This window comes from Callospermophilus lateralis, chromosome 1 (genome assembly GCF_048772815.1).
Source record: "Callospermophilus lateralis isolate mCalLat2 chromosome 1, mCalLat2.hap1, whole genome shotgun sequence".
In the NCBI taxonomy this organism is placed as follows: Eukaryota; Metazoa; Chordata; class Mammalia; order Rodentia; family Sciuridae; genus Callospermophilus; species Callospermophilus lateralis.
In genome coordinates, this window is record NC_135305.1 from 170,822,858 (window position 1) to 171,798,032 (window position 975,175).

A 975,175-nucleotide genomic window follows, 5' to 3' on the forward strand; every position below is an offset into this window, starting at 1 on the left:
AATCCTGGACCGAGACAGAACCAATCCTTTCAGAATGCTCTCAGGGGCCTGGTTTTCTAAATGAAATCTTGCCAACTATTTTAAAATATCATTGTTCCCATCTTGGGTGAGACTGGGGGGGCAGGCGCCTTCACCAGACACAAAACTGCTTCCCCTAGAGAAGATTTCAGAGGGCGAAGGGGATTAACATCTCCAAGTCCTGCAGGCCTCAACCCATTTATCACTTAATTATGTTCCTCCCTCCTCTCTCTGGCCACTTGCTGATTAGCTGGACTTTCAAAAATCAGGAAGAATGTGAATGCGTGACAGGATGAAGCCACTCAAACAGATTTTTTTTTTTTTTTGTACTCGGGATTGAAGCCAGGGATGCTTAACCCCTGGGTGACATCCCCAGTCTTTTTTTTTTATTTTTCATTTTGAGACAGGGTCTCACTAAGTTGATTAGGGCCTCACTAAATTGCCAAGGCTGACTTTGAACCTGCGATCCTCCTGGCTTAGCCTCCCGAGCCACTGGAATTATTAGGGTGTCACCATGCCAGGCTCAAATAGCTTTTAGATTTTAGCTTTTAGATCTGGGCTGTCGATGGCTAGAACTCCAAGGGTTCACTCACAACCCTCTTCGACAAATGATCATGGGACAAGAAAACGATAGGAAGAAGTTTCTGAGTTTCTGAGTCTTTGAGTTCCTTAGGGGAAGAAGAAGAAAATTCTCCCCGGTCTTCCCCAGTCCAAATCACACTCAGAGTTCTATACTGCAATTAAGAGACAAGAAGAGGCATCTCCAAATGCTTTCCAAAGATAAGTACAGTGTGGCACTAGATGACTGCTGATTATCCCAATTACAATCAAATAAAAAAGCCACAGAAGGGAGTGGAACCCCCTTGGGCTCCTTACCTTCAGCCCCTGCCCGCCCCCTCTACCATGGTTACATTAAATAACACAAAGAGATTAGTTCTTAGAGAGCTTGAATATCAGGTCCCAAATTTCAAAAGATTGCTTTGGGGTATTCCCTGGGAAAAATAAAAGATAAATATTGAAATATTTTAAGAGTGGCTGGGGTTATAGCTCAGTGGTAGAGCGCTTGCCTATCATGTGTGAGGCACTGGGTTTGATCCTCAGCACCATGTTAAATAAACAAACAAATAAATAAAATTGATTGACTTTATGTTTCTTTTGCACACGCATGTGTTCTCTGAGGTCTATTTTCCCTGTGAGGGCTACTCCTCCTTCCACACTTAGCCCACCTCCACCTGCAGGCTGCACTGGCTGGGCATAGCAAATTGCCTCTAGCACTGTTGGTAAAATCACTGTCTCACGGTTCTGCAGACAGGAAGTCTGTGATCCAGGTGTGGGCAGGGTTGGTTCTTCCTGAAACCTGTCTCCCTGGCCTGTAGATGATCATCCTTTTACCTGTTTCCCTGCCCACACCCCCTCAGTCCAGGAGGCCTTGATATCTTTTCTTATAAGGGACATCAGACATAACTTGAGTAGATCCCTCATTTTAACTTCTTACTGACTTAAAGAACTTACTTCCAGTTACATTGTGAGGCACTGAGGGTTAGGAGGTCAGCATGTGAATTTTCAGGGACACCCAATTCAGCCCGTAACAGACCATAAGCATGATTTGTTTTTCCTTGTCTTGAAAATAACAGCAATGTAGGTGTTAATGAACAGATAAAGAAAATGTGTATATATATATATAATATATACATGCATCATACATGCATCCCTGTACACAGGGACTCATACGTACAATATTATTTAGCATTGAAAAAGAAGGAATTCCTGTCACTTGTGACAACATAAATGAGACAAGGCTATGCTAAGAAAAAGGAGCCAGGCATAGAGAGGAAAAACAAACAAACAAACAAAAAAACTGCATGATCTCAAATAATATGGAAACCGGAAGTCCTAATGAACAGTACAATGGGATTACCAGAGGCTGGGGGTGGTGTGGGGAGGGAGGGATGGGACAGTTGTTGATCAAAGAATCTAAGTTTCATAGAGACAGGAGGAACAAATTTGAGATCTATTGCACAATAGGGTCATAGTCAATATTAATGTGCTGGGTGTAGAGGCATGCCTGTAATCCCAGCAACTCAGGAGGCTGAAGCAGGAGAATCGCAAGTTTGAGGCCAGCCTCAGCAACTTAGCAAGTCTCTAAGTCACTTAGCAAGATACAAGACCCTGTCTCAAAATAAAATACACACACACACACACACACACACACACACACGTATATGTAGTTATATAAAAGGCTTGGGGATGTGGCTTAGTGGTTCAAGACCCAGCACTAATAATAATAATAATAATAATAATAATAATAATAATAATAATAATAAACAATGTATCATATGTTTCCAAAAAACCCCAGTAAATTTCAAATGTCTTACCATTAAAAAAGGGTTAAGGTTAGCAAAGTGATGGATATGTTAATTAGTGTGATTAAATTTTATGTTGAATACATATGTCAAAATACCACATTGTATCCCATAAATGAATGTAACTATTATTTTTCAATTAAAAGTATCTAAAAGTAATCTAAATATTTTGTGAAAAGAAAATAATGTCATTTTTAATGTAAGACGTCCTTCAAAACTGTGAGAAATGCTATGACTAAAGTCTCTTTTGACCCTCTGTCTGTGAGTGGTCTTCATTTCTCCCCCGTTAACTGTTTCATCAGATCTTTGCAATATGACTTGGAAAAATGTGGTATCAGTAAAACAGTTTCCCCACCAAAAAAATATCTCTTGATAAATAGCTTTGACCATATTTAAGGACCATTTCCATTTGAGCTCTCCAGAATCAGCTGGGGGCACTGGACACTGTGCCTCCTTTTGGAATTATGTTCCTTTCTTTGTGACCCTGGTTTTATACTCCATAGAACTTCTTGTCCTTTCTCCAATTTTTGCTTCTATCTTTGGGGTCTGAGCTCACTCTTCTAGTCCATCTATTCCCACTTATTTTTAAAAATTCTGCCCTTTGAGGCCGGGTGCAGTGGCGCACACCTGTCATCCCAGTGGCTTGGGAGGCTGAGGCAGGAGGATCGCTAGTTCAAAGCCAGCCTCAGCAACTTAGTGAGGCCCTAAGCAACTCAGCGAGACCCTGTCTCTAAATATAAAATAAAAAGGGCTGGGGTGTGGCTCAGTGGTTAGGTGCCCCTGGGTTCAATACCTAGTGCAAAATAAATCAATAGATAAAAATCTGCCCTTTTAACAAATCCAATTTTCACCTCTTACCCAGGTAAAGTCGTTTAAGAATCTTGATTTGCCTCAGAATGTGGGTGTCCTACATGCAAGTTGAATCTCTTCATTAATTTTCTGAGTTCTAAGTCAGCATATGCAAAATTACATTCCTTTTGCCCTCCAATGTTCCAATGTTTCCTGCGCTCCTTCTTTACCTTGGTGTAAGACACTTAGGCTCGGAGCCTGGAATGACCTCTGGTCACTCATGAATGTATTATACAGGTATTTATTGATGTCCTGCTAGGAAGCCACTGCTGAGCCAGGCAGATTCCAGCCAACCAAACACAGAGTCCTTAGCTTTGCAATTGCTCGTGGCCAGGAAAGCTCTTTCTTTGATGTCTTCCCACAGCCTGTCACTAAACTCTACAAATCCTCCTGTCCAAACAATGCTGAGGCTCATCTCTACCTTAAAGATCCCTCAATGTCAAAACCAGCATCTCGCACTTCACTGTATCAATTTTATCACAAAAGGATTAACGCAATAAACTCCAAGCCGACCCTACGTCTCTAATCTCCACTGTACTTCACCCTCATCACCCTGTCTCTCCAGAATATCACTTCAACATTAGCCTTGAACCACCATTATGATCACTGTCACTCCCTGCAGAAAATTGTCAGTGAGTATCCTGGCCCCTGGGAAAAAATAAAAATCAGATTTTCAGAGCTAGGGAGACTAAAAGAAAAGTTTGGATTTGAATGCCTGCTTTGCCACTTACATGCTTGACGTTCTCAGGAAAGTCACACACCCTCTCTGAACCTGTGGCCTCCGCTGAAATCTTGGTATTAAACATGGCTGGTGGAACTGCAAATTGGTGCAACCAATATGGAAAGCAGTGTGGAGATTCCTTAGAAAAACTTGCAATGGAACCACCATTTGACCAAGCTATCCCACTCCTCAGTCCATACCCAAAGGACTTAAAATCAGCATGGTACAGTAATGCAGCCACATTAATGTTTATAGCAGCTCAATTCACAATAACTAGACTATGGAGCCAACCCAGGTGCCCTTCAACAGATGAATGGATAAAGAAACTGTGGTCTACATACACAATGGAATATTACTCAGCATTAAAAGAGAATAAAATAATAGTATTTGCAGGTAAATGGATGGAGTTGGAGAATATCATGCTAAATAAGTAAGCCAATCCCCAAAACCCAAAGGCTGAATGTTCTCTCTGATAAGTGGATGCTGATCCATAATTGGGGTGGGGGGGCATGGGAAAAATAGAGATGCTTTTATTGGGCAAAGGGGAGGGAGGGTAGGGGGTATGGGGGCGGGAAAGAAGGTGAAATGAGATGGACATCATTACCCTAGGTACATGTATGATTGCACAGAGGGTGTGACTCTACATCGTGTACAGCCAGAGAAATGAAAAGTTTTGCTGCAATTGTGTTCAATGACTCAAAATGCATTCTGCTGTCCTATATACCTAATTAAAATAAATAAATCATAAATATTGGTATTAAAATTGGTAGCTGACTCATAGGGTTGTTGTAAAGGACAGTGGCACTCACAATTACCACCACCACGAGGTAATCCACCAGCTAGAATTCATAAAGCACAGTGCCCGGACACTGTCATTGTTACCTGCCAGCTGTAGCTCATTTAATCTTCACTCTGCATATTAGCTGTGTGACCTTAGAGCAGGGTTCTGGATCATTCTATGACTAGGTGTTTCTGATTTTCAAAACCGAGTGTTGTAGGGCGTGAATGTGATAATGCGTGCAAATTAAAGTAGCTAGGCAGGGAAGCGGACACAGAGTGTACTGAATGGTACTGGGTTCCTGTCCGCCATGCTCATGGTAGCACTTGGACAGATTGTGAAACTAAGTGCCATCTAAGTTATCTATCCCTCTCCTGCTTTAGAAACCAGATTGCTGAGCACCCACTCAAGAGAGAACTCATATTTGCTTTGTTCTACTCACAAAAGAAAACAGCTTATGGAAATCCTTGCTCAAAAGGTGGGAATGAGAGATCTGCCAGGTAATGTTGAGCTGTGTCGAGATGCACACCCCACCTTCCAAGGGGTAATACAGAAAGTTCCTGAGAGTGGTCTGTCTCCTTTGGCTTATATGAACCTTTTCCCTTAGAGGCTGGAAATGATTCAGTTCTAGTCCTACAATGACAGTGATAAAGATCAGCTAGGTTTTTCTAAGATCATAAATATCCCTGTTCTCTTTTTCACCCCCAAGAAAACCAGCATTTGTCATCCCAGCAGCTCGGGAGGCTGAGGCAGGAAGATCATGAGCTCAAGGCCAGCCTCAGCAACCCAGCGAGGCCCTAAGCCACTCAGGGAGACCCTGTCTCTAAACACAATATAAAAAGGACTGGGGATGAGGTTAAGTGCCCCTGGGTTCAACCACAGTACCAACAAAACAAAACAGACAAAAATCCCAGCATTTTAAAGAGAGAAGAATAAAAAAAATAAATAAAATAAAGAAGATAAGAAAAAAAGAAATATGTGTGGAAAAAACTTCCATTTTGTATCAAAGAAGTCTTGAAAAGATTTAGATTCTACTTGAATCCAATACATAATCAGAGATTACATATGGGTTAATAAGTACCCGAAGTAAAGCTAATTAAGATTCTGCCTCTTTTGCAGCAACGAAAATGGATGCAGCATAATTCAGTCTCCCAAATCTTTTATCGATATAATTACTAAATGCAAATATTTATGAATTGTACTCTCTTCAGTATCATTTCAATTAGCAAAGAGTTCTGGCTGAAAAAAAAAAGGGGGGGCTGGGGTGGGAATCAGGGAACAGAACATCAAAAGCTTCCCGTGGATCATCTGTTCACCTTGTTTATGTGAGAAATGATCGGAATAGGAGGTGTGTCCCCATTAATAGATCATCACACTGAAGTGGTAGCCAGGGTCAAAATGTGGGCAATGCTTTTTAGCTCAATAGTGAATGTAATGAAGGAATGTTGCTATCTAATTACACTCCCATGCACACACACATCTTCTGAACATATATATATATATATATATATATATATATATATATATCTCCTTTGAATCAACACAGGGCCTCTTTCCCCTGGATGAAAGCTTTGCTCAAATTGATCAAAATGGCATCTCATATGCTTTTCTTTTTCAGTGTCTTTTTTCAGGAAATAACCCTACTGATCCTTTTGATAGCACACTGTAACTTGGACCCTCTTGTTTAAACCCTTGAGCTTTATTTCCCCCATGTTATTTTTTTTGGAGGGGTGGGGATAGGTACTGGGGATTGAACTCAGGCACACTTAACCCCTGAGCCCCATCCCCAGCCCTATTTTGTGTTTTGTTTAGAGACGGGGTCTCACTGAGTGGCTTAGGGCCTCACTCTTGTTGAGGCTGGCTTTGAATTCACCATCCTCCCGTCTCAGCCTCCGGAGCTGCTGGGATTACAGGCGTTCGCCACCTTGCCTGGCCTCCCTGTGTTAAATTTTAATCACCCAAATTTAAAGCTAAATTTCTCACATGGACCTGCACCTAAATTCAGAATGAATCATAGCAAAGCCGCTCCAAGGATAGGTTCCCTTGGACGGGAGGATGGACTTCCCTTACCCTCACATATAGCCCTCAAGTCCCCACGGAACCCTCTCTGGTCTTAGAGGGTCTTACAGCTTGCATCTTTCTAGAAAATTCTGATTGTTGCACAAGACCTTCGAAGCCATGATATCATCTGGTGGAACCCTCAGCCCCTCTCCAGCATCCTGTGCTTCGGCTCCCAGCAGCAGAATGAGGAGCCACAGCCCTCTGCTGGTACGTGTTCACTTTGCAGTCAGCTAACCTCTAAATATTTTCTCTAATTCCTGATCATAGACTTTCCCCTTACTTAAATTCAGATAGATCTATTTGAAATGTTTTTCTGACCTTTTGTTTGTTTTGGAGACTAAGGATTTAAGCCCTGAGATGTACCCCCCGACCCTTTTTGTTTTTCTTTTGAGACAGGCTCAAATTGCTGAGGCTGGACTCAAATTTGTGAGTCCTCCTGCTTCAGCCTCCAGATTGGCTGAGATTACAGGTGTGTGTCACTGAGCCAGGCTAAGCCTAATTGTTGTTGTTTTTTTTTTTTTAAGAAGCTAGAAGTTCTAGTTTGCCTTCTTCCTTCTCTATCCATTGATTTGCTTACCTATTCTAAATGTTGGCTTTCAGTGTCGATTTGGACTGATAATGAGCTCCTAAACCTGTATAGACTGTATCATCACTTAGCTCCCCCTGCTTTTTAAAGCATCACCAATATTGAAGCAGATCGAGACACTCCCTTAACCCAGAGCCCAACAGTGATGCGAGCAACTCCTACAGCACAGAGAGATGGGCTCATTTAGATTTCCACTCCCTCCTCTTTGGGAAACTTCCATACCCTTAGCTGTGGTATGCAGTACATTTCTAGGCCAATGGTCACACCCTTGGTTGGAATAAATGGAGAATCAATAGGAGCTTCCCGAGAGAAGGCTTCTGCAGGTATCAACTCCAGCCTGTGGTGCGGAATCATGTGTTAGCATCTTCCTGTCTTTCCACATCAGGGGACTTGAGTCTTCAGGGAGCCTAGGGACAGTGGAAGCAACTGGGCACTGGTGATAGATTTCCTTTTTATACTTAAGGCTTCTCCTCATTAATGTGAAAAGTCTCCTAATTGATGAAGGCAATGAGTCCACATAGAAGGTTCTAGAAGAGTCTGAGCAGAATCGTTTTCTGTGAGAAATAATCAGCAGGGGTGACTGCAGGTATCAAGGGTCAACATGTGGGCATTGCTTTTCAGCTGAACAGAAAGCCTAGCAAAAGACTGTTTCTCTCTGTTAATCACACACACGTTTAACCGGCACCTACCGATCTGGACTTTCCCATAAGGGCAGGGCTCCTGCCCCGTGGGCACACCCATTTCACTGGCACCTACTAATCTGGACTTTGAGTAAAGCAAAGACCTTCCTATGCAGGGCTGTGTCCCTAATATCTGGACAGTGCCTGGCACCAAGTGGGGGGCCTGTGACAGTCACATAGCTAAGTAAATGGTCACATGAATATAGAGGCCTAAGCCCCCTTCCCCAGTGAATCCCTACAATAGCCCCCTGGCTCAGGTATTGCTCCCTATTTTACAGACGGGGAAATCAGGATCGGATCCTCATTCCTCTGGAGTTGAAGATTAAACACCCAAGAAACCGAGAGGCAAGCTCAGAAAGCAAGTTTTATTAAGAAAGAGACAGAAGGGAGACAGCCGGACTTCCTTGGAGAGAAGTCGCGGCCCAGAGCTGGGTGCCTGCAGGAGGGGGTGTGTCTTGCTGTTTTACAGATCTCAGATTTCCTCTCCCTGCTCCCCACCTCCCCTTTCTAAACTGCTGAAGTGCCCAAGGGCAGGAAAGAGCAGCCCAGGGGGTACTCATTAGCAATTCCTCCTGTTGGGTGGAAAGATTCCCTGAAGATGTTTGCAACTGCTTGTGGGGAAGAGGAGCACTCTAGGGGTGTTAGCCCTCCTTTCCTTGGATAATCAGTCCTTACAAGTTAGGAGGGCCTATGCAACTCAGTGAGATTTTGTACAGAAAATATTAAGAAAAAAAAAAAAAAAGGCTGGGGATGTGGCTCTGTGGTTAAGTGCCCTGGGTTTAATCCAATCCCTGGTACCCCCCCTTCCACAAAAAAAGGAAAAGAATCTGATAATAATTCCTATTTTTTTCAACTGCCCCATAAGGCTACCAATTCCTTATTTTGCAAAAGGATGCCATGTTATGTATACAGGAAAAGACAGCAGAACTTTCAAGAAATCAGCCCACGCCCCAAACCCCAGCCACAGTCCCTCTGTACCCAGTGGCCTGTTGGGAGCATCTCCTGGCATCTCCCACTAACCCTGAGAGGAGGTCAGAGGAACCTCACCCCGGCCGCTCTGGCCTGTTGAGGTTCCTTCCTTCTCCTGCTAAGGTCACCCCAAGCTTCCTTCAGGACGGAAGCAAGTCCTTCTTACACAGAGCCTTGCAGGGTGATCAAAACAGAACCCGCATTCCCCCTGACCCAGGGAGGGGCGTGCGACCAAATATAGACCATGGTGACCCTTGGGGACAGGAAAGTCTCCAAGAGATGGAATGGCAAAAAATATATCCAGACTCTCAGAAGGGGACACACTCTCTAGTTTGGAGAATCTGATCAGCAATCAGTCGCGGCTCTGAAACATATCCAGTCATTTATTCCACGATCGATTGATTGTTCCTCATGTGCCTGGAACCCTTCTGGGATTTCAGCAGTAGCCATGCGTCTTCTGCCTTCATGGAGTTTACATGGTGGGAGTAAATAAGCAATAACCACCACACAGACACACGCGTGCACACACACACACACACACAGACACACACACAGACACACACACACACACACAGAGCAGGTATGGTCTTGGAGAGCAAGGACCCTAATGCACCAGGAAAGGCAGGAGGCGGGGGGGGGGGGGGGGGGGGGAGTGTAGAACTCCACACAGTGAGTTTGGAGGTAGATGAAGACCACTGGCTTCATTTTTTTAATGAAACAGAAAGTAAGTAGAGGGTTCAAGGAAGATAGACATATTTTGATTTTTGAGAAAAAATTACTTCTAGCTGGGTACAGTGGCTCATGGCTGTAATCCCAGCAGTTCAGGAGGCTGAGGCAGGAGCATTGAGAGTTCAAAACCAGCCTCAGCAACTTAGCGAGGCCCTGAGCAACTCAGTGAGACCCTGTCTCTAAATAAAGTATAAAACAGGTCTGGGTGGGGCTCAGTGGTCGAGTGCCCCTGAGTTCAATCCCTGCTACAAATAGAGACAATGACGTTCAGAGAGGTTAAGACACTAGATTAAGACTGCAGAGAAAATAAGGGGCAGAACTGAGACATGAAGCCGGGTCTGTTGGTAGGTCACTCACCCTCCAGAATATGAAACAGCTCCGGCCTGCAGCACAAGAGGGTCTCAAAGGCCCGCAGCTACAGGGTGCTGTTCCAAGTGGCCCCACAGTGACGGGGGAAAGACAGGAGAGGGGCTGGAGGACTTCAGACAGAAAAGGGGATCTCTCTGGGGGAGCCAGGACCTGCCAACGGGAAATTTCAGGAGACACCATGCAGCAATAGGGGGCTTGCTCTTTTTTTTTTTTTTTTGGTGGTACATTCTGATTTGACCGGAAGCCCTCCTGTGCAAAGGATTCAACTCTTGGATGGGGTCTCCTGACAGTAGAGGGCTGGGGTCCACAAGGAGGAAGGAAGCTGGTATTCTGTGATCAGGCAGAAAAATTAAATTTACACCCCAATTCTCAGAGGCTAATAAATTCTCTATTTTGGAAAATCTGTTTGGATTATCTACATGACACAAAAAAAACATGGGCTTGTGGATTCCATTTCAGGTCAGCCTCCCTTGAGGTCATCACATAGCAGACAGCGCTTTCCTTAGGCACAGTCTCATTCCCCAGATGAGCACGTCTTATCCAGGTGAGCCCGCCATAAGGTGAGCAGCACTTCTCCACTGGATCCTTCCACCATGAGTGCCTGGGACTCAGCAGACGCTTGATACATGTTTCAAATAAATATAAAGAAAATATTTTAGTTTCTTCACCAAAAAAAAAAAGATTTTTGAAATTTAGTATTGTAAAAATTAATTGATGAATATGTATTTATAGAAATTTTAATTTGAAGAATACCAGTCGCTGGGCATGGTGGTCCACTCCTGTAATCCCAGCAGCTTGGGAGGCTGAGGCAGGAGGATTGTAACTTCAAAGGCAGCCTCAGCAATTTAGTAAGACCCTGAGCAATTTAGTGAGATTCTGTCTTGAAATTTAAAATTAAAAAGGGCTGGGAATGTGGCTCAGTGGTTAAGCACCCCTGAGTTCAATCCCCAGTACCAAAAAAAAAAAAAAAAAAAATCACAAGGAGAGGTGTATTTTAAAGGACTGTATGTTCAATGATTCTGATGTTAAACTGCCTGGATTATCATCCCGTCTCAGTCACAGACTAGCTATGCCAGTTTAGGAGAATTTCTTAATTAGAATTCAGTTTCTTTATCTATAAATTGAGGCTTCTAAGCCAACCTAACTTGGGGTCTGTTTTGAGGATTAAATGAGATAATTATGTGAAAAACCTAAAATGGTACATGGTTCACAGTATGTAATTATTATATTTTAGTTCTAATTAATCTCATGGTTCATTCCTGTTCTTGAAAAATGTTCTCATCCCTAGGTATTTTTTGAAAAAAATCATCATTATTAATACACATAATAATGGCTTCCTATAGATGTCCATTTTCTAGATGGGTGTGGTGGTGCACACCTGTAATTCCAGTGGCTCGGGAGGCTGAGGCAGGAGGATCACAAGTTCAAAGCCAGCCTCAGCAACAGCAAGGCCCTAAGCAACTCAGTGAGACCCTGTCTCTAAATAAAATATACAAAGGGCTGGGGATGTGGCTCAGAGGTTAAGTGCCCCTGAGTTCAATCCCCCGTACCCAAAACAAGAAAAAAAAAAAAAAAACAAAAAACAAACAGAGACTGGGGTAATGCAGGGAAGGGGCCATGAGCTAAGGACTGAGTGGCCTCTAGAAGCTTGAAAACAGAAGGTCATGGGCCTCCCCTTGAGCCTCCACAGGGAGCCAGGCCTGTAGTCATATTGATTTTAGGACTCAGCCTCTAGAACTGTAAAATAACACATCTGTGCTGTTTTCAGCTGTTGAGTGTGTGCTAAATGGTAACAGCAGCAATACACAATGCATATTCATGAACCATTTCTTGATTGTCTCCAAGGGGTGCCAGGATGAGTCACACCCAAGGCCTGGTTTCAAGGAGCTCATGGCTGAATGTGGTGCCCCCTCCTGGCGTGGAGGTGTCATAGCATGGGTTTTATGCAAATGATTCACTCAAAAACCTTCCGGTGGATTTATTTTGCAAGAAAAGATTTTCCTGGACCTTAAATAAAATTTTACCTCTTATTATAAGTTTGCAATTCAAAGCAACTCCTTCCATGGAGTATCAAGGTTGGGTCACAAGGTGTATGGAGATGTCAGGCTGCTAATACATCGATTCATATCTGAAGCTCCAGGGAAAGTGTTAATTAAATGTAAGCATAATCCCCTTAGATGCTAATTAAAATGCAGTTCCCACAGCACCAGGTGCAGGAACTGAATCTGAATGTCAAGGTGAAGAGCCAGGAATCTGCATTATGTCAGAATAAATTCGACTGTCGTGTATAACTAAAAAGAACCCATAAAATAAAATAAATCACCAACAACGCAGTAAAAGCAACAAGAAGCAAAAGCAAAATTTAGAAACTACAATAAAACCCCCAAATAAACAAACAACCAAAGCCAGCTCCCAGGTGATTTTTATATGCATGTAGTAGTTAAAGAACTTCAGTCTTGGATTCTAAGTCTCTCCTACCTGCAGCCTCCCACCCGGGATCCATGCTGTTCAAATGAGAGACCGGCAGGCAGAGTACGGGACACCTGTGTTGTGGCCGGTGGGTTAAGGGGATGATGGGTTCTGGAGCATGAAGGAGCTCAGTAGAGTCTTGTTATCCTAAAGGTCTGGTGTGGGAAGACCACGGCCCCAGCCAGAACGAGAACCAGGAACCCGGGCTAGCAGCTGCGATGGGAGAATGGAGCCTCTGAGACGGGCAGAACCCAGCCTGGTGTCAGGTCATCGAATGCCCCTCACAAGAGCAAGCAAGACAGAGAAAGAGGTCCCGCTCCACATTCCCTTGAGTTTGGTTGGAGGAAGTCTAAGGTGAGAGGATCCACACCAGGGGAGGGTGAGCCCACCAGGCTGGGCCACGGGACAGCGGAGACTCAGGTCCTGAACTCCCAATGCCCCAAAGCCAAATCCAGTCACACAGACCCGAGAAGCAGGGCAACTGAGGATCAAGCCTTTCAGCCAAGCCACAAAGACGGGAGCGACGATGGTGGCCATGTGGAGACTACAGCTTGTTTCTTAAGTAAAAACCACGATTCCAAGCACTTTATTTTTTTAACCTGTTAAGTTACTTCATTTTAACGTCACAACAACTTTATAGGAACGTAGACATGGTTAGTATGCTCTTTTTTTTTTTTTTTTTTGGTACCAGGATTGAACCCAGGGACACTCAACCACTGAGCCACATCCCCAGCCCTTTTTTGTATTTTATTTAGAGACAGGGTCTCCCTGAGTTGCTGAGGGCCTTGCTAAGTCACTGAGGCTGGCTTTGAACTCATGATCCTCCTGCCTCAGCCTCCTAAGCCACTGGGATGACAGGTGTGCGCCACATATATCCATTTTTATTAGAGAATCCAATGCTTAGGATAGGCAAGTATCTCACTAAAATTCACACAGGTGTGAGGAGGAGGTAAGATCAGAACTCAGATTCTTTCGTTCTAGGACCAGTCTGCTTAACCTCTATCGTATGACATATGACCTTGACATGGGTGACATCCACCAGTTCCATTGCTTCGCTTTATTTATTCATCATCAGAGTCATGATTCATTCACGATTCATATTATTTATTCATGATCTATTGGGAAGTTCTCCTTTTTTACCTCTAGATGGGCTTATGGGTTTGTGTCTGAATCTATTTCATATTCGATAAATAATAATCAAGGATCTAATCGGTGCCGTGAGTGTAGACACAGGGACATGAAAGGTGACAGGCCTTTGACTCTCCTGATCTCATGGGAAAGGAGCAATGATGACAGTGGCCATTGCTATAAGGTCCTTGTGAAGTAGCCCCCCCAAAGACCCTTACCATAATTAAGCGTCTCTCCTAGTCAACAAGATCCCTTATGAAGGATGTCAGCAGGATTATCATCTTGGAGAGCTCTCACTATGGTTTGTAGCTTCCGCTTCTTGTAAAAGCCAGGTCTACCATCGAGCTTCTTGCTGTGCTAAGGATACTGTCTCAGTTTTCTTGGTTAAAAATTTGTGAGACCTCTGTGTCGCCTAAAATATGGGACAAAGAGCAACCGTTATGTACCCACCCACCGTCATGTAACCCCCCGACACACACACACATACCCTGGGTATAAATTTTAAATTTCAAAGAATTTCCCAGACCTAGGGTCCGGAGAATTTTAGGCATGAGCCCCTCTGGATTGCTGCAGCTTAAATAAAACTGCTTCCTGAACATTCCTCAGGTGTTCAGCCTCACCTGTCCTATATCACTTGGGCGCACAGAGGCCTGGGAAGGGCACTGACCCAGTCTTGGGATTCAGAAAAAGTGGTCTGGCCAAGCGTCTTTGAGACGGTTGTTCGGTCTGTCCTTGCTCTTCTCTCATCCACAATAGAGATGATGATAGCTGGACCCTCGTAGGGTTTGGTGAGGATGAAATGAGAAACCTCTTGCCAAGTATGTAGGGGAGTGTCCCCCACGTAGTGAGGGTTTGATAAGCGCCATGCCATTCATTATTGGACCCCTTGGACAAAGTCCCAAAGAACAACTCAGAAGTGGTCCAAATGGACCAGGTAGTTCACACACTGTTGGTGGTTTGTGACCCCAGAGTTTGGTTCAATGAACTCGAACCCAGCTTTCACGATGCACTAGTTACTAGGGATACAGGGAACACCGCCATCCTTCCTGGGACCATGGAGCCCACACATGTCCACAAAATACGGAAGATGAAGACAAAACTGTAGTGTGCAAAGGACTACAGAGAGAAGGAGGGGAGGGGGAGGGGGAGGGAAGAGGGGAGGGGGAGGAAGACAGACAGCGTGACATCCTACTCCCTGAAGATATGGATCCACAGGACCCACCCTTGACCTCCTAGTTGGATTTTCTGGGAGAATCTGCCTACAATCTCATGAGGAGATTCTTTTACACTGTACTCAAGCTTCACTGGCATGCTTTTTATTTCTACCCCAGGACCTTTGGACTTGCTGCCCCTCAGCCTGGATCTCCTGCCAGGTTTTCATGGGGCCGGTTTTTTTCTTCCTTTCTTTCAGGTCAGCTTCAACATCTTCCTCTGCAGAGAGCAGGGTTCATACTCCTATCCCATAGTGCCCTGAAACACCCACCCCTCTCAGCCTCGTGGCAGCTATCACCATCTGAACCCCTTATCACACACTGGTTCGGCTGCTGGTTCCCTCTCTCCCCGACTTAGAACCTGAACTCCATGATAGCAGGCGTGGTCTTTGCGCTACTACTCAGTTCCCAACCCCTAAATCTTGGCCGCATAGAAGGTTCTAGGCCCACATTTTTGAGCACCTGGAATCCATGAACATCAGATACTCCTTGAACACTATTCTGCATCTGCTGAGATTAATGAAACTAAAGGTCACATTTACATTTGGGAATCTGCTATCTCTGATCATATTCCTCAGGGTTATTACCCACTATTCCCAAATTGGATCTCTGTGGCCTGCAAGAGTAAAAGGAGCCTGTGTTTCAACTTTAATTGTCCTCATAGAAGGGACAGCCAGACGACATTTCCTTAAAACAACAAAGAAGCAAGAATTCCTCACTTGTTGGAAATAACTGGAGGAAGACAGAACCAGCTCCAACCACCCCTCCCTCCCTCCCTCCCTCCAAGACTCCATCGGAAAGTCACTCCCGCCCTCTACTGGGCGTAGGCAGCATTGCAACTTGAACTCAAACTGTCAAATCCATTAGGCACGGAGTGTCAGGTGCCCTGTTACCCTGAAACCAGATGAAGTAAGCAGATGAAAAGAGCAAGACCCACAACAAATGAAGGAGCAGAGAGCGAAGTTCACCGAGATCCACTGAGAAGATCACGCCACATTCTGGCTTGGAGACAGAATGTGCATTTCTTCCTGTAAGACCAGCCAAGATCAAGGATACCTGCTCTAGGACAGTCAAAGAAATGAATAGGATTAAGCAGAGGGAAAAGCATGCTAGAACGGAGGAGGACAATGAAGAGGCACACAGGCAAGAGACAGGATGTGACCTAATGCAACCTGACTGGGGTCAAATTCCTCACTGGTAAAGCAAAGGACAGACTCAGAAGAGGTGGCTCTAAAGGGGAGGTACCTTGACCAGAGATGAAGAGGTCACCAGCTGATGGGCTCTGGCGCAGATCCAGGCCACACACACAGCTGTAGCAATGCAGGTTTTCTTTCTCCCTTCATCATGATATGTCCTGAACTTTCCATTTGCCACAAAACAGGCATAGCCGGGTGCAGTGGCGCACTCCTGTAATCCCAGCGGCTGGGGAGGCCGAGGCAGGAGGATCGAGAGTTCAAAGCCAGCCTCAGCAAAAGCCAGGCCCTAAGCAACTCAGGGAGACTCTGTCTCTAAATAAAATACGAAATAAATAAAATAAAATAAGCTGGGAGGGGGCTCAGTGGTCAAGTGTCCCTGGATTCACGCCCTAGTACCAAAACAAAAAACCCTCCACAAACAGACTCTTGGACTCCTGTCCCCAGCATAGTGTTTGTAATGTGTCCAGGGAGAGTGACAGAATGACATGCTGAGGTCTGGGGTCTCTAGAGTCCCTTTGAGTCATCTTTTTCTACCCGTGCTTCTTGTGTAAGGAAAAATCTCCCCCTTTCCTCAGAAGTTAACCGTGGCAGAGTGTTTGTGTGTGTGTGTGTGTGTGTGTGTGTGTGTGTGTGAAGAGGATTGACCTACATATTTTCCTTCCCTCTTAATATTTTTATATAATAAGTATAATTTTTAAAAAAGAACATATTCACCCTGTCACTAAGATTTCTTGCCTCAAATGCAATAAATAGGACACTAACATGTAAAACCATGATACACTCACTGTTCTCGTTCGTTTCAGTATAAAGCAACCACCAAAGACCTGTGTTCTGGAAATACAATGTCAGGATATGAGATGTGAGAACCGTCTATATCAAAGCTCTGGTTAGTTCATGTGTATTTGGACCACCTCCATGGATTATCGGAACTGTTGGCAGGCATCTGGCTTTTATGAGAAAGCTAAACGAAAGCAAAATGAAACCAAAACCTGAAAACCAACATTAAGTGAAAGCAGCCCTCTCTTACTCAGGATGGGCACCCAGAGAGCTCGGCCTTCCTCGACCCTAGTGGACAAAAGCCCCTATCACTCAGGACAAAGGGAAGCTCCTTCCATTCTCAAGCTGGAAGAAAAGGTGAGAGGTGGGTGTAGACTCAGCAGTAGTACACTCAGAAGGGACAGAGGTGGCCTGTCACTCAGGCCAAGAGCATCTCTAATGGTCCAGACAGCACCCATCGCCTACCAAATGCACAGAGGAAAGGCTAGAATTTAATCCACAGCGATGAGGCGGAAATGCTTTTCAACCAGGGTTACGTTTCATTATTGCCCAATCACACGGTTGAACAATCAACCCATGAGTCAGAATTTTTAAAAGTGTGATTATTAATTAAGAAGATAATTCTTTAAGGAGACAGATCATTGATGGCTATTTAAAATGCTTACGAACCTGGTGTGGTGGCGGATGCCTGTGATCCCAGCAGTTTGGGAGGCTGAGGCAGGAGGATCACATGTTCAGAGCCAGACTCAGCAATTTAGTGAGGCTCTAAATAACTCGGTGAGACCCTGTCTCTAAATAAAATATAAAAATGGGGCTGGGGGTGTGGCTCAGTGGTTAAGTGGGTTCAATCCCCCTCCCTGAAAAAAAAAAAATCCTTATTAATGATTACACATAGCTGGATTGGGTGTGCGCACTCGGGATCCCAGCTTCTCAGGAGGCAGAGGCAGAGGCAGAAGGAATCTCTGAAGCCCAGGAATTTGCGGCCAGCCTGGGCAACATAGTGAGTCTCCATCTCAATAAATACAAAACAAAACCAATGCAATCTAAATGAAAGTGAGCACGTATTATGCCCTGAACTACATGTTAATTATATTATGTCAAACTTTCTCAATTCTGGGAAGTTATCACTTCACAGAAACTGAAGTCTGATAGTGTTAGCATAATATATGGTTCTCCAAATAATGGTTTCCTCTACAGAATTCTTCCTGAAATCAAAGGGAATATCCTTATATCCATATCATTATAAAGCCTCTCAATTTTATAAGATAAATATATTAAGTGCCAATTGGGAAGACATAGCATTTCTTTTTTTCTTTTTAAACACACAAAGTTTCTGAAGTGATCTCAGTGGGTCCCATTTTGAATGCTTAGGTAAATTAAAAGAATTGCTAAGACAAAGAGCTGGGTGCAGACACACATATCTGTCATCCCAGCGACTCAGGAGGCTGAGGCAGGAGGATCACGAGTTCAAAGCCAGCCTCAGCAACTTAGGGAGAACTTGTCTCGAATGAAATACAGAAAAGGGCTGGGAATGTAATTCAGTGGTTAAGCACCCCTGGATTCAATCTCTAGTACCACAAAAAAAAAAAAAAAAAAAAAAAAAAAAAGAAAGAAAGAAAGAAAGAAAGGCAAAGAAATTTAGAATGCATTCTATCATACTTTGCACCCATATGACCTTTCAATTGCGAGGAATGATTAAAATGATAACTAATTTTTAGACAGCAAAACAATAAGTTGTGCCAGGTATTTGTAAACATGTATCTACAAAAAGTGAAATATGGTCATAATAAGATATGCATCTATGTTTATGATTTGGGTACCAGTAACCGGGTCACAGATGTAAAAACCCCATACATGCATTTTTAAAAGTGAAGGAATCTCAGAGAAACCTGATACTACAGGTGGGACACTTCCCCCGTTGTCCTTTCATGAATCTGTAGACTAAGTCCCCCCCCCATCATGCCACCCAGTAGCAGGGCTCCCGTCCTTGATCCTTTGTGGCATCATTGGTCATAATCTGGTCTTCAGACTTCCAACCTGGACTTTGCAGAGGAAGCTGGTCCTCAACTTACTGCATATTCAGAGCATGTTCAAAACCATCTCGTGACTGTGTACAAAGCACAGTAAAGACCGAGGCTGTCCCGGTGGGCCACGCCACTGGGCTCCCTGTTAAAGTCTGCTTTTTTTGTTTATGGGGAGGTTCTCTTTGTTCATTTGTTTGTTTAGAATAGAAACCTGCTCAAATTTTAAAAATTGGGAATATGGGTTCTTTAAACTTCAAATACTTTTAAATTCCAAATATCGGAATGAATAATGCTTATTTTACAGATATGTGCTTCCTTGGGAAAGATGGATGGATGTTCTTTTTAGAAAAAAAAAAAGGAAAAATGTAAATGTCTTCTGTTTCAGGTTGATTCCAACCAAATGCAGAAATCTCCAAAAATAAAAAAAAAAAGCAAAGGACTCTAACTGTGAGATGATTCAAGAGCGGCGCTAACAAAGAAACAATGAAAACCAAATTAACATGTAGACAGATTTTGAATAAAATAGTTTGGGGAGATTGCTATGGTAGACAAAGAGGCGACATTTCAAAATGAATATATTATTTTTGGGGGTGGAGGTACCAGGGATTGAACTCAGGGGCACTCAACCCCTGAGCCCCACCCCCAGCCCTATTTTGTATTTTATTCAGAGACAGGGTCTCCCTGAGTTGCTTGGGGCCTCGCCATTGTTGAGGCTGGCTTGGAACTCGTGATCCTCCTGCCTCAGCCTCCAAAGCTGCAGGGGGTTACAGGCGTGTGCCCCTGCACCAGGCTGCATGTCTTATTTTAGAGTATGAATTGGTCTCTCCAGATTCATTTTCCAGCTTTCTCTCCCTGCCTGCCATCCCCAGGGAGAGACAGGAGGCTGCCTGGGTGGACCACACACCCAGGGCCCCCTGGGGGTGAGGTTTGCCAACCAGCCCAGCTGGCAAGCAGAGGAAGGGGGAGATGAGGTCAGGGGAGGGGTCCCCAGGTACCCCAGGTGATCGCTCTACCCCATTCCCGCCACCTGAACTTGGCTCTTATGAATGCTCTCAATGCAAAGAAACCAGACTGTTCCGCCTGTGCATCTGTTTCCCTTTGGGATCATGGTACAAAGTCTAACTCAGTATCCTAAGCAGACCTTGAACGATTTCCTCTAGGATCCTAAAAGTTAATACATTTCCTTCGACAAACCTCTTTTTTGCTTTGCACTTTTTACATGGATTAAAAAACAAAAACAAACAAACAAAAAAACAAAAAAACAGCACTTTTGAAACTTGTATCCAGGGCTTTTTGACTTGTGAGCTCACAAAATTAGGAGAGGACAGAGGAAGTGGGGGTCCAATGGAAAGCAGTGTATTCCATTTCAAAAGGGCTGTCCATACTTTTTTCCTATTATTTATTATTATTATTGTTATTATTTTAAAACCCGGGCTTGTTATTGTGGGCACATTCTGTTGAACACAGAGGTTGGGTTATTCCCTTTTTATTTAAAGGTCAGAAGGGCACCTTTGAAACGGAGCTAGACGATATGCAAGAGCATTCTTCACGTGCACAGAGTCTTTGAAATGGATTGCAAATGGATGGCCCCTGAACAGCCCAGGAGCCAGGGCTCTGCTCTCCTAATGAGGAGCATCTGCAGACTCGCTGGGTTTGGCTGCATTTACATCACTATCAACTCCGCAATTACAGCTCAGCCATTTCCGGGATAGAGACAGAGAATACGAATTGCAACTGCAGCTTTCCTGGGTTGGAGATCTGCCAGGAACCTGAGTCACCGTCCCAGACATCTGTAGCACATTAAGCAGTTATCTCTGCACGCTCAACAATGGCCCAAACCTCCACAAAGCCCAAGGCTGAGGCCTTCCCCAGAGACCCTGTGAAGTTAGGTGGACCTGCACAAGATGCTTCTGGGGTAATTCATACTGCAGACGAAAAGCCAAAATAGAGCCGGTGGTGGTGGTGGTGGGGGGAGGTTGGTTGTCTGTACTTCATGGACTGAGACGGTCTAGAAAAGAAGTAACTCTGCTGGTAAATGATTGTTTTTTGTTTTTTGTTTTTTGTACCAGGGATTGAACCCAGGGATGCTTAATGGCTGAGCCCCATCCCCAGCCCTACTTTTTGGTACTTATTTAGAGACAGGGTCTCACTGAGGTGCTTAGGGCCTAAGTTGCTGAGGCTGGCTTTGAACTTTTGGTCCTCCTGCCTCAGCCTCCCAAATCACTGGGATTTTAGGCAGGGCCGGGCTGTGCTTTGTTCCTAACAGTACTTCAGTAGGGCGAACGGGACAGACGCAGTATTTCCTGTCCATGTCCTCACTGACTGTCCCCGCATCAGGACCACGGCCCCTGAGATCCAAGCCACAGCTTCTCTATCTGATTCTTGGTTTTCCCACTGTAAGTTCTACACAGAGCATGTTCAGTCAGCTTTTTTTTTATTTAATTAAATTTATTTATTTATTTATTGCCACTGTGACTAAAAGACCCACCCAGAACAATTGTAGGGGAGAAAAAGTTTATCTGGGGGCTCAGGGTTTCAGAGGTCCCAGTCCATAGACAGCTGGCTCCATTCCTCAGGGCTCAGGGGAGGCAGGACGTCATGGAGGAAGAGTGTGGTGGAGGGAAGCAGCTCACATGGTGATCAGGAAGCAGAGAGACTCCACTCTCCAGAGACAAATAGAGACCCCAAAGCCACGCCCCCAAGGCCCCCTCCTCCAGCCACACCCACCTCCTCCAGCCACCACCCAGTTAATCCCATCAGGGGTCCATTCACTGGTTGGGTTAAGGCTCTCACAGCCCAGTCATGTCTCCTCTGGACCTTCCTGCACCGTCTCACACGTGAGCTTTTGGGGACACCTGACATCCACACCACAAGAGAGCAGTTAAGTGACCTTCCATATTGTTCCAGGGCCTCCTAGGAAACTCAGGCATGCGGAGACCCTCTCTTTACACCACGATTCTTGAGATGGAGATAGAGAGATTTCAGTCATGTCACTCAGAGTAACAGAAATGAGTTTATTGAAGGGACAGGAAAGGGAAAAAGGGACACTCTTAAGGGAGATAGTGGGTCCTCTCACAGAGGAAAGGGCCCATGTGCCTCTCCTGCACTCCAGTTTTATTGGGGATCCCAGAGAAGTTTCCAGAAAGTCCTGCCCATGTCTTCTCGACTTTTGACTGACAGCAGGATGACATCAGTCTTTCAATCACCCAATGTCATGGCAACCCTAGGTCATGTTGACCCATGCTGACTGGTTCTAACTGGATTCTTAATTATAAATTCCTTATTCCATACTATCCTTATCTCCAGAGTTCCAGGATCTGGTCACAAAAGTCACTCTTCAGGGTAACTTTGGTTGGTCTTACCAACATTATCTTGGGCCAGGTGGGTGGCGAGTGCCTGTAATCCTAGCAGCCTGGGAGGCTGAGGCAGGAGGATCAACAGTTCACAGCCAGCCTCAGCAACTTAGCAAGGTGCTAAGCAACTCAGTGAGACGCTGTAGAGTACAAAAACAGGGCTGGGGATGTGGCTCAGTGGTTGAGTGCCCCTGAGTTCAATCCAGGCACCCCCCCCCCACCCACCAAAAGAGAATTATCTTGGGCCTGCATTTCTCTTGCGCACGTGAGCACACACACACACACATTTATATATCTCCAAGAATGTTTTTTTTTTTTTTTTTTTACTGCTTTAAGTCACATTGACACTACCACCCAAGCTCTCCCTGTGGCCCCAAGTCACTGCCCTCTGTGCCCTCTGATCTCCTGAATAGGATAGAAAGTACAGAGAGTTCCAGATTCTCTCCCACCCCAAACATAAAACAGTCTCCTCTTTTATTAAAATCTGGCCTTGGTGTCATGGTTTAGAGGTGAGGTGTCCCCCAAAAGATCAAATTCAAGATAATGCCAGAAAGTTTAGAGGTGGAGTGACTGGGCTACCATCCGTGCTCCATCCCCTGGCAGGAGTTAGCTGGGTGGTAACTGTAGGCAGGTGGGGTGTGGCTGGAGGAGGTGGGTCACGGGGGTGTGCCTTGGGGGTTTAGATTTTGTCTCTGCTCCTTGGTGCCCTGTCCTGAGCTGTTTCCCTCCACCACACCCTTCCATTTTGTTCTTTACCTCCAGCCTAGAGCAATAGAGTCAGCCATCTATGGACCAAGACCTGTAAACCCATGAGCCTCAAATAAACTTTTCTCTACTAAAATTGTTCTTGTTGGGTCTTTTGGTCATAGCAACAAAAAAATGCTGACTGAAATACTTCCTGTGGTATTCTTGTAGTGACGAATCAATACTAATACTGATACATTGACTGAAGCCGTGGTTGACATTCAGTTCACACTCTGTTTTATAAGACTATGGTTTATAATCTATGATCAATAGACGTCATATGTCCACCACTACAGCATCAGATTGAATAGGCTAACCACCCCCCAGACCCCCTGTGCTATTCAGCCCTTCTTCCCTCTCCACTAACCCCCCCGGCAACCATTGATATTTTATCATCTCTGTAGTTTTGCCTTTTCTAGAATATCCTGTATTTGAAATCACATGGTTTGCAGACTTTTTGAACTGGCTTCTTTCACTTAGCAGCATGCCTTCAAGGTTCCTTCATGACCTCTGTGCCTTGAGCCATGACCTCTGTGCATGGACTGCCCTTCATCTTTATTCATGAAGGGCATTTTGGTTTCTTCCAGCTTGATGCAATTATGGATAAAGCTGCCATGAACGTTGGTAGAAGTTCTTGTGTGAACAACTCACTTAATAGAAGAGCAATTGCTGCATCCTAGGGTTAATTTTGCTGGAAACAGCCAGACTCCCTTACAAAGTGGCTTTACCATTCTTCATTCCCATCAATGAATGGTGGGAGTGGTTTCTGTTGCTCCACATCCTCACAAGCATTTGACGTGGCTAGTATTTTGCCATTTTAGCCATTCTAATCAGTATGCAGTTCTTTTCCTTGCTTTAAAGTTCAATTCTCTAATGACATAAGCTGTTGGATGTATTTTGATATACTTATTTTTTCCAACTGCATATCTTTTTTGGCTAGGTGTCTTCAGAGTTTTTCTTTAAGATTTTCTTATTGTTGAGTTTTAATCACTCTTTACATATTGTGGAAACCAATATATAAATATATTGATTGAATATATGTTTTACAAATATTTTCTTTTTTTTCGTTCCCTTAACAATGCCTTTCACAGAAGTTTGCAATTTTAATATTATGCACACTCTTTTACAATTTTCACTTTAATGAATTTGTACTTTTGATGTTGTGTCTAAAAATCATTATCAAACCCATCATCACCTAGATTTTCTCTATGGTGACTTCTAGAAGTATTATAATTTTTTAATTTTAACTATAGATTTTGAGTTAAAGTTTGTGAAAAGCATAAGTCATTAACTTGATTCATGTTTTTATATGTGAATGTGTAGTTGTTCCAGTACCATCTGCAGAGAAGAATTTATTTTATCTATCAGATTGTCTTGAGGCTAGATTTTTTAAAAATATTTATTTTTTAATTTTAGCTGGACACAGTATCTTTATTTTTTTTAATGTAGTGCTGAGGATCGAACCCAGTGCCTCAAGCATGCTAGGCGAGCGCTCTACCACTGAGCCACAAGCCCAGCGCTTGAGGCTAGATTTTATGTGAAAGTTTTCTTATATTACACATTTTCATAATTACCAAGAGATGACTGTAGTTGACCTTTTTTTTTGGTACTGGGGATTGAACTCAGGGGCATTCAACACTGAGCCCTATCCTTGTTCCTTTTTTCTATTTTATTTAGAGACAGGGTCTCGCTGGGTTACTTAGGTTACTTAGGGCCTTGTTTTTGCTGAGGCAGGATTTGAACTCATGATCCTCCTGCCTCAGCCTCCCAAGCCACTAGGATTACAAGTGTACGCCACCTTACCCAGCTGCAGCTGACATTTGGTGAACATTTCTCAGTCTTTCATTCTGTTATCTGTGTGTTATGTATTTGGGATTCTCTTATGCATGATCTCCCCTTTTTCCTAGTACTAGCCCGATATCATTTCTGGATTCATTCTGAAGCAGATATTCATCATTGTGGCCTTTGGGAAATATCATGCACACTCTTTTACAATCTAATTTTTTACTCAACCAAATATTGTAAACGTTTTTCCTAGTGATTTTCCACATTATGTCACTGAATATTATTGCACAATGCATTTAACCAAATTCTAGTGGTCAGACATTTAGGTTTTTTTAATCTTCGTTGCTAAATGAGATACAATATAAAGGTATGGTAACCTAGACGGGCGTGGATAAGGGACGTGGTCTTAAAAAAAGATTAGGAGAGAAGGAAGAAAAAAACCCAGAGAGTATGGGCTGAGCACCGCAGCCCAGACAGAGATCCACGGTCAGGAGGCACAGGGAGTTTTGTGTGTCAGGAAAATACCTTGATGAAACCTACAGAGGCTGTCTCCCAAAGGCATGGCCATTCCCAGGACACTGGCTAAACTGGACTCAAGGAAAATGGAAACCTCCTGGGCTGCCACGTGTACCGGAGGAATCACATCCATTGCAAGTTAAGGACGGTCTGCTCAGCACCTCACCTGACTTACGGGACCATTGTCTCTCGCCTGGACTTTGTGCCCCAGAGTACAGATCTGGGTACCATGAATATTCCCAGTGCTAGAAAGTACAGCGTGCATGTGAGGGCTCATCCCCCATTCTGGAATCTTATGTACTCCTCTTGGCAGGTTTTGCAGGCATCTGTTGGTGGAACTCAGTTCTGTGGTGTTATGGTTCAGATGTGAGGTGTCCCCCAAAGCTCACGTGTGAGACAATGAAAGAAGGTTTGGAGGGGCAATGATGGGTTATAGCCTTAACCTATCAGTGAATGGACCCCTGATGGGATTAACTGGGTGGTGGCTGGAGGCAGGTGGGTGTGGCTGGAGGAGGGGGCCTTGGGGGCGTGGCTTTGGGGTCTCTATTTGTCTCTGGAGAGTGGAGTCTCTCTGCTTCCTGATCACCATGTGAACTGCTTCCCTCCACCACACTCTTCCTCCATGATGTCCTGCCTCCCCTCGAGCCCTGAGAGATGGAGCCTGCTGTCTATGGACTGAGACCTCTGAAACCGTGAGCCCCCAGATAAACTCTTCCTGCTCTACAGTTGTTCTGGTTGGGTCCTTTTAGTCACAGCAGTGAAAAAGTCGATCCAAACACATAGCCTCAAAATAAATAAAGAAAAGAACATGCTCATCAATCAGAGGCTGGGTCAAGAGTGACTGCAGGGAAGCATCAATTAATGTCAATCTGCCCAAGATTCTAAATATACATGATGGGTTTTCCAAAGTAGGGGAAGCATTTCCCTCTGAGGAGGCCAGCTTGCAATCTGAGGGTCTGTGACTACTGTGGTGGTCTCTAATCAAATCCATCTGCCTGCACACACACACACACACACACACACACACACACACACACATTTCATGGAGACAATTGCCTGGAAATTGCAGGCTGAACTTCAGTAGAGGAGCTGAGAAAAGGTAGCTGTGACGATGGCTATTATTCTGCATATCTGATGTCCCCTAATGCCATCCCTTGACACCCTAGGCAACTGACATTCTGCTTTCACCTCACTGGACTCTTCCTTGTAGCAACTGCAGCCAAGTCACACTCTCTCCAGGTGGACCACCTTCTAGAGTGACACGAGATTACCTTTATGATCTTAAATCTGGAACCAAAACCTGTTCTTGGCGGAGGTCTTACCTATGGATTTGCTTCTGCTCTGTGTTCCTGTGAACAAGACTTTTACATGTGAGGAAAAATAATGCACCATTGATAAAAATCCTACATCCCAACCGTTGGCTATTATGCACTCCTTCCCTGCTCACTAAAACAGCTGTGAGTTTAAAATACTTTTTGGTGCCAGGCACCATGCCTGCCATCTCAGCAACTCCAACCAGGGCGGCTGAGGCAGGAGGATCGTGAGTTCAAAGCCAGCCTCAGCAAAAGCAAGCACTAAGCAACTCAGTGAGACCCTGTCTCTAAATAGAATGCAAAATAGGGCTGGGGATTGGGCTCAGTGGTCCAGTGCCCCTGGGTTCAATGCTGGGTACCAACAAAACAAACCAAATTTAAAACAAACCAAAACAGCTTTATGGTAATTGACTAAACCAGCACAGATTATTCTAAAGTGATAATGATAATAATAATAATAATAATAATAATAATAATAACCACTTTGTTTTAAATCTAGGAAGTATTCCAAACTCCACCACCAGGTGGCACTAATTTCTCTACTACTGTAGATCATCTCTCCATTTTTCTACCTTTTAGTTTCTAATAAATTCCCCTTGCATTGAATGAGAACAGACATCGAAGTGGCCCGTATTTTAATACAAATGAATACAAAATGAACTTGATGGGAAAGACCATATTTAGTCGTAGATTTGATTCTGTAACTCTTCTTGGTCTGGTGACTACGGAGAATGAGAAATCAGAATGAAGACCCATGGCCAGGCACAGTGGGACCCACCTGGAATCCCAGCCGCTTGGGAGGCTGAGGCAGGAGGATCATGAGTTCACAGCCGGCCTCAGCAAAATCGAGGCCCTAAGCAACTCAGTGAGACCCTGTCTCTAAATAAAAAATACAAAGAGCTGGGGATGGGGCTCAGTGGTTGAGTGCCCCTGGGTCCAATCCTCCGTACCAAAATAAAAAAAAAAAAAAAAGAAAGAAAGAAAAAAAAATTCTTTCCTTGAAGCCTGAACCTTTACTTTTGTGCCCTCCTTGTGTTCAAATTGAAGTTCTTTCTGCTGCTTTTCAGAGGCAGAGTTTGAGCAACTGGGGTCTTGGGAGAGGACACCAGGATGGGGTAGAAGGAGCGGGTAGAGGGCAGTGGGTCGTGGGAATTTGATATTTTTCAAGACCCTAAACAATCTAACTGTAGACAAGAATTCACCTGATTTGGGAGTTTCCTTAATTTGAATTCAGCTAAAGAAAACCAAGATAAACTCAAGGATTAGGCAGAGGGCTGTTTTGTTTGTTTGTTGTTGTTTTGTTTTTGTACCAGGGATTGACTCAGGGCACTCGACCACTGAGCCCCGTCCCCAGCCCTATTTAATATTTTATTCAGAGACAGGGTCTCACTGAGTTGCTGAGGGTCTCACTAAGTTGCTGAGGCTGGCTTTGAACTCATCCATGAAATGATGAGGAGGGATCAGAGACTTCAGTTACCTGGACAAGTGTGACCTGGGTCTAGAGGGTGTCATCAGGGGGCCTCTGCCACTGTTAATTTTTTGTTTGAACAGGAAGTTTCATTCTGGAAGGGTCTCTTCCTGGTCAAATGAGGCTGCCTGCTGGATGACTGTAGAGGAGAGTGGCTTGACCCCCATCAGCTCATCCACTGCAAGCTCCCTGACCTTGAACAAGTGTCTTCATCGCTCTGGACCTCAGTTTCCTTATCTGTAAAATGCAGAGATAATGACAACCGCTATTCTTTTGTGGGGCTCTCAATTTTAATAAAAAAAATTAAAACACATAGAAGAATGTTTATGAATGGTCACCAACTCCTCTTTGCATCCCAGTTTTGTTAGAGCTTTTATTTGAGAACAGAAATGCACACCGGGGGTAGGGGAGAGAGCAGTGTCTGTCTGTCTGTCTGTCTCTCACTCTTTGGTACCAGGGATTGAACCCAGGGGTGCTTAACCAACTGAGCCACATCCCCAGCCCTACTTTGTATTTTATTTAGAGACAGGGTCTCCCTGAGTTGCTGAGAGCCTCACTAAGTTGCTGAGGCTGGCTTTGAACTCGCGATCCTCCTGCCTCAGCCTCCCGAGTCGCTGGGATTCCAGGCACGGGCCACTGCATCCAGCAAAGTGGTCTCCTTTTTTTTTCTGAGCACCACGAATCACTGGGGAAAAAAAGAATCACTGAAGCTGGGACCTGGCTCTCATCTCCGTAGCTGCCTGGAATTAGACTCGTCTGTGAATATTGGGAAGAACAGTGAAGAAGCAGAGACAAATGAAAAACCCTGGGGACATCATTGGAAGGGAATCTGAGCCTAGAGTTTAAGTCTCTTCGGATGTTCTTTCCTTTCCAAAGTCAATTTGAGCAAAGCTCTTGGTGTCCACAGTTGGAGGACTCCTACATAGAGAACTCTCCTGGAACCACTTGTTCCAGAAGAAAGACCTCAAGGTACTGACTAGTGCAGGCTGAGGGGGCTGGAAGAGTGCTCTTTCATCAGTTCCTTAGCTGGAGAAAAGGCTCTGGAGGGTGAAGAAGCGCTTCTGAGCCCAGAGAGGGTCACGGAGCTTCCAGAGAACGCCAGGCACACGGACCTACACCCAGCAGAGAACAGGAGGCTCCCAGCCCTGCTGGTGCAAGCTGATGTTAAGACACCTGCACCAGTGCCCCTACCCTGGGAATAAGGGGTTTTCGTCCTCCCCCATATGCCATCAGATTTCAGAATGCTGCGTCCTAACACTGACTTTCTTATTTTAATAAGAGGCAGGGAAGACAGGTACCTGCTTGGCCAAGCAAGGACCACCGGGTGGGTAAAACCCAGAGGAGCTGGTTGCTCATTTCTATCCAAGAATCAACCCAGTCTTGATGCTGGAAGCCCCATGTCAGGAAGACATCATGCTCATCTTTGGCTTAGCTTCGGCTGGAGGCATCCTAGGTGAGCTCTGGAGACATTCTAGATAAACTTGGCAAAGTCCAGGTGTTTCTAGCAACGGCAGATATGTTCCTGTATGGTTTATTCTCCGGGGATACTCTGCGGGAATGGAGGGGGAGACTGTCAAGTGTCCCAGGAGCCAGATATAAACCAGGGGAGTGTTCAGACATGTGGCTTACCTTACTGGTCATTAGGGAGCACAGTTCTCACCTCAAGAAATGTATTGTGTTACCTTTGGAGATGTATTCTGACGCAGGAGATTTTGCAGGAAGAGGGTACAGGGGGTAGAACTCAACCCCTGAGCCCCATCCCCAGCCCTATTTTGTATTTTATTTAGAGACAGGGTCTCCCTGAGTGGCTTAGGGCCTCGCTTTTGCTGAGGCTGGCTTTGAACTCACGATCCTCCTGCCTCAGCCTCCTGAGCTGCTGGGATTCCAGGGATATGCCACCATGCCCAGCTCTGATGCCAGAAATATTTCTGAGTTAGGAATAAAACTCCAATCACAATTTCTACATCAAGAGGATGCGGGCACAGGCTAGTGGGCAGTTTGATTAAAGGAACTGCTTTCATTCCTGGGTCCAAATGCCGGCTCAACTGCTAAACAGCTGCACCACTTTGTATAAGTCACCTCTAGGGACCTCAGTTTCCTCCGTATAAAACAGGGCTAAAGCTGTTGTGTTCGTTTAATTACCATGGAGGTGAAGTGACCAGCTCAGTGGCTCAGGCGTAATAAACTCTTAATTGTTACTCTCTATTCTTTTTAAGATTCATGTAACCCTGGATCCCGGGATGAGCGTTCTGTAGCCAGTGTTCTGAACCGTCAAAGTCTCATTAACTGAATTGAACCAGAAGTGTGTTTTTCCAGGTGTACTGACAAGAGTTATAGTGGCACCATCTATAGTGGCTCCAATTTTAAGAACCAGCGTAGCTTCAGGTTTGGATCTGATATATAGACTGTATTTAAATCATTCTAATAACAGATAGATTGTGTAGTTCCTATAGAGCTGCTTCTTGGCCCAGTGCTGAAGACACAACAGTAAATTTGTTTCTTGTTGTTGTTGTTGTTTTTATACCAAAGACTGAACCCAGGGGCGCTTAACCACTGGGCCACATCCCCAGGCTTTTTAACATTTTATTTAGAGACAGGGTCTCGCTGAGTTGCTTACCGCCTCGCTAAGTTGCTGAGGCTGGCTTTGAACTCACGATCCTCCTGCCTCAGCCTCCCGAGCTGTTGGGGATGACAGGCGTGCGCCACTGCGCCCTGCTCATAGCAGTCAACTTGAGAAAACGGTTTCTGGCCTGTCACAGATATAAAAATAAATCAAAGCTAGAAAAAATAAAGCCACCACCGCTGCTCAGCCACAAAAGACTCTGGTCTAAACAGAAGTCACTAACCAATGAGGCAAGTTCATTGAACCACTGTGGATTTGGGAATCAGCTCCCCGGGAATTGGGAGCTGTGGCTGTGTGGTTGCTCGGGGGGTCACAGCAGTCCTCGGAACCCGGGCTCCTTGTGCAGGAGCAGAGTACACAGCCCCTACAGCTTCACTGCCAGGCCCTGAAGGACCGCATTCTTCCCAGGACCGCTGGCTACTATTCTTAGTTACCAGCAATTTTGTTTTTAATGCTCATTCCCTTGTCCATTTTAAAAACACATGATTGTGAGTCAAAGCCAGAGAGAACAGGCATGTCAGGGGAATTGGAGCTTGGAGCACCCAACCTAGTGATTAAACTCCTAGGTCACCCTGGTGCATTATGAATTCCTCCTTTTAAATATAGAGCCGTTTCATTTGATATGAAATGGGCTGACTCAGGCCTATCATGCTAAGCAGGTCACTTCATTGTATTGAAATATGCAGCCTGAATGGAAGATTCTGGAAAGCCCCAAAGAGGGAGATGAAGCTCTGAGCTTCCAGAACTCTGGGATAAAGAAAAAAAAAAGGAAGAAACTTTGGCATTACAGATATCACTGTTTTCTGGGGGTGAGGTGGGGGGTGAGGTAGTTTAAAAAAATATCTAAGTGTCTTGAATGATATAACGGGTCCTGGGACAGATTTGAGATTTGTTTAATTTCTTCTTCTTTTTTTCTTTTTGGTACCAGGGATTGAACCCAGGGGCACTTAACCACGGAGCCACGTCCCCAGCCCTTTTTATTTTGTGTTTAGAGACAGGGTCTCACTGAGTTGCTTAGGGCCTCACTAAATTGCTGAGGCTGGCTTTGAGTTTGTGATCCTCCTGCCTCAGCCTCCCAAGCTGCTGGGATGACAGGTGTGTGACAGATGACACTGTGCCCGGCTAGATTTGTATTATTTCTTAAGAAGAACATTACAACCTAGTGATGGGGCTGCTGAAATCCAGTTTAGATTCAGCGTATTCCTCATTTGAACAACATTTTATAATTTATGCCCAACTAATTTGCCACGGATATTTAATTTGTCCTGTTTTCCCCATCTGCGCCTTTCCGGGTCCTTCTCGCACACAGCCTTCTTAAAGTGAAAGTTCTGGAATATTCCATGCACACAGACAGCCGGACCAATCTCCATGGAGAAAACACACTCATCTGCTAGACTCCTGGATCAATAAACAGACCATCATTGGAATACCAGAAACCTCTTCCCAACAAAAAAAACTAGCTCCCATCCCTGATTTCTAAGACCTCAGCTATTTTTAAAATTTTATTTTGAATGAATTGAATTTTCTACTATTTTCTCCTTTGTATCTGATTTATTTTGTTCAGTATTTCTGTTGGTCATCTCTGAAGTCGGAACTCCAACTTTGTTCCTTTTTATTACTGTAAGTAATATTGGTCATTATGCTAACTACACATGGACATGCATGGTTTTTTAAGTAGTCTATTATGAACATACTTATCAGTGTCTATTGTGAAACATATACTTGTGAATAGCAGTGCTTGGACATAATGTATTTATAATAGAGAGATGGGTGACATGATAGACAGGTAATGTGAACCAAAATTCTCCAGAGAGGCCACATCTACTAAAGATCCTGCAGCCTGCTGGACCTGGGCTGAGTAAGACCTCATGCTTAGGAAGAGACAGAATGTGGCAGATCATGAGCCCAAATTACCACGGGCCACCTCAGGCCCTTCCAGTAGCCATTTAGCATCCGTCTTTGTATGTGACCTAACATCCTTGTGACGACTTGGTAAAACTGTCAGCTTATCAGACCTGCAGCTTCCACCAACCCTAAAGCTAAGAATGCCATCAGATGGCATCTGAAACCTAAGGGAGCGACTTCTGCACTTTGTCATGGCCTTCATACCTGATGCTCCCATTAATTCATTGATAAATGTATTGACTTGTGACTTTTTTAAGTTCTGTGACTAAAAAGTGCATGTAACCTCTTTCATAGTGGAACTTGTCATTCAGGTTAACTTGAATTCATGTGTGCCTAGGCCAGGGTCACTCATATTTGGCTCAGAACAAACTAATTTCCTTTGAAACGAGTCACTATTTATAGTTGTATATATATCACATATTGTATGTGTCACATTTATATGATACCTTCATATACTATATGTAAACAGACACATTTACTCTTGTTAATAGGTGCTACTGAACAGTTTTAGTTTTTGTTTCTTTCTTTCTTTTTTTTTTTTTTGGTACAAGGAATTGAACCCAGGGGCACTTGATCCCTGAGCCACATCCCCAGCCCTTTTTCGTGTTTTATTTTGAGACAGGGCCTTGCTAAGTTACTTAGGGCCTCATTAAGTTGCTGAAGCTGGCCTTGAACTCGTGATCCTCCTGCCTCAGCCTCCCGAGTCACCGACATTACCGGCATGCGCCATTGCACCCAGCTTACTGAACAGTTTTCTAAAGTTACGTCAGTTCACTGCCCACCAACAGGGAAAGAAAATTCTCATTTTTCTATATCTTGCCATCACTTGGGGTTATCTTCTACCCACTCTTTTCTCCTTTTGGTGCTAGGGATCAAATCTAGGGCCTTCCTAGGCAAACACTCTACCAATGAGCTTGTACCCTGAACCCCTCTTTTTCTGTTTAGCTATCCTGGTAGAGAAAGACTTCCTTTTATAGTAGGTATATTCATCTTCATTCCCCACTACACATTCTTCCTCGTCAGGATCTTGCCTTCCCAATTTGCGTGAATGGTTGCCACTTTAACACAGCTAGCAATTAACATATATCTAGTCACTGCAAAAAGTAAAACAAAAAAATCTAAAAATAAAGGGTCAGTGATTCATTTCATTTCTATAAGGAATTTAGTCTTCTAATGGATTGAAAAAATATCGCCCTTGAAATTGGTAAAAGTTAAGAGTGGGGAAATAAAGCGGATAGACATGGAAATTCAAAATGTTTTCCTATTGCACCTCGTAAAACTAGCTTAATGTGAACTCAATTAAAACAAGCACATGTGGGGCAGGGGCTGGGGCTCAGTGGGAGAAGCGCTTGCCCCTCATGGGAGAGGCACTGGATTAGATCCTCAGCAGCACATGAAAATAAATACGTAAATAAGATAAGGATATTGTGTCTGTGTACAAATAAAAAAATAATAATTATTATTAAAAAGAACTCGAAAAGAGTACAAGCACAATTCTCCCATTACTTCCCTAAGTTCCAGAGTTCGATTTTTACCATGCACCTGCCTGCCTTCTGAAGACCTCAAAGTTGCTGACAACCTTGAATTCCTTTCCTGGTGCCCTTTAACATAGAGAGGAACCAAGAGATGGTGGAGAAGGACATCACTGTACCAAGGTAGAGGACCATGGATAAGAACCTGGGCCTCCCGCCTTCCAGACAAGACTGGCCCCGCCATGATCTGAGACGAAGCGCAGTCCAGCTGTAGCCCCCTGGAGTTGGTTCATAGGAAGGCGATGCCCACTGGCTTCTCAGTCTAGTCCCTTTGTTATAAAGGAGGCCTTCCCCGTGGACATGGTTTAAGCATTATCATTAGTAACTGGTGACGGAAGAGTAAAGTAGACCTCTTGTCAGGCACCCCGATTCTCACAGTCCCAGATGTGTGCTCACCTGCAGAGTCAGACAGAGGCGTCCACCCTCCTGCCCACACCACTGTGGCTCCAGTGAACCTGCAACATGTGCCTTCTCTTGCCTAAGTCTCACTTTGACAAAGTCATCACATCTACTACCAAGAGGTATGAGATCTGTTGAGGTGGTGTGTGTGTGTGTGTGGTCATACTGCATCCCCACTCAGGTAGAGGCACATGGGGCTGCCATTTTCCCTGGAGCTGGGATTCCACAGAAATGGACCCATGAGTATAAATGACACCATTTGGCCTGGCCTAGTGGCACACTCCTATAATCCCAGTGGCTTGGGAGGCTAAGGCAGAGGATCATGAGTTCAAAGCCAGCCTCAGCAATAGCAAGGCCCTAAGCAACTCAGTGAGACCCTGTCTCTAAATAAAATACAAAATAGGGCTGGGGATGGGGCTCAGTGGTCGAGTGCCCCTGAGTTCAATCCCTGGTACCAAAAATTTTTTTCAAAAAGACACCACTTTAGCTTCTTGTTCTGTCTTGAAGGTAGAAAAGTATGGAAACAAAATGAATCCCCCTTTACTGCCCCAAAGTCTTCCAGAGCCCTGGATGCTGTGGGAACAGGGCATCTTTAATTTCCCAAAGGTCTTGAGCAGAACGTGAAAGTTGGCCGGGAAGGAGAGATGATCAGAGCCTGCCCAGAATCCACTTGTGGGGGACAAAGAGCCCTATGTCAGCTGTCAGCTGTGTGGACAGTTTCCATTGGAAATGATTGAGAGGACAGACTTCACCTTCCCGGCCACCTGAGCCAGGAATCAGATGGAGACTGGCACTGTGTCCAGTCTCTGCTTGTAGGCACATCAAGTTTTGATGAATCGAATTTGCTCTGAGGCTAGCTGGGGGACCACAAGGTCCAGACAGAAATGGCCACCCCTTCCCTTCAGTCACCAGCTTGCGTCAAGCCATCTGGGTTTTTTATTTTCCCTTCTGCATCCCCACTCAGGTAGAGACACAGGGGGCCATCATTTGCCCTGGGGCTGGGGTTCCACAGAAATGGACCATTGAATAAAAAATGACATCATTTGGACGGGTGCAGTGGCACACTCCTATAATCCCAGCAGCTCAGGAGGTGGAGGCAGGAGGATCGTGAGTTCAAAGCCAGCCTGGTGGAAAGGAGGAATAAGTTGGACAAGGTGAATAGGACTGGGTTCCATATCTGCCGTGACTAACCCACGTTTCTGCATCAGACCTTCCCAGAGGTGTGTAGATGATGTTCTGACCACTAGAGAGACTGCAGTCCAAATTACTTTAGTGAGGAAACTAATTAAAATTATGTTTCTTGTACACCCCAAGTGAACGACGCTGAGAAGTCACACCTATTGCATGTAAAGAAAAAATGCCTAGCATGGGTAAATGGTCATTATAATTATCTGCAAGATCTAATTAATATCCTGTCTCTTGTCACCCAAGAATTAAGTTGTAATTACTGTGGCTGTTCTGCCATGCTATAAATAACTCCTACGAAGATTTTACTAGCAGAGATTTTTTTTTGTTCAGTTTCTAACTGAATATTTTCTGGATGTCAGGATTTACACGCAGACATCTTACCAGACAGCCTCATCAAAAACAAATCTGATCTTTTTGCTGGGTGCAGTAGCGCATGCCTGTAATTCCAGAGACTTGAGAGGCTGAGGAAGGAGGATTGTAAGTTCAAAGCCAGCCTCAGTAACTTAGTGAGGCCCTAAGCAACTCAGGGAGACCCTATCTCTAAGTCAAATGAAAAAAAAGGGCTTGGTATGCGGCCCAGTGACTAAGCATTCCTGGGTTCATTTCATAATGCCAAAAAAAAAAAAATCTGATTTTTATAAAGTGTTCTTCACCGTTGTCAAGCTAACATATCAGATAATATGAGAGGAGCATGCCTGAGAGAACCGTAGACTCCCAAGAGCAAGTTTTTTGATGTGTTGGTAGGAAGCCATGGGCCTCTCTCTCACTTGTACATTCATTGTGTTTTCTCCTGAGGTCCGTGGAGAACAGCCAGTCACTCACCACCATCTGGCCAGGCTAATTCGGGGTGGCTGCAGCTGCAGCCCAGTGTCTGGTAATCACAGCTCCAGGTTCTCTCCATACTAAATAGCTAGCTCGAGTTGCTGCCTGGCGAGCAAATTCCAACACAAGCAGCCTCACTTTCCAGCAAGAGATCAGATTTATAAGCGCTGAAGCTAACTCCTGCGATTGACAGCCCAGTGCTAGGTATTTCTTTTTTTTGCGGCGGGGGGGGGGATACCACTGAGACCCATCCCCAGCCCTATTTTGTATTTTATTTAGAGACAGGGTTTCACTGAGTTGCTTAGGGCCTCAACGAGTTGCTGAGGCTGGCTTTGAACACACGATCCTCCTGCCTCAGCCTCCTGAGCCGCTAGGATTATAGGCGTGTGCCACCATGCCTGGCCAGTGCTAAGTATTTCTGTCTTTCCCTTTGGAGTTCATTGCTGATTCCAGATGAATCCTCCAAAAGCGCAGATCAAGTCATACCACCTTGCTTTGTGTCACAAGCTCTTAATATTTATCCTGAGGCCTCAGGATAAATGCCAATTTCCTTGGTATGAAGAGTACAAGCTGGGGTCACTGGTACTGGTTCCTGGTTTGTGTGCACTATTTCTTTAACACCCTTTCATGGAGTTAGTTCCTTTCTCAGTTTATTCATCTTAAAATGAGATTAATAATAAAGACTGTTGCAGGGACTAAGTTAAATGAAGATAATTTGCCTAGTACTCTTGCACGGGAAATACCCACTGGGGTCAGGTGATGGCTATGATAATTACAATTACTTTTCAGCATTAGCTTTCACTGTTGGCCAGTATTCCATATCTAATTACCTATAGAGGAAGTATAAAAATTAAAAATCTAGAATTTTGCAACGAGACTGGGCATAAGTGCTGACTCTGTGACTTGCTGTGTGTCTTGGACAAGTTACTTGATCTCTCTGTTCTTAGTAACCATGTGAGGTGAGTACTTGACTCATAGGGATGTTGTGAATACTGAATGAGAGAACGCATGTGAAAGGCATAATTCTTAGAAGAACTCAGCAAAAGCAGTTGCAGGATTTCATCTTCATATCACTTCCAGAGTAGGATCTCAAATAATGCTCATGGAAATCACTTAGATTCACCCGGTTCCCATCTCATTTGCTAAAGGGCCCGGGAGTTTAGGAACTGAAGTTATGACGTGAAGAAAAGTGAAGTGGACCCTGGACAGACCCCGGAACGTCAGAATTGCTAGCACATTCTTGTCTAGAGCCTTACTGTGGTTCTTTCTGACTTCCTTGGGACCCAGTTTTGCCTCTGTACTTTAAGAGAAAGGACTGTTCATGACTCAATCGCTCTCAAAAGAGCAAGAAACAGATGTCAAAAGCTTTGCCCTGACAAATGGCAAAGCCGTCACTCAGCGGCTGGAGACTTGGCATTCTGACTTCTATTGAGGCACTTAAGGTCCTTCTGCTCTGAGCCTTTCCAGGACCTTGGAAAAGAGGCCTCTTCAGGGTTTAATATCTTCTCTTCTACTCTTTTCTTTGTAGAGCCTGCTGGAGGGGCTCTCACTAATAATCCCCCCAAGCTTCCACTATTCCACCATCAGATCAGATCATCTAGATGATAAAGTTCTTTTTTTTTTTTTTTTTTTTGGTATCAAGGATTGAACTCAGGAGCACTTGACCACGGAGCCCCATCCCCAGCCCCATTTTGTATTTTATTTAGAGACAGGGTCTCACTGAGTTGCTTAGGGCCTCGCTTTTGCTGAGGCTGGATTTGAACTTGCGATCCTCCTGCCTCAGCCTCCGGAGCTGCTGGGCTTACATCATGGGCCATGGCACCCGGCAAAGGGGTTCTTAAGTTAGAGAAATGCCCTATGACACAGATAACCCTGAAATCCTAACATCCTTGACTTTGTAATCCCTTCCGTTAAAAATTCTACTGATCCATTCATTTTCCTGCAAGGGACGTAATTTCATTCTTCTTGATGGCTGAGTAAAATGCCATTGTGTACATATACCACATTTTCTTTATCCATTCATCCATTGATGGACCCTTAGGCTGGTTCCATAGTTTGGCTATTGTGAATTGTGCTGCTATAAAACATGGCTGTGCATGTATCACTGTGGTATGATCATTTTAATTCTTTAGGATAAACACTGAGGCGGTGGAGCTAGGTCGTATCATTCGTATGATTAAGTAAGTCTTAGATGGGAACCTACACAATTCTTTGCCTCTCTTTGTTATTCATCTAGATTATAAGGTTCTCTAAGACTGAGGAGCCAGTGAGATTTAGTAGAAAGGGTCTTTGCGACTGCCTCCCACCCTCCCCCAAATCCAAACTTTGACACTTAACAATAAAGAGATCATGGAGTCTGGGGTGGTGGCTCAGGGGTAGAGCACTTGCCTAGGATGTGTGAGGCACTGGGTTCAATCCTCAGCATCCCATAAATAAAATAAATAAAATAAATGCCCATCAACAACTGTGTGGTAAGGGTAATAGCAAATTTTAAAAAAAAAGATCATGGGCAAAGGACTTTCCTGGTTCTGTTTTTTTTCCCCCTTGTAAAAGGGGGACGGGGCTGCCTAACTCACAGAATCATTGAGAACATTAAAGACCTAAAACCTCTGGGGAAAAGCTTCCATATGATCAACATACTTTCAATGAATTTTTATTTGTGCAAGCACCATAGAGACTAGTGGTCAAGTGCACAGATTTGGTGCACCAGCAGTTCTGCATTTAAGTCCTGTCTTATTCACTTAAAATTGTGTGAATTGGGAGATGTTTTCAGCTCTTGGATCCTCTGCCTCCTGCCCTGTAAAGTGGAAATAACACCACTTTTTTGAAATCCATGGTAAATCCATGAGTTCAAGAAGCCGCAGCGCGCCTAGCCAGCATCCCATCCCCAAGCGGTACTTGAAAATGTGTGTCCACCTCCTCTGATTATGTGTGCTCAAATCTCCAGCATCATTTATTTACCTATCTATCTATCTATCTATCTATCTATCTATCTATCTATCTATCTATCTATTTAACGGATAGTCTATTTCAGATAAATGTTTTCAGGTGAGACCCTAATTCCTCTAAGCCCCTGAATACGTTTGACATGTACAGACCATGGCTGGACACTTTCCAACCCAGAATCAGAGCGCATCGTACTCCTCCATTACGAAGCCTTTCCTAACGTTCTCTCCAAGCAGGGACATGGCAAGAGGTTGTCTCCCCTTGCGTGTGGTGACTGAGGCAGGAGGATCGCAAGTTCAAAACCAGCCTCAGCAAAAGTGAGGCCCTAAGCAACCCAGTGAGACCCTGTCTCTAAATAAAATACAAAACAGGGCTGGGCATGGGGCTCGGTGGTTGAGTGGCCCTGGGTTCAATCCCCCATACCACACACACACACACACACACACACACACACACACAGAGGTCGTCTCTCCTCACTGGCTGATTCAACAGACCTAACTGGGCTGGTGACAACAGCGGACCCCCATGGTGACAGGCCAGCCATAAACACTCATAAGTTTTTTTCCAAGATGGGGACTGCTAGTTCCCTGACAGCCAGCCTGACGTGCCACCTCTTGGGTGACCCTTTCAGGGACACTTCAGAGGGCCCGACTGGAGCTTGAGCCACTTGAATCTAATGTTTGAAATATGATATGTCAAGAGCTTTGTGGTGTTTTGAACAACCAATAAAAAAAAAAAGGGAAAAAAAAGAGAGAGAAAGAGAATGCAGGATGCAAAGAAGCCCTGGGTGATTTCATTCGAGGGGAATTCTCTTTGTGTTCAGATGGGTTCCCCATCCTCAGGGGTGTGGGTGAACACATGGAAACTTCTGCGCATCCCCATGGGCTATTAAATTCTTCTCCCTAAAAGACGATATTGAAGAAGGAGCACCTGATGTGCACTAGGCAATAAGCTGTGTGATTTGGACTATAAGAAAGGGAAAACCAGCCTAGTCCCTACTTTTAAGGAACCAGTGATCTTACAGGAGATAATTGATTCACTTACTGCTCCTTCAGGAGCTCAGGAAGAATTTCTTCTTTCTCTTTATCCACATATAATGACTTTCTTAACTTAGATGACAGTATCATAAAATTATTCCAATAATAGAAATGGATTCTTATAGAAATATTTGACCTGAACAACTCAACAGAACAAGGTTGAAAGAGAATAAAATATATTTTTCTCTTCAGATTCTTTCTAGTATCCATAGATTATACAAAAAAAAAAAAAAAAAAGTTTACTTTGTCGTCACAAAGAAAAAATGCTATTGTATTTAAAGGTCAGAAATAGACTAAACCCCTTTAAGTTATATTTAACAAAATCAAGGTGTTATAATATAATACTGATGCTTTAAAAAATAAGTTCTAAAATATGTAGGGTTTTTTTTTCTGGGTTTGAAAGAAATATCTTGCAGGAATAAACTTCAAAGTCGTCATCTAAATAACTAGACTATTCTGCATCAAGAAATACAATCCACATTTAATGTTTACCCAATTTTATTCTCCCCAATGTTTGTGGAATCCATAGTTTTGAGCATGGTCAATGCTTCTAGCTCTCAAAATTAATAGCCTTACTTAATAAAGGAAGTGGAAAGAGAATGAATTTTGGAATTCTTTCTTTGTCATGGCCAGGGGTGGTGGCACATGCCTGTAATCTCAGCAACTCAGGAGGCTGAGGCAGGAGGATCACAAGTTCAAAGCCAGCCTCAGCAACTTAGCGAGGTCCTAAGCAACTCAGTGAGACCCTGTCCGTAAATAAAATATAAAAATGGCTAGGGATGGGGCTCAGTGGTTAAGGGCCCCTGAGTTCAATCCCTGGTATAAAAAGCAAACAAACAAAACAACAAAAGTAACAAAAATATTTCACATCTTCAGAAAAATTGGGTACTATCGTCCCATTTTTCAGAGAAGCCAACAAGAACAAGGAGTTCACCTGGTAAATCATAAAACTAAGATTAAAATTTTAATCTGCCCCTCAAAATGGTGCATTTCTATGCAGAAGGACATGGAACAGAATAGAAATCTGTGCATGAACCGTTAGGGTGTAAAAATTTCCAGTATACCACGAGTCAATAATGGTTCATTGGTTCATTTGATTATTCATGAAATATTCCCTAACTTGTTACTATGAGCCTGGCAATTTTCTAAAATCTGTGCACATGAGAGTATGGAGATAAACCTGGGCCCGGACCAGGAAGATATTGCAGAAAGGTAGAGTCAGAAATAGACTAAACCCCTTCAAGTGATATTTATCAAAATGAAGGTGCCATAATATAGTACTGATGCTTTAAAAAATAAGTTTAAAATATGTAGGGTTTTTTTCTGTGTTTGAAAGAAATATCTTGCAGGAATAAACTTCAAAATTGTCATCTAAATAACTAGATTATTCTGCATCAAGAAATACAACCCACATTTAATGTTTACCCAATTTTATTCTCCCCAATGTTTGTAGAATCCATGGTTTTGAGCATGGGTAATGCTTCTAGCTCTCAAATTCTCCTTATAGAGTCATGTGCCATTGTCACAATGCTCCACCAGGAACCTGAACGTGGCTTCCCACAGTGTGGCCTCCAAATGTCTATTAGAAAGAATAGGAACATTTTCAAGACAGATGGTGGCTATGGTGATTCTTCACCTTCTATTTGACCTTGACAATATTTTTAAAGAATTAAAAAGTCAGTGATGCCAACTTATCATGGATCCAGTAACTCCATTTAAAGGATTCACCATTAGCAAATAATTAAAAATGTACCTAAAGAGGCATTCCTAAAGATATTCACTATAGCTTTATAAGATGACAAAAGCAAAAACAAAACACCAATTTCTCCATAATAAGAAACTGCTTAAATAAACTACAACAAGCACAACCATGTAGGACTTTCCAACAAGCACAAATAATTTTTTAGAAAAATTCTTAATGAGGTGGGGGAGGGGAAAAACAAAAATTCTTTGGATGAGACAAAGAGGAATAAAAGGAAGGGAGGGGGATGGGAATGGGAAAGACAGTGGAATGAATGGGACAGAACTTTCCTGTGTTCAAGTATGAACACACGACCAGGGAAACTCCACATCATGTCCAACCATAGGATGGAATACTAATTAGAATAAGTTATACTCATGTATGTATGATATGTCAAAATATACTCTACTGTTTCATATCCCAAAAAAAGAATAAAAAAATTAAAAAAAGAAAAATTCTTAATGCCACAGAATTTTTTTCCACAATAGAATATGAAAAAATAAAATTAAAAACAACAGAATTCTAGTTCAATACATTTTTTTTAAGAGAGAGAGAGAGAGAGAGAGAGAGAGAGAGAATTTTTTTAATATTCATTTTTTAGTTTTCGGCGGACACAACATCTTTGTTTGTATGTGGTGCTGAGGATGGAACCCGGGCCGCACACATGCCAGGCGAATGTGCTACCGCTTGAGCCACATCCCCAGCCCTCAATATAATTTTAATTATGTAAGTATTCAGATGTTCTAAAATCCAAATATGGGTAATATGTACGCTTTTTATTTTATTTTTCTATATTTTCTAAATTTTAACAACATACAACATTTTGGTGATCAGTAAAATATATTATTTAACTAAAGTATTATCCCAATTTGTTCTCTATAACAAAAGTTGTTTTAGCGAAAGTTTGATTTCTATTATAGCATGTGCAGATGACATAATAATTTAACTTTTTTTGAATTATTCAACTCATTATTAGATAAGACCCCATCAGTAACTTCAAGGTGCAAGAGCTGCCCTACTGTGTGCTGACTGGACCATTGAATAAGTGTAAATTACAAAGAAAGGCACTCCTTCCTTAGCCATTGATTAAATTATGTGCTGGGATATTTAATATTTTATAGGTAAATAAAGTGATTTTCAAATACATTTTTCTTACTGATTTCAACAGATTGGAAATAACAGTCTTAAACTGTAATGACATATGGGAGCCTCTGGCTGGAGTATCACAAGTTCAAAGCCAGCCTCACAAAGTTAGTGAAGTCCTAAGCAACTTTGCAAGATTCTGTCTCAGAATAAAAATATGTATATTAAAAAAATGGTCTGGGAATGTGGCTCAGTGGTCAAGCACCCTTGTGTTCTATTCCCTGTACCTACCCCCCCCAAAAAAGTGTCATGACATAAATAACATGGCCTTACACAATTAAACATTTTTTTCCAAGCCCCAAATCCATATGTAAATGAACTGCCATAAAGCTTATGTCTGGCAACATGACTTTCCAATGTTCTATTATATGAAATAAGGGCCGCTGCCTAAGGAAATCTGTCTACATTCACTTCTTAGCACCACAAGTAAGGAAAAGCAGTCATTTCACAAAGCCTAATGAAATGTCTACTCACATCTGACTTTCATGATTCAGTGGAGAGAGGAGGCAGTGCGACTCTTGTTCTAGAAGACCTGTATTGGAATCATGAAGTCCTGGAGTCAACACCACAAAGTGTGATCCAGCAATGTCTGCAAGGGGGGCCCAGATAAAATATCAGGTCAAATTCAACTAAAATGACCTCTCATGTTAGGAAGATATTTGTTCATTCATTCATTTAAAAAGCAGCAATAATTAGGGCTCTCTGAGGCCCTGACAATTTTAAAAACAGAGTTTCTATCTTTATGGATTTACTAAGTTTGAAAGGAAATCAGACAATAAACAAGAGAACAAACCAAGAGTCCAGTGGTCAGAGCTATGAACAGAACCCAAGTGTTGGTGATTAGAGCCCCTTGAGGTGAAGGGGTGAGTGCTGAGACTTTCCGAGAAGCCTCTGCAAAGGAAGGATGTATAAATGGAGATCGAGAAGGACAGAGAAGCCTGTCAGAGCAGAGCAGGGGAAAGAACATTCCAGAAACAGGAACAAGAACAAGAGTCCTGCTAGGTGAGGTAGCGCATGCCTGTAATCCCAGTGGTCTGGGAGGCTGAGGCAGGAGGATTGCAAGTTCAAAGCCAGCCTTAGCCACTTAGCAAGGCCCTAAGCAAGTCAGTGAGACCCTGTCTCTAAATAAAATACAAAATAGGGCTGGGGATGGGGGCTCAGTGGTCGAGTGCCCCTGAGTTCAGTCCCCAATCCCCCCACTCCACCAAAAACAGAACAAGAGTCCTAAGTCAGGAAAGAGGTTGGTCCACTCATACAACTGAGCAGAAGTCAGTGGCCCTGGAGTGGGGGGAGTCAGTACAAAAGCTGGGGCCATGCTTTGTTGGGAAGAGACAGGGACCCCAGGACACAGGTGGAGGAGTCCACTGGGAACAGAACCTGGAAGCATCTCTCCGTGTGTCATGAAGGAAGAAGAAAAGGAGTATGCGAACCCAGGCAAGTGATGTCATAGGCTTGGTCACAGGAAGTTGGAGGAAATGAATTTTCTTTTCCGTGGAGGCAGGAAATGAATGTTTCTGCTGATGGAGAAGAAGAAGATGAAGGCAGCGGGAGCTTAAGAAGATACAACAGAGTTTAAATCTGAGTACATGGATCCATTACAGCCAACGTTCCCCTCTCAAGAAAGAGAGAGGGAGAGAGGGAGAGAGAGCGAGAGAGAGAGAGCGCTGACTAAGGAAACAGAGAGATTGCTGGGTAGCATCTAGGTCCCAGCTGATAGGAGGTTTCAAATTGATAATTTTAATAATAGTAAATTAAGTTCTTGGCCAGCAGTTTACAGAAACTGCCAGTATGGGCAATCTTATGCATGTAAAATCACATACATAATGTTATTGGTGGATCCACCGAGAGATTGTCTAGAAAACATCCACCATGTTAAACAGTCCTCCTCACAGGTTGAGTGGCTTTTAGGTGTATTTTTAGGATTACTTATTATGGCTTATTTTATGTTATACCTACTTCATATTTGCACAACATTAGAATTTGCATTGTCAATGGCTGGCAGGGATTTAGAGAATCACAGAATTCTAGGTCTGAAAGGGACCATGATAGTGTAACTACCTTCTCTATTTGAAGATGAGGAAAGTAAGGCCCCAAAAGAAGAAATTTCTTTTTAAAAGTCTTATAAGGGCTAGGCGCAGTGGTGCACACCTGCATTCCCAGTGGCTCAGGAAGCTGAGGCAGGAGGATGGCGAGTTCAAAGCCAGCCTCAGCAACTTAGTGAGGCCCTAAGCAACTCAGTGAGACCCTGTCTCTAAATCAAATATAAAAAAGGGACTGGGGATGTGGCTCAGTGGTTAAGTGCCCCTGGGTTCAATCCTCAGTACCAAAAAAACAAAACAAAACAAAAACACCAAAAACCAAAAAACAAGTTTGAAAAATACCGTCTCTTGTCTTGTATTCACTTGCACTTATAAAGCAGAGCACATACCCCCACCAAAGAGACCCCTATTTTATTTGTAATGTATATGTTTCTCAGGACCCTTCCCCCATAATTAAGCTTCTCTTCTGGTCCGAAAGATTTTTACACAAGATGTCAGCAGCAGAGAGCTCAATGTGGCTTAAAACTTCCTCTTTCTTGTCAATGCCAAGCTTGCAGACGAAGCTCGTGAAACTTCTGTCTAGCCTAAGAAATGTGGGACACAGAGGAACTGCTAAGTGCCCATCCACTGACACGTAACCACACTGCTGAGTATAAATCTAAAAAAATTTCCAGGGTCGGGGTCCAGAGATTTTTAGGTGAAAGCCACCCTTGACTTCTGCAGCTACATAAACCTGCTTCCTGGAAATCCCTCAGGTGTCCTGCCTCTTCTGTCCTATGTCACTTGCACATATTCACCTTTGCACATCTGATTATTGGAAGGGTGCATGAAGAGCCTGCGCTACATGGTATCTGTGTGTGTTGTGGGTAGCAAGCAGGAGACTAAAAATCAGTTGCATTGGCACATCCCCAACATACTAGAATGAATGTCTTAACCCAGGCTCACAAAGCAAACCTTCTGGTAAGAGCCTCCGGTGAGATAGGTCTTTCTTTTTTTTCAGAGTGGGGGGTACCAGGATTCAATTCAGGGGCACTTGGCCACTGAGCCCCATTCCCAGGCCTATTTTGAATTTTATTTAGTCTCGCTGAGTTGCTAAATTGCTGAGGCTGTTTTTTGATCCTCCTGTCTCAGCCTCCCAAGCCGCTGGGATAACAGGCATGTACTACTGCACCTGGCCCATAGGTCTTCTTTCTTATTTCTTTCTGGGATAGCTTTCCTCTCAACCTCATGCCATGTGGTACAGGTAGGGATTCACTGCTGTTCCAGGACTGGAACATAGACTCAGGTCTAATCCAGCTAGTGCCCCAGAGTGGCCTTAGAATTGGCACTGTGTTGGCTATGTGAATCCATCAGAGCCAATGGAAAAGTAGGAGTCTTTGTTGAGATGGTGCAAATCTTTGAGCAAAGACCTGAAAGGATCAAGCTCTTTCCAAGTAACTACATTGATTCCTAGAACAAAGCTTAATAATATTTGCAGAATTTAAAAATCTGGCCAGGAACAGTGACACATGCCTCTAATCCCAGAAGCCTGGGAGGCTGAGGCAGGAGGATCGAAAATTCAAAGCCAGCCTCAGCAAAAGTGAGGTGCTAAGCAACTCAGTGAGACCCTGTCTCTAAATAAAATACAAAATAGGACTGGGGATGTGGCTCAATGGCCAAGGGCCCCTAATTCAATCCTTGTACCCTACCCCCCCCACACAAAATCCTGCATCAATCAAGGTAAAATTCACAAAATCTGGCATCCAATCAAAGATGACCAAGAAAATACAGCCCATGATGAGGAAAAAAATAAGTTGAAATGGAACCAGAAGCAACATAGATATTAGAATTAACAGACCAGGACATTAAGACAGCTATGACTCTATTATAGATTTTCAAGAAGTTGAGTGGAGACATTTGAAAAAACAAACAAAAATTCAACTTAAAATTGTGCTGTGAATGGATAATTATGAATGTAATGCATTCCACTATATTGTCATGTATGTAAGAAATAAATTTTAAAAATCACCATATAGATAATAAAAAAAGTATTATTTACCTTGTGAGACTAAAAATCTCTAACTTCTAAAGCAAATTTGCATAAATTGCTACAGTTTTATGCCTCAAATTATCCATGAAACTACAACTATCTATTGGAAATAAATCAAATATAAAATTCAAAATGTATATAATAAAAAAATGCCCAAAACAAAACCTCTCACGCTCTAGAATTTTATACCCAGTAAAAATGTCCTTGACAATGATGACATAAAAATGCTGAAACCATTTACCACCAATAGATGTACAGTATAAAAATGTTTAGGAAAATCTTGAATGGAAGGAAGAAGATATTAGACGAAATGAAGATCTATGCACAAAAATGAAAAGTACTAAAAGGTTTCTCATGATTTATTATATGTCAGGTCTATCTCAATGAGGTTGTTTAAAATCAAATATGTGTAGGTAAATAAAATTTGCTAAAAAGCACATTCTACTATATATTTGACATTTCTAGGGTAAAAATACCAAAGCTAATTATATAGATCTCTTGTCCTAGAATGTTTTACATCCCACCAACAATGAACAATTAAAAACCGAAGACAGTAGAGTTTCTGTTCTCTCTCAGCTGAAAGGCCCATCAAAATGAGGCATTTGGCTTTAGTATTCTTATATTTAATTAATTTCTAGACACTCTTTCTTCTGTTGCTTTAATGTTGCTTAATATTATTTAAGGTAATCTTCCTTTTTATTTTGTCCTTCAAAGTCCTTAACTTTGTTTTCTAAAAAAAAAAAAAAAATCATCATTATTCATTATTTTTTCCATAATGTCAAAGCAAGATTAAAGGTTATGAACTTTGTCCTTCTCAAGCCAGATTTCTGATCTCTATTAGTACCAACTGCAATTAGACCAGAGTCAGTGTGTTTTTCTCAGAAGTGAAATGCCTAAGTAGGCTTCCTCCTGAGAATCTGATCAACACAGGATTTCTCACTTCGTCTCCATGTGTGACTTCTTTGAACAAACTTAACATATTAAAATCAAAATTTACAGAACTCGTAAATGGAGGGCTGATTATCTGCAACAGAAAAGGCCTCTCACAAGACTTTCTCCAATTTTTGATAATTAAAAAAAAGTTACTTGACAGGAAGGCAGAGGTGATGGGATAGCAAAGGTAGGAAGAGACCATAATCCTGCCTGCAAGGGGCTCAGGAAGCTGCTAATTAAAGGGCAAAGAGGCTGGATGCTGAAATCCTGATGTAAGTTGATGCTAAAATATGCATGTATTGGTACACTACTGCTGGGGAAACTTATTAAAAATAAGGAAATTATTCCATTGTGTATATAGACCACATTTTCTTTATCCATTCATCCATGGAAGGGCACCTAGGTTGGTTCCATAGCTTTTGTGAACTGAGCTGCTATATAAACATTGATGTGGCTACGTCACTGTGTATGCTGTTTTTGAGTCCTTTGTGCACAGACCGAGGAGTGGTATATACTGGGTCAAATGGTGGTTCCCCTTCCAAGTTTTCTGAGGAACCTCCATATTGCTTTCCATAGTGGTTGCACCAATGTTCAGTCCCACCACCAATTACTCAGCCATAAAAAGAATGAAATTATGGCATTTTCTGGAAAATGGATGGAACTGGAGACTATCATGCTAAGTACAATAAGCCAATCCCCCAAAACTAAAGGCTGTATGATCCCTCTGATGTGTGGATGCTAATCCACAACAAGGGAGGAGAAGATTAAAAGTTCATTGGATGAGACAAAGGGGAATGAAGGGAAGGGAGGGGGATGGGAATGGGAAAGACAGTGGAATGAATGGGACAGAACTTTCCTGTGTTCATATATGAACATACGACCAGGGAAACTCCACATCATGTCCAACCACAAGAATGGGAAGTTAGACTCCTTGTATGTATAATATGTCAATATGCACTCTACTGTCATATATATCTAAAAAGAACAAATTTTAAAAAGAAATTAAACTTGGCGCTTTGTTTATATTTCAGTGACCACTTTAAAAGTGACTTTTCAAGAATAAAATAGGTTGTGCTAGACATTTCTTTTGGAAGCCTGGTAGGGAAGGAAGGCTGGTAGGGGATGTAAGGCAGGAGGTAAGAGCCTGGGAGTGGAAGTCAGACTGCATGTTCTGCATCCTGGCCCACGCCTGCAACCCAGCAGAATGACCCCAGAAGCATCTCTAGATGGCTCTCCTTTCCTCACCTGCAAAAATGCAGACAATAATAATTCTCCTCCTTTGGATGATTGTGAAAATTAAGCTAGACCGTGCAATATCCAAAATCAGATAAAGCCCAAGGTTAAGTTCAAACCTATGGAAAGTAAGTGTACGGACAACACTAGCTTAAGAGGGATGTTTTCATCAGCATGCATCCTACCACAGACTAAGTACTCAATATGAGAAAACTAGTATTATTGTTGTTCCAGAAATTCCTCTAGTTATTCTTCCTTCACTGTGGAGAGTATAAATTTTATAATTTAGGAGAGCAAGCATAATAAAACTCATAATAGTTGAAAAAACAAAAACTCTCCCTCTTTTCCCGGGGTCAATGGATTTGCCTTTCTTGAGTCTAAACCGAGTTAATGTCAAACCATTGATTTCAATCACCCGTGTCCCAAGTGGGAAGCCTCTCTTCTGCATGAAGTACGGCAGAAATCGGGCAAAGAAAATGTAATCCTTTACAAGGATGAGGGAGAGCTTTGACTGACTTCTTTGCAGTTTGAAGTCATGATTAAGCACATTGAGTTCCCTGCGATTTTGATCTTTATCATCATAATGAACTCTTTGGAAAATTTTAATGGATCATCTACAAACTAATTTCATATTGTTTTTTCAGCACTGGTAAACCTGACAGGCGGAGGGAGGGTATGTACCAGTGAAAGTTCCCAGGAACCCCTCCGTGGGGTCTTCTGGTGAAGATTTATCAGCTGTCAGAAAAGGAACCAACTGCTTTGGTACAGCCGTCCTAGTTATCAGGCGGCCTCTGGAATCTTTCAGAAGTGAGGAGCAGGAGACCGCTTTAAATTCAAATGGGCTGAAAAGAAGCATATTGAGAAATCTCACTAAAGAGAGATGCTTTCTTCTTCCCCCAAAGGCTAGCTCTTCAGCACTGCACCTGAACTTGAGTTGACACCTGAAATCAAGGAGCCTGACATTCCTGAGATGAATGAGACAGGCGTCCTGGCCTCCAGGGATTTGCAAAGGATAAAGGAGGTACAAGTGTTACTCTTACAAAACGCTGTAAAAGAAAAAGATGCTTTGACAAATCAAAGGCTCTGGGGATGATGGAGATGGATCTGAAAAATGTGAGCGGGTGGAGAAATGGCATCGGAATTGGCCCTGAATGATGCGTTAGGCATTGGCAGGTGGGAATGCAGAGACTGGGGTGGAAGGATTATTCTAGTTGCTCAGACTGTCATCGGAAGCGCCAACTGTTCTAGTTTGCCCAGGACCGAGGGACTCTCCAGGGCTCAGGATTTTCAGGGTAGGAATTGGGGAAAGCCCATGGTAAACCCAGATGAATCCTAGAATATACAACATGGACTGGAATAAGGTCTGAGAGCCACTAAGAGCTCAGTTTGACAAAGGGCAGAGTTCAAGAGTGAGTGTGTGGGTAGGTGACCCACATCTCAAACATTTGGGATGTTAACTAAAAATAAAGATACTTGGGCCCTACTCCTGACTTACTAAATCAGAATTTCTGGTGGTGGGGCCTATGGGTATGCATTTTAAGCAAATTCTCCAGGTTATGATTAATCAACATCTAGTTTAAAAATAAGGGTTGTAAAAAAATAAATAATTAAGGGTTGTGTAAGGAAAAAAGTCTAAAAATGTCTAAAACACACATATCACATAGCACTCAAATATTTAGTACTCTTCCAATTGTTCAGAGTAAAAAGGATAAACTGTTTTTTTTCCTATCATTTCTTTTGTGTGTGTGTGGGGGGGGGGGTACCAGGGATTGAACTCAGGGGCACTCAACCACTGAGCCCCATCCCCAGCCCTGTTTTGTATTTTATTTAGAGACAGGGTCTCACTGAGTTGCTTAGGGCCTCACTTTTGCTGAAGCTGGCTGTGAACTCCAGATCTTCCTGCCTCAGCCTCCTGAACTGCTGGGATTACAGGTGTGTGCACCACCGCACCTGGCATATCATGTTTTTGATTATCAGCTTACTGTGTGACAAATTAACTCCAAAATTAGCTGCTTGAAATAACAGACATCTGTTATCTTACATAAAATTTGAGGATCCGGAACCCAGGGGGAGTGTAGCTGGATGGTTCCAGCTCAAAGCATCTCATGAGACTGTCATCAAGCTATTAGTGAGGGCTAGTTATCCCTGGGCTCAACTGGAGCTGGAGGATAGACTTTCAAAGTCATAGTGTAGTGGTTGCAAGCCTCATTGCTTCCCTGGCTGTGACCTGGAAATTTCTGTTCCCTGCCTCATGGGCTAAACATTTGGGCAGACTGACTCAGTGGAATGCAGGGGATGGCCACATAAAATGTGAGCAATGTGAACAGCAAGTGGTCACTGGGGGGGTCACCTTAGATGCTAGCTAATGCAAGATGTCATTCCCAAATTGCACCCATTCTACAGACCTGGAAAACAAGGCTCACAGACAAAGTAGCTTTCTCCATTGATCTATGGGTAACATGGAAGGCCAAGTACAAAAATCAGGTCTGTCTGATTTTCAACTTATGCAAAATGTTTAACTACTGCCTGTTCTTCATAAAAAATCATTTAAGAAAAAATACTGTACAAAGTTCCATTTACTAGGATGCTGATTTACCTCATCAATAAACCATTAAATTATATATTGGATTAAATTTAACATGGATATTGAAATTAATAAAATTAAATGACATAAATTTAACTTCCAGAAAGGCCAACAATTCATCACAAATCCCTTCCTTTTCTTCCAGTGAGACCCATGATTTTTAAAATTTTTTGGTGCATAATTATATATAATAGTGAGATTCATTACACCATATTTGTTCATAACACAATTTGATCAATCTTATTCCCCATTTTTTGTCATAGGTTTTTTTTAAATGTCTGTGATACTTAAAACATGAGTAAGAAAATGTTGAGTATTTTGTATGAGTTATTCATGATTCTTACACCTGATATTTTTATATCATAGAATTATAATTGGGAGGCTTCTGGAGACAAATTCTTTCACAAGATATGAAAGGTAGTACTTTGTTCTGCAATTTAGAAGATCAATTCCCTTGCAGATTATGCAATTTTTCTGACCTGATCTTTATATTTTTTTGTAGCAATTCAGACATTATTAAAAAAGGAAAACTATAAGTAAATGACCAGTAATTTAAAATTTCTTTCACACACACACACACACACACACACACACACAATTTCTTTTTTCCTTATCTGACCCTCAATGTGATTAAAGGTCTCATTGTATGGGCAGCTGGACTAAAATCAGTGGCCTTTCCCGAAATCTCCCCTGAGTTCCTAGGTGCTTTTGCCTATAAGGGAAACTACTTATAGGAAATGATCTGCTAGCAGCTATTTATACCAAGTTTTGAAATTAACCAAGGGGGTCAGGCATGGTGGCACATGCCTGGAGTCCCAGTGACTCAACTCAGGAGGCTGAGATGGGAGGATCACAAGTTCAAGGTCAACCTCAGCAATTTAGTGAGACTTTGTCTAAAATAGAAGAATAAAATAGGCTCAGTGGTAAACTATCCCTGAGTTCAATTTCCAGTACCAAAAAACTAAAATTAATTAATTAAACCAGCATTTATTTTTTTCCAAGAAAATTTTCCATTTACATGTCGTCACTAACTGTAGACTAAATAGATTTAAAAAAAAAATAGTTCTAGACGAAGAACAGTTGTAAAGGAAAGGCAAAAGCTGGAGAATTCATGTGCTGTCTCTGTCTCTAAGGCAGATTTGGAGACTTTGCTTTTTTAATTTAAGTAATGGATCAATTCTATAGCCCGTGGGACCAAGATGGTTTTGTCTTCAACTGCTTGGAATTACCCATCGGGATAGTTTTGTTAACTACATTCTCCTGGCGAAACTGGCAGAGACCATTGTATTTTAGGGGAGAAGATCTCGCACACTTGTTAACGAAGTCTCATTTGGCAGAGTCCAAAAGGTCATGCGCATGAAGTGATATCTAATTTTAAAAAAGTTGAATAGAAGAAATTGAAATTCACATTTAGTGGTTTTCATTACTACTTCCAGGAGCTATCCACTGCTGCATGCTTCCTGAGAAACTTTCTTCTCTCAAGTATTTTACATGCATGTTTAACTATCCTGAGCATGGTAAATCTCTGAGGAAGTATTTGCATTGCAATTTTACAGATGAGATTATATAACTTGCCCACACCTGGAATTAGTGAGCTCACTTGGAAGTGATTCTCTCCAGTCTGCTAGAATAAAATGCCATCTGTGTGTACAATGCACTATTGATTCGCAGGCATGCTTCTGCACACGGCTCACGTGCTATTCAGTCTCCAAAAACCAGGTGATGGGCTGAGCAGGTATGAGTGTATCCATTTTAGAAAAGAGCACCCTACAGCTAAGACAGGGAGACACATGGTCTGCCCAGGGTCTCAAGAGGCAGAGGCAGACCCAGACTGGGGTCTTTTGGCAAACTCAATCAGGTCCCCTTCACCTACACCACCCCGTTTGAAAGGGGTATTTGCAAATATGGCACCATGACCACCGAAGGGATAGTGAGGAGTGTAAAGTTCATACGAGGCCATTTTATTCTCATTTTTTCCCCCTGAGTTCAGAATTACATGGTAGAATGTGTCCAAAGCCAGTATGTCTACACAAATGCTTTGTAATTTAAAAAAAAAAATGTTTGCAATGCCCTCAGGACATAATGAATGCTTTGTAAAATTTAAAAGGTAAATAACCTGTACCTCTTAAAACAGAAGTATTTAAAAGTCAATTATTGGGGCTAGAAGTTTAGCTCAGTGGTACAGTGCCAGTCTAGCATGTCCGAGGCCCTGAGTTCAATCCCGTATATTGAAAAAAAAAATGAATTATCATACTATTAATTTCTGTTATAACTGCTATCATTATATTTGTATCTAAAAAAAAAATTTCTAAAGGAACAAACATTTCAATAAAATATGATAAATTTTACACATTTATTCAATGCAGCCATTGAACTTATTGGTTGTTCTTTTCAATAATGAAAATAAATACATAAAGCATTTTAGTAAAAATTATTTTACTGAAGAATCGAATAGATCATATGCTTAGGTAACATGAAGACCACTGAAATAATTGATTAGGAGAAATAATGTTGAACTTGGAGTCAAACCCACTAAGATTGAAGTCATATTTATTTAAATTATTTGCCACGTGGCATTGGAATTAATGATGTTTCCAAAACTCAGTTTCCTAATCTATTTAAAAAAATAATAGCAACTGCAGTTTTAAATAGCAATCTATTTAAAAAAATAATAGCAACAGGGTGCCTAGAGGACATAGCACCCTTCATGTATTGCTTGGCATGAATGGAATGCTTTAAAAAATTTAGTTTTTAGATAAATTTATTATCTGTCTGAAGGATAATAGGCCTGGATTCCTACCGCACAACCTGGTTTATGTTAGGAAACACCCATCTAACTCCTGAGGGCCGAGGGAGAAACCATGACTCTCCCAAGCAGAACATTTCTTTTATGAAAATCCACATAAGTAGAGGAATAACCTGGAATTTTTAGAAGGTCCTAGAAGGAAGAATAACATTTCCACTGGGTAGAAAACAGGAAATGTTCGTGTATATGGCATTCAGAATGAGGAAACCAGGCCTTCATCTACTCATCTACTCATTCAGGAAGTATCTGGATAGCTGTGATGGAGCGGGTGCAGTTCTAGGTGATGGCATCGTGGAGGTGAAGTTTGGGGTCAAAGCCCTCATTCTTGTGCAACGTGTATCTCAGGAGGCTCCTGCTAACATTCAATAGCAAGAGTGAAATTAGTTCATTAGACCACAGGTGGGACCTTAACTCTTCCTGGGCTGACGCAGAAAGATAGAAACCTTATAAAATCCAGAAGAGTCAAGATATGACAAGAATTAGCATCCTAGGCATCCACCTGCTAGTCATCCCTAAACATCTACAGAGAATTTTCTAGAAGAGTTAAACTCATTTCATTAAATCCTACGTATTCAAGCTCAAACTTGCTCCAACAGACTCGGAAGAACTGTAGGAACTACAACATGACATGGAATCTCAGTGTAGCTTTAATTTGCATTTGTCTAATTGCTAGTGGTGCCGAACATTTTTTCCTGTTTGTTGACCATTCGTATTGCTTCTTCTGTGAGGTGCCTGTTTAGTTCCTTAGCCCATTTAGGGACTGGGTAACTTGTTCTTTTGGTGTTAAGTTTTTTGAGATCTTTACATAGCCTAGAGATTAAGATCCATATTATAGAATCAGGACAGAAAATCCTTTTACTCTGGTGAAGGAGTACTGAAGGAAATTTTAATGACTCAGACAATTTAGTACAAAACAGATTTCTTAAAATAGTGAATTGTAGCGTATGCATCAAACTCAGACTGCAAATAATGCTTTTCATCTACTTCTCCCACGGCAATTTATCAGGAAAACAAAACTCAAAAAAAAAAAAAAATCAATTCTTGTAATGGATACTTTTCTACATTGTCCTGTGGCTTCAGCTATCTCTTAAGTTAGCCAATAAGTTAAATTAGAGTATATAACTCTTAAGTTATAAATGTTTATCTACGTAAGTATACATAATTAAAAATAGCTGCTCAAAATTCACAACACTTACTGAGAGCCCTTCCGATATTAGAGGACCTAAAAGTCATCTAAAATATTATCTATCCAGAGTTATTGTTCCAGCTTATCCCGGTAATACTACTGAAAGTAAAAGCTATATCTACAAAACATCAAAGTATTGAAAGATGATGAAGGAAGGATTTGTCTCCTCGTTTGTCCAAAAACTGAGGCTTAGCAAGTAATTTACTTATTTCCATGACTTAAAGGTAAAAGGGAAATTTAGGTCTCTATTTTCTTGGCTAAAGTATATTTCATCACATTTAATACAACTATTTCCAACAGTCTATATCTTCCTTTGCCAATGTGCTTTGTAGATAAATAGGGTCTACTTATTTTTTAAATATGGTAACATTCCCATCTTTGTTCAGGTTCTCTAGAGGCAGAGTTTGCGACAGAAATTCTAATGCCCTTAATTACTGGGGAGTGCTCACGAGGTCATGACCAAGGGCAGGATACAGCTGGGGAAGCAATTGAGCAAGAATATGGCTTATATGGCTTCAGTCAGAGGCTTGCTTTTGCCTGACCCCCTGGATGCTCTGAAATGTGAGTTGTACCAGAGTCAGTCCCATCATAAGGCAAGGGAGTCGGCCTTTTGTACACCCGTGTTAGGCTGGTAATGGCTGTGGGCGTACCAGTTCAGCAGGGTGGAAGCCCGTGTCCGTTTCTCCAGAGGTAATTTTCTAAGGAAGAGACAGAGACTACTATGTACTAGTAACAGGATCTGGTCAGGACCCCATTGGTCAGGGTCTACCACAATTTCTTCATTTTAAATGCATATTTGAAAGTTGGGCAGGGCATGGTGGTGCACACCTGTAATCCCAGCAGCTCGGGAGGCTGAGGCAGGAGGATCGCAAGTTCAAAGCCAGCCTCAGCCACTTAGCGAGTCCCTAAGCAACTCAGTGAGACCCTGTCTCCAAATAAAATATGAAAAAAGGCTGGGGATGTGGCTCAGTGGTTAAGTGCTCCTGGGTTCAACAACCTGGTAACAACAACAACAACAAAAAAGTTGTCACCAGGCTGGTAAATATGACACCATGACACAATTTTTTTTAATTTTTTTTTTTTTTTTTTTAGCCAAAGCACTTGAGTTGATAGTTCCATGATGGCGTTACCTTAGAAGAAGATGATGGATGTATACATAGATGATAGACAAACAGAAAGATAGATGAGATGTGCCTTCTAGGATTCACACTTAGAACCACAAGCAGTATTTGAAAATGTTTTAAAATGTGAGTTGTCAAGGAATAATTTGCAAGGCACCCAGAGGCTGGGTTTAGAGGTGGGTCTTGTCCTCTCCTTCTCTCCCTCCCATCTTTCTACCCCCATCAGCTTTTCCGTGAAGAGCCCTTCTGACGCTGGCAAGGAAATGTGGAGCCATTATCAAAAACATATCCGAATCACCCCTGAGCATCCTAAATGAAAACTAGATCCCGAGGCTGCAATCAGGGACACTCATCATCGGCAGCTGATTTGAATGCCAAGCACCTCTAATGATTAATGAATTCAACAATGCTATGTTCAAAACATGGAACTGCCGCATCCTGCTGCTCGGGAGATGGCCTCCAAATTAGTGTCCCCAACATGGAAATGACTTTCGTCACCCACAGAGACACCTCCTTTGTGACAGTTTCTCAATTACAGTGATGATACTACCTTCACTCTCCTATGAATTTTTCTTTTTTTTTTTTTTTTCTGCGCGGGGGGGGCGGGGGGGCGGTACCAGGGTTTGAACTCAGGGGCACTCAACCACTGAGCCACATCCCCAGCCCTGTTTTCTATTTTATTTAGAGACAGGGTCTCACTGAGTTGCTTAGGGCCTCACCTTTGCTGAGGCTGGCTTTGAACTCTGATCCTCCTGCCTCAGCCTCTGGAGCCACTGGGATGACAGGTGTGCACCACCATGAATTTTTGTGTTGAATCCTGTGGAGTTTTGTGATGCATCCTTGATTACCAACCACCCGGGACCCTCCTTTCTTATAATTTTTGCATTTCCCCACACTTTAAAAGTATCTTTGTCAGTAAGGTAGAGATAGTGACCATTTCCTACTCATCAATGCCCCTCCATAAAGTTCTCCTACTCTCCATGCTGGGGGGAGGGCTCCGTGCACTACATCAGCCCCCTTCCTCCCCCACATCTGGCTGTGGGACCCAGCGGGAACAAGCCATAGGTGAGGCCGAGCAGCCACTTTCTCCTCTTTTGAGAATATGGGGCAAGAAAACTGAGGCTGTGCACTTGAACTCTGAGGTTAGGATCAGGCTTGGGGCAAATGCGGTCTTCCTTAGCTACAAGGAGAAGGAGCAGGGCGTTCAGAGGAAGAATCAGTGAGATGGACCAAAGACACAGAGACGCCGAGAGGACAGAACGAGGGCCCCTGGGTGAGGCCTCAGAACTCCTCCCTGATTTTCTAGCTCCAACTCAGAGAGACCCTGTCTCTAAATAAAATACAAAATAGGGCTTGGGATGTGGCTCAGTGGTTAAGTGCCCCTGAGTTCAATTCCCAGTCCCCTCCCTGAAAGAGTCAGTCTATTTTAAAAATTAATTTAGCTTGTGCTAAAAATTGGCGCAAAATTTGACAATTACCATCATCTTGCATATTGGAGGCAAATAGATAAGGTTATTAGTTTGTTTTATATTTTTATTTCAATATTTAAAATTGACCTATGGTCATGCGCTATATAATGGTGCTTCAGTTATTGACAGACTGCATATGCAATGGTGGTCCCGTGAGATTATAAAAGAGCTGAAACATTCCTATCACCTAGTGACAACCTGGTGAATCTCATTACTGATACATATTGGTGTGATGTTGATGTAAACAGACCTACTGCATCCCAGCCAGGTCAGGTATAGCACATAAAATTATGTTCAGTATCTAATGCTTGATGACAGTCATACTGGCTGTGCTCCTGGTTTATGTGTTTATGGTGCTATAAACATACTTCTTTAGTTATTTGAAAACTACTGTCTGTAAAACAGTGCACCATGTTACACCAACAGCAGCCTCACAGGGCACATGTTAACTGCGTCTCTTGATTGTATCATTTCCTTTGTGCTTGATTGATCTCACATTGTCCTTTTTATCATGGCCCCTGAGCATACAAAATCCACCGTTGATATTACCAGTAACATTCTACATTGGGTGACTGACCCGGAAACACAATTAAAGGAATGGAGGACTACAGAATCATCGATGGCCTCTGCTTGCCCATCAGGAATGTCCCATTCTACCATAGCATGACCTTGAAGGACAAGAAGGAAGAGGTGACCGCTCTTAAGGGATCTGCTTCCCGGAAGGCAAAGAGACGAAGAAAAGTTCCAGAAAAGCCACATGAACATGGAGAAACTCTGAATCATCTAAATTGAAGACACAGGGCACATCTCTTTTAGCACCATGATGATCGCAGCCCAAAGCAAAAAAAAGTTGGTTTTTTTTTTGTTGTTTTTTTGCTAGTTCTGGGTAGTTTAAGTGATTCAAAAATTGTTATTCATTCCATAATGTGAAAGCGAGCGGTGAGTCTATGCGTGCTGATGTGAAGGCAGCTGAAGGATTTTTGGAAACTCTAGATAAGCTGATTGTAGAAGAAAATTACTTGCAGAAGCAAATCTTCAATATGGATGAAACCTGTGAGCGCAACGATGAAATCACTGAGTGTGGCATTTCTCAGAACATACCCCTGCTGGTAAGCAAGACATGACTATATAAATGTATAAAATCCATAAACATATGGAAATATAGAAAGTACACTAAAGACGAACAACTAAAGTATGGAAAATCTAGGACCCAATTAATTTCTAGAAGTTGGCTTCAAAAACTCACTGCCATCAACAACGTGTGATGTGTGTTAAACTACAAATGTAAAAGCGAATGTTTGAAAGACAAGAATCCTTTTCAATGAACATCATCTCACCACAAAATCTAAGGTACTTGCTGAAATTTAGCACATTCCTCTTGCAAACCAGATGGATGGTTGCACTGATGGATTGAACACGTGCTCTGTCCAATATGGTAATCAGTAGCTATTAAAATTTAAATTAATTGAAAGTAGATAAAGATTCCTTTCCTCAGTCACACTGGCCCCATTTCAAGTAGGGTCACATGTGGCTAGTGATACTACGGTGCACAGGGAAGATACAGGACACTTCTATTGCTGTGGAATGTTCTAATGGATGGCCCTACTGTATAGAAAAATGTCCAGAGTCATCTCCCCTTTAAAATTCATTTATTTCTTGGGCTGGGGTTGTGGCTCAGAGGTAGAGAGCTCACCTAGCATGTATGAGGCACTGGGTTTGATCCTCAGCACACATAAAGTAAAATAAAGACATTGTGTTCACCTCTAACTAAAAATAAATAAATAAATATTTTTAAAAAATCCCTTTATTTGTTGATTCTTTAAGCCACAAACAACTAAACTGCATTTTTTTTTTTAGTACCAAGGATTGAATTCAGGGGCACTCAGCTACTGAGCCTCATCCCCAGCCCTATTTTGTATTTTTATTTAGAGACAGGGTCTCACTGAGTTGCTTAGCACCTCACCGTTGCTGAGGCTGACTTTGAACTCATGTTCCTCCTGACTTAGCCTCCAGAGCCAGTGGGATTACAGGCATATACTATCATGCCCGGCTGCATTTTGTTTACTTTTATTATTTATTTTTTGATACCAGGGATTGAAACCAGAGTACTTAACCACAGAGCCCTATCCCTAGCCCCTTTTTATCATTTATTTATTTAAATTTTGAGACAGGTCTTGCTAAATTGCTTAGGGCCTTGCTAAATTGCTGAGCTTGGCTTTGAACTTGTGATCCTCCTGACCCCAAGTCACTGGGTCTACAGGCATGCACTACCATGCTCAGCCTACACTGCACTTTTAAAGAACATAATTAATTCTTTGAGATTACGTGGAAAATTAATTCTTGGAGATTACATTGATTGGTTGAGAAATTCACTTCTTCCCTATATTAAGTGATATTCAGAGCACTATTACTTATTACTCTATCTTGCTAATATGAGCAACAGCCTCCAATCCCATTGAAGTTGGAGCTCAAGATAGAAACCCTCTGATTTTTTTTTTTTAGGCTTCCTAGATATTGAAAGAGAAAAAGTTGCAATTTATTTAAAGAAAAGCAAAGGAGACCTTTTGAACGGCTAACTCAATCATCTCAAAAACCAAGCTATGGTTAATTTCTGATTACCAAATTTCTGATTCCTCCATCAGACAAATGGCTCCTGAGAACCTGCTGGGGTTCTGGGCCAGGCCCTGAGGGATACAAAGAGGAGGCCTCAGGGGGGCCAGAATGCTGAGCTGCTACAGGAACAAGCTGGAGACTGCCAGCCATCTCCAGAATCCACTGAGCTTTGCAAAGAATGGGCCTCATGATATTTAAAACATGGAAAATATTTCTGACGTTAAAATCTTGTAAAGCCACGCACGCGCAGTGGCACATGCCTGTAATTCCAGCAGCTCAGGAGGCTGAGGCAGGAGGATGTGAAGTTCAAAGCCAGCTTCAGTGAGGCCCTAAGCAACTCAGTGAGACCCTGTCTCTAAATAAGATACAAAATAGGGCTGGGGATGGGGCTCAGTGGTTGAGTGTCCCTGAGTTCAATCCCCAGTACCCCCTTTCCCCCCTAAATAAAAAACCTTGTAGGGGCTGGGGATGTAACTCAGTGGCAGAGTGCTTGTCTAGCATACACAAGGCCCTAGTTTGACTCCTAACATACCCAATCAATACAAAACAACAATCCCGTCAACAACAACAACAATAACTAAAATCTGGTAATATTACTATCGAAAGTCTTATTTTTGCTCTCCCAAAAGAAGTGAAACTCTCTGGATGTGTTGGCCCCTTGTTACCATTGACCAGCAACTGGCTAGGGAGGAGGCAGCGACTCCTACAGGTGGAAACCCATGTTCGATGTGCCACCCTATTATCACCTGTGCAGCCCCATGTGACTGCCTGCTTCCTGTTTCCTCCAGCATCATCTTGCTGGACCCCTGCTGACCTCGTTAGTATTCCGGCCCCTCTGTGCACTGGTCAGATGGCTTAGCATCTTACCCAGGTTTTACAAAAGCACCCTCACCAACATGAGAGAAGAAACTGCCCCCAAAATCAATAAAACAAAAGATTTACAAGTTCATGAATCTTTGTATTTTCATGAGTAAACAGGGACAGAAGAGCAGCAGGAAAATTATTGACAGAAAAGTCAGGGAGCATGTAATCCTACTACTTTTTCTAAATTTTATCCATCATTTGCCTATGCAACCTGATTTTGCTTCATATAAATAAAATAAGACCAGTTCAAACAAAATTAAAGCCATCTTTTTATTTCTAGTTTTATCAAGTCTAGTCATAAAAAAACTTAAAAATAGGTACCTTGCCTTTGAACTGCAAAGAGAACTTTAAGAATTTTATTCTATTTGCCTGCAGCAGCATTCACCATCAAAGAAGAACACTAAGTGCTTCCAGTCCAACCACCACTGTGGTTGGTTTTGTTCTGACAGATACTGGTCCCTTATGTTGGAAACCCATCTCTGGAACAGGATCAGAAGTTTTCTTCCTCTATTACTGCCTGATTAAACACACAGTGTCTTTTTGAAGCTCTCCAGACCCAGGCGCAAAAATCTCAGGTCTACTATTATCAACTGTACACACCTTTGCTTATTTTACGAAGCCTCAGATTCCTTTCCTAAAAACAAAGAACATCCTGGTGCATCCATTTGTGAAAGTTGTCAGAATGAAAACGGAGTCACCCGTGTCAATCCTAACAAAAATAAATAAATAAAACCAGAAGGATACAAAGGAGAGGTTCTCACGCACAGTGCACTGGCCTATGTAACTGTCACAAGACTCTGCCAGAACCAGGCTTGCATAAAGACCAGCACAACACACACACACACACACACACACACACACACACCTTCTGTAAGGACAGGATCCCAGTTACTGTCCATTCAACCTCACACTGGTACCACTTTCATTTGCCTTTAAAAACTTTCCCTATCCTCAACCTCCTTGAAATGCTCATAATTGACTACAGTATAGACATCTCCCATTGTGATGTTCTTCTATTCCCAAATACATATCATTATCCTTTGGAGAATCTCTGATTGTCATTTAGGTTGACACATTTTAATAGACTTGTTAGAATGAAATAGTAGAGCATATAGAAAACAGTTAGCACAGGGCCTGGAGCACATTACATATACAAGAGATGTTAACAACTGTTATTTTTAATTCACAGAGAGGCCAAGGTGGCCCCAAAAGAGCCATAGGCAAGGCAAAGGCAGAGGGCATAGGTAATGTTATCTCAGCTACTAGCAAGTGTGGTCAGGAATGTGATCCAAGAAAGAGGCAGTGCCCCCTGGCATCTGGCAGAGGTGGAATTTATTTCACTATTTTTTTTTTTACTCTTTTATTGATAGGGTCTTCTTCAATCAAAAGCTAGATTCCCACAATTTCTCGGATGATACAGTAGCACTCATACATTCTGCTTTTCCCTCAAAAGAATTATAAAATTTCCAAGAGCCTCAGATTGATCCCCAAAGTAGGTACGGCATAAACTTGTGTTTATCTGTCTCAACCACATATATGCATGGACTGTGATTTCAGAAAGATATTGAATAGGGACTAAACATGAAGAGTATCATTGAAAGAAAAATAATATATTAGTACGATAAGTAAAATGAATACATAATTCAGACAAAATACAAATAGAGTGGTAAATTTATTTTTTTAAACTACATTATAAAATATTTGGACATTCAAAAAATATCTACCTCTACATAACGATTCAGAGAAGGAAAGACAGTATTCGTCTCTTCCTCTGAGTCAGAGGATAATAGCCTAAATAATTTCCCAATGGTAGAGTAGTACACTGACCTAGAAAGTTTAAGGCAGCTTATATAAAAATTCACATGAGCAGAAGCATGAGTTTGGCAGTCTTGGCTATAGTTGTATAAATTCATTCTTTTTATTAACATACTTCCAAATCAAAATCACAATATAAATCATTGTCATGTAAAATGTGCAATGCCACTGCAAAATTAAAGAAGCATAAGTTCATCCTAGACTTATTTCTATCAATCAAATGGCAATGTATTTAATTGATCCTTCCCACCTGGAAGGCAACTTGGTAATCCTTTCTAATACCTTGAAAATGTGCAACTTTTGGAGCAAGCAATTCCACATCCAGAAATTGTCTAAGTCGATAATTATAGAAGAACAGGAACCATGTATCTTTAAGGAGGACTTTCTTGGAGGTCTTAAAGATACTATAATATATATTTTTAAAACTACCTAAATTAGGGATCAATTATTCTCTAGAACGGGCATAGAGTGCAGTAATATACAGCCATTGGAATTATGGAGAAAGATACTTCTTTTTCTAGTGACATGGAAATACAGTTCGTAATATACGGAGGAGAGGAAAGCCGTTGGCAAAATAGCACCCATTCTAAGGAGCCATGTAGTATGGATGGCATGGTCCCCATCTGTCCTTGAGGATTCATGTTGAAATCGTAACTCCCAGTACCTCAGAATGGGACCTTATTTGGAAACAAGGTCACAGGGATGTAATTAAGATGAAGTCATGCTGGGACTGGACGGGTACCTAATTAATACAACTGGTGTCATATAAATAGGGAATTCTGGACACATCCACAGAGTGCCTTGTGAGGAAGGGAGGCAGGGATGGAGCAATACGCCATCCATATGCCAAGATCCAGAAGCCAGGGGGAGGCACAGACTCTGCCTGTGACCCTCAGAAGGAATTAACAGTGCCCTGTCACAGACTGCAGCCCCCAGAACTGTGAGAGAGTTGAAGCCACTGGGTTTAGGATACAGCAATGCATTGCTTAAGGATAGGGACACGTTTTCATAAATGTGCCGTCATCGTGCAAAATCTTAGGGGCTTACCTACACAAACTAAGGTGGTTACATTGTCACTTGCAGTATAGTCTTATGGGACCAACGTCATTACAGTCCATCCTTGCAGCCCATCCTAACTAAAGTGTCCTTATGTGGTGCGAGACCATACTTTTTTATGCGCTAGAGACCTAGCAGATTAATATATCTTTTTTTTTTTTTAAGGGAAAAAAGGTACAGGCACATAAAAATGTCTAAAAATAAACTTTTTCAAAATATTAAGCTTAGTTGTCTCTTGGTAGAGCAGTGGATAATTTTTATTTACAAAGTTTTGTTTATTTTGTGATTTTAATGAATAAACATACATGCATAAAATGGCTCTAAATAACTTTTCTGAAACAATGACAGCCACCTACTCTCAAATGTAATCGCAAATAAGCTTGGTATGTTTGGCTGCATGGCAGGCAAGGGAGACAGGGAGATCAGACACACCTGGCTTGAAATCCTGCCTTGGTCCCTTACCAGTTATGTCATTTTGGGCACATGTACCGTATAAGGTCATTGTAAGTCTGAATGAAAGCACAGAGTAGATATTATGGACATAGTGCGGCATGGTACACAGCAAGTGCTCATTCGTTTGTAGCCATGATCCTGTACTTCTATCGCTGATGAGCACTTAGTGCTTTTGTAAAATGAAGAAGCTGTCATTCCCTTAAAACAGTAACACAAATTCATGGTCACCTTGCCAAAGGCTACAGGAAGCCTGGGGCTCCAATGCTCTAGGAGTTGACACTCCAACCTAATCATTGTTTCCTTGCCAACCGTGGCTGCCAAATTTTACTGTCCCCACTTAAATTCATTCCAGTTACGTAGACTCGTTCTTCAGGATTATAGTACAAAGAATGCACGTGTACACCCATGTGTATGCACACACAGAAATGTGAGAAAGCATCTATAGGAGGAAAAGACCTGAGATGTTCCAATTTTTCTTTCCAAATTTTACAATAAAAAAATATGTAGGGGAAAGTTAGGCATGGTGGCCCACTCCTGTAATCCCATCGGCTCAGGAGGCTGGGGCAGGAGGATCCTGAGTTCAAAGCCAGCCTCAGCAGAGGCAAGGCACTAAGGAACTCAGTGAGACCCTGTCTCTAAATAAAATACAAAATAGGGCTGGGGATGTGACTCACTAATCGAGTCCCCTTGAGTTCAATCCCCAGTACCAAAAAAAAAAAAAAAAAAAAAAAAAAACAGTGGGAAAGAACAATCAGGATGTTTTAAATATTTCTTATGTGGAAGCACTCTTTGCAAATGTTATTTCATTTAATGAACACAGTAACTCTCCCTGGCAATTATCATTATTTCTACTCTTATAAATATGAAAGAACCAGAGAGATGAAAGGGGTTCAAGGTCACACATCTTGTCAGTAATGGAGCTGACAGTCAAATATGATATTCTTTCTAGAATCAAGTGGGAATGTAGTGAATAAAAGCACATTTTTTTTAAAAAAAGAAACCATGTATATTTATGTATCTGTATGGAGCAAAGAGAGAAAGAGAAAGAAAGAGAAAATAGTGTTTGTATTTTAAATTTATATACTGTTGCTAATAAATGTAGCCTTCCCCCTGCCACAGAAGAGCTAGGGGTTGATGGCACTACCAATTTCACAAACATTCTTTCTTCTAACCAATAGTGCACATTTAAAAAAACAAATTACAAATACATATACTGGGTGATTTCTGTGATCACATAAATAACCATGCTTTTCTTTCAAATGCTTCCTAAATAGAACTATGCATCTGACAACAAAAGTTTTTGCCTAAACTCTAGTCAATGAAACATGAAAATATACCTTTCTCATTTCCTCAAACAAGAGTAGTGCAGATGGACATTACAAAAGGGCACACTGGACATGCTTTTCTATAGGAAAGATGTCCCAGGTCTCCGATGTTTAGTTTTCAAGATTCAGGAACTGACAACATTGACCAAGTCCTCAGATGGGAAATTTTACACATGCTATTTTATTCCAAATTCTGTGTTATTGATGTTTATCCTCATGTCACAGTTCAAAAAATTGACAGAGACATAAAGGAATCTGTCCAAAGTTTCTCATTGTTAGTTTGTCTTTATCATGTAAGCACCTCTTTAGGGTAAAATCCCTAAAAAACATCGAGGTCCCATGAAGCCGATTTGCCCATGAACATATTCCAGGTCTGTGGTTGAGCCCAAACTTGTATGGCTCCAATCCAGCACATTCTAAATCGTAATAATAAGCGCTATTCAACCAGCCAACGCCTCTTCCAGCTACAATGTCTCTGGAGTTCTCCATGCTTCTCTTAGGCCACAGGTTAATGCCTTGTCGTTTTCTAGTATCATTCTTACCTTCTCAGTTCTTCTGAATACCTATTTCAGGAAAGATCTCAGCAGGAGTACCAACTATCTTTCAGGTGCAGACCAAAGCATCATTGCAACCAAACAGCCTCAAGGAAGACCAAATGGATGTGTGAGCACTTCCTGTTCAAGCCACAAGGGTATGTCTTATCTGGCTCACAAATACTCCCAAATAACACATCTAATGTAACGTGAGAGCGCACACACACACACACACACACACACGCACACACACTCATCATACAATATGCAGAAAAAATGCTTTTGCTTCCCCATCATACATGACGGAACTGTTTAAGAATTTTCTGAGAATCCAAAATGAATTTAAATGTTCATGATCTCACTAAATATCCAGAACCCTCCTGAATTCTGCAGATGTCTTTGTAGGTGTTATGGTTTAGATGTGATGTCCCCCAAAGTCTCACATGTGAGACAGTGCAAGAAGGTTCAGAGGAGACATGACTGGGTTGTGAGAGCCTTAACCCAACCAGTGAATGGACCCCTGATGGGATTAACTGGGTGGTGGCTGGAGGCAGGTGGGTGTGGCTGAAGGAGGGGGCAATGGGGCATGGCTTTGGGGTCTCTATTTGTCTCTGGAGAGTGGAGTCTCTCTCTGCTTCCTGATCACCCTGTGAGCAGCTTCCCTCCACCACACTCTTCCTCCATGCTGTCCTGCCTCCCCTCGAGCCCCGAGGAATGGAGCCTGCTGTCTATGGACTGCGACCTCGGAGACTCTGAGTCCTCAAATAAAACTTTGCTCCTCTTTGTTCTGGTTGGGTCCTTTTAGTCATGGCAGTGAAAAAGGCAACTAAAACAGTAGGCATGTGTCAACAGCACATTTCTGAATTTAAATTTCTTTATAGAATGGATCAGTGAATGGATATTTTTGTTAGAAAAGATGCACAAGATCAAAAACATTTTCTCAGGGAAGAGAAATATTTTTGAGAAGTAAAAAAGTTCCCTCAGAAGCTTTTGACCAATCTAGACATTAGGAGGGTACTTAAATTTTGCTTTGTTCTCTGGTTGCATGAGATAGTAGAAAGGGAACTGAATTGATAATGAGAAGAACTTTTAAAATCTTTAAATAAATTAATTAGAACAATTTAAAAATTGTTCCATACATATGGAAGACATTATTTTAAATACATGTATGTGTGTATATAATATATATATATATTATGTACATTATATCATATATATGTGTATATATCATATATATACACACATATATACTTATATATATTTAAAATATATGTGTATATTTTTTCCCTGCTGTTTACAGTGGTAAAGTCATTCAAAACCAAGTCTAGGAATAACTGGATAATCTGTATTAATGAGAAACAATGCAAAAAATGATTGAGCGCATGGGGTCTGGCATCCATTTGCCTCAGTTCTATCCCACACTATCTGTGTGAATTTAGGGAAATGGTTCAATCCTTCCACTTATAAAGGAAGTCGTTGATTAGTCCTTTATAAGGCATTTCAAATCAAATGAAATAATGTCTCTATGGCATTTAGCAAACTGCTGGTCTCTGTGAATTAGTATTAATACCATCTGGGTATGGTTTATAATCATCTCACAACATTCTCCTCTTAGGAAGATAATAGAAACAAAACCCCAACACAACAATACCATATTGAGCAACCTTTATGTTTGTAAAGTGCTAGAAACTTTAGGAATGTTAACTGTATTTTTAAATACCTCATCATCTTTGAAAACCTCTTCCTCAGTAACAAGGGGTGGTAGTAGGCACCAGCATTGCTGGACATTATGCTAATTTTATCTTACCTTGTTATGCTCTAAACTCAGTCAATATGGAGACAATAATCTTATAACGCTAAGATTTATAAGACACAGGATTTAAGCTGTAAGGTGTATGGGTAAGTACAGGCTAATAGGTTAACATAGCTCAAGGTTAAGTCAATATAGTCATAGATAATAGATTAGCCATAGTGTCTCCATATTATGACTCTTTTCTAAACTTGTTGTATAGGCTGTTCTTAATATTCTTAAAATTGTTTTTGTGTATACACCCATACAAATGCGGGTGTAGACCCCTATAGATGACGATAGGGTTGTTTTTGCCCTGCTGACTGCGTTCTCAGCCCTTGTATCCTGCTTTCCTGCAACTTGCAGATTTCATAACATGTGGTTTCTCCCTTTAAATACTCTGCCCCAGTCACAGACGGTTGCTGTTCTCCTCTAAGACCACTTGGACTCTGGGAAGAACAGTCTCTGGTCAGATAGTAAAAAGACTCTCTAATTGGATTTAAATCTGGACTTAGAGTGTTTTCTGAGCGGTCGTCCCATAACAACCTAACCATCCCAAGCATCCAAAAGTTGTGACTCTTATTATGTTCATTTGATGGCTGTGGACCCCTGAGGATCTGAATAATGATGCAATCTGCTCCACTTTCCATGGCTGGAAAAAAAATCCAGAATCCCAGCCTAAGATTCTAAGGCTCCTTCAAGCCCCATGGGGCCTGCTACATTTTTCACAGTGTTTTTTTTTTTTTTTTTTTGCCTCATCAACCAATTCTTCCTTTCTCCTGCCTCAAACAATTGTATCCCAGGAAGCAAGCTGATGCCTCTTCCCTGAGCAATCTGTTTTCTACCACATTAATAACACACACACACACACACACACACACACACACACACACACGAATGCAATAATTAATGTAGTCTTCTAACATTAATGGCCAGAGCTGAGTTAACCTAGCAACATAGCAATGAAGCTGCAGTACCTCGTCATTCACAAGTGTCCTGTCTCATCACTAGACAACATTCCTTCTAGAAGATGCTTCCACTGATGAAAAAGATGGTGCAGATGCTAACACACAATAAGAGTGTGCATGGGGGGGGTACTCTGGATCAGACAGAGAAAAATGAAGGGAAGGGAGGGGGATGGGAACAGGAAAGACAGTGGAATGAATGGGACAGAACTTTCCTGTGTTCATATATGAACACACACGACCAGGGAAACTCCACATCATGTCCAACCACAAGAATGGGAAGTTACACTCCATGTAGGTATAATATGTCAAAATACATTCTGTTGCCATGTATAACTAAAAAGAAGAACTTAAAAAAATATTTATAAGATGGAGCCCATTTCACCCCTTTGATAATATCAGCAGTGTGAATCCAGCACAGGATCCTTCGATCAGAAAGAATTCAGGAATGCTGGTCCCCAGACCTCAGAACTATATCAACCTCTTGATAAATCCCCAGTGTTGCTTTGCTGAAGGAAGCCCAGGTGAACCAGATCATGTCTTCTTACACCGTATATGTAGACCTCTCACTAGCCTGCTGCACCCTTGATGAAAAACCGCCCCTCCCACAGTTCCAGTTGAAAGAACAGTCCAGAAGGGAATGTTTTGACTCTCATGACCTTTTATTCAGGACACAAGCGACAGGACAGCAGAAGGCATGTGACCTAGGGGCGACCAATGCATAGAGTAGCTATTGACTTATGGTTTGACCTGGGGCTGAAAGTTGTATCTAAACTGGAAAAAAAAAAAAAAAAAGATAGCTGGGACAATCATGGTCCTTCTCTTAGGACATCAGACGAGAATCATGGAAAGAATGAATGGAAAGCAGAAAGGGAATCAATATGCTGAGAGGGCAGGCAGGCCAGTGGCCGAGACACATTATGGCAGCAACTAGCCATGACACTCTTGCTGCTTATTGCCATGAACCCCAAGACACAAGGACTGGGCCTCTATTTTAGTCAGCTTTTTTTTGCTGCTGTGACTAAAGGACCTGACCAAAACAATTATAGAAGAGGAAGAGTTGATTTGGGGACTCAGGGTGTCAGAGGTAGCAGTCCATAGACAGCAGGCTCCATTCCTAAGGGCTCGAGGGGAGGCAGGACAGCATGGAGGAAGAGTGTGGTGGAGGGAAGCAGCTCACATGGTGATCAGGAAGCAGAGAGACTCCACTCTCCAGAGACAAATAGAGACCCCAAGCCATGCCCCAATGCCCCCTCCTCCAGCCACACCCACCTGCCTCCAGCCACCACCCAGTTAATCCCATCAGGGGTTCACTCACTGGTTGGGTTAAGGCTCTCACAACCCAGTCATGTCTCCTCTAAACCTTCCTGCACTGTCTCACACGTGAGCTTTTGGGGGACACCTCACATCCAGCCATAACAGCCTGTTTAAGTTCTTGCACTTGTTTCAGGGAGAATTATCCTCCACAGTGGGTACCCCTACTGTGGGCACCCTCTTCCCTCCACAGAGCAGTCAGCCTATGTGAATTAACTCCTCCATACCCAAGACTAGCAGATAAATAATTATTTATATGGGAGTCTTTACTATTCCTCTTCTCAATGGATTTGATGAAGGGGGATTTAAACCCCATCCAAGATGTTCTCCACATCCCTTTACTCGGTCTTTGTTCTCTTTCTTCATCCCCTCACTTCCTTCAACCAGTACTTATTAAGCATCAGTGGTCTGGGTATTTTGGTAGGATTTGTAGCTCCTGGAGTTGGCCCTTCTAAGGTGACAGGTGCTGTGTTAGATACTTAGAATATTCAGATGATGGAGACAAGCCAGATCCCTGTCCTCATGGAGCATGTAGTCTGGTTACGAAGCTGGAACGTAAACATCTCACTAATGAGTGTGCCCTGGGATCCATCAGGAGGTGACCTCATCTAGCAAGTCCCCCCATTTGGTGACATTCATGCTGACACCGGAAGAGGGGAGAAGAATTCACCAGCTAAGTGTGATCGAGTGAGAAGCAAGAGAGAGCATGTTCTGTGGAGTGGAATCAGCATGTGCAAAAGTCCATCAGACCAGCGAGAAACCATCTTTGGGACCCCCCCCCCCCCCCGCCAAATGGAAGAAATGGGAAATGTGGACAGAGTAAGAAATTGGGAGGAGAGTTAAAAGGGTGAGGGTGGACCTCCTCCCATCCTACAAGTTAGGATGCCGGATTCATTTCAACTGGAAGCTCAGTTCATTCATGTAGGTTCCAGAGACAAAAGAGAGTGGGAGGGAGCTGGAGGGTGGAGAGGGGCTGGGAAGAGCTCAGCACTTCAGAGAGCAGAGACTGGCTTCTCGTGTTCACCATAGCTTCTCTCCAGCAACTATCTTATGCTGTCCAGAGGCACTTAGGTTGGGGGTGGGGGAAAGTGTTTGTCTGTAATCATCACCACTATGATCACAATTGGTTTTCACCTTTGGAGGACGTGTAATGGTCTGCCATGTGCCTTTACAGCCTTGATCTTTTTTTTAAAATTCCCCGTGCTATGGGGAAGTAGGCGAGGGGTATTCTTTCCAATTTACAGATGAGAAGGAGACAGGCTCTTGAAGGAAAGCTAAGCTAATAAAATGCTGTACAAATACAGCAAAAGTCGGACACGTGCCTGTAGAAGATTAAGACTCAACAGAAACTCATGGTTCTGAACACATTTTCCTGGGATTCTTTTATTCTTACTAAAGCATGAATATTTTTCTTCTGGCCTTATAGATGGGTCAGGGCTTGATGCAAATCCTCCCGGCCACAGAGAATGCCTCTACTTCAGCATGATTCTAGGGTTCCTCTCTGGTTCCTATTTGGGACAGTCCCAAGGTCATGGAGCATCTGGTTAGTAGGTACCCATTGCTGACACCATGAGGACCTTCAGCTCTACTCTGAAAAATTCAACTGGACACCCTTTAACCCTTTCCAGTGTAGGCAAATGTCTATGGACTATGATTTGAGGAAGATCAGGAACATTCTCTCTCCATACTTCACCCAACAATCCTCAAAGGTCCAGTGCCTGAAATTCTTCCATTGGATCTTCTCCTTTAGGATCAACACTAGCCCTTCTGGACTGTTCTCTAAAATATGAATATTCCAAGAAGCAGCTCCCTGGGATGTCACTTGTGCTGTGATAAAAACAAGTCTAGTAGCATCTACATGATAGAGACGGAGGGGCTCAAAAGAGAGATGAGCAAAGGTATATAGCTTTGTACTTTAGAAACTCTCCAACATCTAATTTGCAAGAAGGTAACCCTAATGCCCCAAATCACTCTCTGATGGATTTCTCTTTCCACATTTTTCATCATCATTAAAATTGGAAACATCATCATTATCACTTTTATAATAATGTATCGAGCACTTATTTATAGCCCAGAGATTTTGTGAGGTATTTTTCATGTGTTAAGTCATTTCACCACTACAGCAACCTTTTACCTCTATCTTCTAGATGAGAAAGGTAAAGTCCTGTAAGCTAAATAACTTGCCCAAGGTAGCCAAGTGAGTAAAGAGTGAAATCTGTATTCAAATCCATAGGAAATCTCCCTGACTCTTCTCTTCTCTTCTCTTCTCTTCTCTTCTCTTCTCTTCTCTTCTCTTCTCTTCTCTTCTCTTCTCTTCTCTTCTCTTCTCTCCCTCTCTCTCTCTCTCTCTCTCTCTCTCTCTCTCTCTCTCTCTCTTCTGTACTTTTGGGGCCAAACACCAAGGTCTTCATAAACTCAGGAAAGCACCAAGTGCAGAAATCATTCACTCACTGGGGATTTACTCTTTTTATTGTGTATCTATCAATTCATATTCCATCGGCACACAATTTTTGCCACTAATTGACAGGCTAGAAAGGTATAATTAATGCAGTTTTAAATTACATCACACCCTCAATGGAACATTGCTGCTTAGGATTTAAATTTTTATATTAGAATTCCCTGACTTGCTGGCATAGTGGCCTGTAATCCCAGCAGCTTGGGAGGCTGAGGTAGGAGGATTGCAGGTTCACAGCCAGCCTCAGCAACTTAGTGAGGCCCTAAGCAACTCAGTAAGACCCTATATCTAAATAAAAGAAAAAAGAAAAATAAGGGTAGGGGGCTGGGGATGTGGCTCAGTGGTTAAATATCCCTGGGTTTAATCCCTGGTACCAAAAAAAAAAAAAAAATCCCTGTCTTGTTTATACTTGTGTGTGGAGGGGGTGGGGAAGAGTTGTCTCATGTACACGTATTTTTAACAAAAATAAATGACTGTAAGTAAGATTAAATTATTGCTTTATAATCAAAATCTTCTGCATATTCTAAATGAAAATATACCATTTAAATTGAACTTTACTTTGGTCAATTAATAGCCAATAGAAAATAAAGCCCCAAATACACAAGATAATGTCTGTTGAACTTGTCTCTAAATACAAATGCTCCTTGGCATTTTCAGAAAAGATCTCAAATATATAACTTACTGAGTGAGATAAACCTGAAACATGGATAACATCTACCTTTTAACATTTCTTTGAGGATTAGGAATAAGATAGAGCAAATGTCTGCCCAGTGGGAGGGAACAGAAGATTATAGCATATAAGGGAGTATAGTTTAGAGTGGGACTGCTTATATCTTGGCTTTGACATTTCCTACAGTTTTGTTCCTGATGATTGGTTAACATCCTTGAACATCATGGTGAAAGGCTGGAGCCACACAGATCCACCGTGCTGATGTTCCATGGTTTAGGACTTCCTAGGAAGTTTGTGCAAGGAACGTAGCACTTGTCACCTCTCTCATGGGAGTTTTAAAAGAGTAACTATTATTATATTGCATTTATAATGACATGCTCCACTTTATTATCACTAACATGAGTCATAAATGTTATCTATTAAGATCAAGAAAGTAGTATGGTGTTGCTTGGGAAACAGCTCAGAATTTAAGTGCAGGGATAAATATGATATCGCTGCTACTGCTTCCATTTAAATGAAGTAGGACTATGCCTCATATACCTGGCACACTGCATCTCTGGAAGAGCTGGCCTCCTTGGGGGGAGTCACAGAGGCAGAAAAGACAGATAGAATTGAAATGTGAAGTGCACGAGTCATAGCAGAACTGATAAAGCAAAGTTAGGGTTGGAGCAGAGGTGGTGGCACTTGCCTGTAAATCCAGCAGCTGGGGAGGCTGAGGCAGGAGCATCGCAAGTTCAAAGCCAGTCTCAGCCACAGCAGGGCGCTAAGCAACTCGGTGAGACCCTGTCTCTAAACAAAATACAAAATAGGGCTGGGGATGGGGCTCAGTGGTCAAGTGCTCCTGGGCTCAATCTCGTTACCAAAAAATAAAAATAAAAAATAGGACTGGAGATGAAAGAATTGGAGGAACCAGGCAAGTTGACTCTATCAGCTGATTCCATAAGCACAGAACCTGGGGTCATAGCGCTGAACCAGGATATGATGAGGACATCATTTGGGGGAAGGTGAAGCCCTTCCGATGCTCTTGCCAGTGTACCAATGTGGTCCTGCACACTGCAGATGTGATAGGCCCTCCACTTTCCCTTTCACATGCACCCACGTGTGCAAATCCAGAGGAAAGAAAGAATATGTTAACATAGTTATTTAAAAGGAAAAGAAAAAGAAAAGACCAAAGGACCACACTGGTCAAGTATTGATGAGGTGAAATAAGAATGATGGGTACAAGACAAGACTATGCCTACCCAGATGTTCAGAGTCAGTATGAGAAGAGCATAAATCTGATTTCTTACACCAACTCCAAAATGGTGGTGTAAGAGATTTGCAGAGTCTATTTTATCTCTTGGGAACAAATGGAACAGACCACCAGAGTCAGTGCTCTGTCCCGAATTTCTGTTTTGACCCAAAGGCTAGTGAAAACTCTCCTGACCTAATTTAAGTGGAGATTAAGGATGTGGGCTCTTTGCCTGGGAGTCTTCAGAATTGGCTAAAGCTTTTCCCTCAAGGCTTGACATTTATAGGTTATTAAGACTTTAAATCTACTGTATCCATCAGGCTTCCTAAGGAAAGGACATATATAGAAAGTACATTTTCTCCCATAAGGCCATAAATCCAGACGCCTGGAGAGGTAATACCACTTTCTATGGACAATCTATAGGAAATGATTTAAAATGTGGGTTATCTTTAAGAACCACTCGTGTATATAACTGTTTGCCAGTGATAGACCTGTGAAAAACTGCTCATACAGTTTTTCTTCAGTCTCACCCATTCTCTGCCCACCGCACACAGAATTACACCCTGAAAAAATCACTTTTTCTTAGTTCAGTGGTATACATCTATGCTTTCCTCTATGCTTGTCAAATTTCACACGTACATACACTTATGCAGAAAACCATACTTTATTTTTACAAAAATCCTATTTCACACTGTATACTAATTGGACACCTGATGGAATAAATCACTCTCATGTTGATTCAAAGAAACAAACTTGCTCTTTCCCCATTTAACAATGTTATCAAATGCAAAATAAATAAATAAATACCCATTTTCTTTTATGTAACAATTTTATACACACAATTACATGTATTGACCTCTAGGTCAAGGGATATTCATTTCATTCATTCTTTTTAATGGAAGTACATGAGTTATACTTTAATTGCTTTTCTGTAATGGATTTACTAGTTGTTTCCAATTCTTTCCATTACAGAAGATGTTGCAGTAAATATCCTTGAACATATTGCAATGGTCTGAATGTTTGTGTCCTCTCCAAAATTTACATGTGGAAACCTAATCCCCAAAGAGATGTTATTAGGCAGTGGTGTCTTTGGCAGATGATTTGCTTATATGGATGGAGCCCTTGTGAATGGGATTAGTGCCCTCATAAAGGGTGAAGAGACCAGTGTCCTTCACTTCTGCCATGTGAAGATGGCAAGAAGGTGTTATCTATGAACCAGAAAGTGGACCCTCACCAGACACTGAATCTACCAGCACCTTGATCTCACATTTTCAGGCTTCAGAACTGTAAGAAATAAATTTCTGTAGTTTACCAACTACTGAGTTTATGGTGATTAATTATAGCATCCCAAGAGCCCTATGACAAATATCTTCACATGCACTTTTGTTTTTACAGCATAAACCCTCAAAAGAAAAGCATTGTAGCTTAAAAACTTTGGAAACTACCAGCTTTCAAGTTACTGTCCATTTCTCTGTAAAACTTCCACAAAAACTGAGAAAGAGAATATTTTTAAAGTTGTCCTGATCAATTTACAACATTTTTTGATCATTTACTGTTTTGTAGTCCCTGTGAAAGGAACTAGAGAGAAAAGCAGAGATGAATGGACCATATTTTGTGGCACTAAGAGATTACATTTCCTTTCATTTGTCAATAACTCCTGCAGAAAAAGATAGCTTAGAGAGACTTTTCATGGCACTGCATGCACACAGAAAATACTGTCTTCCTCTCTATCCAGTTCTTTAAACATTCTAAGCCTCTAGCATTTTCTCTCTTTCCCCTCTTATGTCTCTAACATGGATCTTTTTAAATGTAGATCAACCAACTAATTTATCTGGCTTTTTAAGTTTTCTTTGTCCATTATTCATGCTCTCTTGCACAAATAAGAGTCCAGTGACTGATTTATCAGGGAAAAAAAATAAGAAACCTTCATCATAGAGCATTGGAATCCTTGTAGAAGGGCTGAAAATATTTTAAACATAGTAACTTCACTTCTATTACCCCTCCCTACACACATGCACATGTGAGCATGCATACGTGCATGTGTGTGTGCGCACACACACACACACCCCAAGAAAAAAGACTATATTGCAGTACAACTTGGTGTGAAAAATTCTCTGAACAAATGAATGAATAAAATGCAATGGGAGCCTAAATAATGAACAAATCATTCATTTGGGGGTAGAGTTAAGGGGAAGAAGTAAATATGAGAGTGATCAACATTGAGAAGTTAAAATTTAAGCTAAGGTAAAAGACAACGTTTTCCTCCCTAGACTTGGGGTAGGAGGGTGTTCCAAACAGTTTGAAGAGAAATAGCAAGGACACTGAGCTAGAAAGAGCTTTTGAGTTTTGGAGGGACCTCCAGGTACAGCTCAGGCTAGTGTTTCTTTAATATGAATGTAATAAGAATCATTCAGATAGCCTGCTTAAAATGAAGATTGATGGGCAATATTTTGATTTGGGGTCTAGAAATCTGTGATTTAAACCAGCTCATCCAGATGGACCTCACTTTGAAATATACCAGAAGAGGCTGTGTGGTAAGTTATGGTAAAAAAAAAAAAAAAAAAAAAAAAAAAAAGAAAAGTATGTGAAAGCAGAATGTGAAATAACACAAGACTAATATTTCAGGTAAGTGACATGTGAGAAAATGATGTCAGGTCTTTGAACTTTGTTGTGAGAATAATGTTGATCCCTAAAGCCACTCTTTTACAGAAAATGGTGATTGAAAGGCCAAGTATTTGCTTGTTTTGTTTCATTTGGTTGCCAGTAAAATATCATCACAGTAAAATATCATCAGACTATCGAGCTCAGAATCTCTAGTTCAAGCATTCCAAAAGCTGTCTTGATGGATGTCAAATTGATATACTCAGGCAATTTTATTTAGACCTACAAACAAGGCACATGTGATTATCTTGTAGATCATGCATGTCAACAAGCTCCACAGTTGTGTAGCCAGAGCCAGATATACAGAGCTCAGGTCTGGGAGCACAGAGCAGGCTCTTACATAATTTCTCAGCTAGTCACTGTTAGGGCCTGTGATTAATGCTACATGACGGGCTTTGAACTTTCTGTTCAGATAGGTTTGCTGGCCTTTCAGAGCTCCCAGCAAGAAGAAATGTGTGACCTGCAGATTTCACTCCACATAACTGTCATCTCAGCCAACCACACAGACACTGTTCTATGGCCCCCCGTCAGAAATCATTTCTGTGCCTTTTTCCTCTGTCCATAGACAAATTGCCATAAGACGCTCAGGGTGATTTTTTTTAAAAAAAAAAAAAGGCGGGGGGCGGATAAAACAGAGGAGGAAATCTAACTTCCTACAACCCAGTCGCTGAGGAAAGCTACACAAAGAAGGCTGGTGGCCTCTTCTAGGAAGTACCCAAAGAGCCCTGCAGGAGTGGCCAGAGCACAGGAGTTGCAATGGGAGGGGAGGGATACCCCCTCTTGACTCCAGCATCTTTAGCAGCATAGCAACTGCGCCTCTCCAGCTGGAGCTCCCTGGGAGCTGTGAACCAGGGTCCTGACGAGGAGCTGTCCCAGTGCTGACCAACTTTTCCATCTTGGGCAAGTCCTCCCCGCTGTAATATTCAATCTGAGTCCCTCCTCTCCTCCCCACTCATCTGCAAAGGTCCAGTTGATATTCTGGCTTCTGCCAAAGCCCCGCGGCAGCTTTTCCCGCTCCCTCCCCATCTCCCCAAGAGGGAAGAGGATTCTTCTAACAGCCCCTGCGCGGTTTGCCAGCTGTGAGGTGAGATGACACTTCCTCAGGCTTCTGTAAAAAACGAACCCCCATTCCCGCTCCCAGCCATGGTCCCTCTTTCCTGCCCTGCCACCCCACAATGGCACCTTGGGAGTGGGCAGGAACCAAGTAAAGACCGGGTTTTGAGCAGAACCGAGCCGAGAGCACCCCACCTGACCTGTCCTCACCTGATACTTGGCTGCCTGGGTCCCCTCCCCGCGCACATTCCGCTACTCACCAATTCCAGGGCTCGCAGGAAGGCGAGGGGCTCCTTCAGCGCCCGGAAGGTGCCCGCTGAGGCCAGCTTTGGGTGGACAAGAAAAGAGAGAGAAAGCAAAGGCGTGAGGAAGGGGCTAAGGGCGCGTCTCCGGAAGCCGCGGTGTCCCCTGCCATTCCCGCCCAGCTCCCAGCGACAGTCGCCCTGCCCAGTCCCCTCTTACCTGACTCACGGGGTCCATAGCTCGCCCTTGCTGGGTCGTCTCACCCACCAGCTCCCTTTTTAGATGAAGTTCTTTCGACTGATATCAGGGTCACAAGGGTCTTGGGGACCCGCTGGAGGAGGAGCAAGGCCCGGGAGCAGCCAGGCGAGGGCAGGGGACCTGGGAGAGCGGTTGCCCAGCGCCAGCTCGCCGCGCGCGCTCGGCTGCCTTCGCTCTGCGCCCCGGAGCCCAGCGCCCCGGGAGGCCAGCTGAGCCAGCCGAGGGGCGGGGAGGGCAGAGCTGGGCTGGGGTACAGGCAACAGGGGAGGGGGCAGAGCCGAGCCGCCGGGGGACGGCTGTCATTGGCCAGCCGCGTGCTCCGGGGGGCGGGCCAGGAGGTGGGCGCGGCAGAACCCGCAGACATTGGTCCAGGCTCCGGGGCGCGCGCGCCGCTGCCCTCGGGCTCCGGGGAAACTTTGGAGCTGTCGTCTGGGGAGAGCTGAGGGCTGGCATCGTGGGCAGGACGGCTGTCCCCTGGAAGAAGGCGTTTCCAGGTGAGAGAAAAATCCCCACGCCTTCCGCCGGCATGTAGGGGAGTTCTGGTGATCCCCGAACAGCAGAGAATCTCTATTTGTTACTCCTTGGTGGGACATCTATCAAGTATCCAGATCCTGCCAGGTGTTGGGGTAGCTAACAAACAAACAAACAAGAACAGAATAGGCATCGCGGAGGGAGCAGAAGTTGGGCAGGAAATTGCAACATGGTCTGGACCAAGGTGCAGAGAGCAAGCACAGATGGTATGGGACTCCCAGCAGGTGCCTCTGCCCCCAGCCAGGTGTGAGAGCAGGACTGGGAAGAACCTGCTAGAGGAGAGAGAGGTGGAAACAAATTAAGTTTGGTGTGGGACCCTGTGCCAGACAGGTAATCCTCAGGGCCACGTGTGAGATAGGGAGCAAATTAGTATGTCCAGTTTATTTGATTTTATTTTTCAAAGACACTGAGAGATTTATTTAGGAAAGTAGATCCAAGTTCAAGGAGAATTCAGGTTGTCTAGAGAGAGAGGGAGAGAGGGAAGGGGAGTGGGGAGGGAGGGAGAGATGTGTGTCTTTGGGGATAAAGTAAGAAATACACATTCAAGGGAAAATGCTGGCCATCTGGAGGGTGAGAAGCTTTAGGGGCAAAGCAAGGAGCACACATTCAAAGAAGAATGCAGGCCATCTCCCTAGAGGGACAGACAAGACACCCAGTTATGCCCATCTTGAAGTACGAAACAGATGAATGAGTCTGAGTTAACTCAGGTAACACAGGTCGAGAAAGAATGAACAGGCCCAGAAAGGACCTTTCCAATCCATAAAGGTTCTACTGAGATCCTTTACCTAAGATCCAACCCCCCAGTGAGGTCCTCTAAAGTAATCACAAATAGGACTCTGAGGCTTTCCTGCAAAATTACTCAAACTCTTTTCTTGGAACTTAGTGAGTGGTGATGCACCTATTTTTTTTTTTTTTTTTTTTTTTTTTTTTTTGTCTGTTGGCGGTCTAACATGGAAAAATATAATAAATAACAATAACAGCAACAGAGTTCTTTCTATAAGCCAGGAACTGTGCTAAGGGCTGTATGAGCATTATTTCTTCAAATAGTCACAATGGGGGTAGTAGTATTCCCATTTTAGAGATGAAGAAATTGAGGCTTATCAAAAGGAAGTGGACTGCTCAGTGTTGTCGGTTAGCAGGTAACAAAGATGGAACTGAGCCAGAGGGAGTCGGAAAAAGAAAAGAGAGTGTAAGAAGAGAAGAGCTCTCATCCGCTACCCTGAGAAGCCATGTCCCTTTCCTTCTCCCCCTGTTTGGACTGGATTCCATGTATGCAGTGGTCTCCCAGCAACACATTTAGTCCATCTGTTTATTACAAAGGTTTGCCAAAAAGGTTTGGAGTGTGCGTGTCTCTGTGGGGGTGGGGTGTGCAGGAGTTTAATATTTAGGAGTAGGGGGTGATATGGAAAGGAGTATTTTGCAGTCTGGGAGGGGAGGCAGCAGGCCAAGACTGGGTAAGAAAGAGCCCTAGCGTAGAGGCCCCCTGCCCATGGATTTTGTTGGAGAAAGACTAGCAGTGGAGTGAGTGGGAACTCCAACAGGCCACGGCACCATCTGCAGTCATCTGCTCTTCCTACAGGCAGAGGGAGTCTCAAACAATTGGAAATCGTTGTTTCCAAAATAAGCCATTACGCAACTCCTGGGGGATGGGGGTGGAGGGGACTAACATCATTCAGTGTGTGCCCTGTCATTTATGTTTATCATATGGATCAAGTTATTTAACTCCTGCAGGACCTCAGTTTGTTTTAATCTGTAAAATGGAACCAGCAATATTGACCTTAGCAGGTTGTTATGAGTGCTCGGTGAGAGTCTGTAGATCGCCTATCTAGGGCGGAGTCTGGCGCTTCAGAATCTCTCAAAGTGTAATTTCTCAACCAGAAGAACGGTGAGGATGCGAAGGTGCACGTCAGAGGCCTGGCAGATTGTAACACTATCCTGTCATTCTCTCCGGTGTCCTTCCCTTATACATATCCCTGCCCTTGTGAACCTAGGAGTAGCCCTAGACTTGAGAGATAATGAGTGACTGCATTTCTGGGGAGAAGTTTTTTTTTTTCTTTTTTTTTGGTATTGGGGGGGGGCACTTAACCACTGAGCCACATCCCCGGCTCTTTTTATATTTTAGAGACAAGGTCTTACTAAGTTGCTTAGGGCCTCACTGTTTCTGTGGCTGGCTTTGAACTCATGATCCTCCTGTCTTAGCCTCCCAAGCCACTGGGATTACAGGCATGTGCTGTTGCTCCCAGCTCTGGAGAGAAGTTTTGAGAACCAGTCATCTTACTTATTTCCTTCTACTATGATGAATATAATTTCTACCTAGAGGCAACTTTGGCAGCCTGGGTCCGGATACAAACATACTGAAGAGTAGAACCGAAACTCAAACCTGATGGACATGCAGCTGAGATATTGAAGTCTTTTATTACAATTATGCCACATAACCTAAGATGATTGACAACAATATTTGTCACACACACAGCTGGGCGCAGTGGGTCATGCCTGTAATCCCAGCAACTCAGGAGGCTGAGGCAGGAAGATCACAAGTTCAAAGCCAGTCTCAGCAACTGAGCGAGGCCCTGTCTCAAAATAAAACATAAAAAGGTCTGGGGATTCAGCTCAGGGTTAATTCCCCTGGATTCAATCCCTAGTACCACAGGGGGTGGGGGGGGCACATTTGCCACACACAGGTAATAAAGTTGCTGAGCCAAAATTCTACCCTAGGACTCTATAACCTTATTGTTCTTGCATCCTAGGACATTGTCCTTGCTCGTTGTAGTACAGTCAGTTAGTGTACAGGGTATAACATCTCCTGCATAGGTTGAATCATGATGATAATTATTTTAACAGCTAATATCATTTGAGCTTCTGCTACATGCTAAGTATTTTATAAACTGCCTTATATACTTCATTTAAGCATCACCTAAGTCTCTCCTTTTATGGATAATAGAATATCCATGCCTTGAAAGGCTAAGGCACTTGCATGAGGTCACCTGTACATTTGTATCTCTTTAGACAGGGGAGGAGAGAGGTGTATATGAAGTTTTTCCTACTTACATATCACTGGAGTTGAGAACCTGGCACAGATGAAGTGTGATTACTGAGCCTATTCCCCCAGGTCTCTCTTCACACCCAACATTCCTCGTTGCTAATATGATAACATATTTTTCCAGTTCTCCAAACACCATGTGAAGGAAGCCAGAATGGTGACAAATGGCAATGTAATAACTTAGACAACAATTGCACATTGTCAGAGGTCGCTTTTCACATTCCAGAAATGTAGCAAACAGCTACATTTCTAACAGCTGAATAACCAAAATAACCCAGAGTTCCATAGCATGTTTGCAATGTGAAAAATTTGTAGACTTTGAGGTTAGAAGCTCTGGGTTCAGACCTGGAAACAACAAAGTTACAAAAACAATCATCTTTCATCTCAAAGAGGGTTCATCTTGAAGCAAAACTACAGAAAAATCAAACTACCATGCTACCAAAGGACTTGGATTATTTGAGCATATTAAATCTTGTTTTTTTCCCCCTGAAGAACTAAGTTGAGAAAGACAGTCAAGATGATATAAACATTGCCACAATATTATCATCATGGCTGAGGGTGACCCTTCTCGGTTGCCCTAAGATGAAGAAAGATAATTTCCCTTTTATTCTACTAAACCCATTGCAACGGTTCAATGATCATCTTAACTTTGGTGGGGCATAAGATCCACGTTAGTGGCCTATGGTAACTGTGGAACTTAAGAAATTTCCAAAGTGCTCTTTTGTTTTAGGTGAGTGGCTCAAATTTATGAAGACTTTCTTTTTCATGCCAAGGCCATCTTGCAGTGGATCTCATTCTCAGTAGATGGTGATTTGTGTCTTTCCCTCCTTCAGGAGATAGTTTTGGCAATGTTTTGATTGTCCCAGCTGCAGTAGTGGTGACGAGGAGTGCTGTTGGCATCCAGGTAGTAAAGACTAGAGATGCTACACAGCATCTTCCAATGCAGAGGACAACTGTTCAAGATAAAGAATTATCTGGAAAAACACGAATAGAGCCAAAGTTGGGAAATTCTGGTGCTCATTCAGTAAGTAAAGACCAAGTACCTCTTGGGTACTAGTGCTGATCTAGGTACTGTAAATAGCTTGCCCAATTCCCTGCCTTCACAAAGCTTATTTGGCAGTGGGAAATATATTAGATCTCAAGCGTAGTATTGGTTAAATAAGCAAATTTTTAAAATAAAGTCACAAAAGCAATCATTTTTTTTTTGTCTCAGAGAGGGTTGGTCTGGAAGTCAAAGTACAAACACCAAACTGTCATGATGCTGAAAGACTTAGTTTATTCAGGCAAATTAAATCTTATTCTCAATTTTGGATTTCTTCTTTCTGACTCTTGTGAGAAAGAGGAAAAAAGTAATTTAAAAATTTTATCTTTAGCAACTTGATATAGAAGGAAACATTACTCACATGTTATAAAATCTAAAATATTTGTTTAAGTAATGAATGAAAATCTTGTCAAAATGTCATATGTTTGATTGTGATGGTGCTGCTAACCTGAATGTTCCAAATCTTTCCTTAGGTCACTGAGTGAATGAGTATGAAAGCAAAGGCCACTAGCATGCTTGTATACTGATTTGTGTGTTTGGTTTACATAGGGCTATTGATAAATAGGACAGGCAATGGCGTGGAAATATTTCCCAGAACTCTAATTTCATAGTAAATAAAGCATTATTTCTCAAGTTAAAGGTCCATAAAACCATCTTTACTTTTTTGTTTTTGTCTTAGGTGGATGTAATATAATACATAAAGATATGATTCAAAGTGAATCACAGCCAGGCATGGTGGCACATGCTTGTAATCCCAGCATCTTGGGAGGCTGGGACAGGAGGATTGCTAGTCTCAGCAACCAAGCCAGCCTCAGCAACTGAGTGAGGCACTGAGCAACTCAGTGAGATGCTTTGTCTAGATGAAATATAGTCAAATGGTTAGGGATATGACTCAGTGGTTAAGTGTCCCTGAGTTCGATCCTTGACACACACACACGCACACACACACACACACACACACACACGTGCGCACACACACAAAACGCACAAAATAAAATCTTATAAACTTCCTATTGGAATTCCTAGCATTTGAATTGGGCCGTTTTTAGGTTCATCCTAACTGATATAAAAATTCATATTTGAGGGTTTAGCAGCACCAGTGCACACATACGACATTTTGTCAAGACTTACACTCATTGTTTATGCCAATATTTTAGATTTTATAACATGGGAGTAGTGTTTCCTTGTATATCCAGTTGCTAAAGACAACTCACATAAACTCACATCATAAAATTCTTTTAATATTTCTATGTTTTTAAAAAAAAAATGATCTGCATGAATTTGTAAATTTGGACAAGCCTGAATATATGTAGATGAGAAGATCAAAACTGTCATCGAATTAGCCACCATGGAAGAAAAGTAGTGCTTATAATCATAATTATGACCCTTTCAATACCTTACGTATTAGATAGAATTTGAAAAGAAAACAGTTAAATTCTTCATCATCCTTAAAACCGGGTACCATTGTTCTCACTATGTAGCAAAGAAACCACAGACTCCAAGAAATTAAAAATCTTAGCTAAGGTTTTATGGAAAGTAAACAGCAGAGTCAAGATTTTCCTCCTACTCTCACAACTTCCCGGGGAAAAGATGATATAGTTTCTATTGCAAATTCAAATATGTCACAAGCTTCAGGCAAAGATATTTTTTTCCTGCTGAAACGTAAGCAAAATTTTTCTGGGGAAAGGAAGGAAAGACGGGCCGCATATTCTCCTAGAACTACTATTACTGCATGAATGTTCTAGAACAATTAGAAAAACCCCTCCTCCTTCTCCAGGACTCAATCATTCTAATTATTTTTGTCATTCATCATTAACTGTTTTTTTCCTAAAATACTTCCCACATTTGATGTTCGACTTGGGATCACTTCTGTGGTTTTTGTTAACTGGAAGAGCACAATAGCTTTGATTTCATCTTATAACACCCACTGCAATTTATTTTAATTTTTAATTCTTATTTGTTTATCTGTTCTTTCTAGATATAGATGACAGTGGAGTGTATCAGTGACACAGCCACGTCAATGTTTATAGCAGCCCAATTCACAATAGCTAAGCTATGGAACCAACCTAGGTGCCCTGCAACAGATGAATGGATAAAGGAAATGTGGTAGATAGCCACTGAAGTTTTTGAAGGAGGCAAAGGAAGCCCAAGAGAATGGAGGTCTCTTACCTGATGTCTTCTTTGGAAAGAAGCTAGCATAAGGAGTACCAATATGTGGCTGGGGCTCAGCGGTAAGCGTACTTGCCTGGCATGTGTGAGGCACTGGGTTCGATTCTCAGCAACACATATAAATAAATAAAATAAATGTCTATCAACAACTAAAAAAAAAAAAATAGTACTAACACGAGTTCTGGAATCAGACTGAGCTCATCACACCCTAGGTCTACCATTTCCCAGTTGTATGACCCCAGGAAGGTCACACTTTGTCCTTTAGTTTGCTCATCCATAAACACAGAAGCAATAATTTGACCAGCCCCATCAACTTGTAAGAAGGAACAAATGAGTCCGTACAAATAAATCACCCAGAAGGATATTTGGCACCAGGAAAATCAGTGTAGCTGTCTACTACAACATCAAGAAATGGGGTCAATAGCAATGGAATGCTCTAGGAATAGCTTTTGCACATATAAATATTTTTCCCTTAAACAAGGAAAGACATGGTCTATGATATCACCCCATGAGTGGTTACCATATGATCTCTACTCACAATAAACAATTTAAGGAAAACACTTTCTTTCTCATATTTCCTTCTTTGCCAAATTCTCATTTCTTCTCCCCCACCCCACCCCCAATTTTCTTTTCTCTTTGACCCTCTAGCCTGTCAGTTGATCTTGGAATTTTCACTGAAGGTTAATATATTGGTTCATTCAAGACATTCTTTTCGGGGAGCTTCCGGATATACACATATTTCCTAAGATTATATAAATGCTATGGATTTTTCATGAAATACAATTATATAAGAAAAATGGTATAGAAATAAACAAAGTAACCCAATTTTAACAAATACAAATTTTTTCTTTTTTTAGTAGTGTGTTATTGTTATGCATGATCATTTTGACCTAATTATAGAAGCATGCAATACAATTTACTCCATCTGGTTCAGTTCCTGGGTTCCCCAGATCTCTGACTAGTTAGTTCCCTTTCCTCTACTCTACTGGTCTGTCTTCTATTTATTCATAGTTGTTTAAAATCAGTGCATTGGAAGATGTACATAAAAGTGAAATTTACTGTGGTCTGTTCATATATGTACATGGGATAATTTGACCAGTTTCATTCCATTGTTTCTCCCTTTTCCTGTGGTTCCTCCCCCTGCCACACCCCTACAATGCCCTTCCTCTCCTCCACTGATCTCTCTTCTATTTTCATGGGATTCTCCACCCCTCCCCCCCACTTTTTTTTCTCTCATTTTTATCTAGCCACATATAAGCGAAAACATTTGACCCTTGGCCGGGCTTATTTCACTTAGCAGGATATTCTCCATTTCCATCCATTTACTGATGATTATAAGTATTTTTTTTTTGCCAGAGATTTTATGATTTCCTTAAAAGTTAGTTAAATTTGCCAATATTTGCACTTTTTCAATATTTTGTTCTTGTTTTAGGGAAGAAATGTTTATATGTAAAGCAACAATTTATGAATGATGAAGATTGGAAAGATCTGAAAGGTTCTACAAAGGCCCCTGATTATAATTGGTATCACTCTAAAGAAATTTACAACAGAATACATAAATGGCAAGAATGACACTATACATTTGATCTTCTCCTAATTTATATACATGAAGATGTATAACCCAAATTGTGTTGGATATGTTCACCTTATTAAATTCACTCGTCTTCAGACCTTGTGCTTTGATATGACAAAATGAGATTTCACAGCTGCTCCAAACGAGGTAAGGAAAAAAACCTTAGCTTGCTCAGTTATTGTAAAAACCCGTGTACTTCTTCTTTCCTAGTCTAGCCTTTAAGTAAAAAGCAGGTTCAAATGCTCTCACTCCTCTGGCCCTCTGCAATCATATTTTTGCCTGCCCCAGGTCTTTGACACAGCTTGATGGCTGTGAGGGGACAATCCTGAATCCACTCACACAGACAGACGCACAAACCCAATACCTAAAATTAGGATTTGACTAAATTATACTACACGGCATTTTTACACCTGCTTGGCAAAGAAACACCCCGAAGGAAAATACAATTACAAAGATTTTTTTTTTTCCAGAAATAGAAGGCAGGTTTATAATAAACCTTGAAAAGAGAAAAAGAAGGATCAAAGAAAGGAAAGTGGGAAGGTAGTATAGAGAAAGAGAATGAAAACAACCTTCTCTCCAAATCATGGTTGGGAGATATCATCAACAACATCATTGGAAGTTTACTTCTACTCAGAATTTTCGATGTGTCAGGTACCTCAGTAAGCTGCTCATAACACTGTGGATTAGTTTTTGTCATTATTTTTATTATTATTATTACTATTGGTACCTCAGGGGCACTCGACCTCTGAGCCCCATCCCCAGCCCTGTTTTGTATTTTATTTAGAGACAGAGTTTCACTGAGTTGCTTAGGGCCTCACTTTTGCTGAGGCTGGCTTTGAACTCATGATCCTCCTGCCTCAGCCTCTTCAGCCCCTGCGATTATGGGCATGTGCCACAGCACCTGGCTTGGATTAGTTATTATTATCCACATTTTTCAAACAGTGCAACTATTATACAAGAAATTTATAAGATAAATTACTCAAGACCATACAACTCTAAACCAAGCCAAGTTTGAAGCCAGTAATTCTTGGGAATTTGAATTAATCTTATACCTTCCAGTAAAAAACACATTTCTTGTTTGCACAACTGAAACCTGGAGAAATTCATAAGATTTTTCCTTAGTAGCCAATCCCAACAGCCTAATCAGTATGGAGATGGGCGGCACACGTCCTCAATCCATACAGATTCTGAGCTTTCAGCTCATGGTATTTGCCACATCATGTAAGCTTTAAAAAAAGTACTGCGCCTCATTATGTTTGTAAAATATCTGAAGGATTTCTTCTTTCATCTTAGGTCTGTAGAATGTTAAATATCAATGAAGTGACCAAAAAATAAAAGTTAATTTAAAAAAGTTAATCACTACTTGGCTTGGCTATTTCCCTGTCGGGGACCCATTTTTCTCAATGGTAGAATAAGCCATGGTTCCTATTTATGAAATCTTTCATCTGGTGAAATGAATGCAGGTTTATTTCTTTAGCATGATCTATAAATTAACCAGGAGAAAAGAACAATTTTTTTCTGAATGACTCTTATATCTATATAAAGACCAATCAAAGGTAATGTTCTTAGTTTTAAGGTATGTTATGTGTGTTTGTGTTTATATAAAAAAAATATAATCACACTAAAACCTACAGTATCTTTTTTTTGGTAGCAGTGAATGAACCCAGGGGCGCTTAGCCACTGAGCCACATCCCCAGCCCATTTCATATTTTATTTATAGACAGGGTTTTACTAAGTTGCTTAGGGTCCCTCTAAACTGCTGAGGCTGGCTTTGAATTCACAGTTCTCCTGCCTCAACTTCGTGAGTTGCTGGGATTACCTCGGTCCCTCTTGTATCTTTCTTGCTCTATTTATTTTACTATTATTTAAAATTTCCAATGATATAGAACTATAAAAGGTAAAAGTAAAAATCCCTGTTCCTTTGCTTTCTACTTTTATTACCCTGGAATAAATAATTTCCTAATAGAATTATTTATGTGCATATGTGTATGTATTTGTATGTGTTTTTCTATATGTAAATATGTATACCTATGCATATTTGATTTATATAACTATCCCACATATTATACACTTATTAAACACATATATATTCCAAATGGCATATACCTGCATTTTATAGAAATGAGGAAATACCACATAAATTATTATGTAACCTGTTTTTCACTTTGCACTAATCATGATTACTTTTCCTTATCATTGCATGAAGATCTACTTCATGATTTCAATGGTTGCATTTTGTTTTATTATTTAGGTCTACTAAAATTTATTTAACCAATCCTGTGCTGTTGATCTTTGGTATTCATACCTATTTTTTCATGTTGTAAATACAGCATCATGCATGTAGAGATGTTCCCCTGTTTCTATGAGGTTTTATATGTCATTTCCTAGAAGCATAATTTCTTGTTCAGGTCAAAAAATAGGTTCTGATAGGTAGCCTCCTACTATCTTTATTCCTGGAAATTTCATATGTGACTACTGGATGCAGAAAAGGGGTTAGTATTCAATGCCGTATTTTTCATGGAGAACGATCCTTTTTTTTTCGTATATGCATTTTTTAAGGAATTTGTCATGAAAACATTACTGTCTGCTTGTACTCAAGAACTCCTCTATGGGTTACAGTTACAGTTAGGAGGAATAAGTTTTGATATTTTATCATAAATATATGAGGAACCTAAATATTCCTCATTAACATAATATTGTTAATATGTATTTTAAAATAGTCAAAAAAGGGCATTTTGAATGTTATAAGGAAGTGATAAATGTTTGAAGTGACGGATGTGCTAATTATCTTGATCTGAGGTTTCTACAGAACGTACACATATGACAACATCATATTGTACCCCCATGTGACTGTACTTATGTGTCAATTAAGAGTTTTTTAAAAATAGAACATCTGAGTTTTAGCCAGACACATGATTACATGGGTAAAGTCCATACTTCCCAACCTTCCTCAAAACACCTACCCATATCTATCTACTGGGACAAAGAACACCAGAACTTATCTATCCTAACTGTAACTTGTGCCCACAGAGGAGTTCTATTTTAAAAGAAGGAGGAGATTGAGGATAAGCAGACAGTAACATTTTCATGACAAATGCATTGAATAGGGGTTCTGGAACAGGTCAATCACACCAAGGGGGTGTGATAAGCAGGGTTGGGTGTCTTCTGGGTTATCGTTTTCAAAGAAAAGGGTCTGTGTTGCTGTGTCCTTTCTCTCCTCCTTCCAGCTGGGACCCACATGTGATGGGAGGAGCAGGAGCAGCATGGGGAGACCCCAAGATGACTGTCAGGTCTGGAGGATGATAAAGTCAGCTGACATCTGCGCTGGTAGAGGCCAGCACTTTTTATGTCATTATATTTTGGAATGTATTTGGTGGTTATCAAACAAATTTATTTTTTGATATGGGGCTTTGTTCTGTTGCCCGGGCTGGCCTTGAACTCACGATCCTCCTACCTTAGCCTCTGGGATAGCTAGAATTACAGGCACATGCCACTGTGCCCGGCTTTAGGACTTAATATAAAGTCCAATACTCCATTCAAATGGCATATACTTCCAGAATGATCCCATGTTCCACCTCCTTTAGTCGTTTGTCTATCAGAACTACTCATTTTTATCTTATTTTCTTCATACCTTGAAAATATTTCTTTTGCTGTTTATAATCCTCTGGCTTTATTATAATTGTCTGTTTCCAGTCCTAGAAGCCTTACCTTATGTTACAAATTCCCCAAACTGTTCCAGTAGCACCCTGTAATTCTATGCAATAATTATGTGTAAATTTACCTTTTCAATATTTGTGTTCCCATGACACTGTCTATGCTCCATATGGGAAGAATCTCAGTTGGATTTCAGGTAACTATACCTCCAACTCCCCAAAGAAATTTGATGCATAACAAATGTTTGTTGGAAGCTGGGTGTGGTGGTGCATGCCTAAAATCCCAGTGACTTGGGAGGCTGAGTAGGAAGATCTCAAGTTCAATAACAGCTTCATCAACCTAATGAGGCCCTAAGCAATTTAGTGAGACCCTGTCTTAAAATGAAAAATAAAAAGGACCGGGTGTGTGGCTCAGGAGTTAAGCACCCCTGGGTTCAATCCCCACTGTGGAAAAAAAATAGTTTGTTGTGTGAATACATGATTCCCTTGAAGTTAGAAAATATAGATTTGTAGCCATTGATTGCTAAGCTCAATGTCTGGCACTCCTGGGTAGCCAGTAATTGCAACAAACTCAGTTTGAATGGGATGGTGTTAAATGATATAAGAGGGAGAGAGGATGAAGTGTTTAGGATAATGGGTTCTGTGCAGGGTCATTGATGAGTATTTTTGGTACAGAATATCCCTACCTAAAAGCCTATCTGGAAGTATTTCTATGAGCAAGAATTTTTAAATTCCTTTATATGTGAGATAGGACTGTCAATAATAACAATAAGTGAGCAAGAAAGGAATGGCTGCTACATAAATTCTAAGATGAACCTTGACCTCTTAAAAGCAGTTGTGTGCTTCTTCATGTCAACTTGAACCCCTATACCTACACTTCTTTGGTCAAGTATTTGGGAGAAATATCCATCACTAGTTAATCTCCTTACTTACAAAGAAATTATATCCTTAGGTTAGTAGGACAATAAATATTTGAGGAACCTAAATATTCCTCATTAATTTGTTACTATTGTTGAAATCATTTTAAAAAGTCTTTTACCAAATGCTTCATGCAACTAAAATTGCCTGAAAATTGAAAGAAATCTTTGCCTGGGATTGACATAGTGAAAAAAATTCAAAAAATAATATGTTCAGGATACTGACTTGGAGTACTAAATAACCTAATTCAATTCCCTCGGAATAAAATAGGCTCAATATTAGGTTCTCTAAATTTTCAAAATATTCTATATTTTCTATGAATGTGTTTATGTAGAAACGATCTCAACCAAACACATCTTGTATGTATCAGGAATGGATTGATTGTCTCAGGTAGGGTGGCTTTTCCTTTTCTTTATACCCTGTACATTCGTCTACCATTGAGGAAATTCAGGGACTGAGATCTCATGGGACCAGTTCTCTGGCTTGGCCAAGGGCACTCAGATGGTCCTGTTCTTGACATACTGTTGTGGGTTTTCCTACAACATAACCTTTCACATAAGTAGGCTGCCCTGAACCATTGGTAAGAGAATTGTAAATGTGTATGCCAGCAAGATCAGCAAAACACCAGAGTATGCTCATGGTGTGAGCCCAGGCAGAAGTGAAGGGTTCACGTGGTGAAATTCTCATGAGATTGCCTAAAAGGAAAAACATAGCGGCAGGGCTTTTGGTGGTTCCACATGTTCTTTGGGTTGGTGTCAGGACCAAGCATGCTTTCCCTGTGGAGGAGCAGAGAACCGTTGTGAAAATGTCGAAGGCACAGCCCTGAGTCAAAAAGCTAAACTTAAAAAAAAAAAAAAAAAAAATGAAGCTTTTGCTCCTTACAGTAATAAAAATGGACAATAGACTGAATTTGATTATCAATCTACAGTGCAAAATGGTTTCAGCCTCACTATCACTCTGGGGACTTATTTTTCTCTCCGTATATCATGTGATCAATGACTCTACAAAGTTGTCACTGTATGAATAATTGTAAATTATGTGTAAATTTACCTTGGCATGCAGAATGAGAAGTTAATGGATGGAACTGGAGACTATCATGCTAAGTGAAATAAGCCAATCCCCCAAACCAAAGGCCAGATATTTTCTCTGATATGTGGATGCTAACTTCACAATAAGGGGGAGGGGGGTTAGGAAAGAATAGAGGTACTTTGGATTAGAAAAAGGGAAATGAAGGGAAGGGAGGGGGAATGAGAATAGGAAAGATAGTAGAATGAATTGGATGTTTACTGTCCTATGTGCATATATGATTAGATGACTAATGTAATTCTACATCATGAAAACCAGAAGAATGAGAAGTTAAACTCCATATATGTACGGTAGGTCTAAATACATTCTACTACCATGTATCACTAATTAGAACAAAAAAATGTAAACAAAAAATCTGTGCTCATTTTATTTGCTTGTTTATATTAAGAACAATTATTCCTTAGGGCAAAATAATGAATATTCAAGTGACAGGGAATCTAAATATTGGAAACCTTTGCTAAAGTTATTGACTATTTTAGAATATTTTTGCCAAAATTGATGACACTGGGCATATTGCCTTTGGGTGTGTGTGTGTGTGTGTGTGTACGTCTCATGTTTCCTTTAATATTATTTATTCAGTTAGGGTAAAATTTCCCCAGGTCTCTGAAAGAAACATCAGTCATGACTCTGATGTTTAATAAAAAAAAGTATATGGTCATTTAAAATAATCTTGATCCTGAAACTTGTAATTCTTGGTCCCATATGAAAATCAACATTGCAAACTGGATTAAAAAGTTAAATGTCCTGTCTCCCATGCAAGTGAGAAATGGGATAGACAGGAGGCTACCTGATATGGATCTCTGTAGTGCCTATGAATTTGGCCAAGTTTGCCGAATTCCATGTTTTGAGACTGTTTCTTCAGTGGTACAAAGGGTCTATTAGATATGGTGTTAGTATCTCCACTGCTCTGGAATGACTAAAGTAAGTGAGATAAAACATGATGTTAAATATTGACGAATCCAATTTAAATCCATTAAGTGGACAGAGGTGATACATCTAAATACTTCTCCAAACAAATGAAAAAAAAATCACCTCATTCATTAATAATTGTTTATTGACTATCTACTCAACCCAAATAGTGCATTAGGTATTGGGGTTACAATAGTCATGTCGCCAACCACATGGACTGTGAATGTGTAGGGGAATGAATACATTACTCTGTTCATCCCTCCTAGGATATTAAACATTGTGGAAGAATGTTCTAAGAACGTCACTGGGAGCCAAGCCACCACCATATACTATACTTAAAAACACATTTGAATAATGTCTGTGGTTTTCCGTGACTCCTGGGTCTTCCTTCTAGGGAAAACTATGTTGGGTCAACAAGTCTGTAATGTACCTTGCACTCTCTGAATATCACACATTTTCTATATTTTCTGTAAAGAGAACTGGGCTTCATGTTAAATATATAAGCAGCACTAATAGCCCGGTGGAGGGGGAAACTAGACCCTAATTGACATTTAGTTCTGGAAACCCAATAAAAGTATGCATGTACTGCTTCCAGGTGCTGATAGGGGTTGATTTAGCTTAAATATAATTTCCCTTTACCCAGAATCCTTTTCCTCTTAAAAGCGCCACTGTGCAATCCAGGGACATGGGTATCTCTATCTGAAATGAGTTTTTCAAAAAGCCTTGTAAGTCCAGTGTGACTTTCTGATATGATCTTACTTTGCTTAAATTTAAGCATCATTTTGATCACTTATTTGTTAATATTTCCATATAGAGTGCTTCACTTTTTCATCTATTCAATATCAATTTTTCTCAATTTATGAAGGCCTGTTTGTTTGTTTGTTTGTTTTGTTGTTGTTGTTGTTTTGCACTGATACCAAATTCATGCTATCAATAATGAGCTAGGTGAAGTTTTACACACCTTCATCCCAAGTAGAGACAGAATACCTTGGTCATATTAGTGTGGGCTTTGGAGGCAGAAAGATCTGTGCTCAAGTCCTAAATGAGGTGGACCTTGAGTCCATTAATCTCTGTAATTTCAGTTTCCTAGTGAGACTGGGATGTATTAATAGCAAGTCTACCTCCTATGTTTGTTTGAAGATGTAGCACTGTGAAAAGATGCCCCTGAAACTCTTTGACACTCACCCCACCGAGTGGGGCTGTGTCCCCTCCTAATTAACCCGGCTCTGAGACTCCTAACCATTAGAATACACTGTTAGTTTCTGACACCTTCTACTTGCTATCTCATGAGGTGTTTGTTCCAGGCACCTAGCCTTGCAGTTATGGCGAGAATCTGGGGAAGCTCATGAACAAACAAACATGGAAAAGGCTGCGGCTCCTGGCCCTTGGCCATGGCTGAGTGTCCAGATGGCACTAATTTGCCAGTCACGTAAGTGAGATGTCTTGGAAGAAAAACCCTGCCGCTCAGGTCAAGCTGCCCAACTGACACCACATGGAAAAGACATGAGCCTTCCCTGTTGATCACTGTCCAGAATCAATGAATTAAATAAAGCTATTTTAAGTCACTAAGGTTTAGAATGGCTTATTATGCAGCGATTTTAATTGAAACAAAGATTAAGGGAGATGATAGACATAAAGTATTCTAGGATAGAGGAAGCTCCTGACAATTTATTATCTTAGGGAAAATACTCAGAAGGGACATTAAACTTTGACCTCAAAATTCCAAAGACTTGTTAACATTGAAAGAATCTTAGAGATCATCTAGGTGAGAGGTGACTCATTGGTGTTACAAGGGACTGACAGGTATGCTTCCTTTGGCTTAGGCAGTATTTTTTTTTAATGAACATATATTTTTTTTAAATATAGAGACGTCTCATGAAAATTTGAACTTCCAGATTCTCTCCTTAAAAAAAAATATCATCTATCTGGCAATATGAGATCCACATTCCCACAGGTACCAATAAGCTGTGGCCGTGGGAGGCTGTCTTCCTGATACAAAACACATTGACTCAAGTTCAGTCCTTCTCCAGCCCAACAACACCTTCAAAGCTGGCCAATGCTCTCATTTATGTTTCTTACCTGGCTATTTGGCCAGGCAGTGGGCTTTTCAACATCTGGCTTACCCCAACTTCTTTATCATACAGATAAAAAGATAAAGGCCAAGAGCAATGAGAAAGTGCTTTGGGTTGGATCTTCTGACTTGGAACCCAACATGCATGCTGCCGCTGGTGGTCTCTGCAACTCCAGTAGGCAATCCACACTATTTGTGGTGAAGCCAGGGTCTGTGCTTTCCTAGATGTCTTTGGGCCACTTGAACCTATGCCTTGGCTGCTTGCCTATGGCTTCCAGGAGTTGGTGACTGCCTCTGTCTTTTATGAAACTCTGGATGGGCTTTGGCTTGGCCTCCATCACACTGGCCAGAGCGATGAAGGCACCCAGTCAACCTGGGTGGACCCACATTCCCACCACCAGATGGTGGCCCAGATAACACCTTACCTTATGGCATGTAAGACTGCTTTCCTATCAGCTTCCTGGAAGGGTCAAGTATCACAGCCTAGAAGGACAGGGGAGTGAATGTCCTGTGGAACAAATGTGTACAAGAGAAGAAGCCATTTAGATAACTTCCTCAATTTTCGTCTCCCTCCTGTTCTTCCCCAGCACACTGTTCCTAACCACAGAGATTCACTTGTCTCTTAAGTAAAGGTCTTGCAAGCTGAGCACAGTAATCCCAGCAACTTGGGAGGCTGAGGCAGGAGGATCACAAGTTCAAGGCCAGCCTCAGCAACTTAGCAAGACTCTGTCTCAAAAAAAAAAATTATTTTTAAATGGGCTGGGGATGCGGCTAAGTGGTTAAGCACTGCAAGGTTCAATAACTAATACGAAAAAAATAAAAAAAAATTAAAAAAAGGAAAGAGAAGAAAAGTTCTTGCAGGACCAAGCTACCAGCTATGTTTTCCAGCAAGCTCTGGCCATTGTGGTCAGGCATCACTTGTATCTGCTTTCTCACCTCTTCCTTCCTTACTCTCCCACCCCCACTAACTCTTTCCGTCCTTGAATTATATATCCCAGTATAGCATTAGCACATAAATTTTGTCTCAGATTTTGCTTTCTAGAAAACTCAAGGCACTTTCTCCGTAAAATGCTTATTGATATTTTTTTCTTAAGAAACAACTTTTAGCCTGGGGATGTGGCTCAAGTGGTAGCGCACTGGCCTGGCATGCGAGCGGCCCAGGTTCGATCCTCAGCACCACATACAAACGAAGATGTTGAAACAACTTTTAACATTGTAATGATAATCCCTGCACTAAAATAAAAACTCCTGAGTCCTTAATCTCACCTCTTCTACTAACAACAAATGCAACAAATAATCATTCAATTAAGTTGATCCACATTTTGCCCATCTAAACAGCAGAAGGGAACAGCATACATCAACACCACAGGGCCTTTTCACATCACAACATACACAAAAACTGTGTTCACACTTTGGCATAACTAGTTCAAGCCCGAAGGTGACAGGCCCAGGATGTCCTGGGTGAAGGATTTATCTTGGCATTCCCACCATCCTAGCATCATTTTCTAGAGTGCTATGGCAGGATGCAAAGGGGGAGATTTTTCAAGTGTCTTGACCGCAAAACACAATAAGAAACTCATCTGGGTACAATGACACACCTTATAATCCTAGTGGCTCTGGAGGCTGAGGCAGGAAAATTGCCAGTTCAAAGCCAGCCTCAACAATTTAGACCCTAAGCAACTTAGCGAGACCCTGTCTCAAAAGAAAATATAAAAATTGCTGGTGGTGTGACACAGTGGTTAGTGCCTCTGGGTTCAATCGCTGGTTAAAAAAAAAAAAAAGAAAAGAAAAGAAATTCACATTTACCTCGTTAGTACAACCAGGTACCTCAAAAGCAGAGTTTTCAACCATGGGTGATTCTGTTCCCAAGAAAACTTTTGTCAATGCCTGGAGAAATTTCTGTTTGTCACAACTGAGAAGAAGTTACTACTGTCATCTAGTGGGTAAAAATCAGCTAGTGCTGTTGTAACAATGTACCCCAAACTGGGCAACCTGAATCACAATAAACACAATAAAAGATTATCTGAAAGTCATTCATGTTGGTGCACACCTATAATCCCAGCGACTCTGAGGCTGAGGCAGGAGGATCACAAATTCAAAGCCAGCCTCAGCAACTTAGCAACCTAGTGAGCCCTGTCTCAAAATATAGATAAATAAATTTATTAATAAGGGCTGGGGATGTGACTCAGTGGTTAAATGCCTTTGGGTTCAATCCCTGGTACCAAAAAAAATGTATGGATATTTGGTTCTTATTAGGACAGTCAAAAGATTTTGCCATAAAGCAATCTCCAAAAAACTTACCAAATATTTTCAGTGGTTCAGAAATAACTCTAAGAGTAATTTGAAGGGAGCCAAATTGAACCCAGGGGCACCCAACTACGGAGCCACATCCCCAGCCCTTTTTTTGTATTTTATTTAGAGACAGGTCTTGCTGAGTTACTTAGGGCCTCGCTAAGCTGCTCAGGTTGGCTTTGGATCATGATTCTTCTGCCTCAGCCTCCCAAGCTGCTGGGATTACAGGTGTGCACCCATGCCTAGCTAAAGGAGCCATTCTCAGGTGCATATGAAAATTTTGTTGACTTCTTCAGTGTTCATTAGCTGCTTGCAAGACCATGTGCTAGGGAATATGAGCCTATGTGAACATGTGTGTCTGTCTAGGTCCTCAGATCTTATTCTGGCTATCAGCACATTTTCAGAAAAGTTTCCTGTAGCTCTGTTTCATGACTAGCTAATAGCTAATTCTATAAATGTCCACTTTTACAGAGATAGTGGCAAGTTTCCTTTAGCAGTACATTGCAACCTTCTTCGAAACTGAAAAAGAAAAGCAAATGAATTCCCACTGGCAGCTGGATGCTACACACCAAAGACATTTAAGACACATATTTTCATTCTTTATTTTGAAAAAAGCGCTGCATAAATGGAATTTAAAGGCAATGAGGTGGATCACAAAGCATGGCATAAAGACAAAGAGGATATTCTATTATGAATCATAAAAGTCAAACACGTTCTTGGATTATGTGAAATCTTTATAAAATAAAATAGCATAAAAATGAAAAGTGTAGGGCACCACAGGAGGCCATGGTTAATTGTACCATCAATATCCTGGGAACATTAAGAACATAACATTTTTATGCAAATATAATGACCACTATTCAAATTGTTCTTCACCTTGCCTTTTTTTAATTTAAAATTTACCTTGCAGATCTTTTTTATCAGAGCATATTTACTGGCCTCATTATTTTTAACAGGTACATATTACTCCATGATTCGTGAAGTGAGAGATTATCTCATTTCTCCACCATAGGCACGGAAGACATTCAATTGTCTTTATTCAAATTCATTTTATCTGAGGATTCAATTCTCCTGGGCAGGCCAAACTTCATCTCTGCCAAGTTGAGAATCCCCCCTGCCCAAGACATTTGTGTGGATTCCAAAAGGGCTCATGCAGAAGAGAGGGCCAGGGCAAAGTTATGGCAGCTTGCCAGTTGTCTTTCCATGCAGGTAGACCGTCCACCTTGACCTCAGTCATGATCCAGAGAGATTCTGCTGATCATCTCTGGCTTCTACTCCAGGCCCTATAGATCTTCTTTGTGTGTGTGTGTGTGTGTGTGTGTGTGTGTGTGTGCGCACATGCATATGCCAATAAATTTTATTTTCTTTTTTCTGATATGAAAGTAGATACAGGAATGCAAAATTTTTCCTGGGTCCTAAGAAATACATTATTGGTTTTTGAGATCCCCAGTCAATTTGATTTTAATCATTTGTAATATACACCATTGCTTCAAATATATATAGATGCTATTTTAATCCAATGAGCTTTCTATTTTAATTACTAAGTACAGACATTTCACAGTTTCCCTTTGGTAGCAAATGGAAACTTTTGTGGGGGAGGCATATCAGGGATTGAACTCAGGGGCAATCAACCACTGAGCCACATCCCAGCCCTGTTTTGTATTTTATTTAGAGACAGGGTCTCACTGAGTTGCTTAGCACTTTGCTGTTGCTGAGGCTGGTTTTGAACTCGTGATCCTCCTGCCTCAACCTCCCAAGCTGCTGGGATTACAGGTATGCGCCACCGCACCCGGCTTCAAATGGAAATTTTTACTGGTCCAACAACGTGGGCTACAATATATACTACCTGACAATAGAAGAATTGGATTAGTATTTTATGAAACATTAAGTGTTTAAAAGATTACTGAAAAAAGTCATCTTAGAAATAATGAGTTGTAGGGGCTGGGGATGTGGCTCAAGCGGTAGCGCGCTCGCCTGGCATGCGTGCGGCCCGGGTTTGATCCTCAGCACCACATACAAACAAAGATGTTGTGTCCGCCAAATACTTAAAAATAAATATTAAAATTCTCTCTCTCTCTCTCTCTCTCTCTTAAAAAAAAAAGAAATAATGAGTTGTGAATTTGTCAGTTTACCAATTTGGGGCTTGGTAATACCATTTCTTTTTATTTTCTAGTTTATTATTTCCCAGGGCATTGTGCATACCAGGCAGGTACCCTACTCCTGGGTCACACCCTTAGTCCTTTGGACCTTCTTAATACAGTTCCGTCACTCTCAGGTAGACTTTGGATACCAGGCTGGAATTGGGGGGAATCCTACAGTCTTACGCTCATCACTGTGCTGTATCACGCCATTAGTATTATTCTACTCTTTCATCACTGTGGCAGAACATAGGCAAATTTTGGGGTCTTGTCATCTTCCACACATCTAACTAATTGGCAAGTTTTCTTTTTTTCTTAGACTCAGCAAAATAATCACAGGTTTTGTTACCCAAGCACCTCCACACACCCTCCCTGGATCCAGCCTTCAATGGAAGGCTTCTTTGGGGAGACACATACATACATCCTTTCAGAGTCCTTCCCAACCTTCCATGCCGCGGATTTTTATCTATGGGAACAGGTACACAAGTTCCTCCCAGTCAAGGCACAAGTTTTCAGATATCTTGTTTACGTCTAGGCTTTTGAAATTCGAAAACCAGACATTCTCTATTTAGTTCTTATTTGCAGTCTGCTGTGCCATGTGTCCCCTGAAGCAAGTCATACCAAACACCAGATGAAAAAGAAGTTCAAGCCAAAATAAACAAATAAACAAAGCGGAGATGACAAAAGAGGATCTCATTACGTATGTTTGTATCCTATTTATGATATCTTAGAGGTCATCATTTTTGTTATTTTCATTTATGTTGCTGTTGTGGTTACAAACTACAATAAATCTCCTGGTCCACAGAGCTTGAGAATTTATGTTAGAATATTGGCAATAGAACTCCTTGCATTAGAATTCCTGGATAATGAGTGTCTGTCAAAGATTGATAGATATCATTTTTGTTTGTTTGTTTGTTACTGGGGATTGAACCCAGGGCACTCAACCACTGAGCCCCAGCCCTATTTTGCATTTTATTTAGAGACAGGGTCTCACTGAGTTGCTTAGGGCCTTACTTTGGCTGAGGCTGGCTTTGAACTTGCAATCCTCCTGCCTCAGCCTCCCAAGCCGCTGGGATTACAGGTGTGTGCCACTTGCCCACCCAGCTGGATATTACCACCTTTAGCTCTAACAATGTCACACTATCACTGTCATGTATATGAATACCAGTTTCTCCATTCTTCATCCACTTTTATTACATACTTTTCATTTTTTTTTCAGCCTGACAGCTCAAAATATTCTCTCTTGATTTTCTAATGTCCCCATGTCTTTAATTATAAGAGTGATTGAATATATTCTCACAGATGTTCTAGCCTTTTCCATCCTTTGTTCCCTGAACTGCTTATTGAAATGCAAAAGATTGTGTTAAGTAATCCTAACGTATATTTGTTCAATGGGATTTTTTTTTCCAACAGCTATATGTTTATTTCTTTCTTTGTGTGTGGAGATTCAGATTATAGAGAATTTAAGACAACGTCCTCTCCAGTCTCTCCTTCATGGGATGGCAATCGAATAACTCTTATGTAGGGACAGGACAAAGTCCAAAGTGAGGATGAAAAACAAAGTCACTCACACAGAATTAGTAATTATGCTTCGACATTGTCTTCATATCTCCAAAGTGCAAGCACAGAGCTAGTTTTCAGCAAAAAATGGCATTTGCTCCAGTGCTCACGTGATAGCATCTTGAGAGACAGCAAGTGTCCCCTGAGCATGTATAATTATGCAAAGATGCAGAGAGCTCATGAGCACAATGGATTTTGGTCTCAATTCAAATGTCACAGAGCACCAGCACCCATTTCCCATGTCCTATGTCATCACTGCCTCAAAAGAGCTTCCACTGGAGTAGATTTGCTCCCAGTAAGAATTCCACAAAGAGAAGCTAACAGAAGATAGATAAGAACTTCAGGAAAAATAGATGAGGCCTGAGTAACAGCCAACTGTATGTTTCACTTTTTAGCCCCCTAATTATGTTACTTCTAAAATAGTTGACTTCTCTACCAGGCACAGTGGTGCACACCTGTAATTCCAGCGACTCGGGAGGCTGAGGCAGGAGGATCGTGAGTTCAAAGCCAGCCTCAGCAACTTAGTGAGGCCCTAAGCAACTCAGCGAGACCCTGTCTCTAAATAAAATACAAAATAGGGCTGGGGATGGGGCTCAGTGGTCAAGTGTCCCTGAGTTCAATAATTAATACCAAAAATAAAATAAAAGAGCTGACTTCTCATTCTTTGAGCTTTTTCCCTGTCCATTTGTTATATTTTCTATTTCATACTTATTTATATTTTACCCCAATTAGCATATACCCTTCCAGCCGGAAAACATCTTGAAATTTCATTAACTCCCCAGCTACTTGTGACCACTATGCTTTACCTTTCTCTTGATCACAATTGGTACCATGTCCTCACTCCATATGATGTGCAGGCAGCCTGCAGCTTCAATATCATCAGTCCATTTTATAAAGAGAGACTAACACTCATAGACGTTAAAAAAAAAAAAAAAAAAAAAACCAAAAAACTTGTCCAAAGTCAGTACCTAGTAAATTGCAGAATCAGCATTAATAGGTTCTGGAAGACTGATAGATTTTGAGAAGAAAGAAAAAAATGAGAGATTTTTGCTGTGAACTGTGGCATTTCTTGAAACAGACTTTGTTGTAAATATCACTTAATAGGTCTCAATGCCAAGGTTGCCCGTACATTACTTTCCCTCTGGGCAGCGGGCTGTCCCTGCAGTGCGCTGACAGTTCTGTTGAAGACGGCTTAAAGATGATAAGGGTAGATGAGGCGGTCTGTGTTGCATAACCTGAAAATGGAGAAGGAGACAGACCATGTGAGGTGGGGACTGGATTCCTGATTTCCTGCTCCGTGGTCATACTCTCTCCATGATAGAAATGGCCCTCCATGGACCCCATTCCTGTTGCTGCCTTCTCCTTTTGGATAAGCTGTTCATCCACCGTCTTCTGACTTTCATCCCTTCAGGCTGACTCACCAGGAGCCTGTAAAGTGCCTTTCCCTCAAGAAGCAGTAAAGTGGGATTTGGAAAGAAAGGGTTGGAAAGAGATTTTAGCTCTATGGAAAGAACCATGGTAGTTCAAGTGTTGGTGCTAGACCTAGATGATGGAAATGTCTTTGGAAATAGCTCAAGACGGGAGTTCAGGGAACACAAAGCTCTTGAGGTACATGTCAGTTGGGCAACCTTTCAGGGTGGCACCTTGAGCAGATTGGCATACTCCACTGGCAAAGGCTTTCTCCACTGAACCTCCTGCTTCATAATCCAGTCCTTCCTTGAGGGTTCTGCTTGATTGATGGCTGAGTCCCTTATTATCTTTACCAGAAGTAAATAGAAAATTTCATCCAGTGATTTTAAAACAGGGAGAGAAGCTCTCATGCTACCTGGAGGCTTTATATTTAAAAACTCCACCACAATTTAATTCCTTCACTTTGCAAAAACTACCACTCATGGAGGCCAATGAGCTTGTTCAGGATCACATGAAGAATAAACATTTCTGTTCACATTCTAATTTTCAATGAGTACTTAGAAGACAGTTCCAGTCCAACACTCACAATCGATTTCATATCTGAAGGTTGAAGAAAATTCAGGTTTCCCCAAGAAGCAGGTTCTTTTTTTTAATAATAGCCAATAGTTATTAAGTTAGCACAATATTGGGGACCATGCTAAGCTCTTTGCCTGCAATATTCTTTACAATTGCAACACAAATAAAATTGTATAAATCCCCATTTTTTTAGGTGAAAAAATTAAGGCTCAAAGATTTTAAACCATTTGCCAATTTCTAATGCAGTCATGTGACACATGGTGATGGGGATGAGTTCTCAGAAATGCATTGTTAAGGGCTGCAGTTGTAGCTCAGTGGTAGAGCACTTGCCTAGCATGTGTGAGGCACTGGGTTCAATCCTCAGCACCACATAGAAATAAATAAATAAAACAAAGGTATTGTGTCCATATACAACTAAAAAAGTAAAAAAGAAAAAGAGAGCGAGAGCGAGAGAGAGAGAGAGAGAGAGAGAGAGAGAGAGAGAGAGAAATTTGTTGTTAGGAGATTTTGTTGGTGGACACACATCACAGAGTGCTTACACCAACATGAGATGTATCAGGCTGTTGCTGGCATAACACAGTAAAGAGTTTTACAGTACACTTAAAAAAATAGGTAGCCAATTCTAAAATACAATAAAAAGTAGGTGGAAGTGATGGCTAGTGCCTGTAATTCCAGCATTTGGGAGGCTGAGGCAGGGGAATCTTGGAGGCCAGCCTCAGTAACTTGGTGAGACCCTGTCTCAAAATAAAAAAATAAAAAGGGGTTGGGGTGTAGCTCAGTGGTAAAAACACCCCAGAGATTAATTACCAATACCAAAAAAAAAAAAAAAGTATACTATAGTAGATGCATAAGTCATTATCAAGTATGACGTACTGTGCATAATGGCTTGTGCTCTCCTGACATGAGTACCAGTGCAGTGTGTAAACACAGCGTCTTCACAAACATGTACGTAACACACCGTGTAATGATACTACAGGGGCCCTGCCTCGGATGCTGACCCTTTCACCTGCAATGGTCTTTCTCCAACTATCCACAAAATTTCAACTCTCCTTACTTCAGGTTTCTGCCCACATGTCCCTTGATCAACCAAGACTTTTCTGACCATTTGGTGTAAACAACCCACCCTCTATGTCCACTCTGCCTTATTTTCACATATTACTTATTATCACATATCATAGTATATATTTTATCTGTCTTGCTCACTAGAAATGTAGTCTCTCTGAGGCCATGAACTTGAATCTCTTCCCTGTGTCTCCAGTACCTAGAAGAGAGCGTGGCACACACTCAATATTTCTAGAATCAATCAATCAAACAAGTGCAATTCCATCTCTATCATTCACCTCAGGAAATGTCTATCACAGGAGTATCTGGGGGACTCCCGGAAGCCTGATTTAAAGGGTATCTGATCTTGTGAAAAAGTTTAATTTAATAATAGCATGCAAGAGGATACATTCTTTTTTTTCCTTCAAGAACTGACAGCTGGGAGAAGAACGTGCAATTCTGTTCTCCTCATTTGCCCTTGTGTTCCCTGCCCCCCTCCATAGCTCAGTATGTTTAAGGGTCACCGGGGACACTCACTTTGAGAAATGTAGAAGAAGCATCTCCTTCCCTTTTCTAAGCCAAACACGTATTCCCAGTGGGTAACATTTAGCAATGAAATGTTTTTGACTCCCTCACTTATCAGTGTTTTGGAAATGTGCAGTATAATTAAATTACTAAGAGGCTGTGCTTTAATCAGAGCAGATTTAATGAATATTCAGATGGTTCATTGTCAGGAAACGGAAAAGATTGTCAGAATATTCTCCTTACAGCCTCAAAGTCATCCAGAAGAGGGTGCTAATGTTCTTCATTGAAAAATACCACACACACACACACACACACACACACACACACACACACACCACTACTTGAAAGCTTTCTTATGTAATTGATCAATAGATACTTACTGTATGTTGTGAACATTAAGTAGAAAATAGACACATGAGCATTTCACGAAGTGAAAATCAATGCCTTTTTATAGTGATAAAGTTCTTTAATAAAAAAAAAACTACCTCAGTTTTAGAGAGATTAGCTAATAATTAAATAAACTGCAATGAAAAATCATCTACTTTTTTTCTTTCTTTCTTTTTTTTTTTTTGGAGCCGTGGATTGATCCCAGGAGTGCTTAACCACTGAGCCACATCCCCAGCGCTTTCTACATTTTATTTAGAGACAGGGTTTCAATGAGTTGCTGAGGGCCTTGCTAAATTGGTGAGGCTGGCTTTGAACTCACAATCCTCCTGCCTCAGCCTCCTGAGCCACTGGGATTTCAGGTGTGTAACACCATGCCCAGTGAAAAATCATATATTTTCTATCATCAGAATGCCCATCAGTGTTAATACTATGATATTTCATTAAATAATAAGCTTCTATTGAATCTAACACAAACAAAAGTTAAACATATTGGCAAATGCTTAATATTATATGCAGTGATAGATTTTAAATGAAAAATGAAAACTCCTTTCATTTGATTAATAGCACATTCTTCAAAGGCAAACAAAGATGATTACCAAGTATTGCTTAATGTTTATTCAGGAATAATCTTATTCTAGATTCTGTTCATATACTCAAAATTAAAACAAAATTTGAAGTTATATATATTTTTTTAAGTTCACATGGTCACTGCTATGGTTTGTATGTGAGGTGTCCCCCAAAAGCTCATGTGTGAGACAATGCAAGAAGGTCCAGAGGAGAAATGACTGGGTTATGAAAATCTTAACCCAATCAGTGAATTAATCAGTTAATCCCACCAGGGATTGCTGAAGGTCGTGGCACTGAAGGTGGGTAGAGGAGGTGGGCATTGGGGATGTGGCTGTGGGGTATATATTTGGTATCTGAGTGGAGTCTCTCTCTCTCTCTCTCTCTCTCTCTCTCTGCTTCCTGATCACCATGTGAGCTGCTTCCCTCCACCACACTCTTCAGCCATGATGTCCTGCCTCCCCTCCAGCCCTGAGGGATGGAGCCTGCTGTCTGTGGATGGAGACCTCCGAAACTGTGAGCCCCCAAATAAACTGTGAGCCCCCAAATAAAGATAACCATGGCAAAAACATCTTTAATTTATGTTTAAAATGTACCCTAGATTCCCTTCCTTCTCCTAAGTTTTCCGAGTTCTGTCGTCACAGTTTAAGAAATTGACATGTTGACTGTTTCTTTAAAGCAGAGCAATCATGTGAACTCTACATTTTCTGTGGGCAAAATGAATGCAAATAAGAAGAGCTTTCTGTGTCTGCCTAAGTGATTTCACTTGGAATACAAATAAGAAAAGCCATGCAGACAGCAAAAGCTATTTTTAAATCCCACTATTAGCTCCTAGGCATAGCAGATTTAAGAGGACATCTGTATTCTAGAAAGCTCAATAGAAGGATGGGCTTAAATAAAGTTCCATCTGGAGAGCATGCAGATCGGGGGCTCTCGCTGGGAAGAGACAATGTCTTCATGTGACAGGAAGAATCCGTGGAGTCACTCAACAAAGGTATTTCTTTCAAGTGGCACTGTCTCCCACCAAACTAAAATGCAAGCTCCCAGGCAATGGGAAGAGGTAGAGAGGTGTGCAAGCACAATACACGTCCTTACCCTGAAAACACCTATCCTTGTACTACGAGCCACTGCAGTGAAGCTCCTGCCTGTGTCAGCCTGGACGAGTTGTGCCCATCACTTCCCCATGCTCAGGTCCCTTTTCTGTCTTTCTCCATGTGCTTGTGCTTTGCAGGAGACTACATTTCCCAGACTCCCTTGCTTCCTGCTGTAGGTTGGTTCTAGCTAAAGGAAGTCTCTGAAGAAGACATGGGGGAGCAAACAAATGATAAAGCCAAGACATGGACCCCACTCCTACCCCTGCTCCATTTCAGCAGAAGCTGCCAAATCTGTGTGGCTCCAGTTCCTGCAAGATGGTGCCTTACCTCCAGAGTCCCCATTCCCACCAGCCTGGCCCACTAGGCGACCTCCACCCCTCAGCTCTGCTGTGGCCCCTCCTGCTTTTCTCACTCCAGCCCTAGGTGAGCGCTGACTTCCTTGCTTCTGCTAAATTGGGGGTTGCCTCCAAATTTAGGTGTCCCACTCTCAATTTGATTCTTTCTTTCTAGACTTTCTATCAGACACATATTAGACCCTGTCTTCTTACCCCATGTCTTCTCTTGTCCTAATTTCTCTGTTCCACATGTTTTATCTTGGCTCTAGGCTCCAACATATACATATTGTTCTTTATATATGCCTTTTCATTCAATTGGTTTATCATTTTTTTTGTTTCTGTGAATTAAATTTTTTCATACTTTTCTAGTTGTCGATGGACACAATATCTTCATTTTTATTTATTTATGTTTATGGAGTGCTGAGGATCGAACCCAGGGCCCCACGCGTGCAAGGCAAGCGCTCTGCCCCTGAGCCACAGCCCCAGCCCTGTTTCTGTGAATTAAACTTTTATTTTAAGATTCCCAATATATTCTTTTCCACCTCTCAGATTTGATCAGTTAATAGCTTTGGGCTTGCTTTATCTTTGCTTTTTACCTCTGAAAACATTTTAGACATAATTTTAAAGTCTCTTCGAAGCAATCCTAGTATTTCTTTTCTTAGTGTGCAAATTCTTCTTCTTGTCATATCATCTCATGCTCCATCCCATTAATTCATTTTCTTCCGTGGTTTGAGTATTTGACCAGGAAATTTTTTTCAGTTGAGACTGATTTTTGTGGGTGCCCTGGGTTCTATGAGCTATGGGAGTTGTCCCTGTTGGGATGTTTGGACTTCAATCCTTCTGAGGTTCTATTTCACTCATTTTGTGTCAGTTTTCATGTTGAGTTCTTAGCTTGGGGCTTTCTGCTCCATATTGATGGTATGAATTTGGACCTGCTCATGTACTAGGTGGTGGGTCACCTTTCCTAGGGTTACATCATTTTTTGACCTCTACTCTGGAAGCATTCTCCCAATCCCTGGGATTCCTGGCTGTTCCAGGTATCTCAGCTCCAGTTCCCTGTATGAACAGCACCTGGGTCCTGGATTCCTTTTTTTGCACAGGCACCAAAGCTCTCAAACCCACCCCTTAGAGACTGTCTGATTGGAGTTTCCTTCCCACTTCTCAAAATCAGTCTTTTGTTTTTGGATTTGAATTCCCATCTATTCACATCTCTTATGTGTTACAGTATTTTATGAATTCAGATTCTAATGATGGGAGTGCAGCGGGGTGGGGATCCTTTTCTCTGCTTTATTTCCTGTTTTAACCATGCTGGGGGAAAAAAGGTACTTGAAAATTATAGAAAGATTCTTCTACCATGTATAGTGTCTGCAATCTCAGAAACTTCTGGAAGGGGGAGGTAAGTATAGTCCATTCCCAGAAAGAAAATAGTAATACTATAAGCTGGTTATGAATCCACAAGGAGTTCGTGAAATACTGCAAAATAATATGTTAATTTTCCATCAGATTATTATTAACATATTATTAATAATATGTTAATTTTCCATCAGATTATTATTATTATTGTTGTTTTGTTTTCCATCAGATTATTGATTTGTTTTGTTTACTTTTGATGGGAAGTAACCACAAACCCCAACTAAACTAAGCTTAAAAATAAGATCTATTTTCTCGTCATACCCAAGGCTAAAAAATAGGGTTATTTTAGAGTCAGTTATCAGAGTAGCTCGTTATTGCTCCAGTTCAAATTCACCATGAACAGCTTGGTCTCTCCTCACAGTTATATGTACAGCAGTTCCAAGAGTGGCAGTTTTAATATCTATCAAGATGTAGGAAAGAATGGAAGAGAATTTCTTTTTTTCTTACATCTCTCTCTCTTTTTTTTTTTTTTTAACAGCAAGAAAAAAAACCTCTAGAATTCTTGATGGTCTTACGTGAGTATGTACCACATGGACTAGAAGTGTGTCATACGTCCATTCTCAGACTAACTACTGACCAGGGAAACAGCTAAACAAATGGCAAAGATCAAAGGAGACTCATTCATATTCTAATGATGGGAGTGCAGTGGGGGGATCCTTTTCTGGGTAGCAAACCCCCAGGCCTCCCTGAAGGATGGGGCTGACTAATGACTGAACGAAATCAGGAATCTGTCACCCTGTTGGCTAGGGAAGCAATAGTGTTTGCCATTGTCACTTTCAGGTTCCTCAGAGATGGCAGGAAGCATTCAGAACACAGAGGTCCATTCTCCATTGGCTCTCACTCTTTTCTCCTTCATCCTTTCTAACTCCTGCCCCTGCTAGTGCACTCCAAAGATCTTGGAGGCCACCATCATTTCTGTCTCTATTCTGTATGAGCACAGGTGGATCCTGATAGGGGGGATCTCTTTGCCCGTGCAAAGCTTAGTTATTTTACCATCTTCAGACTGGACCAGCTACAAAATAAATCTGGGTCATACTCTTCACTGTCCTGCTTTGGAAACTTAGTTTTTCAGAAGAAAAATGGTGTATTTGAGAGTGCAGGCACGGAGGTCACTGGGTGGGGAGAATACCAAGTCTCAGATCATGGTGGGATACTACCACAGTCAGGGAGTTACCTGGTGACGTGGTGACCATGAATGGTTCAGCCTTTCCTCCTGGAACAGGCTGTCAGGTACAGGCTACATGATTTGCAAGATGAGTAATGGAAAACTCTTACTTACATGAAGGGTTATGGGGACAAATGGCAATGATCCATGATCCAAGTCATCATGGATCATGGGCCTTTGAACAAGGTCTTTGAAAATGATCCTCCTTGCTCCCCTTGCTGTCTGTGCCATTTGTTATGTCATTTGGGATAAGGCCCCTGAGCTGAGGTCACTGTCATTTATAGATTGCCTCAGTTGTTTTTGCACCCCATGTACCTCTATGACTTCTTCATCCCTTCACATAAAGACCTGTCTGCTCTTTTATTTCCTTCTAGAGTTCTGAGGGCCATATAATAAGACCACATACAATAAGCCAAAGGAAAAGTTCTTTCCAAGTATGCCGTTAACAGTTTCCAGATGGTGAGGGATAACATTTGCTCTTTCTCCTGGAGTGTGGGCTGTGGGGTGAGTGTCAAGTTAAAATTGGATGAGTGTGTCTAATACAGAGGGGTAGGGAGGACACTATAACAGTTAAGTTTTACATTAAAGTAGATACACCATTTTTATTCTGTTAAATCAAGAAATTCTTCTATTGCTGGTGTTTATTACTTTGAATACTATATCTCTGATGTGTTTTGTATTTTTTAAAAGCCCAAATAGTTCATTCAGACATAAATCAAGTAAAAACTAAAAAAAATATATATATATATATATTATTAATGGAATGGACTTAACAGTCATCTATAGAATATTTAACCCAGAAACAACTGGATTTACTTTCTTCTCAGTTGCCCATAGAATCTTCTCTAAAATATTGTATATTTTAGGATACAAAGCACATTTTAGTAAATACAAAAAAATAGAGATAAATCCTTGTATTCTATCAGACAATAATGGAATGAAATTAGAAATCAATAATGACAAAAATCAAAAGCCATTTTAACCCACAGAGATTAAATAATACACTTATGGATGAGAGACAGGTCATCCAAGAAATCAGGGGAGAAATAAAAAAATCCTTAGAAACAAATGAGAACAGAAATACAACAATATCATTCTGAGACAGTCTGAAGGCAGTTCTAAGAGAAAAGTTTATAGCAATAAGTGCCTACATTAAAAACAAAACAAAACAAACCAGAAGGGTCCCAAACAAACAACTGGATATTGTATCTCAAGGCCCTAGAAAGCAAGAAGAAACACATTGTAAAATCGGTATAATTCAGGAAATAATTAAGACTGGACTGAAAATTAATGAAATTAACAATAAAAAAAACCCAACACACAGAAACGAGGTAACAGAGTTGGTTCTTTGAAAATATAAGAAAGATAATAAACATTTATATAAATTAATAAAAAGATATAGAAGAAGACCCAAATCAACAAAATTAGAGAAGTAAAAGGAGACATCATCACAGATACAAAAGAGGCTCATTAGGAACTATTTGGAAAATTTAGAATTCAATAAACTGGAACATCTAGAAGATACTGACAAATTTCTAGACACCTATGACTAGCTACCCAAATTGAACCAAGAAAATATAAGAAAACTTAAATAGACCAACCTAGACGAGATTAAAGCAGCAATTAAAAGACATCCAACAAAGAAATGCTTAGGATCATTTGGATTCTCAACTGATTTCTACCAGACCTTTAAGGAAGAACTAATACCAATCTTCTTCTAATTATTGCATGAAATAGAAAAGAGAGAACACTGCTAAATTCATTCCATGAAGTCGTTAATAGCCCTGATATCAAAACCAGACAAAGATATATCAAGGAAAGAAGAAAACCATAGACCAATATCTGATGATCATAGATAAAAAATTTCTTAATAGAATATTAATAAACCACATGAAAATACACGTCAAGAACATAGAACACCAGGTTCAAGTGGGTTTCATGACAGTGATGCAAGTTTGGTTAAACATACTCAAATCAATAAATGTAATTCACCACATTAATAGAATCAAAGGGAAAAAAATCACACAATCATCTCAATAGATGCCAAGAAGAAAAACATCAACAAACCCCGTTCATGTAAGAAATACTGAAGAAAGTAGAGATAGCAGGAACTTACCCCAACATTATAAAGGTTATGTATGACAAACCCAAGGCCAACATCATACTGACTGGAGAAAAACTGAAAGCATTTCTTCTAAAATTAGGAGCAAGACAAGGATGTCCAGGCTCACCACTCCCATTTTATATCATTCTTGAAAAGTAACTCATAGCAATCAAGCAAGAAAAGGAAAATCAAAGGATACAAATAAGAAGACAAGAAGGCAAATTATCACTATTTGCTGATGACATGGTTGTTTATCTAGAAGACTCAAATAATCCACCAGCAGACTTCGAGAGCTGATAAACAAATTCAGCAAAGTAGCAGGATACAATATCAACCTACATAAATAAATATCTTTTCTATATTCCAATAATGAATCTGTTGAGAAATCAAGAAAACTATTCTCTTTACAATAATGTAAAAACAAAGAAATAAAAACAAAGACAAACAAAGAAATAAAAACCTCAACAATAAATCTGACAAGGTGAAAGACCTCTACAATGAAAACTGTAGAACACTGAAGAAAGAAATTAAAAAGACCTTAGGAGAGGGGAAAAACCTCACATGTTCTTTGAAAAGAATTAATGTTGTCAAAATGGCCACATTACCAAAAAGAGTTATACAGATTCAATGCAATCCCCATTAAAATACCAGCAACATTCTTCACAAAAACTAGAAAAAAATTCCTAAAATTCATTTGGAAGAATAAAAGACCCAGAATAGCCAAAGCAATACTGACCAAGAAGAGGAACACTGGGCTTACAATACCTGATCTTAAATTATGCTACAGAGACCTAGAAACAAAAACAGCATGGTACTGGCATCAAAATAGGTATGAAGACCAATGGAATGGAATAGAAGACACAGAGACAAACCCACATGATTACAGCCATCTGATCCTTGACAAAAGTACCAAAGGTATGTGTTGGAGGAAAGGAACTCCTGGGAAAATTGGATATCCATATGTAGAACAACAAAACTTGATCCCTATCTCTCACCCTGCAGAAAAGTCAACTGGAAGTAGATCAGAGACCTAGGAATCAAATACCAGAAACTTTGCAATTGCTAGAAGAAAACATGGGGTCAATACTCTAACGTATTTGGCCTGGGAACCAACTTTCTTAACAAGATCCCTAAAGCTCAAGACAGAAAGCAAAGAATCAACAAGTGGGATGGCATCAAATTAAAAACTTCTGCACAGCAAAGGAAACAAGAGCATAAGCAGTGCATACAGAATGGGAGAAAATCTTTGCCAGCTACTCTTCTGAGAGGGGTTAATATCCAAAATATATAAAGAGCACAAAAACTTAACACCAAAAAATGATAACTGGGCATAAGAACAAAATAGATGTTTCTTTAAAGAAGAAATGCAAACAGCCCATGCCTATATGAAAAAATGACCAGCATCCCTAGCAGTCAGGGAAATGCAAATCAAAACTACATTGAGATTTCACCTCACTCTAGTTAGAATAGCAATCACCAAGAATACAAAGAATAATAAATGCTGGTGAGGTTATGGGAGAAAAGGCCCCATCATACATTGTTGGTGGGACTGCAAATTAGTACAACCACTTTGGAAAGTTGTATGGAGATTGCACAAAAGACTACCAATGGAACCACCATGTGACCCATCTAGACCAATCTTTGGTATTTATTCCAAAGAATTAAAATTAGCATTCTATAGTGATACAAGCACATCAATGTTTATAACATGACAGCTCAAAACAGCCAAGTTATGGAATTAGACCAGGACTATCAACAGATGGGTAGGTAAACAAAATGTAGTACATGTACATAATGGAGTTTTACTTGACAGTAAAGAAGAATGAAATTATAGCATTTCCTGGTAAATGTGTGGAATTGGGGAACATAATGCTGAGTGAAATAAGCCAGATTCAGAAAGTCAAAAGTCAAATGCAAAAGCTAGAACAAAATAATAGGAAAAAATGGGGAGTTCCCACAAAAATACAAGGGACATCAGTGGAGTGGAGAAAGGAGATCCAGGGGGAGTGAGAAGAGATGGAAAAGGGGAGGAACTCAGTATGAAATTGATCAAATTCTGCTATGTACATGTATGAATATATCTTCTTGTATATCTACAAAGCACCAACTAAAAACAATAAATAAATAGAATAGAGAAAAGGAGGGAAGGATGAAGTACTGGGGATTGAAATGGATACATACTGTGTGTATGGTTTTGTCAAAATGAACCCCCTATTATGCATGACAATAGTGCACTAACAAAAATATTTTTAGCATAAGAATTAAAATCAAGAATTAATAAATGGGATGGATTCAAATTAAAAAGCTTCTTCTTAGCAGAGGAAACAATTAATAATGTGAGGCGAGAGCCTAGAGACTGGGAGAAAATGTTTACCATATGGACCTCCAATAAAGCATTAATCTCTAGGAAATATAAAGAACTCAAAAAACTTAACAGACATAAATAAATAACCCAGTCAAAAAATGGGGTAAGGAACTGAACAGACACTTCACAGAAGAAGAAATGCAATTGATCAACAAATATATGAAGAAGTATTCAACATCTCTAGCAATTAGAGAAATGCAAATCAAAACTACTCTAAGATTTCATTTTATTCTTGTCAGAATGGCAATCATCAAGAATACAGGCAACAATAAATGTTGGTGAGGATGTGGTGAAAAGGCTCACTCATACATTGCTGGTGGGACTGCAGATTGGTGCAATCACTATGGGAAACAGTATGGATATTCATCAGAAAATTGGGAATAGAACCACCACTTGACCCAGCTATCCCACCCTTTGGTTTATACCCAAAGGACTTAAAATCAGCATACTATGGTGACACAGCCACATCAATGTTTATAGCAGCTCAATTTACAATAGCTAGACTATGGAACCAACCTAGGTGTCCCTCAACGAGTGGATAAAGAAAATGTGGTCTATATACTCAATGGGATATTACTCAGCTTTAAAGACAAGTGAAATTATGGCATTTACCAGTAAATGGTCGGAGTTGGAGAATATCATGCTAAGCGAAATAAGCCAATCCCACAAAACCAAAGGCTGAATGTTTTCTCTAATATGCAGATGCTAAATCACAATAAGGCCGTTTTCTCTAATATGCAGATGCTAATTCACAATAAGGCCGGGAGGCACGAGGGATGAATAACATTACTTTAAATTAGGTAGAGGGAAGTGATTGGAGGGGATTGGAGGGGATGTGGGGATAGGAAAGATAGTAGAATGAAACAGACATTATTACTGTATGTGTCTATGTGACTGCATGACCAATATGATTCTGCAACATGTACACTCAGAAAAATAAGAAATTATATCCCATCTGTGTATGATATATCAAAGTGCATAAATGCATTCTACTGTCATTATGACTAATGAAAACAAAAGGAAAAATAAAAAGAAACCCGAATAACAGAACTCATGATGTACGGAGTGACAAGGTATATAAGAATGAAAGGAAGACCAATCAGACACATCATTCCATCTCACGCATTACCCCAACCTAATTTACTAAATTTCTTAGCCCTTTGGGGACATGAATAAATTAGTAAGACTGTCAACGTCACATGTCCAACTGATAAGCTATTTCCACCTCTTAAGTCCTTTTATGTATTAACTAGTTCCTTGTCAGTGCAGTGGTAGGAAATGTGCGTGTGTGACAAGCTTGAGAAATTGTAGGTGCTAAACCTGGGAGGGGACTGCTTGCCCAAATGCCAAATGAAAGATTTAAGTGGGATTCTGCATCTCCTAATCAATCATCATCACCATCATCATTATGACTGACAATTATAATAACAATCATATTAATCAGAATAGAATATTCACAGTATAGGTGAAAATGATTCATCATACTAAGAACCAAGAACATCATAACTTGAGAGAAGACAGTCAAATGATGCCAGCATCCACCATAAGACAGAGTGGGTATATTATACCCTTTACAATGGCAGCGTATGTGTGTGACATTGATAGTGGTAAGATGGGCACATGTCATTTTTGACATGGTAGAATAGTGTCATGACATCTCTCACACATTAATGACCAAGGGGCACAGAACGTGGGTTTTGCAGGAACGGTGGCAGAGTGCTAGGTGGGAATCTCAGCAAAAGCATATATTGTGTCCCTGTCTGTAAAGGTCATAAAACAGCTTCCCAAGTCCAGACTTAGTGGACAAGTGTGTGCACACTTGGAGCCTAATTCATGGTCAGCCCCCCAAGAAGATGGAATTTGTGCCACTTCATTCTCCAAAATGATATTGCTCTCTCTTGGTTTCAGTCAAGCCTGACAATCTTACCAATTCCTTGGTCATTTTTTTTAAAGATTAAAAAAATTGAAACATTAAGATTAAAAGCATAACGAAGCAATGATAATTTTAGAATCCATGCTTTAAAGATTACACATCCTCTTCCAAGATACAATCATACAAAATCACCCCGGCTACCACACTACCACTATTAGGAAATGATATCTGCACTTACAAGTTCTCTGAACTTACACCTTGAGGGCTGTACTTTGTTTCCCTTTGATCCACATTAAGCATGGATAACCCCTAAGAATTGTTGAAACATGTAAGTTCCATCAGGCATTGAAATGAAGCGTATTAATCTCATCTATCTTCCTGTTTTCTATCACAGTTAATTTAATAGCACAAAGAAAACCATAGAAATGGAAGCTTCTGTATTTTACAGCTGCCTTTGTATGGACCTAACATGAAGCCCTGTTCTTTTTTAAATTTGTTTGTTTCTGCATTTTTCTGCTCTGAGTTTCTCCTAGTATAAAAACCAGACCAACCCGAGACCTCAGCAGCTGGATGGGTGGTGAGAATTGAAGGGAGCGAAGTGTGGAGGTTGAGGGAAGGGAACTGTTGAGAGGAAAGATGATCCAAACTAACAGGGACTTCTCCTCTATGGCAGGTGGAAATTGAATTTTTTTTTAAGTGAGTTTCTTTTGCATGAAATAGATTAACTCTGGATAAGTATAAAATATCAGAGACAAGTTTTTCCCTGTCCTTCAACATGAGGTGTGACTATGAGCCCTGAAAAACATCAGAAAACAACTAAAGGTCAATGCTGAGAGGTGGGGGTGGAGTGAGATGGCTCCAGGCCTCAGGACATGAGGACCCCCACAGCGGCAGAACGTCATGGCCCTTCACTCAACAGAGGAAGGTGGCCCAGATGCATTGCTTCCCAATCCTGCACCTTGTGAGAGAAGTCAGTCCAGCGTGGCTCATTCTTTTCCTAGATCAAAAAGGAGTCCCATTGGGAACACCAGGAAAGGTCCACAGGTAAGAACATCCAGGGACAGCACTCTCTTCCCTCTTGGCCTGGGAATCCTGAGGCCAGGCCTGGGGAAATGCCATGCAAGAAGTGGTGGGAGCTTAAGGGGCATGACAGAAACCAAGCAGACAAAAACCATGAAAAAATAAAAAATAAAAAAAATAAACCCTGAAAATTAAACTGTCATGGAAATCACAACCAAAGAAATTGTAGGCGCTAAACCTGGGAGACGACTGCTTGCCCAAATGCCAAATGAAAGATTTAAGTGGGACCCTACCTCTCCTAACCAATCATCATCAATCATCATCATCATTATGATTGTCAATTATAATAACAATCATATAAATCAGAATAGAATATTCACAGTATAGGTGAAAATGATTCATCATACTAAGAACCAAGAACATAACAACTTGAGAGAAGATAATCAAATGATGCCAACATCCACCAAGATAAGTCAGATGTTGAAATTACCTGACAAGAGTTTTAAAGAAGCCATTATAAAAATGCTACAACAATCAGTTATAAATTCTCTCAAAGCAAATTTAAAAAATAGAAAAATGGGCTGGGGATGTGGCTCAAGCGGTAGCGCGCTCGCCTGGCATGCGTGCGGCCTGGGTTCGATCCTCAGCACCACATACAAACAAAGATGTTGTGTCCGCCGAGAACTAAAAAAATAAATAAATATTAAAAAATTCTCTCTCTCTCTCTCTCTCTCTCTCTCTCTCTCTCCCTCTCTCTTAAAAAAAATAGAAAAATTCAGCAAAGAGACAAATTGGTTATTAAAAATGGAAATTATAGAACTCAGAAATATAATAAAGCTTAATACAATACTCATTGGTTAGCCTCAGCAGTAGAGTAGATATTTCTGTTTTAGTCACTTTTTTTGCATCAGGGTGATAAAAAAAAAAAAATACCTGAAAAAAACAACTTGGAGGGGGAAAGGTTGATTTGGGCTCAAGGTTTCAGAGGTCTCAGGCCAAGGTTGGCCATCTCCATTGGTCTAGGCCTGAGGCGGAGCAGAATGTCATGGTGGGAGGGTGTGGAGGAGGAAAACATCTCAGGACATGGCGACCAGGAGGCAGAGAGAGCTCTTCTCACCAGGCACAAAGTGAAACCACAACGTCATGCCCCCAGTGATCTAACTCCTCCAGTCACTCCCTACCTGCTTACATTTACCTCCCAGTCGATCCATATCATTGGATTAATCCACCGATTAGGTTACAACTCTTATAATCATCTCACCTCTGAAAATGCTTGCATTGGCTCCCACATGAGTTTTGGGGGGCACTTCATATCTAAACCATAACTATGACAAAGGACAAAATCAGTAAATTTGAAGACATGAAAATAGAATTCACCTAATCTGAACAAGAGAGAAAACAGACTGAGGGAAAAAAAAAAATGAAAAGACCATTAGGGGCCTTTTTGTGAGATAATAATGACATATATCACATAATCATATCAACCATGTTTAACCATGATCACATCAGTTGACACCGCAAAAGCATTTTACAAAATCCTACACCCATTCATGATAAATATTCTCACAAAGTTAGGAGTGGAGGGTAATTGGTAAACAGCATCTACAAAAAACAATAGTTATCATCGTATTTAGTAGTGACAAATGGGATGTTTTCATCTTAGTATGGAGAATGAGGCAAGAATGTCCACTCTCACCACACTTATTCTACAGAGTACCACAAATTCTAGTTGCTGCAATAAGCCAGAGAAATAGAAGGCATATGGATTGAAAAGAAATCAAGCTTTTTCTGTTGACCGATGACAGGGTTATTTACATGAAAACTCACAAACAACCTGCAAAAATACTCCTGAGGTTGATATGCAAGTATTTACAAGATGTAGAAGATCTGTATGTTACATAGTATAATATGTTAATGAAAGAAAGATAAGCAGACCTAACTAAACAGAGAGACATACCATATTCATGGATTGAAAGACTGAGCATAGCAGATATGTCAGTTCTCTCCAAACTGACCCACAGGCTTAGTGCCATTTCTACAAAAATCTCAGCAAGTTTTTTCTAGATGCAAACATTTTTAAAAGTTTATATAGAAAAGCACAGGCTCTAAAAAGGCTCAAACACTGTTGACTAAAATATGAAGTAGGAGGAATTACTCTCCCTAATGATTACTATTTGGCTATAGAAATTACAATGGTGTAGGATTAACAAAGAGATGGATATGTAGATAGATGGAACAGAATAGAGAATCCAGATTTAAATCCATACAACAACACCCAACTAAGTTTTATAAAGGTAAAAATAAATAGTTATGACAAGAACAGTTCAATGGGGAAAGATTAGCCTTTTGGCAAAGGGAGTCAGAAGAATTTAACATTCATAGGCAAAAAAAAAAAAAGAAAGAAAAAAGATCCTCAACTTCATATGTTCTATGCAAAAACTAAACGAATTATGGCCTTAAATGTAAAACATAAACTATAAAATTTGTGTGGGAAAAATCTTTGAGATCTAGAGCTAGGCCTAGCATTTCTTAGATTTAACATCAAAACCATAACCTTTAAGGAAAAAAGTGTTACATGGGACTTCATTAAAATTAAAAACTTTTGTAGAGGTCCTTCACCTCTTTTATTGATTCCCAAGTATTTTATTTATTTATTTATTTGTTTGTTTGTTTGTTTATTTTGAGGGTATTGTGAATGGGATAGTTTTCCTAGTTTGTCTTTCAGAGGATTCATCACTAATGCATAAAAATGCATTTGATTTATGGGTATTGATTTCATATCCTGCTACTTTGCTGAATTCACTTATTAGTTCTAGAAGTTTCCTGGTGGAGCTTTTTGTCATTAGCAAATAATGATAGTATGAGTTCTTCTTTTCCTATTTATTCCCTTCAGTTTTTTTGTCTGCCTAATTGCTCTGGCTAGAGTGTCAAGGACTATGTTGAGTAGAAGTGGTGAAAGAGGACATCCTGTCTTGTTCCAGTTTTTAAAGGAAATATTTCTAATTTTTCTCCATTTAGAATGATGTTGGCCTTGGGTTTAACATAGATAGCATTTCAATGTTAAGGTATGTTCCTACTATCCCTTGTTTTTCTAGTGTTTTGAACATGAAAGGGTGCTGTATTTTGTCAAATGCTTTCTCTGCATCAATTGATATAATCATATGATTCTTATCTTTAAGTCTGTTGATGTGATTAATTATATTTCTTGATTTCCATATGAAAACTACAGAACACTAAAGAAAGAAATTAGAGAAGACCTTAGAAGATGGAAAGATCTCACAAGCTCTTGGATAGGCAAAATTAATATTATCAAAATGACCATACCACCCAAAGCACACTATACAGATTTAATGTGATTCCAATTAAAATCCCAATGACATTCCTTATACAAGTAGAAAAAGCAATAATGAAATTTACGTGGAAAAATAAGAGACACAGAATAGCCAAAGCAATACTTAGCAAGAGGAGTGAAGCAGGAAGAATCACAATACCAGATGTTAAATATTCTACAAAGCTATAGCAACAAAAACAGCATGGTATTAGCACCAAAATAGACGTGTATGCCAATGGCACAGAAAATAAGACACAGTTATTTTATACTAGACAAAGGTGCCAAAAACATTCAATGGAGAACAGATAGCCTCTTCAACAAATGGTGCTGGGAGAACTGGAAATCTGTACACAGCGAAATGAAACTAAAACCCTATCTCTCATCTTGCATAAAACTCAACTCAAAGTGGGTCAAGGACCTGGGAATTAGACCAGAGACCCTGAGCTTAATAGAGGAAGAAGTAGGCCCAAATCTCCATTATGTTGGATTAAATGCAAGAGATAAAATTAAGAATGAATAAGTTGAATGGACTCAAACTAAAAACCTTTTTCTCAGCAAAAGACACAATCAGTGAGGTGAAGAGAGAGCCTACATTTTGGGAAAAAATTTTTGCCACATACAAAAATTAGATAGAACACTAATCTCCAGGAAATATAAAGAACTCAAAAACCTTAACATCAAAAAAAAAAAAAAAAAAAAAAAAACCCAGTCAATAAAAGGGCTAAGGAGCTGAACAGACACTTCTCAACTTCTCAATAAGGTATACATTTAATCAACAAATATATGAAAAAAAGTTCAACATCTAAAATAATTAGAGAAATACAAATCAAAACTACTCTAAGATTTCATCTCACACCAAGGTGAATGGCAGTTATCAAGAATACAAACAACAAGTGTTAGTGAGGATGCTGGGGGAAAAGGTACACTCATACATTGCTGGTGGGACTGCAAACTGGTGCAACCACTCTGGAAAGCAGTATGGAAATTCTTTGGAAAATTTGGAATGGAACCACCATTTGACCCAGGTATCCCACTCCTCAGTCTACACCCAAAGGACTTAAAATCAGCATACAACAGGGACACAGCCACATTGATGTTTAAAACAGCAGCTCAATTCACAATAGCTAAACTACGGAATCAACCTAGATGCCCTTCAATAAATAAATGGATAAAGAAACTGTGGTGTATATACACAGTGGAATATTACTCAGCATTAAAAGAGGATAAAATTATGGCATTTGCAGGTAAATGGATGGAGTTGGATAATATCATGCTAAGTGAAGTTAGCCAATCTCAAAAAACCAAAGCCCAAATGTTCTTTCTGATAAGTGGATGGTTATCCAAAATGGGGAGGGGCATGGGAAAAATGGAGGAACTTCCATTGGGCAAAGGGGAGGGAATAGTGCCGAGGGGGAATGGGAGCAGGAAATTGGTGAAATAAGATGGACATCATTACCCTATGTACATGTATGACTGCACATATGGTGTGCCTCTATATCATGTCCAACCAGAGAAATGAAAAGTTGTGCTGCAATTGTGTGCAATGAATCAAATCCATTCTGCCGCTATATATACCTAATTTATTTATTTATTTATTTATTTATTTATTTATTTATTGGTTGTGCAGAACATTACAAAGCTCATGACATATCATCTTTCATACATTTGATTCAAGTGGGTTATGAACTCCCATTTTTACCCCAATTACAAGTTATAAATAAATAAACACTTTTGCTCTGTGAAAAAACTCATGCAAAGAGACTAAAAAGATAAGTTTCAGCTGGCAAAAAAATTGCAAACATTTTATGTAACAATGGACTAGTGATTAGAATATAAGGACCTCCCAATCCAGCATTTTAGGAATAGAGGACAAATTAATGGTTGTCAGGGAAAGATGAAAGGTCCTTGCTGAGCTAGAAATAGTATCTTGACTGTGATGGTGCTAAAATTTGTTTTACCTTGATGAAGAGCATCTACATGGGCATTAAATTGTTGAGAACTTAGGATGCACATGCGTGCACACACACACACACACACACACACACACACACACACACAAATGATATGAATAAAACTGGGAAAATATAAAAAAGACCTGAGGATTGCATCAAGTTCAGAATCCTGGTTGTGATAAGTGAGTTGAGTTTTGCCACCTTCCTTCATTGGGGAAGAGTGAAGGTGAAGTGTACAAGGATCTCTCTATTTGGTTTCTTACAATTGTATGCAAATCCATAATTATCTGTAATTTTTTGTAAAAAATGGAAGAGCCTCTTATTTCAATGATAACTGAAGTTTGGGCTGAGATGTCGCTCTGTGATCGAGTGCTTGACTAGCATGCACGAGATCCTGGATTCGATCCTCAGCCCAGCAACAAAATGATGTGTTTTTTTTTTTTTAACTGCACTTAACTATGTTCTGTCCTATCAACATGTACAAAACTGCATCTTTCATGAGAAACAAGCATCAAATGGTCCACAGAGAACATACTGTATTCTGGTAACAAAAACTCTGGTTACAGGAAATTCTTCATTGAAATAGATATTGAAAGATATACTTGGGAGCTTACAAAGCCTATGTCTCTCAGCTATAAATTCCACAGAGGGGCAGCATCAGAACTTCTACACAGCTGGGGTTGATTAGAGACAATTCTTGTTCATTGTTTAAATTGCAGCTTGCATGTCTACTAAAAGGCTATTTTAGAATAAAATCCCTTTATCTCCATCTTGACCCATGAACTATGGAAGCCCACAGTTTTCAGTTAGTGTGCCTGCTCTGTGATTCTAAACCATTCCCCTGCTGGGTTTCCAAAAATCTAGGAGATGGGGAAGGATACAAGCAAATCTATTTTGCCATATACCTAAACTACCTTCTCCAACCTAGCTTTCATCGGAATAATGTTTACCTATGTATTTATTTATTTTGATACTGAGGATTGACCCAGGTATGCTATACCACTGAGTCACATCTTCAGTCCTTTTTATTTTCTTATTTTTGAAACATGGCCTCACTAAGTTGCTGAGACTGGTCTTGAACTTGTGATCCTCCTGCCTTAGCCTCCCAATCCACTGGGATTACACAGGTGTGCATCACTGTGCCCGGCAACACTTTAATCTTTGTATATCTTCCATCCAAGGTCAGTTTCTCCATTATTCCTAAGCTTAGGCAAAGAAGAATGGAATTAAATGGGTATTTCATATGTCTGGTATGGGGGAAGCAACTGGTAACGGTTTAAGAGTCTCTCTCTCTCTCTCTCTCTCTCTCTCTCTCTCTCTCTCTCTCTCTCTCTCTCTCCATGACAAACATGTCATTTTAACTTAGACTGCCCAGTTATTCAGAATGACTCCAAACTTGACTATAGAGATGCAATGGGCTAAGTATAGACTGGAAGACAACTCTTTCCTGGGCCATGTTTCTCAACTTTATGTAGCATCATTCTTTTCATTTTTGGGGGGGAGTAATTAAGTGGTATGATGTAACTAATCAAGTTCAAGTTCAAGTTCACTCTACCCATGCAGAGTGGAGTGGTATGATGTAACTGATTTAATTGTGATTTTCAAGTTCAAGGGGTATGATGTAACTAATCAAGTTCAAGTTCAAGTTCAAGTTCACTCTACCCATGCAGAATGAATAGCATGCTCAGAAACGCTGAATCACTTGCACAGATTCTTTTAGGGATTCAGAATAACCATATATGGAGTGTAGAGGTGGCAGGGTATCAATATGGGATGAGGCAAAGAAAATGATGAGAGTGTCTGGGTCTGGTGGCTGGATATGGAAGACATTATGTGCTATGCTCAGGAGCAGGATCCTTATGGTCAGGTTGATGGAGAACAAATGGGGTATTTACCAGTTGCCTCTTTTAAACCTTGGCATGAAGAAAAGAGGATTTCAATTTATATCTCTTCCTAGGATTTATAGATTCGCTTCCTACCTACACACTAGATTTATGATCATGCCTAAATTCACAAGACCTTCCCGGGAGCTGGATTACTGGTTTTGCCAATTCTCATGGACTGAAGGATCTGCTGGATTTTCTGTTAACCACGGAGATTCCTAGGCTTCCCTCTCAAAGAGCCTGGTTTAGCTGGTCTTGAGGGGGCTCTGGGAAGCTGCGTTTGAACCCCTGAATTGTGAGTCCCCAGTTCTGTGGGCCCTCCTTGGAGACGGACTGTGAATGATCAGAGTTGAAAATAAAACTCTCCCTACTCCTGTCCTGTGAGCAAAAACCTGCATGCCCTTTCAGATGGAATTTAAAAATAGGTCCTGGTCACCACTAGAGGGTAGCATATCAAAATTTTGACTTTTGAACAGTATTTTAATTGTGTGATTTAAAAAAACAAAGGAATTGGAAGGCTTAAAGCATCATTATGTGGCACGTTTACCACATGAAAATGTCAAAATGAAAAGTATACTTTGGAAAAATGACTTCCCCCACTTTTCTTAGTCTGATCAAGTTTTACTTCAAATTAAAATATTTCCTCAGTTGCCAACCCATGGTCATTCTGGGTGAGGACAGATAGCCCACCTTCTCCATTTAACACAGGAGAAACAGGAACTCAGCCGCTCAGGAGCTCAAGGTATCTATATTTAGTAGCATAGGAGAGACTAGGTCCCAGGTGGCCCAACCATGAATTCAATATTGTTTCCTATGTGTCATCTTATGGAGGAAGGTAATTTTGGCGGTGTCTGGGATGGAGAACAAAGCCACTATATGATCATATTTTAGTTCTTCCAGCTACAGTTCCAATAAAAACTCGAGTCTGAAATATTTATTCGAAGCAGCCCTTGAGAACTGTGTGAAGTAACTATTTAATGACTTTATAAATCCCTGTGCAGATGAAGAATTCCATATCTCTTTTTCTTTTTTTTTCCCATGGTATTAGACCATCTCTTAATTATAGCTCTTTGATTTCTACCTTTTCATCTTGTATATAATAGTTTGCTTTTAATGGTAGAAATACAGCCAATGGGTGTTAATCATCTTTTCATCACTGTGACAAAATGCCTGAGAAAATCAACTTTCAAGGAGGAAAAGTCTATGTTAGCTGAAACAGAAACAGAGGTTTCAGTCCATGGTTGCTTCGCCTGCCCTGTAGTGAGGAAGAACATCCGTGCAAAGAACAGAGGAAGCTTCTGACCTCATAGCAGCCAGGGAACAAAGCAGAAAGGAGGGTCCAGGGACACCAGTAGCTGTACCATCCAAAGAGCTGGGAGCCTCAGATTAGGAGGGACCAATGATGAATCCCAGTTGAAATATGAAGCCCACAGGAGAATCACCAGTATGGCCCACCTTCAAAAGCCAAACACTCTGGAGTCTGACATCCATGGGGGATAGCATCAGCAAAAATCCCTCTCACTCAGAAAGAGCTGAGGGAACACGTGCATCTGAGCACAGCCTTCAGTCTCTCAGCCGACTAAGTCATGCTTCCCACTCCAAAGAACCATCTTCTCCACTCAGTTCTCTGACCCACATGTCACTCATCTCTGGAAACACTCTCACAGGCCCACCCGGCAGTGTGCTCCACCAGTTTTCTACTTGTCTATCCATTCTGTCAAGTTGACAACCAGGATTAACCATCAACTCAAGTAAAGAAAAAAAAAAATTTACAGATCAGGAAAGAGAGCAACAGGGCAGTTCTAATTTTTCATCTTGTTAAAATAAGGTCCATCCATCAGTCAGTTTACATTTTAAGTGGTCTTGGCTTTGATAAAGAAATCTAGCGGGGCGCGGTGGTGCACACCTGTAATCCCAGCGGCCTGGGAGGCTGAGGCAGGAGGACCGCCAGTTCAAAGCCAGCCTCAGCAACTTAGCAAGGCCCTAAGCAACTCAGTGAGACCCTGTCTCTAAATAAAATATAAAAAAGGACTGGGAGGGGGGATGGGGCTCAGTGGTTAAGCTCCCCTGAATTCAATTTGTGGTACCAAAAAGAAATCTGACCAAGAGGGTAGAACTTTCTTCTTTCTTGATCCCTTCCCCCAACATGTAGCCTTTTTTTTTTTTCTTTTTTTTTTTTCTGAAAGGCTTTGCAGCAGGTGAAGCCTGTGCTTTAAGACAAGGTGCTGTCCCCCAAGAGCTGCTAAAAGGGATGGAGAGAAAGCCTTTTCTTACAGATCCAGGAGTTTGGCAGACCCCAAAAACGGTATTATCTGTACAAGCAGAAGCAATGACTGTACTTCTTTATCTTGATAGAGGTAATTTCCTGAGGGGATGACTTAAGAATTTAATTAGAGGATGGGAGGCAGTCACTAAGCAGTAATCTAGCACTTTCTCCTTTTTGATGGAAACTGTGAATCATTATTCCATGCCCTTTAAAATTTTATCTCTTGTGCCTCCTACTTACCTATAATATGGGTCAGTAAACTCCAAATTTCCAAGGTACAAACCAGTCTCACTCACTGTTATCATAATAAAATTTGCTAAGCTTCTAATAAGTGTCAGGCACTGGCATAGGAAATTTATCCATAAAATCTTATTTATTTCTCAGAAGAATCTTACGTGGTGGTTGCTATGATTAATCCCATTTTAAAGATGATGATACTGAGACTTGGATGAGATAAGATGTTAACGTCAAAAACTGGAAGTTGAAGAATCTTGACGCAAAGCCAAAGTTCAAGTACGATTCTGAACTGACATACAGAGATGTGTGCCCAGGGAATGCTTATGAGGATAACCCCATCCAGTTCTGAACTGTCATACGATGTCTATCTATATTCTGTTTAAGGTTAAGGTGATTCAAGAGAGAGGACAAGAATTACTTATTAGCCATATCTTAGCTAGAGAGACTCTGCCTGCAAAAGCTGAGGTAGGGTTAATGTCTAGGCTAACATTCAAGCCAGACCTGATTTTCATGCTCTATTTACTATAGCTCAGAATCCTTCCCTCAGAACCTCTGTAAACAGGAAGAATAAATAGCAAATATATTAAAAGGACCTGGAACATAGACAGGCTATGCATATGCACATTAGAAATGAGAGTGTTATTTCAGATATATATTAAATCGCTTCTCTGGATCATCGAGACACAGTGCCTCAATTCACAGTAGTTTCAAGCTCTATCTTTGCAAGATTACCCTGAGCATCTGCTGAAGCATGCAAGAAGGGGAACAGACCTCAGGAAAGAAAGAAGAAGGCTGAAATTCCTATTTGAGAGAGGCAGCAGAGGACAGGGCCGGATTGTACCACGTGGTCCTTCATGGACCTGCCATGATTCTAGGTGGCACCTGAATACATTTCATAAAGAAATTTTAATAGCTGTGTGTCCATTTAATGAGGATTAGAGGAAAAAAAACAAAAACCCTAGCATCTAAAACCAGTGATTTCATGGACATTATTTTTCAGGACACAATTAAGTGTTAAGAAATAAGCAAATTCAAATCTGATTTGAATAAAAGCATCAAGTGAACAATGCTAATCGTGATAAAAAGTCGTGGGCAAAATTCTGAAGATGTTTCATGTAAGTCATTGGAGTTTGTCCCAATGAACAAATCATGGGCTATTCATATATATTTCTTACTGATTCTGCGCAAGTGGTAGAATCAATATATGATAATAACTTCAGATTTGGGGGTCGAGTTTCTGGCTCTGAAATAGACTCTCCATTTGACCTTGGGTAAGTCATCTCACACTTCTAATCCAAGTAGCTTTGACTATATAATAAAAGGCTGTACCAAATCAAAGAGGGGATTTCAGGAACTCTGGATCCCTAATAAGGTGTTAAAGTTACCCCAAAGTTATCTCAGAATCCACCCAGGTGATAATCAATGAAGAGAACACTGAATTAATATACCTTACCAAGAAACAGATGACAAGTTCACAAAATCACAGAGATGCTGTCATGATTAATTAGTAACTTAATTAATTTGAATTCTTGTAAAAGCTCTACTTCGAGCAGAGGTACCTGTATTCAACATTAGTTACCCCCCCACACCCAAATAATAAAAGTACAATTGCAATTAATGTTTTTGATATTGGAAATCTATACAGATTTTATGTTTGATATCGTGCAGATATTTCCTGTTAACCCAGTTTCAACTTCTGCACTGTGAGAAAACTGCTACCGTGAGCATCACAGAAACGTGTCCTGAGGATCACGAATAGGAACTAATTAATTCCCCTGTTCCTTGAGGGTGCTGAGGGGGAAAATACCCTCATTTGAACTTTTTCCTGACCTAGAATATCTGCACACACACAAGACCCACTCATTCTAATGGTCTCACATACACAGGCTGATTTGAAAAAAAAAGTAGATGTGTAGACATCTCTTTTTGATGGAAAACATATGAATGATAATAATGACATGAATTGCTCCCTTTTATATACCACATATTGTGTGAGGGGGGATGTGTGGGCATCAGGTGTTGGGCTCAGTATTTTATATATCTCTCGCCTTTCAGTGTCTCTGAAAATAAAGTATGAGTAATTCTAATTTGTAGTTGATGAAACTGAAGGCCAAGAAGGTTAATTTTTTTCTTTTGTCCAAAGCCACAAATTCGTAAGTGGTAATTTCGGGGTTCATGTTCAGAACTTCTTGGTCCTGAAGTGCCATCTATTTCTGCATTCTAATTGGAAAACTTAAATAGATATTCAGGTGTAGGAGACAGGGTCATAAGAAGCAAGCTCTACTCACCTCAAGCATAAAGCCTCTAGGTTGACAGAAATGAGGATGCAATAAATATAAGACCCATAGACACCGTCTGGACTTTGTGTTGCTGTGACCAAAAGAACTAAAAAGAACAACTTAAAAGAATAACATTTCCCTTGGGCTCACAGTTTCAGAGGTTCAGTCCATGGTCGGCTGACTCCATTGATCTGGGCTTGAGGTATTATCATGGCAGGAGGGAGTGGTGAAGGAAAGGTGCTCAGCTCCTGGCAGCCAGGAAGCGGGTAGGGGTAAAGGAAGAGGCCAGGGACAAGATATAGCCTCTCAGGACATTACCCTCTGTGACCTACTTCCTCCAGCCACACCTACCTGCCTCCCGTTATCATCCAAATATTAATCCATTAAATGGATTGGTTTACACCTCAGAATTCATTCTGACTTCTGCTCATTGCTGCCTTGCCTAACATGCAAGCTTCACAGGGGACATCCCCAGATCCAAACCAAAGTCACTGTTTGGATGAGGACTGAGAGTGAGCATTAAAGGTCTAAAGTGTATCTTCTGGCAATTACTGAGATATTTTTCTCAAAAATTGAGCTATTAGTATAATCACAGGGTTTTGGTGTCCCCCTATTGTAAAACTATTCAGACTTAATTTTTTTCTACAGCAGTAATTGGTTCTCATCCAACAATTTGGCAGTTCGATGGATTAAACAGATCTAGAAAGCCCACAAATAATAGTTTAAGCCAAACATTATAATTATCATATTTCCATAGTTGCTTATCTATATCAAAGTACCTATAAAATAAGACCAGTGGAAAAGAAGTATGGGTGATGACACTGTTTACACAGTGGTCAACGACATGACTTTTCTTTTTTTTTTTTTTTCATCCAGCTACGGTGTATGGAAAAGAAAAAAAAAAACCTCACACATTCATTTATTTAAATATCATTTTTTGGAGGGGGTGGGTTACCAGGAATTGAACTCAGGAGCACTCGACCACTGAGCCCCATCCACAGCCCTATTTTGTATTTGATTTAGAGACAGGGTCTCACTGAGTTGCTTAGGGCCTTGCCATTGCTGAGGCTGGCTTTGAACTCTCCATCCTCCTGCCTCAGCCTCCTGAGCTGTTGGGATGACAGGTGAGTGCTATGGCACCTGGATGAAATATCATTTGATCAATTCCTATCATGTGGAAGTTACAAATGGTGAGAGCATGCCACTACCAATATAGAAATCAGGATTAGAGAAGCCTCAGACAATAATGTAGGTATTGTCCACCACTCATCCTAAAGACTGACTTTATGGAAGACAGTGATCAAGTCCCAATTTTTCTGTTTTAACAGCTTGTAGGGTCTTGAATAGTGAAGCTGTCTTGGACTGAGTATCCCTAACTGAAAATGGGGATAGGAATATGTTACATCAAAATAAAGGTCCAAAGCAATGACCCTTTGCCTTTGCCTTTCCTCCCCTGATCTACCTGAGAGGATCCCAGAGCTCCGAGAAGCTCATAACACAGCATCACTTTAAGATGATAGCCATCAAGTGATATTATCTAGTTTTCTCTCAGATCTCAGATGGCCAGGAAGTATTTTCCTATGCAGTTCCTAAAGTAGCCACTAGGTGGTGCTAGATGGCTAATTCTTTTTTTTTTTTTTTTTTTTTTAATTTATGTACAAGGAAAAATAAAAGCCAGAAATGAATATATTTTCTACATCAGATTGCCCGGAAATTCTCCTCTCTTTGTTATTTGTAAATATTTGAAACTTTGCCTTAAGTCTTAAAGAGCTGGTAGAGCCAGGTGTGGTGGCACAATCCCAGCAACTCGGGAAGCTGAGGCAGGAGGATCACAAGTTCAAAGCCAGCCTCAGCAACTTAGTGAGGCCCTAAGCAACTCAGTGAGACCCTGTCTCAAAATGAAAATTAAAAATGGCTAAGTCATTAAGCACTGCCTGGGTTCAATCCTGATACAAAAAAGAAAAGAAAAAGAAAGAAAGAAAAAGAAAAAGAATTGGAAGGAAGCCTAGAAATTTGAGAATGAGGTAAATTAAGGAGAAATAAAGGAGACATAAAACTAAAGAGAAAGGATTATGACAAGGAAAGTTTTCACAAATGTGAGAGGGTGTTATTATCAGATTCAGAAGTAAGTTCAATTAATTGTCTTTAATTATACATTAAGGAGTGGGCCTTGTGGCTTCCTTCAACTGATCCATAAAATAAAAATGACAGTTCTTTGACAACCCCAAAGTAAGACTGTCATGATCACTTGGGCCAGCCTCTTGTTCCCAGGCCGCCATGGATTCTGCAGGATGACTGAGACACTTCCGATATCAGTGTCTTGTCCACCCACAGGATAGGTGGTGCCTTAGGCAGGACGGGTGTGTCCAGGTGGGATGGCGGTCCCACATTCCATGTCAGGGAGTCTGTGCAGACTATCGGGCTCACCCGCCCTGCCCTCCCTTCTCTCTTGTCCTCCTACCTTGGCCTCCTTGATGGCCTCACTGCTTCCTGTCTGCCTCTGTAGAGCCCACTCTGCCTTCTGAGTAAATTAAATTATATCACTCTCCTCCTGAGAACCCTTCAATGCCATTCACTGCATTTAGAGTAAAGCCCAAACTCCCTTCTGTGCCTTGCAAAGCCCTCCACGTTCTGGCCTTGGCCGGCCCGCGGCAGATGCTGTTGGTCCATGCTCAACTATCATGTCGATTTTTCCTCCTTTCTTCTGAACAGAACCCCCATTGTGTGTGCGGCTGCATGAGCGCAGTTGCAAACTCAGCTCTCAGAGACCCTTCCTGAGTGAGGAGTAGCCTTTGACCCATTTCTAGCCAATGAAATTAAGTGGAAGACTACTGGTGGGGGTCTTCCTCCGGAAGGTCTTTTTTCCCCCTGCATGATTTTAGATAAGGACGGGCTCAGCTTGCCTGGGCCTTTGCCCTTCACCCCTTTTCCTTCCTGCCTTGAATTGGAATGGGAGAACCCCAGGTAGAGCAGTTATTTCGTGACAATGAAGACAAAGCCCTGCATGCTAAATATAGAGAAGCCCGAAGATAAAAGGAGGCTGAGACCCTGAGAGCATGAAATGTGATACTGTCTGGATTTTTTTTTTTTCCTAATGTGATAAAAATACATCTCTATTTGATTAAGTGACTGTAGTCTGGTTTTTATTTCAAGTTCCCCAAAGGGATCTTATGTAACGTACTATCTTTCTGATTTGCTCGTCTGCATTTCCCCTCGTCCGTCCCGTGTGCTGGGGACGGGCTGGGCTGTGCATCCCATATCCTCCTTTTCAAACTGAAAAGACTTTCTTGCGCCTTAGGAGTCTTTAACAGGAAGTCAGTTTTCAGTTTCTGTGAAGATGAATAACTGACGGCTCCTAGCTCTGCAGCTCCTCAGGGGATTGTCTCACGTGAAGAGACCCAGCTTCAAAGTCACACTTCCATTCAGGGCAACCCATGTGTGATCACTGTTTTAGTCAGTTTCTTTCTTTTCTTGTTTTTTTTTCCTGCTGTAACTAATAGATCTGACAAGAACAACTGTAGAGGAGGAAAAGTATATCTGGGGGCTCTCACAGTTTCAGAGGTCTCCGTCCACAGACAGCAGGCTCCATTCCTCAGGGCTCGAGCGGAGGCAGGACATCGTGGAGGAAGAGTGTGGTGGAGGGAAGCAGCTCACAGGGTGATCAGGAAGCAGAGAGACTCCACTCTCCAGAGACAAATAGAGACCCCAAAGCCACGCCCCCAATGCCCCCTCCTCCAGCCACACCCACCTCCTCCAGCCACCTCCCAGTTAATCCCATCAGGGGTCCATTCACTGGTTGGGTTAAGGCTCTCACAGCCCAGTCATGTCTCCTCTGGACCTTCCTGCACCGTCTCACACGTGAGCTTTGGGGGACACCTCCCATCCACACCATGACAATCACTAAGAGATGCTGGGATGTCTGTGCTCAGCCCTGTGTGTTTTCCAAAGTGAATACACATGAGTCCCCTGAGAGGCTGAAGGAGGCCCTTGTTAAGACTGTATCCTGCTCCAATGACTCTCTCTTCCCCAGCCTGCCTCTTCCCCTTTCATTTCATTCCCTTGCCTTTCAAAGACCCTAATCTCAAAAGCACTTCCTAATCAGCTTCCTGTTCGCCAGTTTCCATCTCGGAGTCGTCTTCTCAGTGATCCAGTATTCAAGAGTCCGTGCCAGGAGGGTCTGGATAATCCACGCCAAGATGAGATTCTGGAGCTGGATCACTCACCAGCCTCATGGCAATGAGAACCCCAACACTGTTGATGGGTGTCGTGGAGGGAGACTGCTGACCATATCACTTGGCAGTGCCACCTAGAAGTGACAACTTTTGCAGAGCTGTGGAGGGACCGGTAGGAGGCCTAGCAGAAAAGGCAGCTCAGAGACCATGCTTGTGGCGGGGGCTCCATCCTCCGGGTCTCAGCGCACACTCTACAGCAATGACACTTACCCATACTGTGTCGGTGACACACGGGACACATGGGCTCCCTGCTTCTCTCACACCCCACGACACACTGGGTTCAATTAGGCTTCACATTCCCACGACTGTGGGTTTTGCAGACTTGAAGATCTTGGTTTTTCAAATCTGGGACTTTCCACCAAGGGACACAGGGAGAGGATCCATGAGCAAAAGTTATGGCTGCGATCTGGGAACATCAAAATCCTCATGTGGAGGGACCCGGTGGCAAGAAAAGACATCACTCTCCTGGTGGGCCATCCAGTGTGCTCACAGGAAGAGACAGGGCTGTGACACGGGGAGACCAGGGGGACGCTGTTTGGCCTCCTCTTGGCGCTCCATTGCTCAGTGTGGTCTTCAGGAGGGGCTCAGCAGGCGAGGCCGGAGGAGAACATGGCCACCAGGAGTCGGGCTGCTGGGTCATGCGGCTCCATCACCCTTCCCTCCACAGATGCCTTAGTGCTCTCCATTGTTTAGATGATAAGGCCCAAACTTGTTGGCCTGGTCTTCAGAGAGCCCCACTGCGGACCACGTACTGCACCTCAATGCTCTTCAGCCTCTAGGCTATGGACACCCCGGACACCCTGAGTTTCTTAAACTTTCCACTAAATTCTGGGCCTCACATCAAAAATCCAACTCTTCCTTTATTCCATTTTTTTTTCTGCCTAAGAAATTAGTACTTGGTTCAATATACTGTATTGAACTCCCCCCACCCCAATGTCCCCCTCCTGATAAAAATCAGCCACATCTTCTCTCACACTTCTGCAATAGAGGATACTCATTTCTTTCAGTTTCAAACCATAGTTAATTTCCAGGTTTGGCTTCTCCAAAAGAGGGTACATTCTTTGAGGGCAAGGACTATGTCTTATTTATGGAACTAAAGACAATGAATTTACTCAACAGAAATATATGGACCACTTACCACGGCCCCAGCACCCTGCTGGGTATCAGAGAGTGTGCAAAGACAAGTTCAGACAAGAATTCTGCTCTCAAAACTCCATCTAGGGTCTAGCAGAGGAGGGACATGTATATGTAAATCGCCACAACAGAATGTAGAAAAAGTTAAATGACAAAGAGAGAAAATCCTCTGGGAATATGGACAAGGAATTTTTTTTATTTATCTTTTGCTACCTAGTCTCTGTCTGCATGGTACCTATAAGACAGCTGAAGGATATGTAAATGACAACCCCCCAAAACAGTGTGGCCTGGGACGAGGGACGGAGGACTAAGGCAACACATTGACAACATCGATCCTTTCCCAATACATCCTTTTGCTCTGGGAGACTAATCCCTGGAAAGGAAGCAAACATCACCCAGTGACAAGACAATCCCTGGGTAAAGAGCGAGCATTGATCCTTTCCCAGTATATCCTTTCAGGGACAGTACAATGGACCCTGGAGGAAGAGAGAAGCAAGGGACTCTGATCTCTGGACCCTCCATCCTGGCCCTAGAATAACACTGCCCAGTAAAAACGAATTTTTGATTTTTGCAACCTTTTTCCTGAATACCCACATCCTGTTAAAAATCTTCAATGGCTAAGTCACCTCCCAGTGTATAGCCTATATTAACCCAGACCCCTCCTGTAATTCGTGGCCATTTTCTATCCAGAAAGTGTGCCCATCGAATGCCTGACTCCACTGCTGAATAAAGGCATTGCTGAATCCGTGAGGTCTGCACCCGTCTCAGTCATCTGGTGCTTACCATGGCTATGTTAGGCTCTCCCAGCTCTACATGAGTTCAGTTTTGAAAAGGAACATTTTGAAAGGCTGTTGACTGAAAGTCAGTATTCCCAGGAAAAGTGAAAAACAAGGATCACAAGATAGGCAGAGAAAAATGGAGGTCAGAACCTCCTCCTACACCATGGTAGCTCTCTGTGGCCACCACATAGCATGAGATGTCACAGCCGGTGCCGCCCCACCTCCCACCAAGGCTCATCAGGTGGAAAAGTTGACAACATGAAAGAGAACCCAAGAGAAACCAAAATGGCGCCACCATCAGAGCCCAATCAAGGACACCTTTACTGCAAATGTGAGATAAACTGAACAAGAAGCATTTACAAACTGGAAACTGAGATCCAAAATCACCCCAGGCAAACATACCTCGGGTTCACTCATGGTTTTGAGCTCTTGACCTTTTGAGGCACAGTAGAGTGTTCTTCTCGATCAACAGGCAGTTTAGTTGGATGATTCTGGCCCATGAATGGAATGGAGGAGACCTGTTGGGTCTTCCAGACTGGAACCTCCCTGTATAATTCTTGAGCCTTTCTCTTTCCCTTCTGGGAGGAGGGTGGAGATGGTGGAGAACCAAGATCGCTGAGTCACTGTATGGAGTAGAGCAGCCTGGGAGTGCATCCAATCCCAGCTATTGTGAGTTGCTAAAAAAAATGCATGTATAGGTATCAAACCATTGAGGTCTAGCCCTAGCCCATCTTGCCCTGATCCAACACCCAAGATCAATAAGGACTTCCTAGCACTTATTTTGAAATGCTTTAGCTCATCCACATAAAAATAATATGCCTGAACTGTGACAATTACTACCATCAGCTTCTGTTTGCGGATTGCCAGTGATGGGTGCGGCCCCAGGCTAAACCCTTGGATGAGATTTAATTTGGCTATCCCAATATCCCTGTGTGCCACACATTCTTATACCTCTCTTGCAAGCAAAGTAAAAACCAGTGCTTGCCAAAGTGACACTGTTCTGAAATTATGCAGCCAGACAGTATTATTATCTCTTTACAGCTACTTGTATACTTCCCAATTATACCTTGAGTTAAAAATGAAGGCAGGAGGCATTTTTTAAAAAAAAATGAAAATCATTCTAAAAATTTTAAGTATATCATTTTATGCAAACTTAAGGCATAACACCAATTCTTACGTCCTTGGGATCCGTCATTCTAAATTCTTGGGGTATTATTCTATTCTTGGGTTCTGTCATTCATCACCTCACTGTCAGGCTTTGGCTGAGCCATGAATCATCTGGAAACTGTGCGGTACAGTTGACCTCGTTTATCCCAGGCCTTCCTCAGAGCAGCTCATTGCTATTCTCCACCAAGAAGAATGTGCCGCCTGAAGTCTTCTCCAGAAAGGCAGGGTCCCGACACATGACCTGCCAGGACACATGAAGTTTATAGTAAGGAATGACTCTCTTCTCAGGAAACATTCTAGCAGAGTCTTCTCCATGAGGTCAGGGGTCAGACAGGCGAGGACGGGGGGAACACGAGGGTAAGAGAATAACTCCATAAAATGGGCCCCAGGTGCTCACCCCCACGTGCCCTCTTTTCCAAGAAGCAATTCACCTGCAGCCCTGCCTGACCTCCTTGGAAGGATATGTCACATTCCTCAGCCAGCTACCTGTTCCCTGCAGGAGAAACACAGGCCCAAGGTAACTTTAATAGGAGGAACCCAAGTTATTCTGAAGGAGGAGACTTGTGACCAGATCCTGAAACTCTGGGAGATTAGGATAGCTCCTCCTAACCCTAATACCTGTAAGAATGCATGATGAAGAATCCAGTTAGAACCAGTCAGCATGGGCCCAGGTGACCTAGAGTTGCCAGGACAGTGGGGACTTGAAAATTTGACGTCACCCTGCTGTCAGTCAAAAGTCAAAAGGTGGACCTGGGCAGGACTCTCTGGAAACTTCTCTGGGATCCCCAATAAAACTAGAGGGCAGGAGAGGCACATGGTCCCTCTCCTCTCTGAATGGACTCACTCTCTCCTTCGAGAGTGCCCCTCTCCCTTTTCCTATCTCTTCAATGAACTCATCCCTGTTACTCTGAGCGACGTGTCTGAAATCTTTCTGACTTGGTCATAAGAATCCGGACTCGAAGGAGGGGGTCTTTGTGCTGCCTTGGTTTCTCCAAAGAGCCCAGCTTGATAACAACAGGAAAGTGTGTTACTCTTCTTCTGCTGTATTGATTGTGACAATTACTACCGTCAGCTTCTGTTTGCTGATGGCCAGTGATGTGTGTGGCCCTGTGCTAAACCCTTTGAAGAGATTTAATTTAGCTGTCTATCCCAATGGCCCATGTGCAACAAATTCTTCTACCTCTTTTACAAGCAAAGTAACTGATGCTTGCCAAAGTGGAACTTGTTCTGAAATTATACAGCTAGACAGTATTAATGCCAAGGTTCAAACCAGGTTTTGCTGACTAGGCAGCCTATGCATTTAACCTCAGAACTCTGCTCATTGCAATGAAGGAACTAGGACAGTCACAGATAGGGCTGAAATATTCTTCCCCTCAGCCAGGTCTGCCTCTCTCCAGACTGCTTACCACTGGGCTTAGGGTCATAAAAGGTCCTACAGAAGATAAATATGTTTCCTATTCTTGACTGGGGAATCTGTCCCTATCTCTTTTCTATTTTCTTTTTTTATAGTACCAGGGATTAAACCCAGAGGCATTTAACCCCTAATCCAGGTCCCCAGCCCTTTTTTATATTTTATTTAGAGTCAGGGTCTCTCTTAGTTGCTCAGGGTCTCGCTAAGTAGCTGAGGCTGGCTTTGAACTCATGATCCTCCTGCCTCAGCCTCCTGAGCTGCTGGGATTACAGGTGTGCGCCACCATGCCTGGCTGCCTTTCAATTTTCCATACTCAAAGACTAGAACAGAGTTGCCATAACAATTACTAATTCACAGTGAATATAAGCATAGCTAGTCACTACTCAAACCTTTCCCTAGATGAAATAAATCCCTTTTAATCCCCTTATAGTCTCTCCCTTCAAGGAATCATCCAGCCTTGTGAATCTCGATGGCATCTGAATTGTTGAATTCCCCAATTATATTCCAAGTTTAACCTCAGCTTATTTCCCCCAGGATCTGCTTGACATCCCTACCCGCGTTTATCACAGGCATCTGGAACTTGGTATTCAAATCCAAATTCTTCATTTCTTCCCCCACCGGGATTGATCTGCATCTCTCCCCGTCTTCCCCACATCCTAGCAGTCCAATCAGAAGGCTGAGGCCTGCCTCAGGGTCCCACTGGGATAGAGAAACCACAGGAGGTATTGGAACGTAGCTCACGCAACTAGGTTTCAAGTTGTGAACTAGGTCATTGAGAAAAATCAAAGACCAGTCAGTGATCGTAGAGGTAGCCGTTGCAGGAATTGCCAGCCGTCCTGGAGGACACAGGACAAGGTTGAGGTTTATTAAAATTCAAAGCTGAAAGGAGGAGACCCACAGGGGTGAAAGGCAGGGCGCTGGGGTCGGAGCACCAGCTGGTGCGGGGAGCTTGCGGAGGAGAATAACGGAGCTGTCGTGTGAGTGGTGGATAAACAGCAGATTGGCTGGAACCTCTGGCCTGGGAAGGAAGGGTCTGTGCGGACGGGGAGAGGGCTGGGGAGCAGGAAGCCCACCCAAAGCGAGCAGAAGGCCCAAGTTCTGCCTCTGTCTCCGGTGCTCCCTATTGGCAGAGCGAAAGAGAGCCACAGCAAGCAAAAGCATCTTTGCAAAGAGTCCCAGCCCTAGCCTTGCAGAGCCCAGGAGACAAGGCTGGACTTCCAACCCAGAGACGATGACCTAGTCATCAGCACCTTTGCTACAGACCACCTACTGCCTGCGTTGTCTCTGGCTCTTTATTCTGGTTTGATTCCTGCTTCAAACCCATCAGGAAGCCCCCACATCGCTCTCTCCCCAATATGTATTCATTTGTTTCTTTCTGTTTATTTATTTATCTTTGCTTTTCCCACTTCTTTCTTTCCCACAATAAATTTGAGTCCAAAGCGCTGTCACTTTTAACCTGCCCTACAGCAATATCCCACTCACTGGACTTCTTCGGTTCGCTCCTGTTCTCTTTGAAATGAAACATGCATTCAACGAACTTTAATTGAGCACCTGCTATATACTCCAGGCCCCGACCCAGGAACGTGGGCAAAATGAAGGGTTATGCTTGCAGATCGTCCATTTTCGCCACCTCCACTCCCATAAAGCAGCGAGGAGGCTTTTTAAAACATACATTTGAAATCATATAGCTGTTGGAAACTCTTCAGAGGCTCCCCACTCCAAATAGAACAGAAGCCACGCTCTCCCTGCCCAGCCCCGTGGGGCCTAATGCCCCCCTCTCCACATTCAGTGCGGGCTCTCTCCTCCTCTGCACTGAGCACGTCCTGGCCACCTGTCAGTTTCTTGGGCCAGAAGCCTTCCTTTGTGTATCTCTTCCGATTAGAAGGATCTTCACCTCCCTGTTGGCAAGGGTCCAGGCCACCATGAGGATGGAAAGACCCCAATTCTCGTGATGAAGTCAGAGAGATTTCAGATGTCACTCAGAGTGACAGGCGTGAGTTTGTTAGAAGGGAGGGGAGGAAAGGGAAGACGCTCAAGGAAGAGAGAGCAGGAGGACAGAGCCCTTCTCCTGTCCTCCAGTTTCCTGGGGATCCCAGAGAAGTTTCCAGAGAGTCCCACTCAAGTCCTCCTCTTGACTTTTGATGGACAGCAGAGTGACATCAGACTTACACGTCCCCACTGCCATGGCAACTCTAGGTCACTCAGGCCCAGGTTCTCTGGCTCTAGTCGGAACCTAGTTTTACAGATTCTGTGATGAGGGGGGATTATCTGGGATCTGGTCTGTGTAAGAGTCACACACAAAAATCCCCCCTTCAGGCTAATCCCTGTTCTTCTTGTTGGCATGTTGGGGCCTGAATTTCTCCTGTAGAAAACGGGCAGTTTGCTGAGGAATGTCACACCGTGCCCTGTTGACCAGGCAGGGCTGCAGGTCAATTGCTTTTCAAAGGGGAAGGCACATGGGGTGGGGGTCAGCCCGGTGGGTCCAAGTTTATAGAATTACTCCCTGAACCTCATATTCATGCCACTCATGTCTGTCTGTCCCCTAGGATCATATTTTATGTCCTGATGCTTGTCTGCACCCCAACTCCTGCATTTGGGGGCCATTAGGTTTATATAAACACAGGAGCTGCAGTACTGTGATAGTCAATCTGATCATGGTGGCTGCTGCCAAGTAACCAATGGGAAGAGGAATTTAAATATGCTGGACAAAGAAGGTCTCACATCCAGGCAGGATGGAGCAAGACAGTGCATGACTTCATCATTGGTACACAGTTTGAAGGTCATGAATGGTTTAACTCTGGAATTTTTCATTGAATATTTCCAATTGACCTTGGGAACCGATACCACAGGGAATGAAGTGGATGAAGAAGTTCTATTGTATATTCAAGAAGCTGCCTTCCTTATCTGGCTTTATGGCTTCTTCCTATTCAGTTGTTTCCTGGAACAGGTGAAACTGTATTATTTTCATGAATTGGATATTTGAATCAATGAAAAGCACCAAGAAGTCAGTTTCATGTTGTTTCAATCAGCAATACCCAAACTTATTTGATATGAACAACTTATATTCTATTAAAAATGCCAATCCTCCAAAAGAAGATCAATGAAGAAATATGAAGAAGAAAAAGAAGATATATGAATGGTCAGCAAAACCATGAAAAAATATTCAACTCCTCTAGCAATCAGAGAAATACAAATTAAAACTACACTGAGGTTTCACCTAACTCCAGTCAGAATGACAATTATCAAGGATACAAGTAACAATAAATGTCAGCAAGGATGCTGGGAAAAGAGTATACTCATTCGTTGCTGGTTGGGACTGCAAATTGGTGTTACCACTCTGGGAATCAGAATGGAAATTCCTCAGAAAACTAGGAATGGAAGCACCATTTGACCCAGTTAGCCCACTCCTTGGTATATACTCAAAGGACTTAAAATCAGCATATTACAGTGACACAGCCACATCAATGCTATAGCAGCTCAAGTTACAATAGCTAAACTTTGGAACCAAGCCAGATTCCCATCAACAGATGAATCTATGAAGAAATTGTGGTATACACACAATGGAATATTACTTGGCCATAAAGGAGAGTGATTTTATGACATTTGCTGGTAATTGGATAGATCTTGAGACTATCATGAAACCAAAGGTCAAATGTTCTCTCTGATGTGTGAATGCTAACCCACCACAAGATTGGGAAGGAAAAATAGAAGTTCAGTGGATTAGACAAAGGAGAATGAAGGAAAGGGAGGGGGGATGGGAATAGGAAAGACAGTGGAATGAATTTGGCATAACTTTCCTATGTACATACATGAATACACCACACTACAGTGAATGTCACCATCACATACATCCATAAGACTGGAATCCTAATTAGAATAAGATATAGTCAGAATAGATTATACTGTCATGAATAACTAAAACGAGCAAATATGAACTAAAATATGTTAGGGAACACAGACTTTCAGTTAAGATAGACCCTCTTTGACCTTTTTATTTTGCTCTAGGAAAAGCACCTTGCAAGCAGAAGGTATATAGAATCAAGTTGTATATTCTCAAAAGATAAATAGTGCAGAAGCTGAGCATGGTGGCGCACACCTGTAATACCAGCGGCTTGGGAGGCTGAGGCAGGAGGATCGAGAGTTCAAAGCCAGCCTCAGCAATGGAAAGGTCCTAAGCAACTCAGTGAGACCCTGTCTCTAAATAAAATACCAAATAGGGCTGGGGATGTGGCTCAGTGGTTGAGTGCCCCTGAGCTCAATTCCCGGTACCCTCCCCACCACAAAAAAAAAAAAGAGTGGAGAATTTACAGATAATTTTGATTAGACTCTGAGAGTCATTCCAGGTGAGAAGCAAAGGTAGAGATTGGATTCTAAGCCTGTCTCTCATGCAAAATGAAGATTATAATCTTGACATCTCAGGATTGTTGAGAGCATATAATGAATAAATCATACAGAGCACCTGGTGCCAAGCGCATAGTAGGACCTCAATAAAAGTTAGCTCCTCACGCTTTGCCCTGTTCCCAGTGTCTGTGGATTGGAGAAATAAATTAGCAACATTCTTCCAGAGAATAATAGAAGAAACAACCCTGCCTCATGGATTATATTGACTGCTGGTGGACAGGATTATCAATTAATGTATCCCTTATTATTATTTTTTTTATCTCAACAATTTGCTCAATCCTCCAATAAATATTAGACATGGCTTTTCCCTTGGGAATCTTAACACCTAATTGTAGAAAAAAAAACAAAGGAAATAAGTAGAGAAAAAAACATAATACTAATAGGCTGTAAGAGTTTTAATAAAGCAGGCATAAGGACTGGAGTATCTGAGGTGTCTCCTACAAGAGCAAGTACAAAAGACAGAAATAGGCATCCTCTCCGCCAGCCTGGAACACCGAAGCAGCTTAACCAGTGTTTTCGGGAGGAGTTTGGGAAATCCACCCCAAATTAAATGAAATTCTGATTTCACAATGTGCCCTTCTAAGATCACAGTGCATTTTAAGGAGTCTGTCCACATCAATCCCCAACTAAAAAAAGATCTAAGCTGCTTTCTAAAACCTGACTTCTCAGCAGAGCGCTCCATTACAGACCCTGGGAAACTCAAATGACAGGGCAATTTTTCTTCTTCCCCCAAATTGAAAACAGCTTGAGCTCTCTAAAATCCTTGTCATCTACCAAGGCAGATGGAAGCTAAAGACAAGAACAACCTCATAACAAAATAACAGCCGGATTAGCCCGTGGAGAGAGAAGGGGAATTGCCGGGATTCAATAGAAGGCTGTTTCTGCCAAAGTCTCCTTGCCCTGGGGGCTACCCTGGCCTTGTGCTAAGGAATGAGAAACCCTGGAAGGAAAAGGAGGGACTCTGACACCTTCCCCACCAGCCTAATTTTTGAAAACAAATCTAGTTAGGATCTGGGGAACAGGAAGGGCAGTGGCAGTTCAAGTTCATTTATCTCACATTGAGTGTGACCTACCAGTGAATCATGCCATGAAGATGTCGAAGATGAAGGGAGATGACCCAAGGTGACACTCAATTACAAGGACTACACAGTTAAATCAATAATGTTTTGGTTTGTTTGTGGTGGGCGGGGGGTTACTCAGGGGCACTCAACCACTGAGCCCCATCCCAGACCTATTTTGTATTTTATTTAGAGACAGGGTCTCCCTGAGTTGCTGAGCACCTTGCTTTTGCTGAGGCTGGCTTTGAACTTTCGATCCTCCTGCCTCAGTCTCCCAAGCCTCTGGGATAAGTCAATGCTTTTTAATACTGGGTTGTGCTGCACTTCATAATTTATCAATGGTACCAGGGGAGGCAGAGAATTAAATCATTTCTTTTGCACTACACAGTCAGCCCAAATAACCTGATGTATCATTTTAATATTTTAATTTTGTTTCTGAAGAATGGGTTCCAATGCTCAAAAAATTTGAAGTTCATAATACTATGTGATTTGTGAAGAGTGTTGCGATTTCAAGGAGGAATCTGAAATTGTGAGATACTCCAATGTAAAACAAACCGTGCCTAGGTTCCTACCTAAGATTGTCAACATCTGGAATAGTAGGTTCCCTTTACCCCGTGAGGTGGCATTTTTCTCTTTGTATTTAGCTCCTTGATGACCTATGGACTTCATAATAGCTTTTCACATTAGAAAGGCAGAAATTTCCATTCTAAAGAGCATTAATAGAGAGCGAGAATTTTACAAGTGACCAAATATAAATGAAATCTTTATTTGTTTGTTAAGAATCCATTTTTAACATTCAATTTTGGGTAAGAATAGATCTTGGGCACAGAGGCCCTTGAGAATCTACAAAACACCATTCGTACTGTTGATGAATGTGGTATCAGCTACCAGTATAGACAAGTAAAGATGGGTCTCTACTAAGAAGATTAAATGGCAAGACAGAAAGGAGGAACAGAGAGAAGAAAAGAAAGTTAGAAAAAGGAAAAAGAAAGACAGGAAGGAAAAAAGAAGAGAGAGAGACATAGAAAATCAATATCAGCAAGGCATGGTGGTGCTCACCTGTAATCCCAGCTACTCAGGAGGCTGAGGCAGGAGGATTGCAAGTTCAAGAACAGCCTCAGCAACTTAGCAAGGTCTTGTGCTACGGTGTGGATGTGAGGAGTCCCCCAAAAGCTCACAGGTGAGACATGAAAGAAGGTTCAGAGGAGAAATGATTGGGTTATAGCCTTAATCAGTGAATGGATCCCTGATGGGATTAACTGGGTGGTGGCTGGAGGCAGGTGGGTGTGGCTGGAGGAGGGGGCATTGGGGGCGTGGCTTTGGGGTCTATTTGTCTCTGGAGAGTGGAGTCTCTCTCTGCTTCCTGATCACCATGTGAGCTGCTTCCCTCCACCACACTCTTCCTCCATGATGTCCTGCCTCCCCGCCAGCCCTGAGGAGTGGAGCCTGCTGTCTGTGGACTGAGATCTCTGACACTGTGAGCCTCCAAATAAACCTTTCCTCTTCTACATTGTTCTGGTCGGGTCTTTGTAGTGGCAAAAAAAAAAAAAAAAAAAAAAATCTGACTAAAATACCTTGTCTCAAAATTAAAAATAAAAAGGGCTAGAGATGTAGCTTCGTGGTAAAGCCCCAGGTTCAATCCCCAGTACCAGTAAGAGAAAAAGAAAAAGGGAATCACTGCGGACAGCACGATTTCTCATACTAACAGCTGCAGGAGTTTTATCCTTCCTTTCCCCATCACTCTTCTTCAGCCTTTCTTGTTGCTCTATTTTCTGGACAGGGACATCCACAGGCAGGGGAGGTGACAGTGAGGATGACTAAGTATAGTAGAGAGAAAATGGAAAATAAGTCAGATTTGTGAGGAAACAGCAGAGAAATCGACTCTGCTCGCTGCGAATGCGATTTTGAGCCACTGCTGCTGATGCTGAGATTGGGAAAAGGCATCATGTAAAAATCACTTGGATCCACTATTTATTCCAGTTAGGCTGAAGGAAATTTCTTCCAGGCCCTGGTTAGTCCTGATTTCCATGAGGACTCTGTCAACTTTCTATCAAATGACTTCTTGAGGGGGGAAAAATACCATTAAACTGAGCCTTTTCAAGGTTCTCATCTGAATTAAATAAGTGCAGTGAGCAACTAATATTGGCCAGGTATATAAGAAAAGAATCATTCCCATTAATGAGTAAGAGGCACAGAGTGGACTAAATCTACTTTAATTACACAAAGCTAACAGTCTTAATTTAGTTAAATATTTGGATGGTTTCCACAGTTCTATCTGTTTGACTGATCTCTTTTAGTAAGAACAATGTCCTTTTAGGGGAAAAAATTGTTAGTGAATATGGGCTTTATGAGAATTCTTTATGAGAATTCTTGCACCCTATTTAATTGTAAAATAAAGTACAGAAGGACGTGGTGGTGTATGCCTGTAATCCCAGTGGCTCAGGAGGCTAAGGCAAGAGGATCTTAAGTTCAAAGCCAGCCTCAGCAAAAGCGAGGCCTAAGCAACTCAATGAGACCCTGTCTCTAAATAAAATATTAAAAGGATTGGGGATGGGGCCCAGTGGTTCAGTGCCCCTACATGGAAGTTAAGAAGAAATTAACTGTGTGAATAAGGAGAAGCAAGAAGAGTGTTCAGGAGGCTTGTCTGAAGTCCCTGCGGGGAAAAGAGCAGAAATCAAAGGAAGTTTGTATGTCCCACAGCAAGGGAGATGCAAGGGAGGAGGGTCTGAGAGGATGGCAGAGGTTATGGTACGGAGCTCCACGTTTTAAACTGGACAGTCAGATTATTCAGAAAAGCTCATTTAGTGCATGAAAATCATCAAAGTCCTGAATATGGGCCATGGCTGCCAGTGGGATAGAAGAACTTATCCTTTTAAGATTTACTTCCCCTCACTTCTTTCCTGACCTTTGAAACAGAAAATAATGCTTTCCATTTCCAGACCCGAGGTACACTTTCCAATGATAGCCAAATTCATAAGTGTTTTCATTTTTTTTTTTTTTTTACTGAAGTGATCACTTAAACCTCAAAGGAGAACCGAGGGTCAACAACCTAGCCATTGTGTCCTGCCATTGTAATCCAGTATTGCCTTAAAACACCAAAGAGGAGCCGGGCACTGTGGCACACCCCTGCGATCCCAGAGACTGGGGAGGCTGAGGCAGGAGGATCACAAGTTCAGGGCCAGTCTCAGCAACTTAGTGAGGCCCTGAGCAACTCTGTGAGATCCTGTCTCTAAATAAAATATTTAAAAGGGCTGGGGAGGTGGCTCAGTGGTGAAGCACCCTTGGGTTCAATCCCTGGCACCAAACAACAACAAAAACCCCAAAGAACAGGGGATGGGAGATGGAGCAAGGGTGCCTGCCCCATCAGCTCCTTCAACAGCCACATACAAAGTGGAAACAGGGCTTCTCAACAAGCTGGGTAACAGGGGGAGGCGGGGGGCGGAATCTCACTGAAATTTAATAATGAACTATAAAAATATGTATCTCCAGAGTCACAGAAGTCAGAAATGCAAACATAAGACATAATGCATTAGCAAAGAGATAGGGAAGGAGGGGCCCAGATGAAGCAGTGTGGCTGGCCCACAGAAAAATTTAAAAAGCAAGGAATTGACTTGGGGTAGAGAGGAAGTCTGGTTTTGATAGACATAGAGTCTGTAGGGGAAGCAAATCGGTGATAGCAAGTTCAAAAAAATAACTCCCACCCAAGGGGAAGCGGTTTGCGCATGGAGAAAGGATGCCAGGCGCCCAGGGGGGAAAGCGGAAGCGCGCCCTAGCAGAGAAGGGGGCTCCACGTTGGGCTCCACTTCTGGAGAAAGCAGCTACCCCAGGAGTTCCTGTGGCCCGGGAAAGTGCACACTCCCTTGTGCTACAGCTACCAGGGAAAGTGGCCACTCCCTTGGGTCCTGCTGCCAGGGGAGGCGCAGGCTGGAGAGGCTTGCGCTGCGTTCCCACCACCCAGCCTGCACCCGGCCCCCTCCTCCTGCCAGGAGCGAGGAGATCCATGCAGCTGACCAAAAAATTCCTAGAAGATGCCCGAACCACAGACTGAAATAGGAACAAAGAGAAAGTTTGGACCATTCAGACCCTGGATCCCAAGGGAGAAACTCCCACTGTTGCTGGTACTACATCAGCCGCACAGGAGCGTCTGTGTGCCAAGGCAGATGCCAGGTGGTTCATACTCTTAGCAGTGAGGGTAAATCCCATGGAGGTTTTGTCCCTGGGCATTAGAAGTGGAGGTTACCAGAAACCCTAGAGATCCAGATGTCCTGAAGAGATTGGCATTCCCCCTCAATCCTCAAACAGCCACCCGCAGAGGGCCAAAGTTTGATGTGGACTAAACCCCAGTTACTGGAATCTCTGAGTTAGAACTCTGCTGCACCCCCACCGCAGAAACACACAACTGGTCAACACCCACATTGTGTTACGCCACTGCACACGGGGAGACTGGAAGCTGGGGTCTTCTACAGCCAGCTTTGCCTCCTAGCCACAAAGATGTTGGGCTTAACAACCCCCAATTCTTGATCCCAAGGCTACAAAGCCAAAAACCAATACCAAGAATGAACATCCACCCCGGAAAGCAGTTTTGACCGCCTCAGCTGACCCAAGTACTTTTTATTTCTTAGCAAGATTATTTATTTTTTATTTTATTCTTTATTTTTTAAAAATATCATTACATCATCTTATGTTACTTTTTGCTTTTTTTTTATTATGTATGATTTTGTGTGCGTGTATGTGGGTATGTGTGGGGGTGTGTAGGTGCTCACTATGTGGCTAGGTTCCAAAAACACATGTATTTATACAAGTTTACTTTCATGTTAATTGCTTTCTTTTGCACTGGTTTATTATTTAGCCTTGACTTGTCTCAGGTGGGGTTCAATTATTTGAGGGTGCGAACAGTTTTGATCTTACAGTTTCTAGTTGATTTATACCTCAGTTTTCATCCCTCTTATCTCCCCTTCATCCCTCTCTTCCCCACCAACAGCCAAATGTTTCTAACCCTACATCCTCTCTTTATTGCTTTCTGTAAGTCTTTTATTCCTAATGAACTAAAAGAAAGATCAGAAGAATTAAGATATCAAACACAGGCAATGAAACTTCAATAAAGAAATAGATACAGTATAAAGAAACCAATCAGAACTCCTGGAAATGAAAGATACAATGAGTTGAATTCAACATGGACTTGAAAGCATCACCAACACAATGGGTAGAAAATAGAATGTCACCATTTGAAGACAGAATTCATGAATTAGAGTACTCAGAATTAAAAAGGGGGAGGGGCTTGGGCTATGGCTCAGCGGCAGAGTGCTTGCCTAGCACATGTGAGGCACCGGGTTAGATCCTCAGTACTACATAAAAATAAACAAATAAAGGCATCCTGTCCATTCACAACTACAAATTTTTTTTAAAAATGGGAAATAATAGAACATGATTGGAATATACAGGAATGCTGGGAAGGCATCAAGAGATCAAACATGGTGAATTATTGGGATAGAACAGGACATGGGAATACAGGCTAAAGGGATTAAGAACATTATCAATGACATAGTCACAGAACACGTTCCCAATATCAGAAAATAGATGGATAACAGGAGGCATAAGTTCTACAAGACGTATCGTAATCAAAATGCCTAATATAGAATTTAAGGAAAGAATATTAAAAGCTGCAAGAGAGAAATATCAGATGACATTTAGAGGCAAATCAATCAGGATCACTTCTGACTTCTTAGACACTGGGAGCAAGGAGGGCATGGAATGAAATACTTTAAACTCTGAAAGAAAACAGCTGCCACCCCAGATTTGTATACCCAGGAAAACTCTCTTTCATATTTGATTGGGAAATAGATTCTTTCCATGACAAGGGTAAACTAAAAGAATTCATGACAATCAAGCCAGCACTACAAAGAATTCTGGAAGGAAACTGTACACAGAGGAACTCAAATCTCAACTCCCAAGTAGATGAATATCAAGGAAAGGCTAATCATTTAAATCAGAATCAAGACAGAATTAAACACAAGAAAAAATTTAAATGGCATTAAACCACAAACTCATATCCATACTGATTCCGAATAGAAATAGTCTCAACTCCCCAATTAAAAGACATAGATTAACAAAAGGTGTCAAAAAAAAAAAAAAAAAAAAAAACAAGATCCACTATAGGCTGTCTGCAAGAGACTCCTCTCATAGGCAAAGACACTCACAGGGTGAAGGTAAAAGAATGGCAAAAAAAAAAAAAAAAAAAATCCATCCAAATGGAATCTGTAAACATAATGAAGAATGGATCAAAGAAGATGCGTGAGAAGAAATTCCTAGAAATAAATGAAAACAAGTTACAACATATCAAAATCACTACAACAGTATGAAAGCAGTGATCAGAGGAAAATTTATTTCATTAAGTGCCTACATCAAAAAAAAAAAAAAAAAACAAAAACTAGAGAGATACCAACTAAATAAGCTTATGCTCCACCTCAAGGCCTTAGAAAAACTAACACCCTAAATCAGAAAAGAAAGAAAATAATAAAATTCAAGCCAAAATTAATGAAATAGAGAATTAAAAAAAAAATCAATGCGCAGGATCAATGAGTTGTCTCAATGAGTTCAAAGAGTTGGCTCTTTAAAAAGATAAATATGATTTATGAGCCCCCCTAGCCAAACTAACCCAAAGAAAGAGAGAGAAGACCAAAATCAACAAAATTTGAGACAAAAAAGGAGATGTCGCCGTAGGCACTTCTGAAATCCATAGGGTCATTGGAAACTATTTTGAAAATTTATGTTTCAATAAACTGAAAACTCTAGAAGAAATCGACAAATTCCTAAACACATATGAACTGCCAAGACTGAAGCAGGAAGATATAGAAAACCTAAACAGACGAATATCAAGTAATGAAATCAAATCGGCAATTACCAACAAAGCCTACTGCATGGAATGAGGTGGACACTATTACCCTATATACATGTATGATCACACTACTGTGTGACTCTGCACCATGTGCAGCCAGAGTGATGACAAGTTGGGCTCCATTTGTGTACAACGTGTCAAAGTGCATTCTAGTGTCATGTACAACTAATTAGAACAAATTAAAAAAAAATCCTACCAAGAAAGAAAAGCTCAGGGCCAGATGGATTCTCAGCTGAGTTCTACCAGACCTTTAAAGAATAACTACCACCTGTCTTTCTCAAATTCTTCCATGAAATTGAAAGGGAAGGAAAACTCCCAAATACTTTCTATGAAGCCAGTATAACTCTGATACCAAAGCAGATCAAGACCCACCCAGGAGAGAAAAACTACAGACCAATATCCCTGATGAACATAGAAACATATTTAACAAGATATGAGCAAAATACACTCAAAAACACATCAAGAAGATAATACAGTATGACAAAGTGGGGATCATTCTAGGGAGGCAGGTTGGTTCAATTTAGGCAAGTCACATACCTTACATTACCCTAAATGTGATTCACCATGTAAAGAGAATTAACATTGAGAACCTTATGATCATCTCAATAGATGCAGAAATGGCCTTTGATAAAATCCAGCCCGACTTTATGTTAAAAATGCTGGAGAAACCAGGGATAATAGGAATTTAGCTCAACATTATAAAGGCTATATATAATAAACTCAAACCCATTATCAGATTGCTTGCATGAAATAAGTAACAACAAGGATGTCCATTCTCACCACTTCTATTCAATATAATTCTCAAAACTCTAGCCAGAGCAATAAAAAAAATAAAAAATAAATAAAAAATAAAATTAAAATAAAATTAAAAAAATCAGGCAATAAAAGGAAATTAAAGTGATACAAATAGGAAAATAAATCACACTGTCTCTCTTTGCTGATGACATGATAATTATGTCTAGGAGATTCCCCCCCCCAAAGAAAAATACCACCAGATTACTCCTAGAGCTAATAAATGAATTTAGCAAAGTAGCAGAGTGTAAGATCAACGCTCATAAATCAGTAGCTTTTCTCTACTCCAACAGTAGTTCAGCTCAGAAAGAAATCGGGAGACCAATCCCCTTCGCAATATCCTCAAAAAATTTGAAATATCTGAGAATTAATCTAACCAAGGAAATGAAACATCTCTACAATGAAAACTTTAGAATACTGAAGAGAGAAATTGATGAAGACCTCAGAAGATGGAAAGAATTCCCATGTTCTTGGACAGGCAGAATTAATATGGTCAAAATGGCCATCTACCAAAAGCACTATACAGATTCAATGCAATCTCCATCAAAATGCTAACGGCATTCTTCACAGAACTTAGTAAAAACAGCCCTTAGATTCATTTGGAAGAATAAGAGATCCAGAGTAGTCAAAACAATGCAGAATAAGAAAAGTGATGCCGCAGACATCACAATACCTGATCTCAGACCATAGCCTGAGAGCTGCAGGAGCAAACACAGCGTGGTATTGGCATCATAGTTGACGTGAAGATAGATGAAATACAACCGAAGACACAGAAACAAACCCACGTACTTACAGGCATCCAGTACTTGACAAAGATGCCCAAAGTATATGGTGGTGAAAACACAGTCTTTTGAGCAAATGGTGCTGGGAAAACTGGATATCTATATGTAGAAGAATGAAATTATATTCCTGTCTTTCACCCTGCACAAGAGTCAAATATCAAAACGGATCAAAGACTTAGGAATCAGATCAAACTGCTAGAAGAAAACACAGGGTCAACTCTCCATTGTATAGGCTCAGGTATTGGCTTCCTCAACCAGACGTCTAAAGCCGAAGAAATAAATCCAAACATCAATACGTGGTATGCCATCATACTAAAAAGCTTCTGCACCACAAAGGGAACCATTAAGAGAGTGCATAGAGAGCCTATGAAACAGGGAAAAAATATCTTTGCCCATTTTGCCTCTGACAGGGTTTTAATATCCAGAACATATAAATGACTAAAAAAAAAAAATCAATGCCAAAGGCCAAATAACCTGGTTAATAAATGGGCAAAAGAACTAAACAGTAGTTTCTAAAATTAAAAAAAAAAAAAAAAAAAAAAAAAAAAACAAGAAAAAACACAAATGGTCAAGAAATACATGAAAAAATGTTCTGTATCTCTAGCACTCAAGGGAAATGCAAATTCAAACCACACTAAGATTTCATCTCACTACAATCAGAATGGCAATTTTTAAGAACAGAAATCATAATAAGTCCTGGAGAGGATATAGAGAAAAAAAGATGTACTCATACATTGTTGGTGGGACTGCAAATTAGTATAAACACTTTGAAAAGCAGTGTGGAGATTCCTCAAAAAAAAAAGAAAAAAAAGAAAAAGAAAAAAAAATCTAGGCATGGAACCATCATGATCCAGCTCTCCCACTCCGCAGTATGTATTGGAAAGGACAGAAATCAGCATGGTGTAGTGACACAGCCACTATAATGTTCATAGTCGCATCAATCTCAATATCCAAATTATGGAATCAGCCCGGATGCTTATCAATAAATGGATGGACCAAGAAACTGTGGTGTACATATATACAACAGAGTTATGTTCAGCCACAGAGAAGAAAGAAACGATGTCGTTTGCTGCTAAATGCATGGAATTGGAGAGCATCGTACCGTGGGAAACAAGCCAGACTCAGGAAACCAAGGTTCAAATGTTTTCTCTCCTATGTAGAAGTCAAGGCAAAATAATGGGGGAAAAAAGTCAAGGAAGGAATTGGATATCATAAAGATATAGGGAAGATTAGTGGAGTAGAGGAAAGAGAATGAGAAGGAGGGAGGAAGAAAGGAGAAAGGAAAGAAATATGGAACGAATCTAACTGATCATGGCATACACAGATATAAATGTACCCAAGGGAATTTCTCCTTTATGTATATGTGGAAAGTACCGATCAAAAACAATAATAAGGGGCTGGGCTTGTGGCTCAGTGGTGGAACACTTGCCCAGCATCTGTGAGGCACTGGGTTTGAATCTCTACCCCACATAGAAATAAACAAAGGTCCATTGACAACTAAAAAATATTTTTTAAAAAAATAAAAAATAATGGATTGAAAGGAAAATTAGTAGAGGAGGGGGGAAAGGGGGAAAGGAAGGTGAAAAGGGATGGAGAATGGGAAACGAAATAAAATTTCTTGTATATATAATTTTGTCAAAAGGAATCCAAATAGAATGTATAATTATAATACTCTAATTTAAAAAAAAATGTTTTTAAAAACTCACAAAAGAGTACTATAGTCAGACCTCTGGGTAAAAGAGCAAATTCAGGTCAGGTGTGGTGTAGCACTCCTGTAATTCCAGAGGCTTTGGAGGCTGAGGCAGGAGGATCTCAAGTTCAAAGCCAGCCTCAGCAAAAGCCAGGCCCTAAGCAACTCAGTGAGACCCTGTCTCTAAATAAAATTTTTAAAAGGGATGTGGCTCAGTGCTTGAGTGTACCTTAGTTCAATTCCTGATTACCCCCCTCCAAAAAAAAAAAAAAAAAAAAAAAAAGGAAATTCAGTATAGCTAAATAGGTTTTCCTGTTGACAGAGTTCTCAGAGACTATTCTACAGAATCAGCACTTCTTATTTACCTCCTCTTGCCAGTTTTAGGCTGAAGGTTAGGATCTAGAATGACTGGAAAGTCATGGTCCCTGAGCTCATGGAACTCAGAGTCTATGGAACATGGGTTGTGCTCTTCCCAGAGGAAAACAGTTTGCAGACCTTCCCAAACTTATTTGAGAACAGAATCTATTTCTTTTTTTTCCAGCAGAGCCTCTCCCAGGACCATACTTGAGAAATGCTTGCTAGTCCTATCTGGAAGAGTCAATCATAGGCACCCCCCAAACACTCAGATTGTGTTATGTGAAAAGTACTTTTAAAAATGCCAGAGGAGGTCTTGTTTCCTAGAGGACGAACTGATGACATATGGTAGGACAGCCTTTTAAATTACTGGGAAAAGCAGCGACATTCAGAAACCATATGCACCCTGAGCAAGAAGTACCAGCTCACTCTCTGCCGGGCTTGACAGCCGCATCGGGGGATCTCAGAATGAGCATTAGAAAATCACATTTTTTCCCTCATCCCGACTCTGAAGCTGGACCAGTTCATCTTTCCCAAGTAATTGAACCCTCGGGCCAATTACAGAATTATTGGGTCTGGTGTTGGTGGCTTTCTTGATGCGATTTTAATTGAAAGAAAGGCATCACTCCAGGTGGGAGACTAGTTAGGACACCCATCTCCACATGCAGAAAACAAAGGTATAGTCTGGAAGTTGTTGACTCGGAATCTTTTGTGGGTGCACGCCTGTACTAATGACAACTTTCTTTTATCCTTTTCCAAGATCTTTACCCAGATCTTCTCTGAAGTTCTCACCCAGAAAAAGAAATATCAACTTGGCATTGCTCAAATAACTGAAGACAGTGGGCCCCTTGATGAGGGAAATGGCCTCTTGGGTTTCATATTATTTTAGATTCCTTTGGATTCATCATGCTTGATGCTGGGATTTGAATGGAAAGTCTTTCTTTCGTTTTTCTTTCCTAAAATGCTGTAGACTATAGTGAGGAGATTTGCAGATATCCAGAAAAGCAGAGAGCAGAAGACAACTTGTCTCTCATACTAGTTTGGTGAAGTTTCTCTCCTGATGCATCACTTTTGAGAACCCTGCTTCTGGATCCTCATGATTCACGCGATATTGAATTACGGGTATTGTGTTGTGATTTTATTTGGAAGGATACTTGTTTCAGCTAAAGGCATAAAAAGAAGCTTTCTGAGTACATCAAAGGGACTTAGGATGCTAATTAAATTGTTTAATTTTGTTAGTGACAAATGTTTCTTGTGAGTCATCTTTCTTTTGGTGACAGTGCCTTCCTGAGTTAGTCAAGTCAAATATTAAATCCACCTGCTCTGGGGCCCGATTTCAAAACCACTTTGAAGGGAAGGAGCATTATGGGATAACATAATGGGAGAAATCAGATCAGAACACATATATAGGAAAATAATATTGAGTCAAAACACTTAGATGTATGTCAGGCACATGGCATTGAGGGTAAATAATGAAATTTGTTGATCTCCAACTCTTGTACCTCATTGAGTACTCAGTAAATTCCACACCTTGATTTTTAAAAATAACCTTGGTTCTGTGAATACAAAAACAAAACCATTCTTTACCAAAAAGTGCTGCACATTCAAATTGGACCTGCAACATGGATCTGGACAATTTGGAGTTAGACTTCCTCCCTTCTTTCTGAGAGCTTAATGCTTCCGTTTACGTCTGAATATCAACTTCATCCTGCTATTTTCTGCAAATAAAGTTCCTCTATTTCTCCATGAAGTTAGAGCAAGATGAGGATCCTAACCTCCATTCCAGGCACAGCTCCTGGTCTTCCCAGCCTCTCATTCCTCATCCCAACCTAATTTGCATTTTCCAGAATTGAGACTCTGATTGGTCCATTCCCAGGCATCTGCTTCTAGTGCCCTCAGCACTAGATGGCCAAGATCAAAGAGAGATGCAGCGTGCAAAGTGATTGACATGTCCCTTACACTTTCCATGCCTTTTCACGTCTATGTTTAAGAACATCCCTGTGTCACATTTATCTCCAAGAATGCAAAATTTAAATAAATAAAATAAACCCTATAAGACTAAAAGTTTTGTGATTTCTCTATCAGGAAATATTTATAAATGTCCACTAGAGGAATCTTATCATAATGGCTTGCCTGAACTCAAAATTCTATGCAAGTGGGTTCTTAACTTTTAGAGCACCCCATGGATTAAATTCTGCACTTTTATTAACAATACAAATAAGAAACATTCTGCTCTATATCGGGAAGTTTTGTAACTCTGGGGAGAATATCAGGAATAAAGTTTTATTTTTTTATGATTTCCATGTGATTCAGTTGTAAGTGGGTAACAGTTTGAGAAACACAAGAATGTATTACTTAAATACAAGACCAAAAAAAAAAAAAAAACAACAAAAAAAGGAAAGGCTAAGAATTTGAGAGAAAGGTGTTCTATAGAAGGGAAAACTGAAGAAAACAAGCCATTTATTGTTTGAGGAGAATCCTTTCCTAGGTATAAACTTTCTCAGTAACTAGAACTGCTAAACCCTCATTTCTAGACCAAAGGTCCTCCATAGACTTTCATCATGGTATCCAACATGCTTCAAGGACCTGTGGCCAGAACCCTCCAGTTATCCCCACGAGAGAATGTGCAACCTCTCGATTCAGATGAGAGCATTTCTGAGGTAGTCAGCACATTAGGTACAACTGCCTGGCAGGCAGCGGACTGCGATGGCTCTTGTTTATATAGTTATGAATACAAAGGCAGCTTCCCAGACAGCGAGGGCTCAGCTGTCCTCAGGGACCAGCTGTATGTTACAGATTCTCTTTCTAAGCACCTGACCAAGGAGAACCACAACCATCTCACAAAGGGCTTTGTAAGCAAGCTTGCACCCAAACACAGGATGCTTTCATTCTGCTCCACGGGAGCCAGCTTTAATAGCACTGGGAATTCAACAGCTGGGAGTGTGTTATGGTTTGGATGTGAGGTGCCTCCCAAAAGCTCACATCTGAGACAATGCAAGAAGGTTTGGAGGACAAATGACTGGGTTGTGAGAGCCTTAACCCAACCAGTGAATGGACCCCTGATGGGATTAACTGGGTGGGGGCTGGAGGCAGGTGGGTGTGGCTGGAGGAGGGGGCCTTGGGGGCGTGGCTTTGGGGTCTTATTTGTCTCTGGAGAGTGGAGTCTCTCTCTGCTTCCTGGTCACCATGTGAGCTGCTTCCCTCCACCACACTCTCCCTCCATGATGTCCTGCCTCCCCTCGAGCCCTGAGGGATGGAGCCTGCTGTCTATGGACTGAGACCTTCTGAAATCATGAGCCTCCAAATAAATTTTTCTTCTCTATAATTGTGCTGGTTGAGTCCTTAGTCACAGCAGAAAAAAAGAAAAAACTGACTAAAACAGAGTTTAATTCCAAAATTTTATATGCACCCCTCGTGTGTGTGTGTGTGTGTGTGTGTGTGTGTGTGTGTGCGCGCGCGCGCACGCGTGTTGCTAGGGATGGAACCCGGGACCTCATACATGCTAGGGAAGTGCTCTACCACTGAGCTGCTTCGCCAGCCTTCACCCAGACTTCCTGGAGCCAAACCTAAAGTAGAAAAAGGTGGGAACACCTGTTAACATTCTGAAAAATTCACTTTTGAAAATCTAAGAGTGGAGAGGTGTTTTTCGTTGTTTTTTTTTTTTTTTTTTTTAAACAGAATTGAACCCAGGGGCATTCGACCACTGAACCCCATCCCCAGCCCTATTTTGTAGTTTATTTAGAGACAGGGTCTTCCTGAGTTGCTTAGGGCCTCACTAAATTGCTGAGTCTGGTCTTGAACTCACGAACCTCCTGCCTCAGCCTCCTGAGCCACTGGGATTATAGGTGTGCACCCCTGGGCCAGCCCAGCAACTCAAACTCAGCCTCAACAATGGTGAGGCCCTAAGCAATTCAGGGAGACCCTGTCTGTCAATAAAATACAAAACAGGGCTGGGGCTGGGGCTCAGGGGTTGAGTGCCCCTGAGTTCAATCCCTGGAACCAAAAATAAATAAATAAATATTTTTTCCCCCTTAGTAGTCAATTTGAGAATGCAAACTGCACATAAAACATTAAAGAGGAGTGTCACTCCCTGGAGTGACCTAGGCCTCCCTGACCCCACCCAGCTCTTAGCAGGCTTTTTTGCTCCCTCTGTGGAGACAGCGCATTGATATCATCCCACCTGGGTCAAATTAAAAGCCCCACATCCTTTCTCTGATTCAGGAAACAGCTCGACATGGGGAGATGCTGATACAGTAAGAGGAGAGACCCTAGCCTAGGCCCTGGTGCTACAACTTGTTCGCAGGTGAACTTGGCTGGGGCTGTTCGTCTTTCAGCCTGTTTCTCATCTGTGACGCAGGACCGACAGCTGGCCACGTGGCTGGGTACAGCAGCTGAGGCTGGCGCGCTACCTTCATCCTTGCCGGCACATCAAAGCGCTCAGCTTGTCCACTGGCCTCCCTCCCCAGCCTGGCTTTGAACTTCAGCATCTGATTCGTGGTAGCTTCTGAATTCAAATGCCAACTGCATGTCTACAGGAGAGCTGGCCATGTCAGTTTAACCTACAAGACGGTCATCCAGAACCTGTCTGACACCACTGCAGTAAAGCACTGGGAGGGAGACAGATGAGACCAAGATGACTCTGCAGAAGGTCATGGGGGAGCCCTGTCCAGGAGTAAGAGCTTCCGATAAAATCAAAACCATCAGTGTAGCCTATGGGCCCTGTCAGCTCTCCTGCCTCCCACAGATGCGCGAGCCCTGGGGATAGCGGACAAACCCGAGAGGCAATGAACTGTGGTGGTTTGGAGCATGAGTTTGGGGTCAAATATAATTATAAGTTCATTCCCAGGTGTTAAGGTTTGGATGTCAGGTGTCCCCCAAAAGCTCACGTGTGAGACAATGCAAGAAGGCTTGCAGGAGAAATGATCGGGTTCTAGCCTTAACCCAACCAGTGAATGGACCCCTGATGGGATTAACTGGGTGGTGGCTGGAGGAGGTGGGTGTGGCTGGAGGAGGGGGCATTGGGGGCGTGGCTTTGGGGTCTCTCTTTGTCTCTGGAGAGTGGAGTCTCTCTCTGCTTCCTGATCACCATGTGAGCTGCTTCCCTCCCCCACACTCTTCCTCCATGATGTCCTGCCTCCCCTCGAGCCCTGAGGGATGGAGCCTGCTGTCTGTGGACTGAGACCTCTGAAACTCTGAGCCCCCAGATAAACTTTTCCTCCCCTAAAATTGTTCCTGTCAGGTCTTATCGCCACAGCGGTGGAAAAAGCTGACTAAAACATCAGCTCTGCCATATGCCCGCTGAAGCCATCTTCTGCAGACTCTCTTACCTCTGTGAGCTTCAATTTTCTTATCTGTAAAAAAAAAAAAAGGGAATAATATAATAGCATCTAGTTTTTAGGGTTGTTCTTGTAAGTAATAAGTACTGTAATGAATACACAGTGCTTTGCAGGATATCAGCCAAGCTGACAAATGGTATCCATAAATGGTATCAATTACCATTGTTCTTTCTTTGGTTCCGCCCCCCCCCCCCCCCCAGGCACTGAAGGTCAAGTCTGATTCACTCCTAATCACGGAGCTCCTGCCTTCTGATGCTCTATAATGCAGAAGAGGAACCCAATGCTTGGGTGTGGAAACAAACAAAAGAAGAAAATCCTCATCTCCAGTGGACCCTCCCCCTCCATTAAGCAGTCAGGAAGTAAACCACTGGGTCTTGGAAGGATGGAAGAAATCTGAACATCTAACTCTCAGGAAATCCAAAGGAACTTGGAGTCCTTTCTCTGTGCCCTTCCCACATGAGGTAAGGATTCTGTAAAGCATGCTTGTTTTCGTTGGTCAGTTTCCTTCTAGAACAAGAGGAAGATACATAGCCATGTAGTGGGCAGTTGGCCGGCCTGACCACGGAAATAATAGCACTCTCCCATGTCATCCCTTTTAAGATGTCTAGAAAAGATTGGATGCCTGGATTTGTGTTAAATGGCAAGGATTGAAAGCAAAATCCGGCAGAGGTACTGATAATTCCTTGGGTAAAAGTTTAAGTGATTTTTTTTCAGAGGACACTCAGCTACATGAGAACACAGACAGGAAGCTGTAGATCATCAGGTGGCCAAAGATGGAACGTTTCAGCCTCATTTTTGGAGAGCACAGGCCTTCAGCAAACGAGATGAATGTGATTTGTTATGAAGTTGATATCGCTGTTGACCGGTGACGAGTTCTTGCTTCCCCAATGTTGAAGAATAACACCAGAAAGCACACGCCGAGGCAAGGTCAGAGTAGAAATTAGAAGTTTATTAAAGGACAGCAGAAAAGACTTCTCCCGGAGGAAGAAGGGGACCCAAGAGGTGGAATCCGTGGAAGTGCGGTTGTCTCCCCTTTTTATAGTTTTGGTGATGGAATGTAGGTGGGAAGAGGGGTGGGACACAGGTGGGCCAAAGAAGTAATCTGGTCAGGAAGGACTTCTGAGTCAGCACCTTCAAGTTTGCTGGGGGCTGTTTCCTGGGCTCCATTAACACTTCTTTGAGGTGGACTTTGGCCTAGGGCCTTTTCGGGACTTCATTAACATTCCATGAGTTGTCCTGCGTTTTCCCTGAGTCATTCCCAGCAGGGCCTCCATTTTAGATTTCACTCGATATTAGACCCGATTTACCTAACTACACTGACTACCTAACTTTAAATCTGGCTTCAAAGTCAAAGGGAGGCATCTATTGTATTACTGCCACACATGACTACCACTGAGCAAAAACCAGCAAATGAATGAGCTCAAAATTTAAATGGTCAGTCAGCCTTTGCTGATCCTGGACAAGATGTTCCACTGGTCAACAACAGCAAACATTTTAATCATTTCACCCTACTTTTTTTTTTAGTAGTCAGATATAGATACACATGTTCCTTAAATATTATGTGTATACTTTTATATATGTGTAATTTGACACGTTGGGGAGTTCGGCAAACCTATAATGGGAGTATTGTGAAATTATGCAATTGGCCAACATGAAATCAGAATGCTTCTGGGTTTTGCACAGGAATGTTTTACAACAACTTTGTAATTGTTGACGACTGTGACCAATTCAGTTAGCTGTGAGCTATCGATTAAAAGAAAATGTGGCATGTCCATACAGTGGATTATTACACAGCACTGAAAATGAATGCATGAGTAATTCACACAACCACGTTGATGAGTCTTAAAAGCACGAGATTGTATAAGTGGTACCATGAGTCAGGAGGCTGTGTACACTATGAATCCACTCACAGGATTTTCTGGAAGGGGCAAAATTACAGGGGCAAAACTCTGAGCAGTGTTTGCCAGGAGCCAGGGCCTAGCTATGAAAGGGGGATGAGAATTTGGGGAGGAGAAGTTATCAATCTTTTTCAAAATACATTTTATTTGTTCCTTTTAGATATACATGACAGTAGAGTGTATTTTGACATATTATACAGACATGGAGTACTTCTTATTAGGATCTTAGTATCATAACTATACATGATGTGGAGATTCACTGTGGTGTATTCATATAGGAACATAGGAAAGCTAAGTCACATTTATTCTACTGTCTTTCCTATTCCCATCTCTATCCCTTATCTTCCTTCCCCCTTGTCTAATCCAATGAACTTCTATTCTTCCCCTCCCACTTCCTTGTTGTGTGTTAGCATCTGCATATCAGAACATTCAACCATTGGTTTTTGGGGATTAGCTTATTTCACTTAACATGATAGTCTCCAGCTCCATCTATTTCCTGGCCAATGTCATAAAGTCATTCTTTATGGCTGAGTAATATTCCATTGTGTATATACAATGTGTAATATATAATTCATCTATTCCTCTATTGAAGGGCACCTGGGTTGGTTGCATAGCTTAACTATTGTGAGTTGAGCTGCTGTAAACATTGATGTGGCTGCATCACAGTAGTATGCTGATTTTAAATCCTTTGGATATATATAACAAAGAGTGGTATGCATCTTGACTGTGATGTTGGTGACCAAAGTTCATGGAACTGTACACTCAAAAGGAGGAATCTTACTTGTCTGTGAATCGCATCTCAGTGAAAATAAAAGAAGAAAATCTCTGAGTTCATTGAAATTGCACAAAAGAATGCAGCTCCTCAAACATCGCTTTAAAAAGCTGAGGCTGCTCCTAGAGGCAAGCTCATTGCCGAAACCTGGCCTTGATGAATGCAGCTGATCAGGCCCCTGTGATTGGTCTCAAGGCAAACCACTACATCAGTGAAAGCAGCAACTGCCCACTTGAGATATTGGCCACTTTCTCTCACCTGTGTTTTGAGACTGCCCACTCTGGGCCCTGCTGGGTATGTCTGGTCATGGATTCTGCCCAGCGTCATCCGGTAAGCAATGAGATTCAGATGCTCTGCAGATCCTGGCACAGGGGGCGCATACCTATAAACCCAGAGGCTGGGGAGACTGAGGCAGGAGGATCACCTCTGCCACTTAGCAAGGCCCTAATTTAAAAAGGACTGGGGGTGTGGCTCAGTGGTTAAGCACCCCTGGGTTCAATCCTCAGTACCAAGAAAAGAAAATGTGGCATGTCCATACAGTGGAAAAAAAAAAAAAACAACGAAAAAAGAAAAAAAAAATCCAAGGAAGATTAAGAACTTGGCATAGTGTCTGGATTATGGGGAACTTCTGAAAATGATTGTTATAATTAACACGGAACTGGAGATTTAAGTAATTAAATACTGCATGGGGCACTCAGGAAATGTCAACTTGTTAAATGACTTTAATATACAGAAATAAGTTTGGATAGAATAGAGCCAGGTTGTAGAGTTTTGTTACCGACCTCTAAAATTGATTTTAAAAGCATATTCCAAAGGTCTTGTGAGCGAGCTAGACTTCTACCTGGGGAGCGAGTGTTGGCTGTGTAGGATTACATGGGAATGCTGCCTGGCTACTTCTCTGAAGTTTGGGAGAACTGGAGCTGAAAAATTAGACACATTGGCTGAGACCTGGAATACCGTGTCCTGGGGATCATGACCCTGGTGGCCAGACTGTCCCTGGGCCAGGCCGGTGGTGCTCACCTGAAATCACAGCTACTCAGGAGGCTGAGGCAGGAGGATTTAAAGTTCAAGGCCAGCCAAGGCAACTTAGACCCGGTCTCAAAAGGAAAAATTTTTAAAAAGAGCTGGGGTGTAGCTCTGTGGGAGAGTGCTTCCAACTGAAAATCTCCATAGGATCTTTTTCAGATAGAAGAGGAAAGTCCCTCTCCCACCCCCGTTCTTAAATGACAGCAAAATACACACGGATGGATGTTGTGGGTAGGGTCAGTGGTCAGTGGCTGTGTTACAAATTCATGGTGGATTCACATGGATTATTTTGTACACTTGGCAAATGTTTTGGAATGACATATATCTTAAGTGTTATCGGTGTTCGATTATTATGTTACCTTTCCATAGGACTTAAGGACGGTGTTTCTATAATGATAATATATCGCCATCTGAGAAAAGGTGCTTTAATAATAATAATGTTATCACTGTGGAAAAGTGCTTTTATAATGACAATGAATTCCCATTTGGGGAAAAGTGATAAAGCAACAGGAAAATTTATATTTAAATTGTTGTTAATGCTTCAGGACCTTCCGGACATAGATAAAGGCCTGTTTCTTTTTGTTGTTTTATTTTTTTTATTTGAGGGCTCTGGGAGTCTGTATTCAGTTATTTGGTCTCTGGCCACATCCTGAAGTGGCCCACTCCTCAGGGCATTATCTTTTGAGAGCTGTTCTGGAATGAGAGGGGCTGGGCCGTCAGCCTCCTCTTCCCCTCCTCAGGGCACAGGATAAGTGCCCTAGAGCCTAGTTCTCCTTTCACTTAGCTGTTCACGTTGCTCAGGTGTCCACTGATGGGTTGCCTTCCCAGGATCTCTTTCCAGGAACAGCTCTCAGGAGGAAGTCCCTGTTTCTGCTGTGTCATACCGTCCCTCCCGCCATATTGGTTTAGAGCCAGAAAACTGACTCCAGACAAAACCCACCAATGGTGTCGCCCCCAAAACTTGTAACTGAAATGAATAGAACGTTGGTCGCAGAGAGTATGTGTAGCCTCAGACCAGGTGACTTAGAACTCAGAGGCACCACAGAAAACTTGGAGACAGAAGCAGCCAAGGGTCAGAGGAAGCTGAGAATGGTGGAAGCAATATGTTAATCCTGATGGCCGAGCTCTGTGAAATTCTTCCCTTGCCCATGGGACGGTGGTCTTTGGGTTATAGGAGAAACAACTCTACTTTATGATAATTCCCTGCCTTTTTTTTTTTTTTCTCAAGTCAACATCTAGTTGGTTTTAACTGCTTATCAAAGGGTCTTCAGGACTGTAGGTAAAATAGCTACCTACACTGATTCAACAAACAAGGGACTCTTGTCACTTGGGAGGACCTATCATTAATTGGAAAAATTAGTCCCAGCCTTCTCATTTATATGTAGAGGAAATCACGCATATTTTTTTCTTCCTTGACAATGTTGTGAATTTATAGAAGAGACCAGGTTTAATGAAATATTTGCTAGAGAACTTTGTCAAGCAGTATGATTGCTACTATGTTCTCACAACCCTGACACCCCAAGACTTCTTAGGCTCCTTGGCCTTCCAAAATTGGCCTTCCATTATCCCACCTTTATACATACATCTCTTACAAAAAAGTAATTACAGTGAGTTTCTGGCCTCAGATAAAAATAACCTATGCCATTACTCTCAGGAACCAGAAGGGGGCGCCCTAGGAATATTTAAGTAGTGGCAAATAACTAATCTGACCCACCTTTATATACTATGGTGAATGCTTTCAGGCATAGGAAAAAAAAAAAAAAACAGGGTTCATTTGATAACTGAAATTTTTCTGTGGAGCCACATGACTAGGGAATGATAATCAAGAGTGCCTAAGTCGAAAGGCAAAAATTAGGATAAAACTTACAATCTGCCAAACATAGGCTCTCCCTCTCAAATAATTTAATTTGATCATCACAATGGTTTAGGGGGAAATTATGGTAAATAAATATTGTTGGACATGATTATGGGTGGAGATTAGAGGAAGGAAATAACAAAATTAACTTTATTTGTTTAACTTTTTAAGCTTTTTTGTTATTGTTTTTAATTTGATGCCATCCCATTTATCAACTCTTGGCATTATTTTCTGAACTTCATGTTTTTGTTTTTATTTTTGTTTTTTGGTACCCGGGATTGAACCTATGGGTGCTTAACCACTGAGCCACATCTCCAGCCACCCTCCCTTTTTATTTTTTTTAATATTTTAAATTGCTGAGGCTGACTTTGAAGTCATGAGCCCCCTGCCTCAGACTCTCAAGTTGCTGGGCTTACAGGCATGCATCACCAGATAAAATCAACTTTAAAGGAGAAATTTCTACAGGTCATTATGTTCAATTATAAACATTATGTTTAGTTAACATTGTTTAGTATTCTACAACAATTCTAAGAAACAGGTACCCAAAACTCCCCCAAACCTCTAGTAACAAAGCTAGCCTCTGTCTCTCTTTTTTTTTTTTAAAGTAGCAATTCTTTCCATTGGCCCACAATGTCTTCTGAAAAATGACCAACCCGGAATAAACAGGCAGATGGTTCCAAAAGTCTTTATTAAATGAAGCAGATTAAAAGCAAAGAGATGAAGATCAATTGAAAGGGGTCTAGGAAGAAGGGTGCAGGGGATGGGGGAAAGAGAGAGGAGGAGACAGAGCCCAGCGACAAAGAGAACCAGCGAGGGCAGGAGGCAGACTGAAACCTTCCCCTGGACCTGCAGAAGGACCTTCGTAGGTCACAGGGGCCCAGCTCTCCTTGGCCTCCCTACACGCCCGCAGTGTAAATATCCACAGTTCAGAGGCCGCACAGAAGCACCAGATATTAACACGGCGACAGTGGCCTCACCTGGGAGCAAGCCCGGGGCGACTCTCTGATGGCGGAACCATCAAAAGAGAGAGATTGACTTGGCAAGCTCTGAAACCAGCCTTCCCGGAAAGGTTCTGCTGTCCCCAGCTGTTCATTAGTTAATGAATATGAAATATTGACTCAAGGGTGTCCCCAAAGGTGGTCAGGAAAACAATCTCATTTCCAACCTGTCAATAGCACAGGGATTGCAGGGCGGCAGGTGGGGAAGGAAACAGTCCCCAGAGCCGCAGGCCACCGTGGAGCTTTGGATTCTTCTAGATTCTTTCTCCTACGTGCAGAGGTCCTAAAATAAGGACAAAGGGGACCTCTCTGTTTTATCTTTTTCTATTCAGGTTAGGACAGGGATAAATGGAGTCTCAAGCTTGGGGTGACTGTGGTAGGTAAAACAGCTTTGAATTCACTCTTACGAATTTATTTTTTAGTATAGTTGGATAAACATAACATGCACACAGTACTCTGGATTTCCCAAGTATTGGAGCAAAAGCTAGAGGAGGCATTTGTTTTTAAAGTAATTATTTTAAAAGATAATAAGGCAAGTAGTGTGCAGACTATATCTGTTGAGACTAGCAAGAGTTAAATTCAGTGTTTCAGAAACACTAAATTAAGGCATGGCACTGTTCAGCCCAGAAATAGTTCTTTGTAAGAAAATAGATGGATAGTTAATTTTTGGTTGAATGGGTAGTAGATATACCATGATGCATTGGGAAAATGGGTGCATGTTTAAAAGACAAAATTACAATGCATCTCATTTTTTAGATTTTTTTTTTGGGGGGGTTATTGGGGAGTAGGTATCCCAGATTGAACTCGGGGGCACTCAACCACTGAGCCCCATCCCCAGCCCTATTTTGTATTTTATTTAGAGACAGAGTCTCACTGAGTTCCTTAGCGCCTTGCTTTTGCTGAGGCTGGCTTTGAACTCAGGATCCTCCTGCCTCAGCCTCCTGAGCCACTGGGATTGCAGGCGTGCACCACCACGCCGGGCTCATTTTTCAGATCTTAATTGACATTATTTATGATTCCAGAATCAGCAGTATGAACAAAAATGGCTCAGAATGCCTTGACCCACCACAGGAGCAGGTTTTATTTGTAGTCAGAAAAGAGGAAATGATATGCAGAACATAGAAGTGAGGTATGAAGACAGCCCATTGGTTACAGCTTGTGTCTGTCTTGAATGTCGTCCGAAAAGGTGGCAGCTTGTGTTTGGTGGAGACTCAGCTACTTGTTACAAGAATAGGTTTACACGCCAAGTTAGGGTGTGGTTTACTATGCACAAACAAGCCTTTGGCCTAACAGTTCAATTTAACAAGTGGATGGATGGATGGCTAGATAAATGGGTGGTGGGACAGTTGGGTGATTAAATGTGTGATAAATCAGAAACGGCTATGAAAGATGTACCCTTAGCTTAATTATTTGCTTATATTAAGTGGGTACCATTGGAGTGAAGAAAAATGGAAGTAGAAACGGTTAAGATGTACAGATGGGTGCCCATCTGTACATCTTAATAAATAGGTGTAAGGTTCTCCCTTCACATGGGAGCTGGCAGCCTAGGAATCAGTTTATTTTTCTTATGATCTCAAAATGTTTGTTTAGGGGCTGGGGATGTGGCTCAAGTGGTAACGCGCACACCTGGCAGGCACAGGACACTGGGTTCGACCCTCAGCACCACATAAAAATAAAATAAAGATGTTGTGTTCACCAAAAACTGAAAAATAAATATTAAAAAAAATTTTCTCTCTCTCTTCTCTCTCTCTCTCTTAAAAAAAAAAAAATGTTTGTTAGGACTGTGTGCTTTGGAGTCAAATTTTCTATGTTGAAATTCCAAGCCTTCCATTCACTTGCTGTTGATGCCGGGCATGTTGCCCTACCTCTCTGTGCCCCAGTCCCCTCACTTACAGAATGAGGCCAGAGGGCCTACCTTTAAGGGTTGCTGTGAGGTTTACAAATAGAGGTGACCACAACCATCAGCCAATGCAATCCAAATGATCATTATTGGCTAACGATTTTGTGTTGCTGCAATTAAAATTGATGTTGATTATAATAAGATAAATAGATATTTTTGTGTTTCAAGTTTTACTTGTCAGTTTGGATATTTCAGTTTCTGGTTAACATTATCATCAGTTAATGTCATTTTTCCATTTTAATGATGAATTTTTTTTAAGCTCTAACCATTATTTTCTTGAACCATTCACTTGAATAATGTACCCCCAAAATATGATTTTTAATTTTTATGAGTATTTTTTTAGTTCAAATTTACTTTTGACTGGTACATGAAAAAATTAAAATGATCTTTATTAATGACTTGCCTGATGTTTTGATACATGTATACCCTGCATAATGTTTAAACCAGTTGAAGCATATTTATCTCCCCAAATAATGTTCATTTCCTTATGGTGACACCTTTCACAATTTTTTTTCCTTTTTCCTTATGGTGAATCCTTTCACAATCCTTTCTTTTAGCTTTTTCAAATGAGCAACATTGTCGTTATCTATATTCACCCTACCGTGCAAGAGCAGAAGTTCTTGCTCGTATCTAACTATAACTTAGTAGCTATTGATCAGCCTTTCCCCATTTCTCCCTAACCCCCTGTCTCCCCAGCCTCTGGTACCCACCATTCTACTCTCAATTTCTACATGATCCATTTTTCAGATTCCATAGATGAGTGAGAGCATGCAGTCTTTGCACTTGGCTTACTTCACTTAACATCACGATATCAGTTTCATCTGTATTGTGACAAATGGCCGGTTTCCATTCTTTTTTTAATGTCCAAATCCTGTCCCATCATGTATATATGTACCATATATTCTTTCTGTAGTCATTGGTTCATGGACACTTAGATTGTCACCTTTTCTTGGTGGTTGTGCTGAGTGGTGCTGCAAAGGATGAGGGTGTACAGATGTTTCTTTGACATACTGATTTCATTTCCTTTGGATATAAATGCAGGAGTGGGATTGCTGGATCACATGGTGGTTCTATTTTTAATTTGGGGGGGGAACCTCCATACTGTCTTAATGGTGGCACCATAATGGTGGCACTAATTTACATTCCCACCAACAGTCTCCCCATACTTACTGGAACTTGTTATCTTTGGTCCTTGTTATGGTTTGGGTGTGAGGTGTCCTCCCAAATTTCCGGTGTTAATGAAGGACTGTTCAGAGGTAGAGTGATTGGATTGTGAGCGGTAACCAGACCATCCTAGTTTGAGTGATTGGTGGTAAATGCAGGCAGAAGGGACTTGATGGGAGGAGGTGGGTCGCAGGGGATGTGCCCTGGACAGGTTCATCTTTCCTATAGCTCCCTTCCTCTGCCCCCACCTCACCCTCTGCTTCTTGACCCTGCTGCAAGCTGAGCAGACTTCCCTCATCTTTCCCTTCCGCCACGATGTTCTGCCTTATCTGGGGCCCAGCGCAATGGAGTTGGCCATCTGTGGACTGAGACCTCTGAAACTCTGAGCCCCAAACAAACTTCCCCTCCTCTAAGTTGTTCTTGTTGGGGATTTTAGTCATAGCAATGAAAAGGTGACTAAAACAATCCTTTTAATAATAGTCCTTCTTAGAGGGGTGAAATGATACCTCATTGTGATTTTAATTTGCATTTGCCCAGTGATTAGTTATGTCGATCATTTATTTTCATGTTCCTGTTTGCTATTTGAAAGTCTTCTTTTGAGAAACATCTACAAAAGTCTATTTTTTCATTTTTAATAAGATTTTTTTGCTGTTGAGTTTTTGGAATTTCTTACATATTGTGGATATCAGTCAGAGGTGTGGATAACTATCGGAGGTAGACACTGCATATGCTGCCTTCCATAATGTAGGGTGTATCTTCACTCCTGATTGATTTGCAGAAGCTTTTTAGTTCAACGAAATCCCATCTCTATCTGCTATTTTGGCTTTGGTTTCCTATATTTTCGGGGTCTTCTCCAAAAAGCCTTTCCCTATCCCAAGGTCCTGAAGCATTTCCCCTATGTCCTCTTCAAATTGTTTCATAATTTGAGTTCTTACATTTTAGTCTTTTGTCCATCTTTAGCTAATTTTTATAAATGGAGAGACAGGGGGTCTACTTTTATTTTTCTACATGGGAAGACACAATTTTCCCACTATCATTTATTGAAAAGACTATCCTTTCTCCAGAGAGTGTTCTTACCACCTCTATTGAATGTCAGTAGATGTGTGGGTTTATTTCTAGATTCTCTATTCAATTCCATTGGTCTGTGCATCTGTTTTTATGCCAGTACCATGCTGTTTTGATTACTATAGCTTTGTAGTACTTTTGAAGTCAGGTGGTATAATGCCTGCTGATTTATTCTTTTTGCTCATGATGGCTTTGTGCATTCCAGTATTTTGTTGGTTTTCATATGTTTTAGATTTTTTTTCTAGTTTTGTTCAGAACATCATAGGTATTTTGTTAGGAACTACATCCTTTCTGTAAAATGCTTTGAGTTTTATATATATTGTAACAATACTGAGTCTTCCAATCATGAACATGGGATAGAATTTCATTTTTTTCTGTCCTCTTCGATTTCTTTCTTCAATATTTCATCATTTTTATTAGAGATTTTTTTCTTTCTGTGGTTAAATTTGTTCCTAGATAGTTTGTGGCTATTACATATGGGATTGCTTTTGTGATTTCTATTGCAGGTATTTGACTGTTGTCATTTATTAGTACTGCTGATTTTTTATGTTGATTTTGTGCCCTGCAACTTGACTGAATTTATTCATTAGTTCTGATAGTTTTGGTGGGGACCTTGGGGTTTTCTGTGTATAAGAGCAGGTCCATGTACAAATAGTGGTAATTCGACTTCTTTTGCAGTTTGGCTGCCCTTTATTTCTTTCTCTTTACTAGCTCTTCCTAGGACTTTGACAATCATGTTGAGTAAATTTGGTGGAATATTCATTCTTGTCTTGTTCTAGATCTTACAGAGAAAGCTTTCGGCTATTCCCATTCAGTACAAGGAGAGCTGACCTTTGTTATGAATGACCTTTGTTATGTTGAGGTACTTTGCTTCTATACATAATTGGTTCAGTATTTTTTTAAAAAACCATGAAGGGATATTGAATGTTATCAAATGCCTTTTTTGCACCTATTAAGGTGATTGAGTGGTTTTTGTGCTTTGTTCTATTAATGTGGTGTATCACATTTTATTATTTTATATCTATGGCAAATCATTCTTGCACCCCCGAGATGAATCTCACTTTGTCAAGATGAATGATCTTTTAAATGTGCTATTGGGTTCAGTTTACTAGTATTTTGTTGAGGATTTTTGCATCTGTATTCATTAAAAATATTGGCCTTTAGTTTTCTTTCTTTTATTGAAATTATTTTGTTTTCTTATCTGGTTTTGGTGCCAGGGTAATACAGGCCTAATAGAATGTATTTGGAAGAATTCCTTCCCATTCTATTTTTTTTTTTTTTTTAATAAATGAAGGAGAATTGGAATTAGTTCTTTAAATGTTTGGTAAAACTCAGTGTGAAGCTGTCTGGTCCTGGTCATTTATTTGATGGGAACCTTTTTATTACTGACTTAGTCTGGTTCCTTGTTATTTGTCTATTCGGGTTTTCTTCTTTGTTTTCAAACCTGGCAAGCTGCGTGTCCAGAGATGTCCTTCTCTCTAGGTTATCAAATCTGTTGGTGTCTAGTTGTTTACACTAACCTCTAATGATCCTTTGCTGCTTGTGGTACCTGTTGTAGTGCCTCCTTTTCCACTCTGCTTTTACTTACTGGAGTCGTCTTCTTCTCTCTCTCTTTCTTAGTCTAGTTAAGAGTTTATTTATTTTGTTTATTCTTTGCTGCAGTCTGGCTGGGACAAATCACGAGCCACTGAAGCAGGAACAAACTTTATTTCTGAACTCCACCAGCACACTCCACACACACTCCCCGGGAATTCTCCTGAATGCCACGCAGCTCCTCCAGGAACCACCAACCGGAAATCCCTCCTCCAGCACTTCCCCAACCAATGCGAACTCTTCAGGAATCCCCATGAGAGCTCAACCAGAACTCAACGGGAACTCCCCGAGTTCATTATCTAAATGGCTTGCTGGTGTCACCTCTCAACCACTACTTCTGGCAAAAATGCCATGTGTCATCCCGACTCAGCTGTGGCCCTCAACAATTCTTTGTTTTTATCTTGAAGTATTGGAAATTGAGCCCACAGGCACTGTACCACTGAACACTAGATCCACAGCCCTTTGGAAAAAAAAATTGTTTTTTTCTTGAGAAGAGGCTTCCTAACTTAAAAACACTGCCCTCCCACTTGTGATCCTCTTGCCTTAGCCATCTGGTATTACAGGTATGTGCCACCTTGGCTTACCTTTTTTTTTAATATTTATTTTTTAGTTATAGCGGACACAATACCTTTATTTTACTTATTTATTTTTATGTGGTGCTGAGGAAGGAACCCAGTGCCCACACATGGGAGGTGAGTGCTCTACCACTGAGCCACACCCCCGGCCCCTTGGTTTACCTTTTTGAAGAGCCATCCCTTCGCTTTATCTTTAGGAATTTTGTCGGGTTTTTGTTGTTGTTGCTGCTGTTGTTGTCTCTAATTCATTTTTTTTGTTGTTGGTACAATCTGATTATATTTTCTTTGTGCTGATTCGGGGTTTGGTTTGTGCCTGTTTCTCTCCTTCCTGTATGTGGGGCTCTGTATGTGTTGCCTATTTGAGATGGTTCTGCTTTCTTGCTTCCTGGATGGTTATAAACTCACCTCTTCCCTCTTCGTGCCGCTCTTATTGTACGCCATCTGTTCTGTCTCCTTTTCCATTTGTTCCAAGAAAGTTTTAAATTTTCTTTTTGACTTTTTATTGATCCGTTTATCTTTCTAAAACAAGTTGTTGAAGAACAAAGAGAAACCCATGTGTATTAATACTTTTTTTTTTTTTGGTTAAAAAAAGTGCTACACACCACAGGTAAGAGATGCATTTTCCTGTGATACTCTGGGTACCAAAGTACCAGCAATTATTCCACTTCACTTGAGCTTCTGAAAGGATACCATGTAGTTTATCATCTATAAACTGCTTTGGGGAAAAAATGGTTTAAAAAATAATCTCAGACCTTTTAATTTCAGGGATGTCACTGAGCCTTTAGACAAACAAACAAACAAACAAAAAAAGTAGAAGGGAGGGGGTCTAACCTTTTCATCTATTTTAATTTCTAAAGTAAACATTGCAAGAGGAAAAATGAATTCCAAGTTTTCATCATGGAGGTGGGAAAAGAGCAGGGAGGATCTGTTTTGCTTCTTACTTAACCCTTCTTCCCTCAGACGTGAGGCTGGCAGTGAGTGAGGACAATATGTTCCAAATTGCCAATCACATTAGTCTCTGCGTGGGCTGCTGAAAACATGCAAATGGCTCTGAGCAATGCCTCTCATCCTGCCAAGATAAATGGAGGCGCACCTCACCATCCATCGCAAGGGGAGTCACAGGGGGACGGAAAGCGTTGATGAATGAGCAAACTTGGCCTGTCCCCGCAGACAAACATTCTGTGCGGAAACAGGCGTGTTGATGGATGGCGGTCCTGATGGTTGGCTCACCTGTAGCCTGGCTGCTTCCCTCCTCCACCCGCCAGACACACCTTCCTGCTGGATGGCTTCAGAGTCTGTGCCCGGACACCTTCAGTGACTTCTCATTAAGTAACGAGACGGAAGCCCCAGCTTTTCATCTTGGAGTTCAAGGCTCAATGAGCGTTTCCATTCTTATTTGTCACGAGGGCCAAACATCTGTCTTATGTTCCAGCCCGAGTCGACGTCAGGGGATCTTCATTGCCTGTTCGTTATCAGAGTGTTCTCTGATAATGGTGCTGCTTCTCTGATAATGAATCTTCTCTGACAGCCCCAAGTGAAGATGTTTGCAGAAGGACATGGAGGCTGGGTTGAGAGGAAGAAGGTTCACCCGTGGAGAAAATGTTTAAAAGTCCAGGATTCTAACACCTCGGCTCTTTGAGTCGATCTTTTGGTCTTGTCATGGTTGGTAGAGGGTTCAGCTGTCTCAATACACGGCACACACTGAGATGCAACGTGAGTCAATCTCCAGTTTCATACGGTAAAAGATGCAGCGTTTGAGAGGCTGACGAAAATGGTATTCGAGAAATTAATGGGACTGTCAAAAATATTTTGGCAAATGACCTCCTCATGGTCAATGTATGAAGGCTGAACACAGTGGGGTCTCCAATCTCAAACTAGTGTTTCACACACACACATCCTTGATCCTTGCTTATTTGTCCTAAGACAGCATATGGCTGGGCCTGGTGATGCACACCTATAATCCTAGGGGCTTGGGAGGCTGAGGCAGGAGGATCGCTAGTTCAAAGCCAGCCTCAGCAACTTTGAGGGGCCCTAAGCAACTCATCCAGACCATCTCTCTAACTAGAGTATGTATATAAAAAAGGGCTGGGGTTGTGGCTCAGTGATCAAGTGGCTCCAGTTTCAATCCCCAGTACTAAAAAAAAAAAAAAAAAAGACTTAGCATATGGCTGCGATTATAATTGATGCATAATAAAATGTAATACAACATCATTTAGATTTATTTCTTGTATGTTTTAAAAACTTTCTGAGATGATTTTCCAATGAAATCTCCCTACGTTATTGACTAGGAAATTTCGATTCCCACTCTACGTGAATCCCCTTTAATGAGAGAGCAATTTCCTTTTGTCCTTGCCCTCATCTCAAAATATTCCACACTCTTCTATCCCCGCTGATTTGCACATCTTCCTGTTGTGACTCCTTCCAGGTGCAGCTCAAATGCTTCCTCTAAAAAACCCTTCTCTAGTAAAAAAAGAGAAATCTTTCTCCTCCAAACACCCAGCAGATTTTGTTTATAGCAACTATAAACAGATGCTGCCTTGAATTCTAGAAGCTTGGAGTACCTAGCTTAGGCTCAAGGGCAGGTTCTATAGAGTTTTTATTTGTTCATTCCGCTAATATTTGTTGAGCTGTTTTATGTAGGAATCAATGCTCTGGGATCAATGGCGGAAAGCGGAGGGCCCACGTTGCCTCTGTAAAACATGTCTGTTTTGTGAATTCTATTTATCCAACAAAGGGGGGGAAGTAAAAAGAGCCGAGCAGAAAGTGAAGATTTAAAATTTCCTTTCCATTGGGTTTCTAACAGTGAAAGTGACGATTACAAACTTTCGAATTCCTTCAATCCAGGTAGATCTACTACTTGGCCAATGTGTACCTCGATTCAAGAGGCCTAGTTTCTCCATGGGAGAGGGGATCCCTTTGGAAAGGACCTGGACCCTGGTTGACTATTTCTTTCCCTTTTTCTTCTTTCTTCATGGTTGTTTATGATCTACGGCTCTGGGTGGCTAAAAATGGAACGGGACAGCTGGTACTTATAGGATGGTGTCAGCTGGAATTACAGGTCCTGTCCGCGGTGAATCCCATAATTTGTTTGGGTTGGTGGCTGCAAAAATTAGGAAGCTGTTTCTCAGAGAGGCAGTGGCCAGTAATTCACAAGTTGATCTGGGCTTGTGTCTAAGCTTCTTCAAGGACAGGACAGAGGAAGTGGTTCAGGGCTGCAAATCTCTGCAACACTGATTGGTGTTTCTTGTCAATCTCGGTAGAGAAACCTGAATTAAAAATACCAAGGAACAGAGTTTGGTGCTCAGTGATCTGAAGCCTGAGATGCAAATGTGCCCAGTGGTCTCAGGATGGTAGGGAGGGCGTGAGGGATGGCATGAGGCTGCATACCCTTTAAAGGGACTCAGTCACGTCTTTTTGCAAACACTCTAGGTGCTTGCCTTAATTCAGTTTTGGCCTTAACCGGTCCTAGGGATACCAATTGGTCAATTATAATTTAGAGAAACCTAGAAATTCTAAAATTGTTTTTAGCGAGTTTGATGTATTCATTCATTTTGTTGCTGGGTCATCTTTCCAATATCTCTTTGCACTGATACCAAAGCCATGTCCCCTCATAATAAAGGGGTAAAGCAAAATCCTGGAGCCGGGCATAATAATGCATGCTTGTAATCCCAACCACTTGGGAGGCTGAGGCAGGAGGATTGTGAATTCAGAGCCAGCCTCGGCACTGTAGTGAGGCCCTAAGCAACTTAGTGAGACCCTGTCTCTAAATAAAATATAAAAAAAGGGCTGAGGATGTGGCTCAGTGGTTAAGCACCCCTGGGTTCAATCCCTGGTACCAAAAAAAAAAAAAAAAATCCTGTAGTGTTGAGCCCCAGCCTGTGTGAAGCCTTGGGACTGGGAGCTAACTGATCCTCATAAATCCACTGCAACAGGGAATTAGTGTACTGCTGATCAGTGTCGCTGTGACCTCACCAGCAGGCTGAAGCTTGAACCTTGGCTGCACCCTAGCATCTGTCTCTAGCTGCCTTTGTGGAGAGGACTATTAATCTAGGTCCTTACTCAATCCCCTGCCCACCATGAGGGAGCTCCTACAATAGGAGGGCCACAGGAAATCCACACTCTGATCTCCTCCAGAACCAAAGTTGGCCACAAAGTCTAGCAGCTCTTTCCTGTTTCAAAACTCTACTTAGAGGACAGGAGGATGGAGGGAAAAGAGAACTCTTAGGTTCCGTGACCTAATTACTCTCCTCCTTGTTCTGTGCCCTTGGAACTGTCTTTAATCAGGCTCTCAAACTTGGCTGCACATTGGTGTCACCCAGAGAGCTTAAAACAGCAGCAACAACAAATCCCCAATGCCTGGGTCCTGACGTGGTGCAGCCAGGGTTGAGGACAGCAAGGCCCTTGAGTGTGTGGTTGTGCTGGGATGAGGGTAGCAGGGTGGTCTCTGGGAATGCACCATCTGTGACCTCATTCTTTCCATTTCCATTTCTCACTGTGGTTTCTTTAAACCCTTTGCATTTGCTCTCTGGTTTATGTCCCCTCTCCTGTATAAAAAGTCAAAATTCAATTTCCTGTTTAACTATCTTTTTGATGTTTAGCAAATTTAGCTGCCTTAAGCATCCCTGGAATATTAAAGCGTTCACCCCAGGGTTAGATTTTCTCCTCAGCTGCTAAATATTTGTCATAAACATGATTGTACCATCTGTAGAACACCATGTGCATACCTGGTCGTTTATTAAGACAGCTCTCTATATAGTTATGCATTTTGGTTATTTTCATGTTTCGTGAAATGTTCTGCAGTATGTAAAGTCACTTCATTTAAATGTTAATATGTGCTCACTTCTCTACTTCCTTAGGGATGTTTCTTAAGCTGTGGAAAATATTGGTGCAAAGATAAACATTGTTTTTTTGTTTTTATTTTTTATCAGGAATTGAATCCTGGGGCATTCAACCACTGAGCCACATCTCCAGACCTTTTTTATATTTTATTTAGAGACAGGTTCTCACTGAGTCGCTTAGGGCCTCGCTGTTGCTGAGGCTGGCTTTGAACTTGCCATCCTCTTGCCTCAGCCTCCCAGCCACTGGGATGACAGGCATGGGCCACTGGGCCCAGGAAGATAAACATTTTTAAGGCCCTTGGTATATATGGCCAAACTACTTTTCAAAGCACCTAAATTGATTTACAAAGTCAAAAGTATGACATTGTATAAGTGAGTAACTCTTAGCTTCTGAGATGGGTACTTTTTAACTGTCTGGCATAATGTAAACAGAATTCAATTAAAGCCTATGTTGCATGCTGTACTAACTAGTAATAAGTTTGTTTGTTTTTTTTGTTTGTTTGTTTGTTTGTTTTGGTACCAAAAAGATAGGATCTCACTGAGTTGCTTAGCACTTCGCCTTTGCTGAGGCTAGCTTTGAATTCATGATCCTCCTGCCTCAGTCTCCTGAGCCTCTGGGATTACCAAACAGACCACTGCACCCAGCTCAATGATAACACTTAACATAAGATAATAACAACATCTATTATGTATTCCAAGGAGAGCTTCATTTTATTAGTTCACTCCTCCTCTTTAAAACAGTGAAAAAAAACCCAAAAAGAACAACAACAAAAAAAAACCTCTTAGTTTATTTTCACCTTGAATCATTTCCTTTATACATATAAAAAACAGAATCTACCTGTGAATTATAAACCAGGGCTGTGAATCTGCTGATTCTCTAGAGAATCATCTGAGCTCTGCAGCTTTCTGAATTGCTTCCACAGGAGACTCAGTTTTCCGATTTGATCTAGAGACGGAGAGACTGCATTTTAGCAGAGGGCCCAGGTGAGGCCAGCTGGGGGTCAGTCATAGATACCACAGGCATGTGTCATTAAAGGAGTGTCTTTATGCTCTTCTGTGAATACGTGTCACCATTCCTTCTTGATCTTCACATCTCTTACCTGTAACCAACAATTCAAGAATCATTAGATTTCTCCTAAAATGGGATCAATGTAGTAAAATGTTTATTAAAATTTATGCTAAGATTCAACTAAAAATCTCTTGTGGATGATGTCACTGTGGCAAGATACAAAGGACATTCTATTCTCCTTAATGTAAAATTGCCGCAGTCTCTGACTGGGCACAAATCACGAGTCTCCACACAGCTTGTAGATTCAAACAGCAATTCTTTATTCCCGAACTCACACCGGCCGTCTACAAACACGCTCTGGGGGAATCCACGTTCTCTGCCCAAATTCACACTCTGCCCAAGTCCACTCCGCATGGGCTTCTGTCTCCCAAAATATACTGTCTGACCCTAAGCACTCAAGAGGAACTCAGCAGCAGGATACGCCCTATTCTAAAGGGGGAACACCCTAATCTCCTATTATGCTAAACCGCCCTATTCTAAAGGGGGAACACCCTAAACACGAATCCTGCCCTGGTCCTTGAGCAAGGTCACCTTTCAGAAGTCCTTCCACTAGACAGCATGGGAGTAAGCTGGCAAGGAATTTGTCATATCTACTTGGCTGATGGCTCCCAGCATAAAATAAATGTTGATTAATGTTACAAATATGTCAACATATAATGCGCTAGAGACATAATGTCCTAGAGATCATCCACAGGGAGATATACCACTGTAGAGGGAGATGGTAAGTCTCAAGATCAGAGTACAGTGTATAGGAGGGTACACTGGCATATGCCTGAAAGTGGCTCGGGAGGCTGAGGCAGGAGGATCATGAGTTCAAAGCCAGCCTCAGCAACTTAGCAAGGCCCTAAGCAACTTAGCAGGACCCTGTCTCAAAAAATATATATACATATAAAATAAAAATAAAAATTCTGGGGATGTGGCTGAGTGGTTCAGCACCCCTGGGTTCAATCTTCAGTACCAAAAACCAAACAAACAAAAGGATCAGTGTACACATTTCTGTTATGCATTGGTGAATTCGGCTCAGTCTCTTATTTTCTCTTGTTCTTGGGAAGAAGCCCCCTTTTCCCTTACTTTCCTCTACTTATCACGATATACCTACGCATGTGTCTTTGTGTCTAGAAAAACTAGAGAAAAAAAAAAATGTCGATGCTGATATCTTTTTTAAAATTTTATTTTTAATTGTAAATTGACAAATTATGGTTGTGTATATTCATGGGGTATAAAAGCAATGCTATAATTGATGAATACAAAGTTAAACTGATTTTATTGCTAATTTGCTATCCGCGGAAGCCTTTTATTTTGATGCAATTTTATTTCTCTATTTTTGCTTTTACTGCCTGAGCTTTTGGGGTCAGATCTTAAAAAAAAAAAAAAAATCATTGCCCAGACCAGTGTCTTGTGATCCACGAATCTTCTTTAGGAGGATTATTCTGAATCCTTTGCTGTTTCACGGATCTCTCTTCTTTAGTTTCCGTGTTTGGAGCTTGCTTAGTTTGCTTTTGGGTGCCATGTTTTTCCCAGTCTTTATGACCCTTCGTATCTCCCACTGGGGTCTGTGTGTGTGAGTGGACAGCCACCTTTCCCAGCTTGTTAGAGGTTTTCTGGAAGGGATAGGCCTTCATTATTTGGTCTAGCTTTTGATTGAGGATGGGTCAGATGGTATTGATCTGGTCAGGTAGAGCTTTCCTTGAGTTCTCTAGATGCTTTTGTTCAGAGTTTGAGTGGGGCAGCTGAATGGGCTCAGCTACTTAGTAAGAGAGGTTTTTTTTGTTTTTTTGTTTTTTTGGTTTTTTTTCGGGGGCGGGGGGAGGATATACTGGGGATTGAACTCAGGGGCACTCACCACTGAGCCCCATCCCCAGCCCTATTTTGTATTTATTTAGAGACAGGGTCTCACTGAGTTGCTTTGTGCCTCACTTTTGCTGAGGCTGGCTTTGAACTCACAATCTCCTGCCTCAGCCTCCCAAGTGTTCAGCTATGTAATAAGACCACTGAGTGAGCCCTGCAGTCATGCTGAGCTGCTGGATGGGCACCGTTGTCACCTCGTATCAGGCCAGGCCACAAGATCTATTCAGGGATGAGGCAGGGCTGCTATTTGAGTTCAGGAGTGGAACAGCATGGTGAAAGAGTCTGAGGTTGAAGAGCGTCACTGATTGCTATGGAGGAGACCAGCTGCTTTGCTCAGTAGAAATACACAATGGAGGTTCATTCAGTTCCCTGCCAATGTGGGTCCTTGAGAGGAGCTTTAAGCCTGGACCGAGCACTGTTTAAAATCCCACAGGTGGTACACCTAGGCCATGCTCTCTTCCAAAGTTCACTGCAGCGGGGTCTACAGGTGTGCTTCGAGGTCATGCTGAGCACTGTTAAATTGTGTGGATAACTCGACTCTGATCTTTGCAGAAGTTTTCTCATGCTGTGACCTTTCTGTAGAACATCTAGCAACACCACACAGAGCCCTAGCATTGAGAAATGACATTTGGAAATTGCTGACCATTTTCATTATGACTGATATATTGTGACAACAGGAAATATATTCAAACTAATTCACACCACAAAGCAGTTTTGAAACAATACAAGAACAGCTCATCCAGCTTTTTCATGGGCATTGATTTTCCTTTTACGTTTTTACATTTTTTTTTTGCTATTATAGATATCTGTGTAATAAATTCCAGTGCATACACGTTAACTCATTATATCCTCAGATAATTCCTGGATTGATCTCCCATTCGTTTGTGTCAGCAGTTGTGTGAGAAGCAGGATAATGCACCCCTACAGACAAAAATATTCATGTCCCAATACCCAGGGTGGTGCTGATGTTAGACTATGTGGCAAAGAGAAATTAAGATTGCTAATTGGAAACTTTTAAAGTAGGGAGATTGCCTTGGTTTATCTGAGTAGCACCAGTATAATCACAGGGATCATTAAAAATAGAATAGAAAGGCCAAGAGAGTCAAAGATGTAGCTCCAGAGGAAAGGTACAGAGAGAGACAGTGTTGTTGACTTTAAAAATGCAGAAAAGAGCCACAAGCCAAGGAATGTGGGCAGCCTATGGAAGCTGGAAAAGGCAAAGCAACAAATTCTCCACTAGAGCTTCCAGCTTCCACAGAGCTTTATCAGTATTTGAGTTTAGACCATTGAGACCCATGTCGGATTTCTAACCTACAGAACTGTGAGATGATAAATTTGTGTAGTCTTGAGTTGCTAACTTTGTGGCAATTTGTTACAGCAGCAACACAAAGCTAATACGGCCCACTTCCAGATTAACAGTCAGCATTGGCTCTCACTGATTTTTATTTTGTGTTCTACTTTATGGTGAGAGGATAGTCTTAGAGGTTTTCTCCTGCTGTGGATTGTATTCCACCTCAAAAGAGGCCTTAAATATCGCAAAATCGTATATGGGAGGCTCATAGATATGATGATTTCCCAAGGGCCTGGGTTTTTCCCTAGCTGTTTTTCTTATATCTCCCCAGTTCTCAGATAGGAAAGACTGTAGATGACTGCTGAGCTGGAATAGCTCTTCGTCTTTGAGATCTCATACTAAAGGCTAAAAAACCCCCCATGTTTTCTTGCACGTGCCATGATAAGCAACAGTTCTTGCCATGAATGGAAATCCGCTTGCACCCCTCTTCCTGTTTATCTGCCTTGATTGAAGACATGAGCATTTGATCTCAGGTATCCAAATTCCAGCAAGCAGAGAAGGACCACAAGAAAGTTCTGATGTTCCCGAACGCCCCCTCCACTGCCAGGACTCTCTTTATGAGAGAAAGATAAACATTTACTTGTTTAAGTTACTGATAGTTACTTGTTCTATAATGTGCACCAAAGCACTCCTTACAGACAGAATCTCCACTTCATCCTTATTCAGACTTTACCCTGAGCTTCTCCCGGCTAAGCCTCCCCTTCCTTGGTCTATCTTCTCCTTGAAGCTGCGTTCCCTCTGTGACCCATGGGATCTCCTCCTCTCAACCCCTCCGGCACCATCAGAGCCAACCACATGGTACACTATATTGAATATTCCTCTGGCTATCTCCTGGGTGTCTGCTCTGCCTACTCACTAGAGTAGCACTATCCAGTAGAACTTTCTGTGATAAGGAAATTTGTTTATCTGTTCTGTCCAATATGGTGGCCAATTGGGCACCTGAAATGCAGCTAGCACAACATACATTTTAACTTTATTTAATTTCATTTCAAATAACCACATGTGGTAAGTGGCTGCCCTCTTAGTCAGCACACACTAGAATATCAGTTCCTTAAAGAAAACAGGGATAATTGATAAAAATTCTTTCTTTTAGCAGAGAGGTGGGCACTAAATACACAATAATTCTTTTTTTGGTGGGGGTGGGTACCAGGGATTGAACTCACGTGCACTCCACCACTGAGCCCCATCCCCAGCCCTATTTTGTATTTTATTTAGAGACAGGGTCTCACTGAGTTGCTCAGCGCCTTGCTTTTGCTGAGGCTGGCTTTGAACTTGAGATCCTCCTGCCTCAGCCTCCCCAGCTGCTGGGCACATAAGAATTCTTAAATGACCTTTCATTACTCCACATAGCCCACAGTAGTCACTGCCAATCTTTATGCCTATAGGAAATCAACAGGTAATGTGAATGAAAGAAATTTCCGGAGTGTCATAATATAAAAGGTGTTTATAAAGTGGGGACTGCAGCAAGCTATCTCATGGGGGGGGCAGTAGCTCTTCAACCCAGATGATGTTATCTTGTTGAAGGGAGAATCAGTGTGGCCAGACTGAGAATGAAAGTAACCAAATTATGCTATGAGTATATATGAACATATAAAAATAAGTTCCACTTTTATATATAATGATCACATGCCAATTAAAAATAAATAAATAGAAGGAAGACCAATAGAGCAGAGGAAGGTGATCAGAGGAAAGCACTACAGATTGAATTGGAGCAAATTTTGTCATATGCATTTATAAACATGACAAAATGAACCCTGCTATTATGCATGACTATAATACACTAATAAAATAAGAAAAAAAATCTAAAAATTGGTATGTCTAGATAAAAGTATCAGATTTTAAAATATTGATAAATAATTTGAAATGAAAAAAATAAAGAAATTTGGGTAGCTTTAATAAAAGATCCCATGGCCAGATGTGGCCAGAGGGCCACCAGTTTGAGGCCTATGGCCCACAAGACGAATTTCAGAGTCTTGTCAATTAGCCCTGCCTGGGAAATTGGCAGACATCCCAGGTCGGTCACCTGCAGTTCCTTCCTGCTACTCTGCTCTAGCAACCTGGGACCACCTGCAGTTCCCCAAACTGTCCTGCACTCTGGCGAATCTATTTTTGCTCCTGGCAGCATGATTACTTACTTCTCGGTTAGCCAACCTTACCCAGACCTTGATGCCCCTGTTCCCCTAGGAGTCTCCTACTTATTCTGCAGGTCTCAGCTCAGACGTCCTTTCTTTAATAAACTCTTCTTTAACCCCAATCAAAAGACAACCCGGCCCTTTGTACAGAAAGTACAGCTGCCACTGTCCTTCTCTTGCGGTGTGAGAATAAGTTGCTTACCAACCAGCTTCAGGAACAATCCCTGCTAGTTTCCCGGCAAAAGCCTAGGTAATTTGAATAACCTGCTGTGCTAAGGGATTCATTTAGCTGTCTACCTATTCTCCCTAGCATTAAATTAATAAGTCCCTGATGCCATTTCTTCTCTGCAAAGGATGAGTAACGAGTAGCCACCTCCAGGGGGGAGAAGAGTGAAAGATGTATTTCATAGACAGTGCTCAGTATAGTGTCTGGAGCACAGGGAAATTTAAATGCTCAGTAAATATTCCTCCCATTGTCACCTTGTAGCCAGAAACATGTCATGTAGAGGTACCCGTATGAAAGCAGTGCAATCACAAATCAGTCTGTGCTTTCCCGAGAGAGTCTGCCCTGGAGAATTGGGTTCCGAGGGATGCAGGGATATTCCACCATTGTTTGCTGTTGATGTTGCTTTCTGACTCTGCATCATTTTGATTCCCCAGACATGTCCTGAGACTCAGCAGGTTCATGCCCTTCTCCGTCCTTCATTTCAGATGCTTGGAAAGATCAGGTATTTTTTTTTTTCTTTGAGTTGCTCATTAGCACGTTCCAAAGTGAATCCTGCAGGTGCCAGATAGCTTAAATTTAAAATCAATTATCCAGTTAAACTAAGATGTAGATTTGGTGGAAAAAAATCTATGGGACGGTTGAAATAGTGAGTAGACCAACAATTTTGTTCAGATAGAATTTCCCCTTATAATAGTACTCCGTGACTTCATGTTAGGAATTTTATCTGACACATTCAAAACACGGAGACTCCTACAGGTTGAACAGGCAGCCCAAGGGTGTGGGTGCTGGCGTGGGGTTTGTTTAAGATCTAAGAACAATGATGCTGAAGCACAGCCCCCGGCTGTCCCCTTTGTTCCCAGGCTGCTGGGTGATGGTCACCTTGTCAGGGCAGGGACCCAAGTCCAGGTCTCCTGACTCCAGGGGCTGCTTCCTTTCTAGCCCACTGCCTCTCCCTGTCTGAAGGAGCAGTCTGTATTCAGGGACACCCTGAAGGAGGGACAGAGCCACACAGGGCTATCAGCTGTTTGGACAAAGGGCCTCTGAGGCTGGGGCATTTCCTTAAGTCTGCTGCAGCAGACTCCAGGAGCATCTGGGATGGCACCATGATTCTTACGGGTGCCACAGGAAAGGAAGACTAGAGGGCATAGCCACCCCATGCCAGCCAGGCCAAAGCGCACATGGCCTCTGCTTCCTTCAGAGATGACCCTGTGGCTCTTCTTTGTTTTCATGGCCCTCCAAGCAACCTAGACTATCCAGAAAGATACACTTAATAAATTCTAAGGTAGCAGGCCCTAAGTTCCCCAAGGAATCCCTGCAATTTTTTTTTTTTTTTTTTGGAATGATACTGTGAAGCTTATGGCTTTGGATTTTTAAATTTTTATTTATTTATTAATTAATTCATTGCCATACTAAGGATGGAACCCAGGGGTGCTCTACCACTGAGCTATATCTCCAGCCCTTTAAAAACAATTTTTTTTTTCCTTAAGGCAGAGTTTCACTAAGTTGAGGCTGGCCTCAAAGTTGCAATCCTGCCTCAGCCTCCTGAGTAGTGGGGATTACAGGTGTGTGCCACCACAGCCGGATGCAGAAGCTTTTTAAATTTGAGACCATCTCATTTATTAATTCTTGGTATTATTTCCCAAGCTTTAGAGTCCTGTTGAGGAGGTCATGGCCTATGACTGAGTGTGAGAGTGCTGTCCCCGTGTTTTCTTTTGGCAGTTGTGACATGACATTTCTGGTCTAATTCCAAGGTCTTTGATCCATGTTTTGAGATGGTGTCTTTTGTGGAAGGTGAGCGATAGGAACCTGTTTCATTCTTCTACATGTGGGTGACTGGTTTTTTCAGCACCATGGTTTGTGTTCTGGTGTGGATGTGAGGTGTCCCCCAAAAGCTCACGTTTGAGACAGTGCAGGAAGGTCCAGAGGAGACATGACTGGGCTGTGAGAGCCTTAACCCAACCAGTGAATGGACCCCTGATGGGATTAACTGGGTGGTGGCTGGAGGAGGTGGGTGTGGCTGGAGGAGGGGGCCTTGGGGGCGTGGCTTTGGGGTCTCTATTTGTCTCTGGAGAGTGGAGTCTCTGCTTCCTGATCACCATGTGAGCTGCTTCCCTCCACCACACTCTTCCTCCATGATGTCCTGCCTCCCCTTGAGCCCTGAGGAATGGAGCCTGCTGTCTGTGGACGGAGACCTCTGAAACCCTGAGCCCCTGAATCAACTTCTACCCTTAGATTGTTCTGGTCAGATCTTTTAGTCATAGCAGTGAAAGGGCTGACTAAAACAATTTGTTTAAAAGCTTGTCTTTTCTCCAACATGTATTTGGGTGCCTTTGTTAAGGATCAGATGATAATAGGTATGTGGATTTGTCTCTGTCTTTGATTCCACTGGTCTGTGTGTCTGTTTGTATGCCAGTGCCTTGCAGCTCTTGTTATTATGACTCTATACTATAATGTGAAATTCAGTACTGTGATACTCCGGCAGGGTTGTTTTACTCAACATTGCTCTGACTTTTGTGGATCTTTTATTCTTCCACATGAATTTTAGAATTGTTTTTCTACTTCTGTGAAGAATGTCACTGGTACTCCAGTGGGGATTGTATTCCGTTTATAGTTTGCTTTTTGGAAATAGGATCATTGCACAATATTAAGGCTGCCATCTATGAAAGTGGGAGGTCTTACCATCTTTTAGTGTTGTCTTTGCTTACTTAATTGCTTAGGCCAACATTTCAAGTACTATAATGAACAGGAGTGGGAAGAATGGATATCCTCGTCTTGTTCCTGATTATATAGGAAGTGCTTTTATTTTTTTCCCATTCAATATGGTGTTGACTTTGAGTTTGTCATATACAGCCTTCATGGTGTTGGGGTAAGTTGTTTCTATCCCTAGTTTCTACAGTGTTTTTAACATGAGTAAATGATGGATTTTATTGAAGGCTTTTCTGCATCTATTGAGATGATCATGTGATTTTTGTCCTTAATTCTATTTTAAATTTTTTTTAATTCTAATTATTTATACATGACAGTAGAATACATTTATGCACTTTGATATATCATACATAAATGGAATATAATTTCTCATTTTTCTGATTTTACATGTTGTAGGTGACATGGAGTTTCTTAATTCTATTTATGTGATGAATTATACTTATCAATTTACATGTTGAACCACCTTGAGTCTCTATAATGAAAACAACTTAATCATGATGTACAATTTTCTTCATTTTTTGAGGACATTTTGCTGATATTTTACTAAGAATTTTTGGATCTGTGCTCATTGACAATATTGATTCCTAATTTTTTCTCCTTACTGTGTCCTCATCTGATTTGAGTATTAGGCTGATGCTGCCTTCATAGAATGAATTTGGAAGTGTTCCTCTTGGTTCCATTTCATGGGGTAATTTGAGAATAGTATTAGTTCTTCTTTAGAGGTTTGGTAGAGTTCAGATGAGAATTCATCTGATTCTGGGCTTGTTGGAAAGCTCTTTATTAAAGCTTTAATCTCGATGCTTGTTATTGATCTGTTCAGGTATCCTCTTGGTTCAATTTTGTTAGATCAAATGTATCTGAAAATTTCTCCATTTCTTCTAGATTTTCCAATTATTGGAATATAAATTTTCAAAGTAGTCCTAATCTTCCTCTTCTCTTGGTGATGCATGTTTTGGTATCTCCTTTTTCATGGATAAAATTTTAAAATTTGGGTCTTCTCTCTCTCTTTAGTTGTTTGACTAAGGATTATATATCTTGTTTATCTATTCAAAGTACCAACTCTTTGTTATGATGATCTTTCATATTGTTTTTTTATTCTGTTTCATAATTTCTGCTCTGATCTTAACTATTGCCTTCCTTCTAATGGTTGTGTATTTATTTCATTCTAATTTTCTAAAACCTTGAAATGCATCATTAGGCTGTTTGAAATTTTTTTTTTTTTTAAATATAGGCACTCAAGATTTTCCTCTTATAACTAACTTTGTAGTGTCCCAGAGATTCTGGTATGATTTATTCCTATTCCCATTACTTCTAAGAATTTTTAAATTTCTCCCTTCATTTGTTCTATGACCCATTCACCATTCAAAAATGTATTCTTCAAACTCCACATGTGTGTATTCTCTCTGTAGTATATTTTTGCTTTTTATGTCAAATTTCATTTCATTTATCTACGGATAAAGTACAAAGAATTCCATCAACATTTTTTTGTATTTTCTGAGACTTGCTTTTTGGCCTACAATATGATCTATTTTGAAGAAAGTTCCTTTAGCAGATGCAAAGAAAGATGTACAGCAACAGCTCTTAATGTGAAATGAAATATTCTGTGGATGTCTGTTAGGTCAATTTTATTTATAGTATTTTTTTAGATTTGAAGTGTCTGTTGATGTTATGTTTGGATGACCTATGTTTTGGTGAGAGAGGTATGTTTAAATCACCTAGTATTTTTGTATTGGGATCTACCTATCCTTTATGTGGACTAGTATTTACTTCATGTAATTAGATATACTAATATTAGGGGCATAAATATTTATTATCATTGTATCGTCTTCTCTTTCTCATTTTGAAGTGAACTTCTTTGTCTCATTTGATTTTGGCTTGAAGTCTGCTTTGTCAGATGTGAGAGCAGTTGTCTCTTATTGGATTTATACTCTATTTATTGGTAAAACATTTTTTCATCCTTCTATTTAGTCATGGTTGTATTTGCCTGTGAGGTGTCTCTTGCAAGCCACAAATAACTAGAGTTTGATTTTTAATCCAATCTGACAATCTATATCTTTTAATTGAGAGTTGAGACCATTTACAGTCAATGTTACTACATTGTTGTTTTATGTGGCATGTTTAATTTGATACTAATTGTCATTTGTTTAGCTACTTTTCTAATGAGATCATCCATTTAGGAGATCTGAAGTTTGTATTTAACTTCTGTGTCTGGTATTTCTTTGGGTACTTTCTGTAGTGCTATCTTAATAACTCTGAATTTTTTTTTGTTTTTTGCTTATCATTGAAGGTTTTTTTTTTATATCTTCTTGATTCTGGAGGATAGCTTTGCTGGATATAGCCATCTTGGTTGGTAAGGATTTTCTTTTAGGACTTGTAATATATCTTATATCTTTCCAAGTGCTGCTGGCTTTTCGAGTCTCTGCAGATAAATCAGAAGTTATTCTGATCAGCTTCCTTCTAAAATATAACCTGTTTTTCTTGAGTATTTAAACATTTTATCCCTATTCTTAACATTAGGCATCTTTATTTTCAGATATTGTGGAGAGGTTCTTTTTTTTTTAATGGGGTTCTGAATAGCTCCTGTATCTTTATATCCATCTCATTCCCAAGGTTCGGAAAACTTTATTTCACTGAAGAGTTATCCATTCTCTTATGTTGTATCTCTTATGTTGTCCCTCTTTGATGCCAATGATTCTTAGGTTTGGTCTCTTAATGTTGTCCTAGATTTATCGTACATTCCTTATATGGTTTCTTAACTTCTTTATTAAGGTTTCAAGTTTGTATATTTTGTCTTCAGTGCCTTAGATTCTGCCTTCTATGTGGTTTAATCTGTGGGTGAAATTTTCAACTGAATTTTTAGTTTGATTTATTTCCTCTTTTATTTCCAGCATTTCAGTTTGGTTCTTTTTCAGAATCTCTCTTTATGAAAATGCTCTTTCGTATCCTGCATATTCTCCCTTAGTTAAATTTCTTAGATCTTCTTTTAGTTTGTTGATCACTTTAACCATCAACTTTCTGAATTCCTTATCCTGAACTTCAATGTCTTACTTATTAGAGTATTTTGTGAACTTTCGGGGGCACCTCACTCCTTCGCTTTGTCATGTCACCTCTATTTCTACATTGATTTTTGCACATCTGCTGGGATGATGATCTCTTCTGTTAAACCAGGGAATTTTTCGTGCACTTCTCTCTCTTTGCTAAGTGCCTTTGGCTTGCTGCATATCTGACTGTTGGTCCTCCCACTCAGTGTGATCCTGCTGCTCTGTTCCGTCTCTAGCATTGCTTTGGGAGGATATAATAACCTTCAGTAACTGCAAACCACTTCAGAACAAAGCCATCTATTAGCAAACCTTTAAAACTTACAGAAAATTGTCTCCACCAGTCCACTAATTCAAGTGGAAAATGGGAGTAATTTTCCGGAATAGGCTGAGAAATTAGGTATTAAAGAAAATAAGATTACTATTAAGCTATGCAGAGTATGAAAAGGAAAAGAGAAAGAAAGAATGAGGTCAAAAGAAAAAATGAGGAGAGGAAGATGGGTAAAGGAGCAGAGAGAGATTCTTAGGAGATTCTTAGAAGAGGGATATAAACATGATCAAGGAGACAAAGGACATAATAATTCCAATTAATGCATTAAAACACTGAAAGAAATACTTTACATTGGAGAAAAGAATGCAATATCAAATAAGGGAAAATCAATACGAAGATATCTGTCAAATGTTGTTTCGTGCTGAGCTATTTGAGATGGGGAGACTTATTAGGTCTTTCTGATTTGGACTTTCTCGGGTTTGGGGGGTGTGGTGTATTCCCACTGTGCTCTGTCTTACCCCTTGGTTCTCTGGGGGTGGAGATGGCAGTCTCACCAGCACAATTCTGATACAGTTCTAGGATGCTCCCTCTATTCTTTGGTTTGTGAGGGTACCTCTTAACTTTCTGATGAGTCAGAGGAGAGAACTCTTTTTATGACTTAGCAGCCAGGTTCCTCCCTGACTGGAGATACAATCTAGTATGATCTCACCTGTAGAATCCTTCCTGTGCCCAGAACAATAACAATAGCTGTGAGCTTTCCTGGGTAGGTTTAGTGGGGTGCAGGATATGGCAGCCTAAGGCAGAGGTACAGTCCAGCTGTAGGTGCTGGGCGGCTCCTGAGAGGTGCCAGATGGCTTCCGCCACCCCCTTGGCATGTGCTCATGCTTGGTGACAGCTGGTGGCTTTGAGTTCCATATCCACAGGCCCTCTGTAGTATGTGTACCAAGGCCTCTGCCTTGGCTGCTGCAGATCACAGGGTTTCTGCCAGATGCTGGGGTTTCTGTCAGGAGCCCCATGTCTGTGCACTATCTGGAGTGACCCGTGGCTGTGGAGCCTGCGTCTGCAGGACCTTGGGGTGATGCAGGTGCTGCTGGGGCACAGGGATGTTTCTGCAGCTGTTGAGGCTCATGCTGTTTCCAAGGGGTGCCCCACTCCCTGAGAGTGACTAGCTCTCTGTGCCACTCCACTCCCTTGTCAGTGGTCACGGAGGGTTTTGACAGCTTCACAGAGCAGTGAACCCTCTGCGTGGATTACTGGAACCGTTCTGGTCAAAGGCATGTTCTATGAGAGTATTTGCTGCTCTCTGTAGTTAGGAAGAAGTTATGTAGATGTCATTGCTTTCAGGAAGGCAGGCTTAGGTATGTCTTTACAAGGTGGCTGCCTGGCACTGTTTTCCACCAGCAAATTCAGATGATGTGTGCATTTCTCTCTCCCCTGCTAAGTGACTTTGCAGCCCTTGTCCTGGCTTAACTGGGTCTGATTTTCTTTCCTACTGATTTTAAGGAGGGAATTCTTGCCAGCTTGCCTCTCCCTCTTTCTCCCTCTGTCACCCCTCTCCCTGACCTGCCCTGATCAGGATTCAGGGTTCATGAATTATTTCCTGTTTATTGTTCTAGTAACCAGAGTTTCTTAGACCTTCCAAGTCTCAGCCTGTCAGGATTGGGTCTGTGTGCATCCCCTGAATCACCCACCTTGTGGATCAACTGTTCTCTCACTGCTTCAATTCGGAACTCTCAGTCCAGATTTGCTGTAAAGACAACAAAAAGAGAAGCAAACAAGGTGCAGGGGAAATGTAAAAGGGGCTGCTCGTCCGAGCTGTCAGCTTTATTTATATCCATAGGTTCCATTAGATCATTGGCATCATCAGAACATATTGCTCATTGTATAAAGTGACTGTAACATGGGCAGGGTGAGGTGCAGTGACATATTGGTGTGGTCTAAGAGAGTTCCTTTATTCCCAGAAGCTGAATGTCTGAGATTAAGGTCGAGGCTGATAAGACCCTAGCCCAGAGCCTCCTCTTGAAGGACATTACCATAGCAGCTAGGCATTGAGCATGAATTAGTCATCTTATTAGTTCTAGGGAGAAACTGTAGAATATTCCAAGTATGGAAATCAGGGCACCTGTTACCCTCCAAGAGTTTGCTCACCAGAAGAAAACTGCCTTGTACATTTCCACAGACAGAATCCTTATAATTTGCTGCCTAGTTCCACTCCACAATCTCAAGGAGTCTTCAACAGTGATAGAATTTCACAATAATACCTTTGTTTTTCTTTCCTTGGGGGGAAATGGATTCAAATAAACTTAAGAGTAATGACATCCAGCATGCATTGATGTGTGTGTACACTTTGGAATATAACCTTTCCTCTACCAATACATTAGCACTCTGTGATTCTCAGTTTCACTTTTCAAAGTTTCCTTTATATGCAATCAACCAAGGTATGAAACTATGATATTAAAAATTCCAGAAGTAAGCAATTCATGATTTTTTAAAACTGTGTACCATTCTGGGCAATGTGATGGAATCCTATGCTGTCCTGATCTGTCCTTTCCAGGATATGATCATCACTTCGACTAGCGTATCCACACTGTATACACTACCTTCCCAGTAATCACTTAGGAGCATGTCAGTTATCAGATCAACTGTCAAGGTATTGCAATGCTTGTATTCTGTAACCCTTATTTTACTATAATAACACTTATTTATTTTACTATCAAAATTGTCCTCTAACATGAGAACAGTAACACTAGCAATTTAGATGTGCCAATTAGAAGCTCTAAATTGCATGAAGTGAGAAGATGAAAGAACAATAGGATATTTTATAGTAGATATTTTCATACAACGTATATTTATAATTGTTTTATTTTATCATTATTTATTTCTAACTGTGCAAAATGTATAAATTAAACTTTATCATAGGTGTGTATAACTAGGAGAAAACAGAGTGTCAAAGGTCAATACTCTCTGAGGTCTCAGGTATTCACTGGGCATCTTAGAAGAGAGTCCCCATTGAAAATGCGAAACTACTGTATCTCTCTCATAGATAAAAGGTTGCAGTTTTCTAACTAAAAACATCAAGCAAAAACACAGCCCCTAGAGAAAACTGAGGGTGTCCAGGCAAGTTCTAACTGGAAAATGTCAATGAGCTGCTTTCCTATCACTCAGAGTTAGCCATAGTTAATTTCCTCATGTTTATTTGCAGTTTTTAAAAATAGGGATTAGATTTTTTTTTTTACATAACATACTGAAAGCATTTTGAAAGAGATTGTCTTATGTCTTGACTATGATGTTGTTCACCCACATCTACACAGGTGACACAATGGCCCAGAACTCAATGTGTGTGTGTGTGCACACGCACACACGCGCGCGCGCACACACACACACACACACACACACTAAATAAGTCCATGTAAAAATGGTGAAATCCAGATAAGGTTAGTGTATTGTTTTCACATCAACATACTGGGTTTGATATTGCCCCAGTACTCTGCAAGATGTTAGCACTGAAGAAAAATAGGTTGCCCGGGGTCTCTCAATACTATTTCACCAAGCTACTTAAATCTACAATTAATTACAAAATTAAAAGTTTAAAAATAAAACATATAACATCCTTCCTCATCAACAAACATTGTTATAAAGTATCATTTTCAATAGCTGCCTAATTTATAATTGTATGGAATGATTATATAGTAAATGTCCTCTGAGGATCTCAGAGACAAGGAAAAACTGCTCATTGCAGATATTAACCTAAATTATCAGTGTATCCAACCAGAAAAGATCCTCCAGATCACCTCCTTCTAGCACATCACTTTACAGAAGGGGGAAATTGAGGCTCAGAGAGGCAAAATGCCTTGTTCAAATTTAGAAAGGCAGTCAATGAAAAACCTTGACTTAGAACCTTCACCTCTAGACACACAGCTGTGTTGTGCCAGCTCCAGAGAACCCAAAAGCTGAGTTCAGGGATTGACAGAATAACATGCAGCCACCTCATGTGGTTAAGTAGCTTACTACGTATCAACATGGAAAGAGCAAAAATATACTGCAACATTTAGCAGAAAGGTGAGGGGTGATTGCATGAAAATCAAGTTTAGCAGCAACTACCCACTTCCAGTTAATGGCTACCAGGTGAGAATGCAAGCCACATGGGCGCCAGGGAAGTTGGCCTTTATGTAAAAACAGTACCTTTTAAAAGGTTTGTTTCAAGTCCTTCAAAACAAAGAAGTATGTAAGCCAAACAAAACCAGTTTGTGGATTGAACCAATGTATGCATTATATGAGGGACAAGTCTGTGACCAACAAAGAATGATCCAGTCTATGCTATTGAAAGTGTATCTGTCCATATTTTTATTGGTGCATTGTAGTTGGTCATAATGGTGGGATCCATTGTTACGTATCTGTACCTACACACGAGGGACCAACATAACTTTGCCAATTTTATCCCTCAGTATTTACCCTTTCCCTCTCCCCCTCTCTTCCCCCGGTCCCTTTACTCTACACCACTGATCTCCCTTTGATTTTCATGCAATCACCTCTTGCCTTTTTATTCCTTTTTCCTCCCTAGCTTCCACATATGAGAGAAAACATATAACCTTTGGCCTTCTGATTTTCTTATTTTACTTAACATAGTGTTCTCAAGTTCCATATCTTTGCCTGCAAATGACATAATTTTGTTCTTCTTTATGGGCTGAATAAACTCCGTTGTATGTAAGTACCACAATTTCTTTCTCCACTCATCCACTGACGGATGCCTAGTCTGGTTCCACAGAAAAGGTAATTATACTTCACCCATCAGGGGTGTTACTCCAGACTCAAATTTAAAACTGATGATGCTAGGAAGTAGAACTGCTCTGACATCTTCCCTGGAAATTCCTGCAACCTTAGTAGCTACGGCCACTTCCTGGAGGCCTCCCGATGTGACAGAGGGGAGGCAGTGTTCAGTGATACACGCCTCTTGGTCCACAGAGAAGCTCTATGTATGTTCCCAGGAGGGACAACAGCAGCGCCTTCATGAGATGAGTTCTGCAGCCTGTGACTTTGAACATTGTTCCTGAGTGTTTCAGTAGCATTTATTCTATTATAATCCTGCTATAAATGAGCCAGAATTTTTTATGTTCTCTGTAGTGGCAAATCCTGATCAATACAATGGGAGTGGGGTAGTGTATATTGATGTGTCTGCAGTAGCTGTATTTTAACACCAGTTTGTACTCATTGAACAGAGAAATGCTCAAGTATTTGGTGTTCACGTAGAGGGTCGCTGAAGAAGTATAATCTTTTAATGAATGATTCATCCCCAATCTATTTGCTCCCTCAAACACACCCTATACTTTTTTAAAGAACTGAATTCTTGGAGGACTGGGCTGGGTGTCAGTTGGGTGCGGAGTCTGCAAGGACCTGATTTCCAAAGTGACTTCTTCACTCCCGTCCCTCATCTTGGGGGTCTTGGTGTCCTCCTGTCCAGATGCTTTGCCTACTCCGGGGCCTTTCTGTAGGTCTCAGTACCCTCAACTTTTGTTTTTGCTAATTCTTCCTCCTGAAATGCCTTTCCTCCTTCCCACTTATGAAAATCCTACCACCCTCTTGGTCCAACTTAAATAATTCCAAGATTTCTAGGTTTGGAAACGCTCATTAGCACTCTGCCCCAATGTGTTGGTTACCTTTTACTTCCCTGTGACCAAAAGACTTGACCAGAACAACTTAGAGGAAGAGAAGTTTATTTTGGCTCATGGTTTCAGAGGTTCTGTCCATGGTTGGCTGACTCCGTAGCTCTGTGCCCTACATCATGGTGGAAGGGCATGGAGGAGGAAAACTGTTCAGGACATGATAGCTCGGGAAGAGAGAAAGAGCTTCACTCACTAGAGACAAAACCTGAACCCCAAAGTCATGTCCCCTGTGACCTCCTTCCTCCAGCCAGACCCCACCTTCCCACAGTTGCCACCCAGTTTATCTGAATCAGTGGGTTAATCAAAATGATTGGGTTACAATTCCCATAATTGGATGTTTTCACCTCTGAACAGTTTTTCATGATATCATGAGCTTTTGGGGGACACCTCCTATCTTAACCATAACACAGTACCCTCATCATTACCCTTCCATACAGATTTTATTTGGCTCCAAAAGCAGAGGTACCTGGGAACAGAAGATGAAGGGAGGAGGCCAGGTGAGAAGACAGACATCCCTGACCCCTTTGCCCACTAACGTTCTTGTGTTTACCAGCCTGTCTTCCCTCTCTGGAGGTTGAGCCACGAGTTCACATGCCTGCATCCACAGCATCTGGGAGAGTTCTAGAACATACCCGACCCTCCAGGAAGGCTTGTTGAATAAACAATTCCAGGGGTGGAAATTAAAGATGTCTGTTCAGTGACACATCAACATTTTTGTTCTGTGTTTATTTTTATACCCTCAACCAGTCAATCAATTAGATGAATCTGTGCATGATCACAACACCACGTAAGCAGTTGGGTGATTTCCAGGTAAGTACCATTGACATGCAACTCCCCTGCCCTCCCCCGGGGGCGGGACTCACACTGATCCAGGTTCTCGGGCTGACAGGCTCTTCAAGGAGAGAGCTGTATGGTTGGTGCAGCCACTTGCTCCATGGGCAGCAGCTGAGAAGGGCCCTAGGGCCTCCGCTTGGAGGCCTAAATGCTGTTCAGTGTTCCACCTGAAGAGATGCTAAAGGTGACCACAGTCCCTGGGAGCTGAGAGTCTTTGGCTCAAAGTCTGGGGAAAAAATCTCAGAAAAGTAGACATCTGACAGGAAGTGCCAAGTCTGCAAATCTCATTTCATACTACCTAGAAGGCAAAGGGAGGATACCACGTTGGGCTGGAATGGCTTTGAGGAGGAATCCGAGGCTCTGGCAGGAACAGGGGTACATGCCCGCCATGCCAGCACATCAGAGCTAAATGGAACTTGGATGGTCACACTCAACCTCTCATTCCACAGATGATCTAGCTAAGGGCAGAAGAGAGCAGAACAGAACTCTGCAATAAGACCCAGCGCTGACACAGTGCCAGGCACATACGTCTGTCAGTGCGTGGGAATCTTATGGCCCCTAGTGAATTGTACAACTCGACTCTCACACCTTTGGTGATGTCAGGTGCTGTTGACCTGGGAACTCAGACACTACAAATGTCCCATGGCTTGACTTGAAAAAAGTCTGATCGGCTCTCCTAAGAAAAAAATCATTCTGCACGAAGCGCTCAATCTCCACATAGTATCTTTCATCCAGCTTTCTTAATCCACCTTTAATGGAGGGATATCCATTCGCACATTCATATTGATCAAAACTCAGAACTTGAATGAAGCAGACATATTTTAGTTTGTAAGTTCAAGTCAAAGATATGCATTCTCTCAGAAATACTGTTCTCCTCTAGGGAGGCTACAGCACCCCTACACTCTAGGATGCTTGCATCATATCACTCACAGTTCATTGGACCAGGGATGGCACCTAACTCAAGATGGGCCAATCAGATTGCCTTTATGGATTTTGAAATATGAGAAACTTAGGGAGTTTGCCATGCATCTGAGGTGGTTTCTGGCATGGAAGAAAATACTCTAGAAAGTTATAAGGAAGGGTTTTCCCTGAATATGCAAAAGCAAAAAAAAAAAAAAGCCAGTTGAAAGGGGATAATGGTGATGGGGTGGTGGTGGTGCTAAAGACCAGAAGAAGGAGAAACTGGCAGACCAGAGAAAAAGGAATAAGAGTGTTATGATTGGATATGAGGTGTCCCCCAAAAGCTCACGTGTGAGACACTGCAAGAAGGTTCAGAGGAGACATGACTGGGCTGTGAGAGCCTTAACCCAACCAGTGAATGAGTCTCTGATGGGATTAACTGGGTGGTGGCTGGAGGCAGGTGGGTGTGGCTGGAGGAGGGGGCCTTGGGGTCTCTATGTGTCTCTGGAGAGTGGAGTCTCTCTCTGCTTCCTGATCACCATGTGAGCTGCTTCCCTCCACCACACTCTTCCTCCATGATGTCCTGCCTCCCCTCCAGCCCCGAGGAATGGATAAACTTTTCCTCCTCTACAATTGTTCTTGTCTGGTCTTTTAGTCACAGGAGTGACAAAGTTGACTGAAACGAAGAGTAAGAAACAAAGGAGAAAGGGTGAGAAGCAAGTATTAACGGAGGGCTGGGGACAGGGAGAGAGATGGCGACAAGGGTTGGGGGGAGAGGGAGGCGATCAAAGACTATCTGAGTTTCACATTTCTGTTTCAAATCCCTTGAGAGGCCCAGCTGCTTTGGATTCTATGGATGACACAATGTTCTTCCAATATTTCCCCCTCTTGTAATGTGAGCTTTTGCTGTTTTCTGCTAATTGCTACTAGAAGTTTAAACTATAAACAGCTTGGCACTTGAAAAAGCAGCGCTGGTTAAAAAGAAAATGGAAAAAGAGCGTCCCTCGTAAAGTGACGCATTCTGGATTTCAACACATTTGGAGATGATCACCGTGGTCTCTCCATATCCCTTTATACACAAGCTAATTATTTTAGTTAACGAAACCTTCACCATCAAAAGAAATTTAACTCGGCTTCTTGACAGGGAGCATCCACTAAAAATTCTCTAGGTAGAAAACCCTGGGACGGGTGGAACAAGTTCACGCATCCAGGCTGGAAGGAAATAGAACAGAGAGATGGCCAAAGAAACTGTGGGCGTAGTTGACATATGAGCCAGAGGGGCTGAGTCTGGCCTGGGAAAGTGCCTTTGGAAACTGGGGCAGCAGAGGGTGGCACTCAGTCAGGTGGGAGCAAAGGAATGAGGATTGACAGGTGGCATCGGCGCTGTCCATGGTACATGACATCCCCTTGCCGTACCAGGCTTTGTCTAATTACTTCTTTCCACTGTCCCCTTGCTCCAGGGTCTTATCCTGCCCACCCTGGGCAAATCGGATCATTCCTTCCCTGTCACCTCCTCCATTACTTTTGGCTCTGTTACCTGTTACCTGCTGGGCACCTTTCTAGGTATTGGAAACAGCAATAAGCAAAAACCTTTGTCTCACTGGCATTTCCAAATTGCTTTGAGAGACAGACAACAGACACATAAGCAAATACATGCTTTTCACTTCTGATAAGTACTGTGGGAAAAAAAAAATCATGCTGTGTAGCTCAGAATGGAAGGAGGAGGGAAGGGGGTCTTGTTCTGGTGGTTTCACGTGTAAGATCCGATTGTCTCAAGGTCCATTCACCCAGCCGAGAGCTCTGAGAGGGATCTTTGCCTGGCATGTGGCAAGTGCTGGATAAGTTGGTATCAGAACCACAAATTTCAGGGTTTCACAGTCAAAGAGAGCTCTCCTAGCTTTAACAGAGAGCAGGTGGACTAGAGAGTTAACCAATTACCCAGAAAATGACTGAAAATTATTGTGTTCTCTGAAAAATGTAAGTATCATATTTTCCCCTGACTTTCACCCAGGAATGTAATTAACCGGAACGCTCTCGGTGTGGGTAGGTACCAGACGTCAATATTCCATCTCTCAGTTTCACAAATAGCCGTGTCGGCCCAACCCCCTCCCCCATTCCATTTTTCACTGGTTTCAATTATTTAATGCCAGGCTCTCCCATCCAAAGTGTACGGCTTATTATCTGTGTTCCTCACATTATTTTTCTAGACACCAGTACAGCTAAGTTGTAATTTCTAATTCAGTGCACCGGGGTTTGTTATATGGCTTCCATTTCCAAATACTGGTTAATTTGACTATGGGGAATCTTGGGGGGGCTGAGTTTCTTGGCTGGAATAGGGTGCATTTTGTTGAGCAAAGCATAGTCAACTCATTTTTGATTATAGGCAGGAGGTGGGAGGCAGAATCCATGATCAGTAAGTTGGAGAATAGCATTGCAGAAGGCAGGTCTTTAAAATCTAGAGGTCAGCAAAGGACATAGGTTTGGGAACCCATTGGAGATTGGTTTGAATTTCAGTTCTGCAATTTATTATTTAGGTAGTTTTGGATAAAGCAATCCCAGTTTCCTTCTGAAAAAGAAAATGCTTGTTTTGCAAAGTTGCTGCAATAATCAAACTCAGAGTCCGTAAAACACCTTGTAGAGTGTCTGACACATAGTAGGCACCTACAGAACAAAGTCATTAAGACCTTGACCAAAGTAGTCATCAATGTTAGAAGGAAATTTGGGTTCAATAGACTTTCCCTCTAGATCAATTACTTCAAAACTCTCTGGCCATAACTATGGCATCACTATTTCTATGGTTTGCATCATGGTAGAGATTTGGTTTCAAGAACACAAGTGGGAGCCTGGGTTTGAAACCTGTGTAACTCTTCTAGTTGTATGACCTTGGTGGGCACCTTCATCTTACAGTGACTCCTTCATCTATAAAATGCAAATTGTCCCAAATACGTAAGATTAGTACAAGGGTAATTTGAGAATTTTTTCTTTTAAATTGATCTGTTCTTAAACTTAGATACACTCTTTTTGTTTTGGTTTTGGTACTAGGGATTGAACCCAGGGGTGCTTAACCACTGAGCCACATCCCCAGCCCCCCCTTCTCTCTCTCTTTTTTTTTTTTTTTTTGCATTTTATTTAGAGACAGGGTCTCTCTGAGTTGCTTAGGGCCTCGCTAATTTGCTGAGGCTGGCTTTGAACTCGCAATCCACCTTCCTCAGCCTCCAGGGCCACTGGGATTATAGTCATGTGCCACGGCTCCCAGCCGATATATTCATTTTTAAAGGAGAGTTTATATGTCTGTAAGCAGAAACCACTAATCATTAAAAAGAAGCACACAACAAAATCTCAGCAGTGTTATGGGAAGATGAGGTACACACGATTGCCTGTGGGAACCCTGTGTCCCCTTTGCTGAAAGGAAATTTTGCAAGTGCTGTAGAAGGATTCAAGTCAGCCCTGCCCTAGACTGAGACCTCCTGAATCAGAACAGTGCTGTGATTTGTTTTTGTTTCCAATTTGTTCCTTTTAGATCTACAAGACGCATTGTGATTTGGTCATAGGCCTCTGTGCTTCCTGAGAGCAGCTCTCCTAGGTCTAGGTGTAAACACTGGGGAAATGGAAATCTGGAGACCTAGGGCCTCATGCAGCATGGCATGGCCTCCCTCTACCTAGCTCCTGTATGGGATGAAGGAGCCAGGCTCCACAGATGCCTTTGATCTCTGGAATGCCTGAGACAAGTCGAGTTTACTGTGACCACTGGAATATGTCAGTTTCCCTGGGGGGGTGATGTCTTCATCTCAGCTAGATGGGCAGTTACTGATAGGCAGGGATGGAGCTCATTTGCTATTGGCTCCATTGCCAGGCTGTGGAAGGATTTGATGATTTTTATCTGCTTGATCTAGATAGGACGCTCACCCAGAGTTATTGTCTGTTAGGATGGTAGGAGAGGGACAGGAGGGGCATCACTACACAGTGAAGTCTTGTCACCCTGGAAGAACAGACTCTGAGACCCTCACAGGTTGCCAGGTTTGGAGGAGAGGCACGAGATTGGTATAGAAATAAGAACTTCCCACATCCAGCTCAGGTTTCCTAGGATTAGGAACCTATACCACTGGGAAGCCCTTTTTATATAAACAAAAACAAAAACAAAAAAAAAAAACACTTTAAACATGCCTCTTGGTCATTAAAAAAAATCTCCTTGGAACACTTATTAAAACAACATTATAAGCTTACCATACCATATCTTTCTTTCTTTCTTTTTTTGGAGAGGGGGTGCCAGGTTTGAACTCAGGTGCACATGACCACTGAGCCACATCCCCAGCCCTATTTTGTATTTTATTTAGAGACAGGGTCTCACTGAGTTGCTAAGTGCCTCCTTGTTGCTGAGGCTGGCTTTGAATTCACAGTCCTCCTGCCTCAGCCTCCCAAGCTGCTGGGATCACAGGAGTGTCCCACAGCGCCCAGCTCCAAATGATCTTTTATAACAGAGTGTCTCATTAAGTATGATATGCTTCAGTTCTCAAAGAACTCTTTGCATTTCTACCATTTCTTTCTTTAGCCTACTCATAAGTACTAGCATTCTTCTCTTGCCTTCCTTCTCATTCCAACCTCATCTCTGATGGGTACAGAATCCCTGTAGCCACCCAGGTAATGATACCACAGGTTACCTTGACGAGTTCTGCTTCCCAGAATGCTGAAGTTCAACACCAGAGAGACATGACAAGCCACGTGTAGAATAGAAACCTAGAGGCTTTGTTGAAGGATAGTAGAACAGACTTCTCCCCAAAAGATGGAATCCATGGGACTTCCCCATCCCTTTTATATCTAAGATTTTCTTTGTCCTTCTACATTCTTGTCCTTTATCTTGCTTATTTCCCCATGTGATGGGGATGCAGGAAGGAATTCCAAAAGGTGGGAAACAGGTGGGCAGATGGGGGAGGAGGATTGATCCCTGTTTGCTGGGAGTTGCTTCATTAACAGTTCTTTAGCCCCTGCCAACTCCCCTCTTCCCCCATCAGCCTTGGGGACGTTAACGTTTCAGTCTTCCAGGTGGTGTTTCTGACTTTCTAGACTCAGGCTCAGATTGGACTCCATGTTCTTTATTAGATTCGACTCCATTTTCTCAATTAGACCCAATTTACCTAGCTATACTAACTACCTATCTTTAAATCTGGCTTCAGTAACATGGTGAAGTCGGACACCAGTCCAGCTTGTAAGATCCTAGGGAATAATACTGACTTCAAGATGCTGGCGCCATCTTGTAATTAGATACCTTCTCAACCTCAGTTCACGGGAGGAAGTTTTCCAAAACTTTATGCAGATGAAATTCCTCCAAATATCACACCCTCTTCCCTCTGCCCTCCCAGCTCAGCATTTCTCCCACACCAGAGCAACCCACTGGCCTGTCATTCAGACGTGGCTGTTAACCTGTTGATTTTGTCTTCCTCGCTGGAGCTCCAACATTAATATGCAGCCTCAAGTCTAATCGGTGCTTTAGGCCCTGTCTAAGGATGATACTAACCATAAACTCCTAACACTCTGCCAGGAATCATGCTCTAAACACATACATTTCATGGTGCAAGGTACTCAGCACTGATAACAGGTGATGACGAGTTCCATTTCCCCCAGAGGTGGAGATTGAATACCCAAGAAACACTGAAGCAAGCACAGGAAGCAAGTTTTACTAAAAGGATAGAACCAAGGCAGACTTCCCCACAGAGAAGGGGTCCCAGAGCTGGGTATCCGAGAAAGTGGGGGGTGTCCTGTCCCTTTTCTACATTTTAGATTTTCTTCTTCTCCCCTTATCTTGCCTACAGGACCAGGGACCAAAAGATGAGCCAAAAACCAGGAGGAGGGAGCTTTCCAGGGGTGCCTCTCTCTATCTGCCCAGAGGCGCCTGGGAAAGGGCACTCCAGGGGGAGCTTTATTACCACCCTTTGGGAGGAACAATCTCCTATAGGCAGGAAACCTTGGGGAGAGGTGGAGGGGGGAGGGGTAAGGGCTCTGGAAGTATTAGCATTTGAATCCCCCAGAGGCAGCCACTGTCTTCCCAGACCCAAATGGCTTCCATCTTCCCAATTATTATCTACATTGCCTGCCTTTTGTCCCCGGGCTACAGCACCATTTCACAAACGGGGAAACTAAGGCAGAGAGATGTTCCTGCGCAAGCTCCAGGTCTCAGAGCTTGTTGGTGCTAGACTTTCCATTCAAACTGACCCTGGCTTGTAAAGGAGTTTTTCCAAGGACAAAGCTCAGTCCTTGGCAGTATCAAATCATGGAGAGTAGCAATGTTTATTTGTTTATTTTTTCTTTTCTTTCCTTCTTTAAAAAGTGGTGCTGGGGATCAAACCTAGTACCTCCCACGTGCTAGACAAGAGTTCTACCTCTGAGCCCCAGCCCCAGCCCAAGAGTAGCAATGTTACCTGGATCAGAAAGAAAGTAAATATGGCAAGCTATAAGATGTTCCAAATCCAACCGTTTTCCTTGAACTCCATCGTAAATAAGATTAGAGAGGAATGCACACCCTCACCAGGCAGTACCTAAAGAGAGAGTGTCACAGCCATCCACGGGCTATCTGTGTGAGCTATGCACATTTGAGCATGTGCGGGAACTGGCCTGGCACAGTTTGGGGCCAGGTGTGCCTTTTCTCTCACTCCTCCTGGGATCCCACATGGCACCTGAGATGGGCGTGACTTGCCAAGATGTCAATCAATCTCCTGACCACAAGACATCACCAAGCAAGACCCCACCCTCGGAAACCCAATCCCTGGGCCTTATTTGGGTGGAACTTTCAATGGAATGTCTTTCCCCTAAATAACCAGGGGGGTTTCAGGTGTGTTCTCTCTCTGGCCTCCCTTGCTCCCACTCCTCTTGCCTTCCAGCGTGGGAGCTGACACCTGAGGTCTCAGAGCTGTCCCTGACCACCCCCCCCACAAAGGTATTTCTGTGTTTGTGTGGGTTTTCAGTTGCTAGGCTGGCCAGCTGAGAAAGGCAGGAAATTAGAATGATTTCCCACTCCACCCTGTAGACGCCACAGGACAGTTTAGTAAAATGCGTGCTTGTCTCCCACCTTCACACGGATCAGCACAGCTCAGCCTTGACTTTAACTAGCCACCATTTTTTGTTTGTTTGTTTGTTTGTTTGTTTGTTTTCACGGTGTCCTTGAGTAAGGAAGAAAGGAGAAGCTCCACTGTTTGCCTTCTTCATGGACAGTCTTGAAGCTGTATGTTAGGACAAATGATGCACATGTGACAAAGGCGGGAGGCAAGAAGCAAACCTCAGATCTACAGGCTTTTCTTGATTCAGTATTTAGCTGCGGAGTCTATTGGTGAAATCCAGGCATGGCTCACTTTCAGGGCAGAAAACAGGAGTCAGGTAAAGCAAGGGTCTGGGCTTCCTTTAACCTAGGACAAGGGTCTCTCATATTGGGGTCCCTGTCATTCATTAGGGTGGGACAGGAATGTGAATAGGGAATTTCCTGGGGCTTATTGTATTGGCGTCTGGTGACCCCCATAGGGTGAGGGATCAGGTGCCAGTTCCTTTTGTGTTCCTTGCTCCCGCTGAGGCCTGGGATTTTAAATGACAAATGCTTAAGAAAAATGTCCTTGGAGTTATTTTCAATGCATCTGTCTGAAAACTGTGCCCTAAAGTCAGGCCAATGGTATGTGCTGGCAATTTAGACAGGGGCATTTGAGAGAAAAAGGAAAAGATTTGATAGTGTCAGAAGAGAAAAACCACCCACCCAGTCAGCCAGTCACTTATACAGCATCAACCTGGGTCCATGGCTTTTTAACCCAGCCCATACCATGAGCATTTGGAAGTGTGAATTTGCACTCCTATGAATTCACTGTTTCTCTACCCATAACTTGATGCTCTAGCCATCTCTCTTGATAGCACCTTTTCAGATGTCAAATTCAATGTGCCACAATGGAGGATTTTTATTTCAAAATCCAAACTTGTCTTGAAGTCTCTGTTTCTAAAAACAGCAGAAACACCTTCCTAGTTGCTTAAAGCCAGAGATCTTGGAGTCTTTTTTTTTCCCCCAATTATAATTATTCAGCTGGGTGCAGTGGCACGTACCTGTAATCCCAGTGGCTCGGGAGGCTGAGGCAGGAGGATCGAGAGTTCAGAGCCAAACTCAACAACTTAGCAAGGCCCTAAGCAACTCAGTAAGACCTTGTTTCTAAATAAAATACAAAATAGAGCTAGGGATGTGGCTCAGTGGGTTCAATGCCTCATTCCACACCCCCCCCAAAAAAAATTGTAATTATCCTATCAACAAATCCTGTCCATTCTACCTCTCAAATATATATTGACTCAATATGGTCTTCACTACTTCTTCTGCTAGTCCACTCAGAGCCATTGTGGTCATTCTCTTGGTCCTGTGCCTTAGATTCTCTTGACCTTCACAAACCAAGATTAAAAGGGATTTTTTTTTCTTGGTACTGAAAGGGTAAAAGAAACTGAAGTTAAAATGTAAAGGACCAGGTATTGTAAAGTTTCTGAACTGCGCTCAGAACCTGAAATTCCTGTGGCAGTTAAAGACAATACCCGGAACTGCCCATTAGATATGTGTCGAAATTCCACCCCCCCTTGACCACCTAGTTGCTTAACAACCCGGACCCCCAGCAGCTCAGCACATACGCACTCCGGGGCCTAAACCAATCAGTTGAATGTACACCCCCGCTTTAGGACTGACCTATCACCCCCACCCAACCTGTTCCCGCCAATGAATGTTCTAATCATGTTTGAGAGTTGTTGTTTGATTTTCGATTTTCCCGCGCCTCATGATGATTTGCTCTGATGTATGCAAACCCCCCCCCCTCCCCCCCGGCAAAAAGTGTACTTAAGCACTGCTTAACCCCTGCTCAGGGCGCTCTCCCTTCTTGAGTGAGCACGGAGCCCCAGCTAGCTGGAACTTCAATAAACCCCCTTTTGTTGTTGCATGAGTCGGTCTCTTGGTGGTCTCTTCCTCCATCGTTCGCCAGTCCCTTACAGTACTAGGAGTTGAACCCAGGGGTGCTTAACAACTGAGCCACATCCTCAGGACCCCATATATATATATATGTACATATATATTATATATATTTTTATATATATATATATATATATATATATATATATGTGTGTGTGTGTGTGTGTGTATGTATATATATATATATATATATATATATATATATATATATAATTTTTTTAAGAGACAAAGTCTTGCTATGTTGCTGTAGGTTTGCTAAGTTGCTGAGGCTGACTTAGAACTAGAGATCCTCCTGCCTCAGCTTCCCAAGTTGCCAGGATTCCAGATGTGCACCACCACACCTGGCTATAAAAAGGACTTTAATTAATTAATCAATTTGGTACCAGGGATTGAACTCAGGGGCACTTGACCATGGAGCCACATCCCCAGCCCTTAAAAGGGACTTTTAAAGCACAGCAGAAGATCCCATCACCCTCCTGCTTTTAAGCCTCCATTCACCTCTCCTGAGGCTTGGAAGCAAAGCCAGCCTTTCATAACAGGCATGTTTCTTTCTGTGCATGGCTGTGCTCCTTGTTCTCAGGATTCTCTCTCCATGTTTGTGTTTCTTGAGGTGCTTTGGTCCCTTCTGCCTGCCCCTGTGTCTCCTGGTCTGACTCCATCCCAGCCTGCAGTCTACTTCTCCATACCAAGGTTTACCAAGGCGGCTCTCTTGTTTCTTTGTCTCATATCATCCTGTGCTTTTCCTTTATAGCTCTTACTTTAAGGATATCCTGTGCTTTTCCTCTATAGCTCTTACTTTAGGGATATCCTGTGCTTTTCCTCTATAGCTCTTACTTTAGGGATATTAGCTGTTTACTTACTTGCTTAATTGATTTCTCCCCTGTGGGGCTGCAAAGTGCTGGTGGGCAGGGCTCATTTATCTTGTTCACTTCTAATCTCCTCATCTCCGCCTGTGCCCAGCACATACAAGACACTCAATAAATATTACATGACTAAATAAATGAGTGTCCGAACTTACCTTTGATTCTTTCTGTTGTCTGCTGTCTCATCGATTGTTACATAATTCCTTTCCTCCCATCTACTTAGAGATTTATAGTTCGAAAAGCCCTTGCATTATCTTTTGCTCATCAGTGAAAAAAAAAAAAAAAAAGCAGAGATGCTGAGCTGATTCCTTCCTGCAGTGGAAGAGGCTAAGAATCAGGGAGTTTTAAGTGATTTTGTCTGAGGCCTATGAAGAGCTGGAAAGTGGCAGAACTGAAACTGGAATCCAAAATTTCAATTTTTTTTTTCTGTATTTCTCTTAAGCTTCAAACTAAGGCTTGACTCTTTTGTTCCAGTGATTAATGGCTGCTAATAAGGGATTAAAAATATGTTGAAATATGAGAAAAATAAAGATAGAAAAAGGCCTAAGTACTACTTAGTCTTATTTTATTTTCATTGTTTGTCTTATCAGGGAAGAAGTTAATAAAGCTCATTTATGCATTCTGCTTCCGGGAAAGCTAGGCAGAAAAGCCCGTCACTGACATTTCAGAAATAGACTCTTTCCAGGTTTTATGAAGATTTATTACAAGAGAGGCATTATAGTGGGTAATAAAGCTGGCTTCATTGACTGAGGCAATGATGAAAAGTAATTAAAAAGCTGTGGCCATACTAGATTTTAATTAGTGCAATGGACATTTCTGAGAGGCAGGTATACCTAGTCATTATTCAGTAAGTGCTCCATATTTTCTAAAACATTAACGTGTAAATGTATGTCCCAAGATTGAATGGCGGCTGCATATAATGGATTATTTTGAATATAGATATTGTTTAAAATTTTAGCTGAAGACAATATTTTCTGAAAGTTCACCAATGCAGTTTTATGCAGGAGAAGTTTATGCTACCATTGAACCACACTGGTCTCTTCTTTCTCCATGAGCTTTCTATAAAGCAACTTGTCTGCTTAAAAATTTTAGGGAAGGGCATCAGTACCAGGTTTGAGTATGATAGTCCCACATCCTGGCTGATTCTTTTCATTTGTTTTCATCTTTGAAGTGGAAGTGACTTAGGTAGAATAAGGTGTTTCCTTCCTAATCACTCATCAGATGATATCTAATCTATAATAGAGTTAAAAATGTAATATGGGGGTGAATACCTGGCTCACTAGTAGAGCACTTGTCTAGCAAATGTGAGGTCCTGAATTTGCGCCAAGGTGTCCCCCCAAAATTAAATAAACAAATAATCTTAAAAATAATGAAAACATGTAATAATGGAACTAACTGATTTTGCCTATTATTTTAGTCAACCTTTTCACTGCTATGACTAAAAGATCTGACCAGAATAACTTTAGAGGAGGAAAAGTTTATTTGAGGGCTCACAGTTTCCGAGGTCCCCGTCCCTAGACAGCAGGCTCCATCCCTCAGGGCTCGAGGGGAGGCAGGACATCATGGAGGAAGAGTGTGGTGGAGGGAAGCAGCTCACATGGTGATCAGGAAGCAGAGAGACTCCACTCTCCAGAGACAAAGAGAGACCCCAAAGCCACGCCCCCAATGCCCCCTCCTCCAGCCACACCCACCTGCCTCCAGCCACCACCCAGTTAATCCCATCAGGGGTTCATTCACTGGTTGAATTCAGACTCTCACAACCCAGTCATGTCTCCTTTGACCTCTCACGTGAGCTTTTTGGGGACACCACATCTAAACCATAACAGCTTTATAAAATGATTGAATTAACTAGCACATGCAGATTATTCGTCAGGAACAATGCCAACAGTTTCTCCCATACGTGAGTGTACCTATTTCTACTCCTGCCAAGAGGTGAGACTGCTTCCTACCCCTTGAATCCGGTTGGTCCCATGAATTGCTTTGAAATCAAAAGTGAGACAGAAGTGACCCCATACATGCTGAAAGGAAGATGTGAGGATCCCAGTAGCTTTTGTTTTTGTTCTCTTGGGATCTAATTCCCATGTAAAGGAACTCAGATGCTACTGCGAACTGCTGAGAGATTGCAGGGACGGGGAGAGAGAGGCCAGCTGGCCATTCCTGGCCTCCCAGCAGAGGGAGCAGACACAGGAGTGAAATGTCCTTGATGTCACAGCTCCAGCTGAGTCCTCTGCTCAGTGAAATCACATGTGTGGCCACAGGACAATAGCACGTAGAAGAGTAGCAAGCTCTACCTGTTGGTCATGCCCAAATTTCAGAATTATAGAAGAATAGCCGGCTAGTGTTTTGAACCATTATATTCCAGGGTAGTTTTTTATGCAGCAAGAGATGACTGAAACATCAACTAACTACATTTACCCTTGCTGCCTGGAGGCAAAGCTACGTTGGTCAGGTCAATACTCCTATGAGTGCTAGGGGTATAAAGATGATTGACATACAGTTACCTCTCTCAGGAGCTTCTCGTCTAAAGGAAGATAGAGAAGTCAAGTTACACCAGGGTTATGCTGCGATGCTTTAAGGGCTAATATAGAGCTGTGCGCTTAAGGACTCTTCAGACAAACCCATGAAATCAGAGAAGGCTGAGGGAGGGGACACTTGAACTGAATCTTCAAGAATTGTCCAAGCACAAAAAGAACAGAGTTTACAAAGCACGAAAAGGGAGGGGGATACTGGGAAAGCGGGGGTGGGCACTTCTGTGTGTGCCCTGAGACTGGGAATAAAGGCAGTAACCTAAGGAGGATCCCAGAATACACTGGCCTCATGCCATAGTGAGGATCTTTGTCCACACAATATACAGTCCAGGCGAGCATTGGCTGTACTGTATACTGGGCCTGGGCCTGAGTACTAATTTCTTTAAAGGAATCATCATCCTAGATATGTTGAAGCCAGGTTTGGTGGTGCACACCTGTAATCCCAGGGGTTTGGGAGGCTGAGGCAGGAGGATCACAAGTTTGAGACAGCCACAGCAACTTAGTGAGACACTGTCTCAAATGAAAAATTAAAAAAAAAAAAAAAAAAGAGCTGAGGATGTGGCTCAGTGGTTAAGCATTCCTGGGTTCAATCCCTGATACCAATAAATAAATAAATAAATAAATTGATGGGGTCTACAGTTTTCAAGATAATATCCTAGACTCTTAGTTGTAACAGAATTTCAATTCACAGGGGACTAAGTAAAAGAGAATATTCCTGGAGCCTTGAGGCAGGGAAGGATTGAGGCAGCTAATAGAAATGGAAGGAGATCTGGGGAGAGCTTGAACTCAACAGAATCAGAAAACCAAAATAACCAAGACGCTCCAGTTCCCCAAGACTCCTTCACTAATTCTGTCTTGATCTCCTCCAGAGCAACAGCTTTAAACTCCAGATGTTCTCCCAGTTATTACGCTGTATTTCTTAAAAACAAACAGAAAAAACACTATTTCTTCAATTCCCCAAATGTAGACCCTGTGCACTGACTTCTGTAGAGAGAAGAAGATTTTACTTCTACATTCCAGTTCTTTCACCTCTTCCCCTTTCCATATAATTATGTAGCGATTTTTGGTTAACTATACATATTTTAATGCTTTTATTATTAAAAAATTTACATATTATTATGCAAATATTTCTCACTGTTCAAATAGTGTACCATTGTTACATGTAATTTCTTACATGCCTTTGGTTTCACCTGGAGTTTAAACAGATTTCCTATTTATTGCTCAGTTTTATGGAAATCAATGAGCTCCTTCCATACCTCCAAATTATTTTTCAAAACTCTTTTTGATGCCATTTTTTTCTAACGCCAAAATTTGTGATATTTTGGTTTCAATATTTTCTTGAAAGCATGTTTTTCCATAACTCCACTGTTTTGTTCCTATCTGGGGCACCCTGTCCCTACTACAACTTTAACTCCTTGTAGCTGCCATCGTGGGAATTCCCTTAGTCTGAGCTGAGGGCCCTCTTCCATGGAATCCATTCCTCTGTCTCATTTGATTTTTAAATTTGTTAAATTAAAAAAGGGTTTATTGAAGGTAATAATTTTGAGATATGTAAAGTCCAAAATATGTTTTCTTCCTATTCTCATACTTGATTGACAGTGTTATGTGGGTTAAAAATAATTTTATTATTTGTAAAATTTGTAGGATTTATTATTTGTAGTATTCGTACAACTGTGTGATTTTTTATAGCTTAAAAATAATCTTCCCCTAGAATGTTGAAACTATTACTTAGTTTTTACTGTTGTTATTGAGAGCCCTAATGTCATTCTTATATCTGCTATATACCTAGGGTATGGGATATGTGGGTATGTGTGTGTATGTGTGTGCATGTATGTATATTTGTGTGTATATGAATGTCTGTATTTGTGTGGTGTGTGTGTGTGTGTGTGTGTGTACCATCTCTTCCTTCACTTTGAAGAATTTTATGCTCTGTATCTCTGGTCTGGGGGGATTTGGTGATGGTCTACTTTCGTGGAGATTGCTTTACTTCTATCAAGATACATGCTGAGTTCTTTAAACCTGGAGACCCGTGTTTTTGAGTACTTGACAACTGCCTTACAGTATTCTTGGATGAATTTTGTAGCAGATGTATTTTCTCATCAGCTCAGCATTCACCTCCATGCCCAGGGCTACTACAGTGAGTTGAATAGCGTCCTCTCAAAATTCATGTCTACTGGGAACGCCGTGTGACTTTGGTTGGAAATAGGGTCTTTGCAGATATAAATAACTAAGGATCAAGCTGAGATCCTATCAAATTAGGGTGAGCCCTAAATATAATCACTGGTGTCCTTATTTTTAAAAAATGAGCAGGCACACAGAGACATACAGAGGAGGTGGAGATTGGAGTGATGTGTCTCTAAAGGCAAAGAATGGTTACGATCGCCAGCAACCCCCAGAAGTTAGGGGAGAGACTCGGGATGATTTTTCCCTCAGAGACTTCAGATGGAACCAGTCCTGCTGAATCACTGATTTTAGGTTTCTGGCTTCTCAAATTAAGACAAAATAAGTCTCGGTTGCTTTAAGTCACCAAGTTCGTGGTAATTTGTCACAGCAGTTAATAACAAACCTATATAGCTACTGATGGCGAACTTCCCATGTCTCTGCATGCATGAGGGCTTTCCTCCCCCTGGCCATAGAGACCATATGTGATCTGCTTAAGAATGAGCTAGATATCTCTAGAGGCCAGCCTCAGACAGCGATGGGTGATGGAATGTATGAACAGCACACTTTCCCCTCCTTTGTTTTGATAACTCTCATGTGTATTGTACACTATCTTCTAGACCCTTCTATACAGTGAGCTCCAGTTGTCTAACAATATTTGGCGTGCTGACATACGTTTTATTAGATTTTTTTCCCTTCCGTATTAACTTTTCATTACCGTAACAAAATACTTGAGCTAATCAATAACTGGGGTGGCATCAAATTAAAAGCATTGCACAGCAAAGAAAACAATTAAGAGTGTGAAGACAGTCCACAGAATAGAATAACATTTTTGCCAGCTACTCTTCTGAAAGAGGATTGATATCCAGATTGTATATAAAGAACTCAAGACTGGGTGCCATGGTGCAGGCCTGTAATCCCAGCAGCTGGGGAGGCTGAGGCAGAAGGATTGTGAGTTCAAAGCCAGCCTCAGCTAAAGTGAAGCACTAAGCAACTCAGTGAGACCCTGCCTCTAAATAAAATACAAAATAGGGCTGGGGATGGGGCTCAGTGGTTGAATGCCCCTGAGTTCAATCCCTGGTACACCTACCCCCACCAAGAAAAATATCTAAAAAAAAAAAAAAAAAATAAGTAAATGTAACACAAACTCCCCTCCACATCACCCTCCAATACCAATAACCCAATCAATAAATGGGCAAATGAACTAAATAGATATTTCTTAAAAAGAAGAATGACAAATAGCCAACAACTATAATAAAATGTTCAACATCCTTAGCGACCAGGCAAATGTAAATCAGAACTACACTGAGATTTCATCTCACCCTGGTTAGGATGACAAACATCAAGAACATAAATATTTTAAAAATGATGGTGAGGATGTGGGGAGAAAGGAATATTTCACACTGCAGGTGGAGCGGCAAATGAGCATGACTGCTATAGAAAGCGGTATGGTGGTTCCTCAAAAAGACTCGGAAAGGAGCCACCATATGACCCAGCTGTGCCACTCCTTGGAATTTATCTCCAAGAGGTGAAATTAGCATATTAGAGTGATATTTACATTCCAGTATTTCCCAGTAACACAGTTCACAATAGCCAAGTTATGGAACCAGGCTAGGTGTCCATCAACAAATGAATGAATGAATGAATGAATGAAGAAAATGTGTTCTAGATACACAACAGAGTTCTACTCAGTAATAAAGAAGATTAAAATATGTCCTTTGTTGCTAAATGGATGGCACTGGAGAATATCATGCTAAGTGAAATAAGCCAGATGCCCAAAGTCAAGGAACCAATTTTTTCTAATATGGAAACTAGAGAGAAATAAGTAATAAAAAATAGAGAGGTGTATCTAACGAGAATAGAAGGGAGAACAGTAAAGCAGAGGAAGGGAATCAGGAGGAAAAGAAGAATGGAAAAGGAGAGAAACTCAAGAATGAAATTGACTAAGTTATGCAATATGCTTGTATAAATCTATCCCAATTAATTCCATTTTATGTATAATTATATTGCAACAATTTTTTAAAATAAATAAATGCCAGTATTAGAGGAAGAGGATCAGGGACAAAGAGGAGGTGTGAGGGAAAGAGAAAGTACTGGGAAATAAAAATGGAACAAATTGTGTTCCATCAATGTAGGAATATGACATAATGAACTGCGCTATTATGTATGCCTGTAATGCACTCTTATACAAAAGATAAAATCAAGAGGAGGGCTGGGGCTGGGGCTCAGTGGTAGAGGCACTGAGTTCAATTCTTAGCAGTGCATATGAATAAATGAATAAAATAAAGGTTCATCAACAATTAAAAAAAAATTTAAAAAAAAACTTAGAGGAAAGATTAGCTGGTGTGCGGATTCACGCATGTTATTCCAGGAGCTCTGGAGGATGAAGATTGCAATTGCAAAGCCAGCCTCAGGAATTTAGGGAGGCCCTAAGCAACTCAACAAGACTCTGTCTCAAAGGAAAAATAAAAAAGGGCTGAGGATGTGGCTCCCTGGTTAAGCGCGGAGGGTTCAATTTCAGGTACAGAAAAAAAAAAAAAAAAAGCAAGAAAAAGTTTATTTAGGTTCAGGGGTCCATTGGCCCTGTGGCTTTGGGCAGCATATCAGGGTAGGGAGCTCAAGGAAACTGAGAAGCAAAACACAGGAGAAGAAAACAAAGAAAGTGGAAGGGCTTGGGTGCACTCTCCCTTCAAAGCCACGCCCCCAATAGCTTAAGACCTCCCCCTGGACCACGCCTCTTAAAGGATCCCCACCTCCCAATAGTGCCAAACTGGGAAACATACATCAAGTACATGGGCCTTTGAAGACATTTAAGATCCAACCAATGGCCCTTTGCCATCTTGGTGTTCTATAACCTCACCATAATTCCTGGGACTACTTCCCAAAATAACTTGAGCAATATGCTTGTATAAATCTATCCCAATTAATTCCATTTTATGTATAATTATATTGCAACAATTTTTTAAAATAAATTGACTGCTGAGGAAACCCAGACCAAGACATTATCTCTCTATTATATTCTTAATTCTCTTTTTCTAGAATCCTAATTAATCAACAAATGGAGCTACCTAATATTCTTATTGTTCATCTTCAGATGTCTACTTTTTTTTGGGGGGGGTACCCAGGATTGAACTCAGGGACACTCGACCACTGAGCCACATGCCCAGCCCTATTTTGTATTTTATTTAGAGACAGGGTCTTGCTGAATTGTTTAACACCTTGCTTTTGCTGAGGCTGGCTTTGAACTTAGGATCTTCCTGCCTCAGCCTCCTGAGCCACTAGGATTACAAGCACATGCCACTGTGCCTGGGTCAGATGTCAGATGTTTGCTTTTTATTGTTTGTTTCTGTTGTTTTGTGTGGGTAGAAGATTTACACACACACACACACACACACACACACACACACACCACATCTTTTATTTTTTCTACTCTCCTAGTTTTTATTTCCAAGAAATGTTTTTAAAAGTTACTTCTTGCTTCAAGAATATAATGTTCTATTTTTAAAAAGCTGCTTCTTGTTTCTATTTTTCTATTTCTAAATAGAAATATTCTATTTTCTTTTATACTTTGAAGATTTTTTTTAAAGTTTCATATAAATTTTCTTTTTATTTCTGTTTTTTCCAGTGTTTGTTTATTTTTCCCCCTCTCTTTCTTACAGATTACTGGATATAGTGGCTACTTTCAAATATTTGGTGATCCTTAACTTCCTTTTTTTTTTTTTTTTTTAATCAGGTTCTAAAAAGTTGAATGGAAATTTGTTTGCATGGTTGGAACTTATCACCTGGGAGTCTAATTTTAGATTTCACAGGTGGATGGGTATGTGGGATCCCCAAGCAGATCTTTCTGGAGGGTAGTTTGGTTTTTCCAGATAAGGATCCCTCTCTGTGATGCTGAGGGTGAACGGTAAAGTGGGTATTAGCCTGCTCATAAGAGCTTTGGCCTAGGAAGGGGTATAAAGTGTAGGTCTAACCTGCAGAAAGTAGCCTTCTACCTAACTCCATTTCCCATTCACACTAACCTGCCCTCATGTCTGTCTGGACTCTCAAGTCTGAAGCCTCTTGGGTTCAGCTTCATAAAGGACCGTTCTTTCCATCTTGTTGAGGGGTGATGGAAGTCAGGGTCTAGAGACCTGTAGGTACCTTTGCTCCCTTACACAGACTTTCAAAACATCTGGCTTTCTGCCACCACCTGCCTGCTACTCTCTGCAAAACCAGGTGCCTTCAGTTCTTAGCTTTCCGAAGTTATTCAGGGCAATGTGACACCTCAGTGCGTGGCTATTGGGCTTGGTCATCTACTATTACTACATCTGCCTTCTGTCTTCAGACTCAAGGTTTGGCTGGGTCCAAGATGGAGTTGGTACTTCTCTCTTCCTTGATGGCTGTCAAAAGGAGGAGGTTGATTTTGTTTCATTCTCTGAAAGCTAGAATTCCAGGAAATAAATTTTAATCGGAAAATGCAACTGACTTCTAAGCAGATAATTTAAATTTTGACATTAATCACAAATATATCTAGACCCCAAATAGGGAACTTTTAATTAAGGGCTTATTCCTGTCTGATTATGTTCTGCAACCTTAGAATCACAAGGTCTTTGAGGGCAGAAAACACACACCCCATTTTTTCCCACACTATCTCTAGCATAATGCTGAATATGAGAAATGTTTGATACATATATAAAGTCGGCGGAGAAGGGATAAAAGAAACCATACATGCCTGCAATTTTCCTTTGCAGTTTATATATTCCCAGGCCGTCACTCATATTTGCAACCTTTGCAAACCCATTTTTTCCCATTGCTTTCCTTTTGGATTTGTAAGGAGCAGAGCATAATTCTCTCTGCCAGAACAAAGCTCTTTATCTTCTAAGGGAACAGACAACCAGTGCTTCAAAAGTTAAGTCCAAACTACCAGTGACTCAACTCTATAAAAAGGAATTCGCCCTTCGTTCTACCCTTCTGAGTCGACAAACATGAAGAGCTTCTGGGAAATAGAAAAACTTTTTTTCTTTTTTTTTAAGATAATCAGGGAGCATATGAACATGGTGCATGAGCTCTGCTTCACAAGAGAGAGCTGACAAGTGAGCTGGCATAGACAGGGTTCCCCAAAGAGAGCTCCTACAAAGAAATCAAACAAGGAGAGATACATTTGGCAGTCACTGGGTAAATGGCCCCAGGAGATTCCGAGTCCATTAGCATATTAAAGAATTGCTTGAGATTAATTGAGAATTATTATAACCAGCTCAACTTGGTTCCTTCCTCCCAGTTTTATTGAGCTATGATGAACAATTAAAAATTTTAGGTATCTAAACCAAATGGTGATTTTTTTTGTCTTTTTTGGGTGCCAGGGATGGAACCCAAGGGGTGCTTAAACACTAAGCCACATCCCCAGCCCTTTTTATATTTTACTTTCAGACAGGGTCTTGCTAAGTTGCTTAGGGTCTCACTCCATTGCGGAGGCTGGCTTTGAACTCACCATCCTCCTGCCTTAGACTTCAAGTTGCTGGGATTACAGGAGTGTGCCACCACACCTGGCTTGCCCTGATATTTTGTTAGACACACACATTGTGAAATGATTAGCACAATGAAAGGAATTAACATATCTGTCACTTCACATGGCTACAATTTGTGTGTGTTGTGATAGCACTTAAGAGCTCTCTTCAAACATTTCAGATATACATTTTGTTAGCTATAGTCCCTATGCTGAGCATTTGGTTTCCATTACTCATTAATCTTATCTCTGCAATTTTGTATGCTTTGATCAGCATTTATTTCCCCACTGCTCTCTTCCCCCACTTGCAGTCCTTGGAAACCAGAGCGCTCTTCTACTCTCTTTTTGGATTCCGAATGTGAGATCATGATGTGTTTGTCTTTATGTGCCTGGCATAATGTTCTTTCATCCATGTTATTGGGAATTTTAGGGTTTTTTTTTTCTTTTTTTCGGGGGGGGGGGGTACCAGGGATTGAACCCAGGGGCACTCAACCACTGAGCCACATCCCCAGCCCTATTTTGTATTTTATTTAGAGACAGGGTCTCATTGAGTTGCTAAGCACTTTGCTTTTGCTGAGTTAGTTTGAACTCCCCATCCTCCTGCCTCAGCCTCCCAAGTGGCTGGGAAGGTTTTTTTTTTTTTTTTTTTTTTTTTTTTTTTTAAATAAGGCCAAATAAATTTCCTTTGTGTGTAGTGACATTTTCTTTATTCCCTCATCTATCCATAGACACTAGCTCATTTTCACATCTTAGCCATGGTGAATAACCTGCAGTGAATACCGTAGTGCAGATGTGTCTTTCAGGTGCTTGCTTTATTTCCATTGCAGCAGGCTAGTGTCCCTATGCTCTGCACTCTTGTTGAACTTGTTACTCTTTGAATGTTTAATAATGGCCAGTCTCAAAGGCAGGAGGTGATCTTCTTCACGGTGGCTTTGATTTTCATTTCCCCATGATGAATGATGATGACCCTTTTTATTTTTATATACCTCTTTGTCATTTCTGTGTTCTCTTAGGGAAAAAGCCTATTTGCATCATTTCTCTGTTTTAAATTCAATTATTTGGTATCTGGCTGATTCAAGTGAGTTCCTTATACATTTTGGATATTAACCCTTTATTGGATGTACGGTGTGCAAATATTTTCTCCTCTTGTTATTGTTTTCTTTCATGTTCAGAATCCTCTTACATCAACCATCTTGATGTGAGGGTGAGGAGGAACTTAGGAATAAATTTAACCAAGTTATAAATGGGAGTCTTCTTCATTTCATTTTTTTTTTTTTTTTTTTGGTAGTTGGTTGCTTGTGGATAAAAACATAACAGATCTTTGTATATTGATCTTGAATCCTACAACTGTGTTGAGCTGATGTGTTAGTTTTTTTAATACCAAGAGTCGAACCCAGTGACACTTAACCACTGAGCCACATCCCAGCCCTTTTTTTGTATTTTATTCAGAGACAGGGTCTCACTGAGTTGCTGAGGGCCTCCCTAACTTGCTGAGGCTGGCTTTGAACCTGTGATCCTCCTGCCTCAGCCTCCCAAGCTGCTGGGATCACAGGCGTGCACCACCGTGCCTGGCCGCTGTGTTCGTTCTAACAGGTTTGTGTATGTGTGCATAGGAGAGAAGCCTTATTTGCTTTCTCTCATAGCTGGCTGAACTTCTTTAAAACAATTATTTTGAATTGTTTGCCAGGCACTTTACAGATCTCCTTTACCTTGGGGTCTGTCACTACGGCCTTGTGAGTTTCCAGGGTGACGTCATCACGTTCACCTGCCTCTGCCCCATCCGTGCAGGTGCGCGCCGACGTCTGTGCCTCTGAAGGGACGGACACCTCTCCCTGGCCTCGCAGAATGGTTTTGACGAATAAACATGTTCTTCCTCCTGGTCCCCAGTCTGACAGGGCTGCCTCGTGGATCTCAGTCCCGTGGCTGGAGCCAAGTGACGTGGAGCCGCAGTTGGCAGTTCTGGGCTGCAGGCCTGGCTCCGCTAGCCCCCAGGCAGGCAGGACTGACGCAGGACCATGGTCACGCAGGGCTGGCACTGAGTCCCTGGGCCACGTCAGGGTTCACAGCTGGGTCAGAATTCAGGGTCCCAAACTGAAACTGAGGTTGATGGACCCGCTCCCAGGGCGGAGATCAGCTTTCCTAGGTCCCTGGGTGGGCAGGACTGAGAGCAGGGCTGGAACTGGGTCACCTCTGGGACCAAGGTCAGCAGGGCCGTCACCAAGGGCACGGACAGGCCTGTCTCTCCTCAGGTCCACGTGCATGTGGGGCTAACGCTGAACTGGCAGTAGAGCAGGGCCGGGGCTGGGCGACAGTGCAGTCTTGGGATCCTTAATAGGGTCCATGCCAGTGGGCCTGTTGCCATCTCAAATCAGCCCTTCTTTAGTTATAGGTATAACCAGGGTTTTGCATCCTCTCCCCTGGAGCTGAATTATTTGCCAGGCACTTTACAGATCTCCTTTACTTTGGGGGTCTGTCACTATGGCCTTGTGAGTTTCCAGGATGACGTCATCACGTTCTCCTGCCTCTGCAGGTGAACAGAGGCTCTTTGGCTTATGGATGGCTGACAGATCATGGTGTGGGAGATGTGAGCAAGAGAACTCCTGCTGTTATCAGCTGACCTACAGGCCTCGACTTGGCCTCATGAAATGGTTCCAAAGTGTATTCGAGGACTTTTCTCATATTAATAATCAACTCTAAGAATTGTTTTCTTCTTATATAAAATGAAGATAATAGTGCCAGGCAGAGTAGCAGAATTGCTCCTGTAATCCCAGCACTTGGGAGGCTGAGGCAGGAGGATCCCAAGTTCAAAGCCAGCCTCAGCAACGTACCAAGACCTGCCTCAGAATAAAAAGTAAAACGGGCTGGGGATATGGCTCAGTGATAAGTGCCCCTGGGTTCAATCCTGGGTACCAAAAAGAAAAAGAAAAAAAAAAAAAGACAATAGTATCTATATCAAAGCAGCATTTTAGGTATTTAATGAGAGAGTCCATTTAAATCCTTTAATCAATGTCTGGCTTATAAGTGCTTATTGTAAGCCCTCTGCAAATTTTAATTGTGATAGTTGGATACTATGAGAAGTAGTTGGATTAATTGTAATTTCATTAGAGTAGTCGTTCTTATTTTTGTTAATAATAATGCAATATTCTATGGGATATACCTTGGAAGATGTCATATGGTAAAAATCTCAGTGTTTGCACACTATAATCAACAAAACCTACTAAGAAAACAGTTCTGAGACTGGTGAAGACACTATGGACCAATGTTTGCATATGTCCCCTACAGTTCTTCCAGGCTTTCAGCTCAGTATTTGTGCTATTACATCATTTTCAGTATCTGAACTTACCTGACCCTCAGACATGTCGTGAAATGATCGAACTAGAACTTCAGCAATGCAAGGCGGATGGGAGAAAAGAGCAGCAATTTTGAAGCCAGAACACATTGTTGTTCAGATCTAAGGTTTATCCTTGGCTTTCTGTGTGATCTTGGGTGGTTGACTTCACCTCTCTGGGCCTCAGTTTCCTCTGATAGTCAGTGAGGGAAATGGTTTATCTTTTACTAGGCTGGAAAGATAATGGTTATATGTGGGATGTGGGTGAATTCGTGTCTGGCCCTAGGAGGTTAATCCTGATTAGTCCTTGTATAGTCAGTTTTTAAGTTACTCTTGCTGATGGCTTACGTGCTAATGCTGGAATCTAGAAGTTGAGTCCTTCCTATTCCACAAAGGACATTGTTTGTCACTCACCTCCTCCTCCTCCTCCTACCCTGTCACCACCCACCCTGTGCCAATGGAGCTCGACCTCATGAGATGCTGTCCATGAACTGACAATACTAGAAATCCCTTTAACCCAGCGGATGTGTCCACTGAGACAGGCCAGCTGGGGAGACAGATAGATAGGGACTTTGGGGCCTATTAGCACAAGGAGGTAAACTGACATTCTGATGGACTCAAAAGCTAAGATTTTCCTATGTGAGCATTGTCTCATTTGGCACACACAGGAGACCCATAAAGGATCGAGCTCTTTTCATTCTCCTCTTGGAACAAAAGGAGGAAGAATCTCAGAATTGGTTTAGGATGTCCCCCAGGTCATATTATGTAATGCAGCCAGCATTAGAATCAGCCTTTTGAGCTCACATAATGTATTCCAATAATACATAACACCCACCATGACGAGGACTGCCTGGCGCAGTTCAGACACCTCACCTGCCAATCACATTGAATCCCAGAAAGATCTGAGAGGTAAGGTAACATGACTTTCCTTCCATAGACAAAGAAACAGGGACAACTGAGAATGGCAGAGCCAGGTACTGAATCGAGATCTGTCTGGCTCCAAAGCCCCTGCCCTGTCCACTAGATTAGGCCTACCCTGGGTGGACCCTTAGGTCCTCTTTTTTTCGCTGTTGTTGCCAGGGATTGAACCCAGGGGCACTTAACCACTGAGCCACATCCCCAGCCCTTTTTAATATATTATTTAAAGACAGAGTCTGGCTGAGCTGCCTAGGGCCTCGCTAAATTGCTGAGGCTGATGCGATCCTTCTGCCCCAGCCTCCCATGCAGCTGGGATTACAGGCATGTGTCACTGTGCCCAGCCCTGGGGTCCTCTTAATGGAAGGAAGAGCTCAGTAAGATGGGCTTCTGTAATTCAGCCCCCAGGGCCACAAATAATTTTAGTGATTACTTATTGCACACAAACACCTAGATGGCTGTTCTTCAGACACAGATTTTGAGATGTCTGGATCGATTGGCCTAGTGAGCTCATCAGGACCCAGTCAGCTGCACTGCAGAGATCTGCCAGAGGGAGCAGGTGTTTGCCTGCTGGGCTTCCCCCTGAGCCTCTGATGGGCCTGCTGTGCCCATGTTCTCACAGGGCACTCAGCCTGCTGGGCACTTTATTTTCTTCTTTCCCTTTAGATCAGAAATGGTTAATGGCAAAAGAGTTAATATTCCCAGGGAATTTCTGAAGCCTTCTTGGTGGTACTTTTATTTACCAGCCCCATTTTGCCAATGAGAAAACAACATTCTTGGGCAGGTCACGGTAATGGATACAGTGTTGCCACCTTGTAAATGTGTATGCCTGTGGGAAGGTGGTGGGAGGGCCTGATTCCAAATTACAGACCCTTTTCCAGTTTGTCAGACTGCCCCTCCTTTAGAATGGAAAAGAAAATACAACCTTGCAGAACAACTCCCAAGAAATGCCTGGCCCTTTATCCACAAACACTGACCCCAGAAAACCAGGACAGGCGGCTCAAGAGGAGTAAACATGACATCAGAAGTCAACACTAGAAGTGAGATTGGTGATGCTTACTTTAACCAATTTTTATTTCTTAAAATTTCATTTTGGCTAATCTCTGTGGATTACACTATCCCAGGACAGATTCTAGAGATATATCCATCAAACATAGTCTTAGGTTCTTTTATGTATTTATTTATTTATTTATTTTTGGGTACCAGGGATTGAACTCAGGGGCAATCGACCACTGAGCCCCATACCCATCTCTATTTTGTATTTTATTTAGAGACAGGGTCTCACTGAGTTGCTTAGGGCCTCACTAAATTGGTGAGGCTGGCTTTGAATTTACAATCCTCCTGCCGCAGCCTCCTAAGCTGTTGAGTTCATTTGTTTGTTTGTTTTCCTTAAAGTTACTGTAACAAAGCCTGGGAGAAAACATTCTCTTCTACTATCCTCTGATGAGGGGTCTGCAATACCCCCAATCGGCTCATCCTTCTTTCTTCCCAAATGTTTCTTTTTTATGTATGCTTGGATTAGTGATCAGATCCTCTTTGGGGAGTGAAAAAAGAAGAAACTGCGTGTGCAAGTCCAGAACCCTCTTTGGTGTGCTGTGGGAAAGCAAGGCAGGGAGATACCACGTGCCATTCATTTTGACGGGTCATCCCCATGACAGATTGGGTTCTGCTTGAAGCAGATCCTGGAACAGAATTTAACATGTAGGATAACAATTAAGGATTGCTTTGGGGAAAATACCTAGGGAAGGGAAGGGAAGGCAGAGGGGGGACACAATCTACTCTGTAGGTCTCAGGACCACTTTGGCTGACCTTGTGTTATGGTAGAGATGTGAGGTGTCCCCCAAAAGCTCAAGTGTGAGACGTGCAAGAAGGTCCAGAGGAGACATGACTGGGCTGTGAGAGCCTTAACCCAACCAGTGAATGAGTCTCTGATGGGATTAACTGGGTGGTGGCTGGAGGCAGGTGGGCGTGGCTGGAGGAGGGGGCATCGGGGGCGTGGCTTTGGGGTCTATTTGTCTCTGGAGAGTGGAGTCTCTCTCTGCTTCCTGATCACCATGTGAGCTGCTTTCCTCCACCACACTCTTCCTCCATGATGTCCTGCCTCCCCTGAACCCCGAGGAATGGAGCCTGCTGTCCATAGATTGAGACCTCTGAAACAGCAAGCTCTCAAATAAACTTTTGCTCCTCTACTATTGATCTGCTCAGGTCTTTCTTTTAGTCACAGTGGTGCAAAAGCTGACCAAAACCCCTTCTAAGGAGTTCTGGAGTCAAAGTGGTCCATCAAACTGTCCTGAATTGGGCTGAAGTGGCCTGACCTTCATAGAGTCACTTCAGTGGGTCACTGATGGTAAGGCACCCAGGGGACAGCGTGACTCTGGGGAAGGCAGCTCTCAGCAGCTGGGACAGGTCCTGAAGGGACTAAGGAAAGAAGGTTGACTGCCAACAGGCATCCTGGCAGCCACAGCCACAGCTTGAAGGAGGCTGTGAGTGGCTTGTCACTGTGTTCACCACAGTCTCACATGGGACAGTGCATGTCCCTGGAACCTCATAGGCAGTTCATAAATCATAGCCGCTAGCTGGCTCTGACTGCTGGCCCCTCTCCATAGCACTCCTGGGAGCTCTCTTCCTGGAACCACCAGAAAACTTCACTTACTGCTCCTCAAACTGCAGGGAACCCGGATCAAAACCAGTAGGCACAGACGGAGCCTCGGGGAAACACAGGCAGTCGGGCCAGGCTCTCCCCTTTTAATGTTATAATGTTTTCTGGGGAAGGGAGACTTGTCCTTCACAGGCTGTTTCCTGGAGCTCTAAATCATGTAGAGATTTTGCTAGAATGCCCAGGATCTGGCCCAGCACTATGCTGCCTCAGTGAGTTTTGTGAACTTGGCCTCCACACTTAGCACACAGCTCTGGTACTGGCTGCGTCTGACTTTGCCAGCGATGGTGCCGCTGTGTGTACTCAGAGCAGTAAACTGGGTGAGCATTTGTGCCGGAGGTAGGACTCCCCATGAGGGACGTCTCAGCATCTCCTCCCATGCAGGCAAGGGCAAGCCTACACTAATCACTCCTCGCAACACTCTATAAGAAATCAGGTCAAATGAATATCACAGGCAGCTTTGAAGGAAAAGAGAAATGACCAGAGCTGAGCCTCAGGGAAACAGGAAAGGAGAGAGGTCAGCTTGACTTCCTTTCTCTGGGAATAAAGGGTTCATGGGCTCATTACATGTAGGAGCTTATTATTTCTCTCTCTCTCTCTCCCCCCCCCCCCCGCCCTTCTTTCTCTGCCATTCTCAAGCATTGCCAGGAACTTATGGATAAAGCCAGAGCAATTATCAAATGGCATATGACATATGTCACCCTAGCTGGACCCTTCTCTCATTCAGCGTATATTTATTACAGGACCAGGTGCTGCTGGATACCTGGGGGTAGGGCAGTGAGCAGACAAGGGCCCGTCTTCTTTGCCATTGGAATGCTGTATTATTGGACAGATGTCTAGCAACTGGAATTGGAACCCCAAGTTAAGAGCATTACACTTTAATCCCAGCACTCAGGAGGCTGAGGCAGGAGGATGGCAAGTTCAGAGTCAGCCTCAGCAACTTAGTGAGGCCTTAAACAACTCAGTGAGACCCTGTCTCAAAATTTAAAAATAAATAAAAAGGACTGGGGATGTAGTAGCTCAGAGGTTAAGCACCAAGCTTCCCTGGGTTCAGTCCCTGGTATAAAATTAAAAAAAAAAAATAAGTACTTAAATTTTTTACCCTTAACCACCATACCACACCATCTGTGTCTCTCTGTTTCCGTAATATAGTCCCTCCCTTCTTGCCTTTTTATTTATTGTTTATTTATGTATTTATTGTTGTCTAAAAGTCCAAGATTTATGGCACACAGAATTTAGTGTGGGAAGACTGGCAACTCTGGAATTTCCAAGAAATGAAAATGGATACCTGGGCATTTGTTGGGGGAATGGAATTACAGACTTTCCATTTGGAAGACACTGGGCATGCTCGCTGAGCCAGGCCCCCTCCTTTATGCCTCACATCTCATGCTTGGTTTCTTTAACCAATGCTCTCAGCAGGGGTCACCCAGCTTCTACTTAAGACACCGAAGTTCTTTAGGAATTCCCTCCATTTTTTGATAAATCTATCTGATGAAATTCTATTATTCAAAATTTGGCTAGAATCAGTTTGTGTTCTCCCTCCATGGTCTGGCTTCTGCTTCTTCCAATTTGTCCTCTAGAATACTCTGTGCTACCTCAGCTACTGGCTTCCTTTCAGATCCTTCCATTTACCAGGTTCTTTTCCACCTCTCCTGTTCTCTCTGCTCAAAATGCTTGTCCTCTCTGTTCATCTGGCTGTGATGAAGGCACCCTTCAGGTCCTATAGGAAAGCCTATAATAAACCCTGAAATGAAGCTACCAATCATCCTGACTGCCTTCTTCCCTTTAAGAGTTTATTGGGTGGATGGATGAGGGGAAAGCTGGGGGAAAGCGATTTCTACGCATTGATTGGATTACACCTTCTAGGCTTTGTCACACAGGGTTGGTTTATCAGATTCCCTTACTGTTGGCAGAATGACATTTTGTTTTGTTTGGGTAGCAGGTCTTAAACCCAGGAGCACTTAACCACTGAGCCCCATCCCCAGCCCTATTTTGTGTTTTATTTAGAGACAGGGTCTCACTGAGTTGCTTAGTGCCTCGCTTTTGCTGAGGCTGGCTTTGAACTTGCCATCCTCCTGCCTCAGCCTCCTGAGCTGCTGGGATTATAGGTGTGCACCACCACACCTGGCTCAGAATGAGTTTTTACCTGGCCTGACTCTCCATAATCTAAATATCCTAAATTCCTTCTGTGTTCCATTGAAAACCAAAGCATGAACAAGGACCAAAAGTTACCTCTCTTAGTTATATTTGATTCAATTGATTCTGAACGGAATGAAATTTAATGCATGTTAAGGAAAGGATCTTTGACAGAGGCCAGCTGTGAAGGAAAGGAGTGGAAACAGTGACAGGAAATCAATGTGGTGACATTGCCAGGAGGCAGCTAAGTGTAGCAAAGACCTGCATAGATGCGATTTAATCCATGATTGCAAACTCCTACAGACATTTCACCAGCAGTCCTTTCCCAACAGGACCCAAGTTCCTCCTGAAATGGGGATGAGTCTATATGTAAGGCCAACCTTCTCTAAAGAAAAATGGCATGCAGTCATTTCCACTTTCTTTCCTGTTAATATTTGTAAAAAGAGTTGAAGTTCCTGCAGCCTGGGTCCTCTTCCCAGTACCACCCTTCTTACACCTAGAATCTCACCTGGGGAAGTCGTACCTCTTGGAGAGTCACAGACGAGGTCGACCAGGTACACAGCCTCTTTTGAGCAGTGTCTATCCGGATCATTTGACCATCTTTCAATCACATTATCATCTTGTTGTTGGGATTTTGGAATTCCTTGTATGTTCTGGATATCCGTCTCCTGTGGGATGAATCCTTGACAAATAATCTTTTCCTATTCTGCAGGTTGGGTTTTCACCCTGTGGGTGGGCTGTTTCCTTTGCTGTGCAGAAACTTCTTAGTGTGCTAGAAGACCATATGTTTTTCTGTTGTTGTCTGCATTTTCGAGATCTTATCCCCTCCCCAACCATTGTATATACTGATGTCATAGGTTTTCTTCTAGTAGTTTCATAATTTCAAGACTTACATTTATTTATTTTTATTTTTTGATTTTTTAAAATTCTTTTTAGTAACACATGACAGTAGAGTGCATATTGACCTATCACACATACATGGAGTCTAACTTCCATTCTTGTGGTGGGACATGATGTGGAGTTTCCCTGGTCGTGTGTTCACATACGAGCATGGGAAAGTTCTGTCCCATTCACTCCACTGTCTTTCCTATTCCCATCCCCCTCCCTTTCCTTCATTCCCCTTTGTCTAATCCAATGAACTTCCATTCTTGCTTCCCTTCCTTTATTATGTGTTAGCATCTGCATATTCAACCTTTGTTTTGGGGGGATTGGCTTATTTCACTTTGCCTGAATTCTTTGATGAATTTTGAGTCTTTTATTATAATAGAGCTGATAGTAGGGGTTCTTTAATTCTTCTGTATATGGATACCCAGTTTTCTGAGCACCATATGTTAAAGAGATATCCTTTCTCCAATGTATGTTCTGCATCCCTGCCGCAGCCCGGCTGGCTGGGCAAAATAACCGGGAGGTGACGAATGACTTGTGTACCTTGATACAGCAGGAATAGGAGCCGTTTATTGTAGGACAACCGAGGTATTTATACATTTTACACAGCTTATCTTAATTAGCATAAACTAGATACAGCAGTCAACCAACAAGGACTCTCCACACTTAATGGCTCACTTTTGTTACTTTACAAACCACTCCCTCTGGCATTTTGCCAGGCGCCATGCAGACTTGTTTACAGACTCTAACATTTCTCTGGCAAAATAACAGGTGCCATCCTGACTTGTTTACAGACCTTAACACATCCCTTTATCAAAAAACAAAACAAAACAACAACAACAACAACAAAAAAAAACAGTCTCATAGAAGAAGAGAGTGTAATAGTGATTACTGGGGGTAGGTAGGTAGTAGGTAAGGCAGACAGTGGTTGAATAACAGATACCAAAATACAGTTAGATTGGAGGAATAAATCCTAGGGCTCTCTATTACAGGAGGGTTGACTATAGATTTAGTAACTACATGCCATGACTCTTGCTTTCATCTAAGATGCAATGGAAATTCCTTCCCCTGACCCTCGAAGTCAGCAAGACCATCCTGCTTCTCCCAAATCAACCTGTGCTCTGGATTCTCCTTTTTGTTGTGTTCCAGCACACCAGGCTTATAGCGACACTTTAGCACAAACTGAGGGCTCTCCTCTGCCTGGAGCGCCCCTGTTCTCCCACATCCTACCCAATCCCCACGATTCAGGTCTCTCTTTTAATGTTCCTTGCTTCGATGAGTCTTTCTCTGACAACCTTACCTAAAACAGATCCCAGTCCCTTTATTTTCTAATATGACACTTTGTTTCCTTCTGAAATATTTGTTACCCATGGTAATTATTGTATATATTTACAAGTGCTGGGTCTTGGTCTATATCTCCTTGCTAAAATACAAGTTCCATAAAAAACAGGAAGTAGCCAGGCACGGTGGCACATGCCTGTGATCCCAGCAGCTTGGGAGGATCGCAAGTTCAAAGCCAGCCTCAGCAACAGGGAGACACCAAGTAACTCAGTGAGACTCTGTCTCTAAATAAAATACAAAATAGGGCTGGGGATGTGGCTCAGTGGTCAAGTGCCCCTGAGTAGTCCCCGGTAACCACCCCCACCTTGCAAAAGAAAAAAAAGAGAAACAGGAAGCAATCTTGTGTCCTGAACATAGAGCATTACTTTGTGTTTGACGCACAGAGAAGCCCTTGATGAATGTTGTTATTATGTCTAATGCAATGAATAAATCCACATTTCACCTGTTTTTCCTAAATGGTAGGTCTCTGAAGACTGGGCTGGGCAGATGCATCCCAGTCTTGGTGGAGTTCAGTCACCCAGTGTTTATTCACTTGAGAGAATACACTTGCATATCACCGTGACTTTTTTTTTTTTAAAGGAAGTTGTGTATGTGGCTTATGAATTGTTACTGGAAATTCTCAAGGTTGACTTTGGTTCTGACTGATGAATTTCCTCCCTCCCTGACTCAGCCATGAATCCAAAGGAAGTGGCAGATCTGGGTTTGGGGTGTGAGTGTAGAGGAGTGGGAGGCCATGGTGGTGTGCCACTCAAGTCTCCCTTCAAGAGACAATGCTGGGGAGCCAGGTGCGGTGGCGCCTGCCTATCATCCCAGCAGCTCAGGAGGCTGAGGCAGGAGGATCGTGAGTTCAAAGCCAGCCTCAGCAACTTAGGCCCTCAGCAACTCAGTGAGACCCTGTGTCTAAATAAAACCCAAAATAGGGCTGGGGATGGGGCTCCGTGGTCGAGTGCCCCTGGGTTCAATTTCTGGTACCCGTCCCCCACCAAAAAATGAAAAGTCCCCGGGAACGGAGGGGGCTGACAGCCTCCAGCTGACGTGCCATCAGCCTCACTGTGACAGTCTCTCCATGGCTGTGCCTCCTCTGACTGTTTTAACCAATGACTGATCACAGGAGAGCTTTCAAAGTTGTCCAGCTTGTCCTTGATGGAGCAGTGCTCCAGTGGCCCCCCAGCCCCCACTGACTTCTCCAAGCCTCACTTAGAGCTTCACCATGGACTACTTACCTACTACCCAACCCCAGTTCTCCTTCCTCATTTCTCTTCCTTCACAGGTACCAAGACCCCCATGGCCATCTGAATGCTCTCCCTACCTCACCCTGCCATCTCTCTCCTCCTCTTCCTCTCTTCAATCTACCTTTTTCACATCCAATTTCCTTTTGGTATCTGCTTTCCGCAGGACTCCAATTAACACAAGGGATAAATAAATCATAACCAGGGATGCTCTTTTAGTCAGCTCTTTCACAGTGTGACTAAAGGACCCGATCAGCACAACTGTAGAGGAGGAAAAGTTTTGGGGGGGCTGATGGTTTCACAAGTCTCCATCCACAGACAGCGGGCTCCATCCCTCAGGGCTCGAGGGGAGGCAGGACATCATGGAGGAAGAGTGTGGTGGAGGGAAGCAGCTCACAGGGTGACCAGGAAGCAGAGAGAGACTCCACTCTCCAGAGACAAATAGAGACCCCCAAAGCCACGCCCCCAATGCCCCCTCCTCCAGCCACACCCACCTCCTCTAGCCACCACCCAGTTAATCCCATCAGGGGTTCATTCACTGGTTGGGTTAAGGCTCTCACAGCCCAGTCATGTCTCCTTTGAACCCTCTTGCATTGTGCTACTTCTAAGGTTTCCCAGCTACATCTGAAAAATGGGGATCCATGACCTATATCACAAAACCAAATGCAATAATGAATCAGAAACACTTTGCAAAATGACTGTATGGTTATTAATGATGGTTATGCAATGTGTCCTGTACCAGATACAAAAGTATGGGGTGGAAGCAAGGACCTTGGGTAGAGGCATATAAAATATCCTATCTCTTAATTTACTCAGAATATAAACTTAGGAGGCAGGTGACACCTTACCTTGTCTATGTGCTTGGTGGCCTTAGTAGCAGGCAGTGACATGCATTATAAGAAGGTAATTTGTTTTTGCCCAAATCAGCTGAACTGGCATTTGTCAATTCCCCTGGGCATTTCACCTGCATCAGAATCTCTTAGAGATGCTGCTTTAAAATGCAGATGTCTTGATCTCAATTAGGGCCCAGAAAAAATAAGAGAAGGTGAGGGATGGGGAAGGTGTCCACATTTTTGAGAATCATCTCAGGTAATTCTTATGCAAATCCAAGGTGCCTCCTCAAACTCTGGACCCAGATTGTCCCTGGTTACAATGACAGTTCCTTCCATTTCCTTGTGAAGATTTCATTTTCACAAAGTCTAATTTAGCACATCATATCTCTCTCCCTTGAGACCACCACATGTTGGGAAATATTGATCAAGAGGAAATTCTGCACTTTACAATGAAACTAATTTTAAAGTGGATTGTAAGAAGACAATAGATGCAAAAATCAACATTCAGACAACATATTGTGTTAGTTAGGAACATAAATCCAAAATTCTTCCTTATTCTGTAGCACCAGTTCAGACAGAAGAAGGAAAAGCAAAGGAATAACTGCTTCTTCCTGCTTCCTAACATCTACACCCAGGTTGGCAATAAATGTAACTCCTGTCTTTGTGATTTCTCACATGGATCTCGAAACATCTTCCTGTTCTCATGTCCTGTGTCCAATATGACCATCCTACTATAGCGAGATGGTCCTTCTGGAAAACCACATTATTCCCTGATTATAGCCTTCAGTGCTCCATCTCTTCAGCCCTTTTAACCCAAACTATTGTGGTCTTAGACCAGAAGCATTATACCCCTGCAACTTGTTGGAAATGCCACATGTCAGAATTCACCCTGGACTTACTGAATCCGAATCTATAATTTAAAAAGATCTGCACATGAGATGCACGTCTTTACAGTGTGAAAAGCTTTCGTCTACAGCATAAGGGTATAAGTCATTTAGCCCGTCCACACAGCCCCTTGGGATATGGTCCCTCCCCTCCATACCTGACTCCCTTCCACCTCTAGCAACTGCAAGCTACCCACCTTTCTGCAAACACATGAGACTATTCCACTCATTCTTACTACTGTACATGCTGTTCCTGCTGTCTGGAATTTGCTTGGGCATCCTTCCTCTGCGAAGCCTCCCCTGATCCTTCCTAAGGGAATCATTTGCTGTCCCCGCTGAAATTCTTCCCTGTCGTCTTTATCAACGTATGTTACAAATGTTGTGTCTGTTTTCCAACATGGGGACCATGTGGAGGGAAGGGCCTGCTTTTATTTTTAATATCTGTATCCTGTGCAATCTCTGGGATAGACTGATGGAGGGAAAGAGGTTCTCTGTCAGAACTTGGGAACTGGGCTGCATACCTGGGGGACATGTTGTTCAAGGACTCAGTGACTGATCTGGTTTTGAGTGTTCCCCCCAAAGCTCATGTGATCAAGGCTCTGTCCCCAGGGTGGTGCTGTTGGGAGGTGGGGAAACCTTTAAGAGGTGAGAGGCCTACTGGGGGGCCTCTATGTGGGTGAGGGCATGACATTGAAGGGAGTCAGGCACCCTGGCTCCTTCCTCCTCCTCCCTTCTGACCTTATCAGGTGCAGTTACACTCACTCCATGATGACCCAAGGTAATGAACGGGGACAACCGATCATAGACAGAAGGCTGCAAAACTGTGGTCTAAGATAAAGCTTGCCTCTTCATAAGTTGATTTCTCTCTTGTACTTCATCATGCTGTTGGAAAGCTGATGAAAACCATGATTGTAAAGATCAGGGTCACAGTCCATGATTCCCAAACTCTGCCAGGACCCTTCCCCATGTCTCAAGGCCATTTCCCCATGTAGAACTTCTTGTCTTACTGCATGCAGACAGACTTTCTCTGCTGCTTGTCACCTGTAAATTTATGTTCTTCCCATTTTCTCCACGTTGAAGCATTAGTGGTTCAGCCACTTGCAAGACAGAGAAAGTTTCCAAGATTCCCAGGGAAAATAATCTGATTGGTCCAAATCAGGTATTGTTGACCCAATATGGCCCTGGGATTGGGCTGTGCAACTGAATCAGGACTTCTGAGGCCATATCTCTGTGGATATGTGGTTGGCAGTGCCAAACTCTGGGCCCAGGTAATGGGGGTATCACAGGAAAATGATACACCTGTGATAGATGGGGCCCATCGGCTAGTGATTGGAAACATACCCCCAACGAAATGTTGCTCATTCTAGTGGGATTACTTAATAGGCATTACCTACTTAGGTACTACTACTAATAAGATAGAGGCCACGGAAGGTTCCTTCCTTATGTTATCCAGGGAGATGGGTCCTTTTCCAAACAGCACATTGAGATCCAGATAGTTGTCTCTGGAACAATGATTGGGATAGGAGTCTTCTTCTATTCCTATGCTGGTCCATCAGCCATAAACTATAGAGAAGAAGTGAGCCACAAAGAGTTGGTGATTGCAAGAAAATAAAGACAAAATCCTCTGATAGACTGACTTCACTAGGGGCAGGAAGTACTTTTTTTTTTTTTTTTTTTTTGAGCATCAAGGATTGAACTCAGAGATACTTGACCACTGAGCCACATCCCCAGCCCTTCTAGTGTTTTATTGAGAGACAGGGTCTTGCTGAGTTGGCTTTGAATTCTCTGTCCTCCTATCTCATCCATTGGAGCCACTAGGATTACAGGGGTGCACCACCATGCCCAGAAGGAAGTGCATCTTATTTATCCTCGTCTTCTTTTTTTCCTTCCAAGAAACGAAAAACACTGCATGAGCCTTACGAATCTTCTAGGGGATTGAATTAAAATTGACTGGAGCAGGGCATTTTAAATTCCAGGCAGAGAGGCAGATTAGAACAGCATTGAGAATGATGTATAAATGAGACAGATTGAGCTGCTGAAGGTGGAACAATTATCAACTTTTGGTGGCGGAATTTTACTTTCTTATGAATGTAATGGGTGGCACCCTGAGGCTCCATGTTGACTTTGCCATGTACCTACACCTCATTTACTTATCAGGGAAACGGTGGAACCCACCCAAATCTCATTTTGCTCATATGAAAAATGGAAAGGATGGAAAAACCTATAATGCAGAAATGTCTATGAAAAAAAATGCATAGCAAGAATTGGGCACAGTGGTCATGACATAATGACCACCCAATAATTGTTAACTGCTATTATTTATGTTTTTATTTCAAACATTGGCTGGTTAAGGGAACTTTGCCAAGACGCCAGGGACCCACATGAGGGAGTTAACATTTCTGAGTTATATCCTAAGCCCCCCAAATACATCATAGCTTGGATGAAATAATAACTCTTCAAACCTAACTAATTTGTGACTAAGAAGCATATAGAAAGATAACGCTTAATGGGAAAATGCACAGCCAATCTGTATGTGTTCTTTTTAGAATTTGCTCAACTCTCAAGGGGCCAAAAGCTTAACTCAATATAAAAGTGTTTGGGGGAAGCCAAAAACACTGCAGCATGAAAGCTAATGGCAAAGTGATTTTCTACCTTTGATATGGCCCAAGCCTCCACCTCTCTCTGTGACCTCCTCTATGACCTTGACTAAAACCTTGCCCCTGCTCAAGTCTGTAGGAAAGAAACATCCTCTCCTGTCCTTGGAAACTCTGGCATCCCAGAAACCTTGACCCAACTGCCTTACCTTCTTTTTTTAGGGACTCTAGCCTTTTCAGTGACATTTCCAGAATAGATGTTCCAATTGCCGACGGGGTTGTCTAAAACTAGGAACCTGCCATCTGAATGATTTTCTTAATTAAGAATGAGGAGGCAGAAGAGAAAAAACTCATTGAACTGAAGGAAAGCCCGGTGATAACTGGGCCCAATATTTTGTAAGCAAGTCTATCCAAAGATCCAGAGTCAAATCGCTTGTGTCATTTTCGTGAAGGTGTACAACATCTTCACCAACCACACACATGAGCTCCTAGTTCACTCATATCTTTGTTCTTTTTTTTTTTTCTGTTTGTGTTTTGTCTTGTTTTCACGGTGAGAACTTAAGTGACATAGGAAAAAAACTACAGCTGAATCGTTTTACTGTGATAACCCCATTACCTGGCATAGAGGTGGCATCTGGTAGGTACTCAAAAATGTATTGATGGGAGGGCACAATGGTGCATGCCTATAATCTCAGTGGCTCTGGAGGCTGAGGCAGGGAGGATGACGAGTTCAAAGCCAGCCTCGGCAACTTAGTGAGGCCCTAGGCAACTCAGTGAGACCCTGTCTCCAAATAAAATACAAAATAGGGTTGGGGATATGGCTCAGTGGTTTGGTGCCCCTGAGTTCAATCCCAATTACCAAAAAAAAAAAAAAAATAGTAACAAATAAACATTTCTTATTTAATATTTAAAGGAACAAAGTTCTTTTTATGTGTTGGGGATGGGTACCGGAGATTGAACCCAGGGGCACTTAACCACTGAGCCACATCAAAGTCTCTTTTTTTTAATATTTAGAGACAGGATCTCGCTAAGTTGCTTACGCTAAGTTGCTGAGGCTGGATTTGAACTCATGATTCTCCTGCCTCAGCCTCCCAAGTGGCTGGGATGATAAGCGTGTGCCACTGTGCCCAGCTCTAAGGGAATATAAAGTTAGTAAACTATTAGGGAGTCAATGTCCCTAGGAAAATGAGTGGTTTAGAGTTGGGCAGAGGAAGAAGTCGAACTATGATACAATCCCTTCAGGGCTTTAGCCAACTTGATGGAGAAACTAGCAAATTTTGGTTGACCCTTTATATCTCCACTTTGCTCTATCACTGGACACCAGCCTCCCCAGAAAGTGCTGGCCTTGATGGGAAGGCTCTCTGCAGCTAAGGGCTATCTTGAAAGAGCTCACAGCTAGACCCTGTTCCCTCCCCCTATTCTCCCTCTGTTGGGCACCTCGGCCTCCCTTGCAGAGGGAACTGGTTGGTGCATTTTCACGTCTGCTGTGATCTCTGCCTTCCTTTCCTCTCGAGTGGGGATGGACAAAGGGTGAGTGAGATGTGGAGAAAAAGGCTCTGTGTTGGCTGAGCATGGTAATGAATCTTTGAAGGTGCAAAGAGAAACCCCACACGGAGCTGAGAGGTAACCAAGAGAAAGATGAAGTACAATTTACAATAAGAAAGGATGTTTGTTGGTTTGTTGTTGATCTGCTAAGGCATAGTTGTAGGATGGGTCCACACACAGAGGAGCAGGAACCTGGTGTCTGTGCAGGCAGAATGGCTAGACTATTTTGTAAGGCTCCATAAAAATCAACGTTTCATTTTAATTATCTGCTTACAAACCTTCAGCCTCACTTCCCACACCTGGTTCCTGTTGAATCTGTCCCTTTAGTAAATATGTGCCTCGGATCTACCTACTCATATCTTGTTAACCTGCTGGAGTGCATTCAAAAATTCCAGCTTTACACATACGAATTTGAGAAGACACACGATACAGGTTGTGTTAAGATGTGGAGCAGAGGTGCCACCAGACCACAGGGACAAAGTATCCAACAGAGGCTCTTACAGATCTACGAGAATAAATCTATCAGGATAACAGAACTGGGTGACCCATGCCTGTAATCCCAGTGGCTCAGGAGGCTGAGACAGGAGGATCACGAGTTCAAAGCCAGCCTCAGAAATGGTGAGGCACTAAGCAACTCAGTGAGATCCTGTCTCTAAATAAATTACAAAAAAGGCCTGGGGGGGTGGGTGGCTCAAGGATTGAGTGCCCCTAAGTTCAATCCATGGTATCAAAAAAAAAAAAAAAAAAAAAGAGCAAAATGAGCTGGGAATTGTGGCATATGCCTATAATCCCTTTGACTCAGTAGGCTGAGGCAAGAGGAGGATTGCAGGTTCAAGGCCAACCTCAGCAATTTAGTGAGGCTGTACACCACCTAGTGAGACTGTCTCAAAAAATGAAACAGACTAGGAATGTGGCTGACTGGTTAAGCATCCTTGGGTTCAATAATCCCTAGTACCTAAAAAAAAAGAAAGAAAGTAGCAAATCTGAAATGTTCCCAACTGACCCTAGCCAGACAACAGTTTTAAAAATACTTCCTTCCCAGAGTGTATTGATCGATGTGCTAGTTTCATGTGAACCATATCAACCAGCCAAGATGCACACCCAGCACGGATAGTTCATACACACACACATAAGTTGTCTATACCTCTTTTTTTTTTTAAGAGAGAATTTTAATATTTATTTTTTAGTATTTGGCGGACACAACATCTGTGTTTGTATGTGGTGCTGAGGATCAAACCCGGGCCCCAACGCATGCCAGGCAAGCGCGCTACCGCTTGAGCCACATCCTCAGCCCTCTACCTCTTATTGACGGCCCCGTGTAAGGTTCCTAGTTCACAATGCCCTTCCTGCCCACTGAGCCCCCCAAACTGACTTCATGAAGCCAGGGAATGAGAACTCAGTTTCATTTGTGGGTCACATAACCAGGACAGATGAGAAATACACACAGAGATGAGAGGGAAGTGAACCAACCATTGACAGCAGGAAATTTGAATATAGAACATTAAAAAAAAAAAAAAAAGCCCAGAAGTCTGGGAGCTCCCCTAGAATGTGGGTTTGGAGATAACATTTATGGTTTAATATTCTCCAAAGCAAGGATCCAGACTCCATTCACTTCAAGAGCAACATCTCCAAGCTAATCTCCTTGGTCAGTGTTATTGGTTCTAAGAGAAATCATTTGAACATGATAGTGACACAGACCAGTGCCTAATACATATGGTACTCATCAAGATATTTAGGAATCCATAACCACAATTCAAACTGGTAAGAACTCTGGAGCGCTCATTGCAGGGTGGGAAGGGTGGACTTTGCCCCCAGGGACAGTTGACAATGTTTGAAGAGACTGACGGGTTGACTGGTAACTAGCAGGTACATCCAGGGAAGTTGTTAACAGCCTATAAAGCCCAGGATAACGCTCCACAACCAAAAAAAAAAAAAAATCACTTAAAAATGTAAGTAGTGCTGAGGTTGAGAAATGCTGCTTTAGAGGAAATCCACTGGCATAAATGAGCTTGATCCAGAAGCTTCCAAGGATATCACCAAGGACCTGGGTCCTCTGTGCCTTTTGTCCTGTTTTCTGTGCTTGTTGGTTGAATCTCATGCTCTCTCCACCTCCTGTCTGCCAGTGCCTGATGCCTGATTCTCTTCACTGTACTGAAATGGCTACAGAACTTCCATCTTTACACCGTGTTACTCAGACAAAGGGAATTCTTTTCTGGTAGCACCTACAAAGGTCCTGGGCTGCCTTTGGTCATCTGTATAATAGGTTAGGAAACACAGTGGCCAATGGGTTGGCTTCTCAGTCCAATGATTCTCAAACTTTAATTCACACTAGAGTCACCAGAAAGCATTGGCTAAATGCAGAGTAACCAGTTTACACTTCAATAGGTCTGAGCCATTCTTTCTACAAAGGGCAGAAAAGTAAAATTTTAAGTTCGTAGGCTGCATTCCATTCCCCTCCCGCCCTTTATCAACCATCCTTTGCTGTTGGCACCACTGATTTCTCAACCCTCCTCCCCCTCCACCTCTTCTACCTCCTCCTCCTCTTCCTCTATCTCTTCTTCTTCCTCTTCCTCATTCTTTTCCTCCTTTTTTTTTTAGCCAACCCTTTAAAAATGGAAAAGACACTTTTAGACCATAGGCTATATAAAAAGCCCAGCCCACTGCCTGGATTTGACCTTAGGGTTGTGTTCTTGTTGACCTTGAGCTTCTCCTGTTTAATTCACTGTGCTGTTTAGGAGCGAATCTTGCTAAAGCCTCTGACAAAAGAATCATTGAAGGACCTAAGACATCTCTCTATAGTCAGAGGGCTGGGGGAGTGTCATGGTTTCTATGTGACATGTCCCCCAGAAGTTCACATGTGAGACAATACAAGAAGGTCCAGAGGAGACATGACTGGGTTGTGAGAGCCTTAACCCAACCAGTGAATGAACCCCTGATGGGATTACCTGGGTGGTGGCTGGAGGCAGGTGGGTGTGGCCGGAGCAAGGGGCATTGGAGCCTGGCTTTGGGGTCTACATTTGTCTCTGGAGAGCTGAGTCTCTCTCTCTGCTTCCTAATCAGCATGTGAGCAGCTTCCCTCCACCACACTCTTCCTCCATGATGTCCTGCCTCCCCTCCTGCCCCGAGGAATGGAGCTGCTGTCTGTGGAATGGGACCTCTGAAACCCTGAGCCCCCAAGTAAACCTTTCCTCCTTTATAATTGTTCTGGTCGGGTCTTTAAGTCACAGCAGCGAAAATGCTCATTGAAACAGAGAGAATACACAACAAAGAACAATCCTGGAAGGGAACCCCTTCCTAAGACTGGGATTCAGACCTCACTGGAGAAGGTGTAATGGTCTCCCTGGGGCATAGACACGGTAGAGCTGGTACCTGGGCATGTAGGCTGACAGGGGAGTTGAAGAAATGTGGACATTGGAAACCATGGTGGGCAGCATTCTGTTGAGAGGACCATGAGAAGAGGAGGCTCATCGGGGATACTAGATCATGGAGGAAACCACATTCTTGCTCTCAATGGGGACAGGGTGCAATGGATGTGCTCCCACCCAGACAGATGGCGGAGCAGCCTCCGGAACCCGAGAGCCCCTTTCCCTCTTTAAAAATTAGCTACCATGCTCATGGTAAAGGAGACATGCTTAAAAGAAACCTGCTCATCACCATTATTGAAGAGCAGGGCTGTGATTTTTGGTACCAGGAATTGAACCCAGGGGCACTTAACCCCTGAGCCCCATCCCCAGCCCTATTTTGTATTTTATTTAGAGAAAGGACTCACTGAGTTGCTGAGGCTGGCTTTGAACTCGCAATCCTCCTGCCTCAGCCTCCATCTTTTTTTAATGGGGGATTATTTCTTGTAACCACAAAGGCCTAAAAAACTGTTTCCAAACTGCAACAGAGCGGTGTGCACATGGCCAGCCAACTTAGCACTGACCGCACTACCCCAAGGCTCTGCTTCCTTCTTTGGTGGCTCGGTGTTCTCAGAACTAGTAAAATTCTGGGCAGCAGCTGGAGATCAGAGTAGAAGGTCACGTCATAATTCTCTTTCCTTCTTCGGCACTCGAGAAACCTTCACTGTTCCTTGGTCAAAACCATAAAAATACTTAGCATAAAATGTATGACCTCTTTGAAAATCTTCACCCTCCTTGAGCTTCAAGGAGAATGCAAGATGGGTTTCCTGAGGGCTTTTTGGTTTTTTGTTTTGTTTTGTTAGCATCTCTGAGCTTTGGTTGAGCATTTTGTCTATCATTCTGTTTATTACTGGGTCCTTGGACATTTGTATCCTGTTTTGCAAAAGCTCATGAAATGATCATTTCCTCACTTGCTGAGTTCCTCTCCCTCGTGAACCTTGCTTTATAAATACCAAGAGAAAGTAAAAGTGGCCCTGGGGAAATGACATTTACGAGGGATGAAGTGAGTATCAGTTCTCTCAATTCCCACAGCCATTTCTTTGCTTTGACTTTTGTACTAGAGAGACATTTAGCAGTGCTGGGGTTTCTGTTTCTGAATTTGCTGGAATTAGATTTCTCTTATTTACTTTCACTTTAAAAATATCAATTGCTTTGAAATCAGAAACTTCTAAATAAAGCTTCATAGGTGGAAGTATTTTTATAAATGTACTCCATGCACACAAGAGAAAATTCAGACAATGACAGAAACTATGAAAATAAATCCAGCCACTGTTCCACCACCCAGAGGCAGCCAAGGCTAAGGTTTGGAGGGTCTCCTTTTGGGCTTATCCTTTCTATGTGTCAGAGTTTAGCACATTTGTGGTAAATCCATCAGTGTCATTTCAGGTAGTGATTTTCTATGAATGACTATTTTTATCACCCCTGTGTATTTATCCTTGGTATAACAGGCATACAGAAAAGTTCTCAGCTCACAAATATGCAAGCTAATGAAGCCCCCAAACAGAATACACCCAGGTGAGAAGCATGCATAGAGGGACCAGAACATCTCCAGCACCTGGGAGGTACAACCCCCAACCCGTGTCCTGTGGTCCCCACCCTACCCCAGACCAACCACCACCCCGACTTCACGCCCCATGGATTCATTTGCTTTTTTCAGAATTTTACATAAATGGAACCAGGTAGTGTGTGTCATGTTTGGCTTTTCTCATGCTACTCTGTGTGTGAGGTTCTTTTGTGATGCTGTCTGCAGTAGCACTTAGTTCATACTTGACTGCTGCATACAGACAACTTTCTAAAAAAATACCAGGTGAACCAGGCATGGTGGTGAACGCCTACTATCCTGGCAACTGAGGAGCTGAGGCAGGGGGATCACAAATTTAAGGCCAGCCTTGGCAACTTAGTCAGACCCCCACTTCAAAGTATAAAAAGGGCCGAGAATACAGCTCAGTGGTAGAGTATCCCTCAGTTCAATCACCAGTACCACCAAAATATACTTATAAGTAAATAAATACATGTGTGTATATTATTTACTTATACATAATATACATGTGTATATTAAGCCTAATATATATATATACATATATACTATGTGTATATAGTATATGTATTCATATATGCAGACATATTTACAAATATCTATATGTATAAATACATATATATTCACATATACATGCATATATATACACACACATATACAAGCACACATACATACACAAATATATTGGGTGAGAGGAGGAAAGTTCATGTACATTCTAGAAATCAGAAAACTAATGTCTGTCATCTCCTAGTGAGGCAGAATTATTTAAAAAATTCTTTGTTGGTACCAGAAATTGAACCCACAGGACCCTAACCACTGAACCACATCCCCAACCCCTTTTCTTTATTTTTTTTATTTTGAGATAGCCTTTCTAAGTCACTTAGGGCCTTGCTAAGATACTCAGGTCAGCTTTGAAGTAGCCATCTTTCTGTGTGTCAGCTTCCCAATCTGCTGGGATTATAGGCATGCACTTCTATACCCAACCTCAAATTATTTCTGATTAGCATCAGAGTGTTTTGTGGGTTTTTTTTAAGTAGAATTCAAAGTGCCTAAGGCCATTCCCCTGATGGCCTCTGAAGATTATGTACCTACCTGGGACTTCTAAGAGTCCCTCAAAATGTAAATATCCTTAAGTTAAAAAGTATTTTCTTTCTTAGAAGATGTGTTTAATGCAAAAAAGGGCAAAAACATTGATTAGACAAAGCAATAAATCAACTCATCATAACTTCTTATTCTGGTTATTTCTGGAGCAGACTACAATTCAGAGAAGTTATTAATTCATGAGAAGTCTAGCTTCTTTTATTGACAGATAATAATTGTACTTATTTATGGGGTGCAATGTGATGTTTTAATGCACATATGTTTTGTAATGATCAAATCAGGATAATCAGCAAATCTATCACATCAAACAGTTATCATATTTTATGATGAGAACACTCAAAATCTTCTCTTCCAGCTACTTTGAAATATACATTATTATTAACTGTAATGACCCCCATGTGCAACAACCGAATGTTATCCCACTGACTATAACTTTGTACCAATGGAGCAACATGTCCCCTTTCCCTGTACATTCCCTCCTCACCCTCAGCCTCCAGTAACCACCATTTTATATACTATTTCTAGGTGCTACTTCTAGGAGCTTTTGGAATCCATGTATAAGTGAGAGCATACCATATTTATCCCTCTGTGCCTGGCTTATTTCACTTAACACAATGTCCTCTATGTTCCTTCATGTGATTCCTTTAGTTTTCCCATCACCATTCATTGAAGAGATTTTCCTTTCTCCATTGTGCACTGTTGGCACCTTTGTTGAATCAGTTGGTTGTAAATGCATGGATTTGTCTCTGAGATCTCTTTTCTTCCATCGATCTATGTATCTGTTTTTATGCCAAAACCATTATGTTTGCTTATGATAGCTTGGTAGTATATTTTCAAGTCAGGTGGTGTGATGACTCCAGGTTTGTTATTTTTTGTGCACAATTGCTTTGGCTGTGCAAGATCTTTTGCGGTTGCATATGAATTTTAGAATCGTGAAGACTATCACTAGTATTTGGTAGAGATTGCTTGGGGTGTCTGGACACTTTAATTGTATTTTTCCCATCTAGGAACACAAATTATTTTTCCATTTACTTATGAATTCTTTAATTTTTTCCATCAATGTTTTAAAGTGTTGAATTCTTTCACTTCTTTGGTTACATTTATTCCTGAGAATTTTAATTTTTTGATGGCTAATTTAGATGGTATTGATTTTTTGGTTTCTTTTTCAGATAGTTCACTATTAGTGTAAACACATTACTAATTTTATATGTTGGTTTTTGTATTCTGAAACTTTATTGGATTAATTTATTAAGTCTATTTTTTTTTTTTTTTTGGTGGAATCTTCAGGGTTTTCCACAATAAAATAATGTTATTTGCAAACAGGGACAATTTAATCTCTTTTCTTCCCATCAAGGACACAACAACAAAATGACAGGCCCATGTCCTTAAGGAACACAGATATAAAAACTATCAACAAAAGACTAGCAAACTGAATTCATTAAAAACAATTATTCACCAGGAGTGAGTAGGATTCCTTCTAAGAATGCAAGGATGGTTCAATATATGCAAATCAATTGAAGTGAGGTATCACATTAGCATACTGAAGGATGAAATTCATAAGATCATCTCAGTAAATGCAGAAAAAAATGGGCAAAATTCTACACGTTTCATTACAAAAACTCAATTAGGCATAGAAGAGAAGGTCCCTCAAAAAAAGGAGGGCTATGTTTGATAAACTCATGGCTAACATCATGCTGAATAGAGAAAACCTGAAATATTTTCCTCTGAGATGGAGGAATAGAATAAGACATGGATATTGTTATAGTTTAGAGTGTCCCCTGCTAAGTCTCATGAATTGAAGGCTTGGTTTTCACCTGGTGGCACTCTTAGAAGGTGATGGAAACTTCAACTCTAGTGGGAGGAAGTGGGCCACTATGGGTATGTCCTTGAAAGTTACACCTCGTCCTTCCTCCTTTCCCCGACTTCTTGACTTCTATAACGTGAGCAGCTATGCTCTTCCCCACCCTTTCTGCCATACATCCACAGGGTCAGGTGATGAAGGACCGAAACCTCTGAAACCATGAGCCAAAATAAACCTTTTTCCCTTTTTTTGTTGTTTACATCAGGTATTTTGCCATGGCAATGGAAAGCTGGCCAACACTGATGCCCACTTTTCATATTTCTACTCAACACAGTACCCCACGTCCTAGCCAGAGCTTTTAGGCAAGAGAAAGAGAAAAAGACCAACTTCTCGATCAGCCGTGCTACTCAAAGTGTGGTCCTTGGACCAGCACAATCAGTTGTACACTAAGCTTGTCAGAAACACAAATTCTCTAGCTCCATCTCTCAAGTACGGAATCAGTATTTCTGGGCCTAGGGCCTAGTAGTAATCTGAGTTTTAATGAGCCCTTTAAGTAATTCTGATGTTGTAGAATTTGAGAAGCCTTGTTGTAGAGCAGAAGAAGGTAGTAGTAAAAACATAGATTTTAAAAGTAAGGAAAGTCCAGTTCAAATTCCACCTCTGCCATTTACCAACAAATGACCTGAGAGAATTGCTCAACCTCTTTGAGATGCTCTTTTGTTACATATGAAATAAGATCACAATACCTTATTCCTAGCCTTTCAGCAAATTTGAGACAAAGGCTGTTGTCATGAAATTCTCACCCCGATGCTCCGTTAAGGATTCTTTTTTTCTTAGGATCTACATTTGTTCTTTAGGGTTTTTATGATCACTTGATTGGCCCACATGTGGATAAAATTGGCCCAGCGGGGTCCATCAGAGACTTTTTTAGAAACTTGGAGGGATAGATATGAAAGTCTCAGTCTTCAGTCATTGCTTGACGTGTGAATGTCAAGGGCATGTGAAAGAACAAGCCTGGGGCAGCTGTCTTCTACCATATGTGCAGAGATGGAGATTCAGCTGGAGTGTCAAAAAGAGAAGAATGAAGCTGAGGTGCAGAATTAAGGAGGAATGAGAGAACATATGGCCTCAAAGAGACTGTGAGAGAGACAGAGACAGAGAGATGGGGAGAGACAGAGCACAGTCTCAGTTTTTCAACCCACACTCTGTATGCACTGGACTACAACAAATATCCCTGAGTACCGCCAAGGTTCTTTTGCCCTGATACTAGAGTCCTTTCATATTTCAACTCATATGAAGGAAGCTGCTAATCGCAACAGAAAATAAATCTTGACTAAGACGCAGTACAACGTCAACATGACTCCAACAAAAAGCCCCATTGCTACCACCATCTGAACCAGGACCCTGGCAGCCAGGACACTGTGACTCCACGCAGCATGCCTGATGTTCCTAGCTTCTTGCGTCGGCATCTTTAAAGTAGAGCACCTCTGGCCAGTGCACCAATAATCACAGCAGGGGGAACATGTACATGATCAGCAAAACCAGCTGGAATAATAAAGACAGAGAGAAGGCTGTCTATGGTTCCTACAGAGAACTCCCTTGACTCTCTCCTTATGACCATGAGAGACATTTACTCCCCTGAGTCTGATAATATCAAAGTGGCAGATAAGTCTGATCATTAAACTGTCTTTTGATGGTTTTATTTTGCAAGCTCCTGAAGAAGTTAAAAGCAGATTGTGTAAAGAGCGAGGAAGTGTTCATCATGAGTCTATCTCCTATGTCTGTCCTCCCTACCCTGACTGACAGATGGCCAAATGGAATGCAGGTCCAATTCGGACCTGCTAATGCCAAGGTTGGTTTTTTGGATAGTCTAATAGGAAGATGTCAGTAGCATATGGATCTTGTGCACTGAGCACATGATGAAGAACACGGTATCCCCACTACCCCTGGGACGATTGAGAACAAGGATCAAGGCTCTGTTCTCATTTCATACTCAGGCATTCAAAACAATTTTGTCCTCCTCAGAGGTCACAAAGAGGCAGCCATGAGATCTAGATGAAGATTTTCATTGTTTTCTACATTCTCTGTTCTCATTCAGGAGAGCATCTGGATCATTCAAGAAGACCCTTCACAGTCCTGCTGACATCCAGTGTGGCACAGGTGTGAATGAAATGTGATCATTAAACTCTGTGGATGCCACTCAAGAAGTTATATTGTACATGAAAAAGGAGTGAATATATGTGACATCTACAAAAAGTTCCTCCCAAAGCATTCGTTTTGTACAAAAATCATGCCTACTTGCTTTTCATGGTTTTACTTAGAGGGGAACTTGCTCAAATGTCTCAAATGAGCTCTAAGAGTCATGATTCAATGTCAGCATTGCATATATTTTCTGCTCTTGAGAAAATAATGAAAATGGGAGTCACTGGTCAGGCAGCCTGTGAACCCTGTGTGCCCTCTAGTTTGTCCAAGTGGCTCGTGGCTTGAGGAGGTAGCTGCAAGGGGAGGTAGAATCTAGGGATGCTCAAGCATTCAAAAAAATTGTATTCTCATCAGAGGGCACAAGGGAGCATCCATCATATCTCAACCATGATTTTCACGTTTTGGAGACTGTATTAGTCAGCTTTCTCATTGCTGTCACTAAAGGACCCAATGAGGACAATCCTAGATGAGGAAATGTTTATTTAGGGGTTCATAGTTTTAGAGGGCTCAGTCCACAGACAGCAGGCTCCATTCCTCAGGGCTCGAGGAGAGGCAGGACATCATGGAGGAAGAGTGTGGTGGAGGGAAGCAGCTCACATGGTGATGAGGAAGCAGAGAGACTCCACTCTCCAGAGACAGATATAGACCCCAAAGCCACGCCCCCAATGCCCCCTCCTCCAGACACACCCACCTGCCTCCTGTCACCACTCAGTTAATCCCATCATAGGGTTGATCCACTTCTTGGGTTAAGACTCAATCATTTCTCCTATAAACCTTCTTGGATTGTGTCACATGTGAGCTTTTGGGGGACACCACATCTAAACTGTAACAGAGACTGAACAAAGATGCAAATGAAGTGAATTTTAAACGTTCCATTGATTTCTAATTTATCTATTTCTGTATGTCCTGAAACTATATTTTAAGGAATCAAAGTAAGATTCCTCTATGGAGTGGAGTTTGGCTTTATTAATTTTTAAAACGTTTATTCATTTTTTTACATTTACTTGTTCTACTTCAATAAAAGTATCTAATTCAAAATCCACACTATATAGGTAAAACCAGAGTCCCGGAAAATATAGCAGCCCTGTCCAGACTAGGACAGGTAGGGACCCAGATCTGGTCTTCCAGATCTTAGGACACCTGTGCTTTCTCTCTGGGTAGTGCCCAGTGTTTTACTTTAGCAGAACTCTGGTTGTCTCCAAGATATGATTAATACCATTTTGTTTAAAGTTCTGAAAACACGATTTTCCAAGTTATTGAAATTCTCAGCGAGGGCTAAGATATTATCACTGGGCATCATATCTGAGTCATTCTCTAGATATAGTTTAGACCCTAGAACACCAAGTATGCTTCCTTCTGATACTTCCAAGGTCATATCCCACAGAGAAAATCTTGAGGTGACTCCAAAAGTCTAGATCATTTCCATTAATCTGAAGTTGCACTAAAGAATATATTTAAACGGAGAAGGTGCCTGTTATTATTATTGAACTTTCTAGAACGCTAAGCATCATAGATCAACTATAACTTCCTCTTGAACCAGGATTTGTCTTGTTTTAAACAGGCAAAATTTGTTTCATACGTATTTTGTCTTTCTCTTTCCTCTGCATCCTTTAGGAATTTGACCTTGACTCTGATCCCATGGGATTCCAGAGAGATGTCAATCATGGAGTTTAGAGCCTCGGACCTCAGTGTAGGTGAAGGATCCAAGATATGACCTGATCAAAATCATATTCCCCCTCTGGAAATCTGAGTCTTGGGCAGTCATGCGTGAGGTGTCTGAGGCAGAAAGATCTAATGGCCCAATCCTGGAGAGACTACTTACCGGTTCCTACCACCAAGCCCACTGGTTGCACTGGTGATTTTGGTCTCTGTCTTTCTCAACACCTGTGTCTCCAGCTCTTCCTTCAGTTCCATGGGTCATCTGGTATCTTTGTTACTTATTCTTACTTATCTACTTATTTATTACTTAGGTTGCTACAGGGAATAATTGTTGCTCAACTACAGACTATGGGTACGATCTTGGGAAGTTTCCTTTCCCTCCCTGGGCCTCAATATTTTTATCTATATAACAGGTATGATGCATTGGATTGGATGATCCCTTTACATGAACAAATAAGGAGGTGTAAATGAGATAGCAAGCCACATTGATTAAAAAAAAACAACAAATAATTGCTATTTTAAGCTTTATGCTAAGCCTAAGGGACTAGAAAAATAAAGCAGACAGTGTTAAGTAAGCTTCCACTTCCTTGGTTCTACGTTTTTAAGGAATTAACATAGTCAGCATTTGCAAACCTTCCATATTGGAATAAGTAATCTTTCTCCACATTTGGACAGAAATGGTGGGAAGTTACAAAAGGGATTATAGAGGGAGTTACCTTGAATATGAATATTTGTTGCAATGGCCAATTGGTCCTATTAGCCCTCCTTGGTGTCCCTGTTGGGAGGATGGGCACACTGGTGCTGGCCTGCCACCTCTGCAGCCATGATTGTCTTACCCCAGAGCAGCGCCCAGCACACTTCACAAAGCACTGGTCCTTAATGGATCAATGATCGGTGGAGCCAGAGCAGCACTGGTGGTTTGGCTGTCTTGTATTCCTGGCACTGACAGTGATGATAGTTTCAAGATTTGGAAGCTCTTACTTCGCCCCAACCCAGGAAGGAAAGACAGTAAGACATGCCACCTGCTTGCTTACCTCCAAATTCACCTTTTCTACTTCTTTGTGACTCCAAGTGATAGCCACTATAGGTGGATGGTTGAAAGTAGTAAAATGGATGGAATCTCCCTGAAAATGTGGTATAAGACCCAGAATCTCCCCAGCCCACACCTGATTTTTTTCATGCATATTCAGCCTTAAGAGGGAGAATGTATGAGCAGAAGCTTTCTTTTCAGAATTAATTTTTTAAAAAGTTAAGATTTATTAAAAAAAAATTTACATGCCCTATCTTCTTTTAACTCACAAAAACATGGTGAAGGGAACTTGGTCCTCATTTGCAGTTGAGGAAGGCTTAGGATTTACGAAAAGGCAAAGCAAAAATCCAAAGCACACAGTCTGCCTCCAGTCTCCTGGCTTATCTTAATAGGTTTCATCAATGCCTCTCTCCCTTTGGTAATGAAAAGAGGTAGGTGAAGGATCCAAGATATGACCTCTAGAAATCATAAAATCATCAGAGACAAAATGAGTGACTACTTGTGTCCTCTGTTTCATTGTGATGTAGGATCCATTCCGAGCATCTCCTGACAACGGTCTTACCTGAATACAGGTATAAACATCCAACTCGGTGACTGAGATCTTGGTGTGGCTAACCCAAGAAATACCAGGCACCTACCTGGCTTGTCTTCCATTTCCTACACCTCCAGGTGTTCTGCTCTCAGTTATCTGCAGGAACATTTTGAGTTCCCAATGGCTTTGCCTCAACACCCAGAAATTCAGTTTGGCGCTGAATTCCCCTCTTGCTCGTTTCCCCCCCGGGCACAGATTCTATTTAATATTGAACTGTGCAAACCCTAAACAGATTGGCCAACAAGACACTCCTGCTAAATGCTATCACGCCTAACAAGGTTGAGTGAGCAGATCTGGAGCAAATGATTCTCTGCTAGTCGATGGATACCAGCAGAAAAATATCCAACCAGACCTCCAGGCTACAATAAAATGGGTATACAAGTACAACTGGAGGGAGTCCCTGAGAGTTATTGCTATAGTTGTTATTGGGTTCTCTTAAGGTGTTCTAGTTTCCATCTATCATATTGTTATCAGTAAGAACTAAATATGTGCCAGGCACTATATAAAATTGGGTGTGTGTATGAAGTTTGAAGCTTAATACATACATATATATATATATATATATATATAGGCGTATATGCATAACTTATGGCCTAATATACATATATATATAAAACCATGTATACATATATAACTACACATACATATAACTATATATGTAACCACACATATATAACCACATATATATGTGGATATATATACATATATCCACATATATACATATAAAACCACATTTAATTTAAATAATGACAAGACGCATATAAGACATATGTCAAGATCATTGTGCTGTCATGTGTAACTAATTAAAACAAATTAAAAAAAAAGATCAAATGAAAGATCACCAAATAATAACTCAAAAAAAAAGAGATGCCTCTATTACCCCCAAGGAAATTGGGGCCTGAAAATTTTGCCAGATAAATAGTGCAGGACTCATGTCCCCAAAGCCTGTATTCCTGAGCCCTGAGCTCAATGACATCTACTCTCCCAAGAAAGGCAGCATTTTGTCAATGTCAGAAATCATCCCACCTATGGGTTCAATGTCAGGTACTTTACAAATATTCAGATAAATTCCACCTCCCTCACTCCTACTTATCAGAAAATAGAGAAAACGTATAAAAATATCCAGCCACATTTGTCAAACATGATGTGTTTTTTACGAAGGCAGCAGAGACTCAGTAGATTTCCACTGATACCAGCCAAGGAAATAATCGATTCTGCTGCAAACTCACCTTGCACTTAATGTCATTCATTTGCCCTTGTCGATGATTTAATAGACTTTCTGGGAACTGAAGTGTTCCTACTATAAAAGGCCAACGTTGAGAGATGTAGGAAAAAGCTCAGAAGGCCAGACTTTTTGAAAGTCAGTAGAATCTCTTTATGGCTGGGTGATTTAATTAAAGGGCTTGAGTGTTAGGGACTTACCTTGGACCCAAGAGACCCAGGGACTGAGCTCTTGAGTAAGCAAGAAGCAGTTAGTTAGTTCTTTCCTAAAAGGCTAAGAGCTCACTCAAAGTCCTATCTTCCATTTCTCTATAATATAATACATTTCTCTGGAATATGATATAATATGTAATATAAAGGACTTTTTCCCTTCTCTCCTCTCTGTGTATCAATATAGCACCAATCTCAAGTAACCATGCCGCTGTATAAAATCCAGCAGGGACACTGTCTCACGTCTAATCTAACTATATGATACTGGGTCAAAATCACCTCCTGTCTTTAGAATGCAGTTTCTATTTCCCACCAATGAATTCATCACTGAACATAAGAGTAACCACTTGATTATCTGTAAAGAAGACATTTTTGTACTCTTATTAAACAATTCTGCAATCATGACAAAACTTGTGCAGGAAGGAAAGAAGGACGTCATGGTATGCTCTGGAAGTTAGTTCTATGATTAATTGAGTCTGTTATTCAACCATCAGAGGGAACCCACAGAAGGAGTAATGAGACAGTTTTGATGATACAAATGTGTGATGCCTGCCTTGTTTCCGACAAGGAATTCAGATTTTCAATCTCTTTGGAGTTTAAAACCTACCATTCAAAAATCACCTGAAGAGCTTTCTTCCAGTTAGGACCTAAAAGACCATAATTCCCAGCCTGAGAAGAACACATTGAATATGATACGGAACACTGAGGATGCCAGGAAACCTGAAGAACTAAATCCCAGAAAGCAATACCTTCTTAAGAGAAGGCAATCAAATTCTTCTGTGGCCCCCAAAGGCCTAAGAGATGATAATGATGATGATGATGATGATGATGATGATTTTGGTGGTACTAGGAAATCAGCATACTATAGTGAAGTGGCCACATCAATGTTTATAGCATCTCAATTCACAATAGCTAAGCTATGGAACCAACCTAGTTGTCCTCCAGTAGATGAATGGATAAAGATAATGTGGTCTATACACCCAATGGGCTATTATCCAGTCATAAAGAAGAATGAAATGAGGGTATTTGGTGGTAAATGGATGGAACTGTAGAGTATCATGCTAAGTGAAATAAGCCAATCCCCCAAAACAAAAGGCCAAATGTTCTCTCTAATATGTGGATGCTAACACACAACAAGAGGAGGAGGAAAGAATAGAAGTTCATTGGATCAGACAAAGGGGAACGAAGGGAAGGGAGGGGATGGGAATGGGAAAGACAGTGGAGTGAATGGGACAGAACTTTCCTATGTTCATATATGGACACACGACCAGGGAAACTCCACATCATGTCCAACCACAAGAATGAGATCCTGATTAGAATAAGTTATACTCCATGTATGTGGAATATGTCAAAATACACTCTGCTGTCATGTATATCAAATAAGAACAAATTTTATAAAGAGAGAGAGAGAGAGAGAGAGAGAGAGAGAGAGAGAGAACTGTAGCAGGGGGGAAAATCTGCTGAAACATAGATGAAGATGAACCAGCCCAACTTTTAACAAACATTTAATCGCTGTATGTGATGCATGGGGTGTTAGAATCCTATAACTCCTCAAACACAAAGTAACTCTGCACCCTTTCACTAACTCCTGCCCACAAGCATCCTCTGGGGCTTGGGGTGCCATGCTGAGAAGCAGAGCAGGGGAGCTGGGAGTTCCTCCCAGGGATCCCAGGCTTTCAACAAGATGGACTTTAGTGGTCCTCCAAAGGCTGAGAGGGTGAGTCACGAGGACTAAGAGAAACTCCCCTAGGTATGCAGTACTGAAAAACAAAGACAACTCTCCAGAGTCAAGATGCTAGGAAAGTTGAAGCTCAGAAGTCTTGCCAGATCTGAAACCTTCTGTGTTCCAAAGGGGAAATCCTTCCGGCGGTCTGACTCTGCCTACCACTTCATCAGGCTCGGCTAGATACAGATTAGACTTGGATCCTAACACTATTAACCTCACAGAAGAAGCAAGGTGCCATTTTCTGGAAGCCAATGATGTTCCCCTGCGTCTCCACTGATCTTTTTGCACAAGGCACACAGGGCACCAGAGAAAATCAAACAATGAAAAGCAAGAACAGGACTCATCCTCAGGACAAGAATTGGTTGAAAGTGAGAGACCTAGAGAGAAGGCAAATGTTAGTGGTGTAAACACAGGGAATTTAAATACTAAGGAAAGGTCAGTGAAGGATCTAGAAGAAATGGTGAGCAACCCGTTTGACGGATGGGGAATTTCAACAGAGTAATCGAAACTATAAAAAAAAAAAAAAAAAAAAAAAGAACCAAATCCAATTCCAGCATTTTTAGGTGAAGAAACTGGTGCTCCATTGTGAAGTAATTTGCCTGAGGTCATCTAACTAATCAGGAGGAACAGAGCAAGAACTAAAAAAAAAAAAAAAAAAAAAAAAAAAAAAAAAAAAAAAATTCAATTCCCCTGTCTCCTTTCACACTTGAGAACAGAGTGAATACACCTTCTGTTCTTCTGTCTGCACCTCCTGTGAGATTTTAAATTCTTCCCCTGAAGACCATGTTTATTCTCGGAATGGGCTGTGGAACCCAGTCCCCCTTTTTTGGGCTGAGGACATGGGCTTTCTACAGCCACCGTGGATTCTGACCTGGCTTACGGATTCCTTTCAGCTGAGGGGCTATCACCCTACTGAGTCTGGAAGTGGGGGCCTTGTGGTAGGTCGCAAACCAGAGTCCAGAGGGGAAGGGAAAAGCGCCATGTTCTTTGCTTCCAGTGACTTCATTCATGCTAAGGCTACTGGGGACCCAGATTGGGAACGAGGAACCTTTATTCCCTATGCAGGCCCAAAACCCACAAAGCAGTTCCAAGTTGCAATGGGAAAAATCTGTGGGCCTTCTCTTCTGAGGAACCCCTCACCACCACCACCACCATGTTTTCTTTCTTTTTTTTTTTTTTTTTCTCAAAAAAGTCTGTCTCATCTCAGAGAGAGTAAACCATGTTCAGGTCGTATTGGGTTCATTTCACCTGCAGCTTTTAAAGGTGGACAAGTTATGATGCCTAGCCTATCTGAGCGTAGGTGGGCCACCTGTGGGAGAATCAAGAAATATGTCTCCATGGTTCACACTCTTCATGTTAGGTATTGAGACCACTGAGACACATACCCAACGGGAGCCACGGAGCCGCTGTCTGGGGTTGGACGGCAAGACTTGTGTGTAAAGACAGAGACATGGTTCCTCTTTTTACCAAGCCTGGAGATTGAAAAATAGAAGCTCACGGGATGGGGCGTAGCTAGCCATATAGCGCTTGCCTTGATGCACAAGGCCCTGGGTTCAATCCTCAGCACCACAGAAAAGATTAAAAGTAAAGAAATAAAAGAAAATCAGAAGCTCTCAGTTTCCACAGATAGTATGATGTTTTTGTAGAAGGATTTTACCTGAGGATGATGCTCACAGGGAAAACAAAACAAAACAAAACAACAACAATAATGAAAACGAAAAGCACTGGTTCTTGATCATACTGCTGGCATTTTGAATCAAGAAGAGACATTTCCTTTTATTTATTTATTTATTTTGCAAGGGAGGGTACCCTGGATTGAACCCAGGGGCACTCAACCACTGAGCCCCATCTCCAGCCCTATTTTGTATTTTATTTAGAGACAGGGTCTCCCTGAGTTGCTTAGGGCCTTGCTAAGTTGCTGAGGCTGGCTTTGAACTCCTGATCCTCCTGCCCCAGCCCCCACCGAGCTGCTGGGATGACAGGCGTGCACCACTGCACCTGATTTTCTTCTATTTTTAAGCTTTAAGAGTCCCAGCTGATAAGGATGATGTTTTATAGACATGTAAATATGATAGGAAATCAATGAAAATTTAAAAATAGCACCCAAACTCTCTCAAGAGGCACTGAAGCGGCTTCCTTCTAAGAATAGGGAATCTCCTGCCCAAACCCCTGAGGGGTGGACCTGGATCAGGCAATGGCTGTAGTACGTGCTGACACAGGTGTCATGGCCTGGTCTACCAACAGGACTAACTGGACCCCCACTTGAAAGAATCTGAATGAGAAGACTAAAGGAGGAGTTAAATATTTGGCACCCAAAACTGAAGCTTCAAATATTAAACAGATGTTCTGAAAGGACAGGGCATGAGGCAGGTTTAGGCCTCCCAGACAGAATATGGTCACAAGAGGTCGCGGTTAACTCCAAGTGACGAAGAGGAAGAATCCATCCATCACAAAGTGGAAATCACAGCGAGAATAGGAAATTAAGTCAAAGAAGAGAGGAGACATAGATAAGGAGTAAGGAAAGACCCAGCAGCTCATGAGGCTGAAGCAGGAGGATCCCAAGTTCAAGGCCAGCCTCAGCAACTCAGGGAGGCCCTAAGCACCTCAGTGAGACCCTGTCTCTAAATAAAATAGAAAAAGGGCTGGGGATGGGGCTCCGTGGTTAAGTATTCCTGGGTTCAAGCCCTAGTACCAAAACAAAAGAAAACAAACAAAAAAGAGTCAGGGAAGAGAAGATAATTAGTCACAGAACCACAGATACAACCCAGAAGAGAGGGAAAGACTGAGCAGTGAACTCTGATAGAATTATTTTGTGTCTTTGAAATTCCGTCTCTCACCACACCTTGCTTGTTCCCAGCAGGTCTTCTTTTGGATTACAGTAGTGGTTAGGGACACTGGCTTTCATATCTCTAGACCTGTATTTTTATCTCAGCAGCTGAACACATGGGCTTTGTCATACTGAGGTCGTCATTAACTTCACCAATAGGTCATTTCCTCATCTGTAGAGAGGGATGGGGTGGTATTGTCTTCACTGGGTTGTGATGAAGATAAACTGGTCCTCATGAGGGTCTCAGCATCATGATGGACACATAGCAAGCCCTTGATGAAAGGTGGCTCCTACTGTCCTTTCCACTGTTCAGGAAAATACATGCTGACATTCTAATAGGGACAGTTGGTCTTATATACTGTGGGGACACAATAGCCAACGGGAAAATAACCCACAACAAAACAAGGCAACTGACCCACAAGTCACATGTTTTCTGCCTTATTGATTACACCCACCAAAATCTTTATGACAGTTCGGTTCTCACTGACCTTTTCTGAATTGTCTTAACTACGAATCTATTCCTGGTGTCCAAAAGCGTGGAGTGAAATCCAGCGACCTGGGAGAGTGCAGAAGATTAAGAATCTGGAGATTGGCCTCTGGATCTAAAATGTCTCCTTTTGAAAAATTACTCTCTATACCTCGATTTTCTTACCTGGGAAGTAAACCAAGAGCATGAAAAATAGCCCAGGTCATGGGAAAAAGATTTTGGATCTCATTCAAAGAAAAATAGTAAATGGAGCTGGATGCATGGCACATGCCTATAACCCCAGCAGCTCGGGAGGCTGAGGCAGGAGGATTGTGAGTTCAAAGCCAGCCTCAGCAACTTAGTGAGGCCCTAAGCAACTCAGTGAGACCCTGTCTCTAAATAAAATATAAAATAGGGCTGGGGATGTGGCTCAATGGTTGAGTGCCCCTGAGTTCAATCCCTGGTACCCCCCCCAAAAAAATTATTAGATGGAATCATCAAGACATCATAGCTACTTGTCCATACAACTGTCAGTTATTTTTGTCATCAATTACTTAATAACTCCAGAGCAGACCTATTTAAGTAAATCATATGGCTCGGTTATGCTCAGAGTCCAAAAATATCATTTTCTTAACCACCTTAATAAAGATGTCAGACAGCCCAGAGTTGACACATCGGGAGGAGATATTCCAAGTCAGGAATGTAGAGAGAGAAACCAGATCCTCCAGGGTTTCAAAATTTGTTTTCTTCTGCTTTTTATTGTGGATAACGTGATCAAAATCATGGGTCATTTCTCTGACATTTTTCAGTTCCTGAAAAATTATGACTGCAGGATTTCAAGGTCCAGAGAGATCTGTGCTTCTGGTGACCTTTAGCCTTATAATTCCATCTCATTAACTTAGGTCTGAGAAGAATAAATGAGGAAATCCACGGGGGAGGTGAGACTGAGCGCCCACATCAGTCATAATTGTGGAAAATAACGGGACTCACTGTGCCTGTTTTATAACCGTGTGTCAGCCAAGCGCAAAATGGGCACGTGCCTCGCCAAGTTCACTAGATGGTGAGAGTGTTGCTGAGGCTCCCCGGGGACAGCCAGTGCCCCGTGCTACCCGACACCATGGCTCAGTGGAGACAAGCTCCAGACATCGGATCAGAGGAACTCAGTTAGAGTCTTGGTGTTGCCATCTGCTGTTCAGGGCTATGTGTAAGCCATCACCCACGGAGCCTCCGTCCCCCTCTCTTTGTAGGTTAAGGGATACCTTTCCTTGTTGTGAGGATTAAGATTCCAAATGAGAATGAAAACCCCGATTGGAAAAAAAGTGATCATGTCATCGGTGGGTGTTCTGATGGGATATGAGGTGTCCCCCCAAACGCTCACGTGTGAGATCCTGCAGGAAGGTTCAGGGGTGGAGTGATTGGGTTGGGGGAGCTTGAACCTGGTCAGTGCCTTGATTCACTGATGTGGATTAACTGGTGGGAACTGTAGGCTGGTGGGTGGTGGCTGGAGGAGAGAGGCGACTGGGGGCGTGCCTCTGGGTTTATGTCTTGTCCCTGGTGAGCGGAGTTCTCTGTGCTTCCTGTGGCCGTGTCCTGAGCTGCTTCCCTCCACCACACCTTCCGCCATGATGCTCTGCCTGCCTCCAGCCCAGGGCCAGGGAGTTGGCCATCTGTGGACTGAGACCTCTGAAACTGTGAATCCAAACAAACTCTTCCTCCCCTACATTATTCTTATCAGGTCGAAGGAAAAAAAGCTAACTGAAACCATGTTGAATAGAACAAGATATAAATGAATTGAAAAATACCAAAAAAAAAAAGGAAAGATATTGGAGAGGGCTGAGTCATTTCTAATAAGAGATTGAATAGATCAGGAGCTACCTTTCAAGGGTGGAATTCATTTCCCTCTGGGATTTAGACAAATTTCCTAACCAGATTCCTAACCAAATTCCCAGGTCGACAATAGATTAAAATGGCCCACTTCACTTATGCCATACACACACACCTAGACAATATCACCCCACGAGGGCTAGATTTCAGTTAGAGTGCCCACTATATTCAGTCACTGACTGAACCATCCAATACATATTTAACCTCTACTGTGTGCCCACCTGATGCTGCTTACAAAGGACGAAGCAAACACGAGACCCAGCGTCTGCCTTTCTTGGAGTTTACATTGTAATGTATTGGAACCAATCCTTTGAAGACCTTATAATGGCAGGTGACAGGGGAAATGCAAAAGTTGTGCACAATTGTGGAAAGAGCCTGCTATTGTTTGGTTCCTGGATGTCCCTGGAGATCCCTGTGTTAAAGGCTTGGTCTCCCCAGGTGCCATGGTGCATACCTGTAATCCCAGCAGCTTGGGAGGCTGAGGTAGGAGGATCACAAGTTCAAAGCCAGCCTCAGCAGCTTAGTGAGGCCCTAAGCAACTCAGGGAGACCCTGTCTCTAAATAAAATATAAAATAGGGCTGGGGATGTGGCTTAGTGGGTAAATGTCCTGGGGTTCAATCCCTGGCATCAAAAAAAAAAAAAAAAAAAAAAAAGGCTTGGTCTCTAGTGTGGCACTGTTGGGAGGTGGTAGCAACTTTAAAGGTGGGGTCTGAAGGGACAGCTTCATGCCATTGTGGATGTGCCCTTGATAGAGGGACCCTGATGTTTTCTTCCTCTCTTTTGCTTCCCTGGCCACATGGTGAGTGATTTCCTTCTACCAAGTGATCCTACCATGTTGTGCTCCCTCCTCATGGTCACAAAACAAGAGGGCCAACCACTTATGGGCTGAAACCCCTAAACCTGGAGTCCAGATAAACCTTTTCTCTTTTTAAGTTGATCGTCTCAGGTATTTATCACAGTAACGGAAAGCTGACTCACACAGAGCCCTCACCCTGTGCATATATTGCCAGGGGAAATCCTACAAACCCAAACGTTTCAGAGCTCTGGCTTTTCTAGGCAAGAGTTAATAGCATCACCAGAGCCTGGCAGGCTCCTCGAGCTCAGCTGTCTGCTGTGAATGAGAGTCAGAAGTGACATCTGTCACCGCAGATGACACTGGCTGTCACAAACAATTGGGTCTTTAAGAAAGGATGAAGAAAATTCTCCCTCCTCGTCCCAAGTGAGTGTGCCAGGTGTAATTGTTATGCAAGAGGAGACTTTTCAAATCAGCAGCTAAAGCAGAGCTCGGAACAGCCTGGGAAGCAGCAGATCCATCCGTCAGGTGGCTGGCAGGCCTCCTAGCGGGAGGAAGGCATATTCTTTCCCAACAAGGAAAGGCACCTCATTTGTATCCAGGAGCGCATAGATCTTTCTAAAGAAAAGATGCATGGGCAGAATTCTGTTGTGTTTTCCTGCGTACAACTGTCAACCCTCATCTTAGCAAAAGAACCTCCATTTTCTTTAGGAAGCGAATTTCCCTGATGCTGATGTGATGTGATTTTTACTGGACGAAGGCACAGACCTGGAATGTCCCACCCCATCTTCACCCTAGTAACTGGTGGAGAAATAGGGATCTAACAGGGGCCGATCCAATATGTTCATGAAGACTGACCACAGCACTTTAATCTCAAAGATAACAAGAAATGCAGCATTCCAGTTCTGTGCTTGGCATGAAATCTAAGCCACCGTGCCACATACTAAGGAGAGTCCCTGTCAGAAGGAAAGCAATAGGAAAAAAAAAGATGAGCCAAGGGATGGAGAGAGGTCGTCACCTGGACTCCAACAAATAATTTCCAGCTTGGAACTCAGCAAAGCCTAAAGCAGAACCAATTTTCAAAATGAGTTTGAATGAATTTTCTGCAATTTACATTTGAGAACATTATGATGGATACGGATGGTGCGTACCTATTCCTGAGTAGGAGGAGGGCTTTGACCAACGGGATTGCCTGTTTATAGGTCTTCTTTTTATACCAGTCATCTTTGAGAAGGTAGCTGAATTCACTCAGAGCCGTGTGAGCCCACAGTTCAGATATGTAACCATTCCTTTACATTTATCAACTAACTTGGCTAGTCTTCTCACCCAAGGGCATTTGAATTTAAAAAAAAATATTATTTGTTGTTTTTAGTTTTACATGACATTAAGGTATATTTTGACATATTATACATTCGTGGAGTACAACCCTGTTGTGGTTTGTATGTGAAGTGTTCCCCAAAAGCTCACATGTGAGGTCTGGGGTTGTGGCTCAGTGGTAGGGCATTTGCCTACCATGTGTGAGGCACTGGGTTTGATCCTCAGCACCACATATAAATAAATAAATAAACAAAATAAAAGTGTTGTGTCCATCTATAACTAAAAATGATTAAAAAAAAAAAAAGCTCATGTGTGAGATAACGCAAGAGGGTTTAGAAGAGAAATGGTCGGGTTATGAGAGCCTTAACCCAATCAGTGATTTGATCTATGATGGGATTAACTGGGTGGTGGCTGGAGGCAGGTGGGTGTGGCTGGAGGAGGGGGCGTTGGGGGCGTGGCTTTGGGGTCTCTCTGGAGAGTGGAGTCTCTCTCTGCTTCCTGATCACCATGTGAGCTGCTTCCCTCCACCACACTCTTCCTCCATGATGTCCTGCCTCCCCTCGAGCCCTGAGGAATGGAGCCTGCTGTCTGTGGACTGAGACCTCTGAAACCTTGAGCCCCCAGATAAACTTTTTTCTCCTTTACATTGGTTCTGGTCAGGTCCTTTAGTCACAGCAGCAAAAGAAAAGTTGACTGAAAGAAACTCTTCCCAATCAGGATCCCATTCTTGTGGTTGTATGTATGTGGATTTACACCTGTCCAATTCATGTCCAATTCTTTTGAATTGGCCCATTTCTCTTATCATGGTAATCTCCAGTTCCTTTCATTTACATACAAATGCCATAATTTCATTCTTCTTTATGGCTGAGTAATATTCCATTGTGTATATGAACCACATTTTTCTTTATCCATTCACCTGTTGAAGGGCACCTAGGTTATTTCCATCACTTGGCTATTGTGAATTGAGCTGCTGTAAACACTGATGTGGCTGCATCACTGTAGTATGCTGAATTTAAGTCCTTTGGGTATAAACTGAGGAATGGAGGACATTTCAATTTTAAAAGGTGACACTGGGTTAGGAATTAATATCCCAAAGGGGTCACATGATCGAAATCTGATTGAAAGACCTTCCCTTCCTCTTTCCTTATTTTCATTGTTAAATAGAAGAACAATTTAAAGTGAAATACTGTAACATAGCTTTCCAGGCTGTGCCACGTTCAGAAGCTCCTTCGTCCTGTCTCACTTGCAGCCAGACGTCCCCAGACGTCTACCTAACAAATATCTAAAGAATCTTAGGAGTGAATGACCTTCCCTGTTCGTTGGATGTGGATGGGTTTTGAAGAAGGCAGACGGGGCTGGAATCTGTAGAAACTCCTGACTGTGCCTGGGTGGGCTGAAGTCCCTGGTGCCTGTGACAGTCAGGACATTGGTCACTGACAGCCTTGGGACCTCCTGCCTTGGGTCCAGCAGGCCACACTCCTCCACACTGAGGCTTTGAAATCAGACGGCCCTTAACTCAAAAACCAGCTCAGAACTAGGAACGGGGGAAGTGTGGATGAGTCAGGTAGCCCCCCTAGGCCTCAGCATGCTCGTTGGTAAGGTGCCTCCAATCCTACGTCTATGACACAGGGCTGGTGGAAGATGAATTGAGACAGTGTGGCTAAAGGCTGTAGGAACAAAGGAAGGGCTCAGTCAACTTCAGCCATGGTTAGAATTCGGCTGCCAAGGAATCCCAGGTCACCACAGTTGCACAACTTCACTGCGTTGGATTCTTCAGGAGAGAGAGGGAAAGGCTCCAGGAACCAACTTCCATGGCCCATTTATGTGACTCTGGGCCTAGAACCTTCTTTCCAAACCCAGCATTCATTTTTTTCTCTGCCCTGGGGCAGCTAATCAATAGGGCTGGCTCCTCTGCAGTGAAGGCTAGCCTCCTCCAGTGGCTGGAGGTTCTCAGGATGTGAATGTCAATACGTGGTCTGAGGACAGTGGTGGTGTGCATAGGGACATGTGTCAACCACTGAGTGCTTAACCACTGAGCAGCATCCCCAGCCCCATTTATTTTTTATTTTGAGACCACATCTCCCTAAATTACTTAGAATCTTGCTAAATTGCTGAGGCTGGCCTCGAACTTGCTATCTTTCTGCTGCAGCCTCCTGAGCGGCTGGGATTAGAGGAGTGAGCCACCGGGTCTGGCATAATAATTTACAGTGTGCATTCAGTAGTATGGTCCATTGATGGGACAGTCGCCCAACATTAAAAGACAGGCCTTTCTTTGGATCCTTGTCACTGATCTTCAGTGACTATGATTGCTTTGTTTGCACAAAATCTAAAATGTCCACATGTGGACATTTTAGATCCTTCATAAATATGAACCTCAGACATGATGACTCCCCATAACCTTGTCCCCTACCCACCCATGCTTGGTCCATATCAGCAGAAATGGAACTTAGGTGTAAAGAAAGCAATCTCATAGCACCCTTCATCATCCACTCATTAGTCACATATGCAAAGCCAGCACCATTTCTTTCTTCTTTCCCTTTCAGAAATATGTTGCCTACAGCTCAGGAGGCTGAGGCCGGAGGATCATGAGTTCAAAGCCAGCCTCAGCAACTTAGCAAGGCCCTAAGCAACTCAGTGAGACCCTGTCTCTAAATAAGATATGAAAAAGGGCTGGGGTGTGGCTCAGTGTAGTGCCCTTGGGTTTAATCCCTGGTGTGTGTGTGTGTGTGTGTGTGTGTGTGTGTGTATAAACGTGTTATAGTGGACATTTCACTGAGTCCCTAGACTTACACAATCCACAGAGAACCCATCTTAATATGATTGTAAATAAACATTTTCTGAGGCCTCCTGGCCTCCTGGCTCTCACAGCCCTCCCTCCCACACCCCCTCCCCTTCCCTGGAGCTGAATGAGTACCCCTGGGCCTTGGCCACCCTCGCTACTGAGTGGACAGCCCGAGATCCTGCAGTCTGATTCTGTGGCCATCTCCCAAGCCAAGGCAGAGCCCAGTGAGGCTGAGTGGAAATGGCCAATCATCCTACAGTAGCACGGAACTAGAATTTAGGTACCACCCGGAGCTGAGCTTCTCTCCATAAATCCCCTAAGTCCGCCTCAGACTTTTGAAAAATCCCAGTGTGTCAGCTACTGCTACAAAAGCAACTTTGGCCTGGGAGATTAACTTGAAAAAGTGCATCTTGGGGCTGGATTAGTCATGATCCCCGTCTCTGGCTTTAGGAATGACTGTAAGTCATTAGATACCAAAGTTGTCTGATGGTTCCTAAGTCACACGCTTAAGCCTTTGTCTCGACTAGAGGATGAGAAATGAGCACAGACGTGGGGTTTGGTGAGTGTCTAAATCAGGGTAAGCACAGCGTTTTTCAACATGCCACTAGATGCTGAGGTCTTAGATCTGGTGGGTGGACAACGTATTTACTGAGAACACTTAGCACTCTCTGACATCAAAAGAAATGGAAGACTTTAATAGTCTCTCTCTCTTTCTCTCCTTTTTTTTTTTTGGTACCAGAGATTGAACCCAGGGGTGCTTCACCACTGAGCCCCTTCCCCAGTCATTTTTTGTATTTTATTTAGAGACAGGGTCTCACTGAGTTGCTTAGGGTCTCACGAAGTTGCTGAGGCTGGCTTCATATTTGTGATCCTCCTGCCTCAGCCTCCTAAGCCACTGGGATTATGGGCATGAGTCGCTGAGCCTGACCGGGTTCTCTTTTTAAACCATCTACTGGGGTGACATTTGCAAGTGTATGAATGACATCTATGAAATCATTTAATCAACCCAACGTATCTGTCTATGCCAATGTGGATTTTCATTGCCATCCAAAAGCAGTTTTTGTTGACTTCCATGTGGCAAATCATCTCTGATCATTCTATGCAAATGTCTTGTGCCAATAAAAGCTAAGAGGGTAGTCAGATTTGTGAGCCCTAGAGAAGCCACTAAAGCGTAAATCTGTCTCCTGGGATCTAAATTTCCATAAAGACCACCTCAAATACAATTACCTGTATCTATGCCTTGCTGAAAATCCCCAAGGGCAACATAGCCAGCTAGGAGGCAGACTAAACAGCTTTGGGGGATGATCTGCCTACTAAGTAACTTCTTTTTAGTAAACAACTGGTTCCTGGTAGAGATACTTGAGATGATCATACTTCTTTAGCAGTTGGCCCTTCAGTTCAACACTTGTTTACTTAATGTCTGTGACATTGTATTCGGCACCTAGGGAAAGCAACCATGAAAGAGATTCCTCACCTTCAGTAAATTACATTGTAATAGTTATATTCCAAACCAAGAATTCAAATGACTATAATTCAAAAAGATGTGTCCTTTTTTTGTGGGGGGCGGGGAGTTGGTACCGGGGATTAAACTCAGGGGCACGCAACCACTGAGCCACATCCCCAGCCCTATTTTGTATTTCATTTAGAGTCAGGGTCTCACTGAGTCGCTTAGGGCCTCGCTGTTGCTGAGGCTGGCTTTGAACTCTCCATCCTCCTGCCTCAGCCTCCTGAGTCACTGGGATTATAGGTGTGCGCCACCATCCTGAATGGTGTTAGGGATTCAAAGGTTGCAGAGATACATCACACAGTGAGGGCATCAGAAAAAAATTCTGATTAGGGACATTTATGTGATAATACACATATTGAAAGATGGAGAGGACATTGACAGGTTAGAATGAAAGAGATTTCAATTAGACTCAACAACATGAGAAAAACAGAGATTTGCGATGTGGGATCCTTTCAGGAAAAAGCAAGTAACTCATTTTAATTAAATCATGGGATATCTGCTGGGAAGAAATAGAAGATGATAACAACACGAAGAAAACAACAATAATAGAAAAATAACCACAGTGACCTTAGCAGCTAACATTGATGGAACTAGGCATGGGTGTGAGTTTTTCTTTCTATTTAATAATGTACAATCACAGAATATATGAGAAAATAAGGATATTTATATACCACATAGATATATACATTTTGGGGGTCATTTAGTCAGTAGGGAATCAATAAATATATATTTTTAAAGGTACTCATAGGTGCAGTGTTAAATGCCTGTAACCCCAGCGGCTCAGGAGGCTGAGGCAGGAGGATCGTGAGTTCAAAGCCAGCCTTACCTAATAGCGAGGGCCTAAGCAACTCAGTGAGACCCTGTCTCAAAATAAAAAATAAAAAGGGCTGGGGATGTGGCTCAGTGGTTAAGTGCCCCTGGGTTCAATCCCTGGTACCAAAAAAAAAGAAAGAAAGAAAGAAAAGAAAAGAAAAGAAAAATATATTTAGACACTATCAGTTGCACAAATTTAAGAGAATAATCATAGAAATATTGGGAGTGATTCACAATTAGAGTGAAACCAATTTATTCATCAGTCTATTAAATATCATCCCAGCTTATAGAAGACATATTTCTATTTATGTATTAAATAGAAACATTTCTGGAAGGACATCAGACAGATTTCTAAAACAGTTGCGTGTGGATGTTTTATACACATTTAATACTTTGCTTGTCTCCATTTCTTCCTTTTTCTACCATAATTGCCCATTGGTTTTATGAGCATAACATAATATAAGTGTGAAAGTTTGAAATAAAAAAAGAACTGGCGCTTTCAAGCAGCTAGATCTCACTCCATGTGTTTCCCTGGAGTCACTGCGGGGTCCATCTACGTGACCTCAGGGCTGCGGAGGCCTTTCTGATCTCAGTCCCCAGGGACGAAGCGCTACTCAGACCTTTCATGCAGCCACAGGGAGGCTGAATCAGTGGCTTGGGTCAACCCCAACTTTTTGCATTCTTAAAACTCTGCGAGTCCTACGGGAAGCCAGTGCAAAGATAAGATGGGGTGGAAGAGTGGCCCCCAACTAATTCTGACGGGATCTGAGAACTGGGCAGGATTTTGAAGGATGAGCGATTAACCCAGAGACTTTCCGCTTGGTGAGAAAAATGATCATCTGTGGAAGAAAAAGCAAGAGATGCACCTTGAGATGCTGGATGGTCTGGGTCTCCTTCTTACCTCTGGCTGTGAGGACTAGATGCTACTATTTTCGGTCTCACCAGGGAGGAAACTGACTTCAGTTATGTAACTTGGGTCACCCTGGGTAGTAAGCCAAGGGGCACACCCACGAAGCAGGCACGTAGGATTTATAGAGATGGATTTCAGTTCAGCACCAAGAGGAAGAAGTCTGAAATGAGCCTCCGGTGTGCAGAGTGAGCGCCACACCACCCGTGTCAACAAAGCACAGCTTAGATTTCTATTCCCAGCCCTTTCTATTTTTTCTTTAGAGACAGAGTCTCACTGAATTACTTAGGGCCTAGCTAACTTGCTGAGGCTGGCTTTGAACTTGCGATCCTCCTGCTTCAGCCTGAGTCACTGGGATCATAGGCGGGTGCCACTGCCCTCAGCTCTTTCTTTTTCTATTTCTTCTCCCTGATCGTCTCTGGGTCAGATTGCTTTATTCCCTACCCGATTACCTTTGTTCCTTTCCGATGCTCTGTCTTGTGTTGCTTAAGAGACGTAGCCTGGGATCATTTCACTTTTCTCACTTCTCTTTTTAGACACTTTCAATCGACACATATCAGCACAGATACAGGAAACCGTGTACAATGAAAGAAATTATGTCCCAAAATACTGTTAGCATGCTTTCAGAGGGCCTTTGTTCGTGGAAGTCAAAGCCAAGTTCTATCATATTCTCCCAGCCAGCGCCCTGGAAACTGTCCTTACAATGTTAAAATGGGAATGGTGAGCAGAGGCCTGCTGTGATCTCAGTTAAAGAGAGAGAGAGAGAGAGAGAGAGAGAGAGAGAGAGAGAGAGAGAGAGAGAGAGAAGGGTACCTGGGACCAATATGGAAACCCTAGGACATGCAACCTTTTCTAGATCCCCCGCTGACAACAAGAGTTCCCAACAGACCTGGCTTCACTCACCTGTTCATTCATTCATTTATTCATCAAGCCTTCATGGACCATCTATCATGTCCATAATAGATCATCACCAAAGAACTCAGCCGAGAGACGAACGTCTGTGATCCTACCATCTTGGGAGGCTGAGGCAGGAAGATAGGAAATTTGAGGTTTGTCTCAGCCTCCTGAGCCACTGGAATGACAGGCAAGGGCCACCACATCCAGCTCCAGACTTCAGATAGAATCTGTTCAATCCTGCCAATCAAACCCCCTTGAACTTATCCACAAATCCAGCATGTCCCAACAACTCAACCTGAAAACCCCTCTGCCAAAAAAGTTTCCACGTCTTTAATTATTTTCTATTTTATAACACAATCCTGGGCACAAGCAGAGATTTAAAAATCAATCTTCGATGAAAGGTATGATTGAGAACAATTGGAAAAAAATGGTTCATGGGAGGTGAGTGGAAGCCAAGTGGCAGATCAATATGGTTGGCCAAGACATAACATTTTATGGGATGGTTTCAGCCTTAATCAAAGCCTGTCTCCAGGGGCACTTGACCTGATTGGTCATATCTCCAATCTGGAAGAAATTTGACTGACAGCAGGGAAAGAATACCATCCAAGTCACTACTGCCGATGTCAACACCACGCTGTGTCCGACACAGCCTATTAGGGCTATCGTGGGGACTGAGGCCTTAGCCAAGCGGCTCTAGCAGAGTGAAATGGAGAAGAAGCCAGTCTGTAGCTGATCACAATTTCTGACGAGGTGTTTTGTTTTATTCTAAAGTAAACCAGATGATTTTGAACTCGGAGGAGTTAGCGTCTGGGAATACAAAAGAAAACAGTGGTGATGACTTAATTCATAGAAAACACTGAATTGGATAATAGTTTTTCAAATAATGAAAGAATATGTTCTCAACTTCTTTTTCAAGGAGAGTGGTTACTGGAGATTGAACTCAGGGGAACTCAATCACTGAGCCACAGCCCCAGCCCTATTTTGTATTTTATTTAGAGACAGGGTCTCCCTGAGTTGCTTAGCGCCTCCCTTTTGCTGAGGCTGGCTTTGAACTGGCTATCCTCCTGCCTCAGCCTCCTGAGCTGCTGGGATGACAGGCGTGTACCATCATGCCTGGATGTTCTCACTTTTCATGCTAAACAGAATGTTACAGCTTCAAGGTTACACACTTTTAAGCTTCATTGGCTTTATTAGTATTTTCTCCGTAACTTACCGAAGTTCAGACAAACAACAAATCAATGGATATGGAGCCTCTGCCAGTTTCTGTGGTGCCTAGACTTCCATGATGGCTATTTTAAGTTACCAACGGGACATCACTGAAGGTAGAATTAGGAGGAGATAAACCATAGCCCTCTCCTATATGGTAATCCATCACATGGGAACAATGGACCAAATAGACCAGTGAACGAACTTAATAAACAAATTAGGGAACTATATACTTTGAATTCTATTGCCTTTGTTTTTTTTTTTTTTTTTTTGGTTAATTGTAAGTTAATATAATCTAAATTTCAATAATGGCTCTATTTAACTCTCAGCTTGGGTGTTAGCGAACTTTGTGTCACTGAGCAATATATCCAATAAGAACAACTTAGAGGAAGAAAAGTTTATTTGGGGCTCCCAATTTCAGAGTTTCAGTCCACGGTGGGTGGGTGAATCCATAGCTCTGGGCCCAAGGTAAGACCGGACATTGTGGTGGCAGAGCACAGCAGAGGAAAGCCACTCAGTCCATGGTAGTCAGGATCCAGAGGGAGGGAACAAGGAGGTCAGATATAATCCAAGGGCAAGTCCCCAGGGACCTGCTTCCTCCAGCCACACTCCACCTGCCTATTGTCAGCACCTGCGTAGAGTTCTTTCTAATTATCAATCTGTCAAGTTGGCAAATCCACCAATCGGGTCATAGCTTTCATTATCTGATCCTATCACCTCTTAACATACCTGCCTTGTCTCCTACAGGAGCTTTTGTGGGACACACTCTATTCAACCCGTAGCAGGCCAGCTCTGTGTCCTTGTGCCAGTTTCCTCTCTGTGTCACCATGTCAGGATAATTCCTTCTGGTACTAATCAAGATCCAGTGCTACAGTGTCTTGTGCTTTAGCGTCTCTTCCCCACCCACCAATGCCCTAGATCCTCCTGAGAGCAGCAGCCCTGCGATTTTTCTCGTGTTGTGGTCCCAGCTTCAGGAATAGCCTCTGGCACCGTGGAACATGCTCAGTAAATATCTGTCAGGTGCCGAACGCACACAGAATATAGAATACCTGCCGATTAATGTGAAAAAAAAAAGCATAAATTGGCTAATAGTACCGGGTCTGAGGAAATAGGAGGCATTTGGCAGCTGAAAAAATGAGAAGGTTGGAAAGTGTGAGAGGAGACAGTCAGCCTCAGGTAGAAATGATGAAAATGTCCATCACCGTTACTATACAGCTGCCACTACCCTGCTCAGAGAGCGGGCCTCCTGCCCACCTCATCTCCCCATGTGAAGGAGTGATCTTCCAGTGTGGGTGTCCACGCCAAGCCTCTTAGAGGGCTCTGGTTCTGTCAACTCAAGGATCTCCTTTGGAGAAGCACAATAAAGTGACCCAGAGTTTGGGTAGAATCTCAGCTCTGTCCCTAGCCGGTGTTGGGATCTTGAGCACGTTGTACCATCCTTATGGTCATCTCCAAAACAATAAGATGCTCTCCAGGCCTTCCAGGGGGGTGCATCTTTAATCATGCTGGACCCAGTAAAGAAAATTTCAAGTGGCAGCTGTCTGCCAAGGGACTTTTCAGACATGGGGGACATGATACCACTTACGCCTTAAGTTCTTCTCCAGCAAAGTGAAGCTGGTTCTGATGAAGCAGGGTCACCAGCAGAAACATTCTAAAGGCCATTTATTTGGCACTGCTGGGACGATCTAGGGACAACTGATCAAATGCTCTGTGTTCGTTCTCTCAAAGCCTTAGGGTTTTGATAATTCAGTTCACAAAGTAAAATAGCAACACAGCACCACCTAAACAAGAATGTTTGGATGCACATAATTTTAGAAATGGAATCGTACTGGATGTATTTCTATTACTTGTTTCCTTGCCCGAAATCATATTTTTGAGCTTCACTCGTGTTGAGTCAATTATGGTCTATTTCATTCATGTCCAGTTGTCCTTTGTCTGAATTGACTGTAACTCGGGGGTCATTTTCTCTTTGATAAACATTTGGGCTATGTCTAGCTTTTTGTTATTGCAAGCAATCTTGGTATTATGTGTCTTGTGTATACACATGTTTTAAAATTGTAAAGAAGGTATGGTGGTGCATACCTGTAATACCAGCTGCTTGGGAGGCTGAGGCAGGAGCATCACAAGTTCAAAGCCAGCCTCAGCAACTTAGCAAGGCCCTAAGCAACTTAGCAAGATGCTGTCCTAACATTTAAAAAAAAAAAAAAAAGTGGGGGAGGGGTGCTGAGGATGTGGGATCCGTAGTTGAGCACCCCTGGGTTCCATCCCCAGTACCAATAAAATTAATTAATTAATTAATTAAATTGTAAAGAAAAGCAAGAGAATGTTGATGAACCCAAGATTCAGCATGGGAGATCTTCCTGGCATTAGAGAGAGGCATGCAGAGCCATCAAAAACATGCTTTTGTTTTATTTTTAATAACTATTTTTTAAAAATTTATTATGTAGTGCTGGGGATCAAACCCAGTGCCTTACATGGGCTAGGTAAATGCCCTTCTACTGACTGAGCCACAACCCAGCCCATGTTCTGTTTTCTTTTTTGAGTGGTGGGGGTACCAGGGATTGAACCCAGGGGCACTCAACCACTGAGCCCCATCCCCAGCCCTGTTTTGAATTTTATTTAGAGACAGGGTCTCACTGAGTTGCTGAGTGCTCTGTTTTTGCTGAGGCTGGCTTTGAACTGGCAATCCTCCTGCCTCAGCCTCTCAAACCGCTGGGATTACAAGCATGTACCACCACACCCAGCCCATGTACTGTTTTCTTAAGGTGAGTGTATAACTGGGATTTAGTGTGTGTGTGTGTGTGTGTGTGTGTGTGTGTGTGTGTGTGTGTACACATGCAGATATATACCTACATATACAAATGTAGGCTTTTTAAATTTTTTAAATGTCAAGGTAATTTAAAAATAACGCACCTGCAGTTGTGAGACATGACAGAGAGATCCCATATCTTCTCCCCCAAGTATTTATGCCTCCTGGGTGGCATAGTACCAGCTATAATGGTGCCCACACCAAGCTGATGCAGGCAGAGATAAATGGACCAGATACCTGCTTTGTAATTCAGCGGACTGCAGCATTCCAAATGATGGAACTTGAAGGCTTCACCTTACTTGCCCTTCCTTAGTCAGAACCTCTCTCTCCTAGTTATACAGTCTCCTACCAAAAAAAGTATTTCTTTCCAGTTGCAGATTAAAATATCAAGGCACAAAAAGAATAAGCCATTATCCAGGGTCATTATTAGATGGAAACGATACATCATCGCAAATCCAATGGGTTAATATAAGGAGTTACCTGTGAATGTGAACCAGAAAATAAAAGCCACATCTAATCCAGCATCCTATTTTAGAGATGAGGAAACTGTAATCGCTAAAGGGTGAGCATGTCGTCCAAGATCCGATGGTTACTGGGAACTCTGCTCTCTGGAAAGCCAATCCTTTCCACCACACTAGCAGCTTCCACCTCTGACTGCCCATTAATAATCCCCCTGGAGCTTAAGAGTAGAACAAACGAGGAAAAACATGAAGACACTGATTCTCTGAACACAATGCCAGAGATTCCAGATCACCTCATCTGGAATGAGCTTTGCCATCAGTGTTTTTTAAACACCACTGTGGGTGATTCTAACATCAGGTCCAAGGTCAAGTGCATCGACAGTTCTCAAATGTTAGAGTGTTTCAGAATCATTCAGAAATTCTTTCTTTCCCTTTTCAATATTTTTTTGGGGGGATACTGGGGATTGAACCCAGGAGCATTTCACCACTGAAAAAATTCCTACCCCTTTTTTAAAAAAAAGATTTTATTAGAGACAGGGTCTTGCTAAGTTGTTTAGGGCCTCACTAAGTTGCTGAGGCTGGTTTTAAACTTGGGATCCTCCTGCCTCAGCCTCCTGGGCCACTGGGATTACAGGTGAGCACTACCACACCCGGCAAACCCTCAGAATCTCTAAATCAATATGCGTGGGATAAGGCCCATTTCCATAAGAATTTCCATTTCTGGCCAGTTACCATGAATGCTTGTGTTACTGGTCTCAGGGTCACACGATGAGAAGCCACTTCACTGAATTAGAATGTAATAGCACATCATAGTTAAAACTGCTGGATTAACTTCCTCCTTGTGCCTCTTCTTGCTTCAGGGAAGGTGGAGGAAATTGCATATCCTTTACAGTGGAGGTTATTCTGCCATCTCTCCTCCCACCCTGCTCCATCCTGGGGATCATTTGGTAACATCTGGAGGTGGTTTTTGTTTTCCCAAAAGACAGCCTGTCATAACCCGTCCCCTGGTGGGTAGTACCAGGGTGCTGCTAAAGATCCTGCAACACACAGTGCAGACTCACCTGTCCTCAGATGTCCCCAGCAATGAGGTTGAGAAACTCTGCTCTATCGCTTTAGTTTCCTTTTCTGCAAAATGAAGATTATAAATGATCTGCCTTGTAAAATTAGGAGGAGGATTGAAGGAAAGACAGCACATAAAGAAATCAGAACTGTGCTTGGCACATGTTTAAGGAGTATTGTGGAAGCAAATCCCTTTTACTCACGGTGACTAGCCTTTAATTTAAATGCCAAAGGTTTTGATAAGAAATATGGGTCCAATCACTTCCTTAAATGTAGAAATGGTCCTAATATATCCGGTGATAGGGGCGATGAAGCAGGTGCACAGTGCAGGGATTGAGAGGGTGCCAGAGGCCTGTGGGCAGTTTAAAAACAACAATAAAGCAGACCAGAATTGGTCTGTGTTTATTAAGGATCAGAAATTCTGAACAATAGTATCCAGCAAGCATTTCCCCCACCCTGGGGCATTTTGCTTCCACAGGCTCCCTGATTGTCCATACCAAGGGGTGCAAAAGCTTATTATAAACCAGGTACTTTTCCTAAATACTTCACATTACATTAGCTCATTTACTAATTTTATTATTTTATTTTGGGGGAGGTACCAGGGATTGAACTCAGGGTACTCAACCGCTGAGCCACATCCCCAACCCTATTTTGTATTTTATTTAGAGACAGGGTCTCACTGAGTTGCTTAGGGCCTCACCATTGCTGAGGCTGGCTTTGAATTCGCAATCCTCCAGCCTCAGCCTCCGAGCCACTGGGATTAGAGGCATATGCCCCTGTGCCCAGCTCAGTTACTAATTTTAGCAACACACTCTGAGGAAGTTATTAATGTCATCCCCATTTTCTAGGCAAGAAAACTGAGAGCAAAAGAAGGTCATTAATGTGCTCACAAGCACAGCCAGCAGGTGGTAGGAGGAGACTGGAACCCAGCAGTCAAACTCTCAAGTTCCAGTGGCAAAGCCAGAGGCCTTCAGTAACATGCCTCTGGACATCCCAAATTATCCCGGAACCTTCCAAGGAATCATAGCTCAGTCCTCCTATTGCTTTATCCTTCTTTCTATCAGAAAACAGAAGATAGGCACCGATGAGTAAATTTATAATATTAATGATGGGAGCATTTTGCAGTGTGGTCAGCTCATGGTCTTATAAATCAGAGCCATGATTGGGTTCGCCCCATTTCCCCATCAGAAGACCCCAGAATACATGTCCGTGGATTGAAGGAATGTTTGCTGATTCCAAGTGGAGAAATGTTCCAAGTTCTGGCTCCCACAGGGGTTCTTGCCTGTGGGTGGGCAGAAAGTGGCATCTGCCACTTGGATCCTGGGTTTTTCCCAGAAATGTTGGAGGACTCTAGTCTGGGGTTTGTTTGCCTCGGTGCTAGCAAACGTGTGCTCTGCCTTCTTTTGTGCTGAATAATGATTTCACAGAGTCTAATTTCACAGATAAGAAACGGCATCGATCATTCTATTTTTAAGATTCGGGACAGAGGTATGGGAGCAGGAATTGGTGAAAAATGCAGGCTAGGGGAAAATAATTCAGTTTCCCATGGAAATATTTCTGCTTCTAAATTTACTCCTAAAGACAACATAGGGAAATCAAATGCATGAGTCGAGCAAGACTGTAGCCATCAGCTCTTAAGCCATCTAAATGACAAATAAGGTCATAAAGAAAAGGGTTAAATCCGGGGCACTCAGTCTCCAAGGGCCAAGGATTTCAGAGGACCCCACCATTCAGACAACCCCACCAGCACCACCCACCCCCACAGAGAGCCCTGCTCTCTTCTACGAGTAAGAAAAAGCATTGAATAGTCTTGGAGACTATGTGGTATTTAATAGCGTTCTCCCACAGGGTGGAATAAATGGGAGAGGTTTGAAAGAGCTAACCTCTTTACCCAGGGAGAGGTAGAAAATCAAACCTGCCTAGTATTTCCAAAAGGTGAGCAGTGCTATCGAAACGTATTTTCAAAGAGCAAAAAAATAATGAACACTATTCCTTTTGGAAATTTTTTAATGTGGTCCATTGTCCTATCATCGTCCAAAGAGGCACAAGCATTGTTGTGTTGATTTGGGGCTTAACTAATGATCATTAGTTACAGAACTGTCTCTAATAGGACACTCTCTCCAGGGTTACCAACAGGGGTTGTCTCTCACTTATGCTAAATGGCTAAATGCTAAAAGCTACACCCAGTGTTATTCTCTGAGCTCGCCTAGCTTTGCTGTTTCTAGTGCCTTCCCTGTTGTCTGGTGTCTGTGGTTAACTCTGGTATTTTGTATTCTTCTTGCCTGTTCTAGTTTTTTGAAGTCAGGAAATCCAGATAACCAAGCTAATGAGAATTGTTTGAAATATAAGAGTAAATGGGCTGTGTGTGAAACTACTGCAGGGTTCTTTTATGAGTAAGGAAAAGCACAGAATAATCTTGGTGACTCTCTCTCTCTCTCTCTATGTATGTATATAAAAATCCTATTTTTTTTTTTTTTTTTTTGGTATCAGGGATTGAACCCAGGGGCACTTAACCACTGAGCCACATCCCCAGCCCCCTATTTTTATTTTTCATTTTGAGACGGGATTTTGTTCAGTTGCTTAAGGCCTTGCTAAATTGCTGAGGCTGGCCTTGAATTTGTAATCCTCCTGCCCCAGCCTCCCGAGTTGCTGAGATTACAGGCATGTGCCACCAACCCCGGTGGTGATTATTATTTTTGCTCTTAAGAGTTCCAAGGCCCCAGGCTAATTCAACCAGATGGACTTCAGATGAGTGTGGTTTTATTATGTTTTATAAGTAGATTCATGTGCTGAAAACTTAATCTCCAAATTCAAATGTTAATGTATTTGGAGGTGGGGACTTCAGAAGATATTTAGGCTTACATCAGGAAGGTAGGGCTCTCAGGAGGGCATGAGTGGCTTTGCAAGCAGAAGACAGACTTATCCCTCGTCTCACCATGTGATGCCCTCCACCATGTTCCAATGCAACACAAGGGCCCTTACCAGGTTCCAAACCGATGTTGGCACCTTGCGGTTCTACATCCCAGTTCTACAAACCTCCATTCTTTATAAATCATCTGGTCTATGGTATTCACTTACAGCAACAGAAAATGAATTAAGGTAATCATTTCCCCTTAAAAATAAAATATCTGTTGTGACTAGACAACTTTGTTCTTTGCTTGTGTTTTTCTGTTTCCTATAATGCACATATTAGCTTTTTAAAAATAACAGCTATTTTTAGAAATAGAAATAAAACATCTAAACCAAATTACTATGCCTCTGAATTTTACGATTTGGCATCAAATATAAAATAGAATGTTCTTGAACTCATGAAGTACATATCCCAATACTGTTTTTTCATATAATGAAATGATGACTCCAGGGGTTCACTGATTTGCCCAGAGCTGATTAAGAGTTAAATCTGGAGCAAAACTTGGCTGTGAACTTTGATACTGAAGCTGGGGCCTCCTCCCATACTAATAATATCAGAATATCTACCATGTGGCCTTAGTACTAGTATTTTTTAAAAGCATCCTAGGTCTCATTTTCAGTGGCCTGAGCATGCATCAGATAACAAACAATGATTCGAACAAACGCTGTGCAAGACCATTTGCCACATAAAACTACAAAATATTATATAAGAAGACCTAAGAAAATAGGCTGTGTCCATGAGCAGGAAGACAATATGCTAAAGTTGTCACTTCTCTCCAAACTGATCTATGTACTCAATGTAATCCAAGTCAGAATCTCAGTACATTATTTTTAGTAGTAATTGACAAGCTAAAATTATCATGCAATGCACAAAGCCAAGCCTAACCAAGACAGTCTGGAAGAAGAACAAATCTGTAGGCCTTGCCATTATGTAACAAAACTACTATAAACTTACAATAGTTGAGCCAGTATGGTCTTGGTGCAAGAATACCCAGAACAGAACACAGTATAAAAACAGATCCACAAGTGAATAGTCACCTGAGCCGTGTCAAAGGAAAGCTGTATTGCAGTTGGCAAAGATAAACAAGGCTGGGTCAAGTGGATATCAAATGGGGAAAAAAAAAGTATCTTGTCCCCAACTTCACCCTACACCCAATGCCAATCCCAAACACACTGCATATCTAAATGAAGAAAGAAGAGTAATAAAGCCTTCTTTAAAGGAAAAAAAAAAAGTAAGATTATCTATAAAAGATCTCAGAGTAGGTAAAAATTTCATTTTATGGCACTACCATAAAGGATAAAATTGATAAGTCAGACTATGCTAAGTTCATCAAATACAGCATTAAGTGAAAAAGCAAAGCCTAGATAGAAGATATTCATTTTATGTATGTCCAATAAGGACTCACATCCAGCATGTAATCAGAACTACAAACCAAGGGGGAAAAAGCAAACAGAAATTTAGGTAAGACAAAAGAAATAACTTTGAGACACTGGTCAAACCAATGAGCAGCATGCACAGAGAAAGGAATGCAGCTTTCAGGGAATGCATCTTAAAAGCACAAAGCAATACTACCACATACCTACCAAAGTGGTGAAAAGGAGAGACGCAGAGTATCAAGTGTGGGCGAGGCTGTGGAGCAATTGGAACTCTTACACACTTACAAGTGGGCATGCACAATCATTATTATGGTTTGGATGGGAAGTGTCCCCCAAGATTTTATGGGAGACAATGCAAGAAGGCTTAGAGGTTACCCAACCAGTGAATGAATCCCTGATGGGATTAATTGGGTGGTGGCTGGAGGCAGGTGGGTGTGGCTGGAGGAGGGGGCATTGGGGGCGTGGCTTTGGGGTCTCTATTTGTCTCTCCAGAGTGGAGTCTCTCTCTGCTTCCTGATCACCATGTGAGCTGCTTCCCTCCACCACACTCTTCCTCCATGATGTCCTGCCTCCCCTCGAGCCCTGAGGGATAGAGCCTGCTGTCTATGGACGGAGACCTCTGAAACTCTGAGCCCCACATAAACTTTTCCTCCCTTAAACTTGTTACTGTCAGGTTTTTCAGTCACAGCAGAAAAAGAAAAAAAAAAAAAGCTAACTAAAACAATGGTACAAACACTTTAGAAAACTAATTGGCAATATCTCCTAAAGCTGAACACATCCCAGTTCTACAGCTTAAGAATTCCACTCCCAAGAGAAATAGGTCTACATCCATCAAAAGATAAGTTCCGAGTGTTCACAACAGCACTCCTGTTGTATAACAGAGGGTATGTAAGAATGAGCTGTGTGACGGGCATCAGGGTTCCAGAGCTTGATGTCTCAATTGCACCTGGCTTAGGACCACTTCCACACCCAGTCCTGCTCTCCGTCAACACCACATGCCTTCCTGAGCATGAATTACTACAAACCTCTTTTTTTTTTTCCTAGCCTGTCTTTTGCAAGCAGTGCGTAAAAATTAGGCTTTCTTCTCTCGGCTTTGTTTTTTTTCCCTCTGCCTTTTTCTCATTACTCGGAAATAAAAGCAGTCTCTCTGCAGAGCCCGCTCTGTGGATTTCTAGAACACGTCTTCTGGCTCATAACTTTGTCCTCGGGCATTTCCGATAACCAAGGCACCGGCTGACATGGAAAGTCAAAGCAAATCATCTTTATCTTTCTGAGCACACTCTGTCTCTTAAGAACATGGCCATTGATTATCTGACTGTGGCCGTTATGGTAAGGTCTGCCTTCATAAACAACAAAAAGATGCACTAACCTTGACCTGAATCCTGCCTTTCATTTACACCCCCACCCTGCTGTTACCAGAAAATGTAAATGCTCAGGTGAGGAAGGACCTTGAGAACTTACAAGGGCTTAGATCCTCATGAGCCACCTGGTTAAGAATAAGAATAAGAAAAAGACGGGAGTGAGTTCACTGACTCCAGCTTACCCTTCAGATCCCCAGCTAAATGTGGCTTTTGAAGACAGCCCTCCCCTCACTCTTCCAGAATAGCTTCTGCAATCTGTAAAATTAGAAAAATGAGAAATTATACCCCAATGATTCAAATGTATGAATTGCCAAGATCATTGTAATGTCAGGTGTAGCTAATAAAAAAAAAAGTATTAATCCATCAAATGGATGAATCCACTGAAATGAATTGCATCCTGCCATCATGTATAACAAATTAGAATAAATAAATAATTTAATAAAGGCAAAAAATTATGAATAAGTAATTTAATAAAGATTAAAAAAAATTCACAGAACTGTGGAATGACCCTTTAGAATACTATTTGCCTCTAATCCTTCATTGTGATTATTTATCATATTCACCCAGATAGCTCTAGTGCACAGCATGGGGCCTGTTCTAGTCAATTTTGACATGGTTGGCACCAAAATACCCAACCAGAATAACTTAGGGGAGGAAAACTTTATTTTGGCTCATGGTTTCAGAGGTCTCAGTCCATAGATGGCCGACTCCATGGGTCTGGGCCCCAGGTGTGGCAAGACATCAGGGTGGACGGGCATAGCTGAAGAAAGCTGCTCCATTCATGGAAGCAAGGAAACTTAAGGTGAGGGCCCTGGGAAGGGGCCTGCAGAAGATGCACCCTTCCAGAGCGCACCCTGGGTGACCCCCTCCTCCAGCCAGGCCCCACCTGATCAGGTTACCACCTTCACTGTCCAATCACTGCACCTCTGCACATTCCTGCCTTGACACAGGCACATTTAGGGACACACCTCCTATCTCAGCCAATCCAATACCTCCCACCCACGCTGTAGCTGTTCAGGAAAGTCAAGAGTGAATGAGCAAATCAATGAAGTAAGGAATGGGTGAGCTCATAAAGACCTTGTTACTTTTTTCTTTGATGGAAGATGGGTTTTTCTTCTCCGGGATCCCTTTCTCCTACTCTAAGTAAAGCACAGTGCCCCTTGAGCTTAGTAGAGGTGGGTGGCAAACAGCTGCCCAGCAGTTCCCCTTCGAGAGTCATTCATCAGATCATAAATCATGACAACGGTACTCATCCTGAGACGTTATGTCTTGTGGATTTTCTCTGAAGGAGACCTCGGTCATGGGTGCAGACTCCCACAGAAGCATACTTTGTGCTCAAGTTTGTGCCAAGCACTGGAAAATCCGAGTGATCTAAAGTTCTGCTTTCACAGGATCCACTTGCGACTGGGAGGAAGGGGTGATTGGGATTGGATTTAGCATGCCTTGTGACCAACTGCGGGGCTTGTTAAAACACAGATGGCTGAACCCCACTCCCAGTTTCTGATTGTCTTGGGTGGGCCTGAATTTCTTCTTCTTTTTTTTTTGGTGGGGGGCGGTGGGTACTGGGGTTTAACCCAGGGGTACTTAACCACTGAGCCAAATCCCCAGCCCTGTTTATTTATTTATTTTTATTTTGAGACAGGGTCTCGCTAAGTTGCTTCTCCAACTTGTGATCCTCCTGTCTCAGCCTCCTGAGTCACTGGGATTAGTCATGGGCCAGCCACCACACACCCAGCTGAATTTTTTAAGACCTTTTCCCAGATGATGCTACTGGTCTGGGGACCAAACTTGGAGGACCACTGGCCTGGGTTCAGTGGAATATTAAACAAGAACAGAGTTGACAGAATTTAATAAACATCTGTGGGGTGGATGCATGAGTGTTCCGGTCAGTCAGCCAATCCGTGCAAAGCCACCAGTTATACATCAACAGCATTAACTCCCCCATAAAAGGAGCCCATACGGACGGATCCCATGGAGGTTTAGTTGTCACAGAGGTGTGAGGGATTCTGCCTCTTCTCTCTCTCTGCGGTTCCTAATACAACTCCTTCCTAACAAAAAACGGTGTCGTGGAAATCAATCAAGCTACTTTTCTTTGTTTGCGTCTTGTTCTGTCTGGGGTTGTAATGGGCACTGCCTCCTCGGGAGTGTAATTCAGGTTGACTCATGTCCAAGGCCACTGTCAGAAAGGTCAGTCTAGCTCCAGTCACAGGGAAGGTGTAACAGGAGCTGTTGATCAGGAGTTGCTCATCAGAGAGACCAAGGCCCCTCCTGTGGGTTTTCTCGTCTTCCTTGTCAAGGATCTGGCAGGTCAGTGGGACCACATATTAACACTGGGGGCTGCCATGTGGCTCAGTGGTACAGCACGAGCCTAGTGCTGAGGCCGTGGGTTTAATTCCCAGGACCATAAAAGTCAAACAAACAAAAAAAATTTATGCAAGGTGCGATGGCGCACTCCTGTCATCCTAGCTGCTTGGGAGGCTGAGGCAGGAAGATCGTGAGTTCAAAGCCAGCCTCAGCAAAAGTGAGGCCCTAAGCACCTCAGCGAGACCCTGTCTCTAAATACAATACCAAAAGGGCTGGGGATGGGGCTCAGTGGTTAAGCACCCCTGGGTTCAATCCCTGGTATCCCCCTCCAAAAAAAATTTTATATTGCTATGTCTGTGGATGAAACATGTAGTGAGCTGCATAGTAAGTTATGATACTGGTCCTGTGGAGACTAAGTACATAAACTTTGCCTTCAGACCGAGGTGAGGGCAAGTTCCAATTCTGCCACCTGTGACTTACACAAAATGCTTCTGGTCTGCAGCTCCTTCCGCTATATAAAAAGCACAGCAGTAATAAATAAATTGCCAGATTGCTGTACAGAGGGCTTAGCACACCACTGGCGTAGTCACCATTCAACATGGTTCAGCCGGAATTGTTCTTCATTAGCTTCTCAAACTTCCTTCATCGGTGTTGTTTTGGGTTTCTCATCACGGTCGGGCATCGTCTTTTGTAAATACTAACTGTTGCTTATATCCTTCAGTTACCTTGAGGCTGAGTCTGTAGGGGAAATATTGGTGCTTGGACTTTCTCAGTCCTGGGTCTGAGAGTCGGGTAATTCCTAGATGCTGGATTCCCTTTGCTATACAATATTAAGATTCCCTCACCAGGCCAGGATTCCTTCCCCATTAAAGGTACTAACAGGAGATCTGTCAAGGAGGTTAGTTGTCTTCCTAAAAATCAGCTTTGAGAATTAAGCACATAATGCTTCCAGTTCCTCTCTTCTCCTTGTCTTGAATCTAGCAGGATTCCTTTGGATATAAACAACTAAATGGGGAGTGTTCCTCATGTGCTTAAGGACCAAACCCTCCTAGTTTCCAATCCTGCCTCTACCACCAAACTGTGTGATTTTGAAAAAGTTACTCTGTGTCTCTGTTTCATCATCCTGGGACTCACAATTATTACTGATGGAATTATTGTGATGATTGAATTATTCAATGTATTCGCAGTACCTGAAAAAAAAAAAGCTAAATGCTTCATGTCAACTATGTGAATTTTTAACATATTATCCTGTTCTATGACCTTCATTCTAAGATTCCTGGCTTTAGCCGGGAGTGATGGTGAATGCCTGTAATCCCAGTGGCTCGGGAGGCTGAGGCAGGAGGATCAGCATCAAAGCCAGTCTCAGCAATTTAGGGAGGCTTTAAGGGACTCAGCGAGACCCTGTCTCTAAATAAAATATAAAAAGGGCTGGGGATGTGGCTGAGTGGTTAAGCGCTCTGAGTTCAATCTCTGATACAAAAAAAAAAAAAAAAAATCTGTATTGGAAAGGCTTCAATCATATCCCCTTTCAACACCCTTTTTGAATTCTTATATAAAACTGCTAATCCTTTTAAAAAACCTACATCCCTTTGAATGCCTGGCGATTTTTTTTCCTCTTACAGCTACTTCTTCAATCTCACTGGCAACCCTTAATAAGATCTTCCTAAAGTGGGCTTTGCGCTGGTGCTGCCATAGGACATTGCCTATATACTACATCAGGAGACGATTCTGTAAGTATTCGCTGAATAGGTGAACACATAAATTTAGCCAAGACAGGCACAAGTCGCCACGGCACTAAGCTACAGATAACGCCTTGGTTCCTCTGTGGCTCTCACTGGAGCTAAATTATCCATGGCCTCCAAAAGATCACTCCAAAGCAGTCACCCATAGAGGAGCTGTCCCCAACCCTGACTGCCCCAATGCCATTATAAAACATAGGAGGAAGAGGGCACTGTCCCCTCTGCATGGAAAATCTGTCATCTTCCAATTTGTGGCCGAAGATCCACCCCATCTAGCTAGAGCCAAAATCCAAGGGGAGTCGCCTCGGTCTCATCTGCAGGTGTCTCCAGAAACCCATCTCATTGAGGACCCCACCTGCTGCTAGTGAACCTTCCGGAAGTCAAATTGGAGGAGTGGGATTCTCTGTTTAAAACTAGCCCGTGAATGATCTATACTCCATGTATGTATGTCACGTATATCTAAAAACAACAAATAAGAACTAAAAAGTAAGTGAACAAAACTTCCCAGTGACGTTCCGTGACACATGACACCCAAGCCCCTCACCATGACCTAGAAGGCCCCACGTGACGTGCGTGGGTCCTGCTTCCTCAGAGAGCCATCTCCTCCCTCGCCCCCACCCCCAAGGACCCTCTTCCTTCCTTAAGACAGAGTGTGGGTGAAGATTTAGGTGGTCACTCCATAAAGCTTGGGGGGCCACACGGTCTCTGTCACAACTCCTGAACTCTGCCATTTGTGTTTGAAAGCAGCCAGAGGGAAAAAAAATGTATGGGATAGATGAGACTTGTTGTGGTTCAATAAAGTTTTATTGACAAAAATGGGCAACTAACTGGATTTGACCTGGGAGCCTTAGATTGCTAAAGCCTCCCCCAAGAGAAGACAGACCCCTTCCATCACTCTCTTCCCTACATCCTGCTTCAGTGGCTGTCACGTATTTTCTTGCTGGTTACTTCTCTGATATGGAAACTAGAATCTGAGCATCCTGAGGACCAGCTGTCCACCCCGATCTCCAGCACCTAGGACAGCGCCTAGCACGCACTGTCTGTTCAGTGACCCCTGAATGACTGACCTCCTGGATACCACCCGTCGAGTCCTGCTCCCTCATATGTTGAAGTATAGCATTCGAGAAGCACACAGAGGCCAGCATAAAGCAGGGTTTATTTAAAAAGGGGTCACACAGCCTATTCCCAGGAAGGAGAAAGGGGCCATTGATAGTATCCTGGTATCCCAAGGAGTGAGGGTGTTTTGCCTTTGTATATGTCCTGGGCTCCCTTTGTTCTCCTGTTCTCTTCCCCCTAATCCCTCTTCTTCCTGCTTACAGGACTAGGCCCAGGAGATGCTCCTTGGGATGGGCCAAGCCATGGCTGGAGGGGCCAGGGAGGAGTGATCCAGGCAGGAAGGGGGCCCGGGGCAAATTACTCAGCAACTTTTCCAACTCCCTGGGGAGGGTCAGACAATTCCTGGGACAGGTTACCTTAGCGGCAGGTTGGAGCAGGGGCGCTGTTCTTGAAGAGGGTGGAGGAAGGGCTCTGAAGGGATTAGCATTTCAATCCCTCCCTTCTCTGGCTCCGGTCCTGACCCAGCTGCCTGCCTAATCATTGCTCATTACTTTTCGGTCATCCATAACACTCCAGGCTCCTCATTCTTACCTCCAGGCCTTGGGGACCATCCCCCCCTTATCTTTACATGTCTGCCTCCCTTTCAGGTCTCAGATCAAAGGACAGCTCATTGTATAACCCTTTGGTTTTTTTTTTTATTTGGATAGGGGGAGACCTGAACCCAGGGTTGCTTAACCGCTGAGCCACACCCCCAGGTCTTTTTGTATATTATTTTGCAACAGGGTCTGCTGAGTTGCTTAGGGCTTCGCTAAATTACCAAGGCTGGCTGGGCTTTGAACTTCCTGCGATCTTCCTGCCTCAGCCTCCTGAGCCACTGGGATTACAGGAGGGTACACAGCCTTTCTTTAAAAAAAAAATTGTAAATGGACATGATATCTTTTTATGTATTTATTTTTTAGTGGTGCTCAGGATCAAACCCAGCGTCTCTCACATGTGAGGTGAGCGCTCTACCACGGGGCCCCAGCCCAGCCCACATAAGCCTTTCCTGATGGTGCTAAGTACAGCTTTCCAGGAGCCGCGAGTGTTAACTTGTCTGATTTGGAAACTGGAATCTGAGCATCCCGAGGACGAGTTGTCCTGACTTACTTTCTCCCTTCTTAGGAACTGCAATTGTGTTTTTTCCACTTCATTCTTGTACATCCTCCCTGGGGACTCCAGAGAGTTCCTCCACCTCCTTAAAACCTAGAAGGATCTATGACACACAGCCTTCAATAAATATTTGTGTAGAGCAGTTCTTTCCAAACTTTAATGTACATATGAATCATCTCAGGATCTTGTTAAAATGCAAATTCTGAATCTGTAGGTGTGTGGGGGAGGGGGGAGGGAGGGCCTTGAAACTCTGCTTGTCTGAGAAGCCCCCCCCCCCCCCCCCAGACGCTGCTGCCTGCTGCTGAGGATCTACATTCTGAGCAGGGAGGGTCTTGAGTATTCTTAGGTGCCTGGCAGAAAGCACCCAACTATAGAACAGGAAATGGAATGTAGGTTGAGGATCCTTCAAAAGCCCTGGGAGGCAGCCTGAGCCAAGGATCAAAGTGAGAGAAGGATCCCAACCTTAAAAGGCTCAGCCAACAGCAAAAAAAAAAAAAAAAAAAAAAAAAAAACCGAGCAGCAACAGATTTTCCTGAGTCATTTAAGTGGTTTTGGCCCCGGGCCCCAGGCCTTCAGTGAACAGGAAACGGGCAACATTTTCCATCTTCAATTTACCTTGAAAATGCTGACTCATGCCCAGGAACCAGGGGGAATCTGTCCTTATCCTGCGTTCAGGGATGTCCCCCTTTCTTTGACCCCTTGCTCGCACACCTGGAGCAATGCCCCGTTCTCCACCTGAGTGTGGGAACCAGAGAGGCCTCAGGTCTCTGCAGAGCCACTGATGGAGCAGTCATTGTCATTCCCACCGCCCAGCAGAGAGGGAAGATCCAGCTGAGAAACACGGTGTGCCCGGTGATGGGGCGCTGGGCTCTGGGGAGTCGAGGACCACTTCATCCCGTGACCTTGAGCAGGACACCTGCGCTTTCAGTGCTTCGGGGTTCTCTCTCTCTCTCTCTCTCTCTCTCTCTCTCTCTCTCTCAAGTGGAATAATAAAGGGACCTGACACATAAAGTCGCCATAATGAATACTTCTCGTGGAGAGCGTGACACAGGAGCCTTCCTGTAAACCAGTGAGAACTGAGTGTGATCTCACATCCCAGAGTGTGCAGAGTGGCTTTGAATACACAGTTAACACGTAACAGGATCACTTCGCATGATAGTTAAAATATGGACTGCTCCGTGCGCATTAGGCCATATATTAAGTGCTGTTTTATCTCATTTAATCCTGGAAATGAATCTTATAGAAAGTGAATCTAGGGCTGGGGCTGGGGCTCGGTGGTAGAGTGCTTACCTAGCACGTGTGAGGCACTGGGTTCCATCCTCAGCACCACATAAAAATACATAAATAAAATAAAGGTATAGTGTCCATCCACAACTAAAAAAAAAAAGAAAAGAAAAGAAAAGAAAATCAATCTATAAAGTAGATATTAGTGTGTCCATTTTGCCCATGGGAAAATAGGGTCTGAGGATGCTGAAGAGATTTTTTAGAGGTCACTCTGCTAGTAGGATTGGAGGAAAGATTGAAGCCCAGGACTGGCTGACCTTAGGGTCCTGGATCTTTATCACTGTGCTGTACCCCATTGCTAGTATTTTCATATATTTAAGTATAGACTTAGAAATCCTGGCTCCATAACCATGAGCCCTTTCTATGACAACACCAGTCCTTTGGGTAGTTTTCTCTCCTGTAAGACAGAGAGTTCTAGTCAATGGTTATGAAGCCTATTTCCAAGTCAGGCAGTGTGAGGTTCTACTCTGATGAGACAGAGGGTTAGCTGGCTGATTTGTCTGCTTCCCCCTGTAGGAACGCCAGCCTCAGAGGTCACATGATGTCACTTCGTTAGTGCTCTTTGCTAGGAATGATAATGAAGAAATGCTTGGATTCCAGGGAGGAGTATTAGACTGTACTTTTCCTCCATTTTTAATTTTTTAGTTAGACATAATATCAGGATCCATTTTGACATAATGATAAAAGCATGGAATAGAATTTGCTCTAATTTAGGCCTCAGTATTTCCTTTCTCTATCTTCCTCCCTCCCCCCTATTTTCTTCCTTTTAGTGAGCTTTTCCTGATCTTTCTGCTATTTAATTATAGTCTTTTTTTCTTTTTTCCCCTTAGTGTCTGGTTGATACCCCAGTGGCAAGAAAGGTCACAGTGTTGAAAAGTGAGCCATATTGTGCAAATCGGTGGGAAAGGCAATCTGTTGCGATCTTTCCCTCCATATTTTCCGTATTTCATCACATTAAATAACAAGTACCTTGAAGAGGCCCAAAGCTTCTCTTCCAACCTCCAGTGTTATGGCAATAAGGAGAAAAAGAACTTCATAAATGTCCCAAAGGCCCTCAGAAACCATTACCCCATTGGTAGGTAGCATGTCTTTGAGTCATGAAAAATAGTATTTCATAAAGGCTTTGGTAATTTCCATGTGGTTGAAGCAAGGGATGTGATAAAGAGAAAAAAAATTAAACTGAAGGAACCTTGCTAAATAGGTCCACCATTTATGAATTCCTCAAAGTTCTTCTCTTTCAAGTCTATAATCTCAATGATCCCAAAATATAAGTAATATCCCAAGTTCATTGTATAAGAAGCAAAGTGAGGATTAGAAACCCCAGGTAGGAAGTCAAGTTTGCCCCAAGACAGGAAGTCCTACATAAAGCAAGGATTCAGGCCCCATTGTCTCAGAGAACCACAGCCATCCAGTGATCATCTGGTGATCTTCCTTGGAGATGAGTTAGCTTCGAACTCCACTTATCAGTCAGCACACATTGATTATGGTGACAACAAACAAACAAGCATTAAAACAATGGGGTTATATAAATGGTGACTCATGTCAGTTATAGGAGCTTCAGGCATGGCTGATTCCAGGAGCTCCGACAATATCAGCATGAAGCTGTGTTTTCCCATCCCTTGGATCCCCTTCTTCTTCTTCTACTGGTTTCATTCTTTAGTCAGCCTTCCTCATGGGGAGATAGAGATACTGATCACTAGATGATCACTGAATGGCTGTGGTTCTCTGGCCCCTACCAGCCACCAGGTCTGTGTCTTGCCATTTGAGCCAAGACCACAGATATTCACCTTCCTTTCTCTACCAAGTCAAGGATTCTTTTAATTCTCCAACTGTACTAAACTAGTTGTCCTCCCTTGAGTCTCAGCCCATTCCATTCCCATTGATCACATGTGATCCGGGAGATGAAATAAAGTGACTGGCATTTCTAAGCCACGCCTTCATAGTCAGCTAGATCATGTGTGGGGGGAGGAATGGCTTCCGGGAGGAATCTCAGGGTCAAGTAGACAATGATGGGCACTAGGCCAGGGAAAAAAAACCAAAAACAACAGGTGTTGATTATATCCTGATTTTGCAGATGGATAATCTCCTAGGTGGCAAGATGGATCCTCATTCCATTTTTATCCATTCCTTCCCTCTGGCTCCCAGTGTTCTATTCTTGCATCTGTTCCCCCTTCCTTGGAGGGAAAGAGTTGACAAATTTATTCACACTAAAGTGTGAGTCACTCAGTCACCAAGAATCCCTGCTTCCTAGTTTCTATGAAGGGCCTGCACTCCCTGACTGCTGCCTATTGAGCTTTCTCTAGGTGACAGGCTTGCCCTGGGTTAGCACTGCGGATGCCGAGGTGAACGAAGACAGCCATGTTTCACAGAGATCTGAGTATGTATGCGAACTCTCGTGGGGGGGAAAATGAGCCACTTTCACTTAAAAGACATTTTAAGGCCATCAGAGAGGAAAGAAATACGCAAGGATTTCCAAATTGGAGGGCTTCCTCGCTGGGAGGTGTTTTCTCTTCCCCAACCCTAAGCCCAGCCCCAGAGCTGTGACTCGGCAGGTCTGGAGTCAGACTCAGGAAGCTGATTTCGTAAAGCATTGCCGTGCTATTTTGGTGAAGATGGTTCAAGGATGTTGCTTGGAGTCTCATTGGCTAAAGGAGTTCGTCTGTCATGGCTACGTTTCTAGGATCGTGGAATCTCGCTGGAAAAAGAAAAGTCTTGGAGCAAGAATGCTTTTCCCTTCGGAACATGCTGCACGAGTAGTATTTACTCTGGTCTTTCTGTAAAGATCCCTCCATTCTGACCCCACTGCATTTCATATCTGTTGAGATTTGCAAGGTGGATGCCTGACTCCTGAGGGTCACGTGACATTCTACAGCCAAGGTGGATGCATGATTCCTAATGGTCAGGTGACATTCTGCAGCCAGGGTGGGTGATTCCTTTCGGTCATGTGACATTGTACAGCAGAGACTGTCAGTGCCTGGCCCACAGCCCCTGGGTACTAGCAGGTAGGAAAGCTGTGCTTTGAACTCCTGCAGGTGTCTGAGGACATTTTGTCTGGCTAAGGGAGTCACAAGCAGAGTACAAGAGCACATAGAAGGTTGGAGAGGGAAGCTCCCGGGCGGGCCTCAGCCCGCATCTGGGGAGGAGTTGGGGGACACACACCCAGCTTCCTTCCTCTCCTGGGATGGTCCAGTCATGTTCTCCACTGTCCCTCAGAGAGCCCCTAGGGTATTACGCCCCAGTGGTCCACAGTGGTGGCTGGGCTTCAAAGTCCCCTTCCTTGGCCCTCTTCCCCACCCGACCTCACACCTACCCTTCTACGAGTGTGTCTTGGGATCCCTTCCCATGCAAGTGACCGGCACATCAATCCTCGTTCCCAAGGGAGCGCCCAGGCGTGTCTATTTGTAAAAGCCACGTGCTGTGCTCAACATTGGTCTTCGGGACATTAAATGCTGACACGTGCCCTGAGATGAAATCACCAATGAGGAGGTTCTGTTTGAGTATCTGAAGAATTAAGGCAGAGCTTATGTTAGAATGAATTCCTACATATCTGTGACACAAACTAGTTCACACGCTCTCAGCTGTCGAGATGAAGGTGGAAACCTTACAATTATTATTATTATTATCATCATTATTATATTTACCCTTAACTCTGAAAGACCACTCAGTCCAAATCATACTAAGCAGCTATTCCGAAAAAGGAGAACAGACTGATATTAAAATGATTAAAATGTTAATGTACTAAAATCATCATAGAAAGTGCAAAGAGTGTGTCTATCACACATGATGCACCTGAGCCTCATTAGATATGCAGCAGAATGGAAATAAGGAAGGAGTGGGGAAAGCCCAGCCAGACCCAAAGATTTACTGTCAAACAGAATGAACAGAGAACTGCTTCTTGGGATTTCGATGTCGATGCTAACTGAACCCTTCCTCATCTACTTTCACCTGGCAACAAATCATTCAGTTGATAACTGCAGAACGGGTCTATTTGTGGCTGTGGGGTGGCTGGGAGGAGATCATCCCGTCCTGTGTTCTGTTGATCACCCTCCAAACTGGGCTACCTAGGAGCCCAGAGACTAAACAGTAACTTCAGGACTTTCTTCCCTGACATGGAGAGAAAAAGAAAAGAAAACTACCTGTTCAATGAACATGTGAGAAAGGAGACCAAATCAAAACCAGTATTCAAGAGAAGGCTGGAAGGGTGTGTGTGTGTGTGTGTGTGTGTGTGTGTGTGTGTGTGTGTGTGTTTGAGAGAGACAGACAGACAGACACTAGGAGAGCTTTTTCAGACTGATGCTTAGAATTTCTCTTCTCTATTCTGGCTATCACCACCAGGGAGAGATCAGTTTAAAAAATTTGTTCTCAGTTCTATAATTCAGACTGCCATCTTGTCACAGAAGAAAACACGCAGTAGAAAACTCCTGGAAATAATTTTGCGGTCTTTGTTTTGGTGAGAATTTCAGATGGGTGCTCTTCCTCTGAAACTATTTACTGGATATGCTCAGAAATTATGCCGCAAAACCTGCTCTTCTAATCATAACAAAACCATCAATTTTTGTTAGGATTCTAAGTTTGCAAGCAGGAGAAAATGTGAGTGAGGTCGGCTCACTTAAATACAAAGTCATTCATTGGTGGGACAAAAATAAACGACAAACTACCCAGACAAGTGACTCTCTGGTGATCTTGGGAACAGGAAAAAAAAAAAAAAAATGGACAAACTCACATCAGCCACCACAGCTGGGATGAGCCAGCTTCAACTCCTCCTGGTCCTCATGTCACTTTGCCATAGATCAGGAGAACTGGGAAAGTATCATCTGTCCGTCTTGCACACCAGCTGACCTCACGTCAAGGGGACATCAGGGTACCTGGAATGCTGCCCCCACGGAGATGGCAAGCCGTGGAGAGGAAATCACCTCCCGGAGGAAATGAGGTACTGCGACAGAAGAAGGGGGCAGTCCAAGCCGAGGACCAGGCTGGAGGTCTGCACAAGTATCACTGGTGGCTGAGATGGCAGAGTGTGATGAAGGGACCCGCCTGAGACACTCTGTCCCCTCTCTTATGGTCTTGCCGTTTGGCTGCCACATCTAAACTATTTCATTTGTCATCTTTATAACCATTAAACCAACACTACAGTTTTTTGAATTAATTTTTTATTTGATTTAATTAGTCATACATGACAGTAGAATGCATGTACGCACCTTGATATATCACACATAGATGGATGGGATACCATGTCTCATTTTTCTGAGTGTACGTGCTGCAGAATCACATTGGTCATGCAGTCACATATACATATACAGTAATAATGTCTGTGTCATTCTACTGTCTTTCCTATCCCCACAACCCCCCTCCCCTCCCATCACTTCCCTCTACCTAATCTAAGGTAATGCTATTCTTCCCTAGTGCCCCCGCCTTATTGTGAATTAGCATCTGCACATTAGAGAAAACATTCAGCCTTTGGTTTTGGGGCATTGACTTTTTTCACTTAGTGTGACATTCTCCAACCGCATCCTTTTACTGTCAGATGCCCTCATTTCATTCTTCTTTAAAGCTGAGTAATATTCCATTGAGTATATATACCACATTTTCTGTATCCATCCACCTGTTGAAGGACACCTAGGTTGGTCCCACAGCTTACCTATTGTGAATTGAGCTGCTGTAAACATTGATGTGACTGTGCCCTGTAGTATGCTGTTTTTAAGTCCTTTGGGTATAGACTGAGGAGAGGGATAGCTGGGTCCAATGGTGGTTCCATTCCCAGTTTTCAGAGGAATCTCCAGACTGCTTTCCATCAGCACTACAATTTTTGTTGAAGAGGGGTCAACTTTAGAGAGTATTGCCCCACATCCCTCTCAGGGCTCCCAAGCATGGAAGCTCTGCCATCTGTCCTTGTTGGTCCTTCAAACAGAGGCAGCCCTACCCGAGCCCTGCCCACTTTCTCTGGTGCCTTAAGGATTTAAGTTTCAGAATTTAAGTGTGACTAATAGAAGAACAATCACGGTGTGTTAGCCAGCAGACGCCGCAGCCCTGTGACAGGTATTTGACCTCTATGTTCACTTACGTGCAGTACAAATAATAATAATAATAATGCTAATGCAACGGTACTTCGGAGCCCAGGCAATTATATTGTAAGGTCTTTGAAAAACACCAAACACCCAAGCATAGCTCTTCGAATTATATATTTTTTTTCCCTACAAAATGCAGTAAGGCATAACTGAGAAACTATGAATTATCCCCTCGGTCTTTAATGATTCTATAAATATGAGACAAAAGTCATTTGCAAAGCCATTAGCATAAATACTGGCCAGAGCACTCACTGAAACAACTTCACAAATTACTTTTGTGTGTGTGTTTTCATAGTTGAGAGAGCGAAGATTCAGCTCACTGCTGATGGGAACATTCTCTATTTTTATGTCTCTAACACATGTAATTTCCAGATAAGAGCTCCCAGTTTTACAAACTGCGCTGTGTCCCCCATCGATGCTGGGGGTGGGGTTAGGGCCCAGTAATGAACTGGGCTTTGGAGTCAGAGTTCCCAATTTCAAATCCTCGATCTGGTGCTTGGTACTGTGTGAATTTGATAAGGCCTCTTTTTTTTTTTTTTGTGGTGGGTTGGGGGGTTACCGGGTATTGAACTCAGGGGCACTCGACCACTGAGCCATATCCCCAGCCCTATTTTGTATTTTATTTAGAGACAGGGTCTCACTGAGTTGCTTAGGGCCTCACTTTTGCTGAGGCTGGCTTTGAACTCATGATCCTCCTGCCTCAGCCTCCTCAGCCGCTGAGATTACAGGCGTGCCCCCCCACACCTGGCCAACAAGGTCTCATTTTCATAAGCCTTGTGTTCCTCACCTGGAAAATGGTGTAATGACATTATCTGCATGTGACAATTCATTCTAGGCACTTGGCAAAGTGTCTGGTACATCATAAATGCTCAATATATGTTAATTGTTACTTTTTATTTTATTTTTTCGCAGAGGCAGGGATGGAACCCTGAGCCTTGTGCATGTTGGGCAAGTGCTCTACCATTGAACTACACCCCAGCTGTTCCTTTATTTAAAAAAAAAATAGTCTTTAAAATGATTATATTAGGAGACTAATCGTACCTGCCAGAAATACTAGAGAACATCGAAGCACCTTGAAATGTAAGTGCGAGGTGCTCAGGCCAGCCCACTCACAAAAGGGTGACTCATTCCCCACACAATTCATAGTTATGTCTTAGAAAAATTCAAAATTTCTTTATGGCCTCGACCTTCAAGGTTCCTTTCCCATCAGTAACTGAAATAGTAAATTCATATGCATCAAGGATCTACTGCCGAATTGCCAAACAATTGGAGAATAAAGAAGTAAACTTTTAGTAGCAATGCCCCTGAAATACCACTCTGCCTTGTGACAGAAACACACACACACACACACACACACACACACACACACACACGTCTATAATAAAGTTATTCAGGCATAACTGAGCCACAGAATGTTGTATAGAAAACTCTGTAGTCAGCCAGGCTTGGTGGCACATGCCTGTAATCCCAGTGGCTCAGGAGCCTGAGGCAGAAGATTGCAAGTTCAAAGCCAGCCTCAGTAGCTTAGCAAGGTCCTAAGCAACTCAGTGAGACCCTGTCTCTAAATAAAATATAAAAAAGGGCTGGGGATGTGGCTTAGTGGTTAAGTGCACTTAGGTTAAATCCTTGGCTAAAAAAAAAGAAAAGAAAAGAAAAGAAAACTGTGTAATTTGCCAAGCAACTTATTAGAACCTCAGGGTTAATATCCAGTACCAATAAGGTACTTGAGATCACTGAAGTGATCATCCCATAATTATAAGGTAGTGTTTCCTAGAAAACACACTGAAGTTGCTGAAATGGAGGATTTCGTAAACATAAAATCCCACAATCATCTTGCCTCACAGGAGTTGGCTTTAACATGTCGTAGGAAACACATTGGTGATAAGGTCCATGTTCGTACTACTAATTAACAGCGCAGTGAAACTCACTGAGGACGCCAATTTGGTGTCAAGAGTTTCCCACTCATTTTCACGGAACATATTCTTCCCAAGTCCATTACAGAAAGTTACAGATGCTGGCTCAACACGGTACCGAGGAGGTGCAGAGCTTGAATGTGGTAGGACCAGGGTACAGTTTACACATGGCCTCAGGGAAGATGTGTGACTTCAATTAAACGAGAAACTGAAGAACATCAGATAAATATTCCTCTCAAGGACTCCTCTCTGCCCAAGAGGCCCAGGAGATCCAGCTGCAGGGAAATTCACTAGTCAGCACTTTGCCTCCTTGGCAACACGACAGAGGAATCTCTCTCTAACAGTTTGTTTGATCTAGTACGGGGCCCTTCCTCGCTGCTCCGGTTTTGTTAATTAGGGTGATGATCAGCAGTTCCGCCTGCCTGTGCACTCAGGTGTCACTGCACCAAGACATACAGGCGCTCCTTACTCACTTGATCCTCAGGGTTCCCCGTTCTCCTTGCAACCTATATTTATCTCAAATATAAATACTCCCAGGATGAGGCAACACATGATTGCTATTGCCTTAGTGGGAGCTAATTCAAGGCAACCAAAAGCCATTCACACATGCAGAACAGATTTACAGATCTTTTTGTGCTATAGGGCGATGATGCTGTGGACCAAAGGAGCAGAGATTATTGGGTAGATGTTATGGTTTGGCTATAAGATGTCCCCCCAAGAGTGAATGCTCAGAAATGAAAGGATTAGGCTATGAGATTCCTAACTGATTGGGTGGATTAATCCATTGATGTGGATTAATCCACTGATATGGATTGATTGGATGGTAAGCATTGGCAGGTATGGATGGAGGAAGAGGTCACTGGGGGCATGCCTTTGGGGTCTGTATCTTGTCCCTGGTGGGCAGACTGTCTCTCCTTGTTACCCTGTCCAGAGCTGCTTTCCTCCACCACACCCTTCTGCCATGTTGTTCTGCCTCCCCTGGGGCCCAGAGCTGTGGAGCTGGCTGACCATGGACTGAACCTCTGAAAACATGAGCCAAGATAGACTTGTGCTCCTTTAGGTTATTCTTGTCAGGTCTTTTGGTCACAGTGATAAAAAACTGAGTAAAACAGTAGACACCAAGAAAATGTCCTGTTTGGATGCCACATACTAAAATCATAATAGATGAGATTATTTTCACCAAATATTAAATTCCCTCCTCTCATCCCACTTTGAAAGGAGCACTTCTCTGTCCCACTCTTATGGTTTGGATGTGGGGTATCCCCCAGAAGCTCATTGTGAGACGATGCAGGAAGGTCCAGAGGAGACAGGACTGGGCTGTGAGAGCCTTAACCCAACCAGTGAATGGACCCCTGATGGGATTAACTGGGTGGTGGCTGGAGGAGGTGGGTGTGGCTGGAGGAGGGGGCCTTGGGGGCGTGGCTTTGGGGTCTCTATTTGTCTCTGGAGAGTGGAGTCTCTCTCTGCTTCCTGATCACCATGTGAGCTGCTTCCCTCCACCACACTCTTCCTCCATGATGTCCTGCCTCCCCTTGAGCCCTGAGGGATGGAGCCTGCTGTCTGTGGACTGGGACCTCTGAAACTATGAGCCCCACCCCACCCCCCAAATTTTTCCTCCTCTACAGTTGTTCTGGTCAAGTCATTTAGTCACAGCAGTAAAAAAGCTGACAAAAGCACCCACTGACTTTGGACCTGCTCATATGACTCACCTCAACCAGTAAAATGTGGCTGTGAAGTCAACAGAGGACTCTCCTGTGTTTGCTTGATCTGTCTTATTCTTTTGCTCCACTGGCCTTAATGTCCATAAAAGGAACATTCTCAGGGAGGCACTGACCCAAAGACGATGAGCAGAACTCAACCCAACCCATAGAAGTGACCGAACCAAGCCCAGCCAATGGGCACCATGGTGCAAGGCCAGTCCAGCTTACCCTCAGATCCATGGCAGGAAATGTTCTCCTCGCAAGCCTCCTTGTAATTTGGTATGCAGCTTATGGAACAATGATTAACATAGAACCAAAAGAATGAACAGATGAATGACAGCAGCTCAGACCAATTGAATCCTGATTTTTTGCCAGGCACTGGGGACTTACATGCATGATTGTTTCATTCCTTAAACGTCTCAGAGGGATGGGTCTTACTCTCCTGTTAAAAAAAAGTTAGATGATTGGCCTAAAATCACATAATTTCAAGTGTCTGAGATAAAATTCAAACCCAGGGCAACCAGACTGTAGGGCCCAGTTATTTTCCATTGTGCTATATACCTCTCTGAGTATATGGAGGTATATAGCATTTAAATCAGTGTAGACAGTGGAGGATTATTGAACCATAAAGATGAGTAAAATCATGTAATTTACAGGAAAATGGGTAGAGTGATAAAGTCTGACTCATTATATTATCCTTTCTGCCCCCCTACATCCTTCACTCCCCTCTGCCTGATCCAATGTACTTCTATTTTTCCCTAGCCGACACTCTTATGAGAGTCTCCAGCTCCACCCATTTAACAGCACATTCCATAATTTCATTCTTCTTTAAGACTGACTAATATTCCATTGTGTATATATGCACATGTTCTTTATCCATTCATCTATTGAAGGATATCTAGGTTGGTTCCATAGTTTAGCTATTGTGAGTTGATAACTACTGTAAACATTGATGAGGCTGTGTCACTATAGTATTCTGATTTAAGTCCTTTGGGTATAAACAACGAGTGGGATAGCTGGGTGAAATGGTGGTTCCATTCCAAGTTTTTTGAGGATTCTCCATACTGTTTTCTGTAATGGTTGCACCAATTTGCAGTCCCACCAGCAATGTATGAGTATACCTTTATCCCCCACATTCTTGCCAACATTTATTGTTGCCTATATTCTTGATGATTGCCATTCTGACTCTAGTAAAATGAAATCTTAAAGTAGTTTTGATTTGAATTTCTCTAATTGCTAGAGATGTTGAACATTTTTTAATATATATGTTGATCGATTAGATTTCTTCTATGAAGTGTCTGTTCAGTTCCTTTGCCCATTTATTGATTGGGTTATTTGTTTTGTTGGTGTTGATTTTTTTTTAATTCTTTATATATCCGGGGAATTAATGCTTTATGTGAAGTACATGTGGTAAAGATTTTCTCCCATCTGATAGGCTCTCTCTTCAGGGTCTTGTTTTGTTCGATGTGAAGAAACTTTTTAGTTTGACTCCACCCCATTTATTTATGTGCATATTGGATTACACATCTGTGTGATCCTACATCAAGTACAACCACAAGATTGAGAAGTCATACTCCATTTATGTATGATGTGTCAAAATGCATTTTATGGTCATGCATAATAATTTGAACAAATAAAAAATATAATTTAAAGACAAAAGAAAATGGACAGTCAAGAAAATGATGTTAAGTGAAGCAAACCACACTTAGAAAGACAATTATCACATGTTTTCTTGCAAATGTGAAATGTAGTGGGAAAAAGACAACATGAAAGTGGAATAGAGACTATTAGAGAAGAGGAAGGGGGTGGGGGGTGAGGGGAGAGTACGCATGCACATGGCCAAAGTCTGCTATGCATGTTTGGATATGCCACAAGAAACCCATAATTCTGTAAAATTAATATACACTAACAATAAATAGAAGGGAAAGGAAATAAACAATATGGAAAAGGCAGAATTAATTTATTTTTTTTACCCATATTGAGTTAATAACTCTTACATTAGTAAGCGTTGATTGCCAGGCCCAAGAGTACATGCCTGTATTCCCAGCAGGTTGGGAAACTGAGGCAGGAGGATCACAGGTTCAAAGCCAGCCTCAGCCATTTGGCGAGGCCCTAAGCAACTCAGCGAGACCCTGTCTCTAAATAAAATATAGAAAAGGGCTGGGGATGTGGCTCAGTGGTTAAACGCCCCTGGGTTTATCCTTGATTAAAAAAAAAAAAAACTCTATTTATTAAGAATTTATTACATGCTATTCATGGAGTCTGGAATACAATAAGCCCTGATTGCTGGGTGAACATTAACTTCCATTGTTTTGGTTTTACCCTGTGGGTATATGGGTAAACCAAATGAGATCTTAAAATTAAAAGGAGAAAAATCACAACAGTTCTATGAATAATACATTTGATCAATGTGGAGAAGGAAATCGCCTATAAATGCTTATGCCAGATAATTGATGACCACCAAAGAAAATCTCAAAGGCTTAATTTCATTAATCAGAGCACATAAATTCATTTGAAGCCCAGAAAAAACATTTCTATTTTAATTCTTTCATTTTTCTCACTAACAGCTTTTATATTTTAAATCACATCTTGTACCCGAAGTTTGTTTTAAAAACAAAAACCAAAAGATCCTCCCTAAACATAGCACATAGCTCCCTCCCACCTCATCCCCACCTTTCTCTCTGAGGCTTATAATGTGAGGATGAATTGAATGGATGCTAGAAAGATTCTAGATTGAAAAAAAACCCCACCTAACCCTCCATAAATGTACCAGAGGGTGAGGGAGGGCATTCTCTTTCCATAAAAGATTCTTCAAAGCTTTTAGTAGTTAGAAGGGCGAAAGCACTTCTGAATAACTACTAGAAACCAGATATTCATGTAAGTTCTAGAAATCTTATCATCCAGTAAAACAACTTTGTTTTTTAATTTCCAGGACATCACAGAAGTTATTTATGATGTCCCTGGTCACACAACTAGTGGTGTCCTTTGGAGAAGTGTAGTCAAATTTCTCCTAAACTAACAAATGGGGTGCTTTGGTTTGAGTGAGTCCCCCGAAAGTTCATGTGCCCAAGCCTTCATTCCTCAGTGCACCAGTGTGGGGAGCTTCTTCATGGATGACCCAGGCTCGGGTATTTTGTTATAGCAACAGAAAATGAAGGAAGATATGGGGCATCTTGTTATGCTAGAACCAGACGAGAAGCAGGAAGGTAATAAAGGCTGCTCTGGGCCTAGAGTCACAAATGCCCATAATGACCATTCAAGTGAAGGGAATGAATGACTGTGGCTGGGTCCTGCCATAGGAGGTGAGGGGGGCTATGGAAAATGGGGAGCATGAATACATGGCGGCCCCGTGCATTACCGCCTGCGTTCAATCCTGACTTGCTCACTGAGGGGTGGTGATAGTGTTCCCAGTCCCAGGTGACAAATGAGGACTAATATAATCAAACCATAGTAATCCCATTATCCATTATCCTTTGCTAGTAAGGGGGGTGGGGTGGGGTGGGGTGGCGGTGGTGGTGGTCATGTGAAGCAGCTCTAGCCAATGAGAGCCAGGGAAAGACTGCAGATGGTTTTGGAGAAGATGGACAGTGAGCTCGTCTTTGAGGGAATGTTTCCCCCCCTTACGTAATGGAGGTGGGGAGGCAACACACATAGGATGGCAGCAAACAATAGGAAGCTGTCCCTATCAAGCTCCTGAGTGAAGTTTGGACAAACCCAGCTCCAAACTCAGACTCCTTCTTTCTTTTTTGAATTTTTATTTTTTGGCCCTGGGGATTGAACCCAGGGGTGCTTAACCACTGAGCCACATCCCCAGCCCCTTTTACTATTTTATTTAGAGACAGGGTCTGGCTGAGTTGCTTAGGGCCTTGCTAAGTTGCTGAGGCTGGCCTTGAACTTGCCATCCTCCTGCCTCAGCCTCCGGAGTCACCAAGATTTCAGGCATGAGCCACGGTGCCAAACTCCTTCTTAAGGAAGCAGTAAATGCCCCTAAGATTTCAACTGCTCCTATTTACAGCAAAACGTGTTCCTAAGTGCTCTATGTCCCAACTAAGGAGTCAGCTGCCATTCAGCTCCCACTGACTTGAAGGTGGGAATGGAAGGCCAGGGTTGCTATGTCTCCCAAAGTAGAAATCTGGATTTTTTTAATAACTGGGAAATCACCTGCTTTTAAAATAGTGCTCACTAAATCCAATTATGAAAACATTGTAGATTCCCAACAAAGCACACCCGCAGGCCGATTCTGAGAGCCACAGATCTTTAGAGCTGTGTTTGTCAACTGTGCCCTAAATTAACTACCCCTTTTGCTGCCTGATCTTATAGGAAACCCACAAAAGGCCAATCAAAAGGCAATTATTATGTGAACACTGAATTCCGCGGACATAAAAAGCCAGATTTTACCTTCCTAGCCTCCAGCAGGAAAGCCACGGCTGAGACTGGAAAACAAGGTTGAATCATTTGGGCATCGAGGGGATTGGGCCTGTGCTGACGGCTCAGTAGGTCTGTTTTCCAAACTGATTTGTCGTTCTTCGGATAAGATCTCAAAAACCGATTGCAGAGCTACTTTCAGCTCGGGATTCATGCAACTCTCTGAAAAAAGAGGAAGAAAATAAGACCCTTTCTATGTCAATAGTCAAACCCGAGACCTGCTGCTAATCTTGGGTTTATTATGGGGCTTCAGATACTGTCACAGAGTGGAGTAAAAATAGCAGCGGTGACAGTCACTTCAGCAGTAACAGGAAGGGCCTCCACCCAGTCCAAGCATTGAAATAGATCTCTGTTTTTATGTTGGTGTTAGGACGTTGCTGTGCCCTATCTCGATGGTGTCGGTGGAACCGTAAACCCCAGCCTGCCTCATCCATGCCGAGGACAATGTGTGACCCAGGCCTGGCCCTTGATCTTCCTGTGGGATTGACTGGAGCCATGAGCGTGTGTGACAGAAGCAGGGAACATCAGAGACCCTTGATAAAAGCTACTATGTGGACAGAAAGACAGAGCCTCTTGCCACCGCTGTCACCCTAAACTATAAAGAAGAGCTCTATGCAATACCAGGCCCCATCCCACCATCGAAGCTAAAACCTGCCCGTAAAAGCAGCCAAGGGTGTAGCCAAGAGCTGAGAACAGTCGGAGCCCAGACAATAGGACATCAGTTCCTGGATCCAGCCATACCTGAATGAACACCATTCTCTAGATGCTCCAATTAAGAAAGCCAATACATTTCCATAGAAATACTGCTCAAGAGTCTGGACAAAAGGTACTGGTGTGTTGAGGATAGGCACAACTACATGTAAACTATGATTAAAGGGTAATTATAATTCAGAAAATTAGAAAATTAGAAAATTCTCAAAGGAAGGAGAAAGGTGTTTTTAGGAATCCAAACAAACAAAAGTAACACAGCATGCAAAGATGACATGGTAATTCTTAAACACTCTCCCTCTTTATTCTTACAAGTAACTTTTTTTTTTTTTTTTTGGTACCAGGAATTGAACTAAGGGGCACTTAACCACTGAGCCACTTCCCCAGCCCCTTTTAAAAATTTTTTATTAAGAGGATTTTGCTAAGTTGCTTAGGACCTCGATAAATTTGCTGGGCCTATTTTTTAAAAAAAAATTGTTCTTATTAGTTACACATGATAATAGAATGCATTTTGACATACTGTACCTATTTGGAGTGTAAGTTCTCATTCTTCCAGTTGTACATGATGTGGAGTTACAGTGGTTGTGTAATCATACATGCACAGGAGTTTGGCTTTGAACTCAAGATCCTTCTGCCTTGTCTCCTGAGCTGCTGGGTTTGTGGGCGAGTGCCGAGTAACGATATCTTGAATGGTGTGTCTCCTTTTTACTCCGTTTCTCCTCCTCCTCCTCCTCCTCCAAATAAGGTGCATAGTCTCCAGACAAGAAGGGCATGACCTTCAGAAGTAATGCTGCTAGGACAGATAAGGCTCACAGGCCAGGAAACACCTGTCTCTTACTTAAATCCTTTCCCTTTCTCACTATTAACAAATTATGTTATGTCATAAACATAAGAGAATAGACATTCATTCTGAACCCAGGCCTCAGACTTGGCTGGATTGTCAAAACAAGTTGCTATAGATTAGTTACTTAAACTCCGCGAGCCTCGGTTTTCTTGGGATGAACTGTGGCTTTTTTTGAAGGCGGGTACCGGGGATTGAACCCAGGGATACTTTACTACTGAGCCCCATCCTCAGCCCTATTTTGTTTTTATTTGGAGACAGGGTCTCCCTGAGTTGCTTAGGGCCTCGCTAAGTTGCTGAGGCTGGCTTTGAACCTGTGATCCTCCTGCCTCAGCCTCCAGAGCGGCTGGAATGACAGGCGTGGGCCATCCTGCCTGGCTGCACTGTGGTTTTGGTGAGCACTGCACCAGACCCACGGACAGGTTCACGGTACCAGGCACCTGAATCAAGAGGTGTTGGGGACTCTCAGTCCTTTGTTCCTCCGATATCTCTTCCTTGCTCTTAATCTCTTGGTTTTCTTTTCCTTTGTTTCTCAAAGTTTCCTCTGATCGTCTTATTTGTTTCCCCTCCCGGAAAAGAGCAAGATGAAGAACACCCCTCCCCAAGGCTTATGCCTTGAGCTCCCACATTGCGTCTCCAGTGCTTCCTTGACATTTCTCTGTAGCAGATTTAACACGGGGCACGAGAGGGCTCTTGATTTCCTCCAACTGCTCAAGCCCATTCTTTCCTCCCTCTGAGGAAATGACACCACCACACACCCTATGCCCAAGCCAGTTTGTTGCTTTGTTCATTTCCTGCATCCAAGACCTCAACCAGGCCTGCCGGGCCTGTCTCTAATTCATCATGTACCCCATGATTCTTTGCTCACTACCCACCCCGTCATGCCAGTCATGCCCATCACCCCTTACCTGGCTCCTACATCCCAACTTGCCTGTCACTGAGTTTGGACCAGCTGGCCCAAGCTCTTTCCAGTGGATGTTTCTAATAAAACCAGACTGACTTCCAGCCAAGAAGGATTTTCTGCAAACTCAGAAAGTCAATGCACAGTGACATGAATTTTCTCACTGCGGGACAGAGCCCAAGAATTCTTGAGAAGGAGGACTCCAAGTGTCATGCCAGCAGAAAGTGAGTCGGCACCACCTGGCAGCAGTCACATATTCTTTCAGGCACGGCCAGTTTTTCTAGAGCCATTTGCCCACCCCTGTGACCCTGGGAGGAAAAGCAGGCTTCCTAAGCTCCTGAGACGTTTAAGGGGAATTAATTGGAGGCTTGTGAAATTCAATCAATCAATGCCTGAAGCCCCGAGAGAAGGTAGCAATCAGTTTCAGGTTTCTGCTGCTCTAACAAAACAAAATCATCTAGGCTACAGGGTTCCTAGACAAAGAATTTGGATGCAATTATAGCTACCCTTGAGGAGCTCCAATATTGAGTTGAGCCATATGAAATTGCCATTTCTCCAGGTCAATGGGGTAGACTCATAGCAATTTCTATTATTAAACTTACTAATAACAACTGACGTTTATGCATTACCTACTACGTATTAGAAACCATACTGAATGCTTTATATGAAAGCATGTCTATATGAAAGTGCTTAGCCATATTAAAACCATTAGTATCTGGGTGCAGTGGTGTATGCCTGTAATCCCAGCTGCATGGGAGGCTAAGGCAGGAGGATTGCAAGTTTGAGGTCAGTCTCAGCAATTTAGAGAGACCCAAAGCAGCTTAACAAGATCCTGTTTCAAAATGAAAAATTCAAAGGGCTAGAGATGTGGCTCAGTGGTAAGAACCCGTGGGTTCAATTCCCAGTACAAAACACACAAAACAAAACAAAAATTAATCATTACTGGCTGCAATTATAGCAGCCAATAATGCATCACTCATTTAAACCCCATCCCAAAATATTATTATCCCTTTTTATAGATGAGGAAACTGAGAGTGAAATTGGTCAGTTACTTGGCTAAATCTAATCTATTATTAATATCAGTGTCAAATAATAATAGGTTTCTCACATTCTACATGCCACCAGTCTTGCTTTACAGGTGCCTAATATGTATGGAGCATTTAAAGAATATTAGTGATGCAGCTACATCGATGTTTATAGCAGCTCAATTCACAATAGCTAGACTCTGGAACCAACCTAAGTGTCCCTCAATAGATGAATGGATAAAGAAAATGTGGTATATATACTCAATGGAATATTACTCAGCTTTAAAGAAGGATGAAATGAGGGCATTTGACAGTAAATGGATGGGGTTGGAGAATATCATGCTAAGCGAAATAAGTCAATTTCAAAAAACAAAGGCCAAATATTTTCTCTAATATGCACATGCTAATTCACAATAAGGTAGGGGACACTAGGGAAGAATAGCGTTACCTTAGATTAGGTAGAAGGAAGTGATGGGAGGGGAGGGGAGGGAATGTGGGGATAGGAAAGATAGTAGAATGAAACAGACATTATTACTGTGTGTATATATGTGACTGCATGACCAATATGATTCTGCAACATGTACACTCAGAAAAATGAGAAGTTATATCCCATCTATGTGTGATATATCAAAGTGCATAAATGAATTCTACTGTTATGTATAACTAATTAAAACAAATTAAAAATTTAAAAAACAATATTATTTCTAATTTTCACAACAGGATATGAAAGGTAAAGGATTATTCTTATTTATTTATTTACTGGCACCAGGGATTGGGCAGAGGTGTTTAAACACTGAGCCACACCCCAAGCCCCTTTTATATTTTATTTAGGGACAGGGTCTTGCTAAGTTGCTTAGAACCTTGCTAAGTTGCTGAGGCTGGCTTTGAGCCTCAGCAACTTAGCAAGGTTCTAAGCAACTTAGCAATATTATCCATATTTTATAGAGGAGGAAACATCCCACGAGGTTAAGTGACCTAAAGCCAGGTAACACATGGCACAGCTGTAGCTCCAATGCAGAGCTGATGCCATAGCACTGTGGTGTTGTGGGTGATGGTTCTAGGCTGCTCAGATGGATTTTTAAAAGAACACTATTTTCTTTGACTCTGGAGAATCCTGTGATGTGCATCACTCTCCCCGGGATCCATGCATATCCACATGGAGCTCAGGAATGAAATTTGGACCCTGAGCCCCAAATTTGTTCTGGATAAAAATGCTACCTAATGGTTTCCTCTTCCCCAGTGAATTTCCAAGCCCTTCATGTGCCCGGCATAAAACTTCCTCCTCCTCACAACTGCCCCCAGGGAACCAGTGTGTGTGGAATGACTCACAGAAACATCGTAAAAATGAACAGATCTTTGCGAGGCTGTCAGCCAACACTGAGAAATTTGGTACAGACCGTCAACCAAATGGAACTCATTCCGTCTATATTAGGAGAGGGGAATGAGTCAATCTCTGGAGCCCTGAACTTTTCATTTCAATTAGTCCAAATAATGTAAAGCAAATGCTTTTAAACCACTAAAATTCAACAGACTGCCCACAACTTACCATAAATACTCTGCCTCCGCCCTCCCACCCCATATTTTACCTTTTTGCAGACAGAAGAAATAACTAAAGTCCAAGAAGAGCATTTGGGATCAGGTTCTCTCTGCTCCTCCATGAACTGAAGCCGACAGCTGCCAACTTTGTAAATCTGGTAGCTACAGAAGCTAGGGAAGGCCACTGGAGATGAAGGATTCAGATGAGAAATCGGAATCAACCCTAGACTGGAAAAGCATGTGGTCTGGAGTTAATTCTTAACAACTTGAATAAGCACAAGGAATCTCAAATACCTATTGCCCATCTTGTGAAGGCATTTGCTTCTGGTTAGTGATCCCAACAGGGAGGTAAAGAACACAAACTCTGAAATCAGATAGACCTGGGTTCAATCTTGCCTCTATCACTTATTAGTGGCATAGACCCTGCCCGTTTTCTTAAAATCATCTGGCCTCATTTCCCTCACCTACACAGTGGGAGAAATATTAGTCTCTAGTACCTAGGATGTTTTTAAGAATAAGTGAGACAGGAAACTTGTTAAGTGTTTAGAACAACATTGTAGCACATCATAAGCCCCCGATGAACAGGGCCAGAGTATCTATTATCATCCAAATATTGGACACAAGTCTTTGGGTTGTAAGCAAGAGAAATCTAACGTAAAAAGGTTTCGGGGGAAAAAAAAGAAAATAATACAAAAATAAAAATGATACAATGGAAATTTGGTGACTCTCATAAATATATAGGGAATTATCAGACATAGTTGAGCCCACAGCTCTACCTAGATCATTAAGAATCTGAGGATTTAGGCCAGGCGTGGTGGGTGCACGCCTATAATCCCAGTGTCTTGGAAGACTGAGGCAGGAGGAGTACAAGTTTGAGGCCAGCCTCAGCAACTTAGCAAGGCCCTAAGTAACTCAGCAAGAGCCTGTCTCAAAACCAAAAATTAAAAACCATTTGGGATGTAGCTCAGTGGTTCTGTGCCCCTGGGTTCAAAAAGAAAGAAAAGGTGAGGGTTTGGGGGGAGAGGGAGGGAGGAAAGAAAGATTGATTCTGCATATTCATTATCACCTGACATTTTCCCATTGGAAAGAGAATCTTCCTTTCTTAATAGATCTGGAATATCCATAGGCATGTTACATACCGGGCTAAAAAAATTGGTGGGGGGGCGGGTACTGGGTATTGAACCCAGGGGTGCTTACCCACTGAGTCACATCCCCAGCCTTTTTTATATTTTATTTGACACAGGATCTCGCTAAGTTGCTTAGGTCCTCACTAAGGCTGGCTTTGAACTGGCGGTCCTCCTGCCTCAGCCTCCCAAGCCGCTGGGATTACAGATGTGTGCCATTGCACCCCTGGCTGGGCTAAGAATCTTATCTACCCATTTCTCTTAATAGTTGCTGTGGGTCTTACTAACCAATCCCGGGTCCTCTCGCAGCCCAGAGGACGTAGAACAGAGGAAAGCCTACTTGAATCCATGGTCCAAGATCAGGGGAGAAATGAGTTCCCCCGATAAAACTGCATTCTATGTTCAGAACAAGGAGGAATGGAGGCCAGAGAGACAAAGGTAGCCCTCCTGGTCCCCAGAGTCTTGTGGTGTCAAATGCAAGACAGACACGTTTTCTCACGATTCGTCCTGTAGAAATCAGAAACCTCTTCTAAGACGTTCTACATTCTGAATTCATTCTTAATACAGTGCCTGGTCTCCAGACGACTTTAAATTCTTTCCAAGACGCCTCCAACAGGACTAGCCACAGACAGGATGGCATTTCACAGTTCAGTCAAAATCCCTTCTAAATGTCGACAATTCTGAAGGGCCAGCTCTCCCCCGGGAAAGAAGGGTCCTGCCTGCTTCTCTATGCACCTTCTTTCTTAATTCTCAGCCCTGAGAAGTAGGTGTCATCATCTTACAGATGAGGAAACACAACTGGGACCCACGGCTTTACTGTGGGCTCAGCAAATGTAAGTGACACAGTAAAGCCCTGGGTCCCAGTTGTGTTTCTAACCCAAATCTGTCCAACTTCAAACGCTTCCAGAATGGGACCATTGCTTTTTTTTCTCAGCAAGATCCAAGAATAATTCCTGTTTCCTCTCTCTCTCTCTCTCTCTTGCTACTTTTTCCACATTTGAAATGCTCTGTGAAGGAGAGAGCGCAATCCTGGGTGGGTCTTGGTGGGGGCTGTGCATTTTGATTTTAGTCTATAAGCATAATGGTTTGGGCACTTGTTTTTTGTTTTTTGTTTTTTTTTTTTTTGGTACTAGGGGTTGAACTCAGGGGCACTTAATCACGGAGCCACATCCCCAGCCCTATTTTGTATTTTATTTAGAGACAGGGTCTCGCTGAGTTGCTCAGGGCCTCCCTAAGTTGCTGAGGCTGGCTTTCGACTGGTGACCTTCCTGCCTCAGCCTCCTGAACCGCTGCGATTATGTGCATGCGCCATTGCACCCGGCACATGGGCACTTCTTAAACGGATTATCCCGAGTGGGATATTTCTGGGAAATTTATCAGAATAGAGAAATGGCCTTTTTTAGAGGTGGCCTCTCACAAATGATAGTTTATGGGAGACAACCGCTTTCCCTGAAATGTGGCTCTGATTATGGTCTGATGAAAATTTTCACTCCATAGTCGCTCACACACATGTGGAAGCATTTAATTTTGGGTTTCCTCCTCTCAGAACTCAGGAATCTTCCAGTTACCATTATGGTGCCAGGCTGGGCAGAAAGACGGGGCACGGTGATCCCAGTGGCCACCTCAAAGCCTTCTTCCCACTGTCTTTCCCGAGGCAGAAGAGACCACTCCGGGGGAGTAGATGAACAGAGGTCGAGATTACCAAATGAACCCTCCAAATTAGCACCTGACTTCTTTTACATAGTTAATTTACTTTCTTTCTGGCTTTTCTAAAAATGAGTTTGACGCTCGCTCCATGCATGACCTTCAAAACGTGTGCTACGAGGCACAGACACAAACGTGCGCCAAAGAGAGCGAGGTACATGCATCTACAGCTAACTAGTCTACAAAGTCAGAACAGATATCACTATAAAATCACCACGACTACAACCAACGCGAGGAATAAGAATAAATGAGACATTGCCTTTCTTTCCTTGACGAAGCTCATGAAATACAGAAATCAACTTTCTAAAACATCGGGTGGGTGGTGCATAGGAGTACGTCTGTGCATGGTGGTTGCTTGATAAGGGATCGTTATGGTTTGGATGTGGGGTGTCCTCCAGAAGCTCATGTGGGAGACACTGCAGGAAGGTCCAGAGGGGAAATGATTAGATTATGAGAGCTGTGGCCTGGTCGGGGGGACAGTCCATGGGCTGGGTCAATGATTTGAGTGGATTAACGGGTGGTAGCTGGGGGCCGATGGGGCCTGTTGGAGGAGGTGGCTCCCTGGGGATTTGCCCTGGGGGACCGTATCACCCTGCCTTCTATCGCTCAGGGCTCTGCTTCCTGGGCTGCCAGGGGCTGAGACGCTTTCCTCCACCAGGCCCTTCTACCATGATGTTGCTTTGCCTCTGACCCAGAGCAACGGAGCCAGCCGACAATGGACTGAACCTCTGAACAACGTGAGCCAAAATGCACTTCTCCTCCTCTCCGTTGTCCTTGCCAGGTCTTTGGGTCACGGCGGTGAAAAGCTGGCAAAAATGATCACCCATGGAATAAAGAACAAGGGACACAATTGTGTGATTCCTTGGAGTCTGGCAATTCCTTGGGGGCATTGCAGCCAGGGGTAAGAGATGTTCAGGGTGTCATGGTTCAGTAGCCTCGTAAGCAGTTCTGAGATACGGAGTAGAGCTGAATAGTCAGGAAGTGCCCATACGGAGAGAGAATGAAATGTGAACCAGCAGAGAGCTAATTCAGGGGGCTTTCACAAAAAGGTCACCGCGGTGGGCACCGGGAGTTCAGCACCCCCGGAGACACTGGAAGCTCTGTGCCCCCGAGGACACCGGGGGGCTGTGTAGATCACACCTCAGAACCGTGGGGCTCGAATCACCTCCCCCCTTCCTTTACTGATTGACACTTGTTCCTAAATGTGTTAACCCCCCAGCCTTACCGGCCGGTCTTACCTGTGAGCCAGGCATAGTCCTGTAGTCAGAGAAGGCTCTCAGAGTTTCAGGTTCTTTCTTCTTGTTGTTGTTGTTCTAATTATTTAGACATGACAGTAGAATGCACTTTGACACCTCACACATAAATGGAGCATGACTTCCCATTCTTCTGACGGCACCTGATGTAGAATCACACGGATCGTGTGGTCATGATTGCACATAGGGCAAGAACGACCGATTCATTCGACTGTCCTTCCAACCCCCATACCCCTCCCCTCCCTTCTCTCCCCTCTGTCTAATCTAAAGTACCTCTCTTCTTCCCTAGCACCCCACTTATTGTAATCTAGAATCTGCATATCAGAAAATACATTCAGCCTTTGTTTTGGGGAAATTGGCTTATTTTACTTAAGATGATATTCTCCAGCTCTATCCATTTACTGGCAAATGGCATCATATCATTCGTCTTTAAGGCTGAGTAATATTCCATATCGTGTATGTGTACCACATCTTCTTTATCTATTCATCTGTTGAAGGGCACCTAGGTTGGTTCCATAGTTTAGCTCCTATGGATTGAGCTGTTATAAACATTGATGTGGCCGCTTTACTCTAGCGTACTGATTTTAAGTCAAGTTAGAGGTGTAGGACAGATTCACCCATACTAAAATGAAACATGCAAGATATAGCTGCGTGCACGTTGCACAGACAGCCCCTCAAATGGCCCCAATGGTTCCCACATGTGATATCCACACTCATGATCTTGGCCCTTTGAGTGTACACTGGACCCAGTGACCTGCTTCTAAGGAACAGAATATGGTAGAGAGATGGGATATGACTTCTGCAATTAGGTTACAAAATGATGACTGTCTGGACCACTCTCTCATGCTGGGAAGCTAGCTGCCCTGTGAGGTGTACTGTGGAGAAGCCCCATATCATGGTGAGGAACTCAGACCCACAGCAGCGGGGACCAGAGCCTGCTGACCACCTGTTAACCACAATATGAGTGACCCATCAGCCCCAGCCTGGTTGTGAGATGACTGCAGCCCAGGCCCACCACGTGACTTCCGCTTGTGGAGGACACTGAGCCAGGGGAGCCAGAAGAGCCACACCTAGATTCCTGACCTGCAGAAACCGTGAGATAATGGATAGTTTCTGGCTTAAGCTGCAGGTTTGGGGATAACCCGTTACTCAGTGGTATGTTACTAACTTAGCAGCATCAGAAAGATAGAAAGTTTCTATCATTTTCTCATGACGATGTAAGAGCTTCAGAAGAGGTACTACCTTCTCTGTGCCATCGAGCGGCACTACCCCAAGTTTTCAAACAACAACTTTCAGAAAAGGAATTTAAACAGGTCACTGGAGATTTTGCCCGGCTCTTAATTTTTTTTTTCATAGAATTCATAGGGCTGAATTTACCACCTAGAACAATAACTCATTTATTGCACACAATAACAGACGTTATAACCTGAGCAAACATATTTGAGCTAAAATGTGTTACAGCCCGATGAGAGTCATTAACTTTCTACAATTGATTTCTGACTCTTTGTGTGTTTGTCGAAGCTATTGACAGAAATACTAAACCCTGCTACTTTTCTTTCTTTCTTTATTTTATTTTTTATTTTTATTTTTTTTTTTTTTTAGTATCAGGGATTGAAACCAGCAGTGTTTAACCACTGAGCCACAGCCCTTTTTAAAATATTTTATTTAGAGACAGGGCCTCGCTTAGGGCCTCTCTAAGATGCTGAGGCTAGCCTCGAACTCACCATCCTCCCGCCTCAGCCTCCCAAGCTGCTGGGATTACAGGCATGCGCCACTGTGCCCAGCAACCCTGCTACTTTTCTTCCTGAAAAGGAAAATAGTGATTGAATGTCGTCTGAGTGTGTCCATTATCAAGATACAGTTTGAAGAGCCATACATTTGAGACCATAGAGATTAAGTTGGACAGAATCATCATATAGTAAGCCTTCAGCCTCCTTCTCAACTTGATCATCTTATCCTAAAAAGGTCTATAAACTAAGATATTTTATGATGGACGCACGTGTTTTGAGTGCCGCCTGTTTACTCTCTTAGGGAGGGAATTCCATCTTAGGGTTTCCAGATAACCAAGCACAAGCCACTTGATACTTGACAGATAGGATTGACAGCAGTTTATTAGTCACATATAGTCCTGGAGAGAGGGACCCACGTGCCATGCAAGGACACATGGGGGTTTCACTCTAGAATAGAGTGAGCAGCCAGAGGCCTTGGGAAGGTGAAGCTGGCTCCTGATAATCCCATGATGTGGTAGGGAACTGACACCCTGTAAGCAGGAACTGCATTCGGCCTATTTAGAAAAAGGGATATTTGTCCAGGGGATGCTTAACACAGAGGAGAAGTTACACGAAGACCCTCTGAGGCTCTCCTGATTTTACCTGAGTCAAGGCAGCACTTCACTATGGCTTACATTGTCATACTCTTGAAATGTTCCATACAAGGGGCTCTGGAGTCTCTGTTCACATTCTCTAGATGTTAATCTGACCAGGATCTTCTATTTAAGCAAGACATGATAGAATGTGTACACCAATTTAAGACAGACCTGTACCCACAAAAGGATATATATTTGGCTTTTGTAAATCCCCCAGAGTCCTCTGTGAACTTAGGCTTGCTTGATTTTTCCAATTTTTACAAAAGAAGATGGCCGGGCCCGGTGGTGCACACCTGTAATTCCCAGTAGCTCCAGAGGCTGAGGCAGGAGGATCATGAGTTCAAAGCCAGCCTCACCAATTTAGCGAGTTTCTAAGCAACTCAGTGAGAATCTATGTGCACAGTGAATTCAGAGGGGTATACCAGGCATTGAATTCTGTCTCAACTCCATTGATAAACACTTCACTATTTCTAATTTTGGCTCCATGTTGGTAAAAATACAATACATGTATTCAAACCTTTCCCACCAAAGAGAAAGCCAGAATCAGGACTTGAAATCACCAGCTCATTGTGACACTCTGGGTGAAGAACTGGGATTCAAACTCAGATTAAACTGACCCCAACACCAAGGGTTCGGTACACATTCTTCAAGCCACTGGTCAGCTATGAGATCTTCTGGCAGTACTTTACCCCTCAGGGTCTCTGTTCCTTAAATTGTGGCTGTATAAACAAATGTATGTTACTCCAATAAAGGATATCTACTTCCTTTTGGGGGGGTTGCGTGGGTGGGGAGAAGTACCAGGGATTGAACACAGGGGTACTCGGTCACAGAGCCACATACTCAGACCTAGTGGTATTTTATTTAGAGACAGGGTCTCACTGCGTTGCTTAGGGCCTCGCTAAGTCGCTGAGGCTGGCTTTGAACTCAGGATCCTCCTGCCTCAGCCTCCCCAGCCGCTGGAGTACAGGTGTGCGCCATCACACTGACTCTCTCTGTCTCTCCATCTCTTGGAGAAACGGTCACAAAGAAGTATAATGCTCCCTCCTTTGATTTGAATTCTTTTGATTCTATTTGTGTCTAGAGCTGGGAAGCAAAAATAGATGCTAGATTGACGGATAAGTAGACAGATGGTAACATGTGGAGCCATCAGAGTTCAGTGATCCCTTGCTCCTGGATTGTACTTTACAGTTTGCAATGCCTCTGCATAGAATTTTTTTTTTAAGAATTCAGACGATGAATAATTAGTGCCTATCCACAATGTCCCAGGCACCGTTCCAGATACTGAGACTGTAGAATAAACAAAAGAAAAATATATTCCAGTGCCTTCACTTAGCCTAAATCTCCGTGCATAGGTAGTGAGGACTCAAAACTGAGAAAACAATTCTCTTATAAAACAGATGGTGGATAATAATTGTTGTGGAGAAAAAGCAGAGAAAGAGGATAAAGTTTGCTTCTGGGAAGCGGATCACAATTTAAAATATGGTCATCTGGGGAGGCTGCTCCGAGAAGGTGACATTTAAGCAAAGGCTTGAAAAAGCAAAGCGATCAAGAGTGCTCTAGTCATAGGCAACTGTAAATGCAAAGGTCCTGGGGCAGGAAGCCAGCTGTGATGTTTTGTTCCACAAAGAGCAAGGAGGTCAATGTGATTGAGGGAAGGGAGCAGAAGAGAGTGACAGAAAAGGTGAGAGACGTTCGGCAGGGGCGGATTGGGAAGGTTTGGCAAGCCATGACAAAGGCCTTGCTTGACTCCTGCTCCAAGTGAGATGCGAGGGTTAGGACAGACAAGTGGCAGAGTCTGAAGTAGGTTTTAAAAGATCGCTCTGGTTGCTGGGTCGAGAATGGATGGGGAATGTGGGCTAGAAGGAGGGAGAATCAAACAGGTACTACGGCAGAATCCAAGGGAGAAGGTCCTGCTGGCTTGTTCCGTGGGGTTAATCGTGAAGATGGCGAGAAGTAACAGGATTCTGGAAATATTCTGTAGGCACAGCAGTAGGATATGCTTAAGTGGATGACAGGACTAATGGGAAGAGTTAGGGTGACTCTGAAGGTTTTTGATTGAAGCCAGGAGAAGGAGAGAGCTCTGCACGAAGTTCCCAAGACCAGTAGTTCAGGGCCCCGGATTTCAGCCTGAGCTCTGGAATCTGCAATGTTTGGGGGGGAAATGAGGACAGAAGAACACAGATCACCTGCGTGTGCTTTATGACCCACGGAGATCTTAGAGTCTGTCTCTCCCCAGAATGCCTTCCCTGCTGAGCTGCGTTTCCCTGCAGGGGCAAGGCTAGGTCCCCGTGGGAAGCCTGGACATTGAAGAGCACATAACTCTGGGGCAAGACCCAGGTGAAGGAATGAGCAGGCACCTAGTGGGTTTTCTGCAGCCTGCATCCGAGTGACCTGTGACTTGGGAGCCCTTCCCCTCAGACATAGCAGAGGGGAGAGTGCCTGCTTCTTGGGGGCTTGGGGGACAAGGCAGAAGCAGCAGGGGTCACCGCAACCCCGCTTCCCCACCCCTGCACTCAGGGGAGCCCTGGGTATTTTTCCACTGGAGAGCTGCTTCTGTGGGCTGCGGTGGCAGGAGCTCCTCCTTCAAGATGACTCAGCGGCTCTGGTGTGCCGCCAAGCTCCTGCACCCAGGGGAGCCCGAGGAGGCTCCAGGCAGTGGGGATGGCTCTGGGGTCTGGATGCCACTTTTACCCACCTAACAGGGACTTCTGTTGTTGTTTTTTTTTTTCCCCAGCAAACCACCACGCTGTGCCAGGCATGCAAACATGTCGTCTGCTCGATGCGTTTGGAAGGCATTGGAAAGTGATGCAAAGTGAGGTCCTTCTGAGCCTGGGTGGGGGGTACCCAGGATTAAACTCAGGGACACTCGGCCACTGAGCCCCATCCCCAGCCCTGTTTTGTATTTTATTTAGAGACAGGGTCTCACTGAGTTACTTAGGGCCTCACTAAGTTGCTGAGGCTGGCTTTGAACTCTTGCCTCAGCCTCCTGAGCCTCTGGGATTTACAGGCCTGTGCCACCACATCTGTCATGGGCCTGTGCCCTTTCTTGATTGCTACAGATGGCTACACCTTTGGTCTTTCTGAGCAATACCAGATTCTTCCAGGTGCTTCCAGAAGGAGGGTCTTGACAAGGGAAACTCAGAACACACCCTTTTAGCCTCACTTCTTCCTCAGACCCTGCAGATAGAAGGATGGGCTCCGGATAATAGCCATAGAGCACTCTTACGTAAGGACACACATTGCAGGAGAGGAAAGCAAAGCTTATTTCGGGATAAGTCCTTTTCCCTTGACAGAACTACCTTTTTAATGTATGATGGAGTTGGAGCCACAAACCAGCCACACACGTAGCTTCTTTGCCTAGGAAAGAAAGACCTGGATAAGAAGATGCCTATGTTTAACTCGATAAATGTCTCACCATTGTATCTCAGCTCCCCAACGTATATTTTTACCATCAGAAGCAGAGATTCTCTCAGCTGAGGTCATCTGCTGTTGAAAGTGGCAGAGAATGCCCCCCCCCTTCTGGCTCTGGACCAGGTGACCCACCTTCTCTGTTACCACCAGGGCCCTGAGCCATAGTCTCCCCACATTCCACACTAAAGAAATGATTTTGTTTTTCACCCCAGACAGGAACAATGTTTCTGTATTTATAAATCCAAGAGATTCAGACACATCTGCTCATATTTACACCAATTCTGTCGTGGCTGTAAAATTGCATATGCTTTTTTGATGAAACTTTATCTTAATTTCATTACCAGCATGATTCATCATGTGATCATTGCCTGATTTCCAAGTAACCAGGCAAAAGTGATGGCGAGCTTTTTCCTCTCTTTCTTTCTTTTTTTTTTTTTTTTGACTCATGACTTCAATAAAAATACTGTGCTATTTGCCTTCCTAGATGGAAGCCAAAGTGAGAGATTTTCAAGCTACTCAGGTGTCTGAACTGGAAGGGAAAATGGTTGACTTTCTCTTAAAATGGAAGTCACTGAAGGTCATGGGGAATGATGGTCTGACCCAGGCACAGAAAGCCAAAGGAAAGTGCATTTGGGGTGAGAAAACACACTGTAGAAGAAAGAGCTCAATATTTGAGCTATTAAGCTAGGCCTAAGTTAGCAGGAACCTTTGCTAGTGTGTGACTTTAAGCAAACCACATAACTTCTCTGAGCCTTTGCTTATTTACCAGCTGTGTTCCAAACCAGTAATTCTCAGCCCCAACCGATCATCAGTCACCTGAGGATGGGTGTAGAGTGTCCGATGCCTGCTCCTACTTCACTAAAAAGTGCATTCGATAGCATCTGGGTCAGCCTGGGAGTCTGGTGGGGTGAAAGCCTCTGAGCGGATTCTAGTGTTGAGACAGGTTTAGGAATAGTAGAGCAGGCGATTTCCAAGGTGATTTCAATGCTTCCTTAAGTTATTTTGAGCTTTGTCCTTAATATGACACTTGGCTAGATGATGACAATATCCTGTACCCCCGAGGAATCCCAGGCAAGGGTGCATATGAATCTGCAGATGAGTCAGCCACAGCACGTTGAGTAATCTAGGATTCTCATAATATACCTTTTTGGGTATGCACTCAGCCAGAAAGAGAAGATCTCTTGAGGCATTGAGAGGGGTGATCGCTCCCAGGCTCAAGGGAAGGAAATGTAACTGATTTATTTTCTAGAGGCCTAAACCACAGATCCCTCCCTGAAAAACTTCACATACGGTTAAGAGGAGCCATCGACACGTGAGCTTCCTACCAGTGATCTAGGCGGTGAGGTACATACAATGGCCAGCACATGAAGATTTCCTGATTAGAATACTGAAACCTGCCAGGAGTTACAATGAAAATATTGAACAACTAACACTTGGTAAGTGCCTACTCTGAGCTAGCTCTTGGGCTAAGACTCTCCTGCCTTATTCACTGATACTGCTCAATAGCCCAATGAGATGGGTGCTTGTGTCATCACCATTTTATAGGTGAAGATGTCCCAGAGGCTATTGTGGTTTGGAAGTGAGGTGTCCCCCAAATGCTCATGTGTGAAATAATGCAAGAGGGTTTGGAGGAGAAATGATTGGATAATGAGGTCTCGGCCCAATCAGTGAATGGACCCCTGATGGGATTAACTGGGTGGTGGCTGGAGGCAGGTGGGTGTGGCTGGAGGAGGGGGCCTTGGGGGCGTGGCTTTGGGGTCTCTATTTGTCTCTGGAGAGTGGAGTCTCTCTCTGCTTCCTGATCACCATGTGAGCTGCTTCCCTCCACCACACTCTTCCTCCATGATGTCCTGCCTCCCCTCGAGCCCCGAGGGATGGAGCCTGCTGTCTATGGACTGAGACCTCTGAAACTGTGAGCCCCCAAATTAACCTTTCCTCCTCTACAGTTGTTCTGGTTGGGTCCTTTAGTCACAGCTGTGAAAAAGCTGACGAAAACAAGAGGCATTGGTAGACTTGGTTACAGTCACAGAACTAGAGTGGCAGAGCCAGCCAGGGTACATGTAGATGTGACTCCAAATCCCACACCCACTAGTGTGCCATTTAACTGCTTGATGATGCTGTCATTGATGCAAAGGAAGGATGATCTGGTTCCAGAAAACAAAAATGTTCTTTTAAGACACATTAACTGATAGAATGTTAAATCAAATTTATAACCATGCAAAGAAAATGAAGTGCTGACTAGGCGAGGTGGTGCACGCCTGTAATCCCAGCAGTTTGGGAGGCTGAGGCAGGAGGATCACAAGTTCAAAGCCAGCCTCAGTAACTTAGTGAGGCCCTAAGCAGTATAGTGTAGACCTTGCTTCGAAATAAAATATAAAAAAGAAGGGTGCTGGGGATTTGGCTCAGTGGTTGAGCTTTCCTGGGTTTAATCCCCACACCAAAATAAAAAAATAAGTAATAAAAAAAAATTTTAAATGAAGTTCCTTTTTTTTCCCCTTTCTCATCAAAAGTTGCAATCCTGCTTGGCACGATGGCACACAGTGTTTGGGAGGCTGAGGCAGGAGGATCACGAGTTCAAAGCCAGCCTCAGCAATGGTGAGTTGCTAAGCACCTCAGGGAGACCCTGTCTCTAAATAAAATACAAAATAGCGCTGGGGATGGGGCTCAGGGGTTGAGTGCCCCTGAGTTCAATCCCCGTTATACCCCCACCCCGCCACCCCTCCAAAAAAGACCATTGTGGCTAGAGCAGATGAGGCAGAGACATGCTTGACGAAAAGAGACCAGGATCAGGCCATGTGGGACCAAGGTTGACCATGATGTGGAGTTTCAATTTCATCTCCAGGTAATGAACGTGTTGATATTCATCGAGAGGAAGGTCCATGCAGGTTAAGATTGGGGAAGGATTGCTCCAGCTGTCGTAATTTATAAATCACTTTTAGAAAGATCATGTTCCTTGTCTTGACTTTTTGGCAATTATGAAATCAAGTCTCAAGACATTTTTTTTTCAGTAGGCACATTTTAGGTCTAGATGTTAGGTCCTTGCCACGGAGTTGAGCAATGAAGAAATCTCTCCATATACTCCCTCGTGAACAAAGAAGACGTAGTATCTGAAATTCCCAAGGGCTGAGACCACCTGAACAAGGCTTGTGTCTCCATTTCTTGCAGGGACTGGGGTCTCTGGGAAAGCTCAGCATTAGCAGCTCTACATTAAGTAGCTCTTCTAAGGTGGATGGAACACTTTCTTAAACACTAGTTGAAATTCATTATTATAAATATTCAAAACCTTGCTAAGTTAACCCTTACATCACCCCATAGGAAGGTGAGGAATAACTGTGCTTGTTGAATTGACGCACATCCTATACTGTAAAGACTGAGTAAAAGTTAGGTATCATGATGATTACCGCTGCCATTATTTTTGCAGGTTAACTAATAAAAAAATTGAAAATATTATCCCTAATTAAAAAAAATCCAAAATGACTTCATTGAAGCATGAAATGACTGAAGAATCTAAAAATGACTGAAAACTCTTAAATGACTTAAGTGCCAACCTGTCACCACAATTGGAAAACCTTACAGGAAACTTCATGTGACAGGTATCAGTGACAACCCAGGCTTTCTAAAAATACGGTATAAAATTACCTTCAGACTATATCCATAATGTGTATTAGAAACAAATGAATTTCATGTTTACACGAGACCCATCCCCAAGATATCTGATGAGGTATATGCAAATATTCTAAAATCCCAAATATTTCAAAACAAAAATCTCAAGTATTTCAGATCAGGGATACTCGACCTGTATTCTATGCTTCTATTTTACTGTGCAATTAGGGGTGGGGCAGGAAAATGCCTAAAATTGATTAAAATTGTTCTTACCAAACAGCTTAAAGTAGCCAGGCACAGTGGTGTATGCCTATAATCCCTGTGACTCTGGAGGCTGAGGCAGGAAGAAGATGAGTTCAAAGCCAGACTCAGCAAGGTAGCAAGGCCCTAAGCAACTTAGTGAGATCCTATCTCAAAATATAAAATATAAAAAGGGCTGGGGATGTGGCTCAGTGGTTAAGTGCCCCTGGGGTCAATCCCTGGTCCAAAAAAATAAATTAACAAACAAACATAAAGAAAAAAAGTCAGCTTAAACTTGACACCCAGATAATCTTAGTGTTCTACGTATTTTACAATAAAGTAGGCATTATTAATATTTCCCTTTCTACTGATGAAGAAATTGAAGCCCAGAGGTTGAAGCCACTTGTCCAGAGCCCCCAGGCTAAAATGTGGCATGTCCGATATTTGGAGCCAGATTAACATGTCTGCAGACCTTGCCTCCTCTGCCTGAAATCACTGGATCATTCCCTCAAAGATCATCAAAGTCAGAAGTCCAAGGTGCCAACATAGCTGAAGCCGCTAGGAACTTAGGACTCGAGAAAGAAGCTTTTAGGGAATGAATTTTCTTTTGACAGGTAGAATGTCCTGGCGAGGATTTTCAGGACCGAGAATATTAAGATTGCACACGTATACATATACATCTCTGCAAAGGGTTCAGTGGAAGCTTAAAATGTCTTTGTTAGTAAGAGGTTAGACATCTTTAGATAAAATATACTATAAGGTAAGACTTGGAAATTAAGAAAATTCTTTTTCTTACCTAGCTAAGAAAAAGAAAACTAGAATATGTTTTAATTGAAGAAATTACCCAGTGATTTAATATGAAATTTATTTTATTTTCAATGAATATTTTTCATGTTTTTTTTCTCCTTAAAACCCTTTCGTCTTGTTTCACTCAATACTTCAAGTGAGATATTCATTATTAAGTTATAATTACATGTGCAGCCAGGCACAGTGGTGCACACCTGTAATCCCAGCAGCTTGGGAGGCTGAGGCAGGAGGATCACAAGTTCAAAGCCAGCCTCAGAAAGAAGGCCCTAAGAAATTGTCTCTCAATAAAAAAATAAAAAGGGCTGGGGATGTGGCTCAGTGGCTAAGTGCTCCCGGGTTCAATCCCTGGAACCAAAAATAAATAAATTATAATTATATGTGCCATAAAATAGCTTTTGTTCCCTAGTTTCATTATGGTCAATGATGCTCGTCCAAATCTTTCAAATGGATAGGTAACATAAAATCTTTTTGAAGAGTTAACAACTAACCCATTTCATCAAAGAATGAAATCTGATCTTGGTATCTAAAGCTGCGATTGTCTTGTGGGAATTCCCATTGATGCCACCAAACTTAAAAATTCTCCCCAGATATGTGAGCCTCTGTCTGTGGTGGGAAATGACCACTCTCTATACTCTCAAATCATGAGATTAGAATGGAAATAACAACAACTGGCTCTATTGCAAGAACAGTATTTATTAATTTTTAATGCAGCAATATGTCCATATGGTCAAGATTCATTCATTTAAAAATGCTTTGGGATTAGAATATGGATAAATATTGCATAGTACATATTGTCCCACTTAGAGCTTTCACAAAGACCATATTATATGCTGTCAATATTATGATGACCCCACTTATTTCCTTTATTTGATTATCATAATTGTATTGCCACCTTTAAGTACTATTTGATTTTACTGTGAAATATAAATGACTAACAAATAAGGAGGCAGTTCATAAAAACCCACTAAGTAATTCTAAATGAGGCTGTTCCTGCAGCAGGGAAAGCTTGGTTCCTTGATAAAGCTCTTATTATATATGTCTAAGCCTGAGTTCGTGTACCATCCATTAGATGTGATCTGATAGCTCTGTAATAGAATGCAGAATCATCTCAGTTTCGCCTACAGTATGTGGACCTTCTTTCATAAGGGATAAAGTTACAGACTCATTAGTGTAACCGAGATATGTGCATTGAATTTTCTCCCACTAGTAGTTATAGGTCACAAAAACATTTAGAAATCATTAAGGTCATTTAACGATCCAATGCCATGACAAGTGGATGTTTTCAAGATGATGGGCTAAAGCCTATGGGGGGGCAGTGAGTGGCCTCGAGGACTTTTTTTGTTGTTGTTGTTCTATGTAGACCTCATCAACAATGCCAAGTATCAAGTTCAAGTTTAGATCACACTAAAATTCATTAGGCGAGAACATAATTCTGTAGACGAGGTCTTTTCTTGCAATCTAGGAAAAACCCTGAATGTCTCTTATTCTACCCAGTAATTACAGTTGCTAAGTTGGGTGGAATGCATGTTGAAATTTTAAAAGGGGTGAGTTTGAGTGGGGCTAAATATAGAAGCCATGATCCAGATCCCATTGTATTCGAATTCTACATGACTCAAGCAATTCCCATAGGTTGATAAGCTGTCTAATTTTAAATCACGATTCTTCGTAGCCATAAAAAGAATTTCCTAATTAGGTAAGGCACTTGCCTGCCATTCCACACTCTCTCGTTAGTTATCATGAGAAACGTAATTTGTGTTTTTCAGCTTAACATTTTCAGAGTTCTCCATTTTGTTCCAAGCCCCACTCGACTTCCAAGAAATGGCCTAATTGTCTTACGTGTAGAATCATCTCTAAACCATTCTGGGAACTGAGCTGGAATTCCAGTAAGCAGAGCTTCAGTTACAATGGCCACTATTTTACTGTCACTCACACTGACCAAATCTCAAAGGCATGAAAAATGACAGAACCTCATTTAATTACCATTTGTTCTTCATGATAGTAAAATTATTATAAATTATGCAGATAAGTAATTCATCATGGGGAATAAGGCAAAAAATCTCTAAGTCTGTGATATTAAATAACGTTGACTCAAGGCTTTGTGCAAATTAAAGTCATATAGCAAGTGGATAGCATTTGCCCTAATACTTGGGACAAATGAAATCTCTTTTCTTGTTTGAATATCTCTAGTGCTATCAATTCTTCAATCACGATTCAATTATGCAGGGCAAAGACATACCAACATAGTTTAGAAAAGTTGACTTCAAACAAATTAGGCATTTATTCAGTGTCTACCGTGTACAAACCTTTGCATGAAACTCTAGTTCACAGGGACATATCAGACCCATTGAAATTCAAGATCCCAGTGATAGTCCATTTCCAAAAGGAGTGAAATGAAGAAAATGTCAGTCCTTCCTTTATCTTAACAAAACTTCTAAATTCTTGAAACTCCAGTTTTCCAAAATGAGAAGAATTTGCTTAAATTGTTTTGCCTTATCAAAAGCTGAAGTTCCAACTTGTGTGTTGGTGAGTGAGATGTTAACGTTCAAGTTCAGTTCGTTTTCCCTTCTATAAGACATCCTTTTCCAGAGTTTACAAATGGTTATAGGTGATGAGTTCTTCTCCCTCAAATGTTGAAGTCTGAGTGTTAGAGAAGCAAGCGAGGCAATCATATAAAGCAGGGTTTATTTAAAAAGGGATGACATAGACTTCTTCCCGGAGGGAGAAGGGTTAGGGTTAGGGTTAGGGTCCATAGCTGGTATCCTGTTACCCCCAGAAGCGAGGTGTTCTGCCCTTTTTATATGTGCTAGGCTTCCTTTGTTCTCCTGCCCTCTTGCTCTTGTCTTTCTGGATCCCGTATATGTGACTAGGCCCAGGAATGTTGGGTGGGGTGTCCCCAAGGTGGGAACCAGGTGGGCTGAAGGGAGAAGGGCAGGATGGAGCAGCCCAGGACCCATTAATTAACAATTTTATAGCCCCCCTATAGGGAAGGTCAATTCCTGGGGCAGGATACCTTAGCAACAGGTTGGAACAGGGGAACAGTTGGAACCTGTTCTTGATGAGGTGGAGGAAGGGCTCTGAAGGATCCTGGAACTCATTCCAAATTGACCTGACTCTACCTGGCCTGACTCGATTTACCTATCTATACTGACTGCCTGTCTGTTCTGGCTTCAGTACTGTCAATGAACACCAATACTGAAGTGGCACCCCCTTTCTCCACTGAAAAGTCTTAACTGGGCCTCTCCAGAAACCTTCACCCAGACTGATTTTAGGACTGTCAGCAAAAGAGTCTCTGAGAAAGAGTCTATTGTAGACAAACTTCCTATTTTCCTGTCGCCCTGTTTACTTGGCCACTGGCCGAGAAGATACCAGCACTCCAAGTGCTGGACACCCCCTTACTAGTTTTCACAAACGTATCCAGTATAGTACTTTGAAGAAATGTGCAAACAAGGCCTCTGGCCTTGAGCTGGGCTTCACAGAGATGTCTACATTTTTAAGATAAGTTACAAATGGGCTCCATGGTAAAGAATAGAAGCAGCTCTCCCCTTCTCAGGAGTTGTCCTTGAAGGGTTAACTTGCCCAGAACAGTGAAAGCAAAAAGCTGCTTTTATGTGAACTTCTGCAGACTGTGAACTTCTGAGCCCCTCCCCTTACATGCTGGGGATAAAACTCTGAAACTCCCTGAACTTGGGGTTTGGGGGATTGATTGATTACAGCAGAAGCTGTGCCCTCTGAACCTGGCTGCAGCCAAATAAAACTGTTTCCTGCTATCTTCGGTGCCTTGCCTCGTTTGTCCCCACAACAATACCATAATAGCTGGGCATGGTACAAGCTCTGATAAGGGGTAATTGGGATTTACGGGAGAGTGAGGCTCTTAGATGTACAGGGCAACCACAGAGAAGCAATGGGGCCCTGGAACTCCAAAGAGCTGGGAAACTGCTTCAAGGGAAGGAGAAAAATCTAATGAAAGCAACGACCAGCATTACTATTATTTTTTTAATATAAGCTGTCCCAGGGACTATGCCAAGTGCTTCACAAACATGATTTCATTCAATTCCCACAATAACAGCCACTCTGGACTGCTCGTTTTTGAGTTCAGAAAACTGAGTAATGGAAGGGTTGAAAAATTTCCTGAAGGAAACTCAAAGTTGAGAAGTGGTAGAGCCAGGAACCAAACATACATCTACCTCCAGAGCTCAAATTCCTAATCACCACATTTTGGTAGATTTCACAAATCTGAAGGTTGGCACTGCTTGGGTCAGGACATAAATGGCAACGTAACTGATTTAAGTTAAAAATTAAAAAAGAAAAAAAAAAAAAAACTAGCAGTAATCCCTAAACAACACTTTCTGGCTACTTACTCCCAACTTCGAATCCACTGGGTCAATTCTACCTCCAAATTGTGCCCCACCTGTGGCCACCATTCCTCATGTCCACCACTTTGTCTTGAATCCCAAAGCCATTATCTCTTAAACTAGACCACTGAAGTGTTCTCTAGATGGTCTCCTAGCTTTATTTCATTTTATTTATTTTTTGAGACATGCAGAACACAAGAATGTATTCTGACCTATCATATACACATGGAGTCTAACTTCCCATTCTTGTGGTGGGACATGATGTGGAGTTTCCCTGGTCGTGTGTTCATATATGAACAGAGGAAAGTTCTGTCCCATTCATTCCACTGTCTTTCCCATTCCCACCCCCTCCCTTCCCTTCATTCCCCTTTGTCTCATCCAATGAACTTCTACTCTCCACCTGCCGCCATTTTGTGTTGGCCTCCACCTATCAGGAGAACATTCACCCTTTGGTGTTTGGGGATTGGGCTTATTTCACTTAGCACGATAGTGCCCACTTCTCTCCACTTACCAGCAAAACTGGCCCCTATTCTTACCTCCCTATTCATTTGCCACTTAGCTGCAGGAGTGAACTTTAGGAAAAAACCAATCAGTCAATCAAATGATAACACCACCGTGTTGAGAACTCCCCAGTAGCTTCTTATGAGTTTTAGAATAAAGTCCAACATGCTTTCCATGGTGTGTGGTCGGCTTTTTTATTGCTGCAACCAAAAGAACTGAGGAGAACAATTTCAGAGGAGGAAACTTTTACGTGATGCTCCTGGTTCCAGAGGTCTTGGTCCACAGAGGACTGACTCCATTGCTCTAGGCCGGAAGTGAGGAAGAACATCCTGGCACAGGGTGTGGGGGAGGAAAGCAGCTCAGGACATAACAATCAGGAAGCAGAGAAACAGCTCTACCCACCAGGGGCAAAATATAAGCCCCAAAGACACACACCCCCAGTGACCCACCTCCAGCACCTACCACCCGTTAATCCATCCAAGTGAATCAATGCACTGATTAGATTAAGGCTTTCAGAAGCCACTCATTTCACCTCTGAACCTACTTGTATTGTCTCAGAAAGGAGCTTTTGGGGGACACCTCATTGTTAAACCCTAACACACTGGATATTATCCTTTAGCACCTGTTCTGTGTACCTCTTCAGAGCTACCAGTAGCTTCTATGTGATAGCACTTGCACCTGGTCACTCTGGTCTTTCTTTTTCTTTTTATATCTTTATTTTATTTATATCTTTTTATGTGGATTGAACTGAGGATGGAACCCAGTGCCTCCCATGTGCCACACTCTGCCACTGAGCCTCAGTCTCGGCCCTGAACAAATTCTTAAACTCACCGATCCTTCATATTCCTCTTCTCACATGAGCAGGCTAGACCCAACCTCACAGGCTGTTGTGAGCATTCCGGGGTGGGATGTATTTAACACGTCCTCCTCCTTACCTGGCCCACAGTCGGGGCTCACAAGAATGGAAGCTATAATCCTTCCCTCCAATCCCTTTCCTATCTTCTGACCAATTTTACCCAACAAGTTACTCTTTACCTGGCGGCTTGACCTGAGGTGGTTTCAAGGTACTGAAGCAAAAAAAAACAATACTACTGCTGAAAGTGTAAATCCTGACTGGTTGTCCAACAAACACCTACTGAGATCCTACTCCATGCCAAGAACCATGTGGGGAGTGACAGGGTGGCAGAAGGTCTTCATATTCAAAATTGATTTCAGAATAATTAATTTAATGGGAACAGGATAAAAAGAACTGACGTTTGAAATTGGGTACACTGGAAAATACACACCCCACACACCACTATATGCAAAGGCCAAATAAGAGAAAAATGTTTTCCTCTACTTTTAATAAAACTTACTGTATGAATGAATATATAACTTGACTGGTGGGTCCAGTAGGGAATTTTTGTTTTGTTTTGTGGCCTTTGTTTCTTGAGCAAGGGAGGTACTGTCCTGGGCCATTGTTCCTTCCTGCCTGGGAACTTGTTTCTTCCAGATCTTTCCAAAACAGCCTCTTCCATTTCAGACCCAAGGAAAGCATCATTGCCTGCATGATTCACAATTTGAACTCCCATCACATCTTGGTCCCTAGTCCCAAGACGACATCATGTCTTTCTCCCTTCATAACACCTATCAGTCCCTAACTGTGTGTCGTTCATTACTGATTAATGATCCACTTTCCCAATCTCAAATACAATTCCTGAACGTAGCCCCCTGGCCTGTCTTTGGCCTTCATGGTCCACCCCCCGAGGAGACCACCTAGAACATATTTAGTTGCTCACGAAATATTGAAGAGTGTGGGACTGAAAGAACAAATGATTGGAGAAAACAAGACTCTGGGAAATTGAGGGAGACTTAATCCTTAGTTCTGTGCTAGTGTAAGGGGCAGTCAGCAGGAGCCGGGAGGTGCCGAGATCCCCCCTGTGCTAGGGAACAGGAGCTCAAAGGATTTGAGCTGAGTCATAACAAGAGTAGGATTTCGACATGCGGATACGGAGACCAGGGCAACTGAAACGGAGTGATGGGGAAGTTCAGGGAGAGCGTGTTCCCCTACAAGAACAGAATATCAAATGGGCAGAGATCAGCAAAGAAGAGGAAAGCCTGATCCCTTAGCCTCCCGCTCTGCAGCCTCCACACTTATGGGAGAGTTTTCCCAACTGACACTTGAGAGATTCTTCTTGGACCTTTTTACTTTTTACCTCCGCAGTTGCAATACCTAGCCCAATTCGACTCCACCTCCCTCACCAAGCTTCCACCCAGCTCAGAGTTAATAATGACCATGAGGTCGCCTCAGGCTCTGAGAACACACAAACTGCAAAGCTTGATGGGGGGTGGGAAGAAGTGGGAGTCGGGGGGCTGGGGTCATTTGGGACCTGGGGCTGACAATTTGACTTCTCAGACCTAGCTGAGACACTCCATTTCTAGAATTCTGTGGTTTGGCCTAGAGAAATGGTTATCACTGTTAACTTCAAGGAATTCACACTTTTTTTTTTTTTTTCAGGCAGGTGTTTTCAAAACCTTTTTTTTTTTTTTTTTTTTTTAGTTATACATGACAGTAGCATGTATTTTGACATTTTAGATATCTAACAGGCAGTTTTTATTGGTTTTTCTGTTTGATGGGGTGTGGACTCATTTCCTAGACCTTCTATAACAAAGTACCTGAAGCAAGAACTATGATTAAAAAAAAAAAAAAAAAAAAAAAAGACTGCAGGAAACTGCACAGGGTGTCCCAGAGTCACAGCCTTGGCTGAAAAATCTCACTTCCACCACTTCTTCCCTGTGTGACCTTGAACAATGTACTAAATGTAATCTTCTAGGATTGTTCAGAGGATTAGGTGAGAATATATGTATGGCACTCTGGCATGAGACTATCCATAAATGTCATAGTGATTCTAACTGTTCTTCTCCTTAGCAAAGTGTTTCCTATGATGGAGCCACCTCCGTCTGTCTATCCAGAAGACAAGCCTGTATCCACACTAAAGCATTATAAAGGAGAGCGGGGGGTAGTTGACTGGAAAATTAAAATCCAGAAAACTTAACCTTAAAAAACAGAGACCCGAGTAGGGCATGGGGGTGCACGCTTGTGATCCTAGCAGCTCAGGAGGCTGAGGCAGGGGGATCTCACGTTGAAAGCCAGCCTCAGGAACTCAGTGAGACCCGGTCTCTGATGGCCTCTCCAGCTTCACTACCCATGCACTGATTGAGACACACACTCTCTTAGATGCAAAGTGCATTTCTAGTAGCTCATTAGATTTATCAAATGTAGATTTTTCTAGGGTTTTCTAGTTCTGGCCCAGGATTGCAAGGAGCCTGACCACCTGGACCTCTTCTTTGGATCAAAGGACACATCACCAGCTCTCAAGACACAGGGAACATGTGACAGCAATGCTCTCTCTCTTCTGGAAAATTACACTGAGGATATTGCCTTGAGAGTGAACTGGAGGAAGTTGTTCTAGAGCTTCTTGATGCTTCTCTCAGGTTTGGTCTGTGTTATGGTTTAGATAACCATAACACAGTATGTAAGGGTGTATGTTAGGTGTCCCCCAAAAGCTCACGTGTGAGACCATGCAAGAAGGTTCAGAGGAGACATGACTGGGCTGTGAGAGCCTTAACCCAACCAGTGAATGGACCCCTGATGGGATTAACTGGGTGGTGGCTGGAGGAGGTGGGGGTGGCTGGAGGAGGGGGCATTGGGGGCGTGGCTTTGGGGTCTCTCTTTGTCTCTGGAGAGTGGAGTCTCTCTGCTTCCTGATCACCATGTGAGCTGCTTCCCTCCACCACACTCTTCCTCCATGATGTCCTGCCTCCCCTCGAGCCCCGAGGAGTGGAGCCTGCTGTCTGTGGACGGAGACCTCTGAAACCGTGAGCCCCAAAATAAATCCCCCCCGCCTAAAATTGTTCGGGTTGGGTCTTTCAGTCACAGCAGTGAAAAAGCTGACAAAAACAGTCCGTAGAAACACCTCTGCTGTTTACCTGCACATCGTGCCATTTGAACAGATGCAATAGTTTTTATTCTCCCCTAATTCTGGAGATCAGAATCAGGGTGAGTCCCAGAGCTCTTCCATCACCTTTGTTTGACTTACACCTGTTGCCCCCAGATGCAACAAACACCTGTCTGGCTTATCATGGTGTGTAGTAAGCCATCAATAAATATGTGTAAGAAGGGAGGAAGCAAGGAAGGAAAGAAAAGAGGGTGGGAGGGAGGGAGGGAGGGGAGGAGAAAGAGAAGGAGAAGGGAAGGACACTTGGGAGCCTGGTGCCTCCAACCGAGCTGCATGGTGTCCTCAGCTACCACTTCCCAGCTCTGCCCAGTTTTGGTACTACCTTGATCTTACAGCTTGTATTATTCATGTTTTTATATTGCTCCCTTCCAGACACAACTTCCTGGGGTCCCACCCTAGCAGGGCTTCTCCATTAGCCCTTGCACCTACGCCTCCTTCTCGACTGTTCCCCAGTTCAAACTCCCAAACGATGGAAAATACTGTGGTCCCATTTTCTCTTTTCCAACTTTCAACCCTGCCACGCCATAGATCCTTCATGGCTCGACCATATGTTGGAGGCTCACACTCCGTCCAGTTAGCTTGGTTTAGATTTAGCTGGGACCAGACATTTACTTTGTAAACATTTTTTTTGAGTGATGAATGCAGAGCTTTTTGAGATGAGCCATCCAAGGATGCACCCCTTTTATTATTTAGCAGCAACATCTCCTTATCATATTGGTCAATATCTTTTAAAAAGACAGATATATTCGGGACCCAAATCCTCTTATTAGGATGGCAGAGAAGCCAATAAAACTCATCATCCGTATAGCTTAGGAGACTGCGCCTGACTCATTCCCAGAAAACTGACTCGGTGGGAATAGCTGGAAAGTTCTCTCTCTCTCCAGTCCCCACACTGCCTCATCTCCATGTCAGTGAGTTATTTTCACACACTCAAAGCACCCAGAGGGGAAGCAGTTCCCCATGTCCGCTCCCATCCGAAAAGAGCTCTCTTTGCTTGCTTATTTCACAGAATACAATTGATACCCCTTTCCCTCTTACATTGGACATTGGTGCCCGTGGGAAGAAACAGTCCTGAGAGAAATTGCTAGTTTTCAAAGAAGTCGCAGTTCTTTGCTAGGGCAATAAAGAGGCTTTGGGGTGTTGGGTAAAATTGGAGCAAATAATAATATTAATAATAACAGTTTCTTTCTAATCTCTGGCTACTAGGGTATGTGTTTAAGTGGAGGATTTTTGCAAGGGGAACACAAAGCTGAGGTGCTGCGATGATTGTGCGCCTCTTGTGATAAAACCAGTCACTACTCCCAGCCCTCCGAACCTCCTTTAAGCTCACAGATAATATTCGGTTTATTTTAAATCAGTCAAATGTCCCTAGAGGATTTCACCAGAAACCCAAATATAATTACATAAACACACAGGCTTCCTAACTATGCATGTGTTATGCTCACAGGAAAAAAAAATTTATATAGATATATAGATATACATATATATATATATATATATATATATATATATATATATATATTCAGAATGATACAGAGAAAGGTTTAGAAAATGCATTTGAGGGACTAAACAATTTTGCACTTAGAGTCGAACACATATGCCTTATCAAAAAAGAAAACAATAATTAAGTAGAGAAGACGTTATTAGACCCTGACTGTGGTTGGAATTACCCCGAAGTTGCCTCTCCTCATTTCAATGAGGCTCGACTCCCCTTTGGTCTTCATTTCGGTAGCGTACTTATTCAAATCCTAGAAAATTGCTAACTTCATCAGCACGAGGCATGGCCGGGGCCTGAGGGTAGGAGCTGCTCTTTTATTTATTCATTAGATTTCTATAACTTCTCTTTTCCAAAGCGCTCTTAAGCACTGCAAGGAACGCTTAACTCATGTTCCACCAAGGTTTTGAGAAAATAAGAAGGGAAACTGTGTCCGAGGATGCCAGCTCTTTATGCACTTATTTTGTAGCAGTGGGGAGGGAACCCAGGGCCTCCTGCATGGGAGGCAAGTGCTCTACCACTGAGCTGCATCCTGGGCATGTCTGCGGGGGAGTGGAAGAAGGAGGGCAGAGCAAGAGAGGAAGAAGACATGGAGGAGCTCATGGGGGGAGAGAGGGGAGCAAGCTTAACATGCTAACAGACAAAAAGGGAAGTCCCAGGGCCTGCTCTCTGTCCTTAGTCCAGAGGACAGTAGGGTGACAGAGGGCCTACTTCTATAAAGGAGCATTGTTTTCAATCTCTTTCTCATAACTGCACATATCAAACAAGCTTCCAGGTGTCTATTTTTTTTCCCTTCTTCTGGTACTGGGGATTGAACCAGCGGTGCTTAATCCCTAAGCCATATCCCCAGCCCTTTAAAAAAAATATTTTATTTAGAGACAGGGTCTTGCTGAGTTGCTTAGGGCCTCACTAAATTGCTGAGGCTGGCTTTGAACTCAAGATCCTCCTGCCTCAGCCTCCCAAGCCACTGGAATTATAGGTATGTGCCACTGTGCCAGGCTTGGCTTCCCGTTATTGATAGATATTTTAAACCTGTGCTGCATGCTGATAAAATCTCATCTTGAAATCAGTGACACTTATTTTAACATTTGAATATGGCCTTCCCTAAGAAGTAAAGCTTCCTCCCACTTCTCCTGATGTGACTGAGTTTTGTTTTTTTTGTTTTTTATAGTTCACACCATTAGGAAAGTTCTAGAAGTCACAAAGGAGGATGGGTGGAAGGCGGTAGGGTTAGTAGGTGTTAGACTGTAAAAGCCTGCAGTTAATGGGAAGCTCCGCTGTGGCATGTTTCCCCCTTGCCTGGCCACAGAGATGTTGGGCTCCTTCTGTGACAATCTCTGCAAACCTCACTCAGTTGTGGACCCAGCCAGGTTCATGAAGTTTAAACATTAACAGAGGGAAAAAAAAAAAAAAAACCCTCTACAGGGGCTGAGCATGGTAGGGCACACCTGTAATCCCAAGGGTTTAGGAGGCTGAGGCAGGAGGATCTTAAGTTCAAAGCCAGCCTCAGCAAAAGTGAAGCCTTAAGCAACTCAGTGAGACCCTGTCTCTAAATAAAATACAAAATAGGGCTGGGATGGGGCTCAGTGCTCAAGTGCCCCTAAGTTCAATCTTGGAACCAAAAAAAAAAAAAAAACCCAAACTTCAGCAGTATATTATGATCATAGCAGGCTACAATAGATGGCATTTTAAAAACTTCATTTGGGGAGAAAAACAGAAGATTAAATAGTTTATACATTTTATATTCTTGTTGCTATTAAACATCGTTATTTATTAAAACACTGATCATTACTCACTTTAAAAATCGAACACTGTCCTACCCATAAATTGCCTGTAAGTAATTAAGTCCGGGCTGATGGAGAGAAATCAGAATAGACAGATTTTGGAAACTGTAACTATTAGAGTGTGGATGGTGGAAGATGAACAAGTAGGAGAATTAGTTTGATCTCAGACAAATGTGTTCTTCAGAACCACATTGGGAAACCACAGAAAGAAAGATAAGTGTTTTTCCCCTACTGCAGCATTTTAGATCAATTTAATTGAGTGCAGTTCACTATTTGCTGGACAGCAGCATTACACTTGAGCTAAGATGTGTCTCTAGCCTCCTGATCTAGGAATCCATCATGAGTAGAGCCTGAAATACCACATTATAAAAATATATTTTTGTTTTTAGTTTAATTTTTTTTTTTTTTTTGGTGCTGGAGATTGAACTCAGGAGCACTTAAACACTGAGCCACATCCCCAGCCCTTTTTTATATTTTATTTTGAGACAGAGTCTTGCTAAGTTGCTGAGGTTGGCCTCAAACTTGCCATCCTCCTGCCTCAGCCTCCCCACTCACGGGGATTATAGGCCTGGGCCACCACACAGGCTTTTTAAAATTTCAAACCAACTTTCTATCAGAAGATTATGAGAAACCACTGAGGAAAAAAAAGAGTTTTTACTATCACGATTATGGGAACCACTGAAAAAAATGATTTTTACTATCACAAGTATTTTTTAAAAAATGGTTAAAAAAAATCATAGACGGTGACAGATTTTTATTCATATTCTTTTAGAAAAGAATGGTATCTTTAGTGGCTCCCTGGAGAAAACTCTTGTTTTACTTCAAAGATCGATAAGTGAATTCTAAATCAGGAGGATTAATTAGTAATGGTTTATTTATTGCTTTGTTGGATACACAAGGTTTCAATTCAGTATCTGCAAACGTTATTGACCAAACAAAATAAATGTTTAAGAACATCAATGGCACCTAGAGCACAGAAATGAAAATCAAGTGAAATAAAATGAAACTTTAGCTCTTATCTATTCTTAAAAAAAAAAAAAAAGAAAGAAAAAGAAAAAAAAAAGGACTTAAATTAGACCTTATAACCAGAAAGCCCATTAGACAGCTGGATTGAGCTGAAGGTGGTCATCCGACAGTCTGTCTTCAGACATTTGAGCTTTTTGTCCAAATGGAGTTTGAATCCTGAGTGACAGAAATTCAGAAGGACTGTCCCTGCTCCTGCAGGGTTCCTAGTTTTCTGGGGCTGCCTTTGAGCCTCTCTCTGTGCCCCAGGGGTGCTCTCCAGGATATCTTTTCTGCCTACAATAAGATGCCCAGGGTTGTTTTTGTTAGGGAACTCAGGTCTGTTTGAATGAAGAGCTAGCTGCTGTGGTACAGGGAAAGGATTTACATGACAAGCCAGCCAAGCCAAGAAGACGCAGCACTAACACCCTGAAAAGACCACCTTCGCTCAGCACAGGTTTCTTGCTCCTTTTATCTTTACGCAAAGGAGCGAGGATAGGTTAGCCAGGGACAGGTGGCTGGAGACTTCTAGGTGGTGCTCTGGTGGCCCAGAGCAGGATGGGACGCTGTGACACCTGGGGATTGGGATGCCCCTGTAAAATGAGAAAGAATTTCAGTTGTCCTTACCTTGGTGACATCAGTCCTGTTTCTGTCACTGATTGTACACCCATGCAGGCCCCAATGGAGAGTCAGTGATTCGGGAAAAAAAAAACGTGGCCTTCAAGTCCCTAAGAAATAACCAAGCCATCGTTATTATTCCCTTCATGTCAGAGGTGTCACCTGCAAAGAAGCTAGAGGGAGGTGAACCATGTTCGGCGTCCTCCAAAATGAGTGGACTAAAAGCAGGTGAAGCAAGAGGCTTGATGTAGACTTTCCGAGTAAACGTAAGCCCAAGAACTTTGCTCAGACAAAAACTTGTGAAAAATGGGGCTGGGGTTGTGGCTCAGTGGCAGAGCGCTCGCCTAGCACGTGGGAGGCCCCAGGTTCCATCCTCAGCACCACATGAAACTAAATAAGATAAAAGTACTGTGTCCAAATACAACTAAAAAAAAATATTAAAAATAAAACACTTGTGAAAAGTGGTGCTTACCAGACTGTGTCGATTTCCAAGGGATGAGACGGCTCAAGCAGGGGACGTTTATTATTTGTGAACTCCCATATCGTGCCTCCTGGGGACATTTTCTCACATGTAGCTTTGGGCCTCAGAAGGGAAGACAAGCTTATTTATTTACAGATAAATGTTTTCCTGAAGTCTGGTCATTGAAAGAAATAAGAAACTTCTAGATGTCCTTCAGCTGTCCAGCCATCCTCCTTCTCTGAAATTGTGGGCCAACTCGTCTCACTCCAGCCTGCTCTCCAGGACACTGAAGTGAATGACAAAGGATTAGAGAGCTCAAGATGTTCTGCTCATCTGGCCACAGTGGCCCACACCTGTCATCCCAGCGGTTTGGGAAGCTGAGGCAGGAGGATCACAAATTCAAAGCCTGTCTCTAATGAAATATTGAAAAAAAGGGCTGGGGATGTGGCTCAGCAATTAAATGCCCTGGGTTCAATCCGTGGTATCAAAAAAAAAAAAAAAAAAGTATTATTGCTCAAAGGCATTTGCTCAGAAAAATCCAAATCCAGGTACAAGGAATAGACTGAACTGTAAGGAATGCAGCTTCCTGAGTTTACCCATGAAATTCTCAAGACAGAGAGAAGTGACCAAATGGCAGCCTTTAAATATAAGTGCGATGCTTCCTGACAGCGAAAATGGTATCATTTTACACTTTGGTTGTGCTAGCCGGAAAAAAAAAGATATAATGTCAAATTACATAAGAAATATTTAACTCTGGTAAAATGGTTGGGGTGTCTCTGGGGATTTAAAGACATTTTACATGCACATTTAAAAAAGCAATCCTGAGGGTATTTTCAGGCTGGGGACTGATGTGACCACGCCAACAGGTAACAGATTCTAATTTCTTTTTTTTTTAAATATTTTTTTTTAGATATTGATGGACCTTTTTATTTTTATTCATTTTTATTATTTATATGTGGTACTGAGAATCAAACCCAGGACCTCACACATGCTAGGCAAGTGCTTTGCTGCTGAGCCACAGCTCCAGCCCTTCTATAATTTCAACAGCTCTTCCCCACCCCCACCTGCTGGGTTTCCTTTTTAATTTATTGGTACCTTCTTCTCTCTCTCTCTCTCTCTCTCTCTCATTCCTATCTAGAATTCCTCCCAGACTTTGCTTTCTCTTGAAGCGGAGTCCATTTCAAAGGTGAACACTGTTTTCATATTTCTAAGTCGTTCTGTGTTGCCTCTTACCTGTAATTGATCTCGATAGAGGCTTCATTAGCCATTAACGAGCTAACATGCCAAGACTTCTAATTGATGGTGACTCGCCTATCAAGGTAATGTCCTTGCAAATTATCTCCTAAAGATTATTACGATTTGCAGATGGAAATCTGGTATTCATTATAGAGAGGTCTTTACAGACACTAATTTTAAATATAATGCAGGAGACACTACTTCTGAAGTTATGTGCAAGATGAAAAATGTGTGCCAAATTAGCCCCTGGACAAGCCCTTTAGTGGCACTGCATGAGGCACTGATAGCCTGGTGTTTGAAGTTCTGCACAGGTGACCCCATCTTCAGTTGACCCCTGGATCCTTAGCATGTAGGGGTACATGGAATGAAACTGATGATTTTTAAATACTAGAATCACATAAGCCTGGCCTGACCCCATGCTGTGATATAAGCATAGAAATGTAGATTTCCATAATACCTCAAGCCCACCCCTCAGGAGGCACTCGCCTGAACTTGCTGCATTATTTAAATTACTCACTCAGTCACCTCCTTCTCACCTACCTGCTTCTTTTCTTTCTTTATGTTTATTTTTTGGGGCAGTTTCACTTATTTTATTGGCAATTTTAGGGTTTCTTGATCCTCCTGCCTCACCCTCTGAAGCAACTAGGATTACAGGTGTGTGCCCCCGCGCCCGGCCATTTCTTTCTTTTTTTTAAACCAAAAATATGCAGGTAAATTTAAGTAAATGAAACAAGTAGAGGACATGATACCACAATCCTTTTTTTTTTTGGTGCCAGGGATTGAACCCAGCCACCGAGCCACATCCACAGACCTTTTTACATTTTATTTAGAGACAGGGTCTCACTGAGTTGCTTAGGGCCTCACTTTTGCTGAGGCTGGCTTTGACCTCAATGATCCTCCTGCCTCAGCCTCCCGAGCTGCTGGGATTCCAAGCCTGCGCCACTGCCCCTGGCTCACAGTCCAATATTTTAAAGCGATAGTAGCACTGATAGATAGCTTCATGGCTCAGTTCTGGCTCTATGTGTTTCCACACTGTTATCTTTGCCTTGTTTCTGGACTAGCCTAATCTACACTCTTGTGTCAAATTCCCCAACAAGAGCCTCTCTGTCGAAGTTTTCCAGAACTCGAAATCTATAGGGAGGAGCCCCCAGTAGATTTCCCAGGATTTGGGGGTATAGAGCACTCCCTCAGAACTCCAGGGTTGGTCTAGAAAATTCTTCTCAAGACTGGTAGGTCATCCGCCTCTGGACATGGCTCCTGTTCTTGTCCCAGAGATGAACACGATATCAGCATTTTGAAGGTCTTCATAAAGTGCTTGCTGACGGAAGCCTGAGTTTGAAGGTTGAGAACTCTGTGACCTTGGCTGAGTCCACTTCCAATTCTCATTGGATTCTTGGTTTTCTCAGCTCAGTGAATGGACAGCATTAAATGAGTGGCATGCAAAGTTTCCGTAATCAGGAGCTGGACCTGCTATAAGTACTGGCCCTGGGTCCAATCATGACACGAATCTGCTCTAGTCACAAAACATAAACACATAGATGTGTATGTTTGGAAACTGGAGCCGGCGACTAAGGAGTTGTGTCCTGTGAACTGTCTGCTCACAAAGATTATCATGAAGAGATCAATATTTGAGCCAGGTTCGGTGGTGCACGCCTGAAATCTTAGCAGCCCCTGGAAGGTGAGGCTGGAAGATGGAAAGTTCAAAGCCAGCCTCCGCAAAAGGGAGGCCCTGTCTCTAAATAAAATATAAAAAAAAGGGCTGGGGATGTGGCTCAGTGGTTAAGGGCTTCTGGATTCAATCTCCAGTATCAAAAAGAAGGAGAAAGAAAAGGAGGGAGAGGGGAGGAGGAGGGAGAGGGGGAGGGGGAGGGGGAGGGGGAGGGGGAAGAGAGGGAGAAGAAATTTGCTGAAAACTCTTCAAAAGACACTGCCTTCGTAGGCAAAAAGCTAACCAAATCATCTGGAAAGAAAAATGAAACAAAGATTTGATCTGAAACCTGTGAAATCATTTTAGACAGGACTGTCTCCTCCTTGTAGGTGCCACACAGTGAGCATATGTAAAAGTTACCCTCGTGTCTCATTGGTAGGGAAGTGTTCCTCTTCTCCTTCTTCAGGGAAGGAAATAGAGTCCAGAGAAGTTTAGTAACTGGCCTAAAGTCACACAGGTCCTGAGTTTCCTGGGCCTGGACTCAATCTCAGTTCTGCTGATAACAACACATCTGGGTTTTTTCCTACAGTACCACTCTCCCATTTGCTGTCCTTTAATTGGCTGATTAACTCTAAAGAAAGTGTCCCAAATCATTAGAAGCAAAATATTTGCTAGGGTTAAAACAAAACAAAACAAAACAAAAAAACAGTAAAAGAGACTTAGTGTAGAAAAACAGTAAAAAGAGACTCAGTGTACGTGTGGAAAGAGAATTTAATTTAATACACAGTGCATTCTCTGCCACATGTCTTTGGAGAACTTTTTTGTTTTATAAGATACAAAGAACTGACACAGTTTTTATAGCAATATAAAGAACCCTGTAAAAGTGGGGGGGGGTCTTTGAATACATATTTTGTGGCACATGGTGTTCTAAGCACTTTTATAGATAATAACTCATTTCATCTTTAAATATCTGGAACAGAAACTAAGTTCCAGAGAGGCTAATATAACCTTTACATAAGAGATGGGTTTAGAGCCAGGCACGGAGGTGCGCACCTGGAATCCCAGTGGCTCAGGAGGCTGAGGCAGGAGGATTGTGAGTCCAAACCAGCCTCAGCAACTTACTGAGGCCCTGAGAAACTCAGCAAGACCCTGTCTCTAAATAAAAAGCAAAAAGGACTGGGGATGGGGCTCAGTGGTTTAGCACCCCTGGGTTCCACCTTTAATACCAAAAATAAATAAATAAATGATAAAAATAAAATTTTTGAAAGGAACTGGGGATGTAACTCTAGGGTAGAAGCACTTACCTGGCATGTGTGAGGCCCTGGGTTCAATCCCCAGTACAAAACACACACACACACACACACACACACACACACACACTTTGAAACACGTGCTCTGCTCTGCTGGTTGATGCTGGAGGCCTTGAGATTCAACCCAGCTTGTGGTAAGATGTCTGAAGTTCCTCTTGATGGTTCAGTGAAGGGATGGCAGCTTTCTCAGTGAGTCGCCCAGCCCCACTAAAAGGCAGTGTGGCTTGAGCGGAGCTGACATCCCTCGACACATCTCCCCTGAGGGACAGATGAGGTTCACCAGGGCGACCACTGAGCAAGTCCCAGCCTCCTGGTGATGGGGCTCCGTGCAGGGGTGGGCATCTGAGCCAAGTTAGAACAACATGAATCATCGCTAGGATGCTGTCAGTGAAATTAGGTACGAGAGGTTCTCATTTCTACTGAGATCACCAGAAGGGTGGAATAGAATGTTCTGGAAGGCGGCCGCCATCATGCTACTATTTTACACTCAGTCTCATTGAAAATAGAGCAGCACACCAGAGGGAGATGGAGAAATGAGAGGGCATCATTTGAACCCCGGTGTTAAACCAAACCTGAGCCAGACCGACCTCTGGGCTTCCTGGCTGTAGGATCCTAAGTCCTCTCTCTGCCCCTTCCTCCGGTGGCTGCTCCCGTTCTGCCTCTCTCTCCCCTTCCCAGGTCTGGCTTGGATTCTTGTCACAGTGATACGCGTTCTCAGTTTCACTTTGAACCTGGATCTAACCTTCCCCCAATTTAGGACTATCCCCCCAAATTCTGGAGACCCTGTATTCGTATTAAAGGGAGTAAAAAAAAAATCAAGCCAGTCACGGTGGCACAAGCCTGAGATTCCAGGGATTTGGGAGGCTGAGGTAGGTGGATCACAAGTTCAAGGCCAGCCTCAGCCATTTAGCAAGGCCCTAAGCAACTTAGGGGGATGCTATCTCAGAGTAAAAAACAAAAAGGGCTGGGGATGTAACTTAGCGGTTAAGCACACAAAAAAATTCAAGGCTTCAAAGCAATTGCAAGAGTAGCTGAAAGCTCACACAGAAATCTCACTTTCCTGGGGAAATCCATTCTTCAAAGTAATAAAAATGCCCGTGTTGACAGGGTAGAACTCCAGATAGATACCCAACCATCGGAAGGTCTTTATGAAGCTGTGGTGTGAAAGGACGAAGCAGACGCCCCTCTGTGTGATGAGCGCATGTGGCCCCTGGGTCCCATCTGTCACACTGGAGAGCGCGTCAGAGAAGTGGGAGGACAAGGGGGATTCTATGCAAGTCAGGTCACTGTGGAAGAAGAAACAGGGAAAACTGTAAACCAAGGGTCCACGGGGTCCATCCTGCCTTTTGGATGAAGAAGACAGAACAAATTAGATTTGAAAATTGGTCCGATCTCCTACGCTCCTGGAGGGCAGAAGAAACTCCAAGAGCTTCCAGGGACTCAGTGTCCCCTTGAGAATTCGTCAGTAAATACTCCAAGCTGCCGGGTAACATTTCTTGTTGTGACCTGTACATAAGTTTAGTACTATTCTCCATCTCTGTTGATTGCTTTTATAGTTCTGGAGCAGATGCTACCCAATTGCAAACTAAGAAATAAAAAAGAGGAGATGGATATGGTGGCCCATGCCTGTCATTCCAGTGGCTCAAGAGGCTGAGGCAGGAGGATCACAAGTTCAAGGCCAGCCTCAGCAAATGAGTGAGGCTGTAAGCAAACCTAGTGAGATCCTGTCTCAAAATAAAAAAATACAAAGGGTGGAGAGGTGCCTCAATGGTTAAACACCCTTGGGTTCAATCTCTGGTACCCCCACCCCCCCCAAAAAAAAGAGGAAAAGTTATATTTGGAAAATTGTGGAATTTGGAGTTTTCTCTTTGGCATGCTAGTAGACATGAATTGCATCTGCACATATTGAGCGTGTGATCCACTGTCACCCACACCTGCAGGTTCTACAGTAGGGCAGATGCCAATGCAGTCAAGTATTGCCATCCACGCTAGCTGGCCACCTATACCCAGTTCACAAATCTGACTATTCCAATAACTTAAGAAAACAGGGAAGAAAGCACACAAACACACAGAAGTACCTTTTCAAAATCCAGGACAGCTCTCCGATCTTAGGGGTCCGTGGAAAGACAGTGAGCCACTGGAATTCTTTATTCTTATATAAGGGTCACACAAGGGGAGCTTCCATGGAACATTCTATCCCCAAAAGGGCAAAGCGGTGGGATTACAAAGGAACAGGTGGGTGTAACTCAACCCCAGGGGCGACACCTACACCTCAAGACACACCTCTGCAATCTGAGCTGGGACAACACCCAGATCACCACGAAATGTAGTGATCGGTCAGAGCCCCTGGCTTCAGGACTGGAAGGCGTGGGTCTTTCAGGGGCCTCCCCACAACACATGACACTAGAATGCATCTTGACACACCCTGCATAAATGGAGTGTAACTTCCCACTCCTCTGGTTGCACACGATGTAGAATCACACTGGTCGTGTGATCATGTGTGTGCATAGGGTAATGAGGTCCGACTCATTCCACTGTCCTTCCTACCCCTGTATCCCCCTTCACTCCCCTCTAATCCAAAGTCCCTAGGCCCACCCACCTTATTGTGTGTTAGCATCTACACATCAGAGAGAATGATTGCCCTTTGCTTTCTCTGGGATTGGCTTATTTCACTTAGTATAATATTCTCCACTTCCATCCATTTACCAGCAAATGCCATGATTCTGTTCTTCTTTGAGGCTGACTGATATTCCATTGTGGATAATAAACCCCATTTTCTTTATCCATTCATCTGTTGAACCTAGGTTGGTTCCATAGTCTAGCTATTGTGAATTGAACTGCTACAAACACTGATGTGGCTGTGTCCCTGTAGTGTGCTGATTTTAAGTCCTTTGGGTATACACCAAGGAGTGGGATAGCTGGGTCCAATGGTGGTTCCATTCCCAGTTTTCTGAGGAGTCTCCATACTGCTTTCCAGAGTGGTTGCACCAATTTGCAGTCCCACCAGCAATGGATGAGTGTGCCTTTTTCCCCACATCCTCGCCAGCATTTATCGTGGCTTATAATCTTGTTTATATTGCCATTCTGACTGGCCTGAGATGGAATCTTTGAGGAGTTGTGATTTGCATTTCTCTAATTGCCAGCGATGCTGAACCTTTTTTCATATGTTTGTTGATCGACTGTATTTCTTCTTCTGGGAAGTGTCTAAAGCGTTGAAGAGTTCCATGCAGGCGAGAGGCCTGACTTGCAGTTTTACGTAGTGGCCGGGGGCCTGTGGGGGCGTTGAGGCAGGAGGCAGGCAGAGGCCACTGCAGTGACCTAGCCTGGACACAGTGGGCCCCACTCCAGGGTGAGAGCCTTGGAAGAGGAGAGACAGAGCCTGCGTCATTCTGAGCATTTAGGGGCTTGCTGAATGCAAAGGGGACCTAGAGACGGAAAAGAAACAGACTCTGAAGGTGAGCAGGAATTCAGGGAAGGCAGGCCTCAGGAACGGCCGAGGCTGTGCCAGGAAAGCAGCACAGGGACCAACCTGCCCCTTCCAAGCTTCACTCCCATCCTGCCCTCTCCTGGGAGTATTTCCGTGCCACCCCTGCATCTTCACATAGAGAACAGGCCTCTCGACCTGGCTGCCAAGGAGTATCCTGGCCTCCTTTGCATCCTGCCGGCTGGGATCTGAGGCCTCTGGTCCCCACGGAGCTTCAGATCAAGAAGAGTTTACTCCAGGAGGAGTCCTGTCCACACTGGGTAATGCAAAAAAAATGGTCCTTACCCACTCCACGGAGGTTTCTGTTCCAGATCAGGGAAGTAAACAAAGTATCATATTTCTTTGGGTACCCGAGATTGAACTCCACCACTGAGCCCCGGCCCCAGCCCCTTTTAATATTTTATTTACAGACAGGGTCTCACCGAGTTGCTTAGGGCCTCCCTAAGTTGCTGAGGCTGGCTTTGAACTTGGGATCCTCCTGCCTCAGCCTCCTGAGCCATTGGGATGACAGGGGTGCACCGTTGAACAAAGGCTGGAACAGTTAGATGGATGTTCTTAATAAACTTCAGCACTGAGTCCAAAAGTGCCACCTGTGGCCTAGAGAAAGAAAAAGGTAGTGATTGTTCTTGGCATAGATACACAAGACCTGGGGATTTTAATGTGGATAAACATCATTTGTCAACAAAGGGTTCTGTCTAACAAAATCACGTAAGCCCCCGTGGAAACTAAATCAGCAGAGATTTAGAAACGGGAAACTCAGAAGAGAACACCCTTGAGCCTGACTCTCCGCAGACCCAGGTACTTTTCCAGAGTTTATTTTTATGGCTGGCTGGAAAGATCATAATGTTCTGGCCATCGCTGAGCAACAGCCCTCTCTGCTATTATAATGCTCTCCGGTTGCCATGAAGCTGAAGGATGAAATTGAAGCCATGCACCGAAGATAAAATCTCAGGCTGTGCAGCCAGACAGACCAAGGTTGAGCAAGGGAGTCAGCCCACGCCTTAGGTTAAAGGCAGATGATAAAAGAACCAAATTGATGCAGTTATTTGAAGAATTAAATGAGATGATACATGGAAAGTGCCTAGTGCCTGGCGTGCCTTAAACATCCAATAAATAATAGGTCTTTTTTTTTTCCACAAAGGTTTTGCAGCTCTTAAGAGCAGACCCCTTTATATATCAGAAATAGACAATCAGTGAAAACCAATAAACTGACACTCGTCAAGGTGAAATAGCTAATCAAAATTGCCCACAGAGAATGAAGGGAGGGGGTGGGACTAGGAAAGACAGTGGAGTGAATGGGACAGAACTTTCCCGTGTTCACATGTGAACACACGACCAGGGAAACTCCACATCATGTCCAACCACAAGAATGGGAAGGTAGACTCCATGTATGTGTGACAGGTCAGAATACACCCTACTGTTATGGATATCTAAAATGAACAAATAAAAAAAAATAAAAGGAAAAAGAACTGCCCACAGAAGCCAGGTGCGGTGGTGCACACCTGTAATCCCAGCATCTCAGGAGGCTGAGGCAGGAGGATGGTGTGTTCAAAGCCAGCCTCAGCAACTGATGGAGGCCTTAAGCAACTCAGTGAAACCCCGCCTCAAAATAAAATATGGGAAAGGCTGAGGATGTGGCTTGGTGGTTGAGTGTCCCTGGGGTTCAACCCTCCCCACCAAAAAAAATTTGTCCACAGAAAGGATTAAAAACAAAGGAATAAATTTGATTGAAACACCCAGTAGAAGTCACTTGTCAGCTCAATAGAGGGGTCTCTTTTTATTAACAGGGAACTACTCAATGTTCCTACTTGTGATATTTGGCCGTCACTGGCAGGAACCCAGCTGACATTTAAACTGGATGTGGCCAAGATCGGCACAGAGGTTTCACGGGTACCACCCTGTTCCTCTCCACCCCGTCACTACCTGACCTTTTCAACCAGTAACCTAGAAATCAAGATCAAATCAACATAAATAAAATCCACAACCTTCCTTTACATGTTCTGCTCAATGATGCTCATTTGATGAGACAATCACAAGACAAAGTGGAAAAATGGTCGTTGAAATTGTATGCAACAAGGAATATCTTATAGACAGAAAATGTACCGCTGTTGCTTCAAAACCAGAATATTCATGGCCTAAGTCATCCTCTTCCTTTCCTGTCATGCCTATGGTTTATATATATATATTCTGCTTGATACTTCATAAAAATATTTCAGATATTTCCTTAACTTTATATGGGTGGATGACACTTATTCTTCTGACATTTTTAATTTTTCAAGAAACAGAAAGATTAATCAGTAGACCAACTGGAGATGAAGTCGGTAGACAAGCTTTGTGAGCGTGGGAGCAGCTGATATTCACGGGGGGAGATCAAAACAACTCGCATTAAAGGGCAGGCCAGAGATCCATAAAGTATATATATATATATATATACACCTGCCTGGAGAAAAAAAATTGTTTTTTAATAAGCACAAGTGAGGGCATGCTTGACTTGAGTGTATTTTTTGTGGACTATCAAGTAAACCATCTTTAATATCAAGCTGCTTTTTATCTCTTGGGTTCAGCCAGGGCCTCTATTCTTTTCTGCAGGGCACTTTGATGGAGCCAATAAATTGAATTTCCAGCATGAGTAAGGAGCAATCCGAAATCAGACCGAAGAGAGACGTCCCCTTTCATTCTAAGTCAAGAGATCTAATAGGAAGGAGTTAAATTTTGTTCTGCTTTAATGTGGTTTCTCGTGGACAGCAGGCAAAATTGACAAGAATTCAGCTTAGTTTAGGTTGAATTGACACGGATTCAACCTAAAGTACAGTTCTCTGTATTGTTTTGGCCACGAGTTGTTTTTTAATTTTGGAAACATTTGATGGAGATGTAATAGTCGTGCATCTTTGTGGGGGGCGGGTACGTGGTGGTGATCTGATACGGGTATACAAGGTGTAATAAATAATATCAGGGTAATAAGCATTTGTATCCAAACACTTATCAGTTTTATGTTCTGGGAATTTCATGTTCTTCTAGGGATTTTGAAATATGTTGTAGATTGCTTTCACCAATACACAGCTGTGCTATCAAAAACCCCCACAACTAACTTCTCCTAACTGTGGGGTTTTTTTAGTGGGGGCTTTTATTTAACTTTGCTTCCAAGTCTTTAGAGACTACTATTCCATTTCATTAGTCTCCACAAATGAGGGTTTTGTTGTTGTGGTTTGGGTTTTTTTGTTTTATTTTATTTTGTTTTTTGGTACCAGGGACTGGACACAGGGACACTTTACCACTGAGCCCCATCCCCAGCCCTTTTTATTTTTTATTTTGAGACAGGGTCGCACTGAGTTGCTAAGGGCCCCTCAATTGCTGAGGCTGGCTTTGAACTCACAGTCCTCCTGTATCAGCCTCCCTAGCCACTGGGATTACAGGCATGCGCCACCATGCCTGGCTCAACTGGGTTTTTATTTTCCACAAATGAGTAAGACTGGGGTGTTTGTCTTTCTGTTCCTGGCTATTTCACTTAACATAATGTCCTCCAGTTCCATCCATGTTTCTGTGAACAACAGGATTTCATTTTTAACAGCTGAATAATGTTCTGTTACTTATCTACTACATTTCCTTTGCCCATTCAAACACTCATGAGATTCAGAGTGGATTCTGTATATTTTTTAAAGAGAGAGAGAGAGAGAAATTTTTAATATTTACTTTTTAGTTTTCAGTGGACACAATATCTTTATTTTATTTTTATGTGGTGCTGAGGATCGAACCCAGCGCCCTGCGCATGCCAGGTGAGCGCGCTACCGCTTGAGCCACATCCCCGGCCCGATTCTATATACTTTAGTGGGGTGGGTACAGGGGATTGAACCCAAGGGCACTCGACCACTGAGCCACATCCCTAGCCCTGTTTTGTATTTTATTTAGAGACATGGTCTCCCTGAGTTGCTCAGAGCTGCCGCAGTCCGGCTGCAGCGAAATAGCCGGGGGTGACGAACAACTTGCGTAGATTGATACAGCAGGAGTGGGAGCCGTTTATTGTAGGACAGGAGCGGTATATATACATTCCACACAGCTTATCTTAATTAGCACCAACTAGATACAGCAGTCAACCAATAAGAAATCTCCACACTTAATGACTCGCTTTTGTTACTTCACAAACCACTCCCTCTGGCATTTTGCCAGGCGCCATCCAGACTTGTTTACAGACTCTAACACAGAGCCTCACTAAGTTGCTGAAGCTGGCTTTGAACTTGAGATCCTCCTATCTCAGCCTCCTGAGCCTCTGGGATTACAGGCGTGTGCCACAATGCCTGGCTGGATTCTCTATTTTAGCTGTTGTAAATAGTGCTGCAGTCAATATGTGAGTGCAATACCTTTTTTTGGATAATGATTTCCTCTCCTTTGGATGTTTAACCAGTAGTGGAATTGCTGGATCATTTGGTAGTTATGTTTATGCTTTGTAAGGGATCTCCATATTGGCTTCAGAAACGGCTGCCCTAATTAGCATTCCCACCAACAACGTCTATGTAGGTCTATATAAGAGAGCTTCTTTCTCAACATCCCCATTAACATCAGCTATTTTGGGGGGTTTTTGATTCCAGCAATTCTAACTGGGAGGAGACGATACCTCTCTGTGGTTTCGGTTCTCATTTCCCAGTTAGTGACGTGGAGGATTTTTTCTATGCTTGCTGTCTATTGGTATGTCTTCCTTTGAGAACTGTCTATTTAGATCTTTTTTAGTTGAATCCTTTGGTATTGAGTTGTTGAGCTCCTTATGTAATCCTGGATGTTCTCTGTTTATTATTTCCATTGCTGTGCAGAAGTTGCTTAATTTCATATAATCTCGTTTCCCTGTTATTTTATGATTATTATTTGGCTGCCTGTGCCTTTGGGGTCCTATCTAGAAGACCTTTGCTACGTCAGCGTCAAGCGTTTCCCCCTGTTTTGCCATAGAAATTTCAGCTTCGGGCTTACAGTTAGGCGTTTGATCCATTTGGAGTTGATTCCTATGAACAGTGAGAGGAGGAGGTCTAGTTCCATTCTTATGAATAGGAAGATCCATTTTTGCCGGCACCGTTTATTAAAGACACTGTCCTTTCTCCACTGTATGGTCTCAGTGTCTTTGTCAAAAGTCCATCAGTGGGGTGAAGTTCTGGCTTCTCTGTTTTCTGTTCCACTCTCTGTGTGTCAGTTTCTGTACCGCCATCAGGCGCTTTCGTGCTATAGCTTTGAAGTCTGTTTTGAAGTCAGATTTTGTGATTATTTTTTAATTTTTAAATTGGTTTTAACTAGTCATACATGACAGTAGAATGCATTTATGCACTTTTAAAATATCATACATAGATGGGATATGATTTCTCATTTTTCTGAGTGTACATGTTGCAGAATCACATTGGTCATGTAGACACATAGATACATACAGTAATAATGTCTGTTTCATTCTACTGTCTTTCCTATCCCCACATCCCCTCCTCTCTCCTCCCATCACTTCCCTCTACCTAATCTAATCTAATGCTATTCTTCTCTAGTAACCCCCTGCCTTATTGTGAATTAGCATCTGCATATTAGAGAAAACATTCGGCCTTTAGTTTTTTGGGATTGACTTACTTTGCTTAGTATGATATTCTCCAACTCCAACCATTTACTGGCAAATGCCATATTTCACTCTTCTTTAAAGCTGAGTAATATTCCACTGAGTATATATACCACATTTTCTTTATGCATTCATCTATTGAGGGACACCTAGGTTGGTTCCAGAGTCTAGCTATTGTGAATTGAGCTGCTATAAACATTGATGTGGCATGTTGTGATGTTTTATTTTGTTTTTGGATTTGTTCTTCTCGGGATTGCTTTGAATCATTTATGATTCTGTATGGATCTGAGGATGGTTTTTCTATTGCATTAATTTCTAGAGATTGCTTTGGGGAGTATAACCATATTAACAATATTAATTCTTCCACTCCATGAACATGGGATCTCTTTCTGTATTTTCCTGTCCTTTATAATTTTTGTCAATGTTTTGTGATTTTCATTGTACAGAATTGACTTCCTTGGTCAGATTTATTTCTAAATAGTTTCTTTTTCATCTGTTGTAAATGAGATTGCTTTATTAATTTCTTTTTCAGTAAGTTCATGATCAGCACATTGAAAAATGCTTTTTGTATGGTTATTTTTGTATTCTGCAAGTTTACTGAGTTCATTTATCAGCTCTAACAGTGTTTTGATGGAGTGTCTAGTTTTTCTATGTACAAATTCATGTCAACTACAAACTTGGACAATTTAACGTCTTTTCCAATTTAGATGCCCTAGATTTCCTTCCGTTGCCTAGTGCTCTTGCTAAGACTTCCAGTACAATATTAGATAAGAGTGTGAAATTAGACATCCTTGTCTTATTCTTAATCTTAGAAGACACACATTTTAAGCTTTTCCCCGTTCAGTATGATATTGACTGTGAGTTCCTCATTTGTCACCTTCAGTATTTTGAAGTATATTACTTCTACACCTAATTTGTTGAGAGTTTTGATCATAAAGGTATTTATTATCTTTGAGGCCAATGATGCTGTCTAAGCTCAACATCTTTATCTCAATTTATTAAATACTTTTTTGCTACATCTATAAAGATGTTCATATAGATTTTGTAATTCATTCTGTCCATGTGTTGTATCAGATTTATTGATTAGATTAGCATATATATATGTGTATACATATACATATATAATATATGTAGATATATATTATATGTCTTTATATTATATGCATTTATATATAATTATGTTATTTATAAATTATTTCTATTTAATAAAAATATAATTTAATATAACTTAATAATTCAATAAAATTTATGTATTATTAATATATTGTTTATGAATTTCATAATTTATAAATTATTACATATAAAGTATATATTTTTATATAATTGTTATTATATAAAGAATGTCTAAAATTTATATATCATGGTTTATATAATATACAATGCATAATATATCATTTATGTTATATATTATAAATATATTATCATATAATTATATAATATATGATATATGATATAGAGATATATGACATGACATATGGTATAGTATATGATATCATATATGTGACATATGATGAGTGATATATAAAATGTATATTATAAAATACATGACAATATAATTATATATAAATACATACAATTTATATATAAACACAAATATATTCTATATATTTATATATTTTTTGCCATTCTGGGGATGTGTGTGTGTGTGTGTATGTATGTATGTATGTGTGTGTGTGTATATATATATATATATATATATATATATAGCTGGGCATGATGGCACACACCTGTAATCCCAGCAACTCAGGAGGCTGAGGAAGGAGGATCTCCAGTTCAAGGCCAGCCTCAGCAACTTAGTGAGGTCCTAAGCAACTCAGTGAGACCCTTTCTCTAAATAAAATATAAAAAGGGGTGGGATGTAGCTCAGTGGTTAAGCACCTCTGGGTTCAATCCCTGGTACCAAAAAAAAAGTGAAAATTTTTAATTAAAAATCGTGGTCCTGAGTTTATCCTCATGATCTAACCTATTGGAAATTATTATCTTTGCTCGCCTGGACGTTCATTCTAGGGAGCAGAGAAAGCATTTAGAGTGGCCCTGAGTGGCTGTGTCCCCTGGGTGTCCAGCCCTGTTTCCAGGGCGGGTCCTGACAGTACCTTCCCTGACGACCTGGGACAAATCCATGAGGCTGTCTAAGCTCAACATCTTTATCTCAAAAGTAAGTAGACTTGACAGATGTTCCCGAAGTTTCAAATCCATTTGTGTTCCTTACAGAAGAACACAAAAGGGTCTCCCTGAGTTGCTTAGTGCCTCACTTTGGCTGAGGCCGGCTTTGAACTCAAAATCCTCTTGTCTCAGCCTCCTGAGCCACTGGGATTGCAGGCATGCACCCCTGTACCCATCTTCCTTGTTCATATTTTTGGACTCTTCCAAGGGACAATACTTTTTCCACAACTAATTTCCCAGTGGTGTTTGTTCATCCTTTCCTGTTCTTGAGCATACCAAGGGCATTAAGATAAACATTTAATATTATCACTTTACCTTAGTTTATTTTTCAAGAAGCTATTTGAAGCAAAGAACCTAGGAGAGGCCCGATATGAGCAGAGTTACTTCTCATTCCAAGAAAGATTTTTTTTTTCATTAAGGAAAAAACATTCCTGAGTCTAGCAAAAGTTGAGGCATTTGAATTCCATGAAATCTTTCTCAGGATTATGACTTCTACTTGGGTGCAAGAATTTCTACAAATGTCCCTGGTCTTTCCTGGGATGGCTTGTCATTCCATATCATTTACCACTTTCAAACAGTGACTTTTAAAGAGATGGCTGTTTTTCAGAGGAAAAAAGGGGTGTAAATATGACAATTTCCCTCACCCATAGCTAAGACAGGTGCAAATCTGGAATTGAGTTTCTTTCCTCTATGATCTGAAAGATGAGGTCCCCATAAAATGTAATTATGTGGCTCAAGAAAAATAATCTCCCAGTTATAGAGCAGTTATAGACTGGCGGGAGAGGGGGACATTACATGAAAAGATGTATGATGCCTAATTTAAAAAGTATAAAGACATCAAAAAGAAATCTAGAAAGTATGTCTGCTTCTATTCAACCTTATTCAAACGATCTTTTGGTGTCTATGTATTGATTTATTTGTTCTTTCCTTCATCATTATGAAGAAAAAAAATTCTGCACCAAATTGAGGTCTGGTAATTAAATTTTAAAAAGTAGTTTTTTTAAACAGTATTCATTTCTGTCCATTCTGATTTAATTCAAGGTATATTTCTAGAAGCATAAAGAAAGGGAAGTATGCCCCTAATGGTGGTGCATGCCTGTAATCCCAGTGGCTCTGGAGACTGAGGCAGGAGGATAGAGAGTTCAAAGCCAGCCTCAGCAAAAAATGGAGTACTAAGCAACTCAGTGAGACCCTGTCTGCAAATAAAATATAAAAAGGGCTGGGGATGGGGCTCAGTGGTTAAGTGCTCCTGGGCTCAATCCTGGTACAAAAAAAAAGTGGGGGGGGTTGTGGTGGTGGAGGATTATATTACTAAAAAATAATAAAAGGGGATTAATATAATAATAGTGAATCAATATAAATGCAGTGTTTAACAAGAATAAATGCATAAGAAAATTCCATATGAGTTCCAGAATATTTGCAGTCTAGAGTTTTATATGCTATGAAGGAACTATACTTAGTCCTTTCTCAAAGGAATGTCAATTACATATATAATTATTCATCAGCATTAGGTTTTCATTCATTCCACCCCCCCTTTTTTTTTTGTAACAGGGATTGAACCCAGGGGTGCTTGACCACTGAGCCACATCCCCAGCCCTATTGTATATTTTATTTAGAGACAGGGTCTCGCTAAGTTGGCTCAGTGCCTTGCTTTTGCAGGGGCTGGCATTGAGCTGGTGATCCTCCTGCTTCAGCCTCCCAGCCACTGGGATGACGGACATGTGCCACCACACCCTGCTCAAGTCAATTTTTTCATGATTATAGATCTAGGCAAAATTGTGTTCAATACTTAACAATTCATCCAACAAACATCACTGAGCACCTACGTTGTGACATACCCAGTTCAAGGCCCTGGAAACACAGCCGTGAACAAAACTAAACCCTTTGCTTACAAGCAGGCTGACCAAGGCAGCTGCTCAGGCTGTGCACTGCACAATTCTCAGAAGCTCCTCCTCACAGAGAGGACGCATGTGGCCTGGGAATGTGCAGTGTAGCAGCTCTGCTCTAATCACAGTATATGTTCTGGCGAGGGGAAGGCAGCTCATGAACAAACCAGAATATCACATGGAAGTGCCTTGGGAGAAAACTAGAACAAGATCAGAGATAGAAGGTAGAAAGGTGATTCCAGATTTTGCAGTCAGAGCAATTGTCCCCGATAGGGTAACACTGGTGTGATTGTATCTGATTCCTGTTCCGTGGGAATCGTTCTGGCTTCTGCTTTAACCATAAAATGTGCAGCAAGGTCAGCAGCAGGGAGAGAATGGCAAGAGGAGACCCCTGCACTAATTTCTGTGAGAGGCGACTTGGCTTGGGCTAGGTGACACAAGGAGAATGGCCACAAGTTTTGCAGGTAGGAGTCGCTAATGGGTGGGTTGAAATGTGAGAAAAGCGAGAGTCAGGAATGACTGTAGGAGTCTTGTGCTGAGTGACTGGTTACTGAGACAGGGAGGTGGTGCATAGGGAGTCAGTTTCCACTGACGTGTGAGGTGTCTGAGAGACTGGTTAGAATCCACGTGACAATGCCGAGTGAGTATTCGGAGAGATGAAGATGAAATTCAAGGCTAAATGGGGTGGTAGATCTAATGTGCTCATTGTGGCTCTATAGATAATGATAATGATAATAATAATAATAATAATAATAATAATAATAATAAAGAGCAGATATGAATTATCTGGCATGAGATCCCCAGTTCTTTAAAAGCCAGCCTCAGCAACTCAGTGAGACCCTGTCTCTAAATAAAATAGAAAAAGGGCTGGGGATGTGGCTCAGTGGTTAAGCGTCCCTGGGTTCAATCCCTGGGACCAATAATAATAATAATGATGATAATTCCCAGTTCCAGCTGTGTTTGGTCATCAGCTAGACAGCTCTCAAAAAGTGCTGAGGACCAAAGCCTAAGCCAACCTGTTTCAATCTGCATCTCTGGGGGTGACTCCAAGACACCCATAGTGTTCCTAAACTTCCCACGTGATTCTTAGGAGCAGCTGGTGTTGAAAATCCTTGACCAGGGGCTGGGGTTGTAGCTCAGGGGTAGAGCACTGGCCTGGTACGTGAGAGACCCTGGGTTTGATCCTCAGCACCCTAGGTACATAAAATAAAGTCATTGTGTTCACCTACAACTAAGAGAAAAACGTTTAAGAAAAAAAGAAACTCCTTGACGGAAGGGGAGGGAGGTTGGGAGGGGGAGGGAAGGGGGAGGGGGAGTGGAGGGTGGAGAGGAAGGGGGAGGGAAGGAAGGGGAGGGGGAGGGGGAGGGGGAGGGGGAGGGGGAAGGGAGGGGAAAGGGGAGGGGATATGAGATATGAGGGATGTCTAGGAGCCACCCTGGAAGGCTCTAGAGCTCACAAGTCAGATGTGGCGCCACTTCTTACGTGTAACAGGAAGACAGTGAACACGTTGGCTTCGCCGGCCACAAAAGCCCCCCTTGTCACCACTGAACTCTGCTGTAAGGGCAAGAAAGCCGCTTTCCACGAGGTGGAAGAGGGCGTGTGGATGTGTTCCAATAAAACTTTATTTACACAAACAGCTCAGAGGTGGTTCCTGGTCGCTTTCCAATCCCTGTTGGAGAGTCCCAGGAGAGGCCTGTCTTGGAGGCCTCCTCTCAGGTCACCATGGTGTGCACCTGAGGTGGGGGTGAACAAGGAGCAGTGACGGCCAGGAAGACAGCAGAGCCATCAGGAGCCCCTCCACACCAGGCTCAGTTAGAGAGTTTTGAAATAATACAGTAAGGGCTGTCCACCTGCTGAGGCTGGCTTTGAACTCGTGATCCTCCTGCCTCAGCCTCCCCAGCTGAGTTGTGCTATACTGCACATTCCCAGGCCCCATGCATCCTTCTCATCCTCTCCCCAGATCAAACCACACAGTATTACCCTGTATCATTGCTCTGACTGCAAAATCTGAAATCATCTTTCTACCTTCTATCTCTGATCTTGTTTTATTTTTCTCCCCAAGGCACTTCTAGATGATATTCTGGTTTGTTCATGATCTGCCTTCCCCTCGCCAGAACATACACTGTAGTTAGAGCAGGATCACGACTTCAAAGCCAGCCTCAGCATCTGGACAGCCCTTACTCTATTATTTCAAAACTCTCTAACTGAGCCCGTGAGGTGGCGCAAGACTGTCATCTGAGCGGCTCAGGAGGCTGAGGCAGGAGGATCGTGAGTTCACAGCCAGCCTCAATAACTTAGTGAGGCCCTAAGCAACTCAGGGAGACCCTGTCTCTAAATAAAATACAAAAATAGGGCTGGGGATGGGGCTCAGTGGCCGAGTGCCCCTGAGTTCAATCCCCAGTACCAAAAAAAAAAAAAAAAAGCAAAAAAACCTCTCTAATTGAATCTATTGTGCCTACTGTAATTCTGGATGTAGGGATTCAGAAAAGACACTGATATTTATACTTCACAAAAGCCCTTCTTAAATAAATACAACTCAAAATGAATCCCTGAACAAATCAGTTATTAGCATTTTTTCCTGTCATGTGAACATGCTGCTGCTTGATTTCACGATGGGGTGATCCCTGTCCCCTGCTTGGCCTTGTCCTGTAGAATTTAATTCTTCTTCTCACTATTCTTATAAAAGGAAGGCATATCGCGTTTAATCTTATGAGTTATCCCAGTCACCCAGGGGCAAAAGGGTCTCATGGTGCGACGGAAGCCTCTAGAAAATTAAAGGGGACCTATTGAACATGCAGCTTCCCACACGAGCAAGAAAGAGTCACAGAGGAAGCAATTTGGGGGGACCCAGGCTGTTGCTCTCAGTTGGTTAGCAGCTAAATCATGATGATTATTGTGGTAATTTACAGTTTTAGAAACTTAAATACCTCAAAGGGTTTTGGAAACTCAAACAAACCCCATTCTTCTTTGTTGGTTATGAAGCATACAATTTACAGGCACGGAGGAAATGGCAGCTAGGTTAAAGTGCGTGACTGTTCTACGGGGCCAGAGAGAAGGGAAGAAAGAAGCAAATCCTAGTAGGAGAATTCCAGAAACCTGGCCAGTTTAGCCCTAACTGAGGTGCATTACTATTGGGAGCTACACTTCAATAAAATGCCCAGAGACTTTTGCTCAGGGTCCTGAGAAGAATGGTCACACAGTAGGACTACAACAGAATTGACAAGTTGAGAGCTCAGAAAGAAGAGAATCAAGTCAGCATTCTTCAACAGGTCTAGTGGGAGCAAAACTTGGATTCCAGAGCAGCTGACATTAATTGAGCACCTACTGAGTGCTAGCCTTCAGTTGGGTTTACTACAAAATATTGATATGGAAATAAAATGAAGTGGAAGATTTCTGGTTCTACAAAAGATGGAGTAGTCCCACCCTGACCCAGGTCCTCCCTCTTAAAAGTGAAAATCCATGGATGTAACCTGATACACAGCAGAGGAAGATTCTGGCAAGTGGAAAGAAGACTAGCAGCCCAGGATCCCTGGGAACTGCAGAGTCCTCTGGGCTTCTTTCTTCTTTCCCAACTCCTCAATATCAACGATGGGATGTCACATAAGCCTTCAGCTCTGAACCACCAAAGCAGCCCAAACAAGAAAGCGCCAAGGAGACCCTCTTCTCCCCCAAAAGACAAGAAAAGAGGCAAAACTAACAACAACAACAAAATCTTTCTGGTACTGTCCACTCTACACCAGCCAAACACCATCAGAACAACCAAACCCAAGTACACCCACAGTGTCACCAGCGAGCCGAGCTACACCGTGAACATAGACCAGAGGTGACTGTGTCTTTCCACGATGTCAGGGTTTATTACATCACAATGAACTCACAAGCTACGCCATTTTCTAGGTCATACTTGGGAATTTATGAGTTCACCAAGAAGAACTCATGGGTCACCTGGCAGTCACGAGCTGGGCAGTCACCTTCCTTCTCTAGCAACTTTACTCACTGATATCTGAAACGTTCCAATCACACATCGTACGTATGCAGTGACACGTCACAGAAAAAGTAAGGGGGGGTGAGGTGGCCACAAGATTAGGGGAGGCTGTGCCCTGAGCAATGACAGAGAGCAGATGTGAACACGGAGTCCCTGAAGGTGGTTGGGTAAGATTAGGACCCAGCCGGGGGCCCCTCTGAAAGTGGGACTCACTGTGGGCCCGGAGCTGGGTGGCAGGTAGTTTCAAAAGGGGCCACATTAAGCAGGGAGGTCAAGTGGAGCTGAGGCCTGGGGACAGAACTGGAGGTTCAGCTCCTGTTCACCTGGGAACACACACACCGGGTAGTCTGATGATGAGTTGGCATGTGGCGCCATTTCCAGTCTTGGGAGGGTTCTCTTCTATGGATCTCAGGTCTCAGGGGAGGGGTTGATATTCAGTGGTTACCCATTTATTTATTTATTTATTTATTTTGGGGTACCTGGAGTGAACCTGGGGGCGCTTAACCCCTAAGCCACATCCCCAGTCCTCCCTGCCCATTTTTTTTTAATCATTCCCATGCACACTCTTACATTGCTGGTGGGACTGCAAATTGGTGCGACCACTCTGAAAAGCAGTGTGGAGATTCCTCAGACAGCTGGGAATGGAACCACCATTGGACCCAGCTATCCCACTCCTTGGTGCTTAAAATCAGCAGGCTACAGGGACACTGCCGCAGTCCAGCTGGGCAAAATAATCGGGAGGTGACAAGCAACTTGGAGGTTGAAGCGGGAACTGCTTTATTGCGGAACAGCTGAGGTATATATATATATCTAACTGATTTACATAAAGCATGACTCAATCAGCATCATCCAATCATAGCATTGCTCCCCTACAGGTACAGCAATCAGCCAATAAGGAGTCCCCACCATCTTGATGGCTCCGTGGTGTTGCCTCACAAACCACTGCTCCTGGCAAACTGCCAGGCGCCATCTTGACTTGGTTGTGGCCTCCAACAGGACACAGCTTGACTTTTGCCAAGTCACTTGGCCTGTTTCCTGATGCCCCCAGTGGCAGCAGCCAGTAGGCAGCCCTGAAGCGCTTCACCCAGCCTGAGCAGGAGGACTCACCAGAATCTGGAACCTGCCACCCAGCTCTTTTTATAGTTCATTTAGAGAGAGAGAGGGTCCCACTGAGCTGCTAAGGACCTCACTAAGTTGCTGAGGCTGGCTTTGAACTTGCGATCCTCCTGCCTCAGCCTCCTGAGCCTCTGAGATCACAGGCATGAGCCACCGTACATGGCCTGGGCTGGTGTTTGAGAAGCTCATGGTCTTGCTTTTTCTGATCTGGGGTTGATATCAACCCCCATGCACCCATTTGCTACTGATTTAGTTCATGAACTTCACAAGTGGTCATTTTTATTAGCATAACTGATTAACTTGTGCCTCGTGGTTATGCCAGGCAGATGGTGGTTGTGTACTTGGACAAAGGAGGTGTAGAGTCATTGTCCCTTGGCACTTAAGTTCAAAACAGAGGGACTCATGAAGAACTGCTGCTTTATCCAATGGAATACTTCAGGGCTAGGCACAGCCTGAAACTGCAGTTCCCGTCTTCATGGAGTACCCGGGGGCAGGAGGCAGCCTGCACTTCACACAGACCCTAGGGCTTAGCGGGGACGAGGCAACCCATCTTACATTCTGAATACGCACACCACGCTCTGACTTCCTCACCTAAAGGGGCCCATGGGGGAACGTGGGAAGCAGACCTCCCACCCCGGAGTGGCCCTATGGAAGCAGACAGCATGCAAATTCCCCTGGCAGGTGACAAATATGTTAGTTGTGACAATTGTCACCTGGACAAGTTCCAAGAACTCTTAAATTTCATCTAAAATGAACATAGACACTGTTCACTCATTCGTACCCGGATTCTTTCGTGTAACAAATCGTTTCTGAGATTCATCCAAGTGGTTGTCTATATCAAGATTCATCTCTTTTCTGTTGATGGTAGTATTCTCTTGTGCCTGTATCCACAATTTGTTTATTCTCCATGATGGATCTCTGCAAGTCTTTCCACTTCGGAGTCTTTATTACTAAAGCTACTGTGAACATTCTCATAGTCTTCATAGAGACCTGATTGATTTTGATTTGATCCATGCAGACAAAATTCCACTCTCCATCTCTTGGGTGTGGCCGTCTAGTTCAGCTGGCTTCTCTAGCCAACCCACTTGAATCAAAGTGTGAAATATGATATGTCAAGAACTATGTAATGTTTTGAACAACCAACAATAAAAAAAAGAAAAAAGAAAAAATAAACAGATACTTGTTATCTTTTATCTCACTTCATGCTACTGGAAAATAAACCTGGATAACAAAGAAAAAGAAGGGGAGAATCTTGTGGCGTCAACCCAGTGTGGTTAAAAGACGAGCCCTCTGTTCAAACGAATTGCATAAAACAGAGAGATGTATTTCGTGTACTCAACCCACTTATTGAATCTAACTAAGTAGCAACACTTAAGATGAATGGAATGTCATCCTGCAGCTCCGGAGCTCACAGCCAGGTTATTTGATAGATACAAGTTGAACCACTTAATTTGAAGGAGTTTGGGAATACGGGGGCGGGGCGGGGGGCATCTCATTGCATTCCCAGTGTTGGAGTACTCTTACTGTGTGAGCCATTTCTGAAGCTGGGAGTGATGTTCTGAGCAAGGCCACTGATAAGGCTTCAGAGAAGCCAACTACAGGAAATGCAAGAACACAAACGGCCTCCCTCCCTGGGAAAGCACAGGGCCATGTTCCATGATGGGTGGATGCTAATGCATCATCTTTGGAGATTCCTATTCTCTTCTGTCCTCCATGGGAAAAAGAAAGAAATAAATAAAGAAGGTGGTGGGTGAATCATTTTTTTCTTTTCTTTTTTTTTTTTTTTTTTTTTTTTTGGTACCAGAGATTGAACCCAGAGGCACTTAACCACTGAGCCCCATCCCCAGCCCTATTTTGTATTTTATTTAGAGACAGGGTCTCACTGAGTTGCTTAGGGCCTCACTAAGTTGCTGAGGCTGGCTTTTGAACTCGTGATCCTCCTGCCTCAGCCTCCAGAGCCACTGGGATTACAGGCATGGACCACCATGCCAGGCATTGATGAGTTATTTTTGAAACAAACCCCATGCAGAGACCTGTCCTTCCTAAGAATTTAGAAAACTGCTGTACCTTGTCACAATTTAACCAGAGTCCCCCATTGCCATTACATTTACCCCTAAATACCAAAGCCAGCATAATCATTCCAGCCGGGAAGAATCTCCTACTTACTTATGACACCTGTTATGGTTTGGAAGTGGTTTGTCCACCAGAGGTTCATGTGTCGTAAACTGGGTCTCCAATGTGGCAGTTTTAAGAGGCTGTAGAGCCAGGCACGCCTGTCTTCCCAGAAGCTCGGGAGACTGAGGCAGGAGGATGGCGAGTTCAAAGCCAGCCTCAGCAATTTAACAAGGCCTAAGCAACTCAGGGAGACCTTGTCCCTAAATAAAATACAAAATAGGACTGGAGATGTGGCTCAGTGGTTAAGTGCCCTTGAATTCAATCCCCAGGATTCCCCCCCACAAAAAAGAGACGATGTAGAATCTTTAAGAGGGGGGGTCTCCTGGGAGGTACCGAGGTTATTGGGACTTTGCTGTCAGAAGGAATACATGCACCTGTGACCTGAAAAGAAAAGCAACTTATATAAAAGCATACTAGGAAACCGATCCCATTAGAGCAGCACCCCAATCTTCAGTTACCTCTCTGTACCTCGGCCTCTTCCCTAGGGACGGATGAGCTTCCAGAAGGGCTAATGTACTGAATGCAGAGTTCACCTGGCAGTTCTCGACGAGGCTCAGTAAACATCCCCATCTATAGTGGTGACAAAGGTCCTGCCCAAGAAATGAAAGTCCCCTTCTTAGATGCCACTAAGTGCTCTGCTCATCCTTTTCATTAAGAGAGACCTGATTCAGCTCCAAGAGTGCTACACAAAGCAGCCTGAACACAATGGCCGTATTTCTAAAGCCTTTAGACGGATGAGGCTGATTCTCCAGGGAAAGTCGAGGGAGGAACTTACATTATTTCTGGGAAACTCCATGAGCTCAAGTCCCTGATGCTTCATTCCAGCCCTCACGGTATGCTTTTCTGGTGGTATTACAAATCTCTGGGTTGTAAATTCACTGGAACCCTGATAAAGTCTTGATCAACTGAATTACAAATGGAGGTGGCTTTCCTCTCCAGCATTCTGCAAATTGCCTCAGGCTCATTGACTATTAATGGTTTCCCCCTTCAATTTGTGGGACTTTGCATTTTTCAGGGGTCTCTTTAAAGTCTCTCTGCACCCTACTTCTGTGCTCTGCTTTTGATCTATAATGTCCGCGGGGTTTTAGTTGTTGTTGTTAATTCGGTAAGAAAAAAAAAAAAAAAGAATTCTCCAATTGTCACAGTAGAAAAATGATCCTATGGCAGGCAGGAAATGTAGATGCCATTTACCGCCTGTGTAAAGCCATTAAGTCTCATTTGGTCCCAACATCTTAGAACCCTAGGAATTCTTTTTGCTTATTTAATCCAACCATTGAGGAATGACATAGTAGTGAGCTCCCAAGTGAATCACAAATGCAGTCACTGATTCTCTTTGGAACTTCATGTATCTATTATGTTTCCGTTTACTTAGGTAGGACGCTTGAGCCTCTTTTCTAAGCCCAATGGAGTTTAAATGTCACTAGGTTGGCATCTCCAAATGCCAAAGCAGAGTAACCATTCCAGCCTAGTAGACCTCCTCCTTACTTATAATATCCGGTTGGAAGGGGTTTGTCCCCCAAAGGTTTATGGGTCGGAAACTTGGTCTCCACTGGGACAGCGTGAAAAGGTGGCAGAACCCTTAAGAGGCAGGGCTTCCCGGGAGATAATCAGGTCATTGGATCATTGCCCTCAAAAGGAATTAATGTTGGTCTCCTAGAGTGATTTAGTTTCCATGAAAATAGGTATGGATTGCGAGTTCAAAGCCAGCCTCAGCAACTTAGCTAGTTGCTAAGCAACTCGGTGGCAACCTGTCTCCAAATAAAATACAACATAGGATGGGGGATGGGGCTCGGTGGTTAAGCACTCCCGAGTTCAATCCCCAGTACCCGCCCCCTGCCCAAAAAAGGACAAGACTGGTCCTTCTGCTCTCTGACTTCCTGTCCCACAATCCATGGGATCTCTCCCTCTTACATATGGTCCCACCCAGATGCCACCCTCTATACTGCAACACAGCCAAGGGGGACTTCACCATAGGTCAATCAGAGGGGTCCACCTGATCTTCCATTTTCAGCATCCCAAACTATGAGCTAAATAAATCTGTTTTTCTTATAAATGACTCAGCCTCCAGATAGTTTGTTATAGACACAGAAAATGAATGAACACAATATCTACCAATGGATGGGCTGCTCTAAAATTTGGACCTGGACCTAGAATTTAGGGGCCACCACAATATCACTGCTCTTATGCTTTAAGCTGAGCCTGTGTGACTTCTGAAGCCTAATTCACGATCGATCGCATGCTTGAACCAAACCTTTCCGTCCAGGCCTGACTTGGTGACTCGTTCTGTTACATCATCTATTTCCCCACAGAGAAACGTAGAATTCATTCTTTGACTTTATTTCTAGCGGGTATCAGTTGCTGTTGAACAACTAACAAAATAAACAAGATACCTGCCCAACCAGAGCTTACAGTCCAGTGGGAGAGGCTATAAAGCATATTTTAAAAATTAATCAACAGTAGGCTTCTGGATTATGATAATTGCTATGAGAAAAAGAGGATGATGGTGAGACCCTTACTGTCGACAAAGTAGAGAAGATCTGGGATGTTCTGAGGAGCAAAACTTACGGCAAAAACTGTACAAATAGAAGGTGTTTTATTGTCATTTTATTTTCCAAGTCTTGACCTTGGAACCTGTAATGAAACAGAATTCCTAGGAGAGAGAAAGGGCGCACTTACCTGGGGGTGTGGGAGAGAGTTTAATGGGGCAGGATTAAGGGAAAGCACAGAGGGGTCCTGGTCAAGCCTCTGCTACCTCGAGGCAGGGATAGAGCAACTTCTGGAATGAGGAGAGGTTGTGAGAGTGGGAAGATGTCCCCCAGGAGCGGGGACTTTAGAAAGAGACCACAACTGCCTCATGTCTCGGCAAGGAGTGAGCCAGGGAGATGAGGACCCCCAACTCCCTCTCCTCTGGCTGTGCATCCTCTCCCAGGGTCCCACAAATAGTGAAACCCAGCCAGAAGCCAAAGGGCAAGAGATTGTGGATACTGCAGTCCACAGAGATCAGCCACAGAGCAGTAGCAAAGGCTGGAGGTGAGCATGGAGGCCAGGGGGAATAGACATTGTTATGGTGGGATGTCAGGGGTCCCCCAAAAGCTCACGTGTGAGGCGGTGCAGGAAGGTCCAGAGGAGACAGGACTGGGCTGTGAGAGCCTTAACCCAACCAGTGAATGGACCCCTGATGGGATTAACTGGGTGGTGGCTGGAGGCAGGTGGGTGTGGCTGGAGGAGGGGGCCTTGGGGGCGTGGCTTTGGGGTCTCTATTTGTCTCTGGAGAGTGGAGTCTCTCTCTGCTTCCTGGTCACCATGTGAGCTGCTTCCCTCCACCACACTCTTCCTCCACCATGTCCTGCCTCCCCTCCAGCCTCAGGGAATGGAGCCTGCTGTCTGTGGACGGAGACCTCGGAAACCCTGAGTCCCCAAATCAACTCTTCCTCCTCTACAATTGTGCTGTTGGGTCCTTTAGTCACAGCAGTGGAAAAGCTGACTCCAACAGCCATCTTAAAATAGCAGGCACCAGGTTTGAACTAGGCTAACCTGTGCTCCCCGCTCAAAGCATTAATTAAGACAAATACAACTTCAGGAAGAGGAAATTCAACATACAGCTCAGGTTTCACTGTGAACCTGTCCTGGGCAGGCACGCCGTTTCGGGGTGGGGGGCAGGAGCACCAAGACGGCGTGCCTTCATGAGATGAAGCAACGAACGTGTTTCCCATGCCACGTCCCTCTACAGTCAGTCCTGTGACCATGAGAGGGTCCTGCGTGGTATTTCAGAAAAATCAAGAGAGCCTGACAATTGTCACACAAGCATTCCCAACAAGAGTACACCAACAATTTGAGTGACGGTTGGAGACATTCAAGATGACAGGCTTGGGTAGCTTAAGCTCTGGTTTATCAGGGATAAAATAAAAAAAATTGCCTTCTGGCTGGTCTTGCATAAATTTGGATTGCAGGTAATAAGTGACAAGATGAATTTTCCTTCCCAGTCAAGTCCCTTGTCATCCTTCAGGCCACCTTCAATTACTTGTGCTATCTTTAGCATTCAAGAGATATTTCTCTATATATATAGATAGATACATCAAATTATAGGAAACTATTTAAGGGCCAGAAAGGATTTTTCTGTTCCTGATTTTTCTTTTTCTTTCTTTTTTTTTTTTTTTTTTTTGGTACTTCCTCAATTTCCTAGTCATACATTTGTGGTTTATTTCAATTCAAATCAGCTTTACAACTTAGCAACCATTGATTGCATGCCTCTTCTGTGCCAGGTTTAGATACAAACTGCATGAACTAAAATTACCTTCCAGATACTCCAAACTTGCCCCATGCGTTTCAAAGTGTCTGTGTGATTTTTGTGTTTACAGTGTTACATCAGTTTATCTTTCTTTTTTTTTTTAATATTGGGAATTGAACCCAGGGACTCTTCACCCCTGAGCCCCTTCCCCAACCCTTTTATTCATGTTTTATTTAGAGACAGGGTCTCTCTGAGTTGCTTAGCGCCTCACTTTTGCTGAGGCTGGCTTTGAACTCATGAACCTCCTGCCGCAGCCTCCCGAGCTGCTGGGATTACAGGCATGCACCACTGTGCCTGGCTCAGTTTATCTTTTTAAATCAGCATTGCTTTATGATTTACAGTTAATGCTTGAATTTCTTTCCTGAGGATATTGATGTGGTACCACTACCTATTACCTCAGCCACTTGGCCAACATATTGCAGCTGGTGGTCACAGGTCGGAACTCCTAGGGATCATCCACGTGATTTTTGCATAGGTCTTGCCAACATGCATTGAGTGGTGGACCTGTGTGCACCCTGGCAGAAATGTAATGGAGGCTTTGCAGGTTAGCACAGGTGAGAACTGTGTAGGTTGGGACTGCACTGTGACATGCCATGCACCACAGAGACACAGAGATGAGAACGGCGACATTTCCACACTCAAGGAGACCCCCATCTTATGCAGAAGGGAGAGGATTAAGAATAACTAACACAGCAGGGAGAAGGTTGTATCTGTCTTATGCAAGGGAAAGAAGGAGGGGAGGTAAATCTGAGGCCCATCAGAAAGGATAAAGGGGAAATAGCCCCTGTGCAGGCCTGAAAAGATAAGTAGGATTTCAAAGGCCATCTTTGGTGGTAAAGGAGAGCCCAACAGAGTGGACATAGCATGCTCAGACCCAGGAAAGGACCATGGCGCTCAGGGAACGTGACAATGCTCTCAGTGTCACTGTCAGGTGAAGGGATGAGGGCCTGCAGTGCCAGAGCAAGGCCATTAGAATAACCCAAGGACAATGCTAATCCCAGCTCTGCCCTTGCGTGACCTTGGACCTGTTACTCAATTTTATGATGACTCAGTGGCCTCATCTTTTGGATGAGGAAGCCACACTGTCTCATAGGGTAGTCATGAGGGTTGAATGAGCTGAGACATTCATTCAAAGCACTTTCCCTTCTCCCACGTCTTATTTTTCTTCTGAAATCATTCTGCAACCAAAGAAAGCAAAAGAAGCCTTTGAATACTGATTTTTTAAAAATAATAAGAAGAACTGTAAACATCTGCTGGTTTTTCGATACATGCCAGACGCAGGCTAAGTACTTCATCAGCAGCCCCTCCACAGATCGCACGGGATGGTTTTACCCACTTTTCAGATGAGAAGACCAGAACTTAGGTAGGTGAATTAAATGTCCATGGATTGTGAAGTGGTAGGGCAGGCATTTTGAGAGAAGTAGTCTAGCTCCATGGTCCAGGTTCTTAAACACTACATTAAATGGATAAATAGGTGAGACTCACCCATTTATTTGGCACCAAGTCACTCAACATAGTCTGTGATAGGCACTGTAGGTAAACCAAAGAAGAAAAATCTCTAGCCTCATGAACCTTCTATTCTGTACAAGAAGAAGGCCAATAAATAAATAAGGTGTACATTTCAATTTTATTATGGTGTATTAATTATGCATATTCATGGGGCTCAGCATGATATCTCCATATGTACATATAGCAAGAAATCAAATCCAACCTCCCTTGGTCATTCTCCTTCTCACCCCTCACACACCCTTCCTTGTCTGTGGTAATCACTCTTCTACTTTCACATTGATATTTTTTAGCTTCCACATAGGAGAGAGAATGTAGCACTTTTCTTTCTGTGTCTGGTCTATTCCTCTTAACACAATCTCCTGCAGTTAGTTCCATCTGTTTTGCTGCAAATGACACGATTTCCTTCTTCTTTATGGCTGAGTAGTATTCCACAGTGTTGATGCACCATATTTTCTTTGTCCATTCATCTATTTATGGCACCCAGATTGGTTTCATATCTTAGCAATTGTGAATTGTTCTGCAATAAACATGGATGTCCAAGTATCTCTTTGGTATACTGATCTCTTTTTTTTTTTTTTTTTTTTTGGTGATATAGCCAGAAGTGAGATAGCTGGATCATACGGTAGATTTATTTTTAGTTTCTTAAGGAACTTCCATATTGTTGTCCATAATGGCTACACTAATTCACAGTCTCACCCACAATGTATGGGGCTCATTTTTCTCTGCATTCCCTCCAGCATTTGTTATTTTGGGGTGGTTGATAATAGCTGTGCTACTGGTGTGAACTGCTAACTCCCTTTAGCTTTAATTTGCATTTCCCTGATGGCTAATGATACTGAGCATTATCTCACGTGGTTGTTAGCTGCTTGCATTTCCTAGTTTGAGATGTGACTATTCATACATTTTCCAAATTTAACTAGATTATGTGGTAGTTATTTAATGCAGTTGTTGTGGGATTTATTGTGCACCTTACGTATTCTGGATTTTAATCTTCTGTGAGATGAATAGTTGCCAAATATTTTCTCCCCTTCTGTAGACTGTCTCTTCCCTCTCTTCATTGTTTCCTTTGCTATGCAGTTTTTTAGTCTGATATAATCCTGTAGCAGAAAACATGGGTCAGGACACCGAGATCTAAAAGTAACACTTTATTAGTGGCCCCATGGCCCAGAGGGATAGTTCCCAAAGTCTGAGCCCCGAGCACAGCAGGGCTTTTACTTTTATATATAGTGAGTTTAGGGTGCACCAGGCAAGTGAGTTTAGGGTGCATCAAGACAAGTGCATCAAGTAGGGTGCAATTCTACTGGAGGGTACATTCTACATTCCTTACATGATATAAGCTTGTCAACAGCCTGGGGACTCTGAGCCCATACAGTTTAGGGACTTTTACTGCACTAAAGCTAAAGGGGGACTGTTCTGTCCCATTGCTGTGTTTCCTCCATCTGCCACTGCAGTTATCTCTTACAGGTACCTGTCAGCCACTGCAGGCCTCTATGGTTAAACGTCAGTGAGCAGAGCTGCTGTGTGTGAGCGTGCAAAGCCACAGCCTGTCACCTCTTACACTGCTGAAGTTCCCATTTTGCTCTACCACAATCCCATTTGTCCATTTTTTGCTTATGGTCCCTGTGCTTTGGGGTCCTATCCAGAAAACTGTGACCTGTACCAGTATCTTAAAGTGTTTCCGCAGTTTGTTTTTTTTCTAATAGTTCCAGATTTTCAGGTCTTACATTTAGGTCTTTCATCATCCTGAGTTTCTTTTTGGACAGGAGGAGAAAGAGGGGTCAAGCTGCAAGTGGATATTCAGCCTGCCCAGCACCACAGATGGAAGAGGTCGCCCTTTCTCATAGGTTTTTGTCACCTTGGTTGGGAATCCGTTGCTGTAGATGTATGGGTTCATTTCTGGGATCTCTGTTCTGTTCTGTTGGGGTGTGTGTGTGTGTGTGTGTGTGTGTGTTTGTGCCAGTTTCCATGCCGTTTTGGTTTTGTAGCTTGAATGGTAGAGATATTCACTTTCTCTTTATCCCTAGGCATATTACTTATTTAAATTGTAGCTATTGTGAATGGGATTGCTTTTCTGATTTCTTTCTCAGCAAATCATCATTGGTATATAGAAAACCTACTGATTTCAGTACATACATTTTTTTCTCCTGCTACTTCACCAAGCTTGTTTGTCAGTTCTAATGATCTTTTGGTGCAATCTTTAGGTTTATTTTTTTGTTGCCGTTGTTTTTATTTTCTGGTACCAGGGATTGAACCCAGGGGTGCTTACCCACTGAGCCACATCCCCAGCCCTTTTTTATATTTTATCTAGAGACAGGGTCATACTGAGTTGCTGAAGGTCTCACTATATGGCTAAGGTTGGCTTTGAACTCACCGTCCTCCTGCCTCAGGCTCCTGAGCTGCTGGGACGACAGGCTTGTGTCACCGCTCCCTGCGGGTCTTTAGGTTTTTCTATATGTTGAATCATATCATCTGCAAACAGGGGTAGCTGGTTCACTCCCTTCCTGTTTGTATGTCATTTATTTTCTGCCTAGTTTCTTCCTTTATTGCTCTGCCCCAAAACTTCTGGTACTAAATTGAATGAGAGTCATAGGAATGGACACCCTTGTCTTGTTCTTGATCTTGGAGGAAACACTTTCAACTTTTTCCCATCCAACATGACATTGGCCTTGTGATTGTCATATACACTCTTTATTATGCTGAGTTACAGTCCTTCTCTGCCTAATTTCTTCAGGCCTTTCCTCATGAAGGGATGGTGGATATTATCAAATGCATTTTTCCACATCTATGGAGATGCTCATATTGTTTTTATCTTTCGTTCTGTTGACAGGATGTTTATTAACTTACATCTATTGAACCATCCTTGCATCCCTGGAATTAAATCAACTTTCTTTAACTGAATGATATTGTTGATGTGCTGTTAATTCCAAGCTGCTAGTTTTGTGAAGAACTTTAAATCTCTGTTCAGCAGGATATTGGTCTATAATTTTCTTTTGGTCATTGTATCCCTTGACTGTTTTGGGTAGCAGGGCAGTGCTGGTCTCAGATGATGAGACTTCTTCCCTCACCTTTAATTCTATGAAATTGTTTGAGAAGAATTGATATTCGTCTTTTTTAAGTTTTTAAAAATTTTTAATGAAGTTTTTTAAAGTTTTTAAACATTTTTAAAAATTCAATAAAGAAACCTTCCAGCCTTGGGCTTTTCTTTGGTGGGAGACTTTTTATTGCTGATTTGTTCTCATTACTTGTTATTGGTCTATGGGGGTTTATTATGACCTTCTGGTTCAATATACTCGCTAAGTATAGTATTCTTGGTTGGTGGTTATTTTGTGTCAAGACTTTAATTGCATCATTCCATATTTTTCTGGCTCTTAATGTTTCTGCTGTATTCTGATAGAGATACTTTTAAATGTGACTTGCTGCTTTCCTTTGGCAGATTTTAGAATTTTTTTCTTTGTAGTGCTTTGTGTGTGTGTGTGTGTGTGTGTGTGGTGCTGGGGATTGAACCCATGGCCTTGTGCATGCAAGGAAGCACTCTACCAACTGAGATAGATCCCCAGCCCTTCTTTGTAGTACTTTTGGCCATTTTCCTATAATTTGCCACAGTAAAGGTCTCTTCTGGTCATGTCCATTACAGACCCTCCTGTATATAGACATCCTTATCTCTCCGAAGATTAGAGAAGTTTTCTATTATTTTGCTGAATATGGATTTGTGGGGTTTTGTTTTGTTTGACATTAACTTTGTTTTCCTCTTGTCTTTGGATATTCTGAAAATGTGGCTATATGTGCATTTCATGGTATCCCAGGGTCTCAAAGGATGTCTTTATTTCTTATTTGCTTTTTGTTTTGTCTGACTAGGATATTTAAAAAATTGCCGCAGTCTGGCTGGGCACAATTCAGGAGCCACTTGTCAAAAGAAACAAACTTTATTTTTAGAATACACACACCAAACCACACAGCTCCTCAGGAAAAACCCTCAGAGCCCAACTGCCACCACCTGGCTTCCCACAAGCCTCTCAACCTCCCCCACTCCTCCTGCTCTTGAGGCCTATTGGCTGGGTCGCGTGGGCGGAGCCAAAAAAAGTCCCCCAATGAGCAGCTCCGTGGTCTGAAAGGGCGGGGAAACAGCCCAATGAGTATCACTGAAGAGGAGCCAATCAGTTGGCAGCTAGAAGTTTGCTGGGGCTGCTGTGAGCCAATCATCAGCTGGCAGCTGGAAGTTTGCTGGCAGCTGGAAGTTTGCTGAGGCCCCTTCGTCTGTGGCTCTCAACAAAAAATAAATAAATAAAACCTGTCTTGAAGTTCAAATATTCTTTCTTCTACTTGATCTAATGTGTGTGTGTGTGTGTGTGTGTGTGTGTGTGTGTGTGTGTTTGGTACCAGAGATTAAACCCAGGGTCATTTAACCACTGAGCCACATCCCCAGCTCTTTTTAGTATTTTATTTAGAGACAGGGTTTTGCTAAATTGCTCAGGTTGGCTTTGAATTTGCCATCCTCTTGCCTCAGCATCCTGAGCTACTGGGATTATAGGCATGTGCCACCGTGCCTGGCTTGATCTAGTCTGTTGTTGAGCCTTTTAACTGGTTTTTTTTATTTGACTTACTTAGCATTCATGTCTAATATTTCTGTTTAGTTCTTTTTCAAAATTTTTAATTTCTCTCCTGAATTTCTTATTCATATCCTGCATTATCTGACTAATTACACTTAACTGTTCATCAGCATTCTCTGAAACCTCATTGAGTTCTTTTAGTATAACCATTCTTTTACATTCTTTATCAGGTATTTCATCTATATCAATTTCTTTGGGATCTGTAGCTAGAAAACTATCATGTTCTTTTGGATGCATGATATCATCTTGGTTTTTCATAGTTCTTATGCTCATGGGTTCGGATTTATGCATCTGGTGAATCAAGTACATCCACTGGTTTAATGGTGTGGCCTTCTTGGTAAGTGGCTTTCTTCTGACAATGTGTCTTGGGGTAGTGGTTTGATAGGCAATATTGGCATTATTTCCAACTGGAATACCATAGTGTCATCTGCTAATGGCTTCTTTTTTTGGATGTAGTGCCTGCCGTGGAGACTTGGAGAGATCCAGTGTGTCGGCAGGCCACACAAGGTGGGAACCCCCTAGCAGTTCAGGCAGATATGTTACAGAGGGCAATGAGTGTGGGTCCTCACCGTGTGGCTCCTCCTACAATAGGTGTATTGGTGCCTATTGGGTGATGGGGGTTTCCTCAGGTACTAGGGTGCTGTCCATGGTACTGTCAAGGATGGCAGGCATTTGCAGCCCCAGCAGTGGTGAGGGGCCTGAAGCACCAGTTCTCTGTCCAGTTAGTGGCATGGGTCCAGAAAGAGGCAGTGGCAGGAACTGCAGCCACTCTGGGGTGCTCCCACCCAGTCCTGACCCCAGTGAATACCCACACAAGTTGCAGAGGTGGGCGGCAGGATCCTGTAAGTGGAGTGGCAACAGCAACAACGGTGATCCTCTTATGGGTAGCTGTACACATCTAGAAGTGTTCCTGTAACCTTCTTTGGCCATAGATACCAGATATACGGCAATGTCTAGAGCCAGGCTGTTCTCCCCCATCCCACCCCACCCTCAGATCCTTCAGCTATAGCATAAGCTCAGGGATGGAGCAACAGCCCCAGGCACAGAGCAACAGCAGGAACCAACCAGGGTGCTTCCTCCCCACCCTATTAGCAATGGGCACCTGGGCACCGCGTGGTGGGGAGGGATGTCAGGCACCACGTGGAAACCTGGGTTTAGTCCTGAAGCTAACACACATCCATCACAACAGGCCACACCCTTGGTCTCAGAGGCAAGCACTCTAATCTCCCAGTTGTTGAAGGTGGCATCCTCTGGCCACCTGTGTCACAACATCTGTCCCCTTCCATGCAGCAGGCTTTGGTCATAGTCACTGTGCTGGGCCAATTCACACCCACATGGTAGATAGACCCCGAACCAGTGCAGGGCAGTGTCTGTGAAATCCAACAGATGGGCATATGCCTGGGTTTCTTCCTCCCAGACAGTAGCTGAGTTCTTTAGATGGTTCCGGCAACAGCACCCTGGGTATTCAGATCATCTTCCAAAGCAAGTCTACTGTGAAGATTTCAGGTGACTTACCCAAGTGGGCTGAAAACCTGTGGGGACTGGGCAGCTTTTGCAGCCAGGTTGCCCACAGCCACACGGACCGAGTGTGCTGGGACTCTCTCTTCCACTAATGTCCAAAGGGCAGGACTGCAAATGAGGGGGCCCTGAGGTGAAATCAGGTTGTGTCTACTGGAGAAGCAGCAAGGTCAGTGTGACTGGGGAGGGTGGGTGAGGAGGAGAGGGACAGATAAGGACCAGAGTGACCCGGATGAAGTCAGGAATGTAACCAAAAGTCACACTTTATCAGTCACACCTTGTGGACCTGCGAAGTACCTGGGCTTCTCTAAGAATGACAGAGGAGTCACGGATAAACCTTGAGCACAAGAATAATGCCATCTCGCCCAGCGCAGTGGAACATGCCTGTCATCGTGGTGGCTCACAACTCAGAGGCTGAGGCAGGAGGATCGTGAGTTCAAAGCCAGCCTCAGCAACTTGGTGAGGCCCTAGCCACTCAGGGAGACCCTGTCTCTAAATAAAATACAAACTAGGGCTGGGGATGGGGCTCAGTGGTTAAGCGCCTCTGGGTTCAGTCCTTGGTATCAAAAAAGAAAAAAGAAAAAAAAAAAAAAGACACTGTCCCATCTTGTACCAGCGTCACTCTACCCGTGCATTTGCAGTGAAGCAGGGGACCAGTCTGCAGGTGACCACAGCCATCCTGGCCAAATGAAGTCAGGTCAGATGGTGGTTGCAGTGGCAGAAGTGACAGGCAGTCCATTGTGGTCACATGATGAAGTCTCACCGGGAGGGTTTGCTGTCGGATTAAACGTGGCGCAGGAGAGAGAAGCCGAGTGGGCGATGGAGCCCAGGGTTGTACAGCCTCCATCACCAGATCCATTCCTCAACTTGAGACACGGAGAAGGGGAAGTCTGTTCCCCTAGGACTCTCACATTCAGAGAAATAATCTAGGGACGGAGAAAACAAGGAGCATCAGAACACAGGCATGTCCCCATGTAGCGCTGACAGTGACCACGGGGATTTGTGTGACTCTGTTGTCCTAAACAGAGTAGACTTTTTCTCAGGCTCCCAAGCACACGCAAAGCTCTTCAGTGGAAGGGGGGGTAGGAGCTGCTGACGGGACATGAAATAGCTACCTTGGGAGTTTTGCTATCATCTTGCTTTAATTGCTTTACATTTTGGGGGAGCAGGAGGAGCTGACTTTACCCGGGATTGAACCCAGGGGCGCTTAACCACGGAGCCCCATCCCCAGCCCGATTTTGCATTTTATTTAGACACAGGGTCTCCCTGAGTTGCTTACGGCCTTGATAAGTTGCTGAGGCTGACTTTGGACTCTCAGTCTCAGCCTCCCAAGCTGGGATTACAGGTGTGTACAGGTGGGATTACAGGTGTGTACAGGTGGGATTACAGGTGTGCACCATCGTGCCCAGCTAATGACTTTATATTTTTAAACTGTGGCATACTTAAAGGCTGACACACCTCTCCCTGTTTTTCTCCCTGTGTCTGGTGTGAAGCCATTTTTCTCCCTCCTAATCTCTCCCTCTCTCACTAAAAGGCATGCATTTTCTCCTTGAAGAGAGTCATGAGCTTCTGTATCCACAATCGCACGGCTATAAACCCAAGTGAATCCTCAGTGCCCAGCACAAATCAAAGAAGGAATGATCCCTTTGAGGACCAGGTCACATAGATCACTAAATGAGGGTGTATAAACAGTGACCTTGTCTCCTAAGTACCTGCTGTGTCATGTAGACTCAAATACTGAACCTGGAAAAACTTCTCTCCTTTTCTGTCACCAGTGGTGGGGGGTGGGGGGCGGGTGGGGGGCGGACATTGACATCAATCTCTTGGGTGTTTTTGATGAAGAGTGAAATAAAGCATGTAAATAAACCATGTTGGCTAATTTATTATAACTTATTAATAAGCTTCATGAAGTGCCCAGAATAAAGTAGATGATCAATAAGCGTCAATGCCTTTCTCTTCTTTCTCTACAAAATTTGACCCAGAATCTTTGAAAGCTGGAGCAAATTATAGTGATCTTTGAGAGAGAAGGGCATAGTCCTAGGAAACTGCATGAGAAGTTTCTAGGGATGGGGAGTACCACGGTGAAGGTGAGGAGGAGAGGAGATGGATTAGAGATTTTATAACACAGGGGATAAATCCTGATGACTCATTAGAAAAGAAAGAACACACATTCCTTCCTCTTTCTGCCAGACTAAGTTTTTGTGAACATTGTATCGGTTATCAGTTGCCCTAATAATGCCGTGTAACGAGCAGTCACAAAAACCTCATATAATAGGAATGTTTGCTCATGATTTTACTGATCAGTCAGCTAGCACTGCTGATCTAAGACAGGCTTAATGAACCTCCGCTACACCCATCTGCAGCCAGTTGACACCCACCTGGCTGAGGATGATTAGCTATTGCCTGGAGCAGTACAGTGACCAGACCTCTCTGCTGTCATCCAGCAGACTCAATGGGCTTGTTCACACAGGGTTAATGGAGTTCCAAGAGAGAAAACCAAAGCAGACACACCTCTCCTAGGAGGAGCCGACACACAGTTCTTTCTTCTATGTTCTAATGACCACAGCAAGTCATCGACAATTATTTCCATGCAGTGGCATGGATTTGGGTGGGGGCGGGCAAGGGATATGAAGATTGAGAATATTTTGAAATAAATTGATCACACACATCAATTTATTGGAGTCAACACTTGCAGGGGGAGGAGAGGGTGTCAGCCTATGACCTTAGTCTCCTCTTGCAGTCAGCTGGTCACCCTGAGACAAATTTATTGCAGACGATCCATCTTGAGAGTTATTCATATCCTCTACGGTGAGTGAAACATTGAGGTCCCTGTCTAACCTTGTCCTCCATATCAGAGAGCCCTGCTTTGCAGGAGCAACCCGGGAGAAAAAAAAAAATCGTATGCAGTTTCCAGTTTGGCAACTGATCCTGTCTCCCCAGAGACCTGTTATTTCCGTTCTCATCATTCCTGATTGATCTTGGCAGCATTTGTGAGTCTGCTGTTCTCTAACCCGTGGCTCCCAAATTTCTCTGACAAGCTGATGTACAATAATCTGTAAACAAACACTTCCATGTATCGGACGTGTTTCGTCGCAAGGCGATTCAGCGACAAATCCTTCTTTAAGTCGCTTGTCTCCTTTGAAAAACGGGAATTTTTTTTTTTTTTCAAAATGGAGGAGCCCCTAGATTATTCACTAGTGGACACAGAAATCAGAGTATCAGCTGGAACAGTGCTTCTCCTGAGGCTTTTAGCTAGAAGAATCCAAAGTGTCATCTTTAAACCAATGAACTCTTGCTCACTGATGAAGCGGATGATTGAACCCTTCAGTGAGTGAGCACAAACCACCTTTCAGGTGCACAAGGCAGGCAGGACCCTTACAGGCTGTAATTTTGGGACTACGTAGAATGCACCAATCCATCTGCCATCAGTGATAGCTGACATAGCGCATAAGAGCTATTATTTTATGATTAAAATTAAAGCATTAATGACTGAATTATTACAACTAATTATTATGATCTTTAGTCTTTTTTTGGTGAAATTTATGTTGTTTCTAATAGCTTTATATACAAGAATTATATGTGTTTTTTAATACCTTTATTTTATTTATTTATTTTTATGTGGTACTGAGGATCGAACCCAGGGCCTCACATATGCTAGGTGAGCGTTCTCCCACTGAGCCACAATCCCAGCCCCATATGTATTATTTATATATATAAATAACTTTGTAATGGATATTCTTAGACATGAATTATTTTCTGGATTTAGGATCATTTCCTATAGAACTGTAGAAATACAATTATTGAACCGAAGCTTATGAACTTTTATCCCTTGATAAACAGTGTAGAATTATTGGTAATTTTGCTATATTTCTTTCCTGGTTTGGGAAAAAATGATTTTGTTTGGTAATGGGAAATTGTAGTTCCAAAAGGTTGATCTTCATTTTATTATGTGCTGAAATTACGCTCACCCTTGACTCAGAGAAGGTACCTGTTAATTTCTGTAGTAATCTACACAACAAAAGGGTTTCCCTCAGTTCTTCTTTTGATTTCTCCCTTGTTAAGTGCATTTTCTGAGCCACACCCGACTGCTGTTACCTAATGTTGGTGATACTAGGTCACTTTCTTTTAAATGTATATAGACTTCTCTAAGCAAATTCAAGGCAGGTTAAGGTTTACTTCCCCCCCTCCCCCACACTAGAAACTGGACTTTGACCTGTTGCTCACTTAATAAAGATTTTTTTCTTTGATATAAGTGATCATGTGAGAAGTGTTCAAAAAGAAGTCAAAAGTAAGAAAGTAAAAGATGTAGTGTTATGCTTGAGTTCAGGGACCCCCAAAAGACCACCAGAGACCAAGATCCTGTAAGCAGCAAAGAGGCGTTTATTGCGAGGTGGCCCGGTCCTCTGTGCACACAGCAACTGGCGATGCTGAGAGGCCCCAAGCCCAGGGTTTGCAGCAGTTTTATACACCCCTTGGGGAAGGCAGGGACTTCACATACACCATAGCATCTTTCAGCAAATCATCACACACCGAGGGAAAATCATAAAACAATTCTTAACATTGATTAGCACATTCACTGGCGGAAACAAGTTGGGTAGGGGTGATTGGTTAGTACAAGAGGGGGATTCCTTTGAACTGATTGGTTTAAGCCAAGAGGGGTGTACGTGCTGAACTACATGGTTTCCCAACATGTTACCAACCACCATAAACTACTGGGAGGGTCATCTAGCATCCCAGGTATTTTCCCTGTCTCATCTGATTGGTGGTTGCTAGGGGGCTGCTATGGGTCCCCACCTAGCCTGAGTCAGGGACACCTGGCTCTGCAGATCTCTCCTGTTATTTGTAGATAAACAACTGAGCAGGGTGGGAATGTGCCTAGGAGTGCTCTGTGGGTCTTTCCAAGGACAAGGGTCACAGCCCCTTCCTTGGACAGGATTTGCTCTGAGATACAGGCTGGTTTCTCAAAAATAGAGTCACATCAGTTTCTCAGTAGAATTACATACACAAAACTTTAGCTGGGCTTAAAATAAGTAAATAAAATGAAGGGAAAAAACTGGGTATGGTGGCACACGCCTGTAATCACAGTGACTGTGGAGGCTGCAGCAGGAAGATCGTGAGTTCAAAGCCACCCTCAGCAATTCCGATGTGCTAAGCAACTCAAGGAGACCCTGTCTCTAAATAAAATACAAAATAGGGCTGGGGATGGGGCTCAGTAGTTGAGTGCCCTTCAGTTCAATAATCCCCAGGACCAAAAAAAAAAAAAAAAAAAGAAAAAGAAAAAAAGATAATTAGAAGGTAACAATGTTAACCAGAGTTTATGTGATTGGTGAGACTGGAAAAATTTTTATACGTTTCTGTTTTCCAATTTTTATTTAATGAGTATGTTTTACTTTTAATAATGATTAAACAACTGAATATTTTTTAAAAATCAAGGCTTTAAATTGCAGGTATTCCTATTGGCTCTAACACAGGGACTTACATTCCTATGAATGATACAATGGGGTCGGATGCAAAGATGAGGCCTGGACATACTGGTAATCAATCTTTATTGATCCATTCATTCTTTTATTCAATTCTTGATTCATCAAAGGTATTCTGAGTATTTACCATGTCCTCCGTTTCTTACCTTCCTCCACCCTTCTTTCTCCTTCCCTCCTTCTTCCTTTCATTTTTACTTCTCAATCCAAAGTAAATCCATGAAATCAAAGTCAGCTCCAAACCTCCAAGCAGAGCTGGAAAAGGCCACGCAGACACATCCTCCCGAGCCATCAGTTTTAGAGCTGATGTATTAAGCGCGTCTTTTGGTTCTGACGCATTGACATCTTGAGACTTCCCTGAAACTGGAAGGAACTCCTACCTCTTTCCTGGAGGGGACAGACAAGGTACCCCAGGGGTACACTTTTCATATGCAAACCAATCAATCCAACCCCCCAAATCCCACTACCTCCTCTGTTGAACTACTAGATTCAGGACTCACATCCATCCACCCTCAACGACTTAGGGCCAAGCACTGGACTGCTAAGTCGATCTTCTTCCCCACAGAAGGCCACAGAAATCACTCCACTGGTCAGTCCCCAGCCTGACTGCTCTGTTGGGTTTGATTCTTCCTACAAAACCCACAGCAAACATATGGGCCACTCTCCCCCTTGACTTCCTCTACTTTCTGGCCCTTCCCTGTGCGGCCCTGTGTGGAGTGCACTGCTTCCTACTTCCTGCTTCCAGGTATGTGTGACGGTAAAAGCTGCTCCCTCCAGGACAGTCACTTCCAGGGCTGCGTCCCTTACCATAACGCATGGAAACGAATCCCAGCCATGTCTTCAAACATCTGATGTTTTAGTCGGTTTTTCACTTCTGGGATTAAAAGACCTGATAAGCAAGCACAACTGTAGAGGAGGAAGAGTTTATTCGGGGCCTCATGGTTTCCGAGGTCTCCGTCCACAGACAGCAGGCTCCATCCCTCAGGGCTCCAGGGGAGGCAGGACATCATGGAGGAAGAGTGTGGTGGAGGGAAGCAGCTCACATGGTGATCAGGAAGCAGAGAGAGACTCCACTCTCCAGAGACAAATAGACCCCAAAGCCACGTCCCCAATGCCCCCTCCTCCAGCCACACCCACCTGCCTCCAGCCACCACCCAGTTAATCCCATCAGGGGTCCATTCACTGGTTGGGTTAAGGCTCTCACAGCCCAGTCATTTCTCCTCTGGACCTTCCCGCACCATCTCACACGTGAGTTTCTGGGGGACCCCTCACATCCAAACTATAGCATCTGAATAACTGGAATAATCCAACGGGAGATGAGAAGTATGAGTTTGTCTGGATAAGTTGATTCTGACATCTATAATATGAAGAAAGTGAATCCATAGGCAATCTGCCTGTAACAAGGAAAACAGCCAAAGCAAGAGGTGAGATAGTTAAATGGTCCTGGTGCCCAGCTCCTGAGCTGCCTGGGCTTCCTGCCCTGTGAGAGGAGGGAGCCTGCATCTCCAGGCCAGGTACCAAGCAAGGGTGTGCGGTGTCAGTTCACATTGTCTTCAGTAAAATGTTTGGAGACAGAAAGCTGAACAGAGTACATCCCTGCCCTGAAGGGAGTTATCTGCTGGGAGTGGGGAAACACAGTGCACAAAACCTCACTGTAAACACACTAAAACTCTCCGTGGGTCTCTCGGGGAAGGCTACCCGTCCAGTGGGCATTGGCATTAGGTCTTGAAGGATGAGCAGGGGTTTACTTGAAGGTCAGCTTGGGGTTCTTCAAGAGAGGAACATTAATTAGTTTTTTGCATAAATAAAAAGTGCATTGATCCAGGCACGGTGGCACATGCCTGTTATCTTGGGCACCCTCCAAGATTGGGCACATCACCTGCTTGGGAGGCTGAGGCAGGAGGATCATGAGTTCAAAGCCAGCCTCAGCAACAGTGAGGCCCTAAGCAACTCAGTGAGACCCTGTCTCTAAATAAAATACAAAATAGGGCTGGGGATGGGGCTCAATGGTTCAGTGCCCCTGGGTTCAATCCCAGGTACCCCTCAAAAAAAAAAAAAAAGAGTTCATTGAATGTCATGTATAGCTTGTTTTTAGAAATCTGATAATGCTTCCATGTTTTGGAAATTTTCCTTAGTTTGTATTTCTTCATAGGCCATTCTACCTATTCAGCAAATTCTGACAGTAGAACAGAATCTCAGAGTTGCATATTGTCATTCTCAGGAGATAAATAATCCCCGGGTACTGCTAATTTGCAGGCACAGAGGAAGGTACTTCCTATTTTTCAAAACTCAGACCCCCTTTCCAGAATCTGGAGGCAGGCAAGAAGAAGAAAGTACTAGACTTCACAGGTGTCTGGCCCTTTAAGAGCCATTTGAAATAATACCATGGAAAGAAAAATGAATCAGTGAGTTGGATTTTTAGCGGATTTACACTATCATTAGTACACTTGATTCCTTGAGAGCTCACCCAAAACACTGGAAAATCAGGGTGGAAGTGTAGAGGGCAGCATTCTCAAGAGGCTAGTTATTAAGGTCGATCATCATGTTTGTGCCGTAGCCCAGATTTTTTGTTCTTGCTGTTGTCTTAAAGTAGCTCTGTATTTTCTTTCCTTATTAAAATTTCTCATTTGTTCTTTTTAGTTATTTATGACACTGGAGTGCATTTTGATATATTATACAAACATGGAGTCTAACTTCCCGTTCTTGTGGTTGGACACAATGTGGAGTTTCACTGGTCACATATGAACACTGGTCTCATTCACTCCACTGTCTTTCCCGTTCCCATCCCCCTCCCTTCCCTTCATTCCCCTTTGTCTCACCCACTTCTACTATTCTACTAATCTAATGCACTTCTACTATTCTTCCCTCCCTCCCCTTTTTGTGTGTTAGTATCCATATATCAGAGAGAACATTTGGCCTTTGTTTTTTTTGGGATTGGCTTATTTCACTTACCCTGAGAGTCTCCAGTTCCATTCATTTACTTGCAAATGCCATCATTTCATTCTTCTTTATGGCTGAGTAATATTCCATTGTGTATATAGACCACATTTTCTTTATCCATTCATCTGTTGAAGGGCACCTAGGTTGGTTCCATAGCTTAGCTGTTGTGAATTGAGCTGCTAAAAACATTGATGTGGTGGCACCACTGTAGCATGCTGATTTTAAGTCCTTTGGGTATATACTGAGGAGTGGGATAGCTGGGTCAAATGGAGGGTGCCCAGATTTTTGATAGTCACTAATGATCATGAGTTCCAAAACCCCAAAGGTTTGTACAATGTAGTCCTTAAAAAAAGAAAGAAGTAAAGAAAGAAAAATTTAAAGTTCTCCATTAATTTCAAATTGTTCTACTCTGCCCAGACCCAAAGTGTATTTATTTCCAAAGGAAACAACTCCTGAGAATCGGAAGGGCCTCAATTATTCTAAATCCCTCTGCAAGGCAAACACAAAATTAAGTGGGGCTCCAGTGTGTGCATGTTTGGCCTCAGCCAGGTGTGGAGAGAAGGCCGTAGATAAAAACACCAAGCCAAGCTGTCGGCCAAACCCTCAGGAAAGTTTGTTTTCAACTGGACAAAATAAAGTCACATTAACCTGTTTAACACATTCATCTGCGTGGGAAGACAACCTGGAATATCCTCCAATAAATAAATACAGTCTTGATTAACAAGGAGTTGCTTCTTCACTATTAATGCACTAGCAGGGATACCTACATATTTTCTTCTTTTTTTGGTACCAGGGATTGAACCCAGGATCACCTGACCACTGAGCCACATCCCCAGTTCTATTTTGTATTTTATTTAGAGACAGGGTCTCACTGAGTGGCTTAGGGCCTTGCATTTGCCGAAGCTGGCTTTGAACTCACCGTCCTCCTGCCTCAGCCCCCCCAGCTGCTGGGATTACAGGTGTGCACCACTGCACCCGGCCCTCCTTATTTTCTTAAGATGTTAAATAGTTACCATTATTTCCTGTAGGAGGTCAGTGATGTTTCTATCTAGACAATATTCAGGGCTTGGAATACTGGGCACGGACATGACTATTAAAGCTGCTAAAAAGCCTTTGGTCTTTTTCCAATTTTCTGACACCTACTTGATATTTCCAAGGATGCTATAAATAATAAAATAAAAGATCTTAGAGATAGCCACTGCAGCGGAAATAGGTATAAACCAACCATTCTGAAGATAAATAGTCACCATCATTTACCAAGCATCTAATGTGTTTGAAACACTAGGATAAAAGCTTTATATGACAACTCTTGAATTCTCAGAACAGAGAATTCTCAGAATCTTATGGGGAAGGCCTTTTATTAGCTCCATTTCATATATGCAAAGCCTAGGAAGGTCATGTATGATATCCAGGATGCCCCCACTGAAAGCGGGGAGGAGCAGGACCAGGCCACGTTCCACTGGACAGCAGACCTGGCCTCAGCACATAGGTGGTGAGGCCTTAAGGAGGACCCAGCCCTTTCAACTCCCTTGATTTATCCTCATGCAAAATGCAAAATGGTAGCTGATGGTCGGGCACAGTGGTACACGCCTGTAATCCCAGCAGCTTGGGAGGCTGAGGCAGGAGGATCCCGAGTTCAAAGCCAGATTCAGCAACAGTGAGGCCCTAAGCAACTCAGTGAGACCCTGTCTCTAAATAAAATACAAAACAGGACTGGGGATGGGGCTCAGTGGTCCAGTGTTCCTGGGTTCAATTCCCGATACCCGCTCCCCAATCCTCACCTCCCAGTCCTCACCCCCCAGTCCCCACCCCCACCCCCCAAAAATGGTAGCTGATGGAGCTGCAGGAGGTGAATATAAATCCTCCGCTTTTCAGCCCACCCCAGCATTACTAGCTGCTTGGGGAAGACTGTGTTTCGTCCTTTAATTAATTGTATACCCACCACTGGATACAGTCAGGCCTTTGCTTATGGATTGATCCATGGTCACTGGATAAGGGAATGAATGAGTTCAGTGGAAAGTCAAATTCCTGTGAACGATTTTCAAGTCTCCAGTAAACGGCACGATGGTACTGATATCCAGAGACAGCAAAAGTCCCAAATGCAAATTGAGCTCCAAAAATCCACGTGTCCACTTAAAAGGAAGAGTCTTTCTAAATTTTCATCCATGTTCCAACCACCTCACAGATACACAATTCAGCAGGTAGACAAATGGTAATTATAGGGTTGTCTTAGACAAGAGCCTGGACCTAAGAGAGACTCAGTCCACTAGGGACAGATTCCTGGCCTCCATCTTAGGCACAATTCAGTTGAAGGATAGAAGGGAAAACTAGAGCTGAAAAACTTACTAAAATAACAAGAGAATGTACACAAAGACGTTTCTTATTGCCCAAGGAAAACTACATGTAAAAATAGTTAAAATGTAGCCAGGCACAGTGGCGGTGCACACCTATAATCCCAGCAGTTGGGGAGGCCGAGGCAGGAGGATCACGAGATCAAAGCCAGCCTCAGCAATGGTGAGACCCTGTCTCTAAATAAAACACAAAAAAGGGCTGGGGATGTAGCTCAGTGGTCGGGTGCCCCTGAGTTCAATCCCTGGTATCCTCCCCCCAAAATTTCAAGATGTAAAGTCAATTCTTTGTTATATAGAATTCAAAAGTAATTCCATATCTATAGAAGTTCACATTAATTTCATATATTTAGTCCATCTGCTTCCTTTCAAACTCATAAACATTTGGTTCCCAAATGCATGTAATCAGACAAATGAAGAATCATTTCCTTAACCAAAATTTTTAGGGGTACAGTTGTGTGCTGCCTAAAGACATTTCAGTCAGGAACAGACTGAATATATGGCAGTGGTCCCATGAGATGATATGGGACCAAAATCTCCCTATTGCCAGTGACATGGTAGTCATCCTAACATCATAGCACAATACATTGATCACATGTCTGTGGGGCTGGTGGTGCAAACAAACCCACAGCGCTCCAATCACAGAACAGTATAGTGCAAGCGATTATCCACAGTACATCACACTTGACAATGAACAACGAGATTACTAGCGTATGAGTTTTACTATGATGTATTTTCATCCTCTACTTATTAAAAAATTGTTGTAAAACATTATCATGTTAGGGAAGAGAAGCCTCATATTATCTTGTGTTTCATGAGTCTCTCTTTTTTTTATTTGTTCTGCTTATATATACGTGACAGTAGAGTGCATTTTGACATATTATACAGACGTGGAGTGTAACTTCCCACCATTCTCGTGGTTGGACATGATGTGGAGTTTCCCTGGTCATGTGTTCATATATGGACACAGGAAAGTTCTGTCCCATTCACTCCACTGTCTTTCCTATTCCCATCCCTCTCCCTTCCCTCCATTTCCTTTTGTCTAATCCAATGAACTTCTATTCCTGCTCCTTCTTGTGTGTTAGCATCCACATATCAGAGAGAAAATTCTACCTTTGTTTTTTGGGGGGATTGGCTCATTTCACTTAGCATGATTGTCTCCAGTTTCATCCATTTACTGGCAAATGCCATAATTTAATTTTGTATAGCTGAGTAGTATTCCGTGATGTATACATACCACATTTTCTTCATCCATTCATCTGTTGGAGGTCTCCTAGGTTGGTTCCATAGCTTAGCTATTCTGAATTGAGCTGCTATGAACATTGGTGGGGCTGTGTCACCATAGTCTTCTAATTTTAAGTCCTTTGGGTATGTACCAGGGAGTGGGATAACTGGGTCAAATGGTGGTTCCATTCCAGGTTTTCTAAGGAATCTCCACCCTGCTTTCCAAAGGGGTTGCACCCATTTGCAGTCCTACCAGCAGTGTAGGAGTGAACCTTTTCTCCCATGAATCTCCAGGATATACAAAGAACTCATAAAACAACACCAAAACTAAAAACAAAAAAACCAAAAATCAAATAACGGGGCAAAGAAGCTGAACAGGCCCTTCACAGAAGAAGAAATAGGAATGGTCAACAAACATGAGAAAATGTCCAACATCTCTAGCAATTAGAGAGATGCAAATTAAAACTACACTGAGATGCCGTCTCACTCCAGTCAGAACGGCAATCACCAAGAACAGGAGTCACTGAGTCTCTTGGTCGCACGTCATTTTCTCTGACTCCTGTTGTTTTGGTCCTGAGCAGCTCTAGCTCAACCCAGGCCGACGTCACACATCCCAAGTGTGCAGTAGGCTGCCCTGTCTAGCTCTGTGGGAGAAATGCCCACACGATGACAAAGTCACCTGGTGACACAGCCTCTGACTAGAGCCCGTTCATCCAGTGACTCAGGACTGCACTCATGTGGGGGCTGGTTTATGGAAGAAAGGGACCGGGAACGGGGAGAGAGGACTGAGGACAGCCCCCCAGAACGAGGCTGCCTGAGTTCCAGTCTCTCCCCACCGTGCCCCAGGTGTGGGGCGTGGCCAAGTGAGTTCACATCTCGGTGCCTCCTTTTCTTTCATTATCAAATGAAGATGATATTAAGTGCCACCGGATGCCAGGGCAGTGCTCTGGGGATAGAATGCAGTGACATTCAGAGCTTATGAAGCAGGGCCTGGGTCACGACAGATGCTTGATTTTTATTATTATCAACTATCAATTTGTAATTATCAATTTATACCACGTCTTTGGACCTCACTGGGGATACTGTGAGTTCAGGGGGGCTGCCAACCCAAAGACAGTCTTGTGCTGAGCAGTGGGGCGCATGCCTGTAATCCCTGTGGCATGGGATCTCAAGTTCAAAGCCAGCCTCAGCAACTTGGCGAGACCCTGTCTCAAAATAAAAGCATAAAAAAGGGTTGGGGATGTGGCTCAGTGGCTAACCATCCCCCCACCACCACCACACACACACACACACCCCTGGCTCAATCCCGGGTACAAAAAACAACAACAACAAAAAAGACAGATTTGATCATAAAGCTGTGGCCTTATTTAACAATTTGATCATTTAGAGGCACAACTTCCATTTCCACAGCTGGGATAAGATGCTGTCCCTGGTCTTAGGATATCAATATACTAACATTTTTGGAACAGAACTAAAGAACACAAAATTTGTCAACCTCAGTACAGAAATGATAAAAGTGATCTACTATGTGTTGGAAATTCATATAATGTCTAACCTTCAAATCTAAGGAAGTCACTATCAACCTATTTTATAGATGTGAACCAAGAGGCTCTGAGAGGTTAAGCAATCTGCATCAGATCACACAGCTGGAAAGGGACTGTCGGGAATCTTTTCACACACACACACACACACACACACATACACACAATGCGCCTTCCTTTCACAACGGCTCTGAGTCCTAGCAGAACATTATAATCACTTGGGAAGTTTTACAAACTCTCGGTGCCTAGGACCTAGTTCAAACAACAGACTCAGAACTTCACTGCGTGGAGAGGAGACCCAGAGCCCTGAAGTTTCTAGTCAGTGTTGAGAACAACTCAGCTGGACTCTACTGTCTTCCTACGATGTGTAAAATAAAGATTAATTCAAAGGTCAGTTCACCTTACGAATTATCTGTTCCATTAACTGTTTAAAGGACCTTAACTGAAGACTGATCTGCATCATTTGTTCAATGAACTGATTTCTCTTCTTAGAAAGCCATCCGTACAGGTTTTGTTGAAGGATCCCACACTACTGAGTTGGTTTATGAACTGGGAACCATAAATTTTTCCTAGATATTTCTTTTTTTTTGAATTTGATAATTATTTTTGAGATCCTCCCTTTGTAACTTTATTCATGTCTCTCCTATTATATTTGATTATTTATATAACGCTATAATATTATTTAATAGCATATATTATAATTTATAAATAGCTAATATATAATTTATATCATATTATAATATTATTTATATTTTATTATTATTTTTATTTGAGATCCCCCCTTTGTAATCTATTGCTAGTTAGAAGAGAAGTAAATAGAAATAGCCACTATCATAATGATAGTGATAATGATAATAATAGTAATGTCACTGTCAAGAAGCCTGAAGTGATTATTGCAATACATATCCACTTGGTATTTCATTCACACTGGAAAACCATCAGGCATACAGCAGCAGACAATGAACAGGTAACTCTTGCCCTCTTGGAAATTAATATATAATCACAAACTACAGTAAATTCTATGAAGAAATAAACAGAGAAGGTCTCCCGTAGATTGGGTGATGGAGAACAAAGATATTTTCATGAAAAACAGCTTCAGGATCATGAGCCTCTTTGAGCATTGTCTGATTTACTCATAACAATTAATTTCATTACAATGAATATGTTCAGCGTATACCCTTGAGTTTAACTTTTCTCTCAGCTTGCTGTTTCTGAGATGAACCCATAGTATCTCATGTATCCATAGGTAATTCATTATTAATGCTAAATAGAATGTAATTGTATAAATAGACTTTCGGTGATTTGTCTGCAGATAAAATTTTAAGAATCACTGAATTCGATTGCTAATTCCTCAAGGGTACAGACAAGGCTTAATACATTTGTTTTCTTTTCCAAAACTTGGACCATCGTATTCCACTTGGTAGGTATTCAATATGCATTAGTTAATTGGATAATTTTGATGGTCACAGATGATATCTATTATTCTCTCTCCATATCATGAGACTGTTTTGGAAAATTTAAAGCATGCATTAATTTCAGCCAACAAGAGACTAGAGTGAGGGATTAAACATTTCCACACAAAGCAAATAAATCATTTGCATGAAGGGCAAGGAATCAGACCAACAGCACTGAACCTTTTATCCTCAGGATGCTTCAAAACTAAATGTGTCTAATGCAAGCAGATATTGCCTTATTCATGAACATGTCTTCAGCCCTGATGCTAATTAACTATCCCAAACTTGGATGCTTTAGGATGTGAGACTACTACATGAGGATCCTAGCAAAACCTGGCTTCACTTTATTCACCTCTGTTCCACTATAGCCTGAGACACAGCCCTTGAAGCTAGTAGGTGCTCAATAAATGTTTCAGAATCGAACTCAATGTTGACAAATTGCTTTAATACCTAACATGAATGCTTACTCTGTGCGTATCCAGACTGATTGGTTTGGCGAATGTTACAGAAACCCTTACCCGGCCTGAATTTTTATGCAGGGCATGTTCTGAGCTAAGATTGATGTTCTCCTTTAATGTCTCCCATGAAACCAGACTAACATTCAAAACAGTTAGTATGCCAAACGCGGACAGGGAAATGTCAGGGTGGTTTGCGATTACGAGCTGGTCGAAATGAAGAATACAAGCTTCCCTTAATAAACTAAGCTTTTATACAGGCTGCACCAGCCCATTAAAATGAAGGGCAACTGACTTGACTAAATCGAAAGGTTTAGACATAATGTTGCCTATTAAAATTTATTTGCTAATTATAGAATAAAACCATTAAGAGTGATTCCGTTTTGATGGGAGGCAGTTAGAAGATCCTTATTGAGCTTGCAGGCTCTGGAGTCAGATAGAATTATGTCTGCCGATTCCTACCAGAGACCGGGGTAATCCACCTAAGTCCTCTGCACCTTTATTTCCTTATCTATAAAGAGGTAATAGTACTAACAACCTCCCGGAGTGACACTCTGCTTATATTATACAGCACATTATATAGTGCCATGCTAGACCAACTGTGCATGGACACGTGGATGTCAGTACCATTTGAGAGACTGTTAGAAATGCAGAATCCAAAGCTCTACCCCAGATCTACTAAAGCAGAAGGTCCCTTGTAGCAAGATGCCCAGGTGAGAAATGTGGATTTTTTTTTTTTAACTGAGCCTCATCCCCAGCCCTTTTTTATATTTTATTTAGAAACAGGGTCTCACTGAGTTGCTTAGAGCCTCAAACTAAGTTGCTGAGGCTGGCTCTGAACTCACGATTCTCCTGCCTCAGCCTCCTGAGCTGCTGGGATTATAGGGGTGCGCCACCGTGCCCAGCAAGAAATGTGGATCTTAAGTACATTACAGATGCCGGGTCCAAAGCAAATGCTTGATAATTATTAGCTATTATCATTCCATTAAAACTGCTTAAAAATATAGATACAAAAGAGTTCCATTCTCTCCCAAGGGACAGTCACATGCACTTCTTGACCTCGTTCTGTACGTCTTTGAGGTCTTAGGCTCCTTTCACCATTGCAACAATCAATGGTCCTTTATTCCAGACACGGCATTCAATATAAACACAGCTATCTTATTTTTAACCATCATTTGCAAAACTGGGGTGCACTAGTCGGCATTCAACCCCTACAAGTACAGCTCAGACGCCTTCATGGACCACAAACTTACAGCTTTATCAAAATTGGCAGGCGAATGTTAAAATGAAATTATTAATTGACCTTTCTCTCGTCCCACAGCCATGAACAGTATATATTGGTTTTAAATGGATTCTTCACGGTCTGGCAGCTTGAGCACTCCTGGCCACACCTAAAATAGACAGAAAGGATGAAACACAAAAAAATAGAGAACAAAAAAAATGAAGAGGCCATCATTTCTAGCTCCCTTGAGCTTATTTTAACAAAGACTGGAGACGGACTACATTGGTTAGGGGACATCAATGCTCTGTTCATGGGTTCCCCCCCAACCTCCCTTATCCCTACCCCCGTGTCAACATACTTATGCATTCTTGGAAAACGTCTTAGAAAACTAAGCAGTTCAGAATTTCTACCCATCTCCCTTGGGTAGAAAACCAGGAACATAATTATGTCCATAATACATAATGTCCATGTATTTCGGGGTTTTGGGGGGGTTTTTTTGGAACCAGAAATTGAACCCAAGAGTGCTTAACCACTGAGCCTCATCCCCAGCCCCTATTTTGTATTTTATTTAGAGACAGGGTCTCACTGAGTTGCTTAGCGCCTCGCTTTTGCTGAGGCTGGCTTTGAACTCGTGATCCCCCTGCCTCAGCCTCCCCAGCCGCTGGGATTACAAGTGTGTGCCACTGCGCCTGGCTGGCCACGCATTTCTAATGAGCTTCCAATGGAAAGTACAAACTTCAAATGCTTCTCAGCAGCCTGCTGTCCCCAGAGCAAATGGACTGGAGACAGAGTCACTCTGTAAAAAGTTAATTTACTGGAGTCTCCTCTAAGAACAGTGGAGCTGTTTGAAATTCAAATGCAACCCTTCTCCATAACAGACATTTACAAGGGAAGCTTTAGGAACAATCAGAAGATGGTCCTCCTCCTGTTCCTGTGCTCCTCTGAGTTGTAGCTCCTCTCTGCCTTCCTTGGTTCTTTATTCTGATCTCCCAAGAATTGCCGTGTGAAGATGAAGTCTCCCAGCGCACGGGTATATCAATTGTATAATGTGATCTGACGTCTAATCTGGAATATTCACGTTGTTTTCAGCCACTACTCTCTACCTCACCCCCACCCCAAACACACGCTTTCTTGGGTCCTTTAGCTCCATAGTTTTTGGTGAGTTACCAGGGATGGAACTCAGGAGCACTCGACCTCTGAGCCCCATCCCCAGCCCGATTTTATGTTTTATTTAGAGACAGGGTCTCACTGAGTTGCTTAGGGCCTCACTGTTGCTGAGGCTGGCCTTGAACTGGTGATCCTCCTGCCTCAGCCTCCCAAGCCGCTGGGATTAGAAGCGTAGACCACCTTAACAAATTAAAGCTCCACACTTAACAAATTTGCCTTCACGGGTCTCTCAAGGTACCTTGAGCATCTCTGATGGTGGATAGTGAATCCAAGAAATGAATGCCTCTCCTAATATCAGTGTCTGATAGCACTTCTCCATTATTTAGCTTTTTATGAAATGTTGTCGGCATACAAAAGGCATAAGGAATAGGGCTTTTCTTTGCAATACCTTCCAGAGACTTCCTCTCTCACAGAACATAAAAGCCTGATTCCTGGCCCTAGCAGTGCAGCCCTACAGGAGCCGGGGTCCCTTCTCCAGGCCTCTCTCTCCCTCCTCCTGGCCATTCATGGCTCCCAGCGCCAGCCCTCCACACCTCGCTTCCTGCTCCTAATGTCCACTGACTCCTTTCCCCATGTGCTCGGGCCTCTGAAATGTCTCTGTATCAGGCCATTCCTGACACCACTAACTAAAACAGCCCTCTCCCACCCCCACCCCGTCTCAGCCTTTTATCTCCTTATCCTGCTTAGTTTTATCCATAACGCCCATCTCAGCCTTACAGAATATGTATTTTGTTAGGTAGGAATTTATTATCTGATTTCCCTGATTAACATGTTAGCTGCATGAAGATAGCGTCTGTCCTTTTTCCCAGTTGCACACCCCCCAGAACCTAGAAAAAAAGCCTTCAACAAAATAGGGGCTCAATAAATTATGGTAACAGATGAGGGCGTTCAGCTTTCTCTGCACTCACTAACCAGCCTAATTATTCAAACAAACCAGGTTGGTAATACCAGCGGCTCAGGAGGCTGAGGCAGGAGGATGGTGAGTTCCAAGTCAGCCTCAGCAACTTAGTAAGTCCCTAAGCAACTCAGTGAGACTCTATCTCTAAATAAAATACAAAATAGGGCTGGGGATGGGGCTCAGGGGTCAAGTACCCCTGAGTTCAATCCCCAGTACCCGCACCAATAAAAAGAAATGGACATAAAATTCAAACATATGCGTATTGAAGTCACCCCTGTAATCTAACCTGGTTTCTACTCCCTCCCTCTTGAATGTAATCCCGACCTCTAATTTGGTACTTGTTATTTCCATGTATATCTTTATTGTTAAGCCTATTTATTCTGAAGCAATATGTACGTTGAAGAAGCCATGTTCCATACTCTATCATAGTGAGCTGCACATGGGAACATAGTGTAGGATAATCCCACAGTAAAGCATACGGTTCTCCAACAGGGAAGAATACCAGAATCACCAGAGGAGCTTAAAACAATTCCCAGCATCCTGAATATCCGTGGAGGGGAACCCCAACCTTGCCTCTCTCAGCCCCTCCCTCCAAGTGCTTCTGGTGGAAGCCAGCATTGAGCAAGAGTGGCATTGCCTATAACTGAGCGCACTGGTCAGCAGCCAGGCTTAGGAGCCAGCCTCTGGGCTTCGAGTCCCACCCCCAATCTCTCCATGGTCTCCATGCTCTCCCTTCAGCCACCCTGGATGGAGCAGCACCCGGACTCTCTTCTCAGAGGTGTGCAGCAGAATCCAGTGCTACCTTTTCCCATAACCATCCATGGGCACATTTTTTTTTTCCTGAAATATTTAACGCTCAGGCATTTCAATTTGACTTTCCATCTATGTCCTTTAAACAAACAAGCAAGCAAAAAGTCAACTCCTTGCTTCATTACTTTTTCTGAATTCGCAAGACTTCATTGGAGGACATACACTGAGGACAGACCAGTCGTAATTGTATGGCTGGGTGAATTTTCACAGCCTGGACCCCCAGTAACCAGCACCTAGACCAAGAAACAGAGCATGGCCAGGTCGCAGGCTCTTATAGTCCCTACTCTCTACAAGGACAAATATATTATTATTATTATTTGGTTTAGATGTTTTGATTGGTTTATATCAGTGATACATAAGATTAGAATTCTTCACATAATTATAAATATATGGTTTGTAATTTGCTTCAATTTAGCCCTCATTACCTACGCTGATCCTCCCCGCTCTGCCCTATCTCTGTTCCTCACCTCTGCTTTACTGATCTTTCGGGCTCTGCTGATCTTTACAGCAGCTCTGTTATTGACAGGTAGTATAACAGATGAAGTTTGCCTATATTAAAATTTTATGTAAATAAAATAAAGGAATATATCCTCTTTCATCCAGGTCTTTCATTTGGAGGATGGCAACAAATTACTTTTAAAATTTGTTTTTTTTTTAAAATAAAAAAAAAACATGCAGAAAGGAAACCAAGAATTACTAATGATAGTTTAACGTATTTGATTCGTTGCATAGAAAAAGCAGAGAAACAATGTAAAGGGTTCTTTCACTTCATTTCGAAAGACTGATACTTATTTTTCTTCATAGATAAGAGAAACTTGTAGATGTACCAACTCATCTATAGGGTGGTCAGCATCTTCTCGTGCAAAGTGTGTTGCTGAGAAAACGGTATCTAGATAGGCTACCTGAAAAGGTGTTATGGGAAAGGTCCTGAGACCCACTCTGTGTGCCCTGTTAATAGACTGGAATAGTCCATAACCTAAAATTCACTTCTGTTTCACATAGGAGTACATGTTTTAAGGTCTAAATGTGAATTCATAGTGATAGTTTCAGGGCAAAAACAAATATTAATCTGAAATACTTCTTGGTTCACCTATTCAACATACCTTGAGCAACACTGAAGCCAGTCTCTGCCCTGATGGATCTTACAGTCCAGCGGAAGAGAGACATCGATTGACAAACCATGAAAATAAATTTAAACTTCATGTTAAAGGCTGAGAGGAGGCGGCACCGTGACTTGGTGGAGGAGCCACTCACTCCACAAGGAAGTGAGGATGGGTGATCATTAAAAGCAGGATAACAAGGAAATCCTTTCGGAATTTATAATAGCCTTGAGCTGGGTGCAGTGGCCCATGCCTGTCATCCCAGGGGCTTGGGAGGCTGAAGCAGGAGGATTGAGAGTTCAAAACCAGCCTCAGTAAGAACACGGTGCTAAGTAACTCAGTGAGACCCTGTCTCTACATAAAATATAAAAAGGGCTGGGGATGTGGCTCTGGGGTTAAGCTCCCTGAATTCAATCCCCAGTAACAAAACAAAACAAACAAATAAAAAAAAACCCTGAAAAAAAATTCAGGTTCCATATACAGAAAAGGACTTTGACCTTTCAAGGTCATGTTTGTCTGGAAGATTATCCAGATTGTTCACCATCATCACTATCAATCACCCCAAATACACACACACACACACACACACACACACACACACACACACACACACATGCTGTACAGCTCTTATGTAACCTAAGGTGTCAGTTATGATTCCTTTTTCTTAGGGAAGAAGTCTCTGGGTAGTCTCCGTGAACCAACAGCAAGTCAAGTCCCCTATTTCTACCCTGTTATACTCGTCACATCTTCTCCATGGCATTGGTAGATCTTTCCTCTTCTTTAAAAATTTTTGATTTGTTCATTTTAGATATACATCAGAGTAGAGACTGTTTTGACACGTCACACATACATAGGTATAACTTCCCATTCTCATGGTTGGACCTGATGTGGAGTTTCCCTGGTTGTGTTTTCATATATGAACCCAGGAAAGTTCTGTCCCATTCATTCCACTGCCTTTCCTATTCACATCCTCCCCTTCCCTTCATTCCCCTTTGTCTAATCCACTAAACTTCTACCTTCCCTCCACTCCACTTACTGTGTGTTAGCATCCACATATCAGAAAGAACATTCAGTCTTTGGTTTGGGGGATTGGTTCCTTTCACTTAGCATGATATTCTCCAGTTTCATCCATTTACTGGCAAATGCCATAATTTTATTCTTCATTATGGCTGAGTAATATTCCGTTCTGTATATATATCACATTTTCTTTATCCATTCAAATGTTGACGGGCACCTAGTTTGGTTCCAGAGCTTAGTTATTGTGAATCGATATGCTATAAATACATAGCTGTAATATGCTGATTTTAATTTGGGGGGTATATACCAAGGAGTGGGACAACTGGGTCGAGTGGTGGTTCCATTCCAAGCTTCCTGAGGAATCTCTGTACTGGTTTTGCTTTGGTTGATGTGGTATTGATTATCTTTTTGAAAGCATGCCAGAGCAATATGGCCAAAAGTGAGTGGGAAATATGCTAAAAGCATCTTGACATTTCCCAAAATCAATACTGTGGCATGGATTAAAAAACACATGATGCAGTTACAATGACACAAATTAAAAATATTAGTATCATTGAAAAGCTAATATTGAAAATTGAAAAGCTAATATTCATGCATAATGTGATGTCAGGCATGTGATGTAAGCTTATGGTAAACATCAGCTCAGATTTTCCTTGAAAATGTAGGGAACAAAAGATGAATTTACCATTACAAGTTCCACTCAGCCCAGAGCAGTTAAATAACTTGCCAAAGGTGACACAGCTTATATAAGCTAAGATTTGAACTGAGTCTTTCTCTGGAGCAGTTTGTTCAATAGGAATAGAATTAACTGGCGTGGGGGTGCACACCTGTGATCCCAGCTACTTGGGAGGCTGAGGCAGGAGGATTGTAATTTCAAAGCCAGCCTCAGCAACTTAGTGAGGTCCTAAGCAACTCAGTGAGACCCAGTCTCCTGTCTCTAAATAAAATATTAAAAAGGGCTGGGGACTTGGCTCAGGGGTTCAGTGCCCTTGGCTTCAATCCTTGGTACCAAAAAAAAAAAAAGAAAGAAAGAAAGAAAGAAATATTTAAGCCACATATGCAATTTTGGATATTTTTTAATTTTCTGGTAGCAATATTTAAACAGTAAAAAGAAACAGAGAAAATTTGTTTTAACATTTGCTATTTAACCTAAAACATGCAAAATATTATCATTTTAACATAGAATCAAAATAAAGATTATTAATGAGATTTAAATTGTTTTTATCGTCAGTTTTGAAACCACTGCACATTTTATACTCACAGCACATCTCTATTGGAATGTAAATTTTTAACAGAAGTAGGTCATATGTATTTAGATTTCATACATTTACAGTTGAAAAAGAAAGTTCACATACCTGAGTTGTTCCAAGCCTACTTTAAGAGCTTTCTAATATCTGAACTGGGTATTCATTTTTCCAATTTTTAATTAAAAGAGTGTTAAACAAAATCAAAGTCACAGCTCCTCATTTCCACTGGCCATATTTCAAGTGTTTCGTAAACTGCATGTGACTTCTAACTGGCCTATCGGAAGCATAGCACCCGGGCCCAGGCCCTAACCACTACTCCACGCTGCCTCCTATTACCACACTAACACAATCACAGGGTTAAAGGTAAGAATACCATAAGGCCATTTGCATAGCTATAAGCTATATGTATAGAAGTCAGGAAAATAAGAATGGACTCTATGCCCCGGGTCACCCAGAGTCACTTCTTGCATCTTTGGACACCTCTCAACTGAGCTAACTGAGGCATAGGGTGGATCCATGAATCTCAGGGTTTTAGTCACATTTTTCACTGCTGTGACTAAAAGGACCCGACCAGAACAACTGTAGAGCAGGAAAAGCTTATTTGGGGGCTCATGGTCACAGAGGTCCCAGTCCATAGACAGCAGGCTCCACTCCTCGGGGCTCAACGGGAGGCAGGACATCATGGAGGAAGAGTGTGGTGGAGGGAAGCAGCTCACATGGTGATCAGGAAGCAGAGAGAGACTCCACTCTCCAGAGACAAATGGAGACCCCAAAGCCACGCCCCCAATGCCCCCTCCTCCAGGCACACCCACCTCCTCCAGCCACCACCCAGTTAATCCCATCAGGGATCCATTCACTGGTTGGGTTGAGGCTCTCACAGCCCAGTCATGTCTCCTCTGGACCTTGCACCGTCTCACACGTGAGCTTTTTGGGGACACCTCACATCCCACCATAACACTCTGAAGACATATTTGTAAAGGGTCTAAACTATGAAGCCAGTGAAGCCAGTGACAATAATCTCAAGAGACACAAAGGAAAAGACGTGCTATTGAAAGGATCACTTTACAAGGGGCTTCTTTGAAGCAGAGAGCAACATACATAAGAATCACAGTTTCCTCTTGGGTTTAGGGAAATGATGGGTCACCTGTCACCTTGTGAGTTAAGAACATGTTTGATTAGTTAAAAATGTCACAGTTAGTGGTTCCAATATAAAAATTTCAATTGGTAGAAGTGGGGAAGGTGATCTGAAAATATAGATATTCCTTAGGGCATTAACTTGTCACCCAAGTTATCCAAAATCTTAGGGAATTCCTTCTTTAAATAGTTTATGTACTCAGTCATGTTTATTTATTTTTTACTCAATGAACATTTACTGAGAAGCCACCATATGTTAAATACTTTGCATATATGATCTCATAAAAATCATTACAACTGCCCTCTGGGGAACATGCTATTATGATTATTATTATGATTATTATTAGGTATCAGGGATTGAACTCAGGGGCACTTGACCACTGAGCCCCATCCCCAGCCCTATTTTGTATTTTATTTAGAGACAGGGTCTCACTGAGTTGCTAGCACCTCATTGTTACTAAGGCTTACTTTGAACTCGAGATTCTCCTGCCTCAGCCTCCAGAGCCACTGGGACTCCAGGCATGCACCACCATCCCAGGAAAATGTCAACAATTTTGAGAACACATGATTATCTGCTTATGTCCAATGGAAAAGAAAGAGCTCACTTCCCTGGGAGCTTGTAGGAAATGGCTTTCATTGATCCTGTGTCCGGCTGGACTTGGTAATATATCCATTTTTGTATTTTTGAAATAAGCAAAATGAATATAATTCTTCCATTGATTGCTTCATGACTGGCTCACAAGATCTGTACCTGGAACTGGAGTGACATAAGCTTCACACAGAGAACTCAGCTGAGATTGAGGAGGGGTCTCCAAGAAAATTCAGTTATTTGGGCCCTTAAAGAAATCTACAGAGCTTGGCCACTCTCGGTGCCCTAACTGTCCCAGGCCAAGAGAGTAATGTTGCCTGCAAATGCCTGATACCATCAATAAACATTCATGTTTCAATGGGACTTAAAAGAATTTTAAGAAGCGGTCAGTGTGCCATGTGATATTGGCACACTAGTTTGTTGAGACCATTGTCCCCCCAAAGTGGGGTGGGGGGATACAGGGAGGGTACAAGTGGTAGAAGACAAAGAAGAATGAAGCTGGATGTGGACTTTCATTTACACTAGTCAGAGGGAAAAAATTCATTAATCTTCCTTCATAATTGCAGCCAATGCCAAAGGAGACACTCCATCATCCTCCATCACCATGATGGCTTGGCCATTTTCTGTAGTGACCAAGCTGGGAACTTAAAGAGAACGGTCATTCTCAGTTTTTATAAGGAGCAATGAATTTCAACAGGAATAAAAAAAATAAGACTATTTCTGTAAAACAAAACCAGCATACCTCTCTGAGAAAATGAAGTTCCCAGAGAAGTAAACCGAAATTAAAATTTGAGTTTCAGTCTGCGTTACATGTTTTATTTGCTATGATTGATTATTTTTTTGTGTGTGTGGTAGTGCTTCGGATCAGCTGTGATTGATTTTTACCAGTTAATTAGAGTGATTCCTGATTAAATCAAGCATTTTCCCCCAGGGATGCTATAAATCTTTACTGTACCTTTTTTATTTTTCTTGGCAAATAAATTCTATTTCCATGTGGTTTTTGTTTTTACCCCCATATCTCTTAACATTTTTCATAACAAATGAAAATGTTATGATAGAAATGGGGTAGTTAGACTAAAATGAAACGATGAAATACTTGAAGAAAAGCTTCTAGTAGGATCCAATTCCAACAGCAAGGGAGGTAATAAAGGAAAAAAAAATAAGCTGATAAAAGGTACTCTGTCATAGTTTTGCTATTATGTTTTAATTTCTGCCCACTTGCAAAGCAAAATGGAAAAAAAAAATAAAGACTCAAGGGGAGAATAGACAAATTGTGCCACATTTTATTTCACCTTGATGCTAAGAACATCTGCTCGATGAGGTTGTAAAATTCATAATTGAAATCCCACTAGACTAGAACATGAGTCCCATGTGGACCGGGAGGGTTCTGTTTATTTCCACCAGATCTTTGTATTTTCCATAATAATAGTTGGAGAAAATTGTTGGACAAATACATTTAGGGTGAAGAAACTGATATACTCAGGGTCAACCGAGCAGGTGCTTCTTACAGCTGTGAGACAATCAAGATTACAGCACGGGTCTCCTGATTGACCTTGACCTGATGTTGTCTAACCTGAATGATAATAGTAAGCAACAACATTGTCTAGGCACATCTCCATCCTTAGGAACATGTCTCCTCCGCCATACCATACGCTCCCAGTGTTCACCACCGATCCACAGGATCTTGAAATATTTGATTGTAGAAGGGCATGGTGGCACATGCCTGTAATCCTAGTGGCTGGGGAGGCTGAGGCAGGAGGATGGTGAGTTCAAAGCCAGCCTCAGCAAAAGCAAGGCGCTAAGCAACTCAGTGAGACCCTGTCTGTAAATAAAATACCCAATAGGGCTGGGGATGGGGCTCAGTGGTGGAGTGTCCCTGAGTTCAATCCCCAGTACCCGCTTGTGTGGGATGTGAGTGGGAAGGCTGAATCACTTCCAGGTCTGTGCAGAGAAGGGCCCAGGGTGGACGAGGCCATCTTTATCACATGCCAGGAGCTAGTTGAATAAAAACATTGATTCCCCTGGAGAACATACCCGAGAGAAGAGAACTAGACCCTGAGTTGGTGGTAAACCTCTGGACCAAACTCCCCTACTAAAAGTTTGACCGACCTTTATTTTTCTGCTTGAATTTCTTGAAGAAATCAAGTCATCCACAACCCAAGGGCGCTTGTAGACGTCCTACCATGTGCAAGTATGGTGATAGCCACTTAACACAAAATATTTTATTTTGTCTGCATAACCTATATAGGAAATAGTCATTAATTATATTATCATATTTTTTACAGATGAAATAATCATGGAGGCTCGGAAAGGATCCAGGATGTGTCCAAGGTGTATTATGGGCTCTACTTGGCTGCTGAGCCCACACAATGCATAGTGTTATAGTTCCTAAGAGGACATGGCCTCCTCTCAGACTCTCTAAAACAGCAGGAACTAGCCTTTTAATTTGTATTTCCCTCTTCCTAAAAGGCTCTTCTTGTTATTCATGTCTCAGGTCAATGAACATCTCTTAATTGGCTTCCTTTGGACCAACTTATCTAAAATAGGACATTCCCAAGAATTTTTCCTCCATGATACTCTTCTCATTCTGTATATATTCCCCACGAGAATGTCAACGCCAGGAGGACAGAGACCTTGGACGTCCTTGAACCCTGTATTGTTAGTGCCTAGCCCAGAGCTCCACATAGGTCAGGCTGTCAAAAAACATATTTTTGGAATACATGAATACCTAAATAATTAGACATCCTTGTGATGATTCAGATCATAATCTCATTCCGATAATTGTGTGCTAATGAAATAAAGCAGTGAAGAAAAAAATAAAATAAATAATGCAGCAATGAGCCAGGAGCACGCCTGTAATCCCAGCAGCTTGGGAGGCTGAAATAGGAGGATCATGAATTCAAACCCAGCCTCAGCAACAGTGAGGCCCTAAGCAACTCAGTGAGACCCTGTCTCTAAATAAAATACAAAATAGGGCTGGGGATGTGGCTCAGTGGTCGAGTGCCCCTGAGTTCAATCCCTGGTACCCACTGCCCCCCAAATAATAATGCATCAATGGAGTCAAGATACTCACGAGCCCTGGTGGCCTCCATCATTGGTAGGCTTATTCTGTGGTGGTGCCTAAGCATTTTGATGAGTCAGTGATTGTGCATTATCTCTGCATAGCTGTGCTATCATTTTAAATGTCCTCTGGGCCCAGTCACACGGATGGCTACCCAGACAGTTATTTAAGACAATAGGGAAAGGAACTGACTGTATGATTCATTGGCACCAGAAGAACAAAAGGAGGGGAAGTGGAAAGCAGTCAAGAGGCTGAATAAGATGCGTCCTTGCCATGTCTGAGTGAATTCAGGGGCCTCCCATGCCCATTCCCTGACCCACTTTATTTACTTTTTATTTATTTTAGGTTTTGGTACCAGGGATTGAACTCAGGGGCAATTAACCACGGAGCCACATGCCCAGCCCTATTTAGCAACCCAACCCACTTTTTCTGGGGGACTTTGCAAAACTCCCAGCCCAGAGCTATGCCCTGGAACACAGCCCTGAACCTGCCTAATGTCAGAACTCCACTGATGGACGGTTCGCTGTACTTTGCCAATATTCCATCTCTGGAGCGAGCCTGAGGAAGTCTATCTATTTTTTTTTTTTTTTTGTCCCAGAGGGCAGCCGGGCTCTAAAATATGGTCTGATTTGTTTCTTGGTGGCAGCCCTTTATCAATGATGGATAAAGTCAGTAAATAAATATCCCGATCTCCCATTCTGTGATCAATAATTGCCTTTGTATGTTTTGAATTGCTATAAGAAAATACTAAGATACTAAGTTCTTTATAATATGAAGACACGTATTTAGCTCATGATTTAACGAAGGGTGGGTTCCTGTTGCTGGCACTCTGGAGGGGTTCCCCGGCTGTGTTACAAGATGACAGAGGAACAGAAAGGAAACCAGCCACATGCGGAAGCAGCCAAACAACAGCCAAACAACCTGCTCTTGCAAGAACTGCCTCACTCTGGGAGATGTGTGTGCATCCCTTAATTAGGGCAGAGTCCCGTGACCTATTACCTTCCCTGGGCCCCCCTGTTAAGGGTCTCACCACTTCTCAACCCGACCACACTTGGGACCAAGCTACCAGCACGTGAATGTTTGGGGGACACATTCAAGCCATATTCACATCGCAGCCACCAACTTCTCCAAAATTTCCTTGGAGGGTTCTCAGTACAATTGAGTTTTATTTGCCCTGGCGGGGGGGGGGGGGGGGGGGGGGCGCAGTGGGGGGCGCGCAGTTTAACAACAAGAGTTTTACTGGCTTTTATCTCTCCCTCCCTTTCTTCTTCTTCTCCTCCTTCTTTCCCTCCCTCTCCTGCTCCTCTTCCTCCTCCCCCCTCCCCCCTCCTCCCTCTCTCCCTCCTCCCCTACTCCCCTTCCCCCTCCCCCCTTCTCTTCCTCCTCCTTTTTTACTTTGCTTTCTGGTGTCTCCTTGCAAAAAAACTACCTGCACCCAAGTCCTTGTCCCAAGATCTGCTTTCTGGGGATCCTTTGAGCAAATGACAAAAAGGTTCTCCCAGATTGTGAGGATAAAGAGAAGCCTCTCTGGGACTCCACAGGGTAAAAGGGGACCCCTTCCTTTGGCCAGTCAGAGGCACCCTTCAACCTCACAGCTTGTATTTCAGCCCACCTCTCCTGTCCCTTGTCCAGGGGACCTCAGTGAGGCCCAGGTGCACCACGGTACATTGCCTTCCTGCCCTGGTTTCTTTCTTCTTCCCCTCAGATACAGCCAATCACATCTAAGGTCCTTCAACTGCCTCGAATCCTAAGGGACCCATCCCCCCAAACTCCCTCTTGCTCCACAGTAGTGGTGCTACTTATGTAAATATATGTTTCCGTCAGCTTTTTCACCACTGATATTAAAACATCTGACCAGAAAAATTTTAGGGGAGGAAAAGTGTATCTGGGGGCTCAGGGTTTCAGAGGTCTCCGTCCATAGACAGCAGGCTCCATCCCTCGGGGCTCGAGGGGAGGCAGGACATCATGGAGGAAGAGTGTGGTGGAGGGAAGCAGCTCACATGGTGATCAGGAAGCAGAGAGAGACTCCACTCTCCAGAGACAAAGAGAGACCCCAAAGCCACGCCCCCAATGCCCCCTCCTCCAGCCACACCCACCTCCTCCAGCCCCCACCCAGTTAATCCCATCAGGGTCCATTCACTAGTTGGGTTAAGGCTCTCACCACCCAGTCATGTCTCCTCTGGACCTTCCTGCACCGTCTCACATGTGAGCTTCTGGGGGACACCTCCCATCCCAACCATAACAGAAATGTATATATTTAAAACTCTTCTTATCTCACTACAGTGATTCTAACGAAGACTATAAAATTTTAGGTTTTTGTTTCCAAATTGCTGTACCATACATAACCTCACATGTGGTTTTTATTCCTAGAGTACAGATGAGAAAATTGAGACTCAGCAAGGCTAACTAAATTGCCCAAAGAAAAATGAGCCATTAAGCTAGAAAATGATTAACCTGGTTTGTCAACATGGGCCTTGCAATCACAAATTTTAGAATCATTCCAGAAGAACAGGCAGCCTCCCTGAGCAGCCCAGGAGACAACCAGACATTTTTGGAAACTGGATATTCTTTCTTTTACTCTTCTGAGTTCCATAAATATCCTACTGATGTGCAAAGTCATTTAGAAGGATAGGATGGAACTTACAGATAGGAACAGAGGAACAGCGTTCTAGAAGGACTCAGTATATATTTTTTCCACTAAATGGATGAATGACTGAAAAACAAGTACAGAGGAAATTGAATTTTTTTCCTATTCATTCCTTAATATGGAAACTTAAAACTCTAACTTCTGACAGTGGTGGCCATTATACCAAAGTGACTTGAATGTGTAAAGAGAGGGTGAGTGGGAAGTGAAACCTGGTTGAACTCTTTTCCTTGAGTAGCTCTGAGACTTTCTGCAAGCGTCTCACAGGGTTGCTTAGAGGATCACATGAATTAACATTTTTTCTGGTGCCAAGGACAATTTCAGGATTACAGTAGATTGATTGATTGATTGATTTTCGGATCAGAGATGGTTGAACCCAGGGGCGCTTAACCACTGAGCCCCATCCCCAGCCCTTTTTTGTATTTTATTTAGAGACAGGGTCTCGCTGAGTTGCTCAGGGCCTTGCTAAGTTGCTGAGGCTGGCGTTGAACTCACGATCCTCCTGCTTCAGCCTCCCGGGTTGCTGGGATCATAGGCGTGTGCCACTACACTTGGCCACATTTTAAAAATGAGTTGTTTCATGAATTAACATAGAGTAAGTGCCTACTCTGTTGGTAATTATTGTACAAACTACAGCGGGAACTAATCATTGATGCTGCCAGCCCTCAGCCCTCAGTCTGTGGGGAGACAGGTTTTTTAATCAGAAGGTAGACTGGAAACACTCCGAGTTCTGACTGTCCTCTGTCATTGCACAGCTAATGTGCCCCTTGTTGCCATGCAGCTCTCGTAGGCAGGGAAATCACTGAGCCCCAGCTTTGTTGAGACGCGTGTGTGAATCATGGGCTGTACTGGGTTTCTCAGTCCCTGTCTCATTTTGGGTTTGTCTGCGTTTGTCAAAGCCGAGTGACTCAGGAAAGTGCTAGAACACAGAATGATACAGGCAGGGAATTTCCCACACCTAAGCTGGGGAGTCTCAGAGAAGGAGGTTGGGCTCATGGAACGGACCCAGAAACCCTGCATTTTAACTAGTTCCTCTCCTGTGGCTAAGGCAACGGTTAGGACTCTCGGCTCAGGAGCTTAGATGGGGGCTAGGCGTGGGGGAGGGGGAAACATTTCTTCATCTCCTTAAAAATCACTTAGTTCCAATGTCATGTGCACCCCTGCTGGATGACGGGTAGGGGGTTTGCTCACTTGGGATTCTCCTTCCCTGGGATGATCAATGGCCTGGAGGTTATGTAGAATCACAGCCTCAGGGAGGCTTCTGTGGTCATGAACTGAAACCCACTCTGAGTGACACCAAGGGGCCACCCCCTCCCCCCTCCACCCCACCCCCAGTGTCCGTCTGTCTGGCTGTCTCTCCCCTGTCTCTTCTCAGTTTCCCAGAGTCCCTTTTTCGTCTAAATGAAATTCTCTCCTTGGGCTCCGATTCCCTCTGCTGTCTCTCCTCTCCCTACCAGAAGCCTAGCGTCCTCTCCTCTGACTTGTGTAAATCAAGAGCTCACCTGGGGACTGTCTAGTTCCCTGCTAGCGTCCCCTGAGGCAGGAGAGGGAGCCTTGCTCGCTGCAGGAGCGAGGGGCACGGGAAATGAAAAATACACAGGGGACAGAGGTACATGAACGTCTGTAAGTGACTCTGCCAAGGTGCTGGGCTGCCCGGATTTCAGAGCAGCCAGGAGGGGGGTGGAGGAGGGATCTGAGTAGCTGGATGTCTGATACCTCCCGTACATCAAAAGATGAGAACCGTCTCCTAAAAACATGGGTTTATAGATAATTAGAAGTTAGACATAAAAGAGAATTGCATTGCAGCATTTGTATTTGAGCAGAATGGAGGAGGGGGGAGGGGTGCAGGGGTGGGGGGGAGGGGGGAGATACAGTACCAGGGTCTGCCCAGCCCCTCTCCCTGGAGAGCCTGCATCTAACAGCAGGAGGGGGAAAGTGATGGACAGCTGCCTTCTGCCATTCATTCACTGGGCATTTACTATATGCCAGTAACTGCCCTGCTCACATTTAAACTTCATATACAGGTGGGATGGGAGCTCCATACGGGAAGAGACTGCTTATTGCCCAGCCGCGACTGGGGCTGGCACCTGGGTACTCTGTGCCTATTTGTTAAAAGGATGAAGGGACCGGGGTGAGGATCATAGTGACAGAGAAATATGGCAAATGTGGCTGTTGGTCCCCTTTACCTGAGAGCCATCAACATTCAACCTGTGCTGTCAAACTCCTAAAAGGGAACACAGCACAGAGCAGTTCCCCAACTTGATTGATCAGGGTTTCCTGTTTTCAGTGGCCACCCGGAAGGAACCAGAACTCGGGCTTCCAGTTTCCAGTTCTGTAACCCACATCTCTCCATTGGAAAAAAAAAATGATGCTCCTTCATATTGGGGTTTTTATCCACGGTTATCTTGTTAGGGTTTAGTTGTCTGCATGAGTGGCACTTGATACTGAGTTGCCTGAAAAGATAGGGTTTGTTTTTAAATAAACTTATGGTTTAATAAGAACTATGTTGTGCATTATTAAATGAAGGAATGAAAATATTGTCAGAATAAAATGCTTTCAAAGATTAAAAAAAAGAAAACACACACACACACACACACACAAAACACAACCAAGCACAAACAATGGAGCACAACATCGTGGCACACATCTGTAATCCCAGCAACTGGGGAGGCTGAGGCAGGAGGATTGCAAGTTCAAGGCCAGCCTCGAAACTCAGCCAGACCATGAACCACTTAGCAACTTAGTGAGACCCTGTCTTAAAATACAAAATGAAAAGGGCAGGAGTTTTTTAATATCCACAATCAATGCTATATACTGTATCAGCAGAATGGCAAACAAAACCCTGAGTTCAATCCTGGTACCAAAAAAAAAAAAAAAAAATGGATAGGCCATCACACGTGACTTAGATCATTTTGTGCCCAAGATCCTACAAATTATAATCGAAATCTTGGGAACTGAACAAGATAAAAAAAAAAAAAAAAAAAAAAAAACCCGAAGTTTAAAATTATAAAAATCAGGAATCAAAGAGGCAGCATCTCGGTTTATCTTATAAAAATAGTAAAAAAAAAAAAAAGCAATTTAAAACTCTCAGCCAACAAATTAGGAAGAATTTGGGAGAAATGGATAGATTCCCAAAAAAGAGACAAACTACTGAAATTGATTCACTCAAAGGAAATAACAAATCTGAGTAGATCTATCACCAGTATAGAGATGGAGTCAATCATCATTTAAAAATTTCCCACTAAATGAGTCCTGGGCCAAAATGGTGAATTCTTCTGAATACTTAAAGAAAAATTAGTAACGAATCTTCACAAACTCTTCCATGGAATAGAAGAAGAGGGAACACCTTTCTGCTTGTTCTATGAGGTCAGTGCTACCCTGATACTAATCTAGACAAAGGCATTACAGGAAAAGGAAACTGCAGATCAATATCTCTGATGGTCATAGACAAAAATACTCAACAAAACATGAGAAAACTGAATTTTAAAAAGTGATTCATCATGAGGAAGTAGACTTTATCTCAGGAATACAAAGTTATTTAATATCCACAATCAATGCTATATAGTGTATCAACAGAATGGCAAACAAAACCATCGAGCTGTCTAAATAAATACAGAAACGTCATTTGACAAAATCCAATACCCTTTCATCATCATAAAACTGCACAATAATCTAGGAATGGAAAGGAATTTCCTCAGCCTGATAAAGTGCATCTCTGAAAAAACCCAGGCTCACGTTGTTCTTAGTGATGAAAGTCTGAATGTCCCCCCCCACAAGATCAGAAATGACACAAAGATATGGCCACTTCTATCCCACCCTTGTGCCAGTACCTCGAGCCATGTTGATTCCATAAGAAAGTGAAATCAGGGCCATCCCAATAAGAAAGGAATAAGTAAAACCCTCTCTATGCAGATGGCATGATGATGTGTATGGCTAATCCTAAGAAAGACACAAACTACCATTTGACCCAGCTATCCCACTTCTCTGTTTACACCCAGAATCAACATACTACAGTGATGCAGCCACATCAATGTTTATAGCAGCTCAATTCAAAATAGCTAAGCTGTGGAACCAACCTAGGTGCCTTCAACAGATGAATGGATGAAGAAAATGTGGTATATATACACAATGGAATATTACTCAGCCATAAAGAAGGATTAAATTATGGCATTAGCAGGTAAATGGATGGAGCTGGAAAATATCATGCTAAGCAAAGTAAGCCAGTCCCCAAAACCCAAAGGCCAAATGTTTTCTCTGATATGCAAATACTAATTCACAATAAAAGTCAGGGGGTGAAGCTAGAGAAAAATACAGTTACTTTGGATTAGGCAGAGGGGAGTGAAGGATGGGAAGGGGTATGGGGGTAGGAATAAGAGTAGAATAAATCAGACATTATTGCCCTATGTGTGTACACAATTACACAACCTTTGTGATTCTACATCATGTACAATCAGAAGAATGAGAAGTTATACAGTTATACTCCATTTATGTCTGATGTGTCAAAGTGAATTCTACTGTCATGTTATTATTATCATGTTATATTATTAGAACAAATTTAAAGAAAAAAGGAAAAAAAATTAAATGCATCAAGATTGCAGGGTACAAAATTGTCTTGTATTTCTATGTACTAAGTTATAGACAGAATGTGCATCCCCAGAATTTGCATATGGAAGCCATAATTTCTAGTGTGTGGTATTTGGAGAGGGGATCAGAGGAGGTACTTAGGATTACATGAGTCATGGGGGTGAAATCATTATGATGGCATTAGCAACATTATAGGAAAAGATTGGAATGAGTAGGTGAGGTCTCCCCCCCGCCTCCCCTCTCCATCTCTCTCCTCTCTGCCATGTGAACCTGTAGGAAGACAGCATCCTGTAACTCCACAATACTGGCACTCTGACTGACACTTCTCAGCCTCCAGAACTATGAGAAGTAAATGTCTATTGTTTAAGCTGCCCAGTCTGTGATTGCACTAAATTAACTAAGAGGGCTATCAATAAACAATCAAAAATGAAATTAAGAAAGTAATTGCTTTTAAAATTGCATGCAAATTCATAAAATACTTAGCAAAAAAAAAAAAAAAAAAAAAGTAACCAAAGTAAGAGAAAACACTTGCTTTGAAAACCACGGAACACTGTTGAAAGGAATTAGAGAAGACAGACTTAAATAGGCATCCTTTGGGTCATGCGTCAAGAGACAGTATTGCTAAAATGGAAATATTCTTCAAAATGATCTCTAAATCCCACCCAATCCCTATCGAAATTGCAATTTTTCTTCTTTGCAGAAACTGACAAGCTGATTCTAAAATTTATGTGGAAATTTAAGGAACCCAAAATAGCAAAAACAGTCTTTAAAAAGAACAAAATTGGAAGACTCACATAGCCCAGTTTCAAAACTGAATACAAAGTTATAGTACTACTACAGTGGGGTACCAGACCTACAGATGGGACAGAAGTAATAGTTCAGAAATAAACCCTTACATTCACAGTGAAGTGATTTTTCACAAAGATGCTAAAAAAAGTAAAATAGCAAAAAAAAAAAAAAAAAGAGGAAAAAAACCTGTCTTTTCAACAAATACAGTTGAGAGAACTGGAAAGCCACATAGAAGTGTTAAATTGAATCCCTTTTTCATGCCCTCCATAATATAAAAATAAGTCATGGATCTAAATATAGAAGTTACAATTTCATGACTCACAGAAGAAAAAGAAAATAAATCTTGGTGACCTTGGGCTAGAATATTGGGAATTTCCATGTTTGCATGTGGCCAAGCAAGAATATGGAAGCACCTTTGTCCTGCAAGCTTCCATTCTTCATGGTGCTACTCAAAGTTTAGCTCCACCTCTTCTTAAGACCCTAGCTTTCCTCCTGCTGGGTTAAATGCCCTCTTCCCCAACACACACACACCCACACACACACACACACCCCCTCACACACACTCACACAAGTACTGATTGTTGTAAGCTGTATGCTTGACCCCACAGATCCAAACCATCATTCACACAAACTCCAAGCCACTACAAACTCCAGGAAAAACAAAAATGAGGTTATTTAATAATCCAAATTACAGAGACTGGCAACTCAGCACAGATGGTCCATTTAGCTGCCTCGTTCTTGTTCTAGTCCCAATGGGTGGGCCTAAAATTGGAAATCAAAATATTGGCACTTAGATGGTAAGTGGCAGATTTTATGTCCCTATCCACCCCATCAATGTGCCACTACCGCAAGTGCTTACTGCAATGAGCCTCTGAGAGATCCATGGTAGAATCCCCCAGAAGTGAGTATTGGCGCAGGCAGAAAAGTTCTAGAACTAAAGAGCCACAGACCGAGAGGGCCGTGGGTATGAGAATCACACCCCAGTTAGATCATGCCTCCCTGGTGATCCAGACCAGGGAATCTTAGAACCTGTGGAGGGGGCAGGACACCGGGAGGGAAAGGTGAATGGTGGGCGCTGGGTGGGCCCTGGATGCCCCTCTAGTGAAGGTCTCTCCACCTCCTCTGCCAACAGAGCTCTCAGCAGAAGCCTTCAGCATCCGCCCTTCCAAGGATGCCCTTGGCTCCTGGGATCATCTTTTCTTCTTGGGGCAGTCCACATCCAATGGCCCCTATCAAGGAGATGGCCAGGAGTATAAAGACCTGGTTATCTGAGCCGTGCTTGGGAAGCTCAATGAAACTTTTCTAACTCTTTGAAGAGTAGGTCAAAACTGTCCCTGGGCCTCTGACCCGCTGAATTACTCTGTCCAGTTCTCGTTCATTCTCTCTTCTTCCCCAAGTAGTGGATCCCAAGGATTACCTGAGACAAAACTCCCATGATAAATTCCACCTCGCTGGCTCCTTCCCCCCAAACTGAACCCTTGATGTTCTGACATTCAACACTTTTTTGTCCTTGAAGCCCAGGCTCTGATCCCTTTGGATCACTGTTGTCTCTGATTATCTAACGCAACCTCACGGACGGCATTGAACCCGGGAAAAACACGAACTAGACGTGGAGAAGTGTGAGGAATTAGAACCTGAGTCAGCCTTTCATCTCGACGACCAAAATACTTGACAAGAAAACGTCAAGGAGGGAAAGATCCATCTTCATCTTTGCTCATGGTATCAGAGGTTTGATGAAGTTCATGGTTGGCCAACTCCATGGTTCTGAGCCTGAGGTGAGGCAGAGCATCATGGCAGAGGGTGTGGAGGAGGAAAGGGCTGCTCAGCTGGTGACAGGAGAGAGAGAGCGAGAGAGAGAGAGAGAGAGAGAGAGAGAGACACACGAGGGCCAGGCCCCCCTGATGCACTCATTTTCTCACAGCCCCCCCTCTGGGTAGAAGAGACTGAGTGTGCCACTTTGCAGATCCAAACTACAACCGAACCTCAGTTTGTCTGTATCTTTAGCTTGTCCTCTTCCACCTAGACTCTCAGGGCCATTATTCTTTGTCTTCAAATCTCTCTATTCAATGAAGGATTCTCTGGCACTATTTTTTTTTTTTTTTCTTCCCACAGAAGATGAAATCTCTAAGACGTTCCAATGCTGTCCTCTGACCTTATCTTGGCTTTCATGTTTAGATTCCTCCACAACAGGACAGCCAAGCCTCGGGGAGCCCCCAGCCTGTACAAATTTCAGGGATGGGAAGTAGAGAGGGCTAAGCCTTCCCGCTGTTCCGAGTGCCTGCAGGACTTCCCAATTCCATGTAGTCTGACTTCTTGTGACGGACAGTGGGTCCCCGCCTTTAGTCAGAAATGCCAGAAAATTCACGTGGACCTCACCAAGAGCCTTTGGCCAACGAATGAACCGTGGGCATACAATCCTCAGCACCCTCAGCCCCCGGGTTTCACACAATTCCCCAGAGTCCCACAGTAGGATTCAACTCTGGTGGCGCCTGGATGCTACCCACTAGGGACAGCACATCCGAATCTCACAGCCTGCCCTGCCCTGTCTCACCCCCGCCCACCCTACCCCATTGCTTCTCTCACTTTCTAAATAGACCCGTTACACTTGGATCTTTGCTTCAAGGTCTGCTTCTTAGGAACCGAAATGAAAGCCTATGCCATTCCTGACCATAAAGAACATATAGACTACTGTACATCTACATAGATAACAAAAGGCCATTAAAAAGAAAAGCAGGCAGGCTTCCAATGACCCCAAGAGAATTTTCTGTTTCTTTAAGCCTTTGAAATTGAGTAAACAGTGAATTAAGAATTCATCTCAGCTGTTTAGCAGAGTGGCTGTGTGTGGTGGCCCTGGGGAGCTGTTAGTTAATCTCATCAAAGGTTGTCCCCCTTGCTGAGAGAGTAAGGTCCTCTCTCATCTCCTCACCCTCCCCCACCAGGGGCCGTGTTACCACCAGCGCCTCCCTGATGAAAGATTAAGCCACTAGAGAAACACGGAAAGACTCCTGTTAGGAAACAGAAACACTGTTCCGCTTTGGTCCCAGAATCAAAGAAAGATTTTGATGTCAGCAGCTCTGAGTGAATTGTTCAACTTTTATTTTAAGGCTGAAGGAAAAGTCACCTTGAACTGCGTCTTATGAATAGCCAGGAAGAGAGTGAAAGTGTTCACTTGGGTGTGTATGCATGGGTGTGTACACACACACACACACACACACACACACACATACACACACAAAATCACCAAGTGTGAAGTAGCTCATTTTCCTGAAATCTGGAAAGAAAGAAAGATAATAAAAAAGTAAAGCAACAGACAACCTCTATTTTAGTGCTTCCTAGGTGCCTAGAACTCTCCTCACGACAACCCTAGGAGTAGGTATTTTACCCCCATTTTACAAATGAGTAAACTGAGGTTTAGAGAACGGAGTCACTTGCATGAATACTGAGAAAAAAAGAGTACAAGTTCCATGAAAGCAGAGATTACATTTTGTTCACAATAGCATCCTCTAGCACGATGTCCAGCCTGTAGTAAGTGTTAGGTAAATGTGTGGGGCATGTTGGATGAATGTTGAAAATCTGTCTTGAGTAGCAAGAATTTGCTGCCAAAGGAATCGTCTAGGGTAGAAGCAGCAGATGTTTTCTGCGAAGGACCAGATAGTAAATATTGGAGGCTTTGCAGGTCATAAGTTCTCTGTGGTCTATACACAAATGGACTATTCCTCAGCCATAAGAATAAAATTATGGCATTTGCTGGTAAATAGATGGAACCGGGGACTCTTATGCTTAGTGAAATGAGCTAACAAAAACCCAAAGGCCAAATGTTCTCTGTGATATGTGGATGTTAATCCACAAAAAGGGAGGATAGGGAGGGGAAGAATAGAATTCACTGGATTAGACAAAGGGGATTAGGGGAAGGGAGGGGATGGGAATAGGAAAGACAGTGGAGTGAATGGGACAGAACTTTCCTATGTTCATATATGAACACACGACCAGGGAAACTCCACATCAGGTCCAACCACAAAAATGGGAAGTTAGACTCCATATACATATGATATGTCAAAATGCACTTTATTGTCGTGTATATCTAAAAAGAATAAAAAAAACACAGGGGAAAATAGCCATAGACAATATATTATCCAATGTTCATATCTGTGCTCCAATAAAACTTTATTTACACAACAGGCAGAGGGCAGAATTTGAGGCACAGGCTATATTTTGACTGACCCCTGATCTGGCACCTTGTTACTCAAAGTGGAATCTGCAGACCTGCCCATCCACATGACTTGGGGCATTAAGTACAGCATTTCAATGCTGTGCTATATGTATTAAATTAGAAACTGCATTTTAATAAGAACTGCAGGGATTTATATGCAGACTAGCATTTGAGAAGCGCTGCTCTGAGACTTGGATCATGTTGGTTGTCAATCAGGATCATTATAGGAGTTTTAAAATAGACTCTTATTTCTGATGAACACTGCAAGAGTGTGATGATAGCAAGATTTGCTTGGTTTTATGTGATCACCCAGGTCCCCGCTGGTTCTTCTGATAAAAAGAGGAATAAGAAAAATTCACTTGGGCTGGGGCTGTGGCTCAGTGGTAGAGCACTTGCCTAGCACGCGTGAGGCACTGGGTTTGATTCCCGGCACCACATAAAAATAAAGAAATAAAATAAGGGTATTGTGTCCATCTACAACTAAAAAGAAAGAAAGAAAGAAAAAAAAAAGCCCACGGAATTGGAACAGACCACCAAATCTGGACCGTGCAGTTCCGTATAACTCCCAGGTAACCACTCCACACCAGAGGACCAGAAGCCCCATGCCTCCCACAGAGAAGAAACCACTTCTACCGAACCAGAGCAACCGGCCTCGAATCTGATTGCTCAGATATGTGTACAAATAATTTAGATGTCTTTGCCATCACAGGTCATTAAATGTCCCACAAAGTGCAAGCTGTTCAAATAAATGTCAGGCTCAGAACCTGGGGAAAAAAATGAGTGTCTCTCTCCAAGGGTTTAAAATGCCTGATTGTAAAACTCGCTGATGAGTCTGTGCTTTTTTTCAAAATGAATTTGTAGCAAAAAGGACCAAGGAGGCAGAGTGTGGGGCTGAGGGTGCAGTTGGCTCTCCTGTTCCCTGAATTCCCTACCCCCAGGCCCAGTCAACAGCAGACCACTGGCCTGGGATACCTGCATCTATGTTGATCACCACAGACCTTTTTTTCTTGTAATTTTTCCCTAAACAATACAGCATAACAATCATTACCCCACATTGACTTTGGATTAGGTATTATAAGTAATTTTAATTATACAGAAGGATGTGTACCAATTATATGCAAATACCACCACATCATATAAGGGTCCTGAGCAATGGTTGGATTCGGATATCCATAGGGGATCCTGGAACCAATCCTTCTTAGGTAGTGACAAATGGCAGTACTGTTCCAGACTGAGAAAACTTGGCCACCTACTCTGCCTTTCATTAACCACATGAGCCTGAACAAGTCAATTGCATCCATAAGTCACTTGAGTACTCTCTTCTGGAAAGTACTGGAAAATGGGGAATAAGAACACCAGCTTCTATCTTCTCCATGTCTGTAGAAATTCTACTGGTTCATGGGCTGGGTTGTGGCTCAGTGGCAGAGCACTTGCTTAGCCCATGTGAGGCACTGGGTTGGATCCTCAGTACCACATAGAAATTAATCAATATAATAAAGGTATGATGCCCGCCTACAATTAAAAGAAGCATTTTTAACAATTCTACTGGTTCATAATATTTTGCCCTTACTTACAATTTTAGTAATATGTTTTCCAAACTTTTCACATATGTAATTCCAAAGTTTGTAGTGAGATATATTCACTCAGTGCTATTTTCATAGTAAATTTGGAAGCAACCTGAATGTGCAACAATACGAGAGCAGCTAAATAAATTGTGGGACAGCTAAATATGCTAAAATATGTAGTGGTTGGAAAACAAATGGATCTATTTGCACTGAAGTGAAAATATATCCACGCTGTACTGCTACATGGGGGGAAAAGACACAAAACAACGACATAGTTCATTGATTCCAAGATGTTCATTTTTCATATTCTCACAATTATCATCTTATAATTGTTGGTGTCTTATAATTGTCATTGACCAGGCAACAGACTCGATGCCGTTCAAAAAAAAAATAATGACATATTGTACCATCAGTGGCATCTACGGTTTAACACATTATGCAAAAAGAACCACATACATATGTGAATAGATTTGTTCATCTGTTTCTCTTACACTGTGTATATCTATACATACACACACACACACACACACACACACACACACACACACTAGTCTACACTCTCCATCCTACAATGGTTTGACTTACTATCGTTGCTTTACAACAATGCAAAGACAAGACACATTGGGTCAAAATTATATTCAGATTTCGAATTTGATCTTTGGCAGGACAGTAAGCTATTTTCTCCAGATGCTGAGTGGCAGCAGCTCCCAGTCACCTGCACAATCACTCATAAGTGGGAAGAACGGGTCCCCTAAAGTATGTTGTGTAGCTTAGATGTGAGGCTGGGTCGCTGGGGTGTGTGTCAAATGCATTGGCGACTTATGATATTTTCCGGTTATGATAGACTTATCCGAACAATCTCCCGTGATAGCTTGGGAAACATCTGTATATGAAAATTGAAAAATAGCCAGAAATATACAATCAAAGGAGGAATAATTCATTCTAAGGAGAAAGTTAAATAAATCGAGCTGGAGGGTGAGATCAAAGCAGTAGTCTTTCCTTGTAGATTTTATAATTTTCACAGTTTTCATATTGTGTTGACAGCAAACATATTTCACTTTTTAAATGGAAAACAGAATCGTATGATCCCAATGCTGTCTTTATCATTGTCCCCCAGGACCCAAGTGAAAATGTTACCTTCTGCTGGTAAGTCTGTAGAGCGAGGTGGCGGATTCTACTTTGTTTTCTCATCACCAGAGACGATGCATCAGAGACAGAAACTGGAGATATTTAAGACTGCCACCATTTTTTATTTGGCCTCAAGTGCAACATTTATTCTGTGAGAAAATGAGACAGGACGGCCCGTGGTGACAGGGAAAGTCAGTCTCCTCCTGTTGGCTCCCTGGGATATCACTTTGATTGGGAAAGTGTCGTGAGGCACTCATTCATGAGGCAGATCAGCAAGGAAATGTCAAAACATCGGCAAATTGTGAGTAAATAGACTCAGACGTTTTGCTGCAAACTTGCTGAGAACAGAGACTGTGGTTTCCATATGCCCCAACAGACTCCGCTGGGTAGATGCCTTCATGAATATTAACCAGTGGTGCATTTCAGGGTGAGTGGTGGGTACAGCATGTGTAGCAGCCCAGTTCATGAGGAGCCTGGCCCTTGGGTGGGAGAGAACCAATAGACCACAGTCCAGCCTGGCTCCTTAAATGCATTCTCTTGGAGCCAGAAAACCATGCCCTAAGCAAAGGAATCAATGGGACATTTCATCACATCTGATGAAACGTAAGATTGGTTGGCAAACTATCCAGCATCTTGTATATTCTCATCTTTGTAGGCTCATAGGTACAACACATGACAGTGTCGACACCCTTTGCTTTTGGACCTCCATTCCTTCCATCAAACATGTGCATCATTAGGCAAAATACAACCCCCTATAACAGGCAAATGGTACACAGTTAGGCAAAATTAATGCAACAACGTAACCTCTCTGAAATTCCCAGGATATTTCATGTTTGCCCCTGAGGATCTGCAAGGTGAGTTATTTATTCTCAAGATGTAAATGGCCAGAGTGATTCACATGGAAAACTGAAGAAAAAGAAGATGAGCAAAACTTGGACGAGTTTAGCAGTGAAACAAGATCATTGTTGAAGCTGGGAGGTAGACGCGTCAGGGGCCATGAGGCTTGAGGGGTTGAGGATGTGGCTCAGAGGTGAAGCATCCCTAGGTTCAATTCCTGGTACAAAACAAAAAAGATAATATCAACTCACTGGGGTATGATAATTATGAAAAAAAATGAAAGTAAAATTCCCAGCACTGTGTCTCAAAGTATGCTATCACTAAAATAAAATCAGAAAAAGATTATATTTTAAATATCTGAATATTGACAACAACTATATTTTAATGGTGGGACTATTTGTTATTTTTATCCCTTTCCTATTGTGTACATGGAGAAAAACACATCATTTGCGATAATTTTTGTTTGCAATTAATGGAGATGCACTTTTACCCATACGAAGATGGATAGGTCTGAAAAACTTGATTACAAAAAAGATTCAGGAACATTCCTAATCTTGGAACTATAATTCCTCCCTGAGTTTAAAGACTTATGGAACGATAACTTTGGTTCCATGTTCCCTGCAAGAGCAATTGAAAAAAAAAAAAAAAAAAGAAAGAACAAAGCAAGTTTTCCAGGTGCAGTGGCACACACCTGTAATCCCAGAGGTTTGAGAGGCTGATACAGGAGGATCACGAGTTCAAGGCCAGTCTCAGCAACTTAGTGAGGCCCTAAGCAACTCAGTGAGACCCTGTCTCTAAATAAAATAGAAAACAGGGCTGGAGATGGGGCTCAGTGGTTAAGCACCCCTGGGTTCAATCCTAGGCATCCTCATTCCTCTAAAAAGCCAAATTACAGTGTACCCATATCTTCAACTGGTGGTTTCAATGGCGTTCATATTAGCTGCTGGATAAAATTGGTGTAAAATTAGTTGGTGGTTTTGCTTGCAGTTGGTGGAGTTACTTGCAATAACTCACCCTGTAGTTCCCTTGGGGATAAACATGAACTATCCTACTACTATTAGAGTGTTATTGTTTGTTTGTTTGTTTGTCTTAAAAGTGTGTCTTATGTGCCTGTTGCCTCTGCTTTTATCAGGGACCTAAAATAAATAGCGCTCACTGATTTCCACTGAGTCAGTGATGTTGATGCTGCTGGGAAAGCATGATATCTACTGCATCCGTCACCTGTCCCCACGACGATGCTGCGTGATTAGGCAACATCAACTCGGCCATGGAGCTTCCTTGAGAAGAATGAACTATTTCAAAGTTTTTCCCTAGGGTAACTGCAAGGTCAGTTACTGTGTCCCTCAAACTATCTGCAGGTAGAGAAAAATGCTCCTGGAAAACTCAGCAGCCTATAATAATAAGCAGCCTGTAATAATAAGACTTGCTTGCGAGTCTCGGGGGGCAGCTGATTCAGAGTGACTTGACTGACGGGGCTGGACTCAATGTCACCATCCTAAGGATCACTGGTCATGAGCTCCTTCAGGGTGGTGCTGGCTGAAATGAAGAGGCCAGACCTCCTCTGGGTTCTCTGTTGCTTTCATTCTCCCACAGTCTATTCTGGATTTATTTTCCTGATGAGAGAAGAGAAAGCACACAGCAAAATGCACCCATACTTTTTCTTCTCTCAACACTTCCTTGGAAATGCGTCTTAGATTTCCCCCTTACGTTGTCATTCAAGTGCCTTTTTAAGTTTCTGTTGGTGTCATATCTGCTAAAAGTCTCATGGGCCAAGCAAGTCACCCAGGCAGCCCAGATTGCAGGGGAAGGAAGCGGACGGCACCTCCGCAGCGAAAGGGATAAAGAATTGGGGACACCCGTGCAAACAGTCGGCCACATCAACTTAGATAATAAGGACTCCTGTTTCTCTGAGCTGCAGTCAAGTTTGCGTTGGCATGGAGCGCCACGGATCTCAACAGATCCCCGAGGACAAAAGAGAGTTCATTCTTTCACTAGGAGAACGTGAGCTGCTTCAATACTGGAATCCGTTTTAGCTTGTAGCACACTGTCCTCTAGATGGTCCATACATGCCGTCCACTAGGAACGAGGAGCATCGCTGTCTTTCTTCTTGAACACTTCTTCCGAGGGTCCCTTTGGTGTCTCTTGGGAGAATTCATCATGCCTTCCTCTGATCTACCTCTGCACCTTGCTCTTAGTTCAGCTTTCTACCTTCTCTGTTGGTTTAAACCATGATCCACCTCCCTAGTGTCTGAAGCAATTGAGAAGAGGAAAGAGCATACGTTATGGGGTCAGGAGTCAGGGTTCCAACCCCAGGTCCTACAAGTGGGAGCTCCCACAAGCTTTTCAGCCCCGAGTTTGTATGCCTTGGTCTTTAAGAATGGGAATAATGGTGGCACTTGCTTAAAAGAGATATTGAGAGAATTAAATGAGAGTTAAACAGTAAAATTCCTGACTGTGCTCAAATTAATTGTGAAGTATAACCTCTTTATCCTTAATGCTATTTAACTGACTTACTGCTGCCTTGGAGTAAAGTTATAACATGGTCTTGATTTCCAAAGAACATATAGATCCTGATGTCTCAATAAGGTCCTTTTTAATTTGATTGCTGAGATCCAAATTATTAGTGGTGTAGCCATTAGGCCCTGAACAGAAGGGGGCAAAATAGTAATAGCAGGGTAGCCCCCAAAGACCACCTCATCTGACCCCAATATATAACGCCACGAAGATAAGGAAAACACAGGAGATTCAAAATGTACCCAATTAATATTTACCTTTACAGCTCTCATTTCTAGATATTGTATTTTTATTCCTCTGAGCAGAAGGTTCACTGAAGTCATTTTGATAAACTCCATTTGCCAAAAACCCAAATAATAAGATGATGTGGGGACAATGGGAAATTAAATGGAAGGGCTAGACGAGGCAACAAAATAAAATTCCATAAGCCGCCCTAAGTCCTCAATTTGAATGATGCATTACTTTGACGCTTCTCATCTTCAAAATGGGTGAGCTGAGGATTAGAGGCACGGAACAGATGGCATCTTGATAGATTGAATTAATACTCTGAAAATGAGGGAGGAGACGCATTGTCTACAAAATTCAGAAAGCATTTCAAGTAGAATGGAGCTTATGTTATATTCTGAAGCATCTGAGCATTGGATGTTTGTGTCACCACTGCTATTTTAACATATTTGTCAGGGAGAGCTGAACAAGTAGAGGTCCTCTATGTGCTACCAAGTTTTCAATTCAAAAGACGACCTTTCATGGTGAATCATAAGTACACTAGGACTTATCAAAGAAGTTGTCTTTGTAGAAACATTTAATTAGGATTTCTAAGAGATAAAATGCATAAATAATAAAAATTAAAACTCAAAGAATGCAAAAGGACCTATACTGAAAACTGAAACTCCCCAATTCTAGTTCCCATTCCTCATGGGAAATGCTATTACTAATTTCTTACATGTCCTTTTTTACGGTTATATGTTTGTACATTCTGACAATTGTAAAGAACCAGAATTTTTGATTGCCATATTCTGCACACATCCTTTTTAAAACTAAAACCTTGTAGGAGAGAGAATTTAGATGATTTGGGTGAAGTTGTTCAGTGATTCAGTGAATCACTTAGGATTTAGTCTTAAGTAAACAAAAAAATTAAAAAGTCAGCATACTACAGTGATGTAGCCACATCAATATTTATAGCAAATCAATTCACAATAGCTAAGCTATGGAACCAAACTAGGTACCTACCCTTCAACAGATGGATGGATAAAGAAAATGTGGTATATATACACAATGGAATATTACTCAGCCATAAAAAAATGGCTTTATGACATTTGCCAGCAAGTGGATGGATTTGGAGACTATCATGCTAAGTGAAATAGGCCTGTCCCCCTGAAAAACAAAAGGTTGAACGTCCTCTCTAATGTGCAAATACTAATCCACAACAAGTGGTGGGGGAATAGAAGTTTAGTGGATAAGACAGAGGGGAATGAAGGGAGGGGAGGAGGATGGGGAAAGGAAAGACAATAGAATGAATTGAACATAAGTTTCCTATGCTCATGTATGAACACACGACCAGTGAAACTCCACATCATGATCAGCCACAAGAATAGAATCCTAATTGGAATAAGTTATTCTCCATGTCTGTATAATATGTCAGAATACATGCTCTGTCATGTATATATAAAAAGAACAAATAAAAAGCTGTATGTATATGTATGTGTCTCTCAGCTCATAGGAAAATATCCAGGGGTCGATCTGACAGCTTTGAACATGGCTTACAGCCTTAGCTATTCGTTCTCCCTCTCACTGTTTTGCTCCATTCTTCACATGTTGCCTTCACTTTTAGATCACTCAGAATGACAACATTGTGGCCAAAGGGCCTCCTCCTCTCCTTCTCCTTCTCTTTCCTCTTCTTCTCTCTCTCTTTATGCCAAGGATTGAACCCCGGGGCACTTAACCCCTGAGCCACATCCCCAGCCCTTTTTACTTTTTATTTAGAGACAGGGTCTCGCTGAGTTGCTGAGGGCCTCACTAAGTTGCTGAGGCTGGCTCTGAACTTTCTATCCTCCTGCCTCAGCCTCCAGACCCCCTGGGATCACAGACGTGCACCACTCCTTTCTTCAAATACAGCAAAATGCAATGTTCTCCAGCCGTTCAACAGAAGTCTGAAGACAATGGCCCCCGTTGCCTCATGCCCAGCCAGAGCAAATCACTGTGCCCACAGACACCTTCTCCCCATTCTCTCGCCCCCAAGTTACACGGTCTAAGAGGAAGGGAGATTGTATCACCGAGGGGAAAACTGAGGTGCCATTAGCAAAAGAAGGATGAATTCGTAGGTAGTCGGAAATCACAGAAGGTCACTGAACTCCTACGATCAGGAGAAAGATGGAGTTATGACCTCTTGCTATGCATCAGAAACTAGTCAGAGCTAGGATCAGGGAGGAAACCTTTATCCTTCTCTTACAATAACACATAATTGTCTATTCTCATATCTTATTACAGGACAAGCCTCAATTGGATCAGTTATATAAGTTATCTGTCTAAAAGCCAATCCAATGTTTCCATTTTCTATAATAGTGATTTGAATTCAATAGTACAATAATTCAGATCTTGGTCTCTTTCCAAACGCTTTGCAAAATAATTCCCAGTAAACACATGGTGATTGCTTTATTTTTTTTTCATCCTTTCAGGAAGCCAATTACCAAAATGTTCTTAGCCATGAAAACTGGCAGCTAGGTTTTTCCATCACCCAGATAACACGAGCATGCATACTAGATCCTCTCTTTTTTTTTTTTTTAAGAGAGAGTGAGAGAGAGAGAGAGAGAGAGGAAGAGAGAGAATTTTAATATTTATTTTTTAGTTTTTGGAGGACACAACATCTTTGTTTGTATGTGGTGCTGAGGATCGAACCCGGGCCGCACGCATGCCAGGCGAGCGAGCTACCGCTTGAGCCACATCCCCAGCCCTAGATCCTCTCTTAAATAGAAATGATAAAATAATATCCAGAGGATTGGTATCAAATTAGGAGAATTGCAGGTAATTCTGAAGTGGAAGAAGTAAACCAACGATAATACAAGACAAAATATTTTGCTTTAAGAGGCACATTTCAAGTGACACTCTATATTTACTAGTATCATATATGCACTAACTGGGTTGACTCATATGGAAAACATAGTCTTTTTATTATCAGGATTGCAAGAGATTCAGATTGAAATAAAGATCATCAAGCCTCATGATGTGGTTGTCTGATGGACTAGACCATTGGGACCTCAGGGTCTGGGTTAAAATGGACACATGACCTTTATGTAAAAAAACTAATGGATTTGGAGGATCTCTCTTAGCAATGCTTTAGTAACCTACACTTAAAAAAGGTAAGATGGCCCCAACTCCTTATTTGATAAACAGTGATACTGAAGTACAGAAAAAGAAAATTGCTGGGACCAAACCCACATTTAAAACCACACTGGTGGGGCTGGGGACGTGGCTCAAGCGGTAGTGCGCTGGCCTGGCATGCGCGCAGCCCGGGTTCAATCCTCAGCACCACATACAAACAAAGATGTTGTGTCTGCCGAAAACCTAAAATATAAATATTAAAATTCTCTCTCTATCTTAAAAAAAATAAAAAATAAAAACCACACTGGTCTCCAGATTCTCTCACCTTTTCCTTTCTCATAGGGCCATTGAGAATGAATCTGAGTGACCGGCTAGTCAAGGCTGGTATGAAATTCTATTAGGAAAATGTCTGGTTGAAGAATTACCAAAATCATGGACTTTAACTGTTCCTTACAGAACTCTTTTCCTGACTGTACAAAGCTTCTGTCTGATTTAAGGCTTACTTGGTTCTTAAGTGCAAGTGTTCTGGGTAAGAAATGGTGTTTCCCTTAGTCAAAGAGTCTATATTCAGAAGGTCAGAAGTGCCCTTAAAATGGGTCCACTTCACAGAACAACTGATTCTTATTGTATTCCCTATTTAAAAAAGTGAAGAGAGAGGAGTTTAATACAAAGAAAACTTCTAGCTTATGTTTTTCCCAGGTGACTTGAGTCTTATTTACCTATATATAAAATGGTATCTATACAATTTATTTATTTTCTGTTTTGTTTTTATGGTGCAAGGGACAGAACCCAGGCCCTCATACATGCTAGGCTCGAGAAATGAACTGCATCTCCAGCCCCGGATAAAAGTGATGTTTCAAATTGGAATTAGGCAATCTCCACAATCTTCTGGTTTCCATAGATAAGATTTCCTCTTTCTTATTTTTTTTAAATTAATGAATTAATTGATTTGTCATATTATTCATGACAGCAGAATGCATTTCGATTCATAGTACACAAATGGAACACAATTTTTCATGTCTCTGGCTGTACATGATGTAGAGTTGCACCACATGTGCAGTCATACATGTACCTAGGGTGATGATGTCCATCTCATTCACCATCCCCTGGCCCCTCCCTTCCCCTCCCTCCCCTTTGCCCTATCCAAAGTTCCTCCATTCTTCCCAAGACCCCCCACCCCCATTGTGGATCAGCATCCACTTATCAGGGAAAACATTCAGCCTTTGGTTTTTTTAGAATTGGCTTACTTCTTTTAGCATGATATTCTCCAACTCTATTTATTTACTTGCAAATTCCATGATTTTATTCTCTCTTAATGCTGAGTAATATTCCACTGTGTGTATATATACCACAGTTTCTTTATCCATTCATCTATTGAAGGGCATCTAGGTTGGCTCCACAGTTTAGCTATTGTAAATTGTGCTGCTATAAACATTGATGTGACTCTGTCCCTGTAGTATGCTATTTTTAAGTCCTTTGGGTATAAACCAAGGAGTGGGATAGCTGGGTCCAAATGGTAGCTCCATTCCCAGTTTTCTAAGGAATCTCCACACTGCTTTCCAGATTGGTTGCACCGATTTGTAGTCCCACCAGCAATGTAAGAGTGAGCCTTGTTCCCCACATCCTCGCCAACACTTATTGTTGTGTGTATTCCTAATAACTGACATTCTGACTGGAGTCGGTTGAAATTTTAGAGTGGTTTTGATTTGCATTTCTCTAATTACTAGAGATGTTGAACATTTTTTTTATATATTTGTTAATTGGTTGTATATCATCTTCTGAGAAGTGTCTGTTCAGTTCCTTAGCCCATTTATTGATCGGGTTATTAATTTTTTTTAGTGTTAATTTTTTGGAGTTCTTTATATAGCCTAGAGATTAGTGCTCTATCTGATGTGTGTGTGGTTAAAATTTCCTCCCATTCTGTAGGCTCTCTCTTCACCTCTGATTATTTCTTTTGCCAAGAAGAAGTGAATCCATCCCATTTATTGATTCTTGATTTTATGTCTTGTGCTCTAGGAGTCTTGTTAAGGAAGTTGGGGCCTAATCCAACATGAAGATGACCTGGGCCTACTTTTTCTTCTATCAGACACAGGGTCTCTGGTCTAATTCCTAGGTCCTTGATCCACTTTGAGTTCTTTGCATGGTGAGAGATAAGGGCTTAATTTCATTTTGCTGCATATGGATTTCCAGTTTTCCCAGCACCATTGGTTGAAGAGGCTATCTTCCCTTCCTTATTTTTAATTTGACTAATTCATCTTTGTATCTTCCGCATCCAGTATTATGCCTATACGTAATATTATAGCATTATGAAGAAGTTATTTCCGTGGCAGTTGAGACAAGGGGCCACCATTGTACCCATGATTTCCAAGTATAAAAAAATCTATTAAGTCCCAAGTTTTTAATTTTATATAGAATGGTGGGACATCATGGGACAATAAGACTCACTCTCTAGGGCCTAAAAGTCATGACTTGTAGAACTTAGTGATTTCCATGGTGAAAATACCCAACCATGACCAATTTCAAACTATTGGTCACTCAATATAAGGTTTTAAAGAGAAGTGGCATAGCATACCATTATCTAGTAGCTCTGCCACAGAGATGCAGTTGATGGAAACAGCTTTAAAATGTGAACAAAGTTGAATGAAATAACTAGAAAGTGATGTGTTCATGTTATTTTTAATTTAAATATAATTCATTTAATCAAAAATATAAATAATTTGCTTTTTCAAGTGTTTTCAGAAATTGAATTCAGGGGCACCAGGCCACTGAGCCCCATCCCCAGCCCTATTTTTGTATTTTCCTTAGAGACAGGGTCTCACTGAGTTGCTTAAGGCCTCACTGTTGCTGAGGCTGGCTTTGAACTTGCAATTCTCCTTCCTCAGCCTCCACAGCCACTGGGATTATAGGCGTGCACCCCTGGGCCCAGCAATAATCTAATTTTTGATAATGATTGTGTTTAATAACTGAGATTCAAAATAAATGAACATGAACAGCTGGTTCTTAGAAGCCAATATGATCTGGGTACGTTGTTGTCCCCAGAAAGGGCCATAGCACCCAAAAGGTCTGGGATTTTGCCATGGCTTCTGCAACTACTAACTCTGAGACTGAGCAAGTCTACTTCACCTGTGTCTCCATTTCCTTACATATAATCGAATCATGGCAGTAAATGTCTCATGGGTTAGGTTAAGAATAAAGGAGAGAGTATAGAAAAAAATTAGTGGCATATTTTTAGAGCTCAGCAAATATCAGCCTGAAGGAATAATAATAATAATAATACTCAAGAAGGGTTCCCTTATTGACAGATGAGGAAGGGATACATATATGGATGGATGGATGGATGGATGGATGGACAGAAAGATGGATGTTTTCCAAGTGGGAGAGTAAAAGGCTTTTTTGATTGAAAAACATACAAAGAAAACGAATCTGTGTTCACCCAGAAACACGTCCCCGTGGAAGAAAAGAAATCCTCCACTCTTGCACGCGGGGTAGTCTTAACCAGCTGCTCTGCTCTCTGGGGCGCTGCAGGCCTCTGTTATATACAAAGAGACACAAAATGACTTGCTATTAGTAGCATCAGCTGCCGCTAAAAAAGGAGGGAGAGGAATGTCTGTGACTTGCTCCTCCGTGCAGTGGGCTCCCCAGGGAGCCCAAGTGTTAAAGTCCCCCCCTTCCAGTCATGATTTGAGAGCTTCTACAGCTATTTTCCTTGGAAAAGGACTGAGTCTGTCCTTTTTTTCGGAATCACACTTCAGCTAATCGCAAGTGCCACTGTCTTTTCTCCAGCCACCTTCTCCTCCCCTGAGACAGCAGGGGAGACATATCTTTCAGACCCCAGCACAGCCAGCAGGGGCAGGCTGCAAGCCCACACCCTGTGACCCCCCTCCAGGGGTTAGAGTACATCTTTATAGTCCAAAACCTCATTAATCATAAGTGGCTGTGGCTATGGTTCAAAACCATCAACAGATGTTATGAGATCTAAAATCATAAGCAGAAGGGGGAGTGCGTCAAAACGACCCCAGTGGAGGACAAGTTAATGAACGGTGGCTAACGTCTAGACGATCAATTTCTGAGAGGATACATGTCCAAGAAAAATGGGAACCAAAAAGAAGACCATTTTACTTTGTATAAGAAGAACAGAAACATTTGTTTCTAAGCAGGGTGTGCTCAGCAGGATCAGGAAGGCAGAGGTGGGATTTTCTCATGGGAGAAGCATTTCTTATATGATGTGGACTCTCAGGGCAAAGTAGAGTCTGTGTGGTCATTGCCCAGATAGCCTGGCCCATAACAAGTACTGTCTCAGAGAAAAAAAAAAAAAAAAATGGAAGCAAAACTCATTTACCATCACACTTTGCAGTATAGTAAATCTTCAAACAAATCCTCAGATGGTGATGCAACCGAAATGAGGACAGGCAACCTGCGTAGAGGCCTAGAACTTTCTTTATGGGATCACGCTGCCTTTCTACCACCATGGAGGAGGGGGGAGTCCTGGACATGTGTTTCTGTACGCGTCCTCCGAAAGCTAACCTCTGAGAGTATCCTTGTGTTTGAGGGAACAAATCTAAACCTGGCTCTTCTATCCTGCACACTTCAAAAGGAAGAAAAGGTGTTTTGAAATATCTGTCTGTAACAGCCCCGCTAAACACAGAAAAGGTTCCCTCAAAGGACAAAATATAACACAGTGGATGGAGACTTGGAATAGAAGGAGCACCTTCAACCTGGTAAAGATTATCAGCCAAAAGCCCAGAGAAGGTTCTGTATGAAGCATTCCTGTTGAGATCAAGGAAAACACTAGGGTAACTTCTTCCTCTCCTTTTATTATCCTGGAGGTGTCCGTGTGGCAGGAAGACAAGGAAAAGAAATGGAAAAGATGAGGACTAGAGAGGAACCCAGGAAGCCACTACCCACCGATGATGAAAAACATCAAGAGCTCAAAAGAATCTTCACATTATCACAGTGAATGAGACCGTGTAAGAAAGGTTCTTGTATATAAAAATCAATATGCACAAACAAATCTCTCTACTAGCATAAAATATTTAGAGAACAATTTTTTTAAAGTCTTCATTTATATTCAGAAATTAAGGATAAGGCACCTTCTTAATGGCCAGGAAAGGTCTGCTTCACAAAGTCGTTGCTTCTCACCAAAGTAAATTAAGACCAATTCCAGGAGAAATCCCTATAGATTTTTCTTTAGTAATCTAAAAGATAATCCTAAAGTTCATATCCAAGGGGATAGGCTAAGGCATGGCACTGTTAAAGAAAAAATTGGGAGAGAGACATGCTTTCCGGGTATCAAGACATAGTATAAATCTATAGTGATCATGACAATGTGGTTTTAGTTATGTACAGAAAATGTAACAGAATAACAAGATCAGAAATATACATAGAGATTTTTGTGGATTGAATTGTGATTCCCAACCAAAAAAAAATGTTGAAGTTATAAGAAGAGACACAGAGGTGGTCATGGAGCACCCACACAGGAGAAGGCGGAGACTGCGGTTCCAAGAGGCCAGGAAGGTGCTTGGCTAGAGCTTGAAAGGGAGCCTGGCCCTGCTGACACTTTGAGTTTGAACTTGAACTTGGGTTGAACTCTCCAGAACTGTAATATATTCCTGTAATTTTAAGCCTCACAGTTTGAGGTATTTTGTCATGGCCCCATTAGGAAACAATTACAGGGATGTATGAAAATAAAGACAGAGCCATAAAGAGAAACGTTCACAAGGTTTATGAATGGGTTTAAAGGGAAAAAGAATCCTTAAATGATTTCAGAGAAAATATAAAGGCATATCTTCATTTCCTCTTCTAGACATTCTTTATATAATTTGAATACTAACCCATTATTGATACTGCCGGTTACTGGTGACGAGTCCTGCTTCCCCACGTGTTGAAGTTTGAACATTGGAGAAGCACGCTGAGGCAAGCGTATAAAGCAGGGCTTATTTAAAGGGGGTCACATAGACTTCTCCAGGGAGGGAGAAGGGGGCCATAGCTGGGATCCTGGTATCTGGAGAAGCAGGTGTTCTGCCCTTTTTCTATGTCCTAGGCTTCCTTTGTTCTCCTGCCTTTCCCCCCTTATCTTTCTCCTTCTTGCGAAGGTGACCAGGCCCAGGACTAGGCCCAGGAATGCTGGTGGGGTGGCCCAAAGTGGGGAAACAGGTGGGCTGAAGGGATGGAGCAGCCAAGGACACATTAACAACCTTATAGCTCCCTGTGGGGAGGGGCAATTCCTGTGACTGGTTACCCTGGCAACTGGTTGGAGCAGGGGCAGGTTCTTGATCAGGGTGGAGGAAGGGCTCTGAAGGAGTTAACATTTCAGTCCTTCAGGGGACCCAGTATCAACTTGCCGGACTCACTCAAAGTTGGCCTGACTCATCTACCTTAGTGGATTTACCTGTCTCTACTGCCTGCCTGTCTAATGCTGGCTTCATTATCAGGCCTATGCATCTAATTTATTGTTACCCAGTCTTCCCCTTTGAGTCAGTGACTCACCATCTACTCCATTATTGAAGCTGCAAACACAGGGACCTCCTTAATTCTTCTTTTTGTCTTGCATTAATTTCTCCAGGAAACTCTCCTGACTCTGCCACCAAATATATCTAAATTTCATCAGTTCACGTCATTTTTTTTTCTGTAATTTCTTAAGTCAAAACTACCATCCTGAACCTCTAGGCCCCTGAAGTATACCTGCCCCTTCTCTGAGACCCTCATACATCCTGAATAGATAATTCTCCACCAAGCCACTTGGTTTAGAATGAGTAATGATGTTCCAACCTCCAAGGTTACATGTTGATGCTCTAATCCTCAATGTGATGGCATTTGAAGTTGGGACCTGTGAGATTAATTAAGATAATTAAGAAGTATGATAATTACAAAATATTTTTTTAAAGAGAGAGAGAATTTTTATTTTTATTTTTATTTTTCTTTTAGTTTTCAGCAGACACAACATCTTTGTTTGTATGTGGTGCTGAGGATAGAACCCGGGCCTCATGCATGCCAGGCGAGAGCGCTACCGCTTGAGCCACATCCCCAGCCCAATTACAAAATATTAATGGCCATGAAAATGATAATAAATCTATAATTGCCTCTCTAGGTGATATTTTCTGGATTTACTCATTGATCTATTGGCCAGGGCTTTAAAAGCACCCATGTTCAGGTCCCTGTTGCCTCAAATTTAATTGCTAAAAAAATTCAGTGGTGATTATAGTTAATTTGGTTTTTGATTTAATGAAGATAATAAGAACTATCCACACAACGTGTTATTTAGAGAAAGCTGCTGCAAATAGAACCTCTGAAGTTTTATTTTTTTAAAAATTATTATTAACTTCTCATTTGGAAACGAAACACAAAAACATTAAAAATAAATCCTCTAGGTTTCAAGTGAAAAAAAAAATCTAAGCACTACAAATAATCAAGCCCTGAAGCTGTTTTTAAAAATCTATTTGTGATGCTCTAACACCTGTTAAATCCCAGTCTCTATTTTAAAAACCATTCAATCCTCAAACTAAATAAGATATTATTATGCCCTTTAAAATGGATTTTTGTCTAGAATTATTTCAGATCAATATGTGTGCTCTCTTTTAAAGGAAAGAGATTGACTTTTTTCTTTTTTTACATACAAAGCGATTGCTATTGAGATCGTTTTGAAATTTATATCATCATGCAACACAGATCTAAAGGTTTTTATGGGTGCACATGGTTACCCATAATAGTGGGGCTCATTTTGATATATTTATAAATGTGTGTAGTATAATTTGCTCCATTCGGTCAACAGCATTTCCCCTGTCCCTCCCCTCCCCTTATCTGCTTCTTCTATCCTACTGGGTTTCCTTATATTTATTTATCAACTTTTTAAAATTGGTACAACATAGTTATACTTACATGTGGAATTTATTGTGATATATGCATGCATGCACATAGCATCATCTGGTAAATTTCATTCTGCAACTCTCCTCCTTTCTTACCTCTCCCCCCTCCCTCCTGGATTCTCTTCCTTTACTCCACTGTTCTTCCTTCTCCTTTCCTGATATTCCCTTTATTTTGATTCCTTATTTCTCTCTAGCCTCAGCATAGGAGAAAAAATGTTCCATCCTTGCCTTTCTGTGTCTGGCTTATTTCACTTAGCCTGATGTTCTCCCGTTCCATCTATTTCCTGGCAAATGTCATAATTTCATTTTTCTTCATGACTCAGTAAAATTTCATTGTGTATATAAACCACATTTTCTTTATCCATTTGCCTGCTGATGGCCACCTGGGTTGGTTCCCTGTCTTGTCTATTGTGAATTGCCCTGCTATAACCATTGGTATGCACGCATCTATAAACTCACTTTTTTATGATAATGCCATGAAAGAAATGATGAAGTTATCTATTAACCTGACGAGGGAGTCATGGAGTATTGCTGTGTGCAGAGTTTTGGGTTTTGTTCATCTAGCAATATTTCCCTTCCTTTTAGCCACAGCAGCTTTGGTCGCTATTTCTCCCGGCCATGGTTCCCACATGGTTTCCGGGAAGCTGACCGGACTTCCCGTCTTGGTCATTCACACCTTGACCCAGATTAGGAAAACCAGAGTGTGAAAGGAGTGCCTCTGGTCAGTGGTTCAGAACTGGACCATGACCCAGAATGGGTTAATGAGTTTTATGGGACCAGTAGAAAAACAGAAGCTCACTTTGGGCTGAAACCACCAAAATAGAAAATAAGACTAAAGATAGCTTAGCACTGAATGAGATGAGTCTTAACATTTTCCTGAAGACAAAGCAATAGAGAAAACAGAGCCAAGTGATGGAAAGACACAGAGTCCTGGTGACCCGTCTGAGCACCTGTTATCACCCCTGTGGGACCGCACAGCTAGACTTGTAGGTGACTTCTCAGGTCACACCAGACGAAGATGACCTTGAGTAAATAGTGCTCTCACCTCTAAAATAAAGGTTTGAGGCAAGATGACTTCCTAAGATCTCATTGAAATCCCACATTTAAAAAAATATATCATGATTGACCAAAAAATTAATGATGCTGACCATCTTTGCTCTTTTTGTAGATAACAAAGGAGGAGTCTTAACTGTATTCGTAATTGAAGAGGCTATGACTTCATTCTGAGTCTCTGATCCTCAGTGAAAAAATATACAAGGATTATACATGGTCTCTTCAATTTGGTGAAGCTCAAGGGCAAATACCCAAGTTAACTTGACCCAAGATGTCATTTTCAACCTATGTCATGGTCTTCAGTATCCTAGCCCTTTCCTTGTTTGAAGAACAGCCCTAGCAGCTTTCTCATTTCACATGTATTTGATGAAATTCTGTCTGTACTACTTAGCAAATGCAAAGAAAAAGCCCTTTCATGTAATCCTTCATAGTTTAATAATTATTTGACAGACAGCATCCATATCCCCTGCTAATTATTTCCTCCATAAGGCAGGATATTATATTTCCCAGAAGATGTTTTACAAGTAGGAGAGATTTTGAAAATATATAATATTTTGACCCTTTAAGATAAAAGATTTGTTGGTGAAACTCATCCTTTTTATTACTGAGGTGTCATTCAAAATAAAATAATACGTTTAGACATACTACAGCAATTTACTTGCTATTACTCAAATCTCACCCTCTAATTAGAGGGAGAAATATGAAACCTCATCAGTGCATAATTTAACAAACTCAGTGTCGGGAATTACCATATTTTCTTCTTGCCTATCACCAAAATTTGTGGGCATGAAGGAAAAAAAAAAATTGTTCACTTCTAAAATGCAAAGCTGTGACTTATAACAAATGAGTGCTTTAGAGGTGAAAGTGTGAGCTCAGGCTCATCAGAGGTTTTGGACAAGTTCCAAAAGGCAGATTTTAAAATATGACTCCATCTCCAAGTCCCCATCTGCTTTGAGATGCAGTGGAAAAAAGAAATGAAGTCACTTGGGGAGAGAGAAAACTGTGAAAACCAGAACGTTTTAAAGCCTGGAAGGAAATGATCATGAAGCCATGGAGACTCCAAGAAGAATCCTCACACTGAGAATCACAGTCCCACGTGAGCAGCAGAGTCGTCCCCGAGCTGGAATCCGAGGTTCACCTGCTCTGCCATTTCTGTACCCACCCTCCATCTCTATAGCCTATTAGGATAGGTTAGACAGGTAGTCCTAAAATTATAAAGTGTAACCAAATCAAGGTTAGCGTTCATTCCTATCGTATTCCAATAGGTGTGTTCCTGGTCTGGAAGGCTTCCATGTGGTCTTCCCTCTGTGACTCCACCTTTCCCCAGGTCCTTGGGGTGGTCCTCTTCATTCAGACAGGTGGTAGGGAGAATAAGACCCAGGGAAGGAACACTCACATCTTAACTACTTTGGCCTAGAAGAGATAGAAATCCACTTCCCTTCACTTTCTGTTGGCCCCCAAACACTCATTGTCTGCATCCAGATGCACAGGGGGCAGGGACAGCTAATCTAACCGGGTGCCAGGAGGGAAAAGACGCCAAGTGCTGGTGGATTGCGATAGACTCTGCCACGCCCCTGTTTCCCCCCACTCTCACACTTGCAGAAGTGACAATGCAGAACAGTTAGGACCCAGAGTAAACTATGCCCTAGGGTCAGACTGTCAGATCCCAATGCAAAATGATCTACTCTTAGGACCTATACGATGGTGAACAGTTGTGTGAGCTTTCTGTGTTTACTGTTCTGTAAAATGGGAATAAGGAAAGCAATTGACCATAGCATTATTGTGAATGTTGAATGCTTATTAAATAAATATTTGACATTAAAAAATATTAGAGAAATTTTAAAACATTTAAAGATAAATATCAAATAACTATTAAACAAATAAAAATTTAAATAAATATTAAATAAATATTTAACATTAAATAAATATTAAATAAATTTTAAACATTTTAAAATGAATATTAAATAAGTACCAAATAAAATTTTAAAAATATTTAATATTAAATATATATTTAATAGTCAATGAACATTGACTATTAAATATACATTTAATAGTAAATGTATATTTAATGTCAAATAAATATTTAATATTAAATAAATTAATGTCCTTAAAGAACTTAGAATATGCATGGAACCTAGTTCCTTCTCCGTATCTTTTTTTTTTTAGTCCGATATCTAGTTGACAAGAAAAATAGTCTTGCTGAATTAAGCAAAAGGGAACTATGGGGGGATCAAGGAGGACTACAGAAACAAGGAGGCTTAGAAAATAAACAAAGAGCAAGCAACCAGGCAATTCTTCCAGGAGCTCAGATCCATCCGTGGGTCCACAGTTGGCTCCTGCTGCTTCCTCACTCCAAAAGCCATCACACCCTGGAACACTTAACTCAGACTCCAAGTGCTAGAATCAACGGCCGGGTTGGCCAAGCTGAAGTCAATTGCCTGCCCTTGAGCTTTCCAGAGTACCCCAAAGGGGTACTTGGCTCCTCCTGCTTTCCAGTTCCCAACAATGCACACAGTTCTCAAGGGATAAAGTTATGCTGGTCCTGGTACCTTGCCATGATTAGGTACTGGACAAATAAACAAGCAAAAAATCCCATCCACGCTATGATCCATCTCCCTGTGCAGGCACCCATTCAGCCATCCATCTGTCCATTCCTCTACCATCTCTCCACCCGTCCATCATCTCTCCTCCATCTCTCCACATAGACATAGATTCATGTCTGTCTGCCAATAAGCACACATCACTAGGTTTCAGTCATGTTCTTGATATCCAAGTGCCCATAAAAAATGAATCTTTCAAAGGCAGCTTTTATGGACCTAATCCTCCCCAAGGCTCGTGTCTCCGTGAGCAGCAGATGACAAATATCACAGCCAGAAAAGAATTGACTGGAAAGGATTAGGTCCCCTGCCTCAATGCCTAACGGTACAAAGGACAGTCCAGCTCTAGGGTGAATGGAATCTCATGTTTCATGAGGTCGATGTTTGTTATGATGGCAAGACAAAACAACCTTGATCAAATCTTAAATCCAGGCTGCATTGAAAGCCAGAAGATGGCTTTCAAATCCAGATAACAAATGTATATTAAAGGCAAAGAGGGTGTACAAATTCTGCTTAAATCTCTCTTTATAGAACCAGATTAGGGTTGCACTTGATACCACCCTTCTTTATCCTACCCGAGATGTATATGACACTTTGAGCAAAGTTTGAGTCTTTTCTTCTGGAACTAATAACCTAATTGAATTTACAATTGCTGTGTTAGAATTGGCATATTCAAAATAGAAGGAAAAAAGAACATTGTTCATCCGTGGAATTCAAATTAGCCTTTCAGATCTCCAACTAGGACAGCCTCCACAAAAGATTCTGTATTATAAGGGGGTTAATAGTTTTGGCATTTGGATGCCATGTTTTCTGAAGAATTAAAATTTAGTCACCAAAAAGTGCTGCGACGAGTCAGAAGAGACACCTTGTTGTGTTTGCCTCCTACTCTTCGTGGTTGGATGCAAGGTTCCATACTAAGGGGTGTATGTCAATCATTCAGTTGGTCCTCATGACAACCCATGATGTAAGCTTTACTGTTTTCATTTGATCTCTGGAGAAATTGAAACCAATTTCTCACCCACCTTCATCCTCAAGTAAATGTTAAATCTGGAAGCCAAACCAGGAGTCCTATTAGAGAACCTAAATTTAAGTATTATATAGCTCTGCAGATCCACTGATCTGTCTCTGACTGCTGGCTGCTTAATTTTTTATTTTAATTTTTGTTTTTGTGCCAGAGATTGAACCCAGAGTTGCTTAACCACATCCCCATCGCCCATCTTCTTTTTTTTTTTTTCTTTTATTTAGAGACAGGGTGTTGCTTGCTGAGTTGCTTAAGGCCTTGAAGCTGGCTTTGAACTCACAATCCTCCTGCTTCAGCCTCCTGAGCTGCTGATATCACAGTTGCACACCACCGCACCTGGCCTGGCTGGCTATTCTTGGTATATGTAATCCTACTATTCTGAGTGATATTATAGGATTAGATACTTTGTGCAAAGACCACCTGGGTTATTTCTGCCAGAAATCAGGAACTAGGATTAAAATAGGGCCATGTACTCTTTGTTCGCTTCAGAAAATGAAAGAGAAGCGTTTGGGTGGGCATATTAGTCACAGAAAGTGGGCTGAGTAGCAGGAAAACAAGAGAAACTGTGCGCATTCCTTAAACCATTTTTTGTTTGTTTTTATTTTTTGTTTTGTTTTGGTACTGGGGATTAAACCCAGCGGCATTTAACCACTGAGCCACATCCCTAGTCCTTTTTTAATATTTTATCAGAGACAGGGTCTCACTGAGTTCCTTAGGGTCTCCCTGAGTTGCTGAGGCTGGCTTTGAACTCGAGATCGTCCTGCCTCAGCCTCCCAAGCTTCTGGGATTACAGGCATGAGTCACCACGTCAGGCTCTTAAACCATTTTTTAATTAGCGTTGGATGAAACAAGAATTTAATGTTAACCTCAGTGATAAAAGCAAGGTAGAAGATATTCCTTCCCAGATGTGTATTATTTCAATCCTCAAGAAAATCTGTAGAATCTCATAAGTTAGACAAAATGACCTGACCAGTATGTGTACCTATTAGTTGCTTCACGGCTATAGTTGTATTTGACTATAGCACTTTCTGTAACTCGTAGTAGAAGTCCCAAAAGTTATTCATTTACAGGTAATTATTAAGAATAATGTACTGGTACTTAATAGACCATTTTCACTTAGGGTCCCCTTTTGAAATAAGGTGACTTGTTCTGTATTATAGAACTTTGCTAATAGCTTCAAATTCTCTATAATACATGTTTAAATATTATAAACATTCAATCCTTCTACTGTTTTCCTATTCCCATACCTCCTCCCTTCCTTTCATTTCCCTTTGTCTAATCCAATGAACTTCCATTTTTCCCTCCCCTCAACCTTATTGTGGGTTAGCATCTGCATATCAGAGAGAACATTCAGCCTTTCATTTCTTGGAATTGGCTTATTTCACTTACCATGATAGTCTCCTGTTCCATCCATCTACTGGAAAATGCTATAAGTTCATTCTTTTTTATGGCTGAATAATATTCCATTGTGCATATATACCACAAAACTTTCCTATGTTCATATATGAATACACAACCAGTGTAACTCCACACCATGTTCAACCACAGAATGGGATCCTAATTTGAATAAGTTATACTCTATGTATGTATAATATGTCAAAATACATTCTACTTCCATGTATATCTAAAAAGAAGAAATTTTTAAAATACTGAAAAAAATTAAGTCAACTAAATACTGCACATGTTCTTGTTAGCTTTCCTGTAAGTCCAATTCCCTCACAAATCCAGTTGTCCCTTCCTTAAAAATTTCTCCCTACGTCTAAACAGTGTGTTTTCCAATGTGTTTAAGATAATTGGAGTTGCTTTCTATTGCTACAACTCAAAATATCCTAATCCTTCAAGAAATGAGGAACAGACCCAATATTTATGAAGTGTTTCCTGCACGATAGGAACTTTCCAACAACTTGCTGATTCAGTTCTCATGATATTGCACCGTAGGATCATCGTTCAAGTCATTTGGAGATGTCAGAATCTCAGCACCAGGTTTCCTGAACTCCAGATCCCAAGCTCTATCTCTTACAGCAAGCAGTTTATGTCAGAAATAAGAAAAAGAGAGAGAGAGAGAGAGAGAGAGAGAGAACTACAGCACTGAATGATGACTATTTCCTTATGATCCTGAGTACCTGAGAAAGATAAAGCCAACACAGTTATTGCCATCACATGCTCAATACAGAATAAAGAGCGAGGCCCATCATCTTGAAAAATGTAGGGAAAGAGCCAGGGATGAACAAAGAGAGAAGACAGTCCATGCAAAACGTTATAAATGGGGTTCGCTTTGCTTCAGCTTTTGGGTGACAAGGAGGAGACTCCACCCAAGTTCAGAAAGCAGGGATCTAAGGACAGTCTCCGTGTGACCAGGCCTAATGAGGACGATGGGAACAGGAGGTTAAGAGAATAATCCTATAAAATGGGCCCATGATGCTGAGCCCCGCATGCTTTCCTTGTCAAAAAAGCAATCCACCTGCGGCCCCACCTGGGCTAGAGTGGACAGCATATGTCCACATTCCTCAGCAAACTGGGACAGGGGAGAAGGTCAGGCCGTCAGTGTAGGTAATTAATGATGGGAGTCCACAGAGGATGAAGACTGGCCATCAAAAAGAGAATCACGGGTGCTGACCCTTGCAGTGGCAATCCTGGGCACCCTGGGTTACCAACAATTCACTTCTGCATCCCTGTCCTTGGTCATCTCTATGAGGGTAAAAAGAGAAGTCAATAGATACAGAGAGAGTTCTGGGGGTCTATAAATGGGCAAGACACACCCCTCCCATGGACCCCCAGTTCCCGAGCCCCTTCTCTGCAGAGAAGCCTCTCTGTATCTCTTTCTTAAATACAACGTGCTTTCTACACTAGCCTGGGCGTTTCTTGGGTGCTCAGCCTTCAGCACCAGGGAACAAGGACCCACTCCTCATCATCACCAAGACTGTTGTCACTGAGGCAGGATCAGAAGTCCAAGGCAATGTGAGGAGTCTCAGCAGCTGACTGCAGATCTTGCCACCAGTGCTCCGCCCGAAAGGTGGCCTGGTGGCTCTTTGTCCCTTCTTTGTGTGTTTTGGCTTCTCTCACGGCCACTGAACCATGCTTTTCTCTTCCTCCTGGGCTCTGTTTCTCTCTACTTCTATCTCACTGCACATGTGCAGAGTTATCGATTCTCCCATGTGCTTCTCTGCCCCTCAAGAACCCCGCAGTTCTTTGGTTGCTGTTACTGGGATTGAACCCAGGGGCACTTAACCACTGAGTCACATCCCCAAACGCTTTTTATCTTTTATTCAGAGACAGTTTCCCTGAGTTGCTTAGGGCCTTGCTAGGTTGCTGAGGCTGGTTTTGAATTCGAGATCTTCCTGCCTCAGCCTTCCAAGCCTCTGGGATTATAGACATGCATCGCTATGTCCAACTGAGACCAGCGGTTCCTTTTTTTTTTTTTTTTTTTTTTTGACTTTTTAAAATTTTATTCTTTCTTTTTAGTGATACATGACAGTAGAATCAATTTTGACATAATTGTACAAGCATGGAATAGGATAGATCTTATTCTAAGTAGGACCTCATTCTTGTGGATGTACACGATGGTGGGATTCTCTGTGGTGTATTAATTTATGTGCATATGAAAATTATTTCAGATTTATTCTACTGTCTTTTCTTTTCCTATCCCCCCTCCCTTCCCTTCATTCCCCTTTGTCTAATTTACTGAATTTCTGTTCTTCCCCTCTTCCCACTTACTGTGGATTAACTTTCACATTTCAGCTACAACATTCAACCTCTGGCTCTTGGGGACTGGCTTATTTCACTTAGCATGCTAGTCTCCAGAGCCATCCATTTACTGGCAAATATTATAAAGTTATTCTTCTTAATGGCTGGATAGTACTCCATTGTGTATATATATTACATTTAACAGAATGCTTTAAATGAATAGGATTCATGACAATGTGCTAAGGAACTGAACAGACACTTCTCAGAAGAGGAAACACATTGATCAACAAATATATGAAAAAGTGTTTAATATCTCTAGCAATTAGAAAAATGCAAATCAAAACTAAGATTTCATCTCACTCCTGTCAGAATGGTTATCATCAAGAATACAGGCAACAATAAATGTTGGCGAGGATGTGGGGAAAAGGTACACTCATACATTGCTGGTGGGACTGAAAATTGGTGCAACCACTCTGAAAAGCAGAATGGAGATTCCTCAGAAAACTGGGAATGGAACCACCGTTTGACCCAGCTATCCCACTCCTTGGTGTATACCCAAAGGACTTAAAAACCGCATACTACAGTGACGCAGCCACATCAATGTTTACAGCAGCTCAATTCATAGTAGCTAGACTATGGAACCAACCTAGGTGTCCAAGCTGTTCTTCATGGGAACTTTCAACCTCACCTGGACCATGAGCAAGCTGGTTGGTGCCTTGCCTCCCCATACAAGTTTCTGCAGCTAGAATCTGGTTCTCTGAGTCCATCATTGCCTGGGCAGAAGCTTGTTTGCTCATTTGTTTATTTGCCAAGCCCTCTCTACACAGCTGCTTGCCTTAGGAGCTCATCTCTGATCCCAAACAATTCCAGGTAAGGCGTGTTGGGGAGCAGGGAGCGGAGGGATGAGTAGGCAGGAGAGGTCCAGCCCAGACGGAGCATGCAAATCACCTTGGCTGCTCTCCTCACTAAAGGCACTCAGAAAAAGCTGTGGCAGCCACTTGAATTAACCTGCTTAGTGCAGGCTCTGCCTCAAGTCTTTGCCTATGAATAATTAAACATCCATTAATAGGAATCAGCCCTCTACTCTGTGCTAATAGTGACTTCCATCATGTAGGTTCCTGTTCCAGAGTCCTTTATGACGTAGACCCCATTATGAAGTATTATTCTCATTTTAGTGATGAAGAAGATACTAAGGCACAGAGGCCATCTTTACCACTCCATAGATGATAAGTGATTAGGAGCTGGGTTGGGGAGTTTTTTTTTGAAGGAAAAAAAAAGCGGGGGAGACACCATCCAGAAAGTGAAATTGGGGGGGGGGGGAATGGAGTTTTTTGCTTGTCTTTGGGATTTGCAATCTGCAATCCCTGCCTCTAAGCAACAGACCAACAGCCAGCGCCAAGGTTGGAGATGGTTCCCAGGGCACTGGAATGGGCTGCCTCTTCCCATCTGCATCTTTGATTGTCAAAGGGGAACAGCTAAAGGCCAATCAAGAATCCTCCTGGGCTTAGCATGTGAGAAGTTCTCCTCCAAGAAGACTCTCTCAAGTATTCCAGAATCTCTCCTGCCCTGGTATATTTATTAGACTGGCTTATAATACCAGGAGCTGGACAGTCCACCATGGTCGTCTGCAGGCTGGGGAGCTGGAGGAACCCGTAGCTGCCCAGGCCAAGAGGCTGATGCCCCAGAACAAGAGGGATTCATGCTGTTACCCCAGTCTGAGACCAAAGGGTTCTGGAAACTCCCTGGAGAATCCCTGGCAGAGTTCACTTTGGAAGGGTGAAGGAGCTTTGTGTCCGACATCCTCAGGTGATCGCAGCAGCCATCAAGAATCCATTCAAGAAGAATTGAGCTTGCAACTACTGCTGCTTCCTTGTTCTTCCAACTTTTATTCCATCCGAGCCTCCAACCTACTGGACAATGCTGCCCACACCATTTCAGTTCACCATCTCCCATGTCAATCATTCATAGGCACATCCTCACGGACACACCCAGAAGCCTCTTACTCTTAGGCATCTCTTAATCCAATCAAGTTTGACAGTTCAGATCGGCCGTTATACCTGGCCCTCCCCTTGCATTTATTTTGTGGCTACCACCCAAGTGCTGTGTGCAAAATAAAAATAAAATAACAGAAAAATCATAGATGATTGTGGGTCCCATGGCTAAGCCTCTTGGTCGCAGCTTCCACTGTGCAAGCAGCCAGGGGCTAAAACAGCTTCCAGAATATTAATATCAGCTAGTGGGACAGATGCCAAAGTCCAAGAGCAGCCACGGATCAAGGGCGAATGGTGCCATCTCTGCTCTCTGCCTTGACGAGAAGAAACGTGCACTTATGCGCAAGTTCATCCCCAGCCCTTGCGGCAAAGAGTCACCAATCTGTTTGAACCAACGGCAATTCTTCTGTAAGGGAAATGGATAAGAGCCTCTTTTCCCCTCACTCTCTCAAACACCAAAGTATCTTGTTTATCTTTGTAAACCTAAATATCTAAAGAACAAATTTCCTGCAGAAGCAGGGGCTCACACACCTCATCACATCACCCTGAGTACTCGTCTATCTGTTGGAGAATCAGGTAATGCGGACTGAAACCTGGAGTGAGATGTAGCACGATTCACAACCAACAGCCAAGTTATGGAACCAGCCCAGGTGCCCCTCGTTGATGACCAAACAAGGAAAATATATGTATTCACCATGGAATTTTACTCAGATTTAAAGAAAAATGAAATTTGCTGGTAAATGCATGAGAACATCACGCTAAGTGAAATAAGCCAGGCTCAGAAAGTCGATGGTTACATATTTTTCTCTCTGATGCAGAAGCCAGAGGAAAAGAAAGAATTTTTTTTTAAAACAGAACTCTTTTGAAAAGAGAAAGGAGAAAAGTAAAATGCAGGGAGGGAATCCAGGGAGCGGAGGACTAAAGGAATGGGGAGGAAGTGCAGAATGAAATAGACCAAATTATGTGCATGTGTGAATACATCACAATGAATTCCACTTTTATGTACAGCTGTAATGCAGCTATTGAAAGAAATTAATAGAAAGAAGACCAATGGAGCAGAAGAAGAGGATCAGGGGAGGGAGGAGGAGAAGGAAAGAGGTGGTACTGGAACTGAAATAGAGCAAATTATGTTATGTGCATGTATGCACATTGTCACTGTGAGCCCCACTATTATGTATAACTACAATGCACTAATAAAAACAAACTTAAAGAGTTTTTAAAAAGTTAATTTTTTTTCTTGACCAGAGTATGGCACTCTTTTAGAAAAGAACCACCAGGATGCTCTAAGTTTCTTTCTTTCTTTCTTTCTTTCTTTCTTTCTTTCTTTCTTTCTTTCTTTCTTTCTTTCTTTCTTTCATTCTTTCTTTCTTTCTATCTTTCTTTCTTCTTCTTTTCATACCATAGTAGTATTCTCATTGGGGAATTTTCTTCCTTTTCTTTATTTTCCTTCAAAAAAAAATTAGGCACAACATAAAACATATCCACATACCTTTTTTTTTTTAAGAGTTTCTCACCAGGCACAGTGGTGCACGACTGTAATCCCCGTGACTTGGGAGGCTGAGGTTGGAGGATAGTGAGTTCATATCCAGCCTCAGCAACTTAGGGAGGTCCTAGGCAACTTAGCAAGACCCTGTCTCAAACTAAAATATGTAAAGGGGTTGGGGATGTGACCCAGTGGGTTCAATTAATACCAAAAAAAAAAAAAATGTTTCTCAACCTTGGCAATATTAATGCTTGCAGCTGAATAATTCTTTGTTAAAAGGGATGTCCCGGGGCTGAGGACACGGCTCAGTGGTAGAGCACTTGCCTGGCATGTATGAGGCACAGGGTTCAATTCTCAGCACCACATATAAATAAAGTTCCATTGACAACTAAAAAATATTTTTAAAAAGGTGGTCCCTGTCCCATGCAGGATATTCAACAACACCTGGGACTCAACCACTAGACGCAAATTTCCACAAACTCCACCCCTGACTCGTAACAGTGTTGCCAGATGTCCTCCATGTGGCAAAAGCACCTGGGTTGAGACCTAGAGATCAGGCACAGGGTTATGATGTGGATCTCTGTGTGAACCAACAGTGCTCCCACTGTAATCAAGGAAGAGGCTCAGCATGCAAACTTGACCTTGAGGCCAACATGGACTGCCAAGCTCACAGGTCACCTCTGCTCTCAGCCCAGCTGTGCTCCCTGCTGCCGTGGTTCTCTGCAAGCTGAGCCTCCCTGTGTAGTCGCCTTCCTGCCCCTTCCTTGCGGATCTGGTCCTGTTCCTCCTGCACAGCTCATGAACGTGGCACTTGCCCAGGAAGTGACGATCAGCTCCTGCCTTGGTGGTTTCGCCCCTTATCCCAGCAACACTCCGTACTCCATGTCTCCACTTGGCTCATCTCGGGTAGAAGTTGACAGTTGTCTGCGGATGTTTAATAAATGTCTCTCTCCCCTCATCAGGCTGTAATTTCCATGAGGATAGGGGCCAAGACCAGATTTGTTTTGTTCTCATTCTTTTTATTTTTTGGTACCAGGGATTGAACCCAGGGGCACTCCACCACTGAGCCCCATCCCCAGCCCTATTTTGCATTTTATTTGGAAACAGGGTCTGGCTGAGTCGCTTAGGGCCTCCCTTTTGCTGAGGCTGGTTGGAGCTCGAGATCCTCCTGCCTCAGCCTCCTGAGCCACTGGGCTCAGAGGGGGGCGCCACCGCGCTCAGCTTCTGTTCTCTGATTCTTGTTCTCCACCCTGATTGCCCAGCACTCAGCACAGTACCTGGACCTCCCTGGATACAAGGTATAACGAATACATGACTCAAAGGAGTGTCAGGTAAGGTCTGATAATTTGCGTTTTTAGGAAGCTCCCAGGTGCTGTTGCTAATGCTGGCTGGGGTACCATGTTTTGACCACCTTTGTTCAAGAACAAGGTTCAAGGAAGAGCCACGGAAAGCCTGGGGAAATCAAGGCTTCTCTCCAGTCATGGCTTTTCTGGGAAAAGCTACTCTAACAACCAAATTGAAGTTCAGGATGGTGAGCCAGAATAGTGAAGCCCCCGAATCACTCAGCTCACTAGTGAGCAGCACAGTCAGGAATCAGATCCAGCCCTGAGTACACTTCAGCCACCACACTCAGGTATGTCTTCCTAGCCTGACGGCAAGAATCACCAGAAGCAGCTGTTGCAAACATACAGCGAGTCTCCTGATGAATCCGGTTTGAGAAACACTCATTGGCTTCATTTCCTGTTTCCAGTTCAGGGACCCAGCCCTGTAGGCAGAGCGCCATGGGACACATCTTCTTCCTGAACCACCCCAGGCTGTTCTGTCCCTGAAAGATGACACAGAGCAGTGTCGTCTTCATCTGCTATCTCCCTCGAGTCAAACAGGGAGCCTGGCAAAGCTGCAGAGTAGAAGGGGCTCTTTTTATTACAATTATTATCATTATTCCTTAGTGAGCAACTTTTTAAATTTTTAATTAAAAGCAAGACTGTTACAGACAGTAACAGTAACTGTATGTGTGTTTAAGGGAAAATGCACACCTCGGGTGAATCCCATGCTTGAGTCGTGTGAGTCACTCCCCGCCATCGAACACCCCAACCGTACGTGTCATCTTTTCTGCTGTTGGAGCAATATGGTGACAAGTTGTAATTGCTTTCTGGCTCAATACATGTGGGAATTCTCTTATCAGCCAGAGACACAGTGAGGACATCCAAGACGGCTGTACTCTCTAGCAGGGGTCCAAAGGCTTCTTTAATCTCTGCAAATAAAGAGGTGAGTCACATGTGGCCCCTACCTTTCAGAAATTACAATCCCATAGGAGTTGGAGTGGCTAGAAAAAAAAATACAGGATGCTGGTTGTATTTGAATAGCAGATAAGAACACCTCATGCAATATATGACATATACTAGAATTATTTTTTTGTTTGTGTTGGTGATACTGGGGATCAAACCAGGGTCCCTAGCATGCTAAGCATGTACTCTACCAGGAGCTACATCCCAAACCCATGTTATTTCTTATCCACTTGAAATTCCAGTTTAACTGAGTGTGCTATTTCCCCAAATCTCCAGCCCTAAGTGGAGCAAGTGACCACTATCCATGGGATTATAACAGTTGTGACTCAGAGGAAGCAAAAGTCACACCTGGTTGAGATACTATAATAGGAAGATGGACGTGGAAGGTGAGTGTTGAAGAAGCAAGATTTCAAAGAAGCCATGTATGGGGCAGTATTTCAAGCAGGAGGAAAAGGTAAGGAGACAGGGGAATATGGAGAAGGTGTAGTAGTCGGAACACAGGTTTTATGCTGATGTCCTGCAGCTGGCAAGAGATGACAAGCCAACATACGGGGACCAATGTTGGATTAATTTTGGATTGATGGGTGCCAGTAGTTCTGAAAAAACTCGGGTTTCATGAGATCTGGGCTTCAAAGACTAATCTGATAGGAGCCTGTAGAATAGACCAGAAGGGGAGGAAGACCCGAGGGCTGTTCTAGAAGACTGTGTCAGTCTTTTCTCAACCATGGGATATGGCTTACTAGTAGGTTGGAGAAATCCATTTAAGTAGTCATTAAATAGAATAAACAAATTATGAAAATCAATACATATCCGCAATCATCACATTTAAACTTTGCTTTAATAAATGCTTGCTTGTTTTATGTGGGGGGCGGGGTGATATGAGTGAGTGAAGGGTCATGACATAAAAAGTACTTCTTGAAGAGTAGTCACAGTCGGGAATGTTTGAAGGCCATTGCTCTGTGTGGTAGATGGGTCAATTGGTGTCTCTGACTTGTCCACGTCACCTCAGGGAATCAGCTCTCTCCCACTCTATTTGGCAGTGGGGGCTCCATTTGTAATGCCTGACCCAGCCAAAGCCATTCACGCCAGGGTGACCTGCTGGCCCCAAAGTAACCAAGGTACTGAGGGGAGCTGAGAAGACCCCCCCCCCCGCGCCTAGGAGAGGTCTTGAGAACCATGGTCTGCAGTTCCCTGGGTCTGGGGGCTTCAGCTGTGAGGACACGTGGTCTGGCAGACGGTGGCCACATTAGGCCATTGGCAAACTGAAACAATCAGTAAGAGGGAGGGAAGTAGAGAGGTTTAATGGTACATGTCTGTAATCCCAGTGCTCGGGAGGCTGAGGCAGGAGGATCGTGAGTTCAAAGCCAGCCTCAGCAACTTAACGAGGTCCTAAGCAACTCCGGGAGACCCTTGTCTCTAAATAAAATATATAAAAGGGCTGGGGATGGGGCTCCGTGGTTAAGCGCCCCTGGGTTCAATCTCTGGTAGAAAAATAAATAAATAAAAGGAGAGAGGGGATCATGAAAGGGAAAGCCCAGTCCCAAAGAGAGGAAGGTGAGACCCAGTGACATCACGGATGGACAGAGTATTCCGTGTTCCACATGTCCCGCTCCAGCCCTTGTGACTGCCGCCAGCCTTGGCGTCTGTGAGACTGCCTATGGGATCTCCATGTTTTATTGGCAGAGAGTGTTTCCTTTCCTTAAGAAGACAGAGTGGGTTCCGTTCTTTATTAACCACTCGTCTCAAACTGCAGCAGACCATTTGAGCGGTGGGGATGTCAATGAATATTCCTTGTGGAAATAGGTAACGATAACTATTGCATGGCAGAAACAGCAAGGTAGACAGTCCCCTGGATGTGGCCACCAGGCCTTGGAATTCTTACCCTATGAGTGTCATTGAGTCTATAAGAGGTGAACGAAATAGCCCTGGGTTTCCTTACTAGTAAGTGGTACTAGGGACGTGCCTGGGCTCATCATCTTCTGCTCTTCACGGCGTTTCCACCACAGTGCTTGATGTGGCCAACAAGATAAACAGCCCCAGTGACGATGCAAGTAGCCTAGACTCAAACTGTAGCCTAGACTCAAACTCAAACTTCCAATTTCTCTTTGAAACTTCCATTCTAACAGCAGTCAACAATCTTGAACATGAGACGAATATAGGCCACAAAAGGAGTGGGATGAGTATTGTAGAGTTAATTTGATCAGCAGTCAAGTTTAACCAAACCAACAAACACCAAAAATCTCTAGAAATGATTTGTCTTATCTGATTGCTGGGTTCAGTCCTGCCCTGGCTTTGTGAGTGGCATTAACAAGGCCTGGTGAGTCCATCAGCAAATGGATAGTGGCCCTGTCCTGTACCCTCGCCTCTTCTCTTGGGCTGGTTAGTATTTTACCAGTCCCTCTTCACCCCTCAAATGTCAATCAAGGAGGACACAGGGCTGCTGTGTAGTATCCTCTGGACCCAGATCTTTAATGATTCTCTTTCTTGAGGATCTCATTCCTTAGTATGATATTTAGATCCCTCCAAAGCCCGAAACTGACCTGAAATAGAAGATTTCCCAACTTATTTTCCACAGATAATTTTTCCATTTATGCACGTATGTTGTTATAGTCTGGATGTGAGGTGTCCCCCAAGAGCTCACGTGTGAGACACTGCAGGAAGGTCCAGAAGAGACATGACTGGGCTGTGAGAGCCTTAACCCAACCAGTGAATGGACCCCTGATGGGATTAGCTGAGTGGTGGCTGGAGGCAGGTGGGTGTGGCTGGAGGAGGGGGCATTGGGGGCGTGGCTTTGGGGTCTCTATTTGTCTCTGGAGAGTGGAGTCTCTCTCTGCTTCCTGATCACCACGTGAGCTGCTTCCCTCCACCACACTCTTCCTCCATGATGTCCTGCCTTCCCTCCAGCCCTCAGGGACGGAGCCTGTTGATCTATAGACTGAGGCCTTGGAAACCGCGAGCCCCCAAGTAAACATTTCCTTCCCTAAAATTGTTCTGATTGGATCTTTTAGTTACAACAGAAAAAAAAAACTGACTAAAACACATGTATACATACATGTTTTATAAAAGAACATTTATTGTGTTCCAACCACATGCCAGGTCTGTTCTAGACATTGGGCATTCAAAAATTCTTAGTAACAACAAGAAGAACAACGAAATTTGTCAAGTAACTAACACAAACCAGGTTCTAGGCCGAGCAGCTCATTTGCACTCACCCATGCTTTGTTCATTCTAAGTGCAGGAGATGGGTCCGACCCTTTAACTTCCGTTTGAGATGACCAAACCGTCTCATCAGCTTGGCTTGCCTGCTGTCCCCAAGCACCTGGAGCTGATGTCTCCTTCTGCCCTTTCTCCACGACATTTCTCTTGCCCACAGTCCCCATCCAAGAACTTGTCTCATCACACCACGGAGGGAATGAGATAGGAAGGTGGACCTCCCATAGGCAGAAGGAAAGGAGGAGAGAACATCATGCCATTCCAGAAGAAGACGCCGGGTCTGGGGAACATCCTGTTTCTTGCTGCTCCTGACTAACAGCCTTAACCTCAATGACTTTTTTTGTTTTTGTTTTTGTACCAGGGATTGAACCCTGGGGCACTTAACCACTCAGACACACCCCCAGCCATTTTCATATTTTATTTAGAGACAGCGCCTCACTGAGTTGCTTAGGGCCTTGCTAAGTTGCTGAGGCTGGCTTTGAACTCATGATCCTCCTGCCTCAGCCTCCCAAGTCACTGAGATGACAGGTCTTTGACACCAGAGCTAGCACCACAATGGCTTCTTAACACCTGTTACTGTTCCTAACAGCTTCAAACACAATAGTTCTTCCTTAGCGACCCCAAAACCCTACTAACAAAGGCAGCCGACTGCCAAACCTAGTCTTATCTGAAGTTCTGCTTCTCCCCAAGAGAGGTGCCAAATCACCAGGTTGGACCCATCCTCTTAATTATGCAAATACGGGACTGAAATTATGCGTTTCTGATTGGTTTATTGAAATCAGAGCTTGCTTGGCCCATACTCGAATCCCTCATTAACATAGTCCCCACCAATAACCTGCTCTGCGCCATCAGACATGCCTTTAGAAACCCCAGGGACAACAGACACCCACTGGCATCCGTCTCCTGGGACCCGCCCTCTTGGGGAGCTCTGCTTTCTATCTAAGACTCTAGTAGCTCCTGATGCTCTGCCCTCGCCCTTGAGTCTGTGGGTTTCCCTCTTTGGATTCCCAAGACAAAGAGCCCACCCAAGCTCAGTATTGCACTACGCAAGTCACCTGTGGCTCCACAGCTACCCTCCCACCCATGGCAGACATAGCTCATCAAGCGCGATGATCTTTCCTACCTCAGCTAGATTTGCTGCAGAATCCTTCTCACTAATGGATGCCTTCAAAGCATCCACTGTTAATTAACTATTAATTTGCACATTAGATAAATATATCTCTCAAGAGAGTTTTTTTGGTACCAGGAATTGAACCCAGGGGTGCTTAACCACTGAGCCCCATCCCCAGCCCTTTTTATCTTTTATTTAGAGACAGGGTCTCATTGAGTTGCTTAGCGCTTCACTAAGTTGCTGAGGCTGGCTTTGAACTCATGAGGCCTAGAGAACTGGAATATCCACCTGAGATCACAGGGTTAGTAAAAGGCAAAACCAGGTCTAACAGCCAGGTCACTTTTCTCTGTTCCAGGGCCCTTTGTCTTGCACCACCCCCTCCCCATCCTTTCCGTATCTGTGCCATCTATTGCCAATCAGGAGAAGTGATGACACATGAAATCCAAGTAAGCAGAGAGAGAAGAGGGACATCAAACGCCAATTACTCACTCCTGACAGACTGGCTGCCCGCCTGCAAGCTGTGTAGGGATACACCTACAGGAAACGTCTTTAATTAGAGACAGATTCCAATAAAGGTTGGCAGTAGCTCTGAAAGTCTTGTTTGCATTTAAGTGCATGGAACACTATGCATTTATACCATCTCCATGCCATATTTGAGTTGAGGAATATTAAATATTTATTCTTCATCCGTTACTGAGTAACATGCTGCTCAACTTTCCAATTTACTCACCCAACTGATTTATTCAGTCAAGCTACATTTCAGTGTGGATAGTTGGAATGTCGCTTTAATCAGATTCTTAGGTCATTTGGTCAAAATTTAAATTTACAAACAAAGGCATAGCAATTATAAGCCTGTAAGATAACATACTGGCCTGCTCAGGGTTCTTAAATCCTACAGTATAGGAGGAAGCATCTTTAGAACCAGGGAAATAGGGATTTGTGCCTAATTCTGTTCTTGCCATCTGTGTGGACATGGAGAATTTACTCAACCTCTCTGAACTTGGTTCCTCATCTCAGGGATGCAAGTTTGGTATTAGACAAGAGGGTTAATCTAACTCTAAAAATGGCAGTGGTCGTGATCATTCATCCCACTTGGGCATATGCTGTGCTATGCTTGGAGAAAGCCACCCAGATTCTTCAATTCTGCATTTCTACCAGGTCCATTTCAAGTCCTTCCTCAGTTAAATGTGCTCTGATCCCGCTAAGTCCACTGTCACCACTCTGTCCTTTGAATTTTCAGGTTGCTCGTAATTGCAGACAGTCATTTGGTATTTACTGTCCACAGTCTTAAATTAATATTTACTTTTTTTTTTTTTTGGTACCAGAGATTGAACCCAGGGGTGCTTAACCACTGAGCCACACCCCCAGCCCTATTTTGTATTTTATTTAGAGACAGGGCCTCACTGAGTTGCTCAGCACCTCACAGTTGCTGAAGCTGGCTTTGAACTCATGATCCTCCTGCCTCAGCCTCCCGAGTTGCTGGGATCACAGGCATGCACCAATGTGCCTGGATTGTTATTTAACTTTTAATGCATATTTCTGTTTTCTTGCTGAAATGGGTTACCTTTTGCCCACTTTATGCTAAGGTCATAACAGCCGATGGGAAGTAAGAGTTTCCCACCTTCTAGGCCACATGGATCTCCTCACGTGGTCGCTGTCCACGTGCTAGTTTGGCTTCCTCGCTACAAAGTAGCAGTGTACTTGGAGTTCACAGGGAATCACCTCCACTGTGCCCCACTCGCAGGACCAGCCGCAAGGCCGTCCAGGTACAAGAGGAAAGGGGATGAAGGTTCAGCAAGAACATGGAGGACCAGGGGAAATGCAGTCTGGCACAGGGAACATTCATGCCACAAGGACAAGAAATTATGTCTGTTTTAATCCTAGGGGTTCCCTGCTCTAGGACAGAATGGAGCCTCTGGCCTGCACAGCTCATCTTCATTGACTGGCAGTGTGCAGCGCTTGTGACTCATCAAAGGCTTGTTTTGTTGCTGTTTTGGTACTCAGACTGAACCCAGGGGCATTTAACCACTGAGCCACATCCTCACCACTTTTTATATTTTATTAGAGACAGGGTTTCACTCAGTTGCTTAGGGCCTCTATAAATGGCTGAGGCTGGATGTGAATGGGATCCTCAGGCCTCAGCCTCCCCAGCTGCTAGAATTACAGGCATGTGCCACCTCGCCTGGCAAATGCCTTGTTTTATGGGAGATAAAACCAAGACCTACTGCAGAAAATGGACTGGGGCTAAGCCCTGGTATCCCTCCTTCCAGATTCATGTTCTTGTTTTTTTTTTTTAATAATGTTTTAGTTGTAGATAGACCCAATACCTTTATTTATTTGTTTCTCATGTGGTGCTGAGATCAAACCCAGTGCCTCACACAGGCAAGGCAAACGCTCTACCAACTGAGCTACAACCCCAGCCCAGATTCATGTTCTTTCTACACCCCAATTCTTCTTCTCCTGGATGAAGTTACTGGGAAAATCCAAGAGTAAAAGCCACTTGTGATCCATCATCTGGCAAAAATGACCAATATAGGAATGCCCAGAGAGCTCCCGGAAACAGCAACCATCCTCCCAACAAAATATCCCGACTAGAAATTGCTAGATGTTCAGAAACCTGGAGGAGTACACCATGTTCATAGAAACAGCTGGAAACCTAGAGACAGTTATTAAAGAATTGATTGCCTATGGCTCGGTCCAGTGAGTTTCACATTGTCTGCTATTACGAAGTCCCAGGGAACCCAGGGCTCTGATATTTTAGAAGGACCACTGATGGCCCTCTGGATAGGAAATGCAGGCCATAAACTCACCCTGCATGGGATGCCTATAGGATTTTATGTAGCTCCCTGTGCAGCATTCATTCCCAAAGGAGCTGCTAGTCTGGTTCCTATCTTTAGTGTTTGGGTTTCAGAAGACGACGCAGGGCTCAAGCCATCCAATGAAACCAGTTTACTCTCAGGTCCACGTTAGAGGATATTGTTCTCTATCATCTGGATCTGGAAGAATAAATCAAAGGTCACAGCCAAGGTCGCCACCTTTCCTCATTAGAATACCGATAAGGCAGACGAAACCAAAATGTGTGAGCCACCACAGCATCATGAAAGTCTTTAATAAAGAAGCTTCATTACTCCTGTTCCCATCTCTTGTAGTGGCTGGATTGATGATTCCCTTTGTGTTTGCCTCATAAGCTCCATCTAGACAGACAGACAGACAGAAGCCCGTCTTCCCTGACCTCTTTAGCAAGACCTTCTCTCTGTAGGGAGACCTACATAGAGGTCTGCGACCAGAAAACTGCGACTTCTGGTCTCTTTTCACAGAATCCCTTCCCAAGTGGGGACAGGCTGACATCAAGCCCTGACACTGAGCAGAAATCTGAGTTCCCAGACCCGTGTCACTCGATGTAAAATTGTACCGTGCTTTCCCATGTGCGAAGTGCTCCAGAGAGCCCCTGTGTAGTGGGCACTATCACCGTACCCACTTTATAGATAAGGAAACAATGGCTCAGAGACGGTAATAACTTGCCCAAAGTAGCATAGGAAGAACAGAGCTGAGAGCCCCAGGTCTCCCTGCATCCAAAGCAGGGCATAAACCATCTGTATGGAACTGTGCATAGTACAGGATCTGTGTCCTGGGAGGCAGGGATTCCTCAGCTTTTTTTGCCTATGTAACTAAAAGACCCGACCAGCACAATTGTAGAGGAGGAAAGGTTTATCTGGAGGCTCACAGTCTCCGAGGTCTCAGTCCACAAACAGCAGGCTCCATTCCTCGGGCTGGAGGGGAGGCAGGACATCGTGGAGGAAGAGTGTGGTGGAGGGAAGCAGCTCACATGGTGATCAGGAAGCAGAGAGAGACTCCACTCTCCAGAGACAAATAGAGTCCCCAAAGCCACGCCCCCAAGGCCCCCTCCTTCAGCCACACCCACCTGCCTCCAGTCACCACCCAGTTAATCCCATCAGGGGTCCATTCACTGGTTGGGTTAAGGCTCTCACAGCCCAGTCATGTCTCCTCTGGACCTTCCTGCACTGTCCCACACATGAGCTCTTGGGGGACACCTCACATCCAACCATGACAATATGCTCTGACCCACTCTCACCTCAAGTCTTTACTCATGCCTCACCTTCTCTATGAGGCTTGTTCTTGACTGTCTCATACTGAAATAAGTCTCTTCCCTCCTAACTTCTTTGGCCAGTGATTTCTCTTTTCCAAAATATTTAAATTTTTCTTACAGACTATATGATTTTCTTATTTTCAGGCTTCTGCTCTAGCTGTTTCTCCCATTGAAATATATGTCAGCCAGACACGATGATGCATGCCTGTAATCCCAGCTACTCGGGAGGCTGAGGCAGGAGGGTCACCAAGTTTAAGGCCAGCCTCAGCAAAGTAACAGGACCCTATCTCAAAACAAAAGAAAAAACGGCTGGGGTGTAGTTCGGTGGTAGAGCATCCCTGAGTTCAATCCAAAGTACCATAGAAAAAGAAAAAAAAAATTAAATGTATGCCAGTGAGAGGAAGTCACATTGTTGAGTGCGCTGATGTATCCCCAGCATCTCTTATAGAATCTGGTACATAGTAGGTGCTCAACAAATGGTCATCAAATGGGAATGCATAGCACCCCTAGATGTACATTTGCAGTTCTTCAAATTTTCTCTCTTCCTATCCTAATAGGTTTTTCCATGCCTAAATTAACTCCAACAAAATCTTCCTGATATCTCTGAGTAAATTTAGGTATAGTGTATTTATATTCATATACAATATTTTTTTCATCACAATCTTCCGCGGGTTCCTCTCGGCCTTCTTCCTTTTAAGTCTTGCTGGACCCCATCCCATATGCCTGGCCTTCTACCAAGTTCTGGGAAAGAAATGATGAAAAATTCATGATCTTTGACCTCTGAGAGATCACTTCCTTTATTAGACTCACTAGAAGAAGTCCTTGAGACCAGGATTCGTTGGCTAGTGATTTATTTGGTGCTTTTAGGAGAAATCAGTAAAGGATGCTGCGAGGGATCCGGACAGGGGAGAGGTTAAAAGCTGATCAGAGGTGGCATTTCAAGCAACATCGTAGCCTCAAATGGATCCTGCCAGGGAACTCTGAAGTCCAAACTACCTCTTAGAATTTGTCCCCAAATACACAAGCAGGGAGACCCCTGGGCTTTCACACACCCTACTGGTCAGTGCTGAGCTAAGGGCTGCCCTGGGGCTGAAATAATCCCCAGGCCCTTGCCCCAGGCCTTGCACTTGAGCCGAGCTAGGTCAGAAAAGCCGCAGATGCTGCCTGTTAGAAGCAGCAGCCACAGGAGACAGGGGAGGGGCCCAGGAAAAGGGGATTCTAAGTGACCTGAGTGGCACACAGTGGTCCCTCCCCTTAACTGTCTGTAACTTTCCCCTAGGAACTTTGGCTCTCAGGACTGTTTTTTTCCCCATCCCTGTATCTTGCAAATGTCTTCCCCCTCTCCCTGCAGGAGCACATGTCAATCACTTGTGGTGGACCAATCACTGTGCCCGGTTGAACATCAGGCCTTTGTTCTCATGAAGGCCCCAGGCACCCGCCAAAATACATCTTGAACAGTCTAATCTAAAGCACCCCCATTTGGCATTTATTGTATTGAGTATTTTAACCACTTTGAAAACTTACCATTAACTTCCTTTAAAACCTATTTTATTTCTCCTTCTTGGGTACCCAATGTTTATTAGGATGTTTAGAATTCCTCCCAGTTTCATGTAACCCACAAATTTGCTCAATAACAAGTCTTTGACAGGATATACGGAAGGCATAGGCCTGTAGATGAATTTCAAGGTTGGCACAAGTATAAGAAGCCAACAACGTTGGAAACGTGCCATTCAGCTCAACCGCCCTGTCTGTATTTTCTTTTTTCTTCTAGGGATTATGTGGTGAACTACCTTACATTCCTTTAATATAACCCACTTGTGATGAATCTGTGGGATTCTCTTGAATTTTGGAGAGCTTCATGGAAGAAATGCCTTCGAGTCAGAAAACCTTGGTTTCAATCCTGGATCTATATCACATTACCTGGGGCAAAACACTGAATTTTGCTTTTTGTGTTGGTCAAGTGGGGGAAATAAGACTAACTGTCTCACAGGGATGCCATGAGTACTTTCTAGGTACCTAAAAAGAAAATGATTAATAAATCACATTTCTAAGACTTTTCTCATTACAAAAAAGGAAAAGAAGTTATAGTTGAGCATCTTTTTCCATAAAGAACAATGGATGTCAGTTATCTAGGACCATAGGAAGGCCAAATGGCAAACAACCCCCCAAACCTATTGTACCATTTATACTCATGCATGCTCCTAAGTCTGTGGATCTGCTGGGTGATTTGGCTGATCTGTTCTCTGGACTGTGCTCAGCTGGTCTAACTTGGGTTCCTGCAGAGGTCCGAGGTCAGCAGGTGAATTAGCATCAGCTGCCGGTTGGAGGTCAGCTGGTTGGTCTGTCTTCCGGGAGACCTCCCATCCTCCAGCAGGCTAGCTGGAGCTCATTTCAAGACGTGTTAAGAGTCCGAGAGATTCAGAGCAACGTGTGAAGTGTCATGAGAGGCCCAGCCTCAGCAATGGCATTGCATCTGTTAGCCAGAGCAAGCTGCGGGACAGCATGCATTCAAGGGGGCAGGTGGACCTGGCTCAGTCTCTTGATGGGAGATCCTGGAAGTGACATGGCAAAGGCAAGAGATGAGGAGCCCGTTAGTGGAAGTCCCCATGCCATCAACCCGCCACAGATGCAGTCATTTTTCCTTCTTTAAATGCATCTTCTTCTTGGTTGCGTCAGACCTTCACCACTCTGACTTCATCTTGCTAATCTGAGGTTACTTTCCTTTCCTCTCCAACTTGAGGCTTCCCCCGTGGCGAGGTCAGGCTCTGACACGTGCCTCTGTGGCTTCCCCAACTCACCTGCTGCTAGCAGAGCAGCCTTCCCCCGCCCGATCCCTTCAGGCTCTACTCATCCCCCTGGTCTGGGCTCAGGTCTTCCCAGCAGCCATTCCAGGCTTCTCTGACTCATCTTTTCCTGAGCACCGTCAACACTGGTTATTACTGCAAGTTGTTCAGGTCACATGTTTCTACATCTCAGGGTGAAATGAAAGTTAAAAGGTATCAGGAACTTATTAGACCCACTGGGCAAACGCAGGAGAAGATCGCAGAGAAATAGGACCCCGGGAGAAAGTGGTACACAATGCTTTGGCAAACTCTAGGCAATCTGACCAACCAGGATTTGAATCCCTGCACACAGAAGCTGTGTGCTATTCAAACTCTTGAGGCAGGACGATCATGAATTCAAAGCCAGCCTCAGCAAAAGTGAGGCCCTAAGCAACTCAGTGAGACCCTGTCTCTAAATGAAATATAAAAAAGGGCTGGGGATGTGGGGATGGGGCTCAATGGTCAAGTGCCCTGAGTTCAATCAGGGGAGATTGAACTGGGGGAAAAAAAAATCGCCAAGTCATGATATGGCCTTCCTATTTTGTTTGTTTGTTTGTTTGTTTGTTTTTGACTACCTTGATAGGTTGCACTTAGAAACTGAGTCCCCTGCTTATATGATTAAAGAGCTAATCAAAATGTAAGCATTTACTTGTTGGAAACGAGGAAGTCAAATTGGTTTTTGTAGGAGTGTTACATTTACTTAACTTGGCTGATTTAATCACATTTAACTGAGCACTAACCACGAGTCTAACCTTAGTTATTTGGCCATCTAAGCCATGGTGAGTCTTGGGTCTTCCAATTAGCTCCTATGTTGAACATAATTTTCCTGGGATCATGGGTTCCTCTCCAAATATTGCCATCTTCAGATGATTAGAAGCACATCAGTGTCCTGAACCAAGGGACACTGTAAATCTTTACCATAGATTAATCTTCATCTCAAATTTCTCACCAGCAAGAAACTGGATTGGAGTGTATATTCCAAGGGGGCAAAGACCAGGACCATGTCATTAACAAATATGTAGTCAACAACACAGTACCTGGTGCAAAGTCAACCATTGATAAATATGTGAGGGATGAAGAATAAATTCCAAAATTTCTAATGAGAATGATATTGCAGTCTTCAACCACTCAGAGTTCTTTAAGAATCAAGGCAAGATATTAATTAATTTGCTAAAATCCCTAGTTTACCAATCTAGTGGCTGTCTCAAGAAAAGGAAATCAGATTACATTACAAATAATTACTTTAATGACCTTCCTCTAGGGATATGTTTTTCTCTAATCCACACGACAAATCACCGCCAAATTAATCTTCTTGAAATTTAATCTTCTACTAATTTATTACTAATTTTAACTATCATATATAAGGTACTTACTCTGCTACTTCAAGTAATTTTATCAAGTATTTCAATTCGATAATAATAACATTCTCTTAAGGTATAATGTTTACATTTCAGTGGGCGTAGGTGGTGGTTGTGATTTTTACACTCAAAGTTATAATCTCCTAGAAATGTACTGTTTTACCAAAATGACAATTTTAAATTTTATTTATTTATTTATTTATTGGTATCAGAGATTGAAGCCAAGGTCACTCAACCACTGAGCCACATCCTCAGACCTTTTTATATTTTACTTAGAGACAGGGTCTCAGTGAGTTGCTGAGGCTCAGTAAGTTGCTGAGGCTGACTTTGAACTCTCAATCCTCCTGCCCCAGCCTCCCAAGCCACTGGGATTGTTGGCATGGGCCTATGCTGCATGTCTGTATCTGCCAGTTTAGATAATCCTCACCTCTCTAGAATATTGTTACTACTTTAATCTCAGTTTCATAGATGAGGAATCTGAAGCTCAGAAATATTGAGTAACTTGCCCAAAAGACACTGTTCTCCAAATTCCTGGTTGTGTTCACTCCATCTATTTGATTTCCTTCTATAAATTTTTCCAGCCTCTTCCTGGACACTTTTAATTATCCTCATCATTAAAGCAATGGGCAAAGCAAGAGAGAAATAAAGGCAAAACCATGTTGAGCACCAAATGTGTATCAAGTGTAAAGTGGGTTATGGCCATCTACCCTAGCTGGCAACCTGATGCTGGGCTCACAAAGTCTGACCATTCCGATAACTTAAGAAAACAAGAAAGAAAGCATGCAAACACACAGAAGTACCTTTTCCATAAACCGGGGACAGCTCTGTGAACTTAAGTGTCCGTAGAAAGAGAGAGAGAGACACCGGAATTCTTTATTCTTATATAGGGGACACATCAGGGGAGTTTCCATGGAATATTCTATCCCCAAAAGACTAAAGGGGTAGGATTACAAAGGAACAGGAGCTACGCCTCATTATCTGAGCTGGGGTAAGGCCCAAGTTACTGCAGAAGGCAATGATGGTTCAGTGCCCCGGGGCATCAGGACTTAAAGGGTGTTCATCCAGGGCGTCTCTGGCCATAGGTGCTTTCTATAATTATTCCTTTTAATCAACACACCAGCACTACCAGGAATACAGTGCCTGCCACCAAGTAAGTATTCACTAAATCTGTGCTGAGATGAACACTCGAGCTCGTACTGCAGAGAAAAAGATCAGGTGATGGATTGGGGGCCTCCCCAATTTGTCATGACTCAGTTTCCCAATCAGATCTGTGAAAATTCTCTCCCTAAGTGGAAGTTTTTGGAGGGAAAAAACAATAACGTAAAAATTTGAAAGTAATATTCAGACTCTAGATTTAAGCTTAAGTTTACGTCTATAATCCACCAGCCAATAATGGCCCCAGATACATGAGAATGTTAAATATGAATGGTACCTGAAGCAGGGTCTAGAGTCTAATTTTATGGGATATTTGTCAAGACAGGGGTCCCAGATGACAAGGAAGATGGCTAGGTGGTCTCCTAGACACAAAGGGGTGAAGGGAGCCCTACCCCAAGGAATCTGAGCACAAATCCAATGATGATGGATTAAACACACATTTCCACAGGGTGGGGCAGATCCTCTGACCACTTCCTCCCACAATGACTGCAGAATGTTCCTCCCCTCTGCCCCTTTCCGGGTACCCATGATAAGAGAGCCATCCTTTGCAAGCCCTCGGCTAACAGATTTAGAGCCTTGTGAGAGCCCCAAGTAGCTTTCTCTATTTTTAGACTGCTTCATCCCTGGCTAGCCTTGGGGTACTAGCAAATAGCTACAAAAAGGAAAACCATAAAATGTTAAGGACTTTGAAAATCAAATCCAGGAGAGCAACTGTCTCTTCCATTTCGTGGACGAGCAAATACATGGAGACTTGGAGAAGGTAAGCAACTTCCCTGAGGTGGTAGAGTGGGTTGCAGGGGTCAGACTGCTGTGCCCCCAACAGGGGTACATTCTTTTATCCAATGAGAAGATAGAACAGAAAGTTTTCCAAAATACATTTACAACTCAGAATTCAAACAAATCTTATGGAGAGGGGATGATAAAAATCCAGGAGCAAGATGGTTCATGGACCCTGTGCTTTAGCAAGGACTTGGGCATCTAAACAGCTGGGAGCTGAGATGATAGAGGTGTGGAGCTGGTGGCGGGCACCCAACAGACCATTGGAAGAACCTCACTCAAGGAATCTACTGGCTATTGGGAGAGCAGTGAAGGTAGAGAAGGGAATGAAGCCAAAATTCTAGTGCACACAGAGTTTAAACCAGAGTTTAAACACAGAACTTAAACCATGGTAATGTCCACTGCTTGAATGCTTGGGAGGTTTATATTAGTTAGAAAATTATATAAACCAGGGCTGAGGTTTAAATGAAATGGAAGACAAGTGTGACCAGACCAAAGTATTCCTTGCTTGAGGGAGACAAGATGGCGGAATAAAGAGAGGAAGGGCAGCCCAGTGGCACCTGGGAAAACCAGGCCTATAAAGTGGGAAGACTGTTCCTCAGAGAGGTGAGGAACCAGGAACCTCACCGAAACTTCATACAGAACTAGAAAAAAAAATTCATAGGGCTACAGAAAGCTGGTAACTTGAACCTAAGGAATAATACTTCAGAGACATGTGGAGCTGGGAGTGGAGACAAGAGAGACACATGGCCACAGGTAAAGAAATTTTAAATCAACTTTAAAAAAAGGGTGGGTGGGGGTCTGTGGGGGGCAGCAAGGCCTCTGACAACATAGAACATGCCAGAAGGTGAGGAAAATATTTCCAGGCACTGCTCGCTCTCTCTCTCTCTCTCTCTTTCATTCCTTTAACTTTCTATTTCTTCTTTTTTATAGCTGATACCTGCTCTCTATCTCCTTTCTTTCCTCTGGTCACTTTTTCGAACACTTCAATCTTTCTCCTGCCTGCCTTCTCGATTTTCTCTTGAGAAATTGTAATCCTGCTAAATAATAGAAATTATAGGGCAAGAAGGCCATTATATTCTGATAAAGGAGACAATCCAACAAGTCAATACAATGATAGTAAATATTTAGGCCCCAAATGTTAGCTTATCCAATTACATAAAACAATACTCCATGATATTAAATCTCAACTAGACCCCACACTGGGAATTTGTATTATCACTAATAAACAGGTTATCATACCAAAATCAATAAAGATATTCCCAACCTAAATAAAACTATAAATCATATAAATTTAACAAGCATCTACAAAATATCTCATCCCAAATCAACTGAATTTACCTTCTTCTCAGCAGCTCATGGAAGCAGAATCTACTCTAGGTCACAAAGTAAATCTTAGCAAATAAAAAAAAATCAATATAATCCCATGCATCCTATCAGACTATAAGGGAATGAAACTAGAAATGAACAGCAAGAAAAATAACAGAAACCACATAAACACATGAAGATTGAACAATAGTATATTAGATAAAGAAAGGATCAAGGAAAAATTGAGAGTAGAAATCAAGGAATCTTAGAAATGAACAAGAACAAAGATACAACATATCAAAATCCCTGGGACAGTATGAAAACAGTTCTAAGAAGAAAATGTATACCACTGAGTGCCTACGTTAAAATAAATAGATTCCAAATACATAAGTTTATGCTCCACCTTAAGAACTTAGAAGAACAAACTAATCTCAAAACCCTAGAATATAGGAAATAAGTAAGATCAGAGCCAAAATTAATGAAATCGAGAATAAAAAAAATACACAGGATCAATGCATTAAAGAGTTGGTTCTTTGAAAAGATAAATAAGGTGTATAAAACCTTAGCCAATCTAACCAAAAGAAAGAGAGAGAAGAACCAAATCAATAAAATCAAAAGGAGTTATCCTAACAGATCCTTCTGAAATCCAGAGTGAAAGAATTCCCCACGCAAAGACACTTCGCCGGGAGAATTCCAATTTTATTGCAAAAGGCTGTGTGCTTCTATAGAAGTAAGGGGAGATGGCAGGGCTTAGATAAATGGCAGGCCACTCGTTTATTGGCAAATTCTTCCAGAAATCATCTCCAGAGCCCAGAAATTAGTTCTTATTGGGGCTAAGGTTTCCTGCCAGTGAGATTTGAAATTGGCACCAGCGGGAGAGTTCACAGGGGCGGGAACTTTTTGCGCCACTGCAGAAAAGGGGAAGGTAAGAAGAGGAGGTCGTTAGGCACCATGCTGGGGTTTTTCTCTGGGGTGTGGCTGCAACACAGAGGATTATCAGAACCTATTTTGAAAATGTATACTCCCAATAAACTGGAAAATCTAGAAGAATCAGACAAATTTCTAGACCATATGACCTGCCCAAATTGAACCAGGAATATATAGAAAACCTAAACAGACCCATATCAAGTAATAAAATTGAAACAGCAATTAAAAACCTTTCAAGAAAGAAAATCCCAGGTCCAGATGGATTCTCAGCTGATTCTCAGACCTTTAAAGAACTAACACCAGTCTTTCTCAAATTATTCTGTGAAATTGAAACAAAGGGAATACTCCAAAATATATTCTGTGGAGCTAGTTTTACCCTGATGCCAAAAGCAGATAAAGACACAGCAAGGAAAGAAAACTACAGACCAATATCACTGAGGAACCTAGATACAAAAATCCTTAATAAAATATTAGCAAACCACACTCAAAAACACATAGAAAAGCAGGGCACAGTGGCACATGCCTGTAATCCCAGAGTCTCGGAGGTTGAGGCAGGAGGATCTCAAGTTCAAAGCCAGCCTCAGCAACATAGTGAGACTCTTTCTCAAAATTTAAAAAAGAAAAAATTAAGACTAGGCTGAGGATGTGGGTCAGTGGTTCAGCACCCCTTGATTTAATCCCTGATACAAAAAAAAAAAGTAAAAAAAAAATTAAAAAGATAATACACCATGATCAAGTGTGTTTCATTCCAGAGATGCAGGGCTAGTTTAACATATATGTAAATCAATAAATGCAATTCACCACTTAAATAGAATTAAGGACAAAAGGCACATGATCATCTTATTAGATGCAGAAAAGTTCTTTGATGAAATCCAGCCTGCATTCATGTTAAAAACACTGAAGAAGCTAGCAATACAGCCCCTTCAATGTTTATAGCTGCAGCATTCACAATAGCTAAATTATGGACTCCATAGATAAATGGTTCAAGAAATTGTTGTATATTTGAACAATGAAGTTCTACTCAGCTAGAAAGAAGAATGAAATTATGGCATATGCTGGTGAATGGATGGAAAAGGAGACTATCATGCTAAGTGAAATAAGCCAGACTCAGAAACCCCAAATTTGAATGTTTTCTCTCATCTATGGAAGCTAGAGTAAAACAAAGGAAAGAAGGAGGGAAGGATAGGATATCATAAAGACACAGGGAAGATCGATAGTGTAGAAGAAGGAGATCAGAAGGAAGGGTGGGGGGATGGGAAAGGGTGGGCAATGCAAAATGAATTCTTAAAAACCATGTTATGTGCATAAATAAATGTACCACGGAGAATTTCACCTTTCTGTGTAAGTTAAAAGAACCAATCTAAATTAAATAAATAGATGAGTGAAAGGAAGTCCAGCAGAGGAGAGGAAGAATGGGGGAAGGGAGAGAAGACCAGAGGGTAAAGGAAGGGATTATGAACTAAATCAATTTCCATGCATATATAATGTTGTCCGGATGAACCCAATTACTATGTATAACTTCAAAGCTCTAATAAAAACCAAAGTATTCCTTTCTTTAGTAGTAGTGCCCATGCAGAGTCAAAAAAATTAACACTCCAGGCATGGTGGTGCATGCCTGTAATCCCAGCAGCTTAGGAAGCTGAGGCAGGAGGATTGCAAGTTCAAAGCCAGCCTCAGTAAATCAGTGAGGCCCTTAGATACTCAGTGAGACCCTGTCTCTAAGTAAAATATAAAAAGGGCTGAGGATGTGGCTCAGCAGTTAACAGCCCTCAGGTTCCATCTCCAGGACCAAAATAATAATAAGAAGAATTAACATGACAAGGACAAAAAACAGAAATACTTTGCCAAGGCATGATAGTGCTAAAAAGACATTTTTTCCTTGTAAGAGCCATTAAACACAAAAGAAGTCAGCAATACCACTTGGATCCAGATCAAAGGAGTAAATTTCGATCAAATTCTATGTAGATTAAGACCCTTCCTAAACACAGGGAGACTGAGAAACGGTCACTGGTGCCAGAGACCTGTTAATGTAACTGGAGGTGCAATTACAGGATGCTGCGTAACTTTCTAAATGAATCCTGGAACATGATAAGTATGCAAATGGGAAAACCAGTTATCCGGAGCCTCCTCCTTATTAGTAGAGTATCAATGTCGGTGTCTTTAGTTTTGACAAAAGCTCCATGTTCATCTATCCCGTGGGGGAAACTAGGTCAGAGGTACACAGAAGCTTTCTGCACCATCTTTACAACTTTTCTAAACTCTGAAATGATGATAAAAATAATATAAAGTTAACCTCTCCTTGATGGTACACTGCAATATTTCAGTAGTGCTCCTCCAATCTTCCTCTTATCACCATAGCAACCAGTGTCCTAGGACTAGTGGTGGGGTGGCCAAAGGGAAGGAGAAAATCAAGTGACATTGGTTCTCAATTGAAGGACTTGGTCCACGAAGCACTCCTCCAGCAAGTTCCTCTTCATTTTGTCGTCACTTTTTATCTTGGGATAGAGTACACCCACTTGAGGACACAAGGAATATTTCAGTAACGGCTCCTGTTGGTCTTAACTTGAAGGATGTTGCTTACTCCATTAGTGTTGCACCTAGGCTTCAAGAATCAACAATGAACTGGGCGCCATGGTAAACATCTGTAATCCCAGCAGCTTGGGAGGCTGAAGCAGGAGGATCACGAGTTTAAAGCCAGCTTCAACAACAGTGAGATGCTAAGCAACACAGACCCTGTCTCTAAATAAAATACAAAACAGGGCTGAGGATGAGGCTCAGTGGTCGAGTGCCTCTGAGTTCAATCCCTGGTTCCCCTCCCCAAAAATGAACAATGATAAACATATTCACATTATATCAATGAACACATCCCCTAGGGAAAAAGACAAATTGAACTTTCTAAGAAAAAGACACCCTGGAGAAAGTCCTGACTATAAATGTGGCGAGCTCAGAAGTTCAAAAATTATTTGCTGCCTGTAACATAGAAATCAAAGAAGGGGAAAAATTACTGGCCAAATTTTCTCTTCAAGAGAAAGGAGGAGGAGACTTTAAAAAAGAAAAGAAAAGCCCTTACAATTTTGCAAAATCCCAAAACACTAGGACATTGGATATTGTTTTTTGAAGATTCTATTATTTAGTAACAACTGATTGGTATTAAAATCCCAAAATGGTTCAACTTAGAAATTTCATGACAGTAACTTCAGTAGAACTAGTTCTTTTAATTTTGAATTTTGCTCTTTCCCTAGGCTAGTGATAAGTGGTGGGCTACTCTGTCACGATGCTGGGCAGCAGGAGGGAGCTACAGCTCCTACAGCCCTGCAGTCCTGACCACCATGGGAAACAACCTACCATCTCCAGGCACTGCCTCGCTAAGCTGCTCTGTGGGTGTGCTAAATGCATTTTCAGCTTGGGATGTTTACAACTTTGGATGGCTTTATTGGGTTGTGACCCCCCATTCTAAGTTGAGAAGCATCTCTACAAGATGCCTTTCACTTAAAGAGCGGTTCATGCTTTTCCAAAAAGGTATCTATAATAAACTGCTCAACAGAGGCAGCATGTTCGCTGAATGCATAAACTTAGGGAAGTGACTAAGTTCAAGCCTCTGATAGGTCTTCACGTGGACTTATGAGTTTGAAAGTGATATGATAGAAAACCTACTGTAACTTCCTTTGTGACATGTCTGGGACAAACAGGATACTCTGCGTCATATTTTATTTATAAATCTGTACATATTTACATTCTAGCTGTGTTTATGTATTTTATATAGTAGATATGCATATCATATCCGATAGCATGATATACACAGACTATAGCGTGACTTCAACAAATCAAGGAAGAAAATAATTCAAATGACTGGTCTGCCCAATTCTTCACCTGCCAGCTGGAGAGGTAAGTCTCAGCCTTAAATAGTAACTAAAGAAAATATTTGGGAAGGAGAAGCATCATAGATGGGTCTTCTTTGGTCCTTGGTAGACAATATCCACCCTAGTGGTCCCCCATGGGAAATGCCATAAAAGGAGAAGTCAGACAATATCTCATCCCCGTCCCTTTCTTGGGTTTTCTGGTCTGTTCAGTCGTAAGATTTTGGATCTTAGACTCGAAGAAGGGCTGGGGTCGTGGCTCAGTGGTAGAGGGCTTGCTCAGCATGTGTGAGGCACTGGGTCCGATCCTCATCACTGCATATAAATAAATAAAATAAAGGTCCATTGACAACTAAAAAAAAAAAAAAAATGGAAGAAACCCAGCCTTAGGGGTTCTCCTCTCTGAGATCATTCTGACCAGGAGCAAGCTAGGCGGTCTTTGCCTAAAACCTACCACCCTGTCCCAGCCTGTGTGGTTGAATTTATTCAGGGGTATTTTTTTTAAGTATAAATGGAATATGTACTTATAACAAAGAGTCAAACAAAAAATTAATAATATTTGTTTCCCTCCAAGCATCCCTCTCTGTATCTTCCTGGTAACAATTGAATGATACTAGGTTAGTGGATATGGTTCCACTTGGTTATCTATTCTCCAACACACGAAAACTGATAATCTCGCAAGCAGACTTTGACACAGTATTTAACAACAACAACAACAACAACAAAAATGGAACCATATTCATTTACTCTGATGCTTGTTTTTTCATTGGACAATTTTATCATAAGTGTCCCTTTGGACCAATACATACAGATCTAAGTTACTCTTTGGGCTTCATAGCCCATGATACAACATGATATAAATGTGTCATCATTTAATCGACCGTCCCTCTACTGGTGGGCTTTGTTTTTCACTACAACAATTTCACAAAAACTAGACGTATCCATCTCTATGTATCAGAAGTCTACATTTGCATGTAAATATGTATGCATCGTGCTTTATTTTTAAAAGAGATACCAACAATGAGATTACTGCTTCGGGTGAGTAATTACAATATAGGTGCAGAGGTAATTCACATTACAATACAGGTACAGAGGTAATTACAACCACCAACAGTCCTTTTTACCTCTTTTTAATATTTAGGACCTATAAAGGGTCATGTAGTAACACCAAAAGACAATGGTGAGTTCACTCTGGAGTACATTTATTGGCAAAACACCCTCCACACCATGGGACCAAAGACCCAACTAATTGAGATCCAAAAAGCTTCCTACAGGATTTCATAAACCGACGTGGGAAATGACTTCTTAGGTCCTTCCTCATTGCATCCCATTCTGGTCTCCATGACAACGTCTTAGCTAACGGGGCAGGAAAAGGAGTTTCCGGTGGTATCTTCAGCAGGGTGCATGTTTCCTCCTTGGGAATATCAAGATTCTTCTATCACTATTTATTGCTGTCATGAAGAATCAAGGTACCTACATACTTTTTCAAACAAGGGAAGGCAGACCCTTCTTTTGAGGGTGGCAGTTTTAGCCACTTTCTCAACAATGACTTGGGGAGACATGAATCATTAAAGGAATGCCATCTCTCATCTGCATGGCTAAGGAGACCCTCTTTGACCCCAAGATGCCTAGCTAGAGAAAAGGCCATTCCCTTAAATTGAAGCCACACTGAGATACTCAGTTCCTTATAGTAAATCTGAGTTCCTATATGATTATTAATGTCATACCTCAACCGAAGCTTTGACACAGAGATGGCTATGAAAATGGATCAGCCCCCAGACGGCTTTCCACATAACCCCCTAGAGAGGAATTTGTGTGATGTATGATCCCAGAAAGGGATCATATAGCTCAGACGCTTGCCCTTCAATGTTGTGGAAACCAGTTTGGACTGGAACTCAAAAGAGCCAGACAACGTACAAACCCTGAGCTATGGAGCTTCATTCTGAGTTTGCCTGCAGAATGGGGGCCCCTGCTCTCTTCACCTCACAGCGGCCAATGGAATCAGCTGCCTGGAGAAACCAAAGCCAAAATAAAGATGGAGGTTGAGAGGACAGATTGACTTTACTGGCAACCACCTGGATCATCCTGATCCTGTTATTTATCCTCTGGACTCCAGCTTCCCAAACCAGAATCCTACAGCCACTATTATGACTGACCGAGGAACGAGCGGGGATCGTGCCTTCAAAAGTGCGAGCACCGCACCGTGGATACAGCAGGACCTCAGTAAAGGAGGGTTATTATTTGTAAAGTTCCACTTGGATGTGATCATCTTTTTCTGAAAGCTACAGCTCTTCTCCAAAGTCATTTAAACATTCTCTCCCCTTCTGTAGCTATTTGCTCACCTCTCCTGAGCCCTGTGTTCTTGCTAAGGTCCATTTGTTCTGTCTCTGGGAGATAAATAAGGGTCTCAGTGTTAGAATCAAGTCTGCAGAAAAGGGTTGGGAACATGAGACCCAGCCTGTGGTTTGACTAGAAGCCAAGTCCTCAGGAGCCCCCCCCCACCCGCCGCGCCCCCCGCCCGGCCACAGCATGAAAAACACATTAAATCCTGATTGTTCTGCAACCCAGGATTAGACCCAAAGATCAAAGCACGCCACTCAGGGCTAGATGCAGTTAGAGAAGTTTCCTTCAGTCCATTTTGACACAAAGTAAGGAAGGAATTGGCAAAATATATCCGCTGCCGTTAGCCTCTTACCAGCTGCCCTGTCCTTAAGACGGGGTAGTAGAGACGACACTCATTTGTCACTTCCCAACAGGGATGCATCATTAGGCGATTTCATCATTGTGAAAAAATCAAATTGAAATTATACAAACTAGGCTGGCTACGATGTCCTTATAATTTCATGGGACCATCGTCTATGAAGCCCATCACTGGCTGAAGTGGTGTGGTACATGACGGTACTTGTGTAAGTCAGTCACGCCCGGGCAACAGTGAAAGCCAGTGTGTATTTGCTGGGATGGGGCAGGACCATTCTACCCAGCTCCAGTGTAAGACACAGCTCTGGCCTTCGATCTTGTATTCAAAGATCCTTGTCCAAAGAATCTCCATGTGGCCAGATGTGGTGGTCCACGCCTGTCATCCCAGCAGCTCTGGAGGCTGAGGCAGGAGGATGACAAGTTCAAAGCCAGCCTCAGCCACTTAGCAAGGCCCTAAGCTACTCAACAAGACCCTGTCTCTACAGAAAATATAAAAGGGGCTGGGATGTGGCTCAGTGGTTAAGTGGTTCAATCCCCAGCACAAAAAGAGAGAGAGAAAAAAAAAAAAGAATCTTCATATGAAGGAGACGGATTGACCCACGTAACATGATGAGAGATCAGAGGGCCAGAGACCCCCTCCATCATGTACAGATGCTGCAAAAAGTCGTAGATATGATCCCATGTTAAATTTCCTGCTAAGCCTGTTGAATGCCACAACCCCGTTGCCACTGGGCTTTGAAGGTTCGGGGAAGGGTTTGTGGCCATGCTTGGAGTGAATAAAAAGATTACAAGTAAATAAAATCTTACAAATGGCTAAAACATTACTTGATGAAGACAATGTACTCATGTTGTTCTGAAGATAAAGTCCAGGGATAAGGGGGATTTGGGGAATGCATGCAGTGAAGCCTTCAAAAAAAGATTTCAGAGTGGATACTCTGAAAAAAATCCCGGAAATCACCTAGGGAGGAGATTATAGCCCACTGAGAGCAGCCTTGGGATGTCGCCTTCTGGGTTTTGAGCAGAAGGGTGATTGCCCCAGGGAGGAGAGTCATGAGCCACCTGAGTTACATAATTATCAGACTAGTAACTGGCAGCTGCTGACTCCTGACCAGCAGGGAATACACCAGGGGCATCGGCAATACAAGGTCGGCCCCGTTTTGCAGGTGAGGATCAGTGGCTTGAGGGGAGCAGTTTCTGCCCCTTACCTGAGGTCCAATCACGAGTATATGGCAATCTGGGAGTCAGAGCCCAGGTCTGTGTGTCTCTAAAGACTGGGCTGTTCTCTGCACACGTGGTTTCTTGTAGGATGTCACACTCAGTTGGTGACTTACCTTTGCCAAAATGTCCTGCCAATCATGCACTTAGATTTCCTGGCTTGAAAGTAGAAACGGGGGGAGAAGTAACAGTTATGAGCTGTTGATTCCTGCCTGTTGTGAGGGTAAGAGGTGCCTCAAGCAAACCACGTGTAAAGGCAGAGGGGCATGGAAGGACATGGGCTGTGTGAGAATTTGGATATGTGCTGTCCCCCAAAAGCTTCTGTGCAAGACAATACAGGACTGTTCAGAAGTGAAATGATTAGATTTTGAGAGCTATGACCTCATCAGCAGGTTAATTCACTTGAATGGATGACCTGGGTGGTAACTGTAGGCAGGTAGGGTATGGCTGGAGGAGGTGGGTCACCGAGGCATGCCTTTGGGGTTTACATTTTGTTCCCTGGTGACAAGACCTCTCTGGGTTTCCCGGTTGCTGTGTCCTGAGCTCTCTTCCTCCACCCCACCCTTCCACCATGATGTTCTGCCTCACCCTGGGCCCAGAGTCATGGAGTCAGCCAAACACGGACGGAACCTCGGAAACCATCAGCCCAAGTAAAATTTCTTCTCTATGTTCTTCTTGTCTTGTATTTGGTCTCGGTGATGAAAAGCTACCTAAAACAAGCTACTCCCGTTTCTGTTTGATGGCAGAAAGGGTACCTGTAGGGATGGGTGGCCAGCATCCTTGGCAAGGTGGGTTTGTCTGGGGACACTCTTTGGAAAATAGTCAGTTCCCGCTCCCCAAACGGAGACTGGAAATGACATTTAGGACTCAGCTACCACCGTCCTCCAAGGGAACTTTCTTCAAGGAAGGACTTGTTCCATATCCACCTTAGCTACATGTGTCTACTGAGTACTTTAAATGGGAATAGGGCACCAAAAGAACAAAAACTTTAAATTTTATTGCTTTTCAATGTATTTTGATTTAAATAGTCACATGGGTCCAGTAGCATATTGCATAATGCAGGTCTAAACCATCCTTCTGCTGCCCAACATGGCTTTCTCAAGACTGTGTGCCAGAGAGCCACACCCTACTCCCATGACTGCTTCAGCGAGAAGGAGCGTGGTCTTTAGGAGAGGCTCTGAGGTCCCACAGCCTGCCTGGCACACTGGCTCTTCCATTGACTACCTGTGGAATGCCTCTGTGTCCCAGTTTCCCCATCCATAAAATGGCGATTAAAATGGCATCTACTTTATTAGGTAGTGAAATGAGCGAGGGTTTCCAAACTCCTTACCTAGTGTCCTGACCACAGTAAAAATCGAATAGACACCGCTAGACAGGCATTTGTTCAGTCAACACTCTAGACAGGCGTCTCCGTAACTCATCTGACCCTGTACTCAGTTCCATGAAAAGGATACAAAAAGAAGTATGATAGTTTTAATTACTGTCTTACCTTTAGGATTTTTACTTATTCTACTTCCCCTAATTCTAATGGTCCAGTGATTATTAATTCATGGTCCAGCAATACCTGAAGAGTGGGATCACCCAGCATAGCACCTGGCACATGATTCTAATTTTTCCCTTGCAATTGAGAGTCTATTATTTGCAAAACTAGACTGGGCCCAATTGGGGCTACAGTCTTGAGCTCCTGCATCTTGGATGCTCAGGCAGGATAAGCAGGTGGTACCAGCATAGGGTTTGTTTTGCTGCTTCGGTTTCTGGGGTCCTATTTCAGGGGCTGCATGAGATTTGGAGATATAAGGTCACTGGGGATAGTGGATGCTCTCCCACGTCCAGAAGTCCAGCAAGATACTCACAGTCCTCATTTATCTGATTAAATAATCTGCAGTAGGTTTTTGTTGCCTACAACATTCATCGATCTTTCTTCACAGGGTGCTATGGTTTGATTGTATCTGACAAAAGTTCATGTGTTAGAACTTTTTAATTATTGAAGGAGTGTTGGGAGGAAGGACCTAGTAGGAGGTGTTTGAATCATGGGAAGGAGCCCTTATGAATAGGTTCATGCCCTCTTGTGGGAGTGAGCTCTCAGGAGGGAAGTCTTGCTCTCCCAGGACTGGATTAGTTACCACTTGAGTGGTTTTTATTAAGCCTTTTTACCCCTCCTGTTTTCTCTGCTTCTCTTTCCACCATGAGTTGACATAGTAGAAAGCCCTCACCAGATTTGCTGCTTGATTGTTGAACTTTCCAGCCACCAGAGCCATGAGTTAAATAAACCTTTTTCCTTTATAAGTTACCTAGTCTCGGGTATTTGGTTATACCAACAGAAAATGGACAAAGATACAGGACCAAACCCATATTTTCAGGAGAATCACTCCTTTCTTTCCCATGTGATTTTTGGTTCGTGTCCTTAGTAAAGCTGTCAAGCAAAATGACATTTGGTCCAAATAAATCCAATCAGGTTCAAATCAAAACTTTTGAGGGATGCGTGGGAAGAAAGAATATTTCTTTCTAAAGGACAAACAGAAGGACTATTGTCTGGAGTTGCTGAGAGCTTTTCCATGGAGAAGATCTGACAAAGCAAGGCAGAACCAAAAGAAAAGGGACCACCATGACTTGTTTTGAGCCCTGTACCCAATCATGCCAAAGCGCTATTGTTGTAATTTAGTGTTGTGAGCTGATATATTACCTTTTTGCTGTGGCCAGTTTGTATTAGGGTTCTGTTTCTTATGACCCACGCAGGATACTCCCTCTGCCTCTTTCTTCGAGCCCAGCAACTCTGTGAGGAGTGGAAAGGCAGATGACCCGCCCTCTGGTTCTCATGCTAGCCGTCTCAGAGCCTTCATCAGAAAAGACCCAGTGGCAAAAGCTGCTCACAGGCTCATGGCTGCAATTTTAAGGATGTCCTGTGTGGGACTGACCCTAGGAAGGGATTCTAAAAAGAGCCTGGCTTATATAATTTCAATTCTTAAAATAACTACAGTTGGAGTCTGAGGATTCCTCTGGGGATCATGACTGCCTAACCTGGATGGACAGGTCAGAGATTCTCAGCGAATGAAAAAAAATAAGCTGAGAACAAAATCATCTCTCATCCTCGGCAGAGGATAAGAGTGGGTCAGGACTCCAAGCAGGAAATTAGTGACTGCATTTATTTAACAACTTCTCACGAATACCTTTAGCAGCACAGGAGGAGAGCTGACCCATTTTTGGGGGTCTGGAATCAATAGACTAATAAAAGTAATCCTTAAAAATAGCTTTGCCTTCTTAAAATATACTTCCCATTGAGCAACAACCAGAAGAAAAATTGTTCTCTGGGCTCTGATGGGCTATGACTCATTTTTTTTTTTTTTTTTTTTTAACAGATTGAAACAGTGAGATAGAACCCTAGGTGTACCTGGTGGCCATTTGCCTGGATGCTATGCACAGGGCTCCTGTTCCTAGTGGAAACTCCAGCCCAGGTTTTGCGGCTGGGTTTGGCAGGCTGCTCCTCCCCAGTGGGTGGGGAAGTGGGCGTGGCCATGTGGGCTCCCAGGCACCATCCCTTTGCCTAGACAGATGCTCTTGGTGTTTGCATCCTGTTTCTATTAAACTAGAACCAGAAGCTGAGCATAAATAGTGACAACTTGGAACATAGCAGGGAATCTGTTGGAGGAACAGCCCCTTTGATGATCCCTGAGTTGATCCGAGGAGAGGAAGGAAACTCTTTTTTTAAGAGAAAGGCAGACCCTTCAGCATTAGATGAGATTTGCTCTGTGTGGATGGTTCCCTTGAGGTTAGACAGCTCCTCATTCTGACTGTCCTAGAGTGATACTGTCATTAAGACCGCACTTGTGTTCTGGGGTTGTGGCTCAGTGGTAGAGTGCTTGCCTAGCCTGTGTAAGGCACTAGGTTCTATTCTCAACATTGCCTATAAATAAATAAATGAAACAAAAAGGTTTATCAACAACTAATCAGGGGATAAAAAAGAAAAGACCCAACCCCATTTGTTGTTGTTGTTGTTTTTTATTCAAGAATTCTTTTTCCTACAGATGTAGAGGACAGTATCTTTCAGATTCTACCCTTCATTCCTATGTCATCAATAATTTGGTGTCTACATCCCATCGCTTTCTCCCACGTGTCAAGGGAATGAAATTTACCCAATGAACATTTCTTAAAGTCGGGACCTAGGCTACCTGTGCCAATCTCCCCTAACGCACTTGACCCAAATGCATATTCTAGAAAACGACTGCAGACTTCTTACTTCTACATCTCAGGAAATGGAACTCAGAAATTTCCATTTTTTAGGATTTGCCTTGACATCCTTTATATATATGAAAATTTGAAAGCCATGGTCTAATGATGACAGCGGCTAATGTTTTGAGTTGTCCTGGGCGCATAACAAAGTAGAGTTTCCTATTGCCATGCACATTTGGAGAAGGCTTCTGTAAAGGTGGGCTGGGCAAACTTGATAGAGAGGGGAGATTTTAACAAGAGAGGAGCTGGGTACTGTGGCACATGCCTGTAATCCCAGTGACTTGGGAGGCTGAGGCAGGAGGATGGCAAGGTTCATGCCAGTCTGGGCAATTTAGTGAGACTCTGTATCAAAATTTAAATGTAACGTAGTTGTAAAGTGCCCCTGGGCTTAATCCCCAGTACCACGATAGATATATAGCTAGCTACATACATACATACATACAAACATACAAACAAGAATTGAGCAGCTATAATTTTCTATTTTCGTTCCCACTTCATTGTCCAAACATAGGGTCCTATTTCTTTCAAGATTTTGGGAAAAGAATCACCTTGAAAATCCCAGAAGTTACATGTTTCTTCATGAATCCAACTCAGCCATTTTTATGAAACATGTGGTTAATATTGCTTCGTGGACTTTGAAGTTTTGGCTGTACCTCCTGCTGCCAGATGGTAGTGTGTTGTGAAAATTGTTTTCTTAGGGACCATAATCTGCATTTTTCGTAATGGGGACAGTGGCTATTTTGCATCCGTGGTTTTTGAACTCTGAGTCTCAATAATCTCCCTTAGGAGGAACAAAGTAAAAATGAAAAACTCGTTTCAAGATTTTTTTTTTTTTAATTGGAATGTGAAAGGATGAGAGAGAGTAGAGATTGTCCATGGGACATCCAGTCTGATTGAGGATGATTGACAGGTACAAATTGAATCAAAGGAGCTCTGAGGAGTAGAAAGAGTAAAACTTGTCCATGGTGGGTTTTGAATGGTGTCTCTTGGGAGAAAAGGTGGTAAATAATAATAATAATAATAATGGCAAAACCCATTATAAATTATATATTACTCAAGAGCCCTCCACAAAGTGATTGGAATTAAAACCAAGGGGGTGTCCTAGAGGTGCATTTGAGGGGTATGGAGAAAACTGGGGATGGTTATTATGAGCCCTCTAGCAGTTACACCTCCTGAACCTGACTCCACAAAGTCACTTGCTGAGACCCCCGTGTAGAACATGCCCTTTAACCAGGATCTGAATCCAGGTTCCTGTAGCAAAGGATCTGAATCTTAAATCTTTTAATGATGATGTTTACAAGGGCCCCAGTCAAACTACAAGCTAGATGCAATCTTAGAACTGCATTTGCCCTAGAGAGGACTGAGGTGTCTAAGAGGACAGGCTCAAATCAAGGCTCTGGAGGGCATGTTGAGAAAAAAAAAAAAATGAGAGAAAATATCTAAAGTCCTAAATTAATTGGGGTTCTCAAAGAGAACAGACTTAAGAGGATATCATATCTATAAGAGAGAGAGAAAGAGACAGACTTGTAAGGAATTGATTCTGAAATCAACTGAAATCTCAAAAATCTGCAGTGAGCAAGCTGGAGCCCCAGTAGATCCAAAGAGGAAGTTCCAATTCGAGGGCAGGAGAAGCCAGAGTCTCGGTATGCGCAGGTCTGGCAGGAAAAGTTCCCTGTCACCCAGCCTTTGCTGTATTCAGGTCTTCTGTTGGTCTTTGGTTGTTGGTTGGTGGAGAGCTACCCCTCACAAGGGAGGTTAATCTGCCTTACTTCATCTATCATTCAAATGTTAATCTCATCCAAAATACCCTTAGAGATACATCCAAAAAAATAATTAACCAAATGTCTGGCCATCCCATGTTACAGTGAAGTTGACACCTAAAATTCACCTTTGCAAACACTGGGTCTCTGCCTTGCTAAGCAAGCATCCAGAGACGAGCCTGGTGTGTACCGTCATTGTTTTTATTATCATCAGCAGCAACGTTGGGCGTTATCATCATTACCATGATGTTCCAAATAGGGAAGATGTTAAAGTTACTTAACCTCAGGTTTGCCAAAGTTAATAACAAAAGTCTAAATTAAAAATGATCCACGCACTTGGACCCATGCCTGTGATCCCAGCGGTTTGAGAGGCTGAGGCAGGAGGATCCCAGGTTTAAAGTCAGCCTCAGCAACTTAGAGAGGCCCTAAGCAATTTACTGAGACCCTGTTTCTAAATAAAATGTAAAAAGTAGCTGGGGATGTGGCTCAGTGGTTAAGCGCCCCTGGGTTTAATCCCTGGTACCAAATAAATAAATAAAGTCTAAGTTAAAAATAGAAGGATATGGGGCTGGGGTTTTGGCTCAGTGGCAAAGTATTTGCCTAGCATGTGTAAGGCACTGGGTTTGGTCCTCGGCACCACATAAAAATAAATAAACAAAAATAAAGGGATTAAAAAACTGTATAAAAAACAGAAGGATGAAGTAGAGCATGAGGCAGTGTCTGAGTATATTCACTCTGGTAGGAAGTTGTGACTTGAACTCAGAACTACCTATGTTCAGGACCCAAGAAAGCACTTCCCTCTACTATTCTACTCTTTGTCCTGAGCCTCTGCTTACTCACCTGGATCTCCCAGCCTGTAAAACCCCTTCTCCATTAGGATAGCTATCAACATAGTATGTTTCTGGTGCTATCATAGAGACTTGTTCAGCCGCGACAGAGATTCCACGGTCCCCAAGAGTCCCTTCTTGGGCCATAGCCCCTTATCATCCTTCTAGGGGGTCCCATAACACCTACATAGCCTGGCTCTGTCATGGGACATTCCAGAGGGCATTATCTTTACTTCCTTTAATTGCCTATGTTCCAAATCAGACTGTAAGCTTGGAAGCGGAAAATCTGGCCCATTTCACTTGGCATTTTCAAGATCTAGCACAGAGGGTGGGACATCACAAGGGTTCAACATGTGTGTATTAAATCAATGAGAAAAAAAAATAATTGAACTCTAAAGTCAAGGGTTAACAAGTGCCCATATGCTTAAGCAGTAAGGATTATCAGTGTCTCTACTCACCAAATCTAACTTAAATGACAGGCGATGCTACTAACATATCCGCATTTCAATTAGCCGAATCAAAATGCCATTGGGGTCCCGGAATGCACGTTGAGGGTGCATATAGCAGAACTCTGGGCTCACTGTATGGTTTCTCATATAATTCTTGTCACTTATCATGCTCAGGCTTTAAAATTGGCACATGCTGAAAGGAATCTCTGGGGTAGGAGAAAATCCTGATTCCCTGATATGTTCCAACAGGGACAGAAGGATTGTAGCTTCATTTCCTGCCAATTTTTAAATTATGAATATTTTGCCATCATTATAAATAAGCATGACAAGCCTACCAGGGAATCAAATAATCCCAGAACATGAAAACATAGATTATTGTTTTCCTTCCCTCTTCCTTTCAAGTTGACTTGTTTCGCTGTTGCAAAAGAAAATAAGGTCAGGTGGCAGAAAAATAAATACATGGAGAAATTTAAATCTACAAAACCATAGTAATAGGAACTTTGCTGTCCTTTACTCAGTCAAATCATTCAAATGCATATAGCCCTCCTCTGGTTTCCTTGGAATGATGAGCATATCATTTGATTAATTTAAGTCCTTTCCTTTAACAGAGGCATCATGATTGACAGTCCCATCCCCCCACCAAATAAATCCCTCTTCAGGTTGGGTAAAGCCTTTAGGAACCACCTCTTGGAGATGTTGGTAGTAAAATACAGGCAGTTTAAAAGAATCCTTAATTCAGAACAATAATAGAGGTGAAACCTGACTTCCTTTTTTAAGTTTCTGGAGTGAAACGAAAAAGCAGTCGATTTTATAGCATATTTCTGTAGTAATCTGAAGCAAGGTTTTTGTTATGTTAATGAAACGAGCTCTACTATTTGAAGACTCACTCTATTTCCTTTGATAGGAAAGCACTTTCAGAATCCAGACAGATGAGGTTAGAGCAAGACTACCTTTCTCATCACCACTTTATAAGCAAATTTTCCAACATCAGCATATGTTAGTTAGTTGAATTAATGAGAGCGATCAACAAAGAAGCCAAGATTAGCCATGAACCTACTCAATGGAAAACTTCATCTTACTCCAAATGGTCTCCTTTTCTTTTCTTTTCTTTCTTTTTTTTTTTTTTTTGTTATTTGAATGTCATTGCTAAATATGAGAATGCTTTCTTGTATACTTCTCTGTATGTTTCGGTCTCCTTCACAGACTTTCTGACTCACCCCTATTCAGGATCAAACACACATGGCACAAAAGGTTTAATTGCATCTAGATTTTAATAAATATTCCACTTGGGATCTGCAAATAAAACTATAGGAAGGTGGGGGAATCTTTTTGTTATGCAAATACTAGCTAGTGGAGCTCTTTATGAAAGCTATTTAGCTGGGCCCTCCAAAAGCAATGTTTGAATGGTCTTTTCTTTCTTTTTTCTTTTTTCCTTTTTTCCTTCCAAGAATGTCAACCTCATTACCAGTCTGGCTATAACATCTCATTTTGTGGTCAATTGGCAAATAAGTTCTTCCTGAGATGAATTTTGATAAAATACAGAATGATAACTTCATGTATTTTTATAAGCGTTCTCTAATGGAGCTCTTTATGCAGAGATGGAAAATCTAATTCTTGATAACAAGGAGGAATTTTTGCAGAAGCTTCTCCAACAGGATCTGACCTCTCTGCAGAAGGCAAACACTGGATATACTTCTTCTTGTAATTTTGCTATTCAGTGAGACACAAATTGATGCATAATATTGATAATAGCCTCCATTTCCTGGACATATCACAGACATGGTGCTGAGCATTTGAGAAGCATTAAAACTTGATTCTTCTTTTCAAAAAACCGTAGTTTTATTGTCCACTTCAAGACTAAAGGACTGAGGATCAAAGAATCTACTACATTTTCCAGGGTCATGTAGCTGGTGAGACCAAAATGTAAACCCTAATCTGTGTGATTCCAAAAGCACAGTTTATACCCTTTATGAAATACCGGGTGTTTTCTTTGATTCTTTGTTCAAGGGTTCTTTTTCTTTCTGGAAACAACATGAATAAAACAGGAGTTTACCTGGACAAGTTTATCCAGTGAGCTATGTCTGTAAGAATTAAAAATCCTTATATAAAGCAGGGTAATAGCAAGGGTAATTATGGGAAGAGATAAACCAGGTATCTGACTTTAGGACAGTGGCAGTAATTGTGGAATAAAAACATGGGTGATAGAGATGTCAGGGGTGTGCCTCTATCATCTACCGGCCAGTCCACCTGCGCAAATTCAGGGGAAAACCCAAACTCATAACAGATGACGATTTCTCTTCTGTTTTGGAATGAGTGACTCCCTTGGGAAATTAAATTTTAAAATCACATATTTCGCGTAAAAGTTTGGGCACCATTGAATATTCACTTTTTATTACCCAACATCTAAAATGTCAGTAAGAAACTGAAGACTCAGATGCCCTAAAGGCCTTGCATTTACAACTGAAGCCAGGGATGAAGTTTTTCTATGATGAGGTCATCTCACCACCTGTGCAGCCACCAGAGGTCCTGCATATGTGTGCAGGGGAAAAGGGGTTCCTCTGTTGTGGGTGATGACTCAACACATCGCCTGCAGGCATCATGGCACAGGTAACATTTTCCACTTTCCACGCATTTTTCCCTGTATTAATCAAAAGGGTTATGACTACTGTATGGTAAATGTGCTGCTTATGTGCCTGGTGATATTTCACAGGACTCTTATTTTGTTGGGCAGTATAAATAATAATGCAAGGAAAGATAAAGGCCTTCTATGATTTAGTTCTAACTTTGGCAGACTCTTCATTGTGAGTTGACTTTGACCATAGAATATTCTGTTGGTTGCTTCTCCTGTGATGAGATGATTGAAATGGACATTGGGTTTCACCCGTCCAAGAGAATCTGTATGCTGGTTTTCAAGATGTGGAAAGATCTCTGTGGCCATTGATGCACCTGTTCAAATACACTTCCGTTCAACTCTTCCAGCCGAACTACTCCTGGCTGTCCTTTATTTCAGTCTCCTTGAAGACTGAAATACTTTCTGGTACCTTCTAAAAATGTAAAAGTAGGTTAGCACGTGAGAGAGGGTGAAGATGGAACAGGTATTAAGTCTATACAGTGGGGACACAGCACCCACCCCCTCCAAGACTTCTGTGGTAGCCACCACTGCTTGATCCTCAAAGCCTACAGCAGACTGCAAATCCTAAGTGGCCTTGCTCTTAAGGGCCAGAATTTCCTCCTTGGCCTTAAAAGACAATGTGCTCTTCCTCTTTTTCCAAAAAAAAAAATGGGGCTCAGTCTTGTTATCTGAAATAAAAGATCATATTCAACAGCATCTCCATCTCTACTGGCATTAATCAGAAGCTTGCTATGGGTCAGGCTTTGTTGTGATCACATACAGTAGCTTTCTATCTCATTCAATATTATTGCCAAAAATGCCGACCGACGACAGCATTGCAAATAACTACCGCAGATGGACAGAAATCCACCCTTGAGTTAGGTCCAGATGATCTTCTATCTTCTTGGTTGAAAAATAATAAGGAGTCTCACTTGGTGAGAAGTGGTAACTCGCATTGTGATCTTAAAGGGAGAATGGTGAAGGAGCTCATGACACATGATCCCCAAATTTGGAACCTTGGTATTTGAGAAAAGAACAGGGGTACGGAGGTCAATGTCACCTTCCCCCACTCTTCTCCCATAGAGCAGGCCATGGAACCCACAGGGAATTCTCTAGACTTCCTCTAAAGCAAGTCATAATACCTTTATCTGAGAGGTTTCCAGTGCATGCCTGGGGGAAAGGAATGTCCTGGTCTCTCAAGGACATGGGGACACAGAAAATAATCAGGACCAAAAGCTTATGCTAAATTTCCCCCCGTTCACCATTCTTGGGTCAGTTCTGCCCCTTTGTCCAGTTCTACTTTTCTGTGTTCACACTTCATCAAACTCAGGCCTAAACCTACACGGCTTCCCATGTCCCTTTGGACCTTCACTTCTGAAGGCTTTGGTGTCCTGTAAAATTTATATTAAATAAATTTGCATCTTTTCCTCTTGTTATTTTTATTTTGGAGAAGAACTTAGTTATGGGTGAAGAAAAATAAATACCCCCTTCAAAGCCAGGCTCCCGACTCTCCGATAACCCATTTTTCACCCTCTCCCATCACCTTCTCAAGAGGGAAAAGTAATCCTATCTGTCAGGTGACTTCTGCAGTTGAGGAGTGTTTACTCTGGGGGTAGGTCTCTGAGCATTAAAAACTTTGTCACTTATGTATATATGTCTTCTAATTTATTGTGGTTTCCATGTGAGATGTCCCCCAAAAGCTCATTTGTCCAAAAAAAGCAAGAAAGTTTAGAGGTGAAATAATTGGGTTATGAGAACCTTAGCCTAATCAGTGCATTTGGATTAAGGGTGGTACCTGGAGGCAGGTAGGAGGTAGTCACCGGGGCCAGACTTTGGTGTATGTATTTTGTCGCTGGTGAGCAATTGAGCAGGTCTCTCTCTCTCTCTCTCTCTCTCTCTCTCTCTCTCTCTCTCTCTCTCTCTCTCTTTCTCTCTCTCTCTCATTCTCCTTCCCAGTGCCATGTCCTAAGCTTCTTTCCTCCACCCCACTCTTCTGCCATGATGTCCTGCCTCATTCAGACCCAGAATAATGGAGGCAGCCATCTATGGACTGATATCTCTGAAACCTTGAGCCCCAGATAAACTTTCCCTCCTCTAAATTGTTCTTGTTGGTCTTTTGGTCACAGGGAAAAAAGAAAAAAAAAAAGATTAAAACATATTTTCTTTTTTTAAAAAATTAATTTTTAATTGTTTCTTACATACATCACAATAGAGGAGTGCATTACATTCATATTTTTTTTTGCATTGCAATTCTTAATACACCTTTATACCACAATTTATCAAATCTCTGTTTATATATGAGGTATGTTGACACCAGATTCACATCTTCATACACGAATTTTATATAATGTTGACCATCTCCTTCCATCATTCTTGCTATTCCCATTCTCCCTCCCACCCCTATTCCCTATCTAGAGGTAATCTTCTTCCCTTGCTCTCCCTCCCAACCCCATTTTGAGACATCCCCCTTAGAGAAGACATTCAGCATTTGGTTTTTTTTGGGGGGGGATTGGATAACTTCACTTAGCATAATCTTCTCTAATGCCGTCCATTTTCTTACAAATGTCATGATTTATTATTTTTTGATGCTATGCAATATTCCATTGTGTATAAATGCCACATTTTTGTTTTTTATGCATTCATCCACTGAAGGACATCTAGATTGGCTCCACAGTTTAGCTACTGTGAATTGTGCTGCTATAAACATTGATGTGGCTGTGTCCCTGCAGTATGCTGTTTTTAAGTCCTTGGGTATAGTCCAAGGAGAGGGATAGCTGGGTCAAATGGTGGTTCCATTCCCAGCTTTCCAAGGAATCTCCATACTGCTTTCCATATTGGCTGCATCAATTTGCATGAACTAGAACTTTAAGAACTGAATCACCAGAATAATATAATATAGAGGAATTGCATATGCCCTACTTCTCCCCCTTTAACATTTTCTTTTTTCACATGACTGGGGTGAGTCGATTCAAGATCTACAATCTTAGGGTCGACCATTTGATTTTCTTTGGCTGGTTTTCCTAATTGTACTAATTATTTCAGTTTCTATACCTTGCAGCTGATCAGAGGACAGTATAATATGAAGGTATGAATTCTGGCTGATGAAGGTAGAGATTCTGTTTACACATAAGGCCTAAAATATGTGGTTCACTCTAGCTGTATCTAAGTTCTGGGTTAAGGGAATGTGGAGCCCTGTTCCAACTCTCACCATAATGGCATTGTGATTTCTATAGACAACTGGTTGTTTAGTAACTGTCAAATGTATATTAGATGAAGGACAGTGAAAAAATAAGATTTGTATACTCCTGAGTATCTGGTTGAAAAACACATATTCCATCATAATGTGACCCCAAGTTCTTACAGAAGACTTTTGCTTGTCATAATCCATCATGAGATACATCTCATAAGGGCAAAAAAGCATGATGTCAGCATCTCCTTAAATATTCTTTTGGAACCAAATTGGGACTGAAAGTTATTGTTGAAAGGAACAACAGGAGAGTAGGGATTTCTCCCAGACATGGGGCTGGAAGAGTGGAATTTACTATGGAAGAAGAGTCAACAATCACCCTAAGAAGAAGAAGGGCATTTTGCAGAGCGGAGGTCGTAACCAATGGCACCTTTCCTGGAAGGGCTGGCCATGTAGGTAACTTGAGCTACTTTAGAACATTCCCTCAATGTGCTTTCCCTGTTTACCCATAACCCAGAAAACTTTTCGATGGGCACCCATCCTTACTTTATTGTTACCCTTCATTCATTAAAGCCTCTTTCATTTTTCTTTTCCTACCCAGTTACAGTCTCCAAAACCATAAGTAACATCTATATATTTTAAGCCATCCTAAACTAAGAAATCTTCTTTTTTTTCCAGTTAAATGAAATTGAAATGTGTTAATAGGAAAACACCCTCATTTCATTCATTCCTATTTACAGTCTGTAGAAAGGCCTCCAGTCTGAAGCCTGTGGACCTCAGAGGCTGTAGTTTGTAAAAGCAATTAAATAGAACCCAACCAACTCAGAGCACTCTTTGGAGCAGTTAGAGATGTAATCTTACCAGTATTTTTATCAAGGCAAACCTCACTGGAATACTGGGCTAATTGGGAAAATTATTAGCCTGATAGCTTATCATCCGCAAACAGCTATTTGGGTATTTCCCCCCCTGCAGTTTGCTGTCATGTCACTGAAAAGCCAGAGTCAATGCAAAATGACAAAACCCTCCATCTTGTCCATGTAAATACTGCATCATTGCACAAACCGCATTTCAATCCCAACCATATCTAGCTCCCACTTCTATCAAAAGAAATTGTGTACCCAAGAAACACGATCACCCCTGTGAACAGTTTTCAGAATTCACGTTAAACGGCTGTTCCATTTTTCTTTTTCATCTTCTTAAGTAATAATAGTGGTTTCTCAGGACCAAGTTTTACAAGTAAGTATTATTTATCTCTCCAAAACATGTTTTGTTGCCTGGAGTGAAAGAAGATGTTTTTGTGTGGCTCGATTCTATTACTTTTAGTTTTATGATTATCCTTTAATTCCCTTCTAACCTAGTTCAGTTCATCATTGTATGATAAAGAGTAATGATAAAAAAAAAAAGTAGGTTTAGAACAAAACAGATCATTTTCTAAGCCTCTGGGGGGAAAACCCATCAAAAACAAGAGAGGGTTCAATTAAGTAAATTCGCAAATATCCTATTATTTAGAGGCACTCTTTCTGGATTGTTTGATGCTTCACTTTGTTTCTTTCCTCCCAGTCATTTGTGTTCAATTTTCTCATCACTCTTATTACAAGTCCCTCTCCCATCATTTGAAAAGCATATCTAAAGCTAAAAACCTGTTCAATTTTTATGTGATCTGTTCTTACTTTTTAATGTCATCTAATTTAATTCTTTGGTCATTCCAAGACAAGGAAGTGCTAGGACCTCCCCTTTTAAAGATGAGAACACTGTCTGAATCCCCAGGTCATCTGCTCAGTATGACTCTGCCATTAGGTAGCAGAGGCAGGACTGCCTGAATGGAGATGCGAGTGTTTTACTTGACCACTGGCATCAGATTCAAGTCGATCCCTTTTGGGATCTCATGAGCGATTCTTATAGTTTAAATATTTTAGAAAATATTGATTAGATGAGCATGTCTAGAGTATGAAATATATTAGCATTTTTTATAAGAAGATTGAATTGACTAAAGTCTGTCTTCTGACAAACCCCAAAATATCAAAATGGAGATCATTCAGGTTTACTAGTGAAACTCCTGGTTTTATGTTACCGTCATTTCCTTTCTTCTAGATTTCATTTAGGATTAGCAAATTCAGTGTGACAACTTTGACTTTTATGATACAGTCTCCATGTGGTTGGTTAAAATGTATTCTGTCACCTTGAGGTTGCCCATATTTCCCACAAAGCCAAACCCCATGTGTGTGTGTGGGGGGGGGGGGAGCTAATGCACCTTACCTAAAATAGCTTGTTTGAGGAGAATAGGTAACTGTATTGGAATTCCTGGTAGAATTGCACTTTTTGTAAGAACATGGATGTTAACCAGAGGTATATGAAAGTTAAGAGCCTTTGGATGTGTTGTGGGAATATTTCCTTCTTTATTTACCAAAATGTGCATCTGGGGAGGCTATGACCCCTGGTTTACTTGCCTAAGGAGGTCTGGTTGGCATTACTTATTTACAACACTGACAAAGATTTACAATATCTACAAGGACATCAAACTACTTTTGGCTAAAGTAAGAAATATCTTTGAAAGGGTGTATATTTAAAATGAGAGTAGTGCACATCGGTTGAGAAGAAAGTTATAAAAGTATTTCTGGTACAATTAGGTTAGGCCTCTTTGAATACTCTTAAGAGGCATTGAGAAGGTTATTAGATTTCATCTAAGCAATGTTATATGTACTATTTATAATGTTATTATTAGATTTATCTAAGCAATGTTATATATAATGTCCAAATTGTAGGTTTATATGAGTAGCAAATGGCAGAGATTGAGTTTCTATATTAATGACAATAATTGGGGAAAAAAACATATAACCCCAAACAGATTTGCTAAGATACAAAACCAGGTGAAATTTTATGGTAGCACTTGAGAAATTCCAAATGGTTCTGCAGACCGAATCCATAGCCATTCTGCCACCATTTTATTATTTGAGAATATTTGAATGCCTAAACTTGTTTAAATATGGAATATTTAATCATCAAATGGCTTTTGGCTTCCAGGAGCACCTCCTCCCCAAATCATCACATATTCCCTGGCTAACTGAATTTATTTCTTTATGTCCTAAACACTGTCCCTCTGCTTAGCCAAATGGATTCTATTTCATCTCACTCTTTCCTACATGGCATACCCTTACCTATCCCTACCCTATTTCTACAGAGTTCCATGCTTTACTTAGTCACTTAATGTATCACTATGGTTTTGCAAACCACCTCTTCTCTTTGCAACATCTTCTATTTTTACTACTCATTCATATAGTTCTTTCCTTTACTATTTCACTCTTTTTTTGAGAAAGAAGAATGATTCCCTTCCATTCCAAGTTGCTTTATTCATGCAAGCTTTTTGCAGGTTGCTAACCTGGATTTTTTGATACGTTGACTTAAAACAGTGCTGTCAATCTTGGTAACATGGTTATGTTGTATCTCCCAAAGGAGATTATAGACTCTTTACAAGAGATTGTCTCCTAAAAATTCTATCTATGCTAAGTGTCTAGAACAATGTTCCTTTAAAAATGCCAAATAAAGGTTGTTGATGCATAGATTTGCCTATTAGTCACTATTACAATACAGGAATATTTTGTTCCAGAGAAACCAACAAAACATTACTCGAACATCTTTTACTTCTTTAGAACAATTAAAAAGCAAGGACTGCTAAATTTTAGAAATTCCATATTGTCCTTTTTTTTTTTTTTTTTTTTTTTTGGTGTGTGTGTGTGTGTGTGTGTGTGTGTGCGTGCACGCATCTATGTGGTGCTAGGGATTGAACCCAGTGCCTTGTGCATGTGAATCAAGCACTCTACCAACTGAGCTATATCCCCAATTTTTAAAAAAATTTTAAGTTGATACAGAATGCATAATGAATGTAACAGTTGTGTCCTTTAAGTGAGATGATAGTGAAGTCAAATATAAGTCATCTGCATGTTACTTAATTTTAAAAAAATCAAACAATTTTTGGAGTGTATGTGAAATTCGATGTTATTTAGAGTTATTTTTCAGGTCCCAAATAGGTTAGCCAGAAAGCTTTATTTGACTTATCCAAGTTTATGGTAAAACTCATGGTGAATTGGAAAACACACAGACTGTTGTGTTGTAAACTTAACTAATGCTATACATCTACAGTAGCTCCCAAGAGTACCTACAGATAATTAGAGAATTAGAAAACACATAAATATAGCAAATGGGGTGCGAGGAGGTGGAGAGAGGTCTCCAAACAGCCTAAGCAGCAAATGTGGAGGGTACTGGTTTGTTTTCCATCCATCTGCAGGTCGCTGATTAGATTCAGCACGCTGGCCAGCTCCCCCGTGCAGGGGTTTTATAGGCCTAAGCGAAAGGAACTAGGGGAAGGAAGGCACCATCAGCTGCTCTGTATCAATAGATTACCCCACAGACTGCAGCCAAGACCGTGCAAGGGAGTCGGTACATTAATATCTGGACGCTGCTCAATTCTTGGGGTGTGTCTTTCTCATCGAGGGGGGCCCACTCCTCGGCTTACCTATTCCAGCGAGTCAAAATGGGTGGAGAAAGGGCTGAGGGACCAGAAGCCTTGCTTTTTCTGGGGTAGGTTCATCACAGTATAAAGTAATCTCAGTTCTTTGGAACCTAAGAATGCTCATCATAGCTTTAGGAAAGTAGGCAAAAGCAGGGGTTCCACTTAAGAAGTTGAGCTGCATGGTCGATTCGACAACACACTCAAAATTTGATTGCCTTGTATTTTAATTAGAGTGGGTGTCTGCGTAGTAAATCGCTGGAGTCAGAGTTTTTACGGGTGGAACAAACTTGCTGCCCAGCCCCCACCGCCCAGGCGTGAAGACTGGGGCTAGGAGATCGACCCTTTCTTCACCACACGGAATCTCGCACACTTCCTCTGAGTGACGGACACCTCTTGATCTGGCCTCTCCAGACGGCCTGTTCTCCGCTGGTAAAAGTCACTGGTTTCTGTATTTTTCCCTCCCCCAAGAACTTTTTTTGTCCCCTGGAGGGGAACAGAGGTCAAGACAATGAGAAGTGGGGATCAAGGAGGAAAATATCCACAAAAGGGAGGGGGCTAGGAAGAAGTGAAGGCGTTAGGGTCAAAAGTGCTGCGACGCTGAGGCTTTGGGGACGCTCCGCACCCTCCCCCTCTCCAAGCCCTTTGCAACCGCCCTTTACGCCGCGGACACGGGAGAGTTAAGCCAATAAACACGTAAGCGCCGCTCCCTCCCCAATCGGCAAGATGCCTCTCCGGCTCTTGGCTGCATCGACAGCTTGCAACACTCGGCATCTTTTCTGGAGGCGCCTCCTTCACCGGCTGCAGATGGCATCCGGCTGCGGGCTTGGGGCTCGCAATTGATTCTCGCCCTTGCCCACCTCGGATCCACGGACGCACCTCTCCCTTCTCCTCCTCCCCTCGCGCTCCTGGGTCTAAGCCCAGCTCGCGATCGCCGGGCGGAGGAAGCAGTCGCGGCGGCCGAGGCTGAGCAGCAGCAGCAACAGCGCGCTAGCTCCCTGACCTGGGGAGAAGCGCCCACCCGCGAGAGCCGACCTCCGGCTGCCTCCAGCGCCCCCCACCCTTTGCACCCCAAATCGGGGGCTCCAGGGACCCCCCTTCCCAGACGCCACCATGCTGGACCCTTCGTCCAGCGAAGAGGAATCGGATGAGATCGTGGAGGAGGAGAGCAAGGAGGTGCTCGCCTCGGCCGCGTCCGGAGCGCGCCTGTCTCCCAGCCGCACCAGTGAAGGCTCGGCCGGCAGCGCCGGGATGGGGGGCGGCGGCGGCTCTGGGGCCGGGGTGGGCGCAGGCGGCGGCGGGAGCGGTGGCTCGAGCAGCGGCGGCGGGGCCGGGGGGCTGCAGCCCAGCAGCCGAGCCGGCGGCGGCCGGCCCTCCAGCCCCAGCCCGTCGGTGGTGAGCGAGAAGGAGAAGGAAGAGTTAGAGCGGCTGCAGAAGGAGGAGGAGGAGAGGAAGAAGAGGCTGCAGCTCTATGTGTTCGTGATGCGCTGTATCGCCTACCCCTTCAACGCCAAGCAGCCCACCGACATGGCTCGGCGGCAGCAGAAGGTAGGTGCGCCTGGGAGGCCCAGGGAGCAGCCCCGGACGTCGCCAGGCGGGCGGGGCGAACAATGGGAACTGGCGGCGCAGCTGGCGAGGAGGAGTCGGAGCAGGTGGAGACCGCGCCCTGGGAGGAAGGGGCTGCGAGGCTGCCTCCGGGAGGCCCAGTCCGGCCCGGAGTTGCTGGGACCCGCGCGGGGCCTGGAGCGCAGCTCAGCACCGCGTGCCCGGGCCTCCCTGCCAGGGTGCTGGGCAAGCAGGTCCCGCTGTGTAACCCCGTAGGCTCGGGAGTGACTTGCAGCCCGCAGCGCCCAGAGAGGCCTTGCTCGCTTGCAGGGCTCCCAGCGCTCTCCAGCGGCCGGCGGCTGCGCTCAGCTCCGGCCCGCCCTCTTGGGCGTGCGCTAGGCGGGCGGGGGCACCCGGCAGGTGGGGGCGCCGGTGTGCTGGGAGGAGAGCACCTCCGAGTAGAGTTTAGCTCCCGAGGACTCACGGTGGCCTCAGGGGCCAGCGGGAGAGACACTGCGAAGGGCATCCTCCTCCCAGCTCATCAGCTGATCACCAACCAGGGTCGCCTAAGGGCCCTGGGGCACCTCTCCCCACCGGTCGCTGTTCTTTCCAATCGACCTTCCCCTTTCACACTGACTCCTGAGCGGGGGCGCGCCTGGTGGGCCTTCTGCCAGGGTCAGCACCTCCACCTTCTTCCCTTTGACCCTCTTCTCTTCCCAAGGTGACTTCGCTGCCACCTTCTGGCTCGCCGAGGCCCTCCAAACCCTGCTGCTTCATAAAGTGCAGCTGCAAAAAACCCTCGCAATTATAGGCATCAGAAAAGCTTTTTGTGTCTGAGGCTGGGGCAAGGCTAAAGCGGTTCCGCGCCGCCTTTGATGTGGGGAGGGGAAAAAAGCGCCTATTTCTATCAGCTATTCTCCAGCCAAAGAAAGGAGGGGAGTGGTGCACACGGCACGGTGAGGGGCAGTAGCGGGGGACCAGCAGAGAAGCAGTCAGGAACCCAGGTGGGGTTAGTGAGGAAAGTCAGCAGTGGAGCTAGCAAGAAAGCCAGTGAAGCCCCCAAGGGGCGATGTGACCCCATCACATCAGAGCAGCTCTAACCTTATCAAGGGGGTTAGTTTCTTAAAAGAGACTAGTGTCTTAAAATAGTGCATTTCTCCGTTGCTGTCTTTTAAATCTGAATTATATGTTGCTGTAGTAGAGTGTTAGATTTTTCCATATTTATCTTACATCGTTATCTTGAGTTAGCACAGTTTCCTGTTTGTTTTGCTTACATACGTATACACATTACCCAACCCTGCCGATTTATTTCAGCCATCACAAATTTGGATATCAGTTTTTACTAAGAAATAAAACTCATTTTCTGGCTAAGAGACAGAGGTGGGCTCTTCACCCCATCCTCAGAGTGGCCCCTTACTTTTTTTTTTTTTTTTTTTTTTTTGAGTATCATAGAGCAAAAGTATTCTCAGAGCAACGAAATGTGTTTTTGTTGTTGTTGTTTTTAAGGTTGGATGTTGGGTCCACAGAACCAGACATTTCAATTTTCAGCTTGGAATTATTGCAGAAATTGTGTCTTCGTAGCACTGCCAAATCCATCTCCAGTGTATCCCATTAGTGACAGCACTAACCAAAGATGAGCTATACTTTCACAATGAAAATAAAAAAGAAGGGGGGGAAAAAACCCTTTCATTAACAAAGTCTCAGTAACTGCGTCCTTTGAACAGATGATTTTTTCTCCATTCCAACACTGTAACAGGAAAAAAAAAAATCCCACGTAGACCCAGTTTTTCCAAACAAACCTTCAGCCATCTGACAAAGATCATTATGAGGTCACGTTTTTTCTGATCTGATTATATGTTTTACCTAAATGCATTCAAAGCTGTGGTTTTAAGGGGCAAGCTGATTCTGTTTTAACCCATGACCTTAACATCAGAGAAACTCCAGAGCAGATAGATAACATTGCCCCGTGGTCAAACTATTTTTAGTTATTGCAGGAAAATATTGCTAAATATATATCCCAGCAAAGCAACCCCAGGGCCTGTTGGCTGAACTGGGAAGCTGAATATATATCTTCTTATGTATAAGAGAAGATAAACTTTTTCCATTCTTCTATTTTGAAGTTTTTAATGCATTTCTGGAAAAGGTTTTTTTGCTCCTTCTCCAAATAAAAGTCTTAAAACTCTGATTTTTTTTCTTGAATGAATGATCAGTGAAAGTAATTGAAATGTTTTCATAATCATTGTGTTAAGACTGTGGCCAGCAAGTGGAATTGGAGAACTAAAATTAGCCTTGGAGAAATATAAACTACTTGTCAACTAAACACGAGTTCATAATAGAATAGAAATGAACTAGAAAAACCCAGAGAGAAGTAAAATGATGTAGAGAAAGGGATATAGTGACATGGGAGGCAAAAAGATAGAACTGTCTATGAAAAGGAATTGCTGAATAGAGGAAAAGATCATACTGTAGAAAGTATGATGCACCTTATAAAACTAAATAGTCTATATCAAAGGGTACTATTCAAGTACCCTTTACTTTATGCAAGAGGCCACACTTTGATCATTTTTTAAGAAGATAAACTTTATTTTGTAGAATAGTTTTAAATTAGCTGAAAACTGAAAATCAAAATAGTAGAGAGAGTTGCTATTGACCCTACAGCTAGTTTCCGCTATTATTACTTAATATCTTAAGGTAGTATGGTACAAGTGTTACAATTGAAGGAGCCCCTAGCAATACATTGCTATAAAGTCCATAGTTTATTTAGATTTCCTTGATTTTCATCTAAATTCCTTTTTCTGTTCTTTTTAAATCATTTTTAGTTCTCCTCAAACCCTATCAATATGCAAATTACCAAGAGAAAACTGAGATTCGAAGGTTTTGTGGTTGCCTAATACACTAAGTAGATAGGTAAATGAATGAGAATTAAGACATGGGACATTCTGATTCCAAAGCCTATCTTTTGAATAGGAGAAACTGGCCCAAAATATTCTAGTACAAGAACAGAAGCACCATGATAACATGTCAAGTGTACCTGTCCACCCAGGCTTATTTCTACTTGACTTGCTCTCTACCCCTCTTCCTCTGGGAATCAATCAAATAGTCAACATGGGCATTTAGGTATTAACCTCATAAGGAATATAGAGGAAAGAGCTAAGCAGTTAGCTGCTAAATCCAAACACCAGACTGTTGTCGGTTTTGCTATGTGATTCTAGCTGAAAAAAAAAATTATCTTAAAAGAATCATTAGGAAGGAGCCAAGGGAAAAGGTGCCATTGTTTGAATAATTTTGATAGTTAATTACTTGGGTTTCACTTTTCCTAGGGTGGGGGAAAAGTACCTGGGCATTCCAACCATCTTATTTCATTAAAAGACAAGACTCTGAACAGACAATTTGCAAACCCTATTTTATCATTTATAGGCATATTTTGCTTGCATTTCTGTGACTCTAAATATAACTTGATGGTGTTCATCATTTATGACCCCAAACAAAAAATTCCATACCCGACTGTCAAAATTTAGATTTCAGCAACGCATATGACAGCAGTTCTTTGCTTTCCCTGCCCAGTCCCCCCACCCCTTCTTTTGTCAGAATGGTAGAATGAATACCTAGAAGTTGGCATGGCAAAGCTACACCATCTGTTTCTAAACTGTGTAGTAACGGTGATGGGTGGCTACCTCGTGTGAACTAGCTACATATAGATGTTACTGAGGGCGTGTACAAGCAGGCATTGTAAACAATTCTGTGTAATATTTAGATTGACAGCACCATTATTTTTAATTGGGAATCATTCATCACGCCTGGATTACGAAGAGTCTGAAGCAAGCCTTCTTGTATAGGTGGGTGTGTGTGCCTGTACCTCTCTGTGCAGGTATTTATATGATGGTAGAAAGGAGTGATCCTAAAATTGTGTCTACTTCATGGTGACTCCTATTTCATTCAGGAGGCCTTGATGACTGCACCAAATGTGTTATAAATTCAAGCTACTCATTTCCATGTGATTCAGCTTATAACCTTCCCCTGAAAGTACAGCCAATGTTGAGTCACTTTTAGCCATAGAGAATCCATGTTTACCCATTTACTTATTTGGCTTTATTTGGGCACAACTCAACAGCGAGGCTTTTCATAAAATTTAAGACCTAGTACTGGTTAAGTCTATGTGTGTGTGTGTGTGTGTGTGTGTGTGTGTGTGTGTGTGGATTTTAAATCAATAATAGTGATTCATTCATTCTGATATGCTTGGAGGCCCTTGGATTGCTCCACTATTCAAAATTCTTAAGGTTCGCTTTGTCAATGCAAAATATGATTTGCATTCAAAAAAATAAAATAGTCTAACCTTTTGAGAGAACTAAGTAACTGCTAAACCAGATTTCCTTCCAGCAGAATTACATGTTTCTCTTTTCATCAGAGGGAGAATTGAATTATTTAAATATGTTTTTTTGACATTTTCCCTGCAATCTCTTTGGTGCAGACAGAACTGTAATGCCCTGGTACTAGCAGAGACTTTCTGAAGATGCAGAATCTAGAAGAAGTAATAAAAGAGGTTTTTGCCTCATTACACACCTGAAATAGCCTCCCGCTTCCCTAAAACTGGACTGAAGGACAAAGGAAATTAAATCTTTCATTCCTGAAGAATTGCACTGTGTAAAGTAATAAAAGTCAAATGATTCAGAGATCTTTCCCCTGCAAAAGCAAATTCAATACACAATCATAGGCTATCACTTTGAAATATGACCAGTATTTGATTTGGGGCCAGGTCTCTACAAACCAAAGCTGGAAAAGATGAGGAGAGTTCTCATGTCCAACTGAGTTTTAAATAACCCACTGCACCAAGCACTCTTCCAAGCTTGGAGGCAAGAACCAAGAGCTGTCTGAGAGATCAGGTTGCTGATTTAGGGGAGTTTAGGCTTCAGTTGGGAAGAGAACATATATATGTGTCAAATAAGTTGGGAGAAGGAAAGTATTTAATAGTAAGAAGCTGATTACAAGCTCTAAAGGAGAGAAGGGGGAAAGAGCATATGCATAAATTCATAAAGATTGGAAGTGATACAGGGAAAAATCCAGAAGGAAGCAGGCTACTTCAGGTCTTGAAGAAAGAGCACAAGTTGGGTAAGCAGAAGGAGGGACAGGTACTCTAGTCTGCAAAAGAGCAGGAGGCAGCAGGAATGTAGAGAAGAGTCCCTGCTGGATTGGAAATGTTAGATCATTTTGATTCCAAGTGGCAGAAACCTAACTCAAGTGGCTGAATCTAAAAGAAAAGAATGTGGCAGGCAGGGAGACAGCTTCTTAGTGGGTATCATTGGAAAACCCCACAAAGAAAGAGAGTCTACAAGTTCAAATGAATACAGAATTTTGAAAAGCTAGGTGATGGGGAAAGGCATGGCTATTGGAACATGCACTGGAGCTCAAACATGACCACTAATGAATTGTTGGTTGTAGGCAAGTTGTTGGTCCCTGGGGTAATTTCTTCATCATTTGAAGATGGGGGTGGGGAAGCTCCCAGAGATTTCTAAGGTCCCTCCCAATGTAATCACTTGTTGTTCTTTCTGGACCGTGAGGTCACTCTTTATGAAGACTTGTAAGTTCTTGGGGCTGAGGTTGTGGCTCAGAGGTAGAGCTCACCTACCATGCGTGAAGCACCGGGTTCAATCCTCAGCACCACATAAAAATAAAAATTAAAAAATTAAAGATATTGTATCCACCTATAACTAAAAAATAAATAAGTATTTTTTAAAAAGACTTATAAGTTCTTTAAACTTGGATTTGCTTATGTTTTTACAAGATAAGGCACAGTCTTCAAAGAATCCCTGATGGTTAGAGATGAAGTTAGAATTCGTTTAACCCAACTTCTTAAATTTTCAGATGAGGAGATCCGATCTCAAAAGGTTAGAAGAAAACAGATCTCATGGGAGAGGGTAAAGCCTACCCCAGAGAGCCATAGAGTTACTTTGTTTACAAAACACTTTTCAAATTTTTCAGTTTTTTTAACTAATTATCAACATTTAAAGCTATCGAGATATTCTTTTTTTTTTTTTTTTTTTTTTTGGTGTGGATTTCTGGCTTCTCTTAAAATGGGAAGATGTTGCAGTACTAGGCCAAAGTTTTTATAGATTTGCAAAAGGCAACAGCAGTAAGACTCCCCAGCCATCACTTAAATAGTGGAATCTTCATCAGGTTTAACTGAATTATACTGTTCCAAGTGGAAAATCATATATACATGCGTGCAATAAGACGGCAGCTCATGGTTTTTGTTGACACCATTTCTTAACAAGTATTGATGGTTAGGTCCTGGCCCCTGTAAATCCTCCTAGTGAGTAATCTGGAATTTTGAAGTCTATGCTGTTTCTTGTTATTGTAACAGTTTATTGTTTCTGCACAGTTGTAGCAGTGAGGGTCAGAATCACCTTTTTATTTTTTTGTCTGCCACTCCACGCAAGTGATGGAATGAATTTTCTGTTCTTAACAGGAAATAAAAGTAAAGAAGGCAGCCAATAGTTCGAGGCCGGTTGTGGCTATGGATAATCTTGACAGACGGTGAAGACCAGAAGTTAAGATCTTAGACTCTGAATCTGGAAGGCCTGGGTTTGCTTCCTAACTGTTAGAGGCTCTGTGATCCTGGGCAATTTATTTCATCTGTCGGAGGTTCCGTTGACTTACCCTCCCATAAAAACGGGCTAGCCGTGGTACCTCCATGATTGGGTTCCTGTGGAATGGAGATAATCAATCAAAGCTCTCAGAAACAGGCCTGGCATGCGGTACAGGCAATGTACGGATTAGCTCTTGTTATTGATCGGTTGATATATGTAGCTGTGTATTATTTTTATTGCTATGTTGGTATATGCAGCAATGTATGATTTTTAATCTGTAAAAGGATCAAGCAAATTAATATATGTGAAGTTCTGGCCAGAGAGAGCCTTACAGCTGTCATTGTTGTCATGGTCATCGTCATCAACATGATGAGCACACCCGGGAGGCAGGTGGTTTAGACCATAGCACCCTCCACAAGCTGGGGTCAAGGGCACAGTGCCTCTGCCTTCCTCTCTCATTGAGCCGCTTCACTCCTGTTACTTCAGACAAAGAATGGGCCATCTCTCTGGCTTTAAAAACTCACTTTGAACAAGAGCAGCAAGGACAGGATTGCCAGGCCATTTGTCAAATGGTGGACGCCAAGCACACTTCCATGGGGTGCGGGTGCCACAGGCTTATCAGAGGACTTGTAAAGGGTCCCACAGCAGTGCTCACTCCCCACGTGGCCTTTCTTATTCTTGCTATTATGGAGGGGGTCACTTACCTCTTCAAATCTTGATATTTTGGTCCTGATTCAAATGTCTTTTTTTTTTTTTTTTTTTTTAAGTGTTGAATGATGTACGCCTGTCATCCCAGCAGCTTGGGAGGCTGAGCCAGGAGGATCGCAAGTTCAAAGCCAGCCTCAGCAACTTAGTGAGGCCCTAAGCAACTTAGAGAGACCCTGTCTCTAAATAAAATACAAAAAAGGGCTGGGGATGAGGCTCAGTGGTTAAGCACCCCTGGGTTCACTCCCTGGTACCCCCCCCACACACACACACACACAAGAAAAGTGCTGATTTACCTTAATGGTATTTACTATTGCCATTACAAGTAATCTCACAAATTACATGTTTTTATGTGTGTATAAGGAGTTAATTTTTAGAATATCTAACTCCTGGAAGTGCATCTATCTAAACATATATACATATACGTATATGCACACATATGTATTATTCATCTATCAAGGTAAAGAGGGTTCACATGAACAGACAATGTGCAGACAGACCACAGTGAGCTTCAGCTCTGTTCTCAGTCCCTGGTTCAAATTCTTGCTTGCTTTTGTGACCTGGTGCTGGGTGATTGTTACAATTTAGATATGAGGTATCTCCCAAACCTCCTGTTAGTGCAGGCATATGTAGAGGTGAAACGATTGAATTATGAGAGCTGTATCCTAATCAGTCCTAATCGGAAGGTGGGTCACTAGGGGCCTGCCCTGGAAGGGAGAAATCTTCCCTGTGGTCCTTTCCCTCACTTTCTCTCTCTGCTTACTGACCCCCACCGTGAGCTGAGCAGCTTTCCTCTGGGCCCTTCCCCCAGAATGTGCTGCCTCAGCTCAGGCCCAGAGCAATGGAGTTGGCCATCTATAGACTGAGCCTTCTGAAACCATGAGCCCCAAATAAACTTCCCCTCTTCTAATTTGCTCTTGTGGGGAGTTTCGGTCACAGCAACGCAAACCTAACTTAAACGGTGATCTTATGCAAATTACCCATCTCTTTATGTCTTCATGTTCTCCTTTGTAAAACTGAGAAAAAACAATAGAGAGGATTACAAGAGAAGAAGGGTGCCAATTGTTTGGCAAGACCTCGGAATGGGATGGATGCTCAGCAAACATGAGCAGCAACAGGAATGACAGCGCTCATGCATTTAGGTCCACTAAAGGTCCCTACACTCTTTCAGACTTAGACACCTTTACTGGAGTCACTCCTCATTCTAGAAGGTCTTTCTTGCCTTTCTTCCTCAGATTTGTTCTTCTTTGTTTTTTAATTAGCTCAAGTGTCACTCCTTTAGGAAATTTTATCAGACCTTCATACTGGGCTCAATCTCTCACAGCTCTGTAGTCTGCCCCTCTTAGCTCCTGTGCACTGTGTTAAATTAGCTGTTATGCCAGGCACGGTGGCGCATACCTGTCATCCCAGCGGCCCAGGAGGCTGAGGCAGGAGGATCGTGAGTTCAAAGGCAGCCTCAGCAAAAGTGAGGCCCTAAGCAACTCAGTGAGACCCTGTCTCTAAATACAATACAAAATAGGGCTGGGGATGGGGCTCAATGGTGGAGTACCCCTGAGTTCCTTCTGTGGACCTTTAGTGGACCACCTTGACCCTGGGGACAAAAAATTTATCTTTTATGTGTGCATCTCTCTCATCAGGCTTTAAGAACCCCCGAAACAAAGTCACTGTACTCCATTTGATTTCCCCATCCCCTAAACAGTGTTTGGGCACATAGTAGGTATTCAGCAAATGTTTAGTCTTTGTACTGATGCTTTATTTCCTAGAGAGTTTTGAAGATGAGGAGGTGAAGGGGTTTTAAATACAATCTGCTTGTACTATAGAGACACAAGTTATTTACTTTAATAAAATCTTCTCAGTGGAAAACATGAAGGGTGAAGCAATTACCAAGTGATTTCAAGATAATTTATGCCACGGAAACATGCTATCAATTACCTCAAGACTTGGCTTGTTTATACCAAGAACTGACAAATTCTAGTTCCAATATGGACAAAAGTCTCTTAAAAGCCATGCACAATTATGAATCACTTGCAATAGCTAAATCTGAATTGAACCGTAGTGCACATGTCTAAATGGGCAAACATTAAAATAAAAATGAGCCACAGTGAGAACTAAGTTTCTATGTTGGGTTTGTGTTTTATAACAAACTGTATTCATTTAAATTAGCTTTCTCTGGGGGGAAAAAGTCAAGAGCATTATAGGGAAAGTTATGCTGTATATACACACACACACACACACACACACACACACACACACATATATTATATATACATATATACACATATATATTATATATACATATATATATACACACACACATATATATTATATACACATATATATTATATATACATATACATACATATATATGCATATATATATATACACACATAAATATGTATACCATTCCCAGCCCTTTTTATTTTTTTATTTTAAGTTGCTTAAGGCCTCTTTAAATTGCTGAGACTGTCTTTGAACTTGTAATCCTCCTGCCTCAAGCCTTCCAAGTGGCTGGGATTATAGGAGTGCACCACAGTATCTAGCTACTTAAAATATCATCAGTCACAAAGTTGTCAAAGTTATGTCATAGACCCTGTAAGTTCTATATGTTTAGACATAACTGTGCTTCTTTTCTGGGCTTTTATTCGTTTATGAGATTCTGACATTATTTTCCCTGTTCTTTGAATGTAAGCTGTCTAAAGTCTCTTCCAGATGGAACGAGAATATAAATAAATTATAACTCTAGGACTATTGCATAGTAATATGTAAGAAGAACATAATATGCATGAAATATCTATTAAAAAAAGGACAATTACTTCTTAGGTCTGGCCTTTTCTTGATACCTTTCACTACTCAAAGGGAAAAATTGCCCTTTTACTGTATCATTCCTTTCATTTTAACAAGTGGGAAAAAGATTTGAAAAATGCATTGAATTATCAAATCTTCAAATGTTCCAATCTGCCGGCTGGTATTGTAAAGTTGAGAGATAGGGAGGAAATTGATCATGTACTGCTGGCCTTTCCACAGACTATGAGAGGAAAATATCAACTTCATCTTTGGTAGTTCTCTAAATCACTTCTGTGCAGTAGTAAAGTTCTGAGATACTTTGAAATTAACTTTTTTTTTTTTTTTTGTAAAAAAGTGTTGCAGGAGCACATGCTAAACTTCAAACCCTTCAGGGGCTGTAACGTTTTCAAAAAGACAATGGGATTTTGGCAAACACGCAGAGAATCTACTGTGCCACTTAAGAAAGCAAATGGAAAACATTGAAAAATTTTTGCAAATAATTACGCCTTCTGCAGAAAAAAACCAGCCTTTTGGTGTGGATGGTAGGCTCAGAGTTGTTTAAGCAAATGAGTTGAAATATATCTATGAACATCGACTTTGGCGATTGTTTTTTCTGAAATATGTAGCAACTGCTGTCTATAAAAGCAACGTGTCTTAACATACTGTGTTCAAAACATTTCTTGGGGGCTTTTCCATATTCAGTGTTTGTTTGTTAGACATCATCAGACAATGTTATACATTGTTTAGAGACACTTGTACATAAAGGAACTTACTAGATCCTATAGGCAAAATGACACAGAGATGTTTTACACAGCCTTCCTGACCTCTGGGAATCTGCTGGTCTGGTTGGGGTTTGGAGGAGCACCTACATAGAATAGCATAAGACAGGATGGGCTGAATGTCTGAATGTCTAGTCTTCGCACTGATACTTCATTTCCTAGAGAGTTTTGGAGATGAAGAGGTGACACAGAGCAATGATTACCCAGAATACATATCTTTTTAAAAAGTTACTTTTTCTTCTGGTTCTTTGTCATAACTGAGTTCTTTGTCATAACTATGGCTGTAGCCGCTAACATCTCTACGCTGAGAATTCTCCAGTCTCTGTCTCTAGCATAAGCGTCTTCTGTAGACCACCAACCCTTTATGCCTGCTCACCTCCATGAGTGCCGCTGGAGGAGTGGCTGCGTGGGTGTTGAATGTCGTGAACGCCTTGTTCTGGTCTATAGGGAGGCAAAGAACTTGGACTGGAATGTGAATCAACCTCCTGCTTTGTTCTGCAGGGAAGTTTTGGTGCCAAAATATGGTCAGTTGACTTGAACAGGAGGAAGTTTCACCATGAAGTTGATGTCATTTCGGGTACAAGTGCTTTCCCATGATGAGGGCCAGTAGCCAGACGTTCATAGAGAGCACAGACCAGCCAGAAGACATCGGAAAAAATATTGACCTTCAAGATATCTCCCCTGGCTGGCCTCAGACCACTCAACAGTAACATGTTATCTTCTCATCCATATTATTGTTTTTTATTGGATTTTAAAAATTTTGTTCTTTTTAGATATACATGACAGTAGTAGAGTGTATTTTGATATATCATACATACATGGAGTATGACTTATTCTACTTAGGATCCCATTCTTGTGGTTGTACATGATGTGGAGTTTCCCTGGTCGTGTGTTCATATATGAACATGGGAAAGTTCTGTCCCATTCATTCCACTGTCTTTCCCATTCCCATCCCCCTCCCTTCCCTTCATTCCCCTTTGTCTCATCCAATGAACTTCTATTCTTCCCTCCCTCCCTTAACTCTGCATATCAGAGAGAATATTTGGCCTTTGGTTTTGGGGGGATTGGCTTATTTTACTTTGCACAATAGTCTCCAGATCCATCCACTTACCAACCAATGCCATCATTTCATTCTTCTTGATGGCCAGCCTACACTCTTGACCATGTGCCTATTAACTGTGTGTGCGAGCATCCAGCCCATCTGACTTCCACGTGCCTTTCTCCAAGCTCAACAGAGCTGTCTTTTGGCATCCCTAGCTGCCACCTAACAGTGCACACCTGTGACAGGTGCTCAATCCATATAGGTGTTGCATGAATTCATGATTGTTCAGGAAAGAGTCACATCCCAGCCACTTATTAGCAGATCCACTGAGAAGACCTCATTTCTCATCTCTTAACATTTTTGAGTAGATAGGACTTGTTTTATAAATCCTTGTTTTGTAATGCAAAATGGAAAGTGGGTTTCAGAGAGATTCCCTTGATTGGGAAGAATTGCATAGTAGCACCTGGAGGCTCCTACCTATCCTTCTACCGGAGGACTCTCTCCACTGCCCTGTTGGTCTCGGATTCACACTATGACTGGCCAGGACCACTGGACTTTTGAAGGCCATAGTGAGTCACATTTTTATGGAGTGTAGCCCCCTGAATAACAGATATACCTCATATTCCACATTCATTTTTCTAGTTTTAAGCTGGAATACATTTCTTTCCATCTTGCTTTTGAAATACCTGTCTATATAAATTGATTAAGGCATGACCATTGGTTCTCAGGGGTCATGCTATATGCACAGCAATCCTTGCCAGGGAAAAACTCAATTTCATCATCAGATTTCAATTGTGGCCATGTTTGATGAGGACAGAATTTAACAGTGGAGTCGACATGTATTCAGAAGTTATTTAATGGAACACTTACTAATTTAGAGTTTGGGGTTTTATGTGTACATTTGGACAAAAATGCATTGCTATTTAGGATCCCAGTTTTGCATTTTTTAGGCCTCTGGAAAGTGCTACACCTCCAGGAATCCACCTTTTGTTGCCTAACAAATCAAATAGCCTTTGGCCAGGCTTGGTTTTTTGTTTGTTTGCTTTTGTTATGGGGGATTGAACTCAGGGGTACTTCACCACTGAGCCACATCCCCAGTCCTTTCTTTTTTTTGCATTTTATTTAGAGACAGGGTCTCACTGAGTTACTTAGGGCCTCACTAAGTTGCTGAGGCTGGCTTTGAACTTGAAATCCTCCTTGCCTCAGCCTCCTGAGCACTCAGATTATGGGTGTATGCCACCACACCCAGACCAGGCTTGGTTTTGAAAAAATGGCATTTGAATGAAGTTCTGAGCTAAGAAGATCAAATGCTAATGGTGGGACATATTTGGGGGGAAGAAAAATACTTTTAACTATTAAGAGATGAGAAAATGCAAAGCAAGTTGGAGAACTTCTGAGAGGCCAAACAGAACTGCATAAGATTCTAATATTGGAGAGAAATAGAAGAGCGAGCAAAGGTTGGCTCATGATTGTGTATGCCCTTGAACCCCAGGGTAAGATGCCTGGCCTTTAAGCTGCATTTAATTCTGCAGTCCAACATTCTAATATCTCCCTGAGCAGGTGCCAAAACACTCCCCAGTAATACCGTAGAAGATACCTCAGAAGCTGGGCATGGTGGCACACGCCTGTAATCCCAGCAACAATGTGGGAGGCTGAGACCGGAGGATAGCAAGTTCAAGGCCAGCCTCAGCAACTTAGCAAGGCCCTAAGCAACTTAGCAAGGCCCTGTCTCTAAGTAAAATATTAAAAGGGCTGGGGATGGGGCTCAGTGGTTGAGTACCCCTGGGTTCAATCCCCAGTACAAACCAACAAAAGGATGCAGTAAAGCTTAATCTAGTCCCAAGACAGCATGAAGCCCACAGTAAGCCTCACTTTAAATCAAACCTATAAAAAGACCGAGGAAGAAGCCCGACTTTGAGTGCAGGCATGGATGGGATCCATACAGAAAATCTCCAAGAACCCAAGCCCACTCAAAGGGAGTCTTGGCTCTGTCCACTCCTGTATGTGCCCATCCCCCAGTGGAATGGATGGGCACCTAGAGAATGGGACCCACCCAGGCTTCCCTGTCCCTTCCTCCTCACCACTTCCCGAGTGGGAAGATTTTGACTTTGGTGCTAAGATCCCAGAGAACTTATTTGGGCCAACTTTAATAAAGTTCCTTAAAAAGGAGGCAGAGGTTGCCAATCATCTGTCCCTCCTTATACATTTTGGGGGGGGGGGGTACCGTCATCTCTTCTTTTATGTGTCAATAGACATGTATGATTTGAATCTGGGCAGAGGGGTGGAGAAAAGCGACGTGCTCCGGCCAGCCTTCCAGGATCCCCCTCCTTGTGATTTCATGTTCCAGTTGAAGTTAGAGCTCTCCTGAGAGGTCAGGGTGCCTTGATCTGAGAGAAGAGTCAGCTGTCCTTGGATCACCTGTCAGCGCACCATCCTATCGGCTTCGGAACACCCCATCAGCTATCAGAGGGTCTCTGCTCTCGGGAGGTGGGAGCATTTGCAGCTAAGGAACAGGTCGGGTTGGAACATGAGGCAGGAGATTAGGTACTTCAGGGACAGCCTGAGGAAAGACAGAACTACAGCAAGCCTCAGGCAAGAGGTATGTCATCATCGGAAAAGGAAGTTGGGACCAGATAATGGTAACCAGGGAAACTTACAGGGCTTCATCAGTTCCTTATTGGCTGGGGTGGGGGTCAGGGGGCTTTTCAGAATGACATGCATCCCTGAGTCGCTCTGATGTCCAATAACACTGGCTATCCAAACTGGCTCAGATACCGGTGATGGCCAGAGGAGGGGTGATCGGCCTTGACTTTGTCTCAGAGTGATTTGCTTTCCCACAAATCATTTTGAGGCTTCAATTTTTCAAAAAGTATGGTCTCACAAACAGGATGAGGACATTATTTGCTCCATCATTTCTCCCTGGCCAGGTTGGAAACATGTTCCTATACATTTTGTGGGGATTTGGGGTTTTTTGTTGTTGTTGTTGTTATTTTTTTGTTTTTTGGTACCAGGAACTGAACCCAGCACCACTTAACTACTGAGCCACATCTCCAGACCTTTTTGTCTTTTATTTAGTTATAGTGGTGCTGGGGATTGAACTCAGGGCCTTGTACATGCAAGGCAAGCACTCTACCAACTGAGCCACATCCCTGGTCCCTTTTTTGTATTTAGAGACAGGGTCTCACGGAGTTGCTTAGGGTCTCACTTTTGCTATGCTGGTTTTGAACTCGCAATCCTCCTGCCTCAGCCTCCTGAACTGCACTGGGATTACGAGCGTGCACCACTGCACCAACTCCTATGAGGTTTTTTTTTTTTTTTTTTTTTTTGGTATCAGGGATTGAACTCAGGGGCACTTAACCACTGAGCCACATCTCCAGCCCTATTTTGTATTTTATTTAGAGACAGGGTCTCCCTGAGTTGCTTAGGGCCTCACTAAGGTGCTGAGGCTGGCTTTGAACTCACTTTGGCCTCCTGAGCTGCTGGGATGACAGGCATGCACCACTGCACCCAACCATCCTTGAGGTTTTAACAAAAGCCACAGGATGTTTGCCAGGCTTCCTGGGAAAAAGAAAAGGATTTCTTGCCCCCTGCCTACTTTGCAGAGACAGCCTCTGAGCGGCTGTGTGTTGTAATTCAGTGTGATCGACCTTCAGAGTCAGGAGACACTGTCAAGGTCTGCCCTTGTTTTAATTAATTAGAAGGATGTCCCCCTCCTGCTCTGACCCCTGGCAGCAGTTCTAAACAATTGTAGATCTGCCATTTACTCTAAAGAGCTTTTCATATTTCCCCCTCTGTTTCTAGGAGGACAGCCCAAAGCTATCTTTTCAGTCAATATTCAATTAGGATTCGTGTTGTGTGAAGCTCCTACAGAGCTTCGTCACACAGCCGCTCGGCTTTTCCACACACCTCCATTTGCTCTTGTGAGGAAAACAATCCATCGTTTTTTGTTTTTTTTTTTTTTTCCACTCCAGAAATGTGGCTCTGCTGCAGCCTCATTTCAATAGGATGCCAAATTAACAGCGTCTGCTTACTTCCTTATGACCTGGCAATAAATGGCTGCGAGAATCATTGCAAAAGAAAAAACAAATGCACCATTATACATATTGGATCTGCGCACATTGTGGGAGATTTATGATCCAGAACACTTCCCTCTCCATCCACAGCAAGAACTCTGGGCCTTCCCTTTTCTGTGCCCTCATCCAAAGGCTTTTATGTAAGGCTTTCCCGAATCACTCTCCTTTGGCATATCTTTTTGTTTCCCGAACAATCCCATACTCAATACCATCTTTGTCATCGAACTGTGGTTTCAGAACAAAAACAATTCACTCCTAGGATTTAAAAAAAAAAAAAAAAAAAAAGATTTCTTTTGTTCAAATGTTATAGCAACAAAGATATTAGAGAATACGATGATTCCTTTGGATTTTATTTATAGCAAATTAACCTGTCTTGTTTAACAGCCAGATCTTTGGAGAAAATAGCCATCTGAGGCATTTCCATTAAGTTGAAGGAGGATTTGAAACTTGTTCCTTAACTCTCGACTCATCCAAGCAACATCGGTCATTAAAGCGATGTGGATAATCTACCAATTTACCCAGTGAAATTAATCCATATGAACTGCTCATATGCTGTGGAATGCTGATTTTTTTAAATCCATTGAGTATAAACCAAGGAGTGGGATAACTGGGTCAAATGGTGGTTCCATTCCAAGTTGTCTGAGGACTCTCCACACTGCTTTCCAGAGTGGTTGCACCAATTTGCAGTCCCACCAGCAATGTATGAGTATACCTTTTCCCCCCACATCCTCACCAACACTTCTTGTTTGTAGAGTAGCTTTGATTGGCTTGCACTTTGTAAATATAATAAAATCTATAGATGCTATTTTTAGTGGACATGATTGGGTATCTACTTTTTCAACCCCCAGTTTCAAACAATTTCTTTTCAGATTCCTTCATATCCCTCTCTTCAGAAAGAGACACAGATTGCTTTAAGCCTATCAGCACATGGTACTGTACTTGAAATACAATTGGTTCATGAAAGACAAAGTGACCTAATTGATGTAATGAGACTGAAGGGAAGGATTTGTATGCTGTGCTGGGGAGAGAAGTCCTGTTCCCCCTCCCCTGACCAATAGAACCCAGGAAGAATGTGCTATGATGGCTGCTGGCAGCCATCTTAGCACTAGGAGGAGACTCAACCTAAGCCATAGTTGGGATTGAAGGTTGTGAGGCAAGGGAGACGTGGAAATAACTTGAGCTCTTAGTGTCAGTGTTGGGCCATGATAACAAACCAGGCCTGGACTCCACATTACATCAGAACTTCCAACAATATTGTCAATTCCCTTGGGGTGTGTGTGTTTGTGTGTGTGTGTGTGTAATTTTGCAATCTACTTTTTTTGCACATCATTAGATAAAGGAAATTTTACCATGTCCGTGAATATAAAAATATGTCCTCCTTCTAACTGACGTCAGTAGTCAATCTTCTTAAGAATGTATCATAATTTATTTAATCCATAATCTATTGATCTGTCTTTCACTATTCTGCAGTGAGCCTCTTTGTCCACATCTTTCTCTGCCCTTTTATTGCCTGTTTGTATTTCATCTTTCACCAGCTCCCTGCTTTACCATTCACAACTATATTTATTATTTGTTTTTAAGACTTTATTCTATTTTATTTTTTTAAACTTTTTAAAAATTTTTTAAGTTGTTGATAGTCCTTTATTTATTTTATGTGGTGCTGAGAATCGAGCTCAGTGCCTCACACATGCCAGGCAAGTGTGCTACCACTGAGCCCCAGCCCCAGCCCTTTTAGAGACAGGGTCTTGCTAAGTTGCTTAGGGACTCACTAAATTGCTGAGGCTGGCTTTGAATTTGCAATCCCTCTTTCTCAGCCTCCCAAGCCCCATGTACCACCATACCTGATTTCTTCTATGACTTTTATTATTTCATATTTTACTTTTATGTTTCGGAATCATTGGATATTTATGTTGATATAATGAGTGAATCCTCAGACCAACTTACCTTTTTGACAAATGAATGGTCAGTGGTCTCAACATCATAGACTTTGAAATAATCTGTTTGTGCTCAGGTTATCTTAAACGCCTACATATTCAAAAACATTCTTATTAGTGATTGAAGTTTGCTTTTTGTTTCACTTTGGATAGAAAGACATTGATGTATATTATGGTTTGGATGTGAAGTGTCCCACATGTGAGATGGTGCAAGAAGGTTCAGAGGAGACATGACTGGGTTGTGAGAGCCTTAACCCAACCAGTGAATGAACCCCTGATGGGATTAACTGGGTGGGGGCTGGAGGCAGGTGGGTGTGGCTGGAGGAGGGGGCATTGGGGGGCGTGGCTTTGGGGTCTCTCTTTGTCTCTGGAGAGTGGAGTCTCTCTCTGCTTCCTGGTCACCATGTGAGCTGCTACCCTCCACCACACTCTTCCTCCATGATGTCCTGCCTCCCCTCGAGCCCTGAGGGATGGAGCCTGTTGTCTGTGCACTGAGACCTCGGAAACTGTGAGCCCCCAGATAAACTTTTCCTCCTCTACAGTTGTTCTGGTTGGATCCTTTAGCTTTCACTTTGGGCACCATAAACACAACAATTGATTTCATTACTATAGCTCTTGACAGGTTTTGGGATACATTAATACTGAAGTTCTTTGTATCACACTTCAGAATATCAATGCTTCTTTTTCTGATTTTTCACTCTTTTGGGAAATATTTTTTGATGTTTCTGTCAATTTTAAAATAAAATTTTATTCTGATTTTGATTAGAATTCCATTGTATCTGTAGACTTAATGTAAAGCAAGCTGACATCTTCACTACAGTGAGTCCTTCTGTGTAAGAACTGTGGATATCTCTGCATTAAATAGAAGTTTTTTGATGTGTCTCATTTTATTTTTATAATTTTTAACATATAATGTCCTAAAAAATATTGTTAAATTTATTCTTAAGCAAAACATAATATTTATTAGTCGATCCCTCTTAACTGACTTCATGTGTTGGCTAAAACTCTTGATTCCCTCTGCAAATTGTAGGTACTCTGGGCTAACGGGCTACTCTCTTATACATCTGGGTTCTTTTTTTGTAGGGATTGAACTCAGGGGCACTCAGTCACTGAGCCACATCGCCAACCCTATTTTGTATTTTATTTAGAGACAGCGTCTCACTGAGTTGCTTAGGACCATGCTTTTGCTGAGGCTGGCTTTGAAATCTCAGTCCTCCTGCCTCAGCCTCCGAGCTGCTGGGATTTCAGGTGTGCCCCACCACACCCAGCTGCACCTGGGTTCTTTCCCTTTTTTCCCCTCACTGTCTGATGCATATACTTAGAATATTTATGCTTCTCAGATCTGTTTAAGCTAATTTTTGTAGTTAGTGTAATTCTATAATTCAGTTAAATTTTACATAACTTAAGGACATAGGATTTGCAAACAAAGAACAGTCTTTGTTTAAAATAAGTTCATTGCTTTGGAAATGTCATTAAATCTTTAATTGTGGGGGCTGGGGTTATGGCTCAGCGGCAGAGCGCTCACCTCGCACGTGCGAGACCCTGGGTTGGACCCTCAGCACCACATAAAAATAAATAAGTGAAATAAAGTTATTGCATCCAACTACAACAAAAATAAATAAATATTTAAAAATAAACGTTAATGGTCATTCAATTTTAGTTGGGGAAAACTACGGAACACTTTGGTGGGAAAAGTGAGACATCTAAAGGATTTGGGGTCAGATTGCCTACTAAGTTTCTTAATCTTTTTTTCCACCTTAAAGAAGGAATTGATAGACCCTGCATGACTAGTATCGAGAAGGACATAGGATATCAGGCAGTGACCCCATCTGTAAAGGCAGCCTTGGCACCCTGCATCAAAAATCCACAAATGAATAAATGTTAAGCAAAATTAGATGTTTGTGATTACCCACTTTAACTAAATTTTGTAAAGTTAATGCCTTCTTGATTGCTTTGGATAAGAAAAATCTGGAGAAGAAAAATTCTCTATGTTTCTTATTTTATTAGGATGTACAAAAAAAGATATTTTAAATATTTTTAAAATACTTCTTATTTATAATTCCTGTTAGTTTTAAGCTATTTTGGTGTTTCCTTTTAATCACTTATAATAAACAAAGGAAAAACTTTATTTCTCCAATACCTGTACCTTTTCTTCTAATTTCATTGGCTAACATGGGGTTCTGTATGATACCTAATCATGGCAAGATAACATGATACGTAAACTTTGAAAAATTTTAAATTGGGACAACCGATTTTGTTACAGTTATAGTTTTGTAGGTCTTTCAGAAAGAATTGGCACTTATATATCTAGTAAAAATCAAGGTTCCCCCAAGAGAGGGGGAATTCAATTTCCACCTTACCATCTCAATAGCTCATCCTAAACCAAAAGGTTGAAAATGTGTTGAATGAACATTTTTAAATTTGAACTTTGAAATAAAACTATATAAAAGAAAGAGCTATAGCTAACTTTTTTAACAATAAAAAGTAACACTCTAATTTCATTTAATTTTATTGTTTGCCTTTTTAATGAATCTATGTTCAAAAGGGAAATACTTTTAGAACTGATGGAGGAGTTACATGTTATTTAGGACTTCACAATTCCAGCCCACCAAAAGATATATGCAATCTTTTGCAATCTAGACTTCTCAAAGCCTAGTGATATTGTTCACACACATCAACACAGTAAAGCAATATATAAAGTCACTAGTGCTCTTCTTATGGGTCTGCATGTTCCCTGTCAGTAGAGAATATTTAATCCTATAAGATTTTCCCCAGTATCCCCTTTACCACCATTAAGGCTGTTGTTATAGTTCTGATGTGAGGTGTCCCCCAAATGCTCAAGTGTGAGAAGGTGCAGGAAGGTTCAGAGGGGAAATGACTGGGTTGTGAGAGCCTTAACCCAACCAGTGAATGAACCCCTGATGGGATTAACTGGGTGGTGGCTGGAGGCAGGTGGGTGTGGCTGGAGGAGGGGCATTGGGGGCCTGGCTTTGGGGTCTATTTGTCTCTGGAGAGTGGAGTCTCTCTCTGCTTCCTGATCACCCTGTGAGCTGCTTCCCTCCACCACACTCTTCCTCCATGATGTCCTGCCTCCCCTCCAGCCCTGAGGGATGGAGCCTGCTGTCTATGGACTGAGACCTCGGACACCCTGAGCCCCCAAATCAACTTTTCCTCCCCTAAAACTGTTCTGGTTGGGTCCTTTAGCCACAGAAGCAAAACAGCTGAGTAAAACAATTGTCTTCTCTCAGCAAGGTGTGACCCACAGCCTTCAGAAACTAGAATAGAATTCAGTATGTTCCAGGAAAGACCATATTCCTGCCACCAGAGACACTGATGGCCCACTCTAGTGTTCATGGGACACCGCTGCAAATGGAGCATGTTGTGAGGAATATGTTGCTTTTTTTTTAATTTTTTTTTTTTTTTTAGTTGTTGATAGACCTTTATTTTATTTATTCATATGCAGTGCTGAGAATTGAACCCAGGGCCTCCCACATGCCAGGCAAGTGCCCCACCGCTCAGCCACCACCCCAGCCCCGAATCTGTCGCTTTAACAGGGAGATCAGTCATTTAATTCTATCCTGACCACACCGACTTGGTCTCTCTATGTGTGTAATTTAGGAAGTGTTGAGATTGTGGGTTGGAGTCATTGAAAAGCAGCTCATTTCGATCCCTTTCTGAGCAGACACAAGGCATTCCAGTTCATTCCGTGGACACATTCCCTTTCTCAAAAGGCCTTGGAAATGCTCCGTGCATGCCAATGGCACAGGAGGGAGTTGAGCATCAAGGGACACCAGGAGCCCAGAAGCCAGTCTTTCTTCCTACTTATTTTGTTTTATATATCTTAGGAGCTTTCTCACAATTTATCACCGTCTTCTTGACTGTCGGCCATCCACAGGGAATCTGGGGATGATGGACCCTGTTTGGACTTGACCTGGTGGAAGTACCTTTTATTTCCTGGAGACTCTTTATGTAGTTTTTCATTCTGCCTTTAGAAAGAGAGGGTCATAGTAGCAGTGACCACAGGGATGTGCTCCTCTGTTGAACTGTTGTTCATTTGGAAGTTTGGTTCACAAAATTAACAGGTCAAGTGCAAGATAAAGCATTTGATCCTCCATGGGGGAAGGCCTTCTAGGGCTTGCGAATTCTCTTAGATATCACAGGGGGTCTGGGAAACGGGTTCCAGAAGATGTTATCAGACCAATAGCTTTTACATTTAAAAAAAAAAATTTTTTTTTAAATACATGACAGCAGAATGCATTACAGTTCTTATTACACATATAGAGTATGGTTTTTCATATCCTTGTATATAGAGTATGTTCATGCCAATTCATGCCTTTATACGTGTACTTTGTTGTTGTTTTTGCATTACCGTTCTTGTGACACATATATACCACAATTTTTCATATCTGTTTATATATAAAAGTATGTTGACACCCGATCTGAGTCTTCACACATGTGCTTTGGATAATGATGTCCATCCCATTCCACCACCCTTGCTAATCCCCTGCCCCCCTCCCTTTCCCTCCCACCCCTAGAATAATCAAAAGTTGGAAATATCAGTAATAGGTCTCTGATCTGAAAAATTCCCAAAGGAGAAAGCAAAGGGAGGTGACTCGTGGCTGTGGACACGTCTAGAAGGAGATAGCTTCTTATCCGAGCCCTGGAATATTCCTGGAATGGCCAAAAGTGGAAATTGGAGATTGGCTTCATCCAAATAGTGAGATACAGAAATGCAGGACATTTGGAAAGATGTAGAGTGGTATATTTTGATTGGAGCCTGGGATATGCTTCAGAAAATTCCAAGTTAACGGAGGCCGGGGGTGCAGATGGGTCCAGGTCATGGCAGATTTCAACAGTCGCATCAGTGAGCTTGTATTTATTTTGTGTACAAGGGGGAAAGAGGTAGTAATGATTTTTTAGTAAGGGAAAGCTCTGCTTACGTGATTTTTCTTTTTTTTTTGATAAGCTTATTTGGTGTGGGTTAGGAGAAGAGGGGTCCTTGGAGGAAAAAACGTTCACAGTGTCTTGATGGGGCCATCAGGAACCGGACTTGACTCCTGGCCAAGGAAAAAGAGACAAGAGAATGGAGGCCAAAGTCATCTCAGAGGAAATGCCGATGGGATTTTGTGACTCTAAGTGGTGAGACCGGAACATTTTGTCCTATCAAAAAGCAAAGAAGTCATTAACAAAGTAGTCACAGCTACCAGGATCCCATCAAGAGGACTGAAGAGCCTACTCAAACAGGCTCTGACCAGCCCAAGAGGGGACAGTGTGAGGGTTTAAAAAGAGTGGAGATGGCTTCAAACCATGACATTTGTTCATATCGACCCACTGATAGTGACATTAAGAGAAAGAGACTCATCTTGTTGCTCTGTTTGGGAAGATGCTAGAAAGACCTATATATTATGAAAAAGAAAATGGATCCGAGGAAGGACCCATGCATTTATTCTCTTTCCTCAGGACAGGGCATCAGGCCAACCAGATGGGGGAAGTTTCTCCTTTGAGAGCACATGACGTAATAAGGAATGGCAGAGCTGGGTGCGGTGGCTCACACCTATAATCCCAGCAGCTCGGGAGGCTGAGGCAGGAGGATCGTGAGTTCAAAGCCAGCCTCAGCCACTTAGCAAGGTCCTAAGCAACTCAGCAAGACTCTATCCCTAAATAAAATATTAAAAGGGGCTGGGGATGGGGCTGAGTCGTTGAGCACCTCTGGGTTCTATTTCTGGTACCCAAAGGAAAAAAAAAAGAAGAAGAAGAAGAAGGAATGATAGGATCAGATCATCATCACCATTTTACAACTCTAATGAATTGATGGATGGGTCTAGGCAGCGGGTGGAGGGTTGACATTCTCAAGAGAGAAAAACTAGACTTTACAGGTCTTCTGATAGAAGTGAAGCACACAGTCTAGCAAGTGGTCCTGCCAGCAACTGAACGTAATTCTAACCATTCATCTGATTATTCAGAGAACAGGAAGTACATGGAGAGCAGAGCTTGCCAAGTACCACATGGGAACAAGATCAGGAAAGTTTGCGCAATCAGAAGTTGATTTTTTTTTTTTTTTTTTTTTGGTACCAGGGATTGAATCCAGAGGCGTTTAACCACCAAGCCACATCCCAACGCTTTTTAAAAATATTTTTTTATTTAGAGACAGGGTCTCGCTAAGTTAATTAGGGCCTCATAAATTGTTGAGGCTGGCCTCGAACTTCAATCCTCCTGCTTCAGCCTCCCTTGGGTTTAGAGGTGTGCACTACCATGCCCAACTAGAATCTCCTTAAAATAAAACCAGGCCTCTTCAACAATATCAACAAAATACTGCCACAAGAAGGGATAGGTAAGAGAGGGAGGGCAAGAGGAAAACAATGAATAGATTAAAAGAAATTTAAAACTTAAATTCAAAGAATTTAAAAGTCTTTTCATGGAAAATACTTCAGGGCAATAGGGTCTCCTTTAAATGGAGTTTGAAATTTAATCCAGATTCTCAAAGTTCACTCTTGCTAATTATGACAGTAATTGCAGTGATGCCGACCATCATCCCATTCCTGTTGACAGAATTGAGCATATTTCCTGTGTTTCCTCCTGACAGTATTGTAGGCCAATATACGGGGATGCTTATGCTGGGCCTCATAACTTATATTGACCTGTATAATCTCGTGTCTTCCTCAGACAGCTCCCGGAGATCTGTACTCATCACCTCTTCTTTAGAGGTAATGGAAGTGAGTGAGAGGCACAGAGTTCAAATAACTTGCTCAAGGTCACAACATCTGGTAAATTGCAAATTCTATGCAGAGGGCTAAGTTGTGGGCTTCTCAGCATCTGGACAGTTCTACTTGGGGGGCTTTGGTGTGAGTCTTGGGATATGTAGTTCCGTCTTCCCTCACAGAGAATGGCTCAAAATGGCCAAGTACTTGCTCCTCAGGTTCTGTGAGCCTAGAAGTCCGACCCACGTTGGCCAACCTGATGAACATTTCCTCCTGAGAGGAAGAGCATAGAATAGCTGAAGTGAAGTGAAAAGAACCATTTAGGATTTACTCCATCCACAGGGAGACCATCCAGTGTCCAGTGGGGCTCAAGGTCGCCGAGCGGAGAGCCCCACCCTGGGATGCAGTGTGCCCGTGACTGTTTCTGAGTAAGAGGGATCTTTTTCTCAAAGCTCAATTTTGGTTTCTGCCTATTTTCTAAACCTTTCTGCCTTCTTGAAGATTCTGTAGCTCACCCAATATCTTTCCAGTAAGATTCTTTTTATATATATATATTTTAAATTAAGTTAGCCAGAATAAGTTTCTTGGTACATACTTGTAATCTCAGCGGCTCAGGAGGCTGAGGCAGGAGAATCAAGAGTTCAAAGCCAGCCTCAGCAACTTAGCGAGATGCTAAGCAACTCAGTGAGACCCTGTCTCTAAATAAAATATGAAAAGGGCTGGGGATGGGGCTCAGTGGTTGAGCACCCCTGGGTTCAATCCCAGGTGCCAAAAAAAAAAAAAAGTTTCATTTAAACCCCAAGAATCCTGATTAGCATGTGGCCAGGGTTGGACTACAAGCTCATCTGAATCTGGGACGATCATTTTGCCAAATCACAAAATAAGGGAGTAGTCTCCATCTTTTCTTATGTTTATCCACTGAGAATCCTGTGTCCTCAGCGTGTAGAATAACCTACCTCGTTGAGACGTTGAAGTCTCTGGTTACGGTTTTGGAATAGTTAGAAGTCATGTTAGCTCAGGATCCTAAGGCCTTCCTTAAGTTGGTTTCATACTTCGATTGGCTACTGCTCCCCTCCCAATGTGGATGCTGCTGCTTCTTGGCTTTGGAAGGCATTCATCGGGGTGGGGATACTCCTCAGTAGAACATAGTAAGAAAAGGAAAAGGGGGAGAGAACCTACACATGGATCAAACTCGGAAAAAAAAAAAAAAATTTGAACTAGCTCAGAGGAATAGGCAGCTATGTCCAAAAGTGGGTGTTACCAGCCTCAATCAGGTTTCCCTTTCTTGGCACTTTCTAGCCTGGATTCTCATTTTCAATCAGGTGGTTTTACTGTTTGATGTTTTGCCTCTCCTTACAGTTCAGTGGCGCCTAAGGTGTCTGATGTCAGCCCAAAGAACCCACGTGATTGCGAATGGATGACATTTGTGCTCCTTAAGTTCACCCGAAGTGGTAGTAACTGAATTTCATGATTTAACCCTTTATGTTTCCTTTCCTGACAATGGAAACGTGGGCTCAATGATATATCCTTCGGGAGGAGCACAATAATAATATTGATTTCTACCCACAAGTATCTTGAGCTCTAGATGATGCAGTTTTATTCAAGCCTTTAGATTTTTATATAGTTGACAACGGCTTAGATGTTGACAGTAGATATTTGCAAAGCCCTAGATAATGTTTTATTTTAAAGGAAAAAAAAAAGTATTGGTCTTTTTACATTCTGAAGTACTAGTGAGGCTTTTCATTATCTTCTAACAATCCATTTTCCTTTTCTTCCAAATAACAGAACCTGATATTTTTTCCACGCTGAAAAGAAAACAAAGATATTTTTTTCCAGCTCTTCTCTTGTATTTAGGTGTCATACCAAGACTAAGTCCCTGGTCCATAGGATGAAGTCAGTGACTTCTAGGAAGTGTCATGAAGGAGGTGGCCTCTCCCTTCCTTCTTCTTTTCTCTTTCATGCTGGATAGAAAGACCCAATGGCTGGAGCTTGAGCAGCTACCTTGAACCATGAGACAGAAGTTTTGTTATGAAAATGGTAGAGAAAAAGAAATGGAAGTGTTTGGGGGCTGAGGCAAGGTTTCGTCTATGTCTGTACTTCTTTGCTTTAACTTTGATTTCATGCATACACACAGGCAAACACACACACACACACACACACACACCAGGTGCTATCTTGTTTATATCACTGTTGGAGTCTATTATAATTCAATTTTATTTATTTTAGAAATACAAACATAAGATACTGCCTTTAACATAGAAATCTCAGCTATTCCTTTTTCATGTCCATGAATCTTTGTTATTTAGTAACTTTCTAATAATGAAAACGTGTGTGTTTATAATCAAAACAAATAGTAAGGAAATAGAGTGAGGTATCATTTTCTGTTTAATATTGATTAATAATCACTAAAATGGTAGAGTATTATAATGTTTGTATGATTAATTCACTTTAATTTAAAACTGCATCATTTGTCTCCTGGGAAAGAGCATTCTTGATAGAATTACCTGTTAATGTTTTTATTTTTTTGCAGTTTAGAAAAAAAATTGGAAATTAATTTATCCAATGGAACAATATAAGCAAAAATTTCATTATACTAGAGCCCGATAGTGTCGCTAAACTTAGTAATGAGTTGACATTTTTATTTTAAACACCTTTGTCACAGTCTTTACAGAATGCCAGGCATCCCAGGGGTTAGGAAGAAAACCAGCTCCCCACCAGGCTGATTGGGCTTAATTCTAAGACCCTTCCAAATGAACCTTGGTTAAAGAGCGCAGATATGTTTGCATAGTTGTGACAGTTGTGACGATGACGGGGAGTATAAAACTTTTGAATTATCCTAATTCAAAGCAAAGACTGTGTCTATACAGGGAGATTATGTCCGTGTCTCCCAGTCAGAGGGCCTACACCTTGCGAAGACCAGACCCTGGCTCCTCGTGTTGATCCTGGCAAAGACCCTTAAACCTCTGAGCCTCAACTTCTCTCGTCTACAAAAATGAGGCAAATTGCCGCCTTGTAGAATTTTTTAAGTTTTCAATTAAGTGAAATCATCCAGGTACCTATATCTAACATATTGCTATGCATATGACCTACAGACAGTAAGAAAACACTTATAATTATTATTGTTAATGAGTTAATGGATAATTAATATGATTGTGTAGAAAGTAAAACACATAGTTGATGTGAAATGAATAACAGAATTATTTTCATTTGTTATAATTTAGACAAATGTACAGAAGAAAATTCTCATTCAATAATGGTTAGAAATCCAGATTCTTGAACCTGACTCTCTGGGTTCCAATCCCATCCCTACCACTTACCAGCTGTGTGACTTTGGGCAAATTTCTTAACCTCCCTGGACTTCAGTTTCTTACTGGGTTCTTGTGAAGCTTCAGCAAGATGATATGTGTAATGCTGTTAGAATAATGTCTCTTTTGAGTGGGGGCCAGTACTAGGGATTGAACTGAGGGGTGCTCCACCACTGAGCCCCATCCCCAGCCCTATTCTGTATTTTATTTAGAGACAGGGTCTCCCTGAGTTGCTTAGGGCCTCACTTTTGCTGAGGCTGGCTTTGAACTCTGGATCCTCCTACCTCAGCCTCCCGAGCTGCTGGGATCATAGGTGTGCACAAGCGCCCAGCTGGAATAATGTCTTGATGCTGGTGATTGTTGTATTTGTATTAGTTCTTTTTATTGCCAGGTATGCATGAGGACACACACACAGACACACCAGGTGCTGTCTTGTTTGGACCCATGATGAATGAGGTCCACGTAGATTTGTCTTCTGTATAAACTATCCCAAATATGGTAGTTTATTTCAAATAAAAGAATATGCTTCTTGGGTGTGGCTTAAATATTTTTTTCCCACCACTTGGGTTCGATCTGAGGACATCTATTGTATCAATCTACACTCTTGGCTAAAGTCCCAAGACCAGGAGAACTGTCAACGGTGACATTCTCCATACACGAATACTGTCTTTCACTTAAAGGAAATGAATCATTTTTTTCCCCTCCACTCCCATTTGTCAGGGCAGAGAACCACAGGGAGAGGGAAATCATATGTTGACATATTTGGAAAAGAAAATTATAGTTGGCAGGCAGAGTTTCTAATTGCCTGCTTAGGGAAGTCCCATTATTACAAGGGAATGCCTGGTGGCCGTAGGATTTTTCATCTCATTTCATTTTGATTTTGCATCTTGCAGATCCCAGGGTCAAAAAAGCGTGGTCCAGGGGGTAATGTTTTCTCCTGAGAAAAGATAATAGTGAGGCATGCCCACCCAGTGTGTCTTCCATGCATGTCACTGGGAGGGGTACCCAAGGAGAATCTGGGCCAGGGGGCTGCCTTTTACCTGTTCTGGATGAAAAGATTTCTCTTCTCTCACTTACTACTGGATAAGGTTTTCCTCCTGACAGCCCTTGTGTTGGCTGGTGCCTAACAATGGATTTAGATGAGACTCAGAGGAGATATTTGCTGGCAATAGGACTATTAAAGAAGAGAATGTTACAGGGATAAATTGACAAATCTCATTTGCTGCCTGGAGTCGGGGAAGGGAGTAAATGAGCTCCTTGTGGCTCTAAAGGGAGTGGATTTTTTAGGGGAACGAATTCAGAGACTCTCTCCGGTTCTTGGAGGTGCCAAGATCACTGGAACTACAAAACTGGGGTTTAAGTAACCAGTTCTGTTGCAATTTCTGGCCATGTTCTGCAGATCACAAAGGATCAGCAGTAGTCCGGAAAAACACATATATAAATCAGAGTCTTATGTACCTGCAGAAATTCAAATGGGTTTCTCCAAATACCTGTGAAAATTGTTCATCCTTAATTTGAACTTTTTGTGGGGGGAGGGTATGGGGGATTGAACCTAGAAGCACTCAACCACTGAGCCCCATCCCCAGCCCTTTTTTTTTGTATTTTATTGCTTAGTTGCTGAGGCTGGCTTTGAACTAGCAATCCTCCTGCCTCAGCCTCCTGAGTTCCTGGGGTTATGGGCATGCACCACTGTCCCCTGGCCTTAATATGAACTTTTAATTTTTTTCTCCTATGATCCAGTTCTGCTGTTAGAATATCAAGTGTTTATGGCAAAGTGTGACAATTCTTTATAAGAAGCATCAATGCCTTAGCTTTGATTTACCGATCAAGTCCAGGGACTTAGTTGTATTCCTAGGTTGTTTATTTCATCTCTGTACCTGTGAGGGTGTACACTCTTCCAGACACACACACACACACACACACACACAACACTTTTCCATACATACATGTCCCAAAACATATGCGGTATTTTTGTCTTCTGGGAAAGAGTCCTCAAAAATAGACATAGGGGAGTTAGCATTTAATCATATCATTGATGAGATTTAAAATATCATGGCAATATGGCTTTCATATTAAACCATGCATTTCAGAGCTCTAATTACCTTCTCATTATTAAATATTGAGGAAATGATTGTTGTGAACTGTCTCATCTCTGGATTTAATGGCATTTAATAATATTGCATTGGATTTCTGTATTTTTCCTACAAAGAACTGGATACTTCATAAACAATTTCATTTTATGCTCAAACATCCATATGAAATAGAGATAAGGGGTGATTATTATGGAAGTGGATGGAAGATTTAAGGCTACAAGAGGTTAAATAAGAACTCTGAAGTTCTTACTGTAAGCTAATGGCAATAATAATGAGGATAATTGGGTTTTTTTTTTTTTTAGCCTATGAAGCAGTCCATATGCATTATCTAATTTAATCTTTATTAGAAGCCTATTCTGGATTTACGGAATATGTTCCTACTCAATTTAATTCAACTCAGTATTTCCCTTGCTGAGTTTATCCTCCTCTGTCCATCCCTCTAAACACATACTTCAGCTCCTCCTCCCACTCCTAATTCCAAAGGATGGGGTCATCATGCACCTAGTCACTCCAGCTAGACATCTCAGCCATGGGACTTGAACGTGTCTATTTTTAAAAAGTTTTTTTTAATTTTTTTTTTTTTTTTTTTTTTTTTGGTACCAGGGATTGAACCCCGGGGTGCTTAACCACAGACCCATCCCCAGCCCTTTATTGGGTTTTATTTAAAGACAGGGCCTCACTGAGATGCTTAGGGCCTGGCTAAGTTGCTGAGGCTGGTTTTGAACTTGCAATTCTCCTGCTTCAGCCTCCTGAGCTGCTGGGATGACAGGTGGGCACCACTGAGCCCGGCTGAACATGTCTACCTCTTATCCTACCTATAATCCATTAAGCAGCAAGTCATCCCATGTTTATCTCCTAAGTGCTCCATGCATCTGTCTCAGTGCGTGCTCTGCCCTTAGTTCTTGACATGCCTCTTTCTCTATATCAACTTCAAAGACTTCTCTTAATCTCCCTCACCTTAGTCTTGACCTTTCTTCACCCAATGCCAGATTTATCCTTCCATGTAAACCCTACAGGGAAGTCTTAGCTCCTCAAAAAAGCAGTATGGAGATTCCTCAGAAAATTGGGAATGGAACCACACCATTGGACCCAGCTATCCCACTCCTTGGTTTATACCCAAAGGACTTAAAATCAGCACACTACAGTGATACAGCCACATAAATGTTTATAGCAGCGCAATTCACAGTAGCTAGACCTTGGAACCCACCTAGGTTTCCCTCAATAGATGATGAATGGATACAGAACATGTGGTATATGTACTCAATAGAATATTACTCAGCTTTAAAGAAGAGTAAAATTATGGCATTTGCCAGTAAATGGACGGGGTTGGAGAAAATTATGCTAAGCAAAATAAGCCAATCCCACAAAACCAAAGGCTGCATGTTTTCTCTAATAAGCAGATGCTAATTCACAATAAGGTGAGAGGCGTTAGGGAAGAATATCATTACCTTAGATTAGGTAGAGGGAAGTGAAGGGAGGGAAGGGGAGGGGATGTTGGGATAGGAAAGATAGTAGAATGAAACAGACATTATTACTATGTGTATGTGTGTGTGTGTGTGTGTGTGTGTGTGTATGTGTGTGTGTGTGTGACTGCATGACCGATATGATTCTGCAACATGTACACTCAGAAAAATGAGAAATTATATACCATCTACATATAACAAAGTGCATAAATGCATTCTGCTTTCATGTATAACTGATTAAAATTTTTTAAAAAAAGCATTCAGGCTGGGCATGTGGTGCACACCTGTAATCCCAGCAGCTCTGAGACTGAGGCAGGAGGTTCGAAGTTCAAAGCCAGCCTCAGCAACAGTGAGGCCCTAAGCAACTCAATGAGACTCTGTCTCTAAATGAAATACAAAATAGGGCTGGGGAGGTGGCTCAGTGGTTGAGTGCCCCTGAGTTCAATACCTGGTACCAAAAATCAAAAACAAACATAAAAAAACAAAACAACAACAACAAAAAAAAAACCATTCAGGCTGTTATGGTCTGGCTCCATCTGACTGTTGTTCTGTGGACTTCTAGAACATGAACCCCAACAGTCTTCCCACTTGGAGCACTGCTTCTGGTCTCTGGGCCTTTGCATATATTTTCTGCTTGAAAGACTCAGACCATTCCCTCCCCCTGCAATGCTATCTCTTTAAACAGAGCTTTCCTGGACAAATATTGAAGGTCATGTCTTCCCACAGCTGAATTAGCATCTGTCATCTGTGTCCCCCTAATCCTCTGAATGTATTTGTTGTTAGACTCCACAGTTAATTATGATTATCTGTTTATGTTTATTTTGCCACTTCTCTGCCCACCCCAGATGATGGGTTTCTTCAGGGAAGGAGTAGTCTCTTATTCACATGTATAATTAAAGGGTCTGGAGCAGCCAAGGAGGTGTTCAAAGATATTGGAGCACGGAGACATATCCTAATTCATAGATTGAATATCTAATGCACGGATCTCTCCAGTGACTTACTTTTTTAAAATTTTAGGACAAGGTTAGTTCAGGCCCCAGAAATCTAGGGACCATGCCGTTCCTACCAGATCCCAGATGATGATTATCAGTGAACACTGTGTCCCAGGCGCTTTTCTAGCTGCTTTATGAACATTAGTTCATTTAATTATAACTGTGGTCGGAGATAAGCTTTATTATTCTTCCCCAAAAAGGTTACGCAACTTTCCTAATCATCACACAGAAAGCAGCGCGGCACGGCTCTCAACCTGGAGTCTGCTCTTAACCCTTCTGACCACCCAAGCAGTGTAGACCTTCTGCTCATAAGTGCGTGGACCACAGAGTTTGCACACGGTTTTAGGGGCTTCTTGGATTCCTTCATGTCCACAGAGGGATCCCTTCTCCAAGAACCCCAGGTAAAGGACCCCAGAACTGGACCTGCCTTCCTCTCCAGACCCTCAAGGCTTTGACCTTCAAAGAGTCACTTGGTTTATACTCAGCCCCTTCTGCCTTAGACTTTTTAATTCATCTTCTACATCCCGGGATTGTCTCTGTCAGAGGAAACCCACCACACACTCCTGAGACATCAGCAGGCCCTGTCATTCCAGAGACATTCCTCAGTGAACCCAGAGGCACCCTGAGGATGGACCCAGCCTCTGGGTTGGCCTCCCCCACGCATGCGCAGCCTTCTTCCTCCGCATGCGCAGATGCAGAGCTCTCTGAACAGGTCCTGGAAACCGGCTTATGGGGCCTGTGGAGTCTGCGTCTGCACCAGGGTGGCGTGTCTCCTAAAACCTTGTGCTTTCATGTGGAGCCAATCTCACTTCAGCACCTGGGCTCTGGAGACTTGATAAGTTAGTAAGTTCCTAGAGAATACAAGAAATCCCTGGTCCATCCTTGAAACCCAGGGGTGGCTGAACACTGAGCCCCATCCCCAGCCCTTTTTATATTTTATTTAGATTCAGGGTCTCACTGAGTTGCTTAGGGCCTTGCTAAGTGGCTGAGCCTGGCTTGGAACTCACGATCCTTCTGCCTCAGCCTCCTGAGCCGCTGGAATTACTGGCATGTGCCACTGCACCTGGATTATAGCAGTGATTTTAGTCTAAATTGCAAATGGGATCCACCCAGGAACAGCTAAAAGATTCCAGAAGCCCAGGCATCAGTAGGATGCAAGGTCTCCCCAGGCGATCCTAATACACACTCAAGATTTAAGAAACTGGATGACCCAGGAGTTGCTGGACCAACGCACAGGGCTGAACTCATTCCACCACCAAGTCTCACCTGGGCAGGGAGCCCAGGTAGTTGCGGTTGTGAATCAATGAGGGCAGGAGAAGAATGAGGCAGGAAAAAGTGTTTGCTTTTGAGGGAGTCACCTAATGAGTCACTCCCCCAGTAACACACAATGGTGTCCCAAAATAATGGGATTTAAGTGGTGCCAGGTTTTGTTTTCTCTTGGATTTTTTTTATCTGTCGAGCATGATCGGGTCTTGGTCTAGGCTGGGCAGCTGTGTGTTCCCTGAAATGTTGTAGGTGGATCTCTTTAAGCATCAGGGCAAACATGAAGTCTGGTGTTTCCTGTTGTCACAAGGCACACAAGATGCACCATGTCCCCCCTTGGTGGGGCCTCACAGCTGCTCCCTCTCATAATAGACAACCAGTGCTGGCCTGGGTAATTCATGGACACAAGGTGCAACAAAGAAACTGATGCTGAATTTACCTGGCCCCGTGTTTTCTCCTGAAGAGCCAAGAACACCAAGTCACAGACTCAGTAATGAAGAACAATAAGAAAAATGGGTCAGGGTGTCATTTTACAGTCATGACTGCAAAAAGAATTGAATTGGGGGGGGAGGGTACTGGGGATTGAACCCCAGGGATGCTTAACCACTGAGCCTCATTCCCAGCCCCTTTTTTTTCTATTTTGACACAGGATTATACCCATGATTTTTAGCCTAAATTGCACCTGGATTTAGGGTCTTGTTGAGTTGCTTATGGCCTCACTCAATTGCCAAGGCTAGCCTTGAACTTGTGGTCCTCCCACCTCAGCCTCCAGGAGCTGCTGGAATTAGGCATGCATCACCAGGGTCAGAGAGAGAGAATTAAATTTGAAGATAATAGGAACACCTGGATAAAACAGGGTTGTTTTGAAAAATCAACTGAAATATGACATTTTATAGGAAATTTTATGGATTTGACATACTCATCATCTCCCTACCATTTCTTGATTATCTTCATTTACCTTAAGTAAAAAGCCTGCAATGTCATTTCTTTCTGTTTTCAAAATAGTACTTAATGGTGAAAGTAACTTTACTATCTGATCTTCACTTATTTGCACAAAACCAAAAAAAAAAAAAAAATCCCTTGATTTACATTATTCCAATTCAAAAACTGAAACATTTTTTCTTCAACAAATCAATGGATATTTTGCAAAGATTTAGAGAACTTTCAAATTAAATTATGTAACAATCTCTTTTTCCTCATACTTAATATTTGGAGAAGCATGGTTCATTGTTCAGCATATTATCTGCTCTTCCAAGCAAATGGCACAGGGAAGTAAAATTCTATATTTGAACTCTGGTGACAGACAGGATTCTGATCCTACTCACTGTTTCATATTTGTCTAAGAGAATTACAACTGAGAGAACATTGCAATCTCTTGCCTGAGTTGCCTCAAATGCTAACGGAGCCCCTTCTCTGCACCATCAAATCATTTTCTATTACTTGACTAGGCTTAAAATGAAATACAGCTGAGTGGCGCATGCCTATAATCCCAGGGGCCCAGGAGGCTGAGGCAGGAGGATGGCGAGTTCAAATCCAGCCTCAGCAATTAGGGAGGCCCTAAGCAACTTAGTGAGACCCTGCCTCTAAAGAAAATGTTAAAAAAAAAAGCAAGGGATGTGTCCCAGTGATTAAGGGACCCTAGGTTCATTCCCGGTGGGAAAAAAAAAATCAATTATGAATATGATGCTTCCAGGGAAATCAGGTGGGAGGTGCAAAGAAAATTGGATAATAACACTGATTTCTAATGAATACTTGGTGAACTCTGATAGGGGTCAGTCCCATGTGACCAGATGTGCAGGAGGTTATTGGATTTAAGCCTCATAGTAATTCTGAAAAATAATCTCATACCCCCATGTTCCAGGTGAGGAAGGTGGGACATGGAGAGAATAGGTGACTTGTGTTCGGTTGTCAGGGTAGATCCCAGGCTCTACCAGATGTCTGACCCCAAAGTTGGTAAAACTTGACCCCTCTGCCCTAGCTTCAGTTTGCCATTGAAGAAGGACCAGCATCCAGTTGATTCAAGGAACTCGGGAGACCACAAATCGAGTCCTCGTTCTCTATAACCAGTGTCTGGTAGGCTTCTGCAATAGCGCCCCCTTGGGAAGTGTCTGTTCTGGGGGGGCTAGGCCATCCAGCCTTTAAGTCTGAGCTGCCTTTTCCTGTCATCACCGTCCAGTTGACAATGGCAAACCATCCTTCTTGGAATGGTGAGAGGGGCCACGTGAGAGCCACTCCCTTGTTTCCTGTGTGGACATGTCAGCTCTGAGATACCCCAAAGCGAGGGCTTCTGTTATGGAGCTGGGGGCCTGCTGGGGCCTTGGGGGCCAGTCCTTGTGACTTCACCAGAAAGAATCAAGCAGAGCACAGAGAAGCCAGCAAAAGGTCAGTAGGGAGGGTGAGCGGAGAGGGTCAGGGACAGCAGAGGGGCTGCGCGGCCTGCCCGGAAGAGAGGATGGCGTGGTGCTCACAGGGCTGGCGTTTGGAGTCCTTTGCTCTGGCCTTTATTTCCTTGACCCCCCTCAACTGGTTTACGACCCTTTGGATAGCCCCCAGCAGCTTCCTCTGTGACGACGACCTGGATCTTCTGCTTGATGAGGTGGTTGTGACCTGGTGGGTTGCAAGAGATACTGATGGTACTTGTCTGAAAACCACGGTGCCCCCTGAGGGGTCCTAATCAGCTGTAGCTGGGGGTTGGGGTGTACCAAACCCACTTTTCTGATACTTATCTATTTTAGTTAAGGTCCCAGAATTTTTAGTGATAATTTCTATTATAGTTTGGATGTGAGGTGTCCCCCAAGAGCTCATGTGTGAGACAGTGCAGGAAGGTCCAGAGGAGACATGACTGGGCTGTGAGAGCCTTAACCCAACCAGTGAATGGACCCCTGATGGGATTAACTGGGTGGTGGCTGGAGGCAGGTGGGTGTGGCTGGAGGAGGGGGCATTGGGGGCGTGGCTTTGGGGTCTCTCTTTGTCTCTGGAGAGTGGAGTCTCTCTCTGCTTCCTGATCACCATGTGAGCTGCTTCCCTCCACCACACTCTTCCTCCATGAGGTTCAGCCTCACCTCCAGCCCTGAGGGATGGAGCCTGCTGTCCATGGACTGAGACCTCTTTGACCATGAACCCCCCAGATAAACTTTTCCTGCTCTACAGTTGTTCTGGTCAGGTCCTTTAGTCCCAGCAGAAAAAGCTGGCTAAACCAAATCCCTCAAGGGGTCATATTCTCTGCAGTCTGGGGAAGTTAAGCATTCCGGTTCTACCTGTTGAGACAAGTCTCACCACAGTTTCAGTTCTATGGCTCCTGGATGCTTCTTGGGGCATGATAAAGATGCCATCTTTAATTTGGAGGGGGGTGCCGAGAGAGAAGAGTGCCCCCAGACTGTGCCCCAGCACCTCTCTGTCTCAATGAAGCCCTAGAGGCTTCTCAGAGCCCCTTTGACAACCCTCATCTTAATTCCAGTTGCGATTTCATTTTGTTTTATACCAATGAAAATTCCACAATTTTGATAATGAATATCTCCTCCCGGATGAGATAGGGCTAAAAGATACCAGCAGCCACCATGGTCGGAATGATCATTTATTAAGAATTTGAGAATCCTTAGGGTGCAGTGGCACATGCCTGTAATCCCAGCGGCTTGGGAGACTGAGACAGGAGGATTGTGAGTTCAAAGCCAGCCTCAGCAATTTAGGGAGGTCCTAAGCAACTCAGTGAGACCCTGTCTGTAAATAAATACGAAAAGAAAAAAAAAAAGAATTGGGGATGTGGCTCAGTGGTTGAGTGCCCCTGGGTTCAAAACCTGACGCCAAAAATAATAATAATAGTAATAATCTGAGAATCAGAGAGAATTCAGTGCTGTCTTCTCCCATGTATTAAGAATAATCTGGACTCTCCCTAAAACCCAGGCATTAAAAGGAATTGGAACCAAAGGGAAGGCACCTTGTGGATTTCTCACTGTTCCCTAATTTTAGTCATACAAATATGTTTCGGATGCTCCCTACCTAGAGGAAGCAGTACCCCCAAAAATGGAGCAGGAGAGGTTTGTGGATTGTTGTTGTTGTTCAGTAGACGTGGAGGGAGGCTCTCTCCATCCAGGCAGAGATGGATCCGCAGCCAGCCCCGAGCAGATGGCCCCTTCTTCGCCTTTTAGTTTTCTGACTGCGCTCCTGGGAGATTTTTTCAGCAGTCGCGATACCTGGCTCCATCCATCAAAGCAGGGGACGCTCCGCGGCTGCTGCTTGGCACCTGACATTTGGGATCGTGGCTGTGGACGGAGCGAAGCCTGGTGTTTTCACATCAGGAGCTGATGACTGTGGGGAGACGGAGTCAAAGAGATTCCACTCTCCATCTCTGAGTCCTGCTGGTGACAAGTGAGCTTCGGGAGGAAATTTATGGCTGGAGGTCAAAACTCTGCTCCAGAGGTGAAATTGATCGTCCTCTGTGTCCCCTGGTGGAGGGAAACTGGCTTCCTGGCCATATTTCATGCTGACTGAAGTAGTGGCAGTGTCTTTATCTCACAGATGTTCCCTCAGCTCTGAGCCCCGGGCGTCTGGATTCTGGGTGCACTTTGGCATTATTGTGCTGTGTGCCCTTGAGCAAGCCCGCTCCGGTCATCGCGCCACCATCCCCCCCAAGGCTGAACACAAAGCCCTTCTTTAAGAACTCTGCATGCATTAGTGGCTCTTGAGCTTAGCTGCATGCGGTAGGATCACTGAATTCATTTTTTAAAATTGAATATCAAGACCCTGTAATTCTAAAACATAGCCAGGGTTTAGAAACGCTCGCCTCTACACACTCGTGGAGAATCATCTCCCCTCCCTGTGCACGTTCTGTATTTCTTTTATAGTGGTCACCTGACAGGTGTCTCTCTCTGTTACTTCTGTGCACACTTACCTATGGACGGTGAACTGTCATTTTCTTTTCTTTTTGGTACTGGGGATTGGACTCAGGGGCACTTAACCACTGAGCCCCATCCCCAGCCCTTTTTTTTTTTTATATTTTATTTAGAGACAGGGTCTCTCTGAGTTGCTTAGGGCCTTGCTAAGTTGCTGAGGCTGGCTTTGAACTCATGATCCTCCTGCCTCAGCCTCCTGAGCTGCTGGGATGACAGGCATGGACCACCGTGCCCGGCCTAAACTGTAAGTTTCTTGAGGAAAGAGACAGTTGTGTAATGTGTCTTTGTGTCCCCACCATCTTTGTCTCTCAAACAGGGAAACTGGGTTGAAAAATCAGCTTTCGTTTTTGCCAGTCAGGAGCTCTTGGGCAAGACATTTTAGTTCTTCTGCACCTTTATTTTTCTCTTGTCCAAAATGGTTGGGAACAGGACGATCCACACTGCAGGGTGGTTGGTATTAAAGCTTAATGAAATTGTTCCTATGAGGTTTGTAGCACCCAGTAGGCAGTCTATCCAGATGTAGTAAATGTTGGCTGAATATAAAGACCCTCATGCAATGATCACTCACACAATGAATATTTTTTAGCACTTCCTACTATGGATCTAGGTATTTAGGATATTGTAAAGAATATACGCTGATGGCATTTACATTTTTAAAAATCATATTTTCTACCTCATTTAATTTTCACAAACTTCTGTTTCCTTATGCTCAAATCAATTGAGAGCTTCAAGGGTAAGAGAGATTATTAGTGTTTTGTTTTTCTTTCTTTCTTTTTTTTTTTTTTGGTAGCAGGGATTGAACTCAGCCACTGAGCCACATCCACATCCTCAGCCCTATATTGTATTTTATTAGAGACAGGGTCTCGTTCAGTTGCTTGAGTCCTCACTTTTGACAAGGCTGGCTTTGAACTTGCAATCCTCCTGCCTCAGGCTTCTGAGCAGCTGACAGGACAGGCATGCACCACGGCACCCAGCTAAAGTGTTTTCCTTAAGGCCTCAGTATGATGGAGCCTCAGTATTCATTTTAAAAGACAAAACCACCATCGTGTTTCTTTAATCAGCGATTGGGACAAAGGGGCTGTTGTCACAGTGGGAGCATCATTTAGGGGATTAGAGTGTGAGTTCTGGAGTTGGATTGACAGTGACCGGGGTGCTTAACTGTGTGACTTTGGAAAAATAACTTCACCTCTCTATGCTTGAGTTGCTTCATCTGGAAAGGGAAGACAACATTTTCTTCAAAGAATTTTGTGAGAATTAAATACATGTCAAATGCTGCCCAGTTTTTGAGATCGGCTTATTTTATTTAGCTTGATAGTCTCCAGCTCCATCCATTTACCAACAAATGCCATCATTTAATTTTTCTTTGAGGCTGAGTAATATTCCATCATACGTGTATTGACACACATGCCATATTTCTTTATCCATTCATCTGTTGAGGGCACCTAGATTAGATCCATAGCTTAGTTAATAGTGAGTTAAACTGCTGTAAACATTGATGTGGCTGCATCACTGTAGGATGCTGATTTTGAGTTATTTGGGTATAAACAGAGGAGTGGGATAGCTGGGTCAAATGCTGGTTTCATTCCAAGTTTTCTGAGGAATCTCCATACCACTTTCCATAATGGCACCAATTTGGAGTCCCACCAGCAATGCATGAGTGTGCCTCTTCCCCCACATCCTCGCCAACATTTACTGTTGTTTATATTCGTGATAATTGCCATTGTGACTGGGGTGAGATGAAATCTTAGAGTAGTTTGCTATTAAGCAAATATCCTAGCTTATCATCTTTTCAATGTACCCACTGTCTATAACTCTATGTCTAAAACATGCAATATATTTTTGTGTGTGGTAGTGGGAATTGAACCCAGGATGCTCTACCCACTCAGCTGCATCCCCAGCCCTTCTTTTATTTAGTTGTGAGACAGGGTCTCTCTAAGTTGCTCAGACTGGTTTCCAACTTGCGATCTTCCTGCATTAGCCTCCTGAGTCACTGGGATTACAGGTGTGAGCCACCGTGCGCAGCCTGGGAAATGCAGTGGTTTGACATTTGTGCGGAAGAAAGAATAAACCCTCCTGAGCAAACTGGAATTGCCCCCTGGCGCACAGTGGGTCAAGTCCACAATTTTCATGAGAATATGGGACCATGTCATGCAACCGTTTTATTAAGAGACTGGATAATAGAAATACCCTCTGCAGTCTATACTCTGAGCTTGGAGGAGCTGATCAGCATGAGTGTGTGCACACTTCTGCTTTCCTGGGGCAAGAGTAATCTAATTGCTCCCTGCAGAACACGTGGGGTCTTATCTTAGGACAGAAACGTCCAGGCCCAGCACACCCCATCCGTCAGTGTGATAGCTTTAAGAAGGTAGAAAAAGGCCCTGCGTTCAAAGTTCTCTTGCATCATGTCTGTTCAGTGATCACATCCATTTCCTGTAAGGAGACTTTGTTTATGAACTGAGCAGAGTTGTGAGGTTTCGAAGGAATGTAGCCCTTCTCCCTTCACCTTGTGTTTTCCTGTATTTAACTCTTCTAAGATACAAATGGGGAGAAGAAAACAAAGACTAGACATTCCTCTCGCTTATTGTTCCAATTTGGCAGATAAGTGTATCCAAGGGAGAAAAAAAGATTGTTAGCAGATGATGGTGATTAAAGTAGCCGGGGAGGAAGCTTTTAACTCAGACGGGGGTAAATGTTCTCTTGAATGTCAAAGAAGATCCTGATTTGTAAAAATGTCAAAACCCAGAACAACAACTCTGGTGGCTTGCTGGGGGGAGGGAGGCGGCTAGCAGGGAGAGAGGATGGTTTTCAAAGACGAGCCTCAGTTGGATCATTCAACAGATCATAAAAATGATGACCCAGAAATTACCAGGCCCCCCTGTGGGGGCTGGGGTGGTGGAGGATGCTCGAGATCCCCTGCAGGGGAAAAGCAATGGAGCACAGGGTGGGGTGGGAGCAGAGAGAGGGCACCCAGCACCTGGCGATGGTGTCCACAAGAGAAGGAAGAAATGTCACCACAGCGATGCCCCTTGATTGACACCAGGTTGACTGCTGGGCAGGAGAGCTCCCAAGGGCTCTGATCTGGTGAAAAGCAGCTGAAAAGCAGCACCTTCTTTAATTTCTCTTGTCTCCATTTTGCATTCTTCTTATCCTGTATCAAAGAGCTGCCTGTCAGGAGCAAGTGAAGTGCTCATTAACATTGAATGCAAACCCTGCTGACCTAACAATAGCTCCATGAAGCCTTGACTTGTGCATTATTCTTGGTCCAGAACCCAGAAGTGTCTAGTCAAAGCGAAGGCCCGCCAGAATGGGCCAGAATGGGCCAGAATGGGCCAGAATGGGCAGCTGTTGCAATTCAAGTGTATCAAAATGTTTCCCCTTTTATCCATTTGTCCAGCTTTCACCCTCAACCCCACAGGGGTGAACTAACAATTCTAGCCTCATTTTGAGGGAAGATGGTACCAGGGATTAAATCCAGGAGCACTTGAACACTGAGCCACATCCCCAGCCCTTTTTCTGTCTTATTAGAGACAGGGCCTTACTGAGTTGTTTAGGGCCTCGCTAAGTTGCTGAGGCTGGTTTTGAACTTGTGATCCTCCTGCCCCAGCCTCCCGAGTTGCTGGGATTACAGGTGTGCGTCTGTTAGACCAGGACGCGAGAAAAGACCACTGACTCCAATGAAAATCAAATTAAAGCAAGCTTATTATTTCGACCGGCCGGGCTGCCGCTCCCTCCCAAAACGGCGGGAACAAGACAGCACAGCAGCTTTCCTGCAGCCCAACTTTATAGCCCAGAAAGTTACAAAGGGGGGTTACAGGTAACAGAACTCTGACAAGCATCACACTAATGGTAGTTTACCTTTTTTGCTGGCCCCAACGTCAGAATTTATGAGGACCATTAGAGCCTCAGAGAGGGTCGTTGTCTGGCCAGGGAAGGCCAATATTTATGAGGTGTCACTAAAGTTTCAGAGAGGGCTGCTATCTGGTCGGAGAGTCAGGCATGGGTGAGTTCAAGGCACGGGCAGGCATTCCAAGCAGGTTCAGAATCTGCAGTAATTTATGGTAAAGCCGAAATCATCTTTTCATGGTTTTGTGGCGAGATGCCCAATTTTAGGAAAAGATCAGGTTGAGTCTATCACGTCACCCACTTGGCTCTTCCAAACCTCATTGTTTTTCTGCTGGAAAACCAAGTTCTCAGAAGGGGGCAAATCTGATGCTCTTCTAAACGGTTCTCCATCAGACCCCTCAGGTCCTAATATGCTACCTATTTTTATTAATCTTCAGTTTTTTTAGAAAACAATAAGCATCAGACTAAAGCACTTCTACATGGCCGTCCAACTAAAAAAAAAAAAAAAAAATTAACATAAAGTCAGTGTAATACAACCAGGAACGGCAGAGACAGAGCTGAAAAGTAACATGCATATCTCTACTAAGGAAATCACAATTGAATTCTTAAAAACACAGCCCAAAGCAAACACTCCCATTGATTAGTAGGATTGGTTCCATCAGCAGCCAATTTGCAACCCGAACTAGAAAACTGAGATGTAAAATACACCCTAAGCAGAATGAGTCCAAGAGAAAACTTGAAAAACAATCTCCCAGTATACATATTTACTAAAAACATTCTAAAAGATGTAATTTGGTTTACAAACTGTAAACACATAATTAGGTACACTGTTAAAACATTACTGATATGCAAACCAAATGCAGACCTAACCCTTGTCTTAGGAAGGGGTCATCTCTCTCTGTTTGCCATCGGTACAGATTCGAGGAACTCACGTTTTCAAAAAATTAGCAGAAAGTTATGGCCAAAGCTATTATTTCAATGACCAGTTGGTTCTCTGCCCAGTTATTCCCCTCTTTGTGCCCATTTTTTGTAAAGCATGCTCCCTGATGACTGGCATGAGGGGACCGCTCCACAGAGGCCACACAACCTGACCAGGCTGCTCTACATCTCATGGCTTAGCATACTGACCCAGCAGAAGGTACTCCAGCATTGCCACCAAAATTGTGGTCCTGTAACTTGAAGGAGTGTGACTTGCTGTCCTCATCCAGTCCATATACCAGTGGATCTCCAGGGGAAGTCAGTGTTCAGTTCTCCTAGGACATATTTGAAAATGTTGTTGAAGCCAGGTGCAGTGGCACACGCCTGTCATCCCAGCAGCTCCAGAGGCCGAGGCAGGAGGATGGTGAGTTCAAAGCCAGCCTCAGCAAAAGCGAGGCCTGAAGCCGCTCAGTGAGACCCTGTCTCTAAATAAAATGCAAAAAAGGACTGGGGAGGTGGATCAGTGGTTAAGTGCCCTGGGTTCAGTCCCCAGGACCAAAGAGAAGAAAATGTTGTTGAATGGACTGTTGGTGGTGACAGTGACCAAGCAGAGCTCTTTGGCCTTAGGTGGTAGGAGCTTTGGGAGGGAGGCAGACCCTTCAGTGAACAGGACAGCCCTGTCCAAGGAATGCAGTGGTCTAGGCCAAGCTGGATTCTCCCTTGGAGAATCGGCACTCTCGATGATTTATTTATCCTCCATGAACTGCATTTTCCTCATTTGTAAAATGTCCCGCTGAGTTTATAGGATTATCATGAAGATCAAATGAGATAATATATGCGAAAGTGCTTTCTAAGCCCTAAAGCACTGTATACATGTATGGTATTAAAATGATTACTCTAAGTGGCAAAGAGAGGCCAAGCTCTTATTACAAATTCGGAATTGTACAGATCTGTAATCTCCTCCTCCTCCTTTTTTTTTATATGTAGCTTAATCTGGACCATCTGAGCCAGGATGGTTGATTTGTTTCATTAAGGGCTTCTGGTTTCTGATGTTCTTTAGAAACCTCTCAGTCCCTGGATACATTTATATTTGAAAATGTCAGTTACAATGGTCATTTACCAGTATCTGATTTACTATCAAAGCTACTCAAAACTAGAGTTTCCAGTCAGACAAGTAAGTGGTGACCCACGCCTGTCATCCCAGAGGCTCTGGAGGCTGAGGCAGGAGGATCGTGAGTTCAAAGCCAGCCTCAGCAACTTAGGGAGGCCCTAAGCAACTCATCAAGACCTTGTCTCTAGATAAAATATTAAAAAGTATTTTAAAAAAGGGGGGCTGGAGATGTAGTTTAGAAGTTGAGCACCCCTGGGTTCAATCCCCGAATGCCAAAACAATGTACAGTTTCCCAGTGATTCATAGAATCTTAGAAAAATCTAGCCTTGGAGAGGTCCACAGAACAGACACACATAATGGCTAGAAGTATGAATCTAGATGTGAAAGATATTCCTTTGGGGCCAGACCCCACCACTTATTTATTAACGGTAGGGACCTGGGACAAATGAATTCACTTTCTAGCCTTCAGTTATCTATAAAATGTGTGCTGGGAAGGATACAAGGACAGTGGCATTCAGCCTAGTGAATGTTTCCAATAAACGAATGATTTGTTCAGCCCCCAACACCTGCTTGACCAGTGGCCACCCTGACTTGATGTCCACACCTCGCCACCCGTGGGAGAAGTCCGCTTCCTGTTTTTCTGTCTTCTTGGAAAGATGTGATAGGCACTCCATTATCTTCCCAGTTATAGAAGAGAGAGATTCCTCTACACAGCTGGGAGTAGGGGAGCAAAAAATAGCCTCCCTTACTCTGCAGGGTATTGTCTGATCTTGTCTGCAATCAAATTATCTGCTGGGATGCGGTTTGTCACATCCAGTCACCCATCAAAACCATTCACAGGCAGTCAGCTGATGTGAAATTCTTGGCACCAGCCACAGCTTAGGTGTATTTTTAAATATTCCGTCTGGCAGCTCCGAGAGAGGAATTAAAACCACCAGCAGATTTCTTTCCAACAAAGATTTCTTCCCCACCACCTGTCCACCCCTTTCGAGGAAGGAACAGGTTGAGAGATGCTACATGGGAATAGCAGAGTGGTCATGTTACCTAGCAACCACCCCTCAGGAGGGGTACCAGCCATGCCCACTAATGACCGGAGCAAGGAGACCTGGGAGTGTCCCCTGAACTGAGCAGGAGCAGTTGTGTTTCAGCAACTTGGGGGAAAGGTTAAGAATGATGTGAGTTCCCACCTCGGAGCCATGGACACGGTGGGGCCCCCCTCAGGGATGACCGTCAAAGCCGTAAACTAGTAGAGTTCCAGGTTACTTTTCCCAGACCACGTTCTGCCCTTCTTTCTGCGACATCAACCTTTTTTTTTTTTTTTTTAACTTTTGATTTTGAGAAAATGCATTCACATACAGCTGTGAGAAATAATATAGAAACCAGGCACAGTGGCACCTGCCTGTAATCCCGGTGACTAAGGAGGCTGAGACAAGAGGATCGTGATTTCAAAGCCAAAGCCAGCCTCAGCCACTTAGGGAGACCCTGTCTCAAAATAAAAAAATTAAAAAGGGCTGGGGATGGGACTCAGTGGTTAAACACCCTCAGGGTTTAAAATAATAATAATAATAATAATAATAATAATAATAATAATAATAAAAATACAGAGAGATCACAGGCATCCTTTACCCAGTATTACTAATGGTGATACTGCACAGCTATCATTCCCCATCACAGCCCAGAAAATGACATGGATCCAATCACCTATCAACCTAATTCAAGTCGACCCCACTTTACATGTCCCAGGTTACCACCTCTCAGGAAAATGTAAACTTCCTCTCCTAGTGAAACAGACACTTTGCTTAATTTCTAGAAGGAACCTCTTTCTCTTTCTGGATAACTCTGATCTGTTGAATACATGACCAGAGCAAAATCCCCAATGTCCCAGCAATCTCTCCGTACCTCCGTAGGAATCTTCTTCTCTCCTCCTCTTTCCACCTCCATTACCTATCTCAACCTCCTCACTTGGAATTCTTGGAATGGGACAAGGCCCCACTAGGATTAGGCTCAGGGCACAGTGTCCCCATGTTTCAGTTATTTTTACTTATTTAATTATTTATTTGGTACCAGGGATTGAACCCGGGGGTGCTTAACCATCCAGCCACATCCCCAGTTCATAAAATATTTAAAACATTTTTAAATATTTTACTTAGAGACAGGGTCTTGCTGAGTTGCTTAGGAGCTCGCTAAGTTGCCGAGGCTGGCTTTGAACCCATGATCCTCCTGCCTCAGCCTCCTGAGCCCTTGGGATTACAGGCGTGTGCCACCGAGCTCAGCCTCAGCTGTTTTTAAGTGCATGCCCTGTATGTAGTCAGATACTGAAGTCTAAGTTCTTTGGGGCCAAGGAATCTTGTCACCCTGATGCCTTAACTGCAACCTCCCAGCTCAAGCGTATGATCCAGTCTCCCTGAATGAGCCCTGAGGGTAGAAGAGAAGGTTTGACTGGCAGCAGAGTAGGAAGGGTCATTGACCTCTACCTGGGGGCAGTTACTTTGCCTCTCCATAAGGCCAGGCAGAGCTGTTTCCAAAGTTGGAAGCTCTTTTTTGTGGCCAGTTGTAACTATGTGAAATGCTGCTTGGAGAGGGTTTCCTGATAGAAGATGAACTTGCTGGAGTGTCAGTCCCAGCCCCCTTAGTGCCCAGCATGGTGACCGTGGGCCTTATGTTTCCAAAGCACTTTTACTTCGTCTATGAAAGGTTGGAGATGGAGACGGCCATGCGTCTTCATAAGGCATTGGTGAAGCTGGGATGATACAAGGCAGGGAATCTCAGATCTGAACATGCATCAGAAGCACTTGGAAGATTTGCTGGACCTAATTTTTAGATTCATTTTGTCTCAGTGAAGGCTCTCTAATAATTTGCATTTCTTTATTCTGGGAGTTTTGTTGTTGTTGTTGTTGTTGTTGTTTGGGGGAGGGGGGGTTGGTGATGGTACCAGGGATTGAATTCAGGATTGCTTTATCACTGAGTCCTTTTTACTCATTTATTTTTTTAATCTCAGCCTCCTGAGTTCTGGAGATTACAGATGTGCACGACCTGGCACCTGGCTACAATTTGCATTTCTTAATGAACTTGCAGGGGCTGCCCCTGTTAGAGGAAATCATACTTTGGAGACCCCCATCATCACTTTTGTAGTCACATACATGACTTCAGGTATTCACAAAAGGGAAGTTAGTTATCCTCTGAGATAATAAGGATAATAAGGTTCTCTATCCCCCCACCCTCCTGCCACCTCCCAGCCAAAATGCCTGAGTTTTGGGACTTTCTAAAAACTGATTTCCTGGTTAACAGAAAGCCAACCATGTCTAAACACGCACTGTAAAACAAAGGCTGTGAAATTATCCAGCATGTTTAACATGGGTACACAGCCAATTTCTAGTTTTCTAGCCAGATGTGATGGCACAATCCTGCAATCCCAGCAATGTGGGAGGCTGAGGCAGGAGGATCCCAAGTTCGAGGCCAACCTCAGCAATTTCACAAGGCCCTAAGCAACTTAGTGAGATCCTGTCTCAAAATAAAGTATAAAAAGGGCTGAGGATATGGCTCAGTGGTTGAGTGCCACCCCCCAAAAATAGTGATTTTTCTTCCTGAAAGCAAATTTAAGGGTGGGGATTTATGCTAGATTTATGTTCATGAACATATGAACACACACCTCTTGGCTTTTTACAAGACAGCTGTACCCTGACACAGAATATCCTATCAGGCAGGGCTATTATATATGCTGTTTTTTAGCATGTGTATGTGGGAGAGAATGTGGGAGAAGAAAGCTTGAGAAAACAAGTGTTCTTAGAAGAACTGCAAAGAACCTCTCATTAAAGAAGCGATTAAAATATTTCAGTCCCCGGGCTGTTCTCTTTAAATACACCACATTGCATCAGATCTTGATCAAAGAATAAGCTGCAGACTTTATAGAATGATCTTCTTTATTTAAAAAAAAATACGCACTGATATATTTCACTTGTGCTGTGAGCTATGTATAGTGATCATTCTAAATGCTCCTTTCTTTATCACTATGGATTTATTTTTTGCAAGAGGAGGAACCCTCAGCATAAACCTGAGGGATTACTTTTAATAATTTTTGGTTCTCTGGACCTCCTGACATTGCATGCAACCCTTGCTTCTTTTATATTAGCTCTCTCCAGGCTCATTACATGCTCTGACTTCCACCGTGGGTGAGAACATTGCAACCTATGATAAAACGGACTTATCACTGTAGCCTGAAACCGCAATTCCAGATTCACCATGCTATTGAATCCACATTGCTGCAAATGGTATAATCGACTCCATTTTTAGCAGATAACTGTTGAATATTCATGCATCAGAAAAACATCAGTAGCTTTATTTTTCTGTGAGATATGTGGCTTGGCTTTGAAATGTATCTGCAAAGATGCATCAGGGGATTTGGTTTTGTTTTCTTGGTTTCTTTTGAGGTTGTACCAACAGGTACCAAAACACAAACCGCAAAGTGTTTCAGAATCAGGAGCTATGGGGCTGGGGATGTGGCTCAAGTGGTAGCGCGCTCGCCTGGCAAGCGTGCGGCCTGGGTTTGATTCTCAGCACCACGTACAAACAGAATCAGGAGCTATGAATGACAGTGGCAATCCCAGCCTTGTATTTCAGTTTCAATTTGGTTCTTTGTTCAAATCCTCCAAATCTGAGATTATTTCAGACCATTTCCCACCTTGCTGGTGTATTATGTAATATCTGCAAAGAAGAAAAGTCAGATTGAAATTCAGGTCAGAAACATGGTCAGTGTTACCACAGGCTGCCAGGAGACTTGTCAACCCACATGCCCTGGAGGCCCAGTGAGAGGGCAGTTGACAGGATCCTGATTCCCAATCAAGTTGTTCCTAGGAAAGGAAACCAGTAGGAATTAAAATGGTAATTGCTTTTCTTTATTCAAAAAAATCACGGATGAGAGACCATGAAACAGATTGAGGCTTACCTCCCTCAGTGCACAAATACATATATAGTCTGCTTTTCTGATTGGAATGTAACTGTCATTCCAAGGGATAGGCCATGGGAGATCCTGGTAGGGAGGAAGGAGAGAAGAGATAACCTTAAAGTGCATTCAAATCTGCAAACTACAGCTGTGGATTTTAATTCTAAAGATACACATTGACTTGTCCCCTCTTTGAAGTTGGCTGTTCTGTCAGCTACAGGTTCCCGACCCCAACCACTTTCCTTACATCTTTTTAAATGAAATTTTAAAAATCCATTTTTAAAAATCCGATTGCATTGAATCACCCAGGGGGGAAATATTAATGAAGGTAACTGTTTGTATTATCTTCCATGAGGAGAAACTTTGGAAGTGTGATTAATTTGGAATACTATAAGGGTCTGATTGTATCATTGGAAATGCAACATTGTTTTATCTAAAAATACCTCCCCCCCCCCCAGCAAGTTGGTGGTTTTGTACTTACAAGAGCCTGTTTATCCATTTATCAATTCAGCTGAGGACTGAGTGTAGGTTTTAATGTTGGCAGTCTGCATATGTCTGTTGGTTTAAGTTGAACCAGATAGGTGAGCACAGCCCCCAAATGCACATACTGTGTTCTCATTATCTGTCACACAATTGTCTGCACCTATTAATTTTTGGAAAAGGGAATAGATGTCCCTGGAGAAAGCAAGAGAAAAATGACACAATAAATGGTTATTTCTCCCTGTGGCAACAGAACTTCAGCACTTATGACTTTCTGACCATCATCAGTCAAGGTCCTGGGTTCATTATGTCTACTTTGTCCTGGGGTTTCTCATTTGCAAATTCAGTTTTGTCCTCCATTTCCGTGCCTGGGGTGGCGGGGAGTCTGGTCAGTTAAGATCCTGCTTCTTAAGGTTTCCATATCTAAGGTGCACACTAATGGATCAGCATCACTATTGAACCAAGAGAAATCCGTCTTTCTTTCCACCCATGCATCCATGTGTCCGTTCATTGATTCATTCATCCAAGTGACTGCTGGGTCACCTGCTTGGTGCTCAAGATCCCAACGGTGAATAACGAGCATTTATTCCCTTCCCTCATGGGGCTTACAATCTAACATGAAAGGCAAATGTTGAATAAGTAATTACAAGTTGGAAGAAAGGTGCCAAAGAGATTGGCTGGGGGTGACGTGGGGCACAGAATACCAAGAGTGACCCCCACTGGCCTGGCCCTGGGCTTTGTGTGTGTAGAGAACCTGTGACTATCCCACTGCCTTCATTGTGTGGTTTTATGTAAAGGAGAACTGATCCCGGTGCCCCTGATCTAGTTATGTGAGCCCTGCCAAAGCAGAACTCTTTCTCCAGCTGTTGAGCACCGGGAAAGTCAGAGGGATTTCAGGTGTAAGAAGATTTGGCACACCATACTAACTTGAGGTTGAAGGAAGTCACAGGATGAAGGATGTTGGTGGCCCTGAGAAGCTGAAAGCAGGCTCTGGCTGACAGAGTTCTCATTCCTGAAGCCACCAAGTATCAAACCTTGCTAACAATTGAATGAGCTTGGAAGTGAAATCTTCCCCACAGCTTCCAGATCCGAGTCCAGCCCAAATAACACCAGGGTTCAGCCTGTGGGACTGTTATGGGTTGAACTGTATCCATCAAAAAATATGCATTTTTTGCAGGGCAGGGTGGTGTGTGCCTGACATCTCAGCAGCTCAGGAGGCTGAGGCGGGAGGATTGTGAGTTCAAAGCCAGCCTCAGCAAAAGCAAGGCCCTAAGCAACTCAGTGAGACCGTGTCTCTAAATAAAGCACAAACTAGGACTGAGGATGGGGCTCAGTGGTCAAGTGCCCCTGAGTTCAATCCCAGATACTCCCTCCAAAATAAATAAAAACAAACAAATAAATAAATAAATGGCAGGTATATTGAAGTGCTAAGCTCCAGTCCCTGTGAATGTGCCATTGTGAAGAGACAAGGTTTTTGCAGATTTGATGATGTTAAGATGAGTTCATTCTGAGGGGACTTGATGCAGTATGACTCTAGTCTTAATAAGAACAGACACAGTGAAGAGGGTCATGTGAAGACACACAGACACAGAGGGAAGACAGTCACATGAAGATGTAGGCTGAGTACAGAACGATACTGTTATAGGAAGACGCTTCAGAACACACTCTAAGTCCAAATTCAAATCAATGAGAGCTTTATTTACCTGGACAGGGACTGTCACCCACCCGTAGAGACTGAAGCTCTGTGGGAGAACAGCAACTTCCTGGCCTATATCCTGGGAACTTAAAGATGAAAACCGCAACTCACAGGCTTTCCTTAGCATCATGCAAGCAAGCCAATCACAGAAATTAAGACAATAGTAAGTGGGAACTTCGAGCCCTAAGCAGGACTGGAATTTTCCACTTAGCAAGCAAGCAACTACAGAAGCTAGAGAAAAGGAAATCTGCTTGCAACTCAGTTAACCACATTTTCAGGTTCAAGCAGGTGCTAGACAACTGTATCCTGGGTTTGAGCAGGGGTCGACGGGGGCGAGAATTTATTTCCGAATCATGGAGACCCACAAGTGCACTCCATCCCATGACCACCACTTCATCCTGAGTAGGCTACAATTTGTGGGCTAAAAAGTACAGAAAAATAATTTTTATAAGAGAACAGCTTCCATTTCCATTTCTCAGAAACAGCTCTTGTAACAGTTTTTTTAATAAAGGCAGCAAAATGGAGTCTTAGGCCTATCTGTGACAGTTCTTGCTTTATAATTGTCTTATCTCACTTATCATATCTATAATGTACATTTTTTTACTAATCTATAACCTATAACTTACAGGCTTCCTGATTTCATTGATTAGTTTATACCACAACACTACAAGCCAAATGTTCATGCATGTGCTTATGCGCGCGCGCGCGCGTGTGTGTGTGTGTGTGTGTGTGTGCGTGCACCCCGCACACATGCACATGCACCTACATAGTCCCCAAGACCATCCTCAGTTTGATAATCCTCTTAAGGGACTCCGAGACACAACAAAAGCTATCATATATTCATAGCTACAGTTTATCATAGTAAGGCGACAGATTAAAATCAGCCAAGAAAAAAAGGCACCTAGGGCACAGTCCCAGAGACACCCTACACAAGCTTCACTTGTCCCCACCTAGTGAAGTCACATAAACAGCGTTGGCTCCTCTCAGCAACAGTGGATGACCACATGTGCAGAGTGCTGCCAGGCAGGGAAGCCCACTCAGACCTTGGTGTCCTGGGTTTTGCTGGGGAGTGGGTCACGTGGGGATGGAGTTGCATGACGAACCTGATCCTGCTCAATCTCTGGCTCAAGGCCTCCATGGTTAATGACCCAAGGCCCCAGGAACAAAGATACTCATCTGTGGTAGAGCAAAATGGGAACTTCATCAGTGTAAGAGGTGGCAGGCTGTGGCTTTGCACGCTCACACACAGCAGCTCTGCTGACTGACACTTAACCACAGAGGCCTGCAGTGTCTGACAGGCACCTGTAAGAGATAACTGCAGTGGCAGAAGCAGGAAACACAGCAACGGGACAGAACAGTCCCCCTTTAGGCTTAGGGCAGTGGAAGTCCCTAAGCTGTGAGCTGAGAGCCCCGAGGCTGTTGACAAGCTAGTACCTATATAAGGAATGTAAAATGCACCTTCCAATAGAATTGCACCAACTCTCTTGCCTTGAAGTGCCCCTAACTCACTTATGTATAAATGTAAAAGTCCTGCTGCACTCGGGACTCAGACTTTGGGAATTATCCCTCTGGGCTGTGGCACCGCTAATAAAGTGTTGCTTCCAGATCTCGGTGTCCTGACTCTCATTTCTTGCTACAATCCAGCAAGACAGTCCCCCACCCAAAGCCTGCAGGGAGTGGCTACACCATTCTTTGGAATGGGCAGAATCTGAACATCACAGATCCACTGAATAAACCCATCACTGTGACACACACAGCCGACCTGTCACCATGTCAACCCTAACCCTAAACCTCGCTTTCCCAGCAGGCTGAGAGCACCATCACCAATACTGGAGTCGTAGCAAAAAGTGGAGTTTATTTTGCAGTGCTCCTCCTGGCTTTCCCTTGATGCTGTGGTTTACGAAATACAGATTCGCATTGTAAATATGTAGACGTGTTGATCACACTTCTCCTTGCAGTCTTCCTTTACTCAGGGATAGTGCACATCCATTCAGATGAACAGGACTCAGGACTTATATGCACACGTCACATACTACTTTCAAAATATAGACCATTTCCATATCTTACAAAGTTTTCTCCTCCTCCTCTTCCTTCTCTCCTTTCTCTCTCTCTTTCTTTTTTCTTTTCTTTCTTTCTTTCTTTTTTTTTTTTTTTTTTTTTGTGTGTGTGTGTGTGCTGGGGATTGAACTTAGGGCTTTGTGCATGCTAAGCAAGTACTCTACACCAAGGTACATTTCCAACCCACAGTTGTTCTTTTACATTTGCTTGTTCTAAAACTTCATGCAAATAGAACCAAGTAATGTATGGTCTTTCACATCTGTTTCTTTCATTTTGTTACCTTTTTTTCCTTTTTGTTGGGGGGGGCGGTACCAGGGATTGAACTCGGGGACACTCCACCATTGAGTCACATATCCAGCTCTTTTTGTATTTTATTTAGAGACAGGGACTCACTGAATTGCTTAGGGCCTCAGTAAGTAGCTGAGGCTGGTCTTGAATATGTGATCCTCCTGCCTCAGCCTCCCAAGCCACTGGGATTACAGGCATGCGCACACATGCCCAACTATCCATTCTTCTTTTTCATGGACATTTGAATTGCTTCCAGTTTTTAGCTGTGAAGGATAAAATTGCTATACATGTTCCCATTTAAATTTTTCTGTGGACATATATTTTTATTTCTCTTAGTTAAATATAGCTAGGAGGGAAGGTGCTATTTGGTAAGGAAGGTTTAGGAAAATCTACCATACCATTATGCAAAGTGTTCGTACCATTTGTACATCTACTGGCATCATCTGAGAGTCCTAGCTGTTCTGAACCCTCCCCGGTGTGGGTGGTCCATCTTTGTCATCTCAGCTGCTCTTACAGGTGTGTAGTCAAATTCCATAGGAGTTTCGTTTGCATTTTTCTGATGACTAATAACACGGAGCGCTTCTTCATGGACTTACAAAGCATCCATACATTTCCCATTGTGAAGCATCTCTTTATGTCTTTTGCAATGTTTCCACGTTGGCTTATTGGACTTATTGGATTGAGTTGTGGGGATGCTATTTCGCCTGAGATTTTGATACTGTAGGTCTAGAGTGGGTCCCTCTGTGACTCTGAGGCACAGGCAAGTTTCAGGGTGATTGTGTTCATTGGCGTCTCATCATTTTGCTAAGACTTCCTCTCCGTTGGCAGCCATAACTTGAGATTTTCCCCTCCAGAGGTCCACACCGTGATGATTTCATATTGTCATTTTAACTCTAGAAAAATGGTTTCTAGAGGGTGATTTCCTTCTTACTCTGAACGTGCCACTGAATTTAGCATCAAACTTCAGTTAGAAAATCCCTAAGGCTGAACACAGTCACTTAAACCAGTACAGACAAGGAATTACATAGCTATTAAGGCGCTTTCCAGTGGATTAGCAGCGCACATCCCATTTCTCTTCCCTCAAAGGGAAATGTGGGATGTAGAGTTGAACTTGGAAGCCCACATACGATTTGCATTTTGGGCTTGAAAACTACTTGAACCTTGTGTTCCTGTTTACCGTGTACCAGTTGATGTAGCAGGAAACCTTCCTCATCCAAAATATTGGCTTCTTCTCTGTAATTCCTAAAACCTCTGTACTGATCTGCTTAGGGACCTCTGTTTATCCCCAAAAGAAGAGATTTCACAAGTCATTCCATCCAATTATTTAATAAAAATCCAAATGGTTTTTCTTCTTTAAAGTTAACTCCCAGTGTAGAAGTTGTCTGAACTTATGGTTCATGGCTCGGGGGGGGGGGGGGGGGGGGGTTAAAGGGCTAAAGCATCAGAGTATTTGTGAGAGCAGAGCCAGCCTCAGAAAAAGCGAGGCCCTAAGCAACTCAGTGAGACCCTGTCTCTAAATAAAATACAAAACAGGACTGGGGATGGGACTCAGTGGTCCAGTGCCCCTGGCACCCCCCACGTCACCTTCAAAAAGAAAAAAAAGAATCAGAGTATTCGAGGAATCAGAAAGTTTGTACCAGCTTATGCATTTAAAAAATTTCCAGTGGATCATTTCTTTTTTTTTCCCCCAGAAAGCCTGATACTTTAGGCAAGATGGCATGGTAGGCTGTGTCCCCTATGAAAATGCCGGTTGGTTTGATTCTCTTGAAGGATCCTGCAGTCCTGCAGAAAGCCTTCTCTGTCACCCAGGGAAGCATGCTGCAGTGGATTGGTGATGCCCACGACCCTCGGCCAGAATATACCTTTTTCAATACAGTGTACTTGACCTTTCAAAATATGAGGTTCTGAAGCGAGCCAGGCAGCAAACTCAAACAAGCGGCACTGTGTCTATCAAATATTCGGTCATCCCAATGTTTGGAAAGTCTCATCAGGTAAGTCTCTGCTTCTCCAAGCATATGAGAGCAATGATTTAAAACCTAGGGAGGAAGGTCTCTACATCCTTAGGGACTCCAGGTGACCTTCTGCTGTAGTTTGGATCTTAAGTGTCCCCTGAACTCCATGTGCTAAAGACTTGCTCTCCAAGGTGGCATTATCAGGAGGTGGTGGAACACCCTGGAGGCGGGGCCTGGTGGGAGATCTTTAGGTCATTGGGGGTGTGCCACTGGGAAGGATAGTGGGACCCTATCCCCTTCCTCTTTCTTTCATTTCTCAGACATTAGATGAAAAGTTCTGTCCTCCCCTGCGCTCTCATGCCACCACAGGCCTGAAACGGTGGGGTCAACTGGACATGTACTGAAATCTCTGAAATTATGAGTCAAAATAAGCCTTTTTTTTCCTTTTAGTTATCTCAGGTATGTGTTGTAGTGATGGAAAGCTGACCTCTCTCTTTTCCAGGGTCCTCACTTGCCTTTGCTTTTACTTCCTGTCCTGAGACCATTTCATGGTATTCCCACTCGGTTGAAATTGAGAAAGCCCAAGAGACGTTCCAACTAGCTCCTTCCCTTCATCTACAACTTTGGCTAGAATACTTCATAGGCAAAGAGGAAGGAAAGCTTGGACTTTGTTTCAGCTTCTGGTCACTAGATGATCTTTGTTACCGTGGACTGAGGAGATAGGGAGGTTTAGCACAAGGTGCTGAAATATGAGAGAGCTCTGTGTTAGCTCTGTTTTATTTACTCTGGGAGAAACTGCATTCTTCAGACTCTGCTGTGGAAAATGTGATGCTCTCTAAATGCACAACTTCTTCCCATTCTGAACGGAGCCAGATTTCTGCAAAGATGGTGGAGAATCCTTACCCAGCAGGGCCAGGAATACTGCATTTATCCATATCTGACTTTTATTTTTTCTTTGAAAGTTACCATCAAGGGGAAATTTCTTCCTTTTTCTCATCCTGGAGTAATGCATTTATTCTAAATGAAGGTCCTAAGCTGCAAATGGATTTTTTTTCCCTTTTGAAATCATCTACCATAATTTCCATATAGTGCTTTGAAATGAAGGTCATTTTAACACAAGTTGCATTAGTGGCAGGCAGAGACTAATAAATACCCATCGTTGTAAACAGATTTATTTGAGGATGGATGTGGGCGGCGAATGAGAAGCTCAGAATGTGGCTTGTTTCTAGGGGACCACATCCACAGCCTGCAAGTGGCTGATCTTTGTACAGAGGCACTGGCCCAGGCCTAGTGCAGATGGGGAAGAGTCTTGTCCATCACATATGGGCCATGGTACGCATGACACATTTTTCAACCTTTTGGCCATACCTATATTTCTTATAACAGAGGCAAAATGTTCATAGCAGAAGAGGGTCAGAGTGTCTCTCATGCCATTGTTCATTTAAAATTTTATAAAAATATATCCATTCCCTATAGTCACTTCCCATCAGAGTTGAGTGAGTAGAGAACAATTGATCTGTTCTTCAACCAAAGAACAGAAAGTAAAATGATCAATCAATAATAAATATTTTAACTATTCAAGTGCCCCACGTAAGCACAAAAAGAGGCTGGCTCTCTCTCTCGCTCTCTCTCTCTCTCTCTCTCTGTCTCTCTCTGTCTCTCTCATGCCTTTACTCACTTGCACAAGAGAAAGGCCGGGACCCAGGAAGTCAGGGCAGAAGAAGGAGTTGGCAGGAGGGAGACAGAGGGAAAGTCACAGACATTCACAGAGAATAAAGTGCCTTTTACTTAAAAGCCATAGCAGTTATTTTATCTTATTTTAGAATGAAATTCAAAAGGGCAGAAGCCAGAGGCAGCATTGTGATGTGCCGCCAACAGGAACAAGAGCCAGGAGTGTGTGACACCAAGCTTCTGATGTCCTCCAGTTGTTTTTATGTAAATGGCATCAAAGAATAATGGACATGCAGAAAATCATACAAATCATGCACCCAGATTAGGGGACGGGATGTGACCTGTGCCCAGGAGACCTCTCCTGCTGTCTCCCCACACATGGCTCCACCAACGGTCCTTGTTCTGTGTAGTATCCCCTTGAGGATAACACAATTTTTCACTCATTCTATTTTTGGGGGGTGGGGATGGGAGTGGGGGGTACTGGGGATTGAACTCAGGGGCACTCAACCACTGAGCCACATCCCCAGTCCTATTTTATATTTTATTTAGAGACAGGGTCTCACTGAGTTGCTTAGGGCCTCACTTTTGCTGAGGCTGGCTTTGAACTCAGGATCCTCCTGCCTCAGCCTCCCAAGCCCCTGAGATTACAGGCATGCGCCACCGTGCCTGGCACTTTTTCACCCATTCTATGGGGGTGGACATTTTGGTTGTTTCTGGTGTCAAATGATTAGTATTGTGTTTCCAGGATTTGTGTATACATATGGGTGAACACTTATCTGTAAATATGGCCTCCATTGATCACAGAAACCCTGTCATACAAAGGTCAAAGAGACAAGTTCCATTTGTTTATGAGCAAAACCAAATAAAACACAACTATGTGCATGTTAAAGAGGGGGATGGAACAATTTCTAAATGGTTGACTAGCTCTGCAAATATTTTAACTATTCAAGCGCCCCATATAAGCACAGAAAGAAAAGACTAACTGGAACCCTTCAGAGGCAAGTTTAGGAAACAATAAGGTTGAAGCAAAGAGAAGGCAGAAGTAAAGCAAAATCTGTTTTGTGAAGTTTATGTCTCTGCAGAGCCCTTAAAATTGAGTTAATTTTAAAAATGTTCAAGTGTGTTCAGTGATTCATGCCATTGACTAATTGCTTTGATCTTTAAAGTCATGAAACAGTTGGAAGAGACAGAGAGTGGGAACTCCCTGTGCTCAACCATTGAGTTTCTTGGAGGTGATTCCTGGTGAGGCCACACTCATCTGAAACATGTTCTTCCAGTAACAAGTTCACGTTGCAATCTTCCATACAGGGCTTGCCAGTCTTGAGGGAATCTCATGTTTGACAACCATGATGATTTGGGTCCTCTCACGGCGGAACTTCGTCCTGGAATTCAATTGAACATTTTGGAAAGTTACAGGCCCATGCTGAGATGTGTCCTATGTGAAATACACACATATTCAAAACAATCATTTTTGAAAAGCAAACAGCATGGGTAGCTTTTGACAAAAATTGATTATATTTTGAAATGAGGATATTGTGAAGTTATTGGGGGTTAAGTGTATTTATTAAAATTAATCTCATCTGGGCTGGGGCTGTGGCTCAGTGGCAGAGCGCTTGCCTCCTACATGTGAGGCACTGGGTTCGATCCTTAGCACCACATAAAAATTAATAAACAAAATAAAGATATTCTGTCCATGCATAACTAAAAAATTTTTTAAATCAATCTTATTTGTTTCATTTTTACTTTTTGAAGGCAGCTACAAAAAGTTTATGTATGTGGCTCATATTGTGTTGCCATTGTGTGTTTAGACTCTTGCTTTACCTGGCCGAAGTTTAAGAAACAATAAGGTTAACAGAAAAGGGGAATAATTTTTTTCAGATGATATAAGTACTTGCTTTATGCATCTACCCTTGACTTCACAGCAAATGTGGGCTTACTGCAGTTGCAACTATATTATTATTAGGTACTAGGGACTGAACTTAGGGGTGCTTAACCACTGAGCCACATCCCTAGCCCTTTTTTATATTTTATTTAGAAACAGGGTTTCCCTGAGTTACTTAGGGCTGCCGTAAAGTTGCTGAGGCTGGCTTTGAACTTGTGATCCTCCTGCCTCAGCCTCCAGAGCCACTGGGATTGCAGGAGTGAGCCACCACGCTCAGCAGTTGCTGCTATATTTTACTTTTTCTTTGGTCATAGTTTTTTCATAAAGTTAATACATATTTATTAAGTGCCAACAGTTTGCAGAGATGAAAATGTCATATGGCCAGGGCCTCTAATTAAAGTGAAAAACCCTATGTATTTCATTCATTCATTCATTCGATAAAAAGTTATTGAGCTTCTATGTGCTGGCAACAAGGCAAAGTTCAAGGGGTTGGTGGTACACAAAGTACTCCTGTGCTTGTTGTTTTCTCCAGAAACAAGGCCATTTAGTTTCTACATTGCCTTCAGAACCACACCCCTGGTCTGAGGCTTGGGATGCTCTCAGAGGGAGTGATAGAGAATTCTCTCCTTCTCTCTTAACTAACTGGAAGAAATTCAATATCTGATTCCTAAAAGAGCTTGCATATGTTGTTTCCGATGATGGAGGGGACACACTTCGAAACACTCAGCTGTCCCTATAATTTGCATAAAGCCTAAGGAACCATCTAGACAGTGTGTGTGGCCTGTAACGGCATGCACCTAAAATGAGGTCACACACACCCGAAGTGACACAACCCTGGACGTGGGATTGTACCTCAACACTGATTCAGAATGTAAAAGATGTCTTTTTCATGAATTAATTCTCTCTCTCTCTCTCTCTCTCTCTCTCTCTCTCTCTCTCTCTCTCTTTTGTACCAGGGATTGAACCCAGGGTCACTTAACCACTGAGCCCCACCCCCAACACCTTTTTATTTTATATTTTGAGACAGGGTCTCACTGAGTTGCTTAGGGCCTCACTAAGTTGCTGAGGCTGGCTTTGAACTCGTGACCCTCTTGCCTCAGCCTCCCAAGCCGTTGGGATGACAAGGTGTGCACCACCCACTGGGCCATGAACTGGTTTTCTGGCAGGAAAGAATTGTTTCCAGACAGTGACAGGTTTGGGCTTCACATTCCCCTCTGGCACTCAGCAGCTAATTAACCTTGGGCACATCAGCCAGATGCTAAGCATCATCACCTCCCAGTTCTTCGGCTTACATAGGAGAAAGAAAGAGCTGTTGGAAAGTGCTATCTGTATGATGGTACCAGTGAAGTGTTTTTCATTTTGCACACATGCAGAAAAGCATATTAAAAAAAAAAAAAAGTGGAAAAACCACCTATATTCCTACCACCAAAACCAAATATGTTCCCATTTTTGCATCTTTCCTTTCAATGGCTTATGGACTTCTTTTTAGAGCTGAGGTCAAACTGTATTTAAATAATAACATATTTTGTCTTTTTCACTTGGCATTAATGTTTTAAGTATTTTGCGTCGGGATGAAAAATCTCGAGATGAAGTTTAACGCAAACCCCCAAAGGTCCTTTTTGTTTTATTATTTTATTTATTGGTACCAAGGATTGAACCAGAGGGGCTTAACCACTGAACCACATCCCAAGCCCTTTTTATTTTTTAGGGTCTTGCTAAATTCCTGAGGGCTTTGTTAAGTTACTAAGGCTGGCTTTGAACTTGTGATCCTCCTGCCTCAGCCTCTGGAACCTCGACAGGTGTGTGCCACCATGACCAGCTTGATTTGTTTTTTTTTAAGAGTATAAATTAATTTGTTTAAGCCATGGTGCTTAGAGAGAGCAAATGTCCTCATTTTAGGGAGAAATCTACTTTCTAGCCAAAGTCAACTGAGCATTTAGTAAAGACTGGTCTTTGGCTGTGGATGAACAAGTTGTGAATTGCCCATTACATACTGATGCAGTTGTTCAGTTGTCTGGGCCAACAGTAGGTTGTATGCCCCTCAGAGAAGGAAAGTGGGGTGGGGCTGTAGGGGGTGGGGCACTGGAGAAAGTTTGGGAGCAAGTGGGTCAGTCTTTGAGACTGAGTTTTGAAGGGTAGACTAGGATTGAGATAAACCCTCATGATGCAGGGCTTTTGGTAGTCACTTGGCATATCCCTGAGTCTACACATATTGGCTTTTGCAATTGTTTTAAAACAGACATAAATCCATAGCAAATGCATGCTTTTTAAATTAATTATTATTATTATTTTTTTTTTTTTTGGTACTTGGCATGGGACCCCAGGGTCACTGAACCATTGAGCCACATCCCCAGCCCTTTTTAATATTTTATTTAGAGACAGGGTCTTACTGAGTTGCTGAGGCTGGCTTTTAACTTATGATCCTCCTGCCTCAGCCTCCCAAGCCACTGGGATTTCAGGTGTGCACCATCGTATCCAGCCGCATGCACTGTCTTTAGGCTTGGGGTGCGGATAGTGTGTGCTTCTGAAAGGTGGAAATGCCTAGCAGTTAACTCTAGTGGTGGGATCAGGGTGTAGCTCTGAAGTGGCAGACTGTTTTTTGGGTTTTTTTTTTTCTTTTAAACAAGATTGCCTGGAGGGAGGAGTGGGTGGGATATATGGAAAGAAGAGGAGAGAACAATTGGGTAAAAACGTTAGGCCACTCGCTCTCTGATTTCAATATTAATTAATATCGTGGAGAGTTTGAGTTGATTCGTCTAAATGTGCTTTACATCCAACACTGTCTGCAACCTGCATCTCTGACTCTTGGCTTGGATGAAGGCATCCACCTGTTTTGAAAGCTTCACACCTGCAGACTTGCATTGTACTTTCCAAAAAGAGGTTGCATGCCTTCTTAAACTTTTTACTTATATTACCTGGGTCTCAAGTGAAGAAGGCAGATCTACACACAGATGCTGGTTACAGGCTTCCCTGTTCTGGTTTGTATCTCTACACACACACACACACACACACACACACACACACACACCAATTGCTTTGGATCTGGTATCAGGCTCATCTGAATCGGAAGGGGAGAAGGAAGCTCAGCCTAACCTCACCCCTCTCTGCTGCTGGTGCTAGACACCAAATGCACCACAGACCCCTGAATCCTCCCCTCACAGTAACTCCAACATCTCCAGGGCAGTCCTCAGAACAGGAAGCTCACAGGGACCCAATCCTCACCAGTTAAGCTGCAGCATCAGAAGACACTCACACAACTCTTGCTGCCACTTGTCATGTAACGTCACACATTAATTCTGCTCCAGAACTTCATTTCAACTGAATAGCGGAAATCATCCTTTGATCTGATCTATCACTACTGGAAACAAGCGGCTGGAAAAGAACAGACCATTGATAAGAATCAAGCAGAGGAATAGTGAAATTCATCAGATACTTCTCATCAGAGTTTTTCTCAAAGGTTTTACTATCTGGTGGACAGGCATTTGAAAAGCTGCTTCTTAGTAGCTGAATGTCATGGGTGATGTTGATATTAATAGTAATACTAAGATGAGCCCTGCTGCTAATGCTTTATGTGCTCACTATAACCTCGTGTTTATATTGGGTACTTATATGAATAAAATCACTCAATTATTTAATGGTAGATAATATTGTTATTCTTACTTTTAGAGGGAAAACTGAGACCTAGAGAGGTCAAGAAAGCCTCCCGTGATCATCCAGGTAGAAAAGGTATGAATCTAGATGTATATGGCACCCCCAAACCATGTTCTGACTGCTTCTCTCCTTTGCCTGTTAAGAGCTGGAAGGGACCTCAGAGGAGGTCATTTTACAGTTTAGAAAACAGAGGCCTGTTAAGGTAGTGCCTGACCAGCATCTCGCAGCTCCTTAGCAGCAGGGAGAGGAACCCACTCAAGTCTCTGGTTACCGTTATATTCGGAAAGTCTGCAGCCCAATGCAGACCACTTGACAATACTCCTGGTGTTCAAAGATGAGTTGTGGGTGATATGGCTATATTGGGGCAAAATTATAAAGCCATGTTTCATGCCAAGGTACAACGGCATTTGTTCAAAATAAGAAGGCTGATAGGCTATTAAAGAAACATCCAGGGGTTTCTACTCTGATGATTGCACAGGTGTCATGGTTTGGATGTGAGGTATCCCCAAAAGCTCACGTGTGAGACAGTACAAGAAGGTCCAGAGGAGACATGACTGGGTTGTGAGAGCCTTAACCCAACCAGTGAATGGACCCCTGATGGGATTAACTGGGTGGTGGCTGGAGGCAGGTGGGTGTGGCTGGAGGAGGGACCTTGGGGGCGTGGCTTTGGGGTCTATTTGTCTCTGGAGAGTGGAGTCTCTCTCTGCTTCCTGATCACCATGTGAGCTGCTTCCCTCCACCACACTCTTCCTCCATGATGTCCTGCCTCCCCTGGAGCCCTGAGGGATGGAGCCTGCTGTCTGTGGACTGAGACTTCTGACACCCTGAGCCCCCAAATACACTTTTCCTCCTCTCCAATTGTTCTGGTCATATTTTTTAGTCACAGCTGACAAAAAGCTGACTCAAACAGCAGGTATTATGCACCACCTACTACATCGCTGTGCCAGGGGGTGGACATGGAACGGCAGTCAGAGGGACCTCATCCCTCCTCTCATGGGCCTGGCGTCCTCGTAGGGGTAGACAGATGACACTTCTGCAAATGATCATAAGGAGAAGATCAGACTGTGACAGGTGCTTGGCACAGTGCAAGGCCTAGATGTTGTGATGGCTAGTTCCTGGGGGACTTGAGATTGGACAGTCAGGGGCAGTATTGTGGAAGCTGAAATCTCAGCCACAACATGAGACAGTCACAGGAGGCAGAAAAAAAAAAAAAAAAAGGTTAGTGCATTGAAAAACCCCTGGGGCAGGGCAGGCTCTGAGATTGACAGGTTTGGAGAAACAAAAGATCTCTGCCACCGCACAGGCGAGGACAGTAACAGCAGAAATGATCAGGAGTTTGATCTGGGAGGTATCTTTGAGCCAGAAGATGTTTGGTCTCTCTTCTAAGCGCCCTGGGAGGTCAGGGGACATTTTCTGCAGGTGAAGTGACGTGATTTGATTTCCTTTTTCACAAGATCACTGGCAGCTGGGACACATGGCAAGAAGCATCAGTGAGAAAACAGCAATTGCTCAGCAAGAGAGGGTGGCGAGGCCTCGCCTGACAGCAGCATGGATGGAGAGGGGTAGAGGGTTCATTTGGTGACATATGCAAGGAAATTTGACAGTGGATTAACTGAGGGGGAAATAGAAACTGATTTCAGAATAAGGCCAACATATTTTGGTTTGTGCAATTGAGTCCACAACGGTATTGTTTATTGAGAGGAGGGAGGAAGATGTTTAGGATGGAAAAGCCCAGAATTTTGTTTGGGCTGTGTTTGGTTTAAGATGCACGTTGGACTCCGGAGGCTGAGGCAGGAGGATGGTGAGTTCTAAGCCAGCCTCAGCAATTGAGCAAGGCCCTAAACAACTAGTGAGACCCTGTCTTTAAAATAAAAAAATAAAATAAAAATAAAACAAGACTGGGGATGTGGCTCAGTGGTTGAGAGCCCCTGGGTTCAATCCCTGGTACAAAAAAAAAAAAAAAAAAAATGCATGTGGACTCCGCCACCATTAAGATGGAGGCGTCCATCAACCATTGGGTCTCTAAGTGTACAGCTTAGTGGACTGCAGCCTAGAGACATGGCTTGGGTGTCATTTGCAGAGGAGTGGCACTTAGAGCTGCTGGATTGGATGAGAACACCTAAGGAGAGAAAGGAGGTTGATAAAAGGAGACCCAGGGCAGGACCTGGATCTCCCCAACATTTCACATCAGAGGAAGAAGGTGGCGGGAAGTGGTGCATGCTGGGAAGGAAGGCCAGGGCAGTGGAGGACAACCCAGAGAGTACAGGACCTTGGAAGAGAACAGCAGTTGATCGGATAAGACATCACTGGGAGCGACTAAGTGAAGTGAAGCACTGAAATCGACTGGACCTGAAACAGGACTTTGGACCCCATTAGAGACTTGGGGTTGGTGATTAAGCCACAGGAACACCTGGGACTCCTTCCTTCCTCTGGCCTTCAACTCTCCCTCGCTCTCCGCCTCTCCAGTGGCCCCTTGTTTGGGGAGTTTGGTGCTCCAAGACTTGCACCTTGGTTTTCTCATGAGACTATCTATCTTTTATCTCATTTATGATTCTGGGGATATTTAGAAACACTCAATACAGAGTTAAAGCGAGGATACCACAGACCACACACGATATAAACCTGATATTACCTAAAAATCGATGGGAAAGAACATTTTCTTGACAAAATCTAATTTGCAAAAGTTGGCCCAGGAAAATGAGCCTTGATAGAAACAGCGGCTAGTGAGAAAAGTCACCGTGGCCAAAAAAACATTAAATAAAATAAAAATTAAAACCTTTCAAATTAGTGTGTGCATAAACTCTAATGGATGGCACACATATTTATTAAAGCTTTTTGAAAGAAATGAGCTCACCCCCATGAAAGCATTTTTGATACAATAAAAACGAAAATGGGAAATACTGGGTGATTCAATTGTGGGCTGGGTAGAAATTTGATTAAGGAATTAAATTGGCTTAATGACATTTACCCAAGAAACAGTTGCCTTGATGAAGATTGCCCAGTGTTGATTAAGTCTGATTAATATTTACAATCAAAACATTTGTGGCATCCAGATGGCAGGGTCAAATCCTGGGGTCAAAAAATTGTTTTCCCGCCAGGCACCGAGGTGCATGCCTGTAATCCCAGCAGCTCAGGAGGCTGAGGCAGGAGGATCGCAAGTTCAAAGCCAGCCTCAGCAACTTAGCGAGACCCAAAGCAACTCAGGGAGGCCCTGAACAACTCAGGGAGGCCCTGTCTCTAAAAATATATATAAAAGCAGATGCGGATGTGGCTCAGTGGTTGAGTGCCCGGTACAAAAAAAAAAAAAAAAAATGTATTTCCTGATAGACCCATTTTATCATTTATGCGATTCTACATCATGAACAGAAAGTATAAAGGGCAAAGCTTTTAGGGCTTTTCAGAGGTGAAGGCCCACTGAAGTCATCCCTGATTTTGAAGGCTTTGATTGGAAAAAGCGATCACTCTGGACTTAAGCCGTTTCCGTCTCAATTAAGCGTGTAGTGCTGGAGGCAAAATAATTATTCCAGCATCGCATCCAGACCGAGTTGAGGATGCCTTGCTTGAGCAATTACAATTTTTGAATTAGTGTCATCCGAATTAGTGCCTTTTCGACTGGAAACAGTTCTCTCTAAAATACTTGTTAGTTCTTATGCTTGTTTTCTCTTCTTTTCTTTTTTATTTTTAATTTTATTTGGTTGCAAGTGAGGTTAATATTAGTTAAATTCAATTCCACTTTGATCACTTCATTCGGTAACAAGCTCTGGCACTTGGTAGCTGTGTGCCCTTAAACAGGTTACTTAATCTCTCTAATCTTCTTTCCTCAAGCCCTATAAATGGGACCAGGGACACATACACCCCCACACAGGGTTATTTTGAGGATTTAGTGAGAGAAAGACTTTCCATGCCCTGGTTTTAGGTAGAGGCTCAGTGAATTCTAGACTTTACTATTGCCGCTGTCACTAGAGTATTGCATATTTTCTTTGCACCCAATATAGTTACTCGGGCTGTTTTGTTTGAATGATTTGTCTCCCAGTTAGTTAGAGATTTCATAAAACAAGGGATATCTTATCTGCCTGTATCATTCATAGCAGAAAACAGCTAGGCCACCCAGACTGGGTCATGGAGGGGAGGAGCTTCATGGGGCTACCCGTGTCAGGGAGCCCTTAGCTTTAAAAGGCAGGGGGAGCCCCCAACACAGTGGTGCACACCTGTGATCTCAGCAGCTTGGGAGTCCGAGGCAGCAGGATTGCAAGTTCAAAACCAACCTCAGCAAAAGTGAGGCCCTAAGCAACTCAGTGAGACTCTGTCTCTAAATAAAATACAAAACAGGGCTGGGGATGGGGCTCAAGGGTTTAGTGCCCCTGAGTTCAATTTCTGGTACCAAAAAAAGGGGGAGGTACAGGGGACAAAGCTTCTCGTGGAAGATTGCAGCCATGGAAGAATGGAAGAGTGCCCTAGGACCAGGACTGGGGGGATTAGGTAGAAAAATACCAGACCCGCCTCTAATCTCCTGCCGGATGCTTCTTATTGGCTGAACTCGGCAGAAGGGCAGCAGGTAAGACTAGACAGTCTTCACACCTGTCATCCCAGCAACTTTGGAGGCTGAGGGAGGAGGATCACAAATTCAAGCCCAGCCTCGAAGCTTAGTGAGACGCTGTCTCAAAATTTAAAAAAAAAGAAGGGCTGGGGGGATGTGGCTTGTTGATAACCTCCAGTATCTAAAAAATAAATAAATAAATAAATAAATAAATAAATAAATAAAATAACCTGTAGACGCCCACATTCCTGATCACAGAGCGGGGTCAGGAAGGGAGGAGAAGAACGGAACTGGGCAAGTCAAATGCTGAGGACACTCTGGGGCCTCCTTAATAAATACAGCTGCTTCCCATGGAATTGGTGCTCATCAATGTCTGCAGACAGAAAGAAGCGGAAAACAGGCTGAGGCCATTCATCAGGTACAGAGGTTTATCTTCAGACATAGACTGAGAGAGTTTCCACTTGATAGCATAGTGGTTTAAAGATAAGATTTGGTAATAGACCAGTTTCAGTTCCAGACATGTCTCTTCCTCTTCCTGTGTGATGAATGGCAGTTAAGCCGGGTGTGGTGGTGCCCGCCTGTCATCCCAGTGGCTCAGGAGGCTGAGGCAGGAGGACCGCGAGTTCAAAGCCAGCCTCAGCAACTTAGTGAGGCCCTAAGCCACTCAGAGACCCTGTCTCTAAATAAAATGCAAAATTGGGGTGGGGATGGGGCTCAGTGGTTAAGCACCCCTGGGTTCAATCCCTGGTACCAAAAAAGAAGAAGAAAAAAATGAGTCTGTCTATTGTCTCCTCAGAAAGGGAGAGACATAGAGTTAATATAGACATAGAGTTACTACCTGTGTCATGGGAATAAAGGAGATGATGTAGGAGTACAGCTAGCGCAGTAAGAAATGCTTAAAAGATGTGGGCAAATTCTCCATACGAGTGGTTCTCGGCATGGGGTGGCTTTGGCCCCCCTCCTTCTGCACCTCCTCTGGGAGAACCTTCTGGAATATCAGGGGACAAGTGTGAAGTGCAGCTGGCATCTAGTGGGCAGAAGCCAGGGGTCCAACTAAACATCCACTGTGCCCAGGACAGGCCCTCAACACAAAAATTACCTGGCCCAAATGTCAACAGTACTGAGATGGAGAAATCCTGAGCCGAGTCATCTCTGTACTGTTATCCTCAGGCCTTTGTTTCTTTTTGGGGGGAGTGGGGACACAGGGCGGGGTACCGGGGATTGAACTCAGGGGCACTTGACTCTGAGCCCCATCCCCAGCCCGATTTTGTATTTTATTTAGAGACAGGGTCTCGCTGAGTTGCTTAGGGCCTCACTTTTGCTGAGGCTGGCTTTGAACTTGCAATCCTCCTGCCTCAGCCTCCCGAGCCACTGGGATTAGGGTGTGCACCACTGCACCCAGCCCTGTCCTTCTTGATGCTGGCTCTGAATTTCCATGATGACCAGACCTTTGTTTCCTCTCAGGTAGTGTGAGATTGACGTCGTCTCTCTTCCCTAGTAAGATGAGAACACCTGACATCTTCAGTCCTTCACACTCTCTAACTTTGTCCTTTCAACCCTTTTTAAAATAAATAAGCATAATATAGAAATCACGGTGATGATAGGTTCTAATCTGGGCTGCGGTTTCCCAATATGAAAGCACTTTGTGTCAAGTGGACGATATAAATCTGCAAGGTAGCCTCAATAGAGGGCTATTTCTAGGGGCATTTCAAATCTCCAAGGAGCCATGTTTTGGAGCAGGCTGTTATTTCTGCATCTGAAATCTCCAGCCAGGCTCTTTCTATGGAAAACAAAAGCCACAAACAAATTCATTATGCTAATGAGTCTGAACTAGGTTCCAGGAATTAAGTGGGACTTTAAATAAGTTCCAACTAGTTTAAAAGTGTCTTTTCCTCTCCATCCCTCTTCCCTGTCCCCCAGCTCAGTCCCAAGGTACCCAGAGTTCTTGCTCCTGACAACAGGGTCCTCTCCTGTGAAGAATGTACAAGTCACAGAGCAGGACGCTCTCCCACCTCCAAACAACCTCAAAACAATGTTTTAACTGAAGCAAAGGGAGATGGGGGAATCCCTGCAGGACTGCATGCAACCAAATAAGTCACTAGAAAGAGAGGGGGAAAATGAGGATTCAGGAAAATCTAGACCGACTTGATGCTCTAAAGCAGAAGTGGACTGGGACTTGGAGGAAAGATCACCAATTTTGAGGTCAGAGCTCAGCTGGGCCTCCTCTGTGACCCTGAGCAAATTGGCTTCACTTGTCTGAGCCTGTTATCTATAAAATGGGGATAATGACACCTGCGTCCCAGATACAGGGTCAAGCCTGTTTCACACGGGATCTCACTGGACCACACTACAACCCTGGAAGTGGACGGTATTATCTACATTTATGCATAGACGTACTTGAGACTCCAGAGAAATTAAATGACTTCACTGGGGTCACACACAGAAGGCAGGACAGACAGTACTTGAGTGTGAGTCTACATGATTTCAAAACCTGCACCCTTATCCTAGCATTTTGAATCTTGCTGCTTCAAAAATATTTTTAATCCAATGAACTTCTATACTCCCCCTCTGTACCCTCCCTTATGATACATTAGCATCCGCCTAGCAGAGAGAACATTTGGCCTTTGGTTTTTTTGGGGACTGGCTTATTTCACTTAGGATGATATTCTCCATATCCATCCATTTACCAGCAAATGCCATAATTTCATTCTTCTTTATGGCTAAGTAATATTCTACTGTATATACAGACCACATTATCCATTCATCTGTTCAAAGACACCTAGGCTGGTTCCATAGCTTGGCTACTGTGAATTGAGCTGCTATAAACATTGATATACCCTTCTGTTATGTATATCTAAAAACAACAAATTCAAAAATGTAAAGGATACACACACACACATTTCATAGAGGAAACAAGTTGCTTTTCACAAGTAGAAATTTAGAATGAGTCTGTGAAGGCACTATCCTTTATCTTATAAGATATCAAGGAAGGTAGATTCATATGTGAACATGTTGCGTATATTAGTCAGCTGTCCATTACTGTAATAAATAACCTGAAATGATCAATTTATAAAGAGAAAAGGTTTATGATCTTGCCTCACAGTTTTAGAGATTCGGGTCTACAATGCTTTGGGCCCATTCCTTGGGGCCCATCTCAGCACAAGACAGCCAAGGCAGAGCAAAACAACTGACCTCATGATGACTGGGAAGAAAATTGAAAGACGAGACCAGAGTCCCTGCATCCCTTTCCACCACCTCCCAATTGCACTAAGCTGTGGACCTTTGCCATGTGTGCCTGTTGGGGACTTTCCAGAGGAACCCTAGCCGTGGGAGGGTATCCGACAGCCCAGATCTGCATTGAGGATTCTGCCTCCAGAGCTGCTGTCCTTCTCCTTCTGGGTGTGTGGCCTACCCTGGACATACTGGCCCTTTTGTTTGGCTCTTTAACTTTCTATTTAAGGAAACCAGAGTCCTGGGAGTGCCTGAGGGTCAGCAGCCATCTACTCTCTGCAGAGGGCTGTTTTTCTCGTGGAGCTCCTGGGCAGCAGGCCCCCATGCCCACATGGGCTGCCCACAGCAAGACCTTGCAACCAGATGCTGGGAAACGGCCACCCACAGGAGCCTGGAGAAGCATTTTTCAGGGTGACACCAGAAGCTGGTGGTGCAGTCAATGCCAAAATATTTGCTGATGTCTAAGACTCAGAGCAGAGGGTTCTCCATTGAAGTCTAAAGTTCTGATGCTTTAGGAGCCCGTAGGTCATTCATTCATTCGCTCAAGGAGTTCCCCGTGTCTGAGATCCTTGTTCATGATCTGGTCTAAGTACTGAGAAGGAAGCCTATTTATTAGGACCCAAAATGAGGCAAAGGGAGCTGTGTCGATAGAATTAATTAAAAAGAGAGAGAGAGAGAGGAAAAGAAATGTCTTATATAGCTGGGGGACTTTGGGAAAGTTGTCAATGAGAAATACTTGAGCTGAACTTTAAAAGAGAAGTAGAAATTCCAAGTCCTCCTCCATCTGGAAAGTTGAATGCATGTATTATGCACTCACAGGCTGTCTGTCTCCTGTGTCTTTCAAACCCATCACATTCACAGTCACAAGTCACACTAGAGCACAGTAAGGCTCGACGTTTTGTTGAATGAATGAATGAAAGTTAGACATTGAGTTTTGTTTGTATTCTTCATGATCGTGTGTGTGTGTGTGTGTGTGTGTGTGTGTGTGTGTGTGTGTGAGACATTTTACAGTCTCAGAAGATCATTTTGTTAGAGGGCACTTTCGGAACCTTTCCCCCTTTGGTGGTGATACACTACCTATCTTCTATGCCAGGCAGGAGGCGAAGGGGACTGAAATTTGATTGGCTTGTGCACTCATCATTCATTCAAGATGTTTGGAGTATCTACTCCATGAACAGAGCTGGAGGTGAAACTGTCACATGGAAGCCAAAGACACATTCCCCAACCATGAAGGACCCAAAGGGGACCAGTGCAGTGGTGCACGCCTGTCAGATCCCAGAGACTAAGGAGGCTGAGGCAGGAAGGCACAAGTTCAAGGCCAGCCTCAGCAACTTAGTGAGGCCCTAAGCAGCTTAGCAACCCTTTCTTAAAATTAAAAATAAAAAGGGCTGGGGATGCAGCTCAGTGGGTTCAATCCCCAGAATCAAACAGAACAAAACATAAAACAGCCACAGGACATTGTGTCTGAGCCTGCTGTACAAGACAGAATAAAAGTAACAGGCAAAACTATCAACAGTAACAAAACAAAAACCAATAGAGAGGTACCCTACAATCCCATGAATATTCCCTGAGCAAAACCCAAACAGTAACTTAAACTGATCCTTCTGGGGGGCAAACTTTTGTGCTGAGTAACACCGATAAACTCCGCGAATTGATTAATTTCCCCAAACTGTCTGTCCCTCCACCTTATTTTCTTCTCTCCCTCCCTCTCTCTCTCCCTCCCTCCCTCCCTCTCTCTCTCTCCTCCCTCCCTCCCTCTCCCTCCCCTCTCCCTCCCTCCCTCTCCCTCCCTCTCTCTCCCCCTCCCTCCCTCTCTCTCTCCCCCTCCCTCTCTCTCCCTCCCTCTCTCTCTCCCCCTCCTTCCCTCCCTCTCTCTCCCCTCCCTCCCTCCCTCTCCCTCCCTCTCTCTCCCCCTCCCTCCCTCTCCCTCCCTCTCTCTCCCCCTCCCTCCCTCTCTCTCTCCCCCTCTCTCTCCTCCTCCCTCCCTCTCTCTCTCCCCCTCCCTCTCTCTCCCTCCCTCTCTCTCTCCCCCTCCTTCCCTCCCTCTCTCTCCCCTCCCTCCCTCCCTCTCCCTCCCTCTCTCTCCCCCTCCCTCCCTCTCCCTCCCTCTCTCTCCCCTCCCTCCCTCTCTCTCTCCCCCTCTCTCTCCTCCTCCCTCCCTCTCTCTCTCTCCCACCCTCTCTCTCCTCCTCCCTCCCTCTCTCTCTCCCCCACCCTCTCTCTCCCCCTCCCTCCCTCTCTCTCTCCCCCTCCCTCTCTCTCTCCCCTCCCTCTCTCTCCCCCCTCCCTCCCTCTCTCTCCCCCCTCCCTCCCTCTCTCTCTCCCCCTCCCTCCCTCTCTCTCCCCCTCCCTCCCTCTCTCTCTCCCCCTCCCTCTCTCTCTCCCCCTCCCTCTCTCTCTCCCCCTCCTTCCCTTCCTCCCTCCCTCCCTCTCCCCCCCCCCAGTACAAAGGGGAAATTATGCAGTTGGTAAAACTGCAAAAGTAAGCATACTTACAGTTTTAAGAAAAATGAGTTATGCTTAGAACTGTCCTATTTATTTAATTAGTAGGTGATTACTAAATATTAATAGGGTCTAGTGTTTTCACAGCAATGATTAATTTATCCAAAGAGTTTCTGTCAAACATTTTTTTATTCCAACATTCCCTACATTTATTTAAAATTTTTTCCCCTCTCTGTAGTACTAAAGCCCACAAGTTTATTAAAGAGTCTTGCTCATCCTCAAATGTGCTGATCCTGAATGCTTATAAAATATTTAGGCAGGTCATTTAAGTTGAACCAGAGATGGTTTCCAATCAGAGTGAAATCATCCCTCCATTTAAGCAAATGTTGCCAGTATAAAAAAGAATTGCAATTATGCCCTAGACTCTGCTGTATGCCTTCACTACAAAAAAAAAAAAAAAAAAAAAAATGTCCTTTTAGTGTATCATTTTTCTTCTTATGTAACTTCCTTATGGACCTCCTCGTCCTTCTTTTTTTTTTTTTTTCCTAACTTGGCCAAGTGCAAACTGCTACCCTGAAAAGCTTTAAGGTTGTTTTTTGGAACCAGGGATTGAACACAGGGGCACTGAGCCCCATCCCCAGCCCTTTTTTGTATTTTATTTAGAGACAGGGTCTCACTGAGTTGCTTAGGGCCTCGCTAAATTGTTGAGGCTGGCTTTGAACTCATGATCCTCCTGCCTCAGCCTCCCAAGATGCTGGGATTACAGGCGTGTGCCACTGAGCCTGGCAAGGTTGCATCTTAAAAATATGAACAGCTTTGTACCTGCCCTGAAGATTTCCTTCTCCTGGATACAACCCTCAATGGCTCCCACTGGTCACAGGATGGAGTTTCAGACTTTCAGCCTGTGACTTGAGGCTAGGCATCGCCAGGGCCATGCCACCCTTTCCTCACACTGGACCATCTGATCATCAGAAGCACAAAAACCATAATAGCAATCTCAATGCTGACTTACCAAGTGCCAAAGACTGGGCCTCTGGAGTCAGGCTCCATGTATTCAGAGGCTATCTGATCTGTCAAACGGAGGGATGGTGGGAATAACAGTGCCTTTCCCGGGTCCATCGGATAATAGGCAAAAATAAATAAAATAGCACTTTCCATGTACTAACGTAGGCACAAGCTTCCCTAGATCATTTATTTTATATTATATTTGTGATAATAGCAACAATCTTCTGGTTAGTTCTATTGTTCTCTATTGTTTATTCTCCATTAAACATCCCAGGGAATTTTAGCAGCTGTTCATAACACACCAGGGTTGTTCATGGTCAATGGAAGAGCTGGGAATTAAACTCAGACTGATTGCAGAACCAAAACTTCTAGCTTACTCTCTCTCTCTCTCTCTCTCTCCATCTCTCTCTCTTTGGTCCCAAGGATTGAACTCAGGGGCACTCGACCACTGAGCCCCATCCCCAGTCCTATTTTGTATTTTATTTAGACACAGAGTCTCACTGAGTTGCTTAGGGCCTCGCTAGTTGCTGAGGCTGGCTTTGAACTCTTGATCCTCCTGCCTCAGCCTCCCAAACTGCTGGGATGACAGGGATGCACCATCATGCCCAGCTCGAACTGTCTGAATCAACACTTTTTCCTACTTCTTTCCTTTAAAGGAGAGCTATCTGGGTTGGAGGCTTGCCCATTCATTCACAGTTTAATTTGTCTGAGTTGGACTGTGTGTTTCCTTTGCTTACTTGCTGTTCACGGGGGTTAAGAGAAGAAGGCTGTCTTGAGATGGAAACCGGAGGGCTTTTGGATCAGGCCTGGACCTCAGATCCACCGCACAGCCAGAGAGTTCCACAGGTCCAGACCGCAAATTGGATGCTAATTGGAGTTCTTGCTTTCCAAGGGCTTTTTCACAGCCCCCCTACGATTTTTTTCACGATGATTTTGAGAGAAAAAAAATCATCAAACACACACCCACATATGCACACCCCGTGCTCAGGATGGGCTTCAGGTTTTTAAATTTTTTTCTCTGAAAATCAGAGATCCTTCAACTTAACTATTGAAATTCTCTACAGACCAGATTACCTCCTAGAAAATGATCTCATTTCCAATTGGTGTGGGCACGTCAAGTTTACGTGGGGAAAGGACCCGTGTTGTTTGAGGTGGTCAATTTCTAGCAATGGTTGATGTCAAGAGGCCCATGTTCTGGGTTAACTGTGATGCTCAAAAATGAGAAAGGCCGCCTCGTGGATTGGTCAGCTGCACAAGTGCGCTCCAATGCTGAACTTGGTCCTTGACCCTCTTCTACATTTTTCTTTTTTTTTTAATTCAATCTCTGGAAAAATTTGGTCAGCAGTATCACTGAAATGGATTCTGTAAACTCTGGTCTGTGTGGAAACCTTTCCCAGAAGACTTTGTTATATAGAATGCCGAAAGGAACCTGCTTCAAGTAAAGAGTGATTCTCCACCCTGTGAGATTGAGCGTTAGGGTCAGGCACGGTGGGTGGCACATGCCTGTAATCCCAGTGGCTTGGGAGGCTGAATCAGGAGCATCTCAAGTTCAAAGCCAGCCTCAGCAACTTAGTGAGGCCCTAAGTAACTCAGCGAGACCCTGTCTCTAAATAAAATACAAAATAGGACTGGGGATGGGGCTCAGTGGTTGAGTGCCCCTGAGTTCAATCCACCCCGGAAAAAAATGAAATTATATGTTAGGTTTCACAGGCATTATAACTGCTCTGTGTCACCTGGCATTCAGGTGACACAGCCTCAGAAGTTCTCACAACACTGGACACTGAGCACAGATGTGGCGAATTTATAAAGAATGCTCTGAAACCCTTCTTAGGTTGATAACCTTTGGGCAGGTTTTTTTTTGTTTGTTTGTTTGTTTGTTTTATTTACTCTAAAAATTCTTTTTTTCTTTCTTTTGTCTTCTTTTTTTTTTTTTTTAATACAAACATGTTTTATTTTGTTTGCTACGGTTACCTTTCTCGCTTATTTTTAAGGAGCTGCCAAGGACCTGACACTCTGCCAAATACTTTCAATAACTCAGCTCCCTGAACATCTCACAGTGCTGCAGCTTGATGTTATTCCAATTTTACAGACGAAGAGACTGAGGTTCAGGGAATTTGAAAAAAATCGCTAGTCAGCAACAGGGTTAGGCTTCCAATCCTAGTTGTGTGGCTCTAGGATTCACACTTTAACCTCGCAGCTATCCTGCCTCCCCAAAAAACTCCTGTTTTCAAGAACTATTTGTAAAATAAATGGATGATCAGGTGGGTTCCAATGGAGGAGAATAGGCCAAAGTCCTGTGGCAGACAATGTGGCGTTTAAAAATTAAACAGGCACACTCATTGGGTAGTACATGAGTTGATGACCTTATGATATTTTGTTTCATAAAGAATGAACCCATGTCCCAAGGGTCCTGCCTTCCCACAAGCCTTCCCACTGGTAAGGGTGACATTTCCCTAAGAATGATGATTGCTGAGACTCGGCATCTTTGCTCGGTAGCCTGTGTAGTTGGACTTCCCTCCGCTTCATTTTAAGAGCCTACATCCGTAAAACAACAGCAAAAGTTGTTATTTCTTGGATCATGATTGTCAACCAGACATGGGGTAGGCATTCAGTTTGCATGAACTCATTTACAAATCGCTTCTGCTTAAAGGAAGTAGAAGGAGCCTCAAGAGAGTGCAATTAGCTTGCTGGAGATGATGCATTTTTAACCAGCGTGTTACAGGCCCGGTTGATCCCAAGCTCATTCTCTCAGCCACTCGCTCCACCGGCTGATATCCATTCAGGCCCCCTGCTCTTTTTCCTTTTCCTGGTCCTGGAACCCTAGACAGACATTAGCACCTGCTTCCTGAGTGAAAGGTAGTTGGTACTGGATGGACAGATCAGCAAAACGGAAAGCTGAGCGGTTTTCTCTAGAGTGATGCTTCTGTACGTTAGTTTTCACACGAATCTCCCAGGGGAGTTGTTAAAAATGCAGATTCTAGTTCAGTCGTTTCCGATGGGGAATGATATTCCGCATTTATAACAATTTTGCATTCCTGATAATTCCCGGATAGTGCTTATGCTGCTGTTGCATGGACCGCCCTTTGTACCCTGAGCTGCCCAGGGTGGCAGCCAGAAGCTCCAGGTGACTGTCTGGACTTAAATGAAGTAATGGCACCGACATTCAGTTCTTCCCACACATGAATCCCATTTTGAGGGGTCTAGAGCCACCTGTGGTTTTTGCCCACCTTATTGAACAATGCAGATCTGGAGCCCTCCGGTTGGATGGCACTGCTGTAGAAGATTCAATTAGTCGGGAACCAGCTTTCTATTACCAAAGACTAAAACCTGCTCATGTCCCTGCTCTGGAAAATGGTCTTGCCTGTCTCCATCTCTTACATCGTCCTCTCTGCACACAAGACACTCTCATCTTTACCAAGGAATTGAAATCTGGCACAAAGAATACTGATGAATATGTTTGTAGTTTTTCTGGGGGTCTAATACACGCTTGAGGGGGAAAAAATTGTTTTTTTTTTCCCCAACATTTTTTATCAATGCATTATTATTGTACCTAATGGTGGGATTTGTTGCTACCTGTGGATACGTGCACACAATGGAACGTAATTTGGCGAATATGGTGCCCTAGTAATTCCCCTTTCCCTCCCCACCTCTCTCCCCCAGGCCTCTTAAAATAGCACACAGTAGAATTGTCACGACCCTGACAAATGCAACAGAGCTTTATTGAAAATATTCTATTCAGACCCAGGAAAATCTGGATGTTCATCTGCAAAGCCAGAACTCTCCCTCCTTTTTCATTAAGATGTGACTTTTCTCTGCACATAGTTTTGTCAAAGACAACTTCCACGGATGCCCTGGGCCCCGGAGGCCAAGTTCACTGACAACAGAGTGAGGGAAATCATTTTTGATGATTGACCATATTCTTAAAAAATAAAAATAAAAGAATCACTTTATTTAGCCATTTTACAGATGGGTAAAAGAAGGCTCTGTGTGGAGCCATCATATGCAGGGAGTTCCTGGTAGTTAGTCCTGGTCCTGGGGAGACAGTAGTGTTTCTTGAACTGATAGGAATCGAGATATGTCTCCTCGATACACTCTCTGCTATATTGGAGGGCGTCACAGACACTGCAGCAAAACACTTCTCACTTCCATTTCTTTGCACTGATTCAAAAATATAGTTGATATTAGATTCAGACCCCGATATGGAGACAGACATAAGACTCAGAACTAGTTGTCTGGCTTGGAAACAAATAGGACTCTAACATTTATAAGGTCATTTCTTTTTGTATCTGTAGTGGTTGTTCATTATAGAAATTTAGAAAATACAAACCAAGGGATACAATGTACATCACCCATGATCCAGCTCTTCAGAGATCCTGCTATAAATTTGGTGATTACTTTGGCCTTCTTGTGTTTTTCATGTGTATGATTTAAAAAAATGTATGACACCTACTCTTTGGCAATACCACTGACATTTCTCTGGATCATTTTACAAAATTCTAAAGCATTTCTAGTGATTGATGTAACATTCCATTGCATAGAAGTTTCCAAATTAATCCATCCTAATGACAATTGCTCAACATATATAGTATCACCTACAAGCAACCCTGTATTGAACACACTTTGTAGGAAAAAAAAATTGATATAACTGTCTTTAGGATAATTTCCTAAAGCAGAATTGGTTCAATCACATTTTAAAAGGTTTTAAAAATTTTAACACTATTTTTCAAGTCTTACTCCAAAAATCTTTTATTTGTATATGCAAAAATTTCTGTGTTTTAGTTAACCTTTCACTGCTCTGACTGAAAGACTTGACCAGAATAATTTTAGAGGAGGAAAAGTTTATCTGGGGGCTCATGGTTTCAGAGGTCTCAGTCCATAGACAGCAGACTCCATCCCTCTGGGTTCGAGGGGAGGCAGGACATCATGGAGGAAGAGTGTGGTGGAGGGATGCCACAGTCTGGCTGGGCACAATTCAGGAGCCACTTGTCAAAAGAAACTAACTTTATTTTTAGAACCACACACGCCAAACAAAACAGCTCCTCAGGAAAAAACCCTCAGAGCCCAACTGCCACCACTGGCTTCCCCCCAGCCACTCTGTCACCCACCAGTCTCTTCACCTCCCACAATCCTCCTGCTCTTGAGGCCGATTGGCTGGGTCGCATGGGCGGAGCCAAAAAAGTCCCCCAATGAGCAGCTCCGTGGTCTGAAAGGGCAGGGAAACAGCTCAATGAGCATCTCCAATGAGCATCACCGCAGAGGAGCCAATCAGCTAGATGTTGCTGGGGCCGCTGTGAGCCAATCATCAGCCAGCAGTCTGGAAGTTTGCTGGCAGCTGGAAGTTTGCTGGGGCCCCTTCGGCTGTGGCTCTCAACATCGGGAAGCAGCTCACATGGTGACCAGGAAGCAGAGAGAGACTCCACTCTCCAGAGACAAATAGAGACCCCAAAGCCACACCCCCAATGCCCCCTCCTCCAGCCACACCCACCTGCCTCCAGCCACCACCCAGTTAATCCCATCAGGGGGTCATTCACTGGTTGGGTTAAGGCTCTCACAGCCCAGTCATGTCTTCTCTGAACCTTCTTGCACTATCTCACACGTGAGCTTTTGGGGGACACCTCACACCAAATCATAACATTCTATATAAAAATAAACTCCCTGAGGGCATGAACTATGATTATTGTATTCAACGATGAATCCTAGAGCTTTAACTACCTAGCATATATATTAGACACAACAACCCCCAAGGAGCAAATTAACCTGCTCAAAATACTATTACGTTTATGAAAAACAAAAGAAAATGAAAAAAAGGCTCACCCTCTCCAATATAAGTGTTTTTGAATGAGCAGGTTGGACTCCCTCTCCTCCTCCCCCCTTGGAAATACACTGGATTATTTAAAACACTGGCTGTAGGTTGGCCCTTGGAGTTTGCCATTCTGGCTGGGTGACATTGGAGATGCCATTCAGCTTCTCTAAGTCATTCCCAGTTGTGGGAACAGTACCTGTTTCTCAGAGTTCTCAAGAGGATCCCCTGAAACAGTTCTATAAAACTCTTGCTACCAAGTGTAGCGCAAATAGTGACCAAAGACACTACGACTTCCTTAACCCCAGTGATTGGAAACTGAATATCTGTATCGTTTCATGTTCCCCTGGTTCTATTTTGTGGACTTGGCGTCTGCTTCCAAATTCCAAGAGACAAGTGCATTCAATTTTGCTTGGGGAAAAATTTCAGCAGGTTTCATTGAATCCGTTCTCCACTTGGAGAAAATGAGACCTGGTAGCACACAGCAAATGCACCTGGTATACCCGAGACCCAGCAAAGCAAAATATCGGAATTGGAACTTGAACCAGAGTTCCTCCATTTCCATGTCAAAGTGTCAGACAGTTGCCTGATCATCATATAATCAGTGCTCATTGATAATGACAATCATGATAGAGTTAATAGGAGCTTGCAAAAAATGAGTGCTGTGTTGGAGTAAATAAGTAAATTGTAAATTGTCTCACATCATCTCATTTAATCCTCAAAAACATCCACAATCATAGGTACTATTATTCCCAGAAATTGTGTTCATTTTCCAAAGATCACAGAGCTGAGAAATGCCAAGATATTACCAGAAAACAAATCCTGTTGACACCAAAACCAGTGCTTTTAATCACCACAGTCTGACCAATAAAACTCCATTGTTCTGAAACTAGTCCCTGCTCTTAGCAAAAGCCTGGAAAAATACTCTTTATGATCACAGAAAGTCTGCTGAATCACCAGCATTGAATATGTAGCCAGATCAATATCAGAACTGAACCTCTGTATCCTGTTTACAGTCCTCTGGAAGATCAGTGAAATATACCCTAAGCCTCTAGCCTTTCAAATTCAAAGTTCAGTAGAATTTATTTTTAAAGTCTTCTTGGAAAAACAACTGTGGGAAATCCTGCTTACTTTTTTTTTTTTGGTACTGAGATTGAACCCAGGGGCACTTAACCACTGAGCCACCTCCCCAGCCCTTTGTTATATTTTATTTAGAGACAGGGTCCCACTGAATTGTTCAAGGCCTTGCTAAGTTGCTGAGGCTGGCTTTGAACTGGCCATCCTCCTGCCTCAGTCTCCGGAGCTGCTGGGATGACAGGTGTGCATCACAGTGCCTGGCCCTCCTGCTTACCTTTTTGAAGAGAGATTTATTTTTGCCTGTATTCATTAGCTCTCTGGTTGAGCACACAAAAGAGGACCAAGTCAGAAGATTATTCAAATAAATAAGCCCTGTGATTGAAAATCCACCGATAACCCTGTGATTTAGGAGGGCTAGGTAGGGTCTCTACCCTACCTACAGGAAATCTCCAGCAACAATAGTGTCACTGAATCAGATTCTAAAACAAGCATTGACGTGCACATGAAATAACTGTGCAAAATTAAACAATGCAAGTGTGATGATCCTCGAGGTCTATCTGATGGAACTGTAAGACAGGGGGAGGGAAGGCCGAGATCTTATGTAAGTGGTCACTGGGAAGGGAGTAACTTTCTATGAGTCACTGACCTCCCGGCTACCCCATCCTGAAGTGCATGGTCATTTAACTTCTTAATTTTCTAGTTTGCCCTGATCAAGGGACACCTTGGGATTCCATCCCCAACAAGCAAAACCAAAAAAGAAGTCCAAGAGAGGACTTGGGTAGTAAGAGGGCCTGGCACCACATCCTGTCTGATTTCTTCCAAGGGTCTCTTATGTCTCAGGTGTGTGCTGGGTAAACACATTAAGAGAGTAAACTAGTGAGGAAAGTCATTGCACTTGCTGACCTTCAGTTAGTTCACTTTCCACAGTGTGTGGTTGACACTGTGTCCCTCTAGCACGCCTCCGGGGACACCTGACCCAGTGGAGTGGCCATGCTTTTAACAGAACTGCTGAGATAGATCATGGGGTTCATTACACAAATGAGGGTCTCTCTCACAGGAAAGTTCTGTCCCATTCACTCCACTGTCCTTCCTATTCCCATCCTCCCTCCCTTCCCTTCATTCCCCTTTGTCTCATCCAGAGTACTTCTATCCTCTCTCCCCCTGCTTATTGTGTATTAGAATCCACATATCAGAGAGAACATTCAGCCTTTTGTTTGGAGGGACTGGCTTGTTTCAATTAATATGAGAGTATCCAGATGCACCCATTTACTGGCAAAAGTCACAAAGTTATCCTTTTTATGGCTAAGTAATATTCCATTGGGTATATATACCACATTTTCTTTATCTAGCCATCTGTTGAAGGGCACCTAGTTTGGTTTCATAGCTTACCTATTGTGAATTGAGCTGCTATAAATATTGATGTGGGTACATCACTATAATATGATGATTTTAAGTTCTTTGGGCATATAATGAAGAGTGGGATAACTGGGTCAAATTGTGGTACCATTACAAGTTTTCTGAGGAATCTCCATACTCTTTTCCTTAGTGGTTGCACCAACTTGCAGTCCCACCAGCAATGTAGGAATGTACCTTTTCCCCCACATCCTCACCAACATTTATTGTTACTTGTATTCTTGGTAATTTCCATTCTGACTGGAGGGAGATGGAATCTCAGTGTAGTTTTTGTCAGAGTTTCCTGAGAGGCTCTCTTAAAGACACCCTGAAGATTGACTGAGTTTTACTGTTTAGAGCATTAATGGATGATAGTGACCAGTTTGGTTGCAATACCAAGACAAGGATGATGAAGACCATGATAATCCCTAACATTTTACTTTATCTCATTTGATTGTTACAATGATCACAATGAAGATGCTATTAATATACTTGTTTTACAGACAAATAATCTGAGGTTTAGAGAAGCCCAGGTGCTAGGCCAAGGCCACATTGCTAGTGGGCAGTGGGTCCAGAATTCAAACTGAGGCATTCTGAGTTCAGAACGGAGAACTTCAATCACTGTTACGTCCACGGTCTCTAAATTGTTTTGAACACACACTTCATGAGTAAAATATTTTGAGGACACCCCAGGCTTGCACTTACTGATTAATAACTGGTACTATGCCAATATTCTATATAAGTAAAAGTACACATAAAAAGTATAAGTTCATCTCCAGGCTTGGTGCTGCATGTCTATAATTTTAGCTACTCAGGAGGCTGAGGCAGGAGTATTGTAAGTTCAAGGCCAGTCTGGGTAATTTAGCAAGACTCCATCTCAAAATGATGATTCTTTTTTTAAAGGAATGGCAGTGTAGCTCAGGGGCAGAACCCTTGCCCAGCATGCACTAGGTCCTGCCTGCAATCCCCAGAACTTCAAAAATAAAAAGGATGAAACAAAAATGAATTCATGGTTAGATTTTATTATATTTACCAATGGTATGAAAATGGTTTTGCACAAATGAAAATACAGTAATGATTTTTGAGTGAAAGAAATACATTTAAGTATGCTTTAGAATTTTTTTTTTTTTGAAAACTTTGGTTTAATCCTTTGTGGATCAGTCACTCAAAAACCCCGTTCTGGATGTTTTTCAACACTTGATCCAAATGGGAAAAGAGGTTTCAAACTGATTCTTAGATCCAAATGGGAGATGGATATCATTGGCTCCACCTTTGAAAGCAGTATTCCACGTTCAATTGTGCCCAGCAATTTTAAGATTTTAAAAAATCCAGTTGTAAATTGAATCTCTCCCGGTGTCAAACTATGGTTGTCATTGGACCAATGTGCCTCTTTATATCATTAAAACATTTCTTTAGAACTTGCTAAAACTCTTAATTCAAACGCTTAGTTCGGGTTTATAAAAATCATTTATTCTGCCAGTGCCGTGGCGCATACCTGTAATCTCAGCTGCTGCCAAGAGGCTGAGGCAGGAGGATTGCTACTTCAAAGCCAGCCTCAGCAACTTAGTGAGGTGCTAAGGAACTCAGTGAGACCCTGTCTCTAAATAAAATACAAAACAGGGCTGGGGATGGGGCTCAGTGGTTAAGTGCCTGTGGGTTCAATCCCAAGTCCCCGCCCCTCAAAAGCATTTATTTTAAAAGGAATTATGGGGGCGTGGGCAAGGAGAGGATTTTTTCTTTCTTTTTTTCTTTTTCTTTTTAAATTTATTATTATTATTTTGCTTTTTAAATTACCTGTGGATGCTCAGTGTCTAATAGATGCACATGTGGTGGTGCTCAATAAATAGTTGAACGGACGCGTGGGCAGATGGATGGCTGAATTGGAACCCCAGAAGCTTGAAGGGTACATCCTGACCTTGAACCTGTGCTTCTGTCCTTGGATATTACCAAGAAAGGGAAATGCCTTCTCTCCCTCCTGTTTCTCTCTCTCTCCTTTCTCCAGGATCCTGAAGCGGTTTCTCCCCTGCGCCTGTGTCCTCCTAGTAAAATCTAATTTGCAATTTTTAGAGGATTTGTCCCACACCGCTCCAGGATCCTCAAAGGCTACCCTGGCTGGGTGTCAAGTGCATCCTCACCCCTTCCCTGGGTCCAGGGGCCCAGGAGGCTGGTTCTGCTAATCTCCTCTGCCCTGGGCTTCGGCACCCGCTTCTAAGCCGCTTATCCACAGGAGGCGGCTCGGTGGGCGTGGCTTCTGCATTGCCAAGTGGGAGGGGGGTGAAGACAGCCATGCAGACTCAGCTTCCAGGTCTCCGCCTGCAGATCCCCTGCTGTTACTCAGCCACAAAAGGGCAGGTGGCTTTGTTGGTGGGGAGCCCTGGGGCAGCGAGCATTCCAGAGGGAGGTGCGCACCCACCCGGGACAAGCTGCCTCCTGTGGTTTGTGTCAATGAGATCCTGCCTGTCTTCCCAACTTGGAAAAAACAAGCAGCCCTGCAAGTTCTGTCCTAGTCCGTCCCAGTCCCAGCTGCAGCCAGTCATTGATCAGAAAGGAAATTAGCCCTTAATAAGCATCAGCCCATCTTTCTGTAAAAATGTAGAAACTGCTTCCTGAGAGATGGATGAGGACTAATGCTTATCGACTAGCTCTTAACCCCAAGCCCTCTGCTGAGTTCTTTATGTGTCCTCAAAGTGCCTTTATTACAGAGTTAAAAGCATGCTTTTCATATGTATGCATAATGAGTGTTTATCAGAAATGTACATTAGTAAAGGAACTAGTAGTGTGGCAAAGCTGGTTCAGAGAGCAATAAAGAAGGGAAAGGTTTAGATTGTCAACCTAAAATTGGCTAAACGTTCAGAATTAGGTCATGCTCTTTAGATCAATAAATCCCTTGGGTTTATATATATTTTTGTTGTTGTTCAGACAAAGATAATTTGCAATTTGTCAAAATTCATCAAGTTATCTTCCAGCTTAAGAATCTGTACCCTAATCAATAAAGTAAGTCAAACAAATTTAGTGTTCATCTACAATGGGATGGCCTGTGAGTTTTTTTTTTGTTTTTTTTTTTTGGTACCATGGATGGCACCCAAAGGCACTTTACCACTGAGCCACATCCCCAGCCCTTTTTATTTTTTAATTTTGCTAAGTTGCTGAGGACCTCACTAAGTTGCTGAGGCTGGCTTCAAACTTGCCATCCTCCTGTCTTAGCCTCTGGAGCCCCTGGGATTACAGGAGTGCAGCTACACAGTCATCTTTGTATTTGTTTTCAAATGTTTGATATTTTCCTTTGTAAATTATCTAATTTAATCTGCACAATCAAAATATTGGATAGATATATGGATACCCTCATTTTTTAGACAAATGTAGAAAATTTAGGGAATAAGCCTAAATTTCCCTGTTGGAAAAGCAGAGAAGACAATCATCTTTATTCCCCAGCTAGGGACTTGTTCAAAAATACATCCATCCGTGTTTTATGACATGTTCACTTATTTAACAGATATAGAAGACTCAGACAGCTGTGTCTCATGCGCTCTCCTAGTTCAGGAGATTCCATAGCGAGGGGAACAGACCCAGAAGTAGACCTTCTGGGCACATTCTGACAGCATCGGATTCACTGTCTGTCTCTGAATACCAGGGTGGAAGGCATTTCAAACTGAGGGAGCGGTGGATGTATATAACTTCCTCTGGATGCTCACAGAAGGTTTCCTAGAGCATCATTTTGTTTGAGTTTGGTATTAAACCTAGGGTAAGAGACAGGAGGTGAAGCATTGCAGACATTCCCCAAGTTCTGTATTGGGACAGAGTTTGTACCTGCATGAAGATTACCCAGCTGCTAGATTCAAATAAGAATTCTAGATTTTAAATAGGGGTGATGGAATTTCTTGGAAGTTTCAACTAACACTGTCCACTCCTGCCGCAGTCTGGCTGGGCACAAATCACCAGCCACTGAAGCAGGAAGGAACTTTATTTCTGAATTCCCGCGAATGCCACCCACGCGGCCTTCCCTCCCAACACACCACACACCAACCGGAAATCCCGCCTCCGGCACTTCCCCAACCAATGGGAACTCTCCGGGAATCCCCGCGAGAACTCCAAAGTAGCAGGCCGAGGCGGACAGCAGGGGTCTAATATACACAGCTCGACATAACCATTATCATCTCAATGGCTTGCTGGCCTCTCAACCACTCCGTTCTGGCAAAAATGCCATGTGTCACTCGGACTAGGCTATGGCTCTCAGCAAACTCCTAAGTCAAATACTGATGGAAGAAGGAGGGGGATGGAGAAGGGGGAGGAGAGGGAAGTCCAGAGCAGCAGGAGGAGAGTGTGTCAGCTTTCCAGTGTCACTGGATCACAAGGAAAGACTGCTCAAGTTTCAGGAATTTTGTGAGCCACACAACGTCCCAGTAGTAGCTGGAAAGCCATTAAGGTGGAAGCATTTGGATCAGGGACATCACTGAGTGCTACAAACCAGGGATAACTTTTTTTCCCTCCTCTCGAAGATCCCGTTCCTAGGCCTCCACCAGCACATGGTGACATTTTTCCCTATGAAAAATTCAAAACCAAAAGTTTAGTTTCCATTTTTAGAGAAGATAATCAGCTGCTTCTTGTCTTCGCGAAGACTATAGTTCTAAAGTAGAAATTCACGGTAGAATAATGTACCCTAGACTCTGGGCCCAGGGGGCTGTGGCAGCGGGATTTTCTAATCCTCATTTCAGTGGTGACTACCTTCCACACAGGGGATGTTCACAAAGGCAGGAAACGGCATCCAGTGGCGACTGGATCCACTTTCAGAGTTTCAAATAAAAGAAACTTCATTTCCTGTCACCCCTAAATACACCTACCTTCATTTTCTACTAAGTCCTATTTAGTCTTCCGGAATTGCATGGAAAAATCTAGTCTCTATTTTACCTGATGTTGTAGGATATTCAATCCATGTTGAAGAGAATAAGAAATATCTTACATCTGTCCTTAAGATATCTTAGATGGGTGCCGCAGTCCGGCTGCAGCAAACTAACCTGGGGGGAGGAGGGTGATGAACAACTTGTGTAGATTGATACAGCAGGAGTAGGAGCCGTTTATTGTAGGACAGGAGGGTATTTATACATTCCACACAGCTTATCTTAATTAGCATAAACTAGATACAGCAGTCAACCAATAAGGAATCTCCACACTTAATGGCTCGCTTTTGTTACTTCACAAACCACTCCCTCTGGCATTTTGCCAGGCACCATCCAGACTTGTTTACAGACTCTAACATTTCCCTGGCAAAATGCCAGGTGCCATCCTGACTTGTTTACAGACTCTAACAGATCTGTCCTTAAAGTTCATGCAGTCAGTATTCCTTGCATTGGCTCTCAACCTGGTGCATCAGAATGCTTGGGAAGTTTCTAGGGGATGGGGTAGAACTCAGTGGCATAGCATGTATGTGGCATGTAGGAGGCCCTGGGTTCAGTTCACACAGATACAACTTTTTTGTTGTTAAAATTGTGTTCCTGTCACTAGACATCCTGAGTGACAGGTCTATGGTGGGGCCAGGGATATCAATATTTTGGTTAATGTGGATGCAAGGTGGGTGATAAAGATCTTACTTTATACCCATACTATACACATAGGACTAAGAGTCCAGAGATCAGAGAGTTGAGACCAAAGGTAAGTGGTTTAACACAAGGAGGAACAATCAGAGAGAAGGGACCTTAACAGCATTTTGATAGACAAGGTGGAGCTAAGGGAAGGGAGAAGAGAAAGAAGGCTTGCCTAGAAATGGTACAGATAGGCACAGAACTCTGGACTCGCTAAACTGCTGCTAATCAACCAAAGGACCAGGATTCTAGACACAGCAGAGAAAAGCCATTGTCTCCTGATTTCAGACCAATGTACAAGGGAAGAAAAGGAATGTCCCTTACAGAGACTTCCGTGATATTCCGGAGAGCACTTGGGAGTACTTACTTGAGCAGGAAATAAATACCGCTTGTCCACTGTTGAGATCAGTGAAGTCACTTGTCTCGAAGGAGGTCCCTCTTCCCTACGGTTTCCAAGGAGGAACCAAAGCAATTACAAAACCGATGCCTTTAAAATATGAGTAATACCCTGCCCAGGTGCCATGGGCCAAGCCTGTCATCCCAGCAGGTCAGGAGGCTGAGGCAGGAGGATCATGAGTCCAAAGCCAGCCTCAGCAACTTAGTGAGACCCTCAGCAACTCAGTGAGACCCTGTCTCTAAATAAAACACAGAAAAAGGGCTGGAGATGGGGCTCAGTGGTTGATGGCCCCTGAGTTCAATCCCCAGTACCTGTATGTATGTATGTATATAGACACACACACACACACACACACACACACACACACACATAATACAAAATCACAGAGGAGAGAGTTAAATCAACAATAAATATCATTTTAGTATACAGAACTCATTTGTGAGTACAGAGGGTCTCTGAAACCACTGTCCCATATTACCATGTGACACAGGATTCAAAAGCACTGGTGGCTTTTGACTTTTTTCTGCTTCTGAATTTCAGGGCAAACTTCAGTGCCAGTGTTTTCTGTTTGTCCCTTGGCGGTGTGTGTGAGCCACTGTACTTGGGTCTCTTTATAGAAGCTCGCTAGAGGGTGTGTGTGTGTGTGTGTGTGTGTGTGTGTGTGTTTAATACATTTTATTTTTTAGAGCAGTTTTAGGTTCACAGATGATTTGAGCACAAAGTCCAGAATTCCCATAGACTCTGTGTCCCTCTCCAATACAGTTTTCCCAATTATTAACCTCTTGCTTTAGTGTGAGCCTGTGTTACAGTTGATGACCCATCAGTAATCCATTACTAGCTAAAGCCCCCACCCCGTATGCATTATTAATTCCTGTGTTCTAGTTGTTTCCAGCGTCAGAGCACCTTCCAACTTGGCCACATTTCTTCTCTCTTTCTGGATGCTGGTTGGAAACTGCTAGAATAAGCGGTTAAGCTTTGCATGTTCTTCCAAATAGCCCAGCACCCTGAAGAGGAATTCCAGTCCACTGTACCTGTTATCACTGTGCATGACTGACAGGATGAGATTCTTATCTCAATCAATTTCAATGAAGTTCATGGTCCCAGTTTGGAGGGTACAGCATTAAAGAATTTTATACAGCCTACCCATAGACCTCATTCAGGTTTATTTTTTTTCCCCTTTGAAAATAATTGCAACGGATAAGTTCATTATTAAACCTCCTAAGACCCGATGGTATCTAGTGATTAGTGATTTCATATATTGCTGCACTGGCCCTTTTAATCTGGGTTCCAACCCAAGGAAACGACCTGCCCATCCATTCCCAGCCGCCATGACTTTTACCTTTGGACTGCTCTGTATGCTTGCACCAAGAGCTGCGTCTCACTCTTTTTGGGGGGTCAGCAGGGTTTAGATCATACATTGACAAAAGAAGTTCTTGATGGAACCCACACTCTCTTTTTTCTCTGTGCTCATTTTGTACCCCCATCCTGGAATAACCTTCTCCTGCCTCCTCCCAACTTCCCCAGCTCCTTCCTCTTCCCCCAGCTATTCCTGTCTTGGTAAACAAAGATTCTGTTCCATGCAAGACCCTCCTCTCCCATGCCACAGCTTCCATGAAATGTTAGGTTATTGCACATTGACCCTGAAAAGTTGTTCCTGTGCCCCAGTCCCTTGTCCTGTCAGATCATACGGGTCTTCTGTACAGAACACATCAGGGACTTCCATTGCACGAGGTGCTCAGTCCTAATGTCCCACTTTAGGATCCAAAGCCTGATACCTGTTCTGCTCTCTGCCTATTCTGTTCTCACACTGTTCACCACGATCCTCTCCTTCTAACAACCTTGGAACATTAAAAGCTGGTCAGGTTGTTGGATTCACTAAGTTAATATTTTTTAAAGCATCATCTACATACCCCTAGTGATTTATAAGCTAATTTTTCTAATACTACTGAGACATTATTTGCTTTTCTCCTAACTGTGTTGACATTTGCAAAAATGGTGCAAAAGCACTGGTGGAAAACTGCAGATGCCCTGTTACACCGAGGTAGGGCCAAAGCATACTAGTAGTCATTCTTCTCCTCATAGTTGCGTATAAGCTGCTTAGAAACTGCCATCTTCACTGAATCCTTTTCTTGATAAAGCAGTAGGAATTATTTTTATTAACTTTTAATCCTTGAATACACATCTTTTTTAATATTCTGCATAGTAAAATGGCAAGTACAGATAAAAACACTAGGACTCTATAACCAAAGACAGCGTCTCATGGGAAGGACATATAATATAAAAAAAGTTTATTGATGCTATATCAAATTTTATATTGCTGCTAACTTTTTAAATATTTTTTTAGTTGTTGATGGACCTTTATTTTATTTATTTATGCAGTGCTGAGAATCGAACCCAGTGCCTCACCCATGCTAGGCAAGTGCTCTACCACTGAGCCACCACCCCAGCCCTTGCTGCTAACTTTTGAGAGAATACCACCACCACATGAGCTTTGGTAGAGTATTAGAGACAAGTATCCACATTTATCTGAAAAGACTATTAAATATTCTTTCCTTTTCCAATAACCTATCTGTGGGAGGCTAGATTTTCTCCATATACTTCAGCCAAAACAACACTGCACAGCAGATTGCACATAGGAACAGAAATGCAAATCAACTGTCCTCTGTTAATCTCTGAAAGAGACTTTTAATACTATAAAATGTTGCCAGTCTTTTTACTTATTCTTTTGTTTTGGAAAACATTGTTATTTTTATAAATGTGTGTTACTTACCTTAACCCATGAGGAGTTTATTTATCATTATTTTTAGTAAGTAGTAAATATTTAAGAAAAACCCCAATTTCTTTTTTTTTAATTTTTTTATTAGTGTGTTATTGTTATACATAATAGTGAGGTTCATTTTGACAAAATCCTATCTGCATGGAATATAGTATCCTCCACGTCAGTCCCCAGTACTTCCTTTTTCTCTGCCCTCTTCCCTCCCCATGTTTCCCTTCTTCTATTCTAGTGGTCTGCCTTCTACTTTTTATTGTTTGTTTGGGTTTTTTTTGGGGGGGTGGCATGTACCAGGGATTGAACTCAGGGACACTTAACCACTGAGCCCCATCCTAGCCCTATTTTGCATTTCATTTAGAGACAGGGCCTCCCTGAGTTGCTTAGGGCCTCACTTTTGCTGAGGCTGGCTTTGAACTCGCCATCCCCCTACCTCAGCCTCCCAAGCTGCTGGGATTACAGGCCTACACCACTGTGCCCAGCTATTTATTATTTTTAAATTGGTGCTTTATAGTACACATAAAGGTGACTGTGGTATATTCACATATGTACGTAGCATAATTTCATTCCACAATTTCTTCTCTCTCTCTCTCTCTCTCTCTCTCTCTCTCTCTCTCTCTCTCTCTCTCTCTCTGTCTCTCTCTCTCTCTCTAGATCCCTTTGTACCACTAAACCGATCTCCCTTCTATTTTCATGGGATCAACCCTCTTTTTGCTTCCTTATTTTGCTCTCGCTTTTGTATATGGGAGAAGACAGTCAAGCCTTAACTTTCTGAGCCTGGCTTATTTCACTTAGCATGATGTTCTCCAGTTCTAATCACTTACCAGAAAATGCCCAATTTTGTTCTTCTTTATGGCTGAGTAAAGCTCTAGTGTGTGTTATATGTACCACATTTTCTTAATCCACTCCTCCGTTTGACAGGCACCTGGGCTGGCTCCATAACTTGGCTATTGTGAATGCTCTGCTATAACATGGATGTGCCTGGGTCACTATAGAATGATGATTTTAGTTCTTTTGGATAAATACCAAAAAGTGGGATAGCTGGGGGGAAAACGACAAAGTTGCTATGAACAAGTTGGAGAAAAGATGGCCTTTTTAACAAATGGTGCCAGGAAAAGTCGATATTGAATGTTTATGAGGATGAAGATATAACCCTCTCTCCCACCCTATGCAACAATCAACCCCAAGAATTAGACCTGAAACTTTGCAACTGCAAGAAGAAAATAAAGCTCAACACACCAACATATGGGCACAGACACTGACTTCCTTAACAGGACCCTTAAAGCACAAGAAATAAAACCAAGAATCAAAAAGTGGGCTCTCAAAAAATTAAACAGTTTTTGCACAGTGAAAGAAATGATGATGAGGGTGAAGAGAGAGCCCTACACAGTGGTGAAAATCATGGCCAGCTGCTTCTCTAAAAGGGAAATAATATCCAGAATCTATAAAGAACTGAAAAAATGTAACCCCCAGGAAACAATAAATGGGCAAAAGAACTGAATGGATATTTCTCAGAGGAAGAACTACGAATGACCAACCCATTTATGACAAAATGCTCAACGTCCCTAGCAATCCAGGAAATGCCCATCAAAAGGACACTGCGGTTTCATCTCACTCCAATTAGAAAGGCAATAGACAGACAATGATAAGTGCTGGCAAGGACGTGGGGGGAAAGGTGCATTCCTCCATTGTTGGTGGGGCTGCCCGTTAGTGCAACCACTGTGGAAAGCTGTATGGAGAGTCCTCCAAAGACTTACATTATGATATTGACTCCGAGAGCCATCAGGAGATACAATACAACCTGTATAGACTAAAGCTCTTTGGAGTCCTCAACAATGTTGAAGTGTTTAAAGAAACTTGGAATTAAAAAGTGGAGAAATGTGTGACAGCTGAAAGGACTCTGTTATGGCTTCCATCTGGAATGTCCCCCAAGATCTCAGGTTGAAAACATGGTACCCAATGCAGCAAGGTTCAGAGGTTGGGCTTTCAGGCTCTGACCTCAATGCAGCAAATGGATTAATCCACTGACAGCTGAATGGGCTGCTGGGTGATAACTGTAGGTATAGAAGGATGAAGTAGATCACTCGGGGTGTGGCCTTGGCTCCTCTCTTTGTTTTCCAGCTGCTGTGAGCTGAGCCAGATTCCTACATCTACCCCATCCCTCCACCATGATGCTCTGCCTCACCTGAAGCCAGAGCTCATGGATCCACCCAACTGTGGACTGAGGGCTCTGAAATCATGAGCCCAAACAAGCTTTTCCTCCTCTAAGTTGTTCTTGTCAGACATTTTGGTCACAGCAATGAAAACCAGGTGAACACAACCTCTTCATGAGGCCTTTGCATTTAAAACTCCATATCTCACTTCCCCACGGAGGCATCTAAGTGAACACCGCCTGAGCACTTCTAAAGTGGAGACACATATTCTTACTAAATAAAAATAATAATAACTATTGTTTGCAAGGGTTGAACATTTGTCCTACTAAACAACAACTTTAAAATGCTTTGTCAGAGGGGCTGGAATGTAGTTCTCTTCTTATTCTCACCCCTTCTCTGCATTTCTTCCTCTCCTTCCATCTTCAAACCAACTATTAGCCCCGATTCACTCTCTAGATTCATTCTTCTTATTTTATTCCTCTTCTGCGAGGTGGTTGTCTTCTGAGAGAACTCCCATTCTGCTCCCAGGATCCCTTCTCTTCAGAACTCTTTGTGGGAGCATCACGTGGTGGTCTTGTCTCTCTTCATTCTTTCTTTCCTACCCAAATAGGTCCTAGAAATAATGGAACTGCTGGGTCTTTCTATTGCTCAATGATTTTTTTTTTCTTTTTGGTACCAGGAATTGAACCCTGGGGCTCTTAACCACTGAGCCACATCCCCAGCCCTTTTTAATATTTTATTAGAGACAGGGTTTTGCTAAGTTGCTGAGGCTGGCTTTGAACTTGAGATCCTCCTGCTTCAGCCTCCCGACTTGCTGGGATTAAAGATGTGCACCACTGTGCCAGGTAATGTTCAGTGGTTTTAAAATGCACAGTTGATTTTTTTAGAGTATAATTAACTTAAAGATATTCAGCAGCTACCCTAAGATAAAATGCACATGTGTGTGTGTGTGCGCGCACACACACACACACTCAAAAATTTGTGTATATAGCAGATTAATATTTTTTTTCTTTAAAAATGCCCTCCTGGTCTTGGATATAATTTGGTCGTAGAGTGTGCACTTCCCATACATGAAACTCTGAGTTCAATCCCCAGCACCGAAACAAACAAATGAAAAGGAGCAATTATTAAAATATGGGAGGTATATGGAACCCATCTATTTTAACTATAGCTGCAAAATAAAGCCTGCAATTTCAGATACTATTGCTTAGAACAAGCTCAGTTTGAAAAATGAAGTAATTTGAAATAATTTAGGGCAAAAATATAAAGCAAATATTCATACCTTTGGTGCATAGGGAGAGCTACTCCTAAAGATATTACTTGAGTGGCAGAATATTGGGAAACAGGTTCAAAATCCAGGCCAGGGGTTCAGCCTCATTCTGAATTTTTCCCACCTGCAATAGTTTCGCCCCTCAGCTTTCGTCTTAGAATGATTCATTCATGTTTTTCCATTCAAACAGATCTTTTTATTCAACCCAAATGAATGAAACTCACTTAACACATCCTTTTCAGAACATATTATATAAATGTATCTAATATAGAAGGTGAGAAGAATTTTATGTAAATAAGTAAATAGTTGGTTAAGTGTGATATGATTTCTAAATTCCCTAGAAGCAAGATTTCATTTAGGACAGAGAGTATTTTAATGTGCTTATAAAAGAAGACCTTTTGATATTTATATTTTGCCTAATATCAAGTGTTGCTCTCTTTAAGAAAAGGAAATTGAATAAACATTGCCCTCATCTCTCTGAAGGAACTGATGATTTTTAAAAACACTTGTTGATTTGATATTTTTGCCACTTTTCTATAAGGAATAATAGTCATTAAAGACCCTTGTTGTTGTTGTTGTTGTTTTTTTTTTTTTTTTTTTTAAATGGAGCTCCTATTGTGAGCTTGCAGTATATAGTCCTGGTATTGTGCTTTGTGTAGAAAAGGATCCCACCTGTGTGTATAATTGGAATGTCTTCTAGCATTCAAAGATGGTTTCCTGCTTCCTCCCACCTGCATTTGGAATGCTCCCATATTAGATTCAGTCATTTAGGATAAGCATTGCTTCCTTCTTCCCACATAATAGAATTGCTGCTGTAATCAGAGGCATGCTAATCAATAAACGCCTTAGTAATGCGTTTTCTTTTATGATAGAGAAGGTCACACACGCCCATTAGGAAAGCATTTGGCTGCAAGTAAGAGGATACACACAGTTGTGGCACACACCTATGATCCCAGTAGCTTGGGAGGCTGAGGCAGGAGGATCGTGAGTTCAAAGCCAGCCGAGGTCTTGTAGTAAATCCAGGATTCTTCTTCACTCTGAATTTGACTTTCTTTCCTGAGACCAGCACTTAGAACATGTGGTTTTTTTTCACCATAGGTCCATGTTTTAATCAGTGTTTTCACTCTGTGACCTGACAAGAACAATTAGAAAAGTTTATCTGGGGGCTCAAGGTTTCAGAGGTCCCAGTCCATAGACAGCAGGCTCCATTCCTCGGGGCTCAAGGGGAGGCAGGACATCATGGAGGAAGAGTGTGGTGGAGGGAAGCAGCTCACATGGTGATCAGGAAGCAGAGAGAGACTCCACTCTCCAGAGACAAATAGAGACCCCAAACCACGCCCCCAATGCCCCCTCCTCCAGCCACACCCACCTCCTCCAGCCACCACCCAGTTAATCCCATCAGGGGTTCATTCACTGGTTGGGTTAAGGCTCTCACAACTCAACCATTCCTCCTCTGAACCTTTCATTGCCTCTCACATGATCTTTTGGGGGCCACTTCACACCCTAAGCCATGCCAGTCCATCTGACACTTCCCCTCTGTGCTGAGTGGATTGCAGATGGTCTGAAATGCAATGGGACTTTTCAGTACTTGGTTCATGAGGTAGACTGAAGCAAGGGCACTTGGATAGTTCTAGCAAGAGCTGCAGCCGCACTTTCCTCTGCCATAATTACCCTTTCATCTTTTCAGGTTTTCTGCTCTTGGAACGCGTTACAGCAACTCCCAGTTCTGGCCTCGATGCACAAGTGGATTCTATCCATATTAAATGCCGCCCACTGGACTTCTGTTTCCAGAGGGTTCTCTCTGTATGCAGCTTGCAGAATCCTGCTTATCTAGAGTTGTACACCTGGCGTCAGTTGCTCTGGGACAATTATTTTAGTTTGTTCCTGTAAGGTCACCTTCTGGGTTCAATCCTATCTAGGTTACCCAGAGGTCAACTCTGCCCCCAAAATTAATTCTCAGGCTCACTGTGTTTTAAGAGCGGCTAGGTAAGATTTTCCATTCACTCCTGCAGTTGGCAAAGAATGCTGGGAGGTCAAAGTTGAACCTGTGATCTCTGACTTGAGGGCTAAGGTTGTACCTTGGCCATTTTACATCTCCAGAGCCTGTATGCAGTAACCACCGGGTGAGTCAATGCCTGCATTCAGCAAACCTTAGTTGGAGTCCATGATGTGCCGTGCAGTAGAAGCATACCAGAGTGCAAGATGGGTGTGGATCTTGTACCTGTATTCCTCTTGTGGATGGGTGCCCATTGAAAAGTCAGCACAGTTTGAAAATAAAGAAAGCCCTGCTAACCATAACTGATGAAGTGGTCAGTTATGGTGGAGTCCTATGTTGGAACACCACACAGCAATGAGTTTGAGCAAACTTGGATGAATCTCATCATGTATGGTGCACAGGTAGCAAGTTGAAAACCAGGCAGAACTAACCTAGGATGATAGATATGAGACTCATAGTCAGCTTCACAAATGACTTTGGGGACCTGAAGGTGCTTCTGGGTTCTGGGTGATGTTCTTTATTTTGATATGAGAGTTTTTTTATTTAACATTTTTTATTTGTCCTTTTCACATATAATAATAATAGAGTGTATTTTGACATATTCTACCTACATGGAATGTATCTTCCCATTCATGTGGTTGTACGTGATGTGGAGTTACACTGGTCGTGTGATTATATATGAACATAGAAAAATGATGTCCCTTCATTCCACTGTCTTTCCTATTCCCATCCTCCCTCCCTTTCCTTCATTCCCCTTTGTCTAATCCAGTGAACTTCTATTCTTGCCTCCTCACCCCCTTATTGTGTGTTAGGATCTGAGAGAACATTCAGCCTTTGGTTTGGGGGATTGACTTATTTCATATAGCATGGTACTCTCCAGCTCCATCCATTTAGCAACAAATGCCATAATTTCATTCTCCCTTATGGCTGCATAATATTTCATTGTGTATATATAGACCACATTTTCTTTATCCATTCATCTGTTGAAGGGCACCTAGGTTGGTTCCATAGCTTAGCTATTGTGAATGGAGTTGTGTTGTGGTTTGGATGGGAGGTGTCCCCCAAAAGCTCACGTGTGAGACAATGCAGGAGGGTTTAGAGGAGAAATGATTGGATAATGAGAGCCTTAACCCAACCAGTGAATGAACCCCTGATGGGATTAACTGGGTGGTGGCTGGAGGAGGTGGGTGTGGCTGGAGGAGGGGGCATTGGGGGCATGGCTTTGGGGTCTCTATTTGTCTCTGGAGAGTGGAGTCTCTCTCTGCTTCCTGATCACCATGTGAGCTGCTTCCCTCCACCACACTCTTCCTCCATGATCTCCTGCTTCCCCTGGAGCCCTGAGGGATGGAGCCTGCTGTCTATGGACTGAGACTTGGAAACTATGAGCCCTTGAGTAAACTTGTCCTCCTCTACAGTTGTTCTGGTTGACTCTTTAAGCCATAGCAGGAAAAATGGTGACTAAAACAAGCTGCTGTAAACGGCAGTGTGGCTGCATCCCTGTAGTTCACTCATTTTAAGTTCTCTGGGTATATGCGGAGGCGTGGGATAACTCTGTGCCAGTTTTTGTGCTGATTGTTTTAATCATCATGAGCACACCCCAAGGTCGGTGCTGGCCCATTATACAGGTGAAGCAGTTGAGGTTTTCCCTGCGACACACCCAGAGAGCTGACTGAATAAACTCAATGCTTGTTTACTTGGTGGTGAGAAAGTAGTGGATGTGCATGTGCAGGGGGCAACACAGTTCTGCCATCCAAATCCCCACCCTTCACTCCCCTGCTGCTGGGAGTTGATTCGTTGAGGGAAGTGTGAGATGTTTTGTGTGGATTTGTGGTGTGTGTTCTCTGACCTTGATTGAAATCAATGTTCCTGAAGATTCTTTCTCTTTTCAAAGTTTGATACTCTGTAATTTCTCCTGTGAAATCCTAAAAAAAAAAAAAAAAAAAAAAAAATTGCATTCTTCATATGCTTTTCCCTCTTCATCTGAACTGCAAAATCCCTGAGGAGAAACCCTTATTTGTTTTGATTTCTAGTGCCTGATCTTAGTCAGTGAGATCAGGGGTTGAGTATATTTTACTGAACACCAAAGCATGGGTCCTGGTGCAGGGAGGGGCAAATGGTAGTTGCTTTGCAATTATTTGTGAATAAATGAACATCATGCACATCTAATGGAAGGTTAGACGGGTAGTGGATTTGTCCTGGGTCATCAAGCAATCATCATTATTCAAATGATGCTATATGGTTTTATTTCAATTAAGCACTTAATATTGTATATATATGCACAATGAAACATAACTGAGCAATAAAAAAGAATGACTTTATGGCATTTGCTGGTAAATGGATGGAACTGGAGATGATCATGCTTAGTGAAATAAGGCTATCCTCCCCAAAAATCAAAGGTCGAATGTTTTCTCTAATTTTTGGAAGCTAACATACAACAAGGAAGGGTAGGGAGGGGAAGAATAGAAGTTCGATAGGTTAGACAAAGTGGAATGAAGGGAAGGGAGTGGAATGGGACTGGGAAAGATGTGGAATAAATCTGACACAATTTGTCTGTGAAGATATATGAATTCACAGTAAAACCCACCATCGTGTACATCCACAAAAATGGGGTCCTAATTAGAAAAGGATATATTCTATACCCATAAAATTATATCAAAATGGATTCTACTGTCATGTATAACTAAAAATAACCAATAAGAAAACAAATAAATAACATAAAAAAATTAAGCATTTAAGACAAAAGCAAAATTTATTGTTCTCTCCTGCTCCATTACCCCAACTCACCCCCCAAAATGTTACAGAGCTGGGCCTGACCCTGCTTGGAAGGAATTCTGAGCAAGAAATTCTTGGCCTTGCTCTGTTCTGTTCTGTAAGGATTTGTGACTGAAGTCAGTTATGTCCGGCTGCAAAAAATAAATTCATGTTAGGGTGGCATTTTTATGAGCAAATGAATTGTTGCCTCATAGTTTAGCTCAAATGGTTTCAAGCACATTCAAAATAACTATGATTTTCTCTTCATCTCCACTTACAATATCCCTGGGCCAGAATAGGAAAGCTTCAACAAAGTGACTTAGAAGTGAGTTCATTGTGCCAGGCATGGTGGTGCATGCCTGTGATCCCAGTGGCTCAGGAGGCTGAGGCAGCAGGATTGTGAGTTCAAAGCCAGCCTCAGCAACTTAGTGAGGCCCTAAGCCACTCCATGAGACCCTGTTTCTAAATAAAATACAAAATAAGGGCTGGGATGGGGCTCAGTGGTCAAGTGCCCCTGAGTTCGTTCCCTGGTTCCCGCTACTCCCCAAAAGAAGTGAGTTCATCGCATGCTGAAGATCTGCAGCATCCAGTACAGTAGCCAGTAGCCAAGGGGCCCTTGAACACTGCCCTGTGGTTACTCTGAACTGAGATGTGTGTAATAAGGGTAAAATACACCTGATTTCCAAAACACAGCGTTGAAAGTGTAAAATGTCTCATAAATTTGTATAATGATCACAGAATAGAAATGGTCATATTTTGGACATTTTGGGTTAAATAAAGATATTAAAATTCATTTCAAATTTTCTTTTCTTTCTTTCTTTTTTTTTTTAGGTCAGGGTAGGGGGTTGGAGCACTTAGATTGAACCCAGGACCTCATGAGCATTCTCCTGTTTCTTTTAATATTTTTGAAATGTGGCTTCTAGAAAATTTAGAATTACAAATGTAGCTACCATTGAACAGAGGCACTCCCGGATGGAATGACTGTGAATTTGCCCAACACCTAACCCCTCTTTATCTGACCCTGAGTCCATGGTTAGCAACCCATTTCCATCTCACAAATATCGCAGATAGAAGTGACCCCACAAAAGTCCCATAAAAGGAAGATTGAGGAAAACGAAGGCAATTACTATCGAGTCTGACACATGTATTCTGTGTTACCTTTGCCTCTAAGGCAGTTTATTTAACTGGGATTTGGAGGACATTTTAGTGGTATCTGCTAATGACTGGTCTCTTTGGTGGAAAGTCACCATTAACTAGCCTTGTCCTGAACAAGCTCATTTCTCCTGTTTTTCGGCTTCTTGCAGATCAGCAAACAGCAGCTGCAGACCGTCAAGGACCGCTTTCAGGCCTTCCTCAATGGGGAGACGCAGATCGTGGCCGACGAAGCCTTCATGAACGCCGTGCAGAGTTACTATGAGGTGAGAATCACCAAGCAAGCAGCCCAAGGCCCAGGCTGCCCAGGCCCCAGGTGCAGGAATTCTGAGCTATTAGAGACAAGGAACCAGACCCTTGGGCTCCTGTGGGGTTATCCCTCCTGAGGCAAAGGGGGTGGTGATTTGTTACAATGTTAAGGAATAATGGCATTTTGCTTTAGGGACCCTGCAAGTACCAACTATTGTTGTTTTTCTGATGCTGGAGATTTAACCCAGGGGAGCTTTACTACTGAGCCACATCCCCAGCCTTTTTTTTTTTTTTTTTTTTTTTTTTGTAGAAAGGATCTTGCTAAGTTGCTGAGAATGACCTCCAACTTGAGATCCTCCTGCCTCAGCCTCCCACATTGTTAGGATTAGGAGTGTGCTGCCATTGTACTCAGCCAAACTACAATTTTCTAACAGTTTTTTTGTGCTGAGTGTTTTCAATAGAATTGGTAACATTCTTATGAGTTAGATCTTGCTAAATATCTCCATTTTACTGATGAAGAAACTGAGACTCAAAGAAATTAAATCAGTTAGTCAAGGTCATGTAGCTGTTAAAATGTTGTAAGCTAAGACTTTGTGACCAGAGCATTTATCCACCGCTTCAACCATTTCTAATGTAGCTGTGATGGTGATGCATGCCTGTAACCCCAGTAGATCTGGATGCTGAGGCAGAAGGATTGCAAGTTCAAGGCCAGCCTCAGCAATTTAGCAAGGCCCTAAGCAATATAACAAGACCCTGTCTCAAAATTTTAAGAAAGTCTTTTTCTAGAATATAACTGGGAAACAAATTTTAAAAATTAAAAAAAAAAAAGCTGGAATATAACTCAGTGGTAAAGCCCCCCAGACTCAATTTGATTCCTAGAACCACAAAAGAAAAAAAAAAGAAAAGAAAGAAAGAAAAAAAAAACCATAAAACAAGAAAAAATTAAAGGGATAATTGTGCCTCCCAAGGATGGTGGCTTAACAATCTCCCTTGTGTTTTTTATTAAAATGCTGCCATGTGTGGGTTCCTTCCTAGAGATTAACATTCTGTCCAAAATGCAGTACTTATCTGAAGGAAAAAAACCTACAAAGGAGAGAACGTATCTCTCCTGAGTACATATCTCAGATTTATTTTCACCACTGGGCCTCCAAGTTTTATTTATCAATACAGTGGATTTGCAAAGAAAAAAAAATTCAAGTTTTTTGGTTTTGGTACTAGGGATTGAGCCCAGGAGTGCTTAACCACTGAGCCCCATCCCCAGCCCTTTTTGGTATTTTATTTAGAGACAGGGTCTCACTGAGTTGCTTAGGGCCTTACTAAGTGGCTGAGGCTGGCTTTGAACTTGTGATCCTTCTGCCTCAACCTCCTGAGCCACTGGGATTCCAGACGTGTGCCACTGTGCCCAGCTCCTCCAGTATTCTTAAGTTTCATAAGTATTCTTTCTCAATGTGGATATTATCTGTCATTTGTCCATCATTTAAGAAATAGGCATGCCATTTTCTGGAAAAACGGATGGAACTCGAGAGCATTATGTTAAGCAAAATAAGCCAAACTCAGAAAGTGAAGGGTTGTATGTTTTCTTTCATATGTGGAAGATAGAGAGGGAAAAGGGGGGGAAATAGCAGGGGGCGGTGGTCTTATGAAAATGAAGTGGTCTAGCAGAGCAGAAGAAGGGGAGCAAGAGGAAGGAAAGGGGAGGTCCTGGGAAATGAAATCGACCCATTTGTATTATTGTATTGTGTGCATGCACAAACATGTAACAATGCACCTCACCCACTATTATGTAAAATTATAAAGCACCAATTTTTAAAAAAAGGTTTTTTTTTAAAAAAGAAGCAGACATACCCTACCTTCCCATTGGCAATGTTTTCCTGACATGCATATTTTCAGAAATGACTACGTAGACCTTAAAAGAATTTTACTTTATATCCTCATCTATGTTAATGTGAACCAGATAAATGTTATCTGTATTTGGAATGCCATGTCCCGGATTTCTTATCCACCCTCAAGGCTAGTTTAAAACCATTAGATTCTAACTCCTAAACACCAAAAGCTGATGGCATCCTGCCATGTGCAATTCAAAATAAAAATAATTGTGAAACAAGTGTACGAAAATCCAACACGATCGGATCCTCGCCCCAACAGGATTGCTTCATTAATTTTCTTCTTCCTTCCCTCCCTCCAGCTCTCCTTCCTTCCATTATTAGACAGAAAATTATTTCAGAACAAATATGTTGGAGCTCCTGCCCCTCAGATGCTCTAAGCACACCATCGATCTTCCCATTGGCCAATTCAATCCACAATTGCTTTCAATATGGTAATTGATTGACATCCTAGTTGAGAGATCCTGATTTGGTAAAACTCTCCTTCTCACTGATTGAAGTATTTGATTCCTTCTTTCATGCCAAGATGCCGCAGTCTGGCTGGGCACAAATCACGAGCCACTCACAGCTTTGTAGATTCAAACAGCAATTCTTTATTCCCGATCTCACACCGGCCGTCTACAAACACGTTCTGGGGAAATCCACGTTCTCTGCCCAAATCCACACCTCCACTGGGCTTCTGTCTCCCAAAAAATACTGTCTGAATCCTTAAGAACTCAAGAGGAACTCAGGCAGCAGGATACGCCCTATTCCCAGCAGGAATAATCTTCCTAAACCGGGAACGCCCTAAACTCGGATTATCCTAAACCGGGAACACCCTAAACACGGATCCGCCCTGGTCCTTGAGCAAGGTCACCTTCCAGGAGTCCTTCCACTAAGCAACATGGGGGTACACTGGCAAGGAAATTGTCATACCTACTTGGCTAATGGCTCCCAGCACCAAGAGTGGAGCATGATTGCAGTGAGATCTTGTGAAAGCATCAGCTGGTTTGCTGAGTAGCATTTAACAGTAAACAACCTTTGTTTCTGGATATTTGTTGGTTCCAACCACAGACTCGTTTTACACAATATTTCCTTGATGGGATTTCTATATGAAGCTGTTTTAGAAGTTGAGATCATTTTTTAGCCAGGTGCAGTGGCACACGCCTATGATCCCAGCAGCTCAGGAGGCTGAGGCAGGAGGATCTTGAATTCAAAGCCAGCCTCCGCAAAAGCAAGGCGCTAAGCAACTCAGTGAGACCCTGTCTGTAAATAAAATACAAAATAGAGCTGGGGATGTGGCTCAGTGGTTAAGTGCCCCTGAGTTCAATCCCTGGTGCCAAAAAAAAAAAAAAAAAGAAAGAAAGAAAAAAAAAGTTGAGGTCATTTTTATACTTGTGCAAATTTAAATCTTTTTTTTTTTTTAACTTTAGCAATTAGCATCCATTATTGTCAGTGAGCATTGGTCTTGCTGTTTTATCTGATGTCATGCAATTTTTCAGTTGAATTTCATGGAGAGTAGAAATGGAATTTGGAATCATAGTGATGTATGGCAGGGACTAACTTGAGTATATGTAACCAAAGATTGTGTCTAGAAAATGCCTAGTAATGAAATTAATTTCTCCCTCTTTTTCAAGTTCTGAAAGCCAGTAGGAGAGAAACGTGAGAACCCTTGTCAGAACAGACCCTTATCAGTGGTTCCATGTTTAGACTCATTCACTGGAGTTTATAAATTTGTAGATTGCACATCTTAATTAGGAAGCTCATTTGACTAATGACACAAATTAAAAGAAAGTGCCATTTCTGTTAATTAAATTTGAAAATTAATAGTCGTCACCAGGCTAATGAGTCTCTGGGAATCGTCATGATATCTAAAGTGATCCCGATATTTTCTTTTATAGTGTCTGGTTTATTTGAAAGAGCTTCTTTGGGGTCTCGTGAGAATGCAGGCCAACAAGAAATTACTGAATGTTTAATGTTAGGATTTGAGTAACATAGGAGAGAACGTGGGGCATTAACGATCTAACTGCTGTCTTCATTAGTAAGCTCTGGAGAGTCTCAGATTCACTTTTCTCGAGAAGTCTGATCCTCTGAAGCGGAGGTCCTCAGTCCAGGGATCAGGGTTCATACTCAGCCTGGCTGAGCTCCAGATCCAATCACTCCTGGGCGGTGGAAAGCTAGCACCTTCCCCACCTGACTCTGGGGGCTGGTGTATCCCCAGTAAGCCTTTTGGACTAGGATTCTTTGAATTCCAAGTGACAGACACCCACCTCAAATTGGCTTTAGCCTAAAAAGAGAGATGTTTGCTCAAGTAACTCAACAGGCCAGAAGTAGGCCCTGCTTTAGCCACACAGAGACAGACAGAGACTCCAGATTGGCCAGTAGGCCAGAAAGATGGGCATCTTCACCCACTTCTTTTTTTTTTTTTTTTTGGTACCAGGGATTGAACTCAAGGCTCTTAACCACTGAGCCACATGCCCAGCCCTTTTAATTTTTTTTTTTTTTAATTTAGAGACAGGGTCTCACTGAGTGGCTTAGGGCCTCTCTTTTGCTGAGGCTGGCTTTGAACTTGGGATCCTCCTGCCTCAGCCTCCCGAGCCACTGGGATGACAGGCTTTATGCCCGGCCCTTCCCCCCTACTTCTCACATGAGTCCACTCACATGTGAACTTCACTCTTGAGCAGGTACTCTCCATGGAGAAGACACTAGACCCTTCCACCAGCTTTGCAACCCCAGGGGCGAAGAGAATGCCTCTTTGCTGAGAGTCCCAGCAAAGACCAGGGGAGATTTCCTAGAATAGCCATGGTCAACTGTACCTTCCTGAGTCAATCACAATGTATGGAGGACAAATATAGCCCAGGGGTACGGCCTGCGATGGATGGTACCACCCCTGGAGCCTGAAGTCAGACTCGGCCTGCGGCAGTCACAGTGACACACCGTGGTTTCCGAATAAGAATTTAGGGTGTTTGATGCTGGAGGGTGAATGGAAGCTCCAAAGCTGAGATCAGCCAACATTCTCCTTCCAAATGGATTCTTCCTCCCTCCCTCCCTCCCTCCCTCCCTCCCTCTCTCTCTCTCTCATCATACACTCCATCTTACCATACCACATGTTTGCATACCAGTTTACCAACATCACTGACAGTTAAATATATATATCAACTTTTCCTTTAAAACTTTTGAGATTATTGTCCTAGGAAAGCGCAGTTTAGGCCTTAGAATTGTTCGGTAAGAGTGGTGATTTATCAACATGCTAAAGAAATCCAGAGCCATTTTTTCAGAAGTAAAAGCAGTGGGGAGACACTGTTCTTTTCCACATCTGAGCCCATGCAACTTTGGCCACCCTTAACGCTAGCTCCTGTGGCCTAGGATCTGAGCTGGAAGGTGAGGTTGAGGTTCCCATGACTCTCAAGAGTATATGGGTTACTTTGTCCTTTGCTGGTGGCCCGGATTGTCTGAGCGGATTATGCAGAGCAGCAGAATAAGCCTTTAAGCCCTTGGTTTATGGCATGAGGGCGGAGGGCTGGAGTGCATGCTCTGAAATCTGACTCGAAAGGCAACTCCATCCTGTCCCCACACCCACAGACCTGAGATGGGGCATCAGAGGGGCCACTACACCCTTCTGGACTCTCAGCTCCTTTAAGATAAACATCTTGGCCAGGTGCAGTGGTGTGCACACCTGTCATCCCAGCAGCTCGGGGGGGGGGGGGGGGGGGGGGGGGGGGGGGGAGGGGGGGGGGCTGGGGAAAGAGGATCAAGTTCAAGGCCAGCCTCAGCAACTTAGTGAGGCCCTAAGCAACCTGGTGAGACCCTGTCTCTAAATAAGATATAAAAATGTGCTAAGGATGTGGCTCAGGAGTTGAGCACCCCTGGGTTCAATCCCCAGTACAAGGGAGGAAAAAAATAAAACGACAGAATTTATCACTGTGACCCAAGCACTCTAATTGGTAGCAGGAATCTGTGTCCATATTCTACACAGACTGCCCCACTCTTCATATTGATGGGGCGGCTGGAGGAGTTATCAGGAAGCAGATTTATTTAAGCTGCAGCGGTCCAGAGGGACTAATGCCTAAAAATCCCTGGACCCTGAGTCTGGAAATTCTTTGAAATTTATACCCAGTTTGTGCGGGGTGGGGGTTACATAAAGGTGGTAACATGCCAGGTAACATTGTAAAACCATTCTTAGGCTAAACAGAGGTTTCCCAAGTTTTTACCAAGGAAAACAGAAATAGTAAGTTAGTACAATGAGCTCTCTTTGTTTGCTTTGGTACTAGGGATCCAACCCAGGGGCACTGGATCACTGAGCCACAACCTTAGCCCTATTTTGTATTTTATTTAGAGACAGGGTCTCACCGGGGTTGCTTAGCACCTTGCTTTTGCTGAGGCTGGCTTTGAACTCGAAATCCTCCTGCCTCAGCCTCCCAAGCTGCTGGGATTACAGGTGTGCACCACAGTTCCCGGCAACAATAAGGCATTTACAAAAGAGAGGAAGCTTCAAACCACATTGAGCTCTCAGGTGTGCATAAATGATATGTGTATATACGTCTATGTGGGTTTGCATACTACATATGCATATACACACACATACAGACATATGCACATGTCCTGGAAAGTTGCATTATTGATACATTAAGGTTATAGGGAGAGAAAGGTGGCACGGTACCATGTGCTACATGTATACAGCTGCATGTATTTCTATGCATGTGCTACCTAGCAATAATAGAAGAGAAATCAAACTTAATCAGTCCACTGCCTGCTTTAAGGACCTGGGAAAAGGCAAGGGAGGTGCAAGGAGGAGACAGGGAGAAGGTCTGCAGAGACAAAAGGGAGATGGTTTGCTCTTGGCCTATTTCCACCTACCACCTGGCCGTGGCCCCAGGTGTGCTAAAGAAATCCAGCCCAGGACCCTTTACCTTTTGTTGGGGAGTATCTTTAAACCCATGAGGTGTCAAGTTTTCAATCCTGCAAGCATTTCAATGAAATCGACACACGTGCATGAATATGGGTTGGAAATCGTAATATAGTATTTAGTATATAATTTACTATTGTAATATTATCAATGACATCATTGTGTTAATGAATATCATCACCAATCATTCACCTTTTACTTTTCCCAAAAGAATAGAATTCTAAAAACAAAGATCTATTTCAAAGTTATCATAAGTGGTCTATTTTTTGCTTAATTTAAGTTTTTAGGTGTCCCATAAATGAGATCATGAGACATATGGGTTAAGATTAAAAAGCGCATTTTATTTTAAAAATTAACAGGCACCCAGCCTCAAAGAAAGTAAAATTTTGTATTTTTTCTTTTTCTTTCTTTCTTTTTTTTTTTTAGTTAGAGAGTGGTATTTTAAAAGACGATAAAAGTAAGGGATGTCAGCTATAAAATAGTTAGAGAATGTAGGGGAAAAAATCTCTGAATTTAAATGGTTAAAATACTTATATTCCTAGACAACCATGCTTAGATTTTTTATATATCTTTCCAGGTATTTGAGCATAAAGGTAACTATTAGACTCCCATTATAAACTGGGACATCATAGCAAAATGTTAATGCCCATCTCTCTTATTTAGAGCAAGTTGTTTTGATCTCCTTCCTGTACAAAACTCAAATATATGACATATTATCACTAGTAAAATGCCATATGTGTATGGTTCTCAATCCAGGATCATGCTCTTATCCCAAGCCTCATCTCAGAAGGCTCTGACTTAAAAGTATATCTTAGATAACTTGAGATACCAGTTATATATATATATATATATATATATATATATATATATATATATATATATATATATATATATATATATATATATATATATAATTTTCATAGCTGCATATTTCCATTAAAATAACTATAACTTTTAATCACATTCTGATCCCGTCATGGGCAATGTACTAATGAAATGGAGGCATGATCTCATTGGATGCTTATCAAAATCCTACTGTTAAAGTTTGTTCTGATCCTCATTTTACTTTTTATTTATTTATTTATTTAGGTACCAGGATTGAACCCAGGGGTATATAACCACCTAGCCACAGCCCAGCCCTTTATATTTCATTTTTTTAAAATTTTGAGACAGGGTTTTGCTAAGTTGTATAGGGCCTCGATAAGTTGCTGGGGCTGGCCTCAAACTTGAGATCCTCCTGCCTCAGCCTCCGGAGCCCCTGCGATTACAGGTGTGTGCCCCACCACACCCAGCCTATGATCCCCACTTTAATGGGGAGGAAATGAAAACCAAGGACAATTACTGCTCAGGTGACAGAGCTAGGAGGCAGAAGAGCCTAGATTTGAACCCACGTGGTATGATCCCAGAGCCCCCTGCCCTGAACACAATGATGTTGGCCCCATGCCCTTAATGAAGGGCGACCATGTGTTGCTGGTTGGCGTCTGGGGTTTTCTGAATCTCATTGACTTTCTGATCTGTGTTGGAATGATAAACTTGTTCAAAGCAGGAAAGACTCTGTCCTGGCTTCTCAGCCTGTCAGCAAGTCGTGGGAGCTGGACCAGCCTCACCATGTACTAGAGCCACGCGGAGCGGGTGTGTTCCTGAGTTTCCAAACCGACTTTGGTGGCTAGACTGTGGGGGGACGGGGAGGGCTGATAAAGGGGCCACACTTCTGGATTGACTGCCCTTCGCAGCCCCCTATTTCTTTATCTCCCATCTCTCGTGATGACCTGTCTGGGGGTTGGCAGAAGAGTAGAGGGGGTTTATGGATGGGCTGCCAAGAGTGGCACCCGAGGTTAAAGTCCCATGTCAGAGCCACTAAGCCACACACACACACACATACACACTCACACACACACAAGAAGCCGCAGGAAAGCAGGTAGAGCGCCCAGCACACGTGAGCTCCAGTGGTTGTTGCAGACGCCCAAGCACATCCGTCCCCTGTGTGGGGGTCACGGGGAGGCTGGCTCGGGCCCCACTTGCCTTATGGCGGGCAGAGAGGCCAAGGCAGATGATGAGCCTGGGAAAATCAACTTCCTGCTGTCCCCTTCTCTCCCCGTGGCTGTCTGGCCTCCTTAGGGCACTTCACCTTCCCCTGTCCCCTCAGACTTCAGCTTCCTTTGTCACCCTGTTGACAAAGCTCACGGCCCCTTTCTGGGTCCCGGAGGTCACATCTCCTTCCGCTTTTCAAAGTCCTCTCAGTTTGATCCTTGGCCAGGGAGGAGGGGTGATGAGCCTGCGGGGACGGGGCAGGAGAATGAGGTTGATGGAGGTGAAGTGACCGCTAGGCCACCACTCGTGGGTCGACAAACATGTGCTGTGTGGCTGCTGGGCACCCAGGGGAACGTGTCTGGGATTCAGGGCTCCCCAGCCAGTTATGGACACCAGCTGGGACTACAGTGTCAACATCCTACCTGTCTCTTAACTCCTTGTTATCAGGTCCCTGGGGGAAAAAAAATCTAGTCTCACTAACTTGTTTTGGAAGACCCATAGGGCCAGGCACGGTGATGCACACCTGGAATCCCAGTGGCTCCGGAGGCTGAGGCAAGAGGATCAGGAGTTCAAAGCCAGCCTCAGCAACTTATCAAGGCCCTAAGCAACTCAGTGAAAACCTGTCTCTACATAGAAAACATTCACCCTTTGGTTTGTTGGGATCGGCTTATTTCACTTAGCATGATATTCTCCAACTCCATCTATTTACCAGCAAATACCATCATTTCATTCTTTTTTAAGGCTGAGTAATATTCCATTATGTATATATACAACATTTTCTTTATCCACTCACCCGTTGAAGGGCACCTAGGCTAATTCCATAGTTTAGCTCTTGTTAATTGAGCTGCTATAAACATTGATTTGGCTGTGTCACTGTAGTATACTGATTTGAAGTCCTTTGGGTATAAACCAAGGAGTGGGATAGCTGGGTCAAATGGTGGTTCCATTTCCAGTTTCCTGCGGAATGTCCATACTGCTTTCCAGAGTGGTTGCACCAATTTTCAGTCCCACCAGCAGTGCCCTTAAAATGCAGGCTAATAGCCCTGATGCCAGCAAGCTAGGGCCAAAGCTGGCATGGGACCAGGTTTAAAGTGCCTGTCACAACAATACATTGCCTTTCCAGAGACTTCTTTGTGTGCCTCAGAACTTTGGTCTTCTTTGAGGTCTAGGCCTGCAGCTGAGGCTCACAATAGGTTAGACAGAGAAACCATCTGCATGTAGCATTCCAGGTTTTCAGTGAGTTATTTAGCTCATTAAGACTCCTCCGCCCTAAGCATTCATCTGGAACTTTTCCTCTGTAATTGATTTTCAAAGGACCTCCAAGGTCTCAACCAAGTCCCAGTTTCAGGAAGTGGGGAGCGGGCCCCTCTCTATGCTGTGAAGAAGCCCCCAGCCCCACTTCCTAAGCTAATTACTTCATACAGCCAACAGTAAACATAAGTCACCTTTGTGACATCTCTCCACCCAAAGAAAGTGTTGCAATAAAGCGTGAGGCATCTGGATGCCCTCCAAGTGCCCCCAGGCAACACCACCTCCCTCCCGGCCAGCCAGGGCGCTTCCTCCAGCCGCACAGAGGAACATCCGACATTTGCTCTGCCTTTCGAGGGATCTTTATGCACCTTACGAAGTGTGACCAGGACACAGCTCAGTAGTGCCTGTTGTTCCCTCTCTGAATATGAGCCTTGTATTACATCCCAGAACCATGTAGCTCTGTCACTTTGGAGTGGTGGGTAGTGGACCGAAATCAAGAACTCTTAATAGGTGGCATGATGCCAGAACTCAGGCACAACAGCCAAACCACTAAGGGAGGGTCCCACCGGGCGGAACAGCCCCAGAGAGAAGGAATCAGGTTGCAGTAAAAAGACCAGATGTTGCTGGGTATGATGGCGCAAGCCTGTAATCCCAACAGCTAAGGAGGCTAATAAGGCAGGAGGATCGTGAGTTCAAAGCCAGCCTCAGCAACAGGGAGGCCCTAAGCAATTCTGTGAGATCCTGTCTCTAAATAAAATACAAAATAGGGCTGGGGATGGGGCTCAGTGGTGAGTGCCCCTGAGTTCAATCCCCAGTAACCCCTGCCACCCAGAAAGAGACCAGATATTGGTCATTAGACAGTTTTGGTGACCAAGAACGATTCCTTTCCCCTGTCTTGGTTTTTCTATCTACAAAGCAGACAGAACAGAGCACCACAGTTCATTGCTAATTTTCTAAGGGTCAGGTGCTGTACTAGAGGCAATAGATATTGTGGGGAACAAGGACATACCGTTGCCTGGTATAGTGGCTCACACCTGTGATCCCAATGACTCGGGAGGCCAGCCGGAGGATTGCAATTTCAGAGCCAGCCTCAGCAACTTAGTGAGACCCTAAGCAACTTTGACCCTGTCCCAAAATCAAAATATAAAAAGGGCTGGAGATGTGGCTCAATGGTAGAATACTGCTGGGTTTAATCTCCAGTATAAATAAACAAATAGGAAAAAAAAGAACCTAGTCCTGCCTGTCTGGAGCTTACATTCAGGAAGGTCATAAAAAATTAAATATACGATTACCTAATACTTATTTAATTCCACTTATGACGAGCACCATCAATCCAGGGAATAAAATAAGTTGCAAATACAAGCTATCAAGAGCTCTGTCCACACAACATGCCAGCTACTTTACCTTATCATGATCATAACAACTTATGTGGCATTTAGTGAGTCAGGCACTGTTTTTAGTACACTTCATTGAATCCTCATTTTAAAAGACCTATCTATATAGGGACCATTACCCCCATCGTATAGAAAAGAACACTGAAGTACTAAGAGGTTAACTTACCAAAATTCACACTGCCTCTAAGTAGCAGAGAAAGAACCCCAGTGGCCTGAGCAGAGACCTGCTGCCTCTTGTAATATTGTCACATGCAATCCTTGCTACACCTGGGAGGGACTGTCCTCTCTCCATTGGGGGTTTTGCTTTCTGCAAAGTAGTCAAGTACAATCTAAAAATATTAAATTGAAAAATTCCAGAAATGATCGACTTATAAGTTTTAAGCAACTTTTATGACAATGCATTGTTATAATTGTTCTAGTTTATTATTGGTATTATTGCTAATCCCTTATTAGGTCTGATGTACAAATGAAGCTATATCATAGCTATATAGGTATAGGGGGAAAACATGGTATATACAGAGTTGAGTGCTATTAGTGGCTTTAGGCACCCACTGGGGTCCATGAAAGATATCGCTTTCAGCTGGGCACGGTAGCCCACAGCTGTGACCCCAGGGACTCAGGAGGCTGAGGCAGGAGGATCATGAGTTCAAATAGCAAGGCCCTAAGCAACTCAGTGAGACCCTGTCTCGAGAGAAAATACAAAATAGGGCTGGGGATGGGGCTCAGTGGTCAAACGCCCCTGGTACCCTGCACCCCAAAAAAGATACCCCTTTCATATAAGGGGAGACTAGGGTACCATGGCTACTTTCATTTTGCAAATATGGACACAGAAGCCAACTGGGTGACTTGGCTGAGTTCGCGCCGGGAGGAGGTGGTGGGGCTGGCTGTGACCACACTGCTGCCTGGGGTGGGACACTTGAGCGACGGCCCCATGTCCACCCCAGGGGACCAGCACCTCCGCGGCTCACTTTCTTTCCCGGCCCTTTTCTCCCTCAGGTGTTCCTGAAGAGTGACCGTGTGGCGCGCATGGTGCAGAGTGGAGGCTGCTCGGCCAACGACTCCCGGGAGGTCTTCAAGAAGCACATCGAGAAGAGGGTGCGCAGCCTGCCCGAGATCGACGGCCTCAGCAAGGAGACGGTGCTGAGCTCCTGGATGGCCAAGTTTGATGCCATCTACCGGGGGGAGGAGGACCCCAGGAAGCAGCAGGCCCGGATGACGGCTAGCGCGGCCTCCGAGCTGATTCTGAGCAAGGAGCAACTCTACGAGATGTTCCAGAACATCCTTGGGATCAAGAAGTTCGAACATCAGCTCCTGTACAATGCCTGTCAGGTAAGAGTCTCTCGCCTGGGCCCAGAGCCATCGGGTCGGCAGAGCTATGGTGTGATTTCCGTGGGCTGCCTCCGGACAGGAGGACATTACAGTTGGGGCTGGGGCTGGGGCTCATCAGCAGAGCATTGCCTGGCACATGTGAGGCCCTGGGTTCCATCCTCGGCACCACATATAAATAAAATAAAGGTATTGTGTCCAACTACAACTGAAAGTATTTCTTAAAAAAGAAAACATTAAAATTATATTTTATGACTATATTAGTGTGACACTGTATATAATAGAGACTAGATTATATTCATAGATTTTTTTTATTAACAACTTACTGTTAATATGCTTTAATTCCATTTGGATATAATAATATAAGCATGGGATAGATCTTATTCTAATTAGATCCCCATGCTAATGCATGTCCATGTAGATTTTTTTCTGATTTTTCTTTTTTTGGGTCATTTTTTTTTCTGATTTTGTAATAAACTGAAATATTTTTCCTGAGCTGCTAGAAGTCTCATGGGCCCTAAGATTGAGCTCATGGTGTTGAGGGGGAAAATTCGCCCTATGAGTAAGACATGCTTTTCGTGTGTCAAAAAATGTCAAAACTCAAAACGATGATGACTCTTTTAAAAGATAGTTCTGCCTATAAAATAGGGGCTGTCATCAGTTGAGTTCACACGTCTTCTGCTGGGGAAATGTAACACCTGGTCATCCAGAGTGATTATTTAAAATAGAAAGCTTGTGCAGTTCTGGGTTTCATCATAGCTCTGTGTCAATCACAGCGTGAGTTTCTGGGTGTGACCAAGGGGGAGACCAGAGGCTTTACTTGAACTCACCCTAAAACAGGCCTATATTTCCTCTGGGTGGAGGGTTGGGAAGCAAGGTGTCCTAGATCTTAAGTTCCGGCATGTCCTTAGCTCAATATCCATTCATTCAACAAACACTTATTTTGTCTTCTTTGCAAGACTTTGAACATTTTAGTACATTTCACTGTGGAACATTTTTAAATGCACATTCCTGGCCTTTAACCCTAGAGATTCTTGTTCTGCAAACCAGAGTAGGGTCCAGGAATCCACATTTGAAAGTAAGGGCTTATTCCCATTGCCTTCTAAGAACTCTTGGCAAAACAGTTGGCTCTGATTTCCCTGGGCCAGTGCAATCCCCCATGGCAGGGTAAATTAGGGCACTTGAGGGTGTTAGTAAGACTTACTCTTTGCTCAGAGTCAGACAGACCTAGGGAAATCCTAGCCTGACCCCTTGTTAGCTTTGTGGCCTTGGGGTTTAGTTAACTTCCCTTCATGAGTCTGCATTTATAATCAATTAAATGTTGATTTAGCCATATAGGAGAACATGTTTAACCCAATAAAAGAGTTGTTGAAGAATCAAGCATCCATGTGGGAAATTTTTCATTGGATACTAATAATTGGAAAAGCTATCTGGCTATGCAACAGAATATGCAGATATAGCCCCATTTTTATGGAGGAAAATAAAGAATAGAAAAAGTACCGGATGGGCAGAAACGAAAACGTGGATTGGGTTTATCTTAATGGGATGGTATTATGGCTGATTTTTATGATTTTCTCTTGTGCTATCTCACATTTTTCTACCTTAAACTTGTGGTTATTTTGAAAATGGAAGTAAATACTAAAAATCTCTACAAAGAAACAATCAAAACAATGGGATAAGGAAAAAATAATCTTCTGAATGGTTTTCTAGACTTTGACTATCAACATCCTACCTGTGTGATTTTTTCCATTTCTGAGTACCATCTGTATAATCACTGAATTTTTTTTTTTTTGTACCAGGAATTGAACCCAAGGGTGCTTAACCACAGAGACATATATCCCCAGCCCTTTTTCAGCCCTTTCTATATTTTATTTAGAGAAGGGGTCTCACTGAGTTGCTTAGGGACTCATTAAGTTGCTGAGGCTGGTTTTGAATTTGTGATCCTCCTGACTCAGCCTCCTGAGCCTCTGGGATTACAGGTCTGGTGTATGGTCATTGAATACTTTGTGTTTAGTCAATGGCCAACTCACTTTTCAATCTGTCTGTATCTTAAGAATTAATGCATGTGAAATCACATCTTTGATATACTCATTCTCTCTCTCTCTCTCTCTCTCTCTCTCTCTCTCTCTCTCTCTCTCTCTCTCAAATATACATTAAAACAAAACAGAACTATTGAAGTAGAAGCTGTTCATTAGTTGGTTCTCTTAGATCATCTCACAGTATCAGTGATGTGCAGCCAGTGCCCTGTGTATACAAGTTGGTGGGGCAGAGCTCTCTGCAGCCGTGTCCCAAAGTATCCCCATGCTGATCAGAGCAGCTCTCACATGAAGTCTGCACAACCAGCAAAGCATAGGTATAATTTACCTCCCTTCTCTTCCCTTGGGGGCAGCCCATACATGCACAGGCAGGGGAACCTACTGAATGCTTCACATCCTTTAATCAGATATCAGAAATTAGAAATTCACTGGCTTGCTTTCTTCCAGATTTCCCTCAGATCTGCCAGACCTCTGTCAACTCACATGAGCAAGAATCAGAAAAAGGACACCCTATGGCTTTCCTCCTCACCCTGCCTCCTCAATGATTTCTTATTTTTGTTTTTTCTGCTCTTCCATTCTCCTCCCCCCACTTCCTTACAAGACAAAGCAATTCCTAGGCACTTCCAAAAATATGCACAAAGTGTTCCTTTTATGCATGTCGTATCTGAGGGGAAGAAGCTGTAATCTCATTTCTGCTGCTGCTTTGGAAAGTTCCCACCATCTCTCTTTACGGGGACCTGCCAGTGGCTGCCATTTTCATCTCAAATGAGAAATGACACTTATCAAAGAGCGATTACATCAGTTACACATCCGTTGTCTGTTGGAACGTGAATTGTGTCCATCAAAACATGAAAGTAAGAGGCCTTAACAAATGTCTCCCTGTTTGCAAATGGATTTTTTTTTGAAGTCTATTTTATTTAAGAATGTATGGATCATTCTTCCAGAACAAGTTGCTCACGTTCAACATACTATCCAATGCAAAATAATTGACAACTCATTAGAAAATCAGTGTTGTTTTTATTTTTCACAGGCTTTTGGGAAGAAGCAGTTAATTATGGAGCTCTTTGAGCATTTAAGCTGTATGCTAAAGCTAACTCAGAAAAAAAAAATAGAAAGGTTATCTGTTGGAGATGGGTTGCATCATCTGAAAAATCAGACTAAGGCAATTCTGTGTTCCATTTTCACGAAATGCAAAGCTCATGCTGATGATAATAATGGTGTGATGTTTAAAAGTCTCCCTAAGATGCACCACCCCTCCCGGTCCCCTTAAGTGACCTCCAAATTTGCTGTTGGTTGGATACCATGTGTCTGCTATCTGCTTGCTATCTTCTATTTCCTATTCTTCTGTTGAGGACACAAGTCATCTTTAATTGCCTCTTTCTGAAATGTATGGGCATTTCCCTTGGAAAAACACCTCGGAGGTGCACTTCGGGAAGAGACAAGCATAGATGGTCACATTTTTAAATGCAAATAAATACTTCTTGGCAGAGTCACTTAACTGATGCTGAACGGTGGTAAATGAGCAGGACCTAAAGAAAATCATTTGGGCTCTACTAATCACACTCTTAGCTCCAGGGACCGTCAGCTGGAATCCACTAGCTTTCTCTGTGACCACCACTCATGCCCAATGGCCAGCAGAAATGACATTCATGTTCCGACTCTTAGGAGGTGACAGTGTACTTCCCCTCTGAATCTCTAAGAGTTTTCAGATGAATCTAAAAGGCTTGACTAGACACATGGAATGTGATTTCCCTATCTATGGAACACCTTTGCGTTTTTCAGTATTGAATTCGTCATCGTTACAGAGTTGCTAATTCTCTTACCATTTCATTTTCCTTCCCTCCAAACCATCAACAACATCAATGCGGCCTTGGATGATGGGGTTATCTCGTTGCAGTACTGTCTTCCTCGGACTTGATTAGCACTTGGCAGGTTTTCAGATAGTTTATTAAGCTCTAAAGAGAAACTTCAAATCATAGGCTTTCAGCTGTGATCCAGATTGCTGGGTGGTATCCTACCTCATTATGGAGTCCTTAATCTCCAAATAAGTACGTAGCTTTTTCCTGGTTCAGAAGTTCCCAAAAGATCTGCTAGCTAAAAATTTGCTTCTTGGGACAAACTCTATTTCTTAATCACTTATCTTGGCTCTAAGACAATGTTATAGTCTTTGTGTATGATGGAATTTCAATAAATACTTGTTGAAGACATTTTAATTTATTTTAAATATTTTTTTAGTTATAGTTGGACAAATGCCTTTATTTTTTTAATGTGGTGCTAAGGATTGAATCCAGTGCCTCACTCATGCTAGATAAGCGCTGTACTGCTGAGCCACAACCCCAGCCCCTTGAAGACACATCCTAAAATCTGGGAATGGGGCTGTGGTCATGGCAGTCTAGTGTTAAACGCTTATTTAGAAACACACTTTCATGAGTCATTCATTCAACAGCTTTTTTAAGCATTTCCTGTGCCGTTGGCATCATATAGCCAGGGACTGCTGTATGTCTGAATTTGTTCTGGAAAAGTCTACGGTGTGGCTCCTGTCTCTCTTCTTCTTTGCCTGCCTCTTAACCTTCCGGCTTAGATTGGAGTAGCCTATTTGTTTTTGATGTATTGCTGTGTAATGAATTGCCCCAAATTTAGTGGCTTTAAAGAATATCCATTTATTATCTCCCATTATTAATTATCAGTTTTTCTGGATCAAAAGTGCAGATGGGACTCAGCTGGGTTTTCGGCTCAGGGTCTCACACCACTGGGATTTAGGAGCTGCGCCCGGAGGCTAGGTTTTCACATGGAAGCTCCACAGGGAGCGACACAGGTCTGAGCTCCTTCCTTGGCCCCTCATAGAATTGCAGCTATGGAGTTCCTTAGATTTGGCAGCAGAGACTATAGTGGGAAATGAGTGAGGGTCAGGACACCGAGATCTGGAAGCAACACTTTATTACTGGCACCATGGCCCAGGGGGATAATTCCCAAAGTCTGAGCCCCGAGCGCAGCAGGGCTTTTGCTTTTATACATAAGCAAGTTTGGGGCACATCAAGGCAAGGGAGTCGGTGCAATTCAATTGGAGGGTGCATTCTAAATTCCTTATATGGGTGCTAGTTCATCAACAGCCTGGGGACTCAGTTCATACAGCATAGGGACTTCCACTGCACTAAGCCTAAAGGGGAATGTTCTGTCCCCGTTTCTGTGTCTCCTGCTTCTGCCACTGCAGTTGTCTCTTACAGGTACCTGCAGTCCTCTATGGTTAAATGTCAGTCAGCAGAGCTGCTGTGTGTGAGCGTGCAAAGCCACAGCCTGCCACCTCTTACACTGCTGAAGTTCCCATTTTGCTCTACCAAGAGACAGTCTGCTTGTTCAGATCTCTGATTTCTGAACCCAGTCTTAACAGGATCACCTGGTGAAATCAGGCCACGAAGATCATCTCCCCGTAGATTCATTTAAGTTCAAGGGATTAGGAATTGTACATCTACAAAATCTTATGTTCATTCTTATCACGTACTACCGATTGGAATCAGGTTGTAGGTTCTGCCCTTACTCAATGGAGGGTCCATAATAGGGCACAACTCACTGGTGGTCATGCTAAGGTTGTCCATCACAGATGCCCAGGTGACTTGCTTCTTCAGGTATCAATTTAAATGGTTTGTTTGCTTTTCTGAAACAGATCCCAGTTTATTACTAAGGTAGCACTTGAAACAACCTGAAATTACCTGACTTACTTCCTTACAGTCGATCTCCTTCTCTAGTCTATTTCTTTCTTTCTTATTTTGCTGATGCACATTAACTATATAGGATAATGAGCTTCATGGTAGGATATTTGCACATGCAACTATTTTTTTTTAAGAGCAGGAACCATGTCTGTTGTATTCACCACAATATTGACCAGCACTCAGTACAATGGCTGGCACAAAATAGATAGATGCTCAATTAAATATTTACTAAGTCCGTAAGTGCAGAGGCCAAGCCATTTGTGACCTCCTGGGATTAATGCACACATTGCACAAAGTTGTGTGTTCCGTCATTTTTTTCTCCAGTGAGGCAAAGTGTAACAGTGAAACAGGCCTGTCAGCCTGTGACCTCAATCCACCTGCCAATCACTCCTATTTTATAATGTGGATATCACCTGAGAGTCACAGTGTTCTTCCAGAGATAAACTTTCCCTCCGGTTACACTTAACTTGTCCCTTCCATCATGTGCTTGACCCAAAGGGGACAGAAATTCAATCTTGTCTTTCTTTGCAAAGTCATGCACTACCTTTTACAGTTCTTAACAACTCGAGAGACTTCCAGTTTTGGCATGCCATATGAACTAATTTCAGCATTCTTCTAGTGTAAAAAGAGATCCAATTGCTTATACCACGTGAACATGTCCTGTTCAGTTAGTAGAGACAAAATTGAAGTCATCCATAATGTGAGGAGTATAGGGCCCGACAGCTCTATTTCATTTCCCAGAGCATTAATTTTCTGATGATCCCATTGTGATTTTTTTCCCAGTTCTCTATCAGTTGTTATTAGAACACATAGGTAGATATTTCTGATGGTGCCTGCTGTTACTGAGAGACGAACAGCTGCAGAGAATTGAAATTGAAAGACAGTGGGTATCCTGCATCTGAGAAGCAGGGAATTGGGCATTTTCTCTGCAGCCTTCAAAACTGCTATAGACATTTCATCAATTCAATCTCTTCCCTACCCTTTGTTGCCAAAAATGGAATCGAAATATGCTTGTTTACTCAAAATGCTTTCATACGTATTGAAGCACAGAATTGTAATCGGAGGTGTTAAAGAAGTGTCCTTTCAGAAAAGGACATTTCGGAAATAGTATTTTCTCCTTTTTCCACCTTTTGCCAAATGAAAGCTATTATAAGTCATCCAGCACAACCTTGCAAATAGATATATTTTACCAGCCTTCTGACATGTTTCGCCATCCCAGGCGCCCCACAGTGATGATTTAAATATCTTCCTTCTTCCAACAAGCATCCTTCCTGCTTCCTTAATAACTGAGACCCAGAATTAGCAGAAGTTTGGGAAATACAGGGTAATATACTGGTTGAATTTTGTTGTCACCCTTTTTGTTTCGATTGTTTCTGAAAATATGAGTAAAATACATTAGTTTTCTTCCTTTTGTGCTGGATTCACTCAGTGGAGGTCTCATGATCTAAGTTTTGACCTTCAGCCTGAACAGTAATAGCACATCAAATATTAAGCATCTACTGGGGGCCAGGCACTAAGTCTAGCACCACATGCACACATGGACACATTCATGTAAAATCCTCATAACAAGTCTGTAAAGTAGACATTTAACCCATGTGTTACTCAGCTTTGTATCATTGTGACCAAAATATCTTAGAAGAACAATTTAGAGGAGCAAAAGTTTATTTTGGCTCCAAAGAGGTTTAGTCCATGGTGGACTGACTCCATTACACTGGGCCCAAGGTGAGGCAGAACATCATGGTGGAGGGCATGGTAGAGGGGCATTACTCTGCTCATGGTGGACAGCAAACAGAGAGAGGAAGTAGAAGGGGCCCACAGGGAAGATGCCTCCTTCCAGGACAGGCCCCCAGTGACCTACCTCCTCCAGCCACGCCCCACCTGCCTACAGTCACCACCCAGTCTCTTCAAACTAGGAGTGACTGATGAGGTTCCAGCTCTCACAATCCAATCATTTCCCCTCCGAATATTCCTGCATCAACCCAGGAGCTTTTGTGGGACACCTCATGCCCAAATCACAACAATCCACATTTTAATAATGATGCTAAAAAGAAGCTAGAGAGTGAGAAAAGGTAAACTGAAGACTACATGATTCCAAAGCGAATGCTTCAACCCAATCGCTGAACACAGTGAGTGGTACAGCTTTTCGACAGATACACAAGTCGTAGATCTTTTCCATAGATTTGAAAGATTTGGGAGATTTAAGTAGATTTATTGATCCTATCTATACTCTAGGAAGATAGGTATACGTGTATCTGACTAAATCCTATGAGTCTTTTTATATAGCCTGCTCAATTTTCCCCCTAAAATTTATTGAAAGAAAAGAAAAGTCAGTGGAGGACCAATTTCTGTGCTAACTATGATTTTAATGGATGTGTCTGTTGAATAGAGACTGGTTGTATTTGATGGCTTCACTCCTTGAGGCTTTGCCATATTGATATATGTATTTCCTGATTTAATTTTAAACATACTCAACAAAAGATGGCTGAAGGATAGAAAATGCTTGTCTTTTTTGCCATGTCATTGCTTATGTGATCCCGTACTGAATGACCTGAAAATTGGCTACTTTGTGTTACACACTATACTTCTAGAAGCTAGGCTCAGTGACCTCAGAATGAGTGGCTCAGCAGTAGAATGCTTGCCTGGCACATATGAGGCCCTGGGTTCAATCTTCAGTATTGCATAAAAATAAATAAATTAAATAAATAAAGCTACTGTGTCCATCTACAACTAATAAAAATATTTTTTAAAAAGTTTTAAAAAATGCAATTACTCTTCACAGGAAAAATACCTAGAAAATCATATATGAAAATTGAAATTTAAAGTTTTGAAGTTAAGAATTAAACTAGGGGTTAATAAATATCTTCAGCTTTGTGGAACCTATAGTCTTTGTACCAACTACTTAAAATGTCACTGTAACAAAAAAGCAACCATAGATTATATAAAACATATGGACGTAAAACTTTATAAAAACTATTATTTGGCAGATTTGACCCAAGTACTGCAGTTTGTCAACCCCCGAATTAAATAATTATCACATCATAACAGCAAAAATTATTTATTTAAAAAATACTCTATAAATAAAAGATTTTACCTTTTCAACCCCAAAAAAGTTTTTAACAAAAAATTTAGCATATGCATTCTGTGAGCATGGCTTTATTTATAATCTTGGAATTTAAGACAGAATCATTGTGTAACACAGAAGCCAAGTATATTTGGTTAGACTTTTATCATATGCGACTGTTAAGGGCTATGCTTCCTACCTCCACAAATCTAGCTAAGTCCCTTTCCTGAGCATGCTGGGATAAATTAGAACCATGCTTGGCATATATACATTTTTAAAAGATATAAATTATCAGTATCATTTTATATTATTGCCTCTTGAACCAAGACTTGATCCATGTGTTGGGATTTACCAAGTACTGATCTGTAGAGTTTCATACATAAAGACTTCAAAATAGTTATCATTTAACACCAGCATTATACAAAAAAATTAAATATGGAATATCAGTGATTATCAGTGATTATAAAAAGAGGCTCCAACATAAACCAATGAAAAGATGTGTTAGTCAGATTTTCATTTTTAGGACTGAAAGAACTAAAAAGAACAACTTAGAAAAGTTTGTTTTGGCTCATGATTTCCGAGGTTCAGTCTATGGTCGGCCTACTCCAAGATGAAGCCGAATATAATATAGCAGAGGAAAACTGCTATAATATATAACATATAACATATAATATAGCAGAGGGAAACTGCCCCGTTAGTGACATCCAGGAAGCAGAGAGAGCTGAGTGCAAGGAACTAGAGATAATATAATACCCAAGGACATGGCCTCAGTGACCTACATCCTCCAGCCACATCCTTCCTGCCTGTAGTTACCACCCACTTACCCATTCACATTATTCATGCATCCAATGGACTAATCCACTCATTAGGTGACAGCTCTCATGAGCTAATCAATTTCACCTCTGAACATTCCTGCATTGTCTCACACATGTGCTTTTGGGGACCCCTCATATCCAAACCATAACAAGAGGAGATAGAAATGCTGATTGCCCAGATTTGATCAGTACATATTGTGTATGTGTATTGAAGTAGTACACTGTGTCCCTCCATTATGAATAATTGTTATGTGTTAATTTAAAATAAAAAGTAAAGACTAAATAAAATAACCAAAGTTATGGAGCTCTGGGCTTGTATTCTAGCTCTGCAGCTTACTGTACGAACATGAGTCAGTCAGCTAACCTCACTGAATCTCAATTTTCTGCATTTGTAAAATGGGAGTCATTTATCTTATAAGGTAAATGGTGCTAGTTTTTATTGCCTGGCATCAATTAATTGAATTTCTATATCTATGGAAAATTCTATTCTGATAAATATTGATATATAGGGTTGGACTGATTTTCTGATGTCAGTTGTTGAAATCAAATGATCTTATTGTGCCAGGGGAAGAATTTTAGGACCCAAGGCTCTTGACTTCAAGAGGTGAACAATAGGGTTAAAGGAACAAGTTAATACATAAGCAAAATCATCCAGAATACAAAGTCAAATATGTGAAAATACAGATAGACAGAATCTGCAATTCCTGTGTGAATCTAGACTCAGCAATTTCTTATGTATGTAATATTTATCAGTTAACTTCCCCATAAAATAGTTGTTAGTAACTACCAGGTAGAAATGAGGTATCTAAAGAGCCTGACACATGACAGCAACTCAGTAAATGGTAGTCCAGGTTGGTGATGGTAGTTAGTAGCACTGTTAATGGAAGTGTTGGGGGTGGAAGTGGTGTGGTATAAGATTCAACAGCTGAGTGCTTCCGAGATCTCGCATAATGGTGGGGTTTGATGGATCTGTGGCTGCTCCACAGAGGCACTAGTTCAGTTGGGATTAAATGAGAAGGAGATGGTTTGGACTAAACAGATATTATATGAAATGTTTGCTATCCTCTCTGCCCAATGATTGACTAGAGCAGAAAATAAATTCTGTCATGAAAATAATATGGCAGTTGAAATAATTGGTTTCAATTCTTCACTCCCTGGATTAAAGTTGAACCTGCTGCCATGGCGGTTAGGACATTTGGTAAACTTCTTCACCTCTTGACTGGGAGCCTATCCCATTCGCTTTGTTAATGGGCTGTCAGCTGACAAACAGCAGAGTGTTGACAAATGGGTGTACCTCTGGTTTTGCTGGTATCTCATTTTGGCAATCTTGCAAGAGAAGATCATGCCGCAGGTATTTGTTACCCCACTAGCCTGGGTCTTAGTATGATACACATGGAAGAAACCTAACTGAATGTGTGGGCTGACCAGTCCACTGTCTGAAACCTACAGCCATGTTCAGTCTAGATCTGCAGAAACACAGCTAAAACACAGACTCACGAGCATAATAATTAACATGAGTTAGTGTAAGTCAGAGTTTGAGGGTGGTTTGTTATCCAGCATTATCATGGCAGTAACTGACTGATACATACAACAAATACACATTTTGAATAGTAGATTACTAGTAAGATACAGGGGCAATCATAATGGTAACAGGGGATGTTATGAATCTCTATTTATTATGGCAACCATTCTAATCCAGAATCTCCTTTTTCCTCTCATTTTCTGCACTCAACATGAATTGTTGGCTTCTCTGAACTATGCAGGTGTGCTTGCTTCCTGGCATTAGTGGCTACCAATATCAACTTTAAAAGGCTTGTTTTGTGAAATTGGAAGGAAGGAGAAGGTAGGTTGGTTGAGGCAAACATTTGAAAACTCAAGATTGATGATTTTCCTCATTGTGTAAGAGTACCTGTGAAATCTGAATAAATTTGGGAAGTAGGCAAGTGATCAGGAAGTCTGAAGTCCATATTCTTAGGGATGCCTAGGAAAATTAACAGATCATCAGAAAACTTCAAAGCCCTTGCCTTTATTTGACTCTTACGACAATGTGTATCAGCTAGCTATTTCTTGGTAACAAACTACCTCAAACTCAGTGGGCTAAAACAGAAGCATTTGTTAATGCTCCTGAGGCTTCAAATGAACCTGATGGTCCTTCAGGTCTTGGTAGGGCTCACTTGTGAGATTTCTGTCAGCTCTGGGTTTGGCAGGAAGCTTTGTTCTGCTTGGGGGTGGAATTACCACAGACTGAAGTGGGATAAATTCAGCTGCATGATTCCACACCCTGGACTTCTTCCCATGGCCACCAGACAGTGTATCACATGAGCAGACAGAAGAGTGCAAAGGCTCTGGAAGTCTCTATGCAAAATAGTTGTTCCACCATTCCCCTGGTATTCCATCAGCATAGGGACTCATGAGGTCAGCTGTGATTCAAGAGGAGGAGCAGCAGACTCCATCAAGTTCACGGTGCAAATGGTAGGGCTATGATCAGTGAAGGATCATGGTCCTATGGAATCTACCTCAGTCTCAGGACTGTGGTTGACCTGCCTATTACACAGTTATTTCAAGACAGTACTATGGTCAGCAGAGGATGGGTTCCAAAGCCCTCGGTGGATACCAAAATCCAGGGTGCTCCACTTCTTTGTGAAAAATAGTATTGTATTTGCAGGTAATTGGCACATTTTCCATGTACTTTAAATCATCTCCAGATTACTTATATCAAACACAAAGTAAGTGCTATGTAAGTAGTCATTGCACTACAGTACTTAGCAAATAAAGATAAGAAAAAAAGTCAGTACATGTTCAATATAGACACTGTTTTTCCTCTAATATCTCAATATATAGTTGGTTTTGAACTTGTAGATACAGGGAGTCAACTAAACATATTTAATTTATTGAAAACAAGCAATGCTTTATTAAGAAACTAATTATATATATATATATATATATATATATATATATATATATATATATATATAGTAAAAATATATGTGTATACATGTATTTTTTGGTTCCAGGGGTGCTTTACCACTGAGCCATATCCCCAGCCTATCTATCTATATATCTATCTATATCTATATATCTATATCTATATATCCATATATCTATCTATGAAAGAACGATCAAGGCTTGCCATTGGAGAAAATGCCCATTTATTGAGGAACAGTTCTGCATATTTATAGAGCCGGGGGTGATTTGACAGTTGGCATGGGGTGCTTTTTTATTGGTGGGTAAGGATCAGGTGAGCCAGCAGGGCTAGTCTGATTGGTGGGTAAGGATCAGGTGAGCCAGCAGGGCTAGTCTGATTGGTGGGTAAGGATCATGTGAGCCAGCAGGGCTCACCATTGGATGGCTCTTCTTGGGGATGGGGAAGTTAGTCTTTGGAGCCATGGTGATTCCCAACATATCTATATCTATATCTATATCTATACCTATCTCTCTCTCTATATATATATATGGAGAGAGAGAGAGACAAGTTCTCACTGAGTTGCTTAGGACCTCGCTAAGTTGCTGAGGCTGGCTTTGAACTCACCATCCTCCTGCCTCAATCTCCTGAGCTTATGGGTTACAGACGTGCACCACCACACCTGGCAAGAAACTATATTTTTATTAATAGTGTAAAGAAAAAACAAAGAAAAGAAAGGAAGAAACAACACTGTAACAAAGATTTAGGTTCTAGAGGTCATTGCTTTCCTCTTAATGAAAAGCGAACCAAAATTTTTAAATTGGAAACTATTTTTGTTCTTAGGAAACTCTTAGGAAATGCAGAAAAATAAATCCAATAGTGTCTTTATTGTCAGTTTGGAGAGTCGTCAGTTTGTTCTCATGGTTTCAAAAGACTTTCAGAGAAAAGAACATATTTCCTCCTTAATCTGTTTGTCATTGAGAGCTTTAGCCGGTTCAGTGTGTCCCTGTGAGAGGGGCAGGCGTTGCTTTTCGGTCTCCAAGTATTGTCTTGGTTACAATAAAAGCAGAAACACCTCATAGAAAAGTGAAGCGAGGAGGAAATTAGGTGTATACGACTGTCTGTAGCCTTTGTGATAAAACAGCATTCAATTATGCATCATTGAATATGAACGGAGTCTATGATGTGCCAGCCAGGGTTCTGGGAACTGGGCATCCAGCAGCAGATGTGACAGTAAGATCTGCACTCTCCCGAAGCTGAAGCTTAATGGGTGAGACAAGCAAGGACATCAACAAATATACCATTTCCTACCAAGAGAGATAAGGGCTATAAAGAAAACACAGGAAAGTGAGAGGGCAGAGGATAATGGTGGTAGTTTAGATAACGTGGAAAGAAGAGAGAGAAGTCTCTCTGGGAGACAGTGACTCCTAAGCTCAGGCCCAACAGAAGTGAGGGAGCCAGTTCAAGACATGGGGAACGGGAGTTGGCTTTTGGTAAAAGAAGGCGATGAGCTTGGTGCAAAGGATGCTAGCCCATGTAAGTAGGTCACTGTGGCTGCAGCACAGAGACAAGCAGAACCTATTAGGAAGTCCGGATTGGCCAAGGACAGATCACCCAGAACATGGTTAGGAGCTGGGATTTATCCCAAGGATGAGGAGAGGCCACTGCAGGTTGATGAGCCAGAGGTTGACAAGCTCTGGTTTACCTAGTAGAAAAACAAAAAAGGAGAGAAGCGAGGCCAGTGGCAATTGCTGCGTGACTAACTTACTTAGCTGAATTTTAAAAGCTTGGTGGGTCTGTACTTTGCAAACAGGATTGTTTTTCCTGGTCTTTGGATTTCTGCAATTGTCCAGCTATGCGGCGTATCACAAAGATCATACTAGAAAAAAAAAAATCAAGTTCTTTCCTCATTCCTCCCTTGTTTCCCCACTCCTCCCGAGAGTGGCAATTTAATTTTTCTTGTGAAATCATTTTCAACACCTTTCTTAGTTTTATGCTTTTATTTATTTTTTATTTTTATTTATTTATTGTTTTGGTAACAGGGATTGGACCCAGGGTGGAGGAGCTTATCCTCTGAGCCACATCCTCAGCCCTTTTTTGTATTTTGAGATAGGGTCTCCCTGAGTTGCTCAGGGTCTCACTAAGTTGCTGAGGCTGGCTTTGAATTTGCAATCCTCCTGCCTCAGCCTCCCAAGCCCCTGAGATTATAGGCATGCACCCGGCAGTTTTATTCTTAGTGTTTGTTTCTTTCATGGAACGAGAGGAGACATCATAGCATTAATATATCAGGAATACTTATGCAGGAAATGATAGAATTGTTTACTCCATAAATTATTTTTCCAAGGTGAATTACCTACAAACTACTCCAGATGGCTGGTTTTGTGTACAACTTTTACTTTGTTGGTAAATTAAATAGTCTTTTATGTAATTTGTTCATGTATTTATCCATGAGCTTACTGGGATGAGCCATATTTTTAAAAATTTTGTTGAAAAGTAAGGTTTTATGGAAATATCAGGTCACACCATTTCCCTTCATGCTGACACTTTGCTGCGTTCCAAGTTAGGCAGTTGGCACCATTGTATTTGATCTTCAAAGCTCTCAATGGGGCAAGAGGACATTTTCCTACTTTCCCCATACAGATAACGGAAATGATGCCCGGATAAGTGAAGGACTGGTTCAAGGTCACACTGGTGGCAGACTTTGAGCTAGAACCTGACAGGTCAACCTCCACCCCTTGCTGTCTTACATTGGTTCTATGTATGTAGATGAAGCCAGTTCCCGTTCACAGCCACCAGGCCCAGCTGACTGTGTTAATCGGGGCTAGTGTAAGCTGCCTTAGCTAAGAGACCCAGCGTGCTTTATGTTCCTCTGATGTAAACGTCTGAGCCAGTAGTTTTCCAATTTTGTGATATCATCATCTCCAAAGGTGATACATATCCCACCACCTCCACCTCCATGGCCAGCCCCTAAGAAAAGAGAAGGAGAGTGTGAAAAATCTCTTGGTTTTTAAGGTTGTAACGTGGACAATGTTCTCATTTCTATAGAAGTCCCTCTGGAACTTCATTCCACAACCAATCTCTTTACAATGAAGCCTGAGAAGGGTAGGTCTCAAGCTGGGCAACCATATGACCAGGGTCTTAGTTACCTTTTTGGCCACTGTGACCAAAATACCTGATAAGAACAACTTAGAGGTGGAAAGACTTATTTTGGCTCTTGGTATTAGAAGTTCAGTCTAGGGTTGGCTGGTCTAAGGCAGAAACATCATGGCGGAAGGGCATGGCTCAGCTCATAGCAGCCAGGAACCAGAGAGAAAGAGACAAAGGCAAACAGACAGGCATGAGCATGTGCAGATGTGCACACACACACATACACATACACACACACACACACACACACATACATACATACATACACACACCAAAGGAAGCCAGGACAAGATACAATCCCCAATGGCATGCCCCTTGTGACCTACCTCTTCCAACCATGCTCACCTGCCTATAGTAACCACCATTCAATTATTAATAATAATTCAATTATTAATAATCCATTCAATTATTAATCTATAAGTGAATTAATCTACTTTTGAGGTTACAGCCCTCGTTTTCCAACCATTGCCTAAAATCTCTACTTAGGATCCTTGCTGCATTGGAAACCATGATTTCAACACATGTGCTTGTTCAGAGACATTCCAGATCCATACCATAACCCCCTGCTAAGATTTTGGGGAAATCAATGAATTCTTAGCAGCCTCGACCCCTTTCACAGAATCTTTCATGATTATTAATGAATATTAAAGATGCTTGAAATAGTGCAAAGTGTAATAACTTTAACACCTTCACTCTCATTTTTTAGGTTAATAAATACATATTAGAATCCCAGCAACTCAGAGGCTGAGGCAGGAGGATCGCAGGTTCAAAGCCAGCCTCAGCAACTTAGTGAGGCCCTAAGCAACTCAGTGAGACCCTGTCTCTAAATAAAGTACAAAATAGGACTGGGGATGTGGCTCAATGGCTAAGCACCTCTGGGTTCAATCTCCAGTTCCAATCAATCAATCAATCCATACACATAGTGATGCATCTGAGGTCTCATTCCCTCACTCTTTCTCAAGCATGGAGTACCCTCACACTGCTTTTACTATTCACCCCTTTCCTGTATTTCTCAAGTACATTACTTTCATTGCCAATCTATGCACCCTGAACAGGCCTATAGCAGTGCTTTGATGATTTTTACTCTTCTTACAGATGATATTGAACAATGGCTTTCTGCCACTGCTTTTTAGAACTCAATGTATTGGAAGGGTTCATTTGTACTGATACATGTAGCTCTATCTGTTCATTTTCTAAGTGATGCATCATTAGGCATAAATTGCCATGTATTTATTCAATAAGATATTCCAGGTAGGTTTGCTACTGGAAAAAAAGGCCATTATAAATATTATACATGCCTCCTTATACACAAGTGCAAGAATTTCTCCAGGGAAAGAATAATTACAGGGACATGAGGTTATTGTATCTTTAAAATTATTAGATATTACCACACAGTGTATGTTAATGATGCTTTCCCTTGAATAGAATGCACGTATTAACATGTTGACAAAGAGCTGTGGTTTAAAGTAAAACTGTACAATGAAGCAGTTGGGCCTCTCCTACGTTGCTGTACAGAGGGAAAGATTCAGCAATAACACCCCTTGGTACATATCCAAGAGAAATGTGTACCTTTGTCCACCAAAAGATATGCATACGAATATTTTTAGCAGTGCCATTTCTAATAACCACAAATCGGAAAATACAAAATATTCACCAACAGTGGAATGGATATATTGTGGCATATTCGTAAGAGTCTATTGCAACATTTAACAAAAAGGATAAATCTCACAGATGTTCTATTGAGAGAAAAGAGCCAGCCTGGCATGGTGGCTTTGGAGACTGAGGCAGGAGGATCACAAGTTCAAAGCCGGCCTCAGCAACTTAGTGAGGCCCTGAACCACTTAGGGAGACCCTGTCTCAAAAAAAAAGTGGGGTCAGGAACTGAGCATGTGGCTCAGTGGTCAAGCACCCTTGGGTTCAATCCCTCATACCAAGGGTCAATAGAATAAAATAGCCAAAACCCAAAGAGAAGATATTCTATGTTTTTATGTATATGAAATTCAGGATTAGAAAAAACAAATCTATGATGATAAAAAGAGAACAATGGTTACTTGAACTGGGGAAGAAGGGAGGCACTTAATAGGTATCAATTTAATAGTATACCAGAGAGTTTCTGGGTTAATAGAAATGTTCTTTGCAATGTCCCAAGTGGTCCCCTCATTGAATAAGATGCCGTGCCTCAATTATACCAGCCACATCTTTTTTGTTACTAAATTTATTTATCGGTCTGTTTAATGCATAAGATCATCTGTTAAGACTGTTCCCTCACATCCTACATTCTAAAGTCAGCTGAAATAATTCTCTGCACAATTATATAACCAAAATTATTTACAATTAGATACACTGTTTTAGTTTATTTTCTCTTTGTAGAACTGCCTTTTTACATATTTATTTATTTTTAAAATTTCTTTATTTTTACTTGTTCTTTCTCATGTCAAATATAGCCACATTTTTCAAACCCAGTAGCCATGTGAGGCTTGCAGTTGCCCAGATGAATAGCACAGATTGGAACATTTCCATCCATGCCATGCCCCAGTTCACATGCCCCTGGGTGTGAACATCCGGCAAAGTTAAACAAGCTGCACCTTTGAACTTTGTACTCTACATATGCCTCAAAAATAAAATACACTTCAAAATAAAAATGTGAGCCTTATGAAATGGAAAGGAAGGAGAACAAGAAAAGAAAGAAGAAAAAAGAAAATAAATCTTCCAGAGCCCTTTCTATTTGAATTGTGAATGTAACATATGAAATGAACCTGGGAGAGAAAAGGCACAAGAGCTCTTTACAAAAGTTACAAATTAATATGACTTTTTAGAAGGAAATTATTTCTCTTTCGTTTTTAGTTCGTCCCCTTCTAGATTTGCAGGTTGGACAAATGATCAAACCCCCCCCCCCCCAAAAAAAAAAAACAAAAAAAAACTCATCTCTCAGGCAGGTTTCTCCAATCCTCAAGTGTCCTTAGATCCTCTCCTGATACCATTGCCTTTGTAATATTTCTGGGTAGCTAATTTTCACTGCTGATTTGATTCCCACCTGAAGCAGGGCTGTGATTCTTTTCTGTCCAACACTTGCATCTTTCTTTATGTAGGGATGCGTGACCCTCAACCATGAGCAAATGCACACACAGCCATGCGCTAGATTAAAGTGGACTGATTTCTGGGTTTTGCAAGCTAATTAGAAATGGCAGTTTCATCTTTGTCACCAGAACCTGATTAACCCATAGCTTATCTTATATTTGCATTAAAGAATGCATTTCAGCTCCTGTTCATTTTTAGATTATCAAGACACCTAAGAGAGAAGCTGTCAAGTATTATAGATGAAAAGAGACATCTCACACTGGAGATAAACACATGGCTTCTATCACAGTGGAGCAGAACAGAATGAATCCTAAGAGCTATGTGACCTTGGGCAACTTTCTACCCTCCCTGAGCCTCAGTACCCTCACTTCCCTCACTTCCTGCCCTCCCAAGGCCTGGGGGACAAAGTTACTATGTCTTCTATTTGGATCCACCATGAGGCATTGCAACCACTGGAAAAGTACCGAGTCCAGTTGTCTGTCATTTGGTCCTCTCTGAGTCTGTGAGCATCAGGAGACTGTAAAGTCCATGTGTATTTCTTTAGCATGTAGGCTGTCACCTGACCTGCAGAAATCTCATATTTTTAAAATAACAATCAGTAAGTGAATGAATAAATGCTATATTATCTATTGCTGGTTAACACATTAATGCCAGAACTTTGTAGATTTCAAGCCACACAGATTTCTTATGCCTAAGTTTCCAAGGATCAGGAATCAGGATCTTTTGTTTTGGGGGTCTCTGTGGGGGCTACTAGGAAGTCATCAGCTGGAGTCACAATCCTCGCAGCCAGGGCTGGACCTGTATCCCAGGTCTATCCCTGGTTACTGCAAGGATTCAGTTCCTCATGGACTGCTAGACTGAGATTTGAACTTTCTTGTCATGTGGGACTTTCCAACATGACGGCCTGCACCAGCAAGAGGGGGTGAACAGGCAGGAGAGGGCCACGTTCTTCTATAACTTAATCACAGAAAGGACATACCATGGCTTTGGCTGTACCTAATTGTTAGAAGCAAGTCACTAGGGCCAGACTTCACTAGAGGGATGGGATCACACAGGCATGAACACTGAGGTGGAGCTCAGGGCCATGTTAGAAGTTGTCTACCCCAAGCACCTACTTCACAAGAATGTGAGGAAGTCCAAGAGGAGACTGTGTCTATGAACGATACAACACGCTTGCAGTTTTGCTCTTTCTAGATTATTCCTTCCCCTTTGATGCACTCCATCCTTCTCATTTTTAATGTTTCAACTTTAATGCCTCCACCTCCAAAGGATTTTCCACTGGTCATTAATTACAGTATGATCCTAGAGTTATTATTCTAACTCGGCACTCTACTCATTTCCAGGACAAATTATCATCCATAATTACTTTATTGGCTTATGGTCAGTCTTCTCCAGTAAGAAGGGAGCTCCAGGAGGTTAGGAGCCAGCCAGTCTGATTTATTCTTTTCTTACCAGGGCCTGACACAGGGCAGGTCCAAGAAACATGTATTGGAAAACTCTTCATCTTTATTACATTGCTGTTAACTTAGTGCCAGCTGGAAAGAGAGTTCTTCAGAGTTCTAGAATCAGAAAGTGTAGACCTTTAGAATCAGAAAAGCTGTCCCAGATTCGATAGTATACATTCCAACAACAGCAACAAAAATAGAAGACCTTGGAGTAAAAGTTGTTAATAAATGGCTGTAACAAACTTGAATGATGTCTGTGTGGACAGTGAGAAGTACACGTCACACAATTAACATAGACATTTGTGTTTGACTGTTTGTCATTATATGTCCCTCCCTTCTCCTCCAGCCTTTCAAGCCTCTGACGTAGCCAGCCTGGCACCCCTCTGTCCCATCCCTCTCAGCTCTGCCCTCTGACCCCTGCCCCAGAAGCCAGGGCTGAATTTTCCAATGTTATAATAGCCACCATTTAGTGAGCAGTCACTGCATGCCAGGCATTGTAATAAAATGTCACATATGCACTTCCCAATTCTCATCAGATGTACAGAAACACAAATAAGTCAAGATTCAAAAACTCAAGGCCACCAGAATTGGAAGGCTGAGCTCACTCTACCCTGCACTGTATTTACCACCTTTTGCCAAGCTGTTTCCCCTCTCCAACCTAGATTTCAAAAGGTGAGAGACTTGGGAGAGAGCCGGACTGGATGTGGTCATTTCATTTATCCTGTTACCTTGAAAACTATTTTTTTTTAATTTGTTCTTTTTAGATGTACATGACAGTGGAATGTATTTTGATATGTTATACACACATGGAGTCTAACTTCCCATTCTTGTCGTTGAACATGATGTGGAGTTTCCATGGTCGTGTGTTCACATATGAACACAGGGAAGTTCTGTCTGATTCATTCTACTGTTGAAGACATTATTTTTAAACCTCTGTCAGGTACACTAGTTAAGCTCTTTGAAGGAGCTCTATTAGAATTCCACCCTAAGCCAGGCCTGCAGATGTTGGATTGTCAGAAACCTGGACCCAACTGGCCATCCCATACCTATTCCAACTCCCTGCCCTTGTGAGCCTTGAATTCAAACATGGACTGACCCAAGATCTGGCCTATCTGCTGTTTTACCAGAAGACAACTGTTAAGTGTGTGCCTCAGAAGCAAAGCAGCAATGTTCGGTGGAAGAACAGAAAGAGTCCTCTTCAGGAGAAAGATGATTAATTTCTCCTAGTCTCTGGACTTCAAGTTTGGCTCAGCCCCCCGGGGGAACCCTTGGCAGGGTTGGTCTGCAGAATACTCACGGGAGAAATTTGACTGGCTCCACCATATCTCTTTGTGTCCCAGGTAACCAGGCACACTGAGAACTGAGCAGAGATACTCTGGGTACATTCTCTGATCACAGGTGGTGGAGGGTTTAAGAGAGGGAGGAGTATGAGGGGCTGAGGAAAACTCAGGAACTAGAGGGCTATTGACATTTTCCATTAGAATTCCCTTTTTGGGAGGACTATTCTATTTCCTTACTAATATAACACCCCCATTTGTGACCTTCTCATGTCACCAGACATTGTCAAATGAACCCTTGACGTTAGAAGGAAGGTCTCCACCACCTTCACTGGTCTCGGGTAGGGATAGATGTGCTATGATAACCAGCATCCTCAACCACTTAATGACCAAAAAACGACAAGAGTCTGTTGTTGCTCACTAGCTGAGCATTGTCAAGTGACAGAAGGACTCTACTTCACAGTGGTTCAGAGGCTTAGACGGATGCAGTAGCCAGCAATTTCCGTACATCATGAGTTGTCCCGACAGAGGGAACAGGGTGCTCCGGTGTGTCTCAAATCAGCAGTCAAAGCCTTCATCTCAGAAGTTTTCCATCTCTGGCTTTCACAAGCCCTGAGTCAAAAGCAGACCCACCCAGCCACAAAGGAGACCAGGAATCCTGGGCACGCTGTAGGGCAAACAGCCAGCACTGTCTCCAAGAAGGTGTCACTTCTGTATCCATGTAGAATGAGAAAGTGTCAAAGTCAGGAGCCGCTTCCAGAAAACAACAGCAATAACAGCTTCAAGGTGATAATGACTGCAGTTCCCATCAGGTTTGTCCCGTCAGATAGCTTAGCTGTCACGCAAGGGTCCAACGAGGTGAACTCTTCTATTACTTTCATTTTACAGATTGGCCAACGGAGTGACTGGCACAGAATGACACAGCCAGGAGGTAGCCGATCTGACGTTCCCCCAGACATTGAGCACTGAGCCCTCAAACCTCACTTTATAAACCACTGTGGCTCGTGTGAAAAACCGTTTCCTCTCCTTACGGGATGAGTGCAGAAGTTGTCTTCCTGTCACCTGCTCTGCACGTCTGTGTATTTTCTGTTAGAAGCATGACTACTGTGGTGTGTGCAAATTCCTTCCTTTCTTCTCAGTGAATTCCACCATTCTTAGAGCATTTGCAAGGGCACCTCTAGTCACTCCATCAAGGGGAGATCATGCTCAGAGAAACCAATAGAGTCTGTCTCTGGACATTCAGAGGCAGCACTGAGCTCCGCTTCAGTTTAGCAATATGAATGGCCTGGGATGCTCTGATCTCCTTAGTTGAAGTAGGCCTGGATACAAATGTAGAGTATTTCTGCATCCCAGATGTTAAGGCCAGGGGGTTAATTAATAAAGCAAGCCATAATAAAAATGACTAACACTTATGCTAGGTATTGTTAAAACTGGGCATTATCTCCTGCACATATACTAGTAATATCACTGTTTTAGAGATGAGATCACCGAAGTTGAAGGAGGTTAAGTAGCTAGGGTTACACAGGAGGTATTTGGAGGAATTCCAGATTTGGCTCTGAATCATAAGCACTTATCCACACTCCTGGATGCATCAAGTTGCTTACAGTTTCAGCAGACTCACACATCTCCAAGTCAAGCTTACAGTATTTATGTCAAAAAGAGAGAAGACTCAAAGAAAGATTTATTTGACTTTCCTCTTCCTGTGGTCCAAGAGGCTACCTGAGAGATGTTAAACTTGCTATGTCTAAATACAGGCAATCAGTCTTCCCAAGCAGCCTTTAAAAGGAGGTGACAATAAGCTATGCCCACTGGGAGAACATGTGCATTTGGATTTGGAATAACAGCTGGTCTTAAATCTTCCTCCAAGCTCCAACTCCAGTGTCCCACGCCATGTTTGCGAGGTTGCTGAATTATTTGAATGGAGGGAGGGAAAGACAGGAAGATACGGTAAGACAAGAGAAAACTTGAGATGGAGCTCAGAATCTTTCAAAGAATTTAAATGAATCTATTTTAGGAAAAAAGTGAGATGAGTGTTAGATTTAAGAGAAACTTCCCCAAGAGTGGTAAACAGATTGTTAGACGTGAGGAAGAACGTAATCCCTCTGTCACCCCGTTGAAGTCCAGGAAGGGGTCACCCTTGCCAAGTGGACAGGGTTGGTGTGGTAGCAAGTGCAGACTGCTTCTGGATTGGAATTTCCGCTGTCACTCCGCGTGTGACCTTGAGTAGGTGGATTTCAGCCTGATGGGCTTCAGCTCCCTCCTCTGCAAAAGGCAAACAGTAAAGATGCTCTGCTTGCCCTGGGAGCTTATATTCACAATAAAAGGACACACATGCCCCTCTCTAAATCGATAAGAGCTATGCAAGTTCAAGTGGAACTGAAATTGAATTTGTGCCACTCCTTCAAACCAGCTTCTGCCCCGGAGCTTATAGAAGAAGAACAGGACCACCAATCAGATGTTCTCCTTTGGGTTTCCAAGGTCTAAGGAAACTAAGTGTGGGGGTGGGAGGAGGTCCACCAGGATTTCCATTTTCTGTATCCAGTCCCCTCCCTCCTCCCCCCCCCCCCCCCGATGAATCGCAGATACTCAGAACAGCAATGAACCAATGGCAATCCCGTCCCTGACATTCATGAGGATACATATTACCCTTTGCAAAACCTTCCTCTAATGGGAAAAATCCACAGGAAGCCCCACATCTCTGCAGGTGCCTCTTCATCAGGGCATCCGTCACTTTCCCAGGCTGCTGTTGAGACTGACAACATGTCTTTGGGTGCAGAGGCTACATGTTTCAGGGTGTGCGACTGTTTCTGTAGAGACAAGGGTCTACAGGACATCAGGAAAAGATGGGTACCGGGCCCTTGAAACCTACCTGTTCCCTGGATTGACCACCCACTGAAACCCTTCTTTCAGATTCGTTTGGCTAATTTTGGACCTTGTCTAAGTGACATTATGAGACTGATGTCATACCTAGTGCCCTGGTGGGGCACCATCTATAAACGAAGTTGTCAAGCCCTCTCTTGCTAACTGCAGGCCCCTGAAGCTTACTTATGTTTTGCCCTGAACAGCTCTTCCTTCTCGTCCCTCACTCTTCCAGTGTGCAAACAGACCCAAACTGATCTACCCATCTTGTTATTAATGAACATGTGCATTGTTTCCAGTTGGGAAAGAGTAAAGCTCTTCTAAACCATTCAGTGCATGCCAATTCATGTATGTCAGCACTCCTTTCTTGTTTCTTGTGTAGTTACCCAGGAGCAGAGTCTTGGAGGATGAGAGACAGAGGTATTCAGCTTCAAAAGACATGGCCACTCTTCCAAAGTCATTGTTGTTGTTGTTGTTACATTTGTTTTGTTGTTTTTTTTTAACCAATAAATATTGTTTCCAGCAAGGTAAGAGAGTTTGGATATTTCACATTTTCATTTGCAAAATAAGCCTTGCTTATGTTGTTCTGAAAGAAATGGCCCTGAGGAAGGAAGGAAGAGAGGGAGAGAGGAAAGAAGAAAGAGAGGGAGAGAGGGAACCTGTAAATACATAACCTATAAATCTGTAAGAACCTGTAAAAATATAATACATAAGTCTACATAACTCTCCCAATTCTAGGTAGACCCATGAATAGAACAGGAACTTGAATCTCCTATGGTTTTTTTTTTCTTGCCTTATTATGACCTTAAGAAAAAAGGAGAAATTTCCATCTGGTGGGATGACACTCACTTGTAATCCTAGCAGCTCAGGAGGCCAAGGCAGGAGGAACAGTTTTGAGGCCAGCCTCAGCAATTTAGTGAGGCTCTAAGCAACTTAGTGACACCTTGTCTCAAAATAAAAAATAAAAAGGTCTGGGGATGTGGCTCAGTGGTAAAGACCCCTGTGTTCAATCCCTTTACCAAAATAAGTAACTAAGTAAAAGGAGGATTTTTATTTGAGATTTTATTAGTTCATAGGAAAGAGATAAAATAAGCAGAGGGGTTAATTACTCTGGGGTACATATTGTTTTTATTTCTGCTAGAATCTGGTATTGTTTGTCAATAGCCATTAATCAATATGCTTAATGGCTCACTTAAAAATAGTGCATATCCACTATATCCTCTGCAAAATTAGAAACAGAAGAGATCTTGGATCCCTGTAATTAAAGATACAGCAAATTAGCCTTCCTAGGAGAGTGTGGCTCACATCCTATGGTGGTTCCTCTAGAGAAGGCTGGATCTATGATTCCTGATGGCCAGAGGCAAATTCTCCATCCCTCTGATATTTGTGGTGAAGACCTGGTCCACTGAGAACCTCATGATTGTTTTGTTTATTTGAAGGAATGTGATCTTCTGGGACCACAGTTTTATTTCACCCAGGGAAAGAGGTCTAAATGCATTATGCATGTGATAAAGAACAGTAAGGGAAATCGGTATGATTATTTTTCCAGCTGAGTGAGTGAATTCCAAAGCCCACTGATGGAGCTGTGTGGAGTGGCACACATGTTTAATCTCTGCAGTTCTGGAGGCTAAAGCAGGAGGATTGTGAGTTCAAAGCCAGGCTCAGCAACTTAGTGAGGTCCTAAGCAACTCAGGGAGACCCTGTCTCTAAATAAAATACAAAATAGGGCTGGGGATGGGGCTCAGTGGTTGAGTGCCCCTGAGTTCAATCCCTGGTACCCTCCCCCACAGAAAGTCCCCCGATGGACCCAAAGTGGCCTCTATCAGGGTTCAATCTGAGCTAGGCCAGCATTACCAAAAATGGCTGCGGACAGTGACTGCCCAACACTCCATCCTTTGGTTATCAAGGTTGGAGCTTTGCAAATACCACTGTGTGTCCCCTTCAGCCTGCTGCCCCCCTACCTGCTCCTTCCTCCGTGCCTTTAGTCAGAGTGGCATTCTGGGTCATAGCCATGTCAGAGAGCAGGCAGTGGGCACCATGTTGAGGGCCTCGTGTCTGCATCCAGGCTTGGCCATTCCAGCAGTGTCAGTCCCTGGGGTGATGATACCTCCTCACTGATGTCAAGCGAGAGCCTGTAGAGTGCGACCGTGAACATCTGCTTCTGCCACCACTGCTGTCAATCACGCGGTCTGTCTCCGTCAGTGTGAGACTGCTAAATCCGTGACTCAGGAGCCAGGGCTGGTGACTTGTCTTTGGTTAGTTCGTCCCAATGGAATCATGGACTTCACTCAGAGTGTGATCTCAGTAAATCACACAGGTGGGCACGTCAGTGCTTCCTGGAGGCCAGGCGGTGTCTGAACCTTTTACACATGTGAAATCATTGAGTCATCGTCCAACGCTGTGCTATCATTCCTCTTTGAACAGTGGAGAAAAGTGAGACACTGAGTTGTTAAGTCACCTGTGCAAGACAGCACAGCTAAATTAGTGCTACCACAGGGTCTACCTCAAAGAGACCGTATTTTTCATTTGAACATTTATGGGATCTTCTATCTGGGCTTCCAATTAGTGTCAAAAATCCCACTCCTTGGTTTATAGCCAAAGGACTTAAAATCAGCATATTACAGAGAAGCAGCCACATCCATGTTTACAGCAGCTCAACTCACAGTAGCTAAACTATGAGATCCACCTAGGTGCCCTTCAACAGATGAAGGGATAAAGAAAATGCACTATAGATACACAATAGAATATTACTCAGCCTTAAAGAAGAACGAGATGATGGCATTTGCCAGTAAATGGATGTAGCTGGAGAATATCATTTTCTCTGATACACAGATGCTAATTCACAGTATGAGGGCGTGGCTAGGAAAAAATAGAGTTACTTTAGATTAAGAGGGGAGAAAAGGTAAGGGAGGGGGATGGGAGTAGGAAGGATAGTAGAATGAATCGGATATTATTCCTTATGTACATATATAACTATATGATGGGGTTCTACATCATGTAAAACCAGAATAATGAGAAGTTATATTCCATCTATGTCAAAAAATGCATTCTACTGTCATGTATAACTAATTCAAACAAATATTAAAAAAAAAAAAAAAGAATGGAACTTACAGAGAAAAGTCTAGACCTTTCCACTATCAAAGCTACTGGTCATATGCCATTATGAATTAAAATGTAGTAGAACTCGACTGTCATGTTTCTCATGACTAAAACACTCAGGGGAACTGGGCTGCATGAAATAACCACACAGAGACAGAAATACCTTTTTCTCTGGGTCCTGTGACGGCTCCTCTGACCTTACGGGTCCATGGAAAGAGAGAGAGAACATGTTCTGAACCCTTTTATTGGGGAGAAGCTATTCAAATAAGGCAAGGGGTCAGGTTTCAGGGGGTGGAGTCCAGCTTCATGATGTCTGCTGTCAGCAGGTTGACTGACATCTAGGCAGGCCACACCCAGGGGCAGAGTAAGAGAAGGGGACACACAAAGGGAGTTTCCATGGAACATTCTATCCCAAACAGGGCAAAGGGGTAGGATTACAAAAGAACAGGTGAGTGTCGCTCAACCCCAGGGGTGTGCCTACTCAGAAGACTGGCCTTGCTATCCTAGCAGGGGAAAAGACCAAGTCACAGTCATGGCACTACCGCGCCAGACTACAGTGATCTTTCAGATCCCTGTGGTGCATCGGGACTGGAGGGCGTTGCCGCAGTCTCTGGCTGGGCACAAATCACGAGCCGATAACTCAATGCGGCTCCCCACCTTGACATTCAGTTCTTTGGTCACGCCAACCACATTTCACACACCCACTAGCCACATGGGGCTGTTGGCTACCATCTTGGACAGCGCAGACAGGGATGCCCAGCCTGCTGGATACCTGTGGTATCTCCCCAATCTAATCCCCCAACCCCCTGCACCCCGTTCAAACTCTGACTCAAATCAGGAATTATCTGTGCAACCTGGAGACGTCATGCAACTTCCTGTTTCCCCGGATGAGTTTCGCCTCCCCCTAACCCAGCGGAGGGGCAGTGGGTGGGTTTTCAGCAGTAGACAGTTATGTTGACCTTTGAAGAAGCTGTCTTAGGAGAATTTCAGACAGAAAAATACAACAATAGACAGTCAAGAAAATGAAATAGGATGCTGGTGCCTACCTTCAAGTCCTCAGACTGGTGACGGCCCTTAGAGGAGTTTTAATTAATCCATTGCAAAATAAGGAAAGTCATGGATGTGTCTGGATATGTATCATGCACGTCACTATGGATGTAAGAATCCCAAGGTTCCAGTTGGACTCTTCTGCCTTATTATTGGCCAACTACTGTTTTTCTACTTTCGGGATATCAAGTACATTTCGTTCATAAAATAATGTTGAGTTATAGTGGTAATTCTTTATGTCCTTTCCTGACAAAAATAAAACATGTCTGTGCCTCATTTTGCTTGTTTTTAAGATGTTTTTGTTGTTTTGTTTTGGTTTTTTGTGGTCTAGCCAGAGAACCCAGGGCTTTGCACATGCGAGGCAAGCACTCTACCACTGAGCTACAATCCCCAGGCCTAAATTATTTCTTAATCCATAAAATCTCAGATCTGAGACCTTCTGAGTTAGACACCTTTGCAGTGGTGCCTGGGTAAGAGCCACTGGAATAAGCCAGAAGGTATGGGGATGGGAAAAAATATCAAGGAGGAGGGAATAAAGGAAAGAGTGTATTCCCCACAGTCCCCTGGCAAATGATGGGGAGAGAGAGGATCCAAGACCCCTGCAGTGATTTCAGGGGGTTCAGTCTAGCTTCCTGATGTCAGCAGGTTGACTGAGTTGACTGACAGCTAGGGAGGCCACGCCCAAAGGCATTTACAAAGCACCAGAGCACCCATCTTGAGCATGCACACACCAAGGTTAAGAAGACAGAGGAAAACAGTTGGTTCTGATCTCACAGATCAGAAACTTCTCACAAGTGACAAGTTTCTTCAACACTGGTTCCCCGCCCCCCCCAAGAGGCTGCACATGCTCTACCCGTTGCCCTTCCTCTGTCCTGTTTTGGAAACATGATTCCCCAAGGCAAAAAGCTCTCTGCAGCCTGTAGGTGAATTCTGCACCAAATTCTGTACCTCTCTCAAACAAAAGCTCCCACCTTGTGCCTCTCCACCAGGGAGGGCCTGCAGAGACAGGAAAGGAAACCAGCCAGGTGCCAGCCTGCAGGGAACTGCCCGGACCAGAACGGCAGGCTTCTCGCATTTTAAGCAGCATATGCAAATTAAATTAGCAAGGGTTCCACTTCATCTCCTGAGTGGCTCAGCCAAGCTCCCCAATAATTCCCAAGCCAAACTGACCCAGTTTGAAATTAAAATCAGGTTTATTTTTAGAGGGAGATATTTTCTCTTGTCTCGGTCTCAGTGGATTTTTCTTTCCCCCCTGTTTGGCTTGATAAACATCCAAGTACATTATCTCCAGGCCTTCCGAATCCTGTTGACAGCTGCTTGATAGATCAAAGGCCCGGTACAGTCTACCTCATGTATATTCCAAGGGCCAGGTGAGCCCCGCATGCCCTCTTGGTGCAAAAGAAGGCTGTCTCTGCTCTGTGCATTTTCCTCCTCCTGCCTGCCAACCTGCAGGCTGGTACCGGGGTTCTCTGAGCGGGAAAAACCTCTGTTTGAGGTGATTGAGAGCCTGGTCACACCGGGGTTCAGCAGAATAGCCTGGCATTCATTGGAGACCTCTAACATCTTCCCTTGATAAAAATCCAGTCAAAATGGATTGCCTCCTTGTAGACAGGTCCGGGAACATTTTTTTTCCCCCAGCTGAAGGGTGCCATGTTTATCTTTGGAAATTCTGCGTAGACTTCTGTGGTTCTCATCCGTCTCTCACCTCCTAACTGGGGGCTCCCTGAAGGTCCACCTCTGGGTCGCACCCCTCACCATCCTGAGAGACTAATACCGTTACAGAGCTGGGGCCTTCCAGAAAGTGAGGCAGCGTGAAGATCCCCTTTCCAAACCCTGATTCTTGCAATCAAGTTAGAAAGATCTCAGACGTGTCCCTCAGAGGAACAGCCATCATTTTCTTGAAGGGATACGAAAATGGAAAGGGGACACTCTCGAGAGAGTGGGTCCCCTTAGAGAGGAGAGGGGCAATGTGCCTCTCCTGCACTTCAGTTTTTTTGGGTGATCCCAGAGAAGTTCCAAAAAAAGTCCCCTCCAGGTCCACCTCTTGACAATCAATGACACCAGGGAGACATCCGACTTTCAAGTCTCCCCTGTCGTGACAACTCTAGGTCACTTTGGCCCATGCTGACTGTTTTTTATTGGATTCTTAATCATACATTCTTACAGATTTTTATGGTTAGGAGGAACCACCCTAATCTCTCAGAGTTTCAGGACCTGGTCACAAAAATCTCCTGTATTCTTCCCATCGACATTATCTTGGGTCTGCGTTTCTCCTGCAGGGAACAGGTAATTTGCTGGGGAATGTGACATGTCCTGTCCACGGAGGGCAGGCAGGGCTGCAGGTGGATTGCTTCTTGGAAAAGACAGCACGTGGGGCTCAGCACCGTGGGCCCATTTTATAGAATTATTTTCTTAACCTCATGTTCCCACCATTCTCATCTGTCTGTCCCCCCAAAATATGATATGAAGTCCTCAACAAATAAGTAAAATTAGGTGCTAGGCCCGTGGTTCTCCACTGGGGGCAATTTTGACACCTCCCTCAAAACATTTGTCAATTTTTGATTCAACTGGGGATGGGGATATTGCTCTCATATCTAATGCACAATAAAGACCCAAAAGCTAAATGCCACACAGGACTCAGAACGGTCCCCCACAACCAGGAGGTGACGAGCCCTCATGCCAGTACTGCTGAGGCCCAGAAATCCAGTGCTGGATAAATCCTTTCCTGTGTGCTCACGCTCCCCCACTTGAGAAAACTGTGAGGTGTTCATTTTTAGCTTAGAGTTGGACACACCAGCACTGTCATTGGAAAAGGAGCTGTTTATGTCAGAGTGATCTTTCCTACACTTAATGAGGACAGGAGTTAACTTACCCAAAGGCAAAAGAGTCTACTGAAGAATTGAAATAGCTCACTTTCTGCCTGCAGTCACCCACTTGAGTGACACAGATCTCAGCCAACCTTGGAATCTCCTCCCACTTGCTTCTAAGATGTTTACCAGCCTATAATCCCAGTGGCTCAGGAGGCTGAGGCAGGAGTCTTGTGAGGTCAAAGCCAGCCTCCGCAAAGGCGAGGCCCTAAGCAACTCAGTGAGACCCTGTCTCTAATTAAAATACAAATCAGGGCTGGGGAGGTGGCTCAGTGGTCAAGTACCCCTGAGTTTAATCCCTGGTAACCCCCTCCAGCCCCCAAAAAGTTGTTCACCAGTGTTCACACCCTTATTTATGAAACTGCTTCCAAGGGACACTTCACCCCATCCCCTCGACACTGTTCTCCTTAGAGTCACTGGGTCCCTCCAGGAGCCCTGTGTACAGGGCCTGCCTTGTCTGCAGAAACCTGGAGACATCCTGCAATCCTGGCCTCACCCAGGGGGCAATGCCATTTTCCACACAGAGGTAGGAGGAAGCAAATCTCTGTTCCCAATTCCATGTGGAACCCGTCAGAGTGGGCATTCTCGAGCTGGAATTCCTAGGTGTAAATCCAGGTGCTGCTATACACTAATTTTTAAAATGCTTTTATTAATGCATTATCGCTACTAATAGCTGGGTTCGTTTTGACATAATCATACATGCATGGGACTTGATCTGCTCCATCTTAGTTCCCGGTACCCCCTCTTTGTCTCCCCCCTTCCCTTCTTGGTTTCCCACCCTCTACACTAGTGGTCTTTCTTCTATTTATTTATGGCACTTTTAATTGGGGCTTTACAGATATACATAAAGGTGGAATTCACTGTGGCATATTTATGCATGTATATAGCATAATTTTGTCAATTTCATCCCTCATTTCCTCCCTTCCCCACAATCTTCTTCTTTGATTCCACTGATCTTCCTTTGACTGTTACGATATCCAATCCTGCCCCGCCCTTTTCTTCTCCCTAATTTTACTCTAGTTTCTGCATCTAAGAGAGAAGACATTTGACCCTTGGCTTTCTGAGTCTGGCTTGTTTCAGTTAGCAGGAAGTCCTCCAGTTCTACCCATTCACCAGCAAATGCCATCATCCCATCCTCGACGGCTGAGTCAAGCTCCAGTGTGTATTTATACCACATTTTCTGAATCCATTCATCCTGTTGGTGGGCACTTGGGCTGGTTCCACAACTTGACTATTGTGAATTATGCTGCTATAAACATTGATGTGCCGCCATCGCTGGAGTAGGCTGATTTTAGTACTTTCGAATAAATACCAAAGAGTGGGATAGCTGGGTCAGCTGGTGGTTCTATTCCTATTCTTCTGAGGCGTCTCCATGATGCTTTCCAAAGTGGTTGTTCTAATTTGCATTCTCACCAACCATGTATGAGTGGACCATTTTTCTCTACATCCTTTGCCAGGATTTATTATTATTCGCATTCTTGATGATTGCCATTCTAACTGGAGGATTCATTTTGGAATTTTGGACAGGACGCTTCACCTCTCCAAGCCTCAGCTTCCTGCTATTGGGTTTATGACAACCCCATCAGGTGGTCATGAGCACTAAATGATGTATACACCTAACCGAGTCCCTCACACTGTAGAGCTGATGGTTGCTGAGTTCTTTCTATTACTGTGTTATTGTTGTGATTCATGGTGGGAGTGTTAGCATTGTACAAGTTTTAAAGCCAGACTGGGACTCCCAGCCCAGATCTGTCTCTGTGAGCTTGTGGGATGACCTAACCTTCCCCTACCTCGGTTTCCTTATTTGCAAAATGGAAATTCAGAATGGTACCACTTCCACGAGGTACATTGCACACTAGATATTAAATTAAATAATTTTCATAAAGCTCTTTGGCACACAGTAAGTGCTAATAATTATGACTGTCATGTAAAATTATTATTTAAATAGTTATTGTTAATAAAAATAAGGCTGTTGTTGTTTTGCAGTACCGGGGATTGAACCATCCGGGGTGACACCCACATTGGCCATGCTGTACCCCTGAGCTATACCCTTAGCCGAACCCTTAGCCTATATGTCATGTTTTGCTTTGCTTCTCTTTTGAAGCTGAATTGGAAAGTTTCCTCTGGGAGTAGATAGTGATAATGTTGTCAACTGACAGAACAGTCTGGAAGTTATAGCTTTTTCTAGAAGCTTCTCTGAACTTCCTCTGAACTTCCCCCAGGAGTCTACAAAATGCAGACAAAGAAAAGGTTTGGTGGGTCTTTTAAGAGGAAGTGATGTGCTGATCTCTAATCTATTGGCTCACCTACCTAAAGCAGACTGAGCTTGAATTTTCTGTTCCCCATTGTTATGTAGGCATAAGGAAAATTCATCCATAAAATCTGCTCCTGTTTTAATTCTAGCTAAAGTGCTCCAGGGTGAACAGTATGGCCAAACAGGTGTATGTAAGGGGCTCTCTGGCTTTCTTACTGCCAAAAAACTCTTGCAGGGAAATTGTATCCCAAGATTCCAGGCCCTTTGAAGAGCAGAGCGTTTGATGTCTTCTCCCCACACATGGAAATCTGAATGTTGCTTTCCTTCCCTTTCTTTCTCCCTACCTGCCTTCTTCCTCATCCTCCTCCACCTCTACCTCTTCCTTCTTCCTAACAATCCAACACATATGATAGAATACTTAATATTCTAATAATATTAATAGAAGTAATTAACAACATGCAGGCTTTGAAGTAGAGCAGAATCAGGCTCTGTCTCTTCCAAACAAGCTGATTTTGCACCATTTGCATGACCTTTAAGAGTCTAATTTCTCTATTTGTATACTGGAATTTAAAATATCTCCCCTTTATACCATTCTAACTATTCCCAACACATAGGAACCTGCCAACAAATATTTATTATTGTTGTTGCCATTCTTCCTATTGCTGGTCTTACTTTTGCAGCAAGAAAGTTTAGATTCAGCTCTTTCATCAGTCAGCATAAGCTTCGTTATGCTGTGGTAACAAGTAACCCCAAATCTCAATGACTTAGAGAAAAAGAGTTTATTTCTCTTTTGTGTTGTGTCCACTGGAAGTTCACAAGGAGACTTTGTTCACTATGGTTACTTAATAATTCGTTCAGGCTGATGATGAAGCCCTATTCCAATTCATCCTTCCACCATGCCAGAGTAAAAGAAAGCTCCCAAGCGTCTTGCACCTGGAAACAGAGGTTCTAACTTAAAAGGGACACACAGTACTTTTGCTCACAACTCATTGCCCCAAACGAATCATATAAACTGACCAAGTCCAAAATTACAGTAAGTCAAATCCTACCCTATTAGCACAAGTAGAGAGTTGGAAATGTTTTGCTAATAAATAAAGAAATAAAGTGACTGACCCTCACATCTGCTGAACACAGTAGTAGGTTGAAACTTTTCTTTTGCCCGTAGCTATATTTTTCAAACTGTGTGTTTTCCAGGAATGCATCACCGCTTTTTTTTTTGCAAATAACCTAGTTATTTACATTTAATAATTGCTTGCTGAAGGTGAGCAGTATGCTAGGACTGGGGCTCTAATGATAAATAAGGACAGACACATTTCCTGCACCAGTGCACTGTGTAGATAGATCATTGAAGGAAACCAAAGTTGATCTGAAGATGGTGGGAATGAGTTTATAGTCATAAATGGAGATGAAATCTCTAAAGGAATGGGATGAAGAAGTGGGGGCCAGAGGTAGTGTCTCTTAACGGATGCTTGGGTTTGATGTGCAGCACAATTCACAATAGCTAGACTGTGGAACCAACCCCGATGCCCCTCAATAGATGAATGGATAAAAAAAAATGTGGCATTTATACACAATGGAGTACTACGCAGCACTAAGAAATGACAAAATCATGGAATTTGCAGGGAAATGGATGGCATTAGAGCAGATTATGCTAAGTGAAGCTAGCCAATCCCTAAAAAACAAATGCCAAATGTCTTCTTTGATATAATGAGAGCAACTAAGAACAGAGCAGGGAGGAAGAACAGGAGGAAAAGATTAACATTAAACAGAGTCATGAAGTGGGAGGGAAAGGGAGAGAAAAGGGAAATTGCATGGAAATGGAAGGAGACCCTCATTGTTAAACAAAATTACATATAAGAGTTTGTGAGGGGAATGGGAAAAAAATAAGGAGAGAAATGAATTACAGTAGATGGGGTAGAGAGAGAAGATGGGAGGGGAGGGGAGGGGGGATAGTAGAGGATATGAAAGGTAGCAGAATACAACAGTTACTATTATGGTATTATGTAAAAATGTGGATGTGTAACCGATGTGATTCTGCAATCTTTGTAATGTTTTGAATAACCAATAAAAAAAAAAAGGATGCATAACTGTTCCCCAGGTAAAGTAGGGAGGGAGTGAAGGACATTTAGGATGGTGGGAGCAGGTTGTGCAAAGGCCCTGGGCCACAAGAATCTAGAAGTATGAGGGGTTAAAGAAAGTCTGCATAACCAGAGCAGGGTCAATGGGGGGCATGGAGGAAGAAGATCTGGAAAGACAGGCAGGGACTGGGCCATGCAGATCCCAGGTGAGGTCTGGGCAGGATCTGGGTCTTTCTCTCCACCATCAGTGGAAGACTTTGGAAGACTTATCACAAGGGCCTGTCAATCAAACCCACATGGCCTCACCTTGAATTCTGAATTTCCCCCAAGGAGTTTACCTGTTGTGTAGGTATCCTCTTTGCTTTCCCGCATCAGAAATGCTTTGAAATCCCGGGTCTGCATAGCAAGCTGCTGCATTTTACAGCAAACACCTGAGCCCTCGGGAGCCAGCTTCTGTACAACAAATGTGCCCCTCTCTGTTTGCACTCCTCATGCCTGGGGAGGCCTCCCACAGACTCAGAGAAGGAAATGTGATATCCAGGCACAGCAGTGCCACTGCCTGCAGAGAGCAAAATGCTCCTGGTAAGACTGACAATATGTTTTCCCTCCTGAGAGCGTGGGCTGCGCTCTGTCTTCCAGAAATTGAGGGTGGGAATGTGTCAACCCCCCACCCCCACCCAGCCCTGGAGGATCAGAGAGGATTGGAGTCTCCAGATCTGCCAAAGCTGGCTTGACTCACTAAGCCCACCCGGCCTCGTGTCTGCATCTTCATGAGGGTGACAGTGGCACCCGCATGAGCAACCGTGACTCAACTGGCAGGCATCGAAAATCCTCCAACTGGCACTCTAGGAACTCCAGTGGCTGTGCTGGAGGAGAGAAAGAGCTGGAATTTGCTCTTTTAGACTTTTCCAGAAAAGCAGCCCATTCCTGGCCATTTCCTGTAGGCTGAAAGATAAGAGTCTGCCAACCCACGAACCATGGAAATTATTTCGCCTTTGTACACTGGGTAGGGGGGCTAGTTCCTGGTTTACAATAGGTGCTCAGACATTTCAATGGGCGGGGTCTTTACATGCATCCATTTGCCAGGTGCGTGGTGCACACCTGCAATCCCAGCAGCTCAGGAGGCTGAGGCGGAAGGATCGTGAGTTCAAAGCCAGCCTCAGCAACTTATCGAAGCCCCGAGCCACTCAGTGAGACCCTGTCTCTAAATAAAATGCAAACAAACAAACAAAAAAAAAAGCGGGGTGGGGGTGGGGGGGGACTTGGGCATGAGGAACTTGGGTCGAGTCAACCTGAGTTTGATACCCCCAATACCTGGAAAAAATGCATTGATGGGCTTATTAATGGAACCATCATTTATTGCACACCTATGATACTTTAGCCACTGTGCCAGATGCTGGGGAAGTGACAGATGTTAACAAGATCAATGGTTTTGGGTGCCTTCATGCTAGTGAGAGAAGACAGACAATGAACATGTAACTGATGAAATGTGATAATCGTAGCCATGAAGAAAATAAAAGATAATAGGATAGTTTACAGGAGAAGAAAAGGAACAATTTTTTTTTTTTTTTTTTTTTTTAGCAATAGTCATCAGCAGGAAAAAAAAAAAAAAAAAAACCACTCCAAGAGGTGACACTGGGCACTGGGTCTAAGGACTGAACACGGGGAAGGAGGCAGGGCTCCATAGGAAACAATTTCCTGCAAGGAGAAAAAGAGGGTGATGTGTTTGAGTGCCCTGAGTTCAATCCCCAATACTGGGGGGCTGGGGTGGGGGAAGTACCCATTTGCTTATGAATGGGACCATCATTTATCCCACATCTATGTGGTTATCTTGACAAGGGAGGGATTTCATTTGGGGGAGTTAGGTACCCAGAAGATGTTTTACAGGGACTCCCGGACAGGAAGGAAGGTGATAAGAAATGAAGTCAGACCCATGGGATGCATCCAGATCTTACTGGGTCTCCTAGACCAGGACATCGAGGGCGGATTTTATCCTGCCTGCAGCAGGATTGGTGAATTTGAGCAGAACAGTAGTAAGATTTTATTTGTACCCAGAGAAGGTCACCCTTGGCTGTTTTGTGGAAACTGGCCTGAAGGTTGGTTGTAGGGAAAATGGGTAGGAATCTGCTCTGTGGTCAGGTGCTTTGGAGATATTAAGTCTCTTAGATTCAGCAAAAAAACATGAATCAAAGGCTAACAAGAGTGACTGCTGGACTGGATATGGAAAGTGAGAGCCAAGTGGATCCATGGGTGATGTCCAGATTTTTAAATATGAGCACTGGGATGGATGTGGAGGTTATTTTTTTTTTATTTTTTTAAGGTTCTACATGTAGGTGAGATCATGCAATTCTTTTCTTTTGGGGTTTAACTTAATTAATTTATCATAGCACCCACCGTCCTCATCCACTGTCCTGGCAACTGGTGGGATCTCGTACTTTTTAGGGCTGCATAATATCTCCTTGTTTGTATGTATCACGGTTTTTATTTGTTAATTAGTCCACCAGGGAACACAGAACATTGTTCTGTGTCTTGACTGTGGTGGAGAGTGCTGCAATTGACATGAAAGAGTAGGTATCTTCACAAGGGAGTGATTTCATTTGGGGGGCTATATACCCAGAAGAAAGATTGCTGGATTTTTGAAGACTACAAAGGAATAAGTTTGGGAATGGGTAGAGTCTAGATTTCTCTTTTATGCAATTGGGTTTTAATTTTTTTTTTTTTTTTTTTTGTCAGTGGACTTTTATTTTATTTATGTGTGGTGCTGAGAATCAAACCCAGGGACACATGCTAAGCAAGCACTCTACCTCTGAGCTACAACCCCAGCCCTTGTGCAGTTGGCTTTGATACTTCTAAGTGGACATGTTTAGCAGGCATACCTCATACAGATGAATTGCAGGGTCAAGGGTGAGGTAGGACTATTGTGTTGTACACAAAAATGCCAAATACCACAGGATTCATTTGCACTGTTACCAGAACATTTGGCATTTATCTGCTCTTTCATTCAACAAATATGCGTTCAGTACAACAGTGTGTGAGCTTCTGTCCTGAACCCTGGCAGAGCTCATCTCATCTTGGTTGGTGATGAATAAGTAATAGAGCTGTTCATTGGTTGTTTTATCTGTGTTATCTTCAAGGTAGTGGGTGTTGAGTGAAAGGTGAATGAAATAGAGATATTTGCATGCAGAAAAGGAAAACACAGAATCAATCAGTTCCAGAGTGTAGTTATTCTATGAGTGCTGATGCAAGAGAAAATTTCCCTACTGCTAAGAAATCCTCAAGTAGGCTCTATCTCTAAATAACATATTTAAAAGGACTGGGTATGAAGCTTAGTGATTAAGTGCCCCTGAGTTCAATCCTCAGAACCAAAAAAAAAAAAAAAAAAAAAAAGACAAAGAAAAAAAAATTTGCTTTCAATACAGACAAATGATAGAAAACAGCAGTAAAAAATCTTCTTTGGGTGACAGTGTGTAATGTAACATCTCTTTCAGAAATTCTGAAATTCTCCAGACCTACCATGTAGCAGGCAAATGATAGGAAGCATTCTGACTTTGCATAAAAATATGCCTTCACATTAAAAAAAAAAAAAAATCTATCTTTGGATCCTTGAATTGTTTACTTCCTGGATTTTTCCAGATGTTCTCTTTCTTAGTCCATTTTCTATTGGTATAATAAAATTAACTAGGTACCTTCAAAGAAAAGAGTTCTATTTATCTCAGTTTGGGAGGTTGAAAGTCTGTGAGTAGGTGGCCACATGTGTCTGGCCTCTGGGGAGGGCCACCTTCACCACATGGTGATGCCATTGTTCTGGGAGCAAGTTCCAAGAGAGATCAGATAGTGAACAGGAAATCTGAAAGGGAATCAGGGCCAGGTGCTCTTTTCCTAACCACCAGCTCTTGCAGGAACTAACCAGAGGCCCTGCAAGAATTACATTAATCCCTTCCAAAGACAGCATGTCAATCACCATTATGTTAGGCCCCACCCCTTCAAGGTTCCCCCACCTCCCACCTCCCACCACCACCACCACTCGAGGACCACCAGCCAACAAGAAGGACACGCTCAAAGGTGTCCCAGGCACAGCATTCTCCTGTAGTTCTCTACTAAATCTAGAAGTGTAATCGTACAAATTGAAACATCCTACCACAGGTCACAGTCTGTTCTTTCTTTGTCTATAAGCAATAGATAATTGTGGATTTGTATAGTCTGATAGAATTCTAAGCACTATACTATACTTTAAATATGCACAATGTTTTGACATTTTATTTAGAAATACCTTATATATCTTCAAGTAACACTTGGGATAATTAACATGCATGTGTTAATAGGTACCAGAGATTTCTAAAGAACACGTGAACTGTCTTTTCCTGCAACACAGCACAGATATGGTGTCTTTTGTGACTCAAGTAATTGTGATATAATGTTTAATTCTCCAGCAAATATTTTTAAATTCCAGGTATTGAATGAGTCATTATGGAGATTACTCAAGTTTAAAGGATAACCCCCAAACTTGAGGGACCTACAGTTTTCTAAAAAGGAAAAACAAATTCCTAAAGATATATTAAAAAAAATAATAGGGGCTGGGGTTGTAGTTCAGTGGTAGAGAACTTATCTAATATGTGTAAGGCCCTGGGTTCGATCCTCAGCACCACATAAAAATAAGGAAATAAAATAAAGGTATTGTGTCTATCAACAACTAAAAAATATTAAAACAAACAAACATAATAGACCAAGCATGTATATTACAAGCAAATACAGGTATATGTCTATAATCCCAGCAGCTCAGAAGACTGAAGCAGGAAGACTGTAATTTCAGGCCAGCCTCAGTAACTTAGCAAGGCCTAAGTAACTTAGTAATATCCATTCTCAAAATAAAAAACAAAAAGGTCTGGGGATGTGACTTAGTAGTTAAGCACCCCTGAGTTCAATCCCCAGTACTAAAAAAAAAAAAAAAAAAAAAAAAAATAGGTATTCAATGAACATGAAACTAATAAATTCCTCAAAATGTTTCATATCCCTTATTAATAATCATAATACTAGTAGTAACAGAGATAAGTAGTAGAATATTGACTGAGTTTTTATAATATTTCCTATACTGGGCTTCATGCTTTATAGGGATTTTTAACTTAAAATTCACAAAAAGTCTCAAGGTAAGCTTTATCATTATCTCAATTTTAAAGACAGAGATACAAAGAGTTAAAATAACTTGTCCAAGGCCTGACATTTGAAATGTTTGATATGAGACCATACAAAACACATTCAAAACCTAATAAATATTGCAGACAATGGCTAAATTGAAAAAAATTCATCATCTATACAAAACAGTAAATATAAAATATAGTGACAATTTAAAGAATAATAAGCAATAAAATGAATGTGTACCCCCTAGCTTAACAAACAAGTTTTTGCTGAATATATTTAACTTTTTATGGAAAGTCTCTGATATATGCTAAAGTTAAAAAAAATAGTGTAATAAGCCCCCATGTGGCCACCATCCAGGTTTTATCACCTTTCACCTGGTAGGTCATGGTCATCTTTATTTCATCTTTGCCCCCACCCAATCCCCTACCCTCAGATTATTTTGAAGCACAATTTAGAAATCATGCTTTGTATTTATTTCAGTATGTGTCTTGAAAAGATAAGGACTTTTTAAAAAGCAACATGTAATTATAACCATGAAGCCATTATTACACCTGAATATGGTCACATTTTCTTATTTTTTTGTACACATGGCATTTTTTTTGCAGGGGGAGTACTGGGGATTGAACTCGGGAAGACTCAACCACTGAGCCACATCCCCAGTCCTACTTTGTATTTTATTTAGACACAGGGTCTCACTGAGTTGCTCAGGGCCTCGCTAAGTTGCTGAGGCTGGCTTTGAACTTGTGATCCTCTTGCCTCTGCCTCCCGAGCTGCTGGAATTACAAGCATGGGCCACTATGCCTGGTATATGTGGAATTTTTAAGACTTTGCTTAAACTAGGGTCCAGTGTATACACCGAGTGAGATCCATTCATTGTGACTGGTACTGTGTTACTCATGGCTCTTTTCATCTATAAATAGAAACTTTCTTTTCCGAAATAACGCTTTCCTAGCCCCAAGAAATGTCAGTGTCATACCTGGCAAGAGATTTTGTACAAGCAAAAACTTAAAATGACAGGAATATTTTGCTTCTAGAAATCTTTTCTTTAGGACTCTAGCCCAATCACATTTTGTTTATATCTGTGAATTTGGCCAAATATTTTTATTTCCTAACTTACGTTTTCTCCCAGCCCAAACAGGCACCTAATATTCTGCAAGCAAACTCCTTTTTCTCTTAGAAGTTTCTTGCTTTGTGCAAAGTGACATCTTTCCCTCTTCCCCTCCTTTTCTTTCCTTTGTCCTTGAAATCACAGCCCTATGGTAATTGGCTTTCCTACAGTTCTTCTGGCCTCCAGTCAGAACAGCTAAACAGCATTTCCAAAAAAGTAACCAGGAAGGCAAAATCTCCCCTTGTTAGGGTCTCAAAACTGACCTAATGGAGATGCAGGTTCTCTGAATCATCTGTCCAAAATTAGGAACTTGTGCAGTATCAGGAAGCAAAACTTGGCAAAATGAGCAATTAATTAACCACATTATAAAGCTACTTAATTTTGTAACAATCCCCTCAATATGAAAAGGACTTTTTAATTGAGTTGTTTTGTTGCAGAGAAATTTCCCAAGTTCATTGGCTTGTGTGTTTGCCTCTCTCTGTACCATCTTGCCTTTGATCTTGGTTACATATCAGTTTATCAGAACTTTTTGGTATTGAACAGATTATGGCTAGTAGTCTCATCTCTGTAACCTGCTAGCCAAGAGAGCCTCAATTACTTCATCTGTAAAATGGAACTAATAAGAATATGTAAAAACTGACTCCACCCAAGGAGGAGATATTGACAGGATATGCAGAATTCAGGCACAGTGGCCCAGGGGTGGCACACACCTGTAATCCCAGTGACTCGTGAGGCTGATTCGGGAGGATGGCAAGTTCAAAGGCAGCCTCAGCAAAAGCCAAGCGCTCAAGCAGGGTTTCACTGAGACCTTGTCTCTAAATAAAATACAAAATAGAGCTGGGGATGTGGCTTAGTGGCCGAGTACCCCTGAGTTCAATCCCAAGTACCAAAAGTAAATAAGTAAATAAAAACTAGAAATAGATGCAAAATAGTTTTAGAAAAGTCAAAAAGCCAGGTATCTCTAGGGCTCTAAGTAGCAAGGACTAATGAAATAGTCCCCCAGGACATAAGCCCCCTAAGGATCAGCTCCAACTGGATGGATTTGAAGTACTGGAGAAGGACATTGAGAGTGCTGGGGGACAGTATCACTTCTTGACAAGGCTCCCTAATTGAAAGGTCCTGCCAAGACAAAATATAGTAAAGAGAAGGCCATCCCTCTGAAAGAAGTGGTAGTCTTTTACTAAGAATGGTCTGAACAAAACCAAAACAAACAAACAAACAAACAACGAAATAAATGCCCATCATATTGTCTCACAGAGTTTTATGAGGATTAAAGAAAATAATGCATGTAGAATTCACAGCATCTGGCATTTGATAAAAGCTCTGTAAATGGTGCCGGTGATGATATTACAGTATAAGGACAAAATGAGCAATGATTCAGCGCCCATGCAAGGTTATACAGCCATTAGCAATTCCTTGCAATGCAAAGGACCCAGTGTAATAACTCCTCTGGAATTCTCAGAACTAGACAGGTTTAAGGTTGGCTCATTTGCATCCATTAATTTCACAACCTTGAGTCTTCACCCTTCTGGCCAGTGCCTCCTTGAACGAAATGGTAGCAATAATATTGAACTATGTCTGAGGACCCCTGTAGGGCACAATTCACGACCAGTTGTCAAGGACTCAGGAAGAGAGCGAAGTTAGTGCCCAGTGTCTCTTCCAGAGTTGAAGGGAGGATCTGAAGCGACTGGCATAGAAACGTATTTTGCATACTTTAAAAAGTGTACTTAATTTATCACCCTCTCTCATTCCAAAAGGATTTTTGGCTGCTCATATTTTATACAAGGAGCAATGATTCAACTCTTAGCTAATCAAATTCAGGAGGAAAGCTGAAGAAATGAAATTCGAAGGTGAAAAATACAGCTTTATTTATCCATTCATCATTGAAGAAACATGTCTATTACCTAAACAGGAAATTGAGCAAAGGGCATAAACAACAAATAAATATGAAGATGCAGTAAGCATATGGAAGAAGTTTCAACATTGCTAATAATCAAAGAAATGCAAGCTTGGCAGCATTGTCAAAATTTTGCACTTTATTGGCAAGGATTAAAAATAAAAGCTCCTAATACTTTGTATTTGTAGGACAGCAGGGAACCAGCGCCCTCACAGCTTGCTGTGGGGAATATAAATAGGCACCGCCTTCTGGAAATGAATAAGATGATATCTTCAAAATTAAATAAAACTCCATTTGCCCCAATAATCTGACTTCTAGTAATCTGCTTTACAGAGGTATCCGTATATGAGAATAAAGAAATATATGCATGAATATGCATTGGAATTTTTTAAAAAATCTCTATATGAGCCAGGTGTCATGATACATGCCTGGGCAGGAGGCTCTAAGCAAGTCTGTGAGACCCTGCCTCTAAATAAAGTACATTTAGGACTGGGGATGTGGCTCAGTGGTTAAGTGCCCCTGAGTTCAAAATCCAGTACCAAAAAAAAAAAAAAAAAATTATAATAACGGATACATTGTTATTGAACACATTTATGGGGTACAGTGTGATATTTCAATGCATGCATATAACGTGTAATGATCAAGTCAGGTTTACTGGTACCTCCAACACTGATCATTTCTTTGTGCTAGGAATATTCAATATCCTATTAATTATTTTGAATTGTGTAAGGATTCTGGTGAGCAAACTCCCGGGGGGGGAACAGGCGCCCTGTTTTCCACACTTGGAATATTCTACAGTTTCTCCCTAGAACTAGTAAGATGACTAAAACATGCTCAATGCCTAGCTGCTATGGTAATGTCCTTCGTGAGGAGGCTCTGGGCTAGGGTCTTATCAGCCTCGACCTTAATCTCAGACATTCAGCTTTTGGGAATAAAGGAACTCTATTAGGCCACACCAATATGTCACTGCACCTAACCCTGCCCACATAACAGTAGCTTTATACAATGAACCATATGTTCTGACGATGACAATGACCTAGTGTAACTATGGCTATAAATAAAGCTTGAAGCCCCTTTTACTTTGCCCCTGCACCTTGCTTGCTTCTCTCTCTCTCTCTCTCTCTCTCTCTTTTTTTTTTTTTATTTCTTTACAGAATTGTGTAATCGTGGGCAACCATAGTTATCCTGATGTGCTGTAGAACATTTGAAGTTACTCCTCCTGTCCGTCTGCACCCCTCGAGCACCAACCTCTCTCCAACCTCTCCTTTCCCCATCCTTCCCAGACCCTGCTGACCAATCTTCTACTCCCTACTTCTATGAGATCAACATCGTTTTTAATAGGAAAAAAATCAGAAATGACGAAAGGTCACCAATTGAGGAATTATTTAAAATTTCGATAAAACCTTACAGTTGAGATTCTGCATATTTGTTCAGGCAAGAAGGGTATGAACTGAGATGAAAAATCAGTATGTCAAACAATGCATTTTAAAGTGCAAAACTAAGATGCCAAGAATGGGTAGCATGATCCTGTTTTGCAAGTAAGTGTTTCTAGATGTTTTAGAAGGACTGAAAATCTCTCACTCAAGAATGGATTTTTTTTTTTTTAAGTTGTCATTGAGTTGCTGCGACAGGACAGTGAGACCACAAAGAAGGAATGAATTCAGCTGTCATGCATTTTGCTGTCGGAATATAAAGCAACACCATGAATAATAAACACCCTACACAAACCTGGTACAAACGATGGGGAATAATCAGTTCATGCCAACCTGCTAGAAGTGTTCACCGTGGGGATTGTATTTCCCCTGCCAGCTGTTGATCTCCATTAGCCACTTCAGCCCTCCCCATCTCCGCTGCTTTGTAGGAGAAAACCACCAAGTTCATTACCCTCAACCGACTCATGACCTACAGGAGATTCAGGGGGCATTTTAGAGGCAGAATACAAATTGCATTTAGGAGGCCCATGGACTCAACGGGAGGAAAACAAGTTTCATCTTTCTACTAACCTTTACCTGAAACTTGGCATTTCACTCAATTATGAATGTTGGCCACAAATTGTGATCATATTAACAAATTCTTTGCATATCATGTGGGCAGTTGTTACCAATAGTTTGAAATAGTGTTCATATTCATCACCACATAAAAATCACTAGAGGTTTTAGATCTGTTGCTAGATCTTAGTGAGTTAGTAAGTAAGCACATAATTAAAATTGTGTTTCAGATTGTTTTTTTGTTTCTATATATCAATGGAATCGGTTTTGCAATTCTACAGGTTTTACTTTGTGCGTTAAAAACATTATACTAAGTTGGGCCCAGTGGTTCCAGAGGCTGAGGCAGAAGGATCACAAGTTCAAAGCGAGCCTCAGCAATTTATCGAGGACCTAAGCAACTCAGTGAGACCCTGTCTCTAAATAAATACAAAATTGAACTGGGGATGGGACTCAGTGGTTAAGTGCTCCTGGGTTTAATCCCTAGTATAATAAAAAAAAAAAAAATTGCCTTTTTTTTTTTTTTTGCTAAGATGAGGTGTAGGCCTCACCAGACTATACGAGGGAGTTCTTGGCACAAAGGAAATGAAGAACCCCCACCTTTATTCTTGTTGGTCTTTCCGCTATAGATGAAGCGGTGACTGGCTTCAGGTGGAGAGGCAGGGACCACAGACCTCAGAGAGGTAGCAATTTGCTGGAGGATCATGAAGAAACAGGCGTGAAGGAAATCATCAGTCAGGAATGAAATGAGCAAGTGTAGGCAGCAAGCATTGATAAGCTTGGGTTAGAGGATTCAATTTCCTCTTTGCTGGGATAATTAACTTAATTAAGATTCATCCCAGTATTTCCTGTTCTCCCTCACCTCATGAAGAAATTGCCCAAAGACAAATTCACAGATGTTGGGGGCGGGGGCAGAAGTGCAAAGTCCTTGTTCTAGAATCTAAATTGGGGCTTCTCAGCTCTAGCTGTACAGCAGAGTCATCACGAGGAGGACTCCAGTCTGTATCCATCTGTATCCATGGATCCCGTGTGGCACTGGTTGGAAGAGGCAGGAGGAAGCTTTCCAGAGGGCTGGAAATAGCTCCCGCCTTCCTTGATCTAGGGGTTGGTTCAATGTGTGTATCCACATATGAAAATTCCGTGAGCTGGAGGCTTCAGATTTGTGCACTTAAACCTCTGTTTTTAAGAAATGGCCATTTCCCAGGTCCCACCACGGCAACGTCTGATATAACATGCCAGGATGTGCCCAGGAATCAGTATTCCTTAAAAGTCTCCTGCTCTTCCCTTTTCCTGGATTCTAATGGGCATCCAGGATCGAGAACCACAGAGAAACTTCAGAGAATGGAAACATTCATTCAGCCATTACGTCTGCCAGTACCTGAGTGCTGATAAGTAGTGGCGATAGGTAGAAAGAGCATCTTCCCTCTTTATTAATGAAATGGAGTAATAGTACCTGTACTAAGGTATTAGCTAATTACCTGGGGGTTCTCCAACTTCAGTTTCATCCTTGAATAAGGACTCACCTGGGGGGCATATTGCAACTATGATTCCCAGGCTCCACCCTAGAAAGTCTGATTCCATAAATCCAGGCTGGGGCCTAAGGAATCTATAAAGAATGATAAATAGCAGGACCGGCACAAGCCCAGCCCATAATAGGAGAGCAAGAAATAGCTGAGCAAGTGGGCCAAGTACTGCCTATACCGGTTATAATTTAACAAACATAACCATTCCATGAGGGTATATAGTTAAGAGAACTTTGTTTTCTTAAGGAGGAAACTGCTGATTGGATTTGTCCAAGGGTTGTCTGCTAATAAGCTGGGGGACTGGGATTCAAGCACATGTCTCCCTAATTCACAAAGGGCAGACCTCCTCCCCCATCTGATCAGGACTCAGCCTTATCAGACACAATGAGGAAACCCAGTAGAGTCTGCATAAACTTTTTCAAAATCAGATTGGCAGGGGCTCGGGCAGGGGGGAGGGGTGTTGGGGGGAGGGGTGTAGTTTTATTTGCTCTCTGAGCGAAGTTAGTATAAGGAGAAGAGAAGGAGGGAGCCACCCTGGTGTTCAACTTACTCCTTGACACACCACTGTGAGCAGAAGAGATACTCACAGGAATCCAGTATTGAATCCAGTATTAACCATAAGATGCAGGAAGAAGGATCTGGAAGCTCCTGCAAGTGCCTTTGCAGAGAAAGGGAAGGTGTTCTGGTCTCAGAGCTCATTTTCTCACATCCCAAAGAGCCTCTGCTGGGGCGGATCCCTAGCAGAGAGAGAGAGAGAGAGAGAGAGGCCACCATAGCTAATTGTTCTGTATCTGCACTTGATTTCTGTTTGACTTCCAGTCCCCGGGAGCTTCCCCGAAAATTGAATCATGCTTACTCCACCTCTGCCCCTTTCTTTATCCTGTTCAGCTACTGCAGACGCCACAGCTGCTGGGCTTTCTGCTTCATCATGGTGCCAACAATGGAAGCAATTATAGGAGGGTGGCCGGCCAGTGACTACTGGATTTCTTCATTGTGTCTGATTAGGGCTGAGTCCTGATCTGACTGGGAAGGAGGTTGGATGTTCCCTCCCACAGGATTCTAGGCTTCCCAACTCAGCTGTTAGCTCCTCTCAGTACTTTTCCCCTCTGTAAATAGACAAGTCTCTCATAGAAAGGAAGCAGGGCAAAAGGGAAGGGGTTCTGGAGATAAACGGTCTGGGTTTAAATCACCACCTATAGTAACCTTGGGCAAATAACCTTGTTATTACCGTCTAGAGGTGCTGGGTCTGTTGGCTCCATTCTGCAACAAATTGAAGAACAGGACACAGAGATAGAAGCAAGAAGCAGGTTCCTTGCAAAAGCAACAGAGATGGAGTAGTCATCCCTCAGTATCCACGGGGAATCCATCCTGGACCTCATAGCTACCCAAATTGGTGCATGCTCATGTTCATTATATAAATGGTGTGATATTTGCATAAAACTTATGCACATCTACCCATATATTTTAAATCCTCTTTAAGGTTACTTATAATAACTAATGACAATGTAAATGCTGCACGAATAGTTATCATACTAGGTTGTTTAGGAAATAATGACAAGAAAAAAGTCTGTACACATTCAGTACAGGAACGTTTGCTTCTAATCTGTGGGTGTGGAATTCCTGGCTATGCTGGGCCAGTTTTACTTAGCATGATGGATACATGCACATATTCCTATAATGGAAGCAATTATAAGTGGGTGGCCAGTGACTGAACTGGATTCCTTCATTGTGTGTGATCAGGCTGAGATACTTCAGTAACATGAACACATACACACCAGGAAACACACAAATACAGTTGTTGCTGTTCCCAGGCTTCTTTCTCCTTCCTCTCCCCACTTCTGGATCTTTCCCTGTGTTCCAAATCCATCTTATACCTGTTCAATACAAATAGAATGTATGCCATTTAAAATGTCCTAGATACAAGATTCAAGAAAGGAAAAATAAGCAGGCAAAGTTAATTTCAATAATACATTCTATTTCACCGGTTATATCCAAAATACTATCATTTCATCATATAAGCAATTAAAAAAGTAAGAATGTATTTTATGTTGTGGAGTTTTTTTAAATGTATGCATTTTTAAGTCAGAAAGCTGGTGTGTAGTCTGCAGTTATAACACAACTCAACTTGAATTAGCCATGTTTCGAGTGCTCACTGGCCACATGGAGTTAGTGGTTATAAATGCACAACAAAGCCTTAATCTATTGCCCCTTTGTGAAAATTTGCCAATCCGGTGTTTCCCTTCAGTCTGATGATCATTTTATTCATTCAGGAAGGGTTCACAAGTGCCTGCTCCGCGTCAGGTGCTATGTTGAGTGATGCACGTGATAGCTACATAGACCTTGTTTGTTTTCCAAATAAACTCATAGGTTGGATTTCTAACCACCAGAGAATATAACTTTATTGGGAGATAAAGGATTCCTTTTTTCAACATTTTATTTTTTCCCATATTTTTAAATGATGGATTATGTTACACATAATGGTGGGATTTGTTGTTACGTATTCATATGTGCACATGATATAACCATATGACTTGGCTAGTATCATTCCCAATATTCCCCTTTTCCTTTCCTCCTCACTCCTCATGGTCCCTTTCCTCTCTTCTACTGATCTCCTTTGGATTTTCACAGGATTCCACATGCCCCACTCCCCACCTTTCTCTTCCTTTGTCCTTTGTCCACTTTTGAGAGAACACATATGACCCTTGACCTTCTGAGTTTGGCTTATTTTGTTTAACATAATGGTCTCGGGTCCCATCCATTTTCTTGCAAATGCCATAATTTCACTATTCTTTATGGCTGTATAAAATTCCATGTGTGTGTGAGTGTGTGTGTGTGTGTGTGTGTGTGTGTGAGTGTGTGTGTGTGTGTGTGTGTATCACGTTCTCTTGATCCATCCATCCACTGATGGACACTTAGCTGGTTCCATGGTTTGGCTATTGTGAGTCTTTACAGAGGTGATCAACTTAAAATGAGGCCATTAAGGTAATTGGGATAGTGTCCATATAAAGAGAGGAACTTTGGACAGACACACAAGGAAGACATGTGAAGACATATGATATCCCCCACCCCCAGGCCACTGGGATTACAAGCATGTGCCACCGCACCTGGCATCATAGATTATTCTTAAAAACCTCATCCAAGTCCAGGGATTCTGAGCTTGATGAGCTGATGTGGATATTTTTGTGTGTGTTTTGAGTCTTTCTACATAGTGACTCCATTAGGGGCATCCCACCATATTGAACTTTCCAGATGTGTTACCATAAAGAAGGGGGAAGAAGATCTTTGTTTGCTGTGGTGTGTTAGTTGATTAAAATGTCAGGTGTTTTTCAGAACACCTGCAAAATTTCTGTAAAAGCAGAAATTTTCAGGTGCTACTTAATACTGGATCCTCCTCTTCCAGCTAAATGCTGATGGTACTTTTTTATAGATTAAGGAGTACCATGTCTGACTGATGATTTTTTACCTCGTACAAGAGGGCTAAGTCATCTAAATGATCCCCAGCACTTGTCAACGATGATGACTTCAATTTCAGCATGGCAAATCCAAGGTCATTAGCATGAAGCCCAGAGTGGGTGGATGAGAGAAGTCTGGCAGGGTAAAGGAAGGACAAATGAGGGGTTCTACTTGGGAGCAAAAAAGTGAAGAAATAAAATGGCAGTTAAAACAAGTGGAAATTCCAAGGAGACCCACAAATCTTCCTAGAAATCATTAAATCATATGTGAACAATGGAATAAGATGAAAGTCAAATTTATGCTCACCTAAGCAGAGCACAGACAGGCACCTCGCATTTCCAGTCTGCAAGGAGTGATTGGTGACACACAGGTACAGAGCAGGGAAGGAATATTCTCTGACAGTAAAGGATGAAGTGACCTTTTATCACTCGAACCAGGAGAAATGTCCCTCTATTATTAAACCACTGTATTATTTTTCTTAGCCCAGGTATAATTATCCCAAATTATCTTCTTTGTGTAATGTTCTTGTTTAGAGCAAGAACGTTCTTTTCCTTTTCCCCCTGCTAGAACGTAAGCTTTGGTGAGGACCTAGTTTGACTCATTCACTGCTCTGTCCTCAGTATCTAACACAGAGCTCTGATATGGAGTATTTGGGGCCTCATAAATGGGCGGAAGGAAGGAAGGAATTCAGAGCTAAGTCCTGAAGCAGGATGGCTTAATGTTATTCAAAGAGAAATTTTTTTCTTCTCCCAGGAATTCACTTGGGGACACCCTATGCAAGATGTAGGAGCTGTTAGAGGAACGTACTTTGACAATAGGCAACTGAGTTGCACACTGCATTTTATAAACCCACTACCTCATTAGGAGTCTACACATATTTCATAATTGAACCTTTTGCAACCAAACATTGTATCTCAGTATGAAATGCCTAACTTTCATCTTGAAGTCACACATTCTATGACCTTTGCCAATTTCCTGTAGCTCTGCCACATGACCCTAGGGGCCTCTGCTTCACATCTATCTGAGCCTGTCATTCCCTATGACTCCTTCCCTAGGGTATGCCACTCTAAGGCGTCTCTCTTCAAACTGCCATTAATCCTACTGGAGAAAACACTGGCATTAGAATTCAATTTCCGCTTCCTGGAAGGACAGGCCAAATGTCGGTAATCTTTGAGGACTGTAGAAAGATGTTCCCAGGAGCTTTCTCCAATCCGAACGACCAAGTCCCCAGCTGTGAGCTCTAATGCCAATTCCCTACCCTGAAGGTGCAAAAAATTAAAATTAAAATGCCCATTGACTTTATTTGATTAACTATGGGACTATTCTCCATTCCTATCACGAAGTTCTTCCTTGGATTAAGTGACATCAAGAAATGGGTTTGGAGTCCCTTAAACAGTTACTGCATTTCCAGAATGCATTAAGCACTGTCATTTGCTGGGAGATGTGAACTCTCCTTAGCAAATATCCACGGATTTTTCCAAAGAGTTAAGCTGCCTTAATTCTTTGTAAGTAATTCTACTATCAAAAATCTCACAAACATTTTTTTTTGGAGGGGGTGGTTACTGGGGATTGAACTCAGGGCCACTTGATCACTGAGCCACATCCCCAGCCTTATATTGTATTTTATTTAGAGTCAGGGTCTCTTTGAGTTGCTCAGTGCCTCGCCCTTGCTGAGACTGGGTTTGAACGCACAATCCTCCTGCCTCAGCCTCCCAAACCACTGAGATTACAGGTGTGCGCCACCACACAAGCTTTTAATACCACCATTGTTACATAATGGTGCTCATCTCCTCAAAAAGATACATATGTACAGGGTGTGACATACTGATGGAGTAGTGGAGAAGATGAACTCAGGGACAGGGACGTCCCACCTCAGATCTTACTTACTAGCTAGGTCATCCTGGGCAAGTGACTTCACCTCGATATGCCTCAGCTTCCCTATTCATGATATGGGGCTAATGATGGTACCCACTGAACAGGATCCTTGTGATAATCCCACCATGCATATAAAGTGCTCGACGATTGCACGGTGCTGTCCCACATGTTAGCCCCTAGTGACAGTGAGTTTAGCCAACTTAAATTTAAATTAATTAAAGTTACACACAAATTTACTTCCTCAGTTACACTGGCCACATTTCAAGCATTCAGTTGGCCTTTGTGGCTAGAAGCTTCCATACTAAACAATGCAGATATAACATTTTCATCCTGGCACCAAGTTCTGCTGGACAGAATATTGCCAGAGCTACCAGAGTGACACTCACCCCAGTGACTCCTGAATTTCCTTTGCTTTCCTGCACCCAGGTGTCCCTGAGCCATAATTCCCACGTTCCCTTCTCTCTGCTGTCCCCATCACATACTCATCTGTTCCTTGATGGTAGCATTCCTTTAACTGGTCTTCCTCCATCTCCCCTTCCTCTTAGCATCCTCTGGGGCTTCCCAGACTGAGACCCGTGACTCTTTATCACTCCTCCTCAGTTCCTAGCATCAGGAGCCCAGTAGGCCTTGGTCTTCATGCTGCTTGAAAGCAGAGACCCCACTTTATTTTTGTGTCCCCCACAATTCTCATCTTCTAATAGGCATGTAAATGTTTGCGTGAAAGAATAGACCTATGAATAAATAAAGCATCCAGGGAACAGGAGACTCTATCTAGTTCTTCATCAAGGTCCCCTTTGCTGAAACACACCTGGGCCCCAGGCAGTGCTCCCAGGAATGGGCCTGCAGAGGCTGATGGGAGACCAGATGGCCAGCAGGTGTCTTTTCCAAGCATTGCTTTACTCTTGGGCTTTTGAAGAGACTCTCCAGTGGTTTCAGGGTCCCCTGTTATCATCCAGCATCTGGGATCCTGTCTCCTGTGGGTGTGTGTGTGTGTGTGTGTGTGTGTGTGTGCGCGTGAGTGTGTGTATGTGTTCCTTATCAGCTCTTTTTTAAAAAAATTTCTTCGAATTAGTTATACATGACAGCGGAATGCATTTTGACACATCAGATATAAATGGAGTATAACTTCTCATTTTTCTGGGTGTCCACTTTCTTTTCATACTTGTGCTGCTAAGCAAGGTGGCCTCAGGTCTCCAACTACATACAGTCTTCTAGTCCTGGGTTTCCACTCCTCACAACCACTGGCACCAACGGAAATGATCCATCCTCCAAATAGCTGCCCTCTTCCCTCTTTCACTCTCCTCTTAGGGCAGAAATGTGGGCGAGACCACAGTTTCTGGGATCCAACTAAAAGGGTTCCTATGTTGAAAATCTAATTCCCAATATGATGGTCTGAAGAGATGGGGCTTTGGGTGTGAAGATAGTGCCCTTGGTGAATGGGATCAGGGCCCTTCTAGAAGAGACCCTAGAGCATTCTCTCTCTCTCTCTCAAGTCAGGTCTCTGCAACCCTCTGCAAAACCTGACCCTGATCTTGACCATTCAGCCTCCAGGACAATGAGAAGAAGTAAATGTCTCTGCTCATAAGCCACCCGCTGCATGGCATTTTGTTATCGCAGCCTCAACCGACTAAGAGTCCTCAGCCACCTCTATCTCTAACTATGTGACTTTAGGGACTTAAAAGTTCTCTGCTCACTTTCCCTAACCGTACACTGAGGAGCATAACAGCACATCCTTCACAGCTATTATGATTAGAGGAGATGAAGCATGGGAAGGGCAGGCATAGCTTTAGACTTGGAATTCTGAATTTAATAACGCCCGTGAGTCATAGAATTAGGTCCCCAACTCCTTCCTTTAAAATGCAAAAGGCATCTCTAATAGGGTGACCCATTATCAGGGATGGATCATTATGATATGAGAAATAATATTTACTTAAAAGATTTACTATGTACCAGACACTATGCTAGATGCCTGGCCTGCATCATTTAATTTAATCTCCTGAGTAATAATAACATGAGAGAGAGCAACTAAAATGAAATCCACAGTACTTTTGGATGGCCTTGTCTCCAAAGTCACCATTCATCACTTCTACTATAATATGCTATTCCTCACCAGCATTCCACCACGTCCAGCCCATGCTCCAGGGAAGAAGAACTGGGCTCTACCTCTTGAAGGGCAGACTCCCATGAAGAATCTGCGGACGTATTTTTAAACCTATTGCAGATGTGCGACATATTTCTTATGATAGGTTGTGTTCTAAAAATGTCTGAAAGTCACTTCTGTGGGTTACATATGTCATCTACACGATCAGATAAAAATCATGTGTCTACTGTGTGGTAGAGACAGAAGACCCTGGGGTTCCTTACAGACTTCTAAAAGGATTAGTAATTTTTTTTTTCTAAAAGGTTAGTTAGCAAATATTTTTATGTTTAGTAAAAATAGGAGTTTGTAAATATTTTAGGCCTTGTGGGGCATGTGGTCTGTTGCAATTGCTCGACTCTGCTGTCAGAGCACAAAGGTATTGTAAGACAGTATGTACACAAACAGCTATGGCGGTGTTCCAATAAATCTTTATTGACACCAGGTGTGGTGATTCACACCGGTAATGCCAGCCTCTGGGGAAGCTGAGGCAGGAGAATCAGGAGTTCAAAGTCAGCCTCAGCAACTTAGTGAGGCCCTAAGCAACATAGGAAGATTCTGTCTCAAAATTAAAAAAAAAAAAAAAAAAAAACTAAAGAATTGGATGTACCAGTGCCTTGGGTTCAATCCCTGATACATTAAAAAAAAATCACTTTATTTATGAAAAAAAAAAGGTCTTCAGCTGAATTTGACCCATGGGCTATGATTTGTTGACACTGATCTAGAACAGTATTTACAAACCCTGGGCTTGCAGTAGACTCCAGAGGTTGTGTCTGTGTGTTTGTTTCTTAATGACCAATGTCTAGGCTGCACCTCAGTTCAAATTAATCAGAACCTCGGAGGATGTGAACCCAGACATCAGTGTGTGTGTATGTGTGTGTGTGTGTGTGTGTGTGTGTGTGTGTGTGTATATATATATATATATATATATATATATATATTTTTTTTTTTTTTTTTTCAGTACTAGGGATTGAACCCAAGGGTACTCTATCACTGAGCTACATCCCAGCCCTTTTTATTTAGAGACAGGATGTTGCAAAATTGCCCAGGCTGACCTCAAACTAGTGATCCTCTTGCTTCAGGATCCTGAGTCTCTGGGATTACAGGCTTGCACCACCACACCTACTTTAGACATCAGTATTCTTTTCAAAAAAGCACCCAGGAGCCAGGTGCAGTGGCACATACCTGTAATCCCAGCAGCTTGGGAGGCTGAGGCAGGAGGATCGCAAGTTCAAAGCCAGCCTCAGCAATAGCAAGGCACTAAGCAACTCAGTGAGACCCTGTCTCTAAGTAAAATACAAAATAGGGCTGGGGATGGGGCTCCGTGGTCGAGTGCCCCTGAGTTCAATCCCTGGTACCAAAAAAAAAAAAAAGCACCCAGGAAATGCCAAAGTACAGCTAGAGTTAGGAAAAATCATTGATGTTGGAGGCATTCCCTCTATTTAGGACATTGAGGATCTGCAGAGTGAAAAGAAAAGTCCTAAATTCTACCTTTGTTGGGCGGCAGTACCTGGGTTAGCTAATATTTAATCATGAAAAGGGATCCTAGGAAGATGCATTTAAGTAGGTGTTCACATATCAGAAACCAGGTGTGAGATCTCACCTGTACAAGACACACCTAGGTAGGCCAGGGTTCCACACCCCTCACAGAGAGGCTTCTAGAAGATTTGTATCACCATTCAAGGAGAAGTAGGAGCCCTGCATTCACCACTTAGTGGCTTTGGGCAAGTAAGTCCCCTATCCTGTTTCCTCTGTTCTCACTCATAAAATAACAGCAGGCATTTATCATAGGAGGCAATGTGCCAAGTGCTTTATGCACTTTCTCTGTGCATCACAACAGACAGATGAGCTACTCCATGCTCGTGTGTCCACCTTGAAGACAAGGAAACTAAAGAAAGCGGCTCCCTACAGCTCTCTCATGAGTTTAAAGCCAGTCTCAACAAAAGCAAGCCTGTAAGCAACTCAGCGAGACCCTGTCTCTAAATAAAATACAAAATAGGGCTGGGGATGGGGCTCAGTGGTCGAATTTGACCCATGGGCTATGATTTGTTTGGTAAAGACCGTAGTAGTGTTAAAAATTTCAGGTGATGGACGCTAAGTGGCAGACAGTGTGGATAAAAGAAAATCACATCTGGAGTTTTCAATGCGTTTCCTAAGAGAAGGCCATGTTATCACGCTCTTTCATCCGTTGTTTGTAGCTTTCCATCACCATGACAGAGTAGCTGAGATAAGCAACTTGAAAACATCTCCTGCATCCTGGAAGAAAGACCCTGTGTGACCGTCTAGAGGTGCTGGGTGCGTTGTCTCTGTTCAGCAAAGAACTGAAGAATGGGTCACAGAGATAGCAAGTGAGAAGTAGGTTCATTGCCAAGGTGTTAGAGATACAGACAGACTTCTCCTGAGAGCTGGGAATCTGGTGGGGGAGTTTGGGCCTGTTCTTCTTATGGTCTTGTTTTTTTTTCTATTGGGTCCCCCACTTAGGAACACAAGTACGGAAGTGTCTGTCTGATTGGGTCCCCACTTGTGTCCACGAGCACTTTGGTCCAGCAGGAGGTTGACCTCATCAGAAGACCCTCTCTGTGCTCCTCTGTTCTGGCCCCGCCCTGACCTCCTCACTGGCCATCTTTCCCTGGATGCCTAGGCCCTTCTACAGCTCCCTTACCTTGTTTCTTTAAGGTGCTAACCAGCCAAATAATTGAGTCTCCAGTACCACTAAATAACTGAGTCACCAGTACCACTAAATAACTGAGTTTCCAGTACCACTAAATAACTGAGTCTTCAGTACCACTAAATAACTGAGTCTCCAGTACCACTAAATAACTGAGTCTCCAGTACCACTAAATAACTGAGTCTCCTAACCAGCCAATAACTGAGTCTTCAGTACCTCCGTTCAGTCTCCATTCAGTCTTTTATCTAGATCAGTCCCTCTGGATGATGTGGGATGGGATGAGAACTGTCCCTGCTGTGGCCAGAGCCCACTGCTGCCCTCCTGGATGAGTTTCTCCGTCTGATGTGAAGCTGTGTGTGCTGCCCTGTGGGTGGATGGGCCATTCTGTGAGTCCCTGGGGGATAGTGCTTCCAAAAGGATTATGGGCCAGGAAGGCCAATCCATATCCAGAATATTCCAACTAGGACTGATTTCTGTGCCCATCAGGGTGGAAAGGGTCTAATGTAACCTGTGTGCCACTAGCCCTTGGCTGCTCCCCCAGGGCATGGCTCTATATAAAGATTCAGGGCTGGTCTATGCTGTTGCCAGATCAGCACTGGTGCAGGGAAGTCCATGTTAAGCAGCCCAGGGGCACATTTTATCCCCGCCACCACTGCCCCTTTGTATATGAGCCCGTGGAGCCAGCGCTGGGGTGGCCAGGGACGAAGCTGACTGACATCAATAGAACATGTCATGACGTCCACCTAATTCACCAGAGTCCCCACGACTATTGTTGTCCTTTGGTGAGCCTTCCCGTGCACCCCAAGAGAAGGCAGGAGAACAAATCTGCAAACACTTAGAAGACAGGTTCATAAAGTGGCAAATAATAAAGCTCAGGGATTCCATTGCTAGATCATCCTGGAAATGGAGGAAAATGGAATTTTGAATTTTTTCCCATTCATTCATTCACCAATAGCATATTGAGAAGCTGCTCTGGGCTCTGCATGACACTAGGTCTTGGAAATTCAAGTAATAACCATAGAGATAATGGTCTCTTAATCCCAGCAGCTCGAGAGGCTGAGGCAGGAGGATTACAAGTTCAAAGCCAGCCTCAGCAATGGCAATGCCCTAAGCAACTCAGTGAGACCCTGTCTCTAATAAAATACAAAATAGGGCTGGGGAGGTGGCTCAGTGGTCGAGTGCCCCTGAGTTCAATCCTTGGTACCAATAGAGAAAAAAAAAAAAAACAGTGAAGAAATGAATATGGAGAGGAATGGCGGCTTGTGAGCAGGATTGGAAGGAAATGAACAGATTGGTGTGAAAAAGTAACAGAGTCAAGGCAAACTCTGCTTTATCTATGGTGGCCAAGAAGGACCCCTCTAAGAAGTAAATGCAAGCTGAGACCCAAAGGGCGGAGAAGAACCAGGATGGAAATAGGGAGAGACTGAGGGTTCCTAACAGAGGGAAGATTAATTGAGGGGAATCTCAGATGGGGACGAACTTGATGTTTAAGATGTGGGGGGAAAAGAGAAGTTCAATGAGGAGGAGAGTGGCCTGAGAGAGAGAGGTTATTAGAGAGGTTAGAGGAGACCAAGCCATCTGCTCAGAGACATGGATGGTTTTTAAGCCTCAGCACGACATGATTGTCTTTACATAAAAAAGATGTCAACTCTTTCTAAATTAGTCTAGAAATTCAATGTAATCTTAATTTTTTAAAAAAAAAGAAGAACGCTTGGACATGTGTGACTGCTGTATGGTAGAAGGTAAGCATCAAGGTAGAGGCAGATGCTATTGCAACTGTCCTAGCGAGCAAAGATGGTAGCTTGGGTTGGGACAATGGGAAAGAGATGAATGGCATCCTTCACCATATGGTGACAAAGTCAGATTTTTTTTCCCATAAGCCAACTAGATATGGGCTTATGCATTCCACCTATTTAAAGAAGACTAGAACAATATATAGGTTTTTTTTTTTTTTTTTTTTCCTCCTGAGCCAACTCTAATTAAGTAGTAGTCATGGTGAGCAATTTGAGGCTTACTGGGAAAGAGTGCAGAGATGAGTTAGTCATGTCTGTTACAAGGCATGGTAGGAAATGTGCCAGATATTTGCCTTCTCTGGATCAAATGGTTCCTTTGTCCTCAGTGATTCTTATCCAGTGGTTCTTAATTACCTGGGAAATGCGATCTGTCACAATGCCCTGGAAATCTGAACCAAGGCTTGGGCTGAGCTCCGAGCATCTCTGTCTTTTTAATAAATTCTGATGCAATCCTGACATAGACCAGGGTGGGAGGACCTGTTCTAAAACACCCTCCTTCATATTCGTTGGCAGGTTTGGTAAAGACCGTAGCAGTGTTAAAAATTTCAGGTTATGGATGCTAAGTGGCAGACAGTGTGGATAAAAGAAAATCACTTACATCTGGAGTTTTCAATGCGTTTCCTAAGAGAAGGCCCTGTTATCGGGCTCTTTTGTTCATTGTTTGTAGCTTTCTGTCACCGTGTCAGAGTGGCTGAGATAAGCAACTCGGAAGGAGGAAAGTCTATTTTATTTTATCACAGTTTCAGAGGTATATGCCCAGGGTCACTTGGTCCTACTGCTTTGGGCCTGTGGTGGCACAGTAGATCATGGTGGGAGCGCATGGTGCAGAAGACTTGTTTACCCCATGGTGACCAAGAAGTAAAGACAGAGATAGGAAGCAGCAGGGTTCCAATATTTCCTTCAAGGGCACATCCCCAGTGAGCTTCCTTCCTTCCACTAAGTCCACCTAGGAAAGGTCCCACCACTTCCTGACCACACCACAAGCTGGTGACCAAGCCTTCAACACAGGCCTTTAGGAGACACTTCTAAACCACAGCATTATCTGAGCCCAAGGATGGCCAGGATAGGAAGAAGTATCATGACTCACTGTTGTTAGAAGGATCATTTTTAAATACAACTGATAGCTAGAGCATTTTTAGGTTTATATCAAAATGAGTGGAAAGTACCGAGATTTCCCCCACCCTGTGGCCACCCAAGCCCAGCCTCCCTACCACCAACGTTCCCCACAAGAGTGGAACTTTTTTTTTTTAACAATGGATGGACCTATATTGACACAGCACTATCACCCGGATCCATGTTTTGCATTAGAATCCACTCTTGCTGTAAAACATTCTATGGGTTGGGACAAATTCATAATTCTATATATCTACCATATAGGATTCCCAGAGTGTAGTCTCACTGTCTGAAAAATCCTCCATGCTCTACCTGCGCACCCCTCCCTTGCTGCTAGCCCCTGGCAATCACTGACCTTGGCTTTCTCTCCATCATTTTGCCTTTTCCAGAATGTCATTCTGTGAGTGCCTTTCAGATGGTCTTTCTTCACTTTGTAATATGCATTTAAATGTCCTCCATGTCCACTCATGGCTTGATAGCTCTTCTTCTTCTTCTTCTTCTTTTTTTTTTTTTTTTTGGTGCTAAATGATTGTATTATTTGGAGATTTGTTTATTCATTCACCTACTGAAAAGCATTATGGTTGCATCCAAGTTTGACAATTATGAAGAAGGATGCTATAAACATCCACGTGTAGGGATTTTTTTGTGTGTGGATTTAAGTTTTTGACTCCTGTAGGCAAATTACCAAGGAGTAGATAGAATCCTCTCTAAGATGTGCTTTCCTCTGGGTCCTGATGAGTGTACCTTTAAGAAATTCTGTGACGAGGCAGGTTAGTGTCTCTACCTGTCTGTCTGTCTATTTAACCTACCTATTTATGTATGTATCATCTATCTATCTCAGACTCATGCAAAAGTCCAGCTTAACCATTAATTTTGGTTTCTAAATTGAAGCCCTAAGATTCAGGAGGAGAGTTTGTTGGATCCTGAACAGAATGTGGTGGGTGAAAATTTTGCTTTCCGTGATGATGCAGTGAACAGAGAGATACCCATTTTTAAAATTTGTACAGAGAGATAAGAGTGGCATGGGAAGCTGCTGTATTTGATTGCTAAGTCAGGCATTGTCTTCCCCTGTGGCCTTGGAAAATTATTTAGAGTCTCTGTGGCAGTCTCCCAGCCCATTAAAAGAAAAAAAAAAGCTTGCTGTTCACCTTGGAGGAATTTTACAAGGAAGAAAATGTTAAGTTCTCTGTATGGCAGCCATGGTGGCAATGAGGTGCTTCATCTCTCTTCCATTTAATGAGCACCTACTCATAATGCCAGCTACTCTTCTAAGTACTACAACTCCTGTTCTTAAGAGAAGATACTAGCTCCCATGGAGACAACAGAAATGTTCCTGAAGGAAGACTTGCTATTGATTGCAGGGTTAATGGCGGTGTATCCAGATAACCATCTCCAGGTCACTCATCTTGAGTGGCAGCATCACATCATCAGTAAAATTCACCTACAATGTCTTCTTGAACGTGGACATAGCCCTTAGGTAATAAGCACCTTAAACTGATGCCAACCAATTTAATGGATTTTTTTTTTTAAAGAAATAGTTGAGTGATCAGACTTGGGATGGAACATCTGTGAGGGTAAGAGCAGCAGATAAGTTTGGGTGGTGTCCACCATGTGAATGACCCAACTTCAGCTTCATTCTGTCCTTGTACTCTTCTAGTTCTAATTAAGAAAATGTCTGATTGACTTATTAGATATTATGTCTATATCTGGCTTGGGTAGAATGGTGGGGCTGGTGGGCAGGAAGGTCATCTCTTGCTTGAGATTGTCATTCTACCAGAACATGATAGAAATAGGGGTAGTTCAATAACAGGAAAGCCATGAGGTAGTGCACTATTGCCCCCCACCCAAGACAATAATCCTTTAGGACAGCAAAGCCCAGCAGAGTTCTACATCATACAGAGGGGTTCAAATGATTTCCAATGGGGTCAGATAATGGATGACAAAATGGCGGCATGGTGTATGGAACCAAAAGCCACATATTCATACACGGCCCTACACAAGTTTCCTCAATTTTAAAAACATCACGTGGGCAGGGCCTGATTTCCCATGAGAATGACCCATGGTGCTCTACCATCATATTCTGGTCAGTGACAGGTTATTTAAACAAGCCCTGTCATTTTGTCTCTGTATTTGTTTTTGCTTCTTATCCTCTCCTATTCAGAAACCCTGGTGACTAAGCCTTAACTTCCTTAATAGATTCACTAATACAGATTATTCTTCAGCTCTCGCCTTTACCCCCTGAAGCCTGGCCTTGCCCCAGTGGAGTCCTCTAAATTCAGTGGCCTCACCTCAAGTCACAGCTTCGACACCATTGGCCACATCCTTTAATCTCCACCCACCCTTTCCCTGGACTCCCATCATGCTTTCCTCTCCCTGACCCCCCCCCCCCATGGCCTCCTCATGACTCCTGAATGTGGCTCTTCCCATGACTCTCACACGGACTTCTACCCTTTCTTCCTATGGTCTCTCAGCCTCAGCGACCTAGGTTCCAGGGATGTCAGCTGCCTTTCCTATGAAGCTGACTTCCACTTTCCTGCCCTTTGCTTCAGCCTCTCCATTATGTCCTGACCTCACATTTTCAATTAATCCATCCACATCCTTAACCCATTATGTATCATTGTCCTATGTATAGGACACTGTTCTGGTGTGGATGTGAGGTGTCCCCCAAAAGCTCACATGTGAGACAGTGCAGGAAGGTTCAGAGGAGAAATGACTGGGTTGTGAGAGCCTTAACTCAATCAGTGAATGGATCCCTGATGGGATTAACTGGGTGGTGGCTGGAGGCAGGTGGGGGTGGCTGGAGGAGGGGGCATTGGGGGCGTGGCTTTGGGGTCTCTATTTGTCTCTGGAGAGTGGAGTCTCTCTCTGCTTCCTGATCACCATGTGAGCTGCTTCCCTCCACCACACTCTTCCTCCATGATGTCCTGCCTCCCCTTGAGCCCTGAGGAATGGAGCCTGCTGTCTGTGGACTGAGACCTCAAATAAACCCTTCCTCCTCTCTAATGTCCTAGTCAGGTCTTTCACTCACAACAGTGAAAAAGCTAATACAGACACCTATAAAAATAAATTGAGCAATTGTATGGCTGTTCCATAGAATTGTACAGGTTTTTATAAGTTCTACAGCTAGGATAATGGGAAATAATGGGTTCTTCAACACATCCAAAAGGAATTTATCATTTCAGGGTACCATAGTCCCTTCTTCCAGTTCTCCAATTTCTGATGTCATGTACTCAGAAAGCCAGGATAAAAGTTCTCAAAATTCTCCTTCCTTCCTCTCTCTGAGCCACTCTGTCCTCGTCCATGGCTCCTGCTCCCACCCTTGTGACCTGCTCCTCCTGCACTGCTGTCACCTCTTCATTGGACTTTCCTTGAGCATCTTTCTTTCTTCTCCACCTGGTGTGATTTCCCATGCCCAAACTGAGAGGTCATTTTTTATGCCATCATTCCCTTTCCTCAAAATCTTTTAAAGTCTTCATTTCTAAGCAGGGGTCATGATCTCAAATGACAGCAGTCAGCTTGCTGTAAGAAAAGACAACTTTACTTCGCATGACCTAAAAGTACAAGAACAAAACACAATACAAACTGTGCATCTTCCAGGAAGTTATGATTCTCTACCAGAAGAAAAATACCTTATAATAAAGTGCAACTGCCTTCTTTCTCAGTGCATGATGGAGACACTAGGGATGATGGGGATTGTGGCTAACTGGAGAATCAATAACCTTCCTCACATGGGTAATTGCTAATCAGCCAAAGCTCCATCACTGATGCATCTCCCAGAATGTCAAGAGATGTCATTATTAAATAGATAGATAGATAGATAGATTTCACAGGACGATGAAAACCTTTTCTCACTCCAAGATACATTTTGGTCTAAACAAGGATCTCTACTCTTTCCAGCAAAAATGTTGATAACTTCTCTCTGTCCAAACCAGGCTACTCATCATCCCTGTAAACTAGCGTTGACTTCTCTCCACTACACTTTGTCATTTCCTCCATTTAGAGGGCCACCTCACCTCCCATCAGTCCTAGCTTTTGAAACCTTACCCATTCTCCCATTTCAGGACCTGCTTCTTTCCAGAAGCTTTTCCAATTATTAAAAGATGAAAATAACTCCTGGGGCAAAAAAAAAAAAAAAAAAAGATTCAAGAAGCTGTTTGCATCTTTGAATTGATTTATCAACCAGAAACAAAACCTAAGGTTTCGAAAGGTTAAGATTAGAGTCAGATACATTTTGGCAACTAGATATACACATGTCCAGAGGGAATCACAAACCCATTGTCCAAATACAAACGAATTTTTATGCCCTGTAACCCACTCCTGAGAATGATAGAGAACTGACTACGTTTTATAAAGCAATGAATCAGTTATCACTCCGAAGCCCCCCCGGGGCACTAGTGTTCCACTGAAGGTCTTGGCTGACACCCAACCTGTATATCTGAACATTAGTTCCCTTCTCCTTCCATATTTTTGCAGAAATTGGAGGGCACAGTCTCAAGATGACATTCTCTTCTCAGCATTATCTCTTAATTATGTTTACATTATGTTTTTAAAGTTCATTGCATAGTGTCTCTGTAAGTTCATATTTCCTATTACAGGGAGAGTGTTCATAATCCACCTAAGGTAATAATGGGAAAAAAATGTAATAGGGGAATGTTTTTTTTTTTTTCCAGCTCAGGTGCAGCTTGGAAAAATTAATTGCACTGTTTTGCCTAGAGAAAACTCTTCATTGCTGGAGGGAAATCAAATGTCAGGTCTTCCTCATTCGAGATGCATTCATTGTTAGAACGAGGAAATTTTCCCACAAATAAATATCACTAAAGTTCTTGAAAGCTGTCACATCACAACCTAGGAACAAAGAAAGTCAAGAAGATCAGTTGTCATAGTTTTACTCTTGTTCACATTCCGGAAAGACTGTTTGTTTTCCTGGAACTCGTGCTGACAATGTCAGCTTGGTTTCTCCTCTTCATCTCTTCCTGCGTCATCTCCCTGTGCTGCCAGGGCTGCATCATGGACAGGGAGCCACAGTATACCCAGCCCCTTCTGCCACTCAGATGTTGAGGGACTTGCGTTCTCTTGTGTGGATTGTTCTTGAAAAGGAAGAACAGGTGACAGAGAGCCTCCAGGTATGGCAATTTCTAAAATGTCAGCCTGAGTAAAAACCTTTTAAAAGTATTTTTATTTGTACTTTTTAGATATGCATGACAGTTGAATGTATTTTGACATATTATACATAAATAGAATGTGACTTCCCATTCTTGTGGTTGGACATGATGTGGAGTTCCACTGTCGTGTGTTCACATATGAACACAGGACGGTTATTTCTGATTGATTCTACTGTCTTTCTTATTCCCATCCCCCTCCATTTCCTTTATTCCCCTTTGTCTGATCCAATGAACTTCTATTCTTTCCTTCCCACTCCCTTGTTGTGTATTAGCATCTGCATATCAGAGAGAACATTTGGCCTTTGGTTTTTGGGGATTGGCTTATTTCACTTAGCATGATAGTTTCTAGTTCTATCCATTTATCAGCAAATACCATAATTTCATTCTGCTTTATGGCTGAGTAATATTCCATTGTGTGTGTGTATATATATGTATAGCATATTTTCTTTATCCATTCATCTGTTGAAAGGCACCCATGTTGGTTCCATAGTTTGACTACTGTGAATTGAGCTGCTACAAACACTGACGTGGCTACATCACTGTAGAATGCTGATTTTAAGTCCCTTGAGTATAGCCTGAAGAGTGGGACCACTGGGTGAAATACTGGGTGACACTCCATCTCAGTCCAATAAGAATGGCAATTATCAATATAAGTACAATAAATGTTGATGAGGAGGTGGGAGAAAAGGTACACTCATATATCGCTGATGGGCCTGCAAATTGGTGCAACCACTCTGAAATGTTAATAGTGCTGCAACTGAGAAGCCTCACTTGAAGGCTTTTATTAAGTCCTGCTTCCAAACACATTCTGACCACAGTGCCCACCACTCACCAGTATCATGTGATCTGGCACTGAGCAAAGAGTGCTCAGTACCTGGTGACTGAGTGAATGAAGGGATAACGGGATTCAGTGGATGATTTATTTTAGGAATTTCCTTTACCTTTCTGGGTCTTGATTTCCTCAACTGCAAAGATGGGTCTGGCTGATTTCAGTTCTGCCTGCTTCATGGTGCTCTAGGGCAGTCCAGATAGGATACTGTCTTTGAAAGTTCTAAATTATAAAAAAAATAAAATAAGAAAGAAAAAGTACAAAAGTATAGTAATGATGAATTTTTATCATAGATGTGTTAAGATGGAAACAAAATCAAATAAAAAGTGAACAATAACCAGGAAGCAACATTTTAAAAAACTCAACACATGATATTGAAATATAAGGACAAGATTTAAAATTACCCGATAGAAAATATTAACAGAAATTTGAAGTAGATATGGTAATCACCTTGAAAATTTAAAATATAGCTGGGAGTGGTGGTGCATGCCTGTAATCCCAGCAGCTTGGGAGGCTGAGGCAGGAGGATCAGAAGTTCAAGGTCAGCCTCAGCAAGTTAGTGAAGCCCTGAACAACTTGGTGAGACCCTGCCTCAAAATAAAAAATAAAAAGGACTTTGGGGTAACTCAGTAATTAAGCACCCCTGGGTTCAATCCCCAGTACCAAAAAGAAAAGAAAAGAAATTTTGAAGTATTGAATCCAATCCTTCCTGACCCTAAAATCCTGGCACCCTGGGGTCTCAGAGGCCTCCCTTTCTGATTGTCACCTTCTCGTCATTTAATTAGAAAGAGGAAGAAATTCCTTCACTTGGAATCAGTGAAGTGTTTTTTTTTTTAGAATCTATTGAGTCACCCAGTAAAATGCCCCAGCTATGACAGAAGTCATTTCTACTTGAATCAGATGCACTTAGTAGTATTTCTGGCTCCCTGTAAAACATTTTCGCAGATTCCCTGAGAAGGTCACTGTGAACTTACAGACCTACAAACTGATATCGAGGGCAGTGATTTTTTTTCTCCTCCTTTTGAGTGGTGATTTTTTTAGCCATTTTCAATTATTCTCTGACATCAGCCCCTTAGAAAAACAAGAACAGATGGGAGGGGTTTGCCAGCCACCCCCCACCCCGGGCTTTGGTTCCCCTCAACGCTAATCTACGCAAACAAGATGGTTGATCTCTCTTCTCTGCCATAAGCAAAGCTGCTTGTGGTGTTCCAAGCTGCAAGCCTGGGGTCATAAAAGAAGAAACCCGTTCCTGATGGCTGTTCCCAGGCTGTTGTGACAGATGCTGCAGCTGTTCTTCTTGGTGGCAGCCCTCAGCCGTCCCCATCATCACAATTATGTCATTAAGAACTAGCCTGAGGCCAGCAGCTCTCGGCCATCACAGTGTGGGCAGAAGCACAAGACCAAAAGGTTTTTATAATGATGACAAATTCCCTAGGTCCCTGAGGGCTTAAAAACACTCCTGCCTGATCACCCGGTGCATTCTGGGAAGCTCCCTCAGCAAAAAATGCTATCTATGTGCAGAATGTTAAAAAAGTGGTCCTCTTGAAATACACACTCAAATGCAAGTGAGTTGAATGTTACTTTCGTTGGACCACCAGTGCAAGATGGGGAAGGTACCATCATGAAATGGACTTCACACACAGGCACAACCGGGAAGAGTAGAAATGACTCATCTTCAAATATGTGCTCTTATGAAATCTAGGGATTTTATTTCCCTCTGCTTGTCTGCAGATCAGCAAAAACTCTTTTTTTCAATGGTATGATATAGAGTGTATATTGATTTCCCTCATCTCCCTCCAAATAAAAAGCACCAGAAATTCAAGAGAACAGCTCTCAGGTTTACAGTTACAAACGTATTTCTCTTGTTAGGGACAAAGGACACCTCTCTGCCCGCTGCTATCAGTTGATCAATCCATTGACTCCCTCCATCAACATCTGGATTTCTGAAATAAATTTAGTTTTTTGTTGTTGTTGTTTTTCCATCCGTTGGAAAACATAGACATTTTCTGCTTCTGAAATGTTACATAAAGAAAACAGAAAGGCTCTTCTGTTTACCCAAACATGTAGGAATTTGTTTCTTTGTTTGTTCATTTATTGAAATGAAATTAAAGCACTTTTTTGGCTTTGTTCTTCCTTTTGATTCCTCTGACTGTTGTTCCCACATTCTGGACTTCAGTTCACTTATCTCTAGACTGAAATGATAGGATCAGACTATTTTTGAGCAGCACCTGTTTTCTTCTGAACACTAACAGCACTGTCACGACCTCTTGGATTATCATATATTTATTCTTCACACAACGCTTATACATAAGCTCTCGTAATTGCTTGTTTCCTTGATTATGCATACCTTTCATCTTGATTGACTAGTGTCAGGCGTGTGTGTGTGTGTGTGTGTGTGTGTGTGTGTGTGTGTTTTAGCAGGTCAGACTAGGAAATCAAAGTCCTGCTTCTTGTGGATTTCAGTAAGTTTTCTTAGTGTTGGATTGAAATTGCCACTCCCAGTTTTCAGTGAATTCATACACTTTTTAGCCTTGTTTGCTGGAGGGGTTTGTTGCATCTGTACCGTTTTGGAACCCACCTGATTCTTCCCTGAGCTAGATTATCTATCATAAGTACGCAAACAAGTGGGAGACACACTGTCTGGAAATGGTAGTGGAATATTCACCTCTGTATGATCTCACTTTGGCAGCTCTTAGGTTCAGGGACAATGTCCACCTTCTTTGTTTTCTCACAACGTGCCTCAGAATCTTAATATGTCATAGGGTTCCCTGACAGTTCCTTTCACACTGAGCAAGAACAGAGAATTTTCCCTGATGGGACCCAGAACACTTAGGATACTAGGGGGAAAACCAAAGAGGTCCAAAATAAAGTATGGAGTTTAGTTAATAATGATATATTGAATTGTGATTCACTAGGTTTTGACAAATGAATCATGACAATGTAAGTTGTCAAGAACAGGGGAAGCTGATTCTAGGGCTGAGGTAAGCAGGAACTAAGCTAAGCCTGGAGGATCATGTTTAGAACCTAAAGGAAAGAGCTTTAAAAAAATTCCACAGCGATGGGTACATTGTAAAGGGCCATGGGAATCCACAGAAAGAATCCCCAATGACCAAATTCAAGCAACAAATTAAATAAGACAGTATTGGGTTATGACTCAAGATATGAAACCAATGTCCCTAAGTCCATTCCGAAATAAATAAATAAATAGGGGATAAGAAACAAGTAGAAGATAAATATCCCAGATGGAAAAATCCAAAGAATTTATGTGGACATATGAAAAGAAGTAGAACATAACTTGCCCAGGAGTGTTGACGGTAGTTAGTGACTTGGTGACCAGTCACACGGATAGCATGAGCCCTCAGTAGGCTTTATTGAGAATAGACATTTCCTTTGGTGGCCTCCTCTCCCAAACTCATCAATTCATTGTGTCCAAGAGAAAAACACTAGGCAAACCCCAATTCTACTAATTACCTGACGTTGCTCCCTCAAAATGGTCAAGGTCACCAAAAACAAGGAAAGTCTAACTAAGAAACTGTCATCGTCCAAAGGAATCATGGTGGCAATGTAACGTGGCATTCTTGGTAGGACTCAGGACACAAAGAGTCACAAGAAGAAAACTAAGGAGGTCCAAATAAATTATGGAGTTTAATAATTATATGCTGATATTCGATTTACTAGTTTTGACAAACGTAAGACGGTCATGTAAGATATCTGTACAAGGGAAAGCTGGGTTGGCTATACTGGAACTCTCTATGTTACCTTTGTGACTTTTCTGTAGATTTACAGTACTTTTCTGTAAATCTACAGAAAAGTAGTTTTACAGAATTCTAGAATAGAAATGTCTTCAAATATTTAAGCAGCCTTCTTTCCTGAACTGTAATCACAAACAAATTCACATTTGTCACAAATAAATTCACATACTATTCAAGCACCTAGCCCACAGTACCCACTGGGTATGTTTGATCTGCTCCCATTAGGAATAGGTGGAGTCTCACTTAACCCTTCCAGTCATTCTCTACATGAGCCAGACGGTGCTTATGAAGTTCCAACTTGAACTTCTTCCTATATTTCCCACTCTAACCTCCCGATTGAAATCTTCCAGTGACTTCCTATTGCATATAAGATTAAAAAAATGCACAGCTATATCAAGACCTATGAGACCCCATGCATGGCTTGACCCCTGCCTATCCCCCCAGTCTTATCTCTTACGATGCTACCCTTCACCCTCTGTTTTAGCCAACTGACCAGCTTCTGCACTGCTTCCTGCCATGGACTCTGGGCACATACTATTCCTGTCTGAAATCCTCTTCTCCACTCTCCCAAGTTCATCTCTACCTATCTTTAGTTCTCACATCAAGAGAGGCTACGTCAGACTTCTTTCATAAAATCTTTTCTCATTCTTTGGGACCATTATCTCTTTGTAAGTTGACATGGATGTGTGCGGTTATTTGATTACTATCTTTCTCCTTCAGTAGATAATGAATTCCAGGATGGGAGACCAGTTCATTGATACTCCATCATTAGATGCCCAGACCTAGTACATTGTCTGGCACAGTCTAAGTTTCATAAATATTAGTAAAGATGGGAAAGAAGAAAGAAAAGAGTAAACTGCCTCTGCTATGTTTCCTTTTAGAAAGTGGCTGTGTTTTTCTTCCTCCCCCCAGGAATACCGATATTTATTTATCCTTGCTTATTTATCCACAGGTACTCACACACAGTAGGAAGCAATGTTGTATATCATTATTTCTTTATTTGTGGTGCTAGGATTCAAACCCAGGGCTTCATGCATGCCAGGCAGACACTCCACCACTGAGCCACATCCCCAGCCCAATACAGATATCTTAAGTGAAATTTTGGAAATGTTAAGCCAGCTTCCTGACCCCTCAGCTTCCAGCTCCATTGAAGAGTAAAGTGAAGGAGAGAATTAAAATGGACTGACAGTCCTGTACCTCAATGGATGCTGCAGGCTTCTGGAGATCTTTGAAGCATTAACATGTAGGCTGGTGCTTCCAGAACATCTACAAAAGGCAGCCAAGAATTGCTAGTTTCTGGTGTTTGGGGTTTCCTTGCAAGGATTCTCAATTAAGCTGTGGACCATTCTGGCATTTTCTGGTCATTTAGTGATTCAGTGCCTTCCTGGGGGAATAGATTGACTCTGCCAAAGCAGAATAATCAGTGGGAAAAAAAAATAGCTCCCGAACCTACTCTTAATGTCAAAAGAAGGAGGAGGAGGTGGCAGAAGCAGCCCCAGGAGAGTTCTTCCTGATTCTAGAAATACTGTTATTGTGGTATCAAGACCCAGCCTTAGACTCTGTGGAGTGTGAAATGGGATTTCAATTATTAAAGAAGGAGGCCTCCGCCTTCCCAAACTCTCTCTGTCCCTTGTGCTGCCAAAAATAGTTCGCTTTTATTCCTTCTGATTATTTCACGACTCTCTTTGAATTCGTTAGTTAATAAGATGGTCCTCCAAGAAATGCTTCGCTATTCATCTGCAGGGGTGGGCACAGGGTATCTCTGTTGATAAAACGTGTTTTGCCCAAATGAGTTTCCTTAGAGAACAAAGGGTCCTAAGGGGTCATGCTTCCTCTGTTGGCATTTAGCATCCCTCTGACCTCCCCATTTATTGTAGACATTGCTCTGGAACCAAATTTAGAATAAAGTGGAGGAATCCTAGTGATAGCGTAGATGGACTGAGGTCATCAAGTCAATGTCCCAAGCTCTTCAAAATAAGGCTCTGTAGCAAGGACTCCCTGGGTAAGCTTGGAAGGAGAATCCAGTGTGGATTTTTGTTCATGTGGTTTTGTCAACCAGCAAGAATCTTTCCCATTTATTTATTTCTTCAAGGTCCTGTCAGGGAACAGGAGAGAAACCAATCATAGTTCCTGTTCTCAGTAGCTTGGGGTCTTTCAGGAATATTAGATATGTTGCAAGCAGTACTAAGATGAGGGTGGATGGAGGTAGGTACTATGGGAGGGACACTGGGAAGGCAAAGAATGGAAACTTTATTTCCTTCTTCCTTCCTATGGGTGTTTATTAAACCCTATCCCAGGTCGGGCTCGATGCTCATCTCCAAGGCCCTCATGTTGATCAAAAACCATGGAACTCATACTCTAACGGTGGAACAGATGTCACAATCAAGCAACCACATCAATGCGTGGACATTTACCAAGCTACCTTGGGTTGTCTGATGGAGATGACATGGACCCAAGGCAACAGGGTGCCAAATGGGACTCTGCCATTCAGGGAATGGGTCATTCACCCCCTCAGGAATCACCCAGAACACAAACCTGTCAGTGGCTTCCCTTTCCACCCAAACCTTCAGTGGCTCCCCATGGCCTATAGATAGTGTTCTCAATTTTTTAAGACATCTAATGCTTGATGGACATTTGGCCCATCAGAAACCCAAGCCCCTTAGCCACACTAGGCAGGGGTAGTGGAGATAATGCCTCAGAGGTCCACTGCACCCTCCCGTCTCTCTCTGGTTCCCTCTGTGTTTCAGATCTTCCCAATTAGACAGAGAAGGCAGGTCGACCAGTTGGCTGCATAACAGACCTCCAGCAAAGCAGTAAAATTGGGATGCCCACTTTCTTAGTCTTTGGAAGTGATTTTCTCAGAGGGGAAGCAATAGGAAACCTCACAGGGAGGACAAAGAAACATAGCAAACTCTTAGGCTAATGCTGCAGAAACCTTGATGGTTTTCTCATTCTTTCTAATCAGTCTCTCTCGTCTCCTTTCCCAGATTGGTTTGTTGATACTTGGTGGGGAGGGTCACTGGAATGAAAATAGCAGGGCTAGGCTACATACCTTTTTTTAAAAAATGTTTTTTTCAGTTATACATAACATTAGGATTCATTTTGACATAATCATAAAAGCATGAAGTATAATTTCTTCTGATTCAGTCCCTAGTACTTCCCTCCCTCCCTCCCTCCCTCCCTCCCGCATTCCCTTCCCTCTACTCTAATGATCTTTCTGCCATTTGCTTTAGTTCTTTTGTAAAACTGGTGTCTTGTGGATGTACATGATGGTGAGATTCACTGTGGTAGATTCCTATATGTACATAGAAATGTTCAGTCAGATTCATTCCACTGTCTTTAGGGAAAGATATCCTCTCCCATCCCGTTCCTCCTCCCTTCCCTTATTCCCTTTCATCTGTTCCACTGATCTCTCTTCTATTTGTTTCAATCTCGCAACCCTTATTTTGAATTAGCTTCTGCATATCAGAGAAAACATTCAACCTTTGGTTTTGGGGGGACTGGCTTATTTTGCTTAGCATGATAGTCTCCAATTCCACCTACTTACCAACAAATGCCATGAAGTCATTCTTCTTTATGGCTGAGTAATACACCACTGTGTATACATACCAAATCTTTATCCACTCATCTGTTGAAGGGCACCTAGATTGGTTCCACAGATTAGCTATTGGGAGTTGTGCTGCTATAACCATTGATGTGGCTGTGTCACTTTAGTATGCTGGTGCAAAATCTTTTGGATATAAACCGAGGAATGGGATAGCTGGGTCATAAGATGGTTCCATTCCAAGTATTTTGACCAATCTCCACACTGCTTTGCTATTGTTAATGGAGCTGCTATAAACATTGATGGGCCACATCCCTCTTAATGAGCCCTGGAGAGCATGAATATCCCAGTAAAGTTTATGCCCCCATTTCCTGAACATCAGGAAGAATCCCATTGGACACTCTGTTGCAGAAATGATCTTGGGTCCAACCAGAATTTCTCCTCTGCAGCTTTGTGTATGTAAAAATTTCATGTAATAATGTGCCCGATATTGCTTAAAAACACTTTAACAACAAATGAATGAGGTACGCCATGAGCAGAGAAATCTCAACCTCACCCTCACTGCAAGGAAGGGAAGAGAAACTGCCTTGAAAGATCTCTCTAAAATGAACTCATTATAGGCCAGGCACAGTGGCACACGCCTGTAATTCCAGTGGCTTGATTGTGAGTTCAAAGCCAGCCTCAGCAACTTAGTGAGGACCTGAGCAACTCAGCAAGACCCTGTCTCTAAATAAAATATAAAAAGAGCTGGGGATGTGGCTCAGTGGTTAAACACCCCTGAGTTCAATCCCCAGTACCCCCAAAAAATTATATATACATATATATATATATATATATATATATATATATATATATAGTATATATATAGTTATAGTTATATATAATCTTGCAATGATATATATATATATCATTGCAAGATTTTTTTTCTTAAGATTAGTGTGGTTTTTCACTTCACAAAAAGAATCTCCAGAAATGCAGATGTTGAAGTCAAGCTTTGTGAATTTTTTCCCCTCTTTATATGCTGTAGGGGCATTGGCAAACCCCAAAACCTAACAGAAAATGGAATTTAGCAAGGACAGGAAGCAGTATATTTTTCCATACTAGAAAAAAAAATCTGGGTTTTTCTACTTTCATCTGAATGTGAATTAAGTGAAGGGCAGCGTGATCACATGCCCAAGGGACCTGCCCCTGGCCCCTTTTTCTACCCACCCCCAGCTTTTCTTTGTTCTGATTTGATTCCAGGTGACATCTGGGGTTTTTAAATCAAGGAGAGGTGGTTGTGTGTCTGCGGCACACTTTCTCTCTGGTGTGTCTCAATCAGCCGGCAATCAGCAGGCGTGTGGCAGACCACGAGTGGAGTCTGTCACAGCTTGCATCAGGAACATGCGCACAGCCTAGAGGCACGGATCTGCTCAGAGCTCTCCTAGCAAGTCCCCAGCAGTTGAAACTCTGTGTCTTACCCGCCTCACTGAACTCAACCCCAAAGCAAGTTCTACAGATACCTGTCTGGATGATCCTTGCAAAACGGTCCCCTCTTGAACAGATTTCTCAAACACAGTATCAACTGTCAAAATTCCCCTTCTTTTTTTTTTTTTTTTTTTTTTTGGTACCAAGAATTAAATCCAGTGGTGCTTTAACATTGAGCCACACCCCCAGCCCTTTTTATTTTCATTTTATATATTCATTTATTTATTTTGGTACTGGGGATTGAACCCCAGGGTTCTATACCTCTGAGTCATATCCCCAGCCCTTTTTATTTTTGTTTTATTTATTTATTGAGGTACCAGGGATTGAACTCGGGTGTTTTAATACTGAGCCACATCCCCACCCCGTTTTTATATTTTATTTAGAGACAGTCTCGCTTACTTGCTGAGGCTGGTCTCAAACTTGCCAACCTCCTGCCTCAGCCTCCCAAGCTAGGATAACAAGCGAGTGCCACCGCGCCTGGCTGCAAAATTCCCACTTGGTCTCTTTCCTTACTCAAATTATTTTAGCTGTCAGTCCAGCTGGCAATATTAGCAAGGGCTTAACAGCTAGAGGATTAACACTACGGAGTTAAGCCTCCATGTCAGTTTAGCAACTTTTTCTTTGCCTCTGTGATCACATGTTGTCAGGGCAAACATCTGGCTTCCCCGAGGTCAGCATCTATAGCAGGGCTCTCACCTCAGCCCTGCGGACATTTTGGACTGGATGATTCCTTGTCACGGTGAGCTGGCTGGCACATTACAGGGTGCTGAGCCACATCCCTGGCTTCTACCTACTAGATGCCAATATAGCGCTTCTCCCCAAGTCATGACACCGAAACTGTTTCCACGACTTATCAGATGTCCCTGGGGATGGTGGGGGATCGCTCTGCTCTCCGCACCTGGGTAAGAACCCACTGACCCACCCATGGAGATTGTAGGATTTTGTCAGAAAGAAATCTCAGCTTGCCGGGTGCAGTGGTGCACACCTGTCATCCCAGCCGCTCAGGAGGCTGAGGCAGGAGGATCACGAGTTCAAAGCCAGCCTCAGCCAAAGTGAGGTACTAAGCAACTCAGTGAGACCCTGTCTCTAAATAAAATACAAAATGGAGCTGGGCGATGTGGCTCGGTGGTCCAGTGCCCCTGAGTTCAATCCCTGGTACCAAAAAAAGAAAAGAAAGAAATCTGAGTTTTAGTGTTGAACCTAAACCTCTTTTTTTTTTTTTTTGAGTGGGGAGGAGGGTGGGACCACTGTAGTTAGGGGGAGACGTGATACCTTCAACTTATAAATTACCATGGGGAATGTCACCTCGTAAGCTGAAGACCAGCTCCTGGGTTTCTGCAGCCTTGCTCTTCCGATAAGAAACCGAAGGTTGCCATGATATTAATCACTCGGGAGGGTTTGCAGAGGGAGGTAGCTCCGATCCCTGGCTGCTCTCCAGGGTTGGTCAGTTTTAAATCGCCCAGTGCTTGTTGACTTAGAGTTTAATAATTAATGATTAGGAAGCTTATGAATTTTTCAGAATTTTCTGCTCTTCGGGTGCGTGTCTGGCTTCCTATCAGGAATGTAAGATCCCTTCCAACCATCCTACATCAAAGCCACAGGCTGTCACCCCGGGCATTATCTTGCTCTGCGCAGGCTGGCTGCATATGTTGACTCTCCATTTTTTCATCAGATGTTTTCCAACTCAACTGCACATGTCAGTCTGTGAAGACAGAATCCATTAAGCCCCGTCGGAAAGCAGCAGGGGCCTCGCCACATCTTGATTTGATATCTCTATGGCAGACTTTCCCAATGAGAAATTATAGGAGTACATATTTGGTGGAAATGTCAGCAAAATACCTGTAGGATTTAAAAGGAGGTGAGATACCAGGAGCAAAAAGGATAATCTCTGCACTTTCCTTTCACCTTTTTGAAGAATTTCTGTGTGTATTTGGGTATCTCGTTTTCTTTGAACCATAGACTTCTAGATGATTCTCTTATTCGTATTGAGTCAAATGAATAGGCAGCTGATACAATCATCCCTTTATGAGTCGATTTGACAATGATGGTTATTATATATTGGACGATGAAGTGCACAGGATAATTTTTCAATTATAAACAAATAATAATAAAAACTACCAGGTGTGGTGGTGCACACCTGTAATACCAGCAGCTAGGGGAGCAGAGGCAGGAGGATCCCAAGTTCGAGGCCAGGCTCAGCAACTTAGTGAGGCCCTAAGCAAATAGTGAGACCCTGTCTCAAAATAAAAACTAGAGAAGGGCTAGGGATTTGGCTCAGTGGTTAAGCACACCTGGTTTCAATCTCTTATATGGAAAAGGGGGAAGTAGAAGTATAACTCAGTGGTAGAGTGTGCATGGGTTCAATCCCTGATACAAAATACACACACACACACACACACACACACACACACACACACAAACAAACACAGATTGGTTTAGAACACTGAGGGTTCCCTGATACATGGAGGACAAAATATTTGTAGACAATCATCCAACAAATATATAAGAGTCACTATTTTGAATCAGGCACTAGCTGAGCTATTAACCTAAAAATCAACTGGGTTTCAGTTAATGTTAAAACTATTTCTCAAAAAAAAATGTCTTTTTTTCCTGCTCTCCTAACTTACAATGTAACAAGGATTTGCCGATAGGTATCATTGTGCAAGTCAATTTTATATCTAGCACCATTGCATAAAAGGGGCCAGGGTACTGACCTTGACACATTTGTTATTGCTTTTCAAAACATAATTCCCATTGCAAACTTACTTTCCATGTAAGTACTTTTCCATGAAAGTCAGTTCCTGTTTTAAAGGTGGTTAATTGAGGTTGTTGGATAAATTTTTGTTCCTTTTGAGATTTTATAGTAATTTATTGGGAGAGTGGATTTGCTATAATCGCCTCAAAGTGTTTTCTCTTAAGGGTCTAAAAAAACCCATTCCCTTGTCTAAGAAAAAGCAACTTAGGAGTTTTTGCAAATATTAAAAGGCAACAACAACAAATGAACTAAGTGACCCTAAAACTGGTTTCACAGAACATTTGTCTGAACCTGAATTACAAATAAAATTTTGAGAGTTGAGAAGTCATCTGTCTGGATGGTGGACTACCACTCAAGTGTTTCTCAGTCTGGAAATTGATTGGCACATTGAGAAGAAATTAGGCTATGTGAACCTTGTGATCGGGAGGGCCATCTTGATCTGAACTTCCCAAATGCTGGACACGTGTATTTCTGTCAATATTGTATTAATTTATGCCGGTTAAAATATCGCTTATTTTCAGGTTTCTCTTTCAGAAAAGAGGACCTCTACATCCTTTCTCTAAGCCAAGGTCATATTTGCCTTTCTTGATGCAAATTTAATTATGTTACACCATGTTCACTTGAATTAATTGGAATTGATGTAGAATTGTCCACACAGGCCAGGTAAAATAGAGAATCTATCAATTCCCAGATACTCAAGGTAGATTCTATATTGGGAGGGATACCAGGGATTGAACTCAGGGGCACTCGGCCACTGAGCCACATCCCCACCCTATTTTGTATTTTATTTAGAGACAGGGTCTCACTGAGTTGCTTAGCTCCTCACTGTTACAGAGCCTGGCTTTGAACTCATGATCCTACTGCTTCAGCCTCCCAAACCACTGGGATTACAGGCACGGCACGTGCCACCGCACCCAGCTAGATTCTATATTTTAAGGCACTTTCACCAAAAACCATAGTAGTGTGTTTGCGTGCACACATGCATGTACACCAGAAACAAGAAATGCTTATGAAATATTTCATGTATTTTTACAAATTTTCCAGTTTGTTTTACAGTTAGGTCAGGGCCATATTATTAGTTCCATAACAAACAGCCAAGAATTTTCCATGGTCTGTGTCGTCCTGTTCCCGTAAGACTGGAGGCCACGTGTTGGGAGAACAGAGATGCAAAACAGGGTCCTTCCATCTGCCTGGGTCCCTGAGTGACTGTGGGGAAGGCAGTCCTCCATAACCAGCAATGGACAGGTAGATGAGGCAAGAAATAAACTGCTGTGTTAAGCCACTGAGATTTCAGGGTTAAACCTCAGTGGACTAAATTAACCTCTTCTTATTAATTCATCTCCTCTTTTTAATTTGCTTCCTCAATATTTACTTATGTTTTCAGTATAAAAGATGATTACCCTTGATTATAATTGATGTGGAATTATTGACCTCAACTTCATTAAAAATACAAAATCGTCTTTCAACTTGTTGAACATAGCAAGAGTTAGGCATTGGTATATTCTAATAAGTAAATTAGGAACTGGTATGTGTGATAGAATAAATGATATCCTGATGCTTTTGCTTTCCTACAGCACATAATACAGTAATACTGTATGCAGGAGGCACTTAATAAATGCTGATGACATAATTTTGTATTTTTTAGTCATTCTTTTTTCTCCCACCTATTGGAGAATATGGGCCCTCTTTCTTTTGTTTTTTTTGTTTTTGTTTTTGTTTTTTGTAACCAGGGATTGACCCCAGAGGCACTCAACCACTGAGCCACATCCCCCAACTCTTTTTATTTTTTTTATTTTATTTTATTTTATTTTATTTTATTTTGAGACAAGGCCTCACTAAATTGCTCAGGACCTCACTAAGTTGCTGAGGCTGGCCTTGAACTCACAATCCTCCTGCCTCAGCCTCCCAAGCCCTTAGGATCACAGACATACACCACTGTGCCCACTAAACCTCCTTCTTTTAATATTACCTCCTCCTCTTGCCCACAGATAACTTTTAAAAGAACTAATTTAAAAAAATACATCTCCTTGGTTATGGATTTAATACTACACACTGATTGTTCTTTTGACAGGTCTTCATCAAGGTGAAACCTACCCTTTATAAATATTTTTGACTTTCAACAACGGGGACAGCATGGTAGACACACCCTCAGGGCAAGCCAAATGAGATAATGATATATGTGGGTAGACTTTGTGAATAGACCCAACTGCTACCAGGTGCTTGGGTAATGATCAGCCTGGAACTGGAAATGAAGCACGTCTTGTATTTGTGACACGCTGCTCGAAGGAAACAGCAGCATGTGTGACAGTTCTCATACGCCCTAGAAAAGGCACTTCCTCTCCTCAACTTTAATTGGCATGGGTAGCTCTTTGACTTGTCGATTTGAATGCTTGCTACTGCTTAAGATCTCTCTTACACACTCAAAGATGCATGCTCTGGAGCACACACCCACGCGCACACACTCACCTGCGTGCACACACAGTCACTAAAGTCCTAATTTCAGAAACTATAAAGCTTGATTTCATTTTGATCTTGCAAGCAACGTTCATACTACATTATCAATATCTGAAAATGAAGTTCACTTCCCCTTAAAATAAAGAGCGATGATATTTAGCTAAAGCATTCAATTTTCTTACAGATGATGTAGACATCATTGGATTCTTCTGGACTTCCTATTAAGCGCATTTGCTTTTGCCCTCTATGATTTTTTTTCTTTAATTAAGACTTGATGCTACTAAAAGGACAAAAGTATTCAAAGCACCAAAAAAGGATTTTTCCCATAAATATCAAAAGCTCCAGAGAATACAATCAACTTTGGCTCATCTTGGAAAAGTGATTATTTTCCATCAAATTGTCTCCTGGAACAGAATTTGCAAAATTAGTAAAAACTAAAACCAGGGCTTGGGGGTGGCTCAGAGGTAGAGTACTTGCCTGACATATGCATGGGCCTGAGTTTGATGCCCAGCACTGCAAAAATAAAAATAAAAAATAAGTTCAAAAAATAATGACTAGATGGCTTGGGAGGCTGAGACAGGAAGACCGAGAGCCAGCCTCAGCGAGCAACTTAGTGAGGCTTTAAGCAAATCAGCAAGATCCTGTCTCTAAATAAAATATTTTTAAAAGGGCTAGGGATGTGCCTCTGGAGCTAAGGTTCCTGGGTTTAATCCCTAAATCCAAGAAAAAGGAATGACTAGGTTGAAGGTGTAGACCAGATAGCGTTTAGCCTGCACGAGGCCCTGGATTCAGTCCCCAACACTAAATAATGATAATCATCATCATCATCATCATCACCATCTAGTAACAATGAAAACCACTTCCATGTGTACAATATATGACTGATTTTGAAAAATACTCCTTCTTGTTTATTCTAAGAATCCTGAAAGTTGTCAATTTCTATGCTTACCCTACTCTGGCAGCTCGTAGCCTGATCCCTAGATGCTAATGCAAAAGCAAGTGTGTAGTGAGCATTTTCTAAATGGTGAGCAGAGTATTTATCATCCCAATTTCCAGATGAAGAAACCTAGATACCTCTATTATTCACACCACATTTGTCAGATGTTTCCTGACCCTTCTGCCGCACTTAGTCAATTTCATTTATTCAATCAACAAGGATTTAGCTGGGTGTGGTGGCGCACTCTTGGAATCCCAGAGACTCAATGTGCAGCCTGGACATTGCTATTGCCTTTTAACTCTCTTGGGGGGATCTTAGTATGCAGCCAGGATGGAGAACTACTGTATCAAAGAGAAGCAAGACAGGATGCAGATGACCTCACTGGTCCAGGTTGGAGATGATGGCAGCCTCACCCAGGAAAGTGGACAAGCAGAGTAGATGGGTTCAAAAGAGACTAAGAGGTGCCTGAACAACTCTGAAGGGTTAGACCAGAATGAATCCCTTTACAAAACCCCCTGCTGTTTCTCTACCTGGTCTTTGGCTGCTCCCACCCAGAAAGACAATGCCCAGCCTCTTCTTTGAATGGCTTCAGTTCCTGTGTTTCCCGACAGGGCTGGTGAACTGAGCCATCTGCCCATCCAGCTGAGATGGATGCAGGAGAATGGCCGGTTCAAAGTCAGCCTCAGCAACTTAGTGAGGCCCTAAGCAACTCAGTGAGAGCCTGCCTCTAAATAAAATATAAAAAGGGCTGGGGATGTGGCTCAGTGGTTAAGCACTCCTAGGTTCAATCTCTAGTACCAAAATATATATATATATATATATATATATATATATATATATATATATATATATATATTTAAACCATTTGCATTAAGAATTCTGTTTAGGGCTGGGGACATAGCTCAGTGGTACAGTGCCTAATATGCACAAGAGCCTGGGTTCTATCCCCAGCATCAAACACACACACACACACACACACACACACACACACACACACACAGAATTCTATTTCAGTAATGACTTGACCACCTACTATGTGTCAGCTAAGTACCTGGACCCACATGTCATTAACTCAGGCAACAGCCCCTCGGTTGATATTATGGTCTGTACCTCAAACTTAACTATGCAGATATGTCTTGCTTATCTACCATGCATGCATCAGTTACTGATGATCTTCATAGTGTACAATACAGACGAGCTCTTTATCCTCAAGGCACTTGCCTCTTTGAGAGAATAGACAAGCAGCAAATCCTGCCTGGGAGATGGGGGTGGTAAATGAGGAGGTTCAGGCTGCTAGGGAAAATGGCCTTGGCTAGGACCAAGAAGAAGCCAGAGGAAGCAGCATGGAGACTGGAACTTGGGTTAATGACTTAGTTTAGCCAGACAAAGGTGACAGAGGAGGGGGGAGCATGCGCATGGCCCAGGGGCCTGGGCAAGGATGTGGTGTGTTGGAGAACCGGGAGGAAGGAGTCCAGAATAGCTGGAGCTTAGAAAACAAGACGGAAGGGGGGGCGGGCGGGCAGGCAGGGAAATGAGGTTGAAAAGCTGTGCTGTAGCCAGATGGTGACAGCTCCCTGAGCTTTGATAAGGATCTCAGACTCCTACTGCCAAGGAAAATGGAAAGTTACTAAAGAGTGTGGAGCAGGAGAGGAACAGAAGCAAATGGAAAAAAAATGAGCAGACGGCTGTGCAGGGGTTAGGGTTAGCTAGAGCCACAGCATCCCCCAGGAGCCTGGGAGACAGGTACCAATTCTCAGGGCTCACCCCATACCTACTGAACCCAAACTTTCCAGGGATGAGACCCAGTACTCTTTTTTTTTTCTTTCAATTTTTAAATATATCTTACTGGTGCATTGTAATTATTCATAAAAGCTGCATTTATTATGCCATATTTGCATCCACATAATTTGCTCCATCTCATTCCCCAGGACCTTCCCTTTCCCTCTCCTCCTCCTTCCCCCAGTTCTGCTTGCTCTACTCTTCTGATCTCCTTTATATTACTTTCTACTATTCAACCCTCTGTCATTGAACAAGTTTTCTGGTGGATTGTTATGTGCAGCAAAGATTGAGAACCACTGGATTTGGATAGAGGTTTCTGATCTTTGCTGCATTCGAATGACTTCAAGAGGTTTGGTTTTGTTTTTTAAATATTGTTTTAGTTGTAGTTGGGTACAATATCTTTATTATTTTTTTAATCTGGTGCTGAGGATTGAACCCAGGGCCTCACACATGCAAGGTGGGCACTCCACCGCTGAGCTACAGCCCCAGCCCCTGTTTTGTTTTTAATTACACTTGCACATGTACACACATGCCCAGATACCTGGGCCCCGACCCTTAATATCTAATTTGGTTGGTCTTTGTGCAGCCGGGACATTGCTATTGCCTTTTAACTCTCTTGGGGGGATCTTAGTATGCAATCAGGATGGAGAACTACTGTATCAAAGAGAAGCAAGACAGGATGCAGATGACCTCACTGGTCCAGATTGGAGATGATGGCAGTCTCACCCAGGAAAGTGGACAAGCAGAGTAGATGGGTTCAAAAGAGATTAAGAGGTGGAACAACTCTGAAGGGTTAGACCACACTGAATCCCTTTGCCCTTTCTTTACAAAACCCCCTGCTGCTTCACTACCCTGGTCTTTGGCTGCTCCCTCCCCAGAAAGACAATGCCCAGCCTCTTTTTTGAATGGCTTCAGTTCCTGTGTTTCCGACAGGGCAGGTGAACTGAGCCATTTGCCCATCCAGCTGTGAAGAACATGAAGGTGATTCATTAAAAAGGTAGGGGGAAAAGAAGAAAAGAGCAGTACCCTCCACACTGCATTAGAATCACAGTCTCCAACCTCAACAGTGAACAATTACAGCCTCAACTTTTGCAAATCCTCATCACATTGGAGGGATCGGGCGAAGAGGTGCTGGCCGAGCACCTGTGTCAGTCTTTTGCTGTCATAACAAGCCTCTGCTCTTGGCCTTGCTTCTGCTTGAACTCTTGCTTTGACAAATGAGGCTGCAGATAGAGAGAGCTCAGTATTTTGGTCAAGGGTGGCAGAGCTGGTAAGAGACAGAGCAAGCATTTGAGGTGAGACCTGACTGTTTCCAACTCTTGGGTGTCTGACTACCAGTCCCCATAGGAGCCCAGGTGGTTGGAAGGGAAACCTGAGACACAGGATGGCTTAGATAGGAGACCAGCTGGCCATGCCTAGTAAAGCAAGTGGGTGTGTAGCTACAGCCCCCAAAAGGGCCTTCTTGAAGAAAGGCCATGCGAAGCCAAACTCTGAATGAGATATCGGATTTGCAATGATAGGAAGAGGAGGGGAGGTCACTCCAGGACTGTGGTGACATGGGGAAGGGACGGCATGATGACTAGAAGCTCACAAAGGAGTGGACTGGCTTTGTGTTTGGGGGGGTATTTTATGGATTTATTTGCTGCTTGCTCTGAGAATTGCTGCATCTGGGACTCCAGTGTTATATTTACTGCATTGCCAGAAGCCAACAAAGACAGCAAGCCGGTGACTCAGATGCAGGTGACCTTCCCATTGGCTAGCAAAAGCTGGGAGCTAAACCCTGCATTTGGCAGTCGAGGGGGAAGTGCATCGTTCAGAATGGAAACTTTGACCTGCTCAAGGTCTTGTCTGGAAGAAGAAATAAAGCCTGGTCAAGAAAGATGCCAACAGTCTGATTTTTAACTCTCCTACAAACAAGGTAGTATCTCCTTGGGTGTTTTTTCTAAAAACAGAATGTAACTGAATGTGCCCAGGATACCTAATCCTATGTTCTCTCTACAAATAACCCTGGAACCGAAGCCTCAGTACAGACTCAGGTGGGAGTCGAGTCTGCATATTTCATCAGTGTCTCCTCCACTGATAATAATAGAGTCCTATATACCAGCCATGTGTGGCACCCCCACTGTGAGGAAATGCTTATTGTCATCGCCATAGCAGTTGTCCTCCGAGGTTATGATTTTGGAGCTACAGGCACAGATGATCAGAGAGGCCAAGGGTCCTGGCTGTGTCACACCATAAAAAAGGAGTTTGAGCTGTGTTGGATCTCAAGATTTCTGATTCTAAATCTCTGCTTTCTTTCTTTCTTTTGTTGCTACTGAGTGTTGAGCCCGGGTGCTTAACCACTGAGCCCCATCCCCAGCCCATTTTATATTTAATTTAGAGATAGGGTCTTGCTAAGTTGCTGAGGGCCTCACTAAGTTGCTGAGGCTGGCTTTGAATTTGCGATCCTCCTGCCTCGGCCTCCCCAGCCACTGGGATTACAGGCATGCACCACTGCTCCCAGCCTCTGCTATTTTTTTTTAAATAAGGGATAAACCCTCTATGCAGGGCCAGTTATCCCTTGAACTACAGGCAAACTACTTAACCTTCTAAAGCTTGGTCCTGAACAGGGGTACCCTAATCTGTCACTTTGAGTGACATAATCATAATAAATCATAATCTGCATGAAGGTGAACATGGGCAATCTATGGAATGCCAGGGTCCGATGGACGCTCAGATTCACCAAACATGACTGCATGCCGAGCTTTCCGCTAAGTATCCTACCATACCATCATACTTCAGCTCAGATCAAGCCTGTAAAATGGATAGTATCCTTATTATTCCCATATTAGAGTTAAAGGACTTGAAAAAAAAAAAAAACCCTAAGACTCAGAGAGGTCCAATAATTTGCCCAAGGTCACTCAGCTTCGGGCACAAAGGCACAGATGTGAACTTAGGTGGCAGAAGGGAGACCTGCCAACCACATTCTACAGCCCCAACATTAAAAGTAGACAAACAGGATTCAGAAGGAAAGGAAACGCGAGGTGACAATTAGGCACTGAAGGTGATTATATAATCATAATTCAAAAAAACCTCAGTACATTCTAGAACACAGGGGCACCCACAATTCCTGGTCCCCGCTGTAACTTTCCAGGCTACAATGTGCACCAGGAAGGGGGCAGTCGCTGGAGCAGTTTGCTTTTAAAGGACGATTAAAAATATAAATAAAAACATGGAGCTGTGGAGAAAAGGCGTGCCCTGCCAGCTCATGGAGAGGTTTATGAGGTTCTTTGCAACCTTCCCCTCCAACCGGAATCCCTGGGAGCCCAGGCCCCAGCCTGCAAAGCAGAGAAGCAACAAAGTGAATGGATGGCGTTAACCCACGCCAGCAGGGGGCTTGCATCACAGTGGCTTCAAGATAACCCTGCCTCCGTCCCTGAAAGCCCACACTCAGGATGCTCTATCAGGACCAGGACGGGCTGCGGGCCAGCAAGAGGCCCGGCCTTCACCTGTGGCCACACAGAACTGTCTTCTCACCAAGCAGCGAGGCCCAGCAAACCAGAAGTTAGTGGACTGGGAATTTGTTCCCAGCATGCTCGATGATGGCGCTGTGACTCTGGGCAGGTGGCTCTCTCGATCTGCGTCACAGTTAATTAACTCAGTCCTGTTGTCAGCGGGGCAGTCATTTTATTCATATGCCAGTTATTTACTCCCACTGTATATTTGCTTCTGCGGTAGGTGCCGGGGTGCAGCGGTGAGCAGACCCCCAGCCATCCTTTGTGGAGCTCACAGCCTGCTAGGGACTATCCAATGATCACAAGGGTAAAGTTACGAATGGCCACAAATGCCAGGAAGGAAAGGGCTTAATGCTTGGAGAGCGCATGACGGCACAAATCCACTTAGTCCAGAGCCCGTTGGAGAAGGATTTGCTGCAAAGCTGAAGGATGAAGAATAAGATGTTAGCGTCAAGGAGGAGACACAGAGGCATATCCCATGCATGAGGAAGAGCATGTGTCAGGACAGCGCGTAAAAAGGGCTAGAAGGGCCGGGCGTGGTGGCGGGCATCTGTAAGCCCAGCAGCTCTGGAGGCTGAGGCAGGAGGATCGCGAGCTAAAGCTAGACTCAGCAACTTATGGAGGCCCTAAGCAACTCAGTGAGACCCTGTCTCTAAATAAAATACACAATAGGGCAGGGGATGGGGTTCAGGGGTTAAGCACCCCTGGGTTCATCTCTGGTACCCCAAAAATATAAATAAAAAATTTTAAGACATATATTTTAATAAAAGGACGAGGAGGCTGCTAACCCTTCCAAAGACCTCTGCTGGGGGGAACAGGGAAGCCATGTCTGATGAGGTCACAGAGCTCAACAGAGACCAACAGCCAGCCCGAGGCTACTGCATCACGTCTAATGCTCCCACTGGCCGGAGTTCCAGGGCTGCTTCATTTTGGTCCCCAAGTCAAAGTTGGTTCATTTACTGGACCAGCTGAGTTCCATTGATTTCTTTTTTCTTTTTCGAAAGTAGGGCAATCATTCAAATAATGCATTAAGCAATCTGCCTATCTCTGTTGATACTTTTCTGCACATTGGAATCACATCTTTTCTTTGCTTGCCTGAAGCAAAAATAAGAATGATGTTGGAAAAGACTACAGCTGGGATTGCTTCCTTATGGCTGTGATGTCCTAAGAGCCCCCTTCAGTTACCTATCCCAATATGTGTCCTTGGGGACACTAGCCATCCGGGAAGTTGGGGACATTGGGGGCTGCAGGACTCCTGGGCCCCAGAACACAACTTTGAGAAAAGCTAGTAAGGTCTTTCAGAGCCTCCTAGGACATGGTCGCTTGTCATTTTTCTCCTAGGAAGGGGCTGTGACTTTGGCCCAAGGTCCCACAGTAGAGGGCAAATCCAGGACCAGACCACAGACTCCTGAAGACCATTCCAGGAATCCCTGCCCCAAGATGGGTTCTGTCAAAAATCCCAAAAGGAAGGAGGAGAGTGTCCATCCATCAGTGCCCCCTCTAAAATGGGATAACTCTAAAATCTACTTGCTAAACTGCAGGACCTACTGTGTGCCGGTACCATGCTGGGAGCTTTGTGTCCATATCACCTGAACTGATCATACGATGTTGGGGATGGGGGTGGGTGGGTGGTTATACCTCATCCCAGATTTACAGATGAGGCAACTGAGGCTCAGTGGAGCCATTTTTCCATCCCTTCAATGAGGACATTGCAAAGCCAAGATTCAGACCTGAGAAGGTCCGACTTCCCTTGCATCATTCATACATTAAGTCATTTCCTCCTTTCCGAGATATAAAGGTTTCCATTTTGCCGATGAGGAAACCGAGGTTGGGCAGCACTAAGAGATTTCACAAGGTCGCCCAGCCAAGGAGTGATGGGGTGCAGTTCCATGTGGCCAGATCTCGTGTGGGTGTCCACAGGGGCTTGACAGCGATGCCATCTGAGTTCTTCTCTATGCATTGGCCAACAGGGCATGACGGTGAGCGGAGAAGAGTCATGGGCCTCGGTCCACTTGACCCTGTGACCTTCCTGTGTGCATTCATGCAATGCTAGCTCAGCTCCCCATCTCTTCAAAAGAGAGGCCCAAGGAAGTAGTTCCCTGTGCTTGATGGACAAGTCGAAAACCAGCTGCTCCTCCTCCCCTTGACCTCTGCTGGAAGGAGGTGATTTTCCTAATTAGCTAAAGGAGCCTTCCTGCCCATGTGCATTTCCAACCCTAATGAGCTGGCTGTCCAGGTGAAAGGTTTGCCCTTGGCCGGGTTCTCCCGCTGATCTTCCCTGTCCTCGGTGGAAAAGACCAGTGCAAACAGAACCCCGTTTCCATGGAAGCCCCCCCCCCCCCCCCCCCCCCGCCTTTCCCTTCCAGGCACTTGAAAGGGTAATTACTCGATTCCTCTTTATCTGTTTGGATTTCACCGCCAGACCCATCGAGCCCGTGATAGAGGACGGCCTTCTCCATCACGCCCGGCTATTTTAGGGAACTTCAGTCGCGGTCCCCTTTTCTTTCTCTCTTTAGATCATTAGCTGTCAGGCAGATGTGTCCGCCTTCTGGTCACTCCTGCTAATTAGAGTCTAACAGAGGAAAGGGACGCGACCCCACAGAAAGCAAGAGACACTGAGAAGCCAGGGAAGTGCGTCAGGAGGTGAGGGCCTCTGAGGCACAGCCACTTCAGAGCCCACTGTCCCGTCTGGTGCCTCTCTTCTGAATCTCTGCCGCCCCACGGTGGCCCACATCAGAAATGCAGCCAGGACGGGCTGCTCTATTAACAGCCCAGACAGCCCCAGCCACCATTTCCTGAGGGTTCTCTGCATGCCCAGCGCTGGGCTGAGCACTTTTGTATCTGTTGTTAATTGGCATGGCAACCTTAGGTAGAGTTATTCTGAATGTTCAGAGAAGAGCTGAAGCCCCAGAGAGGGTAAGTCACTTGCTCAAGGTCACACAGCTACTGAGCGGCAGAGTCAGGGAAAGGACGTGCCCATTGCTGTCATTTCTTAGGATTCTGGGACTGCTACAGCCTCCCCTGAAGACATCAGTCACAACAAGTGACAGAGGATGGCTCTGTATGGCAGATTGAACTCATGTGTACAAAGTGAAGATGCTGAGTTAGTTAACCACCGCGGCCAATTAGAAAATCACAACAAGGCACGCAAGAAGGAAGCCAACATAATGTCAGGAAAGAATTTCAATTTGAGGCAGAGCAAAGTCAGGTGTAGAGAACGTTCTCAAAGTCTTGAATGATGCTAATGTGTGGATAAATTTTCAGGAACGGACAGACTTTCCTGACCCCAGTATCTTTTTCGCTTTGGAATGGGCTGTAAAACAGCTCAGAGGGTATTTGGTGTTTGAAATGGGGACTAGTAAATGCGAATCCCTTTTTCCTTTATGCCCAGATTGTTCAAGTGACCTTACCTGGTTTTGCTGGCTTTGGGTCTTGCTAGTTCCTTTCTGAATTCCATTTTCTTTACACAGCAAACATTTAATGAATGAGTGAGTAAATGCGGGAATAAATGAATGCTGCTTAGTGTAGCTCCTGCCTGTTCATCTTCTTCTACCGCTTTCTCTGCTGTACTCCGTGGGGCTCAGGGGAGAATACAAATGCTCCTGGGAAACTCAGCAACAGGGCTGGTTCTCACTGATTTCCCTTCTCAGTTTTCACCTGTGTGAACAACCGAATCTTCTGACAGAACTCGGTGCTTCAGCCCCTAACTAATCAGGTTTGCTGCTTCTCTCGGAAACCGTGGGATGTTTCATTTGGGTACATGTTTTGAGCAAGACATTTCTGAGCTGACCCAGTAGGTCTGCACTTGGATCTGAAAAACTCTTGGGCTATCCCAGGGGATAAAAGAAAAGTAGCTCATTGGAGCCTAAAGACAATGCAGAGAACACGGTTTCCCACGTGTATCTCTCAGTAAACCGTGATGGGGTGGACCAGTGGTCAGTGGTGACGGGGTGGTGTGCTTTATATTCATTTAGAGCAGGAATTCCTACTGGTGTTCTCTGGGTGTTATGCAAAAAACACAAATATGTTTCTGCTAAAAAGCAGGAGCTGACAATTCACAATAGCTAAGCTATGGAACCAATCTAGGGTGCCCTTCAATAGATGAATGGATTAAAAAAGGTGGTCTATATACGCAATGGAATATTACTCAGCCATAAAAAAGAATGAAGGTACAGCATTTGCTGGTAAAAGGATGGAACTGCAGACTATCCTGCTAACTGAAATAAGCCAATCCCCCCAAAACAAAGGCCAAATATTCTCTCTGATATGTGGATACTAATCCATAATAAGGTGGGGCGGGGATAGCAGCCCATTGGATTATAGAAAGGGGAACAAAGGGAAGGGAGAGGGATGGGAATAGGAAAGACAGTGGAGTGAATGGGACAGAACTTTCCTGTGTTCATATATGAACCCACGACCAGGGAAACTGCACATCAGGTCCAACCACAAGAATGGGATCCTAATTAGAATAAGTTAGTCTCCATGTTATTTATAGTATGTCAAAATGCACTACTGTCATGCAGGTCTAAATAGGACAAATAAAATTTTTTAAAAAACAGAGCTGAGTTGGTCAGAATCTAACAGGCTTCCTTTGGGCAGAACTTCTCAGAGACGGTGCATTTCAGCACGGCATGTCCCCAGTATCTCTGACCGTTCCTCTGGGGCCCCTCTGGAAGCCTGTCCTCTGGAACAACTGCCCAGTGCTGCTGCTCAGCAGAGCACCCTTGGACACCTCCTGCCTCAGGACACACAGCCAGATGTCTCAGCCCAGTCTTCACAGCCTAGGGATTGTGGGAAAGGGCTGAAGAGGCTGTGGTGACTGCTGATAAAGCAGGCATTCAAATGCACAGCCCAGAGCTGGAAGATTCGACACACCCAGATGAGGTGGTGCACTTTTGTCATCCCAGAAACTTGGGAGGCTGAGGCAGGAGGATCTCAAGTTCAAGGCCAGCCCTGGCAAATTAACAAAACCCAGTCTCAAAATTTTTTAAAAAGTAAAGATAAAAAGAAGTTGGGCATGGTGGCACAGGCTGTGATCCCAGCCTCTTGGGAGGCTGAGACAGGAAGACAGCAAGTTCAAAGCTAGCCTCAGCAACTTGGTGAAGCCCAGAGCAACTTAACAAGACCCTGCCTCAGAATTTAAAAATTTTGAAACAAAAGGGCTGGGGATGTGGCTCCGTGGTTAAACACCCCTGGATTCAATTCCCTGTACCAAATAAATAAATAAAATTAAAAGGGCTGGGGGTGTAGCTCAGTGGTAAAGCACTCCTGGGTCCAATCCCTAGTATGGTAGGGGGAGGGGAAGAAGGAAAAGAAAGAAAGAAAAAAAAAAAAAAAAGTAATCATGAGGCTTCCGAAGTATGGCCATAAATTTCCTGGCGATATTGTTTGCATCATATTAGAGGTAACTATTTTCCATACCATTACATAGCACAGGTAAGACGCAGGAAGCTTCAAACTGATGAATAAAAATGACTTTTAGAACAAAGGGCCTTGGGAAACTCATCTATTCAGCAACTTTTTATTGCGAGTTGATATGAGCTCCAAAGAGGAATCCGGCTCATCCTATTTGAATACCACCGTTTCTGATTAAAATTTCCTGTGAATGAAATAAATCATGTCTTACCAGAAAAAGCAGACTCAATTACAGTTTGCAGGAGAATGGTAGGCTTGCTTGGAAATAGAAAAAAATTCAATGTCTAGGCCAGGAATCCGCAAGCATGGTCTGCCACCTGTTGCAAATAAAATTTTATTTGGAGCCTGGCGACGCTCATTCATTTACATGTTGTCTCTGGCTGTTTTCACACTGTAATGCAGGAGTGGATTCATTGCAGCACAGAGCTTCTGGTACTCAAAGGATAAAGCCTTAATTATACGGCCCTTTATATAAATGTTTATCAACCTCTTTCATAGATTTATAGGAAGGAACGAAGATTCCAAAAGTCAATCTTTTGTTCTGTGGATGGAAAAACTAAAATCAGAGACATCAAGGAATTGCCCAGGTTTATTTAGGCAAGGGGGGGAGGGGATCTTGATATCCCCAGAGCTGTTATCAACAAGGAAGGCAGAGATGGATTTTGTCTTAGATACCAACATGGCAGCCACCGACAGGTCAGGTTGAGAAGGTCTCAGGGCTCAACAAGAAGGAATGTAATGATTCATTGGTTTTCTTTGGTCCAGGGATGGAGTGTGTTGGGAGTCGCCCTGGATCCAAAGACTAACTTCCCCATCCCCCCCGAGAAGAGCCGTCCAATGGTGGCTCACATGATCCTTACCTACCAATCAGACTAGCCCTGCTGGCTCACATGATCCTTACCCACCAATCAGGAAGCACCCATGCCAACTGTCAAACCTTTTAACCGTTAAACTGTCATAACTGTCAAACCACCCCCGGCTCTATAAATATGCAGAGCTGTTCCTCAACAAACCGGCATTTTCTCCGTCAACGAGGCTTATTCGTTCTTTCATTAGACAACCAAAGCAGACGGCCCCTTTTTGGGTCCCTGGATACCTCCATTCTAAGGGGTCTCTACAGAGTGAGTGGTGACCAGGAACCAGATATGCATATGGGTATCCTGGTGTCTGTTTCCTACATCTCTAATAGTCACCTGGCCATCCCCCTCCTTGCATGTCTACTGTATGAGCACTTCCTCACCTGGACCAAACCAGGGGTGTTTCGTGGCCTCCCCATTAGAAACACTTATGGGGACCAATTCAGAAGTGATTGATGATGATTCCCACACAAGGTCATTCAAGTGTCTCCTAGCAACTTTCTAACACACCGTGCTCTGCCCAAAAGAACTTAACTTGGGATTTCACTCAAACTGGGCTTGTTGGTGACAAGAGGCTTCTTCTAGTGAACTATGTCCACGGATCCTAGAGGGGGCATGCAAAATGAAACATGGTGAGTCGGTTGGCTCTTGTGACCCACGCTGAAGGTCTATATATTTGTGCTTTTGTGCAGCTGGACAATCCAGATGAACAGGCGGCCCAGATCCGAAGAGAGTTGGATGGACGTCTCCAGATGGCAGACCAAATAGCCAGGGTAAGGAAACCTGGGGGACATTTGCTGGGTACCAGGCCAACACACTGATTATTAATAGCTTTCGAAAGATAACGGTGAGCCGGGCACGGGGGTGCACACCTGTAATCTCAGCAACTCAGGAGGCTGAGGCAGGAGGATTGCAAGTTTGAGAGCAGCCTGGGCAACTGAATGAGACCCTGTCTCAAAATAAAAAAATAAAAAGGGCTAAAGATGCAACTCAGTGGTCGAGGTCCCTTCCCCAGCTCTGATTGGGCCTTTAGCCAACCCGTACCCTCCCAGAGGTACCACATGCTCTAGTGACTACCCAAACTCAGATTCCACCTTTCTCCTGAGTCCTAGGCTCACATTTTCCCACCACCTACTTAACATATGCACTTAGACATTCCCCTGGCGTTTCAAGTCAGATGTGTTGGAAACCGGACTCCTACCTTCTTCCTCCCACCCCATACATACACCTCCACTTCCTGCTCTCCATTGATTCTCTACCCAGTGAATATGGATGAAGGTTCCCAGTCACTATCAACCTCTTCTTCCTCCTGCCCAGACCCCCACTAGCAGCCACCCAGCATCCTGACTCAGCCTCCTGAATGTGGGTTGGAGATCTCCTGTCTCCCTGCTCCACAGCTGCTGTGATCCAGCCCAAGTCTGCAGCACTTGGAAGCTATCATAGAATCCCAGTAGGTCCCTGGCTCTGGTCCTCCCCAGACTGTCCATCCTGCTTGCTGTTGTCATTGTAAAAACCACATGTGAGGCCCTCACCACAAAGCTTCAGAGCCCTCACTAGATCTCACATGATCCCAGGACCCAATCTAACCAACCTCTTTAGCATGGTATTCAAGGCTCTTAGTCAACAGACTACAGCTTCCCTTCTTGGCCTTATTTCCTACAGCTCTCACCAGGCCTCTCTGATCCAGCTGCAGAAGGTGTCTCCTTCTAGCCTGGCTTGGTGGTGCACACCAGGAATCCCAGCAGCTTGGGAGGCTGAGGCAGGAGAATCCTGAGTTCAAAGCCAGCCTCAGCAATTTAGGGAGGAGCTAAGCAACTCAGTGAGATGCTGTCTATAAATAAAATACAAACATAGGGCTGGGGATGTGGCTAAACGGTCAAGTGCCCCTGAGTTCAATCCCAGTACAAAAAAAAGAAAAAAGAAAAAGAAAAAAAAAGAAAGTATCTTCCTCTAAACCTACCAGGCCTTTTCTAAGCTCAGTTTCTTTGTACCCACTGATGCCTGAGCCTGGATGGACCTTTCTTCTCCCTTTCACTTAGCAAACTTCTGACTCAGTCTGTCTCTCTGTGAGCACATCTTCTCTGACCACTGAGTGCCTAGCATACCGCACATAGACCTTTATGACACCAGGTCATTGAATGGTAAGCCTCTGTTTGCCTGTCTAATCTCGAAATGGATTGGTCACCCCAGGTCTGAGATCTTCCTTGTCATTAATGAGTGTAGCTAGGTGTTAACTACTACTATTGCTGCAGCTGCCAATCATGTTATTATTACTAGCTGCAAGGCCTATAGTCTTCCTTGGGCCCTGATTCTGGGCTAAGCATGCTCAATGCTCACCATGGATCATCTCAGTCAATTCTGAAAGCAGAACTCTGAGGTTGTTTCTGTCATCATTCTTGTTTTAGAGATGGAGAAATCTCCATGAAGCATGACAGGCACTAATTAAGATGCTGTACTGGACCCTCACTGAAGATTTGTCTAATCAGGGTTGGTGCAAGGCTGAGCACCTCAAGTACAGACATAGTGGGAGTCGGGCACCCTGGTGCACACTTGTAATCCCAGCAGTTCGGGAGGCTGAGGCAGGAGGATCACGAGTTCAAAGCCAGCCTCAGCAACTTAGCAAGGCCCTAAGCAACTCAGTGAGACCCTGTCTCTAAATAAAATATCAAAAGGGCTGGGGATGGGGCTCAGTAGTTTAGTGCCCCTGGGTTCAATCCCATCCCCAGTATAACAACGACAAAAAGAGAAGAATGTGACAGGGTCTCAGAAACTCATTAATCAAAATAAATAATATTTTGATGAGTTTTTTTTAAAGTCATAATTAGTGTCAAAAATCCATTAAGAATAAAATATCAAAAAAATTAAATAGCTACCAGTTCTGGCTGGTTCCTACTGAAGCCACAGGTCCTGTGAACATGTAAGGGTGGGGACCTGTCAGAAAAGACAGAGAGATCAAAGGGACAGTGGAATGAATGGGAGAGAACTTTCCTCTGCTCATATATGAACACCTGACCAGTGAAACTCCACATCCTGTTCAACCACAAGAATGGGATCCTAATTAGAATAAGTTAGACTTCATGGATATATAATATGTCCAAATACACTCCACTACCATGTATAACTAAAAATAAATAACAGGATGTACACAGAATAGCACCTAGCACTGGCCCTTACTCTCCGTGGAGAGAGGTATCGCAGGACTTGGACACAGAGAAAGGAATTTTACCAGATCAGAAACCAAAGAGAGATTCCGGGAGGCAGGAGAAGCCCTCTGTTATTTGCTCAAGCAGTTTCACTGAAGCATTTTGTGTTTTGTTTTTGGACACCTTTACAGTTTATAGTCAAGTCAGTCTGGTGGCTAAAAACAGGATGCCGTTATAGATTTGGCTAAAGGTAGTGTAGAAGGCGCTTATGTTTTAAAACCCTGCTTAATGTGGGAGTAAACATCCAAAGGCTTTAGAATTGACTCCTCCTGTAAACTCGGTGTCTCCCTATTTTAGTCAGCTTTTCTGCCACTATGACTTAAAGATCTGACCAGCACAACTGTAGAGGAGGAAAAGTTTACTTGGGGGCTCAGGGTTTCAGAGGTCCCAGTCCATAGACAGCAGGCTCCATCCCTCAGGGCTCAAGGGGAGGCAGGACATCATGGAGGAAGAGTGTGGTGGAGGGAAGCAGCTCACATGGTGATCAGGAAGCAGAGAGAGACTCCACTCTCCAGAGACAAATAGAGACCCCAAACCACGCCCCCAATGCTCCCTCCTCCAGCCACACCCACCTCCTCCAGTCACCTCTCAGTTAATCCCATCAGGGGTTCATTCACTGAGTTGGTTAAGGCTCTCACAACCCAGTCAAGTCTCCTCTGAAATTTCTTGCACTGTCTCACCGTGAGCTTTTGGGGGTCACCTCACATCCAAACCAGAACACTCCTATTAGAGGATTGGCTAAAAAATGGAGGCCATTAGGTCCATTCCCCTGCCTTTTAGGCAACTGTTAGACCTTACACCCCAACTAATAAGATTCATCCTATCTACATAAAATTATACACTTCAAAAACAAACTCATGACACCTCTAATTTTTTTTCTTTGAGACTTGACATGATTGACATGATAATTTAAAAAGCTGACGTTAGGCTAATTTTAATTTGTCAAAGAGCATTGATGAATAATTGGTATATAGTGAGCCATGATGCTCATCCCTAAACTAATCAAAGAACTTTCTCCCCTAGCCCACAACCTTAGTATTCTGATGTGTAGGGCATTATTAATAACTTACAACTAAGCTTTCTTTGGTGAAATGTGCAATTCAAATGAATCTTGGTTAGCATGTGCAGGAAATGGAGAACAATTTCAGAATACATGGAGAGACCCACCCAGACATTTAGAGTATTGCAGATTTCCATTAGGTAGTCTTCCCACTGCTATCTCCTTTTCTCCTAGAGATTCGCTTCCTTCTTCTGTAATATTTTTTCATGTCAATGATCCCTTCTCCCTGGCTCTTTGTTCTTGGAGTGAGGTGAGCTCTTCACAAATGGGGAACATATCACAGTTCCCAGCCTTCCCTGGCCATTGGTGGTTGGTTAAAAAATGGGTGTTTGGTGCAATGAATCCCCTCTGGGCCTGTGGACTGCAGGCCAACCAGACTGTGTCTTCCAGGGATAGAAAGGAGTCTGCAGTCATGTTTGATTCTTACATATAGGGGAGAAAAGTTGGAAGGATAAAGCCAGTGCAGAGAGAGAAACAGAGAATTCACAGAGATACTAAGGAGTCTCAGGATGTTCACATACCTGTGTCCAATTATTCTTGTGTTGTGGTTGTCTTAGCTATAAAAACTCAAGTTAGAAAAATCAATTCTCCCTTTGCCTAAACCAACCAGGCTCACGCTGGGGAAAACTGAAAAATATCTCCTCTACCAAAATTTAAATAAAATATCAAGATCTCATATATTGACTGGTTCATGAAGAGATATTTAAACAAAGCACCTTGCTTCTCTCCTTTTAGCAAGTCCTGATTTTCTATTTCCAGCCCCACAGTGAATTTTAGTGGAAGATGTGCAATTCAATCCATATGGCTGGATGTTGGCTCCTGTACAAGTGATAACCAGAAATTCCTACCTTTGGGTGTCCCCCGCTCCAACATCATGGATAATTCACTCTGTTTTCTTATGTAAAAGATGGGTTGAGCACTGTGGATTGCAAGTGGAGAATACCAACTTGAGGAAACTAATGGAAACAGGGAATGATGTTAAGAATCAAGAAACCCATGGTCAAAGTACAGCCAGACTCCAGGAAAGAACTGGAATCAGGGGCCACAGAAGGGTCAGGACTTTCTGTCCAGTTCCATCTCTGTGTGTTATCCTGATGACCCTTTCTTCATTAAACCAGCTTTCCTAGTGTCTCAGTTGCAGGGTGGGGGGTGTGGGGCTGTCCCATAGCTCTTCTTGTTTATGGTATACATAAATAGGGAATCAATCAACCATTCAGCCTCCCTCCCAAATCCTCCTCCTTAATTCCCCTTCCTCTTCCTCACTATCCCCTTGAAATTCACAATTCCGGGAATCAACCTCTGATTGGCCCAACTGAATTCAAGGACTGACCCCTGTTGCAATCAACCAATCCACAATGGACAACGGGTGTGGGTATCCCTTGTCTCAAAGATGCTGGAGATGAATCACCTAGGGTGAAGGTGGTACTTACAATGGTTGTAGATAGGGTGTCATTATGAATTTGAGACGCCCCAGATGTGTCCTAATGCTATTAACTATTACATATGCACCATTCACTATGTGCTAGAATCTCTTCTAAGCATTTTACCCTCCATATCTGACCTCTAATGACCTTATGAAAAAGGTACTATCACGGTCCCCACTTCTTAGATGAGGAGGTCGAAGCAGAGGCATCAGAGTACTTGGCCAAGGTTCGGAAACTGCATTCTTAACTAATATGCATACTACCATGACAAAATACCTTTTCAAATACAGGCCGTCCTGTTCCTCTTCACCTCGATCTGAGAATCCAGTATTCCCCTCGTGTATCCTTTCAACTTCCCTTATCCTGGTTCTCTCAGCTAAGCAGCCCTTTATTAAATGGGTCAGGCTTTGGCTCTGCATTTCACATCCACTCTCACTGAGGCCTGGATCAGGCAATCCTTGGTGGATTTAGTAGGCTGGCTAACCCAACCAGAAGCTGGATAGTCCACTATGGCTCTCTGCAGGCTGGAGAGCTGGAGGAACCAGCAGCTGCTCAGTCCAAGATACTGTTGCCTCAAAACTAGAGGGATCCCGTTCTGAGACTGAAGGCCTCTAGAAACTCCCTGGAGAATCACTGGCAGAGTCTGCTTTAGAAGAGTGAAGAAGCTGGTGTCTGAAGTCCTCAGAGGATCACAGCAGCCATCGAGAACCCATCTAAGAAGAACTGAGCTTGCATCTGCTGCTGCTGTTCTTCCAATTTTTATTCCATTCAAGCTTCCAGCCTATTGGATGGTGCTGCCCACATTTAGGGAGGGTCTCCTCTCCCGTTGGCTATCCCACATGCCAATCATTCCTAGACACACCCTCACTGACACACCCAGAAGCCTCTTAATCTTAGGCATCTCTTAATCCAATCAAGTGGACAGTTCAGATTAGACATTACCCTTGGAGTAATGTCTTCTGCACAGTTGGGGCAAGTCAAAGCTGAGGAAGTAAGAGCAAGTGAGAAAAGAAGCTAAACCAGGACTCCATGCCTGAGTTCAAATGCCTTCTAGGTGTTCCTGGTCTTGACAAATTATGACCAAAGCCTTCCTTTCTCTCTTTTAATGTGCCCACCCTTTCCTCATCACCCCCTGCACTTTATCCCCACCTTGTCCATGCAGACTGGGAAACACTGGCTTGGCCATTGCTGTAGAGGACTCAGTCATCAACCCTCTGCCAAGTTTTAACGAAAGGTTCAAGTTCATTCAGTTAGCAAGCGGGAAACCTGAGTCCCCTTGTTTTAGTCAGCTTGTTCACGACTGTGACCAAAGACCTGACAAGAAAAAATAAAGAAGGGAAAAGTTTATTTGGGCTCATGGTTTCAGAGGTCTTGGTCTATAGAGGGTCAACTCCATCGCTTTGGGCCCAGGGTGAGGCAGAACCTCATGGTGGAGGAAAGCAGCTCAGGATATGACCACCAGGGGAGCAGGGAGAACTCTACTCACAAAATATACACCCCAAAGTTACTCCCTGCCCAGTGATCCACCTCCTCCAGCCACACTCTACCTGCCTACAGTGACCACCTACTTAACCCATATCAGTGGATTATTGACCCACTGACTAGGCTACAGCTCATAATCTAATCATTTCACCTCTAAAAATCCTTACATTGTCTCACACATGAGCTTTTGGGACTTACCCCATATCTAAACCATAACACCTGTAATTCTAAATTTCATGCATTTCCTTTTGAATAATCAGGTGAGAGGTGGGAAATTACTCCAGGACAAGAGAGCTTGCCAGTCCTCTCTCCCTAATGCTGGCCCCTGTAGGAAACAACTTCCTTCCACTAAGATTTGCTATATATTCCCTTCAGCTTCTCTAGAAGCCCCTACAGGTAGCAGCATTAGGCAGAGCTGGCTTGTGGAATTCAGAGTGCTCTCTGCTTTGATTTCTTGGCAATCTTGAAAAGAGGTTGTAGAGACCCTGGAGTTTCTGCCAGTAGTGTTCTTAGCATCAGACACTAATGCTGCAAGGCGTGAGTTTAGGAGAGAAGGGAGGCAAGAGCAAGTCTTCTCTCACCCACAGCCCTGAACAGTGACCTATCAATCCCATCACTCCAAGAGTTCACAAACCATCAAACAGAGACGGTGACACAAGAACATCAGACACAGACAGTCCCCCTGTGAACATCAGTCACACTGCCTTACGTAAAATCCCAGGAAGAGATTGGGGTGCATTTTTTTTTCTTTTAATCTAGTAGAAAAAAAAAATCTTAATCCCTGTTCAAACATTTTCCCAAATCCTGTCATGTTAATATTAAAGTGTCCCCACATTTCACCCTCAAATTAAGTCTAAGTTATTTAAATGATGTGATCCAAAGTTGACATTGAAGCTTAAACAGCAGATTGTGGCATTAGTGCCGGTGTGATATTTACCAGTTCTTTTGGCCACATTTTGGGGATAAAATTCCAAAATTCTCAAGCTAATTATATAATATAAATAGTTCAGCTTTTGTGATCTCAGTGGCAGAAGTCAGAGTGAAACACCATGGGTGTTTTTTTTTTCCAAGCTATCATTTAAATGTGGAAATGCTATTTAGACCCTTGTTCTAGACAGAGCAATATTACCCTCTTCTTCCTGACCCTGTTGTAAATACAGTGAAAAATAATATCTAAATAGTTCCTTGATGGAAAAGTTTCTTTCTATACACTGCTGTAAATCAGATGAAGATATACTCATCTCCTATCAGAGAAAGATACTAACACCCCAGCTTATAAACTAATATTGCACACGGAATTCACCCTGTGTCAGGAAGTAGCAAAAATGTCCAAGCACGCAAGAGGGATCTAATTCAGTTTATTCCCTGGAAAAAACAATGTGTGTATGGGAATCTTTCTGATTCTGGCCTTGGTCAGATAGCTAAGAACCCAGGGAAATAGGTGTTTAAGAAAAAAGCTAAATTCCAGGAAGGTTCTCTGAAGAAGTCCATCCAATTTATAAAAATTAAGGAAATAAGAGCAAATGGGTAAGGAAGCTAATCCAGGAAACTATGCCTGAGCCCCGGGTGCCTTTTTATGTCTGTAAATGCTGATTTTGAAAAACCACTACCAAGGCTTTCTTTCATTCATTGGAAGGACTGGCCTTCCTCATCCCTCCCTATACTTGACCCCCATGCTGTCTATGTTGGCTGGGAAATGCTGGCGTGGCCATTGCTGTTGAGGCCATTGCTGTTGGTCATTGGTCCCCAGTCTTGTGCTGAGCAATTATTGCAAAATGAGGTGCTACCTGCAGGGTATACCATGTCCAGCGACCCCACCGCATCATCTCAGCCTGTGGACATTTGAGGTCAGATAGTTCTGCTCTTTCATATTGGAGCTAACGTGGGCTCTGGAGCCTGTTTACCCAGTTCCAAACTCAATTCCTTTTAACCTTAACATTTCTGGCCTCATTTTCTTGCTGGAAATGGGGTTCAAGAGCAGCACTTGCTTCTGTGGGTTATTAGAAGGATTTAAAGAGCTAAGGTGGGTAAAACATTTGGACTGGTTCATACTAAATGCCAGTGAGTCTCTTTTGGTTTTTTGCAGTCACTGTCATTATTACTAGTGTTATGGTTGTTGTTGGTGGCAGTGGTACGGTAGTACATGTGTGTGTGTGTGTGTGTGTGTGTGTGTGTGTGTGTGTGTTTAGAGGGAGAAGGAGAGCAAATCCAGTCACCACAAAGGATTCACCTTTGTGATCTCGTACCCTTCTCAATAATTCTATGAGGCTTATTATCACCATTTCAACTGTGGAAACCAAAATTCAGATGAATGAAGCTAGTCCATGGTGGACTCAGTCTGTTTCATGCACATCAACTACGTGAGGTGCTCCTGGTGCCTTCTCTGTGCTCTGTGCCTGCCTCTGTGGCTCTGTGGCTTCTAGCTGGTGGCTTTCTGGCATGCCTCCCCTCTACCGTCACTCACCCCACTCCTAACTCCTTCTTCCCCAGTGACCACCACACCGGGGGACACATGATAGGAGCCCAGAGAGTTTGAGGGATTGGACAAAAAAGCTACTACAGTGTTAGTGAGCTCCTATGTCTAGACAGCACCCTTTAGTCACATTCCTCCTGATTGACACATTTCATCATATGTCATTTGAGCCTTTGGGTACCAGGACCCTCTCTCTGAGCAAGGGTGGCATTATCGGTTTTTACCCATACCCCCTTTATTTTCTCTAGGTAAAATAACAATCCAAAAATAGCAAAGAAAAGCCAATAACTAAAGGAGCTGTTAGGACTTTCAAATGCTGTTTTTCAAGGTGTTCCAAAAATCCTTCAGCATGGCCAAGCATAAATAACTATGGTGAGGATTGTCCTTGAGAGGCCGTTCCCCCTGGAGGAGTGTTATCATCCCCAAACAAAAACAAATGGCCAGTGGAGATTTTCTTTGGAGGACTCTGTCCACCCCTACTCTGTGTCTTTCATGAAGCAATATGCATAAACGGTTCTTTTGTCAAGGTGAATTCGTTTTTATGCTTGCAAAAGGAGCACTAGAGATGGAAGGCTCTGTATTCCTTATTATGGCTCAACCGCAGCTTTGAAATGTGTGCGTAATGGGCCACTGACAGGTGCTCTCAAGAACCTCAGCCTAGATTGACAGAAGGCTATTTCTTCTCAAGGCTTAAGTACTTGGATCAGGGAGGGAAAAAAGATGGCCTCGTTTCCCCTTGCAGACCTCCGTTTTATTTGCTTCTTTTTATGATGTCATTAGAAACTGTCCAAGTTTCAGGAGGAGTAATCATTCTTTGGATTTGCCAATATTCTGCTGCCTAAAGTTGGGTGGAAGCTAGCTCTGTGCCAGAACGGTCGGTATTGCTTATAACCGCTGAGTCTTCTTCCAAAGTGTCCAGACTGGGCATATTCTCCAGAGAGTCCCCAGGAGGGGTGAGGGGAGGGACTGCACTCCATATAGTCTCTCAAAACTTATTAGCAGGAAAAAAAAAACAGTTTACAAATACTAGTTGTTGTTGGCTTTTTTCCCTTCATCCCCCTGGCAACCACAAAACTAGAAACTGGTGATAAAAATCACAGAGATCAGTTCCCCCCCAAATCCCCCCCCAAATAGCTCTCTAAGGTTTGAGCTCCCATATGAGAGTAAAAGAGGTACATCAATCTATACTTCAGCCTCTTGGGATGCAATCTTTACTGTTTGGCCATCTTTAACGTAGCCTAAGGACCATCTCAACACGAGTCAACCTACTTTGTTCTTCTTTGCAGAAGAGCCGTGCTCTAAAGGGAGAGATTTTGTGGATTGTGTACAGTTGTATAGACCTTGCATTCACACGTGCCTATAATATTTTCCATGGGAAGGAGAAATTCCCAGTGGCCCTGTCTGAGCCAACTTGCCCTGGGAGAAAACTCTTCTTCCACCAGAACCACTCCGAATCTCTCAGAAAGAATTGATGCCTTGTGTACTTCCAGGACAGTGAATGCTGTGCTTGGGTGTTCCCTTATAGTTCTTCCTCCTCACTGGCTGGAAGCTCCAGGAAGACACTTCATACCCTCTTCCCAGGATAGCCCTAAAGCTAACACTGCCCCTGGCAAGTCCCCATGTTTTCTGGGCCTTCGACAAAAAGGATACCCAAGTTGGAAGGCTAACAACTGCCCCCTGAGCAAGTTTAAGAATGAAAAAACAAAACAAAAATCAAACCTGCTAAGCAGATGTTTTAGAGAAATAAGACTCTGGGAATTGAATGTCAATGGCCCTGACATTGAATCCTCACCAGCTGCTTCATAAAACTATTGTCTCATTTCAGAAGTGTTCATCCAGCTTCTCCTCTCACATTCGCCCACAGGGTGCTCAGAAAGCACCACACAGGGCTGAGCCCATCTGTAAAGCAGGAAGTGAGTATGAGCAGAGGTTCCAGAAGGAACCTGTCCTCTGAACCACGAATTTCAGACCCCATACTCATTTATATGGAAAACCAGAATCTCATCTCAGTGTTCTTCCAGAACTTGACTCATCTCATCTCATAGTTTTACCCACATTGATATTTAACTACCTTGAGGTACCTATATTTACCTACATTGAGTTTTACCTACCTGGATATTTAATATGGAAATTTTGACAAACCATTGATCCGTCCACACAACTCAAGTACTGAATGTTTATGACGCATCAAACTGCGTGTTAGATACCAAGAATTTAGCAGAAATATCAAGGTAGTTACAGTCCTGATTCACGGAGCAACAGGAAAGATAGATCTTAATAAATTTCACAATCGGTCTATTAATTACAGTAGGTGTTTTATTCTAGTCAGGCTGCTAAGACAGAATACTATAGATGGGTAATAAATAACAGAAATTTGCTCCTCACAGCTCTGGTGGTTGGAAAAACCAAGATCAAGTCACCAGCACACTCAGTGCCTAATGAGGGCCCACCACGTGGCTTACAGACAGCCTTATTTACACTCTATCCTCACATGGTAGAAAGAGGAAACCAACTCTCTGGGGCTCTTTTAAGGGCTCTAATTCCATTCATAGGGGTTGTATCCATTCATCAGACCTCATTGCCAACTATAGCGTAGACCTTATCTCCAGATGTCTTCCTGTGGGGATTAGTGAATTTGGGAGGAACATAAACCTTCAGTTCATTTCAAAAACCATTGCCACAAAGATGAGCTAGAATCACAAGCAAGTGCAACTGGGGGACCCAACACAGAAACTGCCATGTTGGAACTGCAATATGGAAGATGGGAGTGACCTTGGGAGGAAGAGGTCAAGAGAAAGAACCCTTAGGACAGGACAGCCTCCAGTTCTGCAGAAGACTGGCACAGGACAAAGGCACCTTCAGACTCTCTGCAGAGGCACCAATGTGGTGACAAGAAACACTGTTGCAGCTCCCTAAGGGTTGGGGGAAGTGTCGATGGGAAAATGAGGGATTCCTAAGGGTCTGAAATGCAAGAGGGATAACTAGGCTCTGCAAAATGAGAAAACCATTACCAGCTGAAGCTCCTCCCCACTACTCTAGACCACCTCTTCTCTCGCTCCTTTCCTCTCCCTCCTTTTCTTCTTCCCTGTGTCCCAACCTCTCCTTTGGACTGGTCCAATATGGCAGCCAACCCTAATTTGACACAGTTGTTCAATTTTCAACTTCACCAACCAATTTTAATCTCAGTATTTCTTAGTTGGATTGCTTAAGAGAGTTACTCATCTGATGGACTATTAGCTATATAATGAAGTCCCCTCCCCAGCCATTAGGATGGAAGATGGAACCCTTGCCTAAGCCAATCAGCCCAGTGTCGTTTTTATTTGTTCTTTTTACTTATACATGACCATAGGGTATATTCTGACATATTTATACAAACATGGAGTACAACTTACTCTAAGTAGGATCCCAGTCTTGTTGTTGGACATGATGTGGGGATTCACTGTGGTGCATTCCTATACGTACGGCACAGTGTAATTGTGCCCACAGAAATGGCTTCAGAGTACATGCATAAATCAGACTCCGGGTAGAAATTCTGGGATGAAAGATTCTCCATCTTTTGTGGATGTTACAAGGGGAAATAATCAGTCTTCCTGTAGATTCTGAGATGGGATGTAGTGAATTCCAAATCATAAGCAACAATTTTGTGACATTAGCCCATTTTGTCCCAGCATCTCAGGGAGAACACATATAAAAACTTAAATTTAGTATAGAATCTATAATCATGTAATAATAAGAATATAATTATATAATCATATTAATATCCCAGGTAAGCTTGGGATTATTATTTCCAACTAATTTTAATGTACCTGTGTCAATTTTCTTGAAATATTCACAGCCTTGTAATCGTGGGACTTAATGGGTTAAGGGGAGTCAGACTGAGTGTGAAGCCATCCCAGAGGAGCCAAAACCAAGATTATGAAGGTGACATTATCTGAGCTTTGCCTGAAGCTGGGTCTTACCCAGGACATTCCCAAGCCAATCAATTCCTTTTCTTGTTGAAGCCAGTTCCTGTTGTATTTTGCTCTCCCTTGCAAAAAATAAAAATGAAAAGTCAACTGATTTGGCTTGCTCCTTACGTCACTGTTTGTGGACTGGGAATTGGGAGGGCAATTCCATATTCTAAGTGAGAAATGGTTCTTTGATTAGTGATTGATCCAAATGTTATTTAAGGTACCCGGACAACTTAGAGTTATGGGCAAACAAATGGTTAGGCTGGGGTACGTTGCCTTTGGAACTGAACTCATAAGTAAGGAAGGAAAAAATACAGGTCTGTTTTGATACTGAATTACACTCTCTTCTTTTCCAAAGAATTTTAATCACATTTTTCACCACTTCATTAATTTTTTTTCCATTTTTCTTGAAAACGATATGTATTCTTCTTAGAAATAGCCACAGGCTGTGTTTGAAACATCTCAAATGAATTCATTTTGAATTATTCATGTGAGAAAATCTCTATAGATCCCAGAAATAGGGTGTCTTTCTGTTTCCATAACTTAAAAACAACTTGACTGTGTTTTGCTAAAAAGAAAACCATTTGAATGGAAAAAAAAAAATCACCCCATTTTGCTTTCCACAAATCAAGTTTGCTGGAGGAAAAAAAATTAGAACTTTAATAAAACATTCAACTCTTTCTTACCAGATGCGGATATGTATGTTCTTTTTTGACCTGTTAGAGATCACAAGCAACCGGAAGGCAGACTGCTTGGCTGCTTGCTGTCTATGCATGAAGGCTGAACATATTTTAGCAGAATACCACGATATTTGGGGAAATTCCATTAAGGGTAGATGCATCCTAACTCCGGGCCATGATACAAAATCCTTCTATATAATTCCGATTTCTGTTTACTCCTTTGTTCATATTTTGCTTTTTTTTTTTTTCAAGGAACGCAAATTTCCCAAGTTTGTTTCCAAAGAAATGGAGAACATGTACATCGAGGAGCTGAAGTCCTCCGTCAACCTGCTCATGGCCAACCTGGAGAGCATGCCCGTGTCCAAAGGCGGGGAGTTCAAGCTTCAGAAACTCAAACGGAGCCACAACGCCTCCATCATCGACATGGGCGAGGAAAGCGAGAACCAACTGTCCAAGTCCGATGTTGTGCTGTCTTTCTCCTTGGAGGTAAAAAGCCTTAAACCCTTGAAAGCTTCCTTGCAGAACAGGCCAGAGCTGAGTGATTAGATCCAGCCCAATCAGCCTCTTTTCCCCCCTTGCACCCTAGGAGCAGTTATTAAAATAACAGCTTGCTGAGCACAGGTCAGTTAATCAGCCAGTGATTCTACCCTCTCCAGGAGCACACTTTTTTTTTTTTTTTCTTGAGGAAATGGAATCTTAAGAACCACTTACTAAATGCAGTTTCCCCTATCTTCAAACAGTGCTGAAGGATTTCATAAAGACTTGATGCACTTCAATTTAGAAGGTTTAAAATTTGGGCACCTTCTGTTATACTTCTAAGAGAGGCAATCTAACATCATGTCATGGTGAACTGTAAATTTTCTTTCCCACCTTCTTAACTGTGGTATATCAGAGTTACCTAGGATGCTGGATTGGGATGCAGATTCCTGGGTCCCACACAGTCCCACTGAACCAGTCTTTTAGTCAATGGAAACAAGTCAATAATAAATATCTACCCCCAAAATGAAATCACACATTCCCCACGAAAACTCGATAGCAGATATTTACAGCCTAAATGCCAATCAACTGGTGCATGAATAGGCCAAATGTGGCAGGTCCATTCAGCAGACTATGACTCAGCAAGTAAAAGCAACCACCTACTGATACTGATCCCATGATGAACCTTATGGATATTATGCCTCGTGCAAGAAGCCAGACCCGGCAGACCACAGAATGTATGGCTTCGTTGATATGAAATTTCCCAAAGGCAAATTTATTCTACAGAAATAGAAAATAGATTAGTGGTGTTTGGGGCAGAGGGTTGAAGTAGGCATAAGGAATCTTATTTGGGCAGATTTTAAAAATGGTCCCCCCCTACAACTTGGTAAACTGACTTTAAAAAAAAAATTACCAAATTGACCCCATTTCATGACATATAAAATATGTCTCCCTGAAGTTGTCAGAAAACAGAACAAATTCCAGGTGGGCTGTAGCCCCAGAATATTTTTTTTTCAACAAATTACACAGCTACTTCTTATGTACTCCAAAGTATGAAAGCCATTTGTAATTTATTACAATCCAAAACCCCACAAGGGTTTATTTAATTTTAACATTTTTAACTGATAATAAAAATCACGCATGTCGATAGTGTATCGTGTGATGTTTCAATACATGTCTACATTAAGTAACGTCCAAATACAGGGTAAACGTATACCTTTCCTGAAACATATAGTATTTCCTCTTAGGGAAGACCTTCAAAATATTTTCTTCTAGCTGTTTTAAAATAGTCCATGCCACAAGGATTTTATGATGACCCTGGATTTGAGAATCCAAGAGTCTAGACCAATGTTCTGTATATGCGATTGGGACGTGTAACAACTAAATGAATATTCTAGACCCAGGTAGCACTTAGCTTTGCACAATTGAGGATTGCTATGAATTAACTGCAGGTAATTTGTTTTTCCGTACTCAGTTTGGATGGGGGTACTCACATTACAGTATCACGATGTGTATTTTGGAATCAGAAGAGGTGATATTCAGTTAAAAATAGATTTTGGCATGTGAAAAACTATCAGTATAATTTCACTTTCTTTTATTTTTTAATACTGTCACCTGAGGCACTGAATACTTTTTCTTAGATGTCTTTGAATTTGATTATTGTCAGTTAAAAGTGGCAATTTATTCCCTATTATCTCTTGTCTTCCTACAGAAAAGAGGAAAAAAAAAGAGTGGTCTATTGACTTGGATGAAGTGTGTAATTTTCTAATTTTTTATCAGTTCTAAATATGATGTGGCTGATTGTTCCTGAAATATAGATGTGGGCAGCTCCTCAACGATACTCTCATATATGCAGGATTCAAACAGCTTTAACGTGTAAATCCAAGTGCAGTGAAATGCCCCAGGGTTCCCAGATACTCTTTGATTGGAACACTAAATTGCACATCATAGTAAAAGTGCCAGCGAAAACCATTGCACATCTACTTGTGAACGAGTTTGTGGGAAGAAATCAGGGGAGGCAAGAGGAGAGAGAAAGACTGTCCTCAGAACAGACTAGGAGTTGAGTGTCCAGGTTGGTTCAAGACGTGTGTTGCGTAACTGTAGAAATGCACGGCTAGAAGGGACCCAGGTAGCACTTAGCTTTGCACAGAGGAAGAGTCTGTGATGCCAAGTGGCGTGCCCCGCATTAGACAAGGGGAGTGTTCTAATCAAAAGCAACCGATAGGTATAGAATGCTGATAAGCACTGGACATTTCACCTTCAATAACTGCATGTAGCATCACAGTGGTCCTCGGAGGTATTTGCAGATGTGGAAACAAAGTCTGAGAGAGGTTGATACACCTGAAAATGATTGCCCAGCTAGTGAAGACACAGAATCAGGATTTGAAACGAGATCTATTAAAGTCCCCCAAATTGTGCTCTTTCCAAGGTGACTTCCATTTCTTTCCATGCATGTAATTCTTCCCTGGATAAAAATATTCAATTGTACCATTAGCACTTTGGATCCTTATACAACAGGCACTTTGGATCCTTACACAACAGACACAAGATACATATCATTATCACATATCCCCCCCCCCCTACACACACACACACTTTGTAGATAAGAAAGCTGAGACTTTTCTAATTTGAAATTAAAACGAGGCAGGTTCAATATCAAGGCATCTTCCCACCATCACATGAGTCATACAGTTGTTCTCCTGGGTCAGCAGCAGCAGGATCCCCAAGAAAATTTTGGAAATGCAAAGTCCTGGGCTCCATGCGACTACTGATCAGAAATTCTGAGTGTGGAACCCAGAAATCTCTAGGGTTTTTGCTGTTGATGTTGTTACTCTTTTTATTGTTTTAAGTAATGTTTTTATTCTTTGTGTTGTTGTAGTGGTTGTTGTTTTTAGATATGCATGGTGGTGGAGTATATTTTGACATATCATACATACAGGGAGTATAGATTATTCTAATTAGGATCCCATTCTTGTTGTTGGACATGATGTGGAGTTTCCCTGGTCGTGTGTTCATATATGAACATGGGAAAGTTCTGTCCCGTTCACTCCACTGTCTTTCCTGTTCCCATGCCCCTCCCTTCCCTTCCTTCCCCTTTGTATGATCCAGTGAACTTCCAGTCTTCCCTCCCTGACTTATTGTGGGGTAGCATCTGCCCATTAGAGAGAAGTCTCTGGTTTTACAAGCCCGACCAACAATTCTGACTCAGTATGAGTCTGAGAACTGTGTACTATATGGCAAATGCGACAGCCCTGTTATTCTTCCCTGAATGAAGCCAGTGGGAAAGTTCATATTTTTCCTATCCACTTAGTCCTCCTTTTGTAATGGTGTTTCTTCTTCCAGAGTCCAGCCAAATGATTTTCACGCACGTTACTCATGGTAGCTGGCTGATGGAGGTGATTTGGTTCTGATTCTTAAATTCCTCCCCCTCTCCCTTCTCCTTTCTCCCCTCTTCCATCTCCTCTCCCGTGACAGAGCAGACCCCAAATCACTAAATATTAGAATAGCAGGTAAATCGAATGCAGCTAAGGGTAGTGGTGGGAAATATGAGAAATAGCCAGTGATGCATCTTGGTCCCTGACGACACCAGTGTTTTCCCTCAGAATTGCCCAGAGACTGTGCAGCCCCAGATCTGTTTTTGTTCTGACTCAACAACACTGGCCCGTACAGAGTTCTCCTATTGTATTCCTCTTCATTTGGATGATCACTGACATTTCAAAATTAGATTTCTGATTGCAATGCTGATTCACATTTTCACTTTCTGGTAGGAAAACTGGAGTATCTGGTAACTCTAAACTGGGGAGGGAAACTGGCAGCTGCTCCCTTGAGACGGAGCCTGCATTCTCCAGCTTGCCACAGTCCCCACTGCTCCCTATCGCATCTCTGACTGTAACGTCGACTGGTCCTAGCCTTTCTCATACTTTATTTGTACCATCGCTTACTTTATTGTAAGGAGAAAAGTGAATTCATTACTTGTGTATCTGCCAAGAGGTGAATCACAGGCTAGAGTATTTTTTAAGAAAACAGGAGAGAATCTATTTCTTGGTGGAAATGGCAATGGGAGCCAGGGAGCCGGGAAATGACCCTGTTTGCTCAATATGGAAAAAGTGGTCTGATTAACTCGCACGGCCTGCCTGGCCCTGAGAGTATCTGGGTCAGGAAGCTTGTCTTTCCAGCAGGGAGACCACTGGCTGTGCCATGAGGAACCCCGGCTTCCTTCCAGACTTGTCCAGCACCACGGGTGGACACCAGACACTGTTTCCCCCTGAGATGCCATCTGGGGACATTGACCCTAACCTCCCCTCGTGTGGTTCTGTCTCCAGGTGGTGATCATGGAAGTCCAAGGCCTTAAGTCCTTGGCTCCGAACCGCATCGTGTACTGCACCATGGAGGTGGAAGGAGGGGAGAAGCTGCAGACGGACCAGGCCGAGGCTTCTAAACCAACGTGAGTGGGTTCTCTGTGACCCATCTGGAGAGGGCTGGCGCCATCGGGTCTGTCTTGGCCAGCTCCAAGATCAAAGTCGGGTTTCCCCCAGGAGGACATAGCAGGCACTCGCCTGGTTCATTTATCCAACAAGATGACTTGACTGCATATTTTATTTGGCAGCCACAATAAAGGTTCCAGTCCCTTCTAAGCTGAGAACACAAGGGAATGGAAGAAACAGCCTCTTTTCCAGGATCTTTATGCATTCTTAGATTGCTTAGCTTCACCATGTGTGCAGGAGAGCTTGACATAAATTGGTTTTGTTATCTTTTCTTTTTTTGGGGGGAAAGAGGTACTGGGGATTGAACTCAGGGGCACTCGACCACTGAGCCCCATCCCCAGCCCTATTTTGTATTTTATTTAGAGACAGGGTCTCCCTGAGTTGCGCAGGGCCTCACTTTTGTGGAGGTGGTTTGAACTTTTGATCCTCCTGCCTCATCTTCCCGAGCACTGGGATGACAGGCGTGGGCCACCGCACCCAGCTGGTTTTATTATTTTTTCTAACTACTATTTGGTTTACAGCATAATTTTGTTTTTCAAGATCTTTATGAGTCCTGAAGTACATTAGCCAGACAGCGTGTTATAGGGGACACGGGACATTAATTCATTAGGTCGACACAGTTTCCTGCCATGTGCACTGTGTCCAGGTGGCATGGAGGAGGGGGAAGGAGAAGGTCCCTGTTGCAGCTGTGCAGTGCTCACAGGTTCAGGCGGCATCAGAAAAACAGAGAACTGTAAAGGCAGCAGCCCTCTATGGCTCCGTGGGTTCCACGTCCATCAGTTCAACTAACTGGAGTGCAAATGTTTGAGGAGAAAAAATAGGTCTGAACTGATCGTGCACAGACCTGTTTTTCTTTTTCTTAAACCCTAAACTACACAGGATAATGACCATTTCCATGGCACTTACATTGTACTAGGTATTGTAAGTGATCTAGAGATAATTTAAAGTACCCAGGCAGATGTGCATAGGCTATATGCAAATACCATGCCATATTTGTAAGGGACTTGAGGACCCATGGATTTTGATATCTACAAGGAGAAAAGGAGGAATCTGGAAAGGAACCCATCCCTCTAGGATATGAAGGGTCAACTAAATTATAAATGCTGAGAAAAAAAAAGTCCTTCAAGATAGCAGGGACACTTGAACCAGTTTGTGGGGACACGGTTAGGCCTTCCTTAGGATACCTGAAATGTTTAGTATAAATTATGAAAGTCAAGGATTGGAGGTGGAATGGAGAGCAACCCAGGTGGTGTGAACAGCTTGTGCCAAGGTCCTGTGGTCAGCTAAGGCCTGTGGCAAGGAGGAATTCAAAAAAGGCCAGCAGTGCTGGAGTTTGGAGAGGAAGAATTCCCTAAGCCACCAGAGAGGCAGGCAGTGGCCATCCCAGAGGGTCACGTAAGCCCACAGAGGGGAAAGCCTAGGGATACATGATGGGATATGTGTTTTGGAAGGATCTCTTTGGCTGTAGAGGAAGGGGTCCGAGGTAACGCAGCAAATCACTCAGGATCCTGTGGCCATGTTCAGCAGGAAGGGTGATGGTTAATTCACTCGGGTCAATAGAATCTCAAGCCTCAAGGATTCGTGAGAGATGACTGCTGTGTTCCCTCCCCACTCCCTGCCTCCGTCCCTTCCTTTCCTATCTCTGTGGAGCCAGCCTAGACTAAGGAGCACCTTTTGTTGATGGGGGTGGTGGTGGTGGTGTGAACTCATCAGAGAGTCCTCAAAAGAGTCCCCTCCACCAGCGGCTCACTGCCTGGCCTCCCCCAGAGCATCCTGAGCTGTTTGGCGGAACAGGAATCACTCACCAGGATGTTCAGACAAAATAGTTCAAAGAAAACCCTGAAGGTTTCCCAGGCTGCCGGAGAACCAGGGCCTCGCGTGCCGTCAAGGGGTTCTCCGCATCAATAGGCAAAGCCTGGGGTGCTCAGAAGCTGGGTGCAGTGAATGAGAGCGTGGGGACCCTGTCTTCAACTTGGGTCCACGCTGACAGCGAGGACCACCTCTTTTTCTCTACCATGGCTGAAATCCCAGTGTCCCCTCCAGTGCCTGCTCATGATCAACGCGGTGATGTTAAGATGACCACTTATAGGTGCTTTTGGGGGGAAAAAAAAATGAGTGACACTCGGGAAAAGAAAAACATATTCAGTGTTTCTGACAACCTTTGGAGAAGCTGGGCCCAACATGGTGTCAGATAAAGGAGGAAAGAGAAAACCTGAGATGTGCATAACAGGCTGCGGCGTCCTGGGGACTATTTCGACTCAGTGGCGATTCATGTCATTTTATTGTGTGTCACAGCTTCAGCTGGGAAAGGAAATGATGAGTTGGTTTTCCTGTGTTTACGAGCATTTAAAACAGTTTTATAAACAAATGGAGACAGCTGGGTGTCCCCACGCAAAACGCTCACAGCTCACTCCCCTCTTTATATCTGACCCTACGTGAGTGTTATCATGTCCACACCCATCAGCTTCTCCCACTGCAGCAGACATGCACTTTTTCTTAAAGATTCCTCTTTCATCGTTGAGAATTATTCAAAACCCACAGAGGGTTTGTTGATTACTTTTTTTGGTTTTCATTTTGTTTTTGTTTGGTACCAGGGATTGAACCCAGGGGCACTTAACCACTGAGCCACATCCCCAAACCTTTTTTTTAAATATTTTATTGAGAGAAAGGGTCTTACTAAGTTGCCTAGGGCCTTGCTAAGTAGCTGAGGCTGACTTTGAACTTGCAATCCTCCTGCCTTCCTCGCCTTCCCTTTCCCCGGGAGGATCACCCAGGCTGTTTGTCGGGATCTGTTTTCCATCTGCCTCCGAGTTTTGATTGACTTAGAACCCTACATTTCTTTTCTTGGAGTCTTTTTTCCCCTCCTCCTTTTCCTCCCTCTCCACCCACCTTTGCTTACAATCTCTTCCATCCCTAACCTCCAGCTCTCACCTGGCTGCCTGATGTTCATTCTCCCAGCGAGTCTCCCTGGGAGGCTCTCTGTCCTTGGTGCTGATGACTCTACCTGGCCAGTTAATGATTGAAGGTAGCCCTTCTCCTGCCCTGTTCATCTTCTGAATCTTGGTTTTTACTGTTCTTACAGCTTTTCATGCCCGTGCTTTCTGTGTACATTCTAAACCAAAATTCCATCCAACCCTGCTTTGTCTATCCTGCATGAATTATTATCACTAATTATGACTAGGTACCTGCGATCAGAACAATATTGTCTATTGCTAACAATATTGAAGAATGTGGTTTTGGTGTCTCTCCCCTCTCTCTCTCTCTCTCTCTCTCTCTCTCTCCCTCTCCCTCTCCCTCTCCCTCTCCCTCTCTCTCTCTCTCTCCCTCTCCCTCTCCCTCTCCCTCTCCCTCTCTCTCTCAGTCACAAATTCAGTAGTGCATTATATAACCCAGGTTGGCCAAGACAATTCCCTTTAGATCTGTAATCTACAGAGCCCTCAAGAAAAACAAGGGCAGAGTTAGTACCATGGTCAAGTGAATTGCAGAAATTGAAGACATTACATAAGTTATCCATAGTGTACATTGGCATTTGAAAAGCTTCGAACGTTCCAACAGTAAATAACCCTGTTTAACTTTATGTAATGTTTAATGATTTCTCCCAGACTTCTTTGAACTAATACCTCTTCACATCCACTGGAAAACACTGGTCTTTGTTGTCAAATGTAGTCGTGGAGAATTCTGCACTCTAACGTACCCTCCTTTTTTCCAATAACATTTCTTCCTTGGCCACCAGAGCCCTGCCCAGTACATATATTGGATCAGTTGCATAATATAAGAATTCTGTGCCCGTGAGTTAAATATATTTCATAGCTAAAGAAACACTGTGACAGGGGTAGAAGGAGCCAACTTTTATACTCTGCTCACCCTTCCTTTAATCAATCCGCTACTTGTGGGCTATTTTCACCATATCTCCTCTCAACTGGTTTTCTCCCCTCCTGGTTTCCTCCCCCACAATGCCTTTATTTTATTTATTTATATTTATGTGGTGCTGAGAATCAAACCCAGCGCCTCACCCATGCTAGGCTCTACCACTGAGCCACAGCCCCAGGCCCTCTCCTGGGTAAAAAAACCAAAAGAATGGGAAGAGCCAAGAGAATATATGATCAAAAGTTTCCATGAGCTAGTTATTCAAAATCATGGCCTTCATTTGCAACATGCTGCATCTGCTTTTTGTGAGAAACCAATGAGCAGAAGGAATCGAAATCCTGTTATTAGTTGAGGAATCTCAGGAAGGCACAGAAATGAAGAAGGGAAATTCTTTGTGGATTCGGGAACTAGGTACCTTTGTCCAGGTCCTATGAGGTAGAGCCCCGCAGCTGTTCTTGCCATATGGAGATGATTTTCAAAAGGCAATACTCCTTTTTTTTTTTTTTTTTTGGTACCAAAAATTGAACCCAGGGGCCCTTACCTACTGAGCCCCATCCCTAGCCCTTTTTTGTATTTTATTTAAGAGACAGGGTCTCACTGAGTTGCTTAAGGGCCTTCTGAATTGCTTAGGGCCTTGCTAAGTTGCTGAGGCTGACTTTGAAGTCTCAAATCCTCCTGCCTCGGCCTCCTTAGCTGTAACAATACTGTGAACCTCTGCTGATGAGAGATTATGTTAGGTGTTACCCAGTGGGCATCGAGTAACATCAAAAAGGGTGAAGAGGAAGTTTCTCCTTTTCCACTTGATTTTCAGTTCTTCTTGTCCAATTAAAGAAAGGAAAGCATTTTAATCTGGGGTCAGAGGCTCCTTGACAGCTCTTTAGGACTCATATATGCACCAGGATCCAGCTGGGATTTACACAGCCACCCCCATTGTGCTTAACTGTCATCCGTGGCTGGTGGGGATGCTTTGTCCTTTTGTGGCAGTGACATAAGTCTTCCTTTTTAAAGAAATATGTTAACATTCTTAAAAATGAATTCATTTGAATAAGATATATTAAGTAAATAATAGCACAGGTAGTACCTAGATTTGATTTTTTTAAAAAAAAGTTATCCTGAAAATATCTTGGGTTGAAGTATAAGAATGGCAGAGACTGGGAAGCTGATGAGCAAATCACTTTCATTTAGAAAAAAATTGATCTAAAGTAACTTGACGTATTCCCTGATTGGAAGATAGGCTCCAAAACCACTGTCTTTTTTGGTAGTTGGGGGCCGTGTGAGTGACCTTCTAAATGAAGCAGGCCCTGAGGATTGATCTGCACAGCAAATTTCATCCCGGGAGAGGGTTGGACAATCCAGCATGTGCAAAAACTGCACCTTCATCTTTTTTCTCCCGGGTTGCATTCGAGGGGTTGGAGCACAGGAGATTTTTTTAGCCTGACCTGTCTCCCCTATCGTCATCACAATGCCATCAACTTTAAGGGCATCCCCACTGTTGATTGTCCCCAGAGGCTCCTTTGAGGCCTTTTTCTTACACTAGGCATATTAATATGAATGGAGGACGCCCTTCCCATCCTTTTCTTTTTTTTTTGGGGGGGGGGATGTAGTACTGGGGATTGAACTCAGGGGCACTCAACCCCTGAGCCCCATCCCCAGCCCTTTTTATATTTTATTTAGAGACAGGGTCCCACTGAGTTACTTAGGGCCTCACTAGGTTGCTGAGTCTGTCTTGGAACTCGCAATCCTCCTGCCTCAGCCTCCTGAGCCTCTGGGATTACAGGTGGGCACCCCCACGCCCAGTTCCAACCTTTTCTTTAGGCCTCCTTGAAGAATCCCTTGCAGAGGCTGCCTACCACACACGGTTGGCCCTTCGTTTCTTTCTCTTTCCTGGGTGCAATTGTTTATCCTGCCCATCTCCCCAGGCACCTAGTTTATGAGATACTGTTACAGCAAGAACTGCTTTGCCCCAGTGATGGACATCCCCTGGCCCAGCGAGAGTCCTGTCTGATTATTATTATTATTATTACTATTCCTGTCTCCTAGGGTCATAATCTGACCATGCTGAAACCTACTACCACAGGCCCTGAGGATTAAATATCAGCACATTTAAAGACTGTTGCTAAAAATAAAGGAAGTTTGAATTCACAACACCCTATTAAGCTAACGCATCTGAAAGTATGTCCTTCTGAATTGAAACCAAAGATGCCACTGGCCCTTTGATTGTTGAAGAAGTCCACCGCCCCCTGGCAAGCCACGGGCTCCGTGATGTATAGATTCTATTATTGCCAGGAGTGGAAAACATACACACACACACACACACAATCAGACTGTATCCTGCCATTTTTCAAGGGAACAAGTAATAAAATGCCCTAACTGAGAAATCATGCCACAGCTCCAGATTTGTTTTCAAGGACACTTATCTGATGAGACCACTTGAAAGCCAAAGCCAAACCCAAGGCAGCAAGCAACGTTCTAGAATTTTCTTCCATGAAATAGATTTGTCCAAAATGGTACAACACAGAATGTGGGCTAGACTTCTGATGCCCAAATTATTCATAGAAATGGAATTCTGTTAAATCGCCCCCACATTGAGTTGCAAAGTCAGAAAAGGAAGTTACTCCTTCCGATGCTTTGTCTTGTGTACCATCTTCTCAATAGGACTACTTCCTTTCTCAATTTAACCAAAAATATTTTCTGCGTAAAAGGCCCTTGGAATGGTGTAAATGGAAGCAGAACATCTTCTCTGAATGGATTCTTTGAAATGTTGATGCAAATGAAAAATATGGAAGAGTGGGTGTTCACATTCCCTCTGCAAATGTCCATGGAATGTTTATTTTCCTTGTGTCCAGCTAGCACTGGAGCTAGAGCTGGGAATGATATATATCAGGCCTTGACCTTGGAGTCTCTCTCTGCTTCCTCGTGTCATGAACATCCCAATCGAGGACATGGGCACCAAGCAAATTAGCCAATAAATATGTTAGGTCATGTCAGACTGTAATCTGTGTTCTGAAAGAAATGAACAGGCTTCTATGACAGGAAGTCATGGAGCATAGGCTGCCCCAGTGGCCATGGAAAGCCCTGGGGTATGTGAAGCTTGACTTGACACCTGAGAGATGAGAAGGAGCCAGAGAAATAGCATTTCTAGCAGAGGGAACAGCAGGTAAAAAGGCTTTAAAATAGAAAGGGATGTTAGGATTTGGGTGGGAGGTGTCCCCCAAAAGCTCATGTGTGAGACAGTGCAGGAAGGTTCAGAGGAGAAATGATGGGGTCGTGACAGCCTTAACCCAACCAGTGAATGAACCCCTGATGGGATTAACTGGATGGTGCCTGGAGACAGGTGGGTGTGGCTGGAGGAGGGGGCATTGGGGGCGTGGCTTTGGGGTCTCTATTTGTCTCTGGAGAGTGGAGTCTCTCTCTGCTTTCTGATCACCATGTGAGCTGCTTCCCTCCACCACACTCTTCCTCCATGATGTCCTGCCTCCCCGGAGCCCTGAGGAATGGAGCCTGCTGTCTGTGGACTGCGACCTCGGAAACCATGAGCCCCCCAATAAGCTTTTCCTCCTCTATAACGGTTCTGGCCGGGTCTATTGCACACATACTATTTGCCAGCTGTTAGTGACAGAGTGAGGGATGATACAGACATAACCTTTGAAGTTGCAGAGAAGTGGGAAAGAGCTGATTGGAAAAATTCAATCATTTGGGCACAATGATAAGTTATCCAGGAGCCACGGTAGCTTCCAAGAACTTGACAAGCCACTGCATAGAATAAGGAATGAGACATCCTGAAAAACACCTCCTTTCCTGTGGACCTTCCTCAACACCCCACGCTCAAGTTCAGGGTCCAGAAGTCATCTGCGTGGGAGAGACCGTGTAGTGGGAACGCAGATGCAATTTCTCTTGTTCTCCCTTCCTGAGAAAAGGCTTAAGTTTCCTTCAGAGTTAATTAAGTCAGAAATGGTAAAAAGCCAACGCTGACCCAGAAATTCAATTCTGCTGGGCTCCCAGAAGATGTGTAGGTTGGGAGGAAGGAAAATTATAATCACCGTTTGAGCTGCTTAGAGACAGTTTCTGCCTCTCAAGCGAGAAAGTTTGGTCCAGAAACCCCAACATGTATGGAAGAAAAATTTGTCAGCATGAAGGGGAAGGTCCACTCACTGGCAAGACCCAGGCAGTCAGGTAGACAGTAGAAAGAACTGGGGTGCTAAGGAGCAAGCTTCGGAGAGTGAGCTCTGGGTTCTACACCTGACTCCATCATAAAGTTACCAGCTTTCCAGCCCCTCCAAGTCCTGATGAGAAGTATCCCATCCCGTTTCTACCTCAATTCTCTCCTCTAGCTGCGGGAGGAACCATCATAAAAGAACTCAAACCAGAGTTTTCCTATCTTGCATCTGACTCAGAGATGGTGCAATTTCTCGAATAGGTAGGAGTTCCACAATTGGATGATCAAGTAGAGGTTGGAGTTAGATATTGATATTCCAGGATATAGGTGTGAGATTATATGACATTTATAAGATGAAATGACTCTGATTTCATGAGTCATTTCATCTTAGGTTCATAGGCTACCAGGATGTACTTCTCAAAATAGCTCTTCAATGGGCTGGGGTTGTAGCTCAGTGGCTGAGGGCTCGCCTCGCACAGGGGAGGCCCTGGGTTTGATCCTCAGCACCACATACAACAGTAAATAAATAAAACAAACATATTGTGCCCATCTACAACTAAAAGAAAAAATTTTTTTTTCAAATAGCTCTTTAAGGACTGACTGACTATAGGCCATCTCCTTTCTGAATGCCTTGCTGGAAAAGATCACCTGCCACTTGTACTATGGCGCGATCTTGGTGTGGGATCCATTAATGTACGTGGAAGTCGTGGAGGTACAGCTGGGAACTGGCACCATCCACTGACCAGTCTGAGCCAGGTCTTTTATTCCTCCATAAGGATTAATGTATAGCTGTACCAAATTTGCTCTTGCTCCAAATAAGTAGAGATGTGTCTTCCCCCCACCCTTTGGTACCAGAGATTGGAATCACAGGTGTTTATCCCCTGAGCCACATCCCCAGCCATTTTTTATATTTTATTTAGAGGCTTAGAGCCTCCCTGAGTTACTGTGGCTGGCTTTGAACTCTCGATCCTCCTGCCTCAGCCTCCCCAGCTGCTGGAATTACAGGCATGCGCCACCGCACCTGGCTAGAGAGGTGTCTTTTACAGAATGTTCCACACTGACATAGGAGCAACACCTACACCAAATCAAAAGAGAAAATTAACACATTCGCTTCCCCTTCTCAGTCTCATCTCCTCCTTGGTTTTTAAGGAAGATTATACTGTGCTAGTGGGAAAGCTTGCTGCTGGTAAAGGTATTAAGGAGAAAAGATTTCAAGAAATAACCCACAGTTGAATCCGACCCCACGGAGCAAGTGAGCCGCTCTCTCTAGATAATGTCAGTGCTGGGTCCTTGAAGTCTTTCATGAGGAGAAATTTTAATTACATGTAAATAAGTCAGGCTCGATTCCAGCTCTACAGTGGAATCTTGGACCCAAGACTCCTCCTGACAGATGCAGCTGAAATAGCTGGTGGAAAATGCAGATTTTGTGCATACGCTTTAAATAATATTTCTTCCGTGACTCCTCTGTATAAGATACTGGGTTCCATCTTACTATTGGGATCATTTTTTAAAAAAGAGTTGATGCTCTTCTGACCAAAAAATTAATGTGTTAATTGCAAAAAATAGAAAATCTAAATATCACTCACAATCTCCACACCCAGAAATCCTCACTGTAAATATTTTGCATGTGTTTCTGGTTTGCTTTGCTCAATTTACAGATGCACCCACACCACCCAAAGATATATGCACATGATAGGTAATCTTTACCTTTAACTATGATGGGAACTTTTGGATAAATTCCTAAAAATGGTATTATTAATTCACAGCAGATTATTTCCTCCATGTTGAGGAGTAGGGTAACCAGCTCAGCCCAGTGTCCTCAGAATTTTCCAGTCTTAGCCCTGAGAGTCCTGCATCTGGGATAAACTGGGACAGTTGTTCTCATTATTTGAATGAAGACTTGTACTCATTCTCCATCATCCTGTATCTTTGATCTTGCTGATTACGAGAGGATCTTAGATGTTAAAATTATGGTGGGGGTCTCTTTGGTGGGAGTACTTTGTGGCTGCATCATCCTAGGGGTCAGTGGAGGGCTGGAAATTGCTTGCTGAATTTGTTTGGGGGAGGCCTCTCTCTTTTCGGCTTCCACCATAAGGAAGCTGTCTTTGTCTCTGGCAGACTCAGAGAATTCCTTTCAGCCTGCAAATTCGAGCCTGGAATTAAGACACGGTTCAGCTGTTTGTATACAAACAGCAAGCAACTCTTTGTGCTGGAAGGAAAGTCACTGCCCGGCCTCACTGAGCAATTTTAGTTTGCTCCATTTGTCTGGATACATAAAAAGCTGCATGATGAGAATTATTAGATTAATAACAGCAGAGTGATACTTCATGTGACTAAGCAAGCAGATTATATCATGGTGCTTGTACATGGAGGTGAACACAATTAACGTCTTCGTTATATTTATGCAGGATTCTGGGTATAAGCAGCAAGAGAAAGCAAAACTGTGGATTAAAATGTATAGGGAGAGGGCTGGGGTTGCGGCTCAGTGGTAGAGCGCTCGCCTAGCATTCCTGAGGCACTGGGTTCAATCCTCAGTACCACATAAATAAAATAAAGGTATCGTATTCACTTACAACTAAAACAATTTTAAAAACATACATATAGGGAAAGACACATACAAGAACAAATGCAGCTTATTGTAGGAGACTTCCAGAAGCTCACAATAACTAGCAATGGTATATCTTTTGTAAAATCAAATTTTTGTTCATGTTTTCTCCACTTTTTTTAACGTATTAGTGATCAAGACACTAAATCCATATTGTACATGTTAAATCAAGTAAAAATGGGTGTGTCTTGCTAAACAGGTTTTGGAACCAAGGTTAATTCAGGTGGGTTTAATTACTGTAAACTAAGACGACCTTCCAACTTCATTGCCTAACAACTAAACTTCTTTTTCTCTCTACATACTAAAGAAAAACATACGTATTGTATGTACATGTATATATTTTATAGATCTTTTTCAATATCTCTCTATATCTAGATATAGAGAGATATTGAAAAAGATCTATAAATATATATAAAATATATATATCTCCAGACCCACTTTGCATTCCAATGTAGATATATAGATAGATATTTAAAGTATATATATATATATATATATATATATATAATATATTATTACTATATTTAATGTATTATTAAAATTATATATAATGTATTATATATATGTATAAAATTTAGAAAAAGGACTCTGTTTTCCTTTGGGGTTTTATTTATTTATTTTTGTTGTTGTTGTTGTTGTTTGTACGGAACCCAGGGGTGCTTAACCATTGAGCCACATCCCCAGCCTATTTGTTTATTTTTTATTTTGAGACAAGGTCTTGCTAACTTGCTGAGGCTAGCCTCTAACTTGCGATCCTCCTGCCTCAGCCTCTGGCACTTCTGGGATAACAGAGCTGAACCACCATTCCCGGTTTATTATCTTTTCTTAAAAAAGCAAACCAAGTAAAAGATTTGACCTGCATTTGAAATGGAAAATACTCAGAATTTAAGAAATAACCTTGAGGACACTCTAAACAGAGAGGCAGTTAACAGGGCTTAATTCTAAACCTAGGTTGCTAGATGACTGAAACCAAAAAGTCTCTTGAAACTTACACCAAATACCTTGTTAAAATGTGGGAGTAGCTGGGAGCAGTGGTGCATGCCTGTAACCCCTGAGGCAGGAGGACTGCAAGTTCAAAACCAGCCTCAGCAAAAGCACGGTGCTCAGCACCTCAGTGAGACCCTGCCTCTAAATAAAATACAAAATAGGGCCGGGATGTGGCTCAGTGGCCAAGTGCCTCCGAATTCAATCCCCAGTACCAGAAAAAAAAGTGGGGGTTAATCACATAAAACTCCAAGCCAGTCAGCATTATAACCTGTTATTTACCCTGATTTTTTTTTTTTTTTTTTTTAGTTCCGAAGTTTTGACCACATGTATGAATGTTCTCTGCATAAGCTTAAACCAGTCAAGGTATAAGACATGGTTTTTTCATAAGAGTATTTACTTTAAAAAGAAAATGAGGAATCATGTATCCAAAAGTACTGTCAATTCAATCAAAAGATACGATTTGATACAGAACTGCTCTGTACATGCTTCAAATCTCCAAACCCACTTCACATTCTGATTTAACCTATTTTTAACCATCCAATAAATGCTTTCATACAAATATGTATTCCACACTGCCCTAAGCACCAGGGTTATAACAATGAGCAAATCAACACTGTCCCTGCTCTCAGCAACACTGTATTCTGAAGGAAGGATACCTAAAATAACTAGATAAACAAATGAGATAACTTCTTAACACATGAATCATAATAATCAGAGTGACCTGATGGCAAATTACTGGCTGGCCAGGAAGTATTTCCAGGAATGTGCTGTTGGAGTTGACACTTCAATGTCAAGTGCCCAGACCACTGAAAATCAAAACAAATAACAATCAAGGGGGGAAAAAAAGAGCCAGTTAAAAGTCCCCAAAGGGATCTGAAGCAGTGGTGCACACCTGTAATCCCACTGACTCAGGAGGCTGAGGCAAGAGGATTGCAAGTTTGAGGCCAGCCTCAACAATTTAATGAGCCCCTGTCTCAAAATAAAAACAAATCAATAAATAAAGGCTGAGTGTGGTGGCACACACCTGTAACCCCAGCGGCTTGGGAGCCTGAGGCAGTAGGATCACAATTTCAAAGCCAGCCTCAGCAACATAGTGAACCCTATCTCAAAATAAAAAGTTAAAAGGGGTGTGGGGAGGGTGGGGATGCAACCCTGTGGTAAAATATCCCTGACTTCAATCCCCAGTATCAAAACGAAAAAAGAAAGAAAAGAAAAGAAAATCCCCAATGTAGGAATTAGTTTGTGATACCCAAGGACAGAAATTCTAGCATTGTCTACAGAATGAGCAAGGGGTAAAGTAATAGAGTTAGGCAAGGATCCCCTGGTGGAGAGCCTTGTAGACTTTGGTTTTCATCTTAGGGCAATAGGAAGCCCTGTCACTTCTCACTCAAAAGGATTGCCCTGGTGCCTGTGACTCTATTGACCATGGATTGTAGAGAGAAGCAGAATTCTAAATAGTTTTGCAAAATTCTACTCCAAAATTGAATGGTAATCTTCTGGGAGTTTATTTGAACTATTATGCTTTGAAAATCATGTCTAAGGATATACTATTTAACATCAGAAAGAATTGTAGTTCTGATCTATTCTACAACACATAAGCCTCAAAAAATTTATGCTAAGTAAAAGAAGCCAAGTGCAAAGGTCCACAGTTTTAGTCAGATTTTCGCTGCTGTGACTAAAAGACCTGACAAGAACAATTGTAGAGGAGGAAGAGTTTATTTGGGAGCTCCTGGTTTCAGAGGTCTCCGTCCATAGACAGCAGGCTCCATTCCTCAGGGCTCAAGGTGAGGCAGGATATAAGAAGGCTAGTGGTTGTGTTAGAGATAGAATGGGTGTGTGTAGGCGTGTGTGTGTGTGTGTGTATGCACACCCATGTGAAATGGGCCTAATAAGGACAAGAGAGGAACCAGGTATAGCATCTGGGTTTGGGAGGCTGAGCCATCAGTTGCATTTCCTGAGTTACCGAAGAGAAGGTAATGCATTTGTTATCACCTGCTAAGTCACCATCAGTACAAATCATATTGCCAGTGATGTTACTAGATTTTGCACACAGTAAAAATTTTAAAAAAAATGTTTTTTAATTAAATATGGTAGATTCAGAGTTATCCTTGTGTTTACAGTTCTTTGATTCCTTTGTGCTTTGACATGTTTGGAATCTGGAAGACAAGGGCTGTGGGATGGCTAATGTGTACAGAGAATCCCATCAAATCCGCATCCCGCCCTGCCCATGTCATGGTGCTGAGCCAGGGATGGTGGCCAAGGCAGCGTTTACTGCTGTGGATACTGACACCGAGCTCCATGCCTCTGCATACATCAGAGAGCACATCTTTCCGATCTGGTTACACCCAAAGAAGCAAATCACACAGCAGAACAACTTCCTAAATTGTTTCTTTCTAATTTGTGAATCTGAACCAAGGAGAAGGAACGCCCTGCCTCACCTACCATAGAGAGGGCATTATTACTGTGGAAAACGCACCTCCACAAACTTCTGTAGGGCAAGGGGTGGACCAAGTGATTCATGAACATGTTATTTACCCTGAGGTTTCACAAATTTCATGGGACAGTTTGAGACTGGATAGGTTTGAAATCCCCCAAATCTTGGCTTTTTGAGGAAAGAGGAATCCTGTTTCCTCACACTGGTGTTTTAAATATTGATGGTGACACAGCTCAGATGATGAAGGGAAGGGGACATAAATGCATGCTCAAGTGACCTTTGATGATCAAACTAAATTGCAAAGAAAAAATTCACAGGTTAAAGTCTTCTGACTCTCTAGATTGCTTAACCAGCGGCACAGGTGGAACTAATGTATATAGAAACATTTGTTAAAATTCTATATCACCATATAATTAAAGAAAAACATGAAATAATGGTGTGTTTTAAAGATCCTCCTATTATCCTGAGAGCATTCTTCTGTTTAGTAATTTCTATACTTATAGCTTCAATATAGTTGATGTCTTTTAGATTTGCTAAGTTTGAGAGTTTCAGTTTAGTAAACAGACCATAAAGTAGGTCTTATTTGCTTTCTAACAAATAAGGCAGAACAGCTTGCCCACGGGGGATTTAAATCATAATTTACATTTAAGTTTATTTTTATAGACAGGCCATAAGCACAATTTGCAAAGCTGGATAAAACTGAAGCACTAGAAAATTAAAAAGAGAGATTTATTTTTCCCCTTAAAATTGTACTCGGTTGTAATTTAAAACTAACTGCTTTAATTATACAGAATAATTGGATTAGGTGGAGGTTTGCATAATTTGTCAGAATCAGAATGTGACAGTTAATGTTTGTTCTTCTGTTGAAAGCAAGATGCGCGTGCGTGCGCGCGCGCGCACACACACACACACACACACACCTAGAAGGGAAGCAAAATGTAATATGAGGATGAATCAGAGGAATTAAGAACTTAACATTATATAAGAGTGAATCCTCATATGTACATACTAATGATGAGGTTTTTGTAGAAAAATCTATCCCAAATAAGCCTTGGCAAAGCATTAGCACATCATATCTACTCGCAAGACACCCTCCCTTTTTCAAATCCCACAAATCTTCAGCATTCATTACAAATAAATGTGCAGGGGCAACATTGGGTACATCTCTCTAAAACGTGCACCCTTCCTGCCCACCCTCCCAGCCTGTTCACCACCACTGCTAGTCTTGGTTTTATAGTTTTCTTTAAATTCATGCTCACGTTTTCAGTGAACTGTTGGATGAGAGCTTGTTCCATCTGATTATAAATAAAGAGCAGGTATTGAAGCAATTCAGTAAATACAGAAGATGTTAGTGCATTCTAGACTGAGTCTGTTCTCTGCAGAACAGTACAAGGCTCCAAATGACAACTGCCCCCTTTGTCAAACAAAACAGCTTAGCCAGTTTAAGACATTAGAGGTAGCAGTGGTGCTGTCCATGTCTGTTGAATAGTCTAACTACACTCTGTGAATTCCCCTGCTTTATGGTCATCCGCTTGGGTGGTTTCTTTTTTTTTTTTTTTTTTTTCCCTAGAACATTCCATGGTTTCTTTTCTTCTGAGCCAGCCTGCAAAGTGATGAGGATGAGAAAGACATAGTGAGTTTACTGAATGTGGACATTCAAGATGAAAGAAAGAAAATGTTTTCCTCCCTAGATTCCGTTGTCTTCTAATTACCTAAGTAAAATATCAAATGCAAGTGTTAGCACTTGAGGCGAATAGCAAGGCAGGCTTTGTGGGGAAGAAAACACTTGACAGAGGCTCTTACTTTTCTCTATATTTTGTTTGGATATACACATTAGCATCTTATTACAGTCTTTAAAAAAAGCCAAGATCAAAACTGAGATCAAGAAGTTCCCATGCTACAAAAAAAAAATAAAATACAATGAATAATTTTATTTGATAAATGTCAGTTAAGTATCTACAGTAGCACTGTGTAATGCTAAAGATCAAAAAAGAAAAAGAAAAGAAAAAAAAATCTTGTCCTTTAGGATGCATACACACTCTCAAGGAAAGATATATAACTAAAAAGAACCAATAAAACAAAATAATTCCTGTAAATTATTAATGAATATAAAATAGTAGGGATTCCATTCTGGGGAGAAATGCAGATTCCTTCTTGTTAGGAGGGAAAAAGTATCCCCAAAACCTAGAATACTGGAAGTACCAGAGCACAGAGGGAACCTAGGTTCAAAAAAGGTATCAAAGGAGGAAGAGAAGAAAGTGCCCCGGGTTCAATCCCCAGAGTATTGAATAAGCGTATCTATAAGAAGGAGGAGCTCTCTTATTGATTCCTTGCTATTCCCCTTCCCCCTCCCTTTCCCTCCCACCCCTAGTCCCTATCTAGAGGTAATCTTTCTCCCACACTCTGCCTCCAATAAATAAAAAATAAGAAAAATAAAAAGTTATTTTGTTATATTAAAAAAGAAGAAGAAGAAGGAAAAGGAGGAGGAGGAGAATTCAATCAATCAATCAAGGGGCAGGAAGAACCTTGAAAATTAAACTAAGGGAGGGAACATGAAGGAACAAGTATATTTAGAGGGGACAATGTGAAATCTGCAGACCGCAAGCTTGTGAACTTCCATGAATGGAACCCAGCCCCCAGGTTGACCTGTTTCCATGGCGCCCCACCCTGAGCTTCAAATGCCAGAATAAAGGACCCTGCTTGGCTCATCCTAGGTCAAATGCTCATCCACAGAGAAGTCAGCAGTGGCCTGGAAGCCAAGGTCACTTACACAGACCAGGGCACTGGAGGCCCAAACCAGGGCCCAGAGATGAGAGCAGAGAGAAGACTGCCCTGAGCTGGACACTAGTGTCCACCTCACCTCAACCGTTCTGTGAAATAGGTCCTAATGTCACATCTCATAAAGAGGAAAAACTAGGATTGAGCACCCTTAGATGACCTGTCCTGCAGAATAGGAAGAACCTTGAGTGTTCTCAGGAAAGAAAATAGAGCAGTCTGTGAATTCTCAGGAAAGCAGGAGACAACTTTGTTGGAAGAGATGGGCAACTAATCTCTCAGCTGGGGATTTTTTTTTAAGAGACTGGAGAAGTTTTAGAATCTTTTTTTTTTTTTTTTTTGGTGTGTGTGTAAGAAATATTACCAGTCATGGTATAAATGGTTCTTTGCAAAGAACTGTACTCAGCAGGAAACAAGTCATCTGCGTTTTTTGGATATCTTTTATTTCTTCCTGCAGACAGATGGATGGTCTGATTCAATTCACCAACCACTGGAGCTGGGAAAGGTATAAAAATACATTGGGATGGAAATGGGGAGAGACAAATGGAAGGATGGATATTTAGGGGCCAAACTTTGTCTCCTACCCAAATGGGAAGAGACAAACAACTCCATCGTTCTTCTAACTGAGCTGTGCAACACCTAGACCTACCCAAAACATCCCTTCCACTGTATGAAAGTGAAAGATTTGGCCAAGGTTTCTGTCTCGGCATTACTGACATTTGGCAAAGCGCTGTCCTGGGGTTATACTGATGTTCAGCAGCATCCCTCAACTCTAAGTTTTAAAAGACTCTACAAACTTAGAAAGAAAGGAAGAGAAAGAAGTCTATAAATACAGGCAGAATGGATGCCAATAACACCTACACCCCCGTGGTGACAACTCCCCCCAAAAAATGTCAGCCGATATTGCCAAATGTCCCCAGAGAGGAGAAGGGCAAAGTCACCTTGGGTTGAGAAGCATCAATTTAGCCAATTCCTTTCATCTGTGATGTCAAACCACTTGAATGCTTTTTTGTTGACTGAAATAGTGGTTTGAGAAAATGATTGTGTAGCAGCAGGAAGTGACAGTTCCTCTCCTTTGTCCTTGCTGGCCACATCTTGAGTGGGAAGCTGCATTGAAGACATAGAGCCTGGTGCTTAACTCAGAGAAATCATCAATTCGGGACCTAACCTGTCTCACACTGTTAACGAATAGTGACCAATGTGCCGGTAGCAAGAAAGAAGTCTCAAAATTATTGGAAATCTATTTAGAGCCTGATGCTTAGGTCATATTAATCTTCTCACATGCCCAAAATAAATAAAAATTTATTTGGGTCTAGTCCATTTCCTGAGGGGATCCAGAGATAGAACCTGATGTAAAGGATTCAATCCGAAGCAATGGAGGGATTGTTTCAGTATTCATTAAATACAAGGGAGTTATCAGCCACTTACAAAGAATAATAATAATACATTCCATTCCTAATCTCACCATCTCCCTTCCCTGCCTTTGGGTCTCTCTAAGTGTCAGGTTCCTTAAAGAGTAAGACCTGGAGCTGGGTGTGATGGCACACCCCTGTAACCCCAATGGCTAGGGAGGCTGAGGCAGGAGGATCACAAGTTCAAAGTCAGCCTCAGCAACTTAGTAAGGCCCTAAGCAACTCAGTGAGACCCTGTGTCTAAATAAAATATTCTTTAAAAGCCTGGGGATGTGGCTCAGTGGTAGAGTGCCCCTGGGTTCAATCCCTGGTACCAAAACAAAAGAATAAGATTCTGCTTCAGCCTAGTGTCTGTCCCTGCAGGGTCACCTTAGGTTCATGGCATGGATACAAGCCTTGAACCTACCTTCACTCCCACATACAGAGATCTGTTCCCAGAGAAGGAACATGGAATTTTCTCGAGCTATTTTTACATTTCAGATCACTGTTGTGCTTTTCTACAAAGCAGGTTCATTGAAAAAAATAGCCAAAATATATTTTTGATTCCATATGATTGTTAACTATAACCACAATTCCTCTGTACTAGTCAATTAACTCTCGATGGGTGAATGTGAAAGGGAGTTCAGAATACAAAAGACATAGTTCTTAAGCATTTCTTAAACCAACTAAAAATGTTTTGGAGCCAAAATGTTTCTGCAGTCAATGGAAATATACTTGGAAACTGGAATTTAAATGCACCACGGCTGAATTGCAGCAACACTCTTTGGAGGTTGACTGGCGACAAAATCAGGGACGCATTTGCAGCCTGGGAGTGCCATCTAGTGGCTAAATCCTATCGCAACCCACAACTCCCCTGCCTTTTTTTTCCCCTCTAAGCTTTACCAATATCTTTCACAATATCTTATCGAGGATCAAATCATCAAACAGGTCAGTGTATCTATGCACCCAAGTTCAGGGATAACTGAAGAATTATATAAGAAATAAGGATCCCTAAAAATACCAGCACCAGCGGGGCACAGTGGCTCAGCCCTGTAATCCCAATGGCTCTGGAGGCTGAAGCAGGAGGATCACAAGTTCCAAGCCAGCCTCAGCAACTTAGTGAGTCCCTAAATAATTCAGCCAGATGCTGTCTCAAAATAAAATACAAAAAAAGGTGGTTGGGGATGTGGCTCAGTGGTTAAGTGCCCCTAGGTTCAATCCCTGGTATCAAAACAAAAAAATACCAGCACCTAATGTTTGGCCCTTTCCATTGGTAAGACTTTTTTTTTTTTTAATGTTTCTTATTTAATCAAGGCTGGCTGCCTACCTTAAAAATTCTTAGCTAAAACTGGAAAGCCTAAAATAACCATGTCTGGACAATAAATTAGATGCACATATATGTATGTGACTCTGATGGTTCCGTTTTTGGAAGAAGTTTGGTTGGCTCAGGAAAAAGAATAAAAATGAATAAAACAAAGACCCGGTGCACAAGTAATGATGCTATGTTGGTCCTGCTCTCTGTAGGGTCCCTGGCATTATGCACTCTACGTAGTAGTAGAAAGACAATAAATGTGTCTAATTCAGAGTAGGTGTCTAAAAGTCAAAGACTTTTTACTCCATTCCATTTCCACCCCACACACACCCACCCCATCCCTGGTGCTGAGGATCAAATCCAGGGCTTTGTGTGCGCTAGACAACGCTCCGCCATTACCCTGTGTCTGCATCCCTTCCATCTTTCCTTCACACCCAAACCCTCTGAGATACGGGGAGGGCCTACTCAGTATTACAGCCCTGGACCAGATGCCCTGGGGATCCAGACCAGCTGCAGGCCAAACATCACCAGGGAACCAATTACAGGCAACTGAGACATAAACTCTACACGGTTTGGGTAATTAACAAGAGAAGAGAGCAAGGGCTGGAATTTTCCAGAAAAGAGCAGGCAGGGGGATGAAGAGCCATTATTAGTGGAGACAGCAGTCTCAGGAAAGGTTTGAAATGGAGTGGGATTGTGGGGCTTGGGGAGAATGGTCAATATTAGGAGTGAGAAAGAGGGAAGTTGGGAGACTGGGATTCTGCCAAGCCAGTGAGCTTTCCCATGCTTTGAAATTGGTGTTCTGCTGTGCCTCAGTAGCACATCAGCTCAGCTCCCTGTAAGCGACTTCTGGCCCCGACATCCTCTCTTCTCTCCCCTCCCCATTCTGCCTCCACCCATCCAGGTAACCGTCCTTTGGACTCAGGAATGAGCCCAAGGAGGTTCCCAGAATGCAGCACTCCGAGTTCGCTCCCCAGGGCCACCTGTGGTTCCCCCACATCCAGAGATTAATCTAGACTTAATTCACCCAGCATGGCCTGGGGGATCTACGACAGCTTGGAAACAGAGACTAAAGGGCAGAAATACAGATGCTGGGACCCCGAAGGGAGTGTGCGTTCATCCAACCCAACTCCCTCCTGCCACTGCTAAATGGCAGGCCAGAGAAGGCAGTCACAGGATTAGAAATGCAGCTGGAACCCGGGCCTCCACCACCAGCCCCGGCCTGCTCTCAAGTCCCCGCTAAAATGGGGGGATTCTGGCCAGGCCCTCAACCAGAAGGTCAGGTCCAGAGGCAGGCTCTGGCTGGCGGTAAAGGCCAGGTCTAACCCAAGAGCCAGGAGCACTGCTTCCAAAGGGTGCTGAGTTTGCTGAATGCCAGTTCTACTCCCAGCAGGTGGGCACTTCTGCATTAGCCCAGGTTTTTAAACCCGACTCTGAAGCCTGTCTGGCCCTGAGTTCCAGCCTCACTCTTTACTCATCTGGTCACCTGGAATGGGTTCCCTAATTTCTTTGAACCTCGGTTTCTTGCTCTATGGCATGGTATGACAACTGTTCCACAGTTAGTGGTGACAGTCAAACAGCATACAGTATTTAAAGTGTTTAAAAGGGTACCTGGCAAATTGAATGCTCCATACATGTTAAATTATTATTATTATTATTATTATTATTATTATTATTATTTACTGAATGATGTTTGAATGATTTTTTTGCCTTTTTAAAAATTTGTTCTTTTTAGTTATACATGACAGTAGAGTTTATTTTGACATATCATTCATACATGGAGTCTAACTTCCCATTCTTGTGGTTGGACATGATGTGGAGTTTCCTCGTCATGTGTTCATATATGAACATGGGAAAGTTCTGCCCATTCATTCCACTGTCTTTCCTGTTCCCATCCTTCTCCTTTCCCTTGATGCCCCTTTGTCTAATCCGATGAACTTCTGTTATTCCCTCCCCCACTCCTTTATTGTTCATTAGCATCCACATATCAGAGAAAATATTTGGCCTTTGGTTTTTGGGGATTGGTTTATTTCACTTAACATGATAGTCCTTAGTTCCACCCATTTACCAGCAAATGCCATCATTTCACTCTTCTTGATGGCTAAGTAATATTTCACTGTGTATCTGTACCACATTTTCTTTATCTATTCATCTGTTGAAGGGCACCTACATTGGTTCCATAGCTTAGCTATTGTGAATCGAGCTGCTATAAACATCGATGTAGCTGCATCCCTGTAGTTTGCTGATCAAAACCCAACTGAAGTTGGGTGCAATGGTACACTCCTGTAATCCCAGCAGCTTAGGAGGCTGAGGCAGGAGGATCCAAAGTTCAAAGCCTGCCTCAGACACTTAGCAATGCCCTAAGCAACACAGTGAGACCCTGTCTCCAAATAAAATACAAAAAGAGACAGGGGGTAAGGTTCAGTGGTTAAGCACCTCTGGGTTCAATCCCCATTACCAAAATAAACATACACACACACACACACACACAACTGAAGTCACACTGTTGGCCTTGAGTTCCAGCTTCACTCCTTACACATCTGATCATCTAAAATAGGTTCCCTAATTTCTTTCAACCTTAGTTTCTTGCTCTGTGGCATGGTCGTGCAGTAGTTAGTTGTGACAATTAATATATTGTATTTAAAATGGTACCTAGCATATTGAATGTTCCATATGTGTTAAATTATTATTATTATTATTATTATTATTATTATTATTATTATTATTTTAGTTATGATTTAGCTGCATGGTCTTGATCAAGTTCCTTCAAGCCTAAACTTCAATATCTTCCTCTGTAAATTGGCAGTAAAGTCTCTCCCTTGCTGTGATCATGGTGTTTATTTAAAAAGAATAATGCAGAAGAAATACTTAGCACAGCACTGAACACCTAATCAGCCCCAATCTGTGTCTGTAAAGAGTGAACTCCAAGCAGTTCCTAAGTGAGAACAGTCTTTCAGTCCTACCTGACATCCCTGCCCTGCCAAAGGAGGGCCTGGACCTGTTAGGTTAAGAGATTTTTTTTCCAATAGACTTAAATAAAACCCAGTCATATGAACATATCCAGTTCTCCAAGAGTTAAAAAAAAATCCATAAAACCCAATAAATAGTGTATGAGGTTTTGTGTTTTTTTTTTTTTTTTTTTGTACATCAATAAATGCAATGCTCTAGCCACGCAGAACAGTCTTTCTACTGCCAAACAAATAAAGGCTGCAGAATAATCCATAATCAGAACCTCAAATGAAGACACGCATCTGGAAGCAGCTTCTGTCCACAAATATTGATGAGCTCCAACAAGGCACTCAAAGAGAGGTCACCAGGGGCAAAGGGGATAAAATGGGACATTAATCAAAAGGAAAATATCTGCTTGCATTAGGAAAACTGTTACACTTCAAAAAACTGAAACAAGTAGTACATCAAAAATGTGTTTCTGATCCTTGTAAACTTCAAGTCTTCCAATGAGTCAAAGGGTGAGATGTGAAGATCAAAAATTAGCTAAAAACAGGGCTCTTTACTGATTGCTATCGTCTTAGCCAGTTTTCTGCTGCTGTAATGCTGTAACTGGGGCTGTGTTGTTTACGAAGCACAGAAGTTCATCTGATGGTTCTGAAGGCTGGGAAGTCCAAGAGCATGGCATGGCATCTGGTGGGGGCCTTCTTGCTGTGTCATAACATGGTATAAGGCATCCCATGGTGAGATATAGAAAACATGCTAGCTCAGGTCTCTTTTTTTAAATATTTTTTTAGATATTGATGAACCTTTATTTTGTTCATTTCTTTATATGCGGTGCTGAGAATGGAACCCAGTGCATCACATACACTAGGCAAGCGCTCTACCACTGAGCCACAGCCTCAGACCTCAAGTCTCTTTTCTTATAAAAACCACTCAAGTCATCTTGAGAGCGCCACCCTCATGAATTCATGGTATTCTAACTACAGCCCCAAGGCCTCCCATGAATTTAGGAATGAAGAATCCAACACAGGAACTTTTCAAACAATAAACAAAAAGGTATCCTCTCTTTGATGGGAACAAAGAAAGACTGCAGGTACCAGAGAAAGATTCCTCTCCCAACTACCACTTAAAAGGTCCCACATAGAGACACATTTTTCTGATGCAGGCCATGATTTTCAAACTGAAATATTCATGGAACCCAGAGTCCTATAGCTCAATAGGGAACGTCTTCCTGTTAGATGAACTTCCCAGTAAAATGTAAAGCATCAATTTTATGTTAATACAAGCAACCATGTTCTGGAATGAAATGCAAAATTTGTAGGTTTTTCTTGAATCAGAATACTTCTAATCAATGTTGGGACTTCAGAGGGTACCACCGAGCTCCAAAGAGTTCATATTTGCTCTTTACTCACCTGGACCATTAATGTTAGAACCACAGAGGCTGTGTAAAGGAATTGGCATGAATGTTCCTCCAATAAAACTTCATCTACAAACCCGGACAGCAGGCTAACATGGCTCACAGCCTTAGTTTTTTGTTGTTTTTGTTGTTGTTGTTGTTTGTTTGTTTGTTTGTTTTATTTTCTTTTTTAACCAATCCCTGGATTAGGTCATCCCCAGTCATAATACCTAAGTGAGGTTGAATTATTGTACAGCCATGTTGAATATTAGCTCTGTGAGGTCAGGGACCTTTCCTATCTAGTTGCTTTTGAAGTATCTATTACAGAGTGTCAATCTACTAGATTCTAGTAAATGAACTGAACGAATATATGAGAAATTTTAGGTTCTTAAACTAGGCAAAGTTCTGAGAATCTCAAGGAATGGAACTCAGGACAGATAAGGTTGGATTAAGAGTTCTTAAGAAATGTCCAAATAATGGAGTGAAGGCAGCCCATTTGGAAGAACAATATGTCAGGCTCTGAGCCCGTGAGTGAGTGAGCCTCAGAAAGGAAGGACTGCATAGAAGATGAGAGGAAAATGGAAAAGGAGGAGGCAGATGATGAAATACTGATAGACAGAGCTCTGCTCTGCTAAAGCCTTCTGTTGCTTTTACCAAACACGAATTCTATTCGCTTGGACTAAGGATTGTATCATTCCGTGTAACTGAAGGCTGCAGGCATGGCTGAATGCAGGTCCTCAGATGATGTCATCAACAGTTTCCCTTCTCTCAGCTGTTCTCTGGGCGTCTTCATTTTTAGGCAGCTCTTTCCTTGTGGAGGCAAATGGGTTCCTGTCAGTCATTCTTGAGCCACATTCTATGATATAATAACCCCAATAGAAATAGGATCCCTTTCCCTGTAGTTTCAGCCAACATGTGTGGTTGACTCTCACTGAATCACCTGAGTCAGGAATCCTCTCCTGAACAGTCTCCATGACTTAGAAGGCAATATCAGGAACGGCCACCTCTCACTTCATGGGTGGGGGCAGCTTCACCCAAAATACATGAACCAAGGTCAGGGAGCAGTGGTCCCCAAGTGGTTCAGTCAGCTTTTTCACGGCTGTGATGAAAAGCACCCAACTGGAACAATTTTTAGAGAAGGAAAAGTTTATTTGGGGTTCAGGGTTTCAGAGGTCTCAGTCCACAGACAGCAGGCTCCATTCCTCGGGGCTCAGGGGAGGCAGGACAGCATGGAGGAAGAGTGTGGTGGAGGGAAGCAGCTCACATGGTGATCAGGAAGCAGAGAGAGACTCCACTCTCCAGAGACAAAGAGAGATCCCAAAGCCACGCCCCCAATGCCCCCTCCTCCAGCCACCCCACCTGCCTCCAGCCACCACCCAGTTAATCCCATCAGGGGTCCATTCACTGGTTGGGTTAAGGCTCTCACCACCCAGTCATGTCTCCTCTGGACCTTCCTGCACTGTCTCACATGTGAGATTTTGGGGGACACCTGACATCCAAACCATAACACAAAGGAAGAATTGAAATGTTACAACCAAAAACAGGGACAGGGATGCTGAGCAAGCAAAACAGCCCATGTCCGTGAACTTCTCCAATTTCCCCCAGGCAAGTCGGCCTGCTCTCTGACAGCCCGTTCATCCTACCAAACCTTTCTCCAGTAGCCTGGGCCAGCCGCCCTCTACAGCCGCCAACACTTCCCTGCAGAAGCAAAGACTGACACCAGATGTGTGAGACGTTATTACAGGGACACAGAGCAGCCTCTCCCTCCCTTCTGCCCATATTGCAGAGCTTCCCCCTTGTAGGAGACTTTAGCTTCTCTGCTCCCCCTTTCACCACACAGGTCTAGTTCCCTTCCAGCTTCTCCGCCAGCCTAGGAGCTCCATGAAAGGAGGGACCAGATCGAGTCTGTGACAACCAAGCACAGCAGGTGCTGGGTAAATATTGACTGATCAAAGAAATGAGAGCTTGAACTTTACCCTGAGAGCAAAATGAAAGTATTGACAGATGTTCAGTAACTACTGATTTCCCCTTCCCCTTCCCGGTGCACTTTCTTTGCCCACCCCAGTTTTAACCATTTTATGACCCATTCTGGTTGACACCCTCCCCCATGACGAATTCCCAATCCACCCCCCACCCACAGTCTCATTGTGCTCTGAAACATAGCCCTCTATCATCTCTGTTAATTATCTATAGACTCCTAGCATGCAGCATTGGGACATTTCTTAAACTGAAGTAAACTGTAAAGGTCCTCTGTGTGGTTATTCAGTTGTCCAGGTAATGACTCAGGTTTTTTTTGTTTTTGTTTTTAATGAATTAGGAGAGAAACTGGATGCTACACATCTTTGTACCACCCCTAAAACTTAACATTTTGGTTTATGGAGAGTAGATTATTTTTATGATTTAGGTAGGGTGTCCCCCAAAAGCTCATGTGGGAGACAATGCAAAAACGTTCAGATGGGTTATGAGACCCTTAACCCAATCAGTGCCTCAATCCCCTGATAGGGATGACTGGATAGGAACTGTAGGCAGGCAGGCTGTGGCTGGAGGAAGTGGGTCACCGAGGTAGACTTTTAGCCTAATAGTGTGTCCTTGTTGAGTGAAGCAATCTATCTATCTCTATCTCTCTCTTTCTCTCTCTCTCTCTCTCTCTTTCTCTCCTTCTCCTTCCTGGTCTCTCTCGCTCTCCCTTTCTCTCTCTCTCCTTCCTGGTGTCTCTCTCTCTCTCTCTCTCCCCCCTCCCCCTCCCCCTCTCCCTCCCCCTCTCCCTCCCCCTCTCCCTCTCCCTCCCCCTCCCCCTCCCCCTCCCCTCCCCCTCCCCCTCTCCCTCTCCCTCTCCCTCTCCCTCCCCCTCTCCCTCCCCCTCCCCCTCCCCCTCCCCCTCCCCCTCTCCCTCTCCCTCTCCCTCTCCCTCTCCTCCCTGGTGGGGTGTCCTGAGCTGCTTTCCTCCACCACACTTCCCTGCCATGCTGTTCTGCCTCACCTAGGGCCCAGGGCAATGGAGCTGGCCGTCTGTGGACTGAGACCTCTGAAACCGTGAACACCAAATCAACTTTTCTTCCTCTACATTGTTCTTGTCAGGTGTTTGGGTCACAGCAGCTAAAATACTAAATTAAAAAAAAAATGTCAAAGAATGTTTACTGAGAGCATAATCATACACCTTTTCTCAGAGTACCAAGATATCACAAAATCATAAAACCTAAGGTGTCTGATTTTTTTTTTGCAGGATTTTTTAAATAGGTTTAAAGGAACATTTGAGTAAAACCAATTATTTTCATAAAAGTGTGTCTAAATTCCAATAACAATGCATTAGTAGACCATATCCTGTGGTAAATATATGTGGTCTTGGAGACTAAAAATATCCCTCAGCCTTGGTGAGTCACTATGACACCCATAAAATAGAAGTAGTCAGACAATCATCTGCAAGGGCTGTGGGAAGGATCCAGGTAGGTGAGGGATACACAGTGCTGACTCTGTGTTTAGGACACAGTAAGCATTTAATGTCACTGTTGTTAAGAGTATACAAAATGGGGAATTACAAGCCAGAGTGCTATGACAGGATCCATTATTACAGAAAAAGCATTGACCAAGCCAAAGTCATTGGACAAGACCATCAGATGACAGTCTAACTCCTGATGGTCAGATGTGAATACAAATGAAATGCTCAAACTGTCCCTTGACACACTTGCTAAACTATATGTCAATCACTCACTTGTGTCACTTATTTATTTTTTATTTTTTTGGCATTTTTCCCTTTCGCCTGCCTCTCCCCCTGCACAGACCATACCTTTGTTTTCTGTCACCCTCTCATGCAGAAGAAAACACTGCAACACCCTAAACACCTCCGATATTTGTGCCTGACACAAAACAGAAAGAGAGGGGAAAAAGAGACTGAACCAAACAGCTCAGAATTGCCATGTGAGACACATGTTGCATTTTTAATGATGCAAATAATTCATTCAAATGTAAGTGCAATCATAATAGATAATAAAATTATCATTCCCGGCTTAAAGTGATGAAATTAGTCACCACAATTCTATGAATTTTCCTCAGATGATTGATGGAGGAAATGAACATCAATCATGGTTGTGCTCAGAATAATCGGCCAGAGCCTAAGCTACTGGTGGTCGGTTGGGGAAAGGGAGGGTGTTTGCAGACCCAGAAAAACAATACGTGGACTTCTTAGAGGGAATGGAGGCTGGCGTTGAGTTGGACAGTGGTGGGCAGTGGCCTCTGCTCTACTTCACTGTGAGAAAGGAGCAAGGCTATGCAGCAGCCATTAGAAGGTTCTTGAGTTGTCTTGCTATTTCTGTGAATCTGGAAGCTGTGAGATAGGGTGTCTGAAACACCAATGGTTGCAGAATTCCAACTTTCAATCCAGTTACTTATCACATTTTACTCTGAGATGAAAGGGCTTCTTCTGCCACTCCCTCATTCTCTGCTGCCATTATTCTCTCTCTCTTCTCTCCCCTCCTCTACCCCTCCCTCCTCCTCCTTGTTCTCTCTCTCTCTCTCTCTCTCTCTCTCTCTCTCTCTCTCTCTCTCCCCCCCTCTGACCCTCTATCTCTCTGTCTCCCTCCCTGTCTCCCTCTCTCTCTCCCCCCACTCTTCTCTCCTCTCTTCCCTCCTCTCCTCCTCCTCCTCCTCCTCCTTCTCTCTCCCTCTCCCTCTCTCCATCCCTCTCTCCCTCTCTCTCCCTCCCTCTCTCTCTCCCCTTTCTCTTCTCTCCTATTTTCCCTCCTCCTCCTCCTCCTCCTCTTCCTCCTCCTCCTCTTTCTCTTCCTCCTCCTCCTCTTCCTTCTCCTCTTCTTCCTCCTCCTTCTCCTCTTCCTCCTCCTCCTTGTCTTCCTCCTCCTCCTCTTCCTCCTTCTCCTCCTTCTCTCTCCATCTCCCTCTCTCCCTCTTTCTCCCCCCTCCCTCTCTCTTCTCCCCCTCCCCCTCTGTCCCCCTCTCCCCCCTTTCTTCTCTCCTATCTTCCCTCCTCTTCCTCCTCCTCCTTCTTCTCTCTCTCCCCCCCTCTTTCCCCCCTCCCTCTGACCCTCTTTCCCTCTCCCCCTCCCTCTCTCTCCCCCTCCTTCTCCCTCCCTCTCCCCCCTCTCTCTCCCCTCCCTCTGTCCCTCTTTCCTCTCCCTCTCCCTCTTTCTCCCCCTCCCTCTATCTCTCTCCCCCTCTCTACCTCTGTCCCTCTCTCCCTCTGCCTCTCTCTTCTCCCCCTCCCCCCTCTCCCTCCCTCTGTCCCTCTTTCCCTCTCCCTCTCTCTCCTTCCCTGTCTCCCCCTCTCTCCCCCCCTTTCTCTGTGTGTCTCAGGCTGGCCTCTATCTGTTGGACCCTGAATGCTCCCACCACAGTGTGAAACAGGAAACCCCTTCTCCAGGGCACTCTTCTCCTGGGCTCTGTTCCCTGGAGCTGGAGCGCAAGGTTCTCAGAAGCACTCAGGCCTCAAGCCTCCTGAGCTGGACTGACCTTGTTCAATGGAGACGCGCGCTAGCCAACATCCATGCAGCCCAGGTTCCCTTCTTAATTTACTAAGTGACACCATCCCTGTAAAGCACTGTGCAAGGCCCCTGGCTTCTGGTGAGCAAAAACGCAGTGCTTTGTCATCACCACCATCGTCTGCCAGGATTGAAAGAGTCACTCCTAACGTCTGACTCAGAGTCGCTCTTGAAGACACTCCTCCTTGGTGGGCATTCCCGTGGACATTATTTCTCTAGCCTAGTAGAGAGTTTGAGGAAATCTCCCCCTTTTTTTTTTTTAACTTTTTAAATTTGTTCTGGTTAGTTACACATGACAGTAGAATGCACTTTGACACATCATACATAAATGGAGGATAATGTCTCCTTCCTCTGGCTGTACATGATGTAGAATCACACCAGTTGTGTAATCATATATGCACATAAGGTAATAATATTCGATTCTTTCTACTATCCTTCCTACCCAAAACCCCCTCCCCTCCCTTCACTCCCTCTAACTAGTCCAAGGTATCTCCATTCTTCCCCAGCTGCTGCCCCCCCCCTTATTGTATGATAGCATCCACATATTAGAGAGAATATTTGGCCTTTGCTTTGTGGGAATTGGCTTATTTCACTTAGCATGATAGTCTTCAGCTCCATCCATTTACTGGCAAATGCCATCATTACATTCTTCTTTAAGCTTGAGTAACATTCCATTATGTGTATATATACCACAGTTTCTTTATCCATTCATCTGTTGAAGGGCATCTAGGTTGGTTCCATAGTTCAGCTATTGTGCATTGAGTGGCTATAAACATTGATGTAGTCACATCACTGTATGATGGTGATTTTAAGTCCTTTGGGTATAAAGGAGTGGGATAACTGGGTCCAATGGTGGTTCCACTCCAAGTTTTCTGAGGAATCTCCATACTGCTTTCCATAGTGGTTGCACCAATTTGCAGTCCCACCAGCAATGTTTAAGGGTACCTTTCCCCCCACATCCTGTCAACATTTATTATTGCTCGTATTTTTGGTAATTGCCATTCTGACAGGAGTGAGATAAAATCTTAGTGTAGTTTTGGTTTGCATTTCCCTAATTGCTAGAGATGTTGAACATTTTTTTTTTCATATATTTGTTGATTGATTGTATCTCTTCTCCTGTGAAGTACCTGTTCCTTTCCTTAGCCCATTTATTGATTGGGTTATTTGTTTTATTGTCTTGTTTTATTTTGGTGTTGAGTTTTTTGAGTTCTTTATATATCCTGGAGATTGATGCTCTGTCTGCGGTGTGTGTGGTAGAGATCTCCTCCCATCCTGTAGGCTCTCTCCTCGTGTAATGAATTGGGAAATCTCCTTTTGAGGCCACATCCATCCTCCATGCAAACCATGATTTTGAGACCTTTCTTGTCCCAGGTAAACAATTACATGCTCCCTGGCCTTACCTTGCTCTGATCTGTCCTGTTACATTCTTAACCAATTATCATCCTAAATCGCATACAGCTGATACTTATCAAGGATTCTCAGAGGTAACTGGCACTACCCTGAGCCCTTAAGATTTTACCAAGCCCAGTGGCAAACAGAGATTTGGAGGTGGATATGGGGGCACTTATTCATGGTCCCTCAGATTGGCAGTAATTCAAAAGAGAGTTCATTCATTCACTTAGCAAATGTTCTCAAGATGCTGGCCACCAAAGTGGGAACAAGAAGTGTACCGTCTCATCGAATCCTCACAACTGTAAGAGGTAGACATTGCATGTGGCCCTGAATGACAAGAAATCTGAAGCTTCGAGAATCACAAGGTTGTTAGCAATTTATCGACACCAGCACCTGACATAGGAAACCCAGGCCTGTCTGATTTCGGAGACCCCCTCCCCAGCTCCTACGGACCTACACAGTGACCATTCCATCCCTCCCTGCAAAGGTACCCTCCTATTTTCTCCAGCATATATCACCAAATTAAATGCTTATGAGGGCAACGCAGCAGAAACAGAACACAGAGCCTGGGCTGGGAAGGGCAAGCTAGGGGAAGCTTGTTCTTTCAGTCAACAAACTTCATGCCGCCCAGGTACAATGCCTTGTCACTTGGCCAGGCCCTGGGCTCTCTGCCATCAGGCAGTCGTCATCGACATATTTAACAAGTTCCACCAATTGAAGTACTGATCTTTATTGATATTTCCTCGAGCTTTGCTTCTAAATAAAGATAATTTCTATGTGATATAGGGGCACTGACTCTGATAGGAGTCAAAAGTTTCATTTTTTGGCCAGGCACTGTGGCACACGCCTGTCATCCCAGAAGCTCAGGAGGCTGAGGCAGGAGGATCACAAGTTCAAAGCCAGCCTCAGCAACAGCGAGGCCCTAAGCAACTCAGGGAGACCCTGTCTCTAAATAAAATACATAAAAGGGCTGAGGATGTGGCTCAGTGTTGAGTGCCCCTGAGTTCAATCCATGGTAACCCCCACCAAAAAAAAAAAAAAGTTTGATTTTTGGAAAAGAAGAAGTCAAAAGATCCAGGGACTCACAAAGCTCAGCTTAGCTCAGGTGTCCTTCTGAACTGACCATGACCTCCCTGCCCAGGTCTACAGTATTCTGATACCACCCTAAGTTAATTAATCAATTGACCAAGAATAGAACTGGAACCTAAGGAAGAGGGGTCACATCTATCTTTCAGCAAATGAGTGGCTTTTTTTCAATCTTCATATTTGTAAGCGTCAGTCTCTGTGTCTGACCCTCACCACCCCATAACATCACGGTGAGGATTAAATGATGTAACACGTGGACGTTTGCTAAGTGAATGAATGAACTCTCTTTTGAGTTACACTTGAAATAGTGCCTGGTTCAGAGCATGTGCTCTGTAGATGGCGGCTGGTAGGCTGAATTGATGGCCATTGTGGTGACTATGATTAAAATAATTATCTCACCCACCCTAGAGTAAAACAACAATCTAAGATGTTGCTAAGCCTTGTGGAAGACAGAGCATTGGAGGAGGACGTGGGGGCACTCACTCATGGTTGTTTGGACTGGCAGTAACTCAGATAGTTTATTTATTCCCTTAGCAAATGTTCTCACTATGCTGGGCCTACTGAGACAAAATGAGGACCAAAAGTTTAGGTCCCTCCTTCTGATGGTGTGTTAGTCAGCTTTACATCGCTTTGACCAAAGATACCAAACAAGAACAACTTAGAAGAGGAAAAGTCAGTTTTGTCTGATGGTTTCAGAGGTTTGGTTTGTGGTGGGCCAAGTTCACTACTATGGGTCTAAAGTGAGGCAGAACATCATGGCGGAAGGGCATGATGGAGGGACACTGCCCCACTCACAGTGGCTGGGAAGGGGAGGGGAGGGGCCACAGGGAGGATGCACCCTTCCAGGGCACGCCCCCAGTGACCCACCACCTCCAGCCATGCCCCACCTGCCTCCAGTGACCATCAGCCCATCCTTTGAGATCGGATGGACTAATGAGGTACCCCTCATTTCACCTCTGAATGTTCCTGCATTCACACGGGAGCTTGGTAGGGACATCTCACATGCAAACCATAACAGATGGGTTGGAAGCGGTGCTCCTCTGCCTCATTCCCCCTTACCTCACTAAAAGAGGGACCAGAGAAAGAGGTCAGCAATTTGATGGGGACCCCTCCTCTATGTGGGCTCCATTCAAGCAGCATGTCCTCATATATAGGATGTGCCCTGGCCTCCTGCCTAATGGACCTCTGCCCTGGCCACACTCTGCATCATGACCCTGTTCTCCTGTCTTCGTAGCTACTATCATTCTCAAAAATCATCTTTATTTATTTGGTTAGTGTCTGTCTTGCCAAAGCGAGGTGAAATTTTTCCTGAGTTCAAAGACCTTTTTTTTTCTTTCCTCTTATTCATCAAGTTTCTTTCCAAGCCTAGAACAGTGCCGGGTTCTCGGTATAGATTGCACAGGTGGGTGGATGGACGAATGGAGGAGCAATAGCAGAGATGACAAATGAGGACCACCAATGCTAGACCAGGACTCATGCCCACATCCCCTGGAAAATCCCAAGACCATCCGTGTCCCATTGATTCCCTGTTGCCTGCAATGCTATATTACGGCTCCCATCTCTTGTCTTGCTCTTCTCACATGGCCAGGATAGAAGTCCTTTCTTTGGCATCAGCTGGTCCATCTTCATTAGAGACCCAACAGCTCCATTGAGCAAGGAGTCCCTTATTTAATTCATTGACCTGGACTAAAATGGATGGAATCAGAGGACTCAAGATCCTCCTGCCTCAGCCTCCCAAGCTGCTGGGACTAAGGCATGCACTGCCACCACAGCTCTGTCTGTTTTGAATTCAGGACCAAACAGATTTGTTGAAGTACTAAGTGTGGAACATAAGCACCAAAGAGGTCTCACAGACAGCTCAGGTTTTCTCCTGAGTCAGCCAGAGCTCACATTTCAAGCCACAGATCTTAAGAGTTCCCTATAGGCTGCACCTGGTTTTGCTTTCAGCCACTCAATTTTCCAAAACATTGGGCCTCAATGTGGTGGAAGCTTTAAAAAAATAAAACGGAGCTGCTGACAGACAGAGTGATGAGAATGCAGAAGCACCCAGGAGCTGATGGGCTCCAAATGGATTTAATTGCATATCTTGTACCCATCTCTAAACAAGGAAGAGGAGGACACTGGAAATAAAGGAAACAGGCAGATTTGATGTGTCATAAAAAAATTAAGTTTCCATTGTTAAAGTATAAACTAACATTTGCAAGGGCCTTAGAAGCATTAAAAGGTTTTTATAACCATTATCTACACAGGGGGTTAAAGAAAAGGTTTGTTATTGCCAAATGCAGAGCAAGTGAGCAAACCTCCAGAGCTGATTGCTCCTTGCACTAGACATGCCAGGTACGCTTCCTTGGGTCTGCCCTCCCTCAAGTTCATGTGCCCCCAGCACCCAGCAAAGGAGAGTGCAAATACCCGTCAGCAGGCGACATGTGGCAGGAACATCTGCTCACTTACTGAACCAGGGCAAAGGGAACCAGGGTGGTTTTATTGAGAGGAGGTATATAGTTGGCATCAGAAGAAATTAAAATTAATTCTGGCTCTTATCATTGGGTAAGCCTTAAATTTATTATTTCAGAATGAAAACTGAAGATCCCATCATAAAGTTTGGTGTTATGTATGTCTGGGCCTATGACAGTATGACCAGCAGGGCCCAATGTTTGTCAAGAGCCTTGGAAATTATCTAAACCTTAGAGGGAAAGGTATTAACTCTGAATTAGATAAAGACAACTTTCAGAATCATAACCAATATTTCATTAAATTCAATGGTTAGAGTATAGGTTAAAAATATATAAATACATTACCTATTTATAACCTATAACATGCATTTATAACATAAGTTATAAATTTAATCTGTCAACTAGTCAACTGCAACTCAATTCAACTTTCATAAAGTTTTTTGTTATTTTGTTGGTAAATTTTTCTCACAGATGCTCCGGGGTACCTTTTAGTATATTTAATATTATGTGGGGTAAGAGTACCTAGGCCTGGTGGGGAACTTAAAATGACCCAGTGGTCGATGTAAAAAGATTCAGCTCCAGCCGGGAGCAGGGTGCACACCTGTAATCCCAGTGGCTCAGGAGACTGAGGTAGGAGGATCGGAATTTCAAAGCCAGCCTCAGCAAAAGTGAGCCCCTAAGAAACTCAATGAGACCCTGTCTCTAAATAAAATATAAAATAGGGCTGGGGATGGGGCTCCATGGTCGAGTGCCCCAAGTTCAATCCCCAGTATCACACACCCCTCCCCTAAAAAAAAGAGATCCAGATCTGGCAGGGGACATAGGCAGAATTTTGGCTCTGCAGAAATGGTGTCAATCTATCTGGGTCTGGTTGAGTGATGCTAATATTACTTTACAACTGAGATCTGTCGCTTTTGAAGAACAACCCTCTGCTTCCAGACGGGACCCATGACACCCATGAACTTGCCCTTCAGAGCACTTTCCCAGTGCTTTAAAACAACAACCCCGTCTTATAAAAGGGCATTTGGCCAGCTGGCCCCCTTCCTCATTTCCCTTTGAGACTTCTGGCATTCACAACCACTCCTAGTGGTTTCTCCCAAATGCTGAACAGAGGAAAAATGAAGAACAAACCTCCATGCCAGTCCCTGGGGAAAGCCATGAGTGCATTTCATAGCAGTGTCCTCAGGGCTCCTCTCTGGGAGATGCTGGGAACTCGGCACATGGACGCGGTCAACCTTTTCCCAGTGCAAACCAGCGGCAGCTCCCATAATTCCCTCTGCCAGAGGCAACCAGGGGGGTCTGGCGGGATGGGCCGACTGCTTGGAGGGCAGTCAAAGCCCTGAAAGATCATCCCTGAACTCTCCAGTGTTGCTCCCTCTATGTGCCACCATAGTTTGTCCCCACTGGGACGAGCCATAATGTCAGGGGCACTCGGGGGTGACGAAGTTGACTTTGCAGTTATGGTATCCACGCGAGGGCATTATTTGGAGCACTGTGATGGGGTTGGGCTTCCCCTGGGAGCTCTGGAGCACCAGAGGTTTGAGAGACGTTGGCTGCCTGCCTCGGCCCTGGGAGATGCTGACACCCTTGCTCATTAGGAAACCTAGACAGTGGCTGGGGCAGCCTTCGCCAGCACCATCCAGTTCTCACACTGAGGATAAATTCTCCTTCATTTGACACCAAACAGGGAGGTGATGTTCAAGCCAGCAAATTCATTAGGCAGGTATTTCTTGATAGGCTGCCACAGACTTCACATCACTTCATTAAGATCTGTCTGGGTTCTGCAAGATGTGATATTCTAACCAAGGACTCCAGACCAATCCATGGAACATAGGGTGAAACAGGATGGTGCAAATCATTACGTACCAGACAATGGGGCTGTATCAGTTAGCTATGTCTGCGTAACAAACCACCCCCAAATTCAGTGACTTAAAGACACAGTTATTTATTCTCATTCAAATGGTTTCAATGAGAGTGTGCAAATTGTCTGAGGTTGATGAATCCATGTCACGTTCAGTGGATGGGTGTACTTCAAGCTGTGGGTCTGACTGACCTTGACTGTACTGTATGTTGGGCTCTGATCTATTTCATGCAGTCCACTCTGGGATCCAACCTGAAGGGAGAGAAGCTTCCTGGAGGAGGCCTTGATCCTTGATCATGGTGGCAACAGAGGTGCAGGAGGGTAAGCCTGGCCCTCAAGACTGTGCTTGCCTCACATCGGCAGGTGCCCTGTTGGCCAAAGAAAGAGAAAATGGAAATTTTCTAAACGAAGTGTAGGGATGTATACTCTGCCCAGAAATCAAGCAGTCACATGCACAAACCCAACATCCATGGGGGCAGGAAAAAAATGCTGTCTTGGAGAAGGCAGAAGAGAATGGATCTCATTGAACAATAATCTGATTTATATCTGATGTCAGAAAAGTTCGGTGAGGGAAGATTGGAGAATTGGGAGCAAGAAATCGCGTTCCAGGAGCTCAGAGAACACAGGGATGAGTTTCTAGCACTCACTCTTTTGGTCATAGCTGCCCCCAAAAAATCAAACCCAAATTCATGTTTGAATCTCATTTTGACCAAACTGAAAAATACACACACACACGCACACGCACACGCACACACATTCAGGAAACATTTGCAAGGCCAGTTGCTACCTTGGTCTTTGATTCTAGTGCCAGTGCTTGGACTAACTTGCTTGGAGATATCACGTAATGATTATCACCTCAGTTTCCATTAAGAACATTTATGCAGGCCTTTCTGAGAATCAACCCGAGAAGCATTTTCTCATCTAACATAAGAGAGAGATAAAAGACAGGCATTATAAACATTCCCATCTTACAGGTAAGAAAATAGAGGCTTTGAGAGATTCAACAGAGACATAGAGTCACTTAGGTAGAAGATGGTACAGCTGAACATGCATCCAGGCCAGAGACCGCAAAACCTGCATTCTGAATCCTGTGCTCCGTGGAAAATGCTAGTTGCCCTTGATCTTGAGCTTGCATCTGGACTTAAATACACAAGCATTACATGGCACTAAGTGGCTCTCAGTTACTTGGGGGTCAGGCAGGTAGGTAGCCTGTAAGATAGAAGCTGTCAATGTGTCCATTATACAGACATGAAAACCAAGACCTGAGAGGTCAATAAACTTAGGTAGTTTATAACCCACTCTGGTGACAGAAACAGAAGAGTCTGACTGCACGATCCTTCCCCAATGCACCAGCTTCCTCATTTGTAGATGAAGAGTCTCCCCGAGTGATCCTCAGGACTTTTTTCAACTCAGAGTCTAGGTCTCTGCCTCTCCCAGTTGTTTTTCCTCATTTGGGTCAAACTCTCAGTGGGACTGATTGCAGTGCCTTGGGATTTGCACCGCATTTTGTGATTCCCCTGGCCCAGGCCTCTTGAGAGCCTTGGCCAGCTGTCTGCAGTGTGGATTCTGTTGCACCCTTGTGTCAGCTGCAAGCTTTAAGGTGTCCTGAGACTGATTCCACTTCCAAAGACACAGCTAGTGAGTGAGACAGCCTCCCAGGTCTTTTATGGGAATCACAGGTTGCAACTATAATAACCAGATCGAGTTACAAAAGCTATTATGAGAAAACAAGCAGTGTTGGAAATTAAGAGTTGGTTGGCTGAGTCACTGACAGGAGAAAATGAATGAAATACTCTCCCTGCTCTTCAGGGAGCAGTTCGTTTTCTCTGAAGATCCTCACAAACTGGAAAGTACAGATTTTTGGAGGAAGTCAGCTAGGTGATGGAGATGCAGAATTCTTTTTTCTTTTTTTTGGTATTGAACTCAGGGGCACTAGGCCACTGAGCCACATCCCCAGCCCTATTTTGTATTTTATTTAGAGACAGGGTCTCACTGAGTGACTTAGTGCCCAGCTTTTGCTGAGGCTGGCTTTGAACTCAAGATCCTCCCGCCTCAGCCTCCAGAGCCACTGGGATTACAGGTGTGGGCCACTGTGCCCAGCAAGATGCAGAATTCTTGATGGGAAAGAGAGAGCCATCATGCCCAATGACAACAGCTCACCTCCTTCCACCAGGACAGGACATCTTTAGAGGCCTCACTGTAAGTTCCGCTTCAGAGAAAGAGACACTGTCATTTAAACCCTGTGATGAACCCTGATCTCTGTGATTTTAGCTTCAGACAGGTCCTCCCCACACTACCACGTGACTTAGTTGGGAATTTTTTATTTTCCTGTTGACCACCTGTATTTTTTTTTCCTATGAGTCATCCTTCAATGAATAATGCATGCCAAACTCTCAAAATATCCAGGCTCTGTTCTCTGTTGGACTTCCAGTTTCCTGCCCAGCCATCTGAGGAGCTCAGAAGTCCTCATTCCCCTCCCGCAACCCAAGAAAGAGCTGAACAAGCTGAATCGCAGCATCTCTTCTGAGATCCATCAGAGAAGTGAGTCCACAAGACAAACCAGCACCAACCGGGAGTTAGACAGGTAGACACAGAGGATCTCCACTGACCCGAGCAGAGGTTGCTGCTGGTGCTTGGTTCCTTTTTCCCAGGATGTTAGCAAAATTTGCTTTCAGCAAAAATTAGAAGACATACTAAGAGATCAAAAGAAAAATGCAGTTTCAAGAGACAGAGCGATTGTCAGATAGGGCAGAGATGTTGGGATGACCCGACAAGGAATTTATAACACATATGATCAACACATTAAGAGCTCTCTCTACCACCATCCCTAAATTAGGGCGGTTCACTTGATAGCTTTTTGACTTTACAATGTGTGAAAGCGATACCCATTCAGAAGGAACTCTACTTTGAATTTTGAGTTTGGATCTTTTCCCAAGCAAATGATAGGAGGTGCCATACCCTTTGGCTCGGCTGGGCAACCGCAGGGACTTGCCACTCCCAGCCACCACCGCCCTCAAGAGGGGAAATAGCTGTGCTCTGCCACACACCCTGTGGCTCAGCCATGATGTTTGGTAGCAAAGGTGCATCGAATGCATTTCCAACTTAGGTTCATTTCAACTTTCGGTGGATTTGGTGAGACCTTACACATCCTAAATCAAGGAACATCCATAGAGGAAAAAGAGTTAACAATACACAGGAAGAAATAGTGGTACAAGCAGAGAGAGAGAAACTCCAAGAAATGTTCCGAAGAAAATGCTAGCAGTCATATTTATCTCCTTTCCCACTAAACAGTCAACAGACTCTGCCAAGGCCTTGACCAAACACATATAGCTGGTGAGAAAACAAGGGTTGGCATGCAGGTCTCCTATATCTGCATGAAATGTTGTATGTGTGATTCCCTCCAGCCCTGATTCAGTGGACAGCATTTGATTCCTCTGCACCGGGCACTGAGCTAAAGACTAGAATACAGCAGTGAGCAACCTGGACCCTCCTGGCCCGTTAGGAGGCTTATGTCTAGATTTTTTTCTTCTTTCTTCTTCCACCATGTCAAAAAAAAAAAAATGCCCTCGGATAACCAAATATTGGAAAGTTTCACTCTCAACTTGAATCTCAGCTCCACAGACGTGCGGAACACACCTGTGCCCCGTGGGAAGAAGCTCATAGACCAGGGACTCTATCCCTTCAGCAGGTGCCTGTTGACAGTTCCTGCATGCTAGGTGCTGTGCTAGGTGCTGTGCTAGGTGCTGGGGATCCAGTGATGAGTGAAATAGATACAGATTCTTGCTCTGGTGAGTTTACGTTGTGGCTATGGGAGACAAACAAAAACAAATAAGATGTCAATCCTATAATCCTGCAGGGTTTGTTGGTGGTGGAGTTTTTTGTTTATTTTGTTTATTGGTACTGGAGACTGAACCCAGCAACACTTAACCACTGAGCCACATTCCCAGCCCTTTTATTTTGAAACAGGGTCTCTCTAAGTGGCTTAGGGCCTTGCTACTTTTCTGAGGCTAGCCTCGAACTCATGATCCTCCTGCCTCAGCCTCCCCAGCCTCTGGGATTACAGGCATGCACCACAGCACCTGGCTCCTGCAGGTTTTTATTGCTTCTTGGTGTGGTTTTACCTGGCCATCCTACCTCACTCTCCCCCACCCTCGTCTCAATCCTCTCAACCTCTCTTTTTCCCTTTATTCTTCTTCATAGCAAGGATCAGATTGTGATATAGGTACAAGGCCTGAAGGATCTGGTGATGTGGGGCCCAGAGAAGACCACAACAATGAGGGCTGGGTGGCCAGCAGTTCCTTTGACTAAACTGGGGAAGCCTTCGAAAAACAGAGGCCAGGGAGGAAAGTTCCAGCTGAGGTTTGGACACGTCAGTTTCAGATTCCTGGAGTGGGGATGTTCTGGTGGATGTGTCAAGGAAGCCAATGGAGGTCTTGGTCTTCCTGCCTCTCAGAAAACCCAGTCTCTATACCTCAAATGCCTCACTTACATAGGTAAGCGGTGCCTTAGCTTCCTAGTACACCAAAGGCCCCAAATCACAACAGACGCACTGCAGTCCCACAGCGGATCTGTTTGGAGTAGGAGTTGGTGCGGTCGAGCTGAAAAGCAAACCAAAAGATTTTAACGCAGTTGCCACCATGCAGTGATTCCCTTTTTCTCTTAGCACTGAGACCCGAGCACTTTTGTTCCTGGAAATGACATCTCTCTCTTTGGAAAGCCCACAATTCATTTTAGGAACTGCACGGATTTCACACCCTGCTCACAGGAGCCATATACCTTGAATACATGCAAATCCAGCCTTCGGCATGAATTATGGCCTGATGCTGAGCATCACCATGGCAACAAATGACATCGCCCCCTCCTAACGCCCCCAGCACCAACCTGCACAAACCCCAATCCTCCAAGGGTCCCGATGTGTCTAACGTGGATGTGTCCTGGCTTACACAGACGTTTGTCAATATCACTCTGTTGTCAAAGGTTTGTGGTGACTGTTTACTGTCGTTTGGGGAGGTATATTCCCTTTGTGGCAAATTATTTTTATTTTGATTTTTTTTTTGTTCGTGGGGAGATAATTCTAATGAAAATTACTGTGTGTATTTGATTAGCGACATTTGTTGATAACATATGGTCCGAGGAGGCTTCCGCAAATAAGAGGCTTTAAATAGTAAACAGAAATGCGCTGCAGCCGAGCAGATGCTCTCTGCAAACACACAGTACGAGGTTGCTTTACACCGTGGATCTCTCTTGGCTTTTCCCTCATTTTCTCGGCAGATCAAAGTGCTCACTTTCAAAGCAGTGGCCCTGTTCGGTAGATTTGCAGAAATAATGTGCTGTGACTTTAAAGGCACCCCCCCAAACACACCATGTTGGAATATAAATTATCTGCTACTCATGTTTATTATTTGATATTAATAATGATGTAGTGTGACTCAATGAGTCAGCCTGCTAGAGTAGATCTCAAAGCAGCATTTGGACACCATGTGTCTGAAACGTTCTAGTACCTAAGCCCCAATTTATTAATATGCCAGGAGTGCTGGAAAGAATTCCGTGAAGAATTATGAGCAGCACGTTAGATCCCCCGGGGGGAGCTGTTCTTCCAAGTGCAAGTTTACAGTTGGTCTTTGTAGATGTGCTGGGTGAACATACTTCTGCTAATGAACAGAAAATTCTCATTAGTCTTAGCAGCTGATTTTACTGGGTTTTTTTGGTGGGGGGAAAGAAGGTACTGGAAATTGAGCTCAGGGTCACTTTATTCCTGAGCCACATCCCCAGCCCTATTTTGTATTTTATTTAGAGACAGGGTCTCACTGAGTTGGTTAGGGCCTTGATTTTGCTGAGGCCGGCTTTGACTGCCTCAGCGTTCCAAGCTGCTGGGATGACAGGTGTGCACCACCACACCTGGCCTGATTTTACTGTTTATAACAGGATTCTGAAAACTTTTTCTAGAAAGGACCAGACAGGACAGGTTTGGGGGTTATTGGCCATGTGTTGTATGTGGCAGAGACTCAGCCCTCCCGCTGGAATATAAAGATGGGCATAGACAATGAGTGAATGAGCTAATGTGAATGTGCTAATAAAACTTTTTTTGATGGGCATGAAATTTCGAATTTCAGATAATATTCATAGGTCAGAATGTATCATTTTTATTTGATTATTCTTAGTTGATTCAGCCATTTAAAAAATGTAAAGACCATTCTTGGCTCATGAGCATGGCTATAAGCAGTTAGCCAAACTTGACCCCTAAGCCAAAGTTCACCAACTCCTGTCTGTATTCCTAAAATAAACACTTAAATTATTCCATGAATTCTGTGTGTCAGGTATTGAGTTAAACATGGTATGCAGAATAGCTCATTCCCAATATATCCTTCCTTCTTTATTTTATTTAATTATTTATATTATTTTATTTATCTACTTTGGCACCGGGATTAAACCCAGGGGTGCTTAACCAGTGAACCATATCCCCAGCCCTATTTTGTATTTTATTTAGAGACAGGGTCTCACTGAGTTGCTTAGGGCCTTGCTAAGTTGCTGAGTCTGGCTTTGAACTTGCAATCCTCCTGCCTCAGCCTCCCAGGCTGCTGGGATTACAGGTGTGTGCCACTGCATCCAACATATCCTTTCTTCTTAACCTCAGTTTAAGATGTAAAAACTGGGAGAAGAAGGATGATGGCAGAATAGAGGGGTCATTTCCTTAGTGGCTCCATGCCATGAACCAAGAAGAGCATACAAACCTAACGAATTAAATGGAAAATCAAATACAAGAGGCCTACAGGACCCCAAATATACAAAATTACAACAGATCCACAATAAAGCACATTATAATGAAAATGCCTAACATGGAATAAGGATAGAATTTTAAATAAGGCTAGAGAGAGAAAAATACCAGATTACATATAGGGGAAAACCAATATGGATCTCAGCCTATTTCTCAACCCAGACCCTCAAAGCTAGGAGGTCTTGGAATAACATTTTTTCTTTTAAAGAAAAAATGGGTGCCAATCAAGAATTCTGTATCCAGAAAAATTAAGTTTTAGATTTGGAGATGAAATAAAAACCTTCCATGATAAACAAACGTTAAAAGAATTCACTAGAGAGCTTGCACTACAGAACATTCTCAACAAAGCATTCTATGAAGATGAAATGAAAAAAAAAGTGAAAACCAGCAAAGAGAGGAACTACACTAAAGGAATGAATTGTCAATCAAAGGAGAAACTAATTCAAGTTAAAAACCAGCAATCAACCAAAATGACTGGGAATACAAATTGTATCTCAGTAATAACCTTGAACATATATGGCCCAAACTCATCAAGCAAAAGACATAGACTAGCAAATTGGATTAAAAAACAAGACCCAACAATATGCTATCTCCAAGAAACTCACCTCATAGGCAAAGATATCCATAGACTGAAGGTGAAAGGATGGGAAAAAATGTATCACTCACATGGAACACGTAAACAAGCAGGGGTTTCCATCCTCATATCAGATAAAATGAACTTCCAGCCAAAGTTAATCAGAAGTAACAAAGAAGGAAATTTAATACTGCCTAAAGGAATCATATTTATGATATAACAATCATAAATATATATGCCCCAAACAATGAAGCAGCTACATACATCAAACAACCCCTTCTCAATTTCAAGAATCAAATAGACCACACCACAATAATACTGGGTGTCTATAACACACCTCTCTAACCACTGGTTAGATGCTCCAAACAAAAACAAACAAAGAAACTATGAAACTATATAATACAATCAATAATTTAGACTTTACAGACATATAAGGAGTAATTCATTCACCAATGAGCAAATATACCTTCTTCTCATCAGCACACAGATCCTTCTCAAAAATATAACATTTCTTATGCCACAAAGTAACTCTTAACAAATACAAAAAAAATAGAGATAATACCCTGCATTCTAACAGATGATAATGGAATGAAATTAGAAATCAACAATGAAATAAAATATAGAAGCTACTCTAACAACTGGAGTCTAAATAATATGCTACTGAATGACCAATGAATAACAGAAGAAATCAGGGATGAAATTAAAAATGACTCAACAGTAAATGAGAATTGTGATACAACATATCAAAATCTCTGGGACACTGTGAGGGCGGCACTAAGAGGAAAGTTCACTGCATTTAGCACATTCCTTAAAGGAATAGAAAGTCGACAAATAAATTATCTAACATTACATCTCAAAGCTCAAGAAAAGGAAGAACAAACACCCACAGTAGTGGAAGACAAGAAATAATTTAAATCAGAGCTGAAATCAAGAAAATGAAACAAAAGAAACAATTCAAAAAATTGACAAAACAAAAAATTGGTTCTTTGAAAAAATAAATAAAATTTTTAAACCCTTAGCCATGCCAATGAAGAGAAAGAGAAAACTCAAAGTACTAAAATTTGCATTGAGAAAGGAAATATTACGATGAACATTACTGAGATACAGAAGATGATTAAAAACTATTTTGAAAACTTATACTTCAACAAAATAGAAAATCTTAAAGACATCAATAAATATCTAGAGACATATGACCTACCCAAACTGAATGAGGAGGACATACACAATTTAAACAGATCAATTTCAAGCAATGAAGATACCATCAAAAGCCTACCAACTAAGAAAAACCCAGGACCAGATGGATTCTTAGCCGAGTCCTACAAATTAACACAAATACTCCTCAAATTATTCCATGAAATTTCAAACTCATTCTATGAAGCTAGTATCACCCTGACACCAAAACCAGACAAAGACACTTCAAGGAAAGAAAATGTCAGACCAATATCCCTGATAAATATAGATGCAAAAATTCTCAATAAAATTCTGGAAAATCACATGAAAACATATTTAAAAGATAGTGCACTATGGTAGGGTTCATATCAAGTAGGGTTCATCCCAGGGATGCAAGTTTGGTACAACATACAGAAATCAATAAATGTAATTCATCAGATCAATAGATTTAAACACAAGAATCATATGATTATCTCAATAGATGCATAGAAAGCATTTAGACTTAACAGATATATATGGAATATTTCATTCATCAATGAGAAAATATACCTTCTTCTCATCAGCACACAGATCCTTTTCAAAAATACATTTCCTATGCCACAAAGCAACTCTTAACAAATACAAAAAAAAATTAGAAATAATACCCTGCATTCTAACAGATGATAATGGAATGAAATTATATTAAATTGGATTTAAAAATACAGCACCCTTCATGTTCAAAACATTAGAAAAACTAGGGCTAGTAAGAACATACCTCAACATTGTAAAAGCTATATATGCTAAATCCAAGGCCAGCATCATTCTAAATGGAGAAAAATTGAAAGCATTCCCTCTAAGAACTTAACAAAACTGGGATGCCCTCTTTTACAACTTTTATTCAACATTATCCTTGAACCTCTAGCCAGAGCAATTAGAAGAAAAAAATTAAAGGGATATGAATATGAAAATAAGAACTCAAACTATCCTTATTTGCTGATGATATTATTCTATATTTAGGAAACGCAAAAAGGTCCACCAGAAAAATTCTAGAACTAATAAATTCAGCAAAGTAGGAAGATATAAAATTAACACCCATAAATCAAACACGTTCCTATACATCAGTGATAAATCCACTGAAAGAAAAATTGGGAATAATACCCCACACACAATAGCCTCAAAAAATAAAATATTTGGGATTCAATTTAATAAAAGAGATGAAAGACCTCTACAGTGAAAACTACAGAACACTAAAGAAAGAAATTAAAGGAGACCTTAGAAGATGAAAAGATCTCCCATGCTCTTGGATAGGCAGAATTAACATTGTCAAAATGACCATACTACCAAAAGCGTCATACAGATTTAATGCAATTCCTATTAAAATCCCAATGACATTCTTCATAGAAATAGAAAAGGCAATCATGAAATTCATTGAGAAAAATAAGAGACCCAGAATAGCCAAAGCAATTCTTAGCAAGAAAAGTAAAGCAGGAAGCATCACAATACCAGATATTAAATTATACTACAGAGCTATAGTAACAAAAATGGCATGGTATTGGCACCAAAACAGACACATAGACCAATGGTACAGAATAGAAGACCCAGAGACAAATCCACATAAATACAGTTATCTCATTCCAGAAAAAGACACCAAGAACATACATTGGAGAAAATATAGCCTCTTTAACAAATGGTGCTGGGAAAACTGGCAATCCATATGTAGCAAAATGAAATTAAAATCCCTATCACTTGCCCTGTACAAAACTCAACTCAAAGTGGATCAAGGACTTAGGCACTAGATTGAGACCCTGTGCCTAATAGAGGAAAAAGTAGTCCCAAATCTCCATCATGTCAGCTTAGGAAATTACTTCCTTAACAAGACTCTTAAAGCACAAGAAGTAAAATCAAGAATCAATAAATGGAATGAAATCAAACTAAAAAGCTTTTCCACAGCAAAGGAAACAATCAAGAACGTGAAGAGAGAGCCTACAGAATAGGAGAAGATCTTTACCATATGCACCGCAGATAAAGCATTAATCTCCAGGATATATAAAGAGCTCAAAAAAACTCAACACACACACACACACAAAAACCAAAAAACCCAATCAATAAATTGGCTAAGAAACTGAACAGGAACTTCACAGAAGAAATATAGTCAATCAACAGATATATGAAAAAGTGTTCAACATCTCTAGCAATGGGAGAAATGCAAATCAAAACTACACTAAGATTTCATCCTGTCAGAATGGCAATCGTCAAGAATACAAGCAACAATAAATGTTGGTGAGGATGTGGGGAAAAGGTTCACTCCTACATTGCTGGTGGGATTACAAATTGGTGCAACCACTATGGAAACCAGTATCGAGATTCCTCAGAAAACTAGGAATAGCACCACCATTTGACCCAGCTATCCTACTCCTAGGTTTATATCCAAAGGACTTAAAATCAGCACATACAGTGACACAGCCACATCAGTGTTTATAGCAGCCCAATTCACAATAGCTAAGCTATGGAACCAACCTAGATACCCTTCAACAGATGAATGGATAAAGAAAATGTGGTATATATACACAATGGAATATTACTCAATCTTAAAGAAGAATGAAATGATGGCATTTGCTGGTAAGGAGATGTGTCATCTAAGGCCATGTGGTACTTGTAGTCTGCTTGCTATTCATCTATTTAGTCTCCAAATTTTTACAAAAATTATTTATTTAGAATAGACACATCTTAATACACACACCTTGGTATTTGCAAGTACCACGTGGGTGGGCATTTCCGTGGTCTTTGCTTATGTTCTTGTGTGTGGAAAGACCAGATGTCAGAACAATAGCTCATTGTATGACCTGGTAGCGTTTCCTAGCATTGGAGCTATTGGTATCTACAGAGCTGCGGGCCTGTGGCCTCATGAGACAACGATTATGTGAGCTCAAAGGCTCATCCCTGGCTCCTCAGAGAGTGGTCACATTCAGAGCATTCACTGCATGCACTCCAAAGACTTGGGCTGATCCTAACAAATATCAAGTCTTCAAGGAGATAGAAGTACTCTGTTGAAGGAATCCGTCACACCCCTGGTTATCCCATCTCTCGGCCAGCCCCTGAATTTTGTGACATGGATATTCTGAATTTATTACTAAATAAATATTTATTGTGTGTCAGGCCCTGTGCAGGGTACAGGGTTTTAAGAAAATTTTTTCTACCCCAAGGTATTCACCCTGGAGAGAAGGAGACAGATGCATGCACAGATCATTGCCAAACCACACTTGAATACTGTGTTGGGAGTTACCTAGAGCATAAAAAGGCCTATGGTTCAATGCGTAGATTTTGAGATTAGAAATTCTAACTTCAAAGCCCAGCTCCTGAAATCCTGGCCCAGTTATTTAACCTTCTCAAACCCAAGTCTTTCTATTTATAAAGGGGGGATAAAAAGGAATGTATTTTGTTGACCTGTCAGAAAGATTAAATGAGATAATCCATGATAAACCCTAATCCCAGGGACTGGCAAACCATAAGAACTCAATAATTGGTGGCCATTTTTAACATCTTTATAAGCTTCCCATAAAGAGGCAAATATGATAGAAACATAGAAGAAGGAGACCTAACCCATTTTACTTTATCTACCTTGTGTTCAGAGAGAAGTTAGCTACCTTTTCCAACCTGGGCTTGCAATAAACATTATCAACTGCTAATCTTCTCAAATCAAAATGCAATCGTATGTGGGTGCCATGGCCCACACCTGTAGTCCCAGTGGCTCAGGAGGCTGAAGCAGGAGGATGGCGAGTTCAAAGCCAGTCTCAGCAACTTAGGGAGGTTCTAAGCAACTCAGTGAGACCCTGTCTTTAAATAAAATACTAAAGAGGGCTGGGGGTGTGGCTCAGTGGTTAAGTGCCTTTGGTTTAATCCCTGGTTCCAAAAAAAAAAAAAAATTGCAATTGCCTTCCAATCCTGGAAATATTCACTAAAAGAGAAATTCATCTTCATGACTATAGCAAGAGGAAAGAGATGGGCAGAGAAACAAGCAGCATTGAGAAATAGATCATTTATCCATGTGTGGTCCCACCAAAAGACCAAGGTTTCTGATGCTTCCTCCCCTGGCTAATTTGTCTACAACCAATGTTACACTCTGTAAGGTGTATTGAACATGGGAAATAAATCCACAGTTAGAAGTCAGAGAGGCCCCGAGTCCCGGCAATCTTAAACAGAAACTGCTGTTCATTGCAAAGACAAAAAGGACCCAGGGTGGGAGTGAAATCAGGCTATACCATTCACTCCCTGTGTGTGACCTGGGGCACACTCCCTAGACTCTCTGAGCCTCGGTTTCCTCATCTGTAACCGTGGGGATATAATTGTAGACGTCTCACAGACTGCTAAGAGGGTTGCAAAAGACGTAATGTACCCACGACTGTGGACACTAGAGATAGGTATCTGTGCCTTGCACACAGTAATCTGAATAGATCCTTGCTGTCTTGCTATTTAAAAAGAAAAAAGAAATCCAGGTGTCTCTGTGGCTAGAAAAGACAAACAATAGATATTTTTCTGACTTTTTCCCTCTAAAGGGAGAGGGACAGGAAAGGATAATTAAACCTAGCAGATTCTCCCAAGAATCATTGACACAAAAGAGCCAGAAATGGCTTCCACAGAAGCCAATGACCAGCTAGGAGCAAATGATTCCCAACTTCATGGCTGATGCTGGTCCAGGCTAACCAGCCTGGGGTGGCATCTGGCTCAGAGCTGGGTTTATGGGTATATGACCATACAGCTGCACTAGTTATCAGGGACCCACATCTGGTTTGATGCCATCTTGCAAGTCTTTTTTTTTTTTTTTTCCACATTGCAATTCTTGCTAATGGTATCTCTGAAGATATGTTCGTAAGTAATATCCAGTGATAATGAAGCATGCATTTGAGCGGAGGAAAAGGAAAGGATTTGTAGGTCAGGACATTTCATGGCATTTTGTTTTCATGTGTTTTTACTTTGCACTGGGCCCCACGGATTACATAGCCTGTCCTGATTAGGATAGAGGGTCTCCTTATGTTGGCTTCCCTGGGCCAGCTCACTATGTCTATGTCTGATTGATAATTCGGGGTAAACCAAGGCTCATGGCAGAAAGACAAAGATATTGCTGCAGACCTGGTGGAAAGGAAAAGTGACTTGTTATCAGGTCACAGGGGGCTGACAGGTAACTTCCGGTGGCTCAAATTTTGTCCAGCAGGCAGGACCTCAGAAACCTTGCATTGTTATCCTGGAGTCTGAGTCACGTTACATTTACCTGCCTAAGGAGCAGAGCATGCTTGGATGGCAACAGGGGTCCAGGTAAAGTGCTCAGGAGGCCAAGAGATCCTTACAAACCAGGCCAAAGACAGTATCAGGAGGATACAGGGTGGCATGCCCCCCCAGGACACTGGACTTCTGTCACTTGTATGGCATAGTGTAAAGCTTCTCATTCCCGAATCCTTTTGGCTTCCAGGGGCATGTTTTCTCATCCCCAGGACCCAGTGTGATGAAGGCTCAAAGAGATTGATAGTCTAATTAATCACAGATAATAAATGAATAGTCACTTTGTCATCAATACTGCTGATCATTAGTAAGGCTTATCACTGGCAATTATGACAATAATATCAGTAAGGACTATAACTTGGTAATTAAGAGATTTGCCTTCTTCTCCAGTTCGGTCACGATTCCCTGGAATAAAACAGACCTCGCGTTTCTCTTCAGTTTTCTCACCTGTCATAGGCAGCTGTCGTAATTGCATTTACCTGTGTAGTAGGAATGTCAGTGTCCATCCTGCTTTATTTGCGTGGGGTCCAACACTTAAGTTGTGCTGGACAAACATGTATTAGATAGATGACACAAATATAAGTGACACCTGCTTTATTCGAGCACACAGTTAGTTTGGGAAGAGAAGGTAGCCAAAATTCATTTGTTTCCCTTCTTGTTCTGAGCCTTTACAACTACTCTGTGAACTGAGTTTATTTTATAGCTGAGGAACTTGAAGTACAGGGATGTTAATTCACTTGTCCCAGATACCCAAGTTTACATTGTAACTAAGCCAAGGTTTGAGCTAAAGATGTCCGGTTCAAAACCCTGTTGTGTGACCTTAGCTAGAACAGAGATCCCCTTCTCTTAGGACATGCTGCAGATGCTGACAAACCATCAGTAGGAGTTTCTGTCTGTACTTGAGCCACTCTGCGGCTGGGCCTGGAACCTGTCTCTGTTCAGTCTCAGGCCCGCCTCCGTGTCTGCTCCCTGTTGCTATTGTGACTGTTGTGGTTTCTCATTGGGGCACCTGGCTCCTCACAGTCTGAGGCTCACTTGCTGACTCCCCATAGACACTCTCTGTCTTTTAGTTCAGTCACCGGAATCAACTTGGTGGAGTGCAACAGTGAGACTAGGAGTTAGGTTTCCACAGTTGACACAGAAAGAGATACAACAAGCAGAGGGTAAGATATCAAGCTCACTAGTCACCAAAGAAATACCGTGAACCTAATAATGACAAAACAGGGCAGAAGATAGGTGAGGAATGACACCAGGGCAGGCCAGGAGGAGACCCTTTGATTAGTGCTCTCACGCCCAGATGGAGAATATAGTCACCACCTTCCTGGGAAGGTTTTTGGAAATAGGTATCATAAGCCTTGGAAGTGTCTGTGGATGCACACAGTTCCTGCAATATCCTAAGAGCCCTAAATGTTTGTTGGTGAATGAAGAGATGTGTCCCTTCTGGGTCTGTATCCCAAGGAAATAATCAGTGATAAAAATCAAAAACTAATGTCCAGCTGAATTTCAATGAAAGAACCAAGGTTAAAAAGAAAAAAAAAACTATAATGTATCCATAGGTGTGATATTATGATGTCATTTAAATAATATTTTAATAAATATTTTACAATATAGAAATTATTTTAATGAGGGGAAGTGAAAAATTTCCATATAAAATGTAGCTCTACTCTTTCCTAGTTCTGTAAATGAATATACATTTTGCATCATTTATTCATTCAGAAAACATTTATCACATCTCCATGTGTCAGGCACTGTGCTGAGTTCTGCGTATTCAATATGCACCAAACATATATGGTCCCTGCAGTCATAGAGCTTATGGAGTATGCACAGGTTCTGCTATTAAACTATCACACAAGTTAAGCAGACCCAATGATTGCTAGAATGTGAAATGAGAAATTGTTACAGAAAATCATGGCACTGTAAAGAGACAAATGGCCCTTGGAGATGCAGAAGAGCAAGGTTTATTCAGCATGGGTACTGGCCCAGCCGAGTCTTCTCCAAAGGCTGAGCACCGCCCATTTTTATGGGAAGGGGTACTAGGGATGGAACTCAGGGGCACTTGGCCACTGAGCCACATCCCCAGCCCTATTTTGTACTTTATCTAGAGACAGGGTCTCACTGAGTTGCTTAGGGCCTCGCTTTTGCTGAGGCTGGCTTTGAACTTGCGATCCTCCTGCCTCAGCCTCCCAAGATGCTGGGATTACAGGCATGCAACACCACACCCAGTGAGCACCACCCTTTGTTCCCAGTATCTTTTATACAGTACAGACTTCCAGATTTCAAGACTTTCTCATGCAAGGAGCCTGATCCCTCTGCCTTTCTCTGGTTCCTTCCACAGCTCTGAGCAAGCGTGATTACAGAAGCAGAAACCAGCAGGTTGCAGCTACTAACAGAGATAAAAAAGAAACCTCTTAGGAAGGAGTTGATGCTTCAAAATGAAACAGTATGCTAAAGGGTTTCAATCTGGAACCCGATTCAGATTGACAGATACACAGACATCCGAGATGGCATGTTGGCTGAGCCCCAGAGAGGTAGCCAAGTGAAGGGGAGGGTAGAGAGGGACATTCCCAACTGAGGGGGCCACACACGTCATCGGCCTGAGGCAGAAGGATCAGAAGCCTGTGGAAATGGAGTGGATGACTGGGAGGTCCTAGTGCAGGCCTGGATTGTAACCACGTGCAGAGGCACGGGAGGCATGGAAGGGTCTAGGGAAAGGGCTCAGGGCTCTCTAGCCACCACTCCCAGAAGGTCTCTCTAACTGCAGATACAGAATGAGTGAAGGTGAATTCTCTGTTGGACAATGGTGAGAAAATGAAGAGGCACCTAGGCGGGGCCATCAGAGGCTCACAGGAGCCAAGCCCTGCACTCCATCCCATTCCTGGTAAACCAGGCTGAGACGCAGATCCTCACACACATGAGCAGGGATTGTCAGTTCCTCATTCTTATCTTTGAACTTTCCATCCCTCTTTCAAGTTAACAGGATAGATCTCCATTCATTCCATTTGGGGCGGGGGGAAGGGGTGCTACTGGGGATAGAACCCAGGGGTGCTCTACCACTGAACTATATCCCTAGTCCTTTTTATTTTTTATTTTAAGCTAGAGTCTCATGACATGGCTGAGGCTGGCCTCTAACCTGTGACACTCCTTCCTCAGCCTCTAGAGTCACCAGAATTACAGGCTGTGTCACCATACCCAGTCACTTATTTCTTTTTTAAACACATCTCCAAGTGCCAGTGGAAATGGGGCTCCCACCTCCCCAAAGTCTCATCTCAAAATTAAAAACTTTAGTTTCCAAGGACTAGAGATCCAGAAGATGAAGGAAATTTTTAATAGATGCCCTGGAATAATGTGTAGCTGTAGCAAATACATGGGGGAAAGTTCTTGCCAACTTGATTTCAGGCTCCTTCCAAGCGACTCCTTACCATGCTCTGTGAAGACCCTGGAGAGTTTCTAAGCATCTGTCTTTGCCTTCGCCTAATAAGTTAACTAATGCTTTGTCTCTCTGGTAGCTTTGGGGAGGATGACAGGAGGGTGTGACGGCCACCCTGCATTCACTCGGCCTAAGGAAAGAAGGAAGATTCCACACTGACCTCTCTGATTCTTTGTCCACAGCTGGGGCACCCAGGGTGACTTCTCCACGACCCACGCACTGCCCGCGGTGAAGGTGAAGCTGTTCACAGAGAGCACAGGTGTCCTGGCCTTGGAGGACAAGGAGCTCGGGCGGGTAAGTGCTCCCTGTCATAAGAGGTATCCAAAAGAGCTCCACAGAATGGGTGTTCTGGCCATATATCCCATACACAGGTCGCCAAGAAGCAGCACTGCCAAGTTCTGAGAGGCCCAGCTTTGGGGTTGAAAATCCTAGCCTCTACTCTACATGAGCTGTGTGACCTTGGGCAGGTCCCTCAACCTCTCTGAACCTCAGGTGGTTCTCCTCTATAAACCTGAACTAACAAGAGTGTGCATTGGAGAAGATAAAGAAGGGGTTCTCAACATCATTGGGCCCAGACACCCTTTATAAGCAAAAATTTGTAATTCCCTTGACTATCATCATATACAATTCTCAGATTATAGCTATATACTCATTTAACAATGTTAACATTAACATAATGGCATAAAAACGGGGGAAGGGGGGACAAATTAGTAGTAAACAAAAATTCAAAATGAAGCCAGGTGTGGTGCACACACCTGTAATCCCAGAGGCTCAGGAGGTTGAGGCAGGAGGATTGTGAGTTCAAAGCCAGCCTCAGCAACTTAGTGAGCCCTAAGCAACTCAATGAGATCCTATCTCTAAATAAAATACGAAAAGGGCTGGAGATGGGGCTCAGTGGCCAAGAGCCCCTGGGTTTAATTCCCAGCACTCCAAAAAAAATTTTTCAAAATGAAAATACTCTAGTCCTTAAGAAGCAGTAGTTTGCTTGACCCCGCCTGGAGAGTTGCAGTGAAGGTGAGAGCTACCAAGCCCACTGTGGAGTGGTGCTGAGCACCAGTAAACTGATTGACTGCAGTGGTGAGCAACTCCAGGCAAAATGTCCTTCATTCCGCTGGAAAAGTGCCAAACACACTTTGATTTGAAGTGTCAGAGGCAGAATGTAGATTGAGTTTCTTGTAAGCAGATTTTTTCATCCCTGTTCATATCTGATGGCACTATTCAAAAGTCAGGTGGGACACAGGACAGCTCCTCCTTCCAGAGGAGCATCTCACTGCTCCCTGAATGTTGAACAGGCCCCACCCATTCAATGCCAGCCCCATTTATGTTTTCAACCAAACTGTCCTCCAATGTTCCGAAACATCCCCAAGGGGTGGTACCAACCCGCTTGGGGACCACGGATCCTAGAGACACCTCTCTTTGCATCCCAGCTTTTGATCTGCACCGAGCAGCCACTAATACTTTCAGATGTTGGATTTGTCACTTGCTGGCTTAGTTTGTCCCATCACCCCACACGGCTTCTTCCGAGCCTTCCAGAGGCCTAGATGCCTTCCCTGAGTAAATGCCAGTCTCTGGGGAGCCCTCTCCTGACTGCCATCTGCACCACAGCATCCCTCTGCCCACCTTCCCCACCTTCCCCACCGATGAGACAGAAAGGCAGAACTCAGAAATCTTGGTCTCCTTCTCCCCCAGTGAATTCTAAAAGCTCCTTGGGAATAGCAACGTGAACTATTTTGTTCTCCACCCAATACCCAGTGTGCAGCAGAGAGACTTTCAATGATTTGTTTCTTTGTTATTTTGTTATTGGGCTGCCATAACAAAATACCACAGACTGGATGGCTTGACCCAGGGAGATGTAATCTCTCACAGTTCTGGAATCCAGAGCATCCTGAATCAAGAGTCAGGAAGAGGCAGGTGCAGTGGCTCCAGCCTGTCATCCCAATAGCTCTGGAGGCTGAGGCAGGAGGATCCAAGGTTCAAAGCCAGCCTCAGCAACTTATCGAGCTTTTAAGCAACTGGGTGAGGCCCTGTCTCTAAATAAAATACAAAACAGGGCTGGGGGTGTGGCTCAGTGGTTGAGTGCTCCTGGGTTCAATCCGCAGCACCCCCCAAAAAAGAGGAAGTCCCTCTTTCTGGGAAGCATTCATTTTTCTGGATTTTAGATGGGCACCTTCTCCCTGTGTGGGAGATGGGACACATCTTCTTTTTATAAATAGGTCACCAATCCTGTCAGATTATGACTCCATCCTTATGACCTTGTTGAGCTTTTTTTTTTTTTTTATTTTCTATTGGCACTGGGGATTGAACCCAGGGGCACTAAACCAGTGAGCCTCATCCCCAGGTTTTTTAAAAATATATTTATTTTATTATTTTATTTAGACACAGAGTCTCACTGAGTTGCTTAGGGTCTCACTAAGTTGCTGAGGCTGGCTTTGAACTCTCGATCCTCCTGCCTCAGCCTCCCAAGCTGCTGGGATTACAGGCGTGTACCACTGTGCCCGGCTTCATTTAGCTTTGATCACCTCTCTCCAGATACAGACACGTTGGCGGTTATATATCTTCAATATATGAAATTTAGGGGAAACGATTGAGAGTTCATTCATACTGGTTGGCTGCATAATCCCTCCTGAAGGCATCCTCTCTGCATCTCTGGTCTATCATCTAGAGAAAGGTGGGCACCCCCAGATGCACGTGGCACACACACCTGGCGGGACCAGCCAGACCTCACTTCCTGTGCTTTCCTTTTCCTTCCCTTTGTGTCTGTGATTTTTCCTTCCTTTCATCTGCAGGTTTTCCCTGGAATCATATTTCTAAAACACAGATCACAGACGGAGGCCAAACACAAAGTAAATAAGGCTAAGAGCAAAAACAGAGCCCTCCCCAGAAAGGAGGGGACTGAAAGAAAGGGCCTAGCTGATCCCTTTGAGCAGTGACAGGTGTTCACTTCTGTCCGTGGGGACACAGAGCGGGAGCAGCAGGCTGTCTCTGTCTTTTCCTTCTCTTTTCTCATGAAGGCAGATGTCAAAAATCACGAGACTCTCAGGATCCAGCCTATGGGTGTTGGCAGAGAGGCATAGAACTGGCCAGTACCGGGAGACTCCCCTTGGGTCCCCGGATGGGCTGCACACCCAGGGTGCCCAGGAAATGGTCTACAAATGCAGCAATACAGGTGATACGGGCACTTTCCTGATTCTCCATCATTTCCTCCCAGGAGAGTTTAAGCCATGAGTTCTTCAAATTCTTTGTAGTATAGGTGGGAGAACTGATTCCTGTGGGAGGCGAGGGGCCCCCAGAGCCCCCAGGTCAGGGAGGGGCCTGTGCATCCTCCACGCCCCACAGGCCAGGCTCAGCCCCTCAGGGACCCTTCACAAGTGTGCCCACGGAGGCAGGGGCTTCTCCCCGGTCTCACTGGTGCAGAGAAGCACAGGAGTCCTAGGGGGTGAGGTAGCTGACCAGGAGTGGAGGCAGCTCAACTCCGGGCACCTTCCCTACGCCACACTGACGCTCTGCAGTGCTGAGACCCTAGGCTCTGCGGTGGCCGAGGCCACGAGCTTGCCCCAGACCACACGGCCACTCGTTCCTAGGTGATCGACACTTGCTTCACGCCTAAGAAACGTCCCCCATCTTCATGGGGCTGGCCTGCCTGCCTCCTCCTGCTGGCTGGGCACCCTCTGCCACCGGCACCTGGACAGGTGCTCAGATGACCAAGTGCTTCTCCTCCCCAGGGGCTGGCCCTCTGCCTGAAAAACTCTCCCCACCTCCCAGGCCTTCCAAAGGCACACATGAGCTCTTTGAGCAAATGCCAGTCCTCACCGCCACGGACCTTGGGCACCACAGCAGCCCTCTGCCCACATCCTCCACTGGACTGATCGCCAATGAGACGGGGAGGGAGAGCTGGCCCCGCTGGACTGAGAAAGCCCCATGGGGAGACAGCAGTGCTGTCTTTTTTTTGAGGGGTGGGTACTAGGGATTGAACTCAGGGACACCCAACCACTGAGCCTCATCCCCAGCCCTATTTTGTACTTTATTTAGAGACAGGGTCTCCCTGAGTTCCTTAGGGCCTCGCTTTGGCTGAGGCTGGCTTTGAACTTACAATCCTCCTGCCTCAGCCTCTGCCTCAGCCTCCAGAGCTGCTGGGATTATAGGCGTGTGCCACCGTGTGGCATTGCTGTCTTTTTTTAGGTGAGGTTACTCTGGGGACCCTATGGGAAAGTGCTTCTGTATGCTGATTCTATCAAGTGGTAGCAGAACCACATTGCAAATCCAAGTGATCCATTCAACCATTTTTAGTCTGTTTCTTTTTGCTAAGTATTTTAATTGAAGAAATAATCCATGCAGATGGTTTAAAAATAATAAAAATGGATACTAGTGGAAACTAATGATCCCTGTTTTGGTCAGCTTCTTCGCTGCTGTCACTAAAGGACCCAACCAGAACAGTTTTAGAGGAGGAAAAGTTTATTTGAAGGCTCACAGTGTCTCTCAGTCCCTAGGCAGCAGACTCCACTCCTCGGGGCTCTGGGGAGGCAGGACATCATGGAGGAAGAGTGTGGTGGAGGGAAGCAGCTCACATGGTGATCAGGAAGCAGAGAGAGACTCCACTCTCCAGAGACAAATAGAGACCCCAAAGCCACGCCCTCAATGTCCCCTCCTCCAGCCCCACCCACCTGCCTCCAGCCACCACCCAGTTAATCTCATCAGGGGTTCATTCACTGATTTAAGGCTCTCACAACCCAGTCATTTCTCCTCTGAACCTTCTTACACTGTCTTACACATGAACTTTTCTGGGTCATCTCAAATACAAACCATAACAATTTCTTTCACCTTGACCAGATACCACAATGAAAATGTTTTTTGCAATAAAAATGAAAAATATTTTTTTTGCAATTCCTGGCATATTCTTCCCAAAATATTCTCTGCACATACATTCATAGCATGTGTGTGTGCATTCCTCTATTCAAAAAAATAAAGCACAACTGAAAGTTACTTTATAACTACTGCTCTATCCATCAGTTGGAACATCAGCATATTTGGAAATGAGTCCATTGCAACCCAGAGTGACCCAGGTCTTTTTTACATGGCTGTATAGTATTCCACTGTGCAGATATATTTCACTCAATACATCTTCTGTTGATGAATTTTTAGATTATTTCATCTTTGGGTGCATAAAGAATGCTTTGGTGTGTAGCCTCAAATTTATTTATTTTTTCTTGCATATGCCTACAGGATAAATTTCAAAAGAAATATTTTGCTGAACACAATTTGAATTTAACAGTTACTGCCAAACTGTCCATATGCCATTTTATACCTCCACAAAAGGCATGAGAGAGTGCCTGTTTCCCCACACCCAAGCCAACACTGCAATGTTATCAAACTTTTTTTCCACAAATATGATTGCAGGCCTGCTGTGCCTAATCATTAGTGCCGTGTGCCGAGTAAGCAGGGATAAAAGCAAGCAAAAATCATTAGCCTCTCAGAGCTCACAGGGCACAGGCATAAAATCCAGAAATTTCTGTGCAGTGTGGTAAGTGGGCAGAAGTCAGTCTGAGGAGCAGGGATGCCTTTCCCAGGGCGTGCAAACAGGTAGGGAGAGAGAGCCAGACTCAGCTGTGGAGATGAGCCAGGTGAGGGCCCAGAGTAAAGCAGTCCCCAGCCGGGTCCACTACATGCCCAGGTGACTAGGAGAAGCTGCAGCTGGCTGGGGTGCAGCCTACTGCAGGGGGGCTGGGGTCGCCATACCAGCCACCCCACATCAAAGCCCAGCACACATGGGCCGTGGCTGAGATGACAAAGTGCTTGATCAGCAGCCTGGAATGTGCAGATGAGGTGTCTGATCTGCCCAGGGCTCCCATGCCCCCAGAAGGACCCTCATCACTCAACAGGGCTGGCACTTATACAGGGGCGGTCAAGGGTGGGGACCCAGATGCAAGAGAACCGCAGTGACCTCATCTCTCCACCCACTCTGCAGAAGAGGTCTCCCCAAGGAGTGACCACAGGGAGGGGAAGGAGGTCACTGCGGAGTGACCAGGAATAAGCGGCAGCCATTTGCATCTTAAATGGACACCATATTGCTGGTGGGACAGGCGCCCAGGATCCATATGGTGGGAAGCTTGTTAATGAGCTCGGGGTGCCCAGGGCACCGCTCCTGTCCTACTTTGCCAAGCGGGAAGGAGCAGAGAAGCCAGCCAAGGACCTTTCCTGCTGCCTGGTTGGGTTGCTCCCACCAGCCCTCCTCTGCCGCTCACTACCTCCCAACCTGGCCACTCCTGGGCCAAACTAGCTCAGGACAGGGGGCCAGCGTCACTGGGTCCAGCAGCTCCCTCTTCCCATCTCCAAAAGTGTCAGGACTCCAGATCTGGAATGCATTGTACGGTGACAGGTGGGCATGCTTAAGGGAAGGGAGAGGTCTTCCCAATGCCATGACACCCGAGCTCCTCTTTTACTTCCATCATTTGTCCTATGACATATTGGCCCGGAGAGGTTTGCTAGTGCCAGTTTTGTGAACTTAGACACTTACACATAGTTGTCCAATTAACCTTCACAGAATGATCAAAAGGCCTAAAAAGATCACAAGCAGAGGGTTCTGATTTGAAGGTGACACTAGTAATGCAAGTTTAGGAAAAATAAAAAAGATGCCAGAGTCACCACCCAGATTCAGCCTGCGGGGCATGACCAGGGAGGAAAAGCTGTCCGTCAGGATGGTGTGACAGTATTTAGAAGACCCCCAGAACTATAGGGATTTACTCTACTGGGTTTACACCCAATGTCATTAACAATGCACCTTGCCCTAAATAGAGATGATCCCTTAAGATATAGCTCACCATAGAACATGGCCACAATGACCAGCAATGATCACTCAGTACCCTGGGGACTGGTTCCAGGACCCCCTGCAGATACCAGAATCTTTGAATGCTCAGGTCTCTTGTGTAAAATGTGTGCTGCTTGCACATCCTCTACTTTTCATCTGCTTTAAACCATCTATTACTTATATTACCTAATTGTTTTAGTCAGCTTTTTTGCTGCTGTGACTAAAAGACCTGACCACAACAACTTTAGAGGAGGAAAGGTTTATTGGGGGGCTCACAGTTTCAGAGGTCTCAGTCCATAGAGAGCAGGCTCCATTCCTCAGGGCTCGAGGGGAGGCAGGACATTATGGAGGAAGAGTGTGGTGGAGGGAAGCAGCTCATATGGTGGTCAGGAAGCAGAGAGAGACTCCACTCTCCAGAGACAAATAGAGACCCCAAAGCCACGCCCCCAATGCCCCCTCCTCCAGCCATACCCACCTGCCTCCAGCCCCCACCCAGTTAATCCCATCAGGGGTTCATTCACTGGTTGGGTTAAGGCTCTCACAACCCAGTCATTTCTCCTCTGGACCTTCCTGCACCGTCTCACACATGAGCTTTTGGGGGACACCTCACATCCACACCATAACACTAATAGAATGTAAATACTATGTAAATATGTTCTATTCTGTAATGTTTAGGGAAGAAAGACAAGAAAAGGTCTGTACATGTTGAGTGCAGATTTATTTCCCAAACATTTTCAATCTTTAGTTGATTGAATCCATCAAAACGGAACCTAAGGATACAGAAGGCCAAGTGTACTAGAAATTAGGGATTTTTTTTCTTGATCTCTATCCCATCATTTTAAAATTTCTACATTTGTGTCTATCTTTGATACATGTGATAAGGTAGTATACCAATACAAAGTAAACAAATTTAATGTTAAATGTTGGCATCTGGGTATTGAGCTCATTGCTCAAAAAATATTTCCCTGAAGTAGAGCTTGATCAAACATCTCTGGCAGCCACTGATCTGGAACTCCAGGCCTTCTTCTGTTTCAACCACATCATAAAACACTGGGGAAACTGGAATTTTGTGTTTTGCAAGAAGTTATCAATTTTCTTTCATCATCGAGAGGGAAGTTAATGGAAAAAAGGGTCAGGCCCCAAAGAGAGATGGGTGGAAATATCACACAAAGGAAGCACGTTGCGGTGTTTCTGCCCCAGTCCCCTTCTCCAAGCCCTTATTCAGGTCACAGGGAAGGCCATGTGCACCTGTCCTCCAAGCACGGACCACGCTGGCAGGACTGAGCAAAGCTGAGGCTGGACCAGGAAGGCCAGAGTGTCCACTGCTGAGACTTCAAGTCTCTTCTAACCCTCTCCACTGGGGAAAGGAGCCCAGGAAAGGAACCTGCTTTTCCTGCACCTGGGGAAAATAGATGCTTTGAAAACAGCCCAAGCCACCTGAACAAAGCTGGGCGTGCTGCCATCGCAGGAGAGAGAGCCCAGTGTTTGTTGTGCCCATGTTTCCTTAGCGTAGATCTTCCAACAACTCCACTCCTCCCCGACTGCATGTTCTGCAGATTCTGTCTGGTTTCTGACAACCAGAGTGAGAAAGTGGATTGCCCAGGTTGTCCACTTCTCTCTCACCTCCAGCCTCTGAGGCAATGAGAACCGAGGTAGGACACCCAGGTCTAAGAGCCATCTCTGACACGTGTCTCTGAAAAGCATTTTCCTGGAACTGATCTCTCACCAAGCTACCTACGCCTCCTTCCATGCCAGGGCAAAGCTGGGTGCTGTGGGACAAGATTGCCAGTCCAGGTGAATTGGGCTGACTGACTTGTGACCCTTAAAAGACCTCTTTCCCTTTTCTACATCTACTTTTTTTTGGCCAGGGGTGGGGGGCAGGATTGAACCCAAGGGTGCTGAACCACTGAGCCACATCCCCAGCCCTTTTTTATATTTTATTTAGAGACAGGGTCTCATTGAGTTGCTTAGGGCCTTTCTAAGTTTTCTTAGGGCCTCACTAATTTGCTGAGGCTGACTTTGAACTCACGATCCTCCTGCCTCAGCCTCCTGAGCCTCTGGGATTACAGGTGTGCGCCACCACACCTGACTTCCTTCTCGCCCTCTTAACACTTTGTATCTATTGGATAACATCCTTTCTATTTTCCTCTGTGGGTTTTAAGGAATTTCTCTTCTTGCAATAGTAAAAGATATCCTAAAGAATGGGAGGGGCTGGGGTGTGGCTCAGTGGCAGAGCACTTGCCTGGCATTCGTGAGGCACTGGGTTTGATCCCCTGCACCACATAAACAAATTAAATAAACAAAATAAAGGTATTGTGTCCATCTACAACTAAAAAAAAAAAATTAAAAAAAAAGAATAGGGGGGAGAGGGCTTAGTGGTAGAGCACTTGCCTAGCACGTGTTTGATCCTCAGCACCATATAAAAAAATAAATATATAATATTCTACAAGTAAAATGCAGACACACACACACACATATGTATATGTGTATATATATATATATATATATATATATATATATATATATATAGAGAGAGAGAGAGAGAGAGAGAGAGAGAGAGAGAATATAGAAGGAAGAAAGGAATGGAGTAGAAGTGGTCTCTAGCATGGCCTCTTTCATTCATCTATATTATTGGATGATGGTAATAACGCTGTTCTCTGATCAGGGTTTCCTTTGTGTTTTTCAACTTTGGAAAAGCAACAAAAAAATCACAAAAGTCATGATCCTTACTTTTTTTTTTTTTTTAACAAACTTGGCCAGGAAAAGAGAGAAGGGAGCAAGAGAATGCCCTGTCTGTCTTCAGGCCTGGCCAGCCTCTGTGAGTAGATGACACGCTGGCTGTGGGACCTGGACACATCACTCCACATCTCAGCAGCAAAGTCTCTGATCCACAAAAACATGCCCATCGTGATGCTTGTATTGTCCCACTAACACATTTGTCCCTTTGTTCCCTACAGGTCATCCTCCATCCCACCCCAAACAGCCCCAAACAGTCTGAGTGGCACAAAATGACAGTCTCCAAAAACTGCCCCGATCAAGACCTCAAAATCAAACTTGCCGTCCGGATGGATAAGCCCCAGAACATGAAGCACTCTGGGTAAGTGTCTCGTCCCCATGTGGTCATGTGGGACACGTGTCCACTCCTTTCCCAAGACAGAAGTCAAACAAGGGTGGGCACGTAGCTCAGCAGGAGAGCAGGTGCAGAGCCCTGGCCGGGTTCCATCCCCAGCACTGCAAAAAAATAAAATAAAATGAACAAAACAAATACAAGACTGATCTTCAGAGAACCACATGGAAGGAAGTCGAAAACATTCATGAAAGGTTATTAAAATATTTGACTGGGAATCCAGGTGCAGTGGCGCATGCCTGTAATTCCAGCAACTCGGGAGGCTGAGGCAGGAGGACCTTGAGTTCAAAGCCAGCCTCAGCAACTTAGGCCCTAAGCAACTTAGTGAGACCCTGTCTCTAAATAGAAAATAAAATAAAATAAGAGCTGGGGATGTGGCTCAGTGGTTAAGTGCCCCTGGGTTAAATCCAAAACCAAAAAATTTGACTGTGAAAATTACTCTGAGCTTCCTCACTTCTGATGATCTCTGTATTGGCTTTTTCGCCATCAACAGAGAATAATGTCCTTCTCTTCCTCTGAGAGGATTTCCAGTACTATTCAAACCCTTCAGGAAGCATGCAGGGGTCTGGTGTGGGGAGTTCTTCTGGGTCCCATGCCCCTTGTCACACGCCTAGAGCTCATCTAGACTACAAATCACCCACTTGTGCCCCTTGGTCAGCAGCTGCCCCCGTGAGCAGGGAGCAGCTGCCATAGCCATGTTGAGGAGGTCAGTTCCCACTGGAACTTTCTGAGGGTTTACTACCACATAGAAATGAATGAGCAAAAAAATAATGAAAAATTGTGATTATCTTCATTATAGGAGAGGTTGGAGTGGAATGAATAACTAGGTAAGTTCAAGGAGGACAGAATAGGACAAGAATAGGTAAAAAGCCACCGGTGAGCAATGAATTCCTTAAAAACACAGTCAGACCCAAGGTGGCCTACACCAGGGGTGAACAGCCTAAGCTGCATGAGGCAGTGTTTATTGATGACTGGGCCTATGTTGAGACGTGGCCTATTAAATAAGTTGGGAACAGTTGTGCTGTGTATTGACCTAGGGACGTTTATCAAGTGCTCTGCAGGGGCTATTGGCCAGCCAGCTATCATTCTGCTTGGCCTTTCTGGTCACCAGAAATGTCCCCTTAATTCTTTTCCTTTTTTTTTTTTTTTTTTTTTTTGGTTAATGAATTCACTTAGGATAGGGCTCGCAGTGGTAACCCCACCATGAAAACTGAGGATTATCTGTTTGTAGTGGAGGTTTGGGGAATTCAGACACCTGAGATCAAGGCCTAACCATGGATCAAAGCAAGTTGAAACAGAAGTTCATGCGGAGTCCAGGAGGGTGTGACCAGAACAGGAAGAGAACATCCCCTTGGAGGAGAGCCCACCACAGAATGCAGTCAGAGAGGAGAGAACAGGGCCCTCCCCCTAGGGCCTCCATGTTCTTGGGAGCAACCAAATCCAGAGAGGCCAGGGAAAGATTTATAGCTACCTGCCAATCAGGGCATAGTAGGGTTCAGGTCCAGAAGACTCCAGAGAGAGCAGGGCCACGTGTAACCTGGAGACGTGGAACAGAACAGAACCCAGGCTTCAGTTTGGCCCTGGAGAATTTGCATTTAACTTCCTTGAGACCAGATTATTCCCAGAGCCTGAGATGGAATTATGTCAGGATGTGGGGTGTGGGCCAGGCCCCGAGTACACACACAGTTGGTCCTTCCTGAGGAACTTCAGCCAGCCTTTCTTCAATCAAATTGGCATCTCAGAAAGCTTTCTTGAGGTCATCTCTTCTTCTCCCCTATCACACTCCTAGCATATATTCCAGAAACATTAATGGCATTTCTCCCTAACACCACTTCCCTTTCAAGAGTCAATAGCCTAGTTTCAAGACAAAGGAATTGAGTATTCTGTTCACTTCCTATAGTATTCATTTCCTGTCCACAACGAAAGATCCTGCAACCTTAACAAAACCTGGGCTCATAAAGACTCTGTTATGGTTTAGATATGAGGTGTCCCCCAAAAGTTCATGTGTGAAATAATGTGAGAATGTTTAGAGGCAAAATGATTAGATTGTGATCAGTGGATGAATCCCCTCACAGGGGTTAACTGGGTGGTAACTGAAGGTGGGTAGGGAGCGGCTGCAGGAGGTGGGTCATTGGGGTATATATTTTGTCCCTGGTGAGCAAATCAATCTCTCTCTCCCTCTCTCTCCTCCACCCACTTCCCTTCTTGAGTCATGACCTGAGCTGCTTTCCTCCACCACACCTCCCTTCTGCCTCACTTTAGTCTAAGAGCTTTGGAGTTGACCATCCATGAGACCCAAATAGGCTTCCTCTCCTCTACTTGTTCTTCTCAAGTCTTCAGGTCAAAGTGATGAAAAAGCTAACTAAAACGGAGTCCGTAAACATTTGCTAAAGGAACCAGAGCATGAGTGAGCAGGAATGAATGGGAAAGAGAAAAACAAGGAGGAAATGGCGGATGGAAGAGAGAATGGTAGAAAAGAGAATAAGAATGGGGATGAGTAGATCTGTCCTCTCAACTGCTTCTTTTTAATTTCCTTAAAAGAATCAGTACCTCACCCTGCAGCCTGGGCCCCCTGAAACACTGAACTAGGAGTTTCACAAACACTATTCTCCACAGCAACACTTGTCATGGGTATTAGTGTCCCCATTGGACAATCCCACTTCCCACATTCTCTTTCTTCACAGTGTTGAAAACTGAACTAATCGATCTGGACTTCGGAATTTTTCTGTTGACTTTTTTTGTAAAAATTAATAAATGTGTTTCAGGCTACTTGTTGTTCTAAACAACTGAAAAAATATACAGCTTCCTTCTGTCAGATGCCATAACTAATTTGTCAGCCGAGGCCACCATTTTAAAATGACCAAGAGAGCCTAAAATAGCTCTGAAAGTGAGCAATGAGTTCCTTAAAAACACAATCAGACCCAAGGTGGCCTAAATCAGGGGTTAACACCCTAATCTGCATGAGGAATGATTCAGGGAAAAATAAAAAATGTTCATGGACAATATTTTTTTTTCATTTAAGCTTAAAATAGTTTTATTGAGTCCTATTATGTGGGGAAGGGTGATAAAATTATCAAAGCAACATCACAGCTTAGAAAATGAGAGGTGGGGGAATTTTTAAGAAGCATGGCTAAGATTATATATATATATAATATCCACTTTAACACATAAGATGAAAATCAGAATTACTGTGAAATATTCCTCGATGAAGTGAAACAGATCCTTGAATGAACCATGGATCCATCTAGAATAACCTTATTAAAGAGAAAAATGCCAATGAGAAAAATCAACACTGTTTTTTTTTTCTTTTTTCTTTTTTTTTTTTTTTTTTGGTCTTAGAACAGGGGTATCTGGGCACATTTGAGAATTAACAACTTTAAAGTGGCTTTCTAATTTTTCATCTTTTACCTCCAGATGGTGCTTTCAAGTTCCAGAAGTGTCTTCACAGCCACTTTCTCATTTCATCCCTGAGACAGCCTTTACAGGAATTGGGAAAGATTGCCCCCCCATCTTAAGAAAATGGCCCCTCCCTCCACCCACATGCTCAGACCCACCACCTTGGAGTCCTCTTTGACAAGTCTCATTCTTTCTCACCACACGTCTCATCCATCATCCAGTTCTGTTCACTCCACCCTCAGGATCTTCCAGAGCTCCCCGCCCGTCCCCACCTCCTTCTCTGCACTGGGCCCTGCGCCCCCTTCCCCTCTCCCCTTCGCTTGAGCTGTTCCCCTGTTTCTTACTTGGCTTGCCTGCACTCTGTTTCTTACTCTGAAGCCAGGGTGGTTTAAAAAAAAAATAGGAGCCTGATCCTGGCATCTGAATGCTAGGAAACCTCCCATGAGTCCCCATCTCATTTCAAGTAAGGACCAGCACTGTTACCATGGCTACAAGGCCCCCCATTGCTGACCTTGATCACTACTGCAGCCCCTGGCCTCCTTGGACCTCCCCAAAGAAGTTCCCATCAGGACCCCTGCCCTTACTGTTTCCCCTGCCTAGGATGTCCCCTTTCCTCCATTCGGACATCCCTATGGCTCACCTAGATCTCTGCACATCTCTGCATCTTCTCAGAATGTCCCCTTGGGCCCCTGGGTCATGTCTCCCCTCTCTCCCGCCCTTTCTTCCTTTGCTTTTACCAGTGCTCCTGTCCTACCCTCCCCTACCCTATCCCACATGTTTCTTTGTTCACTAGTTTATTGTCTTCCTTCCTTACTAGGCTGTGAGTTCCTTGTTGGAAGGGACACTTGTCTCCTTTGGTCACAATACCTCATACAGGGTTTGATATCTTGCAAAAGTCTAATTGACTATTGGTTGCATAGAAAAATAAGTGAATGAGTGAATCCTCCACTTGACAGAGAAACAGAGGGATAACACAGTAACAGGACTCGCTCAGGTGGGAGTGAGCCTCAGTCCTGGGTCTACATTTGTTTACTCCTCTCAGTTCCATCTTAACCAAGGACTAAAACACAGTGTTCCACGTGGCTCTGCTTTGGATTCATTCAAAGAACCACAGTCCACCACCCAAGAGTCAGTCACAGATATTCTGATTTTCCATCTACGTGCTAGCAAGCCTCAAAGGAGACAGAGTGTAGAGCCCTCCGTCATTAAGATCCCCCTTTCCTCTTCTGTTTTCCTAACTGTGCCTCTGCTCTAGGATTCTTTGTCCTTCAGAACCATCCCGGTCCTTTGTCCTCCCTGTGGGTCTCCGGGACACCAGGACTGCTGGCAACAGACACTCAAACCAGACTGCCTAGATTTTCGGGATTTGATTTTATCTCCCTGGTTGACTTCCTAACTCTAAATGCCATACCAAGTGATTTGACCTTGTTGTTCACACATTCTGTGTTCTTCCTGATTTTCTAGCAATTCTTGAGAGAAGGCTATCAAAATCTCTGACTGTGATTGTGGATTCTTGGTTTTTTTTTCCTCCTGACCACTCTGTTCATTTTTGTTCCGTGCATTTTGGAGCTTGGCTATTTGATGCCTGAGCATTTAAATGATTGTGTCTTCTTGATGAATTGACCTCTTTATCATTATGAAATGGTCTTCTCCATCCCTGGCAACACCCTCTCTTAAATTTACTTTGTGGGACAGGTGGAAATGGAAATTAGGTTTCCAAAATCTAATGTTAGCATGGGGAATCCTTTTTTATCTTTTGCTCTTTGTCTTCTGTCTTTAGAGTTCCAATGTGTCTGTCTCATAGGCAGTATAGAGTTGGGTCTAGCTTTTTAAACCTTATCTGAATCTCTGGATCTTATGATCGGTATATTTAGCCTATTTATATTTCTTGTGATTACTGACATGGTTTAAATTTATCAGTTTGCAATTTGTCATCTCGCTATTTGTTTTCTTTGTCCCATTGGATCTTGTTTTCTTCCCCCCACCCCCTTTTCTACTTCCTTTTGAAATAAGCGAATATTTTCAAGATTCTATCTTACTTTCTTTATTGTGCTATTATTTCTCAATACCAATCAGGTCAAAGTGCCCAGAATGGAATCTTTGGCACCACCACTTCCTAGCTCTAGGCAAGTTGCTGAACTTCTCTGAGCTTCCTTTTGCTCAGCAAAATATGGAGGTAGCATGGTGCTTATCTCATGGGTTGTGGTAAGGATTAAATGAGTTACTCCATATTGGGCACCTTGAGCAAGGTTTGATGCATGGTAAGGGCTGGAGCCACACAAGAGTGGTTGGTGGTGGTGAAAGCTGTCATCCGTGTTGTTTGTCCCATCCCTTTGCACTCTCTTCCCCAAACCATGCTTCTTCCTGCTGGGCAGCTGCCCTACGGGGGAGGCACCTACAGCCTCCCGACCCTCCCTCTTCTCCTGCACTCCCATAAACGAGCAGGAAGCATCCCAAGTGAGTTCCTGTCTCACTGTGACCTCTCTCCTTAAAAGAAATTCTCACAAGCAGTTTCTAACTAGGAGCAAGGACCAACAGATCTGTTATACGACATGGTCACTTTGGTTAATAATCACATATGGTACACTTGAAAATCACTGAGAGTATTTTGTAAGTATTCCCATTATTAAAAAATGATGATTATGTGAAATAATCACAAATTAACCTAACTTAGCCATTCCACAATGTGTACCTATTTCAAAACATCCGGGTCTATATACCACCAATATATATATATATATGTATATATAATTTGTATATGTCAAGTAAAAATAAATCTAAAAGATTAAATCATGAAGTCATAAAGAAGAAAAGAAAGCCAGACGTGGTGGCCCACACTTGTAATCCCAGCAGCCTGAGGCGCTGAGGCAGGAGGATCGCAAGTTCAAAGCCAGCCTCAGCAAAAGCAAGGCCCTAAGCAACTCAGCGAGACCCTGTCTCTAAATAAAATACCAAATAGGGCTGGGGATGGGGCTCAGTGGTCGAGTGCCCCTGGGTTCAACCCCCCACTACCCACCCCCTGAAAAAAAATGAAAAGAAAAATGAAAGACCCTTTCTCAAAAGCCCCTGTGATGCTCCAGACACTGAGGTGGCACAGGGACATGGAGACAGCAAAGGCAGCCATTCCTCCCTCAGGGCCAGGCCACACTCTCCACCCAGACCAGAAGAACACCAATGCCAGCGACTTTTGACTTCAGGTCCCCTCACATTGAAATTTTGGCCCATCTCTGGTTTCCATGTCCCCTTCAGCCATCCTGACTTGCATAAGTGCCGGGAACAGATGATTCTGGAAAATGTCCTTTCCCTGCACTTGATGATGCTCATGCCAAGGCATCCTAAAAGAACACGCACCATAAGCCATTTTCTCCATGAGTAGTTACTAAGCACCCACCACGTGCGAGGCGGGTGCTAAGCACAGTAGATGCTTAATGAGCAGATCTATGCTGCCATATGAAGTTCACAAACGCCATACAAACCAAGACTGTCCTTTTGTGTGTGTGTGTGTGTGTGTGTGTGTGTGTACAAATAAAAAGTCACAAGCATTACCACGGTGCTTCCCTGACACATTGCTCCAGGGCAGAGGGACACTGAGGACAGGGTATTCCTTCATCACTCAGTGAATTTGGGGGATTCAAAACTCTAGGATATAAGTTCAACTCAAACCCGTCTTCCTCTTCTCTTTTTAGTCCTTGCTAGCTCCCTCTCACATAGCTCAGATACCCTCGGCAAATGACAGAGATGCCAATGACACATTGGCATGACTTTCATAAGATGCTACAAGAAAAGGATAGATTGGAATTGGGGTGTAAAATATGACTCAGAGCTCTAAAACCAAACCTTGCTTGATTTCCCAACAGATGTACACCCAAAAGCCGAATATAAATTCAAATAAGGAGTCCCAAAGTGAACCCTTTATAAAATTGGTAGCTCTGTGCTCTTTCTACCATGGCTACCATTTCTGCTGCTATGAACATGAGCAGAGCAATAGGAAGGATTGACATTTCTGGGATCTCACTGCACTAAACCCTGGACTCACATGGTTTCCATAAATCCTCTCAACCACCCTATGATACTGTGTGTTATGTTATTCCCATTTTACAGCTCAGAAAACTGAGGCATGGGGCAGGTAAGCCGAAGGAGAGTTAATGTCAGGAACAGAATCCCAACTTAGGGGCTGGGATTGGGGCTGGGGTTGGGGCTCAGTTGTAAAGCACTTGCCTAGCACGTGTGAGGCACTGGGTTCAATCCTCAGCACCATAAAAATAAATAAAGGTATGTGTCCATCTCCAACTAAAAAAAAGAAAGAAGGAAGGAAGGAAGGAAGGAAGGAAGGAAGGAAGGAAGGAAGGAAGGAAGGAAGAAAGAAAGAAAGAAAGAAAGAAAGAAAGAAAGAAAGAAAGAAAGAAAGAAAGAAAGAAAGAAAGAATTCACACTTAGGGATTTCCCCCAATCTGAGATATAATCAGTAGACCCAACTGCCATGCACAATACTGGAATGCGGATTTATCGAAGACAAATCCAAATTTCCACATCTCCAGACAATCCAAAGAGAAAGTCGAGGGTACACACAGAGAGATCAGGCTGCAGGGAGAGGTGCTCGAAGGGAGAGCCACCTGTATGTCTGCAACCACAGAACTGCCATCTGCTCCAGGTACCGCACATTCTGTTCGACAAACATGTTTCAACCCGAGCAAATGCAGAGCCAGCCCTGATTACGGAACCAGGTCCCTGCAGCTCTCAGCTCTTCTTGGTTTCCACACCTTCTGGCAAGTGCCATGGTAGCAAAAAATCCCCAGGAAAACCTCAGAGTGAAAGCCCCGCCCTCACCCAGAGACAGTGGGATTTTCCCAGGGAGAACTGATGTAGGGTTTCTCGGATCCCATCAGCTTTTTCTTTCAGAAGTTCTTAACCAGAAAAAGATGAATAGCCATTCATTTTCTAAAATTGTTTTAAATTTGAATTTATTTTTAAAGAATCCCATAAAAACATAAAATTGTACATATTTACAGAATCCCATGTAATGCTTCAGTGCTGGTATACATTGTATGGGTTAGACAGCTTTTGGTAACGTGACCAAAATATCTGACAAGAATATAATAAATCTCTCCTCCTAAGAGGCAGGAGGATCGCGAGTTCAAAGCCAGCCTCAGCAAAAGCAAGGCCCTAAGCAACTCAGTGAGACCCTGTCTCTAAGTAAAATACAAAATAGGGCTGGAGATGTGCCACAGTGGTTGAGTGCCCCTGAGATCAACTCCCCACTATCCACCCCCTGCAAAAAAAAAAAAAAGAAAGAAAGAAAAATGAAAGAGCCTTTCTCAAAAGCCCCTATGATGCTCCATAAATCTCCTAGGAGAGGGTTTTTTTGGCTCATGGTTTCAAAGGTTTCAATTCATGGTTGGTTGACTCCATTCCTTTGAGCCTAAGGTGAGGCAGAACATCATGGCAGAAGGTTATTATGGAAGAGAGCTGTTCTATTCATAGCAGCCAGAAAACAGAGAGAGAAAGAAAGGAAAGAAAGAGGCCAGGGACAGGATACAGTTCCCAATGTTACTTCCACCCAGTGACTGACTGACTTCCTCCAACCGCAGTCCAACTGCCTATATTTTCCACCTTCTCTTAGTAGTCCAGTCAAACCACTAGTCTATCAAATGGATTAATCCACTAATGAGTTAGAGTCCTCATGATTCAATCACTTCCCAAAAGCCCCACCTGCAGGATCTGGATGTTGATGCACTGGGGACCAAGTCTTCAACACACGCTCTTGGGGAATATTCTAGATCCAAACCGTAACATCATGTAATGCTTAAAGTAAGGTAAACATATCTCTTCAACTGCTTATCACTTCTTTATGATGAAAACATTCAAAATCCTTTCCTCTAACTATTTGAAATATACGTACATTATATTATCTATAGTCACCCTACTATGCAATAGCACCCCAGAGCTTCTTGCTTCTACCTGTTCCTTGGTCCCCAGAAGTCATCTTCTCTCTACCCACCTCCATGTTCTTTATTCAATGAAGAAATCCAAGTTTATCATCCAGAATGGGAAGAGGAAGCTCATGGGGGAGAGGCTGCTTCAGAATCAGATGGCTCTGAGTTTAGCTTCTGGCTGTACCAACTCACCAGCCCTGCACACGTGACTTAATTTTCTCAGCCTCAGTTTCCTTAACTATGAAATAAGAATAGTAGCATAACGAGGTAGTTAGTAGTAACTCTGTGTTTTGTGGGAGGTATTAGTCCAAGAATTTTGTATTTGTGCTTTAATCCTTTCCACCTTTCAAATAGGTACCATGGTTATCATCATGTATTACAACAGTACAATATTATTTTCATAATCATCATAATGGGATACTAGCATTATCCCCTTTGTATGGATAAAAATCTGAGGCAGGATAAATCTACTAATTTGTTCAAGGTTGCACGGACCCTCATGCAACATGGCTCCATCTCTGAGCCCTTAACCCCTCCTGTGAGCATCATAAATTCATGTCAATGCCAGGATGAAGGACAAGGTAATGATTCAATCTGAATCCCATCCTGTGGTTTCTAGTGAACTCCTTTTTCTCTACTTCCATTATCATCAATTAAATCTATAAACCCATTCATTAGATGTTGTGGCTTGTGAATCCTGTTATATAGACACAAGGTAAGTGGAGAGGGTAAATAGTTAGTAGCTGCAAGAGAAAATTCTGGAAGAGAATGAGACTATTATGATCATACCAGCCATTTATTAAGCAAAATACAAAATTTTTTCCCATTTTCTTTTCTTTTTTAAGGTGCTGGGGATCAAACCCAGGGCCTCACCTATGCTAGGCAAGTGCTGTTACCACTGAGCTATTATCCCCCAACCCCCATATTCTTAATTTGATATTTATATAATATACTTCCCTGTGTATAAAAGTCTGAAGAGATTTTTTTAACAGATTTAATGATTATTTACTGCTAATTATACGTCTTTTCTTTGGACACAGATATTTTATACTAAATTAATATTTATCGTGTATCTACCTCTTACACTAACTCATGCTTATATTCCACAAGTGCTATCTCATTGTCTCCTCACAACAACCCCATGAGCAAGGAGCCATAGCTGCCCTTGTTCTACAGAGCCACAAGAAAGGTAGCGGGGCGCAGTGGCACATGCCTGTAATCCCAGTGGCTCAGAAGGCTGAGGTAGGAGGATTGCAAGTTTTTAGAGGAGGAAAAATTTATCTGGCTCATGGTTTCAGAGGTCTCAGTCCATTCCTTGGGTCTCAAGGTGAGGCAGAACATCATGGCAGAACAGTGTGGAGGAGGAGAGCAACTCAGGACATGATCAGGAAGCAGAGAGACAGAGGCTTCACTCACCAGATACAATATAAACCCCAAAGCCACACCTTCTGTGACCGTCCTCCAACTAAACCCTGCCTGTCTACAGCTACCACCCAGTTAATCCATATCACTCGATCAACCTACCGATTAGGTTGCAACTCCCATAATCTAATCATTTCACCTTCAAATGCTCCTGCATCATCTCACACATAAAACGATGCACACACACGTCCAAACCATAATATCTCTTTTGTGTCCATTTCTGCCATGAAGACATTACTATTTCAAAAAGGCTAAGAATACTGATCAGAACAGCTAGGTGTTTCATGAAATGAAATGACATTGGAAGTTGGTCTTGGCAGTAGTTGGGGCTAATAAACTTTCCAGCCATCCAGCCATGCTGGATGGTGAACCTCAGTTTCACTCCAGCCCCCATCTGTTCTTGCCTGATCCCCTGCCACTGTCTCCCCCCGGTCTCTCCATTTTCTGTCTTGCCCCTTCCACCTGTAGGGCATTCTCTACCCAGCAGCTGATGGGATCATCTTAAATAGAAATATAATTGTGACCAGGCACCGTAGCATACGCCTGTAATCCCAGCAGCTCAAGAGGTTGAGGAAGGAGGATTTCGAGTTTAATGCCAGCCTCAGCAACTTATTGAGGCCCTAAACAACTCAGTGAGACCCTGTCTCTAAATAAAATACAGGATAGGGCCGGGGATGTGGCTCAGTGTTTGAGTGCCTCTGAGTCCTGAGTTCAATCCCCAGTACCTCCCCTGCAAAAACCCTTCCATCCTTAACTAAAATGAGTGTATTGATTTACCCTTTTAGAAAAATCAGTCCAGCTACTGTGTAATGAATGCAGCATAAGGGCGAGATTAAGGAGGAAAGCAAGGAGGCCTCTGTCATGGTCCACATGAGGATGGTGTGACTTGACTGGGACTCGAATTGGGGCTGGAAAGAGGTGGGATATACTTTGGAAGGAAAGCACAAAAGCACGGTGATGGATTGCATGTTTATAGACGGCATTTTAAAATCTCATCAAGATATTCCTAAAGATTGCTCTGGTTTCTCAAAAGCATGGCACTCAAAACTAAATGAAATATAACAAACAGCCATCAACCACTTACCCACTATCAGGAACCCATAGGATTTGAGAAGAAAAAACAAGACTCTATGCCAGGAATTTAGAAAGAAGGACCAGGCTTCCTGCCCTCAAAGAGCTAGCAGTCCCAGAGGGACAATAAATATGATGGAAATCATAGCAGAGGAAGAATTGTAACTGCAGAATTATCCACAAGCCCCAGAGGTGATGACATGGAGGTGACGGTTTAAATTCAGGAAAAATATAAGCCCTAGCATGAGGAGCAGCAAGATGGCAGAGTTACCAGGTGTGAAACATTCTGTGTGGTCAGGAATCCCAGATAATACAGCCCAGGCAAGTTGAGTCTGGCGAAATGAGAAGGTGTACAAAATGAAGAGTATTTTGTCCCAGGGCAAGATGTTAGACCTGATCCCTCTAAGCTGAAGTCCCCAAGTATTTGTGCCACCCACAATACATAAGATCATTTCAGTGACATGCAGACTAGCATGCATTAAATAAGTACTTAGGCATTCTAATGTCTGCTATATTGTGTGTCCAGTCTATGCCATAAAATTTCCCTTCAAAATAAATCAATTCATGTTAGGTAAGTCAATTTAAAGAAAAAAGCATCAAGTAAATCATACAATAGGCAGACAGATGTGGGCCAAGCCATGAGAGTCAAAAGTGAGAGGCCATCATTTGGGGCTCTTGCATGTGGACAGGGGAGACCCACTGAGAGAGTTTGCACAGGGAATTAGTGTAAGAGAATTTGCAGATGGTGGGGTTCATCTCATGGTCAGGAACAGGATGGAAATCCTTCCTGTGTGCCTGAAACTAATTAATAGGATTATTTTGTTGTCCACAGAAGCAAAAATCATGGGTAGGGACTAGAATCGTGGAATGGGAAATGGAAGATTGAACCAGAAAGAAACTTTCCAGCAGATAGAATTTTCCAGAAGGTAGAAAATCCATTGCACTTGGAAACTGAGGAATAAGCATGAGGAAACAAAGAGACCCGGGATGACTCCCAGGTTTCTATCTTGATGTTCTGAGTAGATTTTGCAGGGGTGTGGGTGGGGGGCAAGCAAAGAGGGCCTAAGAGCCCCTAAAACAGATCAGACAGTCAAAAATTTTATTTAGGTTCATTATTCCTTTATGTTCCAAAATAGAAAGTCCGTCTGCTTCTAGTGAATGAAGGTTTAGAAGTCGTCCAGTGGGTGTTAGCAGGTGATGCCAGTTGTGCAACTGGAGAATTTGGATGGATCTGAGTGTCACCAGATCTCTCTCTTCCCTTCAACCTGGAGAGTCTGCCAAGGGCCAGGCTCACCTTCCTCATCACTTCCAGGTCAATGTGCAGGATCCACATGCCCAATGGGGAATTACTAACAGTGATCTGAAAATCTCCAGAGTACTTTTAGCTATGCCTCTATAGTTTTTAACATTGCTTCTTATCTCGCTTTTCTATATAAAGACAAATTCCCACCAACAGAAGAACATTTGGAAAAGGGTGGAAGGAATAGGGAGATGCCCTTCGTTGGTATGGAACTTGCTTCCTGTAATATTCTTTTCTTGCATTTGCCAGAATTAGAGCAAAGGATAGCAAGGGAAGGTTTTCCTGAAGGACACCTGGCAAGAGGTGACAGAAGCGGAATTGTGAGATTTTGCACTCCACCCACACACACACACACCCCAGCCTTGCACAATATCTTTCAGGAAATTCCCTACCTAAAAGACTTTTTAGCACATAAACACATTAAGTCATCAGGTGGTTTTCCAAGGTGCTTTCTGGGATCAGTCAATGAATCTAGTTCGAGTCTGATGTTGGGACACAGCTCCTCCTGTCCATGGAAGTGAACCCGGCCTGCTTCTCCTTTGTTTTCTATTATCTAGAGCTCCTAAATCTGCATTCTGCTCCTGGGCTCCTGCATTTCCAGTGAAGGAGCACTAGGCTTCCTGGTAAAGTGTGTTCCCCTGTGCTCTCACCCACACATTAATTTGGCTCTGGTCTTTTTTTTCCCCCTAGGTATTTATGGGCCATCGGTAAGAATGTCTGGAAGAGATGGAAGAAAAGGTTTTTTGTGTTGGTGCAGGTAACTCTTTAACTCAGTCTTAAGAGCTATCCGAAATCAAGATGTGTGAGGAAGAATGAATGCTTTTTCACTGAGGTGTAGCTTACATACAGGACACAAAGCTCAAACATCATGCTGGATAAATTTTTACAGATGATGTATCCATGTAAACACCATTCAAACAAGGAAACAGAGCATTTCTAATACCTAGAAGGCTCCCTCTTGCTCTTTTTCCTTTTTGGTATCACTTTAACATTTAAAAAAAAAAATCAAGGAATGCCTGTTATTTTTTTCATTCTAACAATACAGAAGTATATCAAATAAATAGGGGAGAGAAGGCCCCACTCTGCCCAGTTCTCTGGCAGGAAGGAGCCCACATGTGTCTGATTAAGGCAGCAGGGACACTGACATTGTCTTCAAATAATGTGATATTTCTAAAAGCCCTGAGGTAAGCAAGATGAGCAAGATCAAAATTTGGAATTACCTGGAGGAGAACACTTCACTCTCTTGGTGAGGTGGTTTCAAAAGTCTTCAGCAATGCCCCCATAAGCATGTTTGATAGAATATTTTTTTCCAGATCAAAGCTAACCGAAGTCTTCCCGTGTCTCCACAACTTAAATAGACATTTTTCCACATTTGCACATATAGCTCTGGCTCCATCCACATATCGTTCTGGATCCTTCCCCTGTAGAATTTTCCCTTTTTGATGGACTTCTGGGCTTTCCCAATGTGGATTATTATTAACAATGCTGTCCTGATATCCTAGCAGCTTGGGAGGCTGAGGTAGGAAGATCTCAAGATCAAAGCCAGCTTCAGCAATTTAGCAAGGCCCTAAGCAACTCAGTGAGACCCTGTCTCTAAAGAAAATATGAAAAAAGGCTGGGGATGTGGCTCAGTGGTTAAGCACACCTGGGTTCAAGCCCTAGTACCAAAAAGGAAGAATTCTATGAGAATCACCTATGCATCTGTAGCTACTGAGGCAGATGCAGATATTGCTATTAATGATATGTGGTAATATAAAAAGACTATCTTGTTTCTCTTGAGTGTTGCTTCTAAAACAGAAGTTTTCCAGAAATAGTAATAGTGTATCCTTGAAAAGCCTTTAAAAAAAAAAAAAAAAATATATATATATATATATATATATATATATATATATATATATATATATATATATATTTTATCAGGACCTTTTAGTTACAAAAGAATTCGCCATTATTCATTTCTAATTTTCAGACTCCCCCAGAGTATATGCACTGCCATTTGGTTTGCAAACTTTTAATGTAAGCTGTACTTGGAAAGACCTCAGAGTGAGCCAGCTTGTAATTCAGTGACAAGTGGGGCTCACCGGGTTCCTTGGCTAATATTGAGAATATTACCAATCATGAAATCTCACTATAAAGCAGCACCCTTCTAGGTCTAAGTGACCTTGAAAGTTCCACCAACCCTGAACTTCCACTCTTTTACTACTCAAATACCTGCTCTTCCCACTAAAGCAAAATGTAGCTCTCTGCTTATAAGAAAGACGCCGTCTTTGCTTTCATAATTGCTACAAGGTAAAGTAAAACCATAAAGTAAATTAGCCAGAAGGAAAATCTGGGAATGGTCCCCATCCCCCAAAATAACCCTTAATTAAGCCACAGAAGACACCCCATTCTGAGACGCACTCCATCAGTCTGTCAACTTACCAATACTTACCGAGCCCCTGCTTTGTGCAGGGCACATTGAGAGGACATAGACGAGAACTAAGAAGTCTGGTCTCACTTCCAGAAAGGCCATCGGTTAGGGTTTTTAATATACAAACAGCAGAAATAGACTCAGCTAATTAAGTATTTTTAAAAAGGAAAAGAAATGAATTACTAGAAGGGTTGCAGGTGGTACCCAGGATTCTTGAAAAAGCTGAAGTCCAGGGTGTCACGAGTGGGGTCCTAGGTCAAATGGGTCCTGACCATTTTCTATTCTCATCACTCCACTGGAGGGTCAGATTCCAGAGAGAATCAGATTGATCCAGTGTGGGTCATGCACCTGACTTTTAGCAAGGGGAAGGGGTTGCATTTTGACTGATGATCCTAGTGGGCTATTTCCAGTGCAAACTGAGGATGCCCAGAAATGGGCGCTGGGCAGGCAAAAACAGCCAATGTCTGCTTTAAAGACAGCACAGTGTAAATAGGGAGACAGGCCATGGAAAGAAGCAATGCTGGATGGGGGTGATTCTTGCCCCTCTGTGTTTCCTGTACTTTTGGCAAAGCACCTTCTCTTAGAATCCCTTGGGAGGGTGCCTGGCCTCCCCTAGCAGGCGTAGTGCTATTTCAAGACCAGTTCTGTTTCTGATTCACCTCTGGCCTTCCTTTTGCCACCACACCTATACACACTTCCTAGCCAGTGTCTGGTATGGGCATCCGGGACCTGTTTGGAGGAACAGGAAGAAACAGAGAGAAGAAGAACTCAGGCAATGCCTGGCTGGTTCTGAGAAAAGACAGAGCATGTGGCCTGGACAGTGGGTGAGACATCTTCCCAGAGGAACTGGACAAGTGACCCTTGTCCCATGGCATGGATCTCCCCTCCACCCTGAGGCCACTAGCAAATGCTCCACGGAATGCGTGACTTTCCACCAGGAATCTTCCCAATGACAAAGTGCTTAGAAGACTTCGCTGATCTCTTACTTTGGAAGAGACTTTAGAGGGGGAAACTCTTTAGGAAAACAGCAAGAGGAAATGGGCCAAAAATCTCAGCGGAGCCGTGTCTGTGCAATCTGTGCTGGACCGAGAAGGAGAGAAGGATTTTTTTTTTAGGCTGTGCAACTGGAACACAGATGTTTTAGGCCCTTCACACAGAGCCTTCCTCCAAGAGAAGATGAGAATCACACAGTAGCTCCAAAGCAAGCTGTGTGCTCACTTCTGAAAATCATAAAAGGGCATCTAAGGCTCGGCGGTTTTCCTAGAAAGGCAGAAGAGACGAATTTCAGGATTTTGTGAGGTTTTTTTCATGCAAGTCAGATTCTGATTCATTTTGAAGAGCCATTGAGGTGCACTGGGTGCCTCTATCCCCCAGGTTAAATATCCCATTTCAACCTATATCAAATTCCTCCCTTACACCCTCAGAGACCTGCAGAGGTGACATGACAGCCCCATCATCACCAAGGTAATGGGGAGCCTGTATGAGAACTCAGGTCTTCTGTCTCCATCTCTGCCCTATTTATTTATTGCAACAATGCCTAAATCCAATTTGGGTGGCCTACCTAAAAAATAGCGTTTGTATTATTTGAGGGATTTTTCCATTTTTTTCTTCTCCCCAATTTATGTGATCCCATTGAAAAGCACTGTATCAAAATGATAAAGAGAAAAAAAAAAAACCCACTCCCTTTAAAACAATCTCAGTTGACAACAGGGCTGCAGGAGACAAGTTCAAGGTCACCCATCCTGGCCCAATTCAGAGGAAGCAAAAATGGGCCAGGTTGTTTGAAAACTGAATGGCTGTCCAGGCAGTGAAGATAGGCCCTCCAGTAGCTGCATGCAGTGAAGAATATCATTTGTTGGACATGACAATGATTTCTAGTTTTGTTTTGTTTTGTTTTTAGCCACACTGACACTCAAAATGCTAAAGTGAAATTAGAAGACCCAGTCTGGTCAAATCTGTGAGAAGGCGTGGGAGCTGGGAAGGGAGCAGACTCCCCTAAATCTGCCCTGGTCTCCCAGGCAGCCTCAGTGGGATATGTTGGGGGGACATTATTAAAAAAAAAAATGAAATAGAATAGTTATTGACCCGAATGACTTTCTGTATCTTTGTTCCTCTCAGTTCAGATGTTATGTCTTATGGAATCTATTTTATAGAGTTGGCAACCCATAATTCCCAAAATACTTGTGATTTTATACATTAAATTTAATACATGGGCTGGGGTTGTGGCTCAGAGGTAGAGCACTCGCCTAGCATGTGTGAGGCACTGGGTTCGATCCTCAGCACCACATAAAGTGAAATAAAGATACTGTGTCCACCAGAACAAAAAATAAATAAATATTAATAAAAATTTAATACAGAGGAAATTGTTTGAAAACCCTAAAAGAAAGAGAGGACGTCCAATATCAGTATCCCCCGCCCAACAGTCTACTTTAGTGTTTCTTACACACAAGTATTTAAATCCTCCCTACATGAGATCCCTGCCTAATTCAAATACTAGGGGAAGAAAATGATGGATGATAAAGAGGTATCCTTCTAGCCAGGGACAAAGGACATCTTCAGAGGGATGTTGAGCCCAAGCATGCACAAGGCCCTGGATTCTATCCCCAACACTACCAAAAACTCATACCCATTTAAAGATAAGGAAACTGTGTCACAGCAAAATTATATGAACTGTCTGGGGTTATACAGCTTGTAGAAACTTAATGGGTCTGAAAATCAAATCCAGTCTGTACAGCTCCAAAAATGTGCCTCCTCTACCACGCCAGATGGCCTTCTTGACGTCAGTCAGGAGTCTGGAATTGACATGCTATAATCCTTTGTTCACAATCACATCACGTCACGTTACAAATGGTCCTTGGTCCCCAGCAGTTGGGTGCCTCATACCATAAAAATTTGTCCATCCTCAAATCTTGGTTCAGTCATTCAGCTACCTCATGAATACCTTGTCCAACCACCAAGCAGGCCAAATCCTCAAGTCTCACAGAACCTTACCAGAGCTCAAATTATACTACAGAGCCACAGTAACAAAAACAGCATGGTATTGTCACCAAAACAGACACATAGACCAATGGTACAGAAGACACAGAAACAAACCCACATAAATACAGTTATCTCATACCAGAAAAAGGCACCAAAACATACATTGGAGAAAAAAAACAGCCTCTTCAACAAATGGTGCTGGGGAACCTGGAAATGCATATGTAAAAGCAAAATGAAATTCAACCCCTATCTTTCACCCTGCACAAAACTCAACTGAAAGTGGGTCAAAGAGGTAAGCACTAGAACAGAGAGTCTGCACCTAATAGAAGAAAAGTAGGCCCAAATTTCCACCCTGTTGGCTTAGGAGCTAACTTCCATAACAAGGACTCCTAAACCATGGACCTCTCCTGTCATCATTTGTCACTGTTAAAAAAAAACCCTAGTCTGAAACAATGTGATCAGCATCTGTGCTTGACACAAGGGTAGAAATCATGTCTGGGTTTCTGCTCTTTATTTTCCCTCAACAAACTCAATACCTAAGTATTTACTGAATGAGCAAATGAGCCATAATAAAGAACTCATTTCTAGAATACACATATATAGACTTTGGGCAAAAACTGGTAACCAGAGCCAGTAAAAGCAACCGCTGGTTAATTCTCAAGGAACAGCAAGAATAGGGAATTTAGGAAAAAAAAAATGTATCCCACTGTTAAGTTATACATCCAAGTATTTTAATCTTTTATAGACAGAAGGGGAAGGAACTTCAGAGACAAGAAAGGGCCAACCTTATTAAATCACAAGTGGATTGTGCTTGATAAATACACTGGAAACTCCGAGGCAATCTCAAAGGTTCTGGATAGATCCTATATGTTAGAACAGTGAATCTCAGATGTAAGTATACATTAAGAAACATCTGAGACATAATCCCAGTGACTTAGGAGGCCAAGGCCGGAGGATCCAAGTTCAAAGCCAGCCCCAGCAACTCAGCAAGTCTCAAAATAAAAAATAAAAAGGGCTGGGGATATGGCCCAGTGGTCACGCATCCCTGGGCTCAATCTCCAGTACCAAAAAAGAAAACGAAAATAGAAATATCTGAGACACTTATAAAAATGTGGATTCTCAAACTTCACCCTGACCTGAGTTTGTTTTGCTTTTTTTTTTTTGGTGTGGGGGGCGGCTGTTCTGGTTTTTAGTGCTGGCCTTAGAACCCAGGGCCTCCAGGTCACGCACTCTACCCTGAGGTAGGCCCCAGCCCCCTGACCTGGGAAACTGATCCAGTTGGTCTGACTTAAAGACTCTGCCTATTTGTAACTTTTCCCCACCCCAACACACAAAGCACTACTGCAGCTGGCCGCAGGAGACTGCAGGTCACCTTTTTCTACTTTAAACAGGTGTCTGGCAAAGAGCTGAAGTGTTCCCCGTGAATCAGAGGTCCAGCCATCTTTTCAATAAAGCCTTTATGACCATCCCCTCAGAAGTCCCAACAGCCAGCAGGTGCAGTGAGTGGCACACATCAGCAATCCAGCAGCTTGGGAAGCCCAGGCAGGGGGATCAGAAGTTTGAGGCCAGCCTCAGCAATTTAGCAAGGCTCTGTCTCAAAATAAAAAATGAAGAGATACTCTACCCTGAGAGTTCTTGCAGTTTCTTGCTTCAACTGTGCTGGGACCCAACCTCTATCAAGCCCTGGCTAGCCACTCAGAGCCAGCAACCCTTCACGATCTCCGCAGGACACCCTTGAACTGACCCAAGTGCCTCGCAGCTGCCAGCCAGGTAGACCACGTCCACCTCACAGATGCACTAGAACTGCCTCTGGGACCCAGAGGCCACCATCAACTGTCAGATCTGCATGGATCGCTAAGCCTCTGACCTGTTCGTGTCTTACTGCTTGGACTGTGATGATGTGGCTTTGAAGAACTTTGCCGAGAACTTAGCATGCTGAAAACGAATGGGGCTGCAGAACCAAGGAGGGACCCCACCAGGTGGTCGAATCTTCCTTCAGGATGTCACGAAACCAGGCCGTGAGGACTGGGAGAGTCGGCTGAATGCCAGGGAATGTGCTTGGCGCTTGGAAAAAAAAAAGTGTCAGCCAGTCACTGCTGGGACTGCACGAACTGGCCACTGACAAAACTGACCCCAGCTTTGTGTGACTTCATGGAGACTCCTTACCTGAATGAGCAGGTGACAGCCATCGAAGAAATGGGTTGACCGTGTAACCAATTTGTGCAAGATGGGAGCCCCAGAATCTGGGGTGGCAGAATATCTCTTTGACAAGCTGTTTTAATCAGTTTTTTTGCTGTTGTGACCAAAAGACCTGACAAGAACAATTATACGGGAGGAAAAGTTTATTTGGGGCTCACGGTTTCAGAGGTCCCAATCCATAGACAGCAGGCTCCATTCCTCAGGGCTCGAGGGGAGGCAGGACATCATGGAGGAAGAGTGTGGTGGAGGGAAGCAGCTCACATGGTGATCAGGAAGCAGAGAGACTCCACTTCCAGAGACAAAGAGAGACCCCAAAGCCACGCCCCCAATGCCCCCTCCTCCAGCCACACCCACCTGCCTCCAGCCACCACCCAGTTAATCCCATCAGGGGTCCATTCACTGGTTGGGTTAAGGCTCTCACAGCCCAGTCATTTCATCTCTCAGTGTTTCTTGCACTGTCTCACTCATGAGCTTTTGGGGGACACCTCACACCCCAACCATAATACAAGCACACCCTGGGAGACAGTGATAATGAGAGCTAAGCCTTAGACTGACTTCTCCATAGCCACCAAATAACCTCCCTGGTCATCAAGGCAGTGTATGCTTATTGGGGTTAACTTTTCTACAAGTTGTACCAAAATATCCACTTAAGTACTTTAATTTTTACCATTAAATAAACTTGGTAAACCCCCAGCCCTGCAAAATAAATAAATAAATACATAAAATAATAAAAGACTGTGGAGGTAGCTCAGTGGTAGAGCACCCCCAGTGATTCAATCCCCAGTACTAGAAAGATTAAATTTTAAAAATCCTTGCCAAGCACAGTGGCACATGCCTGAAATCCCAGTGGCTCAGGAGGTTGAGGTAGGAGGATCACGAGTTCAAAGCCAGCCTCAGCAACTTAGTGAGGCACTAAGCAATTCAATGAGACCCTGTGTCTAAATAAAATACAAAAACAGGACTGGGGATGCCGCTCAGTGGTTAAGTGTCCCTGAATTCAATCCCTGGTACAAAAAAAAAAAAAAAAAATCTGAAGTCCCAACACCCCATCCTTGATTTCACAAGAAGTTATATACAGCTAAAAATCCCTGTGGTGTCAAAACCCACGTCCTTTAAGCCCCCTCTCTATAGGGCACTGTCAGAGAGGTTTGCTCTCCTCTGAGATCCCTCCCTCTCCCCGTCAGCCTCTGGGACAGGGGTGGGGTGACTGACTCTGACTTCTAAGATGCATTCTAAGCTCTGCCAATGTTGTTGGCGCTGTCTCATTAACCTTTCATCAAAATGCAATTTTTAAGAACTTTTACTGTGACAGAAAAGTATGCATTTCACTGTAAATAGCTTTCACTTAGTGAGTCTTATGGAAATTTAACAAGCAAAAGTTCCTAAATCTTTGCCATGCCCCCTCCCTTCAAGCACTGTAGAAAAACGAAGTTTCCCCCCATATTTGCAAAAATTAGAATCAGTCAAAGATCATTCTCCCTTCCTTTATGTCCTAAATTTCCAGATCCTCAGTAAAAAACATACGCTCTTAATAAATCAACTCATATTTCTAAAGAAATCAATCCTGTTTCTAAAGAGATCTTAAGAAACCAAACTCCATCAGTTTGCCAGGCGCAACTTCACAGTCTAGCCAGAAGAGGGCAGCAGCGGACAGCGGGACAAGAAGCAAGCCACCAAAACCAAAAGGAAAAAGCCCCAACAGTGCAGTAATAGTAAATGCAAGAATTTTGTAATAACACCCTTCTGTTGTGATATTTTTCTAATCTCAAGTGAATATTATCACCTCTCTGACTAATTGTATTAATGAACTATATCATCTTTCACGTCGCCTGATGAAATAACAGGCATAAATCCCCATTGAACCATTCAGCAGCATCTGTGATCACCATCTGCAGGTGACCTGTCAGTGTGCCATCCAGAGGACCAGTCACAGGTTGGAACCCCCAAGTGCTGTGCCTGGAGTGACATGTAACTTCAGGGGAAATGTCACTGACCTGTCCACCTCTCTAGAACCAATCAGATGTAATTGGGGAATGTCTATTATATGATAGCTTTTGTGGGTTTTTTTTTTTAAGAGAACCAAGATGCAGGAACCCAGGGTCCCACCTTGAAAGGATTTATAATCTACTAGGCAAATAGACCCGCTGAGCTACACGATATTAGAATGTTACTACAAAATACAAGGAAGATGCTTACATAAATACATACATTGAGAGTGCAGAAAGTGGGCTGGGGCTATAGCTCAGTCGGTAGAGTGTTTGTCTCACATGCACAAGGCCCTGGGTTCGATCCCCAGCACACCACACTCCATAATTTTCAAGCAATAATAAAATACAAATCAGATGGGAACTCAGGGGCTTATGGAGCTGGGATGGGAGTCGAGTCCTGCATGCCTGGCATTTTTGAAGCAGGAGATGTTGTTGTCATTCTGTTCATTACTGCAAATTAATTCAGGTTCCCTTACCAAGTGTCTCTTGGAATCTGACCTTCTGTTGCCCATAGGGACCCATCAAGGTCTTGACAATGTCAGGAACAGGTTCTTGGACTCCTGTGTTACAAGGAAAGTTGAGTGGGAAGGTAAAGTTTTCATCAGGAACCAACAGAGGGCAGCAACACACAATCCAACCCACCAGAACATATTTTTTTGAGAACACCTTTCATCCTGCACTCTGAATTTCAAGATCGGACAGCCCGGGAGATGCTTATGGGCCTGAAGAACACCCATTTCTTATTGTCATTAAAAAGAAAAAAAAAAAAAAGACTAACCTCATCATTGAGGAGACTAAAATTGTCCCCAGCTGGGATAAAAGTTCACTTCGAAAATGTCTCCTTGAATAAAGGGGTGACATCTGACAGCCACGGCTGGTAACTCTGCCTGCGAGCTCACCCGCCAGCTGAGGTGGGCCCGAGGGAGAGACGCGAAGAATCCATGCTGGGTCTGGATGCACGGTGACAGGACGACAGGGTCCTGAAGGTGGCCCTGCAGCCTTGCTCGCCCACCCTGCCCTGGCAGGGACACTGCAGGTCGGGCAGAGTGAGGGCTGCCACTTAGGGCACCAGTGACAGGGGCCGTCGGGGGCTGGGGATTGCTCCACTGTGACCGGCACCTAGCGATGGAGCTCTCATTGCTTGTGACAGCATGTCACAACTGTGCTTGTCTGAGATGAAGGGAAGACTGAAGCAACCCAGAACACTCCTACGGTGAGGGTGGGAGCAGAAAAAGACCTGCAGAGCTTGATGCTGAGAATAGGCCTGCACAACTAAAATGCTGCTTAATAAGGCTGAGTCAATGCCTGGTCTCTCACCTGTGTCTGCAAGTGTGTGTGGCAGCCTCAGACAGGGCCCTGGTCTTATTAGGGAGAACCGACAAATTGCCTCCATTCAACCAGCTTTGCTCCACAAAAATGACAAGTGCCATAGCCAGGTATGGTGGTGCACACCTGTAACCCCAGCAGCTCAGGAGGCTGGGGCAGGAAGATCAGGAGTTCAAAGCCAGCCTAAGCAATTTAGCAAGGCCCCAAGCAACTCATTGAGGCCCTGTCTCTAAATAAAATACAAAATAAGGTGGGGGATGTGGCCCAGTGGTCAAGTGCCCCTGAGTTCAATCCTTGGTAACACCCCCCCCAAAAAAAATGGCAATTGCATATATCTTAACTCAGGTATAATTAGAGCAGTGATGATGATAATAATGTGCCCTTCTGAAGTACTTTCTAAGTGCCAAGATCAGATTCTAATGCATGTGTGAACCCATTCAATACTTGCCATAAGCCAGTGTAGTAGGTGCTAAGATCATACCTAAGCTACAGATGAGATGATGGGGGACTAGAGAGGTTAAGTAACTTGCTCAAAGACACACAGCCAGAAGGTGACCAAACTTGATTTGAACCCAGCTATTGAGTCCAGAGCCTCAGGGGAGAGGCTGTGGTCAAATGGGGAGGGTCTCTCTGGGGCAGATGGGCTTTAAAAGAACAACCTCACAATCTGCTTTTCCTTCCCAGGTCAGTCAGTACACATTTGCCATGTGCAGTTATCGTGAGAAGAAAGCTGAGCCTCAGGAACTTCTACAACTGGATGGCTACACTGTGGACTACACTGACCCCCAGCCAGGTACCTGCCCACCCTCAAGGCCATGAAGCAACATTTGCCTGGTACTTAGCCACTTTGCTGGGCACAACAAATCCAGTTTATAGAGGGTTTCACAGGTGATCCTGATGGCTTCAGTCCTCATTTTAGAGTTTACATCCTGGCTGATCAAATGCCATCCTCATCTAGGATGTTGGGGGTTTTTTTGGGGAGGGGTACCAGGAATTGAACTCTGAGGCACTCCACCATTGAGCCCCATCCCCAGCCCTCTTTTGTATTTTGTTTAAAGACAGGGTCTCTCTGAGTTGCTTAGCACCTTGCCATGGCTGAGGCTAGTTTTGAACTCACGATCCTCCTGCCTCAGCCTCCAAAGCCACTGGGATTATAGGTGTGTGCCACCATGCTCAGCCAGGACATTGGGTTTTACACAGGGATTCTCTGGTAAAAAAAAAAAAAAAAGCTGTGTTTTTATATTCTGTACCTGTAACTACATCAAATATAGACTATGCCGTTTGATGCTAAAAAGTATTCCTGAGAAAGAAGTCCACAAATTGCTTTCGTCTATCTGTTGGTGTGTGTTGGTTTTCACCAGTGGTGAGTGGCAGATAGGTCTTTGTGACCCAGTGAACCCGCCCTCCATACACCCACATAACCCTAGCTAGAATTCAGGTACCCACCAAGGTTAGCAAATGGGACTCAGGGAAGCAAAAACCTCCCTAATAGTCTCTTTGCCTAAGACACCAATCCATAAGCACAGACATTGGTGCTCCTAAGTCTCGTGTAATTACGGGAACCATAGAAATGGTAGTTATTTCTTGTAAGTTCTACATTGCCCAAGTTCTATATCCTGCCCCCTCACACCTCTCCCCCTACCCATTTAAACTTTTTCCCAGAAAGAAAAAAATGAATAGAAATCAGCCTCAAAGAACCTTCAAAATGGGGGTGGGGGTGCGAAATCATTTCAGCATATTAATGAACCACAAGCACCAACAGCCCTCTCCCAGAGAGGTTTATTTTTATGCCAAATCTGCACAAGCATTTCCAACCATACTGCATTATTTGGCCCAAAACCTTTTTTTCTACTCCCATATTGCTCTTCCACATGCAATGAAATACACATAAAAGAAAAAAAAATAAGAGTTTATAAGAAGATGGGGTGTTAACCTGAAAAGGTGTGGCAGGGACCGCTTGGCCCCGCCCACTTGGGGACAGGGACCCGCCCCACCCCTTCGGACTGCCTGAGGTTAACTGGCCTCTCCCCAGAGTCTGAGGGCAGAGCTGACCACGTAGGTCGTGAATTCAAAGCTCTGCCTGGAAAGACTTCATCATGAACATGAGCTGGAGTTTGAAATGAAAAATTTCACAGAGCCTGTCATTGAAAGAAGGGGGTCCAGAGTGACAAAATCCCCCATCCGGGCATTCCCGGATGGTTTGGGTCCTTCTTTAGTCACTGGGTCCTCTTCATAGACTCAGTCATTTCTAAGACCTGCAGCTTCAAGCAAGAAGCTGAAAGGTCACTATGAGAAAGAAAACCCAGACCGTCCACTGACAGTAATCCCTCTTAAGTTGGCTCCTTCTTTCCCTCTCTGCCATTGCTTTGGTCCTGACCACAGTCCCATAAAGTGGAGGGGGACCTGGATCCCCATCCCACTTTATAGCTGGGAAAAAAAGCAAAAAAACAAAAACCTGAGATTCTGAGAGATCAAAGGCATCTTCATGATAGAGCTTGGACTTGGGGTCTAGCCCAGGTCACCTTATGGCACTTGCTAGGTGCCAAGCCATCGTTGTTATTTATCAGATGAAAGCAAGACTGTCTCCCTTCAGCGGAGGAGGAGGCAGAGTTGGGGAGAGAGCTGTTCTGTGGACATGCGGGAAGAAGAACTGTTCAAGTATATTTTTAAAGCTTCTTTTATTTCTTTTTTTTTAACATTATCCCATGAGATATAGTTTATAAATTCCTTTACAAAAGTAGAAAGTAAATTGATTATGTTCCTGAGGATAATAAGCAGCCTCTCCTCCCTGCCTCTCTCTGTGCCAAGTCCTATTTATTTCCCAAGTACTGTCGCCACCGCATTAACGTAGATTCACAAGTATTCCCTACAGCCTCATCTATAGCAAAGTTAAATAATAAATGATTTTTTTTAAAGTAACACCAGAATAATTTTAAAAGAAAGCTTCACAGAATGGTCTCACCCCACTGTTTTGTTTTTTTTTTTTAATCCTGGAAATTGGACCCAGGGGTGCTTTCCCACTGAGCCACGTCCTCAGACTTTTTCTGCTTTTTGTTTTGAAGAAGGATCTCACTAAAGTTGGTTAGGACCTTGCTAAGTTGCCAGGTGCCAGCCTCAAACTTGCAATCCTCCTACCTCAGCTTCCCGGGTCACTGAGATTACAGGCATGCAGCACCACTCTTGACTTGCACCCACTTTACAAAAACAAAAATGGCATAAAATTTGCAGTACTTATGCAGTGAAATACTGTAATGTTTGATAGAAAATGAAGATTTTAATATTCACAACTGTCATTTTTTTTAAAAGTCTAACACAGAATTATTATTATTATTATTAGGCGGTGCTAAGGATTGAACCCAGGCCCTTAAGCATGCTAGGCAAGTGCTCCATCACTGAGCTGAATCCCCAGCCCCTTAATGCAGAATTTCTTATAAAGTGCGTGTCAAAAATAAAACTTCCTTTTGGGCATGGTGGCACCCATCTGTAATCCCAGCCGTTTGGGAGGCTGAAGCAAGAAGAATCTTAGGTTCAAAGGCAGCCTCAGCAACTTTGAGAGGCCCTAAGCAGCTCAGCGAGACCCTGTCTCTAAATAAAATATAAAAAGGGACTGGGCTGTGGCTCAGTGATTGAGCACCCCTGGGTTCAATTCCTGGTACCAAAATAAATAAATAAACATAAAACTTCCTAAGTCCCACTTCTAACCTATGAACCAGAAAGAAAGAAGGAATAATTCTCATATTTAAATAAGCATTGTAGGTAATTCCTACATGCAAGAAAGTTTGCCAGATGGAGATATAAGTCCTGCACATTTAACCAAAGTCCTCAGAGATTTGAGGGATCTAGTCAAACACTCTTTGGAAGACGGATGCAAATCTTGGAGGACATCAGGGTCCATCTTTGCCTTTCCCACCCCTTACCCAGGTTGTTAATGAAACCCACTGGTGGAGATGTTAATGGACTAGCCACCATCATTGCCCATTCTTTACCATACAAAGAATGCAACTGGATGTCTTTGCCTTAGGTTCAGCCTGGAATACAGATGGTCACCCATCAAAAACATCTGTACTGCCAGACACTGTGGCGCACACCTTTGATTCCAGCAGCTTGGGAGGCTGATGCAGGAGGATTGCAAGTTTGAGGCCAGCCTCAACAACTTAGCAAGGCCCTAAGCAACTCAATGAGACCCTGTCTCTAAGTAAAATATTAAAAAGGGGCTGGGAACGTGGCTCAGTGGGTAAGCACCCCTGGGTTCAATCCTGGGCACCAATAAATAAATAAATTTGTGCTAAATAAACTATACCTGTTTAGGGTCCTCAAAATGTCAATTTGGGGAATTGTTAAATGAGTGTATGTGAGTCTCACTTAGAAGCTCCTCCTTTTGAGCTAAAAAAATGAAAATGCTTTACTTACCTTTCTCTGGGTATGATTTGAAGAGTGCATTACAGTGTCTCACTTCCCCAAGCTATGTAATCATCCAGTGAAGAGACATTCACTTAGAATAAATAATTCCATGGTGCAGTATGTTGAGCAACTAAAATAATCTTAGACAACTCATATAGACCCCCTTCCCTGCTATAAATAGGCTACAGTGAACACTTATTTAGTGCAAGTTATTGGAAGGGAGTCCCTCCCCACCCCAGGGAGCTGACCAATACACCCTCCCCTGGTCTGCCTCCCTCCGTTCTCAGATGTGTCCTTGGATCTTGACAGGTCAGCATCTGGGGGACTGTGCTCTGTCTTCTCCATGGAGAGGTCATGAAATGTCCCACCTTATAAAATTTTACAGCGTCAGGCCCCAGGAATCGCTGCTTTGACTGATCCTGCCTTGATTATGGCCCACCCGTAAGCATGCTAGGCAAGTGCCCCATCACTGAGCTGCATCCTCAGCCCCTCAATGCAGAATTTCTTATAAGGTGCGTGTTGGAAATAAAACTTCCTTTTGAGCACGGTGGCACCCATCTGTAATCTGTTCCCTTTGTGTCCTCCTCTCTTGGCTCTCATTCAACTGCTTTGCTCTTTCTCTCCTTGTTGGTTTTGCTATGTGTCCTTGGTGGTCTTATAGCTCAGCACTTAACATCTATCAGCTCTGCACCCAAATAGTCGGGGTTAGAAGCCTAGCTCTGCAACTCCCAGGCTAGCTTTGGGTCCAAAGGGTAGTTATCAATATCTGCATGACTCAGTTTTCTCATCTGTAAAATGGGAGTACTAGCACTTATATCTTAGGGTTACTTTTTTTTTTTTTTTTTTTTTTTTGGTACCAGGGATTAATCACAGGAGCACTTAAACCCTGAGCCCCATCCCCAGTCCTTTTTATATTTTATTTAGAGACAGGGTCTTGCTGAGTTGCTTAGGTCCTCACTAAGTTGCTGAGGCTGGCTTTGAACTCACAATCCTCCTGCCTCAGCCTATCCTAGGAGCTGGAATCACAAGCATGCACCACTATACCTGCCTAGGAAATTAAATGAAAACCTGAAAATTTAGCATCTTTCTTTGTCTTTGAATGACCACATAATGGAGAGGGCTCTCCACTTCCCAAGGTGACCCTGGTTGTCTTTCTGACAGTAACACCAGGAACACTATCTCCATCACCAGCAACAGGCCCTGGGGAAGGGAGACGGCACCCTTCCAGTGAAAGCTAGCCTGACATTTAGTGACTGTAAGCAAGGATAAGCAAGGTAGCTTATCCCAAGTCTAGACTACAGTCTGCCAAGCCACTCTTCTTTTAAATGTTTGGTATTCATTTTTCCAGACTGACAGTACCCCTCAAAGCTCTTCTCCCTCACTTCCAGAATTTTCCTTCTTGTTATACCATCCATTAAGTTCACCGGATTTCCCCAGCTCGTGAATTATCTGCCATTCTCCCCAAACTATACATGTTTATACGCCATCCTAAGAAATTAGACAAGCCAGGTTCTGTGGTGCACACCTGTCATCCCAGTGACCTAGGAGGCTGAGGGAGGAGAATTGCCAGTTCAAGGCCAGCTGCAGCAATTTAGTGAGGCCCTAAGCAACTTAGCAAGACCCTGACTCAAAATAAGAAATAAAAAGGGCTGGGGATGTGTCTCAGTGATTAAGTGCCCCTGGGTTAAGTCTCCAATACCCCCACCAAAAAATAAATTAGACAAAATACCCCTCATAATCTTAATCGTCAAAATACTTTTATTAAAACTTGATATTGTACCTCTAGACTCTCCATATAAAGAAACAGCTGTTTATTGTCCCCACTCCCTGGTCTAAGTGAGAAATTTGCAAAATTAAGACCATCATCACGATGGAGAAGTCTTATTATTACCAGAAATCGCTTCCAATGCTAATGTCAGACAGGACTGGACCTCACTAGAAATTTGGAGATGCCAATCACTCATTTAAACTCCTTTGAACTTTGAAGTAATATTGGGACGATGATGAGAAACCTGATGAAGCTTTGTTTCTGGATAGAAAGTTCCAAGGGACCCAAAATACACATAGGGTTCTGGAAAGAGATGCTTCCACCTACTGATTTCAACCTTGAAGATTGACTATAGAAAAAGATGAGTTTATAGCATATCATTTATTCAGTGCGTGTTTATTGAACACCTACTGTGCATTCTGTGCTGTTCTACTTACCAAGGAAACAGCAGTGAGTGAAACAGAAAAACCCCCATCCCTCATGAAGCAAAATAAGTGATGCAGTTTGCTGGAAGGCGCTAAGAACAATAGGAAAAAAAATAAGCAAGATAAAGAGAGATGGAAATAAGGGGTAGAGGCCAGAAAGGTCTTGTTGAGAATGTGAATGTAAGCAAAAAACGTTAGGGAAATGGGGATGGGAATCATGCAGATATCTGGAAGAATACTCTAGATTCAGAGAACAGAGATGCAAAGACCCTGAGGTGAGAACATGCCTGGGTGTTCCAGAAACAACAAGAGATCATTGGTTTTGCAATGAATGGAGCACAGATGTGCATGAAAGAGAGAGAAAACTCAAGGTGGTGCCAATCAATGTGAGCTCTGGGCTGTGTCAAAAGCTAGGCTTTCATCTCAGTGGAATGTGGAAACTGGCATGTTTTGAGCAGAGGAATAACAGGATCCGACTCTCATCCTAAACCCATGACTGGCTGGCTGCCATGTTGAGAACCCACCATCCATAATGAAGCTGGAATCACACAGATCAGATAGGACGCTATTCAAATAACCCATAAGAGGGGTTTACAGTGCGATTCAGGATGGTGACACTGGAGGTGGAAGAAGCCACATTCTGGTAATGTCCTGAAGGTAGAATCATCGAAATGCCCATCCGTGCCCTTTGGGAGAAACCAGAGAGAACCTGAAGAATGACTCCTGGATCGGGAACTTGAACATCTGGAGAGACGAGCCGCATTTCCTGAGATGGAGAGGAGGTCAAGGAGAAAGACTAGGAGTTCCAAGTTGCAGAAGGAGATGTCCAGATGCCCCCAAGGAGAAGTCCAGGAAGCCACTGCCACCCAAGTCCGGAGCTTGGGGGAAAAGGTTCAGGGCTCAGGAAGAAGCGTGAGGACCCTCACTCGGCATAGTCCTGGCACTGAGAGTTTAGGTAGCATCGTGGGAGTGCCGGAGATAAAGAGGAGAAGGGGTACAAGGAGAGAACTCCAAGGTGCATCCCAGGTCAGGATGAGGAGGAGCAAGGTAAGCAAGACAAACAGCAGCCAGGGAGTAGGAGGAAATCAGTTTTCCTGGTAGCCAAGTAAAGAGAGTGTTTAAAAAGAGAAAGGAGTAACAATTCACAATAGCTAAACTGTGGGACCAACCGAGGTGCCCTTCAGCAAATGAATGGATAAGGAAAATACACAATGGAATATTACTCAGCCATAAAGAAAAATGAAATGATGGCATTTGCCAGTAAATGGATGGACCCGAAGACTGTCATGCTAAGTGAAATAAGCCAATCCCCAAAAACCAAAGGCCAAATGTTCTCTCTGATATTCAGATGCTAACACACAATAAGTGCAGGGGGTGGGGGGAATAGAAGTTCACTGGATTAGACAAAGGGGAATGAAGGGAAGGGAGGGGATGGGAATAGAAAAGTGGAATGAATGGGGGACATCACTTTTCTGTGTTCATATGTGAACACATGACCAGGGGAACTTCATATCATGTACAACCGCAAGAATGGGAAGTTAGACTCCACGTACTTATGATATGTCAAAATTCACTCTGCCGTCACATATATCTTAAAAGGACAAATTTAAAAAAAGAAGAAGAAGAAGGGAGAAAGTGTAAAATGCTGCTCATTAGATAACAGAAAGAAATTAGAACTTTGACCATCAGACTCCGGGATGGTCATTGGTGGCCTTGAAAAGAAAATTTCAGTCAAGCAGCAGCCTGATTGGAGGGACTTGAAGCCCCAACAGGAGGAGAGAGAGCCCCTTGCTGCTCCAGCTGTGGTCTTCACACCAGCATCCTCTGGAGCTTTTGGAAATGCAGAATCGAAGCCGGGTACCATGGTGTACACCTGTAATCCCAACAGCTTGAGAGGCTGAGGCAGGAGGATGGAGAGTTCAAAGCCCTAAGCAACTCAGTGAGATCCTGTCTCTAAGCAAAATACAAAAATAGGCTGGAAATGTTGTTCGAGGGTCAATGCCCCTGAGTTCAAACCCTGGTACTCACCCCTGCCCCCCCGACACCAAAAAAAAAGAGAGAGAGAAAAGAAATGCAGAATCCTAGGTTCATTCCAGAACCTACTGAGTCAGAAGCTACAGGGGATTTTAACATGTACTAGAATTTGAGAAGCCTCAATAGAGATGCTCCTTTTGTTGTAAAGAGAATAGAACAGTCCCTGAAGGGGGGACAAAGGTCAGGAGAGGTTTTGGTGGGGATGGTTTATTTGTTTTTAAATCTGAGGGGAAATTGTAGGGCAGATGTTTGGTGACAGTACTGTCACCAGTAGGATTAAGGAAGGGACACGAGCCAGGCTCTTTAACACCATGGTCCCACTCAGTGGCCAAGTGGTTCTCAGGCTCCCCATGGTAGAGTCAGATCCATGGCTCCTCCCCTCCCCTGGCCCAAGGAGAAGCTTCAGGAGCTGCCTCCTAAGGGCTGAGTCTCGGCTCTGCTGAGAAGTTTCATTTCCCTCCTCTTCCAGGTTTGGAAGGTGGCCGAGCCTTCTTCAATGCAGTCAAAGAAGGGGACACGGTGATATTTGCAAGCGATGACGAGCAGGATCGCATCCTGTGGGTCCAGGCTATGTACCGGGCCACTGGACAGTCCCACAAACCGGTACCCCCGACCCAAGTTCAGAAGCTCAATGCCAAGGGTGGGAACGTGCCTCAGCTGGACGCCCCCATCTCTCAATTCTGTAAGTAAATATGCCATTTCTTAAAAACGTAGCTCTGTACAGTAAAGTGAATCTTCCAAAGTTGAATGCAGAAAAGAAAAAAAAACTAGTTGCTTTTATATTTAGGTTTCAAAAAAAATCATGTTTATGGAAAGCATATAGGTGCATTCAGGGCAAAAGTTGGAAGAAAATATCAGTTGAAAATAAATTTTAAAGTGCAATACTTGACCTTCTCCACCAAGGACTGATCGAAGCAAAGTCTATTTTGCATGTATTTTTATCTCTTTGTCTTTCTTGGTGAGAGAGTTTGGAATTCACAAACAGGTATTTGTTTGAGTTCATCTTCAAATAGAATAGATTAGGGATGTCCCTGCTTCATTTCTTCCCATTAAAAGTTATTCAAAAATAGGGTTGATTTGAAATAAACCTAAATCTGCAATTTAGAACCATTTAAAAATAAATGATGACATTTTCACATGCAGTTGGAAGAAGGGAAAAAAAAAAAAAAAAACATGGTACCTAAAATCCCATGCTGAGCGAAAATATCAGAGACTCCAAAATGAAACCGTCTCCTTAAACAGCCCCAGTTCAGGTTCTAGTATCTTCTCCTCTGATCTCTGTAGCGGTTTGCCTTCTTCCCCTTTGCCCTTCCCATTTCCTACTAGGATGGACCCCAACACTTCTGATACACAGGGGAAGGCAAAAGCCAGCATAGGCTTGGAGATATGTATTAAGACAAAACTGGAGACATCAAGCATGCAGTGTCGCAAATATTGACCTCCAAGTGGAGACTGTGCCTTACCCTGAATGTCAAGTCGACTCGGGACAGCTCAGGTCCGAGTCATTTTTTGCAGTGGTCATGGGGACCTCTGACATCAGCCTGGAGCCCACTCACTCAGTCGAGTTCACTGAACAATTATCTAGAGAGGAGAAACACTTGTAAGAAAGATGCACCAGGTCCCTGCAAGAGCATCCACCTCCCAGTGGGTACCAAACCAGGCAGCCAAGGTGATAAATTGATAAATACCAGACAATGATCAATGTCTGATAACCCGAGTCGGTTGTATTGTGGTGACTGGTGGGAAATGAGACATTAGGCAGATAGACCACCAAGGAAATCTTTTCTGAGTCCAAGTCCAAATTCTAGGGTGTTGGCCCCCCAAATACCTGAGGATCAAGAATTGCAGCCAAAGAAAAAGAAGGTGCCAAGACCCCCCCCCCCCAAAAGCTGGCACATCCCCTTCAGCAGTGCTTTCAGTTTTCCCCTGTTGCTCTTAAGCAAAAGGTGGAAATAGATGGCATAATTTTGCAGCTCTGATGAGTAAATAGAGATAAATTCTCTTTTTTATGAATTCCACTGCCGTGTCCATTTTTGCTGGACAGAGCTCTGCTCTTACCATAAAATCGAGAGCAGACCTCTTTTTGAATGGCAAACTCGGACCATCGGGTGCTTCCAGGAAGTCCTGTTCAGTACTAGCTGTTTCTTCAAGGAAGATGCCTTTCTATGGTGGAACCAGATAATCCCAACAGCTTTCCACACAGAAGGTCATGAAAGAGTAGGAAAGACGTGGAGGTCAGATCTGGGAGAGATGGGCGGCCCTCCTTCCCCTACCCCCACCAAGCTCCCACTCCCTTGCTGTTTTCTCATACCTCCTGGCACCTAGGTTTATGGATAATACTCAAGAGAGCAGCAGTCATTGGTTTCGATTAAAGCATACGGTTGTTCATTTAATTTTTCTAAACAAAAAGCAACGCTGCCTGATAGGCTCATTTTTAAGACATTTGGGGAGAATACCTTCCCACACACCTGAAATGGAACCATCCCTTACAAGAAAAAAAAATTGTAATGTTGATCACCATCCAAAGCAATCTCATAAAACATACATCTTGGAATATTTGGAAAATACTGGTTTTATTTCCAAATACTCTCCGATTCTTCGGAGATCATTTCACTTTGAATTCATTGTCTCTGTTCTATCATCGGCCCAGTGGAGGAAATTCATCTCTGTTAATACTACATAGTTTGTGGTTGGCCCCACTTTTTTATCACAGGTATAGGGAAGACAAAGGACACTCATAAGTAATATTAAATGACAAGGACCTGGAGGCCGAGCTCAGTGGTAGAGCACAGGCTGAGCCTGGACAAGGCCCTGGGTTCAATTCCCAGCACCTCCCACCCCCCCCCCCCACACACACACACAAAATGACTGGTGACAGAAGCGACTGTGGAAGGGTGACTTTTCAGGAAAATACACAAGGGCTCTTGATTGAGATTTCTGCCTGTGATTAGGATCGCTGGCTGTTAGGTATCCAAAAAAAGGTGCAATTGGATACACACAGCAAGATCCACGTCACTACCCTGTTTAAACAAAGGGGGATTTTAGTAAATGGGGCATCCAGCAAAATCCTAAAGATTCCATTTGGGAGGAATAAAGAATATCTATCATCTCTTGAGAGTATATAAAGTACATTGAGAGATGAAGGAGAAGGACGCTTAACAATACACATCTGGGATTTATTTATTAGAACTGGGTTGTAGGGTCACCTGCTTCTCATGCAACTCCCTAAACTCTGCTCAGGATTTAAAAGCCTCCAAAGAGCATGAGGTCCTACTGCATGTACCTGTTTCTACAAAAACAAGACCACCACCAGGTGTGGTGATGCAAACCTATAATCCCAGTGGCCCAGGTGGTTGAGGCAGGAGGATCACAAGTTCAAAAGCCAACCTCAGCAAAAGCGAGGCACTATGCAACTCAGTGAGACCCTGTGTCTAAATAAAATACAAAATAGGGCTGGGGATGGGGCTCAGTGGTTGAGTGCCCCTGAGTTCAATCCCCAGTCCCCCCCCAAAAAAATCATACTCAGAATAAGTTATGATTGTTTTTAGTTTTTAATTTTTTTATGCTTTGTAGTACTCGTGACCAACACATCACAGTTTGCCCAGGTCTGAGGGACTTACTGTGCTAAAAGCAGGGAAGACTTGGGCAAATCACAATGCACTGGTCACCTTAAGTATGCATTGACACTGGGTTTGACAGAGCTCCCCACATATAAAGCTTGATATGTTTGATAGCTATGTTTTGAACTTAACAAATAAAAGCAGCTGTGAAGTAATTGTGAACTAACCTGATGGTTTCTAAGTCATGGGAACAGAAGCCAAACTTGCTGGAACTCTAGGTGAAATTTTATTTAGTGCCTGAACTAGCAAACAGGGCATCCAGCAAAATCCTAAAGATTCAATTTGGGAGGGATAAATAATACCCATCCCTCTTGAAAGTATACAAGGAACATTGAGAGATGAAGGAGAAAATCAGATAACATACAGATTTGGGATTTATCAGAACCCCAGGTTGTAGGGTCACCTGCAACTCAAGTGACTTTCTTTTATTTAGAGACAGGGTCTCACTGAGTTGCTTAGCGCCTCACTTTTGCTGAGGCTGGCTTTGAACTTGAGATCCTCCTGTCTTAGCCTCCTGGGCTGCTGGGATTACAAGCTTGTGCCACTGCACATAGCCTAAGTAGCAAATTTTGATTCTTCATTTACATTGGTTGACTTGTATTTTAAAAAAAAATCAAGTATTGCATTTTAAAAATGTTTCCTTGACTTCCAGAAGGTAAGGGTCATTTTTAAATACTTACACATATCTCATTAAATCCTGTTTTTGAATTTTTTTCAGAGGACTTGCCATTCTTGCTAGTGAATGATTTTTTTTAACACCTTTCAATAACTTTGAAATTGCTTTATTAGTTTTTACTCTGCAAAAGGGGAGCTATATAGAAATGTTTTGAGGGCTAGAAAAAAAAGAAAACACTCCAATCTCATCATGAACTAACTGTTCACCAGAGACACTTGTGAATGGGACATTTTCTAGCTTGGGAAACTTGGGAGTACTTGGGAATTTGGGGGGTCTCTCTAAATTCAGTTTAATGGCTTTCTTGGTGCAGTTTGTATATCTTACAATTTCAAAATGAAAAGACACATCTACGAAAGAGTGGAGTGGAGTGTTGATATAGAATTATTTTTAAAAAATAGATCCTGCTATTCATTCGTTTGTGTGGGACTCTACAAAGATTCTGGGAGGGTTCCATCAACCTTTAACACTTTTTTGTTCTTTTACGGGTTTTTTTTTTTTGTGTCTGTTGTTGATTTAATTTTTTTCCTTTTTAGTTAAAATTCTATAATAATAATAAGTTGGTACCTAGTTACCCAACTTTTTTTTAATAAATACTTGCAATTCTCTAGTTTTTAAGGCCACCGGGGCTCCCATGGAGAATGTCCAGATCAAAAATCGAGCCAAGCCACCATTCCTTATGCCAGGTGGCCGCTCACGAAGACATCCATTGTGTGTTGGTGAAAAACAGAACCCCGATTCTCATTTGGAGCAGGGTGGGCAGGAGGGGGTACTTTCAGTTTGGACATTGGGTCAATGATCATTTGATGTATGACTCATCCTGAGTTATTGTAATGTCATTTTTCTCCACTAATAACTGTTAACAACATCCGTGATGCCCCAAAGATGGATGTTTCTATGAATAGTTCTTTTTTTTTTTGGTCGATCCTTGAACAGTCTTCTACGATTAGTGGGGCTTGGGGTTACTGTTGGTTTGGGGGAGGTTGATTTTCTTTTTCTTTTTCTTTTTTTTTTTTTTTTTTTTTTGTTCTGTTGAAGTTTTCTTGTTTGATCTTTGCTCGAACCCAAGAACGTTAGCTGCTAGGTTAGAACTCCTGTCTGCTTTCCTGAGCCTGTTGCTAGTCTTTATGTTATTCTGGTTTGTTCCTTCTTACCCTGCTAACTTCTAGCTGGACAAAAGGGTAAGTGGTCGTCTGTAGCTAGCACAGCTCAGATAATCCGATTCGATTATCTGACGCCTGCAATGTGCTTCTCCCCCCTCTCCTCTCTGGTCTTCCTCATGTCTAGACCTCCTAGTCAACTTTTCATGTTATTTTCCTGACCTTAGGTTTGAAATGTAAGCTTCCATACTGAAACTCGGATGCATGTCACGTGTGCATAATTGCCTTCTCTCCTTGGCTTGCATATTGGCATCAAGTGATCCTCTGGGTAAAGCCAACCATGAGCATCTCCTAATTCTTTGTCATTCCAAGATAATTAATTGACAGCCCAATAGAACGGCACCTAAGGCCTTTGCTTCATGGAATTCCCAGCTATCTGACTGCTTTTAATGCCTGAAAACAGATCATTTGGCACTCGAAGAATGCGTTCTTGTTGTTGTTGTTCCTTGTCTAATTCCAAAGATGAGAATGGTCAGTGCACCCAGGGTGTGGTGACTATGGAAACCTTGACCATGGAAAGGTAGGGTAGGAGACCCGAAGTCCTTAACGGAGCAAAACTTTTTTTTTAAATGCAAAATACGATGAACAAAGTAAACTTAAAAATGCAAAATGCAACCAGTCGAGTTCCAAATGCACAATGCAATTCATCAAGTCGATTTTAAATTTTAAAAATGCAAAATAGAATTCATAAAGGAAACACATCATTGGAACACTAAAGAATTCCTTCAACCTGACTAAAGGTTTGATTTTTGAAAGGAGAACTATACTAAGTGGAACAGCCACACATAAAAATAGCAAATTAAGGACTCCGTGGAGTCCAAGCACCTTAGTCGCAAATGCTTTGGATTTTCAATCTCACAGTGCCAGAGAGAGTTTTTGACCTCTGGTCTCAAATGTCATCCTGCTTCTCCCCCAAGAACAATGACAACAATAACTTTTTCAAGGTCATTTGTATGTGTGTTAATATTTCTAAGACTACATTTGTAAGAGAAAAAGAAAGATACCTGAAAACTTTAGAAAAATCTTTCTCTTCACTCTTTAAAAAGAGAGCATATAATTCCTTTATACGTGTAGGAAAAAGCTACTCACCAAAACATGTTGACTGAAGACATGATATTAGAAGGAACTAGAAAAATCGGTCAAGAGAGCAGGCAAATATGTATTTGAGTATTCTGAATGCTGATTTAGATGAAGTAGGTCATATCATTCCTCCTGACCATTCGATAATATTCCTTTGTTCTAATTCTTTGGGTTACTTTAATTTGCTTTTTCTCCCTTTTTTTTCTTTCTTTTATTTCTTTTCTTTTGCATAAATCTACCCCTGGCTAGCAGACAGAGTTTTTTCACCACGCCAAGCGGATACTTAATTTCACTTTACTTTCTTTTGAATGTCTGATGAGGCATTTTTTAAAAGCTTACCATAGAATGTGAACTTAGTGGGAATTTAGGATTTTTGCTATATTTTTTTTCGAGAATGAAAGGATGGATGAATAGATGACTGAATGAATTCTGGTTTGAGAGAATTTGCTCAATGCATTGCTATCCTCATAGATTTTCCAGTTTGCCTTCATTCCTTTCTATAATTTATCTTATGAGATTTTTTTTTTGCTATATCTTCTTGTATTGTCAACTTGCAGTTGCTATGTTGCAGAAAAGCAAATATCAAAGAATGAATTCAATATTAACTTAATTTGCATGGCCCAAAACCACACTGTAAATCACATTTCTTCTCAGTGTTTAAAATAAATGATGTTTTAAAAGGATAGACTCCTACAATCAGGTCCAAAATTTTTCTAACATCGGGATATGATCTGAATAGACCATATGAAATGAAGGTTTGTTTCTTTGTTAACTACTGCAGACCCATTTAATGTGCTATCCATGAATCCGTTGAGCATTTTCATGTCATAGAGTGATTTACAGTATGATTCGTTACTAATTAGTGAAGCAAAAAAATTTACTTTCATTCATGTTGTAAACGGTCTGAAGATGATGATTTGCTAATGTAAGAATTACAAGCAGGGAAATTACTTGAAAAAGTTAAGAATTATGCAGGAAAAAAAAAGACAAATCTCTAATTTATTTGTTTTGCGATCACTGACAAAAATCTCTGATATGATTTTTACTCAAAGAGACTGTCTAACAATGAATTCTAAAAATGAGCACTAAAAGAAACATCACATGTTTATCCCTTTGGGTGTATTACCATGGTAGTTTTAAATCTGAGATTCCTGCAAAATGCAATACGGCCCTTGAGAGCTTCGGAAGAAGCCATCCTCTCGCAGCCATTCTGTGTTAGCTTGGTTTTGTCAGAGAGTCTGCAAAAGAATGAAGTTATTTCTCGATTAAGCGGTCCACCCCGTGTGCCTCACTTGGGGCAGCGGGCTTGGAAGGGCCAGTCTTCTGCTTGCTGTGCAGAGCTCAGGCAGAGCACAACATCCCCTGATGACTTGACTCTGCCAAGGAAAACTCTTCTAGAAAAATCTGTAAACAGCCAACTGCCATCAATCATTGTCATTTCTTTATTCCATGTCTTCTGATGAAGCTGACTACTGTCATTGTTCGTTATTGTCCAAATCATACATTCACTCTTGTACTGTCAAGCGGATATGACAAGCACACATTTTCCATATAAGAAAAGAGATACAAAGTCACCTTTTAATTTGCAGTTTGGGTTCACAGATGACTTTAGAGTTACATTAGCTCTTCTCTTGCCTCTAGCATCTATCAGGAGTAGCAATAGCCCTAACCGTGCTCTAAATTGTGATGATAAAACACTACCTCTAGCTAACTAGAAGGGATTCATGAGAGAACAGTCTCTTTTGGACAGTTTGCTAACAGTACAGTTCTAATTATTTTCAATTGTAGCAATTGTAGAATTGCTTGTTCACCAGCCCATGAAATTTTCAAAAATGTGATATTACCAAATAAAAAGGGAGACTTGACCTTTTGTTTTTAAGCTGTCAGAATAATAGAGAAGTCTCAATAAAATAAAAATCTGAAAGCTCTATTATTCCTGCAAGAAAAGTACATGCATTTGATAGGCATTATTGCAACTCTATTTAAAACATATATATATATTTTCAGAAACAAAATCACCTGAGTATACTTGCGCTTAAGAGATCATGAAAAATATTACATATTTTTCCAATTGTGAGGGGAAAAATGAAATGAATAACGATGAAATGAACCCAAATATCATAATTAATTACAGAGCAACATAAATGGCAGGGTGGTTTGTTGAGGGCCATTCACTTGAATTTTCACAAAGCAGATTAAATGCGAGTATAAACATATATATTGGTATCACCCACCTCCACCGTAGGAGCCAGCTTCCCTCCCACATTTCTTAAATATCAAACCAAAATTGTTCCCAGGAAAACTTGGGATAAAGGTTTTGATGCATTTCCATTTGAAAGTGTACCTGCTTCCCATAAATCTGCCTGTCCATCATTCTGGTTCTGGATCCTGGATACCATTAATAGATTTAAGGTTCTTAATGTAGTTTAGGGACCAATATTCATTTTACTCACTTTACTTACAAGTCAGTCTCCTAAACATGCAATTAAACCCCAGAAATGAAACCGGCAGCATTGTTTGGCGAGTGTGTTGATTATACCCTTGCTACAGAGCCTAGGCCACTTTTGGATCATTTGGAACCCTTGCAGACAAAGCCAGACTTGAGAACTACTTCCTAAAGCCAAGACTGGAAAAGGTAAAAGTTAAAAATTGGTTCTTAAAGTGCAGTCAATTCTTGATTTCTTTTTTTTTTAATCATGTTAATGAAAAAGAACATGAGTACATATCTCCCAAAGCAAGAGATAATCCAAAGATCACTGGGATTTTAAACAGCAACTTTACCCTCCTGATTCTCTTTTGCTCAACCTAACATTCAAATTCATTTTCATTCTCTTGACACATGCCAAATATTGGCAAAGGAAGTGATCCCTGTGTCCTGAATTCAGGAATTGACTCTCTCATGCTTTTGCTCTGGGCTGTTTTCTCCCCTGATAATGTCAACATTGGAGGGTTTTGTTTTTTTCTTGAATCCACCAATTCCAATTATTTGTACAAGGAGAAATGAAGTTTCAAAGAGCATTTGCTTTTTCATGTTCGGCACTCTAGAAGAACAGACTGGGACAGTGCAGGAGTGACTATATGGTGTTGCTTGGGAAGCGCCCACAAGTTCTTTGAAACAGAATTTGGAACAGCTGGACCACTGCAATGTTTTATTTTAAAATAGACAACATATGTAATGCATATGGTCCTAGACATGTATGGAGACACAGGCAGACAATCTGAATGGTATCCAAAGACACCTGCACCTAGAATTCTGTTTCCTTCTATAAGATTTTTTTTCCCCTAAAAGCACATGTTCCCACTTTTGGATTTGCAAGATACCATCTGAATCCCCATGTGTGTGGCTCCTTAATAAAGCCAATGAGAAGTTGCCTGCAACGGAGGTGTCGGAGTCAGTCAGTTAATAACCACCTCCTGAGGACTCTCTGTTCTAGAAGCTCGCAGGGGAACCCCCAGGTTGGAAACTGCCCTTGAGGAATGCATTATCTACCAAGGTGTTCAGCTGTGTGCCTCTGTCCTCATCACAGAGAAACTGGAACACAACCCAGCAATAACTCAGAGACAGGACATAGGAATTGGTTATACAGGGGCAGAGCACATCCACAAAGCAGAGAGATTGGAAAGGAAATCCAGCTTCCCAGAAATGATTCAAGAAGTAAGGAAAGATGGAACATTAACCGTAAGGCAGAGTCATCTTTGGCTCATGAACAACTTAAAACAAGTGCCTTTGCAAGCACTAAGAAGCCTGCCTGATTACACCTAACTAACATTTATTGAGCAGCTAGTATGCGCCAGGTGACTTCCAGGCACTTCTTATCAGATCTCATCAACACCCTCCATGGTAGGCTTGAACACTGTCTTCCACTCACCCATGGGGACAAGTAGACTCAGAAACATTAAGCAACTGCCTCACACCACATACCCAGTACTGGCAGATCCACCCTTCAGCTCCGGTCTTTGCGATATTCCTAAGCTCTCCCACTTACCTCCTTGCTATCTATCTCCTAGCAAATACACTGTTCCTAATGAGTTAATGTAACAATATTCCATAAAATCATGAGATAGAAAACATTTACTGATAGGGTGAATTTGTTTATTTTGATGAAATAAATTCCCTGTTTTAACAAATATGCATCAAGGACCTACTAGTAATCCTAACAGTTAGGGAGACTGAGGCAGGAGGATCATAAATTCAAAGCCAGCCTCAGCAACTTAACAAGGCACTAAGCAACTCCGTGAGACCCTGTCTCTAAATAAAATATGAAAAAGGGGCTGGGGATGGGGCTCAGTGATTAAGCACCGCTGGGTTCAATCCCTGATACCAAAAACAAAAACAAAAGTACCTACTATGTGCCAGATACTATGCTAAGAATATAGCAGAGAACAACAACAACAACAACAACAACAAATACTGAAATCCCTGCTTAACAATAACAATCGGATCCCTTTCACTTATACTTTGAAATAGCATTCCTGGTCTATTTCCCCCCCCCCTTTTTTTTTTTTTTTAGATTATAATAAACTCAGAGAAATCTTCAGGATGTCCCAGGAGCCAGCCACCCTTTTAAGTACTCTTGAGTTATTGGAACAATTAAAATAATAAGCCTAAGTCTGAGTAAATGATAATTTTGTGCAAGCAAAAATCCAGGGGCTGCTCGTTTTGCTTGCTGGAAATTCTACTGCCTTAAGCTCTCCCACGTCCCCAGGTATGCGAAGGATCTTGAGGATCCTTAAACTACTGCCTGCGACAGCAGAAGGGAAACTGAAAGGTCAACTCCTCTTACGCGCAAGGAAACCAAGGCTGAGAAGAGAAACAGTTCAACCAGCACCTGACAATTATTTCAAAGCAGTTCGAACTAGAACCCAGACCTCCTCAATTCAAGTTCATTCCCCACATGAATCAGGAGGAAAAGGAAAGACAGAAAGAAGGGGAAAAGGAAGATTTATTTATTTTGGGGGATTGAATCCAGGGGCACCGAACCACGGAGCCACATGCCCAGCCCTTTTTATCTTTGGAGGCAGGGTCTTGCTAAGTTACCGAGGGCTTTACTAAATTGCTGAGGCTGGCTTTGAACTTGTGACCCTCCTGCCTCAGACTTCCAAGTTGCTGGGATTGTGGGAATGTGCCATCGCGCCCTGCAGGAAGTTTTATTTCAACAGAGTTATTATCTGAAAAAAAAAATGCTAATTTGATATGCATTTTTCTGTAAGCCTGTTTGAAACATTAGTAGAAAAGAAAATTGTGCTTAAGACTCGTTCCTAGCCAAGTATTAGCAGAGTGAAGCTGTCTTCTTTGAGCCCTTGGGATGGGTAGAGGGGTGGGGAGTGGGTCTGTAGCCAGGTCTCCCTAGAAGAGCCAAATTGCCTTTTCAGATCCATTTCCTAAGTGGCCCGAAAGGCAAAATAAGTCATCAGCAAAGGTTTCAAGAGGTTTTAATAGATAAACAAAGAGCAAGACACTTGAAACGTGGGCCATATTTTTTCACAGTCACAAAAGAGGCCCCCTTCTCTCTGAGCTAAATGACCAGTTGTACCATCATCATTGAAGAGCGATAAATTAGCCGAGCCAAACTGGCAAAGTGAGGCCCCGGTCGATTTTGTCAGCTTGCAGCCTCTTCCGTGAAATCCGAGAGCAAGAAGCCAATGCTAGCCAAACTGCCTGATCTGCCTGTTAAAATCGGGAGGCAGGGGGTGGATGAGGCTTTTTTATGAGGACCTAGCAGGATGAGCAATGTATGCACACCCCACGCTTAGTTTTTTTTTGTTGTTTTTTTTTTTCCCCTGAATTAAGTTGCCCTGGGACGCACAGGGTGGAGGGCAGAGGTGGAGGGCAGAATCTGTTGGAGGAGATGGAGAAGAGCCACCTAGATAGCACCAGAGCCCTCATGTCAGGGGAGAGACCTCAAGTTGAAGCAGGTTTAAGATACTTGCACATCCAGGCACTGGAAGCATTTATATTGCCCCCAGCCCAGCCCAGCCCAGCCCAGCCCACCTTCCTGACTATTCCGACTCAGAAGGGAAATGTTTCAAGACCAAGCAACAAACAAAACAGAAGTAACCTTCCCAGGCGAAGCACCCAACCTCAGCTGGAAAGCACTTTCCTGAGATCGAATCTAAGGCAGTTAACACAGCAAAGATGATTCTCGCAGATTCTCTAATAGAATTCCTGCCCATGTGATAGCTCTTCCAAAAGCTTGTGTTTTTATCATTTTAATGGAGCGATTTAGCTGTTAAAATACACATTCTTCAACTTGCCTTCTGGAAACCGAGGCTTTTTTGTGTGTCTTGGGCATAAACAACACATCTCGTTCAAACACTGACCACTGCTGCTTCTCGGAAATATGACAGAAGATTTTTAAAATCCAACATAAGAGGGTGTACATCTCCCACGCCATGCATTTAGGTTTGAACAATACCCCAAATCAATAAGTGGAGAAATCATCGCATTAGAGTCACGCTGTCACCGTAACCCAGCTTACAGCCAAACCCCAAGCATGGGAGACAGATAGGGGAAAAAAAAAAAAAAAAAAACTGCCTGAAGCAGAGACCACACATGAAAATATTATTCAAACACCCTTCCAAGTCAGAAATTGATTTTCCCCTTGCCCCGATAGGATTGCTGGTTCCTGGCAGGTCCCCGTACTCAAGTAAAATGTTGCATTCGAGAAGATGAATAAAATCTTGCTCCGTTTGATATGAGATTATTTTTCTTCGTAGTCTGCATATCAGGAGACCGAGTGCAGATGAGGTGGAACGAGCCGATTTCCTTTAACGCAAAAGACCTTCATTCTACCTCCTTACGATTTGCTTGGTGGCACTCCAGTTGAATCCTCCAAGTTACATTGCCAGTGGAGGGTAGTATATGTTAGTTCCACGTGTTGGGATTAATTAGTTAGCCCTTAGGAGGTTTTGCCTACAGCCCTGTGAGGAAAAGTGTGAATACATTGAGACGATTAATTCACAATAAATGGCAGATCATAGCCCTCGCTGAGTAAATTTCTGTTTGTCTCTTTCATAAGCTTTGCTCACAGACGAAGCACACTATAAAGCAATGCCCTTGGCTGTCACAAACTAAATTCCCATTTAGCTTAACCCTCCAGGTTTCAATGAAAAAAAAAAAATCTTTTTCTTTTTCTTTTTTCTTTTCCTTTCCATTCTTTTAGTTTTTAATTTTGGAGGGTGGGGACTCAAACCTTTTAATGCTACACCAAATTGGCCATGGGGATTTGGAAGGGGAGGACCCAAATCTCGTCACTTTGCTGAAAATCAGCAGAAACCCTTTTTGTCCAGAGAATCCCAATAATTGTAGAGAAATTGCTCTAGACATAACCGCTGGAATGGCAGAATCTATTCAAAACCTACGCAGCTAAATAGGCTGTTTTAGCAAAGATCCGATCTGCTTTCAGTGTTTTGGTGGAACGCAGGCGAAGTTCCAATCTCGTGTTTAGTTTTTAAAGAACATGAATGCACTGGCATTGTGATCATTTGATAAACATGTTGATGCCAATATATTTTTTGCCTACATGCAGTAAACTTAACCAGTTAAGTGATGCAAGTTGACAATGGGAGGTAAATAGATATATATATATATCTTGGGATGTTGGTGGGAGGTACCGGGGAAGCAGCTAATGTTTGTAATGCCTAGTGAATTCCTGTGTATTTGAAATGTCAAAGAAAATGTGATGTGTTTCTCTAAATTGTGTCTCTCTCTACATGTATAAATGAACAGACGCAGATAGAGCCCAAAAGCATGGCATGGATGAATTTATCTCTTCCAACCCCTGTAACTTTGACCACGCTTCCCTCTTTGAGATGGTACAGCGCCTTACTTTGGATCACAGACTTAATGATTCCTATTCTTGCCTGGCAAGTATCTTCTTTGGTCTTACAGCACTTTAAACATAGCTTTTTTTTTTTTTTTTTCTTAAATGAAATCTTTCTCTACCTTTATGTCAGAAGCTCTTTTCTCCATGATGGAATGGCTTTAACAATTGCAAATGTGTTCTCCATTTCCCGGGGTTGAGATAGTTTAACTTACCAAAGAAACAAGACTGAGCGGCAGGAAGTTCTCAGAAGAGACACGTCCAAGTCCCCAGCTTCCCCTTCATAGCTTCCCCACTTTTCAGCTGCTACATGAGAAATATTCCGGAGGGGGGTAATCGAGTTTGGCACCTGCTACTGGAGAACTTGCAAAAATTGCCTCCTTATCTTAGAGTTTAAGATGTCCCTCCCTTCCTAGCCCAGACCTGGTGCTCCTATCTCAAAAAGAAATAGACTCTTTACTGTGTCTCTTTTAAAGATTGAAACGATTCAACAAATAAATTCCACTCTCCATAAGCCTTTATTGACGGGGGTTTGTTTGTTTGGGTGTCTTTCCTTTTTTCTTCATAATATTCAGAGTCTTTTTTTCCCCACCCTTTGAGGGAATTTTTTATGGTGCATTAGAAATTTGGAAATCCAGCTAACCAGCAGGAGTCTCAACATTTTCTAAAATCCTATTTTAAACCTAGGTTTAAATTAGTTAAATTCAAGGGAATGCTATTATGTCTCTTTTGGATTTCTGAAGATACATTTTTGGCTTTAAACTATCAAATTCAAAAGCCTAAAAAAGACTCGGGTTTACTTCCTTCTGCAAACCCTCAATTATTACTTCATTTCTTAAAGGTAAAGGCTAGGAATCCCACTTTATAGATGGGAAAGATGAGGGGGAAATGACGAGAACGACTTCATACACAAGAAAACGCTCATCCCTAAATCCAAACACTGAAGTCAACGTGTCTTCATAGTATTAATATGGTATAATTAATCAAGCAAGCTAACACACTATTGATTTCAAATTTCTAATGCACCATAAAAAAAATCCCTCAAAGGGTGGGAAAAAAATTTCTACATTATATCTTCACTGTATGCTGAATAATTTATATTTCAAATTCCTTTTTTTGTTTCTTTGGGTTTTTGGTTTTTTTTTTTTTCCAGAAGCCAATATATAATATATAAAGGGTAAAAATCATCTTAAAAATAGAAATGGGATTCTGTGGAATAATTTATTAATCCATGTCTCATAAATGAAATGTTGATTATCTCAGGTTTAGAATCCCTTCATCAGAAGACTCTGAACTTTGCCAATTTGGAAAAGAACATATCACTTTCACTTCAAGGGGGAATAAAAGTTTACCTAGCATTGCAAGGCAATTTTTCTCAAATGTGTTTCCTACTATTATGTAGCTTACAAATTATAAATTGCAATTATGTAATTATAAATTGCACTTAGGAAACTTGTAAGAATGTGCCTCTGCACTTAAATTATTGCCTGTTATGTATAATTCTCTTTCTCTTGAGGGACTTTTTTTAAGTATATAATTTTCAAGATTTTTTTCCCCACATTGCCGTTATTTAAAACAATTTTCTTTTGTTTTGAAATTTACTACAAAGGAGAATTAGCAATGCCCTCTTTAAAAAAAAAAATTAAACCAAAAAGAAGCATGAAATATTGAAGCTTGTTTCCATTAATCATTATCGGCTTAAAAATAGGGTCCAAAATCCAAAATCATTTATGAATAGAGTAAACTAGCCTTCTCCCCCCATTAATATACCTATATCTATTAATCATCGTTCCAGAGTTTCAGAAAATAACAGAAATTAAAAGAACTTTATCTCCCACTTCTATATATTCCATTTTCTCATTATTACAGTCTTTTTTTTTTTTTTCAGTTGGTTTTGGAGACCGACCAGCAGGGATACATAAATTTTTCTGTGTCTTCGACTCAGTTCCTAATTGATATTTCTTCAACTCTTTTCAAAGCAGCTATTTTGGCATCTACAAAAGACTTGGTGTCATCTGAGTCGTAGAAAATATATTTTAATCTTTCACAGCAGTGTTGTTTCTAAGATTTAGCATTTGGGGTAGCAGATGGAGTGGCAAAGAAGTTGCCTATAGGGGCAGCCCATTGCCTCGACTACTCTCCCGCCCTCTGCAGTAACTTATAATTTGAAGTAGGAAAGATGCCGTCTTTCGTTGGATGCATCTCTCTAAGCTGCATGTTGTCAATCGAAGATTCCCCCAGATCCCTAATGCAAGACTGGAGGGTCGCAAAGGCCCCCTTCGCCGCACTTCTCTGTCCTCACCTCTCTCCTAGTCTCTTTCTCCTCTTGCCCTTTCTCTCCCAAGATGGAGCAACACTCAAAATACAACTCAGAGAAGACCCTCAAAGTAAACAGGAAGTTCAGATTTCAAACAGTCCTAAATTCCCAATTTACCAAGCACTTCCTGAATCGGTTTATTTCTTGCTCAGCCAGCGCTGAAACCAGAAACGGTGATTTCATTCAGGCTCAGCCCAAGGATGACCTTGAGCTGCACACATTTGTCCTTTCCGAGTACCTGTTCTCTTAAGCCTGTGACAGAGGTAGTAATTTCTACCCCGTCATGCCACCCCATCTAAGTCAGAGACCACATCTGGATTTTCTTTGATATTAGAGTCTCAGCTGGTCTTAGAGCAAATGCATTATAAGAAGACAATTACGGTGGGGGCCGGGGGCGGGGGACTGGAAACCAGGACACAAGAAGTTCCTCTCAGTTTAACTGAATCATTTCTGATTTACAACTGCAAAAAAACATAGTCATGCTATCTCTTTGGAGAATTCGGTTATTAACTTCATTTTAAGATTTTAAGAATATTCTTCTAAAATGCAAGGATTAATGAGCCCCCCGTATATATAAGAGAGCAACTCTAATATTTCTTCACATTCTGGATTAAGGAAGTAGAAGACTTGGAATAAGATAGAACTGAATTTGAGTCCTGTTTCTGTTTCGTAATATCTATATGAATTACTTAACCTGGATTTCCATTACCTTACCTATAAAATGAAGATCAGCATGCCGTTATCTACTTCACAAGGTTGCTAGAGAGCTCAATGGAAAGTTCTTTGTCCAGCATAAAGCACTAACTAATTTAAGGCATTCATGTTATGATTTTCTCTTACCAGCAATCAAGATTTTGCTCAGCCCATGCAAGGTACCGGGTCTAGTGGTAGAGCCCTGGGTTTCAATCATATTATCTGCTAATACAGCTCACCCACTTATCAGGAAATCCCAAGTTCTCTCTGCTCTGTTTTCCTGTCCATATAAGAGGGATAACAGAGTCTACCTTATAGGTGTTGGGGGAGAATCAAAACACATAGTACACACAATGTGTTGAGCACAGCAGCTGACACTTAGTAAGCAATCAGGGAGCTGATTTGTAGACCCCTTCCCCAGCCACTCTCAACTCTATCAGTTCTCCAGGAAACAACATGTATTTAAAAGAAAGTCTTTCCTTCATTCCCCCCACAGGGCTGGTTCAGTCCTGGCCAGGTGTTTGTATTAGACGAATATTGCGCCCGAAATGGAGTGCGAGGGTGTCACCGACATCTCTGCTACCTCAGAGACTTGCTTGAACGGGCAGAAAATGGCGCCATGATCGACCCCACCCTTCTTCACTACAGCTTTGCCTTCTGTGCATCGCACGTCCACGGGAACAGGTAAGCAGGATTCTGGTGATGCTGATCAAAAAGTGGAAGGAAAGCGGAACCACCAGTGATTGGTCACTGGCCTTGCTTTGACAACCATCCCTAACTGTCTGTCCATCCCCATTCCCTCAGTAGCAAGGGGAGCACACACATGCACACACGACACCTACAACACACAGAACATAAAGGTCTAACTTAGTTTCTTCTCCTTTGGAAAGACTATAAGACTATTTTTAAAAAAATGGCAAACAGGTCTTCATTTTTTGCGGGGGTTACTGGGGATTGAACTCAGGGGCACTCAACCAGTGAGCCCCATCCCCAGCCCTATTTTGTATTTTATTTAGAGACAGGGTCTCACTGAGTTGCTTAGTGTCTCGCTTTTGCCAAGGCTGGCTTTGAACTTGAGATCCTCCTGCCTCAGCCTCCTGAGCCGCTGGGATTACAGGTGTGCACCACTGCACCCAGCCAAACAGGTCTTCTTGGGTGACCTCTGAAGTAAGACCATTCTGAGTTCAGATCATGGCTCCTCTTTTCACTAGCAATGAGTCTCCTTGGTAATAACCCCCTCAGTGCCACGGTTTTCTCATCTGTGAAATGGAAATGAGAGCATCCTCAGAGAGTTGTTGAGAGGACACTGGTGGCTATAAAAAGCTCAGCAATATGCCCAGAACGCGCAAGAGCTTAACAAATGTTTGTCTTTGTTGTTACCACTGTTCCTTCCATGAGTGTTTGGTGATTACTTCGTGTCAGACTCTCTGGTACACATTCGGTATCAATGATGAGTCAAAATGAGGCACCCGACCAGGGCAGGGCTCCATGAGGATGGGTCCTCAGAAGACAAAGAAGAAAATTCCATGGTCAAATGGAAGCAGGAACATGACTCAGATGGAGTGGCAGGATGGTGGAGGGAGGGGGGACCTCTCTGAGGAAATGATGTTGGAGCTGAGAACTGAAGCATGTGTAGGAGTTGAGTGGTTCCAGACAAAAGGAACAGCATGTACAACTGTCCCAGGCAAGGAGGGAGGCGGGCACATTGCAGGAGCTGAAGCGAGCTAGGTAAAGCCGGAAGGCGGAGATGCCGACGACACTTACCACGTTCCCTGGAGGTGGGAAGAGCTTTAGAGATCACAGTCACATTATAGATTTTACAGATGAGCCCAGAACGTCTAGTCTCCTGACTCTGTACTAAGTACTCTTTCTTTAGACCTTGCCCAGCTCCTGGAAGGAAAGATCCATGTTCTGAAAAAAAAAAATGCAAAGAAGCAAATAATTTAAGAACATTGCCATTTGGCTCTGGAGACATGGAATAAATTTCCACGCTGCCACAGCCAGTTTAACATCCCAATGTATATAGCGTCACATTAGTATAAAGATAAGCCTACTATATCCCAAAGCACCCCAACCAACAGCCAGGGGAGGTGCACCCAGGGAGAGCAAGTGGCTCTGGAAAATCATCCTTCAATGAAAAATATAGTGGTTCAGGGAAGTCCAACCTGGGGGAGGATCCAAAATGGACGACCTTTCTTTCAAATCAGATCTGGGTGTGTGCTCATCTTTACCTATGCCACAACTCTAAATTATCAGTTGGGTTTGTTCTGTGCTTTTCTTTCCTCCGGTGCTGGTAGATTTTTATGAAATGTAACTTCAACATTTAGAACTGCATAACAATAGCATTGTAGGTTTGAATATTTAACAGGCAACAGGGGTACCTTCAACTCCTGTTGTTACAAGATTCCATAGCACCGCCAATGACCTTTTATTTGCATAAAAGATACTCATGAAAACTCTGATACCTGGGGTGTATCTGTGCATAATTCTGCTTTTTATAAATATGTACACTTTGATGACTATCTGTTACAGCCTCTTGGACTGAATTCTTTAAAGAGAGAGAGAGAGAGAGAGAAGTTGCATTATATTCTCCGGGTTGTCACACTGTATTCTACATATGTTACTGAATAAGAAAGTGTTATAAAATAATGAAGTGTTTTTGTAAACTCCCTGGTAAACATCATCATGAATTATGATACACATTGTCTGGATTTCATATTGTAAGACTGCCACTTGATTCACAGTTAGGTTTATACATCTTGTCATGGAAACAGTTTTGGATTTCTTATTTTCTTTTCAGTTCTGATTTTCCTTATGCAAGTTTGCATCTTTTTTTTTTGCTTATTATTTTAGTTTAAATGCGTTTGCTTTTGCTTTTTGATGCATCCTTCTCTTTCTTTCTTTTGTTGATGCATGTTTGTGTGCCCTTGATTCTCCTGTGGCTGGCCACACTCTGCATGCCTCATTGTTCAACCACCCCTTCGCAAAAGTCAACAAATGCATGTGTACCTTAGTGGGCTGCTGTCAAATGCAGACTCTGCAGGGAGCAAAACTCCCTCCCAACCCGAACCAGAGACTAAAAAAGATACCAAAAGAGAATCCAAAAGGAAAAAAGAGTCCAAAATCCAGACAACTCAGGAGATCAAAAGGTAAGAAGTTATGTGTGCTATGGCTTGGGCTTTCCAATGTCTTTGACCTTTCCCCGTCCTTCCATCCATGATGTCACTTCTGCCTTTGCAAACAGCAAGTTTCATGTATTCCTGAAGTCTCTGTTGCTTTAAGGGTTTTCAAAGGTGTTTTTCAAAAAGAAAAAAAAAAAACACTCTATCAGTGAGCAAGAACATTGTGCATAGGGACTGAATTTGAGTCAGGTGTTTAGTGACTTTTAAAACATGTACATATTGAAAAGACTAATTGAGCAATATGTAAACAGAATTATGAGTCAGATTGCTTTTTTAGTGGCATCTAGTTAGGGACCTGGTACCTTACCAAGTCATTCATAATAAGCAACCCGTGCTTGTAATTTTGAAATTATGTTTAAGGAGCAGATAAAATGGATTGGCATCAAATAGGCCTGTACTTTTATAGCATCTCTATCATTTTCACCAAACCTTCCTCAATTCCAAAATCATCTCCCAGAAATGAAACCTGTCTCAAATGATGATTTTTTTTCTTTTTTGCTTATTTACTCACAGGTACCTACACAAAGCAGAAAGCACTATTGTATATCTTTATTTATATATTTGCAGTGCTAGGGATAGACTCCAGAGCCTCACACATGCTCGGCAGACACTTTTTCACTAAGCCACATCCCCAGCCCTTAAATAATGATTTATAACATCGACACAAAATCAAGCCTATCCGTAAATTAATGGTTATTAGTAGAATATTAGTAGAATATTAGTTATATATTGAGGTATTTCTAAGTTCTAAAGGTTTGTTTACCTTGGTGCCATTTCCTGGGTCCTTCAGGAATTCTTTCTTTCTTAGCTGATACATTAGCAACCTTTTTTTCCCCTTTTAGACATACTTATTATTTTCATGGTGATCGGGATGTCCTTTACGTTCCCCTCACCCACCATGAATGTGGACGCTTTAAAGTTTTGTCGTGGTGGTTTTAGAACTAATGATTCTGCTCCTAGCACTGCCAAACTGCCCTAAATTCACCAACACATATTCTTATGCTTCAGTATAAATGTGTTCACTGAGTATAAGCCCTGAAATGCATACAATTCACTTGTAGCAGAGCAAATGAAAATGGAAACATTTGCTTTTGAAGGCACATGGCATGCTGTCCATCAGTGTTTGCAGGTCCCACATCGAAGGCAAAAGAAAACCCTAATTCCATGTGGCCACCCATTTCCTTCATGGCCATATAAAAGGACGTGGGTGACATGCGGTTTCTGTTTGGGTTCCACTGTGAGAGTCAGACTGCAAGGCAACAGTCAATTGCAAGCAGTAAGAGAAGTTGTAGGTGCCTGATGGTCAGGCCTGGCAGCATCAGGAGTCTCTAGAGGGAGCAGGCCTGGCTGCTGTCCAAGGTGCTGCTTTTGGAAGGATCAACATCCAGGCAGAGCAAGAAAGTCGAAAAGCAACACTTGCTCAAGCCTGACCTATTTGCTAGGCCATGAAAAACTAGCCAAATGGATCTCCACTGGTACTTTGACAGGCTTTACGTGTATTTCAGGATCTATGTTTGCACTGCATTTTTTAAATGAAGAAATCATAATATTCAGTATCAGTTGTGTGACCGCCTTACAGTTTACAGGGTACTTTCAAACATTCTCTCACTTGCTGTCAAATTCCCAGGTTAGTCATTTTTGCATCCCTTTTGCAAATGATAACCCTGAGCATCTGTAAATTTAAATGGTGACCCAGATATCCTAAGTCCACTGCTCTTCTTCCTTGCATTGTATCAGCACTAAAATTCTGAAGACCTGAATGTCAAAAACTGTTTTCTTTTTTTGGTACCAGGGATTGAACCCAGGGATGCTTAACCACTGAGTCACATCCCAGACGTTTTTTACATTTTATTTGGAGACAGGGTCTTGCTGAATTGTTCAGGGCCTCGATAAGTTGCGGAGGATGGCTTTGAACTCATGATCCTTTTGCCTCAGCCTCCCAAGCCACTGGGATTACAGGCTTGTGCTACCATGCCTGGCTGAAACTATTCTTCTTAAATTCAGGAGTGCTCTGTCTTATTTCTGTGCCTCAGTTTTCTCATCTGTAAAATGAGCAGATTTAGTATCTTAATATCCCTTGAACATCTAAAATTTTCCTGTAAGAGTTATATCATAATTATAAGCACTAGACAATATGAACCCATCCACATATTTGATGTCTTTTAAGAAAGTGCTTCTCAACTTGGGGGTGATTTTTCCCCCATAGGACTTTTGACAGGACTGGAGACAGTTTGGATTGCCACATTATACTATTGTCATCTAATAGGTAAAGGTCATGGGGATATTGTTATACATCCTATGTAATGCACAAGAGAGTTCCTGCAAACAAGGCCCCAAATGTCAGTAGTACTAAGGTAAAGAAGCACCTGGAAACACTTTAAAATCCAACTCCCACCAGATGCAGTGGTGCATGCCTATAATCCTAGCAGCTTGGGAGGCTAAAGCAGGAGAATGGCGAGTTCAAAGCCAGCCTCAGCAACTTAGCAAGGCCCTAAGCAAATCAGTGAGACCCGTCTCTAAATAAAATATAAAAAGGGCTGGGGATGGGGCTCAGTGGTTCAGCACCCCTGGATTCAATCCCCTGGGTAATTTTTTACCCTTTTCCATAGATTTTGTTTTTCTTTCATCTGAAAGTATAATAGATATCCCTACTGATATTCCATTTATGCAGTAGTAGCATGCACACCAGTCCAATGGAGGGTTTGTTAAAATTCAAAATATTGGGTCCTATCCTCAAATAATTCAATTCTGTTGGTTTCACAAGGAGCCAGGAATCTGCTTTTAATACCACCCCACGATTCTAAGACATTTGTTCTTCAGATCATACCTCTTTGAGGTGTTGGTTGTTCAACTGGGCTGCATATTTGAATCACCTGGTGGGGTAGGATGGGTGTGAAAATTCAGACGCCTGGGCCCCGCCTGCAGAGATTCTGATTTCGCTCATCTGGGATGCGGCCTACGCATCGTGAATTTAAAATCACAGACGAGCCTAATATATAACAAAGTTGAAAACTCGTTGATTGAGGGAACATTCATTTGGGCCAATTCTTTAAACCCATTTTCTCAAAAGAGAGAGGGACAGAAAAGCAACATGTGTGCATGTTCAGCCGGTTGCCTTTGGCGATCATCGAATCCACAGATGTAAATTGCTCTATCTACTCATTTTGAAATCAGCTCCTAAGGTTGCAGTACTTAATTTTCACCATAATATTTTTAGTATTCTTTCTAGATGACATTTAGATTAGCATCTCTTTGGTCACTGTCCCACAGTGACAAGGCAATCAAACAGCTCCGGGGACTGCACCATCGTGCGTCAATGTTCCTTGGATCCCTTGATTATTGGGATTGGAAATTTTTCTCATTTACATTATTATTTAACATTTTCTTGAATGCCAGTGCTGCTCTTCACATATGGCCTGCGTAGAAAGTACATTGTATCAGCAATCAACAAATCCATAATGCCAACCGCCCCAATCCAAAATAAGCTGCATAGATTAATGAGTCTGCAAGCAGATGTAAGAGGGCACACGTTCTTAAAAATCCTTTCTCAAAAACCTCTGCAAATGTGTCCAAAGATTCTTTGGAGAGATTCGTTTGGAGCCACGGCGCTGCCCATGTTCAGACACCAAGCGAGCCCTAATGGGTCAGGATTTAAAACCGTCACATGGAACTTGCTCCACCCCTCTATCACTCTGGCAAGATCCCTAAGTAAATAAGCGGTTCCTTTATCCACTTGCCCAAGAGAGAAACTCAGAAGCCACCTTGGATGCCTCCTCCCTCTGCAGTAGGTCACTTTCAATCACTATACCCCGTCAGCACTGTTGCGTATCTCACAGGTGCCTCCATTTCTTCCTGTCTCTTTTGCCATGACCACACTTTAGATCTCTATCTTCTGTTCTCTGCACCATAAAAGTGGCTTATTTGCCGTGTCCTTGCTCCAGCACTTGGCCCTCACTCCAAGTTCATGTCACATAGTGGCTCTTTTTATTTTTTTGTGGATGTCTATTTAACAGTAAATGAATAAAACATAAATTCCATTCTAATCTCTCTCTCTCTCTCTCTCTCTCTCTCTCTCTCTCTCTCTCTCTCTCACACACACACACACACACACACACACACACACACAGGCATTGTGTCTGGTGCCTTTTAACTCTATTTCCCTTAGAGAGAAAAACAAAAACTGCGAAGAAGAACCAATAATTTTTTTTTTAAATTTAAATAGTGTTGTAGGGATAGCTGTGTTTTCTCTCTCTCTCAATGGAGCACATGCTGTAGCAGGCAGGCATAGGTGGGGCATAATAATAAACCCCCACACTCTTGGTCTCATGTTATGCACCATTGCAAGGTATTGCTGCCCTGTGAACATAAGCACATCTCTAACTGGCCCTCCAGCTGTGGGCAGGTGTTGGTCTTGGTCATGGTCACCCTTGCTGTCTAGATTCTAAAGAGCCAACTAGGTCTAATAGGGAGTATTTATTTGTACAAGAGGAGGAAAGCTTTCAAACCCATTTCAAATAAAAGTAGGCATCCGAGATATCCTAAGAGAAGTTCCCTTTTAGAGCATGTCTCCTTTGAAACCATGTGACTCGCTTCCTGGAGGAAACTTCCCCTTATGAGAACAGCAGGTTTTTCCTACTCAGACATGAAATCTTGTGAAATGTGCTGAATTATCGCTCCCATTTGCTCAGTCTTTCTGGCCCCTAGCAAACTAGTAATGTGTATCTTTCATCTCAGATTCCACCAATGTGTCTTCAACCTGTGGTCATTGAAATCATTGGTACAAAAGCATATATTGAGAGGTCCCACCACATCAGTATGAATGAGATACCAAAAAACCACTCATGTTACTGTTCTGACCACTCAGTCCAACAGAGGATGAAACTTCAGAGTGGAAAGTAAAGCCGTCCCCTCTCCTTTTATTCCCCAAATGGAAAAATCCTTGCAGTACCAATTTTGGAAATTGATCCAAACTGATTAATGCAGTTTCAAAAATTGATCCAAAATGATCCATGCAATTTTGGAAATGGCATCCTTTCCTGCATTTTATATTATTTCTCAAATCATCTGTTGGGGTCTCGCTTCATTCAGTACCTGGACCACTCCTGAGCCCCTCTGATTAATGTTTCTACACCAAAAGCATCTGTATTCTTTGTGACTGTTCATTAGGGAGAAACTTCTGAACCCCTTGGGTCTGATAATAACAGAGTACAACCCTCTCCCTCTGTTGGGGTTGTAACTGCCTATTTGGCTAAACTGTGAACAGGTTAGAAAAGACCTTACCAGTTGAATTTTGGTCTCTCCAAGACTCTTTTTAAAAACTGACTAATAGCCAACCCTAAGGAGTTACAAGGAACACTTATGATGGTGTAGAAATTTCGTGTTGTTGCTTTGCTTCCTGTCTTACTCGTCAAGATAGAAACACTTTGATATATTTGTTTTAGCAGCGTGTCTGAGCCCCAGGGCGTCGGGGCATAATTAGAAAAGGGCACAGACTGGAAGGAAAGGAGAGGGTAGGGGTAAGGCTGGCTTTCATAATGCAGTGGTGACTCTGGCTTGCAAGAGCCCTAATTATAATTTATAATTAACCCAGAATTATACAAACCATCCAGATGAGCAAGCGGGGATGTCTCCTTTGGAGAGGATAATGCTTTGGTGTGAACTTGAATTTGTAGTTATTAACTGCTTAAAAGAAACAAAGAGAAATATTCCACACTGGGATTAAATTCAATTGTATCTCTCTCAAAAAAAAAAAAAAAATGTAGGGATAAAGTATTGCCAGGAGAAGCAAATGTTTAAAACAAGTCAAGGTTTAAGAACATTTCGTGTAAATGTCCTGTTTAAAGAACCTTAAGAGGAATACGTAAGATATTCTGTCCCGCTCTGGCCCTTTAAGCTCTCGTGTTTCTGGAACAATTTAGAAGCAAGTAGGATTCAGTTATCATGCTTGTTTAAGGACATTTTCATGGATCCATAATGCGGTCTGCAGGCATGCATCCATTTGGAGAGAGAGAATATATCATGTTTACAGTGCCTCACCAACATATGTGGACATTTGCATTTGGAAATGGAACTATACTCTCTCTTCAGCTGGAGTTTTACCCCTCGTTGGGAGCGATCAGAGGCTTAAAGCTGGTTGTATGCAGAGCGGTGGGCCAGACGCTCCTTCCTCTTCTGTTGAATTCATGCATTTCTTTTCACACCTGGATTTTGTGCTACATCACCAAATAGATGCAATATCAGAAGATGTCAATCACTGTAAGCTTGGAATTAATTTTGCATCCCAGCCTTCTTTTGTGGTGGGGGGGTGTACCGGGAATTGAACTCAGGGACACTCCACCACTAAGCCCCATCCCCAGCCCTTTTTTATATTTTATTTAGAGACAGGATCTCACTGGGTTGCTTAGCACGTCACTTTTGCTGAGGCTGGCTTTGAACTTGCGATCCTCCTGCCTCAGCCTCCTGAGCTACTGGGATTACAGGTATGCGCCATTGCGCCTGGCTCTGACTTTCTTGAAAAGACATCTTACCTTACAAAAGAGGGTTCTGTGGCCCAGATTTCAGCATGATGTAGAAAACCATACTTGCAGGAAAAATCCAGTGCTAGGAATCCTGTGTACTCCTGTGGGTGTGTAACCGCCATCTAATGAACCAGAAGAAGTCAGATCATTTTTAAAAACACACTGCAGCTGGAATTCCTTGTTCATGCTTAATCTCAAATATCAAAATCAAAATTAATGTTTTGCATACAGAGCTTCAGCTCTATTGAATTAATCCTACAATAGGCATTCATTAATAAGCTCAAGTCAGAAGCATTAGGGGTAAGGGGAAAATAGTTTGCAAAACCAGTAACCCAAAGGATTGGGGAGCTGGGTTCTGATAGTTTCAATTGGACCAAAAAAAAAAAAAAGAAGGAAAGAAAGAAAGAAAGAAAACTGCAACTCCAGATGTATTATCATTTGTGACATGGCTCAAGATGGGAGACTGTGAGGAGAGTGAAGATGACAGAACTGGTGCTAACCACTGTGACAAGAACTTGAAGAGCAGCCGACGTGACATCTTTCCTATCGTGCTGCCGAAAATGTCAACTTTGTGAAGGACAGTGAGAAAATGGTTTGCCGAAAACTTGAAAGGTGGATTCCGGAGATGCCCGCCGTGTCACATGCGATATAGTCTGCTGTGGCCTGAGAGACCCACTTCTGGCTCCAGAGATGGCCTCCAGGTGGAAGACCTTCCGGTCTTCAGCCAGGCTCCAAAAATGACGGCGCTTGACCTGCATATTGTCTCAAGTTTGCAGGATCATGATATACAAGAAGTGAGTTGTTAGCCAGTGTGCAGTTAGGTGGAACCAGAGACCAGGGGCTGTGTGGACGTGGCGTGCGTGCTTGTTCCTAAAGCTAGGTTCAAAGACGTCCACGGGTCTAGTAAAACTCAGGTGCCTGGGGAAGGAGGGAATGTGTGCTTTGGGGACTTACATCAGCAACAGAAAGGAATTCTGGTTAATCTAAGCAAAAGCTAGTTGATCGGGATGATTGCCAAGTATCTCAAAGAAAAGGAGCAGAAAACTGGAATTAAGGCAGTCCCCGAAGAGCAAGGAGAAGGACCCAAGCAGGGGTTCTGTGTTTGAACAACCTGGGAATCCCCTACAGACAGGCTGAATTAAAACATGGGGGCAATCCTTTCCTGGCTCTAAGGGACAGTTAGAGGTCAAGGCCCAGCTGTGGGCCACACAAATTCCACCTATTTCATCTGCCTTTGCCTCACTCAGGGTAAGGATTCAGAAGAAGGTCCAGGTGGCTGATCTTGGAGTCATAGTCCAGCTTAGGTGGATAGTGACCGTAAAAGGGAAGAGCTGGCCCCTAGGAAGCCCTTAAGTATTAGGAATGGACAGCAGACCCCTAGGGTACCCACAGTGTGACTGAGGGCATTCCTCCAAACTTAGGAGCCATTAGAATGTGGCGATGGATGCTAAAAAGCCAAAGCCCAGAACATGCACACTCAGCCACGAGAGAAGAGACCTTCAGGCCCTGAATCGTGTATTCTGCATAGACACTTCTCAGCCTGGAGTTTCCTAGCTAGAAGTTTAAAATCCAGCTTCATCCCTCTTCTTCTCTCATTTTTTGTGACTCCATGAATGTTAAAAATATTGAAAAAAGGAACAGCGCACAGAGCCAGTTTTATGACAATTATAGAAACACCCCCAAATGTTTCCAGGAAGAAAACAAAAACCAAAAAATACAAAAGCCTGGCCCCTGAGAGACACCCATTTCAGTTCTACCATTGCTATTTATTTTGCAGCCGGCACTGCTTGGATGGTACCCGGGGAACAGTGCAGATGCCAGTTTTGCAAGGGATGAATAAGTGGACCATGTACCTCCAGTGGAAGATTCTGGTTCCAAATCCACCCCAGTCTTAGGGAAGTTCAGAAACCTGAATCAAATGGACCCTTTCAGCAGCTGGAAGAGCCTGCTCTGAGTTTGCTTGTTTGTTCCTCTAGAACTGTGGTTCTCAGCCTGTGGTCCTGGAACTCTATAAGACCAAAGAAACTGCTGGCAATGCACATTCTCAGGCTCAGACCCACTGATTCAGAAACTCTGGGGTGGGGCCAAGTGATCAGAGCTGTTGCAAGCCCTCCCAGGGATGCCAAGACTTGCTTTTGTTAGAGAACCACTATTCTAGAAAAACTACTTATGGCTTCTATGGCAAACAGTGCTCCCCCAAAATATTGTACCAGGATTTTTCAATAAGTAGTCCTTTTAAGGCCTAATCAAACCTGCACAATGAACCTTGACCAACGATAAGAAGTCAGTAGAAAAGAAATGAATGTCTGACAGAGTTTTTAAAATAATTACATGAAACCAAACCAAACAGGGAAAGTTTTGTTTTTAAACTGATATGGTTACAACCTGTGATCTTTGACCAATTAATTTCCTTGGGGTGGTGGGGCGAGGGTGTCTCCTCCTCAGTTCACGAAACAGCATTTTCCTGTTCCCAATACCATTTCAGAGCAACCCTGGCAATTACAAACAAATTTGCATTCCATGTCAGCATTGAGATTTGTTTTATCACCTGTTTTTGCTGGCGAACTCTGTATGACGTGCTCTACAGATTTAATGAGATTGGGTTGTTTTATTTATGTTAAAATAAAACTATTCACACCAACATAGGTGATCAAGGAGCAAATTAAGGAGGCTACATCAGTAAATTGGTAGTTGTTTACTTTTTTCCAAGAGTGACATGAAGGCTGTAGAAAGTAGTCCGCAGAGAGGGTGATATGGGAAGCAGAAGCTTCTGTCCGATACCTTAATAATTACAAATGCAATCATAACAACAAAAGGCAGAAAACACAATCACATTTCACATTTGCAGTAATATCCTTTGTAGTGAGAATGAGCTGAGAAGTGAGGTACATGTAAATGTTCAGTTTTTATCATCTCACACACACAAATGAAATAGCTGCCTGCCTCAGAAGGGTAATGAATGATTTGATTCACAGAAAATTTGATCTTCTAATAATGGCTCCAGACATCTCTGGACTGTCCATGGAAATTGGTTTCCATGCTTTGGTTGTGGTCTAGAATCCCCTCCCTGAATTATAAATTAATATCATTTTTCTCTGGGTTAATTCCACACTAACAATGCAATGATTTGTTGTTGTTTTGGGATTTGTTTGTTTGTTTGTTTGTTTGGGTACTACTGGGGATTGAACTCAGGGGCACTCAATCACTGAGCCACAAGCTTAGCTCTATTTTGTATTTTATTAGAGACAAGGTCTCACTGAGTTGCTCAGCATCTCACTTTTGCTGAGGCTGGCTTTGAACTCGTGATCCTCCTGCCTCAGCCTCCGGAGCTGCTGGGAAAATGAAATTATTTGAATGACCCCTTTTTCCCCAGTTAAGTGTATGCTTGTACATGCCAATCATAGGTATGTTCAATGCATTAGCAAACTGAGTTTTGGGTAAACAAAACTCAAAGGCCAGGGCTAAAGTAAATTCTAACTTAGAAACATGAGAAGTTATCAAGGAAAGCAAAGCATGCATTTTGCTAATGGGGTTCCCCTGAGATTTAAGCACAGGTTCATGGACATTTTTCATGTAAAACAAAAAAATTTAAAATCAACTTTTTAACATCACATTTGAATTTTTTTTTCAGAAAATTTTAAGATAAGGGCTCTTTTACCCAGATTCCATAGACTACTTGATACTTTCCATTTTGTTTCTTGTTGCCCATGAGTTTGGAGAAGTATAAAGAAATAGACAAATTTCTATTTGTTTTTGTTTTTGTTTTCTTTTTGTTTTTCTGTTTTGTTTTGTTTATGATGTAGGAGAAGGGAAATTTCCTCATTATTCAAATAGGACATTTTTATTATTTAGAGAAAAGGGAAGTTGACCAGTTTACCCCTGACAGGAGGGACTTTGCCATCCATTGCCAAGTCTTCTGTGCCCTCAGACTGGTATGATATAAAGGATTTTCCCAACTTATGCTGGATTCCTGAAAAGGCATTTAAACAAGACCATTTGTTTGGTCTCAAGACAACTCACATTTGCAAATTGAGTCATGATCTCATGGAAGTTCCATAGTGACATATCCATCTGCAGACTGGCTCAGCCCCTAGTCAAAAACCAGTCCCGATGAGATCTAGGAAGCTGAAGGCTTTCAATGGGTCAGATGATCCTGCATCTAATTTGGCACATATAAGTTTGGGTTACAGATATGTAACCCTCTTTATACTTTCAACTTGAACGGTCCATAACAAATTGGGGAAATGTGTATGTATTCAGGGGTGACACAGAAACCTGATATGACTCTGATTCAACTGAAATCACTTCTTTACCCCAGGGTCTACCTTGTTATTACAATGAGCAGTCCTTCCCTAAGATTGGAAGATGGGTGGTGCTTCATTGAATACACAAAGGCTTCAATTCATCTGAACATGTAGTACTGTAAACCAAATTTGAGCTATTTTGGGGCATTGAACACTGGGAAAGTCAGACATTCAAATGCCACCTGGTTTTCATAGGAATTCGTGTGCATGATTCAGGGGTCCCAAACTTAAGTGCGTACAGGAGAGACAGGTAAAAACAGATTCAAGATGTGGACCAGATGAGCACCCACCCCAGCCGAGGGAGGAGCTGTTTGTTGATTCTTGCCCCTTAAGCCAGCTGTTCTGAATTTTCCAGAGAAACTAGAAATCAGAAAAGTATTATAAAGCTTTCCTAATTGAAGAAAATATTGGCAACTAATTCCATTTTTTTTAAAGCTGTGAGCCAAATAGAAGAAGTCTAGGAGCTGGACTTTGAAAAGCATTCCCTGGGTACATTTCACCATTTCCTAAGAAATGAGCTATGGTTCTGCAGATGTCCCCAAAATGACAACCCCAAAACCAACCCATCCTCTTTAGAAGCCTGCCCTGAATAGCAGGGCTTCTTGGGCAGTCACAGCGATCATTGTAATTGTTGCTTCTAAAATGGACAGTTTCCTCCTGCTAGAGATTTGGTGTTACAATGTCAGCCTACGAGGTAGCCGTCACTTCATAACATGTCTTCCTTCAGGCCTGACGGAATCGGAACTGTGACTGTTGAAGAAAAGGAACGCTTTGAAGAAATCAAAGAGAGACTCCGAGTTTTGCTGGAAAATCAGATTACGCACTTTAGGTAAGGATCTGGGCTTGGACTGATAAGGAGGGTGAAACTGGGGAGGCTCGGTTCCCCTAAACCGTCAATCTGTCAGCGATACGTCGAATCTCTCAAAATAACTGAATGTGGAAAACCAGCCATTGAACATGGTTCGGCAGTAGCTAGCCAATTTCCAATTAAGTTCATTTTCTTTCTACTCAAAGAAAGAAGCCTTCCTTTTAGGAGATGACATTGGTCATCAGTCTATTATTAAAAGTTGAATTTGAAGCTTCTTTAAGTTTCTGATTAAAAGAGTTAAAAAAAAAAATCAGCGAATCATAATACATGGGGGTTGGGCATGCAGTTCCCAGAAGTTTCTGCCTTTCCCACACCACCAAAAGTAGGATGAGCTGGCTCTGCAGAGCAAGAGAGAGATTTAGATTCACCTGGGAGACCAGATATCCCACACACACTGCAGAAAGATCCAGTACAGGATGTTTCCACCACAAAGCCCATTTCTCCCTTGGAGCAAATTGGGCATTTCCAATGCTATGCAAGTGCTTCTGGGCCAGAGATCTTGAAATAGAAAGAGTATATGTAATTTTTCCTATTTATTAAACACTTCCCATGTGCCAGTCACAGAAATCTATTAGCTTATGTTTTTAATTGGGAAGGACTTTGTAGGGTAGTTTGTATAGAATGAGAGCAGGAGAGGTTAAAGAACTTGACCGAAGCCACCCTGGACAGTGTGAGTTGAAGCCACCCATGCCACTTTCGGTATGAAGAACAGTGGTTTAAAGAGCTCATGACAGCCTGACATAGCTCTTGTGGCTTGTAGGGCTACCTGACATATTTCTATCTGCCACCAAAGTCCTCTGCTTGAGGGAGCAATAAGAAGGAGAAACCTCAAGAAAGCAAAGAGTCAGGAATTCACTCTGAGCTCCCTCTTCTATTTCACGCATTATGCTTGGGGGATTTAATGTGTCTTTGAACTTCAGCCTGTTTCAACAAATTTTTTTAAGTGCCCACCTCTATAATAATAAGGGTCACCTTCGAGCAAACTAATGGTTTTGCTTCACAATAGAAATCTAAACACAGCCTTATGTCATCACTTTAAATATTCTTTTCTGCCGCAGACATTTGCAGAGTGCCTCTTTAGTCATTATTCACACATACACATATATACATTATATACACACATATATGGTGTGAATTCAGATTAACATAACACAATGTGACAAAATAAAAAGCATTTTCCGTTCCTCGGAGAGAGTTGCTATAGGAATCAAATCGCAGCATATTTCCTGCTAAAATGTAATCGATCTGGGCAACCTGAAGAATTTTGTGTCTTTTTTAGGTATTGCTTTCCATTTGGTCGGCCCGAAGGTGCTTTAAAAGCTACTCTCTCGCTCTTGGAAAGGGTAAGAACGAAAGTGAAAGACTGATAAGGAGACTTACACCAAATGGTAACGAAATAGTGTTGTTGAATGACCCACTTTGTCATTTCCAAAGAATTTCTTTACCGTTCATCAAACATCAGAATAAAAATGAGAAAACTGCCAAGTTGCTAGAAATTTTATCTCCGGACCCCCAAATAGTTAGGATAAGTTGAAAAGATGTTCCTGGCCCTTCCCTGATGGGTGGGTGGGCTTTGGCCTCCTAACTATGCATTACCATTCTATGTTTTTGTGTTGTTGTTTCTGGTTTTTGGTTTTTGGTACTGGAGATTGAACCCAGGGGCGCTTTACCACTGGCTACATCCCTAGCCCTTTCCTTCTTTCTTTCTTTCCTTAATTATTGAGACAGGATCTCACTAAGCTGCTAAGGCTGGCCTCAAACTTGAGATCCTCCTGCCTCAGCCTCCCATGTTGCTGGGGTTACAGGCATGCCACAGTATTTTCTCTTTAACCACATATCTCCATCATTGCTCAATGACCAGGAGGCAATCACAACTAATTTTAAACCCCAAACCTTGGAATAGCCTAAAGGAGTAAGCCTGGTTCAAACCTTCTCAATAACCCCCTTTCTTTCTGCCTAAAGGTTTTGATGAAAGATATTGTTACCCCAGTGCCACAAGAGGAGGTAAAAACGGTCATCCGTAAATGTCTAGAGCAGGCCGCTCTAGTCAACTACTCGCGCCTCTCTGAATATGCCAAAATTGAAGGTAAGGTTCCCTTCTGTCCCCAGTTTTGAATTTAATTATACAATGTCTCCCTGGGAAATCTTTTTCCCCCCTATGGGCACCAGAAAACAGTGGTCCATCTGAGTATGTTAAGCTGAAACCTGAAAGCACTTGAAATCTAGAAGCTTCTTGGCTGTGGTCCAATAAATAAATAAGAGGCTCAGGAGCCAGCCTTTTCGGGGAAGACTAGTGAATGGAGATATGATAAGATAACTAAGGTCCTTATAGAGATCACATTGGCCCTAAATGTCTGTTCTGCTAATATTCTCCCAGGAAAGGATTTGGTTAGATTGCTACCTGCCTTTCCTTCTTTAAACACAGGGAAAAGGAGCAGTCTCTTATCTCCTGCTGATAGCATTAGAAAAACAAAACAAAAAAAAAAAAAAGCTGAATAATGTAATGTCAAGGTTTAGCCTTAAGCCTTCCTTCCCCTTGAAAGTATCTTGTCCAAGCTAAGCACAGTGGCACATGCCTGTAATCCCAGCAGCTGAGGAGGCTGAGGCAGGAGGATAACAAGTTCAAAACCAGCCTCAGCAACTTAGAGAGGCCCTGAGCAACATAGTGAGACCCTGTCTCAAAATAAAAAATGAAAAGGGCTGGGGATATGGCTCAGTGGTAAAGTGCCCCTAGGTTCAATCTCTAGTACTAAAAAAAAAAAAAAAAAAAAAAAAAAAAAGGAGAACAAAAGAAAGTACCTTATCCTATGAGAGCTTTTGAACTTGATGGCAGGTTGGCATGGAGCCCTAGATGACTCAGGTTAGCTTTAGATCTCATTCACTGCTACTAAAGACCTGGGATGATTGCTACCACTGCCCTCTCAAGTTTTAGGAAAGTGGTCACTGATGATCCTATAATCACCCAAAAGGCACTTTGAGTAAACTCGAGTTGAGAAAGGTAATGGTTCTCTGGGACCTATTTCTTCGCAGAGGTATTAATTACTTTTCATTGTTACCCCGTTGGCTGCTATAGGGTGATTTGAAAACCACACCCAACTTGACCAGTGGTGTAAGTGTATAAATGTGGAAGTTTTGTGTGCAAAACTTGATGTGTCCGCATTCTGGAATCTGGTGTTCTGTCACACACGAAACACACGACACCTGACCAAGTCCAGCAAAGGCACGTTGTCTACCTCAGGACAGGACTGGGGAAGAAAATAAAATTTAAAAAAGAGAAAGAAACTAACCCACCACCCAGACCCTACCACTTTACCCTGCCAAAGTCCTTGTTTCCTTAGAGAATTAGGTCAAGATCATGTCAAATTTGCAGCATTCTGTACATCACATATTCTCCCTCTCTCAATTTTGTCTGTCTGACGATGCAAATTGTGTACCAGTGGTAATGAATTCATTGTTATGCATCCAAGGAGAAACACTTAAGAATTGGGCACTAAAAGGATGTTTATCAACTCTTGACTTGGTAATGAGTGATAAAAATAGAGGAACAAGAAGATTGATCGTGAAAGGGCTATATTAGCAGATAATTGTTCCAGCATTGACCGTCCCAGGACATAATGATTGCAACCAATGATTGCATTTGGTCAAGTGAACCAGGTACTGAATAATTCTAGGCAAGGACAGAGATGGGATGGGATCAGAAAACGTTTGGTCACCGTGGCTGCTCCCTCATAGATCTTGGTCTAGCAATTACTTAGTCTTTTGGTAAGATCTGCTCTCTTCTTTCAGATAAATAAATCCAAAAAACAAACTTTAAGATCTGTAAGTAAAAATGCATTCATTTCCAAAGTAGATCAGCTGGTCTGTAATTTCCTTTTGTGCCTCAATTCTTCTCGGTTGTGTTAATTATCTTTTGCACTGTGACTTTTAGGTCTGGGGATTCTTTGAAGAAACCAATCCTTTTTTTTCAACTCTCTTTTCAGAGAAGTACCTCATTCCACACTACCCGCTCTCTTCTGCTTCTCTCCTTCCTTGTCCGTGATTGGCTCAGCCACTTTTTGACGTGACCTCTGCAAAAGTGGCTGAGACCCCAATTTCAAAGCATGCTGGGATTGTTAATTCAGACAACCCAACATCCTCTGGCTGCATGTATCAGGTTTTCTTTCATGAACATAGTCCACCCTGGGCTGGGACATTGCAGCTTCAAAGATATTACTACCAGACAGCTTTCTTTCACAAGGTTCTGATCCTACCTCGGAAAAGAAATCTTCCATTTTTTTGCATTTGAGCTCACTCTGTGAGCATGAACAGCTTAGTGCCCTGCGGATTCTGGAAAGAAGTTGTAGTAATATTGCTGGCGACTATGTTTATGAAGAAATACCTCAAAGAGCCTTAGATACTAAAGTCTTAAATCCTTAGTATCTTGGAGCCGTAAATCAATGAGATTCTGTTTCCCCTTGACTCATGATGTTTTTTGGTCATTGTATTCTTGCCAACAACTCTAAAGAGACGTGTAAGATCATGGTCACAATCTCTCTCGTGACTCACGGCATGCTGAATGGTTAATCCAGTAGATTACCAATTTTTGAAACTCCTTTTTTTCTTTTATCCTGTGTTGATCCCAAAATACTCTGTGGCTATTTTCCTTTGAGCTAATGTAACGTTTTCCTCTAACCTGTGACCTTTGACCTCTTTACCTCTGACCTAAGCCTCTTGCATGCCCAAATCCTCTTTTATAGGGAAAAAGAGAGAAATGTATGAGCATCCTGTCTTCTGCTTGGCCTCCCAAGTGATGGATTTAACCATTCGTGAGTACCTACCACCTCCTCACCACGCTTTCCTTCACTCTTTTCTGTTTTCATTATTTCAAGAAAAATCCAGGTCCAAACCAACTCACTCTCCTTGCTTCAAGTTTTTTAGCATTGGCTTGTCTGTTGGTTCTGTCTGTGAAACCCAGTGTGAGAAGTCCAGTCACTTTTTTATCAACCTAAAACAGGTTAGACAATTAAGCCATTTGTTTGTGATAAACTCAAACTCGTCTGTAAGTTTTTCAGTTCTTCTCTGTCTGTGACCTGAATGCATTTTTACTTTGCTTGTGTGTGACCCTAATCTGTAAAGTGCTTGTCACTGGTACACAATCCAAAGGTAGCAGTTAGGCTGGGGGAGCAACGCATTAGGTGTCAGATGAAGGACATTTGGAGCAAAGGAATGCCTCCTTCTCCACGTTGGAGAGGTCAAACTACTATGGGTACGAGATCACGTGAGGTGGTCCACGCTCTGTAAAAAATGAGATCTCATTTGCCTCCCCTCTGTTCTCTCTCAAGCTGGGAAGCTTTCCCTTGTTCTCTCTGGAGGGTTTGACTTGTCCTTTGTCCTCGAAGCTCTGGCTAGAACATATGACTTAATTGTCATTTGGAGAGTTCATGTATGTTTCATAGCTTGATTTCACATTAAACTTAATTTGACTAATTTTCTATTTGTGCAGCATTTTCCACCTCTGTGAAGGAGCCTTTTTTTGCTGGCCCCCACACTTCGGGGCGGTGGGAACCCAAGGGCAACCTTTGCTTTCCAATACCATGTATCACACATAAGTTGGGGGGCATTGTGGTCCACTTGCTCATTAATCTTGCATATGTGTTCTTGTTTCTCTCTCTCTTCTCTCCTTGTTGTGCTCTCTCTTTCAAATAGAGAATCAAAAGGACGCAGGTGAACCAATTGTATATGCATTATCGATTATCAGGACTGTTGAGTTATATTCAGTTTTTGTTTCTGTTTTTGTTTTTTTAATAGCTCCTTAAGGTATGTACTCCCAGAGAGCCATGCGGAGTTGCAATAATACTTAAGGAGTTAATTTGTGCTGTCTAAATACATCTCATGCCCATTTGATGTTGACCTTTATAGAGCAGAATTTCCATAAAGGCATAAGCTTTGGAGGAAAGAATTCTGGTTTTGCTGCAGAGATTCATTTCATCTTTGGTTTCAGGATACAGTGATTTGGCCTCATGCGCGTTTAAAAAAAAAAAAAAAAACCACAAAGTTACTGAACCAAATGAATCTTCCTTTTTGCTTTTCATTCTCTCTCTCTCTCTCTCTCTCTCTCTCTCTCTCTCTCTTTATTTTTTGTTTTTATTTTTTGTTTTTGGTTTTGTTTTCTGTTTTCTGCCCTATGGAGAAGTTTGTGTTCTTCGATGAGTGTTTATTGGCCAAGACAGACGGAAGTTGTGTCCGTGTTGTATCTTGTATGTATTCTGTGATGACGTAGAACAGGCAAATGGAGCAGGGGTCATTGCTGGAAGTTTCCCAGAGGGGTGGCTCCTAGAAAGTCCTCTGGCTTCGAAAGTTTTCTTCTTGTTTGGTCCCCAAACTTCTGAGCCTATTTTGAGAGGAGCTCTGGCTAAAAATGTTCATAAATGTATAATATTAGTCATTATTTTTAAGACCTAAGAGTCTCAAAAAATAATAATTGTCACATCTAGAGTTAACAGTTGAGCTTATTTCTGGACAATTCAGAGATCATTTTTGAGCCAAGCCTTAGTTTAGCAGTAAATATTAGAAGACTCACAAAACTATGATCAAGACACATGAGCCTGACCCCCTCCCTCTCTCCTCTCTCTCTCTCTCTCTCTCTCTGGTGGGAAAGGCATTCATTCATTCATTCATTCATTCATTCACTGGACAAATGTTTAGTGAGAGCCCAACTTGAACCGGTTGTTCAAAGCCAGGTACTATGTAAACAAGAGGGAGACAGCTGTTAGCCTCATGGAACATATGTGCATGTGTGTAATTGACACATTCAGTACACTGCAATACCTGTTGGTTGAGTGCGTGTGCAAGAGTCGTCGGGGTGCTGTCAGAAAGCCACAGAAGTCTTCATAAGGTGATAAGGCTTGAATTTCATCTTGGCAGAGATGAATCAGAATCAGTTCAGGGGAGCTGGAATTGAAGATTGGGAAGGCATTCTTGATAGAGAAAAATCTGCAAATAAGTAAAACCATATTGCTAATAAAAAAAAAAACTAAGGCTTACTTAATGCTTATCATACTCCTCTCATGATTCTACATGCTTTTTCTGTGTTAACACATTTAATCCTCAGAACCCCTTATGGGAGACAGGCTGTTGTTGCTCCCATTTTACAGATGAGCAAACTGAGGCACGGAGAGCTTAAACATGCACTTCTAGAAACATAAGTGGTAGAACCAGAATCTGAGCCCAGCAGAAGCACACTCTTGACTACTCTGTAACTGATCATTCTGCAAATCAAAGTAGATGGTGGCAGTGGCGGATGTTGATGGCAAAGGTAGGCATGGGGGCAAGATCTCAAAGGCCTTCATATGCCATAATGAGACAGAGCTCTGACTATATCTCATGGTCCAAAGGTTTTCAACCTGAAATCTAAGCCCACTTTTGTATGCATAGGATATTTTTCAGAGGAATGATTTCCCCGGTCTCACCCCTCCCCCAAAGTGACAGAGAACCATCAGAGGTTCCCTAAGCAAGAGACAGCTTGGTGGTTTGCACTCCAGAAAAATCACACTAGTAGCAATGGGGAGAAACAACTGAAGTGCAGGAATAGAGGAAAACTGAATTTACAACATAAGGTCAAAGCAGAGATGGGTTTAAGGCTTGGGACATCGAAGCTCTTCTAAACATCCCAGGTCTCTATCACAATTACAGTCATAGCTTCTTTGCTGACCTTTACATTTTTTGTTATTTTCTTCCTCCTCTCTTTTCAATGTCCTCAGGGAGTAGAGCACCAAAATCTGGGTGGGTATGGAGGTAGCAGGACACTGCCAGAGTTCCAAATTGGGTGAGCTGGAATGCGGGCACTAGAATGTGGCGGCCCCTGAGTCCTTTAGTCAGGCAGAGCTTGAGAAGCAACAGAATCTGCAGGTGGCTCTTTGGTGGACTTGGGTGTTCTGGCTAGTGGCATTATTAGAAATTAAGAGTTTAATCACAGAGGGGAAAGCTGCAAAGGATTGCTAGTATGTGAAAGAAAACCTGTGACTCCTGCAAATGAATTCTATTATTTTAACTACATATCCACTGAAACCGTCACATGTTCCCCACCAAGCAGGCTCTAAGAAAGTCGACACTACTATTACTGTTTTGCCTCAATTCTTGGCTAAATACTTGCATAATTTTCTGAGCATCATAACGATTCCACTGGAATTTGAAATAAAACAACTTTTTCCTTCGAACATGCCAAGGATTTCCAAAATTGGACAGAGATGACTTATAGAGATAGATATATGATAGAGACAGAAGTAGGTGGGTGGGTAGATGGATAGATGGGTATATACAAACAGAGATATATAGCTAGATAAGTAGGTGGATGGGTACATGGATGAGTGAATGGTGGGTGTATGGACGGTGGGCAGATGGGTACTTGGATGAATGGACAGAGGGATGGATGGATGGATGAATGGATAGATGGATGGATGAACAGATGGATAAATAGTCATCCCATCTCCGACCCAGGCACTGTGCTAAGGACTTTACATGGAGGATCTGATTGGATCTTCCTTTACCTTATTCCCGTAAAGAAGACTTCATTATTGCTCCACATACACATGAGGGAGCTGAGATTCAGGAAGGTAAGTGAGTTTTTCAAGCAGAATTTGACTCAGATCTGACTAAATGCAAGCACCATAGTTTTTGTCTCTTCCTGCAACTCAGATTTTCTAGCTGAAATGGTAGACACTTCAATAATATTCATTCATTCAGTAAATAAGTCCAAAAGTACATACAACCTGTCACATAGGAAGACTACAAAATAATAAAACCATCCCTTTAGGGCCAAATTTATTTTCATCCTAAAGCCTTCCTGAGGGCAGTTGGGATTCCTGAAGATTGCCAAAGAACAAGGGACTTTTTTTTCTTGTCCAGTTGATAGAAACTTTGTAGAGTGAGTCATATCCATCCAGAGAACTTCCAAGCAGATTCTGTGGTGTGGAGGTTCTGTTTCTTTTCCTATATCAAAGCAAATGTCCCACAAGTCCAAGGCCTGTTCATACAGAGAAAGGACCAAGTCCACAATTCCCACTAGCCCACAATCCAAAGCCATCACTCTGCTTTCTTCCCAAGGGACCAGCAAGGGAGAAGCCCGAGCCTGCAAGATCCCAGCAGTTCTTGGAGGAAGACAGCCCATGCTTCAGGTCTTATGCACGAGGAGTTAAATGTTTCTCTTTTCACCCTTTTTGTTTCAGTGATGCATGCATCAGCGTTTCCAAGCTCAAATTATTCTGTTCACTAGCACCTTATTTATACTTTACAAAAAGTGAGGGGGGCAAAGAGAAACATATTTCAAAACCGTCATCAAGAAGGATTCTCAAGGAAGAGAATTTGTTGTCTCTCAACAAATGTGAGGCCAGAGTCTATTCTACCTCCCCCAAAAGATATGATGCCACAGAAATAACTGTCATTTATTGAGAATCTGTTGTGTGCTGAGTAGTTATATTCATATCTCATTTAATTCTTGCAAGAACCACATAAGCTTTTTTATTGACACATTTCATTGACTCTAAAAGGCTATCAGTCATACTATGCAAACCAATGGACTAATGCTGAAATAATGCTGTCAACTAAATTGTGACAAGCAAGATATATCCAGATTTCAGAAATGTTAAAATGTGCTTTGTATACTCAATTAAATAAGAAGTTATTCTCTTGTGCATGGAAATCAAGTGACTTTCCCAAGGTTAAACAGCAGATTAGTTGTAGCCAAATTTGAACATGAGTCTTTCTAATTCCACATTTTTAACTTCTACAGTATGAAATGCTTGAACTTTTCCAGCAACAAGATCCCAAAAAGGGGTTTTTCAAATAGTAACAAATAAAATGTAGGATTATTAGATAATCCCAAACCCTCATTTAACAGATCAGAAAAGAACCCAGATTAAAAATAAACTGAGTGACTTACTTTCCACCAGACTCCCTTCCCCTGCATTCATAAGACTGTAGTTGCATCCTCAACCCATTACCTATCCCAAGCATCCCACTGGACAGGGGTGACATCCAGCATCCACACATTAGAGCATAGTTGTGCAGATCCAAGGAATCAGCCCTAACACTCAGAGATTTGGGATACCAAAACTTGAACTCACTTGGCTTCACTGGGTTTTCTAATTTCTGTATCCTCACTTTTATTTTCCACGAAAGGTGCTAAGAATGATTGCTCCCCCATGGGGCCATTTTGAAAATTAAGACACATTTATGTGCCAGACCCTGTGCTCTTAGCACAGGGTCTGGCACATAAATATGCACTTTCTATATATACACATATACAGGCTGTCATTATTTGTTCATTATTATTTAAAAGAATACTCTTTCAAATCCAAAGCTATGGTGCACATATAGTTTTTTATTTCCAAAAGGGAACACAAAACAGTACTTTCAAACTTTAATGTCCAGAGGAATCCCTGGGAATTTTATTGAAATGTGGATTCTGATTTAATACGTTTGTGATGGAGACTGGAAATCTGCATTTCTAACAAGCTCTCAGGTATTACTGAAGCTACTAATCTAAGGATGGCTCTTTGGGTGTCAGGAAATATAATGGGAGTTGAATTTATCTTTTCCTCATACATGTCAAATAAAACATTGCAATCTAGTTCTACTTACCTTTGGAATATTCACTAAGTTCCAGGAGCTATGCCAGGTAGCAGGAGAGGATACAAGGAGCAAAAGCAGTCATGATCTCTGCCCTTATGGAACTAATGTAAAAATAGGCATAAAATAAGCAAATGTGATGATTATGGCAAAGGGGATGCAAGATGCCAAAGGAATGCAGTGCAAGAGGAGTATGCCCAGGCCAGTGTCTTTGATGTTTTGAATATTAGGGCTAGTGCCAAAGGAGGTCATCATGAAGGTCAAGGGCTAAGCCCCCAACAACTGGCAAGAGTTTTCTCTGACCATGTTGCTTATTTGCTTGTATTAACTATCCCTCCAGATGCTCTAAGATCCTGTCCAAGAGAGCTAATGGCTATGTACAAGAATGATTACTGGGGATTGAACAGATCCTTTTTTTTCAACTTTAATTATTTATTTATTTATTCATTCATTTATTTATTTTGCAGTTGTAGATGGACAGCATCCCTTTGTTTGTTTGTTTTTTATGCAGTGTTAAGGCTCAAACCCAGTACCTCACACATGCTAGGCAAGCCCTCTACCACTGAGCTATAGCCCCAGCCCTGAATGGATCCTTAATAGTGCTATTAAATCAGTATTCTTGCTATAGTAAGTGACCATAAAGAAAAACTCAAATAACTTAAGCAAGCAAAAGGCATATTTTTAGCTAGGAACTTCATGAAGGAATTGGACTCAGGAATGAAGAAGTTTAGTTTGTTTTCATATCTCCAACTGCTAAAGGCTTCTTTAACATGACTCAGTGTAATATAAGTGTTTGAGCAGCAACATGGCCTCAGTTATCCCCAGGCTTTTATCCAAGTTAATGACCCTAGAAGAAAAAAGAACTTTCTTCTCCCAGCAACTGTGTAAAATTCCAGAGAAGAGTCTCATTGGCCATCCTGGGTCACATGAGAATATTATGAGCCAAACATAATATCTGATCATGGCATGGGGCACTCTGATTGGTTAGGCTAAGCTCACATGACTGCTTCTCTAAGACATGTTATTTGACTTTCCCACCAGATCTTTATGGGGTAGAGGAAAGGCTATTCCATGAGAAACTTTTCTGCATGGACAAGGACAACCGATCCACTATAGCATCCATCCAGAATTAAGCTCACTTGTCTTAGGTGCAATAGCTTAGCCCACAGGACAAAGCCTAACTTTGAATACAAAAACACCAAATTGGAGAAGAAAACTATCAATCATAAGTGTCATTTTCCACTTGTGGTATATTTTATTTGAATTTAAATAAAAATATTTGGGGTCTGGGGATGTAGCTTAGCATTAGAGCCACTTGCCAATAAATAAATTAAAAATTGTATATAAGAAATATTTTTAAACTATCTTACTCCTTTTTAATGGCATTAAGATACCTGAAGTTGCTCTCTGACTTGGAAGTTGCAGTTATGTTGATTTTTACCTAGCATTTCAGCTTAGTACATCCATTAAGTAACCAGGGGCTTTGGGAAAGAGGTAAATGGTGCTATGTGGTTTCTGTGCATACTGAAAACAGAGCATTGTCTTTTCCATGAAAGCACTTTATTGGGCAGGATTCACTAAGGATCCCTTGACACCAATATGTGAGGACCTGCCCAGGGCCAGGCTATACTCTAAGCCCTAGAAAATAGGATTCAGGCCAGGCATGGCTAAGGCAAGCGGATCACAAGTTCAAAGCCAGCCTCAGCAATTTAGCGAGCGAGGTCCTAAGCAAGTCAATGAGACCCTGTGTACAAAATAGGGCCGGGATGTGGCTCAGTAGTCGAGTGCCCCTGAGTTCAATCCTCAGTACCCTCACCCCCACCAAAGAAAAGAAGAAATACAGGATTCACTGGGTAGAGGGGGAGACAGACATGTATGTATAATCTGCTCTTACAAATGACCATGAGCACTTAAATAGAGCTACAGACCAAGGATTTGGGTGCTTGTCATGAAGACACTGTCTTATTATGGCACAGGAAGGCATAACTCTTGCTAAGAAGGACTCTCTGGAAGGTTTCGAGAAGGAGTGTGACGAGTTTGGATGTGTGCTTTGCAAAGATCACCATGGTGCTCCATGAAAGAGAATGAACCACAAAGCAAGAAAGGGACGAACTTAGACTGGCTTGAGAGTTTTAGCAATGGAAGAGGTGGAGATAATGAGACCTGACTCATGTGCCCACCCACCTCGACAGGAGTGTGGGCATGTTATCCAGTGTGGTGGGAGAAGAGATCAAGAGATGTTTTGAGGGTAAAATAGACTATCCCATCCAACTTAGGTTCTTATGGAGAGGAGAAAAGATGGCTCAGATGGAAAAAAGTGGAGAAGAGAATCCATGATCCATCCATCTGCTTTCCTATCATACTCTTTATACTGCCCTGGAGATGAAGCCTCCTGAAGCACATTCATGGAGATTCCAGGGGATCAAGTATGCAGCATGGACAGCCTCACCAATGAAATGATGTTAACCCCGAAGGCTTTGGTCCTTGTAGCTATCATTCTAGGAGGCCGGGTGCTCTTTCCACCATGATGCATCTATCTGCTTGGCTTTCTGTTCCTCCTGGGGCTTTTATCCACCCTACCCCACCCCCAATTACAGCAAATTTTACAGGCTAGTTATTTTCAGCAATAGCATAGTACAAACACTGGCATCTTCAGTGATACATCAATGGCTGGAACTTGGTAATAAGTGGGCTATCCATCTCGTGATATTTCAGGGACTGGCAGTTTGCTCGCTGGAAGCAGAGATGGTCAGGTTATTTAAGGGCTAATTGGAGTGTCTCTGGCTTCTGGATGCTTCTCTTCCTTGGCTTAGCTGAGCATGCAGAGGAATTCTCTTTTTGTTTTTCTGTAGTCACATTTAACTCTCTCCCTCTCTCTCTCTCTCTCTCTCTCTCTCTCTCTCTCTCTCTCTCTCTCTCTCTCTCTCTCTCTTTCTCTCTCTCTCTTTGGAAGCCAAGCAGATTTAATTGTGTAAACATGAGCAATGGTAATTGGGTAAATGAAGTTGGAAACCAAGGTATGATGTTTTTGTTTTGCTCTGTGAGAGAAAAAAAAAATAGGGAGCTTGTTTTTCTAGGGTGGCAAACCTCACTGTCAGAATTCTGGACAGACATTTGGCAGGAAGGAATCCGTTTATGAATTTCTCATCGAGACCCACTGAGCTAAAATACGTATCTGCTACTTCTCAGATTATGGATCAACCCTAGGGATGCTTCATTGTTTCCTTAACCCCCGGATCAAGTAGGTTGGTACCCATTCAGTTACCTGGGTGAGAATGGGTAGGAAGTTTCCATGAGAATTACACACTCAGGTAGCAAGCATCTATTGCAAGAGCCACAAGTATATGTGACAGAGATGTGCCTAACTTCAAGGCAGTGCTGTCAGCAAAATATAAGGTATGGACTACTTTCTCTTTTAACAATAAAAGGACCGGTTATTGCCTGCCTTTAAATAGTTATCATTTAAAGTTGACTTTTTTTCCAAATTCTATGGACACCCATTTTTTTTTCCTCTAAACAATTTTAATAAGAAGAAATGGGTAAAGATACTTTTTGGTCCTATGTGCCAAACATCGAGGTGGTCCAGCAAGAAAAGGATCCTGTGGAGTCTTGTTTTTAATAGATGATATTGCCAGAATATTATAGTTATCCATATCCCCCACTCTTTTTTCCTTTCCTATTAATGTCACTAGAATTCCACTTCCTATACGCCTGCCGTAAAATTCATTTTCCCAATTGAAAATTCACGCAAACCAAGAAGCAAACTTGGCAACAGAGTATGTCCCCCTCACTGTACAGATTGCTTTGTAAACCAGAGCTAGCAGAAAGGAGCGGGTCCAAGGTTAATGAGACACTCATTATGGAGAGAGAACAGTGGACGCCATCGGTGCACCGTGCCTATATGGAAGGAGAGGCTATTGTTACAGGATGTTTGCAGTGCCGATATTGTAAACCACATGACAGATGGGTCAAGTGCTGATTACGGTATTCTAACATTTGGAATAGCAAGTAACATATTTGATAAGCTGGCAAGTTTTTATATATGATTCAACCCACAATATAAAAGCCACGAGAATTCCAAATTGAAAATAATTAAATGAGCTGGAAACAATCAGATACCACACATTTTCCCCCAAAATGACAGATTTTGACATGTTGAAATTCCACAAAGGGAGCAAGAATATTTCCCAGCTAACTTGAACTAATAACGGCCCTTCGTCTGCTTTGGCAAAGCAATTAATTCCAGCCTTCTCACAATGTGGAGGTAACAAATAAACATTTGGAGGCACCTTAGACTTTAGATCTCTCCCATGCCTGCAAGGGACACAGAAAAGACATGAATACTTGGAATTTATAGGTGAGGAAACTAAACTAAGTAGCAGGTGCAAGGTTACCTGGAAAGCTGGTAGGTAGCCTATGGGGGTTGAGAAACCAAAACTTCCAACTATTCAGACATCATGTCCTGTTACCTGGTCACCTGAACGGAAGAAGCTGCTATTGGTTCATAAGCGTTCTTCATGGTACAAAAGCATCTCTTCTTTGGGTCAATAATGTTGCCGTCATCATTCATACCCATCCATCTAGATGAAGCATCCAGTATTTGCTGTGGGTGTCTCAGTAGGGGTGATACCAGAGACGCTGGTAAGAGTCTGTCAAATAATGTCACGCCTCTGTCACACGTTCAAGCAATGCCGAGAAAGTATCAGCTCTCCATTTGTGTTTGATCATTTGTTGGGTTGTTCTTTTCAGAGTTTGTCACCCTTTGTCAAAGTCACTTTGTCTCTTTTACTTTTTTTTTTTCTTTCTTTTTTTTTTTTTTTTTTTTTTTTACCGCCTCTCTTCACCTTCCTGAGCAGGTCCCCCGCCACCGCCTGGGCCTCCTCCTCCTCCACCCACCCAAACGCAGACCAGCATGTTATATCAGAGGCTCAAAGGCATGCCTAGGCCAACATCAAGTACTGTAAACTTCTATTGTTCCTGTACTCGGCAGCTTTCTAGCTTAGTTGGCTTTTCTGTTCACTTTCCCTTCTTGAAATTTTGTTTCAGTTTGGAATTCTAAGCTGAGGCTTGGGCTCTCGAGTTTAATGCTGTAGGTTTTGAGATACTCAAAAGAGAGCATTTATTTCCAAATGTCCACATTTTTTTTTTGTCTAGCTCTGTCTGACATATGCAACATTTTCAAATCTCAATGTCAGCACAAAATAACATTGTTGTTGCATAACATTTTGCATGACAATTTTTTTATATGTTATGAGCTTCAATTCTGTTGTATGAAATGTTTCCTAAGTATACAGTATTTTTAGTTCTCTTTTGTCAGTGCTCCAGCTAGTGCAAGATTGGGGGACAGGAATATTGCAGAACATTTCAAGACAGCAGAAGTGATGCAAAAAAAAAAAAAAAATCATTTCTAAGCACAAACTTTTCCTTGACCTCCGGGTGGGGGTGGGGGGGAGCGCTGAAGGATTTTACACAATATTTTCTTTAAAGACAACATCTCAGAGAAATCATGTCTAGTCTTTTTTTTTTTTTCCTCCTTGCCATTTAGCTAGTAAATCAGCTATGCAAATGAACAGGAAAATAGTACTATGTCTCACTCAAATGGCTTGATCTACAGATAATGAAACCATAATTAATTGATGGTCAACGAACGTCTGGCTAAATGGGTGAATTGGCAGATCAAGTGTTCTAGATTAAAAGATTCTTAACCAGCTCACTTGAATGGTTGCATGTTCAAGTAAAATTGAAAAAGGTTTTATTAAACATACTGTCTGTATATATATACATCAGGCATACACATATCTGGTACATGTGCACACACTCTTAGAAAGCCTGTGTGCACATGCACACTTTATGTGTATCTATGGATTTCTATATTGTAGTCAATCTAAAAGTACTGCATATTAAAACAAATCTTCAGGTGGTCCTATCTTAAGCATCTTGGATTTCTCCAAACATAAAAAATCATTCACGCTTTTTAAATTTATTTTTTCATTTCTGCATTGTATGTTAGATACAGCAAGAATCCCCTTAGATTTGGTGAGTATTCCATCCAAAAGGAAAATGCTCTCTGTTTTTAAAGTGAGAGATCTCAAAGATGTGTCCCAGTGGGATTTCCTGCAGATTTGTATTAATGTGCAGGCTTGTCTGGTTTCTAGAAAATGTATGTAAGTGTGTGATGTATGTATGTGGGTGTATGTGTCAAATGGGTAATAAGTATAGGATGAGGAATTTGCAAATTGATGTGTAAATGTGAATATCAACTAATAAAAAATAGTAGCCTATGCATATTTACTATCAAAATGCAAATACCTCACTCTACACATATTACTCAAGCATATATACGCAGTATGTTTGTAGAAATGCCTGAAAGCCTATTCATGAAATTATGATAGTCTTATAAAATTACAAACAGATCAGGGGCCCCAAAAGCACCAGTCAATCTTTCTCTGAGTATTTCTTGCTCTGGACCAGGCAAGAGCTGTCAACACTCAACTTCCACATCTCCTCACTGGCTGTTGGCCTTTCTCCATCTGACACATGTCTGATGTTCCCCCAGAACTCCCCTCTTCATGCTCCAACCAGATCCAGCCATATTTCCACCTGGGCGTGGCGGAGACGATGGAGATTCCAGTGCCCTGGAAGCCTTTGTCATGCCAGCCACCAGGCCTGGTTGGACAATCTTACCCAATCCTCTTCTCCAGTCTTAGCCCCCAGGGACTCCAACGTTCTTTTTGCATTCTTTTCACCAAATTTATTTTTCATTAGGAAATCCTAACTTACTAATGATCTGATAAGAAATATACAAAAGGAAGTTATGAGGCCTTTTACTATAAATTAGCCATCTAGAATTTTGTTTAATCTCCAATCCCCTCCCCCCCAAAAAAGAACCTTTTTATGAAGTTTTTTGTTTGTTTGTTTTGTTTTGTTTTGTTTTGTTTTTTTGCAGTACTGGGATTGAACCCAGGGCTTTGCACAAGCTAGGCAAGTTCTCTACCACTGAGCCACATCCCCAGCCCTCAGCAGTCCTTTTGTGAACCTATATACCTCCTGTGCAATTCTGCTGAACAACTTCTTTTCATTGGACCCCATGTGTTCTAAATGACTTTGAGGCTCCAAGGTCTGAAAGGGACTCATCCGGAAATGCAAATTTCCCTGCAAGTTCAGACTACTTGTATTCCATCTCACTGGCTAAGAGAATCCCTTGATGTTTCAATATGATTCTTTTCTCCAATGAAAATATGGGTAATTTTTTGGCAGTATCATGGCCTTGCCAAGCATTGCCAAGCGCAGCTCTCTGAAGGCTGCAATAGAAAGCCAGGGATGGTTCAGTTTCTTCCTGAGCTAGATGTGGTGCACAGAAGAGAAACTAAAACAAAAAAAAGAAACCAAAAAACGAAGACATTGTTGCAATCTAATGGATAAATCTTCAATTAGAGCAACCAATGGCACAAACTACTACCACTTTGTGTAATAATCTATCCCCAAAATCCTTTTTGAGAATTCTCTTCTGCCTTCTCCATAATAGCCTGGAAATGTCTATTTTTTTGTTTTGGGTTTTTTTTTTTTCTTTTCAATCTCCTCCCTAGACAACTTGAAGCACACAGAACTTTAAATCTGCTTTTTCAAAATGAATATCCCAATACCAACATACATACCTAGAATGAAAAAACTATGCTGTAGTATTAAATGCTGAATGACCATTCTAGAAAACAGACATAGCATCGATCAAGATTAAGCTTCTATTACATCTTCCCACCTCAGGTAGCCTGAACACAGACTAGAGAATGACATAGGATAGTGCTTTTATGCTGTCTTTAAAGAACATGTGTAGAAAATGTCACTAAATTTGAAATGGGCTGTCATAGACTTAATATAGCTTCCTATGCAAATTTGAAGCTGGAGCACTGCTTTTTCCTAATACCTGTTATAACGATGGTGATAATAATAAAAAACGGCTCTATGGTTTGCTCACTACTAATTACATGGCACTTAACATTTGCATGAAACTTGTTTTTAAAAAAGTCGGGAACTATTCAAAATTTCTTATCCACTAGTTCTAATGGCCATGCAACTAGCCTGCCACGTTCGCTGAATTTTAATACTAATTCTTGTACTACAGAAAATGTAGGCCGGTTAATCACTCCTGCCAAAAAGCTCGAAGATACAATACGTCTCGCTGAACTAGTCATTGAAGTCCTTCAACAAAATGAGGAACACCACGCAGAGGTGAGCAGGCTCGGTGGGAAATGTCTCTGAGCTTCCCTTAACTGTGGTCACAGAGCTGACTCAACCAACCAGGTCCTGAATCAGATGCCTTAACTGCCATTTTCTTTTAACTGGGCTTGCAAAGAGAATCAAAGTGGAAGTTTTGGAAGGAGAAGACTTTGGAAAGTTGCTTAAAGCAAGCACGCAGTGGTTGTGGGTTATGCATTTCAACCTTAAGTTTTCAGATGTTTCTAGCAAGAAACTAATGAGGTGAGTTCATCTTAAAGTGAATTATTCAAGCCACATCTGGTTACCATTGTACAGAACACACAAATTCTAGTTTTCTTTCTTTTTATTTTTTATTTATTTATTTATTTTTGGTCTTTTGTGGTTGTTTTTTGTGGCCGCCACTGTTGTTTCAAAGGGTTCTTTGGTGTGTGAATCGAGAGCCATGTTTTTTAATCTATCTCTGTAATTTATTCTTCTTGTAATAGGATCTCTTTTTTATTTATTTATTTTAGATCACCTGGGTTGTTAAACACAGTGACAGAAGCAAATTATTCTGTGTCGTTCAACTTGTCAGTTTCCTAATACACACCTAGATAAATACAGTTCACTCTTTAATTTTTCAAACCACTATAAATATTATGATTTTGATAACAATGATAAACAGAGATTTCAAGACCCACTAAATCCCAAACCTATATGGACTTAAACAACCCACCCCTCCAAGAAGTGATTTCTACATTTTATGAAGATGAACAGTAATAGCAGTACTCATTTAAAATTTGAGCTTGAAAATCATGTCTCTCTTAAAATAGCCTCTTTTAAAATTACACCAATTCTCTTCTGCATTCAGATTTACAGAAAAGGGGGAGGGGTAAAAGTGTTCCATAAAAGTTATTTCCCACATACCTAAAGGGATCATTCCCATGACTAACGGAAAACTGACAGACCAGTTAAGTGATACATAATACACCATAAATCCAACCAGCCCGACTAATGCCTGATTGCATATTTAAATTTCCTCCCTGTTTCTCTACTGTTCTATTCAATCTTGGCTGATCGTGGCAGGGGAAAGAGGTATGTGACTAAACCGAATGAACCGGCCACCTGCTGTCATACTCTGTGCATGCCCTTCTAGTACCATGTCTTCTAATGGGACTTTCCCCCCCTGGTGCTCCTGCTTTCTAACACTGACCCAAGGAATGTAACAGCAACTTCCAGTGGACTGCTTGTGACATGGGTGGCCCTCCACGGCAGGGTAAATGTGGGGTGATTCTCTTGTGCGTGCATGAAGCGATTGGTATACCTACAATGACTGCAGTTACATCCCACACATGCCTCCCACCTGCCTTGATTCTGTCCTTAGCCTGTGGTAGTTCCCTATGTCCGTCTGTACTTCCCTTTATTACAGCAAATGAGTCCCAAGCTTAGTAACTAGAAGCTCGTTGGAGTGATACTAATCTCCCTCTAGACTGTCTGTATGTGAGTCATATATACAGTATTTATATATAGAGAGAGTGCCGAAGAATCACCATGGCCCCGAAAGTCCCCTCTGAGGATGGGCTACAGTCCCCTTAGGTGGGAATCATTAACTCATAAATCACCTAGCAAGGACCCTCAGCTGTGAGTGACATGGGACATCAAATCAACAACCTCCAGCCACGCACACCTGGGCTGACTTCCTGACCCATGAGTCGAGTTAGGATTTGTCTCTGTCACACAGGACGGTCTTTTTAGATGGGGGCATTCAGGGTTCCAGCAATGGTGGTAAGTGTTTTCTTTCTGGGTATCTTCAAAATCATCTCCAGAAGCATGGAGGGGAGGGGGAGCTCCCACCTGCCTTCTCCAGATTTGAGGGGTCCAGGCTTGATCCATACATTTGTGAGACAAGGACCCAAGGAGGACAGTCTGTCTCAGTCCCCACTGTGATTTTAAGTGAATAACCGAAGAAAAACAACGGATACACTTGATTAACGATCAAGTTTTTATCTGAGGCTACTACAGGCTAAGAAATGATGTTGAGTTTTTCTACATCTCTCAAAAGGGCCACCAAGGGAAAGTTTATATTCTAAGAAAGGCCTTTTTCACATTTCTAAAAAGGGCTTTATCACTAACTGCTAAACATTATCCCACCTAGCCTCTCTAATCATCAACACAAAATATTTTAACTTTGTATATTTAAGCCATTTAGGGCCAGCACCATGGCACCTGTAATCCCCGTGGGTCAGGAGGCTGAGGCAGGAGGATCACGAGTTCAAAGCCAGGCTCAGCAACTTAGTGAAGCCCTCAGCAACTTAGCCAGATCCTCTCTCTAAATAAAATATTAAAAAGGGCTGGGGATGTGGCTCAGGTGGTTAACCACCTCTGGGTACAATCCCTGGTAACAAAATTAATAAATATATATATATATATATATATATATATATATATATATATATATATATATAAATAAAAGTCACTCAGGAATACAAGCTCAAATATACACAATAAATTTAAATAAATTCAAATAAATTCGATTCTGTTTTTATTAATACCTTTAGAAGTTAGTGAAGAGAACTTTAACACCCTTTGGATTTCCAGAGATCAAATTTTCTTTTAAATCAATGTATAGGATTATTTCCCAAATTAGTCATTTCTCCCCATCACAGATCCTATTTATTACTCAGTCAGAGCTGCCTATGGAGCATCTTCTATCTGCTGAGGCAAGTATCCTGGTGCTTTGTGAGGGGCAGAAGGGAGCCTTGCCCTTCAAGGGAGAGAATGCAGGGTAGCAGGAACTCAGGCTACATGCCTGAGAAGCTGTGCTGTGAATTCCTGCTGTGCCTCCTCCTTGCTTTGTGACCTTGACCTAGTTACTCAACCTCTCTTATCCTATAAATTGGAGATAAAGGTGGTCCTTGTTAGGAGGCTACTTTAAGCAAAGGATCTGACCTTGTGCCTGACACACAGCAAGTAAAGCTTGGCTATTGTGGTATTAAATATATGATTGTCCGATCATGCCAAGGTCAAAACCTATATAGAAAGTGCCAGATGAATGAGAACAGACAGAAAGTGCTGAAAGGAGAGGGAGTCCTTTCCTGGTGGAGTGGTCCTGGAAGCCCCCCTCACACACACCTATTTATTCTCAACGTCCCCTTATTGATTCCATCACCTAAGAGGCTTGAGGGCATGCTGTTGGGCAGTACTACACGAATGAAATTAACCTGCCCCCATCCAAAAACAAATAAAAATTAACAATCTTTAAAGCCATATTTAATTCCAAGATAAAGCAATTAAATGTCCCAAGAGAAAAAAAAAATTGCCTTGGCTAAGAACACATTCTATACTGTGCATACATGCCATTTAGGGTAACAGTTGTCACATTTCTCTCATTCTTCCAGTTAAATTCTGTTAGAAGAGCCTAATGCACATATGAATTATGCCTTCACATATTGTTGCTTTCTCTTCCTGATCTCTCTCTATGTATACGTATGTATATGTATATATGTATTGTGGTACACAGAGGGGTACATATATACATGTTAGTTTGTGTGCAAAATAAAGTGTGTTCAGTGTGGTGAACTGTACCCCTAAAGCACACAGCTTTGTCTTTGAATAGGGAAAAGCACTGGGTAAGTATTTAGAAGCCAATATGTGACTCTGAATATCTTTGGAAGAGGTTTATTGAGACTTCAGATACCCATGAACATTGAAAATTAGCTCCCCACAAACTCTGAAGATTTGCTCATGTACAAAAATAGCATTCACCTGTAGGAACAGGCACGAAATAAATAAATATGTATCATCTATTTTTTGAAGGCATCCCTCAAACCAGTCACATACATTTTGTTCATTGAATCGATATTACACTTTGGCTTTTTGGTTATTATTGCCCTTGAGAGGATCTTTATCTCTTACTTGAGAGTCAAATTGGATGATAGGGTTTTTAAAAGAATTACCTTACAAAAATGGCTCTTAATTTTCACTTCTTCTGCAAGTCCCAAATCTAAATTCTCTTGGTTCACTCAAATTTTAAATTCCCCCACCAACTTCCATAGTGATGACCCATACTACAGTACTTACTGTTCTTTTTAAGGTTGCCAATCTAGATGATTATTATTTCAAGGACTGTAGACACTCGCTTGGTATTATATTAAATTACAACAAGGGATTATGTTCATTATAGGTGGTAAAAGTGGCGTTTCTGATGGTCTATGGTTTGTAACTTTTAAATAAAAGCTGGTAAAAACCAAATATGAGATTGGGTTAAGAAATTTTTAATTTCAGACATTTATGGTTTGTTTTTCTTTTGGTTTGTGGTTTTGTTTTGTTTTGTTTTTTTTTCCCTTGACATTGTGTCTGGAAAAGCAACGGGGTCTACCCAGCTTTGTTTGGCTCACCCCAAAGAAGTAGTTGATCAGTAAAAGAAAAAAATACTCACCTTTGTGAATTTTACAAATACCCTGGATCAGGTTTGATGAGAGTTGGTCCTCCATATAGGGTTAAGGGTGGGATGGGAGTCCAGCAAGTTCCAGTATTTAGAGTCTCTGCCTAAGAGGCTGAAGGCTGGGAAAGCTCGGGGGGGTGGGCAGGGGATTTCTTCCTCTGCTGGATTTAGTCAGTAATTAGAGAAGCAACCCCAGACTCTAGGTTTCTCACCCCAGATGGTCAAATTACAATAAAACCTCATCAGTTCAGACCCAAATGCTTGGAATCTGTGACAATACTCTTGCAGATGTGGCTTTTTAAATTTCTCTTAAGTGAAATTTTTGGCATGATCTCAAACTTGCCCTTGAAATTCTAATTGCTCTTCTTACTAGTTAGAGACTTTCCATAGTTTTTCTATCCCATAACCTATGAAATTAAATCCCCCACTTTTTAAATTTTAATTTATATGTTAACTTATCCACAATTATTAGAAGAATTTTTTTAAGTACACATTTGTGATACATGGGTATGATAACCCATGTAGACTTTATGAATACCATTTACTTTGGTGCCCAATTACAAACTATGTTCAAAAGCTGTTAAATGATATCTCTGTTAAAGACGCCAACCCTTTAGGCTAAATTTTGGTGACAGACCAGCATTTCTCTTTGCCATAACTCTGAATCCGTGAGGTTTTACTGTACATTAAAAATGGAAACAGCAGGTGTCTATTTCCAGTCAAGCCAACCTTGCAGAATGGTCCATGACTTGATTTTTTCCATTTAATTTGCAAACCAGCCACATGTTGATAAAGGAGAAGTAAGTAAAGTAAAATCTCACAAAAGAAGAGAGGTGGACCTCTGTTCTGCCTCCTAGTGGCTGATAGATTATCCCCTCCAATGACTACTAGATCACAGAAGAGCTTGGCCATTGAACAAACCCTTCCATTTATGGAATTATTTCCATGATCATCTTTCATGTTTTCAAATTCCTTCCCACCTTTTTTGGGGGGGAGGGGGGAGGGGTGTGTGAATGCTCCGGAAAGTGTTTCCAGTGTAAATACTTTACAGCATTGAGTGGGGAGGTGGAGGGGGCTAGTGGGACTGGCAATTTGTTTTTTCTGCTCTCTTTGAAATCAGCAAAACAGGGCCTGTTGACACCGCCACACATTCTGCATGCTCTTTGCCAGAAATGATTAGCCACCATGCATGCATGCCTTTGAATTGCATTCACATCTGGCCAAGTCTGATGTGAATGATTGCCCTAAGACCCTGCACAATGTTTTCCAAGGGCCCATGTGCATGAAAATGAGTTACTTCACTGATATTTTTTGGTTTTCAATGTACATACATGTCCAACCCCCAGAGAAGTGAAGTCCTGATTTTACTCAGTGTTTCCTAGCTTAAGCCTGATCTTTCCTCCAGACCAGATGCAAAACCAAATACCTCCCTGCTGAAAGAGATTTCAACTCACACTTTCTGTGGACAATTGCAGTAATGGCTTCCTTGGACTTAGCCCTGAAATAGAAGTAACATCCCCAACGTGTAGGGAAACACGAGTCCTTGAGTTTGTACAAGACCCTAGACAAATGAAGCCCCAGACATGTAGATTAATGTGATCGATAATGACCAATTTTAAAGTTAGACCAGCAGAAAACCCATAAACACAGTGAAGAAACTCCCCTCTTCTAATATTTTAGAGCAAGAACTAGCCACCAACGGTGATTGACAGCATGACTCCAAACCTACTGAGTTATTGTAAATTGAACAGAAGGTCCACGTCTGTCATTTCTACAGCTGCAACCTCTGACCTCCAGGTCAGAGAAGAGGCTCTCGCGTGGCAGGAGCACTGCCTTGGACCCCGAGAGCCCCCATTTGTTTCCAAAATGCTGTTCTCTTTACAATAAAAATGACCACACCCTGCTGGATGCATAGTCAATCTTGAACAGCGAGGGCTACAGATCACATCTTGTATCCGACAGAGAAACTGACCGCCTCTTGTGTCTATTGTTTTCTGCCACATTTCAAAGGCCTTCGCGTGGTGGTCGGACTTAATGGTGGAGCACGCAGAGACGTTCCTGTCCCTCTTTGCGGTGGACATGGATGCAGCATTAGAAGTGCAACCCCCAGATACATGGGACAGTTTTCCGCTGTTTCAGCTACTGAACGATTTTCTCCAAACCGACTGTATGTATCATCTTGGATGTTTGACTTTCTGGAGTAGTGAGCAGACAAATAGGTTGCTAAGACATCTTTACCCTACTGAGACCGTGGGTTGGATGGAGAGCTTCATGGTGCTCCCGTGACCTAAACACACACGCACACATCTCGTAGCTCAAGGACCTTCCCTTTCTTCCAGAAAGTGTCCTGTGACAGAGAGGCCCTCTCTTAACTGCAGAGAAAAAACCCAAGAGCAATGTGAGAAGAGGTGTCCATGCCTTATAATTTGTCCTCAATCAAATGAATTAGCTTACCCTCTTCACACTGGTCACTGTTTATCAGAAGATGCTTTCTCAGTCAGAAATGATTTCTGGTGCAATAGCACTGCAAGCAATTACAATGTGCCTTATGGAAATAATAGCTATAAATTGATTTTCCTTGCCTAGAGAGGGTGATGGAGGAAGAGAGGGAGTAAAGAATGTTCTTTCTTCCTGGTAACTGAATGGGAGCAAGATAAACATAAAAGATGGTGTGCATTAGCCGGGAAGGGTGGTGCATGCCTGTAATCCCAGCAGCTCAGGAGGCTGAGGCAGGAGGATCTCGAGTTCAAAGCCAGCCTCAGCAAAAGCAAGGTGCTAAGCAACTCAGTGAGACCCTGTCTCTAAATAAAACAGGGCTGGGGATGTGGCTCAGTGGTTGAGTGCCCCTGAGTTGAATCCCTGGTACGCCCCCCCAAAGAAAAAAGATTTTATGTATTGCTATTGTGTTGTTTCTTGAAGGAGCATCATTGTTTTTTCTTAAGTGACACAAAATGAGTAAAAGTATTTTTGAATGTCATTTCTCTTCCAAAGAGATTGAAGCATGAACTTCTGTTCATGTTCTTTTTTTTTTTTCTCTCCTCTTTTATTTGTCAGGGGGGTGGGGGCTGGCAGGGACCAGTTCCTTAAAAGCAGGGTATTTAATATAGAATGCCATCATCTCTGTGTGTATGCTGTACTTTGATAAAGCAACTGTGGGTTCTTACCAAGCTTTTGTTTCTCTGTTCTAGATAATTTGTGCAATGGAAAATTCCACAAACACCTGCAAGACCTGTTTGCCCCACTTGTTGTTAGATATGTGGATTTGATGGAGTCCTCAATTGCACAATCCATTCACAGGGGCTTTGAGCGGGAGTCATGGGAACCAGTCAAGTAAGGAAACCTCTTTTGATACCATCGGAGTTTGGGTGCAAATGACTGGAGAGTCATCCAGAAATGGATTGATGGTGTCACATGACATTTTCATTGTTAGCCTGAATAGAAAGCAAGCACTCTATTTATTTCCTACCATGGTTCTCTTACCTTTCTTGCCCAAATGGGGTGGGGGGAAGAGGTTGAGAAATGTTTTATGAAGTGAAACCTTTGTTTTATTGCACAAAGTTTGATAAGGATGAAGTGATATAAACCTGGCGGTGATATTTGTACTGTGTATCTTCCTCAAATGGTGTTATCCCAAGCAATTAGTGTTTCCCAAAGTGTGTTCCATAGGGTTCTCAGAGGGTTAACAAACTTTTTCTATAAAAGTCCAGATGACTATTCCTGTAATTCCAGTGGCTCAGGAGGCTGAGGCGGAAGGATCTCGAGTTCAAAGTTAGCCTCAGCAATTTAGTGAGGCCCTGAGCAACTCAGTGAGACCCTGTCTCTAAATAAAATATTACAAAGGGCTGGAGATGTGGCTCAGTGACTAAGCACCCCTGGGTTCAGTCCCTGGTACCAAAACAAACAAACAAAAAAATGGCCAGATAATAAACATTTAGGCTTCTTGATTCACATGATCTGCAACACAACCACTCAACTTTGCTATTGTATCATGAAAATAGTTATAGATGACTGTGGCTATGTTCCACTAAACTTTATATACCAAACAGGGCATAGTTTGCTATTCCTGGGTTGGGCCCTTGAGACACACCTCAAAAAAGAACTCTACAGCCAGATGACTTCAGGAAACACACCTACCCAACTCGTCCACCCATACCCTTATCCTGAACAGCCACAAAGCGGGCTAGTTTGCCAACTCTGAGATTCTAGTTACACAGAATCTTGCTCACCTCTGATTAACCCAGAGTTTCCTTAATGTACCTGACCACAGTCTGCATTTTAAAATGGATTTTTCTATCCTGCAGGAAAAAGTCACAGGACATGCTGTGGGTTGAGTTTGTTCATGTTCACCACTGTCTAGCACATCGCAGGTCCCATTTGATTGTGTTTGGTGGAGTCTGTGTCACCTCCATTCCCCAGCCAAGCAGAGGGCTGTGCCCCCAGGATGCCAGAGGCTCAGCCCAGCCTTCCCTGTCTGTAAATAGAGACCCCTGTGTGGAGAGTTTGTGGTGTGGTTTGCAAAAGTCTAATGAAGTCTGGTTCCGGGCTTTTCCCTATCAAATTTTAGGTTTTGTTTTTGTTTCCTTTTACATCTTTGGGGCATAGCAATCCATGTAGAACAAAGTGGGACTGGACTATGTCCTAGTGACCTAAAGGAAGTCCAGATAAATATTCAAGAAGCTTGTCCTCAATGTGGAATCTTTGACCTGTTTTTAAGCGATTTCCTAAATTAAGATTCTCCCTCTAATATTCCACTGTATATGACTGACTGATTGAGCTTTCTCTGAGCCACGAGGAATGATTTCTAGCTTGTTCTACTGACAGCAAGTTAATAGGCAGTAACTCTTTATTTGCAAATGCCAAGAAATTTAAATTTTAGCTTATCATCCTTAGGTTGATAATGGCCTCTTGACATGGCCCTGTTGCCTTTTTAACTCATGAGGATGAAACTGGATCCCTTGATGGTAAGGCATTAATGAGAGGCTTCTAATTTTTTTTCTCTTTCTTTCTTTCTTTCTTCCTTCCTTCCTTCCTTCCTTCCTTCCTTCCTTCCTTCCTTCCTTCCTTCCTTCCTTCCTTTCTTTCTTTCTTTCTTTCTTTCTTTCTTTCTTTCTTTCTTTCTATTTTTGTGCCATAGTTGAGCCCAGGGGTGCTTAACCACTGAGACACATCCCCAACCCCCTTCTTCTTCTTTTTTTTTTTTTTTTAGACAGAGTCCCACTAAGTTGCTCAGAGCCTTGCTAAGTTGCTGCAGCTGGCTTTGAACTTGAGATTCTCCTGCCTCAGCCTCCCATGTCACTAGGATTACAGGCGTGCACCATTGTGCCCAACACTAATTTTTTTTAATCACTCATTATAATCAATATAATTCTGCTTTGGAGAATAGCTGTGAAAATAAAATAAAGAATTTAAATGAGTAATATCGCCATTTTGAAAACAAAATGGTCTTGAAATAGCATGTACTTATTTGGGTTTAAATGTATATGTGCCAACAAACCTTGGAAGGAATGATCAGTACCCTTCACTGTTCCTTAAAAGGCTTAGATTTAGGACCTCATCGTCCAAGGCAAGCACTTGAACAAAACTCTAGTAATTTGTTTTCTCATCTGCAAAATCAATTTTTTAAGCAGTCCCTACCCAGGGTCTGAGAATTGTCATGGAGCTCTGTGATAATGTCATCGAAATCATTTTATAATCTGTTAAATTCTTCAAAAGCCAAACATATGACTGCTATTCCTTTGGAAGCATTAAATATTTTTAGTACTATCAGAAGTAAAGATAGAATTGAAATCGTTTTCACAATTGGAAGTCTTAGTCTGGGAATGTTTTGTTGGGGATGTTTTTTACTGAGGAAAAGAACTGGAATTGGTGGATTGATGATTTAAAGATCTGAAGCTTCATAAAGGAATCAGAGTTGTGATTTTAATCACCTGGAAATTATGCAGATGCGCGTGTATATTTTAAGGAGTCTTTGCCGTCCAAAACTGTGCTGTTGGCGAGTGAGTGTGATTTCAGTTTGTTCAATTTGTGCTAAAATTGTACTAAACAGTACGTACCTTTCAGAGGATGTGGAGAGATTTCAAAAGGCCAACTAAAACACAGACTAAATTAAAATTATTTGAAACCACACACGTTTTATTAGCTGATTTGTAAACAGAATGAGGAAGGTGTGGGACGGCTTTGTAGAATGGCAGGGGATGAAGGGTAAAAATGATTTTTTTGGAATCCTTTTTATCAGGCTCACCCAAAAAAAAACAAGAAACTGACTTGGGTAAATTTAGATTTGCTCATTCCTTTCAATTGGGGCCCCATGATCCTCCTATACACACACACACACACACACACACACACACACACCAGCCGTTCTGTCAAACAATTGCTATCCTCAAATAGTTCTTGTTCTCCCACTTTTCAGAAGTCATGGTTACAGGTAAAATGAGAAAGACATTGTAAAAGCTATCTTCGAAATCACCAGTATTCAAAAACATTAAAGAAAAGCAGCTCTCTGACCAGAAAATGCTACCAATGTGTTGAGTTTGCTAGAAAAACAGTGTTAAAAGTATTATTTTTCCTTCCAATTTCCTCATTTCAAAATAGGGCCCTATAAATGGAAAGGGAGATAAAATTATCTGGGCTTCATGCAACCAATGTTATTTGATGGAAAGGTTAAAATGGCTAAGTCCTATGGTCATCTTTCCCCTGAAAATCCAGCGGCTGTCTTTCCATCTCTGGGAGGAGAGAAAAGAGAGACTATATCTATTTTCATTGTGCCATATGCAGTCCTGGCTGGAATCTCTGCACATTGGTGGAAGCTGCCCCCTCAGAGCTTCTAACCACAGCTCAAGGGAGCCCTCTCTGGGGTGTCCATCAGGATGTGTCACAGGATCACCACCCACAGTTGGGCAGGTGGTTTGCACCCCTCCTGGCAGCCCAACAACAAGCAGGTGTACAGCATTTCCACAGCTCTTTACTGTTGGCTCATTGCTGATCGGTCATATGGCCTTGAAGGTGGACGAAATCCCAGAAAGCACCTCATCCAAAGTCTGGCCAAGTCTAGCACCTGCCCCAACCCATCCCCAGTGCCTTTTCCTGACATGTGGTCACTCAGTCTCTCTTTAAACACTCCAAGCACAGGAATCCTTGGCTTCATAGTTATAATTTTAGGTTAGGATGGATTCAAATGGTAAATCTAAATGCTGCTTCATGATCTATGCACACAGTAAAGTCTGGATTCCTCTTTTCTCAAAATGCACTTTTTTCCTTTCTGCCTGAGATATGCCTATGAAAAATCTAAAACTTAATGTCCATTTCCAGATTGCTAATGATGTCAATATTTTAATCACAAGAAATAACAGACCGGAGACAATTTAGCAATGTGTAGGTAGCCTAGTGTCAAATTGACAAGGATCAGATTTGGCATGGGAACTCATGTCACTGGATGATGTTGGGCCACCAAGATCCTCCCTCAGTTGATTTTGCTGAGACTCATGCAGTCCTTTATAAAAAAGCACAGAATAACCAAGCTCTTCCATTGCTCACATTCCTGCAAATGTGCCTCTTCATATCTGTACACATCTACACATTAGATTGTCACTATCTCAGCCTGGTACAGTGGCACACACCTGTCATCCCGGCAGCTTGGGAGGCTGAGGCAGGAGGATCAAAGCCAGCCTCAGCAATAGTGAGGTCCTCAGCAATTCAGTGAGACCCTGTCTCTAAATAAAATACAAAATAGGACTGGGGGTGTGGCTCAGTGGCCGAGTGCCCCTGAGTTCAATCTCTAGTATCCTCCCCTCCCCCCCCCAAAAAAAAGATTGTCACTATCACTTTAGCAGCTAGAGCAAGGATCTGGGATATAACCTGTGCTCAGTGACTCCTCATGACTAATTGGCCTACTGATGAAAGAAGTTACACAGGCTGCAGATTGTAAAGATAACAATAGGAAAGTGATGAGAATAGGAAAGAAGAAGAGACACATTCCCCGATTGCAGAGATTTCAATCTACTTGAGCCTGGGCAACATTCACACAGGAAGAATGACTAAATGCTTACCAGTGTACAAATACCATAAGGAAGAATTGCGAGATCATAGATTAGAGGGAGCGAACTGTGAGACCACGAAGGTAATGGCTTGGAGATTAAAATTTCAAAAGGGATAGGGGTGTTGGGAAAAGAGCATGAAATAGAAACAGGGTAGGAAGCAGAGTTTGCAAAAGGAACGAGGAATGTTCCATTTGGCCATCACGATCTTGAAAGGAAGAAACAAGCCTTGGAAATAGGCTTGAAAGTTTCCAAAATCCCATGAAGTTTGGAAATTAATTCTGTAGGCATTGCATCCTCAACTGGGGGCTTTTTAATCCCCAAGCTGGTGAAAATTGGCATTTTCCAGAGCATAGTAAAGTAGGTTAGTCTTTTCATATATTTAGCTTACCTTTTCTTGCCCATTCCCACAAAACCACCTTTTAGTCCCAAGTAGTGATGTTTAATGGACTTTCCCAAAAATGAGAAGTGAAAGGATGAATTTGTGAGACACCTGTTTCTTTTACATGCAATACATAAGCAGATAAACAATATATCTGTGGTATTAAATTCCTGTGGAGAATGAAGTTGGAGGGGGTCATGAATGTCACTATGGACTCTTGAGAAGATATCAAAGGATGCCCATGCCCCCAAGGTAGCATTAAACCTAAGAACATTGAGAGAGTTTTGATGCCCAGTGCACTAAGACAAGACAAGATACACAGCATAGCTGGGCGCAGTGGCACAGGCCTGTGATCCCAGTGGCTCAGGAAGCTGAGGCAGGAGGATCACAAGTTCAAAGCCAGCCTCAGCAACTTAGTGAGGCCCCAAGCAACTCAGCAAGACCCTGTCTCTAAATAAAATATAAAAAGGGCTAGGATGTGATTGAGTGCCCCTGAGTTCAATTCCCAATGCCCCCCCAAAAACATACACTGCATATATTCATGCAAAAAATGGCTCATAAAAGTAGAACATGTTTTGTATCTAAAATATACCCCATCCATAAATCTGAAGCAGAAATCACAGACAGAAGACACACTGTGCCCCTTCTGCAGGTAAACGTAGTCTTGCATAGAATTAATTCCGGGAAATAAGGAATGACTCCACCTCTGGTCATTCCCATCAGTAGAAATGATTAGACACACACACAGTTATAAACATTCATCCATGTGAGAGGGTAGATGAGAACTTTTTTAATCCAATGCTTCACAGATGGGAATGAAATGAAAGTTATTCTTTTTCATCAGGGTCCCCAAAATGAATGAATCTGATTTTTTAAAAATATTTATTTAGTTGTAGATGAACATACAGTATCTTTATTTATTTCTATGTGGTGCTGAGGATTCAACCCAGTGCGTCACACATACCAGGGAAGCACTTTACCACTGAGCTACAGCTTCAGCCCCAATGAATCCGATTTTTAACATGTATCCATTTTTAGAAACGCAGTTCACACATCTTGTACTATCCGGTGACATATAAGTTATGATTCTTAACAGAGAAGCATGACTAACTGGTTCTTAGATTATTGATAAAGGGCCCTCTTTAAATATAATAATTCATTACAACCACCAACAGCTCCAGGAGCCTGATCATCGGGACTGAGTGCAACTAGAACATTCTCCCTTTTCCCATGGATAATAGTGAAATATTATGCTTGCAATTCACCTCTTTGATTATTAATATGGTTTTTAATACCCAAATGAAATATTAGTAACATTATTGATACACTCTATTATTTTGCTAAGGCAGAAATATCAAGCATGTTATATCATTTTAAAAGTTGACCATTATGATATGTCCCTGAAGGAAATGTCTCTATATGAGCCCAGTGCAGGAGTATAGCCAAACTGTCATATTTTACAAATATAATATGCTTTGATTAATATAAGTATTTTTTTAATTTTCGTGTGCAAAATGAAGCTCTCTTCTAATTTGTGTACCCACCATCCGCTAATATGTTTAAATTAAGTTGCTTTTCTGCATACATTTGTATGTTATTCATTCCTAGCTACTTTTAATTTGCTCAGAATTGACATTTTAACTTTCCAGGCTGCCATCTCTAGGATCTCCTAATTCCTTGATCATTATTCAGTGTGTGTATCATTTAATGATCACATTTGCTTATATAGGCTTACACATGTCTCAGTGGAAATTGCTAACGGATTTGTTACATGGCAGTGTTTAAGACTGAAAACCACCAGGGACTGAATTCAAAGGCAGATTCCTGAGTTAAACAGAGACACACGGAGGGAAGAGTTCCATTTTTCTTCCTCTACTTAGTACTCATATTTAGCTCACCTTCTCTAGGCCATCCCCACAAATCCACCCTTTCTTTCCAAGTAGGGATGTTTAGTGGGCTTTCCCAAAAAGGAGAAGTATAAAAGATAAATCTGGGAGACACCTGTTCCTCTGACTCAAGGAGAGGATGCCAGGTTGGCAATTTTGCCTTCTAGAGTTTTCGTTCTACAGCCAGGGCTATGTCACCCTTGTGAAAGAGTAACTTGTTTCTGGAGGGTGTCAGGCGACCAAACGATCTACAAGGGTCCAGAATTTCTGACTTAGAAAGAGGCTTACCCCACTGAGCAAGCCCCCAGAGGCAGCCCCAGCCCTCCAGGAGTTAGTCAAACAGCTTCCCCGGGGCAGAGCTTCGTTGGCAAACCCTGCTCTTCTCCTGCAAGATCCAAAACAGAGAACCTCAATTTCTTTGCCAAAGTGCTGTCAACTCCACTTAAACAGGAAGGCTCCTCTCAGATGCGGAGCTGGGCTGGGCTCTACCGTGCCAGTGACTTTGGCTGGATAGCACACCCTTAAAATGCCACTCCTAGGCGTTCAGTGCCAGCTTTTGGAACAGTCCGTGACATGGACTCTCCAGAGAGAGGCAGTTGATTCAAGTTGAGGGTTTTGTTTTGTTTTATTTTCTCTCTTTACTCATAAAACCACCCATCCTTCTTCTATCACATTAGTGATCCATCTTTGTTGAAAAAAAATGAGAAAAAGTTACATTTTTAATATTTGGAGCATTTTTTAAACCTGGGGATTGAACCCAGTGTGGTTTAACCATTAAGCCACATCCCTTGCCCTTTTTATATTATATTTTGAGACAGAGTCTCACTGAGTTCCTTTAGGGCCTTGCTAAGTTGCTGAAGCTGGCTTTGAACTTACAATCCTCCTGCCACAGCCTCCCAAGCCATTGGGATGATAGGCATGTGCCATGGTGTCCAGCAATATTTTCTGCATTTTAAACTGATTTTAACTTTTTATAGAAAAAAATGTGTAGCTTGTTTAATTTTCACACAGTGAACACATCTATTTAACAATCATATAAAGAAATAAAGCATCCCCAGCCTCCCCAGTAATCCTGGTTCTTTCCCAGACATATCCCACATCCAAGTGCACCTACTATGTATGACATGAAGTCACATTTGAAATCACTTTTGGTCCAAGAATTTGATATGAGTCCTGCATTTGGGATTCTTTTTTTTCCCCCTAGGTGTCTATTTCTGTATACAAACATTTCTCCATTGTACTTTATCTTAGTTTGGGGAGGACAGAAAGTTTGCATTTTAAGTATTCTATAAAATTACTCAGAGCTGATCCTTCTTGATACGATTTCTTCATCTTTGCCATCAACTCTGTCACCCTGTTGCACATACTTCCCAGCTTTAGAAATAGCAATTGGAAAGAATTCAACTTCTGCATATCACCATTTTGTGTATGTTCAAGGGGATGAGCTAGAATCTTGTATCTAATACATGACCCGAAAAGTGTGTCTCTTTGGATAATACTTATAAATGAGACTAAGAAAGTTAATGTGCTCCATTGTTTCTGTTTTAAATTTATCATTTATTTTTTGATGGACACCTACCATTTATACATACATGTGAGGTAGGAGGTGATATTTTGATTCATGTGCACCTTGGGTGGTGATGAACTGGGTGGTTAGCATATCAATCCTTATAGATTTTGTTTCCTTTGATGAGTACATTCAAATTCCTCTCCTCTAATTATTTTGAGATATTGAACACATTCTTATTAATTATGTTCACTCTACGTGAACACGAGAGCTTATTCCTCCTAGCAGACTCTAACACGACACCTGTCAATCAACCTCTCCCCTACCCCCTCCACCTGTTCCTCCGCCTTTGCTGTCCATTCTACCTAATTCACAGCAGCCCCAGCCTGGTCCGCCCACCATGCCAAGAATTAATTCCATGAACTTCAAGTTCTTAGTATGAGGCAAGTTCTCTTCTGGACTCTTTTGACAATGGATTTGGAAACAGAAGGCCCCTCCCGAAGACATTGAAACAATGTGATCATTGTTCATGGGCCCTCCGCGAGGGTCCACCCTTCTGAGCCACTCCCTGTTGATTTTTTTCTGTTTGTTTCTTCATTAACGTGCGTCATTTCTCTCTGCATCCCGAGCCACATCCCAGCTGCCGTCCGTAAGCTGCTTCCTGAAGTGTGTCGCTTGAGTTCTTACTGTTGTCTTGCTGTGGACTTAGCCGATTTATTTACAACAGTCGTTGTGCTTCTGCCACATCTGCATTGTCACTGTGATGGTATTTTTTTCTTTCTGTCTGTTTCTTCCACAGGAGTTTAACCAGTAACCTACCCAATGTGAACCTACCCAATGTGAACCTTCCCAAAGTACCAAATCTACCAGTTAACATCCCTCTAGGCATCCCTCAAATGCCTACTTTTTCGGCACCGTCATGGATGGCTGCTATATATGATGCTGAGTGTGTATTCAGTTCACATTAGATCTAATTTAAATTTAAGTGATCTTGGCATGGATATGTATTGTTTATTTCTATACATCCTATATAACAGAGATGGAGATGGATAATTAGACATATTTTGCTGATCATGCAGAGACAATATTGTTTATTTCTGGCATACATCATGTTTGTAAGACGTTTGCTATATATACAGCACTAACAATTTGTCTTACGCCCACTGAACACTTGAGGACTACGTTTCACTTCCTGAATTCTTTTGCAAAAAGATTTTACCCCCCCTTTTTTCATGCAGGTGACATGATTCTGGGGAGTTAGTCACCCAAAAATAGTCCAGGAAACCTATTGGACAGGCTGGCCAGTCATTTCTGGCCTGATCCCAGTCTCAAAAGGGAAGCATACTTCCCTAGAAGCTGAGTTTTGATTTTTTTAAATAATAATTATGAGTCCTAGAGACTGTTTAAGCCACAAAGCATATTTCCGGTGTCAGCAAATGGCAGAATGTAGTAACAGTTTCTGCAGGACTAAATGAAAATTTCTGAATGGATCAAGCCCTAGTAATGTCAATACTATGTAAAGATACATTCCTAGGTCAAGTTACAGTAAGGATCTTTTGAGATCTAGGTAGCAAGAAGGTCTCTAAATTTGAAAAAGCAAGATTCAGACCAGGCAATATTAAATTTGGGGTAGCCATGTCTGAGACGTAGGGTAGTCCTTCATCTCTGCTAATATCAGGGCTGGATGAGGTGAGTTTTCTTGGTGCCTGGATTACTTCCTCAAGTCCAGTGGTTCATGGGAGAAAGCATTGAGTAGCTATTTCTTCTAGCTGAGGAAAGGAATCCTCTCCCCTTTTTCCTTAGCAAGAAGATCCGGCACCCCTAAATTCTACCTCAGGGAAATTAAATTAGAACCACGTGCATGATTTAATAAGTGAAATAAGGTTTAGCAATTCTATACCCTCCTTTGATCCTTTTCTTCGACCACAGCTAATTATAGGCCAGATAAGCTTTTTCTTGAAAGAATAAATTGGCACGTTTTCAAAGGAAAGTGTTATTATCAAAGGAATTTTAAAAAATGATCTGAAACTGGCAGTGATGTTTTGAAATCTCGAAATCACGTTCGTCAGGACGGCTGTCAGCATTTTTTTATGTTCATAGACTCCAGGTAGAGAACAGGGCATTAAAAGGGCTTCTTGCTTGGCTTCTCCAAAGCTACCTCACATTTTTAAAAACCTCTAATTGCTCTCAAGTTCACAATGAAATCATATGTTCAACAAATTAAAGCCTCCCCCCCCCCAAAAAAAGGTATTTCTCAGGAAAAAAAAATCATCTAAGAAAAACATATCATATTCATGCTAAGATGACTCTATTAAAAGTTAGATTAGGTAGCATCTGTTTAAAATTTAAAAGTAAATATCTTAGAGCTTCTCTTACCTTCTTCTCTGCATGCTCTGTGACACTGTTTTTGAAAAGATATGAATCAAGACATTGTAATAAAGCAGATAATGGTCTCCGTTCAATTAATTAAGGCATGAGTGGGAACACATTTTGGTAACTGCTTAGCAATCAAAATAATCTTGGTGCTATTGCCTTAACATTAGCAGTTTATCTTAAAAATAAAAAGAAAATATTCTTTTCCTCATGTCAAAACTTAATAATAAGCTCTTCAAAGAAAAAAAAAAAAACCTTAAGAGAATTTTCTGAAACTCTGAAACCAGATGGGTGTCAAAATGTTGTTGTAATAAATACCAATTATTGCATTCATATGTACTTAATGATTTAAAACATAAACCATGCAGTTCCAAAACGGGGCTTAGACTAGACAAAGTTGGGGTTTCTTTTTTTCCCAGGCCTAGGATGGGACAGGGGGGAAAGGCTGAACTTCCGCAGAGAGACAAAAGCATCTCTTCTGAACGATGCTTACAGCAGTATCTAAGAAGGAGGCGTGGATTCTCTATCACCCACCAGGAAATGCCTGATTCCATATCTTTTCATGATTCCAATTTCCTCCTTTTGCCACCTTTCATTTTAAGGACGTGTTTCCATGTTACCTGCTCCTACGTGTCAGATAACATCTACGTACTGACCTCAGACTGGTCTGTCCTGAAAACATTACCCTGTCGGTCCAGGCCGTAGGCTCCCTCCTGGCATGTTGGGAGTTTGCCCCGTCCCCCCCCCACCCCGCAGTAGCTGTGTATGCATTTATGCACTAGCTATATTTCTCTCTGAAGCATTAATTCAATGCAGCTGGCATCTGTCACAATAGAAACACCCACTCTCATCTGTTTCTATAGACGATGTCAGAACAAGTGATAATGCATGGTGTGTTGGGCATTTTATAAATTACCGTGTTAGCATTAGTGGTATGCGAGGAAGAGGGTAGGGGGGGCGGCCACCCCTCAGAGCTCCAAAAGGGATTGTTACCAAAGAGAAAGCCAGCAAAGGGCAAGATGAGAGTGGATCATTTCCTATACACAGGCTTTCCGTGGATGCCCCAGGTAAAAGTCCCTTAGTCATCATTGGACAGAAAGGAATCACCTCCCATTTCCCCATCTGTACAGAGGACTGGGTAAGACAGTATGGCCGAAAAAAGAGCTCAGGTTCTGAGCCCTGCAGCATTGCAAATCTCTCCGGTCCACTCACCTCCCCTGCCCCGACTCCCCTCCTCCTGGGGCTGCCTGTGCAGCAGGCTGGTCTGTGAAAATTGGAATGAGAATCAAACTGAACACGAATTTTGGGTTTGGGGTACCCAGATGTCCCCCCATCTTGATCCCCCCCACCCAGTTTCTTTCCAGCTCTTCAAGAGAGAAAGCAGGTCCTCGCTCACCACTTTGTTAGCACTAAAACCGAAAAGTCTTGTGCAATCTCCAAGAAGCCTCCGCTCTGGAGGGCAGCTGGGGAAGTGCATGAAACCCTGAATCTTAATAACTGCATGTTGCCATGTAGTTATTATCCGTGGAAACTGACTTCTTCCCCTGGTGCGTGGCCTTCATCTGAATCATCACATGTGTTAATGTGGTTATTGAAGGAAGGCTGATTTTTACCATACGCCATTCTCCTAGTTACTATGGAACCAACCCCTTCTTCAGACATCTCACTGGTCTGGAGTAATTGGCAGAGCAAAGATGACTAGGTCCTGTATGGTAAAACTCAAAAGCTGCGGTGGAGATTGCCCCCACCTCCACCGCCAACATGCGTCGTTTTGTATGTGGAAGCCACTGTTTGCCTAAAGCCTCCTAGCCCCCAGTCGGTTGTCTCTGTGTTCATTTCTACAGAGCCTGGGGCTTACTGGGTGACTCTTGTCTTCTAATTCTTGTCCTGCTAGTAATGGATCAGGCACCTCGGAAGATCTATTCTGGAAACTCGATGCCCTTCAGACCTTCATCCGGGACCTGCACTGGCCCGAGGAAGAATTTGGAAAGCATCTGGAACAGCGGCTGAAACTGATGGCAAGTGACATGATTGAGTCCTGTGTCAAAAGGTAAGCACAGGTGGCTGGCTAGATCCAGCATGTCTCTTCCACTGTCCACTGGCACCAGGATGGTGTCTTATCACTGTGTTTTGGAGTTTAATGGAGACAGTTATTGTTTATAAAAGCCAGCTGGATCGCTAACTACCCAAATCTAGCTTGTATTCACCTGCCACCCATCTGTCCCAAACCCAAAATAACTTGGCTGCCAATTTTCTCATGGTTATTAGCACCATGAAGGAAAGATACACATGTTCTTTTTTTTTTTTTTTTTTTTGTATCTGGAATCAAGCCTAAGGGCATTTGACTAGTGAGCCACACCCCCAGACCCCAGCCCATCTTTTTAATTTAAATGTAAATCTTTAATTTTAGAGAGACAGGGCCTCTGTAAGTTGCTAAGGCTGGTTTTGACTTTGCGATCCTCCTGCCTCAGCCTCCTGAGTCTCTAGGATCACAGGCGTGCACCACTGCACCCAGCACCACATTCATTCTTGTTCATCTCTGTATCCCCAATATCTAGCAGTGTCTGGCACATAAAAATATTTTACCTAGTAAGATTTGTTAAATATATAAATGTATGTGACTATATTTGAGAGGAAAGAAAAAGAGATGAACAAGCTGGGTATGATGGTGCACACCTGTAATTCCAGTGGCTCAGGAGGCTGAGGCAGGAAGATTGCAAGTTCAAAGCCAGGCTCAGCAACTTAGGGAGTCCCTAAGCAATACAGTGAGACCCTGTCTCTATATAAAATATAAAAATGGGCTGGGGATGTTGCTCAGTGGTTAGGCACCCCTGGGTTCAATCCCTAGTACCAAAAGAGACAGAGAGAGAGAGAGAAATGAACATACAATTCTAGAGTATCCAGTATATTTGGTACAGGCGATTTTCCAGCAAAGTGAGGCTAGACCCAGTCCTGTCAATCATTCTGTATATGTGAAGTAAGCACCTATAGTGTGATAACTATTCATTGTCTCCGCCAGAATCTGATTGGGTATCAGGAAGTGGGCAGAAGACATTAAACATACACTTTACCTTCCCACAAATTGCCCGTTTTGTCACTGTGGCTTATAGGATTAGGGTAGGAGTTGGAACACTATACTTGAAGTTCCTAAGCCAACTGTTCCAAGAAGGTAAGGGGAAGAGAATGAGGACGACATGCAGCCATTCAGCAAAAACTGAGCTCCTCCCATAGGCCAGACACAGTGCTGAGTCCCCAGCAGGCATGTAGAAAGAAGGACCACCTCCCTTCCCCCATGAAGCATCCATAACTGAATATCAAGTACAGACGTGAAATCCACTGACTTGACATCCTCATCATCATCACCCTGCTTGTCCCAGGCACAAGCCCCAATTCTTTTTCCAACTCATAACTGTCCCATTATTTTTCCTCAATCAAAAAAAAAAACACTACAATACAAGCTGCACAGGCTACTCCAGCTCTCCAGATGTTGTGTAGTTTAGTTGATGGATCAGTTGTGGGTGATGGGAACAGGGTTTGCCTGGAAGTACTCCAATTCATCATCTTATATTTTGGAAGAAGAAAAGAGGAAAAGAGAAGTAATAATAATCAAAACAGGAAACCAAAAAGGCCAAAGAACATCATGACCCCAGGTAGGTGGACAGCCTCTTGGTGGGAATTGGGGAAGAACTGTGCGCCCTGGAGAATCTGGGCAGGTGCTCAATGCTGCTTCTGGAAGCTTATAGTCCTGGTGATCCAGATCCTGGACTTTGCTTTTTTCTTCTCACTTTTAGACCCAAGGACAGGCCTGTTTCTCAAACCCACAGTTTCAAATTCCACCATCTCCTACAGAATCAATATCCATTTTAACAAAAGCCATACTTTTCTGATAGCTGAACCCATCCACCATTAAACATCTTACAGGAAAGTTCTTTACAGCCAAAAGTCCTCCCCCAATCTGTCCTAGGGGCTGAAAAGCATTCGACTTAAGACTTACCAGCTCCTGCTCTAGGTACACACAATTGTGCAAAAAGACATGTCCTCTGCTGAGAAGCCAGTCCTTTATGTCCTTTGCTCAGAGAAAAGGGGACGATATGAAGATATCAAAGGTAGACAGGACTGTTTTATTCCTTATCACCTTACAATCATCTTAAACAGAGGCAGGGCATGGACCTGGTTCCGTCAAATCTCCTCACTCTCCCCAGGACCTAGAAGCATGCTAGGATTGTAGGAGTTAAGTCACCTTTTATTGGCAGAAGTTGGGCCAACGTACTTGTATGGCTCCTGAACTCCTGAATTTCCTTCAATTCAGGCCCCAGACACAGGCGCAAAGCAGCCAAGAGCAAATGCTGGTAGAAATATCATCCCTTGACCTCCAGCTTTAAAGGAAGTCCTGGAGAAGCCCTTAGGTGTTTTAACCCATAACATCTCTGTTAGAAGAACCTAGAACCACCGTGTTCCTCTTTGGGACAGAATAAAATAACCCCTGCTATGGGACAGTGGCGTGAGGATATTGTTTCACAGATGTAAATATGCAATGCCAAAAAGTCAGGCAGGCACTCTTCAGGTCTGAGCTTCCAGAAATCGAACGCATCCATCTGACAAGACATTTACAGAGCCTCAGAGCCTCGTCTGTGTCAGGTCTGAGCTGAACACGAGGCCAGCTGGGTTAAGTGAACTCTCCATGCCTGGCTTTTGGGTCCCAGAGAGCCCTCTCAGTCATATTAATTCCACATTCATCTTGCTTTTCTCACAGCCCCACACTCCAAGGGCTATGAACAGTTCTCTTGTGAAAACAGAAGACGATTACTTCATTGGAAGGGAGCGATTTAGCATTTCCATCTCTCAAATCGGGCCGGAACTGGCACACAAGCCTCGGAAGATCAGCACAGGGACCTGTCCAACTCAGTTCCCCATCAGGCCTCCTTTTCCACAAACCTAGAAGAGGATGTATTTTCAGCACAGCTTAAAATGATCATCATGATCAGAAAGCTACTTCAGTGTACTGCGTCTTTAGAAGCCAAAATACATTTATCTTTAACATGATCATATAATCTATAGGGGTGTTTGGAGGGTTGGGTTGAGGGGTTTTTTTTCCCCCTGAAGAGCTGGGCTTCCAACCTTAGAAATTATACTTGGCTTCTCTGCCTGCACCCGGGGTATGATAGCAAACTGGCATCTTTTCCTGAGCTAACTAGCTGTGTGGTCCTCCTAAGCACTGTTAGAAAACTGCCACAGATCCCTCTTAAAGCAGTGCCTTCTTGGTGGCTACGTGAGCTCTGGAACCAGACAGTGAACAATGCCGATAAGGTGCCTTAGATGAAAGGGACTTCCCTAAAGCCACCAATAACCGCTTGCTTTCCTTTAAAGACATGGAACAATGTGACACCGTTCCCAGAAACCTTTTAAAATATAGCTGGGCCTTTTTACAATGCTGATATCAAGAATTAGATCTCACGCCTGTAAACACCAACTAGCCACCTCAGATCAGGATTTTCCTGTGAGCAATTAGCACGTCGTTGCTGGTGTCCTAACTGGATGTACATCAGAATCAGGTTACATTAGATGATACAATGCTCCAATTGTATATTGTGTGTATCTTACAAGTGAAGTCGACATAACATTGTATTTTAAATCTATTGGTTTTAATGATAAAAAATACATTCTTATTGAAAATAATACATTGACATTGAAAAACAAAACAAAACACAACACACAACAGAAATTTCCTAGTCCCACACCTTCTAATCTCACTCTCCTCCCCAAAGGTAGCCCATCTTTAACGGCTTGATCCATTTCCTTTTTTATGACCCTTTAACAAGCAAAAACTGTTTTGGTTTTTTTGGGGTGGTTTTTTTTTTCAGTCTTTAAAGCAATGCAATAAATTTGCTGGATTCCCCCCCCCTTTCAATCTCTTTCAAAAGCAGCAAGAAAGAAAACAATAAATGTCACTTAAGATTTCTCTCCACCGTGAGGTGTTGAAGATTAGAAACTGCTTTTTTGTGTTTTGTTTTGTTTTGTTTTTTAATGAAGTGATTCAAGGTAGGCCATTGCCAATGTGAGAGATCTTACGTATGCTATAATGCTATAATCAGGTTTTTGTTAATTCATTCGTTCTCCTGCAATTAGGGTTCTCCGTAGCATGTAAACTATAGACAGAAATACGCTGAGCTACAGGTGTTCCGTGGACTGCCGAGAAAGGAAGGGTGTGCGTGGCTGTCTCCATGAATAGACCCTCCTTAGATGGGGAAATCATTTAAAAGAGAACACATGTGAAGTCATTGTCGCTTGAAACTGATTACAGCCTTCAATTTTCTTTTTTCACTGGCCTCTCAGAAAAAATGTCTCTTCCACCTGCTGCCATCTGAACGCTGAATTGGTCTTTTCCTACTTTGTTTTAATAGAACCAGGATTGCATTTGAAGTTAAGCTGCAAAAAACCAGTCGATCAACAGATTTTCGAGTCCCACAGTCAATATGCACCATGTTTAATGTTATGGTTGATGCCAAAGCTCAATCAACAAAACTTTGCAGTATGGAAATGGGCCAAGAGGTAAAAAAAAAAAAAAAAAAAACAGATTTTTTTTTTCTGTCTCCATTGATCATGTAGAAGAAAACTTCACAAATTCCTCCCATCCACTCTAATCTGATAGTTTTAGAAATATACTCGGAACATTTGTAGATTAAGTCGTGGATGAGTGTTCAGTATCTGTCAAGTAAATTTCCAAGGCAATGAGTTGATGAGATTGCCAGTCGCTTGGAAGTGATTCTTGGCTGGAGCCAGGGTGGTCGTAAGGTTTCTTAAAGCTAAATGACGTTTGATGACCTTATTTATTAGGCTGGTATCTCCAAAAGATCTGCGTTTGCCAGCATGCAAGTCATTTTCATGTTCGAAGTGCATGTTAGCACTTGGAACATCTGGACAGCAGGAGAGCTCTTTCTTATATCGAGCAACTCCTCGGGAGTATAACTTTAGCTCTTGCTGCTAATCCAATCCCCAGCCAGCAGGTTCTGAATGTCCAAAACAATTGCAGGCTTTCAATTTTCTATAGATTCGCATGGATTGTGAATCTTCCCTGACCAAAAGTTTTCGTCCTTTGCGAAGTTTCCAACTCCAAAGTGGTATTTAAAATGTAAAGGCGAAGGAAACAGCAACTCAGGCTTGATTAGAGATATCATGATCATTTTTCTCCGATGGCCTTAAGCCAGCTAGATATTCATATACCAATTTAGAATTAATTCAGAAACATTTCTGGCAACTGTGTGTTGTTGCCAATTGGCATAAATTGCTCCTAAATCAGATCTTTCGATACCAGCCTTCCATGCTCAGAATTTTTACTAAATTATATTTGCTCCCTATTTGTTATTTATTTTCTCTTTCGGCACCTTCCATTTTTAAATGTGGGTTGGTGGTATTCTCTTTCTGGCAAGATTTTCTTCAACCTTGTATCCCCCACAAGCGTGCTTCCTTAGCCACCCCCTGCTAACTTCTGCTCCTGTCTGATTCTCCCGAGCCTTTCGCAGGGAGTAGGTTCTAGGCCCCGAGTCAAATGCAGAGGCCCATAGTTCTCTTTCCCAGCCCTATTTGCTGCATATGAATGATCTCCAGCTGTGGTTCTCAAATTCCGTGGGGCATCACACTTATCCAGAGAGCTTCTTAGGACTCGAATTGTTGGATCCCATCTGGAGCATTTCTGCAAGGTCTGGGGTGTGACTAAGAATCCACGCTCCTGATACCGGGCCATGCTGATCCTGTAGTTCCAGAGACTACACTTTGAGAACCATTGTTTTGGAGGCTCAGTTTCCAAAATTGAGTTCACAGGAAGGACTAAGACACTTAGACTAGTCCCCTGGGGGAAGGCCTGTGTTGGATGTGCAACCACCTAGATTCTTGCCCTGGTTGCTCTGCAAATTGGAATTGGACAAGTCAATCTGCTACTTTAGGGCTCAGTTTCCTCATCTGTAAAACGATAGCACTATTCTAGTTTTAGCCAGCTTGTTTTTAGCTGCAGAATTTGGTTTTTCAAACCTTATGGAGACAGCCAGCCTATGAAACTAAAAATAGAGCTGCTCTGGATGATGGGGAAAGAGAGGTGGGGAAACCAAAGGATACCCCAGCTGGTGACTCCTCTCTACCTCTTCACCCCCACATCCCACCTGAGCTTCTCTGGAGGGCCCTCAACACTCTCAGGCTTCACAAAGCCTGTTTCAAGAAATCTCTAAAATTCATTAAAATTCCTTTGAGCCAGGTGTGTTGGCGAATGCCTTTAATCCCTGCGGCTCTGGAGGCTGAGGCAGGAGGATCTCTGGTTCAAAGCCAGCCTCAGCAAAACTAGGTGCAAAGTAATTCAGTGAGACCCTGTTTCTAAATAAAATACAAAATAGGGCTGGGGATGTGGCTCAGGGATTGAATTCACCTGAGTTCAATCCTTAGTACCAAAAAAAAAAAAAAAACTTTCAGTTTATACTTTCCAGAATGTTGTTCCTCCTGAACTTTTTTCCCTTGGAGTTGTTGCTGCTTTTTATTTAATTGAGATAGAATCCCCATAAAATTTGCCCTTTTAAAGTATATAATTCAACAGGTTCAGTATATTCACAAAGTTGAACTGCCATCACTATCATCAATTTTAGGAACATTTTCATCATTCCAGAAAGAATCCAAGTACCCATTTAGTCATCCTGTACCCCTTCCCTTCCCAGCCCGAGGTAATCACCAGCCTACTCTGCATAGACGTGCCTATTTCTAAGGGTTTTCCTATTATGGACATTTCATAGGTGTGGCCTTGGGTGCCTGGCTTCTTTCACTTAGCATAAAGTTTGAAAAATTTATTCATGTTATAGCATGTATTGTTCCTTCCTACTTATGACTCCATCAAGTAGATATACCACATTTATTTATCTATCCATCAGCCAGTGGGCATCTGAGTTGTTTCTACTTTTAGCTATTACAAATAATTCTGCTATGATGGTTCACACATAGGTGTTTCTGTGAACTCATGTTTTCAGCTGTCTTGGGTATATATCTAGGAAGAGAATCACTGGATCATAAGGTCAGTGTGTGTGTGTGTGTGTGTGTGTGTGTGTGTGTGTGTGGTACTGGGAATTGAACACAGGGGCACTCTACCACTGAGTCACATCCCCTGCCCAGAGTCTTGCTAAGTTGCTGAGACTAACCTCAAACTTATGATCCTCCTGCATCATCCTCCTGAGTTGCTGGGATTTCAGGCATTTGCCACTGTGCCCAGCCTTTTTTAACTTTTTAAACAAGAACCAAACTGTTTTCTAAAGTGGCTATACCATATATTCTCACAAGCGATGTACATACAAGAAATCCAACTTTTCTACATGATTTTTTTTTTATACCAGGAATTGAACTCGGGGGCACTCTACCACTGAGCCACCTCCCCAGCCCTTTTTTGTATTTTATTTAGAGACAGGGTCTCACTGAGTTACTTAGGGCCTTGCTTTTGCTAAGGCTGACTTTGAACTGGCGATCCTCCTGCCTTAGCCTCCTGAGCCACTGGGATTACAGGTGTGTGCCACTGTGCCCGGCTCTACATCTTAGTAAATACAGCCATCCTGCTGTGTGTCTCATGGTGTCTCTTGTAGTTTTGACTTTCAGCACTATTTGACATCTTTATACTTGTTTATGGGCCATTTGTTTATTTTCTTTGAAGAAATGACTATTTGTAGTCTTTGCCAAATTTTTAAACTGGTTTTTTTTTTTTTAATGTTGAGTGATTGGAGTTCTTTATGTATTTTGTATACTAGACCATTATGTACATGATTTACAACTATATTCTCCCATTCTGTGGATTTTTTCCACTTTCTTAGTAGCTCCCTTTAAAGCAAAAAGTAAAAAGGGGAAAAGTTTTTTTTAAGTTGAATGAAGTCTTATATATATATTTCCCTTTGGAGCTTTTTAGGGTAGGCATCTTAATTATATTTCACACAGATGACACTATTGCAGGGTAGGAGAGGCTTGATACAGTAAGACTGGCCTCCCATTCCGCTCAGTGGCTGCTTCAGACCCTGCCCAGGTTGATTTAATTATTGCCTTCTTTAAGGAGTTCCAACATATCTGGCCAGATGGCAAAACAATTCTTCCAAACAAATCAAGTGACTTTGATCTGAACTCTTTTTCTTTTTGCATTGGGGGCTTGGAAAGAGCAGTAGGTATAGAGATTGTTTAAGATCCACTGAGAATCTGGTGAAAGTTAAGGAGCCATTTCTCAAGAAAGCAACTCTTACACACAGTGTTGCCATACCAATTTCAGGATAGCTATGACCCTCCAGAGACCAAACCACAGATCCTGGTGAGAGATATCTAATAAGAAATAAGAAGTCACCCTTTCTCTCATTTTTACCACTAATCACATCTATGCTAAAGTTGAATGACCTTGGTTGGAATCTGGTTTTCTAGAAGAACAGATTGTCTAGTGGTTTCATCACTTTGTCCTATGAGCCCTCATCTTAATTACCAAATACATGAACTTGAGAAAGTCGTTCACTCTGGTGCCCTACTGCCACTGTCAAATGAAAGATACAGCAGGTGCCAGGCCTGGTGGTAAATGGCTATCATCCCAGCAACTTAGGAGGCAGAGGCAGAAGGATCTCAAGTGTTAGGCCAGCCTCAGAAACTTAGTGAGGCCCTAAGGAACTTAGGGAGACCCTTTCTCAAAATGAAAAAATAAAAATCGATAGGGTGGGCATTTTACATTTTAATGGAAAAATAAATATTTAAGATGGAAAAGTATGGTTAATAAATGTCACAGCAGCTGCCTTTAGATGAGACATTATTCCCATGCGGAAATTCAGGAAGGGATCTTAAAATTGGAGATTACATCACCTTGTAATGATGTAATTATTAAATCATTAATATGTAATAATTACATATTAATTCCACCACCCAGATTCCGTCTGGGTGATGGAATCCAGGATCAAAAACTAGATCTCTAATATGGACTTACTCTGCAGCACTCACAAAATACAAGCTACTTAAAAATTTTTAGGCCAGCCTCATTTCTCAAAATGAAAAAATAAAAATGTAGCTCAGTGATAGAGTGCCCCTGGGTTAAATTCCCAATAACCCCGCTAAAATTAGGGTACATATTAACTTCTGGATGTAAGACTAGAAAGTTGTCTTGGGTTTAGCCAAATAGGAACATTGCAATGCCTCTTTCTGGACATTGTTCTATTTGATACTGTAGAAAGGATTACATGTATTTTCCCCCAAGCTACTCAATGTTTTTTAATGAAAACAATAACTGAGGCTTTTCTCAGTTTTTTTTCCAATATAATACAGAGAAAGAGAGAGAGAAAGGGAGAGAGAGAGACTGACCACGTTTTTATTAAAGGTCCATCCAATAGTGCTTTATAATCGATGGCTCTTATTCAAAGGATATGGTTTTTCATAGCCATATTAGAAAGACCTACCATGATATTTCTCCTAAGTATAAAGGAATCAGAGATATCAAAATGACCAGCTTGTAGGAGCAAGGTCCCTTCTGAGCTTAGAAAGCCGAGCATCTGAGAATACACAGGAGGAAACAAGAAGAGATTGTACTTCCTCCGAGTGATTTGGAGCCATAGCTGTGACTTTGAGTAGACCTTTGATGGAAATCCCATGAAAATAGTCTTTCCTCCTTTCCTCATTTTACAGAATGGAGATATTCATCTCCAAAGTAAAACTGATTTATTAAAACCAGTTGACCAAGGATGACTGAAAACATCCTAAAATCAGGATAAGAATAGCTGAAAACCCCATTTTTTAAGTAGCTTGTATTTTGTGAGTGCTGGAGAGTAAGTCCATATTAGAGATCTAGTTTTTGATCCTGGATTCCACAACCCAGATTCCATCTCCCTCCACTACTAGAAGCTGTCAAGGTGATGTAATCTCCAATTTTAAGATCCCTTCCTGAATTTCCGCATGGGGATAATGTCTCATCTAAAGGCAGCTGCTGTGACATTTGTTAACCATACTTTTCCATCTTAAATATTTATTTTTCCATTAAAATTTGTGAAGTACCAATAGAGAGGAAATTGTGTATTAAATAGTTTCTCACTTGGTCTAGTGTGTTTTCGTCTCGTTTCCAAGGTCAGATGGTCTTAACAGAAAGACAACATACACACAATCTGTTCCATGACAAGGCAAAATGTGCAGCGCAGGAAGTCAAGTGGAATGTTTTTCACGTCGTGATTGTGAATTTGCAGCAACTTAGCCTGTCGGAAGCAAAAGTGAACTCCGCAAACTTTCCACACCATTGGAAATTTATAGTTCCTTTGATAGCTCCCACCATGATGGAGGGCCCCAGGGTAGAATTCAGGGTTATAGTAAAGTGAATCCAAGAAGGCTAGCAGAGACAGCTGGAAAACGGGGAAATGGAACTGGTGTGGTAGTGCACACCTGTCATCCCAGCAGCTCAGGAGGCTGAGGCAGGAGGATCTCGAGTTCAAAGCCAGCCTCAGCAACTTAGCAAGGTACTAAGCAACTAAGCGAGACCCTGTCTCTAAATAAAATATAAAAAGGATTGGGGATGTGGCTCAGTGGTTAAGCATCCTAGATTCGATCCCCCGAACCCCATACCAAATAAACAAGGCAGACGGGCAGAATGGGAAAGAGACTTCTATCAGAATGCAGATAGAACTGGACAGTCAATCAAATTACAAAGAGAATCTGGTAGCAGTGATAGTAACTAGAAGATGCCTTTATGCTAGAACAGTGTATCTCCCCAGAAAGAGCAGACTGAAGGCAGAGTCCTGTTGCTCCAGAAAAACAAACCAGCCAAACAAGTATCATATATCATAAAAAATCTGGCAAAAGGGATTCATGCATTTTGTAATCGCTCCAAAAGGAATAGGAGCTGTTTTGATATTTATCCCTTTGCTACTTGATTAGCAAAGTAATTAATACCCTGGCCTGCTATCTTCCCAAAGTAGATTTTACTTTAATTAAAATATAATTTGCATACAATAACATGTATAGATTTTAGATGAGTTTTGAGACGTGTGCCAACCCATGTAACCACCATGCTGACTAGGAGTGGTTGGACCTCAGTAATGACACTGCCACACAGCACTTGGAAGTTTCTAAACCAGATTCCCACATATGGCTTGGTGACTTGATTAGGTGAATCTGATTTCTACATTCATAGCAGTGATGATTCTAGTTCTGTAGCAGAGATAATAAAATAGACCCAGCAGTAATTGCCATGTTCAAGTTTCCACTGGAAGTAAGAGACAGAATACTCAGATCAGAATACTTCTCAAGCAGGAAAATGAAAGGAAGGAAAGAAGGTAGGTTTATTATAACAGGAGAAAAGTGAAGAGCATAATATCTGTAAAGAGCAAGTTTGGCATGGAAAAAAATCGAAGGTAGGAGAAGTTCCCATAATCACAGTGTCCCCAACTTGCCTCCATAAGAAAGGACTTGAGGTCCCCCAGCTCCTGAACAGAAAGCATGATTCTCTTGGCTAAAAGAATGACATCATTAACTCCTCACACCAAAACCTGTTATCTTTCTCTTTGTATTTATCCCTTCAGCCAAGTTTCTCAAGAGAATATTTTGATTCTCAATGATGTTCTTTGCTTGGTTAGAAACCCCTCAGTTAGTATTTCATAATGTATCATTTTGCACACAGCTAGCTTCTCTGGCTTACTTTAAATCCCATAATTAATTTAATAAATGTGACTCATTTCTAGCAATGCAAAGAAAACCTAGCAGAGTGAAGCAGTCACATGGGGAAGGAAAGTCAAGATGTGATTCTGGATCTTATCTCAAAGACCTAAAAATGAATTTGGAGCCCCGTCAATATTCCTGAATTCTTTTGCTCCTGACATCTTTCTTTGTGTTTCTCGCACAGAATTCTGCAGATCAGTTTTCTGCATTTAGCTTCAGGTTTATGCTACTGACAAGTAAATCCTTTCTTGAATCTAGCAATCGAGCCACCTCAGTTCTGATTCACCAGGACTGTGCAAACAGGGTTTGGGCTTTGGTTTTTCCTCTAATCAACTAAAACGAGGAGGAGGGTGATACATGATAAGATCCTCTCACCCCATCAGCTATTCAGTGACAAACGGAACAAATAATAACTTTTGAGCTGAAATTACAGTTGACAATATGTTTTCACATCTAGAGCCTCACTAGGTCTTCAAAACAGACCTATGTGTTGAAGAACCTGAGTACCAGGAAAGGGTTTGGGCACTGTAGTTTTTGAATAATAGGACAGACTGGCTAAGAATCTTTCTTCTTTTATTTTATTCTTGATAGGTTGGCACATACTGTACATGTTTACGGGGCACATGGGGAATTTTGATAGGAATATACACCATGTAATGATCAAATCTGGGTATTTAACATAGACCCTGCCTTAAACATGTGTGTGTGTGTGTGTGTGTGTGATGGGAACGTTCAAAATCTTCTCTTCTATTTTGAAATACAGATCTAAAAAATCTAGGTACAGTGTCTTCTCATTCCCATTCCAAAAATCAGTAAGAAGAGGGACTCCCCACTCTTATTGGTCCTAGGTCATGGTATTATCTGTTTTGCTTTGTTTTTTACAGATAAGGAAACTGAGCTAGATTTTTGTAGGAAACGTGACTTCTCAACTTGGCACTGGGACTTATCCAGGTCTTCCAATCACAAACAGACCTCACATATCTTTATTCATTCTCAGTGATTCTGACTGCCAGTTATTAGAATATCAAATCCCATTCCTATGGTTTATTATCTGTATGTTTTCATAGCTTCCTTTTTTATTTTGGATGGTTTATTTAATTATTTTCTCATATGTCCTTCTTGTCCTAATTTTCATTTGCATTGTTCCTTTGTTTTTTTTTTCTGTTCCTAATTAATCATCCTCTGAAAGTTTGCTAAAGAGTGGGTAAGTGCGTTTTCCTTTCCAAATAGCAATGTTTTGCATTGTTTCTTTTGTGTGTGTGTTAAGGAAAGACAGAATAATTGAAATGGATAGTAAATTGATCTAATAAATGTCAAGGAGCTGGCATCTCATATTTTGCATTGAAATCGCTTTTCCTTTTTCCCTGGCATGTATGGCAGATTTTTTTTGTTTGTGTGGGGGTTTGTTTTCCCATTGCTATTTAAATGTTATCGACAGCCACAGTTAGAGAAATTGAAAAAATTCAGCCACTGTCTCAGAAGTGCTCGGTCTGAATGGAGGAAATGTGTCGCTTGCCATAGAGTTCACTGTTACGTTGCCAGGACACAGATTCTACATCTGTAGATAAAAGTGGGCAGCTCCGTGACATGAGCCCAAATCACCTGAAGGTTTCAGAACAATTTTTACAAAACTAGTGTGTTGGTCAAATTCCCTTTGGATGGATCCAGTTCTATAAGCCACAATCCGCCCCACCCCCCGACCCTGGCAGTTTCCTATAGATAATTTTCATCTCCTTTATTAGATTATTGTGGCATCTGGCTTTGGAAAAATCCAGATCCACACACTGTCAGGCTGTTAAGCCACCCATGTACGTTATTGGTAAATCTGTGTGTTTCTATATATATCAGAGACATCTAAAGCCCTGGGTGAGATATAATGAGCCTGGTCATCTTTTAAAGAGTTTCAAATCTCTCTTCAAATCTCTCTAAGACCTGGAGTCAGAATCTTATAGATGTTCCTGGAACTATGGAAGTAAACTGGATTTGCAGGCCAGGCTTTATTTATAAATTGTGTGGTCTAAAATTACCGGTGGCCTGGCTCAGGGGGCACACAGCAGTAAGACCAGGGACTCAGGAGGCTGAGGCAGGAGGATTACGAGTTCAAAGCCAGCCTCAGCTATTTAGTGAGGCCTTAAGCAACTCCGTGAGATCCTATCTCTAAATAAAATACAAAATAGGTCTGGGGGATGTGGTTCAGTGGTTGAGTGCCTCTGGGTTCAGTTCTCTATATAAATAAATAATTATTTTACATATATTATATTATATTATTATATTACATATATTATATATACAGACATACATATATATTATACAAATACACACACACACACACACATATATATATATATATACATATATATATATATATATGTATATATTACAGTGGATGTCATGCCATCCCAAACATGCTAATTTTTTTTTCTGTGTTCCTTAGCATCAATACCATTCAAAAATAGACGAACTAATCGAAGAAACGGTTAAAGAAATGATAACACTCTTGGTGGCAAAGGTAATCAGCCTCTGGTGAAATGCTTCCTTGTAATCTAGGCTTTGTTTATAGCTTCATTTCCATTAAAATGTAGCACATTAAATAAATTAAAAAAAAAAAAAGTTGAACTGGAGACTTGTATCTCTCAGGAAACAAGATTGCACACCACCCAGCCACAGCTCCAAATGATTTTCCGATGATTGCAAGCCGCGTAAAGATAAATTGATCAAGTGGCATATGTTAACTTAATAAGAATTTGTCCCCAAATGTTGCATGAGGTTATACGGGAAATGTTTGTTTTTTCGCCCTGACAAAGTTAGATTTTTAAACACAGAAAGTTAAACGGTAATAAGGAATTCTGCCATCACGAAAACCCCTTTTTCTCTAGTTTCACATTCAGTGAGAGTCATAATAAAACATAAAAGTCAGATAAAGCTATTTCAGTCACCCTCATGAATTATAGAATTTTAACTAAGTAATACTGAATGGGAAGACATTTATATTTGCCAGTGCTAAACTTCTGTTTCCCCCAAATTACTGATAAAAGACAAATAAAAATAGATTGGATTAAATGTAGTGCTAATATGTAACGTAAAAACGGCTTTGCGCAGTTTTGGATTTTGAAAAGTGCATTTAATATTATCGCACGCTATGCGCAACGCAATAATATTTTGTCACTTTGCACTTCTGTAACCCTCTATATTTGCAATCACATAATAATGAAGAGAAAGCCGGATAAGTCAAATATTTCTGTGTAGAGGCAGAGCCTCTTCTTTTCTCCGAAGGTGGGAATCAAGTCATAGAATTCCCAAATGAGCCGAGGACTCAGCCCCAGTCTCTACGTGGTAGAAAAATATTGTTCTTTGTCATGAACAATTATGTTTTAAAATAATGATTTTTTTTCTCTTCTGCTGTTTTTTTTTTACTAGTTCGTTACTATCTTGGAAGGAGTCCTGGCAAAATTATCCAGATATGATGAAGGGACCTTGTTTTCTTCTTTTCTGTCATTTACCGTAAGTCAAGAGCTTCTTCCTTTCCCGGGTTTTGTTTTAGTTGGGGTTGGAGTTTGCAGTTGGGGTGCGGCTGTGCTGCTTCTTTTGGGGAATGTGCATGTGTGTTAATTGAGATAAATTATTGATATGTAATATTAACATAAAGAGAATGATCAGGATGTTTCCTAATGGCAGGTAACCCAACATCATTGCTATTTCTTTTTCTTTTTCTTTTTCTTTTTTTTTTTTTTTATTTTGTTGTTGTTATCAGGGATTGTACCCTGGGGCACTGAACCACTGAGCCACCTCCCCAGCCCTTTTTCATATTTTATTTAGAGATAGGGTCTCACTGAATTGCTTAAGGCCTCCCTATATTGCTGAGACTGGCTTTGAACTCTCTACCCTCCTGCCTCAGCCTCCTGAGGTCCTGGGATTACAGGCGTGTGCTACCACATCTGGCTCATTGTTGCTATTTCATTTGTGAGTGCACAATATGTGTATGAATACACACACACACACCTCTCTATATGTCTGCATCCAAAGAGTTGCACACCTGCCTCAGCTATCTCAGGCAAATCACTTTGTGTGGGCCACAGTTTCCTTACCTGTAAATGAGGAAAATTCCCTTTAGAGATTGTACTTGGAAGAGCTGAAGGTCTCACAGAGCTGCAGATAGTTTTATGTGGTCCTTCCCATATCAGGAATGCTTTTCTTGACTGGATTCATTTGCATGTGAACACCCAGAGGCTTCATGAAGCAGTCTGCCTTTCAGGATAGACCTGCCTGGGCTCACGGCCACGCGCTGCCTGACAGAGCCTCAGTGGTCTCTGCAGACGGGACGTGTGTGTGCCAACTCTGGGTGGTTCCATGTATTCATACCTGCCCGGGACTGGGAACCATTTGCATTCACAACCTCTGGAGCAGATGACTAGGGCCTTTATAAATGTCGAGAGGTTCCAATTCTGTGCCAGAATTGGGCTTGGGCAAATTTGAATAGAAAAGGCAACGTATGTCCTGCAGACAGGAGATCACTGGAGCAGGCCACTGGAAAGGCTGCTTCAGGGACCCAGTTCTCCACTCTTCCTGATATTGGGCAGATAGTGCAGGTGCTTGTACCCCTGTCATTTTTGATAGCAGGATTTGGCTGGCTCTGAGATATTATAAGACAGACAATCAACTTAGGACCCCCTGTCTGTGGGTCTTTAATTCAGTCTCATTGTTGGAAGGATCTCCCAGATGGGTATTGAATGCAAGAAAAAGCCCATTACAAGGTAGTGGGCAGCACACCACCATCTTTGGAAACTAACACCAATTCCATTACCAATTTTAACCAGCTATGTGATCTTGAGCAAGGGTCTCACTCTCTCTGAGCCTCTCATCTGTAAGGGAGTAAGGGGAGGATAGGATCCATAGTCCCAGCTTATAATAGAGCTTAATAAATAGCAGCTATTATTAACAGCAGGTAACTAATATGGTTATTATAACATGCATACAACCTCCAAATATACCCTATTTTGCTCTTTCACCAACCCATACTTTAGTCTTCCAGGAATTAAAAAAAAAAAAAAAAAATGTTGGCAGAAAACAATTAAGAGTTTCTAGACAGCATCCAGTACCAAACCTATCTTGATGTGCAACCCTGACCTTCCTAGGCATAAGGACTGGATTCAGTCCCAGGAGTGTGAGGACCCGATCCCTGGAGTTTATTGGTGAAGGTGGAGTAGGACAGAGATAGTGACAATAGAAATTCCATCCAATTTCATTCTGCAGAACCACCTTTAATGTATCACAGCTAAAAGGATACCTAGCCATCACACTCCTTTGACAAAGAAATGAAGGCCCCGGGAGGGGGAGTAATTTTTCTGAGGTCACACAGCAGTGGGCACAATGGGGCCAGGAGCCCATGTCTCCTGCCAGCTTTCCCCCCTCCAGTGAACAGCTTCCTGGAGAGAGTGGGATTCAGCTGGCAATTGCCTGGCACTAAGAGGCAGATGGGCAAAAGAGTGGGGAAGATTCATAAAGAAGGATTCAGGGCACACGAGTGGGAAATATTAGACAATGTTTCATTTCTTGGTGAAATCGTAGAAATGGAGAAAAGGGATCCAATAAATGCAACGTTTGTGGAAAATGTCACCTTGATCCCTACCAAAGACATGGCTTTTTCTTGAATCTTCCTTTTGGGCAAATGTATTTACCTCACTAAAATTGAACCCAGTGAAACGAGGGAAACTCCTCTGGTCTTTATGGTCCCCTCTGTCAATCCACCAAGGGCCGCATCCTCATTTCAGACTTAGCAAGAGGACAGCTGGAAGGTGGTCCAGCAGCAGGGGGACGCAGGACAGGCTCCCAGGAGGTTTAGAGACAAAGACCCGGAGTGGCCTCTGCCGGAGTTCTCGGTCTGAAAGTCCCATCCTCTCCTCTCCCTTTCTCTGAGTCATTTTGCAGTCTCGCAGCCTGCCTAGTGAAGGCTCGGTAATGCCGAACACTTGGGTGCCTATTGCTGGGCCTGTAACTTCCCTTCTTAGTGACACTTCTCCCACACACTTGGCCACCTCGGGGCCAAAAGCACCCACTTCTCATTTGCAGCCTATGTTCTCATCTCCTGCCAGGATTCCAGTATTAGAGAAGGCGAGCTGTGCTCAGAGGTGGCACATGGATTCTGAGCTCCTGCCCAAATTTCAGGGGGCCTTTCAAGGTTGCCCACAGCCCAGTTGGGTTGACTTCCCAGGAGCGGAGTGGAGGTCAGCAGGACGGGGGCAGAAGGAGCAGGTATCGCAGAAAGAATCTGAAACCCACGCAAGAACCAGCGAGGGGTCCTAGGACCCTGGACCAGCGCCGCAGAGACCCTGCGCACCTGCCCACCCGCAGTGGGCACGATGCCTTTAATCTCGCTCCCATCTCTGATGCCATTCTTCAAGGATTACTGTGCACTTACCACGTCCCCACCTCAGCAGGCCTGCCAAGTATGAGCCATGTGCTCTGCCCCCCAGAAAGCTGACGCGCATCGACAAATATGCCACCCTTTCCCCCTCTTTCTCCTGCTGAGCGCCTCCTTTCCTGGGCGGGCTTGATTTCATGGTCCAAGCCAGACATTTTGGAAAACGTCTGCAGTGGCACCGAGCAGGCAGGAATATTTATTTCTCGTCTCCATCTGCATTGCTTCCTCTCTTGGAGAGGAGTTGGGGGAGGAGGGAGGATGAGATGTGGCTTCCTCGTGCCAGCCCGAGAAGCGCCCAAGCGCACCCTCCTCTCCTCCCTCCACAGTCTCGGCAGTGGTAGCAGTCTGGGATTTATGGAGGCAGGCGCCTCTCGAACTTTTCAAAGATCAGCCCAGTTGGAAGATGCGATTAGCAAGTATCCGCCCATTTCCGTTGAGTGCAAGATGTGCTTTTGTGTGGGAAGCTCGTTTGGAAAGGTCTGAGTCTTGTGGATAGCCTCGCGCTGTTCTTTTAGGAAGCCAAGAAGTGGGGCGAGCAGGTGCGCAGGTAGCTCTCCCAGAAAGTTCAAACACTTTCCTCTGTTCTAACCCCGGCATGAGCCAATCAACCAGTTCTGGGATTCACTCGCTCATTCATTCATTCATTCATTTAATCAATCAATCATTCACCTGAAATATGTTCACTGAACACCTTTGTGTCAGGTACTGTGCTAGGCACTGGGCACACAGCAATGGGCAGAAAAGATGTTCTGTGTCCTATTAGAGCTTGTATTTAGTGAAGGAGACAGGCAAAAGAAAAGGATCAAATGGAGGGAAGCATGGGCAAAGGATCTAAGCTGGAGGGCAAGAGAGAGTGGGGAGGGACATGACTTGGTTTAGGAGAATCGTCCAATATCCCTCTTTCAAGAGCCCTGAGCTTTAGGAGCCAACCATGGATAAAGAAAAAGGGAGAGCTGGGGTGGCGTGGCACATGCCGGTAATTCCAGCAGTTCTGGAGGCTGAGGCAGGAGGATCACAGTTCAAATCCAGCCTTAGCAAAAGTGAGGTGCTAAGCAACTAAGGGAGACCCTGTCTCTAAATAAAGTACAAAATAATGCTGAGATGTTTCCCAGTGGTCAGTGCCCCCGAGTTCAATCCCTGGTGTGCCAAAAAAAGAGAGAGAGAAAGGGAGAATCTTCTAGAAAGAGCAGCAGCTGTGGCCTCCAGGAGGCAGGCAGGCAGGGAGCATTTTCACAGGATATTTTGCAGGTCAAGGGTGTTGGGGGTGGAGATCCCAGCAGAGAGGGCAAAGGTGAAAGACCCTAAAGCTATGATTTATTGAAGAGTTCCAGAGAGTCAAATGAAGACCTAGAGTAAGTCAAGAAAGAGAGCCTGAAAGAGGGAGACCCAGAGGGGAGCCCAGCCCTGCCCCTTATCATGGAGCTGGGTGACCTGGAAGAAAGGACATCTCCTTGGCTTATGATTTCCTTCATGGATAGACGCTGACAGATTAGATGAGTTGGGAAGTCTAAAATAACTACAAGAGTACAGCTCCCATTGCTTAAGTACTTGCTAGGAGCCTGGCACACAGCTAAGTGCTTTAAATGTACATCTTCTGTGGAATCCTCAGAACAATTCCATTCCAACAGTGCTCCTTGGCAAAGAGGAAGCTGAGGCTCAGAGAGGCTAAGCCCCCCAGCTCCTTTCACTCAGCTGCGGAACTTTTTCCACAGAGGGATGAAGATGGAACAGCTGTGTTAGCTGTTCACAGCCCTTAGAAGTGAGCTAGGATCTCCCATCAAGCAAATCCATTCCAGGTTGTCACAAACATCACATAAAAGACACTCAGGACCCGGAGGATAATGCCATTTTAGGACTGTCAGGAGACCAAAACCTACGTTAGAGCCAATCTTTATTTATTTTTTTTTTTTTGAGGGGGGAGGTACCAGGGATTGAATCCAGGGGCACTCTACCACTGAGCCTCATCCCCAGCCCTATTTTATATTTTATTTAGAGACAGGGTCTCACTGAGTTGCTTAGCACCACGCTTTTGCTGAGGCTGGCTTTGAACTGGCAAGCCTCCTGCCTCAGCCTCCTGAGCCACTGGGATGACAGGCGTGTGCCACCACACCTGGCTCAATCTTAAATCTCATGTTCTCATTCACCTTTTTTTCCCCCTTTTTCCAGCATTAGAGATGCTTTGTCACTTAGAAATTTTAAAAAGTAGACCTTCTCCTCCTCACTAGAATCAGTAACAAAGGCTGGATTTGGTGTAAATCAACAACATTGGCTGCTGAAGTCCAGAGACCTTGATGTCATATCTTCCAACAAGACTGTCACCTCCATCGATGTCAGCACAGGATCAAAGGAGTCTCGCTCTGTCCCCAGAACATGCTGATCAGGAAGCCCATGTGGGGTCAAGAGCAGCATGTTGGTGTTTTTCTCAGATGGTGTTTCACTGGGCTTTGTCTTTGGGGAGTGTCCAGAGTAGGAGATAAGGCTTTGTACAGTGTGGGCTGGCAATGAGTGACAAAGACAGAGAAGGGCTGGTCCACGCTCCAGAAATAACTTCATCAAATTATCAGCCACAGATTCATGTTGTTCTGGTTGGTTGCTGGTCTACTTCAGACTGGAGGTGCCTTCCTGAGACACTATACCCAACATCGCACTCATGGCTGGCATTTATGGGCTACTGTGCTAAGGGATGAATATGCATTTTCTCTCTTCAGTTTCAGCCACTCTGTGCAATAGGTTCCATAATGTCCCCCTGCTTTCCAGATGAGAGATGTTGAGTAATGCATCCAAAGTCACTCAGCTACTAAGAAATTGAACAGATTATATTAACATATTGTATATATGTATGAGACCATTATAACCAATCCCACTGTTACGGACAATTATAATACACCAATAAAAATATGCATAAGCAAAAAAAAGACTTCACCCTAAATGTACTCCTTTATTATGGATAGAATGATATTCCCCATAAATGCACAGAAACTCATAAATTTCATCCATTAGTAACTCTTCCACAGACGTTCCACTAACTGCTATCATTCCTCAGAGAAGGAATTATCTCTTTTTCAAATCTGACCATCAAAATTATTTTATAAGTAAGTTATCCACCAGCCAGCCAGTTGTGCAATAACACCAAAGTAATGGACTCACAAGATTCCTCACTTCCTTCAGGCCTTTCACCAATCTTCCGTTTTATATTAGCCCGTCATCCCATGCATGTTTAATGAATGCCTACTATGTGCTAGGTACAGGGGGCTTAGCAATAAATAAGGGAGACAATGCCTCTTATTTTACATTTGAGTGAGAGAGTGCTGTTTCCAACAAGTAATTATAAGTGTGATGATATTTGAGAGACAGAGAGAAGTAGCCATTGCAATGGGATTGCAGACCAAAAGGGACCCAATGTCATCTGGGAGGCCACTGAAGGAAATGACATATAAGCTGAGACCCACAGGATCAGTAGAATTTTGCCTATCCAAGAAGGAAACTCAAGAGTATTCCAAAGGACCAAAGCCCAGAGAAGAAAGGGAAGGCCTAGAACATTCTGGGAACTCAAAGTGCCTTGGGACCCAAGGACAGGCCACAGTAGAAGAAGGGAAATGACAGCCATGGGGTTCAAGAGCTACGCAGACCCTGCTCAGGGAGGAGCTTGCTTTCAAGCAGTAATATTACCAAAATTGATTCCACTGGAGAAGTTCTGAGAGGTCACAGAGAAACCCACTCCCAGGATAAGCCAGGACCAGCTTGTGGTCTTCTGATGCTGAAGCTATGAGCTACCATTGGAAGGTGGCTGGGGAGTCACCATGTTTTCCTTCTAATGCACTCTGTTCATGGTGGACCCACCAAAACCCCATGCTCTAGAAAGTAGAGCCATCCAACAATGTCTGGTAGTGACTTCTTTCATCAGCCACTCCCCAAAGTTGTAGGATTTGACATTCACTTTGGGGTCTGTGACAAATCGTTTTATCACCTAGTAGGACACCTTCATTTCCAGTGGCTTCCTTGAAAATGCACTTGACAATTATCACACCTGCTGTCCACAGCCACCCCGCAGGAACCTCCCCAAAGAAAAAGATACACATCCAAAGTTGACCATTCCCTTCATACTCTTTTGCAGACAACAGAATGTCTTTCAAAGCAAACATAAGATAGACACAGTATTTCACTCAGATGGTGAGGTGCTGAACAACCAGAAGTGCCAGCCATGAGAGAAAGACCTAATGAAGACCTACGTCGCTTCAAACAGGCCATAATTGTTGCGAAATTAAAAAGTTAGGGATTCTTCCCTGATTCTGACCCACAGGCAGTGGGAAGCTTTATCACCATAAAGTTAGAGAGAGAAAGAGAGGGAGGCAGGGGAGGTGTGTAATAGTGAAAACCAGACCTTTGGAAAGGTGAGCAGGTAACTGGCCATTTCAGAGCCTCAGTTTCCTCATCTGTCAAGTGGGAATGCTGCTACTTCTGAGCTGTTGGGATCGATGGACACACAGTAGGCCTTGCATGATACTAAATAGTAATGAGTATTCAATGCATGTTTATTGAGTGCCTACTATGTGCTCTAAACTGGGGGCTTAGTAATAAATGTTATATGCTACAGTTAAAATTCAAAGAGAAAACAGTAGCTGTTCTGTAAATAGCCATTCTAAACCTGACCATCAAGTTTCTCAAAACTATAAGAGGGTTACATAACCCATCATAACCCCATGCTCTCTCTTTCTTTTTTTTTTTTTTTCTTTTGTACCAATCATTGAACCCAGGGTCACTTTACAACTGAGTGAGCCACATTCCCAGCCCTTTTTATTTTATTTAGATACAGGGTCTCCATAAGTTTCTTAGTACCTTGCTAAGTTGCTGAGGCTGGCTTTGAACTCGTGATCCTCCTGCCTCAGCCTCTGGAGCTGCTGGAATGACAGGCATGTGCCATCATGCCCAGCTACTCCATGCTTTTAATGAAGCACGTTCTCAACTGTTTAGTTTTAACATACCAGTTGTTTCTCCTATAAATAAATCCTATGCCTTACTCTCCATAATGATAACAACCCAAATCATTATGACTTTTGCATTTCAGCATATTCTTATATTCATAATTTTGATGGATCAAAGAAAGATATTTTCCATTATGGTTAGTGTAGTGTTAGCAGTTTGGGTCTCATTTAAATTTTTCAAGAATTTTTCATTCATACTTCATTTCTAGAATCCTTCTTTATTCATCAAACGATTGGCTGGGGCTGGGGATGTAGTTCAGTGGAGAGGTGTTTTCCTAGTAAGCGCAGGGTCCTGGGTTTGATTCCTCCAAACCAAAAAATATATTGTATATCTTGGGTCAACCAGAATTGTATATCCCATGCACTAAGCATATTCTGGGGTAAATCAGGTTTATACCATGATGCCCTGAGGTTTTGCAATTTATCCAATTTTGCCCCTTTCTGAAGTATAATCTTGGACAGATTAGTTAACCTATGACTCTCATTTAATGATTTGTTAAATGGGAATAATGAGATACACATTATGTATTATGCTTCAAATTAAAAGATAAAATACTGCCAGGCACGGCAGCACAAGCCTGTCATCCCAGGGGCTCAGGAGGCAGAGACGGGAGGATAGCAAGTTCAAAGCCAGCCTCAGCAACTTAGCAAGGCCCTAAGCAACTCAGCAAGACCTTGTCTCTTAATAAAAAATAAAAAGGGCTGGGGATGTGGCTCAGTGGTTAAGTGCCCCTGGGTTCAATCCCTGGTACCAAAAAATAAAATAAAGTACTATGTACGTGGAATGGGATAAGCATTCAATACTTGCTAGATATTGTTATGGGAGCTAACTGTGGTTTTATCACTAGGTAGTAAATATTAGAATCCATTAGCCAATCAGCCTCTATGTTTCCGATGAGTGCCATAGGTAAATTACTGAATCAGGAGGGGTAGAGAGAGGAAGATCTTTAAAAAAATTAAAAGCTATCTGGGATGTCTAGAGGGTACTATCTAGGGCTCATACATGAGAAAGAACCTTGGAGATTTCCTAGTGAGTGCTCCAGTGGTGATAGGTTCCTACCTGCTGATGAGATTCCATTCTCGCTTCCTGTCTCTGCATTTATGATGTCACACTGTTAACCTAAAATTTACAATGTGGAGAATAGTTGCACCATGGAAATTAGGAAATAGTACCAAACAAGCTTGAATGGTGTGTGGGTGAGTGAGTGAGTGTGTGTGTGTGTGTGTGTGTGTGTACATGTGCCCCTTACACCATTATTTCATTGAGTACTTCCAAAGCATAGGACATGTACTAATAGTCCTAAAGCCATATCGATGTCAGATGCTACAAAAACTCAGCACGTAATAACACGAGCCACATTGTGACAGGGTTATTCCCTATGGATTCTTTTCATCTTTATCGAGGAGAAGGATTCCACTTAGTATTTCACCCTTCCCTAAAATTTACAAATTTTTATGTGTGTTGGAGAGAGAGAGAGACCCCTCAGCTTGGCATCCTCAGGAGGCAGCCATGTCTAGCTAGAACTTAATAACTTTATTTAGATAGTATTTATTTAGATAGTATTTATTTTTACCCTTGATTTCTCTTATTGAGTGAGATAACTGATCTTCCATTTATAGTAGTAATATAAGAGGACTATTAAGGAAATATGATACAGATGGCTCATGGGCCGTGGCCAAAACCAAGAAGGTGGTGTTGACGCGGGAAGTTTGGGGAAGCTTGGAGACTTTCTCTCCACCCGCATTTTGCAGATGTGGAAACTGAGACCAGAGGAGGAAAATGACCTGCACATTTGGTTCCGGAACATTGGGCTTCTAGCTCATCTATGTGTTCCTCTTTTCCACTCTTTACCCAAGAGGAGGAAAATAGAAGAAAACTCTCCTCTGTGTAACAGAACTGGGATGACCATGACCAATAACTTGTCCTTGACAGTGGTGATGTAAATTATTTCTACCTTCAAATTCGGTCTGAGATAGCCTGGGGGCTGAGGGCATCAGGTGTGACAAGTGACCCCTTCATGCAGAAATGTTACTATTTGGTAACAACGATGGAGTCCTCACCTGCTCAGCACAAAGACCAAGCAGGAGCCAGGATGTGAGCATAATATGGCCCCCGTCCCCTGAGAGCTTGGCATGTATTGGACTTCTTAGTGTTGAGAGACGTTCAAGAGGCAAAGCAAGACCGGGAGATTGCCAGAGGCAGGCAAGGGCTCCCACTTCCAATCAACAACAACAACAACAAAAAAAAAGCCTTCATGCTTGATTGAAGTTTTTACAAAATTAATATTTTCCAATTTGCTCTTCTGAGCTTCTTCTAAAATAACATCAGGTCCTAGACATAGACAAAATGGGACAGCCATACAGCACAGCCCTTGAGAGGGCAAATCTGGAAGCCAAGGGACCCCTGTTTAAATGCCAGCTTCTTGATGCCGTTAACTGTGGGTCTTTTATGTAGTCACTTAACCTCTCAGATCCTCCGTTTCCTCATCTGTAAATGATGATCATCATCATCGTGCCCACCATTGCCAGGGTTAAAATCACTTATAAATCGCTTAGCCTTCTGCTAGGCAAAGAATAAGCGTGCAAGTGTTGTCTAGTCTTGGCAGCATTCAGAGGGCGGGTTTGAAGGAGCCCTTGAGACTTGGGGGGAAAAATCCTCTCTGGGAATGAAGGATTGGGACAGAAATGAGGAAAACTGGAAGAAAAACAGGTCTACTTGAATCGGGCATCTGTTCCAAAGCCCTGGGGGGGAAGAGAGATGAGAACATACACTTCCTGGATCTCGTCTCCGTGCACAGTACCCTGAGCAACAGGAGATGAGAACAATCCTCTTGGTTAATGAGGCTGCGGCTCCTAATGGGCGCATGGAACAGAATGCTTTTGCTTAATAGAGATCTTTTCCCTGCCTCTTGCCCAACTCCCGGCAGCGCCGGCAGCCCCTTTGTTTAATGAAAGGTAGAGACTTTGGGAAGTATGGTGGGATGGGCTGAAGGAGGCATCATTACCCTTATTATTATGCTAATAGTTTAATCACAATCAATATTTATGAACATGCACAGAAACTGTGCAGTCCCCCGGCAGCCCTGCCACCGGGGTTTTATGTCCTCCCTCGTCTAAGGACATTTTGTGGGGAAGCCTAGGATCTCTTCTACAATCCCCTGGCCTCTCTGTAAAGTTCTGCTGTGGTTCTCAGAGGTCACTTCAGATTATTCATCAAGGTTGCATCATTATTGATGAGGTTTTATTTGTGCTAGGTGGATATTTAAATACCTTTTGGGTTTTGAAGTATTTCTCCGGTCTGTCTGATTTGAACCTTTAAATTCTAGTCCATTATCATGTAGAAAAGATAGCAGTGGCCAGGGGCAGTGATGCATGACTGTAATCCCAGCAGCTCCAGAGGCTGAGGCAGGAGGATCCCAAGTTCAAAGCCAGCCTCAGCAAAAGCAAGGCCCTAAGCAACTCAGTGAGACCCTGTCTCTAAATAAAATACAAAATAGGACTGGGCATGGGGCTCAGTGGTCGAGTGCTCCTGAGTTCAATCCCCAGTACCTCTTCCCCCCCCCAAAAAAAAGAATTGAATAAGATAGGGGCTGGGGGCGTAGCTCTGTGGTGAGCATTTGCCTGATGTGCATAAGGCCCTGGGTTTGATCCCCAGCACCACAAAAAAAAAAAAAAAAAAAAATGGAATTGAATATAACAGTGTATATTAGGCATTCAGTTATTGGTAAAATACATCCATGCTTTTATATGTGACTAGCTATCAGATAGAAAGGATTTAATTCAACATTATTTATAAGAAAACCACAGTTAATTGCTTTTCCCAAGGACACAGCCAGTAATTCAAAGGTCAGGAGTAAGAGTGGAGACTTGACCTATGTTCTCTTTCCAGTCTCTAAAATTGTTTTTCCATTTTTAGGCTATTTAGGGATATTGCCTAAAAATTATTTTTTAAAAAACTTAATGTTTCTTTTCTTTCAATTGTGATTCAAATTTCAAAAGCCATGGTTCATTTTTCTGAACTGTGAGGTACTCAGGAGAAATTTGGGGTGTCACAGTTCCCATGTCAACAATTAGAAAGTCTAGCCCTCTTAAAAAAGAGAGAGAGAGAAATGGCCTGATGGTTTGTACATCTATTTAGTGCTTGTGTTTTGTTTTGTTCTTTTAATTTTTTTTTTTTTTTTTTTTTTTTGGTACCAGGGATTGAACCCAAGGACACTTAACCACTGAGCCACATCCCCAACCTTTTATTATATACTTATTTATTTTTTTAATTCTATTTATTTATTTTTTTAAGAAACAGGGTCTTGCTAAGTTGCTTAGGGCCTTGGTAAATGCTGAGGCTGACTTTCGATCCTCCTGCCTCAGCCTCTGGAGCTGCTGGGATTACAGGCGTGCACCCAGCTCCATCTGAACTATTTTCAAGTGTATAATTCGGTGGCATTAAGTACAATCTCAATGTCATACAACTATCATCACTATCCATCCCAGAGCCCTTTTCCTCCTGCAGTACCAAGCTCTGCGCCCATTTATACAGTGTTTGATTTCATGCTTACAAGGACACAGTCCTCCACGAGTGGCCGACATCGAGGATATGGCAGTCCCTCTTGTGGCTGAGCTCCGCGTCCCCATTATGCTGTTTTTGATCCACATTTGCTTCGAGGGTTCTGTTTCTCTCCAGTCCTCAACATTGGAAGGGGCTTCCACTGCAGTTGTCACTTGGCCCCAGGCAGGAGCTACCGAGGTTTGCACAACTGCTCACCCGCACACACAGTCCCAGTACATCCCACCCACTCGCACATTCTGCTCACCCAAGCAGTCGGTCCCTCCGTTGGCACTTAGAATGTATTCATCTTCCCAAGATGTACTCAGAGCCTCCAGGCTGGGGTGGGGGTGGGGGTGTCAGGTTCCTTTTTGCCTTCAGAGGATGCATCTCCACACCAGGACTCCATCCTCAGAGACCTTGAGGAAATCACCCTGGGAAAGGAAGGGTCCTTGCCCACCACCACGCTGTTTCTCCCCTAGAGTCCTGAACATTCCTCCATCATATTGTTCTTTTATCAATCACTTATCAGGAAAGTAATATAAGTACGTGGCTACAGGAGGAAATGGTACAGAAACTCAAAATTTTTTAAAAAGCAACAGTTCAGGCTGGGGTTGTGGCTCAGCAATAGAGCACCTGCCTAGCACGTGTAGGCACTGGGTTTGATCCTCAGCACCACATAAAAATTAGAAATAAAGGTAGTGTGTGCATCTACAACTAAAAAAAAAATATTTTTTAAAAAAGCAATGATTCTCTAACCTTCTTTTTTCCACACCCAATCTTTTCTATCAGAAGGGACCCCCAAGCCCATGTCATAGCTAAACCTTCATAGCATTAGATACTATTCTTATATAACTTTTTTTTTTGGGAGGTGGGTACTGGGGATTGAACCCAGGGATGCCTAACCACTGAGCCCCATCCCCAGTCCTTTTTTATTGTTTATTTAGAGACAGGGTCTCACTAAGTTGCTTAGGGCCTTGCTAAATTGGAACTCCATATCCTTCTGTCTCAGCCTCCCAAGCCGCTGAGATTACAGACATGCACCATCTCGCTTGGCATAACTATTTATTGACTGGCCAATTTTAGAGAGTATTTGTCTCCCTGAAGTAGTAGACAGAGTTTTAGCTCCCCTTGCCATTTTTCCCTTCTCCCCTGCCCTCCTTTATTAGTTATTATCAGGTATTATTGCTCCTTTTGGTATCTTTGTAACTTTTACAATTATTAATCTCAATTGTTTGTGTGTGTATGTGTGTGTGTGTGTGTGTGTGTGTGTGTGTGTGTGTACCAGAAATTGAACCCAGGGCCACTTTACTGCTGAGCCACATCTCCTGCCTTTTTTTTTTTTTTTTTTTGTATTTTATTTTGAGTTAGGGCTCACTAAGTCGGGTAGGGCTTCGCTAAATTGCTGAAGCTGGCTTTGAACTTGGGATCCTCCTGCCTCTGCCTCCCGAGCTGCTGGGATAACACGCATGCACCACCGAGCCCAGCTTGACTTTTGGTTGTTGTTGTTGTTGTTGTTGTTGTTGTTGTTATTTGGCCCACAAAGTGAGCTTATTAACAACCATATCCTTTTCTTTGCCCTGCTTCCTCCTCCAGTTAATTTCTTGTTATGACATGGAATTCAATGACACACTTCTTCACTCTTATAAATGTGATAACTCTATTTATCATGGGTCTCTTGAGTCTACACCATCACTGTCCAATAGAACTTGCAGCCATGATGGAAATATTCTGAGCTGTCTAAAACACAGGATGCTAGCCACATGTGGCTCTAAAGAGATGGACACAATACCTTTTTTTTTTTTTTAAAGAGAGAGTGAGAGAGAGAGAGAGAATTTTTTAATATTTATTTTTTAGTTATCGGCGGACACAACATCTTTGTTTGTATGTGGTGCTGAGGATCGAACCCGGGCCACACGCATGCCAGGCGAGCGCACTACCGCTTAAGCCACATCCCCAGCCCAACACAATACCTTTTTTTAAAAAATTTATTTATTTTTATGTGGTACTGAGGATCGAACCCAGTGCCTCACATATGCTAGACTCTAAAGCGATTGAAATGGGACGAGTGCACAAGGGTTGAATTCTTGCTGGGTGCGGTGGTGCATCCTTGTAATTCCAGTAACTTGAGAGACTAAGGCAGGAAGATCTCAAGTTCAAGACCAGCCTCAACAACTTAGGGAGACCTTGTCCCAAAATGAAAAATGCAAAGGGCTGGGATGTAGCTCACTAGTAAAGCACCGCTGGGTTCAATCCTCAGTACATTCTCCCCCCAAAAAATAAGTTGAATTCTTTTCTTTTAATATTTTTTTTAGTTGTAGATGGACACAATACATTTTAGAATTTATTTATTTCTATGTGGTGCTGAGGATCGAACCCAGTGCCTCACATGTGCTAGGCAAGTGCTCTACCACCAGGTCACAACCCCAGCCCCAAAATTCTTAATTGTACTTTTAAAATTCATTTAAATTTAAATTGCTACTTGCAGCCATCAGAGAGCACAAAGTCCACAGAGGCCTTCCATCAGATAGGATGATAATGACAACCAGCAGAAAGGACAATAATGATAACAAACTCGTGTTTCTTGTCCTGCCAGGACTGTTCTGAGAAATCAGTTCATAACAGCTTTTATAAAGGACTCTATTCCCATTTTACTGAGGCATCGAAAGATTAAGTATCCTGTCTAGGGACTGGGGAGCTAGAATTTGACCCCGTGCGTCCAAAGCCAAGGTTCTGTGCTCTTAGCCACTTCCCTGTATTAATCCGATTTCATCCTGATTAGAAATCGGCACATCCTTTTTCCAGATACAGCCCACCTTCTGATCAATGAGACGGTCTCAGCTTCTCCTGTTATTGACAGCAGTGTTTCCCACTGGGGTTGTGTGCAGGGTGGGTGCCAGCCTGCCCCATCCATGTCTGTTATAAAAAGCGAGCATAAAACCGGGAGGTTGAGGAGGGGTGTGGACATGTATACGGGCTCCAGAGAAATCAGCCAGGGGCTCACTGCCCAGGCACAGAAAGGGTGCTCCTTCTGTTTGTACCCAGAGCCTGCCATACCCCACTGTTATGGACCTTTATATGAATCCTCCTCATCAATCCCCAAAACATCCCAAAGCGGGACAGATGTCCGCTAGAGTGTTGCTGGGAATAATCAATGAAGTGGCTCCCCAGAAATACCCAGAACCCTTCTAGGGAAATGCTCAACCCATACCGTCTATTTGCATTCCTTTTATGTCTGAACCAAATGTCCCCTACTTTCTTGTCTACTACCTGTGCAAAAAGTCTTTTGGGGGGCAGAGGTAACAGGGATTGAGCTCAGGGGCACTTGAGCACTGAGTCCCATCCCCAGCCCTATTTTGTATTTTATTTAGAGACAGGGTCTCACTGAGTTGCTTAGCACCTCCCTTTTGCTGAGGCCTGGCTTTGAACTCAAGATCCTCCTGCCTCAGCCTCCCAAGCCGCTGGGATGACAGCGTGTGCCACCACCCCCATGAAAATATTTCTCTCTAATTTTTTAGAGATGCTAAAAAATTACAATGATAAAAATTAAAAATTTTACTATAATAAAAATTACTATATTTTTCCCGGAGTAGTCTTATTTCCATAACATCTATTAATGCTAAAATATGAAAGGCCTTTTGCTTTACTACGAGAGCATTGATAACCTTCTCAAGGTGTGGGAAATGTTTCCTCGCCCACACTCTCCCTAGAACCTGCCTAATAGATCCTCTAGGAGTCACAGGAATCTTTTTTTTTCAATCTGGAAGGAATTTAAGGAGAAAACAATTAACCCACCCTCATTACAATAGATAAGAGGCCAGCAGTGTAGTCATCTGGTCAAAATAGGTTTAGAAATTCATGTTTTCTGGTTCTTTCCACGCACACTACTGTGGGAGAAGTAAAATCAGAGGATCTAGACACAACCCACAATATTCCAGCAAGAAAGAGAGAAAGTAAGATGGTCAGGCCTCTTGCCCCTGGATGTCTTCCCCTCAGAAGTGTCCTAACCAGGAAACTTCTGAACATACCCAACTGTGTGGTGTTTAAAGGCCAATGACCCCACCCACCAGCAAACATAGCCAATAGTCTTAACCAGTGAAATTAACCCCTTTGGAAACAGGGGAGACAGAGACGGTTAAAATAGCCAAGACTAATTGAACACCTACTATGTGCCAGGCCCTGTGTAAGAGTTAGTGTTCCTTAACTCTAAACAGTCACTAAGTGAATTAATACAGGTAAAATACTTTGTATGGTGTCCCGAATGTGATTAGCATTTAAGAATTTCTTCTTTTACATTAGTCTACACAACCACCCCATGAGGAGGTGCTATGGTTTGGTTTCTATTGTCATTAGCTCTACTTTCCAGAGAGGAAGCTGACACCTAGGTCAGTTACCTGACGCCCTGCTGGCATCCTCCTCAGAGTACAGGACAAGAGGCCCTTTGAATTCTTCTCAGAGAAGCAGCAAAGACAGTTCCCTTTGAACTCATAGTGCCTCGTCACACTTTGCTTAATTGTTTCTTAAGAGTGCAAAAGCTCAGACAACAAAAAGAAAGTTCTAGAAACCTCTATCCTGGGTACTGAATAGAGTATCAGAGTCCAAAGTTCCATCCAGTCCACCAGCTTTTATTGAGCCACTACTATACACCTGGTAGTGCAAACACCGAGGAGAGAGATGTTTCTTATTCCTCATCAAATCTATATTCTGGAGATAAAGATGGCAATAGATAAGAATTGAATGAATGAAAGATAAAAGTTATTTTAGGGATGGTAGCAGCACCGAGTATTAATTTTACATACTGAATTGCCTTGAATCTTTAAAAAAAAAAAAAATCCACATCTCTAAGATGTCCTGGGTTAAAAAAGTGGAGAAAGAAGCCAAATAGCACCCTTTAGTCTTATTCCAGAAATTCCAAAGGCCAAACATCGACATGAATGTTGCTGGTCCTTCTAACGGTGGTGTGGTGTGCAGTTTGCAGGCAAAGGCAGAGAAACCAACTCTTACAAAGTCCCACAGGCGGAGTGGAGTCCATGCAGAGAAGAAATCATTTCCTTGGCATTTTTTTTTTTTCTTTTTTAAGACCAAGGGGAGAAAGGAAAGCTCGGGATGTCACTGATGCAGTGATATCTGTTCAGATGGTTTTTTTCTTCCATCTTTGAGCCTTCCCCAGCAGATTTCTGTTGGCAAAAAGAACCTAATCCACATTTTTTTTTTTTGGGGGGGGGGGTCTGTGCATTGATTTAATAGTATCAACCCCTGAGGTCCTCGTGGTCTGCACCTGGGTTGCTTTTTTCCCTAATGAAGCAAGAGAAGTGGTTTAAGCCCCTGCCGCGCTCCCTATCAAAGCCACACAATGATTAACTCAGGTCCCCTTATTAGGACCCAGCAGAAGAAAATCCCTTAGTCATCAGCATTGTGAAAATCCCAGGATGGTGAGTGTTCAATGAAAAGATTACCTTGGGCACCTGAGAAATAATGGAAGAGCTCAATAGACAGACCATTAAGCCCGTCCACACACGCTCAGTCAGGTGGAGGGTCGAGGTAATTAGCTGCGACATTCAGGCCAGAGAATCCATTTGGAACTTCTGCCCCGACTAGGTCAGTGTGGATAATTATTCAAATCCCTCCGATATTTTTCCTGAAGAAGGCATTTTAGGTTTTGTCTACACACACACACACACACACACACACACACACACCTACACAAACAAGACTAAATATGAATAGTCAGTAAAAGTGGGTGGATGGATATTTTATTTAACTGAATACTAAGACACTTGGAGAATGAGAGGTCCAAAGATGTAACGTTTTTGTTGTTGTTATTTTCTTTTTATTTGTTCTTTTTAGTTCTACATGGCAGTAGAGTGTACTGTGACATTATACCTACATGGAATAGAACTCATTCTTGAGGTTGGACATGATGTGGAGTTTCCCTGGTCATGTGCATTTCCCTTTGTCTAATCCAATAAACTTCTCTCCCCAACCCTTTATTGTGTGTTAGCATCTGCATATCAGAGAGAAATTCAGCCTTAGGTTTTTGGGGGATTGGCTTATTTCACTTAGCATGATAATCTCCCATTCCACCTATTTATCCACAAATGCCATCATTTCATTCTTCTTTATGGTTGAGTAATATTCCACCATATATATATATATATATATATATATATATATATATATATATATATGCCACATTTTCTTTATCCACTCATCTATTGAAAGGAACCTAGATTGTTTCCATCCAAAGCTGTAACTTATTAGTTGTGTGAGTTCAAGCCTCATTGTTTTGTCTTTCTCAGCCTCAGCAGCTTCAACTGTAAGATGGGAATGTTAATAGGCCCTCTATTAATATTAATACAGTTAATATTGTATTGAATATAAAATGCAGTACTTTTAATTTATATCCTGATAAGTAGTAAGCACTTTTAAAAGGTGACATGTTTGACTAGTTGTTGGAACGGACTAGTTCGTGTTTGGAGAGATGGAACTTTTGGACATCATTCAAGAAGGGGGTCAGGAGTCTCAGAGCAAACGCCTTCACCCTCAGCCCTAGTGTGGCGTCTTTGTAGGAAATCCGTGTCCCGGGTCTCGGGCATTTGAAAGCCTGAACAAGTTGCTCCCTGGCAGTAGCACATCTTCCTGCCTTCGATCTTGGTCTCCATCGGTCTCTCCAGCAGGGTCTCTTTTCCCTCCTCCCTTCCCAGAACTGGCTCTGCTGGGGTTGGGGGCAGCAGTCTGGGAGCAGTGGGGAGCCCTGATAGAGAAGAGATGTCTGTTCCAAAAAGCAGGAGTCCTGGGAAACGAGGTCCAGCTGAAGTCGCAGTTCTTGCCTCTCTTTTGAAGCCATGGAATCCCTCAGAAGGGTTGCCAGACCAGGAGTCGGGGCAGACCCCTTGCCCTGGCCCTTGTCTCGTGGACCCAGGCACATGGCTTGGTCCCAGAGAGGAGCAGATTGCCCAGACTCAGCCATCCTGTGGGGGAGAGTAGATCTCTGGCTTCAGCCTTGATGGCAAGTTGTCCAGAGCATGGTGTGTCACCAAAATGACGGAAGGTATCCCAGTCAAGGAATCCACTCAGATGCTTGCTGGTAATCTGGGGAGATTCCAGAATTCTTTTTATAGCCAGAGATGACCAGTGGGCTAGGAAACCTACTCTTGCCTCCAAGATGGGGAGCAAACCCTCCCTCTACGCCAGGGAGCAGTATTTCCAGAAACCCTGGTGAGACTTTAGCACATAGAGTACCATTTGTCATTGCCATGCCCATTTAGGATGTGAGGATTACCTCATTCAGTCCTCCCAGTATGCCTTGAGGGACATTATGATGGTCCCATTTCCAGAGAAGTAACTTGGTCCAAGTCACCACTCTAGAAAAAAATGGCAAAGCCACACTTCCAATCCAGACAGTCCTAGACCCGTCCTCTAAGCCACTTTTCTGGGAAGATTTCTTTTGAAGTTAAAAAAATAAAATAAAGCCGGCTTCAGTCGCACACTCCTGTAATTGCTGTGGCCAGGGAGGTGAGGCAGGAGGATCGTGAGTTCAAAGCCAGCCTCAGCAACTTAGCGAGGCCCTAAGCAACTCAGTGAGACCCTGATAGACATGGTACCTGGTACACGTTCAGATTTTTCTGGCAATAACTTCAGAGATCTAGGGCCTGGCAAGGATCTGGTCCCTCTTTTCTACTTAGAATGTAGCCGGCCAAAAGGTATAACAGATGATGCTTATGGCGAGCTGCTGGCATTATACAGGAAAGGGTTCAAAGGGACGAGAATTCTGTCCATTTTTTCTTCACTATGCTACAACTTAATTGCAAAAAAAAAAAGCCAATAACAACAAAAAGTAGAACTGATGACCACTTCCGACCTCAGGAGGAGGCTGAAATCAGAAGCAGGAGACAGACTGAGATAGGCCTCTCACATAGGAAAGAGCCACGTGTAGGGCATCCTTCTTCACGGGGAGCCGGAGGGCTGGACCAACAGGGCCTCTTCCTGCCAGAACTCTGTGGGGCTGTGTTTGCATCCTCTTCTGGGTCTGTCACTTTACTCACTGTTCCTGATTCAGTGCTCGGGAAGCACCATGACTTCAGTGTAGTTCAGTCCTACCTTGAATCTCTTTCTTTTTTTTTTTTTTTTTTTAAGGAAGTTAGTTTTGTGGGGTTTTTAACTTTATTTTTTTAATATTTATTCTTTAGTCATAGATGGACACATATCTTTATTTTATTTTTTGTGGTGCTGAGGATTGAACTCGGTGCCTCACACATGCTAGGCAAGTGCTCTACCACTGAGCCACCACCCCAGCCCTTGAATCTCTTTCTTTGCCATTAGCGCTTCCTTTTTCAGGCAAGATGCCTGCCCCTTCACTGTCCTCATAGAACACACTTCCAGAATATTCTTTTTTTTTTTATACCCGGATTGAACTCAGGGGCTCTTAACCACTGAGCCCCATCCCCAGCCCTTTTTTATATTTTATTTAGAGACAGGGTCTCACTGAGTTGCTTAGAGCCTTGGTAAGTTGCTGAGGCTCGCTTTGAACTTGGGATCCTCCTGTCTCAGCCTCCTGAGTTCTGGGATTACAGATGTGCACCACCACACCTGGCTCAGAATATTCTTTATCCTGATCATTGGTATCCTTCCTAAAATTCAATAGCTAGGAGGTTGGGACTGTAGCTCCGTGGCAGAGTGCTTGCCTAGCATGCATGAGGCACTGGGTTCGTTCCCTAGTACCACATAAAAATAAATGACTAAAATAAAGGCATGTTGTGTCTCGACAACTATAATTTTTTTTTAAGAATTTAATGCCAGAACCAAAAATGATGTACTACACCTGCTCCTAAATAACAACAGGGTCATAGGGCCTGGTGCACAACTGTAATCCCAGCAGTGCAGGAGGATAGTGAGTTCAAAGCCAGCCTCAGCAACTTAGGGAGGCTCTAAATAACTCAATGAGACCCTGTATCTAAAAAAAAAAAAAGGTGGGGGGGGCCTCAGGCTCAGAAGATCATTAAGACTAAGTGTAAGTCCGTTGCTGTCAAATAAAGATGAGCCTAAGGGACGGAAGGCTGGTCCCAGTCGCAGAGCCCCAGGTTTGCATTCACGACAGGAGCTTGCCTTGTCTCCCCGAGAGGAAACGGATTTGACTGGTGTCCCTCTCTGGATTGGAACCGCATGTGCGTGGTAAGAGGAGAGTAGGCGTATTTAAAGGTTGATCATTTCAACTGTAGCAAAACTCCCACCAACTGCCAAGCATCAACTTGACAGAGCAAAGGAGGGAGTTTCTAGCTGAGAACAACCCTTGCCAGCGCCCGCTCTGACCAGCCATGCTTGAATCCCTCCAGCTTTTCCGCTAGCGATGAGGCCATCGGGAGATCCCAGGGAGGAATTCGGGCTCGGGTGATCCCCTAGGAGTCCGGACTTCTTTGCCTCTTGGCAGAGAGCATGAGAAAACCCAATTCTTAAATTCTAGGCATTCTAGTTGGTTTCCTTGTAATTGGATTTGATTGCTAGCCCCCATTTCCCTCGATGGCTTAAAGAAGAAACTCGGTGAAAGAGCCCTGCATGGTGCAAAGTGATAGTACTGAACCTGAGAAAGACAGAAACAAGGCCCGGCTGTAATCCCAGAGGCTCGGGAGGCTGAGGAAGGAGGATCACAAGTTCAAGGCCAGCCTCAGCAAAAACAAGGCACTAAGCAACTAGTGAGAGCCTGTCTCTAAACAAACTACAAAAAAGGGCTGGGGATGTGGCTCAGTGGTTGAGTGCCCCTGAGTTCAATCCCTGGTACCAAAAAAAAAAAAAAAAAACAAGCCACCTTCTTGCCTGGACTCAATTTTGGAAGAGTCATGGAGAGGACAGATTTAGGATGAGGAATCCTTTAGTACAAATGGTAATCACACCAAATCTGGAAAGCTTTCCTGAAATCCCTCTAAAGGTCACAGGGACCGTTTCCTTCTCCCACCAGCCCTGGCAGGCTTTCAATATAGCTATGTTGGTTTTCAGGTTGACCAATCTGGTCTTTTCCTCTGCTTATTTCTCAAGCACCTTGAAGCCAGAACTGGCCACAGGCTTTCTCTCAGTCCCTCCCTTCCCAGATTTTCCCTGAGTTTCCTTTCAAAGTCAGGTAGCCAATGAGTCACAGGGAGATAACTGTTTGCAAGACTGATGATACAACTTTTGCTCTCATTTTGTGGGCGGCACACATGCAAGAAAAGGTACCGAATTGCAATTGCTATTGGTGCTGCAAAGAACAAGGGTAGAGCCGGGTACAGTGGCCCACACCTGTAATCCCTGCAGCTTGAGAGGCTGAGGCAGGAGGATTGTGAGTTCAAAGCCAGCCTCAGCAACTTAGTGAGGTTCTAAGCAACTCAGTGAGACCCTGTCTCTAAATAAAATAGAAAAAGGGCTGGGGATGGGGCTCAGTGGTTAAGCACTCCCGGGTTCAATGCCTGGTACAAGAAAGAAAGAGAGAGGGGAGAAGGGAGTAGGTTTCTTAGAGAGTCTTAAATCAAAGAAAACAGGAATGATTTGAGTGCTGACAAGAATTCTCCCCCTCCACCAACTTTAAAGTTTACTAAGCACTTTCTCCCATAATCTCTTACTTGATCACAGCATAAGCCGCACAAAGTATGGTTTTATCATCCTATTCTAGAAATCTCATCGATGCTAATGAACTTGACACAGTTTCCCCAGGGTCAACTGGCTGGGACACTTACCAAAATTTTGACACTCGGTTTTGGACTCTTTCTTGGGGCTTCATTATCTGCCATCAGGGGAGAGTTGAGAGTTTGGAAAAGCACGCTGGGGAAGGGGGAGAGGATAGGACTCCTCAGGGTGACTTTCTGGGACACATTTGGATGAGGGCTATGAAGACTGATATCGATCTCAACCAAATGGTAAAAAACAAACCTCCCTGAAACGTCAGCAGATATTCGGACTACCCTGTGCCCGTGGCAGTCTCTGAAGTTTCTGGTAAAACTGGAAATGCTCTCTGACCAGAAATACAGTCCCTCCATGCCACACGGAGACACACAGAATATCAAACACGCTCCCTCAAACCCCGCAGTTCCTCAGCCTCTCCGAGGTCACCCACGTGTGTTTATGAATCCTTGGTGACAGTGTGTCCCAGGCACCATATCCCAGGACTTCATATGCACTCCCCCTTTACCAATCCCCTGAGAGAGGTATTATTAGTGTCTACTTTTTCAGATGAGGCCAGTAAGGTTCAGAGAGATGAAATAACCCGCCCACGATCACACTGTTCCCAGGAGAGCTGGATTTGAACCCAGGTCTGACTCCAAACTCTATGTCCAAACATTACTCTCTACCACATGCACGCTCCCCAAACTAAAAATGAGTTGCAGAGCCACTTCCTGCACTTTCCACCTGTTTTTTGTTTTGTTTTGTTTTAGCACCTAAAGCCAGAATGAGGCATAATAGCACCCTTGGGACAGTTTTGAAAGGCTCTGGTACCTGGCCCTCAGACACCATGTCCCTCTGGGTGAAGGACACCCACCCCATTGCATTCCCTCCTCTTAAAGATCAGAGTTAATGGACACTGAGAATTGACAGATTCAATCCAGGCAACCTGCAGCCAAATTACACCAAGGCTCAAGGTGGAAGAAGTGCCAGTAATCTTAGTTGCTTCTCTAGACTAGTGAACCCTCTATCCATCCGTTTGGGTTTACCTAGAGTCATTTTTCTTCTTTTTAAAGATAGGTGGTGCACACCTGTAATCTCAGCAACCCAAGAGGCTGAGGCAGGAGGATCTCAAGTTGGAGGCCAGCTTCCTTAACTTAGTGAGGCCCTAAGCAACTTAGCGAGACCCTATGTCATAATGAAAAATACAGAAGGGCTGCGGATGTGGCTCAGTGGTAAAGTGCCCCTGGGTTTCATCCCTAGTACCAACCACAAAAAAAGAAAAAGAAAAAAAAGGAAAATAAAAATAAAGATAGGGGGAAAATGCAAATCTCCCACACCAGCTCCAGAATCTCAATCAGTAAAATTGAGTGCTCTCTTTCTTTCTTTCCTCTCTCTCTCTCTCTTTACCTGCCTCCAAAGCGGTGGCTAGGGATTTTTTTTTTTTTTTTAAGTAGCAAACATTTTATCTTTTCATACCTTTTGTTTTCTCTGGTCTGTGCTGCGTGCTTGTGTGTTGTGGGAACTTGATCTGTGAACAAAAATATTAAACATAAACACCTGCCTCACCTCCGTTCTTCTTTCCTCCTTAGGTGAAGGCAGCTTCCAAATATGTGGACGTACCTGTGAGTATTTGAAAATTGCTTTTCGTGGGTTTGTTGTTTTGTCTGAAATTTTTTTTTCCTGTTTTGGCTTTGCTTTGTTGGTGCTGTTCGTCACTTGCTACTAAACTGTATAATCCCCACTTGATCATCAGAAAGAGAGAAGTCAAGACCCCTTTCGTTAGTAGGATCTTTTTCAGACCAGAGCGTATGGTTTCCTTCACCAGGAAGAGAGTGTTCCAGCTGCAGGGTGAACCTAGCTCACTTTCACTTGTCTTTTTCTTGATTTCTCTGGATCGTTTCTTTCTGTTTCCATCCTGCTCACCCCCACCCCTTACATGAACATCTTAAGAGTAGAGCTCTGAGCTAGAAATTTGCACAAGAGTACCAGTATCTTTTTTTATATATGTATATATTAAACAATATATATATATATATATTATATATATATATATAATATGTATACAGTAAATAAATATATATATATAAATTAGCTGTAGGCAGACAGCATGCCTTTATTTCATTTATTTATTTTTATGTGGTGATGAGGATCGAACCCAGTGCCTCACACATGCTAGGCAAGTGCTCTACCACCGCGCCACAACCCCAGCCCAAACAGTATCTTTTTTTAAAGCAAATAAATTCTGAATTTGTTCATTTGGGGGTCAGTTCTGCAGTTGTTTTAAGGAAACCTTACAAAAACTGCTTATAATTAGTGCAGGCCTCATTAATGGCAAGAGCCCTCAAAGTTCACAGATAAAGCACTCCAAGTTGCCCAAAATTTACATTTAAATTGAGGTTAAGTACTATACATGAATGCTAAAAAGTATGGGATTACCTGTGATAAACCAGGGTACATTTATAGACAGACTTTGCTCTGCCTATTAGCAAAATAAAATTGGAGAGATTTAAATATATTCCAATAAAGGAGGGAAGAAAATGATTCTGTTTCTCCATTTCTAACAAAAGAGGTGTGAGTCTATTATAAAATATTAAATTTAGAGAGCTTATCTCAACAGCCACCAAGGGTCTTGTACTGAGCATTTCTCATTCTGAACGTGGTTAAGTACCCTCCTTGTTCAAATACTTATTTGTTAAAATTTGTTTTTTTCTAAAAGGATTTATATTAACATTTAAATTCATTTCCCCAGGAAGCTAAGTGTGTAATGGTTTATTGGCTTATTCCTCTAAGGAAGACAAAATGGAAAATTGGAGTGAATTTAGCATTAGCATATATTTTGTTTGTTTAATGAAAGAATGTGCAATCAATAATTATGCTTTGAATTCATATAATACTTCTCATCAAGGGACCTCCGATTCCTTCATGTAGGCAGAAGAATGGAGAATAGAAAAAGCTCACAAAACCACAGCAAAGAAGTTAAGCAATTGGCTTTGTCAAGCCCTAAAGTATAAACTTTGGCTTCATGGGGAGTCTCTGGCCCTGGTTCTCCATCTTTAAAATGGAGATACTAATACCAAATTCCATGCAGAACAGGCAGCACCTGACCTGGCACTCAGCCGACACGTCATCAGAGAAGGGCATGCAACGGTATCAATGTCCAGAGCGCAAGTCCGGATGAACGGTGGACGTCAGCCCTGCCCTCCCTGGTCTTCACCAGTGACCGAGATTGACATTCTCATCTCCCAGTACAGATCTGGCATGTCAGTCTGTTTTCAGTAGCCCTCAAAGCAGAGGAGAGATCTCCACATGGAGCTCTGGCTGGTGACCCTGTAGACAAGGCCCATACATGGAGAAATTTGATCTAGCCATTGATGTTACCAAGCTGTTAGGTTGAACCACATGAGAATGGCATTTTATAGAAGTCGAAGGGAGATCAAGATCAGCAATTTTTAATGGCTCAATATAAGAATAATTCTTCTTCTTCTTCTTCTTCTTCTTCTTCTTCTTCTTCTTCTTCTTCTTCTTCTTCCTCTTCCTCCTCTTCCTCTTCTCCTTCTCCTTCTCCTTCTCCTTCTTCTTTTAGTACCAGGGTTTGAACCAGGGGTACTTAGCCATCGAGTCACAGCCCCAGCCCTTTTTTTACATTTTATTTTGAGACAGGGTCTCACTAAGTCACTTAGGACCTCAATAAGTTGCTGAGGCTAGCCTTGAACGTGCAATCCTCCTTCCTCAGACTCCCAAGCCACTGGATTGACAGGCGTGCACTCAGCTTAATAATTCTTGCAAGCCAGATTCATATTTATTGTGAAGAAGGGGGTAAAATGGACTCTATATTAATATGAAAGTGTTCAGATCTTAGTCATTTAGTCATTTGTGTATTCAAAGTCTTGTTAGGATAGGAAAGATCAAAAGAGAATTTTCAGAGGGCTGGGGCTGTGGCTCAGTGGTAGAGCTCTTGCCTAGCGTGTGTGATCCTCAGCACCACATAGAAATAAGTAAATAAAATAAAGGTATTGTATCCATCTACAACTTTTTTCTTTTTTAAAGAGAGATAATTATCAGTTTCTGCACTCTATGGAGGAAAAAAAATGAATCACTCAGTATGTCCCCAAATGTGATATATTTGCCATTGAAGATGAACAAAGTAATTAAGGTACCTATAACTACTACCACTGTATGTGCTGGGCACTGTTTTAAGCTCTTTATTTTTAGTCTTCACAAGTGCCTCACTTTAAAGATGAGGAAACTGAGGCCCAGAAATGTTAAATTGCTCCAAGCAGCACAGCCGGTAATCAACAGAGGTAAGATTTAAAGCAATGATCTTAACCACTATGTCCTGCTGAAAGATGATTTTAGCACATAGACATCCATCTTTATTTGCATAGTTGAGTCATGATTTTAGTATCAGAAAATATGATTAGCACATAAGACCCACGACTGCACCAGTTATTACTGGCTTAGGAACAATGTTAAAGTTTAAAATTAAGTTCAACAATGTGTACTTTTATAGTTCATCATATTTTAACGTGTCTGATAAATAATCATTTTATGGAAAATAGTAGTGTACAATCCACACATAGACAATACGTACATAGTTTTTTTTTGTTGTTGTTATTTTGTTTTGGGGGGTGAGTATTAATACTGGGAATTGAACTCAGGGGCGCTTGACCACTGAGCCACATCCCCAGCCCTTTTTCATATCCTATTTAGAGACAGGGTCTCACTGAGTTGCTTAGTGCCTCCTGGTTGAACCTGCGATCCTCCTATCTCAGCCTCCTGATCCACTGGGATGACAGGAGTGCACCACGGCGCCCAGTATTGTTTACGTGTAGTAAATAATTATCATTTGCTTCTGAAAACAATCCTATGAGGATTAATTAATTTCATCCTGTTTTACAGATGAGGAAACTGAGACAGAGAGGTTAAGTAGCATGCCTAAGTTCACCAGGCAAGTCAGTAGGGAGTAGAGATCCAGGGATCCGACTGTGGGTGTAGCTCAGTGGTGCAATAGCTTGCTTCATACAAACAGGGCTCTGGGTTTAATCCCCAGCACCAAGGGAAGAAATAAAATAAAAAAGATCCAAGGTCTCAGTTTGACTGTAGAGCCTGAGCTTACAGAGATATGGCAGAGTCTTCAGCATTAGCTCCTAAGAGACAATAGTGCATGTCTCACTCCGACTCAGCCTTCTGTGACAGTCGTCTGGTAGCTCCCAATCAACTTTAGTAGGAGCATTTACACCATGGGAATTGGCAGACCCTACAAATTGGAGCTTGTTTACCTAATTTTGTTGTTGTTGTTGTTGTTGTTTTGTTCTTTCTGAGAGCCAGTTCAATCAGGACTGACTATCACCAGCAGCCCCCAAACCAGAATATGCAGCAGTTAAACTTGCAAAGATTTTTTGTTTTGTTTTGTTTTGTTTCTTTGCTCATTTTTTAATTGGGATTCCCAGACTTCACCTCTAGAGATTCTGATTCAGTAGTTCTGGAGGGGAGCCTGGAAATCTCTTTCTAAAAAGATCTTCATGTTCATCTGATACATGATACAAATTTGGAAACCAATGGATAAATCAGTGATATTTTTACCTTGGCTGTGTCAGGAAACATCTGGAGAGATTTTATAAGTATTACTGCCCAGGTTCCTTGCCAGACATGTTAAAACAGAATCTCTGGGCAGTGGGTAGAGGTGGGGCCACAGGCAATCAGTGTTTATAAAGCTTCTAGATCCTTCTTTGTTTGCAGCCAGGTTTAAGTACCATTGGATACAAAGCCAGGCATGGTGGTGCATGCCTGTAATCCCAGCAACTAGGGATGTTGAGGCAGGGGGATTGCAAGCTTGAGGCCAGCCTCAACAACTTATGGAGGCCCTAAGCAATTTAGCAAGATCTATCGAAAGAGGAAAAATAGAAAGGGCTGGGGATGTGGCTCAGTAGTTAGATGCCCCTGGGTTCAATCCCCAGTACCAAAAAGAGAGAGAGAGAGAGAGAGAAGAAGAAGAAGAAGAAGAACTATTGGGACAATCATTTCTCAAGTCATGGTCCAAAGTTCGAGTTCATCTGTGTCACCCTATGAGGTTTCTGGCACATCATTTATTAGTTGAGTTCTGTGTAGGGAGTAGCAATTACTTTAGAGATTTGCCTCTTAATTATCCCCACTAGTGGAAAGAAGAACTGCTACCAGTCATTCCAACCATTGCATAATCCCCAAAGCATCTCTCTGTGTCTTAGATATAAGATTCAACCTTTCGTTATATGTAGCAGATTTGCATTCATTCTTAGGGGTTGCTTGGGATGCTGAAAATTTGGGTTTGTTTTCCCCAAGCTCAGACGTATCCCAATGGGGGCTAGCTAAGTTGAAATGTCCTGTTTTTCCTAAGCCACAGAATCACTTACTCATGAATCATGTCTTCCACACGTGGTGGTGTTACTTGTACAGATATGTATTTATTGTATTTAAATATTTTCTAAAAACTATGTCAGATTCTGAGTCTGTCCAAGCCACATTTATAAGCTGTCCCTTAAAAGTTGATCTGACTGTGTGTGAACAGCAATGTAATATAAAGTTTAATTTATCTAATGGTATCAGTTTTCCAGTCAAGTTTATTTTTTAATTGTAAATACTTTTCAGCTTATTGTGTGTCGACAGTTTAGATTTTGTTTTGATTGGAAATCTACTTAAAATGCATTATACATTGTTTCTGCATTTTTATTCCTGTGTGGGTTTTGTTTGTTTGTTTGTTTTTGTTTTTTGAGAGGTATTTTTGGTTTTTGTTTGTTTCTTGGTACTAGGGATTGAACTCAGGGGCACTTAACCACAGAGCCACATACCCAGCCATTTTTAAAAATATTTTATTTAGAGACAGGGTCTCACTAAATTGCTTAGGGCCTTGCTAAGTTGCTGAGGCTGACTTTGAACGCACGATCCTCCTGCCTCAGCCTCCTGAGCTGCTGGGATTCCAGGCATGTACCACCACGCCTATCCCTGGGTTTTTGACCAGGGAACTATCATTTAATCTTTCCTCAATGGCCCAATGGTGCAGGGCCAGCTCACCCCGTCCCCTTTTGTTCCAGACCCCAGCAATTAGTGAGTCTTTATGTCTCAGGGTACAGCCTGGCAGGCTCGTCCCTCATGCCTGGCACAGGAGGGCAGAGGACAGGGCCTTCTTACCAGCACGCCTGGCTTCCACCATCTCCCCAAGCCCCATTCCTGGCCCATCAAGGGATGACAAACAAAACTCATTGGAACCGAATGTGAAGCTGGCTTAAAAGGAAGGTCGTTGGGAGTGACAGTCTGAGGACTATGATAAAAGAAGTACATATTTTGTGCAGAGACTTTATTATTTTCATCTTGACACAGCTCCACTGAGGACCCTTTTTACATCTTGGGTCTCAAGTAGATTGAAGAAGTAGATAGGGCCCTGGTGTGATATAATATCAGGAAGGGGAGTCAGGGGCTGATGTTGACATTGCAATTTATGGCTTTTGAGACAATTTCATATACATTATTTTAGCTGATGATCATAACAATCCTTGAAGGTAAGTCAGGAACCTGTTATTAGTCCCATTTTACAGGTGGCATAACTGAGGCCCAGAGAAGTCTAATGATTTGCATAAATTTCAAGGTTTTTTTCGGGGGAGAAGGAGGTGGATTCAGTAATAATCCATACAGTGTGCCTGAAGAGCTTTGAAAAGGAGGTAGAGGTAGGACTTGCAAATTCATTCATAGATTTGTTTACTCTGCAATTATTTACTGAGCAACTACTATGTGCCAGGCACTATTCTGTGAGCTGGAAGTACAACAGAAAACAGACCAATGGTCCTTTATTCATGTATCTTATGTTTAGTGGGAGAAGATAGACAAAAAAACAATCAAATAAATATACAGTACAATGTTAAGCTATTGATTTTAAAAAATATTTTAAAAAAATAAGAGTCAACAGAGCTTCTTAACTACCTGGGTGAGATGAATCAAACTAATTTTTTTTTTAAATCAGAGCTTTTTTAAAACTTAAATGAAATGCCCCTGTGAGGACAGTAAGCCTTGTTGAAAGAAGGAATGATGAAAATAGCATCCTTCTAGATGTCTGTTTGTAACATCATGGGTTCCTGATAGATCTGCTGAACTTGGCTTTGGACCGTAGCTCTAAGATGGCTGCGTGCACCCAGGAAAAGGCTGCATCTGCCACAAGTATCACAAGGGAAGAAATGGAAACAACAATAATAAGTTTCTCAAGTCCCCAGGTAGGGGTCCCCATCCCTACCGAGAATGTCCTTTGATGTGAGGCTGCCAAAGAGAGAGGGGAGAGGTGCCAGTTTGGAATTGATAAGCTGACACGTCTCATTGGAGAACCGCTATTGTTTCGTATCATAAAACTGCAACAATTATAGGACCATCATGGACCCTGCTCAATCCATTTGCTGAAAATTGCTTGAAAGTGTAACACTTGACTACTGTGGCTTTGGGTTGTCCTCATTGTTTTTCAAATTAATACCTTGTCATTGTTTCAGCGGGTGTTAAGAAATGTTACTAGCATCCCGGGGGCCAGGGATTGGCCCTTTGCTTGATAATTGTTTGCTTTGTATGAGGGGGAAAAAAATATATACAGTCCTACTGTTTCCAAACCTTCCTCATTTTCACCCTGGAAATTACACAGAAGTGTTAACTAACTTCAATTTGCAGTGCCTGACAGTCCCCGTCTTGTAGAGAAATGATACTTTGTGATCTAAGGTAAATCACAGTAATGAAAACTAATCTTTTTAGTTATTAGCAAACATACATCTCTATTGTGGAAATTTAAGGGGTTTGTGGCAGTTCTGCTAATGACCCATATTACAGTGTTTTAATAGGTTTCTTTGGAGATAACTTTGATTTTGACATCTCAAGCGGTGTACATCCTGAGATTTTTTTTTCTTTTACTTCCTTACAATAAGTCATTGCCTGAGCACTGGATGAACCACCTGCTTACCTTTCCAGAAAATCTAATTTATTTAAAAATCTTCCCCTCCTCCCCTAGCTTGCTGTGGTTCTTGGGATTTTGTTTTTTTTTTTTTTTTAATCTTCAACTTTAAGGCTACATTACAAAAGAAACACTAATGTCTCCAATATGTTAACTAATTAGCAAATTCTCACTCTATGTACTCAGGTTAAACTATTCCCCAAAATGGACTTGGCCAGGAAGAGTTATAGTTTTCTTTCTTTCAATATTTATGTTTTAGTTATAATTGGACACAATATCTTTACTTATTTATTTATATATGATGCTGAGGATCGAACTCAGGGCCTTGCACATGCTAGGCAAGTGCTCTACCACTAAGCCACAACCCCAGCCCCTGATTATAGCTTTCTTTTTTAAGAGGAAAAGGAGAGAGATAGTAAAATATCTATATGCATCAGGGGGGGTTCAATGGAAAGCCAGAGAATATTTCTGGTGAAGATACAGTGAAGATTCATCCATTAGATAAAATTGCCAGAAAACAAAAAAACGGTAGGGGAAAAAAAAAAAAATCTGCAATTCCAACTCTCCTCTTTGCCTGGCTTGATTTCTGAAAGAACAGAAAAGGCTAATATCAATTCCTACCAGTCCGGGCTGTGTGCGGCTATGCCGTGGCTGCAAACCTGGTCCTGCCAAAACGGTGCAGAGGCTAGGAGGGGCTGCGGGTGGGAGCCAGGACAAATGGGTCATCCCTAAGAGTCACTGTCTGCAAATCCCATTTTCATGTTTTCCTGTTTCTTTGCAGAAACCTGGAATGGATGTGGCCGACGCCTACGTGACTTTCGTCCGCCACTCTCAGGATGTCCTGCGTGATAAGGTCAATGAGGAGATGTATATAGAAAGGTTATTTGATGTAAGTAAATGCCTTCTCCTCCTTGAAGACCAAGGAGGAGACCCTCCAAAATGTGACAAAATAAGAGACAGGAGGATAAGTCACATTTTGAGAAAATGGATTGCTCCTGATTTCAAGCAAAATCTTTTCCTCTTCCTCTGCCTTAGGCGCCTATCTGTCATGTGTCTGTTCTGAACCCACCCCTGGTGTGGCAGTGTCTCGGTCCCAAGGCTGTGTGTTACACGTAGGACAGCACGCAGGCGCGTCCCCGCACGGAGCTTGTGAGGCAGCATCTGTAACTGGCAAAGACCTGGTCTTCCTCCTTGCAATCTGGCCTCACATGAGGGAGGCTGGGGGGGCTACCTCCCCGATACCAGCAGTGGCGTGGCATGCAGATGTGCAGATGTGCAGTAAATGTCACATTATTATGGCTTCAAAGATGATTTCATTTCTACAAGACCAGAAATCCTTAGCCCTGGGTTTTGGCAAAGTGGTAGGGATTGATATTAGCACTTTTTCCTGCTCTTTTCAGAAATCAAGCCAGGGTTTGGGCAACAGTGACTGGGCCAGGTGCCTGTCTGAACAGTGGTGCCCCGCCCCCACCCACTCACCTGAAAAAAATGCATGGAGAAGCAGGTATTCCAAAGTGAGGACGCTGGGCTGCCAGACCCAGGTCAAACTTCAGATTTCTTATTTCCACTGTGACTACATCTGCATAGCAAAGCAAGCCACCGAGGCAAAAAGAAAAAAAAAAAAGAATCTGCTTTGGTCTCAAATTGCCTGCCTCTTTCAGACCAAAACAGATGGGGTTGCTTAATATAGCCAGGTATTTTGTTTCCCATTTCCCCCCAGTTTGCCAGTGGAGACCCGGCCAGAGTGCATGGAAGCCAATGTCCTTGTCTCCGTGTGGCTCTAATTGTGCAGACTACTTCTGTCTCGTGAAACGTGAGCTCCTCCTGTCCAGGTTTCTTGTATTTTTAGTGCCAGCCCGAACATTAATGTTTTGGTCTATTATGGAATCCTTGTTTCTATATTTTTTCTGTGATTGTGTTCACCAATTTACACTGAGTTTTGTGTGTGTGTGTGTGTGTGTGTGCGTGTGTGTGTGCGCGTGTGTGTTTTTGTTCCATAGCTAAGTGAGCTCATTGTTGGCACCGCTTTCGGATTCTGCAGCTTCTGACTTTTAAATGCTTTGTCTTCCAGCTCATTTGCTTTCCTAGTGTGTTGAAAAGGCTTCTCTCTCTCTCTCTCTCTCTCTTTTTTCTTCCCTTTTCCCAATTGTCCCCTCTCTGTGTTCCATACCCCTCTCCCCCGCATCACCTTCCTGCACCACAAAACCCTTCTTACTTTTTAATTCCCACTCCTCCTCTCTTGGATTAAAATGGAACTTATCTCTCATGTCAAATGTTTTATCACATTATATCAAGTGGCATGAATTAGAATCAAATAATCTTCCTGTGTACATCTTCTACCATGACCCACATCCACTGAGAATGCCTCATACATACATAAAGCTCACCAGCGGGTCCTCTCCCTTCTCTGCATGTGCGCCTTTATCAAAGTCCTGAGCTTAATATATCTGGGGCACAATCCCCCCCTCCCATAGGCATTGAAAACAGACAGGCAGCACCCTCGGGGTCTGCAGTTAGGAGTGTGGACACTCTTCCCCTCTCTGCTGAATTCAATTCCAAACCACAAATTTTCAAGAAGCCTGTGGATTGTTCTTTTCAATGCCTAGGTTGCCTTTTTTTCTTTTCTTTTCTTTTCCTTTGATCGGTTATCTTCTGATTCTCGGTTTTGTGTGGCTCGCGTATGCGTGTGCACCCCTGTATGCGTGCGCGCATGTGTATGCGCGTGCGTGCATGTCCCTGCACGAGCGTGTGTGTGCCATGATCTCGCTGGAACTTCAAAAACACCTTGTACTGAATTGGAGGCTTCATCTGCAGTTTAACCTGTCACTTCATGGATATGAAATAATCCCCTCTTTTTCTTTCTTTCTTTCTTTTTTTCTTTTTTGTTTTGTTTTAAATTTCAAAGTAGAAGAAGGGAAAATAACTTTTTAAAGTAGTCTTGCAAAAAGCCAGCAAGGCAAATGATCTCTTTGGGGGCTCTTTTTAAAGAAAGGGACAGCCCACTTTTGATGCAAAAAAGTAAAGAGTCCAGCCTTGGCAGCAGATACAGAAGGTGAAAGTGGACATGCCTAACTGTGGGCACATGCAGGCACATTTCCACCCCCTGGGCATGACTGTGAATGGGTACCTGAAAGAAATATTACTAAGAAGATGCTTTTCAGAGAGCCAGTTATGTTCAGGGTCATTCAGGAATTCACAAGTGTCTCTGATTCCTCCACATATTCCACTGCATGAGCAACAGCCTGGGAACAATTGACCTTCTTATTGTCCCAATTTTGTTTTCCCAATGGAGTCCCTAGTGATTTTAAAGGCTGAGCCAATCTGACCATTGACTTCATATTTCTCCCAACCCCATGAAGAGTCATTTTCTTTTTTATTTTCAGGAGCTTATTTAGATATGAATTTCTTGGCCATTTACTTTTCTCCTTTCCAAATAATAACCTGATCCCCTAATTTACAGAATATATTGGTGCTAGGCAACCTAACTGATGTCGTGCAAAAAAAGTTATTGAATCTGTCAGGGATTTAAAACATTTGTCATTTTCAAAACCCAGAGCTTCTCAAAAAGCTTCATTACCATGCAGCCTCGGTAATTTAATTCAGTACTTACTGTTTTTCTATAATCTAGCAGCAAAACATCAGATTACCAACATGTTTGATTATTTTCGGCTTCTGTTTCCTCAAGCATCCTGTTTATTTCTTTGCATAGATGCTCTTCGAGACTCGTGTCCACCGAGCTAAACAAGAGGGTGGGAACATCAAGGCAGAAGGGACCTGAAAGCTGCTGCCCTATGTTTCTGGCTGCAACTAACTTATTCTTTAAACTTCACGATGGTGGTCCTATAAACAATTGGCAGAAACCTTTTGAGAAAGACTTGTTGATCTGGGAGGTTTTGCTTCCAAATTGTTGCATTTTGATAAATGGCAAAAATGAATAATAGCAAATTAGCATTTTGAATGAAGGGGAAAAATTTATATATATATATCTCGTCTCTCTCTGAGATTGTTTGCTGTTGGGGGGGGGGTGTTGGTTCTGTGGTGTCATTCCCAGGTTCTGTTCTGCTGGCATCTGTCATTCAGAGGCATGTTCTAAGAGTTCCTGTTGTGTTTTGAACTGAGTTTCAAGTCTCAATTTTATTTACTTGGTAAATCCCTTGAGTTCTTGCTATTTGGATTGTTTCCTTTTTTGCACAATTGAGTGTGCCCTTGGAGAAAAGGCTGGATGGCTTTAGTGTGTGTTTGTATCTGGGAATATTCTGCATAATAGCTGGTCACTTAACGGTGCATGTTCTGTTTAGCGAGGCCCCCCCATCCAGTAATCATGAAGTCACTTCCTCTGCCTCATCTTTGTACTTGTGGCTAGAAAAGGGTGCTTGGGGAAGATTATCGGCATAGCATTCAGGGCTCTATTTGGGATGTTCTGCATTTTTATTTTATTATGTAACACAAGAATAGGCTTTCCAAATTCATCTTACCAAAATTTTTTTTTAAACCAAGCATACTCTAGCTTTATTGGAGAAAATACATTTGGACATAATATTGCATTACCAGATTATTTTCTTGCAACAAAAGTTTCCCTGTTTATTGATCTAATTGGTTTGTATAGTCTTTCCATAAAACACTAACAATACTTTTTTGATAATGAACTTTAAATGGGACCTAACCAATCCAAAATAAAGTACTGATTAGAAAAGAATCTCCAAACTGTTACCCACGATATTTTAGATGTACATTTTTTATCTATTTTTTTTTTCTAAAAATCATATATGAAGAATGGTTGCATATTGTTCTCACTTGCTGCAAAGTAAGTTTCTTCTGTTTAGAAACAAAATATTCAGAGATTTAAATCAAGGGAATATTCCAATATGTATAATAACAATGAATTGAAATTATATTAAAGTGGTGAATTTTTAAAAGGAAATCAGATTGCTGTCAGTCTCAAGGGGAACCTTGCCCTCCTCGGCAATTATTGCTGATTTTTAAAGAAAATATAAAACATGGATATGAAATAATCTCCATGTTCCTGCAGCAGCAGCTAAGGAGAAAAATCACAAGCTCAAGAAATAACTCGAAGATAGCGATTTCAAGTTGGAGTATCTATAAATCATGCAGATGGCTTCCTGCACTCCACCGCCCCCCGCCCCCCGTCCTTCTCTAGTGATTAATTCAACATCTTCCCCAAAACAAAAACATGCTTTTTGAAATGAGAGATCAGATCATCAATAGAAGCACCTAAGATTTTCAAGGTCTAAACAAAAATTAATTTATTTTCTTTCCTCCTTGTACTTCTTGAAGACACAGACTGAGAAGAAAATCAGGATTAAAAGAGATGTGCTTAGGGTGAATTCATCTGCTTAAACCTCACAGGCTCTGAGATGAGTGATTAAAAAGCCATCTCAAACTTGGATGGAATCCACACTGGTGGTGATGCTGCATGACGCTGGCTTTCTGCAGGCCCCCGTGTCATTGTGAACCGGCCCAGGGAACATTTGACTGGAGATGATACATGGATTATCTAGGTCAATTATACACTTAATCTGCCTTCTGGAGGATTAAGTATTTGCAGATTGACTCCGCATTTGGCTTCTCCCTGGCAGTTATCAGATCAGGAAAGGGCCCCTTTACCCAACTGCCTTTAAGAACTTAATCAGGCAGTGCGGTCAGATTCAGATGGAGCTGCTACTCAGTATTCTTTGCTTTGCACAGACTTTAATTTGTTGTTCCATTCTCGAATCGTGTATGTGTCCAGCACAAGAATGGAGTGACTATTTCCCTTTAAGGGGGTAATTCAAAAAATGAAATCTGCCTAAAGAAACATACTGGCAGTATTTGTATAGGAAATCACAGGTCACCTTATTTTTATGACCTTATTGACAGACAAGAGCAGATGTCAATCAAAGCAGGAGTCACCTTGCTCCAGGAAGTACTAAAGAATAGGCTACAAGGAGAGCATACTGTTATAGCCATAATGTCCATCACCAGATGTCCAAGTGAGAGAAGTGACCTTCCAAAAAAATGTAGGTTGCAGTTCTGGGGGTGCTGATTAAAGAAAATCCAGTTAAATAGCATAGTAGACACTGAAATAGTGAGTTATCCCCTTTATCAGAGGTAAACAGACCTGAGTGTCCTAAATGGGAGTTACTGTGTGACAGTCTCAGACCTTGCAAGCTAGGTGACCTTGGACAAGGTATTTAATCTCTCAGAGCCTCCGATGATTCATCTAGATAATAAACAGAGCCTCTCTTGTGGGGTTGCTGTGAGGCTGAAAGGCCATGCCATACGGAGCTGCACCCGGCTCAGAGGACGTCTTTGGTAAGTGTCAGCCAACTCCACCCACCACCACCACCATCATCTTCATCAGCATCGTCATTAATTAAAATGCAAATGCTCCCCACCCCAGCCCAAAGCCAGCCCTGTTTTTCTTGCTAAACAAAACTCCATCTCTGTTCTATGGTGTGTCAGGATGTCTGTCACTTTAAGATGCTAAACTCATCTTAAGATGCTTAGAATTCCTTGATGTACAGGAACGTGGTATTCTTTCTAAATTGTGCAGAACAGTGATGGTCAGGAGGAAAGCCTGCATGTAAGTCAGACAGGAGGAAGAATCCTGGTGTTGCCACCTCTGAGCTGTTGGGCCTCTGAGCTGTTGGACCTCGGGTGAATTTCTTAGTCTCTCTGAGGCTCAACATCTGCTTTTGGCGGGGGCAGAGGAGGGGATTGAACCCAGGGGCACTCTACCACTGAGCTACATCCCCACCCCCTTTTAATGTTTTATTTGGAGACTGGGTCTCACTAAGTTGCTGAGGCTGGCCTCGAACTTTCAATCCTCCTACCTAAGCCTCCCAAATTGCTGGGATTACAGGTGTGAGCCATCAAAAAAAAAAAAATTATTTCTTATAGTTGCTGTGAGAAGTAAATATAATGTAATTAATATAGAGTGGCATAGCAAATCATTTCTCATTATCCACATCATCTCTTAGAACTACTTGTTTGTTCAAGGGATTTTTGAAATGGCCTGTTTCTGTCTCCCTTACTAAAACTGCAACAAATTAGCAAATAAATCAATCCACCTCCTGAACTTCAGAAGGAATTGAGGTAGGAGGGAGACCAAGGGAAGGAAAGGTTCATACCTTTTATTATGATGATGAAGTATTGTAGGCATTCAGAAAGCAAAGCTGATGAAAAATAAAATTCAATTTTGGGTTCCCAGAACTCTGAGATGATTACCTGAATATTTATTCTTTCAGATTTTTTTTTTCTTTGTGCTTATATTCCTTATGTACCCTTTTCCCAGAACGAGTAAACAAAAAAAAAGAGTTACTTTCTCCAAGTTCGGGACCTCTACTTCCCATGCCAGTAAATGTGCAAAATTTCCATTTTCTCCCCTAAATTCTCTCCACAACTGGCTGGTTCAACCAAGATCTGACACAAAGTCACAGGGCAGGGTCGTGATGCCACCTCAATCTCTTTTCTAATCAGCGCTGGCCCTTTTCCATGATCCTGACTTGTGCAAGGGACCACCATGCCAGCTGTTCTACAGACTGGGGGAGTTTATTACTATCTAAACATAGAACCCATTTGTTGAAGAAAAAAAAAATCATGCTGCATTCAACCAAGTACTTCTCTTAAACATAATTAGTAACTTAGCAGAATTCAACCCAGGATTTTTTTTTTTTTTTCAAAGCTGTTCTCTGAATGTAAGGAGAATGTCTGAAGCCAGTTTAAAAAAAAAATAGTGAAACTGGAAGAAACCCACAGAGGCCAGGTACTAGTTGGCCATGTGAAGAACTGCAAGGATTTTATTTCATGTAATAAGACTCATATATCTGAGCTGAGTGGATCAATCTGAGGCTCATGGTCTCTAGTTTCTGTGTCGCTGTAATTATTTTTTTTTTATACCAGGGATTGAACTCAGAGTGCTTAACCACGGAGCCACATCCCAGTCCTATTTTGTATTTTATTTAGAGACAGGGTCTCACTGAGTTGCTTAGCACCTTGCTGTTGCTAAGGCTGGCTATGAACTCACAATCCTCCTGCCTCAGCCTCCCAAACCTGAGATTTCAGGTGTGCACCACCACTCAGTAATTATTTTGGTAACACCTTGGTCTAGTGTCTTTGATGCATTCGTAGCCACACCATTAGGAAGGTCTCTTTGTTAATTCTAAGATTTTTTTTTCCCCCTGGGGTTATCAATCTGAAATGAAGCCTTCCAAATTATTCTGATGCTTAGCTTTTTCATATTCTTCAGATCAAATGTTAATTGATCTCTATGAACCTCAATTATAAGGCTAGAGAGCATATTCCCAGTCTGCCAGGACATCCTGTAGAATCTGTGCAATGATAGATATTGGAATGGAAAACAAATCCAAAATTCAGTTAGGAAAAGGAGAGAGAGTTGATTGTTTCACCATTTTGAGTCTCCCCAGTAAATTCTCGATTCTAAGTCATGCCCTAGGCCACGTTATTAGAGCTGCAGAGGAGTGTCATTCCCCAAGAATTCAGGTACTGTGCAAGAGTCAAGAAAAATGTGAAGTGGATGGCCCATCCCTCTTACCTTAACAGATAACGTTACCTGCCGTATACATAGACCGTGCATGCGTATGCGTGTGTATGGCAGGTGTATACTGCATGAAGACCAGGATGTGCACATCTGTTTCATCAGTGAGTTCCCTTAGTTAAAGCAAAGCATATATCCAGCCCCATTATAAGTTCTGTTCGGATTCTTACAAGTCCATCACAAGATTTTTCCAAGCTCAAATTACAAAACAATCCAAGTTTGTCTTCAAGTGTGTTACCCTCCAGGGCCACTCAAAGACCCAGTGTCTTCCTGCTTTCTCTGCCACCCACCATCCAAATCTGCTTTCCATGGATTTAATCATTTTCATTGCCTTTCTTGGAGTACTTGCAATTTTAACAAGGTTGGTTTTTTGTTTGTTTATTTGGGTTGTTTGGTTTGGTTTTGGTTTTGGTTTTGGTTGGGGTTTTGTTGTTGTTGTTATTTGTTGTTTGGTACTGGGGATTGAACTCAGAGATGCTTAACCATTGAGCCACATCCCTAGCCCTTTATAATTTTTATTTTGAGACAGCGTCTTGCTAAATTGCTAAGGGCCTTGCTGAATTATTGAGGCTGGCCTCAAACTTGCAATTCTCCTGCCTCAGCCTCCCAAATTGCTGGGATTATAGCCACCACACCTGGCTTTAACAAAGAATTTGACCAAAGGAAGAAAGGGTTTTGCCTCTCTGTGTGTTTCTATAGGATGATAGAAGTAAACCTTATTAGGATAAGAGGGGAGATGACATGGTGTTTTGATGCTTCTAATTGCCCATTGCAATGAATCTCATATTCGAATCCTCTTACCCCATGGCCCCCACAGGTAAATGATAGCAATTAATTCCTTTGATTTAGGAGTCTTAGATCTGGAAATACCTTTCACATGAACATGAGAATTCCTCTTTCCATGCTGAGAAGTTTCAGCATACAGAAAAGATAAGGGGACATTAATAATTTGGACTAATCATGTAAAATGGATTGTTTCTACCTGAAAGGGATTGAGTGTTCATTATTTTTGATGCGGTTGTCCTCACAGATACTCTAGTGTATCAAAACATCAAATAGTTCTCATGTAATCTAGCTACATTCTTTCAAAGTCATTCACAGAAATAGATCTCATTTACTTTAGGACAAACCTTACATAAAACCAGCCGTGAATTTTCTCTGTAGCTTGTGTGCCACGGAGAGTTTTGCTAAGTGTCTTTATCAGAACAGCTTTCTGTGTTCCAGGAGACATTTGGTGAAGACAGTTAATTTGTTTTCTTTTCCAGAGGAGAATGTTCCATTAATCACTGTTAGAAGCCAGGCTGATTGCTCTATTACGTTAAGGTCACAGTATTCTTGTTAACATGACCCACACACTACTTTTGTGTCTTAGAAAAAATTTTTTGTTTTTGTTTTTTTGTTTTCTGGGTTTTTTCCCCCTTACCACAGACTTATGGCATAGAAGCAGAAAGTGACAGACTCTTATACATGCTACGCATGTGCGTACACACACACACACACACACACACACACACACACAAATACAGAGTAGCCAAGGCACATTGTCTAGAACAAATATCATCACATTGTGTTGCAAGAAACGAGATGTAGTAAATCCTCGGATACTTCCCGTTAATTAACCAAGTCACTATTTTCTCCCTGCCAGGCTCTGTAAAAGCTATGACTTCTATCAAAAGGTTTCACTGTCTGTCAGCATCTAGATTCTTAACCAATCGCTCAATTTTTTTCCTGCATGAATGAATTTAATATAAGTTCTGTTATAAGTTCTTGTTATTCAGAGTGTGCTCCATGGACTCTCAAGCTCAGCATTACCTGGGAGTTCATGAGAGATCCATCATCTCTGCACCAGCCCAACCCCAAACAAGTCATAATCTGCATTTGAACAAGATCTTCTGGTGTTTCAAATGCATGCTAATATTTGAAAAATGCAGGTAAGATCAGTGACTTTCAAATTTATGTTCCCCATAACTCACAGCAAGAAACAATTTTAGAGTCAGGGTATAGCTCAGTGGTAGAATATTTGCTTGGCATGCAGAATGCCCAGGGTTCAATCCCTAGCATCACAGGAAAAAAAAAAAAGATTAAATAAAAATTCACTTTGCAGCATAATGTATGGACATATGCACACATGTAAAGAAAAAAAAGTTTGTGAAACTATATTTGCCCCTTACTATATAATGTTCTCTTTCATCTTTCAAAACATGTTGGTGATAGCAAATGAAATTATTTCACTGTACACTAAGAAGTTATAACCCTCAACTTTAAAATGCATTTGAGCCAGACATGGTAGTGCACGCCTGTCATCCCAATGGCTTTGGAAGCTGAGGCAGGAGGATGGCAAATTCAAAGCCAGCCTCAGCAACTTAGCAAGACCTAAGCAACTCAGGGAGACCCTGTCTTTGAAAAATCCAAAAAGGGCTGGGAACATGGATGAAAATGCATTTGGAACAAAATTTCTCACTCTTGGCTGCTATTGACATTTTGAGCCAGATAATTCTTTGTTGCGGGTGCTGTTCTCTCTATAGAAGGATGGAGCAGTGTCTCTGACTTCTATTCTAGACACCAGTAGCAATCACAACCCCACCCCCAACCAGTGGTGATATCAACAAATGTCCAGGTAGGGCCAAATTTTCCCTAGGGGCAAAATTACCTCCATTTATGAACCACTGATCTGGATGAACCAGGAAACTGGTCACTGCTAGATGTGTACAGGGAACCCTTCCTCTCCAGATGTCACAAGTTCCTCTGCCACCCCCATCATAACAAACATGACACACACAATGTAGCAACAACAAAGTCAGGCTTATTCATTGTTAAAATGATTACTAAAGAAGTTCATTTGTCAGCCGACACCGAGATGCACATCTGTGATCTCAGCAACTGGGGAGGCTGAGGCAGGAGGCTTGCATCTTTGAGGCCAGCCTCAGCAACTTTGCAAGGCCCTAAGCAACATAGCAAGACCCTGTTTCAAAATAAGAAATAAAAAGGGGTTGGGTAAAGTGTCCCTGGGTTAAATCCCCAGCACACTCCACCTTCAAATAAAAAGTGCGCTTGTCAACCCAAGGAATTATCTTGAGACCTAGTCTGCAAAATACATAATGTCCAGAGGACTTCATGCAGTGACAGAAAAAGCTTATGAGACATTCTAAACTCTCTTCACCTCTCTCATTGGATCTTCCCTGAAAGTTCCAATAGGAGCCAAGGGGAGGAAATGTAGGGGCACGTTAGATCAGCAGTATGGATTCCCTCCATCCTTCTCTTTTCTTTCTTTCTTGTAATTATATGAGGATCTTGATTTTAAAAGAGGGAGAGAAAAGAAAAGAAGGGGGAAAAGAAGTGATTGCTTCTACCATGTTGCTGCAGGTAATTTTTTTATGTGTATCCAAAAACCTGAAAATAAGGTTCAACTTCGTTCATCCCAAATTCCCAACTCAGAAGAGTTAACATGTTCCTGCTCTTCTGTTAAACTCTTACTGCTGTTGATTAAAAGTCCAGTTGATGGAACCTCATGATCCACCTACAGTATGAAGGTTCCTGGATCCAAAGACTCACGAGGATAGTGTTACCTGCCTTTGGCAGAGACTTTCACTCTGACCATCCCTGGACTAAAGCCCGTCATATCAACAAATCTCCAGGTCTTACCCAGGATGAATTCTTATTAATTACCAGATCTGTGTGCCAATCAGGCAGAAGAGCCCCTCTCATTAATTTTGTAGGAAGAGGGAAAAAACTGTTTTAGAAAAGAACAAATAATATATAAAATAAGTAACATTATTCATGAATTGTTTTCTAATGAAACTCTCTAAAATCACCTTTGAAGAAAAAGAAATCTCACTCCCTTGGGTTCAGAAAATTCATTCTGTGGCCTAGGAAACCTTCCTACGGAAGGAATGAGACTTAAGTGATTAGCTGCTTCCCTAGTTTGGGGAGCTCTACCAAAAGAAAAGAAAAGGAAGTTGTTGCTCCTTTTTCCACCTGGAGTGACCATGTTCTGTTGAGGACATGGGGCCATATCAGGGGACATTTTGGGTTATCACAATTTGGAGGTTGGGAACATATTATTGGCATGTGGTAGGCAAAGTTTAGAGATCCTGCTAAAAACTGAAATGCTCAGCTTAGCTCTTCCTACAACAATCAATGAGCCACTCAAAATGTCAGTGGTGTATAGATTGGTAGGGAACAAAATGTTCTAACACCACCACTTCCTCCACAACTCCTTTTTTTTTTTTTTTTTTTTTTAGTATCCGAAACTGAACCCCTGGGGTGCTTAACCACTAAGCCACACCCCCAGCCCTTTTTTTATATTTTATTTAGAGATAGGGTCTTACTAAGTTGCTTCGGGCCTCGCTAAATTGCTGAGGCTGGCTTTGAACCCACAATCCTCCTTCTCAGCCTCCCAAGTTGCTGGCACTACCTTTGTCTTCAATGATTTGGGCTGTTTGAGTTTTGACTTTAGGAAACCTTTATCATTATCACCTGATATCACTTTTTTTTTTTTTACCAAGGGATTCTGGTCACTGCCTCTGAAGAATATTGTACCCAGCAAATACCTCAGAAAGTGATCTCAAAAGTCCTTTTGATAAGCTTCCTCCAAAAAACATCTTTTTAAGGGTCTAAGAGATAAAACCCAAGGAATCATTAACACCTAACTTTCTCAGCTTGAACTTAAAGCTCACCCATGTGTAGTTCCCATGGAGCTTCAGTACTCCAACAAAATCTCAGATCTTGTCAGTGAAACGAATCACTGCTTGTTTCCTCCTAGAAGATGCACCTTGGATCTTTAAGGGACAGGTTCTTCACATCATGCAGACATTAAAAGTACCTGCTTGGCATTCAGACATCTCTGAGTTCAATTTCTGGGTCTGCCACTCACTAATGGTGTGATTTCAGGTACGTTAATTTATCCTCCCCAGAGCCTCAATTTTCTCCTCTGTAAAAATGTGGATTAAACACAGTCCCCAGCTCTTTGGATTCAGATGACTAAATTGAGGCAGGACCTGTAAAGCACAAACCACAGTACACAGCACACAGAAATAGTTCTCCTCCGCTTCCTCCTTCTTTGTCTTCTTCTTCTTTTCCTCCTTCCCTTTTCCTCCTCCTCTTCCTCCCCTCTCCCTCCTCCTTCTTCTCTTAGTAGTGGTTGTGTAAAAACCAGCATAGAGACTTTACCCAATGCTAAAATGGCCTTTGCGGCAGAGAAAGTTAAAAATCATGGTAAATTCCACATCAATAGTATTTTAAAAGGCAGAGGATATGATATCAGGCAGCAAAAAGCCCAGTTGTGCCTAATCAAGCAAGATTCAAATGAGAGGATTGGGGGTATGGCTCACTGGTAGAGTACTTGCGTAGCATGCACAAGGCATTGGGTTCCATCCCCAGCATCAAAAGATAGAGAAGGAAAAAAGATTCCAATAAGATGAATACCTCAGAGAAAGGGCCCTGAAGGCAGATATGGGATGGAAGTTTACATTTCTAGGATTGGGGGAAAGGAACCAGGTAGGAGTTTATAATTAGACACTAAGCCAGGAGACATTTTGGCTTCCTCTGGCAGCATCCTGCCTCATCAACACTGTCTCCATTAGCCTTAGTTAGAGAGGCTTCTTTCTGGAGATGTTGTTGAAGAACACTGGAATTATGAGGTCTCCAACTTAGGAATATAGATATCTGCTTTGTAGGCATTTTCTGTTCTGTAACCTCTGGGGCTACATTTTTATGTTATTGTATACCGTGTGCTTTTAATATGTGCTTCTTAATCCAGAAATGTGCATGAGAACTACTTATGTTCTTTTTTTATTTTATTTTATTTTATTTTAATTTAACATTGTTAAAATTAAAAAAGGACATAAGTAGTTCTCATGTCTGAATGCCAGCTCTCCACCAAAAATCCCGAGTCTCTAGATCTAAAGGAGAGTTCAGACATCTGTTTGTCGAAGTTGGTTCCAAGAGATTGATCTGGTCCAAAATGATTGCATTAAAGAGGTTCTCCCCTGTGAGTGATTTTGTCCCCCAGTGTGTGTGTGTGTGTGTGTGTGTGTGTGTGTGTGTGTGTATAAAATATCCAGAGACTTTCTTGACTATCACAGCTGGCTGGTGGGTTGGGAGTGGAGATGCTATTGCCCTCTCATGTGTGGAAAGCAGCAGATACTCTACAATGCTCAGAGACATCCCCACCTCCAACAACTACCTGTCAGGATGTCAATAGTGCAGAGGTAGATAAATTCTGACATAGAGAATAAAAGATACTAAAACACATATTGATGAATAAAATGGACCCCATCTCCTGAAACTATGGGTGCTCCCTCCCCATCCTGAAAGCATGGATTTTGCTCACCATTACATCAGAGTCTGGCATATGGAAGCCCCCAAGAACCATTTGTTAGACAGGTATTGACAGCTTTGTCAAGTATATTTTCAATTCTATGTCTAATCCTAACTTGAAAATACTAATTAAGCACTTTAAGAAATCTCACTATGAATGTTTTGATGATCACTTAAGTTTTTTTAAGCCTACAAGATACGGTGTTCTGGTTAATTTAATGGGGAATGAATTACTGGGGGCCCATTTGATTCTCTGGTTAATTTGAAGATTCATTGGAAAACATTTTCTCTTTCACCTGCTTTTGAAATGATTTCTAATATGTCTTATTTCTTACTGAGCATTTGAAGCAGAATCTAATTCTCTGGGTCAGAATTTTTTTTTATTTTTTTTTATTATGGCTTCACCCTACTTAGCCCTTAGTGACACTATCTGGTCATAGAGATGTGAAAAGAGTGAATTATCCAGAAATGCACCACTATTAATTTCTTCAACTCTGAATACAATGTGTTGCACCTTTTCCTATTCCCTGTCACACAGAAGATACCATGCTCAGCAGTCCAAAGCACATTTGAAACCTTTTTTTTTTTTTTTTTTTTGATACTAGGGATTGAACCCTGGCCTGCTTATCCAATGAGCCACATCCCCAGCCCCCTTTTTATATATATTTCATTTAGAGACAGATCCTAGCTGAATTGCTTAGGACCTCACTAAATTGCTGAGGCTGGCTTTGAACTCATGATCCTCCTGCCTCAGCCTCCCGAGTCGCTGGGACTACAGGCATGTATTACTATGCCTAGCTGAAAGCTGCTCTTTTGATTCAATCCCTAAGGGGACTTTTTGGGGGAGGAAAAGCAGCAACTTTCTCCTAAAAGGTCAAGTGCAAACAGGGAGAGGAATTCCAGTTAATTAAAAGTTCTAACAAATGACAACATAACATTTATTTATTTATTCTTTATTTAATATTTATGTCTATTTTCCTAACTGTACATTGCAGACAATAGCACCATTATATTAAAGATATTATATTAAATCCTCCTGGTAGCCCTAGGAGGGACTTTCTTGCTCTCCATTTTTTAGTTTTTTTACATTTGATTGGGGCTGATGAAAGCCAATATTTGCTAGGTGCTACCTGCGTAACAGGTTCTGTTCTGGGCAGTTACATGTCGTAATGCAGGTAATTTTTATGACTTCCTTGATAGGTAGGTAGTTTTTTGCAGATGAAGTTTTTCAGAGCCAGGCATGGTGATGCATGCTTTCAATTCCAGCAGCTCAGGAGGCTGAGGCAGGAGGATCGTGAGTTCAAAATCAGCCTCAGCAATTAGCAAAGCCCTAAGCAACTCAGTGAGACCCTGTCTCTAAATCAAATACAAAAAGGGCTGAAGATGTGCTTCAGTGCTTAAGTGCCTATGGGTTCAATCCCCAGTGATTTTTGGTCACTGACTGGTAAATTGACTTCACCAAATTTAGAACCTTAAAAAGTGGTCCATCCTAGATCCAACCCTTTTCTTTCTGACCCAAAGAGTGGACACTTGACCCTACGGTCTTAAGGCAGTGGGAAGCTATACTATTTAAATATGTGCTTCTCACATCCAGAAGTCCCTACTCCACTGAATGTTTTGCATCCCAAATCCATCCCTGGGGTTCTTACCTGAATAATCACTATTTCCAAATGGGATCTCAGCAGTCTCTGAGACAGAAATTGCCATTCAGTGATCCTCAGAACATGGCTATTAGTCATGGCTTGTCCACTAACAATGACAGGAGTTGCATAGCTAATCAGAGAGACCCCCTTAATGGAAATTCACCATCCCCTGGAGCAGACCTCCTCCCGAGCGTGAGGATGTTGTCACTGGGGTCAAGGTCCATGAATGCTGGCAGAACCTAGGCCTAAAGATGGGGGGGGGGGACAAAAAGCACCATGGTAGCCTACTCCGGGGAGAAACCTCCACTTGAGCTAAAGGGTCTAGAGCACAGGAGGAAATCTCACACACCATGTGTACTGCAAGAGTCCTTTCTAGCTAGGCCCAACGGAAGGGTTTCAGCTTTAGATCTCTGTCTCCCTCTCTTGTGAGATCTTTTATCCCCTAGGAACAAAGTTTAGAGATTTATTTGGGAGGGGGAATATGATGGTCACACAATGCCATTTACATCCCAGACAGTTGATAAATGGTTTAAGGTAGCAGCTTAAGTTCCTTAAGCAAAGCTTGACACAGTGGTATTATTAAACAACAATGCTCAAGATTTTCCTACCGGGGCCCTGTTGATTCTTTTAACTTACCCACATAGCTAAGTTTTGAATGGCACTATGAGGTTTCACAGATCAGTTGTGCTTCACAGGGGAGGAAAAAAGTAATCCAAAATTACAGAATAACATGGTCATACAATCTGTGCATAATACAATCCGAGTTGCAACTAAATCATTACGTGGTCATTATCCAATAATGCCTAAGATGTCAGCAGTGTGAAAATTTGAGATCAGGTATCGCCGAAGTCCTTCCTTGATTTATTTCCAGCCAAAGCTTACAATAAACAATGTGACAAGGTGCAAAAAGAGGGAAAGGGGAAGGAAGGAGAGAAGAAAAAAAACAGGAAGAAAAAAGAGAGAAAGGATTTTCCCCCCTTCTCTTAAAGGTTTAAAGAGCCAACTCTTGAATGTAGCAAATCCCTTGGCCAGCGGAAAGTGGTGTAGAATGCATTGTTTCTAAAGAGTTTGTTTATTCAAAATATGTCTGGTTTGGGTATTCAGGGTTCTAAGGGACTGGGGGCTCCAGGGCAGTGGCTGAGGTTAATGAAGTTCACTCCTGGTGGTTTCCGAACGCCACCAAATAGTGGTGACTGAGCACAGGGGGACATGGATGTGGACGTGAGGGAATTCTTCCAGAGGCTCCCCACCCCCCCCTAACTTGGCCTACGTGGAACTAGACAAACGGAGGCCTGTGTCATTTGTTGGTGCAGATTAGAAATAAATGTGGGCATTCGGCTTAAAGAACTCACTGACGGCAACATGCCCAAGGAAATGTCATTATGTATTTAAGCACAGTCTTTGTAAGCTTGGCCAGGCAAGGAGGTTTATCAAAAGAAATATGTAAATAACACAACCTGCTTTATAAAGGCAAAGAGAATCAAATTAATCCAAGACATCCATGGCATAATACTATTTTCTACAACTAGCTTATTCTTTTTATAACTTGAGACACAGAGCCTCGAGGTCCAGGGGGCAAAACAATGGCTCAAACAAAACAAAAACCAAACAAAACCCCAAAACGGAAAAAAATAATTAAAAAATAAAATAAAAAAACAACAACAACAAAAAAGACTCAGGACATCCCTCAGTCCCTACGAAAGAACTCCAAATGAGTCTCCAGCCTCATGCCCAATATTATTATGAAATCTAACATTGTCGAAGCCAAAAGTTGGCTTGGTCAAAGTCCACCCCCTTCCCCCTTTCTCTTTGTGGGGGGGGGGGGAGGGGGAAGGTATTGGGAGAGGTGGAGGAACCAAGCCAATCAAAGTTAAAATAAAGTCTCTTTCTAGCAAGACTACTGTCTATAACATGTTGTTCCTTATAGAAAGTGGGATATGGTGGCATTTGCTTGATTAACTTGCTCGACAAAAGTGACAGCTGCTGTGGGTGCATGCGGATAAGCTGTACGGCGTAGTTCCGCCTTTGTACATCTGTCAGCAAAAAGGGAAGAATAAAGAGTGAAAAGAGACAAATTGGTCCCCAAAGACACTCCATTCAACTTAGGAGGTTCGCCCCATTCAAGCGCTCGCTGTGTGCCTCAAGTACTAAGAGCTTATTCAATTTCATTCACTCATTCGAATGAACCCACAAGTGTTTAATTTCTTATTCTGTCGCCTCAGAAGGGGGTGGTGGTGGTGGTGGTGGGGTGGAGAGGAAGGGGGAGGGAGCCTTGGGGAAGGGAAGCAGGCAGGGTGATCCGGGCCGCACATATTAACTCATGCTTTAACTGTCTCTGTGCCCAGGCCCTAGACCCCGCTGAATGCTTCCCTGGGGGACCTGGCGCTGGCTTCTTACCTCCTGGCTGATGGATCCCAAAACCATCTGCAGATAGGAGGGACAACCAGCAAAACTGACATGTTTTACCTTGTGTCAGGGCAGTGGTCTGAAATTTGTGCCATTTACAGGAATGAGATGGCTGGTTCCCCCTGGGTAAGGTTTAGGTAAGCAATCTGGCAAATGTGTGGATTTTTTTTTTTTTTTTTAATCCCAGAAAGAAAGAGGAGGAAAAAAAAAAAAATAGAGTCACACGCAGTGTGAAGTAGCAAGAGGGGAATATGGTTTCCTGAGATTAAAAATAAAGCAAGAGGAAAGGGCGCCATTGGAGGCAGGGCCCAGCTGCACGCGGTAGAAACACATGTTAACTTAAAAAGCAGCATTTTATTTCTTTGCCCCCCCCCCATCCCTGAGCCCCAGCCTTAGAACCTGTTTTCTGGGCGTCCTTTAAACAGGAAATGCTATGGACACCCAAATGTTTCCTTTGGGGCTTTGAGGTACCTCGTCCAGGCCACCTGTATGTCCACTGGGCCAGGTCAGGAGCCTTCTCTTTTGAAACTCAACACTCCTTCCAGCTCCTGGGACCACCATCCGAGTATCGTCCCAGCCCCTCCATCCGCCTTTGTTGACTGCTTTTTGGAAACTGCTCAAAGCCATCTCTGGCTCCTAAAAAGATCATGTTCATTCTGATGAGAAATCATTCTCCAAACAGCTTACGTTCACTAAGTTGCCACAGATCTAGTCTGAAAAGCCGCTTGGAAGACTTTGGAAAAGTGTTCTGGATCCAGTGATAGTTTTTGAGGTTTGGTTGTCTGAATTCTGGGGCTCTGGACAGCACCTTGTAGGTGGTTATCTTTGTGTTCTTTCATGATCTCCTTGGAAATCAGCTCTTGTGGTTTGGCCTGGACCTTTCCAATAACCTCCTTATCTGAACACGCTATATTAAGGTTTTTCTATAGCACAGAAATGACATGAGTATACAGGCCCTGTTTTTGCATAGTGAAGGTAATGATTGGAACCACCTCAGCCCAGGAAAACAGCTTTCTAAAGTCAGTATGAATTTTCCAAAGTAAGAAACTTCCACTTGGGCTCGCAAAACTAATGATTCATTGTTATTACAGAAAGTTGAATATGTGCAAATTATGAAATTAGCCCTAATATGGATAACCGACCCTGTCTTAAAAAGACAAAGTTGGCACTCAGCTTTCTCTTTCCGTTCTGTATATGAGTTACAATCCTTATTTTAGAGTACGATTTCTATAATCATTTCTATATGGTATGCAAATTGCTTTTTCAGTTGCTTACGTCAATCTGCTTGCGAATTAATGCATTTTAACTCTAAATGCAGTTCCCATACCTAAGAAGCAATCAGAGGAGTGGGCAGATGCTGTTGGAGAATAATCTGAATTCAGTTCATACTGAATCCTGATCCTATCTTTTAAGACCTTGTATGCATATCAGAGAATAGTTTTCAGATAAATTATTCCCACTTCTCACATAGTTAATAGGCAGTAAGGATGTGCCACCAAAACTAGAATTTCGTTCTCGACGTAATTGAGTTTAAATGATTGAGCGGACTTGAAAGTGTGAATTTAGATTGTAACTATACATTTTCTCAAAACAGTGGGTTCCTTTGAGAGGACAGAGGCTAAAGGCATGGGGGTCCATTTTCTCAATGCCCAGGGAGGCCTAGGACTGAATCCCTGACATATCCAGAGAAAAATAGGCCGTGGGGCTGGCAGGGTGAAGATATTGTTAAGGGTGGTCAGTTTGTTAATGCCCAAACTGCACACCTGCCCTGGGAGACCCAGGTGGCAGACAAGGGCTGGTTAGAAGCTGACTGGGGCTTAATCACATTGGCTTTATTATTTATGTCTCTTGGAGAGAGAAATGATCTGAGCTGAGAAATTTCCAGGTACCTGAGAGAGCAGTTCCTTTCCTCTCAGACACTACAGTTTCCTGGTCCCTTTGTTTAATGTGGTACATGTCCACCTCTGACATTTGTGACAAGAGCTGCTCTGTGTCACAGAACTCTTGATTTTGCTGTGTTGGGTCCCTGCTGATCAGCAGGGGGTGTTGGAACAGCGGGTGCAGGGCCCAGGTTCCTTCTTTCATTGAGGAGTTGACCACTGGTTACATTTTTATTCAATTACTTAGACGCTCAGCAGTTTCAGAAGTCATGTTGTGTCCAGGCAAGCCCAGATCTCATTTTGATATCTAAATTGGATTCTTTCATTCAGGACAGCAGGGCTTTGGGGGCTAATCAAAAGAGACAGAGAGGGAAGGTGTATTTCGCTATTTGGGTAGCAAGAGTTGAACAGTAGAAGGATTTTGAAAGAGTTTGCCTTGCTCTTCATTTACCTTGATATTAAATAGGGCAAGGAGTTCTAGGGGAAAAAAAATTATCTATCTAGGAAACCCAAGGGCTCCAGATATTCTGAGGTCAGAAGCAGAAAAAATATAATAAAAATTAAAAGCCACTTTATTACATATGGCTGATTACATTTCTTTCTCTTCCTTTGTCCTATAAAAGAAATATGTATCAATATTATATATCATAGAAGTGTACACTGAGGCTTAAAAAGTCACTAATGTTTAGGTTGTTAGGAGAATTAAATGTATTTAATTCATATAAATCACTTAGACTAGTCCCTGGCTCCTAGCAAGGGCTCTCTAAATGTTTTCTGGTATTATTTTTATTGAAATTGCTAATTATTGTTATTCTTATTGTCACTCTAGAACTTCTTCCCAAAGTGGGTTCCTTGTATAAATACCCTGAAAATTAAAGTAAGTGGCTCATGAAAAGTGGCTCTTCAGTCACTTTCAGTTACATCTGAAAGACATAAAGTTAAATGCATATCTTTATTGCAGAACTTTTCAGAGAATATAAGAAGTCGATGCCATGCATAAAATCTAAATAGCCGATGGGCACAGTGGCACACACCTGTAATCCCAGTGGCCCTTGGGAGGCTGAGGCAGGAAGATCGCAAGTTCAAAGCCAGCCTCAGCAACTTAGCAAGGCACTAAGCACCTTAGTGAGAGCTTGTCTCAAATTTAAAAAAAAAATTTTTTAAGGGGCTGTGGCTTAGTGGTTGAGTGCCCCTGGGTTCAATCCCATGTCCAAAACACACACACACAAAAAAAAGTCTAAATTATAATAGTAATAAGTTGGAATATATAGTATACATATGTGTATTCACATACATGTCCATGTCCGCAGGTCAGTGGAAAATGCAAAGCTAGAAAAGTGTATGCTGATATTACTTTTATTTTCTTTTTTAAAACTTACAATTAAATCTTAACCTGATCTTGTCCTGCGGGCATTTAGGCCTGTCAATATGATAAAATTGCCACAGTTCCCCAAAAGAGCTTCCCATGTGGCCCCTCCCAGGTATTGCAGATGATACCTGGAGACCTGAGTGGACGACAGGACAGATCCCCACAATTGGGGAGCCTGCTGGCCTTGGATGCGCACATGTTCATTTCTTTTTATCGGGCATCACTGTGTATCTTTGTGATCATTTTGAAGGCATGACACAACCCCAAATCCATTAACTTCAGAAGCACCTTGGATTCCAAAGGTGAAAGATCCTTCCTTGCAATTTCAAAACAAGTACTCATCCTAGATAAAAAGAGGAATAGCTTTGATTTGGAGCGTTCCAGTCCAAGTATATGTCACCATTTAAATAAATAAAAAGATACAAACTCTTTGGATTGGTACAGCTGGGCTGGGAGCCCTGCGATAAGAGGTCACTGGTGTGAGTTACTATGGTAATTGAGTAGTATCAGCAATAGTTTTGCTCTCATGAGCATTAAAGCACATAATAATAGGCAAACAACAGTGGTTAAAGCAAGCAGGTAGGATTACTATGTTCTTTTGTCAGAAGTATATAATGTCTTGTAGTCAGTTTTAAAGACTTCTCAACCCCCAAATCCACCCCCCCTCCCGTCACCTGCTGAGTGATTTTGCGTGCTTAATCTCTTACCCTCAACTCCAAGCTCTCTGCTAATTTGAGGCAAATGGGTATTTCTGACATTAGATAGGGCGGCAAGGGAGCTCTGACCTAGAAAACCCGCATTCTGAAGCACTGAGGAAAAATATTCTTTCAATGATTTTGTTAAGATTCTTTTGAATGACAGGGCTGGGAGGGGTGGGGAATAGCTTGCTCTAAAATCCGAGGTTACAGCCTTCCAAGGAAGACGTATTTTTTTTTTGTTTTGTTTTGTTTTGTAGAACAAGAAAGAAGGAAAGAAAAAAAAAGAAAGAAAGAAAGAGGAACTTGCCGAGCATCCCCACTCCCAACTTCCCCCATAAAACTTGTCACTTCGCATTGCCATCGCCACCCCAACAATAATCGCTCCGTGCCTATTGCTAATTGCAAGCACAGCTGAGGCCCAGCAGGGAGCCCTTGCACAGTCTCAGGCCTTTATACGAGGCTCAATCTGTTGTATGGCACTTGTTCACACACAAAAAAACTACCAGCAAAGGCAGAAAGAGGCAGAGTCACAGGTTTCTTGTAATCCCTCTGCCTCCCCGCTGACAGCCCAGCCCTAGAAGCATTCCTGGTTTTGTCCTCCTCTTTACAAAATCTGAAGTGACCTTAAGCTACTAGCATGTCAACTTCTGAATGCGGAGCTGCCGGCTCCTTCAGGTGCATTAAGGAGCAGGGGGGGGCTACATCTGGCTTCTGCGTGTCTGTTTGCAGCACCCCTGGGGCGAGCTGTGGCTTCCTGTAACATGTAAAATATGAGTGTGAACTCAGGGTTCATGGCAAGGAACAGGAGGTCATGCCTCCATTCAGTTCTAAGTAAAGAAACTGGGAGTTTGCAGATGTTTTTCTGTATGTGTAATGACACCAACCCCCCCCTCCCCAGCCACCGAGCAATGGAGCGCCGGTTTTTTTTTTTTCTTTTTCTTTTTTTTTTTTTTTTGATAAAATGTGCCACAATCAGTGTGCTACTTGCAGATTTATTCATATCAATTTTTGCAATTTATATATTCAGAGACAAGATTGCTATTTCGGCAACTTTATGTTGGATGTCGTACGTTCGCGTCTAGAGAAAGAGGGAAGAAAGAAGTATGTGGCAGGGAGGGGTGGGCAGAGAAAGAAAAGAAATTAAGTCTGTTCCCTGGGCCACCGGCTGGGGTGTTGTCAAGGAGACAAAGCATCAGACTGGAGGGTCTGTGTCCCCCTTTTGCCCAGCGGTCACTTCCTGCCCAGGCTGGGAGCGGGGACTTCTATTCTGGCCCACAAGATGGCCCATTAGTGGCTCTTGGGAGGGGAGAGTGGGTTTTTGGGGGGCAGGGAACAATCCCTTCAGTAGATGAGGCCCCAGGCCACTTGAAGAAAGGTCAAGAACAGGGAGGCCCAAGAACATCCCTGGTGTGGCCCCCCATGTGGGCCTGGCAGGGGGCATTTGGTCCTTCCTTTCTGCCCTGCCACCCTCTCAGATAAGCAGGGAATTAAGCCTCCTACGAAATTCCTGCTTGCAGAAATTCCTGTTCCCAGCCCCAAGCCTCACGGGGTATTTTCACGGAAGGAAGGAAGACATTGGTGCAGCGAACACAGAGACTAATCCTCCCAGGCCTGGGGAGTAAACGCTCCACAGTGGGGCAGTGTTAATTGCCGAGCTTGGTGCAAAGATCATTTTGAGGCATTTAAGAAATACATGATTTTTATTAGTATGACTGTTCCACGTAGGAGTTATTTCTCAGCAAAGGGCAAAAGCTTTGCCTGCCTCGCATTATTAGCCTAATTCTACTTAATTGTTTCCTAAAATACGGGCTTCCTGAACACACATTCCAAACCTTAATAAGTCTGTTGTGGAGGGAATGATTCTAGATGGGGAGCTGTTGCCCTTTTGGGCAACCAAAGTCTCTAGGTGACTGAGAGCTATTTGATCAAATCCTGCTTGGAAAATTGGGGGGAGCCCCGATGGGGGACAAGGGAGAGTCTATGGAAATATACAAAGTGATGTGGCATGCAGTGCAAAAAAAAAAAAAAAAAAGAATTTTTTTTTTAAATGGATTCTTTTTTGGTTGGATCCAATCCCCTTTGAGGAATCTCTGGGCTTCATTTAATTCTCTTTCAGAGATTTAGAAATGTTTGGCCCCGTGGCATGTTTTAAATAAACCAAATAAATGACTGAGCAAATGCTATCAGATTTGTTCTTTGTTCTTCACACTCTCAAATCTCAACCTTGAGAAACTGTCTTGGTCCTGGGATTAAATGAAATGCCCACATTTATCCTATAAAGAATTTTTTTCCTCTCTTTTTGGAAAACAGGGTTGAGTGTTCCCAGATAAGAATATATACACAGCTACCCGTCTGAACTTTCCTAAGCAAAGTTTCCTTTTCAGTATGAAAAATGATTTTGATTTCCCATTTTTTCTCTTCTGGTGGTAAAATTATATAATGTCAAATGTACCATCTTGATCATTCCAGAGTATACCGTTCCATAGCATTAAGTAAATTCACGGTATTGTCCAACCCATCTCTACAGCTCCTTTCATCTTGAAAAACTGAAACTCTATAATCATTAAAACACAATATTCTATTTCTCCTCCCTTATCCCCTATCAATCACCATTTCTGTTTCTGTGAATTTGACTTCCTTTTTTAAAAAATTTGTTCTTTTTAGATTTACATGACAGTACAGTGCATTTTGAGATATTATACATACATGGAGTCTAACTTCCCATTCTTGTGGTTGGATGTGATGTGGAGTTTCACTGGTCATGTATTCATATATGAACATAGGAAAGTTATGTCCGGTTCATCCCATTGTCTTTCCTATTCCCATCCCTCCCCTCCCTTCCCTTCATTTCCCTTTGTCTAATCCAATGAAGTTTTATTTTTCCTGCTCTCCTTATTATGTGTTAGCACCCACTTATCAGAGAGAACATTTAGCCTTTGGTTTTTGGGGATTGGCTTATTTCACTTTGCATGATCATGGTGTCCAGTTCTATCCATTTATCAGCAAATACCATAACTTCATTCTTCTTTTTGGGCTGAATAATATTCCATTGTGTATATATACCACATTTTCTTTATCCATTCATCTGTTGAAGGGCACTTAGGTTGGTTCCATAGCTTAGCTGTTGTGAATTGAGCTGCTATAAACATTGATGTGGCTTTAAGAATTTAATCTGTCTTGATTACCTCATATAGGGAAATCATACAGTATTTGTCTTTTTGTGATTGGCTTATTTCACTTGACATTATCCTAACCGTGCATCCATTTGGGGGCATATGACAGGATTTCCTGGACTTTTTAGGCTAAGTAATATTCCATTGTATGTATCTATGACATTTTGGTTTTCCATCCCTCCCTGGATAGACACTGCTTTCTCCCCTTGGCTATTGTGAATGATGCTGCTCTGAGCACAGGTGTGCAAATATCTCTCTGCGATCCCACTGTCAATTCTTTTTTTTTTTTGTATCGATTCCCAAAAGTGAAATTGCTAGATCACCCAGCTTTCAATAATGTCACTCACTCAGACTGTGGCAATGGTGGAAGGGTGGTATTTGCCTTTGGTTGGAAGTAGTATTTGCAACTGAAAATCACATTTAAGACTCTGTCTTCCCGTCATTGATGTTCCTGTCTTGAAGTAGGTATCTCTGAATTGATCTTTGACTTTATTTTCTCATTCAGAGGTGATAAACAGTAGTATCATGATTATTAGGAAAGAAAGCCTTTCAGAGACCATTGTGTCTCCTTGCAGATGACCGTTCACTTCATCGAGACAGGAGTTTGGGTAGCATAAAAGGGGATTGTGTTATTTGTGGGGTTTCATACAGTCTGGTTGATTCGGCAGCAGCAAAATCATTAACAGTCTGGCTTTGGCTAGCTTGTGTAGCTTGTTGTGACTGCCAACTAGTTAACCAAACCACTAAAAAAACACAGAATATATCTTCCTGAGAGAGATACATGTAAGGCCCATGTAAGCTAAGCTTTGAATTAAGCTTACCTACTTGGTTGCTTTCTGGAAGGATCCTTCTAGACTCTTACCTCTCCTTGTATTCAGCCCATGCAATGAATATTGATAGGTCTGAGATGCATAAAGAATCCAAGTTTAGATTCACTATTTGGATCATTCGCTTGAAATTTGGATACTGAAGATCTTATTGTTGGATATTTTTCCACATTTCAGGTTTAAAGAGATAAACTTCGCTCATGTGAAAAATAACTGTTTATTTAAATAAAAGAATACCATGGGGCTGGGGTTGTGGCTTAGTGATAGAGCGCTTGCCTAGCACATGTGAGGCACTGGGTTCGATGCTCAGCACCACATTAAAATAAAGATATTTTTTTAAAGAATATCATGATATTATTTAGGTCCTTTCCAAGGGGGTTAAAATAAAATTGCTCCCAAATGCTAATTTCCAAGTTCCTACAGAAGTAAGCATTTTAAGCAGTGATAGTTTAAATTCATTTTTTAAAAAAAATGTCTTTTGCACTATCCCCCCCGCCACCCCCAGTAGGAGAAGAGGCTAAAGGCAAAGGAGCTTTATTGTCCCGGCTCCAAGTTGTAGGTGACTAGACTGTGAGACTGCCACTGTCTCTTGGCCTGCTCCGTTAGTGAGTCCCCAGAGAGGTGCGGTCTTGCTTTCAGGCTTGGGCCATTTGAACCACTACAGCAAGCTTTGCAAAGACTTCCAACCCAAAGGTGAGTTTTTAGGTATCCAAAGAAATATAGAGGTAGGAAAAAAATCCATCTTCAGTTGAAAAGGACATTTGGGGTGTTGGGGAAGGTCATGGGGCTACTCTGAGTCCTCTGTTTTGGATGACTGGTTTTGGCTTTGTGCTTTTAGCAGAGCGTCCTGAAGCTGTGGCTGGGAAATACCCATCTCTGATGGGTTTCAGAAGATCAGATCCTCAATGACAGCGACACTCCCAGTGGGGCAGAAGCCATTGAATGGCTTCCCCTTTCCAGAAAGCATTCAGATGATATGCCCTTTAGAAAGGGTTTACTTGGCCCTTGGGGAGCTCTGACAAATCCTGAGATAAGAAGTTTTTTTCCTATTTGGCAGAGATGGCTTGAACAAGCCAGGGATTTTTTTGGTCATACCCTCCCTGAATCTCTGATTAGAACACTGAACACAGTCAGATCCCCGAGAGACTCATGGAGCCGTGGAATTGTGGCTTAGGGTGATCAGGCTACGGTTACTTCGGTAGACATTAAAAAGACCCTGGATGATATTTTTTCACAGGTTCTTAAATTACCCAAATTGTATGGTAGAAACGTGCATGGAAAGCTTTGAACGCGAAATATTTCATTACAGTATTTCAATGCAGCCATTTAAACTGGTGGTGGGAATATTTTTCCCCCCTCATTAATAACAACTCCCTTTTGTCACTAAAAAACAAAGCGAAGAGCTTAGTCACCTGGGTGTGGTCGAGGGATTATCTTCCTCTTGGACTCCTTGCCAACAGATACAATGTCATTTCTTCATTAGACAGAATGCTGAGCCAGTTTCTCTGATGGATGGCTGCGTTGAGTTGGAGAAAGGGTACTTTCCAAAAAAAAGAAAAAATCCTCCAGCCTTCACTGTGTCTCTTTAGTCCCCAGACACAGGTTGGTTACCACTCTGTTACCAAATTACCTGCTTGCTCAGGCATTTTTAGGAGAATGGGAAGTGCTCATAATGTTTTATACAGTTCTGAACAGCTTGCCCTTGGGGATATTTGATTTCTTCCTTATCAAGCAGGGTGGGATAATATGGCTCACGTCATAATGGCTAATGCTTAGTATGTGCCTGACCCATTGAAAGGAATTGAGACATATTTACTCATTTAATCAACCCTCCGTGGGTTTTATTATCATTCCACTTACCAGATGAGAAAACCAAGGCACAGAGAGGTTAAAAGGGATCAATCAAGACTGACACACATGCCTGACACACATGGGGGCACATGCCTGTAATCCCAGCGACTCAGGAGGCTGAGGCAGGAGGATCACAAGTTTAAAGCCAGCCTCAGCAAATAAGGCAACTCAATGAGTCCCTATCTCTAAATAAAATATTTAAAAAGGCTGGAGATGTGACTCAGTGGTTGAGCAACCCTGGGTTCAATCCCTGGTACCAAAAAAAAAAAAAAAGATTCACACACAGGACAGCTAGATCCAGTGGATTCTGGTAGCCACCAGGATGCCATGCCTTGAAGAGTTTTAAGTCCCTGCTCCATCTCTTGTTAGTTACTACCACTTTACCTCCCTGAGCCTCTGTTTCCTCATCTGAAAAATGAAACTATGGGTGACCCAACTCTACTATGTCACTGTTTAGAGTTAGGCTATGAACGTACAGATATTAGCTGCCTTGAGTCCCTGGTATATATGGTTTAAACATGCCAATTTCAAAGGAAATGCATATTTAGAATGAACACAGTTCCTGGTGAATTTTAGCTGTTGTTCAGGCTGAGGGTATGTTCAACAGAGTCATGAGTTTTAAAGAGATTGAAGTGACACACATCTGTAATCCCTGTGACTCAGGAGGCAGAGGCAAGTTCAAGGCCAGCCTCAGCAACTTAGTGAGTACCCCTGGATTAAACCTCTGCAACACACACACACACACACACACACACACACAGCTTATTTTAATGGTACATATCTAAATATTATTCTCAGTTACAGACACAGGGCTGTGTGCCTTGGTGTATGTGTGTGTGGTTACACGTACACATGTACAAATGCTGTAACTGTACATGTTTGGCCAGAGTGAGATACCTATAATATGCATGTTATACATCAGTAAAAATTTTTCTTTAGGAAAAAAAAAAAAAAGAAAAGCAGTAGGAAGAAATGAGTTTTGCGCTGGACTGTTTTCATTATTTGTGAATCTACTTGAAATTGTTTCTCTGACAGCACTGCCCTGTGACATCTTTCATTTTACGAGAGAAACATTTTTCCTCTGATATGAAAACTCTTGACTGTTTTGCTCTCCCTTTTCACTAAAACTTTTACAGCATATGTAATTTTTTAGGACTGAAGTTTTGATCCATATTATACCTCTTTTATCTCTAACACTCTGTTAGGAAAACCCAAGCCATTGGGATGAAGGCAGTTTTGTGAGTTGTATTTTTCCTTAAAAACAAACTGCTCACGGTGAAAAATCTCTCCCACTAGCAATTGCAGAGCTACCAACATAAAATAAGAAGAAAAGGTAGGACTAAGAAGACAAACTGTGTTAATTCTAGATAAGAAAGAATATCCTGGGCTGGGGTTGTGGCTCAGTGGTGGAGTGCTTGCCTAGCATTCATGAGACACTGGGTTCAATCCTCAGCACCAAATAAAAATAAAGATATTGTGACCACCTAAAACTAAAAAATAAGTATTTTTTTTAAAAAGAATATCCTTCATCCTCTTACAAATTTTTCTAATCATTTCTCTCAAGAGGAAGCAATGAGTTGGGCACAGGGGTGCATGCCTGCTAGGAAGACTGAGGTGGCAGGATCTCGAGTTCAAAACCAGCCTCAGCAACTCAGCAAGGCCCTAAGCCACTCAGTGAGACCCTGTCTCTAAATAAAATACAAAATAGGGCTGGGGATGTGGCTCTGTGGTTAAGTGCCCCTGAGTTCAATCCCAGGTACCTCCCCACACCGTGTGCAAAAAAAAAAAAAAAAGAGAGAGAGAGAGACTCTAAAGTCTTATAGAATGGTCTGGTCTGACAGGGGGTTTGCATAAGTTCAGGAGATAATAAATTGCCCTTGTGACGGGTGCATATGGAATACAGTACATGGCCCCATCTCCCGTCTGTTCCTTATTTCCATTGTCACTCATCTGTGAGATGTGTTTTGTTCTGAAAACAAATGTCCCCATTAACAGTAATGTCTCTTTAGGACATCAAATTAATATCCATATGTCAGGGGTCAAGAATTAAGACTTATTAAGTGACGGTGGCAGAAAAGACAACATCACTGATTGACATCGCTGATTGGAGATTACCCAGATTTAAGCAAAAGCCCTACACTGGTTCCTGTGAACCCTTCCTTGTCCAGTGAGGTGCTAATTATTCATCTTGTCTCTCAATCCTGCATTTTTCTGGGGAATAAAGTTTCCAGTGAATCGAAGGGTAAATGCTAGGGAGAAGTGAATGAGTCACCTCAATTGCAAAATAGATGGAAAAATCTGATACATGTAATCATCAAGATCAATTCAAATTTTAATACAACATTTTGAAAATCACAATCAATGCAAAAAATCCATGGTGAATGGGATATCAAAATTGTAATTAAAGTCAGTATTCAATCCTGCTTTTGCACAATTGCATTTCACTGCCTCAAACTAATCCTGGAGGTAGTGAAGCCTGAAGCTACAAAGAGACATGTCATGTGTAAGGATTCCTCCATATGAAGTCAGTATGTTTGCAGGCAGAATATGTGACCTGAGTATATCTGCCTGTCACTGACCTCAACTTCTATTAGAAATGGACCAAGGGAAAAAAAAATGTTTTGTTGCAAACTTGAAAGTCCATATTATGTTTCTGAGAGTCATATGATGGCTAAATTTTATTGAGTGCTTATTATGTGGTAGTCACTGTACTGGGCACTTTACATAAATTATCTCTTTTAATGCTCACACTAATCCTATGAAGTAGGTATGGCATTAACCCCAAGAGGAGACCGAGGGTCAGAGAGTTAAGCAGTTTGCTTGAGGTTATCCAGATAATAAGTCGCCAGCCCTGGCGGAAGCTGTACTTATCACCATGGGGTTTGAGAAGTCGCTCATTCTTTGAATCCTTTTAACCCAAGACTTTAATCCAGAACAGTATCATTTAAAATGTGCTGTATGCACCCAAGATAGGTTTGGGTGATGATCTACCACGGCATGATTTTCCAACAGAATTGCATCGCTAAGAGTTACTCTGTGTTTGATAAGTCTTATGCATGGTATCAAAACAGTCTGCTTTCTCCCTTAGGGTTTTTTTTTTTTTTTTTTTTTAAATCTCTTAGATTGAGAGACAGAAAAAAAAAATAAATGAGAAATGATGATGGTGGCAGTTGAGGTGGGGGAGGAGACAGTAATAGTGATGACAGTGGTAGGGGGCTCACATTTATGGCAGCCCTGTGTGTGCCAGTTACCATGATGCATGAGCATTACTTTATTTACTCATCAGAAAAAGACTAGAAAAAACTGTTCCGTTCCCATTTTCATCAGGAAACTGAGTCACTGTGATTGTAAGTAACTTGCTTTAGATCACAAACTCTGGTGTGTGTTAGGGCCTGTGCTTTTAACCACCAACCTGTAACAAGTAGAAAAGAATTAAATTAGATTTTGATCAGCCTTCCAGATCCTTTTATTTTTATTTATTTATTTACTTTGTACCAGGGATTTGAACCTGGTACAAATCTGAGCCACAACCCCACCCTTTTTATATTTTATTTAGAGACAGGGTCCCACTGAGTTGCTTAGGGCCTTGCCAAGCTGCTAAAGCTGGCTTTGAACTTGGGATCCTCCTGCCTCAGCCTCCTGAGCCACTGGGATGACAGGCGTTCACCACGGCACCCAGCCCAGCTCCCTTTAAATAGAACCTTCAGATGGAGTTGCAGCTATTGGAGAAGATCCAGCTTTTCAAGGGCCCTGAAACCCAGGGACCATACATGTGATGGACATCTCTTTGGGTTCCAAGTGGAAAACCGTCACAGATTCATCCCCCCAGGGACATATTTTAAAGAAGCTCAGGCTACTGCAGATTTTATTCTCTACTGCTTTTTCTTTTTTCTTTTCTTTTTTTTTTTTCTTTAGGATTAAAATAACCTTACTTAGGAAGTTTTGAATTAATATACCTGAATTTAGGGAAGGCAACCAAGAAGTCGTGATTCGACTTAAATACTTAGTGCATGTCACTGGCTCGCAATTCTTTTTCCTTCCCATTTAGAGTACATTTTATCAAAAATTTAGTGCCCAGGTGTTAGGATAGCTCCAGAAAAGGCATATCCAAACCAAAGACAAAAACAAAATGGGGAGAACTTAAAATGTTTTATGAATTTCATCTTTTGAAGAATCATAACAAATCTGCTGCATTAGCATTGATCTCAAATAAAGCAACCCTGATTAATAAGCACTGGGAGCCCCACGAGGAAGAGCAAGAATAACTCAGACACCCGGTAATTCACTGATAAATATTTAACAATTGGCTTTCTAGGAGGGAGAAAGCCCTGGTCTGTGGCGTTTGCCAATGTCTGTGGTGTAAAAACCTCCTCTGTGGCCTGTTTCTAACTGTCCGCGTGTGTCCCTAAATGTGGACTTGGGAGGAGATGCACGGTGCCAGCTCTCAGGACCAGCATGTGACTGTATCTGCATGGGGTGGCGGGGTGGGGAATGGATGGTCTGCTATTTCAGTCCACTGGAGAGCTTGCGGCTTCTGGCGTCACTCAGTGTGTGCTTGGACAAGTCACTTGTCCTCGCCTCCTCTCTCAAGGGTACTCTGGAAGATCCCTTTTACCTCTAACATTTTTAAAGTTCTAGAAGGCAGTGCCTCCTGCTTTCTCCGACTTCCAAATGCCTTTAAGCGCCTTTCTGGAAAAACCAAGTTAGCTCTGTGCTGATTCCAAAAGTGCCTCCAATTTCATCTACTGAGCATAAGGTTTGGAAAGGAGTGACTTACTCCCTTTTGCCTCTTTAAATGTGCAGCCAATGGGGCATCATACATTTTTTACACTTCTTTTGCTAGATGTGAGATCCAGGAGGAAAAGTATGGATGTTCCAGGGTTTTCTTGTTCTCCTGGGGTGGGAATCTGCGTGTGAGGCACTGATCCCTTGCTGTATACTTTCCCTACCTCCCTACCCTTCCAGAAGCAGAGCAAGATGCTTGATAGCAGGCTACCTTTTTATTTGTATTTTTATTTATTTATTTATTTTTAACTATTTTAAAACCATGTACTAGAGTGGGAACGGCCTATATAAAATGAAAGGAGGGGGGTGCTATTTTTTTTTTTTTTTTAATTTCCTGAAAGGTGGCACGTCTCTCAGCAAAGAGAAAAAAGGCATGTTGCACAAGACTTGCTGGCAGTGATATAAGCCAGCGCCGGTTTGTCTGTTGTCACAGCCAAAGCAAAATGCCACCTCTGCCTAGAAGCCAGAGTGCCACACTCCTCTTTTGTGTCCCAGAGATATATCCATCATGAAGCCCTGGGCTTGTAGATTTGGCCAGGAAGTCACCAAGGTTGTTTTGAAGGTCATCTTCCAACCCCAGGAGGCCAAGGTCAAAGGCAGAGTTGTTTTTTTTTGTTTTTTTTTTTTTGTTTTTTTTTGACTCTCAAATCATCATATTCAGCAAACAAAGATGAAATTTGAGGCCTGGGGTGAGCCCAGGAGAGTCCCCAGTTGCCTAGAGTAAGGTTAGGCTGCACAAACACCCGTGACCCATGACAGCCCTGTCTCCAGACCCCTTCTTAACAAACCCAGATGCCATAGAAGCAAATGCTCCAGAATCCCAAGGCAGGAGGTGCCAAAAACACTCCCCCACCACCAACTACCACCAAAAAAAAAAAAAAAAAAAAAAAGTTTCAGTAAAATATTCTCACCCCTAGAGGGGAAAACCTGTCCATGCCTGAAGAAAATTGACCCTAGCCATCTCTCCCCTCTCCATGGGGTGAACTGTACATGTCACACACACACATGCACACCAAAAAAAAAAAAAAAAAAAATCCCCTACCCGCCTGCTCCCTGGGGAGGGACAGAAGGTTCCTAAAACTGACAGTTTCGCCTCCATGATCTTTAAAAGAGCAGGAGTTGGCTGTGAGGCTTCAGTGCTGCCTCGATTGGGGTAGTGTGGTCTCTGTTGCGGCTGGGCTCCAAAGAGAGCCACAATTGGCTCTGATGAGCAAGGAGCCTAGCTAGGAGAGAGATTGCAAAGAGGGCTTCTGGATGCCATGGCTGAGACTGTGTCGTTTCTTGCAAGGTGAAACTTGGCAGTTCTACCTTGCAAGTAAAAACCCAAATTAATTTTTTTTTTAAGAAATTAAGTCAGAAACAAGGCTTCAGAAAAACTGTGAGTGTTAGGCATAAACTGATTTTGGATGATCTTTAGGTGAGAAAGGGTGGAGTTACCATCGGAAACATGTTTTTATTTATGCTTTCTGAGTCCCCACTGCTGTGTGATGTGAATGTGGTGTGTGTGTATTGGTTAGCATGAGAGTGTGCTTCCTCTCAATTCTCTAACCACTTTTTTCTTTCTTTTTCTTTTTCTTTTCTTTTTTTCTTTTTTTGCCTCTTTTCCGTGCACACCTCATATAGATGCCCTATAAATAAATATATAGGTCCGTCCACACCTTTTCAGTTTATTTGTAAATTGTTTGGTATAAGCAGCAGAGCGTAATGAAACCTGGTGAAGTTTAAAAGATTAGATTTTTTTTTCATACTGACACTTCATAACACTGTTCATATGTCTCCGAGTGAGATTTATGAATATATGAGCAGTACTGCAAAATTATACTGCACCAGAGACTTCCTGCACCACAGGGGTGGCAGTCTAAAGTGACACAGCTTCAAGCATTTTTCACAGACAAGAAGCAAAATTTAACCCCCTTAAGGGGAAGTATGATTTCAACAGCTTGAAATGAGCTCATTTGTAAATGGGTTTTTTTTTCCCCCTTCTTCTTCCATAATTTTTTGGTGTTAATATTAAAACAGATTGCACAGCCAATATAAGGGCACATGGGCTGCCCAGAGTAGAGTTTGGCCCTTAAAGAGAAATAATCATTCATTGTCTTTATCAGAAACACTCCAATTGGGTAAATGGAGGTAAACGTCTCCCCCAGTTCATAAGGCTCTCAGCCTGATTCCCAGAATTATACTTAGCAGACAGAGGTCCAGGGCTTTCCAAAGGTAAGTTGCAATGCACATTAAATAGTTCAGTGGAGAAGCCCCCATTTCTCTGGACATCGGAGACAATAGCATTAGGAAATCAGGAATGCTTTGAATCAACGCTGAGTAAAGTAAACCAATTCCAAAGAAAATCAGAAGAGCAAAAGGTGGACTATGTTTGGAATGTCTAGAGTAGCGGAGTTCTACCTTAGCTTCAGAGTCCACACCGCTCTCATTTAGACCCACCCAGCACCTTGCGGCTTTATGTAAATTAATGTTCATGATCTCTGTGCTTGCAAACTCTCTTTAACCACTTTGTTTCCTCCTGGAACAGAGCAGGGTGCTCAGACGTGGTCTGTTCCCTGTCTGCCCTGTCAACGCTCCACGATGCGTTGGCTGGAGAACTTCTGTCTCTTTTTCAGCAATGGTACAACAGCTCTATGAACGTCATCTGCACCTGGTTGACAGACCGGATGGACCTACAGCTTCACATATATCAATTGAAAACACTAATTAGGATGGTAAAGGTAAAAGAAAAAAAATAATTATTATCCTTTGCAAATAGCTTACTGAAATACATTTCCTTCCCAAGCTGCAGAACTTCCTTAACACAAAGAATATCTACATACTTATAAAATACATACAAGATGATTTCTAAAACAGTTATTTATCTCCCATAAGAAAAACCAATGAAATCACTTTGTAATGCCTGGTTAATTTTTATTTAGACTTTAATAAAAAGGAATTTGATATCTTTATCCAGATAGAAAAATACTTTTATGTATTTGCCATTTAAAAATACAACAGAGGCCATCTCCCTTGCTTTAGATTTTAAAAGCTGGCTTTGGGTGCCATTGATGCTAATCACATAAATTACAAATTTCACTTATGATTTAATTAAATAAAATTTTGCCACAATTAATTTAATGGAAATATTTACCTCCAGCTATTTCTAAAGATGTCCTGTGATCATTATCAGAATGCAAATCAATATTGTTCTCATAGTTAATTGAAGTAGTGTCTCTTCCAAGGCGTGTATACAATCAAATGTAAAGGATCACAAAGGTGAGATAACATACCCTCAAAGTAGCTTTTTTTCCCTGTTCTTGTGTGTGTGCCTTGAACTAATGATAATTATTTCAGCGTGAAATCTCAGTGGTTTACATGAAATAATAAGATCACAGAAGGGGGTAAATACGTTTTTGATCATTTCAGTTTCCATTTGATGCTTCACCCGTGGAGGGTTTTAAAACATTTGTATGCAAAACTCCTATTCAAAGCACAAAGTCTCTTTTAAAATACTTGAACCTCAAGGTAGCTCAGTTTCTGGGTTTTTTTTTAACAGTGTGCCAAAAGTCTTCCCCGGCACTCACCCCCACCCCATTTCCTGGTCCCTTTTGGATTAGCAACTACCCCCCTGAAGATACTCCTGGACCCCAGTGCTGACTTACAACCAATTACTGTTTGGTTGTGTGTAATTAAGGAGCGTTATCATCATCTGCATTTGATCTCACAGAGCGTCTGCCCAGGAAAGGTTACAGGCAGCAAGAGCACTGTAGCTCTTTAAAAAGAAACGTATGCACTTGAACTATGAACCTGTCTTTTTCCCTTTTTTTAATTTTTTTCTTTTCTTTGCTTCTTTAAGGCCAACTCACTAGCCTCTTGAATTCCATTTTCTGAGTATGAATACCCCTGGGCAGAGTTGGGGTCAGATTTTCTGTTTGACCTGAAAAGAAGGCATAATTTGGAATACCTTAAAAATGATCTCCCATCACTGGTATTTCCAGATCTCTTTTGAGGATTCACCCTATTTAATTAAGAAAAGATATGTCAGAGAGAAGCCTTAATGTTCCCCGTCTGCCAAACACACTCGGGCGCACATACATGCATGCGAGCACACACGAACCACAAGAGGGATAACACGGAAAGGTCATGCCACGGGAGTCCCTTCACTTTCACCAAAACCGGGCCCAGCTGAATGAAGGCCGTGACACAGGGGTAGGAAACAGAATTGCCACCTCTGTGCCAAGTCCGTGACCCAAAGGTCTCCTTCTCCAGGGCAAATTTCCAAGGATATTTGGCTTTCTCTCTTGTCTCAACAGACACCCCGTTTATTCATCCATTCATTCATTATTCAGCAAGCATGTATTCATTCATCCAACACTGGGTAACGATGAGGCGAGCCCCTCCCTGTGTATCACCAGATGGAGGATTCAAAAGTGACTAGACACGGCCTCTACCCTTAGGCACTCGGAGTCCGGTCGGGGAGCACACTGCTCTGGAATTTGTATAAAGGGGAGAAATGCTAGAGCTGTTTTAGCTTTATTTTTTCTCCCCGGTTCCGGCAACAATTATGGTATTCTAAGTGGCCATAGAACATCTGACTGAAAAGTTCAAAAATTCTGGTTGATCCACTCATTTTCGTGCCTACACAAGGACTCAGACTCCCCTTCTTGTGCTCAAGGCGGAGACACCATTCAGACACCGGCCTGGCTTCTTCGTCCTCCTCTTCAGAAAACCTGCAGCTTGATCCATGATTTGGGTCGACCTTATACACTCAGTTCCTATTAAGAGGGAAGGAAGGCTCCATGGGTAATCCTGCTGGAGCATTGGGCATAAAATAGAAAAGAGGGAACATAGCCATCTTGCACGTAATCTTACATTATGGGGCTTCTCTAAGCCAAGCTGTCATTGACTCTACGTCATCATAATGTATGACCTTCAGAGGAGGTTGGCCTTGCAATTGTTAACACTGTGACTGCATTGGATTACTATTGAAAATAGAAATAATGGTCCAGCACAGTGACGCTGGCCTGTAATCCCACCGGTTTGGGAGACTGAGGCAGGAGGATTGCAAGTTCAAAGCCAGCCTCAGCAAAAGCAAAGTGCTAAGCAACTCAGTGAGACCCTGTCTCTAAATAAAATACAAAAAAAAAAAAAAAAAAAGGGCTGGGTATGGGGCTCAGTGGTTGAGTGCTCCTGAGTTCAGTCCCCATACCAAAAAAAAGAAAAAGAAGTAATGGCAAGAGTGATACTGAAACAGGTTAACACTCCTTCTCTGGCCCCTTTAGCAAATTTCCTATATCAATAGGAGAAGCAAACAGCAGAATCAGTAGCTAAAATGATATGCAGTGTGATGAGCAGAATTGTAGTTACAAAGAGACCTTTTTAAAAAAAAAAATTATGAAGTAGACAACAGCCAGATGCTTCTGGTCATGTTCAATTAACACTAAGGGATTTCTAGCAAAACAGTCTTTAGGATACCTAAGGAAATCCGAAAGAAATCGCCTGAAGGAACAAAGAAAGAACTTGTGGTACAGTAATCCCAAACCATTGTTCTTGAAAAAGAGCCAAATTTCTTCCCTGAGAGCATAAAGTTGTGAACGGAATCAATACAGTTCTTTCCCAAGGAGATGAGAAATGAGTCACATGCTTGCACCATATTGATGAGGCATTAGCGCTCCATCTTGCCCATAATTGTTGCTGCCCGTAATAGGTTTCATATACCAATATACATATGTCTATCTTGTGAATGAGACAGAGGGATATGGCTCATGCAATTATAAGACTCAAAAATTCCAAAGACCAGACTGTAACTGAAATAATAAAATACCATAATCACTGGATCCATTATTTATACATTATAGCCCCTTAACACTGTCGATCATATTATTTTATAGGAACCTAAGAGAAAGAACCAGACCCCCTCCCTCCCCCCCACAAAAAAAGAACCAAAACAATCATGGAACATTTCCCTTTATGGAATTGAATAAACACAAGCTTATGTTCTTTGCTTTGTTTCATCTAATACAGTTTATCCTGTCACAGTTTCTCATTTTCTGTCATTTAATGAATCTCAGTTTTCAGTACAAGTGAAATCTGAGCACGGTGGCTTTTTATCTGGCAATGCATAAAGAGTGACATTTAGCAGAAGGTCACACCTGCTTTGCATCCTCTCCCTACCCACCTTGGAGATGATATCTCTCTTATCATTTCATCTTTTCCCTCCTTAGAAAACCTATAGAGATTTCCGATTGCAAGGGGTCCTGGATTCCACCTTGAACAGCAAGACCTACGAGACCATCCGGAACCGACTCACTGTAGAAGAAGCCACAGCCTCAGTGAGCGAGGGTGGGGGCCTGCAGGGGATCAGCATGAAAGACAGCGATGAGGAAGATGAAGAAGATGATTAGACCACTTGGTCCTGCGAGTCCACTGGGACAGTCCTGTAATCAATGCATGTCCTTAGTCTGTTAGTTAACTCCATTAGGGAACTTTCTGTCAACTACCATGCCCATGAGATGTTTACCAATACAATTGCCATTTTAGCTATGTGGTACCAAGATTAGCATATGACCTTCCAATCCATTGGTTTCCTTATTTCCATGTCTATATGTTTACAAGCAATATGGCGCACCATTCTTTAAATACTGTTCATGGAGAATACATAGTCCAACTGCTAGACGGGTCTCTGTTACCAGCCAAGTGAAATGATGCTTCATTCACAAACTGTGTAGACATTGAAGATAAATGGATGTGAAGGCGTGGATGCTGGAGAATTTTTTCTTTGATGTGTTTGTGGATGCTGGTTATTTAAATGAGTTCGTACATAATTTAAGCACATAGATCTGCTTTTTTTTTTTTTAATAAACCAAAGGCCACGCCCCAATAGCCAACTTTTGGTTCCTTCTGTTCCCCTAAAACTAAAAAAATATATATATTAAAAATAATGGAATCCTAGCATCCTTGTTGGCCTATCCTTTCATCTATCAATATAGTTAGCCATACAAGGCTACATTCTGGCAGATTAATTCTCTTAATTGCCACGGCAAGGGGGCAATCCCATCATGACTTAGCATGGAGCACAGTTCAGAGTAACTGTCTTCTGTCATAAAGTTTATCATCCTAAATGTTAACATTTTGCTTTTATGTTTCAATAACTGTGTATGTAAAAAAAAAAAAAAAACCCACCTGAATATTTAAATGACAACCCTAGACTATAAATGTGTTTATAATAAGATGTGGATATTTCCCTCTGTAGACTGTAATCATAATTTAAATTATTTTGTTCCACACTGTTTTTTATATCTGTCATGTACATTGCGTTTTGATCTGTAACTGCACGACCCTGAGGTCAGCTGCAGAGCGCTCTCTTCCTGTGTAAAGTAGTGGATCCATCTTGCTTTTGCCTTATATAAAGCCTACAGTTATGAAAGTGTGGGAAACTGTGGCTTCTCAATAAATAACCATTCAAATGTCCTGAGAATATCCACTGGCGTCTGTCTTCCTCTGTCTCCTTTGAAAGCCAGACAACAAGCAGGAAGAGAGAGGAAAGGGGAGAGAAGAGGTGATTTTTCTTTTCTTTTTTAGTTGTAAATGACACAATATCTTTTTATGTACTTTTTTTTTTAATGTGGTGCTGAGAATCGAACCCAGTGCCTCACTCATGTGAGGCAAGCGCCCTACCACTGAGCTACAGCCCCAGCCCAGAAGAGGTGATTTTTCTGGAGTGTGCTTAACATTCTTGGAGTGGGTTGTTTTTCAGATGCTTGTCATTTCTCCACGAGAGACTGCTTCGAATTCCATTAATTCAGACTCCACTAATTCAGGATCTGTGGGCATTTGGACATGTTGGGCAGATTACGCTTGCATTATAGGATAAATAAGGGTTTGCTAAGCAAGTGAGTAGTGTAAACGAGAGAAATGTTTCTCCTGTACGAAGAGAAGGCCAACAAACTGTTTTTAAGCACCACTTCAACAGCAGTGTTTGCATTCAAACAAAGTGTGTGCCAATTATATATGATTCTTATATATTTGTTAAAGCATCTCACTAGCTTCTCTAAGATATGGAGTACTCTTCTCACTCCCCAGCCCCTCTAGCCATATAATCACCTATGTTTGAAAGAAATCAAACACATGTAGCCCTGTTGGCTTTATTTTTATGTCCCTAAATCAGGGTGACCTCTCCTGGGGGCTGAAGGTTTTAGGGAAATGACTGCTTTTCTGAGAGGAACAGGTGAAATGGTCACTGGTTGTTCTCGGCAGAATAGCCCTCCAGTGAGCACATCTCACACTACTTGGTCTGCAGGTGCAAATCAGCAGCATTTCTGCCCTATTTATTGAGCAACTAATCTATGCCAGGCATTCTACATGTATTATCTCACTTAAATCTCCTGACAATCATAAAGAGGAGAAGATTGACATTATCCTCATTATAAATGAGGAAATTAAGGTGAAAAGATTAAGCCAGCTTGCCCAATGGTTCCACAAATCCATGCAGAAGCATGAATCCAGAGATACCAGCATAAAACTGGTAACACAAATAGTGGGGATATATCGTTCAGGTGTGAGAAAATTTTGATGCCTAATGGCTGGCATATAGTTAAGTTGCACTAGCAAACCCAGGATTTTTTAAAATATATATTTTTATTATATTTTAAGTTTTGAAATCAAAGCATATTTCTTGCAACAATTGCAAACAATTCAAAAATGTGCAAAGTAAAGAGGGAGCATCTGCCCAGTACATACGTGTTGGAAGAGAGAAGAAAAGGCTCAGGATCCCTGAGAGGAAGTAAACCTAACCAAAGGGCATAAAGAGAACCAAGTCAGAAAAGAACATGTCTCTAAGATCAAAGTTTAAAAAAATACAAGAAGCCAGGCATGGTGATTTATGCCTATAATCCCAGTGACACTGGAGGCTGAGGCAGGAGGATCGAAAGTTCAAAGCCAGCCTCAGCAATTTAGCAAGGCTCTGAGCAACTTAGGGAGATCCTGTCTCAAAATAAAAAATAAAAAGGAGCTAGGGATGTGACCCAGTGATTAAATGCCCCTGGGTTCAACCCTCAGAATGAATGAATGGATGGATGGAAGAATAAATAAATAAACAAATAAAACAGATTCATTCAAAAGGAAAATTTGCCATCATCTGGCACCTGAAGATCCTGTCAAAGAGCATCTCTTAGTGTGGTGATATGGTAGAAGGACCAAGGGAAGGAAATGACATCAGAAGAAAGCAGAAAGAAAGCACTGATCAAGTTTAGCCCTGAGGTCAATCTTCAAAAAAAAAAAAAATTATATATATATATATGTGTGTGTGTGTGTGTGTGTGTGTGTGTGTGTGTGTCTTTATTTTTAAATTGCATTTGGACACAATACCTTTTATTTATTTGTTTATTTATTTATTTATTTAGTGCTGAGGATGGAACCCAGGGCCTCACACAGGCTAGGCAAGTGCTTTACTTCTGAGCCACAACCCCAGCCCAATCCTGCCACAAACACAAAGATAAGAGGATGGCTTTGGCATCTTGAGCTTTCTTCTTTATTTCTTTGATATCTTAAGCTTTCTCTGTTTTTCCCTTTTTAATCTTTTATTAAAATATGCATGAAAAAGAGACCACAAATCCTCAGCATACAGCTCAGTGAATTCATCATAAAGTGAACGTGTTTGTGGAACAGAGACCGAGCTGAGAAAGAGAACATACCAGACAGTCCCTGGCAAACCCCATGCCCATGCACCACCCCAACCTCTGCTTTCTCTGGACTCCCCAAGGGAACCACCACCCAGATTTCTAATAGCACCGATTAACTTTCTACTTTAGATCTTGATGGAATTCATTCACATCTAGCATCTTTTGTCCTACCTTTTATAGTTGTGGTTCATTTCTTTTTTATATTGCTGCTTCACATCCTGATACATAAACATTCCATAACTGATGTATCTACATTGAGGTGCCATTTTCCATTCTGAGTTGCTGTGATAAATGCCCTTGTATAGCTCTTTGGGTGCAATTGCCAGGCCATAGAGCAAAAGGTATGTTCACTTCCAGAAAACACTGCCAGTTTTCCACAGAAGGTGAGCAGAGTTGTACCCTGTCGTTCCCCATTCTCAGCAACATTTAGGTATCGTCTGTCTTCCCTGTTCAGTGTGGTGGTTTGTGATTTTAGTTCACGGATCATGAAAATAAAGTTGATTTGCCTTTTTAAACCAATGGATTGGTTATCTGGGTAATCTCTTTTATGAAGTACATATTTAAGATTTTTTTCCCCCTTTTCTGGAAAGAGAAAAATTCGAAAGCTATTTGAACTGGGTGATGGAGAAGAGGCCATAGGAGAAAATAGCCAGATGGATGGAGAAGAGGTCAAGGGAACCCGTGACCGGATGGAAAAGCTTTTGCTCTGCTAATACTCAATCTGTGCATAATTGTGTACACTCTGGTCGAGTACCGAGCTAGAAACACCAGACCCTCTGTTACCTGACTCATCAGTCAGAAGAACTCTTCTAAAAAGCAAGTGTTATCTTGTCACTAATTAAAAGCATTCTATAACCCCCAATCTTCTCTTAGAATGAAGCCCAAACTCCTTAAGGTGGTGTACAAAACCATACAGGATCTGACGCTTGCTGTTATGGTTTGGATGTGAGGTGTCCCCCAAAAGCTCACATGTGAAACAATGCAAAAAGGTTTTGGAGGAGAAATGATTAGTGAATTCATCCCTGATGGAGGCAGGTGGGTGTGGCTGGAGGAGGGGGCATTGGGGGCGTGGCTTTGGGGTCTCTCTCTGCTTCCTGATCACCATGTGAGCTGCTTCCCACCACCACACTCTTCCTCCATGATGTCCTGCCTCCCCTCCAGCCCTGAGGGATGGAGCCTGCTGTCTATGGACTGAGACCTCTGAAATCTCAAGCCCCTAAATAAAACTTTCTTCCCCTAAAATTGTTTTGGTTAGAGCTTTTGGTCACAGAAGTGAAAAAAAAAAAAAAAACAGACTGAAACAGGTGGTACACAGAACCATGCAGTATCTGACCCTCGCCTACCTCTCCAGCCTGCTCAGTTCACCCTACTCCTCAGACTCTCCGGAATCATCCTGCCATGCACCTTGGATTTTCCCACCTGGAGCTGTGTCCCCTGAACCACTTTATTTCAACCTTCAAATCCCAGCTAAACTCAGACTTCCCTTCAAAGCCTTTGCAAACCTCACCCTAAGCTCAGCATCTATTTTTTTTTAGTACCTAGCCTTATAAATTCTGCTTCTTCTCTATAGTGTTCATTATGCTATATGAGTGGTTGTTCACATCATTAGCATTTCCTGTCACCTTTCTACACTTCAAGAAGGCACAGGAACTGGGCATGGTGACGCATGCCTGTAATCCCAGCAGCTCAAGGTGTGGGTGGGGGCCCTGAGGCAGGAGGATTGTGAGTTCAAAGCCAGCCTCAGCAACTTAGCAAGGCCCTATGCAACTCAGTGAGGCCCTGTCTCTAAATAAAATATTTGAAAGGGGCTGGGGATGTGGCTCAGTGATCAAGTGCCCCTGAGTTCAATCCCCAGTACCCAAAAAAATAAAAGGTCCAGGAGGTACCAGCTTCCCCCATCTGTACTCAGTTCACTTAAAAATGCAGACCACCAAATGAAGGCCAGGCAGACACAAATGGAACCCATCCAGTTACCTTTCTTTTAGACCCTGTGGTCAAGGTGGTTTGAATCTTCAAAAGTCTCCTATAGATTAAACGTTATAAGATGCAGAAGAGGAAGAAGGAAAGGGAGACTCCCTGAGCTGAGCCTTAAAGAACACGTAGAGAGGCCAGAAAAGGGACTGTGTCACCAGGCTGAAGCTCCACAGAGGCAAGAAACTGTTTTCTTCTCTCATGAATCCACGGTGCACATAGCAAATGCACAGCAAATACATGTTGACCAAAGGCATTAAGGAATATTCTCAGTGAGTTTGTGGTGTGCTGCTTCATGGAGAGATGTACACAGGGGCTCAGGAGGGAGTTTGATGGGAAGAGGAGATGTCTTGGAGGGCATTTAGTTTCCTCTAGTCTGGGTTTGTTGATCTGCACAGACAAGAGCTAACCAATATTTTTTTTCTTCCCACACATTTAAAAAAAAAATTTTTAAGTGAAAAAAAAAACAAAGAGGACAGAATTCTGTGAGACAAAAAGTTCAAGCCTCTCCCCCACCAACCTATTTCCCATAAGTAGCCATTGCTAACAGATGGGCAAATAGTCTTCCAAATATGTTCAAATCATATACAAATATATGTCACATACATCTTATATTTTTTTTTTACAAGAATGGAAATCATCCTGGACCTACTATTGGCAAATTGCATTTTCTACTTCTCAGTGTAGGATTATTTGTATGTCTGCGCACAGAGACTTTCCATATTATTTTGGTCATAAATGGGATGTCTACTTGAGCCAGGAATGTGATGAATTTAAGGAGATTTTTCTGGTCAAAGAAGAAACAGGAGCAAAGTAAGGTAAACTGAAAATCCAAGATGAAGTTAGGATGGATCAAAACATAATGGAGGAAATGAGCCATCTGTGGAAGTGACCCAAGAGACTGTTTGAAAATGTGTGACTGGAGAATTTCTCAAACACCCTAAATCCACTCGCAGGCTGAGTGCACTGCGTTACAGCTGTCTGTTCACGTGTCTGTCTCTGCGTCTCTGCCAACTCCTTGAGGTTGGGGACTGTGTATCCATTTGTGCATACCAGCCTGAGATACAATAGGCACTCAATAAATGTTGATGGAATCGAATGGGTAAACATCAGACAGGCACATCTAGATATGGTCTTGACCAAGAAAGCATAAACTAGGCACAGTGGCACAGGCCTGTAATTCCAGAAGCTTGGGAGGCTGAGGCAGGAGGATCATGAATTCATAGCCAGCCTCAGCAACTTAGCGAGGCTCTAAGCAACTCAGCAAGACCCTGTCTCTGAATAAAATATTAAAAGCGGCTGGAGATGTAGCTCAGTGGTTAAGCACCCCTGGGTTCAATCCCCAGTACCAAAAAAAAAAAAAAAAAAGCATAAAATCAATGTATTTCAATTGTTCCACCTATAAAAGAATTCCAAAATAGAATGGAGAACCAGGATGGCTTTTCTAAAGCCTTCTACCTCTACATCACAATGACCTGGATTTCCAAAACAGGCAAGGACAATCAACGCTGTCATAAGTTTGGGTTTCTGCAAGAATTTCACAAAGTCAACCAAACCACAAAGTTGTATCATTAATGACTTAAGCACAACATTGAATAAGTTCACTTTGTTTAAATTTTAAGATCCAAAGTATGTGTGTTCTTTGTGGCCAATTTCCATCCGAGACATGATTAACAAATCTCAAATGAAATCAAATTATGCACCATTCTGCAATTCTTGGTAAACAAAAATTTTTAAAAATCAATATTCATTTTTTATTCAAGGTTGTTTTGCTTCTTCATCTAAATACTAAAATTATCATCTGTTTTCCTCCTTATGAAACCATGCATTTCATCTAAAGTTGTAAATCTGCATTTGTTGTAACTAAGCAAAACACGAGAGAAGGTCCAACCACAGTGCCATCTGCCAGCAGAGTTCTCTACCCTGATGACAGTACATTGAAGGTCACAGAAAAACACTGAGCAACGAATTAATCACCACCACCAGCTAGCAGTGGGATGAAATGATTACAATTAATCACACAACTACGAAATAAGGGAAATGCAAAGTGAACCATAAGTCAAAAGTACACAAATAAATTATTTTTCTTAATTTCCTAAGAATGGATGGGGGAACGGCAAAAAGCAGTTGTAAACATGGTTAAGTTGGCATATTTCCCTGTGTCCATCAGAAGCAAATTGGCTTATTTCCTGGGAGGTGAACACAATTGCAAAGAATAAACAAGGCTTTTGCTTGAGGCAGGAAATGTGTGGTAAAGACAGTACAATCCTCAAAGAAAGTGCTGGAAAATCTGGAATTTATCTAAAAGAAAATCGAAGGCAACAATCAGAAGACAAACACTCGTGCTATTTGGTGTAAATCAAAGTAGAGCTTCTGTGGAAGCTATGGCTATGTGTCACATTCTGATGCCACCATATTATTATAAAAGGGACCACCAAACTATATACCTTGCTAGGTCTCCTCAAACACCTTCCAGAATAGGGCTTTGAGCCTAATAAATTCTTCTACAGCATTTCGTAGGTCCACGAGTTGATTTGGAAATAAAAGTATCCTTTAAAAAAAAAAACATGAAGATTATAGACTAAAAATTCCAGAGCATATGGAGAGTACTGACATAGTATTTATTTGGAAAATTTGAACTCTTCAGAGCTTTAATTAAACAACAATTTCTGATTTTGTGATATTGGATGTTGAACTTGTATGAAGTGATTTCTGGCAGGATAAAGAAATATAGTTTTCTCCAAAACTCAAAGGACTTGAATAGTTTTGATTAAATGATTCTGAAGAGGTTGGGGATGTAGCTCAGTGGTAGAGCCCTTGTCCAGCATGCATGAGGCCCTGGGTTCAATTCCAAGTACTGAAAAAGAAAACATTCCCTCAAAATTATTCTGGAGAGATTAAGTCAAGCAATGACCACCCCCCCCATCAAGAAATGTCAAGAAAATGGGTTTCTTACCAGGCACAGTGGCACATGCCTGTAATCCCAATGGCTCCGGAGGGCCGAGGCAGGAGGATCACTGATTTTAAACCAGCCTCAGCAACTTAGTGAGGCTCTAAGTAAGTTAGCAAGACCCTGTCCCAAAATAAAAAAATAAAAAGGACTGGGATGTGGCTTAATAGTCAAGTGTCCCTGGGTTCAATCCCCAGTACCGAAAGAAAGGAAGGAAGGAAGGAAGGGAGGGAGGGAGGGAGGGAGGAAGGAAGGAAGGAAGGAAGGAAGGAAGGAAGGAAGAAAATGGGTTTCTTTTTGCATCATTAGCTAGTAAAACCATCTCTGATTCATTTCTTTTCCAACTTATATTCAATTCTTATATTGCATTTATACTAAGGCAAAACCTGTTTTCACTTTTAAGATTTTCTAAGGTGGTTTGTATCCCTCCACTGTGAGGAAGCCAAACCATCTACCCTCTGTTATCACAAAGCTCTGAAACCAGGCTGCTATACACACAGGCTTCAGTTAATATTCTTTTGGGTAATGCAAACAACAACAACAACAACAAAGAGAACATGAGATGTCTGTCCCAGCAAAGAGCCTGAGAAGCCAGGGAAGAGGGCTGATGGCAAAGACAGAACTAGGGATGGACTCATCAGTGGACATTACGTAAGGCCCACCCCTCCCCCAATACATGAGGGAAAGATGACCCTTGATGTGGGCGAGACTTACACCCTCTTACTCCAAAGCACAGGGGCTTGAGCCACTTCTTGTAAAATATTGGAATAAAGATAAAAGCAAAGAGCTGCAGGATTTGTAGAGAATCGGGTGACAGATAATGCAGGAGCAATTAGAAGGAGGAGATTAAGAGCAGATTCCAGGCCAGGAGTAGAGGCGCACACCTGTAATCCCAGCGGCTTGGGAGGCTGAGGCAGGAGGATCGAGA

The 975,175-nt window shown here is 42.6% G+C and overlaps 1 protein-coding gene across 15 annotated transcripts; it reads left to right on the top strand.

The window, feature by feature from the left end:
- Window positions 1–485,233: 485,233 nt before the first annotated feature.
- Cadps (calcium dependent secretion activator) lies at window positions 485,234–966,050 on the top strand. Of its 15 annotated transcripts, none has more exons than XM_077105438.1 (31): window positions 485,234–485,668; window positions 586,460–586,573; window positions 598,997–599,329; window positions 692,824–692,904; window positions 706,656–706,889; window positions 711,203–711,324; window positions 764,899–765,010; window positions 774,476–774,615; window positions 788,458–788,524; window positions 799,354–799,462; window positions 807,767–807,979; window positions 812,760–812,771; window positions 821,560–821,696; window positions 825,160–825,347; window positions 839,395–839,496; window positions 840,815–840,878; window positions 841,498–841,621; window positions 844,272–844,340; window positions 845,221–845,238; window positions 858,260–858,366; window positions 864,788–864,944; window positions 865,966–866,107; window positions 875,388–875,534; window positions 878,856–879,011; window positions 883,363–883,510; window positions 893,070–893,144; window positions 894,053–894,136; window positions 918,794–918,826; window positions 926,939–927,046; window positions 962,280–962,384; window positions 965,871–966,050. In XM_077105438.1, exons 1-31 carry the CDS (start codon window positions 485,234–485,236, stop codon window positions 966,048–966,050), a joined length of 4,116 nt encoding a protein of 1,371 aa, XP_076961553.1. The 15 variants fall into 15 exon arrangements, with proteins under 15 accessions (XP_076961553.1, XP_076961565.1, XP_076961564.1 ...); XM_077105450.1 differs by lacking the exon at window positions 844,272–844,340 and adding an exon at window positions 859,420–859,428; XM_077105449.1 differs by lacking the exon at window positions 844,272–844,340 and adding an exon at window positions 863,557–863,577.
- The last annotated feature ends 9,125 nt before the right edge of the window (window positions 966,051–975,175 follow it).

Coding starts and splice junctions, on each gene's coding strand:
- Cadps (XM_077105438.1), top strand. CDS start 485,234: ATGCTGGACCCTTCGTCCAGCGAAGAGGAATCGGATGAGATCGTGGAG. Junction 586,574..598,996: donor CCGTGCAGAGTTACTATGAG/GTGAGAATCACC, acceptor TTTCTCCCTCAG/GTGTTCCTGAAGAGTGACCG. Junction 875,535..878,855: donor GCTGCTATATATGATGCTGA/GTGTGTATTCAG, acceptor TTGTCCTGCTAG/TAATGGATCAGGCACCTCGG.